Below are 1,153,433 nucleotides of genomic sequence, written 5' to 3'. Positions count from 1 at the left end.
CACGATATTAGCGGTGGTGGGTGATCTTAAAGGAAAAGCCTCGGGAAACCGGGTACAGTAGTCGACGAGTACGAGGACGTACTGGAACCCCTTCGTGGATCGGGTTAAAGGGCCAATGAGATCCATGTCGATTCTCTCAAAGGGTTTCCCTTCTATCGGCAATGGCTGAAGAGGAACCTCTGGAGGTTTGTAGGTGTTTTTCTTTTGGCAGATAGGACACCCCTGGCAATACTTCTTAATTTGAGCATATATGCCGGGCCAATAGAAATATCGTAGAAGATTTTGGGTGGTCTTCTGCACCCCTACATGTCCTGCCAGCAGATGGGAGTGGGCATAAAACAATATCTGCTCACGGAAATCCCGAGGCACCAACAACTGTGGTTCCTTATTGACCACACCAACTCGATAGAGGAGCCCCATGGCCATCTGGAAGGAGGGATACACCGGGGTCGGAGTGGTGGGTGTGGTGCGGGCCTGTTGCCATGCAAACGCTAGGGTAGGATGGTTGGTCAGGGCCCACCTGAAGTCCCTATTGTTCTGCCAGGGTTCCTGGGTTAGTAGCGCATGTGAGACACCCTTTTTGATGTTGGTAGGCCTGACTTGTCCCTCTCGCACCTTGCTTAGGAACAGGGATATAAATTGGGGGTTATCTGTACCCAGTATCAATCTCTCAGGGAGGTTAGAAAGAACTCCCACTGTTACTACTGAAAGGGAACCCCTGGGCACAGGAGAGGAACTTGGGCTGTAGGGTACGCTCTGACGTCTCCATGGATGCATCGTATAAGTACTCGTTCCCCCCGGAGATACTGTTCGGGTCTGACTAGTTCGCTTCTGATCACCGATTGTCTACAGCCAGAATCAAGGAGAGTGGTGATGGGGTCCCCATTAAGCTGTCGACTTACGTAAAAACACGCTCTTGTTTCCTCCGTATACAGTAGGTTCCTTGGGACATAGCTTACGTCCATTGGTTCCTCAGTCCTTTTTCTGGGGCAGGCCCAGGCTAGGTGGCCCCAATCCCCGCACTCGAAACATTGATGCCCCCGTGAGAGGGGTGTCTCGGGCCTTGGTATCCATACTTTCTCTGGTTCTTTTATGCGACATAGGGGTTTTCTCGGAGTCGGCGCACTTCGTAGGGGTTTTTCAGGTTCCCAAAAGGACCCACGGGCTGGGCACAGGAAAAGGACGCAGCCATATCCACTGCTTGTTCAGGAGTTAGGTTTGCATGTTGCCTGAGCCAACGTTGCGTGGGGTAAGGAAGAGCTTCAATAAACTGTTCCAGATAGATAGAGTTCATAATCTCTTTTGTACTCCATTCCATAGGCTTCAGCCATTTGTCTGCGGTCACTTTAAGCTTAAAGTAAAAGGTTTTCGGGTTGTCCCCAGGAGCCCCCTTCTCCTTTCTAAACCTCATTCTATATGTTTCGGCATCCATACCCAGATGATCCAGGATGACTGCTTTCACCTCCTCATAGGGTGTCACGCTTCCTGAACTGACAGCAGAGGAGCAAGGAAGAATGGCCAATTGGCGACAGGCCATCCTAAAGCTCTTGCGGCTCTCTCAAAATTCAATAGAAAAGCGTCTGGGTCCTCCCCCGGGACATATTTCTGTAGGGACACTGTGGGAGCAGAGGAGAAACTTCTGCCGGGCTTATGCCCGCCACTGCCCAGGGCCGACTCCTCACCCACTTTCTGCATAGCATCCAATTGTCCTTTCATCATGTCTCTGAACATGTCTCTGTCTGCCTGGGCGGAGTTCTTTTGTCTCTCCACAGCCCACTCGAGTTTCCTCTGGGCCTCCACAATGTGCTGGATCAGCTCCTCCATTTTGGGCACACAATGGTACTCTTATGCCCGCATTCTCCAACACGTGTCGGTAGCAGAAGGGACCACGCATACAAGAGGGGTTTGAATGCTTTGGATTCTTTATTCAGGCCGAAATAAACATGCAGGGAATTAGCAATCCTAAAGATGTACTCCGACGGCATCGTCTTCAGGGGATGGGAAGTCTCCTCCTTGGCGCTCTTACTTGCAGGTTTCAGTCTCTCAGGGCCAAAACAAAAGGAAAAGAACCAGTATTAGTGCTGGTTATAACGAGCCTATGGGAACGGGAGTGAGGAGGCACACACCCAGTTATTAGGGAGTGTGGGGGAAGGGAAGACCGATACCAGGGAAGAGAGATGAGAAAGGCAGGGTGCGGGCCTCACAGAACAGTTTAGCCTACACTCGCACGTTTCCTGACCTCAGCGGTGGATCCGAACTTCCCCGCCCCGCTCCCGACTCCCCGAATCCTGGCACGCACCAGTTGGAACCACGTCTATCCAGGGCCGTGGCTGGGCGCAGCGTCCTCCGGCTGTTCTCCAGGAATTTCCGACTCCCCGCGGTAAGCTCGTCTCGTCCTTGCGTCTTCGGTACTCCGGGCTCGCTCAGCTTCCTCCTTCCGGTCGTGGACACACCTCTCGTTGGTCTCTCGCATCTTATCCGGGCAGAGTCTGAAGTCGTCCGTCCCCTTGGGGGTTTGGCTTCCCTCGTCCGTGGAGAAATTAAAGGGCCAGTCCAGGGACGTGTATTGGTGATCCCGGTCTCCCAGGTTGAAGTCTGCATCAGGCAACTGGAAGGGAGAAAGAGAGCCGGTTTGTTGCAAGGGTGACTCAAATCAGGGCTTGGGGTAGTAGATTCCGACACAACACTAAACAAATAATGCTTCTTAGAAACAATATACACTGGACCCCAAAGAAAGTTCTGCTTTCGGTCAATGCTGCAAGGCATTCATTCTTCTTCTAGAGATATTCCTTAGAGAAAGATTAAAATCTGTAGGCATTGACCCTAAATTACAAGTGTGAGTATCTAGCTATGCCAAAAATTCTGTAACAACAGTTAGAGCTAAGGGTTTATATCAAGCCAGTCTCAAATCTGCAGAGACACAATACGATAGGTCCCTTGCTCCACTTTGCAGTTCCCCCTTAAGACAGAATCATTGGCCTGCAGGATTAGAGAAAGGGGAGATACTGGAGGGATCAAAATAGGCCTAGATACGTTTTTAATGTTTTCGGTGCGTCTGCCATACTCCCTCCCCAGTGCGTCTGTCGGCCATTGGCTGACACTGGGCTTTGAAGTAACCTTCAGTTATGCACTGGAGGTTTCCTGAAAAAATGTTTAAGGGTGGGAGCGTAGCGGAATCCCTTCCACTTCAGCCCCCACCCATTGCCATGCCCATCTGTGCACTGACGTCACAAACCCCAGGATGTCTCCCCATGTTTGTGGGAGGCATCATTGGAAAGAGGAGAGTGCCTTCTCAAAGCTATTCCTGCTTGTGGGTCGCAACACGATCCAAAAGCAGAAATACTACTGGAGACACTGGTGATTTGTCTTGGGGGGGGTCAGTCCCCTGGTACATGAGCTGACCTTTCCCCCTCACGGGGACATATTTGTTTTCGAAAGAGGTTTAGTTTCCCCTGGGGGGCGCAATTGCGCCATCTCAGTGGAAAACAAACTTCCTAGAATAAACTCTTGCATAAAGATCGGCAATTCCTGCATATGGGCCGACCCCCAGGGGGAATTTTTGGGGGGCTATGTAGAAGTTTGCTATCCCCTGGGGAGGGCGTAATTACGCCCCCCAGGGGATACCAAACATCGCCATGGCCAACAACAAAAAGCTGATGACACAACTATAGGCCCAATCACCAAATTGGAACGTGCCTACCATTAGCAACCAGATAGCTAGAAAAGCGGTCTATATTTGCGAATAGGGCCAGTTTTGTACTTTTAAAGACACGCTGCATAGGTGTTTTGCAGGGTATGGGGAACTGCATGCATTTTAATTTGCTGCAGGCAGAGGTTGTGGTAATATCAGGGAAGTCAATCAGTACAAAACAGCCTATCTGTCCATTAAACAGGCCAATAACCATCTAACAAACCTGCACACACACTGACCGGCCAGACCAGCCCAACTGGCACTGCCTGTATGACCTATAGGCCAGTCCAACCCTGAATGGTGGTCATGTAAAGAGCAGCAATACCAATGAGCTGAGTTTGATCTATAAAAAAACATAACTATGGTTGTCAGCCCTTTCTGAATATGGGCAGGCCTCTGGGGGCATATTTTTTTGCGGCTGTGGAGATGTTTGCTATCCATTGGGGGGCATGATTTCCCCCAAAAATGTTGGTCGGCGACCCTCCTGACACACGGGTCGACCCTCTTTGGGCCCATAGGCTCCCCCAACAATAAAATGTGCATAACCCATGGCAAAACAAGTTCTGGCAAAGAGGTCTGGTGATCACTGCAAGCCTTTTAACATTGCAAATGGTTGCTTCCATATCTTATTTGTTACTGAGGGGCACTTGTTCTTCCAGGGCTTAGTTTTTGACCCTGTCTGACTTGTCTCTCACCTAGTATTTTCTCTGATGCATGTCAGTGCCATAATAAATAAACAGTGGCTGGAGTGGGCTCACCCCTTGAACTCTGAAGTGTGCTGTGGTATTGTGTATGTGGCAAGGTAAAATAATACTTTGTGTTATTTTGTCTTTTTTTTGAGTCTTTGGAAAAGTAGCATTAATCAGATAAGTGTTTTGTGCTTTTTTACGGTTGCACCATAACACAGTCACACTCACCCAACCATCGATAAGTGCTTTTGCTCTTTGTCACACACATCTGATAGCTGCACACACCCAGGTTAGAACCATACTTCTGCCTTCTACATAGGACAAACTTTTTTTTTTTTTGTAGGAAGGTTTTAGACAGGTTTTTAGCCAGTCAGCAGAGATGGCGTCTCGGTGGATGACTGCTGCCCAGGCCCTAACTCAGATTCTGGAGGACAGTACTGAGGCAGGATCAGATACTGAGACAGCACCTGAAGGAGAGTAAAATGGAGCAGAATCTGGAAGTAATTTTTCAGTTGGCGGAGTTCCATCCTACGACTTGACGCCCCAACCATTAACATGTCTGGCCATATGTGTGTGTAAAGGTTTGCTTGTGGTGTGTTTTTGGAAACTATACAACCAGGGGAGTACAGAGGCGCATGACTTGCGTGGCTCTCACTAGGAAATGTTGCTCAGAATCCATTTTCAAACATCAAACTTTGGCAAAAATAACACACATTTTAGAAATATTTCTGTCAAGGAAAGTTCTGCAATCGGTGGGGAGCCACAAATGTGCTACAACCCTGAGTTCCCACACTACTCCAATCAGAATGGTACCCCACAACAGAAATGCCCTAAAGCGCTCCGTTGAGAGATAAGCAGTAGTGGTAGCTTCAGTATTTAGAGCAGTGCTGTGGTGCCACCCATGCAAACCTACGAACCACAGACATTCTTTAAAACTAGGCAACCAGGGGATTCCAGGGTGGTGCATTCTTAAGCACAAATAGAGGAAACACCTCTTAGGATTGTTTCTGTGCAGGAAGGTGCCCCTTCCTGCACAAAAATAATCCTGCCAACAACACAAGCACCCTTGCACTATGGTGCAAGGGTGTGCAAGGGTGCCTGCATTGGCGCTTGGCTGCCGAAACGGTGCCAGCGCAGGGGGAAAGGACAGGAATGCACCGTATTCCATATACCTTTTCACTATGGCATAGGGCAGTGCAGCAAGGTGACTTGCTGAGCTGCCTTATGCCAAATTCTCCTAAATGAGGGCAATAAAGTGATATTATCACGTGTCTCAACCCAGATACATGCTTAAGCAGACCAACATCACAGAAACATTGGGGCTTTATAGGTCAGGCCCTGGCAGTGATATCTATCGAGCAAGTATCAAGGACAGCCAAAACAAGCATAGTATGGGACCTCTATTTATCCCAAGTTATGAGCATCACACTGGGGAGCATATTTACGAGTCCCTTGCACCACAGGCGCTCCACTTTTTGTGATGCACCGGCGGTGCAAATTACAAAATCATATCTAGGAGACCATGCAAAGCCACAATATGTGGCTATGAATGGCCTCATAGGTATGGAGTAAGGCAAGGCAGGACAAATCACTGCTTTGCCTTACTCTGCACTCGGGAGGTGTTCCATGGCTTTTTTCAAGCAACACCCATGTATTTTGACAGTTCCCCAGTGGGCATATTTACGAGCCCCTTGCGCTGCCAAAGAGTCCCTTTTTGCGCACCCCCTGCTCAAGCAGACTTGGTTTATGGCCACCGGAAAGCAAAGGCCCTCACCCTTGGGGCCAGAAACCCATCTCTGGTGGCAGGGTGGCACAAATCAGTCACTCAGCACAGCAGTAACTGGTTGGTTTTCAGGGGGCACCTCTATAAATCCAACACTGGCATCAGTGTGAATTTATTAATACCAGATGTTTGATACTAAACATCCCTATTTTCAGTGAAGCTATCTTGTAGCTGGGAAACTCATTTTCACCAGTGTCCAGCACCTGCTTTTAAAATGGCTTCCCTGATCACTTATACTGGTAGTAATGGAACTGACCAGTACAGGGCATATCTGCTCATTCAGTTATGCCCTTACATGTAGTATAGTGCACCTGGTCTTAGGGTGGTAAGGCCCTCTAGTAGGGGTGACTTACTTATACTGCATGCAGTGTCGGCAGGCAAAGCACACAGGCTGTGTGCCATGTCGTGTTTTAACTTTGATCTGCACCAAGACACACAGCCTGCAGCGGCAGTTTGCATGAACTAGGTGAGGGGTCCCTTAGGGTGGCACAATTTGCGCTGCAGCCCTTAGGGGGCCCCCTTTAGTACATCAGGCCCTAGGTACTAGGGGTACTATTTACTAGGGACTTACAGAGAATACTAAAGTTATCGCTGATTGGGGGAAACAATTGCACTGTTTTGGGAAACAGATCTGGCACTGGTGACCTGGTTAGCAAGAACCCAGTGCACTTCCAGTCGAAATCACATCAAATACCAGGCAAAAAGTGGGGGTGAGCATGTCAAAAAGGCCACTTTCCTACCTTCTGTGGTCTAAAAGAATGAGGTTGATGTCCCTGGCACAATGTACAGTAAAACAGACAATTACTGCACTATGGAGAAAGGACAGAGTTTCAGAGGTAAGGGGCGGGTTATTCAGAATTTGGAAGATCCCAGGAATGGAAAAGTTATTGCCACAAAGGAGTGCATGGTGGAACATTATGACTCAAGATGGTTCCCATTCTTGACATTCCTCTCTACCGAGATGTAGCAGTTCACATGCCCTAAACATTTAAAATTGCTGAGAATTCTAACTAATGCACCAAAAGGCACTAAATAAAAGATTGCAGTCTTGCACTGCTGAATTAAATTACAATAAACTAGAGCAGAGAATAGAATGGAAAATAACCAGCAGTTAGGTGGTGGTGCAAAGGGAAGGGCGAGAGGAAAATGGGAGGGGGCATGAGAGAAAATAAACTAAATTCCCTGCCAGCCCATGGTTGTAGGCAAGTGTATTTGTTATTATGGCTTCCAATAAAACAGACTTGAATTTAAAAAAGGGACAATTGAACTAGACAATGAGGCAGTAGTCGAGGTAGTGAACAAATTGCCTGCAAACAATTAATTTGTCTTACGTTGGGAGAGTTGATTTAACTGTGTCTGCCATGGAACATACTGTTTTGAGCTAAACATATTAATGGCTGTACAACAAAGGGGCAGGTGGAAGATCTCAGTCAGTGTGGGCGAGGTTCTGTGGTTTGGCTTCTGAGGTGGAGTTGTGAGATGTGAACCGTGAGGACAATTAGGGTGTGGGAGCTGGCCAAGAAACACCAACTAGGACTACAAACACATAGGAACAGAAACGTCCCGTGAACTGCGATGAGAGGAGGAGCGACGGAGAGGGGGTTGAGGACTGGAGTTAGGAAAGAGGACATGGTCAGTTTTATAAACAAGCACATTGAGCAGTGTTTGACACCTGTAATAATTTAGGGGAAGCTGCCGGGGGTAGCCTTTTTATGGGAAATGGTTCTGGGACACAGCAGAGCACAGGTGAGCTGCGTAAGAGGATTTTAGACGGAAGAGACAGGGAAGATTTGTAATGATAAGGAGCTAATTACAGTGGACATTTTGAGAAGTGTCATCAACCAGGAGAAAGTATGGTGATTATCCATCTGGAAAATCATGTTTTGTAAGGTAATTTTTTCAGTGCTGCTCTTTGTGGCTTTCCAACAGCTCTTTTTTTTGTAATAAATAGATAAATATTAAGCGCAAGTGGGCAAAACTTTTTTTTAGCAGGCTGCCACCGATTTACACACACACACACACACACACACACACACACTCTCTCTCTCTCTGTATTTCTCTGTCTCTGATTATTCCTCCCTCTCTCTCAGACTGCAATGACTAACAGCGCATTTGTGTGTAAACAGGGCAGCTTCACTCTCACAGTGTTTACACAACACCAAGGGGGGTGTCAAAAGAGCCCCGCACATTGACTGCTGCTTTCCAGTTGGCTGAGGTGAAAGGAGCAAAAGATAAAGGCGTTTGATAACAGAGAGTACAGGAGTGGGAGTTGAGATGATGAGAATATGCCTGTGTAAGTGTAAAAGAGGTCAGAGTGCAGCGGTACTTGGCCTGTGCCAATCTGCGAGCGTCATATGTATGAGAGGCCATGGCAGAAGACCTGTTGTGTATGAGAATGGGGAAAAACAGTGTCTGAAAAACAGGCGTTGGGTGCTTTGTGGAAGTGCTTGAGGGTCGCGGGTTGGGAGGTGGCCAGATTTTACACCCATTCTGTTAGGGTAAAGGCTGCCATCGGAGGAAATGTTTGAATTAAGGCACAGTGCTGCAGATTGGGAAATGGAGGAGTGACTGCATGAGGGGTTAAGTACATCTTGAGGTGGGAGTGCAAGGGACAGGCTCTCATGGCTGATTCCATCCTGCAGGTCTGTTACCATGGAGGGTTAGGAACACTGCTTAAATTGAGCCGGTGGTTTCCGGTGTTCGGCACCTGCACTTAATTGTCAACACCAGCACTTATAAAAGCTGCCACATGGTGGCAGTGTTTGTGTAATTTGGAGCTGAGCAGAACAACAGTTGCTTATTCAATATAAATGTAACATTACTAATTCCTGCCACCCTCCCCATTCCTATAGCTTTGGGGTCCCAAAATAGTCTGAACTGTCACATTTGTTGGAGTGTGATGATTAGTAGTTGTGTTGGTACTGTCGGAAGCGCTACCAGGGGCAATGGGTGGTGCAAGCTGCACTAGCCTCCTGACAAGGGCCTTGGCACTTCTTTTTTTTACAAATTAAGCACTGGGTGGGAAGAAAGAGGTGTGGATTTGCAACCACTTCACTGTCAAATGAGAGCACGCGGGCAATGATATGGCAGCGAAAGGAGTTGAACTTCAAGTGGGTATCAATACATTTGCATGGTCTATGGGACAGGAGATGGGGACAGGGGTTGCTTTTGCAATTTGAGATGAAGGACAAGTGAATTTGCACATTTTATCATGTCCCTATTTTAAATGTTTTATACTGTACCTTTTATGTTTTTTATTTAACCGAACTAAAGGAAATATGATAATGAGGACAAGCGACTATGCCCTGATGTGGAGAAAATGACGGTGAAAACCACCGGGGAGAAATAACAAAGATTGAAAAGCTGGACCTGGAAAAGGTTCTTGACCGGTTGGACGGAGCAGCATTATCCTGGATGCAAATACTGCAGTGAAGAGTTTGGAGGGGGCTAGGAAACCAGCAGTGATCAACAGGGCTAGAAAGATGGTGAATAGGGAGGTATGAAACTACTGTAGAGCACAAGGGATTGGGCTGATCAGATATGCCGACATGGGATATGACTTTCCGGTGCTGTCCAGGCGCAGTGGAATTCATCTGTCGCTGCTGACCAACAGGTTGTATCTGGAGAACCAGAGGGAAGTTTTGGAACAATGGTGGGGCGTAGGGGTTAAGGGATGGGTGGGACAGAAAGAACACTTCAGGGCCAGGGAGAGGTTTTCAGGTGGCAGTGTGATGGCTCTGATCAAGAGATTGTGTTATCAGGTAAAGGGAACAACAGCAGGCTTAAGAGGAGGGAGGGAAAGAAAAATGAACCTAGAGGTAGTCCTGGGCAGGTGTGGCAAGCAAAGGGAATCATTACGAGGGCAAAGAGAAGAATATATGGACTACAAGCTAAGAAGTTAGTTGAACTCTTTTTATATAGCTCAAGAGAGTGGGTGGGTACTATATCGATGGGAACAGGCTAGAGGAAGACAGAGGGGAGCATGTTAGTATGTGCAGCATAGACAGAGGCTGTTACATGTGAGCTGACCCGGCACCCGATTAAAGGCAGCCTTTTACGGTGTGTCTTTACAGCGCAGCTGTCACCAGACAATTATGTGAGCATCACTAGAGAGGATATTTGGATCCGCCCACATGTTGGAAGCCAGGAGTACATGTTTTGATTGGGCAGAAGTTGTGTGCTTCCACAAAAAAAGTGCTTGCCCTCCACACAGCAGTGATTATTTTGTGTATTTATGTAGATGCCTGAGTTTGAACTTCCAGGGACCCAGACATGGCACGGTAATGCTATTAAAGTGGCTTAGAAAGCTAGATCATTGATGGTGTTTTTCTCTGACAGCAGCACAGTTGGGAGTTCGACAGTCAACTGACATGGACGCTTAGGTCTGGCTGACCTTTTAACCTATGCCAATATTATTCTGCAGTTCTTGGTTTACAAATACATATCCATTACCATGCTATTTACAGGTAATGCACCACATTACTGTACCGCATTTCTTTAAAGCCAGACCTATTGGCATTGCCAATGCTTGTTCACAATGACGAGAGCATCTGAAGTATTTCGTCTCCCAGTGACTGAGCCTTATGCATTCTCCTTGCTTACCAACCAATCCCACAACTATGGTGGGATGAGACATGCTGGTGAACTAGCAGCAGGGTGTATCTACAAACATCCTTTAGTATTCCTTGGTTGCTGACGTCATTTCCTTCTATTATAGTGATGCTGCATCCTCCTTAACTGTAAATGATCACTTGTTTACATAGTGACTCTTGTGGGGCTAATAAAACGTTCCATTTACTTCCTTAAAGAGCAGGCGTAAACGTCAAGATATACTGTTTGTTATTTCTTCTATTGTCTGTAAGACAGACAGAATTTCTGAGATGCAATCTTAGCTCATTCTGGTGGCAGCGGCTGCTTCCTGCTTCCTGTCACGTGCTTCACACTTTGTGCTAAAACATTTTCATTTCAGGATCACTTAAAATATTTCGGGACACTTTCTAAAAAGGTGCTGCTCTGTGAATTTCTATGGTGCTGGCTTCCTAAAAACGCGATATGCACCTTTCACCACAGCCCTACACAACGAACTATCCCGTTAGGGTCTTCATTGGGTTTATACTGACATTTCGTTTGTCAGTTATTTCTTAATATATGTCTATGTTTTCATGAATCCACGTTTGCAATGGGTCTTTTTTTGGAAATGACATTAGTATAAGTGACTTCTTCAGAGCACGTCATACAAAAATGGCCAGGAAGGTGGCTGAAAGGCAAATGACTCAAAGTTATCGATTAAAATGTTGATGCCATAGACTTAGAGAAAGGGCTGAGCTGGGTTTTTGTCTGATCAGGCTCAAAGGGTTGTATTGTATTTTATTATGTTGGTATTTATATAGTCCTTTCCATACCCCTTGGGAAGCCTAAAGCGCTTTGCTGGGTTTGTTGAAAGAAGTGAGCCTTTTTCAAACGAGCACAGTATTTCTGTGGACAAGGGCATAGAGGCCTCTGTTTAGACCTGGGTGGAGGCTGACCCTCCAGCCACTGTGGCTAACTGAATTGTTCCTCAGTTGAGAAGGTGGTTGTGTTTTGGCATGTGGTGGTGGTGGGCATCAGCTGCTAGCTACCACTTCTACAAGGCTACCCTGCATTCACTGATCTAGTGACTCAGAATTCCCAACTGCACCACCATGCACTTAGAGCAATGGGGGAGGGGATCTCAGCGATAACCCAGGTCCATGCATCTTAGACAACCACTAGCATTAGCCTCCCCAGCGTATGAGAGAAACACAGTGAGCTTTTAGGGATTTCCTCAGATCAAATTCATATTCCAGAAATAGAGAAGGTATGGCATACCTATGCCTCAAAGATTTCCACAGGTTTCTACACAGCTGGCATGTCTAAAATAGTGAAGCATGTTGTGAGGAGCCCAAGACTCTCTGAGGCCTGGGGAAGGGAGAGACATGGATTTACTGGCAGTTGAGAGCTTGCTGGCTCACACCGACAGACGGGCCTCCCTCTATCGCAGGCTGGTCATGTTCGGCCTGATACACAGAACTAACTTAAGACAAAATCCTAAACTTACTACCATTTTGGTATTCACAGAAGGCACTTACTCATGTTGGTATTCACAGAAGGCACTTACTCATTTTGGTATTCACAGAAGTTAGGAGTCCTAACTTTAGGACTCCTAAATGCCTTCTGTGAATACCGAAAGTCTTGAAGTTAGGATTTTTCTCAGTTTAGGAATAACAAAGTTCTAACTTTACTACTCTCAAACTGAGAAAAATCCTAACTTTAAAATTTTCGGTATTCACAGAAGTTATTTAGGAGTCATAAAGTTAGGAGTCCTAACTTAACTACTCCTAAACTGAGAAAAATCCTAACTTTAAGACTTTCGGTATTCACAGAAGGCATTTAGGAGTCCTAAAGTTAGGACCCCTAACTTCTGTGAATACCGAAATGAGTAAGTGTCTTCTGTGAATATCAAAATGGTAGTACGTTTAGGATTTTGTCTTAAGTTAGTTCTGTGAATCAGGCCCGTTGAAATTAGGCGATGAGTACCACCTCCCAGTTTCAACATGGGCTGGCATCCACTGCAGGGATTTATTGTAGAGTCCATGCTCACAGGTTCATGTCCTGACAAGGAAGCTAGTGGGGAATCCAAGGTGGAGAATCCACAAAGACAAGGGCGGAATCCCCGCTTCTTTTCCTGGCTCGCAATTGCCCGCTGAAATGGGTGCTGAGGTTACATAATTTTCCGGTAAGCCTGCAGTTTTTCTGATTATGTTAGATATATTGAACGAGAGCGACCCCTTGTATTTACCAAGGGAATGGGGTACTAATATCACAAAAAAGATACACTCCCTCTGCTGAAACACAGTGGTACAGTACTAGTATTACATAGCACTACAACCAATCCAATTATACTCGAATCATAATGATATGTTACTCACATTTATTATGCAAAGAAAAAATATAAAACAATTAGTGTACACGTATTTTATAAAAACTGATCATACATTAGCATGAATGTTAAAAACACAAAATTACACACCATATACTCCTAGACAGTTATTAAAAAACATATAACAACCTGTTTTGAGCCCGCAAAACAGAAAACAATATGAGACAATATTCTTTGTCATTTGTTACACATCCTATTGGGCAGTAAATTGATGTCCGTGGTTTGTGATATGTTACACAATTATATCTACTCCTAGAACCACGGTTTTCCCCAGATTGTGTAGTAAGGAAGCGTCGACGCGTTTCGATGGTAGACCTTATTAATCCATCTTTATCAAGACAAGTGTTATAGGCTTTAAGTCCTCGTTATTCAATCCGGGACCTATTGAGAGAAAGAAAGTTTTTTATTTTATATCGCCATTGTGGAGTGAATACTCCATTTTTGGAGTGCTGGCTTAACCAGTGTCACTCAAATTATCAAGCCTGACTACTGGTGCATACAAGAATACTCCGTAGGGCACTATTGCCTTCCACTACAATTATAAATACTCCTAACTTGTGCAAAATCTGATTCTTTTAAATACAATTATTTTCAAAAGGAAACTATCTCCTTCGTACATAAGGAGCCAACGCCATGTATATTATAGTAAGAGAGAACCACTTACTTCTCTATATTGAAAAGCGATGATAATTTTTGTCAATAATGGTCCTGATATCTATTGTGCATAGAGGAAACAGAGGTCCGAGCTATCTGTCCTCATGGGCGACTCACCTAGTAAAAAATATAATAATATGTACTTGTGAGAAGCACTTCTAGAATGAAAGCTACGTTAGTCTTATTATTCAAGTAGCGTAACTCGCATAAACCTGCTGGCTCCAAAAGTTATACCACCATGTTTGTTTTTTATAATCAGCGGTGCACAAAGAGACTACTTACTTGTCTGTTTCCAATACGAGTATCCTAATGCGTATTTAAGGCCGCGTGACGGGGATTCTTAATAATTCTCTCACATTGGACGTCACTTGTTCACCAAATCAATCGCGTGTGCAGGTAATGGCGCCACAAAGCAGCTTAAGATACCGTGACGGGGATCCGTAATAACTTTCCCTTGATATGCGTCACCTGTTACAAAAACGTGTGTAAGTATTCGCGTTACACAAATAACCTGACCAACTCACGGGGCATAAAGTCCCCTTTAATACGTACTATCGTTTTTAAATTTCGTTGCTAGTGCTCTCACCTCTGCGTTCGATGTTACCGGTCCCGAGTGCGGAAATGCTCCTATTTACTCTCGCCTCACCTAGGCACAAGGCGTCTGCTTATTTGTTGGTACTGTCGAATACTGTGATAGGTCGGTGAGCACACCTGACATTATCACGTGTCATATGTAGCTTTTTTTTAAAATTTTTATTATTCTATTTATTTATATCTTTATCGAGACAATTACTAAATGTAAACATCACGGATTTTAAACGAAAGGCGCGTAAGGTAACTGCTAGTTAGTATATATATACTCACATTTGCTAATGGGGTCAAGACATCCGCGTGACTACAACATCTCTAGTATGTTAATGACCAAGGAGATGTATCGTCTTTTTTTGAAAGGTGTGCCACGCATCTCCTTAATAAAGTGGGCAATGCATTACAATATATAGATGGTTATGCGAAGAATATCTCGACGTAACCTCGCTGATGGAAATAACCTGATTAAGTGGGTAATCAAGGTCCTGCTGTCATCATGACCAATAGTTAATTATATCACGTAATCCCATCCGTAATGTTCTTTCAAGTATTTCCAACTTTATCTTTACACTTTTTCATAATCCTAAGTACATACATACGGACATACCCAAAAAAACTCTTATAATTCATTTACATATGTTATCTTATACATTTCTATACAGAATATAAGATTAGCCACGTGTTTCGGTACATTGTAACATTTACAATATAAAGTAGATGTAATTAAGCACAGAAACAGTTCTCCTCTTTTCCTCATTTCTAATATCGCTTACATTCGTTAACACCATATTATAGTAATTGCAATATTAGGTGGATATAATCAAGAACAAAAACACTTCTCTATTATGTATCCAATATGATTTACAATCATCAAACCCACATCTAGTGCAGACAGAGCTTATTCCATTACATATCACAAAAACTATAATTGGACTATTCTCCCTCCATTCACATATTCCAAATGACCCATATATAGGATATAACAGTGATAGTTTCTAAAATTTCAACAATCTATCATATCTACTGAGGTATTACAGATAGTCCATATGCAGGGTATAACAATAATATATTCTAAGATTTCTACTTTCTACTATGTGAGCTCGCATACCTTCGCAGTATATAATTTTCTCAAGTGGCTATGATACTCATCCAGTCCTCTTTCGAGTTGAGTCCCTTTTCTACTGTATTAAAATGGCAAATAAACCATTGTTCTCTCTTTTTCCTTTTTGTATTGACGTCTCCGCCTCTTCTATTGACTGTCACTTTTTCTAGAATAAACCACTGTATTTGATCCCAATTGTGGTTCTTTTCCAGAAAGTGATCTGTCAAAGGAGCATTTACTTTTTTTGTTTTTATTGCCGATTTGTGTTCTAACAGGCGGGTGCGTAGCTCCCTACTCGTTTCACCTACGTACCCAAAACCACATGGGCATATTAATAGGTAAACGATATTCTTGCTACGACAGTTGTTTAAACTTCTCGCCCAGATCGTTTTGTTATTGTAAGTGAGGCTTTTTGCTTCAAGGCATAGGGGACAAATGGAACACGTTCCACATTTGTAATTCCCTGTTGCTTTACCTCCTGTGACCGTAGTTTGAATTTCATGTTTATCGTCATATGTTCTAACTAACGAATTCCGTATTGTTTTGTTTCGCCTGAATGAAAACAGAGGCTTTTCTAAAGTTGTTTCAGCTCCGTAGTTTAAAATCTTCCAATTCTTATTCACAATATTTTTGATCCTATTACTAAGATTGGAAAATTGCGAAACAAAAACTATGCGTCCTGTCATTTTATCATCTTTTTTCTCTTTATTGATCTCCAGTAGCTGATCACGATTATAGAATCTCGCTCTTTTGAACGAGTGTTTGATCAATTTGCTAGGGTAACCTCTAGCGGCCAATTTTTTCTTCAGTGTTTCAGAATGGAGATAGAAGTCTGAGAGGGTAGTGCAATTGCGCCTCAGTCTTAAAAACTCCCCAAACGGAATATTGTCCTTTTGGGAGCGAGGATGGTTACTGCCATATAATAAAAGTGTGTTTTTATCAGTAGGTTTGGAATATAACTCTACCTGCAGGGTATCTGTGACATTTTTGATTTTTATGTCTAAAAAGGCAACCTCAGAATCACTATAATGAGCCGTAAATTTCAAATTTGGGTCGCCCAAATTGATCCATTCCAGGAACAGCTCTAAATCCTGGCTGGCACCGTTCCAGACAAAGATGATATCGTCAATGTAACGGTGCCAGCAGGTAACATTTTCAAAGAATGGAGCCATCTCATTGTACACGTGTTTGGTTTCAAAGTCCCCAACATAGAGGCATGCCAGGCTCGGCGCACAGGCAGCCCCCATGCTGGTTCCTTTGATTTGGATATAGGCTTCATCTTTGAATAAAAATATATTATTTTTAAGTACCATTTTGATACAAGACATAATAAAGCCCTTGTTCGCTCCCGCCAAATCCTCTTGATCTAAAATGTTCGAAATGACTCTTATGGTGTCATTCTGGGGGATATTTGTGTACAGGGCTTCAATGTCAAGGGTCACCAACAACTGGTTGACCCTGTTGAAGCCCTGCCCCTCAAACACTGAAATAGCATGTGCTGTATCCTTTAAGTAAGATCTTTGTTTCTGGACAATCGGTTTAAGAAAGTGGTCTACATATTTGCTTAAGGGCTCCAATAGTGATCCTACACTGCTCACTATGGGCCTCATTGGTGGATCAGTGATACATTTGTGTATTTTGGGAAGTCCATAGATGGCCGGAGTCATGGGGTGAGAGTTCAATAAAAATTTATATTCATTCTCACATATCCATCCTAGTTCTTTCCCTTGATTTAAGAGTAATACCACCTCTTTCTTAAGGGCATCAATAGCTGTGAGGCGTATGGGTTGGTAATGCTCTCTCACATTTAGCAAGTCTCGCATTCTCTTATCATAATCTATAGTATCAAATACGACTACGCCTCCGCCTTTATCGGCAGGTTTTATAGTTATTTGGTTGCATTCCTGTAGTGTTTTTAATGCCTTTTTCTGATCAGGAGGGAGATTATTGTTATAATATTTTGAAACAGCCTGCCTCATGTTTTTTATTTCCATTTCTACCACTCTCTCAAACAATTCCACGTTTTTATTGACCTGGCCTAAATTGGGAGTGAATGTGGACTTTGGTTTTAAACCTGATCTATTGGGTGCAGGTTCATAATGCTTATCCTCGAAAAATTTATTAAGCCTAATTTTTCTGAAAAAGCTTTTTAAGTCACTTTCTAACTCATATAAATTGTGCGGGGCACTTGGTGCGAAACTAAAACCTTTTTTTAAAATTTCATTTTCATCTTTGGTTAAATTCCTCTTAGATAGATTGATTATAGGCAATTCATCTACCTCCAATACTGTCTGCTCCGAGTGGCCAGATATTCCTGTCCCGGATTCTGAGGTTGATGGTTCCTCAGGGGTTCTTGCCGGTTGTAGCCACGGTAGCCCCTCTGTCCCCGATTCTGGCGTCTGCCTAAAAAAGGTTCCCGTTCAAATTGGGGAGCTCCTCTCATATTTTTCTCCCTATCTTGTTCATCTTCACTGCTGGAACCTGACGTTTCAGAAAATGTGACACGTTTGGTCCCCCCTCTTGAATAGAGCGGTCGCGTATATTGTGGTCTTTCCCATTTGGGGTCATTTTTGTTGTTAAAATAATCTTTACCTATGTATGGATACACTACTTCGGCATTGTATCTCTCTACATCTTTCCTTAATTTTTTAGTTTTTTTATTAGTAAGATAATCCCTATAGCCTTTCGCTTCCAACTCAAGTTCTTCTAATTTGTTTTTAGCTTCCTCCAAAGCCGAATTTTGTTTGAAATGGGCTTCAAATTCATCGATTTGTTTTTTCTCAATGTCCAGAAGTTCCTGGGCTGTTTCGATAATAAGAATGAGCCAATCTCGGCTACATCGGTTGGCTATATGTGTCCATGTTTCTATGAACTTAGGATTTTCTACAAAAAGCCCCGGTTCGTTTCGCACTTGAAGGCCCATAGGGATCACTCCAGCTTTTAAGTATTCAATTAAAAATTCCGCATGGAGTTCCGTACGGATCAACTTCTTTTTCGCATTTAATATTTTTACCAATTGTTCATGACTGCTATTATTTAGAACATTAGTATTACTACTCCGTGGATTTTGGTTAATTAATCTATTAAATTGATCCTCGGAAAAACCAAAAGTTTTCAATTTATCCATAATTTCTTATCTTTTCAATGACCGCCTTTAATCAATAATAGGTCGGTATAAATATCAATCAACTTAAAGCGACCTCTCCAACCAACTGGTTGTGCTTATATGTTAGATATATTGAACGAGAGCGACCCCTTGTATTTACCAAGGGAATGGGGTACTAATATCACAAAAAAGATACACTCCCTCTGCTGAAACACAGTGGTACAGTACTAGTATTACATAGCACTACAACCAATCCAATTATACTCGAATCATAATGATATGTTACTCACATTTATTATGCAAAGAAAAAATATAAAACAATTAGTGTACACGTATTTTATAAAAACTGATCATACATTAGCATGAATGTTAAAAACACAAAATTACACACCATATACTCCTAGACAGTTATTAAAAAACATATAACAACCTGTTTTGAGCCCGCAAAACAGAAAACAATATGAGACAATATTCTTTGTCATTTGTTACACATCCTATTGGGCAGTAAATTGATGTCCGTGGTTTGTGATATGTTACACAATTATATCTACTCCTAGAACCACGGTTTTCCCCAGATTGTGTAGTAAGGAAGCGTCGACGCGTTTCGATGGTAGACCTTATTAATCCATCTTTATCAAGACAAGTGTTATAGGCTTTAAGTCCTCGTTATTCAATCCGGGACCTATTGAGAGAAAGAAAGTTTTTTATTTTATATCGCCATTGTGGAGTGAATACTCCATTTTTGGAGTGCTGGCTTAACCAGTGTCACTCAAATTATCAAGCCTGACTACTGGTGCATACAAGAATACTCCGTAGGGCACTATTGCCTTCCACTACAATTATAAATACTCCTAACTTGTGCAAAATCTGATTCTTTTAAATACAATTATTTTCAAAAGGAAACTATCTCCTTCGTACATAAGGAGCCAACGCCATGTATATTATAGTAAGAGAGAACCACTTACTTCTCTATATTGAAAAGCGATGATAATTTTTGTCAATAATGGTCCTGATATCTATTGTGCATAGAGGAAACAGAGGTCCGAGCTATCTGTCCTCATGGGCGACTCACCTAGTAAAAAATATAATAATATGTACTTGTGAGAAGCACTTCTAGAATGAAAGCTACGTTAGTCTTATTATTCAAGTAGCGTAACTCGCATAAACCTGCTGGCTCCAAAAGTTATACCACCATGTTTGTTTTTTATAATCAGCGGTGCACAAAGAGACTACTTACTTGTCTGTTTCCAATACGAGTATCCTAATGCGTATTTAAGGCCGCGTGACGGGGATTCTTAATAATTCTCTCACATTGGACGTCACTTGTTCACCAAATCAATCGCGTGTGCAGGTAATGGCGCCACAAAGCAGCTTAAGATACCGTGACGGGGATCCGTAATAACTTTCCCTTGATATGCGTCACCTGTTACAAAAACGTGTGTAAGTATTCGCGTTACACAAATAACCTGACCAACTCACGGGGCATAAAGTCCCCTTTAATACGTACTATCGTTTTTAAATTTCGTTGCTAGTGCTCTCACCTCTGCGTTCGATGTTACCGGTCCCGAGTGCGGAAATGCTCCTATTTACTCTCGCCTCACCTAGGCACAAGGCGTCTGCTTATTTGTTGGTACTGTCGAATACTGTGATAGGTCGGTGAGCACACCTGACATTATCACGTGTCATATGTAGCTTTTTTTTAAAATTTTTATTATTCTATTTATTTATATCTTTATCGAGACAATTACTAAATGTAAACATCACGGATTTTAAACGAAAGGCGCGTAAGGTAACTGCTAGTTAGTATATATATATACTCACATTTGCTAATGGGGTCAAGCTACTGGAGATCAATAAAGAGAAAAAAGATGATAAAATGACAGGACGCATAGTTTTTGTTTCGCAATTTTCCAATCTTAGTAATAGGATCAAAAATATTGTGAATAAGAATTGGAAGATTTTAAACTACGGAGCTGAAACAACTTTAGAAAAGCCTCTGTTTTCATTCAGGCGAAACAAAACAATACGGAATTCGTTAGTTAGAACATATGACGATAAACATGAAATTCAAACTACGGTCACAGGAGGTAAAGCAACAGGGAATTACAAATGTGGAACGTGTTCCATTTGTCCCCTATGCCTTGAAGCAAAAAGCCTCACTTACAATAACAAAACGATCTGGGCGAGAAGTTTAAACAACTGTCGTAGCAAGAATATCGTTTACCTATTAATATGCCCATGTGGTTTTGGGTACGTAGGTGAAACGAGTAGGGAGCTACGCACCCGCCTGTTAGAACACAAATCGGCAATAAAAACAAAAAAAGTAAATGCTCCTTTGACAGATCACTTTCTGGAAAAGAACCACAATTGGGATCAAATACAGTGGTTTATTCTAGAAAAAGTGACAGTCAATAGAAGAGGCGGAGACGTCAATACAAAAAGGAAAAAGAGAGAACAATGGTTTATTTGCCATTTTAATACAGTAGAAAAGGGACTCAACTCGAAAGAGGACTGGATGAGTATCATAGCCACTTGAGAAAATTATATACTGCGAAGGTATGCGAGCTCACATAGTAGAAAGTAGAAATCTTAGAATATATTATTGTTATACCCTGCATATGGACTATCTGTAATACCTCAGTAGATATGATAGATTGTTGAAATTTTAGAAACTATCACTGTTATATCCTATATATGGGTCATTTGGAATATGTGAATGGAGGGAGAATAGTCCAATTATAGTTTTTGTGATATGTAATGGAATAAGCTCTGTCTGCACTAGATGTGGGTTTGATGATTGTAAATCATATTGGATACATAATAGAGAAGTGTTTTTGTTCTTGATTATATCCACCTAATATTGCAATTACTATAATATGGTGTTAACGAATGTAAGCGATATTAGAAATGAGGAAAAGAGGAGAACTGTTTCTGTGCTTAATTACATCTACTTTATATTGTAAATGTTACAATGTACCGAAACACGTGGCTAATCTTATATTCTGTATAGAAATGTATAAGATAACATATGTAAATGAATTATAAGAGTTTTTTTGGGTATGTCCGTATGTATGTACTTAGGATTATGAAAAAGTGTAAAGATAAAGTTGGAAATACTTGAAAGAACATTACGGATGGGATTACGTGATATAATTAACTATTGGTCATGATGACAGCAGGACCTTGATTACCCACTTAATCAGGTTATTTCCATCAGCGAGGTTACGTCGAGATATTCTTCGCATAACCATCTATATATTGTAATGCATTGCCCACTTTATTAAGGAGATGCGTGGCACACCTTTCAAAAAAAGACGATACATCTCCTTGGTCATTAACATACTAGAGATGTTGTAGTCACGCGGATGTCTTGACCCCATTAGCAAATGTGAGTATATATATACTAACTAGCAGTTACCTTACGCGCCTTTCGTTTAAAATCCGTGATGTTTACATTTAGTAATTGTCTCGATAAAGATATAAATAAATAGAATAATAAAAATTTTAAAAAAAAGCTACATATGACACGTGATAATGTCAGGTGTGCTCACCGACCTATCACAGTATTCGACAGTACCAACAAATAAGCAGACGCCTTGTGCCTAGGTGAGGCGAGAGTAAATAGGAGCATTTCCGCACTCGGGACCGGTAACATCGAACGCAGAGGTGAGAGCACTAGCAACGAAATTTAAAAACGATAGTACGTATTAAAGGGGACTTTATGCCCCGTGAGTTGGTCAGGTTATTTGTGTAACGCGAATACTTACACACGTTTTTGTAACAGGTGACGCATATCAAGGGAAAGTTATTACGGATCCCCGTCACGGTATCTTAAGCTGCTTTGTGGCGCCATTACCTGCACACGCGATTGATTTGGTGAACAAGTGACGTCCAATGTGAGAGAATTATTAAGAATCCCCGTCACGCGGCCTTAAATACGCATTAGGATACTCGTATTGGAAACAGACAAGTAAGTAGTCTCTTTGTGCACCGCTGATTATAAAAAACAAACATGGTGGTATAACTTTTGGAGCCAGCAGGTTTATGCGAGTTACGCTACTTGAATAATAAGACTAACGTAGCTTTCATTCTAGAAGTGCTTCTCACAAGTACATATTATTATATTTTTTACTAGGTGAGTCGCCCATGAGGACAGATAGCTCGGACCTCTGTTTCCTCTATGCACAATAGATATCAGGACCATTATTGACAAAAATTATCATCGCTTTTCAATATAGAGAAGTAAGTGGTTCTCTCTTACTATAATATACATGGCGTTGGCTCCTTATGTACGAAGGAGATAGTTTCCTTTTGAAAATAATTGTATTTAAAAGAATCAGATTTTGCACAAGTTAGGAGTATTTATAATTGTAGTGGAAGGCAATAGTGCCCTACGGAGTATTCTTGTATGCACCAGTAGTCAGGCTTGATAATTTGAGTGACACTGGTTAAGCCAGCACTCCAAAAATGGAGTATTCACTCCACAATGGCGATATAAAATAAAAAACTTTCTTTCTCTCAATAGGTCCCGGATTGAATAACGAGGACTTAAAGCCTATAACACTTGTCTTGATAAAGATGGATTAATAAGGTCTACCATCGAAACGCGTCGACGCTTCCTTACTACACAATCTGGGGAAAACCGTGGTTCTAGGAGTAGATATAATTGTGTAACATATCACAAACCACGGACATCAATTTACTGCCCAATAGGATGTGTAACAAATGACAAAGAATATTGTCTCATATTGTTTTCTGTTTTGCGGGCTCAAAACAGGTTGTTATATGTTTTTTAATAACTGTCTAGGAGTATATGGTGTGTAATTTTGTGTTTTTAACATTCATGCTAATGTATGATCAGTTTTTATAAAATACGTGTACACTAATTGTTTTATATTTTTTCTTTGCATAATAAATGTGAGTAACATATCATTATGATTCGAGTATAATTGGATTGGTTGTAGTGCTATGTAATACTAGTACTGTACCACTGTGTTTCAGCAGAGGGAGTGTATCTTTTTTGTGTTTTTCTGATTATGACATTTTATTAAGTAATATTATTTTTGTACAATTCCTGGTAGCTCTTCTATGACTGAAAAAAAGTCACCAAGGGGCATATCATCAACGCGGTGATAAAAAATGATCGCCTCTTTTGCGGCCATTTTCGGCCAAAAAGCGGCGATAATTTTATTGCCTAATCAGCAAGGTCACGCTATCGCGTGAATCCTTGCATTATCGCCCTTTCCCCCAACGCCCATCTGTGCATCTCTAATGAGATGCAAAGTGGGCGTTCCTGCCCTGACATAACTGGAGAAATGTCGCTAAGCGACATTTCTCCAATTATCAATGGGTACGCTAACCTGCAGAGCGCCAAGCAAAGTAGCGATAACCTCTGTTATCGCTACTTTCCTTACGCCTGCTTCAAGACTGACTTAGCTATGATATCCTATGGAAGGTGGATATCATGGCTAAGTATGCCTTGCCCTATCAGCAAGCTATCGCCAAACTTTGTGAGATTATCGCTGGATTTCCAGCGATAATCTCACATTTGGCAGTTAGCGCTTGGAAATGTATCGCTTTTGAGATAAGCGTTGCTAATAGCACGCTATCGCAGCAATAAAATTCCACGTCACCCGGCGATAATTATCCTAGCACTAAGTGTGCTTAGCGATAATTATCGCCGGTCCTTGATGATATGCCCCTTAATCTTTAGGACTCCTTCCTTGTACTGTGGTCCACGCTTATGAGAAGCGGGAGGCTTCCCACAGCTTTGTTTTCAGGTCCAGAAGAAAATGGCCACTTCTAACGTGTTTACAAATTATTTCAGGCAAATAACAGCTTCCTTTATCTAACAGTGTTCTGTACCCTTGAGCTTAGAAGGGAAGTTATACATGGCAATGATGCTTTTTGGCAGTCTTTGGCCCTGTGGGTCAGCAAGATCCTGGCTAAATGAATCCTTGATAAAGAAATATTATTTTGCCAGAGCATCAGAAGACACTAAAGTCTGAGCCTGAAAAAAGAACGACTTGCCATTAGACCTACAGGGTTAATAAAGTTACTTGATCCACAAATTATTCATTCAACCTTGTTTTAGGTATTTTTTTTTTAATTTGACACAATAAAAATGATTAAACTAATGCATAGTCTGTAGCCATTTGACTTTGACTAAATGGAAACAGGTTAAAATAAACGTTAATAGTACAAATAAAGTTTTCAAGGTGAATGTGCACCTGTTTCATGTTCTCATGTTTACATTTTCTTCATGTGATGCAGTGGTTTTCCAGCATAGTCCATTAGACATTTAAGGGTGCATGGGACATGATTGACTCTGTCCAAAACTGATGCAGCGGAAAAGTGGGACAAACATATTCACCACACATCACCAATGTATTACCCACTAGTCTTTTCTCCTTATGAAACTAAATTTGTTAAGACGGATAATACCCCCCTTATGAGGACCTACAACAAAGGGAATATTCTACAAACCAAAACCAAGATCACAATGTACAAATCACATAATTCCTAGTCATCAATAATGACAGACTTGGTTTTACGTATCACTTGGCTTTTATCTAAATCTTTTAAGCATAGGAAATGGTCAAATAAAGACACAGCATCGAATCACAGTTTATCACACAAGAGAAAGTAAGAAATTCACAATAACATCTCATTTAACGAGGATGAGTGAGTTGATAGGAAGAGAGACAAAAGAGCATTGTAACAAGATCAATGCAATTACAGAGTATCATACAAACCTAAGGAAACTATGGCACAGCGTGCTAATAGTCTGAAGAGCTAGCCCTGCGGCCAGAAGGGAAAGCTGGGGCAATCTCACAAAGGTATGAGGAGCAAAGTCAAGAGTCAGGATCAGGTGTACCGCTCCGCTGATGGGAGTGGGACCTCGCCCCAGCTGAGAACTAGCGCATGCTTATTATATGCTTTGCCTTGCTCGTGTTTTTATTTTTTTGGTTTACATTAAAACTAAACCTTTGTTACTCCTGATGTACGGATGTGGACCTTCCTACGTATTGTTCCCATCGTGCTGCCGAACCTCCGGGATGTCGGCTGAATAGCTGTGTACCATGTTGACGTAAATAAAGGTTTTTAAAAAAAAAAAAGAGTCAGGATCAGACAGCAACAGCCAAGAAAGAGCTTAAGGAAACAGCAATGCAGCTCTCTCCTCACGAGAAACAGCTCACATAAAGATGCTCACCTCGCTAGCCTGCCTTAGCTTCAGCTTCACTAACCAGTAGATTATAATACTAATAGTATTATTATGACTATTAGTACTACTAATAGTTATGCCCCAAATGTTAAAGTCCATCCCTAACTTGTATCAAAGTCCAGGCAATGCACAGTTCTCATTGGTTCAGCAACATAGGGTGTTCAGTCACACCACTTCTGTCGCACCTTATTCTCAAGAGTTCTTTGTTTAGAGCCATGCGGTCATCATAGTCCTTCAGCAGAGGAAATCACGATATTCTCCTTCCTAGGCTTGCACACATTTTCAAAACATTTGCAACATTTTACTAGAGCAGTTATCCACAAGAATAAACATATTCTCGGACAGTAGGAAGTTCTGTTGATATCTCTCCACGTAGCTGTTGACAAGAAAAGAACACAACAAACATAATGATGGACAAAATAGATTTCTTTGCAGCCTATGTTTAAAAAGCATATTAATCCCAACAGTGATTTGAGGCCTTCTCTGTAATGCATGCCATTTTCTCTAGGAGAAATAAACAAATTCAGTTATTTGTTCACATAAAGCTCCATTTCATTATTTGTTTTAGTCTTCTATTATTCTGTAAAAGGAGTCCAAGACGCGGTCTGGAAGTCTCAACCAGATTTATTCAGGAGTACATAAAGAAACCACCAGCTCAGGCAGCAGTTCAGCTCCAACTACCAGAGCTCAAGTCCAGAAACAAGAACATTCTGTTGTCATGTAATGACACATGGAATGTAGTGGCACATTCCAACAACAGGGATAGAAAAGAAAGAAAGGCAAGCATGTAGGGGAAAGGGAAAAGAGAGACGTAAGTAAAGTAGGCCACAACACATCTCCCTCCCATACCAAAAAGGGAAAACATTGCAAAATTACAGTAAACTAAACAAAAGCTGCAGAGAAAATGCACAATATTACAGTCAAAAATGTCTGGGACAATTACCTTATCGAACAGTAAAAAGAGCATTAAAAAAACACAGTACAGCAAACACATAAACCTAAGACATTTGATAGTCTTTGTGCCAGGTTGGCTTCCATTTCATTCTCTGTGACTTCCAAAATCAGGAACATCGGAAGCAGGATCATTGAAAGCAGATCGTGAACACTCAGACCCACTTGAGCCTAAACCCCGACCACATCCATGGGCATTGGAACCAGGTTGCCTTTTAACTAACCTAGACATGCTCCATACCTCACCAGAATCCAAAACAACAATATTCTTTCTGACCTCCTTGATGATAAAGGGCCCCATAAACCGTGAGCACCCTTTCTAAAAAAAAAAGGATTCCTGATCAACACTTCATCACCAGCACACCAGTGTTTGAGCAAAGAGGAATTTTTCTGATCAAACCAGCTTTTGTATTTTTCTTGATATTGTCTCCGTCTAGAACCAGTTTGCACATTCATCTCCACATCATTCACATCCAATTTCAACCAAGCAGGACTCAACTCGTCATGAGGTTTCCTACCTCTCAGAATTGAAAAAGGAGAAACTGAAGTCAAACAAGTGAGCGTATTGCGATGAGCCCACCATGTCTCTCTAAGCATCTTTTTAAGAGAAGATCTAGTCTGCAAAGCTCTCTGAGCACAACACTTGACCAACCTATTCATGCTTTCAGCCAGACCATTGGCTTGCGGCGAGTACAAGGCCGTCTTAAAGTGAGTGAAGGACAGTTCTTTCAGGAAAGTGTTCATCTCATGGGATACGAATTGGACCCCATTATCAGTGATGAGGTGCTTGGGAATACCTTCTCTGGAAAACTCCTCAGAGAGAAATTCAATAACAGTTCTAGAGTTGACGACAGGCCCACATTTGGTAACCACCCACTTGAAGGTGTAGTCCATCAACAACAGCACGTAGTGCTCGTCATGAGCAAACAACTCAAAAGGCCCAGCAATATCCAAACCCGACTTGGACCAGGGCTCAGACGGAACATCCACAGGCAAGAGAGGTGCAGTGCAAGTCTTTTTAGGGCTCGCGCAGTGAGAGCCCTTTTGTATGGGGTTTCAAAACGGAGCCTGGAATCGCACACGCTCGTGCGTATGCTTTTCCTTTTGGCTTCCGCGATTGGCCTTTGCGTGTGTGTTTTTCACAAAGACTGCACGCAATAGGCCAAAGGCGGGCGCATTGCTCCACCCATGGCCTATTGGTGTCTGTTACGAGCACCGGCCGTCATGTGCTTTCAATTATCGTGCCCAGACACGGGCGCGATAATTGAAAGCACATGTCTCGCTGTGGTGCGCGCGCACCACTTGCGGGATTGTTGTGTGTTTGGATCCATTTCCCAGGGAAGCAACTAAATGAAAGAACCGCTGACGTCTTGTTACACCTGAAGTGGGTGGTGCTGTCCGTTTTCTTACCTCGAGTCGCACAACAACCCGTGGCACACTTGCCAGGCTGCTACTGGAGACAGTCTATAACACTAGTTATTGCTCTTCACGTCATGAACCCAGGCCGGCGCCTAGTTCAACTTAATGGCGGTCATTAAATAGACGCTGGGGAGATGAAAGGGGAGTCTACTGTACTGGGCTTTAAACGTGTGCCTTGCAGAGTGCACACATGTCTGCAAGATATATATCAATCTCCCAGTCTATTTTATCACTGTGACCAGCACTGCATAGCTGTCTACAAACCCCGTGACTTTTGGATTTGTAACACCCAGGCTCGGCTATTCAGCCAGTAACTGTTAGCATGCTGGGTAGGAGGCCCATGTGTTTTAGCAAGGGCATTAAACTGCAAGTCCCAGCATGCTTAGAGCTTTCGGCCAAAAACCAGGATTAGCTGCAGGTACCCTTCTTGCCACGGGATCTGCATCCAGTGGATTAGAGCACACTTTTGTTAATCATTTTCTGGCCATTCTTTCGCAACTTCTTCAACAGCCTGTTTAATTCACTTAGTTGATCTTTGTTTCAAATCGCCAACCAAGAAATTGTGGCATTTCCCACTGCTCGAGGCAACACACTTAAAATGTTTTAACCTAAAGGACATCCTATCTCTATAGTACTTCGCGGAGCAAGAGAGGGTTCCCCATGACTTGATTGCCTGTCGAAACCCTAGTGCACAATTATGCTAATTAACCCCTTCGATGCTCATGACAGAGCGGTTCCGTCATGAGCATCGGTTGGGCTGTGCTTATGACGGAACCGCTCCGTCATGAGCACAGCCCCTGGGGGAAGCGCTGGCGCTCCCCCCCTGGGGCATCGATCGTGCCCCCACAGAGGGGATGGCAGCGGAAGAGTTTCCGCTGCCATCCCCGAGCCCCCCCACGCTTCCCCATGACGTCAGCGCGCACAGCACGTGTCGACGTCATCAGGAAGCGTTGGACGCGCTGGAATTCATTTCTTCCAGCGTGTCCAACGGAGCAGCAGGTATGTTTCCTTCTCCGGTGGGGCCGCGGGGGTGATTTCTTGAGTATTGAGGCATCGGGGGAGAGGAAAGAGTATTTCCTCTCCCCTGATGTCTCAATACAGGGCATTCCTGCTCCACGATCGCGCACAGCGTCGCGATCGTGGAGCAGGGATGCCCCACTAGACACCAGGGATGTGTTTTTTTTATTTAGGAAGCGGACCCTTAGGCAAGGGTCGCTTCCTGGGGGTGATAATTATTTATAAGACTTTTCTGCCGCCCCTGGGGGCAGATCGGTCTTATAATTTGCCGTTTCTGCTCCCAGGGGGGGGCAGAAAAGCCCACTAGACACCAGGGATGTGTTTTTTAGTATTAGGAAGCGACCCCTTGGGCAAGGGTCGCTTCCTGGGGGTGATAATTATTTATAAGACTTTTCTGCCCCCCCTGGGGGCAGATCGGTCTTATAATTTGCCGTTTCTGCTCCCAGGGGGGGCAGAAAAGCCCACTAGACACCAGGGATGTTTTATTTTAGTATTAGGAAGCGACCCCTTAGGCAAGGGTCGCTTCCTGGGGGTGATTTATTTTTATAAGACTTTTCTGTCCCCCCTGGGGGCAGGTCGGTCTTATAATTTGCCGTTTCTGCTCCCAGGGGGGGCAGAAAAGCCCACTAGACACCAGGGATGTCTTTTTTAGTATTAGGAAGCGATCCCTTGGGCAAGGGTCGCTTCCTGGGCCCCCATTTTTTTGGTGAGACTTTTCTGCCCCCTCTGGGGGCAGATCGGTTTCATTTTGATGCCGTATCCGCTCCCAGGGGGGTCAGAAAAGCCCACTAGACACCAGGGATGTCTTTTTTAGTATTAGGAAGCGATCCCTTGGGCAAGGGTCGCTTCCTGGGCCCCCATTTTTTTGGTGAGACTTTTCTGCCCCCTCTGGGGGCAGATCGGTTTCATTTTGATGCCGTATCCGCTCCCAGGGGGGTCAGAAAAGCCCACTAGACACCAGGGATGTGTGTGTTGTTGTAGGAAGCGACCCCTTGGGCAAGGGTCGCTACCTGGGCCCCCATTGTTTTTGTAAGACTTTTCTGCCCCCTCTGGGGGCAGATCGGTCGTTTATGTAGCCGTTTCTTCTCCCAGGGTGGGCAGAAAAGCCCACTAGACACCAGGGATGTGTTTTGTTGAGTAAAGGAATCTGCCCCTTGGGCAAGGGTCGCTTCCTGGGGGCCCAAATATCTTTCAAGACTTTTCTGCCCCCCGCCCCCAGGGGAAGATCGGTTTTTTGTGTAGCCGTTTCTGGCCCCAGGGGGGGGCAGAAAAGCCCACTAGACACCAGGGAATTAGTGTAAATAAAAATGGAAGTGACCCCTTTGGCAAGAGTCGCTTCCAGGGTGCAATTTTTATAATATGTATTTGGCCCACCCACCCCGGGACAGAGTAGCCTTTTTTTTTCCTGCTGTTTTCTGCCCCACCTGGCACACAACCTGATTGACCATTTGAGTAGTAACATAGCATGTTATAATGTTTATTGTTATATTTTTTGTGAATTGCAATTGTAATGTTTTTTTTTTACTTTTTTGTTCTAGGTGAAGGCTTTTGCTCTTTTCAGTTTGCCGTTTTGTTACTGGTGGTTCTGCTGTTTGTGTAGAGACTTTTTTTTGTACAATGTAAATGTGTTTGATTTCTCTGCATGAATTTTTTTTGCAAATGGTGTAATAATAGCAGTATGTTTGTTTTTTGAGTGTCAAAAACTTTTTGCATTGGTGCTCAATGTGTATTTTGTTGTCTTGTGAGTAATTTGTTTTTTTTTCTTCTTTCTAGTTGGATATCGTTGGTTTTTGCTTTGTCACTGCAGAGTTGGTTTCTGGTGAGTGCAGCTGTCTCTTGTAATTGAATTGTATAGTTTTTGAGTACATTGATCTTTGTGATAAAGGTACACATTTCTTTACTTACTTGGTTTGCACATTGTTGGTTGTTGTTGACTTGTTTGTGCAGTCTTCTATCTTAGTAAGTATAATGGCTAGCCGCAGGATTACTGCTCAGCAGGTTGTTGGTTTGCTGTTTGAGTCTTCCTCTGACCATGGTTCAGAGACTGACTCTGCATCTGAGGGAGAGGAGGCAGGGGACGATTCTGGCAGTGAGTTTTCTCTCCGTATGGAGTCATCGGATGATGAAGATACTCTTAGTGCGGATGAAGTGCCTGTGTTAGAGGAGGAGACTGATGTGCCGATAGTGCGGCAAGAGGCATCTGGGCTGCAGCCTGGGGCTGCAAGGCTTCCCGTTGGTGTAGTGCGGCAAGAGGCTTCTGGGCTGCAGCCTGCGGCTGCAAGGCTTCCCGTTGGTGTAGTGCGGCAAGAGGCATCTGGGCTGCAGGCTGGGGCTGCAAGGCTTCCCTTTGAAAGTGATGACCTCTGGGTTTCCCCTGGCATGGTGCAGCCGGCATTGCCAGAGTTTACTGGTGTTCCAGGGTGTAGAGTGAATACTGAAAACTTTTTGCCGGTAAATTTTTTTCAGTTGTTTATGGACGATGTGTTTTTGGCAGAGATTGTTGAGCAGACTACTTTGTATGCCAAACAGTTTTTGAGGGACAACAGTGCCAGTCTTAAGCCACACTCTAGAGCTACCCGGTGGACTCCCACAAATCTTGAAGAGATGAAGAAGTTCTTGGGTTTAACTTTTTTGATGGGCTTGCTAAGGAAGCCATCAATGTCTTCATCTTGGTCTAGCAGTCCCTTGATGGCAACGTCTATTTTTCCGGCAGTCATGAGTTGTGACAGGTATTTGCTTCTGCTTCGGATGATGCATTTTGTTGATAATGGTTTAGCGTTGCCACGAGATCACCCTGAGTGTGACCGTCTTTTTAAGATTAGGCCTGTCCTTGATCACTTTGTTGATCGATTTTCTGAGATTTATGCTCCTGGGAAAGAAATTGCAGTGGATGAGTCTTTGGTGTTGTTCAAGGGCCGCTTGGTTTTTAGGCAATACATTCTAAGTAAGAGGGCACGCTATGGAATAAAGCTGTATATGCTGTGTGACAGTAGGACTGGATATGTCTCTAATTTCAGGGTGTACACCGGTAAGGAATCCAGGATTAACCTCCCTGGTTGTCCGTCCACTTTTGGAGTGACTGAGAAAATTGTTTGGGAACTTGGTAGAGGATTTTTTAACAAAGGCCACCATTTATATGTAGATAACTTCTACACTGGTGTGCGGTTGTTCAGGGAATTGGCCAAAGTGGACACTCTTGCTTGTGGCACAATCCGATCTAACCGTAAAGGTTTCCCGAAATACCTTGTTTGTCAAAAGCTTGTGCGGGGACAGTGCAGTGCGTTGCGTTGCCAGGAGCTTCTTGCTGTGAAGTTTTCAGACAGGAGAGATGTCTACATGCTGACTACCATCCATGATGAAAGCACTGCACCTGTGACTGTTTGGGGTCAGGTCGCTGAAGCGCGCAAACCTGTGTGCATTTTAGACTATAATAGGCACATGGGTGGTGTTGACAGAGTAGATCAGAGGTTGGAACCTTACACTGCTCTTCGTAAGGCTTACATTTGGTACAAGAAGTTGGCTATCCATCTTTTCCACTTGGCAATGTTTAATGCTTTTGTTGTGTTCCAGGATTCTTGCCCTGAGTCAAAGATGACTTTTGCTAAGTTTCAGGAGTCTGCAATAGGCAGCCTTGTTGTAGTGGAACAGGCAAGTGTTCCTAGAGTTGGAGTGGTGGAGGATGTTGCTAGATTGAAAGATCGCCACTTTCTAGATCACATTCCTCCCACACCCTCAAAAGATTTTCCCAGTAGGAGATGTAGAGTCTGTTGGCGAAGAGGTACGCGGAAGGAGAGTCGTATGTACTGCCCCGACTGTCCTTCTCAACCTGCACTGTGTGTCCCTGCCTGTTTTAGAGCGTACCACACGCGAAATAATTTTTGGGAGCATTCATGAGTGGTAAAGTGAACTGCCTGGTCTGTATTCTTTGGATAATTTGATTCTGTTTCAAGGTTAGTGTTAGTGCACTGTATTTAGCTGCTGATTTTGTGTTTGAAGATTTGTATCTATTTGCGATTTGTTTGTGTTTTTATTTTTTTCTAAAAAAATCCTAAATGTGATGGCGGTGTGTGTAGGCTGGCGCTTGGCTGTTGGTGTGTGTGGACTGGCACTTGGTTGGTGGTGTGCGTGGAATGGTGCTTGGCTGGCGGTGTGCGTGGACTGGTGGTGTGCATGGACTGGCGGTATGCGTGGACTGGTGCTTGGCTGGTGGTGTGCGCGGACTGGAGCTTGGCTGGCGGTGTGCGTGGAATGGTGCTTGGCTGGCGGTGTGCGTGGAATGGTACTTGGCTGGCGGTGTGCGTGGACTGGTGGTGTGTGCGGACTGGTGCTTGGCTGGTGGTGTCCGTGGACTGGAGCTTGGCTGGCAGTGTGCGTGGATTGGCGATTGGCTGCCGGTGTGGCTGGACTGGCGATTGGCTGGCGGTGTGCCTGGACTGGCGCTTGGCTAGCGGTGTGCGTGGACTGGTGTTTGGCTAGCGGTGTGCGTGGACTGGCGCTCTGCTAGCGGTGTGTGTGGACTGGCGCTCGGCTGGCTGTGTGTGAGTAGTGACTTTCTGCTGGTCACTACACACACTGCTTACTGAATGCCACTCCACGCAATCCATCAGCCTGTGTAGTTGCTGTGTCAGGAATGTGGGCGTGTGAAAGTGATGGGCCCTTGAATGGCGCTGTGTGCTGGTGTGAGTTTTGTTATGTGATGGGCCCGCGGCTGGCGGTGTGAATGGTTTTGTATGTCTCACACGTATGAAAGGTGTATGAATGGCCTGTAAAGAGGTTGGTGCCTTGTCGTGGCTTTACAGCTCACGAGCTGTGAGTCAATGGTTCAGTTTCTTGCCCTTTCAATTATTACCAGTGCATTTCATTTTTGTGAAATCACTTGCTAATACAATTGTATCTACTGAACTATCACTCACCCTCGTGCCAAATCCAACCAGTATGTGTGTGTGCTTGCGGATTAGATGGCTGTGCAGTAATATTTGTATTTCTGAAGCAGGGTGTACCTTGTCCCTTTTTGTGATTATTGTAATGTGTTGCTTTTGTGTCTGGTGGTGCGAATGGTCTTGTTTGTATGAGGTATGTAAGGTGTGTGAATGGCCTGTAAAGTGGTTGGTGCCTTGACGTGGCCTTACAGCTCACGAGCTGTGAGTCATTGGTTTGGTTTTTTGTGAATTTAATTATTGACAGTGCATTTCATTTTTGTGAAATCTCTTGTTAATAAAATTTAATACACTGAACCATGACTCGCCCTCGTGCCAAATCCAACCAGTATGTGTGTGTGTTTGAGGAATAGATGGTTGTGCAGGAATCTTTGTCTTTAGTTTCTCTGCCAAGGTACACTTTCCATGTAAGAATAACCCACCAACTGTAGATATTGTCGAAAACCCATGGGAGTTCATGGTGATGTCTCTCTTGTGAATTCAAAAAGTTTTTTTATCCCCAATGTCCTGCAAACCTCAAAATGTCTGCCACATTTTCATTGCAATATTATTCCAAAATTCTCACGCTGTAGGAACAATAGTTAATCTGGTTTTGCAAGGGGGGGTCACTTTGGTTTTTGGCCCAGTGCTCAGCGGCCATCTAGGGAAACCTACCAAACCCACACATTTCTGAAAACTAGACACCCGGCGGCTTCCAGGGAGGTATGGCTTGCGTGGATCCACCAACGTTTGCTTACCCAGAATCCCCTGCAAACCTCAATTTTAGCTGAAAAAACACTTTTTCCACACATTTTGGTGTGGGAAAGTTGTGGCATCACCGGGCTCCCACAAATTTACCACCACCCAGCGTTCCCCCAGGTCTCCCGGTAAAAATGGTGCCTCACTTGTGTGGGAGGCCCAAGTACCCGCGGCAGGCAAGGGCCCAAAACGTAGTGAGGCGACATCAAAATGGCCTATCACCAAACCACGTGGTTTTGCAAGCGGGGTCACTTGGGTTTTAGGCCTGGTGCTCGGCGGCCATCTAGGGAAACCTACCAAAGCCATGCATTTCTGAAAACTAGACACCCGGCGGCTTCCAGGGAGGTATGGCTTGCATGGATCCCCCAACGTTTCCTTACCCAGAATCCCCTGCAAACCTCTATTTTAGCTGAAAAAATCACTTTTTTCACACATCTTGGTGTGGGAAAGTTGTGGCATCACCGGGCTCACACAAATTTACCACCGCCCAGCGTTCCCCCAGGTCTCCCGGTAAAAATGGTGCCTCACTTGTGTGGGAGGCCCAAGTACCCGCGGCAGGCAAGGGCTCAAAACGTAGTGAGGCGACATCAAAATGGCCTATCGCCAAACCACCTGGTTTTGCAAGGGGGGTCACTTGGGTTTTTGGCCCGGTGCTCGGCGGCCATCTAGGGAAACCTACCAAACCCACGCATTTCTGAAAACTAGACACCCGGCGGCTTCCAGGGAGGTATCGCTTGCGTTGATCCCCCAACGTTTCCTTACCCAGAATCCCCTGCAAACCTCAATTTTAGCTGAAAAAATCACTTTTTTGCACACTTTTTGGTGTGGAAAAGTTGTGGCATCACCGGGCTCACACAAATTTACCACCCCCCAGCATTCCCCCAGGTCTCCCGGTAAAAATGGTGCCTCACTTGTGTGGGAGGCCCAAGTACCCGCGGCAGGCAAGGGCCCAAAACGTAGTGAGGCGACATCAAAATGGCCTATCGCAAAACCACCTGGTTTTGCAAGGGGGGTCACTTGGGTTTTTGGCCCGGTGCTCGGCGGCCATCTAGGGAAACCTACCAAACCCACGCATTTCTGAAAACTATACACCCAACGGCTTCCAGGGAGGTATGGCTTGCGTGGATCCCCCAACGTTTCCTTACCCAGAATCCCCTGCAAACCTCTATTTTAGCTGAAAAAATCGCTCTTTTCACACATTTTGGTGTGGGAAAGTTGTGGCATCACTGGGCTCACACAAATTTACCACCACCCAGCGTTCCCCCAGGTCTCCCGGTAAAAATGGTGCCTCACTTGTGTGGGAGGCCCAAGTACCCGCGGCAGGCAAGGGCCCAAAACATAGTGAGGCGACATCAAAATGGCCTATCGCAATACCACCTGGTTTTGCAAGGGGGGTCACTTGGGTTTATGGCCCGATGCTCGGCGGCCATCTAGGGAAACCTACCAAACCCATGCATTTCTGAAAACTAGACACCCGGCGGCTTCCAGGGAGGTATGGCTTGCATGGATCCCCCAACGTTTCCTTACCCAGAATCCCCTGCAAACCTTAATTTTAGCTGCAAAAATCACTTTTTTCACACTTTGTGGTGTGGGAAAGTTGTGGCATCACCGGGCTCACACAAATTTACCACCACCCAGCGTTCCCCCAGGTCTCCCGGTAAAAATGGTGCCTCACTTGTGTGGGAGGCCCAAGTACCCGCGGCAGGCAAGGGCCCAAACATTTTTTTGATAGGCAATGTTGATTTCGCCTCACTACGTCTTGGGCCCTTGCGTGCCGCGGGTACTTGGGCCTCCCACACAAGTGAGGCACCATTTTTACCGGGAGACCTGGGGGAACGCTGGGTGATGGTAAATTTGTGTGAGCCCGGTGATGCACAACTTTCCCACACCAAAATGTGTGAAAAAAGTGATTTTTTCAGCTAAAATAGAGGTTTGCAGGGGATTCTGGGTAAGGAAACTTTGGGGGATCCACACAAGCCCTACCTCCCTGGAAGCCGCTGGGTGTCTAGTTTTCAGAAATGTGTGGGTTTGGTAGGTTTCCCTAGATGGCCGCCGAGCACCGGGCCAAAAACCCAAGTGACCCCCCTTGCAAAACCAGGTGGTTTTGCGATAGGCCATTTTGATGTCGCCTCACTACGTTTTGGGCCCTTGCCTGCCGCGGGTACTTGGGCCTCCCACACAAGTGAGGCACCATTTTTACCGGGAGACCTGGGGGAACGCTGGGTGGTGGTAAATTTGTGTGAGCCCGGTGATGCCACAACTTTCCCACACCAAAATGTGTGAAAAAAATGATTCTTTCAGCTAAAATTGAGGTTTGCAGGGGATTCTGGGTAAGGAAACGTTGGGGGATCCACGCAAGCCATACCTCCCTGGAAGACGCCGGGTGTCTAGTTTTCAGAAATGCGTGGGTTTGGTAAGTTTCCCTAGATGGCCGCCGAGCACCGGGCCAAAAACCCAAGTGACCCCCCTTGCAAAACCAGGTGGTTTTGCGATACGCCATTTTGATGATGCCTCACTACGTTTTGGGCCCTTGCCTGCCCCGGGTACTTGGGCCTCCCACACAAGTGAGGCACCATTTTTACCGGGATACCTGGGGGAACGCTGGGTGGTGGTAAATTTGTGTGAGCCCGGTGATGCCACAACTTTCCCACACCAAAATGTGTGAAAAAAGTGATTTTTTCAGCTAAAATTGAGGTTTGCAGGGGATTCTGGGTAAAGAAACGTTGGGGGATACACGCAAGCCATACCTCCCTGGAGGCCGCCTGGTGTCTAGTTTTCAGAAATGCGTGGGTTTGGTAGGTTTCCCTATGTGCCGGCAGAACTAGGGTTCAAAAACTACAGCTAGTCACTTTGCCAAAAAAGGGTCATTTTTCACTGCAAAATTGTGGTGTGACCACGTTGCGTTTTGCGCCGTTTCCTGTTGCGGGCACTAGGCCGACCGGCACAAGTGAGGTACCATTTTTCTTGTAGGACTTTGGGGAACGCGGGGTGGGTGGAAATTTGTGGATCCACGCAGATTCCAGAACTTTCCATCACAGTAATGTGGGGAAAATGTGTTTTTTTTTGTCAATTTTTTACGTTTGCAAGGGATTCTGGGTAACAGACCATGGTGGGAGGCAGTCAAGTCACCCCATCCTGGATTCCCCTGGGTGTCTAGTTTTCAAAAATGTATAGGTTTGCTAGGTTTCCTTAGGTGCCGGCAGGGCTAGGGTTAAAAAACTACAGCTAGTCACTTTGCCAAAAAAAGGGTCATTTTTCACTGCAAAATTGAGGTGTGACCACGTTGCGCTTTGCGCCGTTTCCTGTCGCGGGCACTAGGCCGACCCGCACAAGTGAGGTACCATTTTTCTTGTAGGACTTTGGGGAACGCGGGGTGGGTGGAAATTTGTGGATCCACGCAGATTCCAGAACTTTCTATCACAGAAATGTGGGGAAAATGTGTTTTTTTTGTCATTCTTTTACGTTTGCAAGGGATTCTGGGTAACAGACCATGGTGGGAGGCACTCAAGACACCCCATCCTGGATTCCCCTGGGTGTCTAGTTTTCAAAAATGTATAGGTTTGCTAGGTTTCCCTAGGTGCCGGCAGGGCTAGGGTTAAAAAACTACAGCTAGTCACTTTGCCAAAAAAGGGTCATTTTTCACTCCAAAATTGAGGTGTGCCCACGTTGCGTTTTGCGCCGTTTCCTGTCGCGGGCACTAGGCCGACCCGCACAAGTGAGGTACCATTTTTCTCGTAGGACTCTGGGAAACACGGGGTGGGTGGAAATTTGTGGATCCACGCAGATTCCAGAACTTTCCATCACGGAAATGTGGGGTAAATGTGTTTTTTTGGTCATTTTTTTACGTTTGCAAGGGATTCTGGGTAACAGACCATGGTGGGAGGCACTCAAGACACCCCATCCTGGATTCCCCTGGGTGTCTAGTTTTCAAAAATGTAAAGGTTTGCTAGGTTTCCCTAGGTGCCGGCAGGGCTAGGGTTCAAAAACTACAGCTAGTCACTTTGCCAAAAAAGGGTCATTTTTTACTGCAAAATTGAGGTGTGACCACGTTGCGTTTTGCGCCGTTTCCTGACGCGGGCACTAGGCCGACCCGCACAAGTGAGGTACCATTTTTCTCGTAGCACTTTGGGGAATGCGGGGTGGGTGGAAATTTGTGGATCCACGCAGATTCCAGAACTTTCTATCACAGAAATGTAGGGAAAATGTGTTTTTTTTGTCATTTTTTTACGTTTGCAAGGGATTCTGGGTAACAGACCATGGTGGGAGGCACTCAAGACACCCCATCCTGGATTCCCCTGGGTGTCTAGTTTTAAAAAATTTATAGGTTTGCTAGGTTTCCCTAGGTGCCGGCAGGGCTAGGGCTCAAAAACTACAGCTAGTCACTTTGCCAAAAAAGGGTCATTTTTCACTGCAAAATTGAGGTGTAACCACGTTGCTTTTTGCGCCGTTTCCTGTCGTGGGCACTAGGCCGACCCGCACAAGTGAGGTACCATTTTTCTCGTAGGACTTTGGGGAATGCGGGGTGGGTGGAAATTGTTGGATCCACGCAGATTCCAGAACTTTCCATTACAGAAATGTGGGGAAAATGTGTTTTTTTTGTCACTTTTTTACGTTTGCAAGAGATTCTGGGTAACAGACCATGGTGGGAGGCAGTCAAGTCACCCCATCCTGGATTCCCCTGGGTGTCTAGTCTTAAAAAGTGTATAGGTTTGCTAGCTTTCCCTAGGTGCTGGCAGGGCTCGGGTTCAACAACTACAGCTAGTCACTTTGCCAAAAAAGGGTCATTTTTCACTGCAAAATTGAGGTGTGACCACATTGCGTTTTGTGCCGTTTCCTGTCACGGGCACTAGGCCGACCCGCACAAGTGAGGTACCATTTTTCTCGTAGGACTTTGGGGAACGCGGGGTGGGTGGAAATTTGTGGATCCACGCAGATTCCAGAACTTTCCATCACAGAAATGTGGGGAAAATGTGGTTTTTTTGTCACTTTTTTACGTTTGCAAGAGATTCTGGGTAACAGATCATGGTGGGAGGCAGTCAAGTCACCCCATCCTGGATTCCCCTGGGTGTCTAGTCTTAAAAAATGTATAGGTTTGCTAGCTTTCCCTAGGTGCTGGCAGGGCTCGGGTTAAACAACTACAGCTAGTCACTTTGCCAAAAAAGGGTCATTTTTCACTGCAAAATTGAGGTGTAACCACGTTGCATTTTGCGCCGTTTCCTGTCGTGGGCACTAGGCCGACCCGCACAAGTGAGGTACCATTTTTCTCGTAGGACTTTGGGGAATGCGGGGTGGGTGGAAATTGTTGGATCCACGCAGATTCCAGAACTTTCCATTACAGAAATGTGGGGAAAATGTGTTTTTTTTGTCACTTTTTTACGTTTGCAAGAGATTCTGGGTAACAGACCATGGTGGGAGGCAGTCAAGTCACCCCATCCTGGATTCCCCTGGGTGTCTAGTCTTAAAAAGTGTAGAGGTTTGCTAGCTTTCCCTAGGTGCTGGCAGGGCTCGGGTTCAACAACTACAGCTAGTCACTTTGCCAAAAAAGGGTCATTTTTCACTGCAAAATTGAGGTGTGACCACATTGCGTTTTGTGCCGTTTCCTGTCACGGGCACTAGGCCGACCCGCACAAGTGAGGTACCATTTTTCTCGTAGGACTTTGGGGAACGCGGGGTGGGTGGAAATTTGTGGATCCACGCAGATTCCAGAACTTTCCATCACAGAAATGTGGGGAAAATGTGGTTTTTTTGTCACTTTTTTACGTTTGCAAGAGATTCTGGGTAACAGATCATGGTGGGAGGCAGTCAAGTCACCCCATCCTGGATTCCCCTGGGTGTCTAGTCTTAAAAAATGTATAGGTTTGCTAGCTTTCCCTAGGTGCTGGCAGGGCTCGGGTTAAACAACTACAGCTAGTCACTTTGCCAAAAAAGGGTCATTTTTCACTGCAAAATTGAGGTGTGACCACATTGCGTTTTGCGCCGTTTCCTGTCACGGGCACTAGGCCGACCCGCACAAGTGAGGTACCATTTTTCTCGTAGGACTTTGGGGAACGCGGGGTGGGTGGAAATTTGTGGATCCACGCAGATTCCAGAACTTTCCATCACAGAAATGTGGGGAAAATGTGTTTCTTTTGTCACTTTTTTACGTTTGCAAGGGATTCTGGGTAACAGACCATGGTGGGAGGCAGTCAAGTCACCCCATCCTGGATTCCCCTGGGTGTCTAGTTTTCAAAAATGTATAGGTTTGCTAGGTTTCCCTAGGTGCCGGCAGGGCTAGGGTTCAAAAACTGCAGCTAGACTCTTCGCAAAAAATGTGTAAATTTTCAGTGTGAAAATGTGGTGTGTTCACCTTAGGTTTTGAGCCACTTCCTGTCGTGGGCACTATGCCTACCCACACAAGTGAGATACCATTTTTATCGGGAGACTTAGGGTAGTTCAGATTTGTAAAGCAACTGTTATTACCTATTGATTTTTGATGCGTTTATCCCTTCCAAATGAAAGACATTGTGTAAAAAAAAAATCACTTTGAAAAATGACCAATAATAGTCATGCAAGTATGAGTATTCCCAATTTCGAAAATGTGCAAATATGCACTGTTTCTAAACTCTGTCATTTGTTCCCATTTCAGAAATACATAGGTGTCTTTCATACCGATTTTTTTATGTATACATTTTCCCACAATAATTGCTATATACCCGGAACAAAAAAAAAAACATTACAAAATGCTGCTCAGTTTTTTACTCTGGGTTCGTTGGGCTCTATGTGAACCTACAAGTCCTATATATCCCCACAACCAGGAAGGTCCACCAGATGTAACGGTATATTGCTTTTAAAGAGATGTCATAATTAGAAGAAGTTACAGGTGAAAACGTTGACTCAAAAGGCTGCTTTTTTCAACAAATTTTTAATTTTTCCTATATTTACCTGTTAGTTTCTATAGAGAAACCTTGATGGATCTACACAAATGACCCCTTGCTGAATTCAGAATGTTGTCTACTTTTCAAAAATGTATAGCTTTCCAGGATCCATTATTGCTTTTCTACCCATTTCTACCATTATCTGGAAGGAGGTTGAAAGCACAAAAAATAGCAAAAATAGGGTATGTCCCAGAAAAATGTCAAAACTGTGTAAAAAATGTTGGATTTCTGACAAAAATCTGTCATTCCCTAAAAGCTGGAGAAATGGTGATTTCAGCCCCACAAACCCTTTTTTGAAATCATTTGCAGAGAAAAACCCAGACGCTTTCATTTGCAGCCACTTTTCCCCATTTTTCACAAAAAAAACAAAAATTTGCAGTATTTTGACTAATTTCTGGGAACCCTCTAGGAGAATCCACAAACCCAGGGTACCTTTAGAATCCCCATGATGTTGGAAGAAAAGGACGCAAATTTGGCATGGATACCTACTGTTGTCAAAAAGTTACAGGGGCCTAAGCGCGCACTACCCCAAAGAGCCAAAAAAAGGCTTAGCACAGAAGGGGAAAAGGCCTAGCAGCGAAGGGGTTAACTGTACAACACTTTTTGCGATTCCGATTTCGCCTGAAAACTCTTGAGGTGGGGTGAGGGCGGGTCAGAAGAAATTAAAATGTTTAAAGGCGCGAGTGAAGGAAGGAACGTTAGAAAAGGAATAATAAAGCCCGGTAGATAGAGGGGTCTTCCTAAAATGCTACTATCTCATCAGATTCAGCCTTAACATTAATTAGCCACAGGGGAGGGAGGGTGCGCTGGATTTGTATTACCCGAAGGGCAAGGGTCGCAAACTATTTGCATGTGTAAGTTTGGCTTACAAGAAAAAATACTTTTTATCTGGCTTGACAGTGCAGCTAGCTCTAAACCTTACGTGAACAACCGATAAAGCACCTTTGCAAGCACTAGTGAGAGAGGGTCTTTGGTGCAACCCACATGTTAATCCCTTAAGTCGCGGGTGATATCGGAGCACAGTGGCGGGACGGGCGGGCGGAAAGGAGGGACAAAACACATTTTTAAACAAGATGGAAGCCTCACTTCTTCCCCGGACTCACTTCTGCCCCGGAAAATGGGTTTACGGAAAGCCTTCTCTGAGCGTGCAGCCTGAGGTGATGCACCTGGAGCGCGCATCCGGGCCTTGTTTACCCGTATTGTTGGATGTGGCTGTCTGTTCACCTAGAGCCCGCCACTATTATCATATTTTTTTGCAATGATTAAATCCAGCAACTAATGTCTGTCCTTGTAGTCTCCTCCTCGCCACCCGCACGCGCCCACGCACACACACGCTCACACACGCACACACACAGTCACACACACACACACACAATCACTCCTCACTAAAACACACAGGCACACACTTCTTTTTCATATTATTATTATTATTTTTATTATCAAATATACATAAACAAAACATGTATTCTACTTGCACACAACAAACACGCATGCACCCAGATTCACATACACGTAGAACAAATAAAATGGGGCATTCATTCACACATGCGCTTAAATATGTAAACACTGAGAAATACGCACGTAAAAGCAACAACAGTTACAATGCATATCACACTGCCACATATATCCTGCTTATGAATACACACATCCATAGCCATATATTGCAAGTCAGACACGACGAATACAGACAAGCACACACGTATAGTAACATGCAAAAAACATAGCCGTAAACGCGGGCGCACACACACATGAACAGACAAAACACACACATACAGAGAGACTTAACGCTCACGCGCTTATCCACATGCACACATTATGCACATACACACATGCAAAAAAAATCCAGCAAACACACACCCATACACCACACTCACCACAAATGGGATTGTTTGGTAATGGTTGTGTACGGAAAATAATAGAGCGTATCATATTCAGTGTTTCTGTTGCAAAGACCTGCCATCTACCAAGCACCTGAAAATGTCCATAGAAGAGAGTCTTTCTTTGATGTCACCTCATTAAATTGACCTTTTTTTATTGCCGCAATTATATCTCAATAAGGTTTGTCTACAAGGTTTGGCTTCATGCTAATTTTCCTCCTAACTGGGTTAATTGGAATTAGCTCGGACTGTTTATGAATCAGACTTATTGACCTCATTTACAGCGAGTAGTTGAAATCCATAATTTTTCAACACAGCACCCCTTGCCCCTCTTTGACATTCCGGCTGTACGACAGCTTAGTGAGAGCGGCTCACACTTCATTGAACACCATTGTGCACTCCTTCGCCCTCCTCCTTTCCCACCCTCTGCTTCCCTTCTCCCCTCCCCTCCCTCTCCTTTTCTGCATCTGTTATCCGTTTCACTTCGTCATCACCCACTCCTCTAAGTTGCATCCCTCCATGGAGTCCTTATTGTCCTCATGGTACATCTCTCTCACAGACCACTTCCATATGTTGTTACTTACTTACACATTACAGTGGATATTTATTTAACCAATTTACTCCCTGTGCGTTAGCATGCATATTTCCCTCATAACTGTAGATCTAATGCTATCTTTCCAGTCTCTTTGTTTCACTCGCTCTCTTTTCAGGGTTTCTCTACTCGCCTCATTTATTCTCTCACTCCCCCTCCCTTCCCCCTTTCCCTTCCTCTGCCCCTCTTTCCCCCTCTTTCCCCCTTCTCTTTTCCTCATACTGCCTTATCTCGTTTGGCTCAGGCTGAATGTCTTTAGCACAACACTCATCCCTCCCCAGCTATTTCTCTACATACTCCAATTATACGACCTGAGGAACATGAAGTGCAAAGCCAATGTCACCCATGCTTTAATGAGCTTTCAAATGCATGCGGGCGCCACATTTCTTTTCCATTTGCAAAGCCAATAGCCCTCCATTTAACTAATGCGAGACCAATTGCATTGTAAATGCTTGTTGCTCTTGTCACTGTTGGCACACACCGAGCAGTCTTAGACAACCTCCTCCACCTGCCGATCCATGGCCGGCCACCAGTACCACTCACGAACCCTGGCCTTGGTCAGATTCCTCCCCAGATGTCCCTCATGGGCTAAATTGATAATCTTGGACCTAAGATCACAAGGAGGTATTACACGATTACCCCTCAACAGTTTCTCATCAAAAACACACAGTTCATTTTTAACATTGAGGAAGCATTTCAAGGATTCAGGTACATCCTTGTCCGCAGGCCAACCTTTAACTGAAAATTCTTTGACCATTTCCAAATCATTGTCGTCACGAGAAGTAAAAGACCACTCATCAGAATTGACGATTAACTCATGCCACAAGGGAATTCTTCACCTCCACTCCAGATTGATCCAAGGGTAGCCTGGAAAGATAGTCTGCAATGGCATTCTTCAGTCCTGGCACATACCCAACCACAAAATTGAACTCAGATAACCCTTCCATCCAACGCTTGATTCTGGGAGAAATATTGTCAAGTTCCCTGGAAGTGAAAATTTGAAACAGGGGGCGATGGTCAGTTCTGACAACCACAGGTAAACCCCAAAGATAAAACTTAAAATGACGGATAGCCCAGAAAACCGCCAACGCCTCACACTCAATCACTGAGTAGCGCTCTTCAGCACCCCTGAGTGAGCGGGAAGCAAAAGCAACAATCCTGGATTCTCTATCCACAACCTGTGACAGGACCGCTCCCAACCCGAGCATTCTGGCATCTGTGGACAATACAGATTTCTTACATGCATCAAAATGCCCTAACGTAGGCATACTACCAATTACATTCTTAATGGAGTTGAAAGCAGCGGAGCAATCATCTGACCATGAAAATTCAGCTCCTTTCTTGAGCAGCAACCTGAGGGGAGAAGAAACACAAGCAAAATTCGGCAAAAACTTGGAGCAGAATTCTGCCAACCCCAAAAATGATCGAACTTGATCTTTGTTAACAGGTACAGGGGCTTTTACAATGCTTTCGGCAAGGTCCAATTTAGGACTGATCCCTTCACCAGAGATAGTATGTCCTAAATAGTTTACAGAAGACACACGAAATTTGCACTTTTCCTTTTTTACAACCAAACCAGCATCTTGGAGTCGCAGTAAAACCTTCCGCAAATGTCTGTCATATTCCTGCTGATCTTTCCCATAAACAAGAATGTCATCTTGGAAAATGAAATCCTTGGGTAACCCTTCCAGAACTTTATTCATGACCCTCTGGAAACAGGCCGCAGCGGATGCCAGGCCAAATGGCATATGAATGATTCTGAAAGCCCCTAGAGGTGTCACAAAAAATGTCAAATGTCTGGAGTCCGGATGAAGTAGAACCTGATGGTAAGCAGAAGACAAGTCCATAACACTGAAACATTTAGCATTTTTGATCAGGGCAAGAGTCTCTGAGATGTTTGGCAGAGGTTGTCTGTCAACCCAAATATGTTTGTTTAAACCGCTTAAGTCCACACACATGCGAATCCCCTTGCCCCCATCTTTGGGTGCCAAAACAATGGGGGCCAACCACTCAGAACATTTGATTTCTTCAATGGCACCTGCAGCCAACAGTCTTTTAAGCTCCTGATCTAAAGGACCCATCATCATATGAGGATCTTTCCTAACTTTGCTAACAAATGGTTGAGCGTTCTGTTTCAGAATAATTTTATGCTCAAATTGCTTGAGCAGACCCAAACCATCCTTGAAAACCTTGGAGAACTGTGAACATACATCATTAGATAATGAACCAGAAGACAGAAGCAACACTTTCTCAGGTGAATTGGGATCCAAAGTGATCCCCATATCCCTCTGGCGTCTCCACCCAAGAAGATTATCTCCCCTCTTTGCCACATATACCTTTCCATCAGTCTCTCTGTTCTTGAACTGAATTTTTTTGACAACATAACCCAAAACATCAATTTTAACACCACCATAACCAATAGGGTTGATGTCTGGAGGAGATAGCTCAGGTTTGTCAATACCAAAGACAGTGTCCCAATTAGCATCACCCACCATAGTGTAAGGTGAACCCGAATCAGCCAAGATAGGAAACTGTTCGCCACCAATCAATACCTCACACTCAGGCATGTCCAGTTTATCACCGTCTACATCTCCATTCTCTCTGACACTACACACAAACTTTTTCTCCTCCTCAATAAAATGCACCATATGATTCTTGCTATTGTGGCACACACGTGCATAATGACCCTTTTTTCCACATTTATTGCAAGTGACAGATCTTGCAAAACAATTGGGGCTGTAAGGTAAATGTCTCTCACTCCCACACCTAAAGCATTTAAAACCAGGCCTGCTGTTCCTAGATCCTGCCTGTTCTGAATCAAAAAGTTTCTTATCCTTCTCACCATGAGTACCCTTAAATGCCCCTTTGGGATCATCCTTCTTGGGATCATCTCTCTTAATCTCATGAATTGCTTTATCATCAACTGAAATATCACTGTTTTTCTCTACCTTCATCTCTTGCACCCACATATTAGTATTCTCCATACTTTCCACAATAGCCAAAGTATTATGAGATCTGGGTTCTTAGCAAGGAGCTTCTGCTGAACCTTTGTGTCATTAGTGCACCTCACTATCTGGTCCCTAATAAGAGAATCAGTGAGTTGTTCAAACTCGCAAGTACGAGCCAACGTCTTCAGGGTAGCTACATAACTTCCAATCTTCTCTTGCTTACCTTGGACCCTAGAAAAGAATTTGTGACGCTCTAAAACCACATTAATTTTAGACCCAAAATGTTTTTCAAGCATCATATCAGACATGTGATAAACATTTTCAGGCTCACCCTCTCCACTCCCCCGAACAATCTCATCCAAAATGTCGTACACATGTCTACCTTCAACCCCCAAGTTGTGCAATAGTGTAGCTTGCTTCCTTAAGGCTCAACATTTCTCTCTCCCAATAGCTAACAAATATGAATCAAATAAGGGCTTCCATCTCTTCCAGGGCAAGATGGGATCACCTATATCTGAGAGAAATTGTGGCGGTTGAGACATGCTAGAAGAAGCCATGTTGGAGGAAATACAATCATTAAGTGTACATGTAAGAAATAAAGACAGTTTCAAGTATAAATGCACAATTACAGAGTTACTGCAAACAATTCTAAATTAATGATAAATGTAGAATAATTCACCAAATATGAATGCCTGAAATGAAAAGCTTCGACTAGCGCAATTATCTAAACACAGAGAACACAGTACCTGAGGCTTAATCCAATGGAGAAACAACAACTGAAGTAACAATGGTGTGCGTGTCACCGAGCACACACCAACTTGTTGATAATACATGTAACTACAAGAAAAAGTGAGCGCATCACTGACACGCTGTAGGAAATGTTTACTTCAATGTTGTTGAACTAGGGATGGAAACTGTAGTGAGGATAAAGTGTGTGTGTCACTGACACAAAAAGGAAGGAAAAATCTTGTTGAAGGGCAAAATGCTATGAGCTTCGTAACGGAACATGGTTGGCAAAAACAACTAAGTTATGCAGTCAAAAGATGGCGGCACGTTGCGTGCGTCAAACTGGGTGGTTCACAGCACGTAAGTGCGGTACAGCGTCAATAAGCAGGTCCTGAACAGGACATCATAGAGATCCGCTGTCGGCAACTTGAAGATCCCTCGAAGCACTAGATTCCACTTCAAGAAGACATACAGGTAATGAATCTTCCTTGAGTGCAAGCGAATTTAAAAAAATGCAAAGACAGTTAGTTGGAAGAGGAACATTTCAGGATCAGGCCGTTCATCACTCAAAAGATGGTAGCGGCACACGCCTGAGGGAACCACTCTCCACGGTTACACGAACGCAGGGCAAACCTTCACCAACAAGTAAACACACTCCAGAGCTACTTGACAGAAGAAATAATCTCCATGCGTAGTTAAAAACAAAATGTGCAGGATACAATGTCCACTTGGAGGTTTTGCCAAAAACGAAATCCTTGTATGTAAGAACAGTTGCAAAGGTAGCGCAGAAGTTTTGCCAACATAAAGTCTTAAGTGCAAGGCTAACATGCACGGGTGGCACAGACAAACTTTGGTTTAAGGTTTAAGGACTCCCAAAAGAAGACAAAAATATAAACTGGGCTCAATTCAGTAAATCCAACAAAGGTTAAATAATACCTGAATCTCTGTATTCCAAGGAGATTTCAATTTATACGCAAATAACACTGCTGTAGCGAAAATGGGCTCGATGGGGAAACTGGTGGTCATCATGTCCTGTCCCCACGCAGATATAACTCGTCGCCAGTGTAAAAGGAGTCCAAGACGCGGTCTGGAAGTCTCAACCAGATGTATTCAGGAGTACATAAAGAAACCACCAGCTCAGGCAGCAGGTCAGCTCCAACTGCCAGAACTCAAGTCCAGAAACAAGAACATTCTGTTGTCATGTAATGACACATGGAATGTAGTGACACATTCCAACAAAAGGGATAGAAAAGAAAGAAAGGCAAGGCAGAGATTTAGAGGAAAGGGAAAAGAGAGCGGTAAGTAAAGTAGGCCACAACACATTCTAATATAAACGCAAACATTTTCAATGAGTATTGTATGTAATTAATATAACTCAGGTAAAACTCTTTTGTTAGCGCGTTTTATTCATGTTGCACATGAAAACTCAAACCTCTTAGCGTTATTTCTCTGCTGTCTTTAGTGCAGAAATCGTTTGTGGCCTACAGCAACTATTTGTCATTCTCCTGCACATTTCTGGATTCTCTTTCCAAATACCCCATGTTAACATTTTCTCTGATAATTTCACGACTCTTGTCAATAATTTTAACACAGTAGGATGTTTAATCAGAGCAGGTTTAATTTGTGAAAATCCTGCTCTATCAAACCCTATGCCCTTTTCGATGCAAGACTGATACATGAATGATTCTGCCTCACAGGAGCAGGCCTTCTGGAAGTGATCCTGACATACTACTTACTGTGTCCAGCTCTACTAATCTTCAGTTACATGTGACCAAACAAGAGCCAATAACTTAAGCCTTTCAGAAGTAAATCTGTCATGTGACTGATCCTTACCATATCAACAGTCCTGTGTTCTGCCACACCGCAAATATAATACGGGCGTGTGATAGACTGCGCTCCATGTCTGGTCGTCTGTCAGAGATGATCCTGACAAGTGATTGCAGTGCTTTCAGGTTTCTCGCTTTCATATTTGACATCTTCTGCAAGTCTAGAGGTTTTAGCCAGCAGACACCATCTTTAGAGGTGTAAGTTTTAGTTTTTTTCCATTTAAAAATGGGCTTGCATATCTCAACATATGAAGTGCTACTTGATAATATTCTACAACTGCCTGCCGGTTAGGCGCAGGAGTTAAAATAGATAAGGGACTGACTGCCCTCAAGACCTACCAACCTTTAGAAGGCAAATTAGGAGGAGGCAGTCATGTATGTGATTAAATAAAAATTATCTCAATAACAAGATGAGTATTGCATAAGTAAATACAAGTGGTACTATATTACACACAGGTGACAACATTGAGCATGGCATGTCTGTGCTTAAATCCATGGGTTATATTGTCAAGAACTTGTGATAACTATCGCAAAAGTTACTTAACGTAACCCTCAACATCGCAGTCCATCGCGGAAAATGTATGCCTTGTTAACCAGGTATTAGCAACACGGTGGTACCATGCGATAGTCACCAGATAACGCATCAACTGGCCGTGATAAAATCAACGCCACCCTGCAAAAATGCAAAACGCGAACGCAAAAAAAGCTGCGATGAGGGCAATTGCAATACAAAAATCTGCGAAAACCAACCACAGGCCTGCAATTCACACGCGTCAGGCGGGAACAATCACCACAAAAGTAGAAAAAAACTGACAAACAAATGCCAAGCAAAAGCCAAGCACAATGGATGTTGCCGGAGCAAGTACGGAGGAGAACCAGAACCCCACAACCCCCCGGAGGACCTGCCTGGTACCTCGGGGTCAGGGAAGGGCAAGGAGAAGAAGAGTAGGAAGAAAAGGTTCAGGCCGCAGGAAAACAGGATCCTGATAACGGAGGTGGTCGAACACCATCAACTACTGTTCAGCACCTCCACTGTGTCATTGGCAACAAAAAATGGACTATGGCAGTCCATCGTGGACAAGGTGAATGCAGTAGGAGTGCTGAAAAGGACAATGGAAGAGGTCAAGAGGTGCTGGAATGACGTCAAGCGCAAAACCAAGCTGAAACTCGCCAACACCCAGAAGGCAGCAATGAAGACTGTAAGTGGGAGTCCTGCACCACAGGAGGAGCTGGACAACGTGGAGGAAATGGTGTCCACAGTCATCAGTGGGGAGACGGTGGCAGGAGTCGGGGGACCGGACACTGCTCGACAGGACCGAACACAACAGCACCAGGGTGAGTAACGACCAGGGACCGGCGGGGACGGGGGGAGATGGGCACAATGGCACACATGCACAATTGAGCTGAGCACATCTGCGGACAAACCATGCCCCAGACCGCAACTCCCACCAAGAGAACAATGTACCCAAGTATGCTACATGTCAGCACTGTATAAGCACAGAAGTCAAAGGCACACCGCATGAAAGGGATAAGGAGCAGCAAAACAGAGCAGCAGGGCCCCCCCATGCAGCAGACACACATGACATGCAGAGCACATCAACACTGACAACAAAGGGGCACAAACCCCAACACGTCAACAACAGAACACAGGACACAACTGGCGCCCACTGGGTGTAGACACTGGCCAATCACAAGTGGGATTGCAGGGAAATGTGAGTAGACAATGTACAAGTTCAAACACAAATGCGTGATGTTGTCGAAATGTCCACTGTCCCGCAGCAAATAGGCAGCGCCTCCAAAACACCCACGATGAACACAGTCATGCAGTCTGCATGTGAACATGTACAGGCTGACAACACACATGTGAACACATTGTCAAACTGCATCTCCCCTTCACATTGCAGAGGGACTTTCAACACCTCCTGCAGAACAGCCCGAACCTCTCTTCTCTGATGACGAAGAGGACCACCACAGCTTCGACACCGCCGCCCTCCGAGAGTTCATTGACAATCTCCGCAGCACACCTCCAGGAGCAGGGCAGCCCAGCTGCAACGGAGACACCCCACCCCCTGCACAGACCACACAGCAGGCAGCACCCACCACCACGGCTGCCTCCCAGGACCCCCACGAAGAACACATGGCCTTCCAACGCCGTGTGTTGGGATGCCAGGAGCAGCTGGCTGAACAGGTGCGGGTGGGCTTCGACCCCATGGCAGACAAACTAGATGCCATACGTGGGTGTCTAAGTCCCATCAGGGGCCACTCACAGTCCCTAATGGACACCCACAGACAGTACCATGCACTCCAACGAACCATGGCTGACATCGCCAAAGTCCTGACTCTGAGACAAGAACGACTGTCTAGTCAGAGTGGCTCCAGAGAGCTTGCCCGGGAGTTGGGAGCGGGCCAATGCGGAAAGAGTGGCTGCCACAGCTGCACAACAGGGAGAGGTAGCCAGGTTCCACAATGACCTCAAAACCATCCTCATGGCACTGCTGCCACAAGGCCTGGCGCCGATGCATGCTGCTGCTACCACTACATCCACATCTCCGCCCCCTGAAGTGTCAGTGCCACATAGTGCGGCAGACATTCCCCCTCCGCCCCTGAGGTGTCACTGCCACACAGTGCTAGAGAGAGGCCAGCACCACCCACACGTGAGGCACATGAGACAGCAGAGGACGAAGATGCGGATTAATCTGCATTCGTGGTCAGAAGGAAGCGGTAGCATTCATCTCCGCCTCATGGCCGGTTTCAGCTTGGTTCTGCCCTCTGCATCATCACTTTCCACTGTCCCCCGATACACTCTGCGACACTCACCTTGGACCTCACAATGGACTGCCATATTCTGTTTGATTGCCAATGACACAGCTATCAGACTGTGGACTGAACTCTTCCACTTCCTTTGTACTTGTCATTCCCTGAATGACTCTGGCTGGCCCTCCACGGGCCAACATTTGAAAGTGGGGTTTGCATGGCCCTGTACTGCTCCAGATGCAACACTCCACTGAATGTGCATTAAACATTCCAAATCACACAGATGTGTCGTCTCTATGGTAAGTGTGGTAGTATGGATGAATGTAGGGTCAGTGAATTCCTCTTTCGTCCATGTGGCTCACGTCGTTGGACTTGGGTCACAGGGTGACACTTTGCCAATCATAGTCTGGGTGGCGCCAACGCCAAAACAGTGACATATGCATTTGTTGCTTCCTTGTCCAGCCCTGTACGGAACCACACCCAGAGCCCCGGGGTCATTGTTCGAAACCTTACCCTGGACTGGCATACGCCAGGCCAGCCCACTACGCCTACGCTCCAGGGGGAGACAACAACGCCACATGTGCCAGGACTCCCCTGTAGTGATCTGCTGCTCACAGGTCTAGTTGTCAGCATGCCACAGCCACTCCCTCATGGCTGGTTTACACCCACACCACACCCATCCAGCACACGCGTCACAGCACATGTGACCCTTCCAATAAAACGGGCCGGGCGCACGTGCACGGCGCCATTTCCAACCTCTCCAGGGGTGTATCCTTGTAGTGTGCATGTAGGCATGGGGGCCCACGGGCCTGCGACATCACATTCCGCAGGCCCGGAGGGGACATGATGGCGTCTGCACCACGATACCCAATCATAGAGGGTCCATGACTGTGGGGGCACAGACTTTGTGGCACCGGATACACTGCGGATGGCACAGGCACACCGCCAGCGGGTGTGCAGCCTGCAATGATGCTCCAACCCAGCGGTCCAGACAGCTCAGGTTTTGTGTGCCCTGCTGGACCGCAGTGTAGGCCTGAGTCAGTGGGCAGCGCGGGCCTACCGCCACGTGGCGTCACCTCCTGGATCACCGAGTTAGTGGCACCTATGAGGCTGAGTGGGTGTGCAGCCTGCGATGATGCCAGGTGCACTGGTATGTCCTCTGCCATGGAGCAATCAAGACCCAGCACCAAATGTGAGACCTGGTGGCCTGCGGAGCGGGGCTGCATGATGTGGAGGGTTCCATGTCTGCATGCCCCAGGAGTTGTGGCTTGCAGCGGCACGTGGTGGGTACTCTTTTCTACACGCCGGTGGTGGAAGGTGAGCAGTGAGGCCTGCGTGCTCATGGGCGGGCATGCACTGCTGGGCGGCGGGAGGGGCTGGGGTGCAGCTGCGTGTTGCGTGCAATTGTATGTACTTTGCCAATCAGATGACAGGTCTGTCTCAGATGTGGGACATGGGGAACTGCACTACATACCGGCACGTGGTTGGAGACACACCGGTGGAAGCAGGTGAGCAGTGTGGCCTGGGTGCGCAGTGTCGGCACTCTCTCTCCCTGCCCCTCTCTTCTTTTCGCTATCTCTCTCTACCCCTCTCTGTCCGTCTATCTCTCTCTCTCCCTCTCTGTCCGTCTCCCTCTCTTTCTCTCTCTCTCCTTCGCTCTCTCTCTGTCCCTTGATGTACGCAGGACACACCTTCTCATCATGATTTTTGTCTTGCAGGCTGTGACCTACGGATTGTCCTGAGGGGAGCCGCCATGTGTCTTCATTTCTGTTCTGTGTTTATTTTAATATATTATAATTTTTTGCTTCGAAGGTGATTGTGTGATGCTCATTTTTGTGACGACACATGCATGTCACCAGATGTGATTGTGCAACATCATGCGGGTTATTTGGCACATGATTCCGTGTAGTTGATGCGGCATGTTTTTGGCCGGGGAGGGGGGTCCTGGGGGTGGTGGCAGTGGGTGTTGTGCCCCTCTTGGGTGTCCGGCATTCATGTTCAGTGGCTCCATGGCAACTGTTGTTCTTCAGGTGTGGCTCTGGGCTGGGCTCTCTTTTTCGGTGCAGGTTGTAGTCTGACTTTGCACCAGGTCAGAGCAGGTGTTAGTTTCCTGGTGCTAACGCGCCTTATCGCCTGTTTTCTGATCTTATCACAGATCTGGCTGGTCGTTGAGAATGTTGTGGTGTGAACCTGGGCTTCTATTGGAATTCTCAAGGGCATATTATCAAACCCATTATCGCCGCTTTAGTGGCAGTTTCCTATTTATAGCGATAATTTTAACGCCGTTCTTGATAATATGCCCGAGGTGCTGTAGTCTGCCATTAGTATACAGCTCTGCTGCTTTGGCAGAACAGAGGGCAGCCTGCCCAACACTAAATAAACCCTGCAGTCTACTGTAGTGACACAAAAGAGATATATTGTAGGATGTTACCCTGTATATCGCAGCCAAGTGATTAATGGAACCACCTCTGCAGCTAACTTCTAACAATGGCTGCCCCCAGGAATGTTGACTCATGTTGGGAGTACAAAGCGTATAGAATCAGATGACTGAGTTTAATGTGGGAGGGGGGAAAGATTGCACCTCAAAGAAAGAACAAACACTTGAAAATACTGATATGATAATTGTGGTAGAAAGGGAAATGCATGACAATACCGAAATGGGGGACGGTCACTCAATATATGTAGACCACTGTCTATATTTTGATTGCTTCACCCCTTGCATTGGATTCTTTAATTAGCAGTGTACTGTAGGAAAGTGCCCCTTTTTGCATGGTTGCCCCCCACTTTTGCCTGCTGTTGATGCTCTTTGACTAAGTATGCCCTGGGTTCCTCCCAACAGGTACCCAAGGCCTATGTTCTTTCCCTAAATCTGTACTGTTGCACAGCCAAATTGGCAACTCTCTGGCCACATGCAAGTCCCTTGTAAAAGGTACCATAGGTATGAAGGGTACTGTAGCCAGGGAAGGCCTCTAAGGGCTGAAGAACTTATTGTGCCACCCTTAGAGGCCCTGTGCCTTTACACACACACCCTGCCATTGCAGGCTGAGTGTTGTGGTACAGAACAAAGTGAAGAGTCGACATGGCACACATTCCTGTGTGCTATGCCTACAACCCACTTCTTATGGCATAGGTCAGCCACCTCTCTAGCTGGGTGCACTATGCCACTGGTAAGGATGCAGATGCATGAGCCCTGTACCCCTAAAGTGTCTAAGTTGATTCTTAGACATTTTAAGTGCCGTAATGCCATAAAGAGTATATGGTATGGGAGTTTGTCATCACAAACTCCACAGCACCATAATGGCTTTAATGAAAACTGGGAAGTTTGATATCAAACTTCTCAGCACATTAAACCCACACTGATGCCAGTGTGGGATTTAATGAAAAATGCACTCGCAGGGAGTATCTTAGAGATGCCCCCTGAAGAACGACCTGACTAGTGTCCTGGCTGAATGGCTGCTCACCAGCTGCCACCACCAGACATGTTTCTGGACCCCAGCGTCAAGAGCCTGCCACTCTCAGGGTCCTGAAACAAAGCACATCCTGGGTCAAGGTGCCATGGATGGGCAGGGTCCACGAAGGGGAAGCTTCAAAGACTTGCTGCCTTGTAAGCTGGCCCAGCCCTTTGCTGCCCTCAGCAACTGGCCCCCACCGGTTCTGACACCCACTTTCGGTGGGAGAATCGGCAGGATAACCAAGACAGGAGGATAGGTGTGCCACTGAGGGTGCTTTGAGAGTGTATCCTTGACCCTGTGGGAACCCTTGTTCTTACCCCAGAAACTCACCCCTCAAGACCGTTTACTTACCTGCAAAACGTGTAGAGGGTGTTTTGTATGGGAACCTAATAAACTGTGTTTTGAGAAGAACTGTTTTACCATTTTACTTACCTTTTATCAAGGAAATGTCTCAGTGTGATATCTAGGCATATCACACTGAGTAAAAAAAGTATTCTGAAAAGTAATCTAAACAGTAATCATACAGTATTTGCAAAGTAACTGAAAAGTAATCTCAACTGTTTCTAAATAATTGAGCTACCTGTATACAAAACAAGTACATACAACTGCATTCAACTGTATTGTTTTTGCAAAGTATTATTTCACTTACCTGCACCAGGTCTGGCATGGGTCTAGAAATAAAATACAACTCAATAATATTTTTATACAAAACAAATTAGTCAGAGTTCAGTCTTTGAGTGTGTGAAATCATTTCTTCCATGAGTGCGTACAATAAATGCTTAACACTACACTCTGATAAAGCCTTACTGTTCACCCACACTACCACAAATAGAGAGTAAGGTAGTATCTGCTTTTACCTCTGCCTACCTTTCGGGTTCCACTGGACTCTGTGTACACTATACCTTACTTTGGTATAGTATATACAGTGCCAGCTTCCTACATGTACTCAGTAATGTGCCTGTTTACGGAATATTGGATATTATTCTGTACTGTATTGTATTTCTTATGTAAAATGCAAAAAAAGTCTTCAAATAAGGTGGTTAGGGTAGGGTTATTGAGCAAGTGAGAAAGAGAGAGCAGGTAAAAATAAGAATGAGGGGCTGAGTGGAGAGAATAGAGAACAAGTATTTGTAAATGCATTAGGCTTCGCCTATGTGAATAATAAACAGTGTTTTTTTTGGTAAGTTTTAGCTTGGTGAGCAGTTGAGCAATATAAATTAAAGAAAACGTGAATGAGGGAGGAGAATGTGAGAGAGAGGGGGTTAGAAACACTGAGGTGCAGGAAGGAGGTGGGAGGAGAGCAGGGTGGGCTAAAAACAATGGCAGAGGTCAACGAAAGAAACTGCAGGGACATGCACTCTCTAAGTGTGCAAGGCTGAAATTAAAATTAAAATAAAGAGTACCTGCAGCCAATAATTTAGTGAAATCATACATATGAACGCCTCCCACGCAATCTTTACTTCTCAGGCGGCGAGTGCTTAAATGTGTGAAGCAAGTAGGCAGGCATCCGGGCAATGCCTATATTGTGTACAGTGAGGAAAGCCGGATTCCAATCACTAGAGTGCGGTTAACTAAAATTGCGCCTCTGTGGTGGAATCAGTACACATAAGCACAGCGCAAGCGCTGTGCTCTGGAGAGCATGAAGGGGTGGGTGAAGGTCAACCAAAGAAACTGCAGGGACATGCACTATCTCTGAATGCAGGGCTGAAATGTAAATCATTTTAAAAAGAGTACCTGCGGCCAGTAATTCAGTAAAATTATACACATGAACACCTCCCGCGCTATCTTTACTTATCGAGCAGTATGTGAAGCACGAGCGTGGCAAGTAGATGTATTCTTCTGTAATGAAAAACAAGTAAATACAACTGAGCGTCCAGGAAGTGTCGCGCAGCCGAGGTGCAAAATGGAGATAAATGAACACTATAACACTGATCTTTGTTGGCATCAAGAAAGCAGCCTCACAAAGAAGTTAAGTGAAGAAAAGCAGTCCTCGGGTCTTGGAACACTGATAAGAGCAAACACACACGGAACAAAAGGAAATAGTGTGTGACAGCCAATAGAAATGGAGGAAAGGTAAGTGGCAAGACCACAAACTAATAGAAAGTAAAGGCGGGATGTAAGCTCCTTTTAAGATTTATATTAAACAAAATTGATTTCACAAGCACAGTACAAGTGCTGTGCAGGCGAAATCTAAAAAGCAGTGAAAATAGGAGCAAACAAGGAAAAGAAGGGGAGAGATGGAAAGGAGAAAGGAGTAAAAGACAACATAGGTAAGCAGGAGAAATAGCGGGGGGAAGTCTGGAAAATAGGATGTGAAGAAAGAGGAAGAGAGTATGAAAGAGGCCCAGGAACTGAAGAGAAGGGAAGAGGTATGAGTTGGAATAAAACGAGAGCAAGGGTAAGCAAAAAAAGAAATCCATGGGCACCGAGTGAGCAGATGAAAAATTAGAGAACCAAAAAAGAGAGCATGGGTGATAAGGAGAGAAGCTGATAAAGGGGAGACAGTGGTTAAAAAAGGCAGGGGTTATAAAGTACATATCTGAAGAATGATTGTGAGATCAGGGAAAACACTAATATAGGAGCGAGAGAGAGAGGACCGAGGAGATTGAGGTGGAAAGAAAGGGAGAGAATGGAAATAATTCAAAATAGGGTAAAAGCGAGGGGGAAAAAATGGAGGGAAGTAAGAACACTAACAAAAAAGAGGAAAAGACTATGAGATAGAATTAAAGAATGTGAAAGGGGCTAAAGGGTAAATATTGATTGGACTAAAAGACAGCAGTGAAAAGGGAGAGAGTAAGGCAAAGGAGAGAATATGGGGAAGAAGAAGAGATGGAAAAGAGAGAATGGGAAAAGGGAGGTTTTAACTCTGCTCTCCCTCCATATACTACACCTCACAAGAAAGCCCTCCTACCCTCTCCCAGATCTTCTATCCTGACAAGAGTGGCACTTGAACAGTGTTCTGCACATGAGTACCCACAGTTATCAATCTGATGAAAGATTGAAAGGTGTGGCCATAGCACTCAGTTTAGAGTGACAAGCGATGGTGGGCTTAGACACCTTTGATCACACAGGGGGGCTCGTTTAAGATGTGCATTGATGAATATCAGAATGCCATCCACTATAACCTTCAAGCCCATAGTCTAACATCAATGCAGTAGATAGGACTTTGATCCCTACTAACAATACCATTGGTTGTTCATATATCAGCATACCCCACATATCCCTTTTTCTCTGGTGTATATAACAGACTGCAAGTAATAGTATAAAAGAACACTGAAGTAAGTGAGGGACAACCAATAGACAAGAGCGAGAGAGAGAGAGGCCGAAAAGCCTTTTGGGACATTTAAGAGTCAGTTGACCCCTGAAAATCTTTGGCCCACATAAGAGATATTTGAGATACATGCCCAAAGAGTATTACTGATCCTTTGACTCACCAACATTAGGACCCCTATGGTAACATCCTTCGCTGGTCATCACAATCCTTAAAAGAAGCTCCCACAAATGAATCGACTCTACTGCAGCATAGGCCACTCTCAGTATATCCTCTTACTCCACTCACACACTCATCCCAAACCCTATTCTACTACTGTCATCCCCAAAATAACCCTTTCTGGACTCTTCCATCCTCTACCCCTCCTTTCATCATCTCATACCTCTTTTACTTTTCAGATCTTCCAAACAAGCATTTCTAAACCCTTTCATCTTACTCTTGCCCCATCTCACCTTTACTCATCCCAAAGCTCCGCCTACTGCTATGAGCTCCAAAAATGAAAACAAACAAAAAAACTTTCTAGACCCTTCCCTCTTCTATCCCTCCACTATCCTTTTCAATCCAAATAACAGACTAACATTTCCACCGCTCAAATTCATTTCATATTTCCCTATCTTAATTCCTCACTAATCCTGTTTGGGTTCCGGAGTAGTGTGCTACCTGCCGAAAAGCGCTTCAACACCTCATCAGGGGTAGCAAGCGCTATATAAATGTGAACTCTTCCTTCTTCTATTTCCTCCACTATCCTTTTTAATTCAAATAACAGACTAACTTGTCCGCCGCTCAAATTAATTTCATATTTCTCTATTCTAATTCACCATTAATCCTTTTTGGGTTCCGGAGTAGCGTGCTACTCACAGAAAAAAGCACTTTGAGGCCTCGTCAGGGGTAGTAAATGTAAATTGGAAATGTGAATTGATACTTGTATAGCACACTACTCACCCGCAAGGGTCTCAAGGCACTTGTACGAATACTGCTGTGGAACCCATCCTGTCTTTTCCTGTGAGGCGTCCACTCCTGGGCACCCCCAAGGTGGTGGCCAGGCATCCTTAGCATTGTGGGGGCCATTTAGAGATTAAGCAAGCTATTGCCCAGAGTTGTAGAGTGGGACTCCCTGATTGGAATAGGCACCGAGGCGAGAATTATCAGGTCCATGGAATATTTGAGCACAAGACCCGCCGAGGCAGGGAATTGAACCCTGGTCCCGGGCTAGACCTCTGCATCAGGGTTTGCCGCTCTAATCATTGAGCCACACTTCTCCACTATATGAATACAATCACAATTACAATATGCTTTAACCTTGCCACATTGCACACCTGCAACAAAATCACTCCGATGACGGTCCCTCCGTCTAAGACCAGAGAGGCTGAAACCTGCATTTTCTCTCAGCCTCTTTCTCGCCATGGCCTGCACTGACTTTCATTTTTCAGTTCCACCTGCAAAATGTGGGTCGGAAAGGGGACTAAATGTGCATTTCTTTATAAGGGGATCTTTTATTTTCACCTTCTTCAAGGCATAATTCTTGTTTGTTTTTTGATTCGCATAGGCCTTGCTGGTCGTCTGACACTATGGTTGTCTGATCCAAATCGATACTTGTGCTGGAAAAGGAAAAGTCTGGGTGGGGGAGTCCAAAGAAGATATTCACAATCATTCAAAGTACCAAAAGGCTGACCTCGTGCTCAGCGACATATTAGGAATGCAATCAGCACTAGGTCTACAGTTTCACCACCGACTTGTAAAGCACAATTGTTGGCGGGTAGGCAGTGTTGTAATGGAACACTGTTTACACTCAAACAAACTTTTCAAAAGTGTAAAACTTTGTTTTTCAGCGCCGCCCATGTCCTTTAACCCTTGGCTGCGGCAGGAATTCCGCCGCAGTGCTGGGGGGGGTTTGGGGGCAGCGCGTTGGGGCTGTGCTCATGACGGAGCCACTCCGTCATGAGTCACGGTTGAGCTGTGCTCATGACGGAGTGGTTCCGTCACGACTCCGCCCACTGCGCCAATCGCCCGCACAGGCGGGGAATTAGCGCCGTGTGGGCGGAGCGGCGGCCAATGGCATGACACGGGTGCCGTGTGCTCATGACGGAGTGGTTCCGTCATGAGCGGGGAAGGGGTTAAAGAAAACAGGCTGGAGTTTAAAAAACAAATTGGTAAAAGGTATCAAAGACTTGGTGGTCTGCTAACCCCCAGCAGGCCACCAGCCCTGTGATGGTCACCAAACATAGTGAGTTGCAATTTATGACCTACCTCATGAATATTGAGTAGGTGGGTTGGGTTTGAGACGCACTACAGTTCAGAATTTTAAGAACCAACCTATTAGTATTTAAGCTGGTTCACAGAGTTTGACAGAGGTCGCGAAAATATTGGTCACAATACAGGACCAATATTTTGTGACAAAGTTTCATACATCTGGCCCTATACCCCAAGCTAACTGTGGGATAACGGTTGACATGTTTGTTACAAGTGTTGTACCTGCCTCTTTCTTGTTGTAAGCTACAATTACAGTACTTGATTAACCACTGCTCACATATTTCCGTCCTGCTGTATTATAAATATTCCCCATTTTAGACATGAAAGAAAACGATACCAAAATGGAACCAAACTATTGACCAAATGCAGGGTGTTAACTCTTCTTTGCATTTCTACAACCATCATGTAGGAAACTACAGTTTTGGTGCAGTATGTTTACTGCACTACACTACAACCCAGTAGGAATTCCTTCAGTAAGACAGAGGAGATGAGGTGGAAAAGTAGTCTGCATGTCCTGGCGGGGGATGCTGGCCCATCTTTAAAACATAGGCGCTTATTTACAAGTCCCTTGCACCACCGGTGCGCCACTTTTTGTGACGCATCGCATGCGCAACCTCCTGCCCCATATTTACAGGGAAACTTAAAGCAGCCCTGCATGGCATTTCCTGTCCTTGTAAATATGGCCCCTTCTCATGCAACACCTTGCGTGAAAGGGGCGTGACATGGGTGTTGCCGTGGGTGTTCCCACGCAACACCCATGTATTCTTCCGCATTTCCAGATTAACGAGAATTCGTAAACCTGGAAATGCATCAGAATGCTACTCCAAACCAGGGGTTTACATTTCTCCTCAGTTTTTTTCCTTTGTCTAGGGGTGCTGCATTCTGCAGCACACAAAGGAAGAGAAAAACACCTCTTTTCTTTTTTTGGTTATTGTTTTTGTGCAGGAATGTACCCTTCCTGCACAGAAACAATCTCCCTGCAATGTAGGCACCTTGGCGCAAGGGTGCCTGCGTGGTGCATGGCAGCTGATTGTGTGCCAGCGCAGGGGAATGCACAGGGATGCCTCATATTGTTGTAAATATGACGCATTCCTGTGCTTTGAAAGTGCTGCAGCGTGGCGCAGCCAAACAGCTTGCGGTGCCGCGCTGCGGCACTTTCATGTAAATAAGGCTCTTAGGGGCATATTAACAAGGGCCGGCGATAAATATCGCAAAGCGCGCTTAGCGCTTGCATATTTATCGCCGGCTTTCTCTGGAATTAATCGCCCGGTTTGCGCGTTAATAACAACGCGCATCGCTGAGGCAATAAAAATTCCAGAGATAGTTGGGATATCGCCGTTTTCCATGGTGGAAAACGGCGATTTCCTAGATGATAGGGCCTGTGGTCTTAGCCACAAAATCCACCCCCCATGTTAAGTATGCCTTAGGCAGGAATTTAACAGACGTTAAATTCCTGCATACTTAACGCGATTTTAAAAATCGCTACCCTCCCTTGTTAATATCGCGAAGCTGCCTTCGCGATATTTTCCCAAGGAAGTCTTGTCAGGCACGCCTCCTTTGCATCTCATTAGAGATGTGATCGGAGGCGTGCTACAAACGGGCGCTAAGTCAGCAAGACACGCGATAGCATGTCTTTGCTGATAAGGCGATGAAATTATCGCCGCTTTTCGCCCGAAAACGGACGCAAAAGCGGCGATAATTTCATATCGCCGCCTTGTTAATATGCCCCCAAGCATCTAAAATACGGTCTCTGTAGCGATATAAATATAACTAAATAAATAACACTACCCTGACACTTCCTGTGATGTCACTTCCTTTGATGTCACTCCTTTAGATTTACTTCCTAGACTCCTTCTGGTGGGGAAGCCTGTGCCTTAAGCTCCTATCCTGTCTCCATGGTAAATTTAGAATTTAGCCAGAGCCTTCATTTTATGCCCCCAGAGATTTAGTTCATATTTTGGCTTGATTTTGAGTTTGGCGGACATGTTACACCTTCACAATTGTGGCAGATATCCTGTCCGCCTAATTACAAATGCATTATGCTTAAGGCGAAGGAGTAACCCATGTTTCCAAACTGTAAAGGATGGCCTTTATGCCTTACATAGAGACGATTATGATTACAGTGGTAACGTCCTTCATTGATTGAGGGCAACATACTGCAATGTTGTCACTGCACAATGCTTAAACTTGCCAGCTTTTACGGGAGCATAGCATTGCGAATAAAGCATAGCATTGCATAGCATTGCTAAAAAAGCATAGCATTGCATAGCATTTCTAAAAAAGCATAGCATTGCATAGCATTGCTAAAAAAGCATAGCATTGCATAGCATTGCTAAAAAAGCATAGCATTGCATAGCATTGCTAAAAAAGCATAGCATTGCATAGCATTGCGGTAAAAAAGCATAGCATTGCATAGCATTGCGGTAAAAAAGCATAGCATTGCATAGCATTGCTAAAAAAGCAGTGGAAATCCACTTGTACAATTTTTGTTGCTTGTGCAATATTCAATAGAGCAAATGATTTTGCATCACAGCAAAAACCGGAAAGCAAACTGATTTTAAAATACATTTGTTACTTACATAGTAAAAAGTGGATAAAATGCATCACGCCTACTTTTCAAATGTGAAATCTCTCACTTTTTGAGACTTATTCTTTGTTTCTCAAGAAAGAAAAATAGTGAAAATTATTATGCATGTATATGATTCTTCTTTGTTTAAATCTCTGTGACTCAATGTGATTTCTTAGTAATAGAGGCGTTACCAGTGCTTTCATAATCCGTTTCTTCGCCATGTTTACCCTGGTGCAAAATGTGATACGAACCCAAGCATTTTTTCTCTACTCCGGATTACTCAAGCACCAAAATGGTGCAAATGTTTTTGTCTTCTCTTTTTTTCTCTTGCAAAAACTTTCAGTGATACAGTCGCAGGCCTCAAATTTGCTTTTCTCTTTTTTTGCTTTCAATAGCAGTTCTTTTATATTTCTATGATCTTCAGGAAAAGAAGCCGGTCGTAGTTCACTGAAGGGTTTTCTTTCTTGCTGATGTACTCAAAGACAGTGTGCACAGGTGGACTCTGCTGACAGGACAAATGTTTCGCTCTCCTGTAGCTACCATCGCCATCACAGAGCGCACCTGACCAGAATCATCAGCCTTTGTGAAAGAGCTAATTGCCTTTGTGGTACGAATAGGGAAGGGCATGTTCAGTTGCGGGCCCCTTAGGGAGTAGAGTTGAGAAGCAATTAGCCTTCAAAACAAAGGAGTTTGGTAAACAGACTTCCTAGTTACCTGCCGTGTTAGACAGAGCGGTACAAAAGGGGGTGGTGATGGACCACCCCTTTTTGTACCGCGCTGTTAGACAGAGCAGCAGTGTGAAACTCTGCCTTTGTGGAACAGTGTTTATACTATCACTGCAAGTTCCTCACTAAACAGCCTCCCTGTACAGACAGAGGACCAGGAGAAGACAGGGAGAAACAGGGAAGTCACCTCAGTGACATTTTTGCAAGGAATAACTTCCTCCCCCCCCCCCTTTAATCTCTTCTGAACCTATTCAACGTCTTAATTTCTGAGTCGTCCAATATGCTCACGCGTTCCCCTTATTCCGCCTTTTTTTTTCTTTTTCTTTTTTTAATAGAGCCTGCTAGATGTACATGTCAGGCAAATCCAGCAAACAATGGGGCAGATTTATGAGGCCCGTTGCGCCATCGGAACGTCACTTTTTGTGACGTTCCGTGGCGCAGAAGCCTGCGTGATATTTATCAGGCAGCACTGAGCCACTTTTTGTGGCTTAATGCTGCCTCATAAATATCAGTCCCTTTAACGCAGTGTTCTGCGTTAAAGGGGCGTGCAATGGGTGTTGCTGGGGGCGTTCCCAGCAACATCCATGGCCTTTTGACACTGCCCCAGATTTACAAGAAATCGTAAATCTGAGGCAGCGCCAGAAGCTTACGCTTAAGCATACGCTTACGTAAGGGAGGCGCAACTGGGAGAAATATCTTTATTTCTCCTCGTTTTTCCTTTTTCTATGTGTGCTGCATTCTGCAGCACCCATACAAAGAGGAAAAACCTTTTGTGATTATTTTTGTACAGAAAGGTTTCCCTTCCTATACAAAAATATTCATCCCCGCAACGCAGGCACCCTTGCACCATGGTGCAGAGGTGCCTGCGTTGGCACAGGCAGCCCATTGTGCGCCGGCGCAGGGGAAAAGGACAGGAATGCGCCGCATTTTATAGATACGGCGCATCCCTGCCCTTTTCTTTTGCCGTAGGGAAGCGCAGCAGGAAGGCCTGCTGCGCTTCCCTACGGCAAAACCTCATAAATCTGCCCCAATGTATTTTGTAAAGTATTTCTGCCCTTAAACTGTTTTCGAAATAAGTTTCTTCTCTGCTCTGACGTCAGAGCAATGAAACATTAGGCCCTTAAGCCCGAGCTCTGTGTAATAGCGGTCAGCTGCAACCCCTAGGCCTCTATAGACCCAAAGGTAGCGAGCTGGTTGTGTGGGTTTTCTAGCCCTTACAACGATAAGCATGGCAATGGAATTATGCGACAAGGGAGGACCAAATTATGCTGCAGGGTTTACTAAATTATGCAGCAAGAACATGAAAATTATGTGGCACAATGCGGCACATTTTTTGATAGGATCAATTCATTGTTTTGGCATTTCTCCACATGTTAACACTGTGTGGGCAAAGGTTTCACCTCATTAGTACTAGTTGAAAATTCAACTACAGCAAAAAGCAACTTGAAATTGAAAAGTCAACCTTTGTGAGGTGCCTTCTGCTGCATAGCAACACGAGTCTCCGAATGTTTTATGACTTTTAATCTGTTAGAGCTAGAAACAACATTTTTTAGGGATAAAATCTGCAAATTATGCAGCAGATGGTGGATTATGTGGCAAATGCGACAAATCCATAACTATGCAAACAAGCATTTGCAATGCAATAGGTCTCACATTTAGGCAAGGTTGAACTATTGGCATTGTAAATGACAATTCCTTTTATTTATGTTTTGGTTTCTAAAACATAAATAAAAGGCTTTGTCATTACAATGCTAATATCTTAAACTCGCGTAAATGCGAGACCTACTGGATTGCAAATGCTTGTATTACTAGCGCCCATGCAGCACTTTCACATTTATGGAGGCATTGCACCTGTCTTTAGACTAGCCGAGTCTGAAGGAAGGGGCATGGCCGACCCCCCTACTCCTTGCTAAATTATCAGTGGCAAAACATGATGACTCAGGACTTGTATTCTTATCTAAGCAGCATATTTCAGTAATTCGCAGATATGTTACACACATCTAATCTTGCACACATTTTTGTGGTGCTTTTGTTTCTCTCATTTTACCGTGCATAGATAACACTCTCAGCTGCTAGAATGTTTACCCTTTTCTCGCTAATAATAGACTATAATCAGTAATTTGCAGCAGTATATGTATGTTGCCTTCTTATGTGTACACACATGAAGAAGCAGGGCATGATAGCATAAATATGAGATTATGAGAAAGCGCAAATTACATAATAAGAGGAAGCGTTATTCTCTCAACTTGCAATTGATCTTGCCATATTCAGGAACTATTTTGTTTGCCTTTTACCTACAAGTAACTGCATATACCATGTCAGGCACACGTATTAAATGATAAATAAATGTGAGTTACGCTTAAATGTGGCAAATACACGGCTCTGCTAGGAAAGCTCAATTGGTAATGCAATGACTTCAAAAAAGGTTTGTGTATCCGGAGGGCACAGATCTGAATCCTGGTTGGCAGGCTGAGGAGTACTATTGTGCATTTATTTATAATTCTAGGAGGGTCCAGCCCGCAAAAGAAAGCACTGTGAATATATGTCAGGAGATTTCAAATAGCATCACACAAAGGCTACCAAAGTTTAGAAAATGAAATGTATTGCACACAGCAGAAGACACGCTGCATGCAGCATAAGAAAGGCTGCCACAAAATGTGTAAAATTATTCAGTATATAAGGGCTTACTTGGACTTCCAAAGATGTATAACAGAGTTCAACGAGCATTGCAACGGCAGATAAGTGTGGCAACAAGGGAGTGAGAGGATGATGGCAGAGGAAGGTGAGAGGGAGGGAAGGGCCATAGAAGAGGAGGGGAGGGGACACAAAACTGTTGAGAAAAAAAGCGAACAACAGGAGGATGGTAGCAGAGGAAGAGAATACCAGAGAAGGCAGTTGGCAGAGATGTGATGGCTGAAGATGGTGATGGCAGGGTAAATTAATGGTCGGAGACAGTGAGGTTTTGACAATCAAGGAACACTAGTAAAATAAAATATTGAAAAGCTGCCGCAAAATAAACCGACTTTGAGCCTCAAAATCCCAATTTTGGGGCTGCCAAATCCTGGGAAGGGGTCGAGGGTCTGTTTAGAGGAGAGAATTATAGAATGAAAACTCAGAAACGAAGCAGGCCGTTTTATATTGTCTGCTCACACGTGAAGAGTAATGAGAAGTGATATTGCAAAATTCACCACTCTACCCTTTACTTACACAATAAAAAAAACTTTATGTGCTCGCTACAAAAGCAACATTAATAATAGAACGCCGAACATAGCGAATGACCAAAACACATCTTACAGGAAGGAAAAAAGTTAATATTATGATTTTGGATTTTAAAAATAGCATATGAAAGAAGTGCTTTCTAGGAAACCACCTGAGTTGGAGCTCAAAGGATAGCTGTGGCTGCATACCGATGTGAAGCATTGCGACTGCCCTCAGTCTGATTCCAAACCATCTGCAGGAACGTCCGCATCTAGGCTGGCGCATACTGGGGCTGTGCAGAGCATACTAAAGCAAACACCTGATAAGAAGAGTAAGATGGGAGAGTTCCGAAAATAAGTATGGACATGTGGTAGAGATGTTAATACCACAGCTGTGCAGGGACAGCATGCTTTCCCTGGGACTGTGCTTCAAATATGGCAGGAGTCCGTGCAATCAGAGTCCCCTCTACGTGAATTGAATTCGATTGTTTAAATAACTTTGTTTAATTGTGTGGTGACAGGGGTAGTAGAGCCTACCTCTCTGCAGCGCTGGTTGGAGCGTCCGCTTCCTCAATGTAGGTCGGGCGGTGAGCAGCGGACCCAGACTGCTTGTTCGGCTCGTATTGCCCCTGTAGCCACTTGCTTCATGACGGAGGTAATCCAAACCTATAAATATATTTTGTTTACATCCTCTGCCGAGCTATGCCTTGGCTGCTATCATGTTCAGCAGGTCGAGGTACCGTCACTTCCGGAGCAACCTTGATGGAACTGAAGGGCTTTCTGGTAGTTGGTTCGATAACGGAGTGCAGCCGCTGGTGGTTTTGGAGCCTAATACAATAATAGAACATTTAAATTGGAAATTGGGCTCACTACCTTATAAACACAAGATACAAAAACTGAGCATTTATGAAGCAAGCAATGGTAAAAAGAATGACCGCGTTAACAAAAATGCAAGTGACGGGCTGCTTGGGAACGAGCCTCTGCATAGGCTTAACATCGGTAATTCTCGTAAAATATAATTAATCTCCCCATGCCTATCCAAAAATCAATGTGTCTGTCTGTTATGTAACTGGTGTCCTTTTACAGCACTGCAATACTATTCGGTCAAGTTTGCGCTATTTAAAACTACAAAAGAAAAAGAAGCCCGGCTTCTAAAGTGGTCCGGACACGAACGCCCAAAGTGAAAGCAAATTTGTCAGGCGCGCGCGCTTGGCGGGGGCGGGGGAGCGCATTCCAGGTGAGGGAGCGGACCCTTTGAAGTGCGATGTCAAACGATTGCATGGCTGCACGATGCATGTGATTTTGCGCGTGCTCGCCATGCAATCCGCTTTTGGGAGCACTTTGAAATGCCCCTTACTATAGTCAAGTGGCTGCTGCCCCCAACAAAACACGGAATCCTGAATCCTACTTTCAGGGTAATAACGAGCGAGGGCTCGGGGGTGGTAGAGTGTGGAAGTGGCTTCATACAATGAGAAAAACGGAAGCATTTTCTGCTGATTTTGCCGCTGAGCAGGATGTGGTTTACAGTGTACCCCGATAAGGCAGCCAGACGCCCACAGCAAAGAGAGGCATGGTCTACTACACCTGACGCCGACCCTCCATGCATTTCATTAATTGAGGGGGTGGCGGCATGTTTTCTACGTTGGGCACGATGCGGTGCAAGACAGCCATCTATGTAGCAGTGGGACACCAACGGTTTCCAAAACGTGTGTGTGGTGAGGAGGGTATGAGGCTGTTCCTCCCAAGTGCGATTCATACTGAGGGTCGACTGGGAGCGAGTGTTGGTCTCTCTTGATAACTGATTCCTGGAAAGAGTTTCTGCCTGGCTGCGCGAGCCTGGCGGTGGTGGGAGCTTTGCTTGGGTGTGTGTGGCCCCCCCTCCCGGTGGCATGTCCTCCGGGTAACGAGACAGAGAGTGCCTTGTCTACACTCGGTGAGTTTGGGGTGCGGATGCCCCCTGGCTGGGTGCGAAAGCTCCTGTGCGCATGTGACACGTGCCCCATGCTGAGCTTACAAACAAAACCATGGGGTGGGGGCAGCCCTCCCCTACTAGCGCCTGATAGGAGACGCGGGCTCCCAGAGAGGGGAACGCCAGCGGATGCGTGAGCACAATGCTTGTGAGTGGCGCGCGTCCTCCGGGATCAGTGACGGGAGAAGCCACGAGGTGTGGGTTGTTGTGGCGAGTCCGGCCAGTGCAAGCCGCGTAGCACACCGCTGGGAGTGGAGCGGGGGTGTGTGGACGTCATTCAATGAGTTGTGTGGCACGGAGTGCAGCCTGTGTCTGCGGGTGGTATAACCAGATGCGCTCAGTGAAGGTATGCAGTATTTGCATGTCCTTATGGGCTGTGTGATGTTGTTAAAGAGACGTGTTGAAGTGTGAGCAAATGGTGTGCTGTGGCATACAGTGATTTGCTTTCATTTTAGTAAGCGTGTGTGGGCTGTATGCCCTGGTGTGGACTGACAAACACGGCGATGTGCTGCATCATATGCGCGTGTTGTGGTATACTTTTTATGCTACTGTGCGTCTAGCTTGGTTGATGGTATACATCAGTGTATGGCGAGGAGTTTATCTCTGGTTCGGAAATACCATACCGCGTTGTTTTGCGATAATGTTAAAAAGCTGCAGCGCCGCTCAGTGTCACCCGGAATACTATGTTTTTCAGTCAGCTGCTTTCATTTAACTAAACAATGCGTTCTGGGATTTGTAGTCCGGGGCATCTTCTAGTTAAATTAGAAACCACACCTGATAAAAGTAGTTTAAAAATTAAAGCCATGTACCACATACTTGATATATTGCCGAGATGGAGCAAAGCGGCCATCCCTGTTTTTCTGTGGAATGCAGCGATGTGGATTGGTATTGTCCTGTGTGTAGTCATAGTGTGTGGAAGAACAAGCCCGTGCGCGCTTGGGGGCGGGGGAGCGCATTCCAGGTGGGGAAGCGGACCCTTTGAAGTGCGATGCCAAACGGATTGCATGGCGGCACGATGCGCGTGATTGTGCGTGTGCTAGCCATGCAATCCGCTTTTTGGGAGCACTTTTAAAACCCCCTTACAATAGTCTCGCTTTGCGATCGCTTACGCGATAGCGAGGCGAGACCTAAAAACACCGCAGCCGCAGAATCACATAATTCCAGTGGCTCTGCCTATGAATTGTGCTCAGCAGACCACCGCTGATAGGAAAATGAAGACGGTGTTGACGAGCCGCTCTCAGTGACACAGCATCAGTGCAGCACCAGTTATTCGCTCTCATTCTGAGACCAGGGATTGCAGCTTCTGGTTTGTAGGGGGGGGAATACCCTCAGGATAGTGAAAGAAGATCGCAGGAAGCCGGGTATTTTATTTTTCTTATATTCTTCAGCAAGGGGACACCAGACAAGACTCCAGGACCCCAGGAATTTAAACATGAAAAGCGATGAGAGGACTTAAGAGGAAGTGTGCTGGGGTGGATTTCAGGACAACAAGTATATTTTTGTTATAATTTAGGCATGAAAGGGAGAGATAACAAAGATGTGATTTGGGTGATATATGTGAATTAATGGAAAAACAAAGCAAAAAAAATCACATTGGAGGAAACCAAATCATGGGAAAACAATTTTAAGGAAATACAAATAATTTGAAAATTAAAAGAAACATTTTAAAGGAAAGATAATTTTAAGGGAAAATCCAAAATTTCATTAATCTTGAGTTGGGTTTATTACTAGTGAGGGATTTTTGTGTTCAGGGATGATGAGGAGTTTTTAGGGGCCAGGAATGGACAAAGCTCAGACATAGAAATGTGTTTTTATGGTTCAGGGATTGGTGGAGTTTAGGGACAGTGAAGGTTTTAGATATCAGGACTGGGTGGAGTTCAGGGGGAGTTTGGGGTTTTTAGGTTTCATGGATGAGTGAAGTTTATGGGTGTTGAAGTGTTTTTGAAGGTCAGGGATGAGTTTAGTGTAGGGGTGCTGTGGGGTTTGTAGTGTTCATGGATAAGAGGAGTTTAGGGCTAGTGAGTGTTTTTAAGGTTCAGAGATTGGTAGAGGTTAGGTGTGGTGAAGAGTTTATAGGGTTCAGGATGGGGTGAATTTTTGGGTTGTGAGAGGTTTTTGAGGATTCAGTGATGGGTGGAGTTTAGAAGTAGAAATGTTTTTTTATGGTTCAGGGATAGGTGGAGGTTAGAGGAAGTGAGGAGTTTTAGGGTTCAGGGATTGGTAGAGCTTATGCATACAAAGGGCTTTTAGAGTTCAGAGATGGGTGCACTTTTGGCATAGTGAGGGGTTTTTAAGTTTCTGGGATGGGTGGAGTTTAGGGGTAGAAAGGGCTTTTAGAGCTTCTGGGATGGGTGTGGTTTAGGCGTGGTGAGGGGTGTTTAGGGGCAGAGATTGATGGCGTTTAGGGGATGTGCGGAGTCAGGTTAGATGGTGTTCAGGATTGGTGAGGGGTGAGCAAATTAAAAGCATCCAAAGAAATAGTTTGACTATGTAAAATACATAAATCTGAAATGAGGTCTCCTGAAGTAAAGCTCTAATACCTCCAACAAAACTATTTACGAAAGTAGAACCTGCAACTATTGTATTTACACCTTAAAAAGTAAGCAATGCACATTCCAATTGTGAACAAAAAGACATTCTATGATTTGGTTTCTATGGAATGGTAAATGCAGTTCATTCTGAAAATTTCCATTAAACAGTTTAGGTGAAACGGTTTCTCAGTAACAGTATTCCACGAAATAGTTTTTCTATGAAATCACCAACAATTGATTGGGGTGGGTGGAAGTGGAAGAGGATGTGGTGTGGGGGAGCATACATATCATAAATTAGTACATGGGCAACTGTGAATAAAGTGGTTGTTTTTCAATTTTGGGTTTTGAGTGACATCTTAGACAACTGAAGCTTCCTCTTGTTGTCTATATGATGCGACTAGTCAGACACCTCTGAAAAAAACGTCTAAGTTACTTAGTCGGCGTTTATAATTCTATATATTTTCTTTCAGCTGAGCATGTCAATGATCAATAATTTCTTGTAGACATAGCAGAAAAGTTAAACATGCATTTCAATTCCCTCATTCATTGTTTAGAAGACTAGCTATGATTTTATAAGTCTAAATGAAACAATCTTGCCAATAGGGTGGGAGCCCTGCGAGCATTTGGCACCATTAGGAACACTAGCCAATTAATTGAAGAAACACAGCACTACGTATAAATATTGGCAAAAGCCTTGGAAACTGTGAGTGGTTAACTTAGTGAAAAGCAGGAATGAAGAACTAACACTTTAGTAAACAGCAAAGATCCTACACAAATATTTAGAAAATGGTAATTTCAGAGAAATAATGTTCTTAAAATCTACTTGCCCTTACATACAGAATCACTGGTAGTTTGGTCACACACGATCTGGAGAAAGATTTAGCCAGATGCCTAAAAGGATGTAAGTACATTATGCTGTTTCTCTGAAGATTTGCACACTGAATCAACTATCACTACCAACGTGACAAGGATTTTCCAACAACGTGTGACACAGAATCCTTGTGATCGTAATACCACTCCATTTCCACATTCTTCATATTAATTCACTATGATACGTTTTGTAATATCTGTGAAATTTAGAAAACAAATAGTTGCTTTAATCTCCAGCAACGCATATTCTGGCAACCAATTAATAATTCATTTCTCAAGACAAACATGTTTTTTTGGGAAATCTGCATATCCTATCCTACTTCTAAATATCTTCTCAAGTCCCATCCACATAAGTGGCAACCATGTGATTAACGTGAAATAACAAACAAGCATTGGCGAAAGCCAACAGGTCTCACCTATGCGAACTATTGACTTTTTCAATGTTTTTAGCCATATGGCATAGCAATACAGCTGCTTTGCAGCATGCCTTAAAGTGTTAAAAAGAAACGCCATGACGCGGCCAGCTTTGACTGCATCAAAGCATTTTTTTAAATTGCTGGCGGGAAGGAGGGGCTGAAGGCATTACGGAGGAAGGGATGGAGTATGTGCAACAGGAGGGTGCAGATGCCTCCCACCTGGCCCTCCTGCCAAGAATTTTTAAAAAGTGCAATGATGCGTCCAGCGCTTCATGCTCATGATGTTTTTTGAATAAGCATTGCAGTATGTTTTAAAGTTTTGTTAAATCCAATAGGTTGCTTAGGATATATTGGGTTAGGAGGGGGCAAGCAACAATAAGGGATGGGGCAGGAGGAATTAAGGTGCAAGTAACAATGTCGGATGGGGTGGAAGTGGGCAAGCAAAAATGCAGGATGTGGAGGCAAGCAACAACAAGGGACATGGTGGGAGATGGCAAACAACAGCGCAGGGTGGGGTAGAAGGGGACAAGCAACAACACAGAGAGGCATAGAACGGTGGGAGGGGGAAAGCAACAACAAAGGGAGGGTAAAAGGGGGAACAGAGGTACTTGGGTCATGCTTCAGTGGAGGGAAAAACCAATGAAGAGGAAATGAAGCCAGCGTGCTCCTTCAAAGAGATGCAAGCGAGAGTGAAGATGAAGCCAGCCAATTGTAAGCTAGCAAAATGTCTTACAAGCGACAGCGCATGCGCTGTCTCAGGTGGGACTAAAAATGGCAACTGCTCTTTGAAAACCTGGAAAATCTCCAACATTAGCCTGTAATATTTATATGAAACGTCTGTGAAGGAGATCTGAGCACCAACATTTACAAAGGTTCTCTGTGAGAAACCTGGCACAACTGAGCATACTGTAGGGTTGATTCACAAAAGCAATTATGAATACTGGAAGTAGTTCTACAGGAGTACTCATTTACATACTCTTATATTCCTTTGGGAATTTGCCCCAAGAAGTCCATGTCCTTATTGGTAATAGTGCATAGAGGGCACAGTCCAGTCTATTTGTCTAAATGTATATGAATATTCTGCGAACTTTCCCATTTGATTCACATTTTGGAAGGTTTGGGGACATTTTACTAAGGCATGTAAAATTACATAAAAGAGTATTACAGGAGTGGAACTTGGGGACTCCAACATGTCTTTTTGAATTGGTCCCAAAGTGTCCATCAAGTCTCTCTTTAACAGTTCATTTGATAACTCATTGGCTACCATCACTATGAATAATCTCAATTAAAATATCCAGAGTAGAAAACTATAAAACCGGGGGAAAATCGGTTAAAATACCCATACGGCAAATCCATGCTGCTACATAACCAATAAGGTCCGAAAAGAGAACAGGAAAAATATTGACCACAAAAAAGCATTTTTTGGGGACATGTCAGAAACAATTACAGTTATCATGTATCATTGTTACATTAACATGTATGTCAAAGTGAAGAAACTTGAAGTGAGATAATATGACAAATATTTCTATACCTCCCCAGTGCGGCATGGCGTTAAGGGTGAGGGTCCCCATCCCCACCTTTTTACAAACATGAAGCGTGTCTGTCATTCTGACCGAAGTCAGACACTCTTTAATGGTTGGGTCAGGCCTGAGCTTAACTTTGCAGGCTGAAGATTTCACAGCAGTATAGGCATGCCCTCCTCAGCACGGCAAAGCACTTGGCGGTCCTAACCCACATGCCAAGTGGGGTGTCTCCGATAGACCCAGATTTGGTTGTTTCAGTTTTAAGCCCTGAAGTGCTCAGGGCTGGATGTCCCCTTGTGATGACTTGTCACAGAGTGGAGTGGGGTCAGCAGTCACACTGACCCCCTCCCACTTTGTGACGAGTAAGGGGCTGCTGCCTCCTCTCATTGGCTGACCCATGTAAGCCAATGAGAAGAGGCAGCAATCTCAATCCTCCAGGAACCACTGAAGCTTCCCTTCCACCACCCAATACTACCTGTGTCCCAGTAATCCTTTTTTTAAGTTGAGTGCATGAGTGAACGTTTGTAGGTATGAATATATGTGTATCTGTACATGTGTGCTGTGAATGGGTGCGTGCATGTGTATGTGCTTGTGAACGGTGTGTGCATGCTTGTGACTGGATGGGTATAAGTGAGTGTACATGTAGAGGGGTGAGTGTGAGTATGTGTGTGGGGCTGCCCACCCCCTTGCTCAAATCAAATTACTGGTCACCTCGGATCGTTCCTTACATATAATCCTGCCCACCAAAGCCACAAGGTACTTCAGACAACGAAGAGAGAGCAATAGCAATACTTTCCTTAAAATAAACATAGAGGAAAGAAGAGACTTGTCTGTAGTAACTGAGGCAGGCCTGCAAAAGTGAAGCGCCATCTAGTCTGAAAAGTTTTTTCACAGGTTTAGGCTTAGCACTTCCCCTTGAATTCCCATGACGGATAGGCTTTAGCCAAGTCTCAGGAAGTATTGCCACATTTCCTTAACATGAAGGAGCATAAAAGGATAATTTATCTTGGGAACACAGGAAGGGGGAGTTAAAAAGAGACAGGAACAGTCTTTGAACAGTCATTAAAGTATAAGTGTTTGGTGCTCAAATAATGGAATTGTAAATTTGTTACAAATTTTGGCCTGCCAGGGTGTATCAATCCCCAAAAGGAATTGCATAACCTATATCAGAGAAAACACCAACGTTTATCATGAAACATGAGGGGATGATTGATTTCATATGACGTGCATACTTAAAAGTGTAATGACAACAGCAGCAATTTCTGCACGAGGTCCAGGGAGCGCTCCCCACCCCGCCCGCTGCGTGCCATGCAGGAGAAAAAATGGCAATGAAAAGATAGGCTGCTTCAGGCCTACCGGGCCTGAAGGAGCATCCAACCAGCCCGCTCCATCCAATCCTGGTGCTGCTCTCATACTGGTTTCCAGCATGAGAGCAGTGCCAAGATTGGTTAGGGGAATTGAGGAGACAGAGCAGAACAAGGCGTGAGGAGGACGTCGGAGTCGTGCAGCAAGCAAGGTAAGTGGTTATTTTTAATTTTTATTTACACTCACCTTGCTTGCATGCACCCATCCACAATCCATTTGCCCGCCCCCCTCTTCCTAAATGCCAGCTGCCGCTGAATGACAAAGGTGCCTGACTATGTCTCCAGTTCTATCACTGATATTGTTTTGCCCCTGACATTTTATTGAAGTTTCATGGTATTTTTCTTTTTAGCTCAATCTGAGGCGCAATATTTTGTTGTTTGAACAGTGAATGTAGGAGGGAGGATTGATTCTGCCCACAGAGATCGGATTTGCCCAGCATCCTCAATGAAGAGGGAAAATATCTCCCAAACTGAGGATCTGGATTTTCAAACTGCAAGAATTAACTTGCACATAATGGGAGTGGGCTAATGCCCACCCCCGTAAGGCATGAAATGAAAAGCTTGAACTTCCCTCCAGGTAAGTGTAGATCTCGGTCAACCCGGTCCTGTGTAGACCCTCCATTGTGGATTGAGTCATGACAACAGACAAATATCACTTCCAGGCGAAAGGTGAGGGCCATATTTTGCAACTGGTGCACTGCGCTGGTCTGCTCCATGTCGCAATGTTAACAGGGTGTACCAGGCGCAGACCTGATCAGTGTGCACTATTACAGCTAGAGCACTGCCGCAAGGCAGCTCCAAACTCATGCCTGTCCTACAGGCAGCACATTAGTGAAAGGTGGACAGGCTGTTTGAAGCAGGTGTTCCATATTTCCAAGTGCAGCCAGCAAACCTGGTCTGCTTCACAAAGGAGAATGTTTGGGAGTTTCCAGAGACCCATTTCTACTCCCTTTCAGGATGTACCTTGGGAGGGACGAACTGACTGTGCTCTACTTCTTTGTGGCTCATAGTCAGATGGCCTCTTTGTCTCTGCAACACTGTCCATAATACAGTGACAGAAAAGAGGCAAAGTGTTTCTCTCATTTGCATATTGGGTCTTCATGCTAATGAAGCAACACCCCATTAGGACCGCTCCCGCGCTATATGTGCAGCTGTGCAATCTCAGAGCATGCGTCTGCAGTCCCCTTCTGTATTACAAAAGTGAACACTGGAGAAAAAGGGTATCCACAACCGCATTGCACTCCCTGGGACACATTTTTTGTAATGCGGTCCCAGGTGTGAATGTCTGCATTTCAGGGAGAGAGACCCCAAATGTTTGTTAAATTCAAAGGGCTTCTTATTCTCAGATATGACTTACCCTCACACTCTTAGTGGTATAAAGAAGAAGACAGCCGGAGGGGGGTGTTGTGACCTGGGTAAAGGGGCACTAGAACCCTGTACCCGAATGGTGGGGAGGGGGCAGGAACCGGACACCACTTCTGGTTAGGGGAGTGGGGAGGGCACACAAGAAAGGCAGGATGATGAGAGCACATGTGGGCAGAGCAGCTGCAGCGATATCAATTGCATTGATGAAGCAATTGTGACAATAAGGAGTATACCGACACTGACCTGACTCCTGCGTGCTTCCTACGAAGAAGAACACGACAACTGGCGACGAAGTCGGGATTTCAAGGATGAAGCGTGTGCCTAGAGAAGAATCGCCGCAAGAGCAGAAAACACACAACATCAAGAAGCGGAGCCAGGAGCCCACCCTGGTCCGAGTGCGGAAGAAACAAAGAAACGATGCGTGAGCCCACACTGGCCGCAGTGGAAAGCGGTAAGAGGCCCCGACTGCCTGGCATCAAGCGGTGTATCCATCTGTGTGCGTGAGCCTTGCGCGCACAAGTAACGAGGTGCACCCGACTGTGGTCATGCCCCCAGCCGCCCGCCGCATCAAAGAACTGCAGCATCACGCGTAGAAAATCAAAAGAAATCTCGCACGAGCATAGCGGCCATTTTGGGGTCAGGCGGAAGCAGCGAATCAGCATCCAGAAAGGCCCGTTGCCATTTTAAAGTCAGGCGAAGACACCGGAAGACTTGTGATCTCGCGAGACTTGGGCAGCCATCTTTAAGATCAGGCAGATTGAGCCAATAGGCAGCGAGGGAGGCCCCGGAGGCCATTTTAAAGTCAGGCAAACTCCCAAAAGTTTACAAAACAAAGGAATTCAAAGAAAAAAACAACAGAAAAGAACATATATCAAAAGGAAAGAATAAAAGAGCAGAAATAAAGGGAAAATAAGAAAAAAAACAAAAAACAAAAAGGATTATATCACAGTGGTAATAGGAAAAGGAGGTACGTTCACATGAGACTTGCACCAAAGCTGCCCATCAAACAATGGTTGAACCAACAAGTGACAAGAACGGGACACAAGCAATATTCCGCAGGCCACTTCCATTCAGCCTATTTGAACCACAGCTAGGTATCCGATGGGAAAGATGGATTTGCAAGTTCGAGCAATATATGCGCGCCACAGACATCGTAGAAGCCAAGCACATAGATCTATTTTTAAACCTCGTAGGGGATGAAGTGGAAGACTTGCTAGTAACATTTCCTCACGATCAAACAGCAACATACAAGGGACTGATAAAGTGCCTCACAGACAAGTTTGAACCGCAAAGAAAAATTGATTTCGAAAGATACACCTTCACCATCGCGAGCCAACGAGCAGAGGAGTCCCTTGACGACTTTGCAACAAGACTGCGGAAATTGGTCACTCACTGCGAATTCGATAAGTTTGACAACAAACAGACAATTCGACTGCGCATCATTGAAGGCTGTCAGTCTGTGGAATTCCGCACACGAATTCTGAAGGAACCGACCTCGCTGGAGAAAATCTTGGCGATGGCCCGGGCGGAAGCAAGAGCAACAACACACGCCAAGCAGATGGAACTAGGAAAAGAAAGAAGAATAGAACAAGCTAACCGCATTACCGGAAGTGGGTCAGACCGTAGCAACAGGCGGATAGAAAACACTGAGCCACTGCCAAGGAAAGCGCATGAGAAAACATGTTATAGATGCGGACTTCAGTTTCCACACGTCGGCGCATGCCCGGCAATGGGTCAGAAATGCAGGAAATGCAACAGAGACAATCATTTTGCAAGCACCTGCATGGGTGCACAATTTAAAATTGAGCGAGGAAGACTAGGAAGACCACGGACGACAACGAACAGATATGCCAGGCACATGGAAACGGCAAACCGCAGTTCTTCAACGGAGTCAGACGGAGAAGCAGTACAAGAGAATGTGGAATGACTATATCTGATGTCCGACGCCCCTGCGGAAGACAGAGAGCGAGAGCGCATTCATCTAATAGAGAAACATCAGGTCAAGAAAACAGCGTCCGTAGACATTGATGTAGGAAGGCACAGCACACGATTCGTGCTAGATAGTGGGGCCACATGCAACATAATGTGTGTATTAGAATATGTAAATAAAACCGCCGCTATCACCGTCCACTGTTGATGTATTCACCTGGGGCTCGAAGAAACCAGTGGTCAACATGGAGAAGTTTACAGAGACACTGATGTACAAAGACCGGTCAAGCAAAGAAGAAATACATGTGCTACGGGGAGACATTCCAGCACCATGTCTGCTAAACAACGTCACGGCGCCTCACAATGACGTACCACATGTCAGAGAAACAGAACATTCTGCAAGACTATCCAGCAATACTACAAGGCTAGGAAAACTAAAAGGACGGCAAATAACACTGCGCATCGATGAAGTAATAAAACCTGTGGCTCAGCATCACCGACGAGTACCGATACACCTGCAGCCACAGCTAGAAGAGGAAATTCAAAGCCTGCTGAGTCAAGACATAATAGAGCCTGCAGGCGGGCCGACCCTATGGGTGTCGCCAATAGTGCCGGTACACATCTAAGATTCGCATATGTGTAGACATGAGGATACCAAACACAGCGATTGTAAGGGAAAGACACCCAGGACCACACCTAAATGACATGATCAGCTGCCTCACAGGCGCATGCCGGTTTTCTAAGCTGGACCTGTGCAAAGGGTACCATCAATTGGAGCTTGACCAACACTCGAGGTACATTACCACATTCTCTACACACATGGGACTATTTCGCTACAAACGACTGAGTTTCGGCATCTCATCGGCAGCAGAGATATTTCAGGAGACCAGAAGGGCAGGTCATAAGGCCAGTAAAGAACAGCTTAAACTACAGTGACGACATTTTGGTGTTTGGTCGATCGGATGAAGAGCATGAAGAGCATGACAGGCCTCTGAGGGAAATATGCTTGCATCTGGAGAAAGCAGGTCGAACGCTGAATGAAGACAAGTGTGAAATAGAGTGAAATGAACTGGTGTTCTTCTGACACATCTTCTCCAAGAAAGGAATGAGACCAGACCACAGCAAGATAGAGACGCTGGAAAAAGCGAGTCCTCCAGCAGACGTCGCAGAAGTGAGGTCATTTCTTGGGCTTGCCATCTACTGTGCTCGATACATAAAAGACTTTGCCACGGTGAGCACACCGCTTCGAGAACTAACGAAGCAGGGTCAGAAGTTCATCTGGACGCACAAATTTAATAAGGCGTTTGAGGCCATCAGACATGCTATAATAGCGGTGGACCATCTTGCCTACTTCGATCCACTGCTATGCACAGAACTGACAGTAGACGCCAGCCCGGTAGGATTTGGAGCAATTTTAGTACAACACATGCCGGGCAGGGACTCTCCACTAAAGATTGTGGCATATGCAAGCAAAAGTCTGTCCAACATTGAGAGGGCATACTGGAAGCCAGAAAAAGAAAGCCTAGCTGTAGTATGGGCATGTGAACACTACCACATGTTCATCTACGGGAAACCATTCACCATCGCAACCGACCATCAGGCCCTGGTGACAATATATGGCAATCCAAATGCAAAGATACCGCCTCACATCGAGCGATGGGGCATAAGACTGATGGACTATGATTTCAAGATCGTGCCCAAACCAGGAAAAGAACACAACCCGGCGGATTACATGTCACGGCATCCCTTACCGCAGACACCTGAGAACACATCAAAGCAAAGGAATATCTCAACTTTGTTCTAAAACAGAACACTCTGGCATCAATAACGATAGCGGAACTTGAGCAAGAAACAAGGAGGGATGCCACGATGCACGCGGTGAAAGTAGTGACAAGACAGCAGAGATGGAGACACGCCAACAACAACAGCATCCTGAAGGAAGGACACAACAAGGAGGAGATGCTAGCATTCAAAAAGATTCATGAAGAACTATCAGAGACTGTGAATGGAATAGTAATGAGAGGAACAAGAATAGTTATGCCAAGTGCACTACGAAGACAAACTGTAAACCTGGCACACAAATCACACAGAGGCATGGTCGCTACAAAGAAACTGCTACGGGAGAAAGTATGGTTCCCTGGCTTAGACAATATGGTGGAGGACACTATCATAAATTGCCACATCTGCCAAATGACAGGGCAGCCGGCAAAGCCTGAACCACTACAAATGTCAGAACTCCCAGGGGCAGTGTGGACAGCACTGGCAGCAGACTTCTATGGACCTCTAGACACGGGCAACTACTTGCTCGTGATCATTGACGAATATTTAAGATTTCCTATTGTGCGACAGGTCATATCAACATCAGCAAGCGCAACACTGCCAATACATACTGGACGACATTCGCAGCCTGGGGCTCCACACAAACACTAAACACAGACAATGGTCCGCCATTTTCAGGGGAGGATTTTCGAAAGTTCATGGACTACCTAGGCATTTACCACAGAAAGATAACACCTTTGTGGTCACAGGCAAATGGCATGGTGGAGAGGTTCATGGGGAACATAAAGAAGGCTGTCCAATGAGCAAAGCTGGCGCAGATATCAATAAGACAAGCACTCTGTCAAGTACTACGAGGCTATCGAAACACCCCTCACAGCTCCATGGGACGGTGCCCCGCTGAGTTGGTGTTGGGCAGAACAAGCAGGACGAGGCTACCACAACTAGAAGCAACGGCACCACCAGAGCACAGCAGCATTGCTGTCAGAGACCACGAGGCCAAAGAAAAAATGAAGGCATATGCCGACGCCAGGTGACATGCCACTCCATCACACCTCAAGCAAGGGGACTCGGTGGTGGTGCGCCAGCGACAACTGAGAAAATCAGACAGTCCGTTCTCAAAGGAATGGCTAACAGTGACACATGTCAAGGGGCCTATGATAACGGCGACAGCAGGCCCCTACCGAATAACAAGGAACAGCTCTCACTTCAAGGGACTAAAGATCATGGATGAAGACGGAGAGGACACAGCAGCAGTAGAAACAGAAACAGATGAGAGACAAGACAAGGAATGGCAGAAAGACAGGGAAGGACCTTGTCCAAGAAAAGAATGCAAAAGAGCAAAAAGACTGATTGAAGAAATGTAATGATGGGGACAACAAAACGTCTCTCTATATCTATCTCTCTCTTTATACCTCTCTCGCTCTCTCTCTCTCTATACCTCGATCTCTCTCACCAAATTCCTTTGTCATTTCTTGCAACAAAAGGGGAGATGTCGTGACCTGGGTAAAGGGGCACTAGGACCCTGTACCCGACTGGTGGGGAGGGGGCAGGAACCGGACACCACTTCCGGTCAGGGGAGTGGGGAGGGCACACAAGAAAGGCAGGACGACGAGAGCACATGTGGGCACAGCAGCTGCAGAGATATCAATTGTATTGATGAAGCAATTGTGACAATAAAGAGTATACCGACACTGACCCGACTCCTGCGTACTTCCTACGAAGAAGAACACGACAGGGGGAACGAAACATTACAATAATAATGTGAACCTGGCTAAATTATACATTGCAGTGTCAGTAAGGGTTTAGTGGAATACACCGACAAACAATTAGAAAAATTCTTTAGATGTTCCGGTCTTACAGGGATTTATCTTCCCCTCGGGAAGGCAGAAGAACAGGAAATCCAGCAAAGCCAAGTTAAGAAGGAGACAAGCACGAGAGCTCATCTCACACCATCATAAAGCTCAAGAAAGAACGGTATTAAGTGCAATTATTGTATTCAAATTAAAATAGATTTCGCTCAATTAAGCAAAGGACAGATCATTCAGTTTTCAGAAAACCGCTTCCCTACCTATAATTCATGGAAATAATTACACCACATATTCCCCTTTTTAAGATATCAATATTTGTTTTCAAATATGCAGGCAATACTTCTGTTGGGGTGCTGGCGCGATGGAAAGAAGGGTTATGGAAGCAACAGATTGTGGAAAGATGAGGGGAGAAGTTAAGGGGTAGGACTGAGGTGGGAGAAGGGGCTCGAGGTAAGAGAAAGGTAGAATAGAGTCAAGGATGCCAGAATCAGGAGGCAGAAGGGACATGGGCTCAGTGATGTTGGTCGGACAAGAAAGTGGGGGCACAGGGGAGAAGTAGGGGAGAAGAAGGGGCACAAAGAAAGGGCACAGCAAGAAACAGAGGAGCATATTTACAAGCCCCTATCACCACAGGAACGTCCCTTTTCACGTCACTACGGTGGCGATAGGGGCATATGTGCAAGCCCCTATCGCCACCACAACGTCACTTTTCCCAATGTTGTGGTGGCAATAGGGGCTTCTCCTTCTTTACAATGCAGCGTTAGGCCACTTAACGTGGTTCAAAGCTGCCTTGTAAATAAGGCACCCTCTCAAGCTATACTTAGCGTGAAAGGGGTGGGCGTTCGGCCGTAACACCCATTGATTTTGATGCTGCCCCATATTTAAAAGGGTGGCGTAAATATGGGTCAGCGGCAAAATTAAGAACAGGGAAAACATGGTCTTACCCTGGCGCAACGAGGAGAAATACTTCATTTCTCCTCATTTTTGCTGCTGTTTCCATGTGTGCTGCATTGTGCAGCACACATGGAAACAGCAAAACACCATTGATTGTTTATGCGCAGGAAGGTGTCCCTTCCTGCACATAAACAATCATTAAAAAAATGACATTTTGCAACTTTTATGTGTGCTGCATTAAGCAGCACTCAAAGAAGTTACACATCGCCATTTAAAGATTGTTTATGTGCAGGAAGGGACATCTTCCTTCACATAAACAATCTTCCCCTGCAACGCGGACACCCTGGCACTATGGTGCCAGGGTGCCTGCGTTGGTGCTAGGCAGATAAATTTAGCGCCAGCGCAGGGGAAAACGCAGGGTTGCACCATATTGTTGTAAATATGGTGCAGCCCTGCATTTCAGAAGTGGCAGAGCGCGGTGTTAAGCCAAAAAGGCTAACACCACGCTCCGTCACTTCTATTGTAAATATGCCCCAGTTGGGGGTGCAGAGGGAGGAGTTACAGATTAAAGACAAACTCAGACTGCAGGACTGAAGACTTCCAGTTTCACCCAGACCAAGATTTTGTCTTTGCATTCTGGGGTTTTTAGCCATTTTAATCTTATTATAAAAAGATGATTATAAACCCCAGTATACAAAAAAATACCTTGTATTGGATGAGCTAATATTGCATTGACCGTGAAACTTGAGCAACATCTTCTTCACAGTTTCTTTGACCTCCACTCCACAATTCTGTGATGGAATGAAAGGGTGCACCTTTTAATATCACTACCACTTCCACACACAGCCGTAAAGACCGTGAGGTGTGCCTGGGCAGTGTTTGATTGGTTAAAAAATAGGTGCAGGGCAGTTATGTTTTTCATAAGATTCACCAGCGGTGCTGTTGAATTCTAGTTAGCGGAATTCCAAGGCTGCCTAGTATTTATGCAACCTCAGACTTCTTTCTTCCACACCCTACTCTTCCTGTCTCCTTACTGGCCTAGTGACAAGCACACTAAGGGCCCCATGCATCAACCGAAAAACTGGTCGCAAACGGGCAGATTTGCAAAATCTGCCCCTTGGCGACCGGTATTTTTGCATTTGGAATGCATCATCCCAAATGCAAAAATCGCAATTTAAGTAATCGCTAAAATAGTGATTACTTAAATTGCGATTGCATTTAGGGAATTGCAAATTGCGATTCCCTAAAATGCAATGTATGATGCAATTGCAAAGAGCGATTTAGCTACTAGGGGGCGCAAATTACCATCAATTTGAACTAGATGGTAATTTGCAAAAACTTTGAAAAATGCACTAAAGTGCAATTTTCAAAGTACAATGTTACACACACACAAGCCCTGGGGGCCTGTGTGTGTGCGCAACATCTGTACACATACATATTTCAGGGGTGAAACAGGGTGTCCTTTTGGTACCCTTGCACCCTTGAAATTGCGCATTTTTTATTTTTTTTCATTTTAATGCAGATTTATGTGGCGCAAACTCAACCAGAAGGTATTGGAGTGCTTTACATGGGCACCGGTTACGTTACACAAGGACACATTCGGGTACGGGGAGATTCAGAGATTTGCCCAGAATCACAGGATGTGGACGCAACCCGATGCTCGAACCCTATTTTCCAGCACCAAAGTCGGCAATCTAGCCATCAGACCACATCCTCTCCCCGCATGCAATTCCCATTCATTCCTATAGGCCCATAGGAATGAATAGGAAGACATTTCTTAATTGCGACTCGCAATTTGCGAGTCGCAATTAAGGAATGTGTAGGAATCGCAATTTTTTTAGCGATTCCTACATGGATAGGCTTTTGCGATTCCATAATTGCGATTCCTTAATAATCACAATTAAGGAATCGCAAAAGCCTACCTTGATGCATGTGCCCCAAAGTTCTTAGATGCTTGTTCTTTGAGCCTCAGCAACCCCAAGTCGGCCACCCAGAGGGTTGCCTCGGCCACGCACTACAGACATACCTTTCTTTCACTCTTGCGGTTTTTGTTCTTCCCCACTTCCAGTCTTGCATCGATACCATCCTGAGCAGTGCTTAATTTGAGCCGGTGATTTCCAGTGCTCGGCACCCAGTACTTGTTTGTCAGCACCGGCACTTATGCCTGCTGCCACATGGTGGTGCAGTTTGTGTAGTTTAGAGATGAGGCGAACAACAATTGTTTATTCATTCAATATTCATTAAAAACAGTTAATACCTATTGCCCAAGCCATTCTTATTGCTTTGGGGGTCTCGAACAGTCTGACGGTTTGTAGTTGTGTAGGTACTGTCCTGGCAGCGCTGTCGGTGGCAATGGGAGGTGCAAGCTGCAGTGACCTCCTGATTAAGGCCCTGGTACTTATGTTGTTACAAATTAAGCACTGAGAGGGATTGGAGTGCTCAATCTTTCCTGATATAGCCAAGAGGATTGAACGTGGCTCCATCTCCACCAGATGACTGTGTGGCCCTACAGAATACCTATAGGTGGGACGGCTATTGTATATCTACAGATAGCTACCTCTTAATGAACAAATACTGTATTCATATTGATACTGACATAATATTTATGTACACACCTTGTACTGCAGTGTCCCGAACAAAGGTACGATGGTTGTAACTGCTGACACTCTCTTTCTTCCGGTTCATGTAAAAAAACGCAACTTGGAATTAGGTCTGGCCTACAGGCAGCTTATCCATCCTGATAGCCCCATTTTTTTTTTTTTTTAAACTATAAAAAAACATATATGCCCATACATAAAAGGTTATAAATCAGTCCATTTCATCCATTGGTCTGTTCATTTGTCCTTCATATATCTCTTGAGTACAGCATGGGGACCATTGAGGTTGTTGGCATTGTTGCTTTGGGCGTAACAGCATTTTGCCTGAGCACATGTCTGGTTTAAAAGAAATGTACCTCCATGCCAGGGCTAGTGGGCTAATACTTTACTTTGCCAATGTTTTTTTATTTCCATTCTTTATCTGTTTAATTTTTTATAACCATACCTGTGTTGTTAAACTGTACCCTCAGGAGGCAATAAATCAAGGGCAATAGAACCTTTTTTTGCACCTGTAATAATCAAGTCCGCCGGCAACGCAGACACCCGTGCACTATGGTATACCCGCAATATCCTGAACCCGGCTGGGGTCACATGAATCCTCCAATCCACCGCCCGACTACCACCCGCATACTTATTTTACTGTGTGCTGCCGATAGTCGGAAGGGGGATGGTGGGAAATTAGAGAAAAACATACAAAACCTATGGTATTCCCAGCAGGTTCCCTGGGTTTACTTGTAGTTACCCCCATGGATTAAAAAGGCCCATGCATTAGAACTATAACAAACAACAATTCCCCTCAACCTGCTCATTGATTTTTGGTCCTTATTGCTCTCTTACCGGTTTTCTTTCGACAGTAAATGCCAAATATGCAAAAAAGGAAATGCCTTCAATCACTTCATTGAAGTTTTTTCTGTTTTACATATTGAACCAAAGTGTTTGTTTTGGAAAGGGATGGGTAGAGACAATGTGTCTTCTTCATCAAACAGTTGAACTCTGGCTGAAGAAATTGCTAGAATAATTAAAGTATTTACGATCCTGAATAAACAATAAAAGTTTCTTAACAAGAATCGTTTCATTTCGAATTTCACTCTTTGTAAAATGTTTTACTGGTTAGTGCACCCATCTTAAGCCTGTTACAAGTCTTCTTCTTGTTTCCTATTACTTGGTCTGCGGCAGCGACTGGGATGCAGGCACTGGGCTCAGCCAGCTTGGAAGGATGAACTTCACTGGGACTGAAGGTAAGTGAGAAGCCAGAGACTTGAGTTCTTCTCGCTCAGAAGTGATGAAGCAAGTAACTGGAAACCAGCTTGGGCGCAGGTAAAATAGAGGATCGCGCCCAAGATGGCTGCCAGAGAGCAGGATCGCTGAAATCTCGCTCGTATGACTGTGAGATTTCGAATTGGAAAGGTAAATAAGTGACAGCCTCAGAGGGTGTAAACTAGACATGGCTGGAGATGGGGCAATACCAAGATGGACATGGGAACTGACAGATGATTTAAGAAACGGAGATGCTGGGGCAACACTAATGCGGGCAATACCAAATTAGAGATGGAACTGGGGCCATACCAATGGGACAACTGAGGCAATTGATTAGAACAGAGAGATGGGTGCGACAAGCTATATTAAAACTAAACACCTTCTATACCGGTTCTAATTACACCAGCCTGCTAGGAGGCACCTGAAATGTTCTATTAAATTATATGCAATGGCAGGCATTTGGCTACCACATTTAGGCCACGGCATGTTTTACTTCTTTTGTATTTTCTTTTTTAATTTTGTGGGATATCCTTGTAAAAGAAAAATGAATAAGTAACCTAACACTAGCTTGTTGAGGCCAGACATATTTGTTTTGCCAATGCTTGTGTCACTCTTGTAGGTTCCTTTTCACCATTGTTTGCCTATCTCCCTCTTCCTCTCTCTTTTCCCCTTTAATGCCTTTCTCTGTCTTGCTTTGGGTCAAAGTCTGATGAAGAAAAATTTGTCCCGGTCCCCACAAGTGTATCCCGGTGTCCATGCTCTACACCACCAGGACAGTGGCACCTTCTAAAACCCATAGGAATCGAAGGACGCAGACCAGCGAGCACCTTGCACGCTCTGGTAATACTCACACTCTTGGAGCAGTACTCCGTTGTGGACTCATACCTAAGAGACTTCATGCTACTACAGCGCTTGCACATATAATTACTACATAAAAGCAGTATTCATCCCACCACTGAAGTAACTTATTTATTTAATTATTTGAGAGTTTTATATAACTCTAGCTAGTCCCTTGCCCGGAATAACACACTTTATTTACTGGATTGCCAAAGTCAGAATTCGAACCGTGGCCGTCACAGACCAAAATGAGTTACTCATCCGTTAGACCACCTCTGATGTGACATTGACAGCATTTAAGGCATATAATACAGCGCACCACAAAGACATTCTCACAAAATAATAAAATCAATGATAGGTTAAAACCTTTTGTTAGAAAGGTTCCAAGCACTGTGTGCTTGCGTTTACAACACATTCCTGTGTGTATCAGTTTACATCCCCATTCTTGTGTGTTGCTGTGTACTGTTGTTAGTTTGAGAAAAAATGCGTCAAACGTCAACTCTGAACAGGCCTGACCAGCAGAACTAGTATATTGCCCTCCCATGTGGGGTGGTATAGCTGTCTTCATTCTGACCTGGAATAATAGTGTAGTGACGTCTGTTTTTCCGTTTAAAATTTGAATCCTATTGATCTCTGCTCCGACCCGTACACACCTTGTGCACCTGTTGAAAGCGGCGAGCTTGGCATAATCTTACATGAATTAGCCAATTGCACATATCTGTGGTGACTCCTGTGGCTGTGCTTTGACAACCTCCCCCCCCCCCCCCCCCCCACACTCTGCAGGGACAGAGCTCACTAAAAAAAAGAAACTTTGAAAGCACATTAATGAGATCCTGACTGTGGACATACCAATGCATTTTAATACTGTGGAACCTAATTACAAATGCATTTTGAAATACGTTAAGTGGTTCTCCTGTGGTACTTTTCTACATGACATTGTGATTTGGTGATTAAACTTCTAATGGGAATAAAATTGGAATAGTCAAGGAATTTTCATATGCAACAGGTAAGGACAGAAAGGACTGCCCTCTTTGCATTTTTTATGATAGGGGATTGAATATTTCCGCCCGATTCACAAAGGCATGTAAGAGTATGTAAAAGAGGACTCCAAATAAAAGCATTTGTGAATTTGCCCCCGTATTCATCCAGCCAAAATTCATTCCCTGGCTATCCCAGTATTCTTAACTGGGAAACACCAATGGCATTAGCACCCGGGTGGACCATGCACTCAACCTATGATTGGCAGATACAACCTCCCCGCTTCAAGAGATGCAGGGACATAGATTGAGGTAGGTATTTGGGGTATTACACCCCCCCTAACAAATGTGTTTTTAATGAATAGTTGAGTACAGGTGCTTTCAGTCGGGTATGATACGATGTCTGTTAGATTTCACCTAGGACTTTTAAATACTCACTCTGACAAAAATACTCACACACTCGTCTCTGTTTTGAAGGTCTTAAAACATGGTGATTTTACAAAATTCTGTGTTTTAAGTACCCCTCACAATCCGCATTCCTTTCCCTTTCCGCTGGCCCTTAACCCTCCCGCATGAGCTGCTTCCCGTATAATGATTAACATGATTAGCTAGCCTGATTGCCGGAAACTGAAGCTCATACCTCCCCACCCCAGTCTTACTGACCAAGCTACGCCCCTGTGCAGAAGTGAGAGCTGACAACTTGCTCATGAGGCAACAGATGTTGGATTCTTCACTGTAGTTGTAAATGGAAAAGAACAAGGCCAATCTCCCCAAGAAAAAAATGAAAGCCGTTGAGAGCAATTATAAAGCGCTAGCATCGCTTCCAGGCTTGGGTTTGCCTGTTCTAACCTTAACCATGTCACTTTGCCACATGGCTAATAGTTTCATCAGCAGGAGGCCATAAAAATGGGGACAGCCCCTTCTGGAAGTTACCCTATATTTTCATAGTCCAACTTGAACTGGCAGCTTTATGGCACAAACCTCAAAACTGAGGGCCCGATTCACAGAACTAACTTAAGACAAAATCCTAAACTTACTACCATTTTTGTATTCACAGAAGGCACTTACTCACTTCGGTATTCACAGAAGTTAGGAGTCCTAACTTTAGGACTCCTAAATGCCTTCTGTGAATACCGAAAGTCTTAAAATTAGGATTTTTCTCAGTTTAGGAGTCCTAAAGTTAGGACTCCTAACTTTACTACTACTAAACTGAGAAAAATCCTAATTTTAAGGCTTTCGGTATTCACAGAAGGCATTTAGGAGTTCTAAAGTTAGGAGTCCTAACTTTACTACTACTAAATTGAGAAAAATCCTTATTTTAAGACTTTCGGTATTCACAGAAGGTATTTAGGAGTCCTAAAGTTAGGAGTCCTAACTATACTACTACTAAACTGAGAAAAATCCTTATTTTAAGGCTTTCGGTATTCACAGAAGGCATTTAGGAGTCCTAAAGTTAGGAGTCCTAACTTTACTACTACTAAATTGAGAAAAATCCTAATTTTAAGACTTTCGGTAGTCACAGAAGGCATTTAGGAGTCCTAAAGTTAGGAGTCCTAACTATACTACTACTAAACTGAGAAAAATCCTAATTTTAAGACTTTCGGTATTCACAGAAGGCATTTAGGAGTCCTAAAGTTAGGACTCCTAACTTCTGTGAATACCGAAATGAGTAAGTGCCTTCTGTGAATACCAAAATGGTAGTAAGTTTAGGATTTTGTCTTAAGTCAGTTCTGTGAATCGGGCCCTACGTACTTTTTGTACCCACTAATATACACATAATATACTTAATAGTTTGTAATTCTTGATTGTTGGCCAAAACCAAATTATCAATACCGACACAGGCTATTTTGAGTGTTTTTAATGTTAGGTCCTTCTCTGCAGAGATCCCTGGTTGCATGTCTAGATGAACGCTTGGACGGTGGCCACACTGGGCCCTCTCGGGCAGGGCGTGGGGCAGAGCAGCTGAGTTTTATTTATATCTTCTGATTTCACAAGAAGAGGAAAGGCTTGGAGAATTAGTATCAGGTCACAATAGTAATCTTTGTTAACGAGGTCCCTGGCAAGCTTGTGTCCAGAGAGTGGAAATAACGAAGTGCAAAAAATGTTTCTGTAGCACAGAGAAGTCATTAACCATGATCCAGCATTAATCACTGTATTTACAGCTGGATCAAGTCAATAAGATTTATTGAATTACAGTACAACCGTACAAGCACCACAATAAATATAACAAAGCTATAAATATATGTACACTTATAGAGTAAAAAAAAAAGAGCTGCCTTAAAGGCAATTACATGAGACCAAAGACACCATAAATTCACTCAAACATCTCTAGGTTTCCTTAGTCTCATTGTGTTTCTTTAGATAACAAGCCACAATAAAAATGATATCTGCAGAAAGCAGTTGTAAAAACAGAAGGGCGGACCGTACTTCTTTAATTTGATGAGCCTTTAACAGGGGACAATGTAGGGTTTCTTAGGCACATTGTAATATCTGCAGAACATAATAAAATGCATTGTGTCCTGCGGAGACACCTCGTTGCAGCCCCAGCGTGCTAGTCAATGAACGTCCTGCCAAGCCCGTGGATATGCCAACAACTGGGGTATCAAGTTAACCCTAAACCTGGTAGGAAGGTAACGATCATAATTAAAGGTTACGAAGGAAAGATAGGGCTCCATACATGGGGTCGATTCCAGCAGGACATACACACGCACTAAAGGCATCTGTAGAATTGCTTGATCCCTTTCTAATGACCTCCATTTCAGAAAATTATCTTTGACCCAATCCGGTCCACCTCGATGGTCTCCCCTGGGTTAGTGAATAGCTCAGCCCTCATTAAGCTCTGCAACAATTCTTTATTGTAGTTAAACCAGGGAATATGGAGGGCATGGTCAAGCGAGAGTCAGTCTGATAACACCTCTTCGTTCAGTTGAGATCCACCTATGGACCAAATTTCTACCCAGTGCAAGAGAGGGCCAAGGGTTATTGTATGCAAGAGGTAGCTTACGCCAGTTCTTCATGCATTATAAAGGAGTGAATAGATGAAGGAACATAAAGAAGTTGCCTTAGGAATTTATGTTCAACCTCCTGTACAGAATTATACTTGGTATCTCCCAAAGCTGGATCTTTAACTTCGGAGTGTTGTTGCAGGATAACAAGCACATTATCGAGCCTGTGGTTTGTCAGCATAGTAATCTAGACACAAGAACGAGCTGTGTGAACGAAGATTATTAATGTATTTGTTTATTTATCTATTCATTTCTTTTTTGTGATTATCTATTATTTATATATGTATTTATTTATTGTTCGCCTTCTGAGCACTGCATGCCACTTAATCAATTGCTACAGAGCAATATGAGGGAAAGGGAAGCGAGAGAACAGACTGAATGCATATATTGGTTGTCCATGAAATAGTCTGTGACCACTAGAACCTCCTTGATGATTGTAAAGCATTAGTAGAAGTGGCTTAGTTGGCACCCGCTCAACCACAGGGGTCGATCAAGCCACGTCTTAGTCTTATGATTGGGAAGGAATGTCTGCACTTTCTACTAATCAAAAGTGGAGCAGATGAGGTAGGCCTTCCAGCCTTGTATATGCAGCAGAGAGTTTATCGAGTCGACCGTCAAGATTAAGGGCCTTATTATGGGTTTGACTGTCCCATGGACCGCCGTATCAGCAGTGGCGGTCCCAGGTCTGACCACTGTATTACGAGTTGGGTGGATTGGCTTTGCTAAGACCACCAGGACCACCAGCAGCCCGCCGTCCGCCAGGTTCGCGGTCGGGGAAAGGCAGTCGCTATAGGGCAATAAAGAGGAGCTGCACCACCGTTCATGTTACTAGTTGCCTGTTCAATGAGCGGACTGCAGTAGTCCGATCACTTAGTTTAAGGTGGCAGTGACAAAGGATTTGGGGTGCTTACCCCCCTTTCTTCTTATCGCAGGCAGATTCCAATGTGGATCCCTTTCTCCAGGTCCCACTTAACAGCAGGATCTTCATTCCAAGGATTATGACCCTGTTTGCGGCGATCTACAGGTGAGTCCTTTTTTAACCATATACCCATTGCCAGAACTGCCCACATATGGGTTGAACATCGGTAATAGGTATATGATATTTTTCCACATATATCATGCATATGCATTCATCCGAAATATCTGCAGTTGAAATGCACACACAGGCATCGATATAGTTGTGAAAAGTGCTCACCACTGCTGCAAGATCCCCTCCTCCGCACCGCTGGCCCAGTGGTCAACTTGTAATACAGCGGTCTTTGGTCCGCCAGCGCTATGGGCTGCTGGCGGGGGCTGGCACGCCACTATGGAGGTCGGACTGCCAAACTCGTAATTAGGCCCTAGGAGTCTAATAGAATGCAGCATAGATGTGGATGAGTCACTAAATTTAGAAATTCCTGCTATTTAGACCTACCTTTATAGTGAAATTCTACTTCTTCTTAGCTATACCATACATTTGTATGATGAAAGAATCAAATCGAATGAAGTCTTATAGCAAATCCATTAAAAAAATGTAACTGGCCCCAATAATTGTATTAACGTTAGTGCTACAAATCCTTCAATACCTGTAGGAAGTGCTGAATCCAAACAAGAACCCACCTATGGAATTCCCCTAACATTCTATCATGATAGCGGTAGACATTTCAGTGGTGATTCTCTTTCGGATCTCCCATTTCCTGTAGGAATAGGAGAGACATCTGCTACCAGTGACCTCCAAATCTGGTTTTAATTTAGAAAGGAGGGACACAGTCCTTGTACATCACTAAATAAAAGAGTGTTTGTTGAAGCGTAATACACCCCTACTGGGTGGATTCTAGTGTCTCAATGCCTTCCATTGATGGGATGATCACATTTTCTGCTGAGCTAAATTGATTTTCTTTTACCATAGAAATGAATGCACAGTGTGACTTTGATTGCAGAACCAGTGGACCTTTCAACCATTAGGTTGCTGTATGTTTTTTTTCTTATTCGCTAGTCCTGTCAACCATGAAAGCTCTTTTATGATTTGTTTACTCCTTTTTGTTACTTTTTCAAATGAAAAATTTCAGTCTTGTTGCATTCCTTTAGGGTTCTTCTATTTTTATTAAAGTTTTTGTAATTTCCCAAGTTCACTCATTAAAACAAATCATTAACATACAGATATATGTGCGAACAGTAAAGAATTAAACTATAAATTCAAATTTGTTTATAAAAATTATCAATACATGTACTCAGTAATTTACACATGTGAATATGTTATAGACTCTTTCACTGCTCACACATTTTTACATCTTGGTTAACATTGGCTATGGGATGCTGCTATGTAAGAAGCCCCTGACTTCTGAATTATTTGTTGCAGAAGAAATAGTTATACCGTTGCATGTAAGACAGTGTCCTTTGCTTAAGAAAGGTCAGGAAGTGGGAGGGCACTCATAGTTGTTATGGGAGGGCACTCATAGCTGTTATGGGAGGGCACTCATACTTGTTATGTTCCTTGCCAGATATTGATCCGCTCAGTGCCATCCATTCTAGGATCTTTTGGCTCTAATCCCCTGCTTAACCCATTGCCTCTTTTGTAGCTTTGGGCAGTCATGCAAATTGGTATTTTAGCACACCAAGTTGGGATCCGCGTCCAAACAACTCTTGTGGTAAAGATCGAGGTCTTGACAGCAGACCATCATCACTGGCTTGTGCACAGACCTCCCTATGGCAGATGTGAAGCAGAGTAAGAGCTGGGGGCCTCATTTACAAGCCCACTGCGCACCCGGTGCCTCACTTTTTTTGGGCTTACCCATATCTACAAGGCACGTAAAGTCACCCTGCGTGACTTTCCATGGCCTTATAAATAGGGGCACTTTTCACGCTTTCCCTCTGCGTGAAAGGGGCATTCTATGGGTGTAGCTGTGGGTGTTCTCACGCAACATCCATGGAACCTGACACATTCCCATATTTACAATGTTTTGTAAAGCTGGGAGTGCATCAGAATCCTACGCCAGGGAGGCGTAGGAGTGGCTCAACGAGGAGACATACTTTTATTCCTCCTCATTTTTTCCTCTTTCTATGCGAGCTGCATTCTGCAGCACACATAGAATGAGAAAATGCCATCAATTATTGTTTTTGTGCAGGAAGGTGTACCTTCATGCGCAAAAACAATCATCTCTGCCATGTAGGCACCCTTGCAACTGTGCTTGCAACATGACGCAAGGGTGCCTGCGCACGTGCATAGCAGCCAATTGTGTGCCAGCACAGGGGAAAGTACATGGATGCATCATATTGTTGTTAATATGAATGCATCATATTGTTGTTAATATAATGCATCCCTATGCTTTCAAAATGACTCAGCTCAGCGCAGGAACATTTTGAGGCGCCGCGCTGCGTAATTTCTTTTGTAAATGAGGCCCTGACTGCGAGCCTGTGGGTCCCACCACCCTCCAATATTGATTGGAGCAGCTGTGGCTTGCAGCTAACCTGCTCTGCAAGGCTGGCGGTACTCCTTTAGGTTCCCAAGCATGAAGATGGCCTGTGAGAGTGCTGAACAGAACAGTCAAGCACGGTACCACATGCCTGTACTTATCGGATAGAAGAAGAACTGTGGTCACAGCCACAAATGACACAGGACTTCATCTTCCATGGAAGACGCCTGCACGGTCTATCTGATTGAGCAGCAGTAATCATATGCTGGAGCTGCATCCAGGAAGTGACGTGTGCCTCTACATGGAAGTAATCTCATACATTCCAACAGGCCCGATTCATCCCCATCTTTAAAATGGCCAAAAATGGCGTGTCTTTTAATCGTCGTCAATGGGGAAAATACACTTTTTGTTTTGAAATCTCCTACTTTTATTTTGTAAAATGTTGAGTAACCCTTTTTTATCCGTTTTTTTCAATTGTTTTTTTTTTCTTTTCGTTAGCCCTTTATTTGCTGTGTGCTCCTTGTAATTCCTTAAGGGGCATAGCTATTATTAGTGCAGCATGTGCAGTGCAATCAGGGCACATAGGTCTAAGAGGCCAACTGAACCCCAAATATTGCTGTCTTTTAAAAGAGAGTCATATTGCTTGTTGGCATTAGATTCTTCAGTCCACTTGTTAAACAGCTCAAGTATTTCAGTTTTTCCTTCGTTTATATCGCCTTTCTGCCATCTATCCTGTGATGCACACTACTTCCCCTTTCTTCCCTTTCTAGTTTTTAAAATGTTTTGTACCATTTCTTCTATTTCAATCCCATCCTTCGTCCCAACAAGCCTTCCATTCTACATACTCTTGGGTATGAACGTTGCCCTTTTCAGAGGGCCACGGGGCAAGCAGGATATACTGGGTCCATCCGTGGGGGTTGAGTCCTTACACTCATGATGTCCCAAGGCCCCAACCTAGTATGGATCCAAAGCAACTGAGCCAAGTGCACTTTTAGTACTAACCTGCCAGTGGTAGCACGGATTGAGTAGTTTAAGGCTTCTGGGGGTGAGGCAGTCACAGGAAGGGTGAACCCCGACTCACAACTAAAAATACGTTCACAAGCATCAATAAATGACTATGCAGTCAAATTAATTTTTTTAATGAAAACATTTGTATTTATATACCAACACAAAGTAAAATATGGCTTTCACCAACATTGCACTCAGTCCTCCTAGGTTAGGGCACTAGTTTTTCAATAGGCAGTTCCTAAGTCCCACTCCCCTCTTGCTAGCTGCAATGGTTATTCCCTATTCACTATAGGTGACAATCAGGTTAAAGCCCACTCGTAGTCCAAGTCTCAGGACTCCCATTCCGACTCCAAATAAAGTCAAAAGTGTTTCAGCATCAAAGCTCCCTTTGGGTCCTCTGGGCCATTAATCAGTCTTACCTGCATCAGCAGGACCTGCACAGCAGGAGTCCCCGAGCATGTCTTCCTTGCGGGCACTGAAGCGGCAGCAGTTGTCTCCAGTGAATATCACACAAGCAGCACTGCAGAGAACACAGTCGGTTGTCCTTGAGTTCCTCACACACGGTCCTACAGGGGCAGCGGGCGGGTGTCCTCAGTGCTCCTCCAGTGACAGTAAGTTTTCTTGGAACATTCCCACAGGTGGGGGAGGGGAGAATTTGATGATCCTGTTGCAGATCCTCAGTTGGGGCTTGGGTCCGCATGGGTTACCACGGTAGCCTCTTCCTCTCACCGATAGTCTCCACAAGACCATGCTGCTTGCTATTTTGTTGGTGGCCATACTGGGCATATTGGGTCACTGTCCTCACTCCGCACGTGGTTTACGGCTAGAAAGTCATGGTAACATTCTTCATGGCAGCCACAAACGGGGTCACCGACTTCATTCCACATATGGGCTATGGCCTGATTGGCACAGCAATAATCTTCATGGTGGCCCCATCTGCCATACTGGGTCACCGCTTTTACTCAGCACATGGGCTACGGCCCCATCAGTACAGCAGTAATCTACATCAATCAATCAATACATTTATAGAGTGCACTACTCACCCGCAAGGGTTTCAAGGCGCTGAGGGTGGGGGGGCGGAGGGTGCTGCTACTGCTCGAACAGCCAGGTCTTGAGGTGTCTCCTGAAGGTGAGAAGGTCTTGGGTCAGTCGGAGGTGGGTGGGGAGGAAGTTCCAGGTCTTGGCGGCGAGGTAGGAGAAAGATCTGTTGCCTGTTGTTGTTCTTCTGGTGCGTGGTACGGTGGCGAGGTCGAGGCTGGCTGAGCGGAGTTGGTGAGTCGGGGCGTAGAACGAGAGGCGTTTGTTGAGGTATTCGGGTCCGGCGTTGTGGAGCGCTTTGTGTGCGTGGGTGAGGAGCTTGAACGTGATCCTCTTGTTGACGGGGAGCAAGTGCAGGTCTCTCAGGTGGGCGGTGATGTGGCTGTGGGTAAACAACCTTTACGACGCATACATTTACATCGCGGTACATTACATTGCGGTTTTTACAACGCAAGTCGTTACAACGACTTGCGCTAGATGGCACTCTAGGACAAGGAATAGTATAATTTACTATCCAACACCTTCCCTACTGTACGTAGACTGGAGTTGGATTAGTAAATTATACTACTCCTAAGTCCGGCGCCCTCCAACGCAAGTCGTTGTAACGACTTGCGTTGTAAAAACCGCGATGTAATGTACCGCGATGTAAATGTATGCGTTGTAACGTCATACATCCGTGGCTGTGGCGGAGGATGTCCAGGATGAGGCGTGCAGAGGCATTCTGTATGCGTTGCAGTCTTTTCTGTAGCTTGTCCATTGTCCCTGCATAGAGTGCGTTGCCATAGTCGAGCCGGCTTGTGACGAGGGCTTGGGTGACAGTCCCTCTTGTTTCTGTGGGGATCCATTTGAAGATCTTTCGTAGCATGCGGAGGGTGTTGAAGCAGGAGGAGGAGATGGGGTTGACTTGCTTGGTCATAGTGAGCGATGAGTCCAGGACGAACCCTAGGTTGCGTGCATGGTCGGTGTGTGTCGGTGCTGTGCCCAGGGCGGCGGGCCACCAGGAGTCATTCCAGGCAGAGGGGGATGGTCCAAGGATGAGAACCTCTGTCTTGTCTGTGTTCAGTCTCAGGCGGCTGATCTTCATTCATTCGGCGACGGCCTTCATTCCTTCTTGGAAGTTGGATTTGGCGGTGACTGGGTCTCTGGTCAGGGAGAGGATCAGCTGGATGTCGTCAGCGTAGGAGATGATGTTGAGGTCGAAGTGCACGGACGATGTCGGCGAGGGGGCTCATGTAGATGTTGAAGAGCGTCGGGCTGAGTGATGAGCCTTGGGGTACGCCGCAGATGATCTTGGTGGCCTCTGAGTGGAACGGGGGTAGGCGGACTCTCTGGGTTCTGTCGGTGAGGAAGGAGGAGATCCAGTCCAGGGCCTTTCCCTGGATTCCTGTGTTGTGGAGACGTGTTTTTAGGGTGCCGTGGCAGACCGTGTCGAAGGTAGCTGAGAGGTCTAGGAGGATGAGGGCTGCGGTTTCTCCGTTGTCAAGCAGGGTTCTGTCGTCGGTGGCGGCGATGAGGGCGGTCTCGGTGCTGTGGTTGCTGCGGAAGCCCGATTGGGACGGGTCGAGGGAGCCGTTGGTTTCGAGGAAGTTGGCCAGTTGCTTGTTGACTGCTTTCTCAGTGACCTTCGCCGAGAAGGGGAGCAGGGAGATGGGCTGGAAATTCTTGAGGTCCTTGGAGTCTGCTGTCAGCTTCTTAAGGAGGGCGTTGATTTCAGCGTGTTTCCAGCACTCAGGGAAGGTGGCAGATTCGAAGGAGCTGTTGATGATGTCTCGGAGGTGGGGTGCGATGATGGTGTCTGCTATGTTGAAGATGTGGTGAGGGCAGGGGTCGGATGGAGAGCCGGAGTGGATGGTGTTCATGATCTGGGTGACGTCTTCGGTGTTGACGGGGGTCCAGCGACTGAGGAGGGCGGTGGGGGGCATTGGTTCTGCGGCTGGTGGAGGCATCTGGTTTGCGAAGCTGACGTTTATGTCGGCGATCTTGCGGTGGAAGAAGGCCGCGAGGGAGTCGCAGAGGTCCTGTGAGGGGGGGATGTCGTTGGAGTTGGAGCTTGGGTTGGAGAGTTCCTTCACGATGCTGAAGAGCTCCTTGCTGTTGTGTGCGTTGTTGTCTATGCGCTCTCTGAAGGCCGTTCTGGCGACCCCGCCTGGCATATGGGGTCACTGACTTCACTATGAACATGGGCTATGGTGCTATTTGTGTGGAAACCATCTCCTCACTCCTCACTTCAGAGATGTAAATGCCAGGATCACCCACTGGACCTTGCTCCCTCTAGTACTCTCATCTCCCTCACAGTGCACACCGGTCTTGGCAAGCATGAAGGCACTGGTGCTCCAGAGGCAAGTGATCTTGGAATCCCTGGGTGATGTCCCCTCACCCAGATGGGAGAATGGCAGGCCTTAGCCTCCAGTCCTGGTCACAGACAGAAGTCTTGCAGAGCTTCTCCTTGCACATTCCCACTGGCTCCTTGACAGTTGACAGTTTTGGGGGCCTCGAGCTCCCATTTCCAGGCCCCAAAAGGGATTTATGGTGTGTGTCTTTGAAGTTTATATTGATTGAAGCTTTTGAAGTGCCCTCATCTTTGCCCTGCACTTTGTCCAGAAAGCAATCCATCACAGCAGGAATAATTCCAAATTTCATAGCCCCCCAAAACAGGTCATGCGACTGACTAGATGTCCTGGATGTCAGCCACAGTCATATGTGCATCAAAAGGTTAACCCAGGGCCTCAATCCTACTCTTTATGATCCCCTTATCAGCCCCATCTCCTTCCTGAGATGTGTCTCTCCAATTCAAAGAGCACCCTTTGACATATACTGCAAAGACTGACTCTCCCTTCTTCCTGTGTGTCCCACCTAGCTCGCAGGAATGCAGCACTCCCCAACTAGTCTGGGGGGATTCCTCTTCCTCCTCATGCTTCTCCAGTTAGCCCTGGATCTCCCAAAATGGAACCCAGAATCTTCCATTTACTGTGCCATTCACAGGCACATACACCCAGCACATGCATATAACCTACACGTACTGCACAGCACTACAATGTCCATGTATTATGTCATTCACGGGCACAGATGCACATGGTACCTGCATATAACACACACTGCCCAGCACTGCATCCTTCAGTCATTGTACCAGTCACAGGCACAAATACACCCAGCCCATGTATATAACATACACACTGCACAGCACTACATACCAATCTGATGTAGGTCAAGAGTAAGTTAGGCACACAGCAGCAAAACTTTAAATGAGTGTGCCTGTAGGTCTTACTCCAGTGGCACAGCTAAAAACATCTATTTACGTCTACTGATTACTACCTTGGTATGCTGCCACCACTGCTCTCGAGCTGCTTAACCCCTTGCAACGGCAGTAGCTTTTCACTGTCTGAGAGTAATGCTTTGGGCACCCTTCCCGGTCCAAAAGGCTGCAGTCCGTGAGACTGGCTTATGTCAAGGCGCACATGCATGATCCGTGTTCGCCCATGACAACAAAATTCAGTGCCAGGTATCCAGACATGATTGCAGTTGGGGCATTCAGAGCAGAGGTATACATCCATCACCATGTGATGGACTTTTCTGAACCAATGCAGATATATAGCTAACCCTTACCGCATGCATTTTTCACAACAAAGCATTGCTGGCACCAACTGTCTCTTACTATCTGTAGTTGTTCTTGCAAGTAAGTCTGTATTTGTTTATGTCAAACAGAACTCGAACACTACTAAAATGATGATCAAGATTTGGGGGTACTAGTGTTATCTTTCAAATTATTAAGGAGATGTCAGATAACAGAAGAAAGTCCCAAGACGTATATTTAATAACTATTTTATAAAAAAAAGCTCTGTTTATTTAGGTCAGAAACGGAAAAATAACGTTTTCCTCCAGCCACAAGTGAATTTAGTTCAGCTACACCAATATTCTCAAATGTTAAACCTTTTTCTCATCAAGACCTCAGCTTGGCTCTTTTCCAGCCTAACCTTGGAGTCCCTTTTGACACTTGCCCCTTAATTATTATTAAGAAATCACAAATAAGCATATTAAAAACATTGGCGATCATGTGCCATACAAGTACATTTCACATTATTTGCATGATAGTTGCTGGGGATGGGCACTATTTTACACATTTTTAGAACTGGAACATCAATTTCATCATCAAGCTTTGACCCAGACAAAGCAAGTGAGGGCAATTCAGAAAAGGGAGAAAAAAATAGGAAAAGATATATAGTTAAACTATGATACATTTTTTAAATGGGAATAAAAAAGAGTGATGCATAAGGTGATGGAAGAAAGCAGATGAGTTGGAATCAAGGCCAGTCTGCCTTACAACTTCTCATCCGAGGCAGCAGTGCTGACAGCAGGCTCCTAAGAAAACAAGCATTTGCAATGCAATAGGTCTCGCAATAATTTAGTTTGAGCTATTGGCATTGCTAAATATTGCAACATCAATTGCAACAAAAGTCTATAAATTGTAGGCCAAAAAAATGTGTATTTTTTTTTTAGCAATGGTGGCATGCTGCGCTTTAGATGAATATGTTTAAAAGTAAAGTGCACCTTTCTGCGATTGCTACAATAGTTAATTGTGGATGCGTTAACAATTGATGTGTGCACTGATGGCTGGTGGTGTGCTTGCCGGTAGAAATTGTGCACTGATTGCTGGTGGTGTGTGTGCCTGGTGGAAGTGTGCACTGCCGGCTGGTGGTGTGTGTGCCTGGTGGAAGCATGCACTGACGGCTGGTGGTGTGTGCCTGGTGAAAGCATGCACTGACCACTGGTGGTGTGTGTGTGGCTGGTGAAAGCGTGCACTGATGGCTGGTGGTGTGTGTGCCTGGTGGAAGTGTGCACTGCTGGCTGGTGGTGTGTGTGCCTGGTGGAAGCATGCACTGACGGCTGGTGGTGTGTGTGCCTGGTGAAAGCGTGCACTGACGGCTGGTGGTGTGTGTGTGTGGCTGGTGAAAGCGTGCACTGACGGCTGTTGGTGTGTGTGTGCCTGGTGAAAGCGTGCACGGACGGCTGGTGGTGTCTGTGTGTGTGCCTGGTGAAAGCATGCACTGACGTCCGGTGGCGTGTGCCTGGTGGAAGCGTGCACTGATGGCTGGTGGTGTTTGTCCCTGTAGAAATTGTGTACTGATGGCTGGTGGTGTGTGTGCCTGGTGGAAGCGTGCACTGACGGCTGGTGGTGTTTGTGCCTGGTGAAAGCGTGCACTAACGGCTGGTGGTGTTTGTGCCCAGTGAAAGCGTGCACTGACGACTGATGGTGTCTGTGCCTTGTGAAAGTGTACACTGACGGTGTGGTTGTGTGTGTGGTTTTGTATGTGTGGTTGTGTGTGTGGTTGTATGTGTGGTTGTGGGTGTGTGGTTGTGGTTGTGTGTGTGGTTGTGGTGTGTGTGTGGTTGGTGTGTGTGGTTGTGTGTGTGTGTGTGTTGTGGTTGTGTGTGTGTGTGCTTGTTTTTGTGTGGTTGGGTGTGGTTGTGTGTGTGTGGTTGTGTGTGTGTGTGTGTGTGTGTGTGGTTGTGTGTGTTTGTGGTTGTGTGTGTGGTTGTGTGTGTGGTTGTGTCACAGGGCAGCGAAGGGGACAGAAGGAGAAAAAGGCACAGAATCACGGGGGCAGCGAAGGGGACAGGAGAAAAAAAGGCACAAAATCACAGGGCAGCGAAGGGGACAGAAGTAGAAAAATGCGAGACCTATTGGCTATGCCAATGCTTGTGTAATGTGTAAACAATGCGCTTTCAAAGTGAACACTGGCATAGCTCTAAAGATCGCTATCGCTCGTGACTTGCATCTGTGTCTGTTTTCAGAATGTAAAGATTCAGTGAAATACCCTTAATCACAGGATGGGAAGCTTCCCACCGCGGGAGAAACCTTGTTTTCAAGTAGTAAATAGGTTTGGTATTGCTATTAAGCCTTATGCTGTGTTCTTTTTGTATAGGTTATATTTTCAAAAGTAAAATGTTAACGTGCAGCAGAGAAAAAAAATAGCACACTTAAATTTTGCTACAGCAGAGGCACAAACAAAAGGTTGTTGTATTTTATTAACCCTTCATTTAAAGGACAACCTATGTGCGGATATACGGATGAAAGGCTGCGTGTCTTTTTTTGTAGTGGTTTATTTGTTATATGCTTTTTGCAGATTAGAAAGGGAGCTTGTCTTTTGTTTCTAGTTTATGTATTGTATTTGCTAGACATTCGAGGGGTGGTCTGAAAAATGCCACCCGCAACCCAAGGGGATTTCAATCAATTGTGGAATGTTTTCATGATGTTCTATTAGGGTAATCCACATGCGAATTTTCTGCTGCTCGTGTGCTCTGCCAAATGAAAAACCCACTATTATTAGCCATGGATGTGCTGCGGTTTGAGCTGGTGGGGAATGCGAGCCTCTTCCAATCTGGAGACTGCTTGGATAAACGAAGCCACGCGTATAAACATAAATGAAACTTGGAACCCACGACTGGGTAATGCAACTCGCCAGAAGATCGGTTTTAGCATCGAAGTCTCAACTAACTTCTCTTAAACGTGCTCGGAAAAATCAGCAAGACAGAAAGCCCAACATCTGGGTGGAGGTGACTATAAACGAATATTTACATACACCTAAAAGGCAGTGACTCGGAACGAGAAATGGAAGAGGGACAACGATGACTGCACCAAACAAAAGCAATGCCCCCTGCTCTCGGTTCACCCTTCCCCCTCCCTCTGCTCTCTTGTGAACTAAACTGTGGAAATTGCATTTGAGCGTTCAGTTTTGCGAAAGATACCCCATAGCAGCTACTACCATCTCTACCACTAGTAATCACTACGTTGCGGATAAAGCTGATTTGGAGAAAGATGTGCAATTTTCTACCCAAAAAAGAACTGCAGACCATTCTGCATTCGTTTTATTTAAGGAAGAAACGAGGGTTATGTTAGTTTTAAAAATGTTTTGCCCCGTTCATGTAGGCATTTGAAATTAGTTATATTCTGCCGAGTGTTAGCCCATTCACCAGGTCATCCAAACAGGACGTGCAAGCATGGTGAGTTCCAGCTGTGGTGTGCAGGGTGAAGAGAGTTGCTTTTAGTGCATAAATATTCACTCCCAAAACAAGCCTGTTATTACCCGATCTGTAACAAACTGTCAGGAACAAGTCTTCTAAACCTCATGTCAACATCCCTCCTCGCATCGACCTTTTTTGAACAATTATGTTTTTTCTAATGCAATCGAAGGCATTTACCAGAACAAGAGAAATCACTTTTAGAAAAGAGATTAAGTCATTAGGGGCCATATGTATGAACACATTTTCCCATAGACACAGAATGGGTAAAACCCTTTGAGACATATGGCCCCATAATCGGCTAATCCTGCAGAGCGGGACTGCCTGAAAACAGGGAATCACATGACGGATACAAGCCTTTGTCATCAGTGCATAGAGCATTAAACCATCTATTAGAAGGAGAAGAAAACTCAATAAGGGTTTAATGAGAGGGAAAGGAAAGCTTTAAATTGGCTGCACAGAGCAAGAAGTCTTAAGGAGGAGAGCACGTGAGTGTTATTGTGCATTCAAGGCAAACCTTGATAATGAATAACAGAGTAGTGCACTCATTTGACAATTTAGGGCTCGAAGTGCTCGGGAAGCATCTGCCATGAGTTAAGAGAAAGTTGTGAAAGAAAAGTCCACAAGCAAAAACAAGACAAGCCCGGCGGAGCGTGGCGCGCGCGCTGGGCGGGGGAGTGCATTCCAGGCGGGGGAGCGGACCCTTTGAAGTGCTCTGACAAACGGATTGCATGGCGGCACGATGCGCGTGATTGTGCGCGTGCTAGCCATGCAATCCGCTTTTTGGGAGCACTTTTAAAACCCCCTTACAATAGTCTCGCTTTGCGATCGCTTACGCGATAGCAAGGCGAGACCTAAAAATCATGCTGCTTCACTTACTTTCTCCCCCACAAATTAAGCTCTGCTTGAAGCACATTTGTGCATGCCATTTACATGTTCTAACTCGATGTAGGTAAGTTTGAGCCCTTTATTATAGCAATGGCTTTGAACTGCTCCTTCAGAGGGCGCAGAAGCCACAGTCTTAGAGGCACTGCCCAATATTGGAACATTCTGTATGTGCCCCGGGGCAACAGATTATTGAAGTTTTTATAACACATATATACACAGCTCAGCCACTGTTGTACAAAATTCATGTTATTTTGGGATCACAACGTGGTTTTATGTGAAAGCTAGTGAATAATAGCAAAGTAATCGACAGACTATCCTATGTTTCACTCTTCTAGGTAAGTTGAAGAGGTGTTACAGAAATATCAGACTATGGATTTTTGTCCTTTTTAGATAGTTGCTGTAAGTGTTTAGGGGGCATAAGCAAGCATTAGTGGAGCTATACAATCACCAAGTACCTTTGGTGTGTATCAGCTGCTCTGGTAGTTATGTGAATGAAGTATACAAGTGATTAGCATTAAAAATAAGAATTGTGGGTTTCGCCAGCAGAGCACCATGGCATTTCCACTTCCCAGATCTCCGGCGCTGATGGCCCAGCTCATTAAAACAGAGGCATCCATGACTATTTAAGTTGCCACAAGCCACATTGCAGTAAATCTGGGAATGCGCCAGAATCCATGGGTAGATGCGTGTAAACACCCACACTCCTACCATGGAACACCTCTCTACTGCAGTGTAATGCAAGGCAGCGACTTTGCTGCGCTGTGTTACTCTATATTTATAAAGCCACCCAGGGACACGCAAGGTGGCCTTGCGTGGCTTGATAAATCTTATTCTAGGTTTTGCATCGCCCTGTGTCCTCTTGCGTGGCACAAGGACGCTGCAAAACCTTTGATAAATCTGGCCCTAGGTGTTATTACATTAGCCGGAGGAGCTCTGTGCCAGGGATGCAGTTCTCGCCTTATTGGTCAATAGAGCTCAACAATTGTTTCTCTCCAGGGCTTCGGTTTTTGCAATCCCTTAGTCTCGGTTTAGTCCCTTTTACTTTTTAATCTCTACATTACACTTTTGAGGTCCCTTTTTGAATCTTTCGCCTCTCTACGTTCATGTATGCACGTGTTAAAAATAATTCCCAACATTTCTGAAATATAATTAAATTTTCTTCCCTATTTCGAGAAGGTAATAACTTGGCTGGATCGAAATCAACTAAAGTTAAATGGGGATTATTCTGAAACACTTTACCATAAAGACCCTCTCCGTTTTGGGAGCTGCCTTTCTCCCTACCCTGGAAATACATTTTGCCCATGGCTTGTAAAAAAAAATGAAGGAGTAAGATTTTAATGAACACATTTTTAATGAATCAGATAGTTCTGTAGTAAGCTTGTATCAGTTTCATTTTCGTACCTTAACACAAATCATCCATTATTTTCTTTTTCCCACAATGTTCAAATTATGAATGCATTTCTCGCAGCTGGCATGGACTTTTGCAATGCATTATATAACTGATCCAGAATTTAGAGCTGTGACTTGGACTGAAAAGGACGGACCGTGATTCTTCTGCCCGGCCTCTTTGCATTCACAACCTGTGAAGGAAAATGAACTTTAGTTGAATCTCTTTCTTTAATACATAAAGCACTCTGTGATCTTTTTCAAAGAAATATTAACACTTTAGTAAATTAGTATTCAAATTAAAACTAAATTAAATTAAATGATAGATATGCATTACTTAAATACATATAATATGATTAAATAGTATGTAGAATACATTAAAAAATATATAAACTTGTATCTCATTATATTTCTAAATTGTTTGTACATATGTATGCATATATGTATATACACACATCTACATATGTGGTAAAATAAAATAATAAAAAACACTTACCGATAGTGTTGCGAAGTAAAGGCACTACTGATGTACAAAAACTGTGATGTAAAGGTACTCCTGTTATACTTACCTCAAAGTAATGACTCCTGATGTACTGCACGCGAAGTATCGGCTGATATTCATTCCAGAACGACTGTGCATAGCAGGATCATGTCAACTTGTCTTATCCTTTCTGCCCTCTCATTTTTTCCACTGTTATGATGCGGTTGTTTTGGGTCTTGTGAGAGCCTCTGGAGCACTTAATCTTGGTAGCACGGTTGTGGTATCTAGGAGATGTGTAGTTATCTGAGGAAGCTCTGTGACCAGTTGTGGAATGTAGAATGTCACTAGTTCTGTGCTGTTGATGTCATGCTATGCAGATTCTATGTGATCAATTGTACCTGAACTTGGAAGTTGGATGGTCTTGGATGGGATGCTTTCTAATAAAGAACCTATTTGAACCTTTCACCAGCGTCTGCGCATTATTACAAAGGTACATTGGGATGCTACATTTGACTACATTGTGCATGATGCAGCAGGTCTTCAAGGTGATGAGGGCTGGCTGAGTGAACCATCTGAGTTTTCTCAGGGTGGGAGTGATTCTGTTATTCTGACAAAGACATTAGATCATGCTGACAGTGACTTGAAATGAACACTTCAGGGGAGAAGTTTTCCCAGTAAAGATGACGTAGTTCCCCTGCATGAACAGCTTTTGTAAAGTACAATTCATGTAGAGAGACTGTCATTCTGGGGAGTAGGCTTAGTTACCTCTATTCTTTTTCTGTCTTTTATTAAGTGGGAATTTTGAAGCAAAGATTGGTTGTCTTGTAAAAGTTTGACACTGATAACTAATCATGGCCGTGATTGTACCTCATAATATGAGCCAGAAATACATGCTGGTACAAAAATATTGATGTAAAAATATCAGTTTTAAAAATATTGACATTTCATATCTAACATGTAAATGCCAATAATATTGACTACAACAATATCAACATAGGAAATATAGTAAGTACAACAATATGGACTAACATAAAATAGTTTACAAGTGTTTGAAAAAGTAAAAATACACCGAAAATATCTACTATAAAAAAGTATTCAAATATATTGAAAAATTCACTTATCTAAAAAATATTTTCATACTAGATATTATTTAAAAATACGTTTATTTATTGAAAATATAATACATTTTCAACTTTATAACACAAAAACTAAAACGTTCCTTACAAATTTAATCATGCAAACATTATATCCAAATTAAAAAATACATGCATAATTTTTTTTTTAAATATATAAATTATTAGATAAATTACTCAACAATGATACCACTTTTGATACAAATAATTTGATCTTAAAATATTAATTACTGTTTCAATATATGTACATATTTATAACATTTACTTATGTGAATGTATTTTACTTACAACCAAATCAATAACAATATAAAATATATAATTTACAATAAATAGAACAATGTAAATGAAATATTTATATTCATAAGTAGATACATAGTTCACTCAACTAGTATAATCAATTTTAAATATTTATTTCTTCGTTCTACAAACAATGCAAAATTCTTTCAAAAACCACATACACATCTACATAATCACTTTAAAAATTCAAATGAGTTTAAAATATTCAAAACAGTAAGACTGAGAGATGGTAATTTTCGATATTGCTTTTAATCCTACACACACTGGAGAAGATGCATATGTGGTGGAGGATCTCATAAACGTTTTAAACTCAAGCCCCAGAAATATTGGAAAAATGTGAGACAAACTTAGTATTCTAACCCCAATCTAACAAACATCAGAAACAATTCATAAATCAATATGGTGAGATTTACTTTTCTAAGTCCAGGACTACAAACATTGGTGAAAGTGAGTTAACTTTGAGTGTGTCAGTTCTTCTATTCTAGCTCTAGTCCAAAAACATAGCAAAAGAAGCATACGTCGCGAGGCTCAGTTTACTATTCCGTCTCTAACCCCACACACACTGGGGAAAGTGCATACCTTGGGGGTGAGGATGGGAAGAATTACTGTTCTATCATGACTACCAAAAACACAGGGGCAAGAGCATAAACCAAGGGGGGTTAGATTTAGGGCCTTATCACGAGTACGGCAGTCCTCAGGACCCTCGTACTCGTGTAGGCGGTCCGACCACCGCCGAGCTGTGGGAACATCCACAGTATTCTGAGTGTGGCGGTCAGACCAGCACAAACTGCCGGTTCTGCCGGGTTCAAGGATTCTGCTGGGCCAGCAGTCTGCAACTGGCCTGAATATGCTGGCGGTGCCGCTGACAGCACCACCAAGCCTATTACGAGGGGGCGGGCGGAGAGGCAACTGGCCCCCTTCCGGGCCTGGGGGTGCATGCAGGTGGGGCCGCATGATGTGCCCCCCTCTAAATTCACTCCTGTTCCAGCAGGTGTGGCATGCATGCCACACAGTGCAGGAATGTGCTTCAGGCGCTGTCACGGTGGCGGTCTGCAGTGAATGCTCTTCTATGGGCCTGACGTAGCTGCCGCCGTGAGACCACCGCAACATTGTCCGCCCGACCTGCATTCAACTCTGAATCCGGCAGGCAGCGCACCACGGCCTTGGCAGTCCTCCTGCGGACAGAGTGGTGACTGTGCAGCAGGAGGACCGTTAAAGTCGTAATAAGGCCTTTAATATGTTTCTGCCTGTCCAACAAAACAATAGGAAAAGTGCATACAGAAAGGGTGTAAGATTTACTATTCTAAGCCTCCAGCCAGACAAACATTGTCAAAGTTCAGTCTCTCCTACTCTAATTCCAGCCCAAGTATTTGAGGTATTGCTTTAATTTTCAGGGTTTCAAATTTGCTGTTCAATCTCTAGTCAAACAAAGATTGAGAAAAGTCATTATCTGAAGTGTAAAATATACTATTCTAACTCCAGCCTAACAAAGACTGGGAAAAGTGCATACTACTTTGGGGGGAGGCACATTTACTATGCTTATGCCAATCCTACAAAACTGGGGAAGTGCATATTTAAAGGCGGTTAGATTTACTATTTTACCTCAAATCCAACAATCATTGGGAAAAGCGCATCAGTCATCGTGAGATTAATAATCTAACAACAGCCCAACAACCACTGGAAAAGTTGACAAATTGGCATGGGGCCAGAAGTAATTATCTAATTAAAGGAAAAAGGGTCCACTCCCAAAAGCATTTTGGAGTATGTATAAATACTCCAGTGGTACTCTTGTATGTACTCGTACATGCCTTTTTTGAACTAGCCCAAAAACATTTCAAATGGGATAACACCGAATATTCAGGATATAGTCACATAGACTGATTACAAATATAAGTGACTGTGTCCTCTTTGCACTTTTAGATTGGCTTTTTGAGCCAAATCGCAAACACGTATAAGAGTGCATAAAAGAGGACTAAAGGAATCAATTTTTACATACTCCAAAATGGCCTCATATTTTAATGGAGAAATACGAGAGGAGTTGTCAAAATACAGTATTTTATCAAAAAATAATTAATTTCATTCTTTTTCAAAATGTAATTTTGCATTTCAAATATAATACAGTTTTATTTTTAAATGAAAACACATATTTTCACAATCAAATAAATCAGTTGCAAACACAAATATACCAAAAATTAAATTCTTTAAATACGTAATAAACAATTAAATTACAGAAAATCAAAATGTAAACCACCAGTGTACCTCATTAAAAAAAAATCTAATTTAAACATGAAAGACAATAATTAAAAACAGGGAGGAGGAGCCAAGCGCGCAACCAAGATGGCCGCGTAGGCTTGTGGTTCCCGAGGGCCTCTGCAACCTCCCACGTCTATCCTGTCATAATCCTGGTTTTCTCGATGGGCTTCTGTTTATGATCTTGCGCTAAGGTGCCACTCGTTTTCCAAATCGAAATTGGACTCCGGGAACCGGTTTTGTGGCGATCTGAAGTTTGCGGCCTTCTTCGGCCTTGGTCCCGAACTCGAGTTGGTGAGGTGCCCGGGTGCGAAGTGAACAACAGCGGCATGCCAGGCTGGGCCAGCCCCGGACCCCGTGCTTTCACTTTCGGTTTCGAGTTGATCTGAGGAAACTGACGTCGGGACATTGGGTGCGCAGCGCCGAGGACGGAGTGCATAGCCTGATTCTTGAACTGTAAACGGGCCTATTTCAGTTGGTGGGCCTGATCTCCTGGCCTTCCTCCGGGTGCTGGAGGGTGCTGACCTTGGTGGTCGCCGACGATGACGACGAGAGTGGACGGCGATAAGCTGAAACCCAAGTCTACCCGGAGGGGAGCCTATTCCCAGGCCAACAATATGGACCGCTATGCGCAGCCAAAGCGATCCCCTAGTGGATCACGTAAATCGCCTGAGCCGCCCAAGGAGGCCTCGGGCGCATCATCCGAATTGACTCTGCTGGATGTCATGGGGGCCATTGAGGAGATGAAGGCGACTGTGAACCAGCAATTTGATACCTTGGCTAATAAATTGGACTCGGTGTTGATTGATGTCACTTTGGTCAGAGCGGACCTGTCCAAAACCAATGACCGGGTCGACTCATTGACTCAAGCGGCGTCGAGCCTAACGGTAGATGTGGCCGCTTTGCAGACGACGGTGCGGAGGTTGCAGCTCGCCAGTGACCTGACTGATCGTCGCCTTGAGGACTCCGAAAGCAGGGCCAGGCGGAATAACGTCCGTATTATCGGGGTGCCCGAACGATCGGAGGAGTCTGCTGTGGATCTTTTTGTGGAGGATCTAGTGGTGACTCATCTAGCACCCAAAGGGCTGAGCAAGTTCTTCGCTGTGGAACGGGCCCACAGGATTCCAGGGGGTGCGCCGAAGGTGGGTGCCCCCCCGCGGCCTATCATTGCCCGACTTTTTAATTTTTGGGATAGAGACGCTATCCTTCAGGCATCGAGGGTGGCTGGGCCAGTAAAATTTGAGAACTCTAATGTTAGCTTTTACCCAGACTTCACGCAAGCGGTTCAAAAGCAACGGATGGGATTCTCGGCCATCAAACGGCGCTTGAGAGACATGGAGTTGAAGTATGCAATGCTATTCCCGGCTAAACTGCGGGTCGAGTTAGATGGTCGCTCACACTTCTTCGACCGGCCGGAGGCGGTGGGAGAGTGGCTGGATGCCCTACCCAGGAGTCGAGGTCGGGAAGGTCGGATGGCGGAGAGCGGAGAGGGTTTGACGGAGTAGGAATGGAACTGTGATCCTGTCGATGGACTGGACTGGTAACGTTTTGCACCTGTGGCTGCACTGGACTCCAGTTTGTAACTCTTTGCCCCGTGGTATTTGGAGGTTGCGGGGGGCTTGCTGGGGCCCTTTCCTCCTTCTGGGGTTTTTCTTGTCCTTTCTGTAGTGAGTTTCATATTGGGGCGACAGGCACACTGCATGTTGGGGGGGCTGTTCGGGCTCACGCAGGGGTGCAGGGAGGGGGGAGTTCTGTTGGGGTTGATGGGGTGGGGTTGGGGTTTGTTTGTTTGTTTCACAAGGCGGGGTAATGTTTTTTGTTGTGCTATTATGATTGTGCTCTCCGGGAGGGAGATAGTTTGTGCTGGGAGGGATGGGGGGTAAGGGGTTGAGACTTCTTTCATGGAATGTGAACGGGCTGGGGGACAGGATAAAGCGGGGGGTAGTCCTGCAGTTCTTGAAACGTATTTTGCCTGACATTGTGTTTCTGCAGGAAACGCACCTCATAGGGAACTCTTTCCATGCCATGAACAGACGAGGATATCGCCTTCTGGCCCATTCTGGTTTCACCTCTGGCTCGAGGGGAGTGGGCATTTTAGTCAGGACCTCGCTCCCGTTGGTGGTGGATGAGGTGCTCCACGACGACAGAGGGCGCTACACTGCGCTGGTGGGGAGGTGGGAGGGTAAGCTGATTTCGCTGGTCACGGTTTACGTGCCGCCGGGCCTGCAGACGGCCACCTTTGCTGATTTGGGGCGCCTGCTACTTGGGCTTCCGGGGGGGTTTTGGTCTTGAGGGGGGATTTTAACGCGGTGGTTTCCGGAGTTGAGGATCGACACCCCCCTAGGGACCTCCCTCGGGCCCAGAACTGGTTGGGGGGCTTTCTGGATACCCTGGGACTGATAGACTGCTGGCGGTTGAAACACCCTGGACAAGCGCAATATACCTTCCACTCTGGGGCCCACGGTAGTCTTTCGAGGCTTGACTATATGCTAGTGCCTGCGGCCCAAGCTGGGATGATCGGGGAAGTGCGACACTTGGCACGCGGTATATCTGATCACTCCCCTCTTTTGCTACACCTAGATATCGCCTTGGGGGCGGAGGGGAGGGTGGCGCCGATCAACCCCTGGTACCTACGAGACCCCACAAGTCCCTGGAACACTATTTTACTGACAACGTGGGGTCGGTGTCTTCCGCCATCTCCCTTTGGGAGGCCTTTAAGACGGTGCTCCGGGGCCAGGCTCTGTCTCTCATTTCCCATACCAAAAAACGCGAGGCGCAGGAGGTTGTTCGGCTAGAAAATGAGATCACCGAGTTGAAGATTGATTTGGAGCAAGGTGTTACGGATGACAGACTGCATGTGCTGGCGCTTAAGCAGGCCGACTACAAGGCGCTGGTTACCGAATCTGCTAGGAGTATGAGCAGGGAGCAACAGGGGCGTTTGTACGATATGGGGGATAAGGCCGGGAAGTTGATTGCCTGGTTGGATAAGAAGGAGAGAGCGAGTCGAGTGGTGCCGGAGGTTGAGAGGGTGGATGGTGTGCGTGTGACGGACCCCGGTGATATTGTTGATTGCTTTGCGGATTATTTTCACGGGGTTTACTCTCCGGTCTCAGAGCGATCGGAGGAAGACTCTCGACTACTGCTTCGAGACATTGCTCTGCCATCTCTATCTGATGAGGATCAATTATTGATGGATGCGGCCCCGTCGCCGGATGAGATTGCTTTGGCCATTCGCTCTATTGCCTCCGGTAAGGCCATGGGTCCTAATGGCCTTCCCATCGAATTATATAAGTTGCGCCCAGATAAGATTGCGCCGTATCTCCGGGACATGTTCCTTGAGGCTCAGGCGGCGGGTTCCCTCCCCCCTGACCAACGTCTGGCTACTATTGTTGTTATCCATAGGAAGGGAAGCCGCGGGATCGGTGTACTTCCTACAGGCCTATCTCTTTGTTGAACGCGGAGCCCAAAATCCTTGCCAAGGTACTGGCCAATCGCCTGATCCGGGTTGTGGGCGACCTGATTCATCAAGATCAATCCGGTTTTATACCCCATCGCAATACCGCTTTGAACCTGCGGCGACTGCATGGCGTCCTCGCTAGAGCGCCATTCATCCGTGAGCCGGCCATTTTGGCGTCCCTGGACGCTACCATAGCGTTTGACACCTTGGAATGGCCGTATATTTGGGCAGCATTGGCGAAGTTTGGGTTTGGCCCGGGGTTTATCGGTTGGGTGAAATTGCTTTATGATAACCCACTGGCACAGGTGGTGGTCAATGGACGGGTGTCGGCTCCCTTTGTTTTGGGTAGGGGCACCCGACAGGGATGTCCGCTGTCGCCTCTTCTCTTTGCGCTTTGTTTGGAGCCCCTTGCGGAGTGGCTGCGGTGGCACCCCTCGATGCGTGGCCTTAGATGGACGCCGGAATACGAGGATCGTGTCTCCCTATATGCTGACGATATCCTCTTGTATCTTGCATCTCCGCGCAAATCGCTTATTGTATTGGTGGATGTGTTGAGCTCCTTTGGTCGCAACTCCGGATTGGTCATTAACTGGGCTAAGTCTTGTGTGTACGTTCTCTCCGGGGAGACCCCCCCCTTCCGCGGGGGTGCCCTATCCAGGTTGCGCAGTCGGGGTTCAAGTATTTGGGAATCTTTATAACCCTGGACCCGGTGGCCCGGTATGAACGGAATCTTCTCCCCCCCCCTTCAGCGCCTCAGGGCGGATGTGGCGGGTTGGCGGCGGCTGCCGCTCTCGCCGCTCGGCCGGGCGGCGTTGTTCAAAATGATGTCGCTGCCGCGCTTTTTGTACGCCCTGCAGAACACTATGGACGTAGTGCCGGCCCGCTATGTTCGGGAGGTGGAGTGTCTTCAGCGTCGATTGTTTTGGGATGGGCGGCCGCGGATTGCTCTTGCTAAACTAACCCTACCGTGGTATGATGGGGGGGTCGCTCTCCCTGACATTAAACGATATTATTGGGCCTCCCAGTTGGCTGCTATCAATCACGGGATGTATGGGCCTGCTTTGAACCCGGCTTTTGAGATGGACAAATTGTTATTGCCAAGCGGGGATTATAATCGAGCACTATACTCGGGGTCCCTTGATGCGCGGTTGACAGGCCCGACGCGGGTCGCGGTGCAGGTGTGGCGTGCAGCAAATGCGGCGATGGGGTGGAGGGATCGCTTGACTCGGGCAACGCCATTGTACGCTTCCCAGCGTTTGGGTTATCTGTGTACTACGAAAGGCTTTGAGAAATGGGATATGATTGGTATCAGCAAGGTAGGGGATCTCTGGACGAAAGGGAAATTTAAGACGTTCGACATGCTGAAAACTGAATATCAGTTGAACGATAGGGAAGACTTTCGGTATGCTCAGGTTCATCATGCCTTGTGCTCCGTGTTCCCGGACGTGGCGGCTATTCCAGAGTATTCCCCGTTGGAAGACAGAGTATTGGACGGCTATGTGCCGGATAGCACCATTTCGCTGATTTATAAGAAGCTTATCAATGATCGAATGGGTTTGCTGACCTCATTGCGAGAGACATGGATTGCCGACGGTTTGGAACTTGACGACGAGGATTGGGTGTCAGCGGTGGCCTCCCCGAAAGAGGTGGCTATCCCGGCCCGCTTGCGTTTCGTCCAGCTTAAGATACTTCATAGAGTGTACGTCACGGGGCCTGGTTTGATGCGTATGGGGTATTCGGTGGATGGTCTGTGTAAGCGAGGCTGTGGACTACTGGGGACTTTCCTCCATATCCTGTGGGAGTGTCCGGAGGTGACTCGGTTTTGGTGTAGAGTGCATGCGGTGTTAGAAGAAGTCACGCATGTTGCCTTGTTGCCGGAGGCACGGAGATGTTTGCTGAATGTCTGGGAGCCGACTGATTACAATGTGATGCAGACGCAGTGGGTGACTCTGGGCTATATGGTAGCGAAGCGCGACATTGCGCAATTGTGGGGCTCCCAGAGGCCACCAACGGTCTCAGCGTGGAAGGAACACATGGACTGGTGTATGTTCAGAGAGAAAACGGTGTATGTGGCGAGAGGCAAGCCTGGGAAGTGGATTAAGGTGTGGGGTCCCTGGAACTCCTATCGTGGAGGTATTTGCGCCCCGCCCCAGACGCGTGAGTTGGATGCTGCTCTGTCTCCCTAGCCCGCGCATTCCAATATGCTCCTGCGACATGCGAATTTGGTTTCTTCTGCCTGGCCCCCCCCCTCTGTCTCCCCGGGTTTGTTTACTCCTTCGATGCGGGGAGCACATGTTATTGCCATTAACTCCCTCTGCCTTGTGTGTGTGATGTTTTTCGTTTTTTCAAAATATGAAACCTTTCTTTGCTTGTTTATGGACTGCGGCTGCGGCCGGCTGAGTTGATTAGCACTCCAGTAGCTCTTTTGTTGCTTCATCGATGTGAATGTTAAGCTGTGCCTCGGTTTACACTGTGCATTAGCGGCTGGCCTGTTGGTTGTAGGCCCATATTTGTATGTCTCTGAAACTGTAATAAAGGTTTTCCAAATAAATAAATAAATAAATAATTAAAAACAACCCCAGAGAATAAAAAAAAAATTTAATTAACCAAACTTTAAAGCACTACCTACCCAATCCCTCAAGAAATCTCGTAACCTGTCAAATAATTCATAAAATGTAAACTCATTTAACATTTTTAAATCTATTTTTAAAGAAATGTATGAATAAAACACTATCCATCCAAATACAATCCCCTAAAATGTATCACATAGGTGCCGATTCCGATCCTGTAAAACCCAGGTACAAATAGTCGTATGGAGCGTTTTCTCCGTACGACTTGTACCCGGGAATTCCACCGTACAAACCAGCAAGTACGATTCGTACAGAAATACCATTTCCGTACGAATCGTAAAATACACCGTACGGCTACAAAATACATACAATTCCGATCCTGGACAGCGCGTACGCGACGTCCGCACGGAGTCAGGCAGCGTTTTACGGACCAGCAAGTACGATTCATACCCACAGCACTCCGCACGGCTATATTTTTATGGGAGCCAAAAAGTGCCGGAAAAGCTAAGTATGCCGGGTTCCCCAAGTAAAGGGGGCCCGCTACGCAACGTACATGCCATCACCCACATCATACGTGTCATCATGGACGGTGCGTACCCCAACATTGCATATGTACGGACCGTACCCCCTACCCCCGTATGTATGCACCGTACCACCACCCGAGCCCCGTATGTACGCGCTGTACCCCCAGCCCCGTATGTACGTGCCGTACCCCCACCCCAGCCCCGTATGTACGCGCCGTACCCCCAGGGGGTACGGCGCATACATACGGGGCTGGGGGTACGGCGCGTACATATGGGGCTGGGGGTACGGTGTGTACATACAGAGCTGGGGTGGGGGTACGGCGCGTACATATGGGGCTGGGGTGGGGGTACGGGGTGTACATACGGGGCTGGGGGTACAGCGCATACATACGGGGCTGGGGTGGGGGTACGGCGCGTACATATGGGGCTGGGGGTACGGCGCATACATACGGGGCTGGGGTGGGGGTACGGCACGTACATACGGGGCTGGGGGTATGGCGCGTACATACGGGGCTGGGGTGGGGGTACGGCACGTACATACGGGGCTAGGGGTACGGCGCGTACATATGGGGCTGGGGTGGGGGTACGGCGCGTACATACGGGGCTGGGGTGGGGGGGCCATATGACTCGTACCCCGGGCACAAGTGTACCCGGGGTAGGGGTCGTACACAGTTCGCTCCGTACGGGACGTTTTCCATACGCTTGTGCATTCGGAACGCCGGTACGGATCGGACTTGTGCGCTCGGACTTCAGTTTTACGACTCGTACGTAAAACTGTCTGGGGACGTCTCGTAGACTTTTCCCGAGGCGATTCGTATGTATTTTTCCCGTACGAATCGTACTTCACCGTTTGTACGGTACTTGTACGATTTGTACGTAAAAAAATACGGATACGAGTCGTACGGGAAAAAAAAATACCGGATCGGAATCGGCCCCTTAATATTAACATAACATTAGAATAATACCCATCCAACAAGCCTATAACGTGTATATTTTTCTATGATATTCCCATACATAAATGCTCACCATTCTTTAACAAAAATAACGCAACGGTAAAATCTAAATTCTAAATTTAAAAAAAATTAAAAAATTAACAAATTCCCAAAAAATAGAAATTTGCAATATTTAAATATGTTTTTAAAAAACATTCTCCTCCCTAACCCACATAATAACCCACAACCCATATTTTCTTTTATCTAATCCCGGAAAGAGAACATTTAAAAAATACACAAAGTAAAAAAATTCTTTATACAAATGTGTCTATATTAAATATATATTCATGAAATTCAAATGGCAGCACGAAAACAAACTATATTTAATACCACGAGATTTTAAACATCAATATTATTAACATACATAAAAAAACAAGATACCTTCCCTTTATAGTATGCCCTACAATATGGTCGAAGTCATGATCTATTGTGGTCAAACGATATTTAAAACTCAATGTACATATTTAACACCCATGTACTGAAGCTGTGAGGGCCAGCTTTGCCAGTTGCTGCTCTCTTTAGAAATGAGTATAAAAAACTCCTTTCTGGCCAGCCTGTGACACCAATGCCTGAATTAAGGCAGGGCAATATGCAGATGGTCAATGTCACGATTAGAGGTGAATTACAGGTACAGATGAACGTTGCCCTGATGCTGATTGATTTGGTGTCTGTTTCACCAAGCAGAGCTCCAAGTGGCTCCACGTGCTTGTTAAACATGGTTGGTAACAGAATGGAACTTTGGGCCTCCTAACAGGGTCTGAGGATTTGCATGGAGCTGGGGGCGTTCCTTTGGATGAGCAGGGGTCTGTTACTGGTATATGGTGTGAACCATTGTAGGATGACATCATTGAAATCCATACAGGTGTCACTTGAACCATGCATAGAGATATCTGCATTCTTCTGGAGACATGGTTGAAGGTGCGGTGCAAGGTTTCATTTTTGAAGTTAGGGTTAATGCTGAAATGGATGACAGGTTCTCATGAAGTTCATTCATGAGGATATTCTAGAACGACCCGGTCAGTTGTTTTGCTGATATTGTTTGCTGATGGGTGACAGGTAAGTTAAGCAAGCAACAATTGATGGCTGTTGTGTGTGATATGTGACGTTGGCCATCAAAGAGCAACGGTGGTGTTAGATTTTTCTTTCAGGACCATGCAGTAATGTATCCTTCATAGATTCAATTAATGTTTCACCTGAAAAGTTGATGTTGCAGGGATACAGGCTATTTTGAAAGTGATTTTTGTCTCAAGAGGTAGCCAGGGACGGAACATGAGAAGATGATTGATGTGGTCAAATCACATGTTCTAAGAATTTCTGGTGGCAGGTAATTCAAGTGATATGAGACTTGATTTCAGGATTCATGCATAAAGGTTATTCCTGTAGTCAATTTGGGAGCAAAGCAGAGCCTAAACAACTGTACAAAAGTCTTCAGAGAAATTAAAGAAGCTAGTTTATGTTCACCACCATCGGCAGAGATTTAAAAAATGGTACAGTGGAAGGGGTCAGTGTTGACACTCTAGGTGGGGGGATTTTTTGACTACCCCGCATTCACCAAGGGCAAGGGTAGTATTCGTCTCCTTCCACCCTACCATAGCCCAGAGTGGGGGTGTATTCAAATAACCACCCTTGCCTTTTCCAAAGCTGGTGGGTAGTGTGTGGCCCTATTTTCCACAGCTTGCCAAAGGGCAATTGTTTTTTGTTCAGGAAAGCTACCAGCTCCCTGTGCTCAGTTTGCGTTGTTGACAGCTGGGAGCTGCCCCAAACCTCCATGCCCTGCCAATTGCAGCATACCCTAAGGTGAAAAAGCCTAGTAATTCCCCCCTCCTACAGTTACTCAATTCAGAACGGAAACATATTCCCCCAAATGCCCTGGGGCATGGTAGGGATTGGGAGTACATATCTCTACACTCTGGCCTTGGGCAAGGTGAGGAATTTCCTGTGCCCCTGCAAAACTTCCTTGGGCAAGGTGGGTGTTGAAGGGCTGTAAATGACCACCACGTGTGGCCAATGCGCTGGAGGCCAAAAAGTACCATACAACATGTCAGAAAAGCAACAGAGTGTGAGGGTGAAAACAGCAGGGCAGTAGTAAGAGACCTAATCGCACCTTCAAATTGCCCTCCAATTCTTGGGCACGGCAGAGGGTATGAGTGCACGGTACGCCTCCCCAGATCTTAGCCTACCCCCCCATAGTGATAGATGAGGAAATGGGTGTGAAGGCTCTTAGGTTTTACATTTGTTCCCACCCTGCCAGACAGACTGGGAGAGACATTTTGCCTTATATCTCAGTAACAGCTGGGCGAGAAATTTGACATGGGAAAACGAATAGGATTTTTACAAGATAACAGTTTTGGGCCCTTCCTTGATATTTTTTTTTAGTTTTGCATGCTGATGACTTGAACTTTGAACACTGCTTCTCACCGCTAGTTTTGTGCAAATTGGTCACATGGCCCCTAAGTTAGTAAGAATGCAAAAATGGGATATCCTAGAAAGTGAGGTGTCATCCAGAACTACAGAAGCACAGCAGTAATAAATTTTCGGTGTTAACCTCATTTACAGTGCATTACGCTGGTTTCACTGAGACACACCTCTGAATGGGTCCACTTTCTAATATATTTATACCATAGCATGTATTTGTAAAGTGTGCCTTACACCCTGGGATATTTTGGCACTAAATAACAGATATTTACATATTTACAGATTTCAAAGATATTCATTGATATCCAACTCAGCGGTACCAATTCATCAATCATGGAAGTCTAAAAGACTGAGTGAACCCGTTGGAAAGTTACTCTGTGGCCATGTTATCAAACACAGACCCCTCGAGTGGATGCATTAGTCCACTGAGTCACCAGACCCAGCCTTATTCATAATGTATGCATGTGAGACACATACATTTGTCGAGTACACTAGGCGCATGCAAATCTCAAGCGTGTACATTAGCCCCCTGTTCACTTTGTGCGCCACACATAATGGCCCATGTTTATGAAGCCTTTGGGTTATCCTTGCCTTAAGTTACATTTCAACTTAGTAGGCAATTCATGTGTTTAGCACACACATCCACCCCATGGATTTCGGCGCATTCTCAGATTTTCAAAGATTTGTAAACCTGAGAATGCGTCAAAACGTTATGTCTTCCCTAGGGAGAAGTAAAAAAGAGAAATATCTTTATTTCCCCTCTTTATTTCCTCTTACCACTTGTGTTGCATTGTGCAGCACACACAGAAAGAGGAAAATGCATGTAAGGATTGTTTTTGCGCAGGAAGGTGTCCCTGTGTCTGTAACACAGGCACCCTTGCACCACGGTGCAAGGGTGCCTGCATTGGGGTTTGTCTGCACACAGTGCGCCAGCGCAAGGAGAGAGCAGAAAGGCTCCATATCTTTGTAAATATGGAGCATTTCTGCTCTCTCCCTTTCACCTTTCACACAACGCTGAAACTTTGGGCCTCATTTATGAAAAGTGTCCCATCGCTGGTTGAAAACAACGATGCAACACTTTTCATTGCGCCCTCTTAGCAACACATTGGATGCGCTGTATTTACAGTACTATCGGCTTGATTGGGTAACCCGATATAACGTTGTTGGTTTGGGTAACAAAGTTTATAATCTGGTACAGGGACCTGCAAGGGAATTTGCTTTGCTATATAGAAACAATTTATGATATCACTTATGGATCCCAAATAGTGGATTCCAACATACAAATGTAAGTAGTATTCTGTAATCAAAGAGGAGTAAATCATATGCAGATGGGTGTATTCTTTTTAAGTAGAAAATGTATAATCATATAGATCGAGTTTGAGGGTACGGTACAGTCTTTACACAAATAAAAGTGACAGAGATTAACAATCTTCCAAATGAAAAACATCTGCAGGTCACTTAAGTACAATACCCATTTCTGATGTCTATTACAAACAAGCAATTCTTCCTGCATATTAGGCAAAGAATTACATGCAATGTTATTGTAGAAGAAAGTGGGTATGTTGGTCGACGTTTCGGTCTTCTTACGTTATGCAGCTATGTTGGAATCCACTATTTGTGATTCATAAGTGATATTATAAATTGTTTCTATATAGCAAAGCAAATTCCCTTGTAGGTACCTGTACCAGGTAATAGTATTTACAGTACAGCGCTCCATATAGCAAGGATTGATAAGATACGTCAGGAATCCTGACGTATCTGGTGGCGCAGTTATGACACATTGCTGGAGTGTGTCACAAACCAGACGCAACTCCAGGAATGTGTCAATACACATGAGCGGGTCTCATGTAAAAGGGCCTGCTTCAGTCCTTACGCCTGCTGTGAAGCAGGCATAAGGATCTGACGCAGTGGCGCTCTAGAAGTGTTGCAGTGAAATCCCATAGGTTTCACTGCATCACTTCTACGTGGCTTTCCTGCATCGGAACGACCCACCCTGTATACATGTAGCATAGGGTATATACAAATTGACACATCTACCTAGATGCATCACTTTGTAAATATGGCGCAGTGTGGTGCATTTTTACACCACCACAGCGTCACAAAAAGTAACGCAACACAAGCCCTTCATAAATATGGGACTTTGTTTGTGGCTCTGCGTTGTGTAAAAGTTTAGTAAATGTGCCCCATAATGTATTCAGTTGCACATTCTGCACAGTGAAGACATAAATCTACTTTAAGCCTGGAAAATGCTTTGTGAGTCAGTCCCAAAGTTTCAAAATAACGGAACAGCATACCATTATTCCCAAAACAGGAGTACACACACAGTTTCAAAGGTCATGACATCATGATTTGTTCCATATTCATTCAAGCTAATACGAACTGAAAAAGCAACCGATAGCTGTGGCTTATTTGTATGGTGAAAGGGAGGTTAGCTCTGTAGTTTACTGTTATTCTAAGATCAAAAATGCTAACACAAGCCGATTTTAGAAGAAATTCACTTCATGAACCGTAGAACAACGTCGTTGTGTGAAGAAAGAAACACACAAGAAACAAGCACTGGTTGTCGAAAGGCCAAACCCAATTAGATTTTCATGGAGGGGGGACTCTTTGACAAAATTGGCCTGCCCGATATTTTAATATACTAAAGCTCCAGCTAAAAGTTTGCAAGAGGGTGACAGGTTTAATATGACTGTCTGTTAGCACAGAGGGCCCCCAAAGGAACATTCCTGTGCGTGGGCACAACTAATTAACAGATAGGCACCAAGGCAGCAGACCTGCAAAGCCCCGATGCTTATCACCACATCTCGACATTCCCAGCACAGCTGTGAGCGCGTGCACTCCGCCCCCGCCCACCCCAGCCTCAGTCCTTCCTAAACCTCTCTCATGTAGGCTGGTTACAAAAATATTTAGGATGAAAGATACCAATTAGTTAAGGGCCATAGCTCGAAGCAGGGCGGAATAATTTCGTAGTCGGGTCGTGACCTGGCAGTGACACCCAGATCGGCCGCCTGCAACAACAGGGACATGAATTCGGTGTTGCTGCAGGCAGGGTAGAGGTAGCCAAGAAACTAACAAGCAGCCAACTCAGAACCCAGTAAAGGGTCTGCCTTGGTGCTAAGAGCCCGGGCACGAGTCGATCCATGAAAATATTTGACATGTAAATCATGCCACAAACATCACATAAAAATATTAGAAAGTTCCCTAAAAGTTTTTTAAAAGTTGTCTTTCAGCTTAGTACATCAGATTATGAGCCTGATTACGATGGCGGACAGACTTCTGTCGTACCGCCATTGTCCCGGGGATGGGGATCGCCCGCCTATAAGGCTGCGGTCCCACATATGCTATTACAATATGGCCCCCACCACGGCAGCCGCAAAAGGCATTTTTTCCATTGCGGCGGGTGCTGCTGGCTGCAGCACCCGCCGCAATGGAAAAAAGTCAGGTTTTGCTTTTCCCAGCACTACGTGGCGTGGAAAGGACCACTCGGTGCCTGCCACATGGAGCAGGGAAATGGTGCCCCCAAGTGCAAAAACAAACTGTTCCTACTCAAAGGGGGCCAGCAATGGGCCTCCAAAGGCCCTCCCCGCCAGCCTTTCCATGGTGGGTGAACCGCCATGGAAAGGCTGGTGGGGAGCCAGCATCGTAATCTGACCGACAGTGCCTGATAGGCACCGCCGGCATACATTACATGCTGAGGGCCTCCACAGCACCAGCAGACTCAAGAAGTCTGTCGGATACTTGGCGGTCAGTGTTTCCGACCACCACGGTACCGCCCGCCATCATAATATGTTAGGCATAAAATGGCCTCATGATGGCGGGGAACCCGCCACCTACAGCCTGTCAGTGGCAGGTTCACCCCCATCGTAATGACCCCCTATATTACTGTAGATGTTCTTAAACTGTGGTTCTAGGACCCCTGGGGTGTCCGCGAGGCCATCTCATGGGGTTTGCAACTGTGTTACAAAATTAAATAATGTTAAAATTAATACATTAAAATTAATAAAGTTTATACAAATAAAAAAGCAACATTGAAAGTGTGAAAATTTGATTGTGAATTAAACAAAATATTTCAACATTTGAGCTTTTGTTTGGTGTATAGTTGTTTTTCTATTTGTGTGCATTGTTTTCAGGTTCAAATCATAAAAATTGGTAAGGGGGTTCCCATCACCCAATAATGACTCAAAGGGTCCCTGGATTTCAGTAATGATACAGTGAGGGTCCACAGAAGGCAAAAGGTTAAGATTCAGTGAGGGTCCACAGAAGTCAAAAGGTTAAGATCTACTGCTGCACTGAGAGGCATCTTTTAAAGTGATAATGTAAAACAAGAACTTAGAGACATTCTTGTCCCTCCCCTACCCCTTGACAGCAATGCCACTAGTGAACGGAGTTGCACGTCAGTTGTCAGATTTACCCTAGATTCTTATTATAAATATGGATCAACATTACAGTCTGTTAAATCAAACAGTTGAAGTTGTTGCACAGCACACTCCCTGGACTCGCGCATTTGAAATTACTCTGATATGTGTAATGAAGAAAGAGGAGGTTTGGTGAAATACAATATTTGACCTAGACCACACATTTTGTTCACGTGGGAAAGCTGGGATTATTCCCAGATTTCCTGGTTTCACATTATGCAGTTTAGCTACTATATGGGTATCTCTTTCTCTCGTCCATTTTATGGCAAAGGTCACTGTTTTGTCATTAGACTTTAAGAACCTGAGGACAGGCCGATGCCACAGTGTCCCCTGCAGCCCCCGGGTGCGGGTAGCCCCAAGCTCTAGGGGGCCCCCTCACCACAGTACCATGGCCGGACGGGATCCACCATGTACCTTGCTTTGCTACACCACTGAGACGCCACATGAAAGCTCAAATTGCTTTGGGCTCCAGGTTCCAAGAGGAACTCGAGATGTGCCAGATCCAGGCATCAAGCGTTTAATGACCCACCCACCTCCAAGACTGGGCCTTGGAGGTCAGAGTGACCTACAAAGATGAGTCTGACGCTCAGGCAGAGCTGAGGATATGGAGCTGATTGGGCCTTTGCCTGTCACTCACTCCACATCAGTGTACTACCTGCAGGGCTTTAAGTGGGTCAGGTCTTGTCAGGTTTCAAATGCAGCAGTAACTAAAAACTGTCTGTGAAGGAGTCCCTATCAGATTCTAAATTCATGTCCTTTACAAGCAAAAACAATGCACAAATTCCCAGCAACAATAGAAAGACTTGACTTAATCTCTATCAGAAATGCAGTTTCTGTTTCTATTTAAACTTGAACTTGCAGTCCCTAAGAGTATATGTTGTTTCCATGTTTTGTGTATCTGTTTTTTTTTAAAGCAACTATATGATTGATTTGCCTCTAGGTGTCTGGTTATGTGTCAATTGTGGGTGAATGTTCACGAGGAGGCATGAGTGAGAGCTCTGGAGTTGATACACACAAAAAGAAGCTATCCTGAACGAGTGTCGGATTCTAAGATGGAAAAAGGCGCACTACGTCTTCTTCTGTGGGGTGTTGGGCATATCAAAAAATTTGAAGGTCTCTCCTCACACACCACCAGGTGTAATGCTTCATCGTCGGCAGTCCTCGCTCTCTGAAAAACACGTTTGATAGAGTGAGGGGCTTCACCTGGAGACAGGTAGGCACTTCTACAACTAAGTGGGGACCCGTGCAAAGAAGTGAGTGATTTAAAAAAATGAATGCAAACTCCACATTGTAATTAAAGTTTTTTTTATCACTCACTTCTTTGCACGGGCCCCCACTTAGTTGTAGAAGTGCCTCCCTCCCTGCACTGTTTGGTATGCTCAGGGAGGACATTGCGGCATGTGGGCTGACGTTGCCACAGAATTAAAGATGTGAAACCCGAGATTGCAGAGTTAGGCCAATGGGTGGACACACTTGAACAAGGCAGTTATGCCAAGGGGAAGGAGCTAGGCATTTTCCACCACAAACTACTGGAGCTGAGATCGTACCATGTAGATTTACTGCTCTGTCTTGATCTGGAAAGCAGATCCTGGAGCTTGAACATCAGGATTAGGGGTGTTCCCCTGCTGGCGGATTCCAGAGATCTAGAGGGATATGTCATTCGTCTCTCCTGTCACATAGCTCCTGCACTGGCTGACAAAGACATTACACTGGATCATACTCATAGACCGAGCCATCAATCCCACACCACCAGAGCTGTACATGACATACTCACGTGTGTTCACCTCTTTCGGCAGAAAGAAGCAATCATGGCTGCAGTCCATGGCCAAGGCCCCATCCTCTTTAAAGGCGCAAAGGTGTGGCTCTACCAGGACCTATCACCACTCACCCTTCAGAGACTTCATGACTTATACAGGCAACCACCTTCTTGCATCACAAGGGAGTTAAATACAAATGGGTCCACCCATTCTGCCTCACTTTCATAGAGAAGAATGAAACCCACATAGTGCATACTAAAGAGGAGGCTTGTTCAGTCTTGGAGCTGGAGGACCCCCCTGGGGTGGATAACCAGACGCATGTCTTCGGCAGTGGCCTGCACCATGTTTGCCCATCAAGGGGCATTGCAGGGCTTTGAGATTGAATGCTCACAAACCATCCGCAGAAGAAAGTGTCTGAGAATGCTCAGACCTGCGCTGACAAATGTAGCACAACAATGCCACCAAGTTATACACCCCCTCTTGCTTTCAATCTAGGAATACTTTCACTGGAAGAGATCTACAAAACAATGCAACATGGACATGGCCCCCACAACTGTAACCCCCCACCACGCCTGGGTTGCAGTCACATGCTCCTTCTGATCAGGGTCAGTATGGCAGGTGGCGTATGTCCCTAGTACCTGACTTACTACGACGTCTGTCACCACAACCCCCATTAGTAGAACTCATAGCTTTCATGGAGGGAGCGTTGCAGTCATATGTTATACCACCAGTTTGAAACCACCCATCGAGGGCTCCTTGCCTAAGCCAATAGCTATACCCAGTATCGGGACACCCGAGACCTCAGGCACGGCTTTCATACCCCATTCCACGCCTCATATTCATATGGTCACCTTTAGACAAGGAAAACGGTTAAATGAATGGAATCCTTGGGTGCCTGTATGGTGAGGTGTGATAGTATGGGCTGAGCAGCAGGCAGGCTGGTCCTGGCGGGGCTGCTGTAATTGGATACCATCCTGCAACTAAGACTAATAAATAATCTTCAAAGATACTCCTCAGCTACTAGTCACTCATCACAACATAATTTTGGCAACTCTTTGGAGGCAGACCCTTGCGTGACAACTGGTCTTACTAAAGATGACACTGAAACGTAGATTGTGAAACTGAAGAAACTTACAGAGACTATGAAACATGAGGATACAAGAGTCATTTACTAACGACTTCAGAAACCAGACAAGTCAAGACAGCAACAAAACGCCCTGCAGCTGTACCAGTGTCCTGATCAAACAGACAGCCCCAGCCAAGATGGGTTTGAGTTGTCTACATTATTATGCTTCATACCTTTAAATCAATCTACACCAGGGAGGTGTAAGCAAGCGGTAGCTGGCTATCTATTTACAGGACTCTGCCAGCGCCTGTCAACAGTCATCATGTCGGATGGGGTGAAGACAATGACTTTCTTTGAGGGCTCACGGTGTCAAGTGAACCATGTACTAACAGCATGGTAATCTGCAAGTACTTTTTTAAATTTACAATGACATGAAGTTGTTTTCTAAAATTGCCAGCTACACCTTATCCAAGACCATTATTTCAGCGTGAGGTATGCACGAGCCTTACCTCATTCATAACGGTTGCGTGGATGCCTCAGCAAGGATCTTCTCGCCACCAAAGTGTGACGATGCAAAGCTCCAGCTTAAGGACACATGCTGCACTGCCCTGTTTGGTGCATGTATGCACCGGTAGCCACACCGCATGCTACAGTACTGCTTGCCGCCATCTGTGTTTGGGGCAGTGCACAGGTTTCGACGATGCGTTTTGGCAGTGATGTTCAGTCCGCTTTCCAGCCGCTCAGTTGGGCCATGTGTGGTGTGTAAGGATGTCTGGAGTTGTGATGCAGTTACATCCGTTGCTCCTCCACGACACATGCTGACGGCACGAAGGACCTACTGTGAGCACTCCAGTTACTTGTGGTAAGGTAATTGTGTCTGGTAGCCAGATAATCGTCACTTTCCTCAACGTTTTACGCACATTTATCATCAGATGTACTAGGTGCTATTCTAACATCAGGGCAACACTCAGTCAATGGATATTGGCATTTACAAACACAATTAGAGCTGTCGGTTGACTTTATTTTCAGCACCATAGTATTGACGTGTTTTTCTTTGGGGACATTCTTATCTACAACATATTCTAAATTTGGTGACATTACTTCCACGAGCTGGTCTGCAGCTGCTAAGTATTGAGGGGTTTTCCGGAACATTCCTTTTGGGATCATTCACCTCTTCTACACTTGGGAGAATATATATTTTTTTCCAGTTCAGAGGCACATTAGATGAAAGTTGGGCCAGTGTGGCATGACACGGGTGAGAAGTTGCTCACCGGCGAAGTGTTTTTGTCAAAAAGTCATTGTTCTATTTACCTTGCCAAGTCATACTTTACTTCTGTGTATTTAATTTCCTCGCTGTGCTCAGTGTCTTTTGTACTTATCGTGTTTCAGCTGCGTCAGACGGTGTGGTTTCCTAGTGTGCACAGGTCACTTTTTAGGTCTCGGCTGTGAAGGCTGCGCTTGCGCAGTCTCGCTCCGAGATTTAATGTTTTCAGAAGAGGGGCTTGAACCCGCCCCTCTTCTCCCCTCTTCTCCATTGGCTGGCCTCTTAAATGCTGGTCAGCCATTGGAGAAGAGCTTTGTCTCTCCAAAGAAGCCCCATCTTTTTCGGATTCGGGGGCGTGTTTTTTACTTTCTTTCTCTCCTCTGGTATGTAAACATTCCAGCCAATGGCAAGAGGAGAGAAAGAAAAACACGCCCCCGAACCCGAAAATGCCGCTGCGCTTCTCCGAGGCATTTCTGCTTGACCTCGGAGAAAGGCGGTGGTGTTCAGGGCGATTCCCTCAACGACTGGCAGCTGGGCTCGCTCGCCGCGGCAGCACATAAGACTTGTTTTTGTATCCCGCCAGTTATAAAAAGAAAAGTGCTAAGATGTGGCCTGTGCAGGCTGCATCATAGTGATTTTAATAAAAACTTTTAAGCCTGACTTGCTGTCCCAGGGAGCAGTGAGTGACTAGCAATGTACTTTGCTGCGGCTCTGCTCACAATGACAATTGTTGTCGCTTTGACACCCCCGTTCCCTTTGACTTTCCGCTGTTTGAGGCTCCCCGTTGACCACAGCTACGCATCTCAGGCGGCAAAGTTCTATCCCAGCTGCCAGTTCACTGTGTCGCCAAAGTTTTTGCACATAAAAATGTTTGGATGAAAGGCTGTTTTATGAGTGGTTCGCCGGAGAGCTGCGAACACAGGTTAATATAGTGGGCTGGTTGAACGGTGCGTGTATCGTCGCGTCACGGGCAGGATGAAAGAACACGCAACCCCTTTTCACTCCTCCGAGCCACGGGAGTTTAAGCCTTAGCAGCTACCGGCTGTCCCATCTCTCCGAAAGACTCGTCTCTGAAACGGCTGTCCTTCTGCTTTCTTGAAAACGAGACTCCCAGGCTGGGGGCTGGGGCCTCAGTCCAGACTTCAGGATCCAAAGCACAGAGTGAGGGCGCACCACCTTTAGGGGTGGAGCGTCAGAGGTACAGACTGTAAAGGGGGGGGTCAGGGATTGGGCTGGGGCGGTCTAGAAAGATGCTTTACACACCATATTGTGTATTTGTGATTGGTGTGTTCTGGCTTTATGGTAAAGCGCCCCGATGTCTCTGGGACATGTTTGCGCTACATAAAATCACAGAAATATATAAGTAACCCTTTGCCCCATGCTCCTCAGAGGTGCTCTCCCTACCCCGAAAAGGGCAAATGATCTAAGACACAGTGCCCATATAAACACCTCGCCCCTGTACAAACTCCAGCGCCTGAAGCGCTCCACTGCACACTATAACCAGGCGCTGCGACTTCAAGGCACTCTGCATTTCACACAGGGCCATTCCTGGCAGAGGCAAATGTTTCATGAAAGTGAAATGGCACAGACACCCACCGAACAGAAGACACCGTTGTAGACTAGCTCCTAGGCTATCAAACAGTGATATGAAGCGCTATATAGATTCGGCTAGAATGCAGTGCAGCGCTTTGCCATGTATGTAAATTGTTGCAATCAATACAGGTCTGGCGCACACAGCGCAGTCCGCTAACGTGCCTCGCTGCATTGCCAGGGGTATAAAGCGCTATAAAAAGCAGCAGCACAGTGGCATGCTTTGCCATTGCAGTCTGGTGCTCACCATACAGGCCTGGCGCTGCATACTGATGCTACCAGCATCCCCCCCTCAGCCCCCCAGGCCTACATCTCGTTAAGAAGTCTGCTCTCGAACACACACCGCACAACACACGTTATCTGATGCAGGCCAGAGCCCCCCCTAGAAGCCCCCTTTCCTCAGACCTTACCATCTGCAGCTCCCCCAGGAGCCGCCGCCGATTCCAATCTTCACAGACACATTTTCACTTTTTAATTTAAGAAATAATGGAGCATTTTGAACAGGATCTATGGAGAAGGGGGGGGGGGCTCCACAGTGATCACAGGAAGGTGGGGGCACAGGGCAAAGCAATGTCAGTGGCCTGGGGTGAATGTGCAAGCTTCACCCACGGACCAGTATTCAGCCCATCATCCATGGACGAGCACTCAGTCCTTTCTTCTGGGGTGAGTATTCATTCAGCCCTTCATTCATGGACGAGCACTCAGTCATTCCTTCTGGGGTGAGTATTTCATCAGCCCTTCACCCATGGACGAGCACTCAGTCCTTCCTTCTGGGGTGAGTATTCAACCCTTCACCCTTGGACGAGCACTCAGTCCTTCCTTGTTGGGTGAGAATTCATTCAGCCCTTCACCCATGGACGAGCACTCATTCCTTCTGAGGTGAGTATTCATTCAGCCCTTCATTCATGGACGAGCACTCGGTCATTCCTTCTGGGGTGAGAATTCAACCCTTCTTCCATGGACGAGCACTCATTCATTCCTTCTCGGGTAAGTATACATTCAGTCCTTCATCCATGGATGAACACTCAGTCATTCATTCTGGGGTGAGTATTCAACCCTTCATCCATGTCCGAGAATGCAACCCTGGCTTCTGACCCTCGTGTTGCAGCCGTGCCTTTGAAAGAACGGTAGTGCTGGGTCAGAGGATGGTATCCCAGTGGCCTGTGAGACAATGCCAGGCTGGTTGAGATGCCAGCCTTGGAGAGGGCATGCCAGGGGCTCTACCTGACCGCCTCACACCTGCGATGCCTTCAACAGCTGGCACTACAAGCCACTGTCCCGCTCACCCACCCCAGCTCCCAAACCTACCTTCCTACCCTGGTCTCACAACCCAGGGGGTGGCATCCAACACCTGGCAGAGCTTTGTGCCAAGGCCTCCATGCCCAGGGCGTGCAGAAGACGAGGGTGAGCACAGCTGGGCACCCAGGGCCAGGTGAATATCACAGCCCAGGGGTTCATTTATCATAAGAACCTCCATCCGCTGCGGGGGGGGCTCACCCACCCACTCTAAAGAAGACCTTTCAATTCCTTATAAACAAGAAAACACAAATCAATCGAACTGCACACCAGCCCCAAACAGAGGGGTACTTAATATGTATTGTATGACAGAAAATTCAAGTCACTGAATCAGAAACCCAGGCTCGGGCGGCGATCACACGGTGCGGCAGCAGGGACACCGTGACTGATGCTGGCACTAAAAGAGGCGCAGGGCTCCTGACTCCAAGAGGTATTTCTAACCCAGGAAGTCAAACAACTGTACAGTGCTGACCTTACCACCATGAAAAGGAACAAGCACTGGCAAACCCAACAGGTCTCGCCTACGGAAGAGTTATTAGCGCTGTCAATATCTTCCAGCCATGCTGCACTCCTGCGTGGCTGCTGTTCAGCGAGGTTAAATTTGAGTGGCGTGGGGTGGAGTGTAATGAGTAGCGTGGCGAAGAGTATATGTGAGTGCGGTGAAGTAATATGAAAAAGAGGGAGTACAGAGTCGTAGAATGGAAGGGCGTAGGGTCAGAGTGGAGCAGAGCGGCACAGTGTCGTGGAGTAGTATGGAGTAGAGTAGTATGGAGTAGAGTGGCATAGCGTGGGTTGCATTGAGCGTTGCAGTGTGGAGTAGCGTGACAGAGTGGAGTAGTGTTTAATGGAGTAGAACGTCAGACTATCGTAGAGTGTCGTAGAGTGGCCTAGAGTTAAGTGGCGTAAAGTACAGTGGTGGAGACTAGATTGGCATTGAGTGCTTTGGTTCTGAGGCAGTAGCATAGGGTTCAGTGGGGAAGAGTGCAATAGCGTAGGGTAGGGTGGTGAAGAGTAGATTGCAGCAGCGTGGAGTGCAGTGGTGCAGAGTGGATTCTTTCAGAGTACAGTGAAGTGGTGTAGAATGGAGTGCTGGTGGGTAGAGTGCAGAGGTGTAGAGTGAGAGTAGAGTGGTGTAGCGTGCAGTGGCATGGAGTGCAGCAGTGCAGATATATTACAGTGGCATGGAGTAATGCAGAATGTAGTGGCAGTGAGTGCAGTGGTACAGAGTAGTTGGTGTAGAGTGCACTGGTTTTGAGTAAAGTGGTGTTGAGTGAATTGGCTCAGAGTGTAGTAGCAAAAGGTTGAGTGACAGAGTGGTATAAAGTAGCGTAGAGTGCAGTGGCATGGAGTAGATTGTTTCAGAGTGGGGTGGTGCACGGTAGAGTGCAGTGGAATAGAGTAGTGGCATACTTAGACTGCAGTGGTGCAGAGTAGGATGGGATAGAGTGGTGCAGAGTAGAGGGGAGTGGCCTAGACTGGAGTGGTGTAGAGCGCAGTGGTGCAAAGTAGAATAAAGAGGCGTAGAGTGCAGTGACATAGACTTGTGCAGAGTAAAGTGACAGAGTGAAATGGTATAGAGTGCAGGGGCGTACAGTAGAACATTGAACATGCAATAGGTCTCGCCTTTGATTAAGTTAAAGCCATTTGCTTTGCTAATGATATTGTATTCTAGCTTTGCATCATTTAGTGTATATTTGTGATATGTGCATATATTTATACTCTCGTCTGCCTCATGCTATTGTAATCCTCACTATACAAAATTAACACATACTATTTTTCTGTTCATTCACCTCCCAAATCTAAAACACTGCTCTTTTCCTACCAACGCTATGCTTTAAACTACTACACAGCTAATAAAACAATTCTAACTACATACAACATATGAGCAATGCCAATAGCTCTAACTTTAACAATGCCAAGACCATTGCATTGTAAATGCTTGTTTAATGGTGTCGCCTCTGTGGTGACATTTGAATTTGAGCTGAGAAATGTCTTTATTGTATGTGAGATCCGGTGTGTTGCCATTTATTGGGTTGCGGTGTGCAAGGTTTCAATAGTCACTACGTGTTCTTTTATTGTGATGGAGCGTGAGATTTTCATATTTTACACTACGTTGGTAGGTTAACATTTTACACTTCATCTTACACTCCATTGCTACATTGTACATGTTACTCTTCTTGCCCTTACACAAGGGATTATTGTATGGGTGGTAGGCACCCATCTCAACATTGTTACTAATGCCCCTTACATGGCGAAGGGTTATATGGGTGCAGGTCACCCATATCTACATTGCATGCTTTTGTCCTTACGTGAGGTATGGCTAAATGGTTGCAAGTCCCATTTCTACTATTTATGTTACAAACACTTACATGAGGGATGTCTTAATGGGTGCCAGTCCCATTCCTACAGTTTACGTTTCACGCCCTTACATGAGGTATCTTTGGATGGGTGCAGTTTGCCTGTGTCTACATGTTTCATTTGTTACCCTTATTTTAGTGATGGTGTTTTGGTGGTGCATGTCACCCGTGGCTACACGTTATATTGGTTGCCCTTTGTTGGGATGTTTGGTCGGGTGTACTTTACCTATTATTTCTATGTTATGACATGTGTGTTAGTCGTGCCTTCGGCTAGTTAATGTCGTGCTCTGTTGTGCCACCCCTCTCTTGATTGGCAGTCTAGTTGGAGTGGTTTGTGGTGATAGTAGGTGCAATTTCGTTGTAATCCTTTATGCTGATGGAGAAGTGTTAGGGTTCTTTCGCTGTCTACTGTTTAGCAACGAGTGGTATTAAAAAAAATGCTTTTTCATCGGTTACATTTCATGACTTTTATAAAGGCGGAGGATGTGTGATATCTTGTATATTTATTTATGCATTCTTCTTTATTTTCTCAATGCTTATTGTGGTTTTTCATGGTGTTTTTATCTATTTAGTGGTCTTCAGGTTAATGCTGTATTCCTTCATGCATTTGTGCACTTTGGTGCAATTTCTCTTTTCCTGTTTTTCTTCTCGTCAATACTTTATTCCATGATGCATTTTCTATCTTTGTGTTTTCTAAAGGGGCAGGATATGTTATATCTTGGTTATGTATTCATTCATCTCCCCAGTTACCTTGGGTCCTGGCTGCTCAGCCAGTGTGAGTGTTCTGAGTGGCATGTTGGTGTGGTGATGGTGAATGGAATGCATGGGTGCCTGTATGGTGAGGTGTGACAGTTGGAGTATGGGCTGAGCAGCAGGCAGGCTGCTCCTGGTGGGGCTTCTGTACTTGGATACCATCCTGCAACTAAGACTAATAAATAATCTTCAAAGATACTCCTCGGCTACTAGTCATTCATCACAACATTTATTGCTAGTGGATGTGGCTAGTGGTGGTCATAGATGCGATTGTTCTTGTTATATAATATGCTGTTTCTTCTGCCATATTTTATGAATTTTATAGAAGGGGAGGACGTGTGATATTTTATCTTGTATATTTATCCATGCCTCTTTTTCATGTTCTCTTGTATATTCACTTATGCATCTTTATATTTTTTAACGATATATTTATGTTCTTCATTGTATATTTTTCCATTTATCTTTTGTGTTTTTCTCAATGTTTTATCATGGTTTTTCTGGTTAATGCTTTATTCCTTCTTGCATTTTTGTACTTTGGTGTTATTTCTCTTTTCATGGTTCTTCTTGTCAATATTTTATCCCATTTTGAAGTTTCATTTATTTGTGTTAAAGAAAGGGGAGTATATGAAGTATCCTGTATGTGTATTCATCCTTCTCTCCTGTTGCTTTCTCCCTAGCTGCTCAGCCAGTGTGAATGTGCTGCAAGGAATGTTGGTATGGTGATGATGAATGGAATGTTTGGGTGCTTGTGAGGTAAGGTGTGACAGTTGGAGATGGGTTGAGCAGCAGGCAGGTTGCTCCTCGTGGGGCTGCTCTACATGAACTTTCCAATCTGCAACTAAGACTAAACAAATCATCTTCTATTGAACTACTGATGTACCTAAGAACGCTAAGAAATACAATTTCAGACTGTAACAGAATGCCCTGCATCCTCACCAGTGTCCTCTACATCTGACGGCACAGTGCAAATGGTTAAACTCCTGAGCTTCAGTGTACAGAGGGCTGAACACACTTGTGAAATGGCTGGCCCTTCTGTCTCTGGTGAGAGACTCAGAATGTAACACATGCTTCCTGCAGAGGCAAACCTCCTGAAAAAGGACTGATTGAGGATGAGGTCCTGATGGTTTGAACAGCAATTTTTCTCATCTGGGCCCATAAAGCGTGCAGGAGTGGAAATTATGCTGGCTACCAAGGACACGTTGTGCAGACCCAGGTGGAACTTCCTGGGAGACTACTCTCCTTAAGGATACAATCATACATACACCCTCACCACCCTATACGCACCTAATGAACAACAGGAGCAATTTATCCTGAATACTCCTGGCATGGGTAATGCCACACCTGATGCAGACTATATCAAAGGAGGAACAAGGGCACCCAAAGGAATTAGACAGGGACCTTGGGTAGATACGTATTGCAGGAAACAGTGGTCCCTGAAACCAAACGATAGAGCAAAAAATGAATATAGTCAAAATTGGAACTATATTATAGCCAATGTCCGGCCGGGCATGGCAACTTTAATAAGTAGAAATTCTTGACAGTAAACAAGGAAATGTAAGTAGAAATTCGGTGGGACACAAGCCTGTATCCTCTGACTTACATACCAAGTAGACAGAAAATGACAAAACACAATCAGGCAATTACAGTGATGTTTCTTTGAGAAATAATGAATAGCGAAACATCTGATATTCAGATTGCCACCTTCACACTATATTACATACAGCAATATTTAAGGTGTAGGGTGGGCAACAGAGTCGACGGCGTTTCGATCCTTATGAGAAAGATACAGGATCATCATCAGGACTAATTTAGTTAAATTGCCCTTATTTTGAATGCCTCATGTTGCCATGGAGGCAACGGAAAAGATGCCGATTCACGAAAAGGTAACGTTGAGTTAAGGTTTACGGTAGGACAATGCCTACGCACAATTCTTCCGGGAGGAAGGACACGGATAGGTCTCAATCAACTTGCAGAAATGGGTTCCGTGGCCATGCAGTGTGTACGGACGATGCCGGATCAACTGTCCGGCATCGTCCGTACACACTGCATGGCCACGGAACCCATTTCTGCAAGTTGATTGAGACCTATCCGTGTCCTTCCTCCCGGAAGAATTGTGCGTAGGCATTGTCCTACCGTAAACCTTAACTCAACGTTACCTTTTCGTGAATCGGCATCTTTTCCGTTGCCTCCATGGCAACATGAGGCATTCAAAATAAGGGCAATTTAACTAAATTAGTCCTGATGATGATCCTGTATCTTTCTCATAAGGATCGAAACGCCGTCGACTCTGTTGCCCACCCTACACCTTAAATATTGCTGTATGTAATATAGTGTGAAGGTGGCAATCTGAATATCAGATGTTTCGCTATTCATTATTTCTCAAAGAAACATCACTGTAATTGCCTGATTGTGTTTTGTCATTTTCTGTCTACTTGGTATGTAAGTCAGAGGATACAGGCTTGTGTCCCACCGAATTTCTACTTACATTTCCTTGTTTACTGTCAAGAATTTCTACTTATTAAAGTTGCCATGCCCGGCCGGACATTGGCTATAATATAGTTCCAATTTTGACTATATTCATTTTTTGCTCTATCGTTTGGTTTCAGGGACCACTGTTTCCTGCAATACACCTGATGCAGACATCATAATAGGGAGAGACCTCAATCTCGTCCCTGACACCACACTAGACAAATTGGCTCAGAGAGTTGGACAAACGGGCATTCTCATGCCCAAGGGCCACCTCTGGCTGCAAGAGGTGAGCCTCTGCGATGTGTGGAGGGTCCAACACCCAGCATAAAGGGACTGCACTGTTTAATCTGCATCTGACCTGACATACACCTGTATTGATTCTTTTCTCACCTCTCTGTGCATTTTGGCAGCTGCCACACAGACCGAGGTGGGCGTGATAGCTCTCTCTGATCACTCTCCCATTTTGATCTCCTGCAGTACACCAAGACATGCCACCCCTCATGGACATTGGTAACAAAACAACACCCTCTTGTTATATAACTCCACACTCAAAGAGGTACAGAAGATGATCCACGACTTTTTGCAGACAAATGATACCCCAAAAACCTCCATAGCACTGCTCTGGGAAACCTTGATGGTGGTAATTAGAGGGACCCTCATAGCCATTTCCACAGAGCTGAACAAGAAAGGCCAAACTCTCCTAATTGGAGAACCAGGTTATGGCCCTTGAAATTGCACATAAGCATACTGGGTCTCACACAGTACAGAGACAATTAACAATAGCTCACAAACAACTCAAGGCTCTTGACACAAAGAGAGCAGAATACACTATTCTTCACACAAAACAGAAATATTATGCTGGAGGGAACAAGGCTGTGAGCCTCCTGGCCCATAGACTCCGTGCCAAAGTACACAAGCAGTGGATAGCAAAGATCCAAACGCAGACAGAACATACGGTGCATAACGATGATGAAATCTCACTCGCCTTTGAGGGCTTTTATCTATGCGGTGGACGCAGTGAATCCTGTGGATGTCAATAACTATCTAGCCACTACCCATATAACCCAACTCCCTTTGTCAGAGTTGCAAGCCCTAGAAGCTGACAGATGCATAGAGGAGGTCCTTTCAGTCATAGCGAGATTACAGCCAGGGAAGACACCCAGGTAAGATGGATTCACCCCGGGCTTATACAAAGCGTACGACATTCAACTAGCCCCCATCCTCAGGTGCCTGTACAACACCTGCTGGGTTACGGCCACCCTTTGCAAGTCCACGAGGGAAGCGTGATTACAGTGATCCCCAAGCCTGGGAAGGACTCCATGAAACGCTCATCTTACCGCCTGATATCGGAACTGAGCGTCGATTCCAAACATTTTACGCGTATCCTGGCCAGGTGCTTAACCAACTCATGTAGGGCCTCGTTGACCCGGACCAGACAAGATTCATACTAAAGAGGGGATGCAGTGACAATACCAAACACCTGTTGCATCTTATCGACATAGCGCAGTGCTCCAATACCACTGAACTCCTTATGTTGATCGACGCTGAAAAAGCATTTGACCGGGTACACTGGCAGTTTTTGTGGCAGGTGCTCAATGGGATAGGCTTAGGCCCCCCCTTCAAGAGTAGGGTGATGTGCAACTATACTGAACCTATGGCCCAAGTGAGGGTCAATGGTCTTACCTCCAGAGCCTTTCCTGTCACTCGAAGTACACACTTGCCCCCCAGGGGCGTAACAAACACCCCGCAGCCCCCAGTCTTCAGTACATGAAGGGGGCCCCCTCAGCTCATCTGTAGAGAGCTGTGTGAGGTTTGCTCTTAAGCAGTTGCAGTGTGCAGCGTGCTCTGAGCTCCTGCAGTGACCCAGTACTGTAGAGAAACAAGGTAACAACATTGTTTCTCTTTAGACAGAGCACGCCAGGACCATGACAAGGGTGGGGGCCCTCAGAGAGAGCATTCTCCACAGGGCTATGCTCCTCTGAGAAGGGCGAGGCAGCACAGAGCTGACAGGGACAGGAGAAGGTTTGCAGCTCCAGGAACAGGGCTCTGCTGGGAGGAATTGAAAGGTAAGCAATCATTGGTAATGCAATAGGTCTGTCATTTGTTTGAGTTGGAGCTAGTGACATTGTAAATGGCAATGTTTTTACTAATTTGTTGCAGAGTGTATGCATGTGGTGTGTTGTGGAATCATGTGGGTTGGATTGAATTAGTTAGTTGTGTAATTGTGTGGTTTGGAATTGTGTGGAGTGAATTTGTGTATTGGAATTATGTGGCATGGGTGCTATGGAATTATGTGGATCGTAAATATGTGGTATTAAGTGTCCTGGAATTATTTAGAGTGGGATCGTGTGTCAAGATACATTAAAAAAACTTTAACTGTCCTCATGATATCTAGCACTTTTTGTTTTTAAAGAGATAGCGTTGGTATTTATCTGTGAATAATCTGCCATAAACATAGCGCAAAGTATTAACCTTTTCAAAACTAGGATGACGGAATTCCATCGCACGAGCAGCGGGAGGAGCAGGGGAGGCGGGGCTTTAGCAAGACACAATACAGATAGGAGGAGAGACTATTACACGCTCTAACAGGAGGAAGCATGAAAGTACTGTGATGGCCAACACACTTTTTCTCTTAGTGAAATTTCCTGGTATCAACCAAGCACCCAGGGGTGGGACTTTGAAACGCAGTCCACCAAAAGGGGGGGCAAGCATTTCTGACTGACACAGCAAAGAGCGAGTGGCAAGCACTCTGACTCTAAACTTGACCTAAATAGCAGAGATATGCTGCTACATTGGGTCTAGGAAACTAGGTTAAAGTTTCAGAGTGCAGACTTTTCATCTAGCATGCATGGTACTGTTGGAAAAATCATGGCAGGCTGAAAGTCAGTCACATGCTGACAGCTGAACACCTGAGGAGGAGGGGGGTGAGAGGGGCATGACCTCTGCCACCCAGAGCACACAGTGGATTCTGGGTGCCAAACATGAGTTATTGGAGATGCCAAGAGGGAGCAGTAAAGCTTGACACAGGCCGACAGGATGGACTTTCAGCTGAGTGCAGACCTAAGGTCCCAACACCCAAAGTGATGTTAGCGAGAAGCAAGACCTGCCTGAAGGGGTCTTTTGTAATGGGGTCACTTTATAGCTGCTATGACCATAGCTTCCTACCATGTCTTCAGGGGACAAGAGATACACCACCCATATGTCACATGTCCTGTTAATGCAGGTAAATGTGAGGAGGAGAGTGGGGAGAAGGCTGAGATAGGCACCAAAGTTTTTTTTCCTGCTGGCCTCTGAATATCCACAAGCATGTGTACATGAGGGATAGCTGCCCATTTCTCCTTACCGGCTTTGTTTTAAACATGCAGGCTAACAACTGCATGTGTAGTCTTGGGGTGAATGTGACCCATTTGACAGTTCTATGTGTACATGTCTCAGAGCCCCGTGTGGATGTGTACATATGTCTTCTGCATTCATTGCTTTTGGGTATGACTCCCAGGGCCACAGATAAACATGTGTAAACTAGGGATGACCACAGCTGTTTTTCTACATTCCAGTGTCTGTGTTCATCCTCCTGGGTCCCAGTCACATGCATGTGCACATAGGCGGCTTGAAGGCTTCTTTCTACTCTATGTAAAACCAGGAGCCTCCTGTTATAGTCAATGCATTGATATGTTGACATCAGAGACTCAGTTTAACTCCTTCTATCCTAGTGGTGTAAGGTTGGAGAGATATGGAAGGTAACAAAATAGTTTTTTTAAAAAGGGGTTGTCTCCCAGGCAGTCATAATGGAATAATAAATGGAGTACTGGTTCAGACAGGCATCTCTTTTGGGTCCCTCTGGGTACATGCAGACACCAGAAGTTATTGTTGCCTTGGGTGAAGCACACGGTATCCAAGACACCGTGGGAATGCCGCCATGACAGGAGGCCAACGCTCTCTTACCTGAGGTGTCCCACTTGTTCAGCCCTATCCGCTGCTACCTAATCTCAAAGCGAAGTTCTCAAAAACAGTAGACACGTAGTTCTGAAAGACGGATGTGACAGCAGCTGCCAGTTAGTACCGCCTCGTCTAGAGGGCTGACAATTATTACCTACAGTTGTGTTAAAGAGTATCAAAGCTGGTTGAATTAGAGAAATGATAACGTTTCTTTTTAAAATTGTAGCGCTTACTGTGGAAGGCGTGCAAATTTCAAGCGCTGTAAATTATAAATGTCAATGTAATTCCACTGTAGCGACATTCCATTTATTTAAGTGCATTAATATCCCTTTCATCTGAAACCCGTTTTTGCAAGTGCCATTATAATCCCACTTTAGCGGCACTTAGTTTATTCATGTGCCATTATCACACTTTACGGCGTTCAGTTTATCCAAGTGCTATAATAATCTCACTTTAGAGGTGCTCAGTTTTTAGATCTCGAAAGGATGAAGAGCAATAGAGACTCATCTGTGGATTGGAGACAGTGTACTACATGTTACACACAATCACCATAGCAGGTTCATAGTCACCCACTAATTTAGCACACCAGCCCCAAGTTGGAGCGATCTTTGTTGCGCTGCTCGTAATTGTTATGCAATATACGGACATAACCCTCTGCATCAACTGGTTAGATGGACGGTGTCAAACTACGGCGCCAGAGGTTAAATTAATGGTAGATAGCTATCCGGGCATCTGTAAACTGCATGTTCATGTGAAGTGTGTTTATTATGCAGGAACTACTTGCCTTCCTCAGTGTGGGGTTTACTTGCAGTAGGAAAAGCCATTCCAATATCTGCTTCTGCAGCGCACGAATGTGGAGCAACCCACCCAGCCCGGCCACATCAAACCCCCAAATGGGCGACCATTAAAGGAGAATAAAGTCCTTTAAGACCAGGGAATCCTTGTTTTGCAAATCATCCTGCTGCTTTTCAGCTTTAATTAAGGTTGAGCAGCTCAGACTCTAGTATACGCCCCACCCTCCTATGTAAGGCAGTGATGAAAGCACAGATACAAGTAGCCCACATAAGGTGTAGATTGTAAAATACACCTACCCGGTCGCTTCACTGAAATACTACTTCTGTTGTGTGCATGGCCAACCACGAGGGACACAGGAGGTGGAGCCATTGCACGCGGTGCCAATGATCTGCCATAAACATATCTTTTCAAAACAAGTCCTAACTGAGCGCTGGTGTTCCGCCCACAGAAATGCATGCTCCTGAAGAGGAGAGCTGCCGGAACAACGCGTGTGTCCCGCCGCAGCAGCTGCCACCATGTGCGCCACTGCTCGCTCCCACGGCAATACTCCGTTGTAGTGAACTTTTGAAGAAAGGTGGGACATGCACCCACCAGTAGCCATTTGACGGCTAAGATTTTTTCAGGACATTTGCAAAAGCCTATCCAAAGCATGGGAGGAGTCATACCTTCACAAAGTACCTACAACAGATCGCCTAACAGCACAAGCGCTGTATAGGCTCGACTTAAAAATAAGGGGCAGAGCGATCAGTGGTGCAGCCAGTGCAGTGGCACCGGGGTTCTGGAGCGAGGTGGGGGCATCTTGCCTGTGTACACTGCATTATTTTACTCGCTGGATGCTCAGATCAGTGTTTTTCCTCATATCTGCCCTGCACCAACCTCTCTGTTTCCACTCGCTGGAAAGAAACTATAAGGGCAGGTTGAAAAAAACAGACCCGCCGCAGATAGGTATCAGAGATGAGCAGTGGTTTAATTTGTAGATTATTTCTGTAAGGCTGTATCGTGATGGTGCTCAGGCTGCTTGTCAGGAGTTGTGATGCTTTATAAGTTAGTGGCGCAGCATCAGCCATCCAAGGACAGAGCAGTTCATATAATGAAGACACTTTACAGGAGGTGCGGCGAAGGCAGGGTAAGCACTTTCAGCACATGCAATGCTTTCAGTTGGTCACTCACCACCAGGGCCGGCTTTAGCTCTGGTGGTGCCAGGTGCTACAGTCTTTTTTGGCACCCCTCCTCCAATGACCTCCTCTGATTCCCTCACCATCATCTGGCAAAAGTGCCCCTCATCTCTCCATAGCCCCTCTCTCACATACATTTCATTTGTTTTAAAGAACTGTCAAAGGCTGGTTTTACTAATCCACTCACCTAGCCTAATAAAATACAGATCTGTTCTTTGCAGCAGACATATTACCCCTCTGTGCAACTTTATGGCAAGTTAAAACTGCCACTAGATACAACTCTGATCTATTTCTCTAGCAGGAACATTCATTACAAGAGTTATCTTGACATTTTTATTGCTGCCCGAAAGCTGGATGCGCAAAGAACTCTGCAGCAGGCGTTTTTAAATCATAAGAAGCTGCTAAGCACAGCCCCCTTCTGAGTACAGTGCCCCTCTCCAGGCCAGTGCCTAGCGCGGCCGCACCACTCGCACTGCCCTAAAGCCAGCCCTACTCACCACCCCAAGCTCAATTGCTAAATGCATATTTCCCCCTAAAAGCTAGAAGAACTTATAAAACTGAACCAGTAGTGGAAAGTTGAAATAAACACAAAGTGATTTTCCAGGGAGACAAATGTGAATGCTTCTGTTCTTGTTCTAGAAACTTAGATGCTTACTTGGCATTAAACTAAAGTTTGTTGTCTGTACATACCATCACTCCTGGGGTGCAAAGTCTTTTCCATTTTCTGGGGGATTCCAGCGCTCATTAACACAATAGTATAAATGTGCTTAGATTCACAGCAGTCCATTTGGGGACAGCACTTGTGCTGGAGAAAGGTTCCTTGATCTGAGCTCCCTGGTAGATATTACAGAGACCCCAAGCACACAAACACCGGCCAGTGCATATTTGAACTTAGGGGCAAAAATGCTGCAATTTGTATTTTTCATAAGGCATTCCGTTGTTAAACCTATATGCAGTGTTATATTAGAATGCTGCCTTTCCATGAGGTGATGCAGCCTTTGCAGTTATTTAACATATTACTCCGGTATGGGATTCTAACCTTATTTTATAGTTTCATTCTCAAGTGCAAAGTGAGACATCTACACATAAAGAAGTCTTAACTCTCAGAGAGAAATATAAGCGACAGAGTAAAAGATGAAATTAGCGTTGAGAGCGCGTCCGTCAGAGCAAGAAAATGAGAGAAAGGAAACAAGTGATTGAGAAGTGTAACAATATGAGGGGAAACAAATGTGAGAAGTCAGAGAAAAAATTAGGTGACAGAAGAAGCAGAGCATAAGGGGTGAAGAACGAGAGAGTGAGGAAAAACAGAATGTAAAACAGAGGAGGAGCCAGAAAATAAGAAGGAGATAAATGGAAAGAAAGAGAGTAAGTGAGGCAGAAATCGAGAGAGAGATGAAGGGTGACAGAACTAGGAAGAGAAGAAGACTTTCAGAGAGGGAGAAAGTGAGAGAGAGAAGATACAGTGGGATCAAAAGAGAAGACATGCTTTGTAATCTGTTGTTCATGAATTTGAATGTCAACTAGGCCAAGTCATAGTTTCATCTTTTTGAGGGTGGTAAATTTGTACAGTAATGCCTTTGAGACTGTAGAAATACAGAGCAAAGTAACACTTTATTATAAGAGGTGCCTTAAGGTGAAGAGGGTTATCAGAGAGTTCCGCAGACCAAAGGAGAGTGAAATAAGTTTACAGTGTTTGAGAGTAACTGTGAAAATATAGGACCACAAATCTGAGAAACCTTAAAGCACCCAGAGATGTGAATATATAAACAGAGAGGAACAAAGTAATGTTTAAAGAGCACAAATGTGTGCATGTGAGAAAGAAAACATAATTAGAGCTATGGAAAATGTATTAATTTGCACTTAGGAAACAAACACTCTGGCATATGAAAGAATACAAGATCAAAAGGTGAAAGAGAGCCCCAAGAAGAAAGAAGAAAAGTAGCCTGAGAAACCCAGTGAGCCACATAAAGAGTGAAGGAGACCCACAAGAGCAAACAAGCCCCCCTTGAGAATGAGGGATAAAGGCAGCTAAGCCATGAAAGAGATAGAGAGCATATGAATTTTGAGTTTTGTAAGGATTACTGAAAAACAATATGTTCTATTTCTGTTGAACATCATCAAAATATGTTGGGCAAAGAAAATTAAAGAAGCCAGAGATGGTAGATCGTGTTGCGTGGACCGGTGTCAGGAGATAGATAAAGAGAGGATGAGCAAAGAGAGAAAGGTAATGTTAGACAACCTAGGAGAGAGTGAAAGAAATTCCTTCAAATAGATCGGGAAATGGAGCAAAGATGGATGAAGTAGGGCCTCAGGGAGCAATAGTATGGGCCCCAGGGAGGCAGCAAGGGTGAAAGAAACAAGCCCAGAGAGAGGTGATGAAAAATGTTGAAAAAGAGAAAGAAAGAAAGAGCTCCATATATGAAGGGTAAAAAGATCTCAAATAGGAAAATGGGTGGAAGCGTCTGGGAACTCTCAAAGAGAGTGCAATAATAAAAGAGAGAGCCATTGAAAGACAAAGGGAAAGGGTAGAAGGCTTCTGAAAAGTATTGAGACTTTGCAAAAGAGAGAGAGATAAAGCAGAAATAGAAATTCCCTGAAACAATTGTTAAAGGAGACAGACAGGATGAAAATTAGATAAAGGAAACACTGGAGGGAGAGGACAACAGTATTCCCTTTACATGAGTTGGTTGTCGGTGTTCAGTGCATGTGTGATGTGCTGGATTGCAAGCACAATATTTGAAGCTCTCTAGTTAAGTGTAAATAGCTCAGCCTGATCAGCCACTGCCGTATCCCCCGAAAGTGCTTCCTTCTCAGATAGCTCAGCGGGACCGAGGTTCATTCTTTAAGACTCATGGACAACTTCTGCATATTTCATAATCAAAATCCAACTCTGTGTCAGGGATTAAACTTCCCAAACTGATAACTCTTAATATATTGATTATTTGACATTTAAGGCTCACATTTACCATCACACTAATCAACCTGAATGTACTTTTCTTCAATCTTGGTGCAGTTAAAATATATTTGTTTATAAAATATCTAAGTATTTGGTGGCATAGCCTTTTCTGCTTTATATAATTAGGTCTTCCCTAAAACGTTTTAATTCGCTTTATTCTCCTTGTAAATAGTGCTTCTTATTGACGTACACCACTTTGAATTTTACTTGTTTTGATGGAATATTATATTAATAATGTTAAAATGTAAATATTTTGCCGACCCATTGATCTTTTATGGTTCAGATCGTTTTATTAATTTATCTAGGAACAAATACTCTTACCTAAATCCAAAGGCCGATGAGGTAGAACAGTGGGAGAACAGAAGAAGGAGATAGAAGGCGAGGAAGGGAGGATATCAGGGGGGGACTGGGAAAGGTGGGAGGGGAGGGATAAAGTATCAAGGGTTGTCACCCAGGGAGCATAGCCTCTCTCGCTAGAATTAGCTCTTTCGTAACGTATTCAGTGTCAGCAGGCTGGGTTCTTTTAGTTCATCATACCCACTGCAATCAGTCTTTGTCTTGCTGATCAGGCATGCCTCCTCGTCCTGTAGGCTGACATACTCATACGTAAAGAGGACTAATAAGTTCCCAAAAGTCCTGTGCCAGAGATTGGATGCATGGGTCTTTCATTTTGTCAAAGTGTAGCAACTTGTTCTCCAGGGAAGCAGTAAGCTTTTCCATCCCTCTGAGGTCCCACAGTTTATGCAGCCAGTCAAAGTGAGACGATAATGTATCTGTGCCCCATTTGGCTTTGATGACATGTTTCGCCCCAAACAAATCCAAAGCCATTATTATTGCAGTCCCTTTGTTAGAGTGCAGAGGGTGAGTCAGGGCATTGAGGAGTCTCAGTAGGACGTAGCTAGAAAGACAGGTTATATCTGTTGCAAACATTTCATTGATATCTTTCAGACGGCCTACCAGTAGCGTTTGAGTTTGGGACAGAACCAGAGGAGATGAGTCAGTGTGCCTGAGTGGCCGAAGTTGCTTTAACAGCCATTAGGACTGTTGAGTTTCAATTTCACCTTTTGGCTGGGGTGTAGTACCAATAGTGGGTCACCTTAAAAATTGCTTCTTTTCCTGAGGTACAAAATGAGGAGGTGGGCACTTTGTGGAGGATGTCAGTCCATTTCATTTGGATGACGTGAAAGTCCAGCTCAGCTTCTGAGCTGTGGGGCTAGAATAGTTGCACAGTTCCCATGTTTTGAATCGTGTACCCAGATCCGCCCTATCCAGTATTTTCCACAGAAAAAAACAGTGCACTCAATCAAATGCCTTGTCTCTGTCAATTGACAACAGAAGTGCTGAGACTCACTCTACAGTGAACGTGTATCTCTCAGACACCCTGGAAGAGAAAGCTGCACAGTGTGAAAGGTTATGTTTGTGACTGGTTGTCTATGTCTTTATCGATTTAGAGAAATATGGGGAACACACCTTGGATTGTTTCTGCAGGACAGTAGGTTGGAGAAAGAGGTTGGTCTTAGTTTTGGGCTGATGATCAATAAGTCAGGAGTTGGGGAAACTAGTGAGTCTTGAGTAACGGCATCGCAATGTTGGTAGGTTGGGTGTTAGCAGGAGATCCTTGAGTTGTTCTCTGAACAGTAGCAGGTTGGATGGGTTGTGATGCGCTACAGAAAGCCTGTTTCAAGGGCTGTTGTCAAACATTAAATGGATCAGGTCTCTGCAGAGTATTTTAAATTGAGTTATTAGAAAGGCGGTGTGAGGTTAGAACACAGCTTATTTTTTGGGCTGATTTTGTCCTTGATTAATGGTGGTGCTTATCAGTAAATGGCTTTGTGACGTAGTGGCGTGGAAGTTAAAAAAGAAGCAAGAGCGAGTTGTTAGCATCCAGGAGATACAACAATGGACTGTTTAAATACATCTGTCTAAGAATGGTAACAGACAGTTGCATGTGTTAAAAACCTTAGCCCTGCCTGGACTTTGTAATTTATTATCAGAGTGTGGACACCAATGAATTAGCAAAAATTAAAAGGCAGCAGGGAGAGATTCCAAGACCAGGTTTACTAATGTATCAGCTGATAAACGTACTCTGACCACAAGAAAAGTGTACATCCTTTTTAAGCCAATGTGCTGACCTAAATGATGCACCGCATGCATTATACTATTTTTTTTACCTTTTCCTATGTTAGAATGTGCCTGGGGGGTATTGGGAGTTGTGTCAATGTGGATATCTCTGTATATGAGGTATTGGCCTGATGGGGGCTTTTTTTTGTTTGCATAAGTGTCCATAACAACATACTATGTCACTGTACAGAATACAATGAGAATGCTGTATGAGTGATAAGGGAAGTGAAGGTGTTTGAACAAGGCTATTATACATGGCCCAAAACGTGCTTGTGGTGGATCAGAGGTAAGGAGGTGTCCCCCACTCCAGAAAAATCCTCTCCTCCATCAATTAGCGTGTGTGTGTGTGTGTGTGTGTGTGTGTGTGTGTGTGTGTGTGTGTGTGTGTGTGTGTGTGTGTGTGTGTGTGTGTGTGTGTGTGTGTGTGTGTGTGTGTGTGTGTGTGTGTGTGTGTGTGTGTGTGTGTGTGTGTGTGTGTGTGTGTGTGTGTGTGTGTGTGTGTGTGTGTGTGTGTGTGTGTGTGTGTGTGTGTGTGTGTGTGTGTGTGTGTGTGTGTGTGTGTGTGTGTGTGTGTGTGTGTGTGTGTGTGTGTGTGTGTGTGTGTGTGTGTGTGTGTGTGTCCTCTCTAGAGACACAAGTGAAGACTCTGGAGTAAATAAATATAACCTTTGAGGATAGGGGTTCTGGGAGAATATGAAGAGGAAGAAGGGCAATAAGAGCTAAAGACGAGAGATCCAGGCTCCAGGTCTCAACAGGATTGATGAAGAGCATAGTGATAGATAAGAATGCACTGGAAGCGCTAGTCAAAGGACCCAGTGGGAAAGTATGAAGAAATAAATCACAAGGTGCTATAGGGACAAGGTCAGCTGGGGTATAAAAGAGGAAAAGAGAAAAGAGAGGTAGGGAATGGAGAGGGTGAGAAAATGGACGAAGGGAATACAAAGCAGATAGCATAAAAAGAGCAGAGAAAGGGAGAGAAATACTGCACAGGAGATGGGAAAAGCATAGTGGATTTGATTTTGACAGGATGGGAGGGAAAAGTTGGAGATAAAAGTGATAGACAATTGAAAGAAACAGGTTGGGATGAGAATGAAGAAAAGATGATAGAATGCTCAGAAATAATGGAAAGGAAGAGATAGAAAGCAAGAAGGAGGAAGGAGGTGTGAAAGAGAAAGAGCAGTAGATGCACTTTTGGCAAAACCGAACGAAGAGTGGGCCCGATGTTGCATATCCTGACAGGAGTCTGCATCAGGAAACCCACCAAAAATAAGCAAACTTCCCCTGTGTGCGGATGGCAGGGACCCTGTAATGGATAGACCACCACCTATGATAGACTGCAGGCAGAGTATGCCCAACTATTACCTCCACCCTCCAGGGTTACTTAGAATGACTGTATTGGTACCAGTGGAGTAACAATAGCCCCCGCAGCCCCTGCAGTATGGCGGGTCGCTGGCTCGAGAGATCTTGACTGGTGCGAAGAATGGGGGGGCCCCCTCCATGTACTTTGCAGGGGGGCCCCCTCAAGTATAGTTACGCCACTGTTGCTCCCTCTCCCCACTTCTTTATACCTTATACATGGAACCATTACCGAATAGAATCCGAAGGGCCCCACATATCAGAGGCATTACTCTCTGCAGACAGGAACACAAGATAGCCCTGTACGAAGATGATGTCATGGTGGTTCTCTCACAACTTTTCTCGTCTCTGCCCACACTACTCTGGAAACTGGAGAGCTTTGGCTCTATAGCCGGATCTAAAGTGAACATCCAGCAATCACAGGCACTCAGCCTCACCGTCCCACAGCCGGACAAACGACTTCTAGAGAGACAGCTTCCATTCACATGGGCAGACTCTTGGGTTCCTTACCTAGGAATTAAAATCTACTCCACAATCAGGAAAATACTTGAAGGTTACTACACAGACCTCTTGACCACAGCACGCTCGGACCTACAAACTTGGTCGGGCAAGAGCGTCTCATGGTTAGGCCGCATCACGGCAGTGAAAATGACCCTTTTTTCTCAAGATTTTATACATAATGCAGACACTTTCCCTGCAGTCACTGCCATAGACTCTTCACAAATTGCAGCAGTCAATTCAGGCCTATGTCTGGGTGGTAGAAAACCTTGCATGGCCTAGAAGCGGGCTTATTTATAAGTAGCAGGGAACAAATTAGGAATACCCATTCTCACTATTACCTTGAAGCCCAGCTGCGGTACATGCTGGAATGGAACAGACCCCTTATGGGGAAACATTGATGCTACATGGACCAATGAAAAGCTGGGATACATATTTGGAACATCCCTTGGCTTTTAAAGAAACACCGCCCGCACCCCCGCCCCGCCCCCCAGTGGTCTATATTTCACCTGTCACCCGCACTATGGTAGAAGCATAGGATAGAGTCATGACACTTAAGGACCTGTCAACACATGTCTCCCCCCCACACTCCAATCATGGACAACCCTGAGTTCTCCCCCAAACCCTCTGCTGCGACCGGGAATGTATACCATGCTTTGCAAATAGCTAATTGTAAGCGAGTGGGCGGCCTATTCAACCATACAGGCCTTCTGGATTTCCCACAACTCCAGACTTGTTATGGGCTCCCTGCCAAAAAGATCTGGCACTACACAGCACTTAAACATTGCGTCTCTCAGTCCTCAATTTGCCCCTTAGCAGGTAGGCCTCTCATGAAATTCAGGGAGGGGCTCCTTACTAGACACAACAGTAGTGGCCTTCTCTCAGGCATCTATGCCTTTCTCAATAAATTGGCAGCTTCGACCAAATCACCAACACAAAGACTATGGAAGGACGAACTGGAGCGAACATTCACACCTAGGGACTGGAGGGATATGCTCCACAGAGCCCGCACTTCATCCTGCAGTGCAGTGGGACAGGAGGAACTAATTAAGGTTCCTCATTATGGGGGCGCTAGAGGGCGCACGGCGAGATGGCCGCCTGCTAAGACGGCTCCGCTGGTCGGTGTAAGAAAACGGCAAAATTAAACGGCATGCGGAGACCCTAGAGCCATGAAAATGGCATACTAGGACGGCAGAACGGATGGGCATCCTGGAGAACGTTTGAGGTGACCTGCAGATCCGGAGAAAAGGTGCCACGCACCGATCTATATTCCGAGCGGACCTTGCTGACTCGAGGTCAGGCAAAATGGCGGCGCCTGTTGCGACTTTTGAACCATGATGGGCATCCCGGACGTGAGTTGCAGGGGCGGTGAGGCTGCCTACGTTGAACATGGGAGCGCCCTGAAAGTGGTGGTGGTCCCTGGTGAAGACACCGGGAAGCGGCACTAAGGCGGATTGCGGGTGAGAGCGCGGAAGCGGGGACGGAGCCGGACACAAAATGGCGCCCGTCATAGCGGCGACTGGTGCCCCACAGACGACAACGAATGAATAGCGGGGCATGGAGCTCGGCCTGATGCGACTGCATGTCATGTGAATGCCAGAACTTGCTCGAATTAATGTGATTAGGAAGCGGAACTGCTGGGCTGATCATGGGCTGTGCGTGGAGGTGCGGGTGAGACCGGCTCGGGCAGACGAGCGTACCGGACTGGAGGAGGGTGTCCTGGACGCCGGAGAGAACGACCTGCAAGCCACCTTGCCCTCGAAGCACTCTGGGAGGCGGCGACGTGTGGGTGAAAGGCACTCCTAGGGCAAACGATGTAGAAGTGGTGAGGAGGGACGGGATCGGAAGAGATCCTCCGCAAGCTACAGTGCGCGTTTGGAGGGGTTAAGCGACCGCGTGGAGGTGAACGCCGCCATGGGAAAGCACGATCGAGGCCAGACAAAATTACAGTTTGATGCCAAAAAAGGTGCGAAAGCGCAGTCGGAGACCCCGGAGGAGGCTGCGGAGGCTGTGCAGGTGGCACCGGTGGGTATGGAGGGCGCCCTGCAGGCTATACAGCAGAGCTTGCAGGACATTCATGGCAAGCTAGACTCTATTACTTTACGAGTGGACAACATGGCGGCTAAGCTAGATGGGCACGGGGAGCGACTGGTGGAAGCGGAGACCCGTATATCGGCGGTGGAAGATGAGTCGCTCGCCACGGCCCAAAAATGTACGGACATGGAGCGGCTGCTGGATGTGATTAAAAACAAGGCGGAGGATTTGGAAGCGAGGTCCCGCCGAAATAACGTCCGAATTGCAGGCGTTCCGGAATCCACGAACATAGCAAAGATGGAAACCTATGTGGAGGAACTGATCAAGAACGTGTTTGGAGTAGAATCCCTCTCGCCCATCTTCCTGGTGGAGCGCGCGCATAGAACGCTAGCCCCGAGGCCGATGCCTGGCCTGCCTCCGAGACCTATTGTGGCGCGGATCATGAACTATCGAGACCGAGACGCCATTCTCCGCATGGCCCGGGACAAACGCAAGGTCAGCTATCAGGGCAACGAGCTGGAGTTCTACCCGGACTTCGCGGTGTCGGTCCAGATGGCACGTAAAGAGTTCAATCCTGTCAAAAAGAAACTCAGGGAGCTGCAGATTGAGTATGCTATGCTATACCCAGCGCGTTTGAAGGTCAAATATGACGGGAAAACAGCACTTCTACAGACGCCCAAGGAGGCCCAAGACTTTGTCAAGCGGATCATCACTAGACGTAAGGAGCAACGACGTGTGGATCAAGGCATGGACTCAAACTGAGGATGGATGTACGGGACAGTGTCATATTTGTGATGGTGGACACAACAGGCCACGGCTGAGGTGGCGGCAGCGGGGGTTGCACTGGACGCTGCTGAACAGGAGATAATGACTGTGGGGGGCTGGTGTAGACCTGGGAGCGGTATGTCAGTTATCGCACACGTGGGAGGTAAGCTGTAGACTATGCTGCTCATTGGGTGGACACGAGCGCTCTCCCAAACGTTTTGGAGCATGCGGCACTGTGGGTGAGATAACAGGAGGGTTGCTAGGTAAGACACACCGGGCGACATTATGGCGCACGATATGCTGGCTCACCGCATAAAACATCACTGTTGGGATGAGTACCTGTTGTTCTAGCTAAGGAGGGGAGTACTAGGCTCTTGCATGTATACCGAATGAAAAACCGACCACATCCATTAAGTTGGATGGAACTGTGTGCTCTTGGTGGATCCCCCGCGCGGGTGTTCCCCAAACCAAGTTGGGTTGAGATGTTCCATTGTAATGGGGAGTGTCTTTGGTAGAGTTGGGTTGCTGAAGTGGGTGGGGGGTGGTTGGGGAGGCATTTGGGATCGTTTAGTAGGTTGTGGTACGAAGGGGACGTTACAGATAGAGAGGGTGGTATTGAGACACGAGATCGGAGGGGGAATGTATGGGTTGACTGCGCTGGCAGCTGCTGTAGGCCAGTTGACGTTGTAATGCGTGATAATAAGGAGGAAGATGGTAGACAGCACTATGCGTAATACACGGTTGTCACTTTTGACATGGAATGTGCGGGGGCTGAACAACCCCAAGAAAATAAGACATGTGTTGGCGTACTTAGATCGTCATTGCATTGATATTGCTATGTTACAGGAGACGCACGTAACGCCAGCAGCACCTATGCTAATTGGGAGTAGATGGGCGGAGACGGTGCACCACTCGTCGTACTCCTCATATTCCAGAGGGGTAATGATTTTGATTAGAAAGGGGGTACAGTTTGATGTGGACACTACGTATAAGGATGAGGTGGGACGATTTGTACTCGTAACAGGTAGACTGCGGGGACATAAAGTAGCATTGGTTAATACATATGGTCCAAATGTGGATGACCCGGAATTCTATACTGAGGTGTGGAACAAACTGGGTGAACTGCCTAACATGCCATTGGTCTGGGGGGGTGATTTCAATATAGCACTGCGGGATGGGTGGGACAGATCGGACGGCACGGCTGAACCTCATACAAGGGCTAGGAGAAAATTGCTTGCTATCATGGCTGACAGGGAGCTTGAGGATATATGGAGGACAAGGAACAGGGAGAGCAGAGAGGCGACGCATACGACAGCGGTTAGTAATAGCTGGTCCAGGATAGATTATTGGTTGGGGTCTGCGGAAGCACTATTGTGGACAAGATCCGTGTGTCATTTACCTAGAACATTATCGGATCATAATCCGGTCAAACTCGCCATTGAACTGCCGAATTATATGCCCCCCCCGTTTAGTTGGAGTTTCAATGCGAGAGCACTGACTGGCCCTTTATATGCTGACGCAATACATAAGGCAGTTACGGAGTACTTTGAACTGAATGCGCCAACGACGGAAGGCCCTGGGTTGCTGTGGGAGGCGTTTAAAGCTACCATTAGGGGGATTTGCATTGGCACGAGTGCTGGAATACTGAAAGATATCCGACAGCAGTTGGTGAGCCGGGAGGAGAAAATAAGCAAATTAGAGCGAGAATACGAGCGTACACAAAATACTAAACTGTTAAGTGACATACGACACATAATAACTGAATACCAAACAATCGCAGAGGACGAGCTCAAGTACATATCGAAGAGACAGGTAGCCAGAACATATGGCGAGGGTGGTAGGCCAGGTAAAGCATTAGCAGCTAAAATCTGTGCGGGGAAGGTACCGCAGATAGTACGTGGGGTGCGTAATGAGCAAGGGGACATGCAGTACGGGGCGCAGGATATCCTAAGGGAATTCCGTGCCACATATGGAAAATTGTATGAGGCACAGCAGACAGCATCGGAAGAGGAAATTGGGGACTATCTAGAGGAGGTGGCGATAGCATGGCTGTCGGATGCACCCAGAGAGTACTTAGCGGAACCTATTACAGTGGAGGAAGTGTCAGAGGTGATTAAGTCACTGCCAAACGGGAAAACGCCGGGCCCAGATGGGTTCACGGGTGAATTTTACAAAGCATTTATAGACCAAGTAGCACCTCATTTGGTTGGGATGTATGGGCATGCCCACGACCAGATGCTGCTACCCCCCACGCTCCGTGAGGCGCTTATCATTGCGTTATTGAAACCAAATAAGGACCCTGAGAGATGTGAATCGTATAGGCCTCTGTCCCTCATTAATGTTGACGTGAAGATTCTTACCAAACTATTGGCGAAACGGCTCCAGCCGCTAATGACCCGATTGATATTGCCGGGTCAGTCGGGATTTATCCCCACCAGATCCACAACGCACAACACGCGAACATTATTTGCTTTGGCGCACTATTTAAGGCCAACGACCAAAGCTGCTGCGGTCCTCCTGGATGCTGCGAAAGCATTCGATTCTCTAGAATGGCCTTATTTACACAAGGTACTGCGCCGGATGGGATTTCCGTTGCGATTTCTGCAATGGATGCAGCTGCTGTACACGGCCCCGACAGCCCGAGTTAGAGTAAACAGATATGTTTTTTGGCCGATACCTATTAGCAGGGGGACAAGGCAGGGTTGCCCGCTGTCCCCCTTGCTATTCACGCTAGCAATGGAGCCGTTGGCGTGTAGGATACGGCAGAAGCATCACTATTCGGCGCTGCAGTTTCCTCAAAGGCCGCTTCATATCTCGTTATATGCAGAAGATATGTTGCTTTATGTGCGCGACCCTGAGGTGAATTTAAATGCATTGCTGCAGGAGTATGTTCGGTTTGCACAGACGTCCGGGATAAGCATTAATTGGGCGAAGTCGGTCGTTGTCCCATTATCAGACACTACTCTCCCGCACCAGCTGGACTACCCAATTGAATGGCAAACAGACCCAGTGCGCTATCTGGGAGTCTGGTATCATAGGGACCCGGAGGTGGTGATTTGAACCAACTATGGCAGGGCAGTCGGAGCGCTCGAAGGGAAAATTGAAAGATGGATACAGCTGCCACTATCGCTGGCAGATAGACTGGCCATTGTTAAGATGGTCGTTTTGCCCAAACTATTGTATCTATTCACTAATATACCGATACAGCCGCCGGCCGAAGTGTTCCGTAGAATATCAGCCATGGTGCTTAGACTGATTTGGGCGGGTAAACAAGCCAGAATTGAGATGAGGGCACTGACGCTACCGTATGCTAAAGGAGGGTTTAAAGTGCCGGATTTTTTGTTATATTATCTATGTGCGCAGCCGCAATTTGCGCACTACTGGTACCATCCTGTCCCGTTCCTGACGCACACGGCAGTAGAGGAGGGTGATGCGGCACCAGTTCCACTGCAGGCAGTCCTTACGCATGTGCGCGCTCCGCTGCATAAGCGGGATATAAATACAATAGATACAACAAATAAGGCGTGGAGAGTAATGGGGAAGAAAGCACGTAAATTCCCATTATACGCGCCGGCACTGCCTCTATCACACCATCCGGAATTGTCGGTGACGCAGGAGAAGGTAGGGATGGGGCTCTTGCGGCAGGTAGGCATGACCACAATGGGAGATCTGTTTGATAATGGAACGTTTCAGACAATAAGTGAGCTTACCTTTATTAGTAATCAAACGCTGCTATTTAAGTTCACATATTACAGACTGCAAAGAGCACTGAGGACACTTTATCCTACGTTTCCTGAGGAGCCGCCACAGTTGCTGGCTCTGCAGTTTCTGATAACAACACCCACTGCCACTAAATTGGTATCGAGGCTGTATGGTAAACTGCAAGAAGACATAGCAGGCAATACGCAGAAATCAATGGAAAAATGGAATAGTGCATTAGACGACCCGCTGACACTGGAAGAATGGGAGACAGCCTGTTCACTGACTGAATTGCTAACACCTAATGGTAATCTTAGAATGCTGCACTACAAATATCTGCACCAGACCTATTATACACCGGCTAGACTTTGTAGGTATGGTTTACGGGAAGACTCGCGCTGCTGCCGCTGTGGGGAGGAGGGGGCGGATTTCTGTCACCTGGCTTGGAGATGCGCGAGGGTGGCAGACTATTGGGTGATGGTGGTGGGGATGGTGGGCAAAATGGTGGGAGTAGAACTCGAATGTTCAGAAAAGACCTGTTTGTTGGGGATTCTGCCTGAATTGCGTTCTATTAAACGTAAATTTGCTGTGATAGCACTCTTGATGGCCAAACGGCGAATATCGCTCTGCTGGAATAGTAAGCTAGCCCCTACGGTTAAGCACTGGATCAAGGACTTAACATTCTGTAGAGATACTCTCAAAACGTATGAGGAGGAGCTTCCTGGAGGGTCGAAGCCCCGAGACTATTGGGTGTACTTAATTGACTATTTACGACTTCATCCGATTGAGTGATCATGCATGACTACATTGGGGTGCTAAGGCTGCTTATGCCTATTGAGACACTGGCCGCCAGGTACAGGTGTAGGCCTGGAAGAGGGACGATATTGTAACATGACCTACTTGTTTTTTATTGGTTTTTAAAAAAAAATTTTTATGTATGTTGCAATGTTGATTGCATTTCCAAAATGTTAATAAAAAGAAAAAAAAAAAAAAAGGTTCCTCATTATTGGTATTACACCCCTTCCAAATGGCCAAATGGAAGACCGGTAGCTCGGACACTTGCTGGCACCACTGCGGCCACACAGGCACTCTTAACACACCTCCTTTGGCGATGCCCTAAATGACAGCGATATTGTGGAGATGTGGTTAAAGACATCAATGAGATTTTCGGTACAGATATCCCTAACCTGCCCAGCTATGTACTCTTAGGGCTACTGAACGCACTGACATACCCACTGTATTCAAGTAGAGGGAAAGCCATCATGCTGGCTCTTTGTGTGGCGAAACAGACCTTCACCGCTAGATGGGGTACCGACTCGGTGTCAACCCATACAGACTGGCTGCATAAACTATGGGACATTCAGGTATGAAAAGAATCAGAACCTCACTGACAGAAAAATAGCCACGATTTTCACAAAATGTGGGGGGCATGCATCCAATTCGTAGCCCAGGAACTCCAGGTACTAACCAGCCCTCAGTACCTCCGGATTCTACATCTAACCTAGAGTGAGCATACAGATGAACCTGGCAATAGAGCCAACTAAATATCCCCAGATGTCCCACAGGCCCTCACTCAGCAAAATTGAGCTATATGAGACAATAACAAGAAGGCAAAGGAGCCTTCCCTTACCACTGGCTATCTCTTTCAGGTTTTCCTCCTCCCCCACTTCCTTACCCCTCCCATCACCAACCTTTTATCCCCGGATTCCTGTTCTCGGCCCGTTGGTTGTTGGTGAGACTGTGTAAACTGTGAAGAAATTGAATACAACAGATTTGAACCATAAATTGGAGTGCTGTCTCATAAAGTGGAGTGGAGTGCTATATCGTAGAGTGTTGGAAAGTCTCATACAATGGAGTAGAGTGTTGTAAAATAGAGCGTACAAGCATAGAGTGGAGTACAGAGTTGGACAGTGGAGTGTACGGGGTTAGAATGGACTACAGTATCGTACCGTGGCATACAGTGTAGTAGAGTTTTATTGAGTGGTGTTATATAGAGTATCATAGAGTGTCATAGAGTTGAGCGGCATAAAGTGGAGTGGCATAAATTGGAGGGGCATAGAGTGGAGTAGCATACAGTGACGTGGCATACAGTTGAATAGCATAGAGTGGAGTGCCATAGGTTGGAGTGGCATACATTGGTATAGCGTAGAGTGGAGTACGGTGGAGTGGCATAAAGTTGAATAGAGTAGAGTAGAGTAGTGTAGAGTGGCGGGGCATAGAGTAGAATAGTGTACAGTGGAGTAGAGTACAGTACAGTGGCATAGAGTGGAGTGGCGTATAGTAAAGTTGGGTAGAGTGGAATATCCCAGAGTCGAGTGGCGTAGACTGGAGTGGCATCCAATGGAATAGCATAGAATGGAGTGTCGTAGAGTGGAGTAGCATACACTGGAGTGGCCTAGAATGTAGTAGCATACAGTGAAGTGGCATTCAGTGGAAATGTGTACTGTGGAGTATCATAGAGTGGAGTGGCATACAGTGGAGTAGTGTAGAGTGGAGTGGCATAGAGTAGAGTGGCATAGAGTAGAGTGGTTTAGAGTGAATTAGCATTTTGTGGATTAGCATATAATGGAGTAGCATGAAGTGAAGTACTATCGACTTGAATAGCTTACAATGGTGTACCGTAGAGTACAGTGACATACAGTGGAGTGGGGAAGAGTGGAATAGCATACAGTGAAGTAGCATGGAGTGGCGTCTTATTGAATAGTGTAGAATTGAGTGGTATAGAGTGCAGTAGCATATATTGGAGTGGCATACAGTAGAATAGTGTACAGTTTAGTGTTGTACAGTGGAGGGGCATACAGTGGAATAGCGTAAAGTGGAGTGGCACACAGTTGAGTAGCGTAGAGTGGAATAGCATACAGTGGAGTGGTGCACCATGAAGTGGGGTAGACTGGAGTGGCGTAGAGTCGAATAGGGTAGCTTTGAATGATGTAGACAGTAGATGCGTATAGTGTAATACCGTATAGTGGAGCGGCGAAAAGCGGACAAGCACACAGTTGAGTGGCGTACAGTGGAGTGCCATTGAGTGGAGTGGTGTTGATTGGAATACCATAGAGATAGAGTGAGGCATTGTAGAGTGGAGCGGGATGGAGTACAGTGGTGTTGACTGTAGTGGTCTACAGTGTAATAGCATACAGTGGAGTAGCATAGACTGTAGTGCTGTACAATGGAGTGCCATAGACTGGTTTGACATACAGTGGAGTAGCGCACAGTGGAGTAGCGTATAATGGAGTGGCATAGACTGGAGTGGCATACAGTGGAATGTGGTAAAGTAGAATAGCATACAAAGGAGGGGCATAGAGTGGAGTGAAGTCAATCATAATAACCTACAATGGAGTGGCATGGAGTGGTGTGGTTTGCACTGGAGTGGGGTATGGTGGAGTACAGTACAGTAGAGGACATACAGTGGTATAGCATAGAGTAGAGTGGCATACAGTGGAATAGAACACAGAGGAGTACAGTAGAGTGACGTAGAGTGGAGTAGCGTGGAGTGGCGTACTACAGAGTGGCATAGACTGGAGTGGCATACAGCAGAGTAGTACCCAATGGAATTGCATGGAATGGAGTGGCATAGAGTGGAGTAGCATATACTGGAGTGCCGTAGAGTGGAGTAGCATGCATGCAGTGGAGTAGCGTACAATGGAACAGTGTACAGTGGAGTATAGCTGACTGGAATGGCATACAGTGAAATAACGTAGAGTGGAGTGGTGTAGAGTAGAATAACGTACAGTAGAGTAGTCTACAGTACAGTGGTGTAGAGTGGAGTGGAGTGGAGTGGAGTATAGTGGAGTCGGGTAGAGTGGAATAGCATAGAGTCGAGTGGTGTAGACTGGAGTGGCGTCCATTGTAATAGCATAGAATGGAGTGGCGTAGAGTGGAGTAGCATACACTGGAGTGCCATTGAGTGGAGAAGTGTACAGTGGAGTGGCATACAGTGGAATAGTGTCCAGTGTAGTGTTGCGGACTGAAATGGCATATGGTGGAATAGTGTACAGTGGATTGTAATGGAATGGAGTAGCATACAGTGGAGTGGCGTACAGTGGTATAGGGTACAGAAGAGTAGTGTAAAGTACAGTGGCATACAATGGAGTGGCATACAGTGTAGTCGGGTAGAGTGGAATAGCAATCAGTGGCGCAGATTGGAGTGGCATAGATTGGAGTGGCGTCTAGTAGAATAGCATAGAATAGAGTGTTGTAGAATGGGGTTGTATATACTGAAGTGGCATAGAATGGAGTAGCATACAGTGGAATGGCATACAGTGCAATAGCGTACAGTCGAGTGGCCTAGAGTGGAGTGGTGTAGAGAGGAATAGCATATAGTGGAGTATCATCCAGTGGAGTGCCATACAGTGGAGTGGCGTACACTGGAGTGAAGTAGAGTGGAATACCATACAGTGGAGTGTCGTACAGTGGAATTGCATACAGTGGATTGCACACAGTGGAACAGCATAGAGTGGAATGGCGTACAGTCTAGTGGCATTGCGTGGAATAGCATACGGTGGAGTACAGTAGGGTACAGGGAAGTGGCATAGAGTGGAGTGGTGGACAATAGAGTGAGGTAGATTGGAATAGCATACAGTGGAGGGGCGTAGAGTTAAGTGGCGTCCAATGGAATAGCGTAGAATTGAGTGGCGTTGCATACACTCAAGTGTTGTAGAGTGCAGTGGCCTACAGTCGAATAGCGTACAGTGGAGGAGCATACAGTGGAAAAGCGTAGAGCCTAGTGGCATATAGTGGAGTGGTGTAGAGTTGAATCCCGTACAGTGGAGTGGCGTACCCTGAAGTGGGGTAAACTGGAGTGCCGTAGAGTAGAACAGTGTAGATTTGAATGACAGACTGTAGTTGCGTACAGTGTAATACCATATTATAGTATGGCGAAAAATGGAATAGCATACAGTGGAGTGGTGTACAGTGGAGTGGCAAACAGTGAGTTAGTGTAGGGTGGAATACTGTAGAGTGGAGTGGCGTAGAGTGTAGAAGTGTTGACTGTAGTGGAATAGAGTGTAATAGCATACAGCAATGGGGCTTAGAGTAGCGGGGTGTAGAGTGAAATAGCATAGAGTGTAGTGTCATACAGTGGCGTGCCATAGAGTGGAGTGGAATACAGTGGAGTACCTTACAGTGGAATGCTGTAGAATGGAATAACGTTGAGTGTAGTGGCGTACAGTGGAACTACGTAGAGTGGAGTGCCATATAGGGAAATGGCATACAGTGGCGTGCCAAACAGTGGAGGGGTGTACAATGGAATAAATTGTAGTACAGTAGAGTAGAGTGGCATACATTGGTGTGGCATCGAGTGTAGTGGCATAGAGTGTACTGCTGTAGAGTGGAGTTGCATACAATGAAATAGCATAGAGTGGAGTAGCGTGGAGGGGCATGCAGTGGAGTGGCGTTAACCGGAGTAGCATAGAGTGGTATAGCACACAGTGGAGTGGTGTAGAATGGGCTGGGGTTCATTGGAGTGGGATACAGTGGATTAGCATACAGTGGAGCGTGGTGCTTGAAACAGATGTAGAGTGAAAGTGAGTGAATGGATGTAGATGCAATGTGGCAAGAATATAGATTATGTGGTGTAACTGGTCATTTTTGGTAGTAGCTGAAATAGTATAGGTAGTGTTAAAGTTATAAGTGTTGAAATACTTAGTTATATATTGTGCTACGGTATACTGCAGTAACTTTGCGGTATACTAAGGTACATGCAAATGAGAAGGTGGTATCTGATTAGCTAATGGCAGTTTTTACAAAACATAAAAGGCACCCATGTAGGTCCTGATTCACAAAGGTAAACTTAGACGTGTGGTCTAAACTTAGACCAAACGTCTAAGTTTAAGACTTTGGTAATTCACAAAGGGCATTTACGAGTAGTATTTTTATGTCCGCACTCGGGGTGGAGATCCGCAGATTGTGCTTTGTGTGATTTGGTGTAAATCTGGTGAGTATTTTTTGAGATAATAAGGGTGGAAAAATATAGATATTTGGACTGTTGAGCTCGTGAGCGTTCAGCTAGAGTGCAAATTAGAAAATGGAGCCCTGCATTTGGGCAAGAGGCCCATTTTTCCCATGAGCATTCACCCTCTTGCGGGAGCCTTCATGCTCCAGTGAGAGCGGATGCTCTGATTGGCTGGCTGTTGGAGTTCTGGAAATGAAATGGCCGCCATTACTCTTTACTGAGAAAAATTGCAGGTGTTGTGCGAATGAATTATAAAAGCTATATAATTGGCATACTGTCCCCTAGATTTGGAGAGGTGGTCGCCAAGACATAACTACTGTGATGTAAATAAATGTATATTGTAAAAACAATTATGATCTTGTGGGACTCTTGCAGGATCATGAATAGTAAAAAGGGTTAGGTGAATTCTCCTAGTAAAAATGCACATTGTGGTGATTGTTATTGAGAGGAAGTGTGTAAGTCATAAGTACTGTGATGAGTAGAAGGTTCATTCTTTTTTTTAAATGTTATGATCTTGTGAGACTCTAGTGGGATCCTGAAAAAAAGGAAGAAGTAGGTGATCTTTGAATACACTCTGGTATGCACAATTTTTACAGTGGGAAGGACTCTTAGTGGAGATGGTGTTTATCAGAGTCTACTATTTACACCCATTGTGTTGAGAAGAATTGTGAATAGATTAAAGGCTCTTTCCGATATCATAAGGAGGCAAGATGAGCTATTCACTCTGGCATCCGCTACAACACTCTGCCTGCGGCAGCTTCCCATGAATCAGCTGTTCTCTAGAGCGATTTTGAAGCTCAGGCGGAGTATTCGGCGTCGATTCACACCGAACCAACAACTGCTGTCCTCATCGGTCCCTACTGCATTGGGGAACCTGCGGGCTGGCATAGAGAACTCCTGGCCAGATTCTCATTGTCATGGCAGGGCATCTCACAATCAGCTATGACAGTACGCAGCAGGAAAGTCGCGAAATTGAGGAGCACTCGACCTGCTGCTGCCATAATAACAGCAGCTGTACAACCCCTCCCATGGCAAGAAATGCCCCCAGAAATTCGCACCTGTGGCAAAAAAATAGAAGGTCGCACCGGCAGGGGGGAAAAAGTAGAAAAAGCTGAAACCATTAAGAAAGCACCACAAAAGAACCCCCGTTATGTAGAAGGCTATCAGCCGCTGATTACTAAAGTTTCGGTTTCACCGGCGTGGGTCAGCAAGCTATGGACGGACAGGAGAAGAGAGATGGGGAGTAAACTGTTGCCAGTGCAGTGACTACCCCCGCTGTGGAAGCATTGTCCAATCTAATGGCAAAACCCGGGCAGAACACACCTTGGATGCGGGAGATTCTCTCCATACAGACTCCTGTCAAGACCTTACGAAAAATAACCGAAACCAGGCAGGCAGTCCCCAAAAACATGAGCTCTCATGGGGATATGGATGTCAGGAATAAAGGAGCAAACAGCCCTTCATTATGGGCAAGATCCCATGATATGAATGAAAAATTCTACTCTTTGACAGATGGGTCAGAAATCTCAGACGCAAGCATATCAGCATCTAGTGTGAGAGAGGGAGCTAACTGGAACAGCAGTTTGAAGCAGGAAAACTCAATTCAGCCACAGGGGAAAGGAAATCTCTAACAAAAAAGAGAAGGAGGAAAGGCCTACGTGACACCTCCGACTGTGGCAGTACTGGAAATCTGAAATGGGACTATTCGGCCTCACAACTTACTGCTCTAACAAATCAAACAGATAGAATTGAAGAAAATCTCACAATGGCAAATAATGGAGAAGTCTCAGAGATTGTCTGAACGATCCCGCCCTTTCAATGGTTTTGGAATCAATTAAGAGTTTCCAGGAGGAGGTTAAGATGGGCAATCGAAGAGTATGTTTTGCTGTAAAAAAAACTGCAGGGGGCCGTTAGGAAAGTAGGCAGAACATGCGTGGATATAGCCGAGAGAATGTCTTCCGTAGGAGTCCAGACTGAAAACCTGGAAAAATAAGTTGTGACCCTAAGACACAGAGCGTTACACATGAGGGGATTGTCAAAGACATGATGTGGAAAATGGAAGATCAAGAAAATAGGCAACGCCGTAACAATCTACGATTTTTGGGAATCCCAGAGGGGGCCCGAAGGGAACAACCCCAGGAAATACATGGTTTACCTATTGAGAGGTGCCTTTCCAGGGCTAAGCACTTGGGACTGGGATAAGGAAATTCAGAGGGCTCACAGATTTCCTTTAATGCTCCCAAAGTGCTCTTTGAATACCCCTGAACGGCCACGGGCAATGTTGTTATACTTTGGAAATTTTCTGTTGCAACAGGCCCTCTATGACTTAGCTTGACCAACAGCCAAGAAGGAGCATGAAGGAGTGACTTTTTTTACAAAGCTGGATTTCGCACATGCCACCGTTAAACGAAGGTGGAGACTTAGGCAACTTTTTTCCCCTTTACAACAGCTGAGGGCAGAAGTTTACCTTCAGAATCCAGCCCAATTGAAAATTGTCTTCAGGGGATAACACGCAGCTTTATTTCAGAAATCAAAGCCCAATCGTATTTAAAGGAGATTTCTGGTAGTTCCGAGAACAGGGTCTAATGGTGAATAATAGGTCATACAATGGGGTACTATGGCACTTTGGTTTATGAGTGTGGTGGTGTCTCTAAGTCATACTCAATATGACTGGTGGTAGTTCAGCAATTAAGTGACATATTGTTTTGGGGGGTGGCAGGTGAGAAAGATTGAAGGAGTGGAGAGGATGGGATTACTTGGATGACATCATCCTGGCTCGTGCCGAGCCAGGTCACCTCAGGTATAGGTGGTGGGAGGTGGTGGGGTGAAGAGGGGGTTCTTGGCGTGGGTGGCTGGCAGGTGGGAGAATTGTCCTATAGAATGTTTTTCTTTTACTTCTGGCTTTTCTCTGTGGTTTCTTTTTTTTTTTGTTGGTTGTTCTCTTTTCCTTTTTTTTCTCCTTCAGCATATATGGTGTAAGGAGTGTCTAGATACCTTTATCCTCTAAGGGATGGGTAAAATACGTATAGCCACTATCAACATCAGTGGCCTTGTCATGTTCTTTCCGTTTACATACATTACATACATTGTGTCCCATCCACACAATATAACGGTCCTAAACACAGGTGACCTTTTACCTAGTAGCTTACTTCTGTCTCTTCAACAACCAGGCTCTCGGTATCCTATCTTAATCCCTGCACCTTACGTACATAAACATGACCCCAGGCACAGTAGATTTATTCTGTATAAGAGGCACCACTTTTTTCATCCACTGTGCATGAGTTTTTTTGTTTAGAAAAGGATTAGCAAAGGATTAGTGAATATTTTAAAAACATATCGATTCTGGAAAAACCCTGGAGTGACCACTTTAGTATAAATGACCCTTACTCCCCCTTACAGAACAGAGGAGAATTCCTTCCAGGCTGGACCGAGGCTCTGCAGGCTGATCCTTCGACAGGCAGAGATCTGACATCCCTTGCGGGGTGCCATCCTCGACGCAGAGATGGGGTCCTTCATTCAGAACCATCAGGTGAGGGGTTAGTACTTCCCTGGGGGATTCTTGGCTCCATTAGGATCTATCCTGACATTTACATACACATGATTCACCTACATATCTAGGCTAGGTGCATTTAGGTAGGCTAAGCATTGTAGGAGTACGCCAATGCTATTGTTTTATATAATATGTTTTTATTCATCTTATTAGCACTATGGTAGAAATGTATCTACTGTTTACGATATTGGTACTAGCGATTACATTTGTCATTCTATGCATTCTGAGAAAAGCAAGCATGAGTGACTGAGCGAAAGATACCATATTGTTTCTACGATACCTGAGGAATCAGGGTTGTCATGTTCAGTGGTTGCCCGAAATTACCTACACCGCTGTAGAATACAGGGGGGGGTAGTGGCACTGTAGAACTAGCAGGGCTAATGGCTGACTCATCCTGTGGGGCTGTCCAGAGTCTGTCTGCACACCAAGCCCTCAGTTTAGGTCATCCAAAACGTGTAAGTCCTGGGGGATCCTAGGAACTACACAACAGCCTTAATGATCCTAGGAAAGCCGAAATACTGCAGCAGGGTTATGTCTACTGAATGCAGATATTGTATGTGTTTAGGAGACTTGTTTATTTATTTATTTGATGAGTTTTATAAAGTGCTGGCTAGACCTGGAGGTATCAGAGCGCTTTACAAGAGTATCAGCAAGATGCAAGTTACAGAGAGTTACTATACATTACACAATGTGAAACATTAAAAACACAAGATTACTTGAGAATGGCAAAAAAGACATATGATGAAGCAACGTAACACAGTGGTATAACAATATTAGTGCAGGATAAGCGGAGACAAAAACAACCTAAGGGGCAGAGAGGGAAAAGGGGGAAAACAGTAAGGAAAGCAGATTAGGACAGGAAAGTGAGAGAGAGACGAAAGGGAGGTGGGACCAGAGGATTCAACAACAATCGAACGCATGGAGCAGGTCCATGGAAAAGAGAGACGATTGAAAGGTCACCAGATTGAGACCAGCAGGGAGGAGGAAAGGACAAAGGTCGCTAAGATGGTGGATTCAGGACATGTGTGTCTATAGAAGATAGTCCCAAAATAGTAGGGTACATATGAGTACAAGTCCAAAAGCCAAGGGGGCCGAGTCCATAAAACCAAGAGAGCTGATTTCACGGAGTGGAACTAGATGAAGCAAGGAGCCAGAGAGTCAGAGGAGGGAGGAGTGCAGACGATTGCTGAAGCACAGCCATGCCGCCGGCATGCACAAGTTCTAGGCAGCGGGGGCAGCAATGTCCGATCCATTTTCCGCAGGTCAAGGGAAGACTGTTTCAGCGCCAGGGCAGGGGTCCAGTGAGAGGGAGGCAGCAGAGTTGAAACTGGATGGGGCACCTCTCCAACTCGGACGGAAGAGAGAGCCCCGTAACACAGTGCCGTAATTCTTACCTCCACTAAACCCCCAAATTGTCCCAGTCGTCTTGCCGGAGGCGAATATAGAATGGGCCCAACTGTACCTTTTGAATTCGTTAGGATATAGGTTGGTTGGGGGGACAACACAGAACACCGGGACACAAGGGGTAGTGATTTTGACACGCCATACTAATTTGCTATTCATCCAAACATTAGTCGACCAACTAGGCCAATGGGTTATAACTGAATGTCTGAAAAGAACTGGACAATCCTTTACTATCTGTTCGCTCTATGGTAGTATTTTGGACCATCCAGGAGTGTTCGAGCAGTAAACAGGGAACTTGTAGCCTGGCCTGCTGTTCTGCGGAGATTTTAAATTTTAATATAAATATACCTGCTAATAAGAAATTGAGCTCTGAAACAAATTGGACATATACTGGGAGGAAACCTAAAGTGTTTAGGGCATTAAGGGCGTTATGTAAAGATCATGGGCTAAGCGATGTATGGAACTGGCAAAATCCATTGGATCCTGGTTGTACTTTCTTTTCCATGCCACATAAAGTTCATACTCAACTTGATTTTATGTTAGTTTCCTATTCCCTGTTTCATGAGTGCAGGATAGAGAAAGCACCACGCATACTTTCAGATCATAATCCCTTAGCAGTTGAGATCAAGGAAAATGGCTTTAAACCCAAAGAAAAAATCTAGATATTTGCGCGAACCTTCTTAGTCGATGAAGAGTATTGTAATCATATGAGGAGTTGGATCCCGGTGTTCCTGAAAGAAAATATAGGGAGTGCTGAAATGGATATTGTTTGAGACACACTGAAAACTGGCATACGAGGGGAAACTCTCAGATACTCCCTGAACCTTAACAAAAAAGGCTGACCGCAAATATACGATTTACAAATCAGGCCAGCTCAAGCAGAAGAAGGGTTTAGTTAAAACTCTACAACAGGGTGGGGACTTAGAGGAAGCGCAGGCAAAAGTGGCAGTAGCAAAATCCTCTATTCTGGAATTCATACCTAAAAATGCTGCAGACAGACTTACTGTCTGGAGAGAGAAAGCATATGAATGAAGTGAACAGATTGGACACCACTTGGCGATGGGAGCTAGGCAAAAAACTACGCAAAACCTAATTCGGGAGATTCAGGATCCAACTAGGGGGCTAATTACAGATGCAGATAGTAGTCAACACACATTTCATCAGTACTATCAAAACCTATATCAGGATGATTTAAAGGGGAACCTCAGAGAGATTAAGGAATATTTGGACTCAACGTAATTTTCCTCAGAAGAACAACAACAGCTGGAAGACCTCCCACAATGGATAGAAATATTACTATGCATTCATAGCCTTCCTAATGGCAAAGCCACGGGTATGGACAGCATACCTGCTGACTTTCATACAAAATTCTCACAGCAACTTAAAGAATGCATTGCTCAGCTGTTTGTCCATGTGTGTAAGGGGGGTAGGCCTCCGATCTCCTGGTCCTCAGCAAAAATAGCCATGTTTCTTAAAAAAAATAAACCAGCAATGGATCCTAGTTCATATCACCCGATAACTTTGATCAATAGTGATAGCAAGATCTATTCCAAAATCCTGGCCTCCCGTCTAGTGTCATTTATCTACAAGGTAATCTCAAACCGTAAGCATGGATTCATTCCAGGATGGGGGACAATTGATCATATAAGGAGGGTTATTACACGTTTAGATGCCACGACAACATTTAAGGACCCAATGGCTTTAATTTTACTGGATGAGGAAAAAGCCTTTGACAGGGTCTCTTGGCAATTTTTATGGGAGGCCCTGTCAAGGGTGGGAATCAAGGAGGGCTTTTTTCATGCGATTAAAATGCTACATCACCAACCAACGGCCTGGGTTTTTGTCAATGGAGCATTGTCAGACCCTTTTTTAATAACTAGAGGGACCCAACAAGGAATGCCCGAGTTCCCCTCTTTTGTTTACTGTATATATTGACCCTTTTATATGCACGCTAGAAAATAACAGGGCTATTAGGCCTATTCAGACACAACTTTGGGAAAAAAAGTGTTGGCATATGCTGACGACATTGCCCTTGTGACCCCCGATCCTACAACCGATCTTCAGGAAGTAGAAGAGGAAGCAGAGAGGTTTGTGAGACTTTCTGGTTATGCTCTTAATCGCTATGAAACACAGGTGGTGGGTAATGGTAATATAACCATAAATAACGACAGAGCGGTAAAGAGAGCAACCTATTTGGGATCAATATTTCTGCAAATATTGATGATATGGTCAAGGAAAATGTAGAACCCCTTCTAGTTAAAACTAAACAGGATTTGTTCAGATTAAACAATCTCCACCTCTTTATCGTAGGGAGGCGTTATATAGTCAAAATGCTATTCTTTCCCCAGATTTTATATATTTTCCGGGCAATCCCATTTGGAGTTTTCAACTCAATGGCTGAAGAAATTGGAAGATCTGTTCTCTCAATTTGTATGGACATATGCCAAACTAAGAAGAGCTTTTACGTTTCTTACATTGCCCAGGGAAAGAGGAGATGGGCTTTACCTAATCTCAGACTTTACTACTGGGCCACCACACTATTGCATAGCTTGGTGCTGTTGCAAGAGAAACCGGCTGAAAGGAATAGTGAAGAGGTTCCGACCCCCCTCAAACGTATAATGGGGGAAGAGGCCTGGGGATGTCTGTGGCGATATTTAAACGATAACCATTATAAAAATGTTCGGTTTAAGACACTACTGGGGGGTTTTTAAGTGTGGAAGACAGTCCGGAGGTTAATCGGTATACGCAAACTTAATTTTTAAACACCACTAAGAAATAACCCAAATCTACCAGGGATTTTTAAGGACCAAATGACTAAAAGATGGCAGGGTGGTCTGGCCTGGCTAGACTAGGGTCCTTCTTTTCTCTAGAGGGTGTTGTCTCCGTTGAGGATCTTTAGGAGATGTTTGAGATAGATCGGAGGGGTTTCTTTAAATATCTTCATATAAGGGACTTGTTATCTAAGAAAGAAGGCGGTCCGATCGGATTCTCCAGAAATGTTTTATTTGACAAATTGGTAGAGAATCGGGATTTGTCAATATGGGTTATTTATAATCTTCTTAACTCACTGATGAAAGATGATTTGGAGCAAGGGTCACTAAAATAGAAAGAGAAAATAGGTATTTTGGATGATCTATTCCAGCAATCATATAAAATGGCACAGAATATTCTAATACCTGCTCGACTACAAGCGCAATATTACAAGACCTGTTTTTCTCTCTATTAAACCCCACATAAGATTTCTAAATAGGGGAGGGGTAAAGGGAGGACATACTGTCTTCGTTGTGCATTACACCAGGTAGACCTGGTTCATATTTTTGCTTCCTGTAATATGCTCATGAAGTTAAAGCAAGACATCACCAAATTTTTGAAGGCAGCATTAGGAGTGGAATGTACCCTCTCTTCAAGCCTGATTGTGTTAGGGGTGGCAGAAGAGGGGTTGGGTGACGCAGGGCAAGATCTAGTGTTTAATGGTATGGCGGTTCTATGGCTCTGCATTGCATCAGCCTTGCGGGACCCTAAACTCCCCCCCCCTGGATTTCAGCAGTGGCTTGCCAGATTTCTTGCAGTTTACAATCTAGAAAAGACTGTTTATTTGAGGAGAGGGATCCGGGCACGAATGAAAGGCTTAAGAATATGGGTGCCACTGATAGAATGGGTAGAGGAGAATCGGTAATGGCAAATCTTAGATGCAGTGGTTATGGCACATTGCACTTTATTGGTCTAAGAGGGAAGAGTTTTATATGATCACTGGATTTCTAGGATTACTATTTATATGCTGGAAAGGATTAGACGGTGAATTGTTCAGGAGTATTAAGAATGGAATACATATATATTCAGGTTCTCATCAGCTGCCAGGGGTGGGTTCTACGTGGGGTTGGGGGCAAAAAGAAAAAAATGCACAATGTCTTTGAATGATTCAGGCTTTGTAATTTTTTATCATGCCTTTTTGTGTCAAACTGATGAATATTTTAATGTATTTATGTATATGAAATATTGTGCAATAAAAAACATATTTTTTTAAAAAAAGAAGGCTCTTTCCACACCCAACTGTGCACATCCTCTTCCCAAGAGAGGAGTCCCAGCGGAGAGGCCAGTCCCTCTGCACACCCTACTATGCATACTAGTCATCCCAAAAAAAGAGGTCTCATTGGAGAGGCTAGTCCCTCCCCACACACTACTATGTACACCCATCATGTGAGAGAGAGGTCTTAAAGGAGAGGCCAGTCCATCCACACACCCTACTCTACACATACCCTTCATCTGAAAGAGGGGTCTCCAAAGTGAAGCCTATCACTCTCCATTCAGCCTACTATGCACACCCTTCATTTGAGAGAGAGGTCTGACAGGAGAGGCCAATTGCTCCCCATTCATACTACTACATACACCCGTCATCTGATAGAGAGGTCTTGAAGGAGAGGCCAGTCTATCCGCACACCTCTTATGTACACCTATCATTTGCGAGAGAGGTGTGAAAGGAGAGGCCAGTCCATCCACACACCTTACTACTCACACCCATCATGTGACATAGAAGTCTGGAAAGGAGAGACCTGTCCCTCCCCACTCACTACTACGCATACCCATCATTTGAGAGAGAGGTCTCAAATGAGAAGCCTATCACTTCCAGTAAACTCTACTACGCACACCTGTCATCTGAGAGAGAGGTCTCAAAGGAGAGGCCAGCCCATCCACACACCCTGCTATGGGCACCTGTCATGTGAGAGAGAGGTATGAAAGGAGAGGCCAGTCCATCTAAACACCCTACTATGCACACCTGTCATTTGAGAGAGAGGTGTGATAGGAGAGGCCAGTCCCTATTCACTCACTACTACGCACACCTGTCATTTGAGAGGTCACAAAGGAGAGGCCAGCCCATCCACACACCCTGCTATGCACACCTGTCATTTGAGAGAGAGGTCTCGAATGAGAGCCCAGTCCATCTAAACACCCTACTATGCACACCTGTCATTTGAGAGAGAGGTATGAAAGGAGAGGCCAGTCCCTATTCACTCACTACTACGCACACCTGTCATTTGAGAGGTCACAAAGGAGAGGGCAGACCAGCCACACACTCTACTAGCACACCCGTCATCTCAAAAAGCGATCTCAAAGGAGAGTCCAGTCCATCCATAAACCCTACTACACACACACATGTCATCTGAGATAGAGGTCAGAAAGGATAGGCCAGTTGCTTTCCATACACCCTAATATGCACACCCATCACATGAGATAAATGTCTGAAAGAAGAGGGCAGCACCTCCCCACATTCTTCTGCGCACACATGTCATCTAAGAGAGAGGTCTTGAAAGGAGAGGGCAGACCCTCCTCACACCCTAGTATCAACACCCATTATGCAAGAGAGGGCTGTCATAGGGGAGGCTAGTCATTTTCATATACTACTATTTCCCTATAATACTGTTGTGATCTCGCGATAGTCCCTCAAGAGTAGAACACAAGCTTCAGGGAGTAAAGCTTGCTGCATGTGGCTTCTTTGATCCAGTGAGACACTCGTGACACCTGCACAGAATATCTGCTGGCATGCCACAATGTGGTTTTCGATCCTGCAGGAGTCTCATCAGATCGCATGGGGAGAAGTAGAAAAAAGGGCCAAGGTCAACCAATAGTTAGCATTCTTATTACATGGTTGAAGAAATGCTGTGATGTGATTGGCTGCAGAACCAGAGATAGCTCAGATTGTCCTAGGTGCTTTGGAGGAGAACAAATCTCTTTGAGTTGTGCTCAGCAGATGTGACTCAGTTTGGAACAGAAAGAGACTGGTGTATTAAGCTGCATTTAAGAAACAGCTCCATGTTCCTGGTATTTAATAATATATTTTATGAACTTTGTCGAGAAGTGTCAGTAAGTGCACTACTGTTGGTAAACTTACTCTACACAAGGCTTACTGAGTGAAAAGCTGTTTGAAGAGGTGTAGATTTCTAAATATAGCTTTGAGAAGTAGACATTGAAATGTAGAGAGATATCAGCAAGTATTGCATGTTGAGTTACAAAATGAACTGTTAAATCTATATGTAGTTGTATGTAAAACAGGTAGTGTTTCTCAAATTATAAAACAAAGAATCTGCAATCTGTCAATACAATCCCTTGTGTTTTTATGAACCATACTGTACACATATTTTACCTCTATGAGATGTTTGAGTGGAGATATTGCTATTAAATATGGGATTATGGGTGAAAGATGTAGAAAGGTTTAGAGAATATAGTGATAAATGACTGTTAGCAATTATTGACTGGTGTATAAGTTTTAATTTCCTGGTCATTTTGTCTTTTGTAGGAGGAAAATGGAATATACAGATTGTGAAAAAGAAAAGCACCATACCAAAACATATATGGAGGTCAAAAAGAAAAGTTGTTTGCGTTTCAAGAAACAGGAGAGAATAACTAGGTGGAAAATCAGATAAAAAAGTATTAATTGGAGAAATGATTATGTTCTCATGTTCTTATTGACTAGGGGGCCATTTGTCGTAGGTTTACTTAAGGGTCTACTTGTCTCTAATGAAAAAATATATGCTTACATAAGCAATAAAAAAGAGCATTATTAAGTGAAGCAGGATTATCGTGTTGTTCAGCAGTAAGTCCCTGAACAGGCACAGTGTATCCAGGTTGAAAAGATGTGGAAGTACATAAAGAGCACTCCAGTTCCACAGCACAAGCTAACTCTGTTCAAGCTATCCTTTGTGAACTGCTTTTAAAAAACCGTACAAACTTTTCTGAGACTTTTTTATCATGTGGCCTCATATAAAAAAAACAGCCATACCAAAGATTCTTTGGCAGGCTGAGGGGGCTGGAGTGCTGCAACTACACCAGGCTGCTCGTCATAATCTGATGGAGACATTGTAACTTATTGAAGTTGATTGTTTTGTTTGTTTTACAGTTGTTGAAATAGTTTATTAATACAGTTGTAGTTTTGTTATGTTAAATCATGTTGTTGTAAGGAAAAAAAGTTTAAAGTTACTACTGATTTATTTATTAGTTGTTATAGAGTTGAATATTACTACAGTATTGTATTGTTAACTAAAACTGCCAGTTCCATCTTCAGGGAGAGCAGAAGTGCTCCTGCATGTATATGTATCTAAACAGTACTATGCACATCTTTTATGCTACAGAGAGTTGGTAATGGAGAAGTCATTTATTTGAATACTCTAGCATGTTGACTTTTTATGCAACAGTGAGTAGAGGGATCGGTTCTTGCCCACAATGTCATATAGAGAAAAGAGGTCTTAGCACAGAGGTCAGTGCATCTTCATACTCTACAACGCATTGCTGTCAGCTGTTGCAGATGTGATAGTGGAGTTCTTTTGCACATGCTACTATATGTGTTTGTGACTCTAGAAATGTTTCAGTGGAGAGGTCTGTCTCTGTCTACACCCCACTACACATACCAGTCCTGACGGAGAAATATTTGAGGGAGAGCCAAGTGTGTCCTCACATTCAAATATGCACACCAGTTGTCCAAGAGACAGTTCTCAACAAGAGGCTACACCATGTTATTCCCTACTATGGACATTCATCACCTTAAATAAAGGTACGAGCAGAGAGAGCAGTTTCTACCCACAGCCTACTTTGCATGTGTTAGTCTGGGGAGATATCTGACTTGACAAGGCAGTGTATTTCCATCCCTAGTCTCTGACAAGAGCCTTTGGGGCATATTTACAATCCCCTATCGCCACCACAACGTCATTTTTTCTGACGTTGTGGTGGTGTTAGGGGCTTCTCCTTATTTACAAGGCAGCATTAAGCCACTTAAAGTGGCTTAACGCTGCCTTGTAAATAAGGAACCCTTTCACGATATACTTAGCGTGAAAGGGGAGGGCAATGGGTGTTGCTGTGGGCGTTCCACTGAAACCCCCATTGATTCTGACACTGCCCAATATTTACAAAGGTGGCGTAAATATAGGGCAGCGCCTAAATAAAGACCAGGGAAAACCTGGTCTTACCCTGGCACAACGAGGAGAAATGTTTAATTTCTCCTAGTTTTTGCTGTTTCCATGTGTGCTGCGTTGTGCAGAGCAAAAGGCCAATGATTGCTTATGTGCAGGAAGATGTCCCTTCCTGCATATAAACAATTATTTTATAAAAAATGACGTTTTGCAACTTCTATGTGTGCTGCATTAAGAAGTTACAAAACGCCATTTCAGTTTGCTTATGTGCAGGAAGGGATAGCTTCCTGCACATAAACAATCTTCCCCTGCAATGCAGGCACCCTTGCACCATCGTGCAAGGGGGTCTGCATTGGCGCTAGGCAGCTAAATTAGCGCCATCGCAGGGAAAAATGCTGGGCTGCACCGTATCCTTGTACATATGGTGCAGCCCTGCGTTTCAGAAGTGGCAGAGCGTGGCGTTAAGCCAAGGTGGCTAACGCCGTGCTCTGCCACTTCCTCGTAAATATGCCCCTTTGTGTTTATAGTGTATACTGTTCAGTTACACATAGAACTGGCTGCATTTCTTGATGTTATTAAGGAAGACCCTGTTCCCTTCTGCAGTGAGGTGGACTCCATCTCACTTAAAGACACCTGGTATATCAAAATGGATATTGTTATAATATACAGAGCCAATGCGATGGTAACGAAGAAATGTAGAAACTCTTTTATTGCATGCTTCCAGGATTTCTCAATCTTAGGACAAAAATTGTCCATTGTCATTTTTGCCTTTGACATATATTAGAATATACAAAGACAGTGTGACAAAAGAGAGAAATCAATTGTGAAAAGGTCTCCTTCATTTGCATTTCAAGCACAACCCCTGCGATTGTGCCTAGGTCATTGCCACCACAGTGCACTATCAACAGGTCTGGCTGCTCACAATCGAAAATGCTCTCAACCATTCGTAACAATTGAGGTCTCTTTATACTTCTATGACCAATCCAAGTTATGTCCTAGTGGGATTCCAAGATTTTAGTCAATACCACAATTAACAGCATATTCTCTAGCCCTGTGGATGGAGATGTGTCCCAAAATGCAGAGCCGAACCATGGGGCAGTATGGAGATCTCAGTCACAAGAGGAGTACTCAGCAGAATGAGTAATCTCCAGGAACAAGACAGAGTTATAAGAGGAGAGAAGAACTGGGAGAGGGGCCAAATTATTAATGTAATTTAGATGTTTTGGGCAGTTACAAGAGTAGGTTAGGTTGTGACTAACTGCTGTTTGTATGGTGCAGTTACTTGATAAACAGTATGAGCTTTTCTATTGGGTGATTTTCAAATTTTGGAACAGTCTCACGAGAGTAAAGCAGACAGCACTGCCCCCTCGGAGTGTATGCAAGGGATTGTCTACAGTTTTTGTGAAGGGAAACATACTACAAACAACATAGATAATGAAACTACAGGTTAGCTCCGAAAAGAGCCATTTTTGTTACCATTTTGTAACCACTTTAAATTATTTTTGGGCTTTCTAACTTCTTTTTAAAAAATTGTCTTTTTAAATGCTATAATAGGGTAGAACTAAAACATATAGGGATATATTTATAAGGCCATTGCACCACAGAAACGTCACTTTTACCGGCGTTCCTGTGGCGCAATGCCCTGCTCCAAATTTACAAAGTGGCATTAAGCCACATTTTGTGGCTTAACGTCACTTTGTAAATATGGTACCTTTTCACGCACGTATCTGCATGAAAGGGGAGAGCAATGGATGTGGCTGTGGGCGTTCTACCGCAACACCCATTGCTTTTTGATGCTGCCCAAGATTTACAAGGATGTGTAAATCTGAGGCAGTGCCAATAACTAACGCCATGCAAGAGCAGGTGTTAGAATGGTGATACGAGGATTAATACTTTTACTTCTCTTCGTTTTTGCTTTTTCTAGGTGTGTTTTGTTCTGCAGCACACATGGAAAGAGCAAAACGCCATGGATGATTGTTTATGTGTGGAAAGGTGCCCCTTCCTGCTCATAAGCAATCAATAAATAATGACGATTTGCTACTTCTATGTGTACTGCATTGTGCTACACACCTAGAAGTAACAAATCACCATAATGGATTGTTTATGTACACAAAGGTGTACTTTCCTGCACTATGGTGCAAGGGTGCCTGTGTAGGCGCTAGGCAGCTAATTTTAGCACCAGTGCTAGGAAAAACACAGGGGTGCGCCGTATTGTTGTAATACGCCGCATCACTGCATTTTGGAAATGTCGGAGCACGGGAATGCCAAATTTGGCACAGGTTCGCGCTCCGACATTTCCTTCTACATATGCCCCATAGTTTCTTGGGAGCTCAGCTGTGCTGAATGTCAAGGATACTGAATCCGAAAGCTGCTTAGTTTTTATTCTACCTCATTTTATATCAAGTTATTTTCTGATTTAAATCTGATGTGCACATTAACATGAGCGCATTGCAATCAACACAATGATGTTGGGATGTACAGAACTATGTTTTTCTGACTTATGCTAAACTTGGCCTCAGCTAGACCTCAATTCCATTTTGTACTTATGTGGTTGCTGCTTCTTAACCCTTTCGATGCGCATGACGGAGCGGATCCGTCATGCGCATTGGTCGCGCTATGCGGATGACGGAACCGCTCCGTCACAGCCCCGCCCGCACAACGAACCTTCAGCACGGCGCGGTAATCCGCGCCGCGCTGAAGGGGTTAATATTCATCGTGTGTTTATATTTCTAATTGACATTGCATCGAGCAAAATGTGCATTGTTTGTTTTGAAATTACATGTCGTTCTCAAAGAATTCAGAGGAAGCCTTTAGATAGTTTTCAAGACTCTTCCTGCTCGCACTCTGTAGTTCATTCACTTATGAGTCTTTGGATGGTTTATATAACCAGATATGTTCTGACACCTCTGATGACATTAGGTCAGACGGGCATAATTATTATTCCTTCAGGGCTGTAGCGCTAGGATGGTGGTATTTGATGACGTTTTATCATGCTGAATTTTGATTTGCTTTCTGCTGCTACATTTGCTCACCCCGAACTGACTGCAATTTCCATAGCTTTCTGTGGTGAAAGTTATTATAAAAGGCACTCAATTTGGGGGTGAGCCAGATCTTTTTGGGTCTGTACTAGGGATGCTGCCCAATTCTCAATCGATTTGTCACACATTTTGGACTTAGCATATTTTTAAGATTTTACAATGTGTGTATCGTTCTTAATACTGAGGTCCAGATTTACTAAACCACTATGGGGCACTTGCGGCACGCAATGCGACGTAGGGCAACATAAAGACTTATTTGGGATCTACAAAGCCAAGCTAGCCCTAGTTTGCATGGTCTTGCGTGGCTTTGTAAAGAAATGTATTGCAACGCAGCAGCTTGCACTGCATTGCGTTACATTTCTTAGTAATAGGCATTCCATGGGTGGAGCATGTGCATTTCCATGCATCCACCCATGGATTTCATGCAATTCCAGATTTACTAAGGTTTATAACACTGGAGTGGCATTAAATTGGCATGGGGCCTATTTCGTCCGCCTGCCACCCTAGCGGTGCTGGGACCGGCCACCAGTGGTGCGGTGGTCCCGCACCGGCAATTAGGATGCCACCGCCACAGTGGCATCCCACATACATTGCATTGTGGCAGGCGCTGCTGGAAGCAGCATCCGCCACAATGCAATATATGCATGTTGCACATTTGCATGCGGTGCCTGCCTCCTTGTGCATGGAAATGCAGGGGGGTACCGTAGGTCCCCCTGTGTGCACCCCCCACCCTCCCAACACCCTGGGGGCCCGCCACCTTGTGCATGTAAATGCAGGGGGGTACCGTAGGTCCCCCCTGTGTGCACCCCCACCCTCCCAACACCCTGGGGGCCCTTAATGAGCCCCCAACTTAGAAGACCGCATGCCTTTCTGTGGCGGCAACGCCACCACAGAAAGGCTGCTTCCCGCTGCCATAGTAATATGGATGGCGGTATCTAGCAGACACTGCCACCATATGCAACCCTTATCCGCCCGGTCGACGAGTCGACCGGGCGGAAAAGCGGTGGACGGTCTTCCCGTCCGCCGCGGTACCCCCCGCCATCATAATATGGCGGGGGGGAAATGGGAGGCGGGTGGGGGATTATGTCGGGTGGATCGCCACCACCATGCGGGCAGTGGCGATCCGCCCGACATACTAATAGACCCCATAGTGAGGAGAAATCTGTTTATTTCTCCTTGTTACTGCTCCCATGATGCACCTGTGTTGGTGCTAGGTAGCCACAAGGGCGCCAGTGCAGGAGGGGAGAGCTGAAGAGCACCATATGTTGGTAGATATGATGCTCTTCAGCACTTTCCTATTCATGCCCTGCATTGCATGAACGTTTGATAAATATGCCCGTGAGAGCCTTCATGGCAATTGATTCTGAGTTTTATGACTGGTTTATTGAGACTGCTATATTTTGTCTCGTTGATTTGCACTTTAATATCTCAATGAACGTTCATGGTTTTCCTAAATTACTGATATCAGACTCATTTAGTCAGTATTATTATTGAAATTTGAAATGCCGTTTTGAATCTTATCACAGAGACACGTTGCCTCATCTATTCTAGAGGACAACACCCAGGGGCGGTTCCTGCCTTGGCGCCCTGGGGCATTGACCCACTAATATTTTGGCCCCCTCTTACATGCGAATAGGTTAGATATAAATAACATTAAACTTTTCAAAGTTTAAATGGCGCCATGTGGCAGCTCCCGTCAGCCGCTCCGAAAGGGTGTAGGGCTTAAACAATTTAATAGGCAAAGGTGGGCACAGTACCTAGGCCCACAAAGTGCACGTCGGGTTGGACGCCTGCCTTTTTACGGCCAACCCGATAAGCGCGCTACATGCTTGTCTCTACTGCACATTAGTGAGCGGGAGTTGCCCAAAGCCACAGACCCGCAGTCTCCTAATGAGCAGTGAGTTTGCCTGCTCAAACCAATCCTGGCACCGCTGCGTCTGGATTGGCTGAGAGACGCTGCTAGGCTAGGGAAGAAGCATTCATGACAGTCTCAGGCGGAAGAGTGCGGATAGGAGCGGTATCTAGAAGGGGGGAAAAAGGTAGTGACAGGTCACGACGAGGCACGTTGCTGATCCCCAGTGACAGCATTCCTGTGGGGGGTGAATACTTTTTTTTTCAGCTGGTGGACGGTGCGGAATAGTTTTTGACTAATCAGAACTCAAAATGTGTTAAAAGCACCCTCCTACGATTGAATTGTAAGAGGGTGCTTTTAACACATTTTAAGAAGTGTGTGAAAAACTCTGTTGGCATTACCCCCTGCCCCCACCATTTGAAGTGTTAGTAGGCCACTGGCGCCTCCTCACTGCGGCCTGGCCTATGCCAGCCCCCACGCCCACAGGCCCAGCGGTGATGGATGAGCGCGGGCCACTCCTGCTGGTTCCTTTCACTTTCACACTAATTGCCAGGCCTGCAAAACTTATTGTTTGACTTAATACAGAGTGAAGGGATCAAACAAGTGACAAAGTGAAACTCATCAGAGCAGAGCCAACGGGGAAGACCTCTTTCAGTTTGACACATCTTTAAAATGTCTAAAAAAAAAAATCAAATCACCGGCCAAATGTAAAAACACGGGAAGCACACTCTGAAACACATTTTGGTTGCATGATTGGCCCAGCCCCTCCCACCAGCAGCCCAGGCTCATGAATTATGGAACAAACTGAGGGGATGGACTGCAAGTCTACAAAGCCAGAACGCGAGCCGAGCCATGAATACATCTGGAAAATCCTGTCAATCGTGCAATAAACGAATGCCCTAAAAAGTGTGGGGAGATTTACAAGGAAAGTGACTCAGTGCGTGCCACAAGCCATTTGGCTGTGCCACACTTAGTCACTTTCCAAGCACAGGGATGTGACATATTTACAACAATATGTCGCATCTCTGTGCTTCTCCCTGCGCTGGTGCACAAACTGCAGCCATGCGCCAGCACAGTCATCCTTGCAACATGCATCGTGAGGAGACTGTTTTTGTGCAGGATGGGGCACCTTCCTGCACAAAAACAATCAACTGAGGTGATTTCCACTTCCAATGCATGCTGTAGAATGCAGCTGCCATTGAAAGAGGGGAAAAAATGAAAACATTTCTCCTTGTTGCATCTCGCTATGCCACCCCTAGGGTGGCGTAGCATTCTGACACATTTCCAGATTTACGATTGCTCGTAAATCTGGAAATGCATCAGTGGACACGGGTGTTGCGTGGGAACACCCACAGTAACACCCATGTCACGCCCCTAACACGCAAAGTGCTGCGCAACTAGAGGCGCTATTTACAAGCACTGGTAAAAGCCACGCAGGGTGGCTTTACCTGTGCTTGTAAATATCACACAGCAGGTTGCGCCCCCGGTGCATCACGCAACGTGACCCACCGGAGCCGCAAGGGTCTTGTAAATCTGCCCCTGTATTTCTTCAAATTACGGAGGTGGTTCACTGTAGTTCATTAGACTGAGCCATTCCATTGGGTGGCTTTTATTATAAGGGCTCCCTCCCCCCCCCCCCTATTGCCGTGACACCAACGACGTTAGTGCACAAGGAGACAAGGTAACACGTGTATGTGGCCTAGGTTGCTATAACGAATGGAACATGAAACTATTAAAGCATATATAAGAAATTGGCTGTACAGAGCACATCCTAAACTGATGCATTTCAGGTGCTAAAGAGAAAGGAGGCACAGAGACATCAAGTAAATACCTTACAATTGCTTTTAGCTGTCTCGGGGCACGCTAGCCTCGCTCGTGACCTCTTCGGCTATGACAGCAATTTTCATATGCAAACACCAGTGGCGACGGGGTGGGTTGTGAATCATTTAGCGAGGCTATTCAGAGCTCGGCATGTCCCCCAGGGAGGCTTCTCAGCCGTGGCTTGTTTTAACCTCAACTAGAGGAAAGCCCTGTAAATGCTGCTAACCCAGGCTTCCTATGGGGCGGTCAGGGTCTAAGCAAACCATTGCCTGACCCACCCCATGCCAACTTCTGCACAGCTGTTGATATTATTAGGTCTGCCGGAGCTCATTACTGAACGCGTTTTATTGGAAATGGGGTGATAACTTGCAGTACTTACAGTGTACATAAGGGCATTAATTTCTTGCGGTGCAACATGCCATAAACCAATCAAATTTCATGGCAGATGTACATTTTAGCTGCAGTTCATCGTGCTGTAAAATACTGGCCATGGCTGACAAATATACCTCGTTTGCCCTCAGTCTGTTTGATGTGAGCTTGGAAGTTCTTTGAATAAAAGCAAGGCTGTGTGTTTGTAATCTAGTGTGAGAGGCAGGGGGTGATGTGTATCACACTGCTTCTGCGTTTAATGACATCATTGTGTTTACTGTTAGTGGGGAGGTATATTTACACAGTCTGTTGGCTTCTCTTGCGCACAAAGTGTGGTGGCTGTGTTGGTGGTTTGCACATCGGTCTTGGTTCTGCACCGTGTGCAGGATGGGGCACTAAACAGGATTTCAACATCTTTGGGGCATATTAACAATGTGGCGATAAAAAATTATCACCGCTTTTGCGGCCGTTTTCGGCCGAAAAGCGGCAATAATTTTATCGCCTTATCAGCAAAGACACGCTATCCCGTGTTTTGCTGATTTTGCTCCCGTATCCAGTACGTCTAACTTCACATCGCTAATGAGATGCAAAGTAGGCATGTCTGTGGAAACAACATGGGTAAATATCGTGAAGGCAGCTTCGCGATATTTACAATGCGGGGAAGTGATTATTTTAATCGCGCTAAGTATGCCTTAATGCAGGAATTTAACGTCTGTTAAATCCCTGACTAACGCATACCTAACATGGGAGGTGGTTCATGTGATACGACCACAGTATCAACTACAAAGTAACTCAAAAACTCCAGTCAGTTACCATGGAATTCCTTGAAGTGCCTCGCAACAGGGTATGCTGGATCACTGTTGCCAATTGCCCGTATGTGCCGGAGAATGCGTTTGTGAACCTGCAGCTTGGTACTACCAACATACTGCAGGCCACACGCACACTCCAGCACATACACGGCAAACTCCGTCTTGTAAGTCAGTTTTTACAATGTGGTATGATCAGCGCACTGTTTACTGAAATTATTCAGTATTTTATACTAGAATGCAGACGGCGCATTACTAGAGGGTATTTGACTCACGGTATTTATTCCATCAATATTTTGTAAATGCTGCTAAATATAGAACGTTGCACTTGTATAAATTTGCACAATGCTGGAACTTGCACAGTCACTTTATTTAGATAGATGTGGTGGCGTGATCAATCCACAGCGCCAACGGCAATTATGCAGTATTGTTTATTCAAATGTAGGTGGCATGGTGCTAATGGTCACTTATACCATCAATATTTTGCAAATGCTGCTACAATTCGTTTTTATGCTAATGTTGACTAAATTTGCACAATTTATCTGCAAACATCATATAAGATTTACAAATGCCTGAGTTCAGGTCAATGTGTTGTATGGCCACTAACCATTATGTATAGTTGCATTTGTGGTATTTTCTCTATATCTATTGGCCTGTTTGTCACGAGTTGCTTGCACTTGCACTTTAAATTCTCTGGCTTAAGCGTCATGTGATCAAGGCCTTCGTGTTGAGGCCGAAACGTGTCATGGTGGTACGAGGTGCAAAAATGGAATAAAAATTTCACCTTGCACTATATTCTTTTGGGTCCGTGGTCGTCTTTCCCTGTGGATTGGGAGCAGCAGACGAAGTTCCTCGCACACATATAAGTATGTACTAAAGTATATACAGAGGTCTCCAATACTCGACCTAAAAAAAGTTGTGTGTATGTTAAACTACTCTCTGCCACCCCACCTGGGGACATTACATCGTTTTTAACATGCTTAAATATTCCTTACATAAAACACAAGTCACCATTCAATTATTTTTCAAGAATCTTTTCAGTCTCCTGTTATTGGTTGGTAGAACCCCACTCTGGGGCTTTTACCAGAGTTTATGCAGACACCGGTGGTGATAACCGGCTGCACTATACAAGTGAAGTTACAACTCTCAGTCTTCACATATCCCAATCGCAAGATGGTAAATTAATTTACACTAAATTGACATGTGTAAAATCTTTTTCCCTCTAAAAAGTGGTTTCGCTGCGCTGGGCATTACCAGGCTGAGCCATATCTGAGGTAGGATGTGCGCTGGCCTAAACTGGGCCGGACCAATTAATCAATCAGGTGTTTGTTAAGCGCAACTACTCACCCATAAGTATCTCAAGGCGCTGGGCGGTAGGTCGCTCTAAAATTCTCAAAAAAGCCTTCAACACTGCAACATCAGTACACAATTTTACAACAGACACACTATTTTTTAATTCAAAGCACACTATCTAAATTGGCATAATTAATACAAACGCCATCCAGAAGACCCAGCTCAGATGCTGCTCCTGTCAGTTCATTTAGCCCAATCTAATCGGATTGCCCGTGGTGCTGACAGACTGAATAAGCTATAAGATAGTATTGAATAAGCAGCTACCTACATCATTATCATATGAAATCTCTTGATTGGTGTCATAACTACACTTACACAATGCTTTATTAACCTTCTTGCTTTCTCAAATATGCTTGAAAATGCACCATTTACCCACTCTTTTTTCAAACTTTTCTCGGGTGGAAGAACACCCCCGATTCCCGCTTATGACGTTCAGGCTCACCTGCTGCGCTTGTTTGCCACTGGGAAATCTTCCTGAACTTTTACGCTTCACCACTTTCAAATGTCACCAGCCGCCACTGACAACACCGTCCCCAACCCCGCGATGGGGGTTCAATCATGCAGATTATATAGGTGGTAGCGTGCACATCTCTTTCTTCTTGCACCTATTCATTCTATCTCTTTATGTCACTCTTGCATGTTCCTTTTCACCCCTGCTTTCTCCCTTTGTTACTGTTCTCCTTTAGTTTTCTTCTTCATTCCTTCCCCTCTTTTCTGCCTCCCTCTCTTATTTTGGGAATAAGTCTGATAATGAATAATAAGTCATGGCCCCAAAATATGAATACCAATTCCCTCCCTACTGCCAACTGCCAGAACAAATTATACTCTGACCTGGGCCTTTTGTACATTTGTTGTTCATTCTGAGGCAGTCCTCCTCCACCTTTCTTAAGGGGCAGAGAGGGCTTTGGGTGCTCAGAGGTTATCATAGCTGGGCTATTTAACCACACAGCCAGGTACAGAAGCAGAAGGGCAGAAGACAAGGTTTAAGTAGAAGCTCAACTTTACTCCAAGTCCTGAGGAGACTGATGGCATGAATCTCAAAACATCTAGATGAGAACCCGCAGGTCCATGCAGATCTTGTCAAGGTGCACTTCTTCAAAGTATTAAATGCACCCGGTTTATTTTCCCCTCTCAGGCATCTGGACATCAGCCTTCGGCCAATCAGTTCAGATGCAGTGCTCAACGTTTGTGTGGGTTGGGACTGGCTTTGTGTGTAATTTCCTGCTCCAAAGAAGAGCAGATTTTGACAGAGAGAGAGCAGGCTTTTCCTGATCCCCTCCATGTCCTAGGAGTTAATATGGTGCTCTTTCACCAAATAGGATCCCCTAATGGAAGATTGCTCTATTCCACCCAGACAGTTCTCTCAAGAAAGTAAACAAACAGAAAGTGGTGGATGAGGTGATCAAGTGGTTTTTTGTGAGCAGTATCCAACCTTTAGACAGTTCTCTTGAGAATGTGAAAGAACAGAAAGTGGTGGGTGAGGTCATCAAGTTGTTTTTGATGAGGCCATCATGTTGTTTTTCTGTGTGCACTGTCCATCCTATATTTTTGCAAGTTTTCCAGCAAAAATCTACCCCCTACAGTGTCTGCAAGTATCCATTTGTCATTATCCCTCCAGTGATACTGGATAATCTTTTTTCGCACATTTTCTCAATGTTTATGATCATCCTTGATTAAAATATGGTCCTACTGGCTCTCTGGATTCATACAAGGGGTCTAAAGGGCACGTGACCTGAGATGCAGTCACCCTCACAGACTACACAAAAATGCCCAAAGTCAGATCCCTGCAACATGGGGTTTTAAAGGTGCCCTTCCCTCAAGATTTACAAGGTGAAACAACCCTTTTGAGATGTTAACCATTTCCAGGGAATACCAGAAAAGCCCTTGGGGAGACTAGAGTTGAGGTTCAGGAGGGTTTGTTAGGTTAGAAGCCTCTTCACATTCTTTATGTAAGGAATATCTTGGACACAGTCAAAAAATATAAAAATGCTGAGGACCCTTAGGGAACAAAAAGCAAAGCATGAAAGCAGACTTTTCAAGGTTTTGAGCCAGAGCAAAATCACATAAAGTAGAGGTGAACTGGCACAAGGTCTTCACCAACTTTTTACTTTCCTTTGCCCCAAGAGAGCATACCATGGCTGATGTTCCCATGCAACCACCAAAGGCCCTTTCCACTAACATTTGTAGACAGGGCTTTGTGCAGAAAATGTACACCTCCTTGAGGCTGACGCAAAGTAGGAGAAAAGTTTTGCTTTATTCAAACATTTCTAACTTTACACGTGTGCTGCAATGTATAGCACACATGCAAAGTGGGAAATGCTTTTGAGTTAGTCTAAGCATAGTATTTTGTACTGGATGGCTACCATTTCAGTAGAAACCCAATGCTAGACTAATGCAGGCTCATTTCCTCCATAGTGCAAGGACAGGTGCATGGCGCTAGGCAGCCAGAAAGTGCACCAGCATTAAGGATGACTGTAGCAGCACATATCTTTGTAGATATGGTGCTGTCCTGCTACCTCCAAATCAAGCTGTGTTGCATATAATATATAGTAACTGTGGCCCACGGTGGGTTGGGACAGCTGTGGGGGGGTTTTCGATTCGACCTTGAGATAGATATTCTGCCTGGTGCCTCTCAGGAGGTGCTTTACACTCTAGCTCTTTGGTTCTTAAGGACAAACGTAAAGAAAGTATTTTTTGTTCTTTGCACCAGTTTTCAGGCTCTCTGGCTGGCCAGGCCTTCTCATCTACTCATGTCTCACACGTAGCCAAAATATAATTTTTGATATTATCCTCTTCTCTCAGCATGGTTTCTCTTGTCTCCATCATGGTGCAGCCATTGATTTTCTCTCAAGGCTTTTTCTGTGGTTGAACCGGCACCTGTGCTCCAATCGTGGCCACAATTCACCTTACCTCCATCCTCCACCCTGCCAGTATCATGAGTACAAGGTACCCCATGAGCTCTGCATGCCTCTTCCCTCCATACAATCATGTCACCACTGTATTCCTCTACTGCCATTGGCTGCTCTTCAGGCCCAATGGTGAGGTCTAGTATGCTCTTGAGAACTTCCATCAACATGGTATGGTCAACAGTAATGAAAGATGCTCTGTCAAAAAGGTCACAAGGGAGAAGAGTGGCTAATCCATCACTATCACATACTTGTAAGTGCCATTCTCATATGCAATGTGTTGTAGTTTTGGTGCTATATAAGGGTCAGACTCAAAATAAGTCCAATCTATAATCTACAATGTTATTCTCAGGTATACGGTAATTTGGTTGCAGGCAGACTACCTAGGGGCTTGGCTCACTAGGAGAGTCAGCTTCCAGTTCAAAATCTCTCTTTTGTCTCAAAACTATGCCGTGTTTTGCGGCGAGGATTCTCTAGTGCAAAGCTTTGATAAATCTGGGCCATTGTGTGTTAAATTATTGAGGTGAAGTTTGGACAACTGACTGGCGGAAAAGATTGTGTTTACATTGCCTACTTTTAGATGAAAACTGCTGCAGATTGACCAAGAGTTTTGGGTTTAGGGCCATTGGGTTGCATTTAATGCTGCTGGGTTGAATTAGACATACATGGTCCAGAATGGGTCATGAGAAGGAATGAGGGAAAGCTGAAGTTTATCCAAAAGGTGAGTGGTTGAAATTTGTGGTGCCACCAGGTCTTCACCGATACAGTCCTGCTTTTTCCCAAGGGGGGTGGAATGGGTTATGTTTTAACTTGCTTGTATATATAAAGTATGTACTGTCATTACTCCTTCCCTTTTCTATTGTCACATAGGAATGGCGGCCATGTTGGGAGGATTATTTTGTATGTCAGCCAGGGAACAGGTTCTGCGGGGCAGAGATAAAACTTTGCAGGTACTGACTGTAGCAGGGAAGATGGACAATGAGGCAATAGCCAGTTTTTAATCACAAACGTCATTTTCGAGGAGGAGCCTAGCGCGCAACCAAGATGGCCGCGTAGGTGCGAGGCTCCCGAGGACCTCCGTGACCTCCTACATAAATCCTGAAAATATCCTGTCCTAGATGAGGGGACTGTGTTGGTGAGCCCGAGCTGAGGTGTCACCCGTTTTCCGCTTCCAAATTGGACCTCGGACACCGGCGGGAGCACCGATTGAGGTTTGCGGCCTTCTCCACGCCGGCCCCCCGGATTGGAGTTGCGGGGCGACCCGGAGACAAAGTGATCAACAGCGGCGGGCAGGGCGACTCGCGTACCCCGCACTTTCACTTTCGCTTTTGCACCCTCCTTGCTGCGTAGGCGAGGTTGGGTTGCGGGGCATTGTGCGGTGGTGTGGCCTCGTTGGGGTGCCCTGCTGGCCCGCCGGCTGTGATCCGTCCTGCGGACCTGTGGTTGCCCCCCCCGGAGCCCGTGAACTGGTTTGTCGGCCTTTTCCGAGGTGATTGGCACGACTTGGGGACTGATACCATGTCCACAAAACAAGATGGCGACCGGGCAAAGGTGAAATCGACCCGCCGTGGCGCAGCCCAACAGTCCAACAACATGGACCGCTACACCCTCCAGAAGGGATCTCCCGAGGTGCCGCGTAGGTCCCCTGAGGGCCCGACTGATGCTCCTGCTCTGCCCGCGGATCTGACCCTGCAAGATGTCATGGGCGCTATCGCCGAGATGAAGGCCTCGGTGAACCAGCGCTTTGACACACTGGCGCAGAAGATTGACTCGGTCCACGTGGATGTTGGCCTGGTGAGGGCCGATTTATCCAAGACCAATGACCGGGTCGATTCTTTGGCCCACACCACCTCGGGCCTTACAGCGGACGTGGCGGCCCTCCAAAAGGAGGTGCGCCGGCTTGGCCAGGCGAGCGCCCTGATGGATCGTCGACTGGAGGATTCCGAGGGTCGGGCCCGGAGGAACAATGTCCGCGTTGTATGGGTGCCGGAGGGACGTGAGGAGGCGGCGGCGGACCTGTTTGTGGAGGACCTGATTCTCACCCATCTCCAGCCCCGGGGGCTGAGTAAATTCTTTGCGGTGGAACGTGCCCACAGGGTTCCTGGAGGAAGACCTAAGGCCGGAGCCCCTCCGAGGCCTCTCATTGCCCGGATTTTCAACTTTCGGGACAGAGACGCTATCCTGCAGACTTCTAGGCAACAAGGACCGGTCAGACTTGACAATATGGACGTAAACTTCTATCCTGATTTCACCCCAGCGGTCCAGAAGCAGAGACTGAGCTTTATCGGAGTCAAACGTCGTCTACGGGACCTGAACCTCAAGTATGCGATGCTTTTTCCAGCTAAGTTGCGGGTGGAGGTGGATGGCCGCACGCACTTTTTTGATCGTCCCGAAGCGGCCGGGGACTGGTTGGACTCCTTGCCCGGGGATCGGGGCCGGGGGGTTGGGGGGGGCGCGGTTGGAGGGGAGGGCTCGCCGGATCAGGACTGAGGGACTAATAGCAGGCCTCGCTCTGGACAACATTACCGTCACTTTTGACTGTTCGTCAAGTTCCCCTCCTGTGGAGGTGGTACGGGGTCTCTTGGGGGCTTTCCCTCCTCCTCTGGGGGACTAGTTAGTTTAATCATTCATGGGGCGACAGGCACACTGCACTTTGGGGGGGCTGTTTGGGCTCATGCAGGGGTGCAGGGAGGGGGGAGTTCTGTTGGGATGGGTGGGTTGGGGTGGGGTGTTGTTCGTTTTTACCGCAAGGCAAACCCTTTATTGTATTGGTGTTTTTAAGGTGCTCTCGGGGGGACGAATGATGGCTTCTGTAGGTGATGGGGGGTAGGGACCTGACTTTATTGTCCTGGAACGTTAATGGACTGGGGGATAGGATCAAGCGAGGTGTGGTCCTGCAGTATTTGAAACGACTTTCGCCAGATGTGGTCTTTCTGCAGGAGACACACCTTATTGGTAATTCCTTTTGTGCCATGAATCGGCGTGGCTATCGCTTGGTGGCCCACTCGGGCTTCACGTCGGGCTCACGGGGGGTGGGCATCATGGTGAAGAACTCGCTCCCGTTGGAAATAGACGAGGTGCGCCATGATGAGAGGGGACGCTACACTGTCTTAGTGGGGAGAATGGAGGGCAAAGTAGTTGTCTTTGTATCAGTATACGTCCCACCGGGGTTACAGTCTACCACTTTTGCAGACCTAGGGCGCCTCCTCCTTGACCTTCCGGGGGGGCTTCTGGTGGTTGGGGGGGACTTCAATGCGGTGGTTTCTGGGACCGTGGATTGTCACCCCCCTAGGGACCTCCCCCGGGCGCAGGCGTGGCTGTCTGGCTTCTTAGATACACTGGGATTGGTGGACTGCTGGCGATTAAAACATCCCACGCAGCTGCAGTACACTTTCCACTCGGGTGCCCATGGTAGCCTCTCACGGCTTGATTATGTCCTTGTCCCTGCGGCCTATGTTGGGAGGGTAGGAGAGGTGCGCCATTTGGCGCGGGGTATTTCAGATCATTCCCCGCTCCTGTTGCACGTTGATGTCTTCCCGAGGGGGGAGGGCAGGGTGGCTCCAATCAATGCCTGGTACCTGCGCGACCCCACCATTCGCGCTGATTTGATTAAATCCTTGCAGCGGTATTTCGATGAGAATGTGGGGTCCGTCCCTTCGGCTATCTCCCTGTGGGAAGCCTTCAAGACAGTTCTTAGAGGGGAAGCCCTCTCCTTTATCTCCCATGCCCGGAGGCGCGAGCAGGAGGAGGTGACCCGGGTGGAGGCCGAAATCGCTGAATTGGAGGGTGCTCTTGAGGGTGGGGTGACGGATGCTGCACTACATGTCCTACAACTTAAACAGGCGGCCTACAGGGCCCTCGTCACGGAGGCGGCCAGGGGCCTCTGTAGAGAGCAACAGGGGCGACTGTATGATGTGGGTGATAAGGCTGGTAAACTGCTTGCATGGTTGGATAAAAAGGAGAGAGCGAGTCGTGTGATCCCGCTGATTGAGAGGATGGATGGTGTGCGTGTCACCGAGCCAGAAGACATTGTCTCTTGTTTCGCGGATTATTTCCGCGAGGTGTATTCCCCGGTTTCTCCTTGCTCGGAGGAGGATTCCCATGCCCTACTTAGGGATATCGCGCTGCCGTCCCTTTCGGTGGAGGACAGGGTGTCGTTAGATGCCGCTCCGACCTCCGACGAAATTGCCCTCGCCATACGCTCGGTCGCATCCGGCAAGGCCATGGGCCCGAACGGCATCCCTATCGAGTTGTATAAGCTGCGACCGGATGTACTGGCACCCCACCTCCGCGCGATGTTCCTGGCGGCCCACTCGCTGGGCTCCCTCCCGCCGGACCAGCGTCTGGCTACAATCGTGGTGATTCACAAGGAAGGGAGACCCCGAGACCGGGTTACATCCTATCGGCCTATCTCGCTCTTGAACGCGGAGCCCAAAATCCTCGCCAAGGTGCTAGCCAACCGGCTGGTCGGCGTGGTGGGCGATCTGGTCCACCAAGACCAGTCCGGCTTTATTTCCCATCGTAACACGGCCCTCAATCTGCGGCGCCTGCACGGGGTGCTCGCGCGTGTCCCGTTTGTGCGGGAGCCGGCCATATTGGCATCCTTAGACGCCACCATGGCGTTTGACACGCTCGAGTGGCCATACATCTGGGCGATGCTGGCGAAGTTTGGATTTGGCCCGGGGTTCATCAGCTGGGTCAAATTGTTGTATTCGGGCCCATTGGCGCAGGTGGTGGTGAATGGAAGAGTATCGGTCCCATTCGAGCTGGGACGGGGCACGCGACAGGGCTGCCCCTTGTCGCCGCTCCTGTTCGCGCTGGCCTTGGAACCCCTGGCGGAGTGGCTGCGGTGGCACCCTTCCATCCGTGGTCTCCGTTGGACCCCCGAGTATGAGGACCGCGTGTCCCTATACGCTGACGATATCCTTTTGTACCTAGCCTCCCCGCGTAAATCACTGATTGTCCTGGTTGATGTTTTGCGCTCATTCGGCCGCAACTCAGGCCTTGTCATCAACTGGGCTAAATCATGTGTGTATGTGCTATCCGGGGAGGCTCCCGTCCTCCCGCGGGGCTGCCCGATCCAGATTGCCTCCCAGGGGTTTCGGTACCTGGGTGTTTATATTACTCTGGACCCGGAGGCCCGCTACGAGCGGAATTTGCTTCCCCCCCTCCAGCGCTTGAAGGAGGACGTCGCACGCTGGCGGCGCCTGCCGCTTTCGCCGCTCGGCCGGGCGGCATTGTTTAAGATGGTGTCGTTGCCACGCTTCCTGTACGCTCTCCAGAACACTATGGATTTGGTCCCGGCGCGCTACTTTCGTGAGGTGGAGAGTCTACAGCGCCGCCTGTTCTGGGACGGGAGGCCGCGTATTGCCCTGGCGAAGTTGACGCTCCCATGGTACGACGGGGGGATTGCCCTCCCGGATATTAAACGGTATTACTGGGCCTCCCAGCTAGCTGCAATTAATCATGGCCTTTACGGGCCCGCCTTAAACCCGGCATTTGAAATGGACAAGATGCTCCTGCCTGGTGGCGACTATAATCGAGCGCTCTACTCTGGCGCGCCCGACCCCCGCCTGACGGGACCTACGCGTGTCATGGTGCGAGTATGGCACGCGGCTAATGTAGCTATGGGGTGGAAGGACCGTTTGACCCGGGCATCACCGTTGTACGCGTCTGAGCGATTGGGCTCCCTGTGGACCTCAAAGGGCTTCGAGAAGTGGGACACGATAGGCATCAGTAAAGTGGGGGATCTCTGGACGAGGGGGGGCTTTAAAACATTCGAGACGCTGCAGACGGAGTTTCAGCTACAGGGCAGTGAATACTTTCGGTACTTGCAGGTCCGTCACGCACTGGGCTCCGTCTTCTCAGACGTCGCCGCCATCCCGGAGTCTTCCCCCCTGGAGGATAGAGTGCTGGATGGCCACGTTCCGGACAGCACGATCTCCCTTATTTACAAAAAATTGATTAATGACCGCTCGGGCTTGCTGACTGGCCTCCGCGAGGCTTGGGTTGCCGATGGGCTGGAGTTGGACGACGAGGACTGGATTTCCGCGGTGGCCTCTCCGAAGGAGGTGGCCATACCGGCTCGCCTTCGCTTCGTCCAGCTTAAGGTACTCCACCGGGTTTACATGACGGGGCCAAGGCTTCTGCGTATGGGCTATGCTGAGGATGGGTTGTGTAAGCGTGGGTGTGGTGCTTTGGCGACTTTTTTGCATATTTTGTGGGAATGCCCGAAGGTGGAGCGATTCTGGCGTGGTGTGCATGAGGTCCTGCGAGTGGTTACGCATGTCGCGCTGCTGCCTGAAGCGAGGAGATGCCTGCTGAATGTGTGGGAACCAACTGACTACTCGGTTCCGCAGACGCGATGGGTGACTCTGGGATATATGATAGCTAAGTGTGACATTGCTCAATTGTGGGGATCCCAGAGGCCCCCGGCGGTGCCGGCCTGGAAAGAACACATGGATTGGTGCATGTTCCGAGAAAAGGTGGTGTATGTGGCGAGGGGTAAGCCTGGGGCATGGGTGAAGATATGGGGCCCCTGGAACGCCTACCGCGGGGGTATCTGCGCGCCACCACTGCTGCCTGCTGCCTCACCAGCCCCGTCCCCTTAGTTGACTCCTTTCCCTAGCCCCGGGCACAGAGTTCCCCCAGTCCTTGATCTGTTCCCCTTCCCCTCTTTGGACTCCTGTGGATGGCGGGGGTCCCCCATTCGGGGAGCACGTGCTGTTACTTTCGATTGCGGGTTGCCTTGCGGGTGTGGTTTTTTCGTGTTGTTTGTATAAAATGAAACCGTATTGTGGGGTCAGAGCGATGTGGCCCACGACGTTGATACCTCCTGATTTTGCTTCTCTGCAACGCCAAGTGTTTTTTGAACGTATGTCATATGCTCCTGCCATTCTAGCGGCCGGCCGGAAGGTTGTAGGCCCATACTTGTATATTCTTGAGATTGCAATAAACGGTTTCAACAAAAAAAAAACAAAAAAAAAAAACAAAAAAAAAAAAACAAACGTCATTTTCATTAATACCTCACTGAGGAGCATATTTACTAGAAAATGACGGAAAGCGGAGCAACTCTAAATTTGGCAGCGCCGTGCTCTGACATTTTCAAAACGCTGGGATGTGCCATATTTATTACAATACAGTGTACCCCTGTGTTTTCCCTAGCGCTAAAATTAGCTGTCCAATGCCAACGCAGGCACCCTTGCACCACAGTGCAAGGGTGCCTTTATATTTTGCAAATAGTGGAGCACGCCGCTCAACGGTGAATAACTGGGTGTGTATTGCTGTGATTAGCTTAGGTTTGTCGTGCGTTTCTTTTGCAAGGCGTTGTAAACTATATAAACACAAGTGGTAACAGGGCATGTTATGTGAATTCAGCAACTGCAGGATTTGATGTCTTCTAACTGAATAACCAAGATTTTTTTGTGAATAAGCACAAGCTTCCAAAGTACCAAAGGCCTCATAATCAGAAAGCATAACAAAACGAAAAGGTGGTTAATATCCAAATGTGGAAAGGCCTGTATTTGGAAAGACATAAACAGTGATGTTCCTGGCCTGCATTCCTTAGAGGAGTTATTCTTGTCTTACAACAATAAACCGTCTGAGTTGAAGAATTAGGTTAAGAAAACAATAACAATATAATTTATAGAGTAGGGGGCTCCCCAGCACTTGCCAGAAATCTGACCTTTGGGTGTTGTGAAACCCATCAAAGTGAGATCATTCAGAATTAAAAGCAACTCCACCTTCGATGTGGCTTTGCAGATTCCAAAGGTGAAAAATACAATGTACTCCACATTTTTACTGCAAGATATATGTACATGCGGGCGCACACGTGCACACACAGCAGCCATTCAGCGTTTTATGATGTTTTACATATACAAATGTGTGTTTTCTCTAAACATGCTGTAGTTGGTTTTCTTCTGTCTGTTTCAATAGCATAAGTTTAGCGCTTGTTTGAATTTTCAGCTGCAGTTTCAACGCTGAAGGCCATCCTTTATCCTTTAAAGCCAAATCATTTTTATTTTTTTTACACTGAAAAAAGGGACCAGCCCTCATGATTGTGGAAAAAACTCTATATGGCTGGATTACCCTTGACAGAGCTTGGACTGCAGTTATACAACAAAACAAAAATTGGCAAAGAGAGGTGATTGACTTTGTTAATGCTTATTTGAAATATGGGGATTATTAAGAGCTGTATATTTAGCTACCTATTTGTCCTCATATCACTTTTAAACAGAAACACACCTGCTTTAAAATGTAAGAAAAATATCTAACCATGTGGTTTGAAGTGGCAGGCTGGCTGTCATATAAAATTCCTTCACATTTTGTTCTGTGTCAATGGTAAGTGGCAATAACTTCCTAATATTCAAACATTACTGTACATTGTTTTCAAAACCAGAAGACTTAATTAAGGACCAAATTCTGGATTTCAGCATAGCCTTAGAGGCCCATGAGCATAATTCATCTTTTGATAAATGCGAGTACCTTGGAACTCTGTATGGGGCTATTATATTGTCATTTAAAATTAACGTCAGTGTGTGGCTCTCTGAATATATAATTTCTTCATGAATTCGAAGGGACCTTCAAAACATAGGACCAAATTTAGATCTGCCGAAATATAAATCCCATTATATACTATGGCATTTATATTTTGGCAGTCAGGATATTCATTACCATTGTGACGGAGTAACCTGTCCGCCGAGATGTAAATCAGACCCATAGTTCGAAGATGTCAAGAGTTGCTCACTAAACCTTGAACGTGATCCCAGTCATCCCATGTTCAAGTCTAATAGCTTCTACTGAAAGGCTTTGACGCATTGGCATATATATTTTCCAAATATTCATTCAACATTGTTTCAACATTTGTGGATCTATCAAGGAAGATATTGTAGGCCATGTAGTAAATTTGCAGATATCGTAGCTTCCTAGATCTTTTTCATAGCATCAATCAGTTGCGTACTCATTCTAGTGTGGAAACTGTGTAAGTGTTTGCCCGTGGACATGGTCTTTCCAGTATGATTTTTGCCCTAATCAGTCCATGTTAGTGTGGAGCTAGAATGAAGGCCAAAAGAGCAATAGGATTTAACGTTTTCAGCAGAAGACCAGCCAAGAACTTAGGGCCCAATTCACAAAGGTAAACTGAGACGAAAGCCTACATTTGCGGCTATCGGTATTCACAAAGGGCATTTGTGAGTAGTAAAGTTATACTTTCATCTCAGTTTACCTTTGTGAATCGGCCCCTTAGATTATAATTCTTCTTTGAAAATACCATGCACTTACTCTTTGTCACATTGATAAACCGCCTAAAATCTGACATACCACTTTCAAATGTACTAAATTTTCTATGCAAACCTATGTAAGACATTTTCCAATAAAACAATTTCAGGATCATACATTAGGCAGGCAAATACCCTCCCATTCAATGATAGTTAATAGTGGAGAGAGGCAAGAAAGCATGGGTGGGGCACACAGCCGCTTTATGGAGGAGCTCTTTTGCTGCCAAACTCTAAGTGGACCCCCTAAATTCCCCTTTCTTCCAACACTCTCATTCTGTAGCTTTCAAAATGACTTGTGTTTAGGATGAGATCAGGTTTGCCAAACAGCGCCGATAAGAAAAAGGGAAAGTGAATCATCGTTTTTATATTCTCATTTTATTTTAAATTTGGAAAAACAGAAAAATAAAAACTGTACAAATCTGCCATCCAGTGAGAACTTTCGGTCAAAAAACTGCTTTGGGGAAATTTCAGTCCAAGGCTGTCTGTTTGCTGTCTTCTATATAAATTACCTGTGTGAATAACAGATAGAAATCATTAAACATTGGTAATCCGAAACATGTGTTAATGGTGTTAATCCTCACAAACCCTTTATCATACACGGTTCATATTTAGGATTATGTCACTACCGAAAAGACAACACCACTTGAGTATACGTATGAGTTTTTACTGCTTTGTAACATATTCAAAATTTTAAACCACGGATTTTTACTCACAGCTAGGGAAAAATCTCACCGTAATCAAAATTGAAATCATGGAAATATGATTCATGATTATGGGCTTTGCGTAAGAGCAGCCTTGAATTATTGCACCAAAGAAAACTTGCATAGGAGTATTAAAATAATCATATTTATCAGACAGTCTAATCAACAACGTGCACTATGTAGTGTTTATTTGATGGTGAATATAAAACATGGACCTCAAAGGCAAAATCTTATTTCTAAGAAAATTATTGAGTTTGGAAAAGAAATCACAAGTAGGTTATTATGCTCCAGGCCATGCGTGCGTGTGGGGGTCTGCATTTTCTGAATTACTGATTGTGACTGAAGGAGACTTTGCTGCTTGTACAGGGAGAGGTTAGGGAATGGGAACAAAGCAAGGAACGCAGAAAAAGGGCAGGAAATAAAGTTAAAGCAAAGGGAAAATGAGGAAACAAAACAGGGAAAAAGCTGTGAATGGAGAGAATGATTAGAAGGAATGAGAGGAGAAAATTTGACCAATAACATAAAGGGAAAGAGAGCATTCTAGAAAGAGAAGAGGGGCAGAGAGCTAGGGGTTCATTTAGAGATTGGCGGGTGGGAGCACTATCATACACTGGAGGGGCCTCATTTACACCATCTTGACGCACAGCAGCGCAGCAAGCCTTCCTGCTGCACTGCCATGCATCAAAATAAAAGGACAGGAATGCACACCTTCCTGCACAAAAACAATCCTTATAGGCATTTTCCTCTTTCTATGTGTGCTGCAGAATGCAAAATCTGGGTATCATCATACAGGTTCTAACTCCTTATTCCTATTGGGCGAGAGTTAGTAGCCTCCGATGTTAAGAAGATGGTGGGTAATCAGAGACTCAGTGGTACCTCATAAAGGAAAACACCAACTCTCTGTGAGACACATGGGGCAAGCATTACTGCTTCAGAGCAGTTACTGCTTCAGAGTGGTTACTGCTTCAGAGCGGTTTGCCAGGAATGATTGGTACCAATGCAATACACTACTCCCCATGGCAATTTATGAGATACGGTCCATGAGGATGGCATGATCGACACTTTCAAAGGTGGCTGAGAGATCCAACAAAATCATAGCAATAATGTGTCCTTTACTTAAATCCAATCTGGGGCCATCCAAGATTCAAACCAGGACTGACTCCATTCCATGAGCTGGATGAAAATCAGCCTGCTTCTCATTTAACCAATTATGGGACTGTACACCTTCCACGAGCACTTGCACCACATACTTTTCTAATACTTTTGCCACATACCTCCACAATGAATTTGGTCAAAAACTTTGAAAACTGTAAGGTCCAATCCTATTTTTTTCACAATGATATTGTGAAGTGAAACCACCAATTATACATTGTTTTGAATTTTTATTGTGTTGCAATACCGAAAGCATGTCATAGCTATATATTTATTTTGCTGTGTTGCCTTTTTACAGTTTATTTATAATTATTCTATAAACATTTTATGGGACAAATAATTATAAAAATAGATGTTTTTGCAATATTTGAATGAATACTGGATTTCTTTCATATACATTGTTTTAATTTCACCTGGTTATATTTATTAATAAATTATATTTTTTATATTGTTGGTAATTTTATTTTAAATAAACACTGGGCCGAGAACTCCGCACATGAAAAGAGAGGCCTTTCATTTAATGTGCGGAGTCACCACCACCAGTGTGGAGTCTCCACAGTCGTAAAATTAAACTCGTAGTTTGTGAATACCAAAAAGAAGCTTTCTTACATAAAGGTGTAAGTTTACTTTTGTGAATCGGGCCATTTGTGAGCAAAGAGATGTATATCGAAAAGAAACCATGTGTGATATGTTTAATATAATCTGTGAGTACAGTGTGTGCTGGACAAAGGAAACTCTGCAATTATCTGGGAGCTTTTTATCCTACATAGGCTAAAAGGACACGCGTAGCGCTCGCAACTGAAAATAAAAAAGAAACGTCTTACTACAGGAAGGAATCAACAAAGACAGAATTCATCCTGCAGACAGTTAGCCTGCACAAAGCACTCTTTTGGACTCAAAGGAATTCTTAGGAAGGGGCATGTACGAGAATAGTGTTACACTTTATCATTTCTAGCAAGGTAATGGGACTCTTGCAGATATTGTCACCCTGCAATTTCTTGCGAGTAATCACAAGGGACTTTCCCGCCATTTTCCTAGAAACACAGACTACACAGGAACAAATGCAATGCATAGCATGGTGGTTTTATAATGATGTTTATCAAGCGGAGACAGGTGCCTTTAATCGGTTCCTGCTCATTTCTTTCAGAGAGGCATTGAGTTCTTGAAAGATACCGGCTAAACTATTTTTTTTGCCAGATAAAGTGATCATTCATTCACGTTTGCGTTTTGCTTTTCGTGCTTTTAGACTTTTTGTTTTTCCACTTTTGATTAGTCTAACACAGTATTCACATTATTATCTCTTCTGAAAACTGAAGTAGAAAGGATAATATTGATATTAATTTGTGTTTTTACATAGCGCTGTTTTGGCATTCTCTATTTAAATTCTTCTAACAAATACAAGGACAGGGGCGGCTCCTCCGCTTTGGCGGAGGAGCATCGCCCCACTACTTTTAAGCAGTGGGAAGCGGAAACCCAAAATGATAATAACTTTGCATTATTATCCTTTTAGGCTGCTTCCTGTTGCTTTGCGGGCGGGCGGGGCTGCTCTGCTCTGCGAGCAGGGCAGGGGAGGAGTGGTTTGCCCAATCCTGAGCACGTAATGACTGTTTGGTCGGCCTTCTCGGCACGCCCAAACCAGTCATGCGCACTTTTCTCATTCTCCATGCAGGCAGCATTACAGCCTTCATGGAGAACATGCCCAGGCCCCCATTCCCTGGTTGAGCATCGAACCAGGATGCTCAAAACTAATCAAACGCTGCATTGCAGCGTTGTGATTGGTCAGGGGAGCCTGGGTGCTTACCAATCACAACATTGCGTTGCAGCATTGTGATTGGTTAGTGGGACCTGCTCCCTGTTCCTCAATGTGCATGAGGAGAGCAGGAGCAGAGACGCGGGACCCGTCAGGTGGCAAGGTAAGTTTATTTTAAACATTTATATATAATTGATCCATGAGCGAGCTTTCCCGCCCCACCCGACGCAGACCCCCCACGCCCGCCCCACCACCCGCAACCGCCAACGCCCGCCCCAGCAACCGCGACCGCCCCTGTACAATGGAATCCTAACACGGGCAGAATAGGGAAGCGCCCATGAGGTACTTCCATATTGGAGAAGGGGCAAAAAAGGCTTGTGCAACTCCTTCTGCAGTACACCTTGTGCAGACGCACATTTAGCGCTAGTGCGTTTCAAAGGAGGCCTCCTTCCCTCATTTGCATGGCGGTGTGATATATGCAAATGAGGTCAGGGTGTTGCCCCTCCGGCCATGAGGTATTTCTGAGGCAGGCTCAGGGACTAACAAGCTCTCGAGAGACATACTGCATAAGGAGTGGGGCACAGTCAGTGCACCATATGAGGTTGGGAGGGACTGCCCAGAAAACCTCCAAAAGCTGGTGAAATTATATATTGCACCCCCCCCACTACAAAACAAGGTCACCCCCTGCGGATAAAGATGGTTTGGTGCTGCAGCTGTCCCCAAAACCGAAGCAGGTTCACACCTGCGTTCATGACAGCACATTTATTGGTGTTATTCACTGTCCCGGTCAGTGCCAAGTTCATCCAACAAGATACATACACCCTGGCAGAGTCCAGGACTGCGCAGTATTGTGTCAGACGGTGCCAGATATCAAACGACGCCCTCGCTGAAAATATTCGCCTTTCTCTCGCAAAATATGTACAGTTCCAACAGAAGGTCCTTCCACACACAAGCCTGGATCGTTCTGCAGCTGCATCTCCCTCAAGCTAAGACTTTTAAAATTGGTTTTAAAGTTCTTCAGAGAGCTGAAAGGAAACTTGTGGGGGAGTGCTTGTGGTATCCTGCATACCTGTCACCGACACAGTAGTTCGATTTTGCCTCGAACTCCATCCTTCCAAGGCTCCAAACTGGAGGAGCCCTTTACCTCCTTTATTGTCCGTAGCGCTTTGAAGCAGTAGTAAAGCTGTACAAGAGCTGTACAGCCCTCTTCTCAAGCACATACCCTGTTAGCGATGGGTGTCATTGTTAATCAAAGTAATGGTAGTGTATTTACTGACCTTTGAAGTGCTAAAGGCTAGGTATACCCTGCCGGAATTGCAGCTCGCCAGTGCATTTATTTCAGCAAAAACATTCAACATTGGCTTGCCATTTTTAAACTTAGTACTGAAACCTAGCTAGCAGCAGGGGAAAACCTTTCTGTTGTTGCTGCTGCCACCGTAGTTTGGGTCATCCTGTGCATCTTTTAAAGGAGGTGGGCTGAAGGACGCTGTGCTGCCCTGTCAATCTTGCCGCAAATCCGACGCCCGATGCTCCAACACCTGGGGTAAGGCCTACAGGCCCCAGGGTGTACCAGGCATTCCACAGCTGCCGCGAGTGAGGGGGAGGCGTGGCAATCGCGCTTAAAGTGCTGCCTCTCCCCCCGCGGCGCAGGAAAACCTTTATGTTGCTGCTGCCGCCACCGTATTTTGGGTCATCCTGTGCATCTTTTAAAGGAGGTGGGCTGAAGGACGCTGTGCTGCCCTGTCAATCGCGCCGCAAATCAGACGCCCGATGCTCCAACACCCGAGGTAAGGACTACAGGCCCCAGGGTGCACCAGACATTACACGGCTGCCGCGAGTGAGGGGGAGGCGTGGCAATCGCGCTTAAAGCGCTGCCTCTCCACCCGTGGCGTGGGACACGTGCGGGACGTAGCCCAGACCAAGGGCGGGCCCGTCTGGGCCCGTCAGATGCCGGAAAAGGCCGGGCTGGGCCATCCCACTTGGTTTTAATTTCTGTAGATGTGGACCAATATTTGCACTCTGGTTAGTGACTTTTTTTTTATCTAGCAGGTCTATTATTAGAAGTGTCCAGGTATAGCTCCTATATGTGGGTATTCACTGGGGATTCTACTAAGGCTCTCCCCCCACGGCGCGAAAACCTTTCTGTTGTTGCTGCTGCCACCGTATTTTGGGTCATCCTGTGCATCTTTTAAAGGAGGTGGGCTGAAGGACGCTGTGCTGCCCTGTCAATCTCGCCTCAAATCCGACGCCCAATGCTCCACACCCGGGGCAAGGACTACAGCCCCCAGGGTGCACCAGACATTACACGGCTGCCGCGAGTGAGGGGGAGGCGTGGCCATCGTGCTTAAAGCGCTGCCTCTCCACCCGTGGCGTGGGACACGTGCGGGACGCAGCCCAGACCAAGGGCGGGCCCGTCTGGGCCCGTCAGAGGCCGGAAGAGGCCGGGCTGGGCCATCCCACTTGGTTTTAATTTCTGTAGATGTGGACCAATATTTGCACTCTGGTTAGTGACTTTTTTTTTATCTAGCAGGTCTATTATTAGAAGTGTCCAGGTATAGCTCCTATATGTGGGAGAAGTAGTATTCACTGGGGATTCTACTAAGGCTCTTCTTTTTTTCCGTTGTGGAAAATTTGAGCGAGGGTAGTAGTTGCTTTGTTGTCAATTTATCGCAAGTTTTGGGGGTTCATCTCAGTTCAGAGCCATGGGGAGGCGGAAGGCTCAAGTGAGCCAAGAAGGGACAAAAGCTGCATCCAGGGCTACTGTTTTAACTATGGATGCCTTCTTGTCAAGAGCTGCTTCAGTTATTGATAAGGAGATTGAACTAGTGAACAGGCGTGACTCTAGATCTCCCTCTAATGGTCTTTTCTCTCTCCTGGGTGGGCCAAATAATCCGCCAAGGGAAACTGTCAGTGAAGCACCAAGTATACTTTTATCCCCTGGGTTGGGTAGTGATTCCCAGGTCAACGACGTCCTGTCCCCTTTACCAGAATCTCCCTGGGAGGTGCCCCCTAGGACCCTGTCTCCCGTTGTGGTTATCGGGACGAGGAAGAGTGGTGCCTCTTCCCTTACGTTAGGGAATGGCGGGACGGGTGGTAATATTAATCACACATCACTAGAAGTTCCCAGCAATGCTGACGCCTTGCAACCTCCAAGGGTGGCTCAAAGGTCCAGTGGTAGCTTGAAAAGAAAATGTAAGCCAATGGGGAGTCAAGCCAAAAAAACTAAACCTAACGTGCCCTCCAAGCCTGCCCCTAAAAATAAGGTACCCGTGTTGCCAGCATTTAACATAGTCAACATGGCCACGTTGGAAGCCTTTAAATCTCCTATGTGCTGCATGCTGGAGGATAAGCTGAGCCCCATTGTGGCTAAGTTAAACCGTATAGAGCAAATCCTAGTTGAACAACATAAGTCTTTAGAACCCACCCATTTTCTCCAACATGTGGTCCCGGACTTGCCTAAGGTTAACACTGTGCCAGGTACTTTGCCTTTGTCTGGGGTAGCCGTTGATTCTCGATCTTCTAGCGGAGCCCAGTCCTGTGGTGAAAATGTGTCTCCAAGAGAGCTAGGGGGGCTGGCTGATGGTACAAGTCCTAGGCAGGTATCTAATGGGGGTTTACCTACAAATCACCAGGGCCAAGCTATTTATAGTTCAGGAAAAAGCTTGGCAGAGTCGCAGGGATACTCAACCAATGTCCCTCAGAATATATTGGTTATCAATCTTCCACCCCAATCCGCAACACTGGTAGTAATTTTGGGGAATGTCCCTCCACTTACACAAGGCTCCCAGGAGGACATCACTCAACTTAAGAATAAGGTTACTTATTGGCTATTGAGCAATACCTCTGTGGGCCCAATGGTGGAGCGCAATATCATCATGGTTCGCCGTGTGGGCTGGATAGGTAGCTCTAGGAAATCCGGAGGGGGTGATTGCATTATTGTGAATTTTAATAGTTCATTTCTTGTGGAGAAAATCTTTCGGGATGTTTATCTTGAACTGACTCCCAGGGATTCTGGTATTCAGATTCTGCTTCTGGGTTTTTTCTACAAGGCTGACCACATAAGGCGCCACAATTTAAGTATGCCACGTAATAGGTGGATTCAAAGACCTCTGGAGGCTGCAGGGGGTAGCCATTTTCAATGTTTTGGGGGGATGCCCCGTTCGGCTGGGCATTACCCTACCCCTCGGCTAGAGTTATCGAATAGATTCTCCGCTCTTTCAAGGTTGGATGAGTGCGATTGACTGCACAAGAACTTAGAGCCCATAGGAGGCTTACTCCATCAACAGGAGTCCCCCTGTCCTCTCACCTGTAGTGTTGCGCCCGGTAGTACGGAGCTTTCTGGGACGCCTAGCCCCCAGCAGCAGGTGTCGTCACCAGTTGTACCTCAAGGGGTGATTACCAAATTAGGCGCCTATAATGTCCTGTCATGGAACATTGTAGGTATGGCGGGGAGATTTCAGGACCCTTCGTGGGTGCAGTTCGTCAGGCAATTCTCTGTGATTTGTTTCCAGGAGACTTGGCTGGTGAACTGTAACCTATTTTTGGAGGGATATAAAGCTTTCTTTGTCCCTGCGTCCCCGTCAGTTTGTGGCACAGCAAGGGATGGTTTGGTTATATTTATAGCGTTGGCCGTGAATTGTAGGATCCAGCAACTCCCCACTGCCTATAGAGACCTTCAAGCTTTCGTCCTAAGGAGAGGAAATGATAGCATGGGTATCATTAATGTTTACAACGCAGTGAATGCACAGGGGGAGTGTAAGATTACCCAGTTGAGCTGCCAAATTAGGCAGTCCTGTGGTCCTGTTGCACATAGACTTATGGTGGCGGGGGACTTTAACGTCCACCCTTGTGGTGATCCCAAAACCACTTGTATGAGAGAGTTGGGATGTGCTAGGATGCGGGGCTTTCACTTTGAGCATTCGGTTCAGGGGGACGCACTTAATAATATGCTTAATGAATTCGGCCTGATACCACCAATGTCTTTTTCTGCCCCCCCTTAGTAAACAGCCCGTCCAGTCTTTTAAAGGACAAAGTGACGGTTCTTTTATAGATTATATTTTGATCTCAGCTGGGCTGCAGTCTAACCTCCGGGGGTTTACAATTGTGGATAGTGCATTCAGTGATCACGACCCCTTTTGTGTGTACCTGGGAGGTGGTTTTTGACAAGTCATGCCAGGGTGATAGTGCCAGGCACGCTGAGACCTACGGATGGAAGGTGCCACCTAAAATGGTCCCAGGTAGCTCCGGACCTATTTTATGGCAAGGTACAAGTGTTATGCGCAGCTGAAATAGCATCCTGTGTGTCTCCTGGCTCCCTTCCTGGGGGTGTTCCCAAGGCTTTTGAGGGTATTAATTGTAAGATAGGGGCATTGTTAAGCGCCCCCTCTCATAGGACAGTGCCTTGTGACCCCAGATGGTTTGATCCTTTATGTTCCAAAGCTGCTAGAGATTTAAAGGAAGCCTTAAAAGCTACCCCGAGAGACCGAACTCTGATTTGTGCCCTCCGTCTCAAGTATAAATGGGCAATGGCCACCCGTAAGGGTGAACTAAAGGAAGCAACGTGGCGACAATTACTGGAGCCAAGTACATTAGGGAGTAGCTCTAGGTTCTGGGGTATTATTAATCGACCCTTATTTAAGAAGACTGGGGCCGAAGAAGTAGGCACTATTATAACAGAAGATGAATGGGTGTCTCACTTTAAATCCATTTTTAAAAGTGCTACAGATCAACAACAAGCCCAAACCAGAGTTCATACTAATGTCTCAGTAAGATTTGTGCAGAAAGAGGTGGAGAAAGGCATTTCAAGGCTGTCATGTAACAAAGCTCCAGGTCCGGATGGCATCCCTCCAGATCTTTTGAAATCAAACCCACCTTTTTGGGCTCCGGTTCTGGTGGCCGTGCTTAACGCGGCAGCCAGGGCCGGAAGTCCGGAGTCCTGGGGCACCTCAACGATTGTACCGGTTTTCAAGAAGGGCGATCGTAATAGCACTTTGTGTTATAGACCGATCTCCCTCATTGATTCCGTGGTCAAGGTTGTGGGCGGGGTTTTATTGAACAGATTAGCCTCTTGGGCGGAAGAGAATAAGATTGTCTCTGATATACAATATGGGTTCCGACCAGGGCATTCTACTCTAGCCCAATGTCTTAACCTATGTATGATCCTGGGGAAGTATACGGTTGCCCGCCAAGGCACGATCTACATGGCCTTCATGGATCTTTCCTCTGCCTTTGACTGTGTCAATCGGGGGAAACTGTGGCAATCCATGAGGGCCATGGGGGTGAAGGACGGCTTGGTTGACTTCCTAGGGGACCTGCATAGGGACACCAAGGCCAACATCAGATTTACCCAGGATCTTTGGGTTTCTAGGGACTTTAAAATTGAAAGGGGAGTACGACAGGATGTATTCTGGCCCCATTTATATTTATTTATACATCAACGATCTGGATAAGACCTTGGTAGAAACAGGGGCTGATTTCCCTTATGTGGGGCTACGAGGATTGCCCGTCCTGCTATATGCGGACGACGTGGTCCTCATTGACAGGACGGCAAGGGGCCTCCAGACCCTGCTCGATGCCTTTCGAAGCTTCATGGCCGATCGTGACCTGGCTATTAACAACTCTAAATCTTATATAATGCAGGTCGGGACACGACCAATGAAGCAGTACCCCTTCAAAGTGGGTGGCGAGAAAGTGCCTTTGACCACGACATTCTCATACCTGGGTGTTTTATTAGATGATCACTTGAACTGGGGGGCCCTTATCCAGAGAAAGAAGGGGGAGGTCATAAGGGCGAACACAGCTATTTTCAACTTTGCTGCAAAGCTGGGTAAGCGCCCTATTGCGGCAATGTTGAAATTATACCAGGCCAAAAATGTCGCTATCGCCAGCTATGGGAGCGAATTATGGGACTATGCAGCAACAGATGTTTTACAGGGATGGAGAACACCTTCTTAAAACAGCTTCTTGGGGTGCCTAGAGGAACACCAAACAGGGTTGCTATTTACTTGTGATATTTTGGCCATGGCCCTTTGCTGTTTTGGCTCAACTGCTGGTTAAACAAAGACTTAGTTCTTAACCACCAGATTTTGAAAGAAGTTTTTAGCCTTGACCACATGTTACGCATTCCATGGTTAAAATATATAAAGGGTTGTTTTGAGGAGCTACGGCAACCAGATCTTTTTTTAAAGCCTGATCTTATTACCGTAGTGGATGTGGAATTTGTAAAGAAGACTTTTACTTCCCTGAAAAAGCTTGGCAGAGATGGGTTAGAATTGTGTAAACCCAGCGTCCGTAAATTTGTGATGCTTAAAACTACTCCATCTATTGAGCCATATCTTTTGTGGCCCCTGTCGACCCATGAGCGGTTTTTATTGATCAGGTTTCGTTTGGATTATTTTCACTTTTTACTTGCTGTACCAAAAGGGTGCTGTAGAGGCCAGGTGTTAGCATCCTGTGGCTGCGACAGAGTGTCTCCTCAGGACTTGCTGCACTTTATGTTTTTTTGTAACTTCTATGAAGTAACTCGCAGATTATTTTTAATACCCCTTTTAAAAAAGTTGAATTTCACTCAGGTCCGCCCAGCTCTTTTTTATCTTCAAATGTTGAAACCAGAATGTATTCCATTTGTAGTAGGTTTTCTGAAATCCTCATTGAGATCAAGAAATTGTATGGAGAACTAACAAACCCCTAACATCAGTTGGCATCCCACCAATTACCATCTACGAAGTCGTGTGCCCGGTTACTGGTTGTCCTCTTTTCCCCCATCTTTTTTATCATTGATCATGATGTATATATATTTCTCTGTTTTTATTGGATTGGTTAAAATGGCTTTTTTGTCATGAAATGTATGATTTGAAATGTTTATATGGAGTGTGCAACTTTTATGGTTTTATTTTAAAACCGAATAAAGTATTTTGAAATGAAAGCTGGCAGCTGAGACAAACTTCAAGGACGACGAGGTCACCAAAATAAACTGTGAGAGGAGTTTAAATGTGACCATCGGGTATCCTGTGACGGTGTTGAGCAAATAAGAAAATTCACACACTTGTGATTACCACTGTTTTGAGCCCAAGGTCATTCATGCCCTCGTGTTACCAGAAAAAATGCCATGTCGCTGGGGCACAGGTCTACAACCTGCATTATGAACTAATCTTTTCATATCAAGCATTGATTTTTGGAAATTTGACTGCCGAACAATATTTGTACATCTACACCTAAAAATCCTGATGTAAACTCTTCAATCTATTTTCAAATGATGCACTGTAATAAATTATAATGGAAAAAAAAGAATCATCATTCGAATTCCTCAAAATTCAGCCTCAGTCAAATTGACAAGGATTCAGCATAAATACCCTGAAAATGGTGAAACAGACCTCGGCCCTCTCTGTACTAGTTGGTTGAGGCCACCCATGCGGGGGCCACCTGCTGCCCATTGCAAGGGCAACAAGCTAACCATTGCTATTCTCATTCTTGGAAATATGCTACTCTCTGAAGAGGTGGTAGGTGAACAGTGTCTTTGAAGGTTGTCACTTCCTCCATCACTGTTCATGATCTCTTATCTCAACATACTGGCCCAAGGCAGCACCTTGATGACCAGCTAAAAGATGTAAAAATAAAAAGAAATGCAAGCAGATTCTGTCTGATTGCACCCACACATAAAGAGGCACTCTTCTAGGATCTCAAGTTCATCTGCCCACCACTGCTTACACAGGCAGGGGTCAAGCCAAGCCTGTATTTATTTCTACTAGCAGGTTGGCAGGCAATTGCTTCCAAGTAATTTTCAATCAAGTAGGTTGTTAGCTTCAAACTAGGTCTTGGCTATTTTGAGGAAATGCCCCTTTTTGAGATGTTACACCTATGTCTTTGATGAATGTTATTGCTAGTTTTAACCCCTTCAGTGCCCCGCCCTTTCCCCCTCCTGTGCCGGGCATTTCATTAGTGGGTGGGGTTCATGACGAGATAGTCTCGTCATGGGCACAGCGCGACCGTGCTCCATGACGAGACTATCTCGTCATGGGCACAGAAGAGGTTAAGACTCTATGCACTGGGGCACTGCTGCCAATGCCCAGTGTATGTGCTCTGACCTTTAAAACATAGAAATTGGCTAATCCCCGATTGGCTTATTTAACGTTATTATAAGATCATAGTATATGGTGCAGAAAATATAACTATAGCATATAAAATTAAAATGTCACCAGTGGCCTGCAACACTTATTGTGCCAACGATTAGGGTGACAAAGAAAAACACTGCTTCAGGCCTATCATTGTAGCCTGACTGCTGCAGTGTAATACCTGGAGTGCGACCTGTTAAATTAACCATTTTTAACACCTAACCCCCCCTCCCATTTTTAAATATTAGTAAGTCATCCCTATGTAAGCTTGTAGCCCACAAGATAGGGTACGCAAGTGTTTAAAAGTGGGACATGTGGAAAATGATTGGTAATATATACCTACCTACAGTGACAAGGTGCTAAAATCTATTTTCACTCTAAGAGGCCTAGCTGACCTATAGAACAAGCAGTTGCAATGAAATAGGTCTCATACTACTGAAAGTTTGAGCTATTGTCTTTGCAAATAAATAATAATGCAACTGCAATAGCTCAGACTTTAAGTAATGCCAGGCCTATTGCATTGCAAATGCTTGTTTTAAACAGGCATTAGAGTGAGACAGCACACAATGATCCAATGGTAATTACTAGTGAAGGTAAATGGCGTAGAGAACATTAGGTACTATACACTGCAATTATTTCCATTAATTCAGAAGGCCCTTGGCTGCATTCAGCACATGACTATCACAATGCAGTCCCTTTGGTGAGAAGTGATACCTTACATCTTAGCTAAACAGCTGTTTCAACAGAATGTTCCTGACGTAAAAACAGGGATGCATAAATGTTGGCAGAGAGGCAGCATCCTGAATCTAGGCCGTATGAATGTCACTTCATTGTTTGACTGAAAGAAAAAAAATCAACTATAACCAACTCCTAGCCAACGCTGCAACAACATTCTGCCAGCTAAGCAGGCTGAGGAAGACGGGATGCAACTACTGCAAATTTATAATAAAGGATTCACTAAAGTGTACTATCTTTACACCTTCATACGGACACCGAACTTAAATGCGGATGCTTTATGTAACGAGAAACGTTTTATTGCAGTGATGCACAGTAAACACACACAACTCCAAAAGTCAAAGGCAACTTCAAATGACGCAGTATTCTGCCGGTATTCTAACAACATTTCAACATCTGGCTCCTGCGTGTAAAGATACAAGGGGCATATTATCAAGAAACGGCGTTAAAGATATCGCCACTTTAGCAGCAGAAAACTGCTGCTAAAGCAGCGATAATGGGCTTGATAATATGCCCTGGAGAATTCCCATAGAAGCCCATGTTCTGGTGTCAACATGGGCTTCTATTGGAATTCTCTGCGGCATATTATCAAGCCCCTTATCGCCGTTTTAGTATAATATATAGTTTAATTAGGAGACAGCAATGATACGCAAAGTGATCAGAAAATGCCATTTGAACTTTCTTGCATTGTTTTTATTATGCTATGGAGGGGTAACAGTGCTTAAAGAATTAAAGTCTGAAATATAGTACAGCATTTTGAAGACAGTTAAATTGGATAAAAGGAACACCCGTCAACTTGGACACAATTGCTTTTATTTACAGTTATTTATTTTTGCAGTTTTTATATTGTGCGACTCGACCCTAAGGTACTGAGGCGCTTTACATGAGCACCAATTGCATTACATAATGTCACATTCACTATTTTTTACTTTTTTTTAGGTACAGGGAGATTAAATGATTTGCACAGTATGTTGAGTTAACGCTGAGACTGACACCTAGTTACCCTACTCCAGAGTCAGCAGCTCTGACCATGACGCCACATCCTCCTATTGTTGTACAGATTTATCTCCTGCAGAACATGAGGCTTCAGAAAAGGCACTTTATCTCAGTGCAGTTTTTATATGGCACAACTCGACCCAAAGGTACTGGAGCGCTCTAAAGGAGCACTAGTTACAACAGACAATGTCACTCATGTTCATTGCTTTTTAGGTCTCGCCTGACCCAGCGCATGCGCTGGTCTGGCGAGATTTATTGAGAGGGCTCCAAAAAGTGCTACCAGGCCAGCCTAGAGCCACAGTGCATGTGCGCGGGCGCGCGCGCCGTGATTACTTTCGGTTTCGCGGCTGCTTTGATGTTTGATCGCGCTCACTTTCGCGGTAGCATGGTCGCTTTGCATAGCCAATAGGTCTCGCTTTTGGGACCTTATAAGTATTTAGTTATGCAATTGTTGCGTGGCTAAACACTTATAAGGTCCCAAAGGCGAGACCTATTGGCTATGCCAATGCTTGTTTAAGGTAGCGATTAAATTATTTGCACAGAATCACAGAATGTCAAGCCGTAGTGGAGACTCAAGCCTAGTTTCCAGACTCCAAAATCAGCAGCTCTGACCATGATGCCACATACTCTTATTTTTGTAAAGGTTTGTGTCCAGAAGAACATGAGGCTTTATAAAAGGCACCTAACCTCATTATAATTTCCAACTGGACTTTGAGCGCCAGAGCCAGTGTACGTTGGCACCACACACCTCTCCAGTCCATATCTTCACAAACACTACTAGGAAGCCCGGGCAGAAGATAATCAACACAGCCAATTGTTGTGCGCTTTCAAGTAAAGTGGCACCATAATTGTCCATGATACATGATGTACCCACCCCTGCACTGTCTGGATCCTCTGTGTGAGAGCCTGGGGTTGCTTGGCATGTCAGGAGCCAATCCAGGCACAACTCTTATCAAGTATAATATGATATATTGCTTAACAGCTGTGCCGGGATTGGACAGGCAAGTCAGCATAGTGCCGCAGTGAAGACATCGAAAGGAGCTTTTGCGGCCCCTACCCATGGACTCAACACAGAGTGGATTTGAAGTGAGAAGCCTCACGTACGCATGTCAAGCTGGCCGAGTCCAGAGCCCGGCCAGTCTGTCATGCACACTTCAGATACAGAGTGCTGCAGCTTTCCATGGAAACAGCCACACCTTCTCCATTTGTGATGCTATTTAAAAATACAATTAAAATCCAGGCCTGCCGCGGTATGAAGCCCCGCCAACCATGTGTTTTATATTTGCCAGATGGGTGGCAGATCAAAGCAGTGGGTCAATGCCCTTCTGCTCCTATGAGGGAACCACCTCTGAATGGTGACACTAGGATTACCACAGTACACTCCCCACTCACACCTCCAGACTCCGAGCCCAGGTTTAGTGTAGCTAAAGACCTTCTTCATCTTGGATCTGTCCTGACACGTTGTATTTGGGCCTATTTGAAGTAAAGCCAAAAGAAAGTTCTGCAAAAGCGGATAGGTCAAGGCCTGGGAATCTTTACTCCGTAGGTGAGAGAGGAACTAGGAGAGTCTTATGGTGTCCCTCACCCACAGACTGGTGAACCCCAGAAACCTGGACCCACACCCAGCCTTCCTCAGAACACAGTTGGGCTTGCGAAAGGATACCTGGTGACCCGAAACCTGCTGCACTCGGCATCTGTGATCTGTCACACTTAAAATCCAAAGACAGAAAGATCTCCAAGGATCATTAGGCTGATCCCCTGTGTGGCACAGGAACATAAAAAAGCTACAGAAGACACTCCTCTAAAGAATCCCAACTGACGAGTGCAACTGGGCCTGCACTGGACTTTGTTGTTGCCCTCTTTCTGGCAGCCTGAGTCTAAGTGCTTCCCGTAGGTGCTATGAGTCTTGGAAGTGCATTTCTGTGGTAGTTTGGGCACAAAATAAGCTTAGGAACTTTTTCAAAACGTTTGCTACAGATCTCCAGAGCTTCAAGCGGACCGCCCCAACAAGAATCGGACCAGCAGTACCAAAGCATCAGATTGAATGGTAGATTTGTACCGTGTGGAGAAGGATTTTTCCTCTAAAATCAACAAAGTCCCTTTTCTGATTGGTACTTAGAAATGTTTTTGAAAAGCGTTCATAAATATAATTATTATTTTTTTTTTTATTAGGAGGTTTCTTTACTGAAAATAGACCCTGTGATTCAAAGTATACAATTCTCAATGGTAAATGATAAGGGCATACCCCCCTGACCTCCATATACAAAATAGAAAAAGAACATAATAACATAATAATAAGAAAACATACCAGTAAAGTACAGCACTCTTCTAATGATCTTGTGCGTTGTCCACATGTGTACTGCGTCCCAAGATATTACCACAGAAGGTAACAGTCCGGTTATTCACATACAGATTAATGTACACAAGTTATTGCATTTTTACACCAAGTTCGTTTCGCTCTGACTCAGGAGATATTCTCGCAAGGGAGCCCATATGTCCTTAGGCTGGGAATTCGCCGATAATTCCTCTGCGTATAGTTCCAACTGTTCACGGCAATAAACCATATCTTTAAGCCACACATCTACTTTAGGGCTCTGCCTGCTGTCCCATGTGAATAACACCCGCCGTTTGGCTACCAGCAGGGCTACCCTGACAAATCTACCCACCAAAGCTCTCAAATGTGGAACATAACCAAGCAGACACACTAATGGCGCACACTGAATCTCCTGGTCAGTCATAGTGTTTATGAGAGCAGTAACTTTTCCCCAATATTGAAATACCGAGGGACAGTGCCATGCCAAGTGAAGAAAGTCCGCTCCGTCCCACCTGCATCTTCTGCAACAGGCCGTCTCCCTCAGTCCCATCTTGTGCAACTTCTTGGGGGTGTGATACACCTGATGAATACATTTCAAATGAATAATACGCAGATTGCAATTCGAGGTCAGTCTGCCCGTTAGCATACAGATCTGCCGCCATTCTGCGACAGTTATCTGAGGGGACATCTCTGCATTCCAGTGCTCTAGACTATGATCAGGATCAGTACCTGTTTCCCCCCGAACTGTTTTATATAGTTTAGTTACCAGCTTCTTCCGGTTTGGGGCTACTAAAATCAGTTGCAGCGCTTGCAACGTCTCAGGTTCGGCAGGAAAACTAGCGTAGTGATCTTTCATTGCACGCCTGAATCTATAACAGGTGTACTGGAATAAAGGCGTGGGGTTCTGTATGTAATCAAAATCGCTGCCTGTAATGTACATGCCTCCTGGATACAGATCGCTCATGAGTGTAATACCTGCCTCTCTAAGAGCCGTGATAGAGCCACTCTCACGAGCCACCGATAAGGCCGCATGCCCAGCTATGGGTAATGCAGAGGCGTAAAGTGGTCGTTTGTGTGTTCGTTTCCCAATTTCCTGCCATGCTGCAATGGTAGTGTCTATCGTGTTGATCTACGCCGAATATGCCCTGCCATAGTTTTCTCTTACCACCACCGCAGGGTCCCGATGGATCCACACCCCTAAATATTTAACTGGTTCCTCAGACCACAACAGTGGGAACTCAATCTGGGGCGAGGCTGTGACAGATGTCAGGGGAATAATAACAGACTTTTCCCAATTAATCTGGAGCCCAGAAAAAAGGCCAAATTTGATATATTCATGGATGACCTGAGCACGATAGCGTTGCGGCTCACGAACATAGAGGACCATGTCGTCCGCGTACAGGGAAATACCGACCGGCCTATTCTGAAAATTCAAAGCAGCAGCCCTGTGGGACTGTTGAATTTTACACGCCAATGGCTCTAGCACTATGGCGAAAAGCAGAGGCGAAAGAGGGCAACCCTGCCTGGTGCCATGCTTTATGCAAAAAGGCTCCGATGTGATCCCGCCCACCCTGACCCTTGCAGAAATGTCAGTGTAGAGGATCTGTATCCCACGAATGAAAATTGGAGGAAACCCCATTCTATTCAGTATATGTAACATGTATTTCCATTCTATAGAGTCAAAGGCTTTCGCAGCATCTAATAACACTGCGACGGCCGACAGAACAGGATTGAGCACATGGAACATTGCAAACATGGTGCGCAGATTGAGGGAGGTAGAGCGACCCGGTATAAACCCAGCTTGGTCCGGGAGCACGAGAAGCGTCATCAAAGGTTGCAGCTTGGTGGCCATAATTTTTGCCGATATTTTGGCATCTAAAGTTATCAGTGACAATGGGCGCTATAAATCGTACCGTGAGGGGGTTTTGTCTTTCTTCAGCAATGTTATAATTAATGCTTGCCGCATCGAAGGAGGCAGCCTACCGGAGTCGTGAGCCTCAGCATATACATCCAGCAAGTGTGGGATAAGAAGATCCACATAGGCCTTATAAAATTCCACTGTCAGACCATCTGGACCAGAGCCTTATTATTGGGCATGGAAAAAATGGCCTCCCTGACATCACTCTCTTCAATGGGTAAACTTAAATATTTCCTGTGGTCATCAGAGAGCCATGCACAGGCCGTGTCCTCCAAATAAGCTGTCATAGCGTCGTCACTCATGCCCCCATGGGAGGTATACAGAGAGGCGTAGAAACTGCGAAACTGCTCCACTATGGCACTGTGTGAACAGTTATCCACCCCATCGTCATCTGTTATATGGTCAATCTCGGGGTTGGCAGCCCTATCCGCTATTTTATTAATCAGCACTCTGCCCGGCCTGCCCCCCTCACCATAAGCCCTGGCTACGTGTCTCTTGGACACATATTTCAGTTCCGTGTCCGCCAAGGAGTTGTATTCCCCCAGGTGTTCATGTATGTGAACCAAAGTCTCATGGGATGGTGCATTATTGTACTGAGTTTCCAGAACCCCTAGTTGCTGTTCGAGCTTGCTCAATTGGCCCCTGATATCTTTGAGGATTCCCGCAGAAGTACTTATGCATATCCCTCGGATCGTCGCCTTGAAGGCGTCCCATAGGATAGCCTGGCTATCGACCGAACCTTAATTTTGCTCGAAATACTGTGTGATGGCAGCCCTAATAGTCCCGGCATATAGTGGGTCCGAGAGTGCATCCGCTCTAAAACGCCATGTGAATGGTTGGTGCAGGTTTGCCGGCACAACCATATCCAATAACACAGGGTTGTGGTCGGACAGAGTCCGCGGAAGTATGTGGACATCTTCCACCAAGCCATTAGCCTCCCCGCTAAGTAGCCAATAATCTAGTCTGGACCAGCTGTTAAACGCTGGGGTTATGTGTGTACCTTCCAAGACGTCTATATGTCTCAGGCGCAGGCATCCACGAGTCCCATTTCAATCATGACATCCCGTATGCATTGTGCTACCTTAACCATGCGAGCCCCAGCCGGGTTAGATTTATCTACGCGTGGGTCAAGGTGTGTATTGAGGTCACCCCCCCATAAAAGTGCTGTCTCTAACAAGTGCAAGAAAGGTGTCGTATCATCCAATACCGGGCCATATGTGTTGACTATTGTCACCAATACCTTCCCCAGTTTGCCCTGCACCATGGCCCAGCGGCCCTCCCCATCCACGCAGTGCTTCACAGGCGTAAACAACACTCCCTTCTTAATGAGGATAAGGATCTCCCTCGCATACGTGGAGTATGATGAAGCGAGCCGGTAGGCCGCCCATCTACGTGCTACAGCACCCTCAGTGTGTCTATGTAGGTGTGTCTCCTGCAACAGAGCAATTTGCACTCCATGTCTGTCCAGGTGCGCCAACACTTGTCTGGTCTTTTTTGGTGTATTCAATCCCCGGACATTCCAAGTTATACATTTGTATGATATTCCCTTCATCTGATGCAATAAATGGAGCAGCACATATATCGCCCTATGACCACCCACATGCACACCAAACCATATACAGTTAACACGTTAGTGTACTCCCAAACGCTATATCGTTTACTGAAAACCTTGAAACAGTCCCTCCCTCCCCCCACCCACTTCAGCAACCCCAATTCGCTAAAGACCTGCCGCTCAAAAAACTCCCACCCCAGCAACAACAACCGGCTGTGGCGTCTCAGGTGGGGGATACCCATCGGGGGCGTAGCGCCGAAATCCACTCCCAAGTCTAGTAGGGAGTGGGCCGCCAATACACAAGTACATTCCTTCACCTCAACCAAACTATCATTCTGACCAAGATCATATATAACGAGACAATGAAACAAACCCTCGCCACCTCCCAAAGGTACACACCGGGCCAAGGAGCACAAAAAAATTCAAACAGCTCGCCCCTGGTATGGGAGGCCCTTGCGCTGTACACCCAAAGCAAGTCTCCCTTGCACCTTCCCACCCCAGGCCACCGCAAACAAATCATGGAAGGGGGTAACATCGAAGCCATGATAAACAAGTCAAATGATGCAACCAATCTGCACCATCCCCACTGTCATATACACAACCCCAATCCTTGTGCGGGGCAGAGCCCCTCTTACTGTTCATTCATCAATGTCCGACGTGCGGTCCGATATTTCTGGTGGCGCCTCAGGGTTCTGGCGTGCTCCATCGCGTGTTTAGGGTTTGTAAAGATCTTGCCGGTGGCGATCTCCCCAATGCGCAGCCGGGCTGGATAAAGCATTGCATAGGGAATCCGTTCTTTGAGCAGCACCTTCTTAACGTTTTGAAATTCCTTCCGGGCTGCTTGCACATTCGCCGTGAAATCAGGGTAGAAGGATAACGTATTATTCTGGTAGATCGTTGTGTCGTTTTCGCGCGTTGTACGTAAGATAGTGTCCCGGTCCCTAAAATTTAGTAGCCTGGCAATTATTGGCCTTGGAGGAGCCCCCGGCGATGGACGTGCCGCCAGAGCCCGATGGGCGCGCTCAACAGCAAAGAGGGGAGACAAATTGTCAGTACCGCAAACTTCGCGAAATAACCCCTCCATGTAATCCTCCAGGCGCCCCACATTGGTGGATTCCGGAAGGCGCAAAACGCGGACATTATTGCGCCTCGAGCGCGCTTCAATGTCCTCATTCTTTGCTTGAATAACAGCTAGGATTTTGGTGAAATCCGACGTCTTCGCAGCAACTTTCTGCAACCCATCTTCAGCGTCGGAAATATGCTGTTCTGCCTCTCCGTCGCCTGTTTGTCCAGTTTCGCAGAGAAGTGATCCATTCTGCCATTGAGGGCCTCAATCTTGCCGTCTATTGCTTGAAGACTCTCATGAATCGCGGCGACCGATTTTTCAAGCGCCGTGGGGACCAGCGACGACGACTCCAGCTCCGAATCAGAGGCCACATTCTGGGTCAATTTACCACCCTTTCGAAGCTCAAACGTGAGCCGTGGTTGAGTCTTGTACGGCTTGCCCATGGCGCTCGCCTCCACCAGCCACAACTCTCCCCTCTGATAAAGCAGCACTCCCACACTCCCGGAATCACAAGGACCCCCTTTGCAGCTCGTCCAAAGCGTGGTCCCCCAGCAAATATCAGTGGCCAAGTCCCAAAAGGACAGCGCAGAAGAGAAAAAGAGAAGGGGGGGGGGACACCAAGAGATCGTTCGCCGCCTCACTGGTCCACCATTCGCTTCAGGCACGATGAACTGCCCCCCAGGCAGCACCGGGGACTGTCTAGAGGCGACCCCACGCCGTTACAGCATATGAGAGGGGGGGGCACACGCGTCCGCAGCACTCCAGCGCCGCTCGGGTCGTCAGGCCTCCGATGCTGCGGAAAGGGCGCGCCCGCCCATCCCCCACCTCTCCGTGTCCACGCACCATCCACTGTCTCCTGTGATGTGGGCCCGATTCTCCTGCAGGAGCGTCTCGCCCGGCGGCAGCCTGGGAGGGGGGGGAGAATCCACCGCAGAGCAGCACAGTGGCGAGAGACACCGCCCGCCCCTGGCTCAGTCCCGGCCCGCTCCTGCGGCCTCCGCTGCCTCCCGAAGCCGGGTGCTCGCGTGAGCCAGTTCCCCCAAGCTCCGAGCGCAGGGCCTCCCTCACCTCCCCGTCCGTCTACACTGTCCCACACGCCCGTACTGCCAGCGAAGCAGCGCCGCAGCGGGAGGCGAAGTCCACACCGAATTTCTCCCCGACCAGCCAGCGGCAAAGGTCGTGCAGCTACAAGAGGGCGGCGGTCAGATGTCCAGCGCCCAGCACTCCGCCATTTACAGCCACGACAGCTCTCCGGCACCTCCGCCGTTTTCCATACGGTAGGCGCAGCGCGATACCAGCTACACTGCCAGAAAGGTGACGATCACATCCATCCCATCGGTCCGAATTTGGGCACCAGTTGGGTCGATAGGGGAAGGATATCTGCAGGATCTCGTTCGGCGGCCGGCAGAGCTCCATCACAATGCAGCCATATTGCCGAGCACCAGGCCACGCCCCCGTTCATAAATATAAAATTGTTTTTAATTTGGGCACCACTGGGTATTCAAGACATTATATTGGCTTCAGGACTACTTTTAAGCTGCAAAACTAAGTTGTGCCATGCAGAGAGTTAATCTGTTTACCTAAGAGAGTGGCCTTCATACCTTTTTAATACAAAAAAGACAAATTCTAGAAAAACAGGTATAGCTAATATGTGTGTCTTGTATTTTGAGTCCTGACTAAAACATTAAAGAAAATCTTTCACTGTAAAAAAAAAAGATTTCTTTCTGTAGAAAATGCCTTTATGAGGTAAAGAATTTAATGTGTGTTGATTCAGTGTACTTTTGAGTTGAAGAATATTACAACATGCATTGCAATGCTGGCTCTACATCGGAGGTGAAATGAAACACCAAATAGCCAACTACATGAGGTTAGGAGGTAGCATCCCTCTGGGGCGATCCAAGACCACGCCATTTATAATGTAAAGAATTGATTACATCAGGTCCTGCCAACAAATACTCTGTCAAGCCAGACCTAAAAATAGTGATGATCGCATGTAGATGACATAAGTGCTATTATTCTGTCTCTCTTAACAACAAAAAAATATAACTATTGTGGTTAAACTAAAACTAAAGCAGTTCCCTTGGAGAATTTCTTCCACGAAAAGTAGACCAGAACAGTGATTGCAATGTAAAGAATTGGGAGCAAGACACATTCCAAGATAGACAGTGCAGGATGGGACATCCGAAAAGTATGTCTTGTTTTCCTTTTCCTCATGATATATTCAATATGTGGAATTAAAATTATTGTGCGCAAGTAAGTCAAAATGACGAAGGGGCCTTTGGGGTAGGGGGGATATTGTCCCCAAAAATGTCTTGCCACAGTTTGAAGATCACTCATCTAAGATGATTTGTGTGAAATAATGTATGGAGAGAAGTGTGAAATTCGCATAATTATGCGAAATCCTCTAAAATCAATCACAGAAAATACTGTAAAATGTAAAACCAGCATTTAGGGCAAAAAACACAAGTGTCGCAAAGAGCAACAACTTGTATTCTGGACTTTTGTAATGTTCCTGTGATCGCACACTAAAATGTTGCTGCAAATGCAAGTATAATTACGCAACAAGGTGTAATCGCATCATTTCAGGAATTTCTTAGGAAAGTTTTGCTTGTTGTTGTCATTTGAAATTGTAGACCATGGGTACTCGCAAACATTTTCCCAGAGGCCAAACAGTTTGGTCAATGATGTGACCGAGGGCCGCATTCATGTCAACCAGGGTGGCGAGCGGGGGTTTGGACGGGGAGGGGATGGCGATAAGGTGGGTGTAGGGGAAGCGAAGCGTATACATCCAGTGGCTAAATTGTACAAAGTGAAAACAGAAAACCGGGGATTAATCCCGGCTTCTCCACATAACCAAATGGTCCGATTCTAAGCAATTGTTTTTTTTCACCTTCCCTCCTTTTTTTCCCATTATCACACATAACAAGTTATCGAAATACATGACTTCAGGATTTGCGCTCTATAGAAAACCTTCTCCAGTTGTTCATATATATTAGGCACCCAAGCCACTCAAAGAGTGCACATAGCAACTGACTTGTCTCTTAGTTCACTATTGGCATTGTTGTCCAGGTGAGGGGAAGAATTAATGTTACCGAATTCTTGTTTGAAAACTATCACTTTAAAAAAAAAAACTTTCATTATCTTTTACAGCAATATGACATGCATCTCTTAATGAGCTTTACAATGAACATTTCGTATGGTAAACTATACATAAAAGCTAGCTACATCTGTAGACAATGTCAACATATCCTACAAAGTATTCACTTAATGGCGATAATCAGACATTGCATCTTCTAGTCCGAATCCAGGTTAGAGACATCTTTATATTGCACCTTCCCTTCCATTTCTTTGCGCCATCGTTCCCTCCCTAGCTAAAGTGCACCTGTAGAATCCCACGCTATGGCGTCTCCCTCCGCACTTTATTACATTAATCTGATATGCGATTTACCCTATGCCAGAAGCTTCCAATGTTGTGCTTTCCTCTCTATCTGCATCTTTCCATATTTAATACTGTTGGTAGGGACCCCATATATTCTAAGGTCTACATCGAGCGTTATAATTATCTGATTGTGTGGAGCAGTATGCTAAGTCTGTGTGCCAGTCCTGTAGTGTGGGTATTGGGCCCTGCATCCAGCACATGGCTATTCTTCGCTTTGCCAGAAGAATACCAATTGCCGCTAGCTTCCTACTTGCTTTAGGAATGTCTCTGTCATATCCCAGCAGTGTGACCATCGGGGATTCAGGCAGCTGCCCTCCCAGCATATCGCTCAATGCTACAAATATTTCTCCCTAGTATGCCCTTACTCCTGGGCAGTCTCACACCAAGTGCATAAAAAAATCAGCCATTATCTTCCCCGCATCGCGGACAACGGCTGTCATCTCTCATGCTATATCTATGCATCCTAGCAAGGGTATAATACGTTCTATGCAAGTATTTGTAATGAATGAGTCTTTGCCTGCCGTTTTGTGATATGGTCTTGGTGCGTGCATAGCAGTATTCCCACTGTGCTTCTGTGACCTCAGTGCCCAACTCATGCACCCATTCTTGCTGCACTTTGCTTAATGCTAGATTGGAGCGTGGTCGGGAGAGTGCGTATAAGACAGTTATCCCTCGTTGAGGAGATCCAGCTCGGATCAGATATGTCAGTGAGGTTAGGTCTTGTGGCTCCTCCATGTCCTCCCCTATTAAGGTGCACATTTCTTGACTCAGCCTGTGATATTGGTATTTGTCTAGCATAGTTAAGTGCAGTATTTGCGCTTGTGCTTGTTCCCACGACTTCAATATCCCTCCCTGGAAGAGGTCAGCCATGCATTTGATATGTAGGGAGCTAAGTGTCCTAAGGACTGCTTTATCCTTACTTAATGTGAGCCATGCGCACCACTCCACAGGCAGGTTCGGGGAGTAAAGTAAAGATAAGTGTTGTGTGTCTGCTACCCGCCTCAATTGGAACTTTGCACAGCCAACTGGATCTATTATATGGAATCTGCGTTGGGTTTTGTGCATCAAGTACACAGGTAGTGGAATGGGGTAAAACTATCACATTTAAAATAAATTACTTCTCAATGCACTGATATAATCTGATGTGCTTAGGTGAAAACGTTCTGCATGTTAATGAAACATACTTTTTTTTAATTTTGAAGGGACTTTATCATATTGTTACACTTTTGCTGCAAGATTCCTTTAAACATGAAAGTGTTCTTAAAGTTAAGCGGTGCAGGACTCCCTAGTTACTTCCTTTCTTTAGCTTCAATTACCCTTTAAATAAATGCTTTCCTGTTTACTGAACATCTCCTTGATGTTAGTGCTGAGTCGAGGAAACAGCAGCCCAAGTGTTGCTGGTGAAGAGGGGGCCGCATGTAAAGGGCAAGACTACAAAGCCCTACTACACTGGAGACCAATGGTCGAAAACCTATTTGCCGTAATTGCATCCAGCAGAGGCCATTTGTCTCTATTGGATGCTTCTTGATTTGCTTGTTCTTCCTTTTGATATGCTTAGACATTAAAGACATTAAAGTCAACTGGCTATGCTTAGTGGAATGTTGCAGAATTCAAGAATTTTGCACAAAAAGAAAAAAAAAGGTAGGGACTAAAACAAACAAGAAGGCTCGTTATGCAAAGCAGTGAAAAAAAAAAAAAAAGACAAAAAAAAATCAGCATTTAAAAAGGTTTTTAAAGCCATAGTGGCAAACATAGAAACCTACAATTTCTTGTTTGTAATGTACGGGATACTGACCATGTTGCTTCTGATGATTTGCCTCCTCTGTTAATATAAAGCAGGATTTAGGGGCATATTCACAAGAAAATGTCGCAGCGTGGAGCTGTGCCAAATTTAGCAGCACCGCAATCCAAAATTTTCTACAAATTAAGGGATGCTGTGTATTCACAAGAATACAGCACACCCCTGTGTTTCCCCTAGCGCTACCACAAATAAAGCTTCCTAGTGCCAGTGCAGGCACTCTGCCACAATGTTGCAAGTTTATGTGCAGGAAGGGACACCTTCCTGCACGTAAACCATCACTAATGGTGATTTGCACCTTCTATGTGTGCAGCAGAATGCAGCACACATGGAAAGAGCAAAAAAAGAGGAGAAATTAATAATTTCTCCTCATTGCGCCATTCTAACGCCTGGTATTCCATGGCATTCGGTTTTGGCGCTGCCTCCGCCATGTAAATCTGGGGCAGCGTCAAAAAGCAAGAGGTGTTGCGGTGGAACGCCCACAGCAACACCCATTGCTCGCCCCTTTGCCGCAGAGGACTGCGACCTAAAGGGGCATATTTACAAGGTGCCGTTAAGCCACGCAAAGTGGCTTAGCGCCACCTTGTATATATGGAAAATGGCGCAGCGCCACCGGAGCGTCAAAAAAAGTGACGCTCCGGTGGAGCTGAGGGCTTGTAAATATGCCCCACAATGTCTTCCTTGGTAGAAATTGTGCTGCATAAATGAATTCTCTTTTTTCGAATGTAAGGTTTTTCCTTTTTCAGTATTCGCACACTTTTACTGCAAACACGTATTTCTGTCGTTCATGTGTTTTTTTCTTATAAAGATATAATTGAAAGTATTTTTTCTGACGTGCACTTTTCATTAATTTCTTCCCTCGGCGGGCAGCACAGTTTCAACTTGGGAACTGGAGTCCCGACAACGCTGAGCAAACCCGCCTGTGAAATTCCTGCAAATAACGAAACTCATTAATCAAAGCTTCACGTTTCGTTGCTGACGGGAAATATTCGGCGATCTGCTTATGTTGACTCAACAGTTTCTAGCGAGTGTATGTGCGCTGGTCACTCTCACAATCTTCTTAAAATAACTTATAATGTCCATCACTTCTGCGCAGCTCTGGATCATGTAACAACAAGCATTTACAATGCAATGGTCTCGGCATTGGTAAAGTTAGAGGTATTGGCATTGCTCATGACATTTTTTTTGTTTATGTTTTTGTTTTTAAAACATTTAAAGAAACGGCATTGTTATTTACAATGTCAATAGCTTAATCACTCTCCAATGCGAGACCTATTGCATTTGCACCCACACACAGATTAAGCTATTGACATTGTAAATAACAATGCCGTTTCTTTACATGTTTTAAAAACCTAAACAAAAATAATGTCATGAGCAATTCCAATAGCTCTAACTTTAACAATGCCGAGACCGTTGCATTGTAAATGCTTGTTATAATGATCCCCACAATGCAGAGAAAAAAACTTGGATTGGAGCAGTTCATTATGCATGCATGGGAAGCTTGGCAGGGCAGAGGGAATTGACCCTGTTCTGTACCAGTGATTTGGGCAGTTTCTGTGTACACATAATCCCTGTATTTACCAAACTGTAACATGGTTTTTATGCGTGTCATGTCCTCTGCTATGAACTGTCATTAAGGGTGCAAGGCTGTTGTCCTGGGTTTGCATTTAAAAACTTTTGAATTGCATTCTGGGAGTTGTAGTCCTAGATCAGTTCACTGGATACAAGTGACTGCACAAACTTGGAAACGGTGATTTGTAAAAGAAAAGCCCTGGATTGCAGCAGCACGCCCTTGAATATACCCAGTCGCTCGGTATCCTTAATTTCCACATCTTTCCCGCTGGCCCCATGTCGTGTGTGACTTTCAGCTATCCCGCGCTTTTCACTTCAGGCATTACAAAGAAGCATGCGTTGGTGCAGTTGTGTACCAGAACGGAAGTGGCTGATGGACACCATGTGAAGGGGGTGGCGGGGTTGGGGTGGGGACAGTGGTGCTGGAATAATCTTCAGAGTGGCTGTGCTGTCGTCAATGTTATGTCAATCTGGGTAAATCATTTAATCTCCCCAAGCCCATTGACGGTGCATGGATACCCTCACGGGTGACAAGCCGCACTATATAAATCCACAAATGAATTATTTATTGAAATTACAAAAAGGTTTCAATCTCCTTCCATCCCTAGGAGGGTAAAGTGGATTATGCCAGATGCAGGCATGGATGTGGTCTGCTTCTGAGTACATTTAAGAGGCGCTATGGCCTCCAAAGCTGTCACAGTGGGACGGAAAATGGAGACTATTATGAATGCAAAAGACTGGTCGTTAGAAACAACCTTGGAGAAATGTTTACTTCAAGCTTATTTCCAATGCGCTGTCCTTAGTGATAAGTTGGCATTGAACATGCATATTCTTCTCCTCCAACCCTGACACAGAATGTAAAATTTTCAAGCCATCAAAAGGAATGTTTCAAAGGACACTGAGGCGAGGATTCTTTCTCCCAGGAAACTTAGGTGAAAGATTTTTCCCACCACGAGTTACTTCATTAAGAATACGTTTATTAAAATTCTGTGATAGCATTTTTGCAATATAAGTCCATGAAAATATCATGTTTTATTATGTAAAATGTTATATAGAGTAATAAAATTGTTTTTTTATAATGTGTTTATTAAAGATGACAACTGAATTGATATATGTGTGCTGAAAGAACTGGGTTATGGATTTGTATCTTTTTTCTAGGATTGGATCAGAGGAATGAACACTGAGTCGAAGGGAGGTTAAGAATTCCTCGCAAGAAAAAATAAGACATTATGATTTGGACAGGGGAATTATGATGCAAGGACTACTGTGTTTGGTGGAATGCGTAGTTTCTGTGCTGCATGATTATTTCCGTGTTCTTTGGAATATGTACTTGGTAACAACTGCTGTTAAATGAAACTAAGGAAAGACAGGCATAACCCTCGTCTGTGTCCTTAATCTAATTAAAACTTCCCTTCTCAATAGGTAGGATATTTTACATTATACACCTTTACCTGTACACAAATGTGACAGAAAGGTAAAATAAAGTCACGTTGCAATTAAGAAAAAAACATCGGCTGTGTGCAGCCAAAATTCAGTGTTGGCAGGACTTAGATCACATACTTAAATCTCATGCTTAGGTTGAACAGATGATTCCATGTCAACAAGACTCTGTTTTCCTAGTTATGGGCTTTTCTTTTACCAGTAATCACGTTCATGTGTATTAGTGCAACCGGCTTACTAGTATCAAATCCCAGGTGTGGGAAAAGTGTCCGGGTGACGAGTCACAAAGGAGCTACTCTGCGATAAAGCGTTGCGAGTCGTGTCACTGAGCTTGAACGAGGATATTTCTGGGGGGACATCTATTGAGATCAGCTTTTATATTGGCCTAGGTATAGTTACCTTCCAAGATAACTGAGGCTGGAATTCTGGAACACTGAATTGGCTTTAAAGGAGCATCGAAATTCTTTCAATGAGTCCAATTCTTGAGTCAAACTCGTGGAGGAGGGCTGGTATGATCTCGCATATTTTGGAAGGATCAGGCGCGCAACACCCATTGGACTGACAGGGCTTCAGCCCCCCCCCCCCCCCCCGTCGTGTGTGGCAGCCCGGGATGAGACACCTTCCCGGGCAGAAAAGCAGCCGCACCCGAGCACTTCACAGGTCTTTAGAAAGACCATTTGCATGTTAATGAGGCCGTGCTGTTGTTTCACCCCTTCTAAGAGCCCCTGCAGCTCCACGCTGCCTATTGCTTAAAGTTCAGCCCCCCCCGAAATTTTTGCTCAGCCCCCCCCCCCCCGAAATTTGGCTCTAGTTGCGCCTCTGGGAAGGATCATCACCGTGTCAAGCACTCTGAACATACTTTAACACCCGTCACCTCTCAGGTATTCATTTCTTAACATGCCCCTACAAAAAATGCTCCTCCTACCTGCTGCGGTGTATGGTGGGGGGGTCAACGAAACATCGGATTACTTCCGGTAGTCGTCCGAAAACTTCCGCCCGAAACAAAACAAAGGAGGTATCTGCGAGGTAGACATAAAGAAAGGACTACAATTTTCTCGGTGTCCAGTTCGGAATTGTCTAATTAGGATATCTAACCAGTAGCCGTCCTTTTAGTATGTGGTTATTTTCTCGTGGTATTTTTACAGCAGGGCATGCTTATTAATTGCTGGTAAAATCTCCGAACACGCACGTGCAAGGTTAGCTCTTTCCGCTCTCCAACGTTTATCGGGATTTCACTGGCGCTAGTAACTACATTGACCGCACTCCATGACAGGGAAGACGGACTATGGGGCATATCAACAAAGAATACTGATAAATATCGCTGGGCGGGTTTAGCTCGGATTAGCATAACGCCGGTTTTCGCCGGATTTATTCTTCTGAGTTTATGTTTAGCCCAATAACCAGAAACCCTTATAGCACAACGAGATACAACAGAAAGCATTTATAACTGGTCAGATGGAACACTCGCGCGGGCCGGGTCAAATATTTACGTATCAATGCCATACTCGAAGCGTAGTTTGTGCGTGGCTCTCAGTACGCTAAAGGGAGAGCATTTACTACAAAAAGTAAACAACGTCATATGGTGCAGCTGCGGAGTTAGTCGGCTGGCCCTGTGTGTACATGCTGCCGGGAATCGCCCTGAACACCACCGCCTTTCTCCGAGGCAGCGAAAAACTGCCTCGGAGAAACGCAGCCTCCTTTTCGGATTCGGGGGCGTGTTTTGCTGTTGTCTCCTCCCTGAGACTTTTCGCAAAAAACACGCCCCCCGGTCCGAAAAGGACGGGGCATGATTTGAGTGACGGGACCTCTTCTCCAATGGCTGGCCAGCATTTACTAGGCCAGCCAATGGAGAACAGGGAAGAAGAGGGGCGGGTTCAAGCCCCTCTTCTCCCAAGTCATTATGTCTCGCGAGCGAGACTGCGCAAGCGCAGCCATCGCTAGCCGAGACCTAAAAAAGCAGGGAAAAGCGTGTGCTGTGAATGAGGCTGATGTGAGCAACGCCACAGAAACGTTAGTTTCGAACCGCCAAAAGTAGAAGTGCCAGAAAACAATCATGCCCCATATGCAGAGTAATTTATTTAACAAAATTACTGCATGTTTGACAAAGATATCAGATTAGTTCATGTTTAAAATAAACGTGTAGTCATATTATAAAAATAGAATAACAAAGATGAATGACGCGCTCAGGCTTTTTAACAAGTTAGCCTTCTAGTTAAGGGTTATGGTAAGGATAAGGGGTTTGATTAAGGAACGGAGGGGAGCATATTATCAAGAAACGGCGTTAAAATTATCGCCGCTTTAGCCCATCTAACCTGAGCTTCAATTGGAATTCCATAGAGCATATTATCAAGCCCATTATCGGCGCTTTAGCGGCAGTTTTCTGTCGCTAAAGCGGCGATAATGTTATCGCCGGTCTTGATAATATGCCCCAGAGTTTGGTTAAGAGCAATTGGTAGGAAAAGGGACGGAGTTAGACTTCACTAAAGGTTATGGTTAGGGATGGGATAAGGAAAGGGTTACGGATAATGGTTTGGGCTAAGGGCTATAATGAAGGGTAACGATTACGGTATTATGTTTACCACATGCATTGTGGTTAGATTAAGGTTCATTGTTAGCGTATGTGGTGGGAGTTAGCGTAAGGATTAGAGTACGGGAAGGGATTCGGTTTATTGTAAGGGATGCAGTAAGTTCAGTTGCATTGCACACCCAACCCTCCAGCACCTACAGCATGGGTATGTGACCACAGAATGAAGATTTAGGAATCCAGAATCAGAATGAGCAGCACGTGGATCAATTCACTGGAAGAACTGGGCGTAAATGCTAACAGAACAAATCAAGTTACACCACATTCCAGGGAAACCAAACCAACCACCAGAGTAATTCTTCTTTTGTTCCACCAACACCCATCAACAGAGAGTATGATTAGAGATTCTGACCTAATATCTGGATTGGTAATTTGGAAAAAACTTTTTTTATCCATCCCGGCTTCTAATCCTACCCGAAAACATACTTCGATACTCACATCTTTTACATTCATGCACCTGTCATAATCAATGTTACTTTTGCATTGACCACATTTCACTGAACTCCTGACAACTAGTGGGTTTACATTTGGACATCTACTAACACCAACAACCTGCAACTAACCAGGGACTACTCAAGTAACCACCATCCTCCTTGAATAACTGAAATGCAGTAACACCTATTGATGAATGTGAGTAACATCAAAAGCCCAAAGGATTTCTCTTACCATTTTACTCACATCCATCACGGGTGACCCAGCAGTTTGAATACTTGCCTCAAACTCATCTCAACTGTTTCCATCAGTCCATCGAACTTGTGGATATATAAGGGAACTCAAAAATGTTTAATCCTACTGTCATCCAACTGTCATTCAGAGAATTATTTTAAAGTGATTAGAGAAACTTTTCTACTTATCTATTACAATACAGCCGGACAAAACCTCCTGTGCAAAAACTTATTGTAAAAATTCTTTGGAACTGGTTTTAGTAGATGAACCAGCAGACGGATATGGAACCCACTTCATAATGTAATACACCAAATTACTGACATACTTCTGTGCCCCCGAGGAACTTTGGGATTACAGAAGGGGCCGTAGATGCTTGTGCTGTAATAAAGAAGGAACATATATAATTGGTGTGATTCTACGGGGGAGTTCCCTTATTAGCAAGCCTGAGAGAAACACTTTGCCTCTGCTCTGGCTCCCTAATATGGAAGCGGGCGCCGAATCAAAGAGACCTTTAGGAGGCACAATGACTAAGTGCCCTGCAAGGTAGGGAGGGGGGTCCAATAGCCTACCCAGACACCCCCTGCAGGGTGTGTCATCACTCACTGCACCCATTTGTAGAGGGGTCCTGAACAATCAATCAATCAATTAATCAATCAATCAGGGTTTTGTAGAGCACAGTAATAACCTGTTAGGGTCTCAAGGCACTGAGGGACAGGTGTGGTCAGCTTTTTTGGGGTCTGTCGAAGAGCCAGGTCTTGAGGTCTTTCCTGAAGTGGTGAAGTGTCGGGCTTCGTCGGAGGTGAAGGGGGAGGTTGCGCCAGGTCTTGGCTGCTAGGTCAGAGAAGGACCTTCCACCCGCTCTAGTCCTGTAGAAGCGTGGGACGGTGGCCACGGAGAGGTTGGCCAAGTGGAGGATTCTCCTGGGCGCATGGAAGGAGAGACGGTTGGGTGTCGCCTGCACTGTGAACGGTGGACCATCTGCTTCAAAAAGTGGGAAGTGGGCCAGGGGAATACTACCAACTTTTAAACAACCTTTTTTCAAAAATATGTATTTTTTCCAAAATGCACACAAGCTGCATTTATTATTATTTTTTTTTTTAAATGTGATATCAGGCATGGTGCTCCACAATTCCTGTGATGGCATCCAATCATACAGAGTCATAATTTGATATCTATCTCATAAAAATGTATTTGCAACCCACTCTGAGTGGTGATTTGGGGAACAGACCTAATTGTGTATAAGTAGGTTTACAAAATCAGAATTAATTTGCTAAAAGTCTGTGTGCAATTTGCAACCACTCTTTGCAAATTAATTCTTAGTACATCTAGCCATTAAACTCTGATACCTCAAGTCCAGCCAGGAGGTAAAAGAGTAGGAGAAAGAAAAAGAAAGAAAGAAGAGAAATACAAACCTATCCAGCATGTCCTTGTGACACCTCAAAAGTGGGCCTATTCAGAGAATTTTGGACTTAATGCAGAAATACGAAGTTTGCAGAATCTTTCCAATTTGTCAATAGTTAAAATCGTGCCCAGTTCCTGCAGCCTGGTGTCCATGACAGGAGAGACGGGACTGCAGGTGGCGCAATCAGGGAGTTGTTTAGGCAGAGCTGTGCTGTCGTTCAGGTTGAAAAACACAATGGCGACCGCTCAGTCACGTCACCTCAGTTCTCCAATCCCAGAAGTTCAACCAGGAGACATCAAGTTATGGGACCCGTACATCTACGATACCAAAAGGGATGATGGACGGAGAGTTTGAGCAAAACAAACACTCACCCCCAGTCAACTGATCTGGGTTTAATCCATCATCATTCTTTAGCTCACTCCACCACCCCAGTTTAGACATGGCCATATGCAAATCAGTCTGACCCTGTGCCTCATGGGAACATTCCAGCCAGAACTGCCAAGCCATGTCTTCCCTGGACCGGAAAGAAGCATCCTGGGACCGGTTTCGGGTTCATAACCCTTATCAGCCAGGCTATCTTGAATCCAGTGGTAAAGTGAACAAGGGACCCACGTCTGGGCATACCCTGCCAACTTAGGGCGAACAAAGCGATACCAAAGGGGATGATGGACGGAGCGTTTGAGCAAATCAAACACTCACCCCCAGTCAACTGATCTGGGTTTAATCCATCATCATTCTTTAGCTCACTCCACCACCGCAGTTCAGACATCGCCATATCCAAATCAGTCTCACCCTGTGCCTCATGGGAACAGTCCAGCCCGAACTGCTAAGCCATGTCTTCCCTGGAACGGGCCAAGCCATGTCTTCCCTGGACCGGCCAAGCCATGTCTTCCCTGGACCGGCCAAGCCATGTCTTCCCTGGACCAGTCAAGCCATGTCTTCCCTTAAACACTCCGTCCATCATCCCCTTTGGCCATGTCTGAACTGGGGTGGTGGAGTGAGCTAAAGAATGATGATGGATTAAACCCAGATCAGTTGACTGGGAGCGAGTGTTTGATTTGCTCAAACGCTCCATCCATCATCCCCTTTGGTATCGTACAACTACGGCACTGCTCCAAGAACCAAAGTGGCTTCCTCACCATGCCTTGAAGCGTAGGGCAGCTTTATTTGACTTTTTTATTTGATTATTTTTTTAAAAATTATATTTTCTTCCTTTTCGCTATTGGCAAAGCTGGCAAACTTTTTACAAAAATGCACAAAGTTGCAAGCCGCATGAACACATACACTTTCCAGATAGGTCCTAATTTAAGTTTTGCCCAATGCGTCATATGGGGGCAGAGTCTGCAGTAGATATTTCCTTATTGCCACTAACTTTCGCTTTAAATTCAAGGTCTTCTGGCTAAGATCAGGAAATAAAGAAATCATATGACCTCAAGAACAGATCTCTTTGAAAAAGGCAGCTCTCAGGAGCATGCGCCTTTATTTAATTATCTGTAAAAATGATAGTTCTTACACTCGATGTTTCACCTCCTATATAACACTATTACTTTATGTACAACCCACACCTGGCATTCTCAAGACTCCATCTTGGCTAACATCTGCTTGATACTTTAGGGACACTTTGTTTGTGTTCACAGAAATCACTCCAGGGCCAGGGGGCGTAGCTTCAGAGGGGGTGTGACACCCCCCAAATAAATGCATTCTTGGCTTAGTGGTTGGATCTGGGGGCCCAGAGTTGGCTCTGCAATGCCTGTCAGTTTTTCTCTTCATGTATCGAGAATAAATGACAGAATAGTGACCTTTGATGTAAAACAGGAGACAGAGATATAGATCTGGTGGCTAAATTTGAAAATGCAAAACCAGGTAACCTGTAATCAATATCCCTTCTCTTGTTCAAATTGTGTGATGCTAGGCAAACATCTTATTTCACTGAGCCTCCTTTTTTCTTTATTATCACGAGAGCACTCTTAAATACTTGACTTCAGGATGTGCGCTGTACAAACACCTCTTATGTTTGATTTAATAGACTGTAATGTTGATCCATCTACAAGAAGAATCTAGGCCACTTTTAGGGTTTACATGACTATTGACTTGCCTACTACACTAATGGCATTGTCTTTGGGAGAGAGCAATTAATATTACTAAGTTTGTGTTTAAAAACAATCACTTTTAATAAATGTCAGTCTATGCAGGGATATAATCTAAAGCGCTACGGTGAAACACTTCCACATGCTAAAAAAATACACATTTTAGAATTTTGAGGAGCTATATTATATTTTTACATTATTTTTGTTGCACGATATACATGTCAAATGGTTTTATGACTTGGCTCGTGCAAGTACTATTAAAGCCAAGGCAGACACTTGGCTCAGTTTGCCCTCTTAATTTGCTGGAATCCACATCTCTAGTTGCAACTTGTGCCATCAGTCACTTGATAAAATGATTTTTAAAAGTCGAGGACTGGAAACATGGAGCCCTACATGCACCAATTAGGCAACTCTACCATCAAGGCTTCTTGAAGCAGAAATGAAGAAGTGTGTGCAGTGAAAATACATTTAAAATAAGTGATACCTGTGCAGGGACTCCAGGCCATTGTGCTGTACACGCCTGTAGTAATGAGTTCCCAGGGAGAACGACCACGCCTAAGTGGGACGGGAAGGGGCATACTTCGGGTCCTGTTTGGGGTGCGGCATCCCCCAAATGCATTCTTGGCTTGGTAGTTGGGTCTGGGGGTCCTGAGTCAGGTTTTCTATGTCTTTGTCGATTTCTCTCTTTGTTCTCATTTCGGTAAGAGCTTTTAACGTGTTCATTTTTTTGGAGTGGAAACTTAAAGGTATACAATGACTGGCTTGCAAAACAAAATAGTAAATCTGTAGTCATAGAAGCACTCCTTGAATGGGTGCAAATGTACTACTTTTTGGAATTCACAAACAATGGCAGTTGTAGGTTTGGAAAGCTGTACCAGTCTCTGATTTCCAGACACAGTACTGGCAATCAAACACCCAAAAGGTGAGAAGATGAATGCTTGCAATAGTTTAACCAGTGGCAATCACTTGGGATAGCATTCCAACCCATCGTTTTTCGCCAATTTGTGCGAGACTTAGGCCCACCTCATGCAAACCAGAACTGACCCTATTCCTCAAGGAAATAGTCCGTCCCAAATCTTGGTCATCTCCCTCCTCCACTCCGCAGTCCACTGTTGTTTTAGTTGGGAAATTTGCGGGTTCAATCCCCCCATCCACCGAATCTCACTGACTACGCTATGCCCCTATCCAGGACATTAAGTCCCCCGACCTAGCATTGCTTCACTAAGGGCTGGTGCTTTATTATTGCCACTGTAAACAACTAACTTACTGTACCATCATAAGAGGCCAGAAGAGGGTGCCAGATTGCAAGGTGTTGCAGAAAAAATAGCCTTCGTGCTAGAGGAGCTAGAGTGCCCAAATTACAAAGTCCCATTTTTCCTGGGTCTCCAAAATTGCTTGCATTCAAGCTGCTGCCCTCCTGTCACTGTCCCCAGCAAGACATCCATTTAGCCTTGTTGGCCAGCTCAGTCCTGTTCATCTTGGCAATAATGTCAATATGTAATGCAATGAGAGGTTTGAATATTGCTGTCTGGCTGTCTGCCCTTCTGCCCTTAATTAAGTCCTGTTCCTCATGAGATTCATACAGGGCCGACACTAGGATTACGGTGCTGGGTCTGGGTCAGGTAATTAAGAAAGGTGTCAGAAGAGGTGCCAGCTGTTTCCTTTTTGTAAATCATTGTAATCTTCATTACCACAGACTCTGCAGTCCCATAGAAATCAGTTGTGTAGTCCCAGGATCTACACCAATTCTGTGTTTCCGGGTAGTCCTTAAATTCAGCATCATAAAATGCTCCTAATGTGACCACCCTGCAGTAGGCAAACGAGCTGGTTTCTCTAGGGGGGGGGGGGGATGCTAACAGAAGCCGGCTCATTAGAGTACAATAGACAAAGAAGAGGAAGCTCCCGGCGGAGCATCCTCTACCTACTGCAAGGTGGTCACATCAGGGGCATTTTATGCACTAATAAGTAAGCAAAGTGTCCTTCTCAATTTGACCTTTTCCAGTGAGACAATTTACACTGGACTGAATGTTTTGCTTTTCTTTATACCCCCAAGAACTATCACATTGAAGATAGCCCAGCACAGAGCCTTCTGTCCACAAAAATCTATGTGTTTTAGAGAGCTTTATATAGTGGCTCCTATTTTCCAAAGGTGAGCAAATACTGGTTTGAACTACTTTCAGCCAGTCCTTTTTCTTTCTTATACCAGTCTTTTTATCCTACAGGAACTAATGAAAGAAATGACTTTTAATTACACTTGATGTGAGTTTGCCCAGAAGGATTCATTTCTGAACCCTCAGATGCTTCACATTGATTAGCTCCTCTGCATCCTAGCCAGTACATATTCCCACCATGCAATATTTTATTAATCTTGAATACACCGGGTTCCATCAGACCCCTAATTCCGAGCATTTTGTCTCCCCCAGACCTCAGGCAATCCGAGTCCTGATGAGACCCTTTCATCCTCCCAAGGGTCAAAACGCCATCAACACACTTGCAGAGATAAACAACGTTTCCAAAACTGTGATACAATGATTCACTCTTTGTAATCTAGATTATATTGAATATAAAACTGCTGTCTCTTCACTGAATCAACCAATACACCTTTAATGTTTATTTTTCACTTCACCTTTTCTGGTTCATTATTTTGGGGTTTTGGTTTGATTACACACCTGGTGTCGGCTTATTCTATTTTCTTTCCTGAGTGTCCTGAAAGAAACTCACAATATTATTTGTTGAAATAATTCTGGTCTAATAAAGCTTGGTTCGGCTGAACCGTAGTTGTTTGAAGATGTACTGGCTTTACTATTATTATTTTTACAAAGAATTATTGAAGAATACTGGTTTTTCGGTTTACATTGATTAATTCTACACAAAAAATATTGGTGACACTCAAAATCTGCCTACAATTGAGTTCCATGTGAAAGCCTGTGTCACGGATTACTCTGAATTAATGCTGAGATTGTCATTGATATTTACAACCAATTTGCTTTGTTCTGCACAAAGGAAGTTGTAGTAGGAATTATATTCTATAATGCAAAGACTAGTGATTAGGGAATGTTTACCCACCAAAATTCAAATCCCTACTGCAAAATCAATGTCTAGTAACACTATTTTCAACATTTAACACACTGTCCAATAGTGATACTCTATAGTAAACATGCAGATAACGACTGGATGATAGATCAAACTGTCATTGCCTCTAATGCAAAATGTCACACAAAAGGAATTTAGGTTTAGAAAATTATAAAAAGGTTTATGCAGCTTTCAAGTTTTTTTTCTGATTATTTCGGTACCATATATCTGCCTCTGTTTTTGTTTGTTTTATAATGATCTTCTCTAAAGGTCTAAAATATTTTCAAGTATCTTTGTATACAGCGGGCTAATATGTATTCAGTAATGTTAGTGTCATATAGTTTCATTAATTTATTATTATTGAATTGTTTTGTAGTGTAATTTTTTTTATTGATGTACTATTCAATATACTGAATCTACTTTTAATTAAAACAAGGAAAACGAATAATGCCTGGCAGGAAAGGGTTAATAACCTTTATCCAAAATAGATAGCATAGCCAAGAAATTAATCAGATACTATAAGAACTTATATGTTACTGATACCCACTGAATGTTTCTATCATCACTAAGTTTTTCTCTGTGCTTTCCCCTTACCAGGGAAAGGAAGACAATACATGCATGAAGCTTGTCCAAAGTACTAACGTCACCTTGAAGGTATAGAACCCTGGTTTAGATTCCCGTTTGATGCGTTTTAGTAAATATTGCTGTTACTTTACACACTCTTACAACAAAGCTCTATAGCCTTCTGGTGATGAAAGATTGGTAAGTTAACTAGCCCAAGCCATTGCAATAGAACTCCAAAAACAAAGGGAGGTTCATCCTCGTCCTCACCTCTGGTTTAAAGTTAGTGTCTGGAATTTTTCATAAAGATGGGAAGCGGACTAATAAAGTTCATCCAAAGAGTCATAGGGGTTTATTCACAGAGGCATTTTGAAGTAAGGAAAGTAGTATTCCTGTAGGGCTCTCTTAGGTACACTTAAATGTCTTTGCAAATTGGCCCAAAACTTCTTAAAAGGGAATAAAATGGGTCTATTCAGGGCCTATTCATAGAGCATTCCTACAAGCAGAATGGATGTGCCCTCTTTGTTAATTTACTCAGAGAGAGTTGGACATTTTGGGACTGATTCACAAAGGCATTTAAGAGTATGTAACCGCTTACTCCTGTAGTACTACTTCCCATATTCATGAATGCTTTTGAGAATCACCGCTAAAGTTTTCTTAGATGCAATTCAGCTGCAGCGGTTTCCACAATTTTTTTAGGTCAATCCTAGACTGCTTGCGCTGTTGCTAAACGACCTGTTGTATATGCTTTGTGGAGTTCCAACTCCGTCCATTGCTGACCTTTGCTTTTCATTTGTCTCTGTCAGTGAACTTTAAAAATCCTTGCCTCTTTGTCCCTCCTCTTTCTCTACCGTTCCTCCCACGCAGCAGGGATTAAGTACTGTCTCATTACGCTAAGGTTCTTTATCTGTTTGGTTTTGGGCTTCCTTTTGAGGTGGATAGGGCATGCTGTTTGCCTTTTTTCACACAAAATCACGGCATGCCATAACTGCAGCCACAAAGATCAGGGCGGTACCAAAGGGGTTGAGGTGGTGCCTTTCGCTCGTTGCTTATATGTATTTAGCCTTTTAGTAATTTTGGATGTTGACAGTCAGTTGGATTTCTTTTGGTAGGATATTAGTTTGGTTTTGGGCTTCCTTTTAAAAGGGATTGAGCTTGTTTGTAGCCTTTTTTCACAGTGACAAAAGGTTAATTTTTGCACCATCGGGCGGTACTAAGCAGCAGGGATCGCCTTCCATAAAGCCGGCATGTTGACTAAGTATTGAAGCACTGGACATTACTTGAGCACCAGTTACTTTAAACAAGCCCCTCACAAATGTTTTGATTCCTTTCCTTATGTCACAGTGTGAAAAATGGCAATTTACCGTGCCTTATCTGCTGAGCAATACAGCCAGTGATAGCATTTACCCTGTAATGGAGCCTCCCATTGCGTTTCAAATCCGTCCACTTACTTTAAACAAGGTAATGTTATTTTTAGGAATGGGCGATAGAGTGATTTGCCCAGATCTACAGGATGTTGAGCCCACGCCAGGACTAAACCTTCATGGCTGCTGCCGTGCTTTATGTTTTTCCCCCACCTACCCCACATTGCACTGATTGTTTAGTTTTGGATTTCCTTTCTGTGGAGGCATGAGGCATAATCCTTCCACCTTCTTTGTCATACGTCCTCCTGCTGTCTCTCATGCTTCTTTATTCACTTTGCTAAAGTCACTTTATTAATGTATAATGAATTGCGATATTTGTTTTTTTTGTGCTGCTTGTACAAACTTTGTATGAATGTGTTGCATTGCATCGAGGGGGCCTGGCTACGAGTGCAGCCCTCTGTATTATTGGGAGAGGGGTCATATTTGTAGTGCTAGTTGCCCCTGCCATGGTTCCTGTTGGCACTAGCATTGGCTGCACATGGAGAAGAGCGGGTTCAATGGGTCACAGCAGTGGGTGGTTTCACCGTGCAGCAGCTGGTTTCACCATGCAGCAGGGTGGCAGAGGTTTTGGAGCACTGTACATTACTTGAGCACCAGTTACTTGAGCACCCCTTACTTTAAATAAGGCAATGTTATTTTTAGGCACGGGTGATGGAGTGCTTTGCCCAAATTCACAGGATGTTGAGCCCACGCCGGCACGCAAACCTTTATGGCTGCTGCCGCGCTTTATTTTTTTTCCCCACCTGCCCCGCGATGTGCTGTTTGTTTACTTTTAGATTTACTTTCCGTGGAAGCATGAGGCAAAATCCTTCCACCTTCTTTGTCATACATCCTGCTGCTGTCTGTCATGCTCATTTATTCACTTTTCTAAAGTCACTTTAAGAATGTATAATTAAATCCGATATTTGCATTTTTTCATGCTGCTTGTTCATACTTTGTATAAATGTGTCATTTTGCATCCAGGGGGCCTGGCTACGAGTGCAGCCCTCCGTGATTGGAGACGAGGTCAGATTCGCAGTGCTGGTTGTCCTCTGCCGGGGTTCCTGCAGGCATAGTGTTTTTTTGTTAATTAATGGCACTGAATGTGGACGGCTGAGGTTGCAGATAGCATCAGCGCTGCCCTGATAGCTAATCTGACAGCTGCATCTTTGACTGACACTGAGGGTGTTTCAAGTGCCCTTCAGCTGATCCTGCGAAGTGCTTCTTTCCTGTCTGCCTCCTGCCTCTTTCATACACCACACCCACCCCGCACAAATGAAAAAGAGTTTCTGCTCTCTGCACTGCACTTTCAGGGGAATATGTTCAAGCCCCTATGACTACAGGAACGTCACTTTTTCCAATGTTCCTGTGGCGATAGGGGCTTCGCCTTATTTACAAGGCAGCATTAAGCTACTTAACGTGGCTTAACGCTGCCTTGTAAATAAGACCCCCTTTCACGCTATGCTTAGCGCGAAAGGGGCGGGCAGTGGGTGTTGCAGTGGCCGTTCCACCGCAACACCCACTGATTTTGATGCTGCCCCCTATTTACAAGGGTGGCGTAAATAGGAGGAAATCAAAATTAAGACCAAGGCAAACCTGGTCTTAACTTGGCGAAACGAGGAGAAATGCTTTATTTCTCCTCGTTATAGCATTTTCCATGTGTGCTACCTTGTGACTTTGTCCGGATGTCTGACCATTTCCTCTATCTTCTTGTCGGTCCCTTTTCCTACTGTCTTCTCCATTTTCCTCTGTTCTCCTGTCTGTCCCTTTCCTTTCTCCTCCCGCCTGTCCTTTTCCCCTATTCCTTCTATCCCTTTTGTCTGTCCTCATGTCTGCCCTTTTTTTCTGACCTACTGCCCGTTTCTTCTATGCTGCACTCCTACCCATCCCTTTCACTTTATCCTACTATTTACTACATGTTTAATGCACATGGAGGGTTCTGACCTGGAGTAGCTGGTGTACAGGCTTCACTACCAAGGTATATACTAAACACTCCATACTCCCTAGGCACAATGTACATATCACATTCCAGCTACTACAAATGTGCAAAAGATCTGTTATTTTATATGTGTGCATGTGTTCTAATAGGACTGTGTATGCATGTCTGGTGGCATGTGTAGTGCTTAGACCCTGTTCCTGTGAGCATATGCAGTAAACAGTATGGTGGCCACCTAGCAGACTAGTGCTTCTTACACGTAACAGCAGTGTCTAAGCACATGGCACATGCTGACAGCGGACTGGAAGCTTAGATAACCATGCATCAACAGCAGAGGACAGCTCCAGTGAGTACTGCGATGCGGCAAACCCGGAGTGAGTGAGTACCACCATTGGCCACTTTTAGATAGATAAAAAGTCAGCTTAGTGCCGGTACTAGTTCTGAGAAGGATGTTGGTGGGCTCCGCAAATGTTTAAATTTCGCATCCTTTCACTTTTATACAGCTCATCTCAGATACTCTTCTGGTGAAACTTGATAACACAATCCACACACATCCACTCCACACCATGTCATATAATACCAATCAGCAAAATGTCACTGAATGTCACACACTTCCACGCCACACAATTCAACTCTACACATTTCCATTCCACACCACATGATTTAACAAACCACATTATTCAACTCAACACTTAAGTACACAACACAAATTGTTGTTTTTACAACACAACACATACATCCAGTCCACATCACAGATTTCTACTATCATGCCACAAAAGTGATCAACACACCACATTATTAAACTCCATTACATACCACTCTACAGCACAAAATACCATTCCACATAATTACATTCCATGACGCACAGTCCCACTCCACATTATTCCAGTACACTCAATACCACATAATTCATATCCACATAATTCCACTGCACACCATGCCACATAATTTCACTACACAAATCCACTCCACACCACACACGATTCCACAACTAACAATTCCAATCCAACCCACATAATTCCACTCCACACCACATACATCCACTCCAAACCAAAACACATGGGTAAAAGCCATTGGCATTTACAACCCCAATAGCTCTAACTCTCATAACTGCGAGACCTATTGCATTGTAAATGCTTGTTCATATTTTGGCCGAATCTCTGCCACCCAACTCATCCCGGCTTCTTCAGTACTTGTTGCAAAAAACTCATTTGGCAGGATTTATGTTTCAGGTGTAGATTTGGCGAGGCCATCTATTTTTTTCAATGGACCACCTACTGATTTATTTCCAAGTCATAGTTAAAATAATAATAACTGAGAACCTAGAAATTTCCCATCTAAAGCTGAATCACTGTGGTTTAGATCTGCAGAGAATGGAGAGACAGGCATACTTTGGAGAACGACGGGAAACTCCTATGCTGCTCTTGGAAAAACCTGCCAAGACCTAGGTTTGAATTCACAACTAATGGGTAGGAGGGGAGCGGTTACGTCCCACATCTTTTTTTCTGCCTTGTGTCTTTCACGGTCCTTTGTCGTACTCTATAGGAATAGGGGTGTGTTGACAAAGATTTGTCCCAAAAAGCATTTTTGGATAATAGTGTAAAATTCACTATGCTTTCAGTGGCCCAATGGAAGCATGAAGTGCTATTCAAACTTCAAAGTAACATAACCTAACCTAACATATAAAATAACTTACACAAAAAAAATAACATAACAGATAAAATAACATTTAAAAAAATGTGTCAAACCAACATAAAATATAAAATAAATTAATAAAACATGAATATATATATAAAAGAAAATGGAGGTGCTGTTACTCTAAAAACACATTTTAAATGTTACATCAGAAAAACAACGTATTCGTGCTTGTATTATTAAAGCTGCTAATCTCTATGACCAGCTGCCTTTTTATTTAAGCAAGACTTCTTTAGACTAGTTAAACTCCCAGGATTTCCATGAAGTAGGTGAATTTTAAAACTTACTGAGAGAATGATAATGTCCATGATTTAAATAGTTTTTGAAATCAGGGTTAGGGCAGAGAGTACTCTGGTTGTATTTATAACTCAAACTCTCCCTAACCCTTCTAGCTGGCAATAAACGGGATTCCATTTAACTATGTGTAGTGATGGCACTTCACACTTCCATCCCCATAGTCTCCTGCCTAGCCTGTAGAACGTTGACATCATGATGATGTATTAGAATGCTGCAGTGCTCTTGGTTGTCAGTTGAGAGTTAGGGCTGAGCTGGTACCATCCTGCTCCTGGTGGGGTTATTATATGTTTATTATTTCCTTTACTTTAACTTAATTTATGTACTCTTTTCCTGTACCATTTACTTAAAATAAATATACTTGATCAACTACCTCGATTCCAAGTTCATCCTTCACTAAACTATGACATTTAAACCACTCTAAAAAAAAGATCAAGCACACAGACACGCATGGATTGCCCCAAAGAAAACATAAACTAAGTATTCTGTCAAACAGCAGCTGAAACAAAACCCTGCACCAGACTGATTGTTTGGATGGGTGAGCTATTTTCGGGCCATCTGGATAAAACAACATTTATTCTGTTCATTGCTAATCTACCTCTCGGATTCCCTGAATTAGGACATGCATATTTGTCCCTTTCGAAGGTTTGCGGCACAAGGTTCCTCCTTCGTTGAGATTAGGAGGTAAGGTCCAGGATGTTTTGGAAGCCATACTTTGCTTGTGCTGACAAGTGTTACAGATGAATGCTGTCAACAACACAGTTGCAAAATGTCCCAGAAGGAAAAAGATGTCCCCAAAGCATAAAACCCATCTTGGTACTTGTGGTAAATGAAGATGCAGGGTAGCCAGTAGAACAGGTGATAACAGGATGCTTTAGTCTTTAAGATAGGCATCTCAGGTTACAGGTAAAAGATGGTAGGAAGGAATCAGGAAGCCCCTTGATGCTCAGGCCACACCCTCCAACTGACATTCACTCAAACTAGGCACACATCAGCATTCTATTACCTCACGCTCACTCTGGCTGAGCAGCAGGGGACATAAAACTAAAGGGGGAATGCATGGCATAGACATGGAGATACCACAGTACTTATGGCTGCTATGTCAGTATGTAGGGAGGGACTTTATATTTACAGGGCAGTGAATTCTGGGACTTGAGGCCTTTGTTAGTTTCAATTGATCCAGCTGGAAGACCACAAACAATAACAATGATTTGTAACAGGAAAGCCAAGACTCATGGGCCGTCATTACGACTGGGCCAGTGGGAGATGAGTTAATAATGGTTCCGATAGCAACCAATATCCAATGGCTCATACTTTCTCCCGGTCAATGAATAACTGCTATCACGAGGTTTCCTCATTCAAATATTGAATAACATGCAGACGCTGGTGTTTTCCGTGCCAAAATCTGCATGTACTGATATTTACTGGGAATTTGCCTGAGCAAAATGTGCACTCCATTTTAAAAATTGAGGTCGGTTGCAGCATCTCAAAGTGCCTTGAAATGGCAAAAGAATTAGGCCTGGGCTAAAATTTCGTTCCGTTCGCAGAAATTGCGATAATTTGACATTTTCGCGTTCCGCGGAAAGCGCGAAAATGTCAAAATTTCCGCATTCCGCAGCTTGGAGATAATTTGTTTCTTGCTCGCGCTGTAAAATAATACATTCTCGCGCGCGCGCGATCGCCTTACCTGAATCCCTGCGTTCGCCAACAAGTTTTCTTGATCCGGTCGCGTTCTCCATGAGATGTTGTATTGTTTTTAGCCATTTGCGCTGTCTCGCGACAGTTCGCGCCCGCAGTGACGTCATGCATCGCGCGATCACGTCTTTCTTCTCGTGATCATGCACCGCGAGACAACTGAAAACAAGATGGCAGCGCCCGCGAGCAACCACATGGGTAAGTTGGCGAGCCGCAACCATGCAGAAAATCTCGCGAACATGCGGGAAAAAAACTTCTGCATCTTTGCGATATTTCCGCGTGTTTGCGATAATTTTTAACATTTTCGCGATAATTTGCGAAAGTGGATTTCGCAAATTCCGCCCACCCCTAAAAAGAATGGCATGCTAGTGCCATAGAAATAATCATACAACAGTGCCAGGGCAGCAGAGGGGAGCACTTGGACTGGAGCAACCGGACTGGATCGCAGATCTGAAGCGAGAGGACGGCAATAGAAAGCAGTGGCAGCTCCTCCGCCGTGGTGGAGGAGCATCGCCCCACTGCTTTTAAGCAGTGCAAAGAACGATACATAAAATGATAATAACTTTAAATTATTATAATATTATGCTTCGCGCTGCTTTGTGGGCGGGCGGGCGGGTGGGCGGGTAGGTGGGGGGTTCAGGGCTGCTCTACTCTCAGAGCAGGGCAGGGGAGTAGTGGTTTGCCCAAACCAGTCACTCACACTTTCCCTGTTCTCCTTGCAGGCTGCATTACAGATGCCAACCCCTTCACCTGGCTGAGCGCCATGTCACGTCGCTCAAACCAATCACAACGCTGCATTGCAGCGCTGAGATTGCACAGTGGGGCCTGGCTGTGCTTCCTGTTCCTCGAGTCAAGACGAGGAGAGCAGGAGCAGAGACGTGGGACCCGGCGGTAGGGTACTTTTTTTGTTTTATATTGCACACCCCAACCCCCCGATATGACTCCCTCCACGTGCGACCCCCCCCCCCTCCCGTACCGCGCCAGCCGTGCGCCATGCCGGCTGCCGCTGGTAAAAAAACTAATGCAACTGGAAAAACAAAAGAGTAGCACTGGAGTAGAAAAAAGACCCCAACAGCAAGAGTAAACTGGAAGACTTGTGATGCACTGCAGCACATTTCCCCACTTCTTATGTAGTAGCAATAAATGGTCTTCCTAACAGGCTGGGGCTGAACCTATATAAGCCACAGATGAATGGGCAGGTCATGGAAGATTGTAGATTGGCTGCCAAGTTGTGCATGCAAGATCTTGTGGCCATGAAGGATGTGGCTATGTTGGAGAAACTCCCAGAAATCTGCCAGTGAGCCAGGAGACACAAAGTCATTGTACTACTACCCTGGCCTGCAACCCAGCATGATATGTCCAGTGCGGTCTCACAGGTGAGGTTGTGGGACCTCAGGGGATACTGCACCTGTTAACACTCTTACCTACAAGACTTGCTGCCAATTTGGTTCATCTGCCTGCAATGAAGATCACCGCATCTGCCCGTGGCCTGGTGAGTTGTGACACTGCTCCCAACTTTTTTTATATCGAACTAAACTCACCGTTAAATGGGCAGGGAATCCAGATGCTTCTCCACCTGTCCATTCACCTCATGTCACCTTCTTTTACAGCACCTGCAATCAAGATGGTGAAATATGTCTGAGAATTAAGAAAGAAAACAACACTGGACTCAAGGGTATAGGATATTTCTGGAAATGCAAAACTATCTTGAAGCATATTTTGCTATCTATTTAGAAGGAATCACAAGTATTGAAAGTAGCAGCCTACAGACCCACGTTGTTCTGCAAACCGTCTACTGCATTCAGTGCTCCCTACATGGCTAGTAAACCTCATCTCCAAATCTCTCTAACTCAAGAGTGGAGAACTCTCTGCACATATCCTCACCACCTTCCCGTGCCAAACAATCCAGCAGAGAGAGCTACAGTAAACATTTTAGATAGAATAAATGCCATCCTTAACATATCCCTGGGTAACATTTTAAGGATCAACAACTCGCCCTATAAAAAGGCGGTTTGGAACCAGACAGAATCACACAGTTTTTACACATCTTGGCAGTACACACTTGAGCTTCACTGTTTCCTTTGGGAGCATTCATGGTAGACTGCACAGACCTATTATGCAATAGCCATCCAACAGTTTTCCTAAACTATCTGAAAATAAAATATGTACCCCATCGGACCAGGCCCCAGCTCCCAGTTACCCGGGCTGGTCCTCCCATCAGTCTAATGCCCTTTCAGACACGGTCTCACTGCCTTGAGGCCCGCCTCATTCTTGCGCTCCTCCTTCTCTCTTTCTCTCTGCTCCGCATTCTCGCCCTTCTCTTCCTCCTTTTCTTTCTATCCCTCTGCCCATTTTACACTTTCTACTCTCTCTTTGGGGCTCTTTGTTCTCTTTTCCTCTCCGTGCTTCTTCGTGCCTCTTCGAGATCCTGGGTCTCATGAAGATCATCCAGGGCACAACCCACAATGCAGGACACACTGTAGACCCCATTTTTACAGCCAGCAACAAGGTCAAATTCACCCAGCTCACTCCACTTACCTAGACAGACCACTCCATCATCCACTTCTTCATCGATGTACCCCAAACCCCCTCTGCCAAGACTACCTACAACCTCAGACATAGCTGGAACAGGTTCAAGGACATAGACTGGACCAACACCCTCACTGCCTATCAACCACACCTCATGGGCAACTGCATGCTGACATCAAAGATCCTAAAAACTCCGAACACCACTACAAACAGCTGGAGAGAAAATGGAGTACCAGTCGCGTCACCACCGCAAGAAACATTTGCTCAGGAAATGCCACACCCAACTCAATGAGGCAAGATAAACAGCCCTAGCTCTTAGACTGGAAAACAGCTCTAACAACTGCAAAGAGGTCCCTTTGCCAGACCTCTGCGACAACCTCTCCAATTTCTTCCACAACAAAATGATCAACATCTACAGCAACTTTGACCCCCAAACCAAGCCACAAAAACTCATCAACCAGCTGTCCACCACCACCAAATCAGAATACCAGATCACAAACTGGAAACCCCTCACTCCAGAGGACACTACCGCAATCATGAGAGCAATCACTCCGGGCCCACACTGAGCCGTGCCCCCATCGTATTTTTAACCTAGGAGGAACACTGATCAGCTCCCACCTCACCACCATCATCATCAACAACTCCATCCAAAGTGGAACCTTTCCAGACAACTGGAAACATGCAGAAATCACAGGTCTCCTGAAAAAACTTGTGCAAACCCACAAGAGCACAGCAACTACAGACCCATCGCACTTCTTCCCCTCCCATCCAAAGTCGTGGATAAAGCTATCAACAAACAACTCTGCAATCATCTCGAACACCACCTACTAGACATCTAGCAGTCTGGATTCCGCAATAACCACAGCATGGAAACTGCTCACATTGCAGCAACTAATGGTATCTGGACCATCATGGACAAAGGAGAAACAGCTGCACTCATACTACTTGACCTCTCCGCAGCCTTCAAAGCCATCTCCCCCAGCATCCTCACCACAAGACTCCACAACGCTGCAATATATGGCCACGCCTTAAGTTGGCTGGCCTCCTCTCCCTCTGGCAGGACTCAGTGAATCAGGCTCCTGCCCTATACCTCCAAACCTAAGAACCTCATCTGTGGAGCCTCTCAAGGATTATCGCTGAGCCTTACCCTTTTCAATGTCTACATGGCGCCACCCACCATAACATCATAAGGTCCCATGGAATCAACATTGTGTCCTACGCAGATGACACCCAGCTCATCCTCGCCCTAACAGAGAACAACCACAATGACCAACTTCAACACCTGCATGTCTAACGTAGCAAACCTTGAAGAAAAATAATTGCCTCAAGATCAACACAATAAACTGAAGTCATGATCTTTGAGAAATAATGCTCTCCCTGGAACTTCTCCTGGTGGCTAAACGACCTTGACCCACCCTCATGGACCATGGCAAAATCTCAGCATCATTGTGGATGACAAACTCCCAATGGCCAAACAAGTGAAAACCATCGCCTCCTCCTGCTTCTTCATTCTAGGTACAAACAAAAAAATAGCCAGGGATTTAACGTACGCTCGACAAACTATTCCATTGGCTCCCCACCAACACCAGACACACTGTCAACCAGCCGCTCACCACCAGCAGTCTACACTATGGCAACGCACTCTACGCCAGCACCACAAATTAACTCATATGGAGACTCCAGACAACCCAGAACGCTGGCACCAGACTCATCCTCAACATCCCATGCAACACACACATCACGTCCCACCTCAGAAAGTTACACTGACTACCATTACAGAGGTGATGCCAATTCAAACTGCTCACCCGCACATGCATAGCCCACCACAGCGTCGGACCTGTTGACCTCAACCACCTCCTCAACTTCCACCAAGCCACCAGGCAACTGCGTGCAGCCTCACTCCACCTTGCGCAAATGCCCCTCATCAGCAAGAGCAAGTCAGGAGGACGCTCCTTTTCCTACAACGCCACCAACCTTCTACACCACATCAGGACCTCCTCCTCCCTTCTCGAATTCTGCAAGAAACTGAAGACCTGGCTATTCAACTGGAAGCCCGATCGGCCTACTCCAGCGTCTGGATACCCCTCGGATGATAAGCCTGCTCTACAAATCTTCATAACATTACATCTCAGGGACAAGCTCAAGCTAATACACTGATCATCAGTCAGTTTGGGATAAAGTGAGAGGCTTCAAGAAATCAGTAAAAGTTTATTCCAATGTACAGCTTTCAATAAAATGATTTTTCATTGTAAAGAGAAGAAAATTAAAAAGAACATACAGCCAACCAAAACGTAGATGAGACAATTGCAGATGTTTGTTTTCCGGTACAGAGAGAACGTGGGCTAGCAATTTGGATCTCAATACACTTCTTGAAGTGAGGTTGGACTGATGTGCAAATAGTTTACCTTGGTCCATAACACTGCAAAGGAGCTAAAGAATGATGAACAACTTCCCAGAGATATTCCAAGAGTCTTAAAGGCATCCCAATTCAATTTCCTGTTCTATGTGCTTTCAACCTTCAGATGAGGTAACTGGCATTTGAAAAAGAAAGTTATTTGCCAGGGATTAAAAAGTATGTTTGCATGGGGAAATTGCGATTAAAGCTTTGTCAAGTCTTCCAAGTCAAATCCTCAAAGAACTCTGCGCTGGAGGAGGGCTGTGTAAACCTGGTGAGGGTCAAATAATAGATGTGCATAATAGCACCAAGTCACCATTTTTTCTTGCTCAGACTCAGGAAATATCCATGTTAGTTGACCACACTACGACAATTTACATTTATTGCAGGATAACTTGAGTAACCTTTGCACTCTGCACTCCTGTGATTGACACAATTCGATGTCACAGCTGAGCTACATCTAACCATAATTTGGGCTCAAATGAAAAAGCCCCCAATATTAAGCACGATACTGTGATCATAGCATTTGTTTATCAATTCTTGTGGCCTTTAGTTATACTGCATAAAGTATTCAAGCATTCATAACAACAAAACACTCCTTCTATCACTAATACAGTTCACTTTGTGAAAAGAGAACCAAAGCCATTAAAAGCCACTGAGGAGACCATAAGCTATGGAAAAGAACTGGAACAGTGTGTTAAGGACTAGACGCTTGAACAAGCTTACCAGTTCCCTTCTAGAATGAGACCTCCCACTAGCCACAGTACCACTCTGCAGAAAATAGTATATGTGAAAGATGTCATGTGTCTCCTTAAGAATGACCCAAATAGGAGGAAAAACACACAAAGGGGAAACAAACCTCCATGCAAACCTATGAGCTTCAAGGAGCAAAACTTGACAGAAATGGAAGCAAGAGACAAAGAACACAACGAAAAATAAGATAAGGGAACACATGAGTTGTGGTGTATTCCTCACCTAGATCTGCACTCTTAAGATTGATTGCTAACAGGAACTGACATGACAAGAAAAACTCCTTACTTCATCTTGGGTTAGGAGCCTCAGAAATCTTCCCTTGCACTGACCATAATCTTGGAAAGGACTTGTTTTAAGACTTGATTCTCGAAATTATGGTGTTCTCTTTAGATGTGAAGAAGAAGCCCACGTTTGACATCTTTTACCCAGCACTGCATTCCACTATATCACTTCTGGCGTTTGCATCCTGTATTCCTATGAACTCCCGTAACACCTCTCCGGATGGTCGGTAGCACAGAGACACCAGGACAGTCCTGGTAGCGCAGTCATTAAGCGCACTGGGCCCGCTGTCTCAGAATGCACCACCTGACAAAGTGGTCACTGCTTCTTCTTTGTGCTGCACAGGACAAATAGTAACTCTTAACTCCACTCTTGACACAGATGTGAATCTGTGTGCACAGAAAAACTGAGTGTTAAGTGCTGATTCTGGTTGCTGGGAGAACTTCAACTACTTGACTGAAATTATGGGTTCATCAAGAATGAGATGTCTGTGGGCGGCTTGTAAGATGGCTCCACAAAGTAATCTTTCATTAGAAAAGTCATTCACCAGTGGTGTCAATGCTGATTTTCTTTAATAAAAGTAATTGGCCCATATTACCTAATGAGGATACAGTCCTAGTCATTACATAAGGGGCAGGTGGAGACAGAAGTTATGTTCCCCCGGCAGTGCTGTATTGGAGACAGACTAACAGGTTGAGGTCTGAACTCTGCTGATGAGATTCATTTTCAGGTAGACATGCCCTACGCAGTTGATCCCGGCCAACTCTGCTTGTAGTGGAATCCCTTATAAGATGTGAGGGCGGGGACTAGGAGCTGTGGCAACTGTGGTCCTCTACTGGAGTGCAGGCAGGAATCATTTCACTCACTGAAGGACTAGGGCCACAGGGCCTCTCTACCACCTGGGCTGTATATGCTGCTTTAAGTTCTGCAGTTTCAGCTATAAATAGACAGTTGCAGTGTTCCAGCCAATTGTGCCAACAATATTTATTGGTAACCAATAGGTCTGTGCTGAAAAGAAGAAAGATGTGGTGCTGGTGAGGAGGCATGTTAATGTGGAAGGGAAGGTCTTTGCCAAATCCATAAAGGCGTGAGACTAAAAAGCGCAGAGCCTATACACAGTGCCAAGACAGATATGGAGCGGGAAAGAGAATGAGTGAGACAGATATGGAACGGGAAGTAGAGTGAGTGAGACGGATATGGAACAGGAAGCAAAGTGAGTGAGACGCATATGGAGTGGGAAGCAGAGGGAGTGAGACCCATATGGAACAGGAAGCGGAGTGAGTGAGACGGACATGGAACAGGAAGCAGAGGGAGTGAGACCCATATGGAACAGGAAGCAGAGTGAGTGAGACGGATATGGAACGGGAAGCAGAGTGAGTGAGATGTATGTGGAATGGGAAGCAGAGTGAGTGAGACGGATATGGAACAGGAAGCAGAGTGAGTGAGACGTATATGGAACGGGAAGCAGAGTGAGTGAGACGGACATGGAACAAGAAGCAGAGTGAGTGAGCACACAAGTGGAAAGCAAGTGGGTAATGATAGGAATGAGCGTGGTGCTATGAACAGGTGTCAACCAGAAGCGTTTTAAGGCATGGGCAAAGTGGGCTCTGAGCCTGGACCACAGCCTTTCAAGGGCCGCCTTATAGAGCCAGCTCTCTTCTGCAACGAGTCTTGCCCTTATGACCTTGAATAACTCTTAAACAGATTGTTTTAAATTCCGTTTTCCTTTAACTTACTTTTAATGTGGGTGATCTGTGAGAGTGGATTACAGACATCTTGCAGAGAAATGTTGTATTTGTTCCATGCAACATCCATAAAAAAGTTTATTTTCAAACAAAACAGAACCTCACGTATGAGACATGGGAGGGCATCACAGAGATTATCTGCAGTAATATTAGAGAGTTAGTACTGTGCTACAGCCTTAAAAACACACATCACTATCCTTGGATATTAGATGTAAATTCATTAACATTTTGACCTGTGCGACTGTGCATGGTCAGTGACCTGGCATGAAAGAGCTGAAATTGGATCATAAATGCAAAGCTGTTCTGAACAGGGGCCCCCATAATCCATTTGGTCCAAGGGCCCTAAAATCCTTAAGATGCCCCTGCTAGGCAGACAGTGCAAGGGAATGCAGAAGTATGGATCACAGGACTATCTTAATGTCTGGAGAAGAAAGGAAGGCCAGCGTGATCTGCACCAAATCTGCAAAACTGAGGTTCATCAGGACAAAAGTCTGCAAGGACTTTGCTAAATTTATCCCAATTCACACAAATCTATATCTATCAATTTCTAATATCCCTTCATTTATTTTATTGCAAATCAGGGTCCTAAAAATAGTTAATATATTTTGTAATCAAATGCACTTCATACCATATGCATTGATAAGAAATATTCAGTTTGCCCATTCTAGGGTCCTTATTATTTGATCTCACCAACTCGACCATCGGGGTCACATAAAGATTAAAGAGGGTGGGGCTCAGTGAAGAACCCTGGGGGACCCCACATAGAAAGGCTGAAGGCCCTAGCTCTGAGACCTCCGCAGCTAAAGATGTTCGTCCTCGCTGACATGAACGCCTGGAGCAACTGCAAGGCCTTTCCCATAACTCCCACTTCCTGCAAACGCTGAACCATACACGCCGGGGAGACGGTGTTGAAAGCCGCCGACAAGTCTAGTATAATCAGCACCGCCGACCTTCCCTGATCCACCTGCATGCACATATGATCAGTGGCAGCAATAAAGGCAGACTCGGTGCTGTGACCGGCGTGAAACCCATTCTGAGAATGGTCTAAGATCTCTTGGGATTCCATGTGATTCATCAGCTCAGTGTTGATAATCTTCTCCAAGATTTAAGCAGGGGGGAGAGGTGGGAGATGGAGGAGAAGGTTTTTCAGCTCTCAGGGTTCGGCATTAGGCTTTTTAATGAGTTGTGAGATGATAGCCTCCTTCCAGGGAGCCGGTTAGCTCCCGGATAGGACACTGTTGTTAAACACCTTGCACAGGAAATTATCTACAGGGCCAGGAACTAGTTTGAGTATAGAGGGCATACAGGGATCTGATGGTGCGCAGGATTTAAGACCCATTAGGAGATCTTTAGTTTGCTGAAATGTAATTTGCGGGAAGGAAGTGAGAACATGCTTCTCGCGGTCCTGAGTGACCTCCTCAGCATCTTTAGCTTGCCGAGCTGTAATTTGCGAGAAGAGGGTAAGAACATGCTTCTCGTGATCCTGGGCGACCTCTTCAGCATCAAATTTTTCAGTTTCCATAGGACTGAACTACTGAAAGATCTTGAGGACCTTGTCCTGAAAGTAGGTAGCTACTCTGTTACAGAAATCCTGGGAGGGGTTCAGCAACTGTGTCCCTGGTGGCTCAGATATCTCCCTGATGACCTTGAATAGCATACTAGAGGAATTGTCTGCTGATAGGATCTTTTCCGTAAAGAAAAAGTATTTGGCTTGAAAGATGGCGTGTTTGTAGTTCATTTACGCTCTTGTCTGCGGCAATCCCGGCTTAGGGATCTAAGCTTGTCTGAGAACGATGGGGCCAATGGTTTAGCTCTTCTACTGATGCAGTTTTTAAAAGGGGCAGCAAAGTCAAAGGCCTTACTGATCCAGTTGCAGAAGCAATCCGCCATGGGGGGAACAACGTGTGCCTACCTTCACAGGCCATAGCCAGGGTGGCCTCCCATTCAGTGACTGTAAGCTTGTTCAATCCCCCACTACGTATGCACCTCGGTGTAGGACCCTCCTTCACCGTAATGGGAATGGTAGGTCAAGCCTGCCTGCACACCCCACATGGTATAGTTTGGGACGCAGCTCGAGAAGACAAGTCCTGGAGTAGGTTCTTACTAGGGCATCTTTGTCTCCTGGGGAAAAGCATGCAGCATACTTGGCCCTGGTGCCATCCAGGCGCGGACAGGTGGAGACAGGTTGTCTTAGGTGCGCCTTCGGCACGCCCGCTGCACTTCCGCTGCATGCCCTGGGTTGCATCGGCTTTTAATGTCCCAACCCATAAGTATGCGGGAGCTGGACCGCCAACCACCAAGATGGTAGCCAGCTGAAGAGAGAGAAGAGGGACTCTCTCCGCCCCATCTTCCTGTAAAGGTCAATCACATATATCAAGCAGGAAGCCTAACAGTCACCACTAATCTATTACATTCTATTCCCAAAGAGAGAAAATGTGACTCTAGTCTCAACCACATATTTCTGTGCAGCATGCTTCATCATAGGATCCTCACACTGTAGATGTCATATCCAGGGCGGGCTTAGCCCTACTTTTGAAAGGAGCACTTTGATGGCATTTTAAGTACAGATCTGTTGGAATCCTTGTAAAGGTAAAAATGCCTGGGACTAATTCCCTTATTATTATTATGTTTTCATCTTGGGCCACCCTAAGCAGGTTAAAACAAAAGGAGACATAAGTGGGATCTCTATTTCCACACCGGATCCTCGGTGAGAACTTGCGTTTGGCAAACAGGGATTACTTGGTATCCTAATAAATTATATAGGCGTGATGGGCCCCACAGGCCAGTAATAGGGAGGTCAGACCTCAGCGCCACACGTACTCTTCGAGGCGCATCTGGCGATCCCACCTAATTCAGGACCCACTTCTCCTACAGATTTCCTCTCTTTGGGAATGGTATTTCACAGATTAGAGTTGACTGGTAGGTTTTCTCCTTAAAATGTGCGTCGGGGTAAAACATACCGGGGCTAATTTACAAGCCCCTTACGCCATATTTGCATCTGTTTTAACATGGGAAAAGTGACGTAGGGGTGGCGCAAGGGGCTTGTAAATATGCCCCACCAGATCCAAGGATTTACTGTGGTTCTTGTAATTCTAATTTAGGCAGGGGCTCGAGTTACTTACAGAAGAAATTTACTAAACTAAAATTAGAGATTTTTCTGCAAACAATAAAACTGAAAAAAAATGCTAGACGCTAGGGTTTGAGCATGCAGTCGAAATCTCTAAATGCAATGTCATTGTGTTCTTAAGAGCATCAGCAAAATGTTCAGTGTTTTATTTGCTTGCCTGGTTTACTTTCTTAGCGGATAAGATAACACGGTGGTATAATGCACTCCGCATACATAATATGTATCAACTGAAGGCCACAAATAGAACTCTTGGCAAAGCGTTATCAGCCTTTTATCCGGGGATTTATTAGTAAAATGGCAATGTGTTCTAGCCCTCACCTTCTACAAGGCTAAGCAAGGCCTATTATTAATATACACATTTTGAATAGCTTCAACATATGTTGATTCATAGTAATCTCATTGGTTGTTCGACAAAGCAGGCAACATATTAATACACAGGAAGCATGAATCTTAAACGTCAATGGTCAATAAGACAAAAATAAATTCCAATTAAATTACAAGTTATTTGGATTACTTTTGCAAAGTGAACAAAAATGGCGCGAAGTAAGGCCATTTAATTGCAATTTGGCTACTAAAATGATTACCTTGAATATTACAAGAACCCCTGCAACCTACATAAGCTATTGGTGGCGCATGTAACATTGAACATACGAACAGTGGAAGAAGTGGATACAGAATTGATCTCAGTATATACCTAAAGCTCAACCCAACCAAGACTCGATAATCCTGTTCACCATCGACATACCTGTCCAAAATGAACCTGGACATCTAAGTACCACGGCTGACGTCCAATGCTAATGCTAAATCACCCTTGACACAAACCTCTCCTTCACTGAACACATCAATGAGAGATTTAGAAGAGCACAAGACCAGCTTTCCAGCCTGAAAAATATGAATCGTTACCAACTTCAGAACGACTGATGAAGCCTTACTCCTCTTTCGGCTGGTGGAAGTGATTGTCTGCTCAATGGCCTCCCCAGTGCCACGCTGGTACCCACGACGGGCACACCACAAGGTGCAGTATGTCTGGTCAAACACCTGCTGGAGTTCAACAACAAAACCCAATTCTGACAGAGCTCCTGTTCAAATCCACATAATCTTCCAAAAACAGTTGCATCACCTCCATTTCCAATCGAAATAGGGCCCGTGCTTACCTGGCCAAGAAAGTAGCCACTTCATGAGGACTATGCCAGACCAGGAGTGAGGGCAACTGCGTGTTCAACGTTCTGTTGCTCTCTGACTAGATTTGTTTTACATAAATACTTTACTTACATACATACCTACCAGTGGCGGGTCCTCCGCTAAGGCGGAGGAGAGTCGCCCCACTGCTTTTAAGCAGTGTGAGGAAAGGAAAAATAGAATGATAATAACTTCTTGTTATTATCGTTTTATTGTTTCCAGCTGCTTTGCGGGCGGGCGGGGCTGCTCTGCTCTCAGAGCAGGGCAGGGGAGGATTTGTTTCCCCACTCCAAGTGCGCATGAATGCTTGGCCAGCACTCTCAAGCCGGCCAAACATTCATACGCACTTTGCATGTTCTCCATACGGGCTGCATTACAGCCTGCATGGAGAATATGCCCAGGCCCCCATTCATGAAGAAGACTTGCGGAACAGCAGTCTTGATGCAGTCTCGGTTCCAGGCGAAGTCCAAGTGTCCAGATAGTCGAAAAGTGATGTGGTTTCAGGCTTGAGTCTTGTCCCATGCTGAATTCAAGCCCTTATACATCCTAAGAAAGGGGTTAGGATGACTTAGGTGTCCATCCCAAAGGAGGGTCTGGGCACAGAAGATGATACTCCCAAGGCCCTTGTCCAGTTTCGTGCCAGAGCGGGAGCCGAGGGCTCCCTGAACTGGCTCAAACCGCATTATGCAAGGAGGGCACAAAATGTGCCCTTCAAATTAGTCTGGTGGCGCTGGCAAGTGCCCCCACTCCAGCCCAATACACTAAGTCCTATCAGGGAGGTGGTCACACCTCCCTGTGGCAGGAAACCTACTGTTCTACCCTCCCCTGCTGGAGCTCAACTTAGCAGCAGAAGGGCAGAATCGTGTCTCAGGGTCGGCAGCAGCACTAGCTTGCTAGTAGACCCTGGAAGGTAGTTACTCGGGGTACTGGGGGCTTCCTGGAGGAGCCCCCCTGTGCATGGAATCATACCACCAACACTGGTAACGGTGTTGTGGTATGATCCCAACATGTTTGATAACAAACATGCCCAGGTACAGCACAGCCACTATATAATCGGCCATGGTGTCATGACCATGGACACTATATGTATCAAAATGGCTGACCACACTTACAAAGCCTGGAGGATCAACTCAAGGGTTTGTAGGGGTTTCCTGGTGATGTAGGGGCACCCACACACTTATAACTCAGCACCCTGACTTCAGTATTGAAAAGCCTGCCTTAGAGGTGACTTATAGGTTTTAAGTGTAGCGACCTCAGATATAAGAAAACTTATATCTGTCGTATGTGGTGTTAGCACCAGCTTACACAAGCTGCAATGGCAGGCCTGCAGTCACAGTTTGAGTGGTCTCTCATGGATGGCATAATACATGCTGCAGCCCATGGGAGACCCCTGGTATACCTATGCCCTGGGTACCTCAGTACCATATACTAGGGACATATAGGGGTACACCAGTTGCCATTTGTGGAGGTACAAAGTACTTACCATGTCAAATTTAGGCAGGAAGCACAGTGACTGGGTTCCTGATTAGCAGGATCCCAGTCAGACTAGTAAAAAAAAACATTCTGACACCAGCAAAAAGTGGAGGTAACCATGCAAGCAGATCCTACTTTCCAATAATCATTATAATAACAATACAGTCAATCAAGGGCTTGTAAAGCGCGGCTACTCACCCGTGAGGGTCTCAAGGCGCGGGGGGGGGGGAGTGGAATGCTGGTCCCTCTGAGTGTAGGATTATTTGAGGAGCCAGGTCTTGAGGTCCTTCTTGAATTGGGTCAGCAACATGTATTGCCTGAGGTGGAGGGGTAGGGGTTCCAGGTCTTGGCGGCGGGTAGGAGAAAGAATTTCCACCGGTTCTGGTCTTGTGGATAATGGGAATAGAGGCTAGGGCGAGTTTGGAAGAGCGAAGTTCACTGGCGGGCACGTGGAATGCGAGTGAAGGTATGAGATGCATCTGACCCTCAAAATTATTTTTTTAAAAGACAAAAGGAGAAGACGGCTGTGGAAGTCAAGTACTCATCAGGGTCGCAGTCTGCCCCTTCGAAACACAAAGAAGGCAGCTCTTCCAAAAAAACAGGGAATGCCCAAAAATATTAACGGAGGATTGTGGATGGGAAACCACACATACATGGTAGAAACATGAGCGTGGGACAGGCACAGGCACCAAGAGTACACCAGTGACTGTCCTGTAGAAACTGTTCTAGAACCAATGAATTCCATGCCATAGATATTACCTTGTTTTGCTTGAACCAAGACAATGATCATTTAAGGTAGGAATGGTTCCCTATCATGCCTTCAATAATGGGTCTGCAAGGATATGAGGCACAGTATGAAGTCGAATAGACCCCGGCAAGCCCACCCCCATTCTGTACCACGTTAACACAGCTGGAACAAATGCACAGAATGAGCAGCTATGCTTTTAGGGACCTATGACGCAGCGCACGAATAAAGGATTACACACTAGATTTGTGTGCGCTTTGCTTGCCCATAGCAGGAGGGCTGTGTCTATAAGAACATAGGCAGTGCAATTTTACAGTCCACGATGTAAAATCTCTCACAAAAGAATTTCAGATGGGCCATTGGGTTCATTAGGGTGGCAGCATGTCAATTCACTAAGTTACATAGTCTTCCAGTCTGGTTTCCGAGCTACAGTCTCAGGTTGGTCATCAAACTTGCTCCTCACTGGATAGCCTAGGGCAGATTTGCTCATCTGGCAAGATCATCAATGGAGCTCTGGGTGAGGAGGAGCTAGGTTGCAGGGCAGCTTCTGAATTGAACGATTGTTCCTGAAAGGAGCAGTTCCTCATCCTCCTCAATGCCGTTCTCTTAATTCTGTGCTCCTGAGTCACACAGGTTTGTGACAGTACTGTTCATCGGCAATCATGTGTTTGTGGTTATTGTGTGGTTTCCATGAGCGGTTGTCATTAGCTTGTCTGAGCATTACAGCAAATGGTCATTGTTCAAACTGGATTATGAACTGCCTTTTCAGGTGTGTATCTAATACTAATACTCGGTCTTCTTCCTCAATGTTTGACTTGCACACCGCACATCATTCAATCAGACTCTCATTGCACCTTCATTACTGCTATTTCCACACCTACAAGTACTAGCACAACCACTACTACATTTACATAGCACCTTATGCCAGAGGCTTTCAAGGAGCCAGTGAGGAGCACAGCAGAAGAGCAAAAACAAGAGATGAATTGAAGGATTTGTTTCATAAAAAGATCCAGTAGCAGGCAGAGATTCTTAACTTTAGGATGTTGTTTTTAGATCACAGCGACTCTTCCAGGAAGCAGTATTCCCCCTTGGTAGGTAACTGGCTCTGAGGCACTCAGAGGTGGTTTTGGTTTGAGCTCCTACTAGTGTGACACGGATAGTACTTTACTAAAGCATTTTGCAAGTACAATGGGGTCATCTTATATTAGCATTTACACGGCAGGCAGCTGAGGTTAAGTGTAGTTTTTTAGGTCACTGGTAGCCAATGTAGGGTTCTCCTCTTATCTGATACATGTGTTTTTTGAGTGTCCAAAATAATGCTTAAAACTGTCATTTTGTGTTAAATGTAGCAGTGAGAGGAGGTTATGTGTGAAGTCCGCATTCAGTGTGTTAGTAACCGGGTCTTAAGTTAATAACTACTCCAACCGTAGGAGTTTGATGTCTTGAGGTCAACTCCTTGCAGCTGGGCTGCAACACTTGAATATGAAAAATATGGGCCCGATTCACAGAACTAACTTAAGACAAAATCCTAAATTTACTACCATTTTGGTATTCACAGAATGCACTTACTGCTTTTGGTATTCACAGAATGCACTTACTACTTTTGGTATTCACAGAATGGATTTACGACTACTAACTTTACGTCCCGGAGGCGGAGCTTCTGGCCCGGAGGTGGGGCTTCCGGCCCGGAGGCGGAGCTTCCGGCCCGGAGGTGGGGATTTTGGCCATGGCTAAATCTCCGCCACTGGCCGGAATCCCCACCTCTGGGCCGGAAGCTCTGCCTCCGGCCCGGAAGCCCCGCCTCCATGCCGGAAGCCCCGCCTCCGGGCCGGAAGCTCCGCCTCCGGGCCGGAATTTCTGGCCCGAGTGCGGACGTAAAGTTAGTAGTCGTAAATCCATTCTGTGAATACCAAAAGTAGTAAGTGCATTCTGTGAATACCAAAAGTAGTAAGTGCATTCTGTGAATACCAAAAGTAGTAAGTTTAGGATTTTGTCTTAAGTTAATTCTGTGAATCGGGCCCTATGTTTTTTGCAGCATTTCTCATTTGAGGAGCTGTTGCCACAGCTTAAACTAAGAGAACCCCTAAATCAGGCATCTCCAACCTTTTCTGTAGTGAGAGCTACTTCTGATCAGTGAAAATTCTCTTGAGCTACTGAAGGCTAAACAACTCACACATTGTTACCAGACCCTCCCACACCCAGCTTCATTGAATTTAAGGCTACTGTCGATAGAGGTAGATACTATGGTTTGAAAATAATACTTTGACTAGAAGCAGTATGACAGGCTTGCCATGTGTGTCATTTAGAGCATGGTCTTTGGGGATGTGTGAAGTGTGTGTATGAATGAGATATATGTATATGGGTGATTTAGAGCCTGTGTTGTATTTACTTGTGGCACAGGACATACCTTTCACCATATGTGGCATGGTTACATGTATAACACAAACATACAACTATTTTTTTTAACACAAGAAATGTAAAGTGCAGAAGTAGGGAACATTCTTCTGCATTTTAAATTTCTCTCACTTAAAATAAAATACTGTATTTTTCAGTTATACATTGGCACATGGCCACTGGGAGCAGGCGATCTGCTGTTTGTAAATACAGCACTTTTGAAATGACAGAAAATTAAAATGAGGCATTAACTTAGGGCCTGACTACGAATTTGGCGGTCTTTGGACCGCCATAGCATCGGCTTCGGATTCCACCCTCCGTATTACGATGTTGTCCAATTTCAGAACGAAAGACCACCGGAGCACTGCCCGCACTGCCAGCCATTCACAGACTGCCGGTGCCTCGGTAGGGAAAAAAGCCACTGTCTGAGGCCAGTACATGGAGAAGTTCACCGCCCTACGAGTTAGGAGTTGGCCTTCTGACAAGCCAACGGTGGTGGGAAGACAACCTGCTTTGAGTCGTCGGAACCAAAGATTTGGGATGCATACTCACCTATTTTCTTTTCTTCCCTTCAGTCTCCCACATGGATCCCTTCCTCCAGGTACCCCCTTCATAGCAGCATCTTGACCCAAAGAAAACAACCCTGTTGAATCCGAAATCCAGGTAAGTCAGTTTTGCAGTATTTCCCCATTGACTGGAATGGGCACATATGGTCCATACTCTAGAAATGGGAAAGCACTCTTAGTAGGTATTTTTTCACATTTGTACATTCAACACTTGTGAAGTCAAAATATCCATACCTACATTGACACTTATGAAAAAACATTCACTGCTGTCAGAAACACTGCCTCGGTGCCAGGGTAAAACAGCGGGCGGGAGGCCGCCATTGCAGCAGTCTTCCTGGGAGTTAAATACCTCAGTGCTTCAGTTATCCAACATCTGTGACCCAGCCTGGGTGAAAATCACACAGTTCTTCCCCTCTGTGCCCCAGCCACAGCCTGGGTCATAAATCAGACTGAGCACTGCTCATTAGCAGGCCCTGTGATCTGCAGCCTGATGATAATATAAAATAAAAACAGCCTTCCCTTAACTTTGAAAGGAAAATACAATGCTGCGTTTATTGAAAAATTAACTCAAGGCAGTGCACTACTCTGAGGGTGTCTGGGAGCTGCTGGTAGCTCGTGATCAATTGGTTGGAGACACCTGCCCATATTTCGTTGGAGCCAGTTGGAGTTCATCTAAGTCTGGACTACCATAAGACATTATGGAGTTCTTCAAGGATATCAGAATCATCGATCACAATGGAAATTTGAGTATCATCAGCATAGTAGTGAGCACTCACTGACAATTTTTGATTAAGGCCAAATACTAGGCAAGATAGATATTAAAATGAACAGAGGAACTCGAGACCCACAGTATGAATTGGCTCTATCCGATAAGAATAGTCTTCAGTTTTACCATCGGGTAGGAGTTTGACAAAAACAACCTACAACAGGTTATGGCAGTAGATAAAGAATTCACTAACAAGTTCAACCATTTTGTCAACACTCTAACTATTTCAGAGGGTCGATTCGCAAAATCAGGACTGTTTGAGTCATCGTACGGCCTTGTGAGTCTTCATAAGGCTTAGTCTAAGGCTAGCACAAATAAACCTCCGCGAGACAGGATCCCAGATTAAAACTTCAGGGAATTATTCAAAATTATGATCAATACAGTAAGCAAAAAGTAAGTAGTTAGTTAATCAAGTGTTAGTATTCAATGTCCCAATAGTAAATGCAATCAAAAAATGCAAGAGAATCACTATAAGGTCCCGCCTCCTTCAAAAAAGAAGCAAAGTCATTTCTGCTGCCTAAGTTTTTACCCTAAGACAATATATCTGTGCTTATGGAAATGTAACCATGCTAACTTCTCTATGATGATTGACCATCTTATTACTGACTATAATTGAGATCAAGCTTTTTACTCTATGTGCTATCATATATGTTTGTCATTCACACATGTGTCTTTTGTTTACCAATCCAGTTGATACTCTATTCATTGTCATGAAAAGCACTCTGATACCCACTAGGGTCATGTTCGCGCTATACGAAACTTTATAAATAAATAAATCTCTAAAGCAAGCAGCAAGAACTAAATATAGTTCAACAATAAAATCAACATAGATTCTACCTCAGTAAAAAACCCAAGAAAATCTAAATATTAAAGCAAGCAGACAGACTAACATAGATTCTGCTTCTAAACAAGTAAGCCAAAAAGACTGGCTCTTCCTCAAAATACTGCATCTTTAACAGAGTTTTCTGACCATAGAAACACACACATTCATAGCATGACATTACACACATGGGCTTTACCTTTATGATATGTTTGCATACTAACCAAATTAATAATTCACACTCACTATAGAAAACACCTACTTCCCAATGAGTTTTATTGGTTAAAAAATACATGATCTTGATCTGATTACTGAGAGGCAATAAACAGAAAATTAAATATTGCACAATAAACTTCTTCTGCACATTCATTGCAATGGACATAACCTTATAAATTAATACTTTTCATTCTGCTGAAAGGAAGCTAGAAAATTGCTATTCAACACACGAGACATTGATTTCCCTCTGAATTAAAAGGGGGTTTTTGATAGAGAACAAACTCGTGAACATGGTAGCACAGCAAATTAAGGAAACGATTTTACGAGTTTATGTAACACAAGTTTAGAACAGAGTGTTCCGCTAATGCATAAATACTATAGAAAGCCACCAGCAGGGGCCATGGAAAGCTACAGAATAAATAATTCCTGAATACTGCTCCCCAGGGCTAAACACAAATTAATGCATTACAGCCATCACAGTAAAAGCTTATTTTAGATTTTGGTTAAATGGAAAAACACAAGACCATACAGAGAGAGTAAAAGGCTTTGCTCACATAGAATAAATGCACACTATTATTCCCCAAATCGGAATAGCCATTAATGCAAGCTGATTGAGGACTAGTCAGGCTAACTAAACCACATCTAAAAATGGTAATATTTCTAATTAGTAAAAACTCCCAAAATGTCAAAGGTCGCAAAGAGGTTCAAAGTATCAGAGTTGCCTTGTGTGCTTCCTTAGCACAAACTATAATATAATTCCAAAAGCCCAAGAGGGCAGGATGGGTACCAAGATTGGGTCCGAAACCAGATTATAAGGAAGAAAGGAGAATGACCAAAATGTTTATCTCTGAAACATGGCAATTGGCTGGCAGCCAGGTATTTGATGACTTTGGTAAATACAGAAATGCCTGTAATGGGCTTATGGTTACATGGATGCAATACATCTTGGTCTGTTGTTTTTAGGAGAGGATTGACTATTCCATTGTTCCAATAACTCTTTATTTAAACATGTGAGCAGCACCTACACATTATCAGAGCATGCCCATTTTTTCATTGGGTCTGTTCTAATTTGGAGCAATATCAGAAACATTTTTGAAACTATAAACACTATCTAGACTGAGTAAATGAATTAACATGCTGCCACCCTGATGATCTCATTGGCCCATCTAAAAGACTTTTGTGAGAGATGTTACATCCTGACCTGTAAAATGTCCCTGCCTACATTCTTATTCCTCTACAAGCTCAGCCCTCCTGCTATGGGCAAGCAAACCGCACACTGTAATCCAGTGTGCAGTCCTTTATTTGTGTGCTGGTCACAGGTCCCCAAAAGCATAGCTGCTCATTCTGTGCATTTGTTCCAGGTGTGTTAATGTGGTACAGCATGGGGTAGGCTTGTCGGGGACTACTGGACTTCATACTGTGCCTCATATCCCTGCAGACCCATAAATGAAGGCATGATAGGGAAGCATGCCTACTTTAAATGGTCATTGTCTTAGTTCAAACAAAACAAGGGGATATCTATGGCATGGAATTCATTGGTTCTAGAACAGCGTGCTCTTGGTGCCTGTGTCATCACGGTCACGTCTCCACCATGTATCTTTGGTGGTTGCCCACCCACAATCCTCAGTGTATCTTTCATTGTTTGTTGACTTTCCCATTTCTTTTTCTGGGAAGTGCGGCTTTCTTTGTGTTTCAAAAAGGCGGATTGTGACCCTGATGTGTACTAGGTTTCCACAGTCCACCTTCTACTCTGGTCTTTTTTTTTGTTTGTCTTTTTTAACGAGTGTGGGCGTCACCTCATGCTTTCACTGTTTTTTTTGTATTCTTTAAGGAGGGTGCCCACGAGAACCTTCCTGCCCCCTTTTAAAAAGAAATTCCCCACCTATACCGCCGACCAAAGCGTTTTATCTTGTGGTATCAAAGGGCACTATAAAATATGCCATGGCGCCATTGTCTAGATACAGTGGTCTAAAATATAGAGATCCATGTGAGAGGGAAACACGGTGCAATGGTATGGACATTCGAGTCATAACCTGGGAAAATAGAAAGCGGATATAAGTAAAAGACATCATTTCTAGAATAATATCCATTCAAAGGTACAGAGTCTTCCTTGGAGATGGGTATTCAGGTGTGTAGTACTGCATTCTAACATTCTAAGCAGCATGATTCACATATAGGATGAGCATGAGATGATACTGTCTTTCAACAGTGAAATCAATTAATGTCAGATATGAGTGGTGTTAGGACCCTGTATCGTCTAGCTGTATCATGGACATGTAGTTGTTGATATGTGGACGTGGAGCAAATACATCATCCTTGGCACTACTGCAGAAGCAGTATGCCGTGTCCTTATCTGTTATTTAACGTGTAAAACATGCATGCCACTAATCTAGGGAACTGTAGGTGGAAGACAGTCCAATGACGTTGGTGGCCCTTCACTTTCACCAACAGTAGTGCTAGAGTCAGCGATTGCAATAGTCTCTAGCCCCAATCTGTGTTGCTAGAGTCAGAGATCGCAATAGACTCCAGCCCCACTCTATTGCTAGAGTCAGAGATCGCAATAGACGCCAGCCCCTATCTGTGTTGCTAGAGATAGGGATCGCAATATACTCCACCCCCAATCTGTGTTGCTAGTTGGGGATCGCAATATATTCCAGCCCCAATCTGTGTTGCTAGAGTCGGGGATCGCAATATACTCCAGCCCCAATCTGTGTTGCTAGAGACGGGGATCGCAATATTTTCCAGCCCCAATCTGTGTTGCTAGAGTCAGGAATCGCAATGTACTCCAGCTCCAATCTGTGTTGCTAGAGTCGGAGATTGCAATAGACTCCAGCCCCAATCTGTATTGCTAGAGTCGGATATGGCTATATACTCCAGCCCCAATCTGTATTGCTAGAGTCGGATATGGCTATATACTCCAGCCCCAATCTGTGTTGCTAGAGATGGGGATCGCAATATACTCCACCCCCAATCTGTGTTGCTAGTCGGGGATCGAAATATATTTCAGCCCCAATCTGTGTTGCTAGAGTCGGGGATCGCAATATACTCCAGCCCCAATCTTTGTTGCTAGAGGCAGGGATCGCAATATAATCCAGCCCCAATCTGTGTTGCATATCAAGAGAATAGGAAAACTGGGACACTCTACCCCTTTCAATTCTCTTCCCTGCAATCTCGGAAGAGTCCCCATATTAGGTCACACACATCCAGTTTGTCATTAAACTTCTAAATAAGGAGTTTTTAAAGTGCAATCCATGACAGCTCTGTCAGTCACTCATCTGTCTCCAGTGATTTTAGATACATGTTTTTGCCGCGGAAGGGGATGTTTTTAAGCATCTACGGCTGAGGGCAGATTTCCCAGCTAAATATGTTGTCTCAGAGTGACCATCTTTAAGAGAACTGCATGTGTTGCCATGCGAAAAAAAGATGTATTTGTCAGCATTATCAATGGTATAAAAAAGTGGTGTGTTCTTTAAGCTAAGTAACCAAGCTGTGATGCATTGACCAAGGAGTACATGGTTTTTATGGTGGACAGGTGGAATTTGGAATAGGATTTAGATGAAAGAAAAAGGACCAAAGCACTGAATACAAGACTCCATTATTTCAAGATCGATTTTATAACCATTTCTGCTCAAACTGCTCCCACATATCTTTCACCATATAACATTTTTCCCCAAACTGGGCCATCCCCACTCCATCAGCAAGAAACCTTGGTGTAACATTCATCCCTCATATAGTCCTTTATAGCGAGCGACACGTCTACAGCTGCCATAGATCAACTGCTGAACATTGCACAATCTGCCAAAATATCTCCTTCAATATGGCTAAAACTGTACAACAGTCCAGCAAGCTGGACTACCACAAGTGTTTACTAAGAGCCCCGCCGACATTCATTTTCCTCACTGCAAAAGGCAATAAGTTTCACCGCCAGGACTCCCTTTGTATAACATTCGCTTACATCACAATATCATCACCAGGTTGGATGGCTAGCTGCCCAACACAAGGCCTTGTATACCACACTCGCCCTAGTTTTCAAAATTATGACCAAACTAACTCCCAACTAACTAGACGAAATCCTTCCTATGTACTGACATTCACACATTCTTCGCTCACCTAACCATGATCTCATAGTTACACCCAAACCTCCCTGCATGGCCTCACGGTCCCAGCCTTTTGATTGCTTGGACCACATTACTGGAACTCACTCCTTGCTCACCTCTACACCATCTCCTACGTACCCACTTTCAAGATTGCGCTAAAACATATCTTATCAAACAAAATAGAAAAGTTTCACTAGTCTGTCATCACTTTTCATGTTTTTCACCTCGCTTTGTGCCCACAGCCCTGTTTTATGCCAATCCTGGCCCGTGTAAATACAGTGAGATCAGGGCATTAAGTGGGCCGGGTCCTGCCGGTTCTCAGCAACGGCAGTTCTTAAAAGCTGGTGCCGAGATGTCTCTATCGGGCTCTCCATTTTTTGCCCTCATCCTCCGGGTGAAAAAAAAATCTTAACTCTGCAGCAGTTCCACTTTTCACTGTCTTTGATGTAACCTCAAAGAGATTCGTAACAGTTCTTCCATAGTCTCATCATTTCAGAATTGAAGCATTTTCAATGTTATATACAATGGAGTGATAGTTGGTGCTTATTTATTCTATGCAACTAACAACCATTGACAAAGCCAATAGTCCTGGCTTGTTGTAGATGTAATGTTACTTGTAGTATTACGTATCTAGATGCAATGACAGAGCAGCAAAATACCAGTCGGGCACACTATGCTAAGCACAGATTTTTAGCATATGTGTTTTTAAGTCATGCCCTTAATTACAATGGCCACACCCATTTTGAGACCCCCCCAGTTTTTTCATCCCACTTAAAGCCCTGTGTGAGATATATGTTTGTTTACATTATATTGAAATATATGTAATGCCTTGCATCACCACTCACCACCCCAAGTTGTGTAGTAAAAGAAACTGAGTTCATATTCCTACATATCACATAATACAATGAGCTTTTTGTTTTATGGCCTGAAAGCCATCCTCCGATTTTCCTTCATACTTAGGGGCTTATGTTTGAGAGCCCTGCATCACTTTTGCAGCACGCAAAGTGGTGAACTCTCAATTCGATTTATAAAGCCACACAAAGGCGCCCTGCATGGCTTTGAGTGGCCTCATCAATCTTGAGTAAGTCAACGCAGCGCAGCGCAAATCGCTGCGTCATCTTACTCATCACCTGGGAGGAGTTTCATCGCATTTGCGGTAGATTTTTCCATGCAACACGCATGGATTTTGACGCTGCTCCAGAGGTACAAGATCATGTTAGCCTAGGGAAGGTGGAAATCCGTACACCTCCCAAGGTGAGGCCTAACGAGGAAAAAATATGTTTACTTCTCCTCATTTTTTCCTCTGTCTATGTGAGCTGAATTCTGCAGCACACATAGAAAGAGAAAAACGCCTCTTAAAATTGTTTCTGTGCAGGAAGGTGCCCCTTCCTGCACAAAAACAATCCTGCATGCAACGGATGCACGCACCCTTGCACCATGGTGCAAGGGTGCCTATGTTGGAGCTAGGTTGCCGAAACGGCGCCAGCACAGAGAGAAAGGACAGGAATGCAGTATATTACATAAATACGGTGCATTCCTGCCTTTTCACTTTGGCTTAAGGCAGCGCAGAAAGTTACCTTGCTGCGCTGCCCTACACCAAAAAGCCATAAATTATGGCCTTAATACCTACAGAACTGGACTACTAAAATCGTGCTTCATGGTTCAAACCCCTAAATCCTGAGTGCCTATCCATTTGAAATACAGACGAATAGGACAAGTTACAACGCAAACTTTTACAATGCATGCCTTTACAACTCAGTTTTTACATTGCAACATCCATTACAACGCATGATTTTACAACGCATGCCAACACAATGCATTTTTAGAAACTACACTTACAACGCATTCCATTACAATGCATAATATTACAACGCATACCATTACAACGCATAATACTTTTAGGGCAACAGTAGTGTAAGTGTTGGATAGTGTAGGGGTAAAAATTACTATTCCCACTCCAGTGAGTGCAACTGTAGGGTAAGTGTTGGATAGTGTAGGGGTAAAAATTACTATTCCCACTCCAGTGAGTGCAACTGTAGGGTAAGTGTTGGATAGTGTAGGGGTAAAAATTACTATTCCCACTCCAGTGAGAGCAACTGTAGGGTAAGTGTTGGATAGTGTAGGGGTAAAAATTACGATTCCCACTCCAGTGAGTGCAACGGTAGGGTAAGTGTTGGGTAGTATAGGGGTAAAAAATACTATTTTCCATTACTTTCCTTATAATGCGCTGTAAAGGCATGCGTTGTAGTGACATGCTTTGTAATGGCTGCGCTGTAATGGCATGCGATATAAAGGATGTTGCGTTGTAAAGGTAGTGCGTTGTAATGACTGCTATGAAATGGTTGTTTCCCATACATACATATATGAAACAAAGAGGAAATGGGGAACTATATTTTGCACTTGTTCAGAACTGCATGTTACCTGTAAATCAGTGAAGCCATTTAATAAAGAGCTTCCTATGAACATCCACTTATTCAGTGTTTAGCCACTGCAATTAAAATTAATCATTACTTTCTGAATGTGCTTTCTGATTCATAAGAAATATGTCAGAATATGGGCATCTGCATTTTTCACATCCTTTGAAAAATAACAATAAGAAGGCATGCTGTCAAGAATTAGCCTCAGGTTAGGGGTTATCTGGGATCAGGCCTACAGAAAGGCATCAAGAAAGAACTCTCTCTCTATCAGTCTCTAACCTGTACAATAAAGTACAAAACTGGTGCAAACACCCACAGGCCTGGAAACTCTGTAAGACAGTAGAGTGGACCTTGGGAAGGCCCTTTGCAGCTGGAGGTAGGGTCAGGAACAGGTTTCCCCTCCAGGGTATGTAAGGCAGAGACTGTTAAAAAAGACAGCAGGCATGAAAGAGGACTCTTGGCAACAGCAATTGTCAGGCTTCCTCCACTTCTATTTGAGTTTGCCCGCGTTTTTTCCCTCCTCCCTCGGCTTCTTCAGTTATTTTCTTGCTCGTAGGCAGGATTATCGTGGTTTCTCTACACCTCCGTACAGTTCTGCACATCTCTCCAGCTGAAGTTTCTCCAGCCCACTGTTACTCCAAGATTGAAGACTCTCAACCTCTTCTTCCATCCTTTTCGGTTCTTTGACAGTATCCTGGTATTTGGGGGGCTAATTACAGCTCTTCGTATTCCTGACCCTGGTAAGCACAGTTCTGGGTTTGGGCTGTGGAGGAAATCATGGGCAGATTTGCAACTAATGTGTTTCTTCTTTTCCATTGGAGAAACACAAAGTTCTAGTGAGTCTTTGTGAGTAGTTGTGAACATGCTGAGCTGCATTGACACAAGGAACTCACCTGTCTCTCCTCAGTTACCCCTATTTTCCCTAGGATAGCATTAGCATCAGTCTTGTCCATGTACTGGCTGTGGATTCCTTGTTTTGGGGAGAGAGGTGGATTGTCTTCGCTCATGAGAAACCACAACCCACCTTGACTCCAGTCCTGACACATGCCCGTCAGGTTGTGTCAACAACCCTCCCATGTTTTAGAGATTCATGGACCGATTATTTTATATTGATCTTTATAAGATGACCTATTTGAAAGATATTGTGATCCCCTCCTCTGAGCTATGCAATGTTCACACAAACTACACATAAAGGAAGTAGTCTTATGTGTACATAAACAAAATCATTAGCCATACTGGAAACTATTCTTTTGGGGAGACAAACATAGATTTTATCTTACAAGGCGTCGGTTAGGCACAGTGCATTTTTTGGTAGCTTTTCCATGTCTAGGCGGCTGGTCGGATAAGCGTATGCCATGTCCTTGTGATAACTTGTCCAAACAAAGCCCCCTGCACTTTGTATTATTTTGCGCACTTTATACAACTACAAGAGAAAGATTGTTGCTCCCACTATTGAGAAAGCAGTGTCCCTGTAACTATAGAGAAGGTTTTAGATATTTGTATTCATTGGCTTCTAGTTACATCTGAACTGCTGTTGTGAACTTTATAAGGGGTCCCTTGCAATCAGAAAACTGTACAGGTAATTGTTATAGAGTGACATGCACTGAAATATTTGTATTAAGGGTGACAAACATTTTTATAAGGGGTGAACTGTCCTCATAAGCTGGTAATGTCTCTAATTATTGCATGATAACGGCGCGGCCAAATGTTTTCTAATCTTCTGAACATCATATTCAATCAGGTTTGATTTTATAATACTTATGAGTGTGCCCCCATCTTAAAGTGCTGTGTATTTGATTATGTGCTTCTATGTATTGCTTGATGAATCAATTAATTCCTTGTGAGGAGGATGAATTGCTTGGAGATATGCACCAGTTTAACAACACCTATTTAAGTTTTATTGTTTTACATTTTTTATCTTCTTTAATATTGTAAGTGCGCATTTTTATCCCACCTATTTTAGTGAGTCGTTTTGAGCTGCCCATACTAGACAATAATACAGATAATCTGGGAGACATAGACCCTAAAGGAGGCCATTTTTAAGGACTTTTTTTCTTTTGAGGTTTTTGTTTCTTTGGTTTTGGTCTTAGTATTGTGCCTGCACTTTGACAATTCGATGTGTCATGATTGGAATTGTTTTACATACTTACACTGTTGTGAGCTGTGATTCTATTTTTTAAGCCTGTATGTATTTATAATGTTTTTGCGCAGTGCACTTTTCTGGTTCATTGAGCTGATAAATTGTTGATTGATTGAAGACAAGCATAGCTTGGTTATATGTTGTAAAGTGAAGCTGTGCAATGGGCATGGGTTAAAGTCATTCTCGACTGGTGAGCTTTCACAAATGTCAGAGAAAGCCAGTATCTTTTCGCTACTCTTACTTATACTGAAAGTTCATCTAAAATTACTGTGAGCTTATCACCCATCACTCCCTGGCTCTCCTGCAGTACAGAAGCCACAAAAAGCTACATCATTGGGGAGAAGATGTAGCCTTACGGCTGGAGCGGTCGACTTCGAAGCTGAGGAACTGGGTTCGAGTCTCGGCAACGACGCTCAACATCCTGTGATTCTGGGCAAACCACTAAGGGGCATATTATCAAGGACAGCGATAAAATGATCGCTGGTTTAGCGGCAGAACACTGCCGCTAAAGTGGCAATAAGGGGTTTGATAATATGCCCTGGAGAATTCCAAAGAAGCCCATGTTAACACCAGAACATGGACTTCTATTGGAATTCTCAAGGGCATATTATCAAGCCCATTATCGCCGCTTTAGCGGCCGTTTTCTGCCGCTAAACCGGCGATACTTTTTAACGCCGTCCTTGATAATATGCCCCTTAATCTCCCTGTGCCTACCAAAAATCAATATGCCCTTCTGTAACGAAACTGGTGCTTTTGTTTTGCCCTCTGATACCCGATGTCTCGGGTCTAGTTCGCGCTATGTAAAACTCACAAAAAAATGTTAAACAAAATCCGTGCAACTCCGAGCTTATAACAACCAGGCTCTCTAAAACCATGTATTGTCGAAGCAGATACTTTAGATGCAGTTGGTACACCATAGATACAGGAAAATGTTCGGAGGGAAAACATCACATCTCTTGTCCATCTTGCAGCTGTCTGGCAGTGAGATACATTATCCAGCGATTGACAAAACATATTTGCCCATTACAGAAGTTCATCCTGAATGGAAACATGATCTCTAGAGGACACAACATCAGATTACTATTCCGACAAATCATTGTTATCTACAAGTTCCACAAGAGATGGAAAGCAGAAACAGTCATGAAGCCAGACAGCTCTTCGTTTCCTCTTAATATGATTTCCAGACAATTTTTATTCCTGAAGACAAATGAGGCAGAGGATTCTCTTTCACCTTCTTATCCAAAAGATCCCGGCCTTGACAAACGCGGGTAACGTTTTTAGGTCTGTTTCTTCTCTCTGTAGACAGCAGAAACTTCTAAATTCCAATAATTTACAGCCACAAAAGGGAAAACCTGGAACCTATTTAGAAGCAAAGTTAGCCTTACATCTCTCTCTGGCAAACTCCATGTTCTCACTGAGCACCTTTGAGCCAATATTCTGCCTCCATTTCGTGACATGCTAGCAGCTGATCACAAAGGCATCAAAACCACCGAGGCCTAGCTGCAGCTGTATTTTTCGGGGCCTTATTGTTTGCTGATGTGCAGGGCCTCCTTTCACCTTGAGCAGTCCGTGGTCAGGTTGAAAGAAGCCACACTCACAGCCAAGGCCAGTTACATGCTCTGGGACAGTCTAGTAAACCCTCAATGATCCTGTCTACTGTCTTCATTGTTCTTTGATTTCCTACACTAAAGGGAGCAGGTGGCAGAGCTATAGAGCCTCATGTTTTTAGTAGAGGACGGCCTGTGTGTCCATCAGACAGCGTATGATATATGGTGTGAACTAAATGAGTGGCTCACAAATGACAGACCCTCGCCCCTGACATGTGGTTTGCTTCACCACGAGATAGTTGTTGAGATGGTTTTGTGTGGGTTAACGGCGGTAACACTGTTGCATACTACTTTATTAAGGTGACCCATTCCAGGCGGATAAGTTACCCACAAGACCAATCACCCTGAGTGATGCAGTTCTCATGCTTTCCATTAAAATTCTCCTTGAATCCTACATAAATTGTTTGAAAATGGGGGGTTGCTTTATTTGTGCCTTCTCCTGAATTTTAAGAAATAAAGAGGGTATGGTTCAAACCCCTTAATTTCGAATAGTTGACACTGTGCTTACTAGTCCTAACAGAGGATTAATTAAATACCCTTGCCACAGACACAGCCAACATTTTAAAGCCTCTCATCGCTTGGGCAGGTCCCCGGGACCTTTGAAACATGTTATCATCATCCCGCTCTTGAAAAACCCTCTGCTTGTTCACATGTCGTGGCTTCCTACCAGCCAATCTCCAGGCTCCCTTTCTTAGTAATTTCATGGAATTGGAGGTAATAAGACAACTCAAATAAACTCCTCACTGACTACCAGTCTGGATTCTCTCCATTATGAGGAACTGAAACTGCCCCGGACAAAACCAGGGAAAAGCTCCTGTTGGACTTGGATGAAGATAACAGGGTTCCACTCAATGCCCTCGACTCTTCTTTTGCCTGGGACACTTTCAACAATTAAACTCTGCCAGGAAGTCCCAAATACTGAATACCACACTGCCCTGTATTGATCATTCCTCATAAATCACAGCCAACAAGTCAGGATGGGGTCATTCAAAACAACTACATGTCCTGCATTTCTCAAGGGTCATTCTTCTTGTACCTTCTTTTCAAAATCTTTGTTCTCCCCTTGGCACAGCTCCTTGAGCAGTACCAGTTGGGCATCCAAATGTACGCAGTGATGACAAACAAATCAATTTCTGCATGGAAAGAAGCCCAGAGAACCCAACCAACTTTAACTCATGCTTGGACTGTGCTTTGCCCTGGAAACATTAGTATCATGACTTAGATCATACTAATGAGAGCTTGTGAGCCCGTCTCACTACTCTACGTCTGGTCCTCAGTTCTTGGTAATCCCCAGAGCCTCCATTCACTTCAACAAAAGTAAAGAAACACAAAATTATCGTTTACGCTGCTCACACCTTTGTGCATCAACACAGTGGCAAAGAGTGTGATCTTGCAGTTGTCTCTCCTGCAGAAAATACTCTGTTTTGCAGTGACCACAGAGTCGAACTTACAAGAGCCCGCAAAATAGCACACTTTTGCTGTTGCAATATCATTTTCTCTGGCCTTACCAAGAAATTCATTGCTCGGCTCCAAAGACTTCAGGTCCAGGCAGCCAGATTGTGCTTTAACTTGTGTAAGTGGGATAACAACAAACCCACCCTTTACTGGTTTCCATCATATCCCAACTTTAAATTCAAAGAATATTTTAGATAGACCCTACAAACATGCAGAAATGATTTCTCACTATGCCTTCTGCCAGTCGTCCACTCAACACCCGCCCATTAGATCACCAATGCTCGTTCGAAAGAATGAAACATTGAGGCAGATCTCTAGGCATGCAAGATCCTAGACTATAGAAAGCCGTCAACACCCACCTAATATTTCAGCCCAAACATATGCAGTTCAGGAAGTTCTTGACAAGTGATCTTTTTAGGCTCCTATTTAATTGGTTTAACTGAAGAAGCAGGAGCGCAAGCGATGACTCTGAGGTGCGGTTTCACTAACTGCCTGAGGAAACCCCAGCCATCTCCCAACAACAAACTGTTTTGTCCTCTGTCAAGTGCTCTGAAGCAAACAAAAGACAAAAAGCAGCTCTTTATATAACTACCCAATAAATAATCAAATAAATAAAAGTCAGGATTTTGATCCAGACAAGAGCAACATTTTGCAATTATTATATATCTTTGTAAGGATGTGTGGCTCAACTGTACCATGTTCAAGTCCATGGCTGGTTTTCCAAGTCTACAAACGAGTGCCAACATGAGAGTGAAGTATTTTCAAAAACATTTATTCCATTTTGTACAGACTTTGTGCATGTTGATGGGATTTTATGATCTAGTGAAGCTTGCAAGTCTCCTGAGATCCAAGTTCAGCCACTGTCTGGTCATTGCTGAGTAGTCTTCCTTGAAAGGCTCTAACATGAACGTCTTCTGCAATGTTGGCCATTTTTCTCCTCTGCCTAAAGAATATGCTTCAGAGATAGGGGATAATGTCAACTGGATAAGTGTTTCTTCATCTCTACAGATCAATCAATATGAGTAGCTCATACTGTGGAACACAATACTCTGCCTGTTTCTGGCCAGTCATTTGTGGAAGTCTAGGTCAACAGAGGGTTTTGTCCTAGATTCACTCCCTGATCATAAGGGGCAGAACAGACAATGAAATCCCTTGAAGGCTACCTCTGATATTTTACCACTGCATCACAAACCAATGGGAAAAAACTTAGCCACAGGTCAATCTGTGACACTCATCTTAATGTCTGAGCCGATTTTTCTCTTTTTATTGGTTTTATTCTTAGCAGCTAGAAGTAATACACTTTTCAGAAGTTTCAATGCCTACAATTAACAAACTCAGAGAGTTTGTGTCTGCTAAAACCTTTAATTTACTCTTTACTAAACCTATTTTAAGACTCGGTAAAGTTTTACTGGCTCCTATAAGGGGTTTAGAAAACAGATACCAAATTACAGTTTGGAAGGGGCGCGTATAGTGCGTCTCTTCCCAAATGTATATCTCCACATTTCCATTTGTGTAAATAGATACGCCTCTAAGTACTTCTGTTAATCTGCTTTAGTTTCAGGTTCCGAGGAGTACTCCTGAAATTCTTTGGAAGTTTCATCAAATTCAGAAACCTATTAAAACGTAAATGTAGCTTTCAAATGGGGTATTTTTTTAATCTAGTCATGTTTAAATTATTCTTGCAGAGGATTGCTGTAACTGCCTCATTAACAGTATGGCAGCCCAATACAAAAGTGCTGGCACAGTCCCATTAGAAGGATGTTAGTGCAGCAGAGAAGTGGAATAACTGCCATTTTACAAAGCTGCACTCATGCACAGAGAGCTGCATCGGTGCTATTAAAGAAATGCAACTCCTACAGAGAAGCTCTGCTGTCCTGTCGCTGGTGTAACGCAATCCCCTGTGGCCCATGGGTGGGGGGGGGGGGGGGGGGAGGGCAGTGCTTAATTTGAGTCAATGGTTTCTGGAGCTTAGCACCAGCACTTAATCATCAACTTCGGCACTTTTCATGAGCACCAGTTAAATACACATTCATTCATGGTAGGCACTGGGAGATTAAGTGATTTGCCCAGAATCACAGGATGTTGAGCTGACGCTGAGACTTGAACCTGGTTCCTCAAATCTGAAGTTGTCAGCTCTGCCCATTATGCCACACCCTCTACCCACTTTCATGGTTAGTAGCTGGTTCTGTTTTAGGTGGCGCTAACAGGAGAAATGGGCTGATGCAAGATGCCTCCTGACAAGAGGACCAGCACTTAAATATTTGCAAATTAACCAGTCGAGGAGGAAGGGGCACATCTTCAATGGGCTCACACCACTTCAGGTGGCTCCTAATCCTTCAGGCGCCCCATCCAGACCATGGTCAATGAATATCTGTGAGATATAGGGGAGGAAGGGGCCCTCATCACAGTCTGCAGGGGAAGGCGATGCCACCATCATTTTGTGCTACGTCACTGGCCGGCGTTATGGCAAAATGAGTTCTCCATTATCAGTGGCTCTCCCTTCAAGTCATTTCATGGTGCATAAGTCCCTCAAGAATCTTCCTGTGGGACAAGATAGATTGCAAACACAGAGTTCAACCCTAATTATTGCAAGAAAATATCATTTACTGTTCCTACTCCAATTCTTGGGACAGCGTGTTTTTGGGTATTTCTTTGCTCTTGAATCTGTCTTCAGACTGGTGGATGGATGAGAGAAAAGCTTTTCAAATAAATGGTACCAACATGTTCTTGTTCTGTTCTCTCATAAGTACATGCATGATTTACTGATGGAGAATTAGCGCTCCGGAATTCTGCAGCACAGACTCAAGTAGTTGAAAATCTCATTGGTACCGCTTAAGAAGTGTGGTTAGAACCTATGGCTTTGTGATCTTAACCTTTGCAAACATGTACAGCTCGCACTGTAACCAGCCTTAATATGGTAGGGCGAAGTTTGATTTCTTTTTTTTGCTGTCAGGACTTGGCTTACTTTCATCTTCTGTTGACAATAAGTCGATGGTGGATCATATCTTTGCAATACGAAGGATCAACAGGATGGAACCAATTGTCTAGGATTCAGCAAGGCTAGCCTGAGACATAGCGACCAGTCATAATGTGGTAGGGGGGAGTTTGATTTTCCTGGATGGCAGGACTCAGCATACTTTCATCGGTACAGAGTAAGAATATTGATGTATAAATATCGACCTACAGAAATATCGAGGTAAAAACATCGTGGCTAAGAAATATCGATGTGAAAAATATTGTGGTAAAGAATATCGATTGATAGGTAATTAATATCAATTGCAAAAATATCGAAGTGTTAAATATCGTTAACAAAAATATAGTTGTTATAAATATTGATTCATTATTAATGTTATGTATTGTAGTATTTTGTATTAGAATTGTTAGTATTTTTATTATGGTGCCAATTCGGATCCTGGAGAAACCGGGTACGAACCGTCGGTCGGAGCGTTTTCTCCGTCCGTCTCGTACCCGGGAAATAAACATTACAAACATGGAAGTACGATTCCCACGGAAACACCATTTCCGTACGAATCGTAACAAACACCGACTGACGAAAAAATACATACCAATGTGATCCGGGAAGGCTCCGACGTGACGTCGGGACGCATGCAGGCTGCGGTTCACAAACCAGGAAGTACGATCCGCACCGACGTCACCCCGCACGGATGATATTTTCCGGCTGCCAAAAACTGCCGGGAAACCAGGACGACGCGCACAAGGAGCACCTGTACGCGACGGACAGCCATGGACCCGAACCTACGTGTCATCCCAGCCCTCATAGCAGTCCACCTGCTCTACAGGCACCGACGCAGACGCCGCAGAAGGTCAGAATAACACCCAGGGGCAAAGGGGGGGGCAGGGGCAGGACACATAACCCCCACACAAGTCACAAATCACACATACCCTGGACATACCTGACCTGCAGGACCTGGTCACCTCGAGGGGGTGGGGGCGTGTCCAGCAATGCAAGCGTCCACCACAACGGAAGTGGATGTTGACGCGAACCGGCAACACAACAATACCGGTACGTACCGTACCCACGCCTTAAGAGCATGGGTACGGGCCGTACCACACCCACCACTACGTCATCCCGACAATGGCGGTATGGCCCGTACCCACGTTCGAATAGCCTGGGTACGAGCCGTACCAGCATTGTTGGGGTGATGTGGGGGTACGCGTGGTACGACCCGTACCCACGCTCTGAAGGGCTGGGGATGGTGCGTACCCCTACGGCACCCCATTGGGGGTCTGCACCGTACCCAGGCCCTCAGAGCGTTGGTACTGGTCGTACCACGCGTACCCCCACATCACCCCAACAATGCTGGTACGGCCCGTACCCAGGCCATTCGAATGTACCGCCATTGTCGGGGTGACGTAGTGGTGGGCGTGGTACGGCCCGTACCCACGCTCTTAAGGCCTGGGGACGGTACATACCCAGGCCTGCAAACCGTGGGTACAGGAATGTACGGAGCGTACCCCCACCCGTGTATGAATGGAGCGTACCCCCACCCCACCAGTGTATGTACGGACCGTACCCCCACCCCACCAGTGTATGTACGGAGCGTACCCACACCCGTGTATGAATGGAGCGTACCCCCACCCCACCAGTGTATGTACGGACCGTACCCCCACCCCACCAGTGTATGTACGGACCGTACCCCGCCCGTGTATGCATGCAGCATACCAACTCCCCACCCGTGTATGTACGGACCGTACCCCCACCCCACCAGTGTATGTACGGCCCATACATACACGGCTGGGGTGGGGGTACGGTCCGTACATACACTGGTGGGGTGGGGGTATGGTCCGTACATACACGGGTGGGGGTACGGTCCGTACATACACGGGTGGGGAGTTGGTACGCTGCATGCATACACGGGTGGGGGTACGGTCTGTACATACACTGGTGGGGTGGGGGTACGGTCCGTACATACACTGGTGGGGTGGGGGTACGGTCCGTACATACACGGCTGGGGTGGGGGTATGGTCCGTACATACACTGGTGGGGTGGGGGTACGGTCCGTACATACACGGGTGGGGAGTTAGTATGCTGCATGCATACACGGGTGGGGGTACGGTCCGTACATACACTGGTGGGGTGGGGGTACGGTCCGTACATACACGGCTGGGGTGGGGGTACGGTCCGTACATACACTGGTGGGGTGGGGGTACGGTCCATACATACACTGGTGGGGTGTGGGTACGGTCCGTACATACATTGGTGGGGTGGGAGTACGGTCCGTACATACACGGCTGGGGTGGGGGTACGGTCCGTACATACACTGGTGGGGAGTTGGTACGCTGCGTGCATACACGTGTGGGGGTACGGTCCGTACATACACGGGTGGGGAGTTGGTACGCTCCATGCATACACTGGTGGGGGTTCGGCGCGTACATCCGCGGCCGGGGGGCATTTTGCGCGTACATGCGGGGTCTGTGGTGGGGTGTTCGGCGCGTATGCGGGCACGTGTCTCCATGGTTGCTATGGGAGTTCGGTCCGCACGGTGTTATTTCCATACAGTTGTGAAATCGAAAGGACGGGAGTGATCGTACTTGCGCGGTCGGACTTCATTTTTCCGATTCGTACGGTAAATCGTCCGGGGATGTGTCGGACACAATTTCCGACCCGAGGACGTGTGGGGAACAATTCCGGATGTGATTCGTATGGAGTTTTTCCCATGCGAATCGTACTTGGCAGTTTGTACGCTTCTTGTACGATTCGGACGGAAAAAAGTCCAGATTCAATTCGGACGGGGGACATTTTTCCAGGATCCGAATCGGCACCTTTATGTGTTAAAATTTTAGTAGTTAATATATCTTTTTTTAACTTTAATTTTACGTTTTAGTTCTGTAGCGGGTTGTCGGTTTATAGGGGAATAGGGTGGGAAGAAATTTAATTATATAGATTTTAATTATTATTTATAGTATTTAATAATTATTTTTAAATTGAATTTTGTGTTTTTAGTTCCATAGCGGGTTGTGGGTTTATAGGGGAATAGGGTGGGAAGTAATTTAATTATATGAAATGTATTTAATAATTTATATGTATTCATAATTGTATTATTGTGATGTTATAGAATTATAAATGTGTAAATTAATTTATTAATAATTGTTTTATAATTAGTTGTTAATTATTTTACATTAATTAATAATTAATTATGTTAATTATTTAATTAATTTTAGGTGTATGTCGTTGTTTTCATAGGTGTAAATGGTGGGAAGTAATTCTTTTTTTTAATGATGATTTATTAATTATTTGTTAATTTGCATTAATTAATGTATTAATTAATTTGCATTAAGTAATTTGAATTAATTAATTAGTAATTATTAATTGTAATTCTGTAAATAATTTTAGATGTGTGTTGTGGATATTATAGTGTTAAACAATGTGCAATTAATGATTTTTTAATAATAATATATTTAAATTTCAATATTAATTATGTTAATAATGGAAATAAAATTTAATAAAAATGCTGATGTTAATTTTGTTATTTGTGTGGTATCCAGCACTTTCCCTACTTTGCACTCACTGGAGTGTGAATAGTAATTTTTACCCCTCCGCTATCCAACACTTTCCCTACTGTTGCACTCACTGGAGTGGGAATAGTAATTTTTACCCCGCCGCTATCCAGCACTTTCCCTGCTGCTGCACTCACTGGAGTGGGAAAAGTAATTTTTACCCCTCCGCTATCCAGCACTTTTCCTACTGCTGCACTCACTGGAGTGGGAATAGTAATTCTTACCCCTCCGCTATCCAACACTTTCCCTGCTTTTGAACTCACTGGAGTGGGAATAGTAATTTTTACCCCTCCGCTATCCAACATTTTCCCTACTGTTGTATTTATTGTGTTGTGAAATGTATTTTTAATATTTCTTTTAATAGTTTAATGTGTTAATTAATTTTAGAATGTTTTATTTGATTTTAAATTATTCATATATGTATATATTTTATTTTTATATAATTTAAAAAGTTTATACATTAAATAAAGATAATAGTTAATAAAATGTTTTTAAGTAAATATATGTATTTGTACACATTTTTGTGTGTTTATATTTTATTTTATTTAAGTTTATTTGTTATATTTAGTTAAAATATATATTAAATGTAATTTATTTTGTTAAAAATATAAAAATGATTTAATATATTTTATTTAATTTATATATCTTTTTTAAGTCGATATTTTTTACATCTATATTTTTTACTTCGATATTTTTGTATCGATATTATTTTACTTACCTGTTTAAGTATAGGGAGTCGATATTTTTGTATTAGATATTATTCCTACGATATTTTTGTAAACTATAGTTTTTTACATCGATATTTAATCAGAGAACCTTTTCATCATCATATAAAGGCAGAATGAGGGTCATATATATTTGCAAGTGGAATGGTCAAGGGACCAATTGCATGGGGATCAGTGAAGCTAGCCTAAACATTTTTAACCAGTCTTAAAATAGTGAGGGACAGTCTAATTTTTCTCTACAGTGTGTCTATATGGCCCAAGACCAGAGTTCCTGGAAGAACAAGGCAGGCAAAGGGCAGACCTGAGCTGCGGTATCCAGCAAACTCAACCAACACTATCTACTAGCTGGAGGCATCATTCAGAGAGGTTGAATTCGCTGCTGTCTAGGACAGGAAATGATGCCAATATCTGTTACTGTTTTAGATCAAAAGCCTCGTGCTGATGGCGAGAGCAAAGTGTATGGAGGGGCGAGAGTGGGAACGGGCCATATATAGGATTCGAAAGGGAAGTTAGCTTGTGAAGGCATGTATAGAAAAGTGTTTTTCACAAGACTCACATGTCAGAGAAGAGCTGGGCAAAGATTGGTCAAAATACGAACTACCATATCGGTGCTATGCTGCTATCCTAGCTGAAACAGTGGAAGCAGGGTAAGCCTCCTTTCAACACATTGTCTCTTTTTACCCTGAAATGTAATTCACTAATAATAATGAAAGTGGAAGTTGTTCTGGGAAATTACTCTAAAAGATCAGGAGGTTGCCTCCTATTGTAAGCAAGACAGAACATGGGTCTCTGGGATTGAAGAAAGTACTGCGCTCTCATGGAGGAGTAAGGACAGCAGGGCAACATGAAGCAGCTGATCCACACAGTGTTGCTTGCTATCCACATTGGTATGCACTTCAATGATCCACAAAAAGGTAGTAAGCGCTATAAAAATGCTAAAATACAATATCTGCAACCGCAAACAGAGAATTAAGCGCTGCCAAAAAACTGCATGTATTGGTAACATTGATGTATCACTACTGCATTATATCCTGCTGTTAAGGGCCATATCACTTGTTAAAAGCCATGGGCCCCAGTTAAAGAGGGAGAGGGCCTTTAGCAAGTGGCCCGAGGCACAATGGTTATAAGCCTATCGTTCCACTCATTCAGGGTATAATGTTCTAAATTTAAAAAAAAAGAGAAACAGGAAGACAAGCATTGGAATGTGGAAGCAGGTCTAAACCAGCCACTCCTGGCCCTGCGCCACTCCATGATCTTCAATGAAGCGACTAACATTCCAATGCTCTAATTGCGTTTTTTAAATAAAAAGGTATCCTCACAGCCACAGCCTCCGCATCCATCCTTCAGAGACAGCTGAAACAAGAGCCATGTGTAACCCAAGAACACAATCTGCAGCACTGCTCTGGGATCTGAGCTGGGATGACAAGCCTTGCCAGTAAGTGCAGCCTTTATTTTTCTTGAGGAGGACTTTGCCAAGCAGGAAAAGGACCCTACAATTTGCGAGCTGGCTGCGAGATGGCTTGATATCGCTTTACTTATGAGTTAGGGCTGTGGAATGCAGGCTATCATCAGATCCCAATTAGAGGCTACAAGGGCGGTCCCGATTGCTGCTATAGAGACAAAAAATCCCTTTCTCTTGCTCTCTAAAGTAGGTGCTGAGAGCAGAGCATAACGCGTACCCCTGCAGCCCCTGTGGTGCCGGGGGGGTGCCCTGGTCTCTGCCTACACAACTACTCATGGGAATCAAAGGGGCAGATTTACAAGCCCCGTGCGCCACTTTTGCACCGCTGTTGCGTCACTTCTGTGACGCAGTGGTGGCGTAAAGTTAGCGTCATGCTGCGGGGGATTTACAACGTGATGCATCTAGGGAGATGCATCACGTTGTAAAGCCCTGCGCCACATGAAACCTGCATCAGGTTTCATGTGGGCGTACCGGCGCAGGGTGGGCGTTCCGGCGCAGGCACGCCTCGGAAAAATGCTTGAGTGAAATCTACAAAATTTCACTTTTCTGACCCGCTGCGTCAAAAACTTGTGCCTGCTTGAAGCAGGCGTAAAGTGTGACGCACCATGTGGAAGATAGGCCGGGTTGGCACAGTGCTGGAGTTGTGTCGCGCCCGCGATACCACTCCAGCACTGCGCCAACCTTACGCCGGCAGATGCAACACGCATCTGCCTATCCTTGCGCCGTGGCGCGCCGCATTGTAAATGCGGCGCATCTGTGGTGGCGCAACGATGGCATTGCGTGTCGCACGTTTCTTGGCGCATCCCTGCTGATTTGCAGGGATACGCCAGGAAACGTAAATCTGCCCCAAAATGTTTAACAGAATCTTTTTTTTTAATTCTGGTCTGTATGGGGCCCCTATCCTTCCCCAGCATGCCCATGCGTTAAGAGGGCACTGCCCCATCCCTTTAGGGGTCCCTCATCAGTCAAAGGCCAATGGATATCTGTGATGTACGGGAGAGTCTGGGTCCCCTCATCACATTCTGAGTGGAGGGCATTAGTTGGCATTGCGTCACTGGATGACAGGCACTTCCCCCAGTCATTGTGGCAGTCATTAGTTACTGGTCAGTAGCCCAGAGTCGACCGCAAACAGCATTATACCTCTTAAGCTCTGAGGTGTTACAGTACCAGCAGTGTTACCCAAAGGGTACAGTTTTTTGGACTCTCTGATGTTCTCGCAAACGTTCAGTATGACTTTGATTATATAGTCCGTCCCTGATCAATGGAACTGAAGCTGCCAGATTGAACGCTAGGCAGCATGATACGACATAGTGATTTTCATATGATATATATTCTCATTGTCATTTTTTTCCAGAGTTCTGCGTCCCTCGGGGCAACTCAGTAGGTTTGAGCCCCGCCCGCCACCACCCCCCCCCCCCACCCTCCCAGCTGCCAAGAAAGTCACAAATAAAAAATGCTTTCAATGCCAACAAAACACCACAGAAAAGTAACTTGAGACCCATAGCAACAGTACAATTTGTGATGGGCAAATGGATTTCGCACTTCCAGTCCATCATGTCTGCACCCACGTTACAAAAGAGTGAAACCACCCCTCTTTAAAAAACACGAAATAACATTGAAGGGACAATCCACTTCCTCTTTAAGATCCCGGCTACCCCTCCAATAACTTGTGACTGCGTGCCTCCCTTGACTCTGTTCAGTGGTCTGGTGTTTTCACCTGGGTTTAAACCGTACAAATACGGTACCATATACACACATTCATACTTCTAAAGGAAATGCAAAGCTCCCAATATAGTCTGAGGAGGGTCAGCTTTTACTTCACCACTAGACCCAATCCCTGTAGTCAGCTATCCTGCCCAATATGGAGGGGGCACCAAGCTGGAGGAAAGTGCAATTCCTCACAATCGCCTAGGTGGCACCAGTGAAGCAGTATAGCTGCTACTCCGACACATCATCTCTTTTCCTTGCCTCTGCTGGTTCCCAAAGGGACTTCTAGAAGAAGGCAAAGGAGAAAGAGAGCAGTGTAGCTGAAGATAATGTAAGAGTTTGCTGAGCGGTACATTCTGGCCCTGTACAGCAGCAGGAATTGTACCCCTGCATCATGGATTCCCAATTTTTTGTTCCTATTTTTAGTTTTTCAAACTTTGCAAGCAAAGCGGTTTATGAAGCTGGCCCAGTTAAATCAACGTGAGGCCAGTTGCTATTTTAGCTGAGCTGAATTGAAAGTCACAAAATGAAACTACTGGTGGTGAAAATGGGCTAGCTCCAGAGAGTGATATGTGCCCAGGACTACCAAACTTCAAAAGCCAGTATCAACTGAGTGTTTAGTTAGTGATATCTCCATAGCTCTAAGGGCTGGAAAGGAGGTCGAAATGTTTCCAGATTCAAGTGACCAGCCACAGCCAAGAAAAAACCTGAGTACCAAAGGAGGATCCCTTGAGTCCAATTCTGGCTGAAAAATCAGCCATATGGGCTCCCACAAAGTCATGGACGTTGCCAACGGGTAAGGGTGATACAAGCGCACCACTCTTACAATTCTTGAATGTCTATTTCATGTCTTCTTCCCCCTTGCACAGTAAGTGTCTTCAACTCTGTAGTGGCCACCTTGTGGGATCCTTCTGCCTCCTGAGGATCCCACTTGCGTGACATCACCTCCAAGAAGTCTTAAGTGCGCTGGGCCATGCTTCTAGTCCTCAATATGGGGCTGTCCTCTGCTTACACTGACGAGTCATCTTGTTCCAGAGCAGGTCACAGAAAAATGACTTCCTCCAAAGCCCAAGGCTAGGTGTCAGCTGTGGTGAAACACCAACTTCCGAAGTCCTGTTGCACAGTGTGTTAAATGGGCCAGTACTGTCAGGTATTCAGTACCTGTATTTCTTTATTTTGAGAGGGAGTGTACCTGCACTTCTCAGCTAAGGTGCACTACTATCAATTGGAGAGTACCGGGACTTCTCAGAAATAAGCAGGTACACTGGTATAAGGTACCTGCACTTCTTTTGGGTGGGGAAATTGCTAGCAGTGCAAGTTGGTGATCACCTCAAAGGATGGAGCAGGCTGGACTCTCCTGATGACTTATCCTGAGTTAGAAAGGCAAGTAAACATAGAACACTATCATAGGGTCAAGGAGAAAATAGACATTGAAGGAAGATCTGGCTTGGCAGTTCAGTCTGGACTGTTCCCATGAGGAACAGAGTCAAGACTGATTTGCATATGGCTGGGTCTGAACTGGAGTGGCAAAGTGAGCTATGAGACGATGATGGATTCAACCCAGATCTGTGACTGGGGGTGAGTGTCTGAAAAGTTTCAGCACTCCATCCATCATCTTCTAGTGTTTGCTTTGTTTGCCCTACGATGGCAGGGTATGCCCAGACATGGGTCCCTTGCTCACTTTGCCACTGGATTCAATTTAGCCTGATTGATAAGAATGTTACACCGAAACTGGTCCCAGGATGCTTTTTTCCGGTCCAGGGAAGACCTTGTAATTGTAATTGTAATTGTAATGGTATTTGTAGAGCGCGATTGCTGCCCGTGGGCGTCCAAGCGCTAAGCTGACCAGAAAGTGACGGAGGGGGTGCTATGGTACAGTGGGTTTGTCAAACAGCCATGTTTTTAAGTTTTTGCGGAATGATAGAAGATTTGAGTTGGACCGGAGTGAGAGGGGAAGGTCGTTCCAGAGCCTGGCGGTATTCAGCGAGAACATTCTTCCCCCTGCTCTGGCTCGCTTTACTCTGGGAATGACGGCAAGAAAGGCCTCCTTTGATCGTAGGTTCCTGTTGGGATGATAGGGGGTGACAAGATTTCTGTTGATCGCTGGGCTTGTGTTCCAGAAGGTGCGGTGCGCCAGGCACAGTGCTTTGAAGGCTATCCTCTGCCTCACTGGCAGCCAGTGGAGAATTTTTAGAGCAGGTTTAGCAGACTGAGTGCGCGGGATTTCTAGCAAGGAACGAGCTGCACAGTTTTGAACAACCTGCAGTTTTCGAAGTGTAAACTCAGGTGCCCCCATGTATAGGGCATTGTTCGAGTCAAGGCGAGACTGGATTAGCCCTTGGACCGCAACCTTTTTGGCTTCTAGTGGCAGCAGCGGAAGAACCTTCCTCAAGGTTCTTAGAAGGCCAAAGCATGTGGCAGATAGTTTTGTGGCCTGGGTGGAGAAGGAGAGTTTGCTGTCCAACCACACTCCCAGGCTCTTCACGCTTTCCTTTGGGGTGGGGGGGGGACCCAGTGCATTAGGCCACAGGGAGGTGAATGGGACTGGAGAAGGTGGGCCTAGGAGCATGAGCTCCGTCTTATCTCCATTTAATTTAAGGGAGGAGTTGGTCATCCAACCCTTTATGTCCTCTAGGCAGTGTAGCAGATCGGCAGGGACCTGGCTTGGCAGTTAGGGCTGGACTGTATCCATGAGGAACAGGGTCAAGACTGATTTGCATGTGGCTGGGTATGAACTGCGGTGGCTAAGCGAGCTAAAGAATGATGATGGATTCCACCCAGATCTGTAACTGGGGGGTGAGTGTCTGAAAAGTTTCGGCACTCTGTCCATCATCTCCTTGTGTTTGCTTTGTCCACCCTAAGTTGGCTGGGTATGCTCGGACGTGGGTCCCTTTCTCACTTTTCCACTGGATTCAAGCTAGCCTGACTGATGAGGGGTATTGCCCGAAACTGGTCCCAGGATGCTTGTATCCGGTCCAGGGAAGACCTGGCTTGGCAATTCGGGCAGGACTGTTCCCATGAGGAACATGGTAAAGACTGATTTGCATATGGCTGGGTCTGAACTAGGGTGGGGAAGTGATCTAAAGAACGATGATGGATTCAACCTGGATCTGAGACTGGGGGTGAGTGTATGAAAGGTTTCAGCGCTCCGTCCATCATTTCCATCTCCTTGTATTTGCTACTGTTCAAGCAACACTTCTCAGTGTAATCTAAATCTTATGTAAAATGAGACAGACCTAGATACACTTCTCAGGAGATACAGAGCAAAATAGCTCTCCTGTTTCTGATCAGGAATTATGTATGGGTTACCCATCCCTGTGTCACTAATTTTAAACACTTTAATCATCTCTCTCCTTATGTCAGTTGTTCATTTATGTATTTTAATTACCGAGCCTGTAACTTAAGTACAGTGTTTTGACACCCAGGAGTTATATATACACTATGGAAAGCTATTAATAAATAAACAGATAAATAACATGATGGCTACATAGAGAAGAGAGGGAGGTGAAGGTAAGGCTCCTGCATTCAACACAGAAAGTGAATCATAGGCCTCCTTCAGACACACAAATGCTGATGAAATAGCAGCCCAAATAGGGCGCTAAAGAAATATAATCAAATTACTCAGAATTATAAGCCGCGGACTATTGGAGGCCATGTGAAATACAAAGCTTTTACAGCTAACAGATATGTGGGTAGAGCAGCATTCCAGAAACCCTACATCGCAGCACGGATATGGGAAAGACACGGTCCAGCCTTGCAACTTCACTCTCCATCACCTTGTGGATAACTGTTACAACATGCAATGCTTCATATTGGCAGGTGCTGTCTGGTATTGGGTACCTGCACTTCATTAATTTGAAAGGGAAAGTACCTGCACTTCTCAACACTGCTGCTATACATTTAATAGGAGAGTACCAGCACCTCTCAGGAGCAAACAGGTTCTCTAAATAGTGAATACATCCACTTTTATATTTCTATTGGAATCACTGACATCAGTTAGACCCTTTCGAGTATATTATACTTGGTTATTATGATATCCTAGTTTCATCATAAACGATTCATCCCTAAAATGCCCATCTAAACATTATAAGTGGGTCCCTGTCTCTATGCTTCATTGCTCACCACCCCTTGCTTTGGCACCAACATCCGGGTTAGCATAAAGAACATTGTGCATGTCCCTATGAGCCACCCTTATTTATTATGTACTTTGATTTTTTATTTAATTTCACTTCTCTTTGATTTTATTTAGCTAAGTGCTCATAAGTTAGAGAAGTTCAACTATGTTTAATCAACTCAACTAAATTTACATAAAACTCAGCCCTCTAAGTAACCATCAGAAAGAGCGAATGGCACCAGGTGTTGAGGTCTTCGCGGAAGTTACCACAGTGTGACTTATCCCTGTGAGGGGATCGGTAAAAAAACACTTGTGACCCAAACTATCAATTCAACAACCAGCAACTATTGGTCTGCCACAGATTGACTTGTTGTTAAAGCAGCCACCTTCTCCTATGGGTGGAGACGCACTCAGGGCACACCCGCTTAACCAGCTGAGCCTTGTGCTTTGATGAGAAATGACTCAGAGAATGTTGAATTTACTGAGGGAAAAGTACAGAGAGGCCCAGAAGAAAGTGAGACGACTCAGAATGAAGTGTGTGGACTGTCTTTCCTAGAAGCAATTGTTTTCATCTACTGGAAAGTCAAAGAGAGAGATTGCAATATACCTGGGTTGTGTGTTAGATTATAGATAACAAAAATTACCGTTTGACATAAATATCGGGTCCTACATATTTTTTACTAAAATATTGGTCCATTGGATGTACATTTTCTATTATTAACTCCAGTGGGATGATATTTTTGACAACCACATTTAGGACGTAATACTTTGGTCACACTTTATTTAGGCCACAGTATTTTGGTGCCATAACAAAGCGGGGTATCCATGTCTCAACCTAGAACAGTCATCGAGCCTCTTCGCGGATGGTGAATAACAAGATGGGGTCTCACTATATAACATGTAATATATTGCATGACAAAACATTGCATCCACTATATTAGCTATCACTATAGCACCACGGTAAGTAGATGTGGGCGTCCTTTGTAGATATAGAGGGAGGCCACAGTTAGTGATAGCAACCTCAACAAGTAGCATACAACCAATAAGGAATTCCCTTTCTACTGCAATGTCTTGCTTCTTTGCATAACATTTTGTCATTTCCGGCATTCTTAAATCAACAGCTAGCGATTAGTTCAAATTTAATTTATTAGGGTTTTACATTACCCCATGTGTGATGGGTTATCATGATGAAATAGAGAAGTACATGGCATTAACAACGCTTCAGTAGGCCATGTTGGCCATAAGTAGGGGTATAGGAAACTACGGCTCCTCGCTGATGAACTTGTCGAGCTTTGAGTGACTTAATTACTTACAGATGCAATACAGAGTAACAAACACAAACTCCACCCTCTCCATCCAACCCAACTGGATTGTCGTAAACATAGACAACTCAATTGTACCATACAAGTTCCCTGTCTAGGAACCAGGTAATGCATGTATATCACCCACAAAGCGATTCATGGAGTGGGACTGCTCTTCATCAGGAATAAAATCACCAAACACATTCAACAAAGGAACCTCCTCTGTAGAGAGGCACCTCGCCTCAAAATCCCAAGATACAATAAAAAAATATGGGTGGCACATCCTTCTCTTTTCAAGCAGCCAAACTATGGAAATCTTTACCCCCAACATAAGATCCACAGACAACGACCTTATCTTCAGAAAACTACTCAAGAGTTGGATCTTCCCCACATAAGCACCATACGCAAACAGAAATAGACATCATAGCCCTCTGTATATAAACATTTATTTGTACTATGGATATGTACCTATCTTTGTGTGTTGCTTTGTATAAACATGTAGAATAATTATGTTGTTAAAAAATTAATTAAATACATTTTTAAGTACAACACTTGAAAACCAGAGTTTATCTAATGCATCTTTAATCTACATATACTTACTTCCTTTATGCATCTATTTACCTTCCTTGTACTTGGATCTATATATTTATTACTTTTCTTCTTCAAGCATATTCAATGCACTACCCTATTTCTCATCCTTTACCTTTATCAATATCTTTAATCTACATATACCTGCCTCCTTTATGCATCAATATACTTCCCATGTACTTATGGATCTATATATGTATCACTTTCTCCTAATTCAGCCTACCCAATGCACTACCCTATTTCTCACCCCATACCTCTATCACTATATCTTCTACCCCAACTTTCTGACTCATCTCAAACTTCTTTCTACAACTCTTTCCAATGCACTACCATAACAGGCTCAAGTAAAATCTGGTGAGGAGGGCTAGAATCTAAGGTTTACATTCAGTTCTTTTGAGAGCGTTGCTGTGTGCAGAACAGCTCCTGGTAACAATAGAGGTGTCCGGAAGAAACTTGACTGCTCACTCCTTCGGTTGACAGGAAAAGTCACTTTGGACTTTATCAGAGGGCTTCTCCACTTCTTTCTTAAACCATGAGTCTACATTAATTTCTTTTATTGCCTTGAGTTTACTTTGATTTGTTTATCATGTTATTGAATCACTTCTGGTGTTGTCATTGACATCAAAGTTTGTATGATATCCCTTCTTGTTATGTTAACAAATATGCTAATTAGTTCTCACTCTTAAGAATTATCTAAACTTGAGAGCTCTTTGTAACTGGATGCCATTTCTGCACTCTTTCTTTTGAAGTGAAATCCCCCAAGTTAGCCCAAGGCAGAGTAAAAGAAGACATGGTTGGCAGCACAGTTGTAGTCCTTGTCACCTTGTCAAGCTTGATGCTTGAATAACATGCGGTAAGGCAGCAGCTCTCGTGTGCCACACATTGGTGGCGCTGAATTATTGCAAAGGAACAGAAAAAAACAACAGTTTTTCATTAACAGAAATGCCAATTCTTTTTTGCCTAAAGCACTGAAAATGCTTGTGCTGTTCCTGCACTATGTGTCCCACCACCATGAAGAGGGCACGTTTGTGCTCCTAACCTTCGACAGTGGGACTTACCCAGCATCTAACCTCTGACTGCTCTTTTATGGACTCGAAGAACATGATTGTCTCAAATGAAATTTGGAAAGCACTTTCATGGGAGAAGAAAGAGCACTTTATCAGAGGCGTTATATAAATTCTTATAGCATGCAATCTAATATGATGGAATTTCATCTGATGCTCATTTCACGTACCGTGGAAGGAAGAAAGATTTAGATGCCCATGTCAAGATCTGGATCTGGGAAATGTGGTCACACACAGATCTCAGCAGTGGTGGCTTACACCACTGGTCTAAAAACGTACAGGTGAGAAATGCTAAGATCAAGGAGTTTAGGGCCAGATGCATCAAAGGGTTTTGCCCATTCTGTGTCTATGGGAAAATGTGTTCATGCATATGGCCCTTAGAGACAAGGACAACACAAATGCACATATAGCTATTAAAATGAATAGACAGATTGTTTCTTAGGTGAGGTCATATAACTATGGGCTGTTTTAAACTGGTAAACAGAACCAGTCCTATTAACGTCTAGGATGTGTCCTGCTAAAGTTTAAAATAATGAATGTCTTGACCATCGTCCATCGTGGTTTAGCCAAGTGCATAAATCTCACTATGGAAGTATTAGCTTTGTTGTTTTAAAATAATCTATTTATATATTCTTATTTTATTTTTGCAATTTTCTGTAGCACGTACAAGGTCAACCTGACATCCGAGCACTTGACAGTGACCCAAACACAGACGTAACATGGCAGCAAAAAAAATCACTAGAATATGGCATAACTGGAGACCTCTTTATTTAGAGAGATTTGATTTTTGTCTGTTCCCATTCTGTTTTTAGTTACTATTGAGATACTATCGAGAAAAACACTCTTCACATAAAGCAACCTTGATCAACAGAGACCTCTCCCCAGTAACACCGAGCTTGCTATCTTACAAGTGCACTAGATGCTGCGGTAAAGGTCCGACCTGATGTGCTTAATTTGTGCCGCTGGTTGCAGATCCTGGGTCCCGGCATTCATGTTTGGCGACGTGATTTAGATTTCATCACCAGGCTTTGATCCATTGCAAGAGCGAGAACAGTGGAAAAGAGAGAACGGAAGAGGGGGATAAATATAGAACAATGGCAAAAAGAGAAAGAAGGGATGAAAAAGAACTTGCAGAACTGAGATAAAGATAAAGGAAGCTTAGGGTGGTGGAACAAAATGGCATAATGTGGAATCCAGGCTAGGAGGTTTCGGTGGTCTGTAACCCTGGCATTTGGCAGCATTGGTAGAGACCTCCATAGAAAACATTTGGGCTCCTGCACTTACTAAATTAAACGATGGGCTCGAGGGTAGCATAAGGCATTTTATAAATGTGCTCGCTCATAAATTCTTAACCAGCACTCACATCAAAAGCCAGCTGGGGACGGGCCCACCATTTTTCCCAGAGCTCATTAACAAACATGTAGTCAATAATTAATTGTTCCATTTCTTTACTTTGGGAACAGCTAATTATTGTCCCTACAGATAGAGAATTGCAGAATTAAATATGTGCCTTATCATCAAGTAATTACTAAAGCTCAAATGTCAGTTTAAAATGCGTCCTCATTAAAGTCTTTTGGTGTTTCCATAAAAATATATTAGAAAAAGAAAGAAAAACTTGGTTTGCCTTCAAGTTTATCCAGATTTGTTTTTAAATGTGCTAGTGGGTGTGGCTGTATCCAAATGGCAGAGGTAGCAGAAGTGACAACACATGCCCTTTGATCTATCTCAAGGGCATACCAGGAAGTTTACATCATATTACCCTCGACTCTGAATCCCAGGAAGTGATGTCACATAACCCTGTGCCTTATGTTACCACAATAACTGACATTACCGAAGCCTAGAGTAAACTTAACAGAAAAAACAATTGATAAAATACAGGGAGCTGCACATAAAAGAGATTTTGAAAACCAGTTAAGGTAATGTTCACCTTCAATAATTTATATTGAAAAAATCTGGAGTATAACTACATCATTGGTTTGGTTTATGCCTCAACATTGTTAATGCGATTTTATTTATTATCATTTTTAAGGAACTATCGCATAAGCGTAGCATAGCAATGAATTAATGTCTTTCCTTCTGCAGTTAAATATCCTATGGCTGACACTTTATTCTATTACACAAATATTCAACAGGGATATCCAGCAGAGTGAAATTGTGTGTTGACATTGATTTCAAATGAATAGGAATGAAAGGGGAAATTTCCACACCACAACTTGTAGGGTTTCTTTGTTGGCATTTTCTTCTCCTGCAAATCCCTCAAAGTTTCCCATTAGTCTATTCAAGTGCCATTAACATTTGGCTTTCCTCCACCACATTCATATTTCACTATACTAATTCACCACTAACACTGTATGGGTGCCGAAAAGCACTTCAACACCCCATCAAGGGTAGCAAGCATTATATAAATGCAAATCTTTTTCCCTATTCTATCCCTCCACTTTCCTTCTCAATCCAGATAACTAACATATCCACCACTGAAATTAATTTCACTAATTCACCACGAATCCTTTATGGGTTACGGAGTAGCGTGCTACTCACCGAAAAGGCGCTTCGACGCCTAATCAGGGGTAGCAAGCGCTATATAAATTCAATTACAATACAATACAATAAGTGGCTCCTGGAAAAAAAATTGTTCTCATTTGATTTAGGCGTGTTCACTTTGTGCTTACTTTTGTGATGCATCATCTGTTTGCTAATAATCAAGGTTTTCATGCGTTGTACTTAGCGCTAATTTCTTTGTACGATTGTTCTATGTTGTGAATAATGCAAATCGCATACCACCGGAAATGTCATCATAGGTAATTTTGATCTCATACAATGTACATAAGAATTGGAGAGCATTTCAAATATAGGATGCAGAAAATCACTCACAGTCAGTTCTTTATTTGTAAAAGAACGAATGCAGATGCCCAAAGCACTGCTCAAAAGCCCATGGCTGGTGCCATTAAATGTCGGTGCACTGAACGTAGTCTTCAAATAATCACAGTACTGTTTAATCCGCTACCAGACACTCACTCCCTGACCCTTTAATTCACTCTTGAAGTTACCTGCTTTCTCCCTTTTTAACTGTTTTCCACCTTTCTCTTCCTCCATCTTTTCTCTTGGTGTGTTTTTCCTTTTCTTGCTCTCAGTAAATGTTTGATGCAGAAAAATATGTGTTGGTCCCCAAAAATGAGTGCTGGTGGGCCCCACCGGCAAGTACAGGCTAAAATTAAGCCCTGCTCACTGTTGGTTTAGTGGTCTGCTCCCCATCTCATCTCTCCGCATGCCGGCGATAGCATTTTCTGCACCAACAAATGCAAATCCAAAATGCCGGTGAGGGAGAAAGAGGTAGTGACAGGAGATGAGGCTGAGAGGAGGTGAGGGGTGCTTTGCTGCCAAATGGCGTCCTCGCCCCCCTTAAGAACCGTCCGCGCTCTTTCTAACAGCTGCTGGTAAATGTCAGATCGCTGTGGAGACTATATAAATCCAGGCAATCTTATTCAAGATAGCAAGCTCAGCATACTATGAGGATTCCAGTGCTTTGTGTGGAGAAGGGTGGACATAGCGGTGGCAAGATGAGCATACAGAAGCAGCGGAGGGGTTCTGGAAATGCTGGCATCTGGAGTTCTTACTCCACTTGGGCATCATCCTTGCTGTTTCTAACAGCCAATGGTAAACTTCAAATTGCTTTGGATAGTTTATTAACCCAAGCAGTTGCTTCAAGATAGCTACTATTAAAATCTATTAATAATAAAATAGAAGGGGCGTGGCCTTGCCGAGCAGCAAGATGGCCGCTTCTTGAAGAGGCTCTGCCGGCGGAGGTTCGATCCGTTCATGTATCCCGCTGTATTCGTGTTGGAGCCTGCCATCAAACCGTGCTGCACGTAGTGCAGAGACCCTAGCTGTCTTGACGCGCAAAAAAAAGCAACCGAAAACACGCCTCAGCTGCAACTGTAGTAGGAGTGGAGGCGAGGCCTATCAGGGCCTTGTGTGTAGATTGAAGCCCCGCTGCAAATTTGGATCTGTGACCTGGAGACGGTGGGGGAGATCAGCGGACCACGCATCGGTAAAGTTTTTCTATTTTGCCGACCATCACAGTATCCTGTTGCCTCTCTGTGCCCCTCGGAGCTGGCTTTGGGGGCCCCCCGCTCGGGCACGATTGGCCGTCCTACACCCCGAGTGTCCGGGCCGGGCGGCAAGGACGGCTTGTTCTCCCCCCCGCTAAATAAAGCGAGCGGACAGCGGCAACACGTACTCACGCCGGCGTGTCTGCGAGTATATATATAAAACGAGGTGCTGACTCCATTGAGGAGACTGCCCCGCCTGAGACGCGTAGCGGGCTGCGTACAGCAAACCCAGATAGCAAACCCTGACGGCCCGGTGCGAGGAGGGAACCTACAGAGGGCTCCGTGGAATGAGAGGCACAAGGTGGGCATCCAATTGGTAGAAGGAGCAGGGAGCCTAATTTGCACACACCAGCTGGAACCGCCGAGCGTGACGACCTGATGTGCTCCTTGCAATAGATGTAAGCAGCGGGAGCAGATAGACTAACAAGGTCAGGGATTTGTGTGGGAGCAATTTCAGGACAGCATTTACAGAGAGCACAACTCCGCTCAGTATGTAAAGGTCTTGTTGGAGAGCGTGGTGAAAACCAGGGCACCTGCAGCTGCATCCCTGCTGCTGATCCTCTGTAACTGGGGGTCACTTGGATACTGGCTGTTGTGAGGTTTGGCATAGCGTGATGCGGGGTGAGTAGTGGATCTCCAGCTCATAGTATATACACAGATAATACCTGGCCGCCGCAATGGGGGGAAAAGACCCCAGACAATCCAAATTGACATTTGACAATAAATGCCAGACCCGGCAGGGCGAAATGGACCCGGACGCCGACGGCGCTCGGGGATCGGTGGAGGAGACAGAAAGTGGGGCCGAAGATTTGCACAGCCTCTTGCTAGAAGTGAAGGCCAGCCTCAAGACGATCAATGCTAAACTAGATGGGCTGACGGCTAGACTGGACCAGGTAAAAAAACAGGTGGACACACATGAACTTCGCTTCGATCAGATTGAAAACCGCCAAACTGAGGCACATGAATTTCAAGTCGACACGAAAGAACAACTGCTAAATATGGAAAAGGTGACTTGGAGGTGCGTTCCAGCAGGAACAATATACGCATTATAGGTGTTCCCGAGACCACAGCCATGGGTAAGATGGAGCTATATGCGGAATAATTGTTAAGGGATATTTTTGGTGCTGAACTGTCGCAAATGTTCATAGTAGAACGTGCTCATCGCACGCTGGATTCCCGACCTTCAATAAGTGCCACTCCCAGACCGATCCTGGCAAAGATTCGGAACTACATAGACCACAACACTATACTTAAGGGAGCCAGGGAGCGTGGTCGGATATCACACAAAGAGAACACAATTTTGTTCTACCCGCATTTTACTCCTGGAGTCCAAGTGGCACGCCGAGAATTCACTCAGGCCAAGAAAATGTTGCAACAAACTGGTGTGTCGTATGCACTACTCTACCCCGCCAAATTAAAGGTCACGCATGACAGCAACACGCACTATTTCACAGACGCAAAATCTGTGTTAAAATTTGCCAAGCACATTGGCGGAACTATGAAGCGGACGGCGGGCACCAGCGGGAAGCAGAACACCGACCACAACCTCAGTGACAATGATTAATGTAGGTCGTTATAGATACAGGTGCAAATACTGGGTGGGAGTTTGCAGGGGGCTCCCATTGATAGCAACACAATGGTAAGTGTTAATACTTGTTATATGAGGCGCCCGAGCTAAATTAGGGAAGCAGGCTCTGTTTACGTTCATAGCACAACCAATTACCTTGGCCACCCGGTACCCCAAGTGGGTTGCACGCTGGCACCCCACATCCCCCCGGGGAGATCTCCTGTGTACTCACTCAGTATTCCTGAGCATTTAATTGCTTTTTTGTTTAGTTTTCTTATCAGATTTTGGGGACGGATATGTTAGCTCAACCTATATGGGGGTTGGAGTGGGTGGGGGTGGTTTATTTAGGGGGGGTGTGGTAAGTTTAAAATCAAAATGGCAAATATATAAAGAAGCACAGTTGGAGTGCGTATCCAAGTATGATGCAGGTGTCGGTGGGGTACAGAGTTGGAACTGTACAGCATAGGCAATGACAACTTATAACTGCATAAACTGGAACATTAGAGGCTTAAATGATAACAGGAAGGTTCGACTGGTGCAGTCCTATATGGTTCGACCAACATTGACATTGGTTTCTTACAGGTAACACATTTATCAAGGGCGACAAACGCCACTCTTAAATATAAACACTGGGGGAACATTTATATAGTGGTCTACTCTAACTATGCCAGAGGAACGGCCATCCTCATTCGTAGAGGGATTGGCTAGAACCAGATCTCGGCGAGATCCGACCCAGAAAGTAGATATATCATACTTGAAGGCACACTTGGAACGCTAAGAGTAGTATTGGTTACAGTATATGGCCCTAACTCGGACACCCCTGAATTCTAAATTGACCTCTGGGCGCATATTAGAGAACTGGATGTGACACAATAATTTGGGGAGGCGATTATAATGCCATCCTTGATGACACTTTAGATCGCAAGGGAACGTCCCGTACACTACACCCTAACACCAGTGCTACACTATAAACGATATTAACAGATGGAGAGCTATTAGATATATGGAGGAAATGGGACCCAGATGATCTGGAGGGAAGATGCGTAACAGCACATCACTCAGCCTGGTCCCGCATAGACTTTTGGCTTATATCAAAAGACATAGCCACATGGACAGTAGACATTAGGCATCTTCCTCGCACCCTCTCAGATCATGCGCCATGTCTGCTTCATTTCCAAGTAGCCACTACACCTAGCCATGCTTTTACATGGAGGCTCCCACCACATGCCCTCTTAGACACTGCATTCAAGGAAGAGATAAAGCGTGGCTCGGTGTCTTCCCCGTCAACACTTTGGGAGGTCTTCAAAGTAGTAATTTGTGGCAAATGCATTGCTTGCCAAGCCAGTGTACTTCAGGCCGTACGGCAAACGTCCACCCTAGAAGCTCAGATACGCGAGTTGGAAATTAATTATTTTAGCACTGGAGATAGCGCGTTGCTGCCACAGTTTAGAAGCAACTTGGACGAATATGAGGAGGAGGCGCAGAGGGAGGTCCATTACTTGGGGAGGAATGCACAGGCCAGGAAATATGGGGAGGGGGACAGACCTGGGAAAACATTAGCGGCTCTACTCAGACAATCGCGCACAACAGATTTCATCACCGAACTAAAAGACGAAAAACAACAGATAGTTAGGGGCCAACAAGCGATCAAAAACAACATAGTGCAATATTACTCGCAACTTTACACATCGCAACACTCTATACCAGCAGAAACTATGCAACCCTACTTCGATTCGATAGAGCTACTATGGCTCAGCAATGCCCATAGAGCATATCTTGATGAACCGTTTAGTGAAGAAGAAGTTATTGGAGTCATTAATAGTTTGCCACCAGATAAAGCCCTAGGACTCGATGGTCTACCGGTATTATTTTACAAGAGCTACGCCTCTATTCTTGTCCCTTGCCTTACGGCAGTATATCAGGAGTCCCTAGACAATGGCAGATTACCTCCTACTCTCAGAGAGGCGAGCATCCTGTTGCTACTTAAACCCAACAAGGCTCAGTAGTGATAACGGACGATTCATATCGTCCGATATCACTTATAGACACGGACAATAAAATCTATGCCAAATTGCTGGCAAATTGGATCCAGCCACTATTAACGCTCATCGCCAGGCCAAATCAATCAGTATTTATTATTGGGAGATCGACTTCCCACAATTTGCGTACCTTTTTCACAATACTACACTACCTAGACCCGCAATTACCTGCAGTGGCGGCACTATTAGTTGCCACCAAGGCTTTTGACTCCCTGGAGTGGACGTTTCTCTTTTATGTCCTACAACGAATAGGATTCAGCCCTCTCTTTATAAAGCAGATACGAATATTGTGCAATTACCCTACTGCACGTCTGTTTGTTAAAGGACAGATTACTGAGGCCTTCACGATCGCACGAGGTAGGGGTGCCCTCTCTCGCCCCTGCTTTTTGCGATAGCAATGGAGCCGTTGGCAGCACGGCTGCAACATCATCACACTGCAAGAGGGCTCTGCTTCACATCCAGAGGGATAATAATTTCACAATATGCGGATGACATAACATTATATATTAAACACCCTCTCACTAATTTGTCACCAGTGCTCCGCAATTTGGGGGCATGTCGGGCATACAAATAAATTGGAAAAAGTCCACTTTGTTTCCACTGTCTGATGACACTATACCGTTCGAGATTGACTACCCACTTTGTTGGGCAGATGGCCCTGTGAAATGTTTGGGGATATGGCTGAGCAGGGATATCCAAGAGCTATGGAACATGAACATTGGGCGTACTATTACCTGGTTTGAAGGGAAAATTAAATTCTGGGCTGCACTGCCATTGACCCTGGCAGGACGAATAGCAGTAGCTAAGATGATCATTCTTCCCAAATTTCTTTACACATTCGCTAATGTTCCTCTTATACTCACCCAAGCCTTCTTCACTAGAATACGTTCACTTTTGATATCACTGGTGTGGGGAGGCGGGCATGCCAGGGTCACCTGGGAAACACTAACACTCCTGCAAAGCCAGAGTGGGATGGGCGCGCCAGATTTCCAACGGTATGCTCTCTGCGTTCAGGCGCAATACTTGAATTTATGGATACATCCGATCCCATTCCAGCCACATGTGGCGATTAAAAGCGACATAGCTGCGCCCACTCCCTTGGAAGTGGCACTGTACAGTCCATATAAACGCCCCCATCAGGTAATAGACACTACAGAAACACTAAGATGGACCTGGGAAGGCTTAAGACAACGGTCCAACATGCAGACACTTTACGCCCCTTCCAAACAACTGACATAAAACACACAAATGCCCCCTCTGGAGGATAAGGGAGCCATATTGAGAGCTCAGAGGATGGGTATCCAAAGTTACGTGGATTTGTATAGAGAGGAGGGCTTTCTTGAACCTCCGACCCCGACTGATACACCTCCCCCCTTGTTTTCAGACACACTGCTATACCATCACATACGAGCTGTTTGTCGCAAATACATGACACTTTCCCAAACACATCACCTACTCACCATTCGTTAGAAAACATACTTACCAATCCATCAACAAAAAAAAGTATCACTAGGCTCTACTCATCCATGCAGACACACTACCCAGTGGCTACACCAAAGTGCAGAGACCAATGGAACACTGAGCTACATCCACAAGTGACAGAGGAGGAATGAAAGTTCTGCTGTGCGTAGCTAGAACAGCGGACCCCTAATTATAGGCTCAGGTTAATTAATTTCACATTTATAAATCAGTACTATCGCACTCCCATACAATTATATCGACAATTATATCGCATGGTCATTAGGCCAAACGCGGAAGCTGGAGATGTAGTACAGACCAGGCCACGTTTTTGCATCTAGCCTGGAGCTGCCGTCCAACAGCAGTGTACTGGATGGAGATTTTCCACACTATTAGTGAGATACTCGTGATACAAATAGCACCAGGGGCAACGATGGGCTTATTGGGATACGTAAAAAATGTGCCTGTGGGGGTTTGCAGACTATTGGTTATGTTGTTGTTGTTAAAAAAACATAGGATTGCTATGAGATGGGGTAGGCCGCACCCTCTAAAGCTTAAAGACTGGATTGTGGACGTTACGTTCTGTCAGGAACAACTCACTGCATTTGGGAATTAATGCCAGCGGCCTCTCGACCAAAAGACATTTGGGGTTCATTTTCGAACTGGCTGAGCACTGCGGGCCAGAATATATCACAACCTGGAGAAGGGTAGGCTGCAGCCTGGATTGCCCTCAGGCGAATCGGGGACAGACCCAGTAAACCAAACAAAAGACTGTTTAATGAGATTCTTACATAAGACGCCACTCACTTGCTATGTACTTGTGTGTACGTTATGCGCTACTTAAGGTTTGCCTGGAATTATTTGCAATCAAAATTCCTCTGTAACCTGCTCCACTTGTTTTTTTCCAATACATGAAAACGATGTGCTTTCAAAAAAAAGAAATAATAATAATAATAAAATAGAATAGAATATGCAGACAGTTGCCTGATGCAAAAGGTTTTACACAAACCCAGTTGTAAAAAGCTGTGTCTTGCCTAACTACTAGCCTTTGTGTATGCATGTAACATTGTACCCGTTGCCTTTCTTGACAACTAAACCATTGAAAGGTTGCAAAGAGCTGTGAGTACTAACAAACAAAAAAGCATAAGTTCAGTCTGTAGGAGACTGGGTTTCTGGTTGGCAGAGGTATGCACCCTGTCTAAACAGGAACCACAATCCTAGTCAGAGTAAGTCACATACACACCCTAAATTAACCTGTGCTCGCCCCCTGGTAGCTTGGCACAGAGCAGTCAGGCCTAACTTAAGAGGCAATATGTAAAGTATTTGTGCAAAACAGTGAAAACACCACGCAAAACGATACCACAATGGGTAGGAAAATAGAGCTTAATTTAATGAACAAAACAAGGGCAAAATGACAAAAATCTAATAAGTAGAAACAGAGTTATTAATGTTTGAAGAATAAACTGAAATGTTGTGCTTAAAAGCATAAAGCACCAACCGGGGCTATTTGTTTGTGCTAGACCAGGTCAAATCCAAAGTTTCAGGCCAACCATGGTGAGGTGCAGGTCGGATACAGGGACCTTGGCTCACTGAAATGTACCTCAGATGCATCGTCGTCGAGGACGAGGTGCGCGATGCAGATGAAGTGATGCGTCGTAGGTGGAGACGAGATGAGGGGTGCAGATGAAGCGATGCTTCATTGTCGATCTGCACAGGTAGCTAATACGTCGGTTCCGAGCCGCGCAATGGCAAAGATGCGTCTGGAATTAAGTTGATGCACCGTGCAGTCAGCTATGTGTCGGAGTCAATCCTCAAAACGGCGTTGATAACCTGCAGTGGAGGAGATGCACTGGCTCCGAGTACTTTGCGTCAACGGTGAAGCATGGATTCTGCTGCAGCAGCAATTTAAAGCCCCTTCCAAGGGTCCAGGACTGAATGGTTAGGCTCACAGATGGCAGAGTCCCAGTGCTGAAAGCAGGTGAGTTGGAAGTCCTCTGTGTCCCTGAGACTTCAATCAGGAGGCATGCCAGCAAACCCTTGGAGTCACTCTGGTTCTGGGTTCAAGTAATGTGGGTCCAGTCCTTTTCACCCAGGCAAGGTGGGCAGCAGGTAGCCGGTCAGCACAGCAAAAAAGCAGTTCTTCTAGAGCAGCAGTCCAACAGAGTGGAAGTTCTTCAGCAGCACAGCAGTTCTTCTTCCTGGCAGAGTATCCACAGGTCCAGAATTTAACTGAAGTGGTGGTGCCTGAGGTCCAGTACTTATACCCAGTTGTGCCTTTGAAGTGGGGGAGACTTCAAAGAGAGGTCTTTGAAGTGCACAGAGTCCCTTCTGTTCCTGCCCTGGCTCCTGACTCACTACAGGGGGGTATGCACTGCTTTCTGTGGGGACAGGACACAGCCTATTTGTGTGTAAGTGTCAGGTTGTGTCCAGCTCCTCCATTTTGCCCTGTCCAGGTTGGCCCATCCTCCACTCCTAAGCTCCCTTTGTGCTTTGTGTGGCTGTCTAGAGGAAATGCACAAAGCCCGGCTGTCACACCCCGCCCCCATCCAATATGTATTCAGAGACAGACAGCAGGCACCAAATGGCTAAAGTGAGAAAATGCCAACTTTCTAAAAATGGGATTCAGAATTACAATTTAAAATCCAACCTCACCATAAGTTGTGATTTTAAATTATGATTCCAGAGACACCAAACTTGGGGGTCCAATCTCTTCCCAATTTGTTATTACACTTATAAAATGTAATAAGGCAAACTCAATGTTATCCTATGGGAGAAATAGGCCTTACAGTAGTGAAAAACTAATGTAAGAGTTTTTCAATACCATGACATGTAAAACGTAAAAGTACATGTCCTACTTTTTAAATACACTGCACCCTGCCCTTGGGCTGTCCATGGACTCTTTTGGGGTGACTTATATGTATTTAAAAGGAAGGTTTGGGCCTGGCAAGAAGGTTAACTTGCCAGGTCAGCCACGCTCTTGCCAGGCCAGCATGGCAGTTTAAAACTAAGCACAGGCGCTGCAATGGCAGGCCTATGACGTGTTTAAAGGCCTACTTAAGTGCGTGGCACAACCAATGCTGCAGCCCCATCCGTAGCATTTAATTTACAGGCCCTGGGCACATGTGTATACTTTACTAGGGACTTATAAGTAAATTAAATAGGCCAATTGTGGATAGGCCAATGTTACCATGTTTTAAGCAAAGAGCTAATGCACTTTAGCACCGGTTAGCAGTGGTAAAGTGCCCAGAATCCTTAAGCCCACAAGAACGAATTCAGCTAAAAGGGGAGGAGAAAGGCAAAACGTTTGGGGGTGCCCTGCAGACAGGGCCATTTCCAACACAGTCCATACTGGGTAGTAGTCTTCACAAGGAACTCTTGGCTCTGTCATGATGTGATATGTTGTGTTGTATTTCTTGAGTGCTTGTTAGGGAAAACAAAAGGGAATACAACAACTGATAAGTGGAATGCTTAACCCCTTCGATGCTGCGCAGATTCCGCCGCTGTGCTGACGGAATCTTGCGCGGGCGTGGTCATGACGGAATGGTTCCGTCATGAGCACAGCTCAACCGTGGGTCATGACGGAACCATTCCGTCATGAGCACCGAAGGGGTTAAATTAATCTCCTCCACTAGCAATTAACCCTGTCAATTGTTTTTTTGCCGCAGTGCCTCCTCAGCCAGGAGCCAGCCATTTGCACATCGGCACTCCAATGGGAAGTCTAGCTCACACTGCCATGTCATCGCCCAGACTGCTGGAGAGGCCTTCTTACTGGTAAAAATTCTGAGAGTCTCGCTTAATACACTACAGAAACACCACAGAAACCTTCCTAAAAAGTGACCTTATTTGTTCAACAGAGATGTTATCAGCGGGGTCAAACAATATGTTAAATTCTTATACCTAGAAAAAGAAAGCGGCAGGGCCAGTGATGAATGCGAGGTTTGCCAACAAAATAAGAGGTCAACTTCTGAACGAAAAACGACAGACAAGCCCCGATAAATTCTCACTGGCAAGATTGCTCTAGCTATGACAGATTCTAAAAGATTCTTATTCCTCTTTAATATGAGATCCTGTCAGCTGCTTAGGTAGATTTATACAACTGATGCGAGGTTAAAGGCTGAACTTTAACTATAGGAAGACAAGATAAAAAATGTAAGGGGCACATGCAGAGGTATTTATATAGCGCAAATCCAGCTGCATAGTGGTGGAGCACTGTACATGAATTGGGGCTTTACTCATTTGCATTTCTCAATGTGTGTAACCACAGAAAGTGGTGCCAATTTTGTCAGAGCAATTTGTGGTTTGAGGATCTTCACTGGGGAGTAAAAAATCAGAGCACGGCTGGAACTAGTGGTGATAAATAGCATGGTAAAACCCCCATCACAGCTGACTTTTCAGAAATTTTCTGGCTAAAGTTTGAGCCAAAGTGTCACTTGGCCTCTGCGTAGGATGACTATATATCCAGAACAGCCTTGTTTTTCCATAATCGGCCCTGAAAAATGTCAATACATTTAGCAAACCTCCCCGGTTATTACAGAAGGTTGATTAAACACAAAGGGAGGCACCTTTTCATGTGCTCCAGTTCGCAATTTAAACCACCCTATGAGAAATCAACGTCATTAACTCACATGATACTGTGTGCAAAAGTGACATTTATTTATGGTTAGTGCCTCATTGTCTATGTTTCTATGCGGGTGAGCATGGCCAATTAAAATCATTATGAACCCCTGGGCCGATACAAACTTGTAGCCTATGTTCATGAATCGCCATTTTTTTGTTTTCGAAATCTGGTCACCAGTGTTTTAAACTGGCAGGTACTGCCCAGTACTTGTTTAATCTGAAAGGAAGAGTACCTGCACTTCGCACAGCTACTTTGAAACCTTTACTGGGAGAGTAACAGCACTTCTCAGGAGTAAACAGGCCTTGTAAATATGAGTACCTGCAATTTTATACTTCAGTTTAACGCACTGATGGTCACCCAACCTCTGCCTAATTGACTAACCCAGCGGAAGTGGCGAAAGACAGCAAGGCTTGAAGCCTCGCGAGGGTTTAGCTGGTACATTATTTATGTAGCGTGCCTTATGCCCTCAGTGTTGTGCAGTCTGTACAAATAACACTCGATGCAGGCTGCAGGATATCCAGCTAAAAAGCTCTGAAATCACAGCAATCGAAAACAAATGTGCCGCCTGCTGAGTGGCACGAGGCCAGAAATATAAATTTGACTTACCATGCAGCAGAGAAGGAAATAAATAGAAAAAAGCAGACGACGGCGAGGGAGCCCAATCCGACCACAGTCACGTGCTGCCGAACTGGCGATGTATCTGGAAAAGAAATCAAACAAAATCAGTTGGAACGTTGCCAGGGTAGTGAGGCTGCGCGAGCGCACGCGGTGCCGCAGCTGACACTTAGCACATATGGGCTATGGGACAGCTTCTATTCTAAGATGCATTTCTCGGCCTGCTGTCACTTTAAGGTTTGAAGTCGTTCCCGGACCGAGTGTCAAAGAACAACCTTATTGATTTAAGCATTTCTATATAGCAGGACATTACTCAGGGGCGTCAGAGCACTATACAATAGGGCCAAGAACGTCAAATGAGAATTTCAGAATAACAGGGTAGTAGGTGATGTAGAGTTGTGGGCCCTAGGCACACATGCTACAAAATAAATGACACAGACACTCAGGGGCAGATTTATAAGCCCCTTGCACCACTTTTGCGTCACTTTTCCCATTTTAAAAGTGACGCAAAAGTGGCGCAAGGGGCTTGTAAATCTGCCCCTCAGTGTGTAGTTACTAAACTGGCCTTAAGCACGTGCACCTGGACCCTTTTATTGGCAGGGTCACGTCACTCGTGATACTAGTGGTGGATGGGTGTGGGGTACAAGTGTGTCCAGCCCTCGAGGGAGTGGCTGGAAAACTAAGTGCCTGCTGAGACACTAGAACATGTCCAGCACGACACTGCATTCTTCCCAAATTTTATTAAAACGAAACAAAGTCCAACCTATGGAAATTAACTATACACATAAGACACCACTCAGTCTCTTGGTCATGAGAGGCAGTCCTCAGGACAACGGTGGACAGGTGCATCTGGGAGCACACGGGCATATCGGCACATGTCCATAATTAAACCTGCTACTGTTGGGCACGAACGATGCGTCAATGGAGTCCGGATTCCTTGGCAGCCTGTCCGTCGGATTAATGTCCACTTGTGCAATGTTGGATGGACCAGTGCGCTCTGGCGGTGATGCTGTTGGTGTCAGACAACTTAACATGGTGCATCAGGAGCGTCGGTGGAGTCCTGCTAAAGAGTCTTCTCTTGAGGCATCTGGGCACTACGATGACAAGACTTGCAATGGGCACCTCAGCCTCCTGGTGCTTTGCAGGGGCAAGGCTCCACCCAGGTGACAAATTGCTCCTTGGCTGTATTGGGTGATGCACATGGCAATGATGTTGTGGTTGCCATTAGACCTGGACGACAGGTAGTGTTGATTCACTTGGAATAGGGATGATTCAAGGGACTTCGCAGCCACGTGTTTTTGCTTGTGCCATTCTTCTCCCATGGCATCTGCGGTCGTGAGCAGGGATTCCATCCGACTTAGACTGCCGAAGCTCCGGAATTGACGGTCGTACTGGAAAGTAGTTCAAGCTCTCTGTGGCTTACTTTTGGTTCGAGCTTTGAGCTGTCTCCAAGGACGTCGCTCCGCCTCGGTGGCTGTCTTTTGCCTGCAGGTGCACTCTCGTCTTGTGGCGGTATGAGTCCTAATAATTCTCAACTTGTTATTCTCTCCAGCGCACCTGTGTTTATCCGGTTCTTCATGGTGATGGGATTGTGACTCTTCTTTTCAGTTCTTCCTCTGCGTGCAGTGGCATGCACCATCTTCCAAACAGGCCAACAGGGCCTACCGACATTCAATGGTCTCTGGACCATGCAGACGAGACTTCCATCGCTCTCCTCTCTTTTCCCTCCTGGGTGGCGTCCAGCCACTTGTCTCATGTGTTTCATCTTCAGGCAGCTTCCTGAAGCTCCTTCTCCGGGTGTTCCCTCTTCTGGGAATGGCTTCTACGGGCAGTAGGGAGCTGTGGTGGTGGCTTGCCATGAGGAGTTTGCGACTCTCCACTTTATTTTATTGGGCTACTGGCGACTCCATCTTGAGGCAGTGTGGGGGAGGACACTCTTCTCTTCTTTCATGATGTGGCATCGTGCAACATTCTTATCTCTGTGTTGCGATGGTGGCAGCTTGCCACTTGGGGCCATGTGGCTCTCCTCCTGCCTGTAGTGGTCCAATGTACGACGCAGTCTTACAGCAGTGTTAGGGCACTCCCTTGATTGTTTCTGGCCCACTGCAGGGTGGTGCTGGTGCTGTGAGGTGTAGAGGCTCTCCCTCCTGCATACGGGCAATGCTAGGCCTTTACTCCCCTCTCTTCTCTGGGGGAATGCTGGGTGCCTGGCAGGCAACCAAGCTCTCTCTGTATATGATAAAGTCTCTTGGAGGGAGCTCTTGGCTGGCTCCCTAAATGCCTGCTTTTCTTTCCTATGGAGGTGGAAGATAGCTGCCTGGGGGTGTGCACGACTCTCTTCTTGCCCGTAATAGACTTTCTTCACACTGCTGGGAAACTGCCTTCAGCGCAGCAGGTACCTGGGTAGCTTTGCACTTCGTGGGGTTCTCTCCAGGGAGGTGTTCACTGTTTCCCTCTCAAAATGATAGGCAGCCCATGGGGACAGGGCAGTTTTTACTTTCAGTCCCTACATTCCCATGTAATTTCTTTCTAATGCTGCACTCTGTGCACTCCCTGCCTGTCTCCTCTCTCATGCTTAGTGTGGCCACGATGCTCCTGCAGCTAAGATCTTTTGGAGGCATAGAGTGCCCTAGCCGTACTGTCTTTATTTTCACTTTAGGCAGCTGCGGACCCTGTCTTTACAAAGTTTTTTCAGCATTTTTTTTATTATATTGCACAGCACGTCTCAATGGACTTGGGTGTAGCGCAAAGAGACATTACTGTGTATCGTTGCGGGACTAGAAAATAACAAGGAGGCTGCCTAGAGGCACACGGTCCTCGTCGGGAGGTGGCAGCATGAAGAGGAAGGCCCACACACTCAGGTAGAGGCACACAGTGCCGGCTGACTGCCGGAGGACACCGCAGCTCCATTGCTATTCCTTTCCTTGCTCATGTGGGAGGGTGCATTGCAGGCATTGAGAGGGAGGGCACGGCAGCTTTCCTCAGGCTGCGGGCCCACTTGGCTCTTTTGCGCTCTGCAGGCACTTTCCTCGTGCTTCTGGGTCATGTGGCTCATGCTGCTGAGTTTCCTTTAACTTGTTAGCAGCCTTTGGGCCAGCACGGTGCAGAAGACAGCTCTTCGCCATTGTGGAGGTTGCCAATGGACGTCAGCCCTCTCACCGCCAGGCTTTGAATGTCCTGGTGAGGCATGCACTTTCTCAGCTGCCGTCTTCACTGCCAAGTCACTTTCGCTGTATGCTGCGCAGGGAGTAGCCGTTTCAGGACTCTGTAGCAGCTTTCCTCACTCTGCAGGCCTGTTGCTGCATGGGTGCTGCCGATGCAGGCGGGCAAGACCACTTAGTGTCGGTGTGGGCTTAGTCTTTCCCCCCTGCTGGTGGGTTGCCACATTTGTGTACATTCAACAGATGTTACGGTAGGGCTGTTTACCTGCTTATTACAGCCTCGCTGTGCTCTTGCCTGTGCGTTGTTGGGAGGGTGCTCCTTATGGCGGGGCAAATGGTGCCAGATGGGAGCCGCTTATGGATGCCTCATCAAGTGGGAGCATGGCGTAATGACACCACAGATCAAGCTACGGAAATATATGCCCTCATACAGGAGGTTAAAACAGCTTATACACACGGTGGCTCGATTACCTAGCAACTAAGACAACTGGAATACATCACAAGACAGCAACTAAATCAGAAACTTCATGCCTCAACTCTAGTCCAATATCACAAGGCTAAACTCATACCAAGAGGATTGTTACTCTCCATTAAACCAATGTTGTTTCACTTCCATTTAAATTCTTCATTCATGGACAAATGGTATTCCATTTCAAATAAGTGTTTATTGGATCTTATATTACTAATTGTTGAGGAACTATCTAAAACTATTTGGGACCCTGATGAAGAAATCTTTAACCTCAAAAGTGAACTAGAACTCAGGATGGAAAATAATACTTGTCAATTACATCTACAAGGGCTCTGTCAGAAGTTGGAAAAATACAGCAAAGAACTTCAAGAAGAGAAACTGCTTAAATATAAAAGAGATACGATTGATTACAAACTGAATGAAGTTTATAGGTTGGCTGAGATATACGCCCGCCGGAGATTTGACCAGAAGAAAACGACTACGTCATCAGAGGATAGCATTGTTTCTGATAAAGAAGCATCTACTAGTAGAACATCAGCGCAAACGGTTATCACCCAATTACAGAGCACAGGACCATCCACTGAATCTGGTCAATCACCTCAAACTTCACTAACAGTACCTTTTTTGTCACAGGCCCCAGATCAGGGACAGCCACCAGCCCCAATGGGTCGAGGAACACCAGGGCAATACGAAAAACAAGGCGAGGACAAAGAAAAAAGCGGCAAATCACTACGCAGCGGCAAGACAGTAGTCTAGTGATTAATATATCTTCAACACAACTAACACACCAACAAATCAATGTTCTGAGCAGGGGTATGACATTTGTACCGACCAGCAAAACCAATACTTTGGAAGTTGAATCCACTTTCTACAGACTAATGAGATCATTAAGATTACGACATTACTTCACCAACATAGTGACTACAGAAAATGAATCTGAGGAACTTACACCCATTATTTTTAAACCCAAGAGTACGTACTTGCCACCTGCTTCACATAAGATGCCGGATACATTTGAAATCATGAGACACAAAGATTTAAAAAATAATAATTTCGATGTCAATAGAGGGCACAATCTAACTTCACATGATAGAAAAGCCATCAAAACCATAGCAAATAATTCTGAAATCACTTTGCAACCTGCTGATAAGTGAGGAGCAATGCACACGTGAATAATGAAAACGCGCACCTAAGATTAATTTATGACCCCACAGCACACCTTCAAGGTATGTTGGAGGACATTCTGCAGAATACACTAGATCAAGATTGGATTAACACCCAAACTAAGTCTTATCCTACTACAAGCAACCCTCAGAGACCAAAGTTATGCATGATACCGAAGATTCACAAAGATGTGAAGAATCACCTATTTTGCCCTATCGTGTCAGGGTGTGGATCATTATTTGACCCACTCAGAAGACTTTTGGATTTTTACTTGCAGCAATTTGTTCAAAGTTGGCAATCATATCTCAAAGATACCACTCACTTTTTACAGAAATTGCAACAGGTGGATGTGGAGCATTTTGAGAGTGCATTGTTATATACCATTGACGTTACAGCCCTGTATACGTCCATACCACATGAAGCAGGACTGGAAGCAGTGGAATGGGCCTTATTTCAGATGGGAGATATTGGTATTGAAAAATGTGTGATTCTTCAGTTGTTAAAGTTTTGTTTACACCACAGTTATATTTCTTGGCAAGGACAGTTCTTTGCACAACTGACTGGGACCTCCATGGATTTTTCGGGGGCCCCAGCATATGCTAATACATTCATGGCCTAATTTGAGTATCACAACATCATGAGTAACCTAGCCTGGTGGCAGAAGATTACAATGTACAGTCGGTACATAGATGATATCTTTATCATCTGGACAGACACCAGAGAAGAGTTAGTTAAGGAGATTGACCTACTGAACACAATTAATTCCGGGATACAATTCACCTACATCATAGATGATCAGAGTATCCATTTCTTGGATGTATCTGTGAGCAAATCACCCTCTGGCACACATTTTGAAACTCACATTTACAGCAAACCTACTGATCGCAATAATTCCTTGGCATTTACCAGCTTTCATCCAAGCAGCCTGATTAGGAACTTGACATATTCACAATTCATCAGGATTAAAAGGATATGTTCAGATCCCAACATTTGCACACAGAAACTAAATGAATACAAACAACTGTATCTTGTTCGTGGTTACCCTGAAGTTGTACTACAAAACAGCATGAGGTGTGTACAAACAAAGGAACAACGGGATCTAGTCATCAAACAAAATAGACTGGATGACAAGAGAATAGTGTTCGTGTCCAAGTTCACGACCAGCTCACATGCAATTAAAAACATCATAAATACCAGGTGGGAATTACTGGAAAGTGAACCAGGTTTTAATCAAATCTTTCAGCACAAACCTTTACATGCCTACACCAGGGGCAGAAATCTTCGTACAATTTTGTCAATTCCTGAGAAGAAATCCGGAAAGGAGGAAATGCATGGGACTAAAAAATGCAATAATTGCATACACTGCGATAACGTCATACTTGGTAACATTTTATCACATCCATCCACAGGCACAAATTTACAATTACGACATGTAACACAAGCGATGTGGTTTACTGCATTAAGTGTCCATGTGGTAAGGCATACGTTGGGAAGACAGAACGCAAAATAAAGGTTCGGATCACAGAACACAAAAGTAAGATCAGGACTAAGAGCACCACATCAAGTATAGCACTCCATTGGGAGGAGGCCAAACATACCATGTCCCAACTTAGGTTTCAAATCATTGAACAAGTGATGTCACAACCAGGGATTGGCAACACTAAGAAATTGCCCCAAAGAAATGTATTGGATCAAAAATGGGGATACCATGATACCTAGAGGTCTTAATGACTGCTTAGACATGAGTTGTTTTATATAACTAACAGGCAGGTAGGTTTCCCAAGACATATACATTCAATTGTGCTGATCAGATACCTTAATTATACTGCCATACATCCAATCATAGAACCAGACATACAGGAACACCAACATCAGTGGGGGTGGGATGCACATAAAGTTGTTTGCACTTCCTCATTGACGGGAGGGCTTCATTTAGACAGTTCATCTTCTTTTCAAGAATGGAGGGCAGGCAGTCTGAATACTTACGCTGCAGTCTCAACATCTAGTATCAGCAGAATATTAGGGTAGCGCACCGTAATTTGTGACACACCTATATCAGGTGGTATGCATCTACTAAGCCTTATTTAATCTATTTCTTTACTGATTCATTGATCCCTTGAGGTCTGTCTATGCCACCCCTCGCAATTTGTTTATAGCACAGATTTTTGAACATCTACTGCACAATAGTACGCAGAATAGTGCTTCGTATAGGGCTCATACGCCAGACTCATCAAAATCTGTTAGTTCATTCATTCTTCCATGTGAGTGGGGGTGACAGTTCGGATATTCACGTTGATAATTTCTGAGCATAATTGGAACATAAGGGTAACACACGCTTGTGAGCAATATATCCATCGCAGGAGGCACGCATCAGCACATCTACATTTCATTTATTTTTTGAACTATTCATCTCTTGAGGACCAATTATGTCACTCCTTGCAATTGGCTTATAATGGAGATTCACTAACAATTCCTAGAGCCAGTATTTCGTTTTAAAACTAAAGATTTCTACTATTGCACTGTATCATTGTACTGTATTTCTGGGGGCTGTAGGAGCTGTGTTCAATGCTCCTGGGGGTCTTTTACTTTTAAACACACCTGCATTTGCACCTCACTTCTGGGCAACGCTCAATACTGGGTTAGCGTTCTAGCGTTCGCTCCCTCATTGCGCAGGTCACGTCTTGGCGGCTACATTAAGGCCGATGACGCAGACGCGCAGCGGCATTTCCTAGAGTCGGTATTTCGTTTTAAAACTAAAGATTTCTACTATTGCACTGTATCATTGTACTGTATTTCTGGGTGCTGTAGGAGCTGTGGTCAATGCTCCTGGGGGTCTTTTACTTTTAAACTTACCTGCATTTGCACCTTGCTTCTGGGCAATGCTCAATACTGGGTTAGCGTTCTAGCGTTCGCTACCCTTATTGCGCAGGTCACGTCTTGGCGGCTACATTAAGGCCGATGACGCGGACACGCAGCGGACGCGCCGCTGGCGCACCAAAGGCGCGCCTAAGGCAAGCCCGTCTGCGCTCATCCACGCCTGGACGGGCCCAGGGGCCTTGACTTCTGATACCCCATTCAGGCACCCTCTAATCTACACCACGGAGGAGCTTAAGACCCTTAGACCCAAACTTCCTATTCAATGCGCTCATATGATGAAACCTGACGAATCGATTATAGAATGTACTTTATGTCAATTCAAACCATGTTCCATCTTTAAAGTTTCTGAGGACTATGACACTACAAAGAGTGCTAAAATGTTGCTCCTGAATTGCCGCTCTTTGGCTAAACACGCAGAGGAAATAGGTCTACTGTTGGACGACGAAAAGCCTGATTTGCTTTTCTTAAAAGAAACCTGGTTGAATGACGAAGGGGGTCCGGTGGTCATCCAAACCCTGCCTTCGGGTTATGCTATATCCAGACTCGATAGGACTGCAGGCCGAGGTGGTGGCCTAGCTATTATTAATAAGGACAGTTTTAAATGCCGCATTATGGCTAGCCCCCTACTCAACTGTGAAAGTCTTTATTTTACGATCAGCATATCGCATACTGACACATTTTCAGGCATCTTAGTCTATCGCCGTCATGGCCCGGCAGGCAATTTTTGTAAACATCTCCTGGATAAGGTTGCCAGCCTGGCCAGTTCACTTCCTAATTTTACACTCCTTGGAGATTTCAACCTCCACTTTGATGAAGCTCTTCTTTCCTCAGTAGTGGAGGTTATTGAAGGTCTTGAAATATTGGATCGAAAACTGTTAAGCAATAAACCCACACATAATAAAGGACATACTCTTGATCCCATTTTCTCGAATATCGCCAACTTAATGGTGTCTGACCCGATTCCCCTCCCTTGGTTGGACCATTTTTTGATTCCTTTTTCTTGGATAATCCAATAGACAGCCCCACAGGTAATGGAAAACACCAGATGGGTACGACCCTGGGCAAAACTATCGTACGACTCATGGACAAGGCATCTAAAAGAGTCAGCCCCTACAGTAGATTCCAATCCAGCTATTGCTAATGACCAGCTTAATAAATGGATGGAATCGTCACTGGATTTGGTTCTACCTAAGAAACTTATATATAAAAAAAGAAGGGGCCACCATAATTTATGGTACACTCCCAAGGTGCATGCTCTTAGACAAATTTCTAAGCAGCTAGAACGGCATTGGAGGAAAGATCCGACAGCAGATAGGAAGGAGGAATATAGAACTTCCATCAGAACCTATAAGTATGAAATAAAATTAGCGAAATCCGTTTTTTTCGAAAAGGAAATTCTTTCAGCAGAAAATCGACCCCGTGAAATTTTTAAAATTGCCAAATCTCTTTTTATTCCGCCACCCCCCCCCCCCAGTACTGATAAGGATGTCCCCGACGTTGTAATCTAATTGCAAAAATTTTTAACGAGAAAATCCAAGCCATTTATCAATCATTCCCGGCGGTGTTGGAACCCCAAATAATGCCCTCTGTATGTCTTGCTGCTAATCTGCTAGAGCGGATCCCCCCCATAAATTTGATTACCCTTCAGAATATTTTTAACCAAGTTAAATCAGGAGCCCCTTCAGATGTAGCCCCTCCTGATACCTTAAGACAAGTCTTTGAAATAGTTGCGTCGACAATTCTTAATGTAATGAATGCATCCTTCAAAGTAGGATCTGTGCCAGGCAATGGTGAGAGCCTTATTAAAGAAACCTGATTTGGATTCTGACATTCTATCTAATTATCGCCCCATTTCACTACTACCTGCTATGGTAAAACTGGCAGAGAAATATGTCAACACCACAATCTCAACCTTTTTAGAAGAGCATAACTGTCTCCATCCCACTCAGACGGGGTTCAGAGCGCAACAGAGCACGGAAACTGCTTTGTTAGTTGTGGTGGAGAGTTTAAGAAAAATCACGGATAACGGGGGCTGCACGGCACTGATTTTACTTGATCTTAGCGCAGCCTTCGATACCGTGAATCACCAGCTTCTGATCCAAAGGCTTAAGGACGTTGGAATCTCTGGTATGGCATTAAAGTGGTTGCGATCCTTCCTTCAAGACCGATCATTTGTGGTTTTTAATGAACATTTCTCATCGGAACCATTACCTCCTAGGTGTGGGGTGCCTCAGGGCTCATCCCTGAGCCCCACGCTTTTTAATGTATATATGAGCCCTTTGGCGGAACTGGTAACCCCTCATGACATCCAGATCATTACATATGCAGACGACACCCAGCTAGTAGTTTCTTTTAGTCAAGAAGATAAATCTGCTCCTAATCTGGCGTTGTGTCTGCAAGAAGTGTCGAGGTGGATGGACGACTCCTATTTGAAGCTTAACGGTGATAAAACTGAACTGTTGTTCCTGGGAAACTGTCCTCCATGCACTATTGCCCCCTCCTGGCCCAATTGTCTTGGCCCTTCTCCAACCCCAAAAGCTGAAATTAAGAGCCTGGGAGTCTGGATATTAGTCCCATCTCTATTTCATGTAGACTTGTGGTTTTAATCGTCTTCAGCATACAGCACGCTTACGGCACACTTTGGAGAGAGGTTACACGCCGGGAGAACGGTTCGGCAGTTTCGCCGGTGAGTCAGTATTACGATGGTCATTTTGGCCACAATGGCGTTAGGTGCCAACATTTATATATTTATGACATGTGGTTTTCTTTTTAGGACTACATTGATCCAATGCTCTCTCCTTAAAGTTTCTACGTGTGGTCCTTTCATCTTGTAAGGTGAGCGTTTTATCCAATGATGATTCGCCCACTATAATGACTCGGTCACTATTTATATTATTTTGGTGACATTATATTTTGTTTCACTACAGACATGGGAGAACGTCTATTTCATCGTTTGCAGTGAGGTCATACAGACATAAACGCTAAAGTTCCACAGGTGAGCGCAGCTGTAGCGCATGGTCTTAGCACAGAATCAATAACGTTTAAGTGCATTATAGGATAACGCCTGGATTTTATTGTATGACAGGATGAACAATACAGCTTTTGGATCTTCTCGCTACATTTCAATAAGGTATTTTTCATGTGTTAAGGACATTAGTAAGGTGAAATAACCAGCACACTGGGTGTTTTCACACTTAATCACCTACACCATTTCCTGTTACACGGAATTAGTATGAGGATTTGCAGAGGCAATGTTGGGTTGCTATGATTGGTAATATTCTCACCGAAGTATTGAATTTCACGGTTGAATAAATTCTCGGTAGATTTCACAAATGCATTGGCAACTGGGTAATGAAGCTTACGTGGTATTATATATTTATGTGATGATTAAATAAGCATATTATTTTCCTTTGTAGATCGGCCCCTGAGGAAGGGACTGAGACGCCCCGAAATGCATTGGGCATTTAATTGAATGTTCCATGAGGGTTAATCATGAGCCATTAAGCTACTAGTAGAATTGTTAACAAACATAAAATGACAATGTATTGCATTTTTGTATTCAATTTATGATTTGTTTAGGTTGACAATTATAATGTTATGATTACATTAATAATTTTCATTGACAAATGATAACAAAGATTGACTAGTGTTTTGATTAAAATGTGTAATTGTGGAATAGATTAAGTAGTTTGGTTGGTACGATAGAGTACAGGGGCACTGCATGCTCGTAACTGCTATTGTTTAGGGTGGTTGTAGTTTAAATATGTAGTTATCTGTAGGGTTTGTCGGTATGGTGTTGGCAAACTCTGCCACATTGTGCGTCTCTCTTGGCCCAGCTGGTATTGCGTTGGTAGAGTGAGGCTTCTGCTGGCTGATTCACAGATGTTAAGAGAGTACAGTGGATTGCACCACATTATAAATGTCCATCAATCAATCAATCAATCAGGGGCTTATAGAGCACGCTACTCACCTGTGAGGGTCTCAATGCGCTGGGGAGGGTGTGGGTTCAGCTCCGGGTTATTTGAAGAGCCAGGCCTTGAGGCTATTCCTGAAGGTGGGCACAGTGGGTGAGCATCTGATGTTGACTGTGAGCGCGTTCCAGGTCTTAGCTGCGAGGTAGGAAAAGGCCCTCAACCTACTCTGGTTCTGCGGATGCGTGGGGTCTCTGCCAGGGCCAGGTCGGAGGAGCGGAGTTTTCTTTTGTGTACGTGGAATGAGACCCTTCCTTTGTTGAGGTATTTGGGTCCGAGGTTGTTGAGGGATATGTCGGCGTGGGTGAGTAGCTTGAATGTTACTCTCTTCTCGATGGGAAGCCAGTGTAGGTCTCGTAGGTGCTGGGTCATATGCTCGTGTCCTGGGGTTCCGAGAACGAGTCTGGCTGCATTGTTCTGGATGATTTTGAGCCTGGGTAGCAGCGTATTGGGGATTCCTGCGTAGAGGGCATCACCGTAGTGCAGTCTGCTGGTCATGATTGCGTGGGTGACTGTCTTTTTGATTTCGGGGGGATACACTTGATGGTCATGCGGAGGATGCGGAGGCGGTTGAAGCAGGTGGATGCGACGGCATAGGTCTTGCGGGTCATGGTGAGGGAGGAGTTTAGAATGATGCCGAGGTTCCCGCAGTGGTCTGTCGGTGTGGATGGGTTACTGAGCACAGTGGGCCACTAGGAGCTGTCCCATGCAGTGGGAGAGGGTCCGAGGACGAGGAGCTCAGTCCCCTCAGAGTTCAGTTTTAGGCAGATGTCGTTCATCCATGCTGCCATGTCTTCCATTCCTCTTGGAAGCTGAGTCTGGTGTATTCAGGCTTCTCTGTGAGAGAGAGGATGAGCTGTGTGTCGTCAGCGTAAGATACTATGCTGAGCCCATGCTGTCTGACTAAGGTGGCGAGGGGGGCTATGTATATTTTGAAGCGCGTTTGTTGATCGAGGATACTTGGGGTACTCCACAGTTGATCTCTGTATGTTCGTAGAGGACAGGGGGAGTCTGATCCTTTGCGTACTGACAGAGATGAAGGAGCGGATCCAGATGAGGGCGGTTCCTCGTATACTGGTGTTGTGGAGTCAGTTTGCGAGAGTGCGGTGTGAGATGGTATCATAGTAGGGTGAGGGCCACAGTGTGGCCTTGGTCGAGTACCATGCGTATGTAATTGTTGGCGGCGAGGAGGCCGGTCAGAGTGCTGTGGTTGCTGCGAAATACGGACTGTGTGGAGTCAAGGATGGCGTTCTCTTCGATATAGGATGTCAGTTGTGCGTTGATGAATCTCTTGGTAACTTTGGCTGCGAAGGGAAGGAGTGAGATGGGCCAGCAGTGTTTCAGGTCTGTTGTGTCGGATGAGGCTCTCTTGAGGAGGGGCTTGACCTCTGCCCGCTTACAATCGTCGGGGAAGATGCTGTATTTGGGTGAAGTGTTTATGGTCCAGCCTAGTTCGGGTGCTATGGCAGTGGTGGCTCTGTGGTAGATGTGCGGCGGGTAGGGGTCCATGGCGGCTCCTGAGTGGGTATTCTTCATGGTTGTGGAGGTGTCTTTGGTAGTTTCTGTTTTCCATATGGTGATGGTCGGTTGCTTGTTGGTGGTGGGGAGGGGGTTGTTGACCAGAGTCTGTTTGCTGTAGTTTTTGGAGAGGGCACAGATTTTTATGTGGAAGTAGGAGCTGGGCTTGTTGCAGAGGTACTGGGAAGGTGGGGCGTTGTTTGATGGGGTGGTGGAGGTGTGCGAGCTTCTCAGCGCAGCTGGAGATCCAGCAGTGTAGCTCTCTCTCTCTGCAGAGTTGGCATCAGTCGTGGCGGAGGAGGGTCGGGGAGGAGGGTGGTGTTGAGGGGTTCCTCTGTGATTTTGCTCCTGTTCCTTTGAGGTGGGCGCTGGGCGTGTTTGTGTGCGTAGGTTTTCTGGAAGGCAAAGTGTACACAGTGGTGGTCTGTCCAGAGGGGTTCTGTGGTGTGGCTGAAGTGGATGTTTGTCCCTCTTGCGAAGATGGGATCGAGGGTGTGTCTGGGTCTGTGGGTATGTGTGGTGATGAGCTGATTTAGTCCAACGTTGTAGGAATTTGTGAAGGAGGGTGTTGTTTTGTGTAAATCTATGGAAGTTGTTGTTTCTTCAGGGGTTAAGTGCAAGTAGGCTAGTGGTGTTGTAACATTGGAAGGTTGTAGATCCAGGGTTCCTGGCGCTGTCTGCGGTCGGGTCAGGGAGGGGTGCAGACGGGCTTGCCTTTGGCGCACCTGCGGCACACCCGCTGTGCACGCACGCTGCGCGGACACACAGCGGACACCATTGAATAGGGGAGGGGGGAGTGAGGCACAGCTGGGAGTCAGGAGCGGGAATTGCTCGGGGGCGAGTCGCTCAGCCATATCACATGTAGATGACACACCCCCAGTGGCAGCTCATCCGCTATGGCGGAAGAGCGTTGGCCCACTGCCTTCAAGCAGTGCAGAAGAGGGACACTCTTCACATGAAGATTATTCACTGATGTTATCATGCTATGTATCCTTATGGGGTGGAAGGGTGGGTAGTGTTGCTCCACTCACGGAGCAGGGCAGGGACGGAGTGGCATGCCCACTCAAGTGTGCAATGACTGTTTGCTCTGCCCACTCAGGCCGCACAAAGCTGTCATGCGCACTCCCCAAATCACACCCCAAAATTCATATTTTACACCAATCGCACACACATAATTTCAGATCCGACTTCCGATACCCATACCCACACAAAAAAAATGTAATTACCCATTACTGCCTCACAATGTGTTGTACTCAAATGCGATGTAAAGGCACCTGCGTTGTCAGAGTTGAGTAGTTAATGATGTACTGCCTGCGTTGTACTGGATGTCCTCCCATGCCAAAGGCAAACCATAGGGTGGCCCGTCTGCGTCCGTCTGCCCCTGGACTGCACTCAGCACCAAGGAGCCTTTGTCTTGGACACTTAACCGCGACGACGGCAGCACCCTCCTCGCCATCAACCCTGGACGCCACCTCGCCTGCTAAGACCAACCTCTGCTCCGGAACGGACATCGCCATCGCCATCACTGACGGCTGCAGTATTACCCGCAAGGAGCAGCCCGACCTTCAAGAGCAAGGCATTGCCATCACCTACCGAGGCACACTCCAAATTACCCCACACTCTAATGACCCTAGGGTGACCATGGACCCCCTCAACTCCCAGATCCGGACAAAGCACAAGCACATCCCCTGCGGCACCCTAATGTGCAGGCCCACGGGCCATGGCCCCCATTCTCCAATACCATTGTAGACATAATTGCACGATAGGGTCTGCCGTCCGCCAACGACATCCTACTCGGTGTACTCAAGTTCCACATGGACAACCCCAGTGACAAGGACACCACCCACTCCTGTGGAAGGTCATCTACATCAGACGCAAACAACAAGTCACAGCAACAAGCCACATAGCAGGACACGCGGTCGAGCACGTCACCTCCACCTAGCGGGGACTTCAACTACAGCCACAACACCAGACTCTCCTGGGCCGACCATCATTGGTAACATCACGTCTTCACCTTGCTCACCGGATGCCACCGCCATCATCGCACACTCTTGCAGCTGGATCAAGGACAACGAAGAACGTCTTGTCAACTCTCTTCGCACCAACACTCAACCAATGCTTGCAAACGATGACGCAGCAGCGCACAACCAACACTGATGGATCTAACAGCGCAGACATTTGGGCACCCCTCATGAACTGCACTGCATCAGTACCTTCCGCCTGCCTGATGGCAGGCGTGAAGGTGATGCAGTGCCACAGGGATAGGCTGGCCCCATGCATTGCTGGAGTTGCGTCATGGTTGTGACACAACTGCAGCAATGCGTGACTTTAGCGCAGACAGATACGTCAGGATTCCTAATGTAACTGTAATTACTTGCGTCATGGAGTGCTGTCCAGTGAGTACAGCGCATCCATGCTGTTGCAAGAAGGGCGTAGTGAGAAGTGTTGCAACGCTGTCTTGTCGCATCGCTGCAACACTTTTCACGACTGGAGCACAGGAATGCGCACTCTCTTATTGATAGTGCGCAGTCCTGCCTGTAATTTTGTAGCAGGGCAGCGCAGCAACATTGCTTGCAGCGCGGTCCAGCAACAAAACCTGCTGAAATGAGGCCCCAATGGTTATCTCCATTTTAAGACCAGATATTTTCTGGTCTTAAAAAACTGCCTTTAGTTAGAGCCACTTTTTTTCTTCCTCTGGAATTAAGGATTCAACTTGTGAATAGGGAAATCTTAGTTTAACGTCAGATTTTGCAAGGGAACGCCTCCCTTGCATATTATTAGCGATAATTATCGCTGACAGAAGTTGCAATGTTGAAAATGCTCCATTTTGCCTAAAAGCTGTCGCCAACGGCTGTTAGCGACAGCTTGTGAATATTGCGATAAAAATATTGCCGCTTTATCGGCAGAAAAGTGCCGCTAAGGCGGTGATATTGCCTTGAGAATATGCCCCTCAGTGTGTTGTTATGTGCACCCGGGTCCTTTTTTTTGGCAGGGTCACGTCACTCGTGATGCCTGTGGTGGATTGGTGTGGGGTGCAAGTGTGTCCAGCCCTCGAGGGAGTGGCTGGCAAATTAAGTGCTTGCTGAGACACTAGAACATGTCCAGCACAACACTACAGGTGACAGTACATATAGCTAAAACGGTTACACATGGTGAGAGTTACATAGTTACAAATTACATAGTCATTACCGATTAGAAATTTAGAAAAGCTAAAGCAATTAAGGTTACTCAAATACCTAATAGATATTTACAGAGTTTAAGCAGAAGGATCACTATAACTCTCGAGAGTGTACTGTAACAGTAAGGGTCACGCCATTAAATGTGAGGGCATATGACTGGTGGGGAGCTTGGCGAGGAGTGATTACTGAGAGAAATGTCTTTGAAAAAGAAGAGTTTTTAGGTCTGTTTTGAAGATCTGGAAAGAGGTGGTGGTGAAAAGGTTTGGAGGGAGCAAGTTCCAAATTCTAATTGCATTACCTGAGAAAGATTGCACCATACCCCTTTCCTTTTGAAGATTGGAGGTTCAAGAAGCAGATTTTCAGCATTTCGTGAAGGTCTAGAGCCACCTGATATCTTGAGTTTGTTTGCTAGGTAGTGAGGGGTGGAAGTGTACTTTTTGGGTGATAAAAGTAGTCTTGTATATGGTTTTAGCTTCAACATATGGTAATTTCTTTTTGCCCCGTAGATGAAACGCGCAGCCGAGTGGGGGATGGATTTTGAAGGAGCTAAATGGGTCTTGGGAGGCCTGCAAGGAGAAAATGATGGTAGTCCAGTCTAGAGAGTACCAAAGATTGGACAAGAGTTTTCAGGTCTTGCTCAGGAATGTAACATCAGATCCCCCAGAGAAGGCACAGTTGGAAGCGTGCATACTTGGCCATGGTGTTGATTTGGGATTGGAGGGTAAGTCTTTTGTCCACGATGACACGTAGGGATTTGGCACACCCAACAATGGTAGGTTTACTGTTAAGAATATGCAGATTATCCATCCATGATTGAAGAGGGGGTTGAGAGTTTGAGGTAGACATAGGAAGGAATTAGGCTTTAGGGGGATTCAGTTTTAGGTGGTAAAATATCATCCCCTTTTGGATTGAGTTGAGAGTGGTGGCGAGAAGTGAGATGTCATGTGCGGAGGACACCTTGAGCTAACGTTGGGTGTCGTCTGCATAGAGATAATAGAGGATACCGATCTCTTTTAAAGGTCCCCAAGTGGTTCAATATAAAGATTAAATAGGGTCTAAGCAAGGATAGAGCCTTCAGGGCCACCTTGATTCACAACCTTTGGAGTTGAGAGACAGTTTTCAATTTTAATCATCTTAAATCTCCCTATGAGATAAGATTCAAACCACTTAAGTACTATGCCTTAAATTCCCATTCCTTATTTCAGTGTGTTAAGAAGTGTGTGATGGTTTACAGTATCAAAGGCTGCAGAAAGGTCAAGAAGGATCAGGACGCAGGATCTTCCAGAGTCTAGGACTCAGTTATAATCTGTAGCGGTGCTGTTTCGGTGATGCAGCCTTGACTGAAGCCGGATTGAAATTCATCTAGAAGAGTGTTGTCCTTGATGTGGTGGAGGAGTTGATCTTCTACTCATTTTTCAGGGATTTTGTCGAGAAAAGGGAGGTTGGTGATGGGGCGGACGTTGTTATGGTCATTCACGTCAGTGGAGGGTTTCTTTAGTAGTGGGGTCACCTGACCAGTTTTGATGGCATCAGGAAAGTATGCTTGGCTGAGAAAGAGGTTAACCTGATTTGTCCAGTAGGGGAGCATGTGGGTGTAGAGGTCTATTGCAATGTCTCCTGGGATAGGGTCTAAAGAATGGTTCGTAGGCTTGGTTTTCAAGATATTCTTGAGGAGGTCCTCCGAAGTGATGATGTCAAAACTGTGCCAGGAGCCTTTCCATGTGCATACCTCATGTGGGGTTGGATGGGAATCGAGATCAAGGAGCGATTTAACTTTTGCATTGAATAATTGTAAAACTTTTTTTGCTTTCTTGGGTGGGTCGTCAAATTTGGTGGTTGAAGATGAGGAGGGTTGCTGGTAGTTTTGATTAGGTCAAAGAGTTTCTTTGGTATGTTCTTTGCAGAGTCAATGAGGGTTCTAAAGTGATTTGATTCCTTGCTAATGATACGTTTGTGATAATGCAATTTTGCATATCGGAGGTATGAGAGATTATTGACAGATGGTGACAGTCTCCATGTCTTCTCCAGGATTCTTAGATCTTTCTTTTCGTTTTAGTTGGCCCAGGATTACAACACGAGACAGGTGAAGTGATAAAGGGATGAGAAAGTGGTCGGACCAGTCTACTGCTATAGGATCATCTAGTGTGAGCAGGTCATCTTTGGAAATAATAAGGTCAAGCGTGGAGCTCCTGGCATGTGTTGGTTTATAGTTGTGTTATACATGATCATTTCTGGAGAGAAATGTGGCAAGCTGGTTGGTAGCAGAGTCTTCCGAGGTGCCCCAGTGAAGAATAAAGTCTCTTTATAAAATCAGTTTATCGCTTTGTGAAGAATGGTCACTTGCAAAGTCAATGAATTCCGAAGTAAAGGCGGAGTACTCACCTGGTGGGTGGTAAATGGCATTAATCTGGATAGGGAAGTTGTGCTGGACATTAAGTTCCAGAGTAAGGTATACGACTGGAGAGAAAGAGCTACTGGGTAATTCCCTGCATTGAAGGGAGTCTCTGAAGATGGCAATGCCCCCTCCCCTAACTCCACCTAGCCTATCATTCCTGATAATAGAATAATTAGGGGGAGCAGAAGATCGATAATGGTGTGAGAAGTTTCATTGAACCAGGTCTCAGTGAGGATTAGTAGTTCACGGTTGTAGTGAGTGATGGTATCTGAGATTTCCAGTTTGTGTTTTGTTGCAGATCTGCAATTGTAAAGCATACAACGCAGCTCTGAGGGGATTGTTTTGGTGTAGGGGGGAGTCAGGGCTTTTGGTGATGATAGGAATGATGTTCCTATAGGTCGGTGCCTGTGCTGTAAGTGGCTGGCTTTTTGTTTGGACCAGGGAGATGGTAGGTATAGTGCATTGTTTAGTGTTGTCAGGAGAGGAGATGTGTGGTAGGTAAAGGTGTTACAGCTAGCAAGTAAATTAGCTATTTCAGTTTCGGAGATATTGTACGCAGCTCTTTTGGGGTGTGAGAGAAAAGTACTCCTCGGGACTGAGTGTTTGGGGTATTGAGTTCCCACCAAAAGGAGGAAGGAATCAAATATAGTGGACAATTTGCAATTTGGAGCATAAGTGGGAGTATTACATTTAAAGGCACACAAATTGCACCCAATGTTAGCAGCATGATGGTGACTGGGTCCTGGTAGGGTTGGTTAACCACAATAATAGAAATATATTGGAAATGTGGTCTCTTTTTTCACATCCAAGGATTTAACTGCACAATAGTTTTTAATCCAGTGACAATGGAAGAAGTAATAATGCAGTTTTTCTACCTGATATAAAGTGGATAAAAGTCAATAAAAATCCTCAAATAAGTGAAAATAATAGTAGTCAAAGAAGGAGATTTAAGAATGGCTTCAAATAAGCAAGTGGCATCCCTTGATGGTACTCCTGCTATCATTTACTCTGCCATGGAGATCCTGGACATCATGTTTTTAAATACAATACAAATAGATTTATTAGCATCAGGGACGGCTGCTCCCTCACTTTATGGTAAGTGGAGCACCACTGTTCCCGATAGCCACCACTGTGAACCAATGACAGTAATGGCCTAAATCCAGTGCTTAATTTGTCTATAAATAAGTGCCAAGGCCCTGGTTACCAGGCCACTGCAGCCTGCATAACCCATTGCCCCTGCCAGTGTTGCCAATGGCAGGACCAACACAACTACTATCACGCTCCTACAAGTGGGACAGTTCCAGTGTGACTATTCCAGGCCCTCAAAGCTGTAAGAGTGGTTTGGGTGGCAAGTATTAGTCATTTTATATGTATATTAAATTAATAAACAAAAGATGTTGTGCATATCTCTAAATTAGATCAACAGCACCACCATGTGACAGACTGTCAAAAGTGCCGATGTTGACAATTAAGTGCTGGTGCCGAGCACCGAAAACCTCTGTCTCCAATTAAGCACTGCCTAAACCAAGGCCAACACTTTAGTTTGGGACAAGCTCGGACATATGCCATGAATGTGGGAGGAGGATGAGCTGTCGCTGTCAAATGTGTATGTTAGAGTGGAGACGGTTGGTTAACCAGTGTGGAGGTGCTGAATGCAGTAGCTCTTGCACTGATAAAGCCCGTACCCAGATCCTGCTGCTTCTCTTTTTTAAACGAGCCTGCTTGACCAACATTCTGTCAGGACCAGCAGGATGCCAGAAATAAGCACCATTGCTCCATTGTACCATAGGTGCCCACAATATGCCATGAATCACACCCATTAGGCTTGGCAAGTATTTTACTAAGGGATGACAACATGCCACAGGTTGCCAAGTAATAACACATTTATGAGCCAGCATATGACCATGGGCGGTGAATGGGCAAGATCCTATGAATGCCCACAAGCTGTCAAGAGTGATTCTAATTATGCAAGTGTCAGCATTTTATCATGGGTGGATAATGTGTATCATACCGTGGATGCTCACAATTTTCCATTAACCACCATCATTATGTGTGGATTACCAGAGGTTTACAATGGGCATCACCCTCTGGATGCCCACAAAATGTGAAGACCTACCACCATCCCAGCCCTATCATCATCCGCTCGAGACATTCCTTCAGTCTCCTAGCTTACACGGAGTGTGGCCACTCCTGCTTCCCCCATTAATTTTTTCTTGCCTTCTTTCATGCCTCTACCCAGACAATCCTGCTTTCCCTCACCACAGGCTGTTCAAAGCACTCCTGTCTGCCACCTTTCTCCTCACGGGATGCCTTACAATGGCTCAATGGATCATTTCACCCCTCGCCTTTCACCAAGGAACTTACTTCTGTCTCCTATTACCTGCACTAAAACATGCTCCTCCCTAGGTTGTCCTAGGCGCTCCCAGCCATTATTTCTTCCTCCCAAGAGCCCCAAATGAGTAGCAGCCACTCAGAATCAGCACAGTGAGACAGAGAGTTTGTGACAGAGCGAGAGAGAGAGAGAGAGAGTATGTGTGTTTGTATGTGTGTGTGTGTGTATTTGTGTGTTCATACAAAAAGTCATACGTTCGATCTGTGTGCTTAAACGTCCACAGTTCCTGATTTTATGAACACCACCAGTTATGCCCTTAGAATGAGCTCGGGCATGCGAAGTTTTACACTACTAAATTTAACAAGAACATCAATTCATATTTTCATATAGTGCCTGCAAGCATGAAATATTTAATACCCCACATAACAAGTGTGTTTATAAAAAGGTTCTTCGAAAAGCCATTATAGGAATCTATGTCTATAATGCCTTATATTATTTGAGGACCAATATTTTGTTTAAACGTGTGAGGAGATTGGAGATGGTATAATAAATTTCTGATTTTTACATAACATATTTTCCGGTTTTTGGTAGTGTTTCACTCCTTAAACCAATGGGGCCAGGCCGTTCTCCGGGCTCTTGGGGCCAGGCCGTTCTCCGGGCTCTTGAGGCCAGACATTCATTGGCAACAATATAATAGCATAGGTCAGGCCATCCAAGATAAAGGGCCCGATTCACAGAAGTAATCTGAGACAAAATCCTAAACTTACTACTTTTGATATTCACAGAAGGCATTTAGTAGTAGTAAAGTTAGGATTTTGTCTTAAGTCTGTATTAAGTCTGTCTTAAGTCAAACTTAAGACAAAATCCTAACTTTACTACTACTAAATGCCTTCTGTGAATACCAAAAGTAGTAAGTTTAAGATTTTGTCTCAGATTAGTTCTGTGAATCGGCCCCAACGTGTCTAGTGTGTCAGAAGGCTTCCTGCTATAGAAAGGATATGTACATGGCACAGAACATACTGACAGATCACACAGACAGTTAATCTTGGAGAGCATGCTGTTCATTCATACATTTGTGCAGACACATGTCTGGACTAATGAGCCTTGGGAAGACCTCCGTGCCATGTCTTAAGTGATGAAACGTGTTGGCTTTGCTGTTTGGCTTTGCATTTAATCCCAGTTACTCCACTGTAACAAGAAACAACCATTGGATTCACAATAACCTGTAGTACTGTAACTACCAACAGTATAATAAGATGTTTCTATCATTGAAATACAACTACATTAAAGAATGCTTGATCATGGGAAAATCTGTGACATATGTAACCTGCATTCTCCTCAAAAGAGGTGAGACTAGTTTAAAGATCCGCCGTGCGTGCACAGGGACAACAGAATGGGGTTAAAAAGCAAAATATGTAATTAACTTGTTTGTGATGAGAGGGCTGCAGAGATGGAGTTAATAATAAGGCAAAAAGGAGCGCCCCTAAACCAAGTGGTTTGATGCATTTCACTGTTCCTGCTGCATGCAAATTCAATGGTGACGGTGGGCCTCTGCTCCAGCGAAGAAACCTGATTGCAAGTTGGTTCTGCATACTTAATGGCAAATTGTAAACAGTTTGTTGTAAACAAGAAAACAGGGATATGTACTCTCTATTGGATGTGCCTTGTTACATGCTTCATAGCGTGCGATGAGAAATGATATTGTCGTAATAAGAGACCTGTAAATGTATGTTGTAATATGTCAAGGAAATAAGTCGCATATGCTTAAATTGTAACATAATGTCACGGTAATCCCGCAATGAAAACTTGTTTAAAAAGAAAAGAAAAAAAACTGATTGCAAGTTGGCAGCTGCCGCTTTACGCTTGGTTGCCATGTAGCCTGTGTTCTTTGTGGAATCCCTGATGAGCGGCTATTTTCAACTCCAGTCTGATCTGTGCAGGGAGGCACCATGTTGAAACTTGGCACCCCACATTATACCAGTGTTGCATGGGTTTCTACACTGGATTTCATTTTAGTGTGGCAACCCGAAGGCCCTTGGAGTTGGAGCTCAGCAGGTGTGGGGACTGGGCTGAAAAATCACATCCATCCTACATTACCACAGCTATTTTCTAAGGGATTCTTTGATGGGGGCCACCTGAGATTTGCCTGTGACCGCCATCTTTTTTTATATTCTATGTCTTTTTCAAGCAGCCTCATCATGCATCAACATCTCTGAAGCGGAGGGATACTAAAGAAAAGAGAAACTTCTCATTGTCGCATCCTGCAGCAGGCATGCACACTATGCAGGATCCTGAGGTAGTCACCCATGTTTGGCCACTCTAACCCAGGGGTGTGAGCCTGTACTTTATGAACAGCTGTAGGATTACTGACCAAGGGAGAGGATGCTAAGACCTTAGTGTACGATTCATGATGATGCAGAAATTCATTGGGAGGTTCAGAAAGCATCTGGGATCTCCTTTGCGAAATCATGGGTGCTGGAATGGTCACTGCAGTTCTTGAGGGATCCCAACTACAGATCTTGAGGGATCTGCAACTACAAAAAGTGGCTGTGACGTGCAGGGGGCAGTAAAAGAAGGCTGTGCCTCTCAGAGACTGTAGGACCCACGTTTTTCCGGATTACAATTATGCAGCACAGAAAAGGACGGAAGAGCTTCAGGTCACCGAAAATGTGATGTTGGCGGTAACGCTGGTTACTTCCTTTTGGTTCCCTGCGACAATCAGTGTGCTGTATGAGGGTAAAAAATATATGTACATGCCCTCAAACAGGACAAGGCTTTTTGGAAGGCAGGAGAACTGGGCGAGATGACAGCCACTCTGGGGGCCATAATACTTGAGGGTTTGTCTGTTATATTGGCTTGTCGGAGGGACAGTGGCATAACAAAACGTGAGCCCCCCCCCCCCCCTGAAACATGTGGTGAAGGGGCCCCTCACACTCACATCAGTAGGGGCTGAGGGGCCCCTCCAGTATGGGTGAGCGGGGGGGGGGGGGCGCATCGCGTGGGCCTTTTTTACACCCCTGCGGAGGGTTAATGGATGTATGTCTCTGAAGTGCTTAAAATGCTATTCCTTGTTGAGTTCTGCTCTGTTTTTCTTCCATTGCCTTTACTCCATTTTACCCTGCGTCTTGGTGTGTGGGATCCCGGGTTATAGCGTGTGTGCGATGACGATGGTAGACTTGCGTTCTAAAACAGCTCAGCTGTGTGATCTGTGCATGGAATTTAGCTTATAGCGACGTGTGCAATGTACGAAAAATAGATTTAAAACATATGGCTGTGAGAACGGTGCATCTGTAGCGCCTCCTGGCTATATTCAGCTGCGTCATGCCCCGCCCTCCCCTCCGTTGCCGCTGTTCTTCAGCCCCCTCTGCCAAGAAAGCCACTGCTGTCTGACTCACCCCAGAGCAGACCAGCTGACGGGCAAGAGAGGCCCCCGCCGGCGGGAAGGGGGCTGTGGGCGACGCACGTGTTTTCACCCATCTATGCTTGAAAAATATTTGAAACCGGGACAAATGAAAAGACCAGTTTGCTTCGCTTTGAGCGTCACTGTCTCCTTGTTCACGTTGCTGCTGTCTTGTCAACAGAGATTTATTTGCCAGATGGCTGACAGAGTCCCTGGTTCTCCCGCTGCCTCATGTCCGCATTTATTTATGTGTCTCAGTGAATAAAGGGAAAAGGCTAACTGAAGAGTTAGTTGGGAGGCCAGAGACAAAATAACCTGCTGGGCACCAGCTTCAGATCCTTGGAAGACAGCGGATGCTTCTATGGTGGTTCTCTTTCTAGCATCAACGATCATTATCACGAGTTAACGGCCTGCCTCCCTGGTTAAGTATCCCGTGCCGAAGGACAATGGAGGGCTATTATCCCACTGAGAGTGTCCTCTCAAGCATTCATTAATGTTACCAGAACAAGCTTGCTGGAAGGATTAGGGACTGAAAAACCGAGGAGGTTTAATTTGTATTTAAAAAACACTTCACTTACCTTAGGTTTTTGCCTAAAGTACTTGGTGGTTAGTAAAGACAGTGACTGCCATTGTGGTGTGACATCACAATGGGCTCAGTTAGAGATATAGGTAACAGTGATAAGGTGTGGGAGTCAAAATCTGACTGGTCGCAGGAACCTTAATACAGCAAAAGTTTCAGAGTTGTTGAAAGTGGGTTCTTACAGCCGGTCATTGTCCTCTTTCGTAAATTGGGGCTAGTCCGGTACACTCTGAACATCCTATTGTTTGTCCTATTTAGAAAAAATGATTGCTAAAAAGGCCATATATTTGGTTGCATTCAAATGCATCCTTTGCTAGCACAACTAAGTCGAGATGGTACAAGGGACACCACAAACTGATAAAATGCAGCATTTAATATAAAATCGAAACAATAGTTTATTTACCTGTTGTCAGGAGGTCCCTAATAGATGGCTGAATACATGGCTGATTTGGCTGAGGTGAGCCAAGAGTAGGGCGTTAAGCATACTGGCGCACTCTTTTTGGGCACATGATTGGTTTCCTCGGGCATGCCTGCTGGGACATGCCTGATAACTGAAGGCATGAGTACCTCTGCATATGCCAAGAGTGCATGCAGTACACTAGCCTGTCCAATAGAGCAGCCACAGACACTTCATCCGTATGACCTGATTCTCAAAGATGTTGCTATGATTTGAAATCGTAAAACTCCCGGCTCACTCCTGAAATTCAGGAGTAAGCCAAGAGTACTCCTGGTTTACTCCTAGGAGTCAACTAGGAGTACTACAACAGCAAGTGCCACCTAGTCCTAGCAAAACCTATGTGAATCTGGCACAATATATTTTGGTGCCCATTATCCTAAAGAGCTTACTCAGAAGACTGGAGTACAAATGGCTGTAATATGAGTTTCCCTGGCAGCTGGCGTAAGTAAAAAAAAAATGCTTTTAAATGTATGTATGTTGTATGCGTGCTTGCAGTTTTGAGTGTGTTTATGTAAGAGAAAGTGTGTATATGTGAATGTGTGTGTATGTGTAGGCAGAGTGTGTGTGAGTGTGAATAGGTGTGCATGTGTAAGCATGTGTATGTGTGAGTGAAAGTAAAGGTCAAAGGGCATGTGAAGTCACTTCCGCTACCCCAGGCATTTTGGTGAATTGACGTCCATGTTGTCTGCCCATGTCTCTACCCACCGGAGGACCGAGAGACAGTCCTTCCTCTCTGGCGTTAGCCTGGCTCTCCCGAAACTCCATCCATACTAAAGAGAGTAGGCAGGCGGAGTACGAGGAAGTTTAAACATAGATAAAGCTACGGTCACCCAACTAACTAATGTAAAATGATTTATCTTGAAACGTTTTGCAATGAGTTGTGGACTCTACAGCTCATTCAATATTAAGCCTGGTTACCCGTTTAAATAAAATATAGGTAAATGATGCTCCCACCTGGAGCTAAGCAACTCCCTGCCCAGCCTTCTCACATACCTGCTTTCAGGATGACATGCCCAGCACTCCAGGCTTACCACACACAATGTGCCACTCACATCGTCGCTCTAACAGGCTGAGCAGCAGCATTTATAACATAGGGAACAAGCCCCCCTTCCTTTATATTAACAACACATGTGCACTTACTACACAAATCCCTTGTTGAGCTTGTTAAGCCCTGGGACCCCCAGGGCTTTATATTTTTAAGGGGGAGGGGGCCCAGTGGCCTCCCTCCCGAGCATTATTAGGTACTGGGGACCCCGTCTCCCAGGACCTTTATTCTTTAAAAGTGAGGGGGGGTCACGTGGCGCCCCTCCTCAAGCCTCATTAGGCCCTGGGGATCCCATCCCTCAAGGCCATATGTTTTTTAGAGGGGAGGGGGACCACATGGTGCCCCTCCCCGAGCCTCATTAAGCCCTGGAGACCCCATCCCCCAAGGTGTTATGTTTTTTTCAAGGGGAGTTGACCACCTTCTTTTTGAGCCCATTAAGCCCTGGGTAGCCCATCCTTCAGGGACCTATGTATTTTCAAGGGGGAGGGGGCATAGTGTTGTGTTGTGGAAAAAGAGTGATTATATTAATGAGGCAATGAGTCAACTTTCAGATCATCTCAAACTCAGATGTATCTACAATGACTATTATTTGAAGTTAATAGCATGGAAGAATGCAGGTCTACTTTCCTCTCAAGAATACAAATTTCTACGCAATGATAAACCAGTAACCCCAGTATTATACTTCATACCGAAGATACACAAGAATCCTGCAAAGCCACCAGGCAGACCTATAATATCAGCTCGCAATAGTCTTCTGGAAAGGACTTCTCAATATGTGGATTACTACCTGCAAGAATTTGTTCAAAGCCTACCCTCATACATAAAAGACACGGGTGATTTTCTATCCAAGATCCAAAACATCGAATGGCAAAGCGACTATTTACTTATATCAATGGACGTGACTTCACTCTATACGTCCATTCACCATTCTGATGGTATCAAGGCACTAAATCACTATTTGGCTCAAAGACCATCGAACTGCACACAACACAACAAGATGTTAACCAATATGGTGGACTTCTGTTTGAATAACAATATCTTTCTTTTTCAGAATGTGTTGTATTTACAACAACGCGGTGTAGCGATGGGAGCCAGCTTCTCTCCCAGCTATGCCTGTTTACACATGGGCTGGTGGGAGGAGCTGCTTCTACTGAAAGAGTATGCCAACATTTTCAATAGCAAAGTTAAAAAATGGCTGAGATTTATAGACGATTTGTTTATAATATGGCATGGTTCGATCAATGAAGCCGAAAAATTTGTCAACGATTTGAATGTCAACAGCCTTAACTTGCACTTTACAGCTTCTATTAGTGCCACTACTGTGAATTTTCTAGATGTACAGCTATACATTGAGAATGGCCAATTAGAAACAAAATTGCACAGGAAATCAACAGCAGGCAATGCAATTTTACATGCAGGTAGTGCCCATCCCCAACATTTGATACAGAGCATTCCCTATGGGGAAATGCTACGGATCAAACGGATCTGCAGTCGGGAAGATGAACTTTATCTTTCCCAACAGGCGAGCAGGGAAAGGTTTTTGGCAAGAGGCTATTCACGTAGCTGTATTGACAATGCTATCACTAAAAGTATGGCAGTGACCAGAGAGAGCCTTATTAACAAACACTCTAAGGAGAATGAAAAAGATACAGAGGAGGCTTCTCCTTTTAGATTTATCTTTGAATACAACAGACAAGAAACAGCCATCAGAAACATCATTAAAAGAAATTGGCCACTTATTAGAGAGGACCCAGTGATTGGCCATCTACTTCCCAAAAATCTGTTAATAACTTACAGTGGGGCATCCTCTATGAAAGACATCCTAGTAAGGAATGACCCATTTATACCATCAGGGGGTACTCGGCTTTCACAAAGGACAGGATTCTTTCCTTGCCGAACTTGAAAAGCGTGCCAATATGGCATTGAAAAATTCACTTACAATACTCCTTTTAGTGAACAAGAAAAGAAGATTAATAAGGCCATGACTTGCAAATCTGATCATGTTGTTAATGTACTGGAGTGTCCTTGTGCCCTGTGATATGTAGGAAGCACGATACTACAGAGGCACAAAAGGATACTCCAGCACATCAGGGCAATCAAAAACAAAGACACAGCCTACCCTGTGGCACGACACTTCGATGAAGTACACAATGCCAATCCCAAAGATCTTAAATATTTTTTAGTGGACACTATCCCGCCCAACAAAAGAGGGGGTGATAGAGAGAGGTAACTGAGGCAACTCGAAACACGTTACATACTAGACCTCAACACTAAGGCCCCTGGGGGCCTTAATGTAACTGAAGAACTCTACACCTGCCTCTGAAAGGGATAGTCAAACGGAGTTAAACCTAGGAGCCATCTAGAATCATATATTATTGAAATTTAATTAAGTCAAACTTCCAAATCACTGTGATTCCAATTGAAAGAAATCCAAGTAATCGCTGATTCCCTATTATATTTTATATAGTTTTTACACACAGTATTTTGCACATATAATTTATATAGATTTGTAAGGGTTTTTTTTAACTTAAATTGAAGGAGGTTGTCACACTAGATATTAGCACACAAATCGAATGCTGAGCAACTGTGCTAAAAAGAAGCAAGTTATTAAAAAAGAACATACATTGTATAAATCCATTTCAAATTGACCACAAACAGTACTTCTGATTACAAATCAATACATTAGGACGAATATTAGAAGTACAGTTACATATTTACACCTAAAGCATAGATGGTTTCTGTCAGGGTACACCAATAGGAAATATTAACACGGGGAAATATGGTACCCTCTTAGAAAAGCATCTGTAGCCTTTTTATCGGATATTTATAAAAATACTAAATATGAATATTTATATGGATATTTATTTATTTATTTGTATATTTGTTTAATTTTTATTGTATAAGTATTTATTGTATAAAAAATTGTGTGGTCTAACAGCATCAGGGTTGAGGCTAAACAGGTATTTAAACCTGGATGTTTCACAAACTCTGCGCATTACATATTCAAATGCAAATTGTTGACTAGTATTAAATTGTTCAACATGTTATGATTATGTTTTAACATGCATTATTTGCACAATTACTTTGCTCTAGCATTCGTCACTTTAATGTTCTAAATAAATTTGTAAAAAAACGGCACAACAAAAGAAAGTAAAGTTTAGAGAAAAAAAGAAAGAAAAAAAAAAACTTGAGGAAATGATGCACAAAGGTATTTAAACCACTCATGTACTGTGTTCTGTGTCATGTGATCAAGGCCCTTCGGGGTTGAAACGCGTCATGCTGGTGGTTGTTTGTTTGGTGAAATAAATTAATCAATCTGCACCTGCGCTGTGGTCCGTGCTCCTGTTCCTGTTTTTTCAAAATCGGGGAGAAAGGTCGGAGTTTCAAGGATATATATATCACAAAACTCCAAGTTACCTTGCATAGAGACGCCAACTCAGGTGAAAATATAGCCATCGTTTATTGCAGGTAATAAGCACAGCACGTTTGAACCCCACAAGCAAAGCGCCAAACATGTTTCGGGCTGCATGCGCAAAGTCCCAGCAGCTGAGTGGACTCATACCTTTAACACGCCGTGCATATTACCTGCAATAAACGATGGCTATATTTCCACCTGAGTTGGTGTCTCTATGCAAGGTAACTTGGAGTTTTGTGATGTTTAAAGCGGCGTACCTCGTCGCAGAGACGCCCCGAACCCGAAACATGTTTGGCGCTTTGCTTGTGGGCGTCTCTATGCAAGGTAACTTGGAGTTTTGTGATATATATATATATATATATAATCTTACAGTTGAAATTACTTAATACATTGGTTTAAGTATATGTTGTTACTTAATTACATAATGTTTTGATGTATTTTTATTTATTGGTTTAAATACTGTAAAATTATAAGCATTACATTTAGTGTGCAAGTTAAGAATTTCAGCCCTAACCATAACTTGTGCATTTCGTGCTTTTTTGGTTTTAATCAGTAACCATAACCTCATCTTAACCTTTGGATTTGCAAATTGTTAACAGAGGTTCATCAAAGGGTTCTCTGAGGTGGTGCCTCCAATCTCAGCTCTGCTTTGGAAGAAGAAGGTTCTGTTCTGGATTTTGTGTTTTTAAATGTTTTTTGTTTTTTATAATATACATAAAACAGCCATTCCATCCAACATAAGATGAATAATGGATACAGATCTCAATACAAGTGGCATACCTCATCATCTTGATCGCAATGAACATAGAATAGTATACATCATGCATATCAAACTTGTGCATTCACCTTAAGAGAACCTTGCTTGCTTGCTCTACTGACTATATCAATTTTCCTCCTAGGCTTTCCATATCTTATCCCACTTCTTCATACAGCCAGACCCTTTGGAACGCTTTTAAATTGCAGTAGACCTATCCACTTATTTTTGCACATATGTAGGTCCAGGTTAACATCACTACTGTAATGCCTAAACTGAAATGCCTAACTATATCCCTACAAGAAATCATCAAATCCATGTTGTAGGCAAGTGCCCTTTTTGGTATGGTCACACCCATACTTTTTTCTACAGGGTTGATGGCTATGCCTCTGAAAGTGCACTGGAGCCTGCTAACCAGGCCCCAGTGCCAATGCTCTCTTCCTAAAACTGATGTATGTGAATTGGTAACCCCAACTGGCAAGGACTTTAACCCTCTTATAAGGCCCTGGTATGATACCAGTGGTACCCAGGGCATTGTAGTTAAAAGGGTCACCACAGCCTGAAGCACTGATTGTGCCACCCTGAGTGACGCAGGCTGCAGACTGCAGGGGCAGTGCAAACTGCTCCAACTGGACTTTGTTCATACCATGAGTGGCAAGTTCACAGCACTATTTTTAATATGTCAGTCACCCCTAAGGTAGGCCTCCTGAGCCCAGGAGGCAGAGTGCATTATATTAAAGGTGTGGACATAGAAGTGTAATCTTATATGTCCCTATAGTAGCATCTTTACATTAAGGGCTACTATACGTGTTGAGGGGGCCATAGGCTAACATGGGCTAGTCCCTGGGCACCCGAGTTTGCCAGTTCCATTATGGTCCTACTGAAATATGTCATCTTTGGTATCAAACTACTTCTCATTAAACCCAACCTTATTCTAAAGTCAAATTTAATGTGACATGCACCCAGGTGTCTACCTTAGAGGTTGCCCACCTGGTTACCAAAGTCTTTCTTGTGCCCTGGCTGAAAGCCTACGGCAGTTGTCGCCAAGACAGAAATCTGCCATCCTGTCAGGAGATGTGAACACTCCCAGGAGTCACAAACAAAGACCTGGACAGGAAGGACGTGACACCTCCTCCCTGACAGGATGGCTAGTGAAATGGAACATCAAGGCGGTAAGCTTTAAAGCTTTCACCTCTGATATGCATGTCAGACCTGGCATTCTTGGTGTGGTTTTCCCTGACTTTTTACTTTCTGACCTCCTGTCTTGCTGACTTCTCTTTTTCTGGCTTTAGGATTCTGGGCACCTTAACACTGCAAACTAGTGCTAAAGTGCATATTCTCTGTACTCTAAACATGGTAACATTGGCTTATCTACAATTGGCATAGTTAATTTACTTATAAGTCCCTAGTAAAGTGCACTACATGTGCCCCTGGCCTGTAAATTATATGCTACTGGTGGGCCTGCAGCACTGATTGTGCCAACCACCTAGGTCGTCCTTCCAACATTGCTAAGGCATGCCACTGCAGAGCCTGTGTGGGCAGTTTTAATCTGCCATTTCGGCCTGGCAAGTTAACCCACTTGCCAGGCCCACACCTTCCCTTCTATAACATATATGTCACCCCTAAGGTAGGCCCTAGACAGCACATGGGTAGGGTGCAGTGTATTTAAAAGTTAGGGCATGTACTTTTGAGTATTACACGCCCTGGGTGTGGAAAACTGCTAAATTAGTTTTTCGCTACTGCAAGGGCTATCTCTCCCATAGGTTAACATTTAGGTTACCTTAAAAAATCTATTAAGTGTAATTTCCAATTGGGATAAGATAGAGATCTGGAAGTTTGGGGTCTCTGGACTAAAATCACAACTTATGGTGAAGTCGGATTTTTAATTGGAAGTCTGAAAATGCAACCTTTAGAAAGTTGGCATTTTCTTATTTTAACCATGCTGTGCCTCTGCCTGTCTCTGAATACGTCTGGGTTGGATCACAGCTGGGCTTTTTTGCATTCCCTCTGGACAGTCACACAAAGGGAGCCGGGATGTGACATTTGCATCGTAATGGCCCATCACCAGGCTGATGTGCCTTCTTGAGATAGATGGGGAGGGAGGAGCTGAAACATGCACCTAAATAGGGCTGTGCCTGTCCATACAGAAAGAGCTGCATACCCCCCTGTAGTGAGTCTGGAGCAGGGTAGGAAAGGCAGGTACCTTTTGATCTTCAAAGGCCTTTTTGATGTCTCCCCTACTTCAAAGGCACATTTAGTTATAAGTACTGGACCCCTGACACCAACAAATCAGAACTTTGCTGGAACCATGGGCAGTCTGCATACAAAAAGAGATGTTGTGCTGTAGTAGGGACTGCCACCTTGCAACCTGCATTTCTGTGCTGTCCTTCTGCCTGCTGATTACTGTGCTTTAGGAGGGACTGCCACTTTGTTACCTGCTCTGCTGTAATGGCCTGCTGCGTTCTACTTCTTATATGGGAGTGAGAAGGACTGGAACTGTTCTCTACATCCCTGAACCCAACTTTCTCCAAGGGCTTGTTGGCTTGCCTCTTGTTCTCTGAAGTTTCAGGGTCACAAAAGACTTCTTGCAACTCTGCTGGTGCTGCTGGACTCTGCCATCTGTGAGTCCCACCCTTGCCTGAGGTGCGCACTCGAGTCTTCAGCCTCAGAAGTGGGTTCGGCAGCTGTTTCTGCAAAAATCGATGCATCGTCACCACTGGGCCAATCGGACTCGACGCTGTGCTCTCGGACGCCAACGCAGTGCCAATCCAGGGACATCCCTGTGCAGCTTGAAAATGAAGAATCGATCTGCCTGCGAGGTTCGACGATGACACATCGCTGATCCAAAGACGCTGCTGTGAGGCTTGGCTTTGAAGCATCTACCCGACTGTGTGAATCAGAACCGATGCATTGAGTCTCCGACGTTGACGCTTCCTCTGTACAAAGGTACTTTTTCAGCAGGCCCTGCATGGGTCCTGTAGCCGGCCTGCCCTCCAACATGGTTGGCCAGGGTCTTTGGATTTACCCCGGTCTAGCGCAACCTCAAGTAACCTTTTAGCGCTATTGACTTCTAAGCACTGTTTTTAGATTTAATCTTTAAACATTCAAATCTCGAGTTCTACTAATTGGATTTTTGTCATTTTAATCTTGTTTTTCGCAGATAAAGATTCTCTATTCTTCTAAGCTGGTGTGGAATCTTTTTTGTGGTGTTTTCACTGTGTTACTGTAATTTAAGTGTTACATAAATACTTTACACGTTGCCTCTTAAGTTAAGCCAGACTGTTCTGTGCCAAGTTACCAGAGGGTGAGCACAGGTTAATTTAGGTTGTGTATCTGACTTACCCTAACTAGAATTGTGGTTATTACTTGGACAGGGTGCAAACCTCTGCCAACTAAAGACCCAATTTCGAACACTCCAAACTGCCCCAGACATATCAGCTCCCGGACAGGAGGGAAAATTAGATAGTCAGGAGGTGTACACCCCTAGAAGGTGAGCCACACTCCTAGGCGCGCTACCTGGTCTGTCCAGCCAATGAAGGTTTCTGCCATATTTAAAAGTGGTGGAATAGAGGGTTCTGGATAGAAAAGGTGACACACATCTCCGGAGGTCACCTCAGGGCAGATTAGCAACTGGGGCTAGCAGTCCATTGGCTACTTGCACACACACCTCTAACACCCCTAAATCTAGGATTTAAGGGGCACCCCTGGCATCAGAACCTCCGGTCTGATTTGACTTGCAATGAAGAGACTCGAGTCTGTGACTTCAGGACCTGCACAAAGCAAAGGACTGATATTCTGCACTTGTGCACCTTGCAACTGTATGACTGCGACTCATCCAGGACCAGAGACTAGTTACCCAAGCATGAGAAACTTCTCTGAGAGCCAAAGGCAACCTCAGAACTCCCTTGGAGTAGAGGCACTAGTCCTCTGCAGCCTGCAGGCACCTACCGCTCCCTGAACCAAAGACTAACTGGCCATCAGGCCAGCCGAGGAATCGACCAAAAGTAAATGGTATAGCGCTTTGTGGGAAACATAGTCCTGACCTCCAGCAAGTCTCAGGTGGTTACCACTTTCCACCGAACTCCAGGACTTTGAAGTAGCTTAAAGCTGAGCTTGCCACTGCCAAGGCTTGTTGGTGACCAGTCCGGCTACCACTAACTTTGTTCGACGCCTCACCTCAAGGGAACTCCATAGCACCTTCAACACATCACCTCAGTGGCTATGTTGTCGGGTTTTTGATTCCATTTCCTCACCAGCATCGTCTAAGCGGTAAAACCAGCTACCCGACGGATCCCGCTTCAGCACCAGGGGCAACCAGACCCAATCTGCACCCAGGCTCTACAAACCAGGTAAAATTCAAGTGACTGGCATGGCCTGGTCCTGGAAACCGCGTCGCCTTACCCCACTCCACTGGAATCAACCTGCAAGTGATCAATTTTTTCCAGTTCTTTTCCCCATTGACCGCAACTTGAAAGTTTTGTTGTTGTGAATTGTACCGATTTATTTTTCATTCATAACTCCAGTTCAATTCAATTGTGTTAATTTTGGTGTCTACATTTATCTAAAAATCTGCTTTATTTTTATAAATTGGTGTCAGATTTCTTTTCAGTTGTGTCAATTACTTATCGTCCATGTTGGCACTATGAAATGCTTATCACATGTTTCTCTAGTAAAGCCCGACTGCTCTGTGCCACTCTACTAGGACTGAGCTAAGGATTTATTAGTGCGAATCCAGAGTTATAATTTTTGGGTATTGTGAGAGTATTACATAGTAAAGCCTAACCAGCCTCACTGCATATTACTGCACTTCCCTACACATGGTATACAATATTGTTTTGCATCTGTTAAGTACCATGTTTCCTTTCATTCCCTGTATTGTCATTCTGGACATAAGACAAATTGTAGACCCGCAACCCTTATCAATTCAGTATTATTGCAAATCAAAATTCACTTATCACAAGGCATTTCTATATGGAGTGAAAAAAATGTTGCTGGTTCCAATCTGCATTTAAGACATGTCGGGCCTGTCACCAGGACAATACAGTGCAATGGTGTTCTATTATAGTAAGAGCTATACAGGATCTTAGGGCCACATATAAACTATTTCATCAAATGCAAAGCAACAAGGGAACTTGCTGTGCTGCGTTGCATGAAAGGGAGAGAGCAGAAAAGCTCCAGATTTACAAAGATATTGAGCATATCTGCTATCTCCTTGCGCTGACGCACTGTGTGCTGACGAACACCAACGCAGGCATTCTTTTATTTTGTTGGAATGTGTTTATTGGCATTTTCTTAATTTCAGTAAAGAAACAGTATGGGTCTTCGGAGCACATGATTGTCTTTGGTGTTACATCAACAGCATCAATCAATAGCAGTAGTATACATGCAAACAGCAAATGGGTTTTCATAGATGGTAACAGGAGTCCCCCCTCCCCCACTACCCCCAGGGTATCACTGTGATTCAGTGAGCGTAAGACCATAATACGTTAGCCACTGCTTCCCTATTTTCCGGAACTTTTTGGGGCAGCCCCGTGCTATGTACATCGTTTTCTCTCCTAACATGTACATGTCCATTCCCCTTCTCCATTCGTCCAGTGATGAGCTCAGTGTAGCCCCCCATGCCCTTGCCAGGTCGCGCTTAGCCACCACTAGTCCCAGGTGTAGTAGTGTTAGTTTCGGTCTGGGGGGGTCAATCTCTGTATGTATACACAACAGAGCGAACAGGGGATTCAGGGGTATCGTCTCCTCCAGGATAGCTTCCAACTCTTTCAACAAGGTTACCCAATACATCTGAATTTGCGGACATTCCCATATTGTGTGGAAGAATATACCCTCTGTCCTATTGCATCGCAGGCAGTTGGGCGCCTCTGCCCTCCCTATGCGGTGTAGTCGCGCTCTATCGTAATATGGTCTGTGCAGGTATTTAAATTGGAACAATCTAAGGCGGGACTTGATGGCCACTTCCCAGGGGTGCATCAGTGCTATTTCCCAATCCAGATCCTCGGTCTCCCCTAAGTCCACCTCCCACCTTGCTCTCAACTTCTGCAGGGAATCTAGCTTGTTATTGGTTATGGTTCTATATATCCAAGAGACTGCCTTTCCCCCGATTTCACCCATCAGGAGTTGTCTCTCTAACAGGGCGTATTCGGGGAGGTCGCCAGTGTCTATGTGTTGCGCTGGCCAAGCATTCGCTAGCTGTAAGTATTTATAGTATTGCGTCTGGCGCATATCGTACTCTTTCTGGAGATAGGAAAATGTTACCAGCTCATTATGATATATTATGTCTTTAAGTTGTGAGATGCCCAGCAAGTCCCACTTCCCGAAACCTCTCAGCTTTGCAATTTCTTTAAGCCGGCTCCCCACTCAAAGTGGGGTTTCCCAGGTCACCCGATCATCCCACTTCATCTGCCTTTCCGCCTTCTTCCATGCCATGATCACAATCCGCGTAGCCGTTAGGAGCTTTGTGGAACCCCTCCCTCCGTAGAGGTAATGTGTGTGCGGGTGCCCAGCAAATTGTGTGCGTTCCAGCGCGTACGTAGGGTGGTCTCTCTCCATATGCTCCCATTCATTTACAACAATTAAATGGGCCGCCCAGTAATATGCCCAAAGATCAGGTAGGGAAATGCTGCCATTATATTGGTTGCGTTGCAATGTCGCTAGCACTATCCTTGGAGGCCTCCCGTCCCAGAGGAACGTCCTCAGTGTGTCGTCAATTTTAGTGAACAACTCATCTGGTATCAGCTGATATGTGTTTTGCAGAATATATAAGAATTTTGGGAGCACTATCATTTTGTAAAGCACCGCCCTGCCTAGCAACGTCAACGGCAAGGATTTTCACCTTTCTACATCTGCGCAAAACTCCCCGAGCACCCTATAAAGATTGCGAACTAGCGCCACTGCTGTATCCGTTGTCACATAAATCCCCAGATATTTTACGCCATTGGGGGCTATCTGAAGCTGGCTTGGGTCATCACTGTACCCTCCACCCTGGCCCACTGGATAAAGGCATGATTTCTCCCAGTTAATTTTATACCCTGTATGTGCGCCGTAGTCCTCACAACTAGCCATAATATTAGGGAGCCAACGCAGGCATTCTTGTGCCATGGCACAAGGGTGCACGTGTTATCAGCAGGATTGTGTTTGCTCTGGAAGGGCCACCTTTCCCTTCAAAAACAATCCAAATAGACATATACCTTTTTCTATGTGTGCTGTAGAATTCAGCACACATGGGAAGAGGAAGTCACAAGTAGAAATACAAATATTTCTCCTCTTTACGCCTTTGTCAAGTAGGCACACCATTTTGGTGCAATCCTTGATTTACAAGTGTCTGTAAATCTGGTGTTTGCGTCAAAATACATGAGTGGATGCATGGGAACGCCCTTGCTCCACACATGTAACGCTTATACGACAGAAAGTGATGCAAGGGTAAGAATCTATAAGCAATACAATGAATAAAGGCTAGGGTAAGCATTGGTTCTACATTTGTCCCATATTATGTTGACACTTAGAACTGTATCTATAACTAAGTGGCTTTATGTCATGATATCAGCTCATGCAAGATGTTGTGAGTAAGAAGGGACAGCAAGATTGTATGATCTTCTACAACTACAACTGCTAATAGCAAGTTCAACAGAAGTAACTCTACGAACAGATATCATTGCTTATGGAAAAATGCAGTGTCAGTTGGGTGAGCAGAGTAAGGACTTTGGGGTATTGATGTGGCTGCTACATAATTCCTGTGCCCATGTCTGTACCCATACAACTCCTTCTGCTTAATAGCCTCCCCGGCTAAGCTTAAACGGTTTAATAAATGTCTTACAATATGGACATTTTCCCCATTTGCCACCATAAGATATGAAAGTGCAGGACACAATATTTCTTCATCAAATAAATTATTTTTTGCCACAGTAAAAAGAATCGATGGAGTAATGCACATTTCAACCATAATTACTCCTGCAGATTGTCCACATAGAGAAATAGGATTTTTAATGGAATCTATGTCTTTAGTAGATAGTGATGCAAAAAGTGAGAAATCTAGTCAATTGTAGGTGAAATCCCAGTTTGACTTTTAAGTATAAGTGAGTGAGTTGGCTCTTAGATGATATCCTTTAAAATGAAATAAAGATAGTTGAAAAAGACCTACCTTTTATTTGTGCCCATGTCATGCAAGACTGTGCTCTTTCCTGAAAATGAGGAAAAAATGACGATTATCATTTATAATACACCTGGTTTTTCTCTTTAACTGTGTAACACAGCGTCTATCATTACTCTGCAAGAAGTTAGTGATAGACGAGAAGCGAGAGTTAAACTATGATAACTCTCAGATTTGAAGGAAGAGGACAGATGGCCTCCCAAAACACTGCCTGGTTTTTCCCAAGAAAAAGCTAACACTAAAAATAAAATGGAGTATTCATGTTGGGAGTAAAACACCAGTCACTGAACTTCCCAGGGGCCTGAGTTACTGATGGAGAGCATATCTCAAACATGGTTTCTGGGAGAATCTTACCTACGTCATCCGGATAGACAGAGACAGTCAATCAATTGACGTAAGACGGCAGAGATCAGGCCATCACCCATTGGGTGTAGAGTCTCCATTATTAAGCCCAATGGGGTGATATATTTGCAAACGATACTTAGGACACAATGTTTTTGTCAGACAATATTTAGTCCATGATATTCTGATATCAAATACAAAGCAGTTTGGTGGCTGTGGTGATATAATCACACATCCGAAGCAACCAATGTGGGGTCAAGTAACAGAAACCAACGTAGTAGGAAAAAGCAGCAGTGATCAGATGGCAGCCTACATACACCCTGCTACCAATAGAGTGCAAGCTGATCATAAACCTAAAGGTACAGCACACAAAAATGGTCACTTGAGGGTACTGGAGTCAAACTGAGTCAAACTGAATCTATTCTAGTTTCTTTTATTTATTCTGGTAGTTGGTCATCAAAAGATGTTTGAGACTTCTCAAACATCTTTTGATGACCCACTACCAGAATAAGTAAAAAAACTAGAATAGATTCAGTTTGACTCAGTTTGACTCCAGTACCCTCAAGTGGCCATTTTTGTGTGCTGTACCTTTGGGAGGATACACTTGAGGTTGAACCTTCTTCTATTTCTCCACGTTAAGATAAATGTCACCAAAGCACACGTAACATGTACTCCATGTGGTTACACAAGGAGTTGTTACAAAATAGTTCATTAACTCCAAGAGTTTTTTTAGGAGTTCTCCCAAATATCCACACAGATCTTGTTAGTGAATTTGTACACACCAAGTGGAATATCTTCACAGCACCACACCTCACTGAAAGAAATGTAGATTCTGTTCTCTTGGGCACTCCACTTACTCATCATCTCTCTGGCCCCTGAGTTAGTAGACTTGCATTGTACCAAATATTGAATTCTCCAAATTAAGATGCAAGCATGTAAAATCAGGGGTAGAAGGCCTTTGGGGCATAAACATGGCTTTATGTCGATGGCCCACGAATGCGAGTTCTGCTCTCTGTTTCTGCACAGTTAGAACTTACTTTAGACATATTTAAGGAGGAAGCTGAATTTGATCACTTCTTTGTGTATCAGGCCCCCACAGTTGACCCTTTAAAGAAATCAATCACATCTACCTCTGCTATTCAAAAGTGCAGATGTGAGTGGTGCAGTAGGTGCATTGGCAATGGGTTGTTGACAAGTTAGGGGCTCCCTGCAACCTATTTACGGCTATCTTTTACAACTCAACAGAGAAACAAGTCGTGTTATATTATCTGATTGAATTAGGGCCTATAATATCCTCTATAAATCACTGCTGCTGTTACAGATGAGCAGTTTAAAATAAATATATATAGAATATTTCTGTGTTAGCCACGTACATAACTTTAGAATTTTAACTAAAAAATACCATTCAAAGATGGTGTCTGTATGTCTGGAAAATGATGGCTATGTAGAGATGCTCCAGATTATTGCTAGTCTTGTGCCTCTACTATCAAAACAGGTTTTGACACAGCGAATAGGCGTGTTGTTGGCTGCCAGCCCCTTTCCTTTGCCAATCCTTGTTTTGTTTTATCATGTTTTTTTTCCAAACGTAATTGTTGGGGAAGCTGCATGGCCCTAGTCAATCAATAGTGGGTAAAAGCTAAATTATTGTTGGTCTCTAAAAACGCACATTTCCGTAGTAGACCCCAGCACTAAAGAGAACTACTTTGTGTGTGGATGTGCTCCTGTTAAAAGGGAGAATGCCATCACCCACAGTAAAGTGCTGAAGTGTGCTGACCCACTTCCTATGCTGTATACTCTGGTGGAAGAAGAAACAACTGAATGACACACTAGTAGACCAATGGAGCAAGAGAGCTGTATGAAAGCCCCTGAAGTATATTATACACATAATTTAAGAAAAATCTAAAGATTTTTGCTAATGCCAGACTTAAAAAGGAAAAATACAAACCTGGTTCCATTGGCTTGTGATTCTCAGGATGATGCAATACTCTTTTCCTCTTCTCAAGGGAGCGTTGTAAAACTCCCCATAATACTGTCTGTCTCCAAGCGAGAACTCCAGGTGATCCACAAAGTCTTTGGACAGGATCTCTGCCGTCACGTATCCCTCTGTGCTGGTGACGTTGCTGAAGAATCCCGACCTCACATGGGTATCACATCTAAATGTGTGCTGGGAGCCAAAGGGAACCACCAGGATTTGGTAGGAGCTGGAGAGAGAAATAAGATGGATGCCCATCAGGATTAAACTCTACTTAGATGCATTTACCTTGTCTGCTATTGTTTTAGCATCACAGAAGGTGAGAGCCTTTGAAGAACATGGAAGGAAGAGGATCTTGGCCAAGTTTTTATTTCAGTGGTTATGGAAAACCCATTGTTTTCAAGACAGAGTGCGAAATCCAGGGGAAGGGGAGACACCACCGGTAGAACTAAAGCTATCATTGAGTGAGTAGGGTAAAAGAAATGTCTACAGTGGATTCTTCTCTTGAGCCCAGAAATCAGAGGACTTTCCCTTACTATTCAATGAGAAATCAGGCCCTCTGCATCCTTTGTGTGTGCTTTGATTAGATTTCATCAAACAGAAATTAAACCATTAGCGCTTGTCAGATTATGGGGTTAAAATAAGGCAAATCATTATAAAGTTATGCATGCTTTGTGGCACCAGCAAACAACTACAGAGAAGGCAACAGTAGATGAAAGTAGTGTCTTATCCGCTAGAATGGCGCTGGTGATTAGAATGAGGGAGATGCTCATAAGGGTTGATTCACAAACCTGTGGCAAAACAAATGCGAATATTGGCATATATAGATATAACTTTACAGACCGTCCCATAAACTAGTGTGCGAAATCACTAGGCATCCAAATTCGGATCTAGAACGCAATGTTTGTTCATAGTCCTATCTTTGTGTCAATGAATGCTAGTATTAAGGAGGGTGGAAATGGATTCTCGCCATACCGTGAACAAGCTTTGATAGCGAAACCCGTTGATGAGGCAAAACTTTGCCTGGATTAAAACTTTGAATGAGCACCCCTGGGAGTCCTGGATTTCTTTCCTTGCACGTTTGGGAAAGTGGTGGATGTGATTTATGGGGCGGCCGGAGCCCGTCCAGGACCGCCGTGTTTGAAGCTCCGTACTTCCGGGGTTTTTGAGTAATTTAAATATATATAGACTGGTGTATGAGTAAGTGTGGCTTAGTCTTGTAGTATGCCTGCCTCATTCATACATTTCAGGAGTAGGTCAGGAGTACTAAAGACTGATTTCCAGAAATACACTGTAGAAAAACACTGCATAATATTTGTAAACAGGGCCTTTGTGTTATTATGCATTCATTTTCAGACTGCTCTTTTTCCTGCACTATACATATTCCCCTGTACACTTCTTCCTTTCCTGCACAATTTCAGGGTCCATTGAAGTGAACTTTACAGTTAAGTATGGTACATGCATTACAAATGTTTGTGAATAGCTACAAAACCATAACGTGTGGGGTGTAACCTCTTTTGCACTGCCATTTCCACAGCACCCCAATAACACTCCTCTTGGAGTGTCCTTTTGTCTTTTTTTATGTGCAGAAAAAAATGAACAATGTACATATGGGTCGTGTATACTGGTATGGCACCAGAATATAATAATCAGAATATCGTCTGACGCAAATATCGTGCCCTAAATATTATTTACAAAAGTAGCGTCCCATGGGAGGCATGTTTCCCACCAGTGCTTTAGTGCATGGTGAGGTGCAAATGGCTCTCTAAGTAACTGCTGTAAACTTCATTAGGATAGGCCAGAGGATGAAATTGCTATGCCCTATAATGAAGCACATTGAACCAGTGTGCACATGAGTCCTGCGTGCTACCATTGGCTGCCTTCTTCTACAAGAATAACACCCACCAACTCACAGCACACAGCAGCATTACAAAACAGCCTTTGGGTGCAAGAAGGGAACACGTGTGGTGTTGCTAGGCAAAGTGAGTGACACTCCTGACTGTTGATGAAACCATCTGTTATGTTGATTGTGTAGTGCTTTATAAAACTCTTAGGTTGCCTCAAGCCGCTGGACTGGACATATTGAGAAGAGTGATGAGAACAGTGGAATGGAGGGAACAAGATAAAAGAAGTGAGGGAGAAGACTTGTAGATGAATTGGTCTTCTCCAAAATGCTAGTCTCTCACTGTACAAAGCAATAGTGCTTTGTTGGTGAAAAGGCCTTTATAGATTTGACTTGCAAGTAGGCAAGGACTGAGCAGGAGAGGCAGGAGTGGGTGGAAGGAGTGGCAGGAATGAACAAGAGAAAGAAGGAATTAGCAGAGGACAAGGGGATGAGGAGAGACATTTGGGAACGTTCCGTGAAATTTAAGGGCCAAACGAGTGACATTTTCCAAATGGTAATTCTAGGCCTCACCATCAGTTCCCCCCCCCCCCCCACCACGAAGTGCAACACTTAATAGGTTTGCTGTAAATATATATAAGTGGCAGCTTTGTGAAAATGTGGTGAGGTACCTCATTGGACTAAAACATGTTGCAAATCAAAGGTTGGCATTCTAGTACTGCAGACTTAGCCTTTAAGCCTTCTCTGGTTAATAAATGAGTACCATTGTCTTGGGAAATATTAACACCCATTAGGCACAGCAATAGAAGCCTACAATCTTGTCACAGGAACTTCCCACACCCTCGTGTATGCATACATCTATTAGAGAAGAAGTTGTGCTGGTGTTGTGGGCTTATACTACAGAACATGCGTGCTCTAGGTCAGCACACAAGGCTGTATATATTCATTTTAAAACTGAACCTGGCCCATGAATCTTGCTTCTGGTCTTGTGATGGTTGTTCCTTGACATTTGAGGTTGTGTCCTGGGATCTGAGGTTGTGCCAAAGTTTGTATGTGGTGTTTTTATACTGCACACTTAGCCAAAGGATAATGACCTCTGTACATCATCAAGGCATTTGAAGCTAATTCTGAGACTAGCATTTTGACGCCTGGCTTTCAGCATTTGAGGATGTTGCTAGGCTTAAGCTGGTTGTACTTCTACAGTCAGGACTATAAGGGGGCCATTTAAGCAATAATTTAGCTTTTAAGTTTGTACTTTGAGCACGTGATGATTGTATGATGTCTGTCTCCTGGATATGATGGCTGCATTGTTGGCGTATAATGGCAGGACACTACCTCATATAAATGGCAACTAAAACAGATGTTGATCTGCTATAGCAATTTTTTTTAATTTTATTAATTTTGCAGTACTGTAACTTCAGTGAGTCCACGTCTTGTAATGGTATGAGTGAAGGTCACGTGGCACCGCTTCCTGTGAAGTCATGAGGAAAAAGCTCTTGTGACAATACTTCCTCTGATGTCATCATATTGTCTATGGCAATGTGATATGATGTATGCTACCCCTGGCATTTGGGTGAAGCGGCGTCCATTGCTCCTATAGTACCCTCTGGTACTAGGTTTCTACTCACCTCCTCCAAACTGCACATACAAGGCACATTATGCAAGATAGAAAGCAGTGGGAAGAGGGAACAAGAAAGGGAGATTTGCAAAAGCAGACAATTCAAATATGGCATAAAAAATAGTTACAGAGGGGTGGGGGACAGGGGTTTAAGCAATCCAGACACAGACATAAAAAACAGGAAAGTGAAAGGTAAAGGTGGCTTGTAGAGTTTCTCTGTAGTGACTTAATAGAGGCTACACAATATTGTACAACCCTTGTAAAGAACCAAGCCATTGATTCCACAAGGAGCAAGGTAAACCAGAGAAAGTTTGATACTGGGGTAAGTTTTGAAGATAAACCTGTTAACTGCAGAACTGATGTATACTGTAACATGTGTAAGAAGAGAGCAGGGGGAAACAGACAGGGAAAGTGGTTCAAAACTTAACATGTGGGGGAAAGGGGCCTACCTTGATGATAAAGAAGCAGTATATGAGAGAAAACAGCTAGTGAATGAAGTGTAGAGATATTTAAGAGTTAATTCACCCCAAAATAGTACATCATTGTGGTGTAGGTATACACCTACCATTAGAGTTGATTCGCTTGTGTTTTGTAATTCTCAGACATGTATATAATATGCTCTAAGCCCTAACCCTATGATTATGGATTGAAAGTATAACTGAAATTTCGCAGGGGAAGTCTTACAGTAAATATTTAATACGTATATTCTTTCTATTCTTCTATCTAATGCATGGAATTCATTTTTATATTTCAATAAACTTCGTTTCCTGTGTCCACTTTAAAAATATGTTTTTGGAGCCCCTTCCCACACTTTCTGCATCATTTAGGTCTTATCCAATTAGGCCTACATGTAAAAATGCAATGCACTCGAGAGGAGACACTAGAAGTGTTTCCAAATACCCACAATGTTAGGAAACAAAGGGTGTTTGACACTTTGGTAATCCCAGCTCCCGTGCATTCTGGGGGGAACAACCACTCATCCGGTACCCTACCTGTATTTACAACCGTGGTAAACCAGTCTAACCAATGTCCCTTCTAGTAACTCCAACTGGACCCATGCAAATTCGTCAATTCTAAGGGGCAGATTTACAATCCCCCTTCACCACCAGTACGTCACTTTTCGTGACGTACTGGTGGCACAGGGGGCTCCTGCATATTTACAAGGAGAGGAAAAGCCACCCTGCGTGACTTTTCCTCTCCTCGTAAATATGGCCCCTTCACACGCAGCACTGTGCGTTGAAGGGGTGTTCCATGGGTGTTGCTGTGGGTGTTCCCACGCAACACTCATGGAACAAGACACATCTCCAGATTTATGAGGAATCGTAAATCTGGAGATGCGTGTGAATGCTACGTCACCCTAGAGGTGGCGTAGCGAGGCGCAACGAGGAGAAATGTTTTCAGTTCTCCTCGTTTTTTCCTCTTTCAATGTGTGCTGCATTCTACAGCACGCATTAAAAGAGGAAAAAGCCTCTTGTGATTGTTTTTGTGCAGGAAGGTGTCCCTTTCTGCACAAAAACAATCTCCCCACGACACAGACATCCTTGCACCAAGGGTGCCGGTGCATGGCTGCAGTTTGTGCGCCAGCGCAGGGGAAGCACAGAGATGCGACATATTCTTGTAAATATGTCGCATCTCTGTGCTTTCCAAACTAACGCAGCACGGCACAGCAAAATGACTTGCTGCACCGTGCTGCGTTACTTTGTTGTAAATCTGCCCCATAGTCTGTAAATAGTATATGTCATTCGTGGCACTGATGCATACATTAACCGTCTCCACAGACCTCATAAGAAGATGATCAAAGTTGGCCAAGAGTGTACATGGACCAATTGAACCTTCCTCAATATGTCGCCCACCTGATAGGACCATTTCTTTCTTCGGCTCTCCGCAGGCTGAGTTTCGGTGCCACACCTTGCACTTCTATGAATTTCAATTCCGGAAGTGGAGGATCTAGAACAGCAAATACAGAAAAGACCATGGGTAACAAGAGGATATCAGAAGGGCAAAATCAAAAAAGGCGAGACACAGGTGGCAGTAAAAAGTGTGATTCGAAAGTTCACACCACAATTATGAAGTGTCAGAAGAGTTACTGTATTAACTTGAGCAGAACAATGGCTCTCGATGGAAAACAAAATTTGAAATGTGCCTGCAGCAGTACATATAACAACCAGAGATTTACAAATATCAGGCATGGTTCCCCAGAGGTGAAAAAAAGCCCTTTTGAATTTCATACAAGAACAAGCTTGCCAGTCTGTATATGTTTCACACAGTGACTTCAATAACAATCTTTGCTGTGGTGAGTTGCACTGGTGACAAATTACTTTCTCCCCTTCTGTACCTGTTGAGGAACTCGTCAGCCACATCCTCTACTCTCACAGGCTCTAAGGGACTGATTCTTTTTGCTCTACCAACCCCAAAGAGCTCAGGACAGTCCACTGAGGCGTCCTGTGGTGTGAGTGTGCAGATCCCGTGGCTTCCTGAGACACTAAAGAGGAATTATGGTCAGAGACAGGAATTAGATGAATTGCAAGGCCACTGTGAAGAGTAACATTTAGGTTTTCCATATAAGTTGACCAGTGTTTTCACTGGTAAAATTGGACTCTCCTGGATTGCAATTTATCCGGTCCAATAAATATTTACTCCCAATTATGAGTCTGTCCCTGATAATGGGGACTAATATGCATATTTTGGTACTTGAAGCACCAAAATCCGCATGACCCGATCATTATATGGCATTTTTTCCCCAATAGCTTTCAAAGTGTTTGACCAGCTAACATTTATCTGTGGCAAAATGTTGGAGTGAGGTGTTAGCTGCCAAACTCTTAATTGAGGTATTTGTGGTAATAGGAGTTCCATGTAGGGACCGGTGGCAAGAATTATGCTGCACTGTCTTCATTTTATTTTTTACAGCAGCCATCTTAAACAACGACAAAGACATTTTATTTCCCATGAGCCATGGGAAAGGGAAGAAGTTCATTTCCAACCAATCAGTTACATGAATACCCTTCACATTCCTCTGTCGACTCTTCTTTCTCCCTCTTTCTTCGCTGCTCCAGCAGCCATCAGATATTAGTTTGGCCCAGGGACTCTTCTTTAGATCAACGTTCTTCAATCTGTAGGGCGCGCCCCCCTGGGGGGCGTGACACCATCTCAGGGGGTATAAAGGAGGAAAGGTCCCAGAGTATACAAGTTTGTTGAAAAATAACATAAATTCGATACCAACGGATATTTAAACAAAAAATTGATGTCAAAGTGTTATTTAATCACACAATGGCAAAATACACATTTTTCATAAATATGACACTAATTAAACAGTGCGGGGTGCCATACGAAGGAAGGGGGGTAGTGAATATAGTGAGGTAAGGGGGAAGTGACATATAAAATATGTGAAACAGTCACAAATTAATTGTAAGGCAAAACAATTTTAAGCCACACAATCCAAATGGAATTCATCAATTTGAATGTAAATTATTTACAATAACCATGTACAGAAAGAAAAACACAGTGTGCATTGCACTGTTGAAAGTACTGGCAATGTCATATTGTCGACGTTTCGACCCCTGGACATGGGTAGGTAAGTTGAATCCTTACTAACGGGGTCTTCTTCAGGACAAAGGGGACGGTATAACACGGAGAGATGGCACCATGTTTTCAGATGGACATATGGTCACTGTTGGCTTGGCATCAAAAGGCGCAGGGGCTGCTAGGCTCCAAACGAGGGTGGGGTGATTTACACTCAATTATAGTTAGGAAAGCATCAGAGAAATTAATAACTCCAACATCACACGCCGTGGCGTACCATCGGTGGGAACAGTGAAATCTATCACAGCGAGATTCAGCCTCGTGAGCAGCGGCAGCAACTGCTGTCCTCAGAGTTCACAAACCAAAGCACTTAAGCAGCACTGGGTAGCCATTTAACTAGAGAGGTCTGCACCGCAGGGGGGGCACGCACTCCACCCTAAACTCTTTCCTTTGTTTTCCACTGTCCCAGGTCTTAAATCGATTGGAGAACTACGGAGCAGGGGGGGAGGTGAAATCGATGGGGAACGACATGGTTTTTGTATTATCAAGAGCCAATGGTCCCAGCACGGGGTTAATTTCTAGAGCTGAAATGCTTCAGCTGCAGTGGGATTCAAGGAGTCTCGTCTGCTATGAAACCGAAAGCAACAAACATTTCAGCTCTAGGAATTAACCCTGTCCTGGGACGGTTAGCTCTTCCCAGAAAGGAGTCAAAGTATTAAAACTATACAGGCATCTCCTGTGGTATCAATGCCCCTGTTTATAGCCTCATTCCAGGGCTGTGGTAACTTCAAAATCTGCAGAAAACAGTGTTTGTGCCAAATTTAGAACTACGAATTCTGCGCTAAAAGAGCTTGGACCTCAGATTTGAACGACTTAAATTCCAGCAGGGCACTTTACATAAACCACACCCTGGAGTTCCACCGATTATACTGCAATGCATGTCCTCTGCTTCCACCTTCGACACGCCATGCACGGTTTGCCTGCTATGAATGTCTACATTTACCTAGTTCCATCTCAGTTTGCACATTTTTGTTTCTCGCATTGTCTTGCAGTGCTTCAAAGTGCCAAAAGGTGACAAGGTACCATCACTGAAATACAATACTTAAACAGGTAGATAACATCAGGCGATGTGTCCACTGTGCTACACCTGCGCCACCCGAAACCCAGGGATTCAAAATTTATCAGAACGTTAAATCGGTTGCCTGCTCTACAGGAATTATTGGACAATCACAGAGAACTCCATCCGTTCCACTGCTTCTGGCTTAGGTTTCTATAACCTTTCTATTTATTCTACTCGTACGACTTTCATATTTCAGTATGTCATCCAATAAGGTGCGACCGGCACCTACTCTGGACCAGAAGGATGAATGTCCTCTAGGCTACGCCCGTCTGGCTGGAGGCAATGCATGTGTAATTACCAGCATCCAAGGCCTGCACCTGAGAAATACTGGGAGAAAAGGGGAGGAGAGTAAAAGTGACACAGTTGGTTTATGTCTTGCTTTCAGTCACTGCACATCTTCCTTCAGTATAGGACAGAGGGGCAGCAACACCCATAGACTCTTGTTGTAAAATGTGCCCTAAACATGGTTTACATGCCATTCCCACAATGCATTGCACATTCGAAGGTGATGTCCTACATGTGTGATGTTGTCAGCGCTTCTGTATCAGTGCCCCCCGCCCTTCGAGCTGTGCTGTCTCTTGGAGCAGTAGGACACCATCAGGCGCGAAAAGCCCATAGGGCTAAAAGGGCTTCAGCCCTCCCCCCGTCGTGTGTCTCTGGGCTGCTACAGCTCGAGCTGCTGTGAGCTCGGCTGGGCAGTGTCTGGAACCTTCTCTCCGGCACGCCCCAGTTTTTCACAGGTATTTGAAGACCATTTGCATATTTACATACCTTTGGAAACTGGTTACTGAGGCAAAGTTTTTTTTCTGGATCCAGTACCCCCTGGGCCCCCTCTCTGCCTATTCCTTACATTTGTATTTTACATTTACTGCTGTAGTGTGAGAATGCTTTTCATGAAAAGGAATATAAAGTAGGGTTGCTAAAAGAAAAATACCAGCCATTTGTTGTTTAAAGAGCCAGCAAAGGCCTCATCTTGACAATGATATGGGTATAAACAAAATAGAATGCATCCATTTGTAATGTGACTTTTCTGTCTTTGTTCCCTTTAATTAGCAGTCATGGATCATTCAGGCAGCTCTAGAACACAATTTAAAATTATTTCTATTTATATTTGCTGTTGGAAGTATGCACAGATAAGTGCTGAAAATACTTCTTTAGGTGACTGTTTATTTTTGTACAGCCAGGAATATCGATCTAATGAGCTGGCAACCCTAATCACAAGACAGGAAGTTTGTTGCAAGATAAGCACATTATTTATTTCCTCCACCTGCACTCACAATGCACTTGTGCTGGTCACCCTGTACTTCACCCTGCAGTGACATGAGCACACTACTCACCCTGCACTTATGTGATACTTCACTCACCTGTCCCCCTTACTGCCCAATCTGCAATCTCACTCAAATAAGCCCATCACTAAACATACATTCATTCGTCCCACTCTGCACTTACATCTGAACCCAAATTCATATGGTCACCTCACTCACCCTGCAGTCACTCCTCTTACCCTACTCTCACATCTCTCACCGTGCACTCACATGGGCACTCCTGCGCCCCCACACATCGCAGAGGGTTGATGTGCCTGCTACAAAGAATATGTACCATGCAGATCAAAGAGCTGAGTGTGAGTAAGTAGCGCTATAAAAAAATGAAATGCTTGTCAGAAAGGGGCTATTGAGAGATGAGGTGCATTGTTGGTTAGTAGTAGTGAGGGAATTCATGGAGAAAGAGAAAATGGGGTAGGGGGCGCCAAAAAAGACTGTGCACTGTGTGCGACCAGTGCTAGGGCCAGCCCTACCTGAGAGTGTTAGCTCCCCCCGAAGTTCAGGTCTAGTTGCGCCCCTGTACACACGTATTGGCATGACGTGCCCCATCAAGGTTTTCGGCCTAATTTACAAAAGTACACATTTACATGCACTGCAATCTAGCCTTTCAGGGGTCCCCTTGATATAGACAGCTCTGTTTTTGCTCTGATGGCCTGGAATAATTCCTAAACAGAGTCTTGTAAATACCATCATTTTAATTTCTTTTTAATGTGATTGATGTGAGAGAGTCTATTACTATGTGTAGAGAAATGTGTTTGTTTGATGCAACAACCATAAAAAAGTTTCTTTTTGATCAAAACGGGTCCTCACATATGAGAAATTGAAGGATGCCACAGATATTATTCGCTGTAAAATTAGTGGGCTGCTGCGGTGTTACAACAGGGAAAACACACATCACTATCTCTGAATATCGGATGTAAACACTTTTAGAATTTCTGGATGTGGAGCACAACCTGAGGACGGCAGTAGCAAAAATCCATCCACAGACTGACCGTCTCTGTGGCAAAAAACAGGCACACTTGTCACATTAATGTTAGTGGTGTTATTTTCAATCTATGTCATGTGTAAAACAAAGCATCCTAGTAAAAACAATTTGTGCACATTTTATCTTGGAAAACTGTGTTTTGAGCTGTGTAATAAGCCTGTGCCATTTAACCACACCCACTCACAAACCTGCAGTTTACTAAACACTCTTATTGTGTTGAACATTATCTGCCGGATATGGCCTGGGATATGCGGGTGGCGGTCGATTATTTAGTGTACCAGATTCCAGAAATTTGTCAGGTGGTGGGGGGGGGGGGGGCACATCTAAAACAATTCAGCTGGGGGGCTCAACCTCCAAAAGTTTGAAGACCTCTTCTTTAGAAGATACACTGCATGCTTTACCTGTAGTCTTGATATTTTATCCTTGTAGCGGCTCTGATGCTCATTTGCAGCCGCTTCTATCCTCCATTATTTGCCTCAAGTGGTCTTCTGGCCACTAGAGGGAGCACATTTCATATGCAATGCGTCATATGACGCGATTGCTTTTCCTTGTCTCTGGAGGCCAGAGCACAGTTCGGGACTTCCCCTTAGCTTGCCCATGTGAGTTCAGCTGTGGAGAGCGAATTGTGTGTGCCCCGAACCACCTGGTGTCTGAACTCCCACACGGGGTCTGTATTTCGTGAAGTCCAGCAACAGTGCACACTTCAAATGGTCGAAACACCACCCTAGGCAGCAATCGTCAGCCCTACTAAAATAAAGGGTGTGTTGGTGTCCTGGGGGCCGTCCCATAATTGAAGAATTTATAGCTATCAGGCTATATTTTGACACCATGGGTATCCACAGTCAGTATTGCCATATATAGCGATGCAGGAGTCAGCAGACTCATAGGTTGAAGGCTAGTCAGTCTCTGTTTTTTCCAATCATGAACGAGTTCTGTGAGGCTATGGATGCTTCCATCCACAGGGTGGTCTTGGACGTTGTGGCACCCTTGGAGCAGAAACTCCTCCAAATGGCTGAAAGATACTTTAAACACCTCACACCAAGGGAAGACCTGTCAGGACCTTTGGCCCTCATACCTTCAGGGCAGCCCGGCCCAAGACACCCCGAGAACCCACACAAATGCCCGCACGCCCTGGGGGTTGACTTGGATGCCTTTGTAGGCTTATGTAGGCTTATGAAGGCTTTCATGAACCAAGCTCCGCCACTGCCCTCCCCTTTGCCCCTACACCAGTCTTTGTTTTTGTTTCCGATGGCTGCTGTGAAAAAGAAAGTGAAGAAAGTACAGCATAATCCTCGGCTCTGTGTCCTTAATAGAATTGAAACTTTCCATTACGATAGCTAGGACGTTTTTCATTACTGCACATATCCTAGTTAACCGGGCCTATCACAATGAGGGTCATAAAATCCAAACAGCAAACCAGCAAATATAGCATTGTTTTTAATTAAAACTTGGTAGTCTTTCTTGTGCAGTGTACCCATATTACATGGGTAACATGAAGGCATGCAGGCCACATCACCCTAACTTAACCTTATTTAAACTTGCACGTGATCAGTTGCTGTTTAATTATTTTACACTTCATTTGCACATTCTTTGACACTTAATATGGACCACAAGTCTGACTCATAATAATACAAATTATTTTATACTAAGTTTATTGAAATATGAAATCCTGAACCCACCTGATCAGAGGCCAGCATATTAGTAGGACAGATGATTTTTGCTATTTAGGTATCCGGATAGACGCAAAATGAAAATAAGACACGTTAATTTGGGCTCAGGTGCAATCGTTTAACAGAGTGACACATGGCATTAACGCTTTTGCAAGAAGGCTGGGACATCCGCATATCAAATTTATATTGGCTCTAAATAGAGCCAAGTTTGTTCCCATAGTTTCCTTTGGCACAGAGATCCGGGACTATAAGCCTTGCCACCCTGTGCATGTGGCAGAGAACAAATTTCTCAGGAGGTTACAGACATTACCGCAGTTGGTACCCACAAAAGTCATCCATGAAGAACTGGGTGTGGGCTGTTTTTCAAATTTTATTCAAATCCGTCCTGTTCTATTATGGTTGTCTGTTTGGTTAAAAAAAAGATCTGGAATTTAATAGCACTAGAAAGACTTTTAGGGTTGGAACACAGCCATTTAATTCCATGGATTAAGTACATCAGCCAGAGCTGTTTTTGTGCCCAGAGACAATTCTGAAATCTGATGTGAGCTGGGTTAAAGGACATTTCAGCAGTATCAGCTTGAAAGAAGGGTATCCCTGTGTAAGACAGCCTGTCGGCATTATGCTACAGTCAAACTTTCAAGAGAGTGGGAATGGTATCTTACACTTGATATGCCGGTTTTCCACAGGCACCTTTTATCGTATTTTCACCTAAATATATTTCCCCAGCTGCTAGTCGGATGGCACAGAGGCTCAGAACCTGTTACTTGTATTTGTGATAATGTTTCTGTAATTGACACTTTACATATCATTTTTATTTGCCCCATTTTTTAAAATCTCGGCACTAAATATATCCGTCCTTTACTGCGACCACTGGGTTTCACACAAGCATGGCCGGCCCTACTATATCTACAATTTTTAGGGAGTCAAACAGTTTTGTTTTTATACCTCATGGTTTTTAGCAGGAGTCTCCCACCCCTCCCGCTGTTTGGAATACATTTGATTTGTGTTGATTCTAATGACTATTTATTGTGTGTGCTTTCCTGATTTATTATGATGAATCGATTAAAGTGATTTAAACTGAACTGAACTGAACTAAGTTTATTCTAAAGCATATCCCAAATGTGAGCTATATAAAAAATAAATTGTTTAAACTTTTTCATTCCCCAGCATGACAACGTGGATTTGCTAGTCTCAAAAAGGCATTTGCATCAATTCTGTTTGCTGGAATTTTCTCCTGGAGCACAGGCCTTAGTTATATTTTTAAGGAAAGTTTGTCAATGTGGTGAAGGGAGAGGAAGGACTTTTTTGTGGGTTCTAGGCCAAATGTATTGCTTGATTAGATAAGAGAAGCCTGCACCACTAAGCACTCATCCAACACCACAGGAAGCAAGCCATGCGAAACCCAACACCATAGGAAGCAAAGCATATAACAACCAACATCACAGGAAGCAAGCCATGCGAAACCCAACACCATAGGAAGCAAAGCATATAACAACCAACATCACAGGAAGCAAGCCATGCGAAACCCAACACCATAGGAAGCAAAGCATATAACAACCAACATCACAGGAAGCAAGCCATGCGAAACCCAACACCATAGGAAGCAAACCATGTACAAGCATTGGCATATCCAATAGGTCTCGCCTTTGGGACCTTATAAGTATTTAGTTATGCAACACAATATCATTGGTACAACAACATCAACTGTTGCATGGCTAAACACTTATAAGGTCCCAAAGGCGAGACCGATTGGCTACTATTTTTATGCCCGCAGAAATTAAGAAATGCTTACCAGGTAATATTCAATATGATATCACTTGATAAGCTTGCTGATTAGAAAAGTTTTGACCATAAGCGATTTACGCCACTCTGGCGCCCTAAAAAAGCTGCATTTGTGCGCAATCTTCGCAAACAGGCTCCAGGAGCGGTGTAAACCAGATCTGGCAGGGAAGAGCCTGTTCCACCAAGAGAAGCAGCGCAAAGAGTAAACAAGTCATTGTAAGGAGGTCTGGCCATGCCGGGGAGGAGGCTGTCCAATAGCAGCACGACTGGCGTGGTTGTGGGACACACTCCATCATCACCAGCATCCAGGGCTCGTCTCCCTGAACACACCCACCGTAAAGGCAGGCTGGTCTCACAACAACATACCAATTGAGCACGCCCTCACCGAACAATGCTGGCCTCACCGAACCACCAAAGACCTCACTTTATAAAGCAGCCATTTCTTAAGACGCATTCGCAGGGCAGCTAAAAGGACCCTTCACGCGATATGTCTGGAGGCCTGGTTTCACCACCGTTTAACGTGACGCACCTTTTACTGAAACGAACAGGCCCGCATTCATTAGCAGGCCAGCATCCATGAAAACCATCTGCATCTGGCGTGGTCTCACAAAAACACATGTGGCATAGCAAAGAGAATGAAAACAAACAATGCCTCTCGCTCCAACATCTGAGGTGCTGAAATACAGCTTTAATGGGGATTCCGAGGACACCCTAACATCCAGGTGCCACTGCACCTTCTGCACTATTGTCAGCCACGCAAAGGTCCAAAATATCAAGCAGCAGGCCTCTCTGTAACGCACCCTCCATTAGCAGTTACCAGTTCTTGAAGAACTCACACCTCGCCGAGAAGCAGATTCTCAGAACCAACCCAAGCAGATCTTTGCTGAAAACAAAACTCTTCCATGCAGTAAGGGAGGGGGAGGAGCGGGTGAGAGAGGGGGAGGAAAGCCTGCCATGCGAAGGAGTGGGTGAGAGAGGGGGAGGAAAGCCTGCCATGCTCTCAGAACCAACCCAAGCAGATCTTTGCTAAAAACAAAACTCTTCCGTGCAGTAAGGGAGGGGCAGGAGCGGGTGAGAGAGGGGGAGGAAAGCCTGCCATGCGAAGGAGCGGGTGAGAGAGGGGGAGGAAAGCCTGCCATGCGAGGGATGATAGAAACCAGGATAGCAGCTGTGCGCGTGCACGACATCGCGAACGCAAGCTGGAGGCCTGAAAAGCCACTAGGTTAGCACTTCCAAAACCCGCTTACTAAAACTCTCGCCAGAGCAGCGCTATAAGCGCTGGCTCAGGTGAGACCTAAAAAACCAACACCATAGGAAGCAAACCATGTAAAAACCAACACCATAGAAAGCAAACCATGCGAAACCCAACACCATAGGAAGCAAACCATGTAAAAACCAACACCACAGGAAGCAAACCATGTAAAAAGCAACACTACAGGAAGCAAACCATGTAAAAACCAACACCACAGGAAGTAAGCCTTGTAAATAAACACTAGATCCTGCTCCAGCACGGTTGCAGCCTCTGGGTATCATTAGATTTCAGTGCCCTGTTCATCTGCTATTTGAGTGCGAAAGGGCTCAGAACAATATTTAGATTTTCTTCAATGTGTGTCATAGCTAAACAACAGGTATCCCATCTAAGTAAGGTAAAGTTTGCATGATTCCCACTGACAATTGAACAAAAAAAAGGGCACAGTAAAGAGAACATGTCACATATGTCAAACATGTCACAAACGTCAAACATGGCTAACTAAGATATGCTTTTTATAGTGGCGCCTGCAACTGAACGGGTTTGGTGGGGCGAGTACTGCGACGCTGCCACTCCTCGTTCCCAGAAGGGAAGCAGGAAGCACACAGGCTTTCCCTAAACCGATCTTGATGCTGCTGACACCATGAGAGCAGCATTGTGATTGGTCTGAGTGCCGTGGTGCGGTGCTCAGACGGGGATTATGAGCCTGTGCATGTTCTCCACCCAGGCTGTGCATTACAGCTCGGTGGAGAGAATGCAAAGTGCGCATGAAAGTTTGGCCGGCCCAAGACAGCTGGCCAAACCGCACTTAAGAAAGTGCTCAACACTCCTCCCCCTGCTCTGCACAGCCCAGCCCGCCCCAAGAACTGAGCAAGTACGGAACAATAAAATTATAATAACAATGTGTTAGTATCATTTTATTTTTCCATTTTTAACTGCTCAGAGGGCAGTGGGGAGAGGCTCCTACTCCTTAGCGGAGGAGCCGTCATTGGCTTTTTATATGTCTACCAAGTTGCTCCCTATAGCACTTGTCACTATGATAAGCTACACAGAAACATCCACAGACTACAGTCAACACAACTCAACACGCCTTGAACACGGCATAGATATGCCACATAGTCTACTATTATGTTGCACCCAAAATCACTTGTCACATACAGTAGACACAAACATTCAACACAGTGCAACAGAGTGAATTCTTTGCATGCATCCCACACTTTACAGATAAGCCATACAGTAGGCTATCAAGGTCCAACCAACGCATTTCCACTAAGATATGACACACATAAACATCCTCCAGAACACAATAGACAGAAGCACTCAAATGCAGCTGTCAAAGATGTGCCACACAGATGGCTAAAATGGTGCTGCATGCATCACTTTCAATGAATGTGATCAAGTTACACACATCATTAAATAACACCAAACACAGCAACGATATGCCTTATTTGTAGCTTCCAACTCATTCCCAACAGCTTTGGGACCCAGGAGTCCCAAGGCATCATGTTAATCCTTAGGATTACCTTCTCTGGGATCCACAACAAAAAGAGAATACAGTGGAGTAACTTGTAGGTACTGTTTATATGTATACACTGTGGTGTGTGTGTTTATGACAGGACCCAGCTACCCCACCATGCAAGGATTCTCATAACCAGCAGTGCAACAGGCCAGAGACTAGGGGCCAGATGTTTGACCATTCCATTTTGCGGGTCGCAAATTGCAATTTTGCGACTCACAATTTGCGACCTGCAAAACGGAATGAACAAATGTGTCTCAGACACATATAGCAATTCCCAATGATGTCGTAAATTACCTGCCTCATCAATATTAATGAGCTAGGTCGCAATTTGTGATCAATTGGGAATGGGCTACAATCACAGAGATGGTGGACTGCTGGGGACAGCAGCCAACAAAGTCTGTATTCGCTTTTTTAATAAAGCAACTTTTTTTCCAAATGCAACCCGTTTTCCTTAAAGGGAAACGGGATGCATTTAAAAGAAAAAAATGAAAAGTTTTCTTTTCATTTTTTAAGGGCAGGCAGTGCTCCGTGGGACCATTGCCTGCTCTTAAAAAATATTTCCACATACATTCACAGAGGGGAAGGGGTCCCCCGGGACCCCTTCTTCTTTGCAACTGGCTTACCACCTACTTGAAGTTGGTGGAAAACTGCGATTGTATGCGGTCGCAATACAATAGTACATCCCCCTGCGACTCGCTATTAGTAACGGATGCCCTTGGCACGCTCCTTCCTAACAGGGACCCGCAAACCCTATTTTGAGTGTCAGTAATAGTTTACCGACTCGCAAAATAGCGCTTGTACATACTACAACCCTTTTTAGCAGTTGCAAATGGGCCAATTTTAAATTTGCACACGCTAAAAATGGTCGTAAATCTGGCCCTAAATCCCTGGGGATTTTTTTAGCCCCATGGATGGGAAGATGGGGGCTACCACTTGCTCTGAGATGGTATTACTTCAACACTTAGATTTTTTTCTTCCCATTGTAATACTTATAAAGATTTACTTTGTCAAAATATATTCAAGATATAAAAAAACATTGGAACATCAATGCAAAATCCTATCAAGAATTGTGAAAAACCAAGTATTAAAGGATTAGGAGAAAAGAAAATCAGTGAAAAAGAAGAGGGGAAAAAGTATTTTCCCCATAAAAAAACAGAAAACATAGAAGAAGAGAAATATACAAAAAAATATAAGGAGGCGAGCCAACCAGATAAATTGAAAAAGGGGGAGTTACCCCAAAAAAAAGAAATTGTGGCATCTCTGCCAAAAAAGAAAATAAAGGTGGAAGTGAAAATAAAATCCAAATGTTGTTATACCTCAGGGGCAAAATAAGAGCATGGCTGTCAAGGTGGCATTTCCAACAGAGGAAGGATGATAGAATGTTAAATTATGATATTAAATGATCTCAATTGTCAACATTGTTGGTGGCATGAGACAAAATGTGATATCAGACCTTACAGCACCATTCGGTTTATGGCATTGTGATTAATTACGCAGTGGGCACTGGAAGCAGGTATGGTTGGCATTTCCATCCATGTCAGGAGCACAATATGGCCAAGATTATCAAAACATTCATACAACGCAGCACAGCAACTCGGTGTGAGAGGCAGTGAGCAGGAACGCCCCATGTCTACAAAGATATGGCACTATCCTGCTCTCTCACACTGATGCACAATTAGACTGCCGAGCACCACACACACCTTTGCACAATAGTACCAAGGTGTCTGCATGCGTCTAGCATAGATTTTGAACTGGAAGGCTGGCCTTCCAGTACAATACACTGTGCTTTGACTAACTTTAAAACTTGTCCCACTTTGTAAGTATGCTGTACAGTGCAGAACACATGCAAATTGGGAGACATTAGGAGAAATGAAACCATTTTTCCTTTTTAAAGCCTGCTTTCAAGTGGCGTTATTCTCCAGTGCAAAACCATGTTTACTATTGTTAGTAAATAGAGTTGTGTGTCAAAAACCATAGGTGGTTACATGGGAACGCCCATTTACCAGGCATGTAATGCCCCCCTGAAGCAGAGTAACGCAAAGCAGAGCACTGCACTGCTTTGCATTACTTTTAGGCAACTTTCCAATGCAAAATTTTAAATGTAAATTAAAAAATACATTTTGTACAGATTTCTATCACTTTAGTGACGCTAACAGAGCGCAAAATGTTTGTTAAACTGGGCACATGTATCCAGGGACATATTTACCAACATTTCGTGCAACTCAGGGCAGCAAGAGAAGATGCTGCACTGCGTTGCGTGAAAGGGGAGAGCAGAACTGTGCAACATCTACAAAGATATGGCGCAGTTCATTCTCTATCCTAGTGCTTGCTCACCTGTGGCTGCCTTGCAACAATGCAGGCACACTTGCGCTATGACACAAAAGTGCTTGAGTTATGCAGAATGAAGCACACATACAAACAGGAAGTAACAAGGAGAAATAAAGATCTTTTTCCTCCTTACGCTAGCCTCTGGTTAGCGCATCATTTTGGTGCAAACTAATGTTTACTGACTTTGGTAAATACAGGTTTTTGTCAAAGTACACAGGTGGATGCATGAGAACGCCCATGCTCCACCCATGTAATGCCTCACCGATGCAAGGTAATGTGGGCTTTGCGTGGCTTTGTAAATTCCAAAACAGATTTTGCATCGGGCTGCATCAAAAAAGTGATGCAAAACCAAAGTAAAATTGTAGTATCTGGTCCCCAGTTTTTAGGTCTCGCCTGACCCAGCGCACGCGCTGGTCTGGCGAGACATTTTGTGAGGGCTCCAAAAAGTGCTACCAGGCCAGCCTAGACCTACAGTGCATGTGGGGGGGGGGGGGGCGCGCGCCGCGCTTTACCGCGCTTTACCGCGATTATTTTCCCGTTCGCGGCCGCACGGCCGCTTTGATGTTCTCAGTGATGCTTCAATAGATTGCAGCAGTTAAAACAAGCATTGGCATAGCTAATAGGTCTCGCTTTTGGGACCTTATAAGTATTTAGTTATGCAACTGTTGCATGGCTAAACACTTATAAGGTCCCAAAGGCGAGACCTATTGGCTATGCCAATGCATGTTTATTATCGTTTTACAGATTAGTGCATCTTGTGGCTTATAGCATTGTTTGTTTCAACTGGGCTAGACTACCTACTAGAATTGATTTCTGAAAGGAGAGTTCAAAATGTGATGTATTGAGGTTTGCCATAGAGCGGTAGACCTCCCCTAGTACACCGTACCTCTCCACTATTTAATAAGTGACAACTGCAGAATGATATGAATGTGACCGGTTCAAATAGGAAGTCATTAGTGTAATGAGCCATTAAAGGGGCATTCTTATGTCTGTACATCCTACACTCCAGTAAACAAGCATTGTCAAAGCCAATCAGGCTGGAATTAGTTACCACCCTTTTGGCTTTGTCAATTTTTTTTGTTTGTATTGTTTTGGAAAACTTCATTGTTGAAGAAGCTGCTAGAACCTGTCAATCTGAAAAAATGGCTGAAAACAAAAATATGTTTTGGTGCCAAAAAGCATGCATTGCCACAGTAGTTCCTGGCACAGAATGAAACTACTCGTGCATGGATGTGCGCCTTGAAACATGTCAGAATGGCTTCTCTCACAGCGATAATAGCCAGTGACTGAAGGGGGCTGACACATTGCACTTGGCTGGATGCGGTATTGGGCTAAGAAATATGTGAATGATAAAATAACAGACCAATGGATAAAGAGGGATGACAGAAAGCCACTACAAGTACCCATATTATTCATATATATATTTTTTTACAATTAAATGGTCTTTGCTAACACCAGACCTAAAAAGGACAGAACATTGCTTTGAATAAACCTCTATGTCAGTACACATCAAAACTTTGCCTATCCTGCCAGCCCGGCACATCGCACAATGTGCAGAGAATGGAACTGCAACTGCAAAATATGAGCATTTTTGTGTACAACCGACACTGAGTAGCTGCCAAGGTGCACACATGATGTGCTGCGACAGTCCAGGTCATTTTCTTTGCATTCTGGAACTTGTAGTCCTGGTATGTAATGGAATATACAAGACTAAAAGTCCCAGAATTCAAAGAAAAAGCCTGGACTGGAGCAGCACATCATGCATGGACCTGGGAAACTTGGCATGGCTGACACTGCAATGGGTCTGCACCCCTGGAAACCACAGTCAGCCAGAGGTACCACCACAATGCATTGGTTTAATGCAGGCAGAGGTAGAGCGGAGGTCCCCCTCTACCAGATTAAACACCTACACTCTCACCAGCGCCACACACGAAGGACCTGTACAAAATCAGCGCCACTAGAGCGCAGTACCCATGTAATAAATAGATGCATAGATGCGGGTCTAGTTGTGTATATCTCACATACACCCACATACACCCACTCATACCTCATCCACACTCTTTCACATCCTGTAATTGGACAGAAATACTTAAAGCGGAATACGCTGATATGCTGACGTTATGATGGTTGAGTTATTAAAAAAGACATAAAAAACTACAAATAAGAAAATATAAGGCTCCACGTTTGTGACGTAGCTTTACAAATACTTTGTGTGAACAGATGTGCTAAATGTGCGTATTTTCAAACAGAAAGTTTGATCCCGAGTAGGACGGTATTGACATTCCTCAGATGGTGTGGAGAACATTGTCAAATATCTCAAATGAGATTCTTCCATTTTAGCATTTTTTTCATCCAGAAATTGAGGGACTTATTTACAAGCCCCTTGCGCCACCCGTACGTCACTTTTCCCATGTTAAAAATGACGCAAAAGTGGCGCAAGGGGCTTGTAAATCTGCCCCTGAGTATTTACCGCTACCACCCAGGGATGTTGCTTTGGGGGGGCTGGCGCAAGCCCAGGCTGCCCTCAGCTGTCATTAACAGCTCCCACGACCCCCAACACTCAGTGACACAGTGACCAACCGTCCGTAACTTTCACTGACAGTCCGTAAATTAGGGCTTTTGTCCGTTGTCTGTGATGAATATCTTAACGGACGGCATTTGTCCGTAATTTTAGCTTCTCAGATACATAACAAAAGTTGATTTCCACAATTTAGATTCCCCAGCTGATGTGCAAGGGAGTCTTCTGTACTGCATTCCGGAGGGGGGGGGAGGGGGGGGGCAGACGGCTAAAAGAAACAAGCCCACGGTGTCTGCTTCCTCAAAGAAATGCAAATGTGTGTAAGTGGTTAGGTGGCAAATGTAAAGGCTGCTTGGGAGGTGTTAATTGCTGGAATCCTTGGAGCTTCCTGATGACAGGATATTTACAGAGTTCATGAACTAGAACAACTATTGAAAGATCAAGAAATTAGGGCAAAGCAGGCTGTGGAAGGGGATTTCAAGACACACAGAGAAGTATACTGCAAACTTGAGAAAGAAAAGGGCACCGAGATCGAACACCTTAATACTAGGTGATGTTTAATTAATTTTCAACTGCTGTATGGCAAGTGTTGGATAGCCACTTAGAAGTTTGACAAAGAGCATACAGTCCTCTAAGTGTATATTTTCTACTTTATGGTACAGTATGCAGAAGTGTGCAATTGCACCGTAAAGGTTTGAGTGAGCACAGTTTTGTGTCACTTCAGCGCACGTTATTTCTTGGATATTCTGATGTTTTACTCTGTTTGATTAGGAACTTCAACAATTTGTTTAGAAACGTAAACTTTCTTCTGCAGTTTTTTTACCAGCTTTTTTGTATCTCATCTGATTTCTACATCTGGCATTGCCACCCTGTGACATGAAGGTGTAAATGTTCATTTTTGTACCACACTACCTTTTAATTTTGGTCATCTCGTAATAGTGCCACCTGAAAGCAGAAGTATTAGATTTTTTTCCCTAAAATCTGAGGAGCCATCTTGTCCATCAAGTTCTGACCTTCTACTTAGACCTCACATTTGTTTTTGTTGGGTTCTCCTGTGCTTTCTTTGTTGCTCTTTGCTGTAGTTGCTGAAGTGGCTGACACGCCAGATTTTGTGGGGGCAGGACTGCAAGCTTCAGCCCGCACCAGCACACTTGAGGAAAGGAAGCAGAGTCCTGAAATTTGCACCTGTTAGGCGCATAAACAACGGATCTTTCACCCGCTGTGCTGTACACTCCCAGGCAAAGACCGGGCCAAAAGCGGGCCTATTTGCGCCTGGAAGAGGCTGGGCTGGGCCATCCCCCTTGGTTTTGCGGCTAGGAGAATTGTAATTTCGGACTACAAGCTCCCTAGCTTATCTTGTTTTCTGCCCACTAGCATTATTGGATGGCTAAGCGAAAGCTAGGTCCTAAAATGGAGGGAGTCACTGCCAAAAAAAAGATCAGTACACTAGATTGGTATATTAAAAAGGATTGAAGATTCCCTGACTTAAATATATCAAGCTGGAACTGACGAATCTGGGAAGGCCGGCCCTCTTCTCTAATCCAACCGCGATGGCTAAATCTGATATAGTCTGGACAATTTTTTTTTTCTTTTAAAGCATTGTGGCACTGCTAAAGGGACGAACCCGAAATCTCAAAATCTACTATTAGGGAATATGTTATGTTACAAACCTCACCAGCCTTGGAGCTGTATCTTAAGTGGGTGGATAAACTGAGACAGATTGCTCTTAATTTGGTTTAGACTAGGCTTTGTGAGATGGCACCTCGGTAACCCCCTGGGCAGTTTGGTCCATCTAGAGTTTTAAAATGTTCATCAGATGAAATCTCCCCTCAGAGTCTGCTGCATTTTTGGGGGGTCAATTTTACTCTGTTTTACTAAAATAAAATGTAATTCCATTCATAAGGGAATGGGGAATTAAGAGATGTGGAGCATCCCAGGTCTCTTTGCAACGACTAAACTCCTCTTCCATCTTTGTTAATTTTTGTTCTGTTTTTTAGAAAGTGCAGTTAATAAAGGACAACTTATGTTATTCTGATTATTAGCAATTTTGGGACCTGTTAAGGATGCTCTTTTCTTTATGTAATGTTTATATGTGGGCATCATTAATTTTTATGCTCCTGCACTGTTTATTTATCATCGTTTTATGTGGCTTGGTTAACTATCCCTTTTCTCCATTTTTTTTTATCTGCCCTTATTTTGCCTGGCAGTAAACAGAAATAGGGCCCTGACTAGGCTTGGTTTGGTCTTACTTATGCCGCTGGATTATCGAGGTCTTTTACAATTTACTCTCCATCGTGCTTGTTTTGTCTGGCCTGACTTTTTTTATATGCTGTATTTTGCTCAAATAAACAAAATGTATATATCATTGATGTGATTTTCCACACAATTTTATGGTTAATTTTGCAGCCGAAATAACGTTTTTTGAATGACTAACTGGCTAAACATGTGACTATTTGTTAGCGTTAACAAAATATGTTTGCTTTTGAGAAAGAGTGTGGTGGCTGAATGGTGTGTAGCCTGTCGGTGTGCAATCTGAGGTGCTGTTTGAGGTGTTAAGGGTTAGAACCACAGACACTGTACAACAGAAAATTAAGCGCACTAAAAAATAGAACTTTTATTGGGAGACAGGTAAACAAACATATTGTAGAAGCATACATGAACATCCTAGCCTTTTCTGGTGCAAAATAAGACCCCAAAGGTTTTTATAACTCTTTAGCACTTGGTGCAATACTTTTCTATGAGTTTGGCCAGGCCATTGTTAGTAGAGTTGACTTGTTTTGGGTGCCCTTTAGGGTCTCTACACTAATCAGGCCGTACCTACTGCAAGAGTTTTTCCTTGCAGTTGATACAGTTTTCTGGTATGTGTGCAGGAAGAACTGCCAATAACTAGGTCCTTGAATTGGTCCTTCTCATATTCTTCTAACCCCTGTACGCAAATCTTTGCTTAACATACTGTCAAAACGAGCAGGCCTAAAGCGAGTGACTAGTTCCAAAATTACACACCAAGCAAAACTGGAACAGAATTCTACTCAATGTTATTTTATTGTTTGGTACCACAGGGTACAGTCCGTTTTTAGTTTAGTTAACCGGTCACTTATATTTAATGAACCACTATCTCACAGTGAGTCCACCTGGGCTTCCAAACTGGGCCCTCCAATGTTTTAGAGTTTCTTTTTTTGGCAAAGGTATTTTATTTATTTTAATCAACTATATGATCATGGAAAGACCACAAAGCAATAGAATCAAATGTAAATATAATTTTTGGACATGGACAGAAGCGTTAATATGTATGTAAAATATACGGGATAAAGATTGAAAAGGGGATCCTGTTCAGGTTTGTGAAACACAAGAGGTATGTGACCCAACTAATATCTCATTTATTTTCGAATGGTTATCAGACATCTCGCACTACTCTTATAAGTCATTGTGTACTTTTATCATCTGTCCGCACCATTCTCACTGGGATCTCCTCAGCTAGTGGTCACTCAGACGTGCTGGTACCACTATCGCAAAGGAGGGGCTCTGTGGTCATCCAGTGGATTATTATAATCCTGCAATTGGCTAGTAATAATAACATTATGTAGAGCATGTAGAAAATATTCCCTTTCTTAAACTTTGGATGTAATCCTAATATGCAATAGTGTATGGATGTATCCACTGCACTACCGGTACTGAAGTCAGTGCCTCTACCACCCCTCACCAGTGTTCGCTGACCACCGGGCAAGCCCAAATCTAATGGAGATGATCGCCCCATTCTGTCAACATTGGGACATTCATCCATCCATGTTGAATATATATTGCTGAGTGTTTGTGGTGTAATATAGGGCCAATGTGGTATCTTAAATTGGACTAGACTAAAGTGGGCGTCACTGAATACTGTTTTATGATACGTGAATACTTTGGCCCAGTCTGAATCGGTTTAGTGGGGTAGCCAGGTCACTTTCCCACCTGCCTTGGACGGCTAATGGTCCTGTAACTCTGATTTGTAATAGAGCCCTATTATAATAGACACCTGCCTACCAACCTCTAAGTTTGGTGTTTGTTTGAAGTGCAGCAGATTCCAGAGGGTCGTCCCAGGAAACTCACCCAACATAGCTCAAACATGGTTGGCTGAAAACCATTTGAAACTAAACTCCCTCAACATGGAATTCCTCTTAATCCCCCCCCCCCCCCAACAAATCGTCCAGCATACTCAACTGGATGAAGCACCTAACAGCACTCAAAGGGCAACCTTTCATTGTTGAATCAGCAAAATCGCTCGGTGTGACACTGGACAGAAACCTAAAAATGCAGAAAAATATCAGCCCCTCCACAAAAGGAGCAAATTTCCACATGAACACACTGAGAAGACTGAAACCCTTCCTGCCAGCAAACGACTTCAAACAAGCAGTTCAAGCCCTAGTAATCCCAAGAGTGGAATTTGGGGCTGTAGCCCTATGCGGCCTCCCCAGATCGACAACAGCCCCGCTAAGAGCCTCTATCAACTCAGCTGCCAGACTCATCACAGGTTCAAAAAGAAACTCTCACATCTCTCCAGACCGTAGAGCTCTCAACTGGCTACCGTTCGAAGCTAGAATTCATCTGAAAATCGCATGTATGACGCACACTGCCTTACATCACAACACTCTGAGCTATCAAGCTCAGAAACTGGTACTCTCTTCTGGTAATAGAGCATCCAGGAGCTCCAGGAATCCTCTACTGAAACCACAACGATTTGCCAAGAAGAAAACTTACAACCGGACCTTCTCTGGAATGGCTCCCAGGATCTGGAATGCTTTGCCCACAGAAACAAGACTGAACCCTTCTACTGCCTCCTTCAAAAAAGAAGTGAAAGCGATTCTCATGGCTAAATTCACTTAAATTACTTACTTTTTACTGTAATATAATGACTAGTCTGTATTAGTGATCACCTTGTATCGGAATCAATTATATTTTTATTTTTCTATGCTTGTACCTGTTTCCAACATCTTCCATGTAAAGTGCTCTGATACCCACAAGGGTCTTGTTCGCGCTATATAAAACCTTCAAATAAATAAATAAGATGACTCAGTGAGTCAAATTCCCTTAGCTGACTTCCATATATTCTACAGCACACAGGTCTGAATACTATCAGGACTTGTTCAGCTATTCATCTTTCAAAGTCCGATAAACTGATTAAAACTCAGTTGGGCTAAAATAAACCATGTAAATAGGAAGTTATTCTTGTTATATGTTCTTCTGTCTTTATCTACACCGTTGATAGAGAAACATTTGGTTTGATGCTAATGCCTCTTTCCGCCCAAGAAAAGAAGACCATAACAACTACATGGCATTTGCATATATGGGACATAAGGTGCTTGGTTTCAAAAAGATTATTCCATCTGCATCTTGCCTGGCCTCCTGTAATAAGATTCCAGTACTTAAAACGTAGATCAATGGGTCTTTCTTGAAGTAGTTGCAAAAATGCTTAGTCTGTAAGTCACCGAAAAGCGGAATAAGTGGGCATGATGATCGAATCCAGCAAAGAATCCCTAAGCCATTTTGCCTTCTGTGTCCATTTAATTTTTGTTTTGTGTCGGACCTCACGCCATGTATCAGAGGTATGTGTTAATGTCATGTTGAGGCACTTTTGACCTGAAGGTAGTATGAGCTGCCAGATTTATATGGAACTCCTGGGCCAGAAGGGGTTCCCAATTAAATAACTTTGGATTATCATATACAAAATGCTCAATGAAGATATTTTGGGGGATGATGAAAATTCAACAGCGAGATTGTTGCCCCGTAGCATTTATTGTTGAATGCATGTTGCTATAATTTAAAAATGGCTGGTTGCCACATTGTGTGGGTAATGATGAAATGTGGTTAATGTGGGTCTGCTGGCGGCAAAATTATCACAGCGTCAACACTCCACCCCCACAGGTTTCAGTCTCTAATGTTATATAATCATTCTCAACCTGACATACTTTAAAGAGAGTTCATGTATATTCCATACAATGCAATACAATTTTCATATATAATGATATGCCCTCTGTGGGGAGGGGCGATATGTCCTTTTTGTTGAAGGGCCATAAGAGGGACACCAATCCTAGCCCCTTGCAGTGCATTGCCGCTGACTTAGGGTGGCACTCATCCTGAAAGGCTGCTATGGTCTTGCAGCACTCTCTGGCCTTTTCCTCATATGTCCTCTTTTTTATCCCTCCCTTGGCATAGTCAGTGCTCGTCCAGACAGAAGTTCACACTAGTTCACACAGCTCTTCTCTCCCTCAGTCAGAATCCATGGGCTGATGGCCATTCTTCAGTTCATCCTCATCTGAATTATTTACTATTGCGTGACCTCCTCTGATGTGTCTGTAAAACTTAATTTTTGTTCGAAATTTTTTGTCCTGAATTTTGACCCTTTGTCCTGAATTTTTACACTCACTGTCCTGAATTTGCACCCATGCCAGTTGGTCACCCTACTGACGCTAGGTGGGGTAGCAAAAAGAATGCAAAAAGCACTTTGTAAATGGTCAGGTGACAAATTGCAGCCCGTCAGAATTTGGGCATTTGTGAGAAGAAATCAAATAGCTCCCAGAATAGAAGGACGGCTGGCGCGTGACATTCTTCAGCGGCAGCTTCAAGGGAAATCTCTATCTGTAGCAGAGAGGCCTGCTCGTCACTGTCACCAGGGGGCGCTGTGAGCTGATAACACAAACTTCTGGCAGCCTCAAACGTGCATTGTACAGATACTATGGTGAATATTATCCATCCTGCTGGTTGGTAAATGCAATGCCTGTTGACTGAGCAATTAATACCTGGATTGTTGCGGGACAACGTAGAGTTCACTGGGAACTAAACCCAAAAGTAAACTCTGTCCCGCTCTGCCGGCCTGTCTCTCTGAGAGATGGTGTGAGATTGCCAGGAATGTGGTATCTGACTGCGAGCTGCCAGGCGGATGTGAGTGCGTGCCCGGGCACCGCCTGTTGCTCGGAAGACACCGAGCAGCATGTGTGGCTGAGAGCCGAGGAATGCCAACGGATTAAACGCGAGGGAAAATGGCAGGGGCTAATGAAGAGGAAGGGGCATTGGTTGCATACCAAAGATGGCTCGACAGTGTATTATTTTACACCGTCATCATTCCTTTTTCGTTTACCTCAATGTAACAAATGTTACATTGGACGGCTCCAGAGCCTTGGCGACTGACACATTAGGCAGAACTCTCAGAATTGTTCAGCACCAGTGCTTGTTTCTATAGCAACGCCCACCACCCCCCACCCCCTTCCCCCCAACCCCGGCCCCAGTCAGATGGCTCATTGAGTGCCATCTTGTTAGCAGCGCCGTGGGGCATTCGAGCAGTGGCTAATAAAACTAGGAGTGCCCTGGAATAATGTAGCACCGCACAGATAGAAATGCATTGGAAATTACCTCACATATGATGGCAGCTTCTTGGCATATAATATCGTTGTTATTTTTGGGCACTTAAATGTCATCAATTTTGTTGGTATTATTTTTGTCTGCCACAGGAATGCAGACGGGCTATTATCTGGCGTAGGAAGTGATGGCAATTATTTGTACTGGCACATTGTTTACAATTAATGATAATTATCCTGAAATGGAACTGGCAATGAGAATTTTGTCTGGTGATGGATATTGTGTGAGATGGTACATCACCTACCCAGTGTGCAGTCCCATTTTGTGCCAGTGTACAAGGTACAGCCCTATGGTGGCTCTCCTTCATTCTGTCATCCGAGTCACCAGTCATAACCTTGATTTCATTTGGTCACTTTAGACTCCATCCCATGAACTGTGGAATACCTAATGGATCCGCCATCTTGCTAATATTTAAACTATTGTCTCGTTATGAACCTAGATTAGTCGGCACATTTTTTAGTCACATCAGTAATAACCAAATGGATTTTAAGCTCGCCCCTCTTCTGAGACTTCCAAAGAAATTACTCAAAATATCTGTTTAAAGTTGCAAACTGGATGAACACCTCAAAATATACCGTTCAGAGTAAGAAATTCTAAAATTTGCTCATGCTGAGTGAATCTTGGACCTCCTCCTCATGAGGTATCTTCCTGCAGGCTGAGCCAAGCTTGTTACAGCTGCTAGTACATTATATTTATGAAATGGGCGGTGACAGCATCAGTGAACAAGCATTTGCAATGCAGTCGGTCTCGCCTTTGGGACCTTATATGTATTTAGCTATGCAGCACATTAGCCTGGGTGCTGAAACCTCTACTGTTCTTTAACATGGAGGGAAAGTAAGCACCAGACTGCATGACAGGCCAGGTATGGGAACACATGGAGAGAAACATTGCCTTTCAGCGGGAAATGGTACAGTCCAAAGCTCTGTTTTTAATATAAAATCAGGGCCTTTGGTGGTCATATCACTGAAAATACAAGATTTGAAAAATATATTATTGTCTACGGGTGCTCGTGGAAGTCAATTTCTAAGTACTGGAATCTAGAGAAGGCTAAAGTGATTCTGGATTTTAATGACCTCTGCTGGTCGTTTTCTATCAAGACAGTTAAATAGAGGCAGTTGAACAGAAAAAAAGTCCCTAAGTGGAAGCAGACAAGTCCTAGGGTTGATCTCCGGAGCCCACAAAGTACATACACATATAAGTATACACCAAAGTATATACAAAAGGTCTCGAATGCTCAACCTAAAAAGCGTTTCTTACAGCAGAGGTCTTTGAAGTTGACACTTACGTTATTCCTTCATATGGGCAAAGCAGCTATCATGTACGTCATATAACAGCGGGGCACCCCAAATACCTAAGCTATGAGTTTGCTCGAGAAGATCAGAGCACATCACATTGGCAATGAGAACACTAAGTTAAGGACTTCAAGACTTGCCATGGGGAGGCGTGAGCAATATAAACTCGTACAATGCAATACCATACCAGTTGTCTATGGCACACAAGGAAGGCTTTGGTAGGAGTCCGCTATTCCTAAAACCAAGAGCAAAATAACAAGAAACGGTATACTTTTGTTTCATGCATGAACATTCTGGGGCGAGTTTGCAGCTGCATTTATGAGAAATCAGTGGCCCTCCATAAAAGACTGAGAGCCATAAAAGATTGAAAATGATACCCTTCCACTAATGATAACTTGCTTTTGTGTTGAGTAGTCCTTCCTAGAAAGCTAACACAAAGGTGCAGTACACATGACAACTGCTGCACTGCAGAAAACTTGATTACTGTCAGAACTCACAAACTCTAAAGTGGGATCGAAAAAGGCAGAAACAAGAATTGAGTGGGCATTTGCTGTAGACAAGAATTTCTTCATGTCGGACTTAACATCTCCTCCATTAATGGGGTAAATATCTTCATTTTGCCCCACAGTTAATGAATGTTTCACCTTAATTCTGAAAAAAAATGCCTCAATCGAATTTCTCAGTGTATTATGAGTGGAAGGTTACAAAATCGATGTGAAGCCCCCTCCTCTTCTCCCTGAAGGGAGTTCTGACCCCCTCTTTATCGGAGACCCGGAGAGGCGACACTGCATCAGTTAAACTTTTTTAGCAGAAAGATAATATTAAAGATAAGTAGGCCAGGTCTTTAAATATTAAAGTAAGTAGGCCAGGTCTCATTTAAAGTAAAAAATTGCAGTTGTCCAAAACCAAGTAAATGGCACAATAGGAGTGGGTTTGCTTGTGGTTAAGTCCTAACAAAAGACAATTCATCTTCTGGAGGTACTTCTTACCTGGCAGGGCATTTGTGGCTGGGTTGGCTAAGTGGCCATGTATACTTAAAAAAACCTACTGTGTAGCCATGGGCGGCTGCGGATTTTTTTCCGGGGGGGTGGCATCATTTTAACATCATCCATCCTCCGACCCTTTTGACAATGTCAAAGGCCGGGCATAGTCATTAAAGGGCATGTGAAAAATCCAGGGGCGGGGGGGCAAGCACCCCACCTTGTCCCCCCTTGTGGTCGCCCATGTGTGTAGCCAGGTGAGCTCCACTGCATGCAACTTCTATTTTTAATATTACCAATGTCAGCTGTGCTGGGAGACCGCTTACTGGAACACGCTGTAAAGCAGTAGGGCATTTTTTCATTTATTTATTTATTTAATTTTTACACACCGGACAGGGGTTGCAACACACTGCTGCAATGGACATGGAAACACATTGAGTGAAATTCTCACCAAACTGTCAGTACCCGCCATCCTGGAAAGGGCGGGGTTACGTTTGACTCCACCTACTTTGACTGGTAAACGGTTACGGTTTTCCATTATAGTTATTATGATATATCTAGGTATTGTTTTCCTATTTTGATTACTATTCTGGAATTATAGTTAAGCAAAAGCTGCTGCTATGTAACCCCAACATAGTGTGATGTGTTTCTTATGAGTGGTAGTGAAGTATCCAATAATAATTTAACGGGAGCGTGGGGGGGCGGCTGTTGCGTGATGGCACACCCTCCCCCATCACAATGTGGATGGGTATGGGGGAACACTTCTTCCAGCTCACCCTGGTTTCATCCATTCCAACATGGTAGGAGAGAAAGTAAGATTTTCATTGTTGAGGAAATTTTGGAATTATCTCAACATCACTGTGAACAGGAATAAAGACTTGATTAATTCCTGAAAATGACAGCCATGATATTTATTTCACTGGTGCAATTTTTCATTTTATTATATTTATATAGTTTTATATCGCGCGAACATGACCCAAGGGTATCAGAGCGCTTCACAGTTACATGAGGTAAATAGTTTAGAATACAATGGGTACAGCAAAGGTAATATACATATGGTTCCGGTACACGCCTTTCTTATCAGTTTCAACAATAACAAAATTAGGATCGGTTTGGTGTACAAAAAGGTATAACAGTAGTATTATACATATGGTTCCGATGTGTACCTTTCGTATCATTTACATCAATATTAAAATTCTTTTACAGGCTATATTGTTTCTGTTTTCTTCATAGTTCTCATGTCTCCGACACATTTTTGGATTTCAAAATATCCTTTGCAGAATGTTATATTTCTTAACGACTTCTCTGTGGCAATATTTACCTTAGCAGCCTTTTAAAGAAACAGTTTACTTTCCGATAGTGTCCCGGATGTGGCAGTTATGCACTATCTTGAGGTCTGATGCAATTCACAGTTCCATTTGCGCATGTAAATGCGATTAACGCGAGCAAATGGCTGCATTTACATGTGCATGGTGTTCACAAAAGCATATCTTGCCACTGCAAATCCTTTTACTCACACACATACATTACCCCAAGATTATGTTGTATTGTATTTAGAGTGAAAGCCAAACAAGGGTTGGGCAGTGGTGTTCCAAGCTGGAGATTTACTCCAGTTGTGAGGCAAAGATGTCTGAGGTCATAATGTACTCAAGGACATGTTAGAAGGGGGTTCTCAAGAGGGAAAACAATTCCCCTCATAGAGAAAAAAAGCAAAAGAAAAATGATAAAGCTGTGGATTTCAGAAGGTCCCATTTTACACCATGTAAAAGAATCCTGGCAATACACAGGGCTCGACTGTACCCCAGGATTTAGCAGCTCTTGGGTTGTTTTAGGGTAAAGGTTTTTCCAACTTTACTTTGCAATGTGGGCAGTAATGCAGTAGATCTTAGTATGCGCACCATCAAACCTGAACCGGGAAACAAAAAATGCAAAAATCACACACTTAGGGCCTGATTATCAGTTTAGGTGTTTTTTAACACACCTGATGAATATTAGTACCACCGGGTATGGTATTTATTGGGTGTGTTAACACCTTTACCAGTTTGTGGGGAATAGCATGTGGATTTTGGTGTTTAACGCACCAAAATCCGCTTGGTACTCTAAATATCGTGTGGTTTTCCTCCATTAAATTTTGGCAGGATTGACCTGCTAAAATCTAACGACAGTCGAGGATAATATTCAGATGCGTTTAATACAGCCAAACTCAAAATTCTGACCTGTGCGTAAACAGGAGTTTACAGACAGGTCAGAATTAACCGACCCACTTGTAATCAAGCCCATAGTTGACTATGTGAGTAAGAATAGAGGGCGACCCGTCCCTCTCCATTGGGCTGCAAGAAGAGGTGTCCTCCGCCCCCAAATAATATTGTTAGAAAAAATTGATTGAAATGGCGCAAATTATGACACAACTTTCCAAATTAGTTAGCTAAACACTTTAAGGGCTGTATCATGTTAGTGCATACAGCATTAAAAGCAACTCCAGGTCTGAAATATATTTACAGTTGGTGTTTGAGTGATTGCTTCTTCTTGAATACAGTAGATCTATTGCTGAGTTTGATTCCTTGGTACCCAAGGACATTTACTGATATGAATGTTCTTTCTTGACTTGCATGGAGGCATTTCATCATCTATTCTGATAAAGCATTTTGAGATTATCGGCGCCGCTGTCTGAGCCTTGAGCATAAAGATTAGTATAAGGCGCCTGCTGTCTAATCCTGTGCTCAATATGTTTTTATGAAGTCATATTGCTGTATGAGCCTGCAAGATGTGACTAGTTCTGTTGTCTATAGCCTGTGATCAGCAAATTTGTTTCTGCTTACATATCCCCTTTCATGTACACTGTTGGTCCAAAGACAGAAATTAGAATTTACTCTGAAGGGGCCGCATGGAAAAACGAATAATTGAAAAAAGTTGATAAAATATTTTTTAAAATGATAGGCCTTGTGAACTTGCAGAACAAGATTTTCTTACATGACTGTAATGTATATAGCTCTTTATGTAACTTTTAGAGTTCAATATTTTGAAAAGCTCACACCTTGACACTAGTTTCTCGAAGATTTTTCTTAGGAAGGCGAATCCCACCATCCCACCATCCCCTGAGGACTGCCTGTCATACTACAGATATATTGTAATATTTCATCAGTGCCACTTCTGCCTTTGGGGTACTACCCAAATTACCCAATTAATGTGACAACATGCTGTGTGTTTAAATATATAAATATCATACATATCACTGAAAAAAACAAAGGTTACAGGGAAGATACACTTAGGAAAGAGAATTAAAATAACCTGCGAAATTCACTGAAAAACACCAAGGGTTACAGGGACTTTATAGTTAGGTTCAGATTTCACTCATACAAAACCATAGAAATACAGCAGTTATAGTTACCTGAGCCAACTATAACTTACCCCCCCACAATGCAATGCTTATGACCTCACATATTACATCACTCATGACATGGACAGTGACATCACTCATGACATCTCAAATAACATCACTGATTATGTCACTGATGACATCATCCACAGAACCACCCAGACACCCACCCACACCCCATAAAACCTCTCATACACCCAATCCCACTGCCGCACAACCCCTTACATACCCATTCGCAGATCCATACCAGTACTCACACAACCAATCACTCATCCATAGAGCCACTTACACATCCACTCACTCATACAGCCACTCATACACCTATCTACTCACTCATAAAGCCACTCATGTACCCCTTCACTCACCAATACAGCCACTCATACATTTCTAAGTGAATTTCAAAGGTTTTTTTAATTCTATTCCCTAACTATAACATCTCTGTAAACATTTGTTTTCAAGCAGATTTCTGACGTTTTTTAAATTCCATTTCCTAACTATAACATCCATGCACCCTTTGGTTTTTAAGTTAATTTCACATTTTTTAAAATTGTATTTCCTAACTGTAACCTGTTACCTTTCAGAGTGAGTGTGTGACTGAGTGGATGAGTGTATCAGTGGGTGTGTGAGTGAGTGCATGAGTGTCTCAATGTATGTGAGTGGGTGATTGACTGAGTGGGCCTAGGAGTGGCTGCATAAGTGTCTCAGTGGTTGTGTGAGTGAGTATATGAGTGGGCTGTGAGTGGGTGTGTGAGTGTCTGAGTGGGTGGATGAGTGTCCAAGTGAGTGTCAGAGTGGGTCTGTGAGTGGGTGTGAGAGTGTCTGAGTGGGTTTGCATGTGTCTCCTTGTATCTGTGAGTAAGTCTGTGAGTGAGTGCATATGTATTTAAATGGGTCTGTGAGTCTCTCACTGGGTGTCTGACTGGTTCTCATGAGTCTCTGAGTGGGTCTGTGAGTGGGAGTGAGTGTCTGAATGGGTCAGTAAGTGGGAGTAAGAGTGTCTGAGTGGGTTTGCGAGTGCTTCCATGAGTGTGTCAGTCAGTCTGTGAGTGACTGCATGAGTCTCTGAGTGGGTCTGTAAGTCAGGTGTGGGTCTCTGAGGAAATCTGAGAGTGGGTGAGAGAGTATAAGTGATTCTGTAAGTGGGTGCATTGGTGTCTGACTGGTTCTGTGACTGGGTGTAAGTGTGCGTCTGAGTTGTTCTGTGAATAGGTGCATGAGTGCCTGAGTGGGTACTGCTTGTTCGCTGGTCATTTTCTGCATTTTTTTCTCCTCCCTTCTCACCTTCATTTTGCCTCTTTCTGCTGGTTGCTGACATTTATTCTGCCTCTTTCTGCTAGTTTCTGACTGTTAGCTTGCCTCTTTCAGCTCATTGCTGACCTTTATTTTGTCTCTTTCTCCTCTTTTCAGAACTCTGTTTTGCCTCTTTCTACTTGTTGCTGGGCTTTATTTTGCCTCTTTCTGCTCATTTCTGATCTCTATTTTACCTCTTTCTGCTTGTTTCTGATCTCTATGTTGCCTCTTTCTACTCATTGCAGGCCTTTGCTTTGTCTCTTTCTGCTTGTTTCTGATCTCTATTTTGCCTCTTTTTGCTCATTGCCGACCTTTATATTGTCCCTTTCTGCTCAGGTCGGACCTCTATTTTACCTCTTTCTGCTTGTTTCTGATCTCTATGTTGCCTCTTTCTACTCATTGCCGGCCTTTGCTTTGCCTCTTTCTGCTTGTTTCTGACCTTTATTTGACTTCTTTCTGCTCATTCCATCTCTCTATTTTTCCTCTTTCTGCTCATTGCTAGCCTATAGTTTGCCTTTTCTGCTCGTTGCTGAACTTTATTCTGCCTCTTGCTGCTTATTTCTGACCTTTATTTTGCCGCTTTCTGCTCGTTGCTGTCGTTGGTGGTGGTCCCTGTGGACTTCATAAGCCCTATAAGGGAAGGCTGTGCTCCCACTCTTATTTTTGCAGTATGCCCCTTGGACCTGGCCAACCCGGAGGCTATTAATAAGCGTGGGAGTCCGTGCTTGTTTTTTTCAATTATGCAGCGGATTCGCAACCCTGTAGCATATTCGCGAAAAAAGTGAAACCAAACCCTACTGAAAACGAATTGATCCATAAAAGTTGCCTCACTAAACCTCCCACCCTCTGTACTAGAGACAACATGACCCTCTGGGAATAGGTCCCCAATCTTGACTAAGGAATATGAGGTGAGTGTGCGTTGAACCGGCTTTTCCTCAGTATTGGGTAGCCATGGGTTATTAATAATCGGGATCGCAGAGGAATATACGATGCGCCCACCTGTCAGAGTTTCTGCTAGTTTCTGCCAGGCCCAGCTAGTGGTGGGTCCTGTTTGGATATCCCGGGGGTCTCTGGGAAATCCCTGTGGTGATATCGTTCTTAACAGGGCTGGGAGCACCTCAGGCCTAATATAGGGAATCCATGCGTCAGGTGGTACCAGGAATGCACAAAACTACACTGCACGACTATATAATAAATCTGCAAATTGGGAACCCCAAATCCTCCTCTTTCATACGGTAAAGTCAGTGTGTTCCAACTAACTCTGGCCCTACCACCTCCCCAAACAGGTCTGATGAGGTAGGATCGGAGAGTACGGAAAAAACTGTTGAGCAGTGGAATGGGAATATTGTGCAACAGGTATGAGAATTTAAGTAGGACCACCATTTTTATGATCGCAACTCAGCGAGCCAGCGAGAGAGGGAGCCTTAACCAATGTTCCACCTGCTGCTCTAGCGTATGTAAAGGCGAACCATAGTAATGTAAAATAATCTGTTCAGTTTTCCTATGGATCTGGACTCCCAAATATCTAGTCGTCTCATCGCACCACGACAGGGGAAACTCACAATCCCACTCAACGGCACTCAGCGTCAGGGGAAAAATTTCCGACTTACCCCAGTTTATGCCTAGACCAGAGAATCCACCAAATCGGATGATCTCTCTGATTAGCGGCTCTAAATTCTCCTGAGGATGGCGAACATAAAGAATAAGGTAATCGGCGTAAAGTTAGATTAGGAGAGGGCCCGTATTGAACTGTAGGCCCCTATGCAGATGCCGCTCCTGCAATTGTCCGACCAATGGGTCCAGCGCAATGAAGCTTCATCTTTACTTTCACTTGATGTTGATATTGAAGAACTTTTTGACAATGATTTAGATGACAATCGACTTCGTTTGGTGTCTATTTGCCTCAACTGAAGTGGTTATTTGAACTTGTGGCCGTGCATTGAATGTCGCTTCTAAAGCGTTTGTGTGGGCGTTTTGTCTTTGGGCTGTGACGCACTTACTTTTTCCTTCGCTTTGCAAGCTGATAAAAATCGTTCTCCTTCCCAAAGCCTTTGCAAACCTGTCCAATGGCGGGAAATTTAGGTTTGCCTGGAAACAAAAATCCACACCTGAAGCACAACTTATTTTTCTGTGGAATCATCACTCTATGTACCTCTGCCTTATGCTTTTGCTTACTTTTCATGTTCATGACTGACTCACTCCGGGCACATCCGGCCTCCATGTCAGCAGCTTTTCCATTGTCATGCTTTTCAGCTCTGGCATCCATGAGAACCATCTCCAGACTGAGGGGCAGATCTATAAGGAAGTGCCGCAGCGCAGCAAAGCAAGCCTTTTGGCTGCGCCACACTGTGGCACTTTCGAAGCACAGGAATGCGACATATTTACAAGAATATGTCGCATTCCTGTGCTCTCCCCTGCGCTGGCGCACAAACTGCAGCCATGCGCCGGCGCAGGCACCCTTGCACCATGGTGCAAGGATGCCTGCGTCATGGGGAGATTGTTTTTGTGCAGGAAGGGGCACCTCGTTGCGCCTCCCTATGCCTCTCCTGGGGAGGCGTAGCATTGACACGCATTTCCAGATTTACGATTGCTCGTAAATCTGGAAATGTGTCTCGTTCCATGGGTGTTGCGTGGGAACACCCACAGCACTAAACCCATGGAACGCCCCTTCCACGCAAAGTGCTGCGTGTGAAGGGGACATATTAACAAGGAGAGGAAAAGTCATGCAGGGTGGCTTTTCCTCTCCTTGTAAATATGGAGAAGTGAAATGCGCCTCCAGTACGTCACAATAAGTGACGTACTTGTGGCGCAGGGGGGTTATAAATCTGCCCCTAAGAGTTTCCCTCAGAATGTGTCAATTTAATGCATCTGACGTGCACCTGTCAATAACTCTGAGATGTATAGCTTCCTCATCATTAAATTAATTGCACTTTCAGTCTTTGTTGAGCATATCCAGTCTCTCAACAAATTTGTCCATGATTTCACCGACGTTCTATAATTCTTGACTGAAAATGTACCTTTTGTAATCTACATTCTGTATTGGATTGAACTTGAGATTCAAAGCTTCTTTGATCTAATGGCATGCAATTTCTTTAACTCGCAGCATTTTCTATATGACTTCTTTTGCACCTTCACCAGCTAGATTCGTAAGGTATTTGATGATCTTCTTGTTATCTGTTTCTCTAGCACATCAATGAAATCATTAAATGTCTTTCTCCATACAGTCCATCTGTTGCCAATATTCAGCGTTTTGGCCGCATCAAATGGTGGTGGAGGTTACAGGAAGGCGGCGGTATTATAACCATTGGTGGAACTTACTGTTATTGTAAGTAGTTTTATTTCTGACGCTACTAGGTGATCTTGTTTATACAAAACATCTCTGAGGCCTTGTGATGTGCTGGCCTTTAGTTCATCTTTAATAATTATAGGAAACATGGCCTCTTTCTTGGTCTCCATTAGGAAAACAACCTTTCACTAATCCAATCGCCGCTCTCGCCTTTCTGATCTTTGAAGACCTCTGGAGTTATTCTAAGCCTCATTTGGCCACTGTGGTGGTGTGCCGCTTTGTTTATGATTACTCCGTGAACACAACCATGGGCACTTCTTCTGGGGCCACTTCATCCAATACTGTTGTATGATGACTCTTGTTACTCAGTACTGGTAAGCAAATGATCGCTTCTTGTCTCTAAAGTGACGAAGCATGTCGTTAGCTTTCTTGGCTCAACGGAACGCTTCACCACTTTATTGTAATTATACCCACTGGTTGTATCTGCCTTTACCATTATCACTCAGTATGATGTATAGCTTTAGGTGCTGTCCCTACCTTTATGGTCTTACCAGCAGGTTCTTGGCCAATTAAATGTAGATTTCACAGTGAAGCTTTTGTTATCTTCAAATGCTTCACACTGGCTGCCCTTTGACTCCGCATACGTCAAGCGCCAATTCAGCACTTGGACTGATGCACATGTGGCAGGCACAAGCAGTTTACTGGACCACAGCAAACTCTCTGGGAGAGCACTGCCAATCTTCTGGTTAATTATCCCCCATTTCATTGCCAGTTTTAGCGTCCTCCCTAGCCTAGGTACTCGCTAATCTCTACGCCACACACAGAGCTTAATATAACACATCTTTATTCATCAATGTGTAACCGCGAACCCAAAATTTTAGACCTGCATTCACTTTACTGTGCTCTAGTTCTTATGTCACATTTACGGAGTCCAGCAGGAGCCAAAAGGGTTTCGTCATTGCTAACTTACACAACACTACAGCTGCCATTACTGTTTACTGTGAACAATTGGAGGTGTTGTAGAAATATGGGGAGCGGATGTAGCCTTACGGCTAGAGCGGTCGACCTCGAAGCTGGGGAACCGGGTTTGAGTCTCGGCAACGACACTCAACAGCCTGTGATTATGGGCAAATCACTTAATTGCCCCGTGCCTAAAAAAATGAATGTGTCCATCTGTAATGAAACTGGTGCTCATGTAAAGCGCTCTGATACCTAATATCCTCGGGTCTAGTTTGTGCTATATAAAACAAAAACAACAAAAAAGTTAAAAACTATATACGTGGGCAGCAGAAAGGCACACTGTACCCCAGTTTTACAGAGGAAGTTCTAATGTTAAGAACTTAGCACCACACCTGGGGCATTTTTTGAAAGGAGTCCTTTCCATTGACTGCTGGAGTGGTCGGCGCGGATAGGCCCAACTGCCCGTGTCGAAGATCGAGGTAGAGGATTTTATATTTCTTGAAGATACGCGTCGAAAAGGAAATGCAATCGAGACAATACCATCTAGTGGTGAAGGATTGCGCGTCGAAAGGGGTTCGAAAACGACACCGACCTGGGGCGCAGCAAATCACATCCGAACCTGATGGCGGAATAAAACAATCTAGAGATGGAGTCGATGCCCATGCGCACTATCGTCCTAAGGAGGAGTCACCTACCTCATGACTACAAAGACTTCTTCCACGACAAAAACAAAGTGCAAACATCTGAGCCCAACACCAGATGGCGATTTATGCACATGTATACGATCTACAGTTCATATGCCTCGAACATAAGTGTATATTTTTTCGCAGGACTCTCAGAGGACTGTGAATAGTAAAAAGGAGTAGATGACTTCTCAATACACTCTATTAATAGGAATGCATATTGTGGTCCTTGTTTTAGACAGGAAGTGTGCAAGAGAAATGTTCTGTGAAGATTTGAAAGTTAATCCTTTTTTTTTTTCAAAGTTACGATTTCCTGAGACTCCCACGGTATCATGAAAAGTTGGAAGGGAAGATGATGTTTGAATACACTCTGCTATGCTCTCTTGTTCACTGTAGGAAGGAGTCTCACTGGAGATGGTGTTTATCAGAGTCTATTAGTTATGCCCATTGGCTTGGTAGGAGTTGTGAGTAGACATAAAGCTCTTCCTACACCCCACTATGCACACCCATCATCAAAGAGAGGGAATTAGTGAGGAGGACAGTCCATGGACCCAGCATACTATACACACCCGTTATCCAGGAGAGAAGTCACAGCGGAGAGACCAGTTTCTCTCCACACACTCTAGTACGCACACCCGTCATCTGAGAGAGAGGTCTCAAATGAGAGGCAAGTCAAGCCACACAACCTACTACGCACACCCATTATCTGAGAGAGAGGTCTGACAGGAGAAGTCTGTTGCTCCCCATACACTTTACTACGCACATCTGTCATCTGAGTGAGAGATCGGAAAGGAGAGGCTAGTCCATCCACACACCCTACTACATACACCCATCATCTAAGACAGGGGCCTGAATGAAGAGGCCAGTTTATCGATAATTTGCCAATATGCACACCCATGATCTGAGAGAGGTCTGAAAGGAGAGGGCAGTCCATGTACATAGCTTACTATGCATACCCTTCATCTGAGAGAGAGGTCTGACAGGAGAGGTCTGTCACTCCCCATATACCTTGCTATGCATATCTGTCATCTGAGTGAGAGATCTGAAAGGAGAGACCAGCCTATCCACACACCTGTCATCTAAGACAGAGGTCTGAAAGGAGAGGACAGTTCATCTACACACCCTACTAAGCACACCTGTGATCTTAGAGAGAGGTCTGAAAAGAGAGGACAGTCCACGCACACAGTATGCTACTCACACCCTTCATCTGAGCTAGAGCTCTCAGTAGAGAAGTCAGTCCCTCCCCACTCACTGCTACACCCACCCTTCATATGAGAGAAAGTTCTCAAATGAGCGAGAGGTCCATCCATACTCCCTACTACACTCATCCATCATCTGAGAGAAAGGTCTGAATGAAGAGGCAAGTCTCTCCCTACACCCTACTATGCACAACTGTCATCTAAGGGAGAAGTCCCAAAGGAGAAGCCAGTCCATCCACACACCCTATGCACCCTGTCATTTGAGAGTGAGATCTGAAATGAGAGGCCAGTCCCCCCACCCACTACTATGAACACTCGTCATCTGAGAGAGAGAGGTCTGAAAGGAAAGGCCAGTCTCTCCCCACACCATACTATGTACAGCCCTCATCTGAGAGGTCTCAAAGGAGAGGCAGGCCCCTCCCCACTCACTTCTACGCACACCCGTCATCTGAGAGAGAGGTCTCAAAGGAGAGTTTGCTCCAGTCACACACCATAATACGAACACCCGTCATCTGAGAGGTCTGATAGAAGAGGCCACTCCCACCCCACGGCCTACTATGCACACCTGTTATCTAAAACAGAGGTCTGAAATGAGAGGCTACTCCCACAACACACTCTATGTACACCCATAATGAAAGAGAGGGGTCTCAGCAGAGAGGTCAGACCATGCACACACCCTACTATGCAAAGTTATTTGAGAGAGAGGTTCGAAAGCAGAGGGTAGCCCCAACTCTCGGTGAAGAGGCTAGTGCTTCCCATATACTACTATTTCCTCAAATTGTGTCGCAATCCCGTCTGAGTCTCACAAGAGTAGAGTGTAGGCTTCAGGGAGAGAGGCTTGCCACATGGAACAATCACGAGTCCCGCATGGAAAATGTCTGAGCCTGCCATAAGGTGTTTAAGGTTCCTGCAAGACTCTCGCAAGACCCGCATTGAAAATTAATGGGTCTGCCACAAGGTGTTTTACGATCCTGCAAGAGTCTTGCAAGATCATATGAGGAGAAGTAAAAATAAGGGCCAAGGCTCAACTAATAGTTACCATTCTTATTAAATGGTTGAAGAAATGCTGTAATGTGATTGGGTGCAGAACCAGAGATAGTTCAGTTTACCCTTGGTGCTTTGGAGGAGAAGAAATCTGTTTCAGGTGTGCTCAGCGGAAGTGAATTTATGTGGAGCAGAAAGAGACTGGTGTATTCATCTGCATTTAAGAACTTCAAATTCAGGTATTTAATAATATATTTTATCATCTTTGTTTTGAAGTGTCAGTAAATGTACTAATATTGGTAAACGTATTCTACACCATGTTTACAGAGTCAAAAGCTGTTTGGAGAGGTGGAGAATGGATGTGTTAATAAAGCTTTTGAGAGATACGCATTATAAAGTAGAGAGCTGAGAGCAAGGTTTGCAGATTGTGTTAAAAAATGAAGTGTTTCAGCTGTATATAATTGTAAGTAAAGGAAGTACTGTTTCTTACATTATAAAACAAAGAATGTTATAATACAAGCTCTATTTTTGTTATAAATCTCGTTGAATATATATTTTAGCCCTATCAGATGTTTGAGTTGTGATATTGCTATTTCTAGAGTCAAACACTGTGGTGAGTATTAGCAAAGGTATGGCAAGACAAATGTATTATTTTATAAACTGCTATTGAAGCAGAGTTCATTACATGTTATAGTTTAATTGCAAAAATATGAAAATAGACTGGTTGAGGGTGTGGATTGTTTTCAGGAGAAAGGAATAGCAAGTTACTGGTGCACTAGAAATAAATATGTGATTGTCAGTGAAAAATGTAGTAAACCTTAGACAATATAGTGAAGTATCACTTATGAATTATTAATCAGTATGTAACTTTTATATTTTTTCTTTTTTTTTTTTGAAAAATGGAAACTTGTCTCTGAGGAAATAATTAGGTGCTTACATAGGCAGCAAAAAAGTGCCTTGTTAACACAAGCAGGATTATTGCGCTGTTAATAACTACCTCTTCAGGCATAGTGAATTCAGGTTGGAAGCATGTGTTATTTCCAGAACAGTTGTGCAATTCAGCAGCACTAGCTAACTCTGCACGAACTTGGTGTTGTGAACTTTAATTTATAGATATGCTGCTTTGCTGAGGCTTTCTAGCCAGCTATCCTGCTATGATATACCAGGAAACTGAAGGCCCTTTAGCAGGCTAAGGTGGGTAAAAGACTGGAAAAGAAATAAAAAATCAGAAGGCAAAGAAAGCAAAAAGGGGAGGTGACATTAGCACCTGCGGATGAACGTCAGAGAAAATATTCATGTATTATGTACTTGTTTGTTTTGTATGTTTAATAGTTGTTCATGTAGTTTGTTGATATAGTTGTAGTTTTGTATTGTTGTTAAATTGTTTTGCTGCATTAAAAAAGTTTAAAGTCACTTTTGATTTTTTTGCTTAATACTTATTATAAATTTCAATTTTATTATAGTATTACAATATTCACTAAAGCTGGCAGTTCCATCTTCAGGGACTGTAAATATGGTGCTGCATGTATATGTATCTCTATGGTTCTATGCATAAATTTTATCCTACAGAGACTCTGTTTTGGAGAAGGCAATTTTTTTGTTATGCTGCTATGGTGCCTTGTCATGCACGGGTAAGGTGTCAGTAGAGAGCTCAGTCCTTGCCAACTCTATAGTATAGGGACCTCTAATATAAGAGAGAGGAATTGGCAGAGAGGGCAGTGTATCTTCATACTCTAATACACACTCCTGTCAGCTGTTGTGCACACAGTATTACATACAGCTGCCCTCACTGGGAGATGTCTAAAAGAGAGAGTATGTCCCCACAATCAAATATGGACACCAGTTGTGCAAGTTACAGCTTTCAACAGAGAGGATACTCTATTCCATACTCTACTATGGACATGCATCACTATGAAGAGAGGAATGCGCAGAGAAAACTGTTTCTACCCATAGTCTTCTGTGCACATACATATGGTACTCTGGGGGATGTCTCAGCTGACAGGGCAGTGTGTTTCTATACCATAGTCTCTATAGTTGTTGTTCAAGACAGACTTCTATGCATAGAGGTCATTTCATCCCCACACCTCACTTGTACATCTGTCATGCTGGAGAGAGGAGTGACTAAGGGTGGGACAAGTTGGCAGAGAGCAACTACGCGGAGTTCCACAAAGTTGCCTAAATAAACTCTCTGGAACTCCGCTCCGCTAGACCCGCATTGGCAGTCTGTGAGCAATTACCCGGTCTGGCGTTCTCCGCCATGCCCAGGCTGCCCTCCTCCTCGCCATCCGCCGGTGGTAATTTAGCAAACCCCTACGTTGTACATCTAGTGAGGACTGCGCAGTCATCGCAAGACGTACAATGTATGAGTTTGCTAAATTACCACCGGCGGACAGTGAGGAGACCATGACGAAGAGGAGGGCAGACGAGGCATGGCGGAGAACACCAGACTAGGTAAGTGCTGGTCCCTTGCTCCTCCTCACCCCTTGGGTGAGTGCCCTATTGGCAAGCTGCACTACACAATGGAGCCAGAGTTTTTGCTCAAACAGGGCATTCCCAGCGGAGCGTGGAGTAAGCAAAACTCTGCAAACTCCACTGGCGGTGCGGAGTTCGGCGCCCACCACTAGCTGTGACCAGAGAGGTAAGCTTGTTTTCACAGCCCAAATTGCACACCCATCATACACGACACAGGTCACAGGAGAGGATCCAGTCTCTGTCCGCACTGTACTACAAAGACTTATCATACAAGAGAGATGTGTCAGCAAGCATGGCACTCCCTCCCCATGGTCTACTATGCATACCTGTCAGCACGGGAAGAGTTATGAGCAGAGAGATACATTTTCCTCAAGCCCTACTACAGACAACTCTCATCCTGGTAAGATGTGTTAGTGGACTGCTCACTCCATTCCCAGACAGCCCTGAATATCGCAGTTGCTGTAGGGAGAGGTGTCAGTACAGAGGCCATTTCTTGCCCACACTGTACGGCACATCAATGTTGTCCTGGAGATAGGTGTTAGTAGAGAAAACAATGTTTCCCTACTCCCTAATGTACATGTCTGTCATGCTGGGGAGATCTGTGATAGGCCAGTCAAATCCATTCCAACACCCTAATATATGTGGTTATTTTACTTGGGAGAGGTCACAGTGGAGAGGCCAGTACTTGTTATACTTACAATGGAATAGAGATGTCTTAAATGTGAGGTGTGTACCTTTCCCACCCTATTATGCATACTGATGAGCCCGGAAAATATGTGAGTGGGTAAGCAGTGTTTCTTTACACCCTACTCTACACACTGATTACCTTTTTGCAAGGTCTTACTGGAGAGGCCAGTCTCTCCCTATATGCTACTATACACAGTTATTAGGCTGTGGAGAAGTGTCACTGAGCTCCCAGTGTCTCTTTACACTCTACTGTGCACTGTTGGTATAATGTAAAATGTTCTCATTTGGGAGACCACTTCCTCCCCACTCCCTACTAATGGGGGCTATAGGGCATAAGTACTGTAAAAAAGAATAGTGTAAAGTTTACAATCTTGCGAGACTCTTGCGGGATCGTAAAAAAAGTAGTGATTGAACTTTTTCAGATAATAAAAAATGGACTACAAGTAAATAAATGAGTATCAATGTGTGCTATGTACACTAATGTTCATCTCATGCAGATAAAACATGAGTTTTTTTTTTTATAAATGCAAGTGATTTATTTTTTCCCACAATTATATAATGGATTGCATTTCAATTAAACTAAACACACTTTTACTATTCTGGTGTATATAAATTATACATACTACATCAAGATATATTCCATGTAAATGCAAAGTCCATTATTAAAAGTACCATTTTGAGAGAGGCTCGTGAGAGCAAACCAGGAGGCTCTGCCCCCTCGGACTGCATAGGAGGGATTGCCTCACTGGCTATCACGAGAGCTTTTTAAGAAGGGAAAAAGGGGAGACATAGTACAAAAAACATATTTCATGAAACTATAGGATAGATCTGAAAAGAACTGTTTTTGTTAACAGTTTTCAACAGCTCTAAAAGAAGTTTGGGGTAGATTTACAAATCCCATGCCCCACTTTTGCGTCACTTTTAACATGGGAAAAGTGACGCAAAAGTGGCGCAAGTGGCTTGTAAATCTGCCCCTTTGTGTTTTTACACATTTTAAATATTTATTGTGTAGTTAATTTTTTTTTTAAAGGTACAACATAAACATCCAACATGAAGTATTAAGCATCTCTTTAAAACCATAAAGGAGAAAAACTTACAAACTGTTAAAAAAGAAAACAACTGCCTAGGGGAAACCCTGCGCTCTTGGGCAGACCTGCTTGTTTCCAATGACAAAATGGTCTGCTTTTACAAGGAGCAAAGCAGTGCTTTGTTATAAAAAGCAGGGGTATTGTCCACTTAGAAAGTGCACAGACACAGTATCTCCTAGAGTAAATGTTGTTGAAGCACCTGTAGCGTTATCTAGTTCCGCAGCATGAACCAATTCTGCCCGTGCAAGCCTTTGCAGATGCATAGACCTCAGGTATCCCCACAACGTGTGGTACTCATGCTATATTGTTTATTTCTGTTCCCTCGGCTGAACTCTTTACCGCAAAGTTTACAGGTAATGCACTTTGCAGAAACTGTCTTGGCACCTGGCCTAATTTCAAAGAACTATCACACCAAGGATTCCTTGGGTGGCTGACATGGTTGAGGTGGTATAGAAGCCCCTGGCTGTTCATCTGACTCTGATGAAGATATATTTCTGCTGAAAGGGAAACAGGATAGGAGAGCGCGCCAAATATGTCTACTCTCACCAAATACCAATAGCAAAATAAAGAAAAAAGGATAGAATCTTCTTATTCTAAATAAAGACAACTGTATGAAACGGTGTGCCCCTCTCCCGGACCTTTTGCGAGACTCCTGCAAGTGTCTCGCAAGAGCGTAAAAAATATTATGGCTTTATATATTTCGTGGAACAATTCATTATCAATTTTTCCAAGCTAATCGACATATCTAATGTCTTAATTAGTTCGGAATTACAAGAAAACACTGTTATTAAACTACTTTCCCGCAAACTTCTTACAAGTTTGTAAAAATATTATTGCTTTATATATTAAACAGAAAAAATCATGATACATTTTACTAACATAATCAACATCTCAATTCTGTTACTTTGTTCACAATGAAAGCAAAAAACTGTAATTGACTTAATCCCAAATGTACAATCTCGCAAGAGGGTCACTAGAGTCGACCAGGAAGTACATCCCCCTTGGAGTCCACACAGGGGATTGTCTTATTCTCGCAAGAGTCACCACCTTATTTAAAAATAAACAATAAATGAATACCACAACATTTTAATGACTCTCATTACAGATTAACATTAAATAATAACTGAACACATAAAAAAGAACTCTAAAGAGTAGATTAAAACTAAATATAGAACTCTACTTTTTTGCGTGCGTCTCTCGAGAATAATCACACACTTAAAAAATGGATTTATATAACGGAAGTTAGTGCTATACAATATCAAACAAATGTATTCTCTTTCTGAATTGTAGTTACAACTTTAATGTAAAACACATACAAAGGATATGAAAAGCATGCTATTATCTTGTCACCGAAACCTGGCTTGATGACAATAATACCCCTGACATTGTCTCTGACCTACCACCCAGTTATAAAATACTAAAACAGGATAGAAAGGGCAAGAGAAGCGGTGGTATAGCCATTCTCTTCAAAGAGCATCTCTCCTGCATTCCTTCCACAACTATTCAAGTGGGGTCCCATGAGATCCTAGCTTTCTCAGTTTCAAAGGGTAATTACATACTATTGGGTGGGGCAGTTATTTACAACCCTACTGGCCACCATACCGGACTAAGCACTGACTTACTTACACAACTTTTTCCCCTCTGTCTGAAACAGAGCCAGTTTTTAGTCATAGGTGATTTTAATCTTCATTATGAAAATGCAGCCAATCCAGGCGTTAAACACCTGGAAAATGACATGGCCATAATGCAATTAACGCAGAGGATCCTGGAACCAACCCACAAGGCTGGCCACACCCTGGACCTAGTGTTCTCCAATATAATGACCATTAACTTTCACGAGATCAAACCACTTCATTGGACAGATCACTTCTTAATCCCTTTTTCCTTAGTCCTACCAAATAAATCATCCAAGGCTGAAACAACATATCAAATAGGGAAAGGAGCATGGAACCTAATCACCCAGGAAACCTTTGCTACTTACTTCACCTACTGTGACTCTGTTGCTCCCCTTTCTAGCTCTGCCTCCACATCAGCTGCCCAACTACAGCAAGAGGTCGAAAAGTCGCTAGAAAAATGCGCTCCCAAACTCAATAGCAAACCGGCTTGGAATTCCCGATCAAAAAGATGGTACACACCTGAACTAAAAAAAAATAAACGCAAATGCCAAACTTTGGAGCACAGATGGAGACTGTCAAAAGATAGCATTGATAGACTAAATTATTTAGCTGAATTGAAAAACTACCACCGCGGGTTAACACAAGCCAAAACAAGCTACTATACAAAAAGGGTTGAAGACAACGGCAGCTCCTCCAAGGAACTATACAAAGTTATTCGCAAACTTTGTAAACCTTCCAGTCTATCACAAACTATGACTCCCACGACAGAGAACTGTGAGCTATTTAACAATTTTTTCACTGATAAAGTGACAAAAATTTACCCATCCTTTGATAATGCCCATGAAGAGGCCAATATTGATTGGGAAAATCTGGTCCCTCACCCCGCAGCAAAAATCCATCTCGATACTCTGACTCCTTTTTCAGAGGAACAGATGGCCAAAGCTATGGCTGAAGTTAAGGCAGGATGTCCACTTGACCCTTGCCCACATTTTATTTTTCCAGACTAGTTCCGGTCCTATGTCCCCTCATCACCAAAATCTTCAGTCAATCTTTGGAGCAAGCCTGCTTTCCAGACATATGGAAGAAAACAGTGGTCTTTCCCCTCCTAAAGAAAGCAGGACTTGGAATTTATGACCCGGCCAACTAAAGTCCAATTTCCCAACTACCATATCTCTCTAACGGCTAGTCAATAAACAACTCACCACTTTCTTTGAGACTAACAACCTATTTGATCCCTCACGGACAGATTTTAGGGCAAATAACAGTACCGAGGCCACCCTACTAGCGGTATCTGACAGTATTAGATCGCATGCTGATCAAGGTAGAGCCTTAGCATTGATCCTATTGGACCTTACTGCGGCTTTCGATACTGTATCACACACTAAACTACTTCAAATACTACATAAAAAAGGGATCAGCTATAAAGCCCTATCATGGTTTGCCTCATTTCTTAAAGACCAAACCCAAACAATCCAAATAGGATCTTGCACTTACTCCTCAAAGAGTATTAAATATGGAGTCCCGCAAGGAGCTACCTTAAGTCCTACCCTTTTTAATGCATATGTCTCATCTTTGGCTGAGATTAACAGGAAATGGGGATTTGAAATCAGCTCCTACGTCGACGATACTCAATTGATGATTCCTCTGCTAAATAAACTGACTAATACCGAGACCAAGGACAACCTAATAAACTGCCTCACTGAACTTGCAAGCTGGATGTCTCGACACTATTTAAAACTAAATGCCGAGAAGTCCGAAATCCTGCTTGGGATAATAGTTGGTGGCCCCAGGCACTAGGTACCACCCCAAAACCTAAGCGAGCAGCAAATAATGTGGGCATTGTCTTTGATGACACCCTTTCCATGCAGGACCAAGTAGGCACTCTATGTGGAAAAGCTTTCGCCACACTGAAATTGCTCAGACGACTCTTCCCCTGGATCCCCTCTAACTGAAGACAGTCGGTAACCCAGTCTCTGCTCCTGAGCAGACTGGACTACGGCAATGCCCTTTACGTTGGCATGGCTGACTATCTCTTTGCTAGAGTCCAGGTAGTCCAGAACGCTGCCGCTGAACTAATCTATAACAAAAAAAAATACAGCTCAGCATCTCACTGCCTGAAGGAACTACACTGGCTACCTGTACACCAGAGAGCTGGTTTCAAGCTCCTATGCTTTGTGCACAAAAACTTGCATAAAAATAGACCAGACATCTTGCGAGATAAGCTACAATTTCATGTCCCTCCACGAAATTTGAGATCATGTCATCTGGCCCTTGCGTTAGTCAAACGCACATCAAAGGTTAGGATGGGTGATCGATCCTTCTCTAAAGCAGCTGCAGTCCTCTGGAACAATCTACCACTTGATCTTTGCCTGACAGATGACCATCTGCTGTTCAGGAAAAAACTGAAAACCACCTTGTTTTCCAGATACTGATCCTATTAAGACCAAACTGAATTGCACTAAGTTCCGTCCTAGCGCCGTGATGTCCTTCGGGATGATTGATGCGCCCTATAAATACATTAAATACAAATACAATATTAATGTACTTGCTGAGAAAATGTCTCAATATGAGAGTCAGAACAACTGAGGAGATAGGCAATCGCAACACAAATATTGGGCTATTACTATGTTTTATATTCATATATAATTTTTATAAACATTTTGCAAAGTGCGCATCGTTTCCTGTTAAGTTACAATACGTAAATAATTCCCTTTCAGAATAATGTCTTCACATAGGATAGATATATTCAGTTCCTCTTCCATACATACTGTTAAATAAACAACAATTGGTTTGAAAAAAAACTAAAAAGTCACTGAAAAAAACAAAGGTCAAAGGAACATTTTAGTTAGCTGAATTTCTCATTTACAACATTAACATTTTTACTAAAAAAAACACAGAAATTCAGAAGTTATAAAATAGCAGTGCTAACTATAACTTGCGACCTCGCCATGCACCACTTATGACCTTATATATGACATCAGTCATGATGTTCTATGACATCATTTATGACATCACTGATGATATCTCAAATGACATCACTGATGACATCATCCAAACTTCGTTTTCCCACAATTTGCTCTATAATTTACGATGGCATTAGAGGCCTGACAATAACTACAAAATAGCTCAGGAGAATATCAGCCATTACTACTGCCACCACAGATACAACTCAATTAGGTGTTAAAAACAAGCATTATATGCAACACTAAGCCTAATGCATACACTTTACACTTATCATAGATCATATTGAGAATCGGCCAGACATATATGGGAAACACTCATTCACTACAGGTTCCAATCTCTATACAATTTTACTGAATGCCAGTTCAAAAAAAAGCCTACTACATACAGCTTTAAATTATATTATACCTGCGACACTCCCTGAACCTATATTAAGACCTAAAGTTTATATCAACAGAAAAGTGGGTACTGTAAAAAGTGTTAACTCTATGTAGAGAATTCATTCTATTTCTCCCTGTTTGCAAACACTGAACTTCTCATTATAAGTACACAACAGAGTTTAAAACAAATCTTCTGAGAACAATGTACTCTCTATGCAACAGTTGTCAAAAAGTCACTAATTGCGCAAAAATCCCATAACCTGAAGGTTCTAAAGAACATACTACCTATACCCTTCACACTGTGGTGAAAACGTTAAAGCTAACTCATCTTTTCAATCAAAGCTAGGACACGTACATATCTTAGTCCACACTTGTGCACAGTCTCCTCATTTTTTTGGAGAGTTTTATATATCGCAAACTAAACATGAAGGTATTAAAGCGCTTTATATGAACACCAGTTAGGTTACAGACTGACACATTCATGTTTGTTAGGCACGGGGAGATTAAGTGATTTGCCCAGAATCACAGAATGTTGAGCATCCCTGCTGAGACTCAAACCCGGTTCCCCAGATCCAAGGCCGTCCACCCTAGCCGTTAGGCAACATTCTTATAAATTATTAAGTGAAAGATTCTACTACGTAGAATCTTTCTGCTGTTGGAAACATTTTCTGCACAACCCAAAAGTTTTGTTGAGCATAATGAATACAAGTCAACTGCCAGTTGCACACAGTTACTCATAGAATGTAAACATCTATAATATCAGCAATACCATACACAGCTATAGTGCATTAGAAGCACATGTGTTTGGTAAACACTTACATCCATTAGCTAGACCAAGCTGTATAAAATTATGTAGAAAAAGAAAATGGTGGCTACCCGCCACTATGTAAACTGTAAAAGAAACGTGCACACTCATTGGATGATGTCATCAGTGAGGACATCAATGATGTCATTTGAGATGTCATCAGTGATATCATAAATGATGTCATAGAACATGTCATGAGTGATGTCATGTGAGGTCATAAGCAGTGCATACCGGAGGCACAAGTTATAGGTAGTGCTGCTAATTGTTGTCACTGAGAAATTCAGCTAACTATAATGTTAGTTTAACCTTTAGTTTTTTTACATATATATATATCTATGTCATCTCAATCATTCATGCAATCTTGTTCAGTATAGTTCAGTTAGAATCATAAATAAACAATTCCTAGGCATTTGCTCTCTACCCTTCTCTATTGGTCTTTCCTAGCCACAATTTGCTGTGCACTAACATAGGTACAGTAATCACAACATCTCGCTCATTCATGAAACATGTTATAAAATTGCAGTTGCCAGCCTATCATTCAAAGTGGGTAGCATCCCACACAGAGAACAGGTCACAACCCCTCTCTAGAGCAGCCCTTGTCTTCATGTTTGAGGTACTGTGACATAGCTCCTTCTCATGATATTCAGAAAGAAGCCACAATCCAGTAAAAATAGATCACATTCTTCAGATAAAGGTGGCTTCTCACACAGTGGCAGCATGTGCATTGGCCGCATGGCTTTGAAGTTTTGTGTTGCCTCAAAACTTCCACACAGGAAATGCTATGCCCTCAACAGGAGCCACATATTGTGTTTATTTGCAACCATGTGCAAATGGCATGCCAGTAGCTTGTGCTGGTTTGTTCTTGAGACACATCAAGAAGGTGCATAAATGACTGACTTGATACTCATTTTGATGTCACTAAAGGCATCACCTCTCACAAATGCACTAAAAAACTCAGGCACCAGCAGGATAGCAGCAGCAGAACACTTTTTCTACCTAGCTGACTATGGGCACTTCGTGGAACCCTTTCAGTTCTGTGGTAAAGAACAATCAACATGAAAGACGACTGGATCCAGTAAGCGGATGCTAAATGCATGGTGTGCTGCAGATGTAAGATTTGTTTTATGCGCAATCTTTCATTCACACCTAAGGTAGTCTCCTTCATTTTCATAGGTTGGAACCAGGAGTGCAAAGTACAACGGGGATACCCTTCAGAGTGGAACTACTCCTGTTGGTGTTCCCCACCTGCGATCCTTATTTGGATGTCTTTTTGTAACATTTCTGTAAGAACTGTGGGTGCTGTTTAAAGTGTTTGCCTTTGTGGTTCAGTAGTTGATGGTTGCGCATTCTGCTATATGACTGTTTTTTTCATCTTTTAGGGTGGTTCTGTATTACCATAGCTGCATTCTGCTTTTTGTATGCTATAGTTTGAACAACTAATCAGAATTAAGCAGTGCTGAACTTGGCATTAATGGCTTTATTATATATGTTTTTCACAATAAGCAGTGCATAATTTGTGCATGTGGTTGCAGGTGGTGGCTACTTACACTACATTTTTGGGAACCCAAACTTATTTTTCATCATCAGCCTTTGATCCAGAGCATAAGAGAGACAGGAATAGAAGGGAGAAAAAAAGGCTGATGAGAGAGATATGAAATTAGGGGGAAAGGTAGACAGCAATACAGTGCTGGAAAAGGTTGAGAGTTATGAAGGTGGATAAGAAGCAATGTCTCACAATCTCCATGCCAGGTCTCGTGACCTTTCAGAAGCAAGTGACCTTTCAGGACATGTCATTTTTGTTCTAGAACCTATTCTAAATCTGTGCGAGTCCATTTGGAAGGATATTTAGAAAACATTGTGTCATAGAGCTTAGTCGTCTCTGTCAAAAAATCATCAACAAAGATGCCACTATTTGGGATCTGTTTGGATCCATACCATGAGGAAGCAAAGTGTCCCAAACTTCTGCTCCAGAAAAATTCAGTACCAGGAACACAACCAGGAGTGCACCGGTACAGAGCACTGCTCTGTATCTGCTTTCATGCTATTGCAATTTTTAAACGGATACAGTTAGCTCAGACTATCTTTGGGTGTGTGTGATCTGCAGGCTGAAAAGCTCGGAGACAGTCAGCACTGACTGCGTCTCTGTTAATGAGACGGGCTGTCTGCAGCTCATGTATGTATATGGTATTTCTATAAAGCGAAACTAGCCGAAAGTCAGTGGAGCGCTGTACAGGGTCAAAGACAAGCATGAAGCCAATGAGTAGTAGCAGAGTAAGCTAGGATACGGATGGTGAATGCATTGTGCTGGAGCAGGGAATCTTGAGGAAGCCAAAAAGAAGTTCCCGTGTCACAACTGTGGCCAACTGGGACATTGGAGATCTGAATGTACCAATCCACCATTAGCGAATAATGAGAATAAAAACTTAAATCAACAGGTGCAGAATGAAGGGAATAATCGACAGCAGCAACAACCTTCTGTTGTGAAACAGCAGAGTCAAGAGCCAAAACCGCCCTTGCCGCAGAATAGAGGGTCACAAAAGTATAATTCGGATTCGGGATTCTACAATGATGAGCAGGTAAACAAACCAAGGTGTTCTAACCAGGTACAGCAGTACTTGTTAAAGAATGAAGGGAGTGAGTCTGAAGGTGATTATTGACGGTGCCGAAGAGAGGAGGAAGAGTGCATACTTGGTGCAACTCTAGAAATAGACCAGGCAGGACCATTTGTGGATGGAAAAATAAATGAAGAAGGTGTTACTTTTTTAGTAGACACAGGTGCAACAAGATCAACTGTCAGGTCAACAGATATTAGAAATCTTCCTCTCTCGGATGAAGCAATCCAAGTAGTTGGTGTAGCCAATACACAAATCAAGACACGTCTTACTGAACCAGTAAGAGTACAAATAGGGAAATTTTCAGACATGCACAGATTTATTGTCTGTGACACTAGTCCAGTGAACCTGTTAGGTAGGGATCTACTTTGTAAGATGAATTGTACAATTTTTTGTACACCGGATGGAATAGCTTTTGAAACACCAGATGAGGATGTTTTGTACCGAATGACTCTAGAAAATAGAGAGAGTGAGTTAATTGGTGCATATGCTGTGTTTGATCCGGAGGATTTGCCTCAAGAGTTGAGAGATACAGTGAAAAGGACAGTTTGGGATTTTACTGGAGAAGATGTGGGATTGATGAATAATGTAGATCCTGTGAAAATTGCAGTGAAAGAGGGAATTACTTATCCTAACATTCCTCAGTACAAAATGACACCAGAAATAATTGAAGGAATAACTCCTATAATTGAGAAAATGATTCAGCAAGGAGTTTTGAGAGAACTATTGAGTAGCCCGTGTAACTCACCGATAATGGGGCTAAAGAAACCTAATGGGAAGTTCAGGATTGTACAGGATTTGAGAAAAGTTAATCAAATTGTGGTGGCATGTTGTCCTATTGTGCCAAATCCGTCAGTGATTTTGTATCAGATTCCACATGATGCTGAGTGGTACACAGTGATTGATTTGTGTCATGCTTTCTTTTCAATTCCATTGCATCATGACAGCCAGCCGATTTTTGCATTTAGGTTTGGCCAGCGTATTTTAGCATGGTGTCGTATCCCACAGGGGTATACAGAGAGTCCTTCGATATTCAATCAGTTATTGAAAAAGTCATTGGAGAGTTTGATCATGCCTGAAAACTCAGTGCTAGTACAATATATTGATGACCTACTAGTGGCATCAAAAACACGTGAAGCTTGTGAAGTGGATACCATAGCTTTACTGAATCATCTGGCAGATGGAGGGTTAAAGGTATCTCCATCTAAATTGCAATTTTGCAAGAAAGAGGTGCATTATCTTGGACATAATATTGAAAAAGGTCTGAGAAAAGTGACTGATGACAGGATCAAAATTATCAGAGAAATGAAAGCCCCAAAGACCCAGAGGGAAGTGAGAATGTTTCTGGGAATGGTGGGTTATTGTCGTCAGTGGATAATTAATTTTTCGCTGATAGCAAAGCCACTGATTAAGCTGACAAAAAGTGAGATGACAGATCCATTGGAATTAGATGGAGAACAAATGGCAGCATTTGAGGAGCTGAAGAGCAGAATGTGTGAAGCCCCTGCTTTGGGTATGTCAGACTATGAGAAAGAGTTTGAATTGTACTGCAGTGAGAGAAATGGATGTGCACTTTCAGTGTTAATTCAGAAACATGGATTACTGAGAAGGCCTATTGCGTACTTCTCATCGACACTTGACCCTGTAGCTGTGGGTTTACCAGGTTGTCTGAAATCTGTGGCTGCAACATGCAGAAGTCTGGAACAGAGTGAGGGAATTATAATGGGATATCCTGTAAAGGTATTCGTACCTCATAATGTGGCAATTCTTTTGACAAGAAGCAGAACTCAGTACATGTCACATAGTCGGTTGACTAAATATGAGAAAGTCATTCTGGGAGCATCAAATGTGACTCTTGAGAGATGTGTGAATGTGAATCCAGCGACATTGTTGCCGGATATTGAAAATGTGGGTGTGAAGACAGAAGATGATCACAATTGTTTGGATGTGCTGGAGTACTGTACAAAACCGAGACCAGACATAAGGGATCTTCCCTTACTTGAGAGTGATCATGTGCTGTTTGTAGATGGATCATGCCTGAGGAATGATGATGGTGTGCTGAGTGCAGTATATGCAGTGTGCAAAGTTTCAGAAGTGATGGAAGCATCACCATTGAAAGGAGTGAAATCTGCACAAGTTGCTGAATTGGTGGCATTGACGAAAGCTTGTGAAATTGGGAAAGATCTGAGAGTAACTGTGATGACTGATAGTCAGTATGGATTTGGAGTTGTGCATGATTTTGGCCAACTTTGGCTACAGAGAGGTTTCTTGACGTCGAGTGGGACTCCAATAAAGAATGCTGAAGTGATTGGGAAATTGTTTGAGGCGATACAGCTGCCTAAAGAATTAGCAGTGGTGAAATGTGCTGCTCATGGACAAGGAGATGATTTTGTGACTGTTGGCAATAGATTTGCTAACGACATTGCACAATATTGTGCTAAGAACAATCACTCGATTAATAGGGAACGAGAAGGTGAAATGTCTTTTTGTTCTGTGATGTTTACTAATGTCCTAGAAACGTGGGATGAAGTGAAACAGTTGCAGGATGAGGCAGGAAAGGGAGAAAAGAAAGACTGGATCAAGGCAGGTTGTGCCCCAAGAGAAACAGACCATGTTTGGGTCTATAGAGATGGCAGACCAGTCATGCCAAATTCCATGCTGTCGACAATGGCAAGGATGTATCATGGCCAGGGACATTTGGGAAGGGATGCGATGATCAGGTCTTTTAAACAGACTTGGTATAATGCAAAGTTCAGGACAATTGCAGAAAGCATCTGTCAAAGGTGTTTGATTTGCCAGCAATTTAACACTGGGAAAAAGACAGTGGTGAGTCTGGGAACAAGAGGTAGAGAAGGTGGTCCTTTCACGAGAATGCAGGTAGATTTCATTGAAATGCCCCAAGTGAACAGACTGAGGTATGTTCTAGTGGTAGTCTGTTTGTTCTCAAGATGGGTGGAGGCCTATCCGACTAGGAGAAATGATGGAATAACAGTGGCAAAGTTACTGTTAAGAGAGTTGATTCCTAGGTACGGGTTTCCAGTAACGATTGAGTCTGATAGAGGTGGACACTTCTATAATGAGCTCATGAGTTTGATTTGTGAAGCATTGGGCATACAGCAAAAGCTACATTGTGCATACAGGCCAGAGGCTTCTGGTGTGGTTGAGCAGATTAATGGCACCATAAAGAACAGGATTGGTAAGATGTGTTTAGCCACTGGAATGAAATGGCCTGATGTCTTGCCTCTAGTGCTAATGACTATTAGATCTACTCCAGATAGAACTACTGGGTTGAGTCCGCACGAAATCTTGATGGGACGCGCAATGCGACATGCATATGTGCCTGTCAATAAGTTGATGACAATAACTGATGACATGATTTTGGATTACTGTAAAGGCCTGGCTGACGCAGTTCATTCTGTGTTTCACCAGATTGGAGAAGAAGCTACCACACTTGAGAAGAAGCAAGCTCATGATCTGAGTCCAGGAGACTGGGTGAGGATTAAAGTACACAGAAGAAGAAATTGCTTGGTTCCAAGGTGGGGAAGACCAAGACAAGTTATTTTGACTACGACAACTGCAGTGACGTGTGCTGGTGTGAAAAACTGGGTACATGCAAGTCATACTCTGAGAGTTCCAAACCCAAAGGATGGGACTGGTAAGGAGTATTTTGAAGAATCAGATTCCAGTGATGATGAAGACCCAGAACCAGTGAGAAAAAATCAAAGTTCAGGAAAAGAAGCAGAAAAGACTTCAAGAGAACCATTGAGAGTCTCAGAAGGGAGATCAGATTCTGTAAGAGAGCCTGAAGTTCCAAAAAGCAGTGGAGGAAAAAGAAGAGAAAAGAGCAGTTCCACAGAAATTACTCCTGAATCAGAAGAGGAGGAGATTGAAGAACCACTTGAGATTATACCTGAAGAAGTAGGGTCAGAAGAAGATAGAGAGGGACAGATTGCGGAAGACCCCCGAGGAGGTATAGGGAACATTTCTGATAAGCTAGGTGAAGGGACAAGTAGACAGCAAGAAGATTGCGTGTCGGAGACTCGAGGAGGGAAAGAAGTAGGGAAGTCTCAAACAGTGGTGAAAAAGACTGTGGAGCAAAAGAAAACTGCTGAAGAAGAAAAGGCATTTGAAACAGAATCGGATGAAAGTGAGAATGAAAAATCAGAAGGTCGAGTTCTAAGAAAGAGAACTTGGATTGGAGAAAGAAATAATACAGAAACAAGACCGAAAAAGGTTGTAAGAGGAGATTTTTGGCCTAACAACAGAGTAAAGAGGCTGAGATACAGACTGATAAGAGCAAATACATCGAAAGCTGAACAAGTCAATGAGGTGTCGAGTCAAAACGAAGTAAAAAGGAAGGAGCAAAAGGAGTCAAGAGAACCTGAGGAGATAAAGAGAATTAGAAAACCCAACCAAAAGTACAGATCACCGGAATGGTCTTATGTGGCACTGTCTGAAGGAGGAGAAGAAGAAGAAACAGTGAATCGAGACAATCCGGAGGGGATCTTGAGAAAAGTGGTTGAGGAAAAGGAAAAATCTGTTGGAATCTTAAAAGTTATCCTGACTGACATTGGAGAAGAGTCGGATGCACAGTATGTTGTTGATGATCTGAAACAATTTGATGTTGCTGAAGAAGAAGGAGTGAAAAGTGATGAATATCCAAATTGAGTGAACTGAAGAAATCACTTGGAGAAAAGTGAAAAGGAGAAAGTCTGAAATCCAGCTGTTTGAAGTAATCCAGAATTAAAGAGTAATACAGTAGTGGAGTAGTAGAGGCTAAGTCAAAAGACAAGGTCAAAGTAGTAAAATGGCTAACATAGAGAATAATCAAAGTAGATGTGCCTTCTTGAAAAGATGGTGTAGAATGTGCTGTTGCTGTACTGGATTATTAATGCTACTATGGGGTGTTTTAGCTTTATTAGTTACATTTAGAATTTCAATAGGTACATTTGAAAAACATACTGAGAATGAGACTAATGTAGAGAAAAGTTCGCAAAAAGTAGTTCCAACTAGAATTAGTAATACTTACATGCATAAAGATAGGTCAATTAATGATTTTTCTAGCAATGTTTTTCGAAATTGTTGTATGAGTATGTGAAGACAATGGAAGTGAGGGATTGCTACGTTTGTATGCAATTACCTGCATCCGTTTCAGAGGGTGTTACTTATCACCATTTACCAGCTACGTATGGAATTTCTTGTAGTGTGTTAAGTAGTGTTTTTTATTTGCTAGGGAAAATAGATTATAAGATGTCTAACAAAGATAGTATTTTTGGGCAATTGCCTATGAATGAGAAGCTGAATCCAGCTAAAGAAGCTAACATTTTTGGTGAGATTTTTATTGAGAAAGAAGAATTAACATTAGATTACATTTTTAAGAATAATTTAACTTGCAGTTTGAAAGAAGAGGAGAAAGCTTTCCTAAACATGGTGGAGGAAAGGAGATTGAGCATGCATGAAAAGGCAGGGAAATACAAAATGAGTGAGACAATTTGGGACATTGAGATGGGAAAAGAATTGAGAAATGGAGCTAGTCCAACTTTAGCTTTAGATGCACCACAGAAGGGTAAGCTGTGCATTACAAGAAGGAAATCCCAATATGATACATACTTTGTTGGGACTAGTGAGTGTCATGATACATACTTCATTGCAACAGGATGGGGTTTTAGAGGAGGAGAGGATCCAATTTTCCCAGGAGTGTATTATGTTTGTGGGAACAAGGCTTATTACAAGTCGCCTGACCATTGGTATGATACGTGTTATGTGGGCCTGGTTTTTCCAAAGATTTTTCATGTAGATAGAATAGAAGATGTAGAACATATTAATTTACTAACACGTTTCAAGAGAGAAACTTGGTCTGAAATAGTGGGTGACATTTTTGGAGCTTTAATTCCAGCAGTGGGAATTTCTTTGAATGCATATAAAATTCGGAAACTGTCAACAGTGGTGGATCGCTTATCGACAAATACCGCTGGAGGGTTTGTTTTGGTGAATACGGAATCGATTGCCGTACGTGCCATGTCTATGCAAAATCGACTTGCCCTTGATATTTTATTGGCCAAGGAGGGTGGAGTCTGTGGAATATTGAAAGTTCAACATTGTTGCACTTACATTCCAGACGAAAGCAAAGACCTGAAGGTCTATATCAAAAATATGACTGATTTGCATGAAGAATTAGTACCACTGGAAGCTGAGAGTATCTGGACTAAAATAGCTAATAAAGTAGTTGCTGTTAAGAATTTTATTGCAAAAATAGGTAGTAATATTATAGGTAAGATATTGTTTCCTTTGACTTGTATAATTATTGCTTTATTGATACTAAGATTAGTGTGTTTGTGTTGTAAAAACAGGGGAGGGAAAAAGAAATTGATTAAAAGAAATATTGAAAGGAGAAATAAAAGAAAAAGAGATCCACAAGAAATAGAATTAGAAGAATTAAGGGAGAGTGTTTATTTGGAGACAAAGAGAGATGATGAAAGGGAGTCTGGTGTCTAGTGTTGTGTATAAGAAAAAGACATTTCCAGTTTCTCCTAAAAATTGGGATTAAAATTGTACTAATTTTTTTTTTTGGGTGTTTATTTGGTGATAATATCACCAAAGGGGGGATTGCTGGTGCAGAGTTTTCTGTTGAAAATCTATTGGGTTTTTAAAAGCTCTGGTTTGTCTATTTGTCGATTAATAAAATATTAATTTTTAACTATTAATTATTTGTTTTGTGTAAATGTTCTGACTAATCAATATAAACTAACAGGAGAAAATTATACGCGGGGATGCTTTTGCGTTGCTATTTAATAAATGTGCATGTTTTATTAATAAATGTTGCTGAGTGCTGTTTATTTAAAGCACGAAAAACGCTTTTTTAAATGTTATGTACTAATGCTTTTCTTGTGTTGCAAAGGCTAGATAATTACATACACATAAGGGTATTAGTGGGGTTAACACTGTTTAATCACTATGCTGTGGTAACGTTGTTTTGTCTCTTTTAATTAAGATGGTACATTTTGGCCTGGTGGGAAAATGGCTACCGTTTAAAGCCTGTACTCGAGTGAATTTTGTGATGAGAAGGCCTTGCTGAACATGGTCGAGAGTCATCTGACCACAGTCTTCGCCTGGTAGAAAATCTTCCGTGAGGATAGCAGTTCTGGGAGAATTGCCAGCTGCCCTTGGACAAGAATAAAATACAATGAACATTGTCCAGTCTGTGGTGACTTTGCTGAGATATTGAGGAAGAACATTTTAAAAGATACTTTTGCAAATTTGAGTTTATACTTCCGTCTTTTTATTTTTGTGATTTTTCCTGAGCGGAGATTTTCCAAATGTAGCGATGCTACATCCTTTCCTGCTCGCTTTGCTCAGCGGTTCAGCGGATATCGAAAACATTTTATGTTGCCTTCTATTGTTAAACACATTATAAATATTGTTAGCCTAGAGAGGGTTTTTGCCACTTTGCCATTTTCTTCCCAAACCTGCGTTGGTGAGGACTTATGCTGTAAGGACGGCGACTCGGAGACCTCTACTGAGAGACCTGTCCTGACCCATTCTGACATTTAGCTAGAATAGGTAATTATGAGAATAATGATTTACTTTGATTGATTTTCCTTTGACTAATTTTAGATAAAGTACCATAATTTTAAATACAGTGTTGGTGGTTATTTCTTGTCAATTATTGAGTACTCTATTTTGATTATTGTTGTATAGATTGTTTAGATCATGACTCAGGCCAGTCACAATTAGGTCTTATCGACCTCAGTGTAGATGCAGGGTGTTTAGGAGTTTTTCTTTTCACAGGTTCAGTGTTGGTAGAGTATTTGAGCGTATGTTAGTAAAATGGGCCCAAGTGTATGATGAGTGTATGTGCGTGTAACTGTGAAATTACTCTATCCGTGGAAGTAGGGAGATTTTGTACACCCCAATCTGCACCATTTTCTGTTTAAAATCTATTGGGTTTTTAAAAGCTCTGGTTTGTCTATTTGTCGATTAATAAAATATTATTTTTTAACTATTAATTATTTGTTTTGTGTAAATGTTCTGACTAATCAATATAAACTAACAGGAGAAAATTATACGTGGGGATGCTTTTGCGTTGCTATTTAATAAATGTGCATGTTTTATTAATAAATGTTGCTGAGTGCTGTTTATTTAAAGCACGAAAAACGCTTTTTTAAATGTTATGTACTAATGCTTTTCTTGTGTTGCAAAGGCTTGATAATTACATACAAATAAGGGTATTAGTGGGGTTAACACTGTTTAATCACTATGCTGTGGTAACGTTGTTTTGTCTCTTTTAATTAAGATGGTACATTTTGGCCTGGTGGGAAAATGGCTACCGTTTAAAGCCTGTACTCGAGTGAATTTTGTGATGAGAAGGCCTTGCTGAACATGGTCGAGAGTCATCTGACCACAGTCTTCGCCTGGTAGAAAATCTTCCGTGAGGACAGCAGTTCTGGGAGAATTGCCAGCTGCCCTTGGACAAGGATAAAATACAATGAACATTGTCCAGTCTGCGGTGACTTTGCTGAGATATTGAGGAAGAACATTTTAAAAGATACTTTTGCAAATTTGAGTTTATACTTCCGTCTTTTTATTTTTGTGATTTTTCCTGAGTGGAGATTTTCCAAATGTAGCGATGCTACATCCTTTCCTGCTCGCTTTGCTCAGCGGTTCAGTGGATATCGAAAACATTTTATGTTGCCTTCTATTGTTAAACACATTATAAATATTGTTAGCCTAGAGAGGGTTTTTGCCACTTTGCCATTTTCTTCCCAAACCTGCGTTGGTGAGGACTTATGCTGTGAGGACGGCGACTCGGGAGACTTCTACTGAGAGACCTGTCCTGACTCATTCTGACATTTAGCTAGAATAGGTAATTATGAGAATAATGATTTACTTTGATTGATTTTCCTTTGACTAATTTTAGATAAAGTACCATAATTTTAAATACAGTGTTGGTGGTTATTTCTTGTCAATTATTGAGTACTCTATTTTGATTATTGTTGTATAGATTGTTTAGATCATGACTCAGGACAGTCACAATTAGGTCTTACCGACCTCAGTGTAGATGCAGGGTGTTTAGGAGTTTTTCTTTTCACAGGTTCAGTGTTGGTAGAGTATTTGAGCGTATGTTAGTAACATGGGCCCAAGTGTATGATGAGTGTATGTGCGTGTAACTGTGAAATTACTCTATCTGTGGAAGTAGGGAGATTTTGTACACCCCAATCTGCACCAATTTCCTGGTAGCAGAGGATGGTTATTGATGATTGTCTTGATCTGATTAGATTGCTTGTACATTAGCTTTTGATTTATTGATTATTGATTGATGTTGGTATATGTACTAATACTATATGTTGAAGTCGTCATGTTGAGTTTTATGTAGTGCTTCTGGAATTTGGGAGCTGGTAGCAGTTCCGTAGTAGGGCAGAGGGAAGTATATGCTGCTCTCGGGAAAGACGGGATTGTTGGTCCTGTATGTATGCAGGAAAAGAAAACGTGTGACAATTGAAGTTGCGCGTCACATTGTCTGTGTTCGGAATTAGTGACATCGTTGTGTGTTACTATTAGAAATATTTCTGGTATAAAGGAGTGTGTATGGTAGCGAAGGTTATTTGTGAAACTCTGGTCTTAAGTCCCAGGGATCCGTAAGGTTCACCGTTAAAGCTTATTGCGGGAGGAGTAATAGGTATTCTCTGAGCTTGTTTGAAGGACTAGGCAGAGTAAACACTGCTTGGTTAACGTATGTTATAATTCTGTAGTGGGGCAGATTGTTCGCTGTTCTCGGGAAAAGCAGGATTCTGTGTGTATGTACTATATTTTCTTGTATAAATGTGCGTGAATGCTCATATATTTAGTTAATTGTAAAACTTTTTGGAGCAGTCCTAGAGGAAACAGTTAATGAATGTATGCTACTGTGTCAACGAGATTCTTGTGAAATAGATTTCCTTTACTATTCTTTGGTTAGCGAAGCAGACAATGGAGATGTTTATATGTTGTAACTAATAGATTTTGTAGAATCTGACACGAAGTCTACTGAGAAGTTTTGTAAAGGAGGGGTAGACGACTGACAGGAGACAGGAGCGAGAGACTGCAGCGACTGCTGACGTCAAACAGACCGCGCTCTGATTGGATATTAGATCAGAACAGTGCTCGCGCTGAGATTGGTGCGTTGGTGTGAGCCGCGCAAGGATTGGAAAGAGTCACTCTGTACTCTAGTAACGTAGACGCTCCAGGATTGGTGCGTTAGTGTGAGTCGCGCTGTTATTGGATAAAACATCGTACTATTAAGTTGTATTACGGAAGGGATTAGAAAAGTTTGGTAAAAGCTAAAATGTATTACCAAGAAGAGAAAAAGAAAAAATCTTTGTTCAGAAAGATTAAAAATTGGTTCGACAAGGATAAAGATGTTAAAACGAGAGAAGGTGAATTATTACCTCCATCGAAAACGCCTGCATCCTTCATGGCTGCGAGATATGGGTATCATACCTGTATATGGTTGGAGAATTGGGTTAGGTATACAAAGGAAGATGGTGTTCTAGCATTTCCAGAACATGGTTCATTTAATTTGGCCGTGTTGAAAAATTTGCGGGAAAAGATGTTATGTCTTGACCCAAGACCAAGGCCGACATAGTTTGAGGCTTTAGTGGAATGGGAAGAGGAAGTACATGAGCGAGAGAAGCAGAGGTCTGGGGGAAACTATAGGTATATGTTTGGGAGGAGACATGGTCGTGAAACTCATCATGATCGAATGACGAGATGGCAAGATGCTAGTATGTCAGAGGGATTATACCCTATGAGAACAGTTGAAGAGAAGGGTACAGAAAGGGTTCCTGAGGCAGAAGTGAGAAGATATGGAGTTAATGAGTATGAGGATGAAGTCTTGAATGACATGATTTACAAAAGACCACCTCCATATAGACCAGAACCAGAAGAGAGCACACCAGTTGTTTCTCCGATAAGAGATACATTGCGTATCATTGAGACAGAAAATGTGACACCTGAGTTAAGAAGTGGTAATCCTTTCAGGGAAAGAGAGAATAGAAGTAGTGGCGAAAATACGAGAGAATTAGCCAGAACTACATCGGAGTTGACTGAAAGGATTAAGGAGCTGACAAAAAATCTAGACGCTGTTACGGTGCCTGTAACCATAGGTCCGGTTATGCCTGTTTTTGATAAGCAGAGGACAGGTGAGAATGGTTTGGTGATTCCATATGTTGGGAATAGGTTGACAAGTTTGGCTGGTCCTTCAGGAGATTCAGGAAAAAGGACAGAAAATGATGATTTGAGACAATCCAGACATGAGGCATGTAGTGAAGGATTAGAGATACAGTCTAATTCAGGATAGGATGCTGGTGAAGCTAGTTGTTCAAGGATGCCGATTTTAGTACCGCAGAAGAAAGTGGTTCCTGTGAGAAAATCTACTGAAATAACAGCTGAAGATTTGAACGAATGGATGAAAGTTCTTCAAAAGAGGGATAAAGATTCACAGGCAATTTATGTGGCTAGGTTACGTGTAGAATTAGAAGAGCTTGTTGCAGGGACAGTTCCTACAGAAATTCTAAAAAATCATCATGATGGTGAATTGTTATTTATGTGTAAAAACATCACCTGGAGAACTAAAAATACACATGACAGGTTAAGAGCAATAGCGAATGAGCAAGGAGTTGATATGGATAAAGTGAAAGCTTTGCAGAAGTCTTACAGGATGGATTTCACAGACAAAGATATTGAAAATCTGAATGGTGCTGGTAGAACAGGACAGATTAAAGAGATGATCGCTTTATTGCGAAAATGGGGTGATGTTGAGAAGTGGAAGGATAGGTGGTACAAGAAGAGAGAAGAATCAGGGGATAGGACTTATTCAGCATTTCCTGTGAGAGAAAAAGAGAAAGCATCCACTGTTGCTTATCCTATGAGAGAAATACCTGGAGGAGGATATGTACATGTTCCATGGACCAGACAGGATATTTTATCATTTACGAATGATTTCCCTCGACTGAGAGAAAAGCCCGTCGAGTGGTATAGGCAGGTAGAGAGATTTGTGAAATTGTCAAAAGTGCTGTGGATTGACCTGAATAGTCTGTTTGATATAATTGTTCCAGCAGATTTGTGGGCTGAGTGTAAAATAGTTGTAAGTTGGCCTACTGAGGAATATCCAAGAGATCAGAGAACAGGAGCACCAGATCCAGAAGTAATGAGAAAGTATGAGCAGGTGATCGTATACCTGAAAAATAAAGTACCTCCAAAAGAGACAGACTGGGTTAAAATAGATCGAACACATCAGGAAGCAAAATAATCGGTTCATGCTTTTTATGAGAGGCTGATACTGGCTTTTAAACAATTCAGTGGGGATGAACACCTGGGTGACAAGGATTTGAGTCATTTTGTATACAGATTTGTATATGGCCTGAGACCTGAGATTAGTGAGAGAATTCGTGAGCATACTGTGGATTGGCAGAGTAAAAAAATAGATGAGATTCTGAGACATGCAAAATACTTCAGTGATGAAATTGAAGCAAAACAGAGAAATCTGAAAGAGAAAGCAATGTGGGCACAAGTGAAAGTTGCGGAAAGACAAGAAGCACAATTAGTGGAACAGGCGAATAATGCAGGAAATAATCCAGGGAATAGGCCTAAATATGCAGGGAAAGGAAAGGGGAATCTTGAGGAAGCCAAAAAAAAGTTCCCGTGTCACAACTGTGGCCAACTGGGACATTGGAGATCTGAATGTACCAATCCACCATTAGCGAATAATGAGAATAAAAACTTAAATCAACAGGTGCAGAACGAAGGGAATAATCGACAGCAGCAACAATCTTCTGTTGTGAAACAGCAGAGTCAAGAGCCAAAACCGCCCTTGCCGCAGAATAGAGGGTCACAAAAGTATAATCCGGATTCGGGATTCTACAATGATGAGCCGGTAAACAAACCAAGGCGTTCTAACCAGGTACAACAGTACTTGTTAAAGAATGAAGGGAGTGAGTCTGAAGGTGATTATTGACGGTGCCGAAGAGAGGAGGAAGAGTGCATACTTGGTGCAACTCTAGAAATAGACCAGGCAGGACCATTTGTGGATGGAAAAATAAATGAAGAAGGTGTTACTTTTTTAGTAGACACAGGTGCAACAAGATCAACTGTCAGGTCAACAGATATTAGAAATCTTCCTCTCTCGGATGAAGCAATCCAAGTAGTTGGTGTAGCCAATACACAAATCAAGACACGTCTTACTGAACCAGTAAGAGTACAAATAGGGAAATTTTCAGACATGCACAGATTTATTGTCTGTGACACTAGTCCAGTGAACCTGTTAGGTAGGGATCTACTTTGTAAGATGAATTGTACAATTTTTTGTACACCGGATGGAATAGCTTTTGAAACACCAGATGAGGATGTTTTGTACCGAATGACTCTAGAAAATAGAGAGAGTGAGTTAATTGGTGCATATGCTGTGTTTGATCCGGAGGATTTGCCTCAAGAGTTGAGAGATACAGTGAAAAGGACAGTTTGGGATTTTACTGGAGAAGATGTGGGATTGATGAATAATGTAGATCCTGTGAAAATTGCAGTGAAAGAGGGAATTACTTATCCTAACATTCCTCAGTACAAAATGACACCAGAAATAATTGAAGGAATAACTCCTATAATTGAGAAAATGATTCAGCAAGGAGTTTTGAGAGAACTATTGAGTAGCCCGTGTAACTCACCGATAATGGGGCTAAAGAAACCTAATGGGAAGTTCAGGATTGTACAGGATTTGAGAAAAGTTAATCAAATTGTGGTGGCATGTTGTCCTATTGTGCCAAATCCGTCAGTGATTTTGTATCAGATTCCACATGATGCTGAGTGGTACACAGTGATTGATTTGTGTCATGCTTTCTTTTCAATTCCATTGCATCATGACAGCCAGCCGATTTTTGCATTTAGGTTTGGCCAGCGTATTTTAGCATGGTGTCGTATCCCACAGGGGTATACAGAGAGTCCTTCGATATTCAATCAGTTATTGAAAAAGTCATTGGAGAGTTTGATCATGCCTGAAAACTCAGTGCTAGTACAATATATTGATGACCTACTAGTGGCATCAAAAACACGTGAAGCTTGTGAAGTGGATACCATAGCTTTACTGAATCATCTGGCAGATGGAGGGTTAAAGGTATCTCCAGCTAAATTGCAATTTTGCAAGAAAGAGGTACATTATCTTGGACATAATATTGAAAAAGGTCTGAGAAAAGTGACTGATGACAGGATCGAAATTATCAGAGAAATGAAAGCCCCAAAGACCCAGAGGGAAGTGAGAATGTTTCTGGGAATGGTGGGTTATTGTCGTCAGTGGATAATTAATTTTTCGCTGATAGCAAAGCCACTGATTAAGCTGACAAAAAGTGAGATGACAGATCCATTGGAATTAGATGGAGAACAAATGGCAGCATTTGAGGAGCTGAAGAGCAGAATGTGTGAAGCCCCTGCTTTGGGTATGCCAGACTATGAGAAAGAGTTTGAATTGTACTGCAGTGAGAGAAATGGATGTGCACTTTCAGTGTTAATTCAGAAACATGGATTACTGAGAAGGCCTATTGCGTACTTCTCATCGACACTTGACCCTGTAGCTGTGGGTTTACCAGCTTGTCTGAAATCTGTGGCTGCAACATGCAGAAGTCTGGAACAGAGTGAGGGAATTATAATGGGATATCCTGTAAGGGTATTCGTACCTCATAATGTGGCAATTCTTTTGACAAGAAGCAGAACTCAGTACATGTCACATAGTCGGTTGACTAAATATGAGAAAGTCATTCTGGGAGCATCAAATGTGACTCTTGAGAGATGTGTGAATGTGAATCCAGCGACATTGTTGCCGGATATTGAAAATGTGGGTGTGAAGACAGAAGATGATCACAATTGTTTGGATGTGCTGGAGTACTGTACAAAACCGAGACCAGACATAAAGGATCTTCCCTTACTTGAGAGTGATCATGTGCTGTTTGTAGATGGATCATGTCTGAGGAATGATGATGGTGTGCTGAGTGCAGCATATGCAGTGTGCAAAGTTTCAGAAGTGATGGAAGCATCACCATTGAAAGGAGTGAAATCTGCACAAGTTGCTGAATTGGTGGCATTGACGAAAGCTTGTGAAATTGGGAAAGATCTGAGAGTAACTGTGATGACTGATAGTCAGTATGGATTTGGAGTTGTGCATGATTTTGGCCAACTTTGGCTACAGAGAGGTTTCTTGACGTCGAGTGGGACTCCAATAAAGAATGCTGAAGTGATTGGGAAATTCCTTGAGGCGATACAGCTGCCTAAAGAATTAGCAGTGGTGAAATGTGCTGCTCTTGGACAAGGAGATGATTTTGTGACTGTTGGCAATAGATTTGCTAACGACATTGCACAATATTGTGCTAAGAACAATCACTCGATTAATAGGGAACGAGAAGGTGAAATGTCTTTTTGTTCTGTGATGTTTACTAATGTCCTAGAAACGTGGGATGAAGTGAAACAGTTGCAGGATGAGGCAGGAAAGGAAGAAAAGAAAGACTGGATCAAGGCAGGTTGTGCCCCAAGAGAAACAGACCATGTTTGGGTCTATAGAGATGGCAGACCAGTCATGCCAAATTCCATGCTGTCGACAATGGCAAGGATGTATCATGGCCAGGGACATTTGGGAAGGGATGCGATGATCAGGTCTTTTAAACAGACTTGGTATAATGCAAAGTTCAGGACAATTGCAGAAAGCATCTGTCAAAGGTGTTTGATTTGCCAGCAATTTAACACTGGGAAAAAGACAGTGGTGAGTCTGGGAACAATAGGTAGAGAAGGTGGTCCTTTCACGAGAATGCAGGTAGATTTCATTGAAATGCCCCAAGTGAACAGACTGAGGTATGTTCTAGTGGTAGTCTGTTTGTTCTCAAGATGGGTGGAGGCCTATCCGACTAGGAGAAATGATGGAATAACAGTGGCAAAGTTACTGTTAAGAGAGTTGATTCCTAGGTACGGGTTTCCAGTAACGATTGAGTCTGATAGAGGTGGACACTTCTATAATGAGCTCATGAGTTTGATTTGTGAAGCATTGGGCATACAGCAAAAGCTACATTGTGCATACAGGCCAGAGGCTTCTGGTGTGGTTGAGCAGATTAATGGCACCATAAAGAACAGGATTGGTAAGATGTGTTTAGCCACTGGAATGAAATGGCCTGATGTCTTGCCTCTAGTGCTAATGACTATTAGATCTACTCCAGATAGAACTACTGGGTTGAGTCCGCACGAAATCTTGATGGGACGCGCAATGCGACATGCATATGTGCCTGTCAATAAGTTGATGACAATAACTGATGACATGATTTTGGATTACTGTAAAGGCCTGGCTGACGCAGTTCATTCTGTGTTTCACCAGATTGGAGAAGAAGCTACCACACTTGAGAAGAAGCAAGCTCATGATCTGAGTCCAGGAGACTGGGTGAGGATTAAAGTACACAGAAGAAGAAATTGCTTGGTTCCAAGGTGGGGAAGACCAAGACAAGTTATTTTGACTACGACAACTGCAGTGACGTGTGCTGGTGTGAAAAACTGGGTACATGCAAGTCATACTCTGAGAGTTCCAAACCCAAAGAATGGGACTGGTAAGGAGTATTTTGAAGAATCAGATTCCAGTGATGATGAAGACCCAGAACCAGTGAGAAAAAATCAAAGTTCAGGAAAAGAAGCAGAAAAGACTTCAAGAGAACCATTGAGAGTCTCAGAAGGGAGATCAGATTCTGTAAGAGAGCCTGAAGTTCCAAAAAGCAGTGGAGGAAAAAGAAGAGAAAAGAGCAGTTCCACAGAAATTACTCCTGAATCAGAAGAGGAGGAGATTGAAGAACCACTTGAGATTATACCTGAAGAAGTAGGGTCAGAAGAAGATAGAGAGGGACAGATTGTGGAAGACCCCCGAGGAGGTGTAGGGAACATTTCTGATAAGCTAGGTGAAGGGACAAGTAGACAGCAAGAAGATTGCGTGTTGGAGACTCGAGGAGGGAAAGAAGTAGGGAAGTCTCAAACAGTGGTGAAAAAGACTGTGGAGCAAAAGAAAACTGCTGAAAAAGAAAAGGCATTTGAAACAGAATCGGATGAAAGTGAGAATGAAAAATCAGAAGGTCGAGTTCTAAGAAAGAGAACTTGGATTGGAGAAAGAAATAATACAGAAACAAGACCGAAAAAGGTTGTAAGAGGAGATTTTTGGCCTAACAACAGAGTAAAGAGGCTGAGATACAGACTGATAAGAGCAAATACATCGAAAGCTGAACAAGTGAATGAGGTGTCGAGTCAAAACGAAGTAAAAAGGAAGGAGCAAAAGGAGTCAAGAGAACCTGAGGAGATAAAGAGAATTAGAAAACCCAACCAAAAGTACAGATCACCGGAATGGTCTTATGTGGCACTGTCTGAAGGAGGAGAAGAAGAAGAAACAGTGAATCGAGACAATCCGGAGGGGATCTTGAGAAAAGTGGTTGAGGAAAAGGAAAAATCTGTTGGAATCTTAAAAGTTATCCTGACTGACATTGGAGAAGAGTCGGATGCACAGGATGTTGTTGATGATCTGATACAATTTGATGTTGCTGAAGAAGAAGGAGTGAAAAGTGATGAATATCCAAATTGAGTGAACTGAAGAAATCACTTGGAGAAAAGTGAAAAGGAGAAAGTCTGAAATCCAGCTGTTTGAAGTAATCCAGAATTAAAGAGTAATACAGTAGTGGAGTAGTAGAGGCTAAGTCAAAAGACAAGGTCAAAGTAGTAAAATGGCTAACATAGAGAATAATCAAAGTAGATGTGCCTTCTTGAAAAGATGGTGTAGAATGTGCTGTTGCTGTACTGGATTATTAATGCTACTATGGGATGTTTTAGCTTTATTAGTTACATTTAGAATTTCAATAGGTACATTTGAAATACATACTGAGAATGAGACTAATGTAGAGAAAAGTTCGCAAAAAGTAGTTCCAACTAGAATTAGTAATACTTACATGCATAAAGATAGGTCAATTAATGATTTTTCTAGCAATGTTTTTCGAAATTGTTGTATGAGTATGTGAAGACAATGGAAGTGAGGGATTGCTACGTTTGTATGCAATTACCTGCATCCGTTTCAGAGGGTGTTACTTATCACCATTTACCAGCTACGTATGGAATTTCTTGTAGTGTGTTAAGTAGTGTTTTTTATTTGCTAGGGAAAATAGATTATAAGATGTCTAACAAAGATAGTATTTTTGGGCAATTGCCTATGAATGAGAAGCTGAATCCAGCTAAAGAAGCTAACATTTTTGGTGAGATTTTTATTGAGAAAGAAGAATTAACATTAGATTACATTTTTAAGAATAATTTAACTTGCAGTTTGAAAGAAGAGGAGAAAGCTTTCCTAAACATGGTGGAGGAAAGGAGATTGAGCATGCATGAAAAGGCAGGGAAATACAAAATGAGTGAGACAATTTGGGACATTGAGATGGGAAAAGAATTGAGAAATGGAGCTAGTCCAACTTTAGCTTTAGATGCACCACAGAAGGGTAAGCTGTGCATTACAAGAAGGAAATCCCAATATGATACATACTTTGTTGGGACTAGTGAGTGTCATGATACATACTTCATTGCAACAGGATGGGGTTTTAGAGGAGGAGAGGATCCAATTTTCCCAGGAGTGTATTATGTTTGTGGGAACAAGGCTTATTACAAGTTGCCTGACCATTGGTATGGTACGTGTTATGTGGGCCTGGTTTTTCCAAAGATTTTTCATGTAGATAGAATAGAAGATGTAGAACATATTAATTTACTAACACGTTTTAAGAGAGAAACTTGGTCTGAAATAGTGGGTGACATTTTTGGAGCTTTAATTCCAGCAGTGGGAATTTCTTTGAATGCATATAAAATTCGGAAACTGTCAACAGTGGTGGATCGCTTATCGACAAATACCGCTGGAGGGTTTGTTTTGGTGAATACGGAATTGATTGCCGTACGTGCCATGTCTATGCAAAATCGACTTGCCCTTGATATTTTATTGGCCAAGGAGGGTGGAGTCTGTGGAATATTGAAAGTTCAACATTGTTGCACTTACATTCCAGACGAAAGCAAAGACCTGAAGGTCTATATCAAAAATATTACTGATTTGCATGAAGAATTAGTACCACTGGAAGCTGAGAGTATCTGGACTAAAATAGCTAATAAAGTAGTTGCTGTTAAGAATTTTATTGCAAAAATAGGTAGTAATATTATAGGTAAGATATTGTTTCCTTTGACTTGTATAATTATTGCTTTATTGATACTAAGATTAGTGTGTTTGTGTTGTAAAAACAGGGGAGGGAAAAAGAAATTGATTAAAAGAAATATTGAAAGGAGAAATAAAAGAAAAAGAGATCCACAAGAAATAGAATTAGAAGAATTAAGGGAGAGTGTTTATTTGGAGACAAAGAGAGATGATGAAAGGGAGTCTGGTGTCTAGTGTTGTGTATAAGAAAAAGACATTTCCAGTTTCTCCTAAAAATTGGGATTAAAATTTTACAAATTTTTTTTTTGGGGTGTTTATTTGGTGATAATATCACCAAAGGGGGGATTGCTGGAGCAGAGTTTTCTGTTGAAAATCTATTGGGTTTTTAAAAGCTCTGGTTTGTCTATTTGTCGATTAATAAAATATTAATTTTTAACTATTAATTATTTGTTTTGTGTAAATGTTCTGACTAATCAATATAAACTAACAGGAGAAAATTATACGTGGGGATGCTTTTGCGTTGCTATTTAATAAATGTGCATGTTTTATTAATAAATGTTGCTGAGTGCTGTTTATTTAAAGCACGAAAACCGCTTTTTTAAATGTTATGTACTAATGCTTTTCTTGTGTTGCAAAGGCTAGATAATTACATACACATAAGGGTATTAGTGGGGTTAACACTGTTTAATCACTATGCTGTGGTAACGTTGTTTTGTCTCTTTTAATTAAGATGGTACATTTTGGCCTGGTGGGAAAATGGCTACCGTTTAAAGCCTGTACTCGAGTGAATTTTGTGATGAGAAGGCCTTGCTGAACATGGTCGAGAGTCATCTGACCACAGTCTTCGCCTGGTAGAAAATCTTCCGTGAGGACAGCAGTTCTGGGAGAATTGCCAGCTGCCCTTGGACAAGGATAAAATACAATGAACATTGTCCAGTCTGCGGTGACTTTGCTGAGATATTGAGGAAGAACATTTTAAAAGATACTTTTGCAAATTTGAGTTTATACTTCCGTCTTTTTATTTTTGTGATTTTTCCTGAGCGGAGATTTTCCAAATGTAGCGATGCTACATCCTTTCCTGCTCGCTTTGCTCAGCGGTTCAGCGGATATCGAAAACATTTTATGTTGCCTTCTATTGTTAAACACATTATAAATATTGTTAGCCTAGAGAGGGTTTTTGCCACTTTGCCATTTTCTTCCCAAACCTGCGTTGGTGAGGACTTATGCTGTGAGGACGGCGACTCGGGAGACTTCTACTGAGAGACCTGTCCTGACCCATTCTGACATTTAGCTAGAATAGGTAATCATGAGAATAATGATTTACTTTGATTGATTTTCCTTTGACTAATTTTAGATAAAGTACCATAATTTTAAATACAGTGTTGGTGGTTATTTCTTGTCAATTATTGAGTACTCTATTTTGATTATTGTTGTATAGATTGTTTAGATCATGACTCAGGACAGTCACAATTAGGTCTTATCGACCTCAGTGTAGATGCAGGGTGTTTAGGAGTTTTTCTTTTCACAGGTTCAGTGTTAGTAGAGTATTTGAGCGTATGTTAGTAAAATGGGCCCAAGTGTATGATGAGTGTATGTGCGTGTAACTGTGAAATTACTCTATCCGTGGAAGTAGGGAGATTTTGTACACCCCAATCTGCACCAGAGCGCTGTACAGGGTCAAAGACAAGCATGAAGCCAATGAGTAGTAGCAGAGTAAGCTAGGATACGGATGGTGAATGCATTGTGAAGTAGTTCCTTTAAAGAGGTACATCTTCAATTCTTTCCTAAATTGGAGCAGCATTGGGCCGGCCCTGATGGATGCTGGGATGTTGTTCCAGATCTCGGCTGCATAGCTGGAAAAGGCATGTTGCCTTATTTTTTATACTTGTTAGTCTGCAGTTTGGTGGTGCCCTGGCTTCGGGTATGCTGATCACTGCAAGATATTTTGAGCTTGTCTGCAGACAAGCAGTCTGCTTGTCTGCAAGATGATCATGGATGTTGATTGCGATGGCTTTGAATGATGCAACTGGTTTTGAAGATGGTGTGGGCTGGCAAGCAGAGCCAATAGTGGTCCATCAGGGTGCAGGTGATGTGATCATATTTCTTCAGGACCTAGAGGAGATGTGTGTTGTGGTATGAAGGATGCACCAGTGGAGTCTAGGAGGTGATGGAGTAGGGCATTACCACCATCCAGATGCAAGAGGGCCTGAGCAGTAGTTCTGACTTTGCTTTCTGGAAGATGTAGTTTGGCTTGCGTTAGAAGAGAGAACTGGTACCAGTCGTTTCTGTTTTTATTAATAATGTGTTCCTTGAGGGTGAGGTTGGTGTCTAGGGACTTAAAATTCCCTGCAGGTTGAGTTTCACAACCGTCAAGGTTCATGTCATTGAGCTGTGTTTGTACTGTACCTTGTTTGTTGCTCTTGGCAAACAAACAAGACGCCTGTCTCCGTTGGGCTGTGCTTCAGGTACCTTCAGCTCCTGCGCTGTCAGAGAAATTCCGAGTTTGAATGTATGCGCTTTAAAAAGTGCAGTTGCATAAAACCACAAGCGCAGCTGTGCCCTCCATGAGCGCACAGCTTCATGAGAAGGACCCAGATACTTCCCGTGTTCCCACATTTTGCCCACAACAGTTTAATATATGAAAATGGCGCGATCTGAGAATTCGTTTTTTTCTTACTACAGCTAAATATTTTTCAATGCATTTCCTTGGGAGACGGCTGGCTTGCATCTCATGTATTCTTGTTCGCCTTTAGGGGACGGATTGTCAGGCTTGCAAAGGCAACGCAGCTTAGCTGGATGCCTTGCATGCTCACCTCGTGTTTCAACAAGAAATCTAGTAATCAGTAAACTCGATAGTCATGTATTGCTTCTTTCACAGATTCTACTTAATCCTTTCGTCTTTGTTATTGTATGATAAGATTTCAAGTTTGCCTACGCAAAAGTAACAGTAATTAATTAACAAGAGGGTTGATAAATGCTTTCACTTCCGTTACGAACTTCACGATCTTTGTGAGCGAAGAGCGCCATCTAGTGAAAGGAAGAGCTTGGTTTTCTTGGTAACTATATTATTATGTAAAACATTTTTAGTGCTTCACCAAGGGGAGAGAGAGGTACAGAACTCTGCTGAGTGACTTTATTGGTTATGGAAAGCACTAGACACAGTTCAAAGGGAGGCCAGTTTCTGCTCCAAATAGTCTCGCAAGTGAACGTCACAAACAGGGGGATTAACGCGGCGAGGAAGAGGCCTGGCACCAGCGTAAGGTGTCATTAAGACACCCATCAGTTGCTGGGGCACCCACTTGACCTACCAGCACCCAGTAGCAACTGGGTAACTTAGTTTCAGGATATTTCAAACACTTCCTAGAATCAGAGCAACCTTCTCAGCCAATAGAGTCCCTCCTAAAGTGTAATTGTATATATATTATTATGAAATCTGTTTATTGGCATTTTAGTGGTAAACAGGTCACATGTTACAATGTAGGATCCAATTGGTTAATAATTACATTAAATCCAATGATACATCACTTGCCATGAGCGTAGCAATGAAAGGGATCTGGTTCTACGCCCATTGACCATAAGGGGATAATATTATGGACCCCTATGCCCAATACCATCCTCAAAATATCCCCTTTCGGTATCTTGTCATCAGTTGCTACCCCCAAGGGGGACTGCTAGCATTTCACCCAATTATCCCGGTCAGGCGCCTACTTCTATTTCGGTAACCATAAGGGAGCGGGGCAAGATAACAACAACAATTGCCCTAATAAAACAAAGACAACAGTAGCAAATTCTGGCCTTACTTCAGCATCTCCCACATGGGCCTCTGTTCCGACCCCGCCCCACCCCTCCCTCCCGCCGCCCTCGTACCCCTCCATTCAGGCCGCTTGCTCAACATCAGCTCTAGTACCCTGAACCTCCCCTAGTCCACTAAGCCCTTAGCACCATATTTCGAGCCCAACCTCGCAAGCTAGGCACCTCCCCTCCCCTCTATAAGGGCATTCGCGTCATGGTCCACGCAACGCCCCAGGGTGTCCTCAGCCAGGCGCGTCAGAGCCTGTAAGATTGTGTCCCATTGGGCCGCTATTGGCGTTCGCCTGAGGCCTAGTGTTTCCTCCCTCAGGAGGGCCGTGCTCTCTGCCCCTGCCCACACCAGTAGTGAACTCCGCCACGCTCGCGCATGGGGGGGATCCGCCACCTTCCAGCGCTTAGTGAGTAATCGTTTCGCCACCACCAGTCCCAAGTCGAAGAACCTCGACGTGACCTTCATAGTTGGAGTTCTGTGGAAAAGGTGCAACAAGCAGACTGACCATTCGAATGGGACCTGACGACTCGTACATGCGCTCAGCGCTCCGTGAACTGCCCGCCAGTATGAATTCAGCGCAGGGCAGCTCCACAACATATGGACTAGCCCGGCATCCAGTTCCCCACAACGGGGACAACCCACGTCCGTGCGACAGAAATACCGGTTGATAGAGGCGGGTGTGAGGTATGCCCTATGCAGAATAAAGTATTGGATTTGGCGGAATCGCATGTTCCTTGGGATCCTTGTTGGGCCCTGCAGCGCCCTGTCTCATTCCTTGTCAACCATAGGACGGGCCAAGTCCGCTTCCCACTTACGACGCAGCGGGGTCAAGTCGGCGGACGCGTGCGCGCGCAAGGAGGCCGTAAACCATCTGATCAGATGTCGCCCCCGCCCCATGACCTGGAGGTATTGCATAGTGAGGTGTTGCTTAGGCTCCTCTCTGATGTCGCCCCACCGACTCGTCAGTGTCGCTATCAGTGAGCGGTGACAAAGAAATTGACCGGGCGGCAGCCCTGTCTCCTCCGCCAATGCGTCGAATGAGAGAAGAACACCGTCTCGGTAGAGGTCCCCCAGCGTGTAGATGTCCGCCGCATGCCAGTCCCCAAGCTCAATTGAACGCAGCACTCCCCACCCACTAGGAGAGCCCTCTATCGGCATGGCCAGAGCGTATGGCGTACAGTTCCGGGTTAAATAAAGAGCGAGGCGATAACATTTGTAAGCCACCTTTACGAGAAGGGGCCCCGGGCTGAACGCCTTTGCAGTCGGGTGGAACCGCACGATGAGATCGGCCAGGGAAATGGGGGCCTCCATGGTTGCTGTGTCGTCACGCTCTCTGTCTGCCAGCCATCTGGCCACCCACTGCAGCTGCGCCGCTAAATAATAATGTGCGATGCATGGCATTGCAAGTCCCCCCTGTCACGAGGGGAGATACAGCTTGGGCAACGTGACTCTATGGCGTGCGTTACCCCACACAAAGTCACGGAGCGATCGGTCCAAGTTTGCAAGGAACGCCGCCGGAATGTAGATGGGCAGATTAGCAAAATAATAGAGGAGCCTGGGCAGAATCACCATTTTGGTTAGGGCAATCCGCCCCGTGACCGAGAGGGGAAGGGTGCCCCAAAACCGCATCTGGGCTCTGATCGCCGCTACCGCTTTACCCAGATTGCCCTCCACCAAATCAGCCGGTTGCTGGTATATTTGGATACCCAGATAGCGGAAGGTGTCCGGCTGCCAATTGACCCGCACACCCCCAAGATTGTATTGCAGGTCCCTGGTCTCAGCACGGAACGCATAGATGCACGACTTAGCGGCATTCACCCGCAGCCCGGATATTGCGGCAAAATCAGACAAGACTTGCTCCAGCTCCTCCGGAATGTGTGCCACATCCCTGATGAATACCATGAGGTCGTCCGCGTATAGTGAGACCTGATGGGTCGCGTATCCCAGGGCGATGCCATCTGTCAGTACTCTGCGCAGCGTGGCAGCTAGAGGTTCTATTGCAAGCGCGAAAAGGAGGGGCGAAAGAGGGCACCCCTGCCTTGTGCCACGGCCAATCGGGATTGCGTCGGAGATATAGGGACCGGTTCTAACCCTAACCAAAGGGTTTTTATAGAGAAGCGTCGCCATCTGGAGAAACCCTAAGCCCAGACCATAGTGTGACAGTGTTGCCACCAGATACCCCCACTCAAGGCAGTCAAAGGCCTTTTCAAGGTCTAAGACCAAGCAGCCCGCCCTGGGCCATTGCTGCGCTCCCTCCGCCGCCACCCGGAAGAACCGCCGCAGGTTAAGCGAGGTGCTGCACCCAGGCACAAAGCCGTTTTGATCCCGATGAACCAACGCCGATACCGTTGGGGCCAGTCGCTCCGCCAATACCTTAGCCAGAATTTTGTAGTCCGCGTTAAGGAGGGCAAGGGGGCGATATGACCCCAGATGGGTAGGGTCACGCCCGGGCTTAAGCAGGGAGATCAAGTAGGCCTCCCTCATGGGTGGTGGTAAAGTAGCCTCCTCAAGGGCCGCCAGGTACAACGCATGCAGCTTGGGCACCAGAGATTCCCGGTAAGCCTTGTAATATTCCGCCGGGAGCCCGTCCGGTCCAGGTGCCTTTCCAGTGGCCAACGAGGCCACCGCATCTCCTATCTCTTCTACCGTGAGGGGGCCCTCTAGTGACTCCTGATGCTCATCCGGGACGGAGGGCAGCTGGGCAGCCTCCAAAAACTGATCCACATCCTGCGCTCGCCGTGTATAGAGCCGCATAATGTGCAGTCAGGATCCGATGGATCTCCCACTGTGTGCATACCAACGTCCCGTCTGGCCCGCAGATTGATTCTATCGTGGCATGTACCGTCTCTTGTCTGAGCAACCAGGCCAATAGCCGCCCTGTCCTATCAGATTTGGCGTGGACCCGAGCCGAGTGGGCCACATAGTTGTGACACCTTAAGCGCTCAATCAGCTCCGCATGACGTGTCCGAAGGCGCGCCAGCCGAATTGAGTCCCGTCCTCCCCCTTCGCTGAGGCGCTCGCACGACAAAAGGCGGGTCTCCAGCGCAGCGAGCGACAACGTCAGTTGCCGGCGGATATTCCATGTCATCCCGAGACAGTGTCCCCGTATAGTGTATTTGTGCGCGTCCCATTCTGTCAGTTCACTGCCTGTCGAACCATCATTCAGGTCAAAGAACTGCTCCACTGCCGTGCCTAGAGAGGCCCGGAATTCAGCATCCTCCAGGGCTGCCGGTTGCCGTCGCCATGTGGGAACGGGATGTCTCTCGGGGCCCCAACACAGGCTCAACCTAAGAGGGTTATGGTCCAAGTGGGTTCGGCCTAAGTAGTCCGCCTGGCCTATCAGGGGAATCAACGAGGGAGATCCCACCACCCGGTCAAGTTGGACATGAAGGTCGTGTACCGCAGAGTAGTACGAGTAGATGCGATCACTGGGATGTAAGCTGCGCCACATGTCTCGTAAGGCCCAACGCAACATCCAATCAGTGAGGCTCCTCGCGTTCGAAATGGCCTGTGTACTACGGAGGGGCGGATCGGACCTATCTAAGTGTGTGTCGAGAACTGCATTAAAATCCCCCCCCCGATCAGCCAGGGAAGGCCCGCATATGGTGCCAGCACCACAGACAGTTGATCCAAGAACGACGATTGGTCAACATTCGGAGCATAAAGGGAACCCAATAACAGACGTTGTCTGTTCAGCTTCCCACTGACCAAGGTGTACTGCCCGGCAGGAGCCACCACAGTGTCTATACATGTAAATGGTATGCCCGCCCTTACCCAGATCAATGTGCCACGGGCGTGTGCGGAGTATGTGGTCCCAATGAGTTGTCCCCTCCAGCGGAGTCACAGCTTGTCGAGTTCTGACTTCGTCATATGGGTCTCTTGAAGAAGAGCAATGGCCACCCTGTGTCGCTGCAAGTATGCAAAAACAGAATGACGACGGGCCGGTGTGTGCATACCCCGTATATTCCAGGTAACCACCGCTGTGTCAGCCATCAAAAACAGATAGGGACTGTGTAGGGATCGAGGCCAGGGTCGAGTTGGCCGGGAGGGAAGGGAAGATTTCAGTTGCGGATGTCACGCCGGCCTGCTGCAACAACATAACAAATAGAAAAACAATAGTGTGCTGATGGGCACACAGAGTTAAAATCAAAAACTGTATAACTGTCAGGGCAAACCCCAAAGCGGGCATTCGTCCAAACTCACAACCCAAGTGGCTATGAAAACTACGCCAGGTGGTAGCTGGCAGGCGCTAAAGGTGACTGTGTAGGTCGCGAAGTGCTAGGACCCTGCTCTACCCCAGCCTGTGCCTCCTGTGCCGTCTGTGTCGCAAACGGCATCAAACATGCACTGGTAATGCTAGTTTACCTGCCGCCGCCGCCCGCCACCAGTTGGATGTAGCATGCATGTTCCCTCCCTTCTCCGCCCCGGGAGGGGAAATCCCCGGCAACCCACGTCCCAACCATCAAGAGCACCCCAGCGCGTCCGCACACATCAGCACACTGAGGCACACCGCATCAACTGGGCAACAGCAGGACTCAGAACCCCCTCCCTCCACACCCAGCTTCATTCACTCCATCCCCCATCATCCGTATGCTGCGCTGCCCCAGCATGCCAAAGATCACACAATAATGTCAGCTGTTTGAAGAGTCACCACTGGTAGCTCCTGATCATCTGAAAGCACAGCCGCCGGGGAGGAAGATCTACTAGTCTCTGGGTCGCTATAGTCGCGGACTGCTGCGTCTCCTTGGCTGCTCACTGATCCCAAGGGTGCCACTACCTCAAGGGCTTCCTGGAGTTCCAGGCGCATCTTCTCCACACTAGGTGCCCCGACAGGGCCCGACTTCTGCCCCCTCTTGGTATCCCCCCGCCGTCGCCGCCGCGGTCGTCCCTCCTGCTGTCTGCCATTGCTCGAGTCAGCGGGCCTCTGACCACTGTGCAACCCCGTTTCCGCCATCCAGTCCCAAACATCAGACGGGGCGTCAAAGAACCGTGTCCCCCCCTTCGCGACCACTCGGAGGCGCGACGGAAACAGCAGAGAGTATGGGAGCTGTAGCTCGCGCAGCCGACGCTTCACCGCTAGATAGTTGCTCCTCCGCTTCTGGACCGTCGCTGTGTAGTCCGGGAACAGCATCACCTGACTGCCACCTACCGCAAGGGTGTTCAACTTTCTTGTTTCACGTAGTATCAACTCCCTGTCACGGTAGTTCAGGAGCCTGAATAGAAAGGGACGTGGCTGGGCCCCGGGGACAGGCCGCCGCTCCGGGACTCTGTGCGCCTGCTCCACAACAAACTGAGGGGAGAGCACCCCCGCAGGGAGAATGTCTTGTAGCCACCCTTCATCAAACTGTTCGGGATGCCGCCCCTCCACGCCCTCCGGTAGTCCCACCACGCGGATGTTCTGGCACCGGGAGCGACCTTCCGCATCCTCAGCGCGGTCCTCCAGCGTGTTAACCCGGTCGAGCAGGTCTTGCAAGGTTGCGGTGTGGCTGCACACCACCAGTTGAACTTCCTGAAGCACCTGACACTGGTGAGCAACAGTGTCCGCTAATTTGCGATGGTCAGCATGGAGCAGGGTGAAGTCCATCGCTACTTTGTCGATGCAGGACTCCAGGGAGGTTCTAGTCTGCTCCAGGGTGTTACTTAGTCGGTCCACTGCCGCCAGCACGGCATCCTTATTAGTTTCCAGGGACGACGTCAGCTGCTCCGCACCTCCATCCGAGCGCCCCAGCGGCGGTCCAGGGCCCCCGTTCCTCGGCCCGCCCTCATGTTGCTTTTTCCGCAATCGTCCCATGGCCAACTGTTGCGCTGACGGCATTCGCGTTTTCCCTCGGGCGTATGGCAAGCAGAGTCCGGGGAAAGAGGAGGTCGCGGCGTGCCTCCAGCCGCGGTCGGTATCCCTATGAGGCCGAATTCCTCTGGCGAGCGCCCCCTGGTGCTCGGGGCCTCCAAGATCTCCCCGCGTCAAAGTCACCGCAGACAAATCACCCAGGACACTCCTGCCCGTGCCGCCTCACTCACTCAGTAACGCTGTCAGCGTGTGTCCAGCAGCCCTCTGGTCACAGTCCGGCCACGAGCCACCTGTCCCTCATCCTCAGTCAGGATCGCTGTCCAGTACAGAGCCCCCCTCGTGCAGCGACTACCAGCCTCCGGCGGCCGTCTCACAGGCTATTAGTGGCTTCCTGCAGGCGCCAGCCAAAGGGGGGGGGACCAGGGTTCCCTCGCAGATGACCAGCTCCTCACGGGCGGAGGTCCCCATCTACATTGGCTCCGGGGTTCTTCCCACCTGGAAGCGCCACAAACGCCCGGTTCAAAGGCAGTGTCCAGCCACTAGGCCCCGCGTCACCACACACAGAAGTTGGAGGTCAGGCGCAGTGTTCACGGGGCCAAGACGAACCGCTGCTGACCAGGCTCACACCGCGGGGCCCACCAGGCTCGCCCCCCCAGCGCCGCACACGGAAGGCTCTCCACCGGTCCCGGGCCTCCCCTTCGCAGTCCTGCAATGGATCTTCACTCTGGGCGCCGGCTCCGCGCTGCTCACCTGGGTTACACTGTCCAGCAGCCAGCGGGGCCTCACCGGGCGGATCCGAGCCCAATTAGGGCGTCCCGCTGCTCCAGGTTGCAGCTGTCACAGGCCTTCATTCCTGCCGTAGTACCGCTGCTGACATGGGTAGCGACCACACCGGCGGGCCCCACCGCCTCCGCACTCCGCTGCACGCAGCGCCGCAACACAGTAGGTCGCCAGCGGGGTCACAGTTCCCGCCTCGTTGGTCTTGCGGGGGGTTTCAGTGTCAGCTCAGTCCATCAGCAGTTCGCTGTCCACCCCGCTCTGCAGCGCATGGTCTGCACGGCCCTGTCGCCGTGTGGTGGGCCGCGGCCCCAGGCACCACGCCGAGCCGGCCTCCTCCTCAAGCGCGCTCCGCACTGTAATTCGGGTCAAATATCGAGGCGTCGCAGCCCAGTAGACCGTGGATGCCGTCACAGTGTTCGATTCGCTAGTCCTGCGGGGGGTTTTTCGTGCCGTCCCAGGTCACTGGCAGCTTGCTGCCCCCCCGCGCCGCAGCGCGGGTGACTGCGCGGCCTTGTCGCCGCGTGGTGAGCCGTGGCCCCAGGTACCTCGGCCGTCCGGCCGCCTCTTCCGGCGCGCTCCGCGCCTCACTCCGGGCCAGCTGTCGGGGCTGCTATCTCCGGCTAGGGACCTTCCCGGGCCCCGAATCCTTCCCCAGCGCCGCCAGAGCTCGTCACTCGGCGGCAGGCGGCGGCTGCAGTCCCGCCACACAACGCGGGCAGGATAATTGAAGGATGATGGTACAGGGCTGCGGGAGCCTTACAGTGGATCAGCCATCTTGTCCGTGCGCCCCCTCAAGTGTAATTGTATTTATATAGCGCTTACCACCCCTTGACTAGGTGTTGAAGCGCTTTTCAGCGAGTAGCACGCTACTCAGGAACCCAAGGTGGATAATTGGTGGATTAGTACAGGGAAATATAAGTTGTTAATTGTAGCGGAGGGTATGTGAGTCTGTTAGTTGGACTTGAATAGGAGAGAGGCTGGAAGAGAGAGTACAGTGGACAATGTTCAGTGAACAGGAAACACCAATGTCAGACCTGGCATCCTTGGCGTGATTTCCATGGAAGTCAATTCACCAGGTAGCGGAAGTGACATCACACGCCTTTTGACCCTGTCCCCATTGATGTCGCAGGAAATTACATCACAAGACCATGGACCGGGTGACATCGCAGGAACTGTCACTGCATGACCTTTTGCATGGTACCAGGCGCGCAACACCCATTGGGCTCACCAGGCTTCAGCCCCCCCCCCCGTCATGTGTGTCAGCCCGGCAGCCGCACCCGAGTACTTCACAGGTCTTTAAAAGACCATTTACTCGTTAATAAGGTTTTTGTTGTGTTTTCACCCCTTCTTACAGCCACTCTGCCTATAGCTGGAAGACTTAGCCCCCCCCCGAAATCTTTTTCAGCCCCCCCCCCCCGAAAGTTGGCTCTAGTTGCCCGCCTGCATGGTACCATTACACAAAGTGATGCCTCTGACCTTGGGTTAGTTACATCAGACAGAAAGGTTGGAAAATCTTTAGCTGCAAATGACCTACTCTATAAACAAACACAGTTTATTCAATTCCTATTTAAAATGCTGCTACATACATTGTCTGTGTGAGATAGCATCTGTAGATACAGGATTGAGATAATGCAGCATTGGTTTAAGGCATATTAAATAGCGGACAACATTGGAAAATATGCTGGTGAAGTTGAAATCAGCCAATATCAATGTCGAATAACTTATATAATGGGGAGGTTGATGGGCCAGGAAAACTTAGCACAAGTCCACTTTGCCATCTGTGTTAGAAATTAAGAATACCATGTAATTAAAACTCAGTCTTAGAATGTGGATCACAGTGCTATTTAATGCAGATCAAGTTCTCCAGGCAACCTTCCTTTCCATGATTTGGTATATAGACTTTCTCAGCAAAGGAGCCTATGCACCTTCCCAGGTTTACTAATATTAATTTAAAAAGTGCAAATCACCAGTAGAATTTTTGTGTTGATCAATAGTACGCTCAGCAAGTTTGGTGGGTTTCGAAAAGGTGGCAAGAAGTTACCTACATGGAGGAAGATAATGGCTGCCATGCTGATACTGAAAGACTGACGAGAAGAGTAATTTGATGGCTGGAAATTAAGAGGCTGGCCTACATGACTGTTATTTTAATACCTTCGGTTACCATCATTGTAAAGAAGAGGGCGGTGACTGGGCAGTAAACAGTTGCCTGACTATATGATATAAAGAATCCAACAGTTCACATATCCTCAGACGAAGTTGAAGTTGAGTTTATTGTACAGATAATTAAAACCTTTACAATCATGCATGACATTTTTTTTGTCATTTTTAGTGACTTAAAAATAGACCGTTGTTAAAACACAATAACATTTTGATAAAATGTGACCCAAAAGTAGTATTAAACAGCAAAAAACTGAATATCGGACAGGCTAGGCATATAGAGTGAAGTGCAGAATGCTAGGCAGCAGTTGTTGCTTCTACAGGATTCTGGTTAAGGGTCATAAGTGTTCTACTTGTCTTACGATAAAAAGAGATGCTGATCAGAGAGCGTCTGCTTGCTGAGGTTTTACTATTTAGTAAAGCGGTATACGCATAGAGCCGTGGGGTGCTAGGGGGAGCAGAAAGCTGGGCAGCTGTGGCTATAAACTTGCTATAGAGTAAAACAAGGGAGCAGTGCATACCTTGAGAGGCAGCGTAAGGTGCGCGGCTGCATTGGTCTGGTGCCTAGCAGCAAGTTTGAATAGAGGGGCGGAACTGAAAAGGATGCTCCATGCAGATAAAAGGTGCAAAGTGCTAGGCAGCGGGTGTTGCATCTACAAGATATTAGTGAGAGGCGTCGGTGTTCAGCCTAACTTACAACAGGGTAAAGTGCTATGTGCTGAAAGTGCTGTTTTACGAGAATCTTACTGTGGGATAGGAAGCAATGCCTTCATTTGAGATTCTTGGATGCTGAATGCAATGATATGTGCAGAGACTTGCAATAGAGTTATGCATTATGGGATTTGGGGTATTTAGAAAGGATAGTTTGGTCAGCGTAAAAAGGGGGTTGGAGGGGGCATTCCGCCTGGTGCAAGACCTTCAAAGTGCATGGTGTACCAGTCTTTGCCATTACTAAAGTTCACATTTGCGACAGCAGCACAGTCCTTTAAAGTGCATGATGTGCCAATTTTAACGTTACTGAAGTTCTCGTTTAGGGCAGCAGCAGAGGCAGTGCCTTATAAAAATTGGAACAAGGTACCATAGTCCGTTCAGCTGTGATGCAGTCTGCAGACTGGGTGGCCTGCCTTTTTATGATCGTTTCTGCAGCGGATAAGTATTTTACCAGGCGACAGCTTAGTTGGACATCCTCACCAGAGAAGGATGCTAACAGTGCTTGTCTGCAAGTTCGAATGGATTTCTTATTGAAGAAAGTCTTAGCAAGATCTGTCGTTTCTGTTTTAGGGCCTTGCACTATATCCTCCTCCCCCTCCCCGCAGAGTCGGCAGATTGCTGGCTTCGGGGGACGTAGCCAGGGCGGCATGTGGTATGCAGATGGTAGTATGCCTAGGTGGAATTTCAGGAATTTCTCTTTTGTTGCTCTAGAGCAGCTGGTGAGAAGATAGGCTTGTGGTGATGCCTTGCTGTAGGTCTGCAAGGTAAACCAGCCGTGAGCGCGTTCTGTCAGGGCAGCTTTGTCCTGTATGAGTGATTATTATTATTATTATTATTATTAATCTTATAAGGCGCATAGCTACCAAAAAGCTTTCCCAGCGCCGCTGTACAGGAAAAAGTACAAGTAGTCAAACTGTCACAAACCTATTGATTGAATAACCAAGCCTTTAGGTGTCTACGAAAGTTACTGAAAACAGTTTCTTTCCTAAGGAATAAAGGAAGAGAATTCCAAAGAAGAGGGCCTAGATAGGCAAAGGATCGACCGCCCAGACGGGAACGTTTGATCATAGGTACTACAAACTTGGCCTGGGTAGCAGAACAGAGGGACCACGCATGAAGATTAGAATGAACAATGGCCTTTAGCTATTGAGGGGCACTACCAGACTTCACCTGGAACATATAGCTCAGGGTCTTGAACTTTACATGGCTCTCGACCCTGAGCCAACGAAGTTCACGAAGAGAGCGGGAGACAGGAGTCATTCGCGGAATCTGGCATAGCAGCCTAGCCGCTGCATTCTGTACCAATTGCAGTCTGCGGTTCACATCCTTATTGGCTCCCAAATATAGGATGTTGCCATAGTCCAATCTAGATGTGATAAGTGATTCCTTTTTGATCACGTTATTTACTATTTTTTTTAAAGTTGGCGATGGTCGCTGGTACCTCCCAAAGTTCCTGCAGTCCCAGTTGGTTAAGTGAGTTGTCCAAATAACGTCGGGATGGGCATGCCCCCTTGGTGTTCAGTTCTTTCCACAGATGCATGTTTAGTGAGTCAGGTGGACCCCTTTTGATTTTGAACCAGCTTTTGATAAATGCCCCTTTGCGGGCGAGCTCTTGCCTTTGGAGCCCAAGAATTGCTCTTGTTATTGTACGATCTAGAGTTTCTGCATCTCTCCCACATATAGCTTCACTCCCGGAGCTGATTGATGGTATAAGTTTCGCCTGGATCACTCTGATTAAGGGAAGAATATTTGGGCCAGAGATGTTATTCTTGAGGATTCTTAGTGCCACAGCGGTCGTTAATCCCCTTTTTTATGGCCTCAAGTTGAGCTGTGTACTTTCCTTTGTCATCAATAATGATTCCCAGGTACTTGTAGTTTTGTACAGCTTCCAGTTTACATGACGCCAAGTGCCAGTGAGGTTGTATCTTTTTTTTGCGCCAGTTCATGGAGAGGGTTTTAGTTTTTTCTCTCTTAATGCTAAGTTTGTTCTCCTCCGAGTACCGAGATGTAGTATCAAGCAGACTCTGTAAACCCACTGGTGTCTGGCTTATGAGCACCAAGTCATCCACGTAAAATAGGTTAGACAACTGAAGGCCACCTACTTTGGGAGCGTGAAAGTTGTTACCCTTGAGGGAAGTTGATAGCTCTGCCATGAAAAGATTAAAAAGTAGCGGGCGAGCACGCAGCCTTGCTTTAGTCCAGTGGCGATTGGGATCTTTTTTGTTAGGTGGTTTCCTGTGCCCAGTTTTACTTGCACCCAGGTGTTGCTGTGCAAGAGGACTAGCTGTTTTAGAAGTAGCGGTGGAATATTCAGCTTTTTTAGTTTTTGTCACAATAAGTTCCTATTTATATGGTCGAACGCTGAGCTGTAGTAGATGAAACATAGATACAAGGGCTGTTTTATGGCAAGTGCGGCGTCTATCATTAATGAGAGGGTCATGATGTTGGTGGTAGTACCCATGTTCTTGCAGACGCCTGTTTGGTTTATCGGGATTACAGAGATTTCCGTCGCCCAAGATGTTAATTCTTTGTAAGAGCAATCCTGCATTATATTGTGCTTTGTTATCAAGTAGAGCTACCACCCGGTAGTTTTTTGGGTTGTCCCTATTGCCTTTTTTGTAAATATTGGAGATGATCGAGCCCCTCCATGAGGATGGTATCTTCGATGTACGCAGGATTGATTCAAAGGTCGTTTTTAATACGGATGTCCAGTATTTTGGGTCTTGTTTGAATAGTATGGGTGGGATCCCGTTTGGACCTGGAGCTCCCTCATGCCTACCCTTTGAAATTCTTTTGCAGATTTGTTTACTCATGATTATGAAAGGCTGTTCTAAAATTATATTAGAAAGCAATTGAGATGTTGGAGCATTGCTTTCGGGCGAAAGGGTGTCAATATGTGGTTGAGTTTCAAGGTCTTTATTGAAGTGTGTTTGTAGAAAGGTTGTCCAAGCCTCTTCTGTTACATGTGAATTGATGCCTAGAATTGACGGTTTGGCAAGAGTGTTGACCTTTAGCCAGAATTGGGCACTGTTATTGATTTTAATGTCGTTCAGAAGTGTAGCCCAAAATGCTTCCTCAGCATCTTTTTTGAGGCACCAGATTAATTTCCTGAGCTTGACTTTCAGTTCCCTCAGTTCTTGTAAGGTTGTGGAATCGGAATTGCCTTTCTTCAATCTCCGAAGTGTGCGGTTTATCAGCATTTTAAGGTTTTTCAGTTGCACATTATTTCCAATATGGAGACAGGGGCTTTTGGGTCGATCAAGTCCTGAATTCCTGTTTAGGTGGGTACCCTTTTTTACACCATATTTGTCTCCTAGTTTTCTTGTGAACATCTCCCAGCTTCTCAGGCCATCAGAGTCTGCAGATTGTGCTTCTTCCACAAGTTGTTTTGCAAGGATGAGGAAGCCTTCCGAGTCATCCATATCCTCAGATGAAATACTATCTGCTGCCATGAATTGCTGTGGTTCACATGATGGTTGGGTTTCTTGCTATAAAGAGACTGACCTTAAGGGTTGATGCTCGTCTAGTATGAAAGCGAGAAGGTGGCTGAAAGGGCAGCAGACAAGGTTTACAGATCTCTGAATACAATAGTAATAGTGGCTACAAAGAACAGGTGCTGTGCTGATGCTTGGTAATCTTGATGAGAAAAAAAACTCTGTGAACAGCAAGTTCTGCTGGGCTATCAGGAAATCAAGGAGACTAACAGTGCCTTGCTATACAGTTTTCATAGCTCTAGCTGATGAGCTGAAGCTGCATATCTATTGTGACAGGAAGAAACTATCTAGACACCAAGTTGGTCCTTTGCCGATAGGGCCTGGCAGCGTGGTAGATGCTGTCTTCATGAACCTGCATAGGGTGATGTCTTGTGCAATCTCTGGCAGATGTCTTTGGGGAAAAAACAACTATTAGAATTAACAAGGTGCCTACATTTATATACGTAATCAGGAAGGGATAAGATAGCTCAGGGGACCAATGCATTCAATGTGGAGATCAGAGACATATAAGGGGAAAGTCATAAATGTGAATACTGGAGGCCCCACTTATACTTTCATTCTTCTGAGACCGACACGATGAGTAAGATTCAACTGAGTAATTATAAAAGCATTTGTTATCAATGTGAGAGACCATAATGATGGTAGACTTCATTATACAACTGTATTCATTAATACTATTTATTGGTATACAGCACATTATATGAGAGAACAGAATCCAAATAAAGACACATGAACTAGTGCATCTGCCCAGAGAAGGTCATGATATTCCCATGGGGTATTAACCAAGTTATGGCTACCGTACAGCACATTATTCTAGCCCCAGTGGAGTGCGAGAATTCTAAGAAACATCAATCTTAGAAAAAGATGGGATAACGGGGGACATACATGAGAACATTTAAGAATGCCACCACGAAACCAAGCTTCAGAGGAGCACAGACTCAGATTGCTCAGTTAGTGGCACGCAACTTGCACCTGTAGCGTGTCAGTCAGCACACAGGCTTGTATCTTTCACCCTCCTGGACTAGTCTAAGAGATGGGCTTACAGAGCCCAAGGCTGCATGAGTTGGCCAGTTCATTTTTAGAAGAGCCTGAAACCCAGTTTTGTGATGCATGCTGGCTGCTGATCTGGCTTTGTTGCGGTTTCCAGCATGCAAGTAGTAGCTGGCGTAAAACTGTACATTTCTATATGGCACAGGTAGGAATTTAGTATAGGATCTGATGCAGAGCACCTCCTCTCCATGACAACTCCTCTGTAACATACTCATCCTAGCTGGTGATCTCAATATCTTAGTACTGATACTGACTTGTTTTAGGCAGTCTGCTCCTATTCATACATGTATACACCTCAGTGCACACTGGGACCTGTAGTCCTGAAAGAGTTAAATTCATCTAATTGAACCAGCACATCTGATCTAATATTGTGTAAATGCAAACTCTAGCACCATCGAAATTGTGTCCTCAGTAGGTGCAGTAATAAACCTGCTGGGGGAAGAAGAGAAGAATAGTAGAGGCCTTAGCTGACCATGGGGAGGAGGTAGCACCTAAACATAGGTGATCTACAGCACAGGATTTGTGTTTATTTGTATTTTTGGTTTAGTGTTTCTGTAGCACAACCTTAGCTGGCTGGCTAGCAAAGGAGCGCTATACACAACAAAAAGAGCAGTGAAATGTAAGGAAGGGCATTAATTCCAAGGCTTGGAGGACCTACAATGTGCCGGAGCTTTATTAACATATATAAAATACCTACAAAATGCATACTAAGAAAAATGGTGATAACTAAAATCAGTTGAATGTCATTTTGGAGAGTGTTTGATGGAAAGACTGTCCTGGGTCTCTTCTACACCTTCTTGAAATGGACAATGTAAAGTATGTTTACCAAATGTTGTATGGAGCTCTGTGGGGTACAGGTGAAACCTATCCCTCTGTGTCACACCATAATTGTACCCCTAAAATCTCATTGTATCACTGGATGAGACGAAGAACAACCCCAAGCATAACTCTTCTAGTTGCTTCACTCCATTACTAAAGAAGATCACAGACATGTCTCTCACTGTACTACAGCCTGGAAACTAGAACACTCCTAGCATTTCAACAAAATAAACAGCATCCCCAGCCATGCCTATCACGCTGCATCACTGCGAGAAAAGAAGACAATCCCCGGTTTGTCTGTCACTGCATCACTGCAATGAATATGGAGCACCCCAACATATATCTATCACTCTGCCTCACTTTTAGCATTCTAAGAGTTTGTTGAAAGCATGTGCTCGCATCTCGTGGACCCGAATAGGGTGAAGCCTTCACCTCTGCATTTTCATGGTGTAAAATCTTATCTAAATGGCAACGCCTTGTTGCCTTGCTTCTGAACTCAAGACAAACAAATGCATTCACCTCCCCGGACAGTGGAAGTGTATTGATCGCATTCCTATGGTTGAGGGCGGAGAACAGACAGTGTAGTGGGAGAGTGTGGACTGGGTTCACCTTCAGAAATTCAATGAGGGCCTTATTAAGAAGGGGATGCTGATCACCTGTTTTTCATGAGTACTGCAGCTTGATAGGTGTAAGTATGAGGGGGGAAAGGGAAGACTGTAGTTTCTATTGTTCAGCTGAGGAAGCTTCTAGTCAGGGCCTTGCCCTTTGTCTGTCTGATGACTACTACAGGAAGGCTGAATGACAGATTCCTTGTGCCTATGTTGTGGGTGCTTCAGACTGAAAACAACCCCAGTGCTGCCTGCCCTGTGAAGCATTACTTTATGCAATTTCACAAAACAGACTCTGTTATCCTTAATCCAACCCTGATCACCAGAAGGAAATGGGAAGAGCATTTCAAGCACAAACATTGTTTTACGTTTTTCTTCCATCTGTTTTTTGAGAAAGTGAAACCAAATTTATTGTAAATCTATTTACCCACAGGTGATGGTGGTGTTCTCACAGCCTATAATGATCTTGCAATACATCCAAAGAATGTTGTTTCTTTCGAAAGTTTAGCATGCAATCTCAAGAAGCCTCCACAGTATTACTAAAATCTCAACATAAAGACTTCAATTATTGACTCTCCTTGCTGTTTTGCATGGCTCTCTCCTTCTTTTCCATCCCCTGCATGCCGCCTCTCTTCAAGTACAACATACTTCAAGTCATATGTATGTTTGCCTTTATTCCTATTCTTGTATCTCTACATCATTTCCACACCTCATTTCAAAGATCACAGCCTCTCCTTTAAGAGTCATAGCCCTGCAAACTAACAATACCTAATCTCCTGTAGCTCATCTATTAATAACACCAACCAACGCATGAATTCTGATACCCCACCTCTTCCACTGAAGATTGCGCCTAACTCCTATTAATTTAATCTACTGCATAGAGGGCCAGATGCATTAGGCATTTTTCTCCTCGCAAATAGGCCGATTCGCAGAATCAGCCCATTTATGCTTGCAAAAAATGCTTTTGCGATGCATCAAACCCAATATTGCGATTTGGTAACCTATTACCGAATTGAAAAATGGGTTCATGATTCGCTATTTGGAAGGGGCGTGTTTAGGGCGTCCCTTCCAAATAGCGAATCCTAACAGTATGCATGAATGTTTAGTGCGAGTGAATGCGGTTGCAAAACATTCGCATTTTTCCACCTACTTCAAGTAGGTGGTAAGACATTCGCAAATAGGAAGGGGTCCCCAAGGGACCGCTTCCCCTTTGTGAATGTTTGTAAAAGCATTTTTAAGAGCAGGCAGTGGTCCACGGACCACTGCCTGCTCTTAAAAAATGAAAGGAAAACTTTTCATTTGCATTTTTGTAAAATATCTTGTTTTCCTTTTAGGAAAACGGGCTGCTTTACAAAAAAAACGATTTCTTTATTAAAAAGCAATCACAGACATGGTGGTCTGCTGATCTCAGCAGGCCACCATCCCTGTGATTTAGGCAAATTCCTAGGGTGTCGCAAATTGCGACTAACTCATTAATATTCACGAGGTAGGTCATTTGCGCCCCCTTAGGAATCACAGAAAGTGTACTGCACACTTTCATGCATGTTTTGCAATTCCCTAATTGCGAATCGCAGAGATTCGCAATTGGGGAATTGCAAAACATTTTTTTGATGCATCTGGCCCAGAAATTCTAGTAAATGCACAGCACATTTTTCTTAAAAGGGAAAGACTAATTCAAATAACCTCCAAACCAACAAGCTCAAAAAAAATCCTACTGACTCTAGCTTCTGGCGTACCATGCTGTCTTGCATAAAGTGCAAACCTGGGAACTAAAACAAAGATTTCATAGTGAGGAGGGGTGACCCTGGCATCAAGCCCCCTCTTGCAAAAAGAAAATAAATGCTTTTCACACCCCGTAATGGACGTCAGCATTTCAAAGCCTCCGAAAGCAAGCGGAAAATCCACTGTTTACAATGGTTTTCAGCATGTTTTCCCTGCAACCATGTGATTTCAACACCTCATTGGGTGACCGTGTGAAGGGGGCCGATATCGTGTCACACAGGGGCACCGTGTGAGTTGGCAGGCAGGGCCGTACTGGGAACTGAAATCAGCCCTGGCAAAATTTGGCAGACCAGCCCCCGTCAAATTTGGCAGACCAGCCCCTGTCCAGCGCCGAGCGAGCGAGCGCAGCGAGTGAGCCCGACCGCTACTAGGGGTGTTTGGGGGGGTTCTCCCCCCAAGAAAATTTTGGAAAACAACCGACCAAAATGGTGAATTTTACAGCACATATTTCATTACATATTCAATTGTTTCAACTTTCAAACCACAGTAAATAGTAGATGATGACCTTCAAGAGCACCAGGTTACCCACCCAGTCATATGTACCCATAGACATTCTTTCAGAGAGCACCAAAAATAGGCACAAGTAGTAAATCAGAGAGAAATAAAAGTGAGACCAGCCCCCACATGGTGTGTAGCGAGCAAGTGCAGTGAGCAACCACTATTAGGGGGAGTTTGGGGGGGTTGAACTTGTCCCCCCCACACAAGAAATTTGGGAGACAGAAAGGCCAAAAAAAAAAGTATTTTTCAACACATTTTTCATTACATATTGGATTGTATTAATTTTTAAAGCATAGTAAATGATTACCTTAAGGAGCACCAAGATACACAGTCATAAAACACAGACATTCCTACAGAGAACACTAAAAAATGAAATGCCGAGCACAAAACATGAATTTAAATATAACCAATTTATTCTTCATATAAAATAGCATAAAGACATTTAAAAACGCACTTAACTTCAAACAATTGTGCAAAGGTTCAGAGTAAAAAGTGTAAAGACAATGTGCAAACATTAAATGATCGCTTGTCAGAATTTGTTGAGAGACGGCACATGGTCGTGTGAGATCGCATGGGAGTGGTGGTGGCCAAGACAGAGTGAGAGGCCTCTCTCCAGTGCAGTTGTAAGAAATAGCATATTAAAGTTTCGGATCATGTGTCACGAATAGACTGCACAATCTTGAGTGATCATAACTCTTCAAGAGAGTGTTTCCTAGGACAGACTCAGAGAAACTACAGAAAATAAAATCTCAACAGAAGGAGAAACTGCTTCATTGAACAGAGTCAGGCTGAGGCATGGTGTGAAACAGAATAAGATCACAACTGAAGAATAGAGTCCACTACCTAGGACATGCTCAGAGATAGCACAGTACAGAGTGAAATTACAACCTGCAGATTACTTCCTGAGTAGGTGTACAAGATTGAAATTGCATACATTGCTGCCCAGAACTCTTTAAGGGGCCGTACTGGGATGATCACAACACCCTTCTGGCCACTCTTGATTTTTCAACAAAATGTGCTGTGTTTTAGGCTTTTTTTTGTTGCTTTTTAAGACTGTTTCAACGTCAACTATACAGAATAAAAACTACATTCTGATTTTTTTATTTTGTACGCTGACACACATTAAGCACCGACATGTGATGTCACACATGAGCACACAGGCCACTGAGCCCAGGAAGTGTGGAAGTGTCACACATAAGCACCTAGGCACTGACTCAGGCCTGGTGGTCAGTAAGCATGCAAACATCACACATAAGCACCCAGGCCAGTAAGCATGGAAATGTCACACATAACCACCCAGGCTGCCAGAAGGCATGGAAATGTCTCAAATGGCACCCTGGCCAGAAAGCATGAAACATTAACCCAAAAGCCCTGTCCTTGACATGACACATGTGGCAGTTGAGACCCGGAGGTATCATAGCGCTTTACATGAGGAATATCACTCGAGTGGGTGGCACAATAAGTGTTGCAAGCCCACTAGCAGCATTTCATGTACAGTCCCTCCCTGGGTATATGCAGAACCACATTTCTAGGGACTTACAAGTAAATTAAATTTGCCAATTCAGTGTCAGCCAATTTTACCATGTTTGAAAGGAAAGAGTGCAAGCACTTTAGTACTGGTTAGCGGATGGTGGTAAAGTGCACTGAGCCCTAAGAGCCAACAAAAATGGCCTTTTTTGATGTAATAAAGCAGATCGAACCGGATTTTAATTTGGAGGAATCTGAGGCCAACAAGGACTTAGCTAACCATGTCTCAGCAGTCAGTATGAACAATATGTATCTAAAACCATTTTACATGTGCTAATGGCGCTGGGACTTTCTGTAGCTTCTCATTTTCCGCCCAGCTGTTTCAACGTCTACAATGTGCGCATCTGTACTTCACATGCAAACAGTGAACGGTCATTGGGGTGTGGGCAACATGCCGGAAGATATCGACTGGCTTCACAAGCTGTACCACACCCTGATCATGGAGAAGATCTCAGCTACAGTAAACCACCAGCCACAACAGTTTGAGAAACAGTGGGGCCCCTGCTTGAATTTTCTCACAAATGCATTTTGAGAACTCTTGCCTGAAATATATACGAGTGCTGCACCTCACAGGCCTGGGTTACTGTACAATGGACCTGCTCCTAAAGGGCAAAATGGATCCTTTATCAAGCTTATGAGTGAACAGAGGGAAGAAGTGGTAAAACCTTGCGTAGGCCTCTGATGATCATATGGCAGTTCGAGGCCACTTTATTAACATGTGACTCCAGACTCAGCTTCTCATTGAAGCTGACCCCCAAGTTACGCACTGTCTTCACAGGGACCAGAGGTGTGTCCAGGGGAAGAGGCCAAAAATTAGAAGGCAGAGCCTGCGGCACTTTGCCCACTGCACAGTGCAGAATCTCAGTTTTAGCACTATTAAATTGCAAAGCATTATTTTTCAGCCAAGACACCATTTCTGTCATACATTTGTGAAAAATAGTTAAGGAGTCCGCATGATACCCCTCCAGGGAAACAATCAGTTGCGTGTCATCAGCATAGTTGACCGCCCTTATCTCTCCTTAGTCTTACAAGGTACAGTAAAACACACTCTCTTTCTAAATGTTATCACTCTAAAAAAGTGCTTTTCTTCCATGTAATGTCCCTTTGATGGGAAGAGGAGGTTTCTAAGGTGGGAGTATCTAGCAAGTGATTCTACTCGGGCTCCCTCTGTGCGAGCCTTCAGGGAGAAACCCTCTTCATTACTACCTCCACCTGACCCCTGACTGTGCAGCGCACTCCCTTACAGACTTGATGATCCACTTTTCTACCACCCCTCTACATTACACCTTATCTCACAGCTGACCTTGGGACCCAGCCCCATATCAGCCACCATTCAGTTCCACTTTCATTATTCCCAGTAAAAAACAAAAGTAAAATCACCTTCAAATTTGAAACATTGAATATAGCAGTAAATGTAATCAGCATGCATGTTAAAGTATGCTCTACAGTTGTCCTAATCACATGACTGTTAATTAAATAAACAAAAACAGAAAGGCCCTGACAGGGCCGGCTTTAGTGCTGGTACAAAAGTCTTTTTGACCTCTTTCTCTGTAGATAACTTACCAACCACCCTCCAACAGTGCTCTTCATCTCTCCGTAGCCACTCCCCCTCATGGCCTCCTCCTCAGACTCCCTAACTACCACCCTCCACCAGTGCCCCTCATCTCTCCGTAGCTCCCACACCCCATGACCTCCTCCTCAGATTCCCTCACTGCCAACCTTCACCAGCACCCCTCATCACTCCGTAGTTTCCCCCCACCCCATGACCCCCTCATCGGATTCCCTCACTGCCATCCTCCACTAGTGCCCCTCATTTCTCTGTAGCCCCCCCACCCCATGACCTCCTCCTCAGATTCCCTCACTGCCATCCTCCACTAGTGCCCCTCATTTCTCTGTAGCCCCCCACCCCATGACCTACTCAGATTCCCTCACCGCTCCCTCCACCAGCGCCCCTCATCTGTCTGTAGTTTCCCCTCCATCCCGTGACCACCTCCTCGGATTCCCTCACTGCTCCCTTCACTAGCGCCCCTCATCTCTCTGTAGTTCCCCCCCCCCTACCCCGTGACCTCCTCCTCGGATTCCCTCACTGCCACCCCCACCAGTGCCCCTCATCTCTCTGTAGTTCCCTTCCAGCCTGTGACCCACCTCCTCCTCAGATTCCCTCACTGCCACCCTCCACTATTGCCCCTCATCGCTCTGTAGTTCCCCCTGCCCCATGACATCCTCGTTGGCTTCCCTCACTGCCACCCTCCATTAGTACCCCTCATCTCTCCTGTAGTTCCCCCACCTCATGACCTCCACCTCGGTTTCCCTCACTGCCACTCTCCACTAGTGCCCCTCAGCTCTCTGTAGTTCCCCCCACCCCGTGACCTCCTCCTCTGACTCCCTCACTGCCACCCTCCCTCACTGTCTGCCACCCACACCCTTCATCTCTCCGTAGCTCCCCCCACCCCATGACCTCTTTCTGGTATTCCCTCACTGCCACCCTCCACTAGTGCCCCTTATCTCTCCGTTGCCCCTCTCTCATACCCATTCCATTCGTTGTATAGCACTACTCATATCAGTGTAAGGTGTCACAGTACTTTACATAACAGCAGCACACATTATACAGAGACAATAAATCAAAATCAGTTTACGCGAAATGTCACATAAACTAATGAGGATTACAAGGTGTAGAAATCACTTCATCCATTCTGGTGGGCAGTATATTTTACGGGGGTTTGGTCGGGACTCGGAGAAGCACAAAGTCAGGATTTAAAGAGTACTCCAGTGGTCAGGGTTGGCTTTACTGATAAAAATGTATAACTGCCCAAACAAACTCTTATTAGTAACATTAGAATAATGAAAGAATGGAGAAGTTCTAACTACATCACAACACAAAAAAGCGAAGTTTGTATGCAGTTTTTTGATGACAGTTCATTGGTCACTGTCTTATGTTAACTTCTGAACTGCAAGTAACACAAGGATATCTGTGACAGAGGTAGTAACCCACTGAGCTATTCCCATAAAATTCAGTTTATCTGCATTTACGAACTACCAACCGACAAATGGTTGCTCTGCAGCAGGATCGTAAATCACAAGATAACAGTTTTTATTGTTGTTGTACTTCGGTGGCAGATTCACTGCGACTGCGAGGGCTAAGGAGGCTCATGTTTGGTGGGCCTGGCCCACCCTCTAGAACCGGGCCTGGTAGGTAGTGGTGCAGCCTGCTAGCATAGCCGGAGTCTTGCACGCAGCCTCAGGCACAGGCAGGCCTGGCAGCCTGAGCCAGCCAGTGGCTGGCTCAGGCGGCCAGGCCTGCCTGTGCCTGAGGCTGCGAGCAAGACTCCGGCTATGCTAGCAGGCTGCACCACTACCTACCAGGCAATGGCATCGCGGCTGTGTTGTCCGCCCCCTGGCCCCTGCTCACGAACAGCAAGGAGGCCTGCCTGCAGTGCTCAGTGATCTAAATGCCTTGCCTGGCTGGCTCTAATCTAAGTAAATCCACAATCCAGACTCAGGCCAGGGGCCCCCAGGGTGCTAGTGCGCTGCGCTGACCGGCCGGGCATCAATAAAAAATAAGGGATAGGCCAAGGAAGGCCCTGGGCCGGGCGGGAAAGCAAGGCCTATACGCTATACCCTTTGTTTAATCCCGGCCCGGCCCACAGTAGTGTCAAACAAATACCATTCAATTTGCCAACCAATGCCATGCATGCCATGTAGACACTGTCACAGTGTCACAGTGTCACACTGACTCACCTCGGCGGGTGGCGGCCTGGCGGGCGACGAGTCGACGGCGGACAGTCGGTGTACTAGGGACAGGTGTCACAGCAGCAGTCAGAGGCTAGAATTAATTTAGAAATAAATTATGGGGTGCCCGTGCCTCTTTCCCTCAGTAGTCTCTGTCTTGTTCTTAGTGGCTGGCTGTTGTGTGTTGGTCTCTGGATTCTGGAATGCTCCTTGGTCGGGCCGGGGTCACGCGCACTTTTTATTGTGTAACGCCAATGCGCATGTCACCAGGCCGCCCCACCCTAAGGTGGGGGTGGGTTGAACGGACACCGCGGTCTGCGCACACGCGCGGGCTGGCGCAGGAGGAGATTTCTGCGACTGCGCGCTGTGCGCCCGAGTGACGACCCACCCACCCACCCCCTAATACTAATGCATTGCAGGTCAGGTGATATAAATAATAAAATTATTGCAGCAGGCGAAGGCGAGTGATGATGTCAGTGAACTCTGACTGGTGATGAATAAAATTGTGCTTTTTGCAGACTGTCCCGCACCCACGCGGAGTGAGGAGAGACGTGACGTGACACACAGAGAGTCGATCAGAGTAGTGATTTCCATCTTAGTAACGCCGTCGGCGGCGTCGCGTCGTCGGACCAAAAAATTGGCCCCAGCATTGAAACCGGCCCCCTGCCAAAAAACCGGCCCCCACCCCTGGCAGCCTACCGGGGGATTGCCCGGTGCCCGGCATTGCCAGTCCGGGCCTGTTGGCAGGTCTGAAAGTGCTACAGTACTGGTTCAGCTGTGCTAAGTACTATATAAATGCAATTACAATACAATTCAATATATAACACACACTAGTACGATAACACTCAGCGGTTGGTCAGTCAAATGTAGACCATACAGACTGTATAATACTGATTGTAATGCTTGACACTCTTGCCTAAGACAAAACTGTGAGTCAAGTCCATCACCTGGTATGGTACCAGTCCACAGCAACAAACCATACATGACAATCTGAACAAGCACAGAATAACAGAAGAGATCTGCCACATGCAGCATGACTTTAATTTAGTCCACTACTGTGGATCTGAACTAGATACATGCTACGACTACCTTTTGGCATCTCACAATGGCAATCAGATGCCGGATGATAGTAGCAGATGCCTTCCTAGCAGATCTCTGATCTCGGTCTTCCTCGAACCTACGTCTTCTCAGAATGACAAACTTTAAACAAAATATCTCAGAATGGACAACCCAGTGCAGCAACCAGCTAAGTGGGCTATGAAAATGAGAAATGCCATAAAGGGAACTGCAGAGATGCTCAAAACTGTCAGCTTGCTGAAAGATATAAACTGAGCATCTGTTTTTTACACTTCCCCATTCATCACACTGTTAAGGGGCTCGTCCCATAACATGGTGGTCCTCATGCACGACATGGAAACTCTTCCACACAGGATCAAAACAAAGACAACACCCTTCCAACCATACACCCCACAAGGTTTAGGCGAGCGCTTCAACACACCACATAGGGGTAGTAAGTGCTGTACAAATTTTGCAATACAATACAATGCAAATACATGTGAGTGTACTTCCTGTGAGAAAGTAGCCTCAAACTATGAGATTGGATTGAAATGCCAATAAAATATAAGGATGCCGCAGTTGTTTTCAGTGTTATCATGTAAGACAGGGAAACATGTTAGTGCCCTTACATTATCACTTGAGGGATGTGGCACCTGTTTGAAGGACATTTCACTAGGGCATCTCCCAGTGCAAAAGAGGACAGATACTTTGTGGTATTTATCCCGTTACATGAATTTCACTATCTGTTTTTAATGGTGATACAGCATACCTAAAGTGTCACAAATCAGGTAATAGAATGGCATATATAAGCACGATAAACATGGGAAACGTCACACACAAGCTATATCAACAAGCATTGGCATAGCCAATAGGTCTCGCCTTTGGGACCTTATAAGTATTTAGTTATGCAGCACAATATCCTCGGTACAATAACATTAACTGTTGCATGGCTAAACAGTTATAAGATCCCAAAGGTGAGACCTATTGGCTATGCCAATGCTTGTCTTGCATACTGAAATCCTTAGGTGCTCGAAGGGTGTAGGTTGTCTTGCATGCCGTTTTATATTGTGCCAATGTTGACATGCAATTCACACATTTTAGTACCGGCGCATTGACTAGAAACAATGTCACCACACTACCTCTTTTTCCGTAAAAGTTAATCAAAATGTATTCAGGGGTTCACATATGAAAGATTTTTTACATTTTTCTCTTTAACACCAAACTACCTTCTTCCAAAACCTACAAGATTGAATTTTTACAATGTATTGAATCAATAGTCAATGCGCTAGTACAAAAAAGTGGGAATTGCATATTATCATTGGCATTTTGTTGTTTCTTGTTCCAATAGGGCTCAGTCTTGCTGATTGGAGCCTAAACCCCTTGTTGCTTCTTGTTTTTTATTGTGAACATAAATTCAAAGTCAATGAAGCAAAGAGATTTGTATGAAGATCAACCTGTCCGAGCTTGTCCCTTGCAAATAGTAATATGCACAGAATTTACCTGCACTGTATTACCCAGACATGTGAGAGACTGGATGAGTCAGATCTGAACACCATCCATGCCCTCATGAGTCATGACAGTAGCCTCAAGGATTGACATCAGCACACTGATAGCCAAACTTCATGAACATTTTATAGGCTTTATCACATAGTACAATGAATTATTCTACAAGGGACTTGTAACATCCTTACGCAAATGTCAAGTACCTCACAGTCATGAACATGAGTCTGGCGTCTTCTAATGCAGTGTTCATGAAAATCAGACCATGTGTGGGTCTGGATTGCTGCCAAACGTCTCTAAGTGGCAGAGATTTCAAAGTAATTAGCTAGTACAAAAATCTATTGTCCTCCCTTGCTCCTCTGTCCAAGCTCCTATTCCAAGGTACCTTCAAAACCACTATCTCTTCAACAAACCATCCGTGGGAGAGCCCCAGAATACTTTATTTACAAAATACAAACTACATTCTTTTCTGGCCCCTGCTCCACCCCAAGCAGACCTCAAGGTCCCCCAAAGGTCTCCATCTCCAAAGGGCATAAGCATCGCGCAGTCCATGTACCCTTGCATTCGCAAGACTCGCTCTTTATGAATTTTCCTTTTTATCCAATACTCAGAGTCAAAAGCTCCTTGACATGGTTTATTTAGTTTATCACCCAGCTGTACTGATACATTCTGAAGTTACCACTTGAGGTTTTTATTCTTAATTTCTGAAGCTGACTTTGCACGTGGGTGATAGCTCTTTGGCACTACAGGTGCTGCACTGGTGAAAGTGCAGAAATGTCATCACTCTTCTCAAACGCTGTCAAATTGTTGAGGACTGTCCGCAAATGCAAGTAACTGAAATGTCAGATGCATTGAGGATTCCCACTGCCATGTGTGTGTGTGTCTGTCTGAAGTGTTTAGAAGTTCTTCTTTTGCTGTGCCACAAAAAAAAAGAACAGGGAAGCAGGGGCATTTTCTTGATTGCAGGGACAGGCCAGAGAGCAAACCACTGTTTGCACCTATGTTCGAGTTATACGTTTTTCGGCAAAGTTCATTGGTCGGTTTTTCACCTGACAAATTAAGGAATGTCAAGCCTGCAGAAATGTTAGGGATGAAAAATATCCTGGACGTGAAGGTCTTAGTTTCGCAGTCGCCAACATCGGCCATTTTCGGGTCAGCATTCTTAATTTTAGTTTTATGTCGCATCCGATATATAAAGATTCCCAGCGTATCGTTACTTATAGTGCCAGTTAAAATAAAAAATAAAAAATGCAATTACATAGTCATTAATCGAGGCCTAGAATTTTTACTATGTCTTAATTGAGAATATCGTACCTGATCAATGCTTAACATACCAGTAAAACAAGTAAAGATATATCAGTGATTTAGTAAATAGTTTAAATAAAAACGACATTGTTTGGACGGCTGCAATGTAAATGTTCACGTTAAAACGGAAACCCTGGACAGACTTGAGCAAGGTGTCCCCGAGAGCATGCGATGACGCACCTGTCATCTTTACCCTCACTTGAGAGGGAAAAACGTAGCAGTTCCCCAAAGTGCAAGCATGACCCCACTCCCATCACTGCAAGCCGAGATTTACAAGGCGGCTAAAAATAGCCATGATCAGATTATCAATTGGGAGAACAGCGGGCTTATTTAACCGGCCTGGGATAAACTCTGACTGTAACCTTTTGAACAGATGATTTAATGTCAAATAGAAGGTGTTTGCAGAATCTGTTTATACTGTGTAAGCAGGGCCGACGTAAATCACTTTCCTAAGCCTCGAAAGTAAGACGGCTGCATCTTCTGTGCTTCGTCGAGCCTCACAGATAACCGAGGTAGGCGGCCTCCCCTCCACAAGCCTGCGCCTGAGACTGGTGCCGCTCACCACCCTATCTGCTTTTCAGAGGAACGAGAACAGAACATTGGCGGCGTGAACATTTAAAGATGAAATACTTCTTTTTCAGAAGGGAAACTGTGCCAAGCTGTATTTTCTTTATAATACTGCAAGGCAATGGGCTGTCTCTGCCAGTAATGCTTCCGGATGGCAGACCACTTACCGGAGAAGCAATTAACTAGCATCTCAGCAGACCGCTTTGAAGTCTGAAAATACAGGGAAAGTTTTTTTTCTAAAAAGAAAAGAACGTCACTAAAAAGTCAAGCACAAGCGCGCGCACCTCACTCAGCAGCAGGGGGAGGGGAGAGAGGAGGGGGCCTGCGCGATTCCCTTGCGGGAGCGAGCGGTAAGGCGCGATAATTGCTACCATATGGCGCTGCCGCTCGCTCCCGCAAGGGAATGGCCACACGTGCACGTGTTGCCATTGGAAGTAATGCAACGCGTGCACGTTTTTGCCCGCAAAGCTGAATCGATTTCAAGAGGTCTCTTTCCTAATCAGCGCATGCGTGCTGCTTAAGCGAGACCTAAAAACTTCCAGCTATGTATTCTGCCATGGATTTTATTAAAACAATGCTACCTGAATGCTATTCCAAAAAAATAATACTAATGAATGTGAAAGGCAATCATTTTCCTTTCACATGCAACTTCACTTATTCATTTTTTGTAATTTCAATAAAACTCGAATTTTGGGCTACGTAAAGTGACCCAAACCCCTTTGTATCTTGAAGTGGCTTCATATTCACTGAACAGCTATGATTGTATCACAGATTTTAAATTTCCAGTTCATATTTATTTTTAAATAACATATTTGACGATAGTTGTGTCACAGCAGACAATGGGGTCCATTTGATCCACTGCCTAAAGTTGTGCCTCGCACTGCTCCTGAGTGATGTAGGAATGTGCGCTAAATATGATTGCACTGCTCCTCAAAATTGGAAGTTAGAAAATGTAAATGCCTCTTATGTCCTTCAGCAAACAGAGACATGTATTTGTCATCTGGGAAGCCGGACACATTTTTGCTTTCTTCACATATGTATGTGTTACAAAGAATGGAATCTGTTCATTCAAATCATATATAAAAATAGCTTTACTTTTTGCTGAAGAGAGAATTAACCAGTCCTTTGCTTAAGCTGTGTAGAAAATGAAAAGTTGGTTTAGTCGTACGTATTGACAGTTTAATTACATCACAAATAAAGAGAAACAGCTCTTGGTCATAAAAGCAACCATTGATCTGCAAGAAGCAAAATATTTAGAAAAAATAAATCAGTCTACAATGCAATGCCTGCATGATTTCTGATCTTGTAAATGTAGTACCTGCTGTGTTGCCTAATCACTGCCCCAGGCAGGGGCGTAACACAGGCCCCCGCATTCCCCGCAGTACGGGGGGCCCCCAAGCTCCAGGGGGCACCCTCAGCACTGCACTTTGGCCGGGGAGCTCCTGATAGAGTCCGGAGGGGGGCCCTCCACGTACCTTGCAGGGGGGGCCCCCTCAATTATCGTTACGCCACTGGCCCTAGCCCCAGCCTACCTGCATGTGCATTAGCAGCGTGGCGTGGACCTCCAGGACTGGGTAGAGACTCTGCACAGCCACACTGGGACACACATTCCCGATGTACCATGCTGGGAGTCCAACCTTTCTAGGAACCGTGGTGCTACAACTTTGCAAGCCAAGGCACCGGCTACAGAAGACTTCGTGGTCTCTGACTTTAATGCAGGGCCCACGTGGCAAACACCTGAACAAAGCACATGCGCAGAAGACACGCGCTGCAAATGTGCGCCGTGATGCTGCTAGCGCTGTGGCTGCAATACAGTGCGAACAGTAAAACTGGCACCTCACATAAATGCGGGTAACATCACAGAAGACTGGAATTGTAAGAAAAACTGTTCAAATTCAAACAGAATGTAATATATATTTTAATCTAGAGGCTAAATGGCGGAACTGCTGTGTCCGGACAAACGTTTATGGAAGCCAAGGGTCGCATGCAAAGAGACAGGAGTCGCAACAGGTGACCTAGGGGTCGCAGTTACAACCCCTGGCGACCCCCAATTGATGTCCATGGTGGTTTCCCCTGACATTTTGCCTTCGGACCTTCTGCTTTTGCAAACTTTGTTTTTGCTGACTATAGGTCTCTGGGCACTTTACAACTGCTAACCAGTGCTAAGGTGTATGTGCTCTCTGCCTAAAACATAATAACATTGGCTTTTCCACAATTGACATATTTAATTTACAAATAAGTCACTAGTAACATGTGCACAGTGGCTGTATATTAAATGCTACGAGTGGGCCTGTAGTCCTGATAGAACCACACACTTTTGTAGTCCTTTAAACATGTCTCAGGCCTGCCATTGCAGAGCTTGTGTGTGTAGGTTTAAACTGCCATGTTGACATGCAAGTTAAACCTCTTGGCATGCCCAATCCTTCCTTTTATATACATATAATTCACCCCTAATGTAGGCCCTTGACAGTCCAAGGGCAGGGTGCAGGGTATTTGACATGTAGGCCATGTACTTTTATGTTTTACATGTCCTGCTGGTGAAAAACTGTTACATTTGTTTTTCACTACTGAAAGGCCTATCTCTCCCATAGAACATTACCTTATTATATTTTATAAGTTTCATTTCCAATTGGGAAGAGTTTGGACCCTCAAGTTTGATGACTCTGGAACCATAATATAAAATCACAACTTATGGTGAAGTCGGATTTTAAAGTTCAATTCTGAAAATGCCACTTTTAGATAGTTGGCATTTTGTTACTTTAACCATTTGATGGCACTTCCTTTAGACAAGTTAAACACAAGCTTCCAAAAGCTGGGCCTTACTGTCTGACCAGGGCTGGACTAGGGAACCAAAAGCAGCCCTGGCAAAATGTTCAAACCAGCCCCGCTCTCCTCACACTCTCTCTCTTTCCATCCAGGAATTTTCTCTCTGTCCTTCTCTCTTCTCGCTTTTCCCTCTCTGACATCTTTCTCTCCACTACCCTCTCTCTTTCTCCATCTCTTGAAGCCCCCCCCCTGCCTGGTGCAATTAACCTTGGAGAGCTGGAAAAAATGAGAGGTCCGACAAGCACTGGGCTTTCAAAACCAGCCTCCAATGTTTCCAGCCCACCACAGAAATGCCCGATGGAATTAAAGGCCATGTGTCTGACCTCAGCCCAGAGTGAGCTTCCCGCCAAATGCCAGGCAGTGCAGAGTTCTCTTCTTTCAGGGCAAGTGACGTTAGCAAGGTATTTTCCCAAGTGCCACTCTTGGTCCCAGCCTGGTTGAAAACGTCTTCTAGAGTTGCGTTTCTGGCCAGAATATTCATTTTGGTACAGGAGAGCTTCAGAATCCGAGATTAACACAAGCTAGTGCCTGCAGGGTCCCCTATTTACCTAAAACTGTGGTCTCTGAGGGGAAGACAAGTCGAATAAAGTTATGGTTCGAGGTTCACAAATCATAACCTGAGTCAACCTAAGATTGCAATGTCTCAGGTGTTTCTCTCAGGTTTTGACAAAGGAAGGCGAGACAAGCACCTTTTGGTCAGGGAAATGTGGATTTTCTGAAGTGAGAGCTTGGACTCTTTGAGTGGAGTTCTTGGCAGCATACAATAGGAGGAGGCGATAGATGGCCACAGGATAAGGGTTGTAATTCATACAAGCCAGATTTGTTCCTACTAAACATATGTTTAGGCAGATCTTCAGGTCTTTGGTGGCAAATTCTCCTAATTCAGGTGCAACACAGGGCATTAGTGTAAATTTCAAGTAGGCGAAGGGACTGAAATGATTTGACGATCAAGAGGAGGAACCCGAATGTACTCAGTGCATTGGGAATGAACGGAATGTGTGACTCCTTTCATTAAGCGCATTGTGACTTCCCTTTTCCTTTGGTGGGTTTCTACTTATGTTAATGGCCATCCAGCTTCGGGCCTAGCCCTAGCTTTTTAACAAGCCTAAAATGGCTTATAAATCAGATGCTTTACCAGAGAAAACCTCAACTGCCCAGAGGAACTCGAAGGGATTTGGGAGGTTTACCTTTACACTACCCATAACCAAGCTCTGGATCCTATTAGCTTATGTGTATTCTTTTGAGTATTTTTAGATCCTGTGACCGACCTACTCCTGGAACCAAAAGTAATTTGGACACAAGACCTCTAATAGTTCTCGAATAGAACCACCTAGGTTCAGCACAAGTCAGAGTGAACTTATGCTAAAGTTTTTGAGGGACTTGCAGTAACTGTTTAGAGTAACTCCTCCTGTAAGCTTTTGATGAAGTTGCTTTTAGACTGCAAAAGAGGCCCAATTTCCCTTTGAGGTGACTTTATTAACATCCTTGTCCATATCAGCTGACCATCTGACAGTTCCCCCCATTTGTATCTCCTTATAGAGCCAAGCACATTTACTTATTCCAGCAGGACTCAATGTCTGGATCTGTAGTTTGTGGAGCTATTCTCAGAGGTTCTTTGTTCATGAAGTTGGAAATGATTTGCACTGTCCTGCAATCCCCTTCGGCTTTCCCACTTTTTTTTACCACTCGTCTACTCTCCATCATGAGTGGGCATTGTCTCATTTATATCAAAACTGCATTGAGGGAATAAGGAGAGTTAAGGACTTGCTCTTCTATGCCACCATCCTTTAGGGCACTTCAATGCAAGTGTTAATTTCCAGCTTTTCCTCCTTACCCTCCTTTCCCCTGTCACCCACATCTAATTCAACTCAACCCCAACTCTCGTAACGCTCTGTGTCATTCTCTGCATTGTGTCTGAATCCCTCCTGTATAAGGTGTAACATCTTGCTTGGACCAGGTGCCAACTATGCATCAGTACCTATCCAAGGCAGAGGACCTTTGCCTGGATAGGCATCCCAAGTGCATGATGTCTCCACGGATTCCACTTCTAGGTGTGGCAAAGTAATTGAGCTCTTGGATATCACCCTGCAGATTAGTAGATCAACATCTGACTGGTGCGCCCTTGTCTTAATTGTATTCGGTGTGTATGGGGTATCAGGCATGTTGGGGGGATATCATGGCACTAATATGCATTCAGTGGGATTACAACAGCCATTGACAACAGCATACACTTCCATAACTAAAAGAACACTTGAAGTGAATAACCGCGGATCACCTAAATCTTAGTGCAAGATCATGATTGCTAATCGAGACAAAATGAGCTTGACACAACACAAGGACATCCAAAAAAACAAATAGAGCAATATAGAGTTTTAGTAAAACATGAGATAACAAATTGTGATAACCCATCTGCAGCTAGTGTGAATGAAATAGATAGATTTCTTTAAAGTTGCTAGAGTATTAACCTGCCAAGGATCCAAATTTAGGTCAAGATTTACTAAGATAAGCGCAATACAAAGCTGTCTAGAAATTTTCAGCATTGTGTTTCCCAAATGGCTAAAAATAGGGTACCGCCATATTTATTGCATGTCATGAGCTGATTATGCGATTGGCCGAGCTCTTGTAAACAATGCCATCTTAAGCCGGCTACAAACATGTGTAGAGTCTTACATGAAATTAGCATTTGAGGCACATCCTCAAGCACAAGTCTCTATGTGCAGACAATCGCCTAAACGTTACTAGTGGATAATTCAACAGAAATTACACAAGGTCTATTTTGCACATAAAATTAGATCAACGCTGCTCTTTGTGCCACGTTGTGCCACAACATATTTTTTGTGCCTGTGCTATAAAATAGTAAATCTTGGCCCAAAATTACAGTGGCCAATAGTCACTGTAGGACAATTCTCTTATTCCTAAAATGTATTGAAGATTATTATCAACAATAAAAAACAACTGAGTTTCTAAAGCAAATACATCAACAGCACAGCTCCACACTTTGATGTTTTGTCCAGTAGGGATAGTTTATGCAATATTTAAAAAGATTGCTCATGGATACATGATTTAAAAAAAGAATTACAAATCTTACCTGCTATCCGGGTAGTCATGAGCAAGACTACAGACGACCGTGAGAACATTGCTGTAATGTTCACGGTGTAGTTTGTGCCTGGACGCAGGTCTAAACAGACATGGGGAGTATGCGCATCCGTGGTGACGTTGAACACCATCTTGTGAAAAAAGTCCTTCTGGTACCATCTGCTTCCCCAAACATGAAACTGAAAAGAGACAGTGAGAGCTAAAATGTTCAGCTATATACAAGAGCATTTCAGATGTTGACATCATTATTTTTAAACAATTTACTATGCTTTTATCAATTTTTTTAAATTTCTCACGCACTATACACAGCGGCGGCTGACACGGATGTAGAGGTGAGAGAGGGGGGATGATGCAGGGTAAGCAGATATTAGAAAAGAAAAAGAAAAAAGTACCCTCTCTCCACTGCGTTGGCCTGAACAAGAAGCACACACAGGCTCCCAGTCAGCCAATCACAATACTGCCTTAGCAGCGTTGTGATTGGTCTGAGTGCCGTGGTTCGGCGCTCAGACACTGACTGGGAACCTGGGCATGTTTTCCACACAGGCTGTAATGCATGCTGCATGGAGAACATGCAAAGTGCACATGAATGCTTGGCCACTGTTTGGCCGGCCCGAAAGTGCCTGCCAAACATTCATCGCGCACTTAGGTGGATGCTACCACTCATTTCATTTCATAAGGCTTTATTCGGAGCTTAAAACACAAGTCCATAAAAGCAAAGCAAATACACAACAAATACAATAAACATTTCACATTATAAAAATGTAGACAGGTTACATGATTAAAACATTTAAATAATTAAAAAAGCATACTAGGCCTTACTTTGATAGCTGATAGGAGGAAGGTTGCAGTAAAAAAGCATACATCAGGATATGGTTTAAAAAGCAGCTTCATAGCATCTTGTCTATTCCTAACTCCGTATTTTAACAGGATAGGTTTGAGATAGACTTGACGATAATTATCATAAAGGTTACATAACAGAAGAAAGTGCATGGTGCTTTGAGCTGATACGTTATCACATGGGCAAGGGCCTACCGGGTGTTTTTTAATACACGGGTAGGCCACCAAATGATGGACTATCCCAAACCTTAATCTGGTAATAACATACCTATGGGAGGGTCGAGTAATTAAACTCAGATACGGCTGAAATCCCTCGTTTTCACAGAATCTGCCGTAAAACATACATGTGCTTAAGTTACTACTGGTCCTTTCCCGTTGCTCTAGCTTAAAATTCATAAAACCCGACTTCATCACTTCTTTAGACAGACTGGAGGGGGCGTTACAGTCATCTTTAAGTCTGATACCATAAATCTCTATATAACAATTTATGACATATTTAATCCAGGGAATTTTTAGATGGCCATCAGTGGAGAGACAATCTCCAATGATTGCTCTGCTTAGGGAGGTCTCTTCTTTTAACCATACGGAACGCCACAACATTAAGGGCCTTAGTGCCAGTAAATCAGAGAGGTGGGAGATACCTAGTTCTCTGTGGGCCAAATCATTAGTAGCTGATTTAGGCAAACATAGCAGCCTTTTAAGAAAGAGGTTTTCCTCCACTTGCAGGTTCCCTGCCTTGATATGCCCCCACACTCCGGCTCCATAAAGGGCCACCGATAAACATCTCATTTGAAAGATCGTCAGCATATCTTTAATCCGTTTATCTCCGATGTTTGTAGCAAATTTAAACACCCCGTGCAAGCTTTTTGCCATCTTAGCCTGGACACTATTGATCTCGCTAGTCCAGCTGCCAGATTTAGAGAAAGTGATGCCGAGGTAATTAAAAGACTCCACTGTTGACACCTTATGGCCTTCTAAAAAGAAGGCATGGGGTTTTTTACATACCACACCACATTCCATAATAAAGGTTTTTGTCTTATTAATCAACAGCTTCCTGTCATTGATGAACAGTAAAAACCTGTCCATCAGGCGCTGTAGGCCAATGGGGGTCCTAGACAAAATTACAGCGTCGTCCGCGTAAAGAAGTACAGGAACGCTGAAATCATTAATTTTTGGTGCGTCAGCCACAACCTCCTTTAAAACTGTGTCCACTTTGTTAATAAAAAGAATAAAAAGTAGAGGGGCAAGCACACACCCTTGTCTAATTCCCCGTCTAACACTGAACTTGGGGGTACGCTCCCCAGCCTGACCATAGCGAACACTAGAATTTAATTTAACATAGAGTCTCGCTAAGAAATATACAATAGACTCTGGTGCCCCCATTTCCAATAGCGTGGTCCATAAAATATTATGATCCACCATATCAAAGGCACTACTCAAGTCTGCAAAGCAGAGATAGAGAGATCCTTTTTTTGCCTTAGTATATTTCCCTATAATTAAGTCAAGGTTGAGGCATTGTTCTAATGTTCCTCTGCCCTTCCTGAAGCCATATTGGGAATCAGCCAGGATATTATTGGTCTCGGCCCATTCTTCTAACCTTACCATGAGTACCCGGCTCATGATTTTCACCGAGGAGTCCAGGAGGGACATTGGGCGGTAGTTCTTTGCATCCCCCCTGTCTCCTTTCTTATAGATTGGTACAATAATGGATTCCTCCCAGGTGTGTGGAACCCCGGCGCATACGGCAGTATTAAATACCTTTGTAAGCAACGGGCCCCATATCTCTGGTACTGTTTTTTATACATCGATGGGAACCCCATCAGGTCCCTGGGCCTTCCCACCCTTGCTAGATTTGATACTATCCCACACTTCAGCGGTAGTGATGTCCAAGGATATAACAGGCCATCTGTCATCATTGAGTTCTCCATTTCTAGCCGAGTCAAAAATCTGGGAGAAATGGGTGACCCAACTCTCCGAACTAACATTTGCTGTTAGTTCTGGGATCTTATCATCCTTCAAAAAGGGACTATTAACTGTTGCCCAAAATAAAGAAGAATCCGCATTAGAGGCTGCTTGATCCAATTTATCCCATGCCTCATGTCTTAGTTTGGTTTTCCTAGACTTAATAGCGGTCTGGTAAATCCCTCGTAATTCCCTAATGGTTCCAATATCTCTCTTCTCTGCTGACAATGCTATTTTGAGCCTTTTAAGTGCTGTAGTGCAGGTATGGTCAAACCAACCCTTGTGCTGGAGTTTCCTACCCTTATGAGATACAGTGAAGTTGCTATCTATAGTTAAATTAAGATTAGTAAAAGTATGCACGATTTCGGCATTTCCCTCCTCACATTCTAAAATTGTAACGATTTCCGTAAGACATTTTGACACAATGGCATTAGACTGAATGTCCGCTTTATTGCCTTTCCATCTAATACGGATACCATTAGGGCGATGGGGCTCGATATTGGTAATGATACATGGAATAAACACAGGTCGTTCCTTCCATAAGGTTATCTCAGCAGTGATGCAATTATGATCACTAATTAGGTTGTCCACAACTATAGGGGTTGAACACCTTGGACCAATACCAGATGATATACAAATAAAGTCAATCACTGTGTTAGCGTTTCTACCCGTGTAAGTGGGGACAACTTCACCTGAGTTATTAGTCTGATTAGCCAGTATTTCCATGTCGTATGTAGTTAAAATTTTGTTCAGGGAATTACCATAAGAGTTGTGAGGGAAGTGAAAAACACCATCCCCCCAACAGTCAATAAAGCCACATACCCTTTGAGCGGCAAGAGGACACACCACTGTATTAAAATCTCCTACCCAGATGATATCAAAAACAATATCAAATTTAGTTACAATATCTTCCATAGCGGATTCCAATGCAAGTACGACCTGGTACCTTGAATGGTCAAAGACATTATTATAAAAATTGATTAAAAGGATATTCCTGTCCTGCTCCTGTTGAAGCCATAAAATCTGGGAATGTGCACCAACCAAAACATGTTTTTTGACTTTGATGGGTATATCTACAGAAATCAAAACCAATAACCCACCCTTTGCTCTGCCCGATGATGAGGCCACAGCTGGTAAATTAAAAGAAACAAAACCATTGTAATTGATTGGGTCAACACACCAGGTTTCCTGGAAACATATAATATTAAAAGTGTTAATAAATTCTACCCATCCCAGACAGGTGACCTTAGAAGAGAGTCCCGCAATATTCCAGCTAGCGATCGAGCAAGCACTCTGTCTCCGGGATCTAAGACAGGGTAAGGGACTGATAAGATCAGAAGGCATGGAACTACAAGGCTGGTCACCGGACAGGGGGGCACAATTCTCTCTTTCACAGTGACCAATCTTCCCACTGGTAATGTCATTCCCACTGGCATCTACTGAGTCTGGCGCCCTCACAGCAACATTCCCTCCCATACCTCCCACGGTATCAGCCGCGTCCGTTGGTTTAGACGAAACTGGCACCAGTCAATCATTCCCATCCAGTCCGCTCAGTGCTTCAAATCGGTTTGCCGTAGTGATGATAGGGCCAGGGAAAACATGCTTATCTCCTTCTCTCGTCCCAGTGTATACAATATTGGGACGAGTATTAAGATGCCTATAAAAATACCCTAGAGGCCGAAGGGATATCCCTTGGTCCAATGAGGAAGATGACTGTGCTCTTAACAAAGCTGTGGATGCAAGATGGGGGTTACGAAAATTAACTATAATACAGTCACCCCCACAAATCTTGCGCGAGCTCCCAATCCAATTGACTCTTCTTGTACTTATAATATCCTTTGCCAAGGCTACTGGAAAGCCGCATTCCCGGTGTAACCAGTCCACAGTTTTGTTTTTCAAAGAAGCATGGGTTTCGCTATGGTTACGGCCTGTTTCTTTAACTTGTGGAACATTGGTAATAACCGCCACAAACGGGGCACAAGCTGGGGGCAAGTCAGGTCTAGAAGTACCAGTATTATTTACACCAGGTCCAGATTGATTCGCAGCAATGGGGATAAACGACAATCTTTGTTGGCCTGGGGTCTGCAGAGAATCTATGGCATTTCTTCTCTCATCACCTTGTTCACCATATGATGTCTTAGGGGGGTTAATCTTGCCCGTTGGTTTAACTATCTCAGAGGCCTGTCGAGGGACATGGCTATTTACTGGGACTTCATCGTTCACTTTGGTACCAGTACTTGCGTTAAGATGTGCTTCTAACAGACCTCCTAGTCTAGCCACTTCGGTAACTACCATATCTAGTTTATTCAATAATGGTTTGATTAGTAAATCAAACTTGGCATCAATCATACTGATTAGGAGATCCAGCTGTCTGCTTTCGATAGTGACCGGGTTACTATCCTGCACTACGGTAGGGGTTTGAACAGAATTCATGGTTAAAGGTTCAGTTCTCTTAGATAATGGTCGCCCCCCCCCCCCCTCTTAGAATGCACAATCTTATTGTGTGTCCGGCTAGAACGTAATATTCTTTGCGATGTTGTAGCCGTCGAAATAACAATCGGTGGGTCTGAAGTACGTATTAGATCCTCAAAAGGGGGGTCATCTGTGCTATTATCATCTGCGGTGGCAACCACTATGATGTCATCCGTATCATGGATCCGATCATTAATCTCGTCATTTACATTATCTACAACAGGTAAATGGGTAGGAGGGTTAATATTTAAGAGAATAGGATCGATAACCTCCACCCGCCCCAATGATTTTCTCCGCTCTTGATTTATCTTATCAACCATCTTCACAAGATAATTGTCCATGGTTGATTTAGCCGAAGAAAGTTTAACTTTAGACATGGGGTGCACTAGTACAAAACTACTGCAATTCGATCATAGATGACAAACAGTTATCTACCCTAACAACCCTCTCGTGCTCTCCACAGTCCACGATGACTAGACCCAATTAGTGCCACAACATGTAAGGAGATACGCACTGTCCCCTTCTGTCCCGGGCTATCACGATCCACAAGTGCAACAGAATACCAAAGTCCCACCGCTTGCAGTTGTCACAGTACCTTAATACAGTGTCCGTATTGCAGCACGTAAGGGGGGTGGCCCTGCCCAACCTCTACCGGCCCCGGACGGCCACAGACGGCCCGCCCTTTGCCCGGGCTTAGCCCGGCGCATCCCGCACGCGTCCCGCGAAGCGGGCCTCAGGGCTTCTTAAGTGCGCCTCCGGGCGCTTCCGTGACGTGAACTGTGCGCGCCACCGCAAAGGAGCTCGGGATATGTATTTCCCGTGGCGGCGGCGCGGTTGGCGAAGGCTGGGGCACCTGGAGCGATGCAGTAGGTAAGATGACTCCTGGCAGTGTCGGTAGTAAGGTGCGAGATATTCCCCCCGCTGCGCCGGCCTCAGGGCTTCTTAAGTGCGCCTCTGGGCTCTTCCGTGACGTGAACTGTGCGCGCCACCGCAAAGGAGCTCGGGATATGTATTTCCCGTGGCGGCGGCGCGGTTGGCGAAGGCTGGGGCACCTGGAGCGATGCAGTAGGTAAGATGACTCCTGGCAGTGTCGGCAGTAAGGTGCGAGATATTCCCCCCGCTGCGCCGGCCTCAGGGCTTCTTAAGTGCGCCTCCGGGCGCTTCCATGACGTGAACTGTGCGCGCCACCGCAAAGGAGCTCGGGATATGTATTTCCCGTGGCGGCGGCGCGGTTGGTGAAGGCTGGGGCACCTGGAGCGATGCAGTAGGTAAGATGACTCCTGGCAGTGTCGGCAGTAAGGTGCGAGATACCACTCCTCTTCTGCCCTACTCTGTGAGCAGAGCAGCCCTGCCCAGTCCAGTCACACAAAGCTGCTGGAAGTAGGACAAAATAAAATGCTAAAAACACGAGCTATTATCATCTTTTTTCCCCTTTATTTCACTGCTAAAAAGCAGTGGGACAACGCTCCTCCGCCTTAGCGGAGGAGCCAGCACTAACTATACAACACACCTTAACGAATGCAACAAAAATAAACCAATATTTCTGCACTAATCAAGTTCACTTTGATTTAGGAGCAACAGGAAAAAAATACATTGATTCAACATTTATAGTGTCATATTCCCATTTTATATTTATTCAAAGTATTAGTTGCCAAAGTATATGTGTTCCCAAGTACTGAAAAGATGATCTTGCTTCTGTAGCCCAGACTTATTTCGCACTGCGCCCCGCTTGAATTTGAATTTAAATTTGAATTTGAATTTAAAAATATTTATTGAGCGCTCGGACACCAAGCGGTTTCATGGCGCTGTAGAGGAAATGATACCTGAGTGAGAGGGTGATGCGGCTTAGATTTTAAAAACCTGTGCAAACAGATTGGTTTTCAGGGTGCTCCGGAACTCCAGGTACGAGAGGGTTGATCTCATTTGGAAAGGTAGAGAATTCCAAAATTGTGGAGCAAGGACGGAGAACATTAAGCCTCCCATTCTGCTCTTCTTGAATCTGGGCACCACCAGTAGGGACAGAGAGGATGATCGGAGTTGTCTACTGGGGATGTAAGGGACGATTTTTGACGTGATAAAAGATGGGGCTGTTCCCGCAAGAGCCTGGAACGTGATACAACCCATCTTAAAGAGGGCCCTTTCTCTAATTGGGAGCCAATGGAGGGATCTGAGAAGGGGAGTGGTATGGTGTGACTTGGGTAAACCATAGGCCAGGCGAGCAGCTTGGTTTTGCACCAATTGGAGCCTCCGGATGGCGTAAGCGGGGGTGCCGTTGTGTAGGGCATTCCCAAAATCCAGCAGGGAAAGGACCATAGCCATCAAGATCAATTTAAGGGCTGAGAAGGAAAAAAAACGTGAGATCTTGCGAATGGTGCGCAATGTAAAAAAACAGGAAGAGACCACTGTGCTGATCTGAGAGTGTAGGGTCAGTTGTTGGTTGAGGGTGATTCCCAATGTCTTAACGGCGGGAGAGGTAGAAGGGGGGGGGCCAAAGGAGGGGGGCCAGAAGAAGGGGGACCAAGGGTTGAGTTTGCCGCCAGTGAGAAGAAGCTCGGTCTTATCAGGGTTGAGCTTGAGGTGGTTAAAGCACATCCAATCCCTGATAAAGACCATCACCGACTGGAAATTAGAAATAGAGTTGGGGGAGTTAGAGAGGTTAAAAATGAGTTGGAGGTCGTCGGCGTAGTTAAACACAGTGTCCTCCATCTTCTGCAGAGCACAAATGAGCGGGCAGACGTACAAATTAAAAAGAAGGGGGGAGAGAGAGGAGCCCTGAGGGACGCCACATAGCACTTTGCGGTCCTTGGAGGAAAAATTTGCCAGGTGGACTGCCTGTGAGCGGTCGCTTAGGAACGAGCTGATCCAGGCCAGGGCAGAACCTCCAATGCCTGCCGCCTTGACACGGGAAAGGAGGATGGTGTGATCGACCGTGTCGAAGGCGGCCGACAAATCGAGGAGAACCAATGCCTGAGGGAGATTAGCATTTTGCCCCGCTCTGAGTGTGTCAATGACAGAGAGCACCACTTTTTCGGTGGAATGGAGAGGGCGGAACCCTGCTTGGCATGGTGATAGATAGCCGCTGTCCTCTATAAAAGAGCTAAGGACTTTGGTTACGTGGCGTTCAAGGACTTTAGCCAGGTAGGGAAGGAGGGAAATGGGTCGATAGTTTACTAGCGCTGTGGGGTCTGCGCCTGTTTTTTTCAAGATTGGAATGATGGTGGCTGATTTATGACATGAAGGGACAGTGCCTGATTTGAAGGTCTCATTAAGAAAGGTGAGGGGGGGAGATGGACAAGTGAGAAAGATATCGCGCAAGATGTAGGCCGGGCAGATGTCAGCGGGAGATCCCGACTTGACGCATGGGAGCAAGGAGAGGAAGGTTTCTTTAGACAGTGGGGCTATGAAGTCGAGGTGGCAGGCGTTGGGTTGTGGGTCGGGGTTTAGGAAAGGCTGGGAGGGTGAAGGTATATTGGCCTTAATATCTGCAATTTTATTGATAAAGAAGTTGTTCAGCAAGTCACACAAGTGCTGGGAAGGTACCGGCTTGGATGAAGTCCTGTCCGAAGAGGCTAATTCAAAGACTGCAGCAAAGATTTCTCTGGGTTGGTTCTCTGCCCGGAGGATCTTGTTTGTTTCCATAGGGAATTTAAAGTTCTTACATTTGCAAATGGCAAAGAGCTTCAAAATTTTAACCTTGGGTTTTGCAAATGAATAAATCACTGTGGCATGACCCATGATATAGCAAGAGTCAGTATAATATAAGAGAATCTTCTATATTTCGAATTGAACAAATAATTTCTTTTAGACTGCACTTGTTTTAAAGTCTGTATTGACTGGATTCGTTCTTAGTGATTAGTAGGTACAATGTTTATTATTTTACTGGAAATATTACTGTGCACTACAAATTGAATTTTGTGTTGTTGATATTTGGGAATGGGCTTAAAATACTACCTTCTATGTTTGAACAAGATTGAAAATGGTTAGAATTATATTTTTTTACCTGCATTTTGCGATACACATAGAAAGAGGTGGTTTGTTTTTGTGCTAAAAGTTGTCCTTTCCTGCACAAAAACAATCCTGCTTGCAATGCAGGCACCCTTGCACCATGGTGCAAAGGTGCTTGTGTTGGCGCTAGGCAGCACATTTTGTGTCAGCAATGGGAAAAGACAGGAATACGCAGTATAATGTAAAATACAATACATTCCTGCCCTTTTCAATTCATGCAGCGCAGCAAGTTGGCTTGCTGCGCTGCATGCTTTTTTGACAAATAGGCCCCTAAATATTTTGACAATGGGACTTATTACCCAACTTAGGGGTCTATTAGGATGGCGGACGGATGGCCACCGCCGGGTCGGTGGTGGGAACCGCCGGGCCGGCGGCGGCCATCTGTCCGTAATCGAAACCCGAAAAACCGCCGGTCACATTAGCATGGCGGTGATAACCCCGGCAGTGAGAAATTCCGCCTGCCACTTTTCCGCCTGTAGCAGTCCACACACTTGCCTGGCGAGCGGAGCTGGACTGCTAAAATGGGGCATGTGCAGGGTCAGGCTATGCCGACATGATTATGATGCCGGCGGTAGCCAGCCTTTCCGCTGTGGTGGAACCGCCATGGAAAGGCATGCGGAGAATGTCTCCGGGGGCCCATTGTGGGCCCCCAATGTGTTGGGGGTATGGGTGCACTGGGGGTATCCATGCTACCCCCGCACATATCCCTGGACCAGGAGTCAGGTACTGTGCAGTGCCTGCTACACAGTGCAGGGATATGTAGGACATGCTCCTTTCGACATCGCGGCGGTGCTGCTGGCAGCAGCAACCACCGCAATGGGAAAGGCCGCGATCGTACCGCCGCGGTCGGATTTCGACTGCGAAGCATACTAATTGAACCGGCGGTTATGCCGCGGTCCTGGCGGGCGGTCTATACCCGCTACCATGGCAGTGATTTTCCGAACGCCATCCTAATAGACCCCCTAATGTATTTTAACCACTTTAGATGGATGAAAGGTTGAGTGTTTCCTGTAACCACTCGTCAACAGTGAAAAAAATTCCACTGATACCATCAGGGGTAAGAAGGATAGATGTATGGATCCTCCTCCTTAGTATAGACTTATCACACAATTGTATCCAAACCAAAAATTGGCTCTAACAAGCTTCTAAATCTCCTGTTGGTAATATACTCCGCTGTCGCGGTAAGGAAAAAGATTTCCTTATATTGATTAACCCTCACACACCCTATTGGTGTCATGCTTCATCATCGGGTTCACCCAGACTCCTAAAGGTCTGGGTGGGCTCGACCATCTTTCAGGGAGCTCTTAGGAGATATTGGCCAGGGGGGTTAAAGATTAAAAATCCTATTGTTTCTCCAGGTATCCCTTTATTCGCGGGGACGCAATGGATATTAAAAAATGAACAACGGGTCTTTTCGGAGTTAATGGTCCTAGGACCCTAAAGGTTAGCCAACATGTTTCTGCCCACTTTAAATTGCCAAAACATTGGTCAGGGGCTTTCGTCAGGGCTCAAAAATGAATGTTCCCTCCATGGTATTTCTAAAAGTTGACCTATAATTCAGATGTATTGAAGGTACAGATAGCTGTTCCCTTCACAAATACCAAAACTTTCGATATTTTCCACAAAAATTATTTTTTCTCAATGCGGAGAATAAATATCCTCCTACCTTCCGTACTTGAAAAATTCCACCTATTAGGGGAAAAAAGGGAAAAAACGGGAAGGAAAAAAAAACAGGAGATAAATAAACATACAGACTAAACATCAATATTCAACTATAGTCTTGAAATGCCACTTCAATCCATGTTCGTGTGCACTTTGCAAACTCATGCATGGACACCTTATTGTTTCCACAACCATATGAGCTGAGCCAAAGTGAAATAAATTCATTCAAAATCACCCCACTTGGGTGTAGTGCATATTATCACATTGTAACAAGAATCGTTATTCTGAGTGAGAAAAAATATTTGTCAGAAAGCCATCAGCATTATTGTAGTGACCATTATGTTAACAACACCCAGTCGTGAGTATTTTCTTTTGCCTCGTCATGTAACAGTTTAAAAACCTTGTAATGTTGTTTCATCTTAATATTCACACAGCCGCTTTCACACATCCTTATTTCATATGCAATGGGTATCAGGCATATAAATCACATGCATGCAAAACAATTCTATCTTACCCAACTCTGGGGATTTTCACGTGTCATAGGGGGAGAGAATGGTTATTCAGTCAACATGCTGTTCAATAAAGGCAAAACCAAAGAACACGCCGTTTCTGTTAGAATCTCGAGCTGACACTTACCCCCATTATCGTGCTCGTAAGTATGTTTGTATACGTTGTAACACAAATGATAGCAGCATTTGTTTCTTTGACATTTGTTTGAAAGTGATCGAGTAAGCAAGAAAAAGATCACGGAATACACCTCGAGAAGTACTATTACAAACGAATGTCAAAGAAACAAATGCTGCTATCATTTGTGTTACAACGTCTAACTCTTCTAACTCTATAAAGAGAATTATACAGAACAATTGGCGTATCGTGACATCAAACAGCCTGAACTTTGAAAAACCTATGTTTTCATTGAGAAAAAATAAAAGCATAAGGAGCACTCTAATCCATACAGACAACTGGGAACCGATAACAGACACACAATTTTCATTGTGGAATAGCACACCAGTGAAAGGGCACTTTCCCTGCGGGAACTGTGCGGTGTGTCCGTTTACCAAACATACGAAACAGATTGATCTGGGCATCAAAGAAAAATGGGAACAGAGACACCACACAAATTGTAACACGAACAATGTGGTTTATGTGATTACATGTCCGTGTGAATTAAAATACGTCAGAATGACTTCACGTAGGATCAAACTCTGCATTGGGGAACATAGAAGTACAATCAGACGTGGAGTAGTTGCCATGAAACTGACAGCACACTATGTGGAGTTCAAACACTCCGATAAAGATCTGGAGTGGACAGTGATTGAGAAGGTGAATGAAGGCCCGAACATCACTAAAAGACTCCTTGAGCGCGAGCAGAGATGGGTGTACAGCCTGGGCACCGACAAAAAGGGTCTGAATGATTCTATTACTTGGAATGCCCTAAGATGAGTATGTCTGGAGTTATTTACAGAAGGTATGGCTGGTAATAAGAATGTAATAAGTGTACGAGACCTCATTCTCTACGAATGATCTGGAGGGATGATGGAACTTAATGTCATCTGTTCAGTATGGTTTGGTGCTATCTAATCTAAATCATTTATCACTTACCATCACAATGAAAAAAGTTTCTGAAAAATAATTAGGATGTATGTACCTATTTACAAGTGACAACAACCTTATAAGTGCAGAAATGTTGCTTTGCAGTTAAGATGTGACCGGGGCTTTTTTATACAGTCTCCTTTTTAAAATAGTTCTATTTAGCTACAAAAATATGATGTTTTATGTCTTCTAAGAAAAGGGGTTTTCAGCATATAAAATATTCTGCTGAACCTCCTGACTCCTTTTCCACAGACATAGAACTACAAGAATGGGATTTATATTCCAATTCCCGATATCCCGTTAGCCTAGTAAAATTAAATATATTGGTTTTTATATACATCCCGATTCGGTCCACGCTCTAACACCAACATGATTTGGCTGAGTTTAAGTATTGTGGCACAAATTCTATGTGGTTTACAAGATATGGCCAAGTTTCCACACAAATAAAACTGTTGAAGAATTGTAACTATGTTAAATAAAGTTATCAAGCACGACAATACATATAATTACAGCCGGGTTTAAACTACAATATAGCGGGGTTTGAACTACAACTCCCGATACTCTAGTGGTTTTTTACCGGGAGCACACCGGAAGTGACGGCAGTAGGTAAGCGCCTAGGGTCCGGCGGTCGCCCTGATACCGGCATTCCTTTAGCATTTAAGGCTCAGGTTCCCGACAAACAAATGCGAGAGCCAGGGAGTGGAGATGGTACTTAGGTGTACCGCCAAGAAGGACATGTAAATTAGTAAGTGAAAGGGGCTAAGCTTACAAGCACGATAATGGGGGTAAGTGTCAGCTCGAGATTCTAACAGAAACGGCGTGTTTTTTGGTTTTGCCTTTATTGAACAGCGTGTTGACCGGATAACCATTCTCTCCCTCTGTGACACGCGAAAATCCCCCGAGTTGGGTAAGATAAAATTGATTTGCATTCGTGTGATTTATATACCTGATACCCATTGCATATGAAATAAGGATGTGTGAAAGTGGCTGTGTGAATATTACGATGAAACAACATTACAAGGTTTTTAAACTGGTACATGACGAGGCAAAAGAAAATGCTCACAACTGGGTGTTGTTAACATAATGGTCACTACAATAATGCTGATAGCGTTCTGACAAATATTTTTTCTCACTCAGAATAACGATTCTTGTTACCATGTGATAATATGCACTACACCCAAGTGGGGTGATTTTGAATGAACTTATTTCACTTTGGCTCATATGGATGTGGAAACAATAGGATTGTCCATGCATGAGTTTGCAAAGTGCACACGAACATGGATTGAAATGGCATTTCAAGACTACAATTGACTATTGATGTTTAGTCAGTATATTTCTTTATCTCCTGTTTTTTCCCTTCCCGTTTTCCCCCTTTTTTCTCCTAATAGGTGGAATTTTTCAAGTATGGAAGGTAGGAGGATATTTATTCTCCGCATTGAGAAAAAATACTTTTTGTGCAAAATATTGAAAGTTTTCATACTTGTGAAGGGAACAGCTATCTGTGCCTTCAATAAATCTGAATTATAGGTCAACTTTTAGAAACACCATGGAGGGAACATTCATTTTTGAGCCCTTACGAAAGCCCCTGACCAATTTTTTGTCAATTTAAAGTGGGCAGAAACATGTTGGCTAACCTTTAGGGTCCTAGGACCATTAACTCCGAAAAGACCCGTTGTTCATTTTTTAATATCCATTGCGTCCCCGCGAATAAAGGGATACCTGGGGAAACAATAGGATTTTTAATCTTTAACCCCCCTGGCCAATATCTCCTAAGAGCTCCCTGAAAGATGGTTGAGCCCACCCAGACCTTAAGGAGTCTGGGTGAACCCGATGATGAAGCATGACACCAATAGGGTGTGTGAGGGTTAATCAATAAAAGGAAATCTTTTTCCTTCCCGCAACAGCAGAGTATATTACCAACTGGAGATTTAGAAGCTTGTTAGAGCAAATTTTTGGTTTGGATACAATTGTGTGATGAGTGTTTCCTGCCCACATTCAAAACTGTGTCCTACAGAGATATCTGCTACAATAGGAAGATTAAGACAATCAGCTACCTAAGCAACTAAAACCAGAAAAATAGGCCAAAGACAGTAACAGGAAGATGAGATTAGACATAGTGACTGTTTAGCACATACCATATCCTGAATAGTCTCCTGGAACTTTTTATAATCGGTATTATAAAGAAAGAGACTAAATAATGTGTAACGGTGTAAGTAGAGGTGTAAACTGGGCAATCCCATGTAACCCATCTAACTAAACACCCAATCTATTGTTGCTGACATTGACAGGGGTGTCCTACAAGGATCTACAATTTCATAGGCCTGGGCAGAGTTCACAGAGTTCCGGTATGCGGAACACCCCGAAGTGCCCAAAAAACTTTGCCGCGCTACTCGGAGTTCCGCAAGCAGCAGAGTGCATTAAGTTGCGCTGATGTTTAGTGCCAAGTGTTTCCAGCGCGAACAGCACTGTGCGCAGCGCGAGATGGTGCTGCTTCTTTCTGCCACTCAAGTAGATGTTCTTCTCGAGCAGCAGCTTCTGCAACACGAACGGAAGGTTTCTCAATGTGAGTAGTAGTGACAATCCACGACCGCCCACGTTGAGAAATCTTGCAGGGAGGTGGTCTAGCGTTGGATTTCCCTCCCTCACGCTCACCAACTTAACATTGGCGAGCGAGGGAAAAAACACGTGCTCCGTGGAGCTTGAAAAACTCCGCAAACTCCATGAACGGAGGGGAGTTTACCACTCAGGCCTACAATTTTACCAGTGCTCTTCAATCTATACATGGAACCACACACAGAAATCCTCAATCAAAACTCTCGTACCACATGAATGCTGATGATATGCAACTTTACATCAAACTCTCCTCTCAAAAGGATATCTGGAGACGGGATGACACCAGAAGAAAACATCGGGCTGGCACATAACCATCTGAAACTAAATCTGCTAAAAACCAAATTAATTCTCTTCTCTTCACCCCTTAGAACTCAACAACCTCAACTATGGCCTTATAACATCAATTCGATAAACTGCACCCCAACCATCTGTGACTCCGTAAAGTCACTAGGAGTCACACTGGACTCTAATCTGAACATGCAAGCTCACATACAAGCTGCAACCAGAAGAGCTAACCTACAACTACAGCTCCTACGAAAAATAAAACCATTCATACCGCTTGGAGAGCTCAAACCGCAGTCCAATCTCTAGTGCTGTCAAGTCTTGACTATGGCAATGCCACACTCATAGGTATTCCTAAAGCCAGCCGAACCCCAGTGCAAGCAACACTAAATGCAGCAGCAAGACCTATAACAGGCACACACATTATCAGCGCATTTCCCCATCAGTCAGAGCCCTCAACTGGCTCCCAGTGTAAGCTAAGATCCAACTGTAGATTGTGTGCATAACACACAAAGCACCACACAATTCTGGCCCTAAATACAAGGCAAATAGGATCAAACTAGCAGGAGCCGGAAGGGATTCTAGAAGTGCTAAATCCTTCATAATACAACCAGCCCGATTTTTTTTTTTTTTTTTTTTTTTAATGAAAACACACCAACTATGAGAGCAATCTCTTCATTCAGGCTTTTCAAGAAGGAAGTTAAAGCCTTACGAATAGAAAAATGTTTCAAAAGAGAACTTTTTGTAACTGTAATTTCCACTTGTTCTGGTATCTTGTTTTGTACCATGTTCTTCGACTTCTATGTACATTGTATCATAAATATTTGGTGCTCACTGTAATGCAACCCTCATCAGCTCTTTGTACAGTGCACCAATACCTTGATGCTCATTGTTCACGCTATATAAAACACTACAAATAAATAATATATCAATAAACAACTTCTTCTGGTCATTGGTCATGCTCTATTCACAACCCTTCTCCCAGCCCCTGAAGATGCCACCCAACCCCGATTGTGCCATCTTGAGGTAGTCTCCATACTGCTTTAAGGTCCTCTATTTTTCAGGGGCTGTCAGTCAGCCCTCATCACCCATTGGTATGTTCAAGTGTCATTCACATTTGCGTCCTCCCACCAGAGCATACAGCTTGTAGCAGTGGGTCAGCCCTCATCATCCATTGGTATGTTCAAGTGTCATTCACATTTGCGTCCTCCCACCAGAGCATACAGCTTGTAGCAGTGGGTCAGCCCTCATCATCCATTGGTATGTTCAAGTGTCATTCACATTTGCGTCCTCCCACCAGAGCATACAGCTTGTAGCAGTGGGTCAGCCCTCATCATCCATTGGTATGTTCAAGTGTCATTCACATTTGCGTCCTCCCACCAGAGCATACAGCTTGTAGCAGTGGGTCAGCCCTCATCATCCATTGGTATGTTCAAGTGTCATTCACATTTGCGTCCTCCCACCAGAGCATACAGCTTGTAGCAGTGGGTCAGCGCTCTTCATCCACCAGCTGTCTTGCTCTGTAAGTGATGACATTTTGCCTGATCACAGGATTTCAGTTCTAGGGCTGCTGTGCCTGACCTACTGGGCCACGCCTTTATTTGTATGAATTTTTGCAATTTTTTGTATATTGCTTATGGTTGAAAAATGTATATATAAAATAACTATTGTACTCGTACGAAGGCCACGCCCTATGGCTTTGCCAATGCTTGTTCTGTCTTTGACCTTGCTTTAATTTCGGATGCGCAAACCCCTGACCAGCTAGGGTACTTGACAAAGGCTGCACAGGTACCACAATTATGCATTTCCATCATTGATCAAGTTACTCACTCTGAGAGGACACATTTAATTTTAGGAGAAAACAGGGAGTAGAAAGTTATTAGAATGCTGTACAAAAAAAATTGCTATGTATTCTTTAATTGAGTGCAATTGTCACTGACTGAATTCGACCTTCTGACACAAATGTTTAAATCGCTGTACTTTGTTGTCTGCTTAACATCTTCAAGGAACTGCAAATGTATCTTATCCGATCCATTTTGAAGTGAGAATTTATAACATATAAAAAACTTCAGTTTCCACTATATTTTTGCCAAAGCACAGGAAATGATGCATAACGTAGCATTGTATGGAAAGAATAAATAGATTTAAGTACCATCCCCACTTACAAAGTACATCTTCTCTGCGTCAGTGCTTCTCCATTGCAAACAGGTTTCATTAAGAGCAGTTGCATTCAAGACGGGCTTCTTCACTAGAAAGTAAATTAAACAAAATCACAAACTCATATGGGAAAGGTCACATCGTCATCAATGGAGAAGGCAGGTTTTACGATGCTATTTAATTGGCTCTTGCAACATGGTCGTGTTCTTGTTTTGTTTAGTGGAGAACAACCGGAGAGATGATAATCCCAATCACGAGAAGGGTGTATTGTTAAAAGAGACAAGATGGAGTCGGGATGACAGAATAACCTGCAATATTTGCCAGTTGCTCCAAACTAAAAACACAGGCGCATATTCATTGAGAAGTCACGCAGCGCAGCAAGTCACCTTGCTGTGCCGTGTGACAGGGAAATTTCCTGCCTTTTCCAAGGGGTGGCGCACAATGTGCTGACTAGCGCCAACGCAGGCATTCTTGCACTATGGTGCAAGGGTGCCTGCATTGTAAGTAGGATTCATTTTATCCAGGAACTAGCAACTTCCTGCACAAAAACAATCCCCTGAGGCATTTTCCTCTTTCTATGCGTGCTGCAAAATGCATCACGCATAGAAAGAAGAAAAAACTAGGAGAAATAAACAGATTTCTCCGCGTTACGCCTCACCTGGGGAGGGGTAGCAGTTTTGGAGCATTGCCAGGTCTAACACTTATGGTAAATCTGGGAATGACTTAAAATCCATGGGGTTTGCATAGGAACACCCAATCACCACCCATAGAACGCCTCCCAGGGGCAGAATAACGTAATGCAGCCATTTGCGCTGTGTTGTGTTACTCTGGATTTATCAAGCCACTCAGGGCTACGCAAGGTGGCCATGCATGGCTTGATAAATCACATTTGAGGGTTGTGTCACGCCTGCACCTCACTGCTTGGTGCAAAAGTGACACAATCATTTTATAAATATGGCCCGTATTGAGCAAAACCCTAGAACTTGTTCATTGCCATCATATTTGCACGACCACGCCCATCAAGGAAATATACACTGCAATTAAGCCAAGAAGTAGCAAACATGGCATTGACAGCGGATGTGCATAACCACACACCACCTGCCAAATGACAAAAAATGTAAAAACCAAGGGGCATATTATCAAGCCAGGCGATAAAATTATCGCCGCTTTAGCGGCAGAAAACTGCCACTAAAACGGCGATAATGGGCTTGATAATATGCTCTATGGAATTCCAATTGAAGCCCATGTTAGATGTGAAGGACATCTAACCTGAGCTTCAATTGGAACTCCATAGAGCATATTATCAAGCCCATTATCGCCGTTTTAGCGGCGGTTTTCTGCCGCTAAAGCGGCGATAATTTTACAGCCTGTCGTGATAATATGCCCCCAGGTTCGTCAGTCACTACCAAAAAATACAAACGCTATCACTGTTGTGGAACGTTTCAAAAGGTAGCCTCACTGTAGCAGAGGTAATGCAGATATCTAAAACATGATGCAAATTTACATCACAAACTTGACCGAATGTAAATCAAAGGGGAACAAGACCTACAATTGTACAAGACATCACAGGATGGTGCACATCCGTGGTTAATCACCTGCTGCAACTAGAACAGCACAATTTATATCCTCAACTCCACATTACCATTCCAAATGACTCACAAAACAAGATAATACAGCATAGCCTAGACTATTGTTGTGGCCAGGGAAGTGTAAGCCTCTCCTCTCCCACCCAGCCTTGCCCAGGGGTCTGGGAGAGACCTATGGCCCAGGCACAGGGGCCAGAGAGCACACATCCTTTCTGCCCTGGCCATCAGAAATGGCATATGGATGTGGGACAAGGAGGAGCCGACAACTGATAGCTGTCCCACTGTCTGTTCCGATTAAAGAACCAGACAACTGGACAGAAACTAACTCTGTCCTAATGTTCACTCATTCATATGTGCGGAAGATGGCGGGCCCTGTGGATTGACAGCGATCTAAGAGGCATATTATCAAGAAACTGCGTTAAAAGTATCGCCGCTTTAGCGGCAGAAAACTGTCTCAAAAGTGGCGATAATGGGCTTGATAATATGCCCTTGAGAATTCCCATAGAAGCCCATGTTCTGGTGTCAACATGAGCTTCTATTGGAATTCTCTGTGGCATATTATCAAGCCCATTATCGCCGCTTTAGCCGCAGTTTTCTGCCACTAAAGCGGCGATAATTTTAACGCTGTGCTTGATAATGTGCCCCTAGGTGTCAAGTTCACAACTGTGATAGTGACATCAGGATAGTTGTTTTCTCCCCTGGTAATCTGTAACCCTCCTCCCACTTCTCAAGAAATTGAGGAACAGGGTAGCTGGCACTAGTCACAGGTCCTGTTCAGGGCATCCAGATCAGGAACCTTCTTTTCTGGTTTCCCAGATATGCAAATTCCAGTGGCTCACCACTGAAACTTATTGTACCTCTTTTACAATTGTCTGTGAATATTTGCGTTTTCTTTTCATTACTGTTTTAAGTATTTTATTTTTTATACTTTTTTTACTTTGGTTGTATTCGAGCACCATCTTAACTATGTATATTTTCTGAAATTATGGCTACTGTCTCAAAAATAAGCATTGATTTTATTTAAGATGAATGAAACCAAGGCGTCTGAAGTGTCTTTACTATGGTGCTGTTGTAAGCTTTCTGAAGCTTGGGCTCTATTCTTCTGTTCAACAGGGCACTCAACGTCTGTGCATGGATTGCAGTTTTCTTGAAGTAAAAACAAGAGTATATGTGCGTGCTATATGTTGATTTAGCTTTACGCAACATCATTATTTTTATTATTTGATTTTGCCTGTGCTTAGGCACTAACTGGAAATAAGAAAGAACTGCCTGAGCCCTGTGGGAACAAGAACCATGGGGCATATTATCAAGCACGGCGTTAAAATTATCGCCGCTTTAGCGGCAGAAAACTGCCGCTAAAGCAGCGATAATGGGCTTGATAATATGCCCCTGAGAATTCCCATAGAAGCCCAAGTTGACACCAGAACCAGATTTCTGCCGCTAAAGCAGCGATAATTTTAACGCAGTTTGGGGATAATTTGCCCCCGAGTTCTTCTTTAAGCTTGGAGGATGTGCCTTCGATCATGGCACCAAGAACTATGATGTTCCTTAATGGCGGCCTTATGAGCATATCCGTCTGAAGTCCCAAACCCTGCGATTTGCAAAATCACAGGATTTGCAACTGCAAAATGGCTTTTTGGTATGTGTGAAACCCATTTAGCAAGTCTGGAAAGCATTTCCAACCCGCAAATTGGTTTACCGACCCATACCGAATAACAGTTAGGAAAGGCGTGAAAGGGGGTTCCTTTCTCATTGTTACACGGTCTTGTAAGTATCTATGGATTTTGCGGTTGGAAACCACTGACCAGTTACCAACCCGTGAATGGTGTTGGAAGCCTTGGCTGGAGTAGGCACCACTGCCTGCTCCATCCACCACAAAATGTTGTCACATAGGGAAAAGTTTTTTTTTTTAAGCAGTACCAAGTTCTTTAAGGAGCACAAGGTGCACAGCTGTACATGCTCATAGAACGGCTGTGCAAAAACGTTGCAATTGCAACCGCGGGGCTGAAAAATTGAGTTTGCAAGCGTAACGTTACAATTCACACTGTGGAGAAGGGAGAGTTTAATTCACAATTGTCTTCTCAAATTGCAATGGCCGCATTAGGAGCCTTATAATTTGCAAATGCAAAAGGCAGAAAGAGAATGTGCCACGCATCGTTGCAACTCGCGTGAAAATGTATTAATCCTTTGTAACCTCTCACATTGTGGTAAAGCGCTGAGGGGTACATGTACTACAATTTCATGCAACACGGCGCAGCGTGGAAATTTGGCTGCGCTGTGCTGCGTGATAAGGACAGAGCAGAAATGCTCCATATAAACAAAGATATGGAGCAGTTCTGCTCTTTCCTAGCGCCAATGCAGGCACCCTTGCACTGTAGTGGAAGGGTGCTTACATTACGGGCAGGATTTTTTTGTGCTGGAAGGGACATAAGCAGGGCCGGACTGGCATCGCAGACCAGCCCTGGCAATTACATCCGATCGATCGGCCCGGGGGCGGAGGGAGGGGGGAGGTGGGGTGAATGGCGGGAACACGGCTGCTGCGCAGTTACAAGGGGCTATTTTGCAGCACTGCTGCAAAACCGGCCCTCAGTAACAAAAACGGCCCTCACTGGTCCAAAACCGGCCCCTACCCTTGCTGCCCAACGGGGAAAAGCCCGGTGCCCGCAACTGCCAGTCCGGCCCCCGACATTGGGTTGGGAAAGAAAGACATGATTAATGCATGACCTACCTACAATTCCAAGTAAAAGTTGATGTACTCAGACACACCCTACATGTACACCTTGAAGTCTCGAGAGTGAGAGTATCGGGTGTAAAGTTCCCCAGTACCTTGGAGTACTCCACACATGAGATGTCTGACTTTCTTTGGGAAGAAGGATCCTAGACGGTTTAACTTACAAGTTTCCAGCTTGACAAAAAGAGAACTTGAAACTGGAGCTGCATTATATGTAATTTGGCTGTGCTTTGGTGGTGTTGCTTTGCTGTGGTTATTAGAATGATTTATTTTACACCTGCTTGCTGGGTGGTGCATGCCTTCCCAAAAATGCCACATCTGAGGAGAACTGATAGGGAGAAACCCACGTAAGAGTGTCAGTAAAAGAAGATAAGAGAGAGTTGATTACAAGGCCTTTGTTTCAATGGTTATCACAAAAAGCACAGAAGCAGCTCAGTCAAGGGTTTCAACATTCAGGACACAATGTTATCAGTACCAGATGGACAGGCTCTCAAAATAACAGCTAAACTCTGCGTTAGGGAAGTCATAAGAGGGGGGCGCTCCTATAATTGGTTCTCTTAAGCACTAGCAGAATAATTATTGCAAAATTTGAATGCAAATTCAACCAAATTTTGAGAAAGGCTGTGATAAAAATTCACTTAGTTTTCCAAAACATTTTAAACTGATTTTCCTCCCTGCACGTATGCTAACTATTTTAGTGTTATATGTCTTATTTTTATATTTATTGTGTGGTATATGTCTCTTTTGTGTGGTGCTTTTAAGGCACAAACTGCCGAAATAAAGCTTTTTGAATTTGATATTAGCAAACTGCGTAGTGATGAAAGCTTACATTTTTTTTGCAAATATTTATTCAAATGTAAAAAAATCCACAAAACGGTGAATCATTTTTGGCACACTTTTGTGGAGATCCTACACTACAACACTCATCTATTAAAGAGTGACTGCTCACCTAAAACAATATAGTTCGGAAATACATGTCTAGTGCTTCTACTTCTTATCCTGCCATCATCCCACCAAACAGTGGGATGGAAGGATCACCAACCCCCTCAATAATTTGTGATGCACAATGTTTAAAAAATATTCACAATTCAGGCACAATTTGAACATTCACAGAATTTATTCAACTTTAACCGTTTTCTGGCAGAACTTGATGAGCCACCATGTATTTATTTATAAATAGAATTGTGTTGTCTTTTGTCAGATAATTAGTTTTTTATCTGTAACAATAAAATAATTGCTTTTTGCCTGAATGGCAACTAGCACGGGCTATACAGAAAGTGAGACTGCACATTATGACAGTCAGGAAGAGAGTCATTTTGGACAAGCTGGATTATACCTGAAGCATGGAGGGTGACGTTTCAGCCCACTTTCCCTGCTGACAGCGACTGCAGCAGGTCTTATTTTATTGCTGGTACAAAATAAATACAAAGAGAAGGAGCTCAGAAAAAGAGGGAGGGGCGCTTCCCTTTAAGTAGTCACCACCAGAAGAGCAAGCTTCTTGTTCCGAAACCGAATGCAAAGGGAAGGGCCTATTAGGAAAGTGGCAGGTGGAAGATGAGGCAGGCATTTCAATGAAGAAGGGCATTTTGCTTTACCTTAACAAACCAAGGGGCATCGACTTCGAGAAACAGGTAGAGATGATGCACGAGGGCTAAGCAGAGCACGGGGAGCTGGCTTTGCTGCGCTTCCTAAAATAACACAACGCGTATTTGTAAAATGTACATTCACTCTTAGGGGTATCTTGGTGATGAACTAACCGATGTTTATTGCTACCCAACTCAATGGTAATCAGTTCATCAACCTCAGAGGGATAAAACGCTGAGTTGACCTGTCGGAATTTGAGCGTGTGGCCAGGTCAGACACAGATCTCTGCAGTGAATGCGGTAGTCCACTGAGCCACAAGAGCTGGCAAATAAATTCAATGAGTTGTGTCACGGTGGGTGAATGCACATTGTAAGCCTCCTAACCCGTTGACAGCTGCACTTTCCAGGAAGACACATTAACAAAAATAACTGATAAATGAAGGACAAGAAGTTTTCAAAATGGCTGTGGGTGTTTTAAGAGCGTCGTGAACTGTCCTCGCGTGAGCTGATTGACAAACAACTACCCAGCCATTTTGAAAGGTAAGTATTGGACAGCTGAGTTCCCTTGTTAGAATAGGGCGGTGTATGCAAGGAAAAGGTTTACCAAACCATCCCCAATTAGCCATTTGTCCGTGACAATTTGGCGATTCAGCTGTAGTACCTAAGACTTTTACCAATTTTCTTAAACACCCGAAACTTGACATTCTCTGACGGTCTCGTCACGTGATTGTGACACACTGATCTCAGCGCCTGGAAGCTTGTCTTCAGTCGCATTGCCTGTATTGCTCCAATTGGCTGGAAGTAAAGGCAAGAAGAATTGGAGCAGCACAAGCCTAGTTACAGGATAGAAGACCCTGTGCACCCAATAGAGACTTACATCATCGAATTACACCATTGCATATGCTTAAATTGCATTTGACATATTTACATTTTTAGCCACAAGGAAATGAAGTGCCCTGCTCAGAACCAAGTGATGTTCCATCACATGCGGATGCTTAGATTTGAACCCTTGTCCCTCAGTTTCACAGACCACACCTCCCCCTATGTTTGTAATACAGTTGTAATTTGCACACAGTATTAACCAGACCAATCTTCCTCCCTAAAGCTTTTCAACGGTAGAAAAGAATTGTCTTAGGGTTATTCTACTCAGAGAGTTGGGTTTGTTGTTCATTTTCACTTTTCAGCCAGATCTTGATTTGCAGGAGGACCTGTTTGAGTTCAGATAAAAAATGTATTCTAGCAATTATAATATTTATTTCTTAATTCCCTGTACAGCGTACACCCATAGATACTACTAGCGTAAATATTGGTCCCAGACCACTTATTCTTAGTAGTCTTTGTTAGCTCCATGTCGGGCTGAAATGAGTTAATAAATTCTTGTAGGAGCAGTTGTAGCCCAACTTCTACTCTACTCTGTCTAAGAGTCACTCAGCCCAGTTAGTGGCCCTTCCATCTACACTGAAGACTAGCACACTCCGGACTGCTGTCCCCGCTTGGATCTCTAAGGCTCCATCGAGTTAATTCAATATCATTGATCTAGACATGCTGGAGTGAAAATGGTTTGATATAGTTGAACTGATTCCTAATTCTCCTCATTGGAAAAGTGCTGATTGTTAAGCAGACATCACGCGATTCAATGCAATGCTTTCCGTGAGTGAGGCACATATACAGAGTGTATGAAGAAGGTATGCAGTTCCTATTAGGAAGGGAAGGTCGAAGGCTGCCAAGGAGGCAGATCAGGTGATCTGCTCCCATAGGAGCAAGGGCCCTCACACACCCCAAAGGGTGTCATGCTTCATCATCGGGCAGCTCCCGCCGGCCCAATGGACCCCGCCGGAGGGTCTCTTTGCTGGAGTTATTTTGTTTTAACCAACAAAACAAAAGAACTCCGGCAAAGAGCCCTTGACCTTCCCTTTCTGATAGTAACTGCATACCATCTTTATACATAGCCTTTGTAGGAGTGTTTATGCTGGACCTTTATTTGCCCCTGGTCCCTCTTTATATTGCTCAACATATATACACAGAGCACATTCACCGGGTATACTCTGATATTGTCCCACAATTGGAAAAATTTGATTGTTAATCCCTAAATTCCCACATAGGTAGAAACAAGCACACAACAATGGTTCATGGCAATGTAAAATGTGCTTTTGTTCTGTACACACAATTATTTACATTGAGCTACATCTATTTTGTAATTATTTCTAGAGAATAAAAAGTATGTTATTTATGTGGCTCACAATATGACTATTTAGAACTACTTCTAAACAAGCCAGTCGTTTAGCCTGTTCTAGACCCAACACATACTGTAGTCTGAATTGGGAGTATGTAAAGGATGATAGTGACAATCCGATACGGAGCGCCCTTCTCACAGTAGAATAATATAATAGAACTCGCAGTACCGACTGTGTGTATCGTCAATGTCCGCCATAGTACGAATCCCTCAGGAGACGCTGCAGTAACGTTCACAGTGTAGGCGGCGCCTGGGTGCAAGCGCAAACAAATCATCGGGGACTCGCTCTCAGCAGTGAAGTTAAACGATATTGTGTGTGAAAACTTCTTCTGGTACCATCGTCTTCCTTCAACGTGAACCTTTTGTAAAAAAAACAAAAGAATGAAATACTGTTTTTTTTCTTTAAGATTTATTTACAGTAAGCAAAAGCATACAGGAGGGCAATGTGACCATCAAATCTCTAGTGAAACTGATATAGCATACCTGATCACAACTTCACAAATGGAGGCTTTAAGGGTCAAAGGTTACAAATGCCATGGATGAAGAGATGATCAAAAAGGAGGCTTTGAGGGCTTATTCCTCATTTCAAATCAGATTTCATAAAATGTATGCACATCTGTGGCTTGTCAGGACTAGTGAGTCCCAAGCAATCTTCTGCTAGTTACAAGAGTGATCCTTTGTCAGAGATATGGAAGCAAACTTTTCCAACGCTATTACAAAGTGGAGGGCAGCCAGGGCTCTTTGGCCGGCCCCAAGCTTTTGAGGGCCTTCATTCTCCTATTAGAACACATTTTAAATAATAAAACTTGAAGATTTGACCTGTTTCTTCTTGATACAGCTAAAGCAGCAACATCATTAGATGGTGCCAATTATTCCCTACTTAATATATCTTCTTAATCACGAGCTGAAACCACAGAGAGGCCACGCAGACCTTTTGGACCTCAGCCCCATGAAACATCGGCCATACTTGGCATTGACTATGGACCTCAGCCCCATGAAACATCGGCCATACCTGGGATTGACTATGGACCTCAACACCATAACAAATCTGATACACCTGGGATTGACTAAGGACCTCAGCACGATAAAACATCTGACACACCTGGGATTCAGTATGGACCTCAACACCATAAAAAATCTGACACACCTGGGATTCAGTATGGACCTCAACACCATAAAACATCTGATATACCTGGGATTGACTAGCAATCACTTGCTTTATTTTGTTGTTGTAAAACATTGGACAAAGGTCTCATAATACTTTATAAAATCAAAGTCGCAAAAACTGTTACATTTTCTAAAGCAATAAAAACATATCAACATAAAAGAAAATGGCATACACTGTAAACACATCCGGAAACCCTGCTTACTATATCAAAGAAGAGTTAAACACACCATATGGGTGGTACTTAGTGAAAAAATTATAGAAGAGAATGGAGGGACGCTTTCCAAAGAGCCACCCCCTTTTCTTTGGTTTAAAGTTTTCTAATCAAAGAAAGCTTTCTGGTCAATTAAGTCTGCTGAAGTGTCCTGGACAACCTATTCACAAAGTCCACCATTATAGGCAGTGCTTAATCTATGCCAATGGCTGCTGGTGGAGGGCACTGATACTCATCTGTGGGAACCAGAGCTTCTTTTTTTCATCCTACTTGCACCCAGAGCAAGAGAAGGGAAGGATGGTTCAAAAGAGAAAGAAAGAGTACGAGAAAGATGGGAACACAGTGAAGAAGGAAGAAAGCTGGGGTGAAAAGTAACCTGAAATAGTGAGATAGAGATAGGGAATGTAGAGTGGTGGGAAAAAGAAACAGGAGATGGAATCAAGACCAGGCACCCTTGGCAATCAGCAGCCTCATCATTAATTTCTAAGAAAACCTTTGTGCACCTGCACTTATTTTTTTCACAAATTAAGCACTGAGTCTTCCACACACTTTGCAGACATAGGCGTATCTATCGGAGGTGCAGCCAGTGCATCGGCACCGGGGCCGAGTGGTCAAATGGGCCCAACTGTACTGGCTTTTTCACTTCTGAGCGTTGTTACTGAGAGCAGAACAGGGAACTACTTGCAAGAGCCTGCATCTGTGTGCTATATTGTGCATGCTTATAGTGATCCAGCAGCTGAGTCACAGATCTGCAGCGCTACGCTAGTGCAAGTTTAGAATGCGCCACTTGGCCCAGCAGACAGAATTATAGGAGATGCTGTGCTCAGGATGGAGTCTCTGAGGGGCATATTATCAAGACACGGTGTTAAAATTATCGCCGCTTTAGCGGCAGAAAACTGCAGCTAAAGCGGCGATAATGGGCTTGATAATATGCCCTTGAGAATTCCCATAGAAGCCCATGTTCTGGTGTCAACATGGGCTTCTATTGGAATTCTCTGCGGCATTTTATCAAGCCCATTATCGCCGCTTTAGCAGCAGTTTTCTGCCGCTAAAGTGGTGATAATTTTAACACCGTGCTTGATAATATGCCCCTGTGTTCTGTCCGGGAGGATAGCAAGGAGTAAAACCCAGAGGATCAGCTAGTTATAGCAACATAAATGTGTCACTGGGTATTTAGTTAATCTTCTGCAACCAAGCTGTGGAATCTGTTTTTGTTGGTAATAGCTGAATAATTATTTTCTAAAAATGTATATCTTTAGTTCAAGACAGTAAACCACATAACAGGTTGTCATGAGTTTCAAAAAGTAAAAAATATATATCGAATTATAAATGGGTAATAGTGAATTATGGGAATGTTTTCCATCGAGGGACTCTGAGTGACATCAAATAGACGACAAGAGTGAAGCTCGAGTTGTATATTTGACATCACTCAGAACCCAGAGGTGAAAAACATTCCTGCAAATCACTCTTTACTCATCTATAATTTTATGTTGTGTATGGTCTCCAAACTCAGCTGCCCCTGCTTTCAACTGCTACACCGGGACAGAGAAGTAATAGGGGGAGCCATTCATAACATGACCTCTCCCATCTGTCCCAGAGGATATGAGGCCATCTTATTGTACTCCGCTTTTATTACACTATTAGTAAATAATATAAATTGAGAGTGGAGCCCCAGCTGCCCCTGTGCTCCTGGCACTGAATATGCCTCCTCTGAGGCCAGGGGTCGCCAAAGGCAGTGCTATGGGTAGCAAAGAGCAAGTCAGGGGCCACAGCTACGGCCCCTGGCGACCCCTAAATGACTTCAATGTCGAATGCCACTGCATCACCACCCACCAGACTGTCCAAGCTGAGTTGTTAAGCCCCAGGATTGGTGTAATAAGTGCCTGTGTAGCAGGAAAAAACTATCCTGAAATACACATTATCATGGGGAATAAAGACTCTGCTGTACCTGGGGTGACATTACCTGGATTCTCTCCTAATGCAACCATCTCGCTTGACGTGCTTCTTCACCACACTTTGACCTCCTTTTGAAAAACTGATCTTGCGGCAGAGAACTGGCACTCGTTCACCATGAGTCATTGTTGTGTACCATGGTACTGGGTTTGAGGTATATCTAATGTGAGATCACCACAGAACGGATCTCACAATGCTCTAACAGTTCCTTCATCATTTCTCTAATATATCATGAACTGGTCTACAGCTTGGCCTTCACTGATAAAGTTGTGAACCTGGCCCTGTCGACCAAGCTGATTCACACAGAGGACTGCTCCTCAGAATCACCAAGTGCCAAACAGACCATGGAAACTATTGAAAACCTAGGATTCATCTAAATGGTCATGGTACCCTTTTTATTTGGTAGGTTCTACATAGGACTTGGTTTTTACATGTGTATCGGCACCGCAGATCCAAATGTTGAGCCCAAAACCTATAATAATCATTCCCTAATAACATTTTCTACAATATTTACTTACAATCACACTAAAATGAAATGGTCTGAAAGCTATAACAGTAGTAAGTGCTAGGAGCACAGTAAGTTCTTAACAGCGAAGTTCCACAAGTGTTTACCGCCACACTTAACCTGCAAATCTCAATTACTACCTGTCCAGATCTTCTTCTCCAGTCAGTCAATCACAAAAAACATGGACTCTAAACATAGTAGCCCACTACAGCTCATAAAACCCTAGTCTGTGGCCAAGAGGGCCAATACATATTTCACCTTACAGCCAGCAAATCTAAAAAGAGTTTGATGGAAAATGGAATGATGGCAGAGAAGATTCCAATCAGAGATCTATAAAGTCCAAATGAGGGTTTATCACAGGTTACAACAGAGGGCAAGGAAACAGCATTATGCAACTTGAATTCACCAAGCATATAACCTATCAAAAGAACTGTTTAATATAGTTAGAGAATTTGTGCATTTAACGGTTCTGATCATCTTGACGTAAAAACACGTCCCCAAGAGATCAGATGACCTCTGAAAGAGCTCGGTCATCCTCTCTAAAATTCTAATTGAACATCTAATCTTTCAAAGCATTTTTCCATTCTGCACCTCACTGAGTTTTGAAGAAATGCTCAACACAACGGATAAGTTAAAAGCTTTGAACGTTGATCCTGTCTCTGCAAACATTATGAAAGAATACCTACCCTCAATAGACTTGGAGATAATTAGAATTATTAATGCTCCATTCGGCCCAGCGACAGTTCTCAATGCATTAAAACATGCAAGCATAACCTCCTTATTGAATAATCCATTGGCAAACCCAAAGAATCCAGTAGACAGCAGAGTGATCTTGAAAATGGTCTTCATCCACAAAATCTTGGAAGGGGAGAGACCATGTGCCAGCTGCAAGAATTCCTAGAAGCAAATTGTGTTCTCCATGACAGAATATCACATTTCTGACCAGATACCACAATTAAGATTGCACGAGCCAATACTAGGAAACCCTGGATCGAATCCCCTGACCAGGTATAATCAGAAATCCTCACCCTCTTCAGCCATAAGCAGCATATGACAAGCTGAACCCCAAAAATAAATGGAGCATCTGGAAAAAATGTGTGTGGTGACCGCCACTTCAATTCAATGGTTTTCACTATTCCGGTTAAGCAGAATCCAGGAAATTAGATCCAGTTTATATTCTTCAACATAGGCCCCAGAGAGATCTCCTTGAATAATTAGGAGCTCTTTAACCCAGATTCTATCCTAGCACAAACTCCAGTTCCAAATGGATGCAAATATTTTCTAAATACACACCAGCTGGGTATTTCAGAAGAGCATTTCAAAAACATCACTACGTGCCAAGCTGCTGTGCATCATTGGATGGCAGAGTGGTACTTGGACCAAAACAGCTCTAAGACTAAAATCCTAAGAGTTGGAGACAAATGAGAAAATAGCTACTGGTCATCTAGTCCAGGGATCTCTAAAGTCAGTCCTGGAGGGCTTGTTCCATGCCAGATGATTTTTAGCATATTCCCATTTAGACAAATGTAGTTAACTTACAAATCTGGCATGGACCCAGTCCTCGGGGACCGACTTTGGAGAACTCTGATCTAGTCAAATAAACAAACTAGGTACCAAAAACCTTAGGTAGTACCCTCGAGTATGGCTGAATGTGAAATGCTTTTTGTGATCACCAAACTACAACAGTGATAGAAAAACCTTTCAGCTCATGTTTAAGAGAAGCATTCTCCTTATGCTCCCAGTATTACACCAAAGTGAACTAAGGCTTTGATGGTATCAGGGTGCATTTACAGGAATACTGTTTGCCCCAAAGTCTCTAAAAAAGCAAATTCAGAATTACAGTGTCTTTAAGATCAAGCTGCCAAACTCTACTTCAACTTAAAAAAAATCAGATCACATCTTTCTGCAGGCTTCCAGAAGCATGGAGATTGAAAGTCTTCAGATTCAAGTAGTATTAAAGGGGCTAACCAACTAACGCTGTCCAAATGTGCGGTATCTGACTGATTTCGCACTTTGCTCACAGTGGACACAGACAATAAAAGGAAGTGGATTATCATCAGTTTTGCATTACCTGAGGATGTGCTATTGTGGCATAAGCTGGAACATCACAGAAAAACATTCAGATTTCTCACATATAGAGAAAGGCCTGGAGAGGGGAGGCTTCAGCCCTGATGAAGCCATAGTAAAGGACCACCAGTAATGCTTTAATCCTTTGGGTTAATTAATCACCGGAAAAATGAAGTATATGCCAGGATGTGCAGAATGGTTGAGCATGGGTGGGTGGTTTGATTTCTTACTTTAAAAGCAACTCAACATGTTAGGTTGCTTACCAAGTAAAAAAGCTTCCAGGATGTCCGTCCAGATGCCTTTCTCCACCTCAGACAGGTTTCGTTGATTAAAGTAAGGTTGCCTATGATGTCTATCTTCTCAGCTGGTAAAGGAAAAGAAAATTATAATAGGCATCAGTAAAACACCAAGGTCACTCTACAAGGTCAGAAAGTCATGGATGAATAAGCTCTGCTATTTTTAAGGAAAGAAAAATAGGGATCTGTGATTTGGGAGAACATTTGACAGGACTATCCCGATACTGCAGTGTCATGAAATGGGAACAATGGCCACAACAATAAGTGTGCAAACCAGGGAATCTTAGTTTACATACTTGGGAACATCAAGGAAGCTGGTCTTGGTGATTCAAGGGCCCAGACTCTGGATTGGGTGGATGTAAGAACATTGGACCATATGGTCCTGACTTTGAAAGAGCAGCCCGACTTCCAGTGGAACAAAGGGTCAACTTGGAATATATGTACATCCTCAAAGCCTTTGTTGAAAAGGACTAAACTATCAGTAAGAGGTTGCCCCAGACTGCGCCACTAGCCACAACCTAGGCCTAGCAATACAAAGTTAGTCACCCGAATCAGATTAAGCTGTAAGACAGGGGACTTAGGCAGCCAAGTACCTTTTCATTTCAATGGGGCTGGTGACAGACCAGACTGTGCAGGCATCAGGGAGACAACTGTGAATGGAACTGCCAAACAAACTTCTCATCACTTGCAAGTCTCTCCAAAACATAAAATCTCCTGAGAATTTAGACCATACCATTTTACCATTCAACTTATTACAATTTTATTTTAGTTTATGATTATCATTGTTTTCTCCTCTAGTTCTCTGTAGCTGTTTACATTTACCTGTGCATGTCAGAGTACTCTCTTCCCAAACACCGTCATCTGTGCACACCGAATAATTATTTCCACCAGATTTTGTGAAGCCGTTTTTACAAACAAAGTGTGCTTTGCTTCCCACTGTTGCATTGCCGCTCCACACTATTTCAGCATGTTCGACTTTATTAGGGATACCACAGATGATCTCTGTTTTGAGGAGAAGGAGGGACAAGTTTTATACATAAAGAAGTATTTTTCTGGTAAATAAAATGACTCCACGTCTAAGCCCCACCTCAGAACTTTATTCATGGTCCAATGGAGCATTCCAGCACCTACACAAATTAGATTATGAGTGTTTCTTGTGTGTGTTTATACTGATGATTTGTTTGCTAGCTACTGTTGGTGTAAGGCGAAGACTGGAAAATCAACTTTTCAATCATTCTGCGTGGCATGTCTTTTACCTGGTGTTTTGTCCGCAGTGATTAAACTTGGGCACACGTGTGCTTTCTCCAGCTTGTTAGGCTGCATGAAGATATTCATTTGAAAATTGTCTTCTTACAATTGAAGCATTTGTGTGAATTTACTTTGTTACATTGGGATCCAAAGTAACTTGTTTTATTGCACTAGATTTCTTATCTCCCTTTCTACAAGGATAGACAGACAGATAGATAGACAGACAGAGAGAGACAGACAGACAGACAGACAGTCAGTCTGTCTAGGCAGGGAAGCAGAGAACTCGAGAAGCAAAAAGACTGACGTATATTTATTCACAATTGTGGAACACTGGAAATTTATCATATCTTAAATCAAATAGCAAAGCTACCTTTGCAAAGCACATCAGGAACTTCCCAGGAGCCATTTGACATACAGTGGGATACATTCCTTCCATTTGCTCTACTGAACCCCTTTTCGCACACGTACATCGCCACGCTCCCAGCTCCAGTGTTGTTATCCCAGATCAGCTGTGCATGTGGAATTAAAGGAGGTCTGCCACAATCTATTGCTGAAATACAAAACAAAAGTTTAGTTCTAAAAGTCAGAATTTATTAAGTCAAGGTTGGGCTCAGCCAGCCACTGTAACTACTATGAAGAGGCCCCAAAGCAATATATTGAAGCTTTTCAGCATGGGCTTCTATAACACCCGAGTGGTTGAATTAGCACTGCAATTATGACTGCCTTGATATTCAAAGGAGTGCAACTGACCTCTCATGTCTGTGTGTAAAGTTCAGCGAGAGGACGGCGGTGAAAGGTCATCTTAGGTGTGATAGAGTGATTGTAGGAGTAGGGTCACTATATCGTATATGATATATTGTCTGACAAAAATATTGCCTCCACTACACTGACCACCACTACATTGTCAAGGTAAGGAGATGCGGTGTTATGGATAGTAGACATGTACTTAACTTGACTGTTGGACTTGGCCATCATTGCAGGGCCAATCCCAAACCTTCTGCCTTTTCCTGGTTTTCCAAACCCTTTTTTGTTGGCTCTTAGGACTTTATGCACCTTACCATTGTTAACCAGTGCTAAAGTCCTTGTGCTCACTCCCTAAAACATGGTAAAATTGGCTTCCACCCAGTTGGCCCATTGTAATTTACTTGTAAGTCCCTAGCAAAGTGGCACTACACGTATCCAGGGCTTGTATATTAAATGGTACTAGTGGACTGCAGTGTATTTAAAAAGTTGGACATGTACTTTTAACTCTTACATCTCCTGGTAGTGAAAAACGCTCAAATTCGTTTTTCACAACTGAAAGGCCTACCTCTCCCGTAGGATAACATTGGGTTATCTTATTACATTTAATAAGTGATAACTTTCAATTGGGAGAAGGTGAGTTTAGTCTCTAAAGAATTGTAGTTTAAAACCCTCTTTTATAGTAAAGTTGAATTTTAAGTCAGAACTCTAAAAATGCCACCTTTAGAAAGTTGACATTTTCTTTTCTCAACCATTTGGTGTCTGCAGCCTGTATCCTGGGTCACATGACAAGGTGTAGCTGGCAGTTGGTCTTTATGTATTGGTCCCAGACTGTGAGACAAAGGGGGAATAGGTTTTGGCAGAATGGGCCATCTCTGACTTGATAGGGGGTGAAGCTATCACCTACCATACTTGTGCATCACAATGAATCTGTCTCAGCGCACTCACAAAGTGTTTAACACTAGTCTTTTGTGTTCCCAGACAAGCTAGGACTAGGGCAGGAAATTCCATATACCTCTGTAGGTGGAGGACTCTAAATGCTTCCTCTACTTCAAAGGTGGCACCAAGTATAAATATTGGACCTCAGACCAAACTCTTCAGTGCGCATCTGTGGAAGACTCAGAAGAACTGCTGTGCTGCTCTGCTACAAGAAGGACTGCTGCTCTGCTACCCTGCTGCCTGAGTAAGAACGACGGACATGCATCTTGAACCAGAGTGACCCTAAGGACTAGTTGGCTGGCCTCTTGCTCAGAGCCTCAGGGACAGAGAAGGTTTCAACCACCTTGAGCCCAGCATCTCGACTCTGTCTGCTGTGAATCTTTACCCCCTCCCAAGTGGTGCCAACTTAGTACCGGACCCTTGGAAGTGGGCCTGAAGGTGTTTTGCCAGCCCATCTGCGGCCCAAGCAGACCCTATGCAGCGTGACATACTACCTCGTACAATCGCATGGAAACCGCAGCTGCATGACACATCCCTGCTGCAGGACTTTGCAGCTCCTCGGAACTGCCTCTTTGTGACACATCCCTGACACAGGACCTCGCAGCTCCTCGGAAACCACCACTGCATGATGCATCCTTGACACAAGACCTCGCATCGCTGCCCCATAACTCCTCGGAACCACAGCTGCGCAATGCATCCTCAATGCAGTATCTCGCATCCACTGCGTGACACATCCATGACACAGGCCCCGCACCACTAGCCTGCAGCTCCTCGGAATCACTGCTGCACTACGCATCATCAATGCAGAACCTCACACCTCTCTACAACCAGGATTTATTGTACTTTGTTCATGGGGCCTAACTTGGTCCCTGTTTTCGGCCCGCACTCCCTTGCGGTTGGCCTGAACTTGCGCCGGTCTGGCACGACCAGATAACCAGAGTTGGTGCTTTGTGCTTTTATGCACTATTTTTAACGAAACCTTTAAAATTGCATTGCTTCAGTTCTACTTATTGGATAGTTATCGTTTTGGTGTCAAATACTTTATTAAAATGTAATCTATTTTTCAAAATTTTTGAAATTTCTTGTGTTGTGTTTTCACTTTATTACTGTTTAAGTGTGGCATAAATACTTTACACATTGTCTCTAAGTTAAGGCTGAATGCTTTTGTGCCTATCTGCAAGAGGGTTAAGCACATGTTAATTTGGGGTTTACTTGTGTTTCACCCTGATAAGAATTGAAGTTGCTGCTTGAGTAGGGTTTCACTCCCCTCAACCAATAACCCAATTTTCTACATTGACAATGTTGTGTTAAGTGATGTAATGGATACAATATTTTGGTAGGTGGGTATTGTTGATCTCAATATAATTACATACAGTCATTGAGGGTAACACGTTTGCACTAACCTATTAGATGTTTGGTGGATGCATATGTGCTGTATAGAGGGATGAAGCTGATCAGATGGTGACTGAGAATGTGAAAGGCCCCAGATCCTTGTCAGGGTAAAAGATGTGTTGTGAGGTAGACTGCAAAAGAGAGGAGTGTTTCCATAGCATACTCACCGGTAAACAATATAAAATGCTCTACTACAGATGTTTTATGTAGTTCCTGCAAGTGCCATAAATTGGAAATTGTTTGGTTGTGTTTTGCTGTCTTGCAAGGATAGTGAGATGAGAGTGTGGTTAGAATGTTGGGATTCGCTTGTTATCTGACAGACTTCTGAGTTGAAGAGAAGTGAACATCTCAGACTAGAGCTTTTTAAATTCAAATCTTGTCATCATGAAGAAAGTGAATTGGTAACATCAACATAGTAGTAGGTTGGGCCACCGCATGTCCTCGGGGACACCGTTGTATTCCCCATTGCTCCCTCTGGTGGGATGGCCCAACCGGGAACACTATTACACAAGCAGAGTGCTTCGCACGTGGACATCCTGTGGCATCACGGAGATGGAATCCCTTTTTGAGGACGGGCAGCTTCGACCCTTCAGCAATCTTGTGGATGAATACGACCTGCCCCCAGGGCAGTTCCTGCTCCACCGTCAACTACTAGATAGCTACCGGCCATATCAAGACCTTGCAGGGGGGGAACCGCACGCACATCCAGTCCTCCACACGATTCTACACATGGGAGCGGGTCGTCATCTAACTACATGGCTCTATAAGGCCATACGAGAGCTGACCATTAGACCACTAGAGACCTTGCGGGCCACATGGGAAACTGAAATTGGGTGCGTGCTTCACGAGAAGGAGTGGGAGAGGGCTCTAGAGTACCCCAAGAAGGTATCTAGAAACGCACGCTTTAAAAACATTCAATACTACATACTGCACAGAGCTTATTTAACACAAGTGCGTCTTCAACGTTACTACCCAGACACACAGTTCCTTTGCCCCAGATGCCACGCGCAGGGTGCAGATTTCCAACACACGTTTTGGAGTTGCTCCGTCATTCTAGTTTTCTGGCAGCACATACACACTGCTCTGGGTGACATTACAGGGATTACCTGTATGAACACATGGGAGGCCAGCGCCTCTAGGGATCTTCCGAGCGCATAAGCAACACAAGGTGCGGACTCGTTTTCTCTCCCTCGTGGTGCTATTAGCCAAACGTAGCATCGCCATGCACTGGCGATCCCCCACCGGCCCTCCACTGGCAGCTTGTGTGGGAGCTACACATAAATGGGCGGCGGCGGAGGAGGAGACTTTGCGGGAGGAGGAGGTGAGAGGGGTCCGCAAGAACCCTATATCCATGGAATGGGCCATGTTATTATATCAATTCAAGCAGTGGACCCCAGGCGAGGACCTTACAGACGACGCACACACACTATCAGCCCCGCTTGAGCAGTCTCAAACAGCCTTATAGTGCATACTATTAATGTTACCGGTCGACCCTACGAAGAGGTCCACGCACGATTCATTGAGGCGCCACACCCACACGACAGGTCATGCACTCGTTTACGAGGTCCAGAGGTGAACTTCCATGCCCTTCCCCTAGTTTAAACCTGTTTTACACCCTAGTTCAAGCGACATATTATTCACTCGAACCCCTGGGGCACACGCATTGTCTCGTATTTGATCACTTCATATCACTGCTGATTCTGCGTCAGGTTTTACAGATGATTTGTGATACCGCATACTGTACTTTATGCCATAATTGCTGGAAAGATTTGAATAATGTACAGTATATAAATTCTGAAAATGTCAATAAAAATATGTTCCAAAAAAAAGAAACATAGTAGTAGGTTGGGCAAAAGGTTTTTTACACAAGTGTAATTTAATATAAATCATATTATAAGGTTTCAAATATTTCACAGAACGCTCACATTTTTGTTCAATGTAATTGTTGCACATGGGAGGCTTATTTGAGTGGAAAATGTTCAACAGATGACCACCCACTACACTGAGAAGGTATCTCACATGGCTTTGGTTCATGAGGGCAATACCTCGTTTCATGCAACCACCCAAATGTAATTTGCCCAATATATGTAGTTCTCAAAAAATTGCCTATATTACTTGTGGAAACATTACACAATTTTGCCAAAGCTATATTATTCTCAACCTATCCAAGAGTTTTACAGTTTCTAACTGATGGTTCTTATGGTTTGTAAAAAGATGGTGCGACTTTGGACTGTCATCAAGGGCTGTGTGAATTGATAAGACTGTGCAAGGCAGATGATAAGCCGCTATTCTTCAAGAACAGTATGACATCCACATTAATGAATAGTGATGAGATACTTCTAACCAACCTATTGTTCAAAAATTATATTTGGGTAGGCCCTTTTTCCTTGGTTTATTAAGCTTACTTAATGGTGGTCTTTGGGACCGAATGATGTCTAATGCTGGAATCCTCAGTAGTTAGCTCTACTGGAATTATTTTGTCATGACTTTTGAGGTTATCAAAAATATTTTTTCATCCCTATTTGCTTTGACTGCACACCGCTGCTGATAGTTTCTCAGTCCACCCTATATTTATATGCTATAGTATGTATTTTCTTACATAAAGACTTCTCAACTCTTGATGTAAAGACATGAGGCCTGACTCCATTTAAACTCCATTTTCTGTATTTCTGCAGCATCATCAACATGTGTGCTTTTGAGGCAGATGCCGTCTGTCCTTATCTTTCCAAGAAATGTGAAAGTGTCAAGTCATTTAGATATAGAAATCAACAGAACACCTGATGCAACATCACTCTGGAACAAGTGCCTTGGTTTCTCAATTTCAAGGTCAAAAAAAGAACAATAGCCAAAATAGTGTAGTCTGAATTGTCCTACCTTTCCCTTATATGTTTTAAAAATGAATCTTAGACTAGCATCTTGATGCCTATTCGTTAAATTAGACATTCCTAAGGTGACATTGCAAATTCCATCTCAGATAAGAAACAGCATAAAAAGACTGCCACTTGACCACCTGTCAGGAGAAGCCCTTCACCTTAGATTATAGCAAGCAAGATACTGCCAGACCTAAAGACGATCCTGCCTGCCAGAGATGCTGCCGCAATGCCGCACTTTCAAATGAAAGCTGATACCGAACCTGAGCTCGGGAGGAGTTTATGCTGATGCTGAATGCATGTTTGCCTTTCGCAGGGATCACGGTCTCCTTGACTCCTGATAATTATAGCTTCCTGCTATAAACAAGGTTTGCAGTGCGCTCATCCTCCCTAAGAAAATCTGGCTGCAAGTTATTCTACTCTCCATGCTCTCACAGTGTAGCGCATAGAAGGAGGTTTTAGGATGTTAGGTTTTTAGATGACATTTTAACCAAGAGATGTTCATTACATTCTTGTTGTTCGCAATATGCAATTGTGCTGTTTTAACCCCTTGCATGCCCGCCCCTTTCCCCGCCCAGTGCCGCGCCTTCCATTAGCGGGCGGAGTTCATGACGAGCTGGACTCGTCATGGGCACAGCGCCACCGCAGCCCATGACGAGTCCAGCTCGTCATGGGCACTGAAGGGGTTAATCGCATTCTGTGTGGTCATTTTAGATTTGTTGACCAACAGGGTGCACACTTTAAAAACACATCATATTGCCATTTTGATAATACATTTTTAATATCAGACAATAATAATCTTAAGAGGTATAGCATGGTAATCCACAGTAATTGGCGATTCAGCACATGCTCAATGCAGCACAAGTTTAACTGAATCGGTAAAATTGGTAAGTTAAAGACAGAGATGCTAGGAACCTATTTTACTCTTCATGTCTCCTATTAGTGCCAGTAATCTAGTACTATGGGGCATATTTAGAATATTTTAGCATTGGGCAGAACCGCAAGCCTGCTAGCTGTGCTTCCCTACGTCATAAGAAAAGGTCAGGAAGGCGCCTTATCTACCAGATAAGATTCCTGTCCTTTCTGCCAGTGCCGGCGCACAAACTGCAGCAGAGCGCCAACGAAGGCACCCTTGCATCATGGTGCAAGGCTGTCTGTGTGGTTCAATCAATGGAGGCGTTTTTCTCATTCTGTGTGTGTTGGAGAATGCAGCACATGTGAAAAGAGGAAAAAACTACGAAAACAGTACTCGACGTCTGGGACAAAACTGCGGTCCCCAGAGGACTCACATCATTTCCCTCCCCCAACAGCCCTGTAGCACGCAATCCCATATTCCCACCAGCCTTACAACCATATTCATTACTTTCTGAAGGGAGGGTGAATGTCACATAATTCAAGATCTCTTTGAGGGGGACGCCTTTAAAACTTCTGAGCAATGCAAGAAATCTTTTCATATCACAGAATCTTCTCGGCTACAATATTATCAACTTCGTCACTGGCTGCACACCCCCAACTATGCTCAGGGAGCAACCAGACTGCTCACCCCCTTTGATGGCCAGATCCTGGCCTTTGAGGGCACCCGTGGCTTAATCTCCCACACATATAAGGTACTACAACACTCATATACCATTCAGTCTCACACATATCAGAAGCAGTGGAGGTCAGACATAGGGGAGGATGTGACACCAGAAAGCTGGGAACAACTATGGTGTGACATTCCTAAAATCTACAGGAGTATTCCCCAACACGAATCAGTCTACAAATTAATGACACGTTGGTACTATACTCCTGCGCGCCTGCAGAAAATGCTCCTAACCCTTTCCTCGCTCTGCTGTAGATGCCAGACAGCTGTGGGCGACTTCATCCATAATTGGTGGACCTGTCCTAACCTTTTAATGTTCTGGAAGGAGGTCCTTAGCCATATTAAGGATACTGTGGGCTTCCCCATACCAAGCTCTCCCATGGTGACCCTACTTGGCATCAGATCATTTCGGCTCGCCACCATGACTCATTCTGACTGGGAATTCATTGCACAGATGCTAGGGCCAGCAAGACAAACCATTGCTCTTCATTGGAAGAAACCCTCCCTCCCACCTATCTCGGCATGGTGCCTGCGTTATGGCAATGGAGCTACTGACTGCCCACCTTACCCACAGAAACACCACATTCACTCACACCTGGCAACCACTTCTTCACCATTTTCCCAACTAGGAAACTTTTGCTACTCTCCCTCTTGGTTGCAGGCCCTCCAGCTCTTTGAGGACACTCTTTTGCCATACTCTTGAGGGACCCCTCAATCGGATTCTCCGACTTACGGACCTGACAGGAGGCCCCTTCCCCCCTAGACGCTATACATGACATTCTCCCCCCTCCTGTTCTTTCTTAATTTCCCAAGTTATGTTGTTCTCCAATCTTCAAAGAAACACCATCACCTGCTGCGAATAATACGCTTGTACCACTGGTGTAGTGTTGAGCTCTCCATTCAATTATGCCTTATGATGTATGATATCTATGCTTCGCCTATGTCACAGCTGTTCTACAAAGCCACTTCCCAACTCAAATGTACCTTATGATGTATGATATCTACACACTGTTCATGTTACAGCTTTTGTATGAAGCATGATAATCCCCCAATGCTACTCCAGAGTTTTAATCTTAAACACTTAAAAATTTTAATAAACAGATTTGAAAGAAAGAGGAAAAAATTAGGACGCCCAATATGGGAAGTTTTGGCGCCTCCCCAGGTTTACACTATGTTGCAAATCTGGAGTAGTATAAAAAACCATGGGTGTTCCGTGGGAACACCCACAGCAACACCCATGGAACACCCCTTCCACGCAGAGTAAGGCATTGCCTTACTTTGTATTTACAAGGCCACAGAAAGCCACGCAAGGTGGCTTTGCATGGCCTTGTAAATATGAGCCAGCACTCTGCACCTCAGGAGCGTCACAAATGTGCAGCAGGGGCATTGCACATATGCCCCCATGTCTGAAACAGCAAGCCTCAAGAGCTTATCCTAATGTAAGTCTGTATGTTTATTTCTGAGTTTACTCTTCAACACGCCCATTGTGGAAAACACATTTCACAAACATATGCTGACCCACACATACAAATTAGTTTATGGGACACTGTAAAAAGACGAGGAAATTGATCAGAGGGGACAATTTCCAGAATTCTTCTGGTGCCTGCCCCAAAAAAAAAACTTTGAGAGCTGAATTGTGCTGCATGTTAATGAGCTCTATTTCTGATTGTATCCTTTTCATGCCAATACGTTTAACAACTTCAACATTTCGTGCACTCACCATCCAGTGGTTTTAGACCATCCTGAACAGGGGTGGGGGCTCTAAATTGAGAAAATCGCCTTTTGATCTTCCCAGACATTTCCTCAAGACAAGCACTACATTTTAGCACTGACAGCATTTATTGCGCATTTGGAAACCTTTCAGTCACAGCAAACAGTTTTGGAAAGTGGTGAAGTCTTTGAATAGCAGGAGTGTACATTCCAATGAGTAAATATCATTCATCATGGAGAACACAAGCTGTTGTTCTCCTTGAAGCGCCAAATTGAAAGCATTGAAGGGTGTGATTAGATAAGAAAGAAAGTTAAGCATTATATGCCATTTCGCATCCTTTAGTTCTGGGAATGACTGACCTCTACTGTTTACAAACTGTTCAATTTCACGAAGCAAACCGATGAATCGCTTCAGAATTTCACTTTGCTTAGCTATCACACTTCAGTGTGCATCAAGAGGTCTGTATATTCAGCTTCGGAATTTTCTAGCATTGATTCAAAAAGTCTATGGTTAAGGGCTTAGGCCACAATAAAATTAACAATTTTCAATACAAGTTTTAGGACATTCTTTTCCCCTTGCTTTAATTTTGCGTACAGAACTTCTAGATGAATAATGCAGTGATAGTCTATGACAGTCTGTCTGGTGAGCTTCTTTTTAAACAGGATACACAGCTCCTCCCTCATGGCCTACTAAGGCAGGAGCCCAATCTGTTGTGATGCTGACAAGATTGATTAATGGTCTGTGATGTGTTTCAAAGAGGTTACAGATGCTGTCCAGTATATCTTCTCCTCTTGTGTGCCCTTGAAGTGGTAGAAGGCACAGGAGCTCTTCTTTTTAATGAATCGATTGGTCCAAATACCTCACTCAAACTATTAACTGGGCCACATGGCCTATATCTGTTGACTCTTTCATGGCATTGCTGAAAAACAGTGACTCTCTGACTGCTTTGATCACCTGCTGCTGGATATTTTTACACATTGCCTCTATTCTGTGTGCACATTTGGAATCTGACAGCTGTAATGCACCAATTTCCTTGAAAATGTAGGCTTTATTGCTATAGCTTTCAAATAAAATGGTGGCTGCCGAAAGAAAACATTTCTTCACCTGCTCTGCCTCTGTGAATGGTTTCTTATGTTGGGCCAGCAAGTAGCATATTTTGAACGATACTTTTGTAACTACCTCGGATTCCTTTATCTGACAAAGGAAGAGCTTCTACTGTGGAAGAAAATATTTCTTAAACTATGCCACTTTTGAAGAATGCAGTTTTGAGTTCAATGAGAAGTTCTCTGAGTGTCGGGTTTTGTAGTGCCGCTCCAGGTTATATCTTTTAAGAACATTTACTTTCTCTTTGCAAAGCAAACTTGTGGCATTCTCTTTTGGCCTTTCAAAAAAAGTACTCTTCTTTCCATGCTTCTTAGAAGGTCCTGTGTTCACTCTGAATAGACCTGGGTCGTTTGCAGCGCTTGGTAACTGGACTGTAGGCCGTTTCAGACATCTCCAGCTGTTTTATTACTGTGCAAAAAGTACCAAGGACCGGGAATCAGATATTCCACCACACGGCCAATGGACTGACACCTCCTCATGACAGATGGACTGACATGTTTCATGACCAATGGACCAACAATGTCTCACGACCGATGGACCGACACAGAGAAGTGCATTATAAAAAAGGAACTTTTGCAATTATGCTTGCAACTTGTCATTTATCCTAGTTTGATGGCTAAAAGATACTGCTCGTGACCACATCTAGTTTCATCTGACCACCCCAGAAGTGACAACATCAAAAAACAGCGCAGAGTTATAGGACAGCAAAGAAGAGTGACGATGCCAATAAATGGGAAGTAATTGGCAGGCTAAAAGCCCCTTTTTAAAAGTTTTCTTATTTTAAAAGGCAGTAGGTCGCTAAGCAACAGAGCATGTGCGCTGCCTGCAACCTCGACCTAAAAAAAAGGAAGGTCACAAAATGGAAATCAACTGTGAAGATAATAATGCCATAAAACCAAACTAATACAGGACTGCCGCATATTTTAAGGGAGATAGATGTGGATTCAAGACAAACATTTTCATCTTTTTTTTTATATGTATCAGAAGTAGGATTGACACCTTTCCCGGTTAAAAAAAAATAAAAAATAAATTTCAAAACTTTTGGCCAGCTCTGGTCCGCTCCTATCCTGCAAGTTTCACGGTGATTCGTCAAGCGGGGGCCAAGAAAAAGGGGGGGTCCCAAAACACGTTTTCCCCATGCAATTTCCCATAGGACCTTTAGCCGCAGCTACAGCCCGAACTGCTGACCGGAATTACACCAAATTTGGCAAAAGGTAGTCCTTAGTCCAGACTTGTGCCTTTTGCTTAAATGGTGTAAATCCGTTCAGTTGTTCCAGAGAAAATGACATTTAAAAGTACATATATATCTATGGCCTCGGAGGATCCGCGCACCCTATGCGCACCCAGCGCCCACCCTGCCGTGCACGAGCTGTATTTTAATTGGCTGCCAACACTCTGAATCAGGAAGTGTTGGCAGCCATCTTGTGCCTCCGTAGAATCGAGGCACAGGAAACACCAAAAAAAAAACGCGAAAATGGGGCAGGGTAGACACACCCTGACCCCCGAGGCCTGCTCAGGGGGTCCCACAAGGACCCCCAAGGCCAAAAAAAAAATTCTTTTTTTTTTAAACGGCAGGATGTGCGCTGGATGCGCGCATCCTGCCGATAACAAAAAATAATTAAGCCCGCGCTTAATTGGTATTTAGCCCCCGGGCGGGCCAAATCCCGGGGGCAATAGATTATATGTACAGGGGGGCCCAGAGGGGCCCCCCAGCCCCGGGGACCGCCACCCCCAGGGGCTACAAAAAATTGGGTGTGGGGGGCTCTGAGGCCCCCCAGCCCCGGGGACCGCCACCCCCGGGGCTTTTTACAAATGTTGGAGGGGGACCGCACGGCCCCCCTCCTTGAACTTTGTACAGGCCCTGGGGACCGCCACCCCCCAGGGCTGGCTCCTGCAGTGTCCCTGGGTGTCCCGGTGGCAGGGTGGGAGCCTCGCGGCTCCCACCCTGCCATTGCAAACTGCTTTGCTTCATTGAAGCGGGAGCAGGGAAACCTGCTCTCGCTTCAAAGAAGCAAAGCAGATTGCTTTTCCATATGGGGAGCAGCATGTTAGCAAATATCCATTCGGAGTTAAACAAGCTCTTTCACTCTATTGAACCTCAACACCCTCTCTACCCCAGTTTATCATTCCTGCTAACAGTGTGCAATTGGCAGACCAGTGTTTGCACTCTTAACATTTTTACAATGGACTTTAAGGTACGCTATTACTGTGGCATAGGGTTGGGATGAATACCTCACTGATGCTCTGTAAGCTGGTTGTGATGGACAAATGAGAAAATCCTTTCCAACATTCACCTCTGTCTAGCTGCTCATTCTTCCATCTCTTCCTTTTATCGATAAAGTGTGCAATAGCACCACAAAGTAGACAGTGCCAGAGTTCTGATAAAGAAGTACCAGTGCTTAATTTGTAAAACAATAAGTGCCAGGGCTCTCGACAGGAGACCACTGCAGCTTGCACCACAGAGTGCCGCTGCCATGCTGCAATGATAGTAACAACACAACTACTAACCATCACACTCCTACAAGTGCAACAATTAGGACTGTTTCAGGCCCCCAAAGATATAGAATGGCTTGGGCAGTAAGTAATAGTCATTTTTAAAGTATATTGCTTTAATAATTAGCTGTTGTTGTGGTTGTCTTTAAATTAACCAGTCAGAGCCACCTTGTGGCAGGTTGTCACAAGAGCCGGTGCTGACAATTAAGTGCTGGTGCCGAGCACCTGAAACCACTGGCTCAAATTAAGCACTGAGTCATTTGTAAAGGGCTGCAGATTCCACCTTGTATCCTGCCTCAGATTCTGATCAGACTGCCTTCCAATGCCGTAGCTGGCAGCCCAGGTTGGGCTATTAGAGTTGTAGGGTCTTATGTTGTACCTTTTGCTGTTATAGAAAAACTAAAAGGAAGGGGGGCCACACAGCCCCCCTTTCCAATTTTTTTTTTTTATATAAGGCTCGATCGTCCCTAGGCCCCGCCCCCTCACAAGCACACTCTGCAAACGCGCCCTGTGGCGCGTTTTAAATTGGGGAATTAATTCCCCTTCAATACTGGAGGTCCCTGGGGGCCAACTAGCCCACCAGGTATCTCCAGTAAGTGCCACAGGGCTGCGTTGCAGACAGGTGCTCCAGGCCACACCCCTTTTTACACCTCTCTGCAACGCAGCCTTGTGGCGCTTACTGGAGGTACCTGGTGGGCTAGTTGGACCCCAGGGACCCTCAGGATTCAAAGGGACTTAATCCCCCAACGTTAAACGTGCCACGGGGTGCGTTTGCACAGTGGTGAAGGTAGGGGGCGGGGCCTGAGGTGATATGGTGCAAACACGCCCTGTGGTACGTTATAAGTTGGGGAATTAATTCCTCTTCAATCCTGAGGTCCCCTGGGGGCCAACTAGCCCACCAGGTACCTCCAGTAAGTGCCACGGAGCTGCGTTGCAGAGTGTTGTAAAAAGGGGCATGGCCTCTGAACACCTCTCTGCAACGCAGCTCCCTGGTGCATACTGGAGGTACCTGGTGGGCTAGTTGGCCGCCAGAGGACCTCAGGATTCAAGGGGACTTAATCCCCCAACTTAAAACACGCCACGGGGCGCGTTTGCACAGTGGTGAAGGTAGGGGGCGGGGCCTGAGGTGATATGTGTGCAAACACGCCCTGTGGCACGTTATAAGTTGGGGAATTAATTCCTCTACAATCCAGAGGTCCCCTAGGGGCCAACTAGCCCACCAGGTACCTCCAGTAAGTGCCACAGAGCTGCGTTGCAGAGTGTTGTAACAAGGGGCGTGGCCTCTTAACACCTCTCTGTAACGTAGCTCCCTGGCGCATACTGGAGGTACCTGGTGGGCTAGTTGGCCCCCAGGGACCCTCAAGATTGAGGAGGAATTAATTCCCCAACCTAAAACGCGCCACAGGGTGTGTTTGCACACGTCACCTAAGGCCCCACCCCCTTACTTCACCATTGTAAAAATATTCCTCTAAAATCAGCCGAACTACGAATTCCGATTTACTCACCTGTTATCAGGAGAGAACCCAGGGCTGCTTTTTTTTACGACAGCACTGACCCTGAAAAGTAATTCTAAGCGTACTTACCAGTAACTTGTATTTCCTTCCATAGGAATCCATTGTGTGGTTTTCAGCAGAAAAGTTTCTAAGTGTCCAATTTTGAAAGTACAAATATTTCTCTAAAATCAGCCGAACTACGAATTCCGATTTACTCACCTGTTATCAGGAGAGAACCCAGGGCTGAATCTTTTAGCCCAGCACTGACCCTGAAAAGTAATTCTAAGCATACTTACCAGTAACTTGTATTTCCTTCCATAGGAATCCATTGTGTGGTTTTCACCAGGAAAGTTTCAACGTGTCCATTTTTGAAACATACAAATATTCCTCTAAAATCAGCCGAACTACGAATTCCGATTTACTCACCTGTTATCAGGAGAGAACCCAGGGCTGCATCTTTTAGCCCAGCATTGACCCTGAAAAGTAATTCTAAGCCTACTTACCAGTAACTTGTATTTCCTTCCATAGGAATCCATTGTGTGGTTTTCACCAGAAAAGTTTCTAAGTGTCTATTTTCACAAACTGAAAATGTTCCTAAAAAATCGTCTGTATGACCTAACCACATTCTTTCAACTGTTTACAGGAGATTCACCAGTGCTGGATCCAGGATCCACCACTGAGTAAGAAAAAGGAACGATAACACTACTTACCTGCTAAGTGAATTTTCTGCCATAGGATAACATTGGTGATTCTATGTGAAAAAAGTGTCAACTTTTAAAATACAATAATATTCCTTAAAAATCACTACTGTAACCAAAACGCTTCTACTCAACTGTTTACAGGAGATGTCCAAGGACTGAATCTAGGATCCAGTCCTGTGGTTAGAAAAGTAATCCATAAAGGAACTAATTGCATTTGACTAGAAATTCACATTGAGCTCAATATTGCATTGTGTTTGAAATTGTGTTGCTCATTGCAACAACTGTAACTACTGTACTTAAAAGTCTATTGCCTATTTGCAAAGTATTTAAACTAAAGTAATTCATTCTGAGTAAGTATATTTTGTAGTGTAATGTATAATGTAATTATGATGTAATTGAAAAAAATATATATCTAAAAATAAATAGTTTAAAAAACGTAGTAAATCAGTATAAAAAAAATCAGTATAACAATTAATACATAAAAAATTGTCATTTACAAAACCTTTGAAATTCACTGAAAAAGCCATAGGTTTCAGGCCTGATATAGTTAGGAATTAGCATTTAAAAAACCTTTGAAATTCACTGAAAAAACCATAGGTTTCAGGCCTCATATAGTTAGGGATTAGCATTTAAAAAACCTTTGAAATTCACTGGAAAAAACCATAGTTTCAGGCCTGATATAGTTAGGAATTAGCATTAAAAAAACCTTAGAAATTCACTGAAAAAACAATAGGTTTTAGGGGTGTTATAGTTAGCTGGACATTTCACTCGAACAAAACCATTGAAATTCCTCCGATATAGTTAGTTGTACTAACTACATCTCGTGCGCCCGCTATCACATGATGATGTCACATATTACATCATTCATAACATGGTCAGTGACATCACTGATGACATCTCAAATTACATCACTGATTACATCATCCATGTGACAGATACACCTCATCATACACTAGTATAACCTTTCATCACTCACTGTAAAATACAGAGTGCCATATTTGAATCCATTGACACACCAATACAAGTTTCTAAACACCCACTCAGTGATTCCTAGATCTCTACACACATCTAATCACTTACCTATAGATTCACTCATACATGCTGTCAAAGATCAATAGAACACTATCAAATATACTTATACACCTATATCGACATTACACACCAGCATACATCCTAATCACTTATGAAGTCATCCTACTCACTTATGCAAACAATGGATCATACTTACATTTACTTAGCTACACACTTATACAAACACCACTTTATCGATTCATATAGATAGTAACTATGTGTTAGAAAATCAATATTACAAATATACAGTTATCCATACAGTCACTCATACAATCACTGAGTCTTATGTATACTTATTTATATACAACAACTGACACATACACTGGCTTTTATTTTTCTAGTTTGTTCGACATGTACCATTGAGACATATATTTGCTCATCACCACACCCATAAAGATATTCACTCACCCAAACAACTGTCATAACATGTAGTTTTAACTTCAGATACCTACTGAATCAACTATTCACACATCTTTGGGCAGTCACACACCCCCCACCGAAACACACACACATTCACTCTCCCATACAAATACTCAGTTAACTAATCAATAACTAATATAGACTTTCACATAGCTAGTAACCAACTGGAGAAGCAGTTTACACAACAACTGACAAAGTGATACAGATATTCACACAGTTTATTCACTATCCAATATATTTTGTGAGACACTATAAATTAGTCAAGTAAACTGTCAATCCCACTGCTACTAAATCCTCCATCCAGATATTTATTTTATATATCCACTCATTCTTCAATGCAAATTGCTATATATATAATACATATTTAAATAACGAACCAAACCACATTCACTGGATGATGTCATCAGTGATGTCATTTGAGATGTCATCAGTGATGTCACTGACCATGTCATGAATGATGTAATATGTGACATCATCAGAAGTGGATTGCAGCCGCGCGAGATGTAGTTAGTAAAACTAACTATATCGGAGGAATTTCAATGGTTTTGTTCGAGTGAAATGTCCAGCTAACTATAACACCCCTAAAACCTATTGTTTTTTCAGTGAATTTCTAAGGTTTTTTAAATGCTAATTCCTAACTATATATATATATATATATAAAAAGTTTCTTCAAATGACGATGCACACTCAGGAGTCCATTGCATCCACAGGTGTTTATTTCAAACAATCGCTACGCGTTTCGACACACAGAGTGTCTTGATCACACGATGTGTATATATATATATATATTCACTGAAAAAACCATAGGTTTCACACATGTTATAGTTAGCTGTAGATTTTACTGATAAAAAACCAATGAAATTCCCCCGTTATAGTTACTGTAGGCAACTATAACTCACGCGACCGTAATCCTCTGCTGATGCTAATACTGTATTTAGACACTTATTTGCCCATGTCTTCTTCCATAAAATTTTAGCTATACATATATTACAAATATTTTTTTTTCATAAAGACACATATGTCATCAGCAGAGGATTACGGTCGCGTGAGTTATAGTTGCCTACAGTAACTATAACGGGGGAATTTCATTGGTTTTTTATCAGTAAAATCTACAGCTAACTATAACATGTGTGAAACCTATGGTTTTTTCAGTGAATTTGCAAGGTTTTTTAAATGCTAATTCCTAACTATAACGTGTGTGAAACCTATGGTTTTTTCAATGAATTTGTACGGTTTTTTAAATGCTAACTTACTTTACGCCATTCGTGGCGTGCGCGCCCAGTTAACGCAGTTCGTTCCGTGCGCGCACAGTGCGCTTCGCGCACCGTGCGCGCACAGTGAGCACGCGGTGCGCTTCGCGCACCGCGCGCCCACTTTACGCAGTTAGTGCCATGCACGCACGGTGGTCACGCGGTGCGCTGCGCGCACCGCGTGCCCACATTATGCGAGATGGGCCATGTACGCACGGTGCGCTTCGCGCACCGTGCGCACATGGGGGACATATTATGCGCATCGTTGTGAAATGTTTTGTTTATTGTTTTCATTTGATTGATAAGCCATGCACATGGGGTGGGGAGAGTGTGGATACTTTTTTTTGTTTTTTAAATTTTTTTACCGTACGCGTACGGTAAGCGTAATCTGCGATTTTTCGAAAAAAAAAAAAAAATTTTTTGGGCCTTGTGGGTTGTTTGGGGGCCCGTATATCATTGCTGGGTGATTATTATCTCAATATACTGCCCCTTTACACATTTTTGGGCTTCATTTATGCTGCCCCACTCAGAGTGCGAGAGAGAAAATGGCGGCCGCCGCTTCCTGGTTTCTGCCGATTCGAATGTTTACTAAGATCTAAGAGCCAATCAGAATCGCGCTCGCGCACGTCACCGTACGCGTACGGTAAGCGCACCGTAAGCGCACCGTAAGCTGGCTCAGATATATATATTGATTTAAAGGCTATTTTCTCAGAATCTACTGAACAGATTTACACCAAACCTACAAAAGGCACTTCCTTGACCTGAGGACTACCTCTCTGCCAAATTTCAAGTAATTCTGTTCAGCCGTTCGGGCTGTAGCTGTGTCTAAAGGTCCTATGGAAAAATGCATGGGAAAAACGCGTTTTGGGACCCCCCTTTTATCTCAGCCCCCGCTTGACGAATCCCCCCGAGACTTTCAGGGTAGGAGCGGAGCGTAGCGCCCCACCTATTTTGAAAAATTCGCGAGGATTCGTCGACCGGCGCAAAAGTTATTCAAAATAGAATGTTGCGGATTTCCTATGGAAACGTGGTCCTAACTATAACTACCTACTGGCGACCGCCAGTAGGTAATGTGTATATATATATATATATATATATGTGTATATATATATATATATATATGTGTATATATATATATATATATATGTGTATATATATATATATATATATATATATATATATATATGTATATGTATATATATTTATTGCTATAGCAATATTTCAGCAGTTGTATTCCTCATCCCCAGACTTTCACATAAAAGCACATTTATATTTTGCACACCTTACCATTGCTCTCTTTGCACTCTGCAGAGACAGTCAAAGGATAGGATGAGCATGTTTTCTTTACCCATTTATGACCCACTGATGGGTACTGTGAGAAGTTTGCTTTGCCTTAGGCCTGACCTGCACAGCACTCAACTGTCTCCTGTAATAAACACCTGTGCAAAACCTCTGTGTACACATATGGAGGGAGCTCTTTTCACAGTACAGCACACAAAAGTAATATATTGCATGAAAATAACTACAGAAACAAAACGTTCCAGAAAAAGAATAAAACACAGGGAATTCAAGAGTAAATACAATGTGAAAAAATAAACAACATGGCTATTCCAAGGCTGGGAGGCCAATGTCCTTTTTTTCATTGACTGCACCTAATGATGAGGCAGGGGGTGAGGGTCAAAGCAATTACTGGTACTACTCGACAAGGTCGCCCCCCCTCCCCTGGGCGACACCACTAGTTTAAGGTTCTGCAGATGCCCAAACATGGTAATTAAGTCTCCCTCAATATTACCAGCAATTCATTTTTTTAGCAGCATCAAACTGGGACAGAAAATGGAATGGGCACCGAAATAAAAGTGGCCCCATTTGTGAATAACACAGATAAAAAAAAGGTAAGCCATGTTTGCAAAGTAGGACAGTTTTTTTCTTGTAAAAACATGCTCCAGAGGTTTGGAAGACTGCATGGATCTAAACTTGCTGCAGGCAATGTTAGATTTATTATCAGGGTTGCCACTTACCTGTGAAGTCCTGCTGCTATCTCCCGGTAGGATACGAGCGGGCTGGTGGCAGGCAAGGAGGGCAGGTTGTCCCAATGTGTGGGCCTGCTTCTGGCCCCCTGCAGGCAGACTAGATAAAACACGGAAGGCAGGCTTCCTGGCAGGCATGGCAGGCTGGATGACAGTGAGCAGGCTGGCAAAGAAGGGAAACAAGCAAGGAGGGGAGCAGGCTGAGCCGATCTACGGGAGGCCCCCTGCTGCATGTGCATTCCTTTTGGCAGGCCGAAAGAAGTGCGTGGAGAGAGCAGGCTGCGAACAGTGTGGACATAGCAGACTTAAGGTGGCAACATCCTCGCCACAGGCAGCAGGAAGCTTGCTGAAAGGCTACTTAAAAGACAGCAGTGAATGCACAATAGCTGACTTCTAAAGGGATTTTGCTTCCCATTAGTGTCAGGTGCGTGACATCACTGAGACTTTCAGTAAACACAAAAGAGGGTCACTGGAGCATGCACAGTGAAGTTGCTATCGCACATGGTCCAGTGGCCCTCTTTTGTGTTTACTGAACATCTCAGGGAACCCGGTACAGGGCAGCTGTGCTGGGCTTGCACAAAAAGGGGACCATGAAAAGGGTCCGACGGCTGCGAAGCAAGGTCTGCTGGGCCACTGGCAGCCCGCAGGCCGTACTCTAAGTACCACAGAGTTATAGTGCCTTTTTCATAGCAAATCTTGAGTGTATGTGATTGAAGAGAGTGAATAAGGTTTGTTTCCGATCACCAAGGTGTCTCTAGATCCATGGTTAGGGTCAGTTAGTAACCCAAAAGCATTGACTGCACTTCAACTATGTATTAGGTGGAGTTATGAAAGTGTGGTGCATTGAACTAAGTTCACTCATGTCACCAGTGGGCATGAAAGCAGACCTTGTAGAACTGAGCCAGGGACTCAGTTTATGCAACACCCTGTCGGGATGTGCATGGTGCATGGTGCATGGTGTGAATCTCAGTTTGGTTTGAATAGTCTATTTATCAAAATACAGGATTATCACCATTGACTCTGTGCTACTTCTTTTAAAATGAAAAGGCTTTCTGAGGTAGTAATATTGTCTGTAGATTTACCCTTTCCATAAATATCAGAAGTAGTGTTTTTTAATATTACCATCTGTCAAATATTAGCATCGATGCATTCTTTACAAAGTGGCATTACTCCCAGCTAAAGTACGCTGTCCGCAAAGACTACAGTATCCTCTTAGACTATTCCTTCCATTGTTCTAATGCCTGGTTCAGCATTCCACCCATCTCATGATAGAAGTGGGCATCGCCTTAGGTCGGTGCACGCTGCTTTATCGAGGTGGTGCAGGACTTTTCTTGTAAATACTCCTGCTTGGGGTTTGTTATGAACTCTAACTTGGCAGCCATGCTTTATTGTCCAACAATTTTAGAAGACAAATCCCTGATCAATATTGCAGATCGATCGGTTCATTGGTACCCTGTCTCTATGGGCTCTCATTACTCCTTTAGAACTGTTGCTTGCCAATGATTACCCAAACTCTGTTGTTTTGCAGGTTATTTCTGCATTACAGTGGGTCTAAATCATCACTTTCTTTTCCACATCAGTAGATAATCACTGTTGCCACACCATTTCTGGGTTTCAGAACGCTCATTTCAAAGTAATTCTTGCATGGTTTCATGCTTGCACTTTTTTTGTACTCATGTAATTGTCTGAGTAACTCCTCCATGAAGCTAATTTGCTACTCCTGTACTTATGACTCCTTTATTCTGGCTGCACCTGCTTCCTTGTTACCCAAGTCTTTGTTTCATTCCATGTTGGAGCGCTCCATTCATCCTTCGGTAATCACATCATTTTCTGACTTACCTCTGAGTTGTTGGGGTTTCTTTGGTACATTGCCATAAATTAACTTCTTCTTTGGACTGTTTGCATTTTTCTGATACTAGAGTCCTTGCAGCAGCACATGGCTCTTCTTTGGGGTTGCCCTTTCTCGGAACACAGGTCTTTGCCTGGATTCTCCTTTTCACAGTCTAGTCTTCCCTGGTTGCCTTTGTCCGACTCTTCCTTTAGGTTATCAGTTTTTGCTTGGTATACATGTCCTTCTATCACTCCTACTCGGAGTTGTCCATGCTTTCTTGATAATCATGTCCTCAGAAGACTCCTTCTTGGAGATGTCCATTTTCTATTGGTAGTCAGTACTGCTTGGGGCTGTTTGAACTTTCTTGGTACTTGGGTCCTATTCTAACTCCCCCTTGGGGTTCTCATTTATTCTTTGGTACTCACATCCTCGTCTCAATTATTGGTACTGTCTGTACTTTCTTGGTGTTAGCATGATTTTTTACTCCTTTTTGTGGTTGTTCATGATTCTTCGATACTCGTAACTTCTGACTACTGTTTGAGGCTGTGTGTTCTCCTTTGGTACTCTCTTCTTCAGCTTTCTCTTGGTTTGGGGCTGTCTGTGCTCCCTTGGCTTGTGGCATCATCTGACATTTTACCCAGGTCTGTGACATTGATGGGGCGCTACCGTGTGACTGGTCCATCGTCTTCGGCACCTTACTTTGTGGAAGAATCAAATAACCATTCGAAGATAAACAAGCTCTTTCACTCTATTGAACCTCAACACCCTCTCTACCCCATTTTACCCTTCTTGCTAACAGTGTGCAATTGTCAGACCAGTGTTTGCACTCTCAACATTTTTACAAGGGACTTTAAGATACGCTATTGCTGTGGCTTTGAGTTGGGATGAATACATCTGCTGAGAGAGAGATCACTGATGCTCTGTAAGCTGGTTGTGATGGACAAATGAGAAAATCCTTTCCAACATTCACCTCTGTCTAGCTGCTCATTCTTCCATCTCCTCCTTTTATCAATAAAGTGTGTAATAGCACCACTAATTAGTCAGTGCCAGAGTTCTGATAAAGTAGTCATACCAGTGCTTAATTTGTAAAACAATAAGTGCCAGGGCTCTCGTCAGGAGACCACTGCAGCTTGCACCTCACAGTGCCCTTGCCATGCTGCAATGATAGTAGCAACACAACTACTAACCATCACACTCCTACAAGTGTAAAAATTAGGACTGTTTCAGCCCCCCAAAGCTATAAGAATGGCTTGGGCAGTAAGTAATAGTCATTTTTCAAGTATATTGCTTTAATAATTAGCTGTTGTTGTGGTTGTCTCTAAGTTAGTCAGTCAGAGCCACCTTGTTGCAGGCTGTCACAAAAGCCAGGTGCTGACAATTAAGTGCTGGTGCCGAGCACCTGAAACCACTGGCTCAAATTAAGCACTGAGTCATTTGTAAAGGGCTGCAGATTCCACCTCGTATCCTGCCTCAGATTCTGATCAGACTGCCTTCCAATGGCGTAGCTGGCAGCCCAGGTTGGGCTATTAGAGTTGTGGCATCTTATGTTGTACCTTTTGCTGTTATCGCAAACTCATGTCACAGGGATCTACTTTTAATAGTTACATGTGCTAAAGACCCGATCTCATTCTCTGACCCTTACAGGGCCTGTGTCACATTACTTGGGTTCAGCAATCGGCTTCAGAAGTACAGCTTGCACTGCTCACCCGCAGCATCTTAAAAGGGCAGTGCTTCGGGAAGTCGAATCAGCAGTCATTTGCTAACTAAATCTTCATTGAATTTGAGAAGGAAGCCCTTTCACTATCATCACACTCACACCAGTGTTTGCATCTTCCATCCTCAGCCACTGAGCAATACGCTTCCACTGTCTGGGAAGCTGTCTTCGCCTTCCATCTTGTGTCAATGCAAACCAGAGGCATTCAAATGGATCCCCTCTGCTTTCTAACTAGTAGTGGGAGCCACATCTGAGGATGAACACCAGAATACATCCGCTCCAGCATTTGCAGAATCTCCTTTTCACTGTGCACGTTATGTTACATGCATCTTCTCACACTGCTATGATCTTGGAGCTACTGCTTACTCTGAGTGCAGCCTAAAGCTCTTGATGTTTCTCGACATGTGTGCAAATTAAATGTTGTTTCTTTCGACCATCATGTATCCTCAAACTGCGTGCTCAGCCTCTGATTGTTGACTTTCCTTTTTTTTCCTTCTTCTCTCTTTCAAATATCCTTCTCCTTCCCTTCCATTCCATTCTCTGCATGCCTCCTATCTCTGAGCACAATCTACTCTGACACCTGCATGCTTGCCTTATTCTCTATTATTGTATTTCTGCAAATTGCCCACAGCTCATTAACAAGATCACAATCTCCACTACTTCCTCTGAAAGTCATACTTTTGCAAAGTAACAATACCTAATCGCCTCTAATTTATTTATTAATCCCACAAGCCATGTGCAGGAGCTCACACACTCCCACTAATGATCACAGCTAACCATGGTTAATTCAGTCCACCACAAAGAAACTGTAATGACTGCGTGCAATGGTTTGCTTGAGCTCACAAGACTAATCCCAATAACAAACAGTAACCAACAACACTGGACTGACCACTAATCCTGGGTTCCGGAGCAGCATGCTGCCCGGCGTAAAGCACATCAACACCTCATCAGAGATACTAAATGCTTTATAAATGCAATTACAACTACAATTCCGAACGGGTGATTGAATACATTAACATTTACAGTTTTGGCATAGCTTACTTTACAAGCGAGCAGTTAGTCCAACCCTTAATTGAAGCCATACAACAGTTTGCTCTTAGGCACCTTAGAAAAAATAATTAAAGGTCTGGTTACATCTTCATGTCATTTCAGTTGCACCTATATTTTACATTTCAAAGAAACAGTCTCTAGATTAATTTGGATTCTCTGCATTTCTAACCTTAATCAGACAAGATACAGTGTTAACTAGCAGATTACAAACTATTTGTCAGCCACCCAGGTTAGACACATCTGTCAACATCCAGTTGGCTCTTTAACATAAAGAAAAATGTGGATCACAAATATACCTGGTAGTTACCTACATTTTATATATGTATGACAAGCCCAGGTTATCAAACTGCAGAGCAAAGTCATCAATTTAAGATACGCTACAAGGAACTCCTGTTGAACATGTATTTCGTTCCTAAGGCCTTACCTATAATGGGTAGATTTGGAAAATAGACCTGGTAGCTCTCTTCCCTCGCTTATGTCAACAAAATTAAAATGGAGGTCATGAAATCACATATAATCTGTCCACTAGCGTAATGAAACTTGAGGGAGTGCCCCTGCAATCTACAACGAGCACCCCTCTGGACTCAGTCAGGAGCTGTCATACCAGGGTACTGTGCTGAGGGGGCGCCCTGGAGCTTGGGCCCCACCGCACCGCAGAGACTGCTTGGGCCTTTGTTACTCCACTGGATCTGTCAAAGTGACTTCAGCACAGGTATCTGCGATAATTAGTCACAGTAAATCAATCAGATTTGCTATCATGGAACACTTACATAAAATTGCTGGAAACCTTTTCTTTTTAAGGTCTGGCGATCCATACTTCATGTCAAGTCGTCCATTAAATATAGCTGATTATGAGAATTTGTAGGAGGAAACTTCACTACCCTGGCCCTTAGAAGGGCAAGCAGAGTTTAAGGCATATTATCAGTCTGCATGCATCAACACCTTGCTACCTGTAGCCAGTGTTCAGCACACCGCCGCTTAGGCTAGGGCACCAAGGCGTCTACTTATGCCTGGTCCCCCTCCAGTGTTATTATTGATTTCTTGCACCACCGTTTCTTCTGCCTTTTGTGCGATACTTCATCAGCCCTGCAAGAAGATCTGTAGACATGTTCTTTGTCAGCAGGCACTGGCTCCTTCCCCTCCCTTCAACCAGGCACTAGTCATCTAGCCTCTAAGTCAATTGAAGGCAACTGAAACTTGCCATCACATTGGAAAGGCATAAATCCCATGTTGCTTTGAGGATACCTAACTAATTCGTTATAGCTTTACAATGCAACACTATATGCTTTCCCACCCTTGAAGAGGCCTTGCTTGACCCAATAAGGGAATGCTTACATCCGTGCTATGTATGTATGTATTTTCATTTATAGAGCGCACTGTAACCCTACGGGCATCCTGGCGCTGAAGACAGAGTGAAGAAACTTACCAACAGCTATCAGTGGACAAAAACCCATGAAATTATGCTCTGGGAAAGAGCCAGGTCTTAATATGCTTACGAAACAGTGGCAACTCCTGAACCTGTCTTAACTCTAAAGGGAGACTATTCCACAGACGGGCGGCTGCAACGCTGAAAGCTCGTCCCCCCATAGTAGATCTCTTTATCTTTGGGATCCTAACTAGCCTGGCTGCCGCGGAGCGCAGGCTGCTCGTGGGGACATACCAGCTAAATCGACGTTGCAGCAGTCCAGGTCCAAGCCCATGAAGAGCTTTAAAGACTGCGCACAAAGGCTTAAACAAGATTCTTTGTTGCACGGGGAGCCAATGTAATTCCGTTAATGCCTTAGTGGTTGATGCGTTGCGCGGTCTCATTAAGGCAAGCTTTGCAGCTGCTGCCTGGATACGATGGAGTCGCAGAATCAAGTAGCCAGAGGACTTAAGCAACAGTAGTCCAGACGAGTAAGAATAGTGCATCGGACCACTGTGCCTCTGACTTTAGAGGGAAGAAGTGGTAAAACCTTGCGTAGGCCTCTGATGATCATATGGCAGTTCGAGGCCACTTTATTAACATGTGACTCCAGACTCAGCTTCTCATTGAAGCTGACCCCCAAGTTACGCACAGTCTTCACAGGGACCAGAGGTGTGTCCAGGGGAAGAGACCAAAAATTAGAAGGCAGAGCCTGCGGCACTTTGCCCACTGCACAGTGCAGAATATCAGTTTTAGCACTATTAAATTGCAAAGCATTATTTTTCAGCCAAGACACCATTTCTGTCATACATTTGTGAAAAATAGTTAAGGAGTCCGCATGATCCCCCTCCAGGGAAACAATCAGTTGCGTGTCATCAGCATAGTTGACCGCCCTGCTGTTATTAGTTTTAATAATTTCAACCAGTGGTCGCATATATACATTGAACAGGACCGGGCTGATTGAGGATCCCTGAGGGACACCATGTTTGGTAGGCAGAAAGACTGATTGATACGGAGGCAGAAATACTGCCTGCCGTCTGTCCGACAGATAGGAACGAAGCCACTTCAAAGCCAGATTTGTAACTCCCACCTCCTCAAGCCTTTGCAAGAGAATATCATGATTAACCATATCGAAGGCGGCGGATAGGTCTAGCAATATCAAAGTTGCAGAATTACCCTTATCCGCACGCATCCGAAGATCGTCTAAAACGGTAACCAATGCGTTCTCCGTCCCGTGCCCGGGGCGGAAGCCAAACTGATTTTCCTCCAGTTTGTTGTTGCCCTCCAGGAAACCAGAGAGCTCCTGACTGACCAGGCGCTCCACTATCTTAACCGGGAAAGGCAACAGGGAGATGGGTCTATAATTCCCATAGCAAGAGGGGTCCAAAGAAGGTTTCTTCAGAAGGGGGAGACCAGCGCATCCTTCCAGCAGGACGGAACCACTCCACTACTGAGTGATTGAATAGCAATCTGGTAGAGATGCAGAAAAGTCTCAAATCCCAGTTCCTTCCAAAATTTCTGAGGGATAGGATCCAGCGGAGAACCAGAACACACTTTCTTGGCCAACCTGATGAACTCCTCCTCAGTGGGGCAGGCCCAGTGATCAAGAAAAGGCCCTGCCATAGACAGTTTTTCCCCAAGGTCTGTCCAACCAGGTGGGTTAACTATCGCTGGTTCCACCCAAACCCTAGTGCTTAAGGGGTCAGGTTGCAGACCCTCAATAATTCTTTTGATTTTATCGTGGAAGAAGGCTGCCAGCCCTTCACATAACTCCTGTGAGGGAGTAATCTTGTTACAGATACACTCTGGGTTGGTAATGTCTCTCAAAATGTTAAAAACACATTTCACACTGTTAGGTGCCTTTAGAATAAGGTCTGCAAAATACGTTGCCTTAGTGGTCACTATAGCTTTTTTGTATCTGGCTAAAAGATCCCTCCAAATAATTTTATCATTGTCCGAGTAGTGACTGCGCCACTTCCTCTCTGCGTGTTTGCACTGGATCTTAAAACTCCTTAATTCCTCCGAAAACCATGGGGCAGAGGGGGACCCCCGTTTCCTAACCCGTTTCAGGGGAGCAAGCAGATTAATAGTGTCCACCAGATGCCTGCACAGCGCCCCATAGTTCTCATCAACCGACTTCCCCAGGTCAAAGGGGGGGACCAAACCAAAAAGTGGCGCTGATTTGGCTTTCCTCATTAAGGCCTTCCAGTCCCTACCCAGGACACACCTTTCCTCCCGGGCAAAGGGACTACTTCTTAGGACCGGTAGCATTCGGAATTTGACCAAATGATGGTCGGACCAATCCACTGGTAAAATACTATCCATGGCCACCACGTTATCCCCAGCAAATATCAGGTCAAGCACATGGCCTGCAGTATGAGTAGCCTCTAACACCAGTTGCGGCAAATTTAAATTGGCACATGATTGAATAATATTGTTGTTGGCTGTTGTCAACTTTACATTGGGCCAGAGGTTAAAATCTCCCAATATTAACAGTCTGTGGTGAGTAAGTGCCAGATTACTGATCACATCAAGTAATTGCTGTTGTGACTGGTCACTTATGGCCCCTGGGGGTCGATAACAGACTATACCAGTCAGCAAATGGCCGGACCTGTCCTTTAACGAAAAGCCCAAAGTTTCCATATGCATAATCTCATCTATATCCAGTGGTGAGAAATCCCACGTATCTTTATATATGATCCCGGTTCCACCCCCCCTACCACTGGATCTCGGCTTATGAAAGGCTTTAAATCCTGAGGGGCACACTGACCCCAATTCAAGATCCAGTCCTGGCTCTAGCCAAGTTTCAGTCATGAACAAGGCATCTAAACTGTGCTCCTCAATTAGCAATTGAATTTCAGTTGCATGTTTAGAGAGTGACCTAACATTGAGGAGGTCACAGTTCAAAGCTTCCTCATGTGGTGGAGAAGCACCAGTCCTCGTCGGAGGCCTTAGCCCCGGCACCCCCCGAGCAATGCTACACTTACCTAACTCGTACAGCTGTTCTAAAGTGTAGCAGTGGCGTGCAGTGTCCATATCCTTCCAAACTATAGAAACTGGGGCGGCATAATCTCTGGCGCAAGGTGCGACCGAGGCGCGGACGTGCGCAAACGGGCTTGCCTTTGGCGCGCCGCCGGCGAGCCCGCTGCGCGCGTCCGCTGCGCGGTCTCTCCAGTGCGACGTACTATAGCCGCCACAGACAGAAACACTAGAGTGCAAACCTCCTAAAACGCGGCGCCAGCTCAGCCAAGCAAGGTCGCCCAGGTAGGGGGAGGACTAAACCTAATGCCCCAGCACCCAGCAATCGTTTCGCCACAGAAACAGCACAGTCGTTTTTAATCGTTTTTTTACAATTTAAAATCAGCAAGATTCAAACGTGGAGCTAAAAGTGCTCAACACTAATACATTATTTCATGCGCAAGACAGCAGTACAATTTTAAAAATAACGTGCAAAATCGCAATATTAAAACACGGTTCGTTTGTTTAAACACCCAGCCCAGTCCCCAGGCGTCACTCCTTACAAAGTGTCTAGTATCTTGATACCTTAGCTGAGGCTCAGGGCTTGATCCTGATGTTGCTTGGTTGGGGGCACTGTGTGGCTCTTCTGTCTGCCACACATTAGCTAGAATAGGCCATTAGCAACATGTGTTTCATTTTGATGTCGCCAGTGATGTTTTATAGCCATGTGGTTCCTTGACATGGGGATTATTGAACAATCAACACTTTTTTAGCTTTCCTGCGCATGAACCAAAACATGTCTAGTGCAAAATCATATTCAGAATGCATGAGGTATTTACTGTAAGTTCTAGCGAACTGTGCAAAATTCATTCTTTCTAAAAGAATATGCGCATGAGCGTGGTACACTCTACAACTTCAGCGATGACATGTTCCTAGGTATACCCGCTCCACTGTGTGCTCTTCTGCGGTGGTTTTGAAAGGAACTCTATAGTGTCTTGTGTGGTGACATGTGTTTCATATTGATAATTTAAAGTCCAAGGCATTGTGATGACATATTTTTCTAAAAGCAAGGCAAACTTCACATATGCTTATCTTCACTCCCTATGACTATATTGGCTTTAGACACAAAGTCATTTTTCTAAAGTGACATTAAACGCAATTTGTAGACATATGTCTCTCACAACTCATTTGCTGTGAGTCCATAACCATACTTTTCCCCAAGTACATTTAGTATAGTTATTGCAATACCAAAGTGTTGTTAAAGACAAACAAAACCTATCATTTAGATAAACAACACATATTGATGACTTATGGGAAGCCAAGGTCGCTAACGGCCACACCAAAGCTGAAAATAGGCACAACCGAAACACTTTGTTAGATCTTAAGCCGCCGGCAAAAAGGAAATACCTACATTTTGAGTAGACATCGGACTCAAGTATAACATATGAAATAGGCACTAGGGCATTTTATGACATGTCTTATGTTGTACAGGTAAAACACCAACATCACAATCATGACTGAAGTGCCTCTAATGATTAACTTTGTTTTTTCAATATCAATTTCATGATTTTATTCTCAAGATTTTCATTGAATTAACAGAAGTACTTGTAACAAAAACATTGGGTCACTGCGAATTTCCACACCTTACATTTTTAAAGTGAAAGTAACAATCACTCTCCCCTGTGACCATCCAATCCTTTTTTGAAATTTTGAGGATATGAATCCTCTCATATTCAGGCATGCAACTGAAGCATAACATCATATATAATCTGTAGCTTCACAAGCAAATATTCAAATTACTTTTTTCAACTTTTTTTGTTAAAGTGCTAGAATCAAGGAAATTATTAGAGGCACTTCGATACAACTGGCCATGCCTTTTTCTACTGACAAAATGGATGAATTTGCCTAGCTATTCGTGCATTTATAGTATCCATTGCTAAATATCCCAATGAGTTTTTCTAAAGCTGCGGAAACACACAATTTACTCTCCTGGTAGTCCCTCAACACTGCAATACTATTTTTCATGATGTTCATATTTGCCCCCATAGAGAACAGAGTAATCAATTTATTATTGGATACAGAAGCCTGCTACCCCGTTTCTCATTGACTTTTCCCTGAATGGTTTTAGTTAAGGATTGCAGTAATGTGATTCCTGTTATTCTATTATTGTGGGAAAAAACTTTCTTCTAAAATGGTATGAAACTGTACTCCCACAATAGATGAAGCAGTGGGGCATATTTATAAGGGGATATCGCCACCAGAATGTTACTTTTAGTGACGTACTGGGCAATATCCCCTTCTTATTTACAAGGCAATGCCAAGCCACTTAATGTAGCTTAACGCCACCTTGTAAATAAGGCCCCTTTTCATGCTTCACTTACATTGAAAGGGGCATGCAATAGGTGTTGCAGTGGGCGTTGCGCTGAAACACCCATTTACTTTTTGACGCTGCCCCATATTTACAAGGCTGGGGCAGCGCCAAAAACCAAGACCAGGGAAAAGCTGATCTTAGACAGGCAATATGAAAATAAATTATTAATTCTTCTCTTTGTTTGCTCTTTTCATGTGTGCTGCATTCTGCAGCACACATTGGAAGAGCAAATCGCCTTTTAAGATTGTTTATGTGCAGGAAGGTGTCCCTTTCTGCACATAAACAATTACTCCTGCAGCGCATGCACCCTTGCAACATGGCACAAATGTGCCTGCACTGGCACTAGGCAACTTTATTAGCGCCAGCGCTAGTGGAGCCACAGGAGTGCGCTGTATTTTTGTAAATATAGCACAATCCTGCGTTTTAAAAATAACCGATCTCGGCGTTAACAATTTTGGTGTAACACTGACATTTTGACGTAAATTTCCCCCAGTATGTTTGAAGCCCCATAGTGCCCCATGCAATTGTCATGAAATTCTAGGAATGCTACCTTCAGCCACAGGAGTGTATTTTATAAGCTGATTACTTCTGCATCACACAAGGATGATGCAATATCTCTTTCCCATAGCAATTTTTAGTATGTAATTTCATATCACGTTTAAAGCCCTTACTCCATCCTTCCTTAGGGTCACTGTTTTCGATGATGTTTTCTTTGCCTGGGCGTGTTTATAAAATATATAATATCTTGGCAAACCTCCATACCAAAGGAGAGATTCAACTTTGCAAGTTCTTAGAGGTGTGGTCCCTTTATGATTCATACATCAGAATGTTTTCTGTTTTTTCCAGTTACAAAATGTAACAGCACCCCCTCCGGTGAAAAGTGTGGATTGTCCCACATGTTACAGACCGGCAACAGGGACTATGTTAGCTGGAATTTCCTGCAGCTTTTGAGCCAGATCCCCATTCTCACGAATAATTAAGGTCTTTGTTTATTTGGTGGAACCTTAGGGCTTGATGTATGAGGATTTCATTCATCAAAAGTGGACGCAATTGTGTACTCACTTTTTAGGAATGGTATCTGATTTTGTGAACCGACCTATGTACTAATAGGTTGGTTCATAAAATAAGGAATTGTAGGGAGTCACTGATCACCATGCGTAATTAATATTTATTAGGCAGGTCACAATCTGCCACTCACTCCCCTTGATCACAATTACAGGAATGATGACCTGTTGGGGTCAGCAGACCACCATGTCTGTAATTGCATTAAAATAAAGTAAACTTTTATTTTAATGGTCTATGTTTTTTAGAGGAAACAGGGCTGCATTTAAAAATAAAACATTTGCATTTTCCCAAAAGTTTGTTTAACTGTAGGCAGTTGTCTCTCAGACCGCTGGCTACTCCCCAACAATTTTTTTAACATTCACAATACGAATGGGTTACCACTCCAACTGGGGAGTAAGTAATTTTCCAATGTTTTGCTACCAGATTATGGTTACAGCATAATAACTGTCTGCAAATGCGCTTCATTCTACACCTCATCAGGGGAGTAAAGTACTATGTAATACTATTATAATTCAAAGCAATACCTTGGCAGCTCAACATGATGTTTTCCCAGCTTCTGTCGGCTGTGCACCTGGTGCGACTGCTGTTTCCAACACTGTAGAACCCATCAAGACATTTGTAGTGCACCACACTCCCGAGGTTTGTGGTTTTATTCCAGATCATCTTGGTGTGAGGGATCACTGGAGGTGCTCCACAGTCTATCTCTGGAAAGGGAAAGCAGATGTTTTTAGTAAACATTCAGCACAGTTGTGGTTGTTCTATCCGCGGCTCAGATGCTGCTACAGTTCTGATTACAAGGACCAGGTAGAATGAAGGCTGCTGACCAGCAGAGTGACATAGAAAAAGTCAAACTGTCACCAGGTGTGCGGATTGAGAGACTAAATGAACAATCATAACATACAGCTACATTAAATCTGATTACTTGTGTAACTAAAACAATTATTAGCTTTAAGAAATGGAGACAGACATCAAGATGCCACCCAAACCTGGGGTATATAAAGTTTTGTTGAATTGAGAAGGTTATAATGCAGATCTTTGGCGACACAAGTGCAGTGGTGCTACCACTAAGAGTGGGCAAATATTTCAATATGAGCATTTGGATGCACACATAAATGTAGTGCAGACATTACCCATCGAGAGTGTCAGCCAAACCAAAATTGTGTGGCAATTTGGCCAATATTTATGATGTCAGCAACGCAGGCTGGCTTTCCCTTGCAGGACTTGACCAATCGGCACACCATACAAAGCTTCCCTGCTCTCATTAACTTACTTCTCCTGTCTTCAGATTTTACCACCTTTCTTATCTATAGGCGAAAGTAGTGTACAAATGCAGGGTCAATCTTGCACACAAATGGTCACTGAAGGTGTTGAGGTGCATTGGCTATGGACTTGATGAAGTGGGCCAACAATCACGAAAATGTAGCTAAATGTTTGTTAACTTACTTGAGGAACAAAAGAAGCCAACATTTGGGGTTCAGGCCAGTGTTGAAAGAATATTCACCCAACCCTAACTACTACCTATACCTGATTAGTGTCTGCCCTTGAAGTGATCATCATTTATCCTACATGCTCAAGGTTGAAGGAGCTTCCTAATCAACTTTGTACAGCAAATATGTGTTGCAAATGTTGTGCCAGGGGAGACCACCTGAGCCCGGGTTACATATCAGATGCTCTGTCCCTATTTGTGCTGCAGTGATCCCTTAACTAGGTGCACTAGCACAGACCGTGGCAATGAGTCCAAACGCACACAAAAATGCACTTTACTCAGTGCAAGCAAAAACTCTAAGTTTGCACAGTCACATAGCCCATTATTGCAATAGAAAACCACAGATTGAAACCGTAAGTCCATGTCACCCTTGAGCTGAACTGGCCTCTCTCTGGAGGAGCACAGGAATCTACCACAAGTGGGGCAAAGCATTACCGCATTACCACAGGCACCTACAGGACAGTGCCTGGGGGCTCCCTTGGAAACCTGCAAGCCTCACCCATGCAGTACCCCTTGGGGTGCAGTGGCTGTGTGTCACCTCTATCTGGCACACAATCAGTGTGCATTTTGATCGGCTCTTTGCAAATGCACCTGTGTCTGTAATTTGGCATGGGTGGAATGACATAGGGTACCTCATTTTCACACAGCCACATTCAATGTGAATGAGGGAACACATCCTCCAATCCTGCCAGTGCAAAATGTACACTAGAGAGATCTATATTACAAAAGGGGTTAAACAAGCATTTGCGGCCACTTCTATAATACCAAGGTGCCATGGGGTGCAAGAAGCAGGCATAAACGCCTGTTGCACCCCAGGGCATTTTGTGCAGTAGAGCCCCTGGGCTTCAAATAAAACCTAAATATTTCCTGTGTCACCATTTTCCTAAGCAGAAAATGCCCTAAGGCTGAATCTATGAATCCTAGACTTACTATGATTTTGTGATTCACAAGACGACTCAGAGACCCTGAGCCTAATTCACAGAGGGCCTCCACACTTATGGCGGAGGCCACGCAATTGGTAATTGCAGTGCGGAGGTCCCAACATGAGTGCGAAGGCCCTTTGTGAATCGAGCCCGCTATGTATTGAAGACCACGCAGTTGGGGCAGAGAACTCCGCGCATAAAAAGACAGGCCTGTCCTATCTTTTAATGTGCAGGGTTCCCCACCCTGACTGTGGAGTCTCCTCGGCCATAAACTTACTAATACCTCTGGTGTGGCACTGTCCGCTTATAGCCTCCTATTGGACTGAAGTCATAGATAAGCTGGAAAAGGCCACAGGATGGACTATTGCTAAAGAAATTAAAATAGTATTGCTGGGACTACTACCGGTGCCCAAAAACAAAAAGTTAAGCAGGAGATTAGTAATGTTGGGGCTTATACTGGCAAAAAGACGAATTGCGATATCTTGGAGAAGCCCCAATCCCCCATGCATACAAATGTGGCTAGGAGACGTGTGCGAGTGGGCGACAGCAGAAGCAGTAATTATGAAAAAGGTCAGACACGACGAAAAGCTGGACGATGACCTAAGTGCATGGACGTTAATGCTGGCAGACATTAAGAGTATGCAAGCAACAACATCAACATCTACCGAGAATTCCCCATAACAATAATAATAAATAGAGTTGGGAGGAAACTAGTCAACAAAATAAGGTAAGAACACTGGTGACACTATGCAGATTTAAACAAGACACGAGCAGTATTGGGATGAGAGGTCTACGGAGCTGAGCTGGGTGGGAGGGCGGGGGAAAGGGAAAATATTAAGTTAAAGAATTGGGGAAGTTTGATATGAGTAATCATAGTTGTATTAAGCTAACCCTGATAGGAGGAATAGAATGTTGTACTGTGAGTTACCCTGGTTCATAAATATGTGCAGAACGATTATGTAATCATAAAATTTGATGAGAACTAAATAATGAACCTATTACTTGTGCAAAAACCCAATAAAAAATATTTTAAAAATAAAAAACGTACTAATACCTCGTAGTTTGTGATGCCAAAATAAAAAGCGTAAACGTACACAAAAGTGTAAGTTTACCTTTGTGATTCAGGGCCTATGAGTGGGAAGATGCATTGGAATGTTTATGAACAGCCACAGGTTATGGACGTGAAGATGTACCCACCATTCTCATAACAATGAGTGTGGGTGGCTCAACAAACACACCAACTCATTCTTCCTCATGTAAAACTCCTGTCTGCAAAAAGTTTGATGGTAGAACATTTGAACATTCTGAAGAAGATGGCCATATATTCCTGAAAGGTTTTTAAACTCTCACGTTCTCACAAGCATTAAACTCTTGCACACCTTCCTTCTGCATGCAAAGTTGAAGTGGGAACCAATATCATCTCTGATAAAAATGTTGTAATGAGCTCATGATTAATATGTCAAAATAAATAAATGAGGGGAGGGTATCAATGGGTTTTTTTAGGAGCCGACCTCCGGTCCTGCCAAATGCTGGGGTTGCCGAACACCACCGCAACCTAGTCTTGATTCTACCTTACCCCTCTTTCTTCCATCGCCCACACTTCCTGCCTCTTTGTTGAACTCTTCCTGGTTCTTTTTCTCTCTTTGTCACGGTTTTCCTATCTTTCCCTTCCTCCTACCTTCTCCTTTATCTAGCTCCTCTTACTCTTGGCCAAAGACTAATAATGAAAACTAATTCGTGGTCCCCAAAAATGAGAGCTGGTGCCACCCACCTGCAACCACTGGCACAAATTAAGCACTGAGGGACAGATTTACTAATCCTTCATGCAACGCAGCAAGGCAAGTTGCTGCGCTGCATTGCATGAAGGGGAGAGAGCTGAACTGTGCCCTATTTACAAAGATATGGCATTGTTCAGCTCTCTCCCTGTGCTGGCACACTTGTAGATGTGACTGCCTATCACCAAAGCAGGCACTGTTGCGCCATAGTGCAAGGGCGCCTGCGTTGTTGGCAGAAGTTTTGTTGTGCGGAAAGGGATATATACCTTCCTGCACAAAAACTATCCTTTGAGGCTTATTCCTCTTTGTATTTGTGTTGCATAATGCAGCACACATAAAAAGAGGAAGAAATGAGGAGAAATAAAGATATTTCTCCTCGTTACATATTTCTCCTTGTTATGCCAGCCTCAGGCAGTTGCACTATTTGGGTGCCAGCCCAGGTTAACTGAGTTAAGTAAATTGTGTTTTTATCAAAATCTAATGGTGGATGCGTGGAAACCACCATACTCCACCCATGGAATGCCTCACTGGCAAATTTAACACAAGGCAGGACCGTGCACTGCCCTTGCAGTACTGTACTTTTTTTTTTTTACGAAGGCCCGACAAGCCATGCAAATCAAGCTTTGCATGACTTAGTAAATCCCAGAATACATTTTGCATTGGGCTGTGTCAAAAAAAGTGACGCAACCCAGACGCAAAATGTTAATGACCCTGGGCACAAATGAGTCCACATTGCACCACGTGACTGAGCGTAACAAATGAACCAGACCCTATCCAGTGGGTTGGGGGTGTGAGGGAGTGTGTCCCCTGCGGATATTTCTTTGGAAAAAGTGTCCATATAGCACAAATCACAGTACGATTCTTCAAACATATTGGCCAAGCGCTTTCAGGATTGGATCATTACAGCCCATATAGCACTTTAAACTGCCCCATCACTTATTGCCCGTTGGGAAATGTTCAACAGGGCAGTAAAACTCTACCTCCACGGAAAGCACTGTTTGTTTCAGGCTATATTTTCGATATGGCTGACAAAGTTTCTCACTTCTTTTACTTTGTACACATCACAAATTGTGGGCAGTACCATTAATTGAGAGTAGGCAAGGATATGCACAATGACAGGAAGAGGGGCTGGTGAGATAAAGGGACTCTTAGTCAGATGGGAATGTGAGCCATGAGACACCTTCCTGAGCCTTTCACAGCTGTGAATGGTGGAAGCTGTAACTCAGGAAGGTGCCTTAAGATTTGTTTTTCCAGCTGTTCCTTCCTTACTAACTTCCTGCCTTTTATGTTCAAGGGTCGAAATGATGTTAATTGAGATGATTGAGTGAAACCTGTGTCACGAATGGTGGTATCTTATTGCTGTTTGTGTGCATAAACGTTTTGTCAGGAGACAAGCAATTCGAATTAAACGCATTATGGTAGCTACTGAGATATCTCAATGGCTTGCTGGCCCACAAAAGTATCACTGTTTACCTTCTGTAGTTTGCCCTATTTGCCCATAGCCTAGCCCTCCAGTAGCGAGTTCGGGGCTGTGTAAGGTTAAGTGTGGAATAAGGTTTTGTTGTAGATGAAAGGGTGTGTGACGTCACTTCCGCAAGATCTAGCATTCTTCTGAATTGAAGTCCATGGTGCAGAATATATATTCAGATTTGTAAAGTGAACCATAATCTCTTTAGAGAAGAAACTCTCATCTTCCATGGGATTGTTCATTGTTTACTATTCCATATAATTCTGTGTCCAAAATTAATATTACTTGGTGATACAAAGTAGGGAAATGAAATATGCTGTCAGGACAGAATGGGTTTGGGGTGCATGAGAATGAAACTGTCTTAATTTAATTATTAAGATTTGTTGGGCCTTTACAATATTTGCACCACAATTGAAAAAAATATACCTGTAACTGTCCCATGGACAACTGCCTGCTGTTAAAAAATGAAACTGAAACATTTCATTTTTATTTTTGAAATGCATTCTGTTTTCCTTTAAGAAAAACTGGCTGTATTTTTTTTGTAAACTGCTTTATTTAAAAAGCAGTCACAGACATGGTGGTCTGCTGATCCCCAGCAGGCCACTGTCCCTGTGAGTGCCGGCCATTTCCAATGAGTCGCAAAAGGTGACCTGCCTCATGAATATTCATGAGGCAGGCCCTTTACAATCCATTTGAGAATCACAAACAGTGTCTCAGACACTGTTGCACATCAGTGTTTGCGACTCACAATTTGTGAAACGTAATAAAATGCAAACTGTGAGTTGGAAACACTGAGGGTTGTACATCTGGTCTCAAGATTCCTAGTAGGGCTATTCAGTGCAAATAAATGTACAGTTCTCTGTACCCAGTTCTGCATCACTAAACATCACCAAGAATAAGAGTTCTAGAATGTGCCTTTATTTGATGAAGTCTTCTTGATCTTTGAGACAAGTTATGACATCATTCATCAGACGTCCCCTTTCAAAGGAACATGTGCAAGTCAAAACTGCACATTTAGGTGCCGATTACGATCCGGTAAAAACCGGGTACGAACCGTCGGACGGAGCATATTCTCCGTCCGACGCGTACCCGGTCGTAACAATATACAAACATGGAATTACGAATCGCACGGAAACTCAATTTCCGTACGAATCGTACAAAACCCCGACCGACGAAAATAAACATACAAATGCGATCCGGGAAAGCGCCGACGTGACGTAGGGACGCACGCAGCCTGCCATTCACGAACCAGGAATTACGATTCGCACCGACGTCATCCCGCACCGACAATATTTTCCGGCTGCCAAAAACTGCCGGGAAATCAGTACGACGCGAACAAGGAGTACCTGTACGCGACGGACAGACATGGACCCGAACCTACGTGTCATCCCGGCCCTCATAGCAGTCGACCTCCTCTACAGGTTCGGACGCAGACGCCGCAGAAGGTCAGAACAACAAAGGGAGGGGGGAAAGGGGGGGGCAGGACCTGGGGCAGGCCACAAAACCCCCACCAAAGTCACACAGCACACATGCCCTGGACATACCTGACCCCCAGGCCCTGGTCACTACGAGGGGGTGGGGGCGTGTCCAGCAAAGCCAGCGTCTGCCACAACGGAAGTGCCTGACGACGCGAACCGGGAACACAACAATACAGGTACGTCCCGTACCCACGCCTTAAGAGCGTGGGTACGAGTCGTACCACGCCCACACCTATGTCACCCCAACAATGGTGGGACGGCTGTACCCACGTGGCAAAGGCCTGGGGACGGCCCGCACAAGCATTCCACAGCGTGGGTATGGATATGTACGGACCGTACCCCCACCCGCGTATGCATGGAGCGTACCCCCCACCCCAACCGTGTATGTACGACCCGTACCCTCACCCGCGTATGTATGGAGCGTACCCCCCACCCCAACAGTGTAAGTACGACCCGTACCCCCACCCGCATATGCATGGAGCATACCCCCACCCCAACCGTGTATGTACGACCCGTACCCACCCCCCTTATGCATGGAGCGTACCCCCACCCCAACCGTGTATGTACGTACCGTACCCCCACCCCAACAGTGTAAGTACGACCCGTACCCCACCCGCATACGTATGGAGCGTACTCCCACCCCAACAGTGTAAGTACGACCCGTACCCTCACCCGCGGATGTATGGAGCGTACCCCCCACCCCAACAGTGTAAGTACGAACCGTACCCCACCCGCGTACGTATGGAGCGTACCCCCCACCCTAACAGTGTAAGTACGACCCGTACCCTCACCAGCGTATGCATGGAGCGTACCCCCACCCCAACCGTGTATGTACGACACGTACCCCCACCCCAACCGAGTATGTACGACCCGTACCCTCACCCGCGTACGTATGGAGCGTACTCCCACCACAACAGTGTAAGTACGACCCGTACCCTCACCCGCGGACGTATGGAGTGTACCCCCACCCCAACAGTGTAAGTACGACCCGTACCCTCACCCGCGTACGTATGGAGCGTACCCCCCACCCCAACAGTGTAAGTACGACCCGTACCCCCACCCGCGTATGCATGGAGCGTACCCCCACCCCAACCGTGTATGTACGGCCTGTACCCCCACCCCAACCGTGCATGTCCGGCCCGTACCCTCACCCGCGTATGTATGGAGCGTACCCCCACCCCAACCGTGTATGTACGACCCGTACCCTCACCCGCGTACGTATGGAGCGTACCCCCCACCCCAACAGTGTAAGTACGACCCGTACCCCCACCCGCGTATGCATGGAGCATACCCCCACCCCAACCGTGTATGTACGTACCGTACCCCCACCCCAACCGTGTATGTACGACCCGTACCCCCATCCCACGTATGCATGGAGCGTACCCCCACCCCAACCGTGTATGTACGTACCGTACCCCCACCCCAACAGTGTAAGTACGACCCGTACCCCACCTGCGTACGTATGGAGCGTACTCCCACCCCAACAGTGTAAGTACGACCCGTACCCCCATGGAGCGAACCCACACACGTGTATGTTCTAAGCGTACATATTGTTAAATAGGAGGGGTGTGTGCAGAGTCCTCCCAGCAGTGGCCAGACACAGGAGGGGTGTGTGCCTATCACTCCCATCAGTGCCCAGACGCAGGAGGGGTGTGTGCAGAGTCCTCCCAGCAGTGCCCAGTCATAAGAGGGGTGTGTGCAGAGTCCTCCCAGCAGTGCCCAGTCCCAAGAGGGGTGTGTGCCTATCACTCCCAGCAGTGCCCAGAGACAGGAGGGGTGTGTGCAGAGTCCTCCCAGCAGTGCCCAGAGGCAGGAGGGGTGGGTGTAGAGTCCTCCCAGCAGTGCCCAGACACAGGAGGGGTGTGTGCAGAGTCCTCCCAGCAGTGCCCAGACACAGGAGGGGTGTGTGCAGAGTCCTCCCAGCAGTGCCCAGACACAGGAGGGGTGTGTGCCTATCACTCCCAGCAGTGCCCAGATGCAGGAGGGGTGTGTGCAGAGTCCTCCCAGCAGTGCCCAGACACAGGAGGGGTGTGTGCAGAGTCCTCCCAGCAGTGCCCAGCCACTAGAGGGGTGTGTGCCTATCACTCCCAGCAGTGCCCAGAGACAGGAGGGGTGTGTGCAGAGTCCTCCCAGCAGTGCCCAGACGCAGGAGGGGTGGGTGTAGAGTCCTCCCAGCAGTGCCCAGACACAGGAGGGATGTGTGCAGAGTCCTCCCAGCAGTGCCCAGACACAGGAGGGGTGTGTGCCTATCACTCCCAGCAGTGCCCAGACGCAGGAGGGGTGTGTGCAGAGTCCTCCAAGCAGTGCCCAGACACAGGAGGGGTGTGTGCAGAGTCCTCCCAGCAGTGCCCAGTCACAAGAGGGGTGTGTGCCTAACACTCACAGCAGTGCCCATGGAACGCAAAGGGTGGAGTAGCCACAGATACCATGCCCACAAATTTCTGTCAGGTGCATAAAGACCCTGCAGTACATGTACCACATGTGTGCGAGGCTGGGAGTATACGCATGCATAGCGCAGAAAAGAAAACATGTCCACATGAAGTCATGTCAATAGTCCACACACACAAGTACAATGACTACCAAGGATGCCACGAATGATGCAGGTGGAGACATCGCTCAGCATGCATGTGCAAAGTTGAAGGAGTCCGTCACACACCCAGCTAATGTACACACAGCTCAGCGGTAAATATTGGGAACACCCTGCAGGGAAGATGTCAGGGTACACAGAGGAAGGAATACACCTTTGGACAATTTCACCATGCAGCAACTGCTTACATGAACAGAGAAACCTAGCTAACACCGTGTGATGGCACACAGATCCCAGGGTCCCCCCTATGACCAGCACACTACTACATTTCCCACACACCCAACACATGAACACAACCCAAAACCATGTAGCAGCCCCACCAACAGCAATACCAGCAAAGCAGTAGTGTTCCAAGGGGAAAAAAATAAATTGCTTTATTCAGCATGAACCAAAAAATCTTGTTTGTAGGAAGTTCAATATTTACAAAGCCCATAGGCCAGTCCAGAAGTCACAGCTGGATGGGGGACACAGTGGGATGCGTGTCCCCTAGCTTGCCTGCACAGTTAGATTCCGTCGTCTTCCACAGGGGTGAGGGCATCATGTGGGGGGGAAGAACCAGGCACCGCAGGGACAGGAGGGCGAAGGGTAGGCGTCGTGGGTGCAGGGATGGAGGACTCCACCACAGGGGGTGGGGCAGGGCCAAAGGCGGAGGCCAGGATCTCGCTGCACACCTTAGCAAGGTCCTCCAGGGAATCCCCTGCACCCGAAGGAACCACAGGCCCCAAGGAGGGGGGGGGTCAGAGGGATGGGTCGCAGCGCCACTGGGGGAGGGTGTAGACAGGGGGGGGGACTCAACCACCCTGGCCGGGGACTCCCTTGACCGCTTGCGGGGTGGTGTCACAGTGGGGCTCAGGGACAGAGCGGCCATGAAGGAGTCTTTGTGTGATATGTGGCCAGGAGAGCTGAGGGGAGGGGATTTGGAGGGAGTGGATTTGGTGGAATGCGGACTCCCACTCTGGCTGCGTGTCTTACGTTTGCCCCCCGACCCAGTGGGTGTGCCTACTTCATCCTGTGTGTGCGTGCCAGGAGGTGTGCGGGTGACCTTCCCTGCTGGTGTGGTGCCTGTGTCCGTCGTGGTGGGTGCATGCTGACATCTGGGTGTACGTGGGACAAGCATGGGAGTGGGAAGTGTGGATGGGTCAGGGGTAGGGGGTTGGACGTAGCGCTGCAGGAGACCCACTGCTGCAGTCAGTGTCAAGTCTATCGACCTCAGCAAGCTATGTTGGTCAGCCTGCGATGAGTGAATGCCCTCCAAGTATGCCTCCATGTTGTTGAGGACCTGGCTGTGGCCATGGAGGACATTAAGGATCGCAGCCTGACCAATCTGCAACTGCCGCTGGATGTCCACAGACTCGGCATTGGCGGCAGCAGTGGAGACAGGGGCAGGGGGTGCGGTGCCTGGCAGGAAGGAGACATGTGGTGACCGGGCACGTTGGGAAGGGACACGAGCAAGTGGGAGGCGGCTGATGGCAATGGAGGGGGCGGGGTGCGATGTTGTGCCGCTGTCAGCTGGTGGTGCAGCCTCCGCCCACTCGGAGAGATCATCCTCGGACCCGTCGGCTTCATATTCGGTGGTGCCAGTGGACAGGTCCTCGGCCTCACTCTTCTCCGCCTCTGTACCACTCAATGTGCCAGCCACAATGTCAACGCTGGCACTGGTGCTCGGTCCCTCCGCTCCGTCTGTGCTCATGTCTCCCTCCGTGTCCCCCGACGATGCTGTGGGCAAGGTGAAGAGACAGCAATTAATCACACACCTGTATACATATGTCACATGAGTCCAATCTACATAGGTTACAGTGCATAGCCTGCAAAGAAAGATCAGTAACATCTACAAAACAAGGTACAGATGTAGGGCATGCAACACACAGTTGGTTGACCCACCATGCCAATAAAAATCCATGGAGAGCATGACACAATAGCAAATGACATGAAATGGTGTTTGACATAGGAGCCAGGCCCTGGGGACAATCCAGCACTGCATCTGCACCACACAGCGTTGCCGACAATAGGGATGAGGAGGGACCAAATCCATGAGCTTGAGGCACATGCTGCATAGGTAATACTGAAAACATGCCCAACATGACTGGCTCACTGCACCTTGAGTGTATGTCCAGCCAAACATCACACACTGGCCAGAACTAGCAAGGAGATTTCAGGTTTTGACATGTAGGCTTGCCCCGCACCAACCACCCCCTACAAGAGACAATTTGTTGAGACACAGGTGGCACCTACATCGCTTAGTCTGGGTGAAATACACAGGGGATGCATAAATGCAAGATTGGACGCCAAATACCCGAGGTGCGCCTGTCCAAATTATCATATACAAATGGCCAGCATCAGATGATTGTAACAAGACACACAGGCACTGGCCACTGTGACTATGAACAAGGAAAATCAGGTCAGGCTGTACAGTGGGCACTTGTACTACATTTCACGTCAATATACATGGTGCCAGGGGACAATGGCACAGAGCACAACCTATGCTGTAGACACTGAGAGTGTCCACGTTTTGTGATGACACACATGACACCTAGGAAAATATGACCCAGGGGACAGTAGTGGCAACACAGCTCCATGGTCCTGAATGGGAATGACTGCAACACACGCCACCATCCCTGCACTATGCGTATCGCACACTCATGCACATCATGTCACAGGCCACAACATAGGACATGCGCACTGTAAGGCATGACACTTGTGAGACTAACTCCCATGTCTGGACTCTGCATCAGTGCCAACTGGCATGGAACCCACATGTACTGAACTGGACAGGGCACAGGCAAGGTCCCAAAACCTGTTATACACCACCCCCACACATGATGCTACAGGCATAGTTCACGTGGAGAAAGTGCCAGCCTAGATAACCTTGTGAAGGAGTGACTACACACAGACCAGGGAACACATTGCAAGGAGGGGAAGGGAGGCAGGAGAGCACAGCTATACAGTGGGTAACTGGATCTGCACAGCACCTTTAAACCCTGGCAGTGTATCCATGCAACTGTGCACTTACAAATGCTGGTGAAACACAACAAGCACACATGTGCCTACCCCCTGCTGCATCTCCTGTAAGCGCCTCTCCAAGTCTGGAAAGACCACCGGCAGCACACGCTTGTGGATGTGGCTCAGTCGGCGGCGCCCGCGGTTCTTATGGCTCTCAGGTGAGTCCCCCAGCAGGACCCGTGCGATCCTCCGCGTCCAGCACCGGACATCCTGCCAGCGTTTCCTCACCTGGGACAGGCGCCGCTTCCGACCATCCGCACTCCTCGCGGCGCTGACGGCGGTCAGCCATATCTGCTCCTTGGCAGAGGCGCCTACCTGTGAGGATGAACAAGTGACACTACATCAATACACCTGGCACATGTCACAGAGACACATATTCAAACACATTTGCTGTTTACAACAAGGCATAGTATGCATCCAACGCATTGCACCTTTGTCATAGGGACATGATCCTCTGGGGAAGGGCAAAAGCAGTAAGTGCCATTGAAAGGACACAGGTGGAATGAGGGCAACTACACAATCAATGATTCAGGCTCACACTGTGCATCACAAGCTACACCAGGATAATGTGCAGCACCTCTAAGCAGTCACATGCCACAGGCCACTGACGCTACCGCAGCAGAGTACACAGACACACACAGGCACAGGACATTCACCTGCCATTGCCAAATGCAGCGACAAACCTCACTCTGCACATGTGCCACTAGACTGGGGGGGGCTCACAGGTGTGGGGCTGGCTCTGCACGTCAGACACACAGCACTGCTCTCTGCTCACATCACATGGCCAGGGTATATCCATCCCTCATGCAGCTGGGGTGCTACACTCCACATATGAACCCACCCACATGACAGGGGACTTACACACACACCGATGTCCAGGGTACGAACACATCATGTGGACACTCTCAGCACAGGTACACAGAACTAACACACATCTGTGGGTACAGTCACCTGTCACACTGGGCTGACCACATAATCACATGAGGACTGTAGAGGCAACATTCCCAGGAGGATAAGACAGGCAGAATGTGGCATGCACCATGCAGTGATTGTCACAGTAAACACAATGCAAGTGAGGACAGCAGACACGCACCACTGCATGCTCTGGCTGGGAGACATCAGGCATTCCGTCCCCCTGGGACCTCCCCTACAGTACATAGCATGTGTGAGACACCTGGACACAATGGCAGAAGTCACACTCACAAAAAAGGGACACAGTCTGTGCTAGTGGACTCTGCACTCACCTGATACCCTGATCGCTCATACAGCATGGGGTACTGTGGGAGGATCACATCCAGCAAAGCCATGTTCTCCTCCAGGGTGAAGGGCTGTGACCTCTCCACAGACCTTGACATGGTTCCAGGGAATCAGTAGCAGCAGCTGGGTCGTGGAATCCAGAGATGTGCAGGCAAGTGCCCCCTCATGGGACCTGGCTGCCTTATATCTGCCTTGCTGGCCTGTTTCATGCACAGGAGTACAGAGTGATTGGTCACTCACATTTGCATCCTATGTTTCCTCCAATCCCTTCAAACCTAGCACAGTCAGTGGGTTCTTATTGTGTTTTTTTCTTCAGCATGATGTCAACCCCACAAACACATTGCAACAAAGTAGATTCATTCCAACTGACTTCTGCTGTGCACCTTCCAGAACAAATTCAAACTTTAAACTTGGACTCCATGACAACCAGCATGCATGTAGGCCTTAATACTTGTCCCTCATGTGTCCCCTATGTAATTTTGAGCTTCACACACAGGTACGGTGCGTTCCGGGGCCCTAGGGCACCCCAAATGCATAGCAATGGCCGTACAGGCGTGTGTACGGGCCGTACCACTATGAGTACGCATACGCAAGAACACCCATAGTGGTACGGACCGTACACGCGTGCGTACGTTCACTATCACTAAGGTTGTTCTCGCGTATGCGTACTCGTAGTGGTACGGCTCGTACACACGCCTGTACGCTCACTATCACTATGGGTGTTCTCGCGAATGCGTACTCGTAGTGGTACGGCCCGTACACACGCCTGTACGCTCACTATCACTATGGGTGTTCTCGCGTATGCGTACTCGTAGTGATAGTGAGCGTACAGGCGTGTGTACGGGCCGTACCACTATGAGTACGCATACGCAAGAACACCCATAGTGGTACGGACCGTACACGCGTGCGTACGTTCACTATCACTATGGGTGTCCTCGCGTATGCGTACTCGTAATGGTACGGCCCGTACACACGCCTGTACGCTCACTATCACTACGAGTACGCATACACGAGAACACCCATAGTGATAGTGAACGTACAGGCATGTGTACGGGCCGTACCACTACGAGTACGCATACGCGAGGACACCCATAGTGATAGTGAACGTACAGGCATGTGTACGGGCCGTACCACTACGAGTACGCATACGCGAGGACACCCATAGTGATAGTGAACGTACAGGCGTGTGTACGGGCCGTACCACTACGAGTACGCATACGCGAGGACACCCATAGTGATAGTGGGCGTACGCACGCGTGTACGGTCCGTACCACTATGGGTCTTCTTGCGTATGCGTACTCATGGTGGTACGGACCGTACACACGCCTGTACGCTCACCATCACTATGGGTACACATACGGCAGCACTCCCATAGTGATACGGGAACGTACACAGGCCCTCTTTGCGAAAGTACGGTGGTTTTCACACATCACAGTGGTGACAGGCAGCACACAGGAAGGTATAGGGCTGACATACTTGTCCATGGATGGACATCAAGGCATTGTCTGGGCAGTACTACATGTGTGGGGCACAGGTGTGAAAGGCTGTGATGTGGCACATTACTCCAGAGTCGAGAAGGCACCAGATGTAAGATGAGATGTGTACACATGTAATGTGTGACGGTGCAATGTGTGCCAGGCATGCCCTTGACTCCTTTGACATGTGTGCATGTCGTACTGCACACTTGGGATGAGCGTCACTGGCATGGCACGGACAACAACACACGGAAGTGTCCCCTGAGGCCCGGTACAGGGGTTACCACACCTGACATGTCACTACCCACGGTGCACGATGTGACTATGTCATGTATGTGTGGGGGATTTCCATTAGCTTGATGTTGGAGCTCCCTCAAAAGCTGCAGCTGTTGCAGCAACCAACATGTGTCTGTGTGTAGATGGACATGGCACACTGTTCCGCACACCATGCCACATGTGGTATCGGATGTGAGGTGCGTATGTATGCATGGGACACGGAGTAGCGTAACAAGGACATGTCTGCATCCTCTCTATGAATGTGTGGTGAGTCATCACATGTACACCTTCATGGCAAGGTGTGTGGGCTGTCCTAGTGTAATGTCATGTGACCTGTGGCTCTAGTGTACCGCTACCAGTCTCTGCAATCGACATCCTACTTCTGCTGATGTGTGGATGTATGTCACTCCTGTCTTGCGTCTGGCTGTTCACTTACACTGGGACACAGCTAATCCCATGCCATGGCATGTGGAGGTTCATAATCTCCGTGTGTAGCTGGGTCTTGGTAGGAGTGTCACCTGGCAGCCATACGTATCCAGGGCATGTGGCACATACCTGACTCCGTATGTAGCATATGTGTATTGACAGATTAACATGTGCTCAGTACAAATAAATTGTTGTTGTGGTGCACTCACTCTTCCTTGTCACTTCCAAATTACTGCAGAGCGCCGCCTCTTCCACGACCAATTCCGGACTTGGCTGCCATGCGGGAGAATGACTGTATCCGGTGCTACCGCTTCCCCCAACGGTTGATTTTGGAGTTGACGGCGAGACTGGCACCACACCTGCAACCGCTGCACAGGTATCCTACGGCACTGACACCCAAGCTGAAGGTAATGGCAGCCCTACATTTTCTTGCCACGGGTACCTTTCAAAATACCATAGCTCATGTTGGTGGCATGTCCCAGAGCATGTTCTGCCGTGTGCTGCATGATTTCTTAGAGGCCATGTTGATTCACCTGGATGAGTTCATCCATTTCCCAACCCCTGAAATGTTGACTGGGGTCAAGCGTGGATTCTATGCCCTGGGAGGGATGCCCCATGTCATTGGGTCCATAGATGGGACACATGTGGCTTTGGTACCACCACAGGCACAGGAGGTAGCGTACAGGAATCGCAAGCACTACCACTCCATCAATGCCCTTGTGGTGTGTCTGTCCAACATGGTGATTTCACATGTCTGTGCTCGTTTTCCAGGATCAGCACACGATGCCTACATCATGAGGCGTAGCAGGATGCCTGAAATGATGACGCAGCTGCGCAACGAACGAGCATGTGTTGTTGGTGGGTACAGTCTGTCAGTCCTGTATTTTGCGTAGACTTCCAGCACGACCGCTTCTCCTGTCCTACTGATGTCCATGTGCTTTCCATGTAGGGGACGCTGGCTATCCCAACATGCCATGGCTGATCACACCTCTCCGCAACCCCATCACGCCGGCCCAGCTCCGCTACAACACCGCCCATGGCCGGACAAGGCGAGTGATAGAGAGGACGTTTGGCCTCCTGAAGAGCCGATTCCGATGCCTCCACAAGACCGGCGGCGCGCTCCCATATGCCCCGGCGAAGGTCTGCAAAATCTTCATGGTCTGCTGCATGCTGCACAACATGGCAGTTGAGAAAGCTGTGCCACTCATCCTGGATCAAGATGATCAGGACCATCCACCCGTGGAGGACGAAGGTCTTGGCAATGGGGCTAGTGATGTGGAGGATGTGGAGCCGCAAGAGGACATCCGGACTCGGCTCATACGCGACTTCTTTGCTTAGTGGTGAGTACCAGTGTCTGTGTGTGCACGCATTGGTCCCCGTGTGGCATGTGTTGCGATGTGTGTGTCCATCTGCATGTATGCCACGTGAGTCAGAGGTGTGTGTGGATGTGTCACTGGAGTGATGGTGGCAGTGATGTGTATTTCCGCAGTCATAATTGTGACCTGGCATGTTGTCATCCTTACATGTGTCGAGTACATGCACATGCAAGTGGCTGTGCTTTTTGTGGCTGACTTCTTGTGTGTCTCTCATCCCCAGGTACTTGCGCATGCCGTCTGCTGGTTGCATTGTTGTGGCACTGCTATTCCTCATGGACAAGTCATCGTGTGCTGACTCAGCGTTACACGCACGGACAAGTTTGGAAGTCTCCTTAGGGTAAGGGATGCATCAGGGGTGTATTGGGTGTGGCAGTTGTTCACGATGTATGCACACTGCCCCTGTCGATGTTTGGTTCCTCTGCAGACATGTTGCATCACCATGGTACACATTACATGCAGCTGGGTACACCTGAATAGATGGTCAGACTTGTTGACAGTCATCAGTGATGGGATTGTGGAATGTGATGATGGCATCATTGTGTGTTACACTGCCCTCGGACACATACGGTTTGCCTTGGCTTGACATGCTGTGGGACGCCCACATCAGCGGATCAATGGTGTATGGCAGTCTCTCCGTGAGCAGCAGGGGGTGTTTAGCTGTTAGCCGACACTTGTGTGCCAGTTCCATGGCTATCACGCATTTGTGCTGCAGAAGGGGGGTTCCAGTGTTGGACCCACATGTTACTCCACATGACCCGTTCATGTGTACTCCTAGTTGCCTCTGCAATCCCGAATACATGACTAATAAAGGTGTCCCTATGCCTCCAAGGTGCCTTTTCTCAGTCAATGCTAGTGTGTTGCCACGGTGCTTCCGGCATGTCTGGCATGGTTTTCCGTGATAGTGGCTATGTGTCTATGTGTCGAGTAGCAAGATGCAAGGTGTTTGTGTGGGATTAGACTGTGTATTGTGCATGATGTCCATGACTGTGTGGGTATTGTGACATGTGCCATCCCCATGCATCCAACGTTGGCCAGGCCACCATTCTCTGCATCCACCTGACTCAAGCTTGCAGGACATGGTTCTGACACCTGTCCACACATACCTGGGTGCCCCACAGGACACTACACATGATCCCTGACCTCTGCGCATGGCTGTCGCTGTACTCAATATGTCTGTCGGCACGGTTGTGCGGCCACCCCCTCAGCTGGTTGGGCCCATCACGGGTGTGTATGGTGCTCCATGTCTGTCTTGCCTAATACAATGTGACCCATGTGTGTCCTGTGCCAGACTCAGGCCCCAGGGTGTGGATGGTTGCAGTCAAATGAGAACTCAGGCATAGTTAGACTTTACAAGACACATGTAAGGTAATAATGCAATCAGTAGGCGTCTTCTCTTTATGGTGTGACTTTTTTATTTTGGTTGGGGTAGGGGGGGGGGTTTGACATGAGGGGCTTTCCGGATGTGTGGAATCCAAAGTTCACTAGGGGAGTTGGTGTCCTTGCCATTTGAAATCCTCAGAGTCCATGCCACAGTCTTTGTCAACATTGGTCAGACAGTGACCAGCAAGGCCATGTGGCAGAGAATGTCTTTTGATGCTGTGCTGCTGTTGCTCCAGTGGGCCAGGTGCCAGGCCAGGTGTCCTGGGAGATGGTGCTGTTGCGCCGACCCTCACGGTCTTTTCCGTGGACGACCCGCCCTCCTGCGGGGACCCTCAGAAGCAGGCCGTGACGATGTTTGGGATGCTCCGTCGGATGTCTCCTCCTCCTCCTCATCCCTCCCTGTGGGTGGTGATGTTCTACGCCTTCTGGCACAGGGAGGTTTGCCCATGTTGTCGGCCATCCGACGGAGTGTACTGTGAATTCCCGTGAACACCGTCACGAGCTCAGCCTGTCTGTCCTCCATCCTCCGTTGGTGTTGCAGTAGACAGGCATGTTGCTCCGCATGTTGCTGGGCCTGCTGGGTCTTGATCTCATCGAGGGTCCCCTTCATATCGTTGAGGGTGGACACAACCTGGGCCATGCCCGTGGTGTCATGCCAGTATGTGTCCAGGATGTTTCGGACATGGGAATATACCGGTTCCCCAGCCAACCGATCAGGCTCGCGCCTCCGCCGTCCTCCACTCCCACCACCCTGCCCACTTGCACCTGGCCTGCCCTTGTGGGCACATCGGGTCTCTGGGACCCCTGAGGGGTGGCATTGGCGTTGTCGCCTGCCTCCTCCTGGGTGCCCGGGACACCGTGTCCTTCCTGGCCAGCCTGGCTGCATTGTGGTAGTGGGGCAGGGAACCTGGGTGTCTCCTGGGATGTGGCAGGAGTGGGGGTGGTGGTTGGCCCAGTTGTACCTGATGCAGGTGCTGCAGGTCGTTGGACACCAGATGGGCCAGGTTGGTCGGGGTCGGGTTCGTCCACAGAGTGGTGAGAGTCGTCGCTGCCGGTGGCTCCGTCATCCCGCCGAGCCGGGTCCTGTGAGTCTTCCCCCCCAGTGTTGGGGGGTGATCCACGACGTTGACCTGTGTGTGAGAGAGACAATGTTAATTTTGTTCCATGCAACTTCCATGTTTCATTGGTTTCAAAGTTGGCACATTTCCTCTGGGAATTTGGATATGTCTTGCATTCCACTCACAGTGCACTTGTGCATGGGTATGTCCCTTGGGCACAGCTTTTGCGACTTTACCTATGTGTGGCACAGTCTTACTTGCTGCGTCAATTGTGACTGCAGTCAGCAGTGGAGTGGGCAGGTGTGGCAAGCCATGCATTGGCGCCTTCCGTGTAGCACTGTACGTGTGCACATGGAGTGGTTCCACACACTTATATGATGCAGGTAGCTGTCGTTGTGCTCGTGCACAGGTTGTGACATGGCCCTGTGTTTTGCCATGGAGAAGAGGGGGGGTTCTGGCACTGGCCACCCTTGTCTACATGCACGCAGTCCACCTGCTGACGAGCAGACATTCACACACACCACAAGGCTGATTTGCTCTCCCTGTGTGTCCCTTTCTCACTCCCTCTCTGTCCCCCTCTCCCTCCCTCCCTGTGTCAGCCTCCTCCCTCTGTCTGTCTCCCTGTGTCTCCCTCCCTCTCTGTCCCCCTCTCCCTCCCTCTGTGTGTCACCCTCTGTCACCTCAGCCCAGCTTCCTGGGCACACACTGTTAGCAGTTCTTTGAATGGCCCTTGGATTGTTGATGTGAGTTTGTTTCTGATCTCCAGGCACCCATTGGGTGTAGTGTCTGTGTCTGCGCTGCTGCTGTGGTGGTGTGTGCTGCCACTCTTTCACAGTGTTGGCTGTTCATTAGCTGCTGTCATGTGCAAGAACGTGCCGTCATCCCCATGTGTTAATGCAAGGCGTCCGCCATTCGCTGGCAAGTCTTTCCTGTGTGGGGACACACTGTTTGTCTGGCTGTGACCTAGGCCATATGGGCAGGGGGCATTGTTGTCTGCTTCTGAGTTGCACTATGTGATTTTTGGGGCCCACACTCCCGCCATCCGGCTTACCGTGTCTTGTGTTGGTGTTTTCTGTGGCCTGTGACTTGGCATTGTCCACCTGGGTGCATGGGGCATGGTGGCGCCAGTGGCATGTGTGTGTTCATGGAGTGTGGTTGAGTCATGCGATAGCTTGGGGTGGTTGCGTGCCTGTTTGTGAGTTTGGTTGTGGATGACGTTCCCCCCATGTGAGGTGAGTTGTTTGTGTACTCACCCGGGTCTCGGAGTCCTTCTAATCCATCCACTGCCACCACCGGCAGTATGGCCATCACCCTCTCCTCCCAGGGATGGTATTGTACGGTTCTGCGGGGCGGCCCTCCTCCAGTGACGTTGGCCTGGTTGTGTTCGTCGGTCATTTTGGCAGTTGCAGGTCAGTGAATGTGTTGTTTTAGTGGTTGTTGGACATGTTTAGTGGCTTTGTGCCATTCGAATGGTGTATTCTTGTGTCGTTTTGGTTTGTCCTGGTTGTGTACGTGCGTTTTTAGCGTGTGTACGGTGTGTACATGGGCCATTTTGTTGTACAGTGCTGTCCTTGTGTGTGGCTTGGTACGACTCGTACATGCGCGATGTTGTGTGAAGGTGGTGATGTTGGGGCCTGGGGTGCGCTCCGTACTTAGAATGTTGGGGTGGGGGTACGCTCCATGCATACGCGGGTGGGGGTACGACTCTAACGTACACGGGTGTACATACAGGGGGGTACGACACGAACGTACAGGGGGGGTACGACACGTACACGGGTGTACATACACGGGTGGGGGTACAACTCGAACGTACACGGGTGTACATACACGGGGGGTACCACACGTACACGGTGTACATACACGGGTGGGGGGTACGACTCGAACGTACACGGGTGTACATACACGGGGGTACGACATGTACACGGTTGTACATACACGGGGGGTATGACACGTACACGGGTGTACATACACGGGGGTACGACACGTACACGGGTGTACATACACGGGGGTACGAGTCGAACGTACACGGGTGTACATACACGGGTGGGGGTATGACTCTAACGTACACGGGTGTACATACACGGGGGGTACGACACGTACACGGGTGTACATACACGGGGGTACGACTCGAACGTACACGGGTGTACATACACGGGGTGTACGACTCTAACGTACACGTGTGTACATACCCGGGGGGGGTACAACTCGAACGTACACAGGTGTACATACACGGGTGGGGGTACGACTCTAACGTACACGGGTGTACATACACGGGGGGTACGACACGTACACGGGTGTACATACACGGGGGGTACGACTCGAACGTACACGGGTGTACATACACGGGTGGGGGTACGACTCTAACGTACACGGGTGTACATACACAGGGGGTACGACACGTACACGGGTGTACATACACGGGGGTGTACGACTCTAACGTACACGGGTGTACATACACGGGTGTACATACACGGGTGGGGGTACGACTCGAACGTACACGGGTGTACATACACGGGGGTACGACACGTACACGGGTGTACATACACGGGGGGTACGACACGTACACGGGTGTACATACACGGGTGGGGGTACGACTCTAACGTACACGGGTGTACATACACAGGGGGTACGACACGTACACGGGTGTACATACACGGGGGTGTACGACTCTAACGTACACGGGTGTACATACACGGGTGTACATACACGGGTGGGGGTACGACTCGAACGTACACGGGTGTACATACACGGGGGTACGACACGTACACGGGTGTACATACACGGGGGGTATGACACGTACACGGGTGTACATACACGGGGGGTACGACTCGAACGTACACGGGTGTACATACACGGGGGTGTACGACTCTAACGTACACGGGTGTACATGCACGGGGGGTACGACACGTACAGGGGTGTACATACACGGGGGTTCGACACGTACAGGGGTGTACATACACGGGGGGGTACGACTCGAACGTACAGGGGCTGGGGGGAGTGTCGGGCGCGTATGCGGGCACATGTCTCCATGGTTGGCATGCGAGTTCGGTGCGGACGGTGTTTTTTCCATACGGTTGTAACATCGGACGCACGGGATGGATCGTGATTCCGCGGTCGGACTTCACTTTTCACCTTTGTACGGTGATTCGTCCGAGGACGTGTCGGACACATTTTCCGACCCGAGGACGTGTGGGGAATAATTCCCAATGCGATTCGTATGGACTTCCCATGCGAATCGTAATTGGCAGTTTGTACGGCACTTGTGCGATTCGTACGGTAAAAAGACCGGATACGAGTCGTACGGGGAGTTTTTTTACCGGATCGTAATCGGCACCTCAGTGCTATGAACGAGCAAGGTTTATGCGGACATGTGCACAGTAATGCATTTATCAAATCTGCAATAATGGTCTTGACTCTTTGATCTAATGTTCCCCGGCATGGTAACTCCGAAGGTGCTGAATTACCGGGGATCACAAGTGGATCCCTGAAATTCTAGTGAGAAATAAGGAAATATCAGGCAATTGGGAATTCCAGGTCAGACTCCTCTGGAAATTAATTCATTATTGTCATCAAGAGTATCACTCAGAGATTCTGGCTGCTTTAAGATTCCAGAGTTCCCTAGTGAAACTTGGGGGCATATTTACTAGGACGGCGATAAATAAACGCAAAGCATGCTTAGTGCTTGTGTATTTATCGCCGTCTATCGCTGGAATTTATCGCCCTGGTAACGCGTTATTAACAACGCATTACTCCAGGGCGATAATATTCCAGGGAAATGGGCCAACATCGCTGGATGTTGCACCCAAAACGGAGATACAATTGGTGATATGACCCTGTGGTCGTATCACCATAATCCACCTCCCATGTTAGCTATGCCTTAATCAGGAATTTAACAGACGTTAAATTACTGCGTTAAGGCATAGTTAACGGGATTTAAAAAATAGCTACCCTTCGTTGATGATATCACCAAGCTGGGGTAGCGATATTTTCACATGGTGTTTTGTCAGGCATGCCTCCTTTGCATCTCATTTGAGATGCAAAGCGAGGCGTCTACAAAACGGGAGCTGAATCAAGAAAACACGCGCCATCGTGTCCTTGCAAATAAAGCGATAAAATTATCGCCGCTTTTCGCCCAAAAACGGACGCTAAAGCGGCGATAATTATATCTTCAGCCCTTGATGATATGCCCCTCGGAAACTTGAAAGTCTGATGGAGCCAGTAACTCATATTAATAGCCTTATTGAAAACTCACAAAGGTGGCTAAATATTAAGATTTTGCTCTTTGCCAGTTTCTGCCTTAAAACGCCTTTTTGTAGGAAAATGTACTCACAAAAAACGGATTTACAATTTTTACTTTTTCAGCAGAATATGTACATGCTGTGTTTGCGAATCTTTTTCTCCTGCATTTGAAAATTTTATGAATTCCATCGAATTTACTACTTCAGGAAGTGTGTAAAAGTGAAGTTCTGAAACGTAGTACAAACTTCACTAATGTCAAAGTTGGCTGCTCCACCTTGAAAAAAATTCCAGTCAGCCAAATTTATGGGAATTATAGTGAAGGAACATTCTAATCTCAAATCTATTTTGGTCGAAATTATGTTTTGTCTAAAATATTCTAAATTAAGTATTCTCTTTCCTGCAGGGACGTTAGCTCTGCTTACACAGGAAACACGTACAAGTTTTGATGAAGTCATTATGAAGTAATGCTTTGAGTTTCTTGTTATTTTTTCCTCAATTGTGTGGCGATCTCATGGTGTACTAAGTACATGTGAGGTTAAATCATATATTACAAATACATTACGGGGCTTATTCGCAAAACAAGTAGTTCATCTACACCAGATATTTACATTTATGTCCAAGAGTTTTCCTACTTTATAAAATTCACTAACTCTTAAAGGAATCCGCACGAAAATCTGCACGTGGCAGATTTTCGTGTGGATTCCTTGGGAAATGTTTTGATTTACAGTTTAGGAATTCATTCTCTCTGCATTGATTTTTCATGCTGCAGAACTCTGCACTGGGGAAATCCCACTGCAGATGCACATTTTTGTTTTGTTTCTTTTTTTCTCTACAGGTAAAATAGCGTTCTCCATGAAGAAACCCCTTCCTAGACACCCCCACCAAATTTAGTGGTGACCCATTTCCATATCCATCCTAGTAAAAGGGTATTTATGCCAGCCCTTGGTTGAAGTAGAAATACAACTCCTTCCATGCTGGGAGAGGGAATGATAGTAGTTTGTTTCTGCCTCCAAACCTACTAGTCTACTAATCACATCTTGGAATGCCCTTAATCCAACTTCTTGAGTGGGATTTACAGTTGCAGAGATCTTCGCACACATAAACGAGACTAAACCTGCCAGGAATTCCTTTGTGAATTCCTGGCAGGTGTAACTGAGGTAAATAAAGTTGTAATCTTACCCTTACAGCCTTTGTGAGTATGCCCCAATATGTATACATTGGCATAACTCCTTCACGGGGCTGGAGTGTTACGACGACACTGGCTTTTTTAATTATCTTTATTCTAAAGGTGGAGGATCAATTTTCAATCTAGTGGGGTGTAAATTTCCTGTCCTACGTACAGGCTGAAGATGTTAAGGGGCATATTATCAAGACAGGTGATAAAATTATCGCGGCTTTAGCGGCAGAAAACTGCCGCTAAAACGGCGATAATGGGCTTGATAATATGCTCTATGGAATTCCAATTGAAGCTCAGGTTAGATGTCCTTCACATCTAACATGAGCTTCAATTGGAATTCCATAGAGCATTTCATCAAGCCCATTATCGCCGCTTTAGCAGCAGTTTTCTACCGCTAAAGCGGCGATAATTTTATCGCTTGTCTTGATAATAAGCCCCATGGTGAGTGAGAAATACTCTTCAGAAGAGAATACCGAGAGGGAGCTTGTTTTACAATTTGGGGACAACTCGTGCATGCTTCAGTAAAATTAGCTAAGAAGCTACACATTTTCAGGTATTTTAAATAATCAAAATGTTTAATTCTACACAGCCCCATCATTTGTCAAAAATTACAAAGTGTCTTCCTTCAGTCCTTTTCCAGCTCCATTATTTTCCAAAACAGTTCCTTCTAAGTGTGCTATCATCATATAATATGACTGAGAATCTACTTAGATGTGTGAGAATTGGCCAATGAAATGTTACACAGATCCTACGTTCTTTGCCATTAGACAGCAGAGCTGTCCAGTCACACAAGAGCTTTCAGATCTGACAGCGTGTGAACATTTTCTTTCCCTAAGACTTCTGCAGTCATACCTAGACATGGAGCATCTTTCGATGCACAGATTATGGAGTACAATCTACATCTGGTCGTGTTTTCTGTACAAGGGATAACGGTGCTGAATGGTTTCCTGCACTCACTTTATTTCAATTTAATGACGTCAAAAGATTATTTCAATACCAGAGGATTCTTGTTATCAATCAATCAGTAGATTACGAGAGCGCTTCCTGTCACCCGTGGGGTATCCAGATGCCGTTTCCAGTGGTGTTTTCTGCATCATCTGACCTGATTGACTATCAGTGGTTGTGACCACAAATATTTTACATAGCTGATAAGATCTTGGCAAATGTGTTCTCATCTCTGGGTTGTATAAAGCTTCATTGTGAGTGCCCTGGTAACTCCCACGGTACAAGTGGACTAAGTGCCTGGCCCCACTGGGGTTACAACAAAAAACACGTGGGGTCCAGCCTATTCCTGTTTCTTATTCCCCATTATCAATATGCAACACCTATTTAACGTAAAATATATATATTTTTAAAAAATACAAAAAAAATAATATACACAATATATAAAATACATGCATGTAACTTACCTGTGATCATGCTGCTTGAAAAAAGTAGTAATATTCAAACTTTTAGCAAACAAGAATATTACATATCAAGCCCCACAACCTCGATGCCTAGTAGGTCGAGCGGGTCCTGTTCCCAATCCTAGCCCAGCAGAGCGTCAGCTGCTCAGGATACTGGTGGTGCAGCGCACACAGTGCCGCACTTGCCCCCACAGCACTCTTCCCAGGCCTGCCACCTGATGCCAACATGCATGGGAGGTGGCACTGCGCCCAAAAGATGAGTGCTGCCACCTCTGCCTTGCCAAACATAGAGCAGGGCTGCTCCCCAGGTGGAGCTGCCTGCTTCTGCCATCGGGGCTGGGAGTCGGACTGGGATGGGATGGGAAGGGAAACAGGAGGGCAGAGAGGACAGGTCAGGAATGGGAAACAAAGTACAAAAAAGTCAAAACAAACACACACACAAACATAAATACAGTGCTGATCACATGGGGTGGATTGGAATGGATAGGATTGGAGGAAAATCAAAGCAAGAGAAGTAACTAGCAGTAGCAGGTAAAAAAAAATGGCTGCTCGCTTGCGCACTGTGTGGTACCGCTCGTGCTGATTTTTCTGTGTGGAACGTGCTACCCACTCTAAAATCGCAGCACAAGCAGTGCGATATGCATTGTCTGACCATTCGCAGAACTCCACTGCATCTTGTAGAGTTTTTATGTAACATTAGGTGAAATTCCACGAGCTCTGCCCAGGTTACACATGGCCAGGAGTCTCTCTGAGGGTGGAGGCTAGGAGATTAGCATCAGAATCCAGAAGCTTCTGTACCCAACACAAATCCTCACAGGGGTCCTCCATGCTGCAGAATCCCAGTGGCCCTGACAATGGTAAAGCTGTTTAGAGTGCTTTGAAGGCTGTCATTATGAAGATATCCATATTTCACAAGCAACAGTCAAATATTTTCCATGTTTCACAATCCAATAACACATTATTTAGAATAACTCTACTAATCAACACACTTTCATAAACATATTACTACAGTATAAAGGTCATATTCCATAATAATACAACAGTGCAGTAACACTGGCATGAGAAACACACATTTTACTACATCATAGATTACGTTGTACAATTACTGTACAAAAGGACACAACTCTGCTAGTAGGAGCATGGCGACTTCAATGTGGTTTTTATCTCATTTCAGGAATTTAACCTGGTTTTGATTAAATACATTTTTATACAACTAATACATTTAAAAAACTATCTTGGGATAAACCATCTATTCAGATGCACAGATTGTAATATGCTTCGTCTCTTGTGAGGCATCATCCCTCCCACAATTAATAATGCATATTACACTTGCCCTCAGTCTCTGTCCCTCTCTTTCTCTGTCAGATTTCTGAGTGACCGGTGCAATATGGACAATATTTCACAGTTCCCTGAAATATGGATTTCATCATAATAATATAAACCTCAAAACCATCTGCAGAGCTTTGCAACTCACCACTGATTAATTAACATTTCCTTCATAAAAGGTAAACAAATCCTGAACATTTTTATTTCCAATAAGTACCCATTGTTAGCTCCTTCTGAGAACCACCAGGGCTGGAGAGCCTGACCGTTCCTGCAAGGGCTGCGTATACCCAATACCGCTTCATAACATCTTTCCGGTTTCTGAATATACTTGTTCCAAGCGGGTTGCTTCTGTAACATGGGGCCCAGGTATAGTTACATCTGGAATTCTTGATTTATGATGTGGAAGGTCTTCATTACCAAGACTGTCAGGGACTTGGGTCAGGGACTCGGGCTCAAGCCTGAGTCTCCTCTCCAAGGAGGATACGCAGCCGTTGCAGAAATGGTCAGGCTCGTCAGCCTATCCATTTTGTGTTCCACCAAAGCCTTTGCGGTTTTCAAAATGTGGCATTCCTGAGGACCGCATGCATCACCGAAACGCACATAGAAGATTAAGGGCCTACTTACGACTTTAGTGGTCCGGGGATCACCGACATCATTTGGCATTCTGAACACCTGCTACCCTGGTTGCCCGACCTCTAGATTACAATGCTGGTGGACCGCCACCACCGCCAAGATCGCTGGTCCTGTGGCAGTGTGGACAGCAGTGGTCAATGGTGGTGGTGCCGGCATCGGAACAACCGTGGGTATTACAACCTGCCTTTCTGCAGACTGTTTCATGGCAGGGACACCACCATGATAAGGTTGTCAGAAAGGCAGGTAAAGGGCCACAGAAAAAGGCACCAGGGCAAACAAGCCCATGTGTCTCGTGGCCGGTGCACATGATGAATGGCAACAGTGCTCTCGACTTGATGGTGGAGCAGCAGTGCAGCCGGCATTGGCTTCAGGCTCTCTCCTACAGCTGAAGCATGCCACCGCTTGGCTGCACTGTTGCAACACTGCCAGCCCCGCGGTAATGTTGTAATGCGGCAGTAGGGATGCCACCGGCTTGGTGGTGTTCTTCCAACCACCAATGCTGTGGGCTGGCGGTGTCCCCACCAAACTCGTAATCAGCCCCTGAGTTACAGCCCCATTAGTATTTCAAAAACATAGAACCAAACCAAAAAGAAAAGGAGGAAAAACAATCTGTAATAGGAATAAGATTTCCAATATTAATATAAAATAACTAGGGGGTCGATTACAATGGGGAAAGGACTGGCATCGGTCCTTCCGTACGCCGACCGTGAGTTTCCCCTGCCAAATTAGGATGGCAGGGGGAATCTCACCGCGACCGTGGCTGTCGCAAAGACCGTCCGCCACGGAACCGCCACAGGCAATCCTCTGGATTGCCTGGCGGAGTGGTCTTCACCGCTATATGGCGGCGGTGCCTAGTAGGCACCGTCCGCCAAATAACGATGAAGGCTGGAGACAGCCTTTCCATAGCGGTGGAACCGCCATGGAAAGGCTGGCGGGGATTGGGTTTGGGGGCCTGTTGCGGGCCCCCCTTGTGTTGAGGGAGGCGAGGGTGCATTTGGGGGGTACCCATGGTGCCCCCCTACATTTCACAGCACTACGTGGCAGGCACAGTGTGGTGCCTGCCACGTAGTGCTGTGAAATGCACAACATGGCATTTTAGCATTGCGGCGGGTGCTGCTGTCATCAGCAACCACAGCAATCTTAAAATGCAGGATCCGACCACCACGGTGGCGGTCGCATCCTAATCCGGTGTGCGGGACCGCCACATGCATGGCGGACGGTCACAGTTTACACCATTGTAATGAGCCCCTAGGTACGGATTTATGACACAAATTGCTATGGATGAAAACGGGATTTCTCAGTTATCGCAAGCATGGAGGCATGATTGGGAATGAATGTAGTAGGGTGCAGATGTAGTGAGTGATTATATGAATCTTGTTTTTGGGAACCTATGTTTATATGTATGTTATATCTGTATTTATCCACCCCAGGGTGGACCACCTGAAGTTGTTACATTGTTGCTATTGTTTTAAACTATTAGATATCAGCTGGTAAAATATGATGAAGGCATTTTTAAGAGTGTTATTAAAAGATGTACATAATTAATGGAATAAAGAAATGAATACATGTCTGATATCGTATACTTTCTGCGCTACAAATGAATCTCCAGTAGGTACAGGTATGAGTGAGAATTTTATTAAAGTTGCCGGGAAATGATGCTACTAATTCTATATCCCTATGATCTTCCTGCTTTTGTAAGCAAGCTTCAAGGTGCAAGGAGTAGGTATGCTTTACTGGGACCACAGCTTTGATTGCCACATTAATCCAAGATGAAAAAGGGTTGTATCCATTAATAAAACTACATAAAGGCAGCAGAGACACTGCAGAGAGCAAACATCACAACCACATTTAATTAGATGGTTTCTAAAATCAATACATGAGCAATACAGTAGCCAATAAATTATTTTAGTGATACATGCTGTAGTACTTTGCACTTTTTGAGCTAAATTATAAGTCCTTCTTTAAAGTACTAAAATTAGATTTTTTCTGTTGGATTTGCAAACCTGTGATATTTATTGGTGTGGAGCCTTAGGATGCGCTTTGGAAAACATGGAATCAGCTGTTTGTGCAAGAAAGGCATGCACTTAAAATAAATTATCTTCAGAACATGTAGCGCAGGGAAATAGCTACGAATCCATCACCTCTAGTCCAAACATTCTTTTAGCATAAGATATAAGATACGGGTCAACAGTTGTTCTTCTGCTCCATAGGCACTGATGCTGCACCACACCAATAAAATGCAAAGTGACCAAAGAAAGTTTGAGATTGCTTGTGCTCCAATCCAGAGGGGGCATATTCCAGCATTCAGGTTGATATTGTCTCTCTCGGGGTCGGCTGAAACTAATTTCCACGTTTGGTCACTATCTCTATAGTGTTGCGATAAAATATTAAGTTTAAAATATTGTGGCACATAGATGGTGTTACAAAAATTGTTGTTACTTCAAGAATATTGTGGGATACAATATTGTTGGCATGAATATTGTTTTTGGTATATAATATCCTTTTCAAGGCTGCTGTCTTTAATATCGTGTTCTTTATAATATTTGTAAAAATAGTGTTTGTTTATTAATTTAACGTTTTAGTTAATACCTTAATTATAGGTGTTTTTTAAAAATAGTTTGCAATATTAACTGTTAAAGTAATTTAAATTTAAATAACTATTATTAGTGTAGTAGAGGGTTGTTGGTTTTCTAGAGGAATAGGGTGAGAAGTTAATTAAATTGTTAAAAAGTCGAACTAAATGGTAATTAGTTTTTTATTGTGAATAAATCATATAATTGATTATTAATTAAGTTAATTGTTTAATTGTTAGAGTATATTTTTTATTTTAATTTGTTAATTAGCATTTATATTTTAATTGTATAATTAGTTATAGTAAGGTAATTTTAATGAATGTTTTAATTTTATTATTAGTAATAGCAGCTTATGTTTTAGTAGTGGGTTCTTGGGTTTGTAGGCGAATAAGGTGGAAGGTTTATTAAAATATAAATAATTAAAATTAAAAGGAGATTAGATTTTTATTGCAAAATAATTATCAAATGATTATTAATTTGTAAATTCTTTATTTAAGTGATTATTAATTTTGCTAATGGTTTAATTGATACATCATTTTTTTAATGTAATTTGTTAACTTTAATGCATATTTTAATTTTCTTGAATTTTTGTCTGTGGAATGATTTTTGGTGTTTATATATTTTTGTTTTTAGTATTAATTTGAATTAAATAATTTGGTATTTATTTTAAAGCTTTGCATTTTTTGTACTAAATCAAACAAATGTTATGTTAAGTAATTTTATAAGCTTTTTTAAATCATTTTATTTTATATTTTAGAATTTTTCATATTTTTATAAAATATATATATTTAGCACACAAATCGATGCCCCAGGGAGTGGGGTTATACCACGTTCCTAACACTGTTGAGGGTGGGCGAAAGGCACTCTGCAAGTTTGGGGTGGCGGTAGGTTCTGTGCCCGTCGTGCAGAGAGGTAGTTTGGGGGATGGGAGGTGGGGTGAGGGGGGGTTTGTTTAAATTGTACTGAACGTTGTGGGTTTTTTATTTTTTGTCTGATGGTAGTGACTTGTGTCACATCTTATATGCAGGAGCACACTGTAGTGAGTTCTCTCTGAATACGTACAGGCATTGTTAAGTTAGCATAACCACGTTAGATGTTAGAAAGCCATCTTTTTGCTTTTGCACACGGCACTGCGTTTACATGTTATTTCTTAAAACAGACTGTTGACTCGAGACTTGCTTCACACAAGCGCGATCTGTTGTTACTATCCCAAGCTCTGCGCAGCGACCTTGGTCTGTACATGGTGTGACAAACAGTCTGGGGTATTACACAATGCATGTTTTTCACTCTAGGTTGATCGGCCCACTATTTAGCCATAACACACGCGCAGCTGCAAATGCCTGAAAATTAGTGCTTTTAGTATCACAGACATCATGTTTATGATTCAGACCGAAGACGAGCCTTCCTGCGAGAAGTCTCCTGATGCTCCTGTGATGTGATTTCACTAAGCTGATCTTTGAGGTATGGGGTCCCCTATTCAAGCCTAAGAGACCTTCTATTAGCATAATAATAATATTAGCTTCTTAGTAAAGGGAAGGTGGTAGTATCCACTGTCATTATAATATGATCACCCCTTTTATATTCTATGGTATTGTAACTATGTTGCTGGTTTTGATATTAATCATTTGTCTGCTTGTATTAGCCAAAGTACTGCATCTTAGGACACGTGGTCTATAAAAATAAACCCCTTTTATTTACAACGTGTCTCTGTTGATTATTGTTGTGGACTGATGTGAGAATAATATACGAACAGGTATTTCCGATTCCCACCATTCCTGAGTACCCTGAGTCGCTTGTTCTGGGTTGTCTATTCATTGGGATCTCTGAGCTAAATCTTGGATAACGAATGGGACACTTATGCTAGCCGGATACTGGGTTCTGGGTTCTGAGGTGAGTTTCTGGTACACCACAATTCACTGAGGTCCTGGGGTTCTTCGCATAGTTCTGTGTATCAGCAGAATCCCTGCAACATGGCGCACCTAACGTTTGGTCTATGAGTTGAAACGCCTTAGTAGTGCTTACATTTAGTCCACAGCACCCTCATTCTTGTTTCCGGATAACAAGTCTGACGGATTTTAAACCTACCTAGTTCTATTGATATAGGTTCCTTCAAGCTTGATTATTAAAAAGGTTATTGAACCCTTGTGCTACTGAATACTTGAAGTGTAGCTTGTCCTTATGGCAATTAATATTGCGGCGCATAGCCGTGCGGCCCTGAAACGTCACTTGACGCAGTATGGGGTGCCGGACGCAGGCATGGACGTCATCTTTGTGGTGGGAGCCGATGCGGCTCACCCCTTTGAGTTGTTCTACTCTTGGGTGACGATTCCGGCAGTCAGTGGTAATGATAATACATTTCATTCTTACACTGCCACTGCCGCGCCTGCCGCCTATGCGCCTTATAGGACACAGGAGATACCAATATCTGCTTGGCAACATCAGATTTGGTTTAATGGCGCCCTCCCCCATGTGGTTATACCGCCGAGAATGGGCCCTTTATCAATTGCGGGGGCCACTTGGCCGGTACTAGCCGGATTTACGCCTCATCCCCGTTACCTCACGGTGACGGTGGATGAATTGCGTGTACTACACACTGCCCTTATAACAGTATATAGGGCGTTAGTGCAGTATGTGTCGCGCACTGTACAGGCGGGGGCGCCTGTTAGTGCGGGACAACCTAGTGATCGTCACGCGGTGGTCATTAGTCCTGTTATGGTCAATTCTGTTGTGGGCAAGCGCCCCCTCACAAGGGATGATTATCCTTTTTGGCTTGCTGAAAAATTTGACCAAATAGAGGCGGTGTATCCGCATACAACTCCTGTGGAAAAACACAGGATCCTCACCATTAGTTTGCCTAAAGACTTAGTTCCCCATATAGATGACTGTGTATCCTGGGGTAAGATTTTTGCTGCGACGTACGCGCAGTGCTTCGGCACTCCGTCTATGTTACAGCTGCCCTCCATCATTAAACAGGTTCAAGAGGACCATGGAGCGGAGTCTGCGATAGAATTGGGGATGCGGCTCCTCGGAGATTTTGGCCTGGTGGCTACCATGATAATGGGAAACCTTAAGGGTGATGCGTTGCACTTTCAGGTTCGTAATGAACTGAAGAAGGTTGCTGAAGAGGACAAGCCGCAGGAATTTGCTAAAATAATCGCAGAAGCATATCGTGATTTGGGTCGTAGCTCTTTAGGAGTTAAGCCTGTGATCAAGAATCCCGATTCTAAGCAGCAGGGTAAGGCAGGAACTTCTGGTAAGGATGAACGACCCTTTTTTCCAAAACAAAAGTGGCCGTTTAAACAACAGGGCAAGCAGCAGCAGAAACAGGGCTCTCGGCCTGCCTCTCCCGTACAGTCAAGTAGTGAACGCACTTATGATCTGCGAGATCGTGCTACTATTAAGTCTCCTGATAGATTTCAGGTTTCTGAACCGCGTTCTCCTCGTTCTTCACAGGAAACATCGGCTACACAGTCTGGTGGCGGAGGCGGTGGCAAAGGTCGGGGTGCTCCACAACAGCGTGACCAACCCCGACAGACTGAGGGTAAAGGCAAGCAGGACGAGTTTGCTCGACAAAGACCCCCGTTTCAGAAGAAGAAAGTGGCGGCTCTGACGGCAACATATGCCTCAGATAGTGCGGACACAGCTTCAGAACCGGACATGGGCGCTGACGCTACTAGACAGCGCAGCGGAAATTACCATAGTCCGTCAAGCTCTGCGTCCATTTCTGGCGGCGACAGCAACTGATGTATTGGTTACTGTTGAAACAGCTGACACCAGAGTGGCTCCCCCTGATAGACTTTATGAAATAGTCTTATTAATAGAGGGTGACATACAACGTACTATAAAAGGGATTTTTTGGGATAATCTGACCACCACCTATGATATCCTCCTAGCGGAGGCAGATTGGCCCCCGGCCTTCATTTTGGAAGCTCCTAGAGGGGAGGAGAAAATCCTCCCGTCCTTTGCGCACACGGTGCCTAAGGACCAAGCTGAAATGTACGCTGGTGAGTGGGCGCTGGCGCTTGCGCCAGCGGTATATCGTACTCAGGTGGGTTGGGACCGGTTGTCCCCCTGCCATGAGATTCCATTGCGGTCTATGCCCCAGCCTCAGCCCCAATATCCCATGCGTCGTGAGGCTAGACCTCACGTCGCGGCGATCCTTGAACAATTGGAATATCAGGGTGTGATTGAAACATGTGTGTCCCCTATGAATAACCCTTTATTCACTGTGACGAAGCCTGACGGCTCGTACCGTTTAGTTTTGGATTACCGGCACCTAAACTCCCATTGCCGGACCTGCGCGGTACAAAATACACATAGCTCGGCTCTAGTCGACAGTCTCGTGCGTAAACGATTTAAAACGACACTTGACATTTCCAATGGCTTTTTTAGCCATAACCTGTCCACACTGAGTAGCCAGTGGACAGCGTTTACTTCGGGCGGTAAACAAAAACAGTTTACGAGATTAGCCATGGGCTACAAAAATAGCCCTGGCGTCTTTTCCGCTCGCGTGGTTTCCCTCTTAGAAAGAATAGACCCCGAGGCATACTCCTATGTTGACGATATCTACCTCACGGATGACGAGCTGTTGCCGCATCTGTCTCGAGTCGACAATATTGTAGTGAGTTTTGCTGACTATGGCTACAAATTCAATTTTGCGAAGTCTCACATCGCGGAATATACAGTGTTGTTTTTGGGCTACGAGCTCAATAATGAAGGAAAGGGGTTAGCTCCCCACTTTCTGGAGAAGTGCGCATGCTTGAGTGCGCCAACGACACTAAAGAAATTACAATCTCTACTGGGCTTTCTGAATTTCGGCCGTACGTACATTCCTGATTATGCCCAGCGTATCAAGCCGCTTTACGCCTTGGTACAACCCTCATTTTCGAAGTCTAGCTGGCAGCTGGAACATTCTAAAATTTTACAGTCTTTACAGGCTGACCTTCTTGCTTCACAATATTTGCTGACACGTGATAACCGCACCAACCTGGTAATAAGAATAGTGCCAGGCGCCGTGGGTTTCACGTATTTGACGTTTAATGAGGGCGATACAGTCCCCATTGCGTACAAATCCCACTTGTACACCTCTGCTGAATTACGTTTTTCGGCGGTCGAAAAAGTTCTGACTGCTGTACAGATGGCGATCCTTAAAGAACGCGCACTGTCACATGGGAAACAGATTCTGGTTGTAACACCCTATCCCGCCTTAGAAGCGGTGACAAAGGCAAGTGTACCAAATTCTAAAGCTTTGCATCCTCGGTGGATACAATGGGCCACAACACTGACGTCGCCAGACGTCACCTACATCTTTGATGCCTCATTACAGACTCAAGAGTTCTTGCAGTATGAATTCGTTCATCCGGCTCCTCTGTCTTTGCGCCCGCTCGAAGAATACCATTGTGTCATATACACTGACGGGTCTGCGCAGCCCGCAATTGGATCAAAGCACGCCTACTCAGCGGCTTGCGCAATTGTCGTAGGTACTTTCGTAAGTGGTGAATTCCAATCTGATGCAGTGCATACGCAGTCATTGGGCGATTGTACCGCGCAATCGGCGGAGCTTCGGGCTCTAGTGCTTGCGCTGGAGTTTACCGATCCCCGAGTCACTACACTAATTGTGAGTGATTCTTTCTACTGTGTCCAGTCCTATAATGACAATTTACACTTCTGGTCTCTGAATGATTATCGAGACACAAAAGGTGGCACGATTAAGCATAAAACGCTTTGGGTTCGAGTGGCAGACTTTAAAGAACGTCTCCCACTCGTGAATGTAATTCACACTCTTGGTCACCAACGACTTGGTGTCCATGCTGTCGGCAACAGCTTGGCTGACGAGGCAGCAAAAACAGCAGTGGCTACATACTTAGTGGCAGCAGTAACCAGATCAAAGAGTAAGATTGATGATGACATCTTGGCAGCTATTGCTGCTACAGAAAAGGGAGGCGATTACCCGAAGGGTTTTCCTTCTCGTTACATTTACCATTTAAGTCCTGATAATGTCCCATTAGTGAGGATTAAAGACGTTGGTGACAGACTTATACCCAACGCGGACTGCAGACCCGCACTGATTCTGGCTGCTCATGAGGGGTTGGCGTCAGCCCACGCCGGAGTGTCAGCCACTATATCTCTGCTACAACAACGTTACTGGTGGTTCGGTTTATATAAACAAGCGCGCGCTTATGTTCTTGATTGTGACATTTGCCAACAGATTAAACCTTCTACTGTTGCGCGCCCTTCACAAACACAGTTGTACATATCCAATAAACCATTTGGTTGTGTTTATTTGGATCACTGCGGTCCTTTTTCTTCTGATACTGCGTACAAGTACATCTTGGTTGCAGTGGATTCGTGCACACGTTTTCTGTGGGTATGGCCACAAAGGAGTGCTGACTCGCGGACTGTCATCAGAGATTTGCGTGTCTTTGTGGGAACTTTTGCGTGTGGTACCTTCCATTCTGATCAGGGCCCTGCGTTCGCCTCTAAGGCTTACAAGGAGGCTATGAGAAATTTGGGGGTCCTAGTCAAATTTTCGTCCCCCTACCGACCTGAGGGTAATAGTGTGGTGGAGCGAATGAACCGTGACTTAAAGCAATCATTGACCGCCCGTGTTTTAGGCACAGGCCGGAACTGGCTAGCCCATTTGTATAACGTTCAACGTGCACTTAATAATCTCCCTAGAAGGTCTCTGGGTGGGCGGACCCCGTACATGATGCTCTTCGGAATCAGAATGTTTGTACCAGACCTTGATGGTCTAGACATGGCGGCGTCGACCGCACCCTTTGACGTAGATGATCACTGTGCTGTTTTACAGACTCTGCAAGAAGCCAGAGACACTCTATCGAAGGAACACATGCCCTCCACATCTGAAGCTGAAGTTCAGATTCCGGTAGTCGGCTGGCTACCCCGAGTTGGTGATCTGGTCCGTGAGAAGGTGGAGAACAAAAAGGAGTTCGGCCCCTCTTATCGTGCACCAGTTCCAGTGCTTGGAGTGCAGGGTACAAGAACAGTCATTTTACCTCCACTTCCTGGTCGCAGAGAAAACAGGTACATCTCTATTGACAATGTCAAACTTCAGAGAGTGGCCGATACTTCTTAGTGTGACTCCAGCAGTTTCATGCCAGACGATGCAAAGAAATTCAATGTTGACTCTTGCTTCTAACACCTTGCCTGATGTTGCCATCGAGATGCAATCGGTTACTGATCCCTTGTTGATACCATCGGCTGGTGGTTTGCCCGAAGAGACTGAGTATGCTTATCCTACACGTGGTCCCTCACCTGTTTTACAATCTACGGCGCTTGGACAGTCCCGTTTCTCCTTTGACACTAACTCATTGCCCTCAAGCCCCCCATCGAACATTGCAGTTTTTTTCAGCTGGTTTAAGAGACATTTTTTGATTGCCCCTTGGACATACATTTGGCTGTTGCTTTTCAGTGTTTTTTTGTTTATGTCCGTTGGATTTGTAATAGTTTTTTTCCGTCTTGTGGATGGCCACTATCTGAGTGAGAGATCGACAATTAGACTTATCAATGGAACTTTGGCCCCCCACTCCTCGTCCCACATCATGAAGAGGGACCAGACTTTTGTGAATATTACTGCCTGGCCCGTCTTGGATGGAATCGCATGGGATGCTGTTAAATTCCAAATTCATGGGCCTACAGAGGTCATTAATGTACCTAATGTATTTCGTGTTTCTATGGGTGATGTGGTTAGGCAGAACATACGTTCTGATGATTGGGATGTACACGCCATTGAATCACTGTTTTCTGATTTGAAATATTATGCCGCTTTTGATGCTGAAGATTTATACGAAAATGCGGCTAATTATGCGGAACAGTATTGTTTTCAACATTATGGCAATCATTTCCTGCATAAAGCGAATACGTTTAGAAATTTTGTAAATTTTACCCAATGGGAACACTGTCCTACTCCCGAATTCGGAAGTTCACAAACACTGGTTAACAAGTATTCATATTTTACCGATTTCAGTGTTTCCAACCCGGCAGCGTTTTATTTTAAGGTGCTGCCTGAGTCTGCCGCAAAGGTTAGACTGACACACACGAAGCTACTTTATTCTAAGTCCTTTATGGACGAGTTGTCAATCAAAGGTTATGATGTATGGAAGGCTACTATTGATCTAAAGTCGGTTTGGGGTTCCAAGCCGTGGCAGGTACAGGGTACAGAGGCTTTACATCGTGCCTGTCTTATACCAAATCATATTTTATTTTTAAATTCATCCATCTTCCAAACCACCTGTTTCGGATTGGCTACTTCTAAACAATTAAAGTCACCTTCTGTGCCAGATCTGGGCGCTTATCCCAATTGGGATAACCACACAGATCTGTCCCGCGCTGCTTTGCAGTCCTTGGTTTCAAATACATCTTTCAATATTTCGAAAGTTAATAGTGAGGGTTGGTTAATTTGGCAAAGCAGTACAGATATCTGTCAACGACGTTTTCTGGGACTGAAGCCGGGGTATACTCAAGAACGTGTTGACCCTCGGTTTGAGTCGTCACATACTGTCACTACATACTCTGTGGGCAAGTTATGTCAATCTTGGCTGCGACATTCCACTTTGGCGTCTGTCAAGGATCACTTATCACAATTACATGACAGAATAGATTTGAATGATTTTGTTAAGGGTCCTGTGGGCGGCAGAACCAAAAGGTGGGCGTATGCTATTTACAACGAAGTCTGGAAGTTGTCACAGATTGAGGCGGCTTCCAGATTGAGAGCTATTGACCAAGCAAACATGGAGAAGGTTTTAGCCGTTATAGATAATAGCATTAGCACTCTCTCTTCTAGGATTTATACATTAGATAATATTGTTTCGTCAGTTGTTGATATTGTGCATGATGATATGTCTGTGTTATATCATGGTCAAAACCAGTTGCGTTCTGTTATGCAGTTTGCGTGGACATTGCAGACGTTAAAGGCAGGGAGGGTCCCTTGGGACTATTTGAACACTACATCGTTATTCCTTCCCTTTAACCTTACTGACAAGCAGCGCTTTATGTCCATGAAGGATGCTACATATTCATTGTTACATATTGAAAAATTAGAGCCATTGCCCTTCTCAGTAGCGGAGATCAATTCGGCTACGTGGCTAGCACACGGATTGATAACTCTCCCTTTTGCGCTTTTTAAGTTTACGTCTTGTATGAAACATTATGCTTTAGGTAGATATGAACCGCTAGGCACCGCTTTCATACACGAGGTTTGGTCCCTCCCCTTTACGTATAGATGTACTAGGGACGGAACTGAGGTTTATTTGAAAGGCGAGGAATGCACCACGTCACCAGACCATTCCTTGGTTTGTAGGCACATTCAATTACACGGCGCGTGCAATGTACAAGCCCCGAATTTGGCCTGCGTTCTGCGAGGTATCCCAGTGCCTGTGATTACCCCTTCTTTCACGCTGCTTGCTAACGGTAGTTATTTAATTTTGAATAATGAAGCTTGCTGTGGGATGTTAGTGGGTATCCCATACATAGTAACTGTCTCGCAGAAAGTTGTCTGCTGCAATAATGTTCTCTTTCCACCCCCGCATGGGCGGCTGGATGTTTCTATCTGGCCTTCGATTCCAACCTTGAAAGCAGAGTTCAACAAGTTGAGCAGAATAAGAGCCTTATTGTCCCAAAAAGAGGTGTCTTTGACTTCCTCTCGTGAAACATTCGACCTTCACGTAGCTAATACGCGCACAGAGGTACAGGCGCTTCTGAATACTGACCTCCCCCTACATTTCGGCTCTTTGATCCAAACTATTTTCAATGCCTCGTCCACGACCGGCCTGGCTCATTTTTTTAAACTTGTGGGCTCGGGTCTCGTGACCTCTTTCCAAACTATTTTTGGTGTGGTTCCGGGCTTTTTTCATTCCCTTTTCTCGAGCATCTTTGGAGGTGTTCCGCTACTTCTGGCGCTAGTGGCAGGTGTGCTGCTTTTCCTTTTCATACTACGAAATGGCTGCTCCATCTGTGCCACTCGTGCACCTGTCCCGCCTGCAGCTTCTTCGGGATAGGATGCTTGACTTTTATGGAACTCTGCCATTGGCGACATTAAGCCTGGCGTATGGATTGTCCTTCCGGTATTGCTACTTCACCTGCGTGCAGCCTGTGCTACACTGCCTGGATTGCCCCTTTGAATGGCCTTTGGATTTGTGCTTGACCAGCCTGGTGTCTCCGGTGCCGGATTTCGATCGACTAATGAGGCCCTTAGTGTCTCACGAGTTGACCTGTTCTGGTGTCCGGATAATGGCTTGTGGAGCAGCACATGGGATCCTGGGTAATTGGGACATCTCTACAGCTGCCTACAACTTCTTGGCTATGAGCTATTTGGAGGAACATTCCGGGTGCCCTCTGATCGTGCTGGAAGCTCCGCTGATTGAAGAACACGTGTGTTCCTTCTCGTTGATGGATTGGATGGCTGAGACTTTCGCTGGCCCTGCAAATGATTTTTTGTTGGAAGCGGTTGCCACATATGCTGCCTATACATTCATGGATTGACTGAACTATCGTCCTTGGCGCCTGTCGCTCCTGGACAGCACCCTGCCGCGGCATATACACTTTTTTATTTTCTCCCTGATGGTTGTTTTGAGTTTTTTTAATTGATTATATTTTTTTTTTCCCGGACTCCACAGTTTCCCCTGTTGCTTTTCAATTTTTTTCATTTCAGACTTTAACTCATTCTGAACCTTTGAATTGGTTACGCCTTGTTCTGCTCTGACGAAACTGAACTCTGCGTTCTCTCTTTTCTTGCCTACTAAATAGTGCTTCGATCAAGGGGGCGTGTAGTGAGTTCTCTCTGAATACGTACAGGCATTGTTAAGTTAGCATAACCACGTTAGATGTTAGAAAGCCATCTTTTTGCTTTTGCACACGGCACTGCGTTTACATGTTATTTCTTAAAACAGACTGTTGACTCGAGACTTGCTTCACACAAGCGCGATCTGTTGTTACTATCCCAAGCTCTGCGCAGCGACCTTGGTCTGTACATGGTGTGACAAACAGTCTGGGGTATTACACAATGCATGTTTTTCACTCTAGGTTGATCGGCCCACTATTTAGCCATAACACACGCGCAGCTGCAAATGCCTGAAAATTAGTGCTTTTAGTATCACAGACATCATGTTTATGATTCAGACCGAAGACGAGCCTTCCTGCGAGAAGTCTCCTGATGCTCCTGTGATGTGATTTCACTAAGCTGATCTTTGAGGTATGGGGTCCCCTATTCAAGCCTAAGAGACCTTCTATTAGCATAATAATAATATTAGCTTCTTAGTAAAGGGAAGGTGGTAGTATCCACTGTCATTATAATATGATCACCCCTTTTATATTCTATGGTATTGTAACTATGTTGCTGGTTTTGATATTAATCATTTGTCTGCTTGTATTAGCCAAAGTACTGCATCTTAGGACACGTGGTCTATAAAAATAAACCCCTTTTATTTACAACGTGTCTCTGTTGATTATTGTTGTGGACTGATGTGAGAATAATATACGAACAGGTATTTCCGATTCCCACCATTCCTGAGTACCCTGAGTCGCTTGTTCTGGGTTGTCTATTCATTGGGATCTCTGAGCTAAATCTTGGATAACGAATGGGACACTTATGCTAGCCGGATACTGGGTTCTGGGTTCTGAGGTGAGTTTCTGGTACACCACAATTCACTGAGGTCCTGGGGTTCTTCGCATAGTTCTGTGTATCAGCAGAATCCCTGCAACAACACTGAGCACGTAGATTTGATACATCGCACCCTATTGTACACAATTGCAACTTGGACAGGCGAAATCTCACATAATTTACATGTAATATGCCTGATCGCGACATGACGAGAAATCTCCACGTCCTCACGTGGAACGTGAATGGTCTCAGCGATAAACTGAAGCACAGGGCTGTACTCCAATATCTTAAGAGGCAGACCCCAGATATGCATGCCCTTAATCCCACTTCTTGAGCTCCTTTGTGAATTCCTGGAAGGGGTAACTGAGGTAAGTAAAGTTGTAATCTTACCCTTACGGCCTTTATGAGTATGCACTGGACGGTGGGGCTACAGGTTAGTGGTACATGCCGGTTTTACATTTAGCTCCAGAGGGGCGGGCATCCTAATTCGTAAGCAGTGTCCCTTTGTGATCCGTAACACTTGGGTCGATGACCTGGGGTGGTACGCTGCCTTAGCGGGCATGTGGGAGGGACAGCCCCTAATCATCTCAATTTATGTCCCTCCGGCGCTTAAGGCGTTCACGTTGTCTGACCTGGGTAAACTACTACAAGACCTTCCGGTTGGCACATTAGTATTGGAGGTGATTTTAATCTTGCATTGGATGGCCGAATAGACCGGCGGCCTTCTTGACCTGACCCACATGACACATCCCCCCTGAAGGATTTCCTCATGGCATTCGGCCTTGTAGACCTCTGGTGCGATTTTAACCCCCTGACTCAGAGTTTTACTTTTCACTCATGGTAGCCAGACCCGCATTGACCACCTGCATACGCACACTGACGATCTCCCCAGCTTTAGTGACGCTAAATCTCTGGCTCGCGGTATCTCAGACCATTCTGCGGTTCTGACTCTCTCCCGGGAACGCTGCCGCCTCACTTTATCTATCAATCCATGGAGTCTGAAGATCCCACAGGTCACAAGTGCTCTTACTAAGGGTGTAGATCATTACTTCACCGAAAATACACACACAGTTCAATCCAGTAGTACACTGTGGGGGTCTTTTGGGGTAGTAATTAAGGGTCAGGCACTTTCACTGATGGCGGGACATAAGAAGGGACGGACGGTTAGATTAGTAACCCTAGCACAAGAGATAAGAGACCTAGAGGATGAGGTGGCAACGAACGATGATGAGCGACTTCCCATACACTGAGTATTAAACACCTAGATTATCGTCAATTAGCAGGGGAGGCAGCCAAGGTTAAACACAAGGCAACTGCTCACAGAATATACAAATTAGGCGACTCTACTGGTAAGATGCTGGCATGGCTAGAGAGACGTGAGCTGGCTCAGAGATGGGTGCCCCTTATAGAGACGGACGCAGGGGACTTAGTGACAGACCCGCAGCACATCGCCGAGACCTTCGCCTCCTACTTTGCCTCTATATACTCCTTTACCACTCACACCACTCTGCAGGACTCACGGGACCTTCTTGCCACTATTCCGATGGCGGTCCTTACGCCAGATGACCGTGACTCCTTAGAGGGAGATCTAACCGAGGAAGAACTCGCGACTGCCATCAGTGGCATTAAATCGGGCAAGGCGATGGGCCCCAATGGGCTCCCAATAGAATTTATTAAGTTAGTGTCATCTAATGCCTGCTTTACACGTGATGTATATAGAAAGCTACAATTAGGGCTCCCTACCCAGAGAGTTGATGCTAGCTTCTATTGTCGTCATACACAAACCGGGCAAATCGGTCACGAGATGTGAGTCTTACCGCCCCATCTTGTTGTTGACTGCCGAGGTTAAAATCCTGGCTAAGGTTTTAGCCAACCGCCTCCTTCCAATCATATGCAAGCTTGTCCACTCGGCCAGTCAGGCTTCATGCCTGGCCGTAACACGGCCCTCAACCTTCAACGCTTACACGGAGTGCTGGGGAGAACCAACACCATCCTTGAGGATGCGGCAATATTATCACTGGATGCAAAAATGGCATTCGATACCATCAAATGGCCTCATCTATTTGCCCTCCTTGAATGACTGGGGTTCGGCCCTAATTTTATTAAGTGGGTTTGGCTGTTGTATACGGATCCCACAGCACAGGTGGTCGTAAACCTGCATACCTCCCATAGTTTTCGCCTAAGGAGAGGGAAGCAACAGGGTTTCCCCCTTTCGCCCCTCGTTTTTGCTCTACTGCTGGAGCCGTTGGGGACCTGGGTCAGGGGTGACCCTATGATTAGGGGCTTGAAGTGGACAGATCAGCATGAGGACAGAATCTCCCTCCATGCGGATGATGTCTTGTTATACGTGGCGGCCCCTAGGGCCTCGATACACCGAATCCTGCACATTTTTGTACTCTTCAGTGCCCATTCTGGCTACACCATTAACTGGACAAAGTCTGTTCTGTTCATGTAGTCCAGTACCACGGATGCCTAAAGACATTACTATTACAGTGGCGGTTGTTGGTTTTCGCTATCTTGGTATTTATATCACAGTCGACCCGATCCATTTTTATAATACTAACCTCCAGCTAATTCACTGGGGGACATTGCCCCTCACTATACTAGGCAGAGCGGCGCTGTATAAGATGCTAGCTCTCCCTTGTATTTTATAAGTATTACACAACACTTCTCACAAAGTCCCCGACGCCTACTTTGTCTGTGTGGAGGGTGAGGTCAGCAATCTCTTATGGGACAGGAAATGTCCATGCATAGCGACACACAAACTCACCAGTGGGTGGTACGATGTTTCTCGTTTGCACCTCTATTTTATTGTTACCTGACCTGAAACAATATTGCTGGGCCTCCCAGCTTGCAGGGGTAAGTCAGTGGGTGTTTGCCCCTCCGCAGGAGCCGGCATTACGTACGGATAGATGGTTATTGTCTAAGGGAGGTTACCAGCATGCACTCTATTCCAATCCCAGGAAATTACACCTTACAGGTCCCACCACCAACACAGTGATGCTCTGGCATATTGTAACTAAGAAACACAATAAAATCAAACTGCTCACTCCCCTGAGGGAATCCGAACTCCTTGGTACACTGAGTAGGTGTCCGGGGTTCGACAAATTGGACCATATTGGACTTTCCTCAGTGTGGCGTGTAACAGCTCCATCATTGTTACCAGATTACATCTTTTACGATAATTTCATTTTATATGTGATATTTATATGTCATTTACATTAATGTTTTACATGTATTAGAAAATAACAATAAACTTTGAAAACTACTTGTCTATGGGACATGTGAATTTATGGATATACAACCTTTTTGAAAGTAGCGATTAGGGAGACTGTTCTTGTTGTTAGCTATAGGATGGACCATCGACCAGATTCTAGCTGTCTCTGGGGTTGTGCTTCTGAGGGTACCTTCTTTCATGTACTCTGGGAGTGCCCGCAGTTACAACCTTACTGGGAGAAAATTGTCTCTGTGTTAGCGAGGGTGAGTGGGAAAGCTACCACCATCTCCCCACGGCTTTGTTTATTGACTGTATGGGAAGCCACAGACCTGACTCAAACAGAACGCACATAGGCGTCACTGGGATTTGCTCTGGCCAAAAGAAATATAGCCCAGGGATGGGGGACCGGACTTTTATCGAAACACTCAAAATGGGCCAATGAAATGGACAATGCCATGATTGCGGAGAAGGATGTGTTTAAACATAGAGGTTGTCCTGGAAAGTGGAATCATAAATAGGCAAAGTGGAATATATCCCAAGGTGAAATTTGTATCTCTCCCTCAGTTGAATTGCACAAGAATGCTATTGATATTGATGATTTTCCTGTCCAGTGCTGTACTTCACTGAGATGTAAGTTGTGAATCATGTATAGATACCCTCTCTTGCTATGTCACTGCTGAGTGGTTTTGTAGCCTGTCACTGTACCATCACGATTGTTTAATAAAAAGACAATAAAAAAATAAAAAAATAATAATAAATATATACATTTAGTTTTTCTGTGTACTATAATTTATTAACTTTTTTAGTTTTTGATTTTTGATATATGTTTAGTAAATGATTAGGACTTCTATTCTTGTATGCAATGCTTTCGAAGTCCAACACTTTACCTACTGTTGCTTAGTCTGGAGTGGGAATAGTAAATCTAATCCCTCCAAATCTTTAGCTACTGTTTCTTGGACTGGAGTGGGAGTAGTTAATTTAACCCTTCCGAAGTCCAACACTTTCCCTACTGTTGCTTTGACTGCAATGGGAATAGTAGATGTAATTCTTCCGAAGTCCAGCGCATTCCCTAATGTTGCTTAGACTGGAGTGGGAATGGCAAATGTTACCCCTCCGATATCCATCGCTTTCCTTACTGTTGCTTTGACTGGAGTGGGATCAGTAAATGTAGCACCTCTGAAGTTCAACTCTTTCCCTACTGTTGCATAGATGGGAGTGGGAATAATAAGTGTAACCCCTCCAAAGTCAAACACCTTCCATACTGTTGCAAACAGTGGATTTTTTATATTTTTAATGTTGCTTATTATTCATTTTTTTAAAAATATTTTAGGCTTAAAAATGTTTATATTGTTTTAGAGTGACGTTTGTATAATTTGTTTATATTTACTATATTAGTTTAGTTAATACTTTTCCATACCAATAGTATTTTACTTGTTTTGTTTTGTTTCTAGCATTATAATTTTTGAACATCTGTAAAATACTTAAACTATTATTACTATATTTAAAAAAGGTTTTATTCCTAAATTTATTGTACAGTATAAATAAAGAAAAGACATTTTAATATGTTTATTTTAATATTTTATTTCATTTTTCTCTTTCTTTCTCTCTCACTCCTTGCAGGAGCTGAGGATGTGTGATCCGGCTCTTGGAAGGGAAGACCAGCAACATTATCAGCTCTACACGGAGACAAGGAAGGAGCTGGCTGGATTTAGAGCTCAATGAGTCACTTAAAGTATCAAGAAACAGATCCATGTATGAAGAGACAGAGATAGCATGAGAGAGAGAGTATCTCTATGTATATGTGTATGTGTGTCTGTGCGTACGTCTGTGCACATATGTGTGTGATCAATAAACTACGCATCTTAACCCCAACCTGAAGCATAGTCACCGAAAGGACTAGATGAGCTCTGTGCCTTGGCAAGAGACTTTTTCAGGCATGGGCAAAGTGGGCAACTGCCCAAGCCCCCATCTTCCTGTCTCTGTATTTGACTGTAAGCCTCTCTCCCTGTCACTGCCTACCTTTACCTTTCAATATCTCTCCCCAGTGTCATCTGAAGGATGTTTGGATCCCCACACACCACATAGTTCAGCTGCTTTTGAAAGTTTCTAAAAGTTTAACATATAATTCAATACGTTTTGGTTTCATGTGGGCTTGAATTAGAAGGAATTGGGTAATAAAATGTAAAGTTGTTCTGAACAGGTGCACCAAAAATAGTTCATGCCCAGGGCCCCCCAAATCCTTAAGATAACACTGGCCTTGGACTGGTTGGTTGCACGGATGCACGCACAAGTTGACTGGCTTTCTTTTTCTAGAGTCCTAGGTAACCTTGGGAGGAACCATTGGCAGGCATCTGGCTCCTGCCAGACTCAGGGCCTTATTACGAGTTTGGCGGTCTGTCAACCGCTGCCAGCTCGGCGGACTGACCGCTGAATTACGAGTTGTGCGGATTGATATTGTAAAGACCACGGCTGAACCACCGACACTGCTAGCCATCCGCAGACAGCTGGGATCGCAGTCGGAGAAAAGCAGCTGCTATAGGATGGTACAGAGGAGTTTCACTGCCGTCCACATTACGAGCTGTCTTTCTGACGACCCGAACACGGGGGTGGGACCGCCAGCTTCAAGTAGGCGGAAACGAAGGATTTGGAATGCATACTCACCCCTTCCTGTTCTTACTGTCAGAGTTCGACGTGGATCCCTTTCTCCAGGTCACCCCTTCACAGCAGCAGCTTCACCCGGAGGAATGCGGCCCTGTTTGTGGTGATCTACAGGTAAGTCCCTTTTATACCATATACACATTGCCTGGAACGCCCACATATGGGCCAGAGTCCAGCAATGGGTGGGTGGTATTTTTCCACATGTATGATGAATATGTAAGCATTCAACACATATGCAGTCTAAAGGCTCACACAGGCATTCATATATATGGAAAACCATTCCCCACTGCCGCAAGACTGCCACAGCCGCACTGCAGACACCATGGTCAACTCGTAATACAGCAGTCGGAAGACCACTGGGACTGCGGTCTTCTAGAGGCCACGGAGTTCAGTTGGTCGGACTGCCAAACTCGTAATAAGGCCCTCAATACTTCAGTCACTCATGCACTAATTGCTGTCCAGAGATTTGTCGGACAATCCAGAATTCAAAAACTTCCCAGCAGTGCAATGCTCCTCATAACTTTCAAAAACACTTAGGGCCTGATTATGAGTCTGGTAGTCCAAGTACCACAAGGCTTGAGAGGCGCAGTGGTGGCAGTCCAGCCACCACCACACCGCCACTCTGGCACTTCGACTGCCCTATTACAAATAGGGTAGGCGGACCTCCAATGCAGTACGGATGCCGCCAGGGTACTGCCGTTCCCTGCCAGTCGTGCGGCAGTGTGGAGGCAGCAATATGCTTTGCCGGATCGCCGCGGTCTCACCAAGCATAATACACGAGAAACACTCGTAATCTGGCAGGTGGCGGTGCGGGAGCGGGTCGCCGGCATTGCGGTCATCTCCTTCACTGCCAAAATCAGGCCCTTTAACAGGGTAGATACACTGAGGTTTGGGCAGAAGGCACACCATATAGTTCCAACATTTCAATGCAATACATAGAGTCTTTTAATTTTAAGTCATACCATGACACTTTTAACAGATGAATTACCTCTACAAACTGGATCAGCCCCTTCCCATCGCCCTCTTCCATTGCAAACAGCGGTGGGGTTTTCGCTCTCAGCATGGTAACCGTTCTGGCACTCATAGACCACCACACTCCCATAGGTTGTGTTGCTGTAAGGGCCTGTTGACGCATTCGGAAAAGTTGGAGGAGCACCACATTCCACGGCTGCAGTAACAACATGATTAATGCAAACTGTTAAAAAACACATTTTTGAAAGCTACACTTCCGACACTGAGATGCTTTTCGAGAAGCAATTAATAATGTACAGGGAACCTATACAATAAAGCGCTGCATATGTTGTTACCGGAGATATACAGGTGATTAGAGAGAAAAAAGAAAACGTGTACCACGTTACTGTTGACCACTGTACAGTTATATATGCTTTGGTGTTGTCTCTGTCTATGTCCACTGTTTTGTGGGTTTGGTTTTGGTGATAACGAAGCAATTATGCTGGCATTAGAAAAACAAGCATTGGCAAAGGAAGTCGTGCTTGCCTGATGATGGTTAAGAAAGTAAGTTACTGGCAGTGGAGAAAGGAGGCAATGCTTGCAGGAATAAATCCCAGTAATACAAAAAATCTAAACAAATGGCTTGTATAAAAAAGAAATAAGAAAGGTGTGGGGTTGGAAAAATGGGCACGTGTGATAAAGAGTAGTGAAGGGTGATAGACTGCAATGAGGGGCGCTATGGTGCAGGAGGCACAATGGTGCAGGCGGGAGTGTAAGGGGACAGACTGAAGTGGTGAGGCTTAATGCAGTGGGAGGTGGGCAGGAAGAGAGACTAAATGAGAGAAAGAGTCTCCAACGGGGAGAGACAAAGAGTGGCAGCACAATGGAAGGAGCAGGTAGGAGCAGACTCATGGGAGAAGCAACACAGACGCTGCCATGGAGTTCTAAAGGAAAAATAATTAAGAAACTTGCAAAAGGAAAATGAGATGCCTGACATCAGCAGTGGAAGCATACACTCAACTAATCAAAAATAATGAGACAGAAAGTCTCCTCTGGGCAAGAGAAACAAGAGAATGTAGGGAAAGCCAACTATTCAAGAACAGAAAGCAAAAATAGACAGGAAATCCATTCAATCAGTAAGTGTTAAGTATTGGTTAGAATGCTGTCTACAACAGAAAGCTAGAGTTTCTGTAGCAAGTCTGCAACTAGTACCCTACATTTGATACAGTTAGGTAAAGCACACCCTCAAAATGGACAATGAACCACAAACACTGACAGACTCAAACGGAGGATGAAACCAGTACTTAATTTGAGCCTGTGGTTTCTGGTGCTCAGCACCGGCACTTAATCATCAACACAGGGGCTTTTCATGAGCAACAGTTAAGGACACATTCATTTATGTAAGGCACGGGTGGATAAAGTGATTTGCCCAGAATCACAGGATGTTGAGCTGACCCTTAGACTCGAACCTGGTTCCCCAGCTCCGAAGTCAGCAGCTCTGGCCATTACCCAACATCCTCTCTTCCCACTTTCATTGTTAGTAGTTGGTTCTGTCTTAGGCGGCGCTAACAGGAGAAATGGGCTGGTGCAAGCCGCCTCATGAGGAGAGCCTCAGCAATTATTGTTTTACAAATTAACCACTGGATGAAAAGTCAAAATATTTTATAAGCGTAGTTCAATATCAGGTGATCCTTGCAAAACATGAAAAATAAATAATAAAATAGTAATGTGCTGGCCAGCTTCTATTTTATCAGTCTGTCTGTCACCCAGTAGGCTAGCTACCAAAAGGCCTGCTAACATCCTGTGCATGCTTTTGACTGATGAAAATTGTTAAGATTATGTCACATAATAAGTCGGTCTGAGAGAATAAACTAGTTTATGCAATGGCAGTGAAAATAAATGCGGAACAATACCATTTTATTTGGTGAAATTATTCTATACACATTCACATATTTATTGCTACAACACAAATGTCAAATTGCAGTTTACGACCACTGTAGAGTGAATTTGGCTTTAGAAAAACAATGTTAACTGCCAGGCAGATTGCATATTACAATACATTAATTCATTAATTCATTATCCTTTTGGGTACAAAGCCTCTTCAAAGTGATTTTACCTTAATGCATACGTCTACCCCCTGGCATCCTGGTTTTGGTTAAATACCTTTTTTAACCAAACACACATTAGCAAAGGCCATGACATAAACCATATATGCAGATTCACAGAAGGTAATATGCTGTTTATTACCATTTTTGAGGGATGGTAGGGATATCATGACCCACTCCTTTGTGAGCCTTGACCCCTTCCCACACTCACACACCCAACAAAGCTAATACATATTATTTCACACTCTGCGCATCTGCTTATGTGCTATTTAAAATAGCCTGGCCTCAGAGAGGATAGATTAGGGATCTGTGCGAACTAAAACTTTTGTTACTTGAATATTTGTTTGTTAAAGTGTGAAATGTGTGGACTTTAATAAGTGCCTCTCTATGTGTGTGTGTGTGTGTGTGTGTGTGTGTGTGTGTGTGTGCATGCGTGTGTGTGTGTGTGTGTGCTCAAAACAAGTGTATTGGCACAACTGTGTGCTTTAACACACTTTTGTATGCAGAAGCACAGATAGTGTACAGCAAAGTATGATTTCTACACAAATATTTTCACAATACCACAAGTGCATGCACAGTAACATGTATAAACTAACACAAATATGCGCATTACAAATCCCATGCTTTTGTACAGTAACACAGGTAAGTGCAATGCAACACATGGATGTGCGTTGTAACACACAACTACACATTAGCACACGTGTATATAGTGGAACTAATATGTGCGTGCAGAACCACAAGAATAACGTTTGACCAGAGAATAAGCTTTGGCGCTAAAATGTGACGTAGGACCCTGCAGGCCATCTGAAGGCATGTGGACAATTTCTCTTAATTCGTTTGGGCGGATCAGACAGTCCTTTCAAAGCCATGCGCTCAAGCTGCAACATTAATCCATACATTTTAATGCAAAGCTGCTCCATTAAATAATTGCACTAAATGGGGCAGATGATGAATCTGCTGTCTTTTTTTGAAACAGGTTCTTGTTCTTTGAAGGTCCTTGTTTCAGTTTTCGGTCGAGTCCCACAAAACATTCCGACATGCCTGTGCAGGGGTTCAAGCAAGATGAAGGACTTCTTGCCTGATACACGGCAGTCTCCAGGAACACGGATCCTCCCATGGTCTGAGTGGTGAGTATGGGGACCTTCCTGGACAAATGTGTAGCGCCCAGGAAACAGCAGTCGAAGCGCGTAGTCTTTTATGTTTCTTTATTCAGTTAGTTTCCAATAAGCGAACCCGCAGGAAGCGGCAAGCTCAACAGCATAACAGGTAGAGAAATGAACAGTGACTAACATTCTAGAATACAGAGGGAAGGAATACATTGAAAGAGAAGAAAGACCTAATAGAATGTTACACATCTTCCCCTTATAGAAAGAACAAAATATATATATATATATATATATATATATATATTTTTTTTTTTTTTAAACAAGTCAACAAAAGGAATTTTCAATAACATAAGATATTAAACATATGAACACAGTATCATCATTTTTTTTCTTTCTTTTAAATCAAGACATGACAAAATCCTTAAAGTGAGCAGGTAGCTTACAAATTCTCCTAGAAGCTAACGCAGGATTAAAACAAGGAGAACTATGTGAAGAACAGGGGTTGCTAGTACCATTCTGAGAAAGAGAAGTAGACGTGTTATTAGTTTCATGTGGAGAAGGAGCAGTGGACGTGTTATTAGTTTCATGTTGAGAAGGGAAAACTGGATTTTCAAACAAAATGTAATCATCAGAATCAGAAGTAACAACAGTTTTAGCATGAATCATGACTTGTTCTTCTGAAATGGGAACAATTCTGCTCTTGTTCCACCATCTTCCATCCTCAAGAAGACAAGAACTCAAACCAACCTTCCGAATTTTGTAAGGAGATGTAAAGGAAGATTCTCCTTTTTTGATACTAAAAGGTTTTTTAATCAATACCCATGATTCAGGAATAAACTCTTTGGTTTGAGAATGTTTGCGAACGTCAAAATGAGCCTTCTGCTTGCTTTGTGCTAAAGTAACAGTTTGACGTATTAAATTATTTTTCCTTGAATCATTGAGTCCGTCAGAAAATGAAGAATATCTTTCCAACCATGAAGGTAAGAGTGAAGTACGACATTTTCTGCCCCTCAATAACTCAAAGAGAGTGAAACCAATTGTCGAGTGAGGTGACACATGATAAGAACTGACTTTTTCCTTAAGAAAAAGTTTAACATCTAAACCAGAAGAAAGAGCAGTTTGAATTCCTTCTTTAAGAAAGCGATTAGCTCTTTCAACAAGACCATTAGCTGCCGGACTATACAAAGCTACTTGAATATGTTTGATATCCATGGAGCTCAAAAAATCTTTCATGGCATTTGAAACAAAATGAGTTCCATTGTCTGTGACTAATTCTTTGGGCGGACCTTCAAGTGAAATGACAGACTTGAGAAATTGCAAAACAGATTGAGTTGAAACTGACTCCACGAAAGAAAAATAGATCCATTTAGAAAAATGGTCAATCGAAACCAATAAAAACTTTGAAGAACTCGGTAAGAGGTAGAATGGACCAGCAAAATCTAAAGCAATTTTGGACCAGGGACTGTCTGGGAGAGGAACAGGACGCAGGGGATTTTGAGTAGTTCTCCAATGTTTGTTTGAGATTACACATTGAGGGCAAACATCTATAAAAGAGGATACTTGAGCATTTAGAGAAGGCCACCAATAATTTTCTCTGATTTTTTTACAAGTGGCAGTGACCCCAAGGTAACCTGCATGTGCGATAGAAATGATTCTATTCCTAAGAGATGAAGGAGGGATAAAACACCCATTTCTAGTACAAATGTTATTTTCCAATGATAATTCTGAAGCAACCTGAGCATAGGATTTTAAATCATTGGGAACATTGCGAATTTGATCGGTGGAAGAGGCTTCAACCCAATCTTTTTCAGAAATAGTACCATTAGATATAGAAGAAGCATCAATTGATGCCACTACACAATCAAACTCATCAATATTATCATCAACTTGTGGTAAAGGAAGGCGAGAAAGGCAATCAGCTCTGAAATTTTTCCTGCCTTGTATATATTTAATGGTGAAATTATATTCTTGCAACTTAGAAAGAATACGTACAAGACGAGTAGAGGCTTTGCCAAGTCCATCACCTTGTAAAAGGTAGACAAGAGGTTTGTGGTCAGTAAAAATAGAAAAAGGGCAACCCCAGAGATAGGTCTTAAATTTGGAAACAGCCCAAACACAGGCTAATGCCTCCCTCTCAATTGTACTGTACCTCGATTCAGCAGTAGACACAGATCTTGATGCAAAAGCAACTGTATGATCTTTACCAAAACTTTGTTGACCAAAAACAGCACCAAGACCATTAAGACTTGCATCAACAGTGATAGTGCAATGAAGACCATGAACATAAGGACTAAGAGCAGGAGCATTGACGACTAACTTTTTGATGTTGATGAAAGCTGTATTGACATCATCAGACCAAACAAAGGCAGAACCTTTTTTTAGAAGAGATCTCAATGGTTGTATACATGAGGAATAATCTGATACAAAACGAGCGTAATATTCGCATAGACCTAGAAACGATCTCAGCACATCTTTGTCAGATGGAGGTGGAGCTTTAATGATGGCTTCCACATTGCTAAATTTCGGTTTGATGCCTTCGGGTGTGATGCTATGACCTAAGTAATCAATTTGATCAGCTAAAATTTTGCATTTATCAGGCTGAACAGTGATACCTCTTGCAGACAAAATGGAAAAAACTTTGTTCAAAGTATCTAAGTGTGATTCTTTAGACTCAGTAAAAACAAGAATATCATCCTGAAAGGCCTGTACATTTTCAACATCTTTAAATAAGACGTCCATAACTTTTTGGAATACTGAGGCAGCTGAGGCTACGCCGAAAGGTAGTCTCAAGTATTTATACGCACCGAAAGGAGTAACAAAGGTGGTGAGTTTTTGAGAATCAACATGTAATGGTATTTGGTGATATGCTGAATGTAAATCGATTGTAGAGAAGTACTTTGCATGACCAATGTTTGAAAGCATTTGTTGGATGTGAGGTAGAAGATGACAGTCAACTATGATGTTGCGGTTCAATGATCTTAAGTCCACGCAAAGATGAAGATTTCCATTTTTTTCTTTGCGAGAACAATGGGAGAGACCCATTCAGAGGAATCAGTTGTTGCGATAATGCTCTCTGCGGAAAGTTTCTCCAACTGTTTTTTTTTTTTTTTTTTTTTCTTTTTTTTAAAACCTTTATTGACATTTTAATCAGTTACACATATGGGCCTACAACCCCCGGGGCCGGCCGCTAAACAGTCAGAATAACAGAGCAGGGCTATCACAGTCAGTACCTCGGGGAGCAAAATCTCGTCGCTAGCATACTCTCAGTCTCTGAACAGCCCAAGTAGGAGACCAGGATACTAAAGGTTTGCATTTTATAATAGAAAAGGATGGAAGGATCAGGTGCCAAGCAGTTTCCCAGCAGCGAAAAATGGCAGGCAGAGCGATGAACGTCAACAATATCCAGCAGTCTATCTTAGCAATGGCGCTTGAAACAGGAAGTTCAGGATGTGAAGAAAGGACACGGCCATTTGCGCCTGCAAGCCCCTGCCCCAAGACCCAGGAAACTCCACGGAAATTATGGCACTCCGAAAACAGCAGTGATTAACAACAAGGGAGTTCTATCATGCTGATCCCAGAAAAGGACAGGGAAGAATAAGAGAAGAAAAAGAGGCCATAGAAAAAGGAGGTGAAAGACTAAAGAACCCCCCCCCCAACCCCCCACCCTGCACCTCTGCAGATGAGTACGGCGCCCCTCCCCCCAGCAGTGTGCCTGTCGCCCCGGAACCAGACCCGAAATATAGAAGAAACAGAGAAAAGGAGTGGGAAAAGAGCCCCCACCAGACGGGGGGGTAGAGAGAGTATTAATAAACTGGAGGAGGGCCTACAAAACACGCCCCCGGCTTCTCCCTCCCGCACCATACGTTGTCCCATAAAGCATACAATAAAGAACACCAAATCGACCCCGTCAAAAAAGGAGAAAGGAGCATTACGTACTTGGTACACTAACAGTTATGCCGTGTGAACACACAACTCCCGAGCCCGCCCGCCTAGTAGGTGACCACCTCTGAAGGGTCAGCCTCATCCTTGGCCACTCTTTGTAAACCCACCCATGCATACCCCTCGTCCCAGTGCCATGTCCAATGTTACCAGGGAGAGAAGTGTCCAATAAAACTCAGGAAGCGACACACACAGGTAGGGTAGAGGGCTCTGAAGATCGACACAGTCAGTTCTATGGAGGATCGTCTTTCCCAGTGCCGAGCCAGGATTTACACTGCACACCAGGCCCAGGAAGGCGGAATCAGCCAGGGCGGGCGACCGTAGCCTGGATGTTGCCCGGGTCGTCGGAGGCCGCGCACGGGACAAGGCCACCACCCCCCACTCAAGCCCGAGACCTCCGGAACCGACCAGATCCACCGTCAGCTGATCGCACGTTAACATACTGTCCGGAGAGTCCAGGCGTGCACTATTCACCGGGGCGGCCACGACACTGTCCCCCCGTGCGCGGTGTAACAAGTCCCAGTGTACCTGGGGATAGGCAGGCGGCAACTGTTCCGACGCTAATGTCACTACATCGAGCTTGCTCCCCAACACCCAGGCGCCGTGAATCAAGGTGGAGTGAAGGGCACCGAGAGCCTCGAGAAGGTCACCGTACCCCAGTACAGCTCCCGGCGCTCGCTCCGCTACGCTCCTCAGAGTCGCACCCTCCCAATCCTGCTGAAACCCAGTGTACAGGATGGTGGACTCTGTCGTACCAAAATGGCCGCTGGGTAGGTCCATCCCAGATCGGGACCGGGACTCAGACACAAGCGCCTCGGGTTCCATGGCACTGGTAACAGGGTTCCGAGGGCAGGCAAACAATGTGTCCGGTGTGTGGTCACGGGCCACAGTCGCCCCCACCACGGACCAGCGCCCGCGAAAATCCGGGAGCGGCCCGCAAGAATCGGGGCAAGGTACGGGCGGCGTCCGGGCAGCTCACCGGCGAAGGATGAAGCAATCACCGGAGAGTCTTGGAGTTGCCACTTCGGGCACGCACGCGTTCAGCTACGCTTAGTGGTGGGAGCGACCTCGGCGAAGCGCAGTCCGGCATTCGCACCACTCCGGTAGTCCGACCCCACCCAGTCACCAAAGGCCGCTGTTGTTGCACTGCCGCCCGGCCACGGCGTCCACCCGAGGTCCCGGCTCCAGGGCCGCACAGGCCGCAAACTTCAGACGGACATTTCTCCGGCGGTACCGCTGCCAGAAACTTCGGGGTCACACGGCCGGTCGCCGCTCGCGTTCACCAACACGGGTAGATAGCGCAGGCTAAGGATCTCGTGCAGGATATCTGTGCGGGGTGCGGAGGTTCACGGAGCCGGGAGCCTACGCTGCCGTCCCGGTCGCCATCTTGGCTCCTCCTCCTCCAACTGTTTTTTAAGATCATTTCTGACACTGATAGGAACAGGTCTAACTTTGTGGGTAACAGGTGTAGCATTATTCTTGAGTCTAATGACATGCTCAAAACCCTTTATGTTACCAATTTTGTCAGTAAAGACAGAAGGAATTTTTTTTTTAAGGGTATCAATAGTACACAAATCTCCAACATTAGTATCGATGGCCAGTATTGGAAGATCTCCTAAAACGATAGGATTTTTATGACTAGGTTTAAGAATTATACCTAATTTGGCTAAGTCCTTCCAACCTACTAGGTTTCTGCCTCTGACTGCAACATATACTTTAGTAAATCAATGTCCTTTTCACCAAAAGCCTTTGGAGAGATGTCCGGAGCTTGAAGTGTGATGGAATAACCCCAGGTGTCATAAAAAGTGGAATCAGCTAACACAGTGATAGGGGCTCCTGAATCAGTCATGACTTGTAAAGGTTTATCAATAATAACGGCTTGGCAAAGGGGATGTTCACACTCAGTAGAATCAAGGGATTCATCAATAGATAAAAGGAGATTTGAAAATGTATTGGTACAATCAGAGACAGAAGATACGGAAGGTGAAAGAGATGAGTTTTGTAATTCAACATTGTGAATTTTGACTACTGGAAAAGAATGGCGAGATTTACAAAACTCTTGAAAATGACCAGTTTTCTTGCATTTGCCACATTTTCTACTCAAGGCAGGACATGAAGGAAAATTTTCAATGTGATTTTTGTTACCACAGAGAAAGCAAAAAGTTTTTTTTAATTCTTTGCTCATTTTGATGGCAGAAACATTAGAAAACTCTGAATTTTCAGAAACATAGGAAATAGGAGAATGACTCTCTTGGCCTGACAATGCTTATGAAGAGACAATAGAACGCTCAATAATTTTCCCTATATCAATAACTTCTGATAAGGAAGGATTACGACAAGTTAAGAGACGTTCTTGCATTTTTTTAAAAAAACAATTAAAAACAAATTGATCTCAAATGGAGATGTCAGTATAATTGTCAAATTCACCAGTAGAGGCAAGAACCCGAAGAGCAGCTACATATTCTTCAACAGATTCGTCGCTGGCTTGTTTCCTTTTAAAGAAGCTATGTCTCTCCAAAAGAACATTTAGTTCATCTGAAAATTGTTTCTTGAGCTTGCTTATTGCTTCAATGTACAAATTCCAGGTGCCATCACCGGAGGGTCTAGGAAAAGGAGGTAAATTGTCAAAAATCTTCTGAGCAGCAACACCCAAATGGTTGTAAAGAAGAGCGTGTTTTCTTTCTGGAGAAAATTCCTTTCCATCAATAGCCACCAGATAATTTTCAAAAATATGAATCCATTGTTTCCATTCAATTTCCGGTTTGCCAGGTCTTTGTAAAAACGGAGGAGGATGTAACGCGCTATCTGAAGCAGACATGGCGATTCTCAGTAAAATGAGACTGTAATATGGTGAATCCTTGTTAATGGAAATAAAATATTGTTGACTATATTTCTGCTGCTGCTTTGAAATAAATCTCCTTATCTATATATATATATATATATATATATATATATATATATATATATATATATATATATATATTTATTTATTTTTTTTGTTTTTTAAATATATATATATAACTCTAGAAATGATAAAGTAGAGAAAAACAAATCCTTTGTATTAAAATTTTCAGATATATTCCAGAGACAGAAAGTGGAACAAAGGCTCAAAAGAATGTTCACAAGTAAAGTTCCAAGGGAAAACAATATGTGGTATACTTCTGTTGCCAATAAGCCTTTGTTAACAATAATGCTGGTTAGAAATAAGCCTCTGTCATCAAGAATGCTGGTTGGAACGTTGGAACAAACACTTAAGAATGTTCATCTTTTACAATATTCAATACAAAAGAGCAACTCGTGGAACACTTCTGTTGCAAAATTCCAAAGAATGCAGCCTTTTAGAACATTTTTGCAGTCAGCACGCGTATTCACTAAGGAATTCCAAAGCGCGTGAAGAAATTACCATTCTATCCACCGGAATGCAGGAAACAGCTTTGTTGCTAGGCAGCATGCAAGAAGCGCGTAAACAAAGCGCATTTAGAGCAAGGCAGCTCACGTTGGTTGCTAGGGAGCGCGTCTGTACTCAGCGCGTGAAGAATAGCACGCGATAGATGGTGCCTCGCGCTATTGTAACCGTTAGCCTCACGCTACAATATTTCCAAGCAAAACAAACTCAGCGCATAAAATAAAGCAAGCCGACCTGAAAGGGGCGTGTCCTCCTGCGGGTCCGTAAAGGAAACAAAGTAACACTGGTAAAGTTTCCATGCGAAGAGGCTCTTTATGGAGTAACGAAGCTTCCGAGTGAAAGAGGCGAAGGCAAGAAATCTCTCTTTCAACCCCACTCCTGGTACCAAGATGTAGCGCACAGGAAACAGCAGTTTAAGCGCGTAGTCTTTTATGTTTCTTTATTCAGTTAGTTTCCAATAAGCGAACCCGCAGGAAGCGGCAAGCTCAACAGCATAACAGGTAGAGAAATGAACAGTGACTAACATTCTAGAATACAGAGGGAAGGAATGCATTGAAAGAGAAGAAAGACCTAATAGAATGTTACAAAATGGCAGAGGGAGTTTGTGCTTGCAGCCCCAGAACAAATGGGAACCATAGGTGAGAGATGGTTGCTCGTCTCCCATTGGCCGCAAGGAGCAGCCACTTGCGGTATGTTGTGACATCAAGTCTTTCATCTTCCGGCACGGTTTGATCGATCTCTCTTGTCTCCTGCCGGGGGACTTGCTGGCCTGAGCTCCCCAGTGACTTCCTCGCAGTGCTCAGACCACTTACCTGCTAGTATCTTCAGCATCTATCATCCATGTCGGCTTGAAGGCGAACCAGCAGCTGTTCTTTGCTTAAGCATTATCGGGGGCTGCACACACGTGCGCCAAATTAGAAGCCATGACTGAAAGCATTCTCTCATCCATCCTCGAAAACGTTACTACAATGAGCTCCAAACTGACTGCCTTTGACACTACTATCACAGACATGAAGGAAGACATCAAGTTCCTAAGATCGTATCTTTGCATATGCACCTGCATCTCGACTCGAAGGATAAACAGATGGATGAACTGGACCAACTCTACAGCCGGACTAGGGCACTGAAATACAGAGGCTGCAGAGAAAAGTTTCAGACTTAGAAGAGCGCTTTCGCAGAGATAACATCTGACTGTACGGATTACCATAAAGCATGGAACAGGTTGATTTGTTTGGATTCCTTCATAGCCTCTTGCCTGCTTTTCTTCATCTCATCTTCATGGAGCCCTTGGATTTCCAGAGGGTGCATAGACTGAGGGTATAATCTGCGCTTCAATCTAACACTCTCAGGGTCCTCTGAGCCATCAGCACGCCAGGGTCATCCTACAGGTAGCAAAAACGAAACGGGGCCCATTTCACATTGGAGAGTCAGTGATACACGTTACGGTGGACTTCTCTGACGACTCAGCGATTAAGTGAAAAGAACTACTAGCTCTACTCCCCCGACTGTTGAAGGAAGGGATCAAATATGGACTATTCAATCCAGTTATCATGATCATGACCATACAAGGCTGCACTTTGGAATTTGATGACCTGGAAATGCTTTCAGCCTTTCTTAGGCACTTGAAAGAATCCATGGATGCTAACCCTTCCCCAGAATCTACTACAGCCTGGATTTGGGCAAGCTAATACTAGGAAACTTAGTACCTACCAAGATCTACACAGATCGACCCAGCACCGACACTTCAACAGGGAGTGCTTGAATTGGGTGATACACGTATTGTCTCAAGAACGAGATAGGGACAAATCAAGGTCTCCATTGAAGAACAGCTCTACTCCTTCCCTGGAAAACCAATCTTCTATTCTTGAGCTGTTGGCTGTTAAGGCTATGGGTGTGTCAACCACAGGTAATCCTCAGGAGCGAAGACAGGATCCCACCATTCCCATAAGCATCCAAAGCCCTCCAAAATCAGAGTAATAGGATAGGCTTAGGAATACCCCAGGGAGTGATGAGACGACTCAGAACGACCAGGGAGAAGACGCAGCACGTGTTCAATCACAGGATGGAGACCCAAGTGTGCCTACTGAAAGAAAGATATGAGTGTTTAGGAAAATATACAGGTTAACATCTAAATAATGTTTATCTATACTAGTCTACTTTATAGCGTCAGATTATGCATGGTCTCCCACTCATCTTTTAGTTAGGGAGAAGTCTTTCTCAATTGAAGTAGTCGTCTCACAAAAATAAGTAATTTTCAGAATTTGAAGTCTTTCACTCTTAATCCGAGTGACGTGTAATTCGTAACAAATACAGTTCAAAAATAAAAGTTCTTAAATTCTTTGCAAAAGTGGATATCTGTGCTTATACTCCTGAAAGCCTTGGTACAACTTTGAAAGAGATTTCTCCTTATTAGGTTCATAAGGATGAGCATCAGATGGTCTGTTCTTCGTTCAATTCTTCAAACGCTATGAAAATATCTTTGTGTGTTTTGGTCGGGTTGTTTCTTCAGGGATACAAAGTTATTGCCATAAACCTATGAATATAGCTCGCTGTTTTCTTGGTGCAGTCTTTGTTCAAAAAGTAAAGAGGCCGTGGATTTGAACACGTTAATTGCTACATCAATTAGGTGATTGTTTTCTGCAGAATTTAAGATTGTACGTCTGCACGCTAAGGCCTTCAATTACCCGTTTCTTGTTACGGGAATAGTTTAGCATACGGAAGGCGAACGCGCTCAGTGAAGAGATTGTCTTTGATACCGGCACAAGCGGCGAGTTCACAAGGCAAGGTACGATAAGTTTCTTTGCACAGAATTTGTATGTACTCACAAAAGTTCTTGATTCGATATTCCGTAGTTCGTCTTGTACGGAATGGCGTTAGAGACAAAGAGTAAATAATTCCTTACGGGGTTGATTTAAATCCATGACGATTGTCTCGAAAGCCGTGCAGGGTAATCAGGGCGGGAGTTCCTCTCTGCACATTCAAAGTTCTCAGGCAACGGAGAGGTTCGGAAAAACACGGGAATTCAGGACCGGCAGGTTTCCAACGTTTCTTGAAAGAAGCCAAGCAATTAGTGAGAGGGGTGGTTCCCAATCTGAATGGAAGGTCAGCTGGTTTCTCCTACGGCAGCGCGAGACCATACATAATCTCGTCACATTCCCAAGTGCATTGTGGTCATGGTAATGTGTAAGGAGAGTACAAGTCCTTTACTAGATGCAGGAAGCTAGGCGTGTAACATTGGTTATAGTGCAGGCAGCTTTGGACATGTACCAAGCTGACTGATTGTGCTAGGCCACACTCTCTGCTTCCAACGCATATCCTTTTTTGCATACGTGCTCTGGTTGGCTCTTTCTTTCTTGCAGTTGCCTCAGCCAATTTTATGTTCCTTTGGGATAATGGACTCTTGTTGCCTTTTCACATTGCATTGGGCCACACACTGACTACTGGCTGGCATGAAATCTTGCTTTCTTTGGAGATGGATTCTCTTCCCCTGGGAGGTGGGTGGGAGCAGGGAGTTAGTGGCAGGATCGGCTTTAAGTGGGACAGGTGGTACCCCAAAAATAAGGTGGAGATCTATACTCTCGGTTCTTATCGCCCTTACCCAACAGCCCCTTCTTGGACTGCCCCCTGTCTTTTACCCTGACTACTTCTATTGCCTAAAGGGGTCCCTTGGTGGCCGCGTATTAGGATTTGCACCACAGACTACAGCTTGACTGTTTTTAGCATAGGTACACATTGAGTAAGTCCATACATACTACATTGCCTCACCTGCCAGCTTCTGAGCTTTGTACGCTTTCCGCAAACCATTTTGTAGGATACACAAACTGTCTCTGTGGGGTTACAATCTGCTGTTGACTGCCTTCAAAAATACATTGTTCTAGTCCTCCTTCACAAGTTCGTGACAGGGTTTGAACGCATGGCAATAACCTCCCCACCACAGCGGGATCGAACACTTTGTGTCCTGTCACTAATTGCTAATGGCTTATACAATTCCATCAAATGTAAAAAGATTCTTATTCACCTCCGCCACCACATGACAGATGTTGCACTCTGGCAAGAGTTGCACTTACCCGCCAGCAAAATTGATAAACTACTGAGGTAATGGGTTGGAAGAGTGGTAGGGAGCAGCACATGACCAATAGCAGGCGCCGGTTGGAGAAAGAAAATCTAAAGTGTAATGCGCTTTCTACTTCAGCAGTGGAGAAAGCGCCAACTAAAATCAAATCGAGACACTATGAACGCGGCAAAAAGGCAGGGCACCTTTTAGCCTTTTAATTACGCCAACAGGATGCCCAGCTCTCTGTACCAGCCATATGTACACCGACAGTCAAAATAGTCAGCCACACAACTGACATCACAGAGGCCTATGAGTCTTTCTATGAACAGCTTTATGACTCCACCGGCGGGGAGACTATGTAGGTGGAAGAGCGATTCATGTCTTTCATCCATCGTCCAATCGTGACAGAAGAAGAGAAACACCTCCTAAAAGGGAAAATAACATTAGAGGAAATTAGCGATGCCATAGCCAGCCAAACTACATGTATTTCACAGAGTGAAGAGGGTTTTCGCTGGGAATTTCATAAGACATGCCAACCCCAGATGGTACAAATGCTATATCGAGACTTCCAGGAAGGGACTGAGTCCTGAAGTCTAGGCCCCATCTCTGAAAAAGCTAAAGTAACGGTACTTCCTAAGGAAAGGAAGGACTCACTTTAGTGTGGGTCTTATAAAACTATTTATATCCTGAATGTCATTGTCAAGGTTCTAGCCAGGTTCCTTGCCAATGGACTCCAGAAGATGATACCTTCCTGGATCTATGCCTCCCATGTAGGCTTTGTGGTGTGATGCTCATCACAGAACCATATGAATACCTTGGCAAACCTCCTTTGGGACTCTCAAATGCACATGAAAAACTGGTCACTATCTTTGGATGCAGAGAAGACGTGCAACTGGGTCGAATGGCTCTATCTTCGGGTTATGTATTATTATAACAATTGTCCAGTGGGACTCATTCAAAAATTGTATCTTCTTATGTATCTTAGAGGGAATCTAGAGTTACTCAGACTTCTTCATTGGGTTAAAATTAATTACAAAGGAGACAAAACACAGGACTGATATAGTTTGCATCTTGTAATGTTTTGACTCCAATCAAGTATAACAATTAACAAAATAAGTGATCATTGTGCAGATGTCGCAGTGCTCCAGTGGTGATTATATTTACAAAGAACATGGATAAAAGACACTATACAATTCCCAATGGTTGTATGCATTCATGGTGAATATTCATAACAGGGTTTGCATATGTCAGTATGGAATCTCTTGAAGTTGAAATACACACAACAACCAAGAGGGAGGGTTTGTGACTGTTAGGGTCTCTTTGGGTTGTGGCATGCTTTGGGCAGGACATTATTAACAAGGTACAATGGATTTATGGGGGGCAGACAGCACAGAAAGCTTTTGAACCACTGGCAACTGCAATCAGAACATCCCCGCATATTAAGGGCACACCTACCAGTGCTGGACGCTTAAAGTCTTTCCTTTATGCGGATGACATTCTGATGACTATCTATCGTCAACAGACATCTGCCCTGCTGAACACTTTTTCAGAGTTTTCCAGGATACTGGGTGAACTGTGGGAAGTACAAGGCGATGCAGATGGCTATAATCATGACCAGGACCTGTGTCCAGAGAGTGGGAATGAGATGGATCACGAAAGGTTTGAAATACCTAGGAGTGCGCCTAAACAGGAGTCTGTTAACTATGGCACAGGATAACTTATTACCCATAATTATCTCTGCATGTCTGGACTTCAAGAAGTGGTCCCATTATTTATGTATTGGGGCTTCTATAAATCCCCAGCTCACGTTCTCTCCTGCATACTGTAGACTAAAAGATTAAGGGCTTCATGTGGGGAGCGAGCAAACCCTGGCTTTGAATGCCCAGCCTATACGCACACAAAAAGGCGGAAGGGTTTTGCCTACCACAAATGGGTTTTCATTACTTAGCTAACCACCTACCACAAATGGCATTCTGGGCGGCGGCGATAAAAGATCCACCTATTAGGTGCCGGACAGAGAGACAAAGGTGTTACACTGTAGGGCTACCATTGATGCCCTTTACGTTGAAAAGTCTGAGTCACGGGTACTAACCAAGCCCATAACACTAAATAGTTTTGAGTCGGGTAACAGGCACAAATGTCCCTCAAATTAGATCCATAGCTTCTTGAGGCAGCTCCAATCTGGAACAATGTGAAGGTATGAACATGAGGGCAGACGGTCCATTGGTCGACATGGAAGGACATGGAACCCACTCGCTTGATGAGTTGCATTCAGGACCTACGTTCAAGTACTTCACAGACCTTTTCTCAGAGTATGGCCTTCTACAAGCATCCCAATGGCATTTAGGAAGGGACCCCAATATTACTTCCACCCTCATTGATCAGTGTCTACTCCGAGAAATGGAGTACCGTCAGGGGAGAAATGTTGCAATGGTGCAGTCTGCTTGTTGATGCCACCTCTTCACAGCCTACCCTGGAAACGTCCCAAATTCATTGTCAGGGAGTTGTAGGACACTCATAATCTCCCATGGCCTTGCTTCATTTCCATGATTCTGTCCTCAGGAAGGCACGGCTGAAGTTTGCATATTATAAACTGTTACGCAATTGATAATGGCCACTATTTAAATTGCATAAAGCTGGCCTGTTGCTGCATCAAATCTATTGAAGGTGAGGAATGCGATGCTGTGATATGCTACATATTCTATGGAATTTCTCCAAACTAACCGACTGCTGGTCAGATGTGTGGTCGACTCTTAGTGAACTGGAGAACATCAGGATACTCCCCTCAGTTAGACATTAGATGCTGTTACATGACATGACTAGCTGCAAGATTCCCTCTAAACATGGGAAACGTGGTTTCCAAGAGGGGAAACAACCTTTACAACGCAGTTATTACATCGCACTACCTTTACATAGCAGTCATTACATCGCAACATCCTTTACATCGCATGTCATTACAACACAGCCATTACATTGCATGTCGCTACAATGAATGTCATTACAACGCATGTCACTACAACGCAGGCATTACAGGGCAAGTCATTACAATGCATACCATTACAACGCATAGTACCCTTACACTATCCAACACTTACCCTACTGTTGCACTCACTGGAGTTAGAATAGTAATTTTTACCCCTACACTATCCAACACTTACCTTAAATGCAATGTAATGGTATGTATTGTAATGGTATGCCTTGTAAAGGTATAATGCGATGTAATGGATTGCGTTGTAAAGGTAGTTTCTGAAAATGCGATGTAATGGCATGCGATGTAAAAGAATGCATTGTAAAGGATGTTGCAATGTAAAAACTGCATTGTAAAGGCATGCGTTGTAAATGTATGCGTTGTAACATCATACATTCTTCCAAGATGATTGCCCACTGCCAAGCTTTGTATCCTCTGTCATTGGAGACAACCAACGGGTTGCTAGTGGAGCTGAATGGCACACGCAACTGACGAAAATTGCAGACTACAAATGGAACATCTATAGGATGAATGAACAACTGGATAACTATGCCTGATTACGGGAGTCATTGTCACGGAGAGGACTGGACTATGGATTGGCCCCCACCTTTCTATGGGTGCAACCTTCCTCAGTTGGTGTTCGGGCAGTCTGGGGCCTTTAATTATATGCTTGCTGTTGCCTGCCTCCCTGACTACTGACCAGCCGAAGGACGAGTCTCCCATTCTCCGTTTCCTTTCCGGTTAAAACACATTGTTATCAGACTGAAATTCTTAACAAGAGGGATGCCCTTCCCATCCAGGGCCAGAAACTCCAATAACAGACATTACCCGTATTATGATGCCTGAATAGGCCTTCCAGACAATAGAGTTGTGATGGGGCAGCATGATGAAGCACGGATCCCCTACCACCCTATGGAAGTGTAGGCTGGTTCCCTTCAGGGCTTCCCGGGGAGATGGAGATGGATCTGTCGGGGGACCAAGCCTTGAAGACTGTGATGAAGTGTCCCTGACCTAGGGGATAGGTTTCTGTTGTAAAGCGGAATGGGAAGGGCTTGCAGGGATACGTACTTATATGACATGGTCACTTGAAGGTACAGGCTGTTTGAGTGAGGCCCCCAGAGGACGTTGGATACACTACACACAACTCAAGGAATGGATTGTGCAGTTTCCTCCTGTCAGGTTTCCCTAGTTGAGGTTTATTACACTGTGTCTATGGGTTACATTTGTTTCTTGAGGATCATGTGGTTGATTACTTGTAATTTGCTATGCTTCTTGTAAAACTATTGTTGTTTACTGTATTGACCACTGTGCACGTTGTGTTTAAAACTTCAATAACGAATTGATGCAAAAAAAGGATAAATATTCAAACTATTGGAACACAGGCTGCAGGGGGGTGTACATTCGACTGGTGTGAAGAAGAGTGGAACTGAGCCATAGAATGTCTTAAACACCAGAATTAGAAGTTCATAAAGGGCTTGGTGCATTATGGTTAGCCCTCTAAAGTTAATAACGTTGTCCAAGGTAGATGGGCAAATAAAGGGGCAAAACAACAAGAACATGATTACGTTACTATATTATGCTCATGACAAGGTTGTTGATCAGCATGAGTGACGATTGATAGTATAAATATTCAGTAACGGTGTCTTCAGCTGAATAAAAAAAAATGGAGTGACATGCTGACAATCCTGGTGGAAGGAGATGGTAAGAGAGTGTCAAGGGAGGAACTAGATGGATCGAGATTGAGTGGTGGATGATGTGGAGAAAGGAAAGTAGATGATCGCATTCTTGCGGGAGTTTAGCAAGAGTGAACAGAGCACCAATCAATGCAAAATTACTGTTAGGTAGTGATACACTTGAGTCAGGAGGGTCAATGAGAAGGTGGTAAAGACAAATATCTGACAACAGAGATGCAGGCAAAACCATGCATGTTCTCCCTCCTATGCAAACCAACAGTAATTTTTAAAAAAACACAAGAACAACACAAAAGGTGAACGTACGCAAAAGCACACACATATTTCAAACAATAGAAATAAAACATAATTTCATGGCAAATCAGATTGGACAAAAACATTGCTAATGAATATTTACTTATTTCAAAATACTAGAAATATATGTCCTGTGCTAGTATTTTTCCCAAACAGGGTAAAAGTAAAGAATCATAGCATATGTTCCTCAGCATCGTCTATTGTACTACTGTCTATTGTAAAGTACAATAAGTAAAAATCACAAATCCCATCCTGAGACTCTTCTGGAAAATATCTATTATTATATATCAACCACACCGGTTAAGCTTTCCAACACAGACATAGAAACCAAAAGACAGCATCAACTGGTATAATGAGCTGATGGCCAAGCTGAAGTGAACTAGCAAGCGTAAAAGGCTAGTTCCACAAATCAGTGGCCAACGATGACAAGATCTGATGAGAGAGACACCTGAGAAGCTACTGTAAGGCAGTGAGGAGAGCAGAAAAGATCTACTTTGCTAAATGCGTTGGAGTTTCCTTAAACAGAAATAGTGGACTTTTGAGTGTCTTTTAGAAGATGACCTCCCAGGGGTGTCATGATATTCTATACAGGATGGTACCTGCCTTAACTCTGCTCATTTGACTTATTGATTATCCATATTCCACTTTACTACTCATCCTCCCCACTGAGAAAAGAAGAGATACGGCACTCCCACCAAAAACTAAAGCTTCAATCTGCCTGCAGACCCAGGTAAGGATTTGTCCATGATCAAGACATCCCCACTCCTAAAATAGGGTTTACCATCATTATTAATACCCCCCTACTTAAAGGAATTATGACCTGGTCTCCTAAAAACATGCAATCATCACACCTTTTCTGTAGAAGCTAATGACCCAAAGGTCTTTGCTAACTATAGTTTGAGCTCCAACATGTCTTACCAAGCTAAGATCTTGGAAAGGAAGGTTACGAAACATCAGCAAAATCACATCATGCCTGACCATTATTCCAGATTCATGCATACATGGGCCCTGAATCAGGTCTGGTAGATATCAGAGAAGGGCCCTTGCCAATTCTGGTTGCAAACAAGCAATCAACCATCATGTTTTGTGACTTCTCAGCTGCCAGTGACACAGTGGATCACAACACACTGTTGAGAAGGCTTGAGGAATAGGCTGAATTGGCTGAATTAGCCTTGGAATGAATTGGATTGTTCCTCTGCAACAGCAGTCAACAAGTTGAGTTTGGTTTATTAGAATCATTGCCATGTATTGTGGCATGCTGCTCTACTAGCATAACTCTACTTTTCACTACTTTGCGTCAAGGGGGAGCTCCATGGGTGGTAAAAGGGCATTCCCATGCAGCTACCCATAGGTTTTGTTACAAATCCCTATCTAAAGCATTGGCAGACAGGGATTTGTGCCAAAAACGTACGCCTACTCAAGGCGGCAAAAGTATTAAAGCATAGCTTTGTACTAGAAGGGAACCTATGCTTGACAGAACTTGAAAATCCTTGCACTCTGGTGCAAGGGTGTCTGCGTTGCTGCATGGCAGCCAAAAGTGTGCCAGCACTGGGAGAGAGAAATACAGCACCATATCATTGTTTTTATCTTTCTCAGTGACACAATGCTGCAACTTTGGTTGCTGTGCTGCATTAAGCCAACACGTAGAAAATTTGCCCCTTCAGTTGCAGAGGGGATAATCATCTAAACAGTTGCTGTACACTTGGTATAGAGGACTCCACTTCAAAATGAGCATTTTAGCTTTATCTTCTAGGATAAGTCTCCTCTAAGTGGAGCTGTAGTAATGGAGTACTTTCTAAGATGTATGAGGAACAATCTGCAGTCATTCCTTTCATATCATTTGAGGTTGTGCTACAGTAAGGTGACATTTGGTAATTGGCATAATCTTAAATATTAATTAGTCCTATTGAGTATTGTATTTGTATTATATAACGCTTTTGATGGCCTAAAGTGCTTGGTTCAGGTAGCTGGAATAAGCAACCAGATGGGATGTGTGACTGCTATTGTCCACACTAATAATTAGTTTTGCTCACAGAACGGATATTGGCATGCATGCGGCATCTAGCAGAAAGGAAAGAAGCTACCACATTTGCCACTCAATAATCTAAGTTGTTTTCACACAGACTCTTCTGTTCAGAGATCCTCTAGATGTTGGACTTAAACACTTTCAGAACTCAAGGAGGATTAATTTCCCTTGTTTCAGAGCCCTACAAGGTTATTACTTTATGGGCCTTTAAATATGTTTATTCCTAGGCAAATTTAACACGCAAGTGGTCCTTTGATTCCAGGCTCTACACTTGTGCCTCTTGCTCTTAAGATCGAACACAATATACAGTCCATGTGCATCTCCAACAATTTTGTATGGCTCCCACTTAGGAACTCTTTATAACATCAGTTGGTTTTTACTGATTTCTATTCTGAACACTTGTGGGAGATAGTATTTCCTGTTTAGTCCTTAAGAAGGTGGCAACTGTCTGCACACTCCACCGAAACACGCCAACGTATTCTGTGTACCTTATCTGTTCAACATTACGATACAATAGATATTTATCATTGTGCAATATCACGTATACAGTTTAATGATTATAACAGATTAGTATCATTTGAATAGGCATATGTGTATTGTCTTACTTGTTTCTCCCTTTGCATTTTTAAAGTTCTTTTAAGCTTTCATCCGTTCATATTATTTGTGCCGTATTGTGAAGACATAATTCTATGTTTTGAATTTATGTTAAATTGAGTGTTTTTCACTATTTATATGTCGAAAAAATTATCAGTTGTAGGCTGACGTATATTTTATATGTTTGATTAGTAAACCTGGTACAGTGTTGACAAACATGTCATTAAAGCTCTGTGCATTTTGGTGCCTTTGTAGTACCGGTATTGATTATAGGTGTCTAGTTGGACTGCAAGCTTGATGGTTCCTTGAGTATGTGGTTGCTTAGTATATGATTGTAAATCATTGACCTGACCTCCCATGGGGATATTGTATTTTACTGTCCAAAATGGTGCTCCGTCCCCTTGGTTTGTGGGGCCTCTCTCTCTCTTGTCATTCATTCACATAAATAATTAGTACACATGCCATTGTGACCATCAATCGTCTCTGCACCCAATCAAGAGGTCGAACTGTCAAAAAGGTCTGAGTTAAAGTTACACTGAAGTAAAAGTTGGAGCTTCACTCGAAAGAGTTATGGTGCACCAAGTGCAGGAGACCTGATCCATTATATGGATGACTTACATGTTACTGTTCAGCTCAGTGACATACACTGGCTGATCTCTAATTTATGGCACATTTCATATGTTAAGATGTTTTCCTCAGAAGCCCGTGGCCAGTGCTATCGAAGGCTGCATAGTGCCGAATACCAAGGCTACATAGTGTTGGTTCCATCTCATGCCACTTTAATCCACCACCGTACACTCCCTACCTCTTTATCTCAGCAGATTCTTTTTCATCCATTCTTTCTCATTTTATCACTGTTTTATCATCTTTCTTTCTCTCCCTCTTTTGTCCTTTTGTGTTTTTCTCTTTCTTGCCTGGATCAAAGTGCTGGCCCCTAAAATGAGTGCCAGCGGATCTCACCTGCAAACACGGGCTCAAATTAAGCACTGAATTTGTTTGTGACCCCAGCTGTATTTGAACCAGAGGTACAGAAGTGTCATTTATTTCTTTACTTCCTTATATGTTTTTCCATATTTTTACTCAAGGTTTTGTTTATTTCATACGAAATGGAAACTTGACAAGACGTGCTGTACATATCACAGACAATATAATACCTGGAACCAAGTAGATGATGTGTAAATTATTGTTAGTCTAGAGGGGCGATGGGACAGGTGAGTGGCATAAGAAGTATATTTTCTAAGAAACAACTACGCAGTAAAGTTATGATGTTGAACATTTTAGAACATCCTTAGTTATGAGAATGAAAAGTGTAAGAAGAGGGGGGGGAATAAAAAGAAGGGACTGGAGAATTGGTTTCATTGAAGAGGGAAGGCGAGTGAAGTGTTCAGGTGAAGGTAGCATGGGTACCATTGGCCCTGGTGCAAGCAAGGAAATTACGTCCCCTGTTGACTGGATGTGTAGTAAAGCACATCTATAATACAGACTCAGTGGACCTCTGTGCCCTAGTTCCACTACACCGGCTGCACTATTAATAGCTATGCCTCTGTAGTCAGTCCAAATGACAAACATTCTTACTCTTATAATTACCTCTGCAGACAAGGGTTGCACCATTCCATTGTCCTGTGCCGTTGCATTCAGCAGTGTGGTTTCCACTCTCAGAAATGTAACCGTTGTGGCATTCATACACAACCATGCTCTGATATATCGTGTTGTTGTGTGGTCTTGCTGATGCATTTGGAAGAGACGGAGGATCTCCACAGTCCACAGCTGCAGTGACATTAAAATACATTATTTAACCCCAGATCACAAGAGCAGTGACTAAACATTCTGAAGGCTTGTGTTAAGTAGTGTGGTTAGAAGAGGCCTTTAACACATGAGAAGTACTCTTCAGGATAATCAAATACATGTGACAAATAGCACCATACTCCACTGGGCAACTAGGTTCAAGTACCACCTTCTGCACTTAATCAAATTTTGTGATCATAGGCAAATACTTTCTTTCACTGGGCTGCCTTATATTTGAACTTCATATATGAGACCAACTTCAAGTAATTCTGTTCAGGAAGTAAACAATGCCAAAACCTATCTTAAACAGGTTTTAATCGACTATAATGTTGCTCAATCTATTGTCGCAATATAGGACATATATAGAGTGCACATTACAAATGACTTGACTCTTTGGACACTAATGGTATTGTCAGTGTGATACATTTTCTAGATTCTCTAGAACTCGGCCTGGAAAATAGTCTCTCTAGACCCACTGGCACTGAGGAGTTTGCCAATGATCCAATCTGAGTTGGAAAGCCAGTTGGACTGCAACCAGCCAGGTAACAATCAAGCGTGGGGAAATATCACAGGGATGATTAGTGGAATCCAAACCCTCTTTCCTCATAGAAAGGCACACTCAAGAACACTAGGAAACAATAGAAACCTTTTAAAGATTTATATTAAAATTAAAATCCAATTGTAACTGTAATAAAAAACAAACAGAATAGTAGATTCAATGTTTATGAGTAATGTGAACAGCAGGAAGTATTCCCACATAATGGCAGTTTAGATTTACATCAATCCTACTGTCATAACTTTGGCTTACTAAACTAAACTCAACATCAAAAGAAAAGCCAAATTCAAGATTCAATGATGGTTCACACTCTCATACCTGCTTCAAACAGGGAGGTTTTTGTTCAATATAATAGCGTAGTCTGCCATTCTCCTCTGCGCTAGAAGGAAGGCTGATACCCCCCAACAACTCAAGGCTAAATGCACCTCACGTTACCCTTCAGCAAAAGTAGGAGAAGTGGCTCTGCATGGCCTGTCTCATCTCTGATGTCTGATGCAAAGTTCTTCCTTCTTCACACTTTGTTCCTAAGTTATATAACATTATTTGACATTAAGCAATCTTTAGAATAAACAATTAGCAGAAAGGGGCAGGAAGCTCTTTTACTTATTTTCATTCTGTGAAACTGTGCTTTTTGAATTATAAAAATAATTAATCTTTATTCATGCGTAATAACAATTATTTCAAAGCAGAGAATGTAACTCAGTATAAACACTTAACAAGGGCAGGAGAGGGGCTATTTTGTGAATGTTTCTAAGTCCATGCTTAGAAACTACCACTTCAAATAAATGTGACTCCATGCAGTGAAATAATCTCATGTACTAAAATGAACACTTTCAGAATTCCAAGAAACACGATTTTATATTTTTATTTATTTATTATATGTGTACATGGCTTTTTTAAACAGTTTATATGCTCCATACTTTGATGGATTGGTTCATGGTCTGGCTCATAGGACAATATTGTACCCTTAGTTAGGTTCTAGCTTGGATCTCCCTATGAATTTGCTAACTAAAATGAATTTTTACTTTTGGTTGAACTACACTTTCCATTTAAAAGACATTGTTTGATTTGCTTATAACATTGGACCCCATGGACAGTCCTGCACCACTTAGCAAAGGCAGCTAAGGTCTGACAAGCAACATTTTATGCAGTTCCATCAGGGGGAACAAGTTCAGAAAATAAGGGGTGGATGGGGTTTTGGTTTCAACCATAGGAAGTTTTGCTTGCAGTTCCAGCAAATACCACTGAGTGAGATTACACCAAACTTGGCTCGAAAGTAGAAATTTATTCAGAGTTCTCTTTACTTTTGTTGGTTTGTTGTTAATATATTTTAATTCTTCTGTTACATAAAGGTGCCATATCAGCTTGAGAGGGTTTACACCTCTGTATATCATGGTCATTTTAGTCTGCACCAGGTACATTGAAAGGCCGCAGACCTAAATTCAAATAATCAAGGCTTTCTATTGGACTAAGCATCTTTCTGGTCAGAAATTAGACCACAGACACGAAGGGTCTGGTTGGCTGACTGCAAGAGAACATTTTACAAGAAACAGTGCACTTACTCTCTTTGCATCCTGCACAAAAGACCCAAAGAGGAAAACAATGGACTGGGATACAGCCTGAGAAATTGCCAGTGACTGAGATTAGTTTGAGCATTCCATCCATCACTTTGTTTTTTTGCAAACAAACCCCACCATTAAAATAAGTGGGCAAGGTGAGCATGCACTGACCTGCAGGCCTTAGTTTGCAGACCCCAAAAGGGCCCATAACAGAACAAAAATAAATAAAAAATTAGGCCATATCACAGGTATGCAACATTTACTCAAAATTACACCCAAAGGGCACCTATACTCCAAGGCCTCAGCACCAAGACTGCAAACTATGGGCCTTGTGTATTTAATTGAGTTCCATTTCTATGTCCTTAGTCTTGGCACAGATGCCATGGGCTATGAGCACCATTTTGTCTGCCAAGTCTACGGTTTTGAAAAATAGTCTGCAGACTATCAACACATTTACATTTGTCTAACATATAAATTTAGGAAAATTAATAACTCAACTTTGCCCACATAAAATGGGCCACCCATATGTCCATAATATCAAGTTGTATTTTAAGGGGGAGCAATCATAGTAAACTTAATTTTTTCTTTTTTGTGCCAAGTCAACAAACTTTGCCGCAAGACTCAAGACTGTGGATTCAGCACGCTTGTCAACAAGAACAGTTATCCTTGTATAGTCCATGGATCGCCAGACAAATCAACAGACTATTTTCCAAGTTAAAGACATAATGAGATTTCCATTGGTTGAAAGTTAAGGTATCATTCCACCGCATGAAAAAGTGCCTTTTCCTTGACAAAACGAGGCAAATCCTCCATTTTGTGAGGGGCAGAATACATGAGCAGTTTGGATTTCTTTTAGGGTGCTGGTAATCCACTACAGACAATAGCAAATAACACTAAGGGGCCGATTGCGATCTCGGTCAGAAGGGCACCGAATCGGGTTCGGCCGGAAAAACTACGAGCCGTATGCGTGTTTTCCGGCCGACTCGTACAGCTGTACGAGCGAGCAAGTACGATGCGAGCTACATGAAATTCACCGACCGAGTCGTTTCCGGGTCCGAACCGCTCCGTACGTCCCGGTCGGAAGCTAACCGTGGCGTGCAATGGATGCGATTTACAACCGAGCCAGTACGATGCACGCATCGGACAGCCTGTGCGAGCCGGAGTGTCCGGCTCGCAAAAGCTCCCATGAGTCGGACTTTGGGGGTCCGCGTTGGACCCCTTGACACCCTCAGCCCTACGACTCGGACACAGGGGGAGCCCTATGGGTCTCCCCAACACAGGCATGTACGGTGCGGGTGACACCGATGCGTACCCACTGTAGGGGGTGCACTTGTTCGAGACGTACCCGTTCAGTCAATGGGAGCCCATGGCGCTAAAATGTGACGTAGGACCCTGCAGGCCATCTGAAGGCATGTGGACAATTTCTCTTAATTCGTTTGGGCGGATCAGACAGTCCTTTAAAAGCCATGCGCTCAAGCTGCAACATTAATCCATACATTTTAATGCAAAGCTGCTCCATTGAATAATTGCACGAAATGGGGCAGATGATGAATCTGCTGTCTTTTTTTGAAACAGGTTCTTGTTCTTTGAAGGTCCTTGTTTCAGTTTTTGGTCGAGTCCCACAAAACATTCCGACATCCCTGTGCAGGGGTTCAAGCAAGATGAAGGACTTCTTGCCTGATACACGGCAGTCTCCAGGAACACGGATCCTCTCATGGTCTGAGTGGTGAGTATGGGGACCTTCCTGGACAAATGTGTAGCGCACAGGAAACAGCAGTTGAAGCGCGTAGTCTTTTATGTTTCTTTATTCAGTTAGTTTCCAATAAGCGAACCCGCAGGAAGCGGCAAGCTCAACAGCATAACAGGTAGAGAAATGAACAGTGACTAACATTCTAGAATACAGAGGGAAGGAATACATTGAAAGAGAAGAAAGACCTAATAGAATAATACACATCTTCCCCTTATAGAAAGAACAAAATATATATATATATATATATATATATATATATATATATATATATATATATATATATATATATATATATATATATATATATATATATATATATATATATATTGTTTTTAAACAAGTCAACAAAAGGAATTTTCAATAACATAAGATATTAAACATATGAACACAGTATCATCATTTTTTTTTTCTTTTAAATCAAGACATGACAAAATCCTTAAAGTGAGCAGGTAGCTTACAAATTCTCCTAGAAGCTAACGCAGGATTAAAACAAGGAGAACTATGTGAAGAACAGGGGTTGCTAGTACCATTCTGAGAAAGAGAAGTAGACGTGTTATTAGTTTCATGTGGAGAAGGAGCAGTGGACGTGTTATTAGTTTCATGTTGAGAAGGGAAAACTGGATTTTCAAACAAAATGTAATCATCAGAATCAGAAGTAACAACAGTTTTAGCATGAATCATGACTTGTTCTTCTGAAATGGGAACAAGTCTGCTCTTGTTCCACCATCTTCCATCCTCAAGAAGACAAGAACTCAAACCAACCTTCCGAATTTTGTAAGGAGATGTAAAGGAAGATTCTCCTTTTTTGATACTAAAAGGTTTTTTAATCAATACCCATGATTCAGGAATAAACTCTTTGGTTTGAGAATGTTTGCGAACGTCAAAATGAGCCTTCTGCTTGCTTTGTGCTAAAGTAACAGTTTGACGTATTAAATTATTTTTCCTTGAATCATTGAGTCCGTCAGAAAATGAAGAATATCTTTCCAACCATGAAGGTAAGAGTGAAGTACGACATTTTCTGCCCCTCAATAACTCAAAGAGAGTGAAACCAATTGTCGAGTGAGGTGACACATGATAAGAACTGACTTTTTCCTTAAGAAAAAGTTTAACATCTAAACCAGAAGAAAGAGCAGTTTGAATTCCTTCTTTAAGAAAGCGATTAGCTCTTTTAACAAGACCATTAGCTGCCGGACTATACAAAGCTACTTGAATATGTTTGATATCCATGGAGCTCAAAAAATCTTTCATGGCATTTGAAACAAAATGAGTTCCATTGTCTGTGACTAATTCTTTGGGCGGACCTTCAAGTGAAATGACAGACTTGAGAAATTGCAAAACAGATTGAGTTGAAACTGACTCCACGAAAGAAAAATAGATCCATTTAGAAAAATGGTCAATCGAAACCAATAAAAACTTTGAAGAACTCGGTAAGAGGTAGAATGGACCAGCAAAATCTAAAGCAATTTTGGACCAGGGACTGTCTGGGAGAGGAACAGGACGCAGGGGATTTTGAGTAGTTCTCCAATGTTTGTTCGAGATTACACATTGAGGGCAAACATCTATAAAAGAGGATACTTGAGCATTTAGAGAAGGCCACCAATAATTTAAGTGGCAGTGACCCCAAGGTAACCTGCATGTGCGATAGAAATGATTCTATTCCTAAGAGATGAAGGAGGGATAAAACACCCATTTCTAGTACAAATGTCATTTTCCAATGATAATTCTGAAGCAACCTGAGCATAGGATTTTAAATCATTGGGAACATTGCGAATGGGATGGCACCCTTTGACGAAGAAATTACCAATTTTTTTGAGAATTTGATCGGTGGAAGAGGCTTCAACCCAATCTTTTTCAGAAATAGTACCATTAGATATAGAAGAAGCATCAATTGATGCCACTACACAATCAAACTCATCAATATTATCATCAACTTGTGGTAAAGGAAGGCGAGAAAGGCAATCAGCTCTGACATTTTTCCTGCCTTGTATATATTTAATGGTGAAATTATATTCTTGCAACTTAGAAAGAATACGTACAAGACGAGTAGAGGCTTTGCCAAGTCCATCACCTTGTAAAAGGTAGACAAGAGGTTTGTGGTCAGTAAAAATAGAAAAAGGGCAACCCCAGAGATAGGTCTTAAATTTGGAAACAGCCCAAACACAGGCTAATGCCTCCCTCTCAATTGTACTGTACCTCGATTCAGCAGTAGACAAAGATCTTGATGCAAAAGCAACTGTATGATCTTTACCAAAACTTTGTTGACCAAAAACAGCACCAAGACCATTAAGACTTGCATCAACAGTGATAGTGCAATGAAGACCATGAACATAAGGACTAAGAGCAGGAGCATTGACGACTAACTTTTTGATGTTGATGAAAGCTGTATTGACATCATCAGACCAAACAAAGGCAGAACCTTTTTTTAGAAGAGATCTCAATGTTTGTATACATGAGGAATAATCTGATACAAAACAAGCGTAATATTCGCATAGACCTAGAAACGATCTCAGCACATCTTTGTCAGATGGAGGTGGAGCTTTAATGATGGCTTCCACATTGCTAAATTTCGGTTTGATGCCTTCGGGTGTGATGCTATGACCTAAGTAATCAATTTGATCAGCTAAAATTTTGCATTTATCAGGCTGAACAGTGATACCTCTTGCAGACAAAATGGAAAAAACTTTGTTTAAAGTATCTAAGTGTGATTCTTTAGACTCAGTAAAAACAAGAATATCATCCTGAAAGGCCTGTACATTTTCAACATCTTTAAATAAGACGTCCATAACTTTTTGGAATACTGAGGCAGCTGAGGCTACACCGAAAGGTATTCTCAAGTATTTATACGCACCGAAAGGAGTAACAAAGGTGGTGAGTTCTTGAGAATCAACATGTAATGGTATTTGGTGATATGCTGAATGTAAATCGATTGTAGAGAAGTACTTTGCATGACCAATGTTTGAAAGCATTTGTTGGATGTGAGGTAGAAGATGACAGTCAACTATGATGTTGCGGTTCAATGATCTTAAGTCCACGCAAAGATGAAGATTTCTATTTTTTTCTTTGCGAGAACAATGGGAGAGACCCATTCAGAGGAATCAGTTGTTGCGATAATGCTCTCTGCGGAAAGTTTCTCCAACAGATTTTTAAGATCATTTCTGACACTGATAGGAACAGGTCTAACTTTGTGGGTAACAGGTGTAGCATTATTCTTGAGTCTAATGACATGCTCAAAACCCTTTATGTTACCAATTTTGTCAGTAAAGACAGAAGGAATTTTTTTTTTAAGGGTATCAATAGTGCACAAATCTCCAACATTAGTATCGATGGCCAGTATTGGAAGATCTCCTAAAACGATAGGATTTTTATGACCAGGTTTAAGAATTATACCTAATTTGGCTAAGTCCTTCCAACCTACTAGGTTTCTGCCTCTGACTGCAACATATACTTTAGTGTCAATAGATCTCCCAACGATTTGTAAGGAACCAATGAAGTAACCCAGTAAATCAATGTCCTTTTCACCAAAAGCCTTTGGAGAGATGTCCGGAGCTTGAAGTGTGATGGAATAATCCCAGGTGTCATAAAAAGTGGAATCAGCTAACACAGTGATAGGGGCTCCTGAATCAGCCATGACTTGTAAAGGTTTATCATTAATAACGGCTTGGCAAAGGGGATGTTCACACTCAATAGAATCAAGGGATTCATCAATAGATAAAAGGAGATTTGAAAATGTATTGGTACAATCAGAGACATAAGATACGGAAGGTGAAAGAGATGAGTTTTGTAATTCAACATTGTGAATTTTGACTACTGGAAAAGAACGGCGAGATTTACAAAACTCTTGAAAATGACCAGTTTTCTTGCATTTGCCACATTTTCTACTCAAGGCAGGACATGAAGGAAAATTTTCAATGTGATTTTTGTTACCACAGCGAAAGCAAAAAGTTTTTTTAAATTCTTGGCTCATTTTGATGGCAGAAACATTAGAAAACTCTGAATTTTCAGAAACATAGGAAATAGGAGAATGACTCTCTTGGCCTGACAATGCTTGTGAAGAGACAATAGAACGCTCAATACTTTTCCCTATATCAATAACTTCCGATAAGGAAGGATTACGACAAGTTAAGAGACGTTCTTGCATTTTTTTTTTAAAACAATTAAAAACAAATTGATCTCTAATGGAGATGTCAGTATAATTGTCAAATTCACCAGTAGAGGCAAGAACCCGAAGAGCAGCTACATATTCTTCAACAGATTCGTCGCTGGCTTGTTTCCTTTTAAAGAAGCTATGTCTCTCCAAAAGAACATTTGGTTCATCTGAAAATTGTTTCTTGAGCTTGCTTATTGCTTCAATGTACAAATTCCAGGTGCCATTACCGGAGGGTCTAGGAAAAGGAGGTAAATTGTCAAAAATCTTCTGAGCAGCAACACCCAAATGGTTGTAAAGAAGAGCGTGTTTTCTTTCTGGAGAAAATTCCTTTCCATCAGTAGCCACCAGATAATTTTCAAAAATATGAATCCATTGTTTCCATTCAATTTCCGGTTTGCCAGGTCTTTGTAAAAACGGAGGAGGATGTAACGCGCTATCTGAAGCAGACATGGCGATTCTCAGTAAAATGAGACTGTAATATGGTGAATCCTTGTTAATGGAAATAAAAGATTGTTGACTATATTTCTGCTGCTGCTTTGAAATAAATCTCCTTTTATATATATATATATATATATATATATATATATATTTTTTTTTTTAATATATATATATAACTCTAGAAATGATAAAGTAGAGAAAAACAAATCCTTTGTATTAAAATTTTCAGATATATTCCAGAGACAGAAAGTGGAACAAAGGCTCAAAAGAATGTTCACAAGTAAAGTTCCAAGGGAAAACAATATGTGGTATACTTCTGTTGCCAATAAGCCTTTGTTAACAATAATGCTGGTTAGAAATAAGCCTCTGTCATCAAGAATGCTGGTTGGAACGTTGGAACAAACACTTAAGAATGTTCATCTTTTACAATATTCAATACAAAAGAGCAACTCGTGGAACACTTCTGTTGCAAAATTCCAAAGAATGCAGCCTTTTAGAACATTTTTGCAGTCAGCACGCGTATTCACTAAGGAATTCCAAAGCGCGTGAAGAAATTACCATTCTATCCGCCGGAATGCAGGAAACAGCTTTGTTGCTAGGCAGCATGCAAGAAGCGCGTAAACAAAGCGCATTTAGAGCAAGGCAGCTCACGTTGGTTGCTAGGGAGCGCGTCTGTACTCAGCGCGTGAAGATTAGCATGCGATAGATGGTGCCTCGCGCTACTGTAACCGTTAGCCTCACGCTACAATATTTCCAAGCAAAACAAAGTCAGCGCATAAAATAAAGCAATCCGACCTGAAAGGGGCGTGTCCTCCTGCGGGTCCGTAAAGGAAACAAAGTAACACTGGTAAAGTTTCCATGCGAAGAGGCTCTTTATGGAGTAACGAAGCTTCCGAGTGAAAGATGCGAAGGCAAGAAATCTCTCTTTCAACCCCACTCCTGGTACCAAGATGTAGCGCACAGGAAACAGCAGTTGAAGCGCGTAGTCTTTTATGTTTCTTTATTCAGTGAGTTTCCAATAAGCGAACCCGCAGGAATCGGCAAGCTCAACAGCATAACAGGTAGAGAAATGAACAGTGACTAACATTCTAGAATACAGAGGGAAGGAATACATTGAAAGAGAAGAAAGACCTAATAGAATGTTACAAAATGGCAGAGGGAGTTTGTGCTTGCAGCCCCAAAACAAATGGGAACCATAGGTGAGAGATGGTTGCTCGTCTCCCATTGGCCGCAAGGAGCAGCCACTTGCGGTATGTTGTGACATCAAGTCTTTCATCTTCCGGCACGGTTTGATCGATCTCTCTTGTCTCCTGCCGGGGGACTTGCTGGCCTGAGCTCCCCAGTGACTTCCTCGCAGTGCTCAGACCACTTACCTGCTAGTATCTTCAGCATCTATCATCCATGTCGGCTCGAAGGCGAACCAGCAGCTGTTCTTTGCTTAAGCATTATCGGGGGCTGCACACACATACGCCAAATTAGAAGCCATGACTGAAAGCATTCTCTCATCCATCCTCGAAAACGTTACTACAATGAGCTCCAAACTGACTGCCTTTGACACTACTATCACAGACATGAAGGAAGACATCAAGTTCCTAAGATCGTATCTTTGCATATGCACCTGCATCTCGACTCGAAGGATAAACAGATGGATGAACTGGACCAACTCTACAGCCGGACTAGGGCACTGAAATACAGAGGCTGCAGAGAAAAGTTTCAGACTTAGAAGAGCGCTTTCGCAGAGATAACATCTGACTGTACGGATTACCATAAAGCATGGAACAGGTTGATGTGTTTGGATTCCTTCATAGCCTCTTGCACGCTTTTCTTCATCTCATCTTCATGGAGCCCTTGGATTTCCAGAGGGTGCATAGACTGAGGGTATAATCTGCGCTTCAATCTAACACTCTCAGGGTCCTCTGAGCCATCTGCACGCCAGGGTCATCCTACAGGTAGCAAAAACGAAACGGGGCCCATTTCACATTGGAGAGTCAGTGATACACGTTACGGTGGACTTCTCTGACGACTCAGCGATTAAGTGAAAAGAACTACTAGCTCTACTCCCCCGACTGTTGAAGGAAGGGATGAAATATGGACTATTCAATCCAGTTATCATGATCGTGACCATACAAGGCTGCACTTTGGAATTTGATGACCTGGAAATGCTTTCAGCCTTTCTTAGGCACTTGAAAGAATCCATGGATGCTAACCCTTCCCCAGAATCTACTACAGCCTGGATTTGGGCAAGCTAATACTAGGAAACTTAGTACCTACCAAGATCTACACAGATCGACCCAGCACTGACACTTCAACAGGGAGTGCTTGAATTGGGTGATACATGTATTGTCTCAAGAACGAGATAGGGACAAATCAAGGTCTCCATTGAAGAACAGCTCTACTCCTTCCCTGGAAAACGAATCTTCTATTCTTGAGCTGTTGGCTGTTAAGGCTATGGGTGTGTCAACCACAGGTAATCCTCAGGAGCGAAGACAGGATCCCACCATTCCCATAAGCATCCAAAGCCCTCCAAAATCAGAGTAATAGGATAGGCTTAGGAATACCCCAGAGAGTGATGAGACGACTCAGAACGACCAGGGAGAAGACGCAGCACGTGTTCAATCACAGGATGGAGACCCAAGTGTGCCTACTGAAAGAAAGATATGAGTGTTTAGGAAAATATACAGGTTAACATCTAAATAATGTTTATCTATACTAGTCTACTTTATAGCGTCAGATTATGCATGGTCTCCCACTCACCTTTTAGTTAGGGAGAAGTCTTTCTCAATTGAAGTAGTCGTCTCACAAAAATAAGTAATTTTCAGAATTTGAAGTCTTTCACTCTTAATCCGAGTGACGTGTAATTCTTAACAAATGCAGTTAAAAAATAAAAGTTCTTAAATTCTTTGCAAAAGTGGATATCTGTGCTTATACTCCTGAAAGCCTTGGTACAACTTTGAAAGAGATTTCTCCTTATTAGGTTCATAAGGATGAGCATCAGATGGTCTGTTCTTCGTTCAATTCTTCAAACGCTATGAAAATATCTTTGTGTGTTTTGGTCGGGTTGTTTCTTCAGGGATACAAAGTTATTGCCATGAACCTGTGAATATAGCTCGCTGTTTTCTTGGTGCAGTCTTTGTTCAAAAAGTAAAGAGGCCGTGGATTTGAACACGATAATTGCTACATCAATTAGGTGATTGTTTTCTACAAAATTTAAGATTGTACGTCTACACGCTAAGGTCTTCAATTACCCGTTTCTTGTTACGGGAATAGTTTAGCATACGGAAGGCGAACGCGCTCAGTGAAGAGATTGTCTTTGATACCGGCACAAGCAGCGAGTTCACAAGGCAAGGTACGATAAGTTTCTTTGCACAGAATTTGTATGTACTCACAAAAGTTCTTGATTCGATATTCCGTAGTTCGTCTTGTACGGAATGGCGTTAGAGACAAAGAGTAAATAATTCCTTTCGGGGTTGATTTAAATCCATGACGATTGTCTCGAAAGCCGTGCAGGGTAATCAGGGCGGGAGTTCCTCTCTGCACATTCAAAGTTCTCAGGCAACGGAGAGGTTCGGAAAAACACGGGAATTCAGGACCGGCAGGTTTCCAACGTTTCTTGAAAGAAGCCAAGCAATTAGTGAGAGGGGTGGTTCCCAATTTGAATGGAAGGTCAGCTGGTTTCTCCTACGGCAGCGCGAGACCATACATAATCTCGTCACATTCCCAAGTGCATTGTGGTCATGGTAATGTGTAAGGAGAGTACAAGTCCTTTACTAGATGCAGGAAGCTAGGCGTGTAACATTGGTTATAGTGCAGGCAGCTTTGGACATGTACCAAGCTGACTGATTGTGCTAGGCCACACTCTCTGCTTCCAACGCATATCCTTTTTTGCATACGTGCTCTGGTTGGCTCTTTCTTTCTTGCAGTTGCCTCAGCCAATTTTATGTTCCTTTGGGATAATGGTCTCTTGTTGCCTTTTCACATTGCATTGGGCCACACACTGACTACTGGCTGGCATGAAATCTTGCTTTCTTTGGAGATGGATTCTCTTCCTCTGGGAGGTGGGTGGGAGCAGGGAGTTAGTGGCAGGATCGGCCTTAAGTGGGACACGTGGTACCCCAAAAATAAGGTGGAGATCTATACTCTCGGTCCTTATCGCCCTTACCCAACAGCCCCTTCTTGGTCTGCCCCCTGTCTTTTACCCTGACTACTTCTATTGCCTAAAGGGGTCCCTTGGTGGCCGCGTATTAGGATTTGCACCACAGACTACAGCTTCACTGTTTTTAGCATAGGTACACATTGAGTAAGTCCATACATACTACTTTGCCTCACCTGCCAGCTTCTGAGCTTGGTACGCTTTCCGCAAACCATTTTGTAGGATACACAAACTGTCTCTGTGGGGTTACAATCTGCTGTTGACTGCCTTCAAAAATACATTGTTCTAGTCCTCCTTCACAAGTTCGTGACAGGCTTTGAACGCATGGCAATGACCTCCCCACCACAGCGGGATCGAACACTTTGTGTCCTGTCACTAATTGCTAATGGCTTATACAATTCCATCAAATGTAAAAAGATTCTTATTCACCTCCGCCACCACATGACAGATGTTGCACTCTGGCAAGAGTTGCACTTACCCGCCAGCAAAATTGATAAACTACTGAGGTAATGGGTTGGAAGAGTGGTAGGGAGCAGCACACGACCCCTTCCGCGACAGGGACGATGGCCCAATTAACCTCCTTTCTGCTGCATAGAAAGTGTGGGATAGCAATTATAATATATAAATCTCTCCCTCATAAGCTCCTGAAGTCTTGGACTGATCCTGAGGGAAAATATGCTTTTGCGAAGCTGAAACTGGAGTTCAGGTCTATGCTCTGTATATTCACCAACAGTGGGCAAAACGTCCTTCAGCCAGATGAATAGACTGTTTTACAGACATTGGCGATACTAATCTAGTGATGGGGGTGCCTGAAATATTGCTCCTGATTCAATCTTACAGCAGACAGGTCCCCCTGATTGACAAAAAGCCATGGCCAGAGCAAAGTTCAGGGACCTCCTGTGAGATCATAGTTTGCTAGATGTATGGCACGTACACCATCGCACAGACAAAGACAATACTTCTATATCATCAGTCCATAATACTGCCTCCCGGCTAGATTTCTTTTACTGTGCCACTCGCTTCTATCATTACCGATTCACACTGATAGTCGAATATAACTTGATATGACCATAGCGAATAGACCCCCTTTAACTGTACATTGGTATATGCAAGTATCGAAATACCGCCCACTGGACAAAAAGAAGGGTCTGAATGCCCACGTCCAAGTCTACTGCTTGGAGAATGAACACTCTGTGACCTGCCCGCAGATGGCCTGGGCAGCATTAAAGGCCAAGCGGAGAGGCCTTTAATGCTTATGCCTTTAATGATTATATTTACAAAGAACATGGATAAAAGACACTATACAATTCCCAATGGTTGTATGCATTCATGGTGAATATTCATAACAGGGTTTGCATATGTCAGTATGGAATCTCTTGAAGTTGAAATTCACACAACAACCAAGAGGGAGGGTTTGTGACTGTTAGGGTCTCTTTGGGTTGTGGCATGCTTTGGGCTCAGTCAGGACATTATTAACAAGGTACAATGGATTTATTGGGGGCAGACAGCACAGAAAGCTTTTGAACCACTGGCAACTGCAATCAGAACATCCCCGCATATTAAGGGCATACCTACCAGTGCTGGACGCTTAAAGTCTTTCCTTTATGCGGATGACATTCTGATGACTATCTATCGTCAACAGACATCTGCCCTGCTGAACACTTTTTCAGAGTTTTCCATGATACTGGGTGAACTGTGGGAAGTACAAGGCGATGCAGATGGCTATAATCATGACCAGGACCTGTGTCCAGAGAGTGGGAATGAGATGGATCACGAAAGGTTTGTAATACCTAGGAGTGCGCCTAAACAGGAGTCTGTTAACTATGGCACAGGATAACTTATTACCCATAATTATCTCTGCATGTCTGGACTTCAAGAAGTGGTCCCATTTCCACTTATCCATGTGGGTTCGCACGCAGGCAATGAAAATGGTGACGGTCCATGCATTAATTATGTATTGGGGCTTCTATAAATCCCCAGCTCACGTTCTCTCCTGCATACTGTAGACTAAAAGATTAAGGGCTTCATGTGGGGAGCGAGCAAACCCTGGCTTTGAATGCCCAGCCTATACGCACACAAAAAGGCGGAAGGGTTTTGCCTACCACAAATGGGTTTTCATTACTTAGCTAACCACCTACCACAAATGGCATTCTGGGCGGCGGCGATAAAAGATCCACCTATTAGGTGCCGGACAGAGAGACAAAGGTGTTACACTGTAGGGCTACCATTGATGCCCTTTACGTTGAAAAGTCTGAGTCACGGGTACTAACCAAGCCCATAACACTAAATAGTTTTGAGTCGGGTAACAGGCACACATGTCCCTCAAATTAGATCCATAGCTTCTTGAGGCAGCCCCAATCTGGAACAATGTGAAGGTATGAACAGGAGGGCAGACGGTCCATTGGTCGACATGGAAGGAATGTGGAACCCACTCGCTTGATGAGTTGCATTCAGGACCTACGTTCAAGTACTTCACAGACCTTTTCTCAGAGTATGGCCTTCTACAAGCATCCCAATGGCATTTAGGAAGGGACCCCAATATTACTTCCACCCTCATTGATCAGTGTCTACTCCGAGAAATGGAGTACCGTCAGGGGAGAAATGTTGCAATGGTGCAGTCTGCTGGTTGATGCCACCTCTTCACAGCCTACCCTGGAAACGTCCCAAATTCATTGTCAGGGAGTTGTAGGACACTCATAATCTCCCATGGCCTTGCTTCATTTCCATGATTCTGTCCTCAGGAAGGCACGGCTGAAGTTTGCATATTATAAACTGTTACGCAATTGATAATGGCCACTATTTAAATTGCATAAAGCTGGCCTGTTGCTGCATCAAATCTATTGAAGGTGAGGAATGCGATGCTGTGATATGCTACATATTCTATGGAATTTCTCCAAACTAACCGACTGCTGGTCAGATGTGTGGTCGACTCTTAGTGAACTGGAGAACATCAGGATACTCCCCTCAGTTAGACATTAGATGCTATTACATGACATGACTAGCTGCAAGATTCCCTCTAAACATGGGAAACGTGGTTTCCAAGAGGGGAAACAACCTTTACAACGCAGTTATTACATCGCACTACCTTTACATAGCAGTCATTACATCGCAACATCCTTTACATCGCATGTCATTACAACACAGCCATTACATTGCATGTTGCTACAATGAATGTCATTACAACGCATGTCACTACAATGCAGGCATTACAGGGCAAGTCATTACAATGCATACCATTACAACGCATAGTACCCTTACACTATCCAACACTTACCCTACTGTTGCACTCACTGGAGGTAGAATAGTAATTTTTACCCCTACACTATCCAACACTTACCCTACTGTTGCACTCACTGGAGTTAGAATAGTAATTATTACCCCTATACTATCCAACACTTACCTTAAATGCAATGTAATGGTATGCATTGTAATGGTATGCCTTGTAAAGGTATAATGCGATGTAATGGATTGCGTTGTAAAGGTAGTTTCTGAAAATGCGATGTAATGGCGTGCGATGTAAAAGAATGCATTGTAAAGGCTGTTGCAATGTAAAAACTGCGTTGTAAAGGCATGCGTTGTAAATGTATGCGTTGTAACATCATACATTCTTCCAAGATGATTGCCCACTGCCAAGCTTTGTATCCTCTGTCATTGGAGACAACCAACGGGTTGCTAGTGGAGCTGAATGGCACACGCAACTGGCGAAAATTGCAGACTACAAATGGAACATCTATAGGATGAATGAACAACTGGATAACTATGCCTGATTACGGGAGTCACTGTCACGGAGAGGACTGGACTATGGATTGGCCCCCACCTTTCTATGGGTGCAACCTTCCTCAGTTGGTGTTCGGGCAGTCTGGGGCCTTTAATTATATGCTTGCTGTTGCCTGCCTCCCTGACTACTGACCAGCCGAAGGACGAGTCTCCCAGTCTCCGTTTCCTTTCCGGTTAAAACACATTGTTATCAGACTGAAATTCTTAACAAGAGGGATGCCCTTCCCATCCAGGGCCAGAAACTCCAATAACAGACATTACCCGTATTATGATGCCTGAATAGGCCTTCCAGACAATAGAGTTGTGATGGGGCAGCATGATGAAGCACGGATCCCCTACCACCCAATGGAAGTGTAGGCTGGTTCCCTTCAGGGCTTCCCGGGGAGATGGAGATGGATCTGTTGGGGGACCAAGCCTTGAAGACTGTGATGAAGTGTCCCTGACCTAGGGGATAGGTTTCTGTTGTAAAGCGGAATGGGAAGGGCTTGCAGGGATACGTACTTATATGACATGGTCACTTGAAGGTACAGGCTGTTTGAGTGAGGCCCCCAGTGGACGTTGGATACACTGCACACAACTCAAGGAATGGATGGTGCAGTTTCCTCCTGTCAGGTTTCCCTAGTTGAGGTTTATTACACTGTGTCTATGGGTTACATTTGTTTCTTGAGGATCATGTGGTTGATTACTTGTAATTTGCTATGCTTCTTGTAAAACTATTGTTGTTTACTGTATTGACCACTGTGCACGTTGTGTTTAAAACTTCAATAACGAATTGATGCAAAAAAAGGATAAATATTCAAACTATTGGAACACAGGCTGCAGGGGGGTGTACATTCGACTGGTGTGAAGAAGAGTGGAACTGAGCCATAGAATGTCTTAAACACCAGAATTAGAAGTTCATAAAGGGCTTGGTGCATTATGGTTAGCCCTCTAAAGTTAATAATGTTGTCCAAGGTCGATGGGCAAATAAAGGGGCAAAACAACAAGAACATGATTACGTTACTATATTATGCTCATGACAAGGTTGTTGATCAGCATGAGTGACGATTGATAGTATAAATATTCAGTAACGGTGTCTTCAGCTGAATAAAAAAAAATGGAGTGACATGCTGACAATCCTGGTGGAAGGAGATGGTAAGAGAGTGTCAAGGGAGGAACTAGATGGATCGAGATTGAGTGGTGGATGATGTGGAGAAAGGAAAGTAGATGATCGCATTCTTGCGGGAGTTTAGCAAGAGTGAACAGAGCACCAATCAATGCAAAATTACTGTTAGGTAGTGATACACTTGAGTCAGGAGGGTCAATGAGAAGGTGGTAAAGACAAATATCTGACAACAGAGATGCAGGCAAAACCATGCATGTTCTCACTCCTATGCAAACCAACAGTAATTTAAAAAAAAACACAAGAACAACACAAAAGGTGAACGGACGCAAAAGCACACACATATTTCAAACAATAGAAATAAAACATAATTTCATGGCAAATCAGATTGGACAAAAACATTGCTAATGAATATTTACTTATTTCAAAATACTAGAAATATATGTCCTGTGCTAGTATTTTTCCCAAACAGGGTAAAAGTATAGAATCATAGCATATGTTCCTCAGCATCGTCTATTGTACTACTGTCTATTGTAAAGTACAATAAGTAAAAATCACAAATCCCATCCTGAGACTCTTCTGGAAAATATCTATTATTATATATCAACCACACCGGTTAAGCTTTCCAACACAGACATAGAAACCAAAAGACAGCATCAACTGGTATAATGAGCTGATGGCCAAGCTGAAGTGAACTAGCAAGCGTAAAAGGCTAGTTCCACAAATCAGTGGCCAACGATGACAAGATCTGATGAGAGAGACACCTGAGAAGCTACTGTAAGGCAGTGAGGAGAGCAGAAAATATCTACTTTGCTAAATGCATTGGAGTTTCCTTAAACAGAAATAGTGGACTTTTGAGTGTCTTTCAGAAGATGACCTCCCAGGGGTGTCATGATATTCTATACAGGATGGTACCTGCCTTAACTCTGCTCATTTGACTTATTGATTATCCATATTCCACGTTACTACTCATCCTCCCCACTGAGAAAAGAAGAGATAAGGAACTCCCACCAAAAACTAAAGCTTCAATCTGCCTGCAGACCCAGGTAAGGATTTGTCCATGATCAAGACATCCCCACTCCTAAAATAGGGTTTACCATCATTATTAACACCCCCCTGCTTAAAGGAATTATGACCTGGTCTCCTAAAAACATGCAATCATCACACCTTTTCTGTAGAAGCTAATGACCCAAAGGTCTTTGCTAACTATAGTTTGAGCTCCAACATGTCTTACCAAGCTAAGATCTTGGAAAGGAAGGTTACGAAACATCAGCAAAATCACATCATACCTGACCATTATTCCAGATTCATGCATACATGGGCCCTGAATCAGGTCTGGTAGATATCAGAGAAGGGCCCTTGCCAATTCTGGTTGCAAACAAGCAATCAACCATCATGTTTTGTGACTTCTCAGCTGCCAGTGACACAGTGGATCACAACACACTGATGAGAAGGCTTGAGGAATAGGCTGAATTGGCTGAATTAGCCTTGGAATGAATTGGATTGTTCCTCTGCAACAGCAGTCAACAAGTTGAGTTTAGTTTATTAGAATCATTGCCATGTATTGTGGCATGCTGCTCTACTAGCATAACTCTACTTTTCACTACTTTGCGTCAAGGGGGAGCTCCATGGGTGGTAAAAGGGCATTCCCATGCAGCTACCCATAGGTTTTGTTACAAATCCCTATCTAAAGCATTGGCAGACAGGGATTTGTGCCAAAAACGTACGCCTACTCAAGGCGGGAAAAGTATTAAAGCATAGCTTTGTACTAGAAGGGAACCTATGCTTGACAGAACTTGAAAATCCTTGCACTCTGGTGCAAGGGTGTCTGCGTTGGTGCATGGCAGCCAAAAGTGTGCCAGCACTGGGAGAGAGAAATACAGCACCATATCATTGTTTTTATCTTTCTCAGTGACACAATGCTGCAACTTTGGTTGCTGTGCTGCATTAAGCCAACACGTAGAAAATTTGCCCCTTCAGTTGCAGAGGGGATAATCATCTGAACAGTTGCTGTACACTTGGTATAGAGGACTCCACTTCAAAATGAGCATTTTAGCTTTATCTTCTAGGATAAGTCTCCTCTAAGTGGAGCTGTAGTAATGGAGTACTTTCTAAGATGTATGAGGAACAATCTGCAGTCATTCCTTTCATATCATTTGAGGTTGTGCTACAGTAAGGTGACATTTGGTAATTGGCATAATCTTAAATATTAATTAGTCCTATTGAGTATTGTATTTGTATTATATAACACTTTTGATGGCCTAAAGTGCTTGGTTCAGGTAGCTGGAATAAGCAACCAGATGGGATGTGTGACTGCTATTGTCCACACTAATAATTAGTTTTGCTCACAGAACGCATATTGGCATGCATGCGGCATCTAGCAGAAAGGAAAGAAGCTACCACATTTGCCACTCAATAATCTAAGTTGTGGACGGAGGAGCCTAGCGCGCAACCAAGATGGCCGCGTAGGTGCGAGGCTCCCGAGGACCTCCGCGACCTCCTACGATTATCCTGACATTATCCTGCCCTGGATGAGGGGACTAGGTTGGTGAACCTGAGCTGAGGTGGCACCCGTTTCCCGCTTCCGAATCGGACCTCGGACACCGGAGTGAGCACCAATTGAAGTGTGCGGCCTTCCCCTCGCCGGACCCCGGATTTGCGCTGTGGGGTGATCCAGTGACAAAGTGAACAGCAGCGGCAGGCAGGGCCTGGCGACTCGCGTGCCCCGCACTTTCGCTTTCGCTTTCGCACCACCTTGTCGTCTCTGCGAGGTTGGGTCGCGGAGCCCTTGGTGTTGGTGTGGTGTGGCCTTGCTGGGAGACCCTGCCTGCCTGCAGGCTGTGATCCACCCCGCTGCCCTGAGGGGGCCCCCCCGGAGCTCGTGTCTGCTTTCCTGCCCTACACGACGTGGCTGGTGCGACTGGGAGACTGGTGGCCATGGCCACGAAACAAGATGGAGACCGGGCAAAGACCAAATCGACCCGGCGCGGCGCCGTCCATCAGGCCAACAGTATGGACCGCTATACCCTCCAGAAGGGATCGCCCGATGGACCGCGCAAGTCCCCTGAGAGCCCTCCTGATGCCCCAGACCTGCCCGCAGATTTGACTCTGCGAGATGTTATGGGCGCCATTGCCGAGATGAAGGCCTCGGTGGGCCAGCGGTTTGATACACTGGCGCAGAAGATTGACTCGGTCCTCGTGGATGTTGGCCTGGTGAGGGCCGATCTTTCCAAAACCAATGACCGAGTAGAGTCTTTGGCCCACACCGCATCGGGCCTAACGACAGATGTGGCGGCCTTGCAAACGGAGGTGTGCCGGCTTAGTCGGGCGACTGCGCTAATGGATCAACGCCTGGAGGACTCCGAGAGTCGGGCACGGAGGAACAACATCCGCATTATCGGGGTGCCCGAGGGACGCGAGGAGGCGGCGGCGGATCTTTTTGTGGAGGACCTGATTGCTACCCATCTCCAACCACGGGGGCTGAGCAAATTCTTCGCTGTGGAGAGGGCTCACAGGGTTCCCGGGGGAAGGCCGAATGTCGGAGCCCCTCCGAGACCTCTCATCGCCCGGATTTTCAATTTTCGGGATAGAGACGCTATCCTGCAAACCTCCAGACTGCATGGACCGGTCAAGCTTGACAATATGGAGGTTAATTTCTATCCTGATTTCACCCCAGCGGTCCAGAAGCAGAGACTGAGCTTCCTAGGTGTCAAACGCCGTCTTCGGGACCTGAACCTCAAATATGCCATGCTTTTCCCGGCCAAGTTGCGTGTGGAGGTGGATGGTCGCACGCATTTCTTTGATCGTCCCGAGGCGGCCGGGGACTGGCTGGATACTCTACCCGGGGATCGTGATCGGGGGGGCGGGGGGGGCGGCGGGGGGAGACGGCACGCTGGATCAGGACTGAGGGTCTAATAATGGGCCTCACTCTGGACGAAAATGATGCCACTTTTAATTCTGCGTCAGTTTTTTGTAAGTTCCCCTCCTATGGAGGTTGTGTTGGGTCTCTAGGGGGTTCTCCCTCCTCCTCTAGGGGGTTTAGTTAGTCCAACTACATATGGGGCGACAGGCACACTGCACGTTGGGGGGGCTGTTTGGGCTCATGCAGGGGTACAGGGAGGGGGGAGTTCTGTTGGGGTGGGTGGGTAGGGATAGGGTGTTGTTCGTTTTTATCACAAGGCAAACGTATTATTGTGTTGGTTTTAAAGTGCTCTCCGGGGTACGAATGATGGCTTTTGTATATGATGGGGGGTAGGGAACTAACTTTGTTATCCTGGAATGTGAATGGACTGGGGGACAGGATCAAACGGGGTGTGGTCCTGCAGTTTCTGAAGCGAATCTCGCCTGATGTAGTCTTTCTGCAGGAGACACACCTCATTGGTAACTCCTTCTGCGCCATGAATCGGCGTGGCTATCGCCTAGTGGCTCACTCGGGCTTTACGTCCGGCTCACGGGGTGTGGGCATCATGGTGAAGAACTCGCTCCCGTTGGAGATTGATGAGGTGCTCCACGATGATAGGGGACATTATACGGTCTTGGTGGGAAGACTGGAGGGCAAAGTGGTTGTCTTTGTGTCAATATACATCCCACCGGGGCTGCAGTCGACCACCTTTGCGGACCTTGGGCGCCTTCTCCTTGGCCTTCCGGGGGGGCTTTTGGTTGTGGGGGGGGATTTCAATGCGGTGGTATCTGGATCTTTGGATCGTCACCCCCCTAGGGACCTCCCCCGGGCACAGGCGTGGCTACCCGGCCTCTTAGATACATTTGGATTAGTGGACTGCTGGCGTTTAAAACACCCCGCGCAGCTGCAGTATACTTTCCACTCGGGAGCCCATGGTAGTCTCTCACGACTAGACTATGTCCTTGTCCCGGCGGCCTATGTTGGGAGGGTGGGAGAGGTACGCCATTTGCCACGGGGTATTTCGGACCACTCCCCGCTCCTACTGCACTTTGATGTCTTTCCGAGGGGTGAGGGTAGGGTGGTCCCAATCAATCCTTGGTACCTGCGCGACCCCTCCATTCGCGCTGCATTGATTAAATCCCTTCAGCGATATTTTGATGAGAATGTGGGGTCTGTGCCTTCGGCCATACCGCTATGGGAGGCCTTCAAGACAGTACTCCGAGGGGAGGCCCTATCCCTTATTTCCCATGCCCGGAGGCGCGAGCGGGAGGAGGTGACCCGGATGGAGGCTGAAATAGCCGAGTTGGAGGGGAATTTAGAAGGTGGGGTGACGGATGCTGCATTACATGTCCTCCAACTCAAGCAGGCGGCCTACAGTAGAGAGCAACAGGGGCGTCTGTATGATGTGGGTGATAAGGCTGGTAAACTTATAGCGTGGTTGGACAAAAAATAGAGAGCGAATCGTGTGGTCCCGCTGATTGAGAAAACGGATGGTGTGTGTGTGACTGAGCCAGAAGAAATTGTCTCCTGCTTCGCGGATTATTTCCATGGGGTGTATTCCCCGGTGTCTCCCTGCTCAGAAGAGGATTCCCTTGCCCTGCTCAGTGATATCGCGCTGCCCTCCCTTTCCGGGGAGGACAGGGTGTCGTTGGACGCCGCTCCCACCTCCGACGAGATCGCCCTCGCCATACGCTCGGTCGCTTCCGGCAAGGCCATGGGTCTGAATGGTCTCCCTATCGAGTTGTATAAGTTACGACCGGATACGCTGGCACCCCACCTCCGGGCTATGTTCCTGGCGGCACACTCGGTGGGCTCCCTCCCGCCGGACCAGCGTCTGGCTACAATCGTGGTCATCCACAAGGAGGAGAGACCTCGGGACCGGGTTACATCCTATCGGCCCATTTCGCTGCTGAATGCGGAGCCCAAGATTCTCGCTAAGGTACTGGCCAATCGGCTGGTCGGCGTGGTGGGCGATTTGGTTCATCAGGACCAGTCTGGCTTTATTCCTCATCGCAACACAGCCCTTAATCTGCGGCGTTTGCACGGTGTGCTCACACGTGCCCCGTTTATACGGGAGCCGGCCATTTTGGCGTCCTTAGACGCCACCATGGCGTTTGACACGCTTGAATGGCCATATATCTGGGCGATGCTTGCGAAGTTTGGATTTGGCCCAGGGTTCATCAGTTGGGTCAAATTACTATATTCGGGCCCATTGGCGCAGGTGGTGGTGAACGGAAGAGTATCGGCTCCGTTTGAGCTGGGCCGGGGCACTCGACAGGGCTGCCCCTTATCGCCGCTCCTCTTCGCACTTGCCTTGGAGCCCCTGGCGGAGTGGCTGCGGTGGGAGCCTTCCATCCGTGGTCTCCGCTGGACCCCCGAGTATGAGGACCGCGTATCCCTATACGCTGATGACATCCTCTTGTACCTAGCTTCCCCACGTAAATCACTCATAGTACTAGTTGATGTTTTGTATTCATTCGGTCGTAACTCCGGTCTGGTCATCAACTGGGCTAAATCGTGTGTGTATGTTCTCTCTGGGGAGGCTCCTATCCTCCCGCGGGGCTGTCCGATCCAGGTCGCCCCGCAGGGATTTAGGTACCTGGGTGTCTTCATTACTCTGGACCCGGAGGCTCGGTATGATCGGAACTTGCTTCCCCCCCTCCAGCGTCTGAAAGAGGATGTCGCGCGCTGGCGACGTTTGCCACTTTCGCCGCTCGGCCGGGCGGCATTGTTTAAAATGATGTCGTTGCCGCGTTTCCTATACGCGTTACAGAACACGATGGACCTCGTCCCAGCGCGCTACTTCCGCGAAGTGGAGAGTTTGCAGCGCCGCCTGGTCTGGGACGGGAGGCCACGTATTGCCCTGGCTAAGCTGACGCTCCCCTGGTATGATGGGGGATTGCCCTCCCCGATATTAAACGGTATTATTGGGCCTCCCAGCTAGCTGCAATTAATCAGGGCCTATATGGGCCAGCCTTAAACCCGGCGTTTGAAATGGATAGGATGCTACTTCCAGGTGGTGACTATAATCGAGCGCTCTACTCTAGCGCGCCCGACTCTCGCCTGACGGGCCCCACGCGTGTCATGGTGCGAGTGTGGCACGCGGCCAATGCTGCAATGGGGTGGAAGGACCGTTTGACCCGGGCGTCACCACTATACGCATCTGAGCGGTTGGGCTCCTTGTGGACCTCGAAGGGCTTTGAGAAGAGGGATTTAATAGGCATCAGCAGAGTGGGGGATCTCTGGACGAAGGGAGGATTTAAAACGTTCGAGATGCTGCAGACGGAATTTCAGTTGCAGGGCAGCGAGTACTTTCGGTACTTGTAGGTCCGGCATGCGCTGGGCTCCGTCTTTCCGGACGTTGCCTCCATCCCGGAGTGCTCCCCCCTGGAGGATAGAGTGCTGGATGGACACGTCCCTGACAGCACGATCTCACTGATCTACAAAAAACTGATCAACGATCGCTCAGACTTGCTGACTGCCCTTCGTGAGGCTTGGGTAGCCGATGGGCTGGAGCTGGACGACGAGGACTGGATCTCCGCGGTGGCCTCCCCGAAAGAGGTGGCCATACCGGCTCGCCTTCGTTTCGTCCAGCTCAAGATACTCCACAGGGTCTATATGACGGGGCCAAAGCTCCTGCGTATGGGCTATGCTGAGGACGGTTTGTGTAAGCGTGGGTGTGGTGCGCTGGGGACTTTTCTGCATATCCTTTGGGAGTGCCCGCGAGTGGAGGGGTTCTGGCGAGGTGTGCATGAGGTGCTGCGAGTGGTCACGCATGTGGCGCTGTTGCCCGAAGCGAGGAGATGCCTGTTGAATGTGTGGGAGCCTACCGATTACTCGGTGCCGCAGACGTGGTGGGTGACTCTGGGGTATATGGTTGCCAAGCGTGATATTGCCCAGCTGTGGGGATCCCAGAGCCCCCCGACAGTCTCGGCCTGGAAGGAACATATGGATTGGTGCATGTTTCGGGAAAAGGTGGTGTATGTGGCGAGAGGTAAGCCTGCGACATGGGTGAAAGTGTGGGGCCCCTGGAACGCCTACCGCGGGGGAATCTGTGCTCCACCCCTATTGCCTGATCCGTCGCCGGCCCCGTCCCCTTAGCCAACTCATCCCCCCGGTACCTGGGCATTGGGTGTCCCCAATCCTAGTTCTGATCTCTCCCCCCCCTCTTGAGATTCCTATGGATGGCTAGAATCCCCCCTCTAGGGGAGCACGTGTTGCTATTCCGATTAAGGATTGCCTTGTGGGTTTGTTTGTGTTTGTTGTGCTTTAAATTTAAAATGGAACCGTATAATGGGGTCTGAATAGTGTGGCACGCAACGATGTTATCTCCTGTAAATGCTCGGCCGCAGCACCATGTGTTTTATAAATGTATACCGTATGCTCCTTTTATTGCTAGCGGCCGGCCGGAAGGTTGTAGGCCCATACTTGTATAATTTTTTGAGTCTTGTAATAAACGGTTTAAAAAAAAAATAATAATCTAAGTTGTTTTCACACAGACTCTTCAGTTCAGAGATCCTCTAGATGTTGGACTTAAACACTTTCAGAACTCAAGGAGGATTAATTTCCCTTGTTTCAGAGCCCTACAAGGTTATTACTTTATGGGCCTTTAAATATGTTTATTCCTAGGCAAATTTAACACGCAAGTGGTCCTTTGATTCCAGGCTCTACACTTGTGCCTCCTGCTCTTAAGATCGAACACAATATACAGTCCATGTGCATCTCCAACAATTTTGTATGGCTCCCACTTAGGAACTCTTTATAACATCAGTTGGTTTTTACTGATTTCTATTCTGAACACTTGTGGGAGATAGTATTTCCTGTTTAGTCCTTAAGAAGGTGGCAACTGTCTGCACACTCCACCGAAACACGCCAACGTATTCTGTGTACCTTATCTGTTCAACATTACGATACAATAGATATTTATCATTGTGCAATATCACGTATACAGTTTAATGATTATAACAGATTAGTATCATTTGAATAGGCATATGTGTATTGTCTTACTTGTTTCTCCCTTTGCATTTTTAAAGTTCTTTTAAGCTTTCATCCGTTCATATTATTTGTGCCGTATTGTGAAGACATAATTCTATGTTTTGAATTTATGTTAAATTGAGTGTTTTTCACTATTTATATGTCGAAAAAATTATCAGTTGTAGGCTGACGTATATTTTATATGTTTGATTAGTAAACCTGGTACAGTGTTGACAAACATGTCATTAAAGCTCTGTGCATTTTGGTGCTTATGTAGTACCGGTATTGATTATAGGTGTCTAGTTGGACTGCAAGCTTGATGGTTCCTTGAGTATGTGGTTGCTTAGTATATGAATGTAAATCATTGACCTGACCTCCCAAGGGGATATTGTATTTTACTGTCCAAAATGGTGCTCCGCCCCCTTGGTTTGTTGGGCCCCTCTCTCTTTTGTCATTCATTCACATAAATAATTAGTACACATGCCATTGTGACCATCAATCGTCTCTGCACCCAATCAAGAGGTCGAACTGTCAAAAAGGTCTGAGTTAAAGTTACACTGAAGTAAAAGTTGGAGCTTCACTCGAAAGAGTTATGGTGCACCAAGTGCAGGAGACCTGATCCATTATATGGATGACTTACATGTTACTGTTCAGCTCAGTGGCATACACTGGCTGATCTCTAATTTATGGCACATTTCATATGTTAAGATGTTTTCCTCAGAAGCCCGTGACCAGTGCTATCGAAGGCTGCATAGTGCCGAATACCAAGGCTACATAGTGTTGGTTCCATCTCATGCAACTTTAATCCACCACCGTACACTCCCTACCTCTTTATCTCAGCAGATTCTTTTTCATCCATTCTTTCTCATTTTATCACTGTTTTATCATCTTTCTTTCTCTCCCTCTTTTGTCCTTTTGTGTTTTTCTCTTTCTTGCCTGGATCAAAGTGCTGGCCCCTAAAATGAGTGCCAGCGGATCTCACCTGCAAACACAGGCTCAAATTAAGCACTGAATTTGTTTGTGACCCCAGCTGTATTTGAACCAGAGGTACAGAAGTGTCATTTATTTCTTTACTTCCTTATATGTTTTTCCATATTTTTACTCAAGGTTTTGTTTATTTCATACGAAATGGAAACTTGACAAGACGTGCTGTACATATCACAGACAACATAATACCTGGAACCAAGTAGATGATGTGTAAATTATTGTTAGTCTAGAGGGGCGATGGGACAGGTGAGTGGCATAAGAAGTATATTTTCTAAGAAACAACTACGCAGTAAAGTTATGATGTTGAACATTTTAGAACATCCTTAGTTATGAGAATGAAAAGTGTAAGAAGAGGGGGGGGGAATAAAAAGAAGGGACTGGAGAATTGGTTTCATTGAAGAGGGAAGGCGAGTGAAGTGTTCAGGTGAAGGTAGCATGGGTAACATTGGCCCTGGTGCAAGCAAGGAAATTATGTCCCCTGTTGACTGGATGTGTAGTAAAGCACATCTATAATACAGACTCAGTGGACCTCTGTGCCCTAGTTCCACTGCACCGGCTGCACTATTAATAGCTATGCCTCTGTAGTCAGTCCAAATGACAAACATTCTTACTCTTATAATTACCTCTGCAGACAAGGGTTGCACCATTCCATTGTCCTGTGCCGTTGCATTCAGCAGTGTGGTTTCCACTCTCAGAAATGTAACCGTTGTGGCATTCATACACAACCATGCTCCGATATATCGTGTTGTTGTGTGGTCTTGCTGATGCATTTGGAAGAGACGGAGGATCTCCACAGTCCACAGCTGCAGTGACATTAAAATACAATATTTAACCCCAGATCACAAGAGCAGTGACTAAACATTCTGAAGGCTTGTGTTAAGTAGTGTGGTTAGAAGAGGCCTTTAACACATGAGAAGTACTCTTCAGGATAATCAAATACATGTGACAAATAGCACCATACTCCACTGGGCAACTAGGTTCAAGTACCACCTTCTGCACTTAATCAAATTTTGTGATCATAGGCAAATACTTTCTTTAACTGGGCTGCCTTATATTTGAACTTCATATATGAGACCAACTTCAAGTAATTCTGTTCAGGAAGTAAACAATGCCAAAACCTATTTTAAACAGGTTTTAATCGACTATAATGTTGCTCAATCTATTGTCGCAATATAGGACATATATAGAGTGCACATTACAAATGACTTGACTCTTTGGACACTAACGGTATTGTCAGTGTGATACATTTTCTAGATTCTCTAGAACTCGGCCTGGAAAATAGTCTCTCTAGACCCACTGGCACTGAGGAGTTTGCCAATGATCCAATCTGAGTTGGAAAGCCAGTTGGACTGCAACCAGCCAGGTAACAATCAAGCGTGGGGAAATATCACAGGGATGATTAGTGGAATCCAAACCCTCTTTCCTCATAGAAAGGCACACTCAAGAACACTAGGAAACAATAGAAACATTTGAAAGATTTATATTAAAATTAAAATCCAATTGTAACTGTAATAAAAAACAAACAGAATAGTAGATTCAATGTTTATGAGTAATGCGAACAGCAGGAAGTATTCCCACATAATGGCAGTTTAGATTTACATCAATCCTACTGTCATAACTTTGGCTTACTAAACTAAACTCAACATCAAAAGAAAAGCCAAATTCAAGATGCAATGATGGTTCACACTCTCATACCTGCTTCAAACAGGGAGGTTTTTGTTCAATATAATAGCGTAGTCTGCCATTCTCCTCTGCGCTAGAAGGAAGGCTGATACCCCCCAACAACTCAAGGCTAAATGCACCTCACGTTACCCTTCAGCAAAAGTAGGAGAAGTGGCTCTGCATGGCCTGTCTCATCTCTGTTGTCTGATGCAAAGTTCTTCCTTCTTCACACTTTGTTCCTAAGTTATATAACATTATTTGACATTAAGCAATCTTTAGAATAAACAATTAGCAGAAAGGGGCAGGAAGCTCTTTTACTTATTTTCATTCTGTGAAACTGTGCTTTTTGAATTATAAAAATAATTAATCTTTATTCATGCGTAATAACAATTATTTTAAAGCAGAGAATGTAACTCAGTATAAACACTTAACAAGGGCAGGAGAGGGGCTATTTTGTGAATGTTTCTAAGTCCATGCTTAGAAACTACCACTTCAAATAAATGTGACTCCATGCAGTGAAATAATCTCATGTACTAAAATGAACACTTTCAGAATTCCAAGAAACACGATTTTATATTTTTATTTATTTATTATATGTGTACATGGCTTTTTTAAACAGTTTATATGCTCCATACTTTGATGGATTGGTTCATGGTCTGGCTCATAGGACAATATTGTACCCTTAGTTAGGTTCTAGCTTGGATCTCCCTATTAATTTGCTAACTAAAATGAATTTTTACTTTTGGTTGAACTACACTTTCCATTTAAAAGACATTGTTTGATTTGCTTATAACATTGGACCCCATGGACAGTCCTGCACCACTTAGCAAAGGCAGCTAAGGTCTGACAAGCAACATTTTATGCAGTTCCATCAGGGGGAACAAGTTCAGAAAATAAGGGGTGGATGGGGTTTTGGTTTCAACCATAGGAAGTTTTGCTTGCAGTTCCAGCAAATACCACTGAGTGAGATTACACCAAACTTGGCTCGAAAGTAGAAATTTATTCAGAGTTCTCTTTACTTTTGTTGGTTTGTTGTTAATATATTTTAATTCTTCTGTTACATAAAGGTGCCATATCAGCTTGAGAGGGTTTACACCTCTGTATATCATGGTCATTTTAGTCTGCACCAGGTACATTGAAAGGCCGCAGACCTAAATTCAAATAATCAAGGCTTTCTATTGGACTAAGCATCTTTCTGGTCAGAAATTAGACCACAGACACGAAGGGTCTGGTTGGCTGACTGCAAGAGAACATTTTACAAGAAACAGTGCACTTACTCTCTTTGCATCCTGCACAAAAGACCCAAAGAGGAAAACAATGGACTGGGATACAGCCTGAGAAATTGCCAGTGACTGAGATTAGTTTGAGCATTCCATCCATCACTTTGTTTTTTTTGCAAACAAACCCCACCATTAAAATAAGTGGGCAAGGTGAGCATGCACTGACCTGCAGGCCTTAGTTTGGAGACCCAAAAAGGTCCCATAACAGAACAAAAATAAATAAAAAATTAGGCCATATCACAGGTATGCAACATTTACTCAAAATTACACCCAAAGGGCACCTATACTCCAAGGCCTCAGCACCAAGACTGCGAACTAGGAGGAGGAGCTTCGCGCGCATCCAAGATGGTCGCGTGAGCACAGGGCTCCCCGGACCCTTGCCGCTCCTCGCAACTTATCCTGACATTATCCTGGATTTGTGGATGGATTCTGGAAGATAAACCTTGGCTGAACCCATAACTCTTCTCAGAACGAAAATCGGACCGGGGGGACCTGAAATACAGCGTCTTGCATTTTGGAGGCCCACCTGGGAGCTGTGCCCGGTGCTTTGGTGAACCGTGGGGCCGGGGAGTAGTTGAACAACAACGGCATCGGAGCCTTGCCAATGACCGCGCCCTCACTTTCAGTTTCGCTTTTGCACTTCTGCATGTCCTGATCGATGAGCTACTTTGCACGGCTGGGACGTCCTCCGGCCTTGGTACTGGACTGATTTGTGCCTTTTTCTCAACCTTCCCGAGCGGGCTCTCGGACAGTTTGTGTCTGATCTGCTGGTGCCCTTTTGCTAGCGGTCCGGGCGGACCCCACCGGTGAGCATCGCCCAACATGGGGGGCAAGGGGGATCCCGAGAAACGGAGAACCAAGACATCCCTGCGTGGGGGACCGGTCCAGAGTAACATCATGGATCGATATACCCAGGGTAAAGGGACCCCCAGGCCGGCGGGTGCCGTCATGGAGGACTCCGGTGGGGGCCCATCCGTCCCCACGGAATTGTCGCTGCAGGACGTTATGGGCGCCATCAACGGCATACGGGAAACCATCGCCCAGCAGTACGAGGCTCTGGCCCGTAAAATTGACACGGTTGCTATTGATGTCACGTTAATCCGGGCGGATCTCTCTAAGACTAACAAGAGGGTTCAATCGTTGGATTCGAGGACATCCACTCTTGTCACGGACGTATCGGACCTCCAGGCAACTCTTGGCGATCTAAAGTCTGCAAACGTCGCGATGTCCCGGCGGCTGGAGGATTTCGAGGGTCGGGCACGACGCAATAATATCCATGTCATAGGTGTGCCGGAGACTTCCAATGATCGCCCGGTGGACCTTATGGTCGAGGACCTCATCCTCAATCATCTTGCTCCTTCAGGCCTGAGCAAGTTCTTTGCCGTGGAGCGTGCCCACCATGTCCCGGGCGGTAGGCCTCGACCAGGCGCTCCCCCGAGGCCTATCATTGCAAAACTTTTTCATTACAGAGACCGGGATGCGATCCTGCAGGCCTCAAGGGTGCACGGCCCAGTCAAATATGAGAATTCCTCAGTCAACCTCTTCCCGGACTTCACCCAACTCGTTCAGAAACAGAGAATGAGCTTTCAGGGGGTGAAGCGCCGTCTTCGAGATCTCGACATCAGATACTCTATGCTTTTCCCTGCTAGGCTTCGTGTGGAATATGAAGATCGGACTCTCTTCTTTGAACGCCCCGACACAGTGAGTGACTGGTTGGATTCCCTGCCGGAACCGGGAGACCGAACTGGGCGTACTGGCGGTGCCGAGGGCGGTGGGCCTCTGCAGGAATAATTCTTGGTCCTCCACTTTGACATTTCCTTCTGTGCTCAGCCAGGTTCTACTTCAATTGTATATTTTGTCTAATAATGTTTCGTTTGGGTGCGGGCGGGGATGGGTCCCTTTCCTCCTCTAGGGTCTTTTTGTAGCATGGGATTGTTAGGGCGACAGGCACACTGCAAGTTGGGGGGCTGTATAGTCCGCAGGGGTGCAGGGTGGGGGGGTGGCAATGGTGTGGGGGTGGGAGGGTGGCAGTGGTGGGTGGGTTGTGTGTTTTTTCTTTTCAAGGCGGTGTTATTGTTTTCTTTCAATTTTAGGTGTCTGGCTGCGTGCCCGGGGTCTCCAGCTTCTTGTGTTGGGATGGGGGGGGATGGGTTGAAACTGATGTCTTGGAACGTCAACGGATTGGGGGACCGTATCAAACGTGGGGTTGTGTTGCAATATTTGCGTCGATTGGCTCCTGATGTGGTATTTCTTCAAGAGACGCACTTGGTGGGAAATGTATGTCATGCTATGAACAGGGGGGGCTACCGACTGGTCGCACACTCTGGCTTCACCACTGGCTCCAGAGGGGTGGGCATCTTACTGCGCTCTTCCCTCCCGCTTGAGATTGACAAAGTTACTCTTGATGATAGAGGGCGCTACGCGTCTTTGACTGGGCGGTGGGAGGGGCAAACTCTTTCATTGGTTTCGGTCTATGTTCCCCCAGGCCTCCAGACCTCCACTTTCTCGGATGTGGGTCGTATGTTACTTGAACTTCCTGATAGTCTCCTGATTGTGGGTGGGGATGTTAATTCCGTGATTTCTGGCGAGTTGGATCGTTACCCTCCCAGGGCCCTCTCTGCCGCCCAGGCGTGGCTCGGCGGGTTCTTGGACACTTTCGGTCTGGTGGACTGCTGGAGGTTGATACATCCGACACAGAGTCAGTACACATTCCACTCCGGGGCCCACGGGAGTCTTTCCAGACTAGATTATTTTCTAATGCCCGCGGCCCAGACCACCCGGGTCCGGGAGGTTAAGCACCTGGCCCGGGGCATCTCCGATCATTCCCCATTGTGGCTCCTCTTCGACACCGGGATGCGATCCGCCGGGCGGATCGCCCCCATTAACCCCTGGTACTTGCGTGACCCCAATATTCGCAAGGGTCTCATTAAGTCGCTTGATCAGTATTTTCTGGAGAATGAGGGGTCCGTCTTGTCCTCAGTGTCCCTGTGGGAGGCCTTCAAAACGGTCCTCCGAGGACACGCCCTATCCCTGATCGTGGAGGCCAAGAAAGCTAAGAATGGGGAGGTGGTTGCATTGGAGGCTGAGATATCGGGGTTGGAGGCTGCCTTGGAGACGGGTGTCACTCAGGACGGGCTCCATGCCCTCAGCCTGAAGCAGTTTGAATATAAGTCCCTTGTTACGGATGCTGCTCGGACAATGTATAGGGAACAGCAGGGTAGACTGTATGATGCTGGAGATAAGGCAGGTAAATTGATCGCTTGGCTTGATAAAAAGGAGAGAGTGAATCGAGTGGTCCCCGTGCTCCAGACATCGGAGGGAGTGAGTGTGACTGACCCTGGTGAGATTGTGGAGTGTTTTGCGGATTACTTCTGTGCTGTGTACTCCCCTGTGTCTACTAGAGATGAGGCTGACTCTCGTCACTTGTTGAAGGACATTGCTTTGCCCTGCTTGTTGGTGGAGGAACGTGAGCAGATGGATGCCCCACTTTCGGTTGAGGAGATTGCAACCGCGATTCGTTCCCTTCGCTCAGGCAAAGCTATGGGCCCCAACGGACTCCCGATTGAACTCTATAAACTGCGACCGGATAAACTTGCGCCATTTCTCCGTCGTATGTTCTCGGAGTCGCTTGAACTCGGCTCTCTCCCTGATGACCAACGCCTGGCCACTATAGTCGTGATTCCCAAGGACGGTAAGCCTCGGGATCGTTGTGCCTCGTATCGACCTATTTCTCTGCTAAACGCAGAACCGAAAATCCTTACCAAGGTTCTTGCGAACCGCCTGCTTACTGTTATTTGCGATCTGGTGCATCCGGATCAATCCGGTTTTATCCCGCACCGAAATACGGCCCTTAACTTGCGGCGCCTACATGGCGTACTTGCGAGGGCGGAATATCTTTCAGAGCCGGCCATCTTGGTTTCCCTGGACGCCACGATGGCCTTTGATACGATAGAATGGCCGTATCTTTGGGCCGCCCTGGCAAAGTTTGGCTTCGGGGCGGGATTTATTAGTTGGGTTAAACTCTTATACGCTGCCCCGCTGGCACAGGTTGTCGTTAACGGGAGGGTTTCCCGGCCTTTCGTTCTTGGGAGGGGCACTAGGCAAGGGTGTCCGTTGTCTCCCCTGCTCTTCGCGTTGGAACCGCTTGCGGCTTGGCTTCGTTGGGAACCATCGATAAAAGGGATCCAGTGGGCCCCTGGCTTCGAGGATCGTGTTTCGTTGTACGTGGACGACATTCTCTTGTACCTCACCTCACCACGTAAGTCACTTAATGTGCTCTTTGACATCCTCACTTCCTTCGGCACGAACTCTGGTTTGATCATTAACTGGTCCAAATCTTGTGTCTATGCTATCTCCGGTGGCTTTCCTCTCTTGCCTTCTCGTTTTCCCATTAAGGTGTCCAGCTCTGGCTTTACGTACCTGGGGGTGTACGTCTCATTGGATCCTGCTGTCCGCTACGAGCGTAATCTCCTCTCTCCGCTTCGGAGATTGAGGTTAGACGTGGCCCGCTGGTGTAAGCTTCCCTTGTCTCCCCTCGGTCGCGCGGCACTTTTTAAAATGATGTCTCTTCCCCGATTTCTTTACGCACTTCAGAACTCCTTTGATATTATTCCGGCGGCCTACTTCCGGGAAGTAGAGAGCTTACAAAGGAGCCTTGTCTGGGGCGGTCGTGCACGTATTGCCCTTGCAAAACTGACTCTCCCCTGGTACGACGGGGGCATCGCGCTCCCGGACATCAGGAGGTACTATTGGGCTTACCAGCTATCTGCCATTAACCATGCCACGTACTCGCCTGGTCCGAATCCGGCTTTCGAAATGGATAGGTTTTTGTTGCCTGGCGGCAACTTTAACAGAGCGCTTTACTCTCGATCTGCTGGGAGGACCTTAACCGGTCCCACTAAGATAGCCGTACGCTTGTGGAAGGCTGCAAATGTGGCCATGGGCTGGAATGATCGCTTGACGGGCGCGACCCCCTTGTTTGCGTCTGACAGATTGGGAAGCCTCTGGACGGCGAAGGGATTCGAGCGTTGGGACACGATTGGCATCAGCAGAGTAGGTGACCTTTGGGTGAAGGGTGCGGTTAAATCCTTCGCTGCGCTGCAGAGTGAGTACGAATTGAGTGAGAGGGAGTTCTTTCGGTACGTTCAGGTTCGCCACGCTTTGCTCTCGGCCATCGGAGCGGGGACTGCAGTCCCTGTGTCTTCGCCACTCGAGGACCGCATACTCGACGGTCACTTGCCCGACAGTACTATTTCCCTTATCTATAAAAAACTAATAAACATTTGGGCGGATCTCCTCGTGCATCTGCGGGAGGCGTGGATCGGAGATGGGGTGGAACTGGACGACGAGGACTGGCAGTCTGCGCTGTCCTCCCCTAAGGAGGTGGCTATACCCGCGCGTCTCCGTCTTGTCCAGCTTAAAATTCTTCACCGTGTCTACGTGACGGGCCCTCGTTTAGTTCTGATGGGTTTCTCCGAGGACGGGCTCTGTAGGCGCGGCTGTGGGCTCAGCGCCACTTTTCTCCATGTTCTCTGGGAGTGCCGTGAGGTTGCGGAGTATTGGCGCCGGGTGCACGCGGTCATGGAAAGTGTCACTGGGGTCGCCCTGTTGCCTGAGGTTCGCCGATGTGTGCTGAACGTGTGGGAGCCTAACGATTATAACGAGGCTCAGACTCGATGGGCGGCCCTCGGGAACATGGTTGCTAAGAGGGACATCGCACAGCTTTGGGGTTCCCGGCGGCCTCCCACTGTGTCAGTATGGAAGGAGAACATGGACTGGTGCATGTGCAGAGAGAAGACTGTGTATGTGGCCCGGGGCAAGCCGGGGGCGTGGGGCAGAATTTGGGGCCAATGGAACGCGTACCGTGGGAACATCTGCACACCCCCCCTCGTGGACTCATCTGATGCTGACTTGTCCCCCTGATCCTGAGGTTCCCGGACTATTGCATTTCATCTGCAGATGGTTGTGGCTCTCCCGTCGCCCCCACTTCCCCCTTGATCATCCTCATTGACCACCCGAGGGTGGATTTGGTACTGTGTGGACCCCCAGCCGTGGTTAGACGCCTCTTTCTCGATGATTTACGCCTTGTCTTTTGGTGTTGTTTTACTTTTCTTTTGTTTGTATTTCTCAAAATTTATGTCTCCGGATACCTTCTGAGGTGCACTCAGTATTCTGTCAACTCAGCTGAACCCCAGGGGGCCCATCGCTTTCTTGATATTGTTAAACATGTACATATTAGCGGCCGGCCCTGGTGGTTGTAGACCCATGTTTGTATTGATTCTTATGTGCAATAAAGGTTTTTAAAAATTTAAAAAAAAAAAAAAAAAAAAAAAAGACTGCGAACTATGGGCCTTGTGTATTTAATTGAGTTCCATTTCTATGTCCTTAGTCTTGGCACAGATGCCATGGGCTATGAGCACCATTTTGTCTGCCAAGTCTACGGTTTTGAAAAATAGTCTGCAGACTATCAACACATTTACATTTGTCTAACATATAAATTTAGGAAAATTAATAACTCAACTTTGCCCACATAAAATGGGCCACCCATATGTCCATAATATCAAGTTGTATTTTAAGGGGGAGCAATCACAGTAAACTTAATTTTTTCTTTTTTGTGCCAAGTCAACAAACTTTGCCGCAAGACTCAAGACTGTGGATTCAGCACGCTTGTCAACAAGAACAGTTATCCTTGTATAGTCCATGGATCGCCAGACAAATCAACAGACTATTTTCCAAGTTAAAGACATAATGAGATTTCCATTGGTTGAAAGTTAAGGTATCATTCCACCGCATGAAAAAGTGCCTTTTCCTTGACAAAACGAGGCAAATCCTCCATTTTGTGAGGGGCAGAATACATGAGCAGTTTGGATTTCTTTTAGGGTGCTGGTAATCCACTACAGACAATAGCAAATAACACTAAGGGGCCGATTGCGATCTCGGTCGGAAGGGCACCGAATCGGGTTCGGCCAGAAAAACTACGAGCCGTATGCGTGTTTTCCGGCCGACTCGTACAGCTGTACGAGCGAGCAAGTACGATGCGAGCTACATGAAATTCACCGACCGAGTCGTTTCCGGGTCCGAACCGCTTCGTACGTCCCGGTCGGAAGCTAACCGTGGCGTGCAATGGATGCGATTTACAACCGAGCTAGTACGATGCATGCATCGGACAGCCTGTGCGAGCCGGAGTGTCCGGCTCGCAAAAGCTCCCATGAGTCGGACTTTGGGGGTCCGCGTTGGACCCCCTGACACCCGCAGCCCTACGACTCGGACACAGGGGGAGCCCTATGGGTCTCCCCAACACAGGCATGTACGGTGCGGGTGACACCGATCCGTACCCACTGTAGGGGGTGCACTTGTTCGAGACGTACCTGTTCAGTCAATGGGAGCCCATGTACGCGTCGTACGACCGGCACCTATTGACTTCTATGGGAGTCCGACCGAACCGAGTCCGACAGCATACGTGCGCATCGTACTCGCTCGGTCGGACTGTAGGGGTCCGGCTCGGTCGGAAAACACTCCGGATCCGACTCGGTCGGAGTGCTTTCCGACCCGAATCGGAATCGGCCCCTAAGAGGGAGCTTTCTCTGACCACCATCTTTATCTCCTGGAGCATCTGAAGAGCAAGAGGTGATCTGCACTGGAGGCATGGTGGAATCTGAGAAAATCCCCAGGGAATACATTAAAAAGGAATTCTACAGCCATCCCCCAGGCAAGCAAAACCTGAATGCCAGGACACTCACCTACAGGTTTAGGGGCTGAATGCCATGTAAGTTGCACATATGAATAATTTACACTTTTGAGTAAATGTACTACTTTTTGGCTATTCACAAAATCTGAAGGTAGTATTTATTATTTAATTATCAAAAAATCTATTTTGAATTTAAACAATAATGTAACAATATATTTAATTAAATTATACCTAAATTCCTTTTTTTTAGTTCTATAAATCACTTTTGATAATTGTTAATGCATAAAAAGAAATCTTTAGGTGGGAATTTCTTTTTTGTTTAAAATTCAGAAAAAGTGTTTAATTTGTTTTCATTAATTGAAGGTGTATTTAAAAATAAAGGTAATAGCGGTTTGAGACTTTTTAATTTTGTTGCACATTTAAAATCAATATATGAAATGAATTTCCATTATTATGTAATTTGAAAATGTAACATTCATTTTTTAGTTTTATTATCTTTTTAATTTTCTCTAGACTGACTCTGCAGCCAGGACAGGGATCTCTGCATGTGAAAGTATAGGGAAAAATAAAAAAGTTTATGTAACTTAAATATCAATGTTAAAAATATTTGTAAACTAAATATTAATGAAAATTCATTTCAGATATTTATTTTAGATGTGGAATAATATACAAAAAATGGTGCAAAACTTAAGTTTGAAATAAATCTTTAATTAATAGAAATATATTAAATTAAGTAAGTTTAAATAAAAGAAATAGGTTAAGAATTGTTTTTGCCATCCATTCATAATTATTAAAGGGATGCATAGAATTAATTGAATTATTTTTAATAAGTATGAGTGGTACATTAACTTAACATTATTTCCTATGGGTTTTTTATTTTAATACCCTACCTCTATTATTTTACATGGAAGGTTGTTGCAGTACCAGTGGTTGGCCGTGTGTGGTGCTGGACTTCCTACAATTTTTTTAGTAGTAACTTACACTCGGATTTTGTGAATAGACAAAAGTAGTAAACTACTACTAAATGCCTTCTGTGAATACCGAAAGTCATAAAGTTAGGATTTTGTCTCAGTTTAGTAATCCTAACTTTACTACTACTAAATGCCTTGTGTGAATACCAAAAGTAGTAAGTTTAGGATTTTGTCTCAGGTTACTTTTGTGAATCTGGCCCAAAATGAGTTAAGGCTGTCATTCAATGTTAATCGGACCCTATGTGATTAATATGTAAGGGTGAGGTGGTTTCAGACTGGTGGCAGACTTTAGTGGACCCCAGGACTAAAAACTAGCAAGCTTGTGACTAGTTTACAGCTACTCCTGGTATCAATTCTTCCATTCTGAACATGGTAGCACATTATTATGGTTAGTAGTACTTGTTGCACCAGTACCTTGTAACAGCTCACACCTTGGAATCTGATTTTTGATATTGTAGAGTTATGTGGGGTTTGGTGATCTCCCTTACACAAACCTGGAAGGATGAGTGATCAGATGGATCTATGTATACAGAGCAATGCCTTTGGTACATATGTTGCTCAGCTATGTTGTGTGTGCATATATATATATATATATATATATATATATATATATATATATATATATATATTACGCTGCCAAGTTACACCGGATGAGCCAAGGCACTCGCAGGCGGGTGCTGTTACGCGGCGGTGTCCCGCGTTTTGATATTGGCGCTACCAACTCAGTCCTTGTATTCAAACAAAGTTCAGCACTCGCGGGGAGATTCCGTATTTATCTTTAATCAGCAGAGATAAACAAACAGCAAGACAGACGCGTTTCAGGAAGTCCTTCTTCAGTGTCTCATTGCAAATACCGCGCAAAGGCATTTTAAATTTGAAATTCATGACATCACTTCCGCTGTGACAAGCAGATGACAGGCATATCTAACACAATATAATGTTATTAAACGGCGGCCATCTTACAACGGTGTCGTCAACATGTAGACTCATTATGTTTTCATATGGTATTACATTTGACAAAGTCCCGACAGCGTAATTACATTAATGACACATTACTCTTCATTGTCATGAAAATAAACACACTATATGGTATAGTTTTCTCAACTTCGTATATGGGGAATGAGCATCAAATTTATTTGTGATAAATCCTTGCTAATACAGTCCCGCGTTTATAATACGCTTACCCATTAAGTCGGCAACGCTCACGGCAAATAGCTGCTTGTTCAATCACTTTGACTCTGATAGTTTCCAGAAATGGATCACTCTGGTGCTTTGGACGAGAGGGCAATGTTATATTACGCCGTGTATCGGCAAAAAACCTCTGTTAGTCACAAATAAATTATGATACTCATCTAGATTAAACTGATACAAAGCTGAATGCTGTCGGCAAAGGGGTCAAATGTACCGCAAAACTAGAGAAGTGGTGACGATGCAGAGAATGAAAACCAGAAACTATGATGTGTTACCAGATGATTTGGGAATACATATAGTGCAATGGGGATAGGTCAAGGTTATCCTGATTATTTGCCAAGATGCACGGCTAACTCCTCTCCGCTATTTAAACCAAAAGGTACTTTGGTGCGTATATCTATTATATAGCGGGATTCCAGTCGCCGCAATCTTTGTACTCTGTCCCCGCCTCTAGGGTTAATCGGTACATGATCCAACCCAAAGTATTGTAACAGCTCCCTGTTACTATGGTGTTTGAGGGCAAAGTGTCTGGCTACAGGATAGTTGCCATTGTTATTCATTATTGCGCGCTGATGTTCCAGAATGCGCATTTTGACATTATGAATTGTGCTGCCAATATATCTCAACCCACAGGGGCATAAAAGGCAATAGACCACATGTGTAGTAGAACAGGTGATAAATGTATCAATCTTTTTGGGTCTCGTTATTCCTTCAATGGTGTAACCCAGGGTTTTTTTGCTGTTGGTACAGGCCCTGCATTTACCACATGGGAAAAAACCTTTCATGTCTTTGAGTAAACCTTTAGTTTGTATGGCAGGGGACAGGTGGCTCTGAACCAGTTTATCTTTCAGAGACCGTGATTTACGAAAAGTTATCAGTGGCACCGCTGGAATGTCTTTGCCAACTACAGAGTCAGTCTGGAGAATATGCCAATTTCTTATTTTCCTGAGGACATTAGCATCATCTGAAAAGGTTGTAATCATCCGGATCTTACTACCCTCATTATTCTTTTTCGTCTTCCTATTCTCAACTGTGTGGATATCTAGACTGGTTAAAAGTTCTTTTCTCGGGATTTTTTTAACTTTCTGGAGTGCAGATGTCAGTACTTCCTGATTATAGCCTCTTGTTTGGAATCTTGCAATACAGCTCGTAGCAGCAGATGCAAAATCAGCTTCTCTGGAGCAATTTCGTTTCACCCGGAGAAGCTCACCATAAGGTATACTATTGATCAGCTTTGGAGGATGGTTACTGCCGGCATGCAAGATGGAATTGCCGGCAGTTGGTTTCCGATATAATTCGGTCTCAAGATTTCCATCTTTAACATGTACCTTCAGGTCTAGATAATTTACTGCTGTGGAGCTGATTTCATGCGTGAACCTTAGATTGAAATCATTACTGTTAAGTTCACTGATGAAATCCTCAGCCTGCTTAACCGATCCTCTCCAAACTAGGAGAAGGTCGTCGATATAGCGATGCCAAACGACTATATATTCTGCCCATTTTTGTCTTTCATTGCTAAGGGCCACCTGCTCCTCCCACCAGCCTACGAAAAGGTTCGCATAGCTTGGGGCGAAGCAGGTGCCCATAGCCGTTCCCGATGTTTGTCTGTACAGCTGGCCCTGGAATAAGAAGATGTTATTATACAGACAGAATTGAATGAATTCAATCAGCATGGTGTTGTGTTCCGTAAATTTCAGGGATCTTTTGTTGAGGAAGTATCGTATTGCCTCTATACCCTGGCTGTGATCAATACAGGTATACAGACTGGTAATGTCTAGGGCAATTAGTAAAAAGGTAGGTTCCCAGTGGATATCAATCAGTTGGATGATAAAGTCTTTAGTGTCTTTAACATAGGAATCAAGTTGAATGACAAGTTGATGGAGAAAACCATCTATGTAGATCGACGTATTTTCTGTGAGACTTCCCTTGGAGGAGACTGTCGGTCTCCCCGGTGGATCAACTTTGTCCTTATGGATTTTTGGTAGTTGGTAGAACGTAGGTGTCACTGGGTCACTATTCCATAAGAAGAGAAATTCATTTGTGTCAAGCATCCCTTGATCGCGCCACTTGGAAATAAGGTCGTGATACCGAGTAATACTTGCTTGATATTGCTCTTTATTCGTTTTTTCATAATACCTAATGTCATTTAACTGGCGATAGGTTTCGCGACAGTATTGTTCTCTAGTGAGTAATACGACGTTACCTCCTTTATCCGAGGGTTTGCAAATTATTTGGTCATCCATTGCCAGATCTCTAAGGATAATTTCTTGTTCGTGCGTTAGTTTTTTTCGTTTAGGTTTATGTGATGCAGTCTTAGTTCTAAATTTCATTGTGTTGTGTGTGCATATATATATATATATATATATATATATATATATATATATATATATATATATATATACACATATACACACATAACACATAACACATAGATATATCATTGTGATATTAGATATATCATTTATTCCAAGTACATGTTTGATATAGATGTATGCATGCATGATATGTATGTTGTATCTAACTATTTGTGGAAATGGTCATATGGTTGGAAGACTATTTAAGAAGTAATGATGGTTTGATTAATTCATTATTTTTATATGCTTAATTTTTCCATTTTCTGATAGAGTATTACATGAATATTTAGAATATTTTTGATGTTTTTATGATTTGGAAGTGAAATTGAATTAAAACTGATTTTGAATTTGAATTTTGAATTGTTCATTATTATATATGAATTTCGCCCTCATGGTTAGGCAATCTGTCAAGACAAATAAAATAGTTTCAAGACGAAAAAAATAATCTAAATCGTCTGGAAGTGGAGAACTCAATGCAATCTACTCTAGTCAGATCTAGTATTCAAAGGCAGCCGTTTTCTAGGTATTAGCGAAAGCTTATTCCATCCCGCCTCATGAGTCAGTTGTCTAGCTTGGCAAGAGAGGTTTCCGTAGTCCAGCATCCCAACTATACTTTTGTTCATGTTACTGCTGTTAAATGGGATTCACACAGTGCGCAATCAGTCATTTGTATGGCATCGGAGTGCATTAGGTAGTCGGTGATCACTTTCAAAACAGTTGTGAGGTTTCCATCGCATAGTAGAGTCTGAGCAGGTTTGTATGGATGTGTTGTCAGTAGGGTAAGAAATGGACCTTTGTTAAGTGAGTGTGCCACACCCGGTGGGTTTTGGTTTCTTAGGGTGAGGCCAGAGATCCACGCTAAGGTAGTTTACGTCTCTTCTCGATCAGTAGGCTTGTCAATTGCCCAGTAGATGTGGTATGAAAAATAAAATGTAGGCTGATTTACCTCTGCAAAGAGGCGCAGCTCCTTCCCATCGTCCTCGGGCATTACAAACAGCAGTTGTGTTTCCATCCTCTAAAGTATAACCGTGTTCACATTCATAAACAATAGCACTTCCGTAGGTGGTGTCGCTGTGTTGAACTGCCAGAGCCTTTGGGAATTGAGGAGGCTCCCCACAATCCACAGCTGAAGAGACAACAAAACATTGAAATATAGAATTATGGAAATAGCAAAGACCACAAAGATTTTAATACTTGATTTCAGAAGTGACCATCTTAGGTCTTGGGCGACTGGAACCATGGCAGACTTGCATGATATCCTCATAGGTTGCATGTTATATGCAATATATTTAAAAGGGAAGCATTTACATGGTCAATGGCTATCTTGAAAGTCACTCATGGACCTGGCCCACCGCATGAAGAGTATCACAGATTTAGTAAAGAGAAGCTTTTTTATTTTTACTTCATATTTGTGAAGTTTTAAACAAACCCAAACAATGAATTTCTATTACTGTACTATACGTGATCTCCTCATGAAGTCCCTAGCAAAAGGAGCCTACCCCCTGACAGTCTGTTCCCACAAGGAGGCCGTATAGCTAATAAGAAACTGCACCGGAGCCACATCCTGACCCCTCCGCCATCAAAAGATTAGGAAGACACAAGCTCCTCACCGCGTCCTGTAAAAGGGACCTCTCCCAGTTACCCCTCTCCCCAACTCAATGAGCAGTGTGCTGAACCTGGGAGGATAAGTAATATTGCCCCAGATTGGGGACCGCTAGCCCCCCCTCCTCCAGCGGCCAAAAAGTAAAGTCCGTCGCCACTCCACTCTGCCCCCCTACTCATATCAGCATTGTAATGAGGGAGTGCAACCTCCGAAACACTGCGCAGGGGAGAGTGTCAAGTGAGTGTTGCAAAGAATATAGACATCGTGGCAGAAACACCATCTTGGTAATGACCACCCGGCCCATGAGGGAGAGAAGAAATTCCAGAACTGGATTGAGGATCGAAGGCCCTCAGTGACCCTCCCAGTATCATACTGCAAGCGTTTCTGTGTTGTATCAGGACACCATAACCCAGAGGTATCAGAACTTATCAGTCTCCCAAATTAGGGGCATATCCAGCATTGTGTACGAAGACAGACGTCCAAAGACCCTAAAGGGAACACTAGCAATTTCCTATGATTAATTCTAAGACCCGATAGCTCCCCAAAAACATACAGATGGAGCAATAGGAGAGGAAGGGACTACCTAGGGGCTGAAACATAGAAAAGGGTGTCACCCGCATATAGGGACACCAGATGATTAACCTTCCCCACTCTGATCCCCCATCCAGACATGACCTGTCGGATCTGTATGGCCAGGGGCTCCAGGGCTATAGTGAAAAGGCAGGGATACAACGGACAGCCTTGACGTGTCCCCCTGCCCACAGATCTGAAGATAACCTGCCCACCCGCACCCTAGCCATGAACCCATATACAAGAGATGCACCCAAGTGCGGAAGTGCACACCTAAACCCATCACCTCCAACACTTGCATAAGGCAGTGCCAGTCGACCGTATTGAAAGCTTTGGCAATGTCAATGAAGACAACAGCCAGTTCCTCGTCTCTACCCCTCCACCTCATGCAGTACATTCATCAGCTTCCGTAAGTTCATAGTGGTACTACGAACAGTATGAAGCCACATTGGTCTTCATGAATTTACTGTGAAATCACCAGATGCTCCCGGAGGGCCAGCGCCTTACAAAGCACTTTCATATTTGTATTGATCATTGTAAGTGGTCGATAGGCGGATAGATCCGATTAATTCGAACCGGGTTTCAACAACGTAGAAATCAAGCCTTACTGCATGGATGGAGGGAGCACCCCGGATGCACTGGCCTCCAAGTATACCTTCAGCTATCGCTGTGTGAGAATGGGGGTCAGAAAAGCAGATTATGATACATCTGCTCCAAGTGAGACTTAAGGACTTCCACTATGCCGCCTTGTATGTAACCTTCCCGCCCAAGAGGGTACTTAAGGTAAAATATGGGGAGGAGGGAAGCCGCCCACCTATAGATCTAGGTCAGCAACCGACCAGAGCCGTCTCCCTCCCATTGGAGGAGCTGGAGATACAATTTCAGTCTATTGTTCAGTCAATTATTCTATCCACTTGTGACGTAGTTTTCATACTGTAAAATGAAAATAATTCAAATAGATTGCTCCCAGGTCCAGAATGAAATCCATTTACATTTCTGAAATGATATAACAACAGATAGCTACCTTTGCAGACAAGATCAGCTCCTTCCCATCGTCCAACGACATTACAAACAGCAGTTCTGTTTCCGCCCTCTATGGTATAACCGTGTTGGCATTCATAAACAATTGCACTTCCATAGGTTGTGCTGTTGTACGGACCTGCCAGAGCCTTTAGAATCAGAGGGGGTTCCCCACAATCCACCGCTGCAGAGACAACCAAACATTGAATTATGAAGCATCATTGGATAACACAAACCACAAATGCTGATAGAGATTGTTTTAGTTTCAAGAGCCCTGTTGGACTTGGCCCTTTCTCCAAGGTCACTCTCAAACCATTTGCCTTTACCCTCCTGTTTTCTGAACCCATTTTGTTGGCTTTTAGGACTCTATGTACATTACCATTGCTAACCAGTGCTAAAGTGCTTCTGCTCTCCCCCAAATAAATTACATTTGGCTTACACCTGATTGGCACATTTAATTTACTTGTAAGCCCCCCCATATATGGTACCACAGATAGCCAGAGCCTCTAAATTAAATGCTACAAGTGGGCAGCAGGACTCATTGTGCCACCCACTAAATGTTGTGAGTAATTGGGTTTTTGGTTGACTGGGTTGTGAGCCCCGGTCAAGCAACAGCCACGTCCATTGCAGGGTGCAGCACAAAAAGTCACTAAATTAACCTGTGCTTAACGCTGGGTAGCTGGGCACAAAAAGCAGTCAGGCTTAACTTAGAGGCACTGTATAATGTATTTATGTGGCACACAAACAGCAACAAAGTGAAAACACAACACAAGAAAAATCCCAAACAAATTTAGAAAAGTAGAGTAAGTTTTGATAAGCTATTTGACACCAAAACAACAAAAATCCTATCAGTAGAACCAGAGTTATGATTTGTAAATGTTTTTAGTAAAAGCTAGCACCTAAAAGATCAAAGCGCCAACCATGGACATCTAGTCGTAAAAGACCAGTTCAAGGTTGAAAATAATGGTCAACTGCATTGGAACGCGGTTAGATACAAGAAGTGGATGAGGCCCAGTCAGTGCTTACCTTCAAACTTGAAAACATTTCTGAGAAAAAGGTTCCAAGAAGGTAAAGTTCTACGGGACAAATCTACAGAAGGTGTCTGAGGAAAATCTCCAGTGGGACAAAGCATAGGACTGCAGCTGAAGACAGTTCCACAAGGCTGGATACCCCTTTGGCGAAGGACCGCTGAAAAGGACTTGCTGCTGCGGAGAAGAACGTAGTGGGAAAATCCGCAAAGTCAATCCGACCGTCGATCCACCTCAGGCAGTTAGGCGAGCAGATTGGTCCTGGTCTCCTCCTGGTTCTCAGAGCAGTTTTTAGCCAAAATGTTTCCAAGTGTCCACTTTTGGATTTTCGCTGTCTGGTCACCTTTATAACCATATCCAATGGTCCAGGACTGGAGGGGTACCACTTGGAGAGTCAGGACTCACTTAGGCTGGGTGCAGGTGCAGGTTCAAGATGGAGGAAGCCTTTTGTGTCCCTGTGGCTCTGACAAGGAGGACAGCAAGCTCAAACTAACCCTTGTGAGTAACTCTGGAGGTCCTGGCACAGACCCAGTCGCTGTACCCAGGCAGAAGGCTTCAGAGCAGCAGGGCCACAGGGCAGAAATCCAGCAGGGCAGCAGCCATTCAGAGCATCAGTCCAGCAGAGTGGCAGTCTGTCCAGCAGCACAGCAGTTCTTCTTCCTGGCTTTCTGGCTTATCTACAAGTCCAGAAGTGTACTCAAGAGTTGGTGTCTGAGGTCCCTTTCTATACCCTGGTGCCCTCCTTTTGGATGGTGGAAAACATTTCTACACTGTGGCATTGAAGTGCATGGAATTGCCTGACTCTGATCTGGCTACAGTGACAATGGGTAGGTGTTAGGTGCTTTGTGTGAGAGCAGGGCACCCTATTAATTTGCAAGTGGGCTGTGCTCAGCTCCAGTCCCTAATCCTGCCAGCAGATGGCCCATCAAGGCAACCTAATCCCTCTATTGTGTTACTGTCTGAAAGGAATTTGCACAGTCTAACTGTCAGCTATACCCAGTCATGTGACCGTCTTCACCATTACATAGGGATTTTCATTACAATTCCAAAGACACAAAACATGACAATCCTACCTGCTCTAAATTGGAAACTACAGCTGATTAAATGTAATAAGGAATCCCCAATGTTATCCTATAGGAGGTGTAGGCTGCACAGTAGTGACAAAAGAATGTAGGAATAAAACTTAAAAGTACATGCCCAATCTTTTATTTACACAGCACCCCATGCTATGGCCTACCCAGGGTCTACGTTAGGGGTGACTTATGTGTAATAAAAGGGGAGTTTAGAGGTTGGCAAGAGGGGCTTTAATGCCAAGTCGACATGACAGTTGAAAACTGCATTCAGGCTGCAGTGGCAGGCCTGGGACACGTTTTGAGGTGCTACCTAAGTGGGTGGCATTGGTAGCATTTAGTTTACAGGCCCAGGGTGTATGGTATACCACTCTTCAAAGGACTTTAAAGTAAATTAAATATGCCAATTGTGTGTAAGCCAATCTAACCATGTTTTAGGGGAGTGAGCACAAGCACGTTAGCACTGCTTAGCGGTGGTAATGTGCACAGAGCCCAAAGGCCAACAAAAATTAATTCAGCGAAAAGTGGAAGGTAAAATACAAAACGTCTGAGGGTAACCCTGCAGGCGAGGTTGCCAGGACCAACAGCAGTCTTTTAAAATATGTCTCAGACCTGCAATTACAGCCTGTGATGCAGTTTTAAACTGCCAAATCGACCTGGCAAAATACGTTTTACATGTCCTAGTAGTGAAAACTCCTAAATTCGTTTTTCACTACTGTAAGGCCTACCTCTCCCATAGGAGAACATTGGCTTACCTTATTATTTTTAATAAATGCTAACTTTTGACTGGAAGCAGGTGGAAATGTCATGTTTGGACTCAAAATAATTGTAGTCTAAAATCAACCTTTCTGTTCATTCTGTCAGGATGGAAGAGGCAGAGCTATTCCCTGCCCAACTTACGTTTCAAAGGCTGCATCCAGCACATTCACAAAGAACTTGTCACCACTCTATTGTCACAACAGACCCCTTGGAGCGTGGGCAGGGGAAGAAATACATTCCGGAACCAGATGTGGGAGGGAAATCTAGCAGATTCTCCTGCTTCAGAGGACTGCCCTTCTACTTCAAAAGATAAAAAAATCCAGCAGCCGGATATAAATAATAATGGCATAGGCCATCTGAGGGCTAGCGGACCTACTGAACCAAGGACTAACCCCAAGACACTAAACCCAGAACCCAGACATTTTTTATTATTTTTTTTATTTTATTGAGAGTTCATAGACAATCAGCATACAACAATATCATATATAAATACATATTTCGCAATATTGAAAAAAAGATCGAAAAATTAATTAAATCTGAAGTTCACAGTATTATAGTATGATACATAACCATATCGAAAAATACTCTATAATGCAATCACAATATTTCTATAATACAAGAAGAGGACCTAATAATTTAAAGTGTGACAGTGCAATAAATCAACATAATCTAAAGTGCAAAGTGCTGTAACCGAACATATACTCGAATATATATTCTCTCCTTTTATGTCCACTACAAAATGTTACTCTATATCTCAAACACACTCCAATATTTCTTATATTTTCTTACAGTTCCTGATCTTAATGCATATTTTCTTTCCAGTTCTTGTATCCTAGACAACTTTGCCCTCCATGCATTAAAAGTGGGTATCTTCTCTGTTCTCCATGCTTGCAGAATTAAAGATCTTGCTATTGAGACTGCGACAAACAAACCTTCCTGATGCGCAGAGGTATCAGGAGAGCAGCCCAAAACCACAGTTGACTTGTCAAATAAGATGCACGGATCAATTATAAATGTAAGATATTTCTCGATCTCCTCCCAAAATCTCTGGATTTTGGGGCATTCCCAGATGATATGTGTCCAGGTTCCCTTCTCTGTGCAACGAAAGCATGTATCTTCTATTTGTGGGTATATTTTATGAAGAAAAGAGGGTATTCTATATATCAACTATTTCGTATAATATTGCATGCGTTTAAAATTTGCCCCTCTGAAGATAACTGTATTTTATTTGTTGATCCTATTCCAGGTTGACTTAAGAATCACCATATCTTCCCTTTTCTTCCATCTATCCCTGGCTTTTTCGTATAGTGATAGGGATTTATTTCATCAAAGATCTTAATCCAGTTACTAATTTTCCGTTGTGTGGGGGAATTAAGGGCTTCACTAATACTAATTTTATAGCGCAAGCTTTTCATATCTAAATTTTCCAATATAGATTTCAATTTAATAAATGACCATTTCAAAATTGTATTTGAATGTTGGAGTCCTGCTTCGATTTCCACCCAATTTTTCCAACAATTCCCCCGAATAAAATCCTGGATTTGAACATATCCATTTTCTTCCCACAGCTTTAGTATGTTACTTTCTAGAAGACATGTTTCCCCCGTATGTATATTTGAAAGCCTAGTTGAAATATTAATTCTAAAAATATCATAGTGCGCTAACAACTGAGTTTTTTGTCTCAATAACCATTGTAGGGTCTTATACCGGACTTTTTTAGGATATTTAGTCACTCTTGTTGGATCTATTATATTGCACTCCCTTAGGATCTTATTCATAAAAAAGTTATCCACCTCTTGAGTGTCTAAGAAGAAAAATCTAAAACTGTGATGTGCAAATGTCGCATAATAATAATTTCTAATATTTGGAAGGGATAATCCTCCATCAGTGAAAGGATAATTTAAAGTGTCAAGAGCTAATCTTGGCACCTTATTTATCCATAAAAAAGTAGAAAACATACTGTCTATTTCTTTGAAAAAAGTGGTCTGTATTGCACAAGGGGCTGCACTAAAAAGAAAATTGAAAAGTGGAAGAATGGACATTCTAATTAACGCGACTCGTCCAATTATTGACAATGGAAACTGATTCCATTGTTTTAACTGAGACTGTACCTATCCTAGCAATGGAGTATAATTTAGGGAGAAAAGATCTTCTACTCTCTGAGTTACGTAGATTCCTAAATACCTCTTCGGACGGGTATTATATATCTGTCTAAATTCCAGTAAAAGAGAGTCCACTTCACAATTACATAATATAATTTCTGTTTTAGACTTATTGATTTTATAGCCCCCAATCTTTTTAAACTCTGCAAAAATACTCAAAACTTCTATCTGGGTATTTTTCTTTGGGTTCAGGAAGAGGACAATATCATCAGCATATAATTTTATGTTTGTCATTCCTTGAACCGGGACTGTGTGAGCTCTTTTTTCCCTGATTGCAATTGCTAACGGTTCTATGAACAGAGCGAATAAAATCGGGGAAAGGGGACAGCCCTGTCTGGTGCCTCTATTTATTTGGCATATCCCTATATTAACAGAGTTTTGGCCTGTGAATTTGTGTAAAGTTGTTTCAATAGAAAAATAATCTTATCTGGTAAGCCAAAATTTTCTAAAATTGTAAAAAGACAATTCCAAGAAACAAGATCGAATGACTTTTCGGCGTCTAAAATCCAAATCTGCGCTTTGACCTTATTAATATTAAAAAAATCTAGTGCCTCTAATAAAAAGTTTGTATTATTATACAGCTGTCTCCCTGCTACAAAGCCGCACTGATCTGTGCCAATAAGGGATCCCACCATCTTATTTAGCCTATTGGCAAGGAGTTTAGTAAACATTTTATAGTCAGTATTTAAAAGGCTTATTGGTCTATAAGAGTTCACATTTTCGCTATCTTTATCTTTTTTTAAAATACTGACCACCACTGCCGTGCGAAAAGATGCAGGTGGGTCACCTCCTTGTAGCAAATAATTTGCAAGTTTTAAAAATTCGGGGCAGAGTACAGTAGAGAATGCTTTAAAAAATTCTTCGGGGATGCCATCCTCTCCAGTGGCTTTGCAGTTAGGCAAAGAGCTGACAACCACATCTAATTCTTCCTTCGTAAATTCCGCTAACAAAAGCTTTTAAAATTATTTTCCAAAGTTGGGATTGGCAATTTCCGCAGAAATTCATCAATTATCTCTGGGGAGACCTGCTGAGTTGTCTGATATATGTCTTTATAATGTCTAAGAAACACCTCGCCTATTAATGGCATAGTTTTTACGCAAGTTTTGGTTACATTGTCTTGAATACATTTGATTCTGTTTCGAACTTGTTCTTCCTTTATTTGCCAAGCTAGCAGTCTTCCCGTGTACTCGCTATCTTCATAGCTTGTCTGAAGATATAACCTGCTAGCCCTATTCCCTAAGTCATAATAGAATTCCCTCATTTTTGTTTTTGCGTTCAGTACTTCTTGCCTATTATTTAAAGTCCTATTTCTAAAGTATTCTTGATTTGCATAAGCTAAACTATTTTCTATTGCCATTCTTTCCACCTTCTTAGCTTTTTGTTTCGGTATCTCTTTTGAGGTAATTATACCTCTCAATGTAACTTTAAAAGCATCCCATATTATGTTAATTGGGGCAGAATCTTTATTTATAACGAAGAAAGAACCAATCTCCTTCCCTAACTCTGCGCACCATTGCTCATCTGCTAAATTAAATTTATTAAAATACCACCTTCTTGATACTTGTTCATCTTTCTTCCCTAGAAGAACTTCCATTTTAATGAGTACGTGATCTGAGAAGGCATTTGCTATATGCTTATATTTACGAATTTCCAGATTATGGGAAGTTAGAAAAAAGTCAAGCCTTGATGACGAATCATACTTTGCTGAGTAGCAAGAGTACTCACGTTTAGTTGGATTGTTGAAACGCCAATGGTCTAAAATATCTAAATCTGTCTTACAACTCAGTAAAGCAATACATACTTGTGGTTTATTTTGCCTTCGATCTTTTTTTGTAGAATCCACCACCGGGTTTTGTAAATAATTAAAATCCCCTCCATATATAATCTGACCAGGTATACCCGTCAATGCTTGTTTTAACTGCAAAATGGGGAGCGGGTCATCTACAACTGGTGCATAGATTGTAGCCAGTATCACACTTGTGTGGTTTATTTTCCCATGCAAAAATGTCCATCTGTCACTTGTGTCTGAATGAGATGCTTCAACATGAAATTGAACATGTTTACCTATATAGATGCTCACACCCTTCTGAGCTGTCCCTGATATAGCCGAGCAGCAAAAACCCGCCCAGTTTTTAAACATAGAACCCAGACATTTTTGTAACCACAGACATAAGTATTCATGTCTTCCAAGGACATATAGTAGAGGCACCTAAAATAGCAATTGCTTGAAAGTCGATTATTATTTGGAGTGGGTGGTCACCCACGAAAGAAATAGCAACACTAACTTGTCAGGGGGAACCCGAAGGGACTAAATTAAACTAACCTCAGCCCCCTGGTTGCCATGGTACAGAGCAGACAGGCCTAACTTAGGGAAATATGTACAGTATTTATGAAGTACTAAAACAGTAATAAAATGAAAACATCAAACAATAAAAATCCAAAACCAAATTAGAAAAGTAGAGTACATTTGTTAAACAAAATGACACCAAAACAACAACAATCCAATAAGGGGAGCTGGAGATAAGAATTCTGAAGTTTTAACTAAAAACAGAGCCAAAAAGCACTAAGCGCCAATGATAGTCTGTAGAAGCAGAAGACTGGGAAATAGGCACAATTTCAGGCAAACCGCGATGGGGCACGGGTTGGATACTTCAGGCATGTTAGTCCTTGTCAAAGATTTTACATTCAACTTTGTCTTTTTTGTGGAGTTCAAAATAGTCCTGTGGGGCACGCTTGAAGCTGTATCCCAGGAAGGTGCATCGAAATTGGACACCATTGCCAGTAGCTCTCCGTGATGGCTCTAGAGTCCAAAAATGTTTTAAGTCACATTTTCTTAGGATTTCTGGAGCAGTTTCACTGGTCATTTGTAAGGCCCCCATGTCTTCACAGAAAGCCCATAGTAGCCAGACATTACTTCAGCATAGGCTACCAGCAAGGTTCAGGCCAGGTCTACTTTGTACTGGTCAACTGGTTGATTTAGGAAAAAGGCATCTCGCAGCTTACTGTGTCCCTGTAGGCACACAGGAGGTCAGCCAGCTGACCCTAGGTACCAGAGGAAGCAGGTGTAGTCCTTCTGGGCTCTTCTTAAGTCACAGACAGCAGATCCAGTCCTTTTCTGATCTTCTGCAGGTCCAGGAAGTGTTGGAGGAGAGATACTTGGGGCACCACATTTATGATTAGCAATAGTGAGTGGGTGGGCTTGACTCCTGGACACTCTCTAACCAATGGGCAAAAGGTTTCTAGCGGCAACCCTATCCACTTTTCAGCAGTTCCTGTTTGCCCTTTTGCAAACAATCCCCTCCTAAAAATCCAATATGGGGAAACCTTTCCTTCCTTGTGCAAAGTTATTGTGTCCATACAGAGGTGTGGCCAGGGAAAAGAGCAGTGCCCTCCCCTGTACCCACTCCAATCCCATTCTTGGGGTAGCTTCCCTCCCCTGGGTTTGGTGTCAGCCTGGCAACTGTGTTGCTTGGGGACAAAAACCTCCCCTTCTTCAGGTCTCTCCTTACAAAGAAAAACAAATGGGCAAGCCTCACCTCTAGCCCATTCAAGTTAATGAAGTTCCTGGGTCCACCCTCAGCTGCCCTTTCTGGGATGAAAGGGATCAAATGCCCCTCACCCAATCCACTCTGTAGCCAGGTTTAAGACATTGTCATGCTCTGGGAGACGTTTTCAAAGCTCATTAAGATTAGGCAGCAGCTGAGCAGCTGCTAATAGGCTAATGCATATGAGCCTGCACGAGCTTCAGGCAGGGAAAAGGTAACTTTGTAAAAGTTACTTTTCCTAAATATGTATTCAAGTTTTAACTTTACCATTAAATGGGATTTTTACTAAATATTAAACATGGTCTCTGAATGACTTTTGTAGCTGCTTCATATCAAATGTTACAGGTTTGTAACCTCCATTTTTACATTTTCTAGGATTCAGCTACAGCCCTTCCGGTAAATATAGCTTTTGGGGCCTAGTAACTGGAGGAACATGTCTATTTTAATTTTGCGCATGTTCCACTTTTAAATATTAAGCACCCTAGCTTGTTGGTGACAAGGTTTACTTAGGGGTGATTTATTACTATTTAAGAGCATGGTTTCCCAACTGTCAAAAACAGTTATGTATTTTAATAGGTCTGTACTATGGGATTTAGGGTGCTGCAGTCAGGCTACACCGGGCAGGTCTGAAGTCATGTTTTCCATGTCAATGGAGTGGATGGTACAATCAGAGGTGCAGTCCACAAGTGACATTTAACTTCACAATCCATGGGTGTATTTCTGCAACATATACTACGACCTTTCATGAAAGCTAAATATGCCAATTAGGGATAAGCCAATTTCATCATGTTTAAAGGGGGACCACGGGTATTTACTCCTGCTTAGCAGAGGTAAAGAGCACGGATTTCTAAGTCCAGCAAAAACAGAGTCCAGAAAAAGGCCAAAAATCTGGGGTGACCAAGCAGAAATGACAGAGACCCATATTTAGTATTTTTCACGTAGCACACCGCAGCAGGCCACTTTGCTGCACTTCATTAACGGGAAAGGGCAGGAATGCGACATATTGAACATTATGTGGTGCATCCTTGTCCTTTGCTAGTGCTGGTGCACGTTTGGCTGCCTAGAGCTAATGGAGTGTTACAGCAAACAAATGATGGACGGAATGCGGACAATGCAAACATTCTCCCCCAGTCAAAAGATCTGGGTTAAATCCATCATTCTTTTGCCCACTATGCCACCCTAGTTTGGACCCAGCCATATGCAAATCAGTCTTGACCCTGTGCCCTGTGGGATGGGTATGCCCTGAAACCGGTCCCAGGATGCTTGTTTCCGGTCCAGGGAGGACCTGACCTGGCAGTTTGGTCTGGACTGTTCTCATGGGGCACAGGGTTAAGACTGATTTGCATATGGCTGGTTCCAAACTGGGGTGGCGTAGAGGGCAAAAGAACGATGGATTTAACCCAGATCTTTTGACTGGGGGAGAATGTTTGCATTGTCAGCATTCCGTCCATCATTTGTTTGCTGTAACACTTAGAGCTAATGGAGGCACCTCTGCATCATGTTGCAAGGGTGCCAGTGTTGTAGGCGGGATTATTTTTGTGCAGGAATTGACCTCTTCTTGCACAAAAACAATCCTCAGAGGCATTTTCCTCTTTCTACGTATACTGAAGAATGCAGCACACATAGAAAGAGGAAAAATTAGGAGAAATAAAGATATTTATCTTCGTTGCATCTCACCTTGGGAGGCACAGCATTTTGACGCATTCCCATCTCTAAAACTAATGGTAAATCTAGGAATACGCCAAAACCCATGGGTGAATGTGTGGGAACACACTTGCCCTTTTGATGGGCTAAATTCTTTTTTAAAAATTGAAAAACGTATTTTCTGCATCTTCTCTGCATTTATGTAATTTTCCCTGGCACGAAAGACCATTGGTCGAAAGTGTTTATGTAAATTAAAACTCAAAAGGTCAGAGCCTATACTGAAAGGGTGACAGGGCTTGGTGTGGGTCGTATCCTTGTATCAAAGACATGTAATTAAAAGTTCTGTATGATTTTAGCTTCTATAGGTATGCAGAAGCTACTAATGGGGAGGCAGCTAGTTTGATTAACTTACGACACTGTAAGGATTGTGTCAATTGCTCTAGTTGTCAGGCCTCGAATTGCGTGATAACACTGTTGTCGGGCCTAGAATTGGATGATAACACTGTTTCAATATAGGTGCTTCCTCTTTGCAGCGGTTCCTTCAATATGTTTTTTTTAATGAACAATCTCCAGCTAATTCAGACCATGTTTGTCCAGATGCTGCCACTAGTTGGGCACTGCAAGTCCATTCTACCTGTAAGCCATGATTAGTACTGACCTCCAGTGGTGTTCTTAATCAACTGAAGGTGGCTGTCATGCCTTGTGATTTACTGCACAGACTGAGCCTAAAATACTGAAGCAACCGTTTCCCAAACAACTTGAAAGTACTTCTTTTTAAAATTCAGGGTCAATTCTTCGTATTGCCGAATGGATCTACCCCCTGTTATTTTGCAGTGCTGAAGCACTTGCCTACTCTTGCTGTATTTTCACTCCTTCGGCCAATCCTTTGACAGTTTTAGTAGCATTTAAAAACATGTGTTTGATCTATTAGAATTGTTGTAAAGGTCTTGTGATCCTCCCTTGGGTGAGAAGGTGTTCATCCTTAGTTCAAGAAAATAACCATGATGATGATGATGATGACAATGATAATGACAACAACAGTGATGATGATGATGACGGCGATGATGATGACGTTGACAACGACGATGAGCACACACTGACAATAATACTTAGACTCAAATAACGCAGAAAAATGGACCTTACCTTTACAACTTATTGATGGGGTCTCCCAAATCCCATCCTCTGTGCAAGTTGCAACATTTGTTCCTGATTCACTGTAAAACCCGTTCATACAGTGGTACTGAATATTACTCCCAAATAGTGTGTTGTTGCCCGCTGTTATATTACTGTTTTCGATCTCAGGGGGTCTCCCGCAGTCGATCTCTGAGAAACACATGAATAACAAACATTGAAGCCTAATGAATTACATTCCTCTCAACTCACCATCATTAGAAGGGTGTCACCTCCTGGGCACATATTCACACAGCAAATAACCCCACTACCTGCCATTGACATAAATGGATCACTGCCTTGAAAACCTTCTTCACCAACTATGATATTTTTAATTTCCATATATTTCCATTTAATCGTCCATTAAAACAACTGAATATCACCTTCATTGGAGTCTCAAAAGGTTTACAGGTATGAAGGTCTCTACAATGTTTAAAAGCCATCTTGAATCCATATGTTGTCAAATTTGTGGTGTCTTTAGACTTTGATCAAATGATCTAATAAGGCACAACAGCAAAGCACTTTGGACAGTTGTATTACAATACTACATGCCCCTTGTCAAATCTAACCCTACAAAAACTAGAAACAATATGAATAATTTTCTGAACATCCCCGTGAGCAAACATTAATTTGATTTTATTATATTTTGAAATTTATATAGCACACCTGGACCTCAACAGTGTTAAGGCACTTTACATTAAAACTTCTATAGTAACAACGTACATCAAGAAGGGGCAAGAGGAATTACTGCATAGTCGTTAACAAATGTATTGAGCATTAAAGACAGAGCATAGGAAGATAGAACCCGTCAGATCAATGCAAAACACCAGTTAGTGTAAGTATTGTCTGAAAAGATGAGCACTCAGTTATTTTCGATAGATAGTGATTGGTACCAAAGAATTGCAGTATGGAGACTGTGAGTTCCAGTATGCAGGAGATTCACCAGAACAGGGTTGCCTTTGAGTAAGTAAAAGTTCTAAACTAAGGGGTTTCAAGGAGAAGAGAGTTATGGCTTCTTTGACTTCCAAAGATCTTGAGCTAGTCTGCCTGGTAATGTGGTGTGTTACCACAGATGGCCTTGTGGAAAAAGCAAACACAAGGAGATGATGGACGGAGTGCTGAAACTATTCAGACACTTACCCCCAGTCACAGATCTGGGTTGAATCCATCATTGTTCTTTAGCTCACTTCACCACTCCAGTTCAGACACAGCTATATGCAAATCATTCTTACCCTGTGCCTCATGGGAACAGTCCTGCCGAACTGCCAAGCCATGTCTTCCCTGGACGGTAAACAAGCATCCTGGGACCACTCTCGGGCTAACAGCCCTCATCAACCAGGCTATCTTGAATCAGTGGCAAAGTGAGCAATGGACCTAAGTCTGGGCATACCCTGCCAACTTAGGGCAAACAAAGCAAACACTAAAAGATGATGGATGGAGTGCTGAAACTTTTCAGACACTCACCCCCAGTCACAGATCTGGGTTTAATCCATCATCGTTCTTAAGCTCAGACATATCGATTTGCAGCCTGTTCAGAGTACTGTTGCAATACAAAGTTGTGAAAGTCGAACATAAATACTCCCCGACTGATGTAAGGAAAATAATATGAGTAATACATCTCTCTAAATCAAATAACAGCTTTAAATACATATTGAAAATTCAACCATTGTTAACCAAGCAAAACTTTGGGTGTTATTCTCTCACTGAATAGAAGATGGTTTCTGCCTTAAAGGGGTCCTTTAATGTCACCATATTGTGCAGAGATGTTCAGTGGTGACTTCACTATTAGCGGTACACCTCCCAGCAGAAAATTCACTGCAAGATCCTCCACAAAACAGTTATAAAGAAAGTATTCCTGATAAGATGCAATGATTTCCCCATGTCATTACAGGAGGGAAGTCTTCCTCATGTGGACTCAAAATGTTGGAGACACCGCTCATACCCAAGGAGCCTTTCCCTTCTGTAGAAGGGGTTAGTCATATGCAAGTCATTATGGACACAAGGCTGCGATATTTGGTCAGGAAAGCAAGTGGGGTTAACAGCAGATATGAAACTTTGAGACTTTGCTTTTGGCCATCCAGAAAGCTATGTAATATTACAAAGACAGCTCTCACAATAACAAGATAGATCCTTGTGAACCCCAGGGATGAACTACCGTGAATGGAACTTCATGAGGATGAAGGACAGAGGCTATTTCCTCAGGGGAGACGTCTAAGGTTCATCCATTGAAACCACAGTGAACATGGAGTACCGTATGTGATCACAAGAAGCTGAATATATACCTCTTCAAAGAAAAACTCAATCCAGGTGCCGGATACAGGTCCATCCCCTCCTGGAGCTCAGCAGTCTTTTCCCCCCTCTCCCAGGCAACCCATCTTGAAAGGTTCTCATTGCCTTTGGCCCCATACCATGCTTTACTGCCTCTGACTAGATTTTCTCTTTATAAATACCACATACATGCATACATTTTTACACACATAAGTAGCAAGGACGTTTTCAATGGAAGGCTTCCGATCCATTTTCTTTGCTTGTCTGTGAGCACATCCTATTTTAGGAGCATACTCCTCTAATTTATTTATATCTTGACGAGATTATTCAATTTTCCACAGCAGGGGTTTGAACTGCACTTTTGAACTGCACTTTCCCAAGCTAAATATAACTTTGTTTGTGATGTTTGCTTGCACAAGGTAGACACAATCCAAACACTGCCTCCCATTTATGGATTTTAAAATTGTGGCAATCAGTAAATATGTCTTAATGGGTCAATAGAATTCCAAAGCCTGACAATGTTGTGCTGAAGTGCTCAAAATCCAAACTCACAATTATTCGCTTTTTATTTTCCTGCTTTCACAGTTGTTGATTAATACTAAAGTGAAACAGCATTACTTCCTGTTCAACTCATCTGTAATGTGTTCCTTTCATGGCTACCCCTTTCTTTCCGGGCATTTGTGTCACTATATCCCACTCTTCATCCTTGTACTCATCTTACGCAGAATACGTTGTCAGAATATGGTTTTACATAATATCACATCCTAAATGTCGTCTGCAAAAAAATTGCCCTTCTGGAGGCAATATTCCCACAAATTATCTCTCTCTTTGCGCGTCTCTAAAATGCTTATGAGTTCATGTTGCAGGTCTGTATGCAGAATCAAGAAAACAAATCAGTCACTTTGCGGGTGACCAGAGGAGGAAGTAACCACATAGTATGAGGTGGGAGAAGGAGTATGAAAGAGACTAGAAGGAGCAAACAACTTTTCTGTTTTTAAGACATCAAGCATTAAAATGTTTCGTTTGGCATTTGTTGCTTTTAATACCTTTGTACCCCTCACTGAATAAGTTTACGGTTTATACTGACCCCCGGAAATACACTTCTGCAGGATTTCTGAAATTTCTCATCTGCCACCATCTCCTCGGTATATTTTGAAAAGGTGTGAAGGCCATTGAAATGAAGCATAAAGTAAGAGTGACCAAAGGTCTTTTGCAGAAGTGAATGGCAATAAAGTGAAGAACCAGAGTGCACATTTTGAAGGCCCAAACTACTGTCTCAGCAGATCTGGGGGACAGACTGTGGTCTAATTGCACTTCTGCCCCATACGTACTTAGGTATATAGATAGTGTTTCAGATTAAGAGAGTAACACAGGAGACCATTAGTCTCCTGTCCAAGATCACCACTACCATTGTTATCGCTAGGCAATGTGAGTGCGGCAACAGCAACACTGCCCTTTGGAAGATGTTTGGAGTAAAAATCTCAGGGAGCCTCGTGCAAGTCACAGGCTTGACACATGCCAGTGCTCGCTCCATTTTTTAGCCTTCAAAACTTGGCATAGATGTACCATATGTGTGGCGCAGCGCCCAGAGCTACTAACTCCAGAGCGCGGGCTCATGGTTCGATCCCCGGTAGCAGCTCAACTCAGCATCATGTGACTCTGGGCAATAGCTCATTTAATCTACCTGATGCCCCCAGGGCCTTGAAACCCTTAGGGGGTGATATGTTTGCGCTTTACAAAAATGACTTATTATTACGGAGTCACGAATATTAATTCTGATTTTTGGAGTGCGTAAAAATAGCATAATTCTGGCATCATGTACTAGATAAAGAATCACATGAGGTTTATATGCAGTCAGTTTCTGCAATGCTTTGATGGTTTCTAACAGAATCACAAAGGGGAAAAAAAGGAGCCGACTTTTCAGAAATAACCTTGCTGTGACACAAACAACGTAAGTGGAACTAGTAAGTAACTAAGAACCATGAAAACAGCAAACAAAAAATTCATATCAGAGGCAAAATTCGGACATCAGGCTGTATGATGTTAATTTTACTCAGGCCACAAGTCCTAAAAAAGAAGTGGGGGAACTAACCAAGTCGGGCAGTGTATGCAAGTGACAACACGGCGTGAGACATTACTTCGCGTGACATCGAGTATGCCTTCACAGGAGTGGCATCTCGATCCATGACTTCACAGGAAGTCACAACGCTGGAGGGAGATCCTAGTAACTGCAGTAAACAGGGCTGAAATTTGTCAGAGAGATCAGATGGGACACGGAGTGAGCGCCATCCTTGCCATATTTGGGAAACCCATCGAGCATGCATGCACTCCTGATTTAGGCAGAAGACTCTCGATTTTGTAAGCTACACATGTTGGCGTTTGCCATTGTAAAACTTCCTTTACCCAAGGGTTGAACAAACTAAGTCTGCCACCAGCCCGCTCCACCAGGAGTACTAGTCCATGCGCAGCACATTTCCATGTAGATGTGATTGCTTTAGCTGCCTGTGCTCTCCAGAGGTTAGACTGCCCACCTGTGAAATATGCTTACCCATCTGTACCCACCACTTAATGTTTCTATGGTAGGCACATGCACTTCTTTTAAGAGATTGTTTTTCAACAAAAGACCATGACCGAGAATAAGATTGAAAGACAGTAGGGGGAAAAAGGCAAAGGAGAGATATGAAAACAATGAAGAAGGCAGAAAAATTGATGAAAAAAGTACTTGCAAGAATAAGATAAAGTCAAAGCAAATGTAGAGTGGTGAAAGAAAAAGGTAATGGCAACCCTGGAATCCAGCAATGGGACCCTATGAAAACATTTGGGGCTCTGCATTTATGTATTTACAACTTACACACTGCCCCCCTCAAAAGGTTGTCACCGCCACATTTAGCAGGTGACATCTCTCAAATTCTTATTGTTGGCATTATAATGTCCAAACCTCTCTCACATTAACCAGCGCAACCGAAAGACAGGCCACCCTATAATCAGTACCACCAGAATACCCACATAAAGAATGGACCATACATTTTACTGTAAAGTATCAGCTCTACTTCAAAATAAGTGCAAGCTGGCCAGTGTCAAAGGATGAGAAGAAAATTGTGATAAAGTTAACTCCCAAGAAAAAGGACATATGAAATTTCAGTCTCAAATAGCACTTCAAAGAAAATATTGCCCTTCACAAGGAAATATTGATAGTTTGCATAGCAAGTGTGTACATATAGAAACAGTGACAGACGCCACAAACTATGGCCAGTAATTTGAATCTCCATTAGACTAAGCTTACTAATAAGAATTTTACACATCCTAGACATGTTCAACCGCAACATGGTTTACTGGAGAAGATGTAACGCTGACCTCTGGCTCAGATATTCACTGTAGCCTCATCCCGAAGGACCCAGGCCTATGTAGGCACACATGATTCTTCATCTCATACATAGCCTAACTTTGAATTACATCAGTCTGCCAGACAGCAGCAGCAAAGCTAACCTCTTTTATGATGCAGTACATTGCAAACTCTGCAGCATTGCTGCAGTAGGAAGGGGTGGGAATGGCAAAGAGAAAGACCAGCCATACCTAGATAGGGCGATAAATTGATAAAATAACACGGCAATATCCAACCCTTTTGAATTTCCACAGTTATAAAAAACAACTTGCCTTCCTTTAAAGGGAGCAAAAAACACACAGGCACATGCATCAAGGTAGGATTTTGAGAGTCCTTAATTGCGATAATTAAGGAATCGCAATTAAGGACTCGCAAAAGCCTATGCATGTAGAAATCGCTGTGAAAATAGCGATTCCTACACATTCCTTATTTGGGACTCGCAAATTGTGAGTCGCAAATAAGGAATGGCTTCCCATTCAATCCTATTGGCCTACAGGCCCATAGGAATGAATGGGACATTGCATGCGCAATTTGCGAGTACCAATAGGTCCTCGCAAATTGCGCATGCAATTTCAGGGTGCAAGGGTGTCAAAAGGACACCCTGTTGCACCCCTGAAATTGTTCTGTGCACATATGTTGCGCTCACACATGCCCTAAGGGCATGTGTGTGCGCAACATGAAACTTTGAAAAATGCACATAAGTGCATTTTTCAAGGGTTTTGCAAATTACCATGAAGTTCAACTTCATGGTAATTTGCGCCCCTTATTAGCGAAATCGCTATTTTTTTTAGTTTAATGCATTGCATTTATGGAATCTCAATTTGCGATTCCTTAAATGCAATTGCAATTTATGTAATCGCAATTTAGAGATTACTTAAATTGCGATGTTTGCATTTGGGATGATGCATCCCAAATGCAAAAATACCGGCCGCAAAGGGGTAGATTCTGAGAATCTGCCCGGTTTTTCTTTTGATGCATGTGCCTGACAGAGCCCTAGTTACATATTACACATGAACATCAGTATTCTAAGGGATGCTCCACAGTTTCTTCTTTTGCGTGGGACAGGGTTTGATGTCTAATCATACACCCCTCGTGTATCTTTTGAAGAAAATAGAAGCAGGCCTGTCTCCCACAGTGGTGCTTAACAAGTGTTCAAACAAAAAATGTGATGTGTCTAGGAGGTGCTATGATCAAGGGCCAGATGTACAATGTGATTTTGCATGAGCAAACGGGTTTGCGAACCCGTTTGCGCATGGCTTGGCAGTTCGGGCTGGACTGTTCTCATGAGGCACAGGGTCAGACTGATTTGCATATGGCCATGTCTGAACTGGGGTGGCAGAGTGGGCTAAAGAACGGTGATGGATCAAACCCAGATATCTTGACTGGGTGTGAGTGTTTGATTTGTTCTGATGCTCCGTCCATCACCACCCCATTTTGTACCGCTTTGTTCGCCATAAGTTGGCAGGGTATGCTCAGACGTGAGTCCCTTGCTCACTTTGCCACTGGATTCAAGCAAGCCTGGCTGAAGACGGCTGAAATGCCAGAAACCGGTCCAAGGAAGCTTGTTTCCGGTCCAGGGAAGGCATGGCTTGGCAGTTCGGGCAGGACTGTTCTCATGAGGCACAGGGTCAGACTGATTTGCATATGGCCATGTCTGAACTGGGGTGACAGAGTGGGCTAAAGAACGGTGATGGATCAAACCCAGATCTCTTGACTGGGTGTGAGTGTTTGATTGGTTCTGATGCTCCGTCCATCACCACCCCATTTTGTACCGCTTTGTTCGCCATAAGTTGGCAGGGTATGCTCAGACGTGAGTCCCTTGCTCACTTTGCCACTGGATTCAAGTAAGCCTGGCTGAAGACGGCTGAAATGTCAGAAACCGGTCCTAGGAAGCTTGCTTCCGGTCCAGGGAAGGCATGGCTTGGCAGTTCGGGCTGGACTGTTCCCATGAGGCACAGGGTCAGACTGATTTGCATATGGCCATGTCTGAACTGGGGTGGCAGAGTGGGCTAAAGAACGGTGATGGATCAAACCCAGATCTCTTGACTGGGTGTGAGTGTTTGATTGGTTCTGATGCTCCGTCCATCAGCACCCCATTTTGTACCGCTTTGTTCGCCATAAGTTGGCAGGGTATGCTCAGACGTGAGTCCCTTGCTCACTTTGCCACTGGATTCAAGCAAGCCTGGCTGAAGACGGCTGAAATGCCACAAACCTGTCCTAGGAAGCTTGTTTCCGGTCCAGGGAAGGCATGGCTTCGCAGTTCGGGCTGGACTGTTCCCATGAAGCACAGGGTCAGACTGATTTGCATATGGCCATGTCTGAACTGGGGTGGCAAAGTGGGCTAAAGAACGGTGATGGATCAAACCCAGATCTCTTGACTGGGTGTGAGTGTTTGATTGGTTCTGATGCTCCGTCCATCACGACCCCATTTTGTACCGCTTTGTTCGCCATAAGTTGGCAGGGTATGCTCAGACGTGAGTCCCTTGCTCACTTTGCCGCTGGATTCAAGCAAGCCTGGCTGAAGACGGCTGAAATGCCAGATACCGGTCCTAGGAAGCTTGTTTCCGGTCCAGGGAAGGCATGGCTTGGCATTTCGGGCTAGACTGTTCCCATGAGGCACAGGGTCAGACTGATTTGCATATGGCCATGTCTGAACTGGGGTGGCAGAGTGGGTTAAAGAACGGTGATGGATCAAACCCAGATCTCTTGACTGGGTGTGAGTGTTTGATTGGTTCTGATGCTCCGTCCATCACCACCCCATTTTGAACCGCTTTGTTCGCCATAAGTTGGCAGGGTATGCTCAGACGTGAGTCCCTTGCTCACTTTGCCACTGGATTCAAGCAAGCCTGGCTGAAGACGGCTGAAATGCCAGAAACCGGTCCTAGGAAGCTTGTTTCCAGTCCAGGGAAGGCATGGCTTGGCAGTCCTAGCAGGACTGTTCCCATGAGGCACAGGGTCAGACTGATTTTCATATGGCCATGACTGAACTGGGGTGGCAGAGTGGGCTAAAGAACGGTGATGGATCAAACCCAGATCTCTTGACTGGGTGTGAGTGTTTGATTGGTTCTTATGCTCCGTCCATCACCACCCCATTTTGTACCGCTTTGTTCGCCATAAGTTGGCAAGGTATGCTCAGATGTGAGTCCCTTGCTCACTTTGCCACTGGGTTCAAGCAAACCTGGCTGAAGACGGCTGAAATGCCAGAAACCGGTCCTAGGAAGCTTGTTTCCGGTCCAGGGAAGGCATGGCTTGGCAGTTCGGGCTGGACTGTTCCCATGAGGCACAGGGTCAGACTGATTTGCATATGGCCATGTCTGAACTGGGGTGGCAGAGTGGGCTAAAGAACGGTGATGGATCAAACCCAGATCTCTTGACTGGGTGTGAGTGTTTGATTGGTTCTTATGCTCCGTCCATCACCACCCCATTTTGTACCGCTTTGTTCGCCATAAGTTGGCAAGGTATGCTCAGACGTGAGTCCCTTGCTCACTTTGCCACTGGATTCAAGCAAACCTGGCTGAAGACGGCTGAAATGCCAGAAACCGGTCCTAGGAAGCTTGTTTCCGGTCCAGGGAAGGCATGGCTTGGCAGTTCGGGCTGGACTGTTCCCATGAGGCACAGGGTCAGACTGATTTGCATATGGCCATGTCTGAACTGGGGTGGCAGAGTGGGCTAAAGAACGGTGATGGATCAAACCCAGATCTCTTGACTGGGTGTGAGTGTTTGATTGGTTCTGATGCTCCGTCCATCACCACCCCATTTTGTACCGCTTTGTTCACCATAAGTTGGCAGGGTATGCTCAGACGTGAGTCCCTTGCTCACTTTGCCACTGGATTCAAGCAAGCCTGGCTGAAGACGGCTGAAATGCCAGAAACCGGTCCTAGGAAGCTTGTTTCCGGTCCAGTGAAGGCATGGCTTGGCAGTTCGGGCTGGTCTGTTCCCATGAGGCACAGGGTCAGACTGATTTGCATATGGCCATGTCTGAACTGGGGTGGCAGAGTGGGCTAAAGAACGGTGATGGATCAAACCCAGATCTCTTGACTGGGTGTGAGTGTTTGATTGGTTCTGAATCTCCGTCCATCACCAACCCCTTTTGTCCCGCTTTGTTCGCCATAAGTTGGCAGGGTATGCTCAGACGTGAGTCCCTTGCTCACTTTGCCACTGGATTCAAGCAAGCCTGGCTGAAGACGTCTGAAATGCCAGAAACCGGTCCTAGGAAGCTTGTTTCCGGTCCAGGGAAGGCATGGCTTGGCAGTTCGGGCTGGACTGTTCCCATGAGGCACAGGGTCAGACTGATTTGCATATGGCCATGTCTGAACTGGGGTGGCAGAGTGGGCTAAAGAACGGTGATGGATCAAACCCAGATCTCTTGACTGGGTGTGAGTGTTTGATTGGTTCTGATGCTCCGTCCATCACCACCCCATTTTGTACTGCAAAATCAATGTTGGCATGTACAATTCCTAAATAGCGAGTCGCAATTTATTTGCGACACGCTATTTAGGAATTGTGAATCGCAATTAGGAAGGGGCGTTCCCTTCCCAATTGCGTCCGCAAATCAATGTACGAATGTTTTGTGACCGCAATTGAGGTCGCAAAACACTTGCAAATGACCACCCTCTTCAAGGAGGTGGCAATGCAGTCGCAATTTGGAAGGGGTCCCCAGGGGAACCCTTCTACTTTGTGACTGTCTCCAAAAATATATTTTAAGGGCAGGCAGTGGTCCCAGGGACCACTGCCTGCCCTTAAAAACTGAAACGAAAAAGTTTCATTTTTTTTAAAAAATGCATCCCGTTTTCCTTTAAGGAAAACGGGTTGCATTTTAAAAAAAAACTGCTTTATTTAAAAGCAGTCCCAGACATGGTGGTCTGCTGAGCCCAGCAGGCCACCATCCCTGGGGGGCCTGTCATTCCTAATGGGCTCGCAAATTGCGAGAGGCTCATTAATAATAATGAGCCTCGCAATTTGCGACCCCATTGGGAATTGCAAACAGTGGTCAAAACACTGTTGCACTTGCAAAATAGCACCTCACAAATTGCGAATCGCAAAAGACTTGCAATTTGCAAGGCGCTATTTTGCACGTCGTACATCTGGCCCCACACCCTGCCCCACGAAAAGTAGAAACTGTGGGGCATCCCTTAGAATTCTGATGTTCATGTGTAATATGTAACTAGGGCTTTGTGTTTTTTGCTAGTATTGTTGGAGGGTGCCCTTTGTTTATTATCCCTTCAAAGCTCCTCTTTTGTAATATAAATTCCTTTAAAGGGAAACAGCTCTTCAACATTTAGTGATTGGAACTGGTAAATAAAGCACATAATTTCAAATGTTTCAAAATCATTTTTTGTTGGAAAGTAACAGGTTCTTCTGCACAAAGCTGAAATATTTGAGTAGTAAAAGAGCAAGCAGGATTATGCAAGACAGCCCTTATTTAAAGGGAAAAATGCACAGTTGCAGCATGGATGAGAGAAGAAACGAGCACACGATTTCTACAAGTTGGCAAATAAGTGCACATCAATCTGTAGTCCTGACCAAACTTTAAAACGATCGGTTTCAGTTGATGAGTGTAGCATGCATACATCGGTCTATGCGCTTTCACAAACATACAGCAATAAGTGGAAACTGAACTGGTGCTTAGCTATGTGTGGTAGGTAGATAACTCTTTTGAGTCATTTAATCAATTATAATGTTCCTCCATGTATAAAAATTAAGGATCTGGGCCTTACATAGGGTGTACATGACAATTGCCTTTCACGTAGCTGCTGCCACCCACACTCCAACTTCATGCACTAAGAATTACATACAAAGCATTAACCTTCGATGTAAAACAGGAGAAACAAATACATATTCTTCAAGTGCTGAATGAACAATGTCAAAGCAGGAAACTTGGGATCAATACCGGCTTACACAGTTGATCAAATTGTGTGATTATAGGCAAATCTCTCTCGTGTTTAATTTAGGAGACTATAGTGTTGCTCCCGGAATAACAAGAATCTAGGCCACATATAGGGTGCACATGGCAAATGACTCGCATGTGGTTTCTACCTGCCACCCACACTCTAAACTCATGCGCCATGAATTAAAGACAAAGCAGTAACCTTTGATATAAACAGAAGAAATAAAGCGATGGCCATGTAGTGTTAGAATTACACAACAAGAAAGCAGAAAACCTGGGATCAATCCTGGCTTCCCCACATGACCAAATTGTGTGATCTTATGCAAATTTTTCTCTTGTGATGGATCAAATAGAGTATAACGTTGCTCTGTGTATATTAAGAATCTAGGCCTCTTATTGAGTGCTCATGACGATTGAGAATGCTTAGTTCTTTAAAAACACTGTTGCCATGGCAGGGGTGGGCATGACTGTTTCGAAGTTCACACTAAATTTAAGCTATCACTTTTAGTAAATGCCTGTCAATGCAGTGATATAATATGAAATACTATGGTGAAACGTTTCTGCATTTTAATGAAATGCACTTTTTTGATTTGTGCAGAAACTTTGCATATTTTGTTGCATGAATTACTTGCCAGTTTCATGGCTCAGCTCATGCACAAGGACTATCCCTATTAATTTGCTAGCTCTTCCATTTCTAAAGAAGCTAGCACTTGAAAGCAAGGCTGGGACCTGGGGGATTGTAATGGTACCTCCAGGCCCTGCATTTTGAGTTGGAAACATTTGTTATGTTATGTTATGGGTTCTTGTATAGTGCAACACCTCACTCCCACAAGAGTATCCCAGCGCTAATGCTACAATCACATAGGTTAGAGATTGTTAGAGCCTTCGAATAACCAGGATTTCAGCATTTAAAAAAAAAACAAATAACAAAAATACAATTCTGGCAAGAGCAGATTTTAAATGATAGCCTGTTCCAACGGTAAGGAGCTATGTTAGAAACTGGGTTACTGGTCAAGCAGCATCCACAATCCTTGTCAGGGTAAGGCACAAGCAAACCCCAAATTAACCTGTGCTCAACCCCCTGTTAGCTTGGCACAGAGCAGTCAGACTTAACTTAGAGGCATTGTGTAAAGTTTTGTGCAACACTTCAAACAGTAAAACAGTGAAAACACAACACAAACAGGTTGCACACTGGATTCGAAATAAAGAGCTTCATTTAATAAATAAAACAAGAGCGAAGTGAAAAAGAATCCAATCAGTAGAACCTGATTTATGAATTTGTAAAGAATAAACTGCAATATAGCACCTACAAAACATAAAGCACCAACCGTGGCTATCTGGCCGTGCAGGAACAGGTCAAAGCCAAAAGTTCAGGCTGACCACGATGGAGCGTGGCTTGGACACAGTCCCAGATTATTTGCGCTAACATTTTACCTTCTCAAGTTTTGTGCCAAGAGTCCCATGTGCATTGAAGAGAGTCACCAGGAGCAAGGAAAGCATCAAGGGAGGTAGTCAATGTGGCACGAAGAGCAGGACGGGTGTAGCATAGCTTCATGTTGGCACTCCCCCCAGGCTGTTGATGCTGCTGTGCGAAGAGACAGGCTGGTGTCGGCTCACACTGATTTTTGTAGAATGCTGCATGGTTCTGGTGCAAACGGTTCCATTTGCAGTTGCAAAGAACCCAAAAGCTTGATTTCAAGAGCTTGAGAGTCACACCAAGTGTCCAGGACCTGAGAGGTCCCACTTGGGGGTCAGGAACTCACTGAAGTCAGATCCAAGAGCTGATGGGAAGCCTTTTATGTCCCTGAGGCTCTGATCAGGATGCCAGCAGACTAGCCCTTTGAGTCACTTTGGGGTCCTGGGTTCAAGATGAGGTTGCAGTTTCAGTTCTTCTTCACCAGACAAGAGGGCAGCAGGCAGCAAGTCAGCACAACACTGTAGCACTTTCTTTAGAGCAGAAGTCTAGCAGAGGGGCAATCCTTGTAGGAACACATCAGTCCCTCTTCCTGGCAGAGTATCCATAAGTCCACAGGTACTAAAGTGGTGGTGCCTGAGGTGCTTCTTTTATACACAGTTGTGCCTTTGAAGTGGGGAGAGGCGCCCGGAGGCATGCCCTTGAAGTGCACAGATGCCCTGTCTTCCCTGCCCCGGCTCCAGACTAACTACAGGGGATATGCAGCCCTATATGTGGAGACAGGACTCAGCCTATTTAGGTGTGAGGCTGGGCCCAGCTTCTCCCTCCTATCCTGTAAGTGATGGTGCATCCAGTCACACCTAAGCTCCCATTATTTGTGGCTATCTAGGAGGAATACACAAAGTTTAACTGCAAACTACACCTAGTCATGTGATCAGAGACAGGATGCAGACCTCAAATGGCTAAAACAAGAACATGTTAACTTTCTGAAAGTGGTATTTTCAGAATTGCAATTTGAAATCCAATTTCACCATCAATTAGGATTTTGAAGTAGGATTCCAGAGACAGCAAACATGAACCAGTCATCTCTTCTCACTTGGAAATTACACTTATAAAATGTAACAAGGCAACTCCAATGTTATCCTATGGGAGAGCTAGGCCTTGCAGTAGAAAAAAACTAGTTTAAGAGTTTTTCACTACCAGGACATATAAAAATAGTATATGTACAACCTTTTAAATACTATTCAGCCTGCCCTTGGGGCTGTCTAAGGCCTACCTTAAGGTTGACATATGAATTAAAAAATAAGGTTTGGGGCTGGCAAAATGTTTATTTTGCCAGGTCGACATGGCAGGTTAAAAAAGCTCACACAGGCTCTGCATTGGCAGGCCTGAGACATGCTTAAAGGTCTACTTAAGTGGGTGACACAATCAATGCTGCTGGCCCACTAGCCCTGGGCACTTTACTAGGGACATATAAGTAAATTAAATATTCCAATTGGGTATAAGCCAATGTTACCATGTTTTCAGCAGAGAGCACAAGCAATTTAGCACTGCTTAACAGTGGTAAAGTATGCAGTGTTAAAGTGAACAGAGTCCTAAGTCCAGCGAAAACAAAGTCAGCAAAAGCAGGAGGTCTGAAGGCGAAAAGTTTGGCGAACCACTCCAAGGATGCCCGGTCTAACAGGCCAGATAGGAGAAAAAACGCCCCCCATTCCGAGTTGTACGAATACCCTGGGGGGGACTGCATATGCCTTATCCGATGACCTCAAATTCCTGCCTGGATGATAAAACGAAAGGTTCAACCGAATGTAACCCGGACATTTTCTGTACAAAGCTTTGTGTGCATGGCAGAGAAGTTTAAACAGACTGCACTTTCTGATAGGAAGTCAATTTAAGGCTCTTAGCATTGGTTCAGAGGGGGAGCCAGAAGGAAGATTACAAACCAAACGTGCCACCATATTCTGCACCACCTGCAATCTTGACAAAAGGACCTAATTTCCAGTTGCCTGGAGCTAATTGTCATAATTGTATCAATCCCTGAAGCACAAGCTCAATTTTACAACACATTGTTACAACAAATTGAAAACAGTAACTTTTTTTTCAGCCCTGAAGAAATCGTGGGGTACACCCTTTCACGACGAAACAAGTGGTGGTGGTTAAAAAGAATAAAGAAAGCAAGAAATGAACAAAAAGTTGATGTTTTAAAATTGTGGTCACAATATGTTGTAAAATTGAGCATGTGCTTGGGGGAGTGATACAATTATTTGGTGTGGTCCTTTGGATTGCATATTTTAGGGGGTAGGGGGATTCTCCCTACCCTCAATGCACCACCATAGGTTGTATGATAGAGGCATGACTGTCTAAACCACGGGTGCCTCCACCTTGCAACCTAAACCACAAATGCGTCTCACTCACGCATTCTTTTAACAAGCATGCTTTCACCACATAATTTAGTGGTAAATGCATTAATGGTAAAGGGGTATGCGTGGCTAAGCTTGCGACCTTCGTCCCACTGCACTAAGCTACAAACTCCCCCTGCCCCCCTCCCCACCTTGAGGTCCAAATACCTGACCCCCTCCCAACCCCCACACTGTCACTAACCCTTAAACACTACCTCAGCCCCCTCCCACCCCCTTGCGCTGTCACTACAACTACCCCAACCCCTCCCACTGCCCTTAGGCCTAAAACTCCAAACCCTATTTTTTTAAAACTACTCCAACCCCTCCTCTGAGCCGTAAAAACAACCCCGCTGTCCCCTAAGCTCTAAAAATTACCCCGACCACGCATTCCGCTACCCCTGAGGCCTAAAACCCTGTCCCTTAATAAACACTATCTCGACCCCCTTTCACCCCAGCGCTGTCCCTAAAACTATCCCCAACCCCTTCCACTGCCCTTAGACCTAATACCCTAACCCCTAACTACAAAAAACTACTCCAACCCTCCCCCATCCCTGAAAACTACTCCGACCCTCCTGAACCCTGAAAACTACCCTGACCCCCAGTCCTAAAAACTACCCCGACCCCCCCAGCTCTGAAAACTACCTCCATCTACCTCAGCCCTAAAAACTAGCCCCGAACCCACCCAGCCTTGAAACCTACCTCCGACCCCCCCAGCCCTGAAAACAAACCCCAACCCCCAGTCCAGAAAACTACCCTAAACCCCCAGCCCAGAAAACTACCACAAACCCTCAGCTCAGAAAACTACCCTGACCCCCAGCTCAGAAAACGACCCCGAACCCCCAGCCCAGAAAACTACAGTCCAGCCCCACTTACCTCACCCCAGATCTCTTTCTGCAAGGTCTTCCTGCTTCCATCCCCAGCAGCCAGCAGCTAGACCACGCATTGCCTTAACCGTAGTTAAAGCATATGCATGGTTAAGGCAAGCGTGGTTTAGCTTGCGGAGTCGTAACACTCGTGGTTAAGACCACGATGTTCCGACTGTTTCCCACCACAATATATCTCTTGAGCAGTGAGAATAGCATGATCAAGTGGGTGAGTGTTTCAGAATACCCTAACCGTATTCACCCTCACAGGAATAGCTAATTGACATAGTACAGACGACTGGTTATAAGAGCTAGGATTATAGTTTTTCTTGAACTGACGGGAAGCCACGGGAACACTTTCCTGAGAAGTCAAAAAATGCCAAAGCAGGAACCACAGATAGAGTCCACTTGGTACATCATAGAGAGTCATCCACCAAAAAACCCAGATATCTTGCCACTTTCTTAGGGAAAAGGGCAATACCAAGCTCACCAGGCCACCAGTCCACCGATCAAAACTCCTGTGCCTTGGCCAAACAGTAAAACTTCCATCGTACCTCCATTTAGCTGTAAACAGCTCTGTTTCATCCAAGAAGCCACCTTTCTCATTCAAATAGAAAACCTATCTTTGGTGGCTTCAAGATCCTGCCCCATTGAAATCACTAGTTGAGTATCATCCGCACAGAGCAGGCTTTTAAACCCACAGGATTCTACAATTTTGGCTAACAGAGTCACATAGATATTAAAGAGAGTAGGGTTTAGTGATGATCCCTGAGAAACCCCCCTAGGTATTGGGTATAATCCTTGATTTAAAAGGATAAATGGAGGCTACAGGGGTTCGATCTTTAAGAAGGTCCCTAAACCAGGCTAACTGAACTCCAATGTCATACAGTCTCTGTATAAGGACAGGATGGGATACCATGTCGAAAGCAGCCAACAAGTCTAATAAAACCAACATCACTGGTCTGCCTTCATCCAGAGTGAACCTAACAGTGTCAGTAACAGTCTTAAAAGCTGTTTCAATACCATGAGCGGCTCAAAAAACAGACTGCGAAGGGTCCAGTATATGATTATTCTCTTAGTATTGGGAGATTTGTTTCTCCATGAACTTACTTAGGAATGCAGGGAGCAAAATGGGGTGAAAAGTTGCAAAATTTGTCAGATTTTTCTAAAATAGGGGAGACAAATCCAAGCTTTTGGCATCTTGGACAATTCCAAGGACAGGTTCAACAATTCTATAAAGAAAGGCACCAGTATTGAGGGCAGGGAGGTACATATATGTATAGGACAAGGATCCTCCGGTGACCTTGACATTACTTTAATTAGTGTCTCAAGTACCTCTGCCTGGGTAATCGGGTCAAACCTTTCTAATAGACCAGGGGCATTGAAAGATGGCAGGTTATAATCTACCCTATCAATTTGCAGCTCTAATTAGGGACAGACTCCTTATATATATTAATGATCTTCTCAAAGAAATAACCCACAAGAGACTCTTCCTCAGAAGCAGGAATTGGTGTTCTGCAGGCATCTTGCTTTACAAATTAATTCAAGGATTTGGACATTTTCCTGGCCGAATTGCCTGACTGCTCAATCCTTATGGTAATAAAACTTCTGCAAACCTCTGTCAGCTGTTGATGGCATATATTAAGAGATGCTTTAAAAGCTCTCCTACCCTGGAAAGATTTGGTCCTTCGCCACTTCCTTTCTAGTCACTTACAATTTTAGCAAGCTGCTTGAATTTTGGTCTACCTATTCTTGGGACGTGTGAGCGGGGCCACCTGATTAGGATGCCTTAATAAGTGAATCCTGATAAGTTGAGGTTGCCTTGTCAATATCAGCGAAATTCTCCAAATACGGGAATAGGAGACAGTTCCCTAAACCCACCTAAATGATTTTTTCCAGGGCCATACCATCCGATTTTCATATTTTTTTCAATATTTGCTATTGCTGGTCAAAAGTATTTCAAAAGCAATAAGATGGCGATCAGTCCATTTTAATTGTTTGGGTTGATTGACTTTCAGGTGGGTAGAATTTCCTTGAAATTGACCCGCATGCCAAGCAGATGCCGCATCACCGGGGCACCATTTTGTCCAAAGATAAGACGCAGTATTTCCTTTACAGTGGGATGGGGCAAATTCTGGCTGGGGTAGCAGTACTTACCAAGACTGCAATGAAGATCTGGATAGGGAGAACTCTTCTCCTCCAGCAATCTCCATTTGGCTTCTTTCTTCCTTTTTGTGTGTGCTCCAGCTCCAATGGAAGGCAAAGCGCAGGTGAAGAGGCTCAGGAACAAAAATACCAACAATCTGGCTGCTCGCGGTTTTTTAAATGGTGTGGAACTAGAGGTTTGCGAGCCACTGAAAGCTCGAGCCAGGTACAAGCCAGATGAATGGCTGTGACTCAGCTCAAGGACTTCTCGGGCCCTCAAGCCCAACACCAGCCAAGGTTTCATGTGGCTTCTGCCTGCATCAAGGCTCTAACCTCGTGCACAGAGGGCTGAAGACAAAGCATTAACAGTTGACAGAAAAAGATACCAATCTAGGGGGCTGAACTGCACAATGTGCTACAAGAAAATCAGTGCTCGCCAATTATGTGATCCAAGTATTTTATTTCACCAAGCCTCCTTTTTCTTTATCACTCCATATGAAAGTGCCTTCAGATAGGCAAGTTCAGGATGTGATATGTTCAAAAACCACTTGTGTTTGATTTAATAGACTACAATATTGTTCCATTCATAATAAGAATCTGCGCCATTTTTAGGGGATACATAACTACTGACTTACCTCTTAGTTTACTAATGCCATTTTAGCCATGGCAGGGTTCAGGAATGTTTACATTTTTTAAAAATATCACTTTTAATAAATCCGTCCCCATGCAATGATATAATGTGATGTACTAAGGTGAAATGCCTTTGCGTGCTAAATAAATTCACTTCTTTGAATTTTGAAGACGCCTTATCATATTCTAACACAACGTTTGTTGCATGATTTACTTGCCAAATCATTCCAGGGCTCCGCTTTCGCACGGGCTCTAAGAGCCAAGCCAGACCCTCTGCTAAGCTCTGGCAAAGCTCTCCCTGTTCATTTTTTCGCTCGCCTACCTCTATGTGCAATTAATTTTGATCTCCTGGCTTTCTGGCACGCTGCATTCAGGGAAAATTGCAGGATGGACATTTTCTTGCATTTTTCCTGCTGATTTCTTCTGGGCATTTGGCACTGAGCATGCACAGAAAAATCACATGGTGGTGTGAGGATGCTTGAAACAGTTTTCTAGCCTTGCGACTGCTATGTGTAGGATCCTTATAGCAGTGCTGGAATTGAAAAAACTTTCCTCCGGGAACCCATACGTTGGGGAGGCAAGCTGTGTCAATGAAAAGGGGGTGGAGTCACAGGGGGCGGAGTCATAGAAAGCAGTCTGACAACGGATACATTTATTTTGTAAAAAAGCTCTACCACAAAGAATTTGGCAACAAGGAGAAGTGTGGTGGTAAATCCGTTCTGGCTTAATTGGTTGCAAAGCTGCATTTTAAAATATCCTATGGGGTTAAGGCACCTTCTGCAGAGATTTTTATGTGCCCAGTAAATCTCGGGGAATAATAATAATCCTAAAATAACTAAGGTGGTTAATGCATGTGCTGGAGAAATCAGTGTTTTGTCTAGTCACAGTTTTGACTCAAAGTCATAACAGGGTTAAAGTATTTCCTGCACAGCAGATTGTGCAACAAGCAGATGACAGATTTAGATTTAATGTATATAGGTAAGTGGGTTACTGATTTTAACTCAGAGATCATTCTGTTGCTTGCAGTTCATACATTGAAATACTTATAATGCAGCACAGTGAGCTATGAAGGGCGATGTGTGACTACTACACCTTGTAACCCTCATTCAGGGACTCTGAAACTATGTGATTCTGCAGCTGCTGCATTTTTCATATAATTATGGATTTACCGCATTTGCCACACAATCAAACAAATCTAGACCAAACAGATCAAAAGGTACTTAAATCACAGATACATGGGTTCTTGAGCAGTGAAGGCTCTTTGCAAAGGTTGACTATTCACCTTCCTGTTGCTTATTTCTGTATTTGGGTGTCAAAGTGGCACTGATGAGGTGAAACCTATGCCCAAATAGTGTGAATGTGTAAAAATTCCATAATAATGAGGTAATGCTAGCACTAAATATGCTGCATTACGCTGCATAATTTGCCTTTTCTTGCAGCATTAGTCGGTCCACCCCTGCTGCATAACTCAAGTGGCCCTGCCCTCATTGTTTTATGTAACACATCCTTTACATTAATTTACACACTTGTATGATATATTGTAACATAACACATGTATTTGTATAGCGCACGTTCACCACTATGGGTATCTTGGCGCTGAATAACAGATGTTTGTTGTTTCCCAACTCAATTGTACTCATTTTATCGACCTCAGATGGATGAAAGGCTGAGTGGACCCGCTGGGATTTGAACCTGTGACCATGAGGTCGAACATAGGCCCCTGCAGTAGATGCATTAGTCCACTGAGCCACCAGACACGGCTGTAAATGTGTGCCTGTGATGTAAAGCACCCCACATCGGGATGAGTAGCGCTATAAAATTACATTTAAAAAATTGTGGTATTTACATGGTTATTCATGTAAATATATGTACAGACCAATACATCTGACTTTCTTACAGTGCATGCATATCTCTTTCATACAGGGATTGAACTAAGTCAAAAGCTTGCTTCCAAATCGTAGGTTTCCCGAAGTACTTGTGAAGCGATAACACGTTGTGTGCCTAACTTTTTTCTCCATTGCTCTGGCATCTAGGTGTTAGGATACAGATAGCCCCCTATTAGGCTCATATTGGAAAAAAGGAGGCCCTTTAAATTCGGCCTTTGTTTTGGGCCCAGCTGGAATCTGAAGCAGGAGACTTGTCTCGCCGCCTGCAAGTTGCTTCTGAGAACAGAACGCAGACAACGTGTAGGCGCTGCTGAATGTCCCCGTGTCCGATGATAAAACCAGGACAAGTTCAACATAGTTTACTGGGGTCCAACTTCCTGTCACGGGGAACAACGTCCACTCTGTGAAAATAGTGGGTGGACTCGAGAGTTCCCCCGACTCGATTACAGACCCAGGAAATCAAATGCGGCCGGGAGTGTAGACTGGACTGCAGCTCCCTTAATGTTTGTGGTGCTTTCCTCCCACACATTTCCTAGTCCAGTAGACAATTTATATTTAGTAAAGATCAAAGCATGTGAATGCCTTTTCCTCTTTGCTCCCAAGAAAGATTTTGAGGACAAAAAACACCATCGTTGGCAGCCAGGAAAGCTCATTGTTAAATCAAGAAACATAAACTTTCACAGCTTATTGTTCCCCAAATAGTTCTTGAAAGAAAAAGAAGCGATGCTAACTTTCATTCAAAGACTTCTCACCGTTTTTTTTCTCTTCTGTGTGAAATGAAAGGAAACCTGTACGATTAACTCCCACAGACATAAGAGACACAGATAACAGGGAAGAAATCACCCTTAAAATCCTTATTCCAGTGAGTGTGCGCAGAGGAAACTGACTGCAGGTAAAAATGGAAAATCTAAACCCAAAGGGATATTTTTGTAAATGATATATTAGGACACAATATTACGTCAGACAATATTTCGCATACAGGATTCTAACTTACTACCCCTTACAGTGACAGCTTAGTGTGTCCGGTTCCTGATAGCAATTTGTTTTGATAATGAAATGTTTGATTATGTTAAATGTCATGTTCTTTTGTGGATATTTTTATACCCGAATAAAGATTAATTGACTTGATAGCAGTGGGATTCATGATGCAAGAGTTTAAAAATCATAATACACAACACATTTGCTGATTAAAGACACCAAAAGCTGAAAGTGCAATTTGCACACGTTAAACACAGTAACACATGAAAGTGAGTGTAGTAGAAGCACCGTAAAAGCGTGCTTTCAAACGCAAGATGATGAATACATACACACAAAATAATGCTAATACATATAAACGAGTTGTACTAATGAATTTCTTATGAACATGCTTTTTATTAACATTTACAGATGAAAACCTTGCTCTTAATAAAGTGGCCTAGTGTTTCTATTGCCTTCTATTAGAATGCACCATTTAGTAAATTTGGTGCAAAAATGTGTAGAACAGTCGTGGCCCGTCCCTTGCCAAAGTGGTGGGCAGGCTGGAGGAAGTAGGTGGGGGGACGGTTAGGGGACATAAAAAAATAATACAAAATAAACTTACCTTAACGACGCCACCGTCTCCTGCCGCATCGCAATCTTCCTGCTTCTGGAAACAGGCTCCTAGAATACACTGCGGCCAATCCAGACGCTGCATGAAAGCAGTGTCAGGATTGGCCTGAGTGCCGGCAACTTGCGCTCCCATGCAGACTGGGAGCCTGTGCCGGCTCTCTCTAGCCCCAGCAATGCAGCTGGGGCTGGAGAGAGCTTCACTGTGCATGAGGGTTTGGCTGGCCTGAGACGGCCAGCCAAACCCTCATGCTCAGTAAAGGGAGTGCCCACCACTCCCCCAGCAGTAGTATCATCCCCTGGACCCACCCCAAGACTCGTCAAAGTCCTGGGGCGAGTTCAGGGGATCAAAATAAAATGATAATAAAAAGGGTTTAAACCCCGTTTTATTATTGTTTTATTTGCTGGTCGTGGCGGGGGGGGGCAGCGCTCCTCAGTTCTAATGGAGCAGCCACGGCTCGTGTAGAAACTAGGTACGATCTTGACATTTTGCATAATAATACTAAAGATTCTATAGTTTATGAATAGTGAAATACTAATTTTGTGCTGTGAATTTAGAAAATGATATACTAATATGAATATGGAGATAAACTGTGGCAGTAGGATATTTCCCAACATTAGATATTTCCATGTAATAATGTCTGGTGAAAGTTCAACATAATCCTTGTTTGAATTGATTTTATTTACATTATAGTTTATTTCATATAAATATGAAATGCCAATTTAAAGGTCTTTTCAAAAATGCTTTTTCTCCAATGCGGACCCGTTCTCCTGACCTAATACAATGGACCAATTATCACTAGTGTAAAGTTGCTTTATTTGTTCTGGACATGTATAATTTTTGACGTTCCTAAATGTTTCTTTAAATTTCCCAGGGGCATATGTATCAAAATCTCCATTTGCGATTCTCAAATCGCGATTTTTTGAGAATCGCTATTTGAGAATTGCAAAACGGGATGTATCTGAAAATCGCACAAAGTTTGCGAATTCTTAAAATTCCTTAATTGCGATGAGCAAATTGCGAAATCGCAATTAAGGAATACCTTCCCATTCATTCCTATGGGCCAAGACGCCCATAGCAATGAATTGGAAGTCTTTCTCAATTTGCGAATCGCAATTTGCTAATCGCAAATTGAGAATATTTTCAAAGGTGCAAGGGTGTCATGATGACACCCTGATGCACCCCTGAAATCAGCATGTGTGCGCATATGGCGCACATACAGCCCTAAGGGCATGTATGTGCGCCACATGGCACTTTGAAAAATGCCAAAAAGTGCATTTGTCAAAGGAATCGCAAATTACCACCAACTTGAAGTTGGTGGTAATATGCGATTTCTTAAGGAGAAATCGCACAACTTGGGTGCGTGTTACATAGCATTTAAGGAATCGCAATTTGCGATTTCTAAAATGCTTACGCAAACTTAAGAAATCGCTAAATTAGCGATTCCTTAAGAATGCGCTGCTGAAATGCCTCATACATCTCATTTTGCGATTTTGTATTCGCAAACGCTGTTTGTTTGCGATTCGCAGCGTTTGCGAATACAAAATCGTTTGATACATATGCCCCCCAGTGAATTATTACTGTAGGAACGGGATTTCAGCTGTTGCTATAGATGGATACTTTGTACTTCTTTTTCACTAATGTTAATAACTCTTACCAACGGGATCTTAGCAGGTTGTGCTATCCCATTTCTATGATTGCACTATATCCTGTTTAAATAGCCCTCTTTTTCCACCGGAGGTTCTCATTAAGTTCAAGTTTGCCTTCCTCCACCATCTTTCACACCACTGGTTTGCCTCGGTTATACTTATTTCAACAAACATAACCAAATCAAGCAGCTAGTGAATCTTTAAAGATATCACTTGAACTTAATTTCTTCAAAGTTTTCTCTATCTTCATGCAAATTTCTCAGAGCCCCTGCCCTCTGGTTGCTATATCATTCACATCAATGTTCACGTATATACTTGCTTCTAAGAGCTACAAGAAGCTGTTGAGTTTTTTTGTATTAATTTGGGAATGCACATTTTTTCTTCATAATTCAATTATTCCATGAGGGCAACAGAAGTCGCTTAAACACACAGTGCACACTGAATCAGAGTATTTCCCTAGTGGAAATTCCAGTCGACATGTCATGAAATCTCGTTACACCAGACTGCAAAATCCTGACAGGTCTGTGTATTTTGAATATCTTACATAGCATTTCTTAAAGGTCTCTCACACACACAAGGTGGACCAATTTGATTTACAGCTGGATCTAAAGTGATAGGCATCGTTGTAATGCCTGTAGTACTTGTGGTAATCCCTATTTAAACGCAGTCTTCATCTTTGTAGCACACCTTGTAGAAGTGGGCAAGCCTGCAAATTCAGAGACCAAAGGTGGGTCTGGCTTGACTGTGGAAGCCAAAACTCAGGCTGGGTCTTAACAAGATTTAGCATGTAAGTGGTAAACCAAGCGGGGAACAACCTTTACAACGCAACTTTTACAACGCACTACCTTTACAACGCATTTTTTACAACGCATAATCCATTACAACGCATGACATTACAACGCATGACACTACAACGCATTTTTAAAAACTACCTTTACAACGCATTCCATTACAACGCATACTACCATTACAACGCATACCATTACAACGCATAATATTACACTACACTATCCAACACTTACCCTACTGTTGCACCCCCTGGAGTTAGAATAGTAATTTTTACCCCTATACTATCCAACACTTACCCTACTGTTGCACCCCCTGGAGTTAGAATAGTAATTTTTACCCCTATACTATCCAACACTTACCCTACTGTTGCACCCCCTGGAGTTAGAATAGTAATTTTTACCCCTATACTATCCAACACTTACCCTACTGTTGCACCCCCTGGAGTTAGAATAGTAATTTTTACCCCTATACTATCCAACACTTACCCTACTGTTGCACCCCCTGGAGTTAGAATAGTAATTTTTACCCCTATACTATCCAACACTTACCCTACTGTTGCACCCCCTGGAGTTAGAATAGTAATTTTTACCCCTATACTATCCAACACTTACCCTACTGTTGCACCCCCTGGAGTTAGAATAGTAATTTTAACCCCTATACTATCCAACACTTACCCTACTGTTGCACCCCCTGGAGTTAGAATAGTAATTTTTACCCCTATACTATCCAACACTTACCCTACTGTTGCACCCCCTGGAGTTAGAATAGTAATTTTTACCCCTATACTATCTAATACTTACCTTAAATGCAATTTAATATTATGCGTTGTAATGGTATGCGTTGTAAAGGTAGTATGCGTTGTAATGGAAATGCGTTGTAAAGGTAGTTTTTAAAAATGCGTTGTAGTGTCATGCGTTGTAATGTCATGCGTTGTAATGGATTATGCGTTGTAAAAAATGTGTTGTAAGTGCATGCGTTGTAAAAGTGTGCGTTGTAACGACATACATCCAAACCAAGCATCATATAAAACTAAGCAAAATACACAAGTTAAAAAAAATCTTAAATGCTTGTGTTTCACATTAGTACATTAGATTACAAGACTGCTTTGACATTTGCTAAAATTAATCGGTTTTAAACAAACTTTCCTACCCGAAGCCTTGACATCACTACAGTCAGTTAACTAAAATGTATCAGTTTTTCATGGGTAGTTGTATAACAAGCATTGGCGAAGTAAATAGGCTTTGCGTTTTAGACCTATTGGCAAAGCCAATTTCACCAAAGCACATTAAAAAAACAGCAACATGATTAGCCTGGCAGTCAAGGAAGCAGCAATGGAGGGTTGGTGGGCAGGGGGAATGCGGCAATGGGTGGTGGGCAGAGGGAAAGCAACAACAGCAACAGATGGAGTATGGGTGGGGAAAAGCAACAGAGGAGGGTGGATCGGTGGGCACTAAACCGCAATGAATGGAAGGTGAGCGGGCCCTAAGTGGCAACAGAGGAAGGGTGGCCAGAGGAAACGCAACAATGGCAGTGGAAGTAGGTGAGGGTGGGCGTACACTAAGAAACAGTGGTAATGGAGGGAGGACAGGCAGAGAAAAAGCAACACCAGCAATGGAGGCTTAGGAGTGGGGGGCCAAGACTTAGCAACAGAGGAAGGGTAGGTAAGGAATAAGCAACTACAACGGAGGTAACAGAAGAAGGTGGCCTAGGATAAAGCAACAACATCAATAGAGGGAGGGAAGGGTGGGGGTACACTAAGCAAAGGGACACTACGCAACAGTGGCAACCGAGAATGGGTGGGTGGGGAAGAGCACCGGGGGCCACGGCAGGAGGTTGGGTGGGTAAAAAAGCAGCAATGAAGGTATGGTGGGTGGACACTAAACAACTGTAGCAATGGAGGGTGTATGGATGGGGAAAAAGCAACAGCGGCAACAGGTTGAGGATGTGCTTGTGGGTTGAAGCATTAGGAAGGGGGAAAAGACCACATCAGCGACAGAGATGAAAGTAGGATAGAAACAACTGGGTGGGGCGCAAGCGGAGGATGAAGCAACACAGAGGGAAGGAAGGCAAGAAGGATCCTGACAAGAGACAACAACGTGGAATGTGAGAGGGCGGGACAGCAGAACAGGAGAGAAAACAACTTGGGGTCTTATTATCAAGAACGGCGTTAAAATTATCGCCGGTTTAGCGGCAGAAAACTGCCGCTAAAGCGGCAATAATGGGCTTGATAATATGCCCTTGAGAATTCCCATAGAAGCCCAGGTTCACACCAGAACATGGACTTCTATTGGAATTCTCAAGGGCATATTATCAAACCCATTATCGCCGCTTTAGCGGCAGTTTTCTGCCGCTAAACTGGCAATAATTTTAACGCCGTTTCTTGATAATATGCCCCTTAGATCACTGGGGTGGAAAGAGAAGGACACAAGAAAGACAGCTGGAATACACATGCACTCTCATCGAGTGTTTCATGAAAAAGAAAAAATTGTTCCTAAAAAGCGGACATTGGTGGAAACGTAGAAGGAACGAAACAGAGAGATGGCAAACAGGCTATGGTAAATGGGAGAGGCAAACAGAAACTGGACGAGCTAAAACAAATAAAGCCAGGGAATAGAAAGTAAGCAAATGTGAGTGGCAAAACAGAGGCAATGGTAAGCAATGGGTCAAACTGATTGCTAGATAAGCTTTCAGCATATGCCCAGTATATCTTTGCAACCAGGCATCTGCACTGTCAGGTAGGTTTTGACTTAAAAAGCGATCCATTACAATCAGATCTAAGGGCTCAACACACACATCTGCCATACTGGCAGTGTCAGGGCAGATCCTAAGAAGGAACTCTTTTGAAGAGGGTTAAGCTTGAGTTGTGCTTGCTACAAATGGAGTAAATAAATAAACACATTTTCTCCACATCATCATGGTTTACACTTTAATCAGTGCTGAAAATTTACAAAAAGTGTCATACCTGTGCACACTAGGGCAGTTCCCTCCCATTTGCCGCTGGCTGTGCAAGTGAAGGTGCTGCTGTCCCTGTCAGATACGAATCCTTTCTGGCACCTGTATGTCACATTGCTTCCAAATGTCGTTTTATTTTCAGGGTGGATAAATGTATTGCGTAGAGCCAAAGGAAACCCACAGTCTACCTCTGGAAAAATGTAAATAAGGAACAAGTCAGTGATGCGATTTTTCATGCAAAACAAGCCTCTGGTGTAGGAGACGGATAGCATTTTGCCCGAAAACACATTCACTTAACTGACTTGCAGACTGACACTTATCGGACATGGAGCCCTGTTCCATATGCAGGAGCGCAGTTATTTGTAGTGCAACAGGTGCAGTGAGACCGGGGCCCAGAGGTCAGAGGGGCCGATAACACCTAAATTATAGTTGTTTTTACAGTCAATGCCTCATTCTTTTTGCTTACATTAAGGCCCAAAGCACCCCTTCCACACCACTGCAGTGTACCATCCTTCAGTTGAAGCCTAATTACAGCTTTATTCCAAGATTAGAGGCCTACCCCTCTTGAGTAATCACACCAGGAACTCTTACCTCCCTCCTGGGTAATTCAGGATTACACTATACTTTCCACTTGTCAACACATCCTGCCAAAGAAATCAGACCCTATATTTCTAAAGGTTTTACTCTTCCTCAAAGACTGTTTCATGGCCACAGTTTAAAAAAGGCGTTTTCTAGACTTGCACAGTGATTCCATAGGTGACATGTAAGCACAAAACAAGAAATACAGAACAACAGTGTGTTGTGTGTTTAGCAGATGTCAGTGCTTTTGCACGGTTCCTACTATTTCAGTAAGACTGTGCATTTGGGCAAAATAAGCGTCAAAACTATGCAGGACTAAGTCCGTGCATACCATCAGAATATGTTGACCTCAATCCTGGTTAGGTCATAGCGCGCCACTTGGACCCCTAAACCTTACCCGGTACCAGATGGTGTCTGCAACCGCAGAACATGCCAACCCTGACTCCCTAAGGAAATTGTGGAAACAGATCTAACCCTTTTTTTAGTGACTCAGGCATGCCCAAAGGGAGAAACAAGAGATACTCAAATTGGCATTTTAAAAATGTATTTAAGCAATAAGATTCTTGTGTAAAATACGTGTGCTGCAATGATTAATGGAAGGACATAAAACAGAGTAATCAGCATTACGAGAATGGTAAAGGAAATAAACAGTTCAACCACTGTGCTGCTACATTGATTATATGAATACATATAATTGTACCAAAACCACACTCCTCTCGTTTAAAAGAAAAGTCGGGCACACACGGGTTCTCCAGAGAGATGCTGCTTTATTAGGCTCTCAGCATGACGCGTTTCGTCGTAATGACTTCATCAGATGCTTGTCAACCCAGGAAAGGAAATAGGTTAGTCGTCCACTTTTAAACAGCAAATGCCTCGCTCTGATAGGTGTAGGCGTTGCTGACACGACGTGAGGGGGATGTCACAGACCCGGTGCTCCGAATCCGCATAGAGCAGGCACAGCAGCGTCAGTACTTCCCCAGTGGGCGGTGTCTGCTCTCACCCCACGGCAGTCTGGATCTTGTAGTGGATGGCAGGCAGCTCTCCGGGACCCTCATCCCACCGCTAACATCCCGAATCGTGCCTTGGAAGCCACTTAAGTAAGTAGCAATCCTATATAATTGTACCTATACTCCTACCTAGCACTCCTTCTCCTAATATGACTTTGATGTGCGGATCTGCCAGATTACCTTAGAGTGGTATAACTCCTGGATTGTAATATTAGAGAACTGAAAGCCAGTGATCTGTATGAGAGGAAGAAGGCCTTCTAATGCGAGCTACAGCTCCTTAACTGAGTGCTGTCCTTCAGTGCTCTTCGTCCATGCAGGCCCAGTGTCTAACTCTCAATGTGATTGACCACACAGGGCTTATTCAGGTCCTACTGTTTAAAGACACTGGAATTTGACACCAGGTCTTCTAAGCCAGGAGGCTTGAGCATTGAGGATAGGGATCACTGCAAGGAGAAGCTGTCCAACAAGGGCCTGTGCAGCCAGCCAACTGAAAGGTTTGTAAAAGAAAAAGAACTGTTGTTAAGGGTGTTTGTGCAAGCATGCAAATGTGCTGGTACCAAGCCCTCGCATATTTGTGATAATTCTTCCAAATTTGGGAGCATCCATGGCACGATGGTGCCTATCCCTGGACAAAACCTTGGACTATTGATTGTAATTATTGACACACTGGGACACCCAATGCATGATAGTGCCTATCTTTAGCAAAATACCAGCCCTGGTATTTTGATGGTAATTTTTCAAACTGGAAGCATCTGTGCAACAATTGGCTCACACCCGGCCCTGACATAATGTTGGCAATTCTTGGCTTATTGTATGCATCAATGGAATGAATGTGAAAGAAGACTGGTAATATATATCAGGAATGGTGAGAGGAGCGGGCAGACCCAAAGTATATGAGTGAAATCCGCTTCTGAGTCGAGGCAATGAGGATAGGAGGAAGTCATATGTGGAAAGTATTTATTAAGGTTCACAGGGGGCTGGTAGGCTATTTGTAATATGAAGTACTGTATCAGCTTAAATTTGCATTACATAATATTGCTCTGGGCATTTTGAGCATATAGTTCCACTCCTTGACATGGAAGGCTGTGTTGGTAGCAGTTTCCCTTTTTTTTCCCGCAACTGGGCGAGCACTGGTTAAACGTGCAATATAAGGGATTTGTAGAAACAGGAGTGCTTACGTCCTCTTCCCAATGTGTAGAACATGGACTAAAAGGGTGGGGTTCAGGGGGCAAGTCATTGAGCGACCAACACAGAACATGTCTAATAGTATTATATATCAGGGATTGTCCACGGTGCAAGTTAAACCTGTCAACAAGCTCCTCAAAAGTGAGCGGGCCATCATCCATAATGAGATCACCAATTATTGTCAAATTAGGTTCGTGCCAGAGGCGGAGATCTGAAAGACCCTCTACACCAGTTGGAAAGAGGAAAGCCCAGCATAGGCACTGCTGTTGCGCAGGGGACCATTCTCTTGGAAAGAGGGAGATCACAAGATTAACAGACGGGGCTGGGACTGTGAGCGGTGCAATGACTGAAGAAGGCAGCAGTTTCCCATTTATCCAGCCACTGGGTGTGCACTGCTGAAGCGTGCACTATAAGGAATTTGTAGAAACAGATGTATCTACTTGTTCTTCAAGAGTGGGGTCCAGGTGGCAAACCTGTAAGAGACCAAATCTTACACAGATAATGCCTAATAGTATTATACGTCAGGAACTGACCGAAGTGCAAGTCGAACCTGTCAACAAACTTCTCAAAAGTGAGCAGGCCATCATCCCCAATGATATCACCACTTTTTGTCAAATTAGATTCAGGCCAGAGGCGGAGATCTCTAAGACCTACTATGCCTTTGGGAGTACAAAGCCCAACAGGGGCACTGCTGGGGCAAAGGGGACCATTCTCTTGGATTGATTGAGAGCGTGACAACAACAATGTGGCGCCACGCAAAAGAGGCAGGGTGGGACTGTGAACAGCGTGAGGGCTGAGAAGGGAGGCGCCTAAACAGTGGCCTCCTCTAGGGAAAGCCCAAGCAGCCATTTACTTAGCCATTGGACCTGAGCCACTAAAAATATAATTCGAAATACGCAGCTCCAAGCCCACCCAAATCAACTGGGAGGCAGAGTTTGACAAGTGCCACCTACCTTCTCCCTGTATACCAAATTATATCTCCCAGGAAAGTATCAAGGTTAGGGTAAAAAACTGCACGTATGACCAGCAGCAGGTTTACAAAAAAAGAGGTGACCACCATTTTCGACAGTGCAATGCAGCCAATCAGAGAAAGGGAAAGTATTATCCAAAATGAAATCTGGGAAGAAATGGCTGTTGCTGCCATGGTTAGGTTGCCCTCCAAGCGGTCCCTATCTGAGTGATAGATCCAGATACCCAGATAGCAAAAAGTGGCCCTCATCCAACACAAGGGGCCTCCTCAAGGTCAACGCAGGCATCTAGAGGACCCGGAAGTAGAGGAAAAACTCATAACTTTGACCAATCGATCAGGGGATTCAAAGTCCTCAAAGAGTTGTTGGAGCTCAACAGAAGTGGACTGAAACCACCTCAAATAAAGGAGATCATCTGCGTATACAAAGACTGCATGGATACTGCCAGGCAAGGAAGTACCATAATTCACTATAGCCATACGGACCTTAATTGCTAATGGCTCTATGGCCACAGCGAATAATAACTGGGACAGGGGATATCTCTGCAGTGTACCACAACCCTCATCAAAGGAGGGGGAAATCGATGTATTGCTTTTCGTACACAAGCCATGGGATCTGCATATAGCACTGTAATGAGCAAAATTATGCCTGGGCCAGAATCCGGCGCAGGATTCCAAAAAGTTAGTCTCAATGGAGGGTATCAAATGATTTTTTGAGATCCAAACTAAGAGCTATGGATCCAGGCCAATTTGGATGGGCCACCTCGAGAATTCTGTGCAATTACAGAAAGTTTAACAAGGTATGCCTGTAGGAGATGAATCCATTTTGATCAGGGTGCGTTAAATGGAGAAAAGGAGGAGGATATAGTCGGCCAGAACTTTAGTCAGTATTTTGTAGTCATAAATAAGGGTAGCTTTGGGCCTCTATGAGGTGGGGTCAGTCGAGGGCATCCTAGTTTAAGCAAAGGGACCAAAAGAGCCTCTACTAAGAACAGTGGGAGAGTGCCTGTCTCTAAGGATTCTGCATGGAGTTCTGCTAGGTTGGGAGCAACAAGACCGGAATAGGTATGGTAAAAGTCCTTGAAGGAAAGGCAGTGATCTGAGGGGCAGGGTCAGATGGAGACTTGCCACAGAGATTATGATAATACTCCCAAAAACCAAGTAAAATTTCTTGTGAGTTTACCAGAATACTTCAAAAATGTACCAAAGAGAACAGTGGACCAAACAAGCAGCCATTCAGGCATCAATCCAATACAATCACCAAATCAAATCATTCAAATACAAAAGTAAATTTTTGTGTGCAGAAACTCCAAAAGTGCCCTCTGTCCAAGAGCACTCCCCTGTTACCAGGGGCAATCAAAGCAAAACAAAATTGGAGATGCACCACTTAGCAACAATATTCAATAGAGTCCTTTGAATAATAATTCTCTACGGATACATATAGTCGTTGTACACTGGTCAAGATTTTTTCTTTTTTTTCCTTTATTTAGTTCTTTAAAAGACAGACAGCCAACGCGTTTCGTCCTAAAAAAACACAGGACTTCTTCAGGGCTGCAGATTAAAACACATAAAAACTACTTTAACAATACAATACAGACTGTACAAAACCAATTTCACAATGCGATACAGACTTTGGCTTTGCTTTACCAGAATGCTGTTCTGGTCTATGGGCTTGCTAATGGGGACTTGAGAAAATTAATGTGTAGTGAGCCAAACAAGATGACGACCAGACGTACACCCTCAGTATGAAACAGGGTGGTGTATTTACCATAATCATAGCGATGCAATCTCTTCCATGAGGAGAAGACAGTGTGATGGGCTGCCCCAAGGGGGTTACAAAGAGAGATATCAGTCACTCAACGTCTTTTCAGGTCCCTGTCCTCGTTCTCCGCTCGCACAAGGTCCCTTTCAAGTTGTCTACGTGTAGCCAAGGCCTCGCAAATGCAATGGCCACAAACGCTTACCTTAAAAGCACACCAATCAGTGGAATGGGAGGAAGTAGAGCCTACGTCGAGTTCAAAATAATCACTGATGGCAGAAGCCAGGATCTCTCTAAAGGGGGGATCATCAAGGACCACTCCCTTTAGTCTCCAAGTGGGAATAAGCACAATCACTTTACCACATTGATAACATGAAAATAATAACATTTTGTTTAGAGAAATCTTGTGTATATTTCAAAAATAAAAAGTGTTGATTTGATAGCAAAACATGCATTTTTTGAGAAAGGCAATCTGTGGTGGGAAACAATGTGAGCGCATTTCAAAATGTGTATGTATTTTTTCAATGCAGACATTTGAGCGATTAGTACCATCATATGAAACCCAACTCTGTAAGACTAGTGTAGTCTCTCTGCTATCCTTTCCTGGAAGGTCTCCATACCCTGAACAATAACATTGCTGAATAAGCCTATAAAAATTGGCCAGTTCTGAGATTTCAAGATTTGTGTATTTTTTGTTTGTCCATCCTATCCCTTCCATTCTTAGCCGTAACATAGGATTGAGTATCAACTTGAAAGGGTGAAGAAAGAAAAATGAAATTAAGTGAAATGTAGAATTGCAGCTAGTTTCTATAAAATGCTGATAATGCTATAGATGCTAAGGTAAATAATAATCTGTGTAAAACCGATTTTTCTGACCCACCTGCATCACCTTTGGCATTTCACATGGTTTAGGGGAAGTTGTGGTGACAAATAGGCAATCTTTCCAGCAATTTTCCCAAAATAATTTTAGAACCAGTAAACCTCCAGGACTCCTGGATTATTTGACAAACGCCCTGTTCGACAATTTATATAAAAAATGTGTCATAAAATGTGCTAATTTAGGGTTATCAAAGAAACAATTCAGTTTGCATAGGTGAATCAAAAAACATGGAAAGATGAAGTTGTGAACTGGGATTAACTCAGCATTCCATCACAGTGAAGATGCCTTTCAAATTGTTCAAGGGCAGGAAGCTGAATACTTTAGTGAGTTCTGGATGGGTTATGGAGAAGATTAGTGAAAAGAATGCTTGTGTTGCTGAAAAGCAATGTGGATGTAAAGAACATGACAAGCTGATTGCAAAGAAAGAATAGTTTGAGAAGAGGAAAGCTGCTAGAACAACCATAGAAAGTGTTGGTGAGCTGATTTGAATAAGGTTATTGGATTGTAGTAGGGGTCTTTTGAAATTTTCAAACCAATGAAGTAGTCAAATTATTTAAGGATGCTGTAAAAACATGAGATGGGAGTTTGGGATCTGAATAGAGTGGCTGGGTGAGAGCTGGTGAAACCAAGGAGACAGATAAAGAGGGAAAGGTGCATGAATGTTCAAAGAATAAGAAGAGCGAGGGTGTATGTACAGAGAGAAGTGGCAACCGGATGCACAGTGACTATAGTTGAAGGATTTTGTGAAAAGTGTTCAATTTACAGTTGGAACTGGAATATCATAAACAATTATGAACTTTTTTCCATTTGAAGCACAATTGTTTATGTTTTAAAGTTTTACTCCATGTCTTTGTGTCCTTTTAGTTTAAATATCGCTATATGTTATTTCAGTGATAGTAGAGAGGGAGATGTGTGGTATCCTTGCTTAGTGATGTACCATGTGGTATGCAATGATTCTAGAAGGGAAAGCAAAGAACCATGAAAGAGCTATTGTGAAGGGAAGAGCAGGAGCTTGGATGTGTCCTTTTGGTCACAGTCGATAGGGAGCTTAGATGAAGAAACTTCAGAGGCAGAGTAATTCCTACAAACATCATTCTCTTCTTTCACTAAACATGACTCCTTCTTTGTTTTTATTACATTCTTAAATCTGTGTGAATAAAACCTGCTAAAACACAGTGCTAAATCATTCTATTAATTCTATCATTCTATTAATTTTCTAACTGAAAACAAGGTAATGCGATTACAACAAAAGAAATGTATTTTTCTCTTCACTACTCACTTTGAAATCACAGTTGCGGTAAACAATTGACTGGCAATTCACAAAAGCATTATTTTATTAATTTTATGTGTGTTATCACGCTCATTTCTGTTTGTTAAATACACTTAACTAAACCTTCTGGCCATGTTAGAGATCCCCCCCATAGTAAAGTAAAAACGTTAATTAAACTTAAAACAATTACAAAATATATTTTTATGTTAAATGTTTTGCAAACTAAATTTATATAATTATGGCACATGTAGAACAACATTTAAAATATGCTACAGCATTAATAATGGAATTTAAAATGGAATTATTAAGAATATATTAAATTACATTAAAATTATTTTTCTGAAGTTTAAATAAAAAAATAAAAAATCCACCTAATGTAGAATAATATAGTTTATGTATTAATAATTAATCAAATGATGTATAGAAATAATTAAGTGATTTAATTATATTTTAATAAAAAGTAATGTTACATAATTTATTTTAATTAAAAAAGTTTATTAAAATAGAATACATATTTTTAATTTGTAAATATTTGTAAAACTTTATATTACATTTATTTATATTTTTAACTAATTTAAATGATTTGTAATTATCAATGGGTTTATTCTTTTTCTGAGTAGGTTCATGTCCGTACCTAAACCCATTCCTATACACTGCCTTACTCCTACCTAAACACCTCCCATTTAGTAGTAAGTCTGCCACTGCTTCCAGAAACTTCCCCGTCCCTTCCACATTTACTGTAGTAAACTTACATGTGTAAGGATCTTCCCATAGAAAAGATAGGAGATTTACACTTGTAGGTTTGTTAATTTCCTTTTGAAGTAAGTGTATGTACTGCAGTACTATCAATTCAATTCAATTCAAAGAAGTCTTTATTTCGATTATTCATCTTAAAAGACATATATATACAGATAATAAAACAATGTGAAAAACCACAGCCGTAGATTGGAAATCACAGCAAATAAGATCTTACACAACCATACAATACATTTTAAAATTTTAAAATGACCATTAACATTCCTTCTAAAAGAGTAAAATTAACAAGTTGCTATGGTCCACCATTTCTTTCGCGAATAGCCCAGGACCAGCTAAGGATTTTGGCTACCCCTATGATAATTGTTTCGTTGTCACCAATTTTCAGTAACCAGGCTTCTCCCCCTCCTCTCTTTCCCCCACTTATGAGACCTCAAGTGGGCCATTGTCACCCCACCTTTAACACAGATTTTCGTGCACTCACTACACTCCACCTACACTCTTGGTCCTGAAGAAACGCCAAGGATCGTTTGACCGTTTTCAGGGGTGAAACATGTCGACCTTTAACGCAGTTACCAAGGGCACATTGCGCCCACGCTGGTAACCCCTAACCTACGGGTTGTTTTACTCTGCCAAGGGTACCTCCTCATTAAAAACTTTTTTGGCTACCCTTAGGCATTTTTATTCGCACTGCATGCACTCACTGCCCTTCACACCCTACCTGTTACCCACACACCCACATGCACCCATCGGCAGCTCTCTAAAAGATCTCCATCAGAGAGACCCTTCGGGGGACCCGTAGGGCATTGCACCGCCGGCCCGACGAGAAGCAACTGCCCGATGATGAAGCATGACCTCCCCTGGGATGTGTGAGGGCTACAAGAGACAAGTTATGTTTCTTCCAAACCCATGACCTGACACCTCTTTTCCTCCCTTTCCTTGTCTCTCTCTTTTTTGTCCCCCTAAGTGTGAGGACTACGTGTTTACTAATTGTCTACACATACCTTGGAACAGTGCCCCTTATTTGATTTACATATTATCCTTGTGGAGCACGGGCACTGGACCAACAACAGGCTCCCGGTCCCCCCCCTTTATTTTTTGAATTGATATATGCATTTCAATCTGAATATAACAGTTACTTACAGCATATCAGTGCACAATGACTCAGTCAATCATTTCAAATGAGTGCCCCTCCTTTCTCAACATTTCCATTTCCACAGTTGGGGAGACACATAATTCTTCTCAATGTGTATTACACCGCTCCATTTTTCATACCATTTCTTAGGACAGCCCCTGGATTTATACGCTTCTTTTTCTGCGATCATACATTTGTCCATTTCCGTTGCCCAAACCTTAATCGATGGTCTTTCTGATGCCCCCCATGTCATTGCAATTGCTCTTTTAACTAAAGTGTAACCCAGGGTGACTAGTTGCTGTCCACTTCTGTACGATTGGTGGTCTAACCAAATATTTAAAAGCCCCATTAGTGGTGTTAAAGTAATTGTTTTCCTAGTGCGTCCAGCATTTGCATCGTTTCCCTGTCCCATATGGGTCGTATTTCGGGACAGTACCATATAATGTGATAGAAGGTTGCCTCTTGGTGACATCCGCGCAAACAGAGCTCGTCCTGTCTTGTTCCTATTTTGGCTAAGGTAACCCCGATAAGGTATGTTCTATGTAGGATTTTTAATTGGATCAGTCGAAAACGATGAGTTATGGCTACTTCCCTTGGGAACAGCAGTGCAGTTTGCCAGTCCTCATCATTATGTCCGATATCAGCTTGCTAGTGATCTCGAAGAGTTCAAAAGGGATCTGGCAGGTTATTGCACAATTTATGATATGTTAGCGATATGGTTTTGTCTGGGATGGTCTCAGAAAGCAACCGGTCCTCCAAGGGGGATGACTCTGACACATTTCCTATGTCTGGGTGTGCCACCATGAGTGCATGGCGGATCTGTAGATATCGAAAAATTTCCCTTTGCGCAAGTTCTTATTTCTCTTGTCTGTGGGTCTTTTGAGTGCCACTGAACATTTGATCATAATCTAATTGGTGTGTAACCTGCCTCTTAGGAGCCTCAAAAAGTGTTGCTGTGACAACTTCAACCCTTTACTTTTTAGTGAGCATGTTCAAGGAGGATGAAGTAGTGGTAGACAATGGCTTAGAGCAATCTACTACTAGTCCTAGGCTTGGAGATGAAAATCATAGACAGGTCAAAGGTTCAACTAGTGCACAGATTGTCTTGACAGATTTTCAAGTGTGTTTCAGAAATGTTCATAATAGGATTAACAATTTTAAATTAAGCAATAGACTGGTCACTAAAGGAGACACATTATTCTGCTTAATCAGGATATTTGGCTCTCGTGAAAGGTCCAGGAAGCCGTTTTGGGGCAAACATGCCGGTGACCAGAATACTGGTGAGGCCTGTGTTTGTGATACAATAATGCAAGAAATGTTGGTTTTGGCAGTTTTGTAAATCACTGGAATGGAGGAAGAGAAAACAGAATACATATTTTTTTCTAAATCAGTGGTTGGAAGGGGAATGTCCCTTGCATAGTGTACAGTCATGATCCCCTGCCCCGAGTGCCCGACTATATGTATCTGGTAACCTAATTTTTAGGTCTCGCCTAGGCAGCGTTTGGCTGTCTCTTTGAGACATTCTGTATTCAGGATATTGGCATTAAGCATCACCCATCTTACTAATTGGCTCCTTTTACTGTCCTTTGTAAATGGCTGCTTTTCATTGGTTAGTATGGCCACTCGTCCCTCTTACAAGTGGTGTTACTTGTCAGGTTATTTATTACTGTATGGGCACTCTTTTTTTTCGGCTTTGCTTTTTTTAGACTCAGGAAGTCATTCATGCCCACGCTTTCTCCCTCTCCTCGTTATTCTGCACAGCTGCTGTTCATATTTGCTAACGCTCACTCCCCTTCCTTGGCTACAGCTGCTTTGGATGTCATGCTTTATCTTTAAATATAGTAGCAGCGCCATGTTTTTTATAATTTACTATGGGCGGGCACTAATGTGGGTGCTTGTGCATCCGCTTTATATATACAAAAAGCACTCACCTCACGCCCCGACGTCACACTTTAACATTAAATATGATGGCAGCACCTCTTGTGCAGCAACTTGTGATTTTTGCAAAAAGCATTCGCCGCGTGCCATGACGTCGCGCTTTAACTTTAAATATTATGATTTTTTTTAGAATGTGCCACACCGAGCTTCATCTTTGGCATGGCACCCGCGTGCCTTTTTTTGTGCTGCACGGCTAGACTAACTCAACTTTTAAAACATTCTTATTTTTCTACAGCATGCCATGCCACGGTTTAACTTTAACAATGGTGGCCGTGCACCTATTGTCTGTGGCTCACCATCCCTTTAACATGCTGGCCCGCTCCTCCAATTGGCCAATGCCTGTCCCTTTAAATTCTGACTTATATCCTGCTGCAAAGACCACCAACAGCACATATCGCACTGGTTTCAAGAAGCCTGCAACAGTGAAAGTTTAAAGAAAGTGGTACAAAGGGGGGAATAGCAGTGTTGAAAACACTCGCTTAAGTACTTTAAATTCTATTTTATTCAGAAAAACATCATTTATTAATTTCATACTGCTCTTATGCTTTTGTTTATATGGCGTGACTACATGAATTCACAAAACCTAATTACTAGTAATATGGCACAGTGTTCAAAGCTTGGTGTAAATATTTTAATCCCAATGATGAAGCATACCACCTTTGGTGGGTGAGGGATTTTGTCCTATAAAAGAAATATCCCAGGGGTTGGTGACATAACTTCTAGGATAACCTCTCGCTCTCATTCAACTTTTTAGACCAGAGGGATCTTTTTTCTGTGATTGGTAAATATTTTAAGCTGTACCCTTTATTCGCTTAGACCACGTCTGTTTCAAAGGATTCATTTTAGAGCCCACCCCAGCTTTTCTCATCTCACTTAAAGCACTGCTCTCCGAAGCCCCTTCCCCACCAACAGCCCCTTTCACTCATTGCCCAGGTGCACTTATTAGCTCGTAAAAAAACTAAAGTAAAAAGCATTGTCATTTTCAACACCAACAGCTCTAACTTTCACAAATGTGAGACCTATTGCATTGCAAATGCTTGTTTATATTGACACGCGCCTCACACTTTCACACTAATATAGTGTGTGTACAGACAGCTAGGCTTCTCCCTTGACCTGACAGTGGTCCTGCACCTCTACCGGGACCAGAAGGAACACATCAAGCATACCCTCATTGTACAGATAGTGGACTATTGTCCCGGTCATGAGTTTAGTACATAAATTGGTGGTAACAGCATACCTTATTATATGAATCCATAGTTTTGACCAGACATTTTTATCTGTGTTACTTGAGTGGAGGCCTACTGGCCTATTTGTGTAACGTTCCGGTTTTATGCACTAACCAGATCCTAGCTTTAACACCCCAAGTGCATGTTGTGTGTGTTTGTGCGTGTTGCCTGCGTACATGCATGGAGTCTATGATGTAATCAGAATAAAGGAGGCCTGTGGTATCCATTTTTGAAACCCCATGCCAGGCCTTGCGCATATGAAGGTGGAGAGGTTGTTTTCCAGGACAGTAGAAGTGCATTTCAGACATTTCTGAAACTAGAGAGGAGACATAGACATTTTATTTTGCTGAGAGGGGCTGCTGATTAATCTTAGTGAATCACTGTCATTTGGTAAGTGGAGAGAGTGATGAGTGTGACTGCAGTCTCTGTTGTTCAAGGTGAAAGGGAGCCCTAAGTGAGGCCAGTCTTTTGTCTTTCGCATGATCATTCTTCAGTGTGGCTCATGACAGCCAGGTGCAAAAAGCTCACACCTCTTTGTTCCTCTGTTCTGCATGCACAAGGCTGGCTACTACCCTGCCGTATGGAGTATAACTCTACACAAAGCCTGGAAATGGCACTTAAAAGGAGAGCCACCCCAAACCTGTTCTGGAAGTGGAGACTGTGTATCAGTATCTCTTGCCTGCTTTGACTGTCTAAAAGTGTGACCCACTAACGCACTTGCTGATCCAGCTCCAAGTGCCGAGCACCTTCCGGGCCAGCCGTGGAAAGATTCAGCACTTCCCTGAGCAGTTGTACCTGACTGCACCCACATCACCCAGACCCAACAACTGAGAAGGCAGAGAGAAACTGCAGGCTTGTGCTCAGCTAAGAGAGAGTGAGCGAGCATCAGAGGATCCTTGTGGCTGCCTGGGAAGCACTGGCTCGTTCAGGGACTGAAGGAGACTTGCTGGATAAGAAACACTAAACTACTCTACTAACGCTAGAGTATTTGAGTAATCTTCACCTGAGCTTAATCAGGTAAGAACTAGACCAGTGGAGGGAACTGCTGCACCATAAGGGGTCTGAGTCAACAGTGGGAAGAGGCATCGGCCCACTCCAGTGGCAGGATATTAATTTGTATTCTGTATATTTCCCTATGCGTAGTATTAAGTTATAGCATGCGTAAATGATTTTCCTTCTTGAAAGGCAAGCATTGTGTTGGACAATCATTTATTATATTAATGTGTGTGTGTTGAGTGCTGAGCTCGAACATCCCCACACTACCAACCTAAGAAGCCTGTGACTACTCGTCTAAGCTACCACTAAGAGCCAAGTTCTAAAGAGCTTGTATTTGGCCTAGTTTGCAATGTCATGGTAGAAATGACTCCAGGACATCAGAGGCAAATGACCTCAACCCCCACAGATAACGCCCAGTAGCTCCTACTTGCCATCAAGAATGTGGTCCGACAATCAGACAATCGAAAGGCAGTCCCTTTCCAATTCAAACCCCGCCACTCCAATTTGAGAGGAACTTAGAGGGCATTTAAGGTTGCTCATCATTGCATTGGTTCTCATTAGGACAGACTGCAAACTGTTAATCTTTGATTGAAGGCTTCATACTCCATTTTTTTGGAGTGGAACATGTCTGGTGAGTCTGTTTGCTTCCACACAACTCAACCCCTAAATGGGGACAGTTAAAAGATAGATGTAGTTGACAATGTCCAATCTTGGAGCTGCTCATTCAGATGCAGTTAAAGCTGTGTTCCTCCCAGTTTGGTCATATGAAATATACATGTGGCCATGTGAATCTAAGCGTTGCAAAAAACACCATCTTCTGACACCAAGAAGGATCAGTTCAAAGTAAATGACATCCCACTAGACACCCAGCTATCATATAAGGCATAACAAAGTTAATTAACAACATAATCATAAATAGTATAGGGTCAAGTGAATACTTTATCCAGAACTCTGGAACAACTTGAACTGGACTATCAGCCCCCTACTCGTTGTGAAGCAATCAGGCTGCAGCAAAAGTGTTCTTGCAATCCTACTGAACCGTCCCTCAAAACCTTGTCATTTACAAGGGGTCTGAAAATAAATTACCTTCTAGCAATGTGTAGTGTCAGAAAGATGAGAGGCTGTCACAAAATAAAACAATGGAGTATCTAATAAAACCATAGGGAACACCATCACTTGCAGAAGAGGGTAAGGCGAAGAAGCTGTTTTGTGGCTTCATATCATTCTCCTCTAAATGATGATGCAGGACATTAAAAATGACACTCAGTAAAATAAACAATCCATGACCTACTTTATAAGTGTACAACTGAAAAACACAAAATGTGTCTTTCTTTTTTTTTTAAACAGATTGTATTGATTTTCGTTGATAAGAGATAGCAAGCAATCATGGCAATGTCAAGCTAATTAATTGTGCAATCATTGTTTCAGTAATATCATTACCATCACAACATTACAACGCCATTACAAAGCCATTACAACTTGCCCCTCCCTGTCGTGCCCCTCCCTGTCAATGTGTGATGATGTGATGATGGTATAAGCAAGATATGAGTACTGAGAATGTCAAAGTGCTCCGTAAATGCTAGGGACAAGCCCCCTGGTCATCACTCCTACCGGGGAGTGTGGTAGGGATACGCATAGACCGTGAGGTAAGAATCTGTCATCAGAGGGATCTGGATGTGCCACACTATCCACCAGTGTGCTCCAAGCCCTGGTCAAGTCCCTTGACCCCAACCACCTCCAGCCTCTCAGAGCAGTGTTGCCCCCTCGTAAACGGCCACCTCTCAATTTCTCTTCTCCACACAGCCACCCGAGGTCCATACTGATCTTTTCAATTGTGGGTAATTTCCGTTTTGCAATCAGGAATGCCAGGTCCTGAACTTGCTTGTGACTTTGGTTTTAGCAGTGTGTGGGAACCAGTGGCAATGTTGTGGACTGCATGGGACCTCCCTCTCAATGATGTCAGCGAGCAGAGCTGTGAGTTCCTCCCAATAAGAGGTAAGCATTTGGCAAGTCCAGAACATAGGCATGAAGTCGGCCTCCTCCTCCCCACATCATGGATATCTGGTAATTATAGTATGGAAGTATCAATGAATCCGTCCCGGTGTGAGGTATGATCTAAGTATCATATAAAAATGTATCAATTTAAAGCGAGCATTTAAGACTTGGGTGTCCTGTCCAGTATTTTGGTCCAATCCTTGTCTGGTATGGGGGTCCATAGATCTTCTTCCCACATGGAATGGAGCGCAGTCAGGGGTAGCACCACAATCTCCTCTTAACACTCTATACACATAAATCACAGCCTTAACTGTCCCAGCCAAAGTAAAGATGTATTGTCAAGCCTTGTGATGTGGCGGCTCTACCATTCCTGGCCCCCAATGTTTACGCACCGTGGTCGTCGCTGCTCTGGGTTATAGGAAATTACCTCGAGGCAAATCGTTCTCCGTTTGAAATTCTTTGAAGGGGAGGAGTGCGACAGTCCGGAATAGGTCACCCAGCCTAGGTGCTTCTGCAGCTTCCCACTCTGCCAAGTCCCTCCAGCTCCCTACGTGTGGTAGTATCTCTAGATATATCATGGGAATATCTGGCGAGTACAGGGTTCTCATATGGGTCTTCTGCAGATATCTAACCCAACATCGTCTAAGGACCCTAAACTTCGCGAGTCTGTTACGTCAGGGCCCTTGATTGTGACAATCATTTTAATCAGAGTGTGAGCATCTGGGATCGTGGTTCTCAACTCTCGTTCGGGTGTCAAACTGCCCACTATCCACTGCGTCAGCCATTGGAGCTGTGTCGCCAAGTAGTAGGTCTCGAATGTTGGCACTGGTAGGCTTCCGTCATTCACTGGCCTGTGCAGGTTAGTTAAAACTACCCACAGTTGCCCATTTCACAAGAAAAGCTATCATCATGGAGTCCAACTCCCTGAACAAAGCTCAGGGTATCCACAGTGGTAACCCTACAAAGTAGTAAAGCAACTGCGGAAGAGCTATCATTTTGAGTAGTGATACTCTAGCCGCTACTGATAGGGGAAGCGCACTCCAGAACTCCATGTTTCTCCTGAGATCACTGATCACTTTCCTTACATTTCCCTCCAGCAAATCAGTAGAATCATGGAAGATTTTCACTCCCATATATTGTAAGCAGCAGGGTTCCCATTGCAATCCTACCACCTCTGGCGGCTGCCTCCAGCCCACAAGTGTAGAAAACACCTGTGAATTGCGGCAGTTAACTCTCAGCCTCGAGTGCAGTCCGAATGATCTAGTAGCTCATGGACGCCTGCTAGTGCTGTAGTTGTGTCATGCAGAAAAATCAGGAGACCATCAGCGTACAACGCATTGTAATGCGTCTGCCCTCTGCATGCAATCCCCCTGTAGATCTCTCTAGTCTTAGCATAGGTAGCTTAGGGCTCAATTTCCAGAGCAAATAAGAAGGGTGACAGCTGACACCCCTGTCTAGTCCCCATGCCCACTTGATAGCACTCTGGTACATAACGCCCTGTATGTAGTCTGGCTGTGGGGGCCGTATATAGGATCCTAGTCCAAGCTATAAAATCGGCACCTGGTTGGAAGCGTCCCATGACAGTATAGATGAAGGCCCATTCCAAACTGTCAGAGGCCTTCTCTATATCCAGCACGAATATCACTGCTTCTGTATAATCATACGGGCCATCGTCAAGAAGTGGGAGTAGTCTCCATATGTTAGTTGCTGTATTACGGCCAGGTATAAAGCCCGCCTGGTCCGGGTCAGTAATCAACCAGTGCGGTCTCGCTCTGCATGTGTCTTAGTCATATAGGTCTTATAGTCGAAGCACCGTAGACGCTCCATATTCGGAGGCTTGGAGCTCTTCGGAGGCTTGGAGCTCCAATAGTAATGTGCGCCTCACCCCCACTGCCTCAGCTATACACCAGCCCCGATGCACTAGTTTTAAAGAATCCCATTCCATTTGAATGGAGAAGGCGGAGCCTTCATTATCTACAAAATACTGTTGTATGTGGTTCCCCAAAGTCTCAGTGTATACTCTATTGACTCTGGTTTCAGTTTCCAATCTGGGACACAGGGCCAAGTCCTCTCCCATGCTGAAGTCAGTAAGATTGGGGTATAAGCGGACACTGTTCGGGATAGATGTTCAATGGATCGTAGGGAGCCATGAACATTTGGAGTGTAATGGAATGCATCTAAGCACACATGGAGGTATTGTAGTGTTGAGAATAAAGAGCAGTCCCTGTCTTGCGGGTTCAAATGTCACTAGGAGTCACAAAGATGCTGCAGGGCCCTCTATAGGAGCAGCTCTTCAGCCCCAGATGATCATGGACAAGCCGCGGGGGAGGAAACTGATGGTCTGTAGCCCTCCACCAACCTGGTCGCCAGCAGAAGAATAGTCCATGGGGGTATAAAGCAATGCAGGAGGCAAGTCTGCACGATGAGCCGGCACTTGTTAGTGCCCTGAACCAGTTTCACCCTCTGCAGGCGGCGTGGGTCTCGTTAGGCCAGCTATCATGCCAGGGGTCGCCGAGCGCGGGGAGTCACCAAAGGAGCACAGCATCTCAGCTCCACTTCAGCATGATCTTCTATTTGCACTGCAATCCGTTTCCAGGTTTAGGGAAATGGTTAATGTTGTACTGTAGGCCGCTATCTGCTGCCACCCCAGATCGGCTGTTCTCCCTGCTAGGGAACAATCGAGAGGCACTGAGTTCTATCTAGACAGCCTTGCTGTGTCCAGTGTCATTGGGGGGTAGCTCTGGCAGTCTTGGCTCCCTCTTCTAACGCCAATAGTGAGGGGAGCCCCCCGCCACTGCTCTATTACCCGCGCTCCGTACAGGCTTTCGACTGACCCTAGGAGCTTGGTCTACTGGAAGGCAGCCGCCCGGGCCCCAGCAGTACATCCAGTAACCTGCTCTCGCGGTCTCTACAGTCACTTCAGTGTGCCGCCTCAGTTTGCCAGCAGGCAGTGGGGCTCAGGTTGCACTGGGGAGATGCAGCTCAAAAGCGGCCCCATAGTCTCACTCTCCCGAGGTCCAAGATCTGACCCACTGTGGCGCCCTACGACTCAGGGCCAGACACTGACCCTCACTAAAACAGGGCTTTGCAGGCTTTGGTGCCAGTCCCACAGAATGTGCAGTTGGCAGGCACCTCATTCAACAGGGGAATCAGGGCTCACAAGGTCCGCTCTTCCCTCTCGCATTGCTATCAAGCGCGACCTTCGTCTGCCATGTTGGGAGTCACACATGTTTCTAGGCCGCTCCACTGCCCAGCACCTCATCTGAACACCAACCAGTGCCCCTGGCACAGTAATTGGTGGAGGGTGAGTTGGGGGGATCGCAGTGCACACAGATTCCCCCCAAAGCCTTATTATTAGCACGATGTCTTTGGATGGGGGTGATTTGACGGAAGATCTGTTGGGAAGCGTCCTATTCCATTGATGCTCGGCCTCGCCCCCGACAAAATGTGTCTTTCTTACTGAATTTATCCACAGTTATATGGAGATATCTCTGAAAAGATATGTATTTGCTAAGGAATTAGTTAATTTGACAAACTAAAGACACAATAAATGGGCCCATCATTCATATACAGGACAGTTGGTTTCAACATTTCAAAAGCTTGATCAAATACACATATGCAGACTTATCATTTTAAAGCAGTATAATGCACCAGCTTCACTGAGGATTTTATGTGCTTTGACTTTGTTATGGATTTTATAGTATCATTTACACAACCATTTAAAAAAGAGAATCTATATTTTACAAATGAGTACACTAACTATATATATTCACTAAATAGTCAATGGAATAGAATAGAATATTCCCTAGGTAATAAAGTCAAAAGAAGTAAGAGATTTTAAAGCCATTGGTCAGGTGCACACATATTTTGCTACAAGTAGGTATAATGTACTGTAGTACCCCTGGTTTTCTTCTGAATTCCAGGCATAAGCCAGAAGTGCTCCAGATTTACTCTCATAATCCTCCTGGAACTCAGGAAAAAGCCAAAGGGACTTCAGGGGTAACTCAAGGCAGATTTGTTGTGACTGAAGCCCAGTGAGAGCAGGAAACCAACTGATAAGGCAGACAAATTACATTTTAGTGCCATAGCTCTGACTCTGTATCTTTGAGAGATAATCTCAACTAAAGTCAAAATTCAAGATTAAAGAGAATATTGTTCCACCACTGAATATAGTGAAACCCTATCATATGCCAACAAGTAATCCATTGCCAATGTCCCATATAAAGATGTGTATTTAAAAGAAAAGATCCTTTTAGCACGTCCGATGTTGCTGGGAGGAATCGGAGGTAAGTACAGGAAAGTGGTTATCGCAAATTGTATGTGCTTTACCTAGTGCTCAGCGATTTGCAAAAGATTTTTTGCAAGAATTACTATAAGAGTAGGCCAATGCAGAATGCAAACTGGTCAATCCTTAGAATCTCCAATTAGGAACATAAACATGCAGGCGATGCAATCCATGCTGCTGCACTTAATCTATTTTGGTGAGCTGCGACCAACAAAATACCGCACGGCCGCCTTTGCTAAAGTTCAAGCGGCACCAAAAATGCAACAGAAACAAGACTGCGGCTGCCACTGTTAACATTTAAGCGTGGCATTCGGGAACTGGAGTTGTTCTGCCTGCAACACCAGTAGACCAAAAGTCATTAACAAAATAGTGCAAACAAACTGTAAATAAACCATCCCAAGTAAGATTGCATGCATTAGGGACAGTCCTTATAGGAGGTTACAACAGTAGAAAGGGAGGGACTAAGGAGAAACTACTGAACATATTAACCAATGGAAGACAAGCATTTAAAAAAAGACAGTCTAAGGAGCCAATTGAAAACATGGGCGGGCAATGGGCGGATCTTAAAGCATATATCCTGAACACATATCTCGAAGAGGCAGCGCAAGCGATGCCTAGGTGTGCCCTAAAAAGTGCCACCAACCGTTAGGAAATTGCAGAAATCCGTGTTATTTGGATCACTTCAAATTTCTACCTCTGAATTTGTTTAAAGTAATGCAGGAATTTATGTAGCAGGAATTGCCACCAGCAAAGGGCTGGTGAGAATTAAAAGCAAAAGAATGCAGCATACCATGCAATACAGCAGATGTGGTATTAGCAAACTCTGCACCTTTTTTTGACATGTTGTTTGTGTTTGGACTCCTGGGGTTCAAGAGTGTGAAAGTTAGATTGCCTTCATGCTAGCTAATGCTCAATGGAGCACGTTTATCACAAGGCTGAGCATGACAGATTGAGAGAAGTGCTCCTTGCAGTTGCTAAATGTCACTAGGGCATGTTTTTGGTTGCGAAACAGTGTTTCTACTTCCTTCAATAGGTAAAGAGTGGGCTGGTGAAACAGACAAGTGACAGCATATCTCCATATGCCCAAGACAAGTGTATAGCCAGATACGTGTAAAAAAATATTTTTTGCAAAATGATATAAGTGCTGCTACCTGTATTCTGAGGCTGAGGTCTTCTGATAAATATGGCACAAGACCTGCACCACAGCTAAATGGAACTAATTTATATATTCATGGTTATTGTTATTCTCAAACTCATGGCTATCTCACCACCCGCCTCCTATGAGTCCTACCCCTGCCACCAACAAGGGCAACCATTCAGCATCCCTTGGTAAATACCTGTGCCAGTGATGAAATGTTGGAGGCCTATGTCCCAGCATTCATTATCATTTCATTTTCTGCGTCTCATTTGCCCTCAGAGAATGAACCCGCTGAACCCTCGCCCTCCCCGCCCCTCAAGGATGCACAAACAATGCCTACATAGCAAGGAGTGGACTTCAAATGTGTGGGGAGTACACTGACATGATCAAAGATGGGAGACAGAACATGAATTAGATCATAACAATGGTCTTGTTCAGAATCATTCATTTCGATTTGACACGTTTCATTGTGCTGTACCTGTGCATTGTCCTGTTCCATTTAAGTCTGAGTGAAAAGGCTGGGTGCCATTTTGGAACGTGTACCCCTCCATGCAGTAGCATTCATAACTCCCGTGGGTGTTCTTACATGTTGCCCCGTATCCGCACAGTCCCGAAATAGTGCATTCGTCTATATCTGAAATGGAAAATTATGTTTTATGTTATTCCCAGACTTTGCATACAGTGAAGTTGTATATTAAAAAGTTGAATGGATGCCTGTGAATTTGCTCACATCTGTCATTTTGTTACCACGTGTCTTTACTCTCACTCAGGAATTTGCTTCCTCCTGTGAATTTTCCCCACCTGTGAATTTGCTCCCTCCTGTGACTATCTTGCTGTTTGTGACTTTACTCCCACCTGCAAATTTGATCAAACCTGTAATTTTGTTTCCACTCACACATTTGCTTTCTCCTGTGAATTTTGCAGCCCCTGCGAATTTGCTCCCACTTGTGATTTTGATCCTGTTTGTGACTTTGCTCTCACCTATGAATATGCTCTCAATCATGACTGTCCTCCCACCTGGGGTTTTCTGCCCATTTATGAATCTGCTCCACTCCTATTCTACCTCTGTACACTGTTCAGAGTTCACATATACCTGATAAGGCTTAATTTACCTTCGATGACTTGGAATCCATGCAATATTGCTTCCTTACTGGACATTTGTCTGCTACCTATGTTCTGCCGTGTACGATGCTGTTTCTTACTGAGCCGCCATAATATGTGAATGTGGCATTGCTCCTAATGTATGCTTGGGTGTAATAAGTGGCGGACTCGAAAATGAGTCAATGGAGTAATTTATTCCATGTTCCAAAGCATGGTAACCAACAGTGAATGTTGCAACTGTAAGTGAAATCCACAGTCATCGCTCACAGGGCACATGAAGCACTGAAATACATACAACTTTAATAAATAGCAAAGCGTGAGAATGTGCTTCTAACTAACCATATGCCTGTCGCCTATACATAAAGATAGACCACCCAACAGGCACGTTATAAATATTCATTACTTTGGGGCCTTTCACTGCTTGTTTTGCTATGTTTTGTTGAAAAAAATCAATAAAACAACGTTTTCTTTTTTTTTAAAAGCCTTCATTTACCAATAAATTCTTCACAAGAGATAAGATTTAGGGGCATATCAACAACGATTGGAGATAAACATCGCTAAGCGCATTTAGCGATATTTATCCTATCGCCGGATTTCATCGCCGTGATAGCGCTGTATCAAAAACGCTTTTCACAACGGCGATAAGAAATCCAGCGATAGCGAGGAAACCACCCTTTTGCAGGGAACATCGCTGGTTTTCCAGTGATGTTCCCTGCAAAACGGCGATAACCTTGCTGATACGACCCTGTAGCAGACGTTAGTTTTTGGCGAAAACCGCTGTTTTCGCCAAAATCTAACGTGTGCTAAAATCCTGTGGGCTGCCTTGTAAATATTGTGATGTGAACATCAGCCATATTTTACAAGGTAGTCCATCCGGGGTACGCCCAGTGACGCCCACTGTGCAGCTCATTAGAGATGCAAAAGGAGGTGTCGGGAAAAAGGGTGCTAATCTGTGATTATGCATGTTAGCACCCCCTTGTAAATAGGGCTATAGTTTTATCTCTGCTTTTTCGGCTTTTTGAGCCAAAAAAGCAGAGATAAAGCCCTTGTTAATATGCCCCCAAGTATTTTATTAGGTACAGACAACACCAACCATGAGGAGCAGTCCTTCCTTCACTCTCCAGGTTACAATTGTTAAATTCCCGAGTTCCACCTCCCACCACCATTTATGCTCACATTGTCACTCCTAGATTGATTGTGCATTCCATAGGATAAACATTGAAGATCATAACACATCCCCCTTATATTGACAAACTAGAGTTCAAATATAAAAGAAATTGCTGCTATTACCACTTAATGTTTACCGATTACATAATCATTCCACCACCCAGGTCTGTGTGTATTTCTAACTTGTCTTCTGCTCTCAACAGAAATTCTACCAACATAAGTTTTCACGGGAATCAAATTAGAATTACCCTGGGTTAGTGAAGAATTGCTCTGGGAATTCTTTCTCAATGTTGCCAATCTGGACATACAAAAGGTATTATGAATTCTGACAATGCTTTTCTCACAAGTCCTGGCTTCTTTACCAGAGCTAGTTCCCCTACAATTTGATTACAACATTGTTATCTAAAGATTTCACACACTTAGTAACTACCCACTTGGACATATAGTCCACCAATAATATGACATATCTCTCCTTCTCCGGCAAAAGATAGAAAGGACCAGCAAAATCTAATCCTAAGTTTTTCAAAGGTTCATTCGGAACAGAGACTGGTAATAATGGTCTATTAGCCACTGTTTTGCTTTTATCATTTCCAGCACATGAACCACAATCTTTAATAACGTCCTCAATCTGTTGGTCTACTCCCGGCCACCAGAATAATTTCCTTACCCTGACCTTATTGAGATTTTTCCTAAGGTGTCCTTAACGTGCCAAATTCACCACTTTCTCTCTCAGTGCCTTAGGTGAATGACTCTCTCACCCATAACAATTCTTCACCTGACCAATTTAACTCATCCCTGACATTCCAGAATCCACAACAAGTTTTCTGCAACAGATTTGGATTCCACCCATCCTTTCCCAATGAACTCTCTAAGACTTTGTGTCTCTGTGTCTCCTTCTCTTGCTTCACTCCACTCTTCCCTCTGAATGGCACTTTCACCGACCCAATTAATTTGACCTAAATCCTGACATCCCTGGATTCTGTCCTAATTTTCCATGGAAAGCCTAGCTAAGCGATCTGCCACACAGAAATGTGCTCAATGTGGAAATAGAAATCACTTCTTCCTTCCACTCACCTTTTGATTCTAGGAGTGCTTTTATCATCTTTTTCGTAGCAAACAAACTGTACCAAGGGTCTGTGATCCGAACAAATCACTCAGGGTAAGCTCCACAAATAGAATTTGAAATATTTTATTGCCCATGTACATGCCAAGGCCTCCCTTTCTACATCTGAGTACCATTCTTCAGCTCCTTTCTGTGAATGGGAAACAAATGTAACCACACACTCTTCACCACCATTACTCTGACAACTCGGCCCACAAGTCTTTGAGGCTGGCATCAGTAGTCAAAAAGGTCTACATTCTACTACATTCTAACATCAAAATGTCCCAAAGTCCGCATTTTACTGATATTTTCCTTAATAGTTCTGAAAGCTAAATCACAATCTTCAGTCCAAATAAACTTGGTACCTTTCTTAAGTAAAAACCTGATGGGCTGAGCTAGACTGAAGAAATTATGGACAAACTTTGAGTAGAATTAGCCATACCTAAAAAAGATTATACTTGAACCTTATCCTGTGGAGCCAGCACCTTCAAGATTGAGTCAGCTTATTCAAATATAGGTTTAACACCATCTGCTGATATGGGGTGACCCAAATATGATACAGAACTTCTTCTAAATTTACATGTATCTTAAAGTTAATCCAGCTTCTGTCAATTTCTCCAACATCACTTTTAATGTAACATCATGTTCAGTCATATCCTTCACATAAATTAGGATATCATCATGAAAAAAACGAAATATTAGTAACGCCTTCCAATACCTTTCTTCATTACCCTCTGGAAACAAGCAGCAGCTGATGCCAATTCAAATGGCATTCTGATGAAATGATCGGCACCAAGAAGGGTCACAAAGAGGTGAGATGCCTGGACTCACCATGTAATTTAACTTGATGATAAGTGGACGATAGGTCCATTACACTAAATGCAATGGCACCACCAACCGTCAGGAGCAGTCCTTCCTCCACTCTCCAGGTTACAACTGTCAAATCCGCAAGTTCCTCCACCCACCGCATTCTATGCTCACATTGTCACTTCTAGAATACATGTGCATTCCATAGGATAAACATGGAAGATCATAAATTTGCTTTCTCCTGTGAATTTTACAGCACCTGAAAATTTGCGCCCACTTGCGAATCTGTGCCTGTTTGTGACTTTGCTCTCACCTAGGAATTTGCTCCTAATCATGACTGTCCTCCCACCTGTGATCTTCCTTTTACTACCTGGGATTTTGAGCCCATTTATGAATCTGCTTCAACCCTTATTTTACCTCTTTACACTGTCAAAGTTCAAATATACTGCAACCCACAGCTTCCATTTTTCACACTTTCCACACTACAATTCCAGCAATGAATTGAACAGTGCTTTTCTACATCATGGGCTCCCTCCTCATCCTATCTCTCTCATCCCCAAAGTTAGCAGCCTTCAAGGACACCATTGCTACCCCCACCTGTCTTCACTACATCTCTCCTCATGCCTTACCCACTACAACCCACCTCATTTACGACCCCCGAATAAATACTGCATAACTTGTGAAATAATGAGTGCTAGTGCTAAAAGCTCTGCTCAGAAGCCTACGAAAGGTGTAATTAGATGTTGGTGTGTCAACTGCGCAGTCCTTCATCCACCTCCTGGCTCTGTGTTCTATTTCCAGACACTCCCTGCTCTTTTGACTCACTCTTGCAGGTCCCTGCTTTCTCCCTTTGTGACAATTTTTCATGTTTCTCTATCTGCGTGCTTCTGCTTTGTGTGTTTTTCCCTCTCTTACTCTCGAGAAATATCAGATGAGGAAAAATAAGTACCAGTTCCCAAAAATGAGTACCAGCTGGCTCAAATTAAGCACTGAGACTAAACATAAAAAACGACAGCACAAAGGCGATAATCTAAATTCAAAACTCTTATTGTGTATGGAATGGCAGTTCGAATTGTATCTAGTATTGTCACTAACCCTTCCAACTCTCATGTCCCACATTACACCTCACATCCATCACAGAGAGATGGGTGGACTCAAAAGACACAGGGGCATATTTGCAAGTTCCTATTGCCACTGGAACATCACTTTCAATGACATTCCTTTGGCGATAGGGGCTTCGCCTTATTTACAAGACGGTGTTAAGCCACTTAACATGGCTTAATGCCGCCTTGTAAATAAAGCTCCCTTTTATGCTACACTTAGCGTGAAAGGGGTGGGCAATGGGTGTTGTGGTGGGCATTCCGCCACAACACCCATTGATTTCGACACAGCCTGCTATTTGCAAGGGTGGCGTAAATAGAAGGCAGTGCCAAAATTAAGACCAGGGAAAGTCTGGTCTTAACATGGCAAAACAAGGAGAAATGCTTAATTTCTCCTCGTTTTTGCAGTTTCTATGTCTGCTTCATTGTGCACCGCACATAGAAACAGCAAAATGCCATGAATGATTGTTTAAATGCAGGAAGGTAGGCAGCTTAATTTAGTGCCAGCACTAGGGAAAACGCAGGGTTGCATCATATCTTTGTAAATACGGTGCATCCCTGGGGTTTAAAATGGCGGAGCAGGGCGTTAGCATTGTATGCTTAACGCCACGGTCCGCCATTCCCTTGTAAATATGCCCCACAATCTCCCAGGTGTATTCCATACAGAGTACTCCACCTTTGCCAACATTGCTAGCAGCAACCCACTGCAATAGCAAAACCACTCACTATCTTACCTATCCCAACCTTTAACTACTCGAACTCCACGTTTTCCATCACAATCAACATAGCTTCATTCATTGCTCATAGTATAACATCCACCGCCCCCAGGAACTTTTGGTTTCTTCTCTGAAGACCTCAACATCATTATAACATTGCTTACATTCAACAACCCTGTCCTCATTCTTGTGGATTTCAAGCTGGATTTAAGCATTAATACACATTCAGTCAATAACCAATATAAAAGGGTGACAGTGGCATATTATGGGGTTCTCACAAACAATCCCAAACCAGTTTACAAGGGTTGCACAGGCCAGTAATAATCAACTGAATGCGGGGTCTAAACCCGAGGAAAATCCCTGCCATGCCGCGTTCCACGGGTTAAAGTCGCAACATGAAAAGTGTGTTACTTCAACCCCTAGTGAAAGCAAATGACAAGTGTTGTAAAAACAAGTTACAATAATATGATTATGTAAAAAAAAAAGTCGTTTAATTAGCAACAATAACATTCACTGAAGTATTATCCAGTTAAATGAAAAATTATAGATGGTGACAGAGGTACCACGTTTTCTCTGGTTTGTCCAGATGCGATGTGGTGAAAAAGAAATCATCAAACATTTGTGGATAACATCAGATACACTATGCAGCGTTCTTGTTTCAAAATGGAGGTACACTATTAGTGGCAAATCAGCTGACTTGTTTCCTTCTAAAGGAGCATTTTCAAGGCTGTGAAAACTTGATGATATTTATATAAAGTCAAAATTGTACCCAATTATACATTATCAAAGCAAAAAGGGTTAAAAAAAATGCAAGCAAGATACAATAGCAGCCAAGGCACTGGTTACGTATTGGTCAATAATGCATGTCAGACAATATTAATGTGTGTTTTTATACTATGCAAGGTCAAACAAAAGGTGAGAAGAACACCAAAAACACAGCAAATTAACTCATTAATGTGAGAATGATAGTTTAGCAACAATTATGGAACAAGTTGACAAAAAGGATACGTCAGTGTCACCGATAGGGTCCATGAAAGGTGTATAAAATAAACAGCAATGTGAGTAAATATAAGGTCGATAAATCATATTTAGCCATTTTCTCCCAGTTCCTCTTTGAAAGACCTTTACTAAACACACAATCAAAGTCTACTCACACACGGATGTCAAAAACCACTGTTAACTCCCAGCCTACCATCCACCCTTCAACCACTCACTATGCCATCATTCATTTATGGCCACTATCATTTTCAATCTTTTGCCTACCAAAATCACTCCCATTACCAAATTAAAACACCCAGCTAGAGCTCTGCATTGATTCCTAAACCAAATTCATAATAATTTTGAGCCACTGTTTCACTCAACCACCTTTGACACCCTCGATACTAGCAATTACATCCCTCTCAGAGACCTGAACTTCCACCTGAAAGACCATGCCTACCCCAACTCAAAAGGACTCAGAGAAGATCTTGTAATCCTGTACTTACTGAACGCGTAACGGGACCTACCCACGTCGCTGGACACCTTTTTTTTACAGAGTTTTATATAGCGCAAACTTGACCCGAATTGGGTATCAGAGCGCTTTACATAGCACCAGTTGCATTACAGGAGGACACATTCATTTTTGTTAGGCACGGGGAGATTAAGTGATTTGCCCAGAATCACAGATGTTCAGCGTCATTGCCGAGACTCGAACCCAGTTCCCCAGATTGGAGGTCGACCGCCCTAGCCGTTAGGCCAACTCCTCTCCCCTTCTGGGCTCTACTTTCACAACCTTCGACAACATCAGAGTCGGCGCATCCACAAAATCTCCTGGACAGATGACGCCCTCATCAAATTCAGCATCCATGTCCCAGTTCAATAAACAGACACCACCGCAAGACAAACCCACCAAAACTGGAACAGCATCACTAATAAGGAATAGAACACCGCTCTAAACACCCACCTTCCTACAGCCTCCCTATAGCCATCAAGAATTTCAACAATTGGATCACCTGTGCACCAAATCCCTGCAAACCTCCCTCAAAAACAGAAATGTATCAAGATCTAGACCCCAGGCCGTTAGGTAGAAGGAGAACTCAGACTTATGAAACGCCACTGCGAACAACTGGATTGCAAATGGAGAATGAGCCAGGATTATGCAGACATGAGCATGTCAAATTCGCCTTGAGACTATACCAGCAAATGATCCGGCCACCCAAAGTTTTGCTCTGGCTGACTGCCTCGATGCCAGCACTAAGAGAAGCAAAGAAATCTTCACAATCGTGAAGGGTTTCACCCAGCCTTAGCTCCTCCATTTGGGCAGAGGAGCGTCGCTCCACCTGCCCCCACTGCAGGCGCAGCATAAGTGAAAAATAGCAATAAAATGACTTTATTACCATTTTTTCTTTCCTCCAGCCCAAAGTGAGTGTGAGGGCAGGGTGAGGCCACTGCTGCTCATTGGCAGCAGGGAGGAGTTGCAGTTGGCTTAAAATACGCATGTCACTTTAAACGTCTCTGACCTGAGCTGTCTTAGACAGCCAGGTGGAAAGCAGACACAGGCCCCAAGTGCCTGAAAGAGCACTGAGCTAGTCCACTCCAACCATCCTGGTGCTTCTCTCATGCTGCTCAAAAGCATAAGAGCAGTGTCTGGATTGGTTAGGTGAGTTGACTCTGGGGCCCCCTGCAGACAACTGGAGATACCCAGGACCAGAGGACGTGCAGCCAATTGTATTTTTTTTTAACATATTTAAGCAATATAAACAGTAACTAAATCGCAAACATGCATTACATTAACGTTTTAAAATTAACTTTACAGTTTAATTTTAAAATGTTAATGTAATGCATGACAGCGATTTAGTTACTGTTTATTGCATGCGACCCAAGCGTTTTAGTTAAGTTTGTTCGAGTCGGCAACCCAGGACCGGTTTCGTCCTAGTTAGGGCTCATCAGCAAGGTATATCCTGAGTCCAGTGACACAGTGTGCATTAGACATAGTGTGCAAAGGACCCAGGATCAGCCAGGTATAGATTGGTTCCAGTGTCACAGTGTGCACGAGACCCAAGTCTGGGCATACCATCCCTCATAGGGCGACACACTAAAGAATACAAAAAAATGAAGGTTGGAATGCTTGAATTAATCTCAGCCACTGGTAATTACTTCGGGCCGTATCCCATTCCATCGTTATTTTGCACACCATGCCGCATACCAAGCTCGACATGACCACCCAAGTCAAAGTCGTGACTGCCTCATATTTCCATACCCTGAAGATGCTGATGAAGATTTTCAAATGTCTTCCAAACCGTCCACAAGAAAACCAGACTCTTACTTGCACACATGCCACACATACAGAAAACCTGATCCAGCAGACAAGCATTCTCCTATTTCGCTCCTAAAACATGGAATGACCGGCCGCTACACATAAGAGCCTTTGCCTCCCTTTTGTATTCTACAAGAAGCTGAAGATCTGGCTTTTCAAATAGTCCCACTGGGCCCCTAGGTTTGGCTAGACTCATACCAGCCCAGCTCCAGGATACCCTTCGGGGTGATAGTGCAGTCTACAAATCTGCAGAAAATAACAATGGTACATTAAGATCAGGGTTCACCTCACATTACCCATTACATACTTTCATTCCAGTTACCCTACCCACATCCCTAAATTACATCCATCCATAAACCTTGGCCACACATAGAAGAGATTTAGATAAAAAAATTCATGTGGGAGCCAGCCAGGAAGAAGGCCTAAACCAGGCCTAGAAAGTTGAATCTTTATTAAATTATCTCTGCATCAGTGCCTGTTGGATGGAACTCTCATCTCCTAGCACCTGATTGGAGGACCTTTTTTTGAGTCGAACCTGGGTAGTGCATGCGCTGCTATGTGGCATGCTGTATTGGAGTAAGGAATAGAAGCCCTGCCCACTCTCCACCCCTATTTGTCATTGGCTTGTGTAATTGTCCTTCGTAAATGCTGGCTTCTGATTCGTTAATAGCCTTTTTAGTCCCTCCTTAGTACCGCCTTGTCTTCATGTGTAACCTCCCAAAAGTACTGGCCCTTTTACTTCGGTTGTTACACGGTACGTCTTTTTTAGTCTGAAAGCAGTATTCTTTTTAATGAGTTTCTCCTACTACAGGCGCAACATGCTTTCCTGCAACATTTAGCGTGCCATGCGTGCTCGGGACAATGGAGGCCTCTGCTTTCAATAGGTCCCACATTTGGGAGAGTTTGAGCTATTGGCATTGTAAAGGACAATGCCTTTTATTTATGAAATGAAATGAAATGAAGTAGCATTTAGAAAGCGCATGGTTACCTGAAGGCATCCCAGCGCTATGGCCGAACCGCTAAAACTGTAGCAAACAGTGTGGGCAAAGCCAGGTCTTAAGCCTCTTACGGAAAATGGAGTGGTCTGATTCTGCGGAAAGGAGTTCCAAAGTTTGGAGGCATTATAGGAAAAAAGCCATCCGTCGCTTCTGGACCTCGTAATTCTGGGAACAGACACCAAATGAAGGTCATTCGAGCGTAGCTGTCTGTGGGCTTTATAGGGTTGGACAAGAGATGTGTTATTTAGCAAAACAGATAAATAATAAGGCATTGTCATTTACAATCCCAATAGCTTAAACTCTCAAATTGGAATCTGGTTTGATCTCAGAGGCTACCTGGCTAGTTCCCTTCCCAAATCACTTCCTTCCTAAGGAATGATAAAATATTTAACAATTTTTTAATTTGTATGAAAAATTGTGTGGCATATGTTTAATTACACACCAATTATTATTGGATACTTCCCCAAAGACCAGGCCTTCATTTGCAATAGGTGCCTGATTCATAGTTGGTATGCTCATGCAGAAGAAGACAAGATCATTTTGTATTTTTCGAGGGTCCTTTTCTGATTAATTCTGTAGGACATATGGGAAACCATACTTCAATATTTCCAACCAACTTTTTCAGCAACACAAGGATATGAACTAAGACTCCTTGTTTTCCTGCTCCCATCCATATCAGGGGTACGGAAATTTGGAGAACGTTTTTCAGTAAATACTGGTTAGGTTATTTTCCTGGCGAGTCCAGCTCGATTTGTCTGTAGTTTTGTTTCCCTTCTGGTTCTGCAACGCCCAATACAATTGCTTGTGACTCATATTTGAGAGATGATGAGAAAATCTTGTGCATTGTTTGTTGATGTAATTGAAGATTTCAGATCACGCATAATCATTTTTTAATTCAAATCACGGGGCAGATTTGCAAGCCCCCTGCGCCACCAGTACGTCACTTTTTGTGACATACTGGTGGCGTATTTTAATGCTCCATATTTTCCTGTCCTTGTAAGTATGGCCCCTTTACACGCAGCACTTTGCGTGAAAGGGGCGTTCCATGGGTGTTGCTGTGGGTGTTCCCACACAACACCCATGGAACAAGACACATTTCTAGATTGACAAAGAATCTTTAAATCTGGAAATGCGTCTGAATGCTATGTATCCCCAGGGGTGGCGTAGCAAGGCGTAACGGGGAGCAATGTTTTAATTTCTCCTCGTTTTTTCCTCTTTCAATGCTTGCTGCATTCTATAGCACGCATTGAAAGAGGAAAATGCCTGTAGTGAGTGTTTTGTGCAGGAAGGTGCCCCTTCCTGCACGAAAACAATCTCCCCATGACGTAGGCATCCTTGCACCATGGTGCAAGGGTGCCTGCGCCGGCACATGGCAGCTGCGCCAGCGCAGGGGAGAGCACAGGAATGCGACATAATATATTTTGGGAGGGGTGAGCAATATCATATTTTTCTGTTCAAAGACATTTAGGGCCTGTAATCATAAATCTCAGTGTAGCTACTGCACAATATAACTTTTTTCCGTGTCACCAAGAAGTGTTTTACTTTAGCTTTCCTTTCCTGTTTTTGCTGTCAAGGGAATTGTAGGACTAAAAAATTCTGAATTTAGCTGCATATGAGAAAAGCGGTACACAAAGCATCTTAGGTTTGAAGCCAGATGTCCAGCATGCAGCAAAACGTGTTCTTCAAAGGAAGCTTTAGTTCTACCTCCTGTACCTATTTTGGATTTAGAGTTTTGGGGGAATTTTCTTGGTGGTATGCTGTTGATAAAGTTATTACTCTATTCTAACAGTGCCCCTCAACTCTTAGCCAAAAAAATAAGTGTATTTTCGAACACATTTAATATCTGTTTTTTGTTCTCATAAGTGCCGATAATGTCCCATAAACCTATGATACTCCTGATGACAAGTGCTGACACACTCCCTTTAAAAAATAGTGGGTGTTTGTATTGAGACTAACAGTTAAATAATGCCACATTTAGATCATCTGTGGGATCTGAAAGTCTCTTGCTGAAGGAAGGTGAAATATCTGAGAGCCGTTGTTGAAAGCAGGCAGTTGGGAGCAGTGGCGTAGCGTGGGCGGGGCCACAGGGGCGGTTGACTCCGGCACAAAATTCTTAGGGGCGCAGGAGCATTCTTAGGGGAGCAAAATTTAAAAAAAAGAAAAGTGGAAGGATACTTGCTTTGCTCCGGGCGCTGGCATCCCACACTATTCCGCTGGTTGGCAGATCTTTCGTGATCCAAGACTCTGGTCTCCAGACTCTGTCCTGAGATGTGCGCAGTCTTGATTTAAACATAGCTGTGGTCTAGCTGTACTACAGGCTTGGTTGTGCTTTGAAGCATGATCTTGAAATCATGACCCATTATTATTATTTAGTTCTTTAATATACCAGTGTTGAGGACTTCAATCATGAAACAAAGTTTTCCTACAGAGCTGGGAGGAAAGAGTGGCAGGATGGTCTGTCTTCCACAAGATGTGGGTGATTTACAGTGCCAACTACCACAGAGACCAGACACCATCATTTAAAAGAAGTTAAGTTTCAGCACCTGGAAGCATGGCCCTAATGTCATCTTTTTTAAGGAACTCATTTGTTAGAGTTTCCATCCAAGTCCCCTGGAAAGTCAACCACTCAAGAGATACTGCAATCAGTAGAATCCTAAAGCCTATGTGAAAGGATTGTCTTCTAAATCTTCAAAAACTCTTCAGGTAACAAAAGGAACAATGCAAGAGAGCCTCTCAAAATTCAGAACCATGTGTAAATTCACTTTTCATTTGTATCTGTGCCTTCACACATGTGCAGCACTCAGCTGTCGTTTGACAGCGCTCACACTCTACAAGTAGCACATCCATAGACACAGACCTCAGTTTGTGTCTAAAGATATTATAACTGCCCTGTGGTGCACTACATGGACAGTTTAGTTCTACAGTAACCTCTATCTGTATCCTTCTTCATTTTAAGTGGCATCTTTAACAACCAAATAGAGCAAAAATACATCTCATGTCATGTATATGTTTAATTTTCTGAAAACACTAGTAGTAAACATGACCAAATCATCTAAAGAGTTCACCTGAGCATTAGTAATCCTTCAGTTGTATTCTATTCTGTTCTGTTTATTATGTTTATGGCCCAGGACGTATAGGTTTTTTCCTGACTTTCTCCACAGGGTATGTGGCTTTATAAAACACATACATGGGGCCTTGCTGTTTTAGCAACCACCTAGTCACAGTATGATCACTCAGGCTCCATTTAACCCCTTCGCCGCGGCACGAATTTTGCCGCGGCGCTGGGGGGGTTTGGGGTGAGCGCGGCGCCGCCATGCTCGTGACGGAACCACTCCGTCATGAGCCACGGGCGCGCTGTGCTCATGACGGAGTGGTTCCGTCAAGACTCCACCCACTTGCATTATTCGCCCGCACAGGCGGGGAATCAGCGCCGCGTGGGCGGAGAGGCCACACCGGCCGCAGCATGACGGAACCACTCCGTCATGAGCACACGGCGCCCGTGGCTCATGACGGAGTGGTTCCGTCATGAGCAGGCAAGGGGTTAAGAGAAAAGCATTGAGGTTATATCTGATTTGACCTCAAACTCAGATCCTGGGTTAGTACGTTTATGAGATAAAGTTGATAAATCTACAATGCCTACTTAACCAAAGCAACAGAGGGATTTCTCTTGCCTTTTCATCATAATTCCCTTCGGTTTTTATAGCAAAACAGGTATATTTGTAGAAGGCAATTCAATTCCTGGAGTGCCTCTTGGCACTACTGTCATGTAATAGTTATTTATTATTATCCACCACAGTGGAATTCATTTTATCAACCTTTAAAGAATGAAACGGGAAGTGGACCCACCAGGATTTCAACGTGGGACACTAGGTCAACACAGGTCCCTGCACTGGATGCATTAGTGCAGGAAGCTGGCTCTTTATATGGTAAACCAAAAAGATGTATACTGTGCAAAGAGACAAGGGATTCCCTTTACTAGTGGACAGAGGTTTGCTCCAGCAATCCCAAGGTGCTCTTCTAGGGGGTAGCGTGGTCGAGCAGCCTTAGGCTTATCAGAGAGGAGTGTTAGACATCTGTTGCACACACACAGCCATTAAATGATACACACGACTCAATAAGGAGATCCACACCAATTTATAAATATAACACTTATCTTTATATAACTTTAGGCACCAAGATCATCCAAATCAGGTAAGTACTTTTTAACATAGCAGGTTTGAAGAAAACTGGTTATTGATACTTTAAATCATAATTGAAGCACAATGTTAACCTAGGCAGAAAACATATGCTGCATACGGTCACTTAACGACGACTAACGGGACCCTTCCCTGGGACTGAAGGAGAGTATGGGGCAAGGTCCAAGGCACCACTGACAGGTCACCTCGGGAGGCACTGGGGCATCCGGATGCAGAGATGTATTTTTCAGTGTTGGGTGATTTGGATACTTTAAATCATAATTGAAGCACTTTTCTGTAATGTTAACCTATGGAGGAAAACCATGTGTTGCATTCGGACACTCAACAGCGACTTACGGGCCCAATCTTCTGGACTTTAGGTGAGTGTGGGGCAAGGCCCAAGGCAGCACCAACAGTCCACTATGGGCAACACTGGGGCGGCCGGGTGCAGAGGTGCCCCATTCAAGTCTATGGAGATCGGTCAGTCAGAAAAGAAGCTGGACTGGGGGATCAGTCAGGTTGAACCAACAAGGGGGCTAAGGCTGCATAATGCTTGGGGACACAGAGACACCTTCAGTCCTCTTCTCCACAGGCCAGTGACGACAGGTGCAGAGGCGTTCTTAGGCATCAGGTTTTCGTCAACAGGAGCAGTCGCTGTAGAGGGGGCCTGCAAACAAAGGCTGCAAGCAGCGTCGGGAAGTCCACAGTGGGCAAGGTCCAAGGTGGACTGGAGGGCCCGGGGAGCATGCTGGCACAATTGAGCCACTTCTGCTCGGTCTAGAAAACACGGGTGCAGTGGTGCTTTGCGGCATCTGGTTTTTGCAGTTCTGGAGTCTCATAGTCTTCTTTGAGGTGCCTGCAGGATGCAGGGAATGGAGTCCCTGGTTCTTTGTTGAAGGCAGGCAGGCCTCCCAGGCTTTGGAGGCATGGTAGCTGCAGGACGAGCTGACTTTTGGCGCACTCTGTCGGAAACAGCAGCCAGGCCGGCAGGGCTGGTGCTGGGTCAGTTGCTTCTTTCACAGGTTGAGTTTTTGCAGCTCTTCAGTGTCCTTCTTCTTCGTAGGTCGGCAGGAATCTGAGTCTCTGGTGCCAAGGTCTTCCTTAAATACTGAATTTAGGGGCATTAAGGGTGTGTAGCATAGTAGCCAATGAGCTACCTACCCTTGGGGTCACTACGCCCCCTATATGGCTACTTCCGGTGGGAAGTGGGCATAACCCTGTCCCAGAACTCCTAGGTTTGCCATCACCAAGATGGCCAACTTTGAAAAGACACTTCCACTTAAGGTAGACCACCTTAGGGGTTTGCACTAGATTAAGGATGGACACACCTATCTGATGAGCTAATTTTCCCGCCTAACCAGGTGCCAAAGGGCTCTGGACAAAGGGGGTCGGCTTCCTCTCCTGTGAGAGAAACCAGATTTGCGAACTAAAAGGGAGAGGCTCTTTGAAGCGTCCCTTCCTTGGATTGCTAATCTGCAGGTCATCCTGTGGGAGGGAGTGAAAAAAAAACCTGCCAGAGCAAGCTTGGTTTCTGGCCTCCTGAGAGCAAAGGCCCTCACCCTTGGGGTCAGAAACTTGTCTCTGAGGGCAGGCTGGTGAAAGACAGTCAGTCAGCACACCAGTAGCTGGTAGGTTTTCAGAGGGCAGGTATTGATAAATCCAATACTGGCATCAGTGTGGGTTTATAAATACAAGATGTTTGACACCAAATACTATTTTCAGTAAAGCTGTCATGTAGCTGGCGAACTCGTTTTCACCAATGTCCATGACATGTTTTTAAAATGGCTTCCCCGATCACTTGTACTGGCAGTAATGGAGCTGACCAGTACGGGGCATATCTGCTCATGCAGTTATGCCCTCACATGTAGTATAGTGCACCCTGCCTTAGGGCGGTAAGGACTCCTGTAGGGGTGACTTACTCATACTGCATGCAGTGTCGGCAGGCAGGGCACACAGACTGTGTGCCATGTTGTGTTTTCAATTTTATCTGCACCAAGACACATAGCCTGCAGTGGCAGTGTGCAGGAGCTTGGTGAGGAGTCCCTTATGGTGGCACAATTCGTGCTGCAGCTCTTGGGGACCCTCTTTAGTACCTCAGACCCTAGGAACCGGGGGTACCATTTACTAGGCGCCTACAGAAGGTACTATCAATATCGTCAATTCGGGGAAACAATTGCACAGTTTTGGGAAAGAGATCTGGCACTGCAAGCCTGGTTAGCAGGAACCCATTGCACTTCCAGTCAATATCACATCAAATACCAGGCAAAAGGTAAGGGTGACCATGTCAAAAAGGGGCACTTTCCTACAACTAGTCCAATGAGGAATGTGAAGCTCAGAAGCTCTCACTGAGGAAATAGATTTCAGGAACTCACTTAACGGATTATGCCCATTCACTATCAGTCCCTTACTGTCAACCATGCGGTCCCACGAGATTTGCCTTCCTTTTTGTAAGCTAGGCTGTATCACATTATCAAATGTTTACCTAAGTGTGATCCTAGAGTATATTTACAACTCAGGCATGCCAGAATCTACGTCTCACCCAGTTTTAACAGTGATAAGGGTAAGGCTCCTGTAAGCAAGGGTGTGAATAAAAGCTAGGATGTAGTTTCAGGCCAAATGAGGCAGGGGTCTCTCAAGCAATCTCTCAAAATAACTTCAAAACAACCTTGACTATATTCCAACAAAGCTTAGTTTATTCAACACTTCGTCCTTCTTGTAATTAACTCCACAACTTAAAAACTTTACGTACACTTTAAAAATTACAAATGAATTTGCTTCGCCAGCTTGTCAACATATGGCTATTCAGAACAATGATGTAGCGAAACACATTTGAACAATTAACAGAGGAGTGTGTCAAATTTATAGAGAAAAGGAAGAGCAAGCATGTGAATAGTCACAGTAAAAATCTACTGTTGAGAAAATCCCGCTAGGTTTTTAGAAAAGCCCTCACTCACCAACCTGGTTGGTGACATGCTTCATCATTGGGCCCCACCAGGAGAGGCCGAATGCCACCCTAGTGTTCTGCGACGCCAGTTTACTGTGGAGCTGGTAAAAGGTGTTTAGTGAAGAGTGAGTAGTGAAATTAAAAATGTCCAAATAGTGTCAAAAAATACTTTATTAATTTTGCCAATCAGACATGTATAAAATATAAAGTGTGGGATAAAGAACTAGAATTAAAAGTTCTGTTTTATCCCAAGGGGTGCGGTCAACATGTTTCTGCCTTTATGAGTGTAATTAAGGCTTTCATCAGGCCGAGGAATGTGATAGTAAAACCTGGCGGTATGGGCGAGCTAAGGCCCACCCTAACCAAGGGTTTTTAAGTGTTAAAAATATTAGAAAACACTCAGTGTAGAGTCCATCAAGAGTAGAGAGGAACCGAGTGTATTAGTTGGTACAAAAGTTCAATGCACCATGGGTCACGGGAGGGGGTGGTGGCAAAATGGCACACCGCCTACGGCGCAAGGCGCCCGTTCTGAACCTGCAAAATCCCTCGTAAAACTGGACCTGACGAAACACATTTGTGCAACATTGCGAACCTGATATGCACTTTCAAAAAATAAGCACAACTGAATAAAGTCAGTGAAAGCTAAAACTATTTAGGGAAATTGATAATTTTCAAAATATGGCAGACAGTTCAAAGCAGGTTTAAGTAGAGGTTTATTCCTTGCTCACAGACCCCCAAACCCACAACACCAGCCTCCGCACAAGCAACTAACTGACTATTATTCAAACCACAGAACCCAGAGAGCAAACAGAGCTTTGTGCTGTCACAGATGACTGATGCAGCGGAAGGGGGTTTTGACATTTTTTACCATCTGGACCCAATTTAATACCTAACAGTCCCTTTCACACTGCACGAGTTTAAAACATGTTACCAATTTCTATTGTATATTTGGTCCTCTTTCCTCTCCGATGAATCTTTTATAGTTGACAAAGGATTGTTAGAATTGTAAGAATAAGAACCTAAATAAAGAAATAATCATTCAATATAACCAATTGACATTAATTAAGACAGACTCTGATTACTTATCAATTTAGCTTTTTCTAAATTAATGTGAATGCTCATCATAGATCATCACACAAGAGAACAATATAGTAATTCACAATAACATATCTCAAATATCTGTGTCATGAGAGAGTGGATAGGCGAAGAGACAAAAGAGTAAAGACATTTGCAAAATAAGATAAATGTAAATTCAGAATATCATACGAACCTAGTGCACAAAATGCTAGAAGTCTGAAAAGCTACTCTCCAGCTGAGAGAGTAAGCTGGAGCATCCTCAAAGGTATGAGGAGCAAAGTCAAAGAGTCAGGATCAGCAGAACAGCAGCCAGTCAGTTAAGTTAGGAAACAGCAACACAGCTCTCTCCTCTCGCAAAGTAAATCAAGCAAGCCTCTCTTCCCTCTCTCCCCTAACTAAATATTCTAGTACCAATAGTTATACCCTGATTCACTGAGAACCCAACCTCCCATGTATCATTATACAAAAAACCCTTAAATCCCAGTGGACAAAACCAGGGGGTGTTTGGTCACTCCACTTTCGATGTGCCTAACTTTTCAACAGTTCCTTTGTCTTTAGAAAACTTTCGTCATCAACCTTGAGCAGAGGAAACTCAGATAATCTCTTCCACGGTTTCCGCAGATCTTCATCTCGCTAAGGTATCAAACTTGTAGTACAAGTGTCCACATACTCCACTCGGCAAGGAAATTCCATTCATAATGTTCATTACTTCCTCCACACAGCCTTGGTGATCATCAAGAACTCACGAAGGACAAATTACATATTTTTGCAGCCAACGTTTTAATAAGCAAATTAAACCTAAAAAGACTCTTGAGGCCTTCTCTGCAGAACAGTAAAATGTGCTCTAGGAAAAACAAATACACATGTGATTCTCGTTGTCACTTTACAAAACTCCACTATTAATGTTTCTTTGCATCACGTTAAATACAATTTCAAACAGTTAATGGAAAGGAAATTATCATGTCTCTTTTACTTCTATTATTATTATTTTCTTTGGTTGTTTACTTCTGCACTATTCATTTGCATTTGCGGCCTACTACAAAAGCACTGGAAAACACACATTTCTTGCGCAGTTTTCATCTTCCCCTTTTTAGTTTTGCACTGTTAATTTTCACACCATTTTGTTAATAATCCACACAATGAGGAGTTCAATTTGAGCAGGTTGTATTTCACAAGACCCCTGCTCCATCATGACGTAGGTAAATTCCAGCAGCTGAACAACCCAAGCCACGACAGAAATCCCACTGATTATTCTGAGCATTTGTACCATACCTCTGTTGTATCTGAAACAATGTAGTACAGTAGGAAATGAGCTATACGTGCTTCCCCTCATCACCAGGCTCAGGGGCCTCTGCTTCTCATTCGCTGTAAATGTAGATAACACCCAGATTTACCTATGGACCCATACACCTCAAACCCTCTTTACCCAACTCAACAAAACCTGAATGTTCTTCAGCAGTGCACTGGAGGAACCTACCTCACGGCAATAGTCTTCTCACTAAGCACAGGACATGTGCCAAATTCCCTCATTTGCAGACCACCATCTCATCCCAGTTTCAACTATTGAATTACTGTTAATGACCCAGCCAGGACCCTATAGGTCTACCTTGACACAACTAAAGTAAGTGCACGCTAACGAAAGAAGGGGCACACAAAGCCTTATTTTAGCCCCAGGGTGACATGCAATGGATATTAGGAAGTTAGGACCCAGGTCCTTCAAAGGTTCCAAGTAAGTTTCAGGATATTATTCAGAACCCTATTCCTCACCTAGACAACTATAACAGGTCTTGAGGCCCCTAGCACTACAGTAAAATCATCCTCAGCTGGCTACATAAACCCCTCCCCTTTGCTAAACCCCTCCTCTTTGCCCCTGTAATCTGTGTTGGCAAACAAAGTAGACAATTCATGTGGCAAGCCCCTAAATTTGGGTGCAATCCTTCCCAAACGACATACCCTGTAACCTGTCCTTGATGTAAAGACCAAGAAAGTGCGGCCAGAGCGAACATAACACCACCCAACTAGCAATGATGTATATGAATTAATGGAAAAATTAAAACCGAGAAACCACATTGGAGGAAACCAAATCATGGAAAAAAAATGAAGTTAAGACACATTTAAGAAATTGCAAATAGATCGAAAAATTAAAAGAAACATTTAAAAGGAAAGACTATTTTATGGAAACATCCAAAACCACACTCTTGGGTGAAAATTAGTGAAGGTTTGGTGTTTTGGGTTCAGGGACAGGTGATGTTGATGGGTTTTTAGGGTATTTAAGGCTCAGGGATGGGTGAAGTTTAGGGATGGGGTGGGTTTCTTAGGGATCAGGCATGGGTGGAGTTTAGGCTGGTGAGGGGTTTAAGGGTTCACAGATGAGTGGAGTTTAGGGGTGGTAAAGGTTTTTTAGGGTTCAGGTATGGGTGGTGTGTAGGGGGTTGACGTTTTTGAGGTTTTGCGGATGTGTGGAGTTTAGGGCTGGTGATTATTTTTAAGGTTCAGTGATGGGTGGAGTTTTGGGGTGGTGAGGTGTTTTTAGTGTTTACGAATTGGTGGAGTTTAGGGTGGTGTGGGGTTTTAAGGGTTCATGCATAGGCAGAGTTTATAAGTATAAAGGGTTTTTAGGGCTCAGGGATGGGGGAGTTATGGGGTGGTGAGCGGTTTTAGGGACCATGGTGGTTTTTAGGGGTGGGGACTTTTTATTAGGTTTCAGGGATGGGGTGACTTTGGGGGAACTAAGGAGGTTTTAGGTTAAAAGATGGGTATAGTTTAGGAGTAGAAAGGGCATTAAGGGTTCAGGGATGAGTGGAATTTAATGGTCAGAGATTGGTAGAGATTAGATGTGATGAAGGTTTTTTAGGGTTTAGGGATGGCTGGACTTTAGGGGTCAGGGATGAGTGGAGTTTATTCGAGGGGAGGTGTTTTTAGGGGGCAGAGATTGATGGTGTTTAGGGGTGGTGATGGTTCAGCAAATTGAAAGTATTCAAAGTAATTGTTTCACAATGAAAAAGTTGTAAATTCAAAATAATGCTCCCTGATGTAAAGGATTGAAATAAATACACTCAACAAACATGTTTCTGAAAGTAAGACCTACAAGCATTTCATTTACAGGTTAAACAATAAGTATGCAGAAGTAAATTTTGAAAAAAATACATTTTATGAATTGCTTTCTATGAAATCGTAAATGCCAATCATACAGAAAATTTCCATTAAATCGTTTAGAAGAAATGGTTTCTCAGTAATAGTATTCAATTAAATCGTTTTTCAACGAAATCACATACAACCTCTCAACAGGTTCTGTGTCGGCAAAGTGCATCATATGTCAAGTGGGTACAAAGGGCCTTACTAAAAGAAATTATGCATTGTCATCTGTAACGCATCGATGCGTCAAAATTACTTGCGCCTGCAGCAAAAATCCTTACGACACCATGGATGCGCCATATTTACAGTTCTAGGCTCCATGGCGCCAGAACCCACGGATGTGTCATAAATACTGATGCATATGTGGGAAGGATGCCACAAGGCATGGGACCCAATAGTGGCGCATTGCTGTAGTTGGTCATAAGACTGACACAGCTACAGCAATGCATCAAAAAATGCGTCAGTATTGATTGACACAAGTAGCCTACAGAAAGCGGACCAATGTAATAAAGTGGGAAAAGGTGAAAATCTCACATTGGACTCTATTAGATTGGTCCTGTATGTCTTGCATACAAGTGGCCAAAGTGTACTTCTGTGTATCACTATACCTACTTATGTGTGACATATGTGTGAGACTACTATGTGTGTGGATACAAGTCGTTAATGTTGTGTAATGTAACATTTACCTACCTTATGTGTGCACTTATCTTTTGAGGGGACATGATTTCCTAGCAAATTACATTGTTGGAAGTGACTTCAGCTCGTCAGATTTCTGTGCCACAGCCAATGCGTAATTTGTACGCCTGGGTTTTAGAGGCAAAGAAAGTTTGAAGCAGTGTAAGAACAGCAGCCCGCTTCCAGATGATGCAGCACTTTTCCAAAAAGTAATAAATACAACTGCGTCAGTTTTATGGGAGATTTTACGTGGCAACGCCTACCTTGCATATATTAATTATAATGCGACACAGCCGATTACGATGAAGCTAAAACCGGAGGTAGGCTGACGAAAAGTGACACATCTGCCTAGATGAATCATTTTGTAAATATGATGCAAAGAAAGCGCCACCGGTGAGTCAAAAAATATGACACAACTGTGGCGCAAGCACCTTGTACGTAAGCCCGAAAGTGTCTAACAATTACGTGTGATGTAACAAAAATACTGAAAGTCAAAAGAACAACATCAATGATGATTTAACAAGCAGGCAAGGTGTCTTCAGTTCATTTTGTAGAATGCATACTGTGAGAAACATGAATGACCAAGAAATTCATGAATATAAAAATTCTATCTGGTGGCTCTTAGAAATTTGTTTCTTTTGAAACTAATATTAATCCTTATCCCACTCTGTTTTCTGTGATTCATATGAATGTTTCTCCACCCAGGAAAGTGATAGCATATGGGAAATGGCAGCCCGTAAATGATGAGCAGACATAGTATTGAAAGGGGGTATGCAGACAGTTAATGATTGGAAAGAAGTTGGCAAACTTTGAAAATAGAAATCTCTATAGAAATTAAAGCCAAGATACATACTGATTGCAAACCATGTAGCTGGTCAGATCACTATTTGATCAGCTTTCAACTCCCAGTGGATAGCTGCCCTATACACCTTCCCTCAATCTGGAGGGCGGCACGGAATTGGCGCAAGATAGAGGACGTCAAGCTGAGGGAAGCACTAAACGAGTCACTACACGCAGGATTACAGACAGGGGATCTGGACCTGGCGTACGAAAACCTCACTTCCGGTCTAAGGGCAGCCTTCGATTTGGTGGCCCCTATGCAAAGAGAAAGGGTAACAAATAGTATGAAGGGTGCCCCCTGGTACACGCAAGAACTCAGAGGGGAAAAACAGGCTCTTCATCAATGCGAGAGGCACTGGCGGAAATCATACGACCTAGAATCCCAGGAAAAGTATAAAGATCCAAATCGCTGTACTATGAAGGGAGGATTAGGGAGGCTACAAATATCCAGAGAGAGACCTTCAACATATACAAGGAATTGAGTCGCACAAAAGAACAAAGGATGGCCGCTAATCAAGTGGACTGTGAAAAGGTACAGGACTTCTTCCTAGCTAAGGTTAAAAACATCATCACTGAAATAGGCAATACCTACATTACCCCCTGTCCCCCATCAGAGGTGGACTCACTAGAGTACCTAGATACTTCTCTCTCAACCTTCCCGGCACTCGATTCAAATGGCCTAGCCCAGATTGTGGCCAAAGTAAAATCCGGGTCTCCAGAAGTTCCCTGCCCACCTTTGGTGTTTAAAAGGGTAGTTTCGGCAGTAGAGTCAGAAGTACTGTCCCTAATAAATCTCTCTTTGACCACAGGGAAGGTACCTCAAACATTTAAAGAAGCTACGGTGATCCCATTGCCAAAAAAAGCTGGCGCAGACACCTGAACAATTTGAAAAACTTCCGACCAATCTCCCAGCTACCTTTCTTGGCCAAAGTTCTTGAGCAACATGTGCTCAAAACTCTCTCGACCTTCTTGGAAGAACATCAGCTGCTACACACACGACAAACAGGATTCAGGGCCCACAGCAGCACTGAGTTGGTGATGCTCTCAGTGCTGGATGAATTGAGGCTAGCAGCTGACAAGAAGATTCCCTCGGCACTGATTTTATTAGATCTCTCAGCCGCGTTTGACACAGTGGACCATGCGCAGCTGCTGGCCCGTGTCCGACAGCTGGGAGTTACTGGTACGGTACTTCAGTGGATTACCTCCTTCCTGAAAAATCGATCTCAAAAAGTCCAACTAGGGGAATGTAGGTCCAGACAGGGTGTCCTACGTTGGGGGGTCCCACAGGGCTCTGAGCTGTCCCCCTTGCTATTCAATATTTACCTCCAGCCGCTGGTTGAAGAACTGGTGACACCCAGCTAGTTGTCCGAGTTAATAACTGTCCCCAAGCACAGCTCAACATCCAGAACATCCTCCGGCTCACCATGAACTGGATGACCTCTAATTCACTGAAGGTAAACCCGGATTAGACAGAGGTGCTGGCTCTAACCACAGAGGCCTCACCCTGGTCAAACCTTTTCTGGCCCCAAGAGCTCAGTACCGCCCCGACACCAGTACCAGTCGTAAAGAGCCTTGGCATCAAACTAGACACCAAACTAACTTTAAACAATCAAGTGTCAGCTGTAGTGGGGAGCTACACAGGTCTGATGCGGCAATTCCGCAAGCTCGGTACACTGCTGTCATTTTCTACCATGCGCACCGTCTTGACGAACCTAATACTGTAACGATTGGACTACGGCAACGCAGTATACACAGGGCTCCCTGACAAACTCCTGGGGAAACTACAGGTAGTTTTAAATGACCCAGCAAGGCTGATCTTTAAATTACCAAGAAGAGCACATGCTACCCCTCTGCTAAAACAGCTACACTGGCTCCCTATCAAGCAGAGGGTCAGGTTCAAGGGTCTGTGCATTGCGCATAAAGCTAAACATGGAGCGGTGCCCAAATACATCAAAGATCGCCTGAAGCCCTATGTGACTAGACGCCACCTCCGGTCATCTGAGGCCAGCTTGCTGGCCTGCCCGCGTTTTAACAGAGCTACATTGGGGGACGGGTTTTCTCAGTCGTGATCCCCCAGATCTGGAACAAGCTTCCGGACAATATGTGTAGGGAACCCATGCTACTTCCATTTAGGAAGAAAATCAAAACCATCCTATTTACTGAGGCATTCGGTTAAATCCACCTATAGTGCTCTGACTACACTTGGGACCAGGGGACTCCGGTCCCTGCTACTAGCGCCTAGAGACCTTTGGTGATTGGCGCTCTATAAATATAATCTAACATTAACATTAAAGTGATTTAGAAGCCATTTTCTATGTTTGACAAGGGCATCAGTTGCAGATTCTGCCTATTAAAAGCCAGTGGCTGCTTTATTGCATAAACATGAGCACATGTTTTAAAATGTATATGCCCACACATGAATGAGAGCATTGATGATATAACAGCATACTGCTGCCAGCACAGATTGGAGTTGAGCAGCTGGCACATGCTGAATTTGGAGCAACAATTTTTCGAGCAAGGTCAACTCAACATAACAGCTTTGTCTTATGAGCTTTCGTACCTTTACAGTAGGTGCCATCATTGGGAATGTATGTGTTGTTGAGGTTGTTGTTGGTTGGCTGGAATCCTTCCTGGCAAGTGCAGTAAAAGCTTCCGTAAGTGTTGTGGCATGCAGAGTGATTGCCACAGATGTTGCTGGCTCCAATCTGGCACTCATCCTTATCTGTTTCACATAAGAAAATATAAAGAAATTGAAAATACCTCTTTGCAAGAACCAATTTTTTGAGATGTTGATTTCTAGACTAGAATTTGCAAATTACAAGGTTTTTTTATCTGAACCTACATGCCTAATCATACAACATAATACAACAGTAGACCTCTGAAATATCTCACTCACCAGCCTTAAATCACCTGCCAATACTACTGCAATTTATATGAGCTGCTATGCCCACTTTCTTATGAACTGACTGATAGGCCTTATCTGTGATCATGTTCCTGAGGATCCTGGGCCTGATGTACTGCTCCCACTCGTTAACAAAGGATGTGATATTAGCGCACTGACTGATTAGCTATGGGGACTGCAATTTGGGATGCGACCTATGTATTAAGAGGTCCCATTACAAATTGTACATTCACATGCGGATAGAAAATGACCAGCCTAATGATTATTACTTAGGCGGGTCACAATTTGGGACCCCTTGTGATTGGTTGTAAATGCAGGAATAGAAGCCTGCAAGGAAACCAGACCCCTGTCCCATACTTCTATTCCCAAACTGGAATATTTTTTAAAGTAAACCGTGTCCATTTAATGAGCCACTGATGCTTTATTGTTAATGTATGATTTGCCAAACACAATAACTCTAATGCCGGACTGTATTCCTATGACCAAGGAGCATGTTGGCTTGTTTGTTGACTCTCTTGTCATGAAAACCAAGAAAAGAGATCTAAACAAAAAAAACATAAACAGAAAACTGTAACATACAGGGGGTAAAATATATGTACATGTACAAATGTAGATTTTATTGTAGTGATATCTATAGGCATATCTAAACCAATTTAAGATGTACAAATTAGAAATATCGTGCTCCAAAATTATTCAAGGTCCGGAACCCAGCTCTGCACAATATGCAAAAGAGTATACAACAGTCAAGCCCCAGTGTGCAAAGAAAGAAAAAAGAGGAACCCAAAAGTTTCAAATGTATGGCAATAACAAAAATATACTCAAGAACATCATAAATGGATTACTGTGGCACACAGATAATAACATCATAACTACATCTGTATATGGACATTCTATTGCGATAATGATGCTACGGGCATAAAATAACTAGCATAAGATATTGTGTGTCACATATAATGCCCCATCATTGTTCCACATAAGACATCTCACTGTGCACGTAGTACACCATTTTTCAACAGTGAAGCTCCAGTGGGCGAACAAAGAAGAGAAATGGTCACTGAAAGAAAAAGAAGAAATAAAATCAGAAAATAAGTATCTTAGCTCTCCTGCGCCGCATAATGCTCACTGAGCCCAGGGAGTATCAGAGATTACCTTTTCCCTTTTATGATTTTTTTAGTACATTTGTGTTGCCACTGGGGCTTGATTGCTGTATACTCTTTTGCATATTGTGCAGAGTTGGGTTCCGGACTTGGAATCATTTTGGGAAAAAATATTTGTCATTCGTACACCTTGAATCCCTTTAGATATGCCTATGGACATCTTACAATGAAATCTACATTTGGACATGTACCTGTACTTACCGCTTGTATTTTGCAGTTATGTATTTATGTTTTTTGAGTATATCCTCATGATTCTTATGTATTCAAAACAATTGAATCTTCGAACTGTGCGATTTACCTATACACATGCCAAGATGGGAATTCGAACAAATGAATCCCATTTCAAAAAGAACACACAGAATATAATTTTAATCCAAAACATAGATTTCAATTTACATTAATTCTACATGTCCACAATATTCATACATTCTTCGCTGCAAAAACCATAGCACGGTGCTCAATAGAATGTGCTTGTGCATAAAGGGTAGAAAAGAAGAAGGTAGAGACCCATAACATCGATAAGCTTATTTCAGGAGAGCCTATTTGTTAAACATTTCATATATATGTAATGATGTAATTTCAGATGTTGCAGTAATGGTATCAATGATGTCATAGAACAAGTCATGAATGATGTAATATGTGAGGCAATTATCACTACATGGTAAGGGTGCGAGTTCTTCTTGCTTTAGGGCTTTAGGGCACAAGTTATACTTACTCTGGCCAGGCTCTATACCCAACTCCCTGCTGATGCCCAACCCTCCCTTGCACACAGCTTTTGGTAATGGGCAAAGTGGGGCTGGGTGCAGTGCCTGTTTTCTGCACCACGCATAGGACAAGGAAATTGCCTCTCAGGATTGTTTTTGTACAGGAAGGAATCTGTTCCAGCATACAAACAATCCTGCCCGTATTGCAGGCATTCTTGCACCATGGTGCTAGGGTGCGTGCATTGGTACTAGGCACCCTCAAGTGCACAGGGCAATTAGAGAGCTGGTGAACATCATATCTCAGTGGATATGGCATTGCTTAGCTCTCTCCCATTCATGCAACGCAGCACAGCAACTGTGTTTGCTGCCCTGCGATCCGTGAACTGAATGTCTGTGGGTCTCAAGTGCCTTTTGGGAGACTTGGAACAAGCCTTGGTATATTCATGGTACTTCCGCAGAATAAAGACTTCTGGTAAGTTCCCAGAGTTCTTGACACCAGCCCTAAAAAATCACAAAACCGAAACACACAACTATGTGTAACATCTAAAAAACCTACTTATATATATATTCACTGAAAAAACCATAGGTTTCACACACGTTATAGTTAGGAATTAGCATTTAAAAAACCTTGCAAATTCAGTGAAAAAACCATAGGTTTCACACATGTTATAGTTAGCTGGACATTTTACTGATAAAAAACCAATGAAATTCCCCCGTTATAGTTAGTGCAGGCAACTATAACTCACGCGACCGCAATCCTCTGCTGATGCTAATACTGTATTTAGACACTTATTTGCCCATGTCTTCTTCCATTAAATTTTAGCTATACATATATTACAAATATTTTTTTTTCATAAAGACACATATGTCATCAGCAGAGGATTGCGGTCGCGTGAGTTATAGTTATCCAGCTGCCGTGCAGACTCCACCTGATGTACGCTGGGAGCTGTAGTTGTTCATTAGACTGCAGCGGTCCCAGGCAGCCGGGTCAGCTGATCTCCCACCAATGGGAGTGCCCCTGTATCTTCAAAGGAGGGAGGAAGTGACACCCAAGGTTATACCAGCATCTGAAGAAGGCGTGTATGCCGAAATGCATTATGCTGTGGACCAATCTGTGAATAAAAGGCTCCCACACTGCACCCCGCTGTGTCCTTGGATTACTCTGTAGAAGGTGATCGTGTGGCAATAAATATGTATATATATATATATATATATATATATATATATATATATATATATATATATATATATATAGACGGAATGCAGAACAAATCAAAACATTCACCCCCAGTAAAGAGATCTGGGTTAAAGCCATCATTCTTTTGCTCACGATGCCACCCCAGTTTAGACCTGCCCATATGCAAATCAATCTTGATCCTCTGCCTCATGGGAAAGTCCAGCTTGAACGGTTGAACGGTAGAGGATGAATTATGGGATCTCCTCCAGGCGGACAATATCGAGAGAAAATATGGTCCCATTCCAGGTGGTGCCCAAATGAGGATCAGAAGGAAAGGTGCATCTATGTGTGGACATGAGAGCTTCCAATACTGCCACTGAGCGGGAAAGACACCCGGGACCCCACATCAGCGGCATGATCACATTGTTAAATGGGGCAAAAATCTTCTCTAAATTGGACCTTAACAACAGCTATCACCAGCTCGAACTCCATGAAAGTTCATGTTACAGCACCATGTTTTCAACACATCAAGGCTTATTCTGATATAAAATGTCTCCGTTTCAGCATTAATAAGCAGTTAAGATATTTCAAGAAGTGATCAGAAGATTAATTTGTCTTATTCCCAACACCTTCAACTACAGTGATGACATTTTAGTGTTTGGCGCCACCGTCAAAGACCATGGCAAAGCACTAAATTGCATATGCCATGTGCTCCTGAAAACAAACCTGACTCTTACAAAGACAAGTGGGAATTTCACAGAGCCACATCTTTTCGGGTGAAGGGATGAGGCTGGACCCTGAAAAGGTCACAGCTTTGAGTGACACTCGTTGCCCACGAGATGCTGGGGATGTTCGGTCTTTTCTAGGAATGACCAGCTACTGTGCCCGTTATATCAAAGACTATGCCACCATTAGTTATCCTCTTTGTGAACTGACAATACAACGTCAACCATTTAAATGGTCTGAGAGGTGTGATCAAGCATTCAACACGATCAAGGCCACAGTCGAGTCAGCCAGCAACCTGGCTTATTTCAATCCAGACAGTAAGACCGAAATCATGGTGGATGCCAGTCCCATAGGACTAAAGGCCATATTAGCACAATATGACAAAAAAGGTGATCAAAGCCACATAGTGACATACACTAGCCGCACCCTGACTGACACAGAGAGGGGATACTCACAGCTAGAAAGAGAAAGCTTGGCGGTAGTCTGAGCCTGTGAGAACATTCACATTTTCATTTATAGGAAACACTTCACACTCATTACTATTCATCAAGCCTTAATAACCATATTCGGAAACCCCGGGCAAAAATGCCACCCAGGATATAGCGATGGGGAATCCGTCTCCAAGTATACGCATACACAATTCTCCACAAACCAGGACAAGCAGCAAACCTTGTAAGCTACATGTCAAGACATTCCAGAGCATCCTCCAGAACAAAACACTTGCTAGTGAAGGAATACATCCACTTTGTCATCAATCAGGCAAGACTGCCAGCAGCTCCCCTTGAAGTAATTACTGATGCCACTGCAGACAATGTCACTCTTTAGGATGTAGCACGTTGCATCCGCCCAAATGCATAGAGACAATTGGAAGAGCCCAAAAGTAAACAAAACATAGACACCAAAGAACTGGCCTCCTTCCGACACGTGAAAGAAGAATTAACAATTGCCAAAGACGGGCTGTTACTTTGAGACAAAATGATTGTCGTACCGAAAAACCTGCGGCAAGGCGTGGTCAATGTGGCACATAAAGGACACAGGGCAAGATGGCCACTAAACGAGCCCTAGGTAAACGTGTCTGTTTCCCCTCCCTTGACTTGATAGTTGAGGCCACGCTAAAGGACTGCCCTCACTGTCAGGTTGTCAGCTGAGATATGTTCGAACTGCCCAAAAATGTATCGCAACATGTGGCGGTCGACTTCTTTGGCCCTCTGCAGTAAGGCAAATAAATCCTTGTTACAATGGATGAATATTTCCGATTGCTCAACAAGTATCATCCACCAAAGCGTCCATCACCAACCCTGTACTGGACGAAGTATTGGCAGCATGGGGCATCCATAAAGTCAAAACAGATAATGTTCCTTCATTTAACGGACATGAGTTTGCTGAATTTGCCGGTCCTCTCAATTTCAGACATCGGAAGATCACTCACATGTGGCCTCAAGCCAATGGCATGGTGGAGAGGTTTATGGCCACACTATAGAAAACCATACAGCAAGCCGAGCTGTCAAGGCGAGTATTGAGTGCTTACAGAACCACGCCTCACAGCACCATGGACAAGTGTCCAGCCACCCTGATGCTGGGCCGCACTGTGCGCACAAGACTACCCACCTGGGAAAACTCAGCAAGCTGTGTTCATAGAGCTCCAGATCACGAAGAGCTGGCAGAGCTCGACTAAACTAGGAAGGCCAAAATGAAGGAATATGCAGACAGTCATGGAAGGGCAATATATCAAGCCTCCAGGAAGGAGACTGAATACTCAACAGGCAAGAACAAAAGAGAAAGACAGACAGTCAGTACTATGAACATTTACTACAAGTAACTAATGTAAACTGCCTCTGATGGTAGAGGTTATGGCTGCCTCTGATGGCAAAAGGATAACCTGGAACATCTCTCACTTCGGAAAGTTCAATCCAACTACCAAGAAGTTAGTGGCTGTCTCGGAATACGACGCTTTCGAGATCATTCAAGTACCAACCAGCGATAATGACCACCGCTCCTCTCCTGCTGAAAGGGAGCTAACAGACCTAAGTCCAGCATGCCGGCCACAGCGAACTTGTCGAAGACCTACACTCATTGAAGAAATCTATAGACTTACAACTTAACGAGACTCCTTTGTTCAAGCGGGAGCGGGGGGATGTAATGTTGTCTAGTATAATTGACATGAGGTCGCTAGGGCCCTGTGTGTGGGTAACGAGAAGGCAGAGCAAGGGAAGTAGTCAGGGAACAGGAAAGGGAGGAGTTAGATAGAAAGAGATAGTGATCAGTGCAGGTTGAAGCATGCAGAGTTCCCGTAAATAAGTAGTAATAAAAAAGCTTTTCATAGTTAACAGCGTATTACCTCTTACAGTCACTGTTCCGACATTACACCATGCACCATAATTTAGACAATAAAAACAAGCTTCACCCCCCCCCCCCCCCCCCAGCTTGGTAATTGTAATTACATTTATATTTCGCTTACTGCCCTTGATGAGGCATCAAAGCACTTTTTTGGCACGTAGCACACTACTCCAGAGTCCAAAGAGGATTTGTGGTGAAGTAGTATAGGGAGATATGAAATTAATTTGAGCAGTGGACATGTGAGTTTGTTATTTGGATTCATATAAGATATTGGAGGGACAGAAGAGGGAAGGTTTTTTTTTTATTGCGCTTGCTCCTCCTGATGCGGAATCAAACTGCTTTTCGGCGGGAAACCCAAACAAAATTAGTGGGTAATCAAACAGCTGTTAATGGGGTGTAGTGGGCCCCTCCAATAACTGGCCCCTATGCCACTACACCTGTTGCGCTATTAATTGCTACGCCCCTGTATAATGCGCGAGGGAATGGTGGCTGAAAGCTGAATCATACACCTGTGCACGTTACTACTGTTTTCAGCTGTGGGAATAGGTCTGATAACATGTAGTAAAACTAAACATGCGTGTCTGATGGTGTTTGCTGAGTAGAGCACAAGGCCTTTGGTGACCCGCTGTAAACCGTTGAGTTACTGCATTGCTACATCAACGACCAATGCACTGGTTCAGACTATGGAACGTACCATTGCAGTAGGTCCGCCCATTTCCTATGAATCCATAGTTGCAGATACAGACGCTTTTGCCAGGTTCTTGAAAGCACGTGGCACTGGGATGGCACGAGGCACAGAAGTCCACAGCGGGCGATGCTGCTGTAAGGAAGGTAGAACAAAATTGACAGAGTTAATACCCCTGGGTTAGACAGCTTAAACTTCAACTTGTCACAAAATGTTTATTAAATGTTTAGTAAGAGTTTAACTTAGGTGTTCCAAAGGTTCCACTTATGGCCAAAAATGATAAATCCCGATCTGCAACCAGTGGGAGATCACTGTGAGTGCTTGGGAAAGTCGCACAGTCCCAACTGTTGTGGATATTCGCCTACATGGCCGATGGGTATTACATAGGCAAAACCGTAGTGTCAAAATATTCTGTAGTGAGTCTACAGAAAGAGTGTGAAAGATGTACTGCCACCACCATGAGCCTGATTCACAAACATTGGTGTATGAGTACACATGATTTACTTGTTTATTCATGAATTTCAAGAATGAACCAGGACACTTCGGACTTACCAGGACTATAAAAGTAAGTTTCAGCATAATGCTTGTGAATCATGCCCTTATCTTTGGGTGGGTAGGAAAAGAAATTCAACAAATGGGGCATTCTTTTCCATGTGAAGAAAAGAGGAAAAAATGTTGCATGTGCAAATGTACTTGTCTGAAATGGATATGGGCATATTTATGACATTTGTGGCTCAGGGCAGTGCCACAAGTCACCTTGCTGCGCTGCGTCACAGGGAAAGGGCAGGATTGTGCCGTATTTATCCAATACGGTGCATTCCTCGATTTTACCCCTGAGCTGATGCTGTTTTGGCAGCCTAGCACCAAAGCAGGCACCCTTGCACCACGGTGCCTGTGTTTTAGGCAGGATTGTTTTTGTACAGGAAGGGGTACCTTCCTGCACAAAAACAATCCTGGGAGGCTTTTTCCTTTTTCTATGTATGCTGCAGAATGCAGGAAAAACTAGGAGAAATAATGATAGAAATAAAGATATTTCTTCACTAACCTGGGAAACCATACCTTTTTGGTGCATTCCTAGGTTTACCAGATTTGGTAAATTTGAGAATGCATCAAAAACCATGGGAGTTGCTTGGGAACACCCACACAATGCCCATGGAATGCCTCCCTTGCGCAGAGTAATACATCACAAAGATTTGAGCTGCATTACATTACTCCATATTTCTTAAACCAACTCAAAAACATGACTTTAGGTTTGTGTCGCTCTTACACTATCTTGTGTGGTGCAAGAGCGAACCAAACCGGGTCATAAACATGGGCCAAAGTCCTGAGGATTATCTGCCCTGACAATGTGTTAAGAGTACGCACGGACATGTAAGATTAGGGCCTGAATTACAGTTGGCAGACTGAGTTTATTCCACCAGGGTGGTGGAGGAAAATACCTCCACCATTCTGAGGTGACTCCACCTGCCACATTTAGAGTGTCTACTTCAGACAACTCTCTACATTAGCAGAAACCACTATCATGGTGGTTCCTGCCAATGTAGGAGAAGTTTGATGTCAGCCATGACGCCTGGCTGTCAAACTTTTTAAAAGTTTTTTGTTTTTCAAAAATAAACTCCCAAGTTTGTTGTTGAAAAACAAAAAACTAATGGTACCCACACCCTGGCTTATTCCTTTATAAATTTGCTTGTTAACTTTTTTCGGAGAGATCAGTAGATACAATTTACTTCCTGGTAACTCTTTTCCAAAAAATAAAGAGGCTCTTTGGTGTACTTTTTATGTTTTTTTTTTATTTACAGCTACTTGGTAGGTGCCCACCATCTTGGAACAAGAAATTAAAGCAAAAAACAAAATGGCAACTGCATTATTACTCATGCACGCAAATGTGTGGCGAAGCATGCACACCCATTCTTCGTGATGCTGGGGTTGCTATGGCATCATGATTTATGTGTGCCCAGGCATGATGGTTCATGTATAAGTGTGCATCATTGTGCTTTTTAGATTTGTACCAGTTCTTTCAGCATCAGCAATACAACAACAATCTTTTCCTTTGTTTTTGCAGCATTGTAAAAGCCAGTGGTTCATTGGCAAAGACACATGGTGAGAGCGATTGGATTTGCCAATGCTTGTTTTTAGTATTGATGCTCATGATTGGCTATTTTCCAGATTTTCAAGGAAATGGAAATTAGAAGAATACAGTTTTCAACTGTCCACTGAGTTTCTGTGAGTTCAAATGATTATGCCAAGGATTATCTGGAGCACCGCCCACGTTATGTACTCATGCACTGAATATGAGGGCTACATGATAACAAGGGAAGTTCTGATGAACCTTGATAGTATCATTGTTTTCAGACGGATGCTGGAAGAGCATGGGAAGAGATTACTGAAGGTTCTGGACCACTTGAGGAAATAACACATCTCAAGCTGTCTTTGAATAAATGTGAGTTCTGCTGATCCATCATCAAATGTATCAACCACTATCTCTCAGTGAGAAAAACATGAAGTGGATCAAACAAGAATGAGAACCAGTTGATACTTTTGTGGCAGTGGAGGCTGGTGGGCACCACTGGATTTATTTCAGGTTACCGGGGCTCCTTTTCCCATCCACGCCCCCCCCCAGCCACCCTGTTGCGCCAGTACTTGTAGTTTTTTAAGTTGACCTGTCACCATTCTCGCCTGATGAACATTACTCCAAAATTGTGAGTTTGAGGGCCATCATACAATTTCCATAGTGAAGTTATTTAATTGCAAATATTCAGGACTTACACAGCACAGGGGATGTGCTGCCACAAGGGGATTTTTTTCTGGACCCCAACACTCACTCAAGCAGAAACTCTCCTTTCTACGTGCATGTGACTCCCATTCAAAGGTAGCGTGCGGGGCAGTGCATAATCGGCTAGTCTGTTTGTGTCCTATACAGCCGAACTGTAGACAGAGGTCCATGTGTGCTCTGTTTTGCGGTCCTGCTCAGCCCTTTCCAGTACTGAAGAGCATCCAGGCCAACTAGTTATATAGTATCACAACATCCCATTACAAGACACTTTGCAGTAAAGTCCATATTAAACAGGCAGTTAAGCCTGCCACTGGGTCATTGAGCGTATCGTCACTTGCAGCCTGCCTGTCCTTGGAAATTGAGGTGGTCAAGTGTTCATCGGAAGCAGCCAAGAACTGAATAAGTGATGAGCATAAAGCAGACTTAGTCACATAAAGTAAGTCACGTGGTGGGGAACGTAATAATTAAGATCAAAATATACAGCCATTAGTCATGTAGCTCCCAGTCTCCCACCTCCAGAGTCGTGGTGTTAAGTTAATTTACAGAGTAGGTATGTAGAGTGCGTTTGGCAGCATGCTGCCAGATGCAACAACTTTCAAACCCTGCACGTTCCTGTGTTAAAAACTGTAGGTTAAAATCTAACACAGAGCACTGAGCAGGAACAGGTTATCTAGCTGATCTGTATAATTCCCAGCATGCACCACCATGGACTGGATCCACTTCTCTTCCTGTTCAGGTTACTCAGCTCTCTCTTGCAGTCTTTGGGGCGTGGCCTTGTGGCCATCAGGCTAGCCTCTGCCAGAATCACCCAGCTTGCGTCCCACGATCCTAACTAGGTGCTGTGTTGCTCGCCCCTTCTTCTCCCATCAGTCTACTTCAGGGTCTGTCTGAACTCCTGCAAAGACTTTGGGGGGAGGGTAGGTTCTCAACCTCCTGGAGGCCACCTGCTCTGCTGAGCCTAATCAATCAATCAATCAATCAAAGCATTTGTAAAGCGCGCTACTTACCCGTGAGGGTCTCAAGGCGCTGGGGGGGGGGGGAATGCTGCTACTGCTCAAAAAGCCAGGTCTTGAGGAGTCTTCTAAAGGTCAGCAGGTCTTGGGTCTGCCGTAGGTGGATGGGGAGGGTGTTCCAGGTCTTGGCGGCGAGGTGGGAGAATGATCTACCGCCGGAGGTCGCTCTTTGGATGCAGTGAACTGTGGCGAGGGCGAGGTCAGCAGGGCGAAGCTGGCGGGCAGGGATGTAGAAGCTGAGTTATCTTTTGAGGTACGCTTGTCTGGTGTTGTGGAGTGCCTTGTGTGTGTGGGTGAGGAGCTTGAAGGTTATCCTCTTGCTGACGGGGAGCCAGTGCAGGTCTTTCAGGTGGGGTGTGATGTGGCTGCGGCGAGGGGTGTCGAGGATCAGGCGTGCAGAGGCGTTCTGAATGCGCTGAAGTCATTTCAGGAGTTTGGCCGGGGCTCCTGCATAGAGGGTGTTTCCGTAGTCCAACCTGCTGCTGACGAGGGCCTGGGTGACCGTTCTTCTCATTTCGGTGGGGATCCACTTGTAGATCTTGCAGAGCATGCGGAGGGTGTTGAAGCAGGAGGAGGAGACGGTGTTGACCTGCTTTGTCATGGAGAGGGTGGAGTCGAGGATGACCCCTAGGTTGCGTGCGAGGTCGGTGGGTGTTGGAGCTGTTCTTAGTGCGGTCAGCCACCAGGAGTCGTCCCAGGCCGAGGGGGTGGATCCGAGGATGAGGACCTCCGTCTTGCCTGAGTTCAGCTTCAGTCGGCTGTTCTTCATCCAATCGGCGACGGCTTTCATTCCTTCGTGGAGGTTGGTTTTGGCAGTGTGGGGGTCCTTGTTGAGGGAGAGGATCAGCTGGGTGTCATCGGCGTAGGAGATGATGTTGAGGTTGTGCAGTCGGGCGACGTAGGCGAGAGGTGCCATGTAGATGTTAAACAGCGTTGGGCTGAGGGATAAGCCCTGGGGTACGCTGCAGATGATCTCAGTGGCTTCGGAGCAGAAGAGGGGGAGGCAGACACTCTGTATTCTGCCGAAGAGGAAGGAGGTGGTCCAGTCCAGGGCCTTCTGTTGGAACCCAGCATCGTGGAGGCGTGTGCGTAGTGTGCGGTGGCAGACCGTGTCGAAGGCGGCTGACAGGTCCAGGAGAATGAGGGCTGCGGTTTGTCCGTTGTCTAGCAGGGCCCTGATGTCATCGGTGGCGGCAATGAGGGCAGTTTCGGTGCTGTGGTTGCTGCGGAACCCGGACTGGGACGGGTCCAGAATGCTGTTCTCCTCGAAGTAGTGGGTCAGTTGTTTGTTGACGGTCTTCTCGATGACCTTCGCCGGGAACAGGAGCAGGGAGATGGGTCGGAAGTTCTTTAGGTCCTTGGGGTCCGCCTTGGGTTTCTTGAGTAAGGCGTTGATCTCGGCGTGCTTCCAGCTCTCCGGGAAGGTTACTGTCTCGAAGGAAATGTTGATGGCTTTCTGGAGATGGGGTGCGATGGTAGTGCTGGCTTTGTTGAAGATGTGGTGTGGGCATGGGTCTGATGGGGATCCGGAGTGGATGGTGTTCATGATTTTGATGGTGTCGTCATCGTTTATGTTGGTCCAGGAGAGCAGGCGGTCAGTGTGGATGGTGGTCATGGTGACGGGAGTTTCCGTGGTTGTCGGGGTGGTCGTGGTATTGAAGCTGTCATGGATGTCGGCGATCTTGCGATGGAAGAAGGTGGCAAGTGAGTCGCACAGGTCTTGCGAAGGTGGGATGTCGTTGGTGTTGGAGCTGGGGTTGGAGAGTTCCTTCACGATGTTGAAGGACTCTTTGCTGTTGTGCGCGTTGTTGTCTAGGCAGTCTTTCAAGGAGGCCCTTTTGGCGGATCTGATGAGGTGATAGTGTCTGCGGGTGGCGTTCTTGTGGGCTGCGTAGCTGTCTGGTGTTCGTTCACAGTGCCAGTTCTTCTCTAGCTTTCGGCAGGTTTGCTTGGAGGCCTGGAGGTCTTCAGTGAACCAGCGGGCTTTCTTGCTGGTGTGGTTGTTGGAGGGTTTGTTGAGCGGGTTGAGGGTGTTGGCGCAGTCGTCGATCCACTGTCTGAGGTTGCGGGTGGCGGTGTCGGGTTCGGTGAGGTCGGCAGGTGGGCTCTGGGCAAGGATGGTGGTGAGCTGGTCTTTGGTGACTTTGCTCCAGCAGCGGCGAGGGATCTGTTGGGTGCGGTGGTGCGTGGTGGGTTTCCGGAAGGTGAAGTGGATGCAGCGATGGTCGGTCCAGTGGAGTTCAGTGGTGTGGTTCAAGGAGACGTGGGGGCTTGCGGAGAAGATGGGGTCAAGCGTGTGGCCGGCGGAGTGGGTGGGTGATGTGACGAGTTGTCTGAGTCCGAGGTTGGAGAGGTTGTCAATCAGGGTGGTGGAGTTGGTGTCGTTGTTGTTCTCGAGGTGGAAGTTCAGGTCCCCGAGGAGGATGTAGTCCATGGAGGCGAGGGCGTGTGTGCTGACGAAGTTGGAGATGGAGTCGCTGAACTGTGGTCGGGGTCCGGGGGGTCTGTAGACGAGGGTTCCTCTGAAGGTGGGGTTGGGGTCGGTGTGGATCTGGAAGTGCAGGTGTTCGGCGGTGCTGAGGGTGTCGTCGGTGTTGGTCGAGATTCTGAGAGTGTTCCTGTGGACGATGGCGATTCCTCCTCCTACTCCGTTGGTGCGGTCCCTGCGGGTGATCTTGTAGCCTTCCGGGATGGCTATGGCGATGTTGGGTGCCAAGGAGGGGTTCAGCCAGGTCTCCGTCAGGAAGGTGACATCTGGGGAGGTTGAGTCAAGTAGGTCCCAGAGTTCAACGGCGTGTTTGCATGCGGAGCGGGTGTTGAGGAGAATGCATCTGAGGTAGTTGGGTTCTTTTCCGGTGGGCGGGTTGGCGGGTTGGCGGGTTGGCGGGTTGGCGGGTCGGGTACTGGTGAAGCTGCAGTTCCGGCAGGAGAAGGGTCCTTGGGTGCGCTTCGGGGCGGCCCGGAAGCAGGTGTGTGATCGTCCGGTGTTGAGTGCGTGGAGGGTGCTGGCATCGTAGTGGAGACGGGTGCCGTGGCGTTCGTGGGGGCCAGGGGTTCTGGCGCTGGGCGCGGTCCAGGCGTGGACGGGCACAGACGGGCCGCCATAAGAAGGGAAGGTGGGAGGGAGGAGGCAGCTGGGAGGGGGGAGCAGACAAATGGGTGAGTGGGGGCGGGGCCTCAGGGGGCGCAGCGGTAGGAAAACGGGGCAGGAACGGCGAAGGAAACAGAAGGCAAAGGGGCACAGCGTACAGAATAGAAAAACGGGGAACAAGGAGGAAGAAGCGCTAAGCAGATAAGGCAATACAGTTACAATTACAGAGGAAAGAGGGGCAAAGGGGCACGGGGCACAGAATGAAAAGGGGGAGGAAGAAACAGTAAACAAATAATGCAAAACAGATACAATTACGGAGGATAGAGGGGCATAGGGGCACGGGCACAAAATAAAGAAAGGGGGAAGAAACGCTAACAAATAAGGCAATTTACAATACAAGAACAGATAAGAGGCAAGACAATTACAGCAAGACAAAAACCTACCTACGGCCTACCACTGGCCACCAGGGATAAGGCACAGGTGGCAGCCTGCGGGTGAAGGAGGGCCTCGAATTCTCCTTAGCAGCGGCAGCTAGGGCAAAGGAAAGGACACACAGGCGGTGGTGTTCGGCGTGGGGATCGACCTGCCTAAGAAGGATCAAGGGTCGCTCTCCTCACCGCTGCGCGGCCGCCATAAGAAGGGGAGGTGGGAGGGAGGAGGCAGCTGGGAGGGGGGAGAGGACAAATGGGCGAGCGGGGGGCTGGGCCGCAGGGGACACAGCGGCGGGAAAACAGGGCATGGAACGGCGAAGGAAACAGAAGGCAAAGGGGCACATAGCACAGAATAGAAAAACGGGGAACAAGGAGGAAGAAGCGCTAAGCAGATAAGGCAATGCAGTTACAATTACGGAGGAAACAGGGGCAAAGGGGCACGGGGCACAGAATGAAAAGGGGGAGGAAGGAACAGTAAGCAAATAATGCAGAACAGATACAATTACGGATGGAACAGGGGCAGAGGGGCACGGGGCACAGAATAAAGAAGCGGGGAACAAGGGGGAAGAAACGCTAACAAATAAGTGAATTTACAATACAAGAACAGATAGGAGGCTAGACAACTACAGCAAGACAAATACAGCAAGACAAAAACCTACCTACGGCCTACTACTGGCAACCAGGGATGAGGCGCAGGTGGCCTAAGCCTAAGACTTGCAGCCAGCAGCTCAAGGGCCCATCACAGGTGGAATAGGGGCTTTTCCCCTCAGTCTACTTCATTGTCTGTCTGAATTCCTGCTGAGGCTCCAGAGTGGCGGGTTCTCAACCTTCTTGAGGACACCTGCTCCACCAAGTACAAGAATGGCATCCAGTAGTCTGTGTTCCCCTCATGGCTGAACTTGGGGCTCTCTTGGCTGGTGAGATCCTGCTTCAGATTCTTCAGTCGGGGCTGTCAGATGCCACCCTGCTTGGGCCCAGTCCATCACACCAACACGGATACACAGGGCATGGTCTGTCCAAGTCCCTATTTCCATTTCAGAGCCTCTCCTTGGACACTGGGGCTGTGAGTAGTGAGGAGATACCACACTCTGTGACCTGGGTGATTGGAAGAGAGCAGGCAGGGAGGTGGTGTGATAATGCAGCAGCCACTCAGTGACATCATCATGTCACATACAGGCAGCAGGGACTTTCACTTTCCTGCTACATGTTGTGAAGCCCACCTTCCACCCTTGATATATGGCAATATGCTTTTGGCAGCATGTTACATGGAGGAGTGCGGGGGGGGGAGGGGTCACCATGGTGAGAAAACAGAGAAGGGAGGATGGAATGGGGCAGAGGAAGAGAAAAAACACTCATGGTTTATTCACCCGGGAAAAGCAAGGGTGAGGAAAGACAGGAAGGGAGGTGGGGGTTCTGTTGGATGATGAATGTCACTGGCAGTAGGAGGAGTGATAACTCAAAGGGCATGAATTGAGGGACTGATAAAGGAAGGTTAGTAGTATCAGAGGAGTAGAGTGAAGTAAAGATCTGTCTAAAAGGAAGACTTGTCCCGGCGGGCAGTATGGACAACAAAGTGAAACTGATGAACATGAAAATATGAAGTTAGTCAAATGTTAGCTAGAAGATATGTTGTTAAGCATGAGAGGGGTGGGGATTTGTAGGGGTTGCAGAGTGTTCAGAGGGTGGGGGAAATGGTTAATCATTATTTGTTAGTGCTTCGTATAAGGATTGTTAGAGTATACAGTATAGCAGCATGATGTGTGCATTATGAGCCTGTCTTGCTCCCAAAGAAAGCAGCTTTTTCTGCATATGAAGATGTGGTGTCAGACTCCTCTTTCAAGCATAAAACTTGCCATTCAGGACTGGAGCCTGTATCTGCAAAAGCAGCCCTAATCTCTCTTCAAGCACTTTATTGCTTTATGAACCCCACTCCCGCTGTGCACAAGCTTTTTAAAATGTTCAAAGGCAACTGGAGAGGCAGCTAGCAGGGGTGCAGTAGGCATCCCAGGAAAGGCATGGTGGGAGTGGAGAATGTAGTGTCTTGCGAGTTTTATGACAGAACTCCTTTGGCTTCTAGCGGACTTCGTAGAGCTGTAATGTAGGTGTCAGAGGGGAATATAATGAAAGCTTGTTTTAGAATGTTGAGTTTGCAGATACACACAGTAGAATGAATACTAAGCTGTGTGTCTGGCCTAGTCATTGGCGGGTACCCAGACAGGGGAGGACGCTATGAATGGTGATGCAATATGGGATAAGTAACCAAAAAGTACGCCTGTGCTCTCCCAGAGAGTTTGCTTGGGTCCAAGCAAACTGTTTGTGCTTGCCACGTGTGTCGCTATCGAAGTATGGAATCAATGCTTCATGCATGTGTAGTTAAAGTGCATCTCCAGCCTCTGTAAAGCAGGTGAAGACAATGAATGCGTTGTAAAGAATCTACACGTCGATGGTCGAAAACCTGCTGAGCATGCCATACATAATGGTACCACGCTGCCATGGAAGAACAATTTTTACATTATACGGAGTGCTAACGCTCAAGGCCGATTTAACCTGGATTACACAGTGCAGCCGCTGATAATCATAACTTTCACAATAACATTGCAAACAGAAGCGCTGCAAGGCAAAGATCAACCAGGTTCTAGAAATGCAAAGTGATATTTAGAAAAGAAGAAATAAATGACTTACTGAATATACCAAAAAGAGAATCATCGTACCACAGTACTCTCTGAAGATGGCTCAAGGAGAAGTGTTCGGGGTGGTGCTTACAGAGCTACCCATACCCGAAGCGGTTCATTCACAAAGTTGCCAAGTGGGGCTAAGAACAACTTCACAGGTCTTCGAAGAATAAAAAGCTGAGAGCAACTCGTGGAATAGTGACATTTTTAAAATGTCATTGAAGGTCATGTTTCCAGCTATCATTAAAGATGATTCAGCCAGCATATCGCAACGCCTCACAGATGAGTTGCCTAAACCAAGTCACAGTGATCCACCAGAGGCATCAATAAGTTCCACACTTGTCTACAGCACTGCTGCATTCTTGAAACCACCACCACTTTTCAATGCCGCCTAGAAGGAAAATTTTGGCGATAGATGAACTGCTTGGATAGAGACATTTGATGATTTCATTGATGCACTAGAAGAGACTGATAAGAAAAAGATTATCAAGTATCTCAAAAATCTTGCTGGTGATGATGTGAAAGAAGTCATAAAGAAAATGCAGTAAACAGATGAAGAAATGACACTGAATCTCAAGCTCAATCCAGCACCAAACGTTGATTGCGAAAGATACATATTCAGCAAAGAACGCCAAAAGGTTGGTGAAACCATTAATGAATTTGTGGAGAGACTTTATACACTCATCAGATACTGTACGTTTGATGAATTTAATGATGAGGAAGCTATGCAAATTAGAGTTATTGATTGATGCTTGTCAGATTCATTCAGACAAAAAATGCTGAGAGAACCTCTTAGTCTGGAGCGAGTGTGATGGCTGCCAGAGCTGAGGCACGTGCTGAAAGACACGTGCTGACATGGAGGACGGAGGTCCCTAAAGTGAATCAGCCATCAGTATAAAAAGTAAGCCAAAGCAAAATATTGAAGGACACAAAGTGATGTCTGCACATAAAAACAACTTTTGTTTTAGATGTGGATTTTCGTTTCCACAAGTAAATGTCCCACCATTGGACAGATATGTAAAGGCTGTGGGAAAGAGAACCATTTTGTGTTGGTTTGTAAAATGAAGGAAAAACAGCAAGTGCATCACAGTGCGAAGACAAAATGGCTGCCAGAACATTCCAGAAGCAACATTTGACACACACCCACAAGCCCAAGCAGCGACATCAATTGAAGCAAATAGACACTGAACAAAGTCGATTGTCATCTAAATCATCGTCAAACAGTTCTTCTGCCTCAGTATCAAGTGAAAGTGAGGAAGATGGTTGTTCCATGTTGATGTTTACCTCAAAGAAATGTGCGCATGTGGGACTGGCTGCATGTGAGAAAAAATGTCAGTCAAAGAAAAGTTGAAAGACCAAAGTCATATAAACATTGTCTGAAGAATACATTAAAAATAAATGGTTGCTCAATACCTTTCATCATCGACAGTGGTGCATCGATAAACATAATGCCTGAAGAGAAATACAATGAATTATCTCCAGTGCAATGAGTTATGCCATAGAAAACCAAAGTGTACACATGGGCTACATCAACGCCCATAAAAAGTCAAGGTTTATTTTTAGCAACAATAAAACACAGGAAAACGAAGGTGGAAGCAAACATCCATGTGTTTCAAGGTACAGCGTCAAGTGCCTGTCTGCTCAGTTTCAGTACCACTGCTGATATGGGACAAATTTCTGAGAATTACAACATGAGTGCTCACCACAAAATAGTAAGCCAATTTCCTTCCTTGTTTCATGAATTAGGAAAGCTTAAGACTATGCAAGTAAAGATGCATATTAATGAAGATGTCCGTCCTTTTGCTCAGAGATATAGACAAATTGCTTTTCATTTACAAGAACCTGCTGGAAAAGAACTTGAATCATTACTTAAGCCTGATATTATTGAATGTTCAACCGGTCCAATGCCATGGGTTTCTCCCATAGTGGTAGTGCCCAAAAAGGACAGTGAAGTAGCTGATTCATATGCATTGACATGAGTCAAGCAAACAAGGCAACTGAACAAGAATGACATCCAGGTCCACACACTGCTGACATGATAATGCAATTAAATTGTGCAAAGGTCTTCTCTCGCCTTGATTTAAATAAAGGTTATCATCAGTTGGAACTTGAAGATTGCAGTAATATTACAACCTTTTCAGATTGCAGTAATATTACAACCTTTTCTACACATGTTGGTCAGTTTCGATACAAGAGACTCAATTTTGGTGTGTTATCTGCTGCAGAACTGAAATTGAAAGATTTAATTACACGTCAGTCATGTAACTGACACACTTAACCTCTCACCAGTGATGGTGAATACCAAAATTTCTAAAAACGTTAAAGATGAACTGTGCGTAACTCAGGAAGGAGTTATAGTAGGAAGGTCAAGAATCTTGATTCCAGAGAGTCTGCAACTGGAAAATAATTGAAGTAGCTCCGAGACCAGGGTCGGTTTCCATATTTAGAAGAGAGGGTTGAAAAGGAACCAATGGTCTGCCATCTGTGTAACTGCCTTTCTACAAATATTACTCAACATTCTCTTAACATGTCACAACTCCCTAAGCATGTGTGGGAGAGAATAGCTACCACCAGATAAGGGACATCATCTGATGGTAATTGTGGACGAAGACTCACTTTTTCCATTAATAGAAGATCTCTCATCCACAACTAACGAGCGAGCCATTGAGAGACTAGATGGCATCTCTGCGACATGGGGCATTCCAGCCATTTTGAAGTCTGATAATGGCCTCCCATTTAACAGTCGAGAATTCAAGAATTTCCTGGAGCATCTGAACTTAAAGCATCAGAAGAGTACACCTCTGTGTTTTATGAGTATGCTAAAGAAAGCAGCACTGCGTGCAACTCTTGAGAGGCTCAGTTTAATAACTACAATATTCCTGGCAGTAGTCAATCTAAAGCTGTCATCAAACTATTAAACTGCAACTCTGACTTCACGGTCTATTGTCTGGTGTGTCCGTGCAACCTACGTTATGTGGGAAGCACGATACACCAGACCAAGAAGAGAATCCTAGGGCATATGCGTGCAATACCCAAGAAGGATGTAAATTATCCAGTGGCAAGGCATTTTGCGGAGAAGCATAAAAGCAATAGCAATCTACTACAATTCTTTTGTCTAGATCGAGTCCTACCACTCAGGAGAGGTGGTGATCGGATTAGAGTATTAAGGCAATTAGAATCAAAATATGTAGTAGAACCTCGCACTCTAGCTCCGTATGGTTTAAATTGTGAAGAAGAAATGTGGGTACACGTAGGTTAAGTAGTCTGAGAGAAATTAGGATTATGAAAAATGATAAAGAGAAAGGAAAATATAAAAACATGAATATAGGACAAAATAGATAAGCTAGGAGAAAAAATGTGAAACTGAAATTAGATGGTCACTTATTGGATCGATTGGGTTAATGAATCAATAAATTATTTAAGAATTAGATGAGATCTATGCCTTTTTCTTTTTGAGCAAATGTGTCCCAGTATGTGGTTTTTCAAATGAATTTTATTCCTCCTCCTCATGAATTTGTAAAAAGTATTTGATTGTTTTTAATATGTGTCTGATTCCCACTAATGAAATTGTTTAACGTCAGAAAACATAGTGCAAGGATGCAATTGCCCATTCAGGGCTAGATAACATGAGGCGTGGTGATATGATATGTTTGATTATATGAAATTCAAGTAAAAAAAAATGCATCATACATTAGGCGTATGGATAGATACAGATAGATCTAGTATTATCCTTTATCCATTATAAGATGGCCGCTGCTAAATGTAATGTTGACTGATTGCAATATACAATTAGTCCGTTTTCTGCTTCAGTGGAATAATGTGGGAAGTGACATGAATTTAAACTGTGATGAGCATTGGGAACATCGACATTGATAAAGGCCAGCATGGCCGAAATGCGTTTGTCTGCCGATGGGAGCAGAATAAAATAATCTATTTGTAAAATCGTGCGTGTGCGCCACGCTTTGTTCAGTTCTCAGCGGTTGGAGAAATATATATATATATATATATATAGAAATGCGATGAGCATGAAACGCGTCGGACTTTATGGCAATTTGAGTGACAGCGGCTTTCTCCTGTACGCGGCAACTCACAATAAAGAATTCAAGCTATACATACCTGCTGTGGGCCCTTCCTTCACAGGCACCCTTTAGTTGTTGGATGTTGGCGGCCTGCCTGAGCCGCGGAAGGTGTCCTGCTGTGTCACAGACCGGCGGTTATGTTAAACAACATGCCTGTATACGGAGCAGGAGCGAAGTTGGGGGTGTTGAGGTGCCGGTTATAAGAGCAAGCTGTGTGCCGCAATCCACTGGGAATCATTGTTTGGAATAACTGCAGATGGCATACGACCCACTGAGGTAGGAGAAGGGCACCACAAGTACCAGAAGGCCATAGGAGTGGTTACGCCCACAGAGGCGGGGACTTGAACTATATACAGGTGCTCAAACAATGTGTTGTCATTTCGCAGTCAAAAGCCTCAGTTCCTGATGAAATGCGATGAGCATGAAACGCATCGGACTTTATGACAATTTGAGTGACAGCGGCTTTCTCCTGTACGCGGCAACTCCCAATAAAGAATTCAAGCTATACATACCTGCTGTGGGCCCTTCCTTCACAGGCACCCTTTTGTTGTTGGATGTTGGCGGCCTGCCTGAGCCGCGGAAGGTGTCCTGCTGTGTCACAGACCGGCGGTTATGTTAAACAACATGACAGCATATGGAGCAGGAGCGAAGTTGGGGGTGTTGAGGTGCCGGTTATAAGAGCAAGCTGTGTGCCGCAATCCACTGGGAATCATTGTTTGGAATAACTGCAGATGGCATACGACCCACTGGGGTAGGAGAAGGGCACCACAAGTACCAGAAGGCCATAGGAGTGGTTACGCCCACAGAGGCGGGGACTTGAACTATATACAGGTGCTCAAACAATGTGTTGCCATTTCGCAGTCAAAAGCCTCAGTTCCGGAAGAAATGCGATGAGCATGAAATGCGTCGGACTTTATGGCAATTTAAGTGACAGCGGCTTTCTCCTGTACACGGCAACTCCCAATAAAGAATTCAAGCTATACATACCTGCTGTGGGCCCTTCCTTCACAGGCACCCTTTTGTTGTTGGATGTTGGCGGCCTGCCTGAGCCGCGGAAGGTGTCCTGCTGTGTCACAGACCGGCGGTTATGTTAAACAACATGACGGCATACGGAGCAGGAGCGAAGTTGGGGGTGTTGAGGTGCCGGTTATAAGAGCAAGCTGTGTGCCGCAATCCACTGGGAATCATTGTTTGGAATAACTGCAGATGGCATACGATCCACTGGGGTAGGAGAAGGGCACCACAAGTACCAGAAGGCCATAGGAGTGGTTACGCCCACAGAGGCGGGGACTTGAACTATATACAGGTGCTCAAACAATGTGTTGCCATTTCGCAGTCAAAAGCCTCAGTTCCTGAAGAAATGCGATGAGCATGAAACGCGTCAGACTTTATGGCAATTTGAGTGACAACGGCTTTCTCCTGTACGCGGCAACTCCCAATAAAGAATTCAAGCTATACATACCTGCTGTGGGCCCTTCCTTCACAGGCACCATTTTGTTGTTGGATATATATATATATATATATATATATATATATATATATATATATATATATATATATATATATATATATATATATATATACTGATTTGTATAAAAAGAATATTTAACAGAGGGGGAGATGTAGTGTCTTACAAGTTTTATGATGGAACCCTTTTGGTTTCTAGCAGACTTCGTAGAGCTCTGACGTAGGTGTCAGAGCGGAATGCAATGAGAGCTTGTTTTAGAATGTTGAGTTTGCACTTACACGCAGCAGAATAAAGACGTGTAATGCTAAACTCCATATTTGTTGAAGTCATTGGCTGGTACCCAGGCTGGAGAGGACGCTACAGAGAGTAAGGCATGCAAGAGAAATAATGGTATGGGTGTAGCAAAGAGGGGAAGGGAGAGGGCTTTGGAGCTATTTATGCATTCAGGATAGGTAAGGGTGGAGATGAGAGCTCTGGGGAACCATGGTCACAAAGCAGAGAAGGGAGGGTCGGAGGGGCAGAGGGAGAGAGAAAATACTCACAGCCCATTCACTCTGGAAAGGCAAGGGTGAGGAAAGATAGGAAGAGCTCTGGTGAGGCAGGTGCCGGGGAAAAAAACGGAAGGGAGCAAGGGAAGGGGAAAGCCAAACACACAGTTAAAGGAGTGACAGGGTGAAGGAAAGATGGATTAAAAGAACAGCTCAGAACATAAGTAAGGATAGAGTAGGTAATGACATGATGGAGATCAGAGGCGGCGCTGCAGGAGTGAAGGAAAGCATTGGTGACAGTGGGAATTTGTGGACGAAAAGGGGAGTGAAAAAAGATGACAGGACTGAGGGAGGTGAGTGAACAGCTATGAAAGAGCGGTAAAATTCAGAAGTGTAGCTGGAGGTGAAAAGGAAAGCATTGGTGCACCTCACACTAAGGACGTAGGGTGGGGAAAATGGGGTCGCAGATGTAAGGGAGGCATTCTCAGCTGTCCTTAATGGAGCAGGAAGAAATGTTGAAGCAGGGAAAAGCAAGTGATGAAGAAGACAGAGAATACATAAGCAAAGGAGGCCTAAAGTCAGGCTATGCGGGCTACTGGAGAGAGGTGTGTGAGGTAGTAAGCGAGATGGAAGGAACAGGTAAAATATTTCTTTTGTAAGAAAGGATCGATGTGAGGAAAGTGGTTTATTATATGGTGTGGCTGTCTGAACCCACTGTGTAATAAAGGCACAATTCCTTATCAGGTCCAGGCAGGTTCGTTTGTAAAACCTTAGCTCAGTCCTGGGTAGCTATTGTTCAGAGCCGTCAGGCTTTATCAAAGGAACAAGAGTAAAGCATTAAGAAGTAAATGCAACATAATAAAAATCTGACACCAATTTATAAAACTATGTTGTATATTTAAATTTAAATAGACACCTCAATGACAAAAATCCACAAAAGGGTGAGGGAGATATGAACAGCTTTTTACTTAGTGTAATTAATCATTGTAATCTACTGTGGCTCACGGGTTAGGGTTAGCCACCATAAGGGACTTGAAATCGGCTATTGAGGCACTCTTGTGCAGACCAACTCTGAACACTTTTAAGAATAAAATGAGATACAAAATGCACTATATAAACCTATTTTTTCTAAAAAAAAAAAAAATCAGGAGAGACCCCTGAACCCATGGAGTGGTTGCTGCCACTCAGCACAGGTATTAAACACAAACACTTTGAAAGATCATCAGCTGTAACTTATCTACTATGCCAAGCTTAGCCATTTGATTAATCAGAGTGGATTGTATATCTTTTGCAGACATGCAAGAGGTTAATCTGTGTGCTTAACTAGCAACACAACATTGAAGACTGATTTCAAAAGTAAATTCCCTTGAATATCCCTGCTCCGTACCAAACAACAGCCGGAGAGGTTGTGAGAGCACTGAAGGCATTGGACCGTGTCCATACAGGCAGTGGACCACACCAGTTGAGGGAGTCTACCATATTGTTGTTGGAAGTGGGCAGCGGCCCCATAAGGAAAATTGTGGGCACCAAATTATCTCTGGTGGTGGCCCTTGGATGATACCTCACCAGAACACTGGGAAGTTTGCTGGGATTTTGTGACATTTGCCAACAACTTTGACTAAGGATTTGCCATCATCTCCACGTTTCTCACTGAACTAACACAAGGGCACCACCATCTAAGAAAAACAGACAGAACCTTGCTCTGCCAGGACAACCCTAACGCAAAGTGTGAATGCCTTGAACTGAAGGTGTATAGGGTGTATAGTAGTCTGCGAAGAGATCCTCAACACCCTGACAGCCATATTATTGACGGCAACTGAACTGGCGCTGACTGACCATAATTGATCATCCTTCCAACATATAGGTGCCAACTTCAAGGGCTGCATTGGGTATATAACAAACCTCCAAGTCCTGTCACATTTACCAGCAGAAGAATGTCCGGAATGGAAAGCAACTACACAGTGCAGAAACTTGACTTCCTTCCTTTTTTTGTACTCTGTTACTCAGAAGATCCTTAAATAAGCATTCCTCTCTCTTACAGAAGGAATACAAGTCATTAAATAGGTTCAAATAGGCTATTTTCAGCTCTGCTTATAAGGACTTCATTTTATGCTTTAACCCATTTTGGTTTAGAAATCTGCCTCAATGATGGTATCTAACTCATAGATTCAATCAATGGAAGCCATTGAATCGTTCAATAAAAGGAGGGTCAGAGTGTAGCCCTAAAGGACCTCCTTGGCTTTTAAGATTCTGTTACCCCCATTGTAACCTTGCAGACTTCATAAAGAATGTGGATTATTTTGTCGTAACCCACCAGGGGGTCCCCAACTCCAAAGTTGATTCTGTGTGACCTATTTAGTTCATTAAAGGCACTCCAGATCAAGCCACAGCAAAAATAGGTTGCCTTTGCAAAGTAAAACATTCTTAGAAATGGCAGTCTTGGGATGGAATGCCTGATCGATTGTGCCTAGCTCACATTTAAGTCTCTGGCCTGTGCCACTCAGTATCAAAAGAAGGAAACAGATTCTTGAAAGACAAAATTGGTTTCTGAGAAGATCCGAAGATGGAGGAGAGGCGAAAGAAAGCATAACCTGTCGTCCATGAGGAGTGTGTCAGAGTGGTATTCCACTTCAGTATTGACTCAAAATGTCCATAATATCGTGGTGAAAACATCATGATTACAATAATATTTTACGCAAAAATATCAAAGTGAAGCATAACATGTTTTGCTGTTTTTCAGTAATATCGAAGTTTACAATATTGTTTACTAGGATATTGTTTTTCTTATTTTGTTTTACTGTATTGTATTATCCTTTTATTTCAGTTCAAAGCTTTATTCGGTTTGTTAAACATAACCATATAAGCAGAACAACAGCAATACCTTCACAAAATTTAAAAACTAATATCAGTAGTAACATATAATGTATAATACAACCTTCTGCAAAACTACATATATTCCAGCAGAATCTATCCTTTTATTTAATTATTCATGATTTTGTGAAATGTATTTGTAATTATTTCTAAAAACATTATAGTAACGCATATTTGTTTCACTTGTTTAGGTGTAGTGAATTTGTTGGACTGGAGTTAGAGTAGTCAATCTGGACCCACCTGCCCCCTTGTATATAGTTTTCCAAAACGTTGTTAGATAGGAGTTAGATTACTGCATGCTAGAACAGACACTGTGGTTTGAAAACGGAATAAATCAAAATGAAATGTTATACCCATAGCTAAATATGGGTAGAGATGACCTATTTGGTGTGAAGGGGCAGAAGCCATGTTTTGTATGCCCAGACAATGAACAAATATGAAGAGCAACCTTTCAATCTTAGAAGTTGATGTTCATAACGGGGTGGTCAGCAGAATTTGGGATTACACTTGCTTTCAGGCCACGCATGTATACAACAGATATGTCTGTGGATTAGACACCCATCCACCTGTGAGGTTTCTATAATGTAAAACTATTCATGTCACGGCTCGGTTTACTTTTATGCAGTAGAGTTCATTAACAAACAAAAGTGTTGCACCCAAAGCATATGGTGTGAAGTGTGTTTTCTATCAACTATTATACGCTAATAGTATAAAAAGGCAATGTGAAATAGCTGTCAATCAGCACAGGATATCTACCTGCTTAGAAGACAGAGTGGAGGCGCTTCTGAGGAGCAGCTATGCGCCTGGTGTTCAGTGAGCTCTGTAGCACCACTGGGGTTGTACAGTTAACATGATTCGGGTAGACTTTGTCTCAGGAAGCTGAGAGAAACTGAAACTGACAGAGTGTGCCCTGCTCTCCTGTCACAGGTTCATAGCTGTAGGAGCTGGTAGTCACTAATCCACGGATGTAGGACATTTTTGTTTCTACAAATTTAGAAACGGGAGAGTTATTGTGTAGCACCTAGTGTACCCGACTAATGACCATTCGATAACTTGCACTGATAAATCATGCCATTTGTGCACTAAAGTCCAGCCATTGGTGATTATTACTGCCTGAAGCCAGTGATGGTCATAACTGCCTGGGGATAAAGATGTGCTTTACTTCAGAGAGACATCGAGACTCATCACTGCCTTGGGCCGTTGAGGCTTTTTTTCTGCCAGAGGCCATTCATGATCTGTACTTCCTGGGACTACTGATGAAAATCAGCGTTTGGGGCAATTAGGGCTCATTACTATTTGGGGCCGAAGATGGTCAATTAATGCTTGGGGCCACAGATGGTCATTAATGCTTGGGGCCACAGACGGTCAATAATTCTTGGGGTAACAGATGGTCAATTACTGCTTGGGGCTACAGATGGTCAATAATGCTGGGGGTCACAGATGGTCAATAATGCTGGGGGTCACAGATGGTCAATAATGCTGGGGGTCACAGATGGTCAATAATGCTTGGGGCCACAGATAGTCAATAATGCTTGGGGCCACAGATGGTCAATAATGCTGGGGGCCACAGATGGTCAATAATGCTTGGGGCCACAGATGGTCAATAATGATGGGGTCACAAATGGTCAAAAATGCTGGGGGCCACAGATGGTCAATAATGATGGGGGTCACAGATGGTCGATAATGCTTTGGGGCCAGAGATGGTCAATAATGCTGGGGTCACAGATCTCAATAATGCTTGGGGCCACAAATGGTCAATAATGCTTGGGGCCACAGATGTTCTTTACTGCTTGAGGCTAACAAGGATCATTATTGTGTGCATACATGCATGAATGTGTGCACCTTGTCAATGTATATTGATTTTGAGTGCGCTGATTATGCTATTACTTATTTGGCCAGTAAAAGAAATACAAACATAGTATAGTATTTTAACTTTCAGGACAACACAGACCCCTTCTAGGGGGACATATCCAGTACCACTGAATTAGGTGGCAGCGAAGAACCAAATTATGAGGAAGGTTTGTCTAAATTATACAGCAAGAGAAGACAAAGTATGGGCCAAAATATGGCACATTCTGTAGCACCCTATTTTGTTACTTTTTCATTTTTGAGATTAAATGTCTCCGCAATATTTCCCCATCATTAGTTGTAGTGCAACACCTGAGCACAGCAATAAGTAACCGAAAGGTCATCAGATATAATTTTGCAACGGGACTTCCATTGCGTGGTTTCCCTTCTGCCACTTTTTTTTCAGCAACGTCTGATCGATTTGAGCTAATAATTTTGAAATTGCTCGGCATATGGTGGCTTATGTGGCAAGTGCAGAAAATCCATAATTATTCAGGAAATGCAGGGGCCACATACTCCATACTTCCACTGGCCCTGGTCGTGTTGGTTATATTTGAAGACCTCTATGGACTGGAAAGTTAATGCAATCTTTTCACAGATTCATACATGGTGCAACCATCTACAACATGCCGCACCGGCTTGACAATTCCATCATAGGGCAGCGCTTAGAGGAGTGAAAAACAGAGGCTTCAGGCAGCATGAGTCACCTCCTGCAGACGGCGCGTGACTCCTCCAGCAGCTCTCCAGTCCAGTGGGACCCAATTTCCTCGGGCAGGAAGGTCACCCTTGAATGCACAATAAGAGCGCTTGACCTTCAAAGGCTAATTGCGTATCCATAGGAAGTGACCACCCGGAAGCCCGCGTGCGTTCATCTCTTATTTAGCCATTATTCAAGGAAAGCGAATAATGGATGATGATTGTTGCCATTTTCACAAACCTTTTAAATACATTTACGTTATACTTTTTGGACATTAGTCAGTCATGCAGATGTTCCATTACTCAAAGATCTTGCAGTGGTCACTGCTACGTGTTGATGCCCAGTTCACCACAGCCATCTGTTCTCGCGCCATTGCTCTATCACGCCTTGTCTCTCTCCCTTCATCGCTCTCTCTCTTTCTCCCAAAGAGAGAGAGAGACGACAGAGTGAGAGAAAGAGAAAGACAGAGTGAGAGAGAGAGTGTGTGTGCGCGTGGTTCTCTCTATCTCTCTCTCTCGGTCTTTCAGTTTCTTAATCTCTCTCCCTCGTTCTCCCTCAACCTCGCACTGTCCAACAGTCAGCCAGTCTCTCTCTCTCTCTTTCTTCTCTCTCCATCTCTCCCTCTCCATTCTGTTTTCATGTGCTATACAGCTATAAGCACAAGAAAAAGAAACAGGAGCGAACCCGTTTACCCAGCTGAGACCGGGTATACAGCTATAAGCAGCCATGCCGAACCATAATCAGGGCACTGGGGGCGAATCCGTGCAGTGAGATAAACTCACAATAACTAGGCCTTGAGTAGATCCATCCCGGTTATTGTCTTTGGTGAAGTCATTCTAGCATGGATTCATGGGGCTTGAAGTATTACTTTCTCAAGTGAGTTAAGCTTGAGTGTGGGAACTAGGCATTTGCACTGTAGTAAAAAATAAGTGAACCTGTCTTTATTAGTACACTTGTTCCAAATAACATGTTAAGTGTGTGTATGTGTTTGTGTGTGTGTATGTGTGAGTATATATCTTTATATATGTGTGTATATGCACACACTCATATATACATATTTATACATATATTACTCCAAAGTAAATGTAATACATAGATAGATAGATGGATAGATAGATAGATAGATAGATAGATAGATAGATAGATAGATAGATAGATAGATAGATAGATAGATAGATAGATAGATAGATAGATAGATAGATAGATAGATAGATAGATAGATAGATAGATAGATAGATAGATAGATAGATAGATAGATAGATAGATAGATAGATAGATCGATCGATCGATCGATCGATCGATCGATCGATCGATAGATAGATAGATAGATAGATAGATAGATAGATAGATAGATAGATAGATAGATAGATAGATAGATAGATAGATAGATCGATCGATCTTGGACACTCACTATCTTTCCCTTAACTCATCATCCACTCTTTCTTCTTGCTCTCCATATTTCTCTCTTTGCAAATGTTCTTATAGTGCATGATTATATTTATCCAAATGTCTCTCACATTTTTCTGATGAAGAAATGATTTGTTTTTGAAAGCTTGTGTACCTACACCTCATTCTTTTCGCCGCCCGCTTAAGCTTCTAAAGTGGAGTGTTCATGACGCCCCGCTATAGAACAAGTCTCCTGGATCAGTTAGGAACTCCCTGACCCTGCTCCAGTTCAGGGATGCACCTCTTTAAAGAACACTAAATCAAGATGCAGTAACAGGTCACTTCTTCCAGGAACTAGTTACCTCTCCTGCCACTTGTTGACTATATCTTTGCCTTTGATACTGTAAAGTGCTTTGCTGCCTTAAGACTAGGTTCATGCCATACAGACACCAAATACCTATATGCAGATGTAGACTAACTCATTTTCTCCATTCAGCTCCTCACTCCCTCACAGCCAGTGATCGTTGAATGAATGACACGGCCATACTCAACACACACTACAAAACGTTGGCTCTGCAATTGGCCGTTATGATCATTAGATGCTACATGCAAGTTTAACAGCCTATTAAAATGTTCTCAGGAAATAGTGCCTATAGTTATAGCTTAAGTGAATCTGTTCGTGGACAATATTTACATGAGACATTGGTGAAAAGCCACCGTACTTACTCCAGAAAACCTTCACTTGGGCACAATAGTGTTTGTAATGGTTCTTATGATCAAAGTTTTTTATCATTAATTGATTGATTCCAAACTCCTGGGTAGATACTAAGAAAATAGGGATGCATTTGCACAAATGGTCAATTCACTTTTGATTAAAAGAAATACACACTTATGTATTCACTCTTGTGTCTCCCATTGTGTCGGCATAGTGCCTTGACGCCACATTGCAGCAACAATATTGACAGGACCAATTGCTCTAACAGCATGCCACTCTGTAAGTACAATATTAGCAGCAATTCTTAGTTGCCAGAGTCCTTTGAGATGTAGATTGTCTCCATAGTCTCTCATGTAGCAGGTTGTCACTCCCGTACCATAAGCAGAACTGCACGATGATAGGTAGGGCCTGGCACTACTACTGATGGAGGGCTCTACCGGTGTCAAAGTGTGTTCAGGACAACCTTTCATACCTAAGACTGTTCTACGAAGCCAATATAGCAGGAGACTGTTGGATTGCTGCCCCATTTAGATATGGCATGTGCAAGATAGGAGGCGATGATTGCGTGTGGTAGGTCCCCTTACTCATTTTGGAGACGGGAATTATTTTTCACCATCAAATAACAAACAATTACAACAGGAGAAATCATGGATGAAAAATATCCTATAGCAGTGAGATAGAGGCTGCATGTGTAGGTGAAGCAAAAAGAGACATGAGGTGAAATCAAGACTACATTGTCTTGATCTCCAGCAAATCAATGTTAGGCAGTGGGCGCCTACAACGATAAACTATATATGGGGATAAGAGGCAACCCAGTAATCCTAGGGATCTGGCTAAATAACCAAATGTAGAACACAGTGGAGAGGAGATAGCCTATCCTCCCTAGAACTGTGAGAACTGTACGGTCATTAGAATCGGTACAGCATGCAGATACAATTTATTAATCAAACAATGAATCAATTTGGCAAAGCCTTGGTTGGAAGTGCATATTGTGGGTGCTCCAAAAGATGGCAGCAATCAGGAAAGATTTGCTTTGGCCACATCCTTGAACATAATTGGGCCCGCACCACCGAACCTTGCATGGTGTTGTCATTAAGGAGGATTGATTCCCACGCTTTTTCAAAAAAATTGGTTTCATATAGCCATTATGCTTTGTTGGCTGCTATCATCTTGGCCTTGATTATGACCTCAGTGTAATCATGTGTGGAGTCGAAACGTTGACTTTTTACTAATGGACTGAGGTTGATTATATGTATTTTCCCACAGTCAAATCTTAGTCTTGTTGTTGAAATCATGCTTAATTTCAACCCTTAGATTGTATATAATGTAAATAAACACTTGTGCATTCTATTCACGAATGTAGCTTTGAACTGCATCGTCTTTTGAAGCACCTACAATATAAACTTCCAATCAAAGCATTGCCATATCAATTCATTGTATGATTAATAAATTGCATCTGCATACTGTACCAATGCGAACAATTGTACGGTTCTCATTGGCCTAGGAAGGATAGGCTATCTCCTCTCTCCAAGGAGATCACTGTGTATTGTACAAAGGTTTTGTAAGCACAGATATGAGTGTACATGTTGTATATGTTCACTAGCTCCTAAAAGAACAAAGTCCCAGCCTCAGGCATCTAGTCGCGCGAGACCGGGTCAAAGTCGACTTAGAAAAAAATCCTGAAGAAAAAAGTCTGCAAAGGTGAATTTCAGCAGGGCAAGGCTGCAGGAGGTGTACGGAGAGGGAGCTTTGTCATCAGATGGCCTTAGGTTGAAGCCACGGTGAAGAATTCTACGTTCAAACTTCGTCGTCAAAATGGAAGTAAAAAATCTCCAATGTGAAGAGTCAAAGGGCTGCAGCAGAAGACAGTTTCATGAGGTCAGATACCCCTTTGCTGAACGAATGCTGAAACGGATTTGCTGCTGCGGAGAGGAACGTAGCTGGAGAAGCCACAAAGTCAATTCAACCGTCGATGCAGCTTGGGCAGATAGGAAAGCAGGTTGGTCCCAGTCTCCTCCTGCTTCTCAGAACATTTTTTGGCTCAAAGTCCTCAGTTTTGGGAACTGGCCATCTAGGTACTCCTAGCACCACAACCAAGGGTCCAGGTCTGTTGGGATATCTCTTGAGAGTTCAGGACTCACTCAGGCTGGGTCCAGGTGCGGGTTCAAGATGGTGGGCGCCTATGTCCCTGTGGCTCTGAACAGAATGGCTGCAAAATAGCCCATGGAGTCTCTTCTGGTAGTCCTGCAGGGCTCAACAGCAGGGCTGGCCTCTGATGGTTCAAGGCAGGTTCCAGGCAGCAAACTAGTCTTTCCAGGTACAGCAGTAGTCTGGCAGAGTAGACTGTAGGTTACAGCAGCAAGCAGTCCTCTGAGAGTCCTTCTGCAGGTACGGTTGTGCAGGTACAGTCCTGTTTTTATACCCTGGTTCCCTTCTTCTTGAAGGGGAGAGAAGCTTCTAGAAAGGTTCATTGAAGTGTATGGAATTTCCCAACTCAATTCAATTCAATATTTCTTTATTCGATGGTTAAAAATCATCATAAAAGAGTACACATATATACAGTTAAGACAATATTAAATCAATATACAGAACATTGAATGATTCTATGTGCATACAAATAATTCATTGTTCCCATACAGTCCTCGTGGGTTACTTCCTGGGTCTGACAATTTAACAGGTCTACAGTCTCCATAATTAATACCGGCCTCTAGAAACTCTGAGTCTAAGTGCAAATTTCAAGAAGCTAATCACCGCACATAATGTTAACGGGTCGCTAGCCCTTTGTAAAAAGGTCAATGCCTCCGTGGCTCGAGTAAATCTTGCCTTTTTCAAGATATCTTTTAAAAATCTGCGTCTAGGGATGGTATAAAGGGGACATAAGAGTACAAAATGAAGGGTGTCCTGCGGAGACTTATTGTCGCAGCCGCAGGCACCCTTCTGCTCAATTGATTTACTAAAACCTGCTGGTTCAGCTAATAAATATGGTAAAAAATTGAGCCTAAAACGTGACATTAAAAACCTCTCTTGAGCATTAAAAAGAACACAAAGGTACGGTTCCATCCCAACGGTGGTTTCAAGCCTACTATATATGCTCACAGTGGGTTTACTTCCTTCTAGAATACTCCAGGCCAATGCTCTTGATTCCAAAAAGATTCTCTTTAATTTAAACTTATCCTGGGCATTGATCAGTAAGGGATTTAAATACAACTCTTGGTGACCCAAACTTTCTAGAGTAGTCTTTACATAATGGATCCATGGGATTTTCAAATGTTTGTCTCTGCCCATACAGTCTTGTATGATCAGCCTGCTCAATGCAGCATCAGGGTTCGACCAGATTCTGATCCAGGCTAGGATTGGTCGAAGATTGATCAAATCCTCTAGGTAGGGTCTTCCAAGTTCTTTATGGACAATGAAGGCTGAATTTCCCAACTCACCTGCCCTGGTTCCAAGCTGCCTGCAGTGACAATACAGGGTCGTTAGGCCCTTTGTCTGAAGGCAGAGCACAAGCTATTCAGGTGTAAGTGGGGCTGTTCTCAGCTCCCCCCTATCCTGCCAACAGATGACCCATTGAGGCACACCTAATCTCTCTGTTGTTTGACTGTTTGGGGAGAATTCACAAAGTCTAACAGTTAACTACACCCAGCCATGTGACCCAAGACATACTGCAGGCACGAAAAGGACAAGGACAGGAAAATACCAACTTTCTAAAAGTGGCATTTTCAAAATTGCTATAAAAATTCCAACTTTACTGTTGATTATTACAATTTCATAGGTACCAAACATGATATATCGACTTGCTACCAATTAGGAATTACAACTTTCTAACTATAATAAGGAATTCCCAATGTTATCCTATGGGAAGAGTAGGCCTCACATTAGTGAAAAACGAATTTGAGAGTTTTTCACGATCAGGACATGTACATTTTAAAAGTACATGTCAAACCTTTTAATTACACAGCATCCTGCCTGCCCTGTGGGCTACCAAGCAAATGATAGGATTGGGCCCTAGTTACCCTGCATAAAGTGGGCTAAAGCATATGTAAATGAAAGGGGGTTATAATGCAGGAATTAATATGTTTAATGTAGTTTGTCCAGTGATTACACTAATTAAACACCAGCAATCGCTGCACAATTTCTGCACATTTATTTTTGACAATTCAATTAAGCTTATAATTGTTTACTCCTGCAGTGAATACCTGGGTTCTCCAGTGTTGTCGAATGAATTAAACATACACAGAAAATGTGCCGTAATACACATACATAAAAAAACATCAAATCAAATAAGGAACAATTAACACAGAATATTTACAGATACATAAAACATATTGTACAAGTCTTCAACACCTAATGTACCGACTAGGAAGTTTTTCTCTTAGTCTTCCTATTGTTTTATCAATTATGGCTGTGTTGTTTATTTTTCATACAGTCCAAAGTGGAGATAGTCTTTGTTCATTTACATGTGGGCTACCAAGGGCCTACCTTAGGGGTGACTTAAAAGTAATAGAAGGGGAGTTTAGGGCTTGGCAGGATGGTTTAAATGGGAATTCGTCATAGCAGTTTAAAACTGAATTCAGTCTGCAATAGCAGGCCTTGAACATGTTTTAGAGGGCTACTTAAGTTGGATGCACAATACATGCTGCTGGGTCACTGGTTGCTTCATTTACAGGCCCTGTATATTTCGTATATCACTCAACAAGGGAATTATACCTACATTAAATATGCCAATTAGGTAAATGGCAATCAAACTATGTTTAGTGGAGTGAGCTCAAGCACTTTAGCACTGGATATAAGTCTTAAGGCTAACTAAAACAAATTCTGCAAAAAGTGGAGGGTAAAACACAGAGAAGGCCAACAGTACAAAACCCAGCATTTAATATTGGTGGACATCCTACCATTGACGTCCACAAGTTGCCAAACAAAGACCACCGTTATGTGGGGCCAGTCTTTTACAGCAGAATAGCAATGGACATGCCATGGATGCTAAAGCTGACAAAACATGAAGCCATTACGTGAGGGACAGCATTTTGTCAGGCACGGGGCAATAGGCACCATCTCACGGATGCCCACAAGTTCTCGGGATTACCATCATTATGTAAGGAACAGCATTTTACCACGGGGTAGAAAATGAGCATCATCCCTTGGATGCACAGAGGTTGTGAAGAAATACCACCATTGTGTGAGGGCTTGCAATCTACCAGAGTGGGCAGTGGCATGGCACTCAGACATACTTCAGAGGCATACACACACGTACACAGACACACACAGCCTCACACGCAGCCCCGCCAAACACACACAAAGTGTGAGGGCCCAGGGAGCTGAGAGGTATGACAGGGGACAAGCTTCCAGCTTTGAAGAAGCAGTACTTTGAAGCAAAGGAAAGAATAGTGGTCATTGCTGGGACTAACTGGATTCATGCTGCACATGCATTAGAATATGCTGTACGACAGACCACCAGCACTGAACTACGTTTCCTAGTACGCCACAAATTCACACGTGTCTAGTCAGGCGGCACCCATTTTGGATTTTCATGTGCAGTTTTCTTCATGGTGCATAAATGCTTCCTAAGTAATAGTGTTACAATATTGCTGCAGCCAGGACCTCACTACGTAGACAACGGATTTTAAGCATCAAGACTACTTGCTTTCTTTAGGATTGTTCTATGGAAATTTTGATTATGCAGAGGTGTCCTGAAGTCTTAAAAAGGAACTTTGAACTATGCACATTTATTTTGCACTCTAGAGGATGGGTTATAGCTTTCTGCACCCTTTGGACTGGGTTTGTATGTTCTTCTAAGAGTACCTGTGAAGGACGGATTCTTAAGAGACCATTGTACATGTGTATATATGTCAAAGCACACTATGTACAAGCTATTAGTTTTCCAGTCTGTGGAAATATTGCTACCAGTAGGGAATCACCGGATGCTAATGTTGTTTCTTATTTTGTAGTTCTATGGAAGTCAACTAGAATTTATAGTCATCTTCCATGGAAGAGGGTAAAGTGATATAGCTTAAGGAAGTTATTCTAAACATAGGGAGAATTGGGAGTGTACATGTATTTTGTAAGATATTTATGTTATTATCAATCAAATAACAAACAGTTGGGTATACAGAGATAGTGCTCATGTATCCTATTCTCAGTTAGAGTTCTATTTAGTATTTCTATGACAAGTTAGTTAAGATGTTTCTTAGCTTATAGAGAGCCTCTATAACCTACAGACCTCCTTGACCCCAGGAACCACACCAGCCAATGCATTATCAGGACTGAGATACTCACCACTAAGTCTAGATCTATACACAAGGCAGGAGTTCCACAGTTGGAGGATGAAGGCTGAGCCATAGCCGACCTGATCGATTGGAAGCCTGTCACCAAACCTGTAATGCGCCGTTAGTTTTCCCATAACTGAGGTGCTGAGAAATCCCTATAAAGGAACCTTAAAATGACACTTTGCTTCAAGGTGCTGTTGTGCAGTGCCACTCAGATGAAACCTAAAATGAGGAACAGTGCTGATCCCAGTCTAATGTTCAGCATATCTTGGTTTGCATGGAGGAACTGGTCACATAAATGGTTACTCCAAGTGTGTTTTCAATACCCTGGCCACCCTGGTCCCCTGAGACAAAATCTGTTACTCACTCAGAGGCTTTTTGACTCAGAATCTTGTTTGTGGTTTAAAACTGCCGGAATTCGATATCTTTTTATGTTTTTTCTGGAAGACTTTAATTGCAGCTTCACTCACTTACTCCACCATATTTGTTTTCTTCCATTTTCTCTTGTTGAGCCACATGTGTTTTTCAGCCAAGACGTTCCTCCTGTGATTTTACAAATATTCCTTCAATGTATCACCCAGTTTGGTTAACACCATTTTATGTAAGAAATCTTGTACTCCAGCCCCATTGAAACACTAGTGTATATTCAGAGAGTGACGAGTGAAATCGCGTTTGAGATAAATTGTACCTCATTGAAACATATCCACATTCTCCAGAGTGCCACCAAGAATCTGGAAATCTCTCCCACCTGAGGCACGGGCTACGGCTTCTTCCTTAGCCTTCAATAAAGAAGTTGAGATGATCCTAATTAACAGATTCCTCGCCTGAATGACCAAAGAGGGCATGGCCACAATGCTATTATCTGATGACTAATGTAAAACGACTTAAACATTGACCAGCTCCCACTGTACCTTGCCCGGACAGACTGAATCACAAGAGATGGACCTATGCGCCTCCTACCTAATGGTACTAGTGATCTGATCGTGAACCTGTGCATTTTATATGCATGTAAAGCACTCGGATGCCCTAGGGTCATTTTTTGCGCTCTATAAAACCTGATAAATAAGTAATGCACAGGAAGACCGAAGTGACAATGTTGTGCTAAGCAAGGCACCTCACTGACTCACAATGTTACAGCAGCTTTAAAGAGAATTGGGGAACATCCTATAGTTGAAGTCTTGAGTTTCAGAAGCCAGAGTCTTGCATCCAGAAGACTTCCCTCAACTTTACTTCACTGGTTCTCAACCGTCAATTGGGGAGTGGTGAGAAGCAGAGTTTTCACAACTGAGACGATATACAAATTGAGACACCGAAAAAGCTACTTAGTTGACCAATATAATTGTTCTCTTTATTCCTATCCTCTTATCATGCAGCACATTTTGTCACACCGCAGAAAAGCTCTACATTCTACTTCTCACACTCTATCTCTGTCAGATAAGAGGGCAGTTTGGGAGATAAAAGCATATGGTCAGACCTTGAACAAGTCCTTCCCATGCTCACTGCCAAGCATTCTCACCCTGCCTGCAGCATTATCTCTTTTCAACCACTTAGCTTGCTTGAAGGGGCAGTAGCAATGGTAAAGCCCATCTTTAGAGGTGTCAGCGTCGCGAAAGCAGTTGCCTGTTTTGCCAAGTTCATAGACGTACAAATTCAGGTTTTAGAAAGAGGAACGGGGATCTTCTCTTTGGGTGTCAACGTAAACATGATGGTTTTCAAAGTAAATAAGGGGCTGTGCACCGGGGTAAAAAGCACCGCCCTCCCTTAAGGTGCCCTTGTCCAGGGGCCAATGCTTATTGAGTGGAGATAGTTCGGCTAATCCACACATGTAAGATTTTTTGAATTGTATCTCTCCTGGGTTCCCTGCTGAAGAACAGTTCACCTCAATATCCAGAAGGGATATATTGAAGTTTGATGTTTTTGCGCACTCTAAAATCTGAGACATGTGTCAAGTACTAGATTTGTCTCAGAATGGCTCAGAACTGAGTAGTGATGGTTCAGACAGACTAGGTGAAGAGATAGACCTTTAACGCATAGAACTACATTTTTAAAACAAGCAATTCAACAACTTAGGACCTTGTCCACGTGGCATATTGGCCCTAGCTGCTGTTCTGGATCTGTCTCCTATAGGGCTTTTAGATGAGGATATCAGTGTCTGAGGAGGGATTTTATTTAAAAGCAGATGTTTAACTGTGGCTGTCTATGAAATATCGGTCTCTTTGCAGAGGATTATTTATAAGATTTTTAATTTAGAGTAAACTATTTCTCACAATATGTCTCAATATTTGTATAAATTTGTTAAGCAGCGCTACTCTTTAAGGCTCACTGTTTTCCATGTTACTCACTGCTAAAAGTGGTTGAAGTCTTTTTTCAGCAATTTTTATCAATTATGAGCGTAGACTATTTGCCTTTGGGCATTTTAGATATCATCATTTAGAGTATGACACAGTGGGCATTCTGTCCCTACAGAGTATCCTCTCTGCCAAGCTCACAATCTGCTCGCCCAATTTAGAGGCAGGCAGACCATAAGTATGTCTGTGACAGAGCTTACTCCAGCTCACTAATGTCGTCCAGCTCCTAAATCAGGTGGCCAGACCATGAATGCTAGCCATCCGACTTCCCGCCTAATTTAGAGTGGGTGATCAGATGGCATTCTTTTTTGTGGCCGTCACCACAGGGACAGTAAAAAAAAAGAATTACCTCCACAACATGAGAGAAAACTCCCATGGTGTGGTGGTCATTAGTTTTTAATTTTTCAAAAACAAATTCCCTTTTTGGGAGTTTGTTTTGAAAAATGAAACACTGTGTAAACGCTTGACACGCAGCCGTACTGTTTGATGGAGCCATCAAACTTTTACTACATTAACAGGAACTGCTGTGATAGTGGTTCCTGTCAATGTTAGGCGGATAACTTTAGATTTGATGAGCGGAGAACCCTTGAGATGGTGGGGGCAATGTCCTCTGCCATCCTGACAGAGTGCCTACATCTGTCCAAGTCCGCCAAGATTCAAGTCAACCGCATTATCTTTCGAGTAGCAATGCTTTGTTTGTGCAAACTTTCATAGAAAAACTAATTCATAGAATAGCAATTATGTGAACAAATTTCACCTAATCTATTTATTACACATTTTCAAGAGGAAAGACATGTACCATTTGGTAGAAACTGTGTTATGAATTGCCTTTTACATTTTTTAATAGGTGTTAATGCCATTCATCTAGTGTCAGGCTTCTTGATAAATTCCCATACAGCCATCCCTCCATCTGAAACTGTGATAGTATTTCTAAAAGTGACAGAAGTGATTGCCCCACATTCTGATTTTTATCTTCAGCTTCATGGCTATGGTCTCCTGCTGCTTTCTCTATGGTGTTGATGTGAAGTGTCATTTTGACAAAGCGAAGTGATCCTTTGTCTTCTCCTGTCAATAGCGGATATAAGACTAAATCTTTCGTCTGTATGGAAAGCACAGCTTGGTGCTGCTTGCAAAGGATGCAATTTTGTGTTTCATCATAACTTCATCTTTAGGTTTTCCAAACTCTTAAGTAACTTTAGTTTATGTCTCCTACACTCTTTCCAGGCAAGTTATTATGGGGCTAATTTACATTTTGGCAGACCCAAAAAAGTGGCAGATGTCCACTCGGCCATACTTCCAATGCCATTGACATAACTGCATTCTTAATATATCAGACAGGCTAACCACCACTTTATAGTGAACATCCTGCATCCATCCAACAAATAAGGCCCCATGTCTTGAATATCCCATATAACAGAAGGGTGCTTGAAATTTCCCCCTAGGAGCTGAGACACAAAAGGTATTGAGGTGGAAGGTAACAGTAAGTGTGTTCAGCCGGTAGACTGCTAGATTAAGTTCCATTATGGTCTAAAGGTTGCTTTTCATGAGATGTATGCATTAGGATCCTGTAATTTTACTGTAGTCCACCTTATGGTCCTTTTTTATACCTTTTATCCTAACCCCTGCATACCTGTTATTTTCTATTAACCTTCCCCTGATTCTCAGTTGATGACTTCAACAAGGTTGGCCTGCTCAGCCAGCCATGATTGAGGCAGGCTGCCAAGTCATGGAGACAGATCATGGCCTGAAAAGTCATCCAGGATTGTTTCCACGTCCCACCTACATGGTGTGCCCACTTTTTAAAATTCGTTTGGCAACTTTGTGTTTAGTGGGGTTGCCCTCTAGCCACTGCATTTTATTTTTCCCAGGGCTGTCCTCACTGAACTCCTCATGCACTTCTGTGTTTTTGTTAAAAAAGGAGCTTCCTGGAAATTGTTCCTGCCACAGCATTTGTACGTGCATTGGGGTGCCTTTGGAGAACTGAAGGAAGGGGAGAAAATGGGAGTGTGATAGTCTAACACTCTCAGCTTCCAAAGATCTACTTGGCCAGTGTCTTGAATAGGGTCCCATGAGGCTTTCTTCCTCTACTGCCTCATTCATGCCCCAAATCCCAAGAGCTATTTTCTTCCCCTTACCCAACGTTCCTATCAATATTATTATCCACAGGTAACCAGTGGAGATTTACAGCAAGAGGAAGGCATCTACCTATGATTTATCGAAAGAGGGCCAGTGCCCTTCATCCAAAGACTGAAGGATTCTGGGACAGTGTCCTCTTTAATGAGAGCAGAGGATTGACGTGACAGTGTGTCCTTCAACCACTTGTGTTAGTGTACACAACCATTAATTACTGTTGCACACACTTTCACTATGCCTTGATGGAATGTTTTAATCCCACTGACTTACTCTAAAGGCAAAGAATGAAGAGATCTTTGAAACATTCAGCTTCCTGCAAAGGGACCCACTATATAACGTTGTATTGCTGTTGGTCCCTTAGAAAGGTAAAAAGCGACCTCTTCGAAGCTTTTTGTGTCCCAGTATTAAACTTTCGAAACAGAAAGTAATATCCGTGCATGAATGCCCAGATCCTGATTCGCATTGGCAGAACCAGCTGATAGTTATGCACACATCCTGAACTTAGTTTGGCATTAATGCACGCTCACAGAACATTTTCCACCATAAACAGGGTCCGATTAGGGAACATTACAAAATGCCTGGGACATCAACAAGTTGAGGGTGTTCTAAAGGGTTTCAAATTCTCCTTTCAAGAAGATTCCCAAATACTCCTTGACATTTGCTTGATGACCAACATTCATTTTCCAGAGAGTTTTTCAAAATACATTTCTTGCCAAAGGCCAGCATCTTCTAATCTTACTAATTAATTCTATAAATGTGCTGAGACTACTACTTCTTGACTTGATACTGGAAATACTGCAAAGTTACACACATTAAGGACTATATCAGAAAGTCCCAAATTATATTCCCCATTTTGGGGTCTCCTAATATAATTGTCAATGACAGTAAGTTATTAAATTAACAAGATTCAACTTTGTAATTCCTTTCTGAGCTTGTGGTGGATTCATTTAAGACTATCCATAAGAAATACACCACATTTTGGTTCATTCTCAATCAGTGTTTTAAATAGACACATGCCATTCTCTCCAACTAGAAATGTTCCTACACTTAAAGCTTTGTTCCCAATCCTTTTCTTTCTTACCATACGCAGCCTATGTGATGGAGGCTCAATTAACTGGCATCAGACAGACACCTTCTAAACAAATGTTTAAATCACGGCACACTGCCAAACATGGCTGTGTCCTATAAAATAGTATACAATAAATTGAGAAATGTTCAGAAATGGGATTATGATGCAATACAGTGTGGCAAGAATTAGGAGGCAAGAAAAGGGAAATTATATGGCATCATTTGTGGTTGAAGAAAGTTATGTGTCAGTCTCTGTGACATTATCTAGCTATTGTGCAATTTTAAGACATCAGTATTGGTCCAGCATTGAGCCATATACTTTAGAATATTCTACATTTCTTAAGAGAGAAAACTACATATGCACCACATGCTGCTGAAAATATTATTCACCAGCCATGAACTTTTTCATCTTGCATGGAAGTATTCTATCAATACTGTTCTCTCTGACTGTGTGATATTGTGTTAGTCTAAAATTCAGTGGTGGCTGGAGACCCTTGAAAGTGATTGCTCCAAATTCCAGCTACCAAGTGAGCCCAAATTCTTCCAGCAGGTTCAGGAGGTTCTCCCTCTGAAAAATTTCTGAAAATAAATTGGTCACATTCTGCCTTTTAATGCACAATTTTCACTTAAATTTGCTCAAAATCCCACATGTTCTGAAAAAGCACTGATTAAATATGCAAGTACTTCCATGACTTGCCGAGCCAATGAAGCCTGACGCTCCCCAGGAATTTACTTTATTTGTTTTCAGAATGATCAATGGGTGCTCCCTGTAGATTAATAATGATCTCCATTGTGTCAGGGCCAGCTTTTTGACATGAGTGCACCCTTAGCGCAAGTATTACAGAGAATATGCCTTTGTCAGAATATTTTCATTGACCAACCAAATAACATGGGTAACCTATATGTCAACAATTACCTCTAATACGTCGGAGCCAGCTGTTTGTTATGGTAGCCTTATTCCCCCTCCTCCTAATACGGCATGGCATCTGTATTTTATAATGGGCACTCCTTATTCCAGTATGCCAGCGCCAGCATTTCACTCTGAGAGTCCCGCATTGCAAGAATTACCACCACTATGCTAGCGCCAGTATTTTGATATGGTTGCTCTGTATGCTAATATTTACATCCAGTATGCCACTATCAGCATTTTGGCATGGATGTCCCATATTCCAAGAATTACCTCTAGTGCATCAGTGCCACCATTTTGCCACAATTGACATTTATGTCAAGAATTAACTCCAATATGCTTTCTCCAGCAATTCATCATGGTCGAACCCTTTTGCTAAGAAGAACGTCCCATGTTCCAGTGCCAGTGCCAGCATTTTGCCATGGGTGTCAAATATGCCAAGATTTACAACCAGTGTGCCAATGACAGCATTCTGTCACAGGTGCCCCTTATGCCAAGAATCCCCTCCAAGATGGCAGCATTTTTCTTTGGGTGCCTTTGCAAGCCTAACATTTTTCCAGTATGCCAACGCCAGTGTAAACTTGCAAGCATAACACCCACACACACACACACACACACTTACTCACTCACTCATGCTCCCTTACATTCACTCATTCACACATATCCTAATTCACATTCACTAAGACTCCCTTCACACTGCCTCACACTGCCTCACACTCATTCTCAATGATTCATACTCACTGTCACTCACATTCAATTACACTCACTGTTACTCGCACTCACTCTCACAGTCTCACGCTTTCATTCTCACACAATCTCACTTATCTCATTCTCATTTACAATCATTGGCCCTCATTCTCAACTCTCACTCACTATACCTTATTCTTACTCAATTCCATGTCACTGACTCTCACTGACTCACTTTGACTCACGCACAGATGCTAACATGCTGAGCACTATAATGTTATGTGTCTCACACACACATACTCTCAATCACTTCTTTTCGCTCACTAACACTCATTCTCACTCACACTCCATTACATTCTCTCCCACTCACCCTCAATCTCTTTCAGTCAATTGCTTTCACTCACACTCATTTGCGCTCAACCTTATACTCACTCTTTTTTTTCTCTCTCACTCTTATTCACTCATTCTCACCCAATGTCACTCACTTGGTCTAACTCCCTCCCCTGTCATTCATTTACTCACTTTCACTCACACACATGCATGCACAAAACATTTGATAGATTTCTTTTGTACTTACCTCAGCTGGCTGCACCAATCTGCCTCAGCAGCTGGTGCTGGATAAACCCTCGTAGCAGACACACAGTACATGAGGTACTGAGGCAGGACACTGAAAGCTGCAACAAGCTCAGACTCCAGCTTTCAGCCTCTTGCTTTTTCATTTCGTCGTTTCCCAACTCACCAAACTATTTGTTATAGCCACTGTGAATAATAGGCTACTATGCACTATTGGTGTAATAATAAGGGCCAGGAAAGCAGAAGACCCGAGTCAATAAGGGTGAACTGCTGCTGCAAAAAATTCTAAACATTTAGTCAGAAAAGCATTTCGTTCAACATTGTTTTGTTAAACAAATAGCCTCAAGTGTGGATAAAGTTTAGAATTCGAAATCTTACCATTACTATAACTTTTCATTACCTCGAACTGGCCCTAGAGGCCACATTGGGTAGGACTGGAATTAGAATAGTAAGTCTGATAAGGTGGGATATTCGCTAAAATAAGCTACAGCACTCGTTGAATTTATAGCCAGGCAGAGGTTGTAAAAAACAATTTGGGAACTACATTTTAAAAGTGTTTAGAACTAAATATTCCCCAATAAAATGTAGAAATACAGATAGACAGTTAACAAAACATATTACAAACTGAAAGTGCCATGCTTTCAGCCTGTAGTGTTTAAAACTTGTAGACTGCTACACTCAGCTGAACACAACCCTGCATGTAAAAGCGTTTTGTATTACAGTATTTTTATTCTGTACAAGACAACCATTTTTAAAAACTACCTCCTGAAGTTCTCTCTTCACATTGTGGGACTTCTAGGCGCACACTTTTCAAACAATAAAAATCCATTCTTAACAAATGTGAAAAAAAAAATTCAAATATTAATTCTTTGTGCTATGTTTAAAATAGATTTAATGGACGCTGTACCCTCTGTTAAAGCTAATAACGAGTGTTCTCTTGTTTGCTCTGTTTCTAACATGTATGAGATGTATACCTGTCACCAATAAAAAGAAATATAAAAAAAAAAGATTTAATAACGTTCCTTCCTTGAAGGTTTGTATTGTGAACAAATTTAACCATAAAATAGATTTAACTGTTGGATTTTTTTTTCACCTCTCGCAGAAAAGGCCTTCCTCTAGACCTCCAAGTAGGGTTATAAAACCATATGTGACACAATGTCAATCTTCTTACTACTAGAAAACATCAATACACAGGTGAAAGAGAATTAGTTACCTTTTCCAGAGTGGTAGGAGCTGCATTGTATTCCCACATACTGAGTTCATAGTACTGTTTTATCAATTCGACATAGAAACACATTGTTTGGCAGGTTATTTTAGAGATATGAAACCCTACTAACCAGAGATGGATGTTAGCATGAATAAGTTAGCAATTGTGCATCAGAGTAAGTAAGAAAATACGTAATTTATTTATCTGCATGGTTAATTAAAACCTTTGCAGCGTTAGACCCCCAAAAAATCCATTTTATAATAATTTATATACAGTCAAAAAAACAATAATTTGTGCAAAAGGGCAATGGAACATTTGGGCAGCATAGTGCATGGTAGGTTTTTTCTTCGAAGTGGAAGCACTAAATGCCTGTTATACATTGAAATAAAATGTAGTCTTGCGTTGCAATAACACTTGATGAATTTAAAGAGAGGTAAATGCAGTTCATTTTATTAGTGCTGCCTGTTTAATATGATGGGCTGGGCACACGTCAAGGTTAATAAAAGGAATATTTTGACTGTGTGTACTTGACTGGTGGGTCTTGTCAGAGAGATAAGGAGGGCGCAGCTGATTGGTCAGAATGAATGTGGTGTGAGAGTCTGGAATGTTTAGTTCAGTTGTGAAAAGTGTCAGTTAGGATGTAGAGTTGGTAATTGGAAAAGACTGTCTGGATAACTCCTGTGGAGATGAAACTCCAACCTTAAACGTGGAAGGAAGGGATATTTCAGTCCCCCTCCATGAGGATGGTGGGGTGTCTGCGTCCATGTCAGCAGAGGCCTATGAAGAAAGGTAAGAGGGTCGACAAACAAAATGTAGATTCAGAACAGGGGGAACTCCATATCCTGCCATGCACCGTTGTCTGAATGAAGAGAGGCTCTCTGCACGAGTGCAGTTGTTGAGCGCTACAAATAGCGCCGCCGGAACCCGCAGCTCGAGACCCTTGAGAACAGCGGCACTCCATATCCTTCCCCGCACAGTTGCCTGAAGGAGGAGGGGCTCTCTGCCCCTGAGTGCCGATGTAGAGCGCTACAAATAGCGCCACCAAAACCCACAGCATGAGACGCTTGAGAACAGGGAGGGGTCCATATCCCGCCCTGCACCGTTGTCTGAAGGAAGAGGGGCTCTCTACACCTGAGTGCCGCTGTAGAGTGCTACAAATAGCATCGCCTGAACCCGCAGCACAGGACGTGCCCTGGCGTGCGCCCGGGCATAGACTGGGCCAACACCAGGCCCCTCTTCTCCTGTCACCGACTGGCGAATATGAAACCCCCCCAGATGGTGACAGGTACCTCTACCATCACCACCATTCCCCAACACATAGCTTTAAGAGACTTGAAGAGTGCGTGCCACCACAATATGCGGCTAGGGCCCCGTCACTGGCTCGACCAGGTGGAGTTCCACAGATATTTTGTTAAAGCAGCCCACAGCCTAAGGGGATTCGGAACCACTACTTAAAAAGGCCCAATGGACCAAAGGAGGATCCCCTGAAATAGGGGAGATCGCCGACATTATCACAACCCAGCAGCCTTGGTGTGATGTCGTTAGGGGCCAGGAAACCCTTGAATCTCTTTACTTGTTCTAATCATTCTATGTTCCAATTACCTCCCCAGGCAGCCCCATATGATGTTATTTTGAAGAATATGCCCCCGCTGAGAGATGATTTAAAGGAGGCATAAGACCAATTGGTCAATAAAGTGGTTCATTGAACTAACGGCAGACTGGGTGGACGTGAAATAGCATACAATCCGATTCATCTTGTGCGGATGGTTGCATGGGTCAGCAGTTCATCAAAGCCTGATGGGAACGACTGCATAGTGATTCATTTTAAACACATGCGAGTGGCCAAAGAGGTATTGATGAATATTAACTTTGGGACTCAATATCCTTCAGCCATTGAGGCCCTCCCGCTCGGGCTCGTTTATTAGCCACAGAGCAGTCCGACGGCTCCAGCGCTGCTGGCTCAGCTCATTTATACCTTCAATAGATTTGCACCTATTGCTCATTTGGATCAGCTGGTCTACCCCCTGCTCCGATCATCGGTGCCCAGTCGGCCCTGCAGGTGAACAGTATAACTGAGTGTGACTGTGGGGACATTTTATTCGTCTACTGCCACTGACATTACTTTGCAGCAGGAGACTAGAACACGGAAATTGAGTGGAGATGTCATATCCCTTCAAAATAGTATGCTCAGTAGTGATAATGTCATATTTCTAAAGAAAACCACAAGGTCCAGGGGTCCTGGTACTGGATAGTAATTCCTAAATTACAGGAGAAACTTTTGCTTGAGGTTCTGGACCCTTCCAACCTCGTATTAAGCCAGTAGAAGTGAAGGTGTAAGCATGTGTTCCTCTCTTCCAGAATGATCTTTTGTTAGCAGAGGGATAAATCCCTTCTTAACACACAACACAATGATCCATAATGGTTCGGGAAAAATTGTTTCTTTATTTACATGTATTCATTTATAGATCCATTTCACTCTTTTTGACTTTGCGTGTTGATAGATTTTATAGAAGGGAACAGCCGACACGTGTTTCGCCCTATATGGCTAGTAGAGCCAGGGCTTTCTCAAGGCTAATCATCATGTACAAAACAGTCATATATTTTGACAGAGGTTGCTTATATTCCAGATTGCTTCAAGATAATATAAAAATCCCAAAATTTTCGTAGCTAAAGTGTTATCTGGTCCGTTTCAGTCCCTGGGTAAATCCGTGCAAGTGGCGGTCCAACAGAAAAGTTATATTGCCCCCGATTAGCATGCCCATTAGTTTTGCTGTTGGGGACTCCAGTAACCAGGGAGATATGTACTTTAAATTGGCCTCATGGAACGTTGCAGACTTAGCCAGTAAGTGGGGCAGGATTGTATGGCATCATTTAGTTAATTCTCATGCAGTTATTTGTTTACAAGAGACATGGCTCACCGAACTCGTGTTTATGGATGGCTATGCCATACATTTTACACCTGCTGTCCCAGGTTCTGTGGGCAGAGCAAACGGTGGTCTTTTGACTTTTATCTCCCTTGCATTTCCTACCCAGGTCATATGGTTGAATCTTAACTCTCCACATTACCAACTCAAACTCTTACAGCTGCCTTTAATTAATGTCTATAACACATGTTTTGATATCACCATGATAGATTTGCCTAAATCACTACTTAAATGGGTGGATGAATGCATAAGCAACCCACAGGGACATTTTGTGATGGTGTTCATGGGGAATTTTAATTTAAGATTTTATCAGTTCTCTATGTCTTCAGCTTGTGGGTTGGTGGATGGTGTGGGGAACCCACTTACCTACTTTGTCCACTGCCTGCCTGGCGATGAGTTCAACAGAGTCATTATGAAATACAATTTGTTGTTTTCTTTTGACTCATTGACGCTGAAGCCTATTGCGTCACCTACTTTTGCGAGGAGGGGTACGCCTAGCCAGACTGACTTTATCCTATTCTTTCTTTCTTTGAGGAACTGGGTAATGGATTGTAGACTGTGGCTCCTGGTCCTCTCCCTGCATGCTTCTTTATTGCCTAAAGTCCCAACTGCACGTAACCCTCTCCCTTCACAATATTCAAAGAACAAAGCTCTAGTTAAGAGGTGGTCTAAGGTGGATGTGGCCTCTTTTCTGAGAAGTTTTGTAGCTTCTTCACTGCCTGACCTTGCAAGTTGTCTAGCTGATGACCGCATGCTGGAGGAGGGGGGAGGGAGCAGGAGGTTATTGATTATTTTGAGATGATTTGTCACACTGGATGTAATTTGCTCTATAAAGTGGTTAGATGCAGATTTTATTGAAGCGCATAACCAGTTGCTGGTGGCCCTGAAGAAGACCACAAGAGATCAAGAGAAGTTGCGTGAATATAGGGCTCGTTATAAGGATGAGAGCGAGGAAAGTTACTATAAGAAAGGAAGGCTTTTCTTCTCTGCTCCAAGCTAGTGAGACACATAATACTAAAGCATTCTGGGCGACGGTCAATCGCAACTATTTAAGTAGCAAAAATGACTCAGGGATTGATGTTGTGATCCCCCGACACACTTCGGTTGCTCATTTCACAGGACTGTACGCAGACCCCAGGGCCAGGGCCGCTGCCAGATGTGGGGTGGCTAACTTGGTTTCCCTCAGGGAATTTGCCTGGGGCAGTATGAATGAATGAATTAATTAATTAATATTGTATTTTAGAGCAAAGCTGTCGCTCCAAATTGAGCATCCTGGCGCAAAGCGGGAAATAATAAATTTCATAACGGACAGAGTAAACATGCACATAAGTAAGGGTCCATAGATCAGAGAATGGCATAAAGAATCGGGAGCTGCAAAGCTCCAAGTTTTCAGATGTTTCTTTAAAAGTAGTTCGGAGTCGATTAATCTGAGAGGTCTGGGGAGTAGATTCCAAGCCCTGGTCCCCAAGACAGCAAGAGATTTGCCACCCTTAGTCTTGCACCTAAAGGTTGGGGTTCAAGCAGATTGGCCTTTCCTGCCCAGGGCTCTTATTTTAAGAATGTATCTGCACCTGCATATAGACTGTTGCAATAGTCCAGTCTTGACGCAATTGTCCCTGTGATGGCCGCGCGATGCAATGGTGTAATTTAAGTGTTTCTGTAAATATTATGCTTCTTCGAGGAGGTTCTATCTTGTACCTTTTTAAAACGAGCTAATATTCGCCTTACCAGAGCAGCTTTTATCTACCTGCAGTCACTGCGAATCCGCAAATATCCCATCTAACCTCAATCTACCTCCTAAGGGCTATGTGATGAAATGTTTTAATCTTTTGATTGCCCTGTGTTTTATTGTTTTATTGTCTTTGTTATGATCATTTTTGTGATCGAATAACGATGAAATTGATTCATTGTAGCTGAACATCCGCTGCCATGTAAGGCTCAAGGTGCTTTTAGGTTCAAAGGAAGACTAAGAAAAGAATTCTAATGGAGATATGTAAGAGAGTAACCACAGGCATACATGGAGAAATGTAGAGTGTTTGGTACCTATATATAAGGACATTTTTAGGTGCATAAAGCAACCCCAAATAGGAAAACAATTATATATGTATTCTCAAAAGTAGGTGTGGCTATGATATAAATAATTTACAATAACATATATCATCTTTTGACATCACTCATAATGAAAGTAGGTAAGTTATGTTTCAGTAAAAGCAGACATGTTCTGTGCACCGCCTTCATTCAATGCAATGAATTGAAAAATGTCAAAGGGCTCACAATCCAGTTTCATTGACTGAGTCTCTGCTTTATAATAATCAGTAAAGCATTGAACATGATATGCATCTCTGAAGTAAGTGGTTGGTAATGATGTAATTCTGATACAGTAGATTTTCTACAAAAGGTCAGTCTGTTCCAGGAAAAAGTCCCCACAGAGCAAAACTAACAAGTGTAATTCATGCCTAAGAGCTAAATGTAGTCCTGCACTAGCCTTTTTTATTATTTTTTTACGTGCATTATAAAACATGTTCACTGAGGGTACAATTGATAACACCTGCATCAGATATAGTCCTAAATAGGCACAGCAAACATAGTGACTTTCTAAAATAGGAGGTTGTAGTAACTTAGTCCAGAAGTGTAGAGGATCTTTAGATGTTTATTTGTAGTTGGTTACAAGTCATCCAATTCAATCCAATACAAGACAGTACAAGACCAATCATAGACCCCACCAGGAGCAGCCAGTGTGGTGCTCAGCCCTTTTCAACTGACATCTCTGGCTCCCAACATTCTGTACTACATTATAGGATGAACATTCCACTGGTAAAGCAAGAGATGCAATGCATAACAACAAAGCCAGGATATTACAGAGGCCAAAATATTTACTACCAAAATACAGATTTTCTAGACTCATAATTGAAATGAGGAAAATATCTACTACCAAAATACCGAAATACAAAGCTATAGAAGGTTTAAAATATGTACAAACAAAACATCATCTGTAATAATATAGAAATGTAAAACTTAACAGAAATATAGATGATAAAAATAGTGTGGCAAAATACAGATAATATAATTAAGTATATAAATATATGTATATATATCATTAAAATGAAACACTTTATACGTGTGCAATTATTTTGACATACATATAAATTATTTTAAAATGTATTCTATTAAAAAATAAAACAAATCAATGTAGATGTAGTTTCAAAAAATAGAAATATTTCATATTATTAAAACTAAATTAATTTATTTTTTAACACGTTTATTCATGTAACAATATAAATAAAATGAAATACTTTACAAATGAAGTACATGGCGTTAATTTATGAAAGAGAAATCCAGCCTTATGGAGTCACATAAGCTTTAAAAAGCTCTTACTCCTGTTTTTATTTTTTGCAATTCAGAAGGAGTCGTAAGCTTGGTTGAAACATCGCTTGCGTAGGTCACACCATCAAATATCCATACAACATAAAAGATGTGAACTGTATCCAGTCGTGTTGGGTGTCCAGGTTCTACGGGCAATGGGATCCTACAAGAGGCACTTGTGGTGTCTTCCCTTACCTGTCTCTTGTCTTCCCCCAGTTCTTAGCGATATCAATTTTGTTTAGAACATATGTCATCTGCTCCTTAGGCAGGTGGGAGGTTATAACAGTTGCTAAAGAGTTGCCTGTGGATGCGGTGTATTATAAGCATCTAACAGGATTTACCTAATTCCGTCTACTTCTTGGCAGCACTCTGGCAACGTTTCCTTTAAATGGACAGAGTAAATGAAGACCTATCCTGAAGATTCCATAAAGAGAATACCTTGTTATACCTGTACTGTCAACTCGTGAATCAGTGTGCATCAAACAAGTTGGATTTTCCATAACCCATCGTGTCTCTGAAAAGTCTTTCACAGTGATTCATGAGTGAAATATTTTGGTGCACTGCTACTAGCTGCTGCCCATTTATAATACAACTATTTTTAGGTATAGAATGTTTGCATCCATCCCATGTACAAAAGGGTTCTCTGACCTTAAAAACATGCTTAAATTGTGTTTTTTTGTTTGTTTTTTTTTACAAAACCCTATTTGATTCCAAAAGGGTTTAAGGATATATATATTGTTCACAGAATCTTTTTTGTGCTACAGATTTATCTATTTTTGAGTTTGTATTTTGTACTAATTGTGTACTAGCCATGCATTTTCAGCTCTTTTACTGATTTGCTAATTGTTATGTTATTTTTCATATTAAACACGTATTCATTACCTACATTTGGTGTGGCTGTCATCATTTCCTCATTTCAGGTCTCTTTTTTACACTGGTTATTCAGCTGGTAGGATAGCAGTTTGTGTTGTGCATATAGTATTGACACTGTAGTGATAAAGTGACCACAAATTTCGATTTTAGATTTTAGTGAATAAGGGCCTCATTACGATGTCAGGCGGACTACCACGACAGGCCGTCGGTGGCGGTCCAGCCGAAATTCAGGCCATCGGTCTGACAGCCGGACTACAATACTGGCGATCGGAGCGCAGAGGTCGTAAGGAAACACCGCCACCTCCGACAGGGTTGAAATTCTATCCTTACAATAGAGGCGGTGCCTGCGCAGGCATCACCGTAGTGATTAGGATGACCTTTTCTGTCTGCCTTTTCATGGCGGTGCCGTAAAGGTAGACGGAAACGGGCTTTGCGGGCTCCAAGCAGGGCTCCTTCCTTAATGGGCCACTGTTAGGTGGCCTGAGGGGCACATGTAGTGCCAACCCACACATCCATGCACCGTGTACCAGGCACCAAAGTGCTTTTTACCACTACGGCTTGTGCTGCAGCCCTTTTCCTGGGGCACAGCACATGAAGCAGTAGTAAAAAGCATTTTCCAACCTCCGTGCAGGCGATCTTATCCAAATTGGGCAGGTGGGACCGCTGACTCATTGTCAGACGGTTTCCTGCCCGATACGATGGTGGTCAGAGGTCTGCCAGACCACCATCTTAAAAAGGCCCTTAGTTCAGAGTCTAGTGGCAACTTTCAACTGACTCTCACTGCCTCACTGTGAAGCTACCAGTAGGGTCAAAGTATTGGAGAGAAGAAAAAGGTAATATCAAAAAAAAATAGGGGATCATGAAATGGTCATGACGAAGGAGTAGAGGCTCTTGGAGCTTCAAGGACTCAGGGAGGAGAGTGTCACTGCACTTGAAAGACTGTCACAAGAAAACAGAATAATGGAACTGTAACTAGAGGTACTGTTGGACCTGACATCCTTGGCGTGGTTTTCCTCCAACATTTTGCCTTCCATCCTCAGGTTCTTGTAAACTTCGTTTTTGCTGGCTTTAGGACTCGGCGCACTTTACCACTGCTAATCAGTGTTAAAGTGATTGTGCTTTCTCCTTTCAACATGGTAAAATTGACTTACACCCAATTGGCACATTTAATGTACTTGTAAGCCTGTAAACTAAATGCTACTAGTGGGCCTTCAGCACTTATTGTGCCACCACTTAAGTAGCCTTTTAAACATGCCACAGGCCTGCCATTGCCGCCTGTGTGTGCAGTTTAAGCTGCCATTTTGACATGACAAAATAAACCTTTTGCCAGGCCTAAACTTTCCTTTTTGCTATATATAATGTCACACCTAGGGTAGACCCTGAACATACTAGAGGGCAAGGTGTAGTGTATTTAAAAAGTTGGACATGTACTTTTCAGTTTTATATGTCCTGGTAGTGAAAAAGTCTTACATTGTGTTTCACTTCTCCAAGGCCCACCTCTCCCATGGGAATGTCGATTTTGGTGTCTAAAGAATAGTAATATAAAACGCTCTTTATTGGTAAAGTCAAATTATAAGTCACAGTCCTGAAAATGCAAAATTTAGAAAGTTGCTATTTTTTTGCCCTAATTATTTGGTGTCGGCAGACTGTATCCTGGGTCATGTAACTAATTGTAGCTGGAAGTTGGTCTTTGTCTATTGCTCCCAGACAGTGAGACAAAAAGGGAATAGGTGCTGGCAGGATGAGCCATCTCTGACTTGATAGGAGGGAGGAGTTGTTACCTACCACACTTCCACATCGCAGAGCCTCTGCCTGAGCACTCTCACAAAGGGTTTGACACTAGTCGTTTGTGCCCCCAGACAAGCTGGGCGAGGGCAGACAGGCAGAAAATTCCAAGCCCCTCTGGGGGTGGACACCTCTAGAACCTTCACTTACTTCAATGCTTGCACCAGGTATAAACAGTGGAGCCTCAGACCCAACTCTTCAGTACACCTCTGGACCTGTGGAAGACTCAGAAGGACTGCTATGCTGTACTGCTTCAAGGACTACTACTCACCTGCCTTAGTATTCTGCTGCCTGAGTAAAAAGGACTAGACCTGCATCTTGAACCCAGGACCACCAGAATGACTACAAGGGCTAGTTGGCTGGCCTCCTGATCAAAGCCTCAGGGACAGGAAAGGCTCCAGACACTTTGAACCTAACACCTGTATTCTGTCTACTTTGAGTCCTACACCCCAAGTGGTGCCACCCCAGTTTTAGAGCCTTGGAAGTGGGCCTCATGGTGCTCTGCCAGCCCATCTGTGGTCCTGTGAGCAGAACTAATGCAGTGTGACATTTCCTCACAGCCACATCGGAACCACCGCCGCACAACGTATCCCTGACACAGGACTGCGCATCGCAGCCCACAGTCTCCTTGGAACCACCGCTGTGCGATGTATCCTCGACACAGGCCTTTGCATTCCAAGCCCTTTGTCGACAACATCCTCGACAATGACGCAGGACTTTGCATTGCAGCCCCGCGGCTTCCCCAGAACCGCTGCTGCGTGGCGCAACCTTAATGCGGGCGCTCACAACGCTTCACAACCAGGATTTGAGGTACTTTGTTCAGCTGGCCTAGCTTGGTCCCTGTTTCTGGCCTGCACTCCACCACGGTCGGCCTAAACGTGTGGCTTTATCCTGCTCCGGCGCCTCCAGATACCTACAGTTGTCGTTTTGTGCTTTCAGGCACTATCGTCACCTAAATCTTTAGAACTGCATAGCTCCAGTTCTTCTGATTGGATTTTTTATCATTTTGGTCTCAAATAATGTATTCAATTCTACTCTATTTTTCTAAATTGGTGTGGGGTTTTTCTTGTGTTGTGATTTGACTTTACCTATTTGAAGTGCTGCATAAATACTTTACACATTGCCTCTTAGTTAAGCCTGACTTCTTTGTGCCAAGTTACCAGAAAGATAAGCACAGGTTAATTTGGGGTTTGCTTGTGTTTCACCTTGAGATAAATTGTGGTTGCTGCTTGAGTAGGATTTCACCCCCCTCAACCAGTAACCCCATTTCCTACAAATACCAAAGAGACTGAACCAGCTCAGTTCTCCAAACTGCAGTCAAGAAAGACTGACGAGTGTAACTTTGAGCCTTGTGTAATCTGAACCCTCTGATCCTAAACAATGTGGTTGTGGCTTATGGACAGAATGTTTTATTGCTATGGGTTTAGAGCTTGCTAGTATGATGCATCTAGTTGGAAAGGAATATTAGTGGTTGGTAGATAAGTTTCAAGTGTTGAGGGGACTTTCTGGATTGCAGTGTAACAGATATATAACTAATGGTGTCTGAGAAAGCCTCTGGGAATGACCACTAGATTGATGCTGTTGGCCTTGCTCAGCTGGAAGAAGGGTGAAAATGGAGGCCGAAAGTAGTCCCCCCCAAGTTTTTCTAAGGGGCAGGGTTCCTGTGGCACTTTAGAGAGTTGGCGGTAGCCACGGGTAGGGAAGGTGCAAAGTGCCCAAATGCTAAAGAGGAGGTATTATAACGACTGCATGAGTCATGACCATCCCATCAGAAGGAGGGCAATAACTGACTTTGGTTTCTCCTTGTTGGGGGTTGGCCCTTACAGTGGCTGCAATGGTGAGAGTTGGTGAGTTCAGGTGAACACATGAGTGCTTTCATGTTTCTTTGGATTAGATTCTTGGTGGTACTAAGGATGCACGGAGATGGTGTGCTAATGGATCTCTTTAGTGAACCTATCAGTCTTTTTGGGACTGCTTCTGCAGTTATCCACCTCAGTATGTCTTAAGGGTGGAGATTTCATGGTCTGTAAATGTACCCTTGGGGTGCAGCAATACCAATGGTATGGTGGGTAGTGGAATGTCGACTCTCAAGTGAGGACAATGGGGTCCTTTGGGCCTTTACTGTGATGAGCAATTGACATTCTTTGACGTCCTAGCCGATGATGATGGCCTACCGTGGGGCCAATTCCTATTACATACCTCGCTGTCCTCAGTGTTGTGCGCACTATGGGGGGAGATAACACAAGAACCCACAATGCACAAACAATTCAATATATACATGAGTTGGGCACAGGGAGACACCTCACAAAATGGTTCACTGACTAATTGAGAATCCATTGTTGTCATCCCTCCGGCAACACTGGGACGCTGATCTTTAAAGGCCATGTACAGACCTAGAAAGGGCAGCCACACTAGAAGGGCCAACACGCATCCCCAGAAATGCCAGATTTCGTCTTATACAATATTTTATAATACATAGGGCATACCTGACACCAGCCAAAAGAAATAAATACTTCAGACGCACCAACGCTCACTGACCCAGATGTAACTTAGTAGACGCTGATCTGCTACACATGTTGTGGAACTCCGTGGCACGTACCTCTTACGTAGTCACTTATTTGTCAAGCTGCACTGGTCGCATGGTACAAAGCACCTGGGAGGTGTGCCTTTTGAGCCTTTACCTCAGGTCCAACAGACACAAAGTAACATCCAGGTTTATAGACCTGGGGCTGCTTGCAGCTAAACGCATGATTACTAGGCGCTGGAAACGTCTGGAGCCCCCAACCAAGATAGCCTAGTGTCACTCATTAACGACCTGGGCACAAGCAAAGATTGTCGCTCTGTACGGGGAAGATACATTGGGGCTTCGTATGCTCCCAATGGCGGTTGCATGGGATACAATTCACCTGGACTTCCGTACCGCCTGGCAAGAAAATGTAGAACCTCAGGTGTCTGTCACAAACACTGCAGAAATACAAACTGTGACAAGCGATAAAGCCCTGCAGGAGCACATACACGTCCCATTGGGTAGGCAGCTGTATGCTCTAAAACCTTATTACCCCGCACACATATCCAGAACACACAATACTAGATTTTGAAGGAGAATCCTATACCTGATCAGCTATGTGGGCAGAGTACAAATGCTGGGAAGCGATAGATAGTGAAGTTGGGCAATAGTTAATATTGTTCATACCCTGCTCCTATTTTACCCTTTCCCTGTGCCTATACTTCCTCCATACCCATCCTTCCTTACTTGCACACCACATGCTGCGCACCAACACAGGAGTCAACGCCACTGTAGGCAAGGAATCATCTTTATCAGATACACTGCTTGGTGACTGGCTCTTTGGCAAACACTGGAGTCAGCCATTAACAGGGATTATGATATGTGTTACTGATCAAATTCATCTTAAGTTAAAAATGCCTACGTGATCTGACTATATTTTTCACTGATATACACATATGTGTACTGTCTGTTATTAAATCAAAATAAATAAACATTTTTTTTTTTTAATTAGGTCCTTTTGGCCTTTGTGTAGAGTTTAGGATAATAGGAAAAGAAGGGGTCTTTATTGGTGCGCCTCTACCTGAGATAGATGTCCTTCCCCTGGAGAAGACAATTCACCCAGTGCAGAGTGATTTGCAAGAGACTAAAATGTGCCTGGATGTTGCATAGGAACTAATGGGTGTCTACTAATAATATCATAGGTAAAAAGTGGGCTCCAATCAGGGTACTGCATTTGAATATTACCTGGTGAACAGGTATTGACCCTATCACTTGAACTGAATGCTGTCAGTTTAGACAGTTCATGTGCTGCAGCACTGGGCTTTTATTGGGTATCAATTCTGGGGCAGATTTACAAGCCCTTTGTGACACTTTTCCACTGCCATTGCATCACTTTTGCGAAGCAGCGGCGGCATAAACAATGCAACCAATTTACAACGTGACGCATCTAGGGAGATGTGTCATGTTGTAAAGCCCTGCATCACATTATACCAGTGTTGGGTACAATGTATGCAGTGTGGGCGTTCCCACGCAGGAAAGCCTCGTGAAAGTGACACAGTGAAATCTACAAGATTTCACTGCGCCACTTCTAGGACGCCACTGCGTCAAAACCTTATGCCTGCTTGAAGCAGGCGTAAGGAGTGACGCAGTAAAAAAAATATAGGCCTCAACATGCATTGCTGGTGTTGCATCGTGCTTGCGACACGACTCCAGCAATGCGTGACTTTTGGGTCAACAGATGCGTCAGAATTTCTGACCCATCTGTCAGTCCTTGCGCCATTGTTCGCCGTATAGTAAACATGGCACATCCATGGTGGCGCAAGGGTATCGTAGGCTGGCGCATCTCTAAAGATGCATCAGTTTGTTGTAAATCTTCCCCTCTGTTTCTTGATCTCTTTCCTGTGTCTATAACCATATAGGTAAAATAGGACAGGCTCACAAATGCCTGATAAGAGTGGTGATGTGTTTGGGGTCAGAGGTGTTCCCATATGAACCTTGCAGACGCTCAGAATTTACAGCATGCATACATGTTGAGAATGTTTTTCCAGATTTCATGACCTACAGGGATAAACTGACAATGATTTTAGCTTAGAGTTCATGCATTTCAGGGTGGGGTAAAACATGTGATGAACATGTGACTGTACATGGTTGAACCTTGCCCAAAGGAACAGTATGCACTGTGAAAGGAGACCCAAAGCCCTGCACAAACAGTAAAAAAAAAGCGAAATGCACCGACCAGCCTATCAAATAACAGAACCTAGCAGGAAAGAAGAGATACCAACAAAACTTTAAGGACTAATACACACAAGGAGCATCACAATCTTGGAAAAGAGAAATGTCCCCGTGAGAATTCACTCCCGGGTTCAGTTGAAATGCCAGCTCATTAGATACCCGAACAATGAGTGCGCAAAACCAACCCCACCACAACCACTCGAAGACCAGATCCCCACCAAGGCAACACAGGGCTCGAAAACTCTTTGATATCAGATGGACGTGGATAAAAACCCTACCGAGCAATCAAAACACTCCATTCATAAATCAATGGTAATGCAGTACACCCCACCTCGAATGTCTTTTTAAACCTATTTCACTTTTAGGGAACAACAAAGATTATGAATCATAAAACAATCTGTCGAAATGTTCCTATCTTGTACATACTGGAACCCGTTTTTTTTTAAAAAAATGTAAAGAAATGGTTGTGAAAATACTTTCCACACAACACAGGAAACGTGTTTTCGCTACTTTTTAAATGTCGAAATATTGTAACACAAAATCACATTAAATTGTCTCTTTTGATAAGGATTCTTTGTACTGGTGTACATTAAATGTGTGTAAACTGGTGATTAAGAATGTGACGCTTGCCAAAGAAGTATTGTATTTTCTGCTAATAACACGATTGGTGGTCACTTCCGCCCTGCCCCCACTGATTTCGTTCCATTATATACTGTGTATGAATGTACACCAAACATACCTCTGAAAGGTACATGATAAATGCTTTCGGTAAATCATAACCACAGACAACTGTTTCTTTGAACCTTTACAAAACTACAGCTTCCAGTTTCGCCACTCCTGACGTAATACTTACTGTAGCTCCACATATGCGCAACCAGACACACCTCTAACAAGAAGCAGTCACCAGGCTTAGCACATCAACATGAGAAAGCACGCAGCAATCCAGGAAGCCACCATCTTCCGGTGAGGTAAGTGTGTCACGTGAAATACGCACAAGGCATGACCTCAAGCGGAAACTACAACACTGAAAGACATGTCACAAGGAAACACCTGATGCCAAAGCACCCCGTGTACTGTATGACTTACTTACAGCTGCAGCGAAGACTTAAAATAGCCAAATACAAGGCAAATGCATTGACATTACTTTGCTTGGCCAATGCCATGGAATTCACTTTGGCAGTGATGCTCATATGCATTAATAGTATCACGTGTCTGGTGCACATTATAAATCTGATCAGAAATTACTTTGGTGAATCTAAATCCCTTTCTAGTTTTCTTTTCAAGAATCATTTAGTGAAAGCATAGGTCACAACAAAATCAGTCTGGTAGAACCCGTTAACAGTTTGGACCCAAAGTAATGCTGTTCCTATAGTCTTAGAGAACATTTTCCTCATACTCTGCCCATCCGCAGAAGCCTAAACTCTGCACCACTATCGGTACTAAAGAGCCGTAGGGGTCTCCTACCAGTAGCTTGTGAGCTACGGTAGCTCTCCAGCTACCTCTGAGTAGCTCACCTGTGTATAGCCCAGCTTATTAAACTAGAAAGCTTTTGCTTGGGTGAATTATTATACATATCAAAAAATTGAACTTGTACAACAATAATAATATTGGTAGCTTTCAATGCGTTTCATTGAACATAAGTAGCTCTCAGTGCAGAAAAGGTTGGGGACCCCTCTCTATACACAAAGGGAAATTTGCATGCAGACATCTTCGCACAAAGAGATTTCCACCTACATCGGGGTGGAGATCTGGTCATGGTTGCTATTCGGCAATTCCATGCAGAGATCTCAATTAGGTTTAGATATGAACCTGTGCCCCTCAAATGAGGGAGTGGAGCTTCCTAAGACTCAATTTATGACCATAAAGTTACCACAAGTAACTCATCTTCCTATAGGATCACCTCTCTCCCATAAAGCTACACACCTGCTCTGGGAACGAAGATGCAGCCTTCCCCACCTAATAGGACGAGGACCTTCACTGGGGAGGAGACAGACCTTATAGTTACCTTTATTTTTGGTAAGTGCAGGCAACTATATGGCCTACATTCATATATCGACGGTGTTTTAGATGTGTTGTAATGGCTTTCAGGTGTTTATGGGTGTCGCAAAGTCAAGCCTGTTCAATCCCGTCCACCTCCATAAGGTGGGTTCAATGTGTTTCTAGCTCGGTTATCAGATGTGAATTATATCACTTGTACATTACTAATTCATGTCAAAGAAACAAAAATGTTACCAAATAAAATAAATGAAATCATAATGATATACTTTAATAAATATTTTCGTTTTTAAAATAATGTAAATACATTCATATTTTACTATTTTATAAATAAAATGATTATAATTTAATGTTTTAATAAATTATTTAGAATATTTCAAATGGGGTGTTAGTGGTAGCGTTATTCCTTACCTTAATTGATTTCTATGACAGCACAGCGTCGAGGCTGCAGTACGCCAGGTATAATACCAAAATATCATAGACTAAGGGCCTGATTGAGATGTTAGCGGATGCCGGATACTCTGTCGAAAACGTGACAGATAGCCCATATGCCGTATTTCAAGTGCAATGGGATATAATGCTCTTGTAATATTGCAGACAGGCTATCCGTGACGTTAGAGACAGAATATTCATCCAGCAAGAACTAAACAAGGCCCTAAATCTCGTTTGACTTGAAAAAAATATTATGTCCTTAATACTGTTTACAAAACTATCACCTATTCAAGTTAATAATAGAAAATCTACAACCAAATGGATGATATTTTTGTAAATTACAATTAGGACACAATCTTTACGTCAGTCGACGTTGTTGTCAACGATATTCTGATCTGACATATGAAGCAAATGCAAAGAAGTGCTGCCAAGCTTTATGACAATCAGTGTGTGTGCGTGCGTGCGTGCATGCATGCGTGTGTGTGTGTGTGTGCGTGTTAGTTATTGTCTGAGGGTGGTGGAAGCCCCACTCAGGCAACAACCATAATCCTTGGTAAGGTGAACCACAAATGCAACTAAATTAACCTGTGCTCAATCCTCTGCTAGCCTGGCACAAAGTAGTCAGGCTTACCTTAAAGGTAATGTGTACGGTATTTATTCAGCACACAAACAGTAATAATGTGAAAAATCAAGACAAGAAAAAATCCCAAAACAATTCACAAAAATAGAGTACATTTTAATAAATTAATTGATACCAGAACGACAAAACTCCATTCAGAGAACCAGAGATATAGGATTTTAAAGTTTTAGGTAAAAACATTGACAAAATGCACAAAGCGCCAACTGGGGTTATCTGCCAGGACAAAGTCACAAGTTCAGGCCAGCCGTGAAGGAACGCAGGTCGGGTACAGGACTGAGTTAGGTCCGCTGGGAGTTATACCTTATGTCCTTGGTGGGAGGTCTGCGCAGTGGTGCTTTGTGAGGCTTCATGTCGCTCTGCATTGGTTCCAATGTAGCGTTATACTATGCAGTGAACGTTTGCAGGGCTCCGCATCGTTCTGCATCAGTTCCGATGAAGCTTTCAGCTATTTGGCAAGGCTTTGCAGGGCTCTATGTCGCTCAGCTTGGTTCAAATGAAGTTTCCAGCTGTGCAGCAGTTAGGCCGGGAGAAGATCTCTCTGATGCCAGTCAAGGGTCCAGGACCTGTAAGACTCCTCTTCGGGATCAGGACTAACTCTAGCAGAAGCCAGCAGCCGGGCAGGTCCAGTTGCAGGTCCAGGCAGGTCTACATTGCAGCAGGTCAGCTGGGCAGTTATAGGGAGGATTCTGAAGCTTGTTTTGTCCCTGTAGCTCACACAGGAGGTCAGTCTACTGGCCCTAAAATCACTTGAAGCCTCTGTGAAGCCTGCGATGAAAGCAAGCTGGTCAAATCTTCCTTCTCAGTCAGCAAGGTAGTCTTTAACGCAGCAGGGCAGTGGTTCGCTGGAACTTCCACAGGACCAAGAGTGTTCTCATAAGTGGCTCTGGAGGTACGATATTTATATCTAGTGCCAGCATATGTGTGGGGGACTCCCTGTCCTACCCCAACATCTGGTTCTGGGAAGTTCTTACCCTATCAGGGCTCCAAACAGTTTGGGGTGACAAAAGTCAGGACAAGCCTGTTGTCAGGTTACTTTGCATGTGCCGGAATCAAAGCCCTTTGAAGTGTAAGTGGGGGCAGTCATCCTGCAAGGATGGTACATCCTGTCCACACTTAAGCCCCCTTTGTAGTAATGTCTGGAAGCAATACACAAACCCAAACAGCAGAGCCATTCACAGTCATGTGACCCAGGAAACTGTCAGAAGGCACAGATGGTGGGACAAGAAAATGCCAACTTTCTAAAAGTAATCACAAAGGAGGGACTCTGGGCTTTTTGTACAGCTCCAGCATACGTGCCCAACCGTAGTAAAGATACAGAATGTATGCTGTTCCTTATTACGAGACAAGGGAAAACTAGGGGAACTGGTTTTACATGGTCATGAGATGTAGGAGGATGGGGATTCCTCCTCTTTGAATTTGGGGCCCTCACACACCAGGCTGGGTGTCATGCTTCATCATAGGGCTACCCCTCGTCAGGTCGGCGCTGCAATACCTGATGGGCTCCCTATGAGGGGCTCTGTGGCAGAGATCTTTTATTCCAAATTGCCGTTTTGTGCCATGGGGGTGAGGGGCCTAACCAGTGTAGATGAGTGAGTGGAGGTGTGTAACCTGAAGGAAGTTAAAACGGGTTTGGAAGTACCAACGAAAACCATTTTAATCAATAGGTCTCCCAACCTGATTAAAAGAAACAAAGGCGCATGTCTGAGGTTATGTCTCAGGTAGGGAGCTCTATTGTGTGGTTAACATGTTCCTCGCCTAGTAGTCAATCAATCTGGTGGCGATTCGTCAGGACCTTATAAAATCAAATCCATCAACACACGGGTGGTTATATGGTGTAATCTGCCTCTTTAAACCAGCCTAACACATACTATGTGTAGTACCTGATAGAACATGACCAACCCTAGTCGGGTTTCTCATTTTACTTCATCAACACCCAGCGGGTATCACACAAGGGATTTCCCTATGTAGTTTGCTGAATCAGCAAAAGGCTCTCTGACCTACCCACTTCTGCCGGGATCGGGAGGTCCCTTGGCCCTTGTCTCGTAATTAGCAACAGCATACTTTCTGTATCTTTACAACTTTCTAAAATTGGCATTTTCAGAATTGCGACTTAAAATCTTAACCATTAAAGAAGATTTTAAATTACAATTCATTTGAGTGTAAACAGCATATTTCTATCTGCTCCCAAACAAAAGTTAGCACTTATTAAATGTAATAAGGTAAGCCAGTGTTAGTCAATAGGAGGGATAGGCCGTGCAACAGTAAAAATTACTTTTAGTCTTTTTGCCAGGACATGCAAACCTAAGTACACATGTCCTACTTTTTAAATACAATGTACTTTCCCCTATGGGCCTTTAGAGCCTACCTTAGTGAATAGTATTAAAAAAGAAAATGTAGGCCTGGCAAAAGGTTTATTTTGCCAGGAAAAATGAAAGTTCACAGCTGCACCACAGGTTTCAGGATCACTACTAGCATTTAATTTACAGGTCATGGGTACAGGGAGTACAATTTTACTAGGGGCTTACAAGTAAATAAAATGTGCCAATTAGGAGTAAGCCAATTTTTCAATGTTTAAAGGAGAGGGCACAAGCACTTTAGCACTGATTAGCAATGGCAACGTGCACAGAGTCCTAATGCCAACAATAAAGGTTCCACAATGGAGTGACCCTGCAAAAAAGGGCAAGGTCCAAAAATGAGAAAGACAGTCAGAGAGAGAGAGAGAGAGAGAGAGAGTGTGTGTGTGTGTGTGTGTGTGTGTGTGTGTGTGTGTGTGTGTGTGTGTGTGTGTGTGTGTGTGCGTGTGTGTGTGTGTGTGTGTGTGTGTGTGTGTGCGTGTGTGCACGCACGTGCATGTGTGTGTTATCCAATGCAAAAAAACACCCATCCTGCTCTTACAAACCATTATTTTTCGACACTCCTAAAGAAGCATCCAAATGTGCTGCGGAACAGACAGCTGGTTGAGAAAGCTAAATCCACCATGCCTTAAGAGAAGAAGGTGGAAAAGATCAACACATACAAGATACAAAAGACCAACACAAGCACAAGTATGAATGGAGAGCGAAGCTACAGTCCCGACTGTAAGTGAACAATTTAATAGAAGGTCACCTGGAAAATCCACCGGCTCTGATCAGAACTCAATACAGTCAGAACGTAAGGAGGACAGCCTTACTGAAAAAGACAACGATTTACATAGGGTTACACCTGTATATGTGACAAAATGCTTTTATTTCACCCTGGATTGTTGACTTAAGGAAACATGATTGGTCACCACCAGTGAGGTGGGGAGCCTGTGACAGACCTTTCTTTTATTCAATCAATCAATCAGGGTTGGTAAAGCGCAACTACTCACCCGTGAGGGTCTCACAGTGCTAGTGCACTGGTATGCTTTTGTAGTAGCAGGTGCTGCCGGTGATGATGCTTGTGAGCGACACCTAGCCTCCAGTTCGTTTCTCTGTTAACTGGAGGTTAGGTTGTCGCTGACTGACGCAATTACTCTGCTGGGCAGAGCGCAGTTGCTCTACTGCCCTGGGGGTTTATTATAGGGGTGGTTTTAGCTGAATTAGTAATGGGCTGGAGGTCTGTATTTTAGTTAACTTGTACATGCATTAATGGTAGGGATAACACATGTAGTTTAAGAGGAGCACCTGAAGGTAAGGAGCTCCCCTTAACAAATATACCCTTTAACCAAAAGTAAGCTTCCCATCATCATGCCAGGATGTACAAACCGAACATTGTCAGTAGACACCAACATACACAATGGAATAGACCTCATTCAACTACCAAAGTTAAAATGTTTTTGCCCATTACAGTTTTTGATATGTTTTAATGACTCAAAACTATTAAAATGCAAGGATAAAATGTAAAATGCTCAAATGGAGTTGTATTTATTGTGCTATTGTGTCATATATACATTATACGGAAGTAACATTATATACTTTTTAAATATAATAAAAATGTTTAGAAAAATGTAGGATGGAAAGATGTAATAAGTGAAAGTCTGATACCAAATATTTACTGAGAAGGTTGTTCTTAGGTTTTGTTAACCCACTGCAATGTTCGTCAAAATATGAGCAATGACGGGCAATGCAGTATAACATACCGTGTCGCTGAAAATCATAATATAAGGTAATTGTAACAGCGGCTGTTTACAGTGCTTCGAAACTGTAAAAACTGCAGTGTGAATCACTGACTAAAATAAGTCATTAGTATTACTTATATGTACAGGAAAGCCCACACAGTCTACTGGACAATGACACATGAATATGGATCCTTACATTTTGACACCAAGGAGAGCAGTGAGAGGGGCATATTAATATGGAGTTTTTATTTACTATTGCTCAAAAGTTTTTTGTTTAGTGAGCTATTATAGTAATCCTCACACATCAGAAGAGCTTCTTGAGGGAGGATCACTCTGCTAGGAGCACTGTTTTTCTTCATATGTTCAAGCGGTCATCATTTCTTTACATCTTCCAGCCCAACCACCACCCATGTCCTTAATGCTACTCTATCGCAGTGCTATTTATGGTCTTCTGTTGGGAGACTGGCATCTTCGATCAAATATTTAATGCAACCAAGAAGTGAACCCACAAACCCACTTCATGTAGGTCTTACCGTGTACTTTGCATTTTCTGCATTACCTTTGTGGTGTCTGTTCTGTGTGTGACCAAAGTTAGCACTATTTGGGGTACTCCTCAAGTAACCAATAGATGAAGCGATAAGGAGGTGTCGATCAGGTCAGAATGAGTTGATATTGGTTCTAGAAATAGAAGAAGAGCCAGTGTACTTCCTTACCATTCAATGTCATGTTTGATAAGGTGATATTGGTATGGCATTGATGGTCAGAACTATATACTGTGGCTGAGACGGATAAGACGGTCACGCTATATAGGTAAACTGAGATCCAACACCACTTCCTTAAGTACTGCACGCAGTCACGCAGGCATCAGCTCAATAGATAGAGCCCGGGCCTGGGAAGAACAAGTTTACAGTTTGAAACATCCGGAGTCACAGTCAGGTGACCACAAACTAAGAGGTTCCCCTCCCGGTTTAGCCCCAGGACAGGGTGGGATGGGAGGGAGTGAGTGAAGCTGCCTGTTCAACTGCATACTCCCCTTACAGTAGATGCTTCTAGATAGGAGGTCACCCCGGATATGCATGAGAAGATATTTATTATGAACCAAGTTCACACTCAGATGCAGAATGAATATTCTGAACTAGGGGGCAACTGACAAGGTGGGCGGGTTGGAGGGGGCTGCGAGTTACGAAAGTTGGGCAAATATTCATTGTTCCTTGGCACCTGATTGCTGGCAAGATCACAAGTCGTGCCCACTGTGATTGGGCTGTTTTCAGATGTGTATGTTTGAATCACGTGGATTACTATGAAACCCAGATAATTTTTTTTTGAAAAATAGAAAAGAAAATGAGATCAAGAAGGGCCAGGGCCAGGCATAGGACCTGTTGTACGACAAGACGGTGAAATCCATGATGTTAATAGTTCAGCTTTGCAACATGGTCTGAAGCGTTGTAGGATGAAGTTGATGTTCATTTGATCTTTTGGTAGATTTGTGACTTCTTATTTAATAATGTTTTTGGTGAATGACAGATTTGTGGTAGGATGGTAGTTGGCAGGTTCTGGAAGGGGTTTAATGGTGGTGGGTAGGAGAAATCTTCCCCAGATGTGGTGTAGTTGAGGGTGATAAGGTTGCCAGCAAGGTTCATATCAGTAAGCAATTTTAAGGAGGACCAACTCAGTAAATTGTATAAAGGGATGGAAGAGATCACAGTAGTTTGCTTTGTGCTACTGAGGAGAGTTCCTAAAGAGAACATGGGTTGGACAATGAATGGATGACCGCGAGGTCATGGAGGTATGTCATTTCTAACACTAATTACGTCTGACTGTTCCCACAGGGGATTCAAAATCCTAAACAAAAATGTGATGTCATAGGAGAGGGAATGGCATTGACCTGACTGGCTTGTTTCGCTACCATCTTGCAATGAACTCCATGAATTTTAAATGCCTCAGACTAGACCTTCCCCACATGGGTGACCCTCTTGATGAAGGTAGGATCATTTTTCTATGGCTGACTTCATTTACTCAAATGTACTATCATTTTTGTGGCTCTGTATTTTTACCTTGTCTAAGGGAGTTTTGAAATTGTTGAAAGTTAGCATGGAGGCACTGCCCAAAATACACTAATACATAATAAAAGCTTTTTGGAGATTGAGTTTTGAAGATTCACTAAGCATCTATAATGTGTGCTAGACATCTCAGAATATCCTCGATTGCAAATCTGGTGGAATAGGTTCAAAGGCGTAACTGCACCACCAGCCTTACCATGTCCCACAGAACATTTTTGTAAATCTCGCCCAATTATTGCTTCTGTATATCTCGATGTGATGTGAGAGGAGGTGAAATCAGTGATGTCTGATTCCACAGCAATGAGGGAGCATACAACTAACAATATCTCATCGCCATCTATGTACACTCAGGAAAAACAAAGTGTGCACAGACCCTGTGGCAATAGAAGATGCTCACACTGAGATTTCATTATACACTTTATTTTATTTAAAAGTGTTGCAGTCAGTGTCACAATCCATCTGCTTTGGTTCCTAGATGTTACTGGAAGTCTTAGTTAGGAAATGTTGCATTGCTTAATTTTTAACCAGTGCAATTGTGCAAGGAGAGGGAAAGTGAAACAGGTGTGAGTGTGAGACTGGCAGCCTGGGAGCAGACACAAACTTAAAATAACATCCCCCTTGAACAATACCGCTAATCACACAGCACCCAAAGAGAGCAAACCCAACTCTCCTACAGAGAGGTCCCTTCCCTCTTTCTTCCTTCTTCCATCCATGTATCCACCCATCATTTTACTCTTACATTAATTCATCCATTCGTCTGTACCTTTCTAGCCTCAAATTCATTCTTCCCTAACCAACCACCCATCCATTTATCGATCACTCAATATATCCATGTATTTATCTATCCACGTTTCCATCCATCCGTCGTTTCACTCTTCAAGAACCCTTCCACAGTTTCATGCTTTGATTTAAATTTCTTTTCACATTTCCATCCATAATTTCACTGTTCTTTCTCTTCATTATTCCGTTCTACAGTTTTTTCCTTATTTTCTTTCACACTTCATTTTCTCCTTTCACCCATTTTTCTATTTGTCTCTCATACTTACTTTATTTCTTACTTTTGTTCCTCATACCACTTTTCTGCCTTTCTCTCTCGATATTTTTATTATTTACGTCCTTTGCTGTTCATGACAGTCCAACTCACATAGCGCTCTTTCATGGTATTCCTTAACAGTGGTATCCATGAGCATTTTGTCTGCAGGCCTGCAGTCAGAAGCTGCCAATTCACTCAGTGGTACCCAGTTCACCAGCGCAGCAGGCACCACTTAAGCTGCTTTAAGGGGGGTTCACTACACCACTGCATGAAGCAGTTGTGTCGTGCTTCTGAAACTGTTCTTTGATGGACAGGGCTGGACTGGCCAGCCAGGACACAGAGAAAAAAGCCTGTTCATACGAGTGCAGTGGGATACTTTCTAGGCCGGACTAGCTGAGTGTGAGAAATTGGGATACTGGCTGAGGGGGGTAAAACTCTACTCAAGCAGCTACCACAATCCTTTTCAGGGTAAGGCACAAACAAACCTCAAATTAACCTCTGCTCAACCCTCTGGTAACTTGGCAGAGACCAGTCAGGCTTAACTTGGAGGCAGTGTGTAAAGTATTTGTGCTGCATTTTGAACAGTAATAAAGTGGAAGCACAACAAAAGAAAAATCTCACACCAATTTAGAAAAATAGAGCAAAGTGTTAATTAGTAAACAAACACCAAAACGACCAAAATCCAATCAGCAAAAATGGAGATATGCAATTTTAATGATTTAAGTGAAAATTGAGTGAAAAACCCGGGAGAAAGTCACAAGTTCAGGCTGACTGTGATGGAACATGGGTCCGATAGAGGGACCAGATTAGTCTTGCTGAAAAGTTACCTTTTCTGTCCAGCACAAAGAATCCAGTTTGCGGTGGATGGGGCTGCGGCGAGCAGAGAAACGTTGCAGATGTTCGTCACGATAGATTGAAGAGCGGGCCTGGTGTCGCGGATTGTTGTAGCTGTAGCGCAAAAATTCTGTTGTCGTGAGCAGGCGGGCTGAATCTTCACTGCGGCACTTCCCGCAAGCGGTCAATGCTGTAGTGCAAAGAGTCAGGTTGATGGAATTTCGCCTTGGCGGACTGTGCGAGCAACAAGGTTTTGGTGTGAACAAGCCTGTTTGCAGTCTAGAAGAGCCCAAAAACTTAAATTCAGCCTCTTTGAGGCCACACAAAGGATCCAGGAACTGAGGGGCTCCACTTGGGGGGCAGGGGCTTGCTCCAGGTGGATCTGGGTTCTGGTGCAGGTGGTTAGGAGTCTGTTATCACCTTGTGGCTCTGAACAGGAGGCCAGCAGACTAGCCCTTGGGGTCACTCTGGGAGTCTTGAGTTCAGTTGCAGGTACACATCACTCCGACTCATGTAGGAGGACAGCAGGGCAGCAATCCAGCAATGTAGCAGCCAAGCAAGCTAGTAGTTGAGAAGGGCAGCAATCCAATGAAGTTGGAGTCCTTTCAGCAGCACAGCAATCCTTCTTCCTGGCAGAATCTCCACAGGTCAAGAAGTGTACCTAAGAGTTGGTGCCTAAGATCCAATATTTATACCAGGTGCCTCCTTTGAAATGAGAGAAGCTTCTAGAGGTTTCCCTTTGAAGTGCACGTGTCCTGCCTCCCCTGCCCTGGCTCCACACTAATTACAGGGGGTATACAACCCTTGGTGTGGAGGCAGGATACAGCCTATTAAACTGAAAGTAGGGATGTGCCCAACTCCGCCCTCCCATCCTGTCACTGATGGCCAATCCAGGCACACCTAAGCTCTCTATTGTACATGGCTGTCTAGGAGGAATACACAAAGCACAGCTGCAAGATGCACCCAGCCATTTGACAAAGAAACAGGCTACAGGCACTAATGGGCTAAGGCAAGAAAATGACAACTTTCTAAAAGTGGCATTTTCAAAATTGTAATCCAAAATCCAACTTTACCATAAGAAAGGATTTTTCATTACAATTCCAAAGACACCAAACATGATCTGGTTGGTTACCTGTTTCCATTTGGAAGTTACAGCCTATTAAATGTAATAAGATAACTCCAATGTTATCCTATGCGAGAGGTAAGCCTTGCAGTAGTGGCAGTAGTGATAAAAAAAAATTATGAGTTTTCCACTACCAGGACATTTAATAAAAACATCCTACTTTTTAAATAAACTGCACCGTGCCCTCTGGGTTTTCTATGGCCTACCCTAGGAGTGACTTATATGTAAAAGGAAGTTTTGAACTTGGCAAAATGTTTATTTTGCCATTTCGAAATGGCAGTTTAATACTGCACACATAGGCTGCAATGGCACACCTGAGACATGTTTAAAGTGTTACTTATGTGGGTGGCACAAGCAGAGGTGCAGGCCCACTAATAGCATTTAATTTACAGGCCCTGTGCCTAGGTAGTGCCACTTTACCAGGAACTTGCAAGTAAATTAAATATGCTAATTGGGTCTAAGCCAATTTTACCATGTTTTAACGAGAGAACACAAGCACTTTAGCCCTTGTTAGCAGAGCTAAAGTGCGCAGAGTCCTAAGACCAGCATAAACGAAGTCAGCAAAGCAGGTGCATTGAAGGCAAAACGTTAGGGGCAAAACCACGCCAAGGATGTCAGGTCTTATACTGAGGGATCCTCAGTCTTTGGATGGATCAGTTAGTTAAATGTTCATCCCTGAGATATCAGGCATTACCAGTTCAAATACCAGCTAAGATAACTCATCCTTCTAAGGTCAGTAAATAGAGAACCATTAAATTGGGTAATAGTGACATCTGTTATTTACAACGCTTAGAATTTGCAGTTGCTTTGCATAAAAAAAGTTATTTTCATTCCTGGAAGAAACACCCTATGCCTCAGAAGAATATACAGGAGGAAATGTGTTTTGGTCTGCAGACAACATGTTTGTTATGCTCCTAAGTGGAACAATGCCACTAGAATGGCCAGAATCTGAATTGCAAAAACAAAACTGAAAACTGTTGTAAATGGACTTACAGTGACAAAGTAGCTCGGCTTATATTTCATGGCTGCTGTGGGTTTAAATGTGGGTATTCTAGTTTACTTTCCAAAATGGAACGATATGGCGCATTAGCAATGCACAACACATCAATGAAAGGGTTTATTACCAATTCTAATCGCTGTGGAAGGTGAAGCATACACAAAATGTTAGGGCTACCTATGAGGAAGTTCTAGGCGCTAGCACTCTTTGCGCTAATCGAGCACAGAATACAGGTGCAGCCATAGACCAAAGCACATGGGGGAGAGAGAGCAATACGGAGCGTGGAGGGGGTAAGAGATCACACTAGGGAGACAGCTGCAAAACATGCACTCTCGTGGAGTGTTTAAGATAAAAGAATAAAGTATTTCCCTAAAATTGAGCAGTGGAAGGACACAAGTATATTGGAAATGCTCCAGGGGAGGGACAGACACAGATTGGACAAGGTAAGCCATCGAATAAGAAGCAGGCAAATGAGAGTGACAGTAAGCCCAACTAATGGTAAGCAATGGGCGCTCTCGGCTATTGGTAAGCTCACAATATGCCTTTCTCAACCTGTGTGGTAGGCTAAACCTAGAAAGGACTTTTCAAGCTTCTCTTTAAACGTCACTTTAAAGGAGAACGTATATGTAGTGACCCACGACACATCATTTTGGCTCCCTGTGACACATCCATTTTAAACACTCAAAAACTACCAGTGTCAAGAAACAGCCTAACACGCAGTATTACTCATATATTGCAACGTGCCCATTTACACCTCAGAAATACCATCAAATGTATCCTTTCATGCTTTGCAATTTACCTATAACCACAGTCACGCACCATGGTCTGTATTACACAAGATGTGTGGTCTATCATCTGAAGAGACTTACAGCGAAAAGGAGCCCAGAGAAATATTGTGTTCTGTATAGTTAAAAACGTAATAACCGCCCAGCCAAAACCAAAATAAACAAGTAAACAGCACTTTCAAAAAGCCGGTAGGAAGCGAAACTAGGACAGTTGGCCTCCATGGGTTCCCCCGGAGATACCCTCACGCTCCGCTTATCTCTCTCACGCAGAAGGCCTTGCAGGGAGTATTTTGGGTCACACCGTCACCACGCTCTCAATGAGCAATTTTCCACCTCATTTGGCCAGTACTAAAAGTCTCTTAAAAATACCCTTTAGCAAACTCCTTTGCCTCCCTCACCCCTCTTCCCAGGTGCTCTTATTAGTAGGCTTTGGCAAAATTTCTCTTGTGGTAATATATACGCTTGTCACATAAAATTCCCAAAATTACCGTATTACGCCACTGCGCATGATTTGCGCTGAGCAAACATTTATCGTGAGCGCATGGGAACAATACAAACAGCCAGAAACGAGCAGCTTCTGTTTGTGGTACTCTTGTTTTTTTGTGCTATTATTTAGCATTAAATGCAGCCTCGAATTGATACAATTTGCTCTAAAATACAGAAGCAAGCTTTGCCTTTCGCGTAATTACGCAAATACAAATTTTGCAAATTTCCGTTCATTACTAGTTATTAGAGGCAATCAACAGGACCCATGGAGACCAAGAAACCAGGAAGATAGAGGACATCTCCCTCAAAGGAAAAGTTCCCCTTTTTCATGCCCAGCCCTATCACCCCCATTCACCTGCTCATTGAGTTGATAAGAAGGCACTTCAGTAAGCAGAAATCTGCTGCCCATGGAGCCAGATGTATCACCGAGTTGCACCCACTCTGTGTCTATGGGAAAAGGTTTTAGTACATATGGCCGGGGTTCCTTAAACACCTGGGGTTAGATTTACGAAGGTTTTGCACCAAGGCAAGTCACGCAAAGTTTTTTCAAGGGTATTTACTATTGAGTGCAAAAATGTTTTTTTTGCTAGAAAGGTACCCTTTACTCAGCCCAAACAACACTTTGCACCACTTTGCTTCCAGGGAAGCATTGCTTGGGTAGATCAGTACAAACACTTGTAGTTTTAGATGCAAAGCCCCAACTTCTATGATCTAAAATGTAATGTGTCCTTGAAGCAGGTGCTAACAAAGAGAAATATGTTCATTTCTCCAAACACTATGCAAAATACATGCAATAGGTCCAATGTAAAACAATTTGTCTAGGCATAGGGTTGGAAGAGAATGCTTCCAGTACAATCCCTATGCTAGCCAGCATGCCCACACCTCTGCTTGATGATGTAAAAGTTGTGCATGGCACTAGGCATGCCGTTTGTGCACCATCGCAGGGGTAGTGAGCAGAAACAGGCCAATTTTAATAAATACGGCTCTGTGTTGCTTGCTCTCCTTGCGCAATGCCCCTCAAAGTACTTTCCATGGATGGAAGGGCTTTGGATGCTGGGCTTAAGATGAATGAATTCCAAACTTCCTTTGTAAAACCTTTGCAGAATTTAAGTTGCAAACTTTTTTTCTGGTTTTGATGGCCACTGTGCTCCATGTCAGCAAGACACCACATGTCCATTCTTGGACTTTACTGTTACAAAACATTATTGGGTGTTTAAGCCCCATGGGCTACGGAAGCATGGCAAGACTACAAATCCCAGGAAGCATTAGGTTTTCAAATTAAAGGTTATGCATAGTATCTTGACAGCAAGGCGGGAGTTGGTAATCCTAGTGTTTGTTCTGCTGCTGTCAACATCCACTGAACCACTATGGAGATTTTTTCCAGTTCATTCCATTTGTATTTTTGAATTAATTATTGGCATCTGATGGAGTATATTGGTTGTGAAACTCACTTATGTTCTTAAATTGAATTTTCTTATGTTTGCTTCCACTGGACGCATACAGCCCAGTGGCGAAAATCTCAATGCAGCAAGAACTGTCCCCAACAGGTCATAGGGACTCTAACAAGAAAGCCACTTTACGAAGCCTGCTCCCACACCAGGTGTAAAAAGAGATCCTCTGGTTACAATTTCAAACATCCTCCAGGTTAAATTTCCTTCTCCACTCGCCCCCTGCGGTTTCTTTTCTCAAACTGTATGGTGTAGGCTCATTATCTTCTTGAAAAAAAAAATACTTTCCCCCAGGCATTCTACACAGGACAGAGCCTCACTGCACTGTGCAGTGGGTGTTACATCAGGTTTCACTCCTGCTCCCTCCCCATGTCCATGACTAAATTACTGAACTCAATCCTCACAAAGCGCTTTGAAGAAATGGTGCAGTGGCATACTAAGCGCTATACAAATCCTAAAAACAAATGATATCCTATCTTCATGCTAGACACGAAATGTGATTTTGAGCATGATTTTCATGTAGCTCTAATGTTCACATGTATAACTTTATGTCAAAAGGGTAAACTAACAATGTTCCAATCCCCCAGATATGTGCATTAGCTAGATGTAATGTATTCACTTTGAAATTGAAAACACTTAAATAAATTGTCATGTCAATAAAATTCATTCGAATTTGAATAACTAGATGTTCATTAGAGATATTTATGCCTCAGGGTGCAGAGAGCTCAAGTTTTTCAGGTACATCCCTGACATCTAGCTCAAGTTTCTGCTTTGCATTATTGGACCTGTTTTCCTGATTTTATAATGGGACAGACAGGACCACAAATCCCAGAACACATAGCAAAAACTGGGACTGTGGGCCGGATGTATGAAGTCATTTAGCAATCTCAAAGCCTGAGATTCACTAAATAACAGGGTTTGTAACCACTAAAGGGCTATAACAAATGTATTAAACCCATCATGCAGTTCGGCTACTGGTTACTGAATCTCAAAATAGGTTTAGAAATTACATCACAATTTGGAAGGGGCACGTTTAGGGCGTCTCATCCAAATTCCGATTCCACCACAATTTGGTTGCAAACTGTTAATATGTTAGCAACTCCTGAAAGGAGGTGGGAACCCATTCGCAAATGGGACAATGCCTCCGTCCTGTGAGTCCAAGAGACCACTACCAACTACTAAACACATTTTTGTAAAAAACGTACAGTTTTTTTTTTAAATGCAGGCCGGTTTCCTTTAAATGTACTTTATTTAAATGCGATCCTAGAGACGTGATCTGCTGACCCCAGAAAGCCACTATCCCTTTGATGGCTTCCAATCGGAGTGAGTTGCAACTTGCGACCTACCTCTTAAATATTGATGAGTCGGGTGAATTGTGACCCACTCCAAATTAGGACCTATAGAGGTCAGTTCGTAAAATCAGAATTGATTCACAAAACGTCGGTCCGCAATTTGCAAACGCTTTTTGCAAATCATTTCTTAGCATATTTGGCCCAGTATGAGCTACCCACTCTTGGAACTGGAATATGTCAGAGCTCTGTGTGGTACTTCTTACCATGGGCTAAAGTGGCCAGATGGCCCCATGCCACTGAGACAGATTCCTTCAACAAATTACTTTCAGGAGTGCTAGTACACGTCAGTGGCGTAACACAGGTCCCCGGCAGCCTCCGCGGAGCGGGGTGGGGCAAGCTGCAGGGTGCCTCCTCAGCGCAGTACTCTGGCCGAGAGCTGATTAGTTCCCAAATGGGGGGGGGGGGCTACATGTACCTTACAGGTGGGCCCCCTCAAGTTTCGTTACGCCACTGGTACATGTGGTTTAAAGAACTGAACCAGGACTACAGCTCCCAGAACACACCTCTGTAAAATCAGAACTAGCCTCAAAGTGTCCTATGACATGGAGCCCCCTGGAACCCATAGCATGGGCTGCCACACTGAAGGATTAAAGGCAGTGGTCTTATTACGTTTTCATGCCAAGCACCCCCCCCCCCCCTCGCCCTCAGTTTTTATAAGTTGGTCCGGGGTCACCCAAAATGATATAACATTTTCTCACTACTAAAACATTTAGCTCTGGGGATTTTCTTAAAGAAATAGTGTCAAACACTGCAGTGCTTTTTCATTCATCACAATAAATATATTCAGCAAAAAACACATAGAAATCCTGTCCAACATTTTGGTGGGATGGGATGCAAAGGGGGTAGCTTACAAAAACAATCGAAAAGCTATGCTCTGTTTTCCTTTTTTTACAAGAAATCTAGCATGTGAAATTACAATATATTAAAATAGATTGCAAGCAAGCCAGACCGTGGTGGGGAATATATCGTCTAAGAAACGATAACAAAATGTATGTTCATGTTTACTTTTCAATTTCTCTGGTATGTTGTCTATCACTAACCTACTTAAACAATGATGCTCATATTTGCCCTAAAAAAACGCATTTGACAAGCTCATGCGCAAAATGCTATAATCATCAGAGAGGTGTTTGAAACTGGGGAAGCTAACTCAGTGCTTTAAATGGGCCGGAACTGTCCGGTACGGAGTACAGGCACTTTTTTATTATGAGAGGGAGTGTCGGCACGTCTCTAGAGTGACGTAACACTTTTAATTGGAGAGTACCGGCACGTCTTAGAAACAAGCAGGAACTCTGGTACAGGGTACCAGCATTTCTCAGAAATGAGCAGGTAGACGTTCTCTGGTACAGAGTACCAGCACTTCCCAGAAATGAGCAGGTAGACGTACTCTGGTACAGAGTACCGGCATTTCTCAGAAATGAGCAGGTAGACGTACTCTGGTACAGAGTACCAGCACTTCTCAGAAATGAGCAGGTAGACGTACTCTGGTACAGAGTACCAGCACTTCTCAGAAATGAGCAGGTAGACGTACTCTGGTACAGAGTAACTGCACTTCTACTTTTCCATTTCAGCACTGGTTACCCCTTGTCACAACGTGGAACCCTCAATGCCTCTCTCTGAGCCCCAAGTGCCTCAGAAGGCTTTTCCATCAAACTTTCAGCTGATATAGACATGGAAGAATTTTCCGACACCACTTCTGTCACAGACACGCCACCCTCGTGGTTCAAGGCTCACCGACACCTTCCTCGAAGCACTCTCTAACCCAAATCGTGGAGAGGCGTCAGAAACACAGCACGTGCGGCGCTCACGCCATCATTAATTACATCTATGTTTTTGAGCCACTTACCGTGCAGTACCGGTCCCCCCCAACAGAAGCTCAGGATCACAAGCAACAGGGCCGCCCACCCGGGCACAGAGGGTCCTGCCTGCTTTACTCGGGTCACCATCTCTGCCCCCGCGGGCTCCCGCTCCGCGCTGCCACACTCCGAGGCCAGGCCCCCTCTATCGGCATCTTAAAGTCCTCTTCCTGCCCAGCGCATCCTCCCTAACGACAAAAACCTTTTGCGGTGAAGGTTTTTTGTGAATAACGACAGGTCCCGACTCTGTTTTTTGAGCTTTCCCCTCGACGGTAACTCTTTCGCATCTGTGTCAGAGTGTAACTTTGCGTGCCCTGCAGCCCTCCGCCTTCCTCCTCGCCTCCTCCTTCAGGGCCACCTACAGGGCACTGAAGTGGAAGTGAACTAGCAAGTGGCAGAGTAGATAAGGGGTGTGTTTGGTCTGCAGGCTCCTAAAGGCGCTTGTTCCTGCCCAAATGTGCAACTTCAAAAAAAGCGCCGATAGGCTCCGTTTGAACAGCCCAGTCACAGTCACCTTTTGAGTCATACTTTCCCACAACAATTAATGAGTACGGTTGCACGGAAACCCGAGAAAATGGATATTTTCAGCGCCTAGAACCCCCAGCACGCCGCATCACCGGGCAAGCCTCAAGAGAGTGACATAGCTGCCAAGATTTTGGATTCCTTATGCGTGACATTTTTTTTTTTTTTATTTGCAGTTTTATATAGCGCGAACTCGACCCGAAGGCTTTGGGGCGCTTTACATGAAGAGCAGTCATGTTACACAAGGACACATTCATTTATGGTATGCACAGGGAGATTGATTTTCCCAGAATCACAGGATGTTGAGCCCACGCTGAGGCTCGAACCTGGGGGCATATGTCCAACAGAATGACAGAGTGTGGCGTTTAGCAAAACTTGCTAATGCCGGCTCTGCCATTCTGGAAACGCAGCGATGCACCTTATATTTACAATGTTACGGTGCACCCCTGCGTTTCCCCTAGCGCTGAATTAAGCTGCCTAGCACTGTGGTGCAAGGGTGCCTGCATTGGGGGGGGATGATTGTTTATGTGCAGGAAGGTGTCCCTTCCTGCACATTACCGATCACAAATGGTGATTTATAACCCCTTGGCTTTTTTAATGTCCAGTCCTGGGAAGGCCTATCTGCTGCTATCTTGCGCCAGGAAATCCCTTGGGGTAGCTGTGCACACTATAAATCGCGAAAATATAAAAAAATAATATGTGTGCTGCGTTGTGCAGCACAAATAGAAGTTGCTCATAGTAATTTTTTGTGATTGTTTATGTGCTGCACATCATCATACATGCCGTTGTGCTGTTTAGAGTGTGCTGCACAGTGCAGCACACATAGAAACAGCAAAAACATGGAGAAGTAAATAATTCCTCCCCGTTTCGCCACGTTAAGACCAGGTTTGCCCTTGTCTTAATTTTGGTGCCGCCCCATATTCATGCAACCCTTGTAAATATGGGCCAAAGTGAAAATCAATTGGTGTTTCGGCGGAACGCCCAACACAACACCCATTGCCCTCCCCTTTCACGCTAAGTATAGAGTGAAAGGGTGCCTTATCATTAAGTGGCGTAACGCTGCCTTGTAAATAAGGCGAACCCCATATCGCCACAGAAACGTCATAAAAGTGACGTTTCTCTGGCGACAGGGGCTTGTAAATATGCCCCCTGGTTCCCCAGCTCCAAAGTCAACAGCTCTGGCCATTATGCCACATCCTCTGTATGGTTTTAGTGTGAGAATGAGTGACATTCTACTGCTGAATGAGTGACACTTCCTCGTGAGTAAATCAGAGCAATGTCTAGTATTTGCATGCCTGTGAGTGTTCTATTATTGTATCCTGACATATCACACAATAAACAATATACATCTAAAACAAGCCACACCTGTAATTAAAAAATTACTAATGTCAGTCCAAGGGAAGCGGCCTTCAGATATGCTTCAATCTGCCATGTTCTATTATTCAGACTGTCCTCAACAGTTTCTGACTATTTCAGCCAATTGCATTCTTTCTTTCTCCATCTTTCTGAAATTGTCCATTTGCACACATGGCATCAGTAGCGTAATGAAAGTTGAGGGGCCCCTCTGCAAGGTAGGCGGAGGGGCCACCGCTACGGATTTTATCCGGAGCTCTCAGGCCTGAGTACTGCGCTGAGAAGGCCACCTGCAGCTCAGGGAGCCCCTCGCACTGCCGGGGCTGCGGGGGCCTGTGTTACGCCCCTGCATGGCATGTCTATCACTGTTTTTCTACTTTGTCTTTCTGCAAGTATGACCCTGTGTCGCCCCCACCCCCTTTCACCATGCTCTCGCTAACACGCACATTACCCACTCTTTCCTCACTCATAAGCGCATTTTCTTAACCTTTGGAGCTCTCAATATTTCAACTGCTGTACACCGCCTTCCCACACTTAAATATAACATTGTAGTTACAATTATCACACGTGTGATAACACTTAATCGATTTGTGAGCTCTTCAAAGAGAAAAACGATTAGACAAGCAGGTAGTCTGCATACTATTATAACTGGTCGGCAAACTGAGAAACTCATACTTCCGGGAGGCAGTGCTTAATTTGAGCCTGGGATTTCCGGTGCTCGGCACTTAATTGCCAACACCTGCGCTTGTGACAGTCTGCCACAAGGTGGCGCTGTCTGACTAACTTCGAGATTACCATAACAACAGTTAATTCTTAATTCAATATACATTAAAAGTGACTATTACCTGCTGCCCAAGCCATTCTTTCAGCGTTTGGGGGCCTGGAATAGTCCTAATTGTCACACTGGTAGGAGTGTGATGATTAGTAGTTGTGTTGGTACTGTCATTGGCAGCGCTGGCAGGGGCAATGTGTGGTGCAAGCTGCAGTGGCCTCCTGACAGGAGCCCTGGCACTCATATTTTTACAAATTAAGCATTGCCTGGACTCATGCGCTATCTCGATTAACACCAACCGTCACTCTGAACTCAGGAAAACATCTCTATGTTGCTTTAAAAAACAGTACAGAAACACAACATTTGTCAAAACGAAATAGTCTTCGGGATTGGAAAATTAAGTTAATTTAATACGTGAAATGTAAACATGGGCTGCACCGCTGACATGGATTACCTTCTGAGAGGTTGCAGTGATTCTGTGGAAATTGAACAGCACTTCTTGGGAACTTTAACTTCTTACCGGTCACTGTGTTGGTCCGGCCCGGCTGTGTTAACTGTGGAGTGGACTGGCCTCGGTCCACAACCGTCTGCGCTCTGAGTCCTACTTCCTTACTCAGATTCTGTTGATGGTAATTCTATGGTAGGCCCGGCCGTCTGGTACCTACATTATGCCTGGAGGATTCCATCGGCCAATAAGGTGGCCGGGCTCTTCGCGACTTCACGACGGAGGGGGAAACAGCACACTGCTTGATTAATCGCAAGCCCTGCACTGGCCTCACTGTAAAACAAATATGAACAGGCCAGCGCTCACCCCTCCCAGCCAGCTCAAATCTGTATTACACACTCTGCAGCAGCGCTGCACAGTGCAATAGGCACTAGAGCATGTCAAAAGTGCACTGCCTGCTTTTGCGAAATACAGCCAGGCTTGTTGATCCCAAAGTACGCAAACTCCCTGGGGCGCTACAATGCGCGACTAAAGCATTTAGTGCGGTGAAGCGGACACCAGCACCAAAATATGTTTGTCTAACCCCTGATGCGTGGTACTTGGCAGGGGTGTTGCAGCTGAGCTCTGATGTCTGAGTATAATAGCTGGGCCTTTGTTGTCTCTTAAAACATGAACATATAGCTGGTATTTTCCTCTAGGAAAGGTGGTAATCCTACCTCCTACACTAATACTTATATGCTCAAACCCACCTTAAAGCCATGTAGGAATACTTGGCACTTATGCAGTACAATATTATACCAGTCACTTCGGGCCTAATTTCGAGTTTGTCAGATGGGATACTACATTACAATTGGACAGATTTTATCCAACTTTATAAGTGCCATAGGAGATAATGAACTTGTAATACAGCGAACGGGATAACCGTCAAGTTTCTGATGGAGTATCCCATCTGCCAAACTCTTCATCAGGCCCCTAGATGCTTAGAAGTAAACATTAGTTAGTTACTATTAACTGCACAGTTAACACTGACCGCCCCAAGAACTGGTTAAGAAGCCTTACATGGGTCCAAACAGCCAGCCATCCTACATAACCCTTTTAGGTCTCGCCTGACCCAGCCCATGCGCTGGCCTGGCGAGACTTATTGAGAGGGCTCCAAAAAGTGCTACCAGGCCAGCCTAGAGCTACAGTGCATGTGCGCGGGAGCTCGCGCCGCGCTTTACCACGATTACTTTCACTTTCGCGGCCGCACAGCCGCTTTGCATAGCCAGTAGGTCTCGCTTTTGGGACCTTATAAGTATTTAGTTATGCAACTGTTGCATGGCTAAACACTTATAAGGTCCCAAAGGCGAGACCTATTGGCTATGCCAATGCTTGTTTAAATCATTACTGGGGCTCACACAACGCTCACCTTTCAATCATGAATTGTAACACCTCTGATTTTAAAACACTGGGAGCACATAACTTTACAAAGGCGCCTCTAGAGTTAAAATATGATTTTATGTCAAAAGGACAGCTTTCTTAACAGATTAAAAATCCTGCAGATGCTAGACACCCAGACTGTTGTGCTTGGATACTCACCCAATTTAATAGCTAATCTACTGCAAAAAAAAGATATATATTATGGTTTTGGTAGCTCAGTAATTGATCCTCAAAAAATGAGGTCTAATGTTATCCCGACTTTCCAACAGCTACTTTGTAAATTAAATAGGATTAAGGAATGTGAAAGAAAACATTCTCAAAGATCGGGTTCATATAGGAAGTTTGCGAAACTATGGGAACATATGCGCTAAGAGATAGTATGCACTTGGTGGGCTGTTAGGCAAGGTACATTATAACTATGGTTCAAAAAATATTGTACATGATTCTCCATCTGAATTGTGCAATACTTAAATTTCGCTTTTTTTTCCCTTGTATATGTTTTTAAAATTTTTAGTGATCCGGAAATGTGAGATGGTGTAAAAATCTATTACTGTACTATGCTTTGATGAACTATCCCTAACCAAAAATATTTGTTTTAAAAAGGACACCTTGACCTACATGCAATATCACTTTTCGTCTGGTTTGCTTAATAAAAGTGACAGATTTATGTTCCAAAGCAAATCATGATTTGCATTGGAATCAATCCCAAATTAGCGCTATGCACCATTTTATCTCAAAGGGGCGTACTATGGGTGGTCTATGAGCATAACCTTAAACCCACCCATAGGTTTTGATGAACATCACTATCTCCTAACAATTGTAAATGGATTTGTGTGCAAACAAAATTGCGCCTCCTAGAGGCAGGCGTAAAAATGAAGCACTTTTAAAAGTCTCCACATTTTTCCAACTATTCATGTGTGCTACACTGTACAGCACATACAAATGTTTGAAAAGTATGAATTCATATGTATTGTACTGTACAGTACAAAATATATGTTTGACCGAATACACACACCCGTGCACTGTAGTGCAAGGGTGTGTGCATTGATGCATGGCAGCCTAAAGCCTGATAGCGCTGAAGGAGAGAAAACAGCGCCATAGCTTAATGTATGGTGCTGTTTTTCTCTCACCCTTAGCTGCAACGCAGCACAGCAACTTTGGTTGCTGCACTGCACCAAAACATAGTAAATCTTCCCCTTGCCTCCATCCCTTGGCTTTCGTTTACTAATATATTGCAATCTGTGACACATGACATTGGCATAGTTCACATGATCCTATTAAACTGCCACTCTAAGAAACCATGATTTGTGGAAATAAATAAATCTAGAACAGGAGAAATTATGCATTTGCAACTTGGAATCACCAGATTATCCTATACACCGTATTCCTGATCTGCAGCAGCTCATTCAATTCGATCACTGGCACATGACAGAGCTGTCTGGGGTTGCTTTAGTCCTAACTCATTAAGAGGCATATTATCAAGCACGGCGTTAAAATTATCGCCGCTAAAAGATAATATGCCGTAGAGAATTCCAATAGAAGCCCAGGTTGACACCAGAACCTGGGCTTCTATGGGAATTCCCTGCGGCATATTATTAAGCCCATAATCGCCCCTTTAGTGGCAGTTTTCTGCCGCTAAAGCGGCGATAATTTTATCGCCGTTTCTTGATAATATGCCCCTATATTTCCTCGTGTTCTGGACCTGAGGCCCACACATAGCTCTGCTCTTGTACTTCAGTTGGTAACACATTTATATCTACAAACTTAAAAAGCCCAGAAATCACCACTTACCTCTCCCATTAGCTCAGAAAAAAAGATGTCACTCCTAGCACACATTTAATTCAGGTGTTAAGTGCAGGAGGGCTTTGGATGCCTTTCAAATCAGAAATATTTATAATGTAACACAAGGGGTCTAAATCCCTGGAAAACATGTTTTCTTCAATTCAGGTGAAAATCTGAACAGGGTCGTGCCTGGGCCTAACCTATTAACTTTCTCTTTTTTTAATGACAGACAGCTTCCTCCAGGTCAAAAGGATACTGTTGCTCTTCAACAGGAGCGTGCCCCCCTGAGATCCAGGAGGAGGGGCTGGGTGGAGACAGTGCACGTTTAACAGAACTCTGACAGCTCTGTTTTCCCTCTGCTGGCAATGCTTCTGCAGGGAAACTACACTCAAGTGCAACAAACCAAAACTAGCCAAGAGCAGAGCATGGATTACCATCAATCTTACTCGAAGGACAGAGCAAATAGTGAGAGAAAAGTAGCTCTCATGATCATTAATATCATCTGGTGATCCAACTATTGGCAGAGGTGTGTCCCTTGATCATGGGGACTGCCTCGCTAGTTTGAAGCTCTGTTGCTCAATCAGGCTGGTGAGTATTAACCAGCGAAACATCAGGTGTAGAGAGTTATAATGAACAAGGATAGTAATCCTATAGTGTGCAGTGCAAAGAAAAAGAAACGGTGAAGGCTAAAAAAGGTTGTGTAGAGAGGATAAACCTTAATGTTCCAAGTACTCTGCACACCTTGATTAAAAGGGTGTAACAAGGTTATAGCAGTACTTGCAAGTGACTGCTATGTAGAGGTCAACATGTTTCAGCCATCCGGGTTTTACTACCCACGGCTTTCGTCAGGACCTATGTTGCACAGTTGTACCCCAAAGTAGGGGGAAAGAAGGCCAGCAGTGGCAGTGACCCTGCCAGGAACATTCAAGCAGTATATTAAGACAGGTGGCATAGCAAGGAAACCAGGCCCTGGCTAAAGCAAGTGGTGGGCATCATCTTGATGTTGGGTGCCCAACGGAATTCACTGGCCGAATAAAAATCAGTGCGAGGGACCATCAACATAAAACCAGGCACTGAAGAAGAGGCAGATCTCCCCTACACTCACCGGAGAGAGCAGTCACAGAGGGAGTGAGGCATCAAGCAATGGACAGATAAGGAGGAATACTGGCAGGTGCCATCGTGATTGTTCTCCACACAACTAGGTACGGAAAGTACAGGCCTGATGTAGTGATGGACCTGACTAGAGCGGTGGGAACAGGCGCAAGATTGGGCAATATGTTAACCTGCAGATTGCATGGCACAAACAAATCCTGCATGTTTATCAACTTGTACGCACCGAAAACTGCACAGGACCCCTTCCTGCTGGCACTAATAGAAAACACAGGCTGGCTTTATGTACTGGGAAGAGACTTCAACCAGGAACGGGACTCAGTATTAGATAGAATGAATAAGCCCCCACCTCCAAAATCCAGATACTTTGCCCAAAACCCTACAAAACAAACTGACAGGTCTCAGGTTGGCAGAGACATTACCACCTAGGAGACAGGGATTTCTTTTTGTTCTCATGCGGACACTCCAAATATTTCCAAATGGATTGCCTTTTTCGGTCACAGTCTTTCTTAGATGCAATGAGACATATAGCAATATCATACCACACACATATGGTGATGACATAGCAGAGTGAAGAGGGAAGTAACAGTGGACAGAAGCAAATATGTTTAGGGACCCAGTACTTTAGAAAAAAATGGCAGAGGGGATTGTGGAATTCTTTAAAGCCAATAATTAGCAAGGGCTCTTTCTAGCTCTGGCGTGGGATGCCCTTAAGCCAACAATGAGGGGAGTCGCAATGGGTATGTCAGCTGGGAGAGCAAGGGAAATTAAACTACTTGAAGAGGTACCAGCACGAGTAGTAAAACAGCTAGAAACAGCAAATAAAAAGCGAAAAACTAAAAGACATCTGGCTATTGTCAGAGGTCAATAAAAACTACCCAGAATGAACAAGGCAGAAACTACTGCATTGGGCACAGGCCAGAACATTTATTAAGGACGTTTATAATGTGGTTACTCTATTAGCTTGTAAACGTAGGTACAAACAAGCCATGCATATATAGCTAAAGTAAGAAACTCTCACGGATCCTTGGCGATCCGAGAACGTGTAGGAAATCTTTGTTTTTGTACCAATTTATCATCCAATGCACAAGTGGCAGGGAAGATCCAAATGATATGCAGGCATATATCATACTGTGAAAATGGGCAACAGTTGCAAATAAAATTAGAGAATCACTAGAGGCACCAATTGATATTACAGAAATTAGAAGAGCGTAATGGGCCTTGAGCAGATGGCATCCCCCTAACCTTCTATAAGATATTCTTTCTACAGGTGGGTAAAAGGCTGGCAGATCTCTATAATTCCTTTTACACAGATAACGAGCCTGACCTCATCCATAAAAGAAGCAGACATAACCTGGTCCCTAAATTGGGGAAACCAAGAGATAACTGCGTCTCATGCAGGCAGATAGCTTTCTTATGCAGATACCAAGTTATTCAGAAACATCCTGGAAAAAAGACTAAAGGATTTCCAATGCAGTTACATTTTTTATTATGATCTGGAGCTCCTAGGAGGTCCACATAAAGAGAAATACAACCAAAAAAATGCTCTGGTTTTACAAATCGTCCGGAGCTATAATAAAAATACATACAAAACCATAAATACCTCAATTTTGTTGAGCAATATGAGATACTAGCAGTTTGCTACAACTAAAGGTCAGATTTTCAAGCCCCTTGCACCGCCGGTGCATCATGTTGCGTGACGCACCGGTGGCGCAGCATGCTGAGTGATATTTACAAGCACAGGTGGAGTCACCCTGCGTGACTTAACCTGTGCTTGTAAATATAACCCCTATTCACGCAACACTTTGCGTGTAGGGGGCGTGACATGGGTCTTGCTGTGGGTGTTCCCACGCAACACCCATGTCCACTGATGCATTTCCAGATTTACGAGAAATCGTAAATCTGGAAATGCGTCAGAATGCTACGCCACCCTAGGGGTGGTGTAGCGAGGTGCAACGAGGAGAAATGTTTTCATCTTTCAATATGTGCTGCATTCTACAGCACACATTGGAAGAGGAAATCACCTCAATTGATTGTTTTTGTGCAGGATGGTGCCCCTTCCTGCACAAAAACAATCTCCCCACGACGCAGGCATCCTTGCACCATGGTGCAAGGGTGCCTGCACGGGCGTATTGCAGCAGTCTGTGCACCAGGGCAGGGGGGAGCACAGAGCTGTGAAATATTGTTGTAAATATGTTGCATCCCTGTGCTTCGCAACTAACGCAGCGCTGCATAATGACTTGCGGCACCGCGCTGCGTTACTTTCTTGTAGATCTGCCCCAAAGTGTGCAAGTATGCAAATGTTAAACCAATTTCACCATTATGGTCGAATACAGATATGGTATATATGTTAATATAAGATATATTGCCTAGACTAATTGACCCCTTCCAGGTGGTGCTTATTAGAACAGGCCATGAAGCAATCTCAGACAACTGGCTTACCAAATCGAGAAAGTGCTGAGGAGGAACCTTCTGATTATCTTGATATCTCTAGATGTGAAGAAAGCCTCCAATCGAGTGAGCTGAGCGGTCACTGGGGTAGTTAGGAGAAAATAGGGCTCAGGAAGAAAATGAAGTCATCAATTAGCCAGCTACAAAACCCCCAAGGCGGCTATCAAAATCAATGGAGGGAAGTTCTGGACATTTTCCATCCACAGAGGGACCAGGCAAGGTTGGCCACTCTTGCTTCTCTTGTTTGCTATATTGGTGAAGCCATTGACCATAAAAATCAGATTCATAAAGGTCATTAAAGGCATTCGGTTTGCTGCTGAAGAACATAAACTCTGTGTGTTTGTCATCGATGTACTGCTGACTCTGCTAGTCCCGGGAAAATTGCTTGCAGCAGTCCAATGGTAGCTTTTAGAATTTAAAATGATGTTGGGCTTTAAAGTTAAAAAACAAAAATCAGTTATCTTAAACGTAACAGTGTCGCAGAGCCAGGTGGCGGAGCTGCAACTCCTAGCATCCCTTAAATGGGAATCCATTCTATCGAATACTTGGGTCTGCTAACAGTGGCGTGCAATGGGACTGGGTGCAATTAAAGAAAATGGGGCCCCATATGGCTGGAGAGATGGTAAAATGCAACAATAAATAGAATTCAGTAGGCCTCTAAGTCCTCTGGGCACTGTTGCCACCGCTGCACCATTTTTAGATACACCCCTGACTACGAATGGGTGGAGGGGTGGAGAGGATCCAACTGACCAAAACTGACTAAACACATTCGAGGACATTAGTAGATCGCACCTAATATACATTTCCTTGCTGGTGCACATAAACGTGCATAAAGTGAGCCTACTGCCCTGAGTGTGTTGTTTTTATATGTATATTGGGGGAGGATATATGATATATATATATATATATATATATATATATATATATATATATATATATATATATAGTCGCCAGTAGGTAGTTATAGTTAGGACCTATTTTCCATAGGAAACCCGCAACATTCTATTTGGAATAACGTTGGCGCCGATTGACGAATCTTCGCGAACTTTTCTAAACTTTTGGCCAGCTCTGGTCCGCTCCTATCCTGAAAATTTCACGGTGATTCGTCAAGCGGGGGCCGAGAAAAAAGGGGGGTCCCAAAACACGTTTTCCCCATGTATTTTCCCATAGGACCTGTTGACGCAGCTACAGCCCGAACTGCTGAACGGAATTACACCAAATTTGGCAAAGAGGTAGTCCTCAGTTCAGACTCGTGCCTTTTGCTTAAATGGTGTAAATCTGCTTAGTAGTTCATGAGAAAATTAGAGTTAAAAAGATACTTATATCTGGGCGGAGCCTAACCACACATCTCATCGTGAGATCTGATTGGCTGTCAGTACTTCATCCAAGAAGTGTTGGCAGCCATCTTGGGACCAATATACATGATAGCACCTCATTAAAAAGCATTGCAGTTAATAGAAGGTTTTAAGACTTTAGTTACATTATAAATCATTTGTTGATGGTACCATACTCATTTTAGGAATTGTGGTGTGTTCTAAGGTGATTTTACCATGTGAAAAAGCCTTCTGCTGTGATATCATGAATCATGTTTGAGAGAAAACTATTTTCTCATGCTTTTCCCACAGAGGTTTGGAAGGTGATCTATAAGCTAAACTGAGAGCATATTTTCTGTAAATTCACATTATCTTTCTCAGTCATGTGAAAATGAAGTCTGACATTCTCAGTAAAACATGTACATCCAACAAGGGCAGAGACTGTCAGTTGATTCCTTTGTGTTCTACTGCAGCTTCCCAGAGTGTTCTAAAGAACAACTAGAGCGCTAACAGTCCTACGTATGACAAACGTATTGCACACCTGAAGCCATCTTGATTGGAATAAAGTGGTAACTCTTAAAACATTTAATTTAAAAAGGAACAAAATGAGGGGGTTCACTTTGCCATAGAAAGTATGATTAGTGCTGCAGAAAGAACAGTTAGGGCACATTTTGAGTGACTTCTCAAATCCTCATCCGCAGACTGAAACATGCACTTTCAATACCAGCAGCAGACTTCCCTGGTGAGCAGTAGCTTTACTACAGTGATCTAATGAGCAACTAGAGTGCTAACATTCAGAATTTATGGCAAATGTGTGACACATCTGAATGCCTTCTTGATGGAGCCAAAGTAAAAAACTGAAAGTATTTCCTACTGAGGAGACTACAGTAAATGAGGAAATTAGGAAACTTCATAACAAATAAATCTCCCAAGAAGGCCACCAGAGACAAAAGAGCCCAAATGTAGCCCACATATCACCCAGATGTAGCCCAAGTATAGCCCAATGACAGAATGTCCCAGAGTGTTCTTAAGAACAACTAGAGCGCTTACTGTCTTACTTATGACAAAAGTATGGCACACCTGAAGCCATCTTGATTGGAATAAACTGGTAACACTTAAAACATTTAATTTAAAAAAGAACACAATGAGGGGGTTCATTTTGCCATAGAAATTATGATTAGTGCTGAAGAAAGAAAAATTAGGGCACATTTTGAGTGACTTCTCAAATCCTCTTCTATTTCATAAAAAAATTCTGACATGCAGACTGAAACATGCACTTTTAATACCAGCAGCAGACTTCTGTGGTGAGCAGTAGCTTTACTACAGTGATCTAATGAGCAACTAGAGTGCTAACATTCAGAATTTATGGCAAATGTGTGACATATCTGAATACTTTCTTGATGAAATCAAAGTAAAAAACTGAAAGTATTTCCTACTGAGGAGACTGCAGTAAATGAGGAAATTAGGAAACTTCATAACAAATAAATCTCCCAAGATGGCCACCAGAGACAAAAGAGCCCAAATGTAGCCCAAATATCACCCAGCTGTAGCCCAAGTATAGCCCAATGACAGAAGTGTGCAAAACACTTATTTTTTGTGTTTTTGCAGTTTTATATAGTGCAGACTTGTCAGGTATTGGAGTGCTTTACATGAGCATCGGTTACATCACACAAGAACAAATTCATTTTGGTTGTAGACATGGGGAGATTAAGTGATTTAACCAGAATCACAGAATGTCGAGCTGAAGCAGAAACTCCAACCTAGTTCCCCAGTTGCAAAGTCTGCAGCTCTGGAAGTAACACCACATCCTCTCCCCTAAGTGCAACATTTAATCAAGTGGTCAACTGGATAAAAAAACATAAAGATAACAAATAATTTCAAAGTGCTTTGTCGCTATTTGAAAACTCAGAAAACATGTCCTCATTGTAGTTTTTTAGAGCACTAACCATAATTTTGATGCAAATAAGACCCTCTCATAGATGTAAAGGAAATGCTCTAGGTATTACAGTTTTGATTACATCAAGATGACGTCAGGCGTTCCACACTTTTGTAATCAATATAGAATGTTAGCAATCTAGTTGTTCATTAGGATACTTTTGAGAGGCAGAGGCCAGGGGCACGGACTCTGAAAATTGAAGGCAGGTAGGAGGATGCAGAGGCAACAATTTGACCACACTGGGCAGGCAGGAAGGGCCGTGGCAGCACAACAGACTATGGAGGGCAGTGGAAAGGGGGGCAAGGGCAACAAACCAACAATACAGGACTGGCAAGGGAGGCTGTGGCAATATAATAGACCATTGTGGGCAGAAGTAAGAGGCAGTGGTAGTACAACCATACATGTCAACAGACCTGATTCAGCCAGGAAACGTCGAATGTTTTTAAGCTCAAATGGGCTTTATTTGATCTGTTTCCTATTTACAATCTCCTCTTTTTCAATGTAACTCAAAGGGGAAAATCAATACCCCTGTTTTTTTTCAAAATCTCCCTCTTACCAAGTTCAAAATGTTCGCATGTATGGTACATTGGATCATGGAAGGAAGAAGGAATTGGGGTAGGGACATGGACTTGGATAACAGAAGACAGGAGGGACATGGAGAGGTGCACCAAACTGACCCTGCAGGGCAGGCATCAGGGTTTGCAGCAGCACAATACACCACACAGGGCATGCGGGACGGGAGTGCAGCACAACAATCCATAGAAAGCAATAGGGAGGGGACAGGACCATGCACATGGACAACAGAGAACAGAGGGGAAAGAGGCAATGGTAGCTAGCTGACCATAATGGACAGCCAGGAGAGAAAGCTGCAGCATAACAGACCATAAAGGGCAGGCGGGATGAATCAAGGGCATTACAATGGAACAGACAAGCCAGGAGGGAGGGAATAGGGGTCTGCACATGGAAACAGAGGTCTGGGGGCAAGGGGGCAGGGCAGGAGCAGCAAGATGACCATGGAGGTCAGGCAGGATGGGCACTAGAAGCAAGACACACCATGGAGAGCAACAGTAAGACTATGATGGCATACACACAGACCATGGAGGGAAGGTGGGAGGGGGTCAGGGGCAGCTAGCTGACCACACAGGGAAGGTGGGAGGAGCTGTGGCAGTACAGAAGACCATGCATGGCAAGCGGGAGGATTAGTGGCAGCACAATGGCTATGATGGGCAAGAAGGAGGGTGCAGGGGCATGCACAAAGGACCATGGAGGATAGAAGAGAGGGCCAGGACCTGGGCACAGACAAGAGAGTTCAGGGGAAGGGGCCTCACAACAGACCGTGCGGGGCAGGCAGGAGGAGCAGTTGCAGCACAACAGACCAGGGATGGCAGAAGGGTGTGACAGTAAAATGGACCATGGAGGACAGGAGGAAGGGGATAGGGTCATGGCACGTGGACAGGCAAGGTGGAGGTGGCAGGGACAGGTTACAGTCATCTGACAATGCTAGGTAGGTGGGAGGGGAGTGGCAGCTCAACAGAACACTCAGAGTAGAAAGGAGTGGCAGGTCCATGGAACATGGTGGGCAAAAAGGATGGAGCAGGGGCATGCACAAAGACATCGGAGGGCAGGGGGAAGGAGAATAGGGGAAGCAAGCTAAGCACAGAGGCTAAGCAGGAGGTCAATGATGGGGCATAGAATTAGGAAATGGAGGGCAGGAGGAGTGGACTGGTACATCATGCTAAATGGAGGGCAGTGGCAGCACATCAGACCATGCATGGCAGGAGGGAGGAGGCTAGTCCATGGATTCAGACAACAGAGGATAGGGAGGAGGTGGATGGGGCAGCAAGCTAACTGTTCAGAGAAGGTGGGTATTATGAACTTTATTGTTTTTAAAATGTGTGTCTGTGCGAACTACTTAAAATATGAACAAGTATGCGGCATAATCTCACTTTTATTCAGGAAGAAGAGGACGTTTGTGACTGTGACTCTGGGCTCACTTGGCAGAAACACCCCCTGACCCTCCACCCCCATCGCAAAATGTAATGCCCGTGAAAAGGGTAGGTGGACGCAGTGGAATATAGAACATAGTCCTGAGAGCATGATTGAAAATGAAAACTAGATATAGTATATGGTATAAACTATGCACCAAAAAGTGTGATATAAGATGAACCCGGGCGTGAAATATAATATGCAATACATTGTGCGCAATGACAGATTAATTGGAGAGCACGAGATAGCACAAGCACTAGCGCGTGCTATGCGATATGCGCCTTGGAGTGTAATATACACAGGGCAGTGTTGTGTAACCTAACTAGTCTCTAAAGTTGTAATATAAAATATGTGCTGGGTAGTGTAATGTTGCATATGCACTGTGACAAAGATATGGATCCCAGATTGTAATATGTATGGCATATCGCTGTACATTATAACATAGGCATCGAGGAAGGCACGTTAGATGGGGCAATATAACCCCTGCGAAGGCAAGTGTGGCATGACATATTAACGGGGTGGTGTTACAGTGCACATGGGCTAGAGAGTGTCATAGCATACGCACTAGCTGGTGGAATACAACACAGAGGTGTGTGACACTCGGCAGGCAATGGTGGGTGTAACACAGCATTGGGCTCAGCCAGGAGCACGCTGTGACTCTCAAGTGAGATTCGTCTCCTTTCCAGAGAGTAAAATAAAAAGTATTACACATCCGGCGGTGGATGTGTGTTTTATTAACCGTGAGGGGGGTTTCTTGCATAGTTTGGTCGAATTTTTGTCGAATCCCCTTTGAATTCGTTGGTGTGCGTGTGTATTAAATGTGCCCGTCAATAGCTACCCATGTTTGTATAAATAAAAGACAAGGGTGTCTACTTGGAGAGTACCCACCGGTGGGGGCGCCGGGATTAGGCACGGTAGGGCGTCAGACACGTCAGAGCGGTGTAAATACATTCCACGTGGATTCATTGTATGCATAGTCGCCTTTTAATGAATATCACGCAAATCGTCATGGTGATAGGTACATACGGTTTGTCCAGCATGTCCTAGGTGTTTCTATAAATATATATTTTTTTTAAATAATAAAAAACAAAGGCCGACCCAGGGGGATGGTGTCCCTGGGGCCATAAGTGGCCTGAGGAGGGGGACAACGCATTATTTTTTTCAACAACAAAAATGAGGGTGCAGGCCCTGGGGGATGGGGTCCCCAGGGCCAATAAATTAGAAAAAGAAGGGGGGCCACACAGCCCTCCTTCTTAAAAAAATAAAAGACCGGCATCGCGCCGGAGGCCACGCCCCCTCCTAGCAGCCCTCTGCATACGCGCCCCCTTGGCAGTTGTAAGTTGGGGAATTAATTCCCCTTCAATACTGAGGGTCCCTGAGGGCCAACTAGCCCAACAGGTATCTCCAGTATGCGCCAGGGAGCTGCGTTGCAGACAGGTGTTCTGAGGCCACACCCCTTTTTATACCTCTATGCAACGCAGCTCTGTGGCGCTTACTGGAGGTACCTAGTGGGCTAGTTTGACAGTAGGGACCCTTAGGATTCAAGGGGACTTAATCTCTCAACTTAGAACGGCCACAGGGCGCGTTTACACAGTGGTGAAGGGAGGGGACAGGCCTGAGGTGACATGTGCAAACACGCCCTTTGGCGTGTTTTAAGTTGGGGAAATAATTCCCTTTCAATCCTGAGGGACCCTGGGGGCCAACTAGCCCACCAGGTGCTTCCAGTAAGTGCCACCACTCTGCGTTGCAGAGAGGTGGTGCAGGCCGGGCCCCTTTTTACACCTCTCTGCAATGGTGCTTACCGGACTTACCTAGTGGGCTATTTTGCCCCTGGGGACCCTCAGGATTTAAGGGGACTTAATCTCCCAACTTAAAATGGCCACAGGGCGTGTTTACACAGTGGGGAAGGGAGGGGACAGGGCCTGAGGTGACGTGTGCAAACACGCCCTGTGGCACGTTTTAAGAGGTAGTTTTAATCTCCTGCCTTATTATATACTAGGGGCTTACAGAGGAGGTCATGCTAATCACATGGGGACCCCAACGCATAGTGTTCCCTAATGCATGTAGGTGTTTTCACTGTATTCTGAGTGTCTTTTAACATAGCACTGGCTCTAGGACTGGTTAGTCAGACTCAGTTACCACCAGTATCCGTCTGAAAAAGTTGAGGGTACAGGATGATTTAGCAACAAGGCTACTTTCTGCTCTTCTGTTTGTTCTTTCTGCACTTTATCCTTCTTCCTGCACTTTTCTTCGTCTTTGAGGACTTCTGTTGCTTCTTTCTGCATTTCTTTTTTTTCTTTCTGTTCGTTTTTTCTTCTTTCTTCACATGTCCTATCTCTGTAGGCATAGTTAGAAATTAGCATTTAAAAAACCTTTGAAATTCACTGAAAAAACCATAGGTTTCAGGCATGTTACAGTTAGGAATTAGCATTTAAAAAAACCTTATAAATTCACTGAAGAAACCATAGGTTTCAGGGGTGTTATAGTTAGCTGGAATTTTCACTCGTACAAAACCATTGAAATTCCCCCGTTATAGTTAGTTCAGCTAACTATAACTCGCGCGCACGCAATGCACTGCTGATGACGTTGATCCAGCGCGGAGTGCAAAATCCCTCCCTACTGCCACGGACCAAAAGATCTCACATACGCACACTATCCATACATTCGCTGGTGGGGCCCATAACACCAACACACACTCACCATCAGTCCGTGCGAGAGGCGATTATCCTTCCAAGCGCTGAATAGTGAGGGAGGAAGATACCACTTTACCCTAATGAGCAGCAAACCTACAAACCCTTCTTATACTCATTAGGCCCTAGATTTCACATTTGGTATTTCCCTCATAACCGGGACGGATCTGTTAGTTGTAGTTTTAAGTGAAATTCTAATACTCTAATTAACCTTTTCATTAACACATTTCAATGAATAGACAACCCAACTCATTTCTGTAGATGTTCAAATCCAAATTTATATTAATATTGCAGATTAAATCATTCATTTGATCAAGTTGCCATTCATATTTACCTATTCTGGCTAAAGTCATCCTCTATGTCAAATTTTGCATTCTCGCAAATCTATGCCCATCAATTTTAGCAGATTCAGTTCATCAGGAGTTTGGGCATTAATTCAGTCCGTCAAAGATTCAGGCTAACAGCTGTCCTGCAGTGTCACCGTCCTCTCCGTCAGCATATCATCAGGAAATCGAAGGAGCGACCGTAATTACCTCTCTATTCTACTATAATTTAAAGTAAAATCAATGTTAAAAAGTATCAAAGTTTGGGCATCCGAGTTTTCTGATTGGACAATCAGGGATCATCCTTTTGGTTTCTTACGAAAGTGTCTTTTGGGTTATGACCCCTGTCAGTTCCGGTTCATACAACAGTCTTTGTTCGGAATACTTGGACGACATCCCAGACTGTCCTTGAAAGGCACATGTTCATCTGGGGTCAGGTCCAGGCCACTGTGTATCTGTTGTCAGCGCAGGCGCACTTCACCCAAGCCTTGTTCAGCGTTGGCAGTCGGGTTAGGCACCAAAGTCAGCCATCTTTCGGCAGGCCAAAATAGTCAATTTAAGCAAAGAAACACAAAAACGTAATTAATACATAGAAATGACTAACTAAATGTTATTCCCTCGCTAATACCCATATGTGTGTGTATTTATCTAGCCAAAAGCAACACTCAATGCGTTTTATACTTACTAAATAAAGCACGAATCACAATTACCTCACTAAAGCAACATATATCATGCAATGTTCTAATTATCTATCATTAGTATGCATACGAAATTTAGTTTACGTAATTAATTAGGCCATGCAGATGCAAATCCCACGTGTATTTCGGTCATTAATAACGTTGATTAGTTATTTCCACATCACTCCAAACCATTAGTACGATTATAATTAATTAATTAATCTAATTAATAAAACGACATACCAAATGGGGTGGGTATACAAAATTTTGCATAACCCGCTCCAGCAATCCCCCCTTTGATGATTTTATCACCACACCACCCAAAATTTTGTTCTGTCTTTACGGAATCTTTAAAATGTTTTCTTGCTCTTGATCATAATTCAGTTTCACCTACTTCTTCTCTTTTTACTGATTCATACATACTCTCCTTCGACTCCTCCAATTCTATTTCTTCAATTTGTCTTTCTTGTTTCTTATCTTTTCTTTTTGAATTTTCACTTTTTATTCTTTTTTTATTTTTCTTGTTTCTACAGCACATACAACATAATCTTATCATTAAAACTATGCAGATTACACATGTTAATGGAAACAATATTTGACCTATTTTAACTAGGAAATTCTTAATAGCAGCTATTTTCTTTCTAATTCCACCCCAAACACCTTCAACCTCCAGTAGTGCAAGTTCATCATGCAATTCAGTAATATTCTTAATATAAGTTTTCAGATCTTTGCTTTCGTCAGGAATGTAAGTACAACACTGTTGAACTTTCAGCATTCCACAGACTCCACCCTCTTTTGCCAAGAAAATATCAAGGGCAAGTCGAATTTGCATTACCATAGCACGCATGGCAACCATTTCAGTGTTAACTAATAAAAATCCTCCAGCGGTGCTTGTTGACAAGCGATCCACTACTGTTGACAATTTTCTAATTTTGTTTGCATTCAGAGTTATTCCCACTGCTGGTATCAATGCCTGAAAAATATCACCTACAATTTCTGCCCAAAATTCTCTCTTGGTTCTAGCTAAATGATTACTTAACCTATGTACACCATCTTCTCCTCTATCCATATGAAAGATTTTTGGAAAGACCAGGCCTACGTAACATGTGCCATACCAATGGTCTGGCAAACGATAATATGCCCTGTTCCCACAAATAAAATATAATCCAGGAAAGACTGGATCTCTTCTACCTTTGAATCCCCATCCACCCATGATTCGATATGTATCATGGCACTCACTATTACCTAGAAAATAATTATCATACGCCGTTTGATTCCTTCGAATGCAAAATTTCCCTTTCTGAGGCCAATCTAAAGCTATAGTTGGACTAGCTTCCCCTTTCAAATGTTTTTCTTTCTCTATATCCCAGATTGTTTTCTCCACTTTCCCTTCTGCTGCTTTTCTTTGCATTTTCAACCTTCTTTCCTCAACCATGTCTAGGAATGTCTTTTCTTCCTTCTTCAAACTGCATGTTAGATTGTTTCTAAAAATGTACTCTAATGTTAGTTCCTTAGTTTCTAAAAAGAATTCACCTAATACCTTAGCAGGTTTTACTTTGTTCAATTTATTATAAGAAGGCACTTGCGCAAAAATGTTATCTACATCTGAAAAATAATATTCTAATTTCCCTGTCTCATAAAATAAACTAGCTATTACACTACATGTTATTCCATACGCTGCCAGAAGGTGATGATAAGTCACTCCCTCAGAAACAGATGCAGGTAACTGCATACATACGTAGCAGTCCCGTACGTCCATTGTCTTTACATATTCATACAATAGTTTTGAAAACACATTATTAGAAAAATCTGTTATTGACCTGTCTTTATGTAAATAGTTATTATCTATTCTAGTTGAAATTACCTTTGAAATCTTCCCTATATTAGTTTTATTCTCACTATGTCCTTCTAATGTATCTATAGTAGTCTTAAAGGAAATGACAAGAGCAAGGATGCTCCATAAAAGCATTAATAATCCTGTACAACAACAACACATTTTACACCATATTTTCATGAATGTACATCTACCTTTTCTACTTTCTATGTTAGCCATCTTGTTAAAATGGACCGTGTCTTTTGACTTAGCCTCTTTTACTTCACAACTAATTTTTCTAACCTAAGGTTCTAACACCTATTTGGTTCTACGAGTCTCTATCTTTAATTCAATATTTCGTTTTCTTCATCAATAGTTTTCTTAACTTATTCAGTTTGGCATCTCATCATTCTTCACTCTCCTCTCGTCATCCAAATATGGATTTTCCTGAACTTCCGTTTCTTCTTCTCCAATGTCGGACAAGAGAACTCTCAGGATTTCCGATTCTATTTCATCCTCAACCACTTTCAGTACAGTCTCCTCTGGATTTCCTTGACTATCTGCCTCTTCTCCCTGTTCAGGCAGAGCCACGTACGTCCATTCTGGTGACTTATACTTCTGGTTAGGTTTCCTTGTTCTTCTACTCTCTTTGTCTTCAGTTAATTCGTCTTCTTTTGATTTTTCTTGACTTGTCACTTCATTCACCTGTTTAGCTCTTGGTGAATTCACTCTTGTCAATCGATATCTCAGTTTCCTTATTTTATTGGGCCAAACAACATCTCTTGCAATTCTTTTTACTTTACTTCCTTTGTCATTCTTTTCATTCCTCCAAGCTCTCTTTCTTAGAACTCGACCTTCAGGTATTTCATTTTCACTCTCTTCAGACTCTGTCTCAACTTGCTTTGTCTTTTCAGCAACTTCTTCTTCCACCACTTGTTTTGTTTTCCCTACTTCTGTCCCTCCTCGGGTCTCCGGCACGCAATCTTCCTGCTGGCTACTTGTCCCTTCACCTAACTCGATGTTGCAGTTCCCTACACCTCCTCGGGGGTCTTCCGCAGAAATCTGTCCCTCTCTCTCTGTACCTGTCCCTTGTTCACTTAGATTTGTTATTTCAGGTGGAATTTCTCTCAGTCTCTCATCTGGTACTTCCTTTTCACAAATTTCTTTTGTTGCGTCTTCAGTACTCTTTCCTCTTTTCTTCCGGTGTTCCTTCTTGGAACCCTGCGCTTCTTGCTCGTTTCCAGAATCTCTAGATTTGGAAATCTGCAATCTTCTTCTCAGAGCGATACTTCTGGGGACTAAAGCTGATCTTTGTTCTGTTTCCCCCCTTTCAGAGTTTCCTTGTGTTTTTGACCCTTCATCATCTGATTCAGTGCTTGATTCTGATTCATCAAAGTATTCTTTTCCTGTGCTGTCCACCGGATTTGGAATTCTCAATGTATGACTGGCATGGATCCAGTTTTTCAGTCCAGCACACTTCACAGCTGTGGTCGTGGTCAAAATGACTTGTCATGGTTTTCCCCACCTTGGAACCAGACAATTTCTTCTTCTGTGGACTTTTATCCTTACCCAATCACCTGGGCTCAGATCATGGGCTTGCTTCTTTTCAAGTGTGGTGGCATCTGGTCCAACCTGATGAAACACAGAATGAACTGCGTCAGCCAGGCCTTTACAGTATTCCAACACCAGGTCATCAGAAATTGTCATCAGCTTGTTGACTGGTATAAACACATGTCTCATTGCACGTCCCATAATTATTTCATGAAGACTCAATCCTGTGGTTCTGTCTGGAATGGCCCTTATTGTCATGAGTACTAGAGGCAAGACATCAGGCCATTTCATACCTGTGGCCAAACACATTTTCCCTATTCTATTTTTGATAGTACCATTCATCTGTTCAACCACACCAGAAGGATGGATTCTCTCAGCAGTAGCTTGGCTACTGTCAACCCATCATTTCTTCTTGTTGGGAATGCTTCCACCCACCTGGAGAATAGGCAGACCACTACCAAAACATAGCTCAATCTGTTACAGGGAGGCATCTCAATGAAATCTACTTGCATTCTGGTGAAAGGCCCTCCTTCTCGACCTATTTCAACCTCCTTCTCGACCTATTGTTCCCAGACTCACTACAGTCTTCCTGCCAGGGTTGTACTGCTGACATATTAAGCATCTCTGACAAAGACTCTCTGCCACAAGTCTGAATTTTGCATTGTACCAGGTCTGCTTAAATGACCTGATCATAGCATCTCTCCCAATATGTCCCTGGCCATGATACATCCGTGCCATGGTAGACATCATGCTATCAGGCATAACTGCTCTTCCATCTCGATAGACCCACACATGATCCTTTTCCCTTGGGGCACATCCTGCTTTTACCCACTGTCTCATTTCCTCATCTCCTGCTTCATCCTGCAATTGTTTTACCTCTTCCCAAGTTCCCACAATGTTAGTGAACATCAATGAGCAAGAAGACATTTCTCTTTCCTTAGCCCGATTGACCGAATTCTGATTTCGTGCACAATACTGAGCCATGTCGTTTGCATACCTGTTCCCAGTGGCAATATAATCACCACCTTGACTATGTGCAGCACATTTTACAACAGCCAATTGTTTAGGCAGCTGTATCGCCTCAAGCAACTTTCCAACCACTTCTGCATTCTTAATGGGAGTTCCACTCGAGGTCAGGAAACCTCTTTGTAGCCATAATTGGCCGAAGTTGTGGACAACCCCAAAGCCATACAGGCTGTCAGTTATCACAGTGACTCTCTCACTCTTCCCAATCTTGAATGCTCTAGTCAAAGCCACAAGTTCAGATACTTGAGCTGATTTCACTCCTTTCAAATATGATGCCTCAATTACTGCTGCGACTGTGCATACTGCATACGCTGCACTTAGCACTCCTTCATCCATTCTCAAACATGACCCATCAACGAACATCACAAAATCACTTTCTGCCAAAGGTATATCTTTTATATCTGGTCGTGGTTTGGTACAAAAATCAAGTACGTCCAGACAATCATGATCAACTTCGTCTCTTACCTCCACAATCTCAGCATCAGACAACAATGTTGCGGGATTCACATTCACACATCTCGCAAGACTCACATTAGTTGCACCCAATATGACCTTTTCATACTTAGTCAGCCGAGTATGTGTCATATACTGAGTACGACTCCTTGTCAACAGAATTGCTACATCATGGGGTACAAACACTTTCAATGGATATCCCATCACAATCCCTTCACTCTGCTCCAGACTTCGACATGTTGCAGCCACCGCTTTCAAACATCCAGGTAAACCTACAGCTACTGGATCTAGCATTGATGAAAAATATGCAATTGGTCTTCTCATTTTACCATGTTTCTGGGTCAACACCGAAAGTGCACATCCATTTCTCTCACTGCAATACAACTCAAATTCTTTCTCATAGTCAGGCATGCCTAATGCAGGTGCTTCACACAAACCATCTCTCAATTGTCTAAATGCTGCCAATTCTTTTTTATTTAATTCAAGGGGATCTTTTACATCACTTCTCTTCAATCGCACCAAAGGCTTTGCGATTAAGGAAAAGTTTCCAATCCACTGACGGCAGTACCCTACCATTCCTAAAAACATTCTCACTTCTCTTTGAGTCATGGGAGCTCTCATTCCTTTTATTATTCTGATTCTGTCTATGGTTATTTTCCTTAGTCCTTTCTCAATGTTGTGTCCCAGATACTGCACTTCCTTCTTGCAAAACTGTAGTTTTGTGGGTGACACTTTAAGTCATCCATCTGCCAAATGATTCAGTAAGGCTATTGTATCTGCCTCACAGGCTTCACATGTTTTTGACGCCACCAAAAGGTCGTCAATATACTGTACCAGTACAGAGCTTTCAGGCATTTCTAGACTCTCCAAAGATCTCTTTAACAACTGATTGAATATTGAGGGGCTCTCTGTATACCCCTGTGGGATTCTGCACCATGCCAAAATACACTCACCAAAACGAAATGCAAAAATTTGCTGACTGTCATGGTGCAATGGGATGGAAAAGAAAGCATGACACAGATCAATTACTGTGTACCATTCTGCATCATGGGGAATTTGATATAAAATCACTGATGGATTTGGTACAATGAGACAACATGATACCACAATTTTATTCACCTTTCTCAAATCTTGCACTATCCTGAATTTCCCATTAGGCTTTTTCAGTCCCATTATCAGTGAATTACATGGACTACTCATTATTTCTCTCAAGATTCCTTGTCTGATCATTTTCTCTATTATAGGATTTACACCTTCAATTATTTCAGGTGTCAATCTATACTGTGGAACATTTGGATACGTTACTCCTTCTTTTACAGTTGTTCTGACTGGATCTACATTTCTCATTAGTCCTACATCCTACCCAGTGAAATCCCAAACCTCTGCTTTTACAGAGTTTCTCAGTTCTTTTGGCAATTCATCAGGGTTGAATACAGCATATGTTTCAGTAACTTCATTTTCTCTGTTAGCTATGGTCATTTTATACAATACATCATCATCTGGTGTTTTAAAAGCTATTCCATCCGGAGTACAAAATATAGTGCAATTCATTTTGCACAACAGTGCCCTATCTAATAAATTCACAGGACTGGTGTCACACACCACAAAGCGGTGCATTTCTGAAAATGTCCCTATGCTAACTTTCACTGGTTCTGTAAAATAGGTCTTAATTTGCCTGTTGGACACACCAACTACTTGGATCGTTTCATCCGAGAAAGGAAGATTCTTAACATCAGCTGATCTAACAGTTGATCGAGTAGCACCAGTATCCACTAGGAAAGTAATATTTTCATCATTAACCCTCCCATCTACAAAAGGTCCAGTCTGGTCTACTTCTAGAGTTGCGCCAAGTACGCACTCTTCTTCCTCCCTTCGGCACCGTCAGTAACTCTCTTCTGCGTCACTCTCATCGCGTTGCAGCCAATACTGCGAGACAGCGCTAGCGCGTGGCAGCTTATTTACCTGTTCTTCATTGTAGAATCCCGATTCACTACTATACTTCTTTGTGTTTCTGCTCTGTGGAAAAGGCGGCTTTGGCACCTGATTCTGTGGGGGAACAACTTGCTGCTGTTGCTGTAGTTGACCACTCACCTCATGCTGCACCTGTGGGTTCAATGATGAATTTTCATTGTTAGTATTTGGGGGAAATTTACACTTGGATTTCCAATGCCCTATCCTGCCGCAATTATGACACGGAAATTTCTTCTTAGCTTCTTCAATGTTCCCTTTGTACTTCCCATTATTAAATTTTGGCTTGGTCCCTGCTTGTTCCACCAATTGTGCTTCCTGTCTCTCCGCTACCTTTACCTGTGCCCACATTGCCTTCTCCTTTAACTTTCGCTGTTTTGCTTCAATTTCATCACTGAAGTATTTAGCATGTCTCAATACTTCATCTATTTTCTTGTTTTGCCAATCTACCGTATGCTGTTTAATCATATCACCAATTTCTGGTCGTAAACCATATACAAATCTGTATACAAAATGGCTCAAATCCTTTTCACTCAGATTCTCGTCTCCGCTAAACTGCTTAAAAGCTTGTATTAGCCTCTCATAGTATGCATGTACTGACTCTTTACTTTCCTGGTGTGTTCGATCAATTTTTACCCAGTCTGTTTCTTTAGGGGGCACTTTATTTTTCAAAAATACCATAACCTGCTCATATTTCTTCATTACCTCGGGGTCTGGTGCTCCTGTTTTAGGATCCCTAGGATATTCCTTGGTTGGCCAATTTATCATCAATTTGCATTCTGACCATAGATCTGTTGGTACTATTATGCCAAACAGACTATTCACATCAATCCATAGTACTTTAGACAATTTTACAAATCTGTCTACCTGTCTGTTCCACTCGAGGGGCGTTTCGCGTAGTCGAGGGAAGTCATTCGTAAATGACAAAATATCCTGTCTCGTCCATGGAACATGTACATATCCTCCTCCTGGAAATTCTCTCATAGGGCATTCTGTCACTACCTTCTCCTTTTCTCTTACAGGAAAGGTTGAAAATGTCTTATCTGAGGCATCATCGCGTTTTCTATACTACCTGCTTCTCCATTTATCCACATCTCCACATTTTCTCAGCAAAATGATTATGTCCTTAATTTGACCTACTCGTCCTGTGGTGTTCATATTCTCAATATCCTTTTCAGTGAATTCTATCCGATAAGGTTTCTGTAAGGCTTTTACCTTTTCAATATCAATACCCATTTCATTTGCCACGTCTTCTAACCTTTCATGCAAGTTTTTCGCTCTCCAGGTCACACTTTTGCACAGAAATAATAATTCTTCATCCTGATAGGTTTCAATTTCTCTGTCTGGATCGTCCCTACGATTAACTCTTCCAATACCATTCGTAACTTGGCCACATCAATTGATTGGGATTCTTTGTCTTTCCTCTGCAAGCTTCTCAACCATTCACTTAGCTCGTCTGTTGATGGTCCTACTGGTTTTTCTACACTTCCGTGTTCAAAATCATTTTGTGTTTCTGACACTGTCATACGTCTCTCTGCACAATTCTGATCTACAAATGGATTATTTGTAAAATTCGGTTCCATTACACTCATAGTTTGCCTCCATGGATTCTCATTCTGACTCACTCTTGGTTGTTCTACAGGGTTACTATTTCTGTAAGGGACTGTCAAACAATGCTCACAGTCCTTCTGTTTTTCAAAAATAGGCATTACTGGACCTATCGTTACTGGAACAGTTACAGCTTCTAGATTCTTGGTCAATTCTCTTATTTTCTCAGTTAATTCCAGGGTTGTTTTTGCTAATTCTACAGAATTTTCTCCATCTGTTCTTCCTTCTGATCTCTTTTCTACCTCCGTGGTACCACTGTTTTTACTCAAACTTAGTGATTCTGGTTCCGATTTTATAATTCGCATTGTTTCTCTCATTGGGGCACTTTGAGTTAACATTTCGGGTTCTGATCGATACGGTGGTGGATTTTTATAAAACATATCATCAAGAACATCACCCTCTGACTCATTCGCTCCATACCCTCTCGATTCCAAATTATGCCTTTTTTCTGCACACTTTCGACCTTCATTCTCTCCTACAGTTCTTACAGGGAACACACCCTCAGTCATGCTTGCATCTCGCCATCTTTTCATTCGATCACAATGCCTTTCGTGTCCGTATGGTCTTCCAAACCAGTACCTATATCCTCTACCACTTCTTTGTCTTTCTCGTTCATGCATTTCGTCTTCCCATTCTGTCAAAGCCTCAAACTGTGTTGGTCTAGGTCTTGGTTCCAAATTCATCATCTTTTCCCGTAAATTTCTGCCAAATTAAATGAACCATGCTCTGGAAAAGCCAATACTCCGTCGTCCTTGGTGTATCTCACCCAGTTATCTAACCAAATACAAGTAAGATACCCATATTTTGCAATCATGAAGGATGCAGGGGTTTTCGGTGGAGGAAGTAACTGTCCTTCCCTAGTCTTAACTGGTTTGTCCTTCTTAAACCACTTCTTAATTCTCCCTAACCAGGTTTTCTTCTCCTTCTCTAGTGGATCGTAATTAGGGCTCCCGGTTTTATGGTATTTATTTTTTTTTCATTTCCGTCTGTATTTATCCATATTTATTTTTTGTGCATTTTTTCTGTATTTATCCACATTTATTTTTGCCACAAGTAAAAGACGACGCTACAGCTAGTATTTTTCCACATTTATTTAAATTGACAATGCACATATGCGCTCACTTAAACTAGCGATTTGTTGTGGCTTTAGCAGTGCTTTAAATGGTCCGGTACTGAGTAATTTGAAAAGGAGAGTACCTGTGCTTCTCAGTTCTGCTATAAAAACATTTTTGGATAGAGTTCAACACTTATCAGGAGCAAACATGTGCCAGCGCTTCTGTATTTCCATCTAAAGCCAACTAGAAATCTGCCTTCAAATGTCTATGGTTTTCACACCGAAAGTACGTAAGGTTACCTATATTGGCGGTGGTGTGTTTGTGTGTAGATAGACAAACAGATAGATAGATCCCATCTACACGCCACGCCCTTTTGATACATATTATATATGTATACGTTACAATTAAGGACATGGCATATAGCTTTGGAGCTCTGTTCTGCCAAAAGATGTTTTCAATACCCCGGGTAGGGAGCGTCGGCTCCTTCTCTGCTCATAGCAGCCAAGGTTTCACATTGCTATGTGTGACATTTTCATAATTTCAGTGTAATTATGAGTGACATTTCAACGGCTATGAGTGACACATTTTCACAAGCAAAATCAAGCAATGAAGATTAGAGGAACATATAAATATCAGAAATTACTATAGCCAGATATATAACACAATACCTAACATACCCTAAAACAAGACAAGACCCGTTGGTGTAACTAATGCTTGTTAGCAGTATCAGATGAATGAGTAATTAATAATGTTTTTTGTTGTGAATTAGAGTTTAAAATCATGCAATTCTGGAAATAGACTGTGAATTAAGTATTACTAAGGTATGTGGAAGGAAAGCAGTCTTTAGAGTGCTTGAATCTATCACGTTTTTCCATTCATACTGTCCTTTGCATTTTTTCACTCTTTATACACTTTCATTCTTTCTCTTCCAACATCTCTCTGAAATTGTCCATAAGCACGTCATGTCAGTGTTGTTAAAATCTACAAAACAGTTAGTAAAAGGAAATAGTATTCGGGAATGCAATATGGAATAAAAGGTGTGAAATGTGAATAGGGTATTTCTTTATTCTTCAGCAATTGTTTAGTACTCCTTGAGAACTTTAACTTCTTGCCAGTCTGCTCTGCTGGTTTTGCTGCAGAGGAGACTGGCCTCGGTGGACAATGATCTGCTCTCTGAATCAGACCGGCTGCCTGGGACCAAAATTATGTTTGGGGGGAGGAGGGGCTCAACTGACTGCCAGATGACCCTTCGGTAATTGCAACACAGGGGGAAAACGTCCTGCCAATACCACTTAAGTTAAGAGGCAGGGACAGCCTAGAGCAGCTCAGTTTAAAATAACCAAACTGCCCGTTACCGCCTGGAACCATAGAAGTGACTGTCTGGGGTGCTTGCCAGCATTTAAAACAGAAAGCGAGGCACTATCAGATCTGTGTGACGCTGCAGCCAGTGCCCCGTTCAGATACTGATCGCCGGATCATGTTGTTTTCTTTCATATGTTGAAGGGCACATGAGGAAAGCCTGTGGGGCGGTCAGCCCGACGTGGGGCTTGATTAATCACAAGTTTTGATCTTTGCTTATTGTGCATCAAAAATACTAACATGATGAACATGCCAGCGCTCACTTCAAATCTACGTCACCCACGGTCAGCATTGATTCACTCGGTCGGTTTGCGGGATGATTAGGTTAGGTAGCAGTCGAAAGCCAGCAGCTCCCTCTGCTACAGGCTGCCAGGTAGCAGGCTCTCGACGGCGGGTCATCCTTCCAGGACAGGAGCTGCCAATACGTAACACCAGGAGCCTCAAACAGGCCAAGAAAGAGCTGGTAAACAGACAGTAATGGAGAGGAAATGATTACACACCCCAGCCAGGGTTCTGGGATGAAATCTCCCAATCAAGGCCTCAGGACAATGCCGATTGTCACAGTGGAAAATATTCATTTTTCTCCTGCTGCAGCACTATGAATTGAAGTCCTTAAAACGTGCACTGTATGGGGCCTGGGACAGGAGGAGTCAGGGGCGTTGGGGGAGGCTACGGCATGAGGTGAAAACAATAAAGCCTCGTTAATAAGTAAATGGTCTTTCAAAAGACCTGTGAAGTACTCGGGTGCGGCTGTGTGCGTGCCCGGGAAGGAATTTCAAGCAGCAGGAAGGGGGAGTGGCTGGATTTGATCACGGCAGCGTGGCAACATTTTCTAGTATTTTTCTGTTTCTAAATATAAATACAGACAAAGGAAATATAGATTTCTGTCTGTATTTATATGTAAAAATCCGTAAAAACGGAAAACCGGGAGCGCTAGTCGTTATACATTTTCCTGTCTTTCGCGCAACGCTAGTCCCTCTTTACAACTGTACCGCTAGTCTATCCAATCACAGCGCGACTTCACACTAACACATCAATTTAGAGCGTCCACGTCACTGTCACAATCCTCGAATCCTAGCGCGACTCACACTAACGCACCAATAAGGAGCGTCTACGTCACCCTGTTCTTCTCCAATCCTAGCGCGGCGTACACTAACGCACCAATCCTGGGCGTTTCACAATTCTGACCGACTGTCCAATCCCAGCGCGGTCGTTCTGACGTCAGCAGCCACTGAGGCAGCTCCTGTTCCTGCTTCTGTCTACCCCTCCTTTACAAATCCGCTCAGTAAGTTTTTGTTTCAATTTCTACACTACTGTTAGTAACAACATAGAAACATCTCCATTGTCCGCTTCGCTAACCAAAGAACAACAAAAGACCTTTCTCACGAGAATTCCGTTTTTCCCGAGAGCAGCGCTTACCTCTGCCCTACTACGGAATCATTACTTCCGTTGATAAAGTAGCACATCCCTCTACTTCACCCTTCTAACAAGCATTAGCTAATTGTTTCTCTAGTATTTAAGACACATAGTTGGAGACCCAATGCTCCTGAGAAATAAACCCAGAGTTTCGCAATCAACCCAAATGCCTTTACATTCACACTCGTTCACACCAGAAAATGTAGTACATTCACACAGAATCCTGTTTTTCCTGAGAACAGCGAACAGTCTGTCCTACTACAGAATTATGACATACGTTAACAAAGCAGCGCTTACCTCTCCTTTGTCCTTCTAACAAGCTCAGAGAATACATATTACCTTTCCAGTTAGCGTTATCGGAATGCCAGTTGGATCCCTGGTACCTAAGACCAGAACTTCACAGGTAACCTTCGCTATCATGCACACTTCTCTCACACAGAAAATGTCTCTATTGACAACACACGACGATGTCACCGAATCGAACCCAGACAATGGGCCGTGCAACTTCACTTGTCACACGTTTCCCCTGTGTACCTACAGGGCAACAACAATTCCGACTTTCCCGAGAGCAGCGCTTACCTCTGCTCTACTACGGAACCGTTACAAACTTCCGACTTCCTACATCCCAGAAGCCGTCCAAACAACATTAAACTCAACGTAACTCAACATAGAGTGTTAGTACATAAATCAATACCAATCAATAACCGAAATCAATAAGCAATGTACAAGCAATAATCACTAAACCAATCAATAACAAACCATCATACTGCTACCAGAAAAACTGATCCAGCGCAGAGTGCAAATTCCCTCCCAAATTCCACGGACCAAAAGATCTCACACACGCACACTATCCATACATTCGTTGGTGGGGCTCATGACACCAACACACACTCACCATCAGTCCGTGCGAGAGGCGATTATCCTTCCAAGCCCTGAATAATGAGGGAGGAAGATACCACTTTACCCTAATGAGCAACAAACCTACAAACCTTTCTTATACTCATTAGGCCCTAGATTTCACATTTGGTATTTCCCTCATAACCGGGACGGATCTGTTAGTTGTAGTTTTAAGTGAAATTCTAATACTCTAATTAACCTTTTCATTAACACATTTCAATGAATAGACAACCCAACTAATTTCTGTAGATGTTCAAATCCAAATTTATATTAATATTGCAGATTAAATCATTCATTTGATCAAGTTGCCATTCATATTTACCTATTCTGGCTAAAGTCGTCCTCTATGTCAAATTTTGCAGTCTCACAAATCTATGCCCATCAATTTTAGCAGATTCAGTTCATCAGGAGTTTGGGCATTAATTCAGTCTGTCAAAGACTCAGGCTAACAGCTGTCCTGCAGTGTCACCGTCCTCTCCGTCAGCATATCATCAGGAAATCGAAGGAGCGACCGTAATTACCTCTCTATTCTACTATAATTTATAGTAAAATCAATGTTAAAAAGTATCAAAGTTTGGGCATCCGAGTTCGCTGATTGGACAATCAGGAATCATCCTTTTGGTTTCTCACGAAAGTGTCTTTTGGGTTATAACCCTTGTCAGTTCCGGTTCATACAACAGTCTTTGTTCGGAATACTTGGACGACATCCCAGACTGTCCTTGAAAGGTACATGTTCATCTGGGGTCAGGTCCAGGCCACTGTGTATCTGTTGTCAGCGCAGACGCACTTCACCCAAGCCTTGTTCAGCGTTGGCAGTCGGGTTAGGCACCAAAGTCAGCCATCTTTCGGCAGGCCAAAATAGTCAACTTAAGCAAAGAAACACAAAAACGTAATTAATACATAGAAATGACTAATTAAATGTTATTCCCTCGCTAATACCCATATGTGTGTGTATTTATCTAGCCAAAAGCAACACTCAATGCGTTTTATACTTACTAAATAAAGCACGAACCACAATTACCTCACTAAAGCAACATATATCATGCAATGTTCTAATTATCTATCATTAGTATGCGTATGAAATTTAGTTTACGTAATTAATTAGGCCATGCAGATGCAAATCCCACGTGTATTTCGGTCATTAATAAGGTTGATTAGTTATTTCCACATCACTCCAAACCATTAGTACGATTATAATTAATTAATTAATCTAATTAATAAAACGACATACCAAATGGGGTGGGTATACAAAATTTTGCATAACCCGCTCCAGCAATGTCACATATTACATCACTCATGACATGGTTAGTGACATCACTCATGACATCACTGATGACATCTCAAATGACATCACTGATGACATCACTGATGACATCATCCTTGTGATAGAGTGGCAGACCTCCTCTCCCCCTAATATAACCTTTGCTACACACATTCAAAAATAGAAACAAAATTTTTCAAAACAAAGGACATACCAATACCAGTTACAACAACCTATTCAGTAATTCTAAGATCCACATACACATCCACTCATTCACCAACAGTCCTATACAGTCACTCATACATGTACTCACTCATCATATGTACTCATACACCTATACATCCTGTTACACAACGCCACTCATCCATAGAGTTACTCACATACATAGTCACTCATGCTAATAAAGAATCAAACATCCATTTACTTGCATATACATTTATACACACACCACCACACTTACTTCTACAGAAACGTACACATACTTAGTCTTTTAAACAATCACTTATAGAAACACATACTTATTCATACAGGAACTCTTCCAATCTCTCACTCTCACATATACTCACTTATATACACCAATAGTCACATATACTAGTTTAAAACATATGTAGTTACTCATAAAGACACTATTGAGACAGTCATTCACTCACTAACACACCCATGCGCACACTCATCCACCCATACAGTCCTGCACACGTGCTGTCTTCAACACATACAAACAGTGAGTCACTCATTCATGCACATATTCACTACGTAATACCCCCCACCGACATACAGACACTCAGACACTCATACTGATACTCAAAAAAACAATTAATAACCTATATAGACACTCATGTAGCTCCTCACCAACCCATGCAGCCACTTATACACAAAGTGAGAGACTGATACAGATATTTACATATTTAAACATTACTCACTAAGCCATGTATTCACTAAGATACACTTAATCAGTCAGCTATACAATCAATTTTTCAAAAACAAATCATCCATTTAGACACTTATATACCCATTTATTCTTCCATGGACCTTGAGATATACATATATAAAACATATGTAATTTTCAGAAAAACACACATTCACTGGATGATGTCATCAGTGATGTCATTTGAGATGTCATCTGTGATGTCATCAGTGATGTCACTGACCATGTCATGAGTGATGTAATATGTGACATCATCAGCAGTGCATTGCGGGCGCGCGAGTTATAGTTAGCTGAACTAACTATAACGGGGGAATTTCAATGGTTTTGTACGAGGGAAAAGTCCAGCTAACTATAACGCCCCTGAAACCTATGGGTTCTTCATTGAATTTCTAAGGTTTTTATATGCTAATTCCTAACTATAACATGCTTGAAACCTATGTTTTTTTCAGTGAATATATATATATATATATATATATAAATATATATATTCACTGAAAAAACCATAGGTTTCACACACGTTATAGTTAGGAATTAGCATTTAAAAAACCTTGCAAATTCACTTAAAAAACCATAGGTTTCACACATGTTATAGTTAGCTGGACATTTCACTCGTAAAAAACCATTGAAATTCCCCCGTTATAGTTAGTTCAGCTAACTTTAACTCGCGCGACCGCCACTCTATCACAAGGATGATGTCATCAGTGATGTCATGAGTGATGCCACTGACCATGTCATGAGTGATGAAATATGTGACGTCATGAGCACTGGATTGCCGGGTGCGCGAGTTATAGTTAGCTGAACTAACTATAACGGGGGAATTTCAATGGTTTTTTAAATGCTAATTCCTAACTTTAACGTGTGTGAAACCTATGGTTTTTTCAGTGATATATATATATATATATATATATGTTTTTTATATAGACATATGAATGTATATATTTATGTATTCACTGAAAAATCAAAGGTTACACAGACGTTATAGTTAGGTTCAGATTTTTGTCACACAAAACCATGAAATTCAGAAGTTATAGTTATTATCGCTAGTAACTATAACTCGTGCCCTAAGGTAACTATAACTTGTAACACCACCATGCACAGTTTTCTTATCAATAATTTTAGTGATGTTATAAATGGGGTAATTAGCAGTTGGGATAATTAGCAGTAAATGGCAAGGGCGCGAGTTATAGTTACCTGAGCTCTAACGATAACTGCTCAATTTCTATGGTTTTGGGTGTATAAAATCTTAACCCAACTATAATGCCCCTGTAACGTTTCGTTTTTCAGGGAATTTGGAAGTGTTTTAATATTCTATTTCCTACCTGTAACGTCTCTGTAATCTTTTTTTAATTTCTAGGATTTTTTTAACGTAAATTAATATTTAATTACCATACATGAATCCAACAGCTGCTGTGCATGACCAAAGGCTGTGCACAGTGGGGGAGGGTTGGATGCAGGGCCTGGCCTGGGCCCAAGCCCTGTGGCCAACCCCCCAAAGGCAGCCAACCCAGGAGGGTTGACACATTTTTTTAGGTGAGGTGGGTACCTGGCCCCCCTCCCTGGGCCATATTTGGTCCCCAGGATCCCATCCCCTGGGGCCTACCACATAATTTATGAGGGAGTGGGGCACACAGCACCCCTCCCCGGGCAAATTTCAGCTCATTGACCCCATGACCCGGGACGTAGCCGTATTGTAAATGGGGAGTGGTGCATGCAGCCCCTCTCTCTTCGCGGATTCCTGGCCCCGGGGACCCCATCTCCCAGAGCCTGGCCATATTAAAAAGAGGTAGGGGGCAGCCCCTCCGCTGGCCAATATTGGCCCAGGGGACCCCATGCCCCAGGTCCCAAACAATAGATAAAGGGGGAGGGGGCCACAAAGCCCCGTTGCCAGGCAGATTTTGGCTTTGGGGACACCAAACCCCGGGGCCCAGCTAATTAGTCAAGAGGGTAGGAGGCAGCGGACCCTCTTCCCGGGCTGATTTTGGCTCCAGGGACCCCATCCCATCCGCTTCAGTGCGGGGAGTGATGCAGATGAAAAGTGTGCTTCCAGCTGGTGGGAGCATTTTTTATGCTCCCACTCCCTGGGAGCAGATTTAGTGTTTGCACTTGCTTGGCAGGAGCTTTGAAATTGCACCCGCCGAGCGAGAGAAAACACAGGTTTCTTTGCCCACTCCAGTGCAGGCAGGGAATCCGCTGTGTCCCAGAGGTGGGAACCCTGGGACATAGCTGAAGCTGGTCCCCCTCTCATTTCTCTGCAAGGCTGGGGTTTTTCATGTAACACTTGGGGCGCACTTCACCCGCTCCCTCTCCTCCCCCAGCTCTCGGAGCCCAAGTTTAATGTGGGGAAAGACTTTTGCCACCTTGACAATGCTCATAGTGGGTAGGGTGACCCAGGGAACCTATAACCCATTGAATGGGGTGTCCCCAGATGTCTTTCTCTCCCACTAGTTCGTTTCTGGCATTAATGCGGCATCTCCAGTCACCCACTTACGAACACTCCTGGACCTGTGGAGTATCAGAAGAGGAGTGATCCTGCTGTCTGAGACCTGAGAAAAGCCTAGAAATTGAATCTGGTCGTCTTCTTCTTATACCCAGGACAAATAAGTAAACTACAGGGGTCATAAGGCTAACATCCTGTTAAAGCTACAGGGACAAAACAAGCTAGAAGAGGCCTTTTCCTGCAACTGCTCAGTTGACCAGTGGTAACAAGACCTTGACTAGTCCCTTCTGGTTGACCTCTATTACTGCATGGTGGGACGCCAAGCCTAATTAAAACCTGTGTCACTTTAAAAAAAGCATCATTTCCACCAATCTTAATGCAAATGTGTCTTCATGGACTTATATACAAAGGAATGAAGTAAGATAAACTCAATTTGTAAAAGAAATGTACATTTTAGGAAAGACAAATCAGACTCATCAAGTAGTGATACAAATCAGATACTCTGAATTGGGGAATCCAGTTCCCGGTGGACCCTGAAGCAGATCTACCTATGCAGTCAAACCAATCCAGGTCACTTTTCTTTTCTGGCATAGTTATGTCCTATAGGTAGCTTTTATCCAGACATGGGTGAAACTGCCTTTGGGTCTCAGAAAAGGCCTGAATGGCCTCAATCATTATATGCTGCCTGCATTCCGTTCTCGCAGAAGATTCCATGCATCCTGCACACAATATTCATATACACTACATTCAAGGACAATAATACAACACCTGCTCACAGGGAACTGACAATTCCCAGATATGGGGGACTGTTGGAATTTACTGAGATTGTCAATAGACACCCTTATTAAGGTTCAGGAAAGAAAGCCATTGCATGCTCCTGTTATTCAGATTTCACCAGCCATCAGTCTTTCCATAACCAGTTGAAGGCACATTATTCACATTTCACTATTGATGGGGTGCACTTTGGATGTAGCTTCAGTCTAGGAGAGACTAGGACTGTGCTATAGGAATGAAAAAACCATTCTGAAACATGCCGCTGGGCAGAAAATGACACAGGGCTGGTTATAAAACCTAAGATGAAGGCAGGCTATCACAGTTGACTGTCCCTTAAGTGCCTTTATCCCAATAGCATACATGGTGGTACAGCTGATTCCAAATTGGCAGAGAACATCAGGTTCAGATACAGTGCAGGAGTTTCAAAACTTCCTCTGGATGGCAAACTACTGTGAACATTTGTTTCTAAGCCTGGAGACAATCACTGAACCTACCAAAGAATTTGTCAGACATCACGTTTCCTTGATCTGTATTGGCTGACATCAGGATACATTACAGAGGGCACAATAAGAACTGTGGCCTTCCTTAATCTGAGCTGAAAAACAGAGCTAGAAGTAGATCTAAGCCCATGTGGACTAGAAGATGTGAATCCAGGAATATCTGTAGGGAACACTGCTTTATATAGGCACGGTGAGCCCAATAATGATGGATTGGAATGAAGCCAGAGTAATTATCAGTGGCTAAGATTCATTCAAGCATTAAACCAATATCCTCTTTAGTTTTTCCAGTGAGACACACAGTGCAACAGGTATGCCAAACGTGGCTGCATACTTGATGTGCTATGAGCCTTGAGCTGCACCTCAGTGTGATATCCAACAAGGCTATACGTTGTTTGGGGTTGCATTTGCTTCCATTCAGAAGGGAGGTGGCCTGGCAGCTCAAGCAAGATTGCTCCTATTGGGGATGGACTTGGCTGATTTGCCTAAGGTTAGCCCCAGTCTTTGGTGGCAAAGTGAGCGAATGAGGAACTGGAATGTGGCCAGTGTTTGAGATTCATTCAAGCATTCCACCTATTGCTTTTATGTTTTCTTACAACCGAATTGTAGGGCTGTGGACTGTGGGCCAAGTTAAGGGAGCATTTCCATATCTCCAGCAGCCGAAGACCATTCTCATCACCAGCACATCCTCAACCCTCTTATGTTGCAGATATTAGTTTGGTCTCAAGTTACCTTGGGCATTTGAGTTGCAGATAATCTAGCTGTTTGATTAGGGCCTCTCCTCTAAATCTTAGTCAGCTAGGCCATGTGCTAATCTCTAAAGTCAGGTCAGATCCTATCCTATCCTGTCTTCTTCATGCAGTCCAGCTATTCACTTTCAGGCCAGGAACACCAGCAACTCCTCCTTATCAGATTCTACACTTATACCCAGGATCAGGGGGGACAGAAACCTGAAGCTATGGTCCTGGTATAGTACCTCCAGAAGTCCAAACAGGTAGACGTTTTTGGCTCAAATGCAACAGCGTTTATCCAAACAAAAATGGAAACTTTGTCAGAGGAGCCAGGACCCAGTCAGAGGTTAAACATCCTGCACATTTCATATTTCCAGTCAAACAGAACATCTTTGCATGCAGATTTCTTGGGGTTCCTTCACAGAAGGAGGAAGAAGCAAGAATGGATAACTGGGATGTGAATAATTAAGCACAGGCTAGGATTCGCAAGCTAGGTTAAGCTATAGTTATCAAGATCATGGTCTTAGACAAGTGACGGTGCAGGACGGAATAGTGATTGCAGCTCAGAATACAGAATACAGCAGTGAAACAAATATTTCAGACACAGGCCGTAGAGTATTGTACTACATTGATTCTTTCATCGACGTCACTTCTATTTACATGGCACACAGTTTCCAAGCATACCACATGTAATACAGCCATACATCACTCACTCGGGTGAAGTGAAGTAGCTCAGTTTATGTATGGGGGACTTTCACTGGAGGATCATTAGCAACCTCTCCTAGCGATAAAGCAAAAAAGCTCTAAAAGAGAAAGTCTATAGTATTCGGTTATGGTTACCCAGTTACCTCTGGGTATACATGTGATCAGCTGTAGTGTGTGTATCCTGTGTGTCCCCATTCCCTGTATGAATGAACTGGTGTCTGGAATGCTGTGGGCGAATAATGTGATGGATGTTTGTGTGTGGTTTGCAGTGGAAGCCAGGAGATGGGGACAGGTGGAGGGGGGGGTGGAGCCCTGGCAGGACTTACCTGCTGTTGCTGTAATTAAAGGGTCCTAAACAAAATAAAGCTTCTACCAGAATATCTCCAGACTCCCTGCCCTCTTGCCCTCTAACTACAACAGCAAGATGAGCTGATGTAATTATTTGTGTGAGGCTAATGTTTGGAGGTGTGACCAATGAAGTGAGGTGTGTATATGTGGGCGTGGCCGCGGTGGTTGAAAAAGTGAGTGAGGTAGGCGTCCATGTCAAAGCCAACCCCATTTGCTGAGGGTGGCAGCGAGGGTGGAAGCATCACCCTCACCAAACAGGACCTGGAAAAGATCACTGGTTTCAGAGAAGAAGAAATAAATGGGACCACTCTACGATAGCAAGCGCCCAGACTGGAACACCATTCCCAAACAGACCAGACCAAGCTAAGCAAATAAAAGTGGGGTGTCCTTGAAGGACACTCCATTTCTGTTTTTCCATGTAATCAGTGAATAAGCAAATGTTCTGTTTGGGTCCTTTGTATGAAATGTTTCTCATGAATATTAATGGGAGACAGTTACCTGATCACAAATACATGAGTTACCTTGACAGCATCTAACACAGTCGTCTCCAACCAGTAGCTCATGAGTTACTGAAGCTCTCAAGATACCTCTGAGTAGCTCACCTGTGTGCAGCCCAGCTTATTAAATTAGAAAGCTTTTGCTTGGTTGAATTAATATACATATGGCAAAATTGAGATTATACAACACTAATAATATTAATAGCTCTCAATGCGTTTCCTTGAACATAATTAGCTCTCAGGACAGAAAAGGTTCAAGACCCCTGATCCAATAGCATAACCTTCTTGTATGAAGTAAAGCTTGTGAAGTATGCCTAGGTTGGCAGGGGAATCAGTTTTGTGTGGTCAGCAAGGGGGCAGTGCACCTGCATTCCTGCTTAGAACTGGGCGAGCAACAGCGTTGTGAAATGCCTGCAGATAATGCCTGTCATTGCCAGATGAGTCCTAAAAACACAATACGAGTTGTCTCAGGATGCGAGCTTGGGTCACATCCATGATCCCAGTCTCAGTCTGATGAATGAATCCTGGCTGATGGTGGTTGTGCAGCCAGAGGTTGATCTTGCTTACCAAGGCTGCAGATTTTTTTAAAGTAAAAATGTGGATTCAAAAGTGCTATTGTTTTGAATTTGAATAAAAACTATCAAGCATAAGTACAGAAAATGTTTGCTCAGTCACTGATATAATTTCTAAATGCATTTATATATTTACATTCCTAAACAGAGAAAAACACATATCAAGGTCACAATTGGGAAGGGATGCACTGAGAGCTCTATATTAGCCACATCCGCACAAGTAAAGGATGCATTTGCAGATGTGGATTATAACAAACAAGACAAAGAGGAATAGATAGCTAAGTAGGATGAGCTTCATAGCAAAAATAGTCTCTGGGTCACTGATTGAGCGAGCCCGCATTTTCTTGCGAAGCACGAAAAGATGAAAACCAGCAGTCCGCCTTCCTTCAAGCCAACAGAAGTAAAGTCCTTTGTCCTCTTCCATAGTATATGTGATGTGTAACTGGTTTCCATGATCAATGTAGACTCTCCTAGATCGATTTCCCCCAGAGAGATACTCTGACCGGTACAGTCGCTTATCTTCTTTATCCCAAGCAACAGCACTCTCTGGCCTTGCATCTGGACAGCTTATAATGAGTGTATAGCCAATTTGCAGGCTGTAGAACTGTGTGGGAACATCTGGGATAGATATGTTGGAACCCATCCCGGCGATAACATTGTTGATTTTCTGGGTCAAGAAGCTTTTTATCCTATCCTTCTTCTCTTTTCTGCAAGGCATGGTGCAGCTCCGGATTAGGATCTCAGTCCTCCGAGCTGACATCATCCTCTTGAAGCGTCCTGGTACTGCAGCAGAACCACAGGAGGCCACTTTCTGAAGGGCCTTGCGGTACCGAGTGAAGAGGTATTCACTCTTCACATAGCACATCCCAATCCTCCTCTGTTCCCCTCTAACACCACAGCGATCACATATGGTCCAGTCCCAGAAGGTAGTGAAGACTGAGAAGCGCTTCTCCTGTTGGTCCTTTGTAGGATGCTGGTTCCTGTCTGCAAAGAGGATGATGGCATCACTTGAACTCTGAACATCTATGTCATACCCATAAAAGTATGCCCCTTGCCGATTGCCACATATGTAGTGGCCTGTGTCCTCTACCTGTGCCTTGAAAACGATGAGGCTAAACATCCGTATGGAGAAACGCAGCAAAACGCTGGTGCCTCGACGGATGTTGGTTGCATCCACAAAGGTTGTGCCATTATAATCAGTCAGGACGGTTGTCTCATTGCTGCCGAAGTGTCTCTGGTAGTACCAAACGACAGCAGGAACCTCTTCTGGTTTGCAGTTGCAAGGCAGCTCAAAGCTCATGTCTTCCAGGTATGCTGCATTTTCAAACATCAAAAAAGCAGGGCAGGGTCTTTGCCTGAATATATCTACCTTTCCAACAATCTCAAAGGCAACTGATAGTTGACAGTGCCACAATACTGCACCAATGAAAACAAAGTGAACCTGAAATTCTAAAAGCCTCATCTTGCCCTATTACCTCAAGTACTCAAATAATTCGTCCACATAGGTGGTCTACAGGAGATCCAAGTAGGAGGCCACGATGAGACATAGTGAAAAGATGCGTAGATATGAAAATGTAATCAAACCCAGATGAGATATGGGTAGAAGTAGGCTTACTGAATGGGTTGCGGTTGAAAACCAAAATAGAAGGGATGGATAAGATGCAAACAGAAGGTTGCTAAAAAGATGTCCACAATCAAGTACAATGTCTAGATGAGAACCAATAGGATGCTACAACATGTCTCCAAGAATGGGTTCTAAATGAAGTCCAGCTCTGGACCTTACAGAAGACTCAAATCAACAGCTTGTGCCAGGCCTGATTGACTTCTGGTGTCAACGCACAAAAGATTGCTCTTGAGGAGACAAGAGTGGAGGCTTGCAGAAGATCCAGGTAGGAAACTGTAAAGAGGAATAGATCTGGGTAAGAGGCCTACAGAACATGTAGGTAGAAGGTGTACAAGGGGTCCAAAGAGGCAGACATTCCGACCAGAAATCCACATGACTCAAGTAGAAAGCTCAGTTGAGACACTTGTTGTAGGAGACAGTCTGTTCAGGGCAAATCTTTGAGGAACTCTTGGCAGGCAGCTTCTGAAAAAAACAGCTGATCTTTAAAGAGGTCTCAGAGGAAGGCTTGTTGAAGAGAATCAGGTAGACGGCGGAAATTATATAGTTTCTCTGTCACTTTGCCAGTTACCGTTTCCCTTTATGTAAACTATGGCTTTCATAACTACCTCAGTAGAATGTGCAGCAAACGCCCGTGACATTAGTGGATCCCTCCAGTCTGGTAAGATGATTTGATGTAGTGGCAGGTCAAAAGGTGAGGGGGCCTTGCCAGGAACACGTGTCCAAAAGAGGCAGTTATGCACACTTAACAAACCAGAAATCAGGAGAAGGTTATTGGATAGGCTTGCAATATGTGAAGATTACACACTAGGGTAGAAACAGTTTCTACATAAATCCAGAGACTGAAGCTGCTCTCTTTTATGAACTCACCAGCTTGGGAACATTCCAGAATGGTTTTCTTTGTTCTGCATACACAAGATTCTCCTTCACAGAATACTATCAGTTCTACTAAGAAGAAGGACAGGTATCGTACAATGCCAGCCAGCAAGCACAGGAATGAAAAACTCCAAGGGGAATGAGGCTGCCCTTAAAATGTTCGATTCAGCTCAGGAAACAAATAGTACTTAGTCAGATCATTAAAAGAAAAGTGATTACTTTTTGTGTCCTCCTCCCACTTTGGCATTAATGTGGATCATGTTTTTGTCAAATCTGACTCTAGTCACTTGGCCACAAAGTCCCTGTTTTATCTCACCAAGAGATTCAATTCTATTATTTGGAATTTATATAGCGCATGGCTACCCAATGGGCCTCCTAGTGCTGGTAATAAACCTCTGCTGAAGGTACTGCTTGCCTGCCTAAAGATTAGAATAGGTGTGTTTTCAGCTGTTTTCTGAAGCTGATTTCTGATTTGTCCAGCTAGATGTGCGTTGGCAGAGCGTTTCAGAGTTTAGGTGACAGATATGCAAAGGAACTTCCTCCACATCTTGCTCTCTTGAACTTGGGACCTGTAGTATTAAGACCCTGCTAGATCCAGTAATCCAGTTAAGGTTCATTGTTTATAGCACAGCATGACATCCTATGGATGACAGCACCAGTTCAACTGCAGTGCAGCTAGGAATTCCAGGTGAACATTCACCTGGAGTCCAAAACACACTCCTAAACATAACATGGAATGTGCATAGAATGTATGCAGATATATTCTAATACAAGTAACAATCTTTCCTCTTGAAAATAAAAACTAAACAAAACAACAAAAAATGGAAAAACCCAATAAACAAAATACAAAAAAACTAACCTAAAAAGGGGGAGGAAGAAAATGGGAGCATTAAATCTCCTAACATACAAAATCAGCTACTTTTCTTGGAGAATGTCTGACTCTGCTTCCCCCCTAATCCTGGAAGGTACAGAATCTGCTAACACTTCAACAGGGTCATGAGATGCCATATTTTCTTTGCTAGCCACATCATAGTAACTATGGGGTACTCTTTTGTCAAGCTTCACCATGAACCCATTGCGTCTTTCCTCAGTGTCCTCATTTCCCCTCATGTCCTTACCACTCATGTCCTCACCATTACACCTTGCGACCCTCCTCAAATTCCATACATTCTATATTGGATAATTACGTAGTTAGTAAAAACCTTCATCACCTTCATAGCCTTTCCAAACCTGGATAATCCCAACAGTTTTGAGAATTCTCGCCCAATCTCCAACCTTAATCTCATGAGAATTCCCTTTCCACTTAGTATCATACCATTCCTTGGATTTACTCTGTTTTCTCCTAACTCTTTCAGCAACATCAGTCACATTCCACTGAGCATCTTTGCTTTTCCACTTCTCCTTAAACTACCATAGACACAAGCAAGAATCCGGATTTCTGGCTTTTAATAATCCAAATGAAGTGTCCTCAGTAGTAGTATGTGGATCTATGCAGTACAGCCATAACCTTTCCCTCAAAATGTCTTTCCACTCACCACCCTGACTATGTGCTTCCACACCATAGCCCGTTAAGATGCGGTTGAACCTCTTTACTTGACCATTTCCATATGGTTCATATAAGGCAGTACTTATATGTTTAACGTTGCAATGCTTAAGAAAAGTCGCAATTTCATCACTAGTGAGCTGCACCCTATTGCCAGTGACCAGCACCGAGGGGCATCCTATTCACGCAAATACTTTGTTAAAAAATGCAACCACCAACCCCTGTGGTAGTTTGTGACACCAATTTGACCTCTGGCCATTTTGAATTGTAATTGATTAAGACTAACGCAAACAGAGAATCTGTAGGTAAAAAATTTAAAGGTCCAGATATATCAAAAGCCAACTTTTGCCATGGCAAATCACTCCACACACAACTTTTCATGGGAGGGGTACTGCTCCTCAACATCTTCCCACTTCCCGAACACACTTCACACTCTCTCACAGTCCTGTAAATCATCCTAGCCACCAAAAATTAATACGGACAAGACGCTTCATGGCAGACATTCCTGGATGTCCCTTGTGAGCTAAGTTAAGAATAGTTGAACACTTGGTGCCTGGAGCGGGACCATGACCCGAAGTCGTGCTCAGACTGCCATGCTCTGAAGCCTAAATCTTTGCGGGAGCAGTCCCGAAAGCTTTTGGAGGCCCGGCAGTCGGCTCCGCGCCGTTCAAGGTCCCGGTCGAGTGGAAGGTTGCAGAACCATTCAGCCTCAAAGTCTTCATATTTGGGTAAGTCGAAGCACAAGTAGAAGGCGAAGAAGCATCGCTGCTCTTCGCCTTCTCCCGTCTGTCGGCCGACGCAATGCGGGACACGGAGGGCCTTCGTTCCTCGGCTCCGCCCACGGAGCCTGCTGGGACAGCTCCATGCTTCCCTCCCTTTCCGGGACCCGGTGCGTCGCCTGCCCAGCTTCGTGCATTTTACAAAGCCCTCCATTACATCTTTGGGCAGCCTGACTCCGCCAGCGCGCTTTCGGGCCCCGCGGACTCGGCTGGGGCCATAGGCCTTCGATGCCGGTGGCTCCGGCATTGGCTCTGCAGGGCCCCCAAGGATCCAGGCCTGGATCCGGATCGGTGCCGGTCAACCTCACGGTAGCTTCCCCGGTGCCGATCCTTCTGACGACACCTCTGCCGCCTGCAAAACCAGTTGCGCCCCCGGCTGATGTCGTCCCCGGCCTCCTTCCCGACTTGGACACAGAGTCGGACCAGCGTCCACTGGTACTTTTGTACCACTGTTCTACCCTGGCGTTCCTTATCACCCTGAGTGGCAGCCAGAGGAGGGTGAGGAGGACAGGGAGGGGTCTAATGACCCTCTGGCAGACCAGTTTGAAGAGCCGGACTGGAGAGAGGAGTTGGGTGAGGCCAGTGGTCTGGATACCTCCCAAGACCTTGGTATGCTTTTTCCCCTTACCGTGGCCACAGAGAAGGGAGCCTCCTACGCTGTGGTGTTGAGTAGGGCAGCTGAGGCCTTAGGCCTTGAGCTTCCTATGGTGGCAGTCAGGACTAACCTCCTGACTGAGGTGCTTCAGCCGACAGTGGCCTCTTCGGAGCCCCTGCTGCCGTTCAATAAGGCCCTCACAGAAATCCTTCTTGGCGCTTGGTCCAAGCCCAGCACAGGGGCTCCTGTGGATAGGATGATTGCCCGATGCTCCTGCCCGGCCCGGGGCGAGCCAATTTTCCTCTTCCAACACCCTACCACCAAGAGATTGGTGGTTCAAGCCTCAACCTCCAAAGGCACGTTCCCTACTGCTCCCCCAGATAGGGAATCCAAGAAGCTGGACCATCTTGGGAAGAAGATGTTTTCTTCCACCAGCTTAGGACTGCGGTCGGTGAACACCGCATGTCTCTTGAGTCATTACACCCACTCTGTGTGGGACACGGTTGTACAAGTGCTGCCACAGTGCCCGGAGGAGGCCTGGGTCGTACTCTCCTGTACCGTGGCAGAGGGTAGAGACGCAGCAAAGTTTGCCATTCGATGTTGGCTGTATACCGGCGACTCACTGGGTAGAACGATTTCTATGTCAGTAGCCTTGAGGTGCTATGCCTGGCTGAGGTCCACTGGCCTCTCCGGGGATGTCTAATCAACCCTTTTGGACAAGTCCTTTGATGGCCTTCGCCTGTTTGGTGACAAGGTGGACAATACACTTGAGCACTTCAAGGACTTTAGAGCTACGGCCAGATCCTTGGGCCTTGCTGCCACCTCTCGCCCAGTTCAGTCTGCCTTTCACCCATTTCGTGGCCATGGAAGGGGTGTCCCACCACATTCCACCCAGGGCCACAAGCCAGCACAAGCCACCCAGCCTCTGCACGGCTGGGAACGTTGGACCCAGCGCCGTGCGTCTGGGGGCCAGCAGGTTGGTCATTCCACCAGTGCCCCCTCTACAGCAGCATCCAAACCTTCCTAGTCCGACCTTTCAGGGCCACCAGTTGCCAGTAGGCGTCAGGAACCGCCATCACCTCACCTACTGGCACAACATCACATCGGACAGGTGGGTTTTGCATATAGTCCCCTTCCAGACTACCCCTCCATCCATGCCACCAACACTCCATCGCATGTAGGAGGATCACTTGGACCTTCTCTGTAAGGAAGTTACGGCTCTCTTGGCCAAGGGAGCTATCGAGTGAGTCCCAATGACAGAAGTAGGTTATGGCTGTTTCTCCCACTACTTCCTGGTACCCAAGAAGGACAAAGGCCTGCGTCCTATCATGGATTTCATGGACATCAACGACTTCCTCCGGTAGGAGAAGTTGACATTAGCTCAGGTCCTCTCTGCCCTCGACCCTGGAGACTGGATGGCAGCGTTGGACTTGCAGGACACTTACTTCCACATCCCCATCCTGCCAGCCCACAGGCGTTACTTACGGTTCACGGTAGGCCACGAGCATTTTCAGTTTACTGTGCTCCCCTTTGGCCTTACCAGCACCCCTCTGGTGTTCACGAAAGTGATAGCGGAGGTCACAGCTCATCTGGGTAGATCAGGGATTCCAGTCTTCCCCTATCTCGACGAATGGCGGTTGAACGCAGGCTCACCCCAGGCTATCGTCTCCCACCTCCTGACTATAGCAGACTTCCTGCATTCGCTGGGGTTCACTATCAACATGACTAAGTCACACCTGATTCCCTCTCAGAAGCACCTTTTCATCGGAGCAGTTCTGGATACAGCGCAGTCCAGGTTTATCCTCCCGAGCAGTGAGTCTGGGATATTTGGGCTATGATACCGATGTTTCAGCCTCTATCCCGGATTTTGGTGAGACTGAACCAAAGGCTACTGGGCCTCATGGTCTCCTGCATCCTGCTGGTGGATCATGCCAGGTGACATATGCGGGCTCTGCAGTGGGACCTGAAGTTCCAGTGGGTGCAGCTTCAGGGGAATCTTTCCGATTGCGTTCAGATCTCGGAGGGCACTGCACACCAATTGCAGTGGTGGCTAACAGACAAGGATTGGGTCAACGACAGATCCCTCTCCCTTCCTCAACCAGAGTTCACAGTGGTGACAGATGTGTCACTCCTGGGATGGGGTGGCCACATGGGAGAGGCAGAGATCAGAGGTCTCTGGTCTCCGGCGGAGTCCGGACTCCAGATTATTCTTCTGAGGCTCTGGGCGACTCGTCTGGCACTGAAGTCATTACTTCTTCTGTCAAAGGAAGGGTAGTGCAGGTGTTCATGGACAACACCACCACCATGTGGTACTGCAACAAACAAGGTGGGGTGGGGTTGTGGACCATGTGTCAGGAGGCTCTTCGCCTTTGGACGTGGCTGGAACATCAGGGCATCTCCCTGGTGGTTCAACACCTGGCAGGTTGTGTGAACGCCAGGGTGAACGAACACAGCTGCCGGTGCATGATGAATCACGAATGACGTCTTCACTCGGAGGTGGTGCAAGGTCTCTTTCAGCAGTGGGGAGAGACTTGGTTAGATCTGTTCGCCACCGAAGAGAACATGCAATGTCAGCAGTTCTACTCGTTGGAATTTCCAAGGCGGCACTCGCTGGGCAACGCTTTTCATCACAAGTGGAATAGCGGTCTTCTATACGCCTTTCTGCCTATACCGCACCTGCCCAGAGTGCTGAAGAAGATCAAACACGACCGGGCCCAAGTCATTCTTGTGACTTCGGACTGGGCGCGAAGAGTCTGGTATCCCTGAGCTCTTGAACACGACCATCGATTCTCCGATCATACTGCCTCTTTGGGAGGATCTTCTGTTGCAGCAGCAGGGGACGGTTCTCCACCGAACCTGTTCAGTCTCCACCTCCTTGCGTGGAGATTGACAGCTTTCAACCTTCCTTCCGAAGTCTGTAATGTCATCTTGACAGCCAGGCATCCCTCTACTAAGAAGTATATGCCTGTGGATGGAACACATTTGTGGCATAGTCCACAGCAAAGGCTGTAGATCCCCTTTCTCCCCCTCTTTCAGAGGTCCTCCTCTTCATTCTATCTTTGGCCCAGCAGGGCTCTGCTCTAGGCACTCTTAAAGGCTACCTTTCGGCCATCTCTGCATTTATTCACTTTCCTGATCAGCCTTCTCTTTTCAAGTCCCCTATTGTTAATAGATTTCTTAAGGGCATTATTCACCTCTTTCCTCCTATTCCTTTCGTAATGCTCCAGTGGGACTTGAATCTGGTCTTAACTTACCTTATGTGCGCTCCCTTTGAGCCACTACATAATTGTCCTCTCAGACTCTTGACTTTAAAAACTGTTTTTGTGGTTGCCATCACCTCTGCTCGCAGGGTGAGTGAGCTGCAGGCTCTATCTTCGAAACCTCCTTTCCTTGCTGTCCATCAGGACAAGGTTGTCCTTCGAACTAGGCTTTCTTTTCTCCATAAAGTGGTTACCTCTTTCCACATAGGAGAGACCATCACTTTGCCCACCTTCTTCCAAGGAGGAGGAATGACTCCACCGTCTAGATCGAAAACATGCATTATCATTTTATCTGAATTGCACAAAACAATTCCGGGTGGACGATCAACTTTGTTGGCTATGTGGGCGCCAAGAAAGGTCGGGCCGTGTAAAAATGGACCATCTCTCCATGGGTCGACCTTCGCATTAAGATCTGTTATTCCTTAGCGAAAAAGGAGCCTCCGGTAGGACTGCGCGCCAATTCCACCAGGGCGAGAGCAGCCACTACTGCTTTGGGACGTGGAGTCCCCCTTGGTGACATCTGCCAGTCAGCTATGTGGGCATCTCTGCACACATTCACTAAATATTACTGCCTGGATAGTCAAGTCCGGAGTGACGGCTTCTTTGTCCATTCAGTTCTCCAGGACTTTCTGGTGTGAACTTAGTTCGCAGACCCACCTCCGGGGTAGTTATTGCTGGGGATCTATTCTAAGGTAAGGAATCTATAATTAATAGTCTCTTTCAGATGAACAAGTTACTTACCTTCGGTAACGATATATCTGTAACGATATATTAGTTATAGATTCCTTACCGCACCACCCAGCCTCCCCATTCTGCGAACTGACTTCTAGAGTAAGGAACTTTCTTTCAGGGCCCTACTTTTGTGCCCCAGTGGTCAGTGTCTTGCATGGCTCTGCGCTTCTGGCGTGGAATGTTGTGTAAAAGAACTGATGTCAGCACACAGGGGCAGTGTCTAAGTAGATACCGCGATTTCATCCCGGCGACTGTCTCCACCTACCAACACACAGGTGTACTGCTGAGATTCTCCAGATCCAGTCTGATGCCTGGGGGTAATTCTAAGGTAAGGAATCTATAACTAATATATGTCTCTTACAGATATATTGTTACTGAAGGTAAGTAAGTTGTTCTTCTCAGAATCAGCCAATAGATACAGATGAAATTGTTAAAATCTCTTTGGTCGGATAAGGCCTGATGACTTTCCCTTCACTTTTTATAATGTTTTTTCTTCTTCAATCATGAACCACCTCAAAAATACTTTGGCTCATTTTGCATGCCAGGGTAATATGTCGGGTCAGAATAAAAGGCCACAGTAGTGGTTATCCCTAAAGAAGGGAAGGATCATTCAGATCCTAAAACTGTCTGTCTCATCTCACTCTTGAATATGAAAGCAAACATTTTTATGAAGATACTAGCTAAGAGATTGGAGAATTGCATACCCAAACTAATACATAATTCCCAAACTGGCTTTGTTAAGGGTCATCTTGCCAAAGATAATATCTGTACATTCTGCCACATAATAGAAAAGTCCCGACTTTTCTCACTTCCGACAGCGGCGATCTCACTTGATGCCGAAAAGGCTTTCAATAAAGTGTCATGGCCTTTTCTGCCTGCTGTCCTTGAATCCCATAACCTTGGGCACTCATTCATCAACATGGTTGTGGCTTTATATGCCAACCCCAAAGTAAATATTGGGATAGATAGTTCTACCTCCTTATACTTTGACTTACACCAAGGTACAAGACAGGGATATCCCCTTTCCTCTTTACTCTTCTTACTCGTTATTGATACTTTACTTCAATTACTTAAAACTGCCCCTGAGATTAGAGGCCTCCAAATCGGAACCAAGAGATATAAAATTGCAGTTTATGAGGATGCTCTTCTCAGAAGATATTGACACCGTAATCCCAAGCATTACCAACATCATTCACTCATTCTCTGAAGTTTCTGACTATAGTTTGAATAGGGACAAAACTGACGTTTTTCCCTTAAATCCGCTGTGCTTCCCCTCTCACCTGGTTGATCCAGGTCTTAAAGGGCAGCCCAAACAGCTTAAATATCTACGTATCTGGTTCTGTAGTGACCTAGCTGAAACAGTACAGTACAATGAATCACAGACTATCGCCATAATTAAGGATCTGCTATCCTCCTGGTCCCCTAAGTTCATCTCTTGGTGGAGCAGACTCCAAACTCTTAAGAGGATGATCAGTCCAATAGTGAACTTTGTGTCTTCCATGCTCCCACTAAAACTCTCAGAATCCTTTTTTCACTAAATTGATAAAATAACTTTGAAGTTCTTTTGGAGTGATAAGAGATCGAGGCACCGCGCAGTGCCTGCCACGTTGTGCATGCAAATGCACAACATGCCTTTTTGCCATTGCGGCGGGTGCTGCTGAAAGCACCGCCCGCCGCAATGTCAGAAATGCGGGATGCACCCGCCAGTGTGGCAGACTCATCCTAATCTTCCCCACGGGACCGCCGCATATACCCTAATCAGCCCCCTAGTCTGTAATGTGTGTGCATATATGTGTTTTCACTTTATGGAAAAGGCTTGATTGTTCAGGTTAACTGCGATGCAGCGACTTCCCAAATAACTGCTAAAAAGGAAAATAGCTCTTAAAGATAGTTTTTAAAGAAACTTAGTACAAAATATGAGTTTAAACATGCCTTGAAAGAAGTATGTATTTAGTAATAAGTGTACTGCAATGTTCACAATGGATATTTTTACATCTTATTTTTGGATGTTTTGGTGGTCATTGAATGTCTGCTTTTGTTTTCAGTTTTCACAACGTGTCCACGGGGATCGCGACGTCATTGCGAAGAGCCCCAAAAACTAAAAAAAAAAACTTTAGAAACAAACGTACAATATTTTGGGTACTAGGATGGCTCTGACAAGAGCCTTTGCTTTGGTTGTGTGTATATAGCTCCTACACATTAGAGTGGACGCAGAGTTTCAGGTTACTTAGAAACACACTATTGCCTTCATCTGTAAAATGCACTTCATCATTTCTATAAATTCCATGCATGTCAAAACGCAGATAGTTGTTATAGATACCGCCCAAGTGATGGTCTCTGAGTTATCCAGTGTTGGAAAACCACACTCCCACTCTGAAAGGGTGGTGGTGGTCTTCCGGACACACTGTGGTAGCTTGGCTCGAGTGGTCAGGAATCAGGCTCCGTGCTAAGCATACGACATACCCAAACAATAACCATGCGTGCATCCGTTCCAAAAACGACTCTACACCGTAAAAATTATGAAAATATCTTTCTTTATCTTCTTTTTCTCTTAGTTGCTGATTGGATAAAATAAATAACAATCACAATATACAAACTTTTTAGATAGTGCAGGTCAAATAAATACTGGCTTAATGATTCAATAAATAGGGGTGATCATAAATAATGAAGGCATAAATATAAGTGCAATACATACAGGCAATTAAATATTCTGAGGCAATAAATACTGTAAACCAATAAATATTGTGCATCAATAAATACTGTGGACCAATAAATACAGTGAAGCAATAAATAGGTTAAATACAATAAATACAGTGCCCCTAATAAATACTTAAAAGCTGACAGTGACACTCATAGAATCAGATCACTTTTGAATTCCTAAGGGCTGATTTGGCCCAGGCACAGCTTGTGGGGATGTGGAAGGCTTGGGGGTGTCTACTCCCTGGCTTGGACAAGGCTGAGGCCTAAACTGAGGTAGATCAAGGGGGGAATACCAGAGACCTGGCTCTCTCCCTCCACACAACTTCTCTAGATTAGTCCCAGCTCACCCCTGGCACAGTCAGGTTGGTTCCAGCACCTCCCTAGCCCCTTAGAGCAGTCTCTCAGGTCTCCACAGGGCCTTAGGCGCCCTCTACTCCACTTACTGCCCTTTTTCTGATGCTCCGACGCCGCTGGAGTCGTGTCGACGCCGTGAGGCGGTTCCAGTTCGAGGTCGGCGGCCTCGGCACAATGTCAGTTCTTTGACGACGCCGGTAGGCGGCTCCGGTCTCGATGTCAGCGGCCTCGGTTCGATCTCGACCTCCGATTCGATGGCGTCGGGCAGTCTTTACTCGATGTCGACTTCGGGCGGCTCCGGTCCGATGGCGACCTCGATTTCGATGACGTCGGCCGGCCTCGACTCGATGTCGACTTCCGGCGGCTCCGGAGTGCGATCCTCACTCCCGACCTCCGGTGCTCCTCTCCTTAGGTTTCCGGCGACTCCGGAGTGCGACCTCCACTCCCGACCTCCGGCACGATTCTCTCCGGTTCCGGCGACTCCGGAGTGCGATCCTCACTCCCGACCTCCGGTACCCCTCACCTCGGTCTCCGACGACTCCGGAGGGCGGACTTCACTCCTCCGATGACGCCGCTCACTCGACCTCGGGTGACTTCCTCCTCGACCTCTGGTATTCCTCACGACCTCTGACGGCGCCCTCTCTCGACCTCTGGCGGCTCCGGGTACGACGTCTGCTTTTCCAGTCAGCGCCGCTTCTCCACCTCGGGCTCCAGGTCTCAGGCTACTCGACGTCGGACTCCAGGGAAACCAGTTTTCAGGTCAGGATCTTGCTGTTCTCTGTTTCTAAGGCCTGTTCCTGCTGTCCAGGTCCTTAGGATGGTGTTTCTGACTTCTTCCCACACAGGGCTCCAGGCTGGGCTCAGTCAGTAGGGACTAGTATCAAGGGTGGGTTTATGGACCCCACTCCAGGCACAAGTTTCCACCCCTGCTGCCTCACTCCTTCCTCCTTCAGGTTTCTGCTGCTCTCTCTTCACCAGTCAGGTGCCAACTGCCAGCTCCAACTGCCAACTCTCTGTCTTAGCTTCCCAACATTCTAAACCGCCTCCAACTGTCACAGGGTTCTGGAATGTTCTGGAAGGTGCTAGCAGGTTCCAGTGGATGCTGGTGATGTCACAGGTGGCCACCATTTTGTGCTTCAGGCCCTCAGACAGAAGTTTCAGGGGTAGCTAAAATGGCTCCCTGAATCTGCAGCAACACGAAAAAGTCTGGTGGTTCCCAAAAAGGAAAAATTCAAACAGGGTTTGAGGCAAAAGTGGGACAAAATAAATAATGATGAGGAGGGACCACCCAAAGGGCTGACAGGTCTAACACGCGTCCCCCCCAGCTGAAAGTGGGGAGAGCTACCCAACCCCTTGGGAGTTCTCATCACTAAGGCGGAAATACCTTGAGAGACCGTCTGCATTGGCGTGGTCCACTCCAGGCCGATGTTCCACCTGAAAGTCCATTCCCTGTAGGGCAATAGACCACCTCAACAACTTGGGATTCTCCCCCTTCATTTGCATCAGCCAACGAAGGGGTCTGTGGTCGGTCTGAACCAGGAAGTGCGAGCCAAACAGGTATGGCCGCAACTTCTTCAGAGCCCATACCACTGCAAAGGCTTCACGCTCTATTGCACTCCACTTCTGTTCCCTGGGAAGTAGTCTCCGGGATAGGAAGACCACGGGTTGATCCAGACCCTCTTCGTTGAGTTGCGATAACACTGCCCCAATGCCATGTTCTGATGCATCTGTCTGGACAATGAACTCCTTGGAAAAGTCTGGGGCCCTTAAGACCGGGGCCTCGCACATGGCTTTCTTCAATTTCTCAAAGGCTTGCTGACAAGCCTCCGTCCAGACTACCCGTCGAGGTTGTTTCTTGGACGTGAGCTCTGTGAGGGGGGCTACGATGGTTCCGTACCCCTTCACGAAGCGGCGGTAGTATCCCGTGAGACCCAAAAATGCTCGGACCTCAGTCTGTGTCTTGGGGGGTTCCCAGGCCATGATGGCCTCGATCTTCGCCTGGAGGGGTTGCACCGCTCCCCTACCCACCAAGTGTCCAAGGTACACTACCGACCCCTGCCCGATCTGGCACTTGCTGGCCTTGATCGTCAATCCAGCTTGTCTCAGGGCCTGGAGAACAGCCTGCAGGTGACGCAAGTGATCCTCCCAGCTGTTACTGAAGACGGCTATGTCATCCAGATAAGCAGCAGAGAAACTCTCCATTCCGGTGAGGATCTGGTTTACCAGGCGCTGAAACGTGGCAGGTGCGTTCTTGAGCCCAAAGGGCATCACACAGAACTGGTAGTGGCCATTGGGCGTGGAGAAGGCTGACCTTTCCCTTGCTCCATCAGTCAAAGAGATCTGCCAGTACCCAGAAGTAAGGTCAAAGGTACTTAGATATTGGGCAGCTCCCAGCCGGTCAATCAATTCATCCGCCCTAGGGATCGGATGAGCATCAGTTTTGGTCACTGAATTCAGTCCCCGATAGTCCACACAGAACCTCAGTTCTGGTTGGGCACCCGGTGGTGCAGCTTTTGGTACTAACACCACCGGACTGGACCAGGGGCTGCTAGAAGGTTCGATCACTCCTAGCTCCAGCATCTTAGTGACTTCACTATGAATGCTGGCCTTCACCTTGTCTGACATCCGGTAGATCTTGGACTTCACAGGTGGGCTGTCTCCTGTGTCCACGTCATGGACGCACAGGTGAGTCCTACCCGGGACAAGGGAGAACAACGAGGAGTACTGCCCCAGGACCTGGCGACAGTCCTCCTGCTGTTCAGGAGTTAGAGATGGGGAGAGAATCACTCCCTCCACCGACCCATCCTTCTCTTGAGACGCAAACAGATCAGGGAGAGGCTCGCTTTCCACGTCCTCTCCTCCGTCAGTCACCATCATCAAGATGACTTCGGGCCTCTCGTGGTGGGGTTTGAGGCGGTTGGCATGCAGCACCCGCAGGGGCTGACGAGGGGTCTTCAGGTCCACCAAGTAGGTAGCCTTACCCTTCTTCTCCAACACCTCAAAGGGTCCTGACCAGCGATCCTGGAGGGCACTAAGCTCTCCTGGTTCGATCACCCACACCTTCTGGCCAGGCTCCAACTCCACCGGGTGAGCGTTGTGGTCATACCACGCCTTCATCACTGCTTGGCTGGCTTCCAAGTTGTCAGAAGCTTGCTTCCACAACTTAGCCATTTGGCTCCGGAAGGCCAGCATGTAGCTCACCACATCCTGGGGAAGCTTTCTGGGAGTTCTTTCCCATCCGTCTCTCACCAGGTTGAGAGGTCCACGTACAGGGTGCCCATACAGAAGCTCGAAGGGGCTGAAGCCCACTCCCTTCTGTGGCACTTCCCTGTAGGAAAAAAGTAAACAGGGTAGGAGGACGTCCCATTTCCTCCGCAGGCTTTCAGGCAGACTTCTGATCATGCCCTTCAAGGTTTTGTTAAACCTCTCCACCAGACCATTTGTCTGGGGGTGGTAAGGAGTGGTGAACCGGTATGTCACTCCACACTCCTTCCACATGGCCCGCATGTACGCTGACATGAAGTTGGTCCCCCTGTCGGACACAACTTCCTTGGGAAAACCCACTCGGGTAAAGATTCCCATCAGGGCCCTAGCCACAACAGGTGCTGTTATGGTCCTCAGAGGTATTGCCTCTGGGTACCGTGTGGCATGATCCACCAGAACCAGGATAAACCTGTGACCAGCTGTAGTCGGTGGATCTAACGGACCCACAATGTCGATGCCCACCCTTTCAAAGGGGGTGCTAACGACAGGAAGTGGTTCCAGGGGAGCTTTCAGCTTCACCCCTGTTTTCCCACTGGCTTGGCAAGACACACATGTCCGGCAGTAGGTATCGGACGACACTTTCATCTGAGGCCAATAAAAGTGTGGGACAAGACGGGCGAAGGTCTTGTCTTGCCCCAGGTGTCCTGCCAATGGTATCTCGTGAGCCAACTCCAGAAGGAAGGCTCGATAACGTTGAGGAACTACCAAGGCTCGTGACGATCCATGTAGGGGTGCCTTGGGTTCACTGTAGAGGAGGCCATCCTCCCAGTAAACACTGTAGTTCCCTTCAACGTTCCCTGCTGCCTGGGCTTCGGCCTGTCGCCTCAGCCCCTCAAGGGTAGGGCACTCCCTCTGGCCCTGGCAGAATTCCTCCCTGGACGGGCCTCCCTCCACGTGCCACTCGGCCGGGATGGGTAGGTCCTCCAGTTTGGTAACGTCCCCCACCGCAGACTCCTGGTCCACCACCTCCGGTGGCCTATCCGTCCTACGGGGTGGGGACGCCGAGGCAGGCTCCTCCTGTCCTCGGTTCTTCCCTTGACTGGCAGCTGGCTGGGCCTTTGTTCCAGGCTCCAGCCGAAACGAACTCCCTCTTCGGGTAGTCGCGGACCTTGTGCTAACACAGGCCCAATCAGGTGTACCCAGCATCTCGGTGTGAGTCCGGTATTCCACCTCCTTCCAAGCGTTGTGCTCCATGTCATTCCCCAGCAGACAATCGACTGGCACGGCAGGGCTTACGGCAACTCGAAGTGAACCTGCAACCCCCCCCCATTCAAAGGGAACCTCGGCCACTGGATAGTGGCCTGTTCTGCCGTCAGCCATCGCGGCTGGGTGGAGTACATCGGGAATTACCTGCTCTGGAGACACCAGTTGGCTACGCACCATAGTCATACTGGCTCCTGTGTCTCTCAGAGCCTCCCCTCTTTGGCCGTTGATGGTGACCCACTGCCCATACTTTGCGGTATTTGCGGGCACCTGGATCTTAGGAACCATCTCCCGTTCTCCCAGGGACACTAAAGTGACACCCGCCCACTCCCTTCCCTTAGTTAAGGGCATCTCCTCCCCGAGCACTACACTAGCTACTCCGGGGGTCTTTCCTCCAATGGGAGGGGGTGGTCGTTTCAGGCACTTCGGATCTCCTTTATAGTGTCCAACGCCACCGCACTCGTAGCAATGGACAACCCTTGGCTGCTGACTCTGGCCAGGATTAGGGTTTCTGGGTGGGTTAGCCCTAGGGGTGAATCCTGTTCCCTTCCCTTGGAAGTTATTTTGGGGGCCTTTGGAGAACTCCTTTTTCTTTTCCCCTCCCTCTTTCTTCTGGGGGGCGCCCTGTCCGGCCTTTTGAGTATCCCCTCCAGTCCCCCTTGTGGACACCCGGGTACTAGCCCAAATGTCCGCCTCCTCAGCAAGCTTCCGGGGACTGGTCAGCTTGCTATCCACCAGGTGCTGCCGCAGTTCAGGGAAACATTTCTCGAGCAGGTGTTCCTTCAGTACTAGGTCAAACAGCCCCTCGTAGTTCCTTACTTCACTGCCCTGAATCCAACCCTCCAGTGCCTTCTTTGCATAGTCCAGGAAGTCCACCCAATTCTGTGTGCCCAGTTTGTGACTACCCCTGAACTTCTGTCTGTACTTTTCGGGTGTTAGTCCAAACTTCCTTATGAGCGCCAGTTTCATGGTGGGGTAGTGGGTCTGCTCATCCTCTTCGAGGGCCAATAAAGCATCCCTACCAGCTGGAGGCATGTACTTGTACAATCCCCCTCCCCAGTACTTCTCTGGAACCCCATGGGCCCTCAACGAGACCTCATAGGCCTCTAGCCACTTGGCGATATCATCACCCACCCCATAGCTAGCTACTATGTCCTTTGGCAGGTAGGGTTTAGGTTCCCTGGTGATCTCTTGGGTTTGGCTGCCACCATTAGGAACAGGTTGTGCCCCGATTCTCAGGATCTGAAGATCTATTTCTTTCAGTCGTAATTCATGGGCCATCCTCTGCTCCTCCTTCTCCTTCTCCAGCCTTGCTAAGTCCCATGTGAGCTGTCTTTTCTCCCTCCGGTCTGTTAACTCCACTTCAGACAAGCCACCGCTAGAGGCACTGCTGCCCTTCCTAGAAATGGTTCTGGGCCCCGCTGACAGGTTCCCCACCTCAGGTTGGTACATCTCAGCCCCCTCGGTGTCAGGCTCTCTATCCCTGTCCTCCTCCTCAGCCTTGCTTTCTCGGCGTGCCTCCCCCCAAGCCCTTAAGCTGGTTTGGAGTGCACCCTTCTTTGCTCCTGGGGGACAGTACACCCCCTCCCGCTGGCAAAACTCCCTGAGTTGGGCCACAGTGTACGTTTCTAGATTTTCTAGTACAAATTCCATCTCGCCCACTCAGGTTAGAGGACAGGTTTTGTGCAGTAACTATGCAGGGGGGTACCTTTAATAATACCTCCTCCCACCACCAGAGTAAATTTGGAAAAAACAAAAACCCACAATTAGGAAGGCCGCTTTGAGAAAACTCCCGGTGTAGGCCTATGGACTACCCACAGTTATTGTTGAGTATACGTAGGCACAGCTCTATCCCACCGCTGAACACCAATTTATGTTGGAAAACCACACTCCCACTCTGAAAGGGTGGTGGTGGTCTTCCGGACACACTGTGGTAGCTTGGCTCGAGTGGTCAGGAATCAGGCTCCGTGCTAAGCATACGACATACCCAAACAATAACCATGCGTGCATCTGTTCCAAAAACGACTCTACACCGTAAAAATTATGAAAATATCTTTCTTTATCTTCTTTTTCTCTTAGTTGCTGATTGGATAAAATAAATAACAATCACAATATACAAACTTTTTAGATAGTGCAGGTCAAATAAATACTGGCTTAATGATTCAATAAATAGGGGTGATCATAAATAATGAAGGCATAAATATAAGTGCAATACATACAGGCAATTAAATATTCTGAGGCAATAAATACTGTAAACCAATAAATATTGTGCATCAATAAATACTGTGGACCAATAAATACAGTGAAGCAATAAATAGGTTAAATACAATAAATACAGTGCCCCTAATAAATACTTAAAAGCTGACAGTGACACTCATAGAATCAGATCACTTTTGAATTCCTAAGGGCTGATTTGGCCCAGGCACAGCTTGTGGGGATGTGGAAGGCTTGGGGGTGTCTACTCCCTGGCTTGGACAAGGCTGAGGCCTAAACTGAGGTAGATCAAGGGGGGAATACCAGAGACCTGGCTCTCTCCCTCCACACAACTTCTCTAGATTAGTCCCAGCTCACCCCTGGCACAGTCAGGTTGGTTCCAGCACCTCCCTAGCCCCTTAGAGCAGTCTCTCAGGTCTCCACAGGGCCTTAGGCGCCCTCTACTCCACTTACTGCCCTTTTTCTGATGCTCCGACGCCGCTGGAGTCGTGTCGACGCCGTGAGGCGGTTCCAGTTCGAGGTCGGCGGCCTCGGCACAATGTCAGTTCTTTGACGACGCCGGTAGGCGGCTCCGGTCTCGATGTCAGCGGCCTCGGTTCGATCTCGACCTCCGATTCGATGGCGTCGGGCAGTCTTTACTCGATGTCGACTTCGGGCGGCTCCGGTCCGATGGCGACCTCGATTTCGATGACGTCGGCCGGCCTCGACTCGATGTCGACTTCCGGCGGCTCCGGAGTGCGATCCTCACTCCCGACCTCCGGTGCTCCTCTCCTTAGGTTTCCGGCGACTCCGGAGTGCGACCTCCACTCCCGACCTCCGGCACGATTCTCTCCGGTTCCGGCGACTCCGGAGTGCGATCCTCACTCCCGACCTCCGGTACCCCTCACCTCGGTCTCCGACGACTCCGGAGGGCGGACTTCACTCCTCCGATGACGCCGCTCACTCGACCTCGGGTGACTTCCTCCTCGACCTCTGGTATTCCTCACGACCTCTGACGGCGCCCTCTCTCGACCTCTGGCGGCTCCGGGTACGACGTCTGCTTTTCCAGTCAGCGCCGCTTCTCCACCTCGGGCTCCAGGTCTCAGGCTACTCGACGTCGGACTCCAGGGAAACCAGTTTTCAGGTCAGGATCTTGCTGTTCTCTGTTTCTAAGGCCTGTTCCTGCTGTCCAGGTCCTTAGGATGGTGTTTCTGACTTCTTCCCACACAGGGCTCCAGGCTGGGCTCAGTCAGTAGGGACTAGTATCAAGGGTGGGTTTATGGACCCCACTCCAGGCACAAGTTTCCACCCCTGCTGCCTCACTCCTTCCTCCTTCAGGTTTCTGCTGCTCTCTCTTCACCAGTCAGGTGCCAACTGCCAGCTCCAACTGCCAACTCTCTGTCTTAGCTTCCCAACATTCTAAACCGCCTCCAACTGTCACAGGGTTCTGGAATGTTCTGGAAGGTGCTAGCAGGTTCCAGTGGATGCTGGTGATGTCACAGGTGGCCACCATTTTGTGCTTCAGGCCCTCAGACAGAAGTTTCAGGGGTAGCTAAAATGGCTCCCTGAATCTGCAGCAACACGAAAAAGTCTGGTGGTTCCCAAAAAGGAAAAATTCAAACAGGGTTTGAGGCAAAAGTGGGACAAAATAAATAATGATGAGGAGGGACCACCCAAAGGGCTGACAGGTCTAACACGCGTCCCCCCCAGCTGAAAGTGGGGAGAGCTACCCAACCCCTTGGGAGTTCTCATCACTAAGGCGGAAATACCTTGAGAGACCGTCTGCATTGGCGTGGTCCACTCCAGGCCGATGTTCCACCTGAAAGTCCATTCCCTGTAGGGCAATAGACCACCTCAACAACTTGGGATTCTCCCCCTTCATTTGCATCAGCCAACGAAGGGGTCTGTGGTCGGTCTGAACCAGGAAGTGCGAGCCAAACAGGTATGGCCGCAACTTCTTCAGAGCCCATACCACTGCAAAGGCTTCACGCTCTATTGCACTCCACTTCTGTTCCCTGGGAAGTAGTCTCCGGGATAGGAAGACCACGGGTTGATCCAGACCCTCTTCGTTGAGTTGCGATAACACTGCCCCAATGCCATGTTCTGATGCATCTGTCTGGACAATGAACTCCTTGGAAAAGTCTGGGGCCCTTAAGACCGGGGCCTCGCACATGGCTTTCTTCAATTTCTCAAAGGCTTGCTGACAAGCCTCCGTCCAGACTACCCGTCGAGGTTGTTTCTTGGACGTGAGCTCTGTGAGGGGGGCTACGATGGTTCCGTACCCCTTCACGAAGCGGCGGTAGTATCCCGTGAGACCCAAAAATGCTCGGACCTCAGTCTGTGTCTTGGGGGGTTCCCAGGCCATGATGGCCTCGATCTTCGCCTGGAGGGGTTGCACCGCTCCCCTACCCACCAAGTGTCCAAGGTACACTACCGACCCCTGCCCGATCTGGCACTTGCTGGCCTTGATCGTCAATCCAGCTTGTCTCAGGGCCTGGAGAACAGCCTGCAGGTGACGCAAGTGATCCTCCCAGCTGTTACTGAAGACGGCTATGTCATCCAGATAAGCAGCAGAGAAACTCTCCATTCCGGTGAGGATCTGGTTTACCAGGCGCTGAAACGTGGCAGGTGCGTTCTTGAGCCCAAAGGGCATCACACAGAACTGGTAGTGGCCATTGGGCGTGGAGAAGGCTGACCTTTCCCTTGCTCCATCAGTCAAAGAGATCTGCCAGTACCCAGAAGTAAGGTCAAAGGTACTTAGATATTGGGCAGCTCCCAGCCGGTCAATCAATTCATCCGCCCTAGGGATCGGATGAGCATCAGTTTTGGTCACTGAATTCAGTCCCCGATAGTCCACACAGAACCTCAGTTCTGGTTGGGCACCCGGTGGTGCAGCTTTTGGTACTAACACCACCGGACTGGACCAGGGGCTGCTAGAAGGTTCGATCACTCCTAGCTCCAGCATCTTAGTGACTTCACTATGAATGCTGGCCTTCACCTTGTCTGACATCCGGTAGATCTTGGACTTCACAGGTGGGCTGTCTCCTGTGTCCACGTCATGGACGCACAGGTGAGTCCTACCCGGGACAAGGGAGAACAACGAGGAGTACTGCCCCAGGACCTGGCGACAGTCCTCCTGCTGTTCAGGAGTTAGAGATGGGGAGAGAATCACTCCCTCCACCGACCCATCCTTCTCTTGAGACGCAAACAGATCAGGGAGAGGCTCGCTTTCCACGTCCTCTCCTCCGTCAGTCACCATCATCAAGATGACTTCGGGCCTCTCGTGGTGGGGTTTGAGGCGGTTGGCATGCAGCACCCGCAGGGGCTGACGAGGGGTCTTCAGGTCCACCAAGTAGGTAGCCTTACCCTTCTTCTCCAACACCTCAAAGGGTCCTGACCAGCGATCCTGGAGGGCACTAAGCTCTCCTGGTTCGATCACCCACACCTTCTGGCCAGGCTCCAACTCCACCGGGTGAGCGTTGTGGTCATACCACGCCTTCATCACTGCTTGGCTGGCTTCCAAGTTGTCAGAAGCTTGCTTCCACAACTTAGCCATTTGGCTCCGGAAGGCCAGCATGTAGCTCACCACATCCTGGGGAAGCTTTCTGGGAGTTCTTTCCCATCCGTCTCTCACCAGGTTGAGAGGTCCACGTACAGGGTGCCCATACAGAAGCTCGAAGGGGCTGAAGCCCACTCCCTTCTGTGGCACTTCCCTGTAGGAAAAAAGTAAACAGGGTAGGAGGACGTCCCATTTCCTCCGCAGGCTTTCAGGCAGACTTCTGATCATGCCCTTCAAGGTTTTGTTAAACCTCTCCACCAGACCATTTGTCTGGGGGTGGTAAGGAGTGGTGAACCGGTATGTCACTCCACACTCCTTCCACATGGCCCGCATGTACGCTGACATGAAGTTGGTCCCCCTGTCGGACACAACTTCCTTGGGAAAACCCACTCGGGTAAAGATTCCCATCAGGGCCCTAGCCACAACAGGTGCTGTTATGGTCCTCAGAGGTATTGCCTCTGGGTACCGTGTGGCATGATCCACCAGAACCAGGATAAACCTGTGACCAGCTGTAGTCGGTGGATCTAACGGACCCACAATGTCGATGCCCACCCTTTCAAAGGGGGTGCTAACGACAGGAAGTGGTTCCAGGGGAGCTTTCAGCTTCACCCCTGTTTTCCCACTGGCTTGGCAAGACACACATGTCCGGCAGTAGGTATCGGACGACACTTTCATCTGAGGCCAATAAAAGTGTGGGACAAGACGGGCGAAGGTCTTGTCTTGCCCCAGGTGTCCTGCCAATGGTATCTCGTGAGCCAACTCCAGAAGGAAGGCTCGATAACGTTGAGGAACTACCAAGGCTCGTGACGATCCATGTAGGGGTGCCTTGGGTTCACTGTAGAGGAGGCCATCCTCCCAGTAAACACTGTAGTTCCCTTCAACGTTCCCTGCTGCCTGGGCTTCGGCCTGTCGCCTCAGCCCCTCAAGGGTAGGGCACTCCCTCTGGCCCTGGCAGAATTCCTCCCTGGACGGGCCTCCCTCCACGTGCCACTCGGCCGGGATGGGTAGGTCCTCCAGTTTGGTAACGTCCCCCACCGCAGACTCCTGGTCCACCACCTCCGGTGGCCTATCCGTCCTACGGGGTGGGGACGCCGAGGCAGGCTCCTCCTGTCCTCGGTTCTTCCCTTGACTGGCAGCTGGCTGGGCCTTTGTTCCAGGCTCCAGCCGAAACGAACTCCCTCTTCGGGTAGTCGCGGACCTTGTGCTAACACAGGCCCAATCAGGTGTACCCAGCATCTCGGTGTGAGTCCGGTATTCCACCTCCTTCCAAGCGTTGTGCTCCATGTCATTCCCCAGCAGACAATCGACTGGCACGGCAGGGCTTACGGCAACTCGAAGTGAACCTGCAACCCCCCCCCATTCAAAGGGAACCTCGGCCACTGGATAGTGGCCTGTTCTGCCGTCAGCCATCGCGGCTGGGTGGAGTACATCGGGAATTACCTGCTCTGGAGACACCAGTTGGCTACGCACCATAGTCATACTGGCTCCTGTGTCTCTCAGAGCCTCCCCTCTTTGGCCGTTGATGGTGACCCACTGCCCATACTTTGCGGTATTTGCGGGCACCTGGATCTTAGGAACCATCTCCCGTTCTCCCAGGGACACTAAAGTGACACCCGCCCACTCCCTTCCCTTAGTTAAGGGCATCTCCTCCCCGAGCACTACACTAGCTACTCCGGGGGTCTTTCCTCCAATGGGAGGGGGTGGTCGTTTCAGGCACTTCGGATCTCCTTTATAGTGTCCAACGCCACCGCACTCGTAGCAATGGACAACCCTTGGCTGCTGACTCTGGCCAGGATTAGGGTTTCTGGGTGGGTTAGCCCTAGGGGTGAATCCTGTTCCCTTCCCTTGGAAGTTATTTTGGGGGCCTTTGGAGAACTCCTTTTTCTTTTCCCCTCCCTCTTTCTTCTGGGGGGCGCCCTGTCCGGCCTTTTGAGTATCCCCTCCAGTCCCCCTTGTGGACACCCGGGTACTAGCCCAAATGTCCGCCTCCTCAGCAAGCTTCCGGGGACTGGTCAGCTTGCTATCCACCAGGTGCTGCCGCAGTTCAGGGAAACATTTCTCGAGCAGGTGTTCCTTCAGTACTAGGTCAAACAGCCCCTCGTAGTTCCTTACTTCACTGCCCTGAATCCAACCCTCCAGTGCCTTCTTTGCATAGTCCAGGAAGTCCACCCAATTCTGTGTGCCCAGTTTGTGACTACCCCTGAACTTCTGTCTGTACTTTTCGGGTGTTAGTCCAAACTTCCTTATGAGCGCCAGTTTCATGGTGGGGTAGTGGGTCTGCTCATCCTCTTCGAGGGCCAATAAAGCATCCCTACCAGCTGGAGGCATGTACTTGTACAATCCCCCTCCCCAGTACTTCTCTGGAACCCCATGGGCCCTCAACGAGACCTCATAGGCCTCTAGCCACTTGGCGATATCATCACCCACCCCATAGCTAGCTACTATGTCCTTTGGCAGGTAGGGTTTAGGTTCCCTGGTGATCTCTTGGGTTTGGCTGCCACCATTAGGAACAGGTTGTGCCCCGATTCTCAGGATCTGAAGATCTATTTCTTTCAGTCGTAATTCATGGGCCATCCTCTGCTCCTCCTTCTCCTTCTCCAGCCTTGCTAAGTCCCATGTGAGCTGTCTTTTCTCCCTCCGGTCTGTTAACTCCACTTCAGACAAGCCACCGCTAGAGGCACTGCTGCCCTTCCTAGAAATGGTTCTGGGCCCCGCTGACAGGTTCCCCACCTCAGGTTGGTACATCTCAGCCCCCTCGGTGTCAGGCTCTCTATCCCTGTCCTCCTCCTCAGCCTTGCTTTCTCGGCGTGCCTCCCCCCAAGCCCTTAAGCTGGTTTGGAGTGCACCCTTCTTTGCTCCTGGGGGACAGTACACCCCCTCCCGCTGGCAAAACTCCCTGAGTTGGGCCACAGTGTACGTTTCTAGATTTTCTAGTACAAATTCCATCTCGCCCACTCAGGTTAGAGGACAGGTTTTGTGCAGTAACTATGCAGGGGGGTACCTTTAATAATACCTCCTCCCACCACCAGAGTAAATTTGGAAAAAACAAAAACCCACAATTAGGAAGGCCGCTTTGAGAAAACTCCCGGTGTAGGCCTATGGACTACCCACAGTTATTGTTGAGTATACGTAGGCACAGCTCTATCCCACCGCTGAACACCAATTTATGTTGGAAAACCACACTCCCACTCTGAAAGGGTGGTGGTGGTCTTCCGGACACACTGTGGTAGCTTGGCTCGAGTGGTCAGGAATCAGGCTCCGTGCTAAGCATACGACATACCCAAACAATAACCATGCGTGCATCTGTTCCAAAAACGACTCTACACCGTAAAAATTATGAAAATATCTTTCTTTATCTTCTTTTTCTCTTAGTTGCTGATTGGATAAAATAAATAACAATCACAATATACAAACTTTTTAGATAGTGCAGGTCAAATAAATACTGGCTTAATGATTCAATAAATAGGGGTGATCATAAATAATGAAGGCATAAATATAAGTGCAATACATACAGGCAATTAAATATTCTGAGGCAATAAATACTGTAAACCAATAAATATTGTGCATCAATAAATACTGTGGACCAATAAATACAGTGAAGCAATAAATAGGTTAAATACAATAAATACAGTGCCCCTAATAAATACTTAAAAGCTGACAGTGACACTCATAGAATCAGATCACTTTTGAATTCCTAAGGGCTGATTTGGCCCAGGCACAGCTTGTGGGGATGTGGAAGGCTTGGGGGTGTCTACTCCCTGGCTTGGACAAGGCTGAGGCCTAAACTGAGGTAGATCAAGGGGGGAATACCAGAGACCTGGCTCTCTCCCTCCACACAACTTCTCTAGATTAGTCCCAGCTCACCCCTGGCACAGTCAGGTTGGTTCCAGCACCTCCCTAGCCCCTTAGAGCAGTCTCTCAGGTCTCCACAGGGCCTTAGGCGCCCTCTACTCCACTTACTGCCCTTTTTCTGATGCTCCGACGCCGCTGGAGTCGTGTCGACGCCGTGAGGCGGTTCCAGTTCGAGGTCGGCGGCCTCGGCACAATGTCAGTTCTTTGACGACGCCGGTAGGCGGCTCCGGTCTCGATGTCAGCGGCCTCGGTTCGATCTCGACCTCCGATTCGATGGCGTCGGGCAGTCTTTACTCGATGTCGACTTCGGGCGGCTCCGGTCCGATGGCGACCTCGATTTCGATGACGTCGGCCGGCCTCGACTCGATGTCGACTTCCGGCGGCTCCGGAGTGCGATCCTCACTCCCGACCTCCGGTGCTCCTCTCCTTAGGTTTCCGGCGACTCCGGAGTGCGACCTCCACTCCCGACCTCCGGCACGATTCTCTCCGGTTCCGGCGACTCCGGAGTGCGATCCTCACTCCTGACCTCCGGTACCCCTCACCTCGGTCTCCGACGACTCCGGAGGGCGGACTTCACTCCTCCGATGACGCCGCTCACTCGACCTCGGGTGACTTCCTCCTTGACCTCTGGTATTCCTCACGACCTCTGACGGCGCCCTCTCTCGACCTCTGGCGGCTCCGGGTACGACGTCTGCTTTTCCAGTCAGCGCCGCTTCTCCACCTCGGGCTCCAGGTCTCAGGCTACTCGACGTCGGACTCCAGGGAAACCAGTTTTCAGGTCAGGATCTTGCTGTTCTCTGTTTCTAAGGCCTGTTCCTGCTGTCCAGGTCCTTAGGATGGTGTTTCTGACTTCTTCCCACACAGGGCTCCAGGCTGGGCTCAGTCAGTAGGGACTAGTATCAAGGGTGGGTTTATGGACCCCACTCCAGGCACAAGTTTCCACCCCTGCTGCCTCACTCCTTCCTCCTTCAGGTTTCTGCTGCTCTCTCTTCACCAGTCAGGTGCCAACTGCCAGCTCCAACTGCCAACTCTCTGTCTTAGCTTCCCAACATTCTAAACCGCCTCCAACTGTCACAGGGTTCTGGAATGTTCTGGAAGGTGCTAGCAGGTTCCAGTGGATGCTGGTGATGTCACAGGTGGCCACCATTTTGTGCTTCAGGCCCTCAGACAGAAGTTTCAGGGGTAGCTAAAATGGCTCCCTGAATCTGCAGCAACACGAAAAAGTCTGGTGGTTCCCAAAAAGGAAAAATTCAAACAGGGTTTGAGGCAAAAGTGGGACAAAATAAATAATGATGAGGAGGGACCACCCAAAGGGCTGACAGGTCTAACATCCAGAAACAGTTTTATGAACATGTTTCCTGGCTTTGTCAATCTGTGGACAGAATTGATTTGACCACTTCCATTTCTGTCTTTGACATATATTAAAGTACACCAAGACAGTGTGAGGGAAAAGCGACATCATTTTTACAAAGGTGTCTTTCATTTACAGCCCTACCCCAGTCAATGTGCCTAGGTCATTGCCACCACAGTGCACAATCATGAGGTGAGGAGCTTGTGATCCACAATGGATTTACCCAAAGCCAGCAACTGATATAACCTTAACCCTTTCTAGGCAAACCAAGTAATCTGCGCATTTGGCAAACCCAAGTCCTTGTCAATACCTCTCTTTTTTGCAGCCTCTATAGCCCAATAGATATAGCTGTGGCCCACAATCCATACTCTAAGCATGTTGAAGTGAAGGAGCAATAGTAGTCAGGAGAAGGCTGGAGCTGAATGAGGTAGTTAAAATGGAGGTGTTTAAAAAACATAAATAGTATTCCATGCTTTGAATCATACACTTGCATGTAGGAATGTATATCATATAATGCACTTTGTACACTCCAAAATGGCACCCATTTTAGTATAATCAAAGGCTGAGACGTGCATTGGGGATTGTCCTTTGTCTATAACAGGACAGATGTGTATTTATTGTTTGAAGAAATGTCTCAATGCATCGTGAACAAGGCTGCGGAGACAGCCAAAACGTGTGGATGCCATTTAGCTCACTAAAATAAAGTTGAGTGAGTAACCACCGTTGGAGTGCTAGATTATTTCTTGGACTGGAAAAATTATTGACTATATATATATCACTGAAAAAACCATTGGTTTCAGGAATGTCATAGTTAGTTGGACATTTCACTTGTATAAAACCATTGAAATTCCGGCTTTATAGTTAGTTCAGCTAACTATAACTCACGCCCCCGCAATGCACTACTGATGATGTCACATATTACATCAATCATGACATCATGGCTGAGGTAAGGCTTGGGGATTCTATTCAAAAGGTGAGGAATCCACAGGCAGAAGTATACATCAGAAGAACAAGTTACTTACATTGGTAATGCTTTTTCTGGTGGATACAGTATCTGCCTGTCGATTCCTCACTGTCCCACCCGCCTCCCCGTTGTCCACTTGTTTCCACCGAAAAGATGCTATTACTGTTTGGTTTGAATGTTTTTAATATGTCTTAATCATGCGTATGTTTTAATAGTGAGAAATGCTTGATCTGTTGCTATTTCTTTATGCCTTTATTGGTTATGCACCTCCCGAAACGCGTCAGATTTTGGCAGCTCTGTAAACAATAAATTCATCTGTGCCTGATTTTTGGGATTCGTGGTGTCTCTGTTCGCCGTGCAGGAGGTGCAGGGACAGTGTGTTACATTTCATATATATATATATATATATTCACAGAAAAAAACATAGGTTTCAGGCACGTTATAGTTAGGAATTAGCATTTAAAAAACCTCAGAAATTCACTGAAAAAACCATAGGTTTCAGGGGTGTTATAGTTAGCTGGACTTTTCACTTGTACAAAACCATTGAAATTCCCTCGTTATAGTTAGTTCAGCTAACTATAACTCGCGCGCCCTCAATGCACTGCTGATGACGTCACATATTACATCACTCATGACATGGTCAGTGACATCACTCATGACATCACTGATGACATCTCAAATGACATCACTGATGACATCACTGATGACATCATCCAGTGAATGTCTGTTTTTCTGAAAATTAAATATGTTTTATATATGTATATCTCAAGAACGATGGAAGAATAAATGGGTATATAAGTGTCTAAATGGATGATTTGTTTTTGAAAAATTGATTGTGTAACTGACTGATTAAGTGTATCATAGTGAATACATGGCTTAGTGAGTAATGTTTAAATATGTAAATATCTGTATCAGTCTCTCACTTTGTGTATAAGTGGCTGCATGGGTTGGTGAGTAGCTACATGGGTGTCTATATAGGTTATTAGTTGGTTTTTTGAGTATCAGTCTGAGTGTCTGCATGGTTGGGTGGGGGGGTATTACGTAGTGCATAGGTGCATGAATGAGTGACTCACTGTTTGTATGTGTTGAAGACAGCATGTGTGCAGGACTGTATGGGTGGATGAGTGTGTGTATGGGTGTGTTAGTGAGTGAATGACTGTCTCAATAGTGTCTTTATGAGTAACTACATATGTTTTAAACTAGTATATGTGACTATTGGTGTATATAAGTGAGTATATGTGAGAGTGAGAGATTGAAAGTGTTCCTGTATGAATAAGTATGTGTTTCTATAAGTGATTGTTTAAAAGACTAAGTATGTGTACGTTTCCGTAGAAGTAAATGTGGTGGTGTGTGTATAACTGTATATGCAAGTAAATGTATCTTTGATTCTTTATTAGCATGAGTGGCTATGTGTGTGAGTAACTCTATGGATGAGTGGCATTGTGTAACAGGATGTATAGGTGTATGAGTACATATGATGAGTGAGTACATGTATGAGTGACTGTATAGGACTGTTGGTGAATGAGTGGATGTGTATGTGGATCTTAGAATTACTGAAGAGGTTGTTGTAACTGGTATTGGTATGTCCATTGTTTTGAAAATTTTAGTCTCTATTTTTGAATGTGTGTATCAAAGGTTATATTAGGGTGAGAGGAGGTCTGCCACTCTATCACAAGGATGATGTCATCAGTGATCTCATCAGTGATGTCATTTGAGATGTCATCAGTGATGTCATGAGTGATGTCACTGACCATGTCATGAGTGATGTAATATGTGACTTCATCAGCAGTGCATTGCGGACGCGCAAGTTATAGTTAGCTGAACTAACTATAACGGGGGAATTTCAATGGTTTTGTACAAGTGAAAAGTCCAGCTAACTATAACACCCCTGAAACCTATGGTTTTTTCTGTGAATTTCGGAGGTTTTTTAAATGCTAATTCCTAACTATAACGTGCCTGAAACCTATGGTTTTTTCTGTGAATTTCAAAGGTTTTTTAAATGCTAATTTCTAACTATGCCTACAGAGATAGGACATGTGAAGAAAGAAGAAAAAATGCACAGAAAGAAAAAAAAGAAGTGCAGAAAGAAGCAACAGAAGTCCTCAAAGACGAAGAAAAGTGCAGGAAGAAGGATAACGTGCAGAAAGAACAAAAAGAAGAGCTGAAAGAATCCTTGTTGCAAAATCATCCTGTACCCTCAACTTTTTCAGACGGATACTGGTGGTAACTGAGTCTGACTAACCAGTCCTAGAGCCAGTGCTATGTTAAAAGACACTTAGAATACAGTGAAAACACCTACATACACTAGGGAACATTATGCGTTGGGGTCCCCCTGTGATTAGCATGACCTCCTCTGTAAGCCCCTAGTATATAATAGGGCAGGGGGATTAAAACTACCTCTTAAAACAGGCCACAGGGCGTTTTTGCACACGTTAACCCAGGCCCCGTCCCCTCCCTTCACCACTGTGTAAACACGCCCTGTGTCCGTTTTTAGTTGGGAGATTAAGTTCACTTGAATCCTGAGGGTCCCTAGGGTCCAACTAGCCCACTGGGTACCTCCAGTAAGTGCCACAGAGCTGCGTTGCGGAGAGGTGTAAAAAGTGGCACAGCCTGGACCACCTCTCTGCAATGCAGCTTAGTGGCGCTTACTGGAAGCACTTGATGGGCTAGTTAGCCCCCAGGGGCCCTCAGTATTGAAGGGAAATTATATCCCCAATTTAAAACGTGCCATAGTGCGTGTTTGCACACGTCACCTCAGGCCCCGTCCCCTCCCTTCTCCACTGTGTAAACGCGACCTGTGGCTGTTCTAAGTTGAGAGATTAAGTCCCCTTGAATCCTAAGGGTCCCTAGGGTCAAACTAGACCACTAGGTACCGCCAGTAAGCGCCACAGAGCTGCGTTGCAGAGAGGTGTAAAAAGGGGCTTGGCCTCAGAACACCTGTCCGCAGCGCATCTCCCTGGCGCATACTGGAGATGCCTGTTGGGATAGTTGGCCCTCAGGGACCCTCAGTATTGAAGAGGAATTAATTCCCCAACTTACAATTCGCCAGGGGGCGCGTTTGCAGAGTGCTGCAAGGAGGGGGCGTGGCCTCCGGCACGATGCCAGTCTTTTATTTATTTTATTTTTTTAAGAAGGGGGGCTGTGTTGTTCCCCTTCTTATTCTAATTTATTGGCCCTGATGAGCCCATCCCCCAGGGCCTGTCTCCTAATTATATGTTTTTTGACCCCAATCCCCAGGGCCGGCCACTGTTTTTTATAATTTTAAAAAAATATATATTTATAGACACACCTAGGACATGCTGGACAAACCGTACGTACCTATCACCATGACAATTTGAGTGATATTCATTAAAATGCGACTATGCATACAATGAATCCATGTGGAATGTATCTACACCACTAGTGAAGCTCTGACATGTCTGATGCCCTACCGTGCCTAATCCCGGTAGACACCCTTGTCGTTTATTTATACAAACATGGGTAGCTATTGACGGGCACATTTAATACACATGCACACCAAGCCATTCAAAGGGGATTCGACAAAAATTCGACCAAAACTATGTAAGAAACCCCCCTCACGGTTAATAAAACACACATCCACTGCCGGATGTGTAATACTTTTTATTTTACTCTCTGGAAAGGGGACGAACATCACTTGAGAGTCACAGCATGCTCCTGGCAGAGCCCAATGCTGTGTTACACCCACCATTGCCTGCCGAGTGCCACACACCTCTGTGTTGTATTCCACCAGCTAGTGCATATGATATGACACTCTCTAGCCCATGTGCACTGTAACACCACCCCGTGAATATGTCATGCCACACTTGTCTTCGCACTGGTTATATTGCCCCATCTAACGTGCCTTCCTCGATGCCTATGTTATAACGCACAGTGCTATGCCATACATATTACAATCTGGGATCCATATCTTTGTCACAGTGCATATGCAACGTTACACTTCCCAGCACATATTTTATATTACAACTTTAGAGACTAGTTAGGTTACACAACACTGCCCTGTGCATATTACACTCCAAGGCGCACATCGCATAGCACGCGCTAGTGCCTGTGCTATCTCGCGCTCTCCAATGAATCTGTCATTGCGCACAATGTATTGCATATTATATTTCACGCCCGGTTCATCTTATATCACACTTTTTGGTGCATAGTTTATACCATACACTATATCTAGTTTTCATTTTCAATTGTGCTCTCAGGACTATGTTCTATATAACACTGTGTTCACCTACCCTTTTCACGGGCATTACATTTTGCGATAGAAGGTGGAGGGTCAGGGGGTGTTTCTGCCAAGTGAGCCCGGAGTCACAGTCACAAACGTCCTCTTCTTCCGGAATAAAAGTGAGATTATGCTGCATACTTGTTCATATTTTAAGTAGTTCACACAGACACACGTTTTAAAAACAATAAAGTTCCTAATACCCGCCTTCTCTGAACAGTTAGCTTGCTGCCCCATGCCCCTCCTCCCTATCCTCTGTTGTGTGAATCCATGGACTAGCCTCCTCCCTCCTGCCATGCATGGTCTGATGTGCTGCCACTGCCCTCAATTTAGTATGATGTACCAGTCCCCTCCTCCTGCCCTCCATTGCCCAATTCTATGCCCCATCATTGACCTCCTGCTTAAACTCTGTGCTTAGCTTGCTGCCCCTATTCTCCTTCCCCCTGCCCTCCGATGTCTTTGTGCATGCCCCTGCTCCATCCTTCTTGCCCACCATGTTCCATGGACCTGCCACTCCTATCTACTCTGAGTGTTCTGTTGAGCTGCCACTCCCCTCCCACCTGCCTAGCATTGTCAGATGACTGTAACCTGTCCCTGCCACCTCCACCCTGCCTGTCCACATGCCATGCCCCTATCCTCTTCCTCCTGTTCTACATGGTCCATTGTACTGCCACACCCTTCTGCCCTCCCTGGTCTGTTGTGCTGCAACTGCTCCTCCTGCCTGCCCCGTGCGGTCTGTTGTGAGGCCCCTTCCCCTGAACTTTCTTGTCTGTGCACAGGTCCTGACCCTCCCTTCTATCCTCCATCGTCCTTTGTGCATGCCCCTGCACCCTCCTTCTTGCCCATCATAGCCATTGTGCTGCCACTAACCCTCCCAATTGCCATGCATGGTCTTCTGTGCTGCCATGGCCCCTCCCACCTTCCCTGTGTGGTCAGTTAGCTGCCCCTGACCCCCTCCCACCTTCCCTCCATGGTCTGTGTGTATGCCATCACAGTCTCACTGTTGCTCTTCATGGTGTGTCTTGCTTCTAGTGCCCATCCAGCCTGACCTCCATGGCTATCTTGCTGCTCCTGCCCTGCCCCCTTGCCCCCAGCTCTCTGTTTACATGTGCAGACCCCTACTCCCTCCCTCCTGGCTTGTCTGTTCCATTGTAATGCCCCTGATCCGTCCCTCCTGCCCTTTATGGTCTGTTATGCTGCAGCTTTCTCTCCTGTCTGTCCATTATGGTCAGCTAGCTACCATTGCCTCTTGCCCCTCTGTTCTCTGTTGTCCATGCGCATGGTCCTGTCCCCTCCCTCTTGCTTTCTATGGATTGTTGTGCTGCACTCCCATCCCGCATGCCCTGCGTGGTGTATTGTGCTGCTGCAAACCCTGATGCCTGCCCTGCAGGGTCAGTTTGGTGCACCTCTCCATGTCCCTCCTGTCCTCTGTTATCCAAGTCTATGTCCCTACCCCATTTCCTTCCATGATCCAATGTACCATACTTGCGAACATTTTGAACTTGGTAAGAGGGAGATTTTGAAAAAAAACTGGGGTATTGATTTTCCCCTTTGAGTTACATTGAAAAAGAGGAGATTGTAGACAGGAGACAGATCAAATAAAGCCCATTTGAGCTTAAAAACATTGGACGTTTCCTGGCTGAATCGGGTCTGTTGGCATGTATGGTTGTACTACCATTGCCTCCTCCTTCTGCCCACAATGGTCTATTACATTGCCACAGCCTCTCTTGCAAGTCCTGTATTGTTGGTTTGTTGCCCCTGCCCCACTTTCCACTGCCCTCCATAGTCTGTTGTGCTGCCACGGCCCTTCCTGCCTGCTCAGTGTGGTTAAATTGTTGCCTTTGCACCCTCCTACCTGCCTTCAAATTTCAGAGTCCGTGCCCCTGGCCTCTGCCTCTCAACAGTATCCTAATGAACAACTAGATTGCTAACATTCTATATTTATTACAAAAGTGTGGAACGCCTGACGTCATCTTGATGTAATCAAAACTGTAATACCTAGAGCATTTCCTTTAGAAATTACATATATGAGAGGGTCTTATTGGCATCAAAATTATGGTTAGTGCTCTAAAAGACTAAAATAAGGACATATTTTCTGAGTTTTCAAATAGCGACAAAGCACTTTTAAATTATTTGTTATCTTTATGTTTTTTTATCCAGTTGACCACTTGATTAAATGTTGCACTTAGGTGAGAGGATGTGGTGTTACTTCCAGAACTGCAGACTTTGCAACTGGGGAACCAGGTTGGAGTTTCTGCTTCAGCTCGACATTCTGTGATTCTGGTCAAATCACTTAGTCTCCCCATGTCTACAACCAAAATGAATTTGTTCTTGTGTGATGTAACCAATGCTCATGTAAAGCACTCCAATACCTGACAAGTCTGCACTATATAACACTGCAAAAACACACAATAATAAGTGTTTTGCACACTTATGTCATTGAGCTATATTTGGGCTGCATCTGGGTGATTTTGGGCTACATTTGGGCTCTTTTGTCTCCGGTGGCCATCTTGGGAGATTTATTTGTTATGAAGTTTCCTAATTTCCTCATGTACTGCAGTCTCCTCAGTAGGAAATGCTTTCAGTTTTTTACTTTGATTCCATCATGAAGGTATTCAGATAGATCACACATTTGCCATAAATTCTGAAAGTTAGCACTCTAGTTGCTCATTAGATCACTGTAGTAAAACTACTGTTCACCATGGAAGTCTGCTCCTGGTATTAAAAGTGCATGTTTCAGTCTGCATGTCAGAATTTTTTAATGAAATAGAAGAGGATTTGAGAAGTCACTCAAAATGTGCCCTCATTTTCTTTCTTCAGCATTAATCATAATTTCTATGGCAAAATGAACCCCCTCATTGTGTTCCTTTTTAAATTAAATGTTTTAAGTGTTACCAGTTTATTCCAATCAAGATGGCTTCAGGTGTGCCATCATTTTGTCATATTGAAGACAGTAAGCGCTCTAGTTGTTTTTAAGAACACTCTGGGACATTCTGTCATTGGGCTATACTTGGGCTACATCTGGGTGATATTTGGGCTACATTTGGGCTCTTTTGTCTCTGGTGGCTATCTTGGGAGACTTATTTGTTATGAAGTTTCCTAATTTCCTCATTTACTGCAGTCTCCTCAGTAGGAAATACTTTCAGTTTTTTACTTTGATTCCATCAAGAAGGCATTCAGATGTGTCACACATTTGCCATAAATTTAGAATGTTAGCACTCTTTTTGCTCATTAGATCACTGTAGTAAAGCTACTGCTCACCAGGGAAAACTGATGCTGGTATTGAAAGTGCATGTTTCAGTCTGCATGTCAGATTTTTTTTATGAAATAAAAGAGGATTTCAGAAGTCAAAATGTGCCCTAGTTTTTCTTTCTGCAGCACTAATCATACTTGTTATGGAAAAATGAACCCTCTCATGTTGTTCCTTTTTAAATTAAATGTTTTAAGAGTTACCACTTTAATCCAAGCAAGATGGCTTCAGGTGTGCCATACGTTTATCATAAGTAGGACTGTTAGCGCTCTAGTTGTTCTTTGGAACACTCTGGGAAGCTGCAGTAGAACACAAAGGAATCAACTGACAGTCTCTGCCCTTGTTGGATGTACATGTTTTACTGAGAATGTCAGACTTCATTCTCACATGACTGAGAAAGATAATGTGAATTTACAGAAAATAAGCTCTCAGTTTAGCTTATAGATCACCTTCCAAACCTCTGTGGGAAAAGCATGAGAATATATTTTTCTCTCAATCCTGATATCCCAGCAGAAGGCTTTTTCACATGGTGAAATCACCTTAGAACATACCACAATTCCTAAAAATGAGTATGGTACCATCAACAAATGATTTATAATGTAACTAAAGTCTTAAAACCTTCTATTAACTGCAATGCTTTTTAATGAGGTGCTATCATGTATATTGGTCCCAAGATGGCTGCCAACACTTCTTGGATGAAGTGCTGACAGCCAATCAGATCTCAGGATGAGATGTGTGGTTAGGCTCCGCCCACATATATATATGATTTTACTCTTGATTTTCTCAGGAACTTCTGAACAGATTGACACCAGACCTGCAAAAGGCACTTCCCTGAGCTGAGGACTACCTCTCTGCCAAATTTCAAGTAATTCTGTTCAGCCATTCGGGCTGTACCTTGGACTAAAGGTCCCTATGGAAAATTGCATGGGGAAAACGCGTTTTGGGACCCCCCTTTTTTCTCAGCCCCCGCTTGACGAATCCCCCTGAGGTATGCACAAAGGACGATGGAGGATAGAAGGGAGGGTCAGGACCTGTGCACAGACAAGAAAGTTCAGGGGAAGGGGCCTCACAACAGACCGCACGGGGCAGGCAGGAGGAGCAGTTGCAGCACAACAGACCAGGGAGGGCAGAAGGGTGTGGCAGTACAATGGACCATGTAGGACAGGAGGAAGAGGATAGGGGCATGGCATGTGGACAGGCAGGGTGGAGGTGGCAGGGACAGGTTACAGTCATCTGACAATGCTAGGCAGTAGATAGGAGTGGCAGGTCCATGGAACATGGTGGGCAAGAAGGATGGAGCAGGGGCATGCACAAAGACATCGGAGGGCAGGGGGAAGGAGAATAGGGGCAGCAAGCTAAGCACAGAGTTTAAGCAGGAGGTCAATGATGGGGCATAGAATTGGGCAATGGAGGGCAGGAGGAGTGGACTGGTACATCATACTAAATTGAGGGCAGTGGCAGCACATCAGACCATGCATGGCAGGAGGGAGGAGGCTAGTCCATGGATTCACACAACAGAGGATAGGGAGGAGGGGGATGGGCAGCAAGCTAACTGTTCAGAGAAGGCGGGTATTAGGAACTTTATTGTTTTTAAAACGTGTGTCTGTGCGAACTACTTAAAATATGAACAAGTATGCAGCATAATCTCACTTTTATTCAGGAAGAAGAGGACGTTTGTGACTGTGACTCCGGGCTCACTTGGCAGAAACACCCCCTGACCCTCCACCCCCTATCGCAAAATGTAATGCCCGTGAAAAGGGTAGGTGAACACAGTGTTATATAGAACATAGTCCTGAGAGCACGATTGAAAATGAAAACTAGATATAGTGTATGGTATAAACTATGCACCAAAAAGTGTGATACAAGATGAACCGGGCGTGAAATATAATATGCAATACATTGTGCGCAATGACAGATTCATTGGAGAGCGCGAGATAGCACAGGCACTAGCGCGTGCTATGCGATATGCGCCTTGGAGTGTAATATGCACAGGGCAGTTTTGTGTAACCTAACTAGTCTCTAAAGTTGTAATATAAAATATGTGCTGGGGAGTGTAACGTTGTATATGCACTGTGACAAAGATATGGATCCCAGATTGTAATATGTATGGCATAGCACTGTGCGTTATAACATAGGCATCGAGGAAGGCACGTTAGATGGGGCAATATAACCCGTGCGTAGACAAGTGTGGCATGACATACTCACGGGGTGGTGTTACAGTGCACATGGGCTAGAGAGTGTCATAGCATATGCACTAGCTAGTGGAATACAACACAGAGGTGTGTGGCACTCAGCAGGCAATGTTGGGTGTAACACAGCATTGGGCTCTGCCAGGAGCGCGCTGTGACTCTCAAGTGATGTTCGTCCCCTTTCCAGAGAGTAAAATAAAAAGTATTACACATCCGGCAGTGGATGTGTGTTTTATTAATCGTGAGGGGGGTTTCTTGCATAGTTTTGGTCGATTTTTTGTCGAATCCCCTTTGAATGGCTTGGTGTGCATGTGTATTAAATGTGCCCGTCAATAGCTACCCATGTTTGTATAAATAAACGACAAGGGTGTCTACCGGGATTAGGCACGGTAGGGCATCAGACATGTCAGAGCTTCACTAGTGGTGTAAATACATTCCACGTGGATTCATTGTATGCATAGTCGGCTTTTAATGAATATCACGCAAATCGTCATGGTGATAGGTACGTACGGTTTGTCCAGCATGTCCTAGGTGTGTCTATAAATATATTTTTTTTTAAAATAATAAAAACAGTGGCCGGCCCTGGGGATTGGGGTCAAAAAAATATAATTAGGAGACAGGCCCTGGGGGATGGGGTCATCAGGGCCAATAAATTAGAATAAGAAGGGGAAGCACACAGCCCCCCTTCTTAAAAAATTAAAATAAATAAAAGACTGGCATCGTGCCGGAGGCCACGCCCCCTCCTTGCAGCACTCTGCAAACGCGCCCCCTGGCGAGTTGTAAGTTGGGGAATTAATTCCTCTTCAATACTGAGGGTCCCTGAGGGCCAACTAGCCCAACAGGCATCTCCAGTATGCGCCAGGGAGCTGCTCTGCAGACAGGTGTTCTGAGACCAAGCCCCTTTTTACACCTCTCTGCAACGCAGCTCTGTGGCGCTTACTGGAGGTACCTAGTGGTCTAGTTTGACCCTAGGGACCCTTAGGATTCAAGGGGACTTAATCTCTCAACTTAGAACAGTCACAGGGCGCGTTTACACAGTGGTGAAGGGAGGGGACGGGGCCTGAGGTGACGTGTGCAAAAACGCACTATGGCACGTTTTAAATTGGGGATATAATTTCCCTTCAATACTGAGGGCCCCTGGGGGCTAACTAGCCCACCAAGTGCTTCCAGTAAGCGCCACTGAGCTGCATTGCAGAGAGGTGGTCCAGGCCGTGCCACTTTTTACACCTCTCTGCAACGCAGCTCTGTGGCACTTACTGGAGGTACCTAGTGGGCTAGTTGGACCCTAGGGACCCTCAGGATTCAAATGAACTTAATCTCCCAACTAAAAATGGACACAGGGCGTGTTTACACAGTGGTGAAGGGAGGGGATGGGGCCTGAGTTAACGTGTGCAAAAACACCCTGTGGCCAGTTTTAAGAGGTAGTTTTAATCCCCCTGTCCTATTATATACTAGGGGCTTACAGAGGAGGTCATGCTAATCACAGGGGGACCCCAACGCATAATGTTCCATAGTGTATGTAGGTGTTTTCACTGTATTCTAAGTGTCTTTTAACATAGCACTGGCTCTAGGACTGGTTAGTCAGACTCAGTTACCACCAGTATCCGTCTGAAAAAGTTGAGGGTACAGGATGATTTTGCAACAAGGCTTCTTTCTGCTCTTCTTTTTGTTCTTTCTGCACGTTATCCTTCTTCCTGCACTTTTCTTCGTCTTTGAGGACTTCTGTTGCTTCTTTCTGCACTTCTTTTTTTTCTTTCTGTGCATTTTTTCTTCTTTCTTCACATGTCCTATCTCTGTAGGCATAGTTAGAAATTAGCATTTAAAAAACCTTTGAAATTCACAGAAAAAACCATAGGTTTCAGGCACGTTATAGTTAGGAATTAGCATTTCAAAAACCTCCGAAATTCACTGACAATCCATAGGTTTCAGGGGTGTTATAGTTAGCTGGACTTTTCACTTGTACAAAAACATTGAAATTCCCCCGTTATAGTTAGTTCAGCTAACTACAACTCGCGCGCCCACAATGCACTGCTGATGATGTCACATATTACATCACTCATGACATGGTCAGTGACATCACTCATGACATCACTGATGACATCTCAAATGACATCACTGATGACATCACTGATGACATCATCCTTGTGATAGAGTGGCAGACCTCCTCATACCCTAATATAACCTTTGATACACACATTCAAAAATAGAGACTAAACTTTTCAAAACAATGGACATACCAATACCAGTTACAACAACCTCTTCAGTAATTCTAAGATCCACATACACATCCACTCATTCACCAACAGTCCTATACAGTCACTCATACATGTACTCACTCATCATATGTACTCATACACCTATACATCCTGTTACACAATGCCACTCATCCATAGAGTTACTCACACACATAGTCACTCATGCTAATAAAGAATCAAACATACATTTACTTGCATATACAGTTATACACACACCACCACACTTACTTCTACGGAAACTTACACATACTTAGTCTTTTAAACAATCACTTATAGAAACACATACTTATTCATACAGGAACTCTTTCAATCTCTCACTCTCACATATACTCACTTATATACACCAATAGTCACATATACTAGTTTAAAACATATGTAATTACTCATAAAGACACTATTGAGACAGTCATTCGCTCATTAACACACCCATACACACACTCACACTCATCTACCCATAATGTCCTGCACACATGCTGTCTTCAACACATACAAAGAGTGAGTCACTCATTCATGCACCTATGCACTACGTAATACCCCCCACCGAACCATGCAGGCACTCAGACTGATACTCAAAAAACCAACTAATAACCTATATAGACACCCATGTAGCTATTCACCAACCCATGCAGCCACTTATACACAAAGTGAGAGACTGATACAGATATTTACATATTTAAACATTACTCACTAAGCCATGTATTCACTATGATACACTTAATCAGTCAGTTACACAATCAATTTTTCAAAAACAAATCATCCATTTAGACACTTATATACCCATTTATTCTTCCATCGACCTTGAGATATACATATATAAAACATATTTAATTTTCAGAAAAATAGACATTCACTGGATGATGTCATCAGTGATGTCATCAGTGATGTCATTTGAGATGTCATCAGTGATGTCACTGACCATGTCATGAGTGATGTAATATGTGACGTCATCAGCAGTGCATTGCGGGCGCGCGAGTTATAGTTAGCTGAACTAACTATAACGGGGGAATTTCAATGGTTTTGTACAAGTAAAAAGTCCAGCTAACTATAACACCCCTGAAACCTATGGTTTTTTCAGCGAATATATATATATATATATATATATATATATATATATATATATATATATATATATATATATATATATATATATATGTATAATGGGGGACTTGGCTGTATTTACAACTGGTGAGGGTGCATGGAATATCCTCTTGAGAATAGGAAAATCAGCACTTTAACATCATATGTTATTTCAATGACTTATTCTTTTTCTGCCAGTGCAGAAGCGTCCGGTGTGTTAATAGAGTGGTGGTTGGGGATGAGACAAAAAAAAAAGCAACACTTAATTGTCGCATCGTGCCTCTCTCCACTGCAGGCACAGGCTCCCAGAGTCCACTGAAGCCAATCCTGACGTTGCTTTCATGCTGCTGAAAGTAGCGTCAGGATTGGACTGAGCGCCAATGATTTGCGCTCCCAGTTAGATTGGGAGTTTGTGCCTGCTCTCTCCAACCCGGCAATGCAGCTCGGGTTAGAGTGCTTCAGTGCGCCCGAGGGTTTGGCCTGCCTCAGACGGCTGCCCAGACCATCATGCGCACCGAATAGCAGTGCAACCACTCCTCCACCAGCCTGTCATCCACCTGGCCTCGCCTCCAAACCTCGAGTCCGAGAACAAAAATAAAACAATAATAAACAAGGGTTTATCACCGTTTTATTTTTTTGGGCTGTTGGCAGGTGGGGAAACGTTTCTCTGTCATAGCGGTTGAGCTGCCACTGAATTTCTGGGCATGTAATTTAGCTGTTTACAAAGCAAACATTGACTTGTTATACTGTTATGTTCTGAAGTACAGAAAAGACGGTAATATACTAAAAGATATTTGTTTTTTACATTAGACTTTAATCATGGTTTTACACATAGTGGTACAATTAATTCTCACCATGGCGTTATGTGATTGTAAAAAGTGGTGGTTCCTCCGCTATGGCGGAGGAGCATCGTCCCACTGCTTTTAAGCAGTGCGTACATAGTAGAAACATAAAATGATAACATCTTTGCGTTATTATCATTTTATGCTTCGTGCTGCTTTGCGGGCGGCCGGGCTGCTCTGCTCTCAGAGCAGGGCAGGGGAGGAGTGTTTTGCCCGCTCCTAAGTGCGAAATGACTGTTTGGTCGGCCCTCTCGGGCCACCCGAACCAGTCATGCGCACTTTCCTTGTTCTCCATGCAAGCTGCATAACAGCCTGCATGGAGAACATGCCCAGGCCCCCATTCCCTGGTTTAGCATCGAACAAGGACGCTCAAAACCATTGCAGCGTTGTGATTGGTCAAGGGAGCCTGGGTGCTTACCAATAACAACGTTGCATTGCAGCTTTGTGATTGGTCCGTGGGGACTGCTGTGCTTCCTGTTCCTCGAGGAGAGCAGATGCAAAGACGCGGGACCTGGCAGCAAGGTAAGTTTATATATTTTTTATATTCGCCCCCACGCGTGACACCCCTGCAACCCTCACATGCTCGCCTTGCCACCAGTGAGCCATGCCAGCCGCCACTGATTGTAAATCATGAGATTTACGGACCTCTGCGCGGATGCTGCATTCAATTTTGCATGTACAAGCGAAATGCATAATTATTGATATATTGTTATGTTCTGAAGTGCAGAAAAGACGGTAATATACTAAAAGATAATTATTTTTAGCATTAGGCTGTAATCATGGTTTTACAATAAATTCGCGCCATGAGGTTATGTGATTGTAAATCATGAGATTTGTTGACTTCAGCGTTGACCATGCATTCATTTGTGTATGTACAAAGGAAAATGCATAATTTTCTTTGTCCCGTGTATTATGAACAGAGATACCTTCTGAAATGAATTAAGGTTTATGATTTGCTCAGACCTGTTATTTGACTTTTTTTTTTCTCTTCAATACCATGACGAGGCCATTTGATGTGTAACAGGATTTTGGAAGGAAAATATAAATATATGTATGTATATTTTTTCCAGTCCTTATAATAACTACCCCAATAGCAGATAAAGGGGTATTCCAAAGTCACCTACAGGTGTTTGTATAGGCAGAAGGAAAGCAGGGACCCCAAAGAGAATACTGTTATCATTGGAATGTTGGAGAGGTTTGACATGCCCTGACCTCATAAAATACTATAGTGTAGTAAATTGCATATTGTTGTGGAGTGGACAGCCAGCGAATCCAAAAAGAAATGGTTATTTATGGATAAGGCTCTACCTTATGGAACCGCGCAAGGTTGAAGTGATTACATCACCTCTAAAACACAACTGTGGCATTCCAAGTTAAACCCTGCCTTGAAAATAGCCTTAAACGGCGAATAACAACTTTTCCTTCACCCCACAACCCATCCATTGCAACCCAGATTTCACCCCAGCGATGGAAAGCTCTACATTTCGAATATGAGAGGAGGAGGGAAATAATCCAAAGCTACAAGGTAAAATATTGAATTCCGAAAAATGAGGGGGCCCAGTACTACCATCCTAGGCACTGGGCTCCATACCCAAATAATTCACAAAATTCTCAGCACACGTCTGTAGAGTAATATCAAATACCAATGCAAGTATACACAAATTATAAACACAGTTTCAGAAATCTCTTTCTTTTATTCTTTTCTTTCTGATCAGCCAACACGTGTCTCGCCGTACAAACTGGCAAATCGTCCCGTGACTCAAGGCTGAGTAAACAAAAAATAAACAATGGCCATTGTGACACCATACATACAACTGGTGTGCACAAGCTCAATTCAGATATAAACGTGACATAATGTGCAAGTGCAAAGGCATGCACATGGTGGACCTATAGTCAATGATGGCGACTTTGTGAGCATCAATTTGTAAAGATAAAACAAACTTATCCTTCAAGAATATTTCATATTAAAAAACTCTAAATCATGGTGATGGAGAAAAACCTAATGATTAAAAAGCTCCCAAAGCCCGAAACTGTATAAGGGCATCTAGACCAAGCCACAAACACACAATACCGAAACCATAAAGAAACACCTGGGCCGTGTTTGGCAAACCCTTCTCTCATTGCCGTCAGTACATAAATAAAGTCCTCAAAGGCCAAAAGGGGTGATTACAATCTCACCCATCTAGCCAAATACATGCATCACCATTGTTATATTTCTTCCAAAGGGGGTACCTTAAATGTCATTGGTAGCAACCTATGCAGAAGTAAACAAAAAAGTACGGTTAAGAGCCTGTCAACATTGATCCTCTTGATCATATATATTCCTAAAATAGCCTTCTGTATCAAATCACCACCTACTTTCCATGTCGTGATAATTCCATCCCACATGCTTTAGACTGCGAGTGAGTCTAGTATACTTGCTTCAAAGTGAGCAAATCTGTAATTTTCAGTAAAAGCACCCCTGTAATGAGAAGGAAAAAGCTCCGATGTGACCGGCTTCCCTGATAATAAGTGCTCACTTTGATACACTTTCCAAAATCATTAGTAACTATATGGCACTCGAGCGAGACCCACAAGTAATAGATCCCTTAATTCAAAACAAATTCCCACACTGTTTAAACTCTGGTCGCCAGCCCAGAAACTTTCCGCACCGCGCCGTAGTACAGCCGCATCTAGATCAGTCTGTCCGGTCCTCAAGTACGAGAGCCGGCAATGAGAGTTTCCCACTCTTACAGACTTGGAGCTATGATAATAGAAAGAGGACTAACTCTGCCTAAACATGCCAGCCACTTTGTAGTGGGAAAATGTTAATTCCATATACACAATAAGTCATTTCAGGCTGACCACAGTCGTGCTTAATCTAATCACGTCCTGCGTGTGAATAAGAAAACCCAATTACCGCATAGCTAAAAGGAAAACCAAAGCGTCCACAAATCGACGATTAATTCCTTAGTGATATTGAAAAGTCAAACTTCCAACATATGAGTGTGTGCATTAAAGCTAGGTAAAAAATATTGATTCATAACCAGATCTGGTCATCACAATCTAACAGATCCACAAATCATGTCTAATATACTGATACAAAGCAAACACAATGAGATGATGGACGGAGCGCTGAAACTTTTCAGACACTCACCCCCAGTCACAGATCTGGGTGGAATCTATCATCATTCTTTAGCTCACTTCGCCACCTCAGTTCAGACCCAGCTATATGCAAATCAGTCTTGACCCTGTGCCTCATGGGAACAGTTCAGCCCGAACTGCCAAGCTAGGTCTTACCTGAACCGGAAACAAGCATCCCTAGAACGGTTTCTGGAAAACACCCTTTATCAGCTAGGCTGCTTGAATCCAGTGGCAAAATGAGCAAGGGACCCACGTCTGGGCATACCCTGCCAACTTAGGGCGAACACAGCAAACAGAAGGAGATGATGGACAGCGCGCTGAAACTTTTCAGACACTCACCCCCAGTCACAGATCTGTGTTGAATCCATCATTATTCTTTAGCTAACTTCGCCACCTCAGTTCAGACCAGCTATCTGCAAATCAGTCTTGACCCAGTGCCTTCTGGGAACAGTCCAACCGGAAATGCCAAGCTAGGTCTTCCCTGAAGCAGAAACAAGAATCCTGGGACCGGTTTCTAGATAGCACCCTTCATCAGCCAGGCTTTCTTGAATCCAGTGGCAAAGTGAGCGAGGGACCCACGTCTGGGCATACCCTACCAACTTAGGGCAAACAAAGCAAACACGGTGGGCCCGATTCACAGAACTAACTTAAGACAAAATCCTAAACTTACTACCATTTTGGTATTCACAGAAGGCACTTACTCATTTTGGTATTCACAGAAGGCACTTACTCCTTTCGGTATTCACAGAAGTTAGGAGTCCTAACTTTAGGACTCCTAAATGCCTTCTGTGAATACCGAAAGTCTTAAAATTAGGATTTTTCTCAGTTTAGTAGTAGTATAGTTAGGACGCCTAACTTTAGGACTCCTAAATGCCTTCTGTGAATACCGAAAGTCTTAAAATTAGGATTTTTCTCAATTTAGTAGTAGTAAAGTTAGGACTCCTAACTTTAGGACTCCTAAATGCCTTCTGTGAATACCGAAAGCCTTAAAATTAGGATTTTTCTCAGTTCAGTAGTAGTAAAGTTAGGATTCCTAACTTTAGGACTCCTAAACTGAGAAAAATCCTAATTTTAAGACTTTCGGTATTCACAGAAGGCATTTAGGAGTCCTTAAGTTAGGACTCCTAACTTCTGTGAATACCGAAGTGAGTAAGTGTCTTCTGTGAATACCAAAATGAGTAAGTGCATTCTGTGAATACGAAAATGGTAGTAAGTTTAGGATTTTGTCTTAAGTTAGTTCTGTGAATCGGGCCCAAGGGGATGATAGACGTCAGATGTTTGTCAGTGGTGCCTGTCCAGATCATCAAGCAATCATCGATGTACCTGCCCCAATAAAAGATAGTCATTCCATCTGGTGCCCATGGGACCCCAGATCATCATCTCCTCGAACAAACCCATAAAGAGGTTGGCATACGAGGGAGAAAATTTGGAGCCCATGGCCACCCCTTGTTTTTGTCTGTACCACTTATATTTGAACAAAAAAACGTTTTTATCAAAGATAAGCTCAATCTTGTTAATCAGCATCTCTGTATGGTTCTATGCATTAGCAGATCTGATGTTGACAATCTTTCTAATGGCACGTAACCTAATTTCTCTCTGTATACTGTTGTACAGAGCAGTGACATCCAAGGTGACTAAGGTCATATTATCTTCCCAATTCAAATCTGTAAGAATCCCCAGGATGTGTTTGGTGTCACGGATGTACGATGGTAAGTTACTAACGATAGATTTCAGAAATGTGTCCACATATCCCTAAATCCTCCCGGTAGGCCAATAATTTCCTGATATGATGGGTCTCCCCGGAGGAAAAGGGAGGTCCTTATGTATTTTTGGTAGCGTGTAAATGCACGGGTATCTGGGACGGTCAAACCATAAGTAAGTGAACTCATCCTCATCCAGTAAACCCAGTCCGTGCCTGTTTAAACTCTGGTCGCAAGCCCAGAAACTTACCGCACCGCGCCGTAGTACAGCCGCATCTAGATCAGTCAGTCCGGTCCTCAAGCCCGAGAGCCGGCAATGAAAGTTTCCCACTCTTATAGACTTGGAGCTATGATAATAGAAAGAGGACTAACTCTGCCTAAACATGCCAGCCATTTTGAAGTGTGAAAATGTTAATTCCATATACACAATAAGTCATTTCAGGCTAACCACAGTCGTGCTTAATCTAATCACATCCTGCGTGCGAATAAGAAAACCCAATTACCGCAATCTGAGTGGCATAGCTAAAATGAAAACCGAAGCGTCCACAAATCGACGATTAATTCTTTAGTGATATTGAAAAGTCAAACTTCCGACATATGAGTGTGTGCATTAAAACTAGGTCAAAAATATTGATTCATAACCAGATCTGGTCATCACAATCTAACAGATCCACAAATCCTGTCTAATATACTGATACAAAGCAAACACAAGGAGATGATGGACGGAGCTCTGAAACTTTTCAGACACTCACCCCCAGTCACAGATCTGGGTTGAATCCATCATCATTCTTTAGCTCACTTCGCCACCTCAGTTCAGACCCAGCTATATGCAAATCAGTCTTCACCCTGTGCCTCATGGGAACAGTCCAGCCCGAACTGCCAAACTAGGTCTTCCCTGAACCGGAAACAAGCATCCTGGGACCGGTTTCTGGGTAACACCCTTCATCAGCCATGCTTGCTTGAATCCAGTGGCAAAGTGAGCAAAGGACCCACGTCTGGGCATACCCTGCCAATTTAGGGCGAACAAAGCAAACAGAAGGAGATAAAGGACGGAGCGCTGAAACTTTTCAGACACTCACCCCCAGTCACAGATCTGGGTTGCATCCATCATCATTCTTTAGCTCACTTCGCCACCTCAGTTCAGACCCAGCTATATGCAAATCAATCTTGACCCTGTGCCACATGGGAACAATCCAGCCCGAACTGCCAAGCTAGATCTTTCCTTAACCGGAAACAAGCATCCTGGGACCGGTTTCTGGGTAACACTCTTCATTAGCCATGCTTGCTTGAATCCAGTGGCAAAGTGAGCAAGGGACCCACGTATGGGCATACCCTGCCAACTTAAAGCGAACAAAGCAAACACAAGGACAAGATAGATGTCAGATGTTTGTCAGTGGTGCCTGTTCAGATCATCAAACAATCATCGATGTACCGGCCCCAATAAAGGACGGTCATTCCATCTGGTGCCCATGGGACCCCAGATCATCATCTCCTCGAACCAACCCATAAAGAGGTTGGCATACGAGGGAGAAAATATGGAGCCCATGGCCAGCCCTTGTTTTTGTCTGTACCACTTATCTTTGAACAAATAAATGTTGTTATCAAAGATAAGCTCAATCTTGTTAATCAGCATCTGTGAGAAGTTGGCCTGAGATATGCTGTCCACTAGATCTAGTGGGCACCTTGTATCAGCCCAAACAACCCCTTATTGGTTATAGGTTAAAGACAACCTTTATTGAAAGCTATCCTAGTGGTAGCTATGGAGAGCAGCCTTCAGGCTAAGTCTTGAAGGAATGTAAAGCAGCTTATTTTACCAGTCTATAATCTCTTGAGTCACTAAATGAAAGATATCCATACCAGGTATATATATAAGATATATGTATTTATTACTAAACACACCCTCCTAGTCTCTTTATGAGACTAGAGGTCAAAACACATAAGTTACACTTCAATAATCACAGTAAAATAGCACATATACACATCAGGCCCTAGAGACGAGCCAAACCATATACTAAAATAGTGGTATAAGAACCACGACTTAACTGAACACAAGGCCTAGAGCCTGTAGAATCACTGGGACCCTAAGGAACCACCCAAGGTAGTGACACATGGGACCCACGGGGGCCGTGTGCAGTGTGTTAACACAGCCGCAAGCTCTTGTTAGCTTCTATGGGGAAAGTCGCGGTTAGATTTTTAAAGATTAGGGACACTTAGAAATAAGTCAGGAGCAAACCATTTTGGACTTAGGAAGTTCTAGGGCTAAAACCCACGGGAGCACCAGAGTACTCGTGTTACCTTACTCAGGGAAGCCGGGTGCATAGGTGTCTTTTGGTGTCGGGGCGCGTCGTCAATTTCAATGGGAGCTGGCGAAGAAGTGCTGCTGCTGTGAAGATGCGAAGTGTCCGAAGAGATCCAAGCCTGGATCGAAGATGAGAAGAACCTGAAAGCAGAGGGGACAGAGTCTGGGTCACTAGCCAGTGTCCTGAAGGCGATGAGCAGATGCCCACCGATGTCGGGTGATTTCAGGTGAAGGAGGTGAAGCTTGACTCTTCAGCCACGAGGTCCAGGAGGCATCGAGGACAACCAGGAGCTGTATTCGAGCTGTCCCACCAAGGATGTCAAGTGCTGCAGCATCAGGGGTTGGTTGGGAGTCAGGGTACATCTGGAGCAATCAGGAAAGCCCAAGGAAATGCAAAGTTACCCCCTCAGGGACCCATCAGTCAACGGACCAGGGACCTCGAGACGAAACACAAAATGGTGGCCCACGGGTCACTCGGAATTACCAGGCCGACAATCTTCGGTGGATTCAGTGCTCGAGGTTGGGGCTACAAGTCACTTCAAGAGACATCGAGAAGTCAATGCACTTACAGAAATGCACGGTAACCAGTAGTTCCATGCTACTCACGAGGGCTACGGGTCTCAGCTTTGCAGGGGACTCGAGTCGGCCTCTGAGATGTCTGGAAATCCTCTTCCTGGGCTGCAAATACTTCGGAGTCCGGCGGGAGCTTCGATGATGCAGACCAGTAAATTGCTTCGTTGGTACCTGCCAAGCAGGGGAATCACTCCTTGACCCCAAAGTAGATTTCTTCAGTCCTCTGGTCTTGAGCAGAGCGTCGAAGGTCCAGGATTCAGCTTCAGAGTTTCGTCCAGGGTAATCTAAAGTTCTAAGGACAGGGGTCCCATACTTATACTAAGGTAGGGGGTTGGACATACTCTGGGGACCCACCTATGGGAGGGTTTGGAAAGAGGGGTGGCTACACCTATTTCCTTTGTCCAGTTTCACGCCAGAGCAGGGCCTGGAAGCCCCTGAATCGGTTTGAGCTGGACTATGCACAGGGACACCAAATGTGCCCCCAGTGCAGGACTTCAAAGCACTCAGAGAGTGCTCCCACCCAGCCCCAATACATATAAGCCTGTCTGGGAGGTAGTTACACCTCCCTGTGACAGGAAACCTATTGTCCAGGCCTCCCCTGCCGGAGTTTCGGTCAGCAGCAGGAGGCCAGACCCGGATCTGTGGCTGCAGCATCCATTTTGTGATGCCAGGGCTCTATTAAGTTTCTGCCGGGTATACCAGTGCTGTCATGTCTCTCCCTCTAGAAGGGTGGGATCATACTCCCACACCAGTTACTGGTGTGGGGGTATGATTCCAAGGTGTTTGACACAAAACACGACATGTTTCCGTGCAGCCAGTCCAAAGTTAGCATTTACCGTTTGGTTATAATGCACTTAAGAGTATATGGTCAGGCTGCACTACAAACAGCATCAGAGAAGGATCTCCGAATGCTGCAGAGGGGCTCTGCTCATGCAGGGGCACCCTCTCACATAAGAACCAAGCACTCTGCCTTCAGGATTGATAAGGCTTGCCATAGGAGTGACTTATAGGTTTATATGTGGGTATATATATAGTGATATAGGTAACTTATATCACAGTAAGGGGTGCATGCACCACCTTTCCCAGGCTGCAGTAGCAGACCTGTGGTGTCATTTTGGGTGGCTTTCCAGGGGTGGCATAATACATGCTTCAGCCCCTGGTAGGCCTCTGGAGTACCTATGCCCTGGATACATAGTATACCATATACTAGGGGTTTACAAGGGCACCTCAGATCCAATCTGTGATGTACCTAAAGTACATGGAATCATTTTAGAGAGGAAGCAGCTAGGCTGGGGCCCTGAATAGCAGGGTCCCAGCCAGACTAAAGTCGAAAAACAGTGAAACCCCAGCAAACAGTGGGGGTAAACATGTAAAGCAGATCCTACTCTCCTACAGCATCTCTGTATGGTTCTATGCATTAGCAGATCTGGTGTTGAGAATCTTTCTAATGGCACGTAACCTAATTTCTCTCTGTATACTGGTGTACAGAGCCGTGACATCCAAGGTGACTAAGGTCATATTATCTTCCCAATTCAAATCTGTAAGAATTCCCAGGATGTGCTTGGTGTCACGGTTGTACGATGGTAAGTTACGAACCATAGGCTTCACAAATGTGTCCACATATTCCTAAATCCTCTCTGTAGGCCCATAATTTCCTGATGGGTCGCCCCGGAGGAAAAGGGAGGTCCTTATGTATTTTTGGTAACGTGTAAATGCACGGGTATCTGGGAGAGTAAAACCATAAGTGAACTCATCCTCATCCAGTAAACCCAGCCCGTGCCACTGCTTTAAATGTCTATTTAAATGTTTTGTGAGTGTCCCAGTTGGGTTGGAGGAGAGTAGCTCATAACACTCTTTATCATCTAGTTGAGAAAGAATGTCTTGTTCATAGTCTATACTTTGCATTATAACTATGTTTCCACCCTTGTCTGCTTCACGAACTGTGATGCTGTCATCTTCCATCAACTCCTTAAGTGCATCTCGTTCCTTGACAGTCAGATTGTTCATAGCATACATTCTTTGTCGCTTTTTATCCATATGTTTGTCTAAATCCGTCAGTACTAATTTATGAAAAATTTCTATATTATTTTCTGTGAACAAAGTAGGTGTCCACTTTGACCTCTCCTTCAGGCCGCCGGTGATCGAGTAGTCACTGACAACATTCCAATATCTCATGACCATATCCGATGTGATCAGTTCATCCTCACAGTCCGTCAAAGAAAGTAACAGCTTGGTGTCAATCACATCCTGAATTGTAAGTTCACTGGAAGAAAATAACCCATGGCATTATTGCATGTCTTTATTTTCAACATTGTTCAAATGAAAATGTTTCTTAATCTTCATCTATCTCACAAATTTGTCCAAATCTATTTTGAAATCACATATGTCACCCACAGTGCTAGGGCAAAAACTCATTCCTTTAGTCAAAACTGATTTGCATCATTAGAAAAACATTTTTCAGTCAAATTCACCACATTTACATCACCTATTTTTTCTGATTCCACGACCTCGTTCTCACTCCTGGTCGGTCGTCCGTCTGTGCCCCCTCTCTTTCCCCTCCTTGTCTTGCCCCCTGCATGGGGCATATGTTTTGTTCTCTGTTGCCCTTTTTTATCCTCTGTACCTCCTGTAAAAAACGATTCTCACTATTGAGGGCATTGCTAGGACATCGGAGTATATAAGGATGTAGAGCTAGAACTAATGGATTGTCCCTCTTTAGGTCTTCCTCAAGATTTATTGGTAACCTGGAAAAAGGAATTAACGGATAACTCTAACAGACTGATGGGTATTTTAATAGAGAACAGCGATAGGAAGGTTAGTCAATTGCAGAAAGAGATAGATCTATTGGAAATAGAAATTAAACAACTGAATATGACAGAGGCGATTGAAAGGAATTATGCTATTTTGAATGATGTTATGCAACAACATCTTTCTGACATCAAACAAAGAAAAACCAGAAAACTAAGATTTGATGAGCACGATTATATGAATGGCAGAATTTTCACTTTTGCCAGGAAATATGGGGCCAGATGAATTTCAGCGTTTGTAATCGCAAAATAGCATTATGCAATGTAGAGCAAAAAAAAAACAATCGCAAAGTAAGGATTCGCAAAAAACGAGACCAACCACTCTGCGAATCCTTATTTTGCGAAAATGAACTACCGAGTCCCAAATAGCGACTCTGTAATTGCGAATTCGCAATTAAGGTCTTGCAAACAAATGTATAAAACTTCGCAACTATCGATTTCATTGAAAATCGGTATTTGCGAGCCGCTAATTACCACCAACTCAAAGCAGGTGGTAACCAGGTGCACAGCAGATAAACAGCCCCAGAATGCATCACTATTTTTCACAATGGCAGCCCTGTAAGTCATAGCAAGGAGGATGCGGATACAAGCAGCAGCACAGAGGATGAGGAGGAGACAGGAACGCAAATACAGAGTACGCATTACCCAGTTCCAACTGACAGAAGAAGAAATACATGATAGGTACAGGCTGGACTCTGCTACCATCCTGGACCTGATACGTGACCTGCATCCAATCCTGGAGCATCAGACACGCAGGACCCACTCAATTCCAACACATGTTTAGGTCCTGTGTTCACTGCACCTACTTGTATCAGGTAGTTACCGGGGGTGATAGCTGTAGCCGGAGGGGTCCCACAAAGTTGCCTGTTACGTTTCCTCAACACCTTCCTGGATGCCATGCTTCAGAGAATGCACCATTACATCCGGTTTCCCACCATGCAACTGGAACTACAGAAGACTAAAATGGATTTTTATCAGATGGCTCAATTCCCAAATATCATTGGGTGCATTGATGGGACACATATTGCAATCTGTCCCCCTCAGCTACTGAGTATGTGTATCAAAACAGAAAATCATATCATTTCATCAACGTCCAGGTCATTTGAATGCGTCACTGATATCATTGCCAAATTTCTAGGAAGTACACATGACTCTTATATCTTCAGTAGTTTAGTAAATGACAACAGGAGTATAACCCATAGACCAGATTGAGATCTGGGTGAGTACGCGAAAATTAGCAACAATGGGCCATATGCATCAACGAGAAACCTGCTCGCAAACGGGCAGATTAGCAGAATCTGCCCCTTTGCGACCGGTATTTTTGCATTTGGGATGCATCATCCCAAATGCAAAAATCGCTATTTAAGGAATCTCTAAATAGCGATTCCTTAAATTGCGATTGCATTTAAGGAATCCCAAATTGAGATTCCTTAAATGCAATGCATGAAAGTTTCAAAATTAGCGATTTCGCTAATAGGGGGAGCAAATTACCATGAAGTTGAACTTCATGGTAATTTGCAAAAACTTTGAAAAATGCACTAAAGTGCATTTTTCAAAGTTTCATTTTACACACACACATGCCCTTGGGGCATGTGTGTGTGCAAGATGTATTCATATGCAGATTTCAGGGGTGCAACAGGGTGTCCTTTTTGACGCCCTGGCACCCTTGAAATTGCATGAGCAATTTGCGAATCTCTAATTGAGATTAGCAAATTGAGAAAGTCCTCCCATTCATTCCTATGGGCCTCTAGGCCCATAGGAATCAATGGGGAGGAATTCCTTAATTGCGACTCGCAATTTGCGAGTAGCAATTAAGGAATGTTTAGGATTCGCTATTTTGTAAGCGAATTCTACATGCATAGCCTTTTGCTATTCCTTATTAGCAAATCCTTATTTTTCGCTATTAAGGAATCGCAAATGGCATTGTTGATGGTCTCAACCGGATTCAAAGAGGAAGGCAGATACATGTGTATGTACACGACATTATAGAGAGGAAACAGGGAGACTCCTGGTGGTTTGTTCAAAAGTGCCTATGGCATTATATATTTGAACAAGACTTAGTTGTGCTTTCAAATTCACTTGGTTGCATCCCCCTATGCACACCATAGATCCTATGATAAGGATTTCATTGAGTTTCTTAATAAGAATCACATTCACTTGTCGAATGGTTCTTCAAGCAATACTTTATTACTTCTTATGGCTTCTTATTGAAATTGTATTCATTTCAATGTTTTTTTTCATTAAATTTCAAGTTGTAACATCACTCAATCTGGCTCCTATGCATTTCGGGCATATGCGCCCTACTTCAGGGAGCGTGTTGTAAAGAATCACAACACATGTACAATTCAAGGAATCCTGTAATTGTTAAAGTTCAATCTCCTAGTTCTTAAGTACATCACATGCACACTCTTGCAAAGTTGTGAACGAGTGTGAATCTGGAAAGTAGGTGAGGAATGTATGGGGCTTTCAGGAGTGCACCCAGGTGTATAGGTGGTGAGGTAAACAGACGATAAAATGAAGTGTGAGCTAATGTGTTTAGTCACCTGTGACCCGTGTCAAAGCATCTATTGTGACGTCAAAAGCGTCTTTAAAAAACGATTAAGTTCGTAAAAATCAAGTGAAAGCAGTGCTCGTTATAAAAAACGATCTTGCGTGTAGCTCAAGGTGAGACGCGATAATTCATAAGAAAAGCATAGTGTACTCACGATGTTAGTCTAACTTGTTTCAAAACGCTGCCCTATAAGTAAACGGAGGAGTTAGAGAACTCGCATGAAAATATTAGAAAGAGGTTCAACACTAGCGATTTGCTAGTTACCAACTTACTTTGAGACACCTATTCATACGAGCTGTCCTGAGTACGTTGCGCGGTAATGCTCGCTATCCAGCGTTTGTCCATATAAACGCCATCTTAACCATGGTTGATATGAACCATTCCTGTGTAGGCGTGGTTGCGATACTCACAGTTCCCATGAGGCTAGGTTAAAGGTTGTTAGTGAAAAAGGACTAAGCGCTCGGAGCATGGCGGCCATCTACACAGAGGATGGCTACAATAAGTGAAAAGTAGGAGTGATGTAAAAATAAATAAAAAATAAAAAACGACAAAATAAACGGACGAAAAATGGACCTAAGCCCAATATAAAAATATTGTGATAAAAATATGTGCTAGGTCAGGTATATGTGTGTACAATGTTGCTGCTGATCTGAAGGGGACATTAAAAACTTTGTCAGTCACTAGATATTGCTGAGCAAGTGCACCAATTGAACAGAACCGAATACAGTTTTTATACAGATTCAAAATCATAAATAAACTAACTTAGAGATTACACAAGTACTCAATGCGTTCATTCAGTCCATATGGTTTGTATGACTGAAGCTTCATTATCCAGAAATGTTCTCTTCGTAGAAGATGCTTATTATTGTCTCTTCCTTCTTTTTTTTTAATGGTTTCGAGAATTAAAAATTGGAGTTGAGATATGTTGTGGTGTTGTTCCATAAAGTGAGTAGCGATGGTAGACTTCATATTCTTTGTTCTAATGTTAGACTTGTGTTCATTCACTCCCGTTTTAATTTTTCGCTCAGTTTTTCCCACGTAGACTTTGCCACATGGGCACTTTAAAAGGTATATTACATTTGCTGTATCACATGTGGCTGTGGTCCGTAATTTTATTTGGTATCCTTTCATGGGATGGGATATGTTGGTTCCTTTTATAACATTGTTGCAGTTACTGCAATTCATGCACGGTCTTGTACCTTTCGCTTTCTGTTGTGCAATATGTTTTTTCTTGAGGATTTCCCCCAGATTTCTACTCTTTGAGTATGCAAACAATGGTGGTTCTGAAAACATTGTTTTGAAGTCGGTTTCTAATGTCAACATCGGCCAATGTCGATTGATGATTTTTTTAAAATGGTTACTCATATTCGAATATTTAGAAACAATCACCATTCTGGTGTTCTTAGTTTTAGCCGTGTTTTTCAAGAGGTCCATTCTTGAAGTAGAAAGGCAATGCTGTTTTGCTCGTTCTAGAGTGTGTTCTGGATATCCCCTTTCAGTGAACCTTTTGGCCATGTCCTCAATTCTCATATGTAGCTTTTTTGGGTTGGATATTATCCCCTTCATCATCAACATTTGTGATGTGGGTAAATGCTCTTTTAGAGATGCTTGATGGAAACTGCTGTAGTGTAGCATGTTGTTCTTATCTGTTTTCTTTCTGAATATGTCTGTCTCCAGTCCTGTGGTTGTTCTGGTGATTTCCATGTCTAAAAATGTAATCCTTGTTTCAGATGTTTCAGAGGGAAACTGTATTTGTTCGTCAACGCTATTCAATGTTGATAATGCCAACACTAGATCTTTTTGGGTCCCTTTCCATAATATGAAAATATCGTCAATGTATCGCAAAAAAGTTTAACGTTAATCTGCCATTGTGGTTGCAAAAGAATGTTGTCTTCCTCAAATTTCTGCATGAAAAGATTCGCGTAAACCGGCGCAGCACAATTTCCCATGGACATACCCGTGATTTGGAGGTATCAGTCTTCTTTCCACTGGAAATAACTCTGATATAAGGTAAAGTAGAGTAATTCCATCAATAATATTTGTAAAGATGGCTCTAAATCTGTCTGTATTAAGGTATGTTCTATGGCTTCTATTCCTTGGAGATGCGGAATTGAAGTCTATTGGATTAATTCCATCCTCGAAGTACTTCTTAACAACGGTATCCCCTCCAGGACCGACGCAGTGGATTGGGGACCCGATTCTGCTACTCGCATTATCGAGCACCATACTGGTGGGCATTAGGACAGTCCCTCGTTCAGTTTACTCCAAGCAGATGCTTCTTTAAGCTGCGCCGTACCCGTGGTTTCCACTACTCACGCCGGTACTGCATTCCTTTTGGTCCTAACTATTCCTGACTTTACGCAGACCGCGCCCACGCTGCGCCACATTGGTGATTCCCACTACACACGCTGGTACCCAGACTCACCATTGGGCATACTTGTCTACCCTTCGCAACTTACTTCTCCCGACCTACAGCACCCCAAATTTGGCAACCCAGTCCTAAAGATGGTCCTGAATAAATAGGATCGAAAAGCCGTGGACCGATTTATCAGCGCAACTCACGGCGCACATTCTACTTTGGTTGATAAAAAGTTTAAAAACATGTTCAATCACAGTAAACAACCATTCTTGTTGAACCATTGATCCTTGTACATATTTTTCATCACTTTGTCACCTTGCGCCTTTCGCAGTTTTTTTCACTCGTCACTTGCGCCGTCACTCATTGTGTCATGAGCACAACGTGCACAAAGTTCCTTTGGGTTGCCTTCGCAATTTATGCTCACAGTGCTGATACAACTGTTCTGTATAAACTGTGTTTTCAAATATATGATGCCATGAGCACTTTTGAACAAAACACCAGGAGTCTCACTTTTTCCTTTCTGTAATGTTGTGTACATACACATGTATCTGCCTTCCTCATTGAATTCGGTTGAGACATTGTTGCTAATTTTCTGTTATATCTTCAGTCATAGTGGAATCTATACACATCTGACTGGGGGAGAATTCGGAGAAGGATACCTGCTAGATAAATGCATGTGACACACTCTGTTGTACACCTTGGATGTATCCAAAGTGGCCTGTGATTGATGTTTTTTCCTTTCCCATTTAGGTGACAGAGCATGTGCAGTGCCTTCATTCATACTCACCCCATTTCTCAACCCAGCTACCCCAAGCGAGAGGAGATACAATGGTGCCCATAAGTCGACGTGGAATGTGGTGGAGCGGACATTTGGACTGCTGAAGAGCAGGTTCCTCTGCCTCCACAAAAGTGGAGGTGCACGGCAGTACCGCCCCGAGATATGCTGCAAAATCATTGCAACCTGTGCCATGCTACGCAACCTGGCCACAAAGAAGAGAACCCCAATGGAACTCACAGATTCGGACTCAGAGGATGAGGAAGGCCCACGGCCACATCACAGAGCAGCAGATGGTGTAGGTGCCACAGATGGGAGACACAGATGTGATGAGATCACACACAACTATTTCTAAGTGAGTAATGACACACAGCTGAAAATGACCTTAGAATAATTGTGTTTTATTGTCCTTTCCATCAGGCAATATGTGTGCAGACAGCCTCAAAATCCTGGCCTCTGTGTGCCTTGAGTTGCACATCATGGCATCTTAACACTCCATGCACATTTACAACCCTTAAACTGTCTCACATGGGTTACCTCACCCATTTGCAAATGTCTGCCACAGCATGAACTTATTTGTTGTGCCCACGCACAGCACTGCTATGGTCAGTGTTCACACTGCCCTCCCTTGACGAGGGTTCTGCTGCTATCCCTTGCTTTGCACTCCGTCATCTGGGCTCAGAGATAGGTGGAGTGATGCTGCTGCGGCTTGTGACCTCCTTACTATCCCCAGCATCCCCAGCCCCTGTGGCAGCTATGTTGGCTGTCTGGAGCAGTTCGACAGCACTGGTGACCTGCACCAACCCCCTCGCAAAATCCTGGCTGCAGTGGGCCATTTCCACCTGCATGGCAACTGTGCGTCTGCTCAAGACAGCTGTAGGGTTGCAGTGGCGGTTGACCGCCTTCGTGTACCCATCCATGCGTTGTTTATCATGGCGCCCTGAGCCATGTTCCCTCTGCATGGTGGTGCACAGCTGTTGTATTGCCACTGTCATGTCCTTCGTGCTCTCTGTATTGGCCCTCTGACCCTCTGCAACTGTGGGGTTCAGATCAGTAATGCCCTCCTTGATATCCCTCATGTTCTTATTCAAGGACACCAGCTGCCGTTGCATTAATTTCATGGTTTTCATTTGCAGCCGCTGCACCTTGACCATGGTGCCCTCAAGACCCGCAAAGACACCTGATTCCTCACCCTGCTCAGCAACACGTTGTGGCCTTGGTCTGCGTCTGAGACCACTGGTGTGACTACGCTGCACAGGACACTGTTGATTTGGAGACTGTGCTGGCTCTTCGGGCATGGACTGTGGATCTTCCTGTGTCTCTTCCAATCCTCCCTCCATCTCCTGTAGTGTTTCCACGGTCTACCTCCTAGGTCTTGGTGTAGGTGTGCTATCTGTGCCTGTGTGCGACTCTTCCTCCCCTGCATGCTGTTGCCCAGGTGCCTCATCTGTCTCTCTGTCTTTGCCTGTGGCACAGGTTCGCCTGTGGATAAAAGAGGACCATTTACTGTGTTTCCTTAAATCAAGTCAATTTCATTAAATGTATATGACTTTGTATTCACTCTAAAAGTTCTACGCTTGGTTATTGACTGGTGTGAGTCCTCTGCGATTGTGTACACCTGTGTCACTACTTTGCTATTTAATGTTTGGGACTGCATCTCCCATGATGCATTGCAGGTTGTTAACAAAAAGTGGACTGGAGTGGCAATATAAATTGCTCATGTGTTATTGGGGATTGGGCATTTGGGAGGGTGAGGGTTCAGGAAAAATTGTGCATGCATCTTACGTTGTCTGGTGTTGTCTGTGGCATAGCTGTCCACTTCTCCTATGCCACTTATGCTCTCAGGCTGGAGGGTGGACTCCACCATGTCCTCTAGGGGTGTTGTTGCTGGCTCTCTGGATGGTCCTCCTCCTGTTTTTTTGGCTTCCTTCAACCTATTTGCAACCCTGTATTTCGCCTTGGAGAGCAAGTCATACAAGCGCTTCTTTAGGTCATCGATGGAGCGCTGACTGACCCCAATAGCATTGACTTTGGCTTGTATTTCCAGCCAGATCTTCCTGGAACATGCAGTGATTTTTTCCCAAATAGTAGATCAGGGGTCTTCACTACTTCCTCAATGAGGACCTCCAAATCCTTTTCACTAAATTTGTGCTTTCTTTTCCTTTCCGCAGGCTCCTTTCTTTTCTCCTGTGTGTCCATTCTGTCAGTTGGTGCCTGCCTGAGCACTCCTGTTCAGCTCCTGGATGTGTGCTCCTGCTCTTTGCCTCTCCCACAGCCTCAGGCACTCTGAAACAGCATGGATGGGGTCACTTCCTGCATGTGATGTCATCAGAATGCACCTGGATAGCAGATGCGCTAATTTGCGATTTTTTTAAATTGCGATTTCGCAAATACCAATTCTGTATTTGCGATTCGGTATTCGGGATAGCGAGTTTTAAGGAATCGCTAATTATTCGCGTTTTTTTGCTATATTGTAGTTTGTGATTCGTAAATAGCGATTCAGTAAAAATCGCTATTTAGGAATCGCAAATTTAGTTTTTTATACATCTGGCCCATGATTACTTAATACCTAAGGACAACCTAACGAGACCTAAAGAGGGACAATCCATTAGTTCTAGCTCAACATCCTTAGATACTCCGATGACCAGTGGCAGTGAGTCTGACAAGGGAGAGGGTCCTAGCAATGCCCTCAATAGTTAGAATTGTTTTTTACAGGATTCGTTTTTTATACATCTGGCCCATGATTACTTAATACCTAAGGACAACCTAACGAGACCTAAAGAGGGACAATCCATTAGTTCTAGCTCAACATCCTTAGATATTCCGATGACCAGTGGCAGTGAGTCTGACAAGGGAGAGGGTCCTAGCAATGCCCTCAATAGTGAGAATTGTTATTTACAGGAGGTACAACAGAGAATAAAACAGACGCCCTGTGCAGGAGGCAAGGCAAGCAGGGGAAAGAGAGGGGGCACATGCAGAGGACCGACCGGGAGTGAGAACCAGGTCATGGAATCAGAAAAAATAGGTGATGTAAATGTGGTGAATTTGACTGAAAAATGTTTTTCTAATGATGCAATATCAGTTTTGACTAAAGGAATGAGTTTTTGCCCTAGCACTGAGGGTGACATATGTTATCTCAAAATAGATTTCTACAAATTTGTGAGACGGATGATGATTAGGAAACATTTTCATTTGAAAAATGTTGAAAATAAAGACATGCAACAATGCCATGGGATATTTTCTTCCAGTGAACTTACAATTCAGGATGTAATTGACACCAAGCTGTTACTTTCTTTGACAGACTGTGAGGATGAACTGATCACATCGGATGTGGTCATGAGAGATTTGAATGTTGTCAGTGACTACTCAATCACCAGCGGCCTCAAGGTGAGGTCAAAGTAGACACCTACTTTGTTCACAGGAAATAATATAGACATTTTTCATAAATTAGTACCGACGGATTTAGACAAACATGGATAAAAAGAGACAAACAATGTATGCTAGGAACAATCTGACTGTCAAGGAATGAGAGGCACTTAAGGAGTTGATGGAAGATGACAGCATAACGATTTGTGAAGCAGACAAGGGTGGGAACATAGTTATAATGCAAAGTATAGACTATGAACAAGACATTCTTTCCCAACTAGATGATAAAGAGTGTTATGAGCTACTCTCCTCCATCCCGATTGCGACGCACACAGAACATTTAATTAGACATTTAAAACAGTGGCACGGGCTGGGTTTACTGGATGAGGATGAGTTCACTTACTTATAGTTTGACTGTCCCAGATACCCGTGCATTTACACGTTACCAAAAATACAAAAGGACCTCTCTTTTCCTCCAGGGAGACCCATCAAATCAGGAAATTATGGGCCTACCGGGAGGATTTAGGAATATGTGGACACATTTCTGAAACCTATTGTTAGTAACTTACCATCGTACATATGTGACATCAAGCACTTCCTGGGAATTCTTACAAATTTGAATTGGGAAGATAATATGACCTTAGTCACCTTGGATGTCACGGCTCCGTACACCAGTATACAGAGATAAATTGGGTTTTGTGCCATTAGAAAGATTCTCAACACCAGATCTGCTAGTGCATGGAACAATACAGAGATGCTGATTAACATGATTGAGCTTATCTTGGATAACAACGTTTTTTGGTTCAAAGATAAGTGGTACAGACAAAAACAAGGGGTGGCCATGGGCTCCAGATTTTCTCCCTGGTATGCCAACCTCTTTATGGGTTGGTTCGAGAAGATGATGATGATTTGGGGTCCCATGGGCACCAGATGGAATGACTCCATCCTTTATTGGAGCAAGTACATCGATGATTGCTCCATGATCTGAAGAGGCACCACTGACAAACTCTTGGGGTTTTTTGAATACCTTAACAGCAACAAATGTAGCATCAGATTTACTTTTGAATTCCGTACAATCAGGATTACTTTCCTAGATGTAGAGCTTTATGTCAGGGAGAACAAGATACACAGCAGACTTTTTCACAAAAAGACTGCTTGCAATGCTATACTGCATGCATCTAGTACGCACCCTGCGCACCAGATTAGGCTATCCCGTTTGGGGAATTAATCCAGGCAAGACGTAATTGCAGTTACGACCCTGAATTTGAGGAGTGTAAGAAAGGAATGATGGCCCGCTTCGGAATAAGGGGTTATGATAAACACATGCTTTCCAGAGCTGAACAGAGAATACACAAGATCAAAAGACAGGATACACTGAGGGAGCGGATCAAGACCGCCAAAAGAAATGAGAAGATACACATGGTGACTAATTATAATACTTGGTCCAGGGTGTTAGTGCGCAGTTTAAACAGACATTGGCATATTTTGAGAGCAGATAGATCCTTATGTGGATCAATTTCAGACAGGCCAGACATTACCTATCGAAGAGGTGTATTCCTTAGGAATTTATTGAGCCCAAGTTACCCTGGGATGAGAGCGAATGAGAGATGGCTGACTCCTCGCACGATTGGGTTTTATGGGTGTGGACACTGCAGTGCATGCAAGTGGGCGAGCAGTAAGAAGACACTTTCAAGGGCCCAGGTGACAAAACATGAAGGGGCATATTATCAAGACAATTATCGCTGCTTTAACGGCCGAAAAGCGTCCGAAAAGCGGCGATAATTCTATCGCAGTATCAACAAGGGCACGCTAACAGGCTTCAGCGTGTGTTCCCTTGTTTTAGCACCCATCTCACCAAAGCCTTGCATCTCATCGCTAATGAGATGCAAAGTAGGTGTGCCTCACATTCACAGCATGAGAAAACATCGATAACACAGCTTCGCGCTATTACCAACGATGCCCCATACCCACCTAGCGAGAATAGAATTTGTGCTAAATCCCCATTGACGCAGGAATCTAACGTCAGAAAACTTTCTGACTTAGCAGCATTACCCTATGGGAGGTGGATTGTCCGTCTAAATCCACCATGGCTTATTACCAAGCTATTCCCTATCGCAGAAATATTATCGCTGGATTACCAGCGATAATTCAGCATTTGGCCGCTTTCGCTGGAATTTTTATCGTATTGGAAATAGCCGTTGATAATAACGCACTATTTCAGCGATAGCAGGCGATAGCTATATTCGCACTAAACTCGCTTAGCAATATTTATCACTCCTAGCTGATAATATGCCCCATAAGATTAAGTCCAATATTAACTGCTACACAAAGTATGTGGGCAGCACCATAAGGACTCTGCGTGAGAGGATAGGGGAACACATGAGAGCGCTTAAACAAGGGGATATCCGGAATCCCATTGCTGCGCACATAGCACAATGCCCCACAGAGACCAGGAATAGTGTAATCACATTTTATGGCATTGACCAAGTCCTGAGGCACCCTAGAGGGGGAAACAGGGATTTGACGTTACGCAGGAGTGAAGCCTTTTGGATTCTCAGATTACGCAGCACAGAGACAGGGCTCAATATTGACCAGGAGCTTCATTACTTTCTGGGGAGATAAATGGTGTTCGACATAATGTATACGTTATAACATGCCTAATCCGAAGAGGGTAGGTGAAGGTTACGTTACCTGCATATACATTTGCAACACTTTGCTTTGAGTTATCATCACACACATTATTTTGGTTGCCTCTGTATTGTACTAACATAAGAAATGTATGAGTTGGGTATGTCATTTGACATATGCAAACCCCCTGTTAAATGCACCATTAATTCCAGCCATTCGGTTCATTTGTTTTAAACACTGTTATCCTTGTACTTTGTCCAAGAGATGGAGAAACACAATGTATTTTGAACATAGCTCCAATGAGGTTGTAGGATTTGCGATTTGGAGGCTTTATGCTTAAGCCAGTCAATTTGAAGTTTTGCATGCCTAGAATATGGAAGGTTTCATTCACGATGAGTGCTTTTGATTAGTAAGCTCTCACATTCAACACACATTTGTTTGGACAGTTAGCAAGGTGTATTTTCATGAATACTGTAGTCAATGGCGCCGTCTGATGATGTATCAGTATATTACCATGATTTGTGGGTCTGTTAGATTGGGATGACCAGATCTGGTTATGAATCAATATTTTTTACCTAGCTTTAATGCATACACTCATATGTTGGAAGTTTGACTTTTCAATATCACTAAAGAATTAATAGTCGATTTGTGGGCGCTTTGGTTTTCCTTTTAGCTATGCGACTCACAGATTGCGGTAATTGGGTTTTGTTATTCGCACGCAAGATGTGATTAGATTAATCACGACTGTGATTAGCCTGAAATGAATTATTGTGTATATGGAATTGACATTTTCACACTACAAGATGGCTGCCATGTTTAGGCAGAGTTAGTCCTCTTTCTGATATCATTGCTCCAGGTCTATAAGAGCGGGAAACTCTCATTGGCGGCTCTCGTACTCGAGGACCGGACAGACTGATCTAGGTGCGGCTGTACTACAGCGCGGAGCGGACTTGTGACCAGAGTTTAAACAGTGTGAGAATTTGTTTTGAATTACAGGATATTACTTGTTGGTCTCGCTCGAGCACCATATAGTTACTAATGATTTTGGAAAGTGTATCAAAGTGAGCACTTATCGTCAGGGAAGTCGGTCACATCGGAGCTTTTTCCTTCTCATTACAGGGGTGCTTTTACTGAAAATTACGGATTTGCTCACTTTGAAGCAAGGATACTAGACTCACTCGCAGTCTAAAGCGTGTGGGATGGAATTATCACCACATGGAAAGTAGGTGGTGATTTGATACATAAGGCTATTTTGAGAATATATATGATCAAGAGGATCAATTTTGACAGGCTATTAACTACACTTTTTTGTTTACTTCCGCATAGGTTGCTACCAATGCATTTAAGGTAAATGTAAATGTGAAGTATTTGTATAGCGCACAGCTACCCTGAGGCCTCCCAGCGCTTGTACTCATACCGCAGTGGAACCCTTCTTGGTATTTCCTGTGAGATGTCCACTCCTGGGCACCCCAAAGTGAAAGCCAGGCATCCTTAGCGCTGTGGGGGCCATTGTGGAGATCAAGCAAGCTATTGCCCAGAGTTGCAGCAGGGGACCCACGATTAGAATAGGCACCAAGGCGAGAATTATCAGGTCCGATGGAATTGAATCCAATATCCGCCCAGGCGGGGGATTGAACCCTGGTCCCGGGCCAGAACTCTGCATCAGGGTCTGCCTGCTCTAACCATTGAGCCACACTTCTCCACAAAGGTACCCCCTTTAGAAGAAATATCACAATGGTGATGCAAGTATTTGGCTAGATGGGTGAGATAGTCGTCACCCCTTTTGGTCTTTGAGGGCTTTATTTATGACGGCAATAAGAGAAGGGTTTGAAATACACGGCCCAGGTGTTTCTTTATGGTTTTGGTCTTGTGTATTTGGGGCTTAGTCTAGATGCCCTTATACAGTTTCGGGCTTTGGGAGCTTTTTAATCATTATGTTTTTCTCCATCACCTTGATTTAGAGCTTTTTAATATCAAATATTCTTGTACGATAAGTTTGTTTTATCTTCACAAATTGATGCTCACGAAGTCACCATCATTGGCTATAGGTCCACCATGTGCATGCCTTTGCACTTGCACATTATGTCACGTTTATATCTGAATTGAGCTTGTGCACACCAGTTGTATGTATGGTATCACAATGTGAATCAAAGAAATATCCTTTGGACTAAATAATTAAATATAAGTGGAAATTATCACACACGTGTCCTGATTCAGACCCAATGATCTCATTCAGTCATCCAAACCGAGGAGGATTGTAATACATGCAGACGAGAATACATAAAACAAGACTGTAAACTGATGTAGGTCTGACTTTATAGATACATTTATTACTTATTCAACATATATTGAAGGCAAAAAAATTTTTTTTGTTTGTTACATAAAGACAATAATTTACCATTAAACAATAATAGCTAAAAATAAAAATGAGCGGCCTAAATTCATCACAAAAACTTAAAAACCATAAAAACCATAAAAAATGAGAGTCACTAAAATAGACAAAAACAATATGTCATCCAAAATATTACACATCCGTAGTAACAATATGTGGGGCGTAAAACCTGGTACTTTCTTGCTTAGTACTCGTTACTTGTCGCCCATGTAAACAGATTGGTGTAGAAAAATAAGCGTCAACGCGTTTCGATGGCTTGATTATACATCCATCTTTATCAAGACCAAATTCATGACTCATGTAGCGATTTTAAAAAAAGCATCAAGAACTGGCACAGTAGTTGGTCTGTACCTATATGTTAAAACATAAAATAAAGCACCATCAATATACTCTATACAATCAATAAGTGCACAACATATCCATTGTCAGTTATATAGCCAGAAGGGTTAAAACATATAAATATAACATTTTCTCAACATTATTCAGAAACCTGTCAGGGCATGTGCCTAACCTAGTCTGGCAAAATTTACAAAAAACGATGTTTCCTTGCTGTTGTATTCCTCTGCATGTAACAATCAATCCTCTCACTAAGATTCCCACGCTATAAAACTCTTAAACAAATTGATTTCACTCACAAACATTTATACCACGACCCAAAGGGGCCTCACTTTCTCCAATTTAACAATTAATGTCCTCCACAACTAATAGAGCATAACCCAATAAAACCTCACCTCTTCTAGTTGAGGCAGGCTACCATCAATGCATTCAATCAGTGGTTTCCAATTCTCTAAAATTGAATTTCCTATTGGTGGTCTGCCAAGTCCTTGATTTATTCTATCGATAACGGAAAGAAAAAAAGTTTTTTAATTATAGAGTAAGTTTTTCTTAGTCTAACCAGTTGTTGGATTATCAATCTAAAACGGGAGTCTGTCACCTTCCATTACAGTATTAGACTGTTTCCTTTGGATTATTCTTTTTATTATGATAACGTCCTTGTTTATTAGGAACTGCTATTCGTTATCCCATAGGATGGTAGGGTCCCTTATGAGATATCTTGACCCACCTGTGGTATATAACTAGTATGAGTCAGAATGGTACATAACTCAGATTCATTTGGTTGAATATAGCACTGATATACTTCTGTCTTACCTTAAAAATGTGCACGCTATAGTAGCCGCGCCACCTACATATTTCTTTGTCGTCTTCTCATGGACTTTATAAAATTTCTTTGTAGAGATGTCGCTGTAGTGCTTCCCTTTTTATTATTAGGGTCTACAATCACAAAGATATCATAAGAATTACCGTACTGTAGGTGCCTTGAGAATACATCTATTATCTTTCCCTATACATATAGGCTCCTGTATGCTATACCTATAGCAGTCCAAATCTTGCTTTGTTATATTAAGGGGGGAGGAAAAATTGCTGTTTTGAGGGGGAAGTTTAATCTCGATATAACTACGTTTGCGCTTGTGTCTTAATGACTGCGGAATTGTGGCATTGCTAACTACAGTCACATCAATTACATGTAATCTCCCGACTCGAATCTACCGGGAAGGAAAAACTTGTTTCGTACCAGCCAGAAACCTACCGATACATATCATTATCCCCAGTTTACTCGCTGCTGGATAAAATCTCACTGCAACACTATCTGTGGACCACTAGTTTAAACTAATGGGTTCTTATTTGCAAAAAAGAGTACTTCCTCTCATAGAGGATCTAAAGATAGAAATTGATGTATAACTTACTTTTTGTGATGCAACTCCCAGCGTGGTCGGCGCGGAACGGATAGTCGGCTTCTCCTTATGTCTTAGGGCCATATATATATTGTTTGAGTAATGCCCAACACCTGTTAATGGACCGCGGTAAACCATTCCGCCACCGCAGTTGGGGCGCGGTGGATCCGGCCACTCGCGTCAGCTACCTCTGGAATTATACAATTGGCCATAGGGTAAGTGGCAAGGCGGTGGAGGAGCTTCCCATTTTTATCTCTCCAACCATATACTCGGGCCACGGAAGACCGCCAAAGCAATTTGGCGGCCTCCAGAGAGGAATGCCTGATTTCATCCTTTAGGAACGCAAGCCTCCGGTCCTGGGCAGCAGATCTATCTGCCGCGGGAGTGTCTCAAGGTGGGCGGCCTGCGCCTCCAAATATGTGAGGTGAGAGTCACACGCCGTACGGGTGAGCTTGAGTTGGCCTTTGGCAAAGCCCCGAATGGTGGCTTTCCCGGCCTCCCAAAGAGTGCGAGAGGAAGACACCGAACCGTGATTAGTGGTGAAGTAGAGGCGAAGCTCGGCACCCACTTGGTCTTTAAACTCTTCATCTTGGAGAAACCAGGCGTCGAGTCGCCAGATCGGGTGCAAGGACTGGGGAAGGGCGCCGATTTGCAGCATTACCAGGGAATGGTCCGACAAGCCCCTGGGAAGGATAACAATCTTTCAGATTGCCTGGCAGTCCTGGGCCGGCAGGAAAACGTAGTCTATGCGTGCATGCGTGTGGTGAGAGGCTGAGGTGTGGGTGTAGTGTCGCTCTGTCGGGTACCAAAGTCTCCAGGCATCCCTGAGACCCAGGCTGGCAGCCCATGTCGAGAGGAGGCGGGATTGGGCAGTCCTGGAGGCGGATGGGGGCGAGGGGGTGTCAAGGCCGGGGTCCATAACTGCATTAAAGTCACCTCCAATAACGGTCGTTCCTAGGGGCAGGGCAGCGACCTTTGAGGTGAGTCTCTGGAGTGTGGAGGCCAGCAGGGTGGGAGGGGAATAGACAGCCAGTAGATTAAGAGGGCGATCTCCAAGGGTCCGCTCCAGGAGGATAAAACAACCCTGAGGGTCGTGCCTCACTTTACGTGCCACCAGAGGAAGGGAGAGACGCTCCAAAATAGCCACTCCTCGTGACCCCCTACTAAATGCCGAGTGCCAGACTCCGCCATAGCCATGCCGCGCCAGGAAGGGGCAATGATTGCCCATCAAGTGGGTCTCTTGAAGCATGAGTATGTCTGCGGCTTGACGCTGGGCATATCGCAGGACAGCTGTGCGCTTGACCTTGTCTAACAGGCCATTAACATTCCAGGATAGTATCTGGAGTCGCGAAACTCCGTTAAGATCGCCGGACAGGGGGAAGGCGTGCAAGGGGCCGGGCTGCCGGCAAGCATAGCAGAGATCGTGGAAGCGGGACTGCATCTAGAGCCAGTGGGTATGGTGTCATGGTGTAAGGTGGCGTGTGTGCACCGAGAGTAGTACAAATGCAAGGGGTTTGCAATTCTGATCACTGTCCGGTCGTTTCCCAGGTATGCAGACATGTTGGTGCAAAAAATCAAAAGAACAAACAATGAAAACACGGGACAACGGTCCCCCCTCCCCAACCCAACCCCCACCCTATACTTCAGGAACAGAAGCATTTGTCGCCTGAACAGTGAGGTATTAACAAAAGGCCAAACTAGAATGCTTGGGAATGGGGGAAGCATGGGGGACCCATCCTCATATCAGGATGTGCATCGGCAAGTTCGTGGGGAATGGAAATATTAGTGAGCCGGCGTGCCGCCTCTGGCTGCGGAGCCAAGCCCGGCAGGCAGAGGTGGGTTCAGGTGAGCCACGAGAGGAGCGCTGGGCTACGTGAGAGGTCCGTATCAGGCAGGCCCAGCAGCGACAGGCGGGGTGAAGCACCCACAGAGCCCAGGCGTCTGGAGGAGCCAGACCGCCACACAGCCAGGTCGTTTCCAGGGAGTGGTGTCGGCTGCCGAGAGGGCCTCAGCGGGGAGTCTGAGCGGGCACATCTGTGACCACGGCATCTACGTGAGCGGTTGCGCTGAGGTCGGGGACCGGGGGGCCCCTGTCGGGCGCTCCCCCCAGCAGCATTCCTGTGTGATGAATTATGTGCACTGACTCGTAGGGGGCATTCTTCCATGGCCCAAGTCCAGGCCTCCTCAGGGGGTGTCAAAGAATATGGTCCTGTTGGAATGCACCACGCACAGGCGTGCTGACCCTGGACCTCGCGAGTGTAATCAGAAAAAATCATGATGGTATGATTGTCGTATTTGAGGCATTGCTGCTTGCAGGCCTCGGCCAGAACAGAGTCACGATCCTTGAAATTGAGAATTCTCATTATGACCAGTCTGGGAGGTGCCCCCGGGGGCGGCTTGGGAGCAAGGGAGCGGTGCGCTCACCAGGCAGAGGTTATTGCGATGGGACCTGTTTTCAGCGTCTTCTGCTCGCCGGTGCAGCTCCTGGGTGTGGGATTGGAGGCGAGCGAGCTGTCCCTTGAGTTGCTGAACGTCGTTTTCCACGGTAGAGATTCGGGATTCAGTTTCTTTAATCCGAGCCATGGCGTTCCGAAGGTCCTGCCGGGGGAGAGTGACATCCACCCGGACCTCAGCAGTCTTGCCCTCTACGGAGGACTGTGAGGCATGGATAGCTTGAAGGATGGTAGATAGGTCTGCAGCAGGTGAGGCATCCTTATCCGCACCTCCACCAGACGCCCCTGAGTCCGTGGTGGTGAAACGATCCATTTTTGTCTGGGAGGAGGGGGTTTTGGTGGTTTGGGTGCGACCCATGGCCACAAGTCAGCAGGACAGAAGATCCAGTCACACTTCTGACAGGGTGCCTAGAGCAGGGGCCGCAGGTCAAGGCAGCCGCAGGGGGCAATGGACGAGGCCCCTGTGAGACCCAACACCGCACGGTACACGCAGTCGACTACGCCTCCAGCGGCGGGATCCCACGTCGAAGCAACAGTATAGAGGTCTGACTCCAGAATTTGCAGCAGGGTCAGAGGCCACTCCGGGCGCCAAGAGGGCCACAGTTCAGGAACAGGGGGATGGCAGGGGCAGTTATTCTCCTCCAGGGCCCCACGCCGCTCGCTACATGCGGCAGAGTCCACCCCCCCGGCTGCACCCTCCAAGCAGAGGCGACGCAAGAGAGGCAGGAGGAGCAATTGAGGGCAGGCAGGAGGGTGTCAGGGGGGAGGCCCCACCTAGGACCTCACGCCGCGCGATGAATGCGGCCGGACACCCACTCCCCCAAGCCACAACACCCGGGGGCAACACGGCCGCAGCTCGACACCAAGGGCAGCAAAGGCAGAAAGAGTCGCCGCAGCCGAGGGCCTAAAGACGGCTCAGGTAAGACCACAGGGGGATGGAGCAGAGGGCCACGGGGTGCTCATCCCAGGAATAGCGCACTGTCCATTGGGTACAAGTGAGTCCACCGGCCGCAGGCCTCACCCCCCCCCCCGGAGTGGTGCAGGGACCCGAGGGAGTGGCACAGGAGCAGCACCGGGGGTCCGTTAAGCCAGGCAGGCGCAGCAAATCAAGGCAGGTAGGGAGAAACAGGGGGCCAACCCTCAAACTGCAGCGTCCAGGGTCCAAGTCACCTTCAGAGCGGGCGGTCCATGCGTGTGGGGGGCCTCTTGCAATACAGTCACAGTGGGGGCCCCAAGGGAGTGGCACAGGAGCAGCACAGGGGGACTGTTAGGCAGTGCAGGTGCAGCAAACCATGGTAGGTAGGGAGATACAGTTGGCTAACTCTCAAGTTGCAGCATCCAGGGCCCAAATCGCCTTCGGGGCAGCAATCCCTGCATGTGGGGGCCCACGCACAACACAGTCAAAGTAGGGGCCCCGAGGGAAAGCGGTACAGGAGCAGCACCGGGGTCCGTTAGGCCGGGCAGGCGCAGCCAACCATGACAAGCAGGGAGACTCAATGGGCGAACTCCCAAACTGCAGCGTCCAGGGCCCAAATCACCTTTAGGGCGGGCGGTCCGTGTGTGCGGGGGGCCTCCCACACCACAGTCACAGAGAAGTAGGGCAGGGGGTTTCAGGGGGCCCCGTCCCATGGAGCGCGGACCGTCCACCGGGTACTGCCGGATCCACTCGCCTCAGGCCTCGTCCCCTCACGAGTGGCGTAAGGACCCCGAGGGAATGGCACAGGGGCAGCTCCTGGGGCCGTCAGGCTGGGCGGGTGCAGCATCTAATGCCAGGCGAGGAGAACAGTGGGCCAACACCCAACTTACAGCGTCGAGGGCCCTGGGCCCCCCAAGAGCGGGCGGTATGCGCGTGCGGGGGGGCCTTCCACAACAGTCACAGCCTCCCCCCCGCCACCGCCACTCACCAGGTCTCTGTGCCTGCCGAGAATCGGGCCTCCAGTCACGTGATTCTGAGGATGTTAGGCGGCCTTCCAACACCGCTGACTCGGGACTCCCGCTGCCCGAGAATGGCAGCCGGCACCACGGCAGCGCCGCGGGGGAGCCGGGGGCTCAGTTCCAGGTGTCTCGGATGCCGCAAGCAGCAGCTCCAGCCCCAGGGCCCGGCAAAGCAGCCCGGCACCGGTGGGTGGCGATCAGCGGCAACGGGCGCAGCAATGTGAACCCAGCCGGGCGGGGGAATGAGGGCACAGCGGGTACCACACCGGGGAAGCCCAGATGTCACCGCCAATCGCTGCGGCCCGGGAGGGTCGCCTCCACCCACACCAAGGCCAGGAGCGTGCCGCGACAGCCTGGTCCGAGGGTCGCAGGATCTCAGCATCGAAGCAAGGAGGCCGCCATATTGGAGGAGGGCGCCCGGCAGGCAGGCCGAGAATTATGAGGACACCGGATCACCAGGTCCCCAGAGGCCAGGACTTCACCCAGGGGTACAGCAGGGCGTCAGCAAGAGGATGGAAGGCAGGATGACTTCGGGGACCAGCGGATTCCAGTCGGATGGCGGAGGGGTCCAGGAGCACACTCAAGGTGCGACCGCCATCTTCGCTGGGTAAGCCACGCCTTACTTGCATTGGTATTTAATGTTACTCTACTGACGTGTGCTGAGGATTTTGTGAATTTCTATATTGGCTTTGGCCACAACTTTGGGGGAGGTTGGTGGTACTCCTCACCTTACAGCACCGTAACTCAATACTATCCTGAACTGATATATGTGCGATTGTCCCTAAGGCGCCATATAACCTATAACTATACCACTATCCATACCCAAACAACATTGCCGCCGCAACCAAAGAAATCACACGATTTGAGAAACTAATTAAATTAACAGGTAGGCTCAAGAAGCCTCATCTCAGATATGTACAAAACATTGTACATTAGGGAAAAAAGACACCAGTGGGTATACCAGGAAAGGTGTGGTGGGGAGGGAGATCTATAGAGAGATACAGCTGAAGGAGAATAGGAGACCCTGTGGTCAAATAAGCTCATGATACACAAAGTGGAGACACAGGTAAAATAATGCACCAGTGGTAGAGGACGCCTCCAACACAACTGCATCTCATATTTCCCACAACTGCCAAATGCTGCCTGAGATGCAGGATGACAAGGACACCTTCTTCCACATACAGCGGGAATGCACTACCTTACAAACTATTTGGGAAGACATACATAGCCATAGAAGAATAGCAGTAAAGTCCATCAGAGCTCACGGTGATTACTGGGGTTGAGACCTGTCAATTCTGAAGAAATTCCTTTTTATGAAAGGGCACTGATCTCCCATAGGCTAGGAACAGCGCGTCAATCAGTAGCTGTATACTCGAAGGAGGCAAACACATAGCACACTGGGTGGTAAAACAATGGCATGTATTGGTGATGGAGAAAATTATGGTAACCATTAACCACCCAGAAAGAGAATGCTCCAATCAGTGAGCCACATTGATACTCTAATTTACCAAACTTGAGTATTCATGTTTTTCACCACCGAGACTTAGAACACTACAATTATTTGACTGATATAATCTAAGAAGCGACAGGCACGTGAGAGGGTTCAGGAAGCAAATAAAAGGAAACCAGAAAAAATAAGGACTCATGGCCCTAGAAGCCATCATGAACTTACTTGGCACAGTAATTATTTTATACACTTAGCTCCCATAGTCGATGTTAAGTAGTTAAAAACATGTATGGGACTTAAGGTTGGGGAAGCAAGGGTGGGGAGTGAAAGAGTTACAGTTTCCCATAAAATCCAGGAAAAGGTGTAAATATTTTTTAAGGATTCATCAACTCAAGCTGGCCTAAATCGTTTGGAAGTCAGGCTTCAGGTATGCGACCTCCCAGCTTTCCAATCAATCTTTCTTTCTACACATTGCAATACTCATACTTGCCTAGGCCCATTTCATATTTATCTCCTTCTAATTCTTTACCTGGCTTACTCTTTACGAGAACCTCAAAGATCGGGATTCCTCCATTTCATATGAAATGTCACACAACCTGGTTTTCCTCATGAGTAGTTTTAAAGGATCAATAAACCTCCAGAACAGGATTACCGTTTGGGGGCCACACTCACTTAAACACCTATATTGTCGATCATTTGATATTAATACACAACTGCCCTCAGATGAAAACCTTTTGACAACATGTTCACTTCCCAGGGACATTCACTTTGGCATTAAGATGGACACCGGTCATGTCTTTAATGGGTAAGTAATTCTTGCTTAGCATGGTACAGCAATATGTTTATAACAACACATGGTGAAAATATTCATGTAGTTTCATTATCTCTTTTATTGTGCAAACGATTGTTGGCTTGAGCACAAATATTCCAATAAAAAATAGTACACGTTGGTTATTTGGCTACTGCTAGATTTGATGTGACTTTGGCCATGCCTTCTTTTGTGCTCTTTTACAGCAAAGTAAGAAGTGTGATAAGATACGCCCTGAAGAAGGACCTCAGAAGTCCTAACTGCACTGGAGTTGAAAAAAAAGTTGATGAAATGCAATCTGTAGGGGTATACTTGGAACTTAATGTAGCAACAATTTGATTAACTGTTTCCACTGCATTGCATGCCATTTCTTGATGCACCGCAGGCCGAAGGATATTCTTTGGTGACACACTATAAAACAAGTACCATCAAAAAAATCTTTAATCACTTTCCAAGGCGAGTGTAGTTAAGGGAAGGAACAATTGATTTCATTATGGAAAGATATGCACATGATCCTGTGCAATGTATTTAATGTATAACAAATGTATGGTAATGAAAACAGATAAAAAGAATTTGGTTAAAAAAACAAATGTTGAGTCCAACCCCTCGTCCCATATCAGTCTTTCGCACAATGCACTAGGAAACCTCCAAGGGCCTGATTACGACCCTGGTGGTCCAGGAACCGCAGTTGCTTTCTGGCGCTCTGACCGCCCACATACCTGGCAGTCTGACAGCTGGATAACGATGCAGGCAGGGAGACCGCCTCCAGACTATCGCCTCCGCCAACATTCCTGCTTCTGCGGTGGTGGGAAAGGCAGAGGCGGGCTACAGAGGTGGTCCCCGCTCGCCCAACACCGTCCTCATTACGACCTGACTTTCCTCCAACCTTTTCATGGCAGGACCACCGCTATGAAAAGGTCGGCAGAAAGGCCAATAACACACAGCTCTAGGGCACAAATGCCCTTATGTGATGTCGCTGGTGCTAAGCTGGTGGTCTCTGACGTCGTCATGTCGGAGCGCGCACTGTTTTCCTTGCAACACGTGGTGCAAGGAAACAGTGCGCCCGACTGACTGGCGGCATCGCAGTATGGCATTGGCTGCATGCTCTTTCCCAGAGCCGCAGCATGCCACAGCCATGACTGCGCTGCCACCACACTGTCAGCCCTGCAGGAATGTCATAATGCAGTGGTCTAGATGCTGCCGCCTTACCGGCGTTCTCCCGACCACCGCCGCTGTGGTCTGGTCGTGTGACCGCCAAAGTCGAAATCAGCCCCTAACTTTGATAAAGACCTATGAATATATATTCATAAGTGATATATCAATCATACTCATTGCTTAAATTTCAAATATAATTCCTGAAGACCATCGTGTATACAGAGAACATAATTCTGGAGTTAAAACACAGCTTCCAAAAAGCATTGTTTGGTGCCTGGCCCAATTTATTCAATAAATAGAAACCCTGTCATGCTCACACAAGTCTCCAGAGTGCCCTTACCTGTGCATGGCATTCCTCAATTCACATCATAAACAGGCAAAAAGTTACCACTTCCACCCAACCTCCTTAAATAGTTGGATGCCATGATATCACTCACTAATCAGACTCCCTTCAAAATTCAGTTTAAAAATAACCGCCAAGCAAATAGCATGGAAACATCGAAAACACATAATTGATTTTGCTTGTTCTTGTAACAAAATAAATCTTATGGAGCCCATTTATATAACGCCCCACTTAGCAGAACAAAACTCATGTTAGGAAGTATAAGAAAGATTTCATTGCTTAGAGGATTTTCTCCTACTATTGATTTTTCTAAGGTGTTTTCTCACGCCTAGCAGATAAATAATTATTAATGAGATGAAAAAGAAAGTTGTTTCCTCCTACCACTGGTCCTACAACAGTCTCGAACCACCTCACCACACAGGGTTAATCGATTGCATCATTGTGACATAACCTCCATGCTATGAGCCTGGCTAGCTTCAATAACACCTATGTTACCTGTAGTTTAACAAATACATCACTTGATGTTCTGCCCATCATCCAAACTCCTGCAATTTGCACCTCCTTCTCTCGCCCACACCCCACATCCGCCGATGCTACAGCAGAGAATGATTTCCACAGCCACTATGTCTTTATAGAGAACATGATTCTGTTAGAAATCTGTTTAACAATTCTATAAAGATATTGCTATTATGTGTACTTACAATATACTGATTATGTGACCATTGGGATCCTCCAGAAGAGCCAAAGTCAAAAGAAAAACTATTTGTGTGATGTCAATGCCAATCTCACATTTCAACTGGTGCATGTCACCAACCAAACTCATGTGGTCAATTACAATACTAAACCATTCTATGAGCGTATATAAGTCCTTCCTTTGAATCAATGAAGGATTCTATAGAACAACCATGTCCATTTGTGATCTATTACACTTAAAATTCTTAGTTAATTAAGTTATCTCTAAGATACCTATGGTGTATGTTTGTCGCCTCTTCCAAAGTATCAAGTTCCTGGTGAGATTAGTGGGTCTACAGTATAGTGTGAAATTCCCTATCGATATTCAGACCAAAGTCAACTGTATGTAATGTTTCATTCCACCAGGTTTCATTCATTCATAGTGTATGTGTTCTGTCACCACCTTTATGAAATGCTTTTACATGTTCAATGCCTATCTATGACTGATACTAGATATATCCTCCGGTTTATGACCATCATGAAAAGGTTGACTCACAGGGATGTTTTTGATCTCTCTTTTTGATAGCATTGATGTGCTTTTTTAACCTTTCTTTTAAGGGGTGTATTTTTGACCCCACATATTGTTTACCACATACACATGTGATCAAGTAAAAACAAAATGTAGAGTTGCAGTTAATAAATGATCTTATTTAAAGTGTTTTGCTACCATCTTAATTAGTGAATTCCTTGGTTTTATCGGCAATATATTGCAACAAGCACATTTGCTACATTTGTAACAACCAACCATTTTGCTCTTGAGACAATCATCGGATTTACATGTATTTCACAATTTCACTTGGACAGAGAATATTTTTAAGGATTTCAGCCCTTCTGAAGATCACCAAGGATATCTTTGTGATAAATCTAGATATTTCCTTGTCCACTTTAAGAATGTTCCAAAGTTTTTTAACATATTATATATCTTTCCATTCTAAACACAAAATTTTGTGATAAATCTCATGACATATTGTGAATTATTACCACTCCAAGATTTATCCTTGTCAGCTAGCAAGATGTGCCGCAGGATTTTAAGTACTCTTTTTACTGATTCAACCAACATTTTCTGAGGGTAGCCCTGTACTTTTAATCTCTCTAGTGTTGAATTCACAGCCTCAAAATAGTCAGCCGGTCTAGCACAGTTCCTCCTATGTTTAATCAGTTCAACAAATGGAATGTTCTTTTTTTGGTTATAAGGATGTCCTTATTTGAACTGGAGAATAGTATTGCTAGAAGTCTTTTTTCTATATGATTTTGTCATGAGTTGCTTTTGACTTACAAATCGTTCAAAGTTATTGATGTCTGGTCATACTCAAGAACCAATTGTACATTGACGTCATTCATAATTAGAAAATGATGGTACTCCTTAAGTTCGTTTCCTGTCCCATTCCAAATAATTAGAATGTTGTCTATATGTTAGGTCCAAAGGACCACATGATTATACCCTTCCAGTAATGACTCATTCCAGGCATGATCCCTCTTATATCAATCCGTGAAAAGTTTGGCATAAGAAGGAGCAAACCTTGCACCCTTTGCTGTGGCACATTAGTATTTAACTTAAGTAAAGTTAACATATTAAAAAAGGCTATTATATATGTGATATTTAAAATGATGTTATAAAATGAACAATGAGGATTCATACATTTGAAAATTGTAAGTCAAGGTGATAAGTCTATTTAAATCAGTGAACATGGCCCTGCTCATGAAATTATACATAACATCCCATGTCTCATACTTTATAGTATAGAAAAAATATATCAGAATGACCACATGGCTAGACGGAGACTGGGCGATCGGAACTCTTACAGAATTCTCATTCAGGATCCCACAGCTAGACTACAGCAAACTATAAGGGAAATCACTGAAGAGGCACTTAGTGAAGGTTGGATTACAACTCGGGAAGCACTATTCCTACAGACCAAGTTTCCTGTCACTCCTTACTTTTACGTTTTGCCCAAAGTGCACAAGCCCCAGAGACCACCTCCTGGGAGACCAATCATCTCAGGGCGACTGCTTCCCTCTATAGAATTCGACTCGGAGCGAGACTTTTTAGTTTCCTTCGATGTCGAATCTCTGTATACATCTATTCCCCAAGATGAAACGCTGGACACAGTATGCTCTATTTTAGAGGCAACTGATTTGCAGTCCATTACACCTGTACCCTTTATCATGGCCTTAGCCAGACTGGCGATGAAAGAAAATGTCTTTAAGTTTGAGAATACCATCTATTTGCAGACGTCAGGGACCAGCATGGGCAGCGTTTTCGCGTCCAGCCTAGCGAATTTATATGTCCACTCATTCGAGCAAGAGCATGTGCTGGCCCCCACCAACCCCTTTTTCACATCAATCCGCTTGTGGAAGCGGTATATAGATGATGTGTTGGTGGTGTGGAGGGGAGACCAACAGTCCATCGGCCACTTCCATCAGTGGCTTAACACACAAAATGACTATTTGAAATTCATGGTTGAGCTGGACAAGACCCGCTTGGCATTTCTGGATTTATCCATTTTTGTAACATCAGAAGGTCTTGAAAGTGAACTATACCGTAAGCCTATGGCACGCAATTCGCTTCTGCGTTATGACAGCCAGCATCCAAAGGCTTTAAGGGACAATTTGCCCTATGGCCAGTTCCTTAGGGTGCGGGGGAACTGTTCGACAATTGAGGGTTTCAGAAAACATACGAGTCTTCTTACTGAACAATTGGCAGAGAGACATTACCCACGGAAGTTGGTCAAACGGTCCCTCAAAAGAGCCTCGAATAATAATCGTGAAGCCCTGTTGGAACCACCCGTACCTAAGCCACCTCTGGAACGTCTGACGTTTGTCAACACATTTAGTACTTTATCTAACAACATCAAGAAAAGTATTAAGAAACATTGGCGGATTTTAAACAGCTGCAGTGAGAAGATTGCGATGCCGCTTTTTGCTTTCAAAAGATCAGGCAACATTAAAGACCGACTGGTCCATACACGCCCCCAGGTTGCGCCTACTAGATCGTTGGGCACTTTATGGGATTTACCGGCTGTGACTGGACACCACCCTTGCGGGGGGTGTTCGGTTTGCCCACATACCACCCATACTTCGTCAATTGATATAGGGTCGAACAGACCTTGGATCCAGACCCACTTTACGAACTGTAACAGCAGTAATGTAATTTATCTACTTACATGCCCTTGTCAAACTAGGTATGTGGGGATGACTACCCGCAAGGTGAGGTCACGGATGTTGGAGCATAAGAGCACTTTCAGGTGCCGAAAGTTGACCACCAGACTCACTAGGCATTTTTCAGAGGCTAATCACACTGCAGAAGAGTTTCACTGGACAGTACTGGAGAAACCGATGATCCCGTCACACATCAGTGATGTCTCCAGATATCTGTTCATTAAAGAACAAAAATGGGTCCATAGGCTCAAGTGTGACACGTTGGGATTAAATGATGATATTCCCTGGATCAGCATTTAGTTAGAGGTACTGATTTAGCTTCACAATGAGGTACATGCTCTCTATTCTTTGCTGTGCCCTGAGCCTGTGGTGAAAAAAATGACGATCGCAAATACACTTTGGGATGTGTTGTACGATAGCTAGCATCATATCGTTCTGTCTCTTAGCACTTAGAGGGAATAGTATAGTACAAAAAGTTAAAAAATCAAAAAATCAAAAAAGATATAAATTAGAACCTATAAAATAAATATAAAATCCCTCTCTTAGTTAATAAGCTTCATAAGAATTTAGTAGTAAACAGACTACCGAAATACACCTTAAAAGCAAACTTAGTGATTAAGAGACACAGTATAGACACTACACTTCTCATGATAACATTCTGTAGTTGCACCTTGTACACTTGTAACAAGTCCTGCTGACTCTGGTATAATAGCTGTCATTTTTCTTGACAAACATTATACTGCACACGGCCAGCAAACATGAGATTATTCAGCAAACACTGTTGGCTGTAGACGATGTGTCAGCCAAACTACATCTCCCATGAGGCATGACATCATTTTGGAGTCCAGCAACCTAACGTCGGGCGCGGGTGACGGAGAGGCCACGTAGCGCTATATGCGTTTTTGTTAATTTTTAGTAAGATTTAAAATGCTATGCAAACTAATCGCAACTGTTTAAGGAGACAATCAAATCATAACTTGATCCATTATTACACTATTTTATAATTCGATTTATTTTTGGTATCTCGCATCGAGTTTAAATCAGTCCTGGTGATACCAGTGCTTTAATTGATGCTGCTACCTTCTGCCTGGGTCTTTGTTAAACATTATACTGTACGTGTTTTTACACCACGTATGTATTTCGCGAACTCGTTGGTTTGTGTCAAGCCATAAGCAGTACTACATTTCCCATGAGGCATGACATCATACTGTAGTTTAGTAACCATTTGTCGCGCGCAAGGAACGGCGAGTTTACGCAGCGCTAGGCGCGTCTTTTGTTAATTGATTCCAACTTTGCGAATTCACGCTATTTAAGCAAACTTCCTGGTCCCGATTGTTGCCTCCCACCCTGCTCGGTACTTCTTGGGGCAGCGACGGACAGGTAAGTTTTGGCGTGCTAACTGTCTCAGTCTATCTATGCAGGGTAGCTTTGGGGCGTCCTCACAGTGATTCGCCTATTTCTCGCACTCGTAGTTTTAGTAACGGTGGGGACTAACATCAGTTAGCCTTATAGTGACCCGCTTAATCTCGGAGTATCAGAGATGGTGGGGATAGCTTGTGCAAGCAGAGTTATTTGACCCTGATTTAGACGCTAGCTTCGTGGATTTAAAACCGCCACACCATGGTTTTTGCTATTTTAATAAACAAATAGGGGCCGCTGAAGAGTTGGTGTTTTGGCATGGGCAGCTAACTGAGGGGGAGGGCACACTAGGAAAGAGCGTAAGCATTCTTCGTTCAATTCCACGCAGGATAGCCACTGAGATTGACTTTGGGCTTTCTCATTTTTAAGAATATGTTCTGTTTTTGTCACCCACGATTTAGAGCGGGCCTCCTTTACCTGAGCCAGGTTCCAGGGTAGGTGAGGTGCAATCCCAGATCACGTGGGGTAAGCATTGTGTAAATTCCTTTACAGCAATGAACAGGCAGACCTACATAATGGGCCTGCTTTAAGACAGCACTGTTGATGTTTGAGGTGGATTCTGTGTGTTAATTGTCCTATCTCCATAGGTGATGCTTGCACCCTGTGACTCAGAGGATTAGGACACCTTGAGGTCGTATTCACTACAACCTTGTTTGTTTGTTTATTTTCACATTTTTCTTATATTAGATATGTGTGGGCACGTTTCACTATTGGAAGTGTACTAACCTAATGCAGTAGCATAATTTTGAAGAACAAAGGTCCTGAAGAAAGCCGTGGGCAATATTCCCTGTTGGCTGAAACATGTCGACCCATATTTAGCAGCAACTAGTTGGTACTGCTTATAACTTTGATACACTTTTTTTAATCTAGGTGTGCGGACTGAATTGAATTACATCGTACTCTCTACACAACCTTTTTTAGATTTCACTGTCCTTCTTGCACTGCACTTTTACTTTGTTTGGATGCCACAGTTTTTCACGTGTCTTTTTTGACTTATACTCATCAGCCCGAGTGAGCAATAGAGCTTCTAACTAGCGAGGCAGTCTCTATGATCAAGAGACATACCTCTGCCGAAGTTGGATACCAGATGTTAGACATGATCAAGAGAGTATCTCTGCTCTCACTATCTACCCCAGTGAATGAGGAAGGTTGATGGTAATCCACGCTCTGCTCTGAGGACGTCCGGGTCTGATTGGCTTTATACACCTACTTCCTTCTTCTTTATCTTTTGTGCTGTCTGTTATTAGACCCCCAATTCTCTTGTGTGTGTGTAGACTGAGATGCTCACACTATTCTACATCTACATCAATTTTCTGATACACTCACTCCTTTTTCCCTCTCCGTGTTACTGAATCTCCACTAAACTTTTACAGTCTCATCTTCACACCTCTAACTTTCTTCTCATCCAGTGTTGACTATTCCTTTCCTCCAGTTTACTTCTTCTAAAATATTGTGTCACCTCTCTACTATTTCTCTTTGTATAATTCCTTCTTCCTTCCTATCCCTTATCCCACTTGCCCATATTTTCTGTTCTTTCTGCTCTTTGTTCCAAAATCTCATCTCTTATCTTTCACAGCTTTACTTTAATCCCTTTTCCTCCCTTATTTCCTATAGAGTAGTTTATTTGTCTTATGTTAGTGTTACCCTCTTCAACTTCACAGCTTCTCTACACCCACTTTCACTTATATCTTTTCTTTTCCTCTTTTATGCCTGCAGTTTCTATCTTCTATCCTTCTTTATATTATCATCTTCCCATTGCCCTTTCAGTTTTCTTACTACTAACTTTCTAACCTGTTTGCGTCATCACCCGACACTCTTTATCAACATCCCCTCCATGTGCTTTCTCTTCTCTATATCTTCACTTTTACACACCCTATCTCTTTCCACTTTATTTATTTCTGTCATCTGACTGTCCCCATTCTTATTTTCCACCACAAGTCTTTCCTTCGTGCATAATCATGACTGCAGGCATGAGAAAGGAAATGTATGTGTCACACACATGCACACACCCACACTCTCTTCCTTAAAAAAAAGTAAGATTGAAAGGGATTTAAGGTGGTGCAGATAAGGGTGAACAGTATGTTAACAGTGGTTTACTATAGAAAAAAAACTAAAGACAAATTAAAGTCATAAGTGAAGGCACTACCCTCACCTGATCTTCCAACCCACCCAAACAAAGTCATCCTTTCCTCTAAACCTTATTCTTACTTTTTTTTAAAGTACAATTATATGTGTTTTAGAGACTGGTTAATTACTTTAAAAGCATGTAAAAAAAACGTATGGTGGTGTCACTAGGTTGGTGTGGTGACACTGTATAGTGCTGTTAAATGGTTGCTGTGTGGTTGCATGATGATGGGTGTATTGTCATAAAATGTTCGTGTGTTAGTATTTAAACATAGAAATGGTGTGCATGTCTGATGGGGGTATTTGGATGTATGATGGTAGAGGTGTTTACCTATAATTGTTGCTGTATGCTGTATATGTGCACTATGGTGGCTGTGTGACCTCTGTAATTAGTTAAGAAAGCTTGACGTGTGATGTGTTTGACAGAGTATAGATTATGGGCCAATTCACAAAGGTATTTATGAGTACATGAAGTAGTTCTACAGCAGTATTGCTTCATAAACCCATAAATGCCTTTATGCCCTGAAATGTCCAACTCCATATCAGTAAAAGTCCAAAGAGTGCACAGTGCATTCTATTTGTACTAAATGTATATGAATATTCTGTTGTCACCAATGTTTTTAAATGTGTAAAAGATTGTGTGATAGTGTAACTTAGGTTCTTAGAGTGATCATACAGAGCACTGGTAAATGGTTGCAAAATGAGTTAATGATGTGGAGTGTCGATTTGTGCTTCTACAATGGTGAGGTTTTTCTTATATGATGGTTGGTATGTTGGTGTGTTGGTGTGCAGGTATATGATGTTGCGTATCTGTGCTTTTGATGTGAGTTGAATAAACGTGTGATGGTTAGTGGGGACACATAAACATGGCTATGTGGATGTGTGATTGTGTTTGTGTGGACGTATACTGATGGTTGTACAGCTATATTATGGAGGGTGAGCATTTATATTTGATTTTGGGTGGGTGAGTGGCTGCAATATGGTTGTTAATGTGTTATTTGATGCTATGTGAATGCACATACAAAAGTGAATGTGTTGAATTACTATTGTGTTGTTTTGTTGCATGAGTCAGATGGCGTGCACATATCATGACGAGTGTTGTAGCACACAAAAGAATTATGTTTTATTTTGTGTACAGTGTTATTTTGTATTTGAAAATGTTTTTAACTTTGTGAAAAGCGCATGCTTGTGTTGGCAATAAGATTGACTTAATATGGCAGCTTTGGAAGACAAGGTGAGAACTGCACCTCAGTTGTACATTACTTTTTGTGTTTTTTATGGTTTCTAAATATTTTTATTTCTGTAAAACAAATGTATTTCATGGTAATGTTATGCAATTATATATTTTTTTTTGAAAAATTGGTTGCACATTCTATGTGATTTTTTTATCCCCTTCATCGTTCCATCTTTCAGTTCAATGTGGTTTCGTATGATATTTTAAGTTGAGGGTAATCGTAGGGTCATAGTTAGGAAAAACACAACCCCTACCATAGAAGGTTGCCAAAACCAAATGCAGTACTATGTTTTTCTAAAACAGAAGAAGTAATTAAAAATAATACAGTACATTTCAAAAATTGAGGTTCAGGTTTACTAATACTTGACAAAACACATCAAGACACTTGCTGTGCCGATTGGAGAGAGCAGGAATGTGCCATATTTACTAAGATATGGAGCATTCCTGCACTCTCTGCTCGCTAGGGTTGGGTAAAATCCTTTTTTGCAGTCCAGGTTTCCTGGGTACTTTGCAAGACTTTGAAATATTACAATATTTCACGAGTTTCTCTTTTGAGTCTCTTTCTAACTTTTAGCTTTTTTGAACAAAAATGGATTGGTGGAATTAAGTTTGGCCTCATGTTTGGATTTCTGGGGGCACCCTATAATCTGAGATGAAAATGCCACATTGAGGTTATTTCCCTAGAGCACAGGTCCCCAATGACTCTGGAGACACATCCATGGATTAGTACTGGTGGGTAGATTTTAAATGCTCAATGTACGCCTATGACACTGACTGGTGCCCCTGGATGCAGGTCATATTATTATACGCTCATCTCTCTTCATGCGCCTTCAGTGGAACCATCCACTTTGAACATATGAAAGTGATGTCGAGAAGCTTATCAGAGGTGAAACGGCTTTTTGAAACTGAAGGCATTTCTAGGTTTATAGTCAGGGCCACAGAAATTATGTGGCAGGGGAGGGCCAAAATATGCAACAGGGTTGAGTAAATTATGCAGCAAGAAAAGCCAAATTATGCGGCGTGATGCGGAACATTTTAAAATAGTATTACTTCATTTTTTTTCATTTTTACACTTGTTAACACTGTCTGGGGATTGGTTGCACCTAATTAGTACCAGTTTAACACCCATACATAGCAATGTGCAACTGAAAGGTAACCAGTCAAGCTTTGTAAAGAGCCTTGCACTGTGTAGCAGTGTGTGTCGCTGCATTTTAGTAACTTTTGAACTGTTTGAGCTAGAAACATTTTTTTGTAGCTAAAATCTGCAGACTATGCAGCAGATGATAGATTATGTGGCAAATGTAGCAAATCTATAATTATGCACAAAATGCAGTGGCAGCACAATCGCATAAATCCAGTGGCCCTGATTATAGTTATGCACCATGTCTTCTCTGTAGTACCTTGGCACTCAGGACAGTACTGTCTGCTAGTGCCCAGAACACCAGCGATCCGATGCCTCAAGATGGCCATATTTTTCCATGGGTATTTTCCATCATGAAATACTCAGGCACAGATTAACAAAAGCTTCACACAGCACAGCACAGCACCCAAAGTTGCTGCGCTGTACTTTGTGAGACGGAGAGAGCAGGACAGCGTCATATCTACAAAGACATGGCACCATCCTGCTCTCTCCCTAGCACTGACACACAATTAGGCTGCCGAGCGCTATGCACACAGCTCTGTGCCATAGTGCAGGGTGCACTTCCAGTACAAAATACTACGTCTAGACTAACTTTTAAATGATTCCGATTTCGGATGTGTGATGTACAGCGCAGCGCACATGCAAGTTTTTAACGCCTGATTTCAAGTGGGGTTATTTTTTGGTGCAACACCCTGTCTACTATTGTGAGCAGATAGGGTTTTGCATAACAAAAAATGGGTTGCATGAGAAAGCCCATGTACCAAGCATGAAATGCTCCCTTGACACAGAGTAACGCATAGTCGTGCTTTGCGCTACTTTGCTTTACTTTAACCCCTTCAGCGCGGCGCGGATTTCCGCGCCACGCTGAAGGTTCTGTGCGCGGGCGGGTCCATGACGGAACGGTTCCGTCATGCGCACAGCGCAACCGACGTGCATGACGGAACTGTTCCGCCATGCGCGTCGAAGGGGTTAAGGCAACAGAGCAAAACAAGATTTGCACGGGAAAATAAATCCCCCCCAAAAAATGTGTGGTCCATAGTGCTGTATAGAATCAGACAGAAAGAGTGCAAAGACACCGCCTGAATGGGCCCATGTGCACTCTGCTTGTTTTAGAGCTCAAGAATCCTTTGGCCTCTCATGTGGCAGGAGTTTTTGACACCACAGCACCCTTGTCGAGAGCCAGGGCTTTTCTCCACTACTGCCTTCCCTACATATGCGTATTTCTATGGATTACTGGGGGTGAACTACACACATAAGAGATAGGAATGGCGTAAGCGTAAAGCTACACTCAAATTTTTGTGAATTGTATTTAAGTATATTTAAATAGTAAATCAGAGCTACTAATGCAAACTAGTAATTGCCTTTGTGAATTTGGTCCTATGTGTAAGTGAGGAAAGCTTGTCCTGCCATTGCCCATGTTGTACAGGCTCCTATTTTAATAGGGGAAACTGTATTATCATATCCAGGGCTCAATTTGGAATATGGTGCTTCATAAAACTGAGTGAAATAAGCCTTCTGTTCTCACAACCTAGAGATCGTTCTTTTGTAGCAGTTCAATTACACACCTCACTCGTCCAATGCTTAATTTAAAAAAAAAAAAGGATATTGGGGCCCTTGTCTGACATTCGCTGCGTCTTGCACCACCCATTGCATTTGCCTGTGCTGTCAATGACAGTGCCTACAGAATTACTAATCATCACACTCCTAGAAGTGTAACAATTCAGGCTATGCTGGGCCACCCAAAGCTCTAAGAATGGCTTGGGTGTCCGGTATTAGTCATTTTGAAGATATATTGAATTACTCAACAACTGCTGTTGTGCTCATTTCAAAAAGGGATAAACAGCGCCACCATGTGGTGGACTATAATAAGTGCCAGTGTTGACAATTAAGTTCTGGTGCTGAGCACAGAAAACCACCAGCTCAAATTAAGCATTGCACTAGTCTTTATGCTCATCTCTTTTCCCCACCAAAGTACTTTGCTTAGAGTGAGCAAGAGTGCCAAAGCAGCACACATCTTTCCAGTCAGCAGTGGAAGGATACTGCAACCAAGCAAGATGCTGTAAGACCCAAAATGTGCCTGGGTGCGACAAACACAAGAATAGGCAAGAGAGTAATCAAATCAGAAGCAGGGAAGTTAGGTAGACAACATAACCACCCAAACACGGACATGGGGCTGACCCAAAGTCCACTCTATGTGTATGAAATGTACTGGAAACAAAAGGTGTTGCCGAAAGACAGCTAAAGCTTTGTACAACAGAAAACTAAATAGGAAAACAAGGAACTAAAACAATGTGTTTTGGAGACATGCAGTCACCAAGCCCTCCCTAGTAAGAGATTCACACCCAAGGGCCATAACGCTCCTACCTGCTGTCACCTGATTTGCACAAAGACCAAAATGTGAATTTCCAAATATTCCCCCTGCACCTCATGGCACACTGCTGGAAACATCATTGTATAAGGAGCAGATTTGCTTCAAATCACAAATGCACATTTTGATTCATACAGAACATCTCTCTCCACCTCATTTGCTTTCTGGCTCATGGCCATATTCGTTCACAGATTCAGTAATTTGTTTGACATAAGTGTAATATGTGCATATTTGAAAAGGAGCTTCTGGTTGGCTAGGGAATGCACCTAAAACAGGCAGAACCCACCACTCTAGTCAGGGTAAGGGAGCTGGTAACTTGGCACACGCAGTCAGGCTTATCTCAATGGGAATGGGTAAAGCGTTTGCACCACACATTGCTGCTGGGATAAGCCTAACTGCTCTGGCCAAGCTACCAGGGGGGTGAGCAGGGGTTATCTTCAGTGTGTAACTCCCTTAACCTGACTAGAGTGGTGGGTTCTGCCTGGCTTAGGTGCATACTACAAACCCCATTTCTAACAGTGCACATCTGTTTGTGCTCGTGTGGGACACAAAAAATCAGCAGCTTATGGTATACAAAGGGCTCGAGAAGCAGTCTACTTCGTTTGTGGTGAATTATGGGAGAGTTGTGGGGTCATTGTTATATAATTTTTTTAAGCATCCAAGTAAACCAGTTTAGAAAAGGTCTCCAAGCAATTTGCTTTTTTGGTCCAAAGGCACAATAAACCAAGTGACATCTGCTTTTCCAGGCCGGCTTTCATTAAAAGGAATTGGCCATCAGCAACTATTGTTAGGATGCACTGGTGTATGGGTAAAATTATAGGTGGCAAATCAATCTTCCCAGAAGAGGTGCCATGGGCTTGACAGCAATTACATCAAGGTGTATCGATATTAATTTCAGGTAGCTTTTCCCAGTATGCTGCTGGGTGGCTCAGTGAGTCGAACGATTGTGCAGAAACATGCAGTGCTGTACACGACACTCAGCACTCATCTGTTAACAGGGCTGCAAGTTGAGGGTCATTGCATTGGTAATAACAGTGGCAATTTACAGAGATTTGAAATGGTAATGTGTGGCCTAAAACGCTGTGTAAACTGTATTGCTATTATTCAAAGGACAGTTGTAAAAAGTCAGGCCTACAAAAAACGAGTGATAAAATTAATATCATAAAGATTGCAATTGCACGACGTCGTGCAATGCACCTTTCTAATTCTCACACTGACTGTTCCATTACCCATAAAAAGCAATGAAACCTCCATTCCCCAAACGCCCCCAACTACTCCCACACTAAACTCCACCTTTCCTTTCTTTCAAAAATGTAATACTGTGCTGCGGAAGTGAGATTAGGAAAAATGAAAATTGCAGAAAAAGGCCGAGGGAAACAATGTGTTTTTGCTGGACGCACAACGCTGCCGAGGTTAATGGTTTTGTACATAATGGGTGAGATGTGAGAATAGACGTCGTGACAATGGGCGTCTGCCAGTAAATCACTATTTTTGGATTCGGTGAACCACCCAAATCCCTCTCTCTCCTGCTGCACAGCAGCCATATGTGCCGTGACAAAAAAATATGCATCTGGTGTCAGTTATGTTTCCTTAGGTGAGGCTAAACTAGGCTGATGTGGTTTGGTTACATAATTTTATGTTAGCTTAGTTTAGCACATGTTTTAGTAGCTTTTCTGTACAGCGCCGTTCGCTAATTCCTCTGCCTCTTGGCGCTGTTGAGTCTTGTTTGTGGTGTTCAAGTCATCTCATGCAAACAGGGCCACCACTGCCATGTCATGGTTGCTTTACAGACCTACCCCAACTGAGTTAAATCAGAAAGGAACAGTGGCGTAGCTATGAGGGGTGCGGGGGGCGGTCTGCCCCGGGCGGCACCAGTTTTAGGGGCGGTGGCCTCCCCCTGCCCTTACCTGCACTCTCGGGACAGCAATAGCAAGCACCCCCACCACCGCTCCTCAATGCGTTTGGCGCAGGGCAGCAAACAGAAAACTTGCCAGCACCCCCCACTCTTCACTGCGGCCACCGCGGGGCGGCAAATGCAGGGACCGCCACGGGCGGCCAGCGGGCTAGCTACGACACTGCAAAGGATTACTTTAAGTACATTTTGCTTAAGATTGTCTATGTTGCACAAACTCCTGGTAAAGCACACAATCAGGGCTTTAAGTAGGATGAAAAAACTGTCAGGTCTCTCAAAGGGGTGTGGGCAATGTAATCAAGGGCGTGGCTTAAAAACACACAAGCTAAAAATCTGTGCTTAGCACAGTGTGCCGCCCGACTTGTATTTTGCTGTTTCTGTCATTGCATCCATATATATGATCCAACAAGTAACATCATACCTACAACAATTCAGACCTATTGGCTTTGGCAATGGTTGTTAGTTGCATAAGATAAATAAGCAGCAACTATGGCTTGATGTAATATTGAAAAAGCTTCCACTTAAAGCCCTGGTGACACCAGCCAATGTTGCTGCTCCTGAGTTTCAAAAGGAGATGGGAAATCCACAGAGAAAATTACTCTCTTTAAAGGATTTCCTTTCACCTACAACGCTCACCTGGCATGACGTCATGTCGTAACTTCTCCACTAGTGAGAAGTGAGCAGTGTGATCACGCGCACATCCATATGCCTCCTGTGACTGCAGTCTGGGAAAAACGGACCGCCTGTGCCAGGGCGCAAAACAGAGCCCGATAGAGACCCGTTTCGAGGCCCCCTGTAAAAAACTGCCGGTGCTCAGCACCGGTGAGACCCGGCCCGCTTAAAGCCCTGCACATAACAACTACCCAAAATACATTTAGTTACGTAATTTGTGCATGTGGACCTGTATATACTACTAGCAATGAAAGCTAATAAAGATTAGGGACCAGATTTACCAAGAAGTCACACTTTGCAGCGCAGCAACTTAACATGTATGCTGTGTTGCGTGAAAGGGAGAGAGCTGAACAGCGCCATATCCACTAAGATATGGCGCTGATTTCGTCTTTCTTTGCGCTGGTGCACTTTTCGCAGCCATGCGCCGACGCAGACACCCTTGCACCTTAGTACACCTTGTATGGCAGATTCAGACTGTGAAAATTAGTGACAGCCTCCCAGACTTTGACGGAGTGGGGCAGCTGCCATTGTGACCTTGCAGCCGCTCACCACACGAGCCGCCAGGTCACAGGTTCGCACCGGCAGCGCCGCATCCTCCAACTCTATCTAAATAGATTGTAGGAATCCTAGAGTAGGGCGGATGAACTGCCAATTTACAGTGGTGCCTCCGCCCCACCAAATTCTGAACAAGAGCCTACATTAGTGCTTCGCAAACTTCTTAGAACCTCAGCCCAATTTTTAAAATGACAGATGTACGCAACACACATAGCTTTAACCCCTTGCCTGCTCATGACGGAACCACTCCGTCATGAGCCACGGGCGCCGTGTGCTCATGACGGAGTGGTTCCGTCATGCTGCGGCCGTTGCGGCCGCTCCTTCCACGCTGCGCTGATTCCCCGCCTGTGCGGGCGAATAATGCAAGTGGGCGGAGTCGTGACGGAACCACTCCGTCATGAGCACAGCGCGCCCGTGGCTCATGACGGAGTGGTTCCGTCACGAGCATGGCGGCGCCGCGCTCACCCCGAACCCCCCCCCCCCAGCACCGCGGCAAAATTCGGGCCACTGCGAAGGGGTTAACAGACATGAGTAACAACACTTTTTTTTTAGTGTAATAGTAGACATGCTTTCAGAATGCTGTGAATTACCAAAATAACATACTCTTTACAATTGTTTTGAGTTGCTCTCTAACAGCAATTCTTTGTAAATGTCACAACCTTGACCACACCCTTCGATATGCCTTTTTTGGACTGTGGCCAAGATATTGATCCGCCCTTAACAGTGGTAGATGATGAACTGCATTGGCACTGGAACATTTTTCAGAGTGAGGCGCTAGCCTGTGGCATCTGTTCAGTAAAATCCCAAGGCTTCTGAAAAATCTAGGTGTCAATAGTGATGATTTCAGCAAAGTTGAAAAACCTCTTTTGCAGCAAAGTGTGGGATAAGGCCTCATACCCATTTTTGTGTTAAAATGAAGCCCATTGGTGCATTTTGGACTAATATATATACGTTTTATATCGTGCAAACACTAACCGCTTTACCAGAGTACCAGATTATATTACATAAAGTCAGATTTATTTTATTTTAAGCAGGGGAGAATAACTCATTTGCCCAGACCCAACTCCAGGACTCGAAACTGGTTCCCCAGATCCAAAATTGGGAGCTCTGGCCATTAGGCCACATCCATATTTCACAATTATTTTGTGAAAATCATACACAAGTGAGATGATTGTGAATGATTACATATAGTGAACATGTTCTCTGTTAAAGTTGCCTTGTGAAGTTAAAAAACAAAGAAAACCAGCAGTAAAAAAATACTGGACGGTTCACCCGGAGTGTTGCTTGCAAGGGCTTGTTTTAAAGCTGAAATTAGGGATATAGCTCAGCAACAGTGCTTCAAGGACAATTTTCAGGGTGGGGTGCTGACAATGTTGCATCACTCAGGCCATAGGGATTGTGAAAAATCCTAGCTTCTCACAAACTGTAACAAATGAATTCAGCAGGAGAATTGTACGAGTGCAGTATGTAGCTGGTGGTGCATTTTGTAGCACACTGTGGCAAAAATATTCCAAAACCGTCTTTTACAGACTGCCTATTTTCCTTTGACATCACCACAAAATTTCCACAGACATACAGTTTTACTGCTAAAACTATATAGCACACAAATTATAATATCCGGACATTGGGTTCATGGACAAATGTATAATTTGTGCATAAACCAAGTAAAAGTGTCTTTGTTTTGATCCTATTAAAATCTTTGTTTCCATCACACCTCAAAATTACAAAACAAAATGCTTTATTTGTGCGTTTCTATCTGCTGTTACATTCTGTAATATGTGTACAGATAATTGACAGGCTTTTAAATTTTGATATGTTACAATAAAATGACATCCTACACTCTTAGGTTTCACAATCCATCTACCCCAGCAAGATTGTCACATAATTCCCTATAAAAACTCCTCTTACACTTAACCTTTGAAGCACAGCACATATGATGAGATATATACAGAATTTAAAGCCATCTTTATGTCTTGCCCTTTTGTGACCCACCAGAAATTGGCTGGTGACCCACAGTTTGGAAAACGCTGCCCTACATCTTTACTGAAGATTTCTTTAATCACAATAAACATGCACAAACAAATGGCTTGAATTAAGAGGGCACATTCGTATTGAAATTCACAAACTTGCACTGCTTTAAAGGGGGTAACTCGCCCTCTCACAGAAGTGAGGAATGGGTGTTCCATGGTCAAAATGTTTGGGTATTGTATTGTAATTGCATTTATATAGCGCTTGTTACCCCTGATGGGGTGTTGATGTGCTTTTTTGGCGAGTAGCACGCTACTCCGGAACCCATAATGATTACTGGTGAATTAGTATAGTGAAATATGAAAGTAATTTGAGTGGTGTATATTAGTCAGTTATTTGGATTTGAAAGGATAGCGGAGGGATAGAAGAGGGAAAAAGGTTTGCATTTATATAGCGCTTGTTACCGCTGATGAGGTGTTGAAGCGCTCTTTTGGCAAGTAGGTGGGTACAAACACAAATGTAGGAGCTTGTTGTTCACAATCATCTCGATCACTCATTCCCATCCTGGTTGCAGTCAGAGATGTACCTCTGTAAATGGGAAGAGTACATGTGTTTCAGGGCTGACAGTGGCAAAAGAATAAACCTAAAGTTAACTGGGAAAAACTATGCACCCTGTGGTCGTTCAATTGCACTAGTGGAAATGCATTTTTCACACTCCAATTTGTGCAGATGCGCGAATCAAATTCCTTCACATGGACTTATTTAGGAATTCACTTTTTTCCCCAGGACCACTAAGGGAATCTCTGACTGCCACAGGTTTCCAAGAGTAGTTTTGAAAACTTGTGTGATTTTATAAATCTGCACACAAAGTAGGGAGCACCTAGGGGTGCATATTTTGAGATCTTTCAAGAATCGGCCGCAAATTGTCGCTCTTCTCTCGTGGCTGTAACACACCGACGTGAACACAGTAAGAACTGTTCATAAAACCTTCTTGTTTTCTTTAAAAAAAAAAATTCTTAAAAAAATTAACTTCTAATCTCATCAGAAACCACGAACCCCCTCTCCTTAGTTACCTCTTAGGTTCCACATTCAACCCCAACTCCCCTGTTTGCCCTATTAACGAGAGAGGGTTCATTTCTCCCTTCCCTCCCATCTGCATTGGTTTCTGTGCAATGCCTGGAATGTTTAGGTTTTAATCCTTCACTAACTGTCCCCACGCGGATGTACGTCATGGAACTCAACCAGTTACACGATGCAACACACAATGTAGACTATGCCTGTTTGACTGTGTTTATTGATTTGTTTTTGAATAAGTCTTTTTATTGAACAGTTGCTCAGTATACATCAATGTTTACAAAGTTGAAGGTACATCTATCGAATCAGTGTGGAGAGAGTCAAACCACAGCAATTTCAGGCAATGATGATATGATCAGATGTGTCACATATACAGCATTACAGGCACCTGGGAACATAAAAACAATCCAGGCTAGGACTACCCTCCTCCCGCCCTCCCTCATAACCTCTAACCTTTCCTTAGGAGTCTCTGTATTGGATCCATTTTTGTTTATTGATTACCGCCTGCTCATCAAATGCACGTATACGTTAACTTTTGTTTTTGTTTTTCTTCTTTCTTCTTTTAGAACTGCAATGTACTGATGGCAAGCAATTTCACAAATATCTTATATTACAAAAGGCATGATGTAATCTGATTTTCATGAAAACTTTACAAAAAACCTGAATCATTTTTTTTTTTTAAATTCACTTCTAATCAAGTTAGCATAGACTCAATGATATGTAGATTAGCATTGTAGGAAATAATAGCCTTTAACCATGTGCTATTTATTATCTACATTTGATGGTGAACAAATAAAATAAAAAGAAAGAATTGCATGAATGAATGAATGAAAAGATACATGTAGAGTGCTCATTCCCAAAAGGTATCATGATCAAGGAACTGAACTGAGTGTTTTGAAAACCAGAAAGGTCTTGATGGCTTAATCAATTGTATATTAAGCGTAAGAATGTTCCAGAGCTGCTGAGCAAGAATTGAGACAGAGCGACTGTCGATGCGATTGCGCTTGTAAATAGGAACTGTATGAAATTTGTTACAAGAATGTGGTGGATGGAAGTGCTGATTGACAGCTGAGAGGTCTTTAAGAAAATTGGCATGGTCAAGGTAAAGAGAACTGAGGGTGTGACAGTGGGTTTTAGAGTGTATTGATGTATGGACAGCAAGCCAGCGAAGATGTTGGAGTGCACATGCAAGAAGTCCAAACACTTGAGTCCACAGACTCCGGGGACCATGAGAATTTGATTCTTTGAAGCTCCTTAAGTAGGGTGAGAGGAAACCTTAGGTACAGTGTATCAGAAAAATACAAGTTGGAGGAATTAAGGGCACAAGACAGAATTTGATAATGAGGGAGAAACAGTTCCTAAAAAAATGCCGCCCGCTAACACAGAAAGAAGTAAAGTTGAGCTGGCAAAGTAAGGGACTCATGAAATTTAACAAGCGCATTTTAACAGCTTTGCCTGGTAAAGTCTCCGGGCCGAGAATGGCTTGCCATAAGGTTGGGATCCTTATTTGTCTCTGATACCTCATTAAATCAATATTGACATTGTCAGAATTAAGTTGAATAAAATTAGCCTTCATCTAGTCACTAAAATGAGTGTGCCACATTCACTGTAATCTAGACAGAAAAGGACTGACTGAGTCAAAGGAAGGTACTTGGAAAATAGAATTGGGACACAGAAGACAAAGTAAAATAAAGATAAATTAAAACCAAAAAGGTCAAAGACTCAGACCACTGGGCGAGCGAACATGAGCAAGATTGAGCATGCTTGATCATCTAGCTGGCACACATGCTGAGCTGGAAGCTACCCTTAGACCCTGTCCAGGAGGGGGAGAATGGATCAGATCAGAAAGTGGGATTTCAAGCACCCTCTCCACACACCAAGAAGGTGGTGTGGGGGCATATTATCAAGACAGGCGATAAAATTATCGCCGCTGTAGCGGCAGAAAACTGCCACTAAAACGGCGATAATGGGCTTGATAATATGCTCTATGGAATTCCAATAGAAGCCCAGGTTAGATGTGAAGGACATCTAACCTGAGCTTCAACTGGAATTCCATAGAGCATATTTGAAAGCCCACTATTGCCGTTTTAGCGGCAGTTTTCTGCCGCTAAAGCGGCGATAATTTTATCGCCTGTCTTGATAATATGCCCAATGTTTGGAAAAACAGGTAAGCAAGGAAATACATTAGAAAATAACCTAAAATAAAATAAAATGAAAATCTGCAATGGGAGAGAGAGTTGAGCAACAGTCTCTACGCTAACAGTCATGTAGGGAAAATAAAAGTGGGACTGAGAAGACAAAGCAAAATAAAAGCATCTAAAAACTAAAAGACTGAATGAAAGCCAAAAAGCTGAGCAGAAGCCAGTTTGTTTTCCTATATCCACCTGCTTAACATAAGTGGGTCCTGGACCAGGATAGGAGTTCAGATGCGCCTGTTTCCGTTTTCACTTTAGACCCGTGGTTTGTGACTTATGATTTAATATTTACCTGCGGTTAAGCAATATAATATGCATTTTATTGTATAAGTTCTTCACCCAATGATGGCAATCATTTTATATAACACCATTATACTATGTTTAGCATTGGAATGCAGAGACCTTATTGGAAAGATAATTGTAATTGTTATTTTTATGCCTTTGATGTGTATAACTCTTGCATCTTATCCTCATGAACATCTAGGGGTAAATAAGTTCCCGGTCATACATTTTTATTTAGAGTAACAGTTCCCATGGAGGCACTGCTAGGATATGTAAAGGATGCCCCAAGTCATCCTGGAGACTTCCTGCCATTGCCCTTTTACTGGCCTACTCTACCACATGCTATGAGCAATCCAGAGTCTTCAGCTACTTATTGCCTCATGCTTCCAGCTCTAGAAATATTTCAGGGCCTTTACAAACGTACCTGCTGGCCTTGGCTGAAAGCCCGAAACAGGTCCTAGGATGCTGTTTCCGGTCCAGGGAGGACCTGGCTTGGCAGTTCGGGCTGGACTGTTCCCATGAGGCACAGGGTCAAGGCTGATTTGCATATGGCCAGGTCTAAACTGGGGTGGCATGGTGAGCAAAAGAATGATGGATTTAACCCAGATCTCTTGACTGTGGGTGAATGCTTTGATTTGTTCAGCATTCCGTCCATCAATTGAGTGTCTTTTGCTGTCTCGCCCTAAGTGCGCCGGGTATGCCCAGACGTGGGTCCTGGGCTCACTGTGCCACTGGAATCAAGCTATCCTGGCTGATGAGGGCTGAAAGCCCGAAACTGGTCCTAGGATGCTTGTTTCCGGTCCAGGGAGGACCGGGCTTGGCAGTTCGGGCTGGACTGTTCCCATGAGGCACAGGGTCAAGACTGATTTGCACATGGCTGGGTTCAAACTGGAATGGCATGGCGAGCAAAAAAACGATGGATTTAGGCCGCAGTACAGATCTCTGTACTGGGGTGAATGTATGACATTGTTCTGCATTATGTCCATCAACTGTTGTTTTTGCATTTAACACCCCATGTGGGACGTGTATGCCCAGACGTGGGTCCCGTGCTCTCCATGCCACTGGAATCAAGCTATCCCGGCTGATGAGGGGTGAAACCCCGAAACCGGTCCTAGGATGCTTTTTTCCGGTCCAGGGAGGACCTGGCTTGGCAGTTCGGGCTGGACTGTGGGGTGAATGCTTTTATTTGTTCAGCATTCCGTCCATCAATTGTGTGCATTTTGCTTTCTCAGCCTTGGCTGCACAGCACCAGATCTGTCTATGGAACATCAACCTGACTGGTTGGAATATGTATGCTTCTGTTGTTTGTATATGTAAGGACCTGATTAATTGATTGAGTCTGATGCGACTTCGCTGCTCTGTATATACTTGTTATAGATGTTGTGAACATTTACTGTTGTAAAGCGCTCTGATACCTTCGGAACTGGCTAATGCTATATAAACCTCTCAAATAAATAAATAATCTGTTCTTGTTATGAGCCCTTAATTGTGTCCTGTGATGGGAAAAACAAGGCCCCATTCTTGAGCATGCCTCCTGGCTCAGTTTATTGCTACCTCTCCTTTGGGGCAATGATCCATGAATAACTTTATGGAGCAGCCATTTATGGCTAATTAAAAAAAAGAAGTGGGGACGGATATTGTCTTTCGTGATTGCAATGCAGCAATGTACAAAGAGCACTGACCTTTACAAAATGTCAGAGAGAGAGAGAGAAAATATTGAGTGGAATTAATCCGGAGGGACAGCCACTTGAGTTTTTATAACCATATTAACGCTTAGTTAGATGTTAACTCTGCCAATGGATGCCCAGAAACAGGGGAATAGCTTCAGGCGGGGTGTTTGGGGTTTACACTCACCTAAAAAATGCATTCAGTATTAAATAGTTGGGCACAAGTGCATTCAGTCGGTTATGATGAAGTTTGTAGGATTGTACCTGGGATTTTCACATGGCCACACGGACAAAAAAAAACCAAAAAAACTCACCTCTCTGTTTTGAAAACGTTGATTAATTTCAAAAATGTTTTTTAAGCGCACCTAACAATCCGTCCTCCTCTCTCTTTCCACTACCCCTTAAGCCCCACTCGTGACCTGCTACTTATATATGTGTTTTAACAAGATACCTCAGCGTAACTGTTGGGAAATCTGGGGTCTATTGGGGTTATTCAGCAGACTGGTCAGAAGTTAGTGGGAGGCCTTGGATCAAAAACCTAACGCGAGAGCCCTGTATCTGTTTCTTGCATTTTAGCCTGGTGGTCTATGCAACTCGTGTTTCCAAGTATCAAAAAATCGACTTCAAGAAAATAGAACACGTCACGTGGCTTCTGGTGCCATCTCGTGGTGTGACCAAACAAGTGGTTACATTATTAATAAAGATGGCAACCTTGCTTACAATTAAAAATATATCAATAAATGTTAAATGAAGCAAAGCAGGACCCTGGAATTTTCTCTGAGGTATAAAGGCTCTTCTAACAGCCCTGAATTTAAGCAAAATCAACAGTTTAAAGCAGAATGGGGAGTAATGTGCTTCACAGTTGGTCAATACAAATGAATACATCTTTGAGCAATTCCACATTTTTGGCAGAGAAGGAGATCGAGCCGGAGGAGAATAAAGGGCCAGATTCTAAACCTGCCCAAGCTGTTCTACAACTTGACGTGAGTTAAGATTCAAGACTTTCGGGCAAGTTCCTTAAAACAAACATAACGTGTATTTGTAAAGCGCATGTTCACCCAGAAGGGTATCTTGGCGATGAATAACAGATGTGTATTGTTATCCAACTCAATGGTACTCATTTTATCAGCCCCAGAAAGATGAAAGGCTGAGTGGACGCGCCAGGATTTGAACCTGCGACAATGAGGTCAAACACAGGCTCCTACAGTGAATGCATTAGCCCACTGAGCCACCTGACCGGGTTGCAGCCATTTCCACAATGGGATTGGAAAGGTTTGGGAATATCCACTAAAAACCATGGGGCAAATTTACAAGCCCCTTATGCCAGATTTGCACCGCCGTTGCGTCACCTTTGTGCTTGAAGCAGGCGTAAGGATTGACGCAGCATGTTAGGGATAGGGGCACCCCGAGCCTTGCTGGAACTGCATCGCGCTTGCGATGCAACTCCAGCAATGTGCCACCTTTCCGCGGGAGGGATGAGACACGCATCTGCCCATCTGTGCCCCATGGTGCGCCGCATTGTAAATGCGGCGCATCAGTGGTGGGGCACGGGTGGGCAGATGCGTCGCAACTCTTCTGGCGCATCCCTGCTGATTAGCAGAGATGCTCCAGAAGTAGTAAATCTGCCCCCATGTTTGTGGGTGTTCAGTAATTACCAGAGCTGAGTAGCGCGTGCGGAGTCAAACAAGATGGCCGCCTAGCCCCAGAGGTCCACATCGCGGCGGGAATGCTGCGGGGATTTTCGCGGCTTCAATTATCTTTTTTTCATCGAAACGGAGTGTTTCCTACATCGGAGGTGTCCCTGAGAGGCATTCTTCGCATATTATGACTTTCCTTCAACTTTATAGGTGAAATCAACGCAAAACTGCTGCAGCTCTTCTACGGCCGCCATTTTGATTTTGTCTCATAGGTTATCTCTTCACTTCTCCTAAGGTGCAATGCTTTTCTCTTGACTTTCGCCACAATACTCTACAGTGCCCGCTATTTCATGCCTGACCAGTCTTTTTCTGGCTTAAAGGAGGACTAATTATTTTTACATAAGCAGATTGCGCAATTAACTTCTGGAGTTTCTCTTCATATGCTGTGGGGTATTTGCTGGTATTTGCTGGTGTTTTCTCTTACTCCAACACAATTTCTCCTCCCTTTGCTTTATGGGTAGGAGTAAGAAGCTATTAGTTACTAATAAGAGATTCACTGTTCATACTCCTGTGCCTGACTCTCCACCTATTGAATCTGCGCTTTAAGAAAATAGCATTATGGCGCAATCCGGATCTCCAAGGTCGACGGTCTTGCCATCCTCAATCAAAACACAGACTCCAGCCTCTGCCAACAAATGTCTCAAACTGGACCCTCCCTCTCCGACAAAGTCTGTTTCTCCAGTGTCTCTGGACATTGTCTTCGAGGAAATTTGCGCTTTGCGCCCATTTATTGAAGAATCAAACTCCTGCTTGCAAGCTATGGATACCAAATTGTCATCTATGGAATCTCGTTTCACCCTAGTGGAGCAACAAGTTGATTACCTACAAAATATATCCACCAAATTGGTTGCCTTAGAGAGGTAGTTCCTTTGGTTAAGGAAATCAGCAGAAGACCTTGAAAATCGAAATAGGCGCAATAATCTTCGCTTGTATGGTCTTTTGAGGGTTTGGAGGGTGACGATCCCGTCCACGTTTTCAACAACTTTCTTACAAAGCTTCTTGACCTTCCTGCATCTACAAATCTGAATATCCAACGCTTGTCTTCGTCATCTGCTCCTTCCAAACCACGGGGTGTGATTTTTCTATTTTTGAAATTTACAGACTTGCTACTAGTATTAAATGCAGCTAAACATAACAAACCGCTTGTCTGGTCAGGCTCTAAATTATTTATCTCCCAAGATGTTTCTTCATCAACAGCTAAACGATGGAAAGAATTCCTTGATCTCTGGCCAGCTTTACGTACACTTGGAGCACGATATGGATTATTTCACCTGTGTTTATTCAAGGTTACCTTCCAGAACAATACTTCTACTTTTGATGATCCGGCAGAACTGAGGAAATTCATTCATTCGCACTCCGCGACATCGATAGAACTCTCTGGTCCTCTTTCTTCTACGTCCTCCATACCTTGATTTTCTTCTCTTTCATTGCAGGATTTGATTCGATTTGCCTTTTCTAATGCTTTCTTACTTTGCAGGTTATTGTTAATAAGTGTTATGTAACATGCCATTTTACTTCTCATTTTTATCTTCTCTCGCTCTAGATCTCTGCAGGTATTTATCCTCTTTGACTTGTCTCTTTATCCGTTTCCTATTTGTCTCATATGATCCCCGCTGTGATGCTTCCTTCCCGGTTGGTTGTGCCGTCTTCTCCCCTCTGTCGCTACTCCTCGTATTTTTCTCTTGTCTTCCCTCAGAAGGTACGTATTACAGTTGTCAATCCTTTTATTTACTCATTTACATACCTATTTGGTACTATTGGATGTCATGTACTGTCTTCTCTTACTATTTATCCTATTACTCTCCTCTTTTTCCCTTCTTTTTTCTCTCTCCTCTTCTTCTCTACAACTCTCTCCTTTTCTCTACTGTTTCATTTACCAATGGTTTTTATGGTTGATTGTGTTACTCAATATACTTATCAATGTAGCGTTGTTGTTTGTTCTCTTGTTCTATATATATTGCTTATTCTCTCACATTTAGAGTTGTTACTTGGAACGTAAAAGGATTTACTAACCCTATAGAAAGGCAGAGAATTATTTCTCATTTAGCTTTCTATAATCCTGATTTAGCTTTAGTACAGGAAACTCATTTGTCAGAGGCTGAGGCTCTTAAACGCAAATGCAATTGGGTTGGTTCATTTCTTGTTTCTCCTATCACTACAGAGAAAAATGGTGTTATTATTTTATACCATACAATGTTGAAATGTTCTGTTATATTGCAAGAAATTGACGCAGATGGTAGATGGATTTTAGTTAAATTACTTATTAATGATAATATCTCTTTTACTGTCTTCAATATTTATAGTCCAACTCAACCAGATGATTCCTTCTGGCCTACTAATACAAACAAATGTCTGCAGCCAAAGATGAATTTTTTATCCTAGGGGGCGATTGCAATCAGATCATGGACCCCTTTATTGACCATAAGTCTCAGGTACGTTTTCTCCCTCACAAAGCTCACAAACAATTTCATTGTACTATTGCACAGACACATCTCGTAGATGCTTGGGGATTAAGTAACCCAGAACAAACAGATTTTTCTTTTTTCTCCCCTCCACATGGTTCCTTAACCAATTAGATTACCTTTTTCTGTCTCAACCTCTGGCTCAAAATCTCATTCCATCTTCAATTGAACCTATTTTGACTTCTGACCATGCCCCGGTGATTGCTGATTTTGATCTGCTCGCTCCGCAGCCCAAGTCCTCCAGGTGGAGGTTTAACAACTTCCTTTTACAAGATCCAGTTTTTTCTTCCTCCTTCATCTCTTTTGCTGAGGAATTCTTTTCTTTCAATGAAGGTCCATCCGTTTCTTCTGTGTTGGTGTGGGACGCTTTTAAAGCTGCTGCTTACGGTTTCATCATTGACTTTGTCTCTAGGAAAAAGAAACATGCCCTTTCTCAACATAAAGTCCTACTTGATAAGATCAAACACTTGGAACATCAATTCTGTACCTCCTCATCAGATTCCACTCTGCAGGAGCTTGTTCGTGCAAAGCTGGATTTAAAAAGAATTTCTACTGACAATGCTTCTTCTATTCTTCTTCGTAGTAGCGCCCGATATTAAGGAGGCCGTAATAAGGTGGGTTCTCTTTTAGCTAATTACCTCAAATTTAGAAAAGAAAGAACACTGATAGAGGGGGGGCGTGGCTAGCGAGCCACAATGGCGGACGCGACTCTGTAGAGCTCCGCTACCTTTTCCCCGACTTATCCTGTAGTCGGCGATCCTGCGGTGCCATCCTCGCCACGGATAATGGCGGCAGGGTGCTGTGCGGCGGAGGGGGTGCCGGCGGAGTCCCAGAGAGCTGTGGTGCCGAACAACGGGCTGCGGAGCATCGGGGACACCCGCATTGGAGGCCGGCGAGCGGCGGCAGCCGTTGGGTGCGGGCGAGCGGCCCGTGTGGGCGACCTTCCCCCGGCTGCGGAGGCTGCGGCGAGGCTGCGGTGGAGGAAGCAGCGGACGTGCTGATACTGCGGTGCTGCTGGGAGCGCCCTGGTACTGGGGGGCGTGAGGACCGGCCCTGGAGGTGGCGCACCCAGGCACTGTGACCGGAGGCGGGATCGGCAATCAAAGCCCGCTGGGGTAGCAGGCCTTCTCACGCTGGCGGACTGCCGGAGACCGGCCACACCGCCCTAGCGCTGGGGGCAGCGAGGAGACACAGGACCCGAGTGGCGGTGGCCGCGCTGTGCCCTACCTGTGGAAAACGCACACCGCACGGCGCCGCAGCCTGGGAAACTTCGAAGGCGCCGATTGCGGACACCCGAATGACTCCACACTCATCCTGTGCACACATGGGTGCGACCTGAGGCCCTGCTGAGGATCTTGCCCAGCCCATACCCCATACGCCGCATTGGGACTCTTGCGCATACGGACTGCCCGGCGAGTTGCTGCTGGGCGGGCGACGGCGGCTGCGAGAGCCTGTGGTCAGTCCCCGCCCACAAGGCCGCAGACAGTGGCGCTGCTCCTGTGGAGCTAATCCGGAGTACACCACCACAGCCCCCTCTGGTGACGGCTCAGTCAGTGAGTTTGGGAGAGCTGCGAGATCTTTGCGTGGAGGGAGCGGGGCGGCCTACTTCCCGCGGCTGTCCCTGCCCACCCTGGCGGGACATTTGGCATTGTCGGGCGAACGTGAAAGGAGCCCACCCGCGCCGCAACTACCTTTGCCCCGCTTGGTCTGCGAAAGGAACTGTTGGCTGCGGCGCGAAGATGGAAGACCGGCGCCTGCGGTGAGGTGAAATCGGCGGAGGGCGAGGGTACGCTTGGAGACCCGCCCTGCGGGGGGGGCGTCAGTGTCCCTGCCTGAGGCGACCCTGCCCGGCCGCTGCTGGCCGCCCCGGGGGGTGGCTGCCCTCTGTGCGCTGAGACGCGCTGCCTCGCCTGGCTCCCACTGGGTGTGACGCCGCGACTGCAGGCCAGGGGGATTGGACTGTGGTCCCTGACCGTGGAAGCGGTGCCGGGGGGCACACGAGAGGACGGGCCGACTGCTGGCCGCCGTTGCGGACTTCGCTGATGACCTCTGCCTGCGGCTGGACGAGTGTGGCAGACCCTGTGCCGATAGCCCGGGTGGGCCTTCCCTGGGGGCGCTGACCGGACGGGTGCCGGCTGCGGTCTAGCGGCGGCTGCCCTGAGGCGGTTGGCAAGAGGACGTCGCGGGTGCAGCCGGTCTTTGGGCGATTGGTGGCGGATGCCCACGGCGCAGCAACTAGTGATGGGCCGCATGCGCGCCAAGCTGCAGCAAGGCCCACAACGGGCACCGACTCCTGACCGTGCTGCCCTCACAAGGGGATGGAGGAGGGTCCGTCGTCGAGCGCGGCGCTGGAGGCCAAGATGGACTCCGTGCTGGCCGCAGTGGAGAAAATAGGGACAACCTTGGAGCAAACTAGGACGTCACTGGAGAGCCACATTGATAAAGTCACCTCGGACTTCACGCTCCTTCATGCAGATCACCGCAGGTTGGCGGACACGGTTGCCACCCAGGGGCAGACGTTGTCGGAGATGCAGCCGGTCGCTCACAGCCACGCAGCTGCCCTACAAGACATGCTGGATCGTATTCACGCCTTAGAAGACAGGGCGGAGGATGCTGAAGGGCGCTCCCGCCGCAATAATGTCCGCGCCGTGGGCCTGCCAGAGGGCGAAGAAGGGCGAAACCTGGAACAATATGTGGAGGATTGGCTGCAGGCAGTCATGCCGCCTGGGAAGCTGTTGACTCACTTCGCGGTGGAAAGAGCTCATCGTGTGCCTGCTCAGAGGCCGCCACCGGGTGCCCGGCTGCGCCCATTCCTGTTCAAGCTGCTGAACTATAGAGACAGGGACGCCATCCTCAGAGAGACCCGTAACATGAATGGTCTTTCGGTGAGCGGCAGTCAAGTGATGCTTTTCCCGGACTACACCACGCTCGTGCAGCGCCGCAGAAATAATTACATGGCAGTGAAACGCCAGCTTCGCGAACTGGCGCTGCCGTACCCGTTGCTGTTCCCTGCTAGGTTGCGTGTGGTCGATAAAGGAAAGACTCACTACTTTGACTCCCCGGCGGAGGTCTAGGCCTGGCTAGAGCAGAAGGGACTATGGACTGGGCAGAGGCCGGCAGACCGGGGCGACAGAGCCCGCCCCAGCAGAGGTGGCAGACGTCGTCAGCAGCGTAAAGCAGCGCGAGAGATACCGGCGCGGTCAGTAGCTCCAACGCCGGAGAAAATGCGACAAGAGCGTCGGAATGTGCTGCAGGCGGTCACGACACTGGCCAGCCCGAGCCAGATGGACTCATCGGACCAGGAGGGGCGACTTGAGGTGCTGGTAAGCGGGTCAACGTCTCAGACGACATCCCTCTCCGAGGCCTTCGTTGGGCCGGTGGTTACCCCACAGACTGCGGATGGTATCCTGGACTGAGAGATGGCCTGAGGACTACCGCTGGTGCAAGTACCATGAAGTTGACTTATGTCCCTGGGGAGGTGGAGGGTGAGCCTGGGCCCTGGAACTAGTCTGGTGGTCCTCCCGACCTGGGAGGGGGATCTGTTGTGGTCACGGCTGCTCGTTCAGGATGGGTCTCCTCTGAGGGAAACAGTAGATATGGGTGGCTCCCGGGGGGCCCTTGCCTGCGCCTCACTAGTCGCACCGCTCATCGCTGGGTAGCACTTCGTAGAGGCACACCACACTTAGATGACACACAGGGACACCGGTGGCGAACATTCCTCCACACGTCACTACCCCCAGGTCACACCTTGACCTAGTTTTCACCCGCGTAGGATCACGTAAGTTTGAACGGACACACTTGTGCGCTTCGCCCCAGCCGTTACACACTTGTTATTGTTATGTTACTATTGTTACCTCAGATCACAGCTTCCTTCCTTCACTGCAGCGCGCACTGGCTGCCACTTGCCCCGCGCCCCGTCCCCCCCGACATAACACAGCTGCGCCATGACACGGGTTAACATTATTACGTGGAACATACGGGGTATGCATACTCCCGCGCGGAGGTACTCCGTTTTCACCTACTTACAGCGACACTCAGCCGGCATCGCACTATTACAGGAGACGCACATGACACAGCCCGAGTTAGAGAAGTTGCGACGGCGCTGGAGAGGCCAGGTGTATGGCACGGTGTACTCGGCACAGGCCAGGGGCACCCTCGTGTGGGTCATAGCGGGCGTCCCCTTTGTTAGCGAGGACGTGTCTGTGGACACTGAGGGTATGTACACATTAGTACGGAGAACGCTGAACGGCCAGGCTGTATTACTGGCTTCGATCTATGCCCCGAACGTTGACCAGATATCCTTCCTCACGCGTCTGTCGCTGGCGGTAGCGCCGTACGCCGGTATCCCCTGGCTGCTTGGAGGAGACTTTAACTCTGTCTTAGATGTGCACCTGGACAGGTCGTTCCCTCCGCTCTGCGCGAGATGGCCGCTGCCTCCACTGCCCGTGCGTTGGTCGACTGGCTTTCACAGTGGGGGGTGCTGGATATTTGGCATACTCTGTGCCCCACGGATCGAATCTACTTTTACTATTCCTCTACGCATGATCTACATGTGCGGTTGGATAGGATGGTGGGATCCCCGGCGCTGCTGCCACTGGTGGAGAGCGTAGAGTATCTGGGGCGCACGCACTCTGACCATAACCCCCTGAGGCTCCGACTTAGCTGGGAGGCAGGTCATCCTCCCATACCCACGTGGCGACTCCAGCCCACGGCGCTGGAAGACCCGGACCTCCTCTCATCGATGGAAAACGCGCTCCTCTCATGAGCTCCATGAGGGCACAGCGAGCGACGCGCGGGTGGAATGGGATGCGCTCAAAGTAGTGATTCGCGGTCATTGCTTGGGGACCGCATGGAATATGCGGAGGCAGATAGCGGGGTCGCTCACCCGTCTTGAATCCCGGCTGCTTCAGCGGGAGGGAGAGGGGGGCGGTGCACGAGCACAACAGTTGGCGGACCTGCGCGCCGAACATGCTGAGCTCCTGGAACGCCTGAGGTGTCTGAACTATGCGGCACACACGGCCCGCACACATGCATCGGCCGACAGGGCAGGTCGACTGCTTGCCTGGCTCTTGAAGCAGATGACCCGCGCCCCAGTCGCGGCGATACGTACCCCAGGGGGAGAACTCATGTGCACCCATCGGGACATTCATAGGGTCATGACAGACCATTATGCACAACTGTACCGTGCGCGAGGACACTGCTCGGGGGAGGATCTCGAGCGGTTTATCGGACAGGCGCGACGGTCACTGCTGAGCATATGAAGGCCCTCAACTGTCCTCTTACACTGGAAGAGATAGGAGACGCCATCTCCTCAATGGCCTCTGGGAAAACTCCGGGTCCCGATGGGTTGCCTACGGAGTTTTATAAAGCCTACCGTGAGCATCTGGTGCCGCACCTCCTCTGGGTATATAGGGCGGCGGTTGAGGCAGGCGCACTACCTCCCTCGATGAGTGAGGCCTACTTGGTGTCCCTGCCCAAGCCGGACCGGGACCCCACGGACCTGGGCTCCTACCGCCCGCTGGCGCTCCTTAACACTGACTGTAAGATCCTGGCTAAGGTGCTAGCGGAGCGCTTGGCGCCAGTGGTTGCACACTTAGTCCACGCCGACCAGAATGGGTTTGTGCCAAAGCGCAGTACGTCCTTGAACCTGAGGAGATTTTTCAGGGTGGCGGCAGACAGTACACAGGAGTGGCCCAGGGCAGGCTGCCTAATACTAGACCTGGAAAAGGCATTTGATTGCCTGGAATGGCGGTATCTTTCGGCGCTTCTGCTGCGCTTTGACCTTGGCTTGGAGTTTCTACAACTGGTGGGCCTCCTTTACAAAGACCCTAAGGTGCGGGTGCGACTGGGGACATATATATCCGCCGCCATACCGATCTGCAGGGGGACCCGGCAGGGATGCCCACTGTCGCCGCTCCTGTTCGCTCTGGCGATGGAGCCCCTGGCAGCGGCTATACGAGAGCGGACGGTGGCTGGCATACCACTGGGGAACACGCAGATCTGTTGGTGTATGTACGGGACGTTGACGACATTCCACCTCAGCTGGCCCACGTCCTGTGAGATTTTGCTGCCCTTTCGGGGCTCCGGGTGAACGCCAGCAAATCCTACCTTTACGCGTTCGCCGCGGGGCGGCAAGACCCTGGTTATGTCTTAAACGGCACCAGAGTACAGTGGAGGGGTGACACCTTCCGATACCTGGGACTCCGCATATACCGTCGGCCGGCAGACCTAATTGACGGTAACCTGGGCAGGGCCTTCACGGCCATTAAATCTCAAGTGCGCTTCTGGAACACGCTTCCGCTCATGGTCACGGGCAGAGTGGCGCTGTCCAAAATGGTGGTCCTCCCGCGGCTCCTGTACTATTTCGCTAATCTGCCTTTTTACATCCCAGCGGCCTTCTTCGCCAAGCTGTCGCAAACCCTTAGGGACTTCATCTGGGGGAATAGCCGACACAGGATGTCCCTCAGGAAACTCTACCTCCCGACGGACCAGGGAGGGTTGGCGGCACCCTGCTTCGAGCATTATTACCTAGCGGCCCAACTGCAGTGGATAGCGCGCTGGTTGGCGGATAGGGGTCGCGAGGACACTGCGTCCAGGGCCCACCGTACACACTTGAGCAGTTGTTGGTGCTCTTCCACCCGGCCTCCAGAAGTGCAACCCCAGCCCTGCTCCTCCTTGCGGTGGCGTACCGCTGTTTCCGCAGAAGCCTATTCCTTACTCGGCACGTACTCCCGTACGCGCCAGCGCTGCCATTGGAAGGTACCCCCAGTGGAGTGGTACCGCTTACCGCCCTTGCGCTTACACAGTGGCGCGAAGCGGACATCCAGACCCTAGGAGATCTGTATCGAGACGGAGAGCTCCTCTCGTGCGACTTGCTGGTGGAGGAGGGGGGCCTACCGCCCGGACAGTTCCTAACCTATCACTCCTTAGTACGGACTTTGGGTGCTCGGTGGGGGAATATGGCCGTGGAGCCCGGCCAGCACCTTACTATACAGTACTTGCACGTCTCGGGAAGGGGCTGCCACCTGATTAGGTGGTTTGCGGCATCGTTGCAGACGTACACGGCGATTTCCCTAGAACCGCTTAGGCACAAGTGGGATGCGGACCTGGGGAGGCAGTTGACGGATAAAGATTGGGAACGCATACTGAAAAGCCCGGTGCGCATCCCTAGAAACATGCGCCTCAGACAGATACAATTATTTGTTGTCCATAGGGCATATCTCACTCCCGCGGTTCTTAACAGTTACTACCGTCACGCAAACGCACAGTGTCCTAGATGCGCTACACCGGGGGCCGACATCATACATATGCTATGGGGCTGCTGCAAATTACACTCCTACTGGCGCGCAGTTCACGACTCCCTGCATACTATCACGGGAAGGGATATATCCTTCGACTGGGTGGTCTACCTACTGCATCACTTTCGTAGGTCGAGCACAACTAAGGTGACGTCTCGGTTCCTGGATTTAGGGCTCGCGGTTGCAAAGCGCCTCATAACCAGGCGGTGGAAGGCACAGGACCCGCCCCACCCGTGGGCGCGCTCACTCGCTGCATGGGCCGGAGCGGAGGGGACAGCTATTAGCCGGGAGGAGACACTAGGGTTGAGGAAGACGCCCATAGCCGCGCAATGGGAGGAGATGCTTCAGGCGCTCAGACATGCTGAGGCGGGGGATGGGAGGGGTGAGAAGAGGGGGGAAGGCGACGTCAAGCCGGGCAGCGGAAGATCCGCCGGGGTGACCCCGTAGGGTTCCACACACAACACGCACCCGCACTGGGCGAGAGGGGACAATGCACCCAAACGCGTGATGGTGTGCTGCAGTTTCGTCACTAAATGCAATGGGGGAGAGGGGGACTACACGGGGGGCAGGGATAGCGATAGGCACACTGGAGCTGGTCTACTTTTGAGGTGGTTGAGGTTCTGTTTGTTTTCTTATTGTTTCTGGACAGTAGCTGCGGATTCGGCTGCGGGACTCACCGGGATATCCTGATGAGCCCACGCGGGGGAAGGCCGGACTGCATATATCAATATTTGAGATTTCTGCCTCATTAGGGGTTCAATGCAGCTGGGCGGAGTTCATCAAGCTACGACCTAATTATGTATCTTTTAAGTGCGCTATGCACTGCTGTTATACTCAAGGAGCTCGTAGGCTACTGTACCGAATGTCGTGTTTGACAAAACAACAAAATTAATAAAAACAGATTTAAAAAAAAAAAAAAGAACTGATAGATTCTATTCAGTCAGAGGATGGGAAAATTATTTTTAAGGACCATACCATTTTGGATGAATTTGCCTCCTTTTACGAAAACATATACACTCCGGAATCTCCAGCACCGTCTGCTCTTATCGACTCGTACCTCGGCAATGTTTCTCCTTCTTCATCTTCAGGTCTTGACTTCGACTCCCTAGATTCAGATATATCGATCCAGGAGATTACTAATTCCCTAGGCTCATTAAAGAAAAACAAATCCCCTGGCCCAGATGTTTTTTCCGTCAAATTTTATCTGCATTTTTCTAATATCTTTCTCCCAAAACTCTTTAATCTCTTTCATTACTTTTGCAGCAAGTGGTACTTTTTTGGAGGCTTCTATCTGTCTTATTTACAAAGAGAGTAAAGATCCAAAATGCTGCAAAAATTACCGTCCTATTTCTTTGATAAATGTAGATTAGAAAATTTTCGCTAAAATATTAGCATTACGCCTTGAATCACTCTTACCTCATTTAATTGGTCCAGAACAGTATGGTTTCATCAAAAGCAGACTAACATCTGATAATTCCAAGTTATTCTTTAATGTTCTAAACAAAGCATCTACTCTACCCTATCCCTTAGCTGCAATATCTATTGACGCGGAAAAAGCTTTTGATAGAGTTGATTGGTCTTTTTTATTTAAATCACTCCGTTGGCATGGTTTTAGGCCTAAATTCATTTTCTTGGTTTCATTACTTTATACCACACCTACTGCCTCTACAGTTGTCAATGGTCTTATTTCAAAACGTTTTTCCCTTCATCGTGGCGTTCGACAGGGTTGCCCCCTATCTCCTCTTCTTTTTATCTTATCTCTGGAACCCTTTTTGTCTCACATTCGTCACAATATTGCCATTTCTGGGTGTCTACATGGAGACCGTCATTTGAAGATTTCTGTATATGTAGACGATATTTTACTTTTTATATCCAATCCGGAATCTTCTCTCCCCCCTTTATTACAAGAAATTTCAAATTTCAGGTATCAGGAAAATTAATTCAGACAAAACAGAAATAATTCTTCCTATAACCAAATATTGTTCTAAACATCATTTTGACCTAAGCGGATTTCGCTGGAATACTTCAAAAATTAAACACCTTGTGTATGATTTACTAATTCCATTCCGGACTTGATCACAATAAATATGAAAGAAATCCTAGATCGGATCTCCAAACTACTTTCCTCCTGGAACCCTCTTTTTCTTTCCTGGTAGGGTCGTCTTGATTCTATTAAGATGATGGTCACCCCTCTAGTGTTATATGTTCTTTCAATGCTCCCAGTTCATATCCCTTCTCTTTATTTCAAAAAGCTGGATTCCTTGCTTTCTAAATTCCTAAGGAATAGTAAAAGTTCTAGAATCTCTCTCTCTCATCTCAGGAAGTTAAAATCTATTGGAGGTGTGAATTTCCCAAACTTTAGATTATATCATAAGGCCTTTTGTCTTAAACAGGCTTCTTATTGGCTTCATACTGATGTCTCCTATCTTACTCCTTTATGGGTCAATATTGAACATTGCCTTTTCTCCCCTTTTTCTTTCTCTGAGATCTTCGCTTTTCCACCAAAACTAGCCTCACATCTCTCCTGCTATTTAAACACACTTACTCATTACTAAGACCTCATTTACAACCAAAGTTAATCTCCAGGAATACATTTTTACGTTTTCCTCTTTGGCACAATCACCTTTTTACCATCAACAACAGACCCTTATTTTGGAGTACTTGGAGATCTAAGGGTATCATTTGGATTCAAGATATTTTTGATGGTATTTCCCCTTGTTCCTTTCCCCAGTTTCAAACCACTTTTTAATGTCCTCGTTCATTTTCACACATTTCTATTACTGATGGAAACTATCTTAGAAATTTAGTTTTCCCTTCCCCCTGAAGACTCCCTGTCTACGCAGGATCCACTTCTAAAAATGTTATCGTTACTTCCCAAGGCCTCTCATATCTACAAATTCTTCAACTCTGCTGATCCAGATCGAGCCAAATCTAAGGTAGAACTTGTATGGGGAGCTGATCTGGGTTGTGAATGGAGCACTGATTTTTGGAAAAAGATCTGGATCAGATCGTTAAAAATCTCCAGATCTGCATTCACCACTCAATCTATGTTTTTTATGTACCATAGATTGTTTTTTACTCCTATCTCATTGTTTTTAGGTCTCGCTGAGACAGCGAAAGCTGTCTCTTTGAGACATTTTGTAAGTGGGCTTTGAAAAGTGCTACCCACATGGTTTGCTGGCCTAAAGCTTGAGTGCACGATGGCGTGCACGTGCACAGCTGCTCCTTCCATTCCACCCTCCCTTCTCACCCAGCCCTTTGATGCTCTGCTCGATTACTTTCACCGCCCTTCTCACCCAGCCCTTTGATGCTCTGCTCGATTACTTTCACTTTCGCCGCTTTGATGTTTGATCGCAAACGCGATCACTTCCGCTTGGCATAGCCTGTACTTGTTGTGTCTTGCCGGGGGATGCACAGGTCGGTGGGAAGATTGCATGGTCATGATTTATTCATTGCGATTCCAGCTGAGGAATACATGATATATTATCAGTAATTACACCAAAGCAGCCTCTAAGAGCAGTTATTATAAAAGCACGTCTTTCTTTCTCCCCCTCTTCCCACCCACAAGTCATCAGAGCAGTTTGTCAGGGTCTTCTGGTGGCCTGCAGTGGACAAAAGATCTCACTGATAAGCAGTGCACGTGGCCTACAGATATGGTGCACCGTGCGACTGATTGGCATGCACCGCATGTTAATGGTGGCATTGGAGCTGTTGGGAAGGATATGTAGATGCCAACAGCCGCAGCTTTTCTATGCACTGACGCTGTTTTTTTCATCTGGCTGCTGGTTTGCAACACAAAAGTAGTTCAGACAGAAAATAGTAACATGTTTAGAATTATTTTCATTCACAATTCCACACGCTATTGCTACTTGCTTTGAGTTTGTACATGCGTAGTGAGCGTCTGAATATACCAGTGTTATGTCCCGCTCACCTACCTCCAGCCGCTGCCCGTGCCGGTGTAAGAGCGGTAGTGCCGAGTGGTGGGGATTTCGACATTTAATTATTTAGTTAATTTTCCCTCAGGGAAATTAATTATTTAGTTCATTTTCCCTCGTTGTAGTCTGTCCTCTTACCTGCACAGGCCGTGGCTGCCTATCTTCTGCAGCAGCGACCAGGTAAGAACGTTTTTTTCACATCTATTCTCATTGGTGTAGCCTGCAAGCCATTGATCCAAAACAGAGCAAAGTCAGCTTTGCAACATCGTGCTGGTCCACTTGCTGGATTCAACATCCCCAGTTAAGGACACATGTAAATGTTGTCTGTGTTGGGGCTTTTTTCAAATGAACCGTTTTGCTTGGGAGGCGGGAGCCTGCATGTGCAGTAAGGTACGACAGGGCGCGATTAGTGGCAGCACTCAACACTTTGTACCGATGCAGTGCCAAGGCTGAGATTGCGCAGCGCCTTTTACGTGCGCAGTCAAAAGGTTTTCAAAGAGGTTGACACCTGTGTGCCTGACTAGAGCATGATTACTTCGGATGTGGATGGGCTGCTTCAAAATACAATTACCTATGACTAACAGCTGCTTCTTAATATCTGGAAAATCAAAGAATCAACACAAACAACAGGTCCCGACTAACAGCAGTAGGGCTTTTAGGATGCCAACACGGAAGGTAATTTAAGCAAGAATGGTGTTGGAGCGTGCATATTCACTCATTCATCCACCTACACATTCTTCTCGGTGACTAACCACGCGCTTCAAAGATCTGTCTGTAACTCACATGTCACTCATGCCTTAACTGTACGTATTCTGTGAGCTATGAAAGCTTGTATTGGACTCCCCTGTTGGATCTGTTCTTTCAGGCTGCATCCTTCCTTTCAGAAAGAGGGGGTCTGCCTCAGACGCACAGTGGGAGGTGGAGCCAGCTTTCACCTTGCCAGGCACAGCCCTATTCAAGCGCAGGAGCTACCCCTCCCCTCACACCTAGGCAGGTCGCTCTATTCAACCCAGGTCTGACTCAGCCTGCCCTGTCCCTCCAAAACCAGACAGCCAATACACATAATAGCAGAGCAACTGGAAGGCTTAGGCAAGAAAGTACCTATACTCTAAAAGTGGTAGTTTCAAACACAGAATATAAAAATAACCTTCGCTGAAAGATGTATTTTAATATTCTGAGCTCAGGCATACTAGATTCGTTTTTCTACCATGTTCTGTGGGTCAGTTAGGACTATAGGATGTAATAGCCCAGACCTCCCACTCTGGCCTATGGAGAACAGGTAGCCTTACAGTAGTGAAAAACGAAATTGGGTGTAATTCACTACTAGGACATGCTACATACAACAGGGCATGTCCTACCTTACATACAATGCGCCCTATCATAAGGGGGGCTTACATGATGCCAAGGGAAGGTTTAGGGGCTGGGAAGCGGGTGCACTTCACAGCCAAGATGGCAGTTCTGGACTGCACGCAGACACTGCAGTGGCAGGTCTGAGACACACTTTACAAGCTGCTTCTGTGGGTGGCACAAACCAGTGCTGCAGGCCCACCAGCAGCATTCGGTTTACCAGCCCTGGGCACACACCGGCCACGCTACTAGGGACTAACAGGTAAACTGAATAAGCCAATCATGGATGTACCAATTCATATGTCATCTTTACAAAGGGAGCATTCGCGCTGTGGCACTGAATGGCAGCGGCACAGCGCCCAGAGTATCTATAACCAGCAAAAACAGAGGAGACACAGCGAAAAAAGGAAGGGAGACTCACGCCAATGGTGCCAGGTCTAACAGACAGGTTGCCCCGATGTTGAGCCCACTGGAACTTCAGGTCCCACTGCAGAGCCCGCATCAGCCACCTGGCGTGATGTACCAGCACGAGGCCATTAGACTCAGCAGCCGCAGGACCATCCTGACCGAAACTTGGGATAAAGGCTGAAAGATCGGAATCAGAGCCTGAATATCCCGAACCCGCTGTTCTGGAGGATAGACCCGAAACAGCGCAGAGTCCAGAACCGCTCCAATGAAAAGAAGCTTCTGGGAGGGACTCAGATGCGACTTCAGCACGTTGATGGAGAACCCCAGCAAATGCAGGAGGTCGGCCGGAGTCTGGAGGTGGGAGACGACTACCTGTGGCGAGCCAGCCTTCAATAACCAGTCGTCGAGATAGGGGAAGACTGGAACCCCTAAGCTGCGCAGATGAGCTGCGACCACCGCCATCACTTTCGTGAACACCGGAGGGGCACTGGTGAGGCCGAAGGGGAGCACGGTAAACTGAAAGTGCTCTTGACCTACTGTGAACTGCAGGTAACGCCGGTGGGCCGTCAGGACAGGGATGTGGAAATGCGCGTCCTGCAAGTCCAACGGTACCATCCAGTCTCCAGGGTCTAGGGCAGCCAGAACCTGAGCTATGGTGAGCATCTTGAACTTCTCCTTCCGAAGGAAGGCGTTGACGCTCCTGAGGTCCAAATAGGGCATAGGCCCCCCTTTGCCCTACTTGGGAACCAGAAAGTAGTGGGAGTAACAACTCCGACCTACTTCTGGGCCAGGAACGCGCTCGATGGCCCCCTTGGTCAAGATTGTCGTAACTTCCTCCTGCAGTACATCCGCCACCGTATCCCACAAGGAGTGGTTGCAACGGTCCAAAAGGCACACGGTATTAATGGACCGCAACCCCAAACTGAGGTAGGAAAACTGTTTCTTCCCAAACTGTTGCAACCTTTTGGATTCCTGATCTGGAGGAGCGGACGGGAAGGCGGTCTGGGACGTAGAGGCCTGGATAACCAGACTCTCAGGGGTGGAGTGCACTGACAGAAAGCTGGGGTCGCCCGGAGCAGGGCGATGGCACCGGGCAACGTTCCGGTCCACAGGAGTGACTGTGGAGGGCTTGGACCAGGTGCCCATCAGAACGTCAGTGAGTGCCTCATTGAACTGCAGTAGAGACTCCGAAGAGCTTACTGGCGGTTGAAGCACCTCAGTGAGGAGGTTAGTCCTCATGGCCGCTGCAGGGAGCTCCAGGTGAAGGGCTTCGGCAGCCCTGCGCAGCACCACAAAATAGGTTGCACCCTCCTCCGTAGCCACGGAGGGAGGAGAGATGAAGCCAGTGTCAGGCGAAGTGTCGAGACCACTGGCATCCCCCAGCTCGTCTGCCCAGTCCTGACTAAACTGGCACTGCTGTGCCAGAGGGTCCTCAGACCCCTCCCAGTCGTCCCTGTCATCCAACTCCTGGTAGACAGGTTGAAAGGACGAAGCCGGGCGGTAGATGAATTGCTCATCCATCGGTGCCGGAGACGGCGCCTGACCCGGACCAGGGCTAAAACTGGGGGCGTCGTCCAAAGATGGCACCGGGGGTGGCACCAAAGGGGTCGGCGCTGGCAGAGGGGTCGTAAGGTCAACCGGCGTCGGCCAGGATCCAGGCCTGGATCCCACGGGGGGCCTGCGGCGTCGGGACTGAAGTCAACGAGCGCTGAATTCTCGGGCCTGCGGGGCCTGAAGGAGCGCCAGCAGGCCTCGACGGCAGAACGAGACTCCTCATGGCCACGAGGAAGTCCCAAATCTCGCCCGAAGTCGCATTAGGCCCAGGGACCGGAGGGTATGGGGCTGGATGCGACTCCTGTGGCTCCGACAGAGCCGCGTGGGTGGTGCCACCCGAACCCTCAGCCAAGTCGCGCGAGGGGAGTCAGAAGAGTGATTTTGCTTCTTCGACTTCTTCTTACTGTGCCTCAACTTACCTGAATGCAAGGACTTCGAACCCGACGAGCGGTGATGACTTTGGCTCCGCGACCGGTCCCTCAACATCCTCCTTGACCGGAACCTCGAGCGACGCGGAGCCGACTGCCGGAGCTCGAGGAGCTTGCGGGACCGTTTCCGCCTAGCCTTCGATGTCAAGGCCCGGCAGTCAGGGCACGACTGGTCATCATGGTCGACCCAAGGCAGTAGAGACACAGACGGTGGTGATCCGTAACAGACAGTCGGTTACAGGCGTCGCATGGCTTGAAACCGGGCATCCCTACCGGCACCAGGAGTCGACGTCGACTCGAAAGAGACCAAAAAAAAAAGTCCAAAAAGTTTAGTCAAAAAGTGACTAAAGGGTATGCTCTTCCCAGATCTACGCTTACTGGCGCGGAAAAAAGAATTGACGTCAGTGCGCGAGGGCGGCGTCTAAGTACTCCGATGACATCATCCCGGCGATCACGACACCGACGACGGACGCGGAGCTGCAGACGACGCCTAGGGTCGCGCAAGGGTATTGCTGACGAAAAATCTTTCCGGATCCAGCCTGATGCCTGGGGCTATTCTAAGGTAAGGAATCAAACTAACGTGTTTCTTTCAGATACGCGTTGCAGTCTTCACTTCGGTGATCTACTGGTAAGAAGAGATTGCAGACCCGATGCTGGTCCTTCTGGGTGTACTTGAATGGTGCCTTGTCCATTACTACGTACAGGGAGCCCCCTGTACACGCATTTCCTGTAAGGTGTCGATAAAGTAGTTTTTTCCCTTCTCAGCGCCCTACGGCACCTCAATTCAATGTGCAGTACTTGATTTGTCATCTTTGTAAAGTTTTCCTCTTTTCCGGTTATCTTCATCGATTTGTCACTCCAACTTCTTGGAGCTCCTTCTTTAACGATCCAAACCCAAAGGCGGAAAAAAAGAATCTGAAGATGGCGACCAGAGGTGGGAGCTTCCGGAGGAAGCACGTCGACATCACAGGACACCAAATGGTGGTATGTCGACGCCCACCAGCAAGCAAAAAACAAAAAAAACAAGGACAAATACAATTCCGGACCGAACCACTAGATAGCGGAATAATGCACAGCATGTGAATCCAGAGAAGATTCACGCTGCAAAACAGCTGTTTCATGTTATATATTTTTGGAATGGTATAGATAAATCCTTCTTACTGGTGAAGCTGAATGTGTCTATTGTTTGATTAATGCCACATTTACAAAGTTGACATTTCTCTGCACTTGCAGCCTGTCTCCAATACACGTCTGGTCTGGGTGACAGCTATACTTGGTGCTTTCCCTATTGACAGCCACGAACACTGGAAGGCTAGGTGTGTCGGAGGTACCCACTTATATACATTTGCATTATGATGGATCTTGCTGAGCAGGAGAGAAGGGAGGAGCACACACTTCAATAGATAGTGTCCTGTCGCCACACAAATAATCCCGATTTATCCCCCACTTAGTCTGGAGAAAGGGCTGGGTTGAAAGATTACTTCTTCACCTTAAAGACAACTCTTTAAAGTCACCCCCACTTCAAAGGCACATTTGGGTAGAAGTATTGGGTTCTGGTACTACAACTGCATGTCAGAAGGATTACTATGCTGCTTAAAGGACTCATACACCTGACCTTGAAGGCTCGCTTTTCTCTTGTGTTGCCCTACTGCTTTCAGACTTTGCTGAGGGACAGATAGACTTTGCCTTTTCCTCAAAGTTTGCTCCAAGGGTGTGTTGGCTAGCCTCCTGTTGCTTGAGACTTAGGAATATCAAAGTCTCTAACCCTGCTCCTGTGCTTTCTTCACTGGAAGTGGACCCAGATACTTGCAACACAAAAATGTGTGCAGCAGAACCGGCGCATCGACCTGGTTGTGGGAGTAGATTAGGTGCATCACTCTCGGAACCAACGCATCGCCTTGACAGCCCGCCATATTGGAACTGCATATTGCCACAGCAGCAGCTTGGAGAGATTGATGCATCACCTGGAATGCGCGCATAAACCAAGAACATCGCTCTTTGGAGCAAACATCTCGCTTTAGCATCTAGTCTGTGGAACGGACACATTGCATCACTGCAGGATCGATATAGACTCATCGCTTGCCTGCAACACGCATCTTGCTGTTGCGACCAGAATAAGATACTTTGTTCACTGGGGCCTGCGTGGATCCTGTAGCCGGCCTGAGCTATTGACTGTACCCTGGTCTAGCACGACCTCAAGTAACCCCTAAAGCGCTATTGCTTCTAAGTGCTATTTTTAACCTTATTCTTTTAAAATCCATATCTCAACTTGTACTTATTGGATTTTTATATTTTTGGGTTTGTTTAGAATACAATAATCTATTTTTCCAAACAATGTGGAGACATTTTGTGGTGTATTAATTGTGTTACTGCGTGTGTGTTGCACAAATACTTTATACATTGCCTCTTAAGAAAAGCCTGACTGCTCTGTGTCAAGCTGCCAGAGGAGGAGCATAGGTTACCTTTAAGTGTGTATATAGCTCACCTCGACTAGAGTGGTGGTTCCTGCTTGAGCAGGGTGTATACCTCTCAACCAGAATCCCCATTTTCAACATTGATGAACAGCGGTGAGGCTAGGGCTTGTGTTTGTGCAGTACCATATAGTAACTCTTTGTTCACTACAACTCTACACTAAGACCAAATCAAACTTTTTAAATTCTCCCTGATTGGCCTTTTGTTTTTCCTGCTAAATTATCTCTCATTCTGGAGAAGCAGCATCAGCACCTGCAGGAACTGATTTTTAGCTGGCCAGGTTAGAGGTCTACACTGTGCTACAGCTGAGAGATTTTTAAAGGATTTTCAAGTTTCAACAAGAGGCCTCACTAGGACGGTGGAGTTGTAGGAAGCCTTGAGAGCCTGGGCAGAGACACAGGTTGCAGGGGATTACAATCTAGAGGAACAGGAAATTTGCGAGGAGGAGGACCTGATTCTGAAGTAGGATATGGCTCGGGAACTGCCTGTAGAGGGGGCCAACAATGTGTTGGAAGTTGTGGTGATCCCCAGAGCAGGGAGCAGTGTCTCCTCCAAGAACCTGCCCCCAGAGGAGCTGGCAGACAGGAGGGAGGATAGGAAGCGAAAGCCGGAGCTTACTAAATTGGAGCAGGCTTGAGAAATGAGGAGGCTGGCCATGAGTGAGGAAACTAATCCATGAGCTCAACCTCATGCAGCTGGACATTAGAGCCTTACAAGTGGAGGCCAACAACAGCAATGGTTTTCCCACCCCTCTCCAGGTCAAGACTTATCAGTACCTTTGATTGTGCCAGCAAGGCATCGAAGGGCTGGGTGAGGGGCAGCAAGGTTGATGATTATTCAGGGCAGTACTATTTAATTTTGAAGGAGCACATGCTTGATAATTGTTTTCCAGAACAGCACCACAACCTGGTGGATAGCAAGCTGACTGACCCCAGGAAGCTTGCCAAGGAGGCAGACACTTGGGTCAGCACTAGAGGGGTGGTTGAAGATCCTTCCAACAGAGTGGGGGGGGGGGGTACAAGGGTAAAGAAAGAGTTCTGAGAAGAGGGAGCAAGGTTCTGGTTGGTGATGGCCCCAGACTGCCCACTTCCAACCCCGCTGCTTTGATTATTCCTAAAGAAACCAACTACTGGTAGGAACTCTACAGGGATGGCCAATGTGGCCTTAGAGAAAAGTAGTCCCTAGGGGCAGATCATGGACCATGTCATGATTTTCCTCAACTGGGTGATTGACTCAGAGGGTGAGCTGCTGATCCCGGAGGGTGGGAGTCGTCACTTCCACCAGGTGTGAGTGAATTGGGTCCTGGTCACTGTTAAGAGGGATACTGGGGCTAGCTGTACCATGATTGAGGAGGAGCTAGTCTCCCTGGAGCAGTACACCGGGCAGGTGTGTAGGTGGACCCCAGCCCCTGGGCAGGACTTCTTCCACCCTATGGCCCTGGTGTCCCTAGTGTGGGGTAGGGAGGTGACCCAGAGAAGAATCAGTTGCCCATTGAATGCATTCTGGGGAATGAGTTGTCCCCAGTGTCAGGAGAACTGGGAGGGGTGGGCACCGCAGGAGCCTTGACAGTTCTGTTTTTTGGGAGTACCACTCCCAAAAGGCAGATACAGAACCCAATATGGAGGGGCAGGGGGGGGAGGAAGGGCTCACCCCGACTCCTGTTCAGCCATGGGTACAGACCCTGCAGTTGCACCATACCACCTGTGAACTGGTGGGTGGTGGAGTAGAAAAAAGTTACAAGGCACCTGGGGCTATTGCCCCACACGCTAAGAAACCACAGAGAACAGATCCCTGGATGGCTAGGGGCCTGGCTCTTGACACTGACAGCTATCAGTGGCCTCTGTGGGTTGCTATCCTTATGGACTACGTTTTCCTTGGGTTTGGTGCATAAGTCAGACGTAACGGGTCGAATGGGCCACATCACTTTGTTGGGTAAGGTCTACCTACTGGGATGCATCTGTGAACAAATTAAGGTTAGGTGCTGCACAGATGGGGATCACACAAGAGGACTGATTTATCCCCCGCCCCATAGCTAGTCTGGTGAAAGGGCTGAGTTGAAAGGATACTTGTGCACTTCAAAGACCACTCTTTGAAGTCACCCTCACTTTAAAGGCACATTTGGGTTTAAGTACGGAGTCTCGAACCCCTAAAATTAAACACTTCTGGAACTACAACTGCATTTTGTCAGAAGGACTGCTGTGCTGCTTAAAGGACTCCTCTCTGGACTGCTGATCAGGAAGGACTGCGTGAAGAAACCCAGCACATTGCACTTCGGAACCAATGCATCTCGTCATCACAGTGGGATCGATATATCGCTCGACTGCACCCCGCATCTCGCTGCTGCGACCAGGATAAGGTACTTTGTTCACCAGGGCCTGCGTGGGTCCTATAACCAGAGCTGCACTCCATCAATGTCCGCCTGAACTACTGAATTTGCTAGAGTCCAGCATGACCTCAGGTAATCCCTACAGAGCTATTGCCATTAACACTTATGCTTTTAATAAATTCATATCACAACTAGTACTTGTTAGTAGTTTTGGTCAGAATATTATAATCTATTTTTCTAAACCTGTGTGGAGTCTTTTGTGGTGTATTTATTGTGTTACTGTGTGTGTGTGTTGCACAAATACTTTACACATTTCCTTGTTAGATATGCCTTACTGCTCTGTGCTAAACTACCAGAGGGTGAGCACAGGTTATTTTTTATTTTGTATCTAGCTTTCCCTGACTAGAGTGGTGGTTCCTGCTTAGACAGGGTGCATACCTCTGCCAACCAGAAACCCAATTTCTAACAGAACCAATTATTTAAGGAAGCTTCCAACATTCAGACTAGGCATTGGTGTAACTAAACACATGAGGGACTTGGAAAAATACACAGCGATAGTCAACAGCACAAAGCAGAAAATGACCCTGGGTTACGCAAACAAATGGAGTGAGGAAAAAAGAGCAAGGATATAGAGGTTTAACATACCGCTTGTTTGATCTTTTTCTGTTAGCAGGACCCCATAGGTGTTATCAATCTTTGATTTCACAAAGCTTCTTTAAATTGCAAGGGCACTGAAGTGCTTTGAAGCACACTGCCCCTCTCTACACACAGGGGAACATTCACTCTTAACCAGTTGCTTGTGGGTGGCGATGGCACAGGGCCATAGAACATCCTTCTGTGTTGACTTTACTATTACCTGTGTAGACAGCCATTAGCTCTACACAAAAATTAAGACACTCTTCTTGCAAATGACCATCTCCAGATGGTTCCGAGATCATTGATTGTATTTGAGTATTGTTGAGGTTCTCGAGCATGGTGCAGGTTTTGACAGGGTTTTATGGCCAGAACCTGTTCAGGGAGATTACAAAACACACAGCCTCATGTCTGAATGCTGATCTAGCTGTTGCCCTCTAGGGGATGCATATGCAAAGCGTGTTCGCAAGACTAGAAAACTATCTCCCAAAAAAAAACTTTCTCTGCTACCGCTTCTCCTGACAGCATTCTAGAAGATGCCAGTTAGTAGCTACAGACCAGCATCTGCTACTCTTGGCAGCTGTGTTTAGAGAAGCATGGCTGCCTTCCACATTTATCCTGACAATTCCAATTGTCTCGTGCAGTAACTTTATAGTACTGCTGCTGGTAATTTTTAGTATTTTGCTACAGCTGTTTGTAGCGGTGTGTTGGCAGCGCTAATGAGGATATTACTTCCCTGTGCCACAAGTGAAGCAGCAAGTCACTTCTTCACAATTTCACATGTGTGGAAAAATGGTACCACCCTGTACCTTATTTTGTCACAGACCAACCAGACCTGTTGGGTTTGTCAAATGCGACATTATATCCAGCGGGGTGGATGCTTTATAGATTAAGTAGGTTGTAACTCTGTAGAATGCAGAAAAAACAGTACATTGAAAAAATATCCCAGTGCATTTAAAATGGAAAGAGAAAAAGTGGAGTAAGTGTCCAAACAGGCTAAAGGATATAACAAACAATGAAATAGTCAGAAGTAGGACATTAGATTGACAACTGAAAGACAAAGGAAAACCCAAAGCAACAGACAAGAACACAGGGAAATTTAAGAGAGTACAGATGTAATGACATTTATTAAAAGGCATGCTACAACAACCAGTGTTGTTAGGAAAAGATTAAGTATAGATACTGAAGTAATACTCAGCAGATACACAAACTGAAAAAGGAATGAAATACAGTTTACAGAAACTTAAATTAACCATGCACTACACCGTTAGAAAATATGTTTCTTTAATATTTAATCTTCTCTTTGCATTTATAACATGTCATCTCAACAGACACAAGTAATCCTTTCCCAATTTGCAATGTCACAAACGGCTTTACAAATGAAAGCTGGTTCTGTTGCTTATCAAAATATACAAGACAAATGTGTTTTTTTTATTTTCTTATAAAAACACTTTTACTTTAACTTGTTCCCGAAACCCTTTTTGCCTGGTAAAAAAAAACTGTTGTTACAAATATTTACAGCATTTACTTGTGTCAGGTGCACACTCTTACCAACTGAAAAAAAGGAAATTTTACGGACAGTTTGTAAAACAAACGGAGTGTGTTCCAGAGGCCCCACTAGCCATATATATTTAGGGTTACAGTACTGATAATGTTAACTTTACCATAATATTTCTTAACATTTGGTTCTCTTAATTCCAATTTCTCCCACCACACCCATGTTTCCCCAGGTCACTCTGAAATTGGTTCACTGGCTGGTCAAAGAAATGAGGAAAAAAGGCCACTCTGTATAGTCTCCTTTTGCAATGGAAACACAAACGAAACGTTACTACATAAATTTCTCAGTGAAACCAGTAACAGATAGTCTTTGGTTGGTGCAATGAGGCAACATTTTAATACAAAAATGTGTATTTGTGAAATATTGTGACTTGAGCTCCTGTGAGCAGAGAACGGACCTGAACAGATTTGTTTACAAACACTGGGTAATATCGCAAAATTCTCAAATAAGAAACGCCGCAGTCCAGAATCAAACACTAATACCCCAATGCCAAAATGACTTGGAAATGTATTTATATTGATACACTACAAAGATGAAGCTCGTTCAGTTCGATATTTAGCAACTTCTGGCCGTACAAGGACTGGCTTTCACTAATGGCTTGTGTTGCTGGTCTTTGCCTTAAAAAGAATAGTTGTGTGCCACTCCATCAGGCAAGACACTTTGAAAGCAGCAAATACAGAGCATGCCATACAAGTGGCCTGTTTTATACAATACAAACAAATTGGGCGGGTGGGGCGTTGCATGGTGATGGGGAGGGAGGGGGGTGGTAACTATTCATGATGTTTGAACAGGGAATAGAGCGAACGTGTAGCATAGGTGAAAATGTTGCAAAACCACCCAAGTATCAAATAAAACTAAATAAAGCCGCTAATGCATAAGATGTGAAGAAATTGTTACTCTGCATTCTGACAATCTCGAAGTTAGGGACACTGTTCTGCATTCTTTGTTTGCATGACTCTCTAAAAAGAGCAAATAAATAAAACATCTGTTTAAGGCCTTGCTCTCCCTCTTTCACAACTGATTGAGATTTTTGCTGCTCTATTCATTCATGCCAAAAATTGATATTAAAAAGAGAAACTATCTTTTGAAGTTTTTAAGGATCCTCCTACACTTCTGTGTTCCTTTATACGAAGGTCACAGCCCACAATCTCTGCTTCCCCGGTTGTTTTAATCAATGTGTTAATGTATATCTTGGAAGAACATCATTTTTCAGTAGGGATGACAGGGACGGTGAAGTGAAGTTTAAGTTAGGGGGACAAGATTTAAAGAGTACCTAAATCAACAATACTTTGTTCAGCTCCTCGCCATCCCTGGTCGCCTGGTAGGCAAAGTACAGATGAAAAGAATAGGGAGGGTGCAAGAAGGCATGCAGAAATAGAAATTAAAATGTTCAGGTTTCCTAGGACTTTCTGGACAAAGGAAACCTCAAGATTAGAGAAAGAATGGAGGTGGTGAAACAAATGACAGCAAAAGAGTAAAGGAGAAGTCCAGTATCGGCACATAACTTTGGAGAGCCACTGATGCTGCACCAGATCTTGTGAAGCGGGCACAGAGTCACTCAAGTGCTGCCAAATTGTTTATTAGAGGAAGGTGTAACCCAGAATAATTTAAAAAGGTGTTTTGAGGGTGACCAAAATAGCAGCATAAAAGCTGCAGAGATCACTTTAAAATGAAAACAGATACAAAAAAAACGTAAAGGCCCAACACTGTGATCAACGAAAAAAAACAATCAAGGTTGTCGTCACATTAAAATTGTGCAAGAGGGCATCAGGAGGACAAGCGTGCCCGCTTGAAAAGAAGGAAACTGCTCTGGTAGAGGTGCAAAATACTACAAGATTTTGTCTCTACTGAAAAAAAATTACTGGTTTGTTAGCAGGCAAGGCTTAGGGGGCACTGAGCCTTATAGGGCACAAGGCTGTTTGTTAGTGACAATAGTCACCACACATGCGATGAATAAAACATTTTAAACTATTTTTTTCCAAAAATAAGGGTTACTCAAAGGGAGGCTGTGAACGAGGAAAGCGTAGTAGGAGAGAAAATGAAAAACCCTCACTTGGTTATATGCATTCCCATGAATTCTAAATTATAAGCACACATTATTGGGACAAATAAGGTGCTCTTCTAACAACGTTGGTAACACACAGATAGGGCGACAGAGGTCTGGTATGTCAATGGGCTCATGAACACATGAGGCACCCATTTAAACATAAAGGTACAAAACCACTATTTGGCAGGTTCTAGTCTGACATGTAAAGAGGATTCCTTTCCAGTAGTGAACGAGGGAGAGCAGCCTGTAGGAGTTATAATACCCGAACTGTTGCATTTTATTAGGATGACCTTTGTTCAGGGCACATAGTGAGCTAAACTTCTGGTTTTACAAATACAAGAGAGATGACTATCTGAGGATATAAATGCTCAAGTAGAGAATGCACTACTTGCTTTAAGGTGTCTGGGAGGTCTAACAGAGAGAAAAGTTGCACTTAAGAGGAACTGAGACATAACTTATAAGGAGTACAATTCACTACAATGGAGAGTGGACAAGTTTCTTCACACAAGAGGGCACAAATTTACTTTAAACATGACTATCAACATGATGCAGATATTTAACGGAAAGTTACAGTAAAGACTATTGAAGGCACATATACTTTGGTCCAGTTTTGTTTTTCCTCCATAAACACCTGAAAGAAAACTATATCCCTAAACATCTTTAAAATTTAAAATTTCTCTATGCCCTTCTTGTCTGAATCCAATGATTTAAGACTGGAAAAAACAAGAGTATAGTCTTGGTTTATAAATAGCCATTCTGGCAACAGATTGCAATTTCCTTTTCAATCAAGCCTAATTTAGTATCGTCAGACCTTACAATATAAAATGTAAGCATAGGCTGTATGAGCTGTAGTTCCCGTTTTAGATGTCCGTTTTTTGTAAGTTTAAAAGGAAACAAAACATGTAATGCCTGACAGTAACGCTAATGCCAGCAACAAACAAAACATTAAAAAAAAATGAAAAAATGCTTCAGTGCGGTGTTCAACTCCATAGTCAACCTTGAAGAAGGTAGAAAAAGTCACAAAACTAAGGTTTCATTTGAAAAGACTGCGGCACAAAAGGTCACCATTTGCCAACATCACAAGAGAATGACCTCTGAGCACATCTGGGGATTTTTTTTAGCTGAACAATAGAATACATAATCAGATGAGATCTAGTATAAAATCAAAGTCTGTGATGTAAATCCCAATACTCCCTTTGTGAATGTTATATGGTGAGATCATAATATCGGTACTCTATAAACCAAGGCTGATCTTTTTGCATTGTCACAGAATTCTTGCTTGGGCAAAGGCGATGTCGAGTTCTCCAAGATGGCCATAAAAAAACACCTTAAGGCGGCTACAGAAGAACACCTTTGCTGAGTGGCTCGAGGGCATTTCAGTACCTCTTCCCCATTTACATTCAAGATTTCTGTTGAGATGATACATTTCGAGGTTTTTTTTTTTTGGGCGATTGCCAACTCTGGTTTCTGCCACGGGAAGCAAAGTGGAATAGATACCAACGTCTACCACAAACTACCCAAAAAGGCCACATTCATGATCTCCAACAAACCCATGCTGTGCTTCCTTGTGCTCTTGCAAGTGTCCCGACCGAGAGCACATTAAAGTGAAAAAGGTGGCAGGGCAAGGTTATGCAAGATTGACAAGAGATGCTGTTGCGGACTGTAAAGTAAGTTTAGTTGGGAAGTTAAGTTTTGTTCCTTTGGTTCACCCCAAAGGAGAAAGCAAAGCGAGAAGTGAAACTTAAAAAAACACAAATGTCATTCTAAAATTCAATATTATAATAGGAAATATTTTGTGTATTGCTAGATTCTACAGAGAAACCACATGAGACCAACACCTTATTTCAAAGCTAGGAATTCTTCCCCCTCAGTAATACATAATTAACAGCACTAGCAATACAGACCAACTAAATGGATAACCACAAGTTACACTATCATGAAAGACAGAAACAGAGCGATGGATAACTTTGCCAAACCTGAAGTCCACTGTAATCTCATTTGCCTCACAATCACAGGAAAGCATGAGACATACTAAACGCAGGTCTCCACAACACAAAGAACATGCATTCCAAACAAGACCACCAAAGCAAGCGCGATATCAATACTGAGCTGTTTCAACACAATCTCAATGCTCTTTTCTCTATATGCCTGGCCATTTAATGCTCTACTTCAATATGTAGGTTTACATCCTAATTTTAACTGCTGTTGTGATTATCATATGAAGAAAATCTTAACCAATAATGTCAGGTAGCCAGGCTTCATATACTACATCCAAGTTGAAAAATGCATTTGTATCTGGTCCTCCCCCACTCAGATGCAACATGTGCACTCTTCCCTGTATACCTTTGAAGTAATTTGTAAAGTGCAATAAGGTTTTAAAACCTGAATCACTGATCCTATTTAATGGAGAGCATAATGTAACATTGGCCTGGAAAGGTTAGAGAATGAGTCATGATCCGCTACGTTTCCAACACTTCCATATGTTACAATGACTCAAAATTACATCCAAAATTGTGCTTGAAGGAAATGCGTGCTAGCATCATACACGGATGTGCGACAGTAGTCTATGCTGTGCTTAAAAGTCACAGGCGCTTTCTATGGTGTCTATGGCACCCAACTGTTTAACATTCAGAATGAGGAGAAGTGGCTATCACGTATGGGAGGAACCAAACTCTTTGTTATCCAGGTGAAAAGGCCAGGGAAAGGGAAAGTTAGCAGGTTACAAAAGAAAAAGCATTTGGTGGAAATAGAGACCAGGAGAATAAAAACACTTACTGCCCTTCTTAACAGACTGAATCCTAGTTGTGCTTCAGTATCTTCCGATAGCTAGGCTAGAACCGAAACAACTGAACAGAACAGGCCTATTTCACATTAAAACAAGCTACTTGCAGTGCAGCTGGAGTAATAACATTGTAGCACTTTCTGTGCTGTGGTTGAGATTCATACATAGTCTGACGATTTACACAGACTATAGCTACCCTGAATTCTACAACTAGATTAAGGCAAGGGCATGACTTACGGTGTTGTTAGAAACTGATCTAGTGTCCCCAAAAAGACACGCTTCACTGATTACATATCGTATTACATTTCTGGCCACATATATGATATCAGTGGCATAAAGCAACTTTTCTGGGGAGCCTGTAAAATATCGTTGGGGGTCCCTTAGAGTTCCTCCACCCCCAGCAAAACTGTCCAAACAAACGCATGTTTCCCTGAGTCCCCATTTCAAGCAGCAGTTATGTCTGGGAGCTTCTGGACTGCTGCCAAGATATAGGACCTTCAGTTTTAATGATAGTAAGGTTCTGTTCTGCTGCGAAGAGTTTGACGCATCAGGAAAAGACGGTTTACTCTATTTAATTTAATTGTGGGTTTATATAGCGCTAGAATCGACTCCCGGAGGAGTATCTCCGCTCTTCGACCGCTGGGGAACCCGTCCTGGCTCACCCCGAGAGATGGTCCCTAATGGGTATCTCTAAGGTGTGACCAAGCATCCCCGGCGGTCTGGGGGGGCCGTTGTGAAGATGAGGCAAGCTAATGCCCAGAGTTGCCGAGTGTGGTCCCTGACTGAAGTAGGCACCGAGGCAAGAATTATCGAGCCCGCTGACCCTGGTCCACGACCCTGCCGCGTCGGGAATCGAACCCTGGTCCCGGGCCGTCCTCTGCTTACGGGTCTGCCGCCTCTAACCAGTGAGCCACACCTCTCCACTAGGAGTGGGAATTCCTCGGCACCATTGGGGTTGCGGGAGCACTTGTTGCCCTTATTAACGTAAGATAAATGAAGCAAAAACGAATAAATTTAAATGAACCACAACATTCAGTGACAAGCTAATAACATGTAAAGCAAGCAAATACCTACATTCAGCCCAGCTCTACATTAGTGATCAGCTTTTTCTTACGAGCTTAGCAAGAGCCAACCAACATTCAACGATAATTATCAGGGTACTAAACTTTCTACACCGTTCTTGTGTTGAATGCTCAGTGCTAAGGAAAAAGAAAGACAATCCTGAGATATTCAAACAGTTTACAGACTAGATACATCTGCTAAAATGTAATTTCATCTTCCATCCAACATCAGTGTCAGCTGACTGCCATTCAACGTCATTTGATGAGACCCATCAGATGTATACCAATTGACCTGCGTTTCAATTAATGCTCCTCTATACCAATAGCAACAAAAAAATAACAATACTATACCATATTGAAAACCATTAAAAACATTATAGGAAGAATTAAAAACCAAAAAGACAAAAAAATAAATCACTCACTCACCAAGCCCAAAATACAGTTTTTAAAGATACTTTAGATACAAACCTAACCTATTGTTTCATTAAAATCACATAGTAAGGCACATAATAAGAAATTAAGTAAATACACAGTAATTCTGATCTAAGTATGAGAGAGAGTATAGTGGTACAAAAAAAAAAACCTTCCGGTGTTGATGTTCTTTTGATTATACACCTTACCAAAAATATTTCTTGACAAATCTATCAACCCATGTGACAGATCTGAATAGTTTCCTTAAGACTGTAAACTTTTCAGCGAGAATATTTAATGATCTTTGACGGAATATGGACTATTTGGTCCTTTAAAGGTTTATCTCCAAAATTAAAATATCCCCAAAAATCTATTGGAGAACATTTAGGGGTGCAAATCAAAATTTAAAAATACACTTTGGTCAATCAATTATTAGCTTAAAACGAACGTTTACATGACTACACGGGATGGAATGTATCATCAGAATCCTGTCTTTGCTTGCAACAGGCAGGCACTAGTTAGGGCACATCTGTCACCTGCCACATTTGGACTAAAGAAGTATGGCTTCTGGGAAAAGTTTCAGATAATAGCTTAATATCTGTAGGGTTGATATTTCAGCATTAACAGATACATGCATTTCAATGAAACTTGAAAGTCCAGAGGTAACTTCACCTCCTTTGCAAAGAGTGAAATCAGAAACTAACCAACATTCATGTCTACTTTTGATCCAGGAAGTCTTCTTTTCTCAAAAGCTAAGCCTCCAATGTTTGGTCAATACACCTTCCATGATGCAAGAGCTTACAATTAAAACCTCTGACCCCTAGTGTACAAAAAGTTTCTCATTTTACACAACCTACTTGTCACTGCTTCCAGTGCTGTCCAATGAATGGCAGAAATCTGTTAGGATTGAGTACGAGACTTGGGGAGTAAACAATTACAGCATAAAGAACATAATCAAAAATATTTTGGGTCATTGCATCAATGATAAGATTTAGCAAACTGTTATGGTATGTTTGAGATTCTTCATACAAATACACTGAAATCTAACAAAGTAAAGTTAAAGAACAGTAGACGGTGTGTCCTAAATTAGACAATTTGTCAGAAGATTAAAAATTCAAAAATGTAAAGTACCCGGAATGCCAGCCCATAAGTTATTTTTTCAGAGTAGAATAAACTCATGCGTATTTTTAGATTATTGCACAACAAATATAAGCATCAAGAAGTAGTGCTAAACAAGTCATTCATTTTAAGGCAGTATATGTACATATCTAATGCCTTGAAATCCTAGCCATCACAAGATTTTTGTTTCCGTAAGTGGCTGATTTCAAATTCTGACAACTATACAGCCAGAAGATGCAAGACAAAAATAAATACAATCGAAACATGGAAACATTCATAGCAAACATTCTCATGATCTTAAAAATGTTGTGCATGGCTGATTTTGTACAGGAAATAAAAAGGCAGTCTCTAAAACTGAACGCTGACAAGCAAATTTGACTGTCAAAGCAACCATTTCTATTGAAGGTCACCTCAGAACAATAACTGTGGCTTAGATTTGAGGGTTGACCACTTGTTGGCGGACTTCATTTTAGCGTGACAAGATCATTACTTGATTCTGTGTTTGTGGATATATGGAATATCAAATTCAGAGTTTTTAAGAGGCAGAGGTGGTCTTAGCTGCTTCAGTCTCTGTCTGAAAAAGGTACTTAAACTGAGTCCAGTCTTGAAAGGAATGTTCACAGAAAAGTCAGATTGTAGATTTCGAGAAGGAAACTCTGAGGTGGTGACTTTCTCCCAAGTCATGATTATGGAGCTCTATAAGGGCCAGAATTGCTTCTTCCACTGATCCCAGTTGAATTAGGGCCATCTTGCGATCTTTTCTGGAGTTGAAAGAAAAATCAAAGTTAAACACTTTAAAGTTCTCACATGCCAAGGCAACAAAAGAAGCCAGACAACTCTCATGATTGCAGGTAAACTTTAACCTATAGCAGCTATCAAATAATTAGAAATGCCGACAAAGTTGTATCAAGCATTGAAGGACCAAGGCTGCCTCTCCTACTTTTTTACATAAGCACCTTCAAGAAAGATCTCTGCCTTAATATGACTTTTTTCAAGCAAAAAGGAGGAAGATGCCTTGACCATGTTCCATTACCCCTCTTAGTTCACTTCCTGTTTGAAAACAAAGTTCGACCCCAAACTTACTGCCTTTTAATGATGCAGTGACAGGAACAAGATCTTCTCCGGTCTTCGCTTGGCCTTCAAAGCAAGATACCCAGAACCCAAATTTAGATACCATGTGCAAATTAAAAAGGATACATTTATAACTGTTGGTTCGGGGGAAGAAAACCTTTTCCTACAAAGGAGCACTAGTTTTCCACAAACTAGCTAATACAGAACCCAAAAGAAGCCCTCATCGCAAAAGATACCAAAACGAGAAGCTGCTAGTGTTTTGCAACATAAAACGTATAAACAGTGAAGTGTTTGTACAGACAACAGAACATCCAAAGCTACCTGAATTTCCATACACAGACAACACAACGTGGGCAACTTGTGATGGTCACAAATAAGAATAAAGCAATCAAACTGGTTCTAAAATCATGCACACAGTCCATGTACAGATAACAAGAACAGGCAGATGATTCCTCTAAGTTAATGCATCGTAATCATGTAAGCAGTAACTCCATTATTTTTTAATGTACATCCTTTCCAGAGAGGCTTGCGACATTGGTCACTTCCTCAGTCTTCAATACGCTGTTCAGATTCACTCTTCTAGAGGCACAGTAGGACGCATCTCGCTTACTATATACTTTTGAAACCCTTCAGTGTTTACCAACTATTTTGTGTTCCTCTACCTTACATCCCTCTCACTTGATTCGCTCCACCATGAACACCACCCCAGTCCTGTCATAGGTGTGAAGAGCGACTGTTGGGTGTATTTGATCAATATACTGCCTGTTAAAGCCAATAAATAATGTTCAGTGTTTCTATGACAGGCATCAATAATGCTTTTAACACTATACTGAATACTGTTATGACACTCAATGAACAGACTGCAAAAACATTTACTTGTGCACACACTCATGCATCAAGGAATTCTTAACAATGATAGCTCAAGACATCATCGAATAAGTGAATATCAAATTTATTACAGGAGTCATGATCATCCTTTTGAAGCATGCCATCATCAAACCTTCCTGGAGAGATGTAAAGTAGGCCCCAAAGAGCCATCCAATTATTTGAACTTTTTAAACCTTTCGAAAAACATGCAAACCCATTCATAGGGTGAGAGGAAGGGAGCACTAAACTCTTTAATAACACTATAAAATGATGTCCAAACTGAGTAAAAATGAAAACAGGCATTGGCATAGCCAATAGGTCTCGCCTTTGGGACCTTATAAGTGTTTAGCCATGCAACAGTTGCATAACTAAATACTTATAAGGTCCCAAAAGCGAGACCTATTGGCTATGCAAAGCGGCCGCGAAAGTTAAAGTGATCGCGACCACACATCAAAGCGGCCGCGAAAGTGAAAGTAATCGCGGTAAAGCGCGGCGCCCGCGCACATGCACTGTAGCACTAGGCTGGCCTGGTAGCACTTTTTGGAGCCCTCTCAATAAGTCTCGCCAGACCAGCGCATGCGCTGGGTCAGGCGAGACCTAAAGACTGAGCTAGTTCATTAGGACCAATAGTTTTGGAGAGGTATGGGTCTAACAATATTCTGTTGTTAAAAGATGTCATTTAGTAAGAAAAAATTAAAATGTGATGGACAGATATATGACCTTAATGTTCAACTAGGTTTCAACTGCATGCAATGACATTATCTCAGTCTTGTTTTCAGAAAAAGAACTTGGGAAAGACAATTTTGTAGCACTTTGTTCGCCATCTCAACTTAAGATAGATACCAATAGTGCGGTTTGTGATCCAACTGAAGTCTATAAGCGGATATCAAACTGTTCATTATACCAGTGAAAGAAATTTAAATTCTTAAACGGAGTTATAAAATATTGTTCTCTGCGAAGGACTTGTTAGTCTCATTTAACTCTGACTGAATCAAGGCACGTAATTCGCTACAAACGAAACTTCGAGGTCGACGCATTACGGAGATGTAAACAAGAAAACGCAAGGTATGCGAGCACACCCACCCACCAACATGCTTTTTTACTAGGGTGATAATCAGATTTGATCCGGTTAAAAACGTCTAGGTTCCTCGGATACCCGATTATCGCCATAACAATGTATCGTTAGCAATGGGTACAGATGACTGCTTAGGATACTGGACTAGAAGCCACAAAAAGTTCGAGCACCAGACTAATGATTTCTCACTTAAGAATCATTGTAAGGTGTGACCTATTGATTCACAGGTGAAGAGTCCATTGTTAAGAACAACTGTAGCAAACATTTGAATTCAGGGCTAGTGATGATATTTGTGGAAGCAGTAAAAGCATGGAGGCAGATCTCTCAAAGCTTGAAGTCCAAGGTTTCAAACCCATTCCTAAGAGAAAACAAGACTTTCCGTAAGGAGTTATTAAAAGAAGCCTTGTTAAAGTTCAACATTATTAAATGCTAAAACCGGTTTGCATGACTATACGGACACTGTAGATCAGCTAATTCAAGCCAGTCGTATTTATTGTACAAATTAAACATTCATATTTAGGTTATAGACTAGGGGGGGGGCAATAACACATAGAAAAGCAATTCTATTTTCACATACAGCACTGTAGAACAATGCAAACATTAAGATAGATAACAATACTAGAACTGCCTTTTAGCATAGATATATGTCTAGTGCTACAGTAGTGAGAAGGTTAATGCCACTAATTGGAAAGTGAACCAAGCAAAGTCTCCAATGAAAAATCTAAAAACGTTCAACTTGGTAGACCGATGCAAAAAAATAAGCAAAGGACAAAATACCCTGCAACAGCAAATCACCTGGTGGTATTTTCAGCCACAAAAAAGAAAAGCCATGGAGAGGATGCAGCACTGGTTTGGTGTGCTTTCGGACGATAATGAGATCATGCTACAGCCCTAGCTAGCATCAACTCTTCTAATCAAATGGGATCCACACCAACGTCCTGCAGAAGTTAAACAATCCTGCTGTAACAGCAAGACTCATATGTTCGAAAACTAAACAAATATAATGGAGGCATTTGATAGTACAGAGCAGGAAGCTTGCTGGTAATAAATAGAATATGCTACTTACCAGTATGCATCTGTTCTTGGCATGTAGAGCTGCAGATCTACACACTTTTGCATAGATCGCCATCTGGTGTTGGGCCCGGATGTTTGCAGTTTGTTTTTCCTCTTGGAAAGTCTTTGGAAGTCACGAGGTTGGTGACTCCTCCCATGGTTCGTATTGCGCATGGGCTTCGGCTCCATCCTCAGATTGTTTTTTGCCAACAGGGAAAGATGGAGCGTAGTAATAACAGTGAAGAAACCCATGTGTGTTGTATCTAAATAAGATAGACAGGAACAGATACAGGTAGCCGAGGAGGCGGGTGGGCGTGTGTAGATCTGCAGCTCTACATGCCAAGAACAGATGCATACTGGTAAGTAGCATATTCCGTTCGAGGCATATGAGCTGCAGATTACACACTTTAGCATAGACTATATAGCAGTTCCCAACCTTAGCGGCGACCACCGGTATCTGTTACAGTGGTTTGAAATAGTGTTTTTAGTACAGCCTGGCCCACACTAGCTTGTTGCTTGGTTTGCACATCTACACAGTAATGTTTAGTGAAAGTTTGCGGTGTTGACCATGTAGCTGTCTTGAAGATATCATCTAATGGGATGTTCCCTAGAAAAGCCATAGAAGCCCCCATCTTTCTTGTAGAGTGGGCTTTAGGGGGAACAGATAGCGTGCGTTTTGCTTTGTGGTAGCAAATCTGTATGCATTTTACAATCCACCTAGCTATTCCTGATTTAGAGATGGGGTTGCCTTTATGAGGTGGAGAGAAAGAGAAACAGTTGCTTTGTCTTTCTGAAAGTTTGTGTTCTCTGGATGTAGTAAAGTAAGGCCCTTTTAACATCCAGTGTGTGTAGAGCCCTTTCTGCAACAGTTTGAGGTTGCGAGAAAAAAAACGGTAATTCTACCGATCGGTTTAGATGAAAGGGTGAGATAACTTTGGGTTGGTACGGAGGACAACCTTGTTCGGGTGCATTTGGAGAAAAGGTTCTTGTATAGTAAGTACTTGTATTTTACTGACCCTTCTAAGGGAGGTGATGGCTACTAGGAAAGCTGTTTTCCATGTGAGGAATTGCAGTTCACATTTATGCAAGGGTTCAAAAGGCGGTCCAATTAGCCTTGTGAGCACTATATTTAAGTTCCACACAGGTGAGGGTGGCACCCTGGGAGGAATTATTCGTTTTAGGCCTTCCATGAAGGCTTTGATGGCAGGCACTCTGAAAAGTGATAGGTGCTGTCTGTTTTGTAAGTAAGCGGCAATTGCTGCGAGGTGTAGCCGAATGGATGTATATGCTAGGTTACATCTTTGTAGGTGTAGTAAGTAGCATATGATGTGCTGTATGGATGCGTCTAGAGGGTTGATTGTGTTGTTATTGCAATAAACAACAAATCTTTTCCACTTGGCAGCGTAGCAGGCTCTAGTGGTAGGACGTCTAGCTTCTCTGATAACATTCATACAGTCGGGGGGAAGGTTAAGGTATCCGAACTCTAAGATTTCAGGAGCCAGATCGCAAGGTTGAGCTGAGCTGGGTCCGGGTGTCTGATCTCTCCATGGTTCTGGGTTAGGAGGCATGGTGAGAGGTGTAATTTTTGGTGTGGCACTACTGAGAGTTCCAGCAACATGGTGTACCAGAGTTGTCTGGCCCACGTTGGAGCTACTAGAATGAGTGTAAGGGAGTGATGCTGTAGCTTTCGCACCACTAATGGAATTAGTGGGAGAGGTGGAAAGGCGTATGCAAATTTGCCTGACCAGTTCATCCATATCGCATTGCCTTTGGACAATCGGTGTGGGTATCTGGCGGCGAAGCTTGGGCATTTTTTGTTTTCGTAGGTGGCGAATAGGTCTATTTGTGGATGCCCCCACATTTGAAAGAACGGGTGAAGAACTTGCGGGTGAAGTTCCCACTCATGGATCTGCTGCGTCTGTCTGCTGAGCAGATCTGCCATGGTGTTCTGGACTCCTGGGACATGTTGGGCTAGGAGAAAGATTTTGTGTGGAATTGCCCATCTCCATATGCTCTGTGCTAGTTGAGAGAGCTGTGGAGAGTGTGTGCCGCCTTATTTTTGGATGTAGTACACGGCGGTCATGTTGTCCGTGCGGATAAGGACTGCCTTGCCTAAAATCTGTGTGTGAAAGGATTTTAGGGCTAGAAAGATTGCCAGTAGCTCCAGATGATTGATGTGGAGTAACTTCTGTTGCGGCGTCCATGTGCCCTGCACTGTGAGGTGTAGTAGATGAGCTCCCCAGCCGGAGAGCGATGCGTCTGTTGTCAGGATTATTTGTGGAACCGGGTCCAGGAACGGTCGACCTCTGGAAAGATTTGTGGTGTTCCACCACTGCAGAGAGCGATGGGTGCGACCGTCTACCAACACCAGATCTGTCAGTTGCCCCTGGGCCTGGTTCCATTGGTGCGCTAAGCACTCTTGGAGTGGACGCATCTGGAGTCTTGCATGAGGCACTATGAAAATGCAAGAGGCCATCATCCCTATCAGTTGCATAAACACTCTTGCTGGGAGTGAGTGTTGAAGTATGAATTTTTGATGCAAAGCCTGAATGCTTGCGATCCTTGACGGATTGGGGTAGGCAATGGCTTTTGAGGTGTCTATGGTGGCACCGAGGTATTGCTTTATGTGGGATGGTGTTAGCTGGGACTTTTGGTGGTTCACCGTGAAGCCTAGTTGGTGAAGTAGTTGGATTGTAGTGGCGGTGTGGTGTACACATTGGTTGTAGGACGTGGCTTTTATCAGCCAGTCGTCCAGATACGGGAAGACGTAAATGTGCTGACTTCTGAGGTGTGCCGCTACTACCGCTAGGCACTTGGTAAATACCCGTGGTGCTGTTGTGACCCCGAATGGGAGCACCCTGAACTGGTAGTGTTGCCCGTCCACTACGAATCTGAGGTACTTTCTGTGGGCATGATGTACTGGAATGTGAAAGTACGCGTCTTTCAAGTCCAGTGTGGTGAGAAAGTCGTTCTGAGAGAGGAGCGGAAGTACCTGTTGAAGTGTTACCATGTGAAAATGGTCTGAATGTATGTATGTGTTTAGAGGCCGGAGATCTAAGATAGGTCGTAGAGTCTCGTCTCTTTTCGGTAACAGAAAATATAGGGAGTAGACTCCTACATTTTGCTGATCGTGGGAGACCTGTTCTATTGCGTGTTTTTGCAGGAGGGAGATCACCTCCTGTTTTAGTAACGTGGAATGTTCTTGTGACATTGGGCGTTGCCTGGGTGGAATGTTGGGGGGGTAGATGTGAGTTCCAGGCAGTACCCGGAACGAATAATTTGGGTCACCCACTTGTCTGATGTGATGGACTCCCAGACGTGAAGGAAATTTTGTAGTCTGCCCCCGACCGGAGTGGGATGGTCTGGGGGGAGCAGGGGAAAGTCATTGGGTAGGCGGTGTGGCAGAGCGGGCGGTATTTGTTTTGCCTCTGCCTTTATTGTTATTTCCTCTATAGCCGCCTCTTTGGTAACCTTTTGTGAAGGTGGACTGAGGAGGGGATTTGTAGGACGTGGATGCGCTATCTGAGGAATAGCCTCTGCCCGTGCCCCGAAAGGAAGAGCGGCAAAAGGAGCGTCTAGGAGGGTGTGACTGTAGGGCTCCCATAGACTTCGCCGTATCTGTATCTTTTTTCATCTTCGAGGGCCTCATCTATCTTTGGACCGAATAAATGTTCCTCATCGAACAGGTGGTTTAATATGGAGGCTTGTACCTGGGGTTGAAAGCCTGACACTCTCAGCCAAGCGTGTCGACGGAGTAGGACACTGGTGTTAATGGCCCTGGAAGCTGTGTCTGCTGCGTCTAAGGAACAGCGTATAGAGGTATTGGTTATGGTCTTACCCTCTTGGATTAATTTATTGGCCCTATTTTTATATTTATATGGGAGATGGTGCATGATGGTTTCCAGTTCATCATAATGCGCTCTGTCGTATCTGGCCAATAGCGCTTGAGTGTTGGCGATACGCCATATATTAGCTGCCTGTGACGCAGTGCGTTTTCCTGATGCGTCCAGGAGCTTTGATTCCTTGTCAAGTGGTGGTGCTTCGCCTGACGCCTGGGAATTTGATCTTTTTCTTGCGGTGGATACCACTAGGGAATCCAGTGGCGCTGGCCCTTTGATGTAGGCAGGATCTGTGGGGGCAGCTTTATACTTTTTTTCTATGCGTGGGTTTAGGACCCTAGCCCTGACTGGGTCTTTAAAAACCTCTGGCGCATGTTTTATTACCCCTTTGAGCATAGGTAGTATATCAGTAGACCTATGTGCTGTATCAAAGGTATCTAGGAGAAATTCTTCCTCTACTGGGTCAGTGTGTAGCTCTACCCCGTGATAATGCGCCGCCCTCTGAAGTAGGTGGTGAAAACCTAGTGAGTCTTCAGGTGGCGATGGCGTGGATGGATATAGGTCATCTTGTGGGACATCTGGAATGTCTAGATTATTATAATCATCCCAGGGGTCTGGGGATCCTGTAGGGGTGGGGTCTTGTGGCACATCTGCTGGGTCGTAGTAAGGGTCCCCCTGATCAGCATGGTCTGGAGACTGGGTCAGAGAGCGATGAGGCAGGGGTGGAGAAGGTGGAGGGGGTGGAGGTGGAGAGGGTGGAGGAGGTGGAAGAGGCGGGGAAGGCACTCTGAAAGGGGAGGTAGCACAGTCCTTCCTCTTTGGAGGTGGAGGTGGAGCTGGTTTGTCCAAATGTCTTTTTAGAAGATAGTGCCAAATGTCCAGTTTTGGGATCCTTGGTAAGTGTCTTTTGCAAAGGATCCGGTGTAAACAGTTCTTGCGACATTGGTTGTTCGGTCGGCGCCGATGTTTTCGGGGCCAACGGCTTCTTAGGCTTGTCTGTGCCGTGCTTTTTGGGAACCTCCAATTTTTTGTTCGGTGCCGAGACAGGCTTTGGCGCGGGAGTGTCGGTGCCGAGGGACTTATGATGTTTAGTCGGCACCGAGAGGCTGGGTTTCGGCACCGAGGGCTTTGGTGTGGAGCTCGGTGTCGAGGTAGAGGCCGATCTTTTCTTCGGTGACGAAGGGTGTTTTTCCGCACCACTGGCAGGCTGGCTCGAGCCCGAGCCGCCGGAAGGCTTACTTGGCTTCGTCACAGGGCCCGAAGGTGGGGTGTTCGAAGCAGTGTCTTTGGTCTTGCCTAGGCCCGAAGGCGTGACCGAAGCCTTTTTGGGTGTCGGCGCGGGTGTGGGAGGGGGTATTTTACTCACGACCCTCTGCGCCGGGGTGATGTCCTCCACATCCGAGTCGTCTGCTTCGGAAGCACTGACGAGGTCCTCTTCGGTGTGCTGGTGTCCCAGAGCTTCGACGTCGTCCCCGAAGATGTCGACTGGAACGTAAGTCGAGGAGTGCGCCATTTTCCGTATGGCCCGTCGGTCTCGAATAGTCTTTTTGGATCTAAAAGACTTGCAGGCGGGACAGTCTCGAGCCTCGTGTTCCGGGGAGAGGCAGAGGTTGCACACCTCATGAAGATCTGTGTGGGGGAATTTGGACCCACATCGAGGGCACTTCTTGAATGGAGTTCTTTCCATCAGCCGGGACTGGAGCCTGGATAGGCCCGAAGGCCGCCATCGATGACTGGAATGGAAGGTGCGTCGAAGAAGAAGGTGATTGAGGAGATCAGTATCTAAACAATACCGCGGAGAGCGAGGATTCCGCTTCGATCGTCGAACTGGAATGTTCGGAACCGGAGCGCGAAGTATTACATCCGAGCCCGATGGCGGAAAAAAACAATCTGAGGATGGAGCCGAAGCCCATGCGCAATACGAACCAAGGGAGGAGTCACCAACCTCGTGACGTCCAAAGACTCTCCAAGAGGAAAAACAAACTGCAAACATCCGGGCCCAACACCAGATGGCGATCTATGCAAAAGTGTGTAATCTGCAGCTCATATGCCTCGAACATAACTGTTTCATGAAGAAAAATACTCACCAAGTCATTAGGGTTTTAGGCATTAAAGACCACAGTGCCCCTAGAATGTGTGCAAAAAGAGGAAGGATGCTGCAGTCAAGATAGGTTATGTGTGTATTTACACCAGGCATAAGCCAAAAGATGATCACAATCATTGCTTAGAGTGGCTGTGTGGGAATGATCCACCAAGCCTTCAATAATAGTCTTATGCCATAGTAGGTCATCAGCTTATTTAATAAAGCATGGACGGTTCTCATAACTACATGTGGAGATGGGTAACTGGTAGTGCATGATCCAAATTCATGCAAAGGAATTAAGCCAATACAGTGAGTTACATGAAAACTAACAACCAAGGACTACATAAGCCTTTCAGTAGACTAGGACAACTGAAAGATCTGGACATGAGAAAAAAAAAATCTGATTCTGCCAATCGAATTCCTGTCTGAGTACAAACAAAATAGAAACAGCTAATTGCAATTAAATACATCTTTGACAGAGCTGAGCTAGTTTTCTGTTAAGTGAAGAGACGGCTACCTTTATCAGCCTTTCTCTTTAACATAAGAATGGTGAACTTGCATTGTGATACAAATCCAAAGACCAGTGAGGACAAACTCAAGATTTAAACTACTGCTGATCAACCAGAACTATCTCCTAAGTGTTATTGGAACACAGAGTCTCCCTGCACCTTAGAAGTACTTCTCATTCTATCATAGTATGATCTATGTGCTAGGTCTTTTGTGATGCTCTAAAATTTAGTGTATGCCTTTCCTTTTTCTAGCAAGTTCCCATGAGAAGGATCCGTGCCTCATCACAAGCACAGCCTGTAATACTAGCATGCAGAAAAACCTTATAAGTAGGTCACACACACGAACCTGTGGGCAAGACAGATTTTGATGTCTGTAATTTACTTTACAGCTATGCCAACTCAACAAGGATCTGCATGTGGCGACTAAGTCATCCTGACCTGACCAATATTCACATTCAGAGCTAGGCAAATAAAGACATATGGCCAGTGCCTGAATACTCCTATAGACCTGCCATCAAGAAAGGAGCAGGGGTACAAATGGTACCTTTGATACAGGCATGGACAAAATGGGCTCACAGTGGGAAGACCAAGTCATGGACAAGTGAACAATATGCTGGCTTTAAAATTGGCACAGGTGGAAGTCCATGCCATCATCTTGCAAATCAACTGGGCAGGCCTAGGGTTTCTATGACCAACAGATATCGAATTTGTGCACTCTGTCGAAGAATAGCCAGTGTGGTAGAAGGTCACTCTTTCTAAAGATGTAAAATATGTAAGATGTTACATTTTATTTCAGAACACCTGATGCTATGAGGTCCAACATGATGCTATGGATAAATATGTGTTGCACATGACCGGTGTTCCGGTGTTACTGGTCTGCTATCATGGCTAGCATCATCTGAACTCACTGTGTCTGAGATTTATTTAATGTACAAAGAGAACAGCATGGTGAGGGAAGCTGTTCATGCCAAGGGAATATTTTACCATAGGCACAGAGTACCAATGTGAATGGCTGCCCTGAGTACACGGACAAGATGCATCCATATCCTTTTGTCAGATGTTCAATTAGCTGTGCAAAAATCCTTTTGTGCAATGCATTAACACAGATGAATGTGGACAGTACAAGCATACATGTGTCACCTACATCGCCAAATGGCTTGATAGTGTAATAATAATTTGTCTATGTTACTGCTTCTTTAACATGCTGCGGGGAGATCTCGGTGGTGACTGATGCCGGGCTGCAAGCAGATTTAGGGACTGCTCCCTCAAAGTTTTCAGTGCCATGGCCCAGCAGTCGGAGCACGACTTTGGGTCATGGTTGCGCTCCAGGCACCAAAGACATATCAGATGGGGGTCCGTAACAGACATGGTGCGGTGACAAGCACTGCACTGTTTGAACCCAGAGGTTTTCTTACTTGACATGTCCTACGCACCAAAACACGTTGACAAAAAGTAGAAAAAAACTGTCAAAAAGTGACATGAGGAAGAACCAGGTCGGATGTCGTCTCATAACACCACTACCATAGATATGCAGGACACATATTCTGATGACATATGCGATCAGATAGCTGACTTCTTTGTCAATAAAGTCGAGAAAATACATGCCACTTTTTCAAACCATGTCATAGAAGGGAAAGAACCACTCCTTACCCAAAAAACCACGCTCACACGCTTCATCACTCCTGACAAAGAAAAGTTGATCAGCATTATCACTAGTATCCATTCAGGATCCCCTAATGATGTGTGCCCTTTAGGTAAAATTAAAGACATCATGAACAACGGTCTCATTGATCAAATCAGACACTTGATCACTTTGTCCTTTCAAGAATGCTACGTCCCAGAAGCATGGAAGACAGCACAAGTCATCCCTCTCAAAAAAAAACCTAACATTCCGGTTACTCAATATCAAAATCTTAGACCCATCTCCCTCTTGCCACAATGCGCTAAGATTATAGAAAAAATAGTCAATAAACAACTGATGACTTTTCTAGAAGAAGGAAACATACTTCATCCGACACAATCTGGTTTTAGACCTGGATACTCCACGGAGTCGGCGGTTCTTTACTCCACAGAGTGCATTCGCAAGATGGTAGATGAGGGGGAGACAGCTGCACTTGTCATGCTTGACTTAAGTGCAGCTTTCGACACTGTGCTTCATGACACCCTGTTGTCCCGACTATCAGACATTGGAGTAAGGGATCATGCCCTTGCCTGGTTTAAATCTTTTCTCTCCAAAAGATCATTCCATATACATTGCCCACCCTTCAAATCATCTTCTCGCGACATCAGCTATGGGGTCCCTCAGGGCTCTAGTTTGAGCCCTACCCTGTTTAACATCTATATGGAACCCCTAGCTCGAGTCGTAGAGAATTTTGGGGTGGGCATTGTCAGTTATGCTGACGACACCCAGCTCATGTTCAAACTCACCCCAGACAGCGAAAAATTTGCCACCAATTTTACTAGCTGCATGGCAGCGGTCGCCACCTGGATGGATAATAACTGCCTCCGTTTGAATGGCGACAAAACGGAGGTGCTAGTGGTAGGGAATAAAACCTCCATATGGTCCCAGGCTTGGTGGCCTACTACTCTGGGCGATTGCCCCCACCCAGTCGAAAGGGTCAAAAACCTAGGAATAATGATTGACTCGGATTTGTCGGGAAGAACAGAAGTCAATAAAACAATTGGCAAATGTATGGGCACGTTAAAAATCTTACGTAAGACTATTGATCTTGTTCCCATTGAAGCAAGGAAAACGTTAGTGCATGCACTGATAACGCCCCACCTGGATTATGGAAACGTTCTCCTTTTAGGTGCGAACCAAAAACAACTGCACCAGCTTCAATGCATTCAAAATGCGGCTGCCCGCATGGTACTAGGTCTACCAAAAAGAACATCCGCTACAGCAACCTTGTCCAAGCTTCACTGGCTTCCAGTTAGAGAAAGAATCAGATTTAAGGCTCTCTGCTATGCCCACAGTGCACACAACAAAGGACCCACTTATTTGAGAAATCTTCTAACTATCCACCGCCCTACCAGAAACCTCAGATCCTCGGGTATGTCACAATTCAAACTTCCCCGGATCAATAGAGCAAGACTGGGCGGTCGCTCCTTTAGTTTTCTTGGAGCAAAGCATTGGAATGCCCTGCCAGTTCATCTGAGAATGGAACCATCAGAAATTCCCTTTAGAGCTAAACTAAAAACTCATCTCTTCCCTTATTAACATCTCCCTGTCTCTCTGTCTCGGTGAGCTGTAAGGAGTTTTTTGTCAGCAATTAGCGCGGGGATACACAGTTGTGCAGCCATGCGCTTTATAAAACGCTTTATTATTATTATTTATTATTATAATCTCACAGTATTACCTATAGAATCTTTATGGAGGAATCAATGTAACGTGAAGCATGATTTGCATATCAAGACTTTAATCTGTAACTGTGTTATTGCAAGTTCAATCTGTAACCAATAAACAGAATTTTAAAAAAAGTGACAGGAGGTAGCTCCCTTAGACTGATCTGCGCTGGCTGGTACAGAAAGAAACAAACTGACGTACATGTTACTTACCTTTGGTAACGATGTATTTGGTAGAGACGATTCTAGCCGCAGATTCCTTAACATAGAATTATCCCCAGGCGTGAGACTGGATCCGGAAAAAAATTCTTCTGCAGCATCTCTGCGCGCCGGGGGGGCATCACCTCGTGACTCCGCCCGATGTCGTCCGCGGACGGGACGTCAGCGAGGTCACATAAGTCCCACCCCAGCGTGCTGACGTCAGTTTTCTTCGGAAAACTTTTCCGCGCCACAACAAGGAGCCATCACAACTGTGAGAGCATGGGAACAGTGTGCGAAAAAGTTAGTGAAACAGAAAGGGAAGAAGCGAATGGTGAGGAACAGCACCATTGGGGACAGTGCCAAGCACTGCTTTACGGAAGTCATGGAAAGGAAAGAGCAGAGCATCGCTCTGAGGAGCAACCTCGCACAGCGAAGGCAATATCCCCTCTGGAGACAAAAAAACATGTGAAAAATGTCGGGCAGACGACAGAAGTCTGCAACCCCAATCTATAACAGTGAAGGGCAACAAGTCCAGAACAGAGGAGGAACAACAATGTATCTCTAGACAACACCATCAAGGAGTGTTGTATCCCCTGTAAAGAACTAAAGGCCGAGGCACAGCCAAGAGCCCCCAAGCAATGAAAAAGGGAGAAGATTATAAGGAGACCCCACACTGGAAAACCAGGGTGTAGGGATGCAGAAGTACACATGAACCAACCATCCAATCACCAGAAAGGAAGGAGTGGAACAAATAAACAGAACTAGGCATCCTGCCAGGGAGGAAGTCAAAGAGGACACCCGCAGAAGACAAAGCCACCCGGAGGGGGGCGAGTGAACTGGGAGTAAGGGCGGGTCGTGAAGGAATCTGCGGCTAGAATTGTCTTCACCAGATACATCGTTACCGAAGGTAAGTAACTTGTACATCTGATAGAGACTACTAGCCGCAGATTCCTCAACGTAGAATAGATACCCTAGCCATACCCAGAGGGGAGGAGGGTCTGCAAGAGAACCTCACCAGCTTGGGAAAACACAAGCTCCAACAGGGGATGTGTCATGGGGACAGGAAGGACAGCCCAGCCCCCACCAAGAAGAAGCAAGCAAGAACAAGGAGAAGGGAAGGCCAGGATACCACAAGCCTACCCGGGGGGAAAAGGGAGTCTGCCAGAAAACCCGGAGGGATAGACAGCACCAAGAGAGTACCAGAGGAAGAAAAGAACCACCCGCAAAATCCAAGGAGAAGAGGTGGGACTGAGGCAGAGCCCGCCGAACGAGAACGAACACACCCACCCACACACACACACACACACACACGAACACACACACACACGAACGAACACACACACGAACACACACACACACGAACACACACACACGAACACACACACACACGAACACACACACACACGAACACACACACACGAACACACACACACACACACGAACACACACACACACACACACACGAACACACACACACACACACACACACACACACACACACACACCCACACCCCCCCGCCCCCCGCCCCCCCACCCAAACGGGGACAGCCGAACAGGTATCAGCCAGGAGGCAGGGGACAAGGCAGGAACGGCTCCACAGCCAATAAGCGCATACATGAGAAGGAAGACAGTTGCGCAAAGCCGCAGCAAAGCAAGGGACAGGAGTACACGAGTACACACCAGGGCCCACGGAGGTGGACCACAACGACCAGGCGTGCGCAGCAGGCTGCTGGTAAATACTATTAAGTAGTGTGCTCAGAACAGCCGAGCGCCAGACGAAGACAGAGGCAAGGGAACCCCAGAACAAGCCCCAGAGAAGGACCGTCCCAAAGGCACAACCCGGCCCATGGAGAGAAGTGGGACCGGCCAGAAGATAAAGAGGAGAAGAACCAGAACACAGGAGTACACTAGGAAACAAAACCTAGCTCCCCTGGAACACAAGGCAGAGGACCAGGCCAAAACGTCGGAAAATAAGGTGGAAACACCAAGACACGACGCCGTAGACAGCACGACAAAAGTCAGGCACCCAGCAGCTGAAGAGGGAAGGCACAACGCACAGAAGCAGACATCCCGCAGGAACAAGGGCAAAACATACGACAGGCAATCTCTGCAGAAGAATGGTAGAAGCACCATCGGATGCTGAGCGAGATAGAACCCGAAGCAGCACAAGCTGCGCCAAGGCGGAAGAGAAAAAGAGGCCGCACCAAGCGGCATACAGTGACGGCTGGAATCGCGAGGAACTCGACAGGGTATCCACACCCGCCCAGCGGAGGATAGAGCTATACAATAGCCTACAAGTACCCCACCTAGGGTATGACACGTCCCGAAACAAACCCGGGGAACACCTCTTAGGGAACCCCGCAGCAGAGGCCAAGAACAGAAAAGACCTGTAGGTATCACCACAGGTGGCTTACCAATCAGCTAAAAATACACAGATGGTCCAACCTGAGGACCTATATAAGTTCCCTAACAGCCAAAAATCACACAAAAGTCGAGGGGCTGTACCAGCAGTTAAAGTACAGAGGGGCCAACGTAAGAACCCCGAAGGCATTCCAAGCCACACACAGCACACAGAAGGGCCAATCGAAACACTAGGCCAAATGAGAAAGGTGGGAGAAACACCTCCCATAAGACACCTGAGGACCGACAAGCCGAAGCTCATGGAGGGGGAGGAGGAAGGAGCCCCGCAAGAAGGCGCTGAATAGCGGAGTCCATGTGGGTGTTAAAAGAACCCCATCAAAGGGCAGATCAACAAGACTCTCCCGAATTTTCTCCGGAAAGACGCTATCCCGCAACCAAGCATGGCGGCAGAGGGCCACATAACTCGCCATAGCGCAGGCGAGAGAATCAGACATCCAAGGCAGAACGGAGAATAAATGCAGCTAACTCCCGACCATCCAGCACACGGTGTCGCAGATCAGCACAGGCACCTTCGTGGTAAGTGTGAGACAAAAGAGACTCCACGGAATCCCATAGGTTGGAGATAGCCATGGCCAACACACAAAGTGTGTTGAGCACGCGCAGAGCAGCACTAGTGGAAGGAAAAATGTTATGCCACCAGGAGTCCAACCACCTGGCCTCCCGTGACGGAGGGAGCAACACTGAAGACAAGGAAAGAAAAGTAGTCTGCAGGACAGGGCCCTGGGCAGAGGGGTGGGAAAGAAGGCAGACTGGGCCGTGCGGAGCAGGACAGTGGCGGAGCGGCTGAGGCACCGGATCCCCTGTAGCAGGACGCCCCCAGAAGAGAGTCGTGGAGTGAAGCTTCAAATGGAAGAAGCGGCTCCCCTCCACCAGAGCCCTGGTGGAGAACCTCCAACAAGTGGTCCATCAGGAGTGGAGCGACCAGGTTGCCCATCTGCAAAATGCCGGCGGCCGTGGTGATGGCCCAGACAAAGGCCGCACTCGCCTCTGTAGGGCGTCGTGTGGAAGAGAGCAACTCTTCCGTGGGCGAAGGCTGCAAACTAAGTAGCCCATCCCCTTGCCCTGCTGGAGGAAGCAACAGCCAGCCCCTGTGGGATGGAAGACCCACGGACGAGTGAGGGGCCTGAGGGGTCTCCGGAGATGGTGGAGAAGCCGGTGAGGCAACCAAATGCAAGGAGCGGGAGACCGGTTCCGGGGGCTGCGGAGACGGCGTAGAACCCGACCTGGAAGCCGCCGGGAAAAAGGCCACGATGCGGCATCCAGTCTCCGGTGAAGAGGTGACAAGAAGACGACAATCCTCCGGAGAGGAAGGGACATCGAAGAAGAGTCGACGATCAGACGTCGGGATGGCGCCGGGGAGTCCACTATGGGCACCGGCGTGCCCTCGATCGGCGCCAAAGTGTCCACCAGGGGTGCAGAGTCGACCTCCACCACCATGTGCCTCAGAGGAGAAAGGGGCAGGGTCGGCGCCGAAGCGGCCAATGAACGGCGCCGAAAAGGCGCCGGCTCGACCTCCGACGAGGCAGCCGCCTGCAGAGAGAACCGAGAGGGACTCAGGGAGTTGCCCCAAGTCCCAGGCTCCACCCGCGGCGCCGCCGGGGAGGAAAGCAGTCGGTGCCGGAAGGGCGTCGGCTCGGCCTCTGGAAAGACAGCCGCCTGCCCAGAGGACCGAGGGAGACTCTGGGACAAGCCAGGAGTCCCGGCGACCTCCTGCGACACCACAGGGAACCCCACGGGGTTTTGCGGCGAGACTGGGACTCCGTGGGTCGAAGAGGGGAACCCTGTAGGGCCGCACCTCGAACACAACACACCTCCAAAACCTGAAGCCGAACTTGGCGAGTGCGCAGAAGGCACCAAGTATGGCAAGGGATCCGCAGACGTCCCATGGAGAGGAGGTGAGCCCAAAGAAGCCTGCAGAGCCATAGAGTAGGCCCTCATTTGGGCCCGTGTTGCCCCAACACCAGGAAACTGCGGATAGATTGGCGAAGGGCGAGGGCGCACGCCCTGAGAAGAACCTGCGCCCTCTGCCGATTGAGGACAGGGCCTCGGCGGCAAGCTTACGGACTTACCGACTGGCGAGCGACGCCCATGGGGCCTCAGGGAAAGAGGACGCCGCAGCCGGAATCAGCGACTTCTGGACCCTTCCGGGGATGGGCGCTGTGACTAGACCGATCTGGACGAGCCGGCCGAAAGCAATTTCATCTGGTGCTCCCGCCGGGACTTCGGCTTGAGATGCTGACAAGCTTCGCAGTCCGTCGAATCATGGTGCTCGCCCAAACACCACATACAAATACAGTGAGGGTCCAACGCCGACATCGGACACAAACAAGAAGCACACGTCTTGAAACCCGAAGGCATTGAACACTGTTCCCCAATGCAAAGGCGTTAAAAGAGGCCTGACAACAGGCCAAGAAAACACTCCAGATCTGCGTTGCACGCAGAAAAGAAGGAAACGGACGTCAGCGCGCCGGGGTGGGACTTATGTGACCTCGCTGACGTCACGTCCGCGGACAACGTCAGGGCGGAGTAACGAGGTGACTCACCATGGCGTGCAGAGATGCTGTGGCAGAAAAAATTTCCAGATCCAGTCTCACACCTGGGGATAATTCTACGTTAAGGAATCTGCGGCTAGTAGTCTCTATCAGATGTCAGCATACTGGGGTGGCGCCCATATAGACAACACAAATGTAATTACGACGAACTAGACGCCTATGACGTCAAGCGGAGTCAACAGAAGCCACCTACTGTCACGCAGGGGGTACTGCTATCAAAAACCTTCCAGATCCAGCCTGACACCTGGAAGTTCTAAGGTAAGGAATCTGCAGCTAGATGTCTATCAGATTTATGAGTATTTAAGTGAATCAATATTTAAAAGGAGGGTTTAGGACCATCAAAAGGTGTTATTTTTGGCAGGTCGAACGCGCTTGGTCAAATAACTCAGTTATTTTTCTTCTTCACTAGGTGCGCATTCCTCCTTCTCCGATGCAGTTACCCCCAGTTGCTTATGAATAAAACAATCTTGGAATCCAATTTTGTTTGATGAAGTTGCTCATGTCCTAAAAAACAACCCCTTCACCCCAACCCTGACAAGCAACTTGGAGGCGAGTACTACCTCCTTCAATATCTGGATAGAAAAAGCACTAGATGCCTGCATCCTGATTAAGTAATTTTTAAGGCTCCCTTCAAATCCAACTTTTGTAAAAACACATATTTCGTCACCAGGACACACTTAACCCACATTGTTTAACTTACATGTGATACTCCTTGCATTATCATTAGGTCTTTCAGTTTCACCTTTTTTTTCCAATAGCGAGGACACCCAATTCACCCTAAAAGTAGATAGTGATGCATCCGTGTCTGGTCTTCAATCCAACCTTAAACATTGCATGACATCTGCTTGTTGCTGGATAAACTCAAACTCGGTAAGACAAAACGCTCCTGAAAATGAAATCTTATTTGGTGATTCAGCTATCTGGAGCCGGGTGAGTTTGCCTCCCCACCTCCTCTAGTCTCATCAGCTAGGAAGTTGGGAGTCATGATCAACATCAATCTATTCTTTTGGGAATATATATCAAGACTGTGCTGACCAGTTTATTTCTATTACAAACCTTGCAGCAAATCCTTCCATACACCCCTTAACACAGAGGAAAAAAGTCATACAACCTATCATGATCTAAAGATTAGACTATTGTACTGCAGTCTTTCTGAGACTCCCAAAAAACACAAATGGCTAACCTTCAAGTCATACGAAAAGATGCAGCCTGATTATTTTGGAGGCTAAAAAACATTGTCGTATTTCCCAACATTTGAAAAATCTGCACTCGGTCAACGTCGAGAAAATATGTAGGTTTAAAACAGAGCAGCTCTAAACCTAATGTACCTGCATCGTCTCTTCGATTGAATTCGGCTAGGCTAACCTTTGTTTCCAGGCCTCAATGACAGTCTTTTTGATCATTCTTACAGATAACTCTGCCAATGCTTGGAGCGGACTTCCTCTCCAACTCAGAGCAACTACTTGCCACTTGGACTTTAGTAAACAACTACAAAGTTACTTATCCAGACTCTACACTCTTTACCTAGTCCATTCTGCATTGCAATCTTAGCACCAGGACACCTTCCTGAGGGCAACCACTGTGATTTACAAATGTCCCATTCATTACCTAAAATTAATACACTGTAAAAGCATTTTTGAAAGTGGTCATATAGGACATATGCTTGCACTAAAAGGTGGCGACTTGCAAGACAAATGGCTTAGATAGAGTTGTTTCCCTTTATAATAAAAAGGCGATTCCTTGCCTGCTGAAATCCTAGGTTGGGTGGTATAGGAAGAACATGTCAGCCAGGTAGGCATGGGAGATATTAGCGCATCTGAACAAAAGGCAAAACTAAAAAGGGTTCATACCCCAGAAGGATTCATATCCTTGACTAACAGCCATTGAATGGAATGGGTTGCCTTGGAGATATTGTCGGTGGCCAAGTATGTGTAACACGTGCATAGCAGTTTTTGGCACCCATTTGAGATGGAAGATCAGAAAACATTGGAGCCCATCATATAAGAAGTTACAGTAGTCAAGTCGAGAGTTCACAGCTGCTTCCAATACCAAGACTTTATGAGATGAAGAGTAGAACATGCCTCAGTTTGTTAAGCTGAGGGAAGCAACCTACAACAGAACATGACAATTTGAGCAATGAGTTGCATGACTGAGTCAAAGTAGTAACTTTTACATAGGTAGGGCAATGCAGATTGAAGACATTAGGGATAAAGATGCCGGATTTTTCCTGCCTTTGGTACCAATCAAGTTAAGTGCTGTTTCGGAGTGACCAATTTGCAAATAGTTTCTGTGCATCCAATCCTCCATATGCTCCAAACTATCTACATGCCGGACTAGAGTGAGTTTACTTGCCAACATTTCAAATAAGCTCTGGCTCAGAGGCTTATGCATATACTCGCATTGCAGAAAGTCTACTTCCACTTTACTGTACAGCAAACATTAACAAGACAAACATAGGCCAACAAATAGAGGCAGTATGTAACAAGGACACTAATAATATTTCTACAGCAGACTTGTGAACATCAAGAAGTTTAGTAACTTACTGGAAGAATTTGAAAGCTTTCACTGTGCATCCATTACTTGAAAAGAGAATCTTTAAGTCGTCATCAGTAACTGAAGGCCTGTTGGAAAAATGAATGTTTAAATATTTAGACTAATTACACATTAAAGAACTAAAGAATGTGGGATATAAAATTATAAAAAACATGCAGTCAGATCAAACTTGTCATGGTGATTCAAATAGGACTATTGATTATGCATTTAATCTACATACATAAATAAGATATTTTTTTAAATACAAGAAATATTAATCTGAAGAAGTATAGTACCGACCTTCATGAGTACTACAACGTACAAGACTTGGAGGACGGTTTAGACCCAGTTATCTAGGGATGGTGGTGTTCATATAAGTAGTAAAGAAAGCAGTGAACTTTAGAGCCAACATTGTTCACTCTTTTTAAAAGCAAAGTAGTTGTAAACGCTTCTGGCATTAAAAATAGCTCTACCCTACCTACATTGGTTGTCCCCCTTTTTTTTTTTAAAGGCCACCTCCTTCCAAAATGAAAAGCCAATTGGTAACCTCGGTCACTCCATCTTTAGTGCATGCTCAGATGTCACACTCACCTGCAATGGCACAAAAAGCCCTACCGGTCACCAAAGTCATTCAGATGGTGCCCATTATAGGAGATTCCGCATTCCCCCAGTAATAGGTATGGATTTTATCTCCCTTACCGTAACAAGTTTAGCTCTATCAGTGGTGGACCACTCTTACCCCTAGTCCTTGCTACAAGCACTCATATTTAACCCCTTCGCTGCTAGGCCTCCCCCCCCTTCCCCCCCCCCCCCATGCTAAGCCTATTTTTTGGCTATTTGGGGGTTGTTCGCGCTTAGGCCCCTGTAACATTTTGACCATATAAGGAATCCACGCCAAATTTGTGTCCTTTTTTCCCCATATCATGGGGATTCTAAAGGTACCCAGGGTTTGTGGATTCGCCTCGAGGGGACATAGAAATTAGCCAAAATACAGCTAAAATTTGGTCTGATTTTAAAAATTGGAAAAAAGGGCCACAGTTGAAAGAGTCTGGTTTTTCCCCTGCAAATGGTATCAAAAAAGGGGTTGTAGTGCTGAAATTGCCATCTTCCCAGCTTTCAGGGACAAGCAGACTTGTCAGGAAACCAAAATTCTTTACACAATTTTGGCATTTTTCTGGGACATAGCCTATTTTTGCGATTTTTTGTGCTTTCAACCTCCTTCCAGTTAATGGTAGAAATGGGTATGAAAGCAATAATGGATCCTATATATTTTAGTAAAGTAGACAAAATTCTGAATTCAGCAAGGAGTCATTTGTGTAGATCCTTCAAGGTTTCTTTATAGAAACTAACAGTTAAAGATAGGAAAAATTGAAAATATGTTGAAAAAAACAGCCATTTGTGCCAACATTTTCACCTCTAACTTCTTCGAATTGTGACAGCTGTTTGAAAGCAATATACCGTTACATCCGCTAGACCTTTCTGGTTGTGGGGATATATAGGACTTGTAGGTTCACCAAGAATCCGACGAACCCAGAGCCAATAACTGAGAAGCGTCTTGCAATGGTCTGTTCATTATGTTCCGGGTATACAGCCAGGGCCGGACTGGAAACCAAAACCGGCTATGGCAAAGTGCTCGGCCTCACCCGCGGGGGGTTGGGGGTGCCGCCGAGCTCTTTGCGAGGGCCTGTTTTCGGCCGATTTTGTTACAGGGCCGATTTTGCAGCTAGGCTGCAAAAATGGCCCTGTAACAAAAACGGCCCCTAGGGGCCCAAAACCAGCCCCCACCCGTGCGGCGCACCAGGGGATTGCCCGGTGCCCGCTACGGCCAGTCCAGCCCTGTATACAGCAATTAATTTGGGAAAATATATACATGGAAAAATCGGTACGAAAGACACCTATGTATTTCTGAAATAGGAACAAAATATAGAGTTTAGAAAGAGTAGATATTAGGACCTTTCCGAAATTGTGAATACCCATACTAGCATGAGACTTGTAGGTCATTTTTCAAAATGACTTGTTACACATTGTCTTTCATTTGGAAGGCAGAAATGCATTGAAAGTCAATAGGTAATAACAGTTGCTCTACAATTCGGTATTACCCTAAGTCTCCCGATAAAAAAAGGTACCTCCCTTGTGTGGGGAGGCCAAGTGCCTGCGACAGGAAACGGTCCAAAATGCAACATGGTCACACTTTATTTTTAAAGTGAAAACTGACCCTTTTTTTGCAAAGTGCCTAGCTGTAGATTTTGTACCCTAGCTCTGCCGGCACCTAGGGAAACCTAGCAAACCTATACATTTTTAAAAACTAGAGACCCTGGGGAATCCAGGATCGTGTTACTTGACTGGCTCTCACCAGGTTCTTTTACCCAGAATCCCTGGCAAACCTCAAAATGTGCCAAAAAAAACACATTTTCCTCACATTTCCGTGGTGGCAAGTTCTGGAATCTGAGTGGATCCACAGAATGTCACCCACCCCGCGCTTTCCAAAGTCTTCCGAGAAAAATGGAACCTCACTTGTGTGGGTAGGCCAAGTGCCCGCGACGAGAAACGACCCAAAATGCAACGAGGGCAGACCACATTTTCACAGTGAAAACTGACCCTTTTTTTGCTAAGTGCCTAGCTGTAGATTTTGAACCCTAGCTGTCCCGGCACCTAGGGAAACCTAGCAAACCTATACATTTTTGAAAACTAGACACCTGGGGAATTCCTGGGAGGTGTGGCTTGTGTGGATCCCCCAAACTTTTCTTACTCAGAATCTCCTGCAAACCTCAAATTTAGCTGAAAAAAAAAAATCACTTTTTCCACACATTCTTGTGTGGGAAAGTTGTGGGAAAGTTGTGGCATCACCGGGCTGACACAAATTTCCCACTACCCAGCGTTCCCCCAGGTCCCCGATAAAAATGGTGCCTCACTCGTGTGGGAGGCCCAAGTATCCGCGACAGGCAAGGGCCCAAAACATATTGAGGCAACATCAAAATTGCCTATCACAAAACGACCTGGCTTTGCAAGGGGGGTCACCTGGGTTTTTGGCCCCGTGCTCGGCGCCAGCTAGGGAAACCTACCAAACCCACGTATTTCTGAAAACTAGATACCCGGGGGATTCCAGGGAGGTATGACTTGCGTGGATCTCCCAACGTTTTCTTACCCAGAATCCCCTGCAAACCTCAAATCTAGCTGGAAAAAAAAAATCACTTTTTCCACACATTTTTGTGTGGGAAAGTTGTGGCATCACCGGGCTGACAAATTTCCTACCACCCAGCGTTCCCCCAGGTCTCCTGATAAAAAGGTTGCCTCACTCGTGTGGGAGGCCCAAGTACCTGCAACAGGCAAGAGCCCAAAACATTTAGTGATAGGCAATTTTTGATGTTGCCCCAATACGTTTTGGGCCCTCTGCCCCCCTGGGGCGGCTAGTGGGCCCCCAGGGGGGGCAGAAAGACTACGTTTGGGGGGGGGGGGGATCACCGATGCCCATTTTGGGCAGCCCCCACCCCAATTCAAATTGCCCAAAGAAATATCCCTGGCATCTAGTGGTCTTTTTGCCTCCCGGGGGGCAGATTGGGGGCTAATGCCCCCATATGCCCCCCAGGGGAGGCAGAAAGGCTGTAATTTTGGCGGGGGTGGGGGCATTGGCATGTCCGTTTTGGGCAGCCCCTACCCTAATTAAAATTGCCCCCCAAAAAATCCCTGGCATCTAGTGGAGGGGGGGGGCAGAAAGGCTGTAATTGTGGCAGGGTGTGGGGGCATTGGCATGCTCATTTTGGGCAGCCTCCACCCTAATTACATATGGCAACAAAAAAATGCATGACGTCAAGTGGGCTTTCTGCCTCCCTGGTGGGGCAGATTGGGGGTTTCTGACCCCCAGGGGGGGCAGAAATGCTGTCATTTTGGCAGGGGGGTGGGGGCATTGGCGTCCTCATTTTGGGCGGCCCCCACCCTATTAACATATGGCAACAAAAAAATCCCTCGCGTCAAGTGGGCTTTCTTCCCCTGGGGGCTATTGCCCCCCCAGGGGGGGGGGGGGGCAGAAAGGCTATAATAGTGGCAGGGGTGGGGGCATTGGCATGCCCGTTTTGGGCAGCCACCACCCTAATTATATATGCCAACAAAAAAAAAAATCACTGGTGTCAAGTGGGCTTTCTGCCCTCCCGGGGGGGGGGGGGGAGATTGGGGGCTACTGCCCCCATCTGCACCAAATCCCTGGTGTCAAGTGGGCTTTCAGCTCCCCCCCCAGGGGCAGAAGCTGGGGAAGCTCTTCCCCGGCTCCTGAGGCTTTGGGGGAGTGAAAGAAATCCCTCTGGTGCTTGCACCAGTGGGATTTCTTCTGTAATGGCGTCGGACGCGTGGGAGCCGCCCGACGCACACGAGAACGTATGCGGACGGCTCCCGTGCGTCAGACGCATGGAATGGGTTAATAATCATGATCTTTAGGTCTCTTGCTACTGGACGTTGTTAACTTCGTGCAGGTAAATTCTTTGGCTGGGTTAACCACGGGGTGGAGAGAAAGAAAAATGACCTAACTCTTAAGGTAAAAAAAAGCAAAAGAACAGAACAAAGATAAAATAAATTAATCTAATACAAAGGGGTCTCAGATATGCTTTCTGTGCTGCCACCATGGAACAGATTTAAGAAGCAACTGACAAGAAGTGGTTGCTGTCAGTTATGTCTGAAACGTGAAGCAAATATCAAGTGATTAAGCTATGCTGGCAGTCAGGTAAGAGGTCAAATCTCAGGAAGGACAAATGGATTTTAGTTTCAGTATCACAGAAGCAACTGAATGAAAACCAAACTTGAAAACAAAGATTTGTAGAGAGAGAAAGCTGGAAGGGGCCTGAAAAATGAATTCTATGTCAGGACCGGAGGCTCAGATTCTGCGGTCTTTCTTCGCTTTATTACATAACAAATTTCATAGCAGCCTCATAAATGCAATCCAGAGCCTCCATTACTTCGCAGAAGGCCAGGCCAATACCTCCCTCGCAGAAGGACTTGTGGTAGCGCAAATATGTTTAATATATATGGAAGTTGGGGAACCCGGACAGCGAAAGGCTCAGACCAGAGGTCCACAATGTGGCTTGCACAAACCCTAGGGCACAGAAAAACAGCCATCAGGAATCCCTGACAGGGCTCCGCTTTCTAACGTGCACCTTAATGAGGTTGAAACCTCTGAAACAACACTTGTGCAATATTACGCTTTCAGGCATCACCGCGGGCTCACCCGCAATACAGACCCCCGCTGGGGCATTCAAATAGAAGAAAAAAGACTGGGATACAGACCCGGTCAGCCCAGGCGTTTATAAGACAGCGGGTGACAAGGCTCAATCAGCAAGTCTCCTGCAGGGCGGTCTCTCCGATTTGAAGAGACGCACGCAGCAGCGAGATGAGACAGTCCGCCTAGCGGACCTCTAGAGCACCGCAACAATAATGGTGCCGGACGCGTAAGGAGCGAGAAAGCGTTCCCGCGGCCGGGGGGGAATCTGAAAAGAAAAACGTGAGCGTCGTACACTAAAACAAAATTGAGCAACACTCAGTGAACCCTGCCCGGGGGGCCCCGCGGAACTCGCGCCTCAGCGGGGATAAGGCTTTACCATCATAATTCTTATAACAATGAGACAAGAAAAAAAACACTTGACTGGCTGCGAAGCAGCGAAGAAAGAGGAGGCACTAACAGTGTGAAGGGACTATAAGGGTTTTCATGGACACTATGGAATGACTATGATGTTGTGGAACTCCCTTTGGTTCATCGGAGTGGTTTTTTTTTTACTTAAAGTTTTATCTTTTGGGCTGCTATGAAATTTGTTATGTAATAAAGCGAAGAAAGACTTAGCATAATCCTAACCTCTGTGTCCTTAATAGAATTGAAACTTACCTTACGGTGCTAGGCAAATATTCACTCTAAACCTGCTTGGTGAGAATGGAGACAGTGTAAAGGAGAAAAAGGGGAAGTGCACAGAACCAGTACTGCCTGAGCAGCGGTTCTGCACCTTTGGACTTCCGAGGATCCTCACTTAATCACTACTTCTAAGCATTTTAGAAGAATAAGATTTTTTTTATTTTTTCAAGGGCAGTGTCAACTTGAGGCCAAAAGAGGTGTTCCTATTCAAAAGGTAAATTAAGGACAGCCTGTTGGACTTCTACTTTAAAACCAGATACCCCAAGCCAAGCATGTCTACAAAGTAAAATGCTGGTATCGATACTTCTAGCTGCAGTGTCAGCTGCATCAAGGGCACATTTAATGCAATTGTTTGAAATAGGTTTTCCTTCTGTAAGAAATTCTTGCCCTCTTTAAATTCTTGTGGGAGATTCTGGAGGAGCCCCTCCATCTCATCCCAGTGTGCTCTATCGTAATGAGCTAATAGAGGATGGCTATTAGATAACCTCCATTGTTTTTCAATTTCTGTGCCTAACCCACCCGGTGTCAAATCAATAGTTTTTGTTTCGGTCCGAAGACTTCAGTTTTGGATATGGAGTCTGATTTGGTGGAGGCTCCAGAGGGCGGGGCTTCTGAAGGTATTTTTTGGGTACGCGCCATGGCCTTTATTCAGTGGCAGCCCTTGAGCAGTTTTATAAGCCGTAAGTGATTTTGAAATTTTCGATCAGGGGCTGAGGTACTCGCAATCCGACTATCTTAGAAGGATTCCGCCATTTCCAAATCTTGTTTGGAGTCAGAACTGTATGGAGCTGGTTTCTTCTTGAGCTGCGAACGCTTCTTCATCTCGTTAGTCTCGCAAGCTGTATGGTATAATCTGGACACTACATGTGTTTCCCCCGTCATCGGGTAAAGAGTGTGGAAAGTGTCACATCTCAATCGTTCATGAGGGAACGCAGGAGTGTTTGCTTTTATCTCATACCTAAGTCTGATATAGAGGGAGGCTTCTAATGGTGTGGCACTTTCCTCCCCCAAGAGCGTTTGTCTGTCTTTGAATATGCCCACCTGATTTAGGTCGCCCATATTATGCAGGTTTCGCCCTTTAAGCATATTCCTGCAGGCGGTTTCTCAGGTGACTGGTGCCCAGTGTACGTATGGGAGAGGGATCAGCAGAGTACAGAAAGGTACTCACCACTTTCTTAGATAGGCGTTTCCATGCCAGATTCAGGCAAGCTACTGGAATACTTGCCCCAAGATAGGCAGCCGATGGTAGCGGTGCCATATATCCCTGTTCGATAGCTAAGTGAGGAATGAATGGCAGCGGATGGAGCCAGTGTATTACTGGCGAGCTTGAGCACATTGAAAATATAGTTCAATATCAGGTGCCTCAAATCCTCCCAGTGAAAATGGGGGTTGGAGTGTCTGCCAGCTTTTTCGGGGTTGTTTGCCTTCCCAAGCCAATCTGATGAGTTGTGATTTAATTGCGTTGAAAGGACAAACTGGGTGGGTAATGTATGGTAATGAATAAATAGAGCAATTTTGGCCTCTACTATTTTATATGACTCTTTCTGCCTGTATATACCAGTCCAGGTCCTATTTCCAGTTGGTAAGTCTCGGTGAGTCCTGCGCCTCCCCCCCCCCATATCCTTGCTAGGTTTCGTTTCACCACCCCGGAGGCTAACATAAGCCAAATTTTGGTATGCGTCTGCCACCTGACCTCCCCGGGACTCCTAGCAAGAGCATGCGTCTAGTTGTATGGACAGGCCAGTCACCTCTGCCATTACCCTGGTCACTCCTGCCCAGTATTGCTGAATTTTAGGACATGCCCAGATAATATAAAATAAAGTGCCTGTCTCCCCGCATCCGTTGGCACATTGGTTATATCATATCTGCAACCAAGAACAACTAATGAGAACATTGTGCTACAAGTGGTTCAGCTGAACTACAACCAACATTATTGCCTCTAAATTTAAGGTACTAAAGCACATCTTTCCACATGACACATTCGTCCATTAGCAAAACTGGGACCAATACCAGGCTACTTGCTGAATTTTTTAAGAAGTAATTAATTAAAATGTTTCATGAGAACAGACTACTGCCCACCAGTGACGAGAATCACCAGCAGATTTTAAAGTGCTGCTTACACAACAAAATGCCAGTGCTTGGTTTCATTACTGAGAGGAAAAAGGATTGGAAAACATCTGGCTATCTTAAGAATTAGAGCAACGGTTATGTGAAAAGAAGAAAATGCACACGTACGGAATGTTGGAGAGATGTAGAGTTGAGGATGGCGGGAAAATGTTCTGGAAGTTCTTTGAGCCAGGCTTCTTAAAGCGATGAAGAGGACTATTGCTGTAGTCCTTAGTCAACCCTTGGTCTTCATGCCCCTCACGTGGCAGCTGGACAGTCTGATGTTTCGATAGCGTAACACGGAGCACTCTACCGTGAAGGCGCTGCCCATTAATGTGGCTCATAGCTAGACAACAGAAGGAAAATAAAGAAAAATTACATAGGAGGATGAATAGGTGGAAGAAAAACAAGATGACATTTTAAAATTAAGGACAAAAACATGGTTTTCCAACAGGAACCGGGGCGGACATCTGTGCAGTGTACAGCATGGCAGCAGTCATGACAACTACTTTCATGTGTTGATGGTCACTAAAAATCTATGGCTTAAAATAGTAGACACATTCTTTGTCAAGTGGTTCAGCCAGATCATCAATCAATAACATTCTAGGTTTAAATTCTAGGTACTAAAGCAGTTTTTTTGCAAATGAGATACAGTCATGCATTAAGAAGGCTGGCACCATTCTGGATTATGTGCTGACTGCCTAGGAAAAAGTAATTCAAGTATCTCAGACGAACAGACTCTGCAGTTCATCAGTGACTGAAGCTTCCAGCCGATTTGAACACATTGTTCACAAAATAAAATGTTATTTTTATAATTAGGGGGGAAAAAAAAAAAGAGTGTAAATGTGCCAGCCATAATATGTTGGATAATGTTATTCCCAACTGCACATTACAAGGATAGCTTAAGTTACCGAGGAGACGCGTACCCCAAGCAAATTGGAGGTTACAATATACTTAATAATGTACATCTAGAGAGTATGTTATTCCTTACAACAAATGGAGTGCACTCTAACCCCCCTCCACACCCCACACCCCCACGAGAGCTCACTGCTAACTCTTAGTATTTAACTAACACATCCAGGTCTGTTTTATTTTTCTGATTCTAGGACCTGGAGCTCATTTCTAAAATTGAAACACAATGTAACAAATCTCAGAATTCAAAGCACCTTGGAAACCCCATTTTTCTTCTTAATGAAGGTGTGCCACGGGCTTCCTTATCTCTGCTAAGTTCTGAGGTGCAGGTGGGAATTGGCATACGGCAAAAGATTTTGGACTGAACAAAGATGGCCCAGACATTCAGCAACAGCAGAAATGACAATGTAAGGGAAGGCCATCACATCTTTGCAAGCGCCGCCTACCAACATCGAAGGTAAAAGAGCAGAAGAACAAGTTACTTACCTTCGGTAACGCTTTTTCTGGTGGATACAGTATCTGCCTGTGGATTCCTCACCTTGTGAATATCCCCTGCGCCTGCATTCCACAGAACTTTTCTTTCCCAGCACTCCACGTCGACGTGGGCGACATCATAATGCATCGGCTCCGCTCGCGACTCCGTACGACGTCACCGGAGCCATAAGAAGCCCACGTCGGCGTGATGACGTCAGTTCCACCCATTTTTTTCCGAGCCTTCGAGGCGAACAGGCGAACCAACGACAACTCCAAGTATACACAGTATTCAGTATACCAACACATACATAGCCTACAAAGAAAAGGAATGCTAAATACACAAGCATTTCCTACAAATGTACAAGAAAGTATACAAACATTTCAAACCAGACATATTTCGTGGTATACAAAGGTGGACAACGGGGAGGCGGGTGAGCCAGTGAGGAATCCACAGGCAGATACTGTATCCACCAGAAAAAGCGTTACCGAAGTTAAGTAACTTGTTCTTCTGATGGATACATCTGCCAGTGGATTCCTCACCTTGTGAATAGATTCCCACAGCAGTCCCCACTCCCGGAGGAGGGTGTCCACCTTCCTATACCAGAAAGTCTTGCAAGACAGAGCGCTCGAAGTGGCCCTCCCTCCTCATCTCGGAGTCCAAGCAATAATGCTTTGCGAAAGTATGGAGGGAGGCCCAAGTCGCGGCCTTACAAATATCTGCCACAGGAACACCCCGGGCCAAAGCAGATGTAGATGACTTAGCTCTAGTCGAATGAGCTCTAATGGCCTCAGGAGGAGTCTCACCAGCCAGGGCGTAGCAGATCTTGATGGCAAGGATGATCCATCTCGATAGCGTGCGCTTGTGCACCGCCCTACCCTTCGAATGACCAACGTAGCCAATGAAGAGTTGATCATCAAGACAAAAGTCTTTAGTCCTATCCAGATAGAAACTCACAGCCCTCTTTGGGTCCAGGCGATGGAGTCTTTCCTCCTCTTTGGAAGGATGTGGAGGAGGATAAAAAAACAGGGAGAGTAACAGACTGCCTCAAATGGAACGGAGTAACAACATTTGGCAGGAAACCAGCCCTGGTCCTCAGAACCATCCTTTCAGCATGTAATGTAAGAAAAGGGGGTTTAGAACTAAGAGCTTGGAGCTCACTCACCCTCCTTGCCGAGGTTATGGCTACAAGAAAGACCACCTTAAAGGACAACAGCCTCAAAGGACAGCTATGCAGAGGCTCAAATGGGGACCCCATTAGAAAGGTTAAAACAAGATTAAGGTCCCACTGAGGCATTACAAAAGGAGTAGGAGGAAACATGTTCGTAAGGCCCTTGATAAACCTCAGTACAACCGGAGATTTAAATAATGACGGTTGATCAGGTAGACAAAGAAAAGCCGATAAGGCCGAAAGATAGCCCTTGACCGTGGCCACAGCACAGCCCTGCTGAGCCAAGGAAAGGGCAAACAGGAGCACCTCAGAAAGATGCGCTTTTAAAGGGTCAATGAATCTCTATCCACACCATTTAACAAACTTGGACCACCTGTAGGAGTAAATGGACTTGGTGAAGTGTCGCCTGGCCGATAAAATAACGTCCACCACATCAGGCGGGAGAGAGAATGAACTCAGGTCGCCCCGTTCAATCTCCAGGCATGAAGGTGTAAGCTCTGGAGGTGGGGGTGTAGAACCTGCCCCTCCGACTGCGAGAGGAGGTCTGCCCTCAGAGGGAGACGGAGCGGAGGGCACGAGGAGAGGTGGAGAAGATCTGTATACCACACCCTTCTTGGCCAATCCGGGGCGACCAATATGACTCGGGCCTGGTCTTGGCGAATCTTCCTCAGAACCCGAGGAATCAAGGGTATGGGAGGAAACGCGTAAAGGAGTCGCAAGCCCCAACTCAACTGAAACGCGTCCCCCAACGCTCCCTGCATCGGAAACTGGAGACTGCAGAATGACGGGCAGTGCACGTTCTCGCGGGTGGCGAACAGGTCCACCCGAGGAGTTCCCCACGTCCGAAAGACGAGGCGAACTACCTCCGGATGGAGCCTCCACTCGTGGTCGGCGGAGAACTGCCGACTGAGACTGTCCGCACGCACGTTCAGCACCCCGGCCAGATGATTTGCCACCAGACAAATCCGATGGTCCTGAGCCCAGGACCAGAGACACAGAGCCTCTCTGCAGAGACAACGCGACCCCACTCGTCCGTGCTTGTTGACATACCACATCGCGGTAGTGTTGTCCGTCAGGACTTGAACAGACTGACCGCGAAGAGAAGGGAGGAAGACCTTGAGTGCCAAACGAATCGCCCGTACTTCCAGAAGGTTGATGTGAAGCAACCTCTCCTCTGGAGACCAAAGACCCTTGATCTCCAGATCCCCCAGATGAGCACCCCACCCTAGGGTGGAGGCATCAGATATCACTGTGGCCACCGACGGAGTCAGATGGAAGGGCTTTCCTTGGGACAGATTCCCCTCCACGCTCCACCAAGATAGATCCGCTGCAGCTTCTCCGGAGATCCTGATCGACTCCCTGAGATCTCCATTGTGCTGATACCACTGCCTGCGGAGGCACCACTTGAGCGCCCTCATGTGCCAGCGTGCATGGTTGACCAACAGAATGCAGGAGGCGAACAGACCGAGCAGGCGAAGGACCTTCAGAACCGGAACAACCGCTCCATTGTGGAATAAAGGGACCATTTCCTGAATGTCGAGAATCCTTTGAGGAGGAGGGAATGCCCGACACACAGTAGTGTCCAGTACCGCCCCTATGAACAGGCTGCGTTGAGAGGGCACCAGGTGAGATTTGGGCACATTGATCGAGAAACCCAAGTCGAATAACAGCTGAGATGTTACCTGCAGATGATGTTGCACCATCTAGGGGACTCTGCCTTCAGAAGCCAGTCGTCCAGGTAGGGGAAAACCGGAATCCCCGACCTCCTGAGATGAGCAGCCACCACTGCCATCACCTTTGTGAAGACTCGAGGTGCGGTAGTAAGACCAAACAGAAGGACCGCAAACTGGTAATGTGCGACTTCAGGATTGGGACATGAAAGTTTGCATCCTGCAAGTCGAGCGACACCATCCAGTCTCCTTGCTGCAACGCTTGAAGAACCTGCGCAAGGGTCAGCATCTTGAATTTCTCCTGTCTCAGGTAAAAGTTCAAGATTCTGAGGTCCAGAATCGGACGCAACCTGCCGTCCTTTTTGGGAATCAGAAAATACCGGGAGAAGCACACCTGACCCCTTTCCTGCTCCGGAACCACCTCTATTGCACCCTTCTGAAGCAAGGCTAGAACCTCTTTCTGCAGGAGAAGCAGATCATCTTCCGAGCAATAACCTTGGCAAGGAGGGTAAGGGGGAGGAAAGTCCCGAAAGGGAAGGGCGTACCCAGTCTCTTGTAATAGATTTCCAACCCCGTAGAAAGTAGGACACCCGACCCCCCACAGGACTTACATGATCCGGAATGGGGGATCTAGGGCTGCTTCCCTGAAGCCTCATTGGGAGCAGAGGAGGAGGACGAAGAAGAGGGGTTGCGACCAGAACCTCTCCGACCCCTCTGCTTCCCTCTATAGGACCTATAGAGGGGATTCTGCTGTTGCTGAGGCTGTCGGAAGGAGCGAAAGGATGATCTTCCGAAACCCCTAAACTTCCAAAAAGCTGAACCCCTAGAAGGTGCCTGCAGACCCAAGGACTTTGCCGTCAATCTGCTGTCCTTAAATCGTTGAAGGGCAGAGTCTGCCTTCTCCCCAAACAGTTTCTGTCCATCAAATGGCAGATCCACCAATGTGGCCTGAACATCTGCCGAGAATCCAGAGGAACGGAGCCACGCCCGTCTCCTCGCGGCTATAGATGACCCCATAATTCTTACCACCGAGTCCGCCGTATCCAGCCCTGACTGGATCACCTACCTGGCAGCTGCCTGAGTGTCCGCAACTACCTCCAAGAAGGACGACTTATCACCCTCAGGCAATTTAGGGGCTAAACATTTAATAGAGTCCATCAAAGCATGTACATAACGCCCCAGCAGACATGTGGCATTAGATGACTTCAGCGCCATACTTCCTGAAGAGAAGGACTTTTTAGCCGCCTGATCAACTTTCTTAGACTCCCTATCTGCTGGAGACTGAGGGAATGCCCCCGAAGCATGTTTCGAACAAGAAGCCTGCACAACCAGGCTCTCCGGAGATGGATGTGTAGACAAAAAATCAGGATCCCCAGGAGCAACCCTGTACCTTCTTGCCACCTGTCTGGAAACCGCCGGAGAAGAAAAAGGTTTCCTCCACACCTCCAACACCGGTTCCAAGATGGCCTCATTGAAAGGCAACAAAGGCTCCGAAGTGGACGTCGGAGAGTGCAACACCTCCGTAAGCAGGTTAGACTTGTACTCCACAGAGGGTAGCTGCAGATCTAACAATTCTGCGGCTTTCTTAATCACCACATGGTAGCGTGCCAATTCCTGTGGAGGAGAAGATCTTGTAGAAGTATGCTCCCACTCTGGGGTGGTATCCAAACCACTTGCTTCTTCTATCCCTTCAAACTCATCCGAAGAAGAGTCGACTTCACCTTCTTCCACCTCTGCTCTATACCTTCCTTCCTCCAATACCCTATGGGCCTCCCTCCTTGATCGAATCCGGGGAGCCGGCGTCGTCGACGTCGTACGCGGCGTCGGTGGAGCCAGAGGTACCGGAGTCGGCGGAGCCACAGGAGTCGGCAGTGCCGGACGCGGCGCCGACGGCGTCGAAGAAGGCTCCAACCCAGGATGATCCATTCGCAGCCTCGACGGATCCCCAATCGGCGCCGAAAACTGCCACGAAAGCGCCATCGGCATAAAGGGCAAAAAGGGGGCCTGAGCATACTGCTGCGGCACCCCTAGCGTATATGGCATTGGACCCACGGGACCAGTTGGTGCTCCGGATGGGAAGGCCGCCCTATTAAATATACCATACATGACATTCAGAAAGTGTGATGAATCGGTAGCCTGGAGCAGGGAATTGCGGATAAGGAACAGACCCTGTATCCCTTTGTGGAGTCTCCGGCGTCGGCTCCGCAGTGTCTTCCACCGGAGCCGCAGATTCATCAGGCACCGGAGCAGGCTCTTCTCGTTCTTGCTCATCCATAGAGACCTCCGACTCCACTCGAACCGGAGTCGACGCCTTTGACGGAGCCGGTGACTGCACCGGGGACTGCGTCGAAGAATGCACTGGAGCCCGCTTCGGCGAAGGAGACCCTCTCGGAGACCTCGAAGGAGAAGAAGACAAGTCCTTGCCTCGGCGCCCACGGGACGAAGTCAACCTCGATTTCCTGCTCTTCGAGGACCGACGTCGAGAAGAATGCTTTCTCTTTTTGTGATGCTTCTTCGACTTCGACGACCTCGAAGTCGACGACTCCCGCCTCGACTTCTCCTTCTTTCTTCCTCTCTTCTCCTCACCGATCCTCTTCATAAAGAGTTTAGTCTTCCTCTCCTTCAGTGCTTTAGGATTCATTCTCCTACAGCAGGCACAGTCTTCCATATCGTGGTCCGAAGAAAGGCACCACAAGCATTCCTGTTGCGGATCAGTCATGGACATCAGACCTCCACACTCCCTACAGGGCTTAAAGCCCGACTTCCTCGTCAAAGACATATCTAATTTTCAACAGTAACACGGTCAAACTACAAAGTAGCCAGAAAGCACTGGAAAAAAAACGTTGCGCGTCGACGGCGCGGAAAAAAGGGAACTGACGTCATCACGCCGACGTGGGCTTCTTATGGCTCCGGTGACGTCGTATGGAGTCGCGAGCGGAGCCGATGCATTATGACGTCGCCCACGTCGACGTGGAGTGCTGGGAAAGAAAAGTTCCGTGGAATGCTGGCGCAGGGGATATTCACAAGGTGAGGAATCCACTGGCAGATGTATCCATCAGAAGGAGGTGGTACAGATTGCCATGAAGCTAAAAGAAATGCTGTTGCTTAGGAGGGAGATGTACAGCTGCTGCTGGAAGAAGACACCAAACTCACTTCTATGGACGAGGTCACGAAAGGGAAGAAGTAGAGCCCTCAAACCCATTGGCAGGAATTACTCAATTGCTCAATTACTCAATTACTCAATTGCAATAACTTATTATAAGCCAGTTAAATTTATAATTATTACAGATGGTTTCTGATGCCATACAAGTCCTGTAATAAGGAAAATAAAGGTGACAAATTGACATTTTCCATTTGTAAAGGAAAATCAAGTTTCAGGCGGGGTTCATTACAAAAGGGGGAATCACTGCGGGACAAAGTACACATCGATTTGCGAGATCCTCACCAAACCACAAGAAGTAGTAAATACCTTTGCATCCTTTTATAAAACATGTTATACTCCTGAGAACCCAGCAACTGAAGATCAAATAGCTGCATATCTTGCGAAAATTGATCTTCCATGTCTCAGAGGAGGGTGGAGATTTAATTGGGGGTGACATTACTAAGGATGAAGTACCCACAGCTATCTCCAAACTACCTTATCATAAATTCCCAGGTGAAGATGGAATCCCTGCGGAATATTATAAATGGTCAGGGGAAGATACAACTAATACTCTGCATTCTGCTCTTCACGAAACTGTTCAGACATCTACTCTTGGTCCTATTGCTAATAAAGCATTGATTGCAGTCATACCCAAACCAGGTAAGGATCTGCTTGTATGTGGTAGCTACCGCCTCATTTCCTTGCTTAACTGTGATGTTAAGATATTGGCAAGTATTTTGGCATCATGATTACATAAAGGTATTCCCTCTCGAATACATCATTCACAGGTTGGATTTGTCCCAGGCCATTCCTCTAGAAACCATCTCCGATCTTTAGCTCATACTTTATGGTCTGCGAAAGAATTGACAGAGGACACAATTGCTCTTTCTGTGGAAGCAGAAAAAGCGTTTGATCGCATTGACTGGACTTCTCTTTTTACCACCATGAAACGCTTCGGCCTAGGGTATCAATTCATCTCTATGGTACGTTTATTATATGATAACCCTGTAGCACAGGTCAATTGAGGAGCCTTTCTTTCTGATTCCTTTGAAATTCAAAGAGATACCCCATCAAGGTTGTCCACTATCTCCCCTTTTATTCTTATTAGCAATGGAACCCCTTTCCACACTCATTCGCCACTCATCGCAGATTCAAGGTATACCCATAACGGGAGGAGTATTAAAGTTATATTTATAAGCGGACGATATTCTTCGCACACTAAAAGATCTCTCCCACTCCCAACCAACTTTACTTGATATCAATGAATTCTCAATCATTTCTTGTTATAAGGTGAATTGGGACAAAAGTGAAGCTCTCCCACTCTCCTCTGGTACCACAAAAGCTTCAATTTATGGATCCCCTTTTTGCTAGAAATCATCCCAATTAAAATATTTAGGAATTTTGATTAATCGCGGACTTGAGAGAATGGTTTTGGATAATCTTTCATCTCGTATAGCACAAATGGAAACGGATTGTGCCAAATGGTCACTTTTGGGCTTCTCTATTTGGGGGAGGGTTCAGCCGGTGAGAATGGTTACTCTACCCCGCTTATACACTAGGAATGCTTCCGGTTGTAATACCTTTGAACTTACTTCGCTGTATAGATTCCCGTATTCGGTCATTTGTCTGGGGAACCATGCGTCCACGTCTAGCAGCTGCTAAATTACTAGCACGTCGTTCTCATGGCGGCATAGGTTTACCATCATTGGAAAATCATTCCTTGGCCTTACATCTCTCAGAATTGGCTTATTTACTTCCAGGGGTAACTGATACTCCACAATGGGTTACAACAGAACGCTTAATAATTAATTGCGATGTTGGTCTTAACTTCTTATACAGTTTTCGTAAACCTCAAACCTCCCCTCCACATCCTGCGCTTCATGCTACGTACCAAGCATGGCAAACAGCACATGGTCTTTTAAGAATTGCTCATCGCTTACATTCTAAAGCTCCATTATGGGGTAATGAAAGCATTCGTATTAATGGTCATGCGCTTCATTGGTCTGACTGGAGTTCGAAAGGAATCCAGACATTAGATCAGATTATAATAAATGGCGAACTGAAATCCTTTGATCTTCGTGTAGAATTTGACCTTCCTTTACATCAGATCTCACAACATCTACAACTACAGCACTGCCTTAGGAGATGTCTTGGACCTCTCCCATTAGAACCATCGCCGATATTGGACTATCTTCATACCTGGGGTAAACATAAAGGAGTAATGTCTGGATTATATCGTACTCTGACCAACCATCTGGACTCACAACCACTTCTTAAAGCTCTTTATGAGAAATAGCAAGAACGCTTACATATTTCTATAGAAAAAAATATATAGCCAGATATTTTGGAAGCCCTGGACAAGGGCACTCGTGAAGCACGCTTGAAATTTTGCCTTTTTAAAACAATGCATGCCTGGTACTGGACACCATCAAAATTGCAATGAGCAGGATTATTAACACACTCTAAATGTTGGAGATGTTCTGGAGTTAATTGTGACCACCTCCATTTACTCTGCGAGTGACCCTCCCTATAACATTTCTGGACGCAAGTAGGAGGTATATTAAAGGAAACTATTCTTCTCAAACTTCCTCTTACCTCCCCCACTATCTTACTGCATGATTTTGGGAGTTCTTATGACATCATGCGTCCTCCGCGCAGACTCTTACATACTGCACTTTCCACAGCTAAAATTTTTATTTTTAGGTTGTGGCAATCACCTAATCCTCCATCTATGGAGGATTGGATGGTCGCGATGATCCAGATAGCTTCACATGAACATATAATACATAAATTACAAGACCAAGAAGTAATATTTCAAGAAGTATGGACTCCTTTTCCCTGAGATCCTTACATTTTCCTCCTTACTGACTTATCTGTTCTTTCCTTCTAACCTCTTTTCTCCCCCGGTCCCATTTCTACCTTCTATTTCTGGGCAAGGAGGTTTTTTTCTCTTCTCGTTTTTCCTTTTCTAATTATTTTATCCACTCTTAATATATATCTACTTATTTATCTATCCATTTATTTGTCTATCCATGTATTTATCCTCATGCATTTATCTACATATTTATTAATCAATTTATTCATTTTATTATTTTGTATCCTTTATTTCCCATTACACAAATATATATTCACCGTGTTCAATTGAGTGTGCACTTTGAACAATTGAAATAAAAGAGGGTACGTGTAGAATCACACCATTGCTGCCATGCTCTTTCTGGTCCATGAGGAAGGGCTTTACGGCCTGAAACGCGTCGGACCCATAATACAGTGGGGGACTGTTTTCTTGTGCATTGCCGCTGATTGTGAGAAGCATATACTTACCTGTGTGTGCCAGCCTTTGGGTAACTTTTTTCAAACACATTAGTGGCTCACCCGGCCACGGTTCCTGCACCACTGCAAATTGGATGCGGGTCTGTCTCCGCTGGGATTTGACGTGAGACGCAACAGGAGGTGCTCTCTTAATTGTTTGTAATCGGCTGCAAGGACAATCTGATTACCATATTAATATTTTAAGGACGCATAGCAGCGCGAGACCCATTTGGGTCGGGTGTACTACTAATCCCATAATTCACTGTGTTCAATTGAGCACGCACTTTGAACAACTGAAATAAAAGAGGGTACGTGTACAATCACACCATTGCTGCCATGTTCTTTCTGGTCAATGAGGAAGGGCTTTACGGCTTGAAGCGCTTAGGACCCATAATACAGTGGGGGACTGTTTTCTTGTGCATTGCAGCTGATTGTGAGAAGTGTATACTTACCTGTGTATACTTGCGTGTGTGTGCCAGCCTTTGGGTAGCTTAAAAAAAAAATATTATATATATATATATATAAATAAATAAATAAATAAATAAATAAAAGAAAGCTCGCCTTACACCTCCATGCAACTCCGCTGGAACAGAACGAGAATGGACCCAGATAAGTGCTCGACTAGTTGTTTATTGCAAGCAACACTCCACCATGACGCATTTCGGCAGCTCCTCTGCCTTGATCACTTAAAAAACCATAGGTTTCACACGTTCTAGTTAGCTGGACATTTCACTCGTAAAAACCAATGAAATTCCCGCGTTATAGTTAGTTCAGATAACTATAACTCGCGCACCCGCAATCCACTGCTCATGACGTCACATATTACATCACTCATGACATGGTCAGTGGCATCACTCATGACATCACTGATGACATCATCCTTGTGATAGAGTGGTGGTTGCGCGAGTTATAGTTATCTGAACTAACTATAACGGGGGAATTTCATTGGTTTTTTACGAGTGAAATGTCCAGCTAACTAGAACATGTGTGAAACCTATGGTTTAAGTGAATTTGCAAGGTTTTTTAAATGCTAATTCCTAACTATAACGTGTGTGAAACCTATGGTTTTTTAAGTGAATTTGTAAGGTTTTTTAAATGCTAAGTTATGTATGTATTATTATATTTTTTATATATTTATTTTACAATAAACTACCTATGTATATAGTTATAGATTGACTGTATCCTGTAATATGGAATGGCTCGTTTAAAATGTTTTTTTTTGTTTTTTTAAGGTTTTTCACCGTGCGCGCACCCTGCGAATTCTTGAAGAAAAAAAAAAATATGTTTTTTTCACCCTTCGGGGTCCTTCTGGGACCCCCTGACAAAGGCTAGGGGGTCAGGAACTCTCTACCCTGCCCCCTTTTCATGTTCTCCACCTTTCTTTTTCACTGTCACACACCAAACACACAAAATGGCGGCCGACACTTCCTGATTTCGACCGATTCGAATGTTGACTGACATAAATCCACCAATCAGAATTACGCTCGCGCGCGCTTATAGATATTTATGTGCTTTTAACTGCAATTTTCTCAGGAACTACTGAACAGATTGACACCATATATGCAAAAGGCACATGCCTGACCTGAGGACTACCTCTTTGCCAAATTTCAAGTAATTCTGTTCAGCCGTTCGGGCTGTACCTTCGACTAAAGGTCCTATGGGAAAATGCATGGGGAAAACGCGTTTTGGGACCCCCCTTTTTTCTCAGCCCCCGCTTGACGAATCACCCCGAGACTTTCAGGGTAGGAGCTGAGCGCCCCATTAGTTTAGAAAATTTCGCGAGGATTCGTCAACCGGCGCCAAAGTTATTCAAAATAGAATTTTCAGATTTCCTATGGAAACACGGTCCTAACTATAACTATCTACTGGCGACCGCCAGTAGAATATATATATATATATATATATATATATACCAACTGAAAACGCCCAACAATTGAGGTGCCTCACAAAAGCGTGTTTCAAGCCTTCTTTAATGATAAGTTGCAGGGAAGACAGCTTTGCCCCCACAGCAGATTGCACCAAACAGGTTTCGGGCTTCACTGCCCTTGATCACTGGATTCTCAAAGAAGGCACAGCTGCAATGTCTCGCGCCGCACTCGCAGCTTCTAAATATAGTTCCGCCCAGTGGGCGTGACTCCCAGCAGCATTGTGGTCTAAGTAGTTCGATTATTTACAGTCCATAGTTGAATGCCACTGTGTCTTCCAAATTAATGTACCTGTAGTAGGTTGCATGTTGAGACTCAGACTGGGTCCCTGCTCATATCCTTCGTCATTAATGGCCACGCTATTCCTTAACGCTGCAAACGTTGCCTCGTTGGAGCCGTATTTCCACAGTGGGGCACCTCGCGACCCGAGCAGGGCCGCTATTAATTCCAACTGAAAACGCCCAACAATTGAGGTGCCTCACGAAAGCGTGTTTCAAGCCTTCTTTAATGATAAGTTGGAGGGAAGACAGCTTCGCCCCCACAGCAGATTGCACCAAACATGTTTCGGGCTTCACCGCCCTTGATCACTGGATTCTCAAAGAAGGCACAGCTGCAATGTCTCGCGCCGCACTCGCGGCTTCTAAATATAGTTCCGCCCAGTGGGCGTGCCTCCCAGCAGCATTGTGGTCTAAGTAGTTCGATTATTTACAGTCCATAGTTGAATGCCACTGTCTTCCAAATTATTGTACCTGTAGTAGGTTGCATGTTGAGACTCAGACTGGGTGCCTGCTCATATCCTTCGTCATTTATGGCCACGCTATTCCTTAACACTGCAAACGTTCCTTTGTCACGGGTCAATTCAAAGTTTGTGTTTACCATGTGATATAGTGCAAACGATTTGAGAATATATTATATTGCACTATATCACATGGTTTGCACTATATCACATGGTAAACACAAACTTTGAATTGACCCGTGACAAAGGAACTGCCGTTCCAAAACGCGTCGGGCAGTGTTTGCCATTGCTTGGATTTAAATAAAGCACGCTGAAAAAGACTTTGGGCTCGGCGCAATCTCTCATATTGGAAGATTGGGGTGTGTGAAATATATATATATCACAATTCATAGTATGGATTCAATATATTTTAACAGTTCTAAATTATATTTGCCCGTCCCATAATTTATCTTGTCTAACTTCTTTCCTTGATCATAACTAACCAGAGTTAGATTTGTTAGCATATAACATCCAATATTCTCCTCTTTTATTTACTCATTTCTCCCACTTCCCTCTCTTACTTTCAAGTTTTTTCTTCTTATATTATACTATATATGTAAAACCGTGGACAATTTCAGATCCATTATGTTGTATTACACTTTTTTTTAAACAATATATTTTATTGATTATACATGGTATATGCCGGGACATGTCCCGGAGGATACATTGTGATGGATATACATAACACCATATACATCTGTTTGTATTTTTGAGTAAGTCCCAAACATAACAATAACAACATTGCGCAGTTCTTTTCAAATCCCACCAAATTATAATCGAACCACTGAATATGTGGCAGGAAGCGATCACATGAAACCCTCAGTTGTATGGAGGCCAGTCGCATTCAGGGTTGTATTACACTTTTATTAATTTATATACCTTTAATTTTTCAATAAAGAATTGCGACAAAAAAAATAAAAAGTACACCGATGATTAAATGTTACAGTACCTTGGGTGAATTGGACCTTCAGATAATTGGACTCTTCTGTGTCAACAAGGCTATCCCCCTTCTCACAAACAACCATTTTGTTACTGAAAGTATGCAATGTGGCCAACACAAAACACGTCTCCTAGTAACTGGAAAATACACTAACCTAGCTGAGCTTGGGTTGCATCTGCCATCTGCACTAAGGCATTCTCCTTTTTGTTAAATAGGATCTTCACACGGTGCACATCACCATATACACCTGTGGAGAAACAAAAACACAAACATTTAATCGGTGCACTTGTATGCCGCTAACAATGTCAGTTCTAAAAATACATGCTGAAAACATGATTTGTTTTGAAAAAAGTCTAACTAATGTCACTGTGAACGATATGTAGATGTATCAATAGAGCGGCAAGTATAGAGTAATCTGTGCAGTACATACTTCAAATCTTCGTACATGATTGAAAAAAGTACTGCGCTTAATGTGCACAATGCACGTAGCATATGTATGCACATAGACTAACACTATTCTCACCATCAAGAAAGGAATATGTTGAGGCGGAATCAAAGACTGACAAAGGACTGTACATTAAGAGCTCAATTACAATGAATACACTTGGCCTCTAAATGGCTAATACTTTAGATTCAAAATAGGCAACCCATACAGGTATGTCTAATCCACCTTCATCACGAGTTTCCTAAATTTAGCTGGCTGCAGGACCGATATCAATTTTGCCCTACCCATGCTCAAACCCTTAAATTACCATATCCAGCTACCTTCTAGGCTTCTGTTCAGTGCTGCTTTTGCACTCCTGTTGTGTGCTTTTTCAGAATTGTTTTCCCACTTTTTTTAGGCCTCGCCTGACCCAGCGCATGCGCTGGTCTGGCGAGACTTATTGAGAGGGCTCCAAAAAGTGCTACCAGGCCAGCCTAGACCTACAGTGCATGTGCACTGCGGCACGCTTGACGCAAGTACTTTCACTTTCGGGGCCGCACGGCCGCTTTGATGTTTGATCGCGATCACTTTCGCGGCCACACGGCCGCTTGGCATAGCCAATAGGTCTCGCTTTTGGGACCTTATAAGTATTTAGTTATGCAACTGTTGCATGGCTAAACACTTATAAGGTCCCAAAGGCGAGACCTATTGGCTATGCCAATGCTTGTGCTGTAGTGCAGGCTAGTGTTTTTGATTTATTGCCAGAGGTGCCCTCTGTGGCCCAAAACAAGACTTCACATGAGTCACCTTTCTCAGCCAGGAACCAGATTTTCACCAGCGGTGCATTGCACAGCCAGAGCCTTGAACTTTTTGCCACATGTTGGATTTTCAACCAAGGTACTACAAGGGGACTTCTAAGCCATTTGCAGGTCTAAGCCCAAGGGTTGACAAGATAGGAATATCCCAGAGGCAGCGAGTTACATTTCTTTCCACCCAAGGTGTTCTGCAAATGACCTAATGTTTTTTGACCAAGGGCATCTTTTAGTGCCAACTGTGGGCCTGTGCCAAAGATCAAGTCAGTACTGTGCAACTGGAACCCCCCACCATATGGCAATTAAGTAGGGTGTGCTTTTTTCACATCACTATCAATATGCAACCAAAGAGCTTCACATTTCTTGCCTTTGGCATTATCACTTAGCAAAAATTCTGTAAATGGTCGCCACACAGAAAATATAACATTCATAGCCCATTGGACTGCAAACTATCATCTAGGTAACACAGTTGGGATGAGACTTTCTTTGATGCCTCACAAAGCACGAAATGAGAAATATTTGCATTTTAGTTCCTGTGCATCACAAAACATTGCACCACAATGGACTAAAAAGTCAATAGCATTCTTCATTTACTCTGAAGATTGTAAAGATGCTTGCAGCATACCATCTAACAAGTGGCAAGGATCTCTTACAGGGGAGAACGTCAGCTCAGGTATAGATTTTGACAGGTCATCGCACAACCTTTTCATATACGTAGCTGAATCACTGTAAATACAAACATAATCACTGCAATCTTTGCTGAACTTGGAAAGAACCTTTTTGCAGAGCATTCCAAGTGACACTGCGTTCCATGTTCTCCAGAAGTCTGGTGTCCTGTTTTCACAACTATCCCAGATGTTTAGTGATAGCACTCTTTTCACATATGCTTGTCACTATACCTTGCATTGAAGAAGCCTGAGGTGTTTGCAATTCACCTATCATCAATACTGACTCACTAGAAACTGGGGGCTGATGTATCAAGGGTGTTTACCCAGTCTCTGTGGGTAAATGTGATATTGGGAAAGATTCCAAAGCCATTTCACCTATCAGTGAAAGAATCCAACGCAGCCAAAATATCAAATATGATTTTGATATTTCCTGACTCTCTACAGTTTAGAAAATAATTAAACAAGACCTAAAGCATGCTTCTAAACCCTGTATCTTTAGACCAAAGACCACAAAACTGAAAAAAGCAAAATGAAGAAGAAACAATATTTTAGTGGCATCCCTAAACAACAAAAGTCTTTCTTGCTACTAGCTTGTATAACAAAGTTAAATTGTATAGGATCTTCAGGAAGAAAAAAATGACTTTCACTCCTTTTTCTTTCTTTGAATAGCATTATGTTTGTGGTTGTGCAGGTGTTTTTTCAGTGTTTATACGTTTTCACTGGTGGGGGCTATTTCTCGGTCAGTGGTGTTTTATCAGTTATTATAGGTTTAAACCTAAAACCGGACAGCCTAGGTATACGATATACTCATTTTGAAGTGACTTGCATGTAAACTAGATCTTCCAATTGTGTATACATCAATGACACTGGGTCTAGGGGAGAAGCACATGCACTTTAGCACTGGTTAGCAGTGGTAAAGTGCTCAGAGTCCTAAAGCCAGCAAAAAGAAGAAGCAAACAGGCAAAACATCTGGGTTAACACCACCCTAAGGCTGACCGGTATAACACGTGTCTCTCCCCCCCCCCAGCTGAAAATGGGGAGACCTGCTCAAATTTTCAGGAGTTCTTATCACCAAGGTGGAAAAACCTGTCTAGACCACCAGCATTGGCGTGCTATACACCTGGTCTGTGTCCCACACTGAAGTCCATACCCTGTTCGGAAACGGACCACCTCAACAGTTTTGGATTCTCACCTCATTTGCATGAGTTACCCGAGGGGTCTGTGGTCAGCCTGAATCAGGAAGTGAGTGCCAAACGTGTATGGCCCCAACTTTTTCGGTGGCCATACCATAGCAAAAGCTGCTCTTTCTATAGCACTCCACATTTCTTCCCTGGGGAGGAACCTCTTGGAGATGAAGGCTACAGGTTGTTCTTGGCCCTCCTCATTAAGTTGCAACATTACTTCCTCTACACCATGCTCCGAGGCACCTGTTTGAACAATGGACTCCTGGGAGAAGTCAGGGGCCTTGAGCACAGAAGTTGTGCAAATTGGCCTGCTTAAAGAAGTCAAACGCAGGTTGGCATGCCTCTGTCCAAATCAAATTTCTGGGCTGCTTCTTAGAAGTCAGCTCTGTCAAGGGGGCAACAATGGTGCTATATCCCTTGACAAACCTCCTGAAGTACCCAGTGAGGCCCAGAATGCTCCAACTTTACTCCTCCTCTTCTCCATCTGTCACCAACAACATGGTACGCTCCAACCTCTCAAAGTGAGGTTTGATGGGATTGATATGGAGCACAATGTGGGGTTGCCTAGGGACCTTTAAATCCACCTGGTAGGTGGGCTCACCCTTTCTCTCAATCGCCTCATAGGGCACAGTCCAACGGTCCTTGAGGGCCCTGGGCTCCACCAGTAACATCACCCACACTTTCTGCCCAGATGTCAACTCCACAGTGGTAGAATTTTGGTCATACCACTGCTTCATGAATCCTGGCTGGCTTCCAAGTTGTCAGAAGCTTGCTTCCACAACTAAGCCATTTGGCTTCTTCTGAAGGCCAGCATGTAGCTCACTACATCCTGGGGAATCTTCCTGGGAGCTTGCTCCCACCCCTCCTTCACTAAACTCAGAGGTCCTCTAATAGGGTGCCCATACAGAAGCTCAAATGGACTGAAGTCCACTCCCTTCTGTAGTACCTCCCTGTAGGCAAACAACAGGCATAGCAAAAGGATGTCTCACTTACTACTCAGGGCCTCAGGCGGGACTCTAAACATGCCCTTCAGGGTCTTGTGTCTCTCAGCAAGTCCATTTGTTTGTGGTGTTTGTGGATGGTAAGGAGTGGTGAACTCGTACGTTACCCCACACTCCTTCCACACTGACTGCATGTAAGCAGATGAAGTTTGTGCCCCTGTCAGACAACTTTCTTGGGGAAACTCATTTGGGTAAAAATCCTCATCAGGGCCTTTGCCACCGCAGGTGCAGTTGTGGTCTTCCGAATGATTGCCTCTGGGTACCCAGTGGCATGATTGACCAGAACCAGGATGAACCTGTTGCCTGAAGCAGTCTGGGGATCCATAAGCTCTACAATATCAATGCTTACCCAACCCAATGCCTACGCCAACGACAGACAAGGGATTCTCACTGGCCAGCCTGGTCACACAAGTCCTACAGAGTAGATAAGAGGAAGTCTTGATCCTAGGCTAATAGAAGTGGGTGACAAGCCTTGCAAAGGGTCTGGTTGTGGCCCAGGTGTCCTGCCAGGGAAATGTAATGAGCAGGTTCCAGTAGGAAGGCCATGAAGCACTGGGGTACCACCAGGGACCCGATTGTCCCATGCACATGAGCCTAAGGCGCACAGTAAAAAAGGTTGTCCTCCCAGTAAATGTGATGACTCCCAGAGGCATCACCTGCTGCTTAGGTTTCAGCCTGTTGTCTCATGCCCTCAAGGGTTGGACACACACTATGTGCCCTACATGAATCTCCCTTGGTGAGTTCTCCTACAGGCCATCCAGCAAGTGTAGGCAGGTCACCAAGGTTAGCAATTACCTCAGTGGATTCGGGGGGAGTTGGGGCGGGGGGGGAGGGGGCTGCCACCGCAGGTGCCCCATTCATCTCACTGGGAGTACATCCAGGGGCTGGTTTCCTACCCCCTCTGCCTCTCCTCTTAGCAGCTGGCTGGGCCATTTTTCCAGGCTCCAGCCCTTTTTGACTCTCATCCGGGTCAGATGCAGTCAGGTAACCCCAAACTCTCCACATAAACTCTAGTTTCTTCCAGGTAGTGTGCTCAAGGTCATTACCAAGTAAACAGTCCACAGGCATGTCAGGACTTACTGCAAATTTCAGTAGACCTGAAACCCCCCTCAAACAGAACAAGGGCCACTGGGTAGTGACCCTCTTTGTTGACCGCTACCACATCCTGGTGGAATGCATTGGCAATTACCTGCTCTGGGGACACCAGCTGACTTCTTACTATAGTTATGCTGGCACCCGTATCCCTCAGAGCCTCAAAACCTTGCCCATTGATGGTGACCCAATGCCTCAACTTAGTAGTATTAGAGGGCATATGGATCGTAGGAACAATCTCACTGTCACCCAGAGACACAAGGGTACCCCACTAAGCCCCCCCCCCCCCCAGTAACTGGGACAAACTTCACCAGCACTACACTAGTCACCCCTGGAATCTTTCCTCCAGTGACCACTTGGGATCCCCTTTGTAGTGTCCATTCTCAAAGCGCTCATAGCACTTGGACGTCTTGGGCTGCTGATTTTTGTCACAGTAGTTCTTCTAGTGGCCACACTGGGAATGAGGAACAGTTCCTTCCCCTGTGAGTTGTTTTGGTGGCCTTAGAAGAACTCTGTATTTATCTCCCCACTTTTTCTGTTGGGAAGCCTGACCACCCTCTTGGGAGTCCCACCCAGATACCTTCTTGGACACTCTGGTGCTGCAGATGTCTGCCGCCTCAGCAAGGGTCAGTCAACTTGCTATCAACCAGGTTCTGGTGCAACTCTGGAAAACAAATATAAAGCATGTGCTTCAAAATTAAGTTGCACATCCCTGAATAATCAACCTTGCTGCCCCTCACCCAGCCCTTAAGTGCCTTGCTTGCATAATCAAGGAAATCCACCCATTTGTGATGAGATCTTATGGCTGCCCCAAAATCAGAACCTATACCTCTCAGGGATCAGTCCAAACTTACTAAGATGGCCTTCATAGCAGTGTAGCTTGTCTGGTCCTCTACCTCTAGTGTAAGGAGTCTGTCTTTTCCCACTGTGGGCATATACAGCCATAGACTACCACCCCAGCACTCGTCTGGGACCTTGTGCACTCCGACCCACTTTATAGGCTGCAAATCACTTATCTAGGTCATTCCCCACTCCATAACTGGGCACCAAATCGCGTAGTTTACTGTTCGGTGTAGTTTTGCAGCCCGAAGAATTTTCTGGATTCACATACTGTGCATTTTTCCGCTATTGCAATGCTCCCTAGTTTAGTCCTTCTATCTTTGTTTTTTGTTCCTGGTGGGCGTCGACAGACCTCCATTTGGTGACCCCTGGTGACGTAGTCATGCTTCCTCCGGAAGCTCCCACCTTTGGTCATCATCTTCAGATTCTTTTTTTCCCTGGTATGCTGTTCCCTCCTTTCATCATCTTGGCGGAGGTGGGTGGGTCACTTGTGAGTCCAGAAAATTCTTCAAGCTGCTAAACTACACCAACAGGTAAGAAACTACAAGTTTAGCAATATGAATCTTTTCTGGATTCACATGCTGTGCATTGACTTTATAGCGGTTTGTTACTTCTGTGGTGGTTCGATTGAAGATAAGCATTGATTGGTAAACAGGTCTTGTATGTACTTTTGCCCTTCCTTGTTCATCTATATATCTACACAATAGCATCATGTGAAGGTGTGTACAGATTACCACGTTGCTGCCATACAAATGTCTTGTAATGGTGTATTTGGTAGAAAAGCAATGTGTAGTGATGACAGAACACAGGCGTCTTGGGTAAGTTCTGTTTATTTAAGCATAGAAGGTATGATCCTACAGACTGTGCGCAATATGCGTGCAAGCACGGCGCTGTCCCATGTAAAACTGTGCTTAACTGTCATTACCAACTATCAACTCACAGGACGGCTCGCGCGCCAATGGGCAGCGCGAGACAACCCATGGAATGTCCAGGCGCGAAAGGACAGCACACTACATATATCTCTTTCCCTTAGAGGAAGAAACAGGAGATAAAGGAAGGAAGGAGCGAGAGAGAAAAAGGGAGAGAGAGAAAAGAAGAGAGAGAGAGAGAGTGTAGGAAAACACTACCTGAACCTAGCAGGCAGTCGGACATCTCTGCCACTCCTTCTGGGAAAAACAAGAGGGTTATTAACATCCAAATCACTGTCTTGCACCAGAGGGATGCATTGCGACAGTATCAAAGCATTGGGTGGGTCTATCACAAACCTTGTCATTGACTTTAACAATCTTGTTCATGTTCCACCAATTCTATTGATTGACACCAACAGCACTGCCACAGATTTTATCAATACAAACAGGCTCACTGAACTTGGAGTCACCTTTCCTTACAAAACCTTGTTTCTTTATGCTCGTGGGCAGGGGGCTTAAATTTGAACCACTTAGACATTCATGCTGGTCTAAAATCAGAGCAGGCATCCCTCCCATTGTGTAATTCGAAAGGAGAAACGTCAGTGGATGTGTGCAGCGTGGTTCTGTAGAACCACAGCATGGTTTTTACAGCCATAGGTATAACCTTGTTATGAGATATAGCCCACCGTATACCGTCCCCAATGACGGTTAAGTCTCTCTGCTAGCCCATTAGTTTGAGGATGATAGAGAGTGGTTGATTGAAGATTCTCTGAGGAATTCTTCAACATCGGCAGATATAAACTGCATACCGTTGTCAGAAATAACAGTCTTGGGAAATTCCTCCCGCATGAAAACCTCCTGCATGAAGTCTAGGATTTCTTTGGAGTCAACTTTGGCTACAAATTTGACTTCCGGCCATTTTGAGTAATAGTCAACTAAGACTATGGCGAATCGAGTCTGATGGGGGGGAAGGTATGGAAGGAGCCCAATACGTCAATGCCCAGTTTTTCCCAGGGATTGTCAGGAAGAGGAATGGGTGTGAGGGGCGGGTTAGAGACGCGTAGGGTCTTGTCACTACCAGCACAAATGGTACAAGCTTGGACCAAGGCATCAATGTATCCGTCCATTTGGGGCCACCAGAAGTATTCACGTACTCTGCGTTTGGTGAGTGTGGCACCCAGATGTCCTTCGTGAGCTTTGGTCAAGAGGGTTTTTCTGAGCTCAAAAGGAGGTACAATCTTTTCTCGCCTGAAGATAATCCCATCTTCAACAGTTAATTCATCACATATTTTTACATAAGTTTGTACATAAACGTTTAAGCGCTTCTCTTTAGGCCAACCTTCGGCAATGTATTTTTTTTTTAACACATTTCAATGTCTCATTACTGTGCATAGCGATACCAACGGGGATGATGGAAGGAGCGCTTGAGCAAATCAAACACTCACCCCCAGTCAACTGATCTGGGTTTAATCCATCACCGTTCTTTAGCCCACTCCACCACCCCAGTTCAGACATGGCCATATGCAAATCAGTCCAGCCCGAACTGCCATGCCATGTCTTCCCTGGACCGGAAACGAGCATCCTGGGACCGGTTTCGGGTTCATAACCCTCATCAACCAGGCTATCTTGAATCCAGTGGCAAAGTGAGCAAGGGACCCACGTCTGGGCATACCCTGCCAACTTAGGGCGAACACAGCAATACCAAAGGGGATGATGGACGGATCATTACTGTGCATGGCAGCATTCCACTCATTTTCACTTCTGGAACAAATGTGTTGTAGTTCTACAGGAGCAACTATACAGTCCTCATGTTCATCATCCTATTGGGTTTAATGCTAACCTCTGGCATATTGGGAATGGGAGGCAAGCGTGAAAGAGCATCATCACATACATTCTTCCCACATGGGATGTGTACAATGTCAAAATGGAATTGGAAGAGCTTAGATGCAAGTCTGGCTATGCGTGGCGTGGTGTTGCGATAACTTGTGTTCCCTAGGATGGCTACTAGAGGTTTGTGGTCAGTTTGTAGGGTGAAATTCCTGCCCCATAGGTAACATTTGAATTTTTCAATGGCCCACCAACATGCAAGCAGTTCTTTTTCGATGACTGAGTAGTGTGATTCTGTGTCTTAGTACCCTAGATGCAAACCCTATTGTGTTCTTGGGTGCCCATCTGCTGGGTCAGGACAGCACCAAGACCGTAACAGCTGGCATGGACAGTTAATGTGCAATGTACTGATGGGTTAAAAGGTTTCAACGCCTCGACCTTGTGGAGTTGTGCTTTTAGCTAATCAAAAGCGATTCTACATTCATCATCCCATGCAAAAACAGAGTCCTGCTTAAACAAGTTGGAAATGGGGCATACGTTCGTGACAATCTGGAATGAAACGAGAATAGAACTCAGTCAATCCTAGCAAGGACTTCACTCCTGTTTTGTCATTGGGAGGAGATGCGTCCAAAATGGCTTGAACCAAACTTGGTTTGGGTGTTACACCTGCAAAGACAACCCATGGAATGTTCACGTGCAAGGGATGCGCGAAGATAGCACACCACAAAATGGCTACTCCCTTCTTCCTAATATAATGAGCTCCAGGTGCTGAATGCAGTCTTTCACATTCGTTTTTCTGGCACAACTGAATAGTTTGTGCTATCCATCCTGCAATTATGTTTTTGGTTACTGATCTTCCAAGAAAACTGTTTGCAAATTAGACGAATAGCAGTTTCATGTTCCGGTCTGGTTTTGTCCTTTCAATGTAATAAATTACAGCCTGTGTTGCGTCTAATGTGTGTTGTGTCCTTTGTGTGTGTCTTTGGATCTTGGAAAAAACTTGGTATGAATACTCTGATTAATGTGAAATTACGAGATATCTTTTGGCATGAACGGAGGGTTGGTTCTCATGACAATTCGATCTTTGTGCACTTGAAAATATGGTTCTTGTAACAAGAGTGCCTGCAATTCACTCACCCTGTGCAGAGAAGTTATTGCTACTAGAAATGCAGTTTTTAGTGTGAGCTTTTGAATTGTTACATTGTGTAAAGGTTCAAAGGGTGTCTTTATCAAGTCTGTAAGCAATACATTCAATTTCCACGTGGATGCAGGTACCTTTACAATTAGTTTTTCGTCCCCTTGGAACCTCTATTACCGGTGCTATGAAGAGACGCCGCTCCTTGTGTAAGCCACTATTGCTGCTAACTGTACTTTTAAAGATGAATATGTCAGCTTGCAACAGAGAAGAGGTGTTAAACATTTTAGCACAGTTTTTTATCTTGTATTCTTTAATAGTCCTTCAAGACACCATAGGGAGTATCTTTTCCATTTAGTTGTTGGCTTCCTTTGCTGTTTTAGGACAGGCATTGTTTTCTCCGGTACTGTTAGATGTCCGAATTCCAAGTCCTCAGGAGCCAAGCTGCCAGGATCAAAGACTCTGGTTATGGGTGTAGCACCCTTCCTTCCTTCCACTGACAAAAGATCTTGTCTGTTTGGTAGTATGTGCATTTTCCGCTATGCAAATTCTATTAGCTCCGAGAACCAGGACTGTCTTGCCCATTGCGGGCAATTAGTATTAGCGTCATCCTGCCGATTTTGCATTTGTGGATCACCCTGTGTAACAGTAGTATTGGGGGACAAGCATACACAAATTTTCCTAACCAGTCTTTAGACACAGCATTCCCTAGGGAACGATGGTATGGTTGTCTGGAGGCAAAGCTTTGACATTTTGAGTCCAGTGGTGTATTGGACAGATCTATTTCTGGAGTTCCCCATTCTTGAAAAATGCTCCAGTACTGTTTAGTTCAGTCCCATTTGTAGCAGTATGACGCTTGTTAGCAGTGTCTGTCCATCTCGACATGGTCTTTCCCTGGCAAGTGAACTGCTAAGATTTCCATTTTCCTTTGATTTGTCCATTTCCATAGCTCTTGTGCTAATCTCTACAGGGGCACGGATGGGGTTCCTCTGTTTGTTGATGTAAAACATGGTGGCAGTATCGTTCATCTGTATCAATACTGTTTACCCCTAAAGTTCTTTCTGAAATGGCTAGGGGCACCGTTTATAGTTGCAGGACGTTGATATATTGTACTGCATCCTGATCCTTCCAAACTCCTCACTCCTCACACTGAGTTTGTCCATGTGAGCTCCCCATCCCATATGTGAGGCATCTATTCTAATTGTCACCGTTGGAGTTGGTTGTGCAAATGCTCTCCCTTGTGTTACATGTGACCTGTTGCACCATGCTATCTCCTCTTCTACCTGGTGTGTGACAACTACTAGACCTTCCCAACTCCTTTTTTCCTGTAACCATTGTTTTGCAACCATGCTTGTATTTGTTTCATGGAGTCTCACGTATGGGATCAAAGGGATGCAGGAAACCATTATTCCCAGAAACTTCCCCACTGTCAGAGCTTGCCCTTCCAGTAAAACTGAGTTTCCTTCAATAGAGAACCGGTTTTCTTCTCGCTGGGATACACTTTCCCTTGGAATTAGTTGATCCTTGCCCCCATAAACATCTTATCTTCTGGTTTTGGAGAGGACTTCTCCATATTTATTGAGAACCCCATAGTGTATAGTGTTCTCATTACTAGCTGTATGTGCTCTTTGCACTTCTTGTGTGAGTTTGTCCTTACCAGTCACTCGTCTAGGTAGGGATAGACGTGTATGCTTTGTCTTCATAGGCTTGCTCCGATTGCTGCTAGGTACTTTGTGAATACCCTTGGTGCCGATTTTATTACAAAGGCCAGCACTTTGAACTGGCAGAAAATGTGGTCTACTACAAACCAGAGGTATTTGTGTTTTGCAATCACTGGGATGTACAAGTAGGCGTCCTTCAAGCCTATTGTTGCACTGTAATTCCCTTTTGCAATTGTGGTATAACATCCTGTAGGGTGGTCATCTTGAATTTTTGAGTTCTTATAAATTTGTTTATAAACCTTAGGACCAGAATTGCCTGAAGTGTTAGGTCTACCTTTGGGATTAGGAAATAGGTAGATTAGTTTCCCTTGTTGATTGCTAATCTTGGTACTATTTCTAAAGCATCCTTTCCAACAATTGCTCTACCTCTGAGTAGATGGAATGTTTCCTCCCTTGAATGGACCTTTCTTCTTGGTCCCCTGGATGGAGAAGTCTTGCTTAGTTCGATGCACTATCCATATTGTATTATGCTTAGATTTCATTTGTCTGGTGTGATCTTCCTCCACTCCTGAAGGGAGTTTTATTATTCTGCCTCCTACTGGTGCGTGTGGGAGTTCTTGGTCCTTGATTTTTCCACTCACTGATGTGGTTTGTTAGTGCTTGACAAGTGTGGGTAAGTCACTTATTTGAGGCAGTTGATCCTCCCCTCTATGGTTGTCCTCTCCTGCGTGTTTGTCAACTAAAGGCCTGCCTTCCTAGATGGCATTGCCAACTCTGCTGGGGTTGGGCGGATTGACTGATACCTTTGTACATTTGGTGGGATGCCCTGATTGGAAGCTGCCCCTTCCTGTGGGCCTTCATGTAGGTACTGCCCTCCTTCGCAAATTTCCTCTGAACTGCAGCGCTCCCATTGATTTAGCAGTCTCATTTGCTATCGCAATCTGGTTTAGGGTTTCGTCGACTGCGCTCCAAACAGCTGTTCTCCACTGAATAGGGCATTAATAATCTTCGCTTGAACCTCAGGCTTGATTCACAAAATTCTGATCCAGAAGTGGCAGTGTAGGGTGACGAAGCAAAGCAAAACCAAAGGAGATGATGGACGGAGTGTTGAACAATGCAAGCACCCCAGTAAACTGATCTGGGTTTAATCCATCATCAGTCTTTAGCTCACTCCGCCACCCCAGTTCAGACATGGCCATATGCAAATCAGTCTGACCCTGTGCCTCATGGGAACAGTCCAACCCGAACTGCCAAGCCATGTATTCCCTGGACCGGAAGCAAGCATCCTGGGACCGGTTTCTGGCTAATCAGCCGTCACCAGCCAGGCTAGCTTGAATCCAGTGGCAAAGTGAGCAAGGGACCCACGTCTGGGCATACCCTGCCAAATTAGGGCGACGCCCATTATTTTTTGGGGCTGGATGCATCCGCTGCGCCTAGTGCAGACTTCAGGCATGTGTTTTTTATGTTCTTGACAACTTCCAAAAGGGTAGCTGCTCATTTCCGGTATTGTTCTTGGAGAGGTTTCATTAGTTATGCCATCTCCTCCCAGTGCTGGTAAACATGGTGATTTAGTAGGGCGTTTGAGTTTGCCTAGTTCCACTGGTTCGCTGTGCTGCTTTCAAATTTTCGACCCATAAGGTCCATTCTTTTACTCTCCTTATCTGGAGTTAGGCTCATAGTAGTTGGGGTGTAGGCCCTCTTTCTCGTGGTTGTTGACCTAATAGAGTCCGCTGGAACCATACCCTTTTTGTAGGCAGGATCTTGTGAAGAGAACTTATACTTTTTCTCTGACCTTGCTGTAACGGCTCGCATGTGGCCGGTTCTTTAAAGGCCTTCCTCTCCTGGTCCAAAACACTTGGGAGCTTAAGCAAAAATAGACTCTTTGATTGTGTGGGCAGAAGAGTCTCCAGCAGGCAATGAGATTGTGGTTTCTCTTCTTCCAACTGGACACTATTTGCCTGCTGCCTTTATCACCTAGTTGTAGATGCAGAAGTCATCTGATGGTGATGGCCTTCATGGGGAGCCGTCTACCCCTTTCTCTGGTGAGTGTCTCAATGTCTTTCCATAGAGTTCCTCTGAACCCTGATACAGTCCTGCCATCTTCTCTTCCTACTCTTCATAGAAGAGTTCCTCCTCCTATTCTTCCCTAGGCTCTGGTGTTAGTGGAGGATCGATTTCCTCAAGGATTTTCTCACTAATCCTTCGGCGTTGCAGCTTTTCTCGGAATTGAAAACTCCTTCAGACTTTCGTCAAAGTGCTTGCTTTTCTGGAGCAGAACTGCTATTTCAGCTTCAAGATGCCCTTTCTTACTCCCGATTCGGGCTGTCTGTTGTTCAGTGGGAAGGTTTTCAGTCGTCTTCCACTTCAACATTGAAGAGTCTTTTACCAACGAAGTGGTCATCGAGCTTTGATGCTCTGCTCGCGACTTCATGTTTCGAAGTTGAAACATCCTTTTCTCATCCGTCCTTCGAAGACATGGACTTGTTTGGAGTTTTTCTCTCTGCAGGTGTTCCTTTCAAGGGCTCGGAGGAGCTCCTTGTCTCGGGTTGCAACTGCGGTCGTCGAGTGCTCCCTTCAAGGCCCTCGAGTTGAATTTTTGTGACTCTGGCATGATTTGATGACAAAGGTTCTTTTACCTCGGTTCCGAGTGTCTTCTTGCCCCCTGGGCATCGACTATCTCTAGGTCGACCTCCACTGATTCCCCTTCTGCTCTTTTGGCGATGTTCTCCTCGTCACTCAAGAGAGCCAGGTCTCATAGGGAAGACGTTGTCAGCTGCCCCTGCATGGTGTGGTGGGCTCGCCTCTGCCTCTCTCTTACCCTCAGTGTTAACGCGAAGCAGGCACTGCAGTCCTCGCTTCGATGGTATACAGGCAGACATTTGCAGACTGAGTGTTTGTTCTTCTGTGAGAACTTGTGGTGGCAGATCTTACAGAACTGGAATGGTGTCTACTCCATTAGGGGGCTCTCTATGCGGGCATTCTCCAAATCTGTAAAGGAAATTTGTCTCCATCCCTTGAAATCTCCTTCAGTACCTTCCTTAGATGTTCTTCTCTACCTCTGGTGGATTTACGGCGATCTTCTCCTGAACATCTGTGAACAACTTCTTCCAAGTGTTGGAGAGCCTTCAGTAAGCATCCAGACCTAATGGCAGAAAAAAAGAATCTGAAGATGGCTACCAGAAATGAGCTTCCACAAAAATAAAAAACAGAGCTATACTAAGGCCTAAAACATTCGAGAGAATTCCGCACCCAACCACTAGATGGCAGAATAATGCACAGCATGTGAATCCAGAAAAGATTCACGCTGCAAAATCTTGGGTATCTTGACTATGGACTCACTCATGGACACTGCAGGTATGCTGCCACCATTGCTCCTGGACACCGCCTGTAGGTTTCAAATGCCCAGCTCTCTCAAGCTGAGCTCCACGGCCAACTTTTTATCCTCAAGAGTCTGCTCTTTCTCCAATTTAGCAAGGGCCTGCTCCTTTTCAAGTTTGGCAAGAGCTTGATCCTTTTCTATTTCCAATTTGGCAAGAACCTGCTCTTTGTTTAATTTAAATTTTTTTTACATTTATTTTTTTACTCCAGCGTTAGCTTCCTCTCCTTCCTCCTGTCCATCAGCTCCTCTGGGACAGGTTCCTTGAATATATCGAAAAAAGGGACCCCCTGGGGCAGGGAAAATATCACATTGTTTGGCGGTCATGTAACTGCCGGCTAAAGCTCACTGAGGGCACATATACTTCTCTTAGCCACAGGAAATATTCGCAAATAGCGGATCATTCGTCACACATTGATGGGTCTGAGAAAATTAATGTAGAGCAATTAATTGTTCCTTGTATTCGCTAACAGAGACACGCATCCATCCTGTTGTTCGTCGTTTCTTCAGCCTACCCCTTTGAGGAGGCAGTTTAATTTAACTGAAATCCTTTGGATTTGAACATCTCCAACAATAAGATTGGTTACTCACAGGATAAAGGTCTTGAAGTAGCTTTCCTGAAGAACGTGGTTGTACACCGTAACGCATGTAGAAAGAAAGAATATAAGCCACAGTGATTGAACCTTTTGGAATTCAAAATCTGGAGAAAATACATTGCATACAAAGAGATAAAGAAAACAACTTACATTGACTGAACAGCAAGAGGTAATATCTGGAGAAATTACATTGTATATCAAGATTGCACTATAAAGAACCATTCATTCGAAGATAGGAATTTTAATTGTGAGATCTACATCTCTAACTGAAATGTGACCATATCCTGTGTGATTCCATTTTTTGATTGCAAGATGAGGATGTATGTATAAGCATGCAGGTATGATATTGTTTGAGTAGCCTGGATTTTAATCTGTGTATTCATAAAACAGAATATTAAAATTTTCCATTGTGCATTATCAATAAAGATGTGAATAAAAAGAACATTTTTTTTCTTTGAGCCATATATATTGCATGAATAGATATACGAATGATTTTGGTTGCTGGGGGTTTTCTACAATGTTGACATTCCTTGAAGACACACGGCTGCCTGGTCGGCTGAGGACTTCCACTGTTGCAGAGGATTTTACCCTCTCACATCAGTAGGCTGCATGACAGGACCTCCTGACAGGTCCTGCTCCAATTCCTCCTCGTTAGACTGAGCCCTCCATCTCATCTGTGTGGGCTGCTGCCCATGCTCTTAAGGCTTTTTGAAGCTCTGCCTTCTTGGCACTTCCTTTAGTGAACACCCTTTGGCAGAACCGCTTCAGCTGGGCCACTGTGTAGATCCAGATTGGCCAGCTCATATTCCATATTGCCAGATAAGGCAACAAACATTTTAGAAAAAAATTAGCATTAGGAAAAATGCATTTGAAAAAATCGAAGATGTCAATTTAGGGAGAATCGATAAAGGTTCAAAATGGTCTTAGTATAGAGTTGTAGCGAACAATGAATTACTACATGGTATTGCACAAACAAGTCCTATCCTCACTGCTGACCACCAATGTTAGAAATGGGGTTTCTGGTTGGCAAAGGTATGCACCCTGTCCAAACAGAGACCACCACTCTAGTCAAGGTAACCTATGGACATACTAAAAGATAGCCTGTGCTTACCCTCTGGTAGCTTGGCAGAGAGCAGTCAGGCTTATCTAAAGAGGCAATCTGTAAAGTATTTGTGCAACACACATACAGTAACACAATGAAAACACCACAAAAGATATATTTAGAAAACTAGATTTTCATCTTCTTAACAAAAAAAAGACCAAACCGGCAAAAATCCAATGAGTACAAGTTGAGATATGAATTCTAAAAGAGTATGTATAAAAATAGTGTTTAGAAGCAAATATCGCTTTAGGGGTAACTTGGTCAAGCTGGACCAGGGCAAAATCAACAGTTCAAGCATACCGCAACGGAGTGCAGGCAAAGTACAGGAGCCACACAAGCCCTGGGGAACAGAGTACCTTGATCCTAGTTGCAAATACAAGATGTGGGGGTCGATAGGACTCCTGCAGTTGAGGGAATGCGATGATTTCACACATGCATTGATTTCAAAGCTAATGTGCCAGGCTTCTCCGCGCTTTTCTAAGGGATGAGTCGCTCTTCCTTCAGTGGTGGCAGCGATGCGGTGGTTGATGCGGGGGCTCAGGTGAAGCTGCTCAGGCCCATAGTGTGGTGCGAGGATTCTGCTCCCGCAACAGGATTGATGCGCCAATTCGGCTTACAGCAGACAGGAGAAGCATCAATTTCACTGTATTTTGTATCAGTGAACCAGGAGGAGGGGTAGCGACTGAGTTTCCTAAGTCTCAAAAGGAGGCAAGCCAACAAGCCATTGGAGAACACTTGGATGGGAAGACAGAGTCCAGCTCTTCATCTCTTTCAAAGAGCAGCAGGCAGCACAAAAGAAAAGCAGGCCACAAGTCAAGCAAGGAGTCCTTTAAGCAGCAAATAAGTTAGTTCTTATGACAGAGTTTCAGTTGTAGATCCAGAAGTATCAGATTTGGTGCGGTCAGAGACCCTGTACTTATACCCAAATGTGCCTTTGAAGTGGGGATAACTTCAAAGAAGGGTCGTTGAAGTGCACAAGTACCGTTTCAGCCCTTTGTATGGGGTCAGGTCACTACCTATTGAAATGTGAGCATCAGCCACTATCTTCTTTCCTGCCCAGGAAGAGTAATCAGAATGCAGATGTATCTAGATGGGTACTCAGACATATAGCCTTCCTGTGTTTGTGGCTCTCGAGAGGGAATACAGAAAGTGCAGCTGTCATCTACCCCAGACATATTGGAGACAGGCTGCAAACACACAGAGTTATAAGGGCGGAGAAATGTCCACTTTATAAAATTGCCATTTCTAAAACCGTATTGTTAAATCCAACTTCATCGGTAAGGTGGGTTTATCAATACCATTTCAAAGTTATAAAACAACCCAGCTACTCCTTTCTAATCCGGAATCACAACGTAAAAGGGTATTAAGGAATTCCCAATGTTAACCTATGAGAGGAGCGGTTTGTCACTACCAGGACATGCAAAACATAAAAGTACATGCCCTACCTTTTACTTACACAGCACCCAGCCCTTAAGACTATCTAGGGCCTATGTTAGGGGTGAAGTGTGTAATAAAAGGGAGTTTAAGGCTTAACAAGTAGTTTTAAATGCCAAGTCGAAGTGGCAGTAAACTACACAACCAGGCACTGCAACGGCAGGCCTGACACGTTTGAAAAGCAACTTATATGGTTGGCACATTCGGCTCTCAGGCAGACTAGTAGCATCTAGGTTACAGTCCCTGGTTATATGATATACTACTTTACAAGGGGCTTGCATGTAAACTAGATCTGCCAATTGTGTATATGCCAGTGTCACCAGGTTTAGGTGAGAAGCACATGAACTTTAGCTCTGGTTAGCAGTGGTAAAGTGCTCGGAGTCCTGAGGCAAGCAAAAATAATCTGCCAAAAAAGGAGGTAAGCAGGCAAAAAGACTGGGGAAAGACCACCCTAAGGCTGACAGGTCTAACAACTGGTGAGAGACTTGCTCCAGGCCTTGCTATGTTCAACTGTTGGGTTTTACACAGCTGAGCTAGGGTGGACCCTTTTTCCAGGGTGCAATGCCCAATTCTCAATCCCTGAGATATCAGAGTTCAGGTACTATGAACTATTTATTCCTAGGGTTGTTGACTACTCCTGGACCTTGTGGGCCAGAACATCTCAAACTTTGTTCAGGTGCCTCCAACTGTTTCCGGATATTATCTAGCATTTCATAGGCCCATGCGTGTGCACCACTTTTGGGCAGTTGCCAGACTGGAGTGCAAACAATTTGCCACCTAGCTTCAGGTTTTCTTTAATTGTGGATGTTTGGCACCTGCATTGCATACAAAGTATCTGCCAAGGATACTAAGCAGGACAGGACACCGCTTATTTTATACTGTTGTCTTCTCATGAATGTAACAAAAACACTAATTGTTAAACAGTTTCTGCTCAAAATTGGCACCAAATCCACTAAATTTAAACTACAGTATCAAGCTAAGAATTATTTTTAAAAATTGTGTCAGTGTTACACAGTCTTCCACTGGCTGCCAGTGAAGGACAGAATGGCATAGAAATGTGTTTGCTTTTTACTTAAATACTTTGAATGTATTCCCATCTGGGTGTAGTATTCAACTGTTGGAATGTTTATAAGCTAAATAAAGACCGATCACAGTGGGGGTTGGAAGATGGATACCATTGACCTTGCTGCTGATAAAAACTGTTAGACCCAATCAGACAGGAAACAGACATGAAAGACTTCAAAAGGAACCTTAAGAACCTTTTCTTCTAAAACACCAGCCAAATTGATAACAGACTGACACTTCGACGCTGCTTGTCATGTGTGTCTAAATAGGTCCTAAATAAGATGGTGTTTCTTGATTCGGTTTTTGCAATACTCTGGAAAAAGCTCAACATCTGGGTATAGGACACTTTTATAAATACTTCATTATGAATCACCTTCTGTGCATTACTTTGTGTTTCTTTCAATACTCTTACAGTCTATAATCATTTCCTGTAGCGTATCCGAATTAATTTGATGGATCTTTTGGCATTCTCCATTTGTTTTTGTTGCCCTCGTTTCAAATGTCTGCTATGTTATGTGTATTTGTAAAGTGCACTATCACCCACAAGGGTATTCTGCTACTTTGGTACAAACCACAATTTTGGTACCCTAAGGAACCAGCAGGGTGGCTTCTGACACTTCTCTTAAAAGCAGATCCTTGCTAAAACATCTTGGTAGCCAGTGTTGGTCTCATCCGGTCTCCAAACTGGTTGCAGTATCCTTGTAACCCCTATGGAGGTGAATGTCCCACAGAGGTAGGTGCTTTTCTTTGTGGCCTATCTCAATGAAAACTAAACTAGCTCAGAACTGGCCAGGAACTGGCCAATTTGTCAAAAACTAGCTTCCTTCTGCCTTTGTACAATTTACATTACTGCAATGTGACAGCTGGTTGCTCCTTCTCAGGTTGGACATCTGGTTTACCTGATGGACGTCTCGTTTTGACCTCATAGGCCCTGCCATTTCCCCATGTTGACGTTTGGCCTGTGGCTGCAGTTTTCAGTCACTTCTTCCCGTATTATTCTGTTATTTCATGATTAAAAAGCTCAGACTATCCCAAACGGCCTTGATGCAGGGTTACATAACATAAAACATTCAGAGTGCAAAAGTCCAACTAGATGGAACAATACATGTAAGCTTCCTCAACTGACTTGGTGATCCAGACAGAAATTCTTTGTTTCACCTTCTACACTCCATTGCTTTCCAAAGGCACTCCGAGTCCCTCTCCACTTCAGCTTAAAGTGAGGGAACTGTCGAAGTTTCCCACAATCCAGAGAATATATCAAATCTCTTTATATGGCCTAGTCTAAACTGGGTTCTCTTGTGTGGTTCAGAATTTGAGCCCCTTGTTGGCCCACCTTGGAACCACGTAGTTTGACTGGTAGCTCACTGATGTGCTTTACTTAACCTCAGATTTGTCACAAGGAGTTCCTTTCTGTTCCCTTAACCTCTAGGGTCAGTTGAGATGTAGTTAGGGATGCCTCCACCGGAATCATACGTGGTGCTGCTGAGTGCAGGGGGGATGTCAGTGACTGGGCATCACTGTAGAAAGTTGGCTATCATTTTCTTTTATTTTGCTGCCTTTCTAGCTTAGACATTACTGTAATTAAGTAAATGCCGGGATTTGGAAAATAATTCTTGCCACCTCCCTTGTCAGGAATGCTTGGCTGTCATCTATAGTTCTCCTTCTGCAAAGCCAAAGTAAGATCTTTTAGCATTCTTTTTTAAATAAACATCAAAGTCAAATCAGAAATTACTTGTTCTATACTTGCAAGAGAGCCTAATAGTAACACAGGTGTTCAAAAAAATGGGGATGATTTGAAACTGCTAGTAGCCATGCACAACTCACAGCTTGGCCAATAAAGAATTATCTGATTCTCGAGAGAGAGCGAGAGGGTCACCTAGAACTAGGGGGTCAAACAGTAGAACAGAAAATCTTGTAATAGATTACTGTGCCTACCATTTAACTAGTTGAAGTCTCCTCAACCAAAGGCTTTCGAATAGGTTTTGGAAGAAGTACCTGTGGTCTTAATCCAAAAACAACTTTTAGAACAGGTTCAAGGCAAAGCTTTAGCAGTTATGTACCAAAAGACCCTGAGCATCAGTAAGCTGTGGAGGTTATGATGCTGTACACATGCGTTAGCTGGATATTAGGTTTCATGCACACTCACAGATGTAACCTGACAGTACATCATCTATCGGCAGCGTGTTGAGTAGGTAGAAGATAAATGAGAATCAATCATTCGGGCAGTGTTTTACTACAGTTTTTGCATCCATGTTTCCCCATCTTGAGGTATTCTTACAAGCTGGTACACTGGATCCTGCCAACCAAGTGGTACACCACGAAGATATTATCAAAAAAGTTGTGAAGTTCCTTGGCAATCTCTGTAGGGGTTCCTTTTCATTTTGTAATAGCCCACAGATGGAATCATACCCAGACCATGGCCCTCAAGACCAAGTTCCTGCTTGAGGTGTGCGAAGCCAATAGTAATATTTGGTCTGACACTCTGGTATCAGGAGAGAGCATCTAATATACTAAGAGACCAGGGGTAAAAAATAAATGGAATGTCCTATTGGAAACTATAGAAACCAAAAACTATTGATCCTTCAGGGAAACTTCTCACAGCAGAGCTAAGCCATACCTCAAGTTCATATTCTTGAAAATCAATGGCATTTCCATTTCTCTGATTTGTTTAATAACTAAAAGTAAAGGATCATAAGCTGGTAGACCACCAACCACTTCAAAGTGTGTGAGAAGTAAACCATCCACATCTAACCTCTTTTGAAGAGGTGCTCAAGACAATATGATCCAAAACAAAGAAAAGTGCCAGGCCTGTGCATAATTCCGGTTTATATAAGTGAGAGGATCAAGAGATCAGTGATTTATATATTCCAAGATCACCCAATTTTAAGAAGAGGCTAATATAGCGCATAGCCGAAATTTTCCATATATACCGGGCTGATCCACAAGAAGCACCTCCCACCAACTAGCCACTTCAGGACCAAATAATCCTCTCAAATACAATTCATTTCTAGACAAGTCTTTTGTGATCATGAGGTGCAGTGCAGTGACTAGCGAGGCCTGATGTGATGTTTGGCATGACTGGAATTAGAATGCCAAAGATGCAGGAATATGGAATCCAATATCTGCCACCAACAAGCATTAGATACAATGAAAGAAGCTCCCGTAAAAATAGATGACAGAAGGAAGCCCTTGTCTGCTCTGAAGTGATCTAGATTTGCCGTAGGTAAAGAGTCGCTGTCACTTCCTTCCACTGCATTTATGGCAAATTGGCAACATTGGTAACCTTTCCACTTTGAAGCTCCAGAAATTGGCACTCAACTCCTCAACCACCATTAAAACCACATACAGTAGAACATGTGCTTGCTCAGTATTATTATTCTTAACCACGTCTACGAATAGAAGTGGTTCGTTAGCATTGGGCTAAAACGTGCAGACACCAAAACTATCATATTTAGTTATCTGGGTTACCTCGTTTTGCTGAAATCCCAACAACAATTATCAACCTTTTTTCAGCTTAAACCCCAAAATGTTTCAGGACACAACAGAGAAATCGTAGAAGGAGCTTAGAAGACAGCATGGATAAAAGTCCAGAGGCGGGATCAGTAACTCAGAAAAATGTCCCACTTGAAAAGTTATCCCATTTAACACAAGGAGACTGCTTTAATCATGAAAAAAAGCAAAAAGGGTGAACATATTTATGGTGAAACAAAGGCAAGCCCAGGATTGGAAGGAAACAGAGTCCCTCACAAACAAAGCCATCTACTAGTCTTTAATGTTTCACAAGCCGTATTCTGAAGCACAGACAGTGTTCTCTTGTACAAAATATTCCCAAGTTTCCTACTGAGTAGAACGGTAAACCCAGTCATAGAAAAATACATTGCAATATTGAAAAAACCTTACCAAACAGGATGAACAGTGCGTGAGGTGTTATGGCCTGTCAAAAAAAGAGAAACATTAAGAACAAGCAGTAAAATGCCTAAGAAAATAATGCACAAAATTCCTAGAAGACCTGCATATCAAAACATATCCGAAATTTAAATGCTGTGCAGTGTTTTTAAAGTGGATGAATGTGACATGAATGTGGGTTGTGGGAGTTGATAGTGACGAATCAGAAGCCTCCTAACATAAAGGGAAGCCGTTTTATTAAAATATACAGATAAGATAAATGCCAGGACTAAGAGCAGTAAAAATACCTGAATGCATCAAGCCCACAACAGGAGAGTAAGGTTACCTGGGTCAACCCCACTCTATCTGCCCTGCTCAAAAAACCTGAAATGTATCTTGCTAACAAAGCCAACCTTCTCTTCTCATCCAATCCCACTCCACCGTAGTCAAAAAAAAAAGTGCCAAGGATGAAACTACAGCTTGTACCATTCACGGTCCCTGCCCCTGCCCCTGCTGCAAAACTTAAGTGTCACTGGCCTGCTATTAATAGGGTTCTGCACCAGCAAACACTGGCACAAATTATGCGCTGCTCTAGTCCCAAACCCCTGGCACTGCTCACAAGCAGTGGAGTGGTAGCACGGACCCTGGATTCTGGATCCAGGCGAATGGTGCCTCCAAGCAGCTCCCACTATTTCAGACCAAATGCCCATAGTTATCTTACTAGGATTCCAAATTAAACAACCATACTGAGAGCTCATCACCATTCTGTAGGAAGGTAGGATCCTTCTGCATGGGTACCCCCACTTTTTGCCTGGTACTAAGCTGTGTTTTGACTAGTCTGACTGGGATCCTGCTAATCAGGAACCCAGTCTATCTGATTTCTACCTAAACTGTTATGTTATGTACTTTGGTACACTCCTGATTGGATACTGAGGTATCCTGGTCAGTCCCTAGTATATGGTACCCATGTACCCAGGGCATAGGTACTCCAGAGGACTCCCTTGGGCTGAAGCATGTATTATGCCAACCATGAGAGGCCATGCAAAATGGAACTACAGGCCTGACATTGTAGCCAGAGTAAGTTGGTGTATGCACCACTTACTAAAGATATAGGTTTACTATACCCAAGGGTCACTGCACCTAAAACCTACAAGTCACTCCTACAGCAGGCCTTTACAATCCTGAAGGCAGGGTGCTTGGTTCTAAGTGAGAGGATGCTCCTGCATGAGCAGGACACCCCTGCAGCCTTCGGAGTCTATTCTCTCGGGTTGTCAGTGAAGCAGCAATATACTAATATACAGGGGCATTATGAGACCACACAATGACCATCTCGAAAACAGCTGCAATGAACCCTATTGTGTTTGGTGTCAAACATGTTGGAATCATACCCCCACACCACCCCTCTGTCCAGGCCCTCCCCTGGGAGGGTCCCCTGAATCTTCCCAACACTTTCCTTAGGGTACCTAAGGGCTTAACTGGGGATAGGTCCTTAGATTCGTCATGGACAAGATTCAGAACTGAAACCACAGCACTTCGACCACCTGGGCACTCTGGACTTCGTTTGGGCCTGACTTGTCTCACTCTCAGTCTGTTGCATGGTCTGTGTCTGTGAACCATACAAGATCAGTGCAGGACCTGTGGAGCATCCAAGACACCTGAAGATAATCTCCCATGGAGTGAAGTAGTCACTCCCCTGCATTTGCAGGCACCGCAACACTGCTGACCGGTTTGCTGATCCTGAGCTCCTACGGACTCTGAAGGGTTCAACAACACAGGAGGTGGGTTTCTAAGTCTATCGAGGCCCGAGCTGCCCTCTCACTCAGTTTGACGTCAGAATCCCTTGTGGGGGCTGCAATACCCGAACTACTGTGCACTGCATACTTTTGCAAGTGCAAATGCTTGTTGGCAAATCTGCAGCAAGTGCATTGGGCTCCAAGTAGCCTCAACCTCTGGCAACTTCTCCTTCAAAGATCTTCAACCACATCGCACTGTGTGCTCCGTGGCCTGTTTTGTAAAGATGCTCGAGGTTCTCTCGCAACTCCGGTGCCTCCGGCCTGTGGGTCCAATTGAGGGTCATTTTAGCTTGCCTTGGGCTCCCCCGATTGCTCGGGGCCTGCCCTGACTCACCTTCTTTTGGTGAGTCTTCTGGACCTTGTTTGTCCGAACCATATACTTTCTTGACCTCCTGTGTGGGTTGCCTGTGCCAAGGCTTGTTGGTGCTCCCCCAGACACAGACCCCTCAGCTCTCGACATCCTTCATGGGACAGCTCGTATCCGGCTCCTGGTCATCCTCAGTGTCACCTGGTCCTTGCGGCTGCAGAGTCAAGGTCAGGGTCAACAATCCTGAAGCACCCGACATCAGTGGGCATTCGTCTACCGAGCCCCTGGTCACTCTCGAGTGACCCAGACTCTGTCCCCTCTGTTTTCAGGTACTCTTCATCATTAATCCACATTTGGATTCCCACGGACACTTTCTTCTCTTCCAGCAGTGGCAGTTTCCTGAACTACTCCATTGGGTTTGACTTCGGTTTCCGACACCACTTCGCCCCTATGTACCTGGCTTCCCTAGGATAGGTAACTTGGGTACCTCGGTAATCCACGGGTGGGGTGGCTCTCCAACCTTCTGTCTTCCAAGGGGTTTCTTCAGGGTTCACTGGGAAGGGTCCCTATTCTTTAAAATTTCAACTGTGACTTTCACATAGACTTGTAAGGAGCACGCAGTCGTCTTCAAAGACTGCACACGCTTTCCGTGGGGTCCCCATCTACTCACCTTGGGTGGTTCCTTGGGGTCCCAGCAATTCATGTCCTCTCAACATTATCTTGACTCGATTCGTGGTTCTTATATCATTTTTAGTATATGGTTTGGTCCCCCCCCCCTGGGGCCCACTGTGTATTAGTGCTATATACTGTGATTTCTTTGCTTAAGTATTGTGTGCTTTGTGTATATCTCTGTGTGGGAGATACTGTAACGTACTAGATAGTGTTATATAATAAATACATATTTTTATAACTACTGTGTGGTTCTCTTTTCATTTAATCTATACTATAAGATTACATTCTGGTAAAACAAACTGCTTTACACTCCTTCACGACTAAGCCTGAAGGCTGCTCTCCACAGCTACCACTTGGATAGCTTTCTAAGGTTATCCAAGACCTCTCAAATCACCATAAGGGTTTTCTAGACTGGTGCAAGGTGCCCACTTACATAAGTGGACATCATATACCAGGCCAGCTTCTCACACATTCTAGTTCTTGTCTATCAATATGTCCTTATTTCATCAAAGATACCGGACTTTGCGCCACAAGCCCCTGCAGAGAGGTGCCTTTCCAGTGCCAACCACCTCAAACCACTTGCTCTCCGGTCCCACCACCCGTGACACTGCAGATCTTTGGTGCTAAGTTCCATGGTTCCCATCATTAGTAGAACAATAAAATAGAAGGAAGTTCAATTCAACACACTAATACTGAACCCCAAGATGCTTATTGTGTACAATTACTACAGCCTGATGTAGTTAACACAGACTTCAAACCTTTGTTCCAAATAGGTTCAGTTTCAGTGCATTTATTCAGGCCTTAAATAAAACTATACATGAGATGTAAAACTTGTATAAAAATTAGAAGCAGCAAAAGTTCTCATTAAAACAAATCACACCAGTTAAAGTACTTTAAGAAAGGTGCAATATAACATGCATCCAGTCTGATAAAGTGCTGAAAACTGTCCACCAAGTGAAAATAAAGTGCATAATGCAATTTGACAGACGTCCGGGTCGCATTAATAATTTCAAAGCAACAGTACTGTTCTTAATGTGCATGGCCCGAGGAAGTAAAAGGTTTATATTCTCCAGAGGGCCAAATACAGGGCCCTCCCCACTGGTTAACAATTATTTTCAGCAGTTGCCACTATCAGTTTTTATTCTACAAGGCCCATAAATTTCAGAAAACGCATGGTGAGAGAAAGATGCGCCACTTGAAAGCATGATGTTACTGCCGGCCTACAAGAAAGACCAGTTGAACTGAGGTTTAAAGCAAAGCACACCTCTCATTCAACAAAGCCGGGCAGATGCAGACTACATGACTATGTGTGATGGATTCCTTGTGTGTATTCCACAAAATCAAGTAATTTATTTAGCAGGCATTGTAGCCCTATCCTGGTCCTAGATATCAAGAGAGCATCATCCGCATTGAGGAGGCACCTGATTGAGTTGCATGTGCAATTATATTCTCCAGGACCGAAGAAAGAGCAGCCAGAAAGATATTAAAAATGTAATTGGGCTAGTATGCAACCTTAGTTTAATCCTGTCCTAGTGTTGATTTTGCGAGTAAGCGCACTACTGTCCCAGATTTTAACTCTGAGCCAGATGTTGGAGTATATTGTTACAATACTCTTCAACAAAGCTGGTGGAATGCCCCGCACTGCTAGTTTGAATCATACGATGTTCTGGGGACGGAACCAAAGGCAGCTTTAAAATCAACAAAGCAGAGGTACAACATGGATTTATTTACAGTCACAATGCTAGTGTGGGTTGCCAATGAGAGAAGGTTTGCGGAGGTTTCAATCCCTTCTCTAAAGCTAGATTTGTGTGGTGGACCCATCTGCTGATCATTTGCCCACGTCTTTTAGTTACAGGCCAGCAAATTATTTTACTTTGTTGTCGAGAAGGAAAATTTGACGGTAGTTAGCTGGGTTAGAAGTTTACCCCCTTTATAGATTGGGGGTGAATGTTGCATTGTTCAGCATTCCATCCATCATTTAGATCTATAATCACTGCATTACCATACAGCAGATCCCTGATTCTTGGTGCAGAGCAATAATTCACCCAGTCACAAAGATCGGGGTTTAATCCATAGTTCTTTTGCTCACCACGCCACCCCAGTTTGGACTCGGCAATATGCAAATCAGCCTTGACCCTGCTCCTCATGGGAACAGTCCAGTCTGAACTCCCAAGCCAGGACCTCGTGGACCGGAAACAAGCATCCTAGGACCAGGCCGCAATGAGGCACAGGAGAGCGGCATCACCACCCGCTTCACCACCTCCTCTTTCAACACCTCGCTATGGACTGGGGTGGCCCTAGTGCAGGGACAACAGGCAACTATTGGAGAGGAGACCTGCAGCAGGAACTACACAGCGGCCTAAATGTGAGGTCAGCGACTCGAGGTGCAGGGAGCATGGGGCAACAACTGGCATCACCCGAGACACTGGTGCTTAACCCAATTCCAACAAGGCTGCAGAGGAGGGTGAATAGGCAGTAGAGGAAGAAGGGCATGCCCACTTAATTTAAAGGTGTGCACCACACTCCAGGGCCGGACTGGCCAGACAGTGCATTGGGCATTTTCCCAGAAGGCTTGAAGGGGTGGGGTGGTTTGCAGCAGTGGTGGGGGCCTGGTTTGTTAATGGGGGCTGATATTGCAAGACTCAATGAGACTAGGAGAGACAAACACTCTGAGCTGGATGAGAGGGTGAGAGTCCGAGAGAAGGCCCATAAATAATCAGGAGCTCAGAGTGCAGAGAAAACTTTCACCCACCAGACAACAACTCAAAGTGGTGGATTGAAATAGGGCAGAGAACGCCCTCTTCAGCAATAAGCAAAAATCATATGCATTGGGACAATAAGGCTGGGTGACTTTTCGCCAATGAACTGCGAGCCCGAAAATCCACAAAGACAGTATAGCGAAGATCCAAACAGAAGGCCATAGCATCCTCAGCGATGTGGACGTCTCACAGGCATTTGAGTGCTTCTATGCTAACCTTTACACAGCACAGGCAGCAGACACCAATGAAGTCAGTACATACACCTCAGCGACACACACGCCTACCAGAGCGAGAGGCAATCTCTCAGCAGGCACCTATTAGAGTGGAAAAGGTTCTCTTTACCATCTACCAGATTCAGGTTTGCAAGGCCTTTGGTCTGGATGGGTTAAACTCATTTACAAACTATTTAGTTCCCAATTGACCTATATTGGCACTCGCCTTTACTCGTTGGGAGAAATGGGTGCCCCTCCCTGAAACAATGCGGGAAGCAATGATCACAGTGATCCCTAAACCTAGGGCAGACCAGACAGATTAATTTCCTAGCAGTTTTAGTGGTATATACACACATCACCCTAAGTGGACAGGAACATTAACTAGCTCTCTATGCTGATGATGTCATTGTTGCCTTGACCCACCCAGCCCCATTCCTCGCTACCAGCCCTTTTGAGTGAGCTGGAGGCATTCATGAGGCTCTCCAGATGTCAAGTCAACATACAAAAGACGCATGCCCTCAATCTCAATATCCCACACAGCAACAGGGTCCAACTGGAATTCTACTTTCTGTTCTTATGGGCGATTCAGGGGAAGACTTACTTTAGTCTGAAACTTTACTCCTCATTTTATTTTGAAGGTTTTGTATAGCGCGAACAAGACCCTTGCGGGTATCAGAGCGCTTTACAAGGTAATTGTAGGTGATGGACAAACAAAGAAATCATATAAGGTGTACTAATGTATAAGTGGAAACTATTTTGATAAATTTACAAAATGGCAGATATATACGAGACTGTTTAAACGAAAAAAATTGAGTGAGGGTTAGTTGATAAAACTTGTACATAAGAATACTATAATTTATAGGCTCGCAAATATATAAGTGTCTCTGTGAAGAGTTCAAGTGAATTTGGCCATGAGAATCGCTTTCACGGGGCGTGGCCAAGATGGCCGCCGAGACGGACGCGACCTGCTAGGGCTCCGGGATCGGGCTTTACCCTCGCCTGTTACCGGCCCGCTTGGGGGAGCCCCATGACCACCTGAGGCTGCCTTGTGAAGCGGGGAGCCCAGCGCTGCTGCCCCGGTGACGAAGCGACTCTCCGGTGCCGGACCGCGAGCGCGGGAGCTGCCTCGAGGAGGAGGCGCCGGCCCCAACATAGCGCCCGCCTGAGGCTGCCGCGGCTGCTGTTGCCCTGCGGGCCCGGATCAGGACACTGGTGGCGGCGATTCCGCTCCCCGGCTGCATGCCACGGGCGGCGGAGTGCCTGCAGTGAGAGCAACACTGCGGGGGGGCTCCGGGTTCCGGGACTGCGTTGGTGCCGATGGGCCCCCGTGAGTTCCCCCTCCCCTCCCCCCTGTATGGTGGACACTGGCAACGGCCCGGATTGTCGCTGGAGCCGTGGGGTGAAGAGAGTCAACGAGCGGTGCGCAGACTGAAGGCGCTGATCGGCGGGGACTGCCGCTGCTGCCAGCCCCTGCGGCGGTGAGGCGCCTGAGAAGGACCGGGAGAGGGCTGTGCGGCTGGATTGCAGGTGGGCCGGCGCGGCGGGGACCCGGAGTGGTGGCGGTACTCCTCGGGGGGGGGGGGGGGGGGGCCCCGGTGCAGATCACGAAGGTGCCCGCCTGACTTTAAGATGGCGGCATATGGCGCCCAGACCTACTGAATTGAGCAGCGCATCGGCGAGCTCAGGGAGAGTTGCGCGCCTGCTGCTGTGACCCGGAGGTGCTGCCAGGCTCCCGCTCCGACGGCGGCGGGGGCTCCGAGAGGTGTGGGGCTTGCCTTGGGCCTCCAGGCGACTCTGACCCGGCGGCGGAGCCTGGTCCACAGACGCGCGGAGAAGAGAGCGCTGGACGCGGCGGACGAGAGCCTGGTGGCCACGCCGTGGGAGACCTCTGCCCTCTGTGGCTCTACCCGCCCCACGAGTGATACGACCCGCAGACACCACCGGCTGGGGGCGGGAGGCGGCGAGGGGCCAAGGGGCCCAGGACCGGCGACAGCCGCATCTGGACCGGTTACTGCGATCGTTCAGCACCTCCGACGGCCTTCTGGGTGGACGTTATGGGCAAGTCCAGGACGGGACAGTCGGGCCCGGGGACGGCGGCGGGGGTCCCAGCCGGCGCGCGTGGGGGGACCCCGGTGACCGCGAGCACGGATGGGGAGCCTTCCTTGTCAACTAAGCTGGATCAGGTGCTGGTGGCGATTGAACAGTCGCGACTCTCCTTGGAGCAACAGCTGGGCACCCTAACCACGGACGTCAGTCTCCTCCGGGATGACCATCGCAAACTCTCCGATAGGGTCTCGGACAACACCAAAGCAGTCGCTGACATCCAACCTATGGTGGACTCACACCGGGACTCGATGCAAGCTTTGATGAGTCGCATGTCCACCATGGAAGAACGCGTTGATGATTTGGAAGGGCGGTCTCGACGCTGCAACATCAGAGTCCTCGGGCTGCCGGAGGGAATCGAACGGGCAGATGCAATGGAGTACGTGGAAACCTGGACAAAGTCGTTCACCCCTGATGCAGACCGCACGGCCTACTTCTCGGTCGAGCGGGCACATCGCGTGCCGGCTCGTCGGCCGCCGCCGGGGGCCCCACCCCGCCCGATGCTGGCCAAGTTCCTCCACTTCAGGGACCGGGATGCAGTACTGCGAGCGGCCCGGCAGGTGGGCCCGCTACGCATCGAGAATAAAACTGTCATGATCTTCCCCGACTATTCCCGAGCGGTCCAACGCCAACGCGCGTCCTTCCTGGAGGTGAAACGGCGCCTCAGAGCAGAAAACATCCAATACTCTCTCCTCTTCCCGGCCCGACTGAAGGTCATCCGTGGCAGCGTCACGCACTTCTTCACGACGCCGGGAGAGGCGCACGACTGGACCGACCAGAACTGTACCGGGGACCGGAGAACCGGGCGTACTCTCGACCAAGAGCGGCTGCGGGAGGACGCAGGAGGCAGCGCTCACGAAAGAGGCACCGCCCAGGTACTCCCGGGGGGCCATATAGCACTCTGGGGTCACCGGACTTGGAGCAGATCGTCCAGGAACGGCGCCAGGCCCTAAAGGCGGCGGCGGGTCTCTGCCCGGCTTCCCCGGCAACAGACTTGGAGCGGGCCCCCCATGTCTTCACGTCGGAGGAGGAAGAGGACAGTGCGGCGACACAGTCCGGGGTAGACTCGGGAGCCCTGCCCTCAGTCACCCCGCGGACAGCAGATGACTTGATATGATCGGTTCTGTGTAGAGGGCCACACGTTCGCAGCCCGGGGTGCTGCCCCTCACCACATACGATTGCAGGCCCGGCGCTCCTGGCGACTCCCCTGCGGCTCAGGACACTTTCCTCCCCAGAGGCGCCCGCTTTCCCCCAGTGGCTAGCCATAGATACCACACATAGCCCGCTTGTAGAGCCTGCAGCAGACGCTAGCCGACCCCCCCTTTCTTAGTAGGTTCATGCTCCCCTGCAACTTGGGAGTCAGTTTGGACGTATCGCGCTTGGCGATAGGTCCCTCGTGTTGGGGCAAGTTATGTTCGCCTCACCCTAGTTTCCCCTCCCCCTTTCACGTACACTCACAGCACTGTGTCCCTGCCCACGCATCGCTAAGATGCCACACCGCTGCGCCGGACCTGTGGGGGTGGGACGTAGGGATTGCCATCGGGGGGGGGGGGAGTGGGGGGGGTGCCCCCCGACTGCCCAGTCCTGAGTTATGCACTAGACACAGCTCCTGATGGCGCAAGCAGGTAGACTTACACTCCTTACACTGAACGTGCGGGGCATGCATACAGCGCGCAAGCGGTACTCCGTATATGCATACATTAAACGCCACCAAGCACAGATTGCACTCCTGCAAGAGACACACCTGGCGGCGGGGGAGGTGGCGAAGCTGCGCAGACGCTGGCGGGGGGCCCTATATGCCACGACTTACTCTGCATTCGCCCGCGGTGCTCTCATATGGGTGCGCCCGGGAGTCCCCTTCCAGGAACTGTCCCAAGTAATTGACCCGGAGGGCCGCTTTGTACTGTTACTCGGCAGATTAGACGGCCAGACGATCTTACTGGGCAGCGTCTATGGGCCGAACGTCGACCAATCCAAATTCTGGGACACGCTTTCCAATCCCCTCAGCGCATACGCGCAAGTACCATGGATCCTGGGGGGTGATTACAATTGTGTGCAAGATGTAACTTTAGACAGGTCACACCCGCCCCCCCCATCTTCCCCCATTGTAACGCAGGCGAAGCGGTTCGAAGCCTGGGTGCGCCACTGGTCCCTGGCGGACGCTTGGCGGCTCCGGAACCCCACTGCTAAACTCTATTCGTTCCATTCCAAGCCGCATAACCTTAGAGTGCGCCTGGACTGTTTCCTTTGTTCTCCCACCATCCTCCCTGCAGTTCTAGACACTGATTACCTGGGTAGAACTATCTCCGACCATGACACCCACACGATCGCCCTGCAATGGCGCCCGCCGCACCCCCCCGTTCCAGCCTGGCGCCTCCCCAGGGACAGTCTTGAAGACCCGGTCTTCCGGCAAACCTTAACAGACCAAATCGGTCACTATTTCAGGGAAAATGCTGGCACCGCCAGCACCCGAGCCTCAGAATGGAATGCTTTTAAGGTGGTAATGCGTGGCAATTGCATTCGTCATATTACAGGGGTCCGGCGGGTTCTGGAGGGAGACATTCAGCGGACGGAAGGGGCACTGGCCGCACTTACTAAGGAGACGGACCCTGCGAAAGCCACGCCGGTTGCGTTAGCTAGTGCTGAGACTGCGTATGCCGCAGCATTGGCAAGCATGCGTCAGTTTAACTTCGCGGCATACGCGGCTAGGACCCATGCGGAGGGCGATCGGGCGGGCGCCCTACTGGCATGGCTCATAAAGCGGGACTCATGCCTCCCGACCATCACGGCCATACGAGACTTTCAGGGTACCACGGTGTACTCGCAGGGGCAGATACTCAAGGCCTTCCAAGAGCATTACATGCGTTTGTACGATAGCCCCCGGCCCTCGGGGTTGGCTGCCGCCCCGGCTGACTTCCTGGACCGGATCCAGCTCCCCGTATCGGCCGGGATACGCGTCTGGACCTCGATCGCCCTCTCAAGGCGACAGAGATTCGGCATGCCATGAAGGCGCTAGCCACCCCCAAGGCCCCGGGGCTGGATGGCTTCCCCCTAGACTTTTATCAGACTTTTGCGTCCCAGCTGGTCCCCCAATTAGAGTTGCAGTTCCAAGCGGCTCTAGACGTGGGAGTCCTACCGCACTCCATGCGCGAATCTGTTATAGTATCCCTCCTTAAACCAGATAGAGACCCGCTTCAGCTAGGCTCCTACCGACCCATAACTATTGTCGGCGGATTATAAAATCTACGGGAAGGCCCTGGCGGACAGGTACACCACGATCCTCCCGCGGCTTGTCCACCCTGATCAGAGTGGCTTCGTGCCTGGAAGGCACACCTCTTCAAACATCCGGCGGCTGTTTCACATGCAGGACCAGGTGCAGGACCAGGTGCAGGACCGGTTCCCTCGGGCGGCGTGCCTGGTGCTGGACCTCGAAAAGGCGTTCGACACGCTTTCTTGGGCCTACCTGTTTCAGGTCTTGTTACGTATGGGTGTCGGGCCCAATCTGCTGGCCTACACTCGGCTCAGCTACTCCTCACCCAGTTCCAGAGTGCGCATAGGCCCCCTCATCTCGGACTCCTTCCTGATCCGGCGCGGTACTAGACAGGGGTGCCCCCTCTCCCCCCTACTATTCGTGTTGGCGATGGAGCCGCTGGCGGCCCTGCTGCGAGGGGCGTGCGGGGAGTGGGGCATCCAGATAGGTGATTCTACCCACGCAGTATCGCTGTACGCCGATGACGTACTCGTATATGTCCGGGACATCACGATTGACCTGACTCCGATATCCAGCATTCTGCAAGATTTTGCAGCAGCGACGGGCCTTAGGGTGAACTGGGCCAAGTCCACTGTTTACCCCTTAACACAAGTTGTGCCCCAGGGTCCGATACGAATTGGAGACAATGCAGTCTCGTGGAGTCCCCAAGCGGTTAGTTACCTCGGCATTAAGCTATATCATACGCTGCAAGATATATACGAGGGGAATTACCGCAAGTTGATGGGCGACATCCGATCCTTGGTCCATTTCTGGAAGGGTCTCCACTTGGCTGTCCCGGGAAAGATAGCCGTTGCGAAAATGATCCTGGTGCCGCGCCTGCTTTACCTCTTCTCCAATCTCCCGGTGGTTCCCCCGAGATCCCTGTTCCGGGAGTTGGATACTCTGCTGGGGACCCTCATCTGGGGCAGCGGCCGCCGGCGGATAGCCCTGGCGAAACTGCAATTGCCCCTTGACCAGGGCGGATTGGCGGCCCCCTCATTCGAGGCGTATTTCCTTGCTGCCCAATTGCAGTGGGTGTCGCGTTGGACGGCGGGCAGGGCGCAAGAAGAGCTGCACACGGCGACAGGGCGGATTTCGATCCCCGCTGTCCATCGCATGTTGCTACCGGGGGCGGCACCGCCGGCATCCCGGCCCCTCCAGGTCATGACGGCGCAGGCATGCTTGCCGCGTGTTCATCGACTTAGCCGGGTTATTCCCCTGTACTACCCGTTGTTGCCGCTGGTGGGGCTACCTAGGGGTCGGGCATACTACACGGAGCAAACGTTGCGGGTGTGGACGGATCACGCGGTAACTGAGGTGGGGATGCTGTTCTCTGGGGAGAGCCTGCAGCCCTTTGAGGCGCTGGTCGGAGACTTCGAGCTCCCCCGGGGCCAATTTCGGTGGCATAGACAGCTCCTCATGGACTGCCGTAGGCATTGGGGGGGGGGGATTGATGCGGAGCCCCCCTCCCACCCGGTCATCCATGCGGTCCTCCAGATGGGACCCGGCCGCCATCTAGTCACATGGCTATACAAAGCGGTGAGAGCCCTGCGGAGTCCTACGCTGGCGACCCTTAGAGAACACTGGGAGGATGACTTTCAACGGCCCCTTCATGACAGGGAGTGGACGAGGGCTCTAGAATACACTAAGAAAGTGTCCCGCAACTACCGATTTAAGAACATACAGTTGCATATCCTGCATAGGGCGTATCTAACCCCCGAAAAGTTGCAGAAATATTTCCCCGAGGGGGTGTTTGGCTGCCCTAGATGCTTGGAGCCTGCTGCCTCGTTCAGGCACATGTTCTGGGACTGTCCGACGCTCTACAGTTACTGGCGCACAATTCACTCTGCCATAGAGACGGTTACAGGGTTCCAGGACCTAGGCACATGGGAGGCGTGTGCGCTGGGAATTCATGGACGGCATAAGCGGCAGAAGGTGGAGAGGAGGTTTGCCTTCTTAATGTTGATCCTCGCTAAACGATGCATTGCTATGCACTGGAAGGCGCCGGGGGGGCCCCCCATAGCAGCCTGGGTGGGGGCCGTAAGGAAGTGGGGCAAGGCGGAGGAATCCACACTCAGAACGGAGGAGGCCCGTGGGATGCGCAAACACCCGATCTCCATGCCCTGGGCCATGCTATACACACATTCACGCAGGAAACTGAGGCAGCGGCGAGCTCGGGACTGATAGACCCCTCGGGGAGCCCGCCACTCCAGAATCCACCCTGGGTGATGCGCGGGCAGGTCCAGCACCCGGTGTCTCGCAGGGGTTGCCACCACAGGCCCCACAATCTGAGTCCTCATAGGCCAGGCGTAAAGCTCCTGACCCCCCCCCCCGCCCCCCTCCCCATGTCCACGACCACACCGGCCCCCCCCCCCACATGATGGTCCGACCCCTAGAGCGCGCAGCTATTAGTACTCCCGATGGGCGACAGTGCACCCCCCTTTCCCTGGTTCTCGACCCCCCAGTTAGTTCGTGGTTATTCAATGGCCGCACTTCCATAGCCTCTGCGACGCCCCTTACAGGGGGTACAGTCACACTGCACGGCACCCCTGCCGCGAGGCGATCATGGCACACTCCAGTAGGGCACACTCAGAGGCTGGACCCGGGCACACATCTGCAGCCCCACTCAGGACAGAGATGTACGGCCTGTAGGGCCGAGAGGCTGCTAGACTGTAAGAACTGTGTCTGGGTGCACTCGCAATGTGATTATCTGTGATCATGGTGATACCGCATGTGCCTATGTGTTTTCCTATCTATAAATGCCAATAAAGAAAGTTTAAAAAAAAAAATGAGAATCGCTTTCACTTCTTTTTTGAAAAATGCAGCAGATGGGTTCTGTCTCGTTTCTATGGGCAAGGCATTGCAAATCCTGGGAGCCATTCCTGAGAAGGTACGGTTATAAGTTTTCTTCTTAGTAAATCGTTGAGGTTTCAGTCGAAGATTGGAGGAGCTTCTAGTGGTTTTGTTACCACCCGATAGTTCCAATTTCTCCGCTAGGTATCTCGTGGTATTGTGATGCAATGCCTTGTGTCATACAGGCAATTTTCAGATGGATTCTGGCCTCAAAAGGTAGCCAGTTGAGGGCACGAAGGTCCGGGAAGATGTGACAGTTTCTTTTAGAGCCTGTGAGGAGTCTGGCGGCTGCATTTATTGAGGCTCTTAGAGGGGCCGTCGTCAATCTGGGAAGGCAGCAGAGAGTGACACTCCCATAATCCACTCTGGGGGTTACTAGAGCTTGAACTGCCTGTTTGAAGTCATTTGCAGGTATGAATGGTTTCATTCGTCTCAGGGTGTTCATCTGGAAATTTGCTCCTTTAGTTGCAGCGCTGATGTGATTCTGCATATTTAGCTTACTGTCCAGAGTAATTCCTAGCGATGTTGCAGAGTCAATAATAAGAGGTTGACCGTTGAGTGCTGTTAGATGCTTCATCCACTAGTGTATGATGGTAGTTTGGTTGGGGGGAGCGATTAGGAGGAATTCAGTTTTGAGTGTTTTGAGTTTTAAGTGGTTTTTGGCCAGCCAGGTCTGCGTTTTTTGTAGCGTTGAGTTGAGGGATTTGATGTCCTCAAGTGAGTGGACCTTAATGTAGAATGGAGTGTCGTCAGCGTACATGTGTAGTGGATGTATGAGGCGTTAAGAATCTCTGTGAGTGGTTCTATAAACAGATTGAAGAGTGTCGAGGAGAGGAAACTGTTTCCTTGGAGGAAACAGTGGAATGCAAATACACTGATCTGATAGCCACGACTCGAACAAAGCTACTAACCTGGAAAGTCAGAGGTCTCATGGGAAGGCAAAATAGCTGCAGTGAAAATGACCCTCTTTCCCAAGACACTGTACACTATGTAGGCCCTCCTTCTACAACCAACACCCCACTTAATAGGCAAACCACAACCCATTATTTTGATTTACATTTCAGGTGGCAGGAAACCACTTATGGCTAAGAAGCAGGCCTACCTATCTGTTGCAGGCGGAGGCTTATGCATCCGCCATCTGACCCCTTACTAGCTTGCGGGCCAACTTCGATACAAGGTGGAATGGAATAGGCCACTTACGGAGAAGCACTGGTGCTTGACTGAACAATCTATAGCAGTGATTTACATCTGGAAAATCCCATGGCTCCCTAAAAAATATGACCACCAAGGGTCTATAACCTGCCAGTTATAATGGCGACTGTGGAAGCCTGTGATAGGGTCATGATCACAAAGGGCTTGTCCACACATACCTTCCCTCTTATGCCCATCATTGATTGGCAATCCCACATTCCCATCTTCTAGGTCAGGAAACAAATTCTGTATCTGGCAAAGGGCCAACTGCAAACGTATTGGAAACCTCTTCGACCACACTGGCATTATGGACTTCCCACAAATTTAATTCAACTACAGCATCCCAACCAGTAAGCACTCATTACACAGCTATCAAACATTGAGGCCACTCAGCCCACTACCCGTCCCCATGCCAGCAGACAACTTAACGAAATTCGAGAAATGACTACTTACAAGGAAAGATGACAAGGTCATACTCTCAGACATATATATAACTTCATAAACAGAAGCACAGACAATGGCAAATCTCCAGCTTAGAGGAGGTGGGAGACCAAGCTAAAGCTTTTTCACCTCTAAAGGCTCGTCTGATATTTCACAGGGTCTGCACCTCCTCCTTTAGCTCCACAGGGAATGAATCCATGCACACAATGACACACTATTGATACTACACCCCGGCCAGACTGGCGAAATGGAAACCCAATGAGACAGACAGTTGCTGGTGCAACTGCGGCCGCTCAGGCATGTTAACTCATCATCTTTTGTGCTGTCCCAAGCTTAAAAGTCACTAGGAGAAAGTGTTAAAAGACATCAACAAAATCTTTGCAACGGACATCCCGTGTCTCCAGCTATATTGTACTAGGGATAACAAAGAGGCTGACCTATTCACTGCACTTCAACAAGGTAAAGGCAATAATGAGGGGTCTGTGCATGTACAAACAGGTCATCACCTCTCAATGGGACATAGATGCTTTGCAAGTCAATACCGACTGACTACACAAACTATGGGACATTATAGCAATGGAAAAACTCGCTGCCTCCGTAGAATGAAAACTACCACAATTTGATAAAATGTGGGGACCTTTTATTCAATTCTTTGTATGTGACTTTCGTGAACTCACCTGCCCCATCTACCTTCAAGTGCTTCAACATGCAGGAGGCGAGGGCACAGCAGTCCCACACAGTGAAGATTGACTACAATGGACTGGACACTCTACACAATTCAATCCAGAGGCACAGAATACTCTATGATGGAATTCACCTTTGTGTTGGGGACCACCCCTTCTCCTTCAGTATGTAACCTTGATATCCCACATCCCATTCTCCATCTCCCCCTCACAAGCCTCCCTCCTCATTTGTTTATCACCTTTCGCTCCCCATTGGTATCCCTCACTGGCCGTTGGAACTACTGTAACATCGGAGTCATATAGGAAGATCAGAAGGACCCCTTGAGAGGATGCAATCTGATGTTATCCCGCATCTGCCTGCAAATGAGCTTGTGAACATCAGAAGATGTACTAGACTACTGCAAATGATTAACAGATGTGATGCATTCAGTTTCTCACTAGTTCAGAGCTGCCACTTCCATGCTGAACCAGGAGCAGCACTATGATTTTAACTCTGTAGATTGGGTTTTGATCAAAAAGCACATTTGTATATCCTGCCTGGAACCAAATTGGAAAGGCCCTACCAGGTGATCCTGATCACCAAAAGAGTGATATGTCCATTTGAAGAAGTGGTGCTCTTTGAGCCAAGTTTGAGACCTCCTGTTTCCAAACGTACTGAAGGACACAAGAGGGTAAAGTACATCAGAATCTTTTACCTGTACAAATTCCTGAAATCTCTAAGTGGTGTGGAATACCCGCTGAAAATGGAGAATTGAGAGCTGAAAATAGAGAAACTGTTGAACTGTCACCTGCGCAAACGTATGATCCTGGTGAAGGAACAAGTGTAAGAAGAGAAAGTCCCATATGAAGATTGGAATGGGCAAATAGAGAGAGAAAATTGAAATCTAGTGAGTCAGTTGAACGTATACTACAAACCATCATCGAAGAAACAGAATTCAGTGGCATAAGCGAGTCGGAAGATCAACAGACACCAAGGAGAGCCAGGAGAACAAGAGTACCTTGTCATAGGTATTCGGCACCCGAAATGACTTACTACACAGACATCACACCTAATGTAACTGGTCAAAATCCTAAGGAACTGAAATCAGAAGAGAAACAGCCATTACAATGCAGCTGTTACCACGCATGCCTTTACCATGCATGTGTTACAACGCATGCACATTTACATCGCCTAGCCTTTACCATGCATTTTTTTACAACGCATATGCCTTTACCATGCATAGTTTTACAATGAATTAACACTGTAAAGGTATGGATGGTAAAAGCATATGTGTGGTACTGGTGGTAAGGACATGCGTGGTAAAGATGCCGGCATGGTTAAGGCTATCAGCGTCATTGGAGGAAATTGAGAGGCCCCTTTCACTTCCTTTTTTCCAACCTGCGCTGCACCTGTAGAGATGCCTCGTTGTTGTGAGGGAGGTAAGGGGGACAGGGCCAGGGGCAACATTATTTAGGGGTTTAAGGGTGGGGGTACAGCTTTAGAGTATTTTTAAAAAGGGCTGGGCAGTGGGGTCGTGCAGGGGTCCTGTTTTTGGGTTCAGGGCAGGGTCAGGTATGTTTAAAAGGGCAGGGGACTGGTATGGTTTAGAAGGGCTGGGGGCCCTAGAGGAGTTTGAACTAGGGTCCGCCTGAATGGTCAGAGATTTGTAAGAAGGGCTGTGGGCCGGGGGGGGGGGGTCTGGGACCGGTATTAGGGCAGGGGTCAGGAAAAACCTTTACCAAGCATATTCCTGTAACATTCATGCTTTGACAACAACGTTTGTTGTAAAAGCATGCCCGGTAAAGGCTATATCTGTTGTTAGAGAAGGGCCAAGGCTGCAGTACAAGAGTAGGGATAACACATAGAAGAAGACTGAGTAGGGCTAAGGATGCCTCACGAACAATACTGTACTTAAGCTTAATGAAATAATTGCAAATTAATCATTGAACATTTTGCACAAGTAGAAATTTACACAGGTTATCGAGACTGCCTGCTGCTATATTCTACTAAACGTCTGACTGCAGACAAACGTGTCTTTACCAAGGCCAAGCATAAAATAGTTATGGCTTTTGGATTAATAGTGGTTATGCTAGCATTTATAGTTGAAATGGATTTTACCCAAGAGACCGAAATGTTTAGAGCTAAACCTATACCATCACCTGAACTCAATAGATGAAAAGAAACTAAAAGCTTCATTAATAGAGGTCTCAAAAGAAGATTTCACAACAAATGTTTATTCTAGATTAGTTCAGGACTACACCTAAGCTTTAGACACCAAGGATTGCCATGTTTGCTAACACTTACCTTCTTCTGCCGCAGATGTGACATCACCACATTCCATAAACATATGCAGTTACATTCAGTATATTGCTTATTTTATTTTAGACAGGAATGTTTTGAGTACTAATTTTCCAGTTATGACCGAATATTTTAAAGTTCGCCGCCAAAAAATAATGAACCCTCATCCGCAAGCTAAGGATATGGAAGTTGCATGGAATTTCTTCAGGTCCCCTACAGTTATAGACACTGTCAAGGCATACGAAAATAATCTAATCTGTTTAATGAGCCGGCTAAAAAAAGAAGGGAAATGCTACTTACCAGTATGCATCTGTTCTTGGCATGTAGAGCTGTAGATTTGTATACTAGTGCATAGATCGCCAACTGGTGTTTGGCTTGGATGTTTGCACTTTGTTTGTGTCTTGGAAGAAGTCTTTGTAGTCACGCGGTAGTAGACTCCTCCTTAGGACGATAGTGCGCATGGTCATAGACTCCATCTCCGGATTGTTTTGCCATGGAGGGTTATGATGGAGTTAGTAAGAAATAGAAAAGGATGTCCATGTGTAATATATCTGGGTAAGATAGTACTGGAACAGATAGAGGTATCCGGGGACGTGGGTGGGCGTATACAAATCTACAGCTCTACAGGCCAATAACAGATGCATACTGGGAAGTAGCAATTTCCGTTCGAGGCATATGAGCTGTAGATCGTATACTTGTTCATAGACTATACAGCTGTTATCCTCTTAGCGGTGGCTACCGGTATCTGTTGCAGTAGTTTGAAAAAGTGTTCTTATTACAGCCTGGCGCACATTAGCTTGTTTTGCTTGCACGTCTACACAATAGTGTTTTGTGAACATGTGTGGTGTAGACCAAGTTGCTGCTTTGCAGATGTAATCTAGAGGAATGTTCTGTAAGAATGCCATAGATGCCCCTAGTTTCCGTGTGGAGTGAGCTCTAGGGGGGAATGGTTAATGTGCGTTTGGCTTTAATATAGCATATTTGGATGCATTTAACAATCCACCTTGCAATCCCTGTTTTTAAGATAGGATTTATGAGGTGGGGAGAAAGCCACAAAGAGTTGTTTAGTCTTTCTAAAGGATTTTGTTCTTTCAATGTAGTAAAGTATTGCTCTTTTTACATCTAGCGTGTGAAGAGCTTGTTCTGCTACTGAGTCTGGTAGAGGGAAAAACACTGGGAGTTCTACAGACTGGTTAAGGTGGAAAGCAGACACGAGTTTAGGTATAACTTTTGGGTTAGTCCCAAGAACCACTTTGTTGTGATGAATTTGCAGAAAGGGTTCTTGTATGGTTAATGCCTGGAGTTCACTAACCCTTCTAAGAGAGGTGATAGCAACTAGGAAAGCTACTTTCCAGGTGAGGAACTGAACTGTAGTTCGCATTTATGCAGAGGTACTAATGGGGGACCCATGAGTCTGGTAAGAACAATATTTAAGTTCCATACTGGAGAGGATGGAACTCTAGGTGGAATTATTCTTTTAAGTCCTTCCATAAATGCTTTGATAGCTGGTACCCTAAACAAAGACAAGTGTTGTCTGTTTTGGAGATAGGCTGCTATTGCAGCAAGATGTAGTCTAATGGATGTATACGCTAGGTTACATTGTTGTAGATGCAAAAGATAACAGATAATGTTTTGAATAGAAGCATCTAGTGGATTGATTTTGTTATTTGTACAGTAAATTACAAATCTTTTCCACTTTGCGCATTGGAAGCTCTGGTGGTAGGATGTCTAGCCTCTTTAATGATGTTCATGCAGTCTGGCGGGAGATTGCGGTAGCAAAACTAAGATTTCAGGTGGCAGATCGCAAGGTTGAGTTGACTGGGATCTGGATGCCTTATCTCTCCATGGTTCTGAGTGAGGAGCTTGGGTGAGAGGCGTAACTTTTGATGAGGAACTACTGATAGTTCCAAGAGGGTTGTGAACCATGGCTGTCGTGCCCATGTTGGAGCAATCAGGATCATTGTGAGGGAATGCTGTTTGAGCTTCCAAATCACTAGCGGAATGAGCGGGAGAGGTGGAACAGCGCAAGCAAATTTGCCTGACCAGTTCATCCATAGTGCATTGCCTTTGGACAATGGGTGTGGATACCTGGATGCGAAGCTTGGGCATTTCGCCTTTTGGTGTGGCGAACAGGTCTATTTCTGGGTGGCCCCACATCTAAAAAAAAATGGAAGGAGAACTTGAGGATGAAGTTCCCATTTGTGGATTTGCTGTGTGACGACTGAGCAGATCTGCAATCTGATTGTGTACTCCTGGGAGGTGTTCTGCAAGGAGATATATGTTTTGCGGAATGGCCCATCTCCATATGCTTTGATCTAGGTGTGAAAGCTGCAGAGCGTTTGTGTCCCGTTTTTGTCTGTAATACATTGCTATCATGTTGTCTGTATGCACCATGACAGCTTTGCATGCGAGGTGGAGTTGGAAATATTTTAACGCTAGGAAGATCACCAACAATTCCAGGTAATTGATGTGGAATTGTTTTTGCTGAGGGGTCCACATGCCCTGAATGGTATGGTTTTGAAGATGAGCTCCCCAGCCGGTGAGCGATGCGTCTGCTGTTAGCACTATCTGTGGAACCGGGTCGAGGAACGGCCGCCCTTTGAAAGGTTGTGTGTTCCACCACCGCAGGGAGCGATGGGTACGGCCGTCCACCAACACCAGATCTGTTAGCTGACCTTGAGCCTGGTTCCACCGACGTGCCAAACACTCCTGTAAGGAAGGCATTTGGAGTCTTGCATAAGGGACGATGAGAATACAAGAGGCCATCATTCCGATTAGCTGCTTGAACACCCGAGCTGGTAGTGAGTGTTGAGGCTAACATTTTGCTATTAGAGCTTGCATGGTGCTTATCCTGACTTGGTTGGGGTATACTAGAGCTCTTGAGGTGTCTATTGTAGCCCCTAGATATTGTTGTATGTTGGACGGTTGGAGGTGGGATTTGGTGAGGTTCCCTGTGAATCCCAAATTGTGAAGCATTTGGATTGTTTTGTGTATGTGTTGCACACAGCTGCTGTGTGACTTGGCTTTTATGAGCCAGTCCTCCAGATAAGGGAATACATGAATATGTTGTCTTTGTAAGTGAGCCGCAACTACTGCGAGGCACTTGGTGAAGACTCTAGGCCCTGTAGGCACTCCGAATGGGAGGACGTTTAATTGGTAGTGGTGACCATCTACCACGAACCTGAGATATTTCCTGTGAGCGGGGTAAATGGGAATATGAAAGTAGGCATCCTTTAAATCCAGAGTGGAGAGAAAGTCGTCCTGTTAACGCAGTGGGAGCACCTGTTGGAGAGTGACCATGTGGAAGTGGTCCGACTGAATGTAGAGGTTTAGTGGTCCGAGGTCCAATATTGGCCTGAGAGAGCCGTCCTTTTTTGTAATTAGCAAATCGAGGGAGTAAACCCCTGTGCCTTGATAAGGCAAGGGCGTAACACAGGCCCCCACATCCCCTGCGGTGCGGGGGGGGCCCCGAGCTGCAAGGGGGGACCCCGAGCTGCAGGGGGCTCCCTCTGCACAGTACTTAAGCCTGAGCGCTCTGTTTTAAATCCGGAGAGGGGGCCCCTCCGTGTACATTGCAGGGGGGTCCCTTAAACTTTTGTTACGCCACTGGGCAAGGGGACTTGTTCTATTGCATGTTTTTGTAATAGAAGGAGATCCTCTTGTTTGAGAAGTGTTGGATGTTCCGAGGACATTAGACGTTGTCTGGGAGGAATATTTGGGGGAATAGAGGTTAGTTCCAGGCAATAACCATACTGGATAATCTGTCTTACCCACTTGTCTGTTGTGATTGAATTCCAGACAGGTAGGAACTGTGAGAGACGTTCCCCGACAGGAGTGGGATGATCGGGGGAAGTGAAGGGATGTCACTGTTTGGTGGTAGGGGAGTTGCGGGTATTGTTACCGCGACTTCTTCCCTTACCGTTGTTGCCTGTGTAGCCTCCGCGAAAGTATCCTCTGGAGGACGTTTGAGTGGGGCTCTTATAGGAAGAAGAGGGATGTTCTGAGCCAATGGTTTTGAAGCAAGCCCTGTGGAAGGGGCGGTGAAAAGAACCTCTAGGGGAAGGTAATTGCAAGGCCCCCATGGACTTAGCAGTGTCAGTATCTTTTTTCATCTTTTCTAAAGATGTCAACTGTGGGTCTGAAAAGATGCTCTTGATCAAAGGGCTGGTTAAGAAGAGCAGATTGCACTTACTGCTTAAATCCAGAGATACGGAGCCAAGCGTGCCTGCGTAGCAAAACACTAGTGTTAATAGCACGAGATGCGGTATCAGCTGTGTCGAGCGCACATTTAATTGAGGTGTTAAGTTATTCATTTCCCCTCCTGTATAAGGTCATTAGCTTTTTCTTTATATTGGAGCCAGCCCTGTGGAACGAGCGGCGAAAAGAACCTCATGGGGAAGGTAATTGCAGGGCCCCCATGGACTTAGCAGTGTCAGTATCTTTTTTTAAATCTTTTCTAAAGATGTCAACTGTGGGTCCGAAAAGATGCTCTTGATCAAAGGGCTGATTAAGAATAGCAGATTGCACAGAAGTGTTAGTGTCAATTTCCTTTCGTTTCTTGGGTATTTCATATTCCTCTGAAGTGTCCAGTTTTCTCTTTTTAGGAGGTTTGGTGACAACTTTACCAGTTTCTGGGTCAATATAAAGAGTTTTTTGTTTTGGATCCGAAAAATATGGTAAAGACTGTGTGGGTAGGATGTCCTTTTTCAGTGCTCAAGATTTAGGGTCAGAATGTTCTTTAGACTGAGTCTCTGAGGCTTTCTGCTGGGTTTTGGGCTCCTTAGGTTTTGGTTTAGGAGTTTGTGGTTCCAATAGTTTTTTGGACTCCGAAGGCGTTTTCGGCTCTGAGAGTTTGTCCTTGGTGTGTTTCGACACAGAGGGCTTCAGCGTCAAGGCTGTCTTTGGTGCCGACAAAGCAGGGCGTGGCACATCTTTGGTCTTGTGCTTCGGTGCCGAAGGTGACTTTTCGGCAACGGAATGGGGTTGGCTCGAGCCCGAGGGCTTGTCTTTAGGTTTCATATGCAGGCCAGAGGACGGGCGTCTAAGACATGTTGCTGGTGAGGAACTGAGCCAGAGGGCGATGGTGTTACCGGAGCCTTAGGTTTGGTTTTTTGGAGAGAGTTTCGGTATTCACAGACCGCAGAGCCGGGGTGACTGTCTCCTCTTCGACGTCTGAGTCGTCAGCCTCGGAGACGGAGATGTCTTCATCACCTTGTTGCTCCAGCTGGACATTGGGATCTGCTCCGAAGAGGTCTGGAATCGAGCTGCTTCCGACATTTCGTGACATCGAGCCAGACGGTCACGGATGGTTTTCTTCGACCTGAACGATGCACTGGCCTTGCAGTTCTGGTCTTCGTGCTCCGGGGAGAGGCAGAGATTACAAACCTCGTGCAAGTCCGTGTGTGGAAACTTAGCACCAAACCCAGGGCATTTTTTAAAGGAGTCCTTTCCATTGACTGCTGGCGTGGTCTGCGGGTAGGCCCAACAGCCCATGTCGATAATCGAGAAGATTGCGTTTAAGATGTGCGTCGAAAGGGAAACGCGATCAAGACAATACCGGCAAGTGGCGAGAGATTGCGCGTCGAAGGGTGGTTCAAAACTGATACCGACCCGGAACGCAGAAAATCACATCCGAACCCGATAGCGGAAAAAAAAAATCTGGAGATGGAGTCGATGCCCATGCGCACTGTCGTCCTAAGGAGAAGTCACCTACCTCGTGACTACAAAGACTTCTTCCAAGACAAAAACAAAGTGCAAACATCCGAGGCCAACACCAGATGGTGATCTATACACAAGTGTACGATCTACAGCTCATATGCCTGGAACATTCATTTTAGTATTAGAAAGAAGGAGAGCTCACAAGTTTCACAAGGCAAATAGAGAGGAATATGTTTCAAATAATGTTTGAAAGGAAGAGGAATACAAAAAAATAAAATGATATATCCTAAATTAAAATTAGATAGTCGACAAAAAGGGAAACGGTTTATAAAAGGAGAAACAAGTTTAGAAAGAGATTCATTGGGATAAGTAGCTGTGAACACACATTTGACGTTCTTGGAGGGCCTGTTCAAATATTAACAGAGAGAAAGCAGTTATTCCTATAGTCTATTTTGTTTGTGGAAAGAATGCATATTTCAAGTCACCCGCTGACTGAGAAGGGGTTTTTCTCTTTAGCTTTATTGTTTCCCAAGATACATCATGTAAATAGCATAGATGCTTTAACAAAGACCCCATCTCACAGGCACATAATACCACTAATGGGGCACAATTGGTGGGAGATATTTTTAGAGCAATCATTCCACCAATGGGGGTGGTTTTAAATGACGAGAAAATTAGAAAGTAACCTACTGTAGTAGATAAACTGGCAACTAATAATTCTGGTGCTTTGCTAGCAGTTAACACGGAATCAGTAGCTGTTAGATCAATGGTTTTGCAAGATCAATTAGCTTTAGGTACATTATCGGGTTGCTGCCACGCATTTACCTTTTACAAAACAAAACAAAAAAGAAAAGCACACAAATAGCATGTATATCTGAAGCCAATTTGTAGTAGGTAATCATACTTGGACAATATGAACATATAAAGTAATGTGCTGATTTAGCTTAACTGTTGATGCCATATTAATTGCAAAATAATACAGTAGCATTGAAAGGCCTGTTTTTCCCATTGAGCTGTTTTGCAGGAGATGTTGTTTCTTTTTCCCTTCTGCTTCAGATGCTGTAGCTTTCCAGAAGCCTTCTGTTCGTTAGCGTATTGGCATTTGTTTTTTTATTAGATAACTGATAGGGTAGTTTTCACCAGGAAGAGACAACAGGAAGGATGATTCATGGAAAGGACTGTTTGAACAACAAAATGAGGACTGAGTAACTTTTCAAGGACTTGTGTCTGTGGCCCATAGTGAAGACGTGAGAGACTGGGGAGTACCTATTCCCAAAAGTTTATAAAAATCCTATTGGATGTTGTGAACTAAAAGCGAAACATGTTAGCACTTAAAATATTGAGTTTATATTAGTGCGTGTTCCTAGAAAGGGGGGGCGCGTCTCTCACTCGCATTTGCTGGAGATCCATACGAGTTTCTTGAGATCATACCTCTCTTCATGGGAGATTGCTTAGTCTATTCCTGTTTTGACAGATCTCTGCAGATTTTTAGCTGAGCATACTTTCCAGGGTTTAAACTAAGGCATTTAATCTCTCATCAGAACTCTTTTTTGGGTCTCTGAACTGAGACTTTATTCTATTACATTCTAATTTAATTTAGACTAGGGAAATTCCCTTGTGAAAAAATGCTGTTGTATTATTACAATATCTGTTATGCTTACAAAAGTATTTTCTTATATTGATTAGCGGATTATATTCATTGCTGATTCTTAAAAGACATACCCGATGAATAAATAATGAAAACTTAAAACTTAAATATAAAACCCTCAAACTCAAGAATTTTCTTTGACTGCACTAAAAGTCTTTAGTGATTGTTTTGCCTATATATTGTTTGATGTAGATTATCGCTCCTTTGCATTTCTCCTTGTCGATGAACAAAGGTCCATACGACCAATGGCAGGGGTTCTATAATGATTACAACAGATGACTAAGATATTATAAAAAACAATCATTCATAAGAGTATGTGTTAGCAGCTAAAATAAATAAATAAAACACGTGAACCATAAAAAATAAAGCTGCAACTTACATCAGGATTGAGGTTGCTGACTAGCAAGACAGAGTGCCCTGGAATTCCACCCATGCCATGAATTGCCATCCGTCCAGCCATCGCAGAGGTAGTGATAGCAAGAGGACCGAGGGCTCCAGCCGGGACCGAAAGACCTAAAAAACAAACCAGGCTGTAAACACGATTCTGTAGGTTGGAAAAATAAAGGGCCTTATTTAGAGTTTTAAGGACGGGATACTCTGTCACGAACATGACTTCTATCCTGTCCTCTAAATTACAATTGCCTAATGCACATGTACTATATCGGAAGGAATATTCACCACCTTTGTGACAGTATTCTGGCCGCCAAGCTCTGAATAAGGCATAAAGTCATTAACAGTGACATTAAAAGGCACGTTGTAGCTGAGAGTACAGTGGGGTGCTCGTTTTATGAAATATATTGCAAATGTCACTCGTACTGAAATGCTTCATACTTTGGGCAAATCTAGCAAGTAGTTTTAGTGTTCCTGGAACTCAATGGAGGCATAAATCAAATGGCCAGCTTGTGTTAATAATTAATGTCCCTCAAGTTAAACCAAGAAGTTAGAAGGCGTTGCAAGGTGCGACTGGTGATATGGAGATTTTGCATGAAGTTAATTCTTACGTTAAAGGGATGTGGATAGAGTGAATGCCAGTACACGCAAAATCATCTCAAACCTGAACACACCAAGAGCAGCTGTAATGAGGCTGCTGAACATATGCATTCAGGCACATTCTGGCTGCTTTATGATCATTTACTGTTCTGGGAAAACTTTTTCAAGGTAAAGCCAGTGGGAAGGCCACCGATTAATCATTCGTCAAACATTTTTTATTTTGACGTACATAAACACCAACATAGTTAAAAGGAAAGATTTTAAATGTGCATGTACACATACAAACACGAAAAACCAGCAGAACAGTAACCATATTAGACTTCATTGAAAGTGTAACCTAACAAGTAAACAGTCTTCTGTTAACCCGCATTTCGTTTCTGTCCCTCATTGTTAGAACGGGAGATGGGCTTCTCTTCTTCGTGCAACCTTTGCAGGAACAATAAAGCCCAGGGATCCTTTCGAGGCAGACGCATCAGTACCCTTTTAGAGTTAATTGGTTGAGCAAAGAAAGACATTTTTATTGGGCTGGTTTTGCCATGCCGGGTGACATTGGGACGAGCAAATGGGGTACATCAGGGACACTGCTAATGCAAGCATCACTACATGTTGTTGGAACATGGCATCCTCCCCAAACAGATTAAAACATACACATTCAAAAAGGTAAAGAGCCGTCTGACAGAACTGTTTCTCAGCCCAGGTATGTAGACAACACTAGAAGGTATCTTGCCCAGGACCGGTCCTTTAGCAGAAGAGATGAGCTGGCAGCAGACTTTGGTAGATACAGACCCCAGCTTCTGAAGGAGCATCAATGACCTTACAGCCCTAAAGGACAGTCCGAACATCTGGGCACACCACAGGGGAGCTAGAAATAACATCTGGTGTTCCAAAGCCTTTCATGGTCTCAAGCCAGAATCAGATTTTTATCTTTATGCTATGCCATGCCATGGTTCTGTACATTTGTGTTAAGGTTGAGCCAATGTTCTGTGATGGGATTATGGAATGCAGAACATTGGAGCTATTGTGGTTTGAAAATACGGGAGTTGGAGCTAAGGAGAGATGGAGAGAAGCTTCTCAGGGAATTCGTGGAAATAAAGCTTTCTTTACCCGCAGTCAAATGGCTCAATGTGATGTGTAATGGCCACTACAAATTTTGTACGAGTGGACGACTCCCTAGTTCGGGATCCACGCTGTGAGAATTATTAATTGCCGTATTAAGTTTCATTTAAAGTCTCGGCTTTGTGGATCTGATTTCTTTGTGCATCAGTTTATAGGTACTGTATTACTCCAAGGTGATCCCTACCCTTTACTTTTAGCTTAATTGGTCTGGTCTGGAGCTAATTTAAGCCCCCTCATGCCCCGTTTTTGCACGGTTGGCTGTGAGCACTAACTTACTTAGATGCTCATGACGTGTGTCATCTTATGGGCTCTCGTGAAGAACGTCCTCACACCAAGCAATGAAGGGAGCATTTTGCCTGGGAACATTGAAGGGTTTCTTGCAAGGGAACGCACGTTTTGTGACGCAGCCCAGCAGCACTGGAAGGATTGTATTGGATACACTGGCGCCAAGTAATGCGCCTAGCAACGTATAAAGCACTGCTTTGTTTCCGGCTACATTTGCAACGGAAGCTCACATGCAGGACGAGCAATGAGCTACATGCTAGTGCTTTAGCCAGAATATTGAGCAACAAATGATATTGGTACTTCGCTTTGGAGGTGGTCTTACTTTTAAACCCTCATGCGAAGTTACAGATTTCCGTCACAAGTTAATTTATTAGTAGTTCTTCTCTTGTGAGTACTGTTCTGTTATGCGAATTGGCTGCCATTTTTGAAGGTAGTTCATTGAATGCAACTTACAGTTGTAGGTCATTGCATGCATCTTACAGTTCAACATAGTTCAATATGTTCAGCTTAAAGCACAGTATTATAGGAGCAGCTATTTTAAATGGTGCAGTAATAACACTATTGCATACACTGCGCATTAGTAAGCAAGTGAGGCAACGGTTACCGCTTTATATTTATTATTTTGTTGCATACACTGCACATTGGTTGTAAGCATTGGTTGTAAGCAAGTAAGACAACGGTGACAAATTTATTTTAAACTGCTATTTGGAGTGCACAAAATGTCACATAATGTGTGAGTTCTGCCAATGTTTTTGCCTAATCCATGTGATCCTATGATTCCATGGGAGGAGTAGATTGATGGTTTTAAAAATTTGATGTTAGCTGCTGGCAATGAAAAACATGACCGACGATAGGAAGCAAGCTTTGATGACTCTTTAGGCAAAGAAGGCTTAAGGATTTATCACACTCTTCCTGATATTCCTAATCAAGAAGGTGGTAATAACTTTTCATTGTATGCTAAGACCATAAAACCCATGGACTTACATTTTGGTAACATACCAAATGTTATTTTAGAGCATTATAATTTTTTCTTGGGTACAGGCAAGTGATGAAAATATTGATTTGTTCGTAACAGCTTTGAGAGCATTAATAGTGGAATGTGCATTCACAGGTAATCAGGATGAATACATGATCCGTGATTAACTCATGAAGCATACATCAAATCCCGCAATAAAAAATAAAAAAAACTGGAGTACACAAAATCCTATGTTATTAGAAGCACTCAATATTTCTAGAGGTGAAGAATTAAGAAATAAATGTGTCAAAGCTACGAATGAGGATAAAGTAAAAGATGAGAAATGCTGCGAAGGTTAACAAGTTAGCATGGTCAAAGGCAAGGAGAAACTAGTAGGGCAATGGGGTAAAACAACTGAGAAAGTTAAATAATATATAAAGGGTTGCAAAAACGTTCATGTACGAGATGTGACAGTATGAGTCATTGGGCAAATAAGTCATGTCCCGCACAAAATGTTAAATGTATGAATAGTAAAAAATTAGGTTATTATGCATGTGTATGCAAGAGTGCATCATCTAAGCACGTGGGGTGGTGAGTGACACAAATGACAACTCAGTGTTAAGATGAGTGTGATTATCAGATTTTTATCATAATGGATGATAATGATGAAGAATGTGAACAACAATTAGTGTGGTCAGTTATTGACTATGATAAGGAGAAACGTTTGGGAGTAAGAGACGCTAAGTGTGTTATTGAGATTGATGGACATCCTTTCCACATGTTGGTGGACTCTGGAGCTTGTTATACTATAATTTCAGAAGATCATTTTAGGAACTGTGAAGCATTTAAGGGTAAGCAATAGTGCAAACCTGATGTAAAGTCAAAATTATGTACCGGGGAAGGTCTTGAAATGTGGGGATTTTTTATTGCTGAAATTGCATGTAGGAGCAAGAAAATCTCAGGGAGAGTATGTTCGCAAAGAAAGGGACACTCTTATTTGGTCTTATTCATCAGACTGCTACGGGAATTCAATAACATTTTGGGGCTAAGGAACAGTTAGTTCTAGCAGAGACTACCATGCAAGATGAAGGTGTGGTACCGATGTTCCCAGAGTTATTATTTTTAAAACTAAAGCTATTGAAATATTTCAAACACCAAAATATATTACGTCGAGATTGTCAACCAAACTTTCATAAAGTATGTAGTTTACCATTAGCTGTAAGGGATGATGTTAAATTTGAAATGAAGGAGTTAGTTGATGTGGACATCACTGAAGAGATTGAATCTTGTGATTGGCTGACGCCCATTGCTGTAGTGCCATAACCAGATCAGTCCATCAGAATGTGTATTGAAGTGAGGGATTTGAACAGTGCTATATGGATTGATAAGACACTCATTGTCTACTATTATCTGCCTACCACCAGATTGATTTACATACACTTAACATCTTTTGTTACACCTCTTGGAGCATACTGGTTTAAGCTTATGACGCTTGGGTTAGCCTTTGCGGCTTCAGTTATGTAATAAGGCAATTTCTAAAGGGCATGTTCACCAGCCTGTCTTAGCACTTCGGTAGTTCAGTTCAAATAACTTTATTCGATTGAATTATAAAAGTTTGCATACATACATTAAATAAAAAATAAACTTTTTATTGTTCTGCAACACATTTATACAAGATACAAAGTATTAAAAAACCCTAAAATCACTTAACTTAAATTCATTTTAAGATTCATAGCGTTTCCTGATTAAAAATGCAATTCTGCCTGGAAGAACTAGCAATGCTTGCAGTCCCAGAACCGAGACAGAACAATAGTGTGAACACGATGTTACATAACTGCTATAATTCTGTGACTTAAGCTGTACCTTGCGGAAAGAAATGTACGCTTGTATGCCACTGTCTTTTGTTATTTGTTTAATAAAAAAAAAGATTTAATTAATTAAAAATGCAATTCTGATGAAGTTAAGCACAGCGCTGCAAATAGCAGCAGTAGATAATGACCACAAATAATTAAAGCCCTCCTGATAAGAACAGGGTCGAATTTCCTTTAAAACAGGCTTGATAAAACGTTCCCATGGGTTTTTATAAAGTGTGCAAAACAGCATAAAGTGCATTGTGCTCTGATGGGATAAATTGTTACAGGGACAGGGGGTTAGTCTCACACCAATCTGCCTGTTTAGGAAAAGCCACAAGAAAGTGCAATGTGCAAAGACGGAATCTAGTCATAAGGAACGCTTTGGACATGCCTAGTAAAAGACAAATAAAATTGCTGTTGACTTGGAGACACACAATCTGATATTCCATAATCCTAGTTAGACATACTTAATTCAGTGTGAAATGTATTTTTTAAAAACCTCTTTCATGTTCAATGGGATACCATCGGGATTATCATAATAATTTTCCAAGCCTATTTTATAAAAAGTATCTTTAACATAACAAAGCCAGGGGAGTGACATTGCGTTATCAAGATTCATACAATCTCTGAGGATGCTCCTCGAGAACAATAAGTCCTCCGAAGTCCAGATTTTCCCCCATAAAATCAAAGGGGCAATATTTATCCTATGTTTTACATAATCCAGACCCACTTCAGAGTGACAAAAAAGTGTTGAACTGCTAGGAATCATCAATAATCCTTTTAAAAATGTGTTCTCTAAAATCTGTATCTGGGAGCTTTTATGGTACCCCCATACTCCTGCCCCAGGCATTTAGATTTATATAAAGTTATAATTTCTGCTACTGGCTTGTGTCTGAGCTTGCAGGCAAAGCGAAAAAGCCCCTCTATTATTCTGCTGGTGTTTTGAATCCTAGACACAATTAGATGTTCCCAATTTAATTTACTATTAAAAACATTCACCAGATAGGTAAAATTTGGCACCTTATCAATGATTTTCCTTTACTATAATTTTTTTTGTTTTGGTTTGATTGGGGCCACATAACATACTAAATGATTTGCTAAAATTTACCTTTAGGTCCAATGCCATCATAAATTCAGCAAACGCATTCAAACATTTTTGGAGGCTATTGGCCGTTAAGGTCATCAAAACTGTATCGTCTGCATAAGACAGCAATGGAACCAGTTTGCCTTCTATACTTGGGAAGTTCAATTTCTGTTCCAACAAGAATAATTCCAAACCATTTGTATATATTAGGAATACAAAAGGGGCCAGAATACAACCCTGGCGTACCCCCTTGGTTTAAGCAATGGGCCTGGTCTTCTCCCCTCCAGGACCAAAGCGAATGGCTACGGTGGTAGACGCATGCAGCCTGCGCAACAGGGTAATGAAGGGTAATGAGGGGTACTTTGAAACCCATATTTTCCATCAGTGTCCACAACTTCACCCGGCTCACTGTGTTGAAGGCGCTGGACAAGTCCATGAAGGCCAGGTGGATCGACCCCCCCGCCCCCCGGCCCTCATGTACTTGCCCATAATCATGGACAAGTTAAACACTGTTCATTGGTTCCCATCCCCCTTCTAAAGCCATATTGAGTATTCAATATGAGTCCAGAGGCATTGGACCATGACTCCAAACGTGCAAGGATTACCCTCCCCATAACCTTGCAAGTGTTGTCAATTAAAGAGATCGGCCTATAGCATGTGGGGTCATTCCTGTTAGATTTCCCCACACACCCAGTCCTGCGCACTATCTTGAATTCAGAAAATAGAAATTTATTATTAATACATGTCCTTGCATTCCAAAAGTGTAGAGATTTGTTCCTCAGTGTTGACCAGTGTTCAGTGTCACCGGGCAGCAATAAAGGAACGTTAGAAAACACTACAATACAAGGGTTTGCTTCTGGGGGTAAGTGCAGGTTAAAGTGTGGGCCACTAGGGGGTCTTTGAACGAAGGGCCGGCCTTCTATAGTGCCTGCGTCTCTGGGTCGCTCTTCATGGTTATTACTAGTTTTATCAGCTCGGACACTTCTTGGGGCATATGCAGTCTGGGCGTTCCTATGAGACAAACCCTCTATCGGACGTGGAGTCTCAGTGCCATTCGAAGGAGGACATGCTACCCTTAGGAGAGGCAGATCATCCCGAATCTCTGGTCTTACAATGGGTTCAGGTTGCTGCACAACCCTTTTCGCAGCAGCACCCTCAGCCCTGTTTTGTCCATAGTCTACAGGGGTTAGGGAGGCACTAGAAGCTGGTTTTTCTAAATGCGCTAACCTAGCCTCAATTTCAGTTAGCTTGTGCAGTATCGGGTTCAGATGAGCTGACATCACAAGTTCCAGTTTTCCCAGAAAAGCTTCCCTCTCCCGACTAGGTAATGCTGCCAATGGTACCCCATCATCTGGAGCTAGCGCTTGAATAGTCCCCTGGTTATGCTCTGTCAGCAGGTTTACTCCTACGACCTAAAGGTTTAGGGAGAAGATCACTTTGTTTATTTTGTTTGTTTGATGCCTGCCCCTTCCTTTTCTTAGACGGCGGAGCGAGGCTACTCCCATGGTTAATCTTAGCTTTTTGACCCAGTGTGACCACATTTGGTCTTACCGAAATATCGGATTTTTCTGACCTATCAGAGGCGTTATTAATTTCAAGGTTTGGGGAATGTTACACACTGATTTGTGATGAGGTAACTTCCAAACCTGTTTGTGAGGTAGGGACACTTAGAGCAGGTCGATTATGAGGGTTTTGTGGATCCAGGGACAGTCTACGCTCAGTGAGTTCAATTTCGTGAATTAGTGCCGATTCAGCCCTCAATAAAAAGGCATCCAATGTCCCCACTACCCCTTGCCCATTCCCGGATTTTAACCTGTTCATTTTATCCCCCCTCCTTGATACAATGTCAGTACCAATAGTATTAATGTCACAAATACCTTCTAAAGTCCACACTAATTGGAACTAAGGCATGTAGAAATGTTAATAACCTGGCCCAGCCCAACCTCCTTCGGGCACGGATGGGCCCGCCCTTGGCCCGGGCGCGACGAGTCCCGCGCTGCGCGAGCCCTGTGATCCTTTTAAGTGCCTCCTGGTGCTTGTTTCCGGCGTGGGCGGTGTGCACCGCTAGGGCTGCTGGGGGTTGTGTTTCTAGACCGGCCACCTCTCACAAGACCGGCGTTTCCCCCAAATGACTCTGGCCGCGGTACACACCAGCGGCAAAGAGGCAAAGGAAATCAAGGTAAATAGAGCTCTGTGACCCTTTTAAGAGCCTCCTGGTGCTTGTTTCCGGTGTGGGAGACGTGCATGCGGCTAGGGCTGCTGGGGGTTGTGGTTCTAGACAGGCCTCCTCTCACGAGCGTTTTCCCCTCAAATGACTCTGACGGCAGTGGCGGCAGAGACCAGCGGCAAAGAGGCAAAGGAAATCCAAGGTAAATAGCGCTTCAGTATTTCAGAAGCTAATGACCAAATGTTTTGAAACATGAATGGATTAAATTATTTTCAAGATTACATTGATGGTGGAAAAGATGATAAAGATGATATAAAGCTAAAGAATATTTTTGGAAAAGTTACGAAGCAGTGACCGCGATCTCACGGTGAAAGCAGAGAAATGCTAATTGAAGGTCAATAGTGTAACTTACTTAGGACACACTATTGCTGCCAATGATGTAAGACCTCATGAGAATTGGTGAACAGTATTATTAATACCATGGCCTAGTCATAAATAATGAAAAATAAGCCGATGTGCAGTTCCTAATTGTGTGGGAGTGTTCAGGTCTGTTATGAGGTGCCCTCAAACACCCCGGAGGATGTCATGCTATATCATTGGGCCTGCTCCTTGTCGGGCCGGCGCTGCAATGTCCGACGGGCACTCGCGAAGGGGCTCTTTAACGGAGATCTTTTTTTTGATGAAGTCGTTGGGTGTGTGAGGGTATGTGGACAGGGTAGTGTAGGGAGTGTGTCGTGTAATTTAAAATAGGTCTAGTGCTGCCCTAGTCAATAGTTTTATTCTCGGGGTGCACTCACCTAACTAAAAACTGTGAGCCCTGCCTGGAGTTTAATGATCCAACATACCACAACTAACAACACTGGAGGTTGTGGAAGAGACCCTGAGATCCACCAATTGGCCACCCCCCACACCCATAAGTTTAATTATGGAGTGTGCCAATGTAGCATTTACAGAGAGCTACTTTCATTTTGAGGACCGCATATCCCATTAAACCCAAGGGACATCTATGGGCAGCACATTTACCCCAAGTCTGGCATGTCTTTACATGTCAGACTGAGTCAAAATATGTCCTCACTGGCACCAATCCCTATAAGGATATCATTCTATATCGTCGTTACATTGACGACGTCCTGCTATTTTGGAAAGGAGGGCTAGATACCATCCCTCTCTTTGTTACATGGGTCAACAGCCTCAACCCTTACCTACGGTTCACGGCCAGTATATATGATCAGTGTTAGACTTGGAACCATTGCAGTGAGTCTCCCTTCCACTTTTTGCTGTTGCCTCATCTGTTTTTGTTGGTCTAGATGCTTTGGGCACTTTGCCACTGCTGATCAGTGCCAAAGTGCTCCCTATTGTAAAATGATGTAATGGATTAGTGATTCCATGATTGGTTATTTGATTTACTTGTCAGACCCTAGTACAGTGCACCAATGTGTGCCTAGGGCCCGTAAATCAAATGCTACTGGTGGGCTTGCAGCACCGATTGTGCCACCCACAGAAGCAGCTTGTAAAATGTGTCTCAGGCCTGCCATTGCAAGTCCTGTGTACTGTCTGGGACTGCCATGTTGACTTGGTAAGTGCACCCACTAACCAGCCCCTAAACTTTCCCATTTCTACATGTTAGCCACCCCCAAGGTAGGCCCTAGGGCAGGATGCATTGTATGTGAAAGGTAGGACATGCCCTGATGTGCCTGGCATGTCCTGATCGTGAATTACAGCCAATTTCGTGTTTCACTATTGCAAGGCTACCAGTTCCCTTATGCCAGAATGGGCAGTTTGATTATAACATCTTATAATCCTAACTGACCCAGGGAACATGGTAGAAAAACGAATTTAGTATGCTTGAACTCAGAATGATAAAATACATCTTTTAGTGAAGTTGGTTTTAACATGTGTTTGAAAATATCACTTTTAGAAAGTAGGTATTTTCTTGCCTAACCATCCAGCCTGCCTCTGCTAGGATGTGTATTGCATGTCTGGAATCTAAGTGACAGGGGCTGGGGTGGCTCCAGGAGACAGGTCCATTCAGCCTAGTGCTGACTCACCCTATCTGCATTGGGAGGAGTAGCACCGGGGCCTGAATAGGGCTGTGCCTGCCTTTCACAATGCTGACTCCACCTCCTGTGGTGCGTCTGATGACCCTGACCCACACTGACAAAGGAAGAAGTTGTGCACTGGCAGAATGCTCCCAGAACTGGTTTGGATTAGGTGCAGACACTCTCTGCCTTCAGAGACAAAGGATTTGTGTGTATAAAAAGGGGGATCCAGACCCCAGAACTTTAGATCACTTCCGGGAAATCAAGAGGAAACCGGAGAAGCTGAAGGAGGATTAATGCCCCTGTGCTGTTTGCTGTCTGGGGTTGGCCTGCAGTGGTTACTTGTTGCCAAGAAAAGGAGAAAAGGACTTTTGCTGTTTGCTTTGTCATCTTGAGGAAGATCTCCAAGGGCTTGAACTGAGCTTGCCTCCTGTCTGAAGTCTCAGGGACACAAGGATTTCACCAACAGCTCCCCCTGAATTTCCTTGCTGGGAATTCTAACCTACAGAGGTGCCTGCAGCGGTTCAGGACCTCTAGAGACTGTTTGTCGCTGGGAGCTGGAAGCGCGATGCAACGAGGAAGAAGCGTGTCGCCGCCGCAGCAGTTGCATAGCCGAAGAAGCGTGTCGCCGTCGCATCACCAGAGAAGCGTGTCGCAGGGCCTGTCGCTGCTCCGAAGTTCACCGATTTTGCCGCACGGCCGTCAGACGAGCACGCTTCGCATCCACGTTGTCGCATCGCATCAAAGACGCCATTTTGTCGCATCGCACCGGATCGTCGCATCGAGGTGCCATCTTGGTTCATCGCACCGGATCACAGTAAGAAACCGACGCATCACCTCTCCAGTAAGAAACCGACGCATCACCTCTCCGGTAAGGAACCGACGCATCACCTTCCCCGAAGCAAGGAACCGACGCATCACCTTCCCTGCGACCCTTTTGTTTGTTTTGTGTGACGCATCCAAGGTACTATGAGAGTTGCTTTTACCATCTACATTGAACTAAGCCATTTCTAAAATTTCAAAGTCATATTTTTATCACAGTATTGTGGATTTTTGTCGTTTGGTCTTGTGTTAAGTCTAGTAAAGATTACTTATTTTTCTAAACGGTTGTGGTGTCCATTTGTAGTTTTTTCACTGTATTACTGTATGTTTTCACAAATGCTTTACACACTGCCTTGGAGAGAAGCCTGTCTGCTCGTGCCAAGCTACCATGGAGGTGAGCAGGGGTTATTCAGGAGTGTATCCCCCTTTCCCTGACTAGAAGAGAGATCCCCATTTCTAACAATCAGGAACTACCCTTCCTGGACCTTGTAATCAGTCCAAGAGCAAATAGATTGGAGACAAAATCCTTCAAAACACCCACGGATAGCCACAGTCCCTTCCTTTTTAGCAGCTTCCACCCAAAAGCATTACAGGAAAATGTACCGTATGAGCAATTCTTGAGGCTCAGGTGTAATTGCAGTAAACTGGATGACTTCCAGACTCAGTCATCTGAGCTCACCAACCAATTGTTCAGATGGGAGTACCCGGCAAGAAAAATAAAAAACGCCCATACGAGAGCACGAAATGCGAATAGAGAGGCACTCCTCGAAATTCAGCCCAAACCAGAAGCTGAACACATCACATGCGTCATAAGGAAACACTGGAGGATTCTACAACATGGTGACCTAGTGCCTAGTCCCCCTAGTTACTTATTTAAAAGAACTGGCAACCTAAAAAACCTACTAATCAGCAGCTGGCCAAAAAAAATCCCCCTCCACAAAACCAATTGTGGAACCTATCTCCTGTGACAGGCCACTACCCTTGCGGACAGTGCATAGTCTGCCAACTTACAAGCGCAACAAAAACAGTTGCGCTTACTGACACTTTTAGGAGGACACAAAAGAAACACACCAACTGCAACACTCGCAATTGCGTGTATCTGATCACTTGTCTTTGCCAGCTCCAATATATAGGAATGACGACATGCCCTGTGAAAACTAGAATTACAGAACACAGCAGCAATATAAGGTGTAGGAAGACCAACACCAGAATGTACACCCATTTCACTGAAATGAACCACACTACAAATGACCTGCACTGGACAATATTGGAATCCCACCCTCAAATACGGAAGGAGGCGCTATTCAGGAAGGAACACTGGATCTTTAAACATTCAGCCAACATCACAGGCCTCAACGATGATATCCCTTGGGCGGAACGGAATCGAACTTGATAATACTCCCATACAACTGTACCTTGGCATCCTCTTCCTGTGGTACTATCCCCATTACACTTTGTGGGCATAACAATCCTGCCCTTTTTAGGTCGAGGACCGTCCGGTCTGCCGAAGGCAGAACCGGAAGTCGGAGATTTAATGTTTTGGAGAAGAGGGGCTTGAACCCGCCCCTCTTCTCCCCTGTTCTCCATTGGCTGGCCTCTTGAATGCTGGCCAGCCATTGGAGAAGAGGCTTTGTCACTCCGAACAGGCCCTGTCCTTTTCGGATTCGGGTGCGTGTTTTATCGTTACTTTTCTAATTATCTCCTCCAGCCAATGGCAAGAGGAGAGAAAAGCAAAACACGCCCCAGAATCCGAAAACGCCACTGCGTTTCTCCGAGGCGAAGCAGAAATTTCTGCTTCGCCTCGGAGAAAGGCAGTGTACTTTTTTCGTCCATGGGTGGTCTTTCTTGTGCTCTTTTTTCGCAGAAAACCTTCCTCTGCTACGTGGAAGCCCTGAGAGCCGAAGAACAGGTCACGCTCGTCCTCCATGTAGAAAGGCACCGACAGTTCCTCGAGAGGTTTCACCGTCACAACTGTGCACGCGGACAGCGGCGGGCCTGGCGGCCACGAGCCACAACAAGGCTCTGTTTGTGTGCAGTAGCGGAGGATGTAAATGAGCCTGGAGCGACTGTACAAATAATTAATGGCAGAGACACCGTAACGTGCGCTGATGAATGGCACTTCCTTCTCGCGCTCCGCCCGCATCGATTATCGCCGCCTGCTCTCGTTGCTGCGGGGGGTGAAGAGATGATGGCAGCTCTCCTGCCTCCTTCTTCAGTGCGAGGTGGTGGCCGTAGCGCCTTTGTAGGTGAGGCAACCAGTGTCTACACCGTGCATCACTTGCTCTGGATGGCTCTTGGGGCGAACTAGGGGGTTGGCAGGGCCGTTGCTTTCAATAGTGTAGCGGGTGCAGTGGCACCATGGCCCAAGGGTGTGATGGGCAGTTTTCTAAGCAATCGTGGCTTCTTCACTACCACACCCGGTGGTGGTAGCGGGGTGTGTGTGTGTGGGAGGGAGGGAGGGGGGGGGGGGGGGGGGGGGGGGGGGAGTCCTTTTTCGCATATTGCATGGGGGTGGCAATGCCCCCATGCTACGCCACTGCCTGTCGGCACTTGAACAAATGACGGAGGAGCCGCGGATGCCTTTAGGGTGTGCCGGCTCGGCTGCTGGTGGCCAGACTGTCTGTTGGCGCCCACGCTCCGGCCTGCACTTCCCGGCCCATTGTTCAGAGGGAGATCTCCAGGGCAGAGCACATCTGCCACCCGTCTGCCTCAGATCGGCTCATCTCTAGGAGGGGGTGGGGGATTCCTGTCGCAACATTTTGTGGAAGAGAGGGCCTGGACAACACCCGTTTTCGATGCCACCGGGTCACTCGACTTGAAAGGGCGCGTGCATGTGATATGAACAAGTGTGCATTATCAGATATGCATGATACACATGATACACGTGTATGTGCATCTGGTGTGTTGTATCTTGTGTGTGCATCGTGTGCATTTTCTGAATGCTGTGCTGCGGTTCTTGTGTGACCGGCAAGTTGTATTAATCAATCTGGGGGTGTTTTGTGTTTGGTATTTGTGTGCATCTACTGTGTGGTTGCCTTGTTTGCTGAACCCAAACGCGTTAAAAAACAGTTGAAACACCACCAAGTACACCACTCCTCGCACCTTTAGATGTTCCACGCGTGTTCCACGCGTATTCAACGAATATACCACGATGCAGGCGCGCAACACCCATAGGACTCGGAAGGCTTCAGCCCCCCCCCGCCCCCCCCCGGCGTGTGTGCCAGCCCGGGATGAGACAGCTTCCCGGGCAGACACACAGCCGCACCCGAGCAACTCACAGGTCTTTAAAAGACCATTTGCATGTTAATGAGGCCTCGCTGTCGTTTCACCCCATCTACGACCCCTTGCAGCTCCATTCTGCCTATTGCTCACCCCTTCTAAGAGCCCCTGCAGCTCCACTCTGCCTATTGCTTAAAGTTTCAGCCCTCCCCCCCTAGCCCCCCCCAGGAATTTTTTCTTAGCCCCTCCCCCCGAAATTTGGCTCTAGTTGCGCCTCTGCCACGATGTGCATGAAGTTCTATAGGAAGCTAGAAATAACTCCATTTATATTGCGCTATTTTAAGGAGGCGTCTAAGCGCTTTTCCACGAGTAGCAGAGCATGTAACAAAAGTACAGTTTGTTCATTAGTGGTTTTTGTGGCAAGTCCCGGATGTAAACAAGGGCATGGGTACAAAAAGTGCAGAAAGCTCCTTATCCACTGACTAGTGCTTACCGTAAGTTATGGTACTTACCTTACATAAGTTACCGTGCTACTGAAATGTTCACTACAAGGAAAAACAAACAAAAATAGGTTCTTTCACGGCAGGCTGTTTACTCATCAGGGCAAAGGTTTCTGTCTAAATGTTTTCCAGTGATGCAGGACGCATGGCGGCCCTCACACTGAAAACAAACTCACTTCTCAACGGGCCTTTTCATCAGGGCCGTGCGAAAAGGACTCAGCAAAGACATTTGCTGCCCTTTTACGTCATATTTTGTGACCTCACGTACAAATCAGGGCTGGCAAATTTTAGAAAGCTAGGCTACTCCGTGAATACTGGCAAAAAAAAACTAATGCGCAGTTGCGATGTCAGAAAGGTTTTGAAATCTGTCTCCTATATGGGGAATAACTTGCATTGCTGTCATCATTAGGTGTCACGTCAGAAAGCACTGCCGGGGTATTATTTTTCAATTTAAATGTGCATTATATCATCACACATTATGTTATTTATATTTTAGAGGCATGGTGAACTGAAAATAAATGCTATTTCGTTTCATTTTGTTACATATTTTCAGAGCAACAGGTTTGTTTTAATCGGAACACATAATAGAAAGCAACACCAGTGGGTTTTAAAATATTGTAGTGACTGCATCCCCCACACATTCATGTACGTCATTTAGAGCAAAGTAGGGGTTCAAACAGCATTTGCATCCATTTCAGAACTTTCACTTATTGGAGCAGGAATGTGCATAGATCTCACTGCTGTGTCTTGGCGGCACATGCCACCAGGCCCTAAGTGATGGTAACTGCACATACAAGACGTTGTATCAGTGGTAATCCTGCGCCCAAAGTGGACAGAAAGCGTGTTTGATGAGGTGTAAAAGCATCAATGGGTTAAGAGCCAGGGTCTCACCACGCAGGTCTAAGGTACCAAACACTTTTATTCCCACTGAGACTGGACACATCAAACTCTTTGACTGAATCCCTTGCTCGGCCTGATTCATCTCACAAAGGCCCGTAAAAACTTCATCAGTGCGCTTGAACACCGGAGCCTAAGCGAAACCGTAACTAAAATTCCCTAAGAGAGACCCACCCAACAAAAACAAACAAAAATAATGTCATGAGCAATGCCAATAGCTCTATCTTTAACAATGCAGAGACCGTTGCATTGTAAATGCTTGTTCCTCATACTGACTGCTTATTGTAAATGAGATTGTCGGGCCTTAGTGGCTACTTCACACACTAAGCATCATATATCATATCAATGTACCCTGGCAGCTTTCTGAGTAACTATTCCCATCATACTCTGTGAGCATAAATACCCTGTCCTTTTATTGACCGCTTGTGGATGGGACTACTGCCACTTAGTGATAACTATACACACTAAGCATCATGCAATATGGAGTAATACATCGAGGTAGTTACGAATTAAAATACAATCATATACAACCCCTCTACATAACATGCTGGCATCGATATGGCTTATTCACCATCATTCACAATGGTGTCATACCCAGCTACTGGCAACCTCCTAATCGCAGGCCAAACCGATTATGGGCATGGGAAAGGTCACATCATTCAGTACAATGGAACACAAAAGTCACCTGGCTACAGATCCGCATTCACAGTTACAACTGGCAACACAGCGTAGCCCCAATAAATTTTACTACCAAGATGGCCGCCCAACTTAGCGTTCTAGCGTCATCATGCTGGGACACTAATACGCAGGCTTACTTACACTCAGGTCTCACAGACACACACATGGAGACCGGAGCAAGGGTAGGATCAGAGCTAGTTGCCGCGCCACCCTACATGAGTATGCCTGCTAACCAGCTACAAGGACATGCCGAATGGCAACATTTTAACATGGACGGTAAGATAAAAACGATGTGCGCTCACGTCTACACGCTCGGCGTTTCCGCTTCTTCTCTCCACAGGGTACGAGCAACGAAGTGCTCTCTGGTTTACCCCCGTCACCTACGACCTCAGAATACAGGGATGAGTGGGTTCCTTAACAGTCCAACATGGACCATGCTAAAATCGCACTAATCACACTCCCCCATGGCCCCATTAGAAATTAAGAATGAAAGTATACGCTCTTATAAGTGCTTATGTTTTGGGTCTCATTTATATATGTGAACTTGGACAAGGCACAAACTACGGGTGAGGTAGCATCCCCCAATTTTCGAAAGTGGGTCGTCCACACATACGGTAACTACTCTGTATGTCACCTACTATATATGTTGTATGGTCCTTGTCCGTCTATTGGCACGATTTGGCAGTGATATTGACTCTGTTACTTGGAAGAACCTACGGCTTCCCAATTAGTTTTCACCATGGAACGAGCAATTTACTCCGCGATTTTAAATATCTAGTAGGTTTACGCCTCAGACAGGCACCGACTACAAAAGGATGGATCCACATTCTTCATTGATGTTGTCAATCAGATAACATGATATGTTATCCACTGCATGCAGCAGTGTTCTGGTCGAACCTCCATAAGTACTTTCAGCAGCACCCCGAGGCACTTCACGAGGGATTAGTCAATCCATCACCTTTCCCTCTCACTAGGAGGCCAGTGAGACCCATATGCGTTTACCTAACACCACGATTACTACTTCTCCCTTTTTAATAATTTTTCACTTTTACTACTCTCTTTTCAGGTCTCAATACTCCAGGCCGATCGACCTGGTGCCAAACAGCAACGCTGGTTACATCACGTCAAGAACCAGCCTTGTGGTAGTGTAAGAGTTGAGATTACCTTCTCCTATATATGACGGTCCTGATGAATTGCCACCAGACCAGTTAGGGGCTCACTTAGGCATGAAACATGTCGAGCCCATGCACCATACAGACCCATCACACGACACACTCACCACACTACCCTGTGAACATACCCTCACACACCAAACGGCTTCATCAAGAAAAGAGCTCCGCTAAAGAGGCCCTACGCAGGTGCACATCGGGCATCGCAGCGCCAGCCCAACGAGGAGCAGGTCCAATGATGAACCATGACATCCTACGGGGTGTGTGAGGGCACCTTATAGCAGCCCTGAACACTCCCACACACTTAGGCACTGCAGATCGGCTTATTTTTCATATTATGTCTCAGAAGTATATGTGCAGGACCAGTTTAAAAAGCTCCTGGTTACTTCTCTATAAGAGACCTAGTCATAAAGAACACTTTAAATCATTTTAAAAAGTGAATTTTACTCCAAATATGTAAACATTTTTGCCGCCATAACAAAGTCAATGAGACGTTTGTTCAAATAGTCTTGTAAATTTGAATACTGTGAAATGTGTCAAAAAGTTTGACAACCTCATTTAGGTAGTTTCAATAAGTCTCGCAAAACTCTGCTTTCCACTGATGCCAGTGCTTACAGTTTAGGAGCAGTTCTGACTAAATCAGAAAGGAGAAGTAGTTGTGGTAGCATATGCCTCATGCATGTTAACAGAAATAGAAAAACGCTACTCTGTAATTGAAAGAGACCTTAACTGTTTTTTGGCCCGCCAAACACTTTAGAACTTATTTATGGGGCAAACCTTTTATGATCAAAAATTATCATAAGCCATTGATAAATATATTTTCAACAAAGGGTTCTGTCATATTGTCACCTAGAATTGCAAGATGGTTGCCCAATTTGGAAGAGCTTAATTTTGTAATGCAATATGTTCCAGGTTCAAAAAATGTTTTAGCAGATGCCCTATTCAGGAACAAAACAGTAATCGAGGCAGGCACAGTTTCAGGTTATGTTTTAAGAATGGTTAGAAGCTTTTAAGAAAAATGCTGAGCTGTTGAATTTGGCTAAGTGTTTGGGAGAGCTGGTCGTCCAACATGGACATGAAAGGGTATGTACAAATTAAGAATGAGTTGAGTGTGGGTGAGGTGGGCGTGAGAAAAGAGGGTAAACTTGTTCCCCAAGTGATATTGAGGAAAAGATTTGTGGAATGTGGCCACCAAGACCATCTAGGAAGGAATAAGATTTAGTAGATTGAGAGAATTCTTCTGGTGGCCAGGCATGGACAAGGATGTGGAGGAGGTGGTTAAAGAATGTGCACTATTTGGAAATAGTGACAAGATTTTGAAAACAAATAGGCAACCGCTGCAACCAGTTATTTTCCCACTAGTCCATGGTTAAAAGTTGCTATAGGTATAATAGATCCTTTTGACATTATGGGATATTGTAACAGATTTGTGGTAGTCATGGTAGACTACTATTCTAAATGTTTTGAGACTGAAGGAAGTGACACGTAAACATTTTATACAATTTATGGAGAAGTTGTTCATTAGGAAATGTTATCCAGATGACATACCTATTTATGCCACAGAAAGATTCACCATTGTAAAACTGCAGTATACAATCCCAGGCCAATGGTCTGGTAGAAAGGGTAATATGATTGTAAACAAGAGCAATCAATAAGCAACGGCTAATGGTAGAAATTGTACTGATCACGTTAACGAGATGTTGTAGGCATATGGACCCAGTATACATTGTAGCACAGGTTTATCTCCGTTTCAATTACGGAGGAAAATGAAACCAAAATTAGCAGCTGGTTTTGGCTACAAGGCACCAAGTATGAAGGTAGATGTCAAGGAATTGTAGAAGAGAGTTAAGGAGAAGCAAAGTACTTATAAAAAATAATTTTGATGAAAGAAGCAGAACTAAGGAGTTTGATATTTCATGTGGCCAAAAGGTCAGAATTAAATTGCCAGGTGCATAAGAAAAGGTAGACCAGTATTTTCGGAGCCAAAAGTGGTCAAGAAAGTGGGAAGGAATTATGTTGAGATGAATTGTGGATCTAGATGGAATAAAAGTAGATTAGTAAAAGTGATTGATGTGTAGAGATAATGGTTGTGAGGAAAAAGCTGCTGGATTCGATGTGAAGAAAAAAAATGGAGTGGTACAAAAGAAAATGTAAAATCTCCTGATGTAGAGGTACAAGAGGATGGCAGAGTAAAAGAGAAATTAAATTTCCTGCGAAATATAAGGAGCTTGTGTGTGAAGTTTAATGACACAAGTATAGAAATTTAAGTTGTTGGCATAGAATTTAGTGCAATTGTTTTTGTATTTTTGTTATTATTTTATTTAATTTTCTTAAAGGTTATTGTAAAGAAGGACAAATGTTATGTGTTATACTATGCTATGGTTCTGCTTAATTGTATCATAGACGATTGAGCCAATCGTCTGTGAAGAGAATATCGAACACAGAACATTAGAGCGGTTGTGGTCTGAAGATATGGGGGTTGGAGCTGAGGAGAGATGGAGACTAGCTGCTCTAGGCAAACGTGGAAATAAACCTTTCTTTACCTGCAGTCAGATGGTTCAAAGTGATGTGTAATGCCCACTACACAAATCTATTCTGTGATGCTTGTTCTGAAATTCCATCCTCCTTCAGGGTGGCTCTCCAGCAGCCATGGGCCAATTAATTCCAATGGCCACCTCGCCGCAATCTGAGAAGGATGTGGGCTTACCTCCAGAAGCTGGGTGATTTGTTGCCCACCAAAAATACTGGTCAGCCACCCGAGACACTACAAAAACCTAGGCTCATTTTCTCACATGACATTTTGGTCAGATCCCGCTAAAAGAATTGAGGAATGGCTCCTCTACTCTAAAATTCTCTACCAACATTTTGCTATCTCAATTTCCTCTAGACCAACTATTCACAGGTGTTGGTCTTTAGAATACCCTGATGATCTACTCTACCAGGCAAACTGAATACTATCATGAACCAAGAACCCCACCATTATTTATGACTGCGCTCTCAGTAATAACCCTCCTCCAGGCCCGGTTACCTCTTGCAAGATGACCATGATGGTGGATACCACCTTTCATGCAAAAGGAATATGGTGTTTGATCTGCTACCGAACACAATGGCCTCGTTCACAGCTGGAAGGCAGTTACCTTTTCAGCTAATGGTAAACAGAAGGGCAACTTATACAATTTAATCTTGCATGCTCCTCCATTCAAACTGGACCCACCTGCTCAGCTACTGCGGTTGAGCCTTGACAAGTAGTCGGCAACATTGTCAACACCCAGTCAATAATCAATTGAATCTTTATTGTTGTGGCCACAGGATTTACTTTTTAACCATGGGAGCAGGTATGGTGATGCTAGAGTCTTCTATTTGGAGACAGCCTAATGAGGCAGATAAGTGGAAGCAATGGCAGACCCATAATACTGCAATGGCTTCACCTTTTTGCACAGAGTGCTGTTCAGTGGGTGTTGGCAGTCAGTGAATTCAGGGAACAGTGGCTACTGAGCCAATAGCAGCTTGTTTCTATGCAGACCCTCCAACAGGGACCGATATTTACTACCCAATTCAATTAATTTTATAGCCCGAATTATATAACTGTCATGGACATGAGCAAACTTTACTCCGAGTCTCAGAACATTATCTCTTAACGCTCACTCAACAACTTTACATGCACTGTCGGAGTAGTTTCCTCCGTGGCTCTTTCAGGGTCCTTAAGTAGGCAACAAATCAACCACTCCGCATTATCATACTCCGGTCTGAAAAACACAGTTGAGTGCAGGTGGACTTGACTACTTTATTAGAATCAGTTGTGTAGCTTGCTATAGAAGACTGATCCAAAGAGCTCTAGATAAGACTTTAAAAATGTACACTTTTTCTTGTGTACAATTTGGTCATATGTCTACAGGCTTAGTAGGAAGCCTACACTTTTACAGTCTTGCATAGATACAGGAACATACGTTCAAACATGGCCTAAACAAAATGAGCAAAACACAAGATTGATATTCCTCCTTGCCTCTGCTCAGGTGTAAGAGCACCAAAACAAAACATCCATGGCCAATGCCACATGGAACAATGAGAAAAGTGGGTTTGGCACCTTTAAATTAAAGACTAAATCCTATATTTCAGATGAGGTTTGTCAACAAACATCTGACACTAATGTGATGTATTGAGTAAGGGAATTACCCACTCAAAGGAACATACCCAGAATTGATTGCATTGCCTTCCCTGGTAGCAATGAAGTTTGAACAACCTTTGTATGGCAGTTCACTGAAGTATATGAAATAAAGGTTGCAAAACATTGGTTATGTACTTGGACATTTGAGCTATTCATCACAGATTTAAAGCTATTTTCTTGACACAAATCTGCAAGAAAAGGTCCTTGACCTCCAGGTATCTCACTCCATTCCAGAAACTCTGTGCACTTAATCATATGCGAAACATTGTCCGGCATAATTAACTGATGACATTCATTGGCTGAGGATCAATGGTTACAATCTACTCCCCTGAGCACCTTAAGGCACACAGAAAAGCGCTCAATTAGTTGGGTGTGGTACAGAGCCCAATTAGATACCAATTTCAGCAAAGAAGATTGTCAATTACAAGGACAACGTACGGCAACAAATGTCCTTGCTACAGAAACTAACGCATACCAGTTTCTTTGATTGGCTGACTGCTGATCATTTACCCACAAACAAGAGGACCACATGTACAGGCATCAATTGAGAAATACACACTGCATAGCCCACTAATCGCGGCTTTGAGCAGCAGTATGTTATATGAGAGTTCGAATTTACATACTGTCCGTATATGAACAATTGGGGTTCACCAGTATGAGTTGTAAATAATGGGACAACTCAAACCTCCCTCACTAATAGCATAATTCCTAGGACAATTGTCTACCACACCACACATCAGCACTTAAAAGGCTTCTTAAGCGACCCATAGTGTCTCACATGAAGTTATCAACTTGGTTAGAACCTACTTGAGACCCGAAATGCGATACGACAAGCTTAATCATTTTCTGCCCACTTTCCTTCCAACAAAATAATTGGTGCCTGGAAAAGAATCATGGTATGTCATTACTTGATCCTATCTGAGCAAAGGACTCTTTTCTTTTTAAGAAACGCTTTTTTCAAAATTCTTGGACTAAAACCCTCAGCACAAACCCTCCAATAAGTTTAATTTGCAATAGGAAAATCTACAGTATGAGGATCTGGTCAGTCCTCACGAAGATCCTCTACGAATAGTCTTTACTCATCCTTTACAGAGGTCAAAATACGTTGACTGTCCACTGAGGAGCAGTGGTGGCTGACAGGTAAAGAGGGCGGGGGACAAAAATGAAATCTAAAAACAAGTTTTAAAAAATCCCACTTACCTTCCTGATGCAACGTCCTCCTACTTGCTTGGGGTTGTTAAGTGCAGGCAGGCTCCAGGAAATTGCAGTAACCAATCCTGGTTCTGCTCTCAAGCTGCATGAAAGCAGCGCCAGGACTGGAGGGAGTAGCCTTTCGCTGCTCTCAAGGGCACTGGAGCCCTATGCGGTCTCTAACTCAGCTGTCTTAGACAGCTGGGTCCGAGAAGTTTAAAATGCGCATGTCTGGCTGGCCGGCCCAAGACGACTAGCCAAAAAGACATGCGCAATTTAAACATTGTGCCCTGTCTATCTCTTTCTGCTGCTGCCTATCTGCCAGCAGCAGAAATCAGAAAGCCCCACCCCCCCTTCCGGACGCTTTGAAAAATAAAATGGTAATAAATTATTTATTACCATTTTATTTTTCCATCGGGGGCAACTTTTTAGTGGAGGTGATGTTTTTCTGCCTTAACGGAGGAGCTGCCCCTGCGGAGGTGTGTGCTTTTCACTAACTGGGTTTTTCCAGAAGAATCTTCTATTATGATAAGGAACATTTAAGTGACTTTGGCAGGGCCCCTACCTTCAATTTTTATTAAGTTCTACTAATCAGTAGGCCTCAAAAAGATGTGGTCTTTACTTCTTCTGCAATCAAATATTTTATTATCTAAAGCAATATCATTTAGGTTATAATTTATCGTTATCGTCGAGCCAGACGGTCTTTACTCACGATCTGTTGTCCCGGTGTGAGGTTTTCGGCATCGGAGTCAGCTTCAGACACGGAGAGGTGTTCCTCCTCCATTTCGGCTTCCTGCGCTTGTGATTCTTTGTGTTCGGACTCTACTCCGAGGAGATCCGGCAAGGAGCTACTTTGCTGGTACATTTCGTGACGTCGAGCCCGACGGTCACAGAGCGTCTTCTTCGATCGTAATGACCAACACGCGTCGCAGCACTTCTCGTCGTGTTCCGGTGAGAGGCAAAGGTTGCAGACTTCGTGCAAGTCGGTGCGCGGAAACTTAGCGCGACAACCTGGACAGGTCTTGAATGGAGTCCGTTCCATTGACTGCTACTTCCACGAATCTTCTGATCAAAGGTTTTCGAGTGTAAACAATATGCGGAGAATGGGAAACCTGATCCATAAACAACACAGTCGAGGGTAGTCGATTACGCATCGAAGGGGGCCCGAATAAATGGTGCCGAACTGTAGCGCAACAATTCACATCCGATGGCAGAAAAAAAAACAATCTAACAATGGAGTTGATGCCCATGCGTACTATCACCGAAAGGAGGAGTCACCTACCCTGCGACTGGACAGACTTCTTCGAAGAAAAACAAAGTGCAAACATCCGAACCCAACACTCGATGGTGATCTATGCTCAGCATATGATCTACAGATCATATGCCTCATCTATATTTTACAAACGTTTTACATGCATTGAATTCAACTCTTTTCTATGGTAAACTGTTTCTCAAGTGTTCAGTTCCTTGTCTTCTAACCTCACACCTTCCTTTCAAACGGTAGTACCTTTACCTGGTTTTTGACCTTATCCACCACACTCTTACCACCACCAATTCCCCATTCATAAGTCTAAGCTTGCAGAAAGCTGTTTAAGTAAGCATTCAGTATTTGTGATAGAACCAGGTACAAGGCTAGTAGAGGTCCTTTGCCACATTCCCTTTTACGTGCCTTTATAAACTAAAGATGCTGTATAAGTTCTGGTATTAGCAGTCAGCCACTGGAACAGGTTTCAGCAGTGGGTTAAACATTTAAAGCAGTTGCACAGGTGCCCATTACTTGGTCATGGCTTGCCCTGTTAGGACTGATGAAAGAAGTGTTGGACTCCGTGTAAAAGAGATTGCGCACTTAAAATTTCAGTTTCAGAGAGGAAAAAGAACCTAGTTTATGGAGTCCTTAGGAGATGACTGCGAGAGGGCTGATATTAGGTAGTACAAGTACTCCTTAAACTAGCTACTTTTGAACTCTTTCCTCATTGCAAAAGGGAGGCCACAAGCACATTTCGGAGGGGTATGGTGCTCTACAGTCTTAAACTTGTAAAATATTTTGTAAATCCAGTTTTGATAGAGCGTATGGGTTCGGTTGTCGCTAAGACCTATGGAGATCAGTACTCTTGTGATATCACCTTAAATGCCTTATACATGATACTGCAACATTTGAAGGTGTAGTTTTGCAAGCCATGCCAGGATTTAGGGGATTCTGGTGAACTTTCATTATCTGCTTTGATGGAGACACACAAGAGTCAGGAATATCTTGAGCAGGGAGATGACCTTGAAAAAATAGACAAACTTTGAAGGTAGTTTCCTGGACTTGAAGCTTACTTTGCTGAACAGGAACATTTGGAATGTAACGCATATTTGTAAATACTGGTTCAAACAGCTCACTGAAGTGGTAATAACAAGTTTCTGATGCGAGAATGGTGTGTGACAAACAGCAATGAACAATGAATTTGGGAGCTCACATTTGTTCTCGTATATTAAGACTCAAAATATTTTCAGGCTGATTAAATAGATTTCAGTACTAGAAACTAGATAATGTGGATGAACTGGACTACTGCACAGCTTTTCAGATCAGCTTTCTGGTACCTAAATGTAATAGGGGCCAGAATAAATCTGCACATCTGTGCTTCACTGCAGTACTTTTGAACACAGGCCCTCAAGTGAAATTATTTCATTTGACTCAATCGTTACTAAAATACATATAGCATTTATCAATTCTGCCGCAAAAGTTAATTATGGTAAATAAAAAGTTACATTTACATGACAAACAATTATGTGTAAAAAACTTCTGAAGCTTTCTGTCAAAAACATCAACAGAGCTTCGAATAGGAAAAAATATGAGCAGAAAATACTGAACTTAATGAATGTAGAAAGGTGAATTCTAATGGAAAATACCACATAGAAGATTTTACGAAGGGAGAGGTGTGGCACAGCGTCCAGAGCGGCTGACTTCAGAGCACGGGGTTCCTGGTTCGATTGCCGGCGGCAGCTCTGCTCAGCACCATGTGACTCTGAGCAATAACTCACTTAATCTCCCCAACAGCCCCCAGGGCCTTGAGACCCTGAGGGGTGATTAGTTTGCGCTTAACAAATACCGGACTTATTTACTTCCTGTGATACATTTCATTGCAAAACTAACTTCCACTCAAGCAACAACAATAAAGCTGTCTGTTTTAAGGTAATGATGTTGTTAGAAAGTAATAGAAAGATTGTTGAAAGATTACAGGACTTGGCACCAGACTTCTAAACTGACTTCATTTGTTGGACTGGCTCTACTAAGTTATAATGCTAGCCGTTCCATTGTGTGCATGGAACAGCTGGAGGTTTGATTCAAAAGTTGCCCATCAGAGCATTCCACTATGTGAATGGCATACAGATGTATTCCAAAGTGTCCTCCCTTGTGGACACTAAACACCTAAAACATTTGTTTAAAAACACAGCATTGGATACATACAAGCTAATCGCAATCAAAGCCAGTTCATTTTGCATTTAGCGAAGCTCAGCCAGTAGACACATAGCTCGAAGACCTCGCATTGATTACTTATCGCTGCCAGTTTCTGTGCAGACCAAGGCCTGGATATTGAATCTACTTGGTTCATGTTACCATTAAAGACACAGAAGACACATTCCCCTCCAGAAAGACAGTCAATGCCACTCAACCCCTAAAGAAGTTCGCTCACTTGTCAGCTGCCTGAAAAGTAAACTTGCTCATTTCTAAGCACCACAAGCCAATAAACAAAGCAAACTAATTATTTCAAACTAGAGTTTGCATTAGCTAATTGAAATACTGTAAAGTGTTAAGTAGCACAAGCTACATTTGCCAAATATTATTTCTACCCAGAAGAGGACTTAAGAATAGTTTTCTAGGTTCTTGTTTTATCTAGAATGAACCAACGGACCTTATTTCTCTGGCAGGGTTCTTGAAAAAATATAACTCCCAAGCTCAAGATGAAAAAACAGAGATCATATAATCCAAGGAGTAATCGTACTTCAGATCAACCTGTTGTGAGACTGGGCTAGTTAGGAAGGTGGTCAAAAGATCCATGACCCAGGTTATGTTAAAACCTAACCCTAAATATGTTCTGATTTGATCCCATACTGTTATGCTCTAGCAATTTGCATTTCTTCCCCGGCAAACTGCTTTTGTTGATAAAATAGTCCGACAGTGGCAATATAATCACATTCTATATTTTCTTATGGTTTACATTCACTGATATTTTGGTATTTTCTGAATCAAATATTCACTAAATATTTATTTGATCGACAAATGATTTGAGGTGGGGAATATGATATTGGAGTGCCTACCCAATATCATGCTGGGCCATGATGGAAAATGTTGGTGCCTCCTTGTTTGAAAATGGAAAACCCTATTGGGGTATAGCCTTTAGGTTTAAACCCTTTATCATTTGGAAGATAGCCATGAAGGAAAGAAGGGAGGCTGTGACACCTTTGACTTCTTGACTTCATTGATACAAAGTTTTTAATTGCAACCATTTAAAAAATCATGGACCCATCTGCTGCGTGAGCATCTCAGCCCAAGATAGTGGGTTCTTATCTGAATATTTTCTTTCTTGGGTGGGACCCTCCAGAGCAGAGATCACTTTCAACAATCAACACAGAAGAGAGGATGCAGCCAGATTTGAGGTGTTCTTCAATTTCCCTAAAAATAGGCAAAATTATTGTTCAAGTGAAATAATAACATTAATTTTCATTTACTTATCTAGCCATTCAGTCCTCTTTCTTTTAAGCCAAACTATTGAGATGTTGTTTGAGAAAAAACAAAATGCCTTATTATCCCAATAATACTGTTTTTCAGCTTACTGATATCTTTTTGCCTCATTGAAAGCTAAGTGAAGACTACTTACCGGCTGTATGAGGAAAGCCTATGGCTTGGGCAAATCCAGCAGCCCCTCCGTATGGTGAAGAGATAATACCCGGTCCACCTACAGAAAATATATAACGTTTAAATAATCTCTTCTGAATTACAATAGCAAGATACAGTCTCATGCAAAACCATAAAAGTGTCTGAGATGACAAAAACGACTATAACAAGCATTGCCATTGCCAATAGGTCTCGCCTTTGGGGCCTAATAAGTGTTTAGACAGAGCTATTGGCTTTGTTAATGTTTTTAATATGTGTTGTAGAGCATTGTGAATGCTGAGCAGCAGGTTTAAAAGTTATAAGTTGTCACCTTATATATAACCTAGAAAACATTATATACACAACTGAAGTACCAAAATAAAAACCAAAATTAACACCAAAAATGTGTTCTAGTTTTTTTGTTTATGCAATGCTGTCACTTTTTCCCTGCCTGTTCCAATGCTTTTTTGTTATGGTTTTTATTGTTAGGTGGGGGCAGTTCATCATAGTAACATAGCATAACGTGTATTTGTAAAGTGCACTTCCACCCGCAAAGGGGCATCTTGTCGCTGAATAACAGACAGCTATTGGTTATCCAACTCAATAGTACTCAGCACAAATGCATGTAAAACCAGGGAAACATGGTGTAAGTTGAGCAGAGTGCATGTGTGTATAGCACAGAGTAAGTGTAGAACACAGAATATACACCACACATGGAGCACATGGCAATATGTTGTAAAATATATGCACAGCAGAGTTCACAGTAGGGCCCTGTTGTGGCAATACATACTTAGAGCTTAGTGTACGCAAAGCGCAGGGTAGAAAGGGTGCATGTAAAACTCAGGTAAGAGGGCGGCAGCACCGAGACCACAGAACAAGGCAGGCCACAAAACACAAGATAGTAGCATATTGCACAGAAAACATGCCAAGCACAAAGCAACCGCACACGACTGCCACATAGCACAGAGTACACGTACAGCATGCAAGGTCGATATGGAAGTCATTCAGGGGGTGGTAGCGCGTTTAAAACGGGTGTAAAGACATAGAAACATCCGAGTACACATAAATCGAGTAGCAGTAGAAGACAGTACACAGAGCTAAGCACACAAATCAAAGTAAACGCGGAGCACGTGCAACACGTACAACACTGAGGACACAGAATGGGTGATGGAATGAGTGGGCGTGAAATAAGATATGATGGGGGGAAAAAGGGATGAGTGGATCTTAGTGGAAAAGAGCTAGGGATGAACGAGGGCAAGAAGGGGTGATTGATGGCTGGCGGAACAGGGAATGGAGAGTAAAGAGGGTGAAGGGGACTGAAGGAATGGGCGTGGCTATGAAGGGATGTGTGGAGGTGGTTAAGAAGGAGATGAGGAATCAGGGAGGCGAAGCAGGGCGGTGAGGATGGGGCGGGTAGTAAAAGGAGGGGGTAAATGCACAAGGGGCATGGAAGTGAGATGGGGACCCAGTGAGGATTGTGGAGGCAAGATAGGATTCCAGCAAAGAATAGGAGTTTCGGGGGGGGGGCAAATGAGTACGGGAGAGCAGCGAAAGGGAGTGCGGGAGGGAATGTGTGGAATGGAGTTAGAATACATTTTCAGGGTGAGGGGTAAAAGGGTAGTGCGGAGTGGTTTCGTAGAAGCAACGTGGGATGGGACATTTGGGGTTGTGAAGTGGGCGAGGAAAGCATCTACGGCTGTGGGGGTGAGAGAACTTAGGAGGATAGAGGGAAGCCGAGGGGGGCAAGGCAGAGCAGTGGTAGGAATTTGTGAGCGGAAGTAAAGACTGAGTTAACATGAGTGGGCAGGGGGAATGAGGGTGAAGAGAAGGCGTATGGGGGCATTAATTGAAGATGTAAATGGGAAATCAAATGGAGAAAAGAGGTGGATGTGAGAGAATACGGATGTGAAACTGCTGGAGAATGTCGAGAGGCTGCGGGTGCGGAAAGAGAGGAGGGAGTCATGGTCAGAGAGGAGAAGTGGGGAGTGAAACAAACTAGCACGGCCACTAAACTGAAAGCGACCGCGCTGTGTTTAATGATCCACAAAGAGGAATGCAGCTGGCACCCTGCGCGCCGCTGCTCGCGCTCCCGACAGCTGGATGCCGTGGGAGTGACCATTTACAGGAAAGTGGGGGACATGCACCCGCCTTTGGCCAATTGCGTGCTTTCATTTTTGAAAGCCACATGCAAAGGCCAATAGAATGTGTGGAAGTTGAAAAAACCACAAGGACAAGATTCAAGAAAGTCTGGAGTGATTCCAAGAGGCCTCCCCTAAAAAAAAGGCTGCATATTAATATTCATCAACAAAATCTTTCCAGGGGCATTCACAGATGATTGTTCCATACTTTAAGCTATTTAAATCATTAGCAGATCATCTTTATTGTAAAAGGAGGCCAAACAGTTTCATTCTTTTGAAATGACATTTGTCTGCGCTTTGAATATTTATAACAAGAAGTGGGTGCTTCCCACTGAATATTTGTATACATAGTTTCAATCTGTGCCTTGATGCTGGATAGAGACCAAGAAAGGGGAAAGGACAGGGCTGTGGACATTCATGAGGCATGGATCTTGTTCAGTAAACATTAAATTAAATAGGTTATCTTCAGATTTCATTCTATCTGTATCACCAAGAAAGGTATGTTCAATGACCATCAAATCTCATATTTTAGCCCAAGAGCTGGTGATAATTGCAGAAGCTCATCAACAGGCTTACGAGAACTCAATTTCAGATGAACTGAGGTCAAAGAAAGCAACATTCACCTAATTAGATGTATGAACAAACAAGTTATTTACCTTCGATAATTCCTTATCTGGTAGGGAGAATAGCCGCAGATTTTTTACCTTACAATATTCCCCAGGAGTCAGACTAGATCCAGAAAGTTTGACCACTCCCATTGCATGCCAGCAGGTGGAGTCCTTCACCTCTGCGTAGTGGCGGCATACGTGATGGAAGTGACATGCGTGGTGCCTATATAGGCGCCACCCCAGCGCGCTGACCTCAGTTTCGGGACTATTTTCCACACCAGAAGCACGGACCTGGTCGTTGCCAGAACCGACATCAAGCGACAATGGCCTGGCTCCGTCTCGGGAATCATGATGGGTTCGACGGGGCCAGGAAAGGTGCTATTGGAACAGTCCCCAGTAGAAGTCATGGCTGATACAGTTCCACCAATGGATCCAGAGGATCGAACCCAATGGCAGAAACCAAGTTGGTGTCCCTTCAAAACCAATAGCGTCCAAAGGCGCCACCCAAAAATGAGGCTCATGGCCTAAAGACTCAAATTTGGGCGGGGACGCTCTGGACAACTTGGGGAAACGCAAAGCGGACCCAGTTTCAGGCGCAGGCTACACAGGGAAGACCTGGGAGAAGGGCCTGGACTTGTGGCATCATTCCTGCGTGTCGATAAATGAATGGTACAGATGTCGAAGAACTTTGAGTTCTTGGACCTCTTATGAGATTTACCTGAAGTAGTCCAGGATAGCGACAATGACCAGTAAGAGCGACTCAGAGAGCAGTCCCGAGACCTCCCTTGTGTACAGGACGCAGTGCAGAGTTGCGTGTCGAGCTTCCATAAGCTTCATGGTATGCTCATGAATGGCAGTCGCGGTCCCGCTCCAGGCACCACAGACATTCCAAGTGGTGTTTGGCACAGACATCTGTTAGAGGCACCACAAGGTTTAAAACCAGTAGGTATTTTGAAAGACTTGCACATTGGTCCTCAAGTTGACAAAACGGTCGAAAAAATAAATCCGTCAAAAAGTGACTGAGGGGAGCTTGATCCATATCCACACTGACGGCGTGGAAAAGAAGAAACTGAGTTGTGTGCTGGGGTGGCACCTATATCGGCACCGCGCAGACTACACGTCACCTGCCAGCGTGCAAGGGGACTGCTCAAAAAACTTTCCAGATCCAGTTTGACGCCTAGGGAATATTCTAAGGCAAGCAATCTGCAGCTAGAAGCCTTTATCAGATACTACTCATTGCGTCAAAGATGAACAGAACAAACAAGTGTAGTTTAGTTAACAAATATCTGGGAATGGAAGAAAGCATTGATAATTATCTAGGTTTCAGTGGTCCTAATGGAATAATGGAGAAAATGATTTTCATTTTTATGGGTTACTTACCACACAGAATAAAAGCAGATGTAAATTACAAGGGATAGTCTAAACACAGACAGCAATTACGCAAATGATATAAACCTACATCGTTCCAACTTTCCTGTGGTAATTCTGTAGTTAAATTAAAAGAATGCCCTTTTAAGAATGGAGTACATTTAAGACTTTTAGATGAAGTGGGGGTTGGAACGCACACGTATTAACCAGTGGAAAGCTGTTTGGAATTGTTAGAGAAGTCTTGCCTACAAAAAGAAGGCTACAAATAAACTGTAGTATTAAAAACAAGCACTGGCAAAACCTATGGGTCTCTCATTTGGGATTGTCACGGCCTTTTGCCGATGCTCTTTAACATTGGCAAAGGGGGGGAGGGGGGGGGGAGGGGGGGGAGGTTTATTGAACAAAAAATAAGCTTTGGTAAAAGCAAATAGGTCTCGCCTGTGGGAGAGTTATTGGCTTTGTTGTTCAGTAGCATGCCTGCTGTGCAGCATGTCTTAAGGTAGAAAAAAAATCTTTTTTTTTTAAAGTGCTATGATGCACCCAGTGTTGACTGCAGGGGCCAGTGGTCCATTTTCTTAATATGCGATTATGTTCTGCCTTCACATTAAAACATTTTTTTTTATTTAATCACATTTAATTATTTTACGTTGAAGCTGAAGTTTGTGTTTTGGCCCAGCATAAGGACAGCATCAAAATGGTCATGCAGAGCAGAGAGCGTTGTGCTGTTTGCATCCTTGCAGGATCTTGACACCAGCTGGCAAGACTTTTCTGCACTTTTCTTAAGAGGGAAAGCAACAAAGAGGGAGGGCCGGTGGTGGACAGAGCAGACAACAGGACAGGAGCATACAGGACAAGCAATGCCGGTGGTTGGAGGGTGTAGGGGCAACTTGACTTTAGGGTCCAGGGGAAGGTGGAGGTAAAGGCGGGCAAAGGTGACTTAGGGTTCAGGGGTGGGTAGAGGTAAAAGGAGATGGAGGGTGCCTTCATTGGATAATAGTATATGGAAATGCCTGTCATTGTACAGTACAGTCTGTCATTTCATGGTATGGGCAGTTATGTTATGGTATATTATGGTATAGCCCAGTATTGCATGGTATATGGTTTATTATATAATATGGTACGCTAGGGTCTGATACTGTACAGGAGGGTATAGGGAGGTATGTCAATGCCTATTGTAAAGTAAATTATGGTAACAGTATGTTATGGCATGTTTTTAAGGCATACAACACGTGGTGTGCTATTGTATAGTATGGTGAGGTATGCCATGGCATGTTATTGTATAGTATATTATGGTAGGAGTAAGGTATAGAGTGTTATTGAGGCATACAACCAATGAACTGCTAACACACATACATATGAATTTAGGCAAGCACCAATATTACCAGTTGGTACAATTTAAAAACCTGTAACTTACTTTGGCTTTCCCAAATTGGGTAGGAAGGTGGCATTAAATGTAATGCGGCCAATACTAAGACAAGTTCTAAACAAACGTACCCTTAGTGAATGCTGCGAGATTTAATGAATTATGTTGTGATGCAGCTTAGAAAACAATGGCCGGAGAAAAGCTGGGTACTGTAAAGTGTAATTTTTTTAAATCTGGAAAGGAAACGAGTAAGGCAGGCACAAGACTTTTTTTTTTTTTTAAATCAACAAAATAAATCGAGCAAAACAAAAGGGCATAAAAGCAGCAAAACAATTAGAGCAGCATCGTAGGAGCATGTAATAAGAGCTTACAAAAAATGCACACCAAAAAAAAAGAAAGTACTGCAATCCAGGTGCAAGCAGTGCAAAACACTCATCAAATCAATCAGTACTTGGTCAATGTTCTAGGGAAGAATACAAAAACACAGAAGTGAAGTCAACATGCACACACGCACTCACCAATGAAATTTAAGAAAGTAAGAGTGACAATGAAGCCAATCAATAGTATGTAATGAGTGGGCTAAGAGGCAGTTTAGAATGTAATTGTTATTTTTCTTTTTTAAAGAAAGAAACCGTCACACGCGACGGCCCATGAGCACTGTTGCAGGCGAGACCTAAAAAGACCAATGCAAGACTTGGTGGCATGGCTGACGTGAGCCCATGCATCACTGCTAATGTGAGATATAGATATATATATATATATATATATAAAATTTCATCAGAAGCGGGAAGGTAATGACTGTTCTGCAAGAAAATCTCGTATACATGAGAAAAAGCATTTGCATAGGAAAGCAATTTCTTTAAATGTATATCAATTGTATACATCTTTTATTTGACAGATTTGCATATCTGCCAAACAGTTTTCTTGTGTGTGTAAGACGTTATGCAAGTCCTGGCTTTTAAGCAATTTTTTACTTACATCCTGAGACAAAGTTTCGCATCTAAGACTGCAAGCATGTGCTCAAGATCCAAGCATGAAATTTGTTTACACAACAAAGATTCCAAGCATAAAATGTGCTGTTGGCTGAAAAGCTGGGATTGGCTTATGTTGTCTCACTTAATAGGGGTCACTTGGCTGCTAATTGTTCTCAGAGCAAGGCCGGCGACAGAAGTATACCCTGATATTTTTTAAACCGGGAAGGATATTGTTCCCGGTATTGTTAGTAATTTTCACAGCCAGGTTGCTACCTGACAAGTGTCCAGGACTGACACCCATGCAACAGCATAGCTCTAGCAACTACTGCTCGAGAAGAGGGGGACAAAGGGAGGAAGATTATCATCACATGATTCAAGAAGCAACTCCACAGTCTGGGGAAAAAGATGTCAACAATGTGGCATTAACCCCTTTAGTTCCTGTTTAGGAGGTTGATGCAGTAAAGCGTTTGAACTAAATTAGGCCAAAGAGAACTTCTCAAAGAATCTTTCAAAAATGGAGAGCAGCAAGAGAAATTTAGACCTATGCTTTCTGACACCTTGACAAAGCGCAGAGGGTGAGCAGGGTTTTCCTTATGAGGCTATAATAGTATCAAGGAGCATCTTGCCAAGCCCTCCAGTATCATCACTAATGAATATGTTTGCTTTCATCTCCACTAAAACCTGAAGGTTCAAAGCTTTCATAGCCTTAGGCAGCATATCTGAAAAAGATGACTCATCCCCCAAAGGTAGCTGTGCAGGCACTTAAGAGGTGCCCTCAGGGGCATGTTATTCTCCCTGGAATTCTGGAGTTTCAACAGCGTACATACGTCTGAATGAGAAGGAGGCATTTGGCTCATAGTCCTTCTTAAACCAACAGAAAAACTGAGAAAAGCAAAAGTGGAATCTACACAGTTCTGCTAAACAACCAAAGCCTTGTTGCCCAGTGAGTTTATGGTGAGTGTTCCTTAGTGGAAAAAGCTCAAGGCACACTGTTTAGTTGTTCTAAGGATACGCAGAGCCTTCTTAGTTGTTTTAGGGCTAAAATCAGAGAGTTTTGTACACATGACCAGCATCGGAAATGTTGCTGGAACCATATAGTGGCAGCTCCAGAACATTCATTAGGAAAAGGTGCCACTATACACCACTGCTGTGCCAAGCCATGCACTTCAGCGAAGCAAGTGGGCACTACTTCTGTGTCCAAAGAGAAAGCAGAATGCACATTAGTATCCACATGCTCAAATAGGAAACCTCCACCAGCTTCGGATGAGCTGCTCTAGAACCACCTCTGATGGCAAATCCAACTACATGTATATTGAATGCGCATACAAAGATACTGTTCAAAGCTCCTAGACATGGGAGCGGAGGAGGCTGAACGTATACTTTTATGGTTTTTGTATTTATTTGAATGACGTGGCTAGTCCTCCTTAATATATTACAAAAAACAGTGGTCCCTGGAATAGGGAAAGTATATGTATAATGAATATAGCCCCAATCAGTGCTATATTTTAGCCAATGTCCAGCCGGACAAGGGCAAGTTTAATTTGCAGTATAGTTACAATAGAACACAGATGCGAGTCAATTAGCAGTGGGATACAAGCCTGTATCCATGAGCTCACATATTAGACAAAGTAAAAAAAGGCTCAGGCAGTTTGTGGTTGTTTAAAAAAAGATAATGCAAGAATAAGGAAACAATTATAGAGAGGTCACCTTTACACAAATGATATACAGATATCACTGTGTATAAGGCTGACAACTGTGTTTCGATCCTTATCTGTAGGACATTGAATCATCATCAGGACTAAGATAAAGTGCCTGAAAACATTTGCCTGTAAATTACTGTAATCTTAAACATAGAAATGAGGAAGAAAGAGAGAAAAGAACGAAATAGGAATGACTAGTCCTCTTTGCAGCTCCCCGAGTGTGAACACCACAAAAGCCAAGTCAACCACCTATTTAGAGAAGGGCGTTACAGGCCTCTTCTGTTGGAGAAGGGATTTAGATATAGACAAATCTTCCCTAAACTTTCCAAACAAAGAAGTTCATCCATCGCAGCTCCTTTCTGGAAAGTTATGGGTGATCCGTCATGCAATGGGGAAAGAAAAAGGGGGGGGGGGGCTATCCCAAGATGCAAAATCCCGATGCATTTTCCATAGACCTCTTTAGACTAGGCTAAAGCAAAAACTGCAGAACGGAATTGCACCAAATTTGTCAGGAAGCTAGATCTTGGTCTGCAGATTGCAATTTGATATTTGGTGTAAATCAGTTTTGTAGTTTGAGATATTAAGGGTCAAAAATAATTGTATATTTTTAGCAGTTGGGCTAGCGAGCGTCCCACGAGAGCGGTAAATAAAAAATGGACTCCTGTGATTGGTCAAGAGGCCAGTCTTTCTAGTGAGCCTTCATGTTCTAGCTATAGCCTCTCTGGCTATTGGAATGCTAGAAATGAAATGGCCGCCATTACTGTTCACTGTGAAAAATTGGAGGTGTTTTGGAAATGAAGTAAAAATAGATATATAAGGTGGCAGCAGAAAGGCATGCTGTCACCCTTGATTTAGAGAGGTGTCTAAGGGATAAGTACTGTGAAGAAAATAAATGTATATTGTTTTTAACTAATTTTACGATCTGGCGGAATCGTGAATAGTAAAAAGTAGTAGATGGGTTCTCAATACACTATTAATAGGAATGCATATTGTGTTCCTTGTTTTTGAGAGAAAGTGTGCAGGAGAAAAGTACTGTGATGATTAGAATTTTTCTTTTCTAAGTTTCAATCTCGCAAGCCTCCCACAGGATCATTAAAAGAGGGAAGGAGTAGGTGATGTTTGAATACACTCTGCGATGCGCACTGGTTACTGTAGGAAGGAGTCTTAATGGAGATGGTGTTTATCAGACTCTACTGTTTATTATCATTGGTTTGAGAAGAGTTGTGAGAAGAGTTGAGGCTCATCCACACACCTCCTACGCATGCCTGTCACCTGTGAAAGGAGGTCGGAAAGGAGAAGGCAGTCTCTTCCCACACCCTACTACACATACCAGTCATCTGAGAGAGAGGTCTGTAAGGAGAGGCAGTCCCTTCCCACACCCATCATAACCGAAGTCTCAGCAGAGAGGATAGTTCATCCAAACAACCTACAATGCACACCCGTCATCTGAGAGAAAGGTCTGAAAGGTGAGCCCAGTCCCACCCTACTATGCACACCCATCATTACAGAGGTCTCTGCAAAGAGGCAAGTCCCTCCACACAACCTACTATGCACACCCGTCATCTGAGAGAGGGCTGAAAAGAGAGGACAGACCCTCCCCACACCGTACCACACACATCCGTCATCTGAGAGAAAGGTCTGAAAGCAGAGCCTAGTCCCTCCCCAAACCCTACTATGCACACCCATCATTAGAGAGGTTGTCGCAGAGCGGCCAGTCCCTCCATACAACCTACTACGCACACCTGTCATCTGAGAGTGTTTTGAAAGAAGAGGCTAGTAGATCAACGCACTTTACTATGCACTTACGGCACCTGAGCGGGGTCTGAAAGGAGGGGTTGATCCCTCCCCACATCCTACTACGCACACCAGTCATCCATCTGAGCAGACAGGCCAGTTTCTCGCACACCCGTCCACTGAGAGTTAGGACTAAAAAGGAGAGCCCAATCCTTCCCGCACAACTGTAAACGGAGAGAGGTCGAAAAAGGACAGGCCACTCTGTTGTGCTCTGTACATGAAGACACTGGTAGCCATGTTGTAAGTTTCTAAGTCTTCTTTAATGGTTCCAGTTCCAAACAATATCCGTCTTAGTTCAACCATGTACCAGCCCCACCAGGAGCAGCCTGCCTAGCTGCTCAGCCCATCTCAAACTGTCACCACTCATTCACACAGGTACCCAGGCATTCCACGCATCACAGTCACACCAACATTCCGCTACCATCTCTCACTCTGGCTGAGCAGCTAGGAGGACCTAAGCGGATTACAGTTAAATGTAATACTCAGGATATAACACACTCATTCCCCACATCCTAATACTCGCACCAGTCATCTGAGAGATTTACTCAAACATGTTTTAGAAACATTTTGTAAAGCACACAAAATACAAAAGTAATTTCCCTTTCAAAATCATTTCCACATACAAGATATATTAGCTATTCTACCATACATACACTTAAATTTGTATTTATGTTAAAAATAAAACCCTAGAAAGTCACTAAAAAAAAAAAAAACATTAAATTAACATTATAGTTAGGTGTATTAAAAACAAAATTAGGTTTTTGGTTTAAAAAAAATTATTAGACAATTCACTCAAAAAAAACCAAAGGTTAAAGTAAGGTTGTAGTTAGGTGAATTTCTAAAGGACATTAGCATTTTGAACTAAAAATACTACAGAAATGCAACAGTTCTAGTTAGGGGAACTAACTATAACTTGCAACCAGTCATGCACTGCTTATGACCTCACATGACATCATTTATGACCACTGATAACATCTCAAATGACATCACGAGGACATCACTGATGACATCGTCCAATGAGTGTGCTAGTTTGTTTTATAGTTTACATAGTGGCAGGTTAAGTAACAATAATTTCCTGCCTAATTTTGTAGGCATCTAAAGGTTTCTCTAGGCTAGACCATTCAAAGAAAGTGTAAACGTTGTCATACAGCAGCTGAATGAGCTATGAATCCTGGTGCCTGCACCATGCAGAAAAGGGGAACAGATATCACCAAAACGAGCAGTGCCTTTAAAGGAGCAGATACGTTATATCCAGATAAACATCCCTGTGGACCAGCAGAGGAAGTTGCTTGACAACTAAATACTGTTTGGGCCAACTGCTTGTAACAAGTCTCCAGATTCCGTGCGATGCCTTGGAGATATTCTAAATAAGGAATCGGCTTGTAACTGCATTTTTCCTCTTTACCCTATTTACTGAGAGTAGCACGTGTTACATTTGGTCTATAAATCAATGTACAATGCAGTGGAAATATTCTAATGAAGAAGGACCCTTGCAATTTAAAAAAAAATTTTTTTTTAAGTACACGAACGTGGGGCCATGGGCAGATAAATGTACAACAGCAGCTCCCTACCTAGCCAAGAGGATAGTGAGATTACGAATTAAGCATTGCAGTGCTGTGTAACATTTATAGGCATTTGGCCCTCAGTTATTTAAGATGGTTGCTCTGCCCTGGAGGCTGTTTACTTCCCAAATGCTTGGTAGACCTGCATTATAACGATCTCAAGAAGAATGCTTTGAGATTAAATAATATGTGAGCTTAAAAATCCCACTGAGTTTTGTTGCAATAAATGAATGACAGGCGTTAAGATAGAGGAAGGAACACGAAATACAGAATCAGTACAAAGTCTTAGATCAGGTTGATCAAAATAATTTTTCTCCAATACTATGTCTTGCATTGGACATAGCTGAATTATCGTGCTCACTTCATAGCCAATAATTACATATAATCTTTCCAAAAGGTCTAAATAGATCTATCAGGATATATCAGTGCATTGTTTTGAGTAGTATTAGGTTTTCAAATAGCACCAATCTGAATAACAAAGATGGAACAAATAACTGTTAAACGGATGAAACTGTTTAAAGGCTATTTATCGGATTACGGTAACAATTTCAGGAAACGCATTCAGTGTTTAAGTCCCCATGAAAATGCAAAGTTAAAAGCTTTCCTATAAGAAGGTGGCTTGGGTACAATCACCGTTTGTGGAGGAGGGGGGTAACAATATTTTGGGGTTGGAAGTAAGCTTTCTTTGTTTAACCCACTTTTATTTCTGTATATAAGAAGTGCAATCATTTTGAAGAATTGATTTAGTAGGTGTAAAAAATGAAACCTATTTCACTCTTTGGCATTGACGTGGCTGTCGCAGCAATTCAAATAATCATTGTGAACATCGGAGGAGTAGCAAAACTTGGGCCAACGTGTCCAACAAGGAATGCAAATAGCGACTTAAGAGACAACTGGCATTCACAGATCTAAGAGCAAGATTTGCAGATGAGAACTTCGCGCTTCCCAAACACTGCAATAAGTTTTGACTCATGATCAGGTGAGGTGGTGGGTATTGCGTTAGGATCCACCTTACTTGTGAATGCCTGTACCATCAAGCTCTAGGTGTAGTTTGCAGTGTGAAAGTTGGATCGCCTATTCTATGGTGACAAGAGATTTTTTAGTTTACTGGAGATCTAAAGCATAGCTTTGTCCAAGCACCCAAAAGAGTATCTGTGAGGGTCTTATTGACGAGTAAGAGGTTCTGTAAGCCCCTGAACCGCTTGGGTAACCTCTGTGGGGACAATGGTCTTCACCTCCAAGGTGTGTAGTTGCAAATCAGGCACTTCTGCTGCCCTCCACCTCACTACAGCGAATGAGGCACCTTCATACATGGCAGGGAGGGGCGTGGGTTGGGAGGGGTCAACGCCAGTGTCTGGGATGTGTCCAACTCACTAGTCACACACAGAGATTAGGTGAGTAAAAATCTAACTAAAAATAGGTCAAACTAAAAATATTTGAAAACTGCCCTCACCCACAAAAATGTGTGGCATGCTTCATCATTGGGCTGCTAAACACACCTCTACGCAGACCAACGCACAGGGTGGAGCAATAGGGTGGGGGAGACAATACAAACACACATAGAAGAGTCAGGATCAAACAAGGACTAAGTCCAGACAAACAAATCTAACACTAACTCGGGGATATCCCAATGCCGATTTTATTCATGTATTCCCTGGTCCGGGTTAAAAAGGTATCTCAAAACCAGTGGTTGGTGGTGAATAGGATAAATTATGAACCATTAACCCCTCCACTCTGCAAAAAAGTCGACATGTTTCAGCTGGATTGTGTGTCTTTTCCGGCTTTCATCAGGACTACTAGATCCTCATAGTCGTACCCTTCTTTCCTACCTTAATAAGAAGATTGAGGACTGAACCTGTAATTATACATAGGTCATGTAATCACACTTCGAATAAAATAGAGTTTCACTGTAGTACGTGCTCGAACTGGCGTAGGAGCGAGGGCGGCCCCCTGTAGTCACACATTCGTAAAGGTGAGTCTACCTCAGCAGCAGCATCCCTCCCAATGCCGTGAAGGTCTCCAAATCACTGGCATCAAGTCTCTCCTTAGATGAATTATCCTCAGTATATTTGATGATAAAGTCCTTCTGTTCTTCGTAATTGTCATTATCTGAGCCCGTGAAAAAGATATTATACTACACCTGGGCTCTGGGGCGAAGCAAAGTATCTGAATCAGAAGGATCGGGATGTGGCCTTGGTCGGATTGAATTTGGCTTGCAGGTTGGGGTGAGCCTCCTCATCCTCCGGTACCACTGACGTCAATATGGAAGGGACCAGTGTGGGGAATGGAGCCGGGACCGAAGTCAGCACTGGGGCCAGTGCAGAACCCAAAGTGGTTTCTGATGGCACAGAAGGCATCAAAAGCAGACCTGCCATCAGAAGACAAACTGGAGGCCCTCGGGGATCCTTGGGACCCAAAGGCGCAATAGAGGGAACCAGTAAAGTGCAGAAGATTTGCAGAATAGACTCACAAATGACCTCAACCTGCTATGACATTGCTGAATGACCTGAAAATTCAGGGTGTATTGGGACCAAGTATAGGAACGAAAACAGGAGGCACACCGATGCCCGGCGTCTTCTCTGGAGTTTGAGAGTAGATGAAAGGGGCAGAGTCCCACTTGGACCTTTTAAATGTGGTCTTCGACTAACCAGATGACGGACTGTGATGAAGATGTGCCATGGGAAATAATATGGCAGCAGGAATGGGACCTTCCTTTCTACAGAGACCGATCACAGCGTTTAGTGTTCAGTTGTTTGGTGATGTAACATTTCGTCGTCCCAAATGTCCTTCGCATTCACTAGGGTGCAGCCGTCGCAGGTCCTGGAAATGTGTTTCGACACCAGAGGGATACATGATGGGGATCTGTCTCAGACATTTGTTTCCAACAGTCTCTACAGGATTAAACCCTTTTTAGGGAAGTGACATTGCTACTCTTTCGTCTTTTCCAATATTTTCAGTGTGCAAAGTCAGTGCGCATGGAGGGCGCTTATATTCGCCTCTGCTCATCACTTGCAGAGTGGAACAATGCGGGTGTAAAGCAGTACACCACCATCTACCGGCGCACAAGAGTACTGTTTTGAAGTTTCCAGATCCAATCTGACACCCGGGGAAAATTCATGAGATGGGGAAGCTGCGGTAAGTGATATCCATTAGAAAGGCAGCACTATATGATGTTTATGTGTTGAGGGCAGCAGACAAAGAATAGCCCTTCAGTGGACGGATCGACATCTTAGATAAGAAAGTACTACTGGCTCAACTTAATCAAAAAGGAGTAGCGAGCATTGAGTGGCCTTCATCAGCCGCAGGCTGTTTCCTAGAGAACAAAGCTTGGCAGACATTGAAAAAGAATGCTATGCAATAGTGTGGGCCTCGAGGATGTTCCAGCCTTACTTGTTTGGAACCATGATTGAGGTCCAGGCAGATCACAACCACTCAAGTGTTTGATGGAAATGAAGAATGAGAATCCCAAGTTGTTGAGATGGGAATCATGGGATAAAAGATTGATTTTCCTGCCGGTTTTGATGGTATGATGACCAGACTTCTCCAATTGTGGGGTAAGGTCCCAGGCAGTCCGATCTTGGTAGGGCATCTGTTGGGGCAGGAAGGTCTCTTGCATGGTAAACCTGTGAATACCCCAACCCTGCACGAGACTACATGTGAAACTGGTTTCCTTATTTTATTGTTTCAACTTGGCACCATTCTGATCTACTATATATGCAGACCTGGAGAGGAGCAAAAAGCATGCCCTCACGTCTGGTATGGGACCATTGTCTATGCGCTGCACATTCATAAAACTATGGTCTCTGCGCACCAAGGTTTTATGAAAAATTAGTGACACAAAAGCTTTTTCTGTTTCAGGGAGACTGCAGTCTACTGACCCCTTTCAGGCAAAGTTCCACTGTTATGTGAGCCAGAGAACCTTGCACTAACATCCGTGCCTGTAGGTGCAGTGAGCGCATAGCACCTGTATGGTAATAGGACTCTGTGTGCGGTGAGAGTTCGAGTACTGGGACCACTAGGATCCATTTAGGATAGACCTTGGTTTAGCATAAATGAACTACACTAGGGCAACCCAATAAGACCCCAGGAGACTGGACAAAATATATGCACACAGAAATGATCTCCTGAAGGAGAACATTCTATTAAAATAGCTGTGAAAACAAAAATCACCTGAACTTAAAATCAACACAAAAATATGTTTAAGGCAATAAGAATCTTTACAAATAGAATGGCGTATTTCCATGTAAATCTGTAACATACAATTTATTATATCAAAATATAAGTCAAACAGAAAACAGGGTCAGCTATATTAGACTCAATCGCACTTTGCCGTGGCAACACTTCAATATGAGCAGGACAAAGAAATATGAAAATCCTATGCACCACGAGAATCACCAAATATAATTATCCACTTGTTTATGAACACACATTTTGAGGAATACAAATTCATATCAATTAAAAATGAATGCAGTGATTACAGCATCGATGTTTCAGTCCCATGGTGTCAACAAATACATGGGACCATCTTTAGGAGGAAGTGTCAAAATGTTGCGAACATACGTGGACCCTTGCAATTAGTATCTAAAGATCATATACTGGATAATAAGTGGGTTTGCCGATCCCAACGTTATTGGTCAATCATCAAAAAAGAACACAGGATATAATAACCTCCAACCAGACAATCCAGGAAAGAAACGCCTCTGTCACTTGAACATCATGAGGGGTCTGAGAAAAGCTACTCACTTGGTCAGTTATTATAGCTTGTGTTCTTTTTAGGTCGAGCATTATAGTCATCCCCCTGCTGTTCATTTATTTGTTTCAGTTTCCTTTAAATGTCCTTGCTTCCTAGTGGTCAGTCCTGCCTCTTTCTCCCTCCTTATTTCTTTCCTTCCTCCTACAGAGCAGGGACAATGTACTGTAGCTTTAGGCTTTTTTTTAAATGTATCTGTTATTTGGGGGACTATTTTTTTAATTTCTTTCCTGCTCATGTTACACTGTTGATGCGTGTTCAGCTTTAGGCCCTTAGTTGCTTGAATTTTATTGCAGCATCCGTCCCTCCCACCTCCTCTCAAGCCGGAAAAGACCAGCTGTTGTGCGCCAATAGGAGGTGCTCTGCTGCTTGGAGAGTGTGCACTCTTTTGTTAAACAGAGATGGTATGCTGGTTGTTGAGTCTATGCTGAGACTCTAACCTGGTTCCCCAGCTTCATAGTTGGCAGCTCTGGCAGTTACACCACAACCTCTCCCCCTTTTTGCTTATTACTGTATCTGGTTGTTAAATCATTGTCACACGGCATTCGCAAATACCATTGCTAAATCTGTGTGTCGTGGATGGGAGGTGGGAACGAGCAACCCACGGGTCATAGCTAGCGCAAAGGTTGTGCCAGTCCTGCTACCCAGTCCATTGCAACCAAATGTGGCAGTCCCAGTGAACCCAATTACAAGGTAGGAGGCCAAAAGCCTTGAAGGGAGAAATTGTATTTGATTGTTGTCATTTGGGCCGCACAGGAGATGCCAACAGAGACTATCGGACAATTCACACAGGCATTTTAGTAAACCTAGGTTTACATCCAAAAATGTAGTCATTTACACCTGTCGGGAATTCACGGAAGGATTAATGACCAATATAATGGTAAATGTTTTTTCTACTGTGGAAGGCTCCATTTCAAGTGCACAGTAGTAAACCCCAAGCAAGGGGTAGGGAGTGGGTGGAACAAGGTGCGGTTTGCTTTACGAGTTAGTTGCTGGTCACAAACTCTGATGTGACCTTTTCCCACCCTGGAGAGGCTGGAGTGGTCAGTTGTTGGTGCCAGAGCACTGCAGAGCCAGCTAATTAGCATCATTACACTCAATGCTACACAGTTTCAAGCCACACAATTCAACTCCACACATTTCCATTCAACACCACATAATGCAACACCAAACCATGTAATTCCACTCATCACAATTACACAACACACCACATAAAACCAACCCACACAAAAGAATTCAAAATCATGCCACAAAATTCAACAGTACAACACAGAATTAAACTCCACTACCTACCACTTCACAACACCAAAAAAACATTCCATATAATTCCACTCCATGACAAAATCCCACTTCACATAATGCCAGTACAATCAACACCACATAATTACTATCCATATATTTCCACTGCACACCATGCTACATAATTCCTCTACACAAATCCACTCCAAATCACACAATTCCACAATTAACAATACCAATCCCACTCACCTATTTCCACTCCAAAACACATGGGTAAAAGACACTGTCATTTACAACGCCAATAGCTCTAACTCTCACAAAAGCTAGACCTATTGGCTTTGCCAATGCTTGTCTGCTGATTGACAATAGTCAACTATATTGTTGACCAATAACACTGGGTTCGGTGGACCTGCTTATGATCCTGTATATGATCTTTAGATACAAATTCCAAGGGTCCATATATAGGTTTCTAACATTTCAACACTTCGTCCTGACGATGGTCCCATATATTTGTTGACAACAGGGGATCGAAACATCAACACTAATTACCACAATCATTATAAATTGATATAAATTTGTTTTTATTCAAAATAATGAGTGTTTTGGAACAAGAGGATTATACTATTGGGCGATTCCCATCGTACACTAGATTTTTCATATTTTTTTTGTACTGTATCCAAGTGTTGCCACAGCAAAGTGCGATTAAATCTGATGTATCCAACCCAGTTTTCTTTTTTGCTTTTATTTTCATATAAAACAATTTACGTAATAGATATTGATATACAAGTTTGCCTTGTAATTGTAAAGGCTAATTCTCTTAACCCTTTCAGTGCTCATGATGGAATGGTTCCGTCATGAGCACAAGTGCTGCTTTGCTCATGACGGAACCATTCCGTCATGAGCACATGCTCAGAGAATCCCTCTGCTGCAGACAGCAGAGGGATTTCGCTTTTTTCTTTTGCCTGGGGAGGTGGGGAAGAGCTCCACCCAATCCCCCCAGGAATGTTTTTAGTTTTTGTTGCAATGACGATCGCGCCATAGTCATTGAAACAAAAACGAAACTGAAAGTTAGTTTGGACTTTTTCAGCCCCCGAGCACCGAAACACTTGGGAGAGGTATCGTTGAAAAGGGGAGAATCTCCCCTTTCCAATGGTACCCTTCCCTAGTGGATGCCTGCTTGGGGATCACCCCAGGAGGGAGATCCCCAAGCAGGGATCCACCCACTAGCACCAGGGAGGGGGGGAGCGGCCCCTTGGGCAAGGGCCTTTGCTCCCCCCATGTTTTGGGCTAAATTCAGGCTTTCTGCCCCCTCTGTACAATTATTGTCATCTGCCCCCCTGGGGGGCAGATGGGGGCAGTAGCCCCTTATCTGCCCCCCCGGGAGGGCAAAACGCCTAGACGCCAGGTATTTTTTGGGGCAAATATGAATTTGGGTGGGGGCTGCCGAAAATATGGGGGGGGGCAGAAAGCCCACTAGACGCCAGGGATTTTTTGGGGCAAATTTTAATTAGGGTGGGGGCATTGGCAGCCCCCACCCTAATTAAAATTTGCCCAAAAAAATCCTTGGCGTCTAGTGGGCTTTCTGCCCCCCCCCCCTCCTCCCGGCGGGCAGATGGCAGACAAAAAGCCCCCAGGATGCCAGGGATTTTTTGGGGGCAAATTTGAATTAGGGTGGGGGCTGCCCAAAATGGGCCTGCCCATGCCCCTACCCCCTCCCCCGCAAAAAAGACAGCCTTTTTGCCCCCATCCCCCCAGAGAAATGTCAGTCTTCCTGCCCCCCCTGGGGGGCAGATAGGGGCAGTAGCCTCCAATCTGCACCACCGGGAGGGCAAAAAGCCCACTAGACGCCAGGGATTTTTGGGGGCAAATATGAATTAGGGTGGGGGCTGCCCAAAATGGGCATACCCATGCCCCCACCCCTCCCCCGTATAAATTACAGCCTTCCTGTCCCCCCTGGGGGGCAGATGGGGCACTAGCCCCCAATCTGCCTCCCCCGGGGGGACAAAAAGCCCACTAGACGCCAGGGATTTTTGGGCAAATTATAATTAGGGTGGGGGCATTGGCATGCCCATTTTCGGCAGCCCCCACCCTAATTAAAATTTGCCCCAAAAAATTACTGGCGTCTAGTGGGCTTTCTGCCCCCCCCCCCCTGATGGGCAGTTGGGGGCAATACCCCCCAATCTGCCCCCCGTGCCTAGACAATTGTCTTTATTAACAATGCGCACGTGCACGGTCGGCAGCAACAACGCTAGTTCGCTCATACGAACTGATGTGACCGCATCTGTGAAAATTCCTCTCACGGAGCAAGTACTAGCAGCAAAGGGGTTAAAAATAGGTTTGCGTTGATTTAAGTAAAGCAGATATTGGTTTTTAATTTATTTTAAATAGAACATTCTCCTTCAGGAGATAATCCCTGGTTTAGCTGGGCACAAGATGGGGGATGAAATTCCTTACCCAGGCAGTTGGTTGAAGTGTATTGCCTAAATTCCTGTGGCATTGGGGGGTGGGAAGGGGGATTGTGGTTGACTATCCAAACACTAAAGTGAAGGAGGAGCAATGCAGGGTTACCCTTAAAAATTCAATGAGGGCCTTGTTGGTAAAGGGCTGATGATTAGTCCTTCCTGAGCAAGGTCATTTGGTAGATAGTAGGTGCTGGGGCAGGACTGTAGTTTATTGTTCAAGGTGAGGAAGTTTCAAGGCCTGCTCTTTTCTCTGTTCCAAATTACTGCTTCATGAAAGCTGATGACAGTCATGTGCAGAGACACCACATTTCATTGGTTTGGATACCATCCAGAAGGAGAAGCCCAGTAAATTCCTGGCATGAGGAAGAACCAGAAAAAGTATGAAACCGCAAAGGAGCAAACTCAGTAGCGACCTTGTGTAAAGAAGTCCCTTTACACAAGCCACAAAGGCTTTGAAATTGCGAAGAATGGAGGGTTATCAGCATCCTGCCCTTTTGCGCCCGTCCACGACCAGGACGCGGCCGCGACGAGTCAGATCTCTCCTTCACCTTGCCCCTCCACTACCATCTCCTACAGCAGTGAAGCCTTACTTCACCTCAACTTAAAATCTGGTTCGTATGCACATACTCCTTCTTCCGATTCCTCGTCACTACCCTTTAAACCCTGTAGTGTACAAACTAGAGACGACACCTCTCCGCCTCCATGTCATCTCCTACAGTGTCTCCCCCGACACTCCTCGGCCCCCAAGAAAATGATCATTAAAGCTGGACTGATTAACTGTCGTTCACTTGTGAAACACTCTTTAGATGTAGCTTAATCGTTAGAGGACAACCAGTGGGACCTTCTTTTTCTCTTTTTTTTTTTTTTTTTTTAAGTTATTTTTATTGATTTTCTTCCCAATTTTCCTTATATTCCATCATTAATACATCATTATCACAGCATTATCACAGCATTATTACATTTAAAAAAAATAATCCTATATACAACATTAACTCAATTAATATTGACATTACGTTACTTTTAACTCCTTAAATATACCTCATTGATGTTTTTTGGTCATTACTTCACAACCATAAGAACCATTACAAAAAAATAAAAAAAATAAAAATGGGTATATAAACAACTATACCAAAGAATATATAAGCAGACAAACCAAGATCCTTAAATTAAACCATTCCCTCCTTCCATATCCTTACAGGCTCCCAGATTTTCAACCCAAGTTGCCTCTTTTTTTTACCCTTACGTGCATAAATAGCTTTTTCCAGATTATAGGCACCCAATAAACTTGCCAGCCACTGATGCATGTCCGGAGGTCTTGTGTCCAGCCAAGCCCTGGCAATCATTAATCTATATACTGCCATTGCTATAAACAAAAATTCCCGATGTGGAACCGATGGGTCTGTACTGATCCAGAGTAATACTAAAGTTGGTGACAACACGACCCGAATACCTAAGTGTGTGGCTAAGAACATTTCCAAATCCTGTTTTAATGTATATAACTGGGGACAAGAATCAAATATATGAATGATATCAGCTCCTATATAGTTGCATCTTGGACAACTCGTCCCCCTGGTACCCCCCCATTGTACAATTCTAGCCGGAGTATAGTACAGAGCATATATTGTTTTGTAATGCTGGGCCTGAAGTGGGGCTGAACACAAAACAGTATATCCAAGAGCCACTGATTCCTGAAAAAATCCCGACTCTATGGATAGCTTCTCCATCCATATATTATCAAACTTAGAAATATCATCCATTTTAGCTTCTACTAATGTTGCATAGAAACCTCGTATTGTACAGCCCTGCCCCCTACCTATTTTGTCCAAGATTACATTATTCCCAAACCCAGCGGGCCCCCCTTTCTTAGTATTCAAAAAGCTCCTAATTTGAAGGTATTTAAAAAAACTTCTAGCATCCAGCTGATACTTAGTTCTTAGGTCCGCAAACTGCACTACACCCTCTTGGCTCATCATGTCCCCTATTTGCTCTATCCCTTTACTTGCCCATTCTGCCATAACATTATCCGCAAAGATCAGTTCAGGGAATGATTTATTCCGATATAGTCGAGTATATCTGTTAATCCTACCAATTCCATATTTTTTTCTAAATGCAATCCAGATCTTAACAACTGCACTGACTGTCTTAAACCTAGTCCTCTTGAAATATGAAAAATCAATACAATTCAAAAAACAGTTTCCGACTTCTTCACCAAAAACCACTGCATATACCTCCAGGGAGATATTGATGTCCCAGCAATCGTGTGCCCCCCCCCCCCAATTAAACCCTGCATATGTTGTAATGCAGCGGCCCAATAATACATTCTGAAGTCCGGTACACCCCCCCCCCCCCCCTTTCTCTAGAAAGAGAAATAAATTTATAAGCCCTACGTGTTTTCCCCTGTGCCCAAATAAATCTGTTCAAAATTAACTCTAATGCTTGAAACCACTTAGCCTAAAAAAACAGAGGAATAGATCTAAAAAAAATAAAGAAATTTCGGAAGTATTAACATTTTGATTACATTGGTACACCCAACCAAAGACAAATGAAGGTTATTCATTCTTTCCAGATCTAATTGTACAGTTGCTATGAGCGGGGCCATATTCTGCTCTACCACATTCTCCACCTCTGTGGAAAGCTGAACACCAAGATATACTGCTGAGCTAACAACTCGGTTGTCAGTACAGCACGTATACCTATTTTTAACAATCTGTGTCTTAGTGCTATTAATTTTATATCCTGACAAGCGTCCAAATCGGAGTGCTTCATATTCCACCTCACTAAGAGCCTCAGATGGATTAGTTGTTATAATGGCTACATCATCCGCGTATGCCAGTATTTTACACGTTCTTCCATTAATCATAACTGCAGGTATCTTAACGTTGGCCTCTAGGTTACGTAAATATGGATCTATAAAGAGGGCAAATAGTAATGGGGACGACGGGCACCCCTGTCTAGTCCCTCTGCTTATCCTGAATGTTGAGGAGTACCCTCTATTGACCCTTATCCTGGCTATAGGGTTCCTATATAGTGTCTGAATTGCTCGTATATATCCCTCCCCTATATCGAACCATCTCATAATTGCCCAGAGGTAATCCCAGGAAACCCTATCGAACGCCTTCTCTGCGTCTAAAAATAAGGCTGCCATAGGGCTTCCCAGGACTTCCGTTGCATCAAATAATGTCACTAACCGTCTAATATGATGGGTGGTGTCTTTCCCCGGAATAAATCCATGCTGTGATGGACTAACCATACTCTCGATAACTCTACCCAGTCTTTTAGCCAGAATTTTAGAGAATACTTTAACATCTGCATTTATTAACGTGATTGGTCTACAAGATCCGGGGAGTATTGGGTCTTTCCTTTCTTCAAAATTATTACAATGTCTGCTCCCCCCCATGAATTAAGAATTGATTCCCCTGTCTGTGCTAGACTGAGAATATCAAAGAAGTCTTGAATGAGAATATCTTGAAAGACCTTATAGAACTCGAGTGGGATCTGGTCAGGGCCAGACGCTTTGCCTGAGGGGAGACTATTCAGTGCTGTTTTAACTTCCTCCAACTGTATTGCTAAATCTAAGGATGTTTTCTCTTCCTGTGGGAGATTTGGTGAGGCTATATTATTAGTATACCCTTCAATATCATTTACATAAGTTCCACTCTCTCGGGAATACAAATCAGAATAAAATGGTCTAAAAACTTCTCTAATAGTATCAGAATCTGAAATCAAGTTACCCTGTCCATCTGTAACCTCCCTGATATCTGCCGCTGCTGTTTTCTGTCTTGTGCGAACCGCTAGTATATGCCCCACTCTCTCACTTAGCTCATATGAATTCTCTTTTCTTAATAGATAACTAACTGCTGCTTTTGTAGCAATACTCTCCACAGTTTTGTTTTTAATCACCATAATTTTAAGCAGAAGATTCTCTGAAGGTAGTTTTAGTAGAATTCCCTGCACCAAATCATTTTCCGCCTTCCCCAACTCCTTAATCAGATCATCCAATCTAGTCTTATCCATCTTACGTTTGTAACCAGTATAACTTAGAGTTTCTCCCCTAATACCGGCTTTGAAAGCATCCCATACCATTCCTGGGGATGCTGTTCCTCTATTCATATCCCAAAACCTCTTTATCCATGTGCTCATATGCTCTCTATATCCTTCGTCTTTTAATAGTGCTCTCTCAAATGTCCACTGTGATATTTTCCTTTGAGTCTGCCCTAAATTCACTACTAGAATCAGGGGATTATGATCTGAAATGATCCTAGGTTGCTTTTCCATCAATAATCCTGTAGTTAGAGTGATAGAAATTAAAAAATAATCAAGTCTAACCGTGACTTTGTGCGGTGCGGTAAAAAAAGTACTACCTTCCCTATGGGGATACAGCTTAATCCATGGATCAATTAGAGAATTAGGGTGTACCATAGCAGACAAGGCCCTGTACATCTTCTTTTTTCTACCAGTATAATTCCCCCCTTCTTGCGCAAATGAGCTACATGGATCATGTATATTAAAATCACCACAGCATATTATGGGTTCTGGCCAGTGAGCCAGTTCAGTATCTAGAAATTGAAAGACCTCCGGATCGTCCTCAGTGGATCCATATAGTTTAACCACCGTGCACTTTTCTCCCTTATATATTATTTCCACCAGTACCCACCTCCCCCATTGATCCTCTTTTTTTCTATTTACTACAACGCCCCTGTCCTTTGCTAGAATTGCGACTCCCCTTCTCCTTATCCCCTGCTTTGAAAATGCTAGCAGATAAAAGCCCAATTGCTCCAAGAGATATCCCTTCCCTCCTTCAATATGTGTTTCTTGAAGACACAGAAGGTCTACCCGGAGTGTTTTGATTAGAGCAGCCGCTCTCAGTCTTTTGTTAATATCATTTAGCCCACATATATTAATTGATGCAATTCTACATGACATTAAAGAACATCAAGTGTACCCCAGCTTAGAAAGGCCAATACCTTAAGGTAACTTAAATAAACATTGAAAAGTATTAACAGACATGCAAGACAATATATGCTGTGAATAATGCATAACTTACGAAACCATCCACCCTCCCCCTCCCCCCTCTTGACCCTCCCTTCCTTACTCGAACTGCAGTTGATTTCCTTATTAAAAAGAAAAATCTCGGCAAGATGGCCGCTGACTGATTGCAGGAGTCAGTCGCCTCAAACCACCCTCCTCAAAACTGCCTAAAATCGGCGAAAATATCGAGTAACTTAGAAGAATGTCGGTATGAATAGTAAAATAGATCTCTCTTACCTGAACGTTGAGATACTAGCACTCCGATGGATCGCCAAGACTAGAGCACTACTTGGTAGTGGACTGTTTTCTTATCAACGTAAAAATTCTTTGGAAAGCCTCGATAGAACTAGAACTAAGTGTACTATGCCTCCCAAGGCGTCAAAGCCACTGAGAGATGCAGCGACGACTAAACGAACGCAACCCCCAGCAATGGATATTAAAGAAAACTCTGTCGGCCGGACGGCGTCTATGCAGCGCAAGGGAATGAAGCCGGCAGAAGCAGGACATAATAATGGTGGGGGAATTGATGGAGTTCAGGAGATCGCCGTATCAAAGGGAAATGCGGTAGGAAAGGACCCGACTCTTAGACAGCCTTCTGTCAAAGAGTCGTTTGCATTAAAGATTCCAGAATCTCTGGACCTCCCGGCACCGCAGAGAGTAACAGCGCCGATAGGCTCCGAGTCAGGCTCCGAGTCAAGCCGGAAGCAGCGGCAGAGGCAGAACAAGCAGGGGGCCGCGGAGACGGATACAGTTTGTTTGAGCGAAGAGCTGGGCGCAGAGTTACGGAGTGAACCTCCCGACGGAGTACAACTACAAGGACCAAGTAAGATGGCACAAAAGACGCCGCCACAGGTGGCTGCAGGTGGAGATGATGGTACAGTGGCTGGGGGCGCTAAAAAGGGAGGCATAGCAACTATAAGGAAAATAATTAGCATGGCAGGCATTCCTGCAACACCTGATGGGGAGTGCTTTTTTTTCCGTGAATGAGGACTCCGGATCAGAGTCTTATCTTTCTAGCGAGCCTGGTGATGTAAGTCAAGATGTAAGCTCTGCCTCCGATTCTGATTTTGATACCGCCACTAAATCCTCCATTCAGAAAGCACCACCAGGGCATGCAAACCCTCAGAGAAGTAAAAGGCGAGCTAAAACAGATCCCTCAAACAGCCCCCAACCTCAACCCAATGATTCGAAACTTTGTTGGGATCATTCTGCAACGGCCTCACTATATCAGGAGGAAGAGGCTGAGGGGGGAGTTAAAGAGGTAGTTAGTGAGGATACACCAACACCCTCATTGGGTCTATTGTACGAGACTCTTATCCAGATGCAGGTTGAGGCCAGAAATGAGAGTCGAAGAGCTAAGGTGGCGACAAAAAAGATACAGAATTCCATGAGGAAAATGAATAAATTATATGAGGAAATGGTGGACAGAGTATCACATGTGGAGGAGCGTACAGCTAGGTTAGAAGACGACGTTCCTCGTTGGCAGGCCTTCAGGGATTCGCAAGAGAAGATGTCAGAGGATACAAGATGGAAACTGGAGGACTAAGAAAATCGACAGCGTCAGAACAACATTAGACTTCTGGGGGTCGCTGAAGGAGTGGAGGGAGAGAGTATAAGGACCTATGTAGTAAATTTGTTAAAGGGGGCTTTCCCAGACATCACCAATGGAATTGGGAGAACGAGGTGCAGAGGGTGCACCGGTTTCCATTGCTACAAAGAAGGGCATATGGGGAGTCGCAGACTCTGAAACCTAGAGCTATCCTTATATACATTGGAAATCTTTTAGCCAGGCAAGATGTTTTGGATAAAGCAAGACCAGAGGCTAGGCGTAGTTATGAGGGGGCTACATTTTTCGCAAGACCAGATTTTTGTCACGCCACGGTGGAGAGGAGGTGGCGCCTTAGGCAATTGATAGCCCCAGTACAGAGTTAGGTTATGAAGCGTTTTTACTATATCCAGCGAGACTCAAGGTTATTGTCAATGGAAATGTCAAAATGTTCACCTCTGAGATAAAAGCCCAGTTATATATTGATGAGCTCAAGGGAGAGAAGGCGGGATAGACGATTTGCAGATACTATATTTTTAGTTAGGAATTCTAGAGTTGGCAACGCTATTAGGTCTTAAGCTAGGTCTTCTCCACCCGAGTCATTGTTTTTCACATAAAGGATGAGCATTATCATTATTGGTGGGGGGTGAGAGAGAGTAAATAGGTTAATATTCTATGAGGGGGGGGGGGTGACACGACTGCTGCTTTCAAAAGCTACCACACATAGGTCACGGCTGACCTATTTGCCTGTAGATGGGGGTGGGGGTGGGGGGGAGGGAGGGAAATGGGTGCTCGAGCAGTTCGGGGACCTTCTTTTTCTCACCGAAACCTGGTTAGGAGAAGAATCCAATCCCGCTCTCTGCCTTGCCATCCCGCCAGATTACAAGATCTTGTGTGCCAACAGACAGAACACCCACCCCGGCAGAGGTGTGGCTATTATCTATAGATCTATCTGGTCCATCTCTTCCTTCTCCTATTCCCAAATAGAGTGTATCGAGGCACTACCTTTTTGTATCAAATTAGCTGCTAACTGCACATACTCAGGTTTATTAGTTTACCGCCGCCCCAAATCTAAAATCTCCCATCTCCCGGCCCTTCTTGAATACGCCCTACTAGCCTCCTTCCGTTACGCTAATTTCACCCTTATTGGGGACTTCAACCTTCACGTCGACATTGCCGATGACCCCACCACACCTTGGACCTTATTTGCACTAACCTAACAGATACCTCTACAAGTGACCCCATCCCTGTAATCTGGTCTGATCACTACGTGGTCCCTTTTACCATCTCCTTCTGCCATCAGAATCGATCGAGACCCCTGTCCAACTCAGTGGGTCGTAACTGGAGGATGATTTCCCCTGAGAATTTAGCCCCTCATCTCTCCTTGTCCGCCCCCGAGGAGGCTACAGATTTAGACACCAGACTGTCTAATTTCAACCATTGGATCACTTCTGCTATTGACCTCCTAGCCCCTATCAGACCTATTAAATCCTCACGAGCCACCCCCTCCGCACCGTGGTACTCGGATGAACTCCGCATTTGTAAATCGGCCTGTAAACAGCTTGAGAGAAGTTGGAGACAATCTTACTCCCCAAACAGTAAATTCGAATATAAATCCGCCCTTAAGGAGTACAGGAAGAAAATCATAGATCACAAAAGATTCCATCTAGAGGAGAAAACCTTCCAGGCACAAGGGTCTTGAAGAGTTATTTTCAATACCTTCAGAACCTTCACTGACCCTCTTGCCCTCAAGCGTCAACCCCCGGTGTCCCAGACCCTTTGCGACAGTCTATCTAACTACTTTGAAGACAAGATTGCCACTATTCAAAATTCCTTTCCCAGCAAGATTAATCCTGACAATCTCGAACCATGCACAGTCAGCTCTAATCTCACTCAGGTCTCCTCTAACTTTGAGGTGATTACCCCGGAACACTCGCTGGCAGAATTACTAAAATGCAAATCTGGTTCCCCCCTGGATCCCTGGCCGGCAAAACAGTATAAATCCTTAGCCCCCCTGCTCAATCCCATCTTAAATGAAATTTGGAACGACTCCCTCCAGACAGGAATCCATCCCGACTCCTGGAAGCACGCCAGATTGGTTCCCATACTCAAAAAAGCAAATGCAGACCCCACCGAACCTGCTAACTACCGTCCCATCTCCCTGCTCCCTGCACCAGCTAAAGTGCTTGAGAAACTCGTACAGCGGCAACTGGCTAGCTTCTTGGAAACCAATGGTGCCTTCCAAAACTCACAGCACGGATTTAGGCCCGGATATAGCACAGAGTTCGCCCTCATTGAGATGGCTGATGCCATCAGATGGAAGTTGGACGAGGGATCTAGAGCGGTGTTGGTGTTGCTCGACTTGTCGGCAGCATTCGACACCGTCTCCCACCCCGTCCTCCTTGACCGTCTGCAGGCAAAAGGCATACAAGGCAAGGCCTTGGAATGGTTTGCCTCCTTTCTGTCCAATCGGACACAGGTAGTATTCACACCCCCATTTACCTCGGACTGTCGCCCTCTCAGGTGGGGAGTCCCTCAGGGCTCCTCACTGAGCCCCCTCCTGTTCAATGTTTATTTTTCCCCTCTGGCAGAGATCATCGCTCAATCCGGAATCAAGGCCACTTCTTACACTGATGATATACAGCTACTGTTCTCATTCGACTCCCCTTCCCAATCTACCTTTGACCCGTTGAAAAACTGCCTCCGCAACATCGCAAGCTGGATGGATAACAATTCCCTTCGGCTTAACGCCGGCAAAACCGAGGTTATATTTTTCCATCAGCCCTCGCCTCTGGACCCCAACCTGTGGTGGCCCCTTGAACTGAGTACACCCCCTTCACCTAAAGACTCAGTTAAAAATCTCGGGGTAATCTGGGATACCAATCTCTCTTTCCAAAAACAAATCCAGACTGTATCCGCGGCCTGTTTCTCTAAGATGAGGATGATGAAAAAGTTCATCAATTTCCTCCCCAGCCAGACTAGGAAAACTATCGTGCAGGCTCTAATCACCTCCCATCTGGATTACGCCAATGGACTGTACCTTGGTCTCTCCTTGGGCCTCCAGCGTCGCCTCCAGACAGTCCAGAATGCTGCTGTTCGCCTGATCTGTGGTCTCCCCCTTGGTGAACGCATCACTCCCCATCGACATAGGCTGCACTGGCTCCCGGTTCATAAAAGGGCGGAATTCAAGACACTTACCCTAGCTCATCGGGCTATCAAGGGAAAGGGTTCCGCATACTTATCCTCCTGCCTTCGTCCATACAGCAATAACAGACTTCTCCGCTCGAGTTCTAAACATCTCCTTTCCACCCCCAGAGTCAAAAAAGTTTGTTCTGGGGGAAAAACATTCCAAGTCTGTGCTTCCTCCCACTGGAACAAGCTACCCTTGTCCATCCGGACCATCCAGGAGGCACTCCCCTTCCGGAGAGCTCTAAAAACCTTTCTCTTCTGTTGATACCAACTGAGTCAGACACAGCATCAGCTCTCACAGAAGCGCCGGGACACCCCGTTGGGGTATCTGTGCGCTATACAAGATTCCCTAAAGTAAAGTAAAAAGTAAAGCATCAAGCTGTGTGCCAGAGAGAAAGATGCTGCTGCTGCCAACTATGATGTTTTTGTCTGATATTCCTTGTTGTCATTGAAGCACAACTCCTGGCCGGTCTGTAGGTCGCAACTGTCCACCCAAGCGTCACTTCTGCACCCAACCTGTAAAAGATATGCTCTACCATGTGAGCCTGTCAAACTGATCTCGCCCAACAGTGAAGTTTGAGGTGAGGTCATTGCTGCCACAACCTCCTCCAGGACGAGACATTTGCCAGGCAAACCGAAAACATTAAAAGTGAACTGAACTGGTGTGCTCATCAAAACTTTGTGGTGCATTTCAGTGAACTACTACTATGTGTGCCTAATCCAGTAGGAAACACAGAGGTTTGTAAACACTAGGAAACTCAGACAGAAGGGGGAGGGTACTTAATGGGTGTAACACCTCACCGAAGACTGCAACAAGGCTTGTAACTGAGTACTTTAATCCAGCTGTCCTGTGGTACATTTTGGTACATTTTGTTGTGTGTATAATATACTTTCTTTTAACTAAACAAAATGAGCTTGGCTTTACAATACTTTGTGTCTGTTTGTTGACTATTGAGGTCTGAGCTCTTGTTGACTCTCCACCCCCACAATGCCTCCCTGAGAAGCATTTGACTGCTCGCCATCGCTACTGCTGAGTGTCAAGTGAGTAAAGGGTTTACTTGGCCCACTTTGCAGAGTCACAGTCAGACAGACATTCAGGACACAAGCTGCAAGCCACCCCAAGCACCACAGTTGAGGACCAGTTGACACTGTCTGCCCTGTGGCTCATACAATCACAGATTGGCATCATCCGAAGAAGCTTTTGTATCATTAGAAAATCCACAGCTCTTTCATATAGATGCTGCAATACAATACAAAAACAGAAAGGTGCTGAGGTGTGAATTAGCTGAATTTAGTTTTTATGCAGTGAGCAATAGTCAACCTGGTAACAAGCAAAATTAAGGGTAGGAGAAAAAAGTCTGTTTGACAGGTCCAGCATCTCAGTTGGCATGTAATAAGGATAATGTTACTTACCCAGTAAGCATCTGTTCTTGGCATGTAGAGCTGTAGATTCACATGCTTTGCATGCTCCTGCCATCTAGTGTTGGGTCCGGATGTTTACAAGTTGTTTTTCTTTGATGACTTCTTTCCAGTCACAAGGTAGGGGACTCCTCCTTTTGGTGATAGTGCGCATGGGCATCGACTCCATTGTTAGATTGTTTTCCCGCAGAGGGTGAGAATGAAGTTAGTAAGTAAATAATAGAGATGTCCATGCGTATGTATCTAGAGTAAGAGAGAGAACTGCAACAGGTACAGGTACCAGGGGAGGCGGGTGGGCGCATGTGAATCTACAGCTCTACATGCCAAGAACAGAGGCTTATTGGGTAAGTAACATTATCCCTTCGTGGCATGTGAGCTGTAGATCACATGCTTTGCATCGATTATACAGCAGTATTTACCCAAAGCGGTGGCTAGCCTGTAGCTGTTGGAGTTGTCAGAAAAAGAGTTCCAAGTACTGCCTGGCCCACATTAGCTAGTTGTCTCGCTAACATCTACACAATGGTGTGTGGTGAATGTGTGCGGTGTAGACCATGTTGCAACTTTACAAATGTCAACTATGGGGATGTTTCCAAAGAAAACTATAGTAGCCCGTATTTTGCGAGTGGAATGCGCTCTAGGGGGTGTTTACGTTCTCTTTGGTTTTGCATAACAAGTTTGAATGCATTTAACAATCCATCCGCCACTACCTGACTTGGATATGGGATTGTCCTTGTGTGGTGGTGGAAAAGCAGCAAAAAGTTGTTTCGTTTTACAAATGATTTTATTCTTTCAATGTAACCTAAAAAAGTCTCTTTGAACATCTAAGGTGTGTAGAGCTCGTTCTGTCACTGAATAAGGTTGAGGAAAGAATACAGGTAACTCAACCGACTGATTGATGTGAAAGGCAGAAACTACCTTAGGTAGAAACTTGGGGTTAGTACGAAGAACCACCGTTTCTGAAGTTGGCAAAATGGTTCTTCTATAGTTAGCGACTGTAGTTCACCCACTCTCCTCAGTGAAGTGATAGCAATGAGGAAAGCGATTTTCCAGGAGAGAAACTGTGGTTCACATTTATGCATGGGTTCAAAAGGAGGGCCCATTAATCGTGTGAGGACTATATTAAGATTACACACTGGGGCAGGTGGAAGTCTTGGTGGGATAACTCTATTAAACCCTTCCATAATAGCTTTGATTACTGGCACTCTAAAAAGAGATAAGTGTTGCCTATTTTGTAGATACGCAGCTATTGCAGCGAGATGTAGTCAGATAGAAGGTTAAGCTAACCCAGACTGCTGCAAGTGTAGCAGATACCAAATGATATTTTGTATTGTAGCATCAAGAGGGTCGATTTTGTTATTATTGCAATAGATAACAAAACGTTACCATTTAGCTGCATAACAGGCTCTTGTAGTATGCCTTCTGGCCTCTCTAATGATGTTCATACAGTCTGGTGGGAGATTTAGATTGAATATGCTACTTACCAGTATGCATCTGTTCTTGGCATGTAGGGCTGCTGACATTCATATCTATGCATAGATCGCCGCCTAGTGTTGGGTCCGGATGATTGCACATTGTTGTCCTGGAAGAGTCTTCGAAGTATCACGAGATAGGTGGCTCCTCCCCTGGACTACAGTGCGCATGGGCATCCTCTCCATCCCCAGATTGTTTTTCGCCATTGTGGCAGAGATGGAGTAGATACGCAAGTGATGACCATGCTATACAGTAATTCTGAGTGCTGCAGCCGCTACAGGCGCCGGGGAGGAGGGTGGGCGATATGAATGTGAGCAGCCCTACATGCCAAGAACAGATGCATACTGGTAAGTAGCATATTCAGTTCGAGGCATGTGGGCTGCTGAATTCATATCTGTGCATAGATTATATAGCAGTCCCTCCATTAGCGGCGGCTGCCCGTGCCAGCTGCAGCAGTCTGAAAAAGGGTCTTGAAAACAGCCTGTCCTACAGCTGCCTGCTGTTTTGAATGTACATCTACACAGTAGTGTTTTGTAAATGTATGTATAGTAGACCATGTGGCTGCTCTACATATTTCCTCTAAAGGAATATTCCCTAGGAAAGCCATGGACGCCCCTAACTTGCGTGTTGAGTGGGCTCTGGGAGGAATAGTTAATGTGCGTTTAGCTTTTTCATAGCAGATTTGAATACATTTAACGATACATCTGGCTATCCCTGCTTTGGAAATGGTGTTGCCCTTGTGTTGTGGAGAAAAGGCAACAAACAGTTGTTTTGTTTTCCTAAAGTCCTGTGTTCTGTCTATATAGTACATGAGGGCCCTCTTTACATCTAGTGTATGAAGCATTCTCTCCGCGACATTTTCTGGATTTGGAAAGAAAACCGGCAGATCAATAGTTTGATTCATGTGGAACTGCGATATCACTTTAGTCATGAAAGTGGGGTTAGTACGTAGTACAACTTTGTTTGCGTGAACCTGTATGAAGGGCTCTTGAATGGTTAGTGCCTGGAGTTCACTAACTTCTTAACGAAGTGATTGCCACTAAGAAGGCTACTTTCCAGGTGAGGAATTGAATCTCACATGAATGTAGAGGTTCAAAAGGTGGACCCATCAGTCTGGTGAGGATCACATTCAGGTTCCACACCGGTGCCGGTGGGTGAGTTGGAGGAATTACTCTTTTGAGTCCCTCTAAGAAGGCTTTGATGGCAGGTACCTTGAATAAAGAGAGGTGCTGCCTGTTCTGAAGATAGGCGGCTATTGCAGTTAGATGTATACGGATGGAGTTGTATGCCAGATTGCATCGGTATAAGTGTAACAGGTAACAGATGACGTTCTGAATGGATGCATCCAGCAGATTAATGTCATTGTTTTTACAGTAAATGACAAACCTTTTCCATTTAGCCGCATAGCAAGCTCTGGTCGTGGGTCTCCTGGCCTCCTTGATGATATTCATACATTCTGGAGGCAGGTTCAGGTAGCCGAACTCTAAGACTTCAGGAGCCAGATCGCCAGTTTCAGCTGTTGCGGATCTGGGTGCTGAATGTCGCCATGGTTCTGCGTTAAAAGTTTGGGTGTTAGCCGCAGTCTTTGATGCGGCACCACGGACAGTTCTAGTAACGTGGTGTACCATGGCTGGCGTGCCCACATTGGAGCAACCAGGATGAGTGTCATCGAGTGTTGCCGTAGTTTGCGTGCCACTAGCGGTAGTAATGGCGCTGGGGGAAAAGCGTACGCAAATCTGCCTGACCAGTTCATCCATATCGCATTGCCCTGCGACTGTGGATGCGGAAACCTGGCGGCAAAGCTTTGGCATTTTGCGTTTTCCCTTGTGGCGAATAGGTCTATCTCTGGATGACCCCACTGCTGGAAGTACGGTTGGAGTACTGATGGATGTAGCTCCCATTCGTGCATTTGGTGGCTGTGTCTGCTGAGCAGATCCGCCATCTGGTTGTCCTTGCCCGGGAGGTGTTCTGCCATGAGGAATATGTTCCTCTGAATGGCCCACTTCCACATGCTCTGAGCCAGATGAGACAACTGTGGAGAGTGTGTTCCTCCCTGCTTCTGTATGTAGTACATGGCAGTCATGTTGTCCGTTCGGATCAACACGACTTTGTTGCACAAGTATACTTTGAATGCTTTCATGGCTAGGAAGATTGCCATCAGTTCCAGAAGGTTGATGTGCATCTTCTTTTGCTGTGTTGTCCATAGTCCCTGCACTGTGTAATTGAGTACATGAGCTCCCCATCACTGGAGAGACGCGTCCGCCGTCAGTATTATTTGTGGAACAGGCTCTTGGAACGGTCGGCCCTTGCAAAGGTTGTGTGGATTCCACCAATGCAGAGTTGTATGCCCGACCGCTCACCAACACTAGGTCTTTCAACTGTCCTTGAGTCGGATTCCATTGACGTGCCAAGCACTCCTGAAGCGGGCGCATATGTAGTCTCGCGTGCGGGACTATGAAGATGCAGGAGGCCATCATGCCTATCAACTGCATGAACACTCGCGCTGGAAGGGAGTGTTGTGGTCTGAACTTTTGTATGAGCAGTTGCATGCTGTTGATTCTCGCTAAATTTGGCTGAGCTTTGGCAGCTAGAGTGTCTATAGTTGCGCCCAGGTACTGCCGTACGTGGGCGGGTTGGAGATGTGACTTTGGATAATTCAGTGAGAATCCCAGACTGTGAAGAATGTGAATGGTGTGGGATATGTGGCTGGCACACTGCTGGACTGACTTTGCCTGAACAAGCCAGTCGTCCAGGTAAGGGAAGACGTGAATGTGCTGTCTCCTTAAGTGTGCGGCCACTGTCGCCAGGCACTTGGTAAAGACTCTGGGCGCTGTTGTTACTCCGAAAGGGAGTACTTTGAACTGATAATGCTGATCCTGAAGAGTGAACCTGAGATATTTTTTGTGTGATGGGTGTATGGGTATATGGAAATACGAATCCTTTAAATCTAGTGTTGCGCGGAAGTCTCCCTGACTGAGTAACGGCAGAACCTGCTGGAGGGTGAGCATATGAAAATGCTCTGACAGAATGTATTGGTTGAGTGGGCGGAGGTCTAGTATAGGTCGTAAAGACCCGTCCTTTTTTGGGATTAAGAAGTACAGAGAGTAAACCCCTGACCCCCGCTGTTCCATAGGCACGAGCTCTATGGCTCCTTTTTGCAGCATACTTAGTACTTCTTGCTGCAATGTCAAGTGCTCTACGGACATAGGACGGTGTCTTGGTGGTATGTTGGGTGGATTGGATGTTAATTCCAGACAAAAACCGTACTGGACAATTTCTCTGACCCACCTGTCTGTGGTGATGGATCTCCAGACTGGCAGGAACTGTTGGAGTCTCCCCCCGACCGGTGTTACGTGGGCGGGGGGCAGCGACAAGGCGTCACTGTTTATTATTGGCGGAGGACCTGGTGTTGCCGTGTCCTCGTCCTCTGCCTTTGGTGCTGGATCTACGATATCCACCCCTATTGTTTTTATTATAGGTACTCTGGGTACCTCCTTTACTGTACTGCTGCTGGGACCCCTGACCTCTAGCTGCTCCTCTATTCCCGGGGCAACGAAAGGAGCCACTCCGAAACTGCTGCGACTGTAGAGCCCCAATAGATTTCGCAGTTTGTGTCCTTTTTAATCTTTTCCAGTGTGGTGTCAACCTCGGGGCCAAATAAAAAGTCTCGGTTGACTGGTTGATTCAAGATATTATTTTGAATCTCAGGTTTGAAGCCTGATATCCTCAGCCATGCGTGTCTCCTCAACATTACACTAGTGTTGATTGCCCTCGCTGCAGTGTCAGCTGCATCCAGTACGCATTTGATGGACGCATTTGTAATGAGTTGTCCCTCCCTGATGAGGAGCTCCGCTCCATCTTTGTATTCATCTGGTAGGTGTTCTAGCAGTGTTTCTAGTGTATCGTAGTGTGACCTCTCGTATCGGGCCAGGAGTGCCTGAGTGTTGGCAATGCGCCAGATATTCGCTGCTTGTGCCGCTACTCTTTTGCCTGATGTTTCTAGCACTTTGGACTCCTTGTCCGGAGGAGGAGCATCACCGGTAGTCTGCGAGTTAGCCCTTTTGCGAGCATTAGAAACTACCATGGAGTCCAACGGCAATTGACCCCTAATGTACATGGGGTCTCCGGGTGCAGGTTTGTATTTCTTCTCTATTCTGGGGTTCAATACCCGTGCCCTGGTGGTTTCCTTAAAGATGTCCTTAGCATGTTTAAGAACCCCTTTCAGCATTGGTAGAGTCTTGACCGTTCTTTCCGACGTGGAGAATGTGTCCACCAAGAAATCCTCCTCCACAGAGTCAGAATGGAGTTCAACTCCGTGATTGGCAGCTGCCCTTTCAATGAGGGCGTTAAAAGCAGCAGTATCTTCAGTGGGAGATGGTTTGATATTGTAAAGATGAGTGTCAGGAGCATCTTGTGGGTCACCTTGGTCAGTAGGGTCTCCCCATGCTTGATCTTGGTCTTGCTGTTGGTCATCAGGGTCATTATCCACAGGATGAGTGGCATCATCCCCAAGATAGCCCTCTCCTGCATCCTGGTCAGTGTGTGTAGGAGAAAAGGATGGTGGTTCCTGATGAGGTGTGGAATGTTTCTACAAGCACTGGCGTTGAACCTGATGCCAGTTTCCTTTTTAGTGGAATCTTGTAGGAGTCCAGAACCTTCTCTGGAACAATTCTCCGCTTGCGGAACAACAGCCTACCAGTGTCGGCGTCGATAAACTGGTCCTGCGAGTCCTCGACATCGGTGTGTTCCGTTGGCACTGTTTGCGTTGGTTGAAGACTCCTCCGAAGTTCGAACATCTTCGGTGCCCCTGGCGGCGGCAATCCAAACTTGATCGGCGCCGAGTGAGCTTTAGCGACTTTGTGTGGTTCGGGGCCCGTTCTTGGTTTGAGGGTTGCCCGTTTCCTGATGCGCTGTAGGGACTCCGACACCTGTTGCAATGTGAATGCAGACGGTGCTTTGGAACCGATAGGCTCTTTGGAGACAGGCCTGGACGCCTTCTCCAGTTTCTTCCCAGCTTTCGGGTTCTCGATCCGAAGTTTGGGATCGACGCCTGGTTGATTCGATATTTTGGCAGTCGCCGCACTCTTCGGTATCGACGTAGTCGGATCGACCACCGTGACCTTGGTGGTCGGTGCTCCAACCTTCGGTGCCATAGGCCGTTGCGTCTTCTCTGGACCGAGGGCCGTCTTCTGTGTCTCGGTGCCGAAGCTCTTTTTCGTCATCTCGGTACCGAAGTCCTTCTTTCTTTGGTCGGCTCCGATGTCCCTTTTCTGTGTCGACGGATTGAAGGGCTTCGATGCCTTCGATCCGACTTGAACCAGTTGCACTTTCGGTTTCGATGCGACCTGTGCTGGTTTCGGTTTCACAGAATCGAATCCAGTCTTTAATAGTATTGGCTCTTTTGAAATGTTCGAAGCCGGGCCTTTAGGCGGGGCTGTAGAACGATTCGACTGATCTTGGGTAAGGCCCGCAGGCGATCCCTCGACCTGAGCCTTGACAAGACTGTGACCTTCGGCCTCCGCATCGACGGATTGGCCTAGCTCCTCGCCCGAGCTATCTTCCTCGGCCCCAAGGGCCTCATCGTCGTCTCCTACCTCGTCGACGACTTCTTCGTTCTCGAAGATCACATCATCGTCGTCAGATTGAGATTCATGCTCCGAAGCATGGCTCGAGTCTATCTCCTCGACGCTCTCGACTTCTTCATCCTCGGTGCTGAATATGTTAACCGGGTTAGGCGCCGATTGTTTGGCCTCCAATCTAGCCGCCCGTCGATTCCGAAGTGTCTTCTTCGAACGGAACCGGGCGCAGGCCATACACCTCGACTCATCATGATCCGGTGAGAAGCATTTGTTACACACCGGATGGACATCGATGTGTGGATATTTTGCATGACATAAAGGACATCTCTTGAAGGGAGTCCTCGATTCCATCCTCGAACGTCGATCGATGTTCGGACCGAGTACTAGGTCCAAGAGACCGAGAACGAGGATAACAGTCTGTCGATACCGAACGCAAACAATACCGACGATATCTAAAGGCTTTTGGCCTTAAAGAAAGTTTTCCTAACTTGAGCTAAGATAAGCACATCCGAACCCAATGGCGGAAAAAAACAATCTGAGGATGGAGAGGATGCCCATGCGCACTGTAGTCCAGGGGAGGAGCCACCTATCTCGTGATACTGCGAAGACTCTTCCAGGACAACAATGTGCAATCATCCGGACCCAACACTAGGCGGCGATCTATGCACAGATATGAATGTCAGCAGCCCACATGCCTCGAACAACCAAGCTCTATGATTTCAGCAGCCAGATCGAGAGGCTCAGTTGTTTGTGATCTAGGTGTCTGATTTCTCCATGGCTCTGTGTGAGGAGACTGGATGGGAGGTGCAGTTTTTGATGTGGCACTAGTGACAGCTCCAACAGGGTTGTGAACCAAGGTTGACGGGCCCGTGTGGGAGCTACTAGAATCAGTGTGAGGGATGTTTGCCTGAGTGTCCGAACCACTTATGGAATGAGTGGGAGAAGCGGGGAAAAGTGTAGGCAAATATCCCTGACCAGTTCATCCATAGTGCATTGCTTTTGGAGATCGGGTGGGGTACCTGGAGGCAAAGTTTGGGCATTTTGCGTTTTGGTGTGTGGCAAAAAGATCTATTTGAGGGACTCCCCAACTTTGAAAGTATGGGGAGAACTTGTGGGTGAAGTTCCCATTTGTGGATTTGCTGTCTGTCTGCTGAGGAGATCGTCAATCTGATTTTTCACTCCTGGGAGGCGTTCTGCTAGGATACATTTTGTGGTGAATCGCCAATTTCCAATTGTCTTGAGCCAAGTGTGACAGTTGGAGAGAGTGTATGTCCCCCTGTTTTGGTATATAATACCTAGCTGTCATGTTGTCGGTACAAACTAGGACAGCTTTGCCGACCAGGTGAGTCTGAAATGCTTTGAGCGCTAGAAACACTGCTAGCAGCTCTAGAAGGTTTATGTGGAGAGTTTTTTGCTGTTGACTCCCAGGCCTTGCAATGTGTGAAGTTGAAGGTGAGCCCCCAACCAGTGAGGGAAGCGTCTGCTGTTAGCATGGTCTGTGTAACAGGGTCGATGAAGGACCATCCTTTTGATACATTTTGTGGGTTCCACCACTGGAAAGAGCGATGAGTACGGCCGCTTACCAACACTAGATCGGTTAAAAGACCCTGTGATTGGTTCCACTGACTTGCTAAACATTCCTGGAGGGACGCATGTGAAGCCTGGCATGGGGAACAATCGTGATGCAAGAGGCTATCATTCCCATCAGTTGCATATACACACAAGCTGGCAGCAAGTGAGTGGGCTGAAACTGGAGAACTAGAGCCTGAACATTGTGAATTCTGGCTGCACTGGGGAAGGCTAGAGCCCTTTGAGAATCTAAAGTGGCTCCTAGATAGTTTTGAGTGATGGAAGGTGGACGGTGCGATTTCAACACATTGACTGTGAACCCCAGTTGGTGCAGTAACTGCAGTGTCTTGTGAGTGTGTTGGAGACAGTTTAGACACGTACTGGCTTTGATGAACCAGTCGTCCAAGTAGGGAAGACATGAATGTGTTGTCTTAGGTGAACAGCGACCACTGCCAGACACTTTGTAAAGACTCTGGTAGCTGTGGTGACTCTGAATGGGAGTACCTTGAACTGGTAATAATGGCCTGCTACCACAAATCTGAAAAATTTGCTATGAGCGGGATGTATTGGAATATGGAAGTGTGGGTCCTTTAAGTCTAGAGTAGACAGAAAGTCACCCTGTTGTAGGAGTGGGAGCACTTGTTGCAGTGTTACCATGTGAAAGTGGTCTGATTGTATGTAATGACTCAATTCTCTGAGGTCCAAGATAGGTCTGAGAGAGCCATCCTTTTTGGGTATTAGAAAATAGAAGTATACGCCCGACCCGTGGTATTGTAGTGGTATGGGCTCTATAGCTCCTTTAAAAAAGAGAGACTGAACCTCTTGCTTGAGGAGGTGTAAGTGGGCTGGTGACAGTTTGTGTGAACGTGCAGGAATGTTTGAAGGACTGTTGGTAAACTCCAGGCAATAAACAGAACAGATAATTTCCAATACCCATTTGTCTCTAGTCATTGACTGCCAGACGGGTAGGAACTGTTAAAGACGCCCCCGACAGGTGTTAAATGGTGGTGCAGGGGGGGGGGGATATCACTGTTTGGTATTGGAGGGGGAGGCTTGTGTGTTGGAATCTCTACCTCTACCCTTGCCATTGTATCCCCCTCTGAAGTAACCCTTAGAGGCAGAGGGTTGATTGTTGCCTCTGTCGGTTGTAGAGGCAATGTCTGAAGAGAGGCTCTTACACCCTCCACGATAGAAGGAGTGCCGAAAGGACCCACGGCCTGAAGGTGACTGGAGGGCTCCAATGGATTTCGCCACCTGTGTCCTTTTTCATCTTTTCTAATGAGGAATCTACTACAGGGCCAAAGAGATGCTGCTTGTCAAATGGCGTGTTAAGGATAGAAGCCTGAACCTCAGGTTTAAAGCCTGAAATTGCGTAACCAGGCATGCCTTCTTAAGAGAACGCTGATGTCGACAGCTCTAGCCGCAGTGTCAGCTGCATCTAAAGCACACCTGATGGAATTGTTGGAGATGAGCTGTCCCTCCCGCACTAGGTCTTGAGCTTTGGACTTGTGCTCATCATGGTAGAAATTGGAGCAATTGCTCCATTTCATCCCAATGCACCCTATCGTACCTGGCTAAAAGTGCTTGGGTATTGGAAATGCGCCAAAGGTTTGCAGCTTGGGAGGCTATTCTTTTTCCAGAGGCATCAATATAGACTCTTTGTCTGGATGTGGAGCATCCCCTGATGTTTAGGAATAGGCCCTCCAACGTGCATTAGACACGACTAGAGAATCTAACGGTAACTGCCCCCCCCACACCCCCTCCCAGGCTGGGTCTTATAGTGCAGATTTATATTTCTTATCTGTCCAGGGGGTGAGGATACGCGTTTGCACAGGATCATTAAAAATGTCATCTACATGTCCAAGCATACCCTTACAGGATGTCTTCGTCCCCACCAGAGCCGGATTGTGAGCTGGAGATCGGATCCTGTTTTTCCTCGGCTCCTATGGCTTCTCCGGTTTCCTGTTCCGAATCTTCTCTGAAGAGGTCCGGAATGGAACCAGATTGTTGGCTCTGCATGTCGCGACGTTGAGCCAGACGATCGCGGAGCGTCTTCTTCGATCGGAAAGCCTTACACGCGTCGCAGTCCTGTTATTTGTGCTTTGGTGAAAAGCACTTGTTGCACACTTCGTGTGACACCGAGGGCAGAAATTAAATGGAGTCCATTCCATAGACTGCGAGGAGGCCCGACGCAGGTAGGCCCAACGGCCTTTAACTAGCTACCCGATCGAAAGATTTTGAGTAAATACGATACGCAGAGAATGGAGATATGCGATCGAAAACAATACCGTCCAGGGCGAGTATTGCGCACCGAGGGGGACCCGAGCAATGGTGTTGAACCGGAGCGCAGCAATTCACGTCCGAAACCGATGGCGGAATCTAACAATGGAGTCGATGCCCATGCACACTATCGCCGAAAGGAGGAGTCACCTACCTCGTGAATGGAAAGACTTCTTCAAAGAAAACCAACTTGCAAACATCCGGTCCTAACACTTGATGGCAGGAGTATGCAAAGCATGTAATCTACAGCTCACATGCCTCGAACATTAAGTTTAAAGGCACGTGCAAACACTTATAGCTTTTGTCATGAGTGATGCCCAAAAACCACCACAAATGGCCAGAAGAGCAACAATATTTACAGTATGCTCTGGCTAACCTAGATGCCCGGTCGTGATCCAACACCCTGGTAACACTGTTGGAAATAGTGGGGAGCGCAGGTTGAATTCTCATTTATAGGGCACTGCACATCGACCTCCCGGGGACGCCCCTTCCCATCCTAACCAAATGGGATGGGATACTAGATGAACCAGAGAAAGACTGGGTATGGATACAGGAGCAGGTATGGACTGTTATTTCCAATGCAAGATTTAAATTGATCCAATATAATTATTTTCACCAAACATCTCTCTTCCCAAAAACATTGCATGCTATATACACCGCCTTGTCAAATACTTGCACCCGCTGCGGAAGCCTAACTGCAGACTTCATACATGTGCTCTGGTCTTGTGTGGTTCTATCCTCCTATTGGCACACTGTGTTAGACAACTTGAACAGGGCTACTAGCTGGCACATACAACTGGAGGTGCAACAGGTGTTATTGGGACTGATTCTCTCCCCTTCCAATAAGAAGTTTAGCGGGAAGTTGATCGTACTTGCTTTGTTATTAGCAAAACGTCGAACAGCCCCCCCCCCCCAAGGTATATGGATTGGCTCAGGGATGTCTCAGAGTGGGAAATGCTGAGAAAATCCAGATGAAACCTGTCCGTAAAGATGAAAAACTGAATGATTTAACGGTGTGGGTGGTCATTTTGCCTGATTTGAAAGAACTCACAACAGCTGTATCACCTGAGAAACAGACTGTGACAGCAGGGATGGGTACTGGGTCCTCTATGACAATGTACTTTGATGTCAATGACTGATTTGCGCTTATGCAGCTATGATTATCTAAACTGCTTATGAAGCTATGTACAAGAGAAGGGGACGGTGGAGGGTAGTCTAGTTGGGGACTGTTTACGGGGTCTTACTGCAATTTATGCAATAACGTTGCAAAGTAACTTTGCTAATTATTATCATAGTCAATTGCACCCTGGGAAACTTCAATAAAGATCGTTAAAAAAAAATAAACTAAACATGGCCAGAAGTCCAGCAACAGGGAAAATAACAATCTCCATACAGGAGCTCGCTCAGGTAATAAAAAAAAACCTGTATGGTACCATAGCTCTAAACTTGCCCATGGTATAGGACCCATTAGTATAATCTGAAAGTTGAGTGGTGATGGTGCAGCTCCCTGCTTGTTTTCACTGATTCATCAGCCACTGCATCATTTAATTCTGCATCAGAAAAATATAGTAACATCCTCAAAGAACATGAAGCACTGTAAACTTTAGGGAATACGGCACCAGGTTTAAAATGTTATATTCACGCAAGTATAATGTCAGGTAAGATAACAGAAGGGGATGTAAAAAATCCTTAGACTCTATGCAAGCTTGTGCAACCAAAATTCAAGATGGGAAGGTAGGAGCACATTTATGGACCTGAAAGCAGTTGACTTGAACAAGGTAACCACCTGCTCTATTTGTCGGACATTGGAGGGCTTGCCAACATGTAGAGATGAATCCTGTATGTGCACAATGCAGTCACATCCGGACTGGTGTAGGGGGGGCTGATCACGGGGATTGTCTATTGCTTTACCTGCAGGACGAAGAGGAGGAGACTGAGCAACAGATCTTTATACCTGCGCCATTTGCGTCAATATAAATAGGGCATTTAAACTGGTACTGCCGCTTTCACTTATCAAAGTGTCTCAAAGGAAGCAATAACATTCCTTCTCCATACTTTGGGTTTGATAAAACAGAGGAGGTGACAAATCGACATTGAAAGTGAATTGAAGGATGTTTCATGGTGATGATACTCTATGGTTGGGAACTTTAGTCTCTCATCCAATGTGCCTAGAGGATTTGGCAGAAGCCACAACTAGTAGGGAAGTCTGTTCAACCACCAACCTTTATCTTAGTGTTACAGTCTACTACTCACTGTATCAAAAGATTCTTGTATGGAAACAGGGCACGTTCAAGTCACAATTCAATATTTTGATACATGTAGGTTGAAAGACAAAGCCACTCTCATTCAGGGCGCTCCATTTAACTATTTCAATATGTCAAGAGCCAGTGCCAACTATGGAGTCAAGTTATTTTTACAACTGCACACGCAGAGGATATCCAGCCCGGTGAGAACCAGTTACCAGGATCTTAAGCCAGCAGGACCATTTAACGACTGATAAAAGTTCGAGTATGCTCTCATGGTGGCAATGGTTTGATGTGGTAGAAATGGAAGGGGATGTTATAGTACTAACTGTAAAAGGGACATAACAGCTAGAGAACTTAAAAACACCCAAAATGTTGCTTTTAACGATCAGAACTATCTTGCAGAGGTTCAAGGAAATAACGATTTACTGCAGATGGAAGAGGAATCGTAGCTTCCTACAACAAGGTAACTTGCATTTTTCCTTATCACGCGAACCTTTTTCATATTGATCACGAACAACAATCCCTGAGTAATACTATGCGTGCCACTAACAAAAGGAATGAAAAATGCGAGTGTCCGCACATCTTCATCCCAGGAACATTCAGTGAAGCACTACGGCTTTTATCTGCATTCACAAATGTTCTTGTTGCAACAATGCAAGACATTAATGATGGCACAGAGCACACATTTCCATTCTTGTAACACATGACTGGGAGCATTCGGCTGTCACTTCAGCTATACATGCAATCATCTATTATTCACAACCCTGGGCTGCATTATCAGTCATTACTGAATCAGCCATTACAAAGCACTCTCATTCTGCCAGATGGCAGCCGCATGAATGCTGGTGAAAGATACCGAAGAGCCTGGACAATGACTGAAAGACGCTACAAGGAGGAGGAGGATCAGAAATTAACATGAGCATCTCTTTGAAATGCTTAACGGACCAGGTTGTTTTGCTCTCTGACTTCAGTCCAATACATTTCTGGAGAAATGACAAGCAACATTTTGCTAATGAAAGCCAGTTTGCGTACTTTCAAATCAGATTCCAAAGTGTAAGATTAGACCAGTCTGATATATCCACTTCAGGTCATTAAACGCAGTGGTTATTGAAAATCCACAGTACTGAAATTTCCTTGTGTTCTACAGTTCTCCGAGTAATAAAAGCTGACTGACAACAACAACTTGCATGCAATATTAGACAGTGAATTGGCTACCCAAACAATGCCCCTATGAGAAGGGAGAAATAATGCCTTGACCAACTACAATGTGAGGTGCTGTAATATGAATTAAAACATTTTTGACAGAGTGTTTTGCAAAGATTGAAAGAAAAGTGGGCATTATGGTTTGGTATGCTTTTCAACAGGTAAATTATAAGGAGTTTGATGCTCTGCCAAGGGAATGAAAATTAGGAGAATCTTCAAGTTGCCAGAGGAGTAGCTACTACACAAGGTACGTCCACTTGTGTAAAGTTTAAGGAGCTTGCTATGAAAGTTCACAAAAAAATCAACAAAGGCTTTACCCTCAAGGTGAGCACGTTTGATGTAAAGTGAACAGTTTGTTTTCCAAGGGTAGCAGGTATAGGCAAACGTGTGATCAGTTATGAGTTATAGTAGAAAATAACGGGGCAACCATATTTTGGTTAAGAAAGGACCACAGAAGATGATGTAGATTTAAAAGCTTGTGAGAATAATTTGCAATAGATATACATACAAAATCATGGGGAGTCACACTCCCTAAAACTGGTGGAGAGGTAAATTGAGAGTTGCCCAAGAACTCAAAGCACCAGCTGTGTCAAGCTTACTCAACAGAAGCCAGCGCCTAGTGTACTAAGGGAACATGTAGAGACAGTCACCAAGAGGAAGTTTCAAAACGGGATTCTACTGAAAGCAGGTAACTGCTATCATTTTAGTTCTGAAAAGTGACAGAGAATATCAAATGCGTTTACACAATGGATCAATTTTGACAGGTCTTATTGATCCACCCCACAACCCTCCCTGTGGCCTGCCAGCAATTTTAAAAACAGAAATGTTGGTGGGGCTCATGGACTGCTGCTTGCCGAATGGTCATCTTGGTGTTCAAATTTCTTAGAAGACACTAGAGGGGTGCAAGAGCATCAAAATGGTCTTTCACCCTTTGTGCGGTGAAATGTATACATTGTCACTATCATGAACATAGGCCTACAGTGTCGATCTTTTAGAGGATCCTGATGGAACAAGGACTTTAGGTGTTCAATTTCTCCAATTGTAGCAATTATTTATTTATACCAAACAAGGATAACAAGAGTGGCCCAGAAACAACTTCGGTTTGTAACATGACACTTTGATACAACTTTGTACTATGGCTTTAACATTAACAAAGAATAGCTCGCCTTATGCACGTTCGGTAGCCTTGAAATGACATCTGTATTCTACCCGGCCTTCCAAAATCCCCCACTGCACACAGCTGCTCAGCTGGTTGCTATGGATAAGAAATCTGATCATATCTTCCCTATCCTAAAGCATCTTCATTGGCTACCGCCGGAAGAAAGCTGTCCCAGGTCTAGTCCCTAAAATTGGTAAAATACCCCAGACCACTTAAGAATGCATCCAAACCTTGCTTTCGGGAGAGAAATGCTCATCTCTTCAGACTAAATCTTCACGGCTGACTCAAATATTAAATCATCCTTTTCTCTGTATCTTTCGATTAAGAACATGTAACTATCTTTTCTATACTTTGTTACTTGTAAGTGCTCAATTGCCAGATGGGGCAGTCCAAACTACATAGATACTTTAATCTTATCTCTGTCCAACTACAACCCTAATGCGTCTTGCACTGAAACCGTTCTTTTAAGTAATGAGGACAAAATATTTGGCAAAATTAAAATACAGGCTAGGAACTAACCAAAGGAAAGCATCTTGCTGGGTATATCTGGTACAATGTAAACATTTCACATCAACCTTTCATGTTCCCCAATGGATTTCTCAGTCACAACTCGGACTATATTTTTAATTACTGAATCAAGCGCTAGTGCTCCGGGGGCTATTACAATTCTGACTTCGAATTAAAGTGGAAGATCTTAGTTCACTAAAACTCTGTCTCCAGCTTAATTCAATCAATAATCCTGATCATATTCCCTGTATAGAGCCCAGGATTACTTAAAACGTGTGCGATCAGCAGCAAGCAGAGGGTTTAGATCAATATAGTTCCATATTATCTATTCAGGTAAAACAGGTTTATTTCACAAAAGGCAGGGCAGTATTGGAAGGGCCAAAGCCCAGACACTTGATAAAACATACCTATTTGATAGGCAAACTTTAAACCCACTGTTAAACTGCAATTCGGGTAGGTTAAAAATGTAGTTCTCCTTTTGTGATTTGGACTTTTTGATCAGCCACAGGTTAGTCAGAAATATGTGTGAAGCAGCAAAATATGCCATTATTGTGACTATTCTGATGAGTTTGGCTCATATTATCTGTTGCTTTCAATTTTTGGACAATTGACCAAGTCAGTACTAGACATATTGCCAAATGGGGAGCATTAGGCCATCTGAATTTGCTGTGCCGCTCTGTTTTTCTGAATTAGTCCATCCTTAGATTAATGCCTTCATTAAGCTTATAAGAGTGATCCGAGCAGCTTCTAGCTGAGATGATCAGGGCTTCGTACAAGGTATCAACGGTCTCCAATAAACTGGCATTCTAACGTGCATTTAATGACCACTGATTGGGCGACAAAGGTCTGTGTGATTGGTTGGTCCTTTCATGATTGGCTTTACTACTATTATGAGAAAAAGCAAGAATTAATTCAGCACTTTTCTTTCGAGTCAGTCAGGCCTATATCAGACACAAGGCATTAATAGTCTAACTGCAGGCATTGATGCTTGCACATTCTGGTACAATGAAGGTCTGTGACTAATGTGCTTTCAGTTCCTGTTGACCGAGTCGAGGCCCAGTCCCAAAAGGAATAGTGTTTTTACTATTGCTCTAAGCACAATAATGCCTTTATTAGGATTATGTGAGTGGCAAGAATGAATTCCGTTTTCTTTAGAGTCAGTTCTTTAGTGCTGAAGTTTAACTCTATTATTTCTAATGAATTCACTTAATGACGACAATTAGTATACTAAAACACCCAAGACGAACACAAACAGTTCATGGGGAAGATTTGGCGACCGTGATTTAA

At 44.7% G+C, this 1,153,433-nt stretch overlaps 3 protein-coding genes across 9 annotated transcripts in view; all 3 read right to left on the bottom strand.

Moving 5' to 3' along the window:
• Window positions 1–198,819: 198,819 nt before the first annotated feature.
• SUSD1 (sushi domain containing 1) lies at window positions 198,820–810,777 on the bottom strand. 3 transcript variants are annotated; one of them, XM_085641265.1, is made up of 24 exons: window positions 810,426–810,777; window positions 738,928–739,053; window positions 731,791–731,952; window positions 706,577–706,732; window positions 684,996–685,175; window positions 657,110–657,289; window positions 645,763–645,942; window positions 643,512–643,691; window positions 628,044–628,223; window positions 599,882–600,061; window positions 576,149–576,328; window positions 526,874–527,053; window positions 494,532–494,711; window positions 493,736–493,915; window positions 492,881–492,981; window positions 486,883–487,072; window positions 478,589–478,671; window positions 460,990–461,176; window positions 354,477–354,570; window positions 349,136–349,391; window positions 346,840–346,879; window positions 307,971–308,064; window positions 246,932–247,003; window positions 198,820–198,961 (listed from the first exon to the last, which is right to left on the bottom strand). In XM_085641265.1, the coding sequence occupies exons 1-23, from the start codon at window positions 810,523–810,525 to the stop codon at window positions 246,985–246,987; spliced, it is 3,408 nt and encodes a 1,135-aa protein (XP_085497391.1). In that variant the 5' UTR covers window positions 810,526–810,777; the 3' UTR covers window positions 198,820–198,961; window positions 246,932–246,984. The 3 variants fall into 3 exon arrangements, with proteins under 3 accessions (XP_085497391.1, XP_085497392.1, XP_085497393.1); XM_085641266.1 differs by having other exon boundaries at window positions 738,928–739,050; XM_085641267.1 differs by lacking the exon at window positions 657,110–657,289.
• Window positions 810,778–851,309: 40,532 nt separating this feature from the next.
• LOC146862069 (Ig-like V-type domain-containing protein FAM187A) lies at window positions 851,310–852,569 on the bottom strand. Its single transcript, XM_085643054.1, has one exon. The coding sequence runs from the start codon at window positions 852,567–852,569 to the stop codon at window positions 851,310–851,312; it is 1,260 nt and encodes a 419-aa protein (XP_085499180.1).
• A 124,010-nt stretch (window positions 852,570–976,579) lies between these two features.
• The window catches only part of PTBP3 (polypyrimidine tract binding protein 3), a 683,480-nt gene continuing 506,626 nt past the window's right edge, over window positions 976,580–1,153,433 (bottom strand). For all 5 annotated transcript variants that reach the window (XM_085641272.1, XM_085641268.1, XM_085641270.1 and 2 more), the window contains 7 exons: window positions 1,104,998–1,105,075; window positions 1,077,385–1,077,518; window positions 1,051,173–1,051,206; window positions 1,028,302–1,028,394; window positions 1,013,961–1,014,177; window positions 1,005,850–1,005,927; window positions 976,580–985,051 (listed from right to left, as the gene is read on the bottom strand). In XM_085641272.1, the coding sequence (XP_085497398.1) occupies window positions 984,919–985,051; window positions 1,005,850–1,005,927; window positions 1,013,961–1,014,177; window positions 1,028,302–1,028,394; window positions 1,051,173–1,051,206; window positions 1,077,385–1,077,518; window positions 1,104,998–1,105,075 (767 nt within the window). In that variant the 3' untranslated portion in view covers window positions 976,580–984,918. The remainder of the gene's footprint in view (window positions 985,052–1,005,849; window positions 1,005,928–1,013,960; window positions 1,014,178–1,028,301; window positions 1,028,395–1,051,172; window positions 1,051,207–1,077,384; window positions 1,077,519–1,104,997; window positions 1,105,076–1,153,433) is intronic.

The sequence above is a fragment of the Triturus cristatus genome, chromosome 2_2 (genome assembly GCF_964204655.1).
Source record: "Triturus cristatus chromosome 2_2, aTriCri1.1, whole genome shotgun sequence".
NCBI lineage: Eukaryota > Metazoa > Chordata > Amphibia > Caudata > Salamandridae > Triturus > Triturus cristatus.
This window is presented reverse-complemented; position numbering and strand designations above follow the sequence as displayed.

Bases quoted from the DNA above. Each gene is read 5' to 3' on its own strand.
- SUSD1 (XM_085641265.1), bottom strand. From the start codon at position 810,525: ATGGTGACCCGAGTAAAGCAGGCAGGACCCTCTGTGCCCGGGTGGGCG. The intron at 645,943-657,109 runs GTAAGGTCCATT...TTGTCTCTGCAG, and splicing joins CCCATCAATAAGTTGTAAAG to CGGTGGATTGTGGGGAACCC. The intron at 493,916-494,531 runs GTAGCTTTGCTA...TCCTCAAAACAG, and splicing joins TCCTGATGTGCTTTGCAAAG to AGATCATCTGTGGTATCCCT.
- LOC146862069 (XM_085643054.1), bottom strand. From the start codon at position 852,569: ATGAGGCTTTTAGAATTTCAGGTTCACTTTGTTTTCATTGGTGCAGTA.